This window comes from Megascapheus bottae, chromosome 32, assembly GCF_031878675.1.
Source record: "Megascapheus bottae isolate mThoBot1 chromosome 32, mThoBot2.hap1, whole genome shotgun sequence".
NCBI classification, from domain to species: domain Eukaryota; kingdom Metazoa; phylum Chordata; class Mammalia; order Rodentia; family Geomyidae; genus Megascapheus; species Megascapheus bottae.
In genome coordinates, this window is record NC_143540.1 from 2333773 (window position 1) to 3421001 (window position 1087229).

Sequence of the window (1087229 nt, forward strand, 5' to 3'; positions counted from 1 at the left end):
ATGAAGTGGAACATCATTCGAACAAGCACTTGACATCATTGTGAGTTGCTTTTGGAGCCTGGCACGGTGGCTCACTCCTGTAATCCTTGCTTCTCGGGAGCCTGAGGTCTGGGGACCAAGCTTCCCAGCCAGGCCGGGCACTAAAGTCCCTGAGACTCCAGATCATCACCAGAGAGCCAGAAGTGGGGCGGTGGCTCCAGGGGTCGGGCGGTAGCCAGGCCCAGAGTTCAAGCCCCGCGGCCGGAGCACGTTGTCCTGGGAAGATCGCCCAGCAGTCGTGCGGCCCGCGCGCGTCCCGGCTTCCCTGCCCTCGCCTTGATGTCAGCGCTGGGGGCGGGGCCGGCGGGGGCGGGGCGGGGCCGGAGGGGGCGGGGCCCGCCGGAGCCCCGCCCTCGCCCCGCCTCCGGCGCGGCGCTCTAGGCGCGGGCGCCCGCTCTCTATGGTCCGCCGGGCGGCGTGTTGTCATCGGCGCGGCGACGGCTGGGGCGTCCGGTTTCGGTTTAGTCCTGACTGGAATTGGGGCTGACGGCGGCCATGGGGGTCCCCAAGTTCTACCGATGGATCTCGGAGCGGTACCCCTGCCTCAGCGAGGTGGTGAAGGAGCACCAGGTGCGTGAGCGAAGGCGGGCGGGGGGCGGGCGGCCCCGCGGCCTCTCCGGGCCACCCGGGCCTGCGCGACGCGACGCCGCCCGACGTGGGGGCCGGGCGGGGCGGGCGGCTCCCGGCCGCCGGAGCCGGCCTCCTCCGCGGCCACGGCCCTCACGTCTTCCTTCCCTTCCCTGGTGCCACAAGTGGCCTTTCCCTGCGGGGCGCTGGCCCCGGACCTGTGGGCAGAGCACAGCCCGCCACCCCCAGACCCCAGACCTGTGGAGAGAGCACAGCCCCCCCATACAGACTCCAGACCTGTGGACACAGCCCGCCACCCCCAGACCCCAGACCTGTGGAGAGAGCACAGCCCCCCCATCCAGACCCCAGACCTGTGGACAGAGCACAGCCCGCCACCCCCAGACCCCAGACCTGTGGAGAGAGCACAGCCCCCCCATCCAGACCCCAGACCTGTGGACAGAGCACAGCCCGCCACCCCCAGACCCCAGACCTGTGGAGAGAGCACAGCCCCCCCTCCAGACCCCAGACCTGTGGAGAGAGCACAGCCCCCCCATACAGACTCCAGACCTGTGGACACAGCCCGCCACCCCCAGACCCCAGACCTGTGGAGAGAGCACAGCCCCCCCATCCAGACCCCAGACCTGTGGACAGAGCACAGCCCGCCACCCCCAGACCCCAGACCTGTGGAGAGAGCACAGCCCCCCCTCCAGACCCCAGACCTGTGGAGAGAGCACAGCCCCCCCATACAGACTCCAGACCTGTGGACACAGCCCGCCACCCCCAGACCCCAGACCTGTGGAGAGAGCACAGCCCCCCCATCCAGACCCCAGACCTGTGGACAGAGCACAGCCCGCCACCCCCAGACCCCAGACCTGTGGAGAGAGCACAGCCCCCCCATCCAGACCCCAGACCTGTGGACAGAGCACAGCCCGCCACCCCCAGACCCCAGACCTGTGGACACAGCCCCCCCATACAGACTCCAGACCTGTGGGCAGAGCACAGCCCCCCCCTCCAGACTCCAGACCTGTGGACACAGCCCACCCCCCCAGACCCCAGACCTGTGGACACAGCCCACCCCCCCAGACCCCAGACCTGTGGACACAGCCCACTCCTCCAGACCCCAGACCTGTGGACACAGCCCACCCCTCCAGAACCCAGACCTGTGGACACAGCCCACCCCTCCAGACCCCAGACCCCAGACCTGTGGACACAGCCCACCCTTCCAGACCCCAGACCTGTGGGCAGACCACAGCCTACCCCCCCAGACCCCAGACCTGTGGACACAGACCCACCCCCCAGACCCCAGACCTGTGGGCAGAGCACAGCCCATCCCCCCAGACCCCAGACCTGTGGGCAGAGCACAGACCCCCCCTCCAGACCCCAGACCTGTGGACACAGCCCACACCCCCAGACCCCAGATCTGTGGACACAAGCCCACCCCCCCAGACCCCAGACCTGTGGACAAAGCCCACCCCCCTAGACCCCAGACCTGCGGACGGATGACAGCCCCCCCCTACTAAGCACTGTCCAGTCCTGTTTCCTTCCCTATCTCACCACCTAGCTCCCCGCCCTTCACCCTCTCTGGTAGTTCTTAGTTAGGGTGCCTTTGATGCAGTTGTGTTACTCAAAGACAAGCTGAGATCTCTTTCCCAAACTGGGGTGAGGAGGAATGGGTGAGGCATTACTAATGGAAATAATAATAATAATAATAATAATGCTAGTTTTATTGGTAGCCCAGAGCTGTTTATGGATCTTAAAAATGTATATACTTAAACTGGGGAAATGAAATGCAAAAGGAGTTGTAGTTAGTGTTTGCCACATTTAATACATTTTTGCATTTTGTGTTTAGAGACAAGAGATTACTGAAATTTATATAACTGATTGTATTTCTTGCAATTGATTACATTGTGGTTTAATCTGTGTTTAAGTACTAATAAGTACAAAGGTAAACCAAAAAAAACCTTTTTTTTGGTAGATTCCAGTTTAATTAGTTAAAGTTTAAAAAAAAAAATTCCAGAATGAAGTCTGGGACTAATAGCTCACCCCAGTAATCCTAGCTACTTAGAAGGCTGAGATCTGAGGAAGGTAGTTCAAAGCCAGCCCTGGCAGGAAAATCCGTAAGACTCATCTCCAGTAGACTAACAAAAGAGCCAAAGGGGGGTTGTGGCTCAATGGTAGAGCACTAGTCTTGAACAAAAAAGCTTAGGGATAGGGTCTAGTCCCTGAGTTCAAGCCCCAGAACTGGCCAAAATGAATTTTTTTATTCTGTACTTTCTTTGGCACAATTTGGTTTGGTGAAAGTATCTTGAATACTCTCTATTCTGGGGAATTTTGGTACTGAAAAGCAAAAATAATTTGTTTAAGGCAGGTTTCTGATATGGACAGTACCAGTATGTCTTATGAATGTTTCATTGCAGGTAAAAACTGAGAATTTAAAAGCACCACAATAAGCCTTATAATTTGGTCTGTCTCATATTCATCTAATGGATTATTAAAATAAAACCCCCTTGCACTATTGCTGTATGGTAGTAAAATAGGTACTAAATGAAAGCTTGATAGACCAAAGTGTTTGATGAAAAAGAAACAAAGGACCACTAGCAAGTCCCTGAAGCAGTAAAGATGGCAGTTCCCTAGTCATTCTCAGTGGTTTCCAAGCTAGACCCTAGGTGGGATAGAATGGATTGGGGGACGGGGGACCACCGTGGTAATGGTGGCTGTACTGCATTCTTCAGTATCTTAATCCTCCAAGGAAAATAGAAAGAGAAACTAGACAGCAGTGTCTAAAACCCATACAACAGTTACAAAAAACCCTTGTGATATAGTATTTCTGATACTGGGGATCAGAGTACAATGAGCAGACATAGTATTTTGTTTTTGTACATGAAAAAAGAAAGATCACAAAAAGATTGTTTCCCAGAATTGTTACATGCAGGCTACATTGCATAGAAGGCTAATATCGACGTCCTAGATGGACTGTGTACCTGCTGTTATGCTGGACACTTTATTGTGTCCATAATACTTAGCAGTTTTGAGATTACCATGTGAAATATTGTACTGTTGCACTCTTAAAAGAAGTTATAAGCTGGTGCCAGTGACTCACGCCTGTAATCCTAGCTAAGCCCACGGCTGAAGTCGGTTAAACCATTAGAAAACCTGATGTGACGCTGTGGCTCAAGGGGTAGGGCAGGAGGTCCTAAGCTGAAGAGCTCAGGGATAGCGCCCAGGCCCAGAGTTCAAGCCCCACTACTGAGAGAAAAAAAAAAAGTTAAAAAGGACATAACAGAATTTTCTATCTTAACCATGTTTGTTCTAACATGCATCTTAGTGAAACCAGAATGTTCAAATTTTGGAGAATACAAGTAGAATTTTCCATTTTGAAGTATTTGGTGTTCTGTGGGCAGTTCATCTGTCTACCCTTTTATATATATGTGAGCTACTGGGGCTTGAACTCAGGGCCTGGGGTCTCCCTTGGTTTTTTTGCTCAAGGCAAAAGGATCAGGTGCTTTAACAATTACCTGCATCATCTGTGGTTTATTTTGCCAGTCTTGGGGCTTGACATCAGGGCCTGGGCGCTGTTTTCTAATCTTCTTTTCCTCAAAGCTAGCACTTTACCACTTGAGCCACAGTGCCACTTCAGCGTTTTTTGATTAGTTTATTATTGGAGTGCTAAATATCTTTAAAGCTATTATAATTGAGACAGTGAACATAAACATTTAGTCCGATGAATTTTGGCGGCGGCGGGGGGGGGGGGCAGTCCTGGAGCTTGAACTCAGGGCCTGGGCACTGTCTTTGGGCTTTCTCAAGGCTAGCACTCTACCGCTTGAGCCACAGTACCACTTCTGGCTTTTTTCTGTATGTAGTACCAAGGAATCAAATATACAGCTTTGTGCATGCTAGGCAAGCACTCTACAACTAGGTCATGCTCCAGGCCTAGCCCAATGAAGATTTAATTCAGTTTATCTATAGTATTTTCTGGATTAATTTTTTTTTTTTCTTTTGGTCATGGGGCTTGAACTCTGGGCCTGGGCGCAGCATTTTCTTTTTTACAGTACTAGGTGCTCAAATTCAGGGCCCTGTACTTTAGCTCTGCTTTTCCACTTATAGCTGGCAGTATGTTTCCCCCCTACCACTTGAGTCATACTTTTGGTTCCAGCTTTTTTTTTTTTTTTTTTGGTCAGTTGTAGGGCTTGAACTCTGGGCCTGGGCACTGTTCCTGAGCTCTAGGTCAAGGCTACTGCTCTAGGTCAAGGCTACTATCCCTGGAGCCTCAGCCCCACTTTTGGTTTTCTAGTGGTTAGTTGGAGCTAAGAGTCTCACAGACTTTAGTGCCCAGGCTGGCTTTGAACCTGGATCTTCAGATCTCAGCCTCCTGTGTAGCTAGGATTATAGGCATGAGCCACTGCACCCAGCAATTTGTTCTTTCATTACTCTTAAATCATTGAGAAAAATTGGCCCCAAAGGAGTGAGCAGATGATTGGATATAGACCAAAACCACTTGTTCATACACTTTATAATAAGAATGTCATAATCCTGTAGTCTAGTCTTTTTTTTTAACTGCTTTTTTTTTCTTTTTGCCAGTCCTGGGCTTGAGCTCAGGGCCTGAGCACTGTCCTTGGGTTTTCTCAAGGCTAGAGCTCTACCAGTTGAGCCTCAGCACCACTTCTGGCTTTTTTCTATGTATGTGGTACCGAGGAATCGAACCCGAGTCTTCACACATGCTAGGCAAGCACTTTAACCACTAGGCCAAACTCCTGGCCCATGTAGTCTAGTCTTTTAAGTCACTTTCCCAGGCACAAAAAATACCCGTGGTTTTATAGTTCATGATCTGAGTGTGTTTCTTTTGTCTTTTAAGATTCCAGAATTTGACAACTTGTACCTGGATATGAACGGAATTATACATCAGTGCTCCCATCCTAATGATGATGACGTTCACTTCAGGATTTCAGATGATAAAATCTTTACTGATATTTTCCACTACTTGGAAGTGTTGTTTCGAATTATTAAGCCTAGGAAAGTGTTTTTTATGGCTGTTGATGGTGTGGCTCCTCGAGCAAAAATGAATCAGCAGCGTGGGAGGCGCTTCAGGTAGAACGTTCAAAGCCACCGGCATAATGCAGCGTGTCTGTAACTAGTTAGAAATTCAAATGAGGTCTGAAACTTCTCTTTGATGATTTGCAGAGTTATAGTTCAAAACTTTGTCATACAGTTGTTCAATCAAGGGAGGGAAAAGGGGAATGAATACGTTACAGAGATTCCCAGCGAGTGGGTATCATCCAAGTCTTTGTCGTCTTGCAGAGGTCTCAGGAAGCTCATTACACATGTGAATTGGGGCATAGTGAGACAGTAGAAAGTGCAGAGTTGAGCTTGTTGACTGCATCACACTTGGCATGCTGGGGTGGTTTCACGAGTCAGGCAGGCCTGGGCGCAGTGGGTCACGCCTGTCATCCCAGCTACTCAGGAGGCTGAGATTTCAGGATCACAGTTCAAAGCCAGTCCTGGCACAAAAGTCCATGAGACTCTTATCTCCAATGAACCGCCAGAAAACTGGAAGTGATGCTGTGGCTCAAGTGGTAGAGCACTAGGCTTGAGCTGACCCAGAGCTCAGGGACAGTGCCCAGGCCCAGAGTTTAAACCCCATGACCCCTCCCCCCCAAAAAAAAGGCAGGAATTGAATTTCCATTCAGTCTCTGAGACCCTGAAGCCCATGTTCTTTCTAGTAAATCCTTTGCCTTAAAAAAGAGATTGTCTTGGCAACTGCTGTAATTTATTAGACTTTTTTTTTTTTTTTTTTTTTGGTGTAGTGCTTGAACTCAAGGCCTGACCTCAGGTATCTTAAGCTTTTTCTCTGAAGGCTTGCACTCTACCACTTGAGCCACAGCGACACTCCCAGTTTTCTGGTGGTTCATTGGAGATAAGAGTCTGATGGGCTTTCCTGGCCAGCGTAGTTCTGAACCATGTTCTCACATTTCTGCCTCCTGAGTCATTAGAACTCTGTGCATGAGCCTCCAGTGCCTAGACTTTTGTGTAACTATTTTTAAGAAGAAGCACAAAAGATGTAATAATTTTACAATTTCAATTACATATAATCTTACAGATCATTGACATTCAAGATTACACAAACTGGGGCCGGGAGCTTGGCCTAGTGGTAGAGTGCTTGCCTAGCAGGCACGAAATACCCAGGTTCAATTTCTTCAGTATCACATACTGAAAAAGAAAAATTGCCTTTTAAGATTATTAAATACAGTTAAATATAGCATATATCATGAGCATATAAAACTGTACAGTGTTTTTTGTTTGTTTTTTTTTTTTTTTTTGGCAGTCCTGGGCTTGAGCCCAGGGTCTGAGCACTGTCCTTGGACTTTCTCAAGGCTACAGCTCTACTACTTGAGCCTCAGCATCACCTCAGGCTTTTTTCTATGTATGTGATACTGAAGAATCGAACTTGAGTCTTCGTGCATGCTAGGCAAGCACTCTACCACTAGGCCACACTCCCGACCCTGAACAGTGTTTTTAACCTTGTTTCTGGAATAAATTACTGTGCATTTGTGATAATAGGTACTTCAGAAATGTTTATAATAGGGGCCGGGAGTTTGGCCTAGTGGTTAAAGTGCTTGCCTAGCATGCATGAAGACCCGGGTTTGATTCCTCGGTACCACATACATAGAAAAAAGCCGGAAGTGGTGCTGAGGCTCAAGTGGTAGAGCTCTAGCCTTGAGAAAGTCCAAGGACAGTGCTCAGGCCCTGAGCTCAAGCCCAGGACTGGCAAAAAAAAAAAAAAAAAGAAATGTTTATAATATTCTATGTTTTTTTTAACTTTTTTAATGTGCAACTTCTATAGTCCTTGTAAGAAAAACTCAATTATTTAGATAAAAGGGGAGACTTCTTAAACTGAATCTTTATCCATTATAATTACTTCAGACTTTTATAGTTTTAAACCTTAAAGTTGATAGATTATTATTTTAGTTATTTTAGTTATTATTATTTTTTTTTCCAAGAAGGTTTAAGCTTTTTTTTTTGTCTTATGTTTTAAGGTCAGCCAAGGAAGCAGAAGACAAAATAAAAAAGGCCATAGAAAAGGGAGAAACTCTTCCTACAGAGGCCAGATTCGACTCCAACTGCATCACACCAGGTACATTTACTGAGAGAACAATTCTAAGCATTAAAATACTAATTACTATTATTTTCTAGCTTTTTTAAAATTGTAGGGTCTCATTTGTTATTTTTCATACTGTGTGTGCTCGTGCAATGTTGCGGCCACACTGGGTGGAAGTGGTCCTACAGGATGCCCAGTGCAGCTGGAACTGGCCCAGGTACACAGATTGCTGGGCCTGAGGAGCTGACTGGACTTTGCGTTCTGGTATCTCCTACTATTGAAATAAAGCAGGCTTTGTGTGTGACGTAGCTACCTGTGGCTTCAAGATAAGAAACTCAAGCCGAGGGCCAGTGGCCCACATCTATTATCCTAGCTACTCAGGAGGCTGAGATCCAAGGATCCTGGTTCAAAGCCAGCCTGGGCAGGGAAGTCCATGAGACTCTTCAGCTAAAACCAGAAAACTGGAAGTGAACTGTGGCTCAAAGTAGTGAGCGTGCTAGCCTTCTGCCAGAGCCGCTCAGGGACAGCTCCCAGGCCCTGAGTTCAGGCCCCACAACCAACAACAGCAACAAAAGAAACCCATTCTTCACAGAGCTCAGTACTCACGGGCAGCTCAGGTTTCTGTAAATCTGAATGTATAGGAAACACCTTTTATCTGTAATGTGTTATGAGCTTCCAAAGCATCATTATAGTCCTTCCTCTTTCAAGGATTAGTGAGTTTCTTCTTTGAGTATCTTACACTCAGCACATTGCTCCATTTAATAACCACTTTTATTCTGATTAGAGTTTAAAACTATATAGTACTATTATTCATTTTAGTTTTCCTAAAATATCATTTTAGGTTCAGTTTTCAGGTTAATGATTTTTCAAATTAGTAATATTAGTAACAATTACAGATTAACAATAATAGTTATTGTTGGCATTCTGTTTAAAACTCCATGCCTTATAATAACACTTCCAGATCCAGCAAGTAGAAAGTTGAGATTATTATTTTCAAATTCTGCCCTTCTGTAAAACTATTTGGAGAAAGTGGCACTGTGGCTCAAGTGGTAGATTGCTACTTGAGTAGAAGAGCTCAGGGAACAGTGCCCAAGCCCCAAGTTCAAGCCCTACAACCACCAAAAAAGAAAAGAAAAGAAGGAAAAAAAAACTACTTGAAACTTAATCCTTAGAGAATGGTAAAATTCTATGACTTTACCTTTGTCACCTGGACTTCAATTAAGATGACTAAAATCATTTAAAATAGTTATATTTGCTAGGCCATGATATAGTATAACCTGCTTTCAGGATAAGCAAGAGAGCTTTCCACCGGTTTTTTTTTTTTTTTTTTTGCCAGTCCTGGTCTATGGACTCATGGCCTGAGCACTGTCCTTGGGTTCTTTATCTCAAGGCTAGAGCTCTACCACTTGAGCCTTAGCACCATTTCTATTTTTTTTCTATGTATGTAGTACCGAGGACTCAAACCCAGGTCTTCATGCATTCTAGGCAAGCACTCCACCACTAGGCCAAGCTCCCGGCCTGCTTTCCACTTTCTTAAAAGAGCCTATGTATAGCTATTTCCTAGACATCTAGATATGATTCTGTGTTGTCTTTGCTTTTGTGTTTTTGTCAGATTAACCTTTGAAACTTCATTTATAGGGACTGAGTTCATGGCCAGGTTGCATGAACATCTGAAGTATTTTGTAAATATGAAAATTTCCACAGACAAGTCATGGCAAGGAGTTACCATCTACTTCTCAGGCCATGAGGTTATTTATCTTTTTTTACTTAAAGAATATTAAAATTAAGTTTATTTAATATCCCGAAGCATAGTGCATTCCAACATTTTTTAACATTGTATTTAGACTCCCGGAGAAGGAGAACATAAAATCATGGAATTTATCAGATCCGAGAAAGCAAAGCCAGATCATGATCCAAACACCAGACACTGTCTTTATGGTTTAGATGCTGACTTGGTAAGTATAAACCTTATTATAGTTAAACCATTGTAAGTAAATTTCTGAGAGACTTAGTTTTTATGCAATAAGCTAATTGGCTACACTAACAAATATTGATAACTATTTTTGCTATTACTAAAGTTCTCAAACAATTGAGGAAATTTAATTTTTTTTGTCATAGTTTTTGATTAAGTGGTCTCTATGTAGTGTGCAGACCTGTCTATCCTAGTGCGATGACTGTACTGTGTGTGGAGGGGCAGGCCCATGAGTTTTCATGCTTTCTGGTCTGACGACTCTATACCACAAATTCCTTTAACTTTTAATGTGGAAGTTTTTTATTTTTTTTGCCAGTCCTGGGCTTGAGCTCAGGGCCTGAGCACTGTCCTTGGACTTTCTCAAGGCTAGAGCTCTACCACTTGAGCCTCAGCACCACTTCTGGCTTTTTTTCTATGTATATGGTACTGAGGAATCGAACCCGGGTCTTCATACATGCTAGGCAAGCACTTTAACCACTAGGCCAAACTCCCGGCCCTAATGTGGAAGTTTTTAAGCTAAGTAAAAATAGGTAAGGTGGCATACGTCTGTTAGTTTTCAACAATCCCCTTGCTCTTGTATCATGCTGAGTTATTGAAGGAAATTCCAGACTTTAAGTCATTTAATGTACACAAGTTTTCATAATGTTTCGCTAAGGAAGGTTTTTCTAATAATTAACCACAATGTCTTTGCTTACTATATGTATAAACACTTAGTATTTCCTAATTGCTTCATAAATATTTCATTTTGTTTGTTATTTGAATCAGGTCAGGATTGAAATAAACAATGTGCATTGTGTTTGGCTAATATGTTTCACTCGATTTTTTTTGTGCCTATGTGGAGGATTAGAGTAACTGAAAGTGGCCTTTTCTAAGTTAATATACTAGAAGTCCCCCTGGCCTCCAGAAGAACCCCATCTTCCTTTTTCCCCCCCCATCTTCTTTTATCATGCTATCTTCTGTTGTTATGCTATTTTCTGTTATTCTAGAAAAGCTATCTCTGCTTCCTTACTTACACCTTTATGGCAAGTGAAACTTTGTGAAAAGCAAGAGAAGGTTTTGGGGATTTTAGAGCAGATAATAGAAAAGTACATTGTGTGAGTTATAAATGTCATACGATTCTGAAGAAAACATTTTTCCTTATAAAAGTATCACTTTATTCCATTCATACTCTGAAAATGTTTATATTTTGACATTTGCATATTTAACTTTTTTTTTCTGCCAATCCTGGGGCATGGACTCAGCCTGGGCTTTGTTCCTGAGCCTGTGCTCAAGGCTAGCACTCTACCACTTGAGCAACAGCACCACTTCCAGCCTTTTCTGTGTATATGGTACTGAGGAGTTGAACCCAGGTCTTCATGCATGCTAGGCAAGCACTCTACCACTAAACCACATTCCCAGCCCAAATATATTTTGTTTTATGTATCGAATTTCTTTCTTTATTCTCCATATAGGAATATTTTTTAGTAAATTGCTTTGATGAACTAAACACAAAAACATTTTCTAATCCTTTTTTGGTAGATCATGCTTGGATTAACAAGTCACGAGGCGCACTTCTCTCTCTTACGGGAAGAGGTTCGGTTTGGTGGCAAGAAAACACAGAGGTGAATATTATAGCAGGCAGGCTGGAGGAAGACCGGAACTGAACCGAGGCCCTGCTCTTCCAGTCATGGAATGTTGCCATATTAAGGAAATTACCTTCCAGTCTTATTTGATGACTATATTTACCATGAAAATATGAATATCAAATACTTTTTCTGCAAATTATTATGTGGAAATTTCCCCCATCTTTTCCTTGGAGGACAGAACAGTAACATAAGCATAGATCAGCCCAGTTAAGAGAAAGATGAAATTGCCTCATGTTAAGGCCCTGAACTGTATTGCTGTAGATATAAAAATACATAATCTCAACTGGGCACTGATGGCTCAGACTTGTGAGCTTAGCTACACAGGAGCCTGAGATCTGAGAGTTGTAGTTCAAAGCCAACCCAGGCAAGAGAATCTATGAGGCTCTTAAATCCAAGCACCACTTGAAAACTGGAAGTGGCTCAGTGGCTCCAAATGGTAGAGTGAGTACCAGTCTTGAGCACAAAAGCTTCAGGACAGTACCCAATTCCTGAGTCCAGGCTCTACAACCAACCAGCCAAAATAAGTATATTTTCCATTCTTTATGCTTTCTGAGTAGCTTTAAGTGAACCCTGGACCACATTACCTTCTTACATGCATTATTCATTTTTGAAGGCTTCTGGATTCTTTTTTTCTTGGGGGGCAGGGTGGGGGGGCAGTTCTGGGGGTTGAACTCAGGGCCTGGGCACTATCGCTCCTTTTGCTCAAAGCTAGCACTCTACCACTTGAGAGCCACAGCGCCACTTCTGATTTTTTCTGGTGTGTGTGGTACTGAGGAATGGAACCCAGGGCTTCCTGCATACTAGGCCACCACTGAGCTACATCCCCAGGCAAGGCTTCTGAATTCTGACAGTCCTCATAAAATGACATCATGGAAACCATTTATTTTCAACTTCATTGTATTTCATCTGCTGTGATTGCATTTTATCCTTGTATTATCCTGTAATTTAGAATTACATATTTTAATAGTAAGGTTTAAATATTTCCTGGTGATAATTTTGATTTAAGTTCTGTATTTCACAAACTGGGCTTTCCAAATGTCTGGTTTTTGATCATCTTTCTGATTACAGAGTATGTGCACCAGAAGAAACCACATTTCACCTCCTACACTTGTCTCTGATGAGAGAATACATTGACTATGAGTTTTCAGTATTAAAAGTAAGTATTCATATAGCCGTAGGCCAAAGTTTTGTGTGCATAAATTTCCACTGAATTTTATTTTGCTCTCCATGCACCCGTAGGAAAAGATCACATTTAAGTATGATATTGAAAGAATTATAGATGATTGGATTTTGATGGGATTTCTTGTTGGCAATGACTTTATCCCTCATCTACCTCACTTACATATTAATCATGACGCACTCCCTCTTCTTTATGGGACGTACATTACCATTCTGCCAGAACTTGGAGGTAAGAAAAACTGATTATGCACTTGAAGCTACTTTAATACCAGCTGATCCTCGAAATGCCACTTTGCTAGATTATTGTCTGCACAGCTAGAATATTGGGGTTTTCTTTTAGTCCAAGGTGCTGAGCACAGCAGCTGTCATTCAGTGTTTACAAAGAAAGACAGTGGCCAGAGTGCAGCAGCCTGGCTCACTGACAGTTCATCTACGTCTTCCATTCCCTGAAGAGGCCAACAGGCCATTTATCAGAATAGAGCATTTATTGGGAAGAAAAATATTTTCAGTTAAAATGGAAAATTGGCAGCAATGGTAGCCACTGACTAAGACAACGGAAGTAGCAAGACTTCGTTGTTTTGTTTGAAATGGGATTTCACTCTGTGGTCCTGGCTTGCCTAGAGCTCTCATCCTGCCCCTGCCGTGAAGAACTGCGCGGCCTCACCTCGCTTCTCCTTTCCTTGAGTTAGCACATCAACTGCAGTCATCTGGATGGATGCTGAGGACTCTTTAGTCATTGTTACTCAGTGTTGGAAATGTGGTGGGATAATGATGTGAATGTGAGGTCTCCTGTATTTTCCTTCAGTTCTTGTATGTTGTCCATTACAGAAACATAAAGCTCATAGAAACTGGAGCTAGTGTCTATAGCTAGACTCTATAGACTTGTAGCCCAACCCCTCGTGGTTTCTCATTAGTAGAATGTCAACATTCAATCATTTATGGGGAGAGTTTTATAAAATTGCCTATGAAAAATAACGTCAGCTTGTATGCAAACTTAGATTTTGTTTTTTTTTAGGTTATATTAATGAAAACGGGCATCTCAATTTACCTCGGTTTGAAAAATACTTAGTGAAACTGTCAGATGTAAGTAACTAAGTTGTTTTCCTGTCCCAGCTATAAGTGGTTAGTAATCGATTACATAATAACAGAAGAAAAATATTTTGTAAGTCTATTCTAATTGCTCATTGTGTATAAGTTCTTCTAAATTGATTTCCTTTTTATTTGCTTTTCATTATTAATTTTCAGAGTAAAAGATGAAATTGCCATGTATATAAAAAAAGTAACATTGTGCCGGGCGTGGGTGTCTCATGTCTATAATCCTGGCTACTCAGAAGGCTTAGAGCTGAGGATCGTAGTTCAAAGCCAGCCCGAGCACAAAGGACCTGAGACTCTTATCTCCAATAAACCACCAGAAAACTGGAAGTGGTGCTGGAGCTCAAGTGGTAGAGCACTAGTCTTGAGCTGAAGAGTTCAGGGACAGCACCCCACCCAGAGTTCAAGCCCCACAACTCCCGCCTCCCCAAAAAAGTAGCATTGTTCAATTTATTGTGCCTCAAAAAATAATCTGTGTTAAAATGTTGGCTTAGATTCTTCCATACTTACATGATTCATTTTAAAGTGACTTAAATATTTTTCTGCAGTTTGATCGAGAACACTTCAGTGAAGTTTTTGTGGACCTGAAGTGGTTCGAAAGCAAAGTTGGTAACAAGTACCTCAATGAAGCAGCAGGCATTGCAGCAGAAGAGGCCAAAGACTACAAGGAAAAGAAAAAGTCAAAGGTATCTGCTTTTTTTTACTTATCCTTTCCATTTTTTTAGCTCTTAAGATAAAACTGATACTCCTTATTTATCAGTTTTCTTTTATGGTTTTTGAAGTTGCCTGACATTATTTATTGTGTGTGTGTGTGCGTGTGTGTGCGTGTGTGCGTGCGTGCACGTGCACATGTATACACATGTGCCTATACTGGAGCTTGAGCTCAAGGCCTCTCCTTCTTGCTCAACTATTACTCTGGTGCTCAACCACTTGAGCCATCCTTTCACTTATGGCTTTTGCTGGTTAATTGGAGATGAGAATCTCTCAGATTTGTCTGCCTTGGCTGGCTTTGAACCTTATACCTCAGATCTCAGACTCCTGAGAAGCTAGAATTATAACCCTTGGGTAAGTCAATTATTTTCAAAGTATATAATTTTGAAAAATAAAAATCAAAGGGCGGTAGCCTTGAGCTGAAGTTCTCAGGGACAGTGCCCAGGCCCAAGGGTAGGCTGGTAGCCTTGAGGTAAAGAACTCAGGGACAGTGCCCAGGCCAAGTTCAAGCTCCATGACCCCCTCCCCCAAAAATAATAGTTTTTAAAATGTCAATTTTAATATATTGGGACATTACTTCAGTGTTCTTTTTCTCTAGATATGATATATAAGTAAAATTATATACAGCAATATTTAATAAACACTATTTGCTGAATAAATGATAGAATTGATTAGAACATACTAGTGCCCTGCAAAACATTTCTTACGCTTTCAACAGCTGGCACCAGTTGCTCACACTGTAATCCTAACTAACTATGGAGGCTGAGATCTCCGTAAGATGCCCTTTTTTCCTTTAATAATCATTTTATGATAATTTCTAATTCTTATAGGACAAGGAAAATTCCCCGTGTTGGGCTGCTTTAGACAAAAATGAAGGTGAAGTCGCAGCTTCTAAGGGTGAGTAGAAACTATGTATGTATGTTATGTTGACAGAATTGTGGCTTTGCCTTGTCTTTATTAGTTCTAATTCAATAGCATTGATTGGACAGATTTCTTTAATAGCTTATAAGCATCTACTTTGACAGGCATTTATCAAAGCATTAGATGAAAACTAAGATACTTGTAATTGTCAGTAACTGTTTTTCTGGCTTTTTTCACAGATAATTTAGAGGATGAAACTGAAGATGATGACCTATTTGAAACTGAATTTAGACAATACAAAAGAACTTACTACATGACCAAGATGGGGGTTGATGTAGTGTCTGAGTACGTATTTAGACAATACAAAAGAACTTACTAGGGCTGGGAGTTTGGCCTACTGGTTAAAGTGCTTGCCTAGCATGCACGAAGACCCGGGTTCAATTCCTCGGTACCACATATATAGAAAAAAGCCAGAAGTGGTGCTGAGGTTCAAGTGGTAGAGCTCTAGCCTTGAGAAAACCCAAGGACAGTGCTCAGGCCCTGAGCTCAAGCCCAGGACTGGCAAAAAAAAAAAAAGAACTTACTAGGTGACAAAAGATGGGGATTGATGTAGTGTCTGAGTACATATTTGCTAGTCCTTTCACCTTAAAGGAGAAAAAAACTAGATTATTACAGTTCTTCAGAAAAGAAAGCATAATGTTGAGGAAACAATAGCAGAGAAGTTTATTGGTTTCATAATTTTCCCCATATTTTTATTACCATCAGTCAGTTATACTGGGAGCTTCATTTGATCTGCTTACTTGCTCATAACTGGCACTCAACACTGGAACCATGCCAGCAGCTCTGTTTTCTACTGGTTATTTTTTAAGATCTGCCTCCTGAGTAGCTGAATCATATGCATGAGCCACTGGTGCTTTTTTTTTGAGACAGTGTCTTGTTTTGCCCATGCTTGTATTGAACTTCTAGACTAAAGCAGTCCTCTCACCCCAGCCTCTGGAACAGTGGGAATTATAGGTATATGTCATACCAGCCAGTGGTCAAGATGAAATTTCAAGAACTTTTCTGCTCTGACTGGCCATGAACCAAGATTCTTACTGCCAGGTAGCTAGGATTAAGAGTTTGAGCTACCCCTTGCCTGTACCTATTTTTACTGTTTAAGCAAGAGGCCTATTTTATAGAAAACTTCATTGAACTATCCAGCTTTAAAGATATATAGTACATTGGCTGGTTTAATATGCATAGAGGGTTGTAGTTATTTTTGTTTGGCATTGACGTTTGAACGCATTGACCTTGCACCTTACTTACTACTTAAGCCACACCCCATCCCTTCTGGCCCTTAGTTATTTTAGGTAGAGTCTCACATTTTTGCCTGGGACTGATCTTGAACTATAACCCTTTCACCTGTGCCTCTCACATGGTGGGATTATATGCATGTAACCCAGCACTGGCTTCTTACTTGAGTTTAGGTCTCGGTAGCTTCCTTCATGCTGTAGTTCTCCTAATCTCTGCCGCCCAAGTAGCTAGAATTACAGGGCAGTGGCCATTACCCGAAGGCTAGGTTTCACTCTTCTGATGATCTTTTAGAAAAACTTTTAATACACACCTGTCATTTGATGATACAGAATTTTAGCTATTTTGGAAATTTTTATTATGATTTTAAGTATATTATTTTTTATTTTATTTTTGTCAGTTGTGGGTCTTGAACTCTGGGCCTGGGCACTGGCCCTGAGCTCTTTAGACATGGCTCATACTCTACCACTTGAGCCACAGCAGCACTTTTTGGGTTTTCTGGTGGTTCATTGGAGATAAGAGTGTCATGGTCTTTAGTGCCCAGGCTGGCTTTGAACTGTGATCCTCAGATCTCAGCTTCCTGAGTAGTTAGGATTACAGGAGTGAGCCACTGGCACCCAGCTTTCTGTGTTTTAAGTGGCTTCTTCATTGGTTAAATAAATGTATACAAAGGCAAAATGTGGTGTCAGCAGGCGTTCTAAAGCTGGCCTAATGAAAGGCTCCTTCCTGTTTAGCGACTTCCTGGCGGCCCAAGCTGCGTGCTATGTTCAGGCAATCCAATGGATTTTGCACTACTACTACCATGGAGTTCAGTCGTGGAGCTGGTAAGCTGTTACTGTGTTCTCTGTTAACATTGCTCTCTATTCAAGTGAATCAGGGGAGCTGAAAAAAATGGGGCTGGCATAGTGATCCCGAGTCCAAAAGCATAGTGAAGATACAGAGGATGGTATAACTTTGATTGGTTTTGTTTCCAAACAATTCTAGGCTGTTTCTGAGCACCATTCAGCAGTACAAATCAATAAAAAAAATAATGTGGCATTGATTTTGATTTCACTTGCTAGCAGCCTTTAAAAAAGGGTTTTTAAAATCATTAAGTTAGGGGCCAGGAGCATAGCCTAGTGGTAGAGTGCTCACCTAGTGTGCTTGAACCCTAGTTAGCTCACCTGGGGTTCAATTCCTGGGTACCACATACTCAGAAAAAGCCAGAAGTGGTGCTGTGGCTCAAGTGACAGAGCACTAGCCTTGAGCAAAAAGTGTCCAAGTCAGTGCCCAGGCCCTAATTTCAAACCTCAGACTGCCCCCCCCAAAAAAAAGTCCAGAGCCTCTCCAGAAAACAATCTATTAAAAAATATATATATTCCTGATTTGCCATATTTTACGAGGCACAATGGGAGTTATTCCTGTATCCCTGTTGTATCACTAGGCAGTAAGGCCAGGCATTTGAAAGCATGTTCCCATATAATCTTCAGAGCTATTAAAGTAAAAATTTATTCTCCCTGTTACAAATGACAAAATTAAGTCCCAAAAAGTTTAAATAATCTTTCTGAGATCATAAACTGAAGACTGAAAGCTGGGCTGGGAGTTTGGCCTAGTGGTAAGAGTGCTTGCCTAGCATGCACGAAGACCCGGGTTCAATTCCTGAGCACCGCATACATGGAAAAAGCCAGAAATGGTGCTGTGGCTCAAGTGGCAGAGTGCTAGCCTTGAGGAAAAAAGCCCAAGGACAGTGCTCAGGCCCTGAGATGAAGCCCCAGGACTGGCAAAAAAAAAAAAAAAAGACTGAAAGCTAAGCCTACCTGATTGCAAAATCCTTGTATTTTACAATAATACATATGCCATTCTGACCCTAAGCTTTTCCATCCTTTTGAAACAAATGCAGTAATTACATATTATAAATTGGGGGGGGATGGGCCTTATTTCATTTCGTTTTTTGGTATCCTGGGTTCAGATACTTAATATATTAAACTTCATAAATTGTGTTCAGATTTTCATAAAAATATTAATATCTGAAGATAAGATACTAAAGAAAATTTAACATGATCTAACATTTATCGTAACTGTCATGACATGCATACTTAAAGGTAAAAGCTAACTGGTAACAGGTACGTGTTCTTGCACTTTTTCTTCCCTGTCCTTGTGAGTTAATTAGAGCTTATCCCAGAGCACTCAGCTGCTCCCAGCCCTTTCGTAGAGACTCTGCTCCAGAAGACAGATTGAAATTCTCCTGACTACTAACCACTTTCCACACCGTCAACATTTGCGGATTTTTGTTTGTTGTTGTGGGGGCGATACTGGAATTTTGAAGTTCGGGCTTTATGGGGGTTCGGCATGGCCTACCACTTGAGCCAAGTCCCTTTTAAATCCCAACATTTGGGGGATTTAAAGAACCGTTACAAAGGCAAACTTTTGGCGCATGCCCCCAGTCCCATTGCTCCAGAGGCAGAAGCTGGAGGATGATGGTTCAGAGGCGTGCCCAGGCCACAGCCAGCATGATCCCATCTGACCCCACCACACCTACTCCAAAACCACACAACAGAGCACTGCTAATGCCTTATACTCCAGAGTTAGAGTTGTGGGGAATACTCGATTTTTCTTTGAAGTTATTTTTATATATTGTTTGAAAAGAAGCTTCCAGTTGTTGAGCGTCCACTGTGTTTCATAGGTATTACCCATACCATTATGCACCTTTTCTGTCGGATATCCGCAATATCAGTGCACTTGAAATTCACTTTGAACTGGGAAAACCATTCAAGCCGTTTGAGCAGCTGCTCGCTGTACTCCCAGCAGCTAGCAAAGGTCTGCTTCCTGCATGCTACCAGGTGGGTTCTACAACTGAACTTTTATGCTCCTTTTGATATTAATGGTTCCTTTCCAAACCTAGAAACAATAGTACCCATACTCAAAGGATTTCTTTAACTAGTCCCTTGAAAAGTAGTTTCCTGGTTTTTTTTTAAGTTGGCAAATGAACTCCATAAACTACTCAGACCCTACCATCTTAATTTTTAGCACCTTTAAGCATGTCTTTAACTTGTCTGTACATGGAAGAAAATCCCCTAAAATAGGCCAGAGTCAGAAGTCATCGCTATCCATCCATTTAAAGATCGAAGATCTTGAGTTTGAGACTACCTAAGCTACACAGTAAGGACCCTGTTTCAAGTAAAAAGGGAAAAAATATTCTTTTAGTTGGAAATCAAAACATAATGAGTATATTACAATATATCTTACATAGAAAAATTTACTTTTCTTTAAAATGTAATGTGAGAAAAACATACTTTATAATTTAATAAAAAAATTATATTAATGTTCTTATATTTCAATTCTATTTGTTTTCACAGCACTTGATGACCAGTGAAGACTCACCAATTATAGAATATTACCCACCTGATTTTAAAACAGATCTAAACGGAAAACAACAAGAATGGGAAGCTGTGGTTTTAATACCTTTTATTGATGAGGTCAGTGCATGAAATAATTAGATATTGCTTGCTTGCTCACTTGCTTGCTGTTTTGGTTCTGGAGTTTGAACTCCGGGCCTGTGCTTGCTAGTGCATTTCCATTGAACACCGCTTCCAGCCCCTTTTACACTGCTTATTGTGAAGTAGGAGTCTTTCTTTGGCCTGGCCCTGCATCTAGACCTCAGTCCTTCGATTGATTGCTTCCGGTATAGCAGTGATGATAGAGGCATGTATCTTGTAGCTGTCCTCTTCCTATGAGATGGAGTCTCATGAACTGTTTTTGTCTTGGATCATCCGAAACCATGTTCCTTCTGATCTCACTATCTCACATAGGTGGAATTGGTTGAGGAGTTTTTATAAACTTTTTATCTATATTAGCCTCACACTGTGGTGCTCTAAATCTTAGCCTCCTGAAGATCCCATTTCTAACTACCAGAGAGCCAAAAGTAGAGCTGTAGCTCAAGTGGTAAAGTGCTAGCCTTGAGCAAAACACAAACAAGAATGCAAGGCTCAGCAAGAAGTCAGCCCCCGTACCAGCACAGGGAAAAAAAATACAAAGAAATCTGATAATTCCAAATTTCATTTTACAGTTCCCACATCATTCCATATGAACACTGACATTATTTTTTTTTCCAGTCCTGGGCTTCATCTCAGGGCTGGAGCACTGTCCTTGGGCTTTCTCAAGGCTAGAGCTCTAGCTCTTGAGCCACAGCACCACTTCCAAATTTTTCTATATATGTGGTACTGAGGACTTGTGTATGCTAGGCAAGCACTCTACCAACTAGGCCAAACTCCTGGCCTGATTTGGTTCCTTTTAAGTGTATATACATATATATGTACATGATGTATTTAACACTTATTTAATATATTTTATAAATTATGTATATATGATTAAAATTCTGATGACATTCATTAAATGTGTAAGTAAATTTGAAAAGATGGACATTAGCCGGGCGTGGTGGCTCACGCCTGTAATCCTAGCTACTCAGGAGCCTGAGATCTGAGGAACGAGGTTCAAGGCCAACCCGGGTGCTAAAGAACCTGAGACTCTTATCTCCATTTAACCTCTCGAAAACAGGAAGTGGGGCTTGGCTCAAGAGTAGGGCGGTAGTCTTGAACTGAAGAGCTCAGGGACAGCACCCAGGCCGAATTCAAGCCCCATGACCCACACACAAAAAAGATGAACATCACTCTATCACTGCAGAATTTTTAATGTAAGTGATTAAGGCTATATGAATTATAACAGATTTGTTGTGAAGTTTTGTTTTGTTTTATTTCGGTTTGTTTTTGCCAGTCCTAGAGCTTGAACTCTGGGTCTGAATGCTGTCCCTGAACTTTTATGCTAAAGGCTACCACTCTGTCACTCCCCTTCTGGATTTTTGTGGTTAATTGGAGATAAGACTCATGGAATTTCCTACCCAAGCTGACTTCAAACTGTGATCCTCAGATCTCGATCTCCTGAGTCGCTAGAATTATAGGCATGAGCCACTGGGATTCTGCTTCATTTTAAAGTTTTATTCTCTGCTCTAATCTGTGTGATAGTGGCTGCTGTTGGGTTAATTGCTTTAGAAGAATGTGCAAAGATCGCAGTATTCCAGACACTTTTGAAGCTGTAAAAAATGTTAACTTTTCATGTGATAAAATGAAAGAATTTTAGTAGCTAAGATTTAAAAATCTCTACAGAAGGGGCCGGGAGTTTGGCCTAGTGGTAGAGGGCTTGCGTAGCATGCATGAAGGCCCAGGTTCTATTCCTTGGTACCACATACTTAGGAAAATGCCAGAAGTGGTGCTGAGGCTCAAGTGGTAGAGTTCTAGCCTTGAGTAAAATCCAAGGACAGTGCTCAGGCCCTGAGCTTAAGCCCAGGACTGGCAAAAAAAAAAAAAAAAAAAAAAAAAAAAAATCTCTACAGAAGTAGATATAATGTTTGTGAAGGGAAGACAGTTATTCTGTATGTTGAGACTAGAGGATTTTTATACTTTTATTTCTTCATTTATGTTCAGAGGCGATTATTGGAAGCTATGGAAACATGTAACCATTCACTCAAGAAGGAAGAAAGGAAAAGAAACCAACATAGTGAATGTCTAATGTGTTGGTATGATAAAGACACAGAATTCACCTATTCTTCTCCATGGCCAGAAAAGTTCCCTGATATAGAACGATGTTGTGCAAGGTAATTGTCCACAAGGAAAGAGCCTCCTCTCTATTTTCATGTGTCTCAGGAGGATTAGAGCTAGTTGTGGTGGGATCAGTGAGCTCGTGAACTGGGTGTGGTGACTTGAGCTGTTACCTAGCTGTTCAGGATCATCCGAGCCCATTTCTTCAAGGCCATTTTGGGTGATATAACTCAGACTGGTTCAAATTTTTGTTTTGTTTTGTTTTTTGTTTTTTGCCAGTCCTGGGCTTGAGCTCAGGGCCTGAGCACTGTCCTTGGACTTTCTCAAGGCTAGAGCTCTACCACTTGAGCCTCAGCACCACTTCCAGTTTTTTTGTATGTATGTGGTACCAAGGAATCGAACCCGGGTCTTCATGCATGCTAGGCAAGCACTTTAACCACTAGGCCCAACTCCCAGCCCTGGTCTCAAATTTTTTAAAGGGCTGGGAGTGTAGCCTAGTGATAGAGTGGCTCAAGTGGTTGAGTGCCAGCCTTGAGCAGAAAAGCTCAGGGATAGAGCCCAGGTCTTGAGTTCAAACCCAAGTAGTGACACAAATAAAAATAAAACAAAGGAATGTATAACTTATTAAAGATCATAGCATCTTACCATTGGGTCTGTATGGGTTCTCTTTCCTGTGTTACAGTGGATTTTGTTTGTTTGGTTTTCTCAGTACTGTATATCTTTCGACTTTATCTCATGCCAAACAAGGTTTGTTTTGCACTCTTTATGTTCATTGCTGATGTCTGTATTCCCAGCATGAATCTGAGATGCTGTACCTCAGCCACTTACATTACTAGCCACCCACCTGGAAAGGCAAAAGAACTAAAAGAGCCCCTCGGTGTTTGCCTTCACATGTAGTTTTTTCTTTTTTCCTTTTTGTCAGTCCTGGGCTCGACCTCAGGCCTGTGCATTCTCCCTGGGCCTTCCTGGCTTTTTCTGAGTAGTTAATTGCAGAGAAGAGCCTCATGGACTTTCCTGCCAGGGCTGGCTTCAAACTGGGATCTAGATCTCAGCTTCCTGAGTAGCCAGGATTGCAAGGCATGAGCAACTGGCACTTGGCTGTTTGGGGATTTTGCTTAAGACAAGAGCTTCCCCTCTGGCTAGCCTAGAACTCCCTATGTAACCAGGACTTACTGTGAATTCTTGATCTATCTGCATGTATCTCCTTAGTGCTGGGATCACATACATGTACCAGTGTGCCTTGCTCATTCCTTTCCTTAAAAGCAAGGATAGGAAATGAAGTTGTAGCTTAAGTAGAATGCTAACCTTGCTAACTGTGAACACAAAAAAAGCTCAAGGACAGTGCCCAGGCACTGAATTCAAACCAAAAGGGCAACACTTTAAAAAAAAAAAAAAAAGTAACTAATTGCTTGAAAGTCTGAAAATTTGTCTGGGTTCTGGTGGCTTACACCTGTAAATCCTAACTACTCACGAGGGTGAGATCTGAGGTTTGTGGTTCAAAGCCAGCCTGAGTAAGAAGTCTGAGACTCTTACATCCAATTAACCTCCAGAAAACTGGAAGTGGACCTGTGGCTCAAAGTAGAGCACTAGCCTTGAGTGAAAAAGCTCAGAAAGAACACCCAGGTCCTGAGTTCAAGCCCCACCAGACCAAAAAAAAAAGTCTGAAATTTTGAATTAAACATTTTGATTTATTTTCTAGGTATGAAATCATATCTTTAGATGCTTGGCGTATAGACATAAGCAAGAACAAAATAACCAATGTTGACCAGAAGGCATTATATTTCTGTGGATTCCCTACTCTGAAACACATCAAGCATAAAGTCAGTGGCTATTTAAGTCAGAACGTTTTCATCTTATTAAGTATGAAGTGATTATGGAGAAAGAATTATGATTAATTCTTTGAATTCTTTCATAGTTTTTCTTGAAGAAAAGTGGTGTTCAGGTATTCCAGCAAAGCAGTCGTGGAGAAAACATGATGTTGGAAATCTTAGTGAATGCAGAATCAGATGAACCTGTAAGTACTTTGCCATTCATTTATCATGTGTTTAGTAGTATAAAACGTTTGTGTCTACCAGTGTGTTTAACAGAGGTATAAATGCATAACTGCTGTAACTGCATTTTTCAGCAGAGAAAAATTAACCCACAGACTAGATAGATAGCAGTTTAAGAACCTTTATAATTGAAGCTCAGTGAGTAAAACTTTGGAAAGAGAACTGTTACATGCAGAGGTTAAGTGCAGACTCCCGGCAGAGCGCTGGGCTTGAGGTGCTGTTAAAGACCTGAGTCAAAAAGGTGTAGGTAGCCAGGTGCAGTGGCTCAGCTACTCAGGACCCTGGGATCTGAGGATCCAGGTTCAAAGCCAGCCCGGACTTGAAAGACCTTGAGACTCTTATTTCTAATTCACTACCACCAGAAAAGGGGAAATGGTGCTATAGCACAAAGTGGTAGAGTGCTAGCCTTGATCTGAAGAGCTCAGGAAGAGCACCCAGGCCCAGAGTTCAAGCCCCATGACCAACAAAAAAGAAAAAAGAAAGAAATTCAAGACTGGGAGTATAGCCTAGTGGTGGAGTGCTCACCTAGCATGCACAAAGCCCTAGATTCAATTCCTCCATATCACATACACAGAAAAAGTCGGAAGTGGTGCTTTGGCTCAAGTGGCAGAGCGCTAGCCTTGAGCAAAGAGTGTCCAAGGACAGTGCCCAGACCGAGTTTAAGCCCCAAGACTAGCCAAAAATAAACCCCAAAACAATCTGTGGAACTGAGTAATTTTTTCCCCCAGATGCTGTAGCTATAAAGCAAGCACAAACATGGACCCGTGTTCCTAATTAAATGTTCATTTTGTTATACTTGCCACAGAAAGAAATGACATCCTTTCTCTTAATATATGAAACAAGAGTCTTTTTTTATACATGAACTCTGACCTTCATCATTTTCCTTATTTATCAGAAAACTACTCAAGATAATATCACCCTAATTAGGACAGTCTCACATATTATATGTGAATTGAATTGTGTAACCTAATTACTTTGACTCATCCTATTTATAACTTCAGAAACTTAAATCACATTGGGAAATTTTGCGTGGACCTAAAACATGAATGACTTTTCTGCTTTTACTTTTAGAGTATAGAAAATGTAGCTTCATCAGTGCTTGGAAAGTCTGTCTTTGTTAATTGGCCTCATCTTGAAGAAGCTAGAGTTGTGGCTGTATCAGATGGCGAAACTAAGTAAGACTGGATTTCAAATTTCTCTAAATTTACTTTGCTATTTAATGACTTACTCATTTTATGTTGTTGTTGTTGGTTGCTGGGCTTGAACTCTGGACCTATTTTCTGGTGATTAGAGGTAAGAGTCTCCTGGTCTTTAGTGTGGGGGCTTACTGAGTAGCTAGGATTACAGGCATGAGCCACTGCACACTCATTTTTTTTTTTAACTGATGAAATTGTTGTGAGAATATTTGTAACTGGGCGCTGGTGGCACACATCTGTAATTCAAGAGGCTGAGATCTGAAGATCACGGTTCAAAGTGAGAGTGGGCAAGTAAGTTCTTGAGACTCTTATTTCCAATTAACTCCAGAAATCTGGAAGTGGCGCTGTGGCTCAGAGAGATAGAGCCTTGAGCAAAAGAGCTCAGGGACAGCACCCATACAGATTTCAAGCACCATGACTAAAGGGGAGAAGAAAAAAAATATTTGTACTCTATATTTGAATATTTGTGTTTTATATAAAATGAAACTTCTTTAATCATAACACTTGAAATTTAGCCACTATTGTCAGTTTGTTATATGCTGCTCAAGATATTTTAGATTATATATTCTTACATTTTTCCTCTCTTTTTCTGCCTAATATCCTGGTAGTTTTACGTCCAAATTTATTATTTAGTGAATATATTGCTGTTTCTGATAATACTTTTCGTTTTTTACTTTGAAGGTCACACTGCTAGAACTGTAATTAAAGCAAAAAATAGGAATTACATGATTTTTGTTTTAATTAAGGTTTTACTTGGAAGAACCTCCAGGAACACAAAAGGTTTATTTGGGAAGAACTCCTCCACCATCTAAAGTCATTCACCTTGGAGATAAAGAACAATCTAACTGGACTAAAGAAGTACAAGGCATTTCAGACCAGTGAGTGTCATACAAAAAATTGAGCTTGAGCCCACCTCCCCCCCCTTACCCCCCTCCCCACCCCGTGTCTTAGCTACTCTGGAGGCTTGAGATCTGAGGATCAAGGAGGTTCAAAGCCAGCCTGGCACAAAAGGACCTGAGACTCTTATCTCCAATTAACCTCTAGAAAAGGGAAGTGGGGCTTGGCTCAAGAGTAGGGTGGTAGCCTTGAGCTGAAGAGCTCAGGAATAGCGCCCAGGCAAAGTTCAAGCCCCATGACACCCCCCCCCCCAAATAAATAGTAAAATGACACAGCCAGAGGAGCAGAGTTAGCCTTGTTCAGTTTGTCACTGAAATGCCTCACCGGGAAACCTCTATGAAGACCTGGTGATAATTTCTTAGCCTGTGTATGCTTTCCAGCATCTGATACTAGTATCCAGTTAGTTCTACCCTGGTAACAGAACGACGTGTCTAGTAATTAGGTTAGGTATACAGAACTGCTTGCATATTTATTTAAAGTGTTTGATTATGCATTGCAATTTAGAAAATGACTAGTATTCTAAACGGTATATGCACTCATACATAAATATTTTCACTTTCCTTATTTCTCTTAGATACCTGAGAAGGAAAGGAATAATAATAAATGAAACATCTGCACTTGTGTATGCTCAATTACTTACAGGACGTAAATATCAAGTCAATCAAAATGGTGAAGTTCATCTAGAAAAACAGTGGTCAAAACAAGTTCTTCCATTTGTTTATCAAACTCTTGTTAAGGTGAGGCTCCTTTCTGTCTGTGTCCATGAGTGTGCACTGTATGAAAGACTCCGATTTCTTCTTCTGCACAAGGGGAACACATCCCAGCAGTGTGTGGTGAGTTAGCTGTGAGGTACATTCACCTGTGAGGCCTACTTGATGCCAGTCAGACACTGCTATGTGTGCAGCTGAACTTTAATGATTTAATCTCTAAAACAAAATTGCCAGCCGGGCTTGGTGGCTCAGTCTTGTAATCTTAGCTTCTTAGGAAACTGGAAAGGTCACAGTTTAACTCAGCCCAAGGAAAATCGTTCACAGAAATTTTTCTCAGCGGAAGCTGGATTTGATGATAGGCACTTGGCACCCCAAATAAAGAAGGAAGCATGAAATAGGTTTGTTGGGTGATTGGTGACTTCTAGCAACCCAGGAGGCTGAAATCTGAGAAACGCCGTCCAAAGCCAGCCTAGGCGAGAAAGACTATGAGACTTTGTTGTTGGTGGTGGTGGTGGTGGTGGTGGTGGTCATAGGACTTGAACACTGGGCCTGGGTGTTGTCCCTGAGCCCTTCAATTCAAGGCTACCGCCCTACCCCTTGAGCCACTTCTGGTTTTCTAGTGGTTAATTGAGATAAGAGTCTCACAGACTCTGGGCTGGCTTTGAACTGCGATCCTCAGATCTTAGCCTCCTGAGTAGCTAGGATTACAGGCATGAGCCACCACGCCTGGCTAAATTCTATTCTTTAAAAATATTTACCTTAATTTGATATTTCCTCCCAGCACCCAGGAGGCTAAGACAGGAAGATCTCACGTTTTGAAACTAGCCTGGAGCCTGATCTCAAAAGAAAAAAAAAAAAAAATGGCCCTGCATAATGATGCATACCCAATATTTTAGCTCCCGAGAAAATGGGGGCAGAAGATCTTAAGTTCAAAGCCAGCCTAAGAAAGGGATCCTAGCTCTGAAACAAAAATTGTCAGGGCCAGGAGTTTGGCCAAGTGGTTAAAGTGCTTGCCTAGCATGCATGAAGACCTGGGTTTGATTCCTTGGTACCACATACATAGAAAAAAGCCGGAAGTGGTGCTGAGGCTCAAGTGGTAGAGCTCTAGCCTTGAGAAAGTCCAAGGACAGTGCTCAGGCCCTGAGCTCAAGTCCAGGACTGGCAAAAAAAAAAAAAAAAAAAAAATGGGGCCAGGAGTTTGGCCTAGTGGTTAAAGTGCTTGCCTAGCACACACGAAGACCCAGGTTCAATTCCTTTGTACCACATATATAGAAAAAGCCGGAAGTGGTGCTGAGGCTCAAGTGGTAGAGTATTCTAGCCTTGAGAAAGTCCAAGGACAGTGCTCAGGCCCTGAGCTCAAGCCCAGGACTGGCAAAAAAAAAAAAAAAAATTTGTCTAAAGGCTGAGGACAAGTACTTGCTTTCGAGAATTTGGCTGATGGCTCACCCTCATGTAAAAATAAATTTTGCCTTCTGACACACAGGTACACACATACAAAAAGGCTGAAGGCATAGCTCAAGTAGTCAAGTGCAAGGGCACGTGTTCAATCCATAGTTCCTGACCAATAAATAAAAAATAAATCTCTAAGTAATGTCTGGAAGCTGAGATCTGAGGATAAAGATTCAAGGGTAGTCTATGCAGATAAATCATCCAAGAGACTCTTTATCTCCAGTAGGCATTTGCCTTTTGTTTATACCCTTATATATGGTATATAAGGGCATACATTTTTTTTGCAAGCATAGCCGTTTCCCCTTTATCCAAAGTTTTGCCTTCTGCAGTTTTAGTTATCTGCAGAAACCAAGATCAGAATATACTCAATGGGAAATGGCAGAATTAGGCAATTCATATATTTTTATTTTTTCCCCAGTGCGATGACATCTAGTGCTGCCCCATGTGGGATGTGAGCCTCTGTCTGTCTGTCCTGCATGTCTATGTTCTGTGTGCTTTTTTTTTTTTCTTTTCCTGATCCTGGGGCTTGAACTCAGGTCCTGGGCACTGTCTCTGAGCTTTCTTTGGTCAAAGCTAGCACTATACCACTTGGGCCACAGTACCATTTCCAGCTTTTTCTGTGTATGTGGTACTGAGGAATGGAACCCAGGGCTTCATGCATGCTAGGCAAGCTCTCTGCCACCAAGCCACACTCCCAGCCATTCTGTGTGCTTTTGCTACCTATACTGTAGGCCCTGAATCCCATCTCAGTTACCAGCTTGACTGCTGTGGTGTCAGGACAGTGCATGTGTTCATAAGCATTGGCTGACTTGGTATTGAACTCAAAGTGCAAGGGTGTTGATGCTGGCAGTGAGGGTGCTAAGAGCAGCCACAAGGTAAAAACTTAATTTAAAAGACTAAAGCAAATTTAAAAAAAGACCCACAATGCCTAATGCCAGTACTTCACATCTGTAATTCTAGCTTCTCAGGAGGCTGAGATGTGACAATCACCATTTTAAGCCAGCTTGGGGCAAAAAAAGCTATCGGACAGCACACAGGCTCTGAGTTCAAGCCCCAGTACTAGCATAAAATAATAATCATAATACCATGGAGATGTTGCTAACATGACAGTATTGCACTTCATACTGCAGAAGTAAGTAATGGCCACAGTTGACAATGAATACCTATCGTTCAGCACAAAGAACAAAACAGGGTGCATTTGAAAGACAGAGAAAGAGCACATCCACATAGTTTACTGTTACCGTGCCTGATTTATAAATTAAACTCCATGGTAGGCATGCACATATAGGGAAAAAATGTGTCCTTGAAATTTATCTCTCCCATGAATCCTATGATTTTATTGGAAGGGGAGTCTAGTATAGAGCATAGATTTTTCTGGGTTGGCTGCTTTGCTATGTGGCTGTACTATCATTTCTTCATCTAAAAAGTGTGGTTAGTAATAGAGTCTGCTATGTAGGATGTCTTGAGAATTCACTGGCATAAGCCTATCAAAGAGGGCCTGGCATATAAGAAGTAGATCATTTTTTCTTCTGTGATTATTATGTGCAAATGGTTGAGGTTTGATCATTTCAGACTGCATCAACATGATGTACAATCTGTAGACATTTGGCCCTGATGAATTATGCTTATGTTTTGTTTTATATAGGATATCCGAGCTTTCGACTCTCGTTTCTCCAGTATCAAAACGTTGGATGATTTGTTTCCTGTGAGAAGTATGGTCTTTATGCTGGGCACTCCCTACTATGGCTGTACTGGGGAAGTGAGTTTTAATTTTGTTACTAACTAAATTTCCTTCCTGTTATCAAGTTGATAAATTTATTTAGCCTGTCTTAATGAAGTGAAATAGAATATCAAAAGAGAAATACAAGAAAATTGACTTATATAACTTATAAACACAATATTTATTTGAATTTATTTAGGCGCTCTGTGTATTCCCTTGTAAGCGGCTTAGGTCAGGAGACAGGCAAAAGAATTCAAACCTGTTCTCTAGTCTAATAAATTTATTTATTATAGTGTTAAGGATAAAGTAATTTTAAAACTATTTTAGATACCTTATAGAGTTAAATGAATTTAAAATTTGTAGATGCTTTGAAGAAATCCTGTTCTACCAAAAAAAAGGTGTGTGCAACTATGGAATGGGAGAAAATAAGAAAATTTCTGTGGGAACAGATTTGGAGGTATTGGTGTGAATTTGTGATTTCTAAAATACACGTTTGTAGAATCATATACATCTGTATAGTATATATGTGTGTAGCTGTACATGCCTATTTTCCAGGTCCATTGATTGAAAAAATAAAGAAGCAAAGGCCCCTTCCAGTAGCAGTGAATACCAGTAGCACTCAGATTATTTTTTTTATTTTTTATTTTTTTGGTGGGTCATGGGTCTTGAACTCTGGGCCTGGAAGCTGTCCCTGAGCTCTTCAGCTCAAGGCTACTGCCCTACTCTTGAGCCAAGCCCCACTTCCCATTTTCTAGAGGTTAACTGGAGATAAGAGTGTCAGGTTCCTTTGTGCCTGGGCTGGCTTTGAACCTTGATCTTCAGATCTCAGGCTCCTGAGTAGCTAGGATTACAGGCGTGAGCCACTGTGCCTGGCTACACCCAGCTTTTGACTGCTAATATCATATCTCATAAGAGTAATCTCAGTCAGTTGGCTGCTCATAGTCCTAGGACAAGGAATCCATAAAATGTTGTAGAAATAAGGGCTCAGAAGAGCAGTGGGAACACAGCAGAAACACAGGAAGAGGTTCAGGTCTCCTGACTGGTCAAGTCTGAGATAGTATGAATACTAGAATAATTAAATCACTGAAGGAAAATGGAAATTCAAGATTCCATGGAGATGATTAAGATCATAGGGAAGAGATGGTTCTTGTTTCTAGCAGCATATCAAAAGTGAAGTGGGGCTATGGATATAGCTCACTGGTAGAGTATTTGCCTAGCACATACAAGGTCCTAGGTTCAATGACCGGCACTGAGAGGAAAAAAAAAAATTAGCTGATTTTTTTGCCTGGTTTGGCAGCATACACCTGTAATCCCAGCCCTCCAGAGTCTGAGGCAGGAGGATCTTGAGTTGGAGGCCAGCCTAGGCTACATAGTAAGATATTTATCAGTATAAACTTATATGCTTAATGACTACTATAGTTTTATAATAAAATAGTCTTAGGAAATTAGTAAATAATAAGTGAGTTTTATTAATACTGAAATATTTAGAAGTAAGGTATATAGTGTATGTAATATCTCCTCCAATGGTTCAGAAAAATAATAGCTTCTTTTTTTGGGGGGGGGGGTTATGGGGCTTGAACTCCGGGCCTGGGCGCTATCGTTGAAGCTCTTCAGCTCTAGGCTATCGTCCTACCCCTGGAGCCACAGCCCCACTTCCCATTTTCTAATGGTTAATTAGAGATAAGAGTCTCTCAGTGCCCTGGCTGGCTTTGAGCTGCCATCCTTAGATCTCAGCCTCCTAAGTAGCCAGGATAAAAGCATTTTAAATGGGCCTTCTGTATGGGTTGTTTTAATTCAGTTAAATATTAGCATACCTCTGAGGAAACTTTATGGAAGGCCGAAATACCCCTAAAAATTTTATCCTCAGGTCTGTCTGTATTGGACAAAATGGACAGTTCTAACTCTAGAGGATATTGGTTCATCATTATGTATGAACACAGTACATAATATACACAGTACAAAACTATTAAAACCTATTTTTAATGTTCATAGTAGGTGAATCTAGGTAAATGGTGTCAAGTCTCCTTTGCACTATTTTAATAACCTTTTGAAAATTTGAAATTATTTGCAAATGTTAATTTTTTTTTTTTTTTTTTTTTTGCCAGTCCTGGGCTTGAGCTCAGGGCCTGAGCACTGTCCTTGGGTTTTCTCAAGGCTAGAGCTCTACCACTTGAGCCTCAGCACCACTTCTGGCTTTTTTTTTTTCTATGTATGTGGTACCGAGGAATCAAACCTGGGTCTTCATGCATGCTAGGCAAGCACTTTAACCACTAGGCCAAACTCCCGGCCCATCAAATGTTAATTTTTTAAAAGAATGACTCCTATTTTATAATATTACATTTACTTAAAAATTCCAAGAGAATTTCGAATACCTCATTTTATTGCCATGCTCTATTTTAGAAATGAAACCATGGAAATAAATAGAAAAACAAAAAGCTGCGAAAGCGAGTAAAACGTACTGCGATTTTGTTTATTCCACTCCAAGGTGCAGGACTCAGGTGATGTGATGTCGGAGGGTCGGATCCGTGTCGTCTTCAGCATCCCATGTGAGCCCAACCTTGACGCGCTCATGCAGAACCAGCATGTGAGTGCCACAGCCAGCGCTGTTTCATTGGCAGTCATGGTTTTTATCACATCCTTCAAGCGTATTTCACATGTTTTATGTGAAGAAAGTCCTAGAATCCTTGCTCTCAAAAATGTGTATAAATCACATCCATCTTCCTTGCCATACTATATATACACCATAGCTAAGGTATAGAAAGAGCCCAGATGGGACCTGGAGTTTGGCCTAGTGGTTAAAGTGCTTGCCTAGCATGCATGAAGACCCGGGTTCGATTCCTCAGTCCCACATACATAGAAAAAAGCCGGAAGTGGTGCTGTGGCTCAAGTGGTAGAGCTCTGACTTTGAGAAAGCCCAAGCAAGGACAATGCTCATGCCCTGAGCTGAAGGCCAGGACTGGCAAAAAAGAAAAAGAAAAAGAAAAAGAAATAGCCCAGATGTCCTACAGCAGATGAGTGAATCAAGAAAATCTTGTGCGGGCCGGGAGTTTGGCCTAGTGGTTAAAGTGCTTGCCTAGCATGCATGAAGACCCGGGTTCGATTCCTTGGTACCACATACATACAGAAAAGCCGGAAGTGGTGCTGAGGCTCAAGTGGTAGAGTGCTACCCTTGAGAAAGTCCAAGGACAGTGCTCAAGCCCTGAGCCCAAGCCCAGGACTGGCAAAAAAAAAAAAAGGAAAATCTTGTGCGTGCATTCAACTTTACTCATCTGTTAGAATTATATTATGTCATTTGCAGGAAAATGGATGGACTTAGAAAAAAAATCATGTTAAATGATTTTACAAAAGGTTCATGTTTTCTCTCATACGTGGAAGCTAGATCTAAAGTACAAGCATGCATAATAACATGCATTTAAACACAAGCTGCCTAAGGAGGAGAAGGAGGCGTGCAAAGGTGTGACTCCACTGGACACCCCCTGGACAGTTTATCAAACCGAATGCTGTTTTGGGATTTGGGCATGAAGAAAGGTGCAGGAATGGAGGGAGGCAGCCAGAGCCAGTGTTGTCACTAGATTCAGTGCATATTCATTGTGGAACAATTTGTAACTTGGGCCAGGAGTTTGGCCTAGTGGTAGAGTGCTTGCCTAGCATGCACGAAGACCTGGGTTTGATTCCTTGGTACCACATATACATAAAAAGGCTGGAAATGGTGCTGTGGCTCCAGTAGTAGAGTGCTAGCCTTGAGAAAGTCCAAGGACAGTGCTCAGGCCCTGAGTTCAAGGCCCAGGACTGGCAAAAAAAAAATACATATATACATATATACATATATACATATATATATGTATATATGTATATATGTAACTTGAGGGTAGTGACAGTGTACGGTTAAAAGGAGGAGAATGATGGTAGGGTGACATTGACCAAGATTTGTTGTACTTATAACCTGACTTATGGAATTGGAACCTCTTTGTACAATTATTTAATAATAAATTTTTTTGAATTTTTGTAAATCTAGCCTAGCACAGGCAAATGTGTGGGTTTATTCCCAGCGCTACAGAAACCGAAGGGGGAAAAGAATGAAAATCTTTAGGGGGAAAACAGTCACAGAAAACCTGGTATTGATCCATAGTGTTTATTTTGAGTTATTTTCAAAGTTATAAGAGGCACTTTGCTTATCTTACCCTGTTCCTACAGGTGTGATACAATATTGTATAAAGCCTTTTATAATAATTCAGAGCCTCCATTTTCAGTTACAAGGGGCAAAAGGCCTTTCTGCATAGGTTACTTACCTTAATTCAGTTAAAAATGGACTAGCGGGCTGGGAGCGTGGCCTAGTAGTAGAGTGCTCACCTAGCACGCATGAAGCCCTGGGTTCGATTTCATGGTACCACATACATAGGAAAAGCTGAAAGTAGTGCTGCGGCTCAAGTGGTAGAGCTCTAGCCTTGAGAAAGTCCAAGGACAGTGCTCAGGCCCTGAGTTCAAGCCCCAGGACTGCCCCCCCACCCAAAAAAAAAAAAAGACTACTGGGAAACCATGTTTAAGTTCACAGCATCCAAATAAGAATCCTTACATTACCACAATCCAGTGGTTAGTGTTGTCTTAAATATCTCCAGATTTTTACTGTAAACTTACATTTCCATAATTGACCTTTTTTGTTTTTTATATTTAAAGAAATATTCTATAAAGTACAACCCAGGATATGTGTTGGCCAGTCGCCTTGGAGTGAGTGGATACCTTGTTTCAAGGTTTACAGGAAGTATTTTTATTGGAAGAGGATCTAGGAGAAAGTAAGTTTATGTTAGAGAAATTTACTTAAAGTGGCAAAAAAAAAGTTTCAATACATAGTCTTTAAGTATTTTTCTCTTAATTGCTGTGAGTTTTCTTTTAAAATTGTGCGTAAATTATTCTGGTGGTCACCTTTTATCTGAATGGCATATGTTGTAGATCCTTGGAGAGACTTTTTTTAGCAGCTAAAAACTTGAACCTTGAAAAAAGGTATCAGAGTGTGTGTGAGCCTCGATAATGTATTTCCTTGCATTTTGATATCTTTTTTTTCAGAATTATATAATTTATTTGCATGCCTTTTTAAACTTGGGTTTTAAAGCCCTTCCTCTTTTTTTTTAAATTACTTCTAATTGGAAATAACCATAAATAAATGTAGAACATTCAAAAAGCAAGCTTTTCTAAGAATTGAAAACAAAACATTTTCTTGCTTATACAAATTTTAAAACGTGTGTGTGTGTGTGTGTGTGTGTGTGTGTGTGTGGTTTCACTTTAGCCCCCATGGAGACCATAAAGCAAATGTGGGTTTAAATCTCAAATTCAACAAAAAAAATGAAGAGGTTCCTGGCTACACCAAGAAAGTTGGGAGCGAGTGGATGTATTCATCTGCAGCGGAGCAGCTCCTTGCCGAGTACTTAGAGAGGTAAAGGGGGCTTATCCACTCAGAACCGAAGGCGTGCTAGGAGATTGGGGAAGTGGTGCTCAAATAGTAGAATTCTACCCTTGAGCTGAAGAAGAGCGCAGGGACAGCTCCCAGGCCACAAGTTCAAGCCCTGTGACAGACAAAAATAGAGAAAGAGAGAGAGAAAGAGAGAACGAACACTTTTGAGAAGTAAAGAAGCTCCTCTGCCTAGAACTTAGAGATATGAAGGAGGGCATCTGTAAATACACGGAGCCTTTGTGAGTACTTAGCGGGATACGAGCCACACACAAGTCTCCTAGTGTGCCACTGGTTAGGTTTGCTCATTAAGAGTTTCAGAGGGAAATAAGGCTGAGTTACTTAGAAGAATGATGTTCACTTCTGATCCACACTTTAAATGTTCACCTTTGGTTACAGAAAGGGACTCATCAAATTCAATTTGAGTTCACCCTCATGAAGATTTTACAAGTATATGAGTGAAATGATTTCCCCCTCATCCCCTGGGAAGGTTTTGAGGGTATAAGAATAGTATGACTTGGGCCGGGAGTTTGGCCTAGTGGTTAAAGTGCTTGCCTAGCATGCAGGAAGACCCGGGTGCCACATACTTAGAAAAAGCCAAAAGTGGTGCTGTGCCTCAAGTGGTAGAGCTCTGGCCTTGATAAAGCCCAAGGACAATGCTCAGGCCCTGAGCTTAAGCCCAGGACTGGCAAAAAAAAAAAAAAAAAAAAGAATAGTATGGCTGCTGGGCTGGTGGCCCCCACCTGTCATCCTAGCTACTCAGGAGCCTGAGATCTGAAGATCAAGGTTCAAAGCCAGCCAGGGCACAAAAGAACCTGAGACTCTTATCTCCAGTTAGCCTCTAAAAAATGGGAAATGGGCTTGGCTCAAGGGTAGGGCCGTAACCTTGAGCTGAATAGCTCAGAGACAATATCCTGGCCCAGGATAGGGTGAGTTCAAGTTCCATGACCCACCAAAAAAAAAAGCTGGAAGTGGTACTGTGGCTCAAGTGGTAGAGCTCTGCATTAAGACAGCCCAAAGACAGTGCACATGCTTGGAGTTCAAGCCAGGACTGGCAAAAAAAGAAAAAAGAATAGTATGGCTTATAATCTTACAACCGCTATTCCTTAGTAGTCACATCCCTTAATAATAGTATAGGGACTGGGAATGTGGTTCAGTGGGAAGAGTGCTTGCCTGGCACTGGGTTCAATTCCTCAGTACTACATAAGCAAAAAAAAATTTTTTTTTAATTTTAAATACTATTATAATAATAAGTCCTCAAAATACATTAATATCACCATGAAGATTCAGATTTATAGGAATTTTATAGGAACTTAGCCATCTGTACAGAAAGCCATATTTTTGTTTCTATAGAGCTCCAGAACTATTTAGTTACATAGCCAAAAATAGCCAAGAGGACGTGTTCTATGAGGATGATATTTGGCCTGGAGAAGAAGAGAATGGGTAAGTTCAATGCCGGGGTCCATTGTAGATGCAACCAATTCATCAAGAGTTTCTCATATAATCTGCTTTGTTTTATTTTGTATTGGTTTTTTTTTGTTTTATGAATTATAATTCATAGTTCTCAGAAAGTTTATATGAGAATTTTGAACACTCGTAGTTTTAATTAAAGCCGTGTGCAGTGGCTCACATCTGTCATCCTAGCTACTCAGGAGGCTGAGATCTGAGGATTCCAGTTCAGAGCCAGCCCAGGCACTAAAGAATGTAAGACTCTTATCTCCAATTAATCACTAGAAAATGGGAAGTGGTGCTGTGGCTCAAGTAGGGTGATGGCCTCGAGCTGAAGAGCTCAGGGACAGCATCCAGGCCCTGGGGTAGGGTGGTCACCTTAAGCTGAAGAGCTCAGGGCAGTGCCCAGTCCCAGAGTTCAAGTTCCGTGACCAACCAAAAAAAAAAAGTTTTTAGGCCAGGAGTTTGGCCTAGTGGTTAAAGTGCTTGCCTAGCATGCATGAAGACCCGGGTTCGATTCCTCGGTACCACATACATAGAAAAAAGCCGGCAGTGGTGCTGAGGCTCAAGTGGTAGAGCTCTAGCCTTGAGAAAGTCCAAGGACAGTGCTCAGGCCCTGAGCTCAAGCCCAGGACTGGCAAAAAAAAAAAAAAGTTTTTATTAAAATGAAAAACATGATTATTGTTTTTGTTATAGTGCTGAGAAAGTCCAAGAAATTATTACTTGGCTAAAAGGACATCCTGTCAGTACGTTGTCTCGTTCTTCTTGCGATTTACAAATTCTGGATGCAGCTATTGTTGAGAAAATTGAGGAGGAAGTTGAAAAGTGCAAGGTATTAACTTACTTTCAGTAATCACAGTTATTGATAAGCTGACATTAAATGGACTTTTCATTATTTTACGAGCAGTTAACTTATATTTCAACTGTCTAATGTATTTACTAAATCAAATTAACAAATGAATGTTTTTTTGACAAATATTCTAATCCTTCTCTGGCCATTAGTATATCTGAATAACTAAATATATTTTATCATACAAAAACTATACCACTTGTTTTATTACCTGTAGCATGCCCTATTTTAAGAATTAATATTTAGTGAATCTAATCATGTTAGAATATGTGTGACTGAGAAATAAGATTAATACCCATGCCTTCTTGTTTAAACTACATTAAAAGATACAGTTTATGGGGCCAGGAGTTTGGCCTAGTGGTAGAGTGCTTGCCTTGCGTGCACAAAGACCCGGGTTCGATTCCTCTGTACCACATACATAGAAAAAAAAGCCGGAAATGGTGCTGAGGCTCAAGTGGTAGAGCTCTAGCTTTGAAAAAGTCCAAGGACAGTGCTCAGCCCCTGAGCTCAAGCCCAGGACTGGCAAAAAAAAAAAAAAAGTATCTCTTTTTTTTTTTTTTTTTTTTTTTTTTTTTTTGCCAGTCCTAGGGCTGGAACTCAGTATCCTTGAGCTTCTCAAGCTAGACCTCTACCACTTGAGTCACAACGCTACTTCTGGCTTTTTCTGTGTATGTGGTACCGAGGAATCATCTATGCTAGGCAAGCACTCTGCCACTAGGCTAAATCCCCGGCCCTTTCATGTTTTTTTTTTTATATTCTTTTGTTTCAGTGTAGTGAACATTGTCTTGGTTTTAACTTGTGATTTTCCCCTCGAGCCCCCCACATAGCTAGGACAACAAGGTGAACGCTGCCATGCATTGCTTTTTATTGGTTGAGAGTCTTGAAGAGTCCTGCCAATTTACTGCCCAGTCTGATCCTTTCTAATCTCTGCTTGCTGAGTAGCTAGCATTGTAGGCATGAGCCACTGTGCGCAGCCCTAAAAGCTGGGTTCCAAAGAAAAATGGTCTTTACATGGTTAAATCACTACCTTTTTTCCATTAGGTAAGAATTCAATTTAAAACAAAAACAAAAACAGAACACCATGAGTAATAGTTGATGGGTTGTAGTACACGTAAGTTACTTGCGCATTCTTGTTAGATAAAACAGGCTTCTCATTTCACAAATGGAAGGAAGCTGATGCTTGAAGTATGAATTCACAGAGCTAGCAGGTAGGAAAACCAGGAGAAAGCTCTTTTCTCAGCATTTCTTAGCCAACATTTGAACATCAAGAAAGGCAAAGATGAATGCCAGCTAAATTCTTGAAGGTAGTCACAAGACCTCTAATTGTCATTACTTTATACCGTTTTTCTTTGCTGACCATTTCATTTTCTTTGTAATGAAAATAAGCTCTCGTTCTAATAGAATGGCATGGACATACACTGTAAAAGAGACCTTTGTAGTCTTTGTGTTAGAGATGTACCTTTGGGAGGGGAGGGTTCCTTACACTGAGGTTGGTGGTACATTTTGAACTGATAACCATTTCACACAGACATACTCACCGAGGAGCTGCAGAGCAGCTGAGGAGTGGAATGCTTGGTGGACATGCACAGACTCTGGGCTGGATCCCCAGCACATGGTGGGGGGAGGGGGTGCTTCTTAGACATAGCATAAAAATGAACCTGCGCTGTGCCTTGGTGGCTTACGCCGGTTATCCTAGCTACTCAGGAGGGTGAGAACTGAGGATCACAGTTCAAAACCTGCCCAGGTAGAAAATCCTGTGAGACTCTTATTTCCACATACATAGAAAAGGCTGCAAGTGGTGCTGTGACTCAAAAGTGGTAGAGTACTAGCTAGAAAAGCTCAGGGACAGTGCCAGGCCTCGAGTTCAAGCCCCACAACCACCACCAACAAATTATTAATCTGTACTAAAACTTGGCAGTTTTCTCTGTCTTAGTACATCAGAAATTTTCCTTTGTAACAATGTCAGCTGCAGGCATTGTATAAATGTTTATCTTTCCTTGCTGCAGTTGCAAAACTGTCAATTATTTTTTAACTCAATCCTTGAATACTATAATGTAATATTTTAAATGTTTTGTTCATTCCTCAGCAAAGAAAGAGTAACAAGAAGGTGCGAGTGACGGTGAAGCCCCATTTGCTCTACAGGGTACGTTCCTGTGAAAGGGTTGTTTTCACTTTGTTGTTGCTTTCACTTTGAAAGTATAAAAAGAACAAAAATAATTTTAAGCTGGGCATGGTGCTGCATACCAGCACCAAGAAATCTGAGGCATGAAAATCAAGAGTTCAAGGCCAGCATGGGCTACACACTGAGTTCAAGGCCTATCTGAGCCATTTAGCAAGACACTGTCAGAAAACAAAAAAGTTTTCAAGATACCAGGAAAACCTTTCATTGTAATTAATAAGTCTCTTCTTTTCAGCCTTTAGAACAGCAACATGGAGTCATTCCTGATCGAGATGCAGAATTTCGTCTCTTTGACCGTGTTGTAAATGTGAGAGAGAATTTTTCAGTTCCAGTTGGCCTCCGTGGCACCATCATAGGAATTAAAGGGGGTAATATCTCAATACTTACTCTCTTCAGCCGTATTTATATTGCATGACTATAGACTGAGGTTGGGAAGATTGCAGTTCAAGGTGAAATAAATAAAATAAATAAGAAATCTTTAATAAGTTGAAGATTGTGATTACCTTTCTGGGGAATTTATCTCTTAAGGCACTCCTGTTTCTTTCTTTTTCATGTATTTTTATTGTAATTAATAGAAGGGTTACATGATATTCACCAGATAGAAGGTGCACTACTTCACATTGATACCCTTTCTCATGTTTTGGTCCCCATTTCCCTTTCTTTTCTTTTCTTTTCTTTTGCCAGTCCTGGGGCTTGAACTCACAGGGCCTGAGCACCATCCTTGGACACTTTTTGCTCAAGGCTAATTCTCTGCCACTTGAGCCACAGCACCACCACTTGTGGCTTTTTCTGTGTATGTGGTACTGAGGAATCAAACCCAGGGCTTTGTGCATGCGAGGTGAGCTCTCCACCACTAGGCCACGCTCCCGGCCCAGGTACTCGTGTTTCCTAACTTACATGATACTGATTGGGCTGCTGTCATTCTTCATGGTGATGAGGAAGGTTTGAAATAGGGTCTTGCTCTGCTGCAAATTGACCTGAATCCCTGACCCTCCTACTTTGGTTTCCAAGTGCTGGGATGACAGGCAACCACCACCATGCTTGCTCATATGCAGAAAATAAACACCCCATGCACTCTAAAACCTTGCTGCTAATACTTGATCCATCTCTCTCTGTGCCTGTCGCCAACAGCTAATAGAGAAGCTGATATACTGTTTGAAGTATTATTTGATGAAGAATTTCATGGAGGTTTAACAATAAGGTAAGGTTTGTATTTCAGGTTACAGCCCTTCTTTGTGAATATGTCCAAGTGACCTTGGACTTTGCATCACTTGTAAATTCATTTATCTACAGTTTGAGTTCATCGCTCCTAGGATAATAGACAATAGAAAGACGTGCTTTCTGCCCTCATGGAATGTTCAGTTTCATGAGATAAAATTAAGCAACTGACTACAACTGTCAGTCATTTAGTTAAAATGTGACAAGTACAGGGAAGGAGAAATATGAACCGGGAGAAGAGGAACAAGAGAGAAGACTGCTCAGAAAGACAGGCTCGAGTGAGCCATGTGGGACGGAGGGCAGGGAGGACGGAGATACCTGCACTGGTAGAAATGTCCTTTGAATCCCATGATATGTGGTCACCATTATGTATTTTAGCTGAGTTGCAAGTGGCCAAGGAAGGTTAGAGTGGCTTGAGAAGTGAATGGCAAACTTAGTAATGGAGACAGGAAAGGATTCCTTTACTATGAAGGGAAAGAAGGAGGGCTTGGGGGTGGCTCAAGTGGTTGAGCACTTACCCAACAAGTATAGGACCCTGATTCAGAACCCAGTATTTCAAGGAAGGGAAAGAGCAAGACCCTGGAGGTCAGCAGGTTTACAGGAGGAGGGGTGGACTGTTTATTTAAAGTGGGTCTGATCTGAGCTCGTTTTTAGGGAATACGAGGATCATGATAGATTGAGAAGGGTACCATGGTGTGTTTCAAAGTATAAGCTGTCAAGCTTTGTGTTGGGCAACATAAGCTGAAAAACAATTATTTTTCACTACCTTTCAGTATCTTCATCTACAACGAAGACACATGTATTCCTTAGATGTATTTCCCATTTCCTTCCTCCCTTCTAAATTTAATCTGGAAACCTGAAGTAAATCTAACTCAGTTTCTTTTTCTCCTCTGTATTTGTTGATAGGCAATTGCAGTTTAAAATTATTCTTTTAGCTAGGTGCTGGTGGCTCACACCTATCATCTTAGCAGCTCAGTAGGCTGAGAATTGAGGATCGTGGTTCAAAGCCATCTCAGGCAGGAAAGTCCATGAGACTCTTACCTCCAGTTAATCACCAGGAAACTGGAAGTGATGCTGTGGCTCAAAGTGGTAGAGTGTGTGCTAGCCTCGAGCAAAAACAGCCCAGCTACAGTGCCCAGGCCCCAAGTTCAAACCCTATGACTGCCAACACCACCAACAGAATTACTCTCTTAGCTTTCTTGTATGGAATCCTGCTTTCAGTCATTCTCCAAGTGGTCCTCAGGGTGCTGAGACTGCTGTGCCTGGAATACATGTGGCACCCAGAGCCCTTCCTGGCTGTGCCCTTCAAGTACAACCAAGGAATCCAGACCTTCCCGGCTATCACTTTTCATCAGAATGTTTGATTACCAGTAACTTTCACCTTTTAACTTCCACATTCGTTGTTGATGGTAGTTGGTTGTTTTTTGTTGTTGTTGTTGTTGTTGTTGTTGTTTTTGTGAGATAGAGTGTCAAGTATGTATCTGTTCTGATGAGGGTGTTTCCATCCCAGAATTGCTTACCTTCTCCCTGGCACATTTAACATTATTTCCCTCTGACTGTAACTTTTAGATGCTCACCTGGTAGAGGTTACCGGCTGCCAACAAGTGCCTTGGTGAACCTTTCTCATGGGAATCGCTCTGAAACTGGAAACCAGAAGTTGACAGCTATTGTGAAACCTCAGCCAGCTGTGAATCCGGGTAGCTCAAATTCATCAGTTTCATCTGGGCATTTGGGAGGCCTCAACCATTCTCCTCAGTCACTTTTTGTTCCTACTCAAGTAAGTCTCTCAGTCTTAATTTCTCCCTACTCTCTTTACAAGTCACAAATCATTGGAGGCTTTCTAAATGGAAACCTAATTTGACTTCCTTCTTCATTTTGATTACAAAGTTTTGATTCAGCAGAGTGCAAGTGGCTCATGCCTGTAATTCTAGCTACTCACTCAGAAGGCTGAGATCTAAGAATCACAGTTCAAAGCCAGTCTAAGAAGGAAAGTCCTTGAGACATTGGGGGGGGGGAGGTGGAACAGGGCAGTCCTGGGGTTTGAACTCAGGGCCTGAGCACTGACCTTGAGCTTTCCTCAAGGCTAGTGCTCTACCACTCAAGCCACAACACCACTTCCAGCTTTTCTATGTATGTGGTACCAAGGAATCAAACCTGGGTCTTCGTGCATGCTAGGCAAGCATTCTACCACTAGGCCAAACTCCCAGCCCTTTTAAAAATTATTTTTAGTGTAAATATCTTGTCATGTTCCATTAACAAATTATTTGTGCTTTTCTAGGCAGCTGCTAAAGATGACGATGAATTCTCTAACATTTGGCAGTCCTTACAAGGATCTGGAAAAATTCAAAACTTCCAGCCAGGTCTTCAAGAGAAGGTACATGTCTTAGGGATGCTCGTTAACTTAAGTTTTTCCACTGGAATATATAATCTGTTAGCACTTGGTTTTCTTAAATATGAATGAGCAAGTTTATATACCTCTCCAGAGATTAAGAAGTACAAGAGAACTGGACTATAGCTCAAGAGGAAAGAACACCTCCAAGAGTACAGACTCAGAGCAAAAGCAAACCTAGTCTGGGCACCGGTAGCTCACTCCTGTAATCCTAGCTACTCAGGAGGCTCAGCTCTAAGGATAACAGTTCAAAAAATCCCCCTGAGAGATTCTTTTTTTTTTTTTTTTTTTTTTTTTGGCCAGTCCTGGGGCTTGAAATCAGGGCCTGAGCACTGTCCTTGGGCTTCCTTCAAAGCTAGAGCTCTACCACTTTAGCCACTTTGTGGGGGAGGGCCAGTCCTGGGCTTGAGCTTAGGGCCTGAACACTGTCCTGGGACTTTCTCAAGGCTAGAGCTCTACCAATTGAACCACAGCACCACTTCCAGCTTTTTTTTTTTCTACATATGTGGTACCAAGGAATCAAACCCAGGTCTTCGTGCATGCTAGGCAACCACTAGGCCAAACTCCTGGCCCAACTTCCAGCTTTTTCTATGTATGTGATACTGAGGAATTGAACCATAAGGTGAAAAAAGAGAAAAGAAATAACTTCACATAGTACATTAAGAACAACAATCACAAAGATAAACCTCTTACTTCCACATGCTATAGTTCATTTCGTTTAGTATCATCCTATATGATCATATGTACATATCTTTTGAGCTATTGTGATCCTCTGCTAGGAGAATCCTAGATGTGTACTAAGTATTACAAATGAAGGAAACTTTGGGGTAGTTTTCTAAATTCTGTTCATCTTTTCCATGTGAAGTTTGTTTTTCTAGTAAGCCTATGTAATTTTTATAAAAATAATAAAAGTTAAGAATAAAATGTAATTCGAACTTGAAGATTATGCTTAACTAATTTGTAAAAATTTTACCTTTTAGGGTACGATTCTACCTCAAGAAATAAGTCAAGTAACTCATCAGCATAAATCCCGATTTAATGACAATGTTAAATATCAGCAAAGAAAACATGACCCTCACCAAAAATGTAAGGTTTTTTTTTTTTTTTTTTTTTTTTTGCCAGTCCTGTGCTTGAGCTCAGGGCCTGAGCACTGTCCTTGGACTTTCTCAAGGCTAGAGCTCTACCACTTGAGCCTCAGCACCACTTCCGGCTTTTTTTTCTATGTATGTGGTACCGAGGAATTGAACCCGGGTCTTCATGCATGCTAGGCAAGCACTTTAACCACTAGGCCAAACTCCCGGCCCCAAAAATGTAAGTTTTAAGTTAGCATGTTTATATGCTATTTGCTTCCTCACAAAAATAAATTAACAACCATATTGAGATATAATTCACTACTGTAAAATGCATTCATTCTTTTAAACTATAGTTTTTTGGGTTTTGTTTGTGGTGCTTTTTTTTTTTTTGTATTTTCATATAATTGTGCGATCAACACTCCTATCCAAATTAGGAACTTTATTTATTTTTTGGTGGGTCAGGGGGCTTGAACTCGCCTTGTGTGCTGTCCATGAGATCTTCAGCTCAAGGCTACCACCCTACCCCTGGAGCCACAGCGTCCACTTCCCATTTTCTAGTGGTTAATTGGAGATAAGAGTCTCATAGACTTTGATGCCTGGGCTGGCTTTGAACCACAATCCTCAGATCTCAGCCTCCTGAGGAGCTAGGATGACAGCCATGAGCCACTGCACCTGGCTAAAATTTTTTTGATTTGTTGTTTTATTTTCTTGTTTTGTTTTGTTAACACATGTTGGTTTACATGTTGGTGAGATTCAGTATATTTTGACACACAGATTCGGCATGGATGGATCAAATCCATAGTAAAGTAGCTGGTTAGCCTCAATTACTTTGGCTACTTTTTTGTCAGGACTGACAAACATCTTCAACCCCGTAACGCAGAGAGGCAGAGGCAGGAAGATCACGAATAAAGCCAACTTGGGCTCATGTAGAAGATCTACCTCAAAAGCAAGGATGAAGCTGGGTGAGGCGGCTCACACCTGTCACCCTAGCTACTCAGCAGGCTGAGATATGAGGATCAAGGTTCAAAGCCAGCCCAGGCACAAAAGGACCTGAGACTCTTATCTCCAATGAACCTCTAGAAAAGGGGAAGTGGGGCTTGGCTCAAGGGTAGGGTCGTAGCCTTGAGCTAAAGAGCTCAGAGACAGCACCCAGGGTGAGTTCAATCCCCATGACCCACCAAAAAAAAAAAAAAGCAAGGATTAGTGATACAGCTCAGTGGTAGAGCATTTGCCTAGCACGTGGGAGCCAGTGTATTTAATTCCCAGCACCACAGAACACACAGTAACTTCATTGTGCTGATTGAAACTGGACTCGAATTCAAAATTAGAGTTCTCGGGAGAGAAAGCAAGTTATTTTGTTTGACATTCGGCATGAGAGAGACTTGATTTTCATCTGGTCTTTCTCAGGACCTCAAACAAGATCTTACTTCAAAACAGGAACCTCAGCATTCCTTAAATACCAGGAGTCAGTAAGTTTTAGGACAGGACCCTAGTACTGTGTAGGCCATGACTCAGTACTTAGGGAGGTAGCATAGGAGAGCTTTTCCAAGCCTCTATGGCTAGATCATTCTTCAGCTTTCAGATCTTTCTAGTTACTTTTTTCCCAGATGTCTCTACCACCTTACACGGTTGTCAAGTTCATTGCCTTTCATTGTTTTCAAATGTAGCCTGAAGGAGAAATGTTTTCCATGCTGGTTCAAGCCTACCAAACTCAGACACTTTGCATGTGGGCTATCCCAGGAATTAACACAAAGAACAAGTTGCAATTCTTTGACCACTGCTTTGAAAGCAGTCCAGCGTCGTTTGCTGTGCTGTCATTGGGTCTTTCCACCAACAGTGGCTACATGAGGCTGGGGAGTAGAATATGGGACTAGAGCTGAGGATTTTGTTTTGTTTTATTTTGTTTTGTGCTGGACCTGGGGCTTGAACTCAGGGCCTGGGCATTGTTGCTGAGCTTTTTGCCAAAGTTAGTGCTCTACCACTTGAGCCACAGCACCACTTCTTTTTTTCTGAGTGGTTGATGGGAAATAAGGATCTTCACAGACTTTTCTGTCCAGGCTGGCTTCCAGCTGCAATTCTCTGACCTCAGCCTCCTGAGTAGCTAGGATTACAGGCGTCACCACTAGAACCAAGCTTACAGCTTTGTTTGCGATGCTAAATATTTGGTCAGATTAATTGTTGTGAAGTAAACTTTTTCATTTACCAAAAACTCAATTTTTCTTTTCTCTAGTTAAAGAAGAGTGTAAGAGTCCTAAAGTTGAATGTCAGTCACAAAAAATGTCCAGTAAGCAGGTAAGCTTTCTTAAAATCAAATTTTAGTAGCTACTTTTTTTTTCAAGTACAAATTGGTGCTCAATGACATCAGGTTGAAGTTTGCCGATTTTTCAAGAATTAACAAGGTATGTAGTAGGAGGGCAGGTGTAGTACAGACTGACAGCCACTCAGAAGGTAAGTTACACAGCTAGAACCCAGGATTTGAAACCAGAGGCACCTAAAATCTAGTTTGGCCATTTAATAGTAGACCCAGCTATACTGAAAATACTATTAGGATGTGGTAAGGTACTGTTGTCTGTTGAAGGCTTTCTTCCTGGCTTGAGGATTACTCATCTTTTTTACATTTGATTTTGTTAGGGGAAAATAAAGAAGAAAGAAAAGAAAAGCTTGTTTATCCTTTTCTTTTGATTTAATACTGGAGCTTGAACTCCTGTGACCTCTCACTGAGCTTTTTCACTCACCACTGTCCATCTAACACTTGAGCCAGGGTCATTTCCAGCTTTTTCTGTGTATGCAGTACTAGGGAATCATACCTAGGACCTTGCATGCTAGGCAAGCATTCTACCACTAAGCCACATTCTCAGCCCTTGAGCCATGCTTCTAGTCTGATATTTTTCTCATTAATTAGAGATAAAAATAATCTCAGACTTTTCCTCTAGTTCTCAGCCTTTTTTATACTTGCATCAGATTAGTTTCAAATTCACTATTCGCTAGGATTACAGCCTTGAAGCCTAGGCCCTGAGTCCAAAGCCCCAGGACTGACAAAAAAAAAAAAAAAAAAGGCAATTAAAGTAACTCTAGGGCCGGGAGTTTGGCCTAGTGGTTAAAGTGCTTGCCTGGCATGCATGAAGACCCGGGTTCGATTCCTCAGTACCACATACCTAGAAAAAAGCCGGAAGTGGTGCTGAGGCTCAAAAGTTCATTCTGACTTTTTTATAGACTTTTGGAGGTCCTACCAAATGTAAAAATATCAAGCTGTTGAAGAGAAACGAAAGTTCAGGAGTCACAGAAACCCAAAAGGTTGGCAACTGATTACTTAAATATCACTGATAAATTAAAAGGCCTTCATTTACTTTCTCTTTCCAGTCTATTAATACCTGGGATGATAGGGTGGTAATTTTTTTAGCCTAAAACTTGTAGCTCTATCTTACATCCTCTGTTTTCCTCTTCCTATGTGAATGTTTGCTGTTTCAGCCTAGCTCTGGAATGGAGAACTTCTTAGCATCTTTGAATATCTCTAAAGAAAATGAAGCACAATCATCTCACCACGGAGAGCCTCCAAACGAAGAGCATTTATCCCCACAGTCTTTCGCTCTGGTTTGTATGCCACAGTGCTCTTGCTCATGCATTCGTGTCACCCTGCTGTGAGGAAAGCTAGGCTACCACGGGGAGCTTAGCCATCTTTTCTCTTGTTACACCACCGCCCCCCACCCTTTAAATATTGTGATTAGCTGACAAGGCCCAAAGTTAAACACAAAGGTATTATTTCTATGCCTGGAAATGTGGATTTTTGAAAAAAATCTAATCTTGATATTTAATTTAATCTTGATTTGCCTTTCTCTGTGTGAATGTCGTGAGATCTTCATTTCAACAGTGGAGGCACATTTTTGCCTCGCACATGTGTGGCCCTGGGTTTCATCCCAACACCTAAAAGTAGAGGAAAATTGGTAAGCTGTGGAAATCTTAAGGTAACTTTTCTTTTCCAATCCTTCCATCTCCGTGTGGACCATCCAAAACAGAAGGGAACACGGATGCTTAAAGAAATTTTGAAAATTGATGGCTCAGACAGTGTGGATCGTAAGAATGAGCTGAAACAGTTTGGCAACGAAGTTGCTACCTCCTCTAATAAAAAAGATGAATATGGACTGTCTTCCCAAACTAAACAAAGTAAGAATACTAATACTAATAATGCCATTTCAGAGATCCAAGTTCACTTGCTCCTTTTTACCATGTGCTTTTTAAAAACAAACTCGTGGTTTTAGCTAATCATAGTGGCTTGCATTCGAGCTACTCCAGAGGCCGAGATGGAGGGATGGATGGTAATGGTTGGAGGCAGTCCAAGCGTAAACTTAGTGAGACCCCTGTCAACCAAAGCTAGATGTGGGAGCACTGTTGTCTGTGGTCCCAGCTAGGCAGGAAAACGTACATAGGAGGATTGCAAGCCAGGCCAGCCCAGGCAAAAAAAAAAAAAAAAAAAAAAAAGACAAGACCCTAATTGTAAAATAAGAAAAGAAAGGCCATAGGAGTGGCTCAAGTGGTCGAGTATCAGACCACATACACAGAAAAAGCTGTAGTAGTGCTATGGCTCAAGTGATAGTGTGCTGGCTGTGAGTACAGAGAGGCTCGGACAGAGCCCAGGCCCTGAGTTCAAGCCCTAGGACTGGCAAAAGAAAAAAAAAAGATAATGGAATAAACATCATATCATTGTCAAAACAGAGTAAGTTGTACTTAATTTTAATATAGCGAAGAAAACCCAAAGAACATAGACGTTGACTTAGAATTCAGCCCATGTTGCAGAACTGAGTCACTTGGCGTAAGCTACTAAACAGAAATTTGGATGAATTCTTCACTGAGGTATGCTTTTGTTCTCCTAGTGAATTGGTTGATCATAAAGTGTGACTATTCAGAACTTCCTAATCTATAAAAACAACACTCCAGGCTTAATTTCAGCAAACTTTTTGTTTTTTCTTTTTCTTTTTCTTTTTTTTCTTTTTTTTTTTTTTGTGATTCTGGGGTTTGAACTTAGGGCCTTGCACTCATATGGCTTGCTTGCTCAGCAGGCACCCTACCACTTGAGCCACACCTCATCCCTGCCTTTGCTGGTTATTTGGAATTGGATTATCTTTGCACTTTTCTGCCCAGGCTGGCTTTGAACTGAAAAATGTCTGAATCTCAGCCTCCTGAGTAGCAAGTGCCCGGCTTTATTTTAAAAATCTTTAATATACTAATTCATTAGTCAACCTAATCACCTAAAACCACATTTGAAAGTTTAATGAATCAGTCAATACTAAGAACTGCCATTTGCTTTAGAACCTTAACGTTTAAAACATTTTAGCAAGTTCCTGCTTGCTCTATTATAAACCCCTACGATGATTAACTTACTCGAGGTATCATTTCATTAACACAGATATATGTATGTATATGTGTGTGTGTGTGTATGTATATATATATATATATATATACACATGTATATGTGTGTGTGTGTTTGTGTGTGTCTCCTTTTCTCTTTTCTGGTAGCATCTTACACAAACAAGCCTCACAACACTAATGACTACCAGAGTGTTCCATCTGTAGACAGTGTGTGTTGGTCTGGCCAGATTCCTCCTGTATCCACACCAGTAGCTGAACTTTCTCGAATTTGTTCCCTTGTCGGAATGCCACAACCAGATTTCTCCTTTCTGAGAACACCTCAGGTAAAGTATCCTCATGGTTCCGTTTATGTAATTTCTTTAACTGAGCTTAAGTTTCACTGAAAGTCTTTGCTTAGGAAAAATACTATCAGGCTTTAAAATTTCCTGGAAAGCATAGATTGATGCTTCTTTGGCTATTTCATCTATATGTCACTAGAGCTCATATAGGCTGACAGAAAAGAAGTTCGGGGGACTTACTAAGTTTTCTAGGGCTGCAGGTTTAGCTCACTAGTCGAATAAAGACTTTAACGTAACATGCATTGTGCACCCGGTTCATTCCCAAGGTCTCTGGTGGGCACTAGTGGCTCAAGCTTGTGAGCCGTGTTACTCAGGATGCTGAGATGTGCGGATCACAGCTCCAAGCCAGCCCACGCAGGAAAAATCCATCTCCAGTTAACTACTAAAAAGCCCCAAAAAGTGCTATAGCTCACAGTGGTAGAGCATTAGCCTGGAACACAAAAGCTGAGTTCAAGTCCCAGGACTGGCACCAATATAAATAAGAAAATAAATTTAGCAGGGTTCGGTGGCTCACGCCTGTAATCCTAGCTACTCAGGAGGATGAGATCTGAGGATCTCGGTTCAAAGCCAGCCCAGCACTAAAGACCAGGAGACTCTTATCTCCAGCTAATCACCAGAAAACCAGAAGTGGTGCTGTGGTTCAAGTGGTAGGGTAGTAGCCTTGAGCTGAAGAGCTCAGGGATAGCATCTAGACCCAGAGTCTAAGTCTCACGACCAACAACAACAAAAAAAAAGTAAAAAAATTTTTTTTTTTTTTGTTTGAGAAAACCGGTATTGTACTATGTCTTATGTCTTCTAGGGCTTGGAGCCTGACTCACGTGCTAGCCTAGGTCCGGGGCGGGGGGGGGGGGGGGGGGGGGAGCTGCCTAGGAAATGCATGGTACTAGTTTCAAACTCAAGGAAACTAAACAAATCAAATACAGATTTAAGAAAGGGAAGAACTTTTTAATAGCTGATAAATCATTTCTGTAGGATAGAAAACATTTCAAGACTGTAAGTCACTTCACAACTCTACAGGTAGATAAAGGTGAAGGAGAAAGAGAAAGATTATTTTTGGCCTCCAAACCCAAGTAGTCTTTTGTTTAGATTCAGATGAAATTATCCCAATTTGTGTGAACCAGGATTTGGGAGAACAGGCTGAATTCCTAAATACATAACTTCATAGACGTTCTCTTTCTAGACAATGATGGTTTGCCAAGTAAAGTTATCGAATGGGTTACTGGTCCTTGGGCCTCAGTGCCATTCTGAAAACGAAGCCAAGGAGAAAGCTGCACTTTTTGCATTACAACAGCTGGTATGACCTCGCCATGACTTTTCTGTGAACATTTTGACTAATTGTTGAGGGAGCTTGCTATTGTGTTGTAACTGTCGAATACTTCCGTAGGGTTCCCTGGGAGTGAATTTTCCTTTTCCTCCACCAATATTTCCAAATTATCCTCCTGCTGTTCCACCTGGTACCATCCCTCCAGTTTTTCCCCAACCTACTGGTAAGATGGCTTGCTTTTATGACTGTCATAAAAACTTAATTTGTTGCTATTTTTATTGAGTTCTTTTAAGAAGCACTGCTATAAAAAAGTAAAACTGCACACTCAATTAATCGTGTAAGAAGAAATTGTAGAGAGAAAGCCTGCAGCTAGGCCCATCAAAGTCACCCAGAAATACCCTTTGCCACCTCTGGAGAGTCACCAAGACAGTCCTTGGATTAGGCTTGGGAGTGGTGTAACTCAGTAAGAGCAAGAGTCCTGAGTTCAAACCTCCTGTACCAGCACAGTAAAAGAAACTAGCAGTCAGCCGTCCTGAAAGAAGACAAGGTGGGAGACAAAGGGCAACATGAGGGGCTCAGCTTTTGGGTAGTCTAGTGCCTGCTAGCAAGTGTGCGACCCTGGGTTCAAGCCCCAGTGCCATCAGGAAAAACAAAATAATAATAGTAATAATGAGTAACTGCAAAAAATTCTCAAACTTGCAACCACTGGGATAGAGAATAAATGAACATGATCTGACCTCAGTACTTGAGCTTGTTTGCTTCTTTTATAGGCTGGGATCACTGTGGAAGCAGCTTAGCATTTGGGGCAGGTGAGATCCTTAAGACTTCTCTCTATGTGTCCAGGCTTTTCTCTCCCAAGAAATAGTTAGAAAACCCTTTGATTTCTGTTCAGTGTATTTGCATATATCCCACAATCTGTATCAGTAGTTGATAATCCTGGCCTCTTTAGGTGAGCATAATGATAAACTCATTTCCGTGGCTAGCTCAGGGTCCCAACAAAGGATCCCAATGCTGAATGATATAAACAAGAGTGATTCCAAGTGCAGACTTTTTCCCAAAGTAGGGCGATCCAAGAAAAGGCTAGCAGGAAGAGGCCTGATTTCTGGGCTTTGATTTTACTAAGAAGAAAACATGTATGGTTCTTAACAGCTAACACGATGCCTCCATCCTCTCCCCTTCTTGGCTCAGTGCCGTGGAGACCGCCAATGCCCGTTCCCGGGAGGCCCTTCCCCCCCACTTCCTACTCTGGGACCATGCCTGGGGCTGGAGGAGTACCCGCCGGCATGCACAACCAGTTCATACCTCTGCAGGTGAGATTTGGAGAGGAACCTGAGCAAAACTCTCCAGCAAACTTTTTAAAATAAGTCAGTTTTCTTTCCGTGGCAGTTAGAAATCTAGAAGGTCATGGTGACACGTCTGGTCTAGACTCTGCTGATTGTGCACTAATAAATAAGAGTAACTGTAGCTATACTCACAGAAAGCAGTAGAAAGTCAAAAGTGTAAAACATTTTACTGTTTAATTTCTAGAGAATCTTAACTATTGTGTTCAGATATTTCTGTAAACGTGTAAGTCTGAGTTAGAGATTGTAAGTGGAAGTCTCATGTCAGCTCTGCCCAGCAGATAGTGCAGCATGGCCTATGGCATTTTCTCTCGTGAGCTTTCTTAACCTAGATTGCTAATTAATGATGCTTTTATTCTTAAAGGTCACTAAAAAAAGAGTAGCAAACAAAAAGAACTTTGAGAATAAGGAAGCCCAGAGTTCTCAAGCCACCTCGCTTCCATCTAGCAAGCCAGGTTCCTCTGAGGTGGCCAGAGCGATTGCACAGGAGAGTGCGTCGGCTTCACCGAAGGCCTCTCAGCCTGCGCAGCCTGTGTCTTCGCAAATGGAAATGGCTGCCCAAGGCCCCAGCATGGCTCACCAGAAGTCAACGCCAAGCTCTTCTGCACGAAGAAAGTCACGGAAACTGGCTGTCAATTTTGGCATTTCTAAACCTTCTGAATAAATTTGGTACCTGGGAATCAGTTCATTTCCATCCACCTTTTTATAAGTCCATATCTGTTTCATAAATGTACTATTTTAAAATGATATGTTGAAACTGAATAATTTGTACTTTTAAGTTGTCAGGCACTTTTCATGCTATTTTAAAAACTATAGATCAAATTGTGCACTTTAAGTATGTGCAATTTGTTGTACGTCGTTTATACCTCAATAAAGCTGTAAAAGAGAGAGAGAGAGAGAGAGAGAGAGAGAGAGAGAGAGAGAGAGAGAGAGAGAGAGAGAGAGAGAGACTAAATTAAACCTTACAGTAAAATCAGTATCAGTGGGCTGAAGCTGAAATGTACCGCTACCCCTGGCCTCCTTGGCAGCAGCGTTCTGGAACTAGACTAGACATCCTATTAGCAATAATAGACGGTTTTCACACCGTCATTGAGAGAAAATGAAATGGAGTGTGAAAATTGGGCCTCAAGTCTACTGAATGTGCATTTTACTTCTCTTTCTAATGACGGAACAGAATTACGAGGAGAGTGGCCCTCCCTCTCGTGCTGTGTTCTCCCTGGCTGAGGGTCCTCAGACCTGCCGGGACACACACTGGTCTTGGACCAGCTCATGCTGCTGGTGGTGCTGCTACCCTTGCTTTACTCTAAATCTCCTACCAAAGCAACTTTAGGGCAGCAGGCAGTCATCATCTAACTGTTCAAACCTGGAGAGAGCAATCTAGACTTGAGTCAGTGCCATTGTCTAGATTATCCAAGGACCAGCATTAGTCATTTTTAATACAATCAGGTTTCAAAAATCTACAGGGTACCGTAGCGACAAGTTACTCTTCAGTTGGATAAAGTATAAAATGTTCATCATGCCAATTAAAATCAATTGTGTCAGTCTTCTGTGTGGCTTCTGGACCTGCTTGCTTAGCCATAAACGAGAGCTCCTCCTTGGTCTAATGCTTGGAAGGCTTTGAATTGGAGGCGGGGCCGTAGGCTAGCCACAGTCCTGACCTAGAAATGTACCTGCTTGTTGTCTGGTCTGCTGTGTATTCAGGCTAAACGAGGCAGTAAGCTAGCTTTGCATGTGGATGAGGTATTCAGATTATTGAAACAAGTTACAATTTTAATTTTTTCTTGAGTGTGGTTGTGTGGGGGTGTGTATGTGTATATGTGTGTATTTGATTTTCGTGATATGCTTGTATTTTTAAGGAAAAAAATTACCATACTTTTTTTTAAGTAGGAGCCCCAATCTGTATATAGAGCTGCTTATTACTGTCTGATTTCATTGAGCTCACTGAACACTTGGCCGTGAACCGATTTTATAGAATGCTACCTTGAACTAAGTGAATTTCCTCCTCCGTTGATTTCATGATGTCTCTAAACGGTAGCAAGATATTTGAATAATAGTGGTGCCTTTAGTTATGAGATAAGTGGTCTTTATCTTTGCTTACTATAATCAATCATGGGAAGTGTCTGTGATTTTGTTTTCTACTAATTGTCTAGGTTTAGAGATTTGCCAGTTCCTGACATTTCCTTGTTTTCTTTACCCATAGTGAGATACTAAGTAAGGAGGCTCAAGTAAAGGTCAGTGTTTCTCTCTGTGTTTCTCTCTCTCTCCCCCTCACTCCCCTCTCCCTGTCCCTCTGTCTCCCCCCCCCCCCCTGCCATTGTCTCGCTTAAGTCTCTAGTTGAAAGAAAACTCTATTATGGGCTGGGATGTGGGATGCAAGGAAGCGGGGTTGTGGCGATCATGTCACCCTAACCCCATCCTCCTTTGCAGAGTGGAGTACCTGCCCCCTGACTTAGGCTTTGTGCACTCCAGCATGCACAACTGCTGCCTGGCTCCAGAGCACAGGCCATCCGACAACTCGAGGAGGAGCTGTCGTGAGCACAGTGCCAGGGGCCCCGAGAGGCTACTTCAGGGCAGGAGCACAGAAATCTGTACGAAGAGCCAAAAAGAACGCTTTTCCTATCATTCTGCAGGTCAGAATCGGAGGGATTACAATGGGAGCAGACACCATTACTGGCTGGATAACAGGCAGTCAGGTATTCTCTGTTCCTCAGGGATACCTGTGGCCGTCATGGAGGTCTCTTTCACTACCGGATAGTTTTGAGACCAGATCCACTATTGGCCATGGCTGGGTGGGGTCTGGCGGTGTCTGAACAACATGTAGGCTTGGGAGCCTGGAGTCCCCTTCGTATCTGGAGTAAACTGCTAGTTATCACCCAGTGTCACATCACACCCATTCAAGCTATTGCGCTGGAACTTCCTGTGGAAATAGTGGGCCACAGGCCCAGAACTTCATGTTTTCATAGAGCACATCTCCTTACCTGAAATAGCTAAATACTCTTGCTCAACAAATTTTTTTTCTCCTTTTCTCTTCTAGCAAATTAAGTTTTGCTGATTATTTCTCTGGTCTTCTTCTGTTTAGCAATATTCTGCTGTACCTGGCCATCAACTTCCTTTTTTGGCAAAATGTGTGAATTAGGTTTTGGGTTTGGATTTGGGTTGTTTTTTGCCAGTTCTGGGCCCTGAACTCTATGCTAAGCCCTAGCTTTGGGCTTTTTTTTTTTTTTTTCCCCAAAGCTAGCACTCTACCACTTGAGCCACATTGCCACATCTTGGCTTCTTCTGTGTGTGTGGTGCTAAGGAATCAAACCCAGGGCTTCCTGCATGCCAGGCACTCTATGACTAGGCCACATTCCCAGCACTGTGTGAATTAGTCCTAAACATCTGAGATCGAGTTTGATGAAAAATTCAGTTTATCTGAATTGAGCTGCAGTTTCAATTTAAGATTTTATTTCGCCAGGTGTGGTGACACACCTTTAGCCTCAGTAACTGGAGGGCTGAAACAGAAGGATTGGGAGCTCTGGCCAGTCCGGACTATATTTGAAGATACTGCCTTTTCTATGATCACTTCTGGTTTTACACAATTCTGGATTCTTGGTTTTAGGGTATGGGATATAGAGAAAGGAGATAGTTGGAAAATGTTCCATTCCATTTTTAGATTGTAATATAACCTTGCTCGCTGAAGGAGCTAGATAAACTACAGGGTCTTTTTTACTTACTGACTTTCTTTCTAATCATTTGCTGTAATGGTATTATATCTTCTCGTACTAGTTATGTGATCTGTAGTAAATGAGTTCTCCATTCAGGCTGCTTCTACCAGCCAAACATATTTAAAAGTGTCTGGGTACAATCTCCCAGCTTCAGGATTACCATATGGGCATTTCCATCTTTCTCCTAAGTTGGGTTTTCACTGTTAGAAGAAAATTTGCTAGAAATTACTGTGAAAGACATTCTCTGTCATTGATAGTTCACAACTTATCATTTTTCTAGACCAAGTGGTAATGCCCAAATTGGCAGTGTTTCTGCTGTCTGTGTTATAAGCTTGGTCAGTGAAGCAGGTTTTTCTGCAGGATTTTCTTCACTGGTCAGAATAAAGCTTAAAATCCTGGAAATGAGAGTTGCTCACCTGGTATCCACTTCCATTCCATGTCACTTGTGCTAGGGGTCTAGAAGAGCAAGTTGGCACCGACAGCTCCTGGCTCTAGCACCCAGGCAGAGCTGACAGCTGGCCCCACGCGGCACTACTAGTGTGCCGACTTAGCTTCCGACATCAGATCTTCTCAGGAAGGATTTAAAATCCCCTGAGTGGCCAGTGCATAGTGTGTGTGCATGTGTGTGCGTGTGTACGTGTACCCACAGCATGTGCTGCCGACCCCAGGCACAGTGCAGTTTGTGGTACCTAGTTAAGTCTGTAAAATATCTCTCTTCCCCCCTAGTAGTAGAAATTTTCTTCCGTTGCTAAAGGTGATTTCAGCATTTGTTATATTTATACAGCTGTCTTAACAAATAGGAGGACAATTTCATGATATGCCTCATGGAAGACCAGAATGAAGCTGGGCGCCAGTGGCTCATACCTGTAATCCTAGCTGCTCAAGAGGCTGAGATTTAAGGTTCTTGGTTCAAGGCCAGCCTGGGCAGAAAAGTCCCCATGACTCTTACCTCCAACTAACCACTCCAAAACCAGAAGTAGTGCTGTGGTTCAGTTGGTAGAGCATTAGCCTTGAGCACAGAGAGGCTCTAGGACAGCTCACAGACCCTGAGTTCAAGCCCTACAATTTTCAAAAAAAAAAAGAAAGAAAGAAATAGAATGAGAATGTGGCCTATTTGTTTCTAGCTCTTTTGGTGACTTTATTTTGTTTTATGATTCAAGACTTTCTTTTTTTTTTTTTTTTTTGGCCAGTCCCGGGCTTGAGCTCAGGGCATAAGCACTGTCCTTGGGTTTTCTCAAGGCTAGAGCTCTACCACTTGAGCCTCAGCACCACTTCCAGCTTTTTTCTATGTATGTGGTACCAAAACCCAGGTCTTCATGCATGCTATGCAAAGCACTCCACCACTAGGCTAAACCCCCGGCCCCTCAAGACCTTCTTTTAAGGCTCATGCTGGCCTCAAACGTGCAGTCCTGTTCCTTCCCGTCTGGAGTGCTAGAATTATAGGCTTGTACCATCATGCCTAGCATATTAAACTCTTTTATTCTGTATAATTAAGGGAATTCTATGAGTGTGGTCTTGTTCTTTTTCTTTGTTTGGCCTGAAATATTTTGTATTTCCTCTTGCATCCAGTTGCCTCATTGAATGTTTTCAATTATTTTAATGCTTGAGTAATAGATATGTGCTGTATCATCAAGGGGCATAGTTTTTTATTCATCTACACAGTTAATTTTAATTTCATACATATATATATGTATATATCAATTCATTTCTTGCATAACTGTTTTATAAGTAACTGGAAATTTTCATTAGATCTTATACAGACAGTATTTTATTAAAAATTCAAAAGGGAAGGCTTTTTAAGTGCTCATTTTGTAGTTTTTTGCTTTTTAAAATATCTTTACATTGTCTGCCAATTAAATGTTTTAAACTTGTATTGGGATGAACTTCAGTGGAATTTTGTGTTGTACATTTGTAAATTTCTGGCATGAAAGCCCACAGTGCTGTGCAGAGGGATTTTAAAATCTTAAGAGTCACGGTGAAAGTTTCAGTATGTTAAATGCTCCATGGACTTTAATTAAAGACAAGTGATTTTATAAGCTGATATTGGTGTCTCTTCATTGCATTAATATCACAAGTAGAAATGTCATCATTATCATTTAACTCCCCCTCCACACACACACACACACACACACCTTTTGTTTTTGTTCTGTGTCAGGGTGGCTGCCACAATGGAGTCGAACTCACCTTCTCCCTGCATTGGCCTTGTGAGCTGCTGTTACAGCTTAGCCTTTGATGTCTTTGTTTGTCTGTGCCATTCTCTGAGGACCTATATGTAAGAGCAGGTAGATATCCTTTGTTTTGCTCTTAATCTTATAAGATGATTGTTAAGTTATACGAGAAGTTTCCCTTCTTCGCCTCCCAATGGAAGAGAGCAGCCCCTTTCTTGTTAGTATGTGGAAAGGCCCTAGGTGCTCTGCTTGCCTCTAATAGCAGTAAGGACTTAACACCTGTCAAACTCCATCTCTTAGCGGTCCCAGGCACACCTGGTTTCAGAGGCCATGGACCTCGGTGCCATGGGGAGTCACCCTTTTGTGATTACAGAGCCCTTTGGATAAAGACTTCTGCCTCACTCAGGCATCTGGGAGACTTTTTCTCTTTTTCTTCCTGATCCCCTTCTGTTTTCTCTTAGGCAGAGGGAAACTCACAGAGCCATGTGGGAAGAGACTTACTTCCTATTCTTAACGTTCAGCAATCAGCCAGGCACCAGCGACTCATGGTTTGAGGCCAGCCCCAGCAGAGAATCCTTGAGACTCCCATCTCCAAAATAGCCTGCAGAAAGCTGGGCTGGGGGAGGGGAAGGGAAGACATGGCTCTGCTATGAAAGTGCAGGCTTAGCAAGCACCCTGCCCTGGAAACCCCAGTACAGGGCAATCCACAGCGCTGATACTGCAGATACAGGTCAGGCCTCACCGTATGTCTCTGATGCTTTATTTTACCAGAACCTGTAAAGACGGTAGGAACCTTCCAGCACCACCCCAAGAACCTGAAACTTTGCTCACGCCTGAGGAGGGAGTCCCATCTGGTGCGGTAGGTGGTCACCTTACATGTGTCCATGTAAAGACCACGCTGTCGAGAGCCAGTGTGCTGTACGGTGTGGGCTCTGAGACAACGCTCTGGGGAAAGGTGAGTGTGGTGTCTGCTGCCTACCCAAGGGTACTTGGGAGTGGCAGCGAGTGTGTCAAGATGGTGGAAGTCCTTCCTGAATGCCTGGGGACGTAGAGGCCAACATCGGAGACACAGCCTTCCACGTATGGTGGCCTGCTGACACTGAGCTGCGCCTCAGTCTTGCACCACCACCACGTCCTCCTCCTCCTTCTGCTCCTCCTCCTCCTCCTCACAAGCACAGCTTCCTCATCCATGGTCAACAGAGATCCATGTTTTTACACCAAGTCAAATGATGTACATGCTTGAGACGGTGACCCAGCTGAGTATGCCACAACTTGTCACTCACCCACCCCCGCTGCTGTCCCCTCCACTCAGTCTACCCAAGCCATGCCGACCATCAGTGTTCTGGAACTATCCCACCACAACTCATCTCCTCAGGTCCAAAGCTCCGTGCCAGTGGAACAGTCCAGTGTTTGCCCTGCCCAAAGGTTCTTGGGCTTTTCTGTTCCTGAGTGGGTGGGTAGTTCCTTTGTCCCCCTTTCCATGGGAAGGTGAGCAGCTGGGGCTCCCAGGAGCCAAGCCACTGTGAATGTACCCACACAGTCTTCGGGGGGCCCTCATATTTCATACCATCTTGAAATTGGTCCATGACAGGAGAAGCGCACGTTACTGTGGCTGAGACACTATTGAGTCCTTTCCAAAGTTTCTGATTCCTATACCAACACAAAGTGCTAGGACTCGGGAACCCCAACTCCTGTGAACTTGCTGTCTTCAGTCTGGGACACTTGCTGAAAATGTGTTAACACAGCCAAATCATTTGTTTTTCACAAAATAGTTTTTTTGGTAGGAAAATAGGCCGTGCATACTTAGAGACGTTGATTGAACTTCATTTCCTTGCACTCAAGGAAATGGGGATGCTTTAAAATACAGATTTATAACTCCATTTTCTTCTGTTATAACGAAGTATCCGAGGCTGAATGCTTTAAAGAAAAACAGCTTATTTAGCTGGCAGTCTGGCAAGACCAGGAGCCAAAGAGAGTTCCCTGAGTACAGCTTGATCTCAGTAGCACTCAGAGACCTGCCAGAACTAATAAGAAGAGTAGATACTTCCCAAATTGCCCCAGAGAGATAGATGAGAATTAAAGTTTCATCATAACCTGATATTACATTTGGGGGGCCAGGAGTGTGGCCTAATGGTAGAGTGCTTGCCTAGCAAGCATGAAGCCCTGGGTTTGATTCCTTTGTACCACATACCCAGAAACAGCCATAAGTGGTGTGGTGCTGTGGCTCAAGTTGTAGAACACTAGCTTTGAATTTAAAAACTCAATGGCAGTGCCCAGGCCCTGAGTTCATCCCCAGGACAAAAAAATAAAATAATTTTTAAAATTTAAAAATTGTGTGTGTGTGTGTGTGTGTGTGTGTGTGTGTGTGTGTGTGTGTGTGTAGCATTTTGTTTAAGCACCTGCTTAGTGGACAGTGGTGGAGTTTCCACCTTTGGGCTCCTGTGGCACTAGCACTGCTGTAGGCATTTGTGTACAAGTTACTCTTTAAATGTCGGTCAGGAGGCTTGAACTCTGGGCTTGGACACTGTCCCTGAATTCTGATTCAGCTCACTTCTGGTTTTCTGGTGATTAATTGGAGATAAGAGTCTCACAGTCTTTTGTTCCCGGGCTGGCTTTGAACTGTGATCCTTAGATCTCAACCTCCTGTGTAGCTAGGATTATAGGCGTGAGCTACCAGTGCCTGGCCACACTTAATTTTTTTTTTTTTTGCCAGTCCTGGGCTTGGGGCTCAGGGCCTGAGCACTGTCCTTGGGTTTTCTCAAGGCTAGAGCTCTACCACTTGAGCCTCAGCACCACTTCTGGCTTTTTTCTATGTATGTGGTTCCAAAGAATTGAACCTGCATGCTAGGCAAGCACTTTACCACTAGGCCAAACTCCCAGCCCCAACACTTAATTTTTTTTAATATAATTTTATTATTATTTGGTTTGTGTGGACCGAGGAATTGAACCCAGGTCTTCAAATATACTAGGCAAGCACTCTGCCACTAAGCCACATTCCTAGCTCCGAAAACCATACTTACTAAAGGACTGCAAGAGTGTTTTCCTACACAACTGTAATTTTAACCTAATAGGAAATAAAGATTTCCTTAAACATGTGATTTTTTTAAATTTATTTATTCATTTATTTATTTTTGCCAGTCCTGGGGCATGAACTCAGGGCCAGGGCACTGTCCTTGAGCTTTCTCAAAGTGTTCTCCACAGTATCACTTTCGGCTTTTTCTTTGTAGGTAGTACTGAGTAATCGAAACCAGGACATGGTAGGTGAGCAAGCTACCACTATGTAACATAGTGTATTTTTTAAATTTAATTTTATTGCCAAGGTGATGTATAGAGGGGTTACAGTTACATTCATAAGATAATGAGTATATTTCTTGTAAAACATTGTTACCCCTTGCCCTGTTTTTCTCCCACTTTCCCTCCCCCACGAACATGTGTGCTTTGTATGTGCATGTTCATTCATTTGTTTAACACAAGAATCTCACTGTGTACCTTGAGCTGACTTCACTGCCTCTACTCCCAGGTGTGAACTCCCGCGCCCTGCCAAATGGGGTATTGTTAAACCATGGTCAGCCAAACTCTATGTCCTTTACATAAAAGGATCAGCGTTTCAGATGAGCTATTCCCGTTTTCAGGAAAGAACTTGATACTCTGATTAGAACACATGAAACTGAACTGTAAGTCTTCAAATCCTGTTAGCAGAACCCTGGGCAAAAACACACTTCCTATCATTCAAGATGTTCAACGCCATGGAAACCTGGCAGGCCTCCTCTCCTAAGCTGCATTCGTCCTCCAAAATAAGAAGGAAAGATTTGTCCAGCTATAGCCAGGAGAAAACTAAATTGGAATATCATGGAAAGATTTGCTTTCACGAGGAAGTTCTTAATTGGGCACTGGTGACTTAGGCCTGTACTCCTAACTATTCAAGATTTCGATGTGACAATTGCAGTTCAAAGCCAGCCTAAATGGGCTGGGAATTTGGTCCAGTGGTAGAGTGCATGCCTAGCATGCACAAAGACCCAGGTTCAATTCCTTGATAACACATAGAAAAAAGCCGGAAGTGGTACTGTGGCTCAAGTGGCAGACCACTAAACCTTGAGAAAGCCCAAGGACAGTGCTCTGGTCCTGAGAACAAATCCCAGGACTGGCAAAAACAAAAACAAAAAACAAAATAAAACAGCACAAAGCCAGACTGGGCAAGAAAGTCCATGAGACTCTAATCACCAGTTAAGCAGCAAAAAATCAGAGGTAAAGCTGTGGTTCAAGTGATACTGGAGCACAGAAGTTCAGGGATAGCACCTAAGCCTGGAGTTAAAGCCCCAGAACCAGTACAAAAGGAAAAACACACGGAGAGAGTAAGGGCAAGGGAACTGAAGAACACGCTTGAGATAGGAATGGGCAAGAACAGGGACTTCCCCCGTGCTGAGGGCGGCAGCCTGGGTCACCAAGGGTCCCCACTTCTCTCCGTTTCCTCCTCCACCCGAGAGACTTTCACAATGACACACTCCAGTTACTTTGTCACTCTTCGCCCACAGCTCGAGGACCTCAGATCTCAGCCTCAGGAGTAGCTAGGTTCAGAGGCGTGAGCCACCAGCTCCAGGTTGCCTCCTTTGTTCTTGAAGGCACTGGAATTGAACTCAAGACCTTGCATGTACAAGGTAGGTACTCTACTGCTGAACCACATCCCCATACCTATTAACACTGGTTATTTTTGGGGTAAGGTCTAACTGTCTGCCAAAACATATGCCTGGTCCACGCTCCATCTATTTTTGTGGCTTTTCACAATGACCAGGATAACGGGCACAGCCTGCCACACCCAGCTTCTTCCGTTGAGCTGTGGACTTTTCTGCCCAGCCTGGTCTGGAACTCCCATCCTCCCAATTCCGCTTACCACAAACCTTATACATGACAGGAGGCATGCCACTGTGCCAGCCTTGACCCACAATCCTCTCATCGAAGCCTCCCAAGTCATTGGCCTCTTCTTTTTTTCCTAATGGGAATGTTTTTAATGTCTGTGCTGGTTGTTATACCATGTCCCTCAATTTTTAATTTAACTAAATGTTTTCTCATTAGTTTCGCATTAGCTACTTGGGGCTAGATTCCCACTGAATCCTCACAAACAGTGTAGGTACGCTTGTATCGTTGAGGTTGTGAGGTTGTTAGTTAAGCCAGTTGACCTGCTGGTTTGCCATGCTTGCCGTGAACAAAGCGAGGCCATACCTGATGTTCTGAGAGTGCTGTGCCTGCAGGAAGGAGACCTGCAGATCTGGGGGTGATGGCCTAATGCCACCCTTTGCGACAGTCTTATATCCCGCCCTCTTTTCAAGTACATGTATGGTGCAGTGGCCAGACCGTGCAAGCGGGAGACCGTGTCCACCTGAGCAAGGGGCAGACAAGGAAGGTTTTCCTCAGAGGCAAAGACTGGGATTCCTGACCAGTGGCTCCCTTAAGAGACTGGGGATCTGCCTGGAGTCCAGCACTCAGGAGGCTGAGGCGGGAGATTCCTCAAGGCCGTCCTGGACTTCCTCAGCCATGCCTGGGCCTTGGGGACAGGAGAAGTGACGGGCGCTCTCTTCCCAATGGCCCAGGGAATGGAATGAACACACCCTTGTCACCATCAGTGACAATGAAAATGACCAGTGGTACTTAGGGACAGCTGTACTGAGAGGCCAGTTCTCTTGGTCAGTTTAAATTGTGGTCTTCAACAAAGATGGATAAAGCCGGTGGCAGCCTGGACAGAAAGTCCCTGAGATTTTTTTCTTTTTTTTTTGTGCCACTCGTGGGGCTTAAACTCGGCCTAGGTTCTGTCACTGAGTTTGTTTTTGCTCAAGACTAGTGCTCCACTACTTGAGCCACAGCTCCACTTACGGCTTTTTCTGTGTATGTGGTACTAAAGAATTAAACACAGGACTTCATGCATGCTAGGCAAGCACTCTACCTCTAAGCCACCTTCCCAGCCCTCCAGGAGATTCTTGCCTGCAATTAAAGACCAAAAACCTGCAAGTGGAGTTTACCACTCAAGGGGTAAAATGCCAGCCTTGATCAAAAAAGCTCAGGGGCAGCATCCGGGCCCCAAGTTCAGGACTGGCCACACTACTTGTACACCAATAATAATGATGATAATAATAATAATTAAATAGATAAGGTAGACATGGGCTGGCTCCTTCCTGCATTCCAACTTCTCTTAAAGTATAAACAGGATTATCTAGGCTCTTATCTCAAGCACAAAATGCCAAACAAAAGGACTGAGGACATCTCAAGGAGTGCTTGCCTAACATTCATGAACCCATTGACAAAAAAGAGATGATAGATAAGGAAGTTCCAGAAGAAGGAAAAGAAATACAGATAGGTGTGGAAATTGATGCGTGTTATAGGGCACAGAATTTTCTCTGGCAGCTAGCTGTCGTAGGAGCTAGAGCACAGACATGACAGAATGACATTCCTGATTCTCAGCCAGGGCACTAGTGGCTCATGACAGTAATCCTAGTTCCCAAGCAGCCTGAGATTTGAGGTCCTGAGTTCAAGCCCTGGTCTCAGTGAGCACACACACATACACACACACACACACACACACACACACACACAACTACTAGTACAAGGAGGAAATTTTTTAAAGAACCAACTGGAATGCTGGGAGTTTGGCAAAGTGGTAGAGTGCTTACCTGGCATGCATGAAGACCGGGGTTCGATTCCTTGGTTCCACATATATAAAAAAAAAGCCGGAAGTGGTACTGAGGTTCAAGTGGTAGAGCTCTAGCCTTGAGAAAGTCCAAGGACAGTGCTCAGGCCCTGAGCTCAAGCCCAGGACTGGCCAAAAACAAACAAACAAACAAACTGGAAATTCTCAAATTAGAACAATTGGAATGAAAAGTTCACTGAAATCTGAGTACCTCAAAAGAAGTAGCCAAAGAAACAATTGGAGACGAAAATAAATCTAGAAGGATTTATCTTTTATTGAAGAACTCAGGACAAGCTCTGGTGGCTCGGTGGCTCCCGCCTGGCATCCCAGCCACTCAGGAGGCTGAGATCTGAGGGTCTCCGTTCAAAGCCAGCCTGGGCTGGAAAGTCCATGGGACTCTTCTAATTCCCCAGCAGAAGGACAGAAGTGCTAGGATGACAGGCCTGAGCCACCAGTGCTTGGCATTTGACAATTTTTTGACATCAAGCAACTCCCAGACTTTCTGTGGTCTTTTTTTCACCGATTTCCATCCTGGTGCCTGTGATTTTAGAGAACACTGTAGCGCCTGCAGAATACCCTCTCCAGACCTTGTTCTTTCTTGTTTGTCTGAGTAGCGAGCGAGTGACTGGACTATTCTGGTGAACTTTTCTTGCTTCCACCTGGTTTGGGTATGTCCAGTCTCCCAGCTGCGGCGTGAGTACAGAAATTTCTGTAGTTCTCTTTCTCTTTCACCTGCAGATGGGTTAACCTATAGTTGACTTTACATCTTTGCAATCTCCGTGTTCCTTTCCCCACAGCCTCTGGCACTGGGCATGCACGGAGCCCGTACTCTAGCTGTGTGTCTCCAGCATGGCATACTGTAGGGAGCATCTCCTGTAACATCTCATCTTACCTGTCCTTGCCTTTCCCCTAGCAGAACACAGAAACAGGGGTGTAGACCATCAGATGGCACGTGCATGGCAGAGCGTCCATTCAAGAGTGGACTTGGACAGATGAGAGCGGCCGCCCCTCTGCTGACTCCATTCATCCAGAACGATTCTCCTGGACAGGTAGGGGGAGACAGTGATAAACAGTCAGACTTTGATCTTGAGTCATCTTTGAAATTCTTTTTTTCTTTAAACTGGGGTTTGAACTTAGGACCTTTTGCTTCCAGGGCAGGTACTGTACCAACTTGAGCCTCAAACCATTTTGTTGTATTTTTTATGTATTAGCATAAAGGTCGAAGTAAAGTGCTCGTCATGCTGACATTTGTATACACTCATCGAGTGTACTTTACTCAAAATCGTCCTTGTTCTGATGCCTGTCTTAGAGATGGGTTTGGTATTTGGGCCAATGCTGACCTGGCTTACGATTCTCCTGCTGGCCTCTGCCTCCGAGTTCATGGGAGTGAGTGGGAGGTTGGGGGATCTTGTTGTAATCCTGGGCCTGCTGTCAACAGATGATGTGTAAGAGCAGCCACGTGGGTAGAGTCCAGCCAAGGCCAGGCTTTCAAAAGATTAAGATCCTGAGGGCCGGGAGTTTGGCCTAGTGGTTAAAGTGCTTGCCTAGCATGCATGAAGACCAGGGTTCGATTCCTTGGTACCACATACGTACAAAAAAGCCGGAAGTGGTGCTGAGGCTCAAGTGGTAGAGCTCTAGCCTTGAGAAAGTCCAAGGACAGTGCTCAGGCCCTGAGCTCAAGCCCAGGACTGGCAAAAAAAAAAAAAAAAAAAAGAGCAAACTAAATAGCAATAGCAATTAAGCAATCATTAAAAAAAAAAGATTAAGATCCTGAAATGGATATTATAGAACAAGGGACTTCCAGCAAAGGGCCTATGGGGAAGCTCGGGGCCCTGGGCCAGCACGTTCTTCTCCCTAGGCAGAACGTGGTGAGAGTTCTCCCTTCATGCCTGTGTGCTGGAAACAGAGACCAAAGTACTTTTGTTTGACATAAGGAAGTAATGTTTTTCTAGCCTCGTTTTCTGGTGTTCTTCTGTCTTAGTGGTCTGACTCAAAGTCCTCTTTCATTTACAGATCTTGAAGGATGCTTAGTCAGAGAATGTGACAGTCTTGTTATCAGTTCTGAGTGGGCGAGGCGGGTGTGGGTGGTGCTGAGGGCTAGGGAAGCCAGCTCTGAACACTAGGCCCGGGAGGGCAGGCTCAGTCTTGCCTAGGGTTGGACTTAAGGGGTTCAGCTGGTGAGAAGGTCCCGCTACTCAGTGTGGGCCCCCATTTGGGTGTCTAGAAAAGGGAGTTCAGTGCATAGTTAAGAAGAGATTTCTGCCGGGCGCAGTGGCTCATGCCTGTAATCCTGGCTACTCAGGAGACTGAGATCTGAGGATAGCAGTTTGAAGCCAGCCAGGCAGGTAAAGTTCCTAAGGCTCTTATCTCCAATGAACCATCAAAAACAAACCAAAGTGGAACTGTGGCTCAAGTAGTAGAATGTGCGCCTTGGGTAAAATTGCTCAGGGACAGCGCCCAAGCCCTGGCAAAATATGCCCAGGCATTTCACACCTGTGTGTATTCTACTTCAGTGAGATTCATCTTTAATCAGCACTCAACCATGGCGTAATCATTCCCTGCAGAGAATCACCCCCAGACCACAAGGCCCTTGAGACAAGTACTGAGAAGCTGGTGTGGACCCCTGGACATGTGTGGGAGCCCATGTGGTCCAGTGTCGGCTGACCTGTTGATCCTGTCTTGGTGTTGGCCCCCAAAGCCCTGCGTCTGGGTCCTGGGAGAAGGGCAGCCAGTGGCCCTAGAAAAATGGGGTTGCCGGCCAGAAGTTTGGCCTAGTGGTAGAGTGCTTGCCTAGCATGCACAAAGACCCGGGTTCGATTTCTTGGTACCACCTACATACAAATAGCTGGAAATGGTGCTGAGGCTCAAGTGGTAGAGCTCTGGCTTTGAGAAAGTCCAAGGACAGTGCTCAGGCCCCGAGCTCAAGCCTAGGACTGGCAAAAAAAAAAAAAATGGGGTTACCTTCTGGTTTCCTGGGAGGAAGCAGGGAGCCAAGCTCTCCGGGCTCCATCCACTTTCTCATCCAGCGCCTAGCTGTGGCATCCAAGTTTCCAGAGCAAAGGGGAAGTTGTTCCCCTAGGCATCACCTTGGGTCTGCTGTCAAAGGAGCAAGCGCAAGTCATCACGATGTGGAGAAAGCATCTAGAGAGCAGCCAAGCCCACATCAGAAGAGAAGCAGCTATGGCTGCCTGCTGATGGACACCCAGATGGGACCAATGCGTCTTGATGTCAGTAGGAAAAGAATTCCAAGATGGGACAGAAGCAGGCTGATCGACAAGAAGCAAAGGAGCATACATCCAGATTTGTGTGTGAGAGTGTGTTTGTGTGTGCGTGTGTGTGTGTGTTGGTACTGTGACTTGAACTCAGGGCCTGGGCTCTGACCCTGAGCATTTCCTATCAAGGCTAGTACTCTACTACTTTAGCCCTAGCTCCAGTTCTGGCTTTTGGATAGTTAACTGGAGTTACGAGTCTCACGGGCCTCTCTATCCAGGCGGCTTTTGTATCACAGTCCTCAGACCCTAGTTTCCTGAGTGGCCAGGATTACAGGCATTGAGCTACCATACCCGGTTGTGTTGGGTCATTCCCGAGTCACATGGCGCGAACTCTTCCCTTGGTCAGTAAGTGGAGGTTTCCCCCAGACCTGGCCTCGAGCCTCCAATGCTGCTGGCCAAGTCCCTGCCGTAAAGCACAGGTAATTCACTTAACTTTATCCACGTCAGGATGTGATGTGTTTCTTTTCCTTTTTATTTTCTTTTTATTTTTGTTTGAGTCTTAAAACAGATAGAACAGACTTATTTGAAATTGAAAGGAAGTCAATGAAAGATTCTCCATAGAGAGGGACCCCAGACCTGAAGTCCTTTTTTTTTCTTTCTTTTTTTCTTTTTGGCCAGTCCTGGGGCTTGAACTCCAGGCCTGGGTTCTTTTTGCTGAAGACCAGCGCTCTACCACTTGAGCCACAGTGCCACTCGCAGCTTTTTCGGTGTAAGTGGTACTAAGGAACGGAACCCAGGGCTTCCTGCATGCTAGGCAAGCACTCTACCACTAGGCCAGCCTCCTTCTTTATCCTTTTTTTTAAAAATTTTATTGTCCGGATAATGTATAGAGTGGTTACAGTTAGGTAGTAGGTGCATTACTTCTCTAACATTCATACCCCTTCTCATGTTTCCTTTTCTTTTTTAAAGCAACATTCAAGCCATTTTTCTCAGCCATTGGATTGCATAATATTCTTCTTAATTCTATGTCAAAAGCACAGGTGGCCCTAGAATCAAGAATAATTATCTGGGACCGGGAGTTTGGCCTAGAGGTAGAGCAGTTCGATTCCTCAGTACCACATACATAGAAAAAAAAAAAAAAAGAGGAAGAAGAATCATCATCTGAGCTGCCCTGCCAGCCCTGTGGCCACATCTTCCCTTTCCCTGAGGGGTGGACAGGTGCAGCCGGGAACAGTGAGCCAGGAGACCGTGTCTCTGTGTCTTCAGCCCAGCCAGGCAACCGTCTATCCACCTAAGAGGTATCACATCAGGATGTTCAAGTAGATCTTCACATTTACCCCACATCCAACACCCCAATTACGTGAACGATTTTGTCTCTATAAGGATCATCTTTGAGCAGGTACCAGTAGCATACACATGTAATCCTAGCTTTTAGGAAACTGAGATTCATGGGATCACAGTTCATGGAAAACCCAAGCAGATAAGTCCCTAAGAGACCCCATGGCCAAAAGAAGCAGAAGCAGAAATGGCAGGGATGGAGACATGGATTGTGTATACTGACCAGCTGGGCAAGCAAGTGGGAGGCCCTGAATTCAAACTTCAACAGTCTGGAAAAAAAGAAGAAAGCAGGAGGAGGAAAAGGAAAAGAGGAGGAGGAGGAGGAGGAATTAGTGGCACACCAGTGGCCCACACCGTATATAATCTTAGCTACTCAAGAGGTTGAGAGCTGAGGATTACGCCCTGGCAGACAACTCTGACACTTGTACCATAAGAGGAATCCTGGAAGATGCTTTTGCCAGGCTCTGTGATTTGTCTCTTGAGAAAATTTACTCCTGAGTGTTTTGTGTGGAAGGCAGCAGTACACTGTTTCTTGAAGGAAATAGCCAAAAGGTCAGATCACCCCCAAGGCAGCTTGTTGCAAAGGTAAAGGGCAACTTTTTCAGAACTCATCCAGGACAACCTGCTCACATACAACCAGGCACCGTGTGAACTCTGTATACCTTCCGTCCTCACTCCCTGACCGAGTTCTTCCTACTCCACTTCAGACATCTGAAGAAGTATGTCTTCCCGTGGCTGCCATGTCATGACCCTTTTTCTGCTTTCCACCTCCGTCTTTTTTTGTGTGTGTGTGGGTCATGGGGTTTGAACTCTGCTGTCCCTGAGCTCTTCAGCTCCAGGCTACCACCCTACCCTGGAGCCAAGCCCCACTTCCCGTTTTCTAGAGGTTCACCGGAGAGAAGAGCCTCAGGTCCTTTTGTGCCCGGGCTGGCTCTGAACCTCGATCCTCAGATCTCAGCCTCCTGAGTAGCCACCGGCTCCACCATGTCTTCGTACTTGGCACGGGGGAGGGCGGGGAAGGGCCAGACCTCACGTAGAACTCGGGGAGTTTAGGCCCGAGTCCTAAAAACCTGGTTTCCTTATCTCCACCCAAGCAGCAGAAAGCCAGAGCGGGCGTTGTGGCTGGAGTGGCAGACTGCCAGCAAGGAGCAAAACGGGGGCAGCAGTGAGAGTGCAGGGCCCCGCGTGCGCTGCTGTTTAGTTAATGCGCATTAAGTTTTATGGAGAGATGACTTCTAAGTGGAGCGGGCCGGAACCCCGGCACTCGGGGAGTTCGCCACGCCTGGCGCTCCACCCACGGGGACGCAGCTCCGCTCTCCAGTGGCTACGGGGAGGGGGGAATCTCGCAGACTTTCACGCCCTGGCTGGCGAGGGAACCGCCGCGCTCGGACCGCAGCCTCCAGCGGGATGGGCGCCATCCGGGCGGGGCTCGCGGGCCTCGCAGCGCGCCTGCGCCGTGGTGCGCGGCCCCGGCCGCCGCGCCCCGCCCCCGCCGCCGCGCCCCGCCCCGCCCCCGCGTGGGCGCGCCGACGTCACGGGGCGGGGCCGAGGTGGGCGGGGCGCGCGGCGGCGCCGGCGTTTTTAGCGCTCGGGCGGTGGCGGCGGCGGCCGTGGCCGTGGCGGTGGTGGCGGCCGCGGCGGCGCTGGCGCTGTCGGCGCGCGTTCGGGGGTCGCGATGTCGGCGCAGCCGGGCGGTCCGGGACAGCGGCGCGCGGAGCCGCCGGGCGTCCGCTTCGTGCTGGGGCTGGACGTGGGCAGCACGGTGATCCGCTGCCACGTCTATGACCGGACGGCGCGGGTTCGCGGTTCCAGCGCGCGGAAGGTGACCGGGAAGCGGGCGGCGGGCGCGGGGCGCGGGGCGGATCCGCCCGGCCCCGGCCGGGACGCGCGGCCGCCTGCAGCTCGCGGGTCCCGGGCGCGCTCAGCCCGGCTCGGCCCGGCCCGGCGCGGGTGCCGGGGCGCGGTTTGCTTCCCTTTTTCCGCCTCCCTGGGGGACCCCGACTCCCCCCCTTTCGGAACTTGACGAGTGGAGTAGAAACTCGTGGTCTGTCCCGACTGGTCCCGCAAGCGCTGCGCCCGCGCGAGCACTGGGTTTCCCTGGCCGTGGGAGGCGGTTGTCGAGTTTGGAAAGTTTCTTTTCCTTCCCTCCCTCCCTCCTTCCTCCTCTTCTCCCCCCTCCCTCCCTCCCTATCTTTGAGATTTCATGCAATTATTCTTCCTGGTTTGAGAAACTTACCACGTCTCTGGGGTTGCGGTTGTTAGCCAAGCCTCGAGTTGTTGGCGATATTGGTGAGGGGCCTGTCAGCCTCATGCCTGCAGTCTTTGCTATTCAGGAGGCCTTTGAGACCTGAGGATGGAGGTTCAAAGCCAGCCCAGGCAGGAAAGCCCATAGACTATGTCTGTCTGTCTGTCTGTATGCATGCATTCATGCATGTACGTGTGTGTGTGTTGACAGTCCTGAGACGTGAACTCAGGACCTGGGCACTTTCCTGGGCTCCTCTTTCTAGTACTCTTACCATTGGAGCCACCTCGTTGCTTCCATCTTTTTCTTGATTAATTGAAGATAAGAGGCTCACAGATTTTCCTGCTCGGGCTGGCTTCCAACCAGAATCCTCAGACCTCAGTCTCCTGAGCAGCTAGGATGACTGTACCACTGATGCCCCTGAGACTCTTTTATCTCCAGTTAACCAGCACAAAGGCTAGAAGTGGAGCTGCGACTCATGTAGTGGAGCCCTAACCCTTGCACCAAAGAAGCTCAGGGACAGTGCCTCCAGGCCCTGAGTTCAAACCCCAGCACTGGCCCACACACAAAAAAGTAGAAGTAGTGCTGTGGCTCAAGTGGTAGAACTGTAGCCTTGAGTTGAAGAGTTCAGGGACCGCATGCCAGGCCCAGAGTTCAAGCCCCATGACTGACAAGACACACACACACACACACACACACACACACACACACACACACACACACACACACAAAGTAAATGTGGAGATATTTGGAAAATAATGTGAATAAATGAAAAATACAAAAACTCCATTCTCCTAGAGTGAAGGGCTCTGATACAATAAGGATCTAATACTTCAGAATGTGGCTCTGAAGTGCAGGGGTGGAAATGAACAAAACTAAACATTTAGAAACTTTTGTAGCAGTTACCCAGAGGAATTTTAATATCTTGTCTCTAATAATAAAATACAAGCTGTTATTATTCTGGGTCATTCGCCTCTCTCCAAAATATACCTTATATATTAAAAAAAAAAAAAACATTTTCTCTAGGTTCTCTAATTGTGACTGGCTGTGCAGCTCAACGGTCAGAGCACATGCCTGGCTATGTGTGCAGCTCTGGGTTCAATTTCTGGGCAGTGCCAACAGGAAAACAAAAAAAAAGATGACTTGAATTTCTTGGGTTGGTCTCAGTTGGTTTTAGTCAATTATAAATAAATGATTTGCAATTGAAGAGATAGGAATTTAGCCCCTGAGGTTCTGTCATGACTCAACCCAGCCACTCAGACACCTAGTTGAGCCTGGTGGCGTGTTCCTGTAATCCCAGAACTTGAGGAAGCCAGCTGAGGAATGCAGTTCGAGGCTATCCTGGAATCTGTAGTAAGTTTTTTTTTTTTTTGCCAGTTCTGGGCTTGAGCTCAGGACCTGAGCACTGTCCTTGGACTTTCTCAAGGCTAGAGCTGTACTACTTGAGCCTCAGCACCACTCTGGCTTTTTTGTATGTATGTGGTACCAAGGAATCGAACCCGGGTCTTCATGCATGCTAGGCAAGCCCTTTAACCACTAGGCCAAACTCCCGGCCCTAGTAAGTTTTTTTTGTTGTTGTTGTTTCAAAATGAAAACAAATCTCAGCTTCACAGAATAGGATTTGATGGTTTATATTGCCAAACAAATCACTTGAGCAAAGACAAAAAAAATGGGAGAAAGAATTTTTTTTTTTTGGATCAGTGTGGGACTTGGGCTCCAGGCTGGGCGCTGTCTCTGAGCTCATTAGCTCAAGGGTACCCACCCTGCCCCTTGAGCCACAGCACTACTTCCAGTTTTCTAGTGGTTACTTCGAGATAAGAGTCTCATGCACTTTAGTGGGCTGGCTTTGAACCCTGATCCTCAGATCTCAGCCTCCTGAGTAGCTAGGATAACAGCCTTGAGCCACCACACCTGGCTGGGACAAAGAAACTTGGGATGGGGACTCTTGATGGCTTGTGACAGGACAGACCCAGATGTACAGTTCAAGCCCCAGTGTTGGTGTGCATGTCCACACACACACACACACACACACACACACACACACACACAGGTGTGTGTGGCCATACCTTTCTCGTGAAGTCACTGAATTCACTTTCCATATGACCGCCCAGCTGCAACCCGTATTTTTACTGCTTTCCTAGTAAAACAGTACACAGTGTCTCTAGAGTTGTCCATGGACTGGCACAAGGAAGTGAAATGAACGGTCCTTTGGCACTGAGAAAGCCAGGTTCCGAGGCAGGAGACTGAATGACCCCACTCATGTACCTGCTTTTGTGTTGAGACAAGTTCTCGCTGTGTGGCGGGGCTGGCTAGACAGTCGTGTCTCAGCCCCCACTGCTGAGATGACAGGTGTGTTCTGCCCTGTCCGGCTCTCCCGGGAGATGAAAGAATGGAAAGTACACCGTGGGGACGAGCTGAATAATTAGTGGAAGTGTGACTGCGAGTGTGGCTTGAGGGAGGTTTTGAGTTACTCCCACACCAGGGCTGGAACTCAGAAACTGCACCCAAACCGGGCTCCCTTTAGTGTCATGACATAGCGAGTTTCTTTGATGTTTGTCTGTCTTGCAGGGCTGGGTTTGGAACTCAAATCTTGTCAAGCAAGCTCTGGCACTCGAAGCCCAGTTTTTTTTTTTTGCTTTGCTTTTGCATGCTTTTGTGCAGGATTTGGCCCTGGATGAGTATCTGCCAACTTCTTCCTCCTAACAAGCTAGGATTGTAGGCAAATGATGAATGTACAACTTGATTTTTTTTTCCCCCTCAAGGCTAAAGCACTATTTTTGGCTTTTTCTGTGTACGTGGTACTAAGGAATTGAACCCAGGGCTTCATGGATGCTAGGCAAGCACTCTACCACTAAGCCACATTCCCAGCCCCCTACAACTTGCTTTTTGACATGGGCTCTCACTCTTATTGCTGGACTGGCCTCCAACCAATACCCTCCTGTTGGGAGCCAGAGTGGAATCAAACTGTACCTTGATTTGCATCAGACAATGGCTTTATTGTCTTATTGTTTTCTGGCCTTATTCTGTTTAAATGACCTGAGATTTACCATATGAATGTAACACCTGGAAGTTCCCTGGGTGTCTAGGAGGGAAGAAGCTGGAGTAAAAAATAAACGCGGCAGTCTTTACCTGGACTGCGGACATCCCGGACGCGGTGTGTCTGTCTCTCTTCTATTTCTTCCTAGTCCTTGCCCCCTATTTCAGGAACCCCAATCTGCGAACCCTGGTTTGCTGCCGGTTGGCCCCGGCACCCTCCTATCTCTGTCTCCCAAGTAACTGAGATTGTGAACCTGTGCACCACTGGGTCCCAGCCCCTTACTTTATAGTGGCTTGAATGCCAGGCATTCCAAGACCTCCCTAAAGGAAAAACATGAAAAAAACAAAAGCAAACCCTTAAAGGCACCAAGGACTAAGAGGAGCAAAGGCGAATCCCTAGACTGGAAAGGCTGTTGTGTATTGGAGCCACCCTTGGGGAAGGGTGGGGCGTGTGGGGGAGGGAGAGCCCTCCTCGCTCAGGTTCTCCTCCCCGTGTGCTTTGAGGAGTCCATGAGACAAACCACCCCTGTCTTCTGCCATGGTTCACGCTCTCGAGTCAGGGATGCTCTCCCCTAGTCTGGTTTTAATTTCTCCAAGTCTCGTCTCTTCCTACCAGACATTTTTATTGTAGAAAACCTGAAAAGTAGAGCTGTGTACTGGCTCACGACTGTAGTCCTAGCTACTCAGGGAGGCTGAGATCTGAAGATTGGTTCAAAGCCAGACCCTACGGGAGACTCTTGTCTCCAATGAACCACCAGCAAACAGGAAGTGGACTCCAGTGGCTCAAGTGGTAAAGCAATGGCCTTGAGCTGAAGAGTTCAGGGACAGTGCCCAGGCCCTAAGTTCAAGCCCCATGACGGCCAAAAAAAGAAGAAAAAAAAAAACTAAAAAATAAAGGCAGGAAAGTTCCAAGCCCTGTTCTCTTGTTGGTGTGTGGCCCTTTGTCCTCTGGTAATGTATCTAATCTTTTATTGACTGACATGCCTTCCAGCCACTTGGTTTTAATGGTAAAAAAAACAAAACAAGAAACAAAACTAGTAAAATCTCACTGTATAGTTTTCATAGGTGGTCTTAAACTGTAGATATGAGCTTGATCTGCTATTTTTACTAAATTTTGTTTGCTAAATAGGTGGACACCCTTTATCCTCAGCCAGGCTGGGTGGAGATTGACCCTCATGCTCTCTGGTCTCAGTTTGTGGCTGTGATTAAAGACTCTGTCAAAGGTAAGAAGAAGGTGAAGAGTAACAAAGTAACAGTGGTCTCTAGAGAGAGAGAAAGAGAGAGAGAGAGAGAGAGAGAGAGAAAGAGAGTATGTGTATGTGTGTGTGTGTGTGTGTTCATTTCTAGAGCCTGAACTCAGGACCTGGGTGAGTTTTTGTGCTCAAGGCTAACATAATGCCATTTGAATCACAGCTCCATTTCTAGCTTTTTGCTGGTTAATCGGAGATAAGAATCTTATGGACTTCTCTGCCCAGGCTGACTTTGAACCTTGATCCCCAGATCTCAGCCTCCTGAGTAGCTGGGATGACAGACGTGAGCCACCGGTGCCTAGCTGGACATATGGGTTTTGAAAACTATTACAAATTGGGTGTGTTGGTATAGGCTTGTAATCGAAGCATTTAGGAGGCCAAGGTGGAGCGTTAGAGTGAGCCAGCCTGGGCTACATAGCAAGGGGGAAAAAATTACACTTTTTACAATTCTTTTTTTTTTGTTTTTTGTTTTTTTGCCAGTCCTGGGCTTGAGCTCAGGGCCTGAGCACTGTCCTTGGACTTTCTCAAGGCTAGAGCTCTACCACTTGAGCCTCAGCACCACTTCTGGCTTTTTCTCTATGTATGTGGTACCGAGGAATCGAACCCGGGTCTTCGAGCATGCTAGGCAAGCACTCTACCACTAGGCCAAACTCTCGGCCCCCACTTTCTACAATTCTATATTTGTGAAGAAGTTTGGTTGGAACCCTCATGGTAGGGCTGGGGCTGTAGCTCTGTGATACAGTGCTCATATAACATGTGTGAGGACAAGACTAAAAAGGGTTTTTTTTTGGAGGGGGGGCGGTCATGGAGCTTGAACTCATCATGGGCTTTGTCCCTGAGCTCTTCAGCTCAAGACTACTGCTCTACTGTAAGCCAAGCCCTACTTCCTGTTTTCTAGGGGTTAATTGGAGATAAGAGTCTCAGGTCCTTTTATGCCCTGGCTGGCTTTGAACCTTGATCCTCAGATCTCATCCTCCTGAGTAGCTAGGGTGACAGGCGTGAGCTTAAGGCTACCACCCTACCCCTTGAGCCACAGGGTCACTTCCTTGTTTTTGTTTACATCCTTGGCAGTTGTTTGTGTTGAATAAGATCCCAAGCTCAGTAAGTGTGCTGCTTTCCCTCTGGTGTTCCTCAGCCGCCTGTGGCAATTTTCGGTATTATCAGAGAAATAAAAACATAACTTCTTAACTTTTACTAATATTTTCTCTCACATTTAAGCCAAGAAAAGAGAGAGAGACAGAGACAGAGACAGACATAGAGACAGAGACAGACGGGCAAGCTGTTTTGCTATTGGGGTATGTTTTTCCTCTTAAACATAACTGTCAGAAATTATCTGAGTAACGCAGTATTCACTGGCTCAGCTTTGAGATGTGCCCTCTTGGGTGGGGAGTTTGGCCTCGTGGTAGAGTGCTTGCCTAGCATGCACGAAAACCTGGGTTGATTCTTTTGTACCACATATACAGAAAAAAGCCAGATTGGGGCTGTGGCTCAAGTGGTAGAGCTCTAGCCTTGAGGAAAAAGCCCAAAGACAGTGCTTAGGCCCTGAGTTCAAGCTCCAGCCCTAGGACTGGCAAAAAAAAAGTCTGAAATGTGCTCTCTTGCTCTTCTTCTAGCTGCTGGAGCCCAGATGAGTGAGATCGCTGGTCTTGGGATATCTACACAGAGAGCCACGTTTCTCACGTGGGATAAGTGAGTCCTTGGTGTGAGTGAGAACCTTTATGTGTGTGTGTGCTTGTCCTGGGGCTTGAACTCAGGGCCTGGGCGAAGTACCTTAGCGTTTTCGAAACTCAAGACTAGCATTCTTCCACTTGGGATACAGCTCTACTGCCCACTTTTTGATAGTTAATTGGAAGTAAGAGTCTCACAGACTTTTCCTGTGTGGGCTGGCTTTGAACTGCTGTCTTCAGATCTCAGCCTTCTGAGTAGCTGGGCTGACAGGCGTGAATCACCAGTCACACTGTTCTGTGACTCCAGGACCATCTCTTATTTCTGGCAGAGCTGTAAGACCTGGAGACTGATGGGAAGGCCACTGGCGTTTCCTGGATTCTATCCCAGTACTACAGATAAGGTGGGAGGGAGGAGAGAAGAATTAGTGCATACCAGTGACTAATCTGCAGGAGACTTAAAAAAGATGTAATTTTCTTCTTCCTAGGGCAGTTTCTTCAGGTTAAGCCAGCCTGTAGGAGAGAGGTGGGGTCCTGGCTCTGTTTTGGTTGTGCGAATATGGATACCTACAACAAAGGGCCCACTGGCTTCTTAAACCTTGGTTTGGTTTTGTTGCTTGGGGATAAGATCTAGCTGTGTAACCCAGGCTGGCCTGGAACTTGTGATCCTCCTGCCTCAGCCTCCTGCTGAGCACAGAATTCCAGGCCATTGGCACCATGCCTGGTATTATTTCAGTAATTTTGTTTTTGGCCTGGTGAGAATCTGGTCTGAAACCTCCCAGAGAACCTCATGTAATTGTCCCGTGGGTTCAGCCTCCTGAGTCACAGACAAGTCCTTCCTGAGGCATCACATCTGAAGTCCCAGTTCTGTGTTTCAGGGGCGCATCCTCGGTGACGCCTCCCCCCATGCTTCCGTGTCGTCTCTCCTAGGAAAACGGGGGCTCCCTTTCACAACTTCATCAGTTGGCAAGACACCAGAGCATCTGAACTTGTTCGATCTTTGAATAATTCTCTTCTAATGAAGGTAACCCCGACTTCATCTTAAATCGGATGATTCCCTGCAAGAACACAGAAACACACACCTAAAAAAATCTCCACGTGGGGGGCCGGGAGTTTGGCCTAGTGGTTAAAGTGCTTGCCTAGCATGCATGAAGACCCGGGTTCGATTCCTCGGTACCACATACATAGAAAAAAGCCGGAAGTGGTGCTGAGGCTCAAGTGGTAGAGTATTCTAGCCTTGAGAAAGTCCAAGGACAGTGCTCAGGCCCTGAGCTCAAGCCCAGGACTGGCAAAAAAAAAAAAAAAAAAAAAAATCTCCACGTTGTGAATTTTACTACGAGCCACAGCAAAGCACATATGGTAGGCTCAAGTGCTTAGCCCTGAACCCCAGGAGGCGTGGACGACCTCCACTGTCTTTCCTGCCGCTGCTGCCAGTGGACGGCTACCGGTGATCACCTTATGCCCAGCCCATAGTAGGGCGTCATACGATGAGCATGATAGGACCACAGGAACAGTGTCATTTCTTCTGGGTGTGACATCACTGTGCACTGGTGAGACGGTTTCCCAGTTGCTTAGTTGTGGGAACACCAAGACGGTGGCTCATACCTGTAATCCCAGCTACTCAGGAGGCTGAGATCTGAGACTCAGGTGTGATTCAGAGCTGGCCCAGGTGGGAAAGTCTGTGAGATGGTTATCACCATTTGACCCTCAGGAAAAAAACACAAAACAAAACAGGAATGAAGCTGTGACTCAAGGGCTAGCTTTGAGCAAAAGCCCAGGGACAGCGTCCAGGTGGCCCTGAGTTCAAACCCCAGTGCTGGCACTCACCAAAGAAAAGTAGGTAGAAGAGAATAATGTGTTTTCACGTGTTCTCTTTTCACTTATTTTCTTAGATAGGGGCTGAGGATTGACCTGGGATTTATGATCATCCTGACATAGCCTTCTGAGTGCAAGAAATACAGGCATGCACTACCACGTCTGGCTCTGTTATTTATTTATTTCTTTTTCAGTCCTGGGCTTAGACTCGGGACCTGGGTGCTTTCCCTTAGCGCCTTTGCTCAAGGCTCATCCTCTACCACTTTGAGCCACAGTGTCACTTCTGGTTTTCCGTTGGTTCATTGGAGAAAAGAGTCTGACAGACTTCCCCAGCCAGGCTGGCATCGAATCTCGATCCTCAGATCTCGGCCTCCTGAGTAGCTGGGAGCCACCAGTGCCCAGCCTGTCCTCACTAACTTCATTTGAAGGAGTACATCAAGAGACAGCCAGTACCACTGAGTGCCTTTTCCTTACAGTCTGGGGGGTGTGTGTCTGTCTGTCTCATCAGATACTGCAGAATTCCTGCCGACTGGCTCACTTCTTCAGTAGAAGTCAGCGAATGCTCACCGTGAGCCGCTTTGTCTTCACCACGCAGCAGGCTGCTCCGAGACTGGCGTGGGTTTTACAGAACATGCCCGAGGTGAGCAGAGCGTGGCAGAGTCCACCAGGTCAGGGCTGGAAGTGGAGCGTTCAGAAGGCCTTCATGCGAGGCACGTGGCATGCCTGGCATGGGTAGAACGGAAGACGGGATCTTTACTTGCTTACATTCTTTAATTAAATCTTTCTGGTTTTTGGTGCTGGTACCTGGGCTTGAACTCAGGACCTGGTACTCCTACTTTCAAGAGAGAAAGGAATCTCCAAGAAAGTTCCATAAGCTTTCTTGTTCATGGCTGGCACTCGACACTAAAGGCATAGCTTCATTTCCAGCTCGCTTATTGCTGGTCAGTTAAGAAATAACTGGCTTTGAACTGCGATCCTCTTGAGTAGCTGGGACTGTAGGTATGACTCTTGTGGTGGATAGAGTATGCAAGCTCAGGGACAGGACCCCGGTCCTGAGTTTAAGCTCCAAGACTGGCACAAAACAAAAACTAAACTTGCTTAGTATCACGTTAAGGATTGCAGCAGGACCCCCAGAGCGCCACACCCCTAAATCTGATCTCTTGTGGTAACTGCTAACCTTTTAGACTATCCTCTTGTGTTCGCTCCGACCGCACTGGCTCAGGCCCTCCAGGGCTGAGGCGGCTGCGAGCTCCCGTCATGCCGTCCTGTTTTGAAGGTGCAGAAGGCAGTGGAGGAAGACAACTGTTGCTTCGGGACCATGGACACCTGGTTGTTGCACAAGCTCACGAAAGGTGAGGTGACCTTCAGGGCTGCCTTCTCCATGGGTCTCAGGTCAATGAAACCGGACTGGGGGAGACCTCTTCCGCCTGGTCATCTCTGCCACCTGGGGTGGTGGAGATCTGATGGACCCCGGGTTGGAAGCAAGCCTGGGAAGAACTTTAGCAAGAATCCATCTCATCCCACAAGCCAGGTGTGGTGGTGCACTCACCTCTAATCCCAGCTACACGAGAGCGTGGGTAGGAGGGTTGTGGTCCAGTGCCAGCCAAGGGCAAGAAGAGGAAGACCTTGCAGAAAAGCAGAGAGGGCTTGGGGGCGGGGGGCTGAGGGGCTCTGAACTCACAGAGTGCATTTTTTGGTGGGGGGTGGGGAGTAGAGAATATAATGTTTTTTATGAACTAATGAAATCTTTTTTTTTTTTTTGAATAAAGGGCTAGTTGAAGTCAGGGACAGATCCAAAATTAGTAATATGTACCTGCTGCATTGAAATGCTTTTGTAAAGTGTCAACGTTCATAAAGGTGAAGTGGGGAGTCATCCTGGAGAAGACAGCTCAGGATGAGTTTGAGGATGAATGTTTAGATTCCTGGCTAGTCTGTGGTGGCTCCTATGTGTGATCCGAGCTACTCAAGTCAAGGAGGCTGAAATCTGGAGGACTGAGATCCAAGGTCAGCCCAGTCAGAAACATTTGCTAGATGCCATCTTTAAAAGTATTAGCAAAAAAGCTTGGCTGGAGGCATGGCTCAGGAGTTAAAGCAGCAGCCGTGAGCAAACAAGCTGAATGAGGATAACTCCTGAGTGCAGTTTGCTGGTATGTACCAGCAAAAGAAAAAAAGAAAGGGGATAACATATCAATTTATATAATTTATAACAATAAATATACTGTGATCATCAATGCATATTTATAGTGGTAAAGGCACCGTTTCCATGTAAATTCAGGTTCGATCTACGCCACAGATGTCTCCAGTGCTAGCACAACGGGATGTTTTGACCCATTTAAGGTAAAGATTCCTTTTTTTCAACCAGCATCTTTCCTTTAGCTCAGTTCAGGTTCTGTGCGTTGCACTGGTCGTTTCTGGCCAAGCCTCGAGAGCCCGCCTGCCCCACGCGGCCCTGGGGAGCAGGGAAGGGCGCAGAGGCCGGGCTGTGGGCCTGAGTGGCCTCACGCTGTGTTTTCCGAGCAGATGTGCTGGAGCGGCCTCATCACTTTCATGACTTCCCTCCCGCTCTCCATTCTGCCCCCTGTGAAGGACACCAGGTAACGGGTGGGGTGGGGGTGTTCCGCAGTGCCCAGCCCTTCTTCCGGGGGCTGGGGGACAGTGCTGTGTGTGCTTCCTGTACCTTCTGGGCTGGGGCTGGAGTCTGGAACGAATCCCCAGTTATCCCCCGGCTGACCTTTCACCCATCTTCCCCGAAGCTACCGTTTCGGATGCGTGGATGAGGAGATACTTGGTGTGCCCGTCCCGATAGCTGCCTTGGTAGGTGGACAGCTTGCGGGGGCCGAGGGGGGGCGGTCTCCCTGGGCATCTGAATGGTGGGGACCAGCTTTCAGAGGAGCAAGAGCTGCTTGGCAGACCAGCCTTGAAGCGTGTAGCTACGTGGTGGGTGCTGGGTGGGTACCATCCCCAGCATTTCCTGAAGGAAAGAAATTGAATCCAGTAGTCGCCCCTGTTCCCTTATTTAAGGATCCTGGACATAACCAGAAATACTCTCCGGCCGCTCTCCAGATCCATTTCAACGTGTGTGCGCGTGCAGGTGTATGTACACACACACTTTGTGTGCAAGGCGAGGCATGCATGCCTGTGATCCCAGTCTTGAAGACTGAGGCAGGAGGAGGATGTTTTTGAGGTCTCAGCCAACCTCCACCCTGAGATCCTAAGAGGTCCTATCTCAAGACCTCAAAGGAGGAGCCGGGAGTGTGGCCTAGCCGTAGAGAGCTTGCCTAGTATGCACGATGCTCTGGGTTCGATTCCTCAGTACCACATACATAGAAAAAAGCTGCAAGTGGTGCTGTGGCTCAAGTGGTAGAGCGCTGGCCTTAAGGAAAGCCCAAGGAGAGTGCTCAGGCCCTGAGTTCAAGCTCAGGACTGGCAAAAAAAAAAAAGGAAAGCCACGGGTTAGGAAATGGGTGGGCGGGAGAGGGTGAGGGGCGGGAGGGCCCTGACGTCCCGGGAGCCCTCTGCAGGTGGGCGACCAGCAGGCTGCCATGTTCGGAGAATGCTGTTTCCACCGAGGGGATGTGAAGCTCACCATGGGCACAGGAACCTTCCTGGATATCAACACTGGAAACTGCCCGCAGCACACGATGGGAGGTGAGACACGGGAGGTGGGGAGGTGAGGCCAGAGGTGAGGCGGTGGCCCGTCTGGCTCTTTCCTGTCTGCCCTGGCATGCTGATACGAACGTCCTCTCCCCGGCTCATGTTATCATCCTGTTCTTAGTGACATTTTCCATTTCCATCTTCTTCCTTTCAATTAAAAGGGTCAAACTGGGCACCGTGGCTCACGCCTGTCATCCTAGCTACTCAGGAGGCCGAGATCTGAGGATCGAGGATGGTTCAAAGCCAGCCTGGGCACTAAAAACCATGAGACTCTTATCTCTAATGAACCACCAGAAATCTAAAGTGGAGCTGTACTCAAGTAGTAAGAGTGCTAATCTTGAGCAAAAAAGGTCAAAGACAGCACCCAGGCCTTGAGTTCAAGCCCCAAGAGTGGTGCTGTGCACACACACACACACACACACACACACACACACACACACACAGCACACATGCATGTGGAAAACAGAGATGTTTTAGGAAAAAAATCTAAAGGATTAGGGTATTTTCATTAGCTTCCCAAGTATTTATGCATATAACATGTTGGGGTTTTTTTTGGGGGGGTTGTTTTGTTTTGTTTTGTTCTGCAGTACTGAAGGTGGAATCCAGGGCCTTGTACATAATAGACACATACTTTATCACTGAGACCTCTCCCAGCCCCAACCTCCTCTTCCCTGTGCACTCTCCTTCTCTTTTATTTTGTCTATCTGACACTGAAAAACAAAAGGCAGACATGGACCTATATCCATAGGTAGCCGCAGAGCAGCTTAAACTAGGGCATGAAATCATTTTTCTTTTTTTTCTCCTGCTAGTACCTGGCTTGAACCCAGAGCTTCATGCTCTCGCCTGGCTTTCTTACTCATGGCTGACATTCTACCATTTGACACACTCCTTGTTTTGCATTTCTGCTGGTTAATTGGAGAAAGAGCCTGTTAGATTTGTGTGCAGGCTGGATTTGAAGCGTGATCCTCAGATCTCAGCCTCTAGAACAGTCGGGATTACAGGTGGGAGCCTCACCTCCCAGCTCTCTTTATTTTTGTTTTTGGCAGTAGAGGGATTTGAAATCAAGGTCTTACACTTTCTAGGCAAGTGCTCTGCCACTTGAGACACACCCAAGATCAGAATTCTTTTTTGGAGTATCAACTAGTCAGCTGGTAAGCCAAATAGTTCTAGGGTCTTAATGACAATTGCTGAGAATTTACTGTCACTGTTAGAGACCCGTGTGTGGAACGGAATGCCGGGGATGAGGTGGGTCCTCGTTTTAAAAATGCTTTTTATTATGATTTTTGTTTTCACAGCATTGCTGATGTTTTGAACTCAGGACCTCGCCCTTGGTAGGCAGCCGTGATACTGTTGAGCCTCTAATCCTGCTTTTCACTGGTCATAGTTGAGATGTGGTCTCATTTCCTGCCTGGGTAGATGCTTGAGCCACATCCACCTGCTTTACACTTCCTGTGCCTGTGGGATGAGGTGCACATCACCACGCCCAGCTTCCTCCACGCAGGGGCTTTTCCTGCCCAGGCTGGCCTCAAACCCAAGATCTTCCTGCCCTCAGCCTCTCCAGTAGATAGGGTTACAGGCTTGTGAGGCATCTGTGCCCAGTTGGCTTTACCGTTTTTGTTTTGTTCTGTTTCCTCTCTTCCAATGGTTCATTTTCCCCTAGCTGGGAAAATGGAAGTTAGAAAGTTTTGTGGCATAGATTCTGCTGAGGAGTTTGGAAGCAAGATAAACAGAACACCACAGTTCCCTCGGGAGGCAATGTCATAGTAACCTCAGTTCACATATCTGCTGCCACGTGTCTAGAGACCTTGACGTGCCTTATTTATCCCACTGAACTGGTGCTTAGGGCAGAGGATGAGCTCAGAGGCCAGCTAATGTGGGAAGGCCCCGGGCTGGTCCCCCACGGTGAGGACCTCACCGTGTGTGCCAGTGATCTTTATTGCTCCTCTTAAGCCAGGCCCTGGCAGACTTTTCTTCCTGTGCTACCTCAGCCTGCCCCCTCAGCCGTCCCACAGAGGAGGAAATGGAGGCAGAGAGCTTAGAACTCAGAACTGGTGTTTAGGCATGGTGGCTCTGGGCTGTAATCTCAACTTCTCAACTTCTCGCTGGCCTCGCAGCTCAAGGCCAACCCAGAAGAAGAAGTTACAAGGCCCCTTCCCCACACTTCAGCTGCCTGGAGCATGGTGATCCGAGCAAGGCTGGCCCTGAGCAAAGAACCCCGGGACTTTATCCAAGAAATGCCTGGAGCCAGCCAGGTATTGGTGGCTCATGCTATGAACTACCCCAAAGAGCCGAGATTGGAGCTGTGGCTCAAGCGGTAGAGCACTAGCCTATAACACAAAAGCTCAGGAACAGCATCCAGTATGGAATTCAAGCCCATAAACCCAAAACACCTAAAGCAGAAAGGACTAAGGGTTTGAGAGTCTGAATTCAAATTCCGGTGCCGGCAAAAAGAAAAAGAAAAAAAAGATCATAGCTTGTAGTGTTCTAGGGCTGTGATTCGAACTCGGGTATTCTGATTTCATAGTTCTTGGCTTTTTTTTTTTTTTTTTGCCAGTCCTGGGCTTGAGCTCAGGGTCTGAGCACTGTCCTTGGACTTTCTCAAGGCTAGAACTCTACCACTTGAGCCTCAGCACCACTTCTGGCTTTTTTCTATGTATGTGGTACTGAGGAATCAAATCCGGGTCTTTGTGCATGCTAGGCAAGCCCTCTACCACTAGGCCAAACTCCCGGCCCCTGGCATTTTTTTTTTATATGATCAGTTTTTGCTTGTTGTTGTTGTTGTTTTTAATATGGCCCTAGTACATTGTGTATTTCTGACCAATGCTGCATGCTTGCATTCGAAGGCTTTTATCCGCTGGTTGGGTGGAAGATTGGACAAGAAGTCGTGTGCTTAGCTGAAGGCAATGCAGGGGACACGGGCACGGCCATTCAGTGGGCTCAGCGGTTAGGTAAGTTGTCTCGGAAATGACTTCACAGGCCACAAGTAAAGCATCAGGGGCTGAGCTGGGGTGTGGCTTGTACCTGGGGTGGGGCTATCTGGAGAGGGAGGCTCAAGGCCTTGAGTCTAAACCAACACCAAGCAAAAACAGAAAAAGGAAATAAAGAACTCAGATAGGTCACATGATTGTACATTAGTGCACAGTGAATGGATTCTTCACATACAACGTGAAAATAAAAGGGCACGTACTAAAACAAAACGTAAGACGTTTGAGCCACCCACCCTGTCATCTTGGCAAATGGCAATGCCTCCTCTTAGAAAAAGAAAAGATGGCTAGGTGCTAGTCGCTCGTGCCAGTAACCCTAGCGACTCAGGAAGCTAAGATCTAAAGACTACGGTTCAAAGCCAGCCCAGACAGGAAAGCTGTGAGACTCTTACCTCCAGTGAGCACCAGAAGACTGGAAGTGGGGCTGTGGATCAAAGTGGTAGAGCACTAGCCTTGAGCTGAAGAGCCCAAGGACAGTGCCCAGGCCCCAATTTCCAGCCCCATGACAAAAAAGAAAACAGAAAAGAAAAGGAGACACAGCAGAATCCCTGACTGGCTTGTAAAGGAAGGACAGGTTTGTCTGGAGTGGCAGATTGACTGAACCCTGAGGAAAGAGGAGGGGCACAGTGGGGAGGGAGATGGAGGCAGTTGCTAGAGGAACAGAGCGGGACCTGGCTGAGAGACTGGAAGGATCTCACACCTGTTATTACCCAGCTGCCAATCCTCAGGAGACATTATCTCCTTAGCATTGCCCGCCCCCCAGTTGTGGGGCTTGAACCCAGGGCCTAGGCTCTGTTCCCGAGTTCTTCAGCTCAAGGCTAGCGCCCTAACACTTGAGCCACAGCGCCACTTCTGGTTTTCTGGTGGTTCATTGGCGCTAAGTGTCTCACAGGCTTTCATGGCTCAGCTGGCTTTGAACCATGATCCTCAGATCTCAGCCTCTTGAGTACCTCAGATTACAGATGTGAGCCACCAGCATCCAGCAGCATTGCATTTTTAATTGCCTGTCAGCTCTCTAGCTTCCCCCAGTCTTCAGAGACTTTGTGTAACTACGCACTTAAGAGTTACACGTAATTTCCTGTTGATGTTTTCTCTGGATTCCTTCCTGAGAGTGGTAATGGCTCCCTCATCAGAAGAAATGATTTGTCTATTTGGTGACAATACTAGAGCTTGAACTTGGATCCCAAGTGCTGTCCTTACCATTTCCATTCAAAGCTGGCGCTCTACCACTTGTAGCCACAGTTCTGCTTCCAGCTTTGTGGTGGGTAACTGGCAATAAGAGGCAGGCTGGTGACCATGTGTGACACTTTACAGAACCTTTCCATCTGACAGCCAGTGATGCAGAAAGCATGGGTGCACCACTAGCTGTGTGACGCTCGTCTCTGTGCATACCCAACCCTTGGTTTTGTTTTAGGGTGTTGTGGTTGTTTGTGTGTTTGTTTTTGCAGACCTTTTCACAGATGCTGCTGAAACAGAAAAAATGGCCAAAAGTTTGGAAGATTCCGAAGGAGTTTACTTTGTCCCTTCCTTTAGTGGATTACAGGTATTTACTTAAAAAACAAAAAAACAACAAAAAAAGATTGGTTGGTTGGTTTTCCGGGTGCTGGAGGCTCTCGCCTGTCATCCTAGCTATTCAGGAGGCTGAGATCTGAGGATCGCAGTTCAAAGCCGGCCTGGGAAGTTCTTTTCTGTTGCTGTCATGGAGCATTAATGAGATGCTCTCACCTCTCCTTCAGGCTCCATTAAATGACCCCTGTGCATGTGCAGCTTTCATGGGCCTGAAGCCTTCTACCAGCAAGTACCATCTTGTCCGAGCCATTCTGGAGTCCATAGCATACAGGTAGCAGTACCTGCCTGAACACACGCCCAGCCCATGCCGCCCTGGCTTGCTTCCACATCAAAAAGTTCTTAGTTGGGCTGGGAGTTTGGCCTAGTGGTAGAGTGCTTGCCTAGCATACACGAAGACCCGGGTTCGATTCCTTGGTATCACATACTTAGAAAAAGCCAGAAGTGGTGCTGAGGCTCAAGTGGTAGAGCTCTAGCCTTGAGAAAAATCCAAGGACAGTGCTCAGGCCCTGAGTTTAAGCCCAGGACTGGCAAAAAAAAAAAAGTTCTTAGTTATAACTAACTTATGGTTAAATATCTGGCACATCTGGTGCAGTGTTGAGGCATTCTGCATTTCGGTCCTGTTTAAGAGGACTGTATCGCTTAGATTTGGTGTCTCAATACTGAATGATTTGTGAAAATATTCAGGGCTCATAGCTCAGGGCAAAGAGCTTTGTACACTGGACACCCTGCATTTCTGTCCCCAGAATGCAGAAAACCAAACCAAAATCTAGCTGGCACCAATGGCTCAGGCCCGTAATCCTATCTACTTAGGATGCTGAGATCCGAGGGTCCAGGCCAGAAAGTCCCCGAGACTGCTGTCTCCAACAAACTGCTCAGAAAAGGCCACAAGTGGCACTGTGGCTCAAGTTCTAGGATGCCAGCTAGTTCTGAGCAGCAAAGGCCCCAGTTTCCAGCTCCCAGACCAGCACGTGCAGAGCACCTCAGGTTTTATTTTCCTGTCCTCGTGCATGCCTGCGAAGCTCTGTCACAGGATCCGCCAGCTCCCCAGCATGCTGGTCTTACACCTTTCCTCCTGTGATCTGTACTGGGGAGGGGGGGTCACTGGCGTGGACACCCTACATTTTAACCTCCTCCCCGCTCTCTCCCACCTGCTCCCCAACCAGAAACAAGCAGCTGTATGAGCTGATGCGGAAGGAAGTCGGCATCCCCGTCACCACGGTCCGGTACTGTTCGCACGTCCCTGCCCTGCACGGCACAGGCCCCCCCCCACACGCATGCACCTCCCCACGTGGGCAGCAGAAGCTCAGCCCTCTTTGGGGGTCACCAGGCCCGTGTCCAGCACCACCCTCAGGCCTGGGCACACCTGCCAACTCCACCACTAACTCCGGATGGCAGACATTGCTTCTTCACATACTTGGTAGTTCCTGGACTATGCATGGCCTTGATGGCCCAGGCTGTGGCTCTGTTCTTAAAGTGAACACGAAGAGTTGAACCTCTTGACTTGCATGGTTTTGAGGGATTTTCTGAGTCAAGAGCGTCATAAACCATTTTCACGGGTCCCTTCAGGCTACTTACAGGAAAAGTATGTAAATTTCTTAAAATACTATTATTTGGCCGGTCCTGGGGCTTGAACTCAGGGCCTGGACACTTTATTTGTTCAAGGCTAACACTCTGCCACTTGAGCCACAGCACCACTTCCAATTTTCTCTGTGTTTGTTGGTACTGAGGAATGGAACCCAGGGCTTCATGCATGCTAGGCGAGCTCTCTACCAGTAGGCTACGCTCCTGGCCCCATAGAAAGTATTATTTTTGAAATTGTAACTCTCTTCTTATCAGGGAACTGACCAACTTCTTGACTTTCTTGGCTGAATTTTTTGCATTTTTTAAAGATGTTACTTAGGCTGTGTTGAATCAGTCCCCAATGTGGTAGATCATTTGGGAAAACTGATAGCAAGAACAAGGGAAAAGTATTTTGGCTTCACCCGATAGCGCCCTGCCTCCAGGTCAAGGCAAAAGGGTATAGTTTGGGAATTAAAAAGACTGGGCTGGAATTGGTGGCTCTTGCCTGTAATGTTCGTTGCTCAGGAGCTTGAGGTCCGAGGCCACGGTTTGAAGTCAGCCCAGGCGAGAAAGTCTGCGAAACATGAACCCCGGGACCGCCAAAAAATCTGGAAGGGGCTTGCGTGGTAGAGCACTAGCCTCCAGTCTAAAAGGCCAAGCCCCAGTTTGGCACCCAAAAAGAATTCAGTTGGATGGGGGGTGGCCTGGCCCAGGGGGGAGACTTCTTGTGCTTGGCATGTCCCAGCCGCAGGCCCAGTCCTCATCACGGAAAGGAATTGACTTGATCATAGGCCAAGCCGCAGAGGGAGATGGGTGCGTGGCTGCAGTCACCTACCCACACACTCTCCCCACAGGGCAGATGGAGGCGTCTGTAAGAACGGATTTGTCATGCAGATGACGTCGGACTTGATCAATGAGAATATCGACAGACCCAAGGACTTCGACATGTCCTGCCTGGGTGCCGCTTCGTTGGCTGGTCTTGCTGTCGGTAGGTGTGGGTGATTTCTCAGTTCACAAAAGGATGGAGAGGGTCAAGCTGCAAAGTCCATACACCTCACCGTGTTGACCAGCAGAACCCCTCCGACCTCTGCTGCCGCGTACGTAGCAGAGCATGCCTCCTGGGTAGACACTATGAAGGAAAGGATTCCAGTTAATCACCAGAAAGCCAACTGTGGAGCTCTAACATGGAAGGCTGAGGTTCAAAGCCAAGTAGAAAAAAGGCCCATCTCCAACTGACTGCCCAGCTGGTCCAGGCACTAGTGGCTCATGCCTGTAATCCTAGCTACTCAGGACTGGGATCTGGAAAGATTTTGGTTTGAAGTCAGGCAGAAAAATTCTGCAAGAGCCAATCTCCATGTAACCAGCAAAAAGCCAGGCTGGAGGCATGACTCAGATGGTTGAGGGCCGAGCAAGTGGGAAAAGCCCCAAGTTCGGGATGTAGTCCTAATACATGTAAATCCACAAGAGCTGAAAGTGAGAAACCAAATTTTAGAATCCTGGAGTTTATTCCCAGGAACGGTCAATCCAGCACAACTCAGAAGCAACACAATCCCTGGGCTTGGTGGCTGAGAACAGGATTTATTGTTGGCAACGCTCACAAAGGTTTCTGAATAAATCTTATGGACACACTCTTTGCCTGAAAGACCTGAGACTCATCTTTTTTCGTATTCAGGGTTTTGGAATGACAAAGAGGAATTGCAGAAGCTGAGACAAAGTGAGACGGTTTTCAAGCCACAGAAGAAATGCCAGGAGTATGAGCCATACATGGAAAACTGGGTAAAGGCCGTCAAACGCTCCATGCACTGGTACAGCAGCACGTAGCACCCGGGAGGAGGAGGGATGATGGACGTGCCAATGAACCACTGAGCCGCCACTGCGGCCACCGCCCCGCCCACAGAGGACAGCGTTCCCAGCCAGCTTCACAGCCTGCTCTTAAACAGGAGCCATTAACAACAACAAAGCCCATCTCTTTTTAAACCCAGATCTTGGTGAAATTATAAGGCAGAATACCTCAAGACTTTGTCTTCTGTTTTTCTAGCCTACCCCAAAGGACCACCAGCCATTTCCTGCTGCATTTTCACAGTGTGAGTCCTCTGGATTTGTGCTGGCTTGAGAGCTCTGAGTCAAGTCGCTTTTTGTTCTGAAATGATGAGAAAAGTATTTATTTTATTCTTTAAAATTAAGTGGGCCATTGGAAATCCTATAACCAAAAGGATAGGATATGTGAGATATAATTTTAAATTAACATGTGTAAAGCCATGTCCTATCCCAAAAATGACCCAGTGTATGTCAGGTGAGCTTATTTGATACACAGCGCTTTCTTTTCTGGAGCATAAAGACGCTGCCTTAATTTTGACTGTTTTTCAGCTCAAACCTAAGCATTTGTTGTATGTCGAAAAACACTGAGAACCTAATGTAAGTTCATTTTGTTTAGCTTTGTTACCACAGAGGATGCGAAAGGCTGGTGTGGTTGTGCACATCTGTAATCCCAGCACTCCAGCAGGATCAAGAGTTGGAGGCCAACCTGGGGCACAGAGAGCCTGGAAAAAGGATGTTTATCCTTGTTTTTTGTGGGCCAGGGCTCTTGGTCGGTAGCTCAAGCGGTCCTTGAACTCTTCATTTCCCCACCTCAGCCTCTTAAATCTGGAATTACTGCCATGAGCCCTCAGCTTGTTAAACCCTGATACAGATTCTTACTGAATCGAAAAGACAGACACGTCTGTTTGCTTCCCAAATAGCCTTTCTTGGGCTGGGCTGTGCCTATAGGAATGTTGGCTCAGCATTCCAGGAGACCCTGGGTTTCAGCCCCAACACACGTATTTTTCAAAAACTTTTACGTGAAATACATCTTTTTTTTTTTTTTTTTAAACAAAATGCAGGTCAAAGATCTAAATCCTGCCTCTCTTTTCCTATTCTTTCTCCTGCTTGGTGTTGAGGTGCACGCATGAATGTCTTTTGTTTTCAAGTGCCTAATTGATCACAGCTTCCTTGGCAGAAAGGTACCCGCACTTCTTATGACTTCAGAACTGGTGTGTCACCTGTGAGTAGGAGGCTTGCCAATCTCTGTCTCTGAGATGTGTGCCTTGCTTAGCAGTCTGAGAGCTAGGGGTGTGGCATACATGGTGCAGCACCTGCCTGGCCAGCTGGCTGGAATCTTCCAGAAAGAGTAAGGGTAGCTGCAGCCGCCAGCCAGCGGTGAACTTATCCCCAAGCTGCTCACCTTGCCCCAGCCCTGGTGCTCAAGTTCTCATCCGCTGATGCTGGGTTTGCAGTTGGGTGAATGAAATGATGCGTGAATGAATGAATTCAGTTCACTGTTGACATGCTATTGTCAGAGAGGGCTATTCTGATTAAAAATAGAAGAAAGGCACGCTCGGGGTCCCTTGGTACAAGAGCTGCATGTGTATGATAGATTCTAGTTCAGTCAGCTTTAGTGTCGTCTTCGTTCCGAGCCGTGGCACGGGTGGCTGGGTGGCCCTGGCTACCAGGGAGATGAGACCTGAGGGACCATGCCAAAGCCATCTGAGATTCCAGTTAACCAAAAAAACAGGAAGTGGAGCTGGGAGTCGAGTGGTAGAGCACTAACCTCGAGGAAAAAGCCCCAGCACACCGCCCCCACACGCACACCAAATCTCGCGGGGTGGCTGTGCCGTTTTACGTTCCCGGCTGCACCACGATGTAATGGTTCTTCCCATCCCTACCAGCCTTGTGCAGTGACCTGACCTGGTCACAGCCTTTCTCCTGGAGCCTTTGGTGTGTGTTGCTCTAATGTGTGACACTGTGCCTTATCTTTCCATGGGCCTCTTGCTCTCTCTCATCCTCAGTGACATTTCTTTTTTTGGTTTTTGGTTTTTGGGGTTTTTTTTGTCAGTCATGGGGCTTGAACTCTGGGCCTGGACACCATCCCTGAGCTCTTCAGCTCAAGGCTAGTGCTCTACCACGTGAGCCACAGCACCACTTCCTGTTTTCTAGTGGTTAATTGGAGATAAAAGTCTCACCAGCTTTGTAGTGTTAGGGCTGGCTTTGAAGCTTGATCCTCAGATCTCAGCCTCCTGAGTAGTTAAGATTGCAGGCATGAGCCGCTGTGCCTGGCTTCCGTGACATTTCTGTTCACGTCCACCTGCCACTTAGAATTTTTGTGAAATGAGCCATCATTTAAATGTGTTCTTTCTTTTTCATCTCTGAAAGCCGGGCACTAGCAGCTCCTGCCTGCAATCCTAGCTTCTCAGGATGCTGAGATCTGAAAAAATCATGATTTAAAACCAGCCCAGGCAGAAAACCTGTGAGGCTTTCTCTTGCCAACGAACCACCGAAAAGCCACAAGTGGAGCTGTGGCTCAAGGCGCCTTGAATGAAAACATCTAGAGGATAACACCCAGGCCCTGAGTTCAAGTCCCAGGACTGGTGCACACACACAAAAGGCAGCTCAGACTTCAGAAGTCATTCGGTTGGATTTTTTTTTTTTTTTTAAGACAGAGCAAAATTCTCTTGGGCTTGTGCTTGGCCACAGTGTGGTACTAACAGCCACGTGGGTAGGGACACATTGTGTACAGTCCTCCTCTTGCTAGCCTACTTTGTGTAAAATAAGTCCATAGGTGTGAAACCTCAATGATTTTTTTGGAGAAGCAGATGTTCTTCTATTTGTGCAAGTGGTAAATCAAGATCCTAATTTGTATGTGTCAGTAATTTGTAGTCTCTTTTCTCTGATATTCTGTATCGAGAACCTCACAAATCACTTTTAAAAAAAACCTTGTGGATGTACAACAAAGGAAATACTTTCATATGCATGTGAATCTTTAATCCTTTGCCTGTTCTCTTTTTGGTCAGTTGTGGGAGTTGAACTCTCAGCCTAGACACTGTCCCTAAGCTCTTGAGCTCAAAGCCCCTTGCCCCTGAGCCATAGTACCACTTCTGGTTTTCTGGTGGTAAATTAGAGATAAGAGTCTCATGTTCTTTAATGCCTGGGCTGGCTTTGAACCATGATCCTCAGATCTCATCCTCCTGTGTAGCTAGGATTAGAGGCATGAGCCACCTCACCTGGCTTCCCTTTGCCTATTCTCCTGTTGACATATGTTTTTAAATTTTACCTGGAGTTTTTTTTAAAACAAGTTCTTGTTTTATGAGCTTGTGGTCTTCCTGCCTCAGTCTCTCTGAATTGGGATTATAGGTATGCCCCACCTCACCTGGCTTACTTGGGCATTTTGATCCAATGCTATTCCCTGCTTTGATTTCTGTACCACCAGGTGCACGAGGCAGGTCACACAGGGTCTGGAGATGGAGCCAGTGGTAGGGTGCTGGGGTATGTAAGTCCCTGGATAAAAAGGTGCTGGTGGCTCACACGTGTCATCCTAGCTCCTCTGGAGGCTGAGATCTGAGGATCACGATCTACAGCAGGGCTGGGCAGAAAAGTCCAGGAGACTTGTCTCCAGGTAACCAGCAAAAGGCTAGAAGTGGAACTGTGACTCAAGTGGTAGAGTACCAGCCTTGAGAGAATAGCACTCAGGCCCTGAGTTCAAGCCCCTGTTAACACCCTCCCACATGCACAGACTGCCAGAGAAATAATCATAGGTTAACTATAGTTATAGCTCAAGTCAATGTGGGCTTCTGTATTCTATAGTCTTACACAAAGCAAATGACAAAAAAAAAATGAGGGCTTATTTTTTTGTGATGGGGAAAACAACTCATTGTGAACTATACTCTGTTTTTAAATACTTAGATTATAAACAATTGGAGGGGATTTGATATACTATTATGAAATTAGCATAAACAACTCTTTAAAAGAATCCCCTCTGAAAAATTACAATTTAAAATGCTTTGGGAAACTATAATGAATTAATGAACGGTGATCTATATATGTTGGTCTATTAAAGCCATTTAAATTTTGTCAGTCTCATTTGTTGATCTGAGTTTGTGAACGAACATTCAGTGACTGGTTGGTAGTGGAAGATGCAGTCGGATAATCTGGTCAGATTCCTGGGCCATACCTGACTACTGTAGCCGTAGTATCCATTTCTGTAGTAGGAAATTTGGAAAATGGTAAACATTAAGATAGTTGATGAAAAAGATTTTGTTAGTGCTGTTTTTTTCTCAATATTAGTCCAATGACAAAGAACTGGGGCATGGTAGAAAAAACTTGACCCGGCTGGCTTGATTATATTATAGCAATAATTTTATTTCTCATTTGTGCCAGTCCTGGGGATCGAACTCAGGGCCTGGACGCTGTCCAGCTTTTATTTTTTGTGCTGTTTCTGGGACTTGAACTAGGGGTTTCGGGGTTTCCCTGAACATTTGTTCTCAAGGTGCGTGTTCTACCACTTGAGCCATAGCACCATTTTTGGCTTTTTATTAGTTAATTGGACTTAAGTGTCTCACTCACTGTCTAACCCTGGCTGGCTAGACAGTGATCCTCACATCATGGTAGTTGAACTTGGGGATTGCTCCCAGCAAAACAAGTAAGTGAAACAGCTCTAGGGCCATGTCTGTTTGCATTTGCAGTGCTTTCCCTAGTTCCTGGCACACAGTAGGCACTGAATAAGTGCTGAATCAATGTGTGTGCTCTCACATTTCAGGCATCTACTCTCAAACACTGGAGAAAGTACGTTTATTTTCCAGGTCAAAGGAAATAAAACCTCTTAACGGGGAGTACGGAGGAAGTCAGAGAGCTGACTATTTGTACAAACTGTCAAACTGAATTCCTATGAGTGGGGAAAAATGAAGAATTGATCCCCATGAATTCTCTTTCCGTGTGGCAACTGAGCTGGGTTTATTCTGTCTTGGAGACGTTTCTTGTTTTGGCTTCAACATCAAGCTGTTCCTCTTTATTCTGGATTTCTTGGCTTGCTGTGAAACTAGCATTTACTGTCTTATTGCCAGTGTAGCCCCATTAGGTCATGGAAATTCACAGCTAGATCAACCTAGTATCTGGAAAATTTGAAAGCTGGGCTGCCCATTTTCCTTTGTAAGACTGCAAGTGTTAAGAGGCACTGACTTTTAAGTTTTGTTCCTTCTTTCCCTTCCTTTCTCTCTCTTTTTTTTTTCTTTCCTTCCTTTTCTTTCGCTTTCCTTGGGTTTGAACTCAGGGCCTGGGTGCTGTCCTTGCAACTCTTTGTGCTCAAGGCCAGCACTCCACTTCTCAGACCACAGCACTACTTCCAGCTTTTTTTCTGAGTAGTTTATTGGAGATGAGGGTCTCACCGACTTTTCTGCCCAGGATGGCTTCTAACTGTGATCCTCAGATCTCGGCCTCCTGAGTAGCTAGGTTGACATGTTTTTTTTTCCAAAAGTAGTATTATAGAGTAATTGCCATCTCTGAACATTTACTATATGCCTTGCAAAAGTCTCACGTGACTGCCTACAAATAAGCCATACAAACATCAGTAATAGTTTCATATGGTTCAAATTAATATTCTCTTCAAGTTCTCATCTTAGAGATTAGAGAAGTCTGGAATTGTGGCTCAAGTGGTAGAGTACCTGCCTAGCAAGCACAAGGGGCCCCAAGTTCAAATCCTAGCGGTGTCAAAAGTACATGGATTTCTAATGGCCTTAACTTTAGTTAACTTGAGCTTGCCATCTCAAGATAACTGCAGCCAGGTGCTAGTGGCTTCTGTCTGTAAGCCTAGTTTCTCAGGAGGCTGAGATCTGAGCACTGAGGTTCAAAGCCAACCCAGGCAAGAAAGACAATGAAACTCCCATCTCCAATTAGCTATGGAAAATGCTAGAAGTGAGGCTGTGGCTCAAGTGGGAGAGCGCTAGCCTTGAGCAAAATAGCTCAAGGACGGCACCCAAGTGCAGGCACAGGACAACAACAAAAATACAGGACTTTGTCCACATTTACATGAAGAATTTCATGTACGTACTTCTGTGAGGGTTACTGAGAGGATATCAAACTCACCTGGCTGGCTTGAGGAAGGAGGGTTTTTTGTTTGTTTTTGCATTGCTAAATGCCTAGAGTGGTAAGTATTCCTCAAATAAAGCAATGTAATACCCTAACAAAGTGCCTGCTGGAAATGAAATAAATCCTTACTTGTTACTGGAAAATGTACAATCTCTCATGTTGCTCGCGCACCCATTGCTTTCTTAAAGTACTGGGGTTTGAACTCAGGGCCTTGATACTAGGCATGCGTTTTGCCCCCGAACCCTGCTCCCCGCCCTAGGCTTCATTTGGGGGTAATGCCCTGTCGCCCAACCTGCCTCCTCCTCTCCTTCCTGTTCCCTTGCTTGGGCCTCCACTGGGGCTTGAACTCAGGGCCGCCTGCATGTTGTCCCTTTAGTTTTCTGCTCAAGGCTGGCACTCCACCACTTGAACCACAGCTCCACTGCGACTTTTTGGGTGGTTAGCTGGAGATCAAGAGCCGCACACACGTTCCTGCCAGGGCTGGCTTCGAACCGCGGTCCTCGGGTCTCTGAGTGGTCAGGATTTCAGGCGTGAGCCTGCGGTGCGGCTCCCCGGGTGAATCTACGCGAGCGTCCCGGTGTCACTCCGCTCCGCCGCTCCGGTCTCGCCCCGGCACTGACCGCCCGGCTCCCCTTACCCCCCCCCCCAAGGGAACTCGCATTTTCTTCCGGCGGGGGACGGATGGGCGAGCCCAGGTGCTGCAACCCTGCACGCCCGGCGCCCGGAAGGCGGCCGGCGGGATCCAGGGGGCGGCGCCGGGATCCGGGGGCGGAGCCGAGCACCCGAGGTCCCGCCTACTCTCCCGCGATGCCCTTCCCTCATTGGGAGCCTTGGGGGCGGGGTTTGTTTACACCTGCACGCACCGTCCGTCCAGCCAATCCGTGGGCAGCGCCGCCTGGCGTCACACACGCGGAGGACCAATCAGTGCATACCGTGCTACTCGGCCGCCAAAGCTGGCGCGAGGGAAGCGGGGCGGCCGCACCTGTGGTGAAAGCGAGCGCAGCCGGCTGCGGTGTGGGCTGTGCGCCGTCGCCGCCCGCGAGGCTGAGGAGGGAGGCTGGGGGCGCCCGGCCGCGTCCGGGGGTTCTGACACGGGGGTCTCCCCACACACCCCTCAGCGGGTCACCGTCCCAGGCTGCCGGCTGAGCGCGGGCGCCAGAGAAGTGGCCGGGCCGCGGAGCGAGGTCGCCCGTCGCAGCGCGGTGAGTCCGGGAGGAGGCGCGCGGCGGGCCGGGGCCGGGGCCGGGGCCGAGGTCGGGGCCGAGGTCGGGGCCAGGACCAGGACCCGGGCCGAGGCCGGGGCCGGGGCCGGGGCCGAAGCCGAAGCCTGAACATCCGCGGGCGGGCGGCCGGCGAGCCAGGCCGGGCGCCTCGAGGCGCGTCGGTCCAGGCCCGAGTAACCGTGGGGAGGGGCGGTCGGTGTCGCCCCCGAGGCCCGGCGTCCGTGGGGGTCTCCCCTGAGTCCCGGCGTCCGTGGGGGTCTCCCCGAGTCCCGGCGTCCGTGGGGGTCTCCCCGAGGCCCGGCGTCCGTGGGGGTCTCCCCTGAGTCCCGGCGTCCGTGGGGGTCTCCCCTGAGTCCCGGCGTCCGTGGGGGTCTCCCCGAGGCCCGGCGTCCGTGGGGGTCTCCCCTGAGTCCCGGCGTCCGTGGGGGTCTCCCCTGAGTCCCGGCGTCCGTGGGGGTCTCCCCTGAGTCCCGGCGTCCGTGGGGGTCTCCCCGAGTCCCGGCGTCCGTGGGGGTCTCCCCGGGGCGGCGGCGGCCCGAGTCACGCTCTTGACTGACACAGGGCCCCGGTGACCGGCGCGGGTTCACCCTCACGGGTGTTTCCTAGAGTTCCAGAGCTTTGAGTCCCTCGTGGAACCTCACGATCTCCCGTGCACCCCAATAGGAACGCGCCCTTCTTCCCAGTTTCTTTTCGGATTTATTCGGTGCCGACCCTGAGCTTGCTTTTTTTCCTCGCTGTCTCCCTCAAGTCTGGGCGCTCTACCGCTTGAATCCTCCCCACTTGCGCTTTCTTGGTGGTCAGTTGGGAGTCTCAGGGACTTTCCTGCTCAGGTCGGCTTCGAACTGCAATTCCCACATCTCAGCTGCTCCGCCTGTGTTGAGGAGCCAAGACGAGGGACCCAGCCACCAGGGCCGGCCAAACGTTTAGGCCCAGGCTGGCTCTCACATCCGAGGGCCAGTAAGGAAGGCTGGAAAGGGAGGGTCCCTTTGCCCCGGCCGCGGGAGGCTTTCAGTAGGGTCTGGTGAACTGCCGGGGGGGGGGGGTTCCTGGCGATCTGTGGGCTCAGTTGGGGTCTCTGGAATGGGGTTCTACCTCCGGGTGGGGAGGGCGTCGGTCCAGGTCTGTGGAATTCACCGGGAGTAACTGCCCGGGTGGTTTTAAGCGCCCGGCGGAATTCCTCGTTGGATTACGGTCTACCCCAGGGGTCCCTTCCGACTGGGTGGGGATGTTTTTCTGCTTTTCTGCTGAGCCTTCCTACTAATATGCACGGCTCAAATCCCCTTTGAGCTGGGACTTGAACTCTGGGCCCCTTCGCTTTTTTGCTCAAGGCTGATGCTCCACTTCTGTTCTGAGATGTATTTGAGAGAAGAGCCTCCTAGGTTTTCCTTCTTGGGCTGGCTTCAGACCAGGATCCTTAAAACTCTTGTGCACCGAGATCAGAATACTTTGGATAATCTGTTCCTCCTTCTTGGACCCAGGCTCCTCCTTTCTTACCTTCTTTTCTCTACAAGTCAGAGTTCATGCTTTCCCTCCCCCACATCCCAGATTGTGTCTTTTCATTTGACTTCTACAGCCTTTTTTTTTTAGGGGGGGGGGCATTTGTTTTCTATTCTGTTGAGTACGCAGAGCTAGAAAGCTCTCTTAGGATGGTTAAAAAATATGTATGTTAATTATTTGGTTCAAGTTGGCTTACCAATCAGGAAGTTAGTTAATTTAATTTTCCTTAAATATTTCCAAGTTGTCACAAGGAATATATAACTTCCCTTATTTGCTTTCTAAAAATCTAGGTTTTATATGGCTTTTTATTTTTTTTAGCCTTGTCAGTTTAGTAACTGAGGGTCAGTTTTAATCCTAGTTCTAGCTAGGATTAGAGGGATGAGCTACCAGCACATATCTGACCAGGATCACTTGATCTGCCTGCTTCTGTCTCCCCTGTGCTGGAATTAAAAGTGTGTACCACCACAACCAGCCACCATCCCCCCCCACCTTGAGGACCACAGTAATAGCTTCTTGTTGACCTTCCTTCCTTAATAAAAAGGAGTACTTTCCAGTGGTATATGTTCATTGTAAGCTGAAAGAAGACTGCCACATGGTGCTGGCAGAAAAGAAGTTATGAGGAGAGTGTGCACAAAAGAGACTGCACAAGATGGAGGCAGGCTGAGAGTGCAAGGGATGCAGGGGAAGGGGGGGAGAGGGGCAAAGGAAAGGCTGAGGCCGCTAGGGGGCCAAGGCTCTAATGCTGGAGGCTGATGTTTAGGGATCGGGTGGGGAGGAGGCGTGGCCCGGGGAACCTTCTTCCCCAGGTGGGCCAGTGACCTGAGTTAGGAATGCTGGGAATGCTCCACAAGGGCTTGGGGAAGGGGCTGTTACACACACACACACACACACACACACACACACACACACATATTGATAGATCAGTGACCTTTTTAAAGGTGAACGACTTTACATTCTGATTCTAGAATCTGGTCACAATAACTAACTTGGTTATGGACACTTGCAGGATCCCACTTTCTGTTGACCTGTGTGCTGCCCTTCCTATAGCCTTTGGCTTTCTGACAGCTTCGACTGATTCTGCACTTTTTTTTTTTCTTCTTGCCAGTCCTGGGCTTGAGCTCAGGGCCTGAGCACTATCCTTGGACTTTCTCTAGAGCTCTACCACTTGAGCCTTAGCACCTCTTCTGGCTTTTTTCTATGTATGTGGTACCAAGGAATTGAACCTGGGTCTTCATGTATGCTAGGCAAGCACTCTACCACTAGGCCAAACTCCCGGCCCCATTCTGCACTTTTTTTGTTTCAGTCCTCAGACTTGAACTGAAGGCCTGTGCCTGAGCTTTTTAGCTCTCTACCACTTCAGCCACTGCTCGAGTTCTGGCTTTTGAGGTAGTTTGTTGGACATAAGAGTCTTATAGACTTCATGCGTGGCCTGGCGTCAAACTGCAGTCTTCAGAGCTCAGGCTTCTGAGTAGCTAGGATAGCAGGGGTGAGGCCTCCTGTGCCCACTTGCATGATTCTCCTCTGCTCAGTGGAAGTTTACATGGAGTGATGTAACTTTTTAATGTTCCCTTCCTGACTAGGAACTTTGTTTAATCTTATCCACATGGAGCTTTGGTTTCTATTCAAGTCCTGGGACTTTAACTCAGGGTCTGGGCACTGTCCCTGAGCTTTTGCTCAGAGCTAGCACTCTACCGCTTGAGCCACAGCACCACTTCTGGCTTCTGTGTATGTGGTACTAAGGAATTGAACTCAGGGCTTCAGGTATCCTAGGCAAGCCCTCTACCACTAAAGCACATTCCCAGTCCTGAATTTATCTTAATTGCCTGTTTGGGGACATTATATTGAAGTTTGTTTTTACTGACCAGTGTGAAGACAGATTTTCTTGATGGAAAAGCCTGAATGAAAAAGAATCTACATTGTAGTTGTTTCTCTAGTCCGTTATTTATTTTCCCTTTGTTTCTGTTTTTGAGAGAGAGTCCATTGATCCTCCTTCTGGCTTTGCAGTGCTAGAATTACAAGGTGTGCCATTACACTGGGTTTTTCTGGCCTGCAATAAAAGCTTCTAATAGATCTTCCTCCAAAGTTTTCTTCAAATCGCTAAGTTTGGCTGATGGGAACATTCTGTTTTTAAAATGCTTGTGATTTTTGAAGTCTTTTCTTATTGAAATAATCTATAATGATCTAATTAGAATTTAAATTCTGAGTACTTCCTTTTTTTTTTTTTTTTTTTTTGCCAGTCCTGGGCTTGAGCTCAGGGCCTGAGCAATGTCCTTGGACTTTCTCAAGGCTAGAGCTCTACCACTTGAGCCTCAGCACCACTTCCAGCTTTTTTCTATGTATGTGGTACCAAGGAATCGAACCCGGGTCCTCATGCATGCTAGGCAAGCACTTTAACCACTAGACCAAACTCCCAGCCCATTCTGAGTACTTTCTAGCTTTATTCTCCTTGGTTTACTAACCTTTTAACTTCAGGCTCCCACCCCACCTTTTTTCTTTGGTCTTGGGAAACCCTAGAGCTGTGTGCCCAGTCTCAAGTCTGTGTGTGTGTGTGTGTGTGTGTGCTGGGCCTGGGGTTTGAACTCAGGGCCAGGGCCAAGTTTTATAAATGTTCTGTGGTTACATGTTAAAGTTTATGTAATGTTGAAAATCATATATAAATTGATCATACAATCAGAATTGATTGCATTTGGAAATAAGAGCAGTAGGTGGAGAGCACAGCGCAAAAGGACTTTCTCCACTTTTAACTCTAGGTCTCAATAAAACATCTGACTAGCTACCCTGTCTTGTTATGTATGTGTGTATGTAGAGATCTGTATCTGTATTTGTGTTTCTAGCTTATGTATTTAATATACTTAATATATGTCACACACACAAAAAAAAGACTAGGGCTAGGACTTTGGCCTAGTGGTAGAGTGCTTGTCTAGCATGCACAAAGACCCGGGTTCGATTCCTTGGTACCATATACATAGAAAAAAGCTGGAAGTGGTGCTGTGGCTCATGTGGTAGAGCTCTAGCTTTGAGAAAGCCCAAAGACAGACAGTGCTCAGGCCCTGAGCTCAAGCCCAGGACTGGCAAGAAAAAAAAAAAAAAAGACTAAAGCTCTGTGCCATTTGAAATTGGCTCTCAGCCTCCTATACCTGATATTTAGCAGGTCTGTTAATCCCATCCTTTTCTCCAATGCTAAAGTTATTATCAGATTTGTTTTTTATGTAGATCTTTGTTAATGTAGCCTGGCAACCTTATTTCATAAAAACAAACAAGTGGAGGCCAGGATCGTAGCCTAGTGGTTAAAGTGCTTGCCTAGCATGCAGAAAGCCCTGGGTTTGATTCCTCCATACCACATACATAGAAAAAGTGGAAGTGGTGATGTGGCTCAAGTGGTAGAGCTCTAGCCTTGAGAAAGCCCAAGGACAGTGCTCAGGCCCTGAGTTCAATCGCCAACTGGCAAAAAATAAAAATTAAAAAAAAAAAAAACAAGGAACTGGAGATGTGGCTCAGAGTGAAAAGGCAAGGGAGAGTAGGAGCCCCCAAATTCATGCTCCAATTCTAGCACCGATAATAGAACATACAAAAATCTTACAGTTTGACTAATCTCAGATTGTCAAGCCAGGATAAGCAAGCCTTGTGTTTGGTAGGCAAACACACTACCCCTTGCACCCTGCCTCCGGCGCCTACAAATTTCATCCCTTCTAGGCCCTGAGCACCTTTTACCCCAGGTGCCCGTTGTACTGACTTCTAAGAGCATGGACTTGGTAAAACCATTTTTAGCCTTATACTTGGAGTTCTTTAGTTACAATTCAATGTTTTTCCCCCACTGGTTCTGGGACTTGAACCCCAGGCCTTGCTACTGTTTTTGAGCCTCTTTGTATTCCAGGATAGTGGTCTACTTCTTGAGCCACAGCACCACTTCCAGCTTTTTCTGAGTAGTTTATTGGAGATAAGAGTCTCATAGACTTTTTTGCCTAGACTGGCCTTGAACTGTGATCCTCAGATCTCAGCCTCCTTTGTAGCCACTGGTGCCTGGCTTTGATCCCACATTTCTTTCTTTTTTCTTTTTTTTCTTCCTTTTTCTTTTTTTGTGAGTTATGGGGCTTGAACTCTGGGCCTGGGTACTGTCCCTGAGCTCTTTGGCTCAAGGCCCTATCTTTGAGCCAAGCCCCACTTCCCATTTTCTACTGGTTAAATGGAGATAAGAGTTTCAGTTCCTTTTGTGCCCTGGCTGGCTCTGAACCTTGATCCTCAGGTCTCAGCCTCCTGAGCAGCTAGGATGACAGGCGTGAGCCACCTTGCCGGGCTCTGATGCCACATTTCTGAGAACATTCATTCCATTGTCTCACCTGTACATGACAGGAGGTGATGGCTAACCTTGACTGTGCGCTTAGTGGTTGGATTGAGAAGCACCAGATTAGCAAACCGTGTATTTTCAGAGGACTCACAAAGGAGGGGGTCTGACCTGACAGTGGGTGCACGGTCCCCTAGATGGGGTCTTGGAGAAAGGCAGCTAGTGCAGGCGTCTCTCACTCATCTTCTGCTCTTCGCCGCCTGCCCTTCTGCCATGGAACTCTGCCGGAGCATGCATCAGAACCTCTGTAGCTCTTTCCTCCACTGAGGTCTCCCAGGCGTGGAGTCGCAGCCGCAATAGGCTCCATGGACCCTAGTACAGTGCAGTATTGTTACATAAGCTGCAGGTCTATTGGATTTTTCTTGTCAGTAGTGGGAAAGACCCACATGCATTTGGTAGTCATTGCTTCTTCGTCTTTTCTTCTGTCATGTAACCCAAGGTTTTCTTATTCATGGCTTTGCCACTTGTGAAGAGAACTGATGAGTTATTTCAGACAGTCCCTACATTTGGGTTTGTTCAATAAGACAAGATTCTTTTTGTTTTTTCGTCTTGATTCTGGGGCGTGGACTCAAGGCTTGTGCTCTTGTTTAAAGCTTTTGCACTCAAGGCCTGTTCTTGGTGAGCAAGCACTCTCCCACAGGCGCCACACTCAGTTCTTCACCTTACATTTGGAAGACTGTTTGGTACTCTCCTTTGACATGGTTCCCTTAGCACCAGAGGCTATGATTGGACTTTGGTTTTATTGTTGTTGAGAAATCTTGTGCTAGGTAATTGTCATTCCTTTGCAGATAATCTGTTTTCTCTGCCTGCTTTTTTCTCTCTCAAGTTTTTTTTTTTTTTTTTTTTTTTTTGCCAGTCCTGGGCCTGAGCTCAGGGCCTGAGCACTGTCCTTGGACTTTCTCAAGGCTAGAGCTCTACCACTTGAGCCTCAGCACCACTTCCGGCTTTTTTTCTATGTATGTGGTACCGAGGAATCGAACCTGGGTCTTCGTGCATGCTAGGCAAGCACTCTACCACTAGGCCAAACTCCCGGCCCTCAAGTTTGTTTTTTGAAGTGTATGGGATAGAATCCATTGCCACCTGCCTGCTCAGTAGGTGCTCTACTGCTGAGCCTTCCCTAAAGGTTTGTTTTATTCTTATTCTTATTAATTATTATTATAAAATACATTAAACAAAGTTTGCTATCTTTAGGTCCAAAGTTGAGGGGTCTGAAGTGCATTTGCACTATTGTGCAACTATCATCCCCTATTCTTCCCAGAAGACTTTTCATCTTGCAAGACTGAAACTCCCTGTTCCAGTTAAACAACTGTTCCCCATTCCTCCTCCCCCAGCCCTAGAGGCAACCCTGCTACTTTGTCTCTCTCAGTTAGACTGCTCTTGTTACCATATGGAAGTTGAATCATACAGTCTTGTCTTTTTTGGCTAATGCAGACTTTTTTTTCTCCCCCCCCCCATATACTGTCTGTTGTTCTGTGTGTGTGTGTGTGTGTGTGCGCGCGCGTGCGTGCGCGCGCGCGTGCGCGCGTGCGTGCGCATGTGCGTGCATGTGCGTGTGCATGCTTTGCCGGTACTGGGGCTTGAATTCAAGACCTTGACATCTTGGTTAGCTTTTTTGGCTCCAGACCAGGGCTCCACTACATAAGCCACACCTCATACCTCTACTTCTGGCTTTTTGCTGGTGAATTGCCGATGAGTCTCAGAGTTGTACACCTGGGATGGGTGCTGTACCTTAGCTGTTATTGAGCCCATAGCTCCCTTTCTGGCTTTTTGTTAATTGGTGATATGAGTCGTGAGTTTTTTTTTTTTTTTTCTGCCAGTGTTGACTTTGAACCATAACCCTCAGTTCTCAGCTGCCTGAGTAGCTGGGATTACAGGCACCCAGCTTCCTACTTTTTTTTTTCTTTCTGTAATTCAATAAAGATAAAAGTCTATTAGGATCAGAAATGTGGCTTAGGGGTAGAGTGCTTGCCTAGCATGTATGAAGTTCTGGGTTCCCTTCCTCAGTGCCACAGAAACAGAATAAGCTGGAGATGGCACTGTGACTCAAGTGGTAGAGTGCTGTAGCCTTGAGCAAAAAGAAGCTCAGGGATGGTACCCAAGGCCTTGAGTTCAAGCCCCTGGGCTGGCAGATCCTAGATCCTCAAGGCCTCAGCCTCTTAATAGTTAGAATTATAGCATAAGATACTGGTGACTGGCTCCTTTTTTCTTTCTGGAATTCCTTTAGTTAGATTTCTTGTAATAACTTCTAGTTTAATTTTCTCTTCTAAATTGTAGAAAATGTCTTACCTTCTTTTGCTTTCCCTCTCAGCCCTGTGCTTCTGTTTTCCTTTCTTCATTCCTCTGGCATTCTTTGCCTCTCTTCCTCTCTAATCCCTCTCCCCTCCCTCCTTCCTCTTTCCCTCCATCTTTTTCTGTACCTCCATGTTGATAGGCACAGTATTCATTAGTTTTGGTGTCTGTTGTTTCCTTAATTTGGCCTCTTAATTTTGTGTTTCCGTTTTTCTCCAGCTGTTCAGTAAATGTTGGCCATCTGTTGAGGTTAAAAAGCAAGGCAATAAAAAGCCAGTGCAGACATCCATAGGGAGCTGTTAGCCAGATCTTTGTCCTGGGTGATGGATGCAGATCTTCTCCGCAATTGGCTCCCTAGAGAGGGCTCTGCCAGTATTCCACCTGATCACACTGTTCTGGGTGCCAAGTTGATATTGAGCACATTAATAAATCTTCATCTCATTTCGGTGCGATAGATGCATGGTCCTACCTGCTGTCCACTGAAGGTCCAGCCCTGTCCCTGCTGTGGTGCAGAAAGGATTTTCTCTAGGGGCAACTTGATCTCCCATCTCTGACTGGTGCTTCTGAAGTGTCTTGCATACCTGTCCAACACTGCAGTCTTACAGCATAGCATCCTGTATATGTCTTCTTTTGTCTTGAAGGCTAGTAGCTAAAATTACTGGCCTGTACCAACCTCTCAAACTTAATGATTGAGATGGAATGTCCCCCAGCTTTTTCCATGTGGCATGAAGCCGCCATCCTCCTGCTCTCTCCCTCCCGAGTAACCAGGACCACTGTACCTGGTTTCTATTTGTTTAGCGATGAAATGACAAACACTGAATAAATATTTGTTGAAAAAGTACACGAGCCTTACCCTCTTGTCAGTCACTGCCAGCAGCTGCTCATTGACAGTTGGGAGTTTTTTCATTGATTTTTCTCCCCAATCTCCCTGCTACATACGCATGGCTTAAAGCTGGCACACACACGTCCCCTGTTCTGTCCCATCATACTACTGCCCTCCCTATGTTTAGCTGCCTCTTTCATTAAGTCTCTAATGGCTGCTGGTAGCTTTGTCTGTTGAGTTCAGGGAAGTTCGTCTGCTCTAGCTCCAGAGCTGCTAGTAAAGCAGCCATTGAAGTCTTAGAATTCTGGCGCCAAAATGGTTTGTCTGCACAGTGAATGAATAGTATCCTGACAGATGAACAGCAGGTGTTCTCGTCCCTGCAGCTGCTGGGGTGAAGTGGCAGGAACCCCTTGGACATACGACTGCTGTGCTTAGCTCTCGCCAGTCCCAGCTGCTCCTCCATGGCCCCTTTTTCAACTTTAGTAAATAGCTTAGAAAGGGGGGAAAAAACCCATAAGCAAAGGAAAAAATATATAGGTAGATATAGTGGCTAAGGGGAATGCTTCACAGACATGCTAGGTAGTTACGATTCTAGTCACATGATACTGTTACTTTGGAAATATATAGTTTACTGGTAACATTGATTATAGATAGCCTATTTGCCTAGTTTTCAGGATCCTGTTTCTTACAAGGGAATATTGCCCTTTTTTGGTGCTATTGGGATTTGAACTCAGAGCCTTGTGCTTGCCAGTCTGGAACTTGAGAGCCTTTCAAGAAAGGTGAACTGCTGGATAGAGGCTGAAGGCCTTGAGACCAAGCTCCCTCTTGGAACCAGATCCTGGAGAGTTCATTGCTAGGTGGGACTGGAGGCCTCAAGCCCAGGAAACCTCTGAACCACGTGGATTCCACACTGAACCACACGGCTTCCCCAGGTCAGGTGCTACCTCCTAATGGAGGGACATTGCTTAGCAGGGGGCAAGGGCCCCAGACCAGTGGGGGAGAGTGCCTCGGTCTCTCAGTCCTCCCTGCCAGTCAGGACTTACTGCTCGTTCCCTGCCCACTGGTGCATTCAGGGGATCCCCTAGGCATGGACATGAGCTGCCACTGAGGTTACAGAGGGGGCTTGTGCCGTGAGAGACAGCCAGCTATGAGCCAAAGGTTTATCAAGCTCCCAACAGCCAACCAAGACCACTGATACACAAGAAGGTTAGCCTCAAAGTGGACCAGCTCAGGAACTGACAACCACACCTGCAAGTGACTTCATCCCCTGTTCTTCCTGCCCAGTGGCCTGTGCACATAGGAGAATGCTTGGTGCCTGAGCCATACCCTGGTAAGAAACAGCACCCCAGCCCTATCACTGCACAGTCCCACACGAACATTGAAAATACCTTACCAAAAAACTACAAATGAGCCGCACTGTTGGCACACGCTATAACCCTACCTAGTCAGGGACTGAGACCTGAGCATCATGGTTTGAGGGTAGTCCGGGCAAGAAAGTCTGGAACCTCCAAAAAGGGTGGAAGTGGTACTCTGGCTCAAGTACTAGAGTGCTAGCCTTGGTTAAGTGTCGGGGTGAATACCAAGAGGTCTGGATTCAGATCTCTGGATCACTGTTGAAAGGCCAAACCCACGAATGGTGGTCACTCAGGGAGAAAAGATGTAGCTGGAGATATAGAAAATATGTAGCAGAAAACTTCTCAAATCTTGAGAGGCTTCTGGCAACAAGAGGCTGGAAATACAAGACTTCAATAAGACAAGATCAGAAAGAGCTTCTCCAAAGCAAAGCATACTACGGTGAAGTCATTAGACACACTGAATAAGAAAGAAAGCTGCAAGAGAGGAGTAGCAACTAACAGAAATGGGATCCACCAAAATAACAGCAGGTGTCTCAAAAATGAGCAGGGCAGGGAATGGTACTTTTTAAGCCTTGAAAGAAAGTGCCAGTCTATATGAATGTATCTAGCAAAGTCACATTTCATAATTGAGGAATTAAAATCCTCAGCCAGGCAACCAGTATATCAAGCCTATAATTCTGGCTACTCAGGAAGTTGAGGTTTAAGAGTATATGAGCCTCTTATCTACAATTAACTACCCAAATGCCATAAATGGGGCTATGGCACAAATTGTAGAGCACTAGCCTTGAACAGGAAAGCTCAGGGACAGCACCCAGGTCCTGAGTTTCAAGTCCCAGTACTGTCATGGACACACAATATTATTTTTACCAGGTCAAAAGTCTCAATGTCCATCACTAGGGTCTACTGAAATAGATGACAGAATACTGGAATAAAGAGTCAAGAACTTGGGGCCGGGAGTTTGGCCTAGTGGTTAAAGTGCTTGCTTAGCATGCACGAAGACCCGGGTTCGATTCCTCGGTACCACATACATAGAAAAAAGCCGGAAGTGGTGCTGAGGCTCAAGTGGTAGAGCTCTAGCCTTGAGAAAGTCCAAGGACAGTGCTCAGGCCCTGAGCTCAAGCCCAGGACTGGCAAAAAAAAAAAAAGAGTCAAGAACTTGAAAACTTGAGTTTCATATTAAAATTTTAAAAGGAGAAATCCCAGCCCCATGGCATGATTGTTTTATATTAAATTTTGAAAGACTTTTAGTATAGTTATCCTTTTCTCTGGATTTACTGTAGTTATCCTTCATTGTATTGTAATTTTTTGAATATGGGGAGTGCTGCGTCCCTTGTCAGATGTATTTTGTGACGTGTCAATGTGTCTGCTGGTTGAGACACTGGGCTCATGTTCTGTGTTCTTAGGCTGGCACTGCCAGTGATAACCATTGATTACTTTGATTCTCTCAAACTCCTGTCATCCATAAGATAAGAGCACTAATATCTCTCTGCTGGACGGAGGTGTGATATTGAGGCTCTGAGGAGGGTTTGGACGCATGCTGATCACACGTGAAGTGGCCGTCATTTTCTAGGGCGGTCTCTCCTAATCACAACCTCCTATCTGAAGTGACTGCATAGGAAATACTGCTCTTGTGCTTACCTCTGACAGATGGGATGGTGCTGATACTTGGGTTGGTTTTTGTTTGGGTGGGTTGAGAGTTGGTGCTAGGGCTCCCCTTAGGCCTTACGCATGTGAGCACTCACTTTGGCCTTGAGCTGTGCTGCCAATATGTCTTGTAGTATTATTTTTGTGCGTGTGATACTGGGGACTGAACTTTGTGTTTCCCTTATGTCCCCACATGCAAGGCAAGTGCTCCCCCACTGAGCTACATGCCCAGCTCTTGTTTTTTTGTGTTACAAACTTTGATGAGCATGCATTTAGAATTAGTAATGTCTGCTGTCTTCACTGAAATTTAATTTCAGTATTCCTTGGCAGTATTGGAAAAGCTACAAACCCTGATTCAAGTGATACTGCTCCTTAATTTGGAAAATTTATCTGCAATTAGTTTTACTGTCGTCTTGGTTTTTATTAAAGGGCTTTGTGGCCAAAGCCCCTGCACTGTGCGTGGCCTGGCACAGGGCTCACATTTTGAGGCCATCTGGGGAGCTGTATTGTCTGCAGTGTGATGAGCCATCCTGGCAGATGGTGAGGTCGAAAGATTGACTTTTTGAGCTTGCCATAATAGGTTCAGAAGCTGGAAGAAGAAATTGGACTTATTTTTCTAACTAATGGACAAGCCGGTGGCAGGAAGAAGCGCGCACTTGTTGGGTCTGGATAAATAGGCATCAGTGCATAGGGCTTACTTAAATCTCAGAGCCACCTGTCCTGCAGAGATGACAACTTCTTGAAACATGTGGTGTCACTCTTCAGGACACTTCTGAGTTTGTCATTCCAAGTTGGAAAATAAAATTTGTGTGTATGTGCTATCCCTGTGCCTTGAACTCAAGGCCTTGGTTCTGTGCTCAAGGCTAGCACTGTACCACTTTAACCACAATCCTCAGATCTCAGCCTCCTGAGTAGCTAGGCTTACAGGTGGGAGCCACTGGCACTTAGCACAAACCAATTTCAGAGAAAGATACTGCAAAAAGAAAGACACTTGGGAAATACTTGGGAAAAATTAGGAAATACTTTTAACAGGTTGTAAATTGCAGCAAAGCAGTGTTATGTTTCACTTTTAATAGAAAAAATGAGGTCCTTGTCATGATCCTGATTCTTCTTATACTGTTCATATAATTCTATTCCATTGACTATACTTATAATTCTGTTCCATGGATAATTCTATTCCACTGAACTACACTTGAGCCTTACAGAGTGAGGGAGAGAAGAATCCATATGGGAGTAATGGGCTACAGTCTCTTCTCTCTGCCAGGCTGTCCTTGGCACCTGTGTTAGATCCTGGCACACAGTGACAGTAAAGGGCTTGCTGAATGAGTAAATGAATGAGTGAGTTTATTGTCTGCTCTCGTTTATTTTAGATGGGTCTTTTTTTTTTTTTTTTTTTGCCAGTCCTGGGCTTGAGCTCAGGGCCTGAGCACTGTCCTTGGATTTTTCTCAAAGCTAGAACTCTACCACTTTAGCCTCAGCACCACTTCTGGCTTTTTCTAAGTATGTGGTACCAAGGAATTGAACCCTGGTCTTCGTGCATGCTAGGCAAGCACTCTACCACTAGGCCAAACTCCCGGCCCTAGATGGGTCTTTCTTAACCACATTTAAATAGTTTGTCTTCCCTGTTTTTAAAATGGATTTAGCTGGGCATGATGGCACCCACTCATAATCCCACCTGCCCCCAAGCTCACGATGGGAAGAAATCGCAATTGGAGGCCAGTCGAGGTAAAAAGTTAGCAAGACCTCATTTCGGTGAATCAATCGGTGGTGGTGATCATGTCTGTAATACCAGCTTGCTTGGGAAGCATAGGTGGGAGGGCTTAAGGCCAGCCTGGGCAAAACTACACTATTAGAAAAACAAAAACAAATAGCAAAACAGACATAAAGGACTTATGTTGTAATATTTTTCATTTCTACTGTGTGACTTCTGCATTTATTGTGGAGGAAGACATTAAACTTGTTCGAGTTACATTTTGGATGGAAAGAATTTGATTGTCAAGACTACAGTAGGTCTTAAAATCTCAATGTTTGGGGCCGGGAGTTTGGCCTAGTGGTAGAGTGCTTGGCTAGCATGCACGAAGGCCCGGGTTCAGTTCCTCAGTATCACATATATAGAAAAAAGCCGGAAGTGGTGCTAAGCCTAGGACTGGCAAAAAAATAAAAAATAAAAAATCTCAAATGTTTTCAGTTGATTTGTGGGTATTGTGTATATCTGAGGATATGAATTTCATGCAATACACCTTTAACAAATTGTGTCTAGTTGATTCCTCCAGTAAGTGAGACACAGTCTTCCCAAAATTCTGAGTGGTTCTCACACATGCCAAGGATCACATGGCCCCCTCCCCTCCCTCTGCCACAGCTCTTCCATGCCTGCATCAGCTGGGCACCCAGGCCAGCCTGCTGATAACCAATAGTGTTCCTCTTTCATTGTTGCATGTTCTTCTTGCTCTTCATCTTCTTTCTTTGAGTTCTCGCTTTTTTTTTTTTTTTGGTAGGTGGTGGGGCTTGAACTCTGGGCCTAGGCATTGTCCCTAAGCTCTTCAGCTCAAGGCTACCCCTCTACCACTTGAGCCACTTCTGGTTTTCTGGTGGTTAATTGGAGAAAAGAATCTCACGAACTTTTCGTGCCCAAGCTGGCTTCAAATCGTGATCCTCAGATCTCAGCCTCCTGAGTAGCTATGATTATAGGCACCAACCAGCAGCATCCAGCCTCTTTTTCCCTTTAAAAGGATATTCTCTAAAAGAATTACTAAAGACAAAGGGGTTTTGGTTTCTTTTTATTTTTGTATGTTTTTAATGGCTTTTCAGAATCTCAACTAGAAAACTATTTGACCTGATGGCAAAAAAAATGTAAGTAATATAAATATTTTTCAAATGAGCTCATATTTTCTCACTATCCTGGCTAATGAAGTTTAGGTTATTGCCATGAATTTCACCCCTCCCCTGCTGGGCACTGTGATAGATGTGTCCAAATACTTACTCACTGGCGAGTACTCATCTGTGTCCATTCGATGCTCAGCTTAATTTTTCCAGGTATATTTTCTTAGGATGTGTGCTTAGATGTCGTGCAGAAGCCTGCCGCCTTTTGTAGCTGCTTGTGAATGCCATGTAGACTGGAGCTGTGTGTAACATCTCCCCTCTGCTTAAGGCTGTCATTTCTGAATCTGCTTCCCTGAAAGTTTGTGCATTCGTCTTTGCGCTTCGAAATAAACATCTGTGTAACACACAGGGAAATAATACTTTACCATGCTTTGGTTTACCATTCTCAGCTTATTTTATGGAGAGGTTTGGGACTGACACAGAAAGATGGTTTATTAACAGTGAGTCAGGGGGGCCTGAGAGAATTCAGGAGAAGGAATTTAGTAATCCGGTAGAGTGATCTCGGCCCCACAACTGAAACACCTCAGAGCTCGCAGGTCTGGGCTCCGCCTGCTCCCCATCCTCTGCTCTGCTCTGAGAAGAGACTGTAGCCCATTTACTCCCATATGGATTCTTCTCTCCTCATGGCCTTTGCAGTTTCTCAGCCCGCTCTATGCACCTCTGCCTGTATGTCAAGGCAGGCCCTTGGACAGGGGTGTGAAGGAAGGAAGCAGGCAGTCTGTCAGCTGTAGTGGCACAGTGTGGATCTCAGGTGCTCTGGTGGTGGTGTTGGATATGGCTGGCACATGTCATGCTGTACAAGATGCCAGCCCAGCAGCTGCCGCCGTGTGGTAGAGGGCGTCCTGCCAGTCAGGTATTTCCAGGCATTAGCCGTTAGACATCTGAAGAAGAGTGACTAGTGTTAGCAAATAACCCCTTATTAATCATATTGTGTCCCCCCCATCGTGGTTTTGCTTTTCTTCTGTTTCAGTTACCCACAGCCAACTGCCATCTAAAAATACTAGTGGAAAATTCCAGAAATAAGTGTGAGATTGTACTCCTTTCTGTAGGTAGGGCACGATGACACCCAGGGACCAGCTTACCCATGCTGTATTTGCTGCCTGCCCCGTCATGGCTCGTCACCAGGAAGCCATCCCCATGCAGCTGTCGGGTGACTGAGGTATCACAGCCCCCATCTCAAGTGACAGTTTGTGTCCATCCCCGTGTGGAGCGGAGTGACAGCTCAGTGGTGTGGGGAGCTTCCCATTGAGCCCAGAGCATCCCACCTCACCCTGTCCGCTCGCACGTAGGTCACATAGGTGAGAAATGACCGCTGTCAGCACGGTTACGTTACAGTGTCATTATTAGGGAGCATCAATTGTGTCCTCAAAATTGGTGCTGTGGCTCACACATGTAATCCTAGCTACTCTGGAGGTTGAGATCTAGGATCTAGGTCTGAAGCTATTCTGGTGGACTTAATCTAAGAGATATCTTCAATAAACAACAAAAAGGCAGAAGGAGAGATGCTGTTTGAGTAGAAGTGCTGTATCATACAGTACCAGGCATGAGCAGAAGAATCTGTCACCTTAGCTATTTAGGAAGCTGAGATCTGAGTACTGTGGTTTGAAGCCAGCCTGGCAGGAAAGTTGGTGAGACTCATACCTCCGATGACCCACCAAGAAACTGGAGGAGGAGCAGGGGTTCAATGTGATAGTGTCCTAGCCTTGAGCAAAAAGTTCAGAAAAAGAAAAAAGAGATCATAAAGCCTTGAGTTTAAGCTCCAAAAATTAATAATAATAAAGTTCACTAGACTTAGCTATTGTTTTATTCATCAGTTAGTGATTGCTTATAGTATATGACACAGCACTGAAATGCCCAGATACCATTCTACTGTACTTACATATTTTGATATTGTTATATCTTGATATACCCAATAAGCTTATGTAAATTAAATAGTAAAAAAAAATTGAATGATCAGAAAACATTGTAAAGTTTGATTAAGGGAAAAATGTGACATGAAAAGAACCTCCAAATTTTTGTCCTTTTAAAGTAGAATACGGGGCTGGGAGTTTGGCCTAGTGATTAGAGTGCTTGCCTGGCAGTCGTGAGGACCTGGTCCTTGTACCACATACATAGAAAAAAAAAAAGCCGGAAATGGCTCTGTGGCTCAAGTGGTAGAGCTCTAGCCTTGAGAAAGCCCAAGGACAGTGCTTGGGCCCTGAGTTCAAGCCCCAGGACTGGCAAAAAAAAAAAAAAGAATAGATTAAGGAAAGACTAATCTTCCTAACAAAATTTTCTATTTTCAGAAGGTGCTATTGGTTCACACCTGTAGTCCTAACTACACAGGAGGCTTGAGGTCTGAGGATTGCAGTTCAAAGCCAGCCTAGCAGGGGAAAGTCTGAAAAACTTTGTCTTGAGTTGAGGGCCTGGGTGTTGTCCCTGAGCGTTTTTAGCTCAAGGATAGTACACTTTGAGCCATAGCACCACTTTTGGTTTTCTGGTGGTTAATTGTAGATAAGAATTTCACAGACTTTACTACCCAGGCTAGCTTTGGACTGTGATCCTCAGATGTCAGCCTTCTGAATACCTAAGATTATAGATACGAACCACTGTGCCCGGCTTGGAAAAAGCTGCATGTGGAGCTGTGGCTCAAGTGGGTAGCATTGAGCAAAAAGAAGCTCAAGGACAGTGCCCAGACCCTGAATTCAAACCCCAAGACTGGCACCCAGTAAGTAAATAAATAAATATTCTATTTTCAGTAATGTTCTTTTATTTATGGTCTGTGTAAAAGCAGGCATGTATTCTAGGATTCTACAGTATGCATGTGTCCTTAGATTCCGGCACCCCCATAGATGAGGCTGTCATCAGCATGCTGACTCTGTCCACTGTACAGTTTGTTGATTGTTGAGGTCAGGTATGCAGCTGTGAAGCATTTCTGAGTCCGTTTGCTGCTTTGCTCTGCAGACGTTGGATGTGTAGTGCAGGTGGTATTGGAGCTGTGGCAGTAACCAGTAACTTAAGTTCTCTTCTGTGAACCAGCAGAGGAACATGTGGTTTCATTTGAGGAGTGGAGGGGGGATTTTGTGTGAGCGTGCGCATGCGTGTGTGTGCACACAACTAGGAGAATGAGGCTCAAGGACAGCACCCAGGCCCAGAGTTTAAGCCTTAGGACTGACAAAAAGAAAAAAATAGCTATATTATCCTCAGACCTAGTATTTGATTCTCATTTATCAAGGTATTGTTTTCTTTTTATTTGTTTGTTTTGTTTTGTTTTGGTTAGTCATAGATGGGGCTTGAACTCTGAGCTCTTCAGCTCAAGGCTACCATCCTACCCCCTTGAGCCACGGCCCCACTTCCCATTTTATAGTGGTTAATTGGAGATGAGTCTCATGGTTTTTGGTGCCTTGGGCTGGCTTTGAGCCTGGATCCTCAGATCTCAGCCTCCTGAGTAGCTACGGTTACAGGTGTGAGCCACCACGCCCAGTTTTCTTCTGGTTTAGTGTTGAGAAATATTTGGTCTTCTTTGTTCAGTTTTTTCCTGTCTTCTCTCCTGGGACTCCAGTTACATATATGTTATATCTTTTGATTCTTCCCTGGCAGTCCTGAGTCTCCATCTATTCCCCACCCTAACCTTTCCTTATGTTCTTCATATTTGACAAGTTTAATAATCCTTGAGCTAATTCAGTTTTTCCAGTCACCATTCTGCTATCTTTAAGTTTTTGCAAATACTGTATCTTCGGTTCTAAAATTTTAATTTAATTCTGTGTATTTTGTTTCTCTCCTGAGAATTTCTTCTTTTTACTTATCTGGAGGCTATTGTAAACTGTCTATCCTAAGCAAGTTATAACTGTTGAACAGTCTTTGTTGTTTCTGATATATCTGCATCATCTCAAGGTTAAAGTCAATGATTATGTTTTCTCTAGAGAATGAGTCATGTTCTCCTATTGCTGAGACTGTCAAGTAGTTTTGGATATATATCCTGGGCATTGTCAGTGTGTTTTTGCAAAAACTGGATGTGTTTATATTCTACTAGAATGTGCTTACCGAGGGGTGTTCTCTTTGACTGCACTCGACTCCCCACTGCAAACACGTGGTAACCACTCCATCTCTACTTTGTTTTTGAAATGATTTGGCTTGACTTGGGCTGCTTGGAGTCTGCCTGGCAACACAGGGTTCAGGAATCAGTCAAGGTTTTCTTGAGGTTTTTCCCAGGATTTAGCTGGTGCCAGTGGTTCTTCAGCAAAGAAAAAAAAGCACAGAGATTAAGTGCCATTCTCATCATAGCCTGTCCCAGGCACACATACTCACTATGACGTTGCACTGTTAATGTGAATGTTGGTCCTCTGGCGACAATGGTGATTGTCAGGTTTCTGCTCTCTCCTGCCCATCCATTCCTGGCTCATCCTGCATGACTGCAGCTCCGGGGGCTCACGTCACAACAAACTTCTCCCCATAACGAAAACTCAAGTCAGTCCCCAGCCTGGGTCTCCTTTCCTGTATTAGTGTTCAGCCACTGACTTGTATTTGCATGAGCTTTGAGGAGTGAGATCATAAGCCAATGCTATATTTTTATTTTCTTATTCCAGTTGTCTCAGATATGGCCAGGCTTTTAGTTGGTCTTTGTGACCTTTTGACTTAGCTTCATTGTTGTGCTGGATTGGTTTTGAGCATGTGCTTGTCTTTTCTTTTTTGCCAGTCCTGGGCCTTGAACTCAGGGACTGAGCACTGACCTTCGGCTTTCTCAAGGCTAGCACTCTACCATTGAGCCATTCCACCACTCCTGGCTTGTTTTCTATGTATGTGGTACAAAGGAATCAAACCAGAGTCTTTGTGCATGCTAGACGAGCACTCTACCACTAGGTCAAACTCCAGCCCCGTGTGGCTTACCTTTTCACGCTACACAGTGCTCATCCTGTATATTTCCTGTCCCGTCCTCAGATCTGTCAAGTTCTGAGTCTGCACTCCTCTCTGAATCCCTGCCACTCAGTGACGTGTGCTCATTCCACACTTTTGTCTTTCAGGCAGGACAGTGCAGGATAGTGGTCAAGAGCAAGAGCTGAGCTTAGCTGTTTTGCTCACGGCTGTTGCTCTGCCACTTGAGGAACACCTACTCTTGTGGTCTTTTGCTGGTTAACTAGAGATAAGAATCTCTCAGATTTGTCTGCTCAGGTTGGCTTTGAACCTTGATCCTCAAATCTCAGCCTCCTGAGTTGCTAGGCTTCCTGGAGTGGGCCCTGGGCTTGGCTTCATTTCTTACACCCAGCCAAACATGAGTGTGAGCAAGATTTCTACACACATAAGGATGTAATAGCAAGTTTCTCCTGGAGCATTTGAGATTCGTGGAGACGTTCTCAATTTCCCCCTCTTGGTTGCCTTCATCTGATTCTTCCTTGTCAGGCTATTTATTGTTAGCTCTTTCTCAGGGCCCTCAGGTTTCCGCTTTAGCTTTGCTTTTCCTTGGTACATTCTCCTGGGTGAGTTGTTCCAGTTGATGCTTTTGGTACCCATTTTATAGGTGAATAATTCTCTCTGGATCAATTCTTTGTGTTATCTTTTGTGAGTTCTCCACCTTCGCTTCAGTAATTTTCACCCTCTGAAAGTCTGCTCGCCGTTTCCTTGTTTTGTGGAGTAGTGGCACCATCTATTCTTTGTTCCAACCAGTTAATACCTTCAGTTCCTTCCTTCCCCCTCTTATCACACGCAGATCATTAGAAAGTCGCCTTTCCTCCCCTAGACTCTGATTTCCCCACGTGTCGCTTGTCTCTGCTGCCCTCTTGGGCTGCACCACCACAGGCCATTCCTTGGCCTACCACAGCCAATTCCTCGCCCCAAACTGCCTTTCTTCTGTTTCTTTCAGTGAACTAGGCACATGTCCTCAAATCTGAACAAGTCTTTCATATTAAAACAGCACACACAATTTTTATAGTTCCTTATTGCCCTCAAGATAAGTTCCAAAGTCTAACCTAAGATTCTTTGTGATGTGGGTCCTGTTTTCTTAGAAGTTATTCCATTCTTAATGTTGTCTGAATGTTTAGAATAAGGGAAAAGGCAGAAAAACAACTCAGAGACTGTCTACATACATATACATATCTTTATTGATTTGATGGGAAAGGAGGTGGGGGGAGAGTAGCTCTCCTTGGGTGAGGCAGTTTTTACCACACATGAAATCAAGCCAAGAGACAGAACTAATCTGAGATAAGGTGTTTCCTTAACTAGGCTGATTTTCTATTTTTTTGCTGGTATTTCTATTTTGACTAAAGCAATTAAAGTAATGCAATTTTTTTCTTTCATAAAAGGTCTTATTAGAGGGCTAGGAATGTGGCTGAATGGTAGAGAGCTTGCCTAACATGTGTGAGGTTCTGAGTCCCATCCTCAAGATCTCAAAAAGCAACACAGTAAAACTACCTCACAAGGACAGGAGGTGCTGTAGCTAGTACACCTTTCTAGGCCTGTGGCGGCTGGGGGAGGGCGCACCAGTTTCATCTTCCAATGATGGGAAACAGAGCTGACTTACAGTCCCTGCTGGTGCTGCCCAGCCAGGAGCAGATGGAGTATGGCAGCAGCCTGGGCTCCTCTCACGGGCTGTGTGACTTTTCTATTGTGACTTAGCAAATGTTCTAAAGCCTTACTGCCTAAAACAAACAGCTTCTGGAGATGAGGAATCTAGGGGAGCAGCGGCTTATCTCAAGAATTCCGCCTCAAGGTCTCTCAGGAGTTTGTAGTCAAGCTGTTCCCAGGACTATAGTTGTGAAGGCCCAACTGGATCTGCTTCCAGGATGGCTCACTGACATGGCAAAAGCATGCAGTTTCACCCTGGCTGCCCTTAGGAGGGGAGGCCCAGGAGTCTGGTCACATGGTGGGGGCCAGTGCCAGCCTCTGACATACTTGGTCTGTGTTTGTTGGCAATGTGTAGTCTGCTCTCTTTTGCCTCCCTCCCACCTTTTCTTTCCTTCCTCCTTCTCCATGATTCTTTTTTTTGCCTTCTTTCTTCGCAGTGCTGGGGACCTGTGCCACTGAGCTATATCCATTTAATAGCCAGGCTTCTTTTTTTTTATTTTTTATTTTGCCAGTCTTGGACTTGAGCTCAGGGCTTGAGCACTGTCCTTGGACTTTCTCAAGGCTAGAGCTCTACCACTTGAGCCTCAGCACCACTTCTGGTTTTTTTCTATGTATGTGGAAGAGAGGAATTGAACCATGGTCTTTGTGCATGCTAGGCAGGCACTCTACCACTAGGCCAAACTCCTGGCTCTAGCCAGGCTTCTTAACATCATTATCACGTTAATATCATTGTCACAGCCTGTCGCCACAGAAATAAAGCCAGATTTGTGGTTCATCTGCAGCAAACAGCATGTTGTTGCATGTGTGGTTCTATCTCCAGCATGAGATTTGGGCATACTTTTTTTTTTTTTTTGTCCAGTCCCAGGGCTTGAACTCTGGGTCTGGGCACTGTCCTTGGGCTTTCTCAAGGCTCTACCACTTGAGCCACAGCACCACTTCCTGCTTGCTTGCTTATTTGTTTGTTTATTTATAGGTCATAGGACTTGAACTCTGGGCTTGGGTGTTGTCCCTGAGCTCTTCAGCTCAAAGCTACCACCTTAGCCCTGGAGCCATAGCGCCATTTCAGGTTTTCTGAATTGGAGATGAGTCTCTCAGACTTTTGTACCCAGGCTGGCTTTGAACCGCAGTCCTCAGATCTCAGCCTCCTAAGTCGCTGGGACAACAGGTGCGAGCCACCGTGCCCAGCTACTTCCAGCTTTTTCTATGTATGTGGTACCAAGGAATAGACCTTGTGTCTTCATGCATACTAGGCAAGCACTCTACCACTAGGCCAAACTCCCAGCCCCTGCGCATACTTTTACTTAAAAGCAAGTTTGTTTATTTGTTGTCTGTCTGAATACAAATGCAGCTTTCCTATAATATGGTTATTTACTTGGTCTTTTGAGAAGGAATCGGGCTGTGTCGTTCAGACACTAGTGGTTGTCCAGCCTTAGAAACATCTGGGACTGTGTGCACACACTGTCATACTCAATAGGACATTCTGTGTGCTACATGGAGCCCTACTTCTATTCTTTGCCTTCTTTTTTTTTTCCTTTTCTTTTTTTTCTCTTTTTCTCCCCTTTTGGTCAGTCATGTGGCTTGAACTCAGGGCCTGGGCACTGTCTCTGCACTCTTTTTGCTCAGGGTTAGCACTTTGAGCCATGGTGCCACTTCCAATTTTCTGGTAGTTCATTAGAGATTAGAGTTTTGAGTTTCGTCACCTTTTTTCCCCAGGGTGGCTTTGAACGAGGATCCATGAGTAGCTGTGAGCCACCAGTGCATGGCCTACCTCTACTCTTAACCTTTGTCTTCTCTGCTTTTTGGTACCTCTCGTGGTCCATTTCTACATGTACTGCCCCCTGTTTTAGCTCTGCCTAGATGCCAGTGTCTTGGTTCACTTGCTGTTACATCTTGTGTGCCAGGTCCCTGGGTGACCCTCAGCGGTGCTCAGTAGTCCAGGGACTCTTCCGAGAATGGAAACAGTTGCTTCTGTGACAGGACACATTTGTCTACGCTGTGGTAGCAGGGTCCCTCAGGCCTTACGTCAGGATTAGGTATTGTGCTTGACCAACAGCAGAACGTGGGCATTGTGCTGTCTCAGCGTCATTCTGCCTGAAGAATCATATATGAGTTGTTAAATGTGTGACTGTTGATTGGGGTTGCCAGGAAGCATCGCAAATTGCAGTCCAGAGAAAGGAGCTTACTATCCTGGAGGAGGAATATCCCAGCCCTCTTTGGTCTTTTCCAGTTAGTCAGTAGCTACAATAAATAAGATGCATCGAGTGAGCTTTCTATGGAAGATTACAGGGAGAACCTCTCCCTTGAAGGAAAGAATGGATGATGGATGACGGAGCAGGAATGGTGGAAGCCCACAGGCTCACCTCTGCACCTCAGGCCTCATGTGTCCCTGAACGTGGGTGGCTGTTAGGTTGGTAGGTAGGTGATGTGCTCTGTGGTATAGGGTTAAGGGGGATACATGTCACATATTTGGAAGTTGGATTGCCATATGTGTGCCTGAGCTGGTACCAGGGCTTGAACTCAGAGCTCTGCACTCTCCCTTAACTGTTTTCCACTCAAGGCTCTCTACCACTTAAGCCACATCTCCATTTTTAGCTTTTTGCTGGATAGTTAGAGATAAGAGTCTTACAAGTTTGTCTGTCCTTAGATCTCACTCTCCTGAGTGGCTAGGATTGTGGGCGTGAGCCACCAGCAGGAGGCTTCCTTATGTTTTAAAACAGTAGTGACCCTATGTAGACCCAGATAGCATAGCCTCCCATGAGAGAGCGTGAGCAAGCACCTCAGCTGACCTGACAGGTTAGAGATTTACATCCATTTTCTCTGTATGAAAGGTAGGGATAGGAAGCTTACTATTATTTCCATATGTAAGAATGTACTGTAGTCACAGCTCCATGCACACAGTGTAATAGGCGTGAATAAAAGGGGTTTTGTTTGGCCTTTGTGTATGCATACTAATCTATCCTCAAGTCTCAAAATAGTGCTTGGCTTTTGGTAAAATATTCAGTAAATGTTGATTGAAGCATTTGTTTGGAACTTTTTTAATCATCAATATGTATTGAGCTAAATTATTTTTATCTCTCTCCAGTTCAGTCTTTTAAAAAAGTGTTACTTACTTTTATCTCTACATATGCCACATATGTAGAGGATGCAGGAAAGACATTATTAGTATTGATAATTAGAGGGTTATCCAATCTTGCAAAGAATAGATTTGGAAGAGAACTTGTGAGGTCATCTTTTGTTCAGCTTTCCTGCCTAGGAAAACAGTACAATGATGAGGTATGTAATTTTAATTAATCATGTCAAAAAAAAAAAAAGAAAGAAACTAGGACAACATAATTGGGTTCTCTCTTGAGAAAATGGAGAAAGGTACTTAACCCCAGATATAAAAGGACTAACCTGAAAAAGTGTGAGGCTTCTAACTGTGTGGGAAAGTGGAAAAAAAAAAAATGGAGCCCAGCTAAGCTGCTCTTTGTTGATATCAGAAATGGACCTGTCATTCACTTTGGCGTTGAAGCATGGCCTCCTATCTTGGGGGGCCGGACAGGACTTCTTTCCCCTCCCACAAGAGCGGGCTCAGTTTTTACAGGTCCAGAGAGCCCCGGGCAGTTTTTCAAGCCTTTCTCCTCCTCTTCCTCTCTGAGAGACCAGGTGCTCCGCTTTCGGGATGCAGTGAGGTCTTCGCTTTGTGGCTTTGTGACGGGGCGATCCGAAGCCCGACATGCACAGCTCCAGCCATACAGGGCTCTTGAGTAAGTTCATCTCCCTTCCATAGGTTTAGCATTTTTCAAAGTGGTAGTGATAAAACTCCAAGCTAACATTTTTTGTGTGTGTAAGTCTCATTTGAATTTTAACTGATTTCATGTAAAATTGAAATGAGATTTACACGCAAAAAACACATTAGCATGGAGTTTGGTGTTTATCACTGTCACTATGAAGCATTTTTTTTCCCCTTTAGGATGAAAAGCCCTCCTTTTAATTGAACTAGAAAGCAAGGTAGACATAGAAAAGCCCAGGTTTCTCAACTCCCCAGACTCTAACATTAGCAAGTGTGCACTTGTCTGCCAAAAGCCTGCTCACTGGTTTTCTTGAGCATCTTTTTAGTTTTACGGAGTAGTTTACATTGAGCTTTTCTGAACTCGATTGCTTCCGTCTGACATAGTCTCAAGTTTCCAGTGAATGGTAACAAAGACTGTGGAGTGGCGCTGGTGCTGCAGAGAGAGGCTTGCCCTGGGTTCCAGGTAAGGGAGCCCTGGGCTCTGCACTAGTGGGTCCATTTTTACACTGGTGATTGTAGGTTTGCCTTAGTTCAGCATGGGAAATGGAGAAACAGCCAGAAGCATGCAGATTTCCAGCTGTCCTTGCAGGGTGCAGACAGAAAACCTACAGGGCACAGGGGTGGCAGTGGCTTGGGGGAGGGGTAGAGTTAGCCTATTTCACCCTCCTCGGCTCACATACATCAAAGAAGATGCCTAGAACGCGGGTGGAATTGGGGAGTGCTTGCCTTCTTTAGGAGCTGAGGAAGCGGCTGGGTGTTCCATGGTAACTGCCTGTAAAAGCGGTCTGGAGATTGCTTTTACTTTCATTCACCACCACCCCACGGGTAGTTAATAAAATAAGCTGTGTCCTTAATTCAACCTTTCATTCCATGAATGAAAACTTTTAAATTGTCAACTGCAAAACACGCTCACAGTCTTGGGAAATCAGCCTGACACTTGAAAAGTAATTCAGCTTTCATCGCCCTTTCCTTTCTTTCTTTCTTTTCTTTTCTTTCCCTTTTCTTTCTTTTCCATGTACATTTTTCTTTAAAGTATGTGTGCTTTGAGCATGTCAGCTGTATTCTAATGAAGCTCGGGCATTGTTTGCTCATAAAGGGGCCCATGCATTCCACTGCTTTATGGTTTATTAGGAGACGCAGTGTGAGGGTGGGTGGCACCATTTGGTGTCTGCCTCTTGGGGTGGTGACTGCCATTCTGTTGGCCTTGGATTTGCAAAGTAAATAGTGTGCGTGATGCTGTGTGCATCTGGACCTGGGAGGACATCTCAGCCAGTACTGCTTCTGAGGGGAGAAGCTGGCAGTGGATGTGTGCTGGCTGGCTAGAGTTGGTCACTTCAAGAGCACCCTTGAAATCTGCACTGTAGTTACAGCCTGTTTTCCACTGGCATGTGGGTTTTGATGTATATAGCATTTAGTGGTTCTTTGGAACTCCTCTGAGGAAGTGAATGTCTCTGGATAAGCTGTAACATTTCACTGGATACAGTAATAGTTGAAACAGTGCATCCACTTGGAGGTTTAAAGAACTGGGCTGGGGGAGGGGAAGGAGGAGAGAGAGAGGTCAGGCGAGGAGCTTTCTTTCAGTTAGGAAGCTCCAAGAAGAAAAAAAGCAACAGATGTTTCTTCTGTGACAATTGAGCTTGCTCTATTCAAAGCTCACAGTAGCCTGAGAGTGAGTGCGGGCATGAGTGAGTACGCATGGGTATTAGTGGTCATAAATCAGTGAATAAATAAAACAGCCACATAATTGATGTAAAATTTATCCTTTTATAGTCAGGACTGGAGTATAAATAGAGACTAACAGGATGAGTAACATTTTGTAGGGTTTTTTCTGCTTTATTTTTTGTGTGTTTGTTTTTGATTTGCCAGTCCTGGGCCATGAACCTTAGGGCCTAGGCACCGTGGCACCGTCCTTGGGCTTTCTCAAGACTAGAGCTCTACCACGTGAACCACTGCACCATTTCTGGCTTTTTAATGCTGCAATTGAAGTTGTGGGAAAATGGATCATTAAATTGTGTATACAATTAAAAAGTACCCTATGCCATAGAAAGTATATAGGAAATATATAGGTTGCAAAAGCTTTTAAATGGCATAATAGTTCAAAGGCTTAAAATGAAACTGAAATATGGAAGATTAGTAGCCTCTGTTGAAAGATAATTCCATCTTTTGAGAAACTTGAGTCCTGCTCCAGAGACTTCAAAATAGAGGTGCAGGGGGATGTCTGGGGTGTGTGTCTCCGAGATGATAATAAGTTTGGGTTGGTGCTCAGGGGAGAGGGGACTGTTTGCTTGCTGCAAAGAGCAGAAAAGAGGAGCTGAAAGCCGTATGCGTGGAATGAAAGCAGTCAGGAAATGTTCAAAGTGTTTGAATTTGTGGAATTCATAATGAGTCAAGTAAAAAAATAAAACCTTTCCTTATACAAGTAATTTGCCTTTGTACACTAGTATCTTGATGTGTTTGCCTTTCCTCCTTGTTTTGAGATGGGGTCTCTCTGGCAGCCCACAGCCGTGCAGCACACAGGGCTTCAAGCTAGCCCGTGCAGGCCTGGAGCTGCCCTCCAGATCTCCACCTCGTTTAGATGCATTGATCAAATATGGTACCCTTTTTCTTATTTTTTTTGTCCGAATTCAACACTGACTAGCAATCTATGCTACCTATGCTTATTTTCACTCCTTTTTTTTTTTTTTTTTTTGCCATTCCTGGGCTTAAGCTCAGGGCCTAGGCACTGTCCTTGGACTTTCTTTTTCTTTTCTTTCTTTTTTTTTTTCTAGTCGTGGAGCTTGAACTCAGGGCCCGAGCACTGTCCTTAGATTTTCTCAAGGCTAGCATCCTGCCACTTGAACCACAGCACCACTTCCAGCCTTTTCTATGTATGTGGTACCAAGGAATCAAACCTGGGTCTTTGTGCATGCTAGGCAAGCACGCTACCACTAGGCCAAACTCCTGGCCCGTTTTGTTTTTCTTAAGGTAAATCACTTACATGAAGTTTTGGATGAAGTCAGAGATTGTAGGCTGGCCTATAGGATGTTTACTCTTTTTTTTCTTTCTTTCTTTTGCCAGTCCTGGGGCTTGAACTCAGGGCCTGGGCACTGTCACTGAGCTTCTTTTGTTCAAGGCTAGCTAGCACTAACTCTACCACCTGAACCTCAGCACCATTCCCAGGTTTTTCTGTTTGTGTAGTAGGTATGCTAGGCCCCATTTCCAGCCTCAGGATGTTTACTGTTTTGACAAAAGAATATCAGTGTTGAAACAAACAGCTCCCGTCCTGCCAGAGGCCGTGTGGGATGTGAAAGTGTGACAGCACCATGGATCGCAGACATTAAAAACATGTCATTTGCTATTTTAAACAAGCCATGGGTTGAGTTATTTTAGATGACGGTGTGTCCAAAACCACAGGTGAATTGCAGTGTGGATTCATGCTCTGTATGCTAGACTCACTCTCATTTCTCTTGTTCTGTGTGTTGTCTGTATGAGAAACCAAGCTGAGTTTGTTACCTAGAAACTGGTGCTCAGGGCCTAATCCACCGTAGAGAGGTCTGCCCAAACAGTCATTCATTTCTAGAGGGCTCCAGCAGCCATCATCGCTGTCCTAGTGGTTCTTAGCGCAGAGCAGAGTGCTTTCTCCTCTCCCCCAGCCTTGCACATGTCTACACCTGGAAATGCCATCCGGAGGGAGGGAAGATTTGTTTGGTGTCTTTTCTGGAAGGAGGTCTTCCACGTTGCTCAGAAGCACCGTCTTGAGTGTGGAGTCAGCTGCTGTGTATGGATCCTACGTAACAACATGGTTTCTTGTAGATGGCAGCTAAGGCTGACACCCTCCATAGACAAACTTTGGTTCTGGTGCCTTGATCACATGATGAAGATTTGATGATCCCTTGTAGAATGTAGACCAGAACGTATTTCTAATGTTCTCGTCTTTTTAATGTTTTCGTATTGGTTCTTTTGTGGATTTCTATATGTCCTTGATATTTTGTTCTATTTTGTTCTTGTTTTTATGTTTCATCTTTTTTTTTTTTTTTTGTGGGTCATGGGGCTTGAACTCAGCCTGGACACTGTTGGTGAGCTCTTCAGCTCAAGGCTTCCACCCTACCCTTGAGCCAGGCCCCACTTCCCATTTTCTAGAGGTTAATTGGAGATAAGAGTCTCAGCTCCTTTTGTGCCTGGGCTGGCTTTGAACCTTGAGCCTCAGATCTCAGCCTCCTGAGTAGCCAGGATGACAGGCGTGAGCCACCGTGCCCACTTATATTTAATCTTTTATAACACAAAATGGCTTTAGGGGTTTTTGTTTTTTGGACAATATCTAATGTTAAGCTTTCTTAAAGCCTTTCAGACTCTTTAAAAAAATGTAGTTAGGGGGCCGGGAGTTTGGCCTAGTGGTTAAAGTGCTTGCCTAGAATGCATGAAGACCCAGGTTCGATTCCTCGGTACCACATACATAGAAAAAAAAAAGTCAGAAGTGGTGCTGAAGCTCAAGTGGTAGAGCTCTAGCCTTGAGAAAGTCCAAGGACAGTGCTCAGTCCCTGAGCTCAAGCCCAGGACTGGCAGAAAAAAAAAAAATGTAGTTAGCCTCAGCTAGCCCACACAGCCTACCATCTGACACAGGACTGTGGACCTGGTACATTGCAGTTTTGAATAAAATGCTTCCTGTGGCACATGGAACTGTGGTCCTTTATTTTCTAAGCAGAAGTGCTTTTGTCTAATTCCTGGGGCTGTTTGAGTGTGTCTCTAAAGTTTTATGTATTTTAAGAACTCGGCGTTTGAGCCCAAGCTCTATTTGCAGTCACTGTCACCTTTAATAAGTGTTAGGAAACCAATGTATTTGTTGGTCCACACAGCCTGGTGGCCATCTGAACTGTGTCCTGGGCTTGCTTCCACTGGTTTCCCAGGATCCCACCTGGGCTGGATGCTTGTTAATGCTTGCACAGGCCGCGCATCTCCTCCCGCCACTCATGGCTGGTGGGGCAGATAAGTGTGCCTGTCACGCCTGCTGGTCCCGAGGCCTGTAAACAAGGTCTCCTTACCATCTGCTCCGTGCACTGGCGGGGTGACAGGGCTAAAGCAGTGCTTGAAAGGAAGCTAAAGATGAAGAAAATAGGAACATTCAGAAGCAATTGTAGAAGTTAGGGTCACAGCTCCTTCTTTCCTCTTTTTAAACAAAATGAAAGAGTGCAGTAATAACAGTGGACTTAAACTCTATTATATGTTAATTTGAACAAAGAGAAAAGGGGCATGTGAAGCACTCTTGCTTACGCTGGCCGCACAGTGGCTCCTGCCTGTAACCCTCGCTACTCAGGAGGCTGAGATCTGAGGATCAAGGTTCAAAGCCAGCCTGGGCACAAAAGAACCTGAGACTCTTTATCTCCAATTAACTTCTAGAAAAGGGAAGTAGGGCTTGGCTCAAGGGTAGGGTGGTAGCCTGAAGAACTCAGGGACAGAGCCCAGGCCGAGCCAAGTTCAAGTCCCACAACCCACCAAAAACGAAAAACCAGATTTCTACCTCCATCTTTGATGCCATCCTGAGGTCTGGCAGCCACTTGGGAATGGAAGCTCCACCCCGCCTTTGTGGCAGGCACGCTGAGAACTGCTGTGGAGGTTGAAGAGCCACGGTGGTTAAGAACATAGGAAATTATTCAGCAGAAGGAAGAATAGACAGAAGAAAACTAAACATGTTATCAAGATGCATTTTACTCATAATCACCTATTGAATTGAAATTCCTTAGTGCAAGTAAAGATAAGGAAAAATCACAAAAACATTCCTAGGGCTGGGAGCATAGCCTTGTGGTAGTGTGCTCGCCTAGCATGCACAAAAACCTGGATTCGATTGCTCGGTACCGCATACTCAGAAAAAACTGGAGGTGGCACTGTGGCTCAAATGACAAAGTGCTAGCCTTGAGGAAAAAATGTCCAAGGATAGTCCCCAGGCCCTGAGTTCAAGCCCCAGGACTGGAAAAAACATTCCTAGATTGACTAAGGTAATAAAAAGGACATCATATGTTTTAATTAATAAAGAAGCCAGTGAAAAGACAGCTGGCCCACGTCTGTATGTAAGACAAATGTTTTGGGGTGAACATTTAGAAGCATTTACAAAGGATGATGGGAAGGCCTGCTGTACCCATGCGAGGCAGGCAGAGCCCCGGTGAGAGTGGCTAATAAGCAGTTCTAAGGTTTCTTCGCTTGGAGGCCTGATGAAGAAATGGCCCAGGCATAACATTCCGAGTTCTCTCTCACAGAGGACTTGGCTTAAGGATCCGAAGCATTTATGGATCTTGCTAGATAACAGGGTGCTGGTAGTCTTTTCTTTAAAAAGGTGTCCTCACAGGAAAAATGCTTATCGGCTCCTCCTGAGCCGCAGTGGAGGAGGAGGAGGGAGGCGGCCTTGAGGCTGGGGCCGTGCAGCGGTGCAGGTTACCCACGGCAGGAAGTCTCAGAGGAGGAACTCAGGGCCTGCATGCCGCCTCAGTCTTTTTGCTCAAGGCTAGCACCCTGCCACTTGAACTCTAGCTCTGCAGTGCTGAGTGGGGAACACTTGGTCTATTGGACTTGAAACTCAAGGGGCTGGCGCTTGTCCCAGGGAGTTTGGTAGTCAGTACTGCAGTTTAGGAAATTGCCGACTTCGCCGGGTCTGGGTGGCTCGTGCCTGACCTAGCTACTCAGGAGCCTGGAACCTGAGGACTGCAGTTCAAAGCCAGCCTGGACAGGAAAGTCTGTGAGACTTTTATCTCCAATTAAGCACAAAAAACTGGAAGGGCAACGGTGGCTCAGGTGATAGAGTGCAAGCCTTGAACAGAAAAACTCACGGACAGCACCCAGGCCCTGAATTCAATCCCTACGACCAATCAAAGAGAAAATGGCTACCTTGTACTTGACTCTGTGGGGAGTTCTTTGGGGACATCTTGCTCTGTTAAAGTTTCCAGGTGACTGCCTCTACCATCGAGTAGATCAGCATGATCCGCAGCAAACATGGAACAAACAGAGCAGGGCGGTTTTTCCCTTTAACATCACTAAAGGACAAAAATCTACCAATTTGATACTTGGAAAATAGAAGCTTTTAGCTTGTTTAGTGTATTTAGTTTATTTTTTCTAACATGTTAAAGATCTCTTTCTCAAGCTGGACATTGGTGGCCCACACCTGAAGTCCTTGCTAACTCAAGATGGCTTCACAACCAGCCACAGCAGGAGAGTCTGCAAGGCTCCATCTCCATTTAACCAGCAAAAAGCTGGACTAGAGGCATGTTTCAAGTGGTAGAGCTCTCGCTGAGTGACCATGAAAGCCTATGTTGAAATCCCACTACTGGGGGAGAGGGGAGCTTAATGTAAACTGCTAGATGTATTTTCAAAATATTTCCCCTCCAAAAGTCTAGGTCTTGTCAAAGTGGAATTAAACTAATTACATTAATTACAACAAAGCAGTCAGTATGATTTCCAGTAATGCTTCCTGTTTATTAATATACATTTATTTGAGGTGACTGTAAGCTATGTTCTATGCGTGCAGATGGACAGACAGGATTCTTGACATGGTATTGCACTCATTTTGTATTTTGATGTCATTTCAGGTAACATCCTTGTTACATTTCCAGTTTCCAACGGCAACTCTCCAACAAAGATTTTACCAAAAACTTTAGGACCAATAAATGTGAATGTTGGACCCCAAATGGTAAGAAACCATCTAGTCCTCCAGTTAAATTTTACCTGTGCCACATGAATTACAAAGACACTAAGACTGGAGCCTTTTGAGTATGTAATGTACTCAATTTCAGGTATGGTAGTCATTTAGTTTGTATGTGTGCTGGTCCTAAGGCTTTATAACAAAGGTGTGTGTGTGTGTGTGTGTGTGTGTGTACATGTGTACATATATGCTTCTGGCTTTGCATATGTCTTCATGGGTGTTTATAATTTAGATCTGACGTCCGCATATGAGAGAAAATGTGCTCTTTGTCTCTGAGCCTGACTTCATTTTAGTCTTTAGCAGTTGACTTCATTCATTCTGCAGCTTGTGGCTGTGGCCAGTGTGCAGGCTTCAGGTTAGACAAGGTCAAGGTCACATCAACTCCAGCAGACAATGACACCCCACCATTAGCAAAAGAAAAGTCCTCACACTCCTGAAATGGTTTTTCACAGGCATGATCCATCTGTAATACACAGCACTCACTGTGTGAACTTATTCAGACCAAACGTACAGATTTCAGGAAGTCTGTAGACATTGTGGGCAGGACATTTTCTTTGATTAGTTGAAGACTGTTAATCATCTGCAAATTCAAGTTTAAGAAAAAACACAGTTTATTCTAAGTATGTGAAGAATGCACTCTAGCTCAAAACCTCAGAGTTCAAGTAAACGCCCCCATTTCAAGGTGGTTCAGGGTGTCTTTCCAAACACTTGCTACATGTTCCCCTCCCCAGCCAGGAAACACAGGAGCAGAACTGTGACCACGGTCTGTGGTAGTCCCCACATACTTCCCGAGAACTCGTTAGCCCTCAGGATTGGCTAGACAAAGGGAGGCACTGGGGAGGTTTGGTGCTCCCCCTTGAATCTGGTCAGCCCAGCACCTCAGTTCTGCAGTACCCAGACTCCTTTTGGTTTTTAATTTGGAGGTGGGATCCCTCCCACATTCCCGTGCAAGGCTCAGCCTTGCTGTCTTCCTCCTGAGTGTCTCCGGCCCAGAGCCGCACAGCCAGCAACAGGTCTGCCTGCGTCTGTCCCAGCATAGACGGCTGGTGAGGTGTGGGGGTGTACTGCGGGGACTGGAACAGGGGCTGGCAAAGCAGGGTGCAAATGTTCTCTGCCTACAAGGCAGACTTGGAGGAGAAGTGCACGCATCTACTTTCCCTCGTGAGGCCAGCTTCTCAGCATCTTGCTGACATCTGTCACTGTTGGCTTTAATTTCTTAATTATAGGATTAAACTATTAAGAGTGTTGCTTAAGTAGCGGTAGGTACTGACTTCTCACAATCCTGAAATGACATGATGGCAAACTGGTGCAGACAAGTTCTGAAATACTTTAATGAATGGGTAGATATTGAAAGATTGCAGCAGCTGAATCTGATTTTTTTGTTAGAATAAAGGTGGTATGTACTTAGGTTAATGAAGATATTTCTCTTTGGACAACGTTCTCACTCTGAATTATTTACAGCTCAGGTTCCTGTTTGAAGCTTGCCTTTATTCATTCGCTTGGTCAGCGGGTGTTCAGGTCTGCGAGACCCACGCCAAACCGGGTGTGTCCCTGGTTAACTGGAATCTTACTGCCCTCTGAATGCCAGCCTCCGGAGTAGCTAGGATTATAGACTGAGTTGGTGGCACCCAGCTCAGTGTCATTCTGGGGAAAAAAAAAATTCTTCCATTCATTTCCCTTCTGCAGTCTAGAAATTAAAGGCAAGATCATTGTGCAGAAATATCTATCACATGATTCTTATAATTGAATCATAGTTTATGACTGAACTTAAGCTTCTGTATCTAACAGTAGGGATTTATAATGGAGTACCTTATTTAGCGCCCCGAGGAAATGCTGGAGAACAAGATAAAGTAACATCTAGGCTTCCAGCCGTGATCTCTGCATGTGCAGCTCTGGAGCTGTCTGCACCCTTGCTTCAAGGAAGTCAATCTCTACCATTGCCAACCCTTAATTTCAGAGGTTTTCTTTTTTTTTTTTTTTTTAAAGCCAGTCTTGGGGCTTGAACTCGGGGCCTGGGCACTCTACCACTTGAGCCCTAACACCACTTTGGACCTTTTCTGTGTATGTGGTACTGAGGAACCAAACCTAGGGCCTCATGCATGCTAGCTAGGTAAGCACTCTACCACTAGGCCACCACTAGACCACATTCCCAGCCCCTTGTACTCTTAATTTCAAAGAAAGCCTTTCATTTTGTGATATGAACACATAGGCAGTTACCAGCTTAATTCTTCCAAATGACTGCTCGCATGCCAGGACCTGCACTGCAACTTCATTTCAGTGCTTCAAGTGCGGTGCTTTCGGATCCTGGACTATTAGCATGTCATCATTTTTGATGACTGCATTCAAAGTGCTTTTTAGGCAGCAAAGTATCTTTCCTGTGTGTTGGTTAGCAGTTACTGATTTTCTGCCTGGCGTCCTGTCATCATAATTAACAGTACTATTTTCCTGTTCTGACTTTATAGATCATAAGCACACCACAGAGACTAGCTAGCGCCGGAAGCCTTCTGATTGGGAGTCCATACGCCCCTGCGCCCGCAATGGTCACCCAGACTCACATCGCAGAGGCCACTGGCTGGGTCCCCAGGTGAGCGAGGCAGTCACTGTTCCTGAGACCTTTATAAATAAAAAGGCGTTGTCAGGTACAGTCATGCACACCCGAATCCCATCTTGTCTGAGGCACAACGTGGAAAAGGAAGCCGAAGCATCAAGGGTGCTGTGTGCCCAGTGGTAGAGCCTCTGCCTGGCAAGCCGAGGACCCAAGTTCACACTCCAGTACTGCCAGAAAAAACCCTCATGCTTTCCCAACCCCTACTTCCTGGGCTGTCTGTGTGTGAGCACACACGAGTGTCTAGCATTAAGTACGGGAGTTTGAAGTCCAGCCTGGGTTCTGTCTCTTGGCTTTTTCATTTAAGGCTAGTGCTCTACCACTTGAGCTTAACTTTGGAGGTAATTAAAGAGTCTTCAAGACTTTCAAACTTTCATCCTGAGATCTCAGCCTCCTGAGTAATCCAGGCATGAGGCACTGTACTGGCACAGAGCAGAACTGCCTGAAAGCTCCCATCACCACCTGAGCAGCTGTGCCACTGAGTCACCTCATCCCAGCACACAGTGCGTGGAGTTCTGGGGAAGGTGGATAAAGAAGCAAAGTCCTCTGCACGTACACCCACGCTTTCAAGTTGTCTGTCTCCACCGTTTTCCTCAAGTAATCACTGAGCTTACTCCAGCGTCCGCTCGGCACGCGTGTCTCCTCTACTTGTCTCTTTCGTATGGCTGCAGTCTGGGTCCAGCTAGACAAAGGATTATTAATGATTCCCAAGTTGTGCTTATTCTATCTTTCTTTTCTTTTTAGTGATAGAAAACGGGCTAGAGAATTTATAGACTCCGATTTTTCAGAGAGGTGAGTATGTCTGATTACAGGCGCGAGCCACCCCTGCACTGCCCGGCTTGTTTGAAATCTTTCAGCCTGTACTGACGCCCTGCACCACAGAGGACTCTCCTCCCATAGTCCTCCCAGTAGCCTGGCTGGCGTGCGATCAGTTGTTTGGTTCGGGGTTGGTGCTACTGAGACCAGGAGCCCTGCCACTGCATTCCAGCCCCACCGTCCCTTCCTGTGCTCTCCACATCCTCTCTCCACTGTTACACAACTACCCTCCTGTGTGTGTGCACACATACACGTGTCCACTGCTACTGGAGTTTAAACTCAGCGATGTGTGCTTTGGCTTGCCTTTTTCACTCAAGGGCCGGTACTCTACCACTTGAGCCATGTATGGTTTCATTATGTCTGTTGCTTAGCTAATTGGAGATAAGAGGCTCCCATTTTCCTGCTTGGCCTGAATTCGAACCATGATCCTCAGATCTCACCTCCAGAGTAGCTGGGGTTACAGGTGTGAACCAGAATATTCCAACACTGGGAGCTCTGAGTGCTTGCCTATAACACAGTGGAGCTCTGTGGTAACTAAGTGGTGTGCAGAGAAAAGCGCTGTCTTCCCAAGGTAAAAGGTAAAGTTTGAAGGCATTTTTTTTTTTTTTGCCAGTCCTGGGCTTGAGCTCAGGGCCTGAGCACTGTCCTTGGACTTTCTCAAGGCTAGAGCTCTACCACTTGAGCCTCAGCCCCATTTATGTTTTTTTCTATGTTTATGTGGTACCGAGGAATCGAACCCGGGTCTTCGTGCATGCTAGGCAAGCACTTTAACCACTAGGCCAAACTCCCAGCCCTGAAAACATTTCTTTTTTGCTTTTAGTTTTTACCACTGAACACAAATGCTGATTGTCTTCTTGTATCGTCTTACGGTTTGAAGGAGGGAGGCCTGGAACAAGTGTAATGGAGTATGCTTTATGCAATTTATTTTCTCCTAGTAAACGAAGCAGAAAGGGAGATAAGAATGGAAAGGGCTTGAGGCATTTTTCAATGAAAGTGTGTGAGAAAGTTCAACGGAAAGGTACGACCTCATATAACGAAGTAGCTGACGAGCTGGTATCAGAGTTCACCAACTCAAATAATCATCTGGCAGCTGATTCGGTAGGTTGGTTTTGAGTGGTGTGCTTTCATAGGGCTGTTGTTTCCGGCAGTAGAGGTGGAGATGAGCAAGGGAACCTCACCTTTCCTCTAAAAGGGGGGATGGGAAACCATTTTTTTGCGCTGGGGCTTTACCTAATTCAGGCCTTCTTGCACCTGCTTGGCTGGTACTATACCACTTGACCCATACCTCTGGTTCCATGCTGGTTATTTTCAAAGTAGGTGTGATTTTGTCAGGGTGGCTGGCTGAGATCTGCCCCTGTTGGTTCAGTCTGAAGAAATTTTTTCCTGTGTTAGCTTTGAACTGTTTTCCCCTAATCTGCCACTCCAGATAGCTAAGGTTATAGGCCTAGGCCACCAGGCCCACCCTATCCTGTATTTCTGTCTTAAATAATCTCCCTCCTGCCCAACAAACCTTCTATAAGTTCCAAATGTCGGTCTGTGTTTATTTCCTTGTTGGTGTTAAAGAGTATTTCTAATGTGGCTGTTTAACTCTGTGAAACTTCATCGCTCAGTGATGAATACTTTTAGCAGGCTTATGATCAGAAGAACATTCGGCGAAGAGTTTACGATGCCTTGAATGTGCTAATGGCAATGAACATAATTTCAAAGGAAAAGAAAGAAATCAAGTGGATTGGACTGCCCACCAATTCTGCTCAGGAATGTCAAAACCTGGAGGTAAGAAGCTGTTCAAATGCAGGACATTTTCTTTATCCTTCCTTCCTTCCTTCCACCAGTCCTGGGCTTGAGCTCAGGGCCTGAGCACGGTCCTTGGACTTTCTCGAGGTTAGAGCTCTGCCACTGGAGCCTTAGCACCACGGAATTGAACTGGGGTCTTCGTGCATGCTAAGCAAGCACTCAACCACTAGGCCAAACTCCCGGCCCACAGGATGTTTTCATGTGTCAGTCATGTGACCTGACCAGCACCACAGCAGGAGAGTGCTGGGCGTTCACCCGTCATCTGATCGGGTGTTCTTGCTGTTCACAAACACTCTGCATGTTGTACGTTTTACAGATAGAGAAGCAGAGGCGGATGGAGCGGATCAAGCAGAAGCGGGCCCAACTCCAGGAGCTGCTCCTGCAGGTGAGGGCGCCGGCGGGCCCTCCTCTCACAGGCACTGTCCCTTTCTTCCTCTGAGCTTCCCATTCAGCTCATCCTTACTCGGAACACAGGGGTACGCCGAGGCACCAGTGGTTTAAGGACAATCCTGGAACCCACCAGAACGCTACCGTTGTGAAGTGCCTTGACAGAAGTTACAGGAAGGCACGGGGTCATTGGACAGTGCCGGCACACTTTCCCTCCTTTTTTAAGCGAATTACTGGGGCTCTGCGGAGGGTGATCGAGGTGGGAGGGGAAGCATCCGTTTCAGGGCAAAATGGACCTTTCCACTCATGAGGGTAGCTATGGAGGCATCCCGCCAACTTACCACACTCACTGCCTCCCGTCTTGCATGGTTGCAGCAAATTGCTTTCAAGAACCTGGTGCAGAGAAATCGGCAAAATGAGCAGCAAAACCAGGGTCCCCCCGCCGTGAACTCCGCCATCCAGCTGCCCTTTGTGCTCATCAACACCAGCAGGAAGACCGTGATCGACTGCAGCATCTCCAGCGACAAGTGAGCGGGCGGGCGGGCCTTGCACACAGTCTCCCCGGCACCCACCACCTCATCCGACACAGAATGCAGGCTGCACGTGTGAATCACTCCTCACACCTGCACATGGCGGTGATGGGGGCCTCCCTCCCTCCGTCTGGGGAGCAGCCCTGTTCTTGGTCATGCCATCTTCTGGCTCTGCATTCGCTTTTAACAGATGTGTGCTCGTCCCGGTGGGAGGCACCTGCTCATACACTTTCTTCAGATATATCTACATTTTACAGCATAAACGACCTAACAAAAAATCATGTGCCGGTCCTGGGGCTTGAACTCGGGGCCCAGGCACTGTTCCTTTGCTTTGGTGCTCAGGAACAGGCTTTTGAGTTTCCAGCCGGCTTTCCACTGTGATCCTCGGGTCTCGGCCTGCTGAATACAAACGTGAGCCACCACGAGATCCGCCAGTTCCTGCAGTGGCTGGAGAACTGCCTGCCGTCTGACCTGGCTGCCTCCTTTGAGGCCAAGGCTGGCCTGCAGTTGAGCCATCTTCCCCTTCCAAGTGTTCACTCCCTGCACGTGGCCTCCCGAGTCCAGCTCGTCAGGCTGAGGAGCGCTTCCCCCTCCTTCCTCTTCGGGACCCCCGCACTGTCAGGAGGGCAGGGCTGGCCGCGCAGCACTTGCCTCCTGTCCCCTCCCTGATCCACATGCGCCCTCCCTTGCCCCGCAGGTTCGAGTACCTCTTCAACTTCGACAACGCCTTTGAGATCCACGACGACATGGAGGTGCTGAAGCGGATGGGCATGTCCCTGGGGCTGGAGTCGGGCCGGTGTTCCCTGGAGGACCTCAAGGTCGCCAGGTCGCTAGTGCCCAAGGCGTTAGAGGCTTACGTCACAGGTATGGTGGGGGGGTTACAATCCTAGCTGCTCAGGCTGATGTCTGTGGATCCGTTTGACCCCACCAGGAACAAGTCCAAGAGCCCAGGGGCGGTGCAAAAAACACCGCCCCACTTCCCATTCTCTGGTGGTTAATTGGAGATGAGGGTCTCATGGGCTTGAGTGCCTGGGCTGGCTTTGAACCCATCCTCCCATCTCAGCCTCCTGAATTGCTAGGATTACAGGTGTGAGCACCACTTCTGGCTTTTTCTATGTATGTGGTACTGAGGAATTGAACCACGTCTTTGTGTATGCTGGGCAAGCACTCCACCACTAGGCCAAACTCCCGGCCCCTATAATCTCATTTGTGCCTTTGCTTTCACCTAAATGTTTACTTCCCTTGTTGTTTAAACTGGTGCCGTGCCAGCAGCTCCTGCCCTGGCCTCCTCTACATAGCTGGCACCACCTTGTAGTCACACACTGCCTGCTTTGGTCCAGCGGGGCACCCGAGTTTTCGTACTTTGGGTTCCCACGCCATCCACCAGTGAGGGTGGTCACGGAGGTCAGCAGGGTGTGGGTAAAGGGAGCGCTGGCGGCGGAGGCCACAACCCTCCTCAGCACAGCAATTCAAAGTCCTTCTAGCTGAGGAGATAAATGCATTTCAGTTTAAATTACTCCTGTCGCAGAGAGCAGATCCCCCCTTCTTTTTTGCCCCAAATCATTAATCACTTAAACCCCACCCCCCAAAAAAAAGCTTTAGACAAGGTCTCCTGCTCGGGGAGGGCTGTCCCCTGCGCCCCCATCTCCACCACCATCCTTCCTTGCAGATCTCTCCACGGGACCATCCTGGCTGCACCAGGGGCTGCTCTTGAACTCTGCCCAGGCTGCTTCCGATTTAGCCCCAGCCGCAGGGATCCCCCTGCCACAGCCCAGGTAGGTAGGGAGGGCGGGCGGCAGGGCCACACCTTGATGCCCTCAGGAGCTCATGGCGCGTGTCTCCCCAGCGGACCCCAGGGGCTCTGCATGGACGCCGAGGTGGCACTGGCCACGGGCCACCTCCTGGCCGCCCACGGCCCTGGCGGTGCAGCCTCCCGTGGCGAGACGCCGTGCTCCTTCAACGAAGAGGACGATGAGGATGAGGACTCTTCCTCTTCCTCCTCCTCCTCCTCCTCCTCCCCGGAATAAAGCCCAGCTCAACCCACAGCACCTGAGTGTGGTGTGACGGGGAACCAGGCCCAGGGCCCCCGTCCCTGGAGCCCAGGCTGGACCGCTGCCCCCAGGTCCACCGTGAGAGTGCAGGGAGGGACCCACCTCGAGGCAGCACACAACGCCAGCGCAGACCACATCTGGGGCCGGGCTGGGCTCCGCTCCCCCAGCTGCTGGTGCACACCTGCACCCCACGTCGCGTACCTCAGACTTTGTAAATAAAGGCCCTATTTTTGGCAGAGCTGTTCTGTCTTGGTGTGGAGGGAGCTGAGGGGTGAGGCACCGCCCGCCTCCAGCTCAAGTTTCCGGGGCAGGCTTGGCTGTGGGGGGCTAGCGGCCGACGTCACTGCACCACGGCTCCCTCTGCTGCGGAGGTTTGTTGGTTTGTTTTGTTTAACGGGTGGGCAGCTAATTGGAGCCAAGTCTCAGACTTTTCTACGCTGCCTGGCTTTGGCCTCAGCCTCCCTAGAAGTGAGGATGGACTTGGCACACTTGCTGGGCTCCACCTGACACGTCCTGCACTGCACCGCACCAGCCTGCACCTTCCAACACTCCCAAACGTGCGCACAGCTCAGAAGCATGCTCTGGAGCGGTTCAAGGAAGCAAATCCTGCTCTCTCCAGGTGTGAAGGCAGGCCAGCTTCTGCCCTGTCCCGCCTGGCCCACAGCAACCTTCATCCAGCAGGTGGCCCAGGGGACAAAGTCTCGGAGGCCTCGGAGCCACACAGGATGGGGCTGAGCAGACCCAAGTCACAGCTATTTGTAACCAGCCCGCTGGTTTTTCCAGCCGGGCGTGGGAGCGAATCGGCTCGGCTCGGCCAAACGGGTGGCTTACGCCTGCCATCCGAGCTGCTGCTCGGGAGTAGCGGAGGATCACGGTTCAGAGCAGCCAGGGCAGTGAAGCTGTGTCCAGGCCCTAAGCTTTCCCGAACTTTCCTGGCAACCCAGGCCTGCCAGTCCACGCAAGACTGCGGGCCTTGGATAATGACTGGTGCCCTCTCTACAACCCACCGGCCCCAGCTGGCCAGGAAGAGGCCTAGCCCTCCCTCCCTCCTCTGGTCACCCCACTGCCGTGAGGGGATGAAACTCAACAGCCAGTCCGTGTGACGGAGGCAGGCACGTGTGGCGTGGTTGGCGGCAGGAGCCTAGCCAACACTCATGCACACAAGGCGGGAAGCACGGGAGAGGAGAGAGAGAACTTGCTCCCAGATCACCCCTCCACAGAAACAGCTCAGAAGCATGCACACTAGTTGGGGGCAGCACCCCACTTCTAAACAAGCAAATGGGGAGCAGAGTGGAGCTTCAGAACACCCGCTCATCCCACTAGCCTGAGATCTGGCTCCAGGTCACACGGCTCAGGTCAAACGTGTGGTCCCCACCGGGCAGGGGTCAGGGGTGGCTGTCTGCCAGCCTAAGATCGGTGCCCCACAGGAGGTACTTGTACAAAATGGCCTGGGGCACCCCAGTAGGGGCCAGACAAGCCGTGGACTCCCAGCTCGCTCAAGTGGCCTCCTGCCACAGCAGGGACCCGCTCCTGCTCTCCAGCACAGCAATGCCCACCAGTGCCCAGCACCACTCACCTGGCCCTGGAACCAGTGCTGGCCATGCAGGGAGTGTGCGGGTGCTGGGATTGGGGCCTGCGGGATAGAAGTCAGGACTGGAATCCAAGACCTCCCCCACAGCCTCCTGCAGACAGCGTCTGTCAGCGCACAGCAAAGCTTCGGGAAAATAGTTGCAGTAGCAGTTACAGACAGTGCAGCGTCCTGATCCTTCTCTGCGTGCAGAACGCAGGGCTCTGTCACGCTGTCCCCAAACTGTGGACCTCTGGGCAGCAGCCATGGCACCACAGCTCAGGCCCTGGAGGGGGAAGCCTACAGGCCTCCCACCTCTTCTGTCATCCTGATTGTCTGGACCACCTGAGCCCACCCTCAGACTCACTAGGAAGGCAGGGTTCCAGGCCTGCCCAGAACACTGCTGAACCAGCATGGAAATGGCTGAGATTACAGGTGTGCAGCTCCGCACCTCTGCTTCTGCTCAGGATCCCTCCCCATGATTCCACAAGGCCCACAGGCAATGTAGTGATTCATTTGAAGATCTACTGATTGCTTACCTTCTACCTGTGATGGAATTCAACCACAGGCCCCTCATGCGGTGAGGGCCCTGAGTGAACTCCTGCTCGCCTCGGCCTGGCAAGGGCACTCGGGACCACCCATCCCGGCCACACTGGACTGGTCTCTTGCTGGCTCTCCATTCATCTGCCAGTCTCAGGAGACCTCTCCCATCTGAAAGAACGCTTACCTGAGCACACAGGGGACTCTGCAGGAGACCCTGCCCTTTCTACTCCATCCATCTGTGTGTATGAACGCGAGCACATGCACACACGACTCCTGCAGGCCCTCCCTGCCCCACAGAATCCTCAGGGCCAGCCTTTGACCCTAGGCCCCCAAGGCTCTTGGCAATTGGGTCAATGCAGGTGTTAAGACCACTCAGCCCTGGTCATGTCTCCACATAAACTAAGAGCACGTAAGCTAAGAGCCATGTGTGAGTTTGGTGCATGTGAACCAATTGCCTTAGGAGATGAAACAAATCATGCCAGTCTCCAGTCTCCACTTCCAAAGGAATTCAGGCTTTTTCAAGTACGAGTCTACCCTTGATCGGCTGAGTGACTGGTTTCTGTGTGATGTCTCCTGAGCAGATGATCTATAGTGAAGAAGCTCATTTGAGGGTGCACCCTGGCTGTAACGAGGTGAAGACAGGTCAGCAAACCTCCTCAGGTTGGGTCTGGTGGCATATACCTGTGGCCCCAGCTATTCCAGAGACAGTGGTAGGACTATGAGTCAAAGCAAGTCCCAAGTTTGAAAATGAAGCCCGAGACTGAGGCTGGGAGTTCGATTCTTGTACTGCTGGAGACATCTGAATCAGGTCAATCAGTGGGATATATGAAAATTGTCCCAAATCAGCCACTGTGCTCCAGCCATGCCTCCTCCACTTCCACTCACTAGACTGGCGAGGAAGCCTTCCCACGTGTCACAGAGCCCTGCCCCTCACCAGGGAACAAAGAAAAGCGGCTTCCCAACAGGGACCGATTTATCTTCATGGCGGCTCCTCGCTTCCCCGTGGGAATGAGACTGGAAAACTTGCAAGTCCTCTTCATGCCGCTTTCCCTACATCCCAGCAAAGCAACGACAGCCAAGGGAGACCCAAGAGGAGGATCTCCTCCTGGCGTCTAAACCACACGCAGGGACCGCACCGCCAGCTGCTGACCCCTCCCGCCCTCCGTACCGCCGCACTGCCCCTGAGGGCGACGCTCGGTTAATTCGTGCAGCCCAGCCGGGCCTGCCACACATGTTTTACTTAAGCAATCAAATATAAATTCCACCCCCAGCCCTTACTCTGTCCAAAATGGAAGATTGGTTTGGAACTTTGCCTCCTGCCCGTTCTGCCACGCCCCCAGAAATGTCCACTGGGGGGCGCACAGCACCGCCAGGCTGGGCACATAGTCTCCAGGTTTAGAAAAGGATTCACTGTATATAGCACCATCATCTCCAGGGCCAAAAAAGCATTGCAACTGTTGCCCCTGACAACAGCTGGTTATTTGAAGTACCCCACATCAATCAAAGCAACTGTCTTCCTGTAGGGAACCATGCTGGGATGTGGTTCCTGTTAGCCATAAATCAGATCCCGCAAGCTAAGGAATCGGAGGAGGGACACAAACAGCACAATACCATTCAGTATGCCTCGCTTGTGGCAGCAGCCAGAGTGGCTCACTAAAGGCATGGCCTGGGCCAACCTTAAGCTACCCATTCCAACAGCCAAAAGACGAAGCAAGTGCAGAAGAGGGGACATGAGCAGGGAAACACACCATGGGCTTGGTGCCAGGGCAGCAAGCACAACCCTACAGGCCACCAAAGTCTGTTGGCATACCCCACCAGTGCGTGCCACCCTGCAGCTACTAAAGGAGGCCAAGTGCTGATGGCTCACACCTGAGGATGATGGTTCAAAGCCAGGCAAGGCAAGAAGCTCTGAGACCTCCAACTAGCCACCAGAAAATCAGAAACGGCTCCAAGTCCAAGAGTTCCATCCTTGAGCACAAAGAGGCTCAGAGATAACACCCAGGCCCTGAGATCAAATCCCATGACTGACCCCCTCCCCCCCACACACAAAGGAAGCTGAGAGAAAAGCACCACAAAAAAAAGATCACACCAACAAGCTAAATCACAGCACACACCTGAAGGAGGTAAGAGTCGATGCTGCCACCAAACAGAGAAGGGAATGGAACCCCTGATGAGTTCTAGGCTTTCGGTAAGTTCAAGGTTTTACATTTCACAATGTACTGAATTTCAGGTAAAACTGACCTAAAGATGCTTTTTTACCTGTGTTCTCAAGACAGTGGAGGGAGAGCTCCGGGCACGACTGGACATAACCCCGTCCATGAGTACTCGCCATGCTCAGCGGCTCAGTGCACCTCACTAAGCACATCCACAGACTGAGCAGGTAAAATAACTTTACAGAACGCCAAGGTAACACTTTCAGATCCACATTTATTTCTTTTCCTCCTCACACACAGCACATCATACACACATTTTTTTTGAGCTAGGAAGTCACTTGAGGTTGGCAAGGCACCAAACTCTGTTGGCATCAGACTGACAGTTAACCAGTGTTAAATCCATTAAGTATTTACACAGCACAGCACAACAAGCTTTAGACATGACAGCGTGCCCTGGGAGGGGGCCGCAGGCACTTGCCTGCAGCCGGTGGCTGTCCCCAGCTGGCTGCGCAGAGGCAACAGGAAGTGAGGGCAGGACACAGAATGCTCCGGGCAGAGCCCAGGGTCGTGTGCCTCACTGTCCTCCAGGACGGTCTCCTAACTCTAGAATGGCAGGTCCAGCTGATACACGAAGACCGACAACACGACATTTATTCTGTGGAGACCCTACACATCCTAGGCGCGCACTGAGACTTTGAACATGACTCGTCCCAAAAACTTGTCCCGATCGTCCTGGTTCCTCAGGTTGGGAGACCCATCAATCTTGCACTCGACGGTCACATCAGTCTTGGTACTGCTAGCTGAGAAGACCACCTGGACAGCAACGAGCGGCTGCAGGTACCCCACCTGACAAACAAGGAGACACTGGTTCACACTTCCCACAGCCCGTCCTGGCTCCAGGATGGCTCTGTTTTAGGAAGCACTATAGAAGAAGTCACAGCACATGGTTCTAGGGACTTCTGTGGGCCTTGTCTACCTTCTCTACGTGCACACACAGCTTCCGTGTACTGTGGCAAGAGTGCGTCCCAGTGAGGGACCCTGCTCTGCTCAGTTCCACGGCAGCAGGGTCAGCCCTACCCTTGCGGCCACCTTTTGTTACTTACGTGCCGTTTTTTCCCATAATAGGGGAAGTACTTTAAGTCTATGGCTCCCTCGTCGGGGAACAATGATACGTTGGCTGCGGATTCATCCTGTGGGGAAGCAGAAAAAACGTTCCTTCAGGTGATGGCCAAGGGGAAAAAACAGCATCACCACGCGGTGCAGCCAGGCACAGAAGGCTGTCTCCCCCACAGGCCGCTCAGGCCCCCGAAGCAAGGGGTCTGAAATTAGAGAGGTAACCACGGGGTGTAAGGCAGACTCCCATCCTGACACTCCAGCAAATCACCAAGGACTTGGCAAACACTGGAACTCTAAAGCTGAGCCAGCTCATCTCCAGTAGAGAGCAGTAGAGATCCCACACAGCCGGGCACTCTTCCACACACTTCATCCATGGCCACGAAGCACCACGCGGCTGGAGGGGATGGGCTAACAGCCGGACTGCCCCCACACCAAGTGGGGTGAACAGGCCCTCTCCCAGGGCTCCTGAGGTTCTGAAGACCTGGGTAGAGGCAAGGTATGACAAGGCCCACGCCTGGCAGCCCTGTCCCAGCTGCAAGTCACCCACTTCTAAAGCCCCTCCAGACATTGCCCCTAAGGCAGTCTGTTATCACTATCCTTTGAAGAAACCGGGACAGCCACAGATACCACAGGTAAGCATGTCAGACAGACAGATACCCAAACATCGCAATCACCTCACCTAGCCACATCTGCTCTGGCTCTGCCAATGTCCCCACAACTACACAAAGGGGCGACACCTAATTTGGTTATTTTATACACTTCACACACACCTCTAAGGCAAAAGGGACAGCAAGCTGAAATGTGGATTATTAGCTATGAAGTTTTCATGAACATTCTCCAACGATTCTACAAAGCAAAGGGTACAGATAAAATGTAGGAAAATAAGTTTAAAACATAAAAGGCAGGGCTGGAGGCAAAAGCTCAGCGGCACAAAGCGCTCATTCAATCTCCAGCTCAAAAAGAGGGAGGGAGGGGACAGGGGACGGGCAGAGAAGTGAGCCATCCTCCCACGAGGACTCTAGGCCATCTCCACACCCTGGGTGGAGGAAACCACCCTGCCACTCACCTGCACCCAATCCTAACATTCAGCACTACTGGAGACGCCGAACTCTTACCCACATGAAATAGGAGAAAATGGAGGTCTCTACCTTAAGGTTATGAACCATAATACTTCATTAACTCTCAGTCCTGACAGCTGGGTCACTAGTTTATGGACCATTACGAAAAAACTCATGATACATGGGGCTAGGAGTACTGGCAAAACGGAAAGAAAAAAAAGTCAGACGCAGCATTAAAACATCTACTAAGGTGGGAGGGGTGTGGCCATCTGCCACCATAGGGAGTGAGGAGTCTAGAGACTTGGTCCTGCAGCACGGAAGCACTCCACAGGTGACAACATGTTAATACTAACCTTTGAAACACATCCTATCTTTGGGGCTCCTTCAGGCTTTAATCCGATGATCTGAGGGCAAGAAACACAGGCTCAGTTAAATTACATGGCTTCTGTGGACCTTCTTCCTCCTCAGTTGGGGAGACGGGGGAGTCACATCTATTATTGTAGATCATTAAAATGAACTCTGCCATGTAACAAGTTATTTCCAGTTAGCTATCTTACAGGACCCCAACAGTGTACCCTGCTGCCAACCTAGCAAAAGGACATGAAGCAGAGGACATGAAGGTGACTTCCTTGGCATTCTGATAGTGCAGGCCTTGGTCCACTACCCTACCCCACTCGGGGCAAGGTCAGTGCAGCCACACAGGGGAACACGCTGCAGCCCAGCAGATGACGGGCTCCAGGCAGGACTCAGCAGAGCAACCAGTGTGTCCCAACCTGCAATTCCACTACTTCATTACACATACACACAAGATAAAGCACTATTTTGCTGCCAAATGTTCAGAAAATGCTAAATGTTATCTACCAGCCCTTTGTGCTGTTATTTCTTCCAAAGCAATAATCGTCAGTGCTGGCTCTCCCCTCGTGAAGAAGGCACCACCCCAAGCCAAAGAACCTCACACGGATCTGCAGCTCCTTAAAGAAGACCCAAAGCCACACGTACTCGGTTCATTTTCACAAGAACACAAGGCTGGCCTTGGGAGTAGCCAAAATCAGGATCTTCGATACCGTCGCAAGTGTCAAGTAAGGACACAGGAAACTGACACGCAACATAATCTGGACCTTTCTGGTCAAAGAGTTCTCCATCAGGACAGTCAGTGAGATTCTTCTGTTCTTCTAAAGAATATGCTAGAAAGGAAATACAAGACGGGACAGTGAACACAAGCAGTGGTCTTCAAAGCAGTGGTCTTCAAAGACGAAGCTAGCAGGTGACTTGAGAAGGAAGGCATGCTCTCCAGGCCTCCAGTGTGAGCCTAATACAAAATCCCCTCTCCTGTCACAAGCAAGCAGCGCAGCCACACTGCCTTCTGTGCACAGGTGGAAAGGTGAGCACACAAGGCCAGGTATAAAGCCACAGCCACAGGGGTAAAAACATGAATGGCCCTCTGAAAGCAAGGAAGGCAGGTGGGGCGCTCTAAGGAAGTGGCGAGAGGCTGGAGCAGACATTGGAGACTGGGATGCTCAAGTGGAGACTGTGACTCGAGTGGTACAATGCTCACCTTGAGCAAAAGAAGCTTAGGGACAACACCCAGGCCCGCAATCAGCCATTTAAAACAAAAAACAAAAAGGAAAAAAAGGGGGCACATGAGGGATGGGGAGGAGGGAAGGGAGCTCATTAGCCAGACGCTGGTGGCATCCTAGCTACTCAGGAGGCTGAGGTCTGGGGACCACAACTCGAAGCCAGCCACAGCAGCAAAGTCTAAGAGAATCAACTCCAACAACAACAACAACAAAAAAAGCCACAAGTGGCACTATGGCAAGTGGTAGAACACTACCCTCGAGCAAGCCCCTCGCTCTTGGGGCTTGAACTCCACTTGGGAGAGCCCAAGACTGGCAAAAAAGAAAGCTCAGGGACAGTGCCTAGGCCCTGAGTTCAAGCCCTGTGACCAACGGGGCGGGGCGGGGGGGGGGGAGAAAGGGTCCAGATAGACATTATTTTATATAATACAGATTTGCTCTATTAATCAGATACAATCAAGCTAACTGACTGTCCACAAGGACTAGGTCCATAAATTAGAACAATCTTATATTGTAATTAATAAAAGGGTTACATGATATTTGCCAGATTTGTGCATTAATTCACATACATTGATACCCTTTTACATGTCTTGGTCAAACTAGAACAATCTTACAACTCATTTTAAGATTCATTTAGAGACCCTCTCCATTGTCTACTTAAGTGAAGAAGGAAAATGAAATAATGTAGAAGTGATAATAATTCAGTGATAGGTTCTATAATCTATAATAACCAAACTTTGGCACATTATTACAAAAAAAAGATACTTACATTTTAGAAAATTTTTGAGATCGTTAATATATCCTTTAAAGGAATTCGGATCTGATAAACTAAATGTATATTCCATTGCGCTCACTGGTTTTGGATAAACCATAAGTCCTAAAAAAGATCAAAGAAAAAAAATTTTTTTTTTTTTTGCCAGTCCTGGGCTTGAGCTCAGGGCCTGAGCACTGTCCTTGGACTTTCTCAAGGCTAGAGCTCTACCACTTGAGCCTCAGCACCACTTCCGGCTTTTTTCTATGTATGTGGTACCGAGGAATCGAACCCCGGTCTTCATGCATGCTAGGCAAGCACTTTAACCACTAGGCCACACTCCCGGCCCCGAAGAAAAAAATTTAAATAGGTATGTATGCGATATATCTCAATCTTTCTCTTATTCCTAAAAAGATTTCAGTAAAAAACATGGAAAGTTGTCTACAGATACAGTACAGTTATAAACTTCCCATTTCTACCCAACTATGAAGATAAGGCATGTCAAATTAAAGAGAACTTAACTTCAAAAATACCGGGATTTGCAGGGTGGAGTGGCTCATACCTGTAATCCTAACTACTCAGGAGGCCGAGATCTGAGGATCAGGGTTCAAAGCCAGCCCGGGCACAAAAGGACCTGAGACTCTTATCCCCAATTAACCTCTAGAAAAGGGGAAGTGGGGCTTGGCTCAAGGGTTAGGGTGTTAGCTTTGAGGAGCTCAAGAACAACACCGAGGCCCAACCACCAAACTGCTGTTCGCTTCTGAAACACCACTGTATGGGGACATTCATAAATACAGCGGTCATCTTTTTCAGTTCAAGAGGTCTATTCATCTTAAACTCAATACTAACAATTCTTCCTTCAATGATGAGCATCACTCTATCATTAAACTACAAGCAATTTTACATCAGGAATGGACACCCAGGTATACAGAAAATGTTAGTAAACATGAACTAACTAAACAAAGTGATGGGCACAGCGGCCACGCCTGTAATCCCAGAACCTGGGAGGTAAAGGCTAGCCTGGGCTACATATGAGACCCCCTCCAAAAAAAAATCCAAAAAAAATCCAGAATTTATCTATCTACAAGAAATAATACAGCTTCCAGCTGGACACCAAGAGCACACATCTGTGAGATCTTAGGATCATTCAAAGCCAGCACAAGCAGGAAAATCTGTAAGACATCTCCAACTCACTATCAAAAAAGTTGGGGTCAGAGGCCAGAAGGGTAGCCTAGTGGTAGAGTGCTTGCCTAGCATGCACAATCATTCCTCATTACCACATACATAGAAAAAAGCTGGAAGTGGTGCTGTGCCTCAAATGACAGAGCTCTAAGCCAAGGACAGTGCTTAGCCCCGAGTTCAAGACCCAGGACTGACAAAAATAAAAAAAAAAATGAAAATAAATTAGCCTAGTGACTAAAGGTATTCAGTCTGATATAGAATTTCTTTTATTACTAGCTTTTTAGCATAGCATCATTCTCTAGGCACTTCCAGAGAATGGACAGCACCACTTCCAGTTTTGTGGTGATTAACTGGAGATAAAAGAGTCACGGACTTTAGTGTCCAGATCCACTTTGAACCCTGATCCTCAGATCTCAACCCCCTGGGTAGCTAGGATTACAGGCGTGAGCTACCACATCTGGCTTGCCTTTAACATTTTTAATCGTTTTCATACTGAGCAACTAGAACCACAAAGCCCATATCTTATTAGACTATGGCAATAATACAAACTATATACACTCTATGTGTACATTTCCCAAGGCAAAGTAAACAATATTCATAACACCATTTAAATCTGTTCTTCACTTAAATTCTGATTATTCCTCAAAACGATTCAAGTTTCACCAGTAAATCAGAAAATATTCAGAAATAAAACCAGAAACAACACTCATTACCCAACTCTGTGGCTTATCTTCTATCCACTCTAGCACAAAACAGATCTGTGGTGAAGATCCGCCAGAGCTCAAGTGTTACCTGGAGTAGAGATCTGGTCGCGGTATTTAGGAACTTCATCATTCAGGGTCTGAAGCATTACCCACATAGTGAGTGTGAAGAGCCCAGCCAGGAACCCATAAAAAACTAGGTAGAAGAGCAAGATCAAACCTGCAAAGGAAGGAAAACCGTGAGACACGGTGCCCACTTGCCTCTAGCCACGGGGAAACTGTAAGCCCAAGCGTTGCCATGCAGAGTTGCCCAAGCAATTCCAATGGGCAGCACCCACACCCCATGGGCCTCTGCTCCTCTCCGTCCTCCTCCCCTCCTCCCTGGCAGTTCCATGTTAAAGGCAGCTCCCACCACGCCAGCCAACGTGGAGAGGGATGTTTCCCAAGAACAGATGACTGGGGCGGAGCGAGGAGCAGGCCATTCCCAATAGGTTGCCAGCAATTTCAGCCAGCAATTACTGTCCATTGTAAGTGAGGTGAACTAGGAGATGTGTGGGGAAGAGGGCGCTGGGTGGGTGGCGTGCAGGAGCACGGGTCAGGAAAGGGCTCATGCGTAGGGGGCGGTGCAGCTCCACCACTCAGCACCAGCCAGGCCAACACGCGAGTGTCCTCCCCCGCCCGTGGAAACACTCAGACCCCACACCAGTGATTTATTTGGGGAACATGTGAACATCAGTCATCTGTCTCAATTGTCTCTCACTGAAGTTCAAACATCAAGGCCATCAGCCAATTGGGAGATTATATATCAAAATACGTATTGTTAAAGTCACTCGTTCATGTTTAAGGGTGGAAATGAGAGCTGCGTGCAGCTGTGAAGCACAGGGAACTCCAGAGCTGGGATGCTCCTGGCCTTGCTTGCAGGTGTTCCTCTGCTCCCGGCAGAGCTCTGGGCTCCTCAATGGACCTCCCCTGCCTCCCAAGGAGGAGCTTCAGAGGGCTTTCTAGACTTGGTAACAATTTGTTCACTCTCTCCAAAGGGTGGCTACATAACTTCCTTCCTGCTCCCAAACATGTCCCCAAAACAGACTGTGACAAAAGGGAGACAAATTATTTCTCCATTGCAGCCCAGGAAACCACTCCCCCCCGCCCTGCATTTTTTCCACGCAAAGGGGAAATAATTTAAGCAATTTCACTTTATACTAGCATACCACCCTTCCCTCCAATTACCAGGAAGCCAAGACAGGGAGTAGAGGACAGAGGAGAGAGGAGAGGGTGTCAGCTCCGGGCACCACCACCCCACCACCTACTGCGGTTCTGCTGCAGAGAAAGAAAAGATGGGGCTCAACGCAGTGACCTGTTTGCCATACAAAAAAAAGGATACCTGGCAGGCCCAGGTGAGATGGTGGTGAGCAGGTCCACAGACACACAAAACAGATGAGTGCCACAGGGGCTTCCCACCTCAGAAACACGTGTGTGTGTGTGTGTGTGTGTGTGCCACACAGAAACACGAAGCCAAAGTGCCAATGAAGACTTTTGGGTATTCTGCGTTTTGTTTTTTTTTTTTGGGGGGGGGCCAGTTGTGGAGCTCAGGGCCTGAGCACTGTCCTTAGCTTTTCTCAAGGCTAGAGCTCTACCACTTGAGCCACTTCTTGCTTTTTTCTATGTATGTGGTACTGAGGAATTGAACCCGGGTCTTCGCGCATGCTACCACAAGGCCAAACTCCTGGCCCATTCTGCATTTTTTGTTTTTTTGTATTTGCCAGTCCTCGGGCTTGGACTCAGGGCCTTGGCTACTATCCTTGGGCTTTGTCAAGGCTATCTGCACTGTTAAAGTGATCACAAAATATTCTTGTATCACTGTCAATTGCTTTTTTCTTTTTTTAGTTTAAATTTCAAGGGGGAAAAAGTAATATAAATGTATACAACATTAGAACATTACCAAACTATTATTTGAATTTGCTTCTAAAGAACCATTACATAATGGGAAAAAGTACAATTTCATGCAGTATGTACATAAATTAACAGCCATGTTCTAAATCTGATATCATACAGTAATAGCCACCAGACACAAGAACTTGTTTCAGCTTTCCCACCTGAAATAATTCCTTTATCAAATAAAACCAATCTTTTATCTGAAAGACTATCCATAAGAACTTACAGGAACAGGGTCCAGGAGCATAGCCTAGTGGTGGAATGCTTGCCTAGCATGGACAAAGACCCGGGTTCGACTCTACGGTACCATATAAGGCACACAAACAAAATACACACATACATACGCACGCACACGCACAAGGCAAGGCATACGCAGCAGCTCTCACCTTGGGGTTAGTATCCCGATGCCCGCTGGTGATGGGCTTGCTGGGCGTGGGCAGCCCCGGCAGCAGTGGGCCTTGGCAGGCGTCTCCTACACCGTGTTTGGATACAGGCACTCATTCTATCGGCCAGGCTAGTCCTGACCTCCACTTGAGTGATCCCGCCACTTCAGCCTCCCACAGGTTGGCATGTCATTCCCACCTCAGAAACCCAGGTGGCACCCAGAGCTGGCCATGCCATCCCTGCCAATGGGGCAGAAAGGTCAAGCCCAAGTGTCCAACACTGGGCTGAGACACAGTCAGTCTCAAAGAACACAGAAATCCTGCATCTCGGCTGCAATGGAACAGACTAAACCCAGGCACCTGTCAACACCAAAAATGACGAGAAACGACTCAGTCCCTCAGAGGACAGATGGGTAATTCAAGGGAGAGAAGTAACAATCGACACCAGCCAAAATCAAACCACACACCCCAAGCTGATGGTTCTCACTGTGCAACCTGGCATACAAAAGAGCCTTTCCATACATGTGCAAGAGCTCAGAACACTAACAACACATCCTCAAGCCTTACACGAAGAAATCCATCATGTAATTAACTCAAGAGCAAACTGTAATACATAATGAAACACTATAAAGCTAAAAGGAGTGAAAAGGAGCCTCTTATACTTCAAGTAAAACAAAGTAACCACAGACTGATAGACAGCCACAAATTTAAATTTAAAGTGAGTGGTACAAGAGAATCCGATTATATATCTTATATAATATATACACACAGTGTATACATGTGAAGTAGTGATGGACCAGAGGTCTGGTATGTCCTCAAAGAGGACTTGCCTTTAGGTAATCTGTCTTCATTCCTTTTGGGAGTGGTGCCCTCCTCCATTGGCCTGAGATTACAGGTGTATACACCTGCTTCCAACTGTCTCACACTATACAACTCACTAAATAACCACTGCAGTAAAGCTAAGAACACTTACTTCCATTATCTCCAAAAGGACCAGACATTTTCAAAGCAGTTTCAAGAAACTCACAAAATGTCATTTATGATGTTCAAAAATATAGGAAAATGGATATGGAATCAGTCAGTGTAAGCAAACCAGGATCCAAATCAAAGGGCTAAGGTATTTCCTATTAAAAAGTACAAAGCACATCAAGACAGCATTACAATCACGTACTTCATAATGCTGTGCCACTTCCAGTTCTGCAATTCTGTTTCGCTTCAGGCAATATCCATATGCATATAGCAATATAATCCCATTATATCAAACAAACCTTGTCAGGTTACCTACCAGATACTCTGTAGGTGCCAGAAACATACACGCTGCTCAAACTGCCCACAGACTGACCCTGACATTAGAATCGGGGACTGGGGAAGAGCGCAAGGGCTTCAGAGTCAAAGCTGTACACTACACAGGTGCATCATGGGAACTGACAGGTTCTAGGGATGGGAAACTTCTCCAAGCCAACACCTGAAAGCCTGGGATCCCAAGCTGCCTGGTGATCCAAAACGTACACCATCTGGGGTGGAGATCGTACGACAATCAAGGCTGCAGCCTTAGAAACAATCAAATGGCAGCGAGGGTACAGATTTAGACTAGGGCCAGTGATTCCAATATATATGGCTTGGATCTTTCTGGATATCCATTAGTCACTTAATAGTTCAGCACCCAAACCGGCACGGTGGGCTCACGCCTGTCATCCTAGCTACTCAGGAGGCTGAGATCTGAGGATCAAGGTTCAAAGCCAGCCCGGACACAAAAGGACCTGAGACTCTTATCTCCAATTAACCTCCAGAAAACAGGAAATGGGGCTTGGGTCACAGATGAGCCTTGAGCTCAGGGATGGCACCCACCAAAAAAAAAAAAAAAAAAAGTTCAACACCCGCCGCTGTGTGCACTCCCACCCCCCCGCCCAGTGAGTGCTATAAGATCAAACACAGGCCTTGTCGATGCCAGTAAGTGCATGGGCTGAGGTAAAGCTTAGTGGTAGAGATCTTCCAGGTATGCAGTATGCACATGACCTAGGTTAGATCCCAGCATTTCACAAAAAAATTGCACACAAGGTTTTCACCTGCTGTTTTAGTGGGGATGCCTCCAAGACGCTGGGTTACAGGTATGTGGCACCAGGCCTGGCTTGCCCTGCAATCATTTCAGGAAGAGAATTTACAAGAAAAGGCACGACTGGGTCTTGGTGGAGAAGGATGGAGTGGAGGGTTGTGTGGAGGGCTGTGACATTTGCAACAGGGAGTAGGGTCATGAAAGCAGGCAGCTTCTGAATGCTTGCTTTTTCAAGAAAGGGAAGGAAACCAAGAAAGGTCAGAGAAAATTAATTCCTGAATTAATGGTAACCACCACAAAGACTGCAAAGTTGCAAATAGGGGATGGCAGTGTCTTCAAGTTTTGCTTGGAAATGACCCAGAATGAAGGACAACAACAACAACAAATGGACGTGGGGAAAGGAGAAGCAGTTGGGCAGAGAAGGTGGGAGCCGAGTACAGGTGCAGGTACACAAAGGGTCACTTGCTCTTCAGCTCAAGGCTACCCCTACCGCTGGAGCTACTTCTGGTTTTCTATACCATCAGTCTCCTGGTCTTCAGTGCTCAGGCTGGCTTTGAACTGTGATCCTCAGATCTCAACCTCCTGAGCCACCATGCCCGGCCAAAGGGTCACTTTTTATGAGCAGACACTGCCAATAGGCTACAGAAATCACAAGAAGGTGGCCTAGTAGTAGAGTGTTTGCCTAGCATGCATGTAGACTTGGGTTCAATTCCTAAGTACTGTTAGGAAAAGGAATAGGACAGAGGACTGTCAGCAGGCAAGGACTCTTTATTGAGGAAGAGCGAGGGGCACAGATGGGATAGGAGGCTGTGTGATAGACTGGATTTTGGAGTGGGCTTAGCAGAAAATGTAAACAGGGGGGCAAGGGTAGTGTCCTAGGCCAGGCCCAAAGAGGAATGCTCCACCTGGGGCAAGGCTATTGTGTTCTAAGGGCCAAGGTCAGAATGACCTTTAAGCCGAAAAGTTCATGAGCATGCACCTGGTGCTTTGCTTGACTCTGAGAAATGAGGCAGGACTCAAGCCTCCATAGTCCGTCTTTAGATTGGGCTGGGGAAAAGGCTAGTCCTTCAGGTACCACATACCAAGAAAATGCCACAAGTGGTGCTGTGGCTCAAGTGGTAGAGAGCTAGCCTTGAGAAAACCCAAGGACAATGCTCAGGTCCTGGAGTTCAAGCTCCAGGAACAGGAAAGAAAGAAAAGAAAACAACTTGTGCCTTACCATGACACCAGCAAAATGCTAAGGGGAAAGTCAGGCGCCTTTAAGCCACTGGGCAGGAAAGTCAGTGAGACTCTTATCTTCAATTAACCACAAGAAAACCAAAAGTAGGCTGTGGCTCAAATGGTAGAGCACTAGCCTTAAGATAAAGAGCTCAAGGACAGTGCCCAGGCTGAGTTCAAGCCTCATGAAGGGTGGGGTGGGGGGAGAGTTACAAAACTAGCTCCACAAATGACTTAGTGACTGAGCTGAAACAAATATGTAGGAGACAACTGAGCTAGGAAGATCTCGGAATTATTAGTACCAGCACCCTGTAGGGGAAAGAATGACCCTATTAAAAAGGCCCCCAATTATCAGGGACTGGTGGCTCATGCCTGTTCAAAGCCATCCCAGACAAAGTCCATGAGATGCTTATCTTCAATTACGTGCCAGAAAACTAAGTGGTGTGGTGACTAAAAGTGGATGAGTACTAGCCTTGAGCAGATCTCAGGGGCAGCACCCAGGCCAAGTTTAAGCCCCATCACCAACCCCTACCCACACCATACCCCCCAAAAGGACCCCATCTAATTAAACCAGGTGCAGGGCCAGGAGTATGGCCTAGTGGTAGAGTGCTTGCCTAGCATGCATGAAGCCCTGGGTTTAATTCCTTGGTACCACATACACAGAAGAAGCCAGAAGGGGCGCTGTGGCTCAAGTGGCAGAGCGCTAGCTTTGAGCAAAAAGGGTCTAAAGACAATGCCCAGACCCTGAGATCAAGCCCCAACACTGACCAACACACGCACACACGCACGCGCGCGCGCACGCGCCCCTCTCCTTCCATTTCCTGGCCAGTCCAGAGAGGGCTGGATGACTGCATACAGGTCAATGCCCTGCCTCCCACCTGGCCCATACCTGTAACCCACACACAAGTACAAAAACTCCTGCTTTCTCCATTAAGCACATTTTGCAACTCTTATTATCACCAAGCTATTTTGGACAATGGCTATTGTGTCTGGTAAGACTAGGAGATACTGGGAAAATAAACATGCCTGCCTCTCTCTTACATTCAGATATTCAGGGTGGGTTTCAGTCTGATTCTAGAGCCCAGTGTTTAATGATGCCTGACCCAGTGCCTGAGAAAAAGAGTCCCTTATAATAAAGAAAAGGCACAGGAACAACACACAGGGGGCTAAAAGTTCTGGCCCAGAATCATGGCTCCTGGAAATCAAAATCTCTGGTTTTAAATTAACACATTTATCAAAATGGATGTATGGTTCAAGAGGTAGACTGCCTGCCTGACAAGCACAAGGCCCTGAGTTTAAAGCTCAACACTACTAAATAGATAAATGGATAATCTTAATGAAGATAACAAGCTTCAAAGCTGGGCACTGGTGCCTGTAATCCTATCTACTCAGCAGCCTAAGATTTAAAGCAGTTTGAGATTTAAAGATCACAATTCAAAACCAGCCCAAGCCGGGTCAAAGTCCCAGAGACTCTTGTTCGCCAATTAACCACCAAAAAAGGCAGAAATAGAACTGTGACTGCAGCCTTGAGCACAAAAAAAAATCAGGGACAGAAGTTAGGCCCTGAATTCAAGCCTCAAATCACAAAATGTAAAAAAAATAAATGAACATCCAAAAAAAAAAAAAAACCCACAGTTAAAGACTTGGCATAAAATACAGTAAGGAAAGAGGTGACCTGGGGGTGGGAGTGTGTCCTAGTGGTAGAGTGCTTGCCTAGCATGCACGAAGATCCAGGTTCGATTCCTCCATACCACACATATAGAAAAAGCCAGAAATGGTGCTGTGGCTCAAGTAGTAGCACTCCAGCAACGAGAAAGCCTAAGAACAGCGCTCAGACTCTGAGCTCAAGCCCCAGCACTGGCAAAAAATAATTTTTTTTTAAAAAAAGTACTATTTATCTGGCTAATGTAACTGTAACCCCTCAGTACATCATCTTTATAATAACAAGAACAAAATGTTTTCACAGGCATGGCTTTAGAATATGTGGGACCCAAAGATTCTATCCCTAACTCACTGGGTGAATTTTGGCAAATCAGAAAACCTGTAGTGTGTGGTGGGATGTAGCTCAGTAGCAAAGCACTTGCCAGTTAGCTGGTGGCTCATACCTGTCATCCTAACTACTCAGGAGCCTCGGATCTGAGGATAGTGGTTCCAAGTCAGCCCACCTGGGGCAGGGAAACTCCACGAGACACATTCCCCAGTAAGCTACTCAAAAAAGCTGGTAGTGCTGCGACTCAAGTGGTAGAGGCCTGTCTTAAGCAAAAGCAGCTCAGGAACAGTTATGGCCCAGAATTCAAGCACCAGGACTAGCAAAAAAATTAAAAAAAAAAAAAAAAAAGAAGGGGTCTGGGAGTGTGAGAAGCTGGAAGTGGTGCTGTGGCTCAAGTTCTAGCCTTGAGAAGCCCAAGGACAGTACTCAGGCTGAGTTCAAGCCCCAGGACTGGCCAAAGTCCCAGCCAAGCACAGCCTCACACCTGTGGGGCTGAGATCTGAAGATTGGGAACCTGCAGGAAAATCTGCATGAGACTCTGATCTCCAGTGAACCACCAAAAAATGGGAAGTGAAGCTGTGACTGAAGGTGTTAAAATGCTAGCCTTGAGGGGAAAAAAAACAACAAAACAAAAAAACCCACTCAGGCACAGCTCCCAGGTCCAGAGCTCAAGTCCCAGGATCAAAGGAAAAAACCCAAGACCTTTTACTGCTTACCAGCAGATACAAAGTAAAAACATTCTGATCATATAAAGTCATATTTAATCAAAATGTACTCCAGAAAAAGACGCAAATTTTTTTTTAAACCTGCTTTAATTTGGGCTTTTAACTAAAGGGCTAAGCACTGTTCCTTAGCTTTTCACTCAAGAATGGCATTTTAGCGGGGAGAAAAAATGGGAGGGAAAAAAAGGGTAACAATATCCATCAAGAAATATACTAACTTGGGCCTGGAGTTTGGCCCAGTGATAAGAGTGTTTGCCTAGCATGCAGGAAGACCCAGGTTTGATTTCTTGGTACCACATATATAGAAAAAGGCTGGAAATGGTACTGCAGCTCCAGTGGTAGAGCTGTAGCCTTGAGAAAGTCCAAGGACAGTGCTCAGGCCCTGAGCTCAAGCCCAGGACTGGCAAAAAAAAAAAAAAAAGGAAAAAGAAAAAATAAAGAAATGTACTAAATGTGGTGGTGCAGTAGCTCAGGCATGTAATCCTCAGGAGGCTGAGATCTGAGGATCAAGGTTCAAAGCCAGCCCGGGCACAAAAGGCCCTGAGACTCTTATCTGCAATTAACCTCTGGGAAAAAGGAAGTGTGCCTTGGCTCAAGGGTAGGGTGGTAGCCTTGAGCTGCAGAGTTCAGCTACATGAGGCCATGGGTTCCATTCCTCAGTACCAATACACAGACAAAGCTGGAAATGGCCCTGTGTCAAGTGGCAGAGCACTAGCCTTGAGGAAAAAAATAAAACTAAACAAAAAAATCCAGGGACAGTGCCCAGGTCCTGAATTCAAGCCCCATGAACCACAAATAAAAACAACAGCAGCAACAACAAAACACGGTGCTCTACCATTTGAGCCACACCTCCACTTCAGGCTTTTTTGTGGGGGGGGAAGAGGGTGGTTAACTGGAGATGAGCGTCTCATGGACTTTCCCATCCCAGAAGGCTTTGAACAGCGATCCTCAGATCTCACCCTGCAGTAGCTAGGATGACAGGCATGAGCCGCAGGCATGCCTACCTTAAGTCATGACTCAAGTGGTGGAGCTCTAGCCTTGGGAAAGTCCAAGGACAGGGCTCAGGCCCTGAGCTCAGGGACCAGGACTGGGAAAGAAAAAAAAAAAAAAAATCACGTAAGGATGGGAACCTGGCCTAGCGGTAGAAAGCTTGCCTAGCACGCAGGAAGACCTGGGTTCGATTCCTAGGCACCACACACATGGAAACGCCAGGAGTGGGTCTGTGGCTCAAGTGGCGGAGCTCACCTTGGGCAAAGGAAGCCCCACTACCTCCAAACGCAAACCCGGAGGAGCACGAGCCTTAAGCAAACAGAGACTCGGGATGGGGCCCAGAGCCCCACGCCCGAGCCAGCGAGCCAGGACTGCGCGCCTTCCAGGAAGACCTCACGGGGAGGTGGGGTAAGGAGCCAGGCCAGGACGCCCAGAGGGGCAGAGGTGCGCGGCGGGGGCGGCTCTCCCCGTTGTCCTCCCCCTCCTCACCCCGGCCCTCCTTCCCGTCCTCTCCCTCCTCCCCATCCTCACTCCGGCCCTCCTCTCTGTCCTCTCCCTCCTCCCCATCCTCTCCCGGGCCCTCCTCTCTGTCCTCTCCCTCCTCCCCGTCCTCACTCCGGCCCTCCTCTCTGTCCTCTCCCTCCTCCCCGTCCTCACCCCGGGCCTCCTCTCTGTCCTCTCCCTCCTCCCCGTCCTCACTCCGGCCCTCCTCTCTGTCCTCTCCCTCCTCCCCATCCTCTCCCGGGCCCTCCTCTCTGTCCTCTCCTGGGTCCTCCTCTCTGTCCTCTCCTGGGTCCTCCTCTCTGTCCTCTCCCTGCTCCCCGTCCTCACTCCGGCCCTCCTCTCTGTCCTCTCCCTCCTCCCCGTCCTCACCCCGGGCCTCCTCTCTGTCCTCTCCCTCCTCCCCGTCCTCCCCCTCCTCACCCCAGCCCTTCTCTCTGTCCTCTCCTGGGTCCTCCTCTCTGTCCTCTCCCGGGCCCTCCTCTGTCCTCTCCCTCCTCCCCGTCCTCACCCCGGCCCTCCTCTGTCCTCTCCCGGCCCTCCTCTGTCCTCTCCCTCCTCCCCTTCCTCCTCCCGGCCCTCCTCTGTCCTCTCCCTCCTCCCCTTCCTCCTCCCGGCCCTCCTCTGTCCTCTCCCTCCTCCCCGTCCTCACCCCGGCCCTCCTCTGTCCTCTCCCTCCTCCCCGTGCTCCCCCTCCTCACCCCAGCTCTCCTCTCTGTCCTCTCCCGGGCCCTCCTCTCTGTCCTCTCCCTCCTCCCCGTCCTCTCCCTCCTCCCCGTCCTCTCCCGGGCCCTCCTCTGTCCTCTCCCTCCTCCCCATCCTCACCCTGGCCCTCCTCTGTCCTCTCCCGGCCCTCCTCTGTCCTCTCCCTCCTCCCCGTCCTCTCCCGGGCCCTCCTCTCTGTCCTCTCCCTCCTCCCCGTCCTCTCCCGGGCCTCCTCTCTGTCCTCTCCCTCCTCCCTGTCCTCTCCCGGGCCCTCCTCTCTGTCCTCTCCCTCCTCCCTGTCCTCTCCCGGCCCTCCTCTGTCCTCTCCCTCCTCCCCGTCCTCTCCCGGGCCTCCTCTCTGTCCTCTCCCTCCTCCCCGTCCTCCCCCTCCTCACCCCAGCCCTCCTCTCTGTCCTCTCCCTCCTCCCCGTCCTCTCTCGGGTCTCCTCTCTGTCCTCTCCCTCCTCCCTGTCCTCTCCCGGGCCCTCCTCTCTGTCCTCTCCCTCCTCCCCGTCCTCACTCCGGCCCTCCTCTCTGTCCTCTCCCTCCTCCCCGTCCTCTCCCGGGCCTCCTCTCTGTCCTCTCCCTCCTCCCCGTCCTCTCCCGGGCCTCCTCTCTGTCCTCTCCCTCCTCCCCGTCCTCTCCCGGGCCTCCTCTCTGTCCTCTCCCTCCTCCCCGTCCTCTCCCGGGCCTCCTCTCTGTCCTCTCCCTCCTCCCCGTCCTCTCCCGGGCCTCCTCTCTGTCCTCTCCCTCCTCCCCGTCCTCCCCCTCCTCACCCCAGCCCTCCTCTCTGTCCTCTCCCTCCTCCCCGTCCTCTCCCGGGCCTCCTCTCTGTCCTCTCCCTCCTCCCTGTCCTCTCCCGGGCCCTCCTCTCTGTCCTCTCCCTCCTCCCCGTCCTCTCCCTCCTCCCCGTCCTCTCCCGGGCCTCCTCTCTGTCCTCTCCCTCCTCCCCGTCCTCTCCCGGGCCCTCCTCTCTGTCCTCTCCCTCCTCCCCGTCCTCACTCCGGCCCTCCTCTCTGTCCTCTCCCTCCTCCCCGTCCTCTCCCGGGCCTCCTCTCTGTCCTCTCCCTCCTCCCCGTCCTCACCCCAGCCCTCCTCTCTGTCCTCTCCCCCTCCCCCCCGCCCTCCTCCCCGTCGTCCCTCCAGCCCCTGGGTGGAGCGCCACACAGGCGCTGGGCGAGCGCCGGGCCGGGACGAGGGGACGCGTTCGGGGCTCTGCGGAGCGGCCAGGGTCCCCAGTCCGCCCCGCTCCGCCCCGGCCTGTCCACGGCCGGCCCCCGCGCAAAGGCGTCAAGGTCTCCACGTCCTCCCGGGAGGAGGCTCACTGAAAACACCAGACCTTCCGCGAGCCCCGCGGCCGGAAGACAAAGGGCCCGCGCGGGACACTCCCCACGCACGCGCTTCTGACGGCGGAGAGCCGCGGAAAGGAGGCGGGAGGAGGAGGAGGATCAGGAGGAGGACAAGGAGGAGGAGGAGGAGGACCAGGGGAACGAGGACCAGGAGGAGGAGGAGGAGGACCAGGAGGAGGAGGACCAGGAGGACGACGAGGAGGACGACGACGAGGAGGACGAGGAGGACCGGGATGAGGAGGACCAGGAGGAGGACCAGGAGGACGACGAGGAACACGACGAGGAGGACGAGGAGGAGGACCAGGAGGAGGAGGACGAGGAGGACCGGCATGAGGAGGACGAGGAGGACCGGGATGAGGAGGACCAGGAGGAGGAGGACGAGGAGGACCGGGAGGAGGAGGACCGGGAGGAGGAGGACGAGGAGGACCGGGAGGAGGAGGACGAGGAGGAGGAGGACGAGGAGGACCGGGAGGAGAGGACGAGGAGGACCGGGATGAGGAGGACCAGGAGGAGGAGGACGAGGAGGACCGGGAGGAGGAGGACCAGGAGGAGGAGGACGACGAGGAGCAGCAGCTCGGGTCCCCCAGGCAGCCCCGCGCGCTCCGCTCTCCAGCTCGCCGCCGCCGCCGCCGTCGGGGCGCACGAGTCGCCAGACAGCGCCGCGAGTGGAAATTTCCTCTCCCGGAGGCGCCGCGGGCCGCCCTGCGGAGAGGCCCTCCCGGCCCCGCGGGGGCCCTGCCCGGCCCCGGGCGGCGAGGCCGGCGAGGCCCGGGCTCCGGCTTCCGCCGCCGCCACCGCCGCCGCACGTGCGCCCCGCGCGGGCCGCGAGCCGGGGCCGCCCGGGAGAAAATGAATGAGGCGGCCGCGCTCGGCCCGCCCGCGCCCACCCGCCGCCCGCCGCCTCACCCCAGCTCTTGGCGGTGCGCCCCAGGAACTCCCCGGTGGTCGGGTTGTAGAGGAAGCGCTTCCACTCGGCCAGGCTCTGGTGGAAGGACTTCTTCTCCTTCTTCGTCATGGCGAGGGCGCGGGCGGCGGCCGCGGGCCGGCGGGGCGGCGCGGGGCGGGGCGGCGCGGGGCGAGGCGGCGGCGGCGGCGGCGGCGCGTCCCGGTCCTAGCGGCGCTGCCCGGTGAGGCGGCTGAGGCGGCTGAGGGCGGCGCGGCCAGAGCAGCTCCACCTTCCGCGACCGCTGGAGCCGACTGCGCCGCGCCGCGCCGGGCGGCCGCTCCGCCGCGGGAGTCTGACGTCTCCGCCCGCCGCAGCCAATCCGCGCGCGGCGCCTCCGCCGGCCGCGCCCCCGCCGGCCGCGCGCGCGCGCCCGCCGCAGGCCCCGCCCCCGGCCGCCCCGCCGGCCCCGCCCCCGGCCGGCCCCGCCCCCCGGCCCGCGGCCGCCGGCTCGGCTCGAGAGGGAGGCGGGAGGGAGGCGAGCGCAGCCAGGCGGCGGCCCCGAGTCTCCGGGGCTCCGGGACGCGCGGGCTCGGCGAAGCGGCGGGTGTCGCGGTGGACGACCGGATCTCCCTGCGGGACCCGGGCCCGGGCAGGTGCGGGGCCGAGTCAGCCCGCGCGGCCTTCCCCTCCCAGCCCGGGCCTCTCCCCTGCGTGCGGCCGGCCCGGGCGGCCGCGGGCTCTGTGACGGACGCTGCGCGCGGCCCTGCCCGCCGCTCCTCCGGAAGGCGAGGCTCGCGCGGCGGGCCGGAGCCCGGGGCCCTCGGGCTCGCTCGCCCCCGCCGTCCAGAGCCGGCCGGGAACTGGAGCCCGAGGGCCGGCACAGCATGAAGGCCGGCGGCCGAGGAAGGAGCGGTGCGCCTGCTCTGGTGGAGGACGCGGGGGGGGGGGGGGGGGGACACGGGGGGAGCCCGGGGGGAGCATGGGGGGAACACGGGGGGAGCACGGGGGGAGCATGGGGGGGAGCCCGGGGGTGCATGGGGGAGCACGGGGGGAGCATGGGGGGGAACATGGGGGTGCATGGGGGGGAACACGGGGGGAGCATGGGGGAGAACATGGGGGTGCATGGGGGGGAGCCCGGGGGTGCATGGGGGAGCACGGGGGGAGCATGGGGGGGAACATGGGGGTGCATGGGGGGGAACACGGGGGGAGCATGGGGGAGAACATGGGGGTGCATGGGGGGGAGCCCGGGGGTGCATGGGGGAGCACGGGGGGAGCATGGGGGGGAACATGGGGGTGCATGGGGGGGAACACGGGGGGAGCATGGGGGTGCATGGGGGGAACACGGGGGGAGCATGGGGGAGAACATGGGGGTGCATGGGGGGGAACACGGGGGAGCGCGGGGGTGCCGGCGCGGCCGCTCCGGGGCGGGGCGTTTCCGGGGTTTTCCTGATTTGTGGGGCCCCCACACCGGTACCAGCCGGCTGGACGGCTCGCGGGTGCCTCTCTCGGGACTCGGGGTGTCCTGGCTTTCGGGCTTCCAGGCCGAGTCTCCTCCGGAGGAGCTGGGATGCAGTGCGGGGAGGACCGTAGGCTGGCACTCCCGTCCTCCCCCAGCCGTCTCTAAAGACAGGGCAGGAAGTGCTCATGTATTTTGGAAGGTTCCCACCGACTGGGCAGGAAGCTAGGAGGGAGGTAAGTACGGATGCGGGCCGCACCCCAGGCTCCCCCTGCAAAAAGAAGAAGAGAGACACCCAAGTGAAATGTGGTTAGCCAGGCCTGGACAGGGCCTGTCCGGTTTGCATAGGTCCCAGGAGAGCCACCTGTAGTTTGGACACACCCGGGATACCATGACGAGAGGGAGAACTGGCAACCGCTCCGGGCCTGGCACCTAGGCAGGCCAACTCTGTCCATGGACCCAGAGGATTCATCGGTATTTCCTTTGCCTAATGGAAGACATGTCTTAGAGCTGCAGTGGACAAGCCGGACCTGGAAAGGTAGTGCAGACATTAGTACCTGCTCTGGTGTCCTGATGTGAAGGCAGAGGTAAAGTTGGAAGGTGGGGGAGGAAAAGGAAAATCAAAGGAAGATGGAAAAACGCGTTGGTGAAATGGTAAGAAGTAAAATGTTTTTGTGATCCTTATACTCAACGCACACACATGCATGCGCGCTCACACACACACACACACACACACATCCTGGGCTTGAACTCAAGGCCCAGGTACCATCCCTGAGATGTTTAACTCAAGGTTCTACCACGGAGTCAAAGCTCCAGTTTGAGCTTTTTGGTGGAATTGGAAATAAGGGTTTCACAGTCTTTCCTGCTTGGATTAGCTTTGAATTGTGATCCTCGGATCTCAGCCTCTTTACAGGGAAAAGCCATCAGCACTGGCTATAACCTTTTTTTTTTTTTTAATCTTTGGTTTTTTTGGCCGGTCCTGGGACTTGAAGTCTGCAAAGTGTTCACTTGCCAAGATTTTATAAGATGGATACCCTCCAGGCAATTAAAACTTCTGTGATGGGCTGGGAGTTTGGCCTAGTGGTAAAGTGCTTGCCTAGCATGCATGAAGACCCAAGTTCGATAGAAAAAAGCCGGAAGTGGTGCTGAGGCTCAAGTGGTAGAGCTCTAGCCTTGAGAAAGTCCAAGGACAGTGCTCAGGCCCTGAGCTCAAGCCCAGGACTGGCAAAAAAAAAAAAAAAAAAAAACTTCTGTGAGTTGGGAGGATGGCTCACGCCTGTCACCCTAGCTACTCAGGAGGCTGAGATCTGAGCATCTCAGCTCAAAGCCTGGAGAGGAAAAGCTCCAATAAATTACTCCTCCCCACCCCACAAAAGCTGTGGCTCAGGTAGTGGAAACAACATCCAGGCACAGAGTTCAAGCCCCAGGGCCAGGAGGAAAAGACAAAGACTTCTTTTCTGAATTGAGTGTTTTGATTCCTTGATTTAACTTGGGGGTTGTATACATTATACATCTAAGACTTGCTGTTTTCATATTTTGGAGTCAGCTCCTCTTAGATCCAGGAATTAATAAGGGTCATCTTTTCATAGCAAAAAAAAAAAAAAAACAAAAAAAAAACAACCACCTCTTCCTTCTGTCTCTTCCCCTCCCTTTTCTTTTTTCCATGTACTACCAGGGATTGAACTCAGGGTCTTTCTTGCTTGCTCAGAACTCCAGTCTGCCTTTTTGCTGGTTACTTTGGAGATAGTCTCATGACTTTTCTACCTCACCTGGCCCAGAACCTCCAGATCTTAGTCTCCTGAGTAATTAGCATACAAGCAGAAGCCACTGCCACAAGCTTAGGTTTTCCTGTTTCTTTTTATTTATTTATTTTTTTGGTCATTTGTAGGGCTTGAACTCTGGGCTGGGAGCTGTCCCTGAGCTCTTCAGCTCAAGGCTACCGCTCTACCACTTGAGCCACAGCATCACTTCCCATTTTCTGGTAGTTAGAGATAAAGAGTCTCAGGGACTTTTTAGTGCCTGGGTTGGCTTTGAACCGTGATCCTCAGATATTAATCTCCTGAGTAGCTAGGATTACAGGTGTGAGCCACTGGTGCCTGGCTTTCCTCTGTTTCTCATGTCAGTTTTGGTAGTTTATCATTTTCTCCTGTGATCTGTATTTTCAAAAGTCACTGGAATAAAGTGTAAAAGAGTTTGATTTTTAAAATCTCTGCATCCTGTTTTTAATTCCTAATGTTATTGTATCTTTCTGTGTGTGTGTGGTTATACTTCCCAGAGGCTTTGTGAGTTCCGATCTTGTCACAACATAGAACTTCAGTCTATTGTTTTTCTTGGTGTTTCCATTTGATGTTATTTAGTTTATCTTTATTAATTCCTTCCTCTGACTTCTCTTGTTTGTTATTTCTTTTCTGGTTTCTTGAGTTCATTGATTCTCAGCCATTCTGGCTTTCTAACATCTGGATTGGCACTGTGATTGTGCCTGTTTTGGGGATGGCTTTCTTCTCCCTGTCCCTGTTACATAATTCTACTACCAACCTTGTGAGAAAAGAACACCATCACCCCCCCACACCCCCCCACACACAGGCTGGGCCAGACCACCTGACTTGCTTCAGCCAGTGGGAAGCAAATGGGAGAAAGGTGTCACAGCTAGACCCACCCAAGAGGAGACCTTCGCAGGGGTTACTCTGTGAGAAACACCCTTACACACTCCATTGTGTCAGCCCAAACTCCTTCTCTACTCCTCTCTCTGTCTTCCATGCTGGAGATGGAATCCGGGGCCTCACATGCATTTGGCATTTAGCCACACTCATGCTTTGCTTCTAGCCAATCCACTGACTTATGAGTTCACTAACCCTGAGTTTCAGGCTTTCTCTTTGAATGGCTATACTGGAAACCAACAGTGGCAGTAGGGATCCCACAGGAACCTATGTGAACCTCAAAAAGAAAATGCTGCAGTGTCTGTGGCTCTCACCCATAATCCTAGCTACTCAGGAGGCGAGATCTGAGGATTGCAGTTCAAAGCCAGCCCAGGCAGGAAAGTCTGTGAGACTCTTACCTCCAGTGAACCACCAGAAAACCAAAGTGGTGGAGCTGTGCTCAAGTGGTCAAGTGCTAGTAGCCTTGAGTGCAAGAGCTCAGGGACAGCGCCCAGGTCCTAGGTGCAAGCCCTTGGACTGGTACCCATGAAAATATGCATAGGGGACTAAGAAACTGCCCAAACTCACCAATGGCATGCAGCTGGCGTGGACAATACTCTGTAGACACACACACACACACACACACACACATACACACTTCCCACTTCTCTTACAAAGCCTTTTCCTTTTCAGAATGAGATTTTGATTCTTTTTATAGAATCAAAGTCATTCACTTCCTTTTCAGAGTCCATTAATCTCACAGAGGGTTCTCCCAAGGCAACCCACAGGTCTATAGACTGTAGTTTACCAGATTCACCTCATCTTCCCTCTTTCTCAGCATCCCCAGCCTTATCCAGTGTTCAGTTGGTTACAGCAGTTACAGCTTGTTGGCCTCCATCGGCAGCCTCTGCCACGTACCACAGTGATCAGAGCAAGCCAGGTGTGGTGGTGGGTACCTGCAATTCCAGCATTCAAGAGGCAGAAGCGGGAGGATCAGAGTTCGAAGCCAGCCTAGGCTAGAGAGCAAGTTCAGAGCCAGTCTGGACCACATGGCAAGACCCTGTCTCAAAACCCACAAAATAAGTTTCGTACAAGTGGCTCACACCTGTAAATCCTGGAACTTGGAATTCAACATCATAAATAATGAGACTTCACCTTGAAAATAAGCCAGTAGGTGTTGTTAGCTCATGCTTATCTCATGCCTCTCTATTCCTAGCTACTCAAGAAGATGGGATCCAAGGATCATAGATCAAAGCCAACCCAGGAAGGAAAGAAAGTCTGTGAGGCTCTTAGCTCCAATTAACTAAAAAAAAAAAAGGTGCCCCGAATCAGCACCAACATAAATAAATAAACTGGTTGAGGAGTGGGAGCCTGGCCAGTGAGGAGGGGAGGGGAGTGGAAGCTGCCGGGACAGGGTCCCGGCCACCCCACCTTGCCCCTCCCCTGAGTGGAATTGAGCCCCAGACCCTGCTAGAACTTTCTGGAGCTCAGGTCTAGCCTTACTAGAACAGCACCCCCAAGCCTGATGGGAAAGAATAAGAAGTCTCTAATTCTCTGTACGTTTTTGCATCTGCTGTTGTTGCTGCTGCTTTTGTTATCATAAGTCAGATCCAAAGCAGAAAGAAAGGGAAGCTCGGGGAAAACCTTTGCCCCTGCCCTCCATACACACACACCGTCCTCACCTTTAATAGTTGTGATTCCCTCCCAGATTCTCCTGAAATGTTTTTACATCTCTAGGCCGGAGGCAGACAGGGTGGTAGGGATTAGTAAGGAAAAACACTGTTTTGGACCACAGAGAGGGGAAGGGGAGAGAGAGAGGAGGAGGGGTGGGGGGGCGGGGCCTGCCTGTAGATTTTGTAAACACAACTGGATTCCTCCTATGGGGAATCTTCAAAAGCTTTCATTGTTCATCACAACTGCAAAGGAGAATGAATTCCCTATCTGTCAGTATTAGAACAGAGAAAGCCACGTGGGATATTTGTGCAATGGAATACTATACAGCAATGAAAAAAGCTACCCTCACACTGGACATAGGAGGCTCTGGCAAACACACCATTGAATTTGTTTTTTTTTTTTTAAAGCCTGACATGGAGAAGTGCTTATTGCATGAGCAGCTGGGTAGCACTTAGTAAGAGAGGCAAGAAATACCTATTAGGAAATGAACTGGACAGGGCTGCGTGACAAATGAGAAGGGGCAGGCACGGGTTACATTTCCTAGAAGAGAAGGTGGAGCTCAGGAGTAGGAGGCAGCATGAGGGGCACTCTTCTTCTTGCTTCTCTTGGCAGTACTCGAGTTTGAACTCAGGGCCTGGCTTGTCGGGCCGGCACTTTCACTGCTGAGCCAGGGTCTCCCTTCCAGGGATCCACCGGTTCTGGGCTTCTCCTGGTAGGCAGGATTGCAGGCCTGTGCCCCGGGGCCACCCAGCAGCTGAGAAGGGGACCTCACTGACCTTCCTCCCGGTCGCAGCCTCCAGACAAGCAAGGATTTCAGGATAGAGCCACTGGCACTTGGCCCCGCCATCGTCTCTCTGTCCCTCCGCCTCACTCTCTCCCCGCCTCTTCCTTTTCTGTTATAAGGAGAAAAGTTTTCCTCTGCTTCCCACAACGAGCTGGGAGATCATTACGTGAAGTTTTACCTTAAAGTAATTCTTGAAGTTGCATTCTTACATTTCATACTCCCCCCTCAACACAGGTTAAAAAAAATATAGAACGGTATCAAGTAGAGAATTATTGCCACAAACGTGGTGTTTGCTGGCAGCCCATCTGGTGGAGTCCCCAGGGACGGGGTGGGAGGGCGACTTCCATTAGCTGTTCCCTCGGCCTTCCTGAAAACGCTGCCAGTGGAGCCGGCGAGCCCTTCTCCAGCCTTGCAATGTGCTGGGTGCTTTCCTAAGTTGTTCTCTGTGGTTTCTCCCTACTGAATTAGCAATGGCTTGTGAATGCACTGTCACTACCGCAGCAGGCAGTGTGGTACATCTTTCCATTTCCTTCGGCTCTTCGGCTTCCCTTGCCCCATGCCAATCATCATCTTCAAGAACCTTCTTTACCTATCATTTCAAAAGCTAGCCTAGAATGATTATTTTTGTTTTCTTTGTGCTGATCCTAGGGCTTAAATTCAGGGCCTGGGCTCTGTCCCTTAGTTTTTTCACTCAAGGCTAGTTAGTGCTCTACAACTTGAGCCACAGCTCCACTTCAGGCTTTCTGCTGTAACTGGACATGTGAGTCTCACGGACTTTCTCGTCCAGGCTGATTTTGAATGGCAACCCTCAGACCTCAGCCTCTTGGGGAGCTGGAATGACAGCTGTAAGTCACCGGTGTCTGTCCCGCAGTCACCCGTGCTTTTGAGTTTGATGGGCTGATCAGTTCAATCACAGAGACGTTTACAAGTGGCAGGATTTGACCAGGGAGCCTCAGAACCTGCAGTTCTGATGGTTCTCAGTCTGTGTCCCAAGGAAGGCAGGGAAAATGGAAGCTAAGTACACGCCACAGCTGATGGGGGAGAGTATAAAGAGGATGCCCATTAAACAGGAACCTTGTGACGTCCAATTTTCTTTTCCTATATGAAGGACTGAACCCAGGTCCTGGCACATGCCAGGCAAGTGCCCCGTCCCTGAGGAACGTCCTCAGCCCCTTCCTCTGAGATGAGTTGCCTCCCTCTGGTCTTCTTGCCTCTTCCAAGTGAGGAGAGCAGCTGGGATGACAGGCACCCACTGCTACACCTGGCGCCCCAGCCTCCTGTCTCTGCCTTGAGCCGTGGGCACACCGGTCAAGAACTGCCCGCTCAGTTCCAGGTCTGGAGGCCTGTGCTCAAAGGGTCCTCTTTCCAGGGCTTCTCCACTCCATTCTGAAACACTGTATCATCGCTGTTGTCATCGTCTCAATGGATTTCCGTTTATCTTTAGGAGACATTGGAATGTTTGGTCATCACGAGTGAGGCTCCCTTATGTCCTAGGAGGTATTTTCTTTGTTTAGAGTTGGTAAAACTTTTGGGAGCCAGCTCCCAGGTTCCTTTTCTCTCTGCTTCCTGGCTGCCATGATGTTGAGCTGCTCTGCCCCATCGGGCCCTCCCCAGCCAGGATAGACTGAAACCTCTGAGTCTCTGAACCACAGTGAGTCCTTCTATTCTTACATTGCTTTTCCCAGGTGTTTTATCATACCAAGGAGAAATCGGCTGGCGCAGAAAAACTGTTGCTGGAGCGAAACCTGACTGCACTGTTCCTAAACCGTTGAGACTTGTTTCTGGGAGAAGTCTGGAGAGATCTTGAAGTAGGCTACAGAATTCTTTCTGTGCAGTGGTGATCTTCTACACAGCGTGTAACGCTGCATGCCCGTCATCTTCCACGCGGGGTGTGATGCTGCGTACCTGTCGTCTCAGTGCTTGGGAGACCAGGCCAGGAGGAATGGCCGTTCAGGGGCGGCCAGGGCTACGTACACAGTGACCTGCAGGCCAGCCTGAGCTCTGTCCTGAGATGAAGGAAGAAAGAGAGAGAAGGAAGGAAGGGAGGAAGGGAGGAAGGGAGGAAGGTTAAGTGAACATAGGGCTGGGAGCGTGGCTTAGCGGTAGAATGCCTGCCTAGCATGCACAAAGTCCTGGGTTCCATTCCCCAGTACTGCAGACCCAGAAAAAGCCCGAGGTGGAGCTGTGGGCAAGTGGTAGACTGCTGGCCATGAGCAAAAGAAGCTCAGGGTCAGTGCCCAGGCCCTGAGTTCAAATATAGGACTGGCAAAAGATAAAATGTAAGACTGGGAAGCTCACGCCTGGAGTCCCAGCTTCTCAGGAACAGTCTGAATCCAGCTGTGCAGGAAAGTCCATGTGACCATTATCTCCAGTTAGCCACCAAAAAAGCCAAACGTGGAGCCTTGAGCACAAAAGACAGTACCCAGGGCCCTGAGTTTAAGATGTGAGACAAGCACAAAGAAGGAGGAGGAAGAATACGAGGAGGAGGAAAGAAAAAAAAAAGGAAGGGAGAAAGGGGAAAATAAATTAAGTCTTCGGTTTTTTTTTTTTTTGTTTTGACATTCTTTCTTGGGTCACACTCTTGGCTTCATGCAAAAGTGGGTGAATGGCCCACTGACCTCGTAACAAGGGGGGCTGGGAACAAGTGGAGCATGTCTGGGCTCTGTGCCCCTGCACCCAGCCCCAGACACCACCACACTGTCAGCCCCTCCTTTCTGACAGGGATGAAGGTATCGCCCAGCGCCCAAGGGCTATGTTACTCTGGGCCTGAACAAAAGAGATGGGGGATTCATTCAGAGCAAGGTTTTTCCTCAAGCAGGAAAAAAAAAAAAAGTTGGCAATTGATAGAACTAAGGAAATGAGCTGAGAAAAAGCCAAACAAAAACTAGTGGTAGATGATTCATGAGGTGTGGTTCTCTTTTCTGGCCAGAAAAATAACATTGTAAGACTGCAATCTGCCTGTGGCTGTCTTCTCCCTTAACAACTATGTTCTTTTCAGAATGCTAAGTGTAGGTTGGGTCTGGATGGGAAAGAGTTGAAATGAAGGTCCTGTGTTACAGACAGGCCCACCACCTCTGCCAGGCCTCGGGTGGGGGCTGGGGCTGTGACTCCTCTGCCAGCCTTGAGCTCGGTCACAGCCACCTCTGGCTGGCAGTGTGATTCATTCTGTTTTGCTACCTTTGGGGCTATTTTATTTTATTTATTACTCCGTGTGTGTGTGTGTGTGTGTGTGTGTGTGTGTGTGTGTGTGTGTGTGTGTGTGTGTGCGCGCGCGCACACGCGCATGCCAATGCCAGTTCTGGGGCTTGAATTCAGGGCTTGGGTGTTGTCTACCACTCGAGCCACAGTTCTATTTCTGGCTTTTTGCTGGTTTTATTGCCACTAAGAGTCTCATGGCTTCCAACCACAATCCTCAGATCTCAGCCTCCTGAGTAGCTGGGGGTGGCGGTGTGAGCCCTGGATTTACTCCGGGAGATGGAGGGTGACTGTCAGGTTACTTCATTCCCCAGGCCCAAGCCTGGGCCGAGTGCGATTGTGAGCAGATTTCTCTTTTCCACAAACAGCAGGCAGGAACAGATTGCACTGTCTCTGCAGCAGGAGGGGTCCAGGAAGAGCAATCACAGCGGGTGAGCAGCGGGTCTGGTCCAACTCTGACAGTGTTAAAGGAGAGGGCAGAAGGTAGATTTAGAAATCTTACCAGGAAGAGATGGGCTGTGGCAGGTGGTACAATAAAATAGCAGACCCGAGATCCCAGCACACAAGTGTTACGAGAAAACTGGGTGGGGACCGGCCTGTCCTGAAAGGAACTCATAGAGGCACCTGCCCTCTGGGGGCCGAGGGCGCGGCTGGCTCAGCAGCACGTGGCACGCCGCCTGTGCGTGGTGCCCTGTGGTCCATCTCACAGCAGCAGGGAGAAAAGTCCCTTGGATGAGTGAAGACGTGGTGGGGAGTCCGGGAGGGGCACTGACTGTTAACCTGCAATCCCAGCACCTGGGAGATTTCCAGTTCTTGACCAATCCAGACTATATAGCAACTTCCAGGCCAAAAAGGCTTTGTCCAAAAGTGAAGGGGACAGGGGTTGGGAGTGTGGCCGAGTGGTGGAGTGCTCACCCAACATGCACGAAGCCCTCGGTACCACAGATACAGAAAACATGGCCCAAATGGTAGAGCGCTAACTTTGAGCAAAAAATGTCCAAGGACAGCAGCACCCAAGCCCTGAGTTCAACCCCAGGAGAAGGGGAAGCTGGGCTCTGGTGGCAGATGACTGTAATCCACTACTGAAGCTGAGATCTGAGGATCAAGACTCAAAGCCAGGCCAGGCAAGAAACTCCTTGAGATTCTTATCTCCACCACCAAAACAGCCCAACAGTGGGAAGTGAAGCTGTGGCTCAAAGTAGTAGAGCCCTAGCCTTGAGCAAAAGGAGCTCAGGGACTGAGCTCCCAGGCTCTGAGTTCAAGGCTCATGAACAATTTTTAAAAAAGCCATAAGTAGAGGCATGGTTCAAGTGGTAGAGCACCAAAGTCTAAGCTCAAACACACCCAAAAAAGCAGGGATTACCTAATTAACAGAAATGCTGAAGAGAGGCTGGCCGGGCTGTGGTGGTTCTAGTGTTATACACAATTGCGTGTGGCTCATTACCTGAGCTAATGAATTGGTCCATGGCTAAGGGGAAATAGATGCGAGACTGGGCAAATGCGAGCAGGAGTCTGTTATTTAAGTTCTTAGTTCATGTTTTTGACCCTCTGTGACTCTAGTTCCGAAAATCAAGTGGATCTATCTCTTTCTCCTCCCCATTTTTACACCCTATGGGTAGACACATGAGGGACCAAGAATGGACTGTGTATGGGAGGTGACCAGACCGGATGTCAGGACCAAGTGACTGGGCATCTGATCACACAGTTAACTGAGCCATCAAGGATGCTGACAAAGGCATATGCAACCACCACAGAGGGGGAAATGAACATGTCTGGACAAAGCCATTGCCCCTCAGTGTCTGCTGCCCTGGTTTATGAGCCTGGCGGGTGCCAAGCCCGGAGGGCTTACCGCACCCCCAGAAGCTGTGGGCTGGCAAGGGCACAGAAATTGTGCTGGTTTGAGCAGTTCTCTTGCCATTGTCTGTGGTGCACCGGCCCTGACACGCGCTGGGCCACCCCCTCATTCCACTGGCATCTGTTAGAACAACTCTCACCACTCTCAGACTCGACCTCCACGAGTCTCCCCGCCTGCCTGTAACTTTCCACTTTCAAGGGTACCTCACGAGGGCTTCCCAGTCCTAATTTCACAACTTTTTTTTTTAAAGGACTCCAAAGCAAAAACCTAGGAGAAATTATTTTAAAGAGGAAAGGAAGAGCTGGGTGCTGGTGGCTCAGGATTATAATCCTAGCTACTTAGGAGACTGAGATCTGAGGATTGTGGTTCAAAGTCAGACTTGGCAGAAAAGTCCTGAAACTCACCTCCAATTAACTGCCAAAAAAAAAAAGTACAAGTAGAGCAGTAGCTCAAGGGGTAGAGCACTAGCCTTGAGTACAAAAGCTCAGGGACAGCACGCAGGCTCTGATTTCAAACTCCAGGACTGGCAAAAAATTAATTGATTAAATTAAAAAGAAGAAAAGTTAAGTAAACATCACGGGAGGTTATTTGTGTTGGACTAAGCACTGCAAGCACGACCAGAGCTAAAAGTCAAGATGGCGTCACTCAAGCCAAGATTCCGCCTCATTGAGCTGAAACTAAACTGTTTATCTCACCCTCCAAGAAATCAGGATTAGAAAGAAAACAGCCAAATTTCCCAAGCAGGCCAGTTTCATTTGGCACATAAAGAACTTCTTCCCCCTGCCTTAATCCTTTCACAAGACAGGTAACCTGAAGTAACCCGGTGTTTACCAGTTTCGTTCTATCCCGTCTCCCTACCCAGCTTCCCAGGAAAGGGGGATGTGAAGGGCCAGGTGTGGGGTGGCACACACCTGTGATTCTTGCTGCTTGGGAGGTGTAGATAAAAACATCAAAGTCCAAGACTGGCCCCAAACACACAAAAATGTCCAAAAAACTAAAGCAGGAAAGGCCCTGACTTCAAACTCCAGCCTCACAAGGAAGCAATGACGAGAAGGATGGGAACAAAGACAAGGAAGGAAGGTAACTCATGTTGAGGATGGGATCCAAGGCCTTGGCACATGCTAAGCAGATGATATACTACTGACCTTCATCCTGAGCCACGAGAGGAATGGCCATGATCAGGCTGTATTTTTTTTCCACCTTCTGCCCTTTACTCATCTATAAAACCCAACCCTTCTACTGGTCTCCTCAATAGAAAACGGCATGTTCTACTTCATGGAATGAACTCTTGCCTGACTCCAGAACCAACAATAAAGCCAGTTGAGATCTGTAAACTAAATGGTGGTGATTCTGCCTTTCGTGTGTGCTAGTACCAGGGCTTGAACTAACACTCACTCTACCTGTTCCCTGACAGCTGGCACTCAATAACATGAAGCATGTTTCCAATTCTGGCTTTTTTTTCCCCCAAAAAAACTGTCTTCACAATCAAAACCATGATCCTTGAAATTCAGCCTCCTGAATAGCTAGAATTACTGGCATGAGCTATTTCAATTCTGGCTTTTCCCCTCAAAACTGTCTTCATAATCAAACCACGATGCTTAGATTTCAGCCTCCTGAGTAGCTAGAATTACTGGCATGAGCTACCAGTGCCCAGCTAGCCCTTTTAGATTTCTCAGATAAGGTCTGCAGTTTTCCCGGAGACAGTCTGGATCCTCCTACTTATGCCTCTTGAATATATGGGATCATAGATATGTGCCATCACACCTAGCCCACAGCCAACTGTACTTAAGGGAGAGTTAACGTGGACTTGCTAAACTGTATCCAGGACACAACAGCCATGCTAACCAGAGGAAGTACTGTGTGTGCCAGGAGGTTTCCTGCATTTAATCAACGCTGGCCACTGGCTATTCTGACTCACTCTCTGTATGTCAGGACTACAGATCATTTCTGATTGTAAGAATGCACCTCCACACAGCCAAGTGCGGGTGGCTCACGCCTGTCATCCTAGCTGCTCAAGAGGCTGAGATCTGAGGATCATGGTTCAAAGCCAGCTCAGGCAGGAAAGTCCGTGAAACTCTAATAGCCAATGAACCACCAGAAAATCAGAAGTGGTGCTGTGGGCAAAGTGGTAGAGGGCTAGCCTTGAGCAAAAAGAACTCAGGGATGGCACCCAGGTCCTGAGTTCAAGCTCCAGGACCGCCAACAGCAAAAAGCAATGAATCCCATATTGGGACCTATTTATCACAGCAAGTATCACTCATTGTTTTGTCTGCATTTCAGTTGTAACTTGCCATCTTGCATTTCATCTGCCAAGCCCCCCAAAAAAGGAGTGGTTGGTACAGATTCACCTGGGATGCGCCCCAGGTCTCAGCTCAGGGCTCTCCACCTCAGAGAAGCTGATCAAACTTCCTGGGTTCTCTGGGCTACTGGCTTGTTCCTCCCGACTGCTCTCCTCCTCATCTGACTTTTCTTGACTGCAAGAATGGACAAGACAGCTACGAGAGGCAAAGTGGAGTACAGGAGTTTAGAAATGTCCAGAAGTGGAGCTGGGAAGGTGTCTTAGTGGTAAAGCGCTTGCCTAGCATGCATAAAGCCCTGGGTTCGATTCCTCAGTACCACATACACAGAAAAAGCCAGAAGTGGTGCTGTGGCCCAAGTAGTAGAGTGTTAGCCTTGAGCAAAAGCTCAAAGACAGTGCCTCGGTCCTGAGATCAAAACCCCAGGACAGGCAAAATAATGATAATAATAATAGAAAAGAAAAAGAAATGTCCAGTAGACAAGTACTAGTGTGTATGCCTATAATTCTAGCTACTGTGGAAGATGAGATTTGAGAATCCCAGTTCAAAGTCAGTCCAGGCAGAAAAGTTCATGAGATTTTTCTCCAATTAACTAGCAAAAAAAAGTCAGTCACAAGTGGAGCCGAGGCTCAAGTAGTAGAGCACCTGCATTGAGCTGGAAAAGCTAAGGGATGGTGCTGTGGCTCTGAGTTCAAGCCCCACTACCATTACAGAAGAAGAAAGAATGAAGGAGGAGGAGGAGACGCAGAAACTGAAGATGCAGAAGAAGAAAAATGGAAGGGAAACGGCCATTTATAGAAAACCAAGCCTCATCTCAGAAGTTAAGCCTCTAGAACTAAAACACATGTTTGTTTTATTTTGGCTGTTCTGTATGTTCCTTGGTGTGTATCATGTGTGTTGTGTACGGGTTACATGTGCATACGTGTATCAGTATTACAGGGCCTGAACTCAGGGCCTAGTGCGGAGCCTGAGCTTTCTGGCTCCAGGTTAGTGCTCTTCTACCCAAGCTACAGCTCCACTGCCAGCTTTTCTGGTAGTTAAACTGGGGATAAGACTCACACTCTTTCCTGCCTGGGCTGGCTTTGAACTGTGATCCTCGGATCTTATCCTCCTGAGTAGCTATGATTATAGGCAGGAGCTACCAGCGCCCAGCAAGTGCCTGATTTGACAGACGAAGTCTCATTTGAACACACTCACACAGTGCTTCACCATTCTCAGTGTCTGCTTTCCAATAATGAAAGCCATCTGCAAAGTCTAAAACAGTATCTATTTGGTCTTTTCTAGAATTCACAATTTTCCATCCACGCGCAAATATTCCCCTAAACCATGGTGTGACACAAGGTCAGCCAGACTCAAGGTTCTTGGAGTGTAAGAGTTCATGGGTGAGTAAATGATTAGGAGTAAGAGAAATTGTGGCTAGCCTTATGGTCTCCGTGTCTGTTGCGCTAAGCACCACCGCATGAAAGGCTACTTTAGCTGCACATAAAAGAAGACACTGTCCTTTTTTTGTGTTCTCTGAGCTGTGGCAAAAAGAAAAAAAAAAAAAAAAACACTTCACCCCTGACCACACAATTCATGCTCTGCATTGTGCAACCACTAATCTGGCCTCAACCTGAGGCACCAACTGCTGCCCCAGAGACTGTGCAGAGGGACTGCTGGCCTCGCCCAGGGGTCCTGGCCTTCGTCCCAGAACCACCAATCCATACCCTCTGGAGGAAAGGAAGGGTGAGGGCAGGGAAAGGACCAAGGCCAGAGTCAGCCACGGTATGTATCTCACCCTCCAAGCCAACATGAGACTGAACTTGTTTTGAATAATATATTTTATCCTGATTAAAAAACATAATAATAGGGACTGGGAATGTGGCTTAGTGGTAGAGTGCTTGCCTAGCATGCATGATGCCCTGGGTTCGATTCCTCAGTACCACATACACAGAAAAGGCCAGAAATGGCGCTGTAGCTCAGGCGGTAGAGTGCTAGCTCAGGGATAGTGCCCAGGCCCTCAGTTCAGTGTAAAGTAGAAACTAGGTCTCAGTATTTTCAAAAGACTCCTGGGCCAGGTGCAGTTGTTCAGGTCTCTAACCCAGGAGTCTGAGATGGGAAAAACCAATGTTCAAGGAGATCCTGGGCAAGAAGTCCAAGAGATCTCATCTCACCTAACCTCACCTCAATGAACAGCCTGTCAGGGTCACACACACCGGTCACCCAGCAACACAGAAAGTATAAATGAGAGCATCTCAGACCAGAGGGAAAGCAGGACCCTAACTGAACAGGAGCTGAGCACAAAAGACTGGGAACATGGCTCAAAAAGGCTCTGAGTTCAACTCCATTACTGTGCCCTGCCCCACCCCCCCCAATTAAGTCCCTCCGTGATGTGATGGCTTCAAATTCCAGCAAAATTTTGAAATCCATGGGAGATATAATGGTACATGTAACATAATTGATAGCATATTCTAAGATGCAACTGTATTTCCAGAATAGCTCCCTGAACTCGCAGATACACCCACTTAAAGTATTTCAACATCAAGCTAATGAACTGTTTCAGAAAAGAAGTTGTGAGTGAAACTGAAGATTATTCTGGAACCCACAATGCTTCTTTCTAGAGGAAGCACATCAAGACTATCTTTGCAGCTCTAATTACCCTGTGGGTCTGAAGGCTAGGACTCAGGGGCTGAGCTTTCTGCGCGCAGGGCTGGCATTCTACCACTTTGAGCCACAGCTCCACTCTGGCTCTTTGGTGGTTTACTGGAGATGGGAGCCTTCTGCACTTTCCTGCCTGGGCTGGCTTCCAACCATGATCTCAGATCTCAGCCTCCAAAGCAAACAGGGTTACAGGTGTGAGCTACTGGCACCCGCCTAAAACCCCTTTGTGTAAGGAGAGAAGCAGAAGGAACACTGAAAGATGAAGAGAAGACAGAGTTAAAGAAATTCTAAGTGGTTATTTACCAAGAATGTCAAAGGCTCATTTTCCGAGTATACCACCAAGCTCTGCTCTGCTCTGCTCCTTGGACTTGGCATAATATTCAGAACATAATGATGCAGGACTCGTGCTTTTAGTTTATCCAAATAACCCTGAATGTTCCTTGTCCTAGCCTGTAGTGAAAACTGACAGTCCTTATTTTTATGAGAAAAAAGAGGAGGGGGGGTACTGGGCATGGAGGAATTCGACTGTAATCCCAGCATTTGGGAGCCGAGTGGAGGAGAGTCACGCGTTCCAGACTGTCCTCTCAGAAGGGAGAGGAAAGGAAGTGTGGCTTGGTCATGAGTTTCCCTACTCTTTGAATTGCTCTGTGCTTGAAATCTTCCTTCTGACGGATTCCAGTCATTCAAAAGACTTTTGTGCGTTAGGAACATTTAGTTATGTCAGCTGAGACTCTGGCTGCCCGCCTGGTAGAAAGACAATTTACAACAATACACACACACACACACACGCACACACACACACACATGTGCACGCACCAGACCTGGAGTTATTCCTCCCGTCCCCTGCTGGTCGTGCAGGTCTCTGATCTCCTCCGGCCGTGTCACAGGCAGTGCTGCTGTGGGAAATCACTGGAGGAACTTCTGACCTTTGTGGCTGAGTTCTAGGCCCACACCTCAGAGATAGCCTCGTTCCGTCCACTGAGGGTGTGGGACATATGGGGACTCAAGCAGGCCGGCTTTCAGGTGAACAGTACAGATGGTTTTGAAGAAAGGGTGTTTCCTGGGGTCATCGGACTTCTCTCTGCAGAAAAATTGTTTTAAAGGACACAATCAGCTGGACACAGTTAAGAAACCAAAAGAGGGCCAGGAGTGTAACCTAGTGGTAGAGTGCTTGCCTAGCATGAATGAAGCCCTGGGTTCGATTCCTTAATACCACAAACTCCAAAAAAGCCAGAAGTGGTGCTGTGGCTCAAGTGATAGAGTGCTAGCCTTGAACAGGGATGTGACCTGGGCCCTGAGTTCAAACCCCAGGACTGGCCGGGGGGAGGGGAAGAAGGGGGAAGAATCACTGGTTGAATTATTACCTAGCCTCTCCCTGGCTCACAGTGCCCTCTCTTTTTGGTGTAGTGTGGGGGTTAAACCCAGGGTACTCCATTACCAAGCTATATCACAGCTCTTCTTCACTTGTGCTGGCTGATCTCTGGATGTGAATTCAGGACCTGGGTGCTGTATCTGAGGTTTTTTTCACTCAAGGCTGAGCCAAAGTGCTACTTCTGGACTTTTGGTGGTTAGCTGTGTCTCAGGCTGACTGATCTGCTCCTCCTGACCCAATCTCCTGGGCCTTGTTCTGGAACCACCCTTCTTCCCTCCTCCAAGGAAGTAAATGAAGACGAGGCCAGTCCCTCTTCACTGCAGGCTGGGGGGACAAGAGCAGCAAACTGCAGGCAGGGCAGCCTCAATGGGAGAATGCCAGCTGTGGGACAGTGAGGGGTACCAATTCCTTCAAGGGGAGGAGAGGAGGGTGGAATTAGAGGTGCATGCCAGAGGCTAAGCACCCGCATTCCAGCACAGCCTCCAGCTGAAACAATGCTTCGCCTGACAAGTTGGGCCCCTTGTAGGCCTGGGAGCTGCCGCCTCACAGAGAGGTGGGAGGAGGCATTTTGCCAAGTAGCATGGGCAGGATCCCACCAGGGCAATCTCTCGAAGCTCCTGTGGTGACAAAGGGCCTGGCATTTCCTGATACCTCACTACCACCATTACAATAACAGAAGGCTAACTAAGCTGGAGGGGTTTCCTGTGCTTTATGTTTTTTTGCTTTGCTTTGTTTTGCCTTTGGTTTTATGGTAAGATCAGGAAAAAAAAATACAGCTGAATGGGTGTAATTAGGCCCAATCTTTTAATGTACTTAGAGACAGAATATGAAAGACCACTCAACCCTGTCTTATCCCTCCAGGTCTAGGAAGACACCAGATGTATAGGAACAGGCTTGACCACATGCCTGTCCACCTATTCCAATCTAGGCCTGGCCAAGAACAATGCCCTTCGCCCCAAAGAAACCACAGCCTGTTTTTTCTTTCTGTTTCCTTGTGAAGCCCTATATAAGCCCACTCCAAAATCCAGTCTCTCGCACAACCTCCAACCCCACGGGAAGGTCTGGGCCCCGCACTGTTCCTAATAAACAGTCCTTCATCAAATCTGGCCCATTCCTCTTCCATTCGCCTCCGTGTTCCTAACAACAGCTAGCACTGTGCTGGCCCACGTCCCCCTCCCCACCTCCCCGGGGGAAGCAAGAAGGCCCTCTGCCAGAGGTCAGTAATCTGAAGAGGATTGCCTAGTCCCATCTGGGCCACCTGTCCCCTGCAGATGTCTAGACCGGGTAGGATTAAGATGCCAGCGTGGTGGGCACCTGTCCAGCCCCTCCTCTATTACTCATGCAATGGACATGGCTGACTGTGACCCTGTGACCACTGCCACCAGCCGAGGTCCCCGTCTGCAGGTCGCCCTGGCCGACCTTGCTCTGTGACCTTGTGGAAAGGAGGATCAGGAGAAGGAACGTCAGCACCCTGTCTTCACCCTTGCACATATCCCTCACAAGCATCATGCAGAAATGCTGGGCGGGGTCCCTGCTGGGGTGGTGGGAGAGGCAGGGAAGGAAACTATCTGCCTTCATGTCAGTGGCCCCTCACGCTGCTCTGACACCTCTTGCCAGCCAGGTCCCAGGACTGCACAATCCAAACACAAGAGGCCTCAGCATGCACATCTTGTGTTTGCCCCGTCAGCAGAACTGTCAAGAGCCGAGGGGGACAAAAACAAGCTGAGCTGAGCGCTCTCAGCGGTTTCCTGGGGCCCGTGCCTTCCTGCCCCAGACGGGGGCCTTCCCAGCTTTGTTCTCCTTTCCAGCTGCCCCCAGGCAGCGGGGCCGTTAAGTGGTGGCCTTTGCAGACCTCTCAGGAATGTGGCCCTCAGGACCCCAGGGGCCTGGGCTCCAGGCTCCACCCACAGGCAGAGCCAGGTAAGTCCCTCCCAACCACTTTCTCAGCACCCAGCTTTCTGCTAGCCACCTCCAGGAGGTGGAGGAGGGAGGGAGGTGGCTCCACCAGAGAGAATTCCTGTGTTCTTTTGGTTCAGAGGTCCACAGGGGGGGGGGGGGGGGGGCGCGGTATCCACAAAAAGATATCCATGATAATGCATCACAGTACAGTCTGGGGTGACATGCCACCACTGTGGTCATTAGGGTTCAGCAAACAACTCTTCCCACAAATGCTGGCCACCCCTGATTTTCTACACAACCTCTTCTGAGCCTCCAAGAGATTTGGGCACCTTCCAGAGATGTCCTCACCCTGCCTGGGATCTGCTTACTTCAGGCCTGAAAAACTATACCAATGAAAAGTCCCAAAGCTTTCCTGGAGTGTGGTCCAGTGGTAGAGTGCTTGCTTAGCCTACATGAGGCCCTGGGCTCGATTCCTCAGTACCACATACACAGAAAAAGTCAGAAATGGTGCTGTGGCTCAAGTGGTAGAATGTTAGCCTTGAGAAAGCTCAAGGACAGTGCCCAGGCCCTGAGTTCATGCCCCAGGACTGGAAAACAAACAAAGCCTTTAAGATTCCATCAGCCTAAAGCCACATGTGGTAGTGCACATCTATAACCCCAGTTCTTGGGGGGCTGGGACAGGGGGTTACAAATTGGAGGCCAGCATCAACTATAGAGCAAGAGCTTGTATGAAAAAAAACTAAACCAAGCCGGGTATGGTGGCTCACATCTGTAATCCTAGTTCCTCAGGAGACTGAGATCTGAGGACTGTGGTTCAGAGCCAGACAGAAGTGTATGAGACTCTTCAGAGGTCTGCTGGGTTGGGGGTCTGGGGGCGTTCCAGGTCACGTGGTCTGACAAGTGGCACCAGAGCAGTGACATTGTGGGGGGAGGGCTGTCAGGATCATGCCTGGGGAAGCCAGAAGCCTCCCACCACAGAGGCTGCAGCTCAGATGGGAACCTGTGCTCCCCAGGAGAGAAAAATCGATTCTGACAGAGATCGGACTAAGAGCCTCTGTTCCAAAAATACCAGCTGGTGTCCTGTGGGGAAGGAATACTTGGTTTTCTCTTCACAGAACAAGGCTAAGGCTGCTCAAGAGCAGTCATTCAGGATTATGGCAGCATGAGAGGGAGGGCCTGGCGAAGGGGTGGGTGGTCAGTCTTTTCTCCAAACAAATAAGCGCTCCTCCTGCACATGCTGTCCAAACATCGTCATGACCACCTCTGTCTCCTGCCAGCCTCTCCTGGCTCCCCAGAGCAGATACACCCGGGGCCTCTCCCTCCCTCCCAAGACTTATGCAATGAGCTTGTGGATGGATGGATGCCTCTGGCTCTGCACCATGTAGAGGCTAGCCGTAAGCTTCCACATGGGGGTGGACCATCAGCCTCTGAGACCCTTGAACAATCCAATTCCTATCTTGCCTAGTTAGTTTTTCTTTTTCTCCACTTGAAACACACACACACACACACACACACACACACACACACACAGACGTAAGAGCCAGGAGCGTCACTGGTTCCATTAACAGTGCTGTAAGAAGGGGTAGGGCACCTAAGTCTTTTTAGTGAAGAATTTCATGCTCCACTAAAATTTCCATCTTAATAACTGAGGCAGCTCCAAGATTTCATACACTTAAAAGCCTGAAGAATGTTCTAGAAGATACAGGCATGAATAAAACATCTAGTTCTTCTTTCTTCTGCGTGTTGATGAATGTCTTGGAAGCGTGACTGCTCTAATGAGCGGCGTGGAGCTTTCTGAGGTTTACCACCGCAGGGGAGCTGGACAAGAGAGGAAGTGTAATTCTTGTGATTTGAGTGCCTTCTTGAACAGAGGAGCCCGTTGATACACGGAGCCCCATTAGTGCATTCTGTTGCGATTTCCACTTACAGAACAAAAGTATGAGGGTGTGGCTTCCAGCCTTCAAAAAGAATGGCCATTAGTCTCTTTAAAAATTCAGGTTTGTTTTCTTTAATTTTCTTGTGGTGCTAGGAATTGGAGCCAAGGGCCTTGGGCTTGCTAGTGGGATGCCACACCCCCGGCTTCTGGGTTTATTTTCTATAGAGCCAAATACATACATCTTAAATAGACACTGTCATGAGCTCTGACGAATGCCTGCACTCATATATAACAGCACCGAAAGCAAGACAGAGCATTACATCCAAAGCCTGTGCCCTTTCTAGTCAGTAATCTGATCATTCTTATTCCTGTCACTAAGTGATTAAATCAAATGCAAGCCACACCCCAAGCCCAGCACTGGTGGCTCATGTCTGTAGGTTCAAAGCCAGCTTAGGAAGGAAGGTAGAGCTGGAGGTAGAGCTGTGGCTAAAGTGCTAGGGCACCAACCTTGAGCAAGAAAAAAAAGCTCAGGGGGCCGAGAGTTTGGCCTAGTGGTTAAAGTGCTTGCCTAGCATGCATGAAGACCCGGGTTCGATTCCTCGGTACCACATACATAGAAAAAAGCCGGAAGTGGTGCTGAGGCTCAAGTGGTAGAGTTCTAGCCTTGAGAAAGTCCAAGGACAGTGCTCAGGCCCTGAGCCCAAGCCCAGGACTGGCAAAAAAAAAAAAAAAAAGAAAAAGAAAAAAAAGCTCAGGGACAGCACCCAGGACAAGTTCAACTTTCAGCATTCTCTCTCACACAAACATACCACCACCACCACCACCACACACACACACAATAAAACTGGGTTCCAGTGGCTCACCCTGTAATCCTAGCTACTAAGGAAGTTGAGATCTGAGGATCTCAGTTCAAAGCCAGCTTAGGCAAGAAAGTACATGAGACTCTTATCTCCAGTGAACCATTACAAAGCCATAAATACAGATGTGGTGCTAGCTTTCAGCAAAAAGCTCAAGGACAGTTCAGAGGCCCTGAGGTCAAGCCCCAGGATTGGCACAAAAAAATAAAATAAAATAAGAGAGGAAGAGAGAAGAAGGGGCTGGGAGTTTGACCTAGTGGTAGAAAGAGAAAAGAAAAAAGCAAGAAAACGCCCCTGTACATTTTGTGTCTGGATTCTTTTAACTCAGCAAAACGTTCTGCAATGCATCCAAGTTATAGCTTGTATAATAAGTTTACTCATTTTTGTTTGCTTATATCTACATAATCTGTTATATATAACACTTCCAATTTGGGGCTGTAATTATTAGTATAAACAAAAAAGAAAAGCTTGGAGATTGTGAATTGTGGACATTTGTTTTCATTGCTCTTAAGTAAATACCTACAGAAAGGAATCACCAGGTCACTGAACAGGTGAATATGTAACTTCTGAAGATACTGTCCTCAAAAGGGGTACTTTCTTTGTTTCTATCAGCAACAACTGAGCCTCAACCAGTGGTTTTAACTTGAGTTGTTCTGGAGGTGAAGTACGCTGGTATTCCATCACGATTCACATGTGGTAATTCCCTATTCTTATTTCTTCTGTGAAGTGTCTTGTTTTTCCCTTCTTTCCCTTTCCTTCCCTTCCTTATCTTTTCTGCTTCCCTGAAACTTGCTACAGTGTGTGTAATGTTTTTGAAACATCATTTTATTTAAAGACTATCGAAATATGGGTCTTAATGGGCATGTACTAATGGCCCATTATAAAAATGTGAAAGTATATTACAAATATATATATGTGTGTGTGTGTGTGTGTGTGTGTGTGTGTGTGTGTGTGTGTGTGTGTGTCTAGGTGCCAGTGGCGGCTCATGCCCGTAATCCTAGTTACTCAAGAATGTGCGATCAGGGGCTGGGAATGTGGCTTAGTAGTGGAGTGCTTACCTCGTATATGCAAAGCCCTGGGTTCAATCTCTCAGTACTACATAAACAGAAAAGGCCAGAAACTTCGCTGTGGCTCAAGTGGTTGCGTGCTAGTCTCCAGCTAAAGAAGCTCAGGGGCCAGGTGCTGGTGGCTCAGGCCTGTCTGTAATCCTAGCTACTCAGGAGGTTGAGTTCTTTTTTCTTTTTCTTTTTCTTTTTTTGCCAGTCCTGGGCTTGAGCTCAGGGCCTGAGCACTGTCCTTGGACTTTCTCAAGGCTAGAGCTCTACCACTTGAGCCTCAGCACCACTTCTGGGTTTTCCTATGTATGTGGTACTGAGGAATTGAACCCGGGTCTTCGTGCATGCTAGGCAAGCCCTCTACCACTAGGCCACACTCTCAGCCCTGGGAGGCTGAGATCTGAGGATCACTGTTCAAAGCTAGCCCAGGCACTAAAGTCTTACCTCCAGTTAACCACCAGAAAACCAGAAGCAGCACTGTTACTCAAGTGGTAGAGCTCTAGCCTTGAGCTAAGAACTCAGGGACGGTGCCCAGGCCAATTGGCGTGCACACACACGTACACACACGTACACACACACACACACACACACACACACGAAGACCCTGAGTTTCAAGTCCTATGACTGACAACATACATGAGTAAATAAACAGAACCATGTCATTTTGGAGAGTAAACAACCTCTAAGATCTTTCCCAACTCTAACAAAATAAAATGATTATAGAAGCAACTACTGTGTATCAGTATTAAGTTGGTTTGGTTGTTGTTTCATGCGTGGCACTGGGGATTTGACCCTGGTTCACCTCACACATGCTAGGGGTGTGTTTTACCACTAGGCTACACTGCCAGCCCTTAACTGTTCTTGTGGCTGATAAAATAGGTTGACATAGCCAACATCTGTTCTCAATTACTTCCTCTTTTCTTCTCCTAACTTGTCCCCTTTTCTCTCCTTCAGCTAGGAAGCCCATAGCTCTCCCTGTGAACTGGACCCAAGATGGTAGGAGGTCCTCTCCCAAGTCAAAAGACATTCTCTTGCCCTTCTCTGTCCCCCAAGATGGTCAACAGGAGGCCCGATTAGGACCTGGGAAAAGCACACAGACCGACCAAGCTCAGGGCAGGAAGTAGAGCCTGCCTCCTCAGGACAACGCTGCCCTGCTGGGGCAGCCCTGGACTTCCTGCCCTTGTATTGTGGGAGACAATAAGGCCTCATCTGCTGCAGCCAGTGGAGCCAGCTTTGCTGAGATTTGCTGCGGAGCCCATTGTCAGCTGATTGCTGGGTGTTTAAAAGACCTACCAAACAAGAAGGGAACTGTTTCTAGGCTGCCCCATAAAGTCTTCCCTGAGCCTGGCTTTACTCAGGACACGCCGGGGCCTCTCAAAGAGCTTTGAGTACTGAGACACAATTATATATCCACATACGCAGAAGGGCTTAACATTTCCACTGTGTCAAGCCTTCCGAGAGCCACTTTATACAACACTGATAACCTGTTCCAGTATTCTTCTGCAGTTATGGAAATGCTAGGCAAGCACTCTATCACTAGAGCCACGCCCTGGCCCTTTCGGCTTTAAGATGGGGTTTCAATTTTCCCTAGAGTTAGCCTTGGACCACAAATCCTATGCCCAGTGTGCAGAGCTGGGATACTAAGGCATACACTGCCAGGGCCAGGCCATATTTGAGATAGTGTCTTTTTCCTGGGCTGGAATCACAGTCCTATTACCTTCGAAGTCTCAAGTATGTGCGACTACAGGTATGAGCTACCCCTCCCTCCAATCCTCCCCTCCCTCCCCTTCTCCCTTCTCACTCTCCCCAGTGACACAAAAACACAAGTATAGATACTGCAGTCTTTGCCTGGCATGAAGTGAAACCCTATCTCAAAAAACAAAAATAAAAAAACCCAGCAATGGTACTGGTGCCTCACACCTGTTAATTCCAGCTTCTCAGGAGGCTGAGAACTGAGGATCATGGTTCAAAGCCAGCCAGGGGCAGGAAAGTTTGTGAGACTATCTCTAATTAACCACTGGAAACAGGAAATGGAGCTGTGTTTCGAAGTGGTAAAGCACTAGCCTTGAGCAAAAAAAGCTCAGGAACATAGCCCAAGACCTGAGTTCACATCCCATGGCTGACCACAGTAACAATAATAACAACAATCAACACAAAAATGGGCTAGAGATATGGCTCAGGTGGTAGAGTACCTGCCTAACAAGTGTGGGGTCCCCAGTTCAAGCCTAAATACTGAAAAAACAAAAGCTAAAACCAACAAATCAGAGGCAGGGACTGTGGCTTCGTGGCTGAATAATTGTCTAGCATGCATGAAGCCCTGTGTTCAATTCCTCATCACCACATAAGCAGAAAAAGCCACAAGTAGAGCTGTGGCTCAAGTGGTAGGAATAGCCTTGAGCAAAAGCAGCTCAGGGATAGCACCCAGGCCCAGAGTTCAAGCACACAGCCAAACAGAACATCATACTACCGCAAAGCGTACTCTCTCCTTCTCTGAAGGGTTTATACAAATGAAAATTGCCAGGTGCATTAAAACCATAATGATAGCCCCAAATCAAGTGGTCAGAGCATCTACCCTTAAACGCCTATCTGTAAAATTTCAATTATATCTTTCTACAAAGATGGAAAGTCTTCAATTAAAACTAGAGGTCAACAATAACCAAACCTTTTCTTAGCATGCTATCTGAAAATCACGTTGAATGAATGGGTTAGGAAACAACAGTTGAGTCAGGAAGGGCTCAAGCATTGTTTTCGGTAACTCATGAGTGCTACACATAATCTAAGTAGACTGAATGACAATTTAGCCTTTCTTAATCTTCCTTCCCTCCCCCACCCCCCGCATTTACAAGTTTTCAAAAAGAAAATCCTATTTGTAAACAGGATGCCAAGGCAGAAAAAATGCTTACACCAATCTGCTCTAGAAGTTCACGCTACCTATAATGCTCCTTACTGAATCAAACGGAAACATGGCATCCACCACTAACTTTCGTGTTGGAACCCATGACTGAACACTAGGCCAGAACGCTATGACCCCAACTTTCAGATGGCTGCGCAGCTGAGCTGATATCACCCCAGGGCAGGGACATGAAGCTGGAGGACGAGCACGGCTTTGTGCCTGACCGCCCCCCTCCTCTGCCCTCACATGCTGGCCTGTAACATAAGTGGGGCTTTGTTCAGAGGCTAGCCTGGAGCTGTACGGGGGTGGGGGTGGGGGGAAATCAGGGCACCACTGCCATCCACATTCATCCTCGTTGTCACACTGGACTCAGGAACCCACATTAAAGATTTGCTTCTCGTTTTCTGGACAGAACCTTCTAGAAAGCTAAAACAAACACACACACACACACACACACACACACACACGCACGCACGCACGCACGCGCAAGAGTACCACACAAATGACCTCACACTGGAGTATCATCATTTGTTCAGGTTGAAGTAACATAAACCTTCCGGAGAAAATAGGGTCACAGAAAGTAACCTCAATTTTCCCTGGGGGGTGGGGGGAGCTCCCACTCTCAGGGTACTGAGACTGAACACCTGGCTACTGTGAAAGCTAACCTCTGTGAACCAAGCCAGCCCCCTGGGCATCTTCATCGCTCAGTTTGTACTTTCTCCACAACGCTGCGTGTGGCACTCTGGACTGCATTCACAAGCAAATGTGGCTCAAGTGTCACTTCCTGGCCTCTCATCCCTGGCTGGTCGCACCGTGGCTGTGGCGGTGGTGGGTTTAAGTCATGTGGAAGCTGTTCATCTTCCTCACCCAACACTTCACTGAAGATATTTTTTTTTAAGGAAAACATCACCTTTGCATTCTTGCTATTTTCCTCCTCCAGTTTTTGAGCTTATCACGGGCCACGTGAACTGGTGAGCTGACAAAAGCTTTGTTGGGAGAAACATTTGTGAGCTTCATTGCTCCATGTCTTCTGTATTCTTCTTCCTGTGTGGTCCCTCGCCCGGGTGTCATTTTACCTGAGTCAGGTTCGGAAGTTCTTCCAGATGAAGACTGAAGGGCTGGCTGGGTGGCCTCCAAAGACAGCACCCCCATGCCTCACCCTACAGGACCCATTTTCTCCACTGTTAAATATGTGCTGAGCTGCTTTCTTACTGAGTTTCCTAAGTCATGCTTTACAGGAAGTGCCCTGTGAGGGCCACAAAGTATTTCCAGAAGTTTAAACCATAGTGAAACTTTTTTTTGGTCCATCATGGAGCTTAAGCTTAGGGTCTGGGTGCTGTTCCCAGTTTTTCTGCTCAAGGCCAGTGTTCTGCCACTTTGAGCCACAGCTCCTCTTCCCTTAGTGGAAGCACATTTAAAGATGTGACCAGTGTGGGGGGAAAAGTAGTAATATGACTGTGTAGTGACGCAGGCTAACACGCAGGAGGACCTTGAGTTCCAGGCCAGCTAGGCCTTGCCACTAATAGGATTTATCTGAATTCAGGAATTTTCCTCCTTTATTTGTGCCTTTTGAGTAGCTAAGATTACAGGTGTGATCCAACTTTACCCATTTTTTTCCTATTGTATTTTAGGACATTCTGATATGATTAAAAACACTCAGACTGGGCGGGAGTTTGGCCTAGTGGTAGAGTGCTTGCCTAGCATGCACAAAGACCTGGGTTTAATTCCTCGGGACCACATACATAGAAAACGCCGGAAGTGGTGCTGAGGCTCAAGTGGTAGAGCTCTAGCCTTGAGAAAGTCCAAGGACAGTGCTCAGGCCCTGAGCCCAAGCCCAGGACTGGCAAAAACAAAACAAAACAAAAACAACAACAAAAAACCACTCAGACTGTATTTGTATGTCTTTGGGAGAGGAAGCGGGGGCACAGAAATGGAGGGACAAAGGGTGAGTGGTACACACAAGGAACTGTGTTGGAAATGAGCTATACTGTGGGTGAGCCAGGAGGGAACATGTGGAAGAGGGCGAGAAAAGGGAAGACACTGTCCAAAAACGAACGCATTTATGATCTGACTTATGTGACTGCAACCCCTCTCTACATCACTTCTACAGCAATAATGAAACTTTGAAAGAAGACTCAGATTGGCCAACTCTGAATCTGTGGGTGTTGAATTTGCCCTGTAACTTCAGGACAGAGTTTTAAAAATGATATGTGGTCCACAACTTGTCACACGATTGCAATCCTGACATAAGCGCATAAATTTGAAGTGTTTTTCTCACACATATTTGTTTCCTGGCAATAAACTATATATCTGTCACAGAGGAAAGAGCACATCAAGTTCTTCACATTAGTTGACAAATTACTTTATTAGGTTTAAGGCTGAACATGAAATTCTAACAACTCAAGGTGAACAGAATAAACCATTTATTAAAACACCGTGTGATAAATCTTTTGGCCAGTGCTCCCCGGGGAAAGTTCCCTTCACTGATACTTTGCTGGAAATCTGCACCAAGCTGAGCAGCCCCAGATGGCCGTCCATCTACGAGCAGCAGGTCCCGGCGCTCTGGTGAATCGGGACTCTCTCAAAGGCAATCCCAACTGCAGCCTTGCAGGCCCAAATTACAGTTGTTTTCCCTGTTCACTGGTCCAGGAGTAAAATTCTCACTCACATCAAATCCACGTCACAGTTTCCCTCTCCCAACAAGGTGAGGACCTGGATGGGCTTTAGATTACACTCTTTTGGCTCTGGTGCGCTCTCTTTTTCTGAGTGTTGGGCTAGCACAGGGGCAGCATTCGGGGCACAGAAGATCCCGTAAAGCCTTCTGCACATGAGAACCGACAGGGTCCTTCTGTCTGCACTTCTCTTTTTTATAGCACTTCTAAGCCATGTGTGACACACACAGAGGTAGGAAACAGCATCTTTAATAAATTATCTTCTTAACTGTAGAGAACTTATGAAATTAAGCCAACAAAATGGTAAGCCGTGCCTCTGACCAGTCCCAAAGGCCCACAGGCCCACGGCGTTGTTTGAAGAGTGACTCTCTGGAGGCTGGCCTCAATCCTGCCTTGAGCAGCAAGATCTCCAGGGGCAGCAAACACTGCCAAGGACGGCTGGAGGCACCCTTACTTGCCGATTCTCTGGACCACCCAGTCCTGCTGGCACAGAGGGCAGCGATTGTTCTGTTTCACCCACAGGGACATGCAGCAGTTGTGGAAGGAGTGGTTGCACTCTCCCCAGACCACTGAGAAAGAAGAGCAGGGGACAGGACAGCAAGTTAAATCACCACACTCAGAAACACAGCCATAGTTACAGCGTGAATGAAGATCCCATCAACAAAACACACAACACTTATATGCATAAGTTGTTACATTTAAGAAACATGTCACAGGACCGGGAGTTTGGCCTAGTGGTTAAAGTGCTTGCCTAGCATGCACGAAGACCCAGGTTCGATTCCTCGGTACCACATACATAGAAAAAAGCCAGAAGTGGTGCTGAGGCTCAAGTGGTAGAAAGTCCAAGGACAGTGCTCAGGCCCTGAGCTCAAGCCCAGGACTGGCAAAAAAAAAAAAGAAAAAAAGAAACATGTCACAGGTGTGTGTGTGTATGTGAGAGAGGGAGAGGGAGAGGGAGAGGGAGAGAGAGAGACTTGCCCTGCTGGAGAATCTAAAGGGCTCCTTAGTCTTCCCTAAGCATTCACATGAAAGGACCTGAGACAGCTTTGGATATGACTTTATTGATTTTATTTACCAAGATACCATGCGTCTTTCATGTTCAGTTCTGTGATTATAAAAAGATGGCAAGCTTGTAAATGCTATCAGTTATACTTCTGATACTGAGCTCTAGTCTAATAGCCATGAGCAGGAACAATTACACACCTACCAAACAGTGATAGTGCAAAGGGGCTGGCTGAAGAGAAGTTTCTAACACAATTCTCCTTTGTTTGTTTGTTTAACAAGCAGCATTAAGAACCACTGAAGTTGGTCAGGAGTTTGGCCTAGTGGTACAGTGCTTGCCTAGCATGCACAAAGACCTGGGTTCGAGTCCTTGGTACCACAGACATAGAAAGCGCCAGAAGTGGTGCTGTGGCTCAAGTAGTAGAGCTCTAGCCTTGAGAAAAATCCAAGGAGGACTGGAAATGAACCACTGAAGCCAGTGAACAGTGCGAGGTGAGTATCACTGCCCCCAGGGCTGTATGAGAGGGAGACAAGCACTTCTCCTGGAGGTGGAGGCAGCTGAGGTGGGTGGCGGGAAGGAGGGGTGCAGCCAAGTCCTTCAGGAGGAAGGCGTGCGCTGGGGCCATGGCTGCCTTCTGCTCTGCCTCGACTGTGGGGTCGGGAGGGCTGCCATGCCCGCCCTTCCCCACTGCTTTACCTTCCTACGCTAAAGAGACCTCAGCCAGCTGGCTTAAAAAAGAGAGAGTGACAGACACATCTAGAAGTTAAACAGTGGCCTAATTACTTCATGAACATTTTTTTAGATATCCAAACTTGCTGACCTAAGTTCTCCTTCAGTAGTTGAGCCTTTTTTTTAACCTGTGTGGCCCATCAAGTACAGTTTGGGAATGTGGCTTAGGGGTAGAGTGCTTGCTTAGCATGCCATGAAGCCCTGGGTTCAATTCCTCAGTATCACATAAACAGAAAAAGCCAGAAATGGCCACTGTGGCTCAAGTGGTAGAGAGCTAGCCTTGAGCAAAAGCAGCTCAGGGACAACACCCAGGCCCTGAGTTCAAGCCCCAGGACTGGCCAAAAAAAAACAAAAAAACAACGCAACAATGAGGACACAAAAACCTTTAAACTGCTCAAAATATGGAGCCAAAGGCAATTTTTGTATTTAAAAATCTAAGACCATAAAAAGAATTTTATAGATTTCAACATACAAACCACATTCTTTAAAAGAAAGCCTGGGGCTTGGAATTTTTTCTCCCTTCGTTAAAAAGTTAATTACGACATCATAAAAAAACGTTGAAAACTGAAATGCTTTAGTGGAATCTAAACTGACCTGTAACATACCCCAAATCACAATGTTATTTTGGCAAATTCCTTGTTTTATAATTTCCTTAATGGGAGGTAATCTGATTAGCAAAATGTTTTTCTACAGCCAGTCTGGAATATGCAAGCAGCTCCTAATGACAGCAATAAAGACAGCAGAGCCACTCCAGGAAGGGCTTTCAAGAACCAACCTTTTATATGGATAATAGGCCATGCTTTTCAGTTTATTTTTGTGTACTGGCAGAGTCAACCTTCACTGTACTTTTAAACATCCCACCCTGAGCTCGGGTTGAAATGCCAAAGACAGCCATTGGAACATACCCACACAGTCCTCTTGTTTGTTTTCCGCTTGACATCTGAGACAGGCATCTAAAAGCAAACAAACAGCCTTTCTCATTCTCTTGAGCAGAATGCAATTTATAAAATCCAGAAAGACCCTTCAAAGTCAAACACAAGCCCTGGGGGTTGTAAAAGAAGGGAAGAGATGCCTGGGATTGATTTCTCATCAGGAAAGTAACTATTTCAAGAGAAATAAAAGCATGAGGCATTCTACTAAGTTAATTTTGGCCAGAAGCAATTTCCCAAGGGTTAAGGACCCTTCACAGGCTCTGATGAGCAAGTGGCTTGGCAGTACTGTGCCCTCACTCACTTACTATAGATAAGTGCACCTTTATGCCCACCTAGAGGTAGATTATCTTCCAGATGCCACTTTAAACAAGCCACAGCACAATCTAGAAGATAATCCTCAAGTCTACTGGAAGGGGTTTTCACCATTTAGCTTCTTAATTTTTTTAAATTATGTGACCATATGATCTACATAAAAAAAATTAAGGCATTTTCCAAGTTGCTTCATAAGCTAATTTTCTTGAGGCAGCTGCACTTTAGTGACACAAGAACCAAACACACTGTGAGAGCTTTGCAAACAAGCAAACACCAGGTATCCCTGAATACTAAGCTCTAACTAAGAACCCCTCCCTCCCTCCCTCCCTCCCTCCCTCAGCCCCCCCTCCCCCCCTCTCTCCAGGTTGTCTGACCTCTAACATCTGCCTAATAATAGCAAAGTCTTTTCACCAATTACCCAGGAGTATAAAGAAGGGCTGGGAAGCTAAGGGCCCTGTTTGTGAAGTCCATTTTCTAGTATAATTTGCCAGATTTTTTTTCTTGAGGGGGTAGTGGTAACAGAGTACTTTAGAGACCAAAAAAATGTATTCATTCAATGGTTCCAAGTGGAGTCAATGTTGAGTAAAAAGAAGCTCAAATCAACAGAAAAAAAAAGTTTTTATTTTTTAATTTTTTTGGGGGGGTGTCCTCAGCTTGGTATTTTTTTTTGCATTTTTTATTGTAATTAGTAAAAGGGTTACATGATATTTGCCAGATAGAAGGTGCATTAATTCACATACATTGATAGCCTTTCACATGTCTTGGTACCCATTTCCCTCCCCCCCACACCCCCCCCCCAAAAAGTTTTTAATATAGAGAAAATAAGTCAGTAAAGACAGCAGCAGTGGAATGAGTGAATAGCAATGCTGGCTTCTTTCTGCACAGGCATTTGCTTGCTCCTCTTGCAAGCGCTGACCCCTAAAACAACATGGCCATCTTGACTCCAGCCACCCTCAGAGCCATTCTGAAATGCCTGACTCGCTCAGTGTGGACTTGCATGTACCTGGTACAGCAACCTGAGCGCAAACCACTTCTCCGGAATTCATTAGCAAAGAGGTAGTAGAACAAGTTTCAAAAAATTCTACTCATTTGTCTTTGTGCTACTACTGAAGCTTGAACTCACGGCCGGGACTCTGTCCCTGAGGTGTTGTGTTTTTTTTTTTGGGGGGGGGGGGGGGAGAATGAAGATAGGCATGAGCCATGGCTGCCACAAGGAAAACAAACAAGCAAACAAAACTTGAACACTGTTTCTAATATCTAAAGCAGCTTATTTCTTTTTTTCTTTTCTTTAGCTTTCTCAAGATTAGTGCTCTACCACTTGAGCCACAGAGCTCCTTTCTCCTTTTTCTGTGTATGGGGTTCCAAGGAAACGAATCTAGAGCTTCCTGCATGCTAGTCAAGCACTCTACCAGTAGGCCACACTCTCTAAAGCAGCTTATTTCTAAGGAGTACAGCAATAACACCTTACAGAATGTTGCTAGGTTGGGAAGTTTTCTGTTGTCACCTGACTATTAAAAGACTACTAACATTTATCTCATAAAGTACTGTACAAAGGTCTAGTCCTGAACTCTTTTCTAAACCCAAAGTACAGCTGCTGTACATATTCTAGATTCATCTTGCTGAAGCACAATCTCTCCTATAATTAGAAGGTTAATGAATGAGTCATTTATAGCCCATACTTTGACCTACTTTAAATAGCCCAGTTATGTTTGTTGCAAATTTTTAATATTATTTTAGGTTTTTCCATTTCCAGTTACTATTTACAATTCTCTCCCTAAAGGGAGAATAATCCTTTAAAAATGTCCTATTGGGTACATTCTTTTAGAAACAAAAAACGAGCTACAAGTTTAGCATCCTTTAAACCAAACAAGATTTAGAGGATAAAATTTTCCTAAAAACAAGATAAAAGCCTCTGGATTAGCTGAAAATGACTCTCAAAGGCAAACATGTGATTATTCAGTATATGCTATGTGAAAAATGACCAATGTGGCTTGTGGGCAGCGATAGGAGGGGGAAACCAGCCCAAGAAACAGCTGTCCAAGCAAAGAAATATATTCATTACCTGATTTATGAAATGGTAACACCTCTGTACAACATCTTAGTAACAACAATAAAATTATATATTAAAAGATGATTCCCGGCCGGGAGTTTGGCCTAGTGGTTAAAGTGCTTGCCTAGCATGCATGAAGACCCAGGTTCGAATCCTCGGTACCACATATAGAAAAAAGCCGGAAGTGGTGCTGAGGCTCAGGTGGTAGAGCTCTAGCCTTGAGAAAGTCCAAGGACAGTGCTCAGGCCCTGAGCTCAAGCCCAGGACTGGCAAAAAAAAATAAAATAAAATAAAACTAACCCTTCTCAAAAAAAAAAAAAAAAAAAAAATGATTCCCACTGGGGCCAGGAGTTTGGCCTAGTGGTGCAGTGCTTGCCTAGTACGCACGAAGCCCTGGTACCATATAGGCAGAAAAACCCGCAAGTGATGCTGTGGCTCAAGTGGCTGAGTGCTAGCCTTGAGAAAGCCCAAGGACAGTGCCCAGGCCCTGAGTTCAAGCCCCAGGACTGAAGGGAAAACAATAACAACAAACAAAGACTCCCCCACTAAAAATTACCATTCTAATTTACAGTAGATATAGAATTACAGACAAATAATGCAGATACGTGAAAAAAGTGAACTAGGTGTAACATACTTAAAGAAAAAAGTGAATTGTGTCCACCACAATCAAGATCTTTCAAGTTGAGGCCGGGAGTTTGGCCTAGTGGTAGAGGGCTTGCCTAGCATGCACGAAGACCTGGGTTTGATTCCTTGGTACCACATACATAGAAAAAAGCCAGAAGTGGTGCTGAGGATCAAGTGGTAGAGCTCTAGCCTTGAGGAAGTCCAAGGACAGTGCTCAGGCCCCGAATTCAATCCCCGGAACTGGCAAAAGAAAAGAAAACAAAACAAAAAAGAACTATTCCAAAAAAGAAATGTACTCTTTACCTGACTTAACTATAACCCCTTTGCACATCATCATTACAATAACTTAAGAAAAAAAAGCAACAAAAAAACAATTTGAATACTAAAGCAACCCTTATGAGTAGGAGACATGGAGAACTTGATTCTGGTAGATTTGATGTCTCATTCCTCAAGAAGAGATAGGAGTAATTCTCTACATTTCTTCCCGTTGGATCCTTTTTCAGGGCAGGCTACAAAATCCTCAAACTAGGGAACCAGTAGTTTTTTCAGTGATCCTCACGACGCTCTCTACATGACTTCACGGGCTCTAAAGTTCACTGTGTGGCTGCCAGGGCCCTACCGTTCACTAGACGCCATCCCGCCCTCCCCACACAGGAAAAAACCCCAGCAGCAGCACAAAGCCTGGTGCAGTTGGCATAACGCCAGCCTAGTAATTACGGAGTCCAAGAGTTCAAACACCTGCAGTGCCAAAACTAAAGACACAACTGGAGTAGTCTTTCAAGGAAATGAGCCGGCCGTAAACACCTGAAACCCGCTGAAATCAAGCTGGTTCTGGAATAGGCACTTGAGTGGTTTTTCCATGGTTTGGGTGAACTTATTCTTTTGGTGTCCCCCCCCTTTCACGCTTATCTACTGTGAATGTCTTAGTGGAAGAGGATTCGCGCATCACCATCGTGGGGTGATCAGAAGGTGTGGTTTCTCCCACCACCACCCCTACCGAGGCCCGTCTGGAGCCTGGACGCGGCCGGCTGCCTGGGGCCGTCCCCGGAGTGTCCCGCGGAGGCCCCGCGGCCTGGCGCAGCGCGCTCGCCCGTCCCCCGGGCCCGCGTCCAGGGCCGTCTCCGGAGTGTCCCGCGGAGGCCCCGGCCTGGCGCAGCGCGCTCGCCCGTCCCCGCAGTGTCCCGCGGAGGCCCCGCGGCCTGGCGCAGCGCGCTCGCCCGTCCCCGCAGTGTCCCGCGGAGGCCCCGCGGCCTGGCGCAGCGCGCTCGCCCGTCCCCCGGGCCCGCGTCCAGGGCCGTCTCCGGAGTGTCCCGCGGAGGCCCCGCCGGCGCCGCGGCCTGGCGTATCGCGCTTACCCATCACCTGGACCCTGCAGATGGCGCACGTATCGCACTCCACGTCCCAGCTCCACATGGCGACTGCGTTCCACTTCTTCAGGGAGAACATTTTGTCGCCCCCGGACTTGGAGCCGGCGCTCCCGGAGTGAGAGGACAAGGCGCAAGAGTCCTCGCCGTCCTCCACGTCGGCCATGGCGACGGCGCGGAGCCGGCGACGAGGTCGTTGGGCCAGGGAGGCGGTGGGGATGGCGGCTCCGCGGGGCCGCGCGACGGACCGCAGCGCCGCCCGCAGGCCGCCGCTCGGGCGGAACTCGGACGCCCGCGCGGCCCGGGATTGGCTGGCGCGGGAGAGTGACGTCACTGGCGCGCGGGGGCGGGGCCGCGGGGGGCGGGGCCGCGGGGCAGCGCCGCGCACGGCGTCGCCCGTGACCCGCCCGCGGGGGCCTTCGGAGGGGCCCGGGTCCTCCCTTCGTAAACGTCCTCGCGGTCTGAAGAAAGCCCGGGGGCGGCTCGGGCCTTCCGAGGACCTAGGATGACGGTGCGAGCCGGTGGTGGTGGCGGCGAGCCTGGCCTACACGTCAAGACTCCAGAGACTTCAGAGGCTGCCCGGCAGGCAAGGCCTGGAGACGTCACCTCCGGGAGCGCAGAACAGAGGCTGGCCGGGGAGGGGAGGCCAACTCAGAGACAGAAACATAAACACGGATACAGAGCCACTGCCTGCTTTTAAGATATTACTTTTAACGTGTTGTGCAGGGCTACCCTTTCCTAAGTCCTATAATAAAGTGTTTTTGTGGGGGTTGTTTGGATGCAATGTCACCCCTTTCTTGGCTTTTCCCTACATTCCCCCATTCCCCTCGCAGTCTCTGCCCACAAATTGCATACTTCACTCATTGGATACCATGACTGCATTTATTCACCCTACTCCTTTTTTTTTTTTTTTTTTTGGTGGGTCATGGGGCTTGACCTTGGCCTGGGCGTTGTCCCTGAGCTCGTCAGCTCAAGGCTACCCTCTACCCTTGCACCAAGCCCCATTTCCCTTTTCTAGAGGTTAATTGGAGATGAGTATCAGATTCTTTTGTGCCAGAGCTGGCTCTGAGCCTTGATCCTCAAGACCTCAGACTCCTGAGTAGCTAGGATTATAGGCATGAGCCACCTCAGCCAGCCACCCTTTCTACTCTTTCTGTACCCTCCATCACCCTCCTAAAAAGACAAAAGTAAAACCAGCCAGGTGCTGGTACCTCATGTCTGGTATCCTAGCTACTCAGGAAGCTGGGATCTGAGGATCTCAGTTCAAAGCTAGCCAGGCAGGAAAGTCCATGAGACACATCTCCAGTTAACCACCAGAAAACCAGAAGTAGAGCTCAAAGTGGAAGAGTGTAAGCGTTGAGCACAAAAGCTCAGGGTCAGTACCTAGACCCTGAGTCCAAGCCCCACAAGCAAAAAAAAAAAAAAAAAAAAAAGTCCTGCCTAGCAGGTTTTTTGTTTTGCCAGTGCTGAGCTTGAGCTCTGTCCTTAGACTTTCTCAAGGCCAGAGCTCCACCACTTGAGCCACAGCACCATTTCTGGCTTTTTTTTGTTGTTTTGTTTTTTTGGTTTTTTTTATGTATGTGGTACCAAGGAATCAAGCCCGGGTCCTTATGCATGCTAGGCAAGCACTCTACCACTAGGCTAAACTCCCGGACCCTGCCTAGCTGTTATGATGTCTCTCCTATTCCATCTTTGTAGTTCAAAGTATGATGTACATAATCTCTGATCCACTCTGAGTTGACTTTGGTGCAGGATGAGAAATAGGGATCCTATTTTAGTTTTCTACACATGGCTATCCAGTTTTCTGAGCACCACTTATTGAGGAGGTTGTCTTTTTCACACTGTATGTTTTTGGCTCCCTTATCAAATGCAATTGCTGGGTCTTCTAGTCTGTTCCATTGATCGTTAGGCCTGTTTTTGTTCTATTACCAAACTGTCCCCCCCCCCTTTTTTTCTTTTGTTTTAACTTTGCTTTATTTTATTGATCAGGAGTAAATCCTTAGTTTTGGTCAGATATTCCTAATCCTACACACACACACGCGCACACACACACACACACACACACACACACATACACACACACAGTGGAGCAAGACAACCTTGCTGGAGAATTCTTTAAGTCCTCCAGGCCTCCTGTGTAAGGTGTCAGAATCATCATTTGCACAGTGGGGTTCAGCTGCACGTGTGAAGAATTTCAGATTGGATGGGGAATGACAGAGAGAGACCCAGACCAGAGTGGTGTGGTGGCCTCTTTAGAAACCTGACCACTTTCTCAAGCAAGGTAAGCTTGGGCAGCAGGTTCTTTACTGAGGATTCCTGTTTATCCAACTACCTTGTACAACAAGATCTCTTCCGGTCCTATCACACATTCAACTATCCTGTGTCATCCATACCACCCTCTACCTTGAAGGGTTGGGGGGAGCAAATCTTATTAGGAGTTGGTCCTGGGGCATGATCTCTGGGCCTGCTCAAGGCTAGCACTCTACCATTTTGAGCCACAGCACCACTTCTGGTTTTCTGGTGGCTAATTTGGAGATAAGAGTCTTGTGGGCTTTTTTTTTTTTTTTGGTAGGTCGTGGGGCTTAAACTCGGCCTGGGTGCTGTTCCTGAGCTCTTCAGCTCAAGGCTACCCCCCTACCCTTGAGCCCCACTTCCCAGGGCTGGTTTTGAACCATGATCCTCATATCTCAGCCTCCAGAGTAGCTAGGATTATGGATGTGAGCCACTAGCGCCCTGCCTAAACATTTCTATTAACATCATATATACTTATAAAAGAAAGTACTGGTTTTTTTGGATAGAGTATGTATAAATTGTGTATTCCCAAAAGAACACACACAGATCTACCTGTAAAACATTTTAGAGAATGACAAATGCAATAGACAGCATCAACACTACTTCCAACTTTCACAAAATAGTCATTGATTTTTAAAACTTGTTAGGAACAATGGAAAACACTGCTGCAGAAGAAACAACGTCTTTGTGGTTATGCCTGCTTGACCACTGGAAGGGAAGGCATCCCAACAGAAATATGGCTTCTGTATTCAGGTTTTAGCCTGTGGAATGACAAACAGGAAGTCGTAAGTTAAGGAGCAGGAAGCTCCTCTTTACAGAGTGGAGAACAAACATGCATCAGTCTCCCATCCCACAAAGGGCAGCATGGGCTTTGTTAGGGTCATCACTTTCCAGGTCCACAATCTGCCTCTGAGAGCTGGGATTTGGGTAAGGGAGGGGTGGAGGAGGGGGAGAGTTACACATCTTTGATGGAACAATGCTCTTTTACTCTGTGTGTGTGTGTGTGTGTGTGTGTGTGTGTGTGTGTGTGTGTGTGTGTGTGTGTACACATCTTCATTCACATATATGCTGCTTTGTTGGAGATAATCTCACAGTCTGTCCTGTCCTTGGCTAGCTTTGAAATGTGATCCTTACATCTCAGCCTCCTGGGAGCTAGGGTTGCAGGTGTGAGCTGCTGGTGCCTGGCACTGTTTGTCTGTCTCGTCCATCTGGATGAGACAAGAGTGTGACCACAACCTAAATTCCCCTACAGTTAAGTGCAAACTCTGTGCCACCTACCAAAGCTGAGGCCCCAGCTCCGTAGGGCGCCCCCCGGTGGCTACCTTTTGTCTACCCATGTTCCAGAACATACCTTTTTCTTCTTTTTATGGATAGTCTTAGTCTTTGATTTCTTGCTGTTTTTCCAAATAGATGTGAAGGTTTCAGAAGAGATCTGAGGAGTGACTGTAATTTTTAAGACAGGAAGTTTTCCTGTGAGGAAGAACAAAATCACAAATTGGTAGGACAGATCACCACTCCTTTGGGGGCACCGGGTTTCAGGCTTTCTAGCCACCGTTGAGGGCAGGTCATCAAGAACTCCCTGGTATAGCTATTTTTTGACCAAACCATGGGTACTGTTAACCTTTTATATACTGCATGTGTGTGCATGGTTTGTGAGTAAGTATGTGTGTGTGACTTATAATTGACAAAGGCATATGGAACTCTAGTTGAGATTTAATTCTTCCCTTCCCTTATTCCTATTTTTGTGCTGCTTGGATTTGATAAAATGCACTGACTACCATTAAAAACAAGCTGGAGAATCTTCTCTGTAGGCAAATAAGCAATCTCAACCTGTTAATTTGTATTTCATGATCAAAATGGAATTAGGGATTAGTTTGTTAAATTGCAAATGATAAGGACACAAAGACAATCAATAGAATCTTACTTCTGTCATCAGAAGTACTGCTAATTGTTCTTTAATGTGTTAAAATGATTCCATTAGAGCTGAGTGGCAAGGGATATTTCCCTGAGGAATCCAACCAGTTAGACCTGTGTGGAAGTCAGACTATAAAATGTGACTCGAGTGTTCCATTAGGGACATCCCATAATTACTTCATTTCAAGAGATAAATGCATTAAGGCCTCTCATGATTTATCCCACTAAATTTCAGTGGGGGGGGGGAGGGAAGAACTGATTTATGGAACTATCACTTACTTTTTAATGCTTTTAAAATGACTACTTGTGTTTTGAGGTGGGTGTTTCATAATTACCTTCTCATTTATGTAAATTAAAACATTTCCCAAGCAAGCAAAGTGTTTTCTAGTTCCAAATAGGTGCTCAAGGATAATGGTTTCCTGTCACGACATCTGAATGTCCACCATTAGCCTGCATTACGGTAATGGTGAGACGTCTTAGTAGAAAAGTCATCATGGCGCCAGGAATACCCACACCACGAGCCTGCCATCTATGTGGACTCAGAACTAATTCTGAATTAAATCCAGCACAATCAATCCCGCTTGAGCACGGTGCAAAGCAGGTCTAGCTGTCCAAAATGTCAGGGTAATCATGAGCTCGGGAACCACTGACTGGCCATTAAAGTCAGCAAACGTTGTAGTTCAAAAAATGTCAGTATTCAGACAGTACCATTAGAAGTCTCCCTCAGACATGGCCCATATTTAAAAGACAGTGCATTCTTCTTTCTTTCACAGCACATTCTGTCTCTTAAGATCATTCTACTAAGGAAACGGTAAAATCGATGCATGCGTTGCTGAAATCTCTACACTTAACCACATGGAACACACCACGCGCTCCCTCTGCTTTTTCTCCCTGCCCTATTCCCCCTTTGTTTCTTTCTTTTTCTATTTTGAGATAGAGTCTCACTACATCAGGATGGCTTTGAACTCGCTTTGTGGACCTGGCTAACTTTGAACTCATGTTCTTCCTGCTTCACTTTCCCAAATGCTGGGATTACAGGTTCTTCCTACTTTCTTAACTTTGAATTTCATTTGTTTATGGTGTCTTCCATTGAGTTATGTCTAACATGACATCTCTTTTTTCCCCCCCCAAGAAAAGAAGAGGCTTTATTTCAAGGGGAAAAAGGCAACAGTTTGTCAATCTGTTAGAGATACACCAAAGTTCCCTCCATAGGGAAAACTCTTTGGGCAATAACAAAGGGAGGGGCTGGCTCATACAGAAGTCCCACCCAGATGCCCAGTCATTCTACTTATGCAAATGAGATGTAAATATGCTTTGCTGGGATTAGTTTTAAGTAAAGGAGAGCTGTAGCCACGCCCATTCCTGGATTGGTTGGCATTTGTCATTTAGAAGGACATTCTTCTCTCCTAGAACAGTCATTACTAATCTCAGGCATGTGTATTGGTGAAGGAAAGGACTGGGGTGGCCACATCTGTCAATCACTACTAAACCCCTCTTGGATGGCACAGAAAGTACACTGTCCTCATGGGAGGCCTTACTCCAGGCTCCCAGATGTATCTGGAGAAGTCACTGCTGGTCAAGCCAAAAGGACAATAGAGAATGGGAGGAATTCCTTGGCAAATAGGTGAGCAGAAAAGAAAAGGCAGTAGAGAATCACATTCATGTTGCCTGGGCAACCCAGCAGGACTCCTCCATTTCTTAATCTTTACTTAGATCCAAGGCTTCACAGGACATCATCCAAGATCTGGAACTCTGCCCTCCCCAGCAGCGCTTGCGATTTAAATGCAAAGAGCAAGGATCCTCGATTGTGAACAGTGCAGGGGAGTGGGAGTGGGCAGTGAAGTTTTAAAACTGTACCTGTTTTTCTGGCCCTGAGTGCTTGCAGGATATCGGCAGCAGCCATTTCTCCCAGGGCATTGCTTCCAAGGTCAATTTCCCTTAAATGGGCTGAAAATCTGATGAGGCTGCCCAGAGAAGAAGACAAGAGCAAACTATCATTGCACCAGGCATGGTTACTGGAAACAGGTCAGGTTTTTTTTTTTTTTTTTTTGCCAGTTTTGGGCTTAAGCTCAGGGCCTGAGCACTGTCCTTGGCTTTTTTTTTCCCTCAAGGCTAGAACTCTACCACTTGAGCCTCAGCACCACTTCTGGCTTTTTCTTTTTTTTTTTTTTTTTTGCCAGTCCTGGGCTTGAGCTCAGGGCCTGAGCCCTGTCCTTAGACTTTCTCAAGGCTAGAGCTCTACCACTTGAGCCTCAGCACCATTTCCGGCTTTTGTCTATGTATGTGGTACCAAGGAATCGAACCCGGGTCTTCGTGCATGCTAGGCAAGCACTTTAACCACTAGGCCAAACTCCCAGCCCCACTTCTGGCTTTTTCTAAGTATGTGGTACCAAGGAATTGAACCCGGGTCTTCATGCATGCTAGGCAAGCACTCTACCACTAGGCCAAACTCCCGGCCCCCCTCCCCTTTTTTTGTCAGTCTTGGGCACTGTCTTTTGGTTCAAGGCTAAAGCTCTGCCACTTGAGCCACATCAACACTTCTGGCCTTTTCTGTGTATATGGTACAGAGGAATTGAACACAGGGCTTCATGCATGCTAGGCAAGCACTCTACCACTAAACCACATTCCCAGCTCCATTTTGTTTCCAGCTGACCTAATATTTGTAATATAAAGGTGTTTCTTGGAAGGGGCCGGGAGTTTGGCCTAGTGGTTAAAGTGCTTGCCTAGCATGCATGGAAACCCAGGTTCGATTCCTTGGTACCACATATATAGAAAAAAAGCCGGAAGTGGTGCTGAGGCTCAAGTGGTAGAGTTCTAGCCTTGAGAAAGTCCAAGGACAGTGCTCAGGCCCTGAGCTCAAGCCCAGGACTGGCAAAAAAAAAAAAAAAAAAAAAAAAAAAGTGTTTCTTTGTTTCTTGGTGCTACTTCTATATATACTTACAGACACTTTGAAAAGAATTCACCTCCTCTACCATAGTCCTGTTCCTCCCCTCTCTCTTCCAACAGCTGGTTTTCATTATGATGTATGTGTGTGTACATGTCACTACTGTCATTGTCCTCCTTTTTCCTCCATGTAGTCACTATTTTATTTTAAAAAAATTTGGGGGGAGGCAGGAGTTTGGCCTAGGGGTAGACTGCTTGTCTAGCATGCATAAAGACTTGGGTTCGATTCCTCGGTACCACATACATAGAAAAAAAGCCAGAAGTGGTGCTGTGGCTTGAATGGTTGAGCACTAGGCCTTGGGAAAGCCCACGGACAGTACTCAGGTCCTGAGCTTAAGCCCCGGGACTGGCAAAATAAATAAATAAATAAAATTTTTTGGTCAGTAGTGGGACTTGAACTCTGGGCCTGGGCATTGTCCCTGAGCTCTTCAGTTTAAGGCTACCACCCTACTCCTTGAGCCACAGTGCCACTTCTGGTTTTCTAGAGGTTAATTGGAGATAAGAGTCTCATGGACTTTAGTGCCTGGACTGGCTTTGAACTGAGATCCTCAGATCTCAGTCTCCTGAGTAGACAGGATTACAGATGTGAGCCACCGTACCTGGCTTGTCGTCACCATTTTAAACCCCCCAATCATTCACTTCCTTAAAGAAGGGGGAGTGATGTGGTGATGACTTCACAGCCATTCACATTTTACACACCAGTAAGATCTCAAAAGATTTGGAGGAACTTGCGGGGGTGGGTGTTAAGTGCCTTAAACAAATAACTCCTTCTTAGCCATGCTATAAAGAAAAATGTTCACCTAAAACGGGCAGAGTCTTAAAATCAAGGAGAGCTTTGAAAAGCAAGTAAGGTTAGATTTATAGAAGACACTTAAGTTAGCCTGGCCTTGGGAGCTCTTCTTTCTCAGGCTACATTGCTTATAGTATGGTTTTGTGACCTTAGGGAAGAGAACTCTGGAGGTCAGGGCTCGTGTCTTGGCTTAGTGAGTGCCTTCTCACAGTGAGACCCCTTTACAGGCTCACGCAACAGTAGGTAGGGATTGTGTGCTACTCCCTCTCTCAGAGCCAAGACCCAACTAACAAGTGCCAACAAGCTGAGATTTCCTTGTTGCCATGCGCTCACTCCTGCCAATCGAATCTCTTACTTTGCTACTCACCATGTTAGAATCCGAGTGAACTCCACCAAGTGTTCACTTTCTTTGCCATCTATGCCATTGTCTGCCAAATGCAGCTTCACTAGCCAAGGGCCAGCCTCTGCCAAAGCTGTGGCTTTTTTCTTGATCCCTCCAAGAAGATCAGAGTATTAGGTTATTCCTACGTAATGATTCCTTTTTACTAGCAGCTGAGTAACTGGGTTAGTGCTAGTTGATTGCCTCTGTGAAATACTGTCAAAGAAATACTATGTAAGTCTTTTTTAAATTTAAATTTCTGTAGCCCAGGCTGGCCTGGAACTTGCTATCCTCGTGCTTTTTGATTTCTGGGATGGCAAGCATGTGGCCCCCACACTGTATGTAACCTTAAAAGTCCTCATTTTATACTGTCCCTCTTTTCTTAGTGATCACAAAACCAGAATTGCTCCTTATGAAAGGAGACTCCATGGTAGATTTAGACAGTAGCTTTTCATCTAACCATGGAGGAAATGGATGGGTGAGTTGCCTGCTGATCTTGGCATATGGCAGCCCTTACTTGGCCCAGTACTTGGCTCTGAGAAAGGGATTCGTGTGTCTGGATAGAAATCCAGTCTAGGGGCTAGAAGTTTGGCCCAGTGGTAGAGTGCTTGCCTAGCATGCACGAAGACCCGGGTTCAATTCCTCGGTACCCCACATACATAGCAAAAAGCTGGAAGTGGCGCTGAGGCTCAAGTGGTAGAGCTCTAGCCTTGAGAAAGTCCAAGGACAGTGCTCAGGCCCTGAGCTCAAGCCCAGGACTGGCAAAAAAAAAAAAGAAATCCAGTCTAGTGGTTTATTGGGTGAAATAGATTTAACTTTCCAAACACAGTTGGGGGAATGGAAACTGTCCTGTCTTTTAGTGTTCCTGGGGATATGCCTAGTTTGTGTGGGTGTGTGCATATGTGATGGTCCTGGAGCTTGGACCATGTTCCTGAGCATTTGTTCTCACTTTTTTTTTTTTTTTTTGGTGACCAACTGGAGATTAGTCACAATGACTTGCCTGACCAGACTGGCTCCAAACTGAGATCCTCAGATCTCAGTCTCTTGAGTAGCTGGAATTACAGGCTGAGTCATCGGTGCCCAGCTTCTCTTAAATCTAATAGCCTTTACACGCAGGGGACAGAATAACAGCAAGTGACAGTTGCCATGAATAATACAAGTAACATGCTAGAGCAGTAGCTGGCACGTGGGACATTGTGGATAAATGTGTGTTGAACAAAGGAGGGAAAGAGCGAGGACAGACAGACCAATGGAGAAGAGTCCAGTCATATTGTGGTTTCTATTGTGTTCATTTTTTTTTCAGGTCATCAGTTCCACTCATGAGCAAGTATTGTTTTGTTTTGTTTTTGTTTGCCAGTCCTGGGTCTTGAACTCAGGACCTGAGCACTGTCCTTGAGCTTTCTCAAGGTTAGAGCTCTACCATTTGAGACATAGCACCACTTCCAGCTTTTTCTGTGTACATGGTACCTTGGAATTGAACCCAGGGCTTTGTACATGCTAGGCAAGCACTCTACCACTAGCCCACACTCCCAGCCCTGAATATGACTTTTACATCTATGCAGTCTGTACAAATGTAAATGCCATTACAACGTTCGGTGGAGATGTGGACCCTGTTTACATGTCCTCATTTCTTTTGCCCCCCTTCTCCGCCAGAAAACAGGTGGCTGACACAGGAGCCAGTGTGCCCAGGGTGGAGGCCGAAGGCTAAATTCCCACCCAACCACGCAGCTTTGCCAGGAGGGAAGCAGCCTAAGTCAGTCTATTCCCTCTCCCACTCCCCGCCTGCCTGATTGTCCCAGCACATTAGCTTTTTCTTGAGATGGCAAAATGGAATTGGCATTTGGAGGATTCACTGCCCTGATCATGGAGCCTCTCCAAGGAGGTTTCCACTGTTTGGCTATCACCCCAACGTGACCCAGAATAAAATGGTCTCAGGATGAGAAGTTGAAATGAATAAAATTGTCCTGAAGATTATATCTTGGCTTTGAACTGGTCCTTGCAGTCATTAATGCTGTGGCGTTTCTGTGTCTAGGGTTACCACCATTTGAGCAACCATGCCTTGTTTGGGGAAATGAATTTGCTCCAGCAGGTTGTGGTTCCTGCAGTGAGGCATCTGTCCCAAGCTTGGGAAGACCACTGTAGGGCTGGATGCTTTCTCCTGCACAGAGCATCCTAAATCCTCCAGAAAGAATTAAAGCAGCCCTGGTATGAGGGAGGCTCAGCTTCAGAAATCTTCCTACCACAATTCTACCTCTGCCTCTTGAGCAGTGATGTGCCAGAGGCAGGGCCAGGGTGGGCAGCCGGTCTCCCTTTGTGAGCACACACATGGAGTGCTGCACTCAGTCAACCCAGACATCTGTACAGGCTCCACATGCTGGGTCCCTGGATTGATATATGGATGACTCCAAAGAGAGGAGCAGCGGGGGGTGAGGAGGAGGGCCTGGGGCTTTGACTCAGATGGCCTTGCAGGCAACCACTTTCGAAGCCAAGGCCCAATGCTTTCTGTCCACAGGGTGTGTGCACAGACTAGTTGGTTGTTTCCAACTAGAGCCAAAAGGAAACCATCTGAACTTGTCACCCAGGAGGGTGATGTAAGTCAGCTCCAAGGGACCCTGAATTTCCAAACACAGAGATGATTCCTCCAGAAGGTGCCTCCCAGAGAGCTCTCGAATGCAAAACATTCCCTCCTGTGGGAAGGTGTTTTTTAACTTTGCTTTGTGCATGCTGGAAATGTAAGTGCATGCTGGAAATGTAAGTATCCTATGTAACACTTATTTCTGTGTTCAGGCAAAGGAGTTTTGGGGAGACCAAAGGCTGAGTGCCTTTCCTTGTCTCTTGGTGTAAGTCCAAACCCTAGGCCTCAGGGACAAGGTCTGGGGAGTGGCCCTGCCCCCCTGGCCAAGCCCACCCTTCCATGGCTTGCCATTGGTAAGGTCCTCCTCCCCCTAAGTCCTCTCTTTTTTCCTGAACCAAATCAGGGTATTCCTAAAGGCTTCTGTACAATTGCACCCTCAGGAGAGAATGCCTTTCTCTGAATTTCCAGAATCTTCTAGCACTGTCCAGTGGAAAATGGCTTACTATCGGACAGTGGAGACAGGGTCTAAGAAATGACTCAGTTTTACAGTTTCATTTGGCTTTTTATATCATATGGGTTTGGAATTTTCTAGTGATATTTCACAAGAAATACCAGGAATTAAAAAGGCCACACAAGAGCCAAACACCTCCCCACACCTGTGATTTTAGCTACTTGAGAGGCTGAAATCAGGACTGTTGCAGCTTGAAGTTGGGCTGGGCATACAGTACGGGACCCACCAATAGCTGAGCACAGTGGCCTGTGCCTGTCATCCCAGCTGACAGGCTAGGAGGCTGAGAAAGGGAAAATCAAGACTCCAGGACAGCCCAGACAAGAGTACATCACAACAGAAAGAAGTTGAGCATGGTGGCATGTGTCTGTGATCTTGGCTACAGCAGGAAGCCTAAAATATGTGGAGAGTGGTGCTGGCACATTCCCTGGAGAGGAAACAAGTTCCTATTTCAAGAATAACCAGTGCAGGGCCGGGAATTTGGCCTAGTGGTTAAAGTGCTCGCCTAGCATGCACGAAGACCGGGGTTCGATTCCATGGTACCACATACATAGAAAAAAGCTGGAAGTGGTGCTGAGGCTCAAGTGGTAGAGCTCTAGCCTTGAGAAAGTCCAAGGACAGTGCTCAGGCCCTGAGCTCAAGCCCAGGACTGGCAAAAAAAAAAAAAAGTGCAAAAAAAGTGGCTGGCAAACACAAGGTCCTAAGTTCAAATCCCAGCAATGAAAGGGAGGGGAGGGAGAAAGGAGCCAAAAGGGCAAAAGGGCTCCCTTATGAATAGCACAAAAACCTGTGAAATGGTCTGAGACAAGGCAACATAAATACAGGTTAGCATCCACGCAGATTTCCTGAAGACTGTTATGACAGATACATTCAGTGATGACCTTGCTTAAGGCCCTCCTTTTGCAAAAGCCAGGCAGAGATGGGGTGAGGATGGACTGTGGGCCTCTGCGTTCCATGGTGCCATGAACCCTTAATCCTTGGACAGCCCCTAATTCTGGCAACTCTGCCAAACCCTGGGTTTGTGATCTGTTAACATTCCTTCAAAATTGCCCCATTACTGCTTCTAAGTAACAGTCAGAGGAGATGAGTCTCCAGGCTGCATTTATGAGGTCTTGCAGAGCTGTTCCCAAAGCAGCCTCGGCCCCATAGTTCTTTGCTAGAATGCTAACTGGGCCAAGGATGAAGTCCTCTGGCCACCCAGTGGGGCCACACTGGTTGGGTGTCTGTGATGCCCCTAACATGGACTTGACCTCTTCTTCAACCTGAGTTCTCTTCTTTGTCTCGGGTGATTACATGTAGCTCATGGAAAATGGAAATGGACAACAACAAAAATACCTTTTTTACTCTTTTTCTTTCCTGAAGTAGTTTTTACTGCCCCAGCCTCAGAGGATTTTGCAGTCTGGCTCAATGCTGAACTTCCTCTCTGGCTTACTGGTTTAAAAAAAAAAGGAGAGAGGATTTAAAATGATGGGTTTGTTGAAGGACAACTAAATGGGGTTTTGGTACAATTTGTTGTTAGCTATCACCTTTGTTTTATGTGTTCTTTGGACAGAGTTATTTCCCATAGAGAGCAGAGCTGTTGGGGTCACTTTAGGCCTGTCATTTCTGCATTTTCCCCCCTCAAAGCCTTGAGGTGAACATGCAATCCAGGAATCTCCTCGGCTACCATCCCACCAGACCCTGTGTTCATTCTCCCATCCAGGCCAGAACTTGTGCTCTATAAAAGTGTTAGGGCTGGGAGTGCTGGATCACACTTATGATGATGGGATGATCACTGTTCTAGGAAAGCCTGCATAACAAGAATTAATGACACCGTATCTTAAAGAACAAGCTAGATAGGGTGTTCCTGTCTGTAACCCCCCTGAGTTGCTAGGATTACAGGCCACCAACACCCAGTCCCAGGCTGTTTTTGAGATAAATCACTTCAGCCCTAGCTGGGATCAAACTGCAATCCTCCCATTTCCCATCCTTGGCACAGCCAGGACTACAGGTGTAAGGCACCACACCCCTTCCACAGAGGACCCCTTGTAACCACAAAGCAGTTTCCCCCAGGCCTCTGAGACCAGGTTCCCTAGAACCTACTCTGGAGCAGCGAGGAAGACGCTGCAGTGTCCTGGGAGGCCGTGGCTGGCCGGTCCTTCTCCTTCATCTCTGCAAACTCCGCGATGGGTCTAAGGAGGGCCAGAGCTCCAGAGCACAGCAAGCCGTTGCCGTCAAGGTGAAGCTCACTGGGGAGGATATGCAACGTGACTTACCGGATGCTCTGCTTCATGCTGGATGAAGGTAACAATCTTCATAATCATAGGTCGTGTTATAGACCCAGAGACAGGCCAGTGGGCCACATACCTGCCTTCAACATGGCCCCCTTAAGCTTTCGCTTATGTTTAAAAGAAGGCAAGTAAAAATGAACGTCATAATGAACAGTGCGGTGTAAGTGGAAACGTAGGTGAGCAGGGGACCTGGGGCACAGACTCACCAAATGGTGCTCCGGCTGATGAGAGCGCCCAGCCTCGGCCCGCTCCAGGGGCCCAGCCCGCAGAAACGCAGGCTGAGGCCGTATAGCCTCTGGTTGTTCTCCAGACCTGACAAAACACTCTCCATTTCTTCATTTCCAAATCTGAAAAGAAACAACAGCACCAATTTGGAGGTTCAGAAACCTGTGTCACAGAAATGCAGAGACAAAGGGGAACAAATGCAGCAGTGGTTCTTACTAGACACTATGGTGAAAATAAACTATACAACTTGTGGATGGGGATGGGAGGGAAAAACTAGGAGAGAGCCAGGGAAGGGGTGACATTATCTAAAAAGAAACGTATTCCGCCTGACTTATGTAACGGTAACTCCTCTGTATATCCCCTTTATCATAACAACAGAAACAAACCTGAACGTATGCCATTGACCTCATGACTCAGAGTATAAAATGCTTGCCAGAGCAATGAGAAGCAATTCACAGGGGGATCTGGAATGTAGTGATAAGACTTAAAGTCTCCCTTGGGGCAGAAGATGGTTTGAAAGACCCATTCAAGGCTGGGCTTACTGGTGCACCTCTCTAATTCCAGCTACTCAGAATGCAGAGAATGGGAGGGTTATGGTTCAAGGTTAACCCCCGGAAACAAGTGAGATCTCTGCCAACAAGTTAAGGTAGTGGTACGTTCCTGGGATATGGCTCACGTGGAACAGAACACGCCTAGAAAGTCCAAGGCTCTCAGATTAGATACTCAGTACTGCCAAACTACTCCAAGGCAGGCACAGTCATCGCACTGGTAATCCCAGTGGTGAGGAAGGTAAAAGTAGGAGGTCTAGGGTCTGAGGCTGACCGGGGCAAAAATTGAGACCCTATCTGAAAAAAAAAAAAAAAAAGTCCACATAAAAAGGACTGGGGATGGGGCCGGGAGTTTGGCCTAGTGGTTAAAGTGCTTGTCTAGCATGCACGAAGACCCGGGTTCGATTCCTTGGTACCACATACATAGGAAAAAGCCGGAAGTGGTGCTGAGGCTCAAGTGGTAGAGCTCTAGCCTTGAGAAAGTCCAAGGACAGTGCTCAGGCCCTGAGCTCAAGCCCAGGACTGGCAAAAAAAAAAAAAAAAAGGACTGGGGATGTGGCTCAGAAGCAGGACACTTCTGCTTAGCAAGGTGAGCTCGATGGCCTGAGTTCAAAATTTTGTGTTGTTAAAAAAAAAATAATAAGGTGGTAGAAACAGGCCAAGCTTTTTGCCCAGGCTGACTTTGAATCATAGTCCTCCCATCTCTGCATCCTGAGTAGGTGTGTGCATAATACCCTAGCTCTTCAAGGTACTTTAAGTCTCTGGACAGACCCCAGCAATCTAGTGCCAGATTTCAGAGGTGGGCTCTGAGTCAGACAGTGGCTCTGAAAAGTCCTACATCCTCTGAGGTCTAGGAATGGGTATTGCATGAGACTGGAGTAAAAGCTAATCCATGGGGCATGTTTGGCACACAGTAAACCCTCAGTAGAGTTTAGCTGATTGTTGTGATATCATTATTATTACTATTTTTGGTCCATCTCCTGACGGGCTTAGACCCTCGGCCCTCGGAAGGACTTGTTCTGTCTCTCCCTACTACCTCACCTTTCTCCTCTGCTGGTGAAGGGTGACCCACCACCAAGGAGGTTCTGCTCTCTCTCTGAAGAACCACAAAACCCACCTATAGACACCTTTTGTGATAATCTGACTTTCTACCTTGTACACCGTCACACCTAAACCTCCTTTACCAAACAGCCTGACTCTGTCTACATTTCTGCCTTCCTTGGCAGTGAGCCCAGTGTCTTGTAGAAACTGGTCTTCCACAGTATTTGTTGAAGGAGCCACTGAGTGAGAGCCCCGCCATTTCCTCAGGAGCATCCACTCAGGGGAATGTGGAGGGCCTCGCCCTGGCCAGAGGCTCCTGCCCGCAGCTCCACCAGCCCTGCCAGGCAGAGTTCCCTTGTCAGCCTCACTTGCAGTAATCGAGGACCAGAGAACGCAAATTGCTCAACTGCAGAGCCTTCCCCAGGCGTTCCAGAGACCACGGGTCCATCTTGCAGTCCACAATCTCCAAAGTGGTGAATGGGCAGGTGGTGTGCCCCTTTGATTCCAGAAACAGAGCCTACGAGGACAAGGTGAGAGAAAAGGTTGAGTCAGGATGGCCACGCAGGCGCTGTCCTTTCCTGTGTTCATTACAGCAACACGTTCACCTCCACAGGGAGTTTTCAAACTATCTGGATAAAGCCTCTTTTGTTTTCCTGTCAGTTTTCTGACTGTTAATCTTACCAAAGGGTTTTTACCATGGCATTTCAAATGTACCTATCTTGTCATGAAATATACTCAAAACCATCAGCCACAGCAAAGTACAGCTGGAATACAGGGTGTCAGCTGCTTCTGCCTGGTCTTGTGGTTTAAAGCCGTGACTCACGAGCCTGGCGATCTCCGGGTTGCTCAGCTGGAAGCCCCAGATGCACATCTCCTTCCCCAGCTTGTAACACTCATCTCGGATGGTCATGAGCAAGGGCTCCAGGGAGATGGGCGGGACAATCCGAGAGGAGGCAGGTTTCACCAGCGTAAACTGCAGAGAGAGGAGATGACAGGCAGGGATCGTGAATGTGGAAAAGGGGCCTCTTGCCATCAGATTGCAGTGGGAGAATGGTAAAGACCCAAAGTTTAAAACCACAGTACCACCCACCAATCACGTAAGACAAATGAGGACTGCCCAGGCCACTCAGCCATCAACACAATCCTCAGGAGGGAGGATGCATTGTCCAGTGACATTGATAACTTTAGAAAGTTTGGAAAATACTGCTGCAGGGACTAATCGGAACAAGACTTATGACTAAATAGGGGAGTATAATTATAACAAGTGCAGTAGGAAGAATTAGAAATTATTTTACAACACACATACAAAGATGATGATGGTCTCAGCTCTGGTGGTCACACTTGTAATTCTAGCCCTAGGTGGGATAGGTGAGGGAAGGGGAGGTTGGCCTTCCAGTCATGGAGTAAAGGCTGTAGCCCTGGCAGGTAGGAGAGTGAGAGAAAGGCAGGACATGTGGCAGGGTCGGGAGGGGCAGGTGCACAGGGGGAAGCAGGAAGGCAGGGGGAGAGCTGACAGGCCCTGGTGCTCAGGGAACACGGTTATCAGCTGCAGTCAGAAGTGCAGAGGTGATGATCTGGCTTGAGGGAAGGGAGCCCAGCCAGTCCCTTCCAAGGGAAATAAGGGCTGGGGCTGGCTGTCCATTCACCTTCTTGAGGACACGCTCACAGTCAATGCTTTTCTTCAGGTCCTTCTTGATGGCTGGGCACACAGAAGTTTGGGACTGCGCACAGTGCTTCTCGTAGGTTTTCAGGAACTTTTGAAGAATAGGGACGGGCAGCAGGGCCCCTTTCGTTTTTCGCTTTCCTTCCTTGGCTTTTGGCATGTTTTATAGCGGTAGATTCCACTTGATTCTGAAAAGAGTGACTTGCCATGAAACTCAGCATGAAGGTCTTCGTGAGCCCAGGACCTGCCCCTCCTGCTAAACACAGTGACTACAGCTCTCATGGGGGCCAGAGCGATGACTGAACCATGCTGTGCAATACAAGCACTGAGGTGCTCGATGAACATAATTCACTGCTTACCCGGTCAGTACTGATCTTCTCACCTGCCCAGCACTGGCAGCTAACACCTGTAGTCCTAGCTGTTCAGGAGGCTGAGATCTAAGGATTATAGTTTGAATCAGCCCTGCCAGGAAAGCCCATGAGATTCTTATTGCTAATTAATCACCAAAAAACAACCCAAAAGGTCTCCTGGTTAAATATCTCCCATAGACTCCCATCACATTTATCTTGACTGGACTATTTATTTTGGTGATACTAAGGAACTCACAACCTCATACTTGCTAGGTAAGCATTTTCTGCTTGAGCCACACCCTCCCTTTCCCCATCCCAAAGAAATTTTGAGCTGGGCACCAATGGCTCACGCCTGTAATTCCAGCTACTCACGAAGCTCAGGTGTGAGGTTGGCAGTTCTAAGGCAGCCAGAACAGGAAAAGTCCATGAGACTTAACCACAAAAACACCCAAAGTGAAGCTGTGGCTCAAGTGGTCTAACACTAGCCTAGAGCAACAAGGAGCTCAGGGATATCACCAAGGCTGCAAGTTCAAGCCCTGGTACCTGCACCAAAATTAAAAACAAACAAACAAACAAAAGAATGTATATGTGACTCAAGACTTGTGCTCCAGGCAGCTCTGGAGCCACAGCTCCGCTTAGGGCTTTTTTTTTTTTTTTGGCAGGTTAATTGACTGGAAATAGAGTCTCACATACTCTCCTGCTTGGGCTGGCTTCGAACCAGGAAAGTCAGATCCCGGTCTCCCGAGTAGCTGGGACAGTGGAGGCTCAGGTGGGCCAGGGCATGAGACCCGAGGTAGCCGAGGCCTCCGTTAGGGCACGAGGCGGGGAAAAGACACCAAGTTTCCCAGCTGGGAAGGGGGCTGGGCGTGGGGTCTCTGGGGCGGCGCCGTGGAGCGGGAGGGGGGCGGGGTCCACCCCGCGGACGCTGGTTACCGGTGCGGGTCGGGCCGAGGGCTGGGGCGCGAGCGCACGGCGGGCCGCCGAGGGGAGGCGTGGGGGGCCGGGGGTCGGGGACCGGGGAGCGGGGGCCGGGGAGCGGGGAGCGGGGGGCCGGGGGGCCGGGGACCGGGGAGCGGGGGGCCGGGGGGCCGGGGACCGGGGAGCGGGGGCCGGGGAGCGGGAGCCGGCGCCCACCCCCACCCGCCCTCCCCACACGCCCCCGGGGAGGACAGCACCGAGCCCTGCCCACCTCAGCGGGGCGGCACGGAGACCTCCGGGGCTCAGCGGGCCGCGCAGTCCCGTGCAGGCCGCCGCCGGACGGCCTCGGGGCCCCGGGGCCCCGCCGGTTTCCCGCGTCGTCGGGCGCCATGGAGACGGCAGGGCGGGCCGGGCCGGCCGCGCGGCGAGGCCCGCAGCCGGGCGCGGGGGGCGGGGGCGGAGGCCGGGCCGTGCCGTCCCGCCGCAGGACTAGCGCGTGACGGGCCGGTGGAGCTGCGAGGGTGACGGAGAGAGCGGAGACAGCGTCCGCGGGCTCCGAGGCCTCAGGACGCCTCAGGACGCCCGAAACGGCGGCGCGTTCCCGCCCTGCCCGCGTTCCCATAGAAACGGTGACCGGGGGGGGGGGGGGGGGGGAGGCGCATGCGCAGGGCCGACTTCGCCGGCGCGTTCCCTTAGAAACCGCGTCACGACGCGCTTCACCCAGGAGAAAAAGCGCATGCGCAGGGCTGAAGTCGCGATGGCGTTCCCATAGAAACCGCCTACTCCAAAGCAGGACGAGGGACGCATGGCGCATGCGTGCGCCAACCTGTCTGCTCTGGAGGAAGGAGACTGGACTTTTCTGGACAACTTCCAGGACAAAGGTGCAAAGCAGTCCTGGTGGAGAGGACCATGCTTATGATCATGCTCAGATGGCTGAGATTTGAGGATCGCGGTTCAAAGCCAGCCTGGGTTGGAAAGTCTTCCTCCCCCCCGCCCCCCCCCCCCCCCCCCGCGGTTAAAGAGCCTCACAGACTTTCGGGGCCTGGGCTGGCTTTGAACTGTGATCCTCAGATCTCAGCCACCTGAGTAGGTAGGGTTATAATTGCGAGCCACCAAGCCCCAGCTGGAATATTTAATGAAAACAAAAGAAAAATTGGAATCAAGTTTAGTGTAAGCATGACTCAGTGGGTAGAGCACTTGCCTAGCAAGTGAAAGGCCTTGAATTCAAACCCCACTACTGAAAGAAAGGAAGAGAGAGAGGATTCAGGGACAACACAGACAATCTCAGTATCCAGTCTCCCCCAATTGGGCTCTACCTTTCCATTTCCAGACTTCTAGTGTGTGTGTGTGCGTGTGTGTGTGTGTGTGTGTACATGTGCATGCCAGTGTGTGTGTGTGTGTGTGTGTACATGTGCATGCCAGTACTGGGGCTTGAACTCACAGCTAGAGTGTTGTCCCTGAGCTGCTTTTACACAAGGCTGGCACTCTACCACTTGAGTCACAGCTCCACTTCTAGCTTCTTGGTGGTTAATTGTGGGTAAGTCTCGTGGGCTTTTCTGGTTAGACTGGCTTTGAACTTTAATCCCCAGGGTCCTGAGTAGCTGGAATTACAGGTATGAGCTACCAGTGCATGACTGGAAAGTAAAGATTTAGGTTGGAGGTCTTCTTCCTTAGAAGGGTATGTCTGTCTGCTTTCTTTACCTAGGGAGCCCCTGCTCCTTGGGGTCGGAACATCAGTTCTAGAGTTCTACAGTCACATACAAAATATTTCCACCATTACAACAATCCCTGGAAAATAAATATCAGCACCCCCGGAGATGTTTCCTTATTTGCTGAAGGAAAAAGAAGACAAACACTGTTATTGTGATTCACAATATTTGTGTAAAAAGCACCACACTAGAGGCTTCCTAAGTATTCCCAAAAATAATATTTTGGGAACTTTTAATTTTTTTTAAATCTTTGATAGCTTCATGCCACATTGAAAAGCCACATGGTTCCCCCCAGTACTGGTACACACACACACACACACACACACACACACACACACACACCCCCAGAAGTCAGTGGAAACTGACTGGTGGTGATCTGAGGATCATGGTTTAAAGTCAGCCTGGGCAGGTAAGTCCATGAGCCTCATTTCTAACTACCTAAAAAGCTGGAAGTGGAGCTGTACCTCAAAATGGAGAGTGCTAGCCTAGAGCACAAAAAGCTTAGGGGTAATTGCCCAGGCCTTGAGTTCAAGTCCCAGGACTGGCACACATACACACAAAAGCCCTGCAGCCATTTACATGCATCTCTCCAGCTTTTGTGTTCTTGTCACGGAGCCTTATTCCTTGCCTTGTCCCCTTATTTACTGTCAGGCCAGGTACGGTCATTTTAAGAACAGAAATCCCTAACCAGTAATTAAGCACTTCTGAAGAATAGACAGGCTTCTTGTCATTTATTTGAGTTATTTCCAAGCGACAGTTACAAAAGTTTTTAATTTTTTATAATACTCTTGATAAGAAAATAAAATTTAAATAAAAATACATTCTCAACAATACAACATGGTTACACAAATTTACTATACTAAGTTTTGGTAACTTACATTTCCAAACTGGACACTGTAAAAACCAGTTTTTAGCAACATATTAATTTCCAAGTTAAAAATGGAAGCAGATGGTATCAATCAAGATTGGTAAAGTCTAGAAATGAGTCTTGTATTTGTCACATACTGTAAATAAACCTGAAAAAGTTTGCAAATTCTCTTTATAGGATGTACCGTTAGAGTGAGTTAAAGGTGCTTTCACTAAAAAAAAAATAAAATAAAAAAAAAATCACTTTTTAAAAATGTGGCCTGAACTAGGTTTTCTGGTAAAAGGAGGAAATCAGGCTTCAGAAACAAAACCCACATCAAGTTACCACATTTTTTTTTTGTAAAATTAAAAAAAAAAGCCTCTTTTTGACACTTAGCTATTACCCGTGATGGTGAAAAACATAGTTCTTTGGCAAATAAAATAGCTCACTTTGATAAATTATACTCCTGGGAATAAAAACTTTTGCTATTGTCTATTATGTTATTTAAAAAAATTATCAAAACAGGCTAAACAACAGAAAAGAAAGTAAGCAACAGATTGCCATGGCCAACTTGAAGAATGAGAGCAGGCATGGGGGCAGGAGTGTCCTCCATCTCCCTTTCTGTCCTTCTTGGGACTCCAGGACCTGGGGGGGGAGAGCGAGCTGCCATAGATATTGTTTTTCAGACTAACTTTAGGAAGAGGCAGAGAAAGCTGTGGAAGGAGTAAGACTCATATAGTCCATGGGTAATAGGCTTTCTACCTGGACCTTAGGGTCTTATTTCAAAAGCCTTTCCAATAAAATCAGCTTAATTTCATATTTTCTTCTAAACTGTAAGGAGTGATTTTTAAAATAACTGTAATTCTGGATTTGACATTAGGAATGTAATGTTAGTAAAATGTTTCTTTTGTCTTAAAAAAAAAATAACAAGCCAGTGTGGTGGCACACTCCTGTAATCCCTGCACTTGGGAGGCAGAGGCAGGAGAATGTTTACCTGGGTCACATGGTAAGATGCAGTCTCAAAAAACAAATCCCTCAAAGCTCCAAATCCCCCAGACAACAGGAGGAGAGTGAAGTGATGGCCCCCTGCCTGCCTGCTTCGGGCAGACGTTTTAGAGACTCTTCATGGGAACTTGCATGTGAGTGGGTGCAGGAGAAGTCTAGTGTGGCTTAGGAAGTCTGAGCTGATGGAGCTGAGGGACTAGTCCACCCCACTGGAGACCAGAGCTGACCTTTCTCATCATGCCCAGACACAAGCACCGAGGGAGTAACTCTGCCTGCCAGCAGTCCTGAAAACAATGCGAGTGATGTCACTGGCAAATGTCTCGCAAAACATAGCTTATGCGCAAGAAAACAACAAAAAGCACTACTAGCTAGAATTACATGAGTAGGTCACAGTTTTCAAACGGGAACATAAGTAAATACTCCAAGGTTCAAAGTACCACATTTAGAAAATGCTCTGAATTTAAAAAGGATGAAGGAAGAGTACCATGGTTTTTAATACTGATGAAGCAGTGTTCCTCCGCCCGGAGGCGGCCACTCGCTTCTGCTGCGGGCTGCTGCTGCTGCTGCACAGCTCCGGTTCTGCGCACAGGCAGGATTCTGACGGCCGCTGCCCATGGTGCATCTGGCTAGCAGCAGGCGACAAGGAAACAGCAATGGAAAAGAAACCTTTTCGGCGAAAGCACATTTCTACTTACACAGCGATCATTCAACTGATCGTAAGGACAGATACCACGCAGTATCTCAAGGCTAACCTGGGGCAGGCCAGATTAGTAAAGTGCGCCAAGTGACTGGTCCCGAGGGGGCTGGGACGCCCCACTGGGAGGAGGCAGGCAGGCAGGGGCGGGCAGGGTCCTGTGGGCGCCCCACCTCCTTTCACTGCTTGCTCTCCTCAGCAGTCTCCTCAATCTCCACTCACATCAAGACAATGAGTACCTAGTACTTCTACCAACGCCAAGTTTTGGCAGTCTTGGCGGGGTCCCCCATGTAAATCGGATCCAGCCTGCTTCTCCCCGGAGCTGCAGGCGGACACTCCGGCAGTTCCCCAGATCGGTAGACACGCCTGTGAATGAACCCAAGGGAATTCCTTTTGCTCTTTTTCCCTTTTTTGAAAAAGAGGGCAGGTCCAGGTCAACCAAATGGGTAGCTGTAAAGGGACGTGGAATTTTCTAGAAGAACAAGGTAGGTGGTGGAAAGCAGGCACTAGTGGCAGTGAACAAGTCCCACGACAGGGAGGGGGGCGGGAGGGGCTGGCGCCCGGTTGGAGGGCTGCTTCGGGAAGCTTCTTCACAAGATCCTTTCTATGGAAAAGCCGCAGAAGCAGGGGTGTGCACACACAGGTATGAAGGAAATCCTTGGGTTTCAAATTCTTTAGTAATATGTCAATATCAGGATTCCCAAAGTTAAGTTCAGTTATTAAATATTAAATACAATGTGAATGCAGGTGATACTGAAGCCAATGTTCATTCTTAAATACTATAAACAAAACATATGGATTGAAAAGCTTCAAGAAAAAAGTATTTTCCAGTTCTTCTGAGTCAGTTGGTCCAACTCTTAAGATGTTTTCCCAACAATTGGGTTTTCCCTAGAAAACAGCAGAAAAAAAAACAGCACGTTTTTCAAAGAATCATAAAAATTTCCACACTAATGTCTCATGGGATGCCAGTATATACTTGGCAGTGTTTTACAGAGAAGAGGAGAGCTGGGCAGGTGCATCGTGCGAGTGTACAATGAGGTGGCTGTTAGAAGAGAACCAAGCACTACACTAATGGGGAAAAGACAGAATTAAAATGAACAAATAGTTGTCCCTATCAAAAAAAAAGAACAAATTTGAGTGTTCATAAATACAAACATATTAATGTACACAGTTTGCAAGAGTATTTGAAAATCGTGGGAGCAGCATTCGGAGCCTTCTCATGAATCGGCCATCAGCAGCAAGGCATTTAACTTTGCCGTGCCTCAGTTTTGCTGATGAGAGGCTCAGGGAGTTGAGCACCTGGTGGTTGAGGCTCAGTGTCAGTGGGCCGCAGTCTCATCGGAGACCATCTTGTCCTCATGTTGAGGACAGAGCCATCCTGGTGCGGATGGCGAAGCTCTGCACTGACCTCCTGTGGAGGATTCTGTTACCTGCTCCTAGAAGTCCACCGGTCCACTGCTCCATGGTGCCCCCGCCTCTGCCAGCACTAGGCATTCGTGCAGAGGCTCCCAGCCCTGCTCCCAGCTCCCCATGTCTCCTGGCACACTTACTTGCTCCCATATTTGGCACTGCTTGATCGTTTCTTCTGATACTTTTCATGAGGTTCATCCAGCTTCTCTATGATGCCTTTTATTTGCTGGATTGTCTTGAAGGTTGTCACCGAGTCCTCAATCACAAAGCTGGCATGGTCCTCAGGCTCCTTCTGTGGCCCTTGGTAGACAGCTATGGTCCCACACGCCTCTACGAGGAGTAGTGTGACATCACATCAGAAACTATGTCCCCCAATGCAACTGTGCCAAGACAAAACTTCCCACGTCTCAAGCTAGGGAGATGTGCTTTGGCTGTGCTCATATGATGAAAATATACCAACTATATTCAGGTCATTATTATTTATACAAAATCTGTAAGTTTGCTTCATAAATATAATCTGATAAATGCCTCTTTTAAGCATTTAGGAACTTCTTTTTACCTTTTGGTAAAACTGAGTAGTTTTTGGCTCTGGTCTTAGGGCCTTATCTCAGGGCCTAGATGCTGTCTCTGAGCTGCTTCTGCTCTACCACTTGAATCACATCCATTTCTGGCTCTTGTGGTTAACCGGAAGTAAGAATCTCAACAAACTTTCTTGTCAAGGCTAGCTTTGAACTGTAATCCTCAGATCTCAGGCTCCTAAGTAGCTAGGATTTCAGAAGTTAGCTGTCAGGGCCCAACAGAGTATTTTCAATTTTTTAATAATGCTACAGTAATCAAATACATGGTTTTATAGAAGTAGATTATGTAGGGCTGGGAGTTTGGCCCAGTGGTAGAGTGCTTGCCTAGCATGCATGAAGACCCGAGTTCAATTCCTCAGAACCACATACATAGAAAAAGCTGGAACTGGTGCTGAGGCTCAATTGGTAGAGCTCTAGCCTTGAGAAAGTCCAAGGACAGTGATTAGGCTCTGAGCTCAAGCTCAGGACTGGCAAAAAAAAAAAAAAAGAGATTGTGTACTTACCTTCCATCTTCTGCAGCTTAAGTAAACTGAGGGTGAAAAGGGAATAAATCCTTTCTGTCTCTCTATCTTCATCGATATCTATTTGGATGTCTGCTGGGACCCCGCTATAGCAAGAAGAAAATTTCAAACATTGGAAAATTTTTGTCCTATTGGTAATGATAAAGACTGTCGATGGTTTTAAGTTAAAAGCAAAATTAGAATTTTGCAAATGGAACTTCAGAAATTTAGTTTGATTGCTAACTAAAAAAATGGGGCCAAGAGAAGTTTGGTCTTAATGTGACTCTAAAACTAAGGTGGGGGAAATTTTTAGTCACATAAAAGTAAAATCACAAAGGCAAATCAACTCTTCCCTCGTAGACCACGCCTGCTGCTTCACAGACCAGTGCTCGCTCTGTACTGGAGACCAGGTCACTGCCATGCCTGGCGATACTCCATCCTGGAGCCACAACCACCCAGCCCTCATAACTTCCCTAACAGGTTCTTCACTCCAAAGAGAAGCCCTGCATTCACAACACTAGTCACTCCCCTACCCAAACTCAGACCTTCGAATAAACATGGCGTGCATGTAGTCCTGGGTTTGAACTAAGGACCTAGAGCTTTTTTCTTTGTTCTTTTCTCTCAAGGTTGGAGCTTTACCACTTTGAGCCACAGCTCCAATTCCAGTTTTTGGTAGAGATAAGAGTCTTAGAGATTTTCCTTCCCTGGCTGGCTTTGAACTGTAATCTTCATATCTCAGCCTCGTGAGTAGCTAGGATTACAGATGTGAGCCACAGCTGGCCTTCATTATTTTTATGGCAAAAAAAAAAAAAAATTCTATGGAGCCAGGCGTGGTGGCTCACCCTGTATTCTAGCTACTCAGGAGGCTGAGATCTGAAGATCTCAGTTCAAAGTCAGCCCAGGCACTAAAGAACAAGACATTCCTATCTCCAATTAATCACTAGAAAACAGGAAGTAGTGCTGTAGTTCCAGGGGTGGGGTGGTAGCTTGAGCTGAGGAGCTCAGGGACAGTGCCCAGGCCCAGACCCACCACCCCAAAAAAATATGTAAGTAGAAAGTATTTTATGGATTTCGCCAATTTTGACACATTTGCCTTTTTGATCAGAAGGAACTTACGCGGTGCATGGCTTGCAGCCCGGAGTGTTCTCACTGCTCTCCTGACAGCAGAGCCAGTTCCCGTTGAGATAGGCGGCAGGATGGTAAGAACTGAGCCGGTTCTGATTGCAGCGGCTCACCCTGCAGAGCACGTCTATCCATTCATTCGCTTCCACACAATTATTTGCCTGCACGTAGAGTGGCTTCTCGGTATGTATCACTTGGAACATCTTCATGGGCAATTAAGGTAAGAGAGAGTCTTAAAAATGGACACAGTACACATAGCAGAAACAATACACAGTGGAAAACTAGCGGGCTTAGGAGCTAGGTGGCTGCTACTCAGGTACTTTATGAACAGTCACTTTTCAAGCACATCAGACCCCAGACAATAATGATAAGCAGCACAGCAGAGGGGTTTCTAGAAGCCACACCTGTCTGATGGAATGGAGCACCATGAACCTAACTAAGCATAAGGAGGCAGGGCGGAAAGCGGGGAGACACTGAGGAGCTGAGAGCACTGTGGGGCAGTGGACAGCTGGGACCCCATGGTGGCCACAATGGACCCTCCAGGATGGAGCTTGAGATCATTATAGGAAACATTAAAATTCCTTAAAAATCTTCAGCTAAGTAATGCATACAGCTCCACAGTCTTTATACAACGTACATTTTTCTTATTGAAAGAGCTTTCTTCCAGTTTTTCCACCGCGAGAATGTTTTTTACTGGAATTGTATAAATGGCATCTTTGCCTAAAATGAGAAGACAAGATTAAAACTTCCATGCTACCACAACTGTATGGATTATTTCATAAGGCGCTTTGTGTGATTTATGATCTAAACACTTGGTATCAGAAGTGCACGATGGTCTTCTGTAGATAAAAGCTTTACCCCAAAGGAATAAAACTGAAAATCAATATTTTAGTATACTAAGGGACAGATGCTACTTCTCTGCTAACAAATTACATCATAGGCAGATGGCTTTTTTTTTTTTTTCTTTGTGGGTCGTGGGGCTTCAACTCTGCCTGGGTGCTGTCCCTGAGCTCTTCAACTCAAGGCTACCACCCTACCCTGGAGCCAAGCCCCACTTCCCATTTTCTAGAGGTTAATTGGAAATAAGAGTCTCAGGTCCTTTTGTGCCCGGGCTGGCTTTGAACCTTGATCCTCAGATCTCAGCCTCCTGAATGCCTAGGATTACAAATGTGAGCCACTGGGCCTGACAGGCAGATGGCTTTCTTTACCCTAACAGCTTATTTGTGACAACATGCTTTTTGGGAGAAAAGCTATGGAGTCTTCCATCTTTGGCGTGGTTTGCCCAAGTGCCTCAATGGAGCTGACAGTTATACAGAGATCACAATCGGTGGCAGGATGGAGGTAAACCTTGGATGGGATTTCCAAACTACAGAAATATTCTCAGTTATTAGACAGCATCCTAACTGAGCTGATGGTTAAATACACTTTCAAGTTCTGAAGGACTGACGGAACTCCTTCTATACTAACTACTCAGCGGGTCTCACCAAGGAGTTTTAGAATATAGCACACAGTGAGTGGCCATTTTAACATTACAAAGAATCCAGTGCAAAACAACAATATTACAGTTTACTTCTAAAATATTTCTAAGTAATACTACTGTGAGAAATTATATACTATTAATAATATCATGACAGGAGTAATACAGGCACATTAACACACACACACACACACACACACACACACAAATAAAATAAAGCATAAACACAACTACCTGGCTGCTTGTGGTAGGTGAGCTCTCTGCTTGTTAGGCAGAACCATCGTTTCTTGAAATTCTTTTTTCCAATCCGAGTTCTTCCCTGAGCTCTTTTATACATCTCACTGCCAAAACAACAGATGTAAAGAGTTAGCTATAAGGACAAAGCCAGCTCATCTTAAAACAGAATTGTCCTTTGATGTTAAAGGGCATACATGGATATGGGAGGATATATTAGGTATATCCAAGTTTCCAGAATTAAAGGATTCATGTAGTATTTAAATTGTGCTCTTGAATAAAAAAAGGGTTAACTAAGTGGTTCCTTTTTAATTTCTAATAATAACCACTCTATAAATGAATACATATTGCTGCCAATTTTCTAAGTACTCCCTTGCAAGACAAAAAAGCGACTGTGGGCAGTAAGTCCTGTCCCTCTAATGTGAAGTTTTTATGATAGTGAAGATGACTTACTGGACAGAACAAAAACTCAGGCTTGCCTAACATTAAACCCAGACTCGGGGTGCTTCATGGCTTCCTATCAAGTTTAATTGCATTACCCTTCTTTCAGATGCACAGGCTCACTCGTACCACTGGACTCTTTAGTTTCTGTAGATGAAATTTCATCCAAGAACTGCAAGGAGGAAGTGAAGAAATATTACACTGTGCGGTTTAGGTAAAATATAACCAAAAATTTGTTTCTCTTCCATTGTCACTGATTACATGGACAAGTCTTCCATTCACTGATAAGGAATACACATAATACATCCAAAATGCTTGGCCTGAAGTGTTTTGGGCTTCAGGTGTATGCAAATATTTAGAATCCTACCCATAAAATTTTGAGAATATCTTAGGGATGGTAAGCAAGTCTAAATATAAAATTCACTGTTTTAACATATACTTTATATACAGCATTTTTTAGTGAACCTGAACTTTGACCTATTACATGAAGTAAGGTGTGGAATTTTCTACTGTGTCATCATGTCAGCATTCACAAGCATTTTGGATTAAGGATATCTATCCTATAAAACAAAACACATTTAGCTGCAAACATGTCCCATCAGTCAGTACTTCATTCAAGCCCAGTTTTGATATACTTCAAAATGAGTTCTCTTTACAAGATTTCCAGTTCTACTGAATTGCTATAGATTCTGTTTACATGAGTCAAGAAATTAAATATCATTTCAAAACATCCTCACTTTGGGAGCAGAGTCGTTTCTGTATGCTGTAGGTCTCATGTTAGGGTAATATATAGTATAGACATAACAGAACATTTTTAGTAACTTTCTTCTACATAGACAGCGTTCAGCACCTCTCATGGTGTTTTCCTATGGCAACTGATCTCTTACTATATAACAGGCATTGTAACTCGGAACCAGGGGTTCTAAACTGCAGGCAGTTGTGTCTTTCATAGGAGACTCAGCAATGTCTTCAGGCATTTCTGGGTCAGACTGAGACATACTACAGGCATTTAACCCAGCGATGCTGCCAAATACCTTACTATACATAGAATCGCACTTCACAGTCACCTATAATTCAGACTCAAATATCAACTGAGTCGTAGATAAAGACACTAACATAGCAGCTGTAGCTAAAACTAATTTCTATACTTCTACAGCTGAAATGTTAATAGCTTTGTAAAGAGAGAGAATGTGAGATGTAATGTTGTATCTACCATGCTGTATGATAGAAATGTTAGCATTTGCAAAATAAAACAACCATACCTTTTTTTTTTTTTTTGCCAGTCCTGGGCTTGAGCTCAGGGCCTGAGCACTGTCCTTGGACTTTCTCAAGGCTAGAGCTCTACCACTTGAGCCTCAGCACCACTTCCGGCTTTTTTTTTTCTATGTATGTGGTACCGAGGAATCGAACCCGGGTCTTCATGCATGCCAGGCAAACACTTTAACCACTAGGCCAAACTCCCGGCCCCCACAACCATACCTTTTTAACTGCTATAATGTATCCTTCTTCTTGAAACATTTTGAAAAATTCACACATGAATGTCTCTTTGAAGCTTGACTAAAAAAAAAAAAACAAAGAATTAAAAATGTTACATAGATCACTAAGGAAATAATGTCCTTTGTGTGTGTGTGCGTGCGTGCGCATGTGCCAGTCTTAGAGTATAAACTTAGGGTTTGGGCGCTGTCCCTGAGCTAGTAGGCAAGTGCTCTACCACTTGAGCCATACCTCCATTTCCAGCTTTTGGTGGCTAACTGAAGATAAGAGTCTCATACGCTTTCCTGCAGCCTAGCTTTGAATCTCAATCCTCAGATCTCAGCTTTCAGAGTAGCTAGGATGATAGGCTGAGTGGCACCAGGCTCTATATTGTGTTTTTTAAGGAAAGGAATAAGGGCTACAGATTCGATCACATAATCCACAGCTATAAGGTTTGCAGTTCAAGCCTTTTCAAAGCAATGTGGTGATTTTGCTGGTAAAGATAACTAGATGGATCCCACATCTCCTTCTTAAGATGCCTCCCCCCCCCCCGCCTGCCTCTCACCCCACTTTTGGGTACATCAGGTTAAGGAAATCTATCCTCTTTCACAGGTGACTAAGATATGACATCTGCCTAAAGGACAACTACAGCATCTGCACAGACACTCTATTCCAAAATACAGAAGCACTTAAATGAGGGAGAAGCATCACAGTGTGAAGGTAAAGTTAGAAATGAAGAGACATACCTTGCATTTGGACAGGCTCCCCCAGCTTCCCATAGTCTGAATTGTTTTTGAGATGAGAGTTAATGTCCGGATTGTCTGTGCATCCTAGACAATGTGAAAAGAGACCAAAATTCTTAAGTTTTCAAGAAACAGAATCACACGGTATGTAATAGAATAGGCTAATGGCTCTAAGAGTGACTCAAAAATACTTAGCCAACAGGTGGGGAATGTTGGCCTAGGGGTAGAGTGCTTGCCTAGCATGCATGAAGTCCTGGGTTTGATTCCTCAGTATCACATACACAGAAAAAGCTGAAAGTGGTGCTGTGGTTAGAGTGTTAGCCTTGAGCACAGAAAGGCTCAGGGAAAGTGCCCAGGTGCTGAATTCAAGCCTCAAGACAAGAAAAAAAAAAGTGCTGTTAACCCCAAATAGTTGTACAAGGGGTTACAATTTAACATGTCTGTCATTCTCCATCCTCCCAGATCCATTTCATAACATTACCACTGACAAGTGTAACTTAATACCACATATATACTGTTTAGTCATACTATGGCAGCTGGGATTACTGGGCAAATATAAATATAAATATGTAATTTTTTTTGGTATGGTGCTGGAGTTTGAACTCAGGTTCCTGAGTTTTCTAGGCAAGGCACTTGAGCCACACCCCTGCCTCCAGCCTTATATTCACTTCTGAAATGGTAGTGGTAGCTTTTTCTAGTTTGTAACTAAAATATGAGTTCAACATTTTTTGTGTTCAAGCTGCTTGTACAGCATACTTTATGTACCTTCTGCAGTTAGCTACTTTCAATTATGAAAAATGTAAACCTAAATTCAGACTGAGAAAGAAGCTGCCACACTGGCCACCTAGGATCTTACCAGAGGGGAACTCTGAGACTACTGCACATGTAAAGAGAATTTACAAGAATGGTCTCTCCCTGAGTCTCATAGACTTTAGTGCCCGGGCTGGCTTTGTCTCTTCTGTTAAGTTACACCATGCACAAAGCCTCATCATTTCAGCTCTTTCTCTAGAGTACCATCCTGAATTTCTCTAACTCTTCTTGAGCTCTCATTTGTCCTAGAAACTGTGTCATGTCTCAGAACACAGGTACCGAAAAAGATGCAGCCTTGCTCGTAAGGTGCTGACAGTTCCACATGCAAAGATTATTTAGTTATTTATTTGCCAATCCTGGGGCTTGAACTCAGGGTTTGGGCACTGTCCCTGACCTTCTTTGCTCAAGGCTAGCACTCTACCACATGAGCCACAGTGCCACTTCCTTCTCTTTCTGTTTATGTTGTACTGATAAATCAAACCCAGAACTTCATGCATGCTAGGCAAGCACTTTACCACTAAACCACATTCCCAGCCCAAAGTAGTGTTTGTAGTTAGAGAATGAATTAATTTCAACATGTTATAGGAATAAGGAATTCCAAGTGTACACACAAGGCAGAGTGGGAATTCTATTTATGCAAAAAAATACTGCTACCAAGCTTTCTCCAATCCAAGGTCTGGACGGCTCATGAACAAGAGGACACTGGTCCACTGCGGTAGCTGCAGTGGAAGAGAGAGTGCTGAGGTTCTGCTCTGTTCTGCCAATATGTGCAGCTGACCACTGAGGTAGACACTTAGAACCCAGCAAGTCCCCCACAAGCTATGATGCAATGGAGCAGCAAGTGTCCTCAGCAGTTACCCCAACACTGGCATGCCAGGGCTCAGCAGCATGTGGCAGATGACCAGCTCTTTGGTATCTATCTGCTTAGGGGATTGGAGGGCCAAGGATCTGAAGATGACCAAGTTTAGGATCCCACTTCAATCCTCCTCCCACGGAGTAGGGTTGTAATGGCCAAACTGTGTGAGTCTAGACGTCACTATACTGCCATGTCCTTCCTTATCTGTATATGGGATGACAAGAGAATTTGCTCCTACAGTTAACTATGAGGACTCAGTGAATTAAACATGAAAAGCAGAACCGGCCCAGAACAAAGCAAAACTAAAAAGATGGTGCCTGTTACGTTTTGTTACAGAAGTCATCAACTGAAAGCATTAGGAAATATAAAATGTGGGTGCCAGGAGGGTGGCCTAGTGGTAGAGTGCTTGCCTAGCATGCATGAAGTCCTGGGTTCAATTCTTCAGTACCACATACACAGAAAAAACCGGAAGTGGTGCTGTTGCCCAGGTAGAGTGCTAGCCTTGAGGAAAGCCCAAGGCAGTACTCATGCCCTGAGTTCAAGCCCCAGGATGGGGGGAAAAAAAAAAAACAGAAACATAAAACATGAAGTCAGCAAAAATAATTTAAACTATCAAGAGATAAGCATATAAATATATACAGTGGAAATTTAGATTTACGTAACTAAATGAGACTTCAAAACCAAAAGATTAGGGCTGGGAATGTGGCTTAGTGTTAAGAGTGCTTGCCCAGAATGCACAAAGCTCTGGGTTCAATTTCTCAGTACCAGATAAACAGAAAAAGCTGGAAGTGGCAATGTGGCTCAAGTGGCAGAGCGCTGGTGCTGGCCTGGAAAAGAGCTGGTGCTCATGCCTATCATTCTAACTACTCAGGAGGCTGAGATCCGAGGATGGCAGTTTGAAGTCAGCTGGGGTAAGAAAATCTGTGAGACTCTATTTCCAATCAAGTACCAGAAATGGCACTGTAGCTCAAGTACTAGAATGCTAACCTTGAGCAGAACAGCTCACAGACAGTGCTCAGGCCCTGTGTTCAAACCCTACAACCATACAACAACAAAATACAAAAAGCAAATTTCTGAGATTTTTAAGAGTCACAGAATGAACTACTTAGTAAACTAGGAAAGTAGGTTCTGTTAAATACTGCTGCTATCACAAACCTCTAACTAAATAAATAGAAACAAAACCAACTAATCAAAAAACAACAAAAATAGCAAAAGACTAAAACAAAACAAAAATTTAAAAAACCCTGTACTATGGAAATTTACAACATAATAGGGAAGAGATGATGAGCTCTTTTGTGCTCATCACCAGCTGTCAACCCTGCCAACATTTTCTCATACTTGTGAACGCTGGGCTAGCAATGAATGGAATTTTAGCCCTAAGTGAAGGTTGATACAATCAGGGAGAATGCCAAGAAAATCCAAGTATGAGTAACAAGAAAATACTGGCAAATAAAACTGGCTATCTTGTCTTCATTCTACTAACACTGAGAATGGAATAAAGCTTTGAGAAGAACACTTACTGGATGGTGAGGTCGCAAATGAAAAGTATGAGGTGACACTACGGCTACAGCAAAGAAACGCAGAAATACAAAGCTGCTCACGGCAGAATACTGAACATGAGGGTCATCTGCAGGAAAAAATGGTGAAATGTCATGCACGAAGATGATAAAGTAAAAAAAGAAATACCGAAGAAAACCAAAGCAAAACAACAACCAAACAAACAAAACAAAACAAAACTCCAAAAAACCAAAACAAAACATGTAAACCAAGGAGAAGCATATAATTTGTCTAGTAAGGACTGAGTTGATGAAGTGACAGTAATGTTTATAACTAAATCAAAAGAAAAAAATGCTAAAGAAAAAAAAACCCTAAAAAATGTAAGAAATGAAATGAAAAGCAAAGCTTGTAGGCTTTCAGAAATACCTTGATTTGAAAAATATCTCCTCATCTACAAGAGACAACCACAGAAGTGGCTCTAGCGCTACCCAGCGGCAAATGGAAACCCTCACAATAGGATGCATAGGATGCAGCAAAGTTGCCTTAGGTTCTTTTTTCAATTCCCCCCCTAAAAATCTTGATGCTCTTGAAGACTATACTGTGATGGTTATGCTGGCTGTCAACTTCATGACCTAGATAAGGTAGAATCATCTCCTGGAAGGCAGTGCCACAGAGATTAGCTTGTGAGGACATCTTACCAATCAACACATTAATGAATTCACAATGGGAATATACTGGGAGGTGCTGGGTCTGAGGGCGGTGGGTGCCATGAGAGAAGCAGGTTGCTGGGGCTATGCCTCTGAAGGGCTATCTTGGCTCTGCTCCCTTCCTGTCTCTTTTCTATGGTCCCTGGCTGTCATTAAATAAGCAACCTCATGGCCCATACTCCCACCATTATATTCTCCCTTGCCTCAGGCCCAAAGCAGTGGACTCAGCTGACCGTGGGTTGAACTTCCCAAACCATGAACCAAAGTAAATCTTTCCTCCTTTTAAATGGTTTCAGCAACAACAACAACAACAACAACAACAACAACAAAACTACTGTGCTATACAATAAAAACAATTGGGTAGACATCTCTCCTTTTCTAAAGCTCTCAACATTTCACACAAGATGTGCATGAACTGAAGGCTATGTGACTGATCACTCACCAACAACAGCTGCTACAGACTATAGAGTGAACACTTAACCAGAATTAGATGGCAGAGAAGCAGGTGATAAGGAAAAGAAACTCTGGATTTGCTTTGAGTTTTAACTTTGCTCACAGCTAGCACTCTACCACTTGAGAGCAACAGCTCCAGTCTAGCTTTTTAGCTGGTTAATTACAGATAGTCTCTTGGACTTTTCTTCCAAAACTGGCTTCAAATCCAGATCTTCAGATCATAGTCTCCCGAGTAGCTAGAATTAAAGGAGTGATACACCAATGTCTGGCTTGCCAATTACCCAATAGGTAACCAAAACAAAGTTACTTATTACTTTTGTTGTTGCTGTTGTTGGTTGTGGGACTTGAACTCAGGACTTAGGTGCTGTCTCTGAGCCTCTTTGTGCTCCAGGCTAGTGCTCTATCACTTGAGCCACAGTGCCAGTTCTGGTTTCTGGGTGGTTAATTGGATATAAAATTCTCATGGGGGGGCCGGGAGTTTGGCCTAGTGGTTGAGTGCTTGCCTAGCATGCACGAAGACCCAGGTTCGATTCCTTGGTACCATATACATAGAAAAAAGCCAGAAGTGGTGCAGACTCAAGTGGTAGAGCTCTAGCCTTGAGAAAGTCCAAGACAGTGCTCAGGCCCTGAGCTCAAGGCCAGGACTGGCAAAAAAAAAAAAAAAAAAAAAAGAGTCTCACAGGGACTTTTATGCCTGAGCTGACTTTGAACTGCTATTCTTAGATCTCAGACTCCTAAGTAGCGCCTGGGTATATGTGTTATTCCTTATAATATTTGCTTCTTGTTGGCTATATTCATACTCCCATGGTAATGAGAACAAGTGATAGTATATGCAAATAATTTATGGCAATAAAGTTATCAATAGTCTACTGAGGAGATAACGGTTAAGCCAACAAAAAGATAATTAAAGAAATACAGCTGAACTTATGTGTGTTAGATCATTTATAGAAATTAAAACAGTTAAAGTATATTGAAGGCCAATATCATTTGGATGTATTGAGGGCAATGACTTGTACTTGGGCATGGGAAGAGGCCAGGGTCTGAGATCCAGCTTACCTTGTAGCTGACCATGGTAAAAATTCAATCTCTTTCTCTATTTCTTTCTTTTTTTTTTTTGGCAAGTCCTGTTCCTTGAACTCAGGGTCTGAGCACAGTTCCTGAGTTTCTTTTGCTCAAGATTAGTCAACTAAGCCACAGGGCCACTTCTGGCCTTTTCTGTTTATGTGGTACTGAGGAATCAAACCCAGGGCTTCATGCATGCTAGGAAGCACTCTACCATGAGGCCACATTCTCAGACTACTTTAGTTTTATTCATGTCTTTTCTCCTTCTCTCTTCCCCCTTCCCTTCTTCCTTCAAAGCTGGAGTTTGAGGGGAAGTGGGGAAAAATAAAGGAAGGGGTAACAGTGAGCAAGAAGCTCACAACCTGACTTATGGAACTGTAAATGTTTTTGTATAACTAATCATCATCATCACCATCATCATCATCATCATCACCATCACATCATCATCATCACCATCATCACCATCATCATCATCACCACCATAATCATCATCTACATCATCATCATCATCATCATCATCATCATCAACACAACCAAGCACTTGCTAGAAAGGTACTTTACCACTTGAGCCTCAGCCCACTAGGTTTCATTATGCACTAAAGGGAGCAGCCATGACCTAGAGTAGAGCTGAAGATGACCAGGCTGAAGCAGCACTTGTCTGCGCAATGTACTTGATGTGTATATCATGGTCTAACTTGCTATTTAAAAATACGTTTTAGCTGGGTTGCCGGTGGCTCATGCCTGTAATCCTAGCTACTCAGGAGGTTGAGATCTGAGGATTAAGGTTCAAAGCCAGCCCGGGGAACTAAAGTCTCTGAGACTCTTATTTCCAATTAACCACTAGAAAATCAGAAGTGGTGCAGAGGCTCAAGGGATAAGGCAGTAGTAGCCTTGAGCTGAAGAGCTCAGTGACAGCACCCAGGCCTAGAGTTCAAGTCCCATGATGGACCAAAAAAAAAAACAATTCTTTTTATCAGCATTTCCTTTTCCTATAATGTTTCTGCTTTTATTTCTGCCATAAAGACTATAGTTATTTATAGTTAAATGGCTATATATCTTCAGTATAGCTAGCCCAAAATATCTAGATCTCAATTTGTAAGTTGCTTATACCATTTATTTTCATACTGAGTAAGTTAGGCAGAGGAACATATAGAAACACACATTTAGAAGAACACAATAATACAGTAAAATTTCTTCTGGTGGCTACAAAGATAAACAGTATTTCAGACAGCTGGCCAAAATGACTAATTTAAGTAGCTGCTTTACCCTTCCCCCTACTTTGATAGAGGAAGATCTAGAAAGATAACTATAGCATGCTCATTTACCTACCAGAAATATATTAAAATTAAGAGCAACTGTGGCAGTGATAGCTATCTTGCTTCATTAAAGCACAAGTTAGGGGCCAGAAGTTTGGCTTAGTGGCAGAGTGCTTGTCTTGCATGCACAAAGACCTGGGTTTAGTTCCTCTGTACAACATACAGAGAAAAAGCCAGAAGTGGTGGTGTGGCTCAAGTGGTAGAGCTCTAGCTTTGAGAAAGCCCAAGGACAGTGCTCAGGCCCTGAGTTCAAGCCCCAGAACTGGCAAAAAAAAAAAAAAAAAAAAAAAAAAAAAAACCCAACCCCCCCACCAGTGAGCTTTCCCTCAGAATTCCATGTACTGTACTGAAAACTATCTAATATTTAAGAATATTTCACAAGACACTGGCCTTCTAAGCTGCCAGGTCTAGTAAAGTGCATAGAACTAAACACTAACACTACTGGGATATATACAATTGGAAAAACAGCTGACACAATTAACAAAGACATTTTAAAAATTGTATTTAATAACCCCAAGCATATGATATGATGCCTTATGGAAAAGCTAGTACCATTTTGAAAAACTGTTGCAATACTAAATGTTTCTTTATAGAAACAATGTTCCTTATACAAACATTTCATATAAACCAAGCAGAATTGATCCCTGTATTGTAGAGAAAGTAAAGAGCAAGGTACTTACTCGGAAACCTCTGTGCGGCCATCTGCCTCAGAGAGTAGAAGATGTCACACATTACCGTAGGGCAGCTCATGCTAGACTTCACAATTGTGCTGAACAACTTGTCCACATAATAGCGCAGATTCTCCTGAAGGATTTAAAGAAGCAAGCATTAAGATCCTGACTCTACACACCTTCAACAGCCTTTATGGGGAAAAAAAAATTACAAAGCTACTCTCAAGAAATGTAACATGGCTTCCCCTTCCCAAACTCATTCAGTTCCACAGCATTGTCACTCTCTTCTAATGTGATTACATTCACATCAGCACCAACAGAGAATACGTGGTAGAAAGATAATTTCTCAGACACAGGGGCACCAGGACACTGTAACTGGTACCTTGTTGTCTTCACACTAAGGCTTCTCTCAGAGACAACTAAAAGTACTGACTTGAGAAAACCTCTATGCCACCTAACATGCTCAGAGGGATGGCAGAGGGAGAGTTAAAGGATCTGACTAGATATAAACAAAATCTATTGTTATTACTGCAGCCAAGAACGAAAAACAGGTGAGGTTGTGGAATATGCCTATATTCCTGGCTACTTGGGAGGCAGAGGCAAAAAGGTTGTGGTATGAGGCCAGTTTGGGCAAAATTCGTGAGACATCTTAAAGGGGGAGGAGGGATAAAAGAGAGAGGAAAAGGGCCGGGAGTTTGGCCTAGTGGTTAAAGTGCTTGCCTAGCATGCATGAAGACCCGGGTTCGATTCCTTGGTACCACATACATAGATAAAAGCCAGAAGTGGTGCTGAGTCTCAAGTGGTAGAGCTCTAGCCTTGAGAAAGTCCAAGGACAGTGCTCAGGCCCTAAGCTCAAGCCCAGGACTGCCAAAAAAAAAAAAAAAAGAGAGAGAGGAAAAGAAAAGGACTGGGGCTTCAGCTTAATTGGCGGAGCACTTGCTAAGCAAGCCTAAATCCAGAGTTTAATCCCCAGTACCACAAAAAAAGCTTTTTTAAAAAAGTGAAACCATGGGCCACAGGCACGTGGCCTAGTGGTAGAGGGCTTGCCTAGCATGCATGAAGCCCTGGGTTCGATTCTCTGGTACCACATACATAGAAAGAGCCAGAAGAGGTACTGTAGTTCAAGTGGTAGAGCACTAGTTTTGAGAAAGCCCAAGGACAGCGCTCAGATCCTGAGTTCAAGCAAAAAAAAAAATAAAGTGAAACCACTTAGTATGTAACATGGCCAGGATCAGCTGGACAGGGGAGGCTGAGGGCTTTCTCCTAACAGCAGCGTGCATACAGTGTGCACAGAGACCTGGACAACACTGAGGTCAATTTCAGGGCAGTTATAACAGGAACATACCTTGTTATTTTCTACGTTATCTCCCTCTTTTAATTTAATAGGATCAATTTCACAGGATTTTGAGGATTCACAGATCTGGAAAATACATGTATTTCATTTAATGACAAAAATAAAAAGAACTTTTTATCTTTCTGATGTTAATTATAATTAAAACTTTACTACTCAAGTTAAAAAATCCTTGACCACAGACAGTATGTATAAAGTACATAATACATGCAGATTTCTAAAGAACTCGCCAAAAACCATTTCTCATACCCTTAAACCTGTAAGACAGAAGGGGTTTTGCTAACACATGAATGGAGACGAGGCGCATCACCACCTGGGAAAAGCAAGACTACAAGATGCCACCGATTCCTTAGCAGCAGTGTTATACCTCGTCTAGAGTAGACTTCAAAGTCACTTTCAGGTAGTGACCACCCACCACTTTCATCATCTCATCCAGACATCGGGTAGCCAGAGAATTTCCTCTAAAAATGGTGTTGGCATCTCTGAAATAGACACAGAAATGTTGACAGTGAGTGCAGGAGAAAATAAAATGGGAAAGGCCCTTGGCTTTGGTGAGATAGTTTTAGTAACTTTTGCCACTGAATTAGAAGTATTACTATTAAGTTTCTCAAACCTACCAAAAATAGGTGGAAATGTACATTCAGTGGGATGTGGAAGCCCACACATGGGGGGCTGAGGCAGGAGGCTCTTATGTTCAAGATACTGTCTTCAAACAAAAACAAAAGCCAACACCATAATACCGTACTTTCAGAAACCAAGCAGTATTCTTTTCAGAGGGTCTTACGTGAAATTAGTATTTGTTTCAGCCATTGCTTTGTTTGCCAAGTTCATATAACTGATAATGTGATTTACAAGATAATGATCATGATGAATGCTGGAGGCTCATGCCTGTAAACCTAGCTATTCAGGAGGCTGAGATCTGAGGATCACAGTTCAAAGCCAGCCTGGGCATGAGAGTCTATGAGACTCATCTCCAATTAACCACCAGAAAACTGGAAGTGGCACTGTGGCGTAAAATGGTTGAGCGCTAGCCTTGAGCAAAAATGCTCAGGGACAGCAACCAGGCCCGGAGTTCAAGTCCCATGACCGACCCCACCCCCGCCCCCAAAAGATACAGATCATAGAATATCCTCCCCAAAGAAGCTGTTTTTCCTCCTCTTCCTCTTCATCCTCTTCCTTCTCCTCCTCCTCCTCTGGTCACGGGGCTTGAATTTGGCCTGGGTGCTGTCCCTGAGCTCTTCAGCTCAAGGCTACCACCTTACCCTTGAGCCAAGTCACACACTTCCCCTTTTCTAGAGGTTAATTGGAGATAAGAGTCTCAGGTCCTTCTGTGCCCAGGCTGGCTTTGAACCTTGATCCTCAGATCTTAGCCTCCTGAGTAGCTAGGATTACAGATGTGAGCCACCTCGCCCTGCACTATTCTATTTTTTAACAAATAGCCTGGTATATTTTGATAAAAATAAATGGAGCATCAGGAAAAAAAGGCACTATCTTTAGCTACCTGCTAAGTAGTGCTATAATATAGCCTACAACATGTTCAGTAAGGTAGCTGACACAACAGAACTCAAGATCAGAAAACAGCTGTAAAACTAAATTCCACTTTGACAACAGAGTCAACATTTAATAGGATACAACGCTTACTGGGTATCCTTCAAGTCTAATTCAGCCACAGCGGTGACAAAAGGAACAAGTTTATCATGGTGCAGCAGCAATCGTACAAGGGGCAAAACAGCGTCATTTTTATCTCGACATATTTCACCCAAAATGTAAGCAGCTGAGGCAGATATTGGCTAGAATACAGAAAAGGAGAAAACAAGTACAGAATTAAAGAAACATGATTATATGCTCAATCACCAATCTGCAAAAGTAATTCATGTATGCTTATCATTTATGACTTATATGAAATATTTCATCTTCAAACTTCCTATTAGAGATCAAGTATATAAGTATATAATACTCTGGCTTAGAGAGATTGAATACACAAACAGTTCTAGTAAGATTCGATGCTCTAAAATCTTCTTTATTGGTTATAGAATGATTAGCCTTTTTGTATTAAATCATCCACTTGGAGAAGTTTTCAAGTACCTGAACATCTGGTGATTTTAGCAGCACGGTTTTTAAAGGACCATAGTACTCCGAAGGCAGCACATAATCTTCTGTGTAGCATATGTTCAATCGAAGAGATCCCAAGTCGTCACTTTTAGATGACTTGTTGCCATTATCTCTAGGCTGTAGCAAATACCTAAGTAAAGACAGAACCGATTTCCTGTGATGGGCAGCAAATATACAGCCAATGGAATAGATGACTAAATACGTCATCAAAAAAAAAAAAAAACAACAAAAAACTGGGGGGCCAGGCGCAGTAGCTCACATCTGTAATCCTACCTACTAAGGAGGCTGAGCTCTGAGGATCACGGTTCAAACCCAGCTGGGGCACTAAATAACGTGACACTCTTATCTCCAATTAATCACTAGAAAACAGGAAGTGGGACTGTGGCTCCAGGGATAGGGCAGTAGCTTTGAGCTGAAGAGATCAGGGAAAGCGCCTAGGCCCAGAGTTCAAGACCCAGAATGCACTAAAACAAGAACAAAAACAAAAACAAAAACTGGGGGACCAGGAGTTTAGCCTAGTGGTAGAGTGCTTGCCTAGCATACACAAAGACCCGGGTTCAACTCCTCAGTACCACATACATAGAAAAAAAAGCCAGAAGTGGTACTGTGGCTCAAGTGGTAGAGTGCTAGTTATTCCTCAGCAAATTTAAAAGATATTCACAGTAAGCATTTATTTGCATATACACTGTATTGAACAGGATTAAATTATAAAGTTCACTAGAGTGTTATTTCTTTTTACCAGGCTTGATGAGAAGAATCATTTCTTAACACATTCACAGGAACCTTAATCTCACCCAGGAAAACATCTTGGACCAGATTCCCATTATTCCACAAGTCGATCCTGAAAAACCAAGCCCCAGTTTTATTTTTTTTCTTTTTGTAAGCAATGTGTAAGAGAAAAACTACACTGACAAATAGCTTGAAAATACTTTTGATTACTAAATTAATTTTACATGCTTCAAAGCAAGAGATGTTAGCATTGTCATATACTTCCCTTTCCAGACTAAGGAATCAAAACACTACTGGTAGCTTTTATTTAAAAAGTTTTGTTTGAAAAGCAACAATTCTAAATACTATAAAGGAAGGCATTTAAGTTTTAGTGTGAAGTCTAGGCTTGTTTTTTGTTTTTTAAGCCCGAAGCAATAAGGACAACAGAGCTGTTGTGCTGAATATGATCAAAGAAATCAACAAGACCACAGTTGCTCTCTTGATTAGAAATCATTAGCATGTAGACATAGGGGATTTTCAAAAGCAGATCACCTGACTACCCCAAGCACATGATTAATATGCCCTTTAGATGAACACACTGTGAACACCACACCTACACATGCATTTGCAAAAAAAATTTTACTTTCCAGAACAGCATAGATATTTAAGGCCTGGAAGTTATCACAAACTTCAAACGCATGCAGCCTGTTGAATTATCTTCTTACCTCACTGAAATTTCTGATAGTCAGCAGATATGTTAAGGAGAATAGAAAAGTTATTTCTAAATTGGCTTGGATGTCATTGTTTTTCTGTTCATTATAGTATGATCCAAATATTTAAGAAACAAAGAAAAACTAAACATACAACAGAATAGGTGAAAATGAAGTTGGTTTTTACAAAATAAATTGACTACTTCTGCACAGAAATGGAGGTTTGTGAAGGGACAATTTGGATCTAACACAGATCCAAGTTTCACTAATCAGCTTTTTATAAAAACCCTAAGGTACTTACCTAATTTCTAGCTTTTCAATGTCCTCCTCTTCTACCTGGAACTGAGACTTTCTGGTATAACTACTGGATCGCGTAACCTATAAACAAAATACTTTAGCAAACAATTTTTAAAGTAGTTTTTTTCCCTACATGAATGTAAAAATAAGTATTCCTAAAATATTCAATTATAAACATAAATACAGTAAAGTGCTGCAGTAATATTTTTACCTAAGACTAATAAGCAAAGTATGCTATGGAGGTTGGCAGGAAGGTAGAAAAAAAAGGTAATGTGAAACTACTTTAAAAGCATCCTCGTTGCTGTCCCATCCCTGTCCTCTTGGCAGGGAGCAACACCAGGCTCTCTTTGTTGGCCATTCATGGAACTAAAACACTGTATTTCTGTGCAGTTGCACTTGCTAAAGATGTTTTAAACACTTCGTTACATTTCCTAAGACAACAGTACTACTTCTGTTTCCTCCTTGTGTAGTTGAACACAGCAGGGCCACTGACAGACAGTTCCCCATTGCCATCCACCTGAACACACTGCCTGCACCCTCAGTGAGCTCCGTGAGCTGCCTCAACCTCTTCTTAAGCAGGGGATGAGAGGACTCTCCTCTTTTTCTAAGACTGCCCACAGTTAGTATGTAATAAACATGCAGTAAGCATTCAATCTATTTTAATTACAACTTTATCAGCTTGTTTACCTCATTCAGGTCTAAGAAAAATCATCCCTTTAAATTATGGTCCTCTTATATCACTTTTTTCCCTCAGATAAGTAGCTTAAAATCATAATTCAGCCCACAGCTTATACATCCCCACTGCCCACTCATGGCAGGAATTCCTTCTATCTGGCTACTGCACAGATCACCTAAAACCTCTCTCTACATAACCAAATCTGATGATCAACTCTTACTTCTTACCGTCTTCAATCTCTTTCTCTAACCCAATCATATACTCTAGGCTCCTTTCCCAGAACACTTCTTGCTAGCTTTACCTGGGGATTATCCTGCCAAGTTTTTGCTGCTGTTTTTTTTTTTTTTCCTTAGAACTTACAAAAATGGGTATCCTCTAGGCTATCTTTCAGTTTGTACTAAATAACAAGTTGGAGATGCCCAGTGCACTAAGGTTACACAGTACCCTCACGGCCACTGTTGTCTTGTTCACTAGGATGTTGCTGTGGGCCAGGCAGGGCTAGTTTATTTTCCTCATCTTCAAAATGATGAAACTCAAGTACAGAAATGAAGTGACGTTCGCAAAGCAGAATACTTAGGAGCTGGCTAAACTTTTCCCCTCTACTTCTTTGGCTTTCCCGACTCTTTGTAAAAATATCTTATATCTTATATTTCAGTCTCTAAGGAGGTTTTAAACTTATTCAATTTTAAGGCCCAATCTCAACCATTTTCTTCTTCTTAATCCTTCCACTAGACCTATCTCCTTTTCCTCTATATTTGGTCTCTTGCAGTATCTTTATCAGCCTTCTCTATTTCTATCTTTCTTTCATAGATAGATCCCTCGAGTCTTTTCTTTTTTTTAAACCCCTACACGGCAGCTACCTCTTCATCTCAGCTCTCGCCCCAAGATGTCTGGCCCCACGGATCGTGGACTCACGCTTCCCACAACATTGCATTTACTCTGATCATTTCCTGGTTCAAAAACATTCAGTGGTGAAAATTAAAGACACTCCAGCCACGCACTGGAAGGGTTTATCAGCTGGTCCTATACCAATCTAACCTAGTTCCTTTTATTTTGCTTTTAAAAAAGCCTAGTTAAACCACTAAACGAATAAAAGTTTATTCTTTGCACATAACATTGGTTTTTTTGTTACTTGTTTGTTTTGTTTTTGTCTCTGTGCCAAAATGTACCTTCTCTGTAATATTCTCTTCCCGCTTAAGAAAATATAAGCTGGAGCTGAGCTCAGTGGCTCATGCCTATCTATAATCCTAGCTACTCAGAGGCTGAGATCTAAGGATCAAGGTTCAAAGCCAGTCCAGGCACAAAGACTTGAGACTCTTTATCTTCAACTAACCTCTAGAAAAGGGGAAGTGGGGCTTGGCTCAAGGGTAGGGTGGTAGCCTTGAGCTGAAGAGCTCAGGGAGAGAGCCCAGGAGGAGTTCAAGCCTCACCACTAACTTAAAAAAAAAAAAAAAAGAAAGAAAGAAAATATAAGCTGGGCGCTGGTAACTCTTGCTTATAAGCCTAGTTATGCAGAAGGCTGAGATCTGAAGCCAACCGGGCAAAAAAGTCCAAGAGGCTCTCATCTCCAATAAACTACTCAAAAAGGCTGAAAGTGGCACTGTGGCTCAGGCAGTAGTGTTAGCCTTGAGCAGAAGCAGCTCAGCGACAGTACCCAGGCCGTCAGTTCAAGCCCCAGGACCAGAAAAAAAAATCTAGTTTTCCTGCAATCCCTCCAGCCCTTCCCTAAGCACCTCAGCTCTAGTCATAGGGCACGTTAGTGACATGTACACAGGCGTACATGTTGGGCTTCCTGTCTCTTGCTCTGGCTGCACTGAATCCTATCTATTTTCCTAACCAGACCAACCAAGGGCATACTGAATAAATGTGTTACGGCCTAATAGGTTCTTTTGGTAATAAAGCAACCAGGTCAGGCCTAGATTTTCAAAAAGCCATCTCCTTGTTACAAAGCCCAACAAAACGTAGCAGATTCCATCTCATCTGAGGTGTAAAAGTATATAGACCAACAGGAAATGTGATTACCTTTGGTCAGTAGCTCTTTGGTCAGTAGCTGCCTGGTTTTCTCCAGGTGAGAAGTAATAGTCCTTGGTATGTATAGAACAACCTCATCAAGTCCTCAGTCAGGAAATGGAAAAGTCTCACTTGGTACATTTTCTTTTCTTTTTTTCTCCCTTGCTTCCACCCCCACAGTTTCCTATTTCACTTTTGGCATTTTCTTCAGCCTGCACTCCTTTATTAAAGTACAGTGATCAGGTATGCCTATAGAGGTAACCTAGTGTTTTCTCTGCACTAAAAAACACAAGGGAAACATGCATGAAGAAAAAGCGTAAAAGGCAACTCCTCTTTTGTCAAACTTTTTTTCATCTGTTAATATCAACTATGACACATTCCACGATCTTGAAGGACTTAAGAAATGCTCTAAAGTAAAAAAATAAAAACTATTTTGGGGATAACTTTGAGGCAGCTGAAGAGCTTCTTGAAAATCAAAACTCTTTGGGTGATATCAGTGGCTCACTCCTGTAATCCTCAGGAGGCTGAGATCTGAGGACTGCAGTTCAAAGCCAGACCAGGCAGGAAACTCCATGAGACTCTAATCTCCAATAAACTACTAAAGCCAGAAGTATGGCTCAAACACTAGAGTGCTTACCTTGAGCAAAACAAGTTCAGGGACAGTGCCCAGGCTCAAAGTTCAAGGCCCAGGACCATCCAAACAAACAAAAATAAAAGCACGTATACATGTATCTACAGAGTTAGACTGAAAAGAACTTAGTAATAAGTCTCTACACATATATTATTTCATATTCTCAAAGGGTTCTCACATGTTTGCATCAGTATAAAAACCTTGGGTTGGGTATGGCTGCTACTATTTTCCCTTCCAAGATCTACCCATTTATAAAATAAGAAATCTGAACCTCACTTTTAGTGGTTTGATTCAAAGTCAACTGGGACTAGCTCTCAGACTTGCCCCATCTAAGGCTTCTTTCCCTAGTGAGCTTACATGGAGTGCTGCAGGGACCCTGTGGTCCATGTGTACTGGGTGGGGAGGGAAGAGTGTGAAAATGGGAATGGCTGCACAGGGATCCAACCCCAGTCTCTACTTTCACATCAACCAAATCTTCGTTCGTTTTACATGCATTACACCATGATTCTCTTGATTTCTGGAAAGAAGTATTTAGCTGATGGAATGATTACTATGGCCATGGTTTGGAGAAATGAATCAATTAAAATTCACTCTTAAATTATCAATGCTAACATTTATATAAAATGAGAAATTACCTCAAAATAAAAGATTTCATTAAACTGCGGATTGCTTGTTTTCTTCTTTACTTTTGTCTTCTTTTGGTCATTCCTGTTCCAATGTGGTAGAGTTTTACTTGGTAGAACTTAATAGTACACAATTATAAAACATGCTATTTCTTACTAGGGAGGCTGATCTCTGTTTACATGTTACGATGACTGAGGGAAGACGAGTTTTAGATATTACTTGGGAAAGAACCAAGGTGTCCTCACATCCTAAGAATATCCTCTATATGATAAATTCGGTATATATGTCAAGATTATATTTTTCTCTCTATGGTTCTAAGAGACCAACTACTAACTTGTCTTGAGGGCTTTAAAATATATTCTGTTATATAAGCAACTCAGAATAAGTAATGGTAAGCAAGGCAGTGGACTGTATAGTGTCTTTATATCTATGCTGAAAAATACCCAAGGGACATAAAAAGCATTCTTCACCCATTTACTTCCTGGGCTTCAGTTTCGACAGTGACTTCAAAAATAGCTTCCCAGGCAAGGAATATAACTCAGAGGTTGCTTACAGAGCTGCTTACAGAGGGCAATAGTCTAGGTTACTCGTAGCACCACATACAAAATTTCTACAAACTCAAAACAAACCACCCCAGGTCATTTAACAGGGTCTCACTATGTAACTCTATTCTCAAGTGGTAGAATTGTAGATATGAGCAGCCATGCTCAGCTAGTTTAAAATAGCATTTAATGTTAAATGTAATAAACTGCTTTTAAATAAAAAAAAAACATTTGTAATAATTATGCCATTAGTTGAGCATACATGATATTATGTATGACATGGCTTATAGTACTCTAGATATACATATAAACACATTTTTCAAATAACAATGCAGCTCCCCCACACCCTCCCAAAAAACAACAACTTCAGGCCAGGAGCGTGGCCTAGTGGTAGAGTGCTCGCCTGGCAAGCACGAAGCTCTGGGTTTGATTTCCTGGTACTACATACACAGAAAAAACCGGAAGTGGAGCTATGGCTCAAGTAGAGGAGTGCTAGCCTTGAGAAAATGCAAGGAAAGTGCTTAGGCCCTGAGTTCAAGCCCGAGGACTGGCACACATAAAAAATAGCCAGGTGCCAGTGATTCATGCCTATAATCCTAGCTACTCAAGAGGCAGAGATCCCAGGATCACGGTTTGAAGACAGCCTGGGCAGGAAAGTTCGGTGAGACTCATCTCCAATAAACTACTCAAGAAAGCTGGAAGTGGCATTATGGTTCAAGTGATAGAGTGCCAGCCTTGGGCAAAAGCTTAGGGACAGCTCTGAGGCCCAGAGTTCAAGCTCCAGGAAGGGCAAAAAAACAAAACAAAATAGAACAAAAGCCAAAGTAACCCAGTGATTGAGAAAACAACAAGCTCTTAGGGATGATGAGAAGTGTGTGTGTGTGTGTGTGTGTGTGTGTGTGTGTGTGTGTGTGTGTGTGTGTGTGATAGATATTGTGGTTTTTTGTTTCCTGATTCTAAACCTTCAAGACATCAACAAATTGTTCCTAAAAGAAACTAAAGTTACACTACAAAGTGCTGTTAAGTTTCTTCATAAAAGTAGCACAAAACATTTATATCAATGTTAATTCTACATACTGGAATTCTCTCTGTAGAACACATATTTCATAAATAATAAAAGGCCAATTTTCAGTTCTGAGCTGTTTTCCAGATGACAGTACAGAAACACTATTCTCAGTTGGCATCTATTAGAACACAATTTTACCTGGACATTTCAAAGTAGGAATGCTCAAGAGTGAAAAAGTCCAAGTTTATGTTTTAAAATATGCTTTAGAAATATAGGACAAGGATATCCTCATAACCTAACTGCATACAGCAGATAGAAATGGCATCTATTTCTTTCTGTAAAATGACACCCCACTTTTTTCTGGAAAAGTAAAAACTGGCTGCTTACTTGCACAATAGAATGCACCAAAGATTAGCTGCTTTCAAGGCATCTATTACTTTGTGCCAGTCATCCTGCATTTTCTCCAAGAACCTTTCATTTCCTATTTTAAATCCAACTTTAAGCTGTGAAACGCAGTAGCAGTTCCATAAGCATTACCTGGAAGGACCCACTAGAGACACCGTTGCATAAGGATCACAGCTCTGTCCATTTATGAGCGGCAACCCATGGCAGGCCTTGATGCTGAGGCAGATTAAGAGAGATTGGACATCTGAGAGTCAAGTAAAACAAAAGACTGTTTTTCTTTTCTTTAGTTAAGATACATTTGTAGCATGAGGTAGTTTCATTTCTATATGTGAACACAATGCACACTGAACAAAATCCCCATCAGCATGTGGCCACTGCTTTCTCCCGCTTTAAAATTGCTTGGTGGGTTTCATTTCTCTCAAGAGGGAGCCAGGGGAAGCCAGGCACCCCGGCTCACGCCTGTCATCCTAGCTACTCAGGAGGCTGAGATCTGAAGATCACGATTCAAAGCCAGCTTGGGCACTACAAAGTCGCCATGAGACTCCAATTAATCACTAGAAAATGGGAAGTGGGGCTGTGGCTCAAAGGGAGGGCGGTAGCCTTGAGCTAAAGAGCTCAGGGACAGTGCCCAGGCTGAGTTGAAGCCCCATGACGCACCCAAAAAAAAAAAAAGAGGGAGAGAGGGGAGAGAAAGGGCAAAGAAGCAAAGAAGGGAGAGAGGTAAAGAGTAGAGGGGGGTGGAGAAGAGAGAAGGGAGCGTCCCCCCGCCCCCGGACTAGGGGTTAAGCCCAGGGTTTTGCACCTGCCAGACAGGTGGCTCTACCACTAAGCTACATTCCCTGTTTTAAAACATTAACTCGAAACTCAAATTCATTTATTCAAAGGGCTCTAAATTGTTTCTACAGGTCTGCATTTGTCATATCTACATGCCAGCTACCCCAAATGTATGTGTGCATTCGTTCATTTATGTTGTACTTTCAAAAGAAGACTAACCCAGAGTTCCACAAACAATACTGAGACAAACAATGTTAACACGTTTCCTCCTACCAAGTACCCAAGAAGGTACATTTTGTGGTTTGATAATACATCAAAACTGTTGTGGCTTCTAAAAAGGAAAAGAGACCGGTGCAACCCTAAATGAGAAACTACAAACCAAGCTAGCTTAATGGCATCATATCCTCTGCTACAGCATGAATGACATACAAGGAAACAATTGCGGTTGCCACTCAAAATCTGATTCATAAATATAGGGCAAGTCTCACATAACTCTGTAGCCTTTTATTCTGGGTCTCAGCAACAGTTCCTGCATCATTCTGTAAAAAATATTCTGGACCATAAAAACTACCTAATCGACCTCATGGTTAATAGTCCCAATTTACAGAGTAGAACATGATTCTGTAATGTTCCTCAAACATTACACATTCTTCCAAACTTTCACTGATTACTATTGAGCTAATGAAGTTAGCGTCTAAGCCCTTCATTTCCTAATGAAACTTCAGTAGTGCTGAAAATTACTGTCTATCTAGAGATTCATCTTTAGAAAAATATACATTATTTCTTTCCAAATCTAACAGGTCATGCGAAGATGAACTACATGGAATTCAATACATTCCATACTGGTGATCTCAAAGCAAGCATTTTTAATACCCCGCAATGCCCCTCCCCTAAATCTCTAAAGCTTGGTGGGATGAGTTTCTAGGAGGACTTTTTCCAAGTCTCCACTGCCAGGAAGTGAAAATATCCTTAACTGTGATCTTGTCATACCCTGATCCTTTAACCCACATTCAATAATGTTTGGTTTAACCAATGAATAAATCATAACCTAAATAAACAAGATGAGAAAAGTAAACTGAGCTATCAACTTAGCAAAGGAATGATATTATCAGAGTATTGTTTTTGAAATTAATTTTTTTAAATTTAAAAATATAACATTGACTTAAGAACAAAAAATGGAGAATTATTTCTAGTTCATTTGGTAAAAGAAATCATGCTTACTGTACAACAAGCTGTTGGCACACAGTTCCATTCTCTGTTATCAGTTCATTCAGCTTTAATTCAAGATGAACTTTACCCTATGACAAAAAAAAAAGTTACATACTGAGTAGTCTATTTTGCCAACAAAACATTAAAGGATGCTCTTTTAAAAATATTACCAGTGGGGGTTGGGGGAGTTAAATGGGGACCAAGACATGTGAAAGGGTATCAATGTATGGGAATGAATGCACCATCTATCTGGCAAAATCATGTAACCCTTCTATTAATTACAATAAAAATATATGAAAAAAATATTATCAATATTTATTTACTAACCACTAACAATACAACTTTGTCTATACTAAGTACTTGTTAAGTGAATAAACCAACAACATAGATCAAAGTTCTGAAAGAAAATAGTTTATGCTTGTTGTCAAACGTATTTAAATTTAAGAATCTTATGCCCTGTTGAGTGAGCATCTCAATTATCATAAATTAAAAAACAAAGACAAGAACTTGTGTTTTAGGAAAATCTTAAATAAAATTATAAAATGTAAGGCACTTTATCAGAAAGGATAAATCAGCAAGAACAGTGGCAATTTCACTAAAAGAGAAATCGTAACAATTCTAAAAAAATAAAACTAACTTAAAGCCAACGAGACTTGTTATTATAAGACTCAACTTGTTATTATCTACTTTTAGCAGGTAATGAAGATTTATGAGACATTTTCTATGTTTTAGGAGGCCTTGTGGGAGTGGGCAAGAATCTAGATATGCCTAAGACAGGGTTTCACTATTTACAGAAAACTCACAATCTACCTGGGAGGACACGTATCAAAAATATGGTCAAGAACACAGGTAGAAAGATAAAAAGAAAGGAGTGAGGCCAGGAGCATGGCCTAGAGAGAGTGCTTGCCTCAGTACTACATATACAGAAAAAAACAGTAGTGGTGCTGTGGCTCAAGTGGTATAGCTCTAGCCTTGAGAAATGCCCACGTGCATTTGATCATATTAAATAAGTTATCAAAATGAACTCTGGGAAATGGATTATTTAATTTAAAAAAGTTAAGCCAGGCACTGGTGGCTTACACCTGTAATCCTAGCTACTCAGGAGCTGAGCTCTGGGCATGAAAGTCCCATGAGACTTTTATCTCCAATGAACCACGAGAAAATTGGAAGTGACGCTGTGGCTCAAATGGTAGAGGGCTAGCCTTGAGCTGAAGAGCTCAGAAATAGCGCCCAGGTCCCAGAGTTCAAGTTCCATGACAGACAAAAAAAAAAAAAAAAAAAAAAAAGTTCAGTCAAAGGCTTAGGAACTGTATCATGTAGAGCTAGCTATTGCCTTCCAAGGTAGATAGACTGGGGGAGAAGGGGACAGGAGGGCAGGGGGAAGAAGAGGAGGAAAGTAGATGAAGATAATTTCCCCAAATTAATGAAAAACATCAAGCTACTCCTGGGAACACAAAAGTGGGATAAATACAAAGGAAACTAACACTAAGAAGACAGCTAAAAACAAGAAGAAAAGAAAAATCCTAAAAGCAAATGCAGCAAACAGACACTACCAACAAAGAAGGAATAAGACCACGGACAGGGAAGCACCTTAAGTTTGATAAGAAATGTGGTCTGCAGCTGCTTTCTCATTATTCCATTTCCTAAGAGAGACCCAAAGACGGTACTAGTATTTGGGGATACACATGCCAGTTAATATAAAGCTGAGGTATCAAACATCAGCCAGTCATATCCTCCACCTGACCCCTGAGTCACCAGGCCTCCCAGGGCCCTGCTCTACAATGACTGTATGTCCAACCATGTCAAATTCAGACTTCAGTGTGCGTCTGACCCAAGTTTAGTCACATTCTTTAAACTCTGGGTCACATCTTACAGAGCAAGGAGCCTGCTTCGAGGGTATGGCATTTTTTAGTTGATAGCCAGAGAGACCATTTAGGGAGAGAAACAGAGGAAGAGACTGTCTCAAGAGACATACAAAATAATGCACGAAATTTTTATCTTTAAATGGTCTCTTCATTTTGCAAATGAAGTTATTAAAACTGAGAGGGAAACAGAAAAAGGAAACCGTATTAACCGTATTCAGTCTGCAAAATCAAAGGGCAAGAAATGAATCAGTGGCTCCTGGTTCTCATCTATTTCTTGCAGTATGTACTGCTGCACTTGAGTCTATAGTTCAATGATAGTGTATCAATGACACGGTGTACACTTTCCTTCTTAAATTTTTAACATTTGAGTAGTTGTGCAAAGGTGTTTTACTTCAACGTGTCAAATAGTACACAATTTTCACTCACCATAGCCTCAAATGTAAGCCACTACACTTTATATGACAGCTAACCAAAGCCAGCCGACTTTAATACACCTCCTCAATAGTGCAATGCATCTTCTCAAAAATATTTTTTTCTTAGATAAAATTAGTCCTGTTCTCCGCTAACCTCTATGAAGATGCAGCACCTCCACAAAAGCCTAGTAACTTCCTATCTCTTGTTGCTCACAGTGAAGCTCCATAATTGTATTCCAGGAAGCTCCCTAGCAACTTCCTAATGCCCCCTCCTTTCATCTCATGTGGGTAGGCTTCTGTTCCTCCTTTACAGGTGGTGCTGCCTGGGCTCGGGTCCCAGCCTCTAGAGTAGGCAGGGTTACAGGTGCGAGACACGAGCACCTAGCCGGTCCTCAGATTTTGATGCTCCCACTGAAGGCTTTTTAAAAAATTACTCACAGGAGAGAGTAATGAAAGGTGGTACAGCATCATGGTATAGAGTCTTACAATTCAACAGACTTCTGAAATTCTGACCCCACCACTTAGCTCAGGATCTCTCGAAGAAGCCAGTGACTCCATAAGCCTTATCTATAAAATAGATACACCACCTACCTTGTACTGTCTCTGTGACAACCAAATGGGATAATGGATATTATGCTATTACCACTGCCCTGATGTAACTGTTGCAATCACTGCAAGTAATCTCTAGAGTGAAATCCTGTTGCGTTCAGACTGTCTCGTGGCTTTCTTCTTTTATCATCACTTGCTCTTATTTTTTCATGGTATGTGTGTAAAGTTTTAGAGAATATAAACAAATGAGGAGTATTTGTGAAATTTTATAGAACATATACAACTAACTACACATTAACTAACTAGGATCTGGTATTCTCTCTGTTCTAGACACACTAAGTTAATTTAGTATTTCCAAATCAGTGCAGGAGGCAAAACAACAACATTCTCAAATGGCACCCTATTAACTTGAAAAATTGTATGCATCTTTCTCACCTCTACCATCATCTCCCTTTTAAAATCAATTTTAAATAGCTTGGAAATCTTATTATTAAGACAAGAGATTTCTAACAATGAGTAATGGTCAGGAAAATAATCTGTATCAAAGTTTAAAAAACTAATACTATATCTAGTAAGTAAACACCATTACCAGAATCCTCATGCTTCATAAAAGCCTGTGTCCAGTATTAATTCCATCTCTAATAATTATGCAAAGGATATTCTATATGGATTTCTATATTTTCAGAACTGGATCCTTAAATCCCTTAGCACATTTACATGAAACTTAAGAAGAATGTACTTAATAAACTGTACCTTAAATGAATCCACAAAGTTCAGTTCAGATCAAAGCTGTTTCTTATCTTATTGTTAAAATATTGGAAAGATTAGGTGGGTGTGCTGGTACATGAATATAATCCCAGCACTTGGGAGGCTATAAATCTGAGGCTAGCTTGTGTTACACAGCAAACCTATGCAGCAAAAAAGGAGGGGGGGGGGTTTTGAGAGGGAGAATAGGAAAGGGGAAGGACAAGGAGAGGGAGGGAAAGAAGGGGATGGGGGAAGGAGAGGAAAACAAGACAAGGCAAACATCATACCAAGTTTCTCATAGTGGAATTTCTATGGAAAAGGTACTAAATTATGCATCAAAATTTAAAAATAAAAATTAGTATTAAATTTTTTATATCTGCCTTTTGATTAAAAGTACTAGCGGCCTGCTACTTGAGTCACAGCCTAACTTCCAGTTTTCTGGTGGCTCACTGGAGATAACAGTCTCACGGACTTTCCTGCCCAGGATGGCTTTGAACTGTGATCCTTGGGTCTCAGCCACCTGAGTAGCAAAGATTACAGGTATGAGCTACCAATATGCAGCAGAAATCAACCATTTTTCAAGTACTCTGAAGTCCTCACACTGTATGATTAAAACATGGCAACTGTGATTCCATTTCAGAAACACAAGATCAAAGTCACTCAAATAACCACATATAAATGTGACTTCTAAATCAAGCCCTTTCTTCTTCTTTTTTTATTTTTTGCCAGTCCTGGGCTTGAGCTCAGGGCATGTGCACTGTCCTTGGATTTTCTCAAGGCTAGAGCTCTACCACTTGAGCCTCAGCACCACTTCTGGCTTTTTTCTATGTATGTGGTACCGAGGAATCAAACCCAGGTCTTCATGCATGCTAGGCAAGCACTTTAACTACTAGGCCAAACTCCTGGCCCCTTTCTTCTTTTTTACACTATTTCTCAGCTGGCTAACGGTACTTGAACTGGAATCTGAATAATGTTTTTGGTCAAATGGAAAGAAAAGAACACTACAACAAGGAAAAGTGAAGCATCAGTCACACTGTTTACTTAAGGGGTTTTTAGTACCCAAATACAAACATTTGAGAATTTAATCAAGGGAGAGCTATGTTTGAGATCATGAGGAAATGGAGGCTCACTGTATCTGCGAATTATCGGTGGTTGTGGTTATATTAGCAGCACTTTTTCCTTGTCTTAAACCTCTGTTTGAGTCACAGGAATGAATTAGAACTTTTTTTTTTTTTGCCAGTCCTGGGCTTGAGCTCAGGTCCTCAGCACTATCCTTGGACTTTCTCAAGGCTACAGCTCTACCACTTTTAAGCCTCAACACCACTTCTGGCTTTTTTTCTATGTATGTGGTACTGAGGAATCAAACCTGGGTCTTTATGCATGCTAGGCAGCACTCTACCACTAGGCCAAACTCCCAGCCCTAGAACTTCTTTTAGAGAAGAAGAATCCTGCTTGCAGTTTACAACCTCGGGAAATGGTTTCACAATCCTTACCATATTTTTATAAATAAATAAGGTTACCAAAAAAAAAAAAAGATGATTCCCTTTAATAGAAATAACTGACTGCATAGACAGCTCCACTTTTCCAGAAACAAATAGAAAGTTCAGCTATATGACTAACACACATCTTTGTTCACATACAGGACCTGTAAAAGGCCTATTATTTTGGCAAGGGGAAAGAAGAGATTAAAAAAGAGTAATGATACCCCTTCAAACAAAAAGAAAGAAGAAGAAAAGGAAGGGCGGGTCTAGAAATGAAGCTTCTGCCTAGTTCAAATGAAGACCGTTTTCCCAAGCTTAGTTTATCAGAGAAAGGACAGAGCATCCTGAGCAGAATGAGCAACACTGCAGACTGTAGAGGTCCTTCTCAGAGTTGCATTTGGGAGGCAAAGAGAGATGGAAGGATCTTAGGTCAGCCTGGGTTACCTAGGGAGACCCTAATGAAAGAAAGAGAAATAAAGAAACAGAGGTGGGGGAGTGTATGAGGGAGGGGGAGAGAGAGAGAGACCTAATATCCCATTTTAAAACTCACATGTATATAACCATGTGCATTTTTCCATGTTTATAATTATGAACATATATTAATGAGTTTTACTGTGATATTTCTAGATGTACAAACAGTCTATGGTGTTATCTATATTTTGTCTCCTAAACTGCCCTCTCTTTTCTCTTATATGTGCGTTATTTCATTATTTTCTAATTAATATGGCAAATTGCTAGGTTTTACTTTTCTGCTCGTTTTACTCAAAGGTCTGTACTTACTGCTGGAATTTAAAATAAGGAACAGTAATCTCTAACAACATGAACTAGAAAAAACACTCATTTTCTGAATAGGAAATTATTTAGGCCTTAATATTTACCTGAACCTCTGAATTAGAGTCAACAGGCTGTAGTGAAAACCAAGTTTCTTTGCCACTGTGGTGACACAAGTCTTCTTTTTTGATGGCTACTTTTCCTATAGAAAACAAGTAAAATAATATGAGAAATTCTATTTTGCATTATATTGAGGCTCTTTAGCACTACTAAACAAAACTACAAACTTTCAGAATATTTATTCTATTTATTTTTATAAGTTTGGGATTTTTTTTTGTTGTTGTTTTGTTCTATATTTAAGATGACATGTCTCCCACAACTGAACCCCCCACCCAAAATAAATAAATAAAACCACCATGTGATAATCACAATCTTACACATGGGAAAAGATAAGTGTTCAGAAATGCTGAATATTTGTTATTCACTATTAAGTGCTGAAGACAGATTCTAAAACTAAGGTTTGCTGCTGTTCATGTTCCAACACAGATACTAATTTCATAGCCTACCATCAATTCTGTCATTTATTAGTTGTGTGACTGTGGGTAAAGTATTTCAACTTTCTACATCTGGTTGGCTTCCTGCTCAATGGAAATGACATTCAGCTCTAAGATATATAAAGTTATTCTTTGTTAAGCACTGGTGGCTTATGCCTGTAGTCCTAGTCAGTGAGGATGATGGTTTGAAGACAATCTGGAAAGGAAACACCATGTGACTCTTCTCTCCAATTAGTAAGCCAAAAATAGAGTTATAATACAAGTGGTAGAGCACTAGCCTTGAGCCAAAAAACAAAACAAAACAAAACAAAAAAAAACCTCAAGGCCCTAAGGTAAAGCTCTAGGAACACACACACACACACAAATTCTATGCCTGCAATGGTCCCAAAATTGTTCTACTTCAGTGTTTCAATCTTTGCTTCAAAGAAAATTAACTCATTATTTCACTAGTCATGAATTACTAACCAGGAACAAATTTCCCAACAAATCATTTAAAGGTACAATTTCATTTCCCCATTGTCCCAACACTCATAGACAGAAAGAGCTGAAACCAAATATACACGCAGCAGATACTCTATGAGTTCCTTAAAATCCAACCAGGACAGGAAATACAAAAAGAAATAAAGGAACTGTGGATAAAAGGAACCACCTTTGTCTGTAAGTCAAAAAAAAAATTATTCTTAGCTTTCTAATACAACTTTTAAGCAGCATTTTCTTGCCACTAATTTTAATTACCACATATTCTTAGAAATATCAACCTGATACTGTTTCTACTAAGAAATACAAAAAATGGTTGAAAGAGTGGATAAAAATACAAAAGAAGACCAGATGACTGAACACACTCTGGCAAATACTCAACATAGCTCTGAGCCAGCGGCAGCCCTGTAGGAGCCCTTAGACGTGCACGAGGGTTATGGTGGACCCACGCACTCTGGTATGTGTGGCCACCAACAAAACAGACTTCCTAGTCCACTGTGTAGTTTTCTCCAGCACTGACTCTGGTTAGGAGACCTGCTTTAGCTCATGAGACATCAATGTCACGTAAGCAGAAGTTTAATAAACTCCTGTGTCAAGGGGCTTGACCTCACAGAACCCAAAGGTAATATAGAAGGAGTAAGAGCCAGCGAACAACCAGGACCGACAGACAGCCATGGATCAGACCACACAGACCAGTCAGCTTTCCAGACAGGGAAGGATTACAGAACTATCCAACTAAGCTCACTCTAGACTGGTAACTCACTCAATGCGGGGTGATCTGTAAATAGCAAAAAGCAACTGGTACAACTCTGCAAACAGATACCGAAGTGTAGTCACAGGTAACTTTAAACTAGGATATTCAACTGAAGAACCAAATGGGAGCAGAATTCACAATTGAAGACCCAACAATTTTGAACATAGCCCTATCTTATAGTTCAACCAGGCCTTAGAAAGTGAATTGGCTTGTTAAAAGTCACAGCAAGCACCAGGAAGGTGGCTCACACCTGTAATCCCAGCTACTCACAAGGCTGAGATCTGAGGATCAGGGTTCAAAGGCAGCCCAGGCACAAAAGGACCTGAGACTCATTTCCAACTAACCTCCAGAAAATGCGAAGTGGAGCTTGGCTCAAGGGTAAGGCGGTAGCCTTGAGCTAAAGAGCTAACGCCCAGACGAGTTCAAACCCCATGACCCACAAGAAAAAAAAGAAAAAAAACAACAACACTGGCTTTTAGCAGGGCACAGGGCTCACACCTATAATCCTAGCTACTCAGGAGGCTGAGATCTGAGGATCTCAGTTCAAAGCCAGCCTGGGCACTAAAGACACTAAAGAACTTGAGACTCTTATCTCCAATTAATCACTAGAAAATGGGAAGTGGGTTTGTGGTTCAAGGGGTTGGGTGGTAGCCTTGAGCTGAAAAGCTCAGGGACAGCATACAGACCCAGAGTTCAAGCTCCATGACCTGACCCCCCCCCCCAAAAAAAAAACCCCTGGCTTTTATTTTGTAAATCCAAATTACAGCTTTCAAGTGCGAGATTTTTCAAGAAGTGCTATCTGAAGATATACATACAGAGACAATGAAAATCACTAAGGCAAACAAAGTTTTCTAGCCTCTCTCACTATAGCAGTGGACATTAAAAGATGTCCCAGCCTTCCCAGACATTGATCTCTTATCTCTCTTATTTCCCTGATAATAATGCCTTACTGATGTTCCCAGAAGTGCTTTATCCCTGCAGCAGTCCTTATCTATTTCCGGGTAATTTTCACTCATTCCAGCACAGCCTTCACTTCAGGCTCATGGTTCTCAAGTCTCCAGCTCTTCTGTTCTCTAAGCTTCAGATATGTGACTCAGCTGTCAACAAGTGTATCTACCAAGAGGTCCCCTAGGTAACACAGCCTTAACTTCTTTGAAATAAGAGCTTCTTCCCCGCTTTTCCCATGTCCCACACCAAATGAAGGTGCCTCTGGTTCTCCTGTTACAGTTAATGACCAGTGGTGTGGTAGACAATCTCATTGTTACCTCTCCACCATGTCACATCTACTTCAACCTCTTGTTCCCCGAGTTCTACCAGAAACTTCTGAAGCAAATTCCCTCATCCACATTTTCACCACCCCAGTTAGGCAGAGTACTTACCTAGCTCACTCGATAAAAGCCTCCTTACTGGGCTGGGAATGTGGCCTAGTGGTAGGGTGCTTGCCGAGCAAGCATGAAGCCCTGTGGGTTCAATTTCTCAAAACCACATACACAGAAATAGCCAGAAGCAGTGCTGTGGCTCAAGTGGCAGAGCACTATCCTTGAGAAAGCCCAAGGACAGTGCTCAGGTCCTGAGTTCAAGACCCAGGAATGGGGGGGGGGGAAGCAAAAGCTTCCTTACTGCTCCCCATGGCCTAATTTCTCCCTGTCACTGTTCTGAATCAGCAACTTCCTAGACCTACAACTTCCAAGCTATCAACTCAGCACATCAAGATTTCATCAAGTGTATTATATGTCCATCAGGTCAAGATCAGCTTACACCAAAGTCACATCTGATTTTTTTTTTTTTTAGTAAAAAGGGGGTGGGGGACTGAAGTGGTGGCTCATGTGTCCACCAAGTACAGGCCCTGAGTTCATAGTACTGCCCCCTCCCCTGCAAAAAAGAAATAAACATATATTTATTGGTCACCAATACAGACAGGAAGAAAACCTATAATTAATTTTAATTATTCCACTAGAAAAAAAATTAAAACAATTTTTTGAAAGGTAGATCATTACTATAAGCTTTGGATAAAAACATTTGACACATTTACCAAATGCATTTTGAACTTTTACCAAATGGGACACCCTGTGAGACACAGCCTCGTCCTTTGTAAGAACTAGGTTTATCTTATCTGGACCTAAATAGCGAACTAAGGAGCAAGTACAGCAAGCTGAGGGGCTCAGGGCCTAGCAAGACCCCTTGAAGAGGAACACCTAAGCTGAACACACAAATTAAAAATCCAAGGCACGAACAAACAGCAAGTCTGGAGAAGAGGATTAGAAATGGCGAGCGTACATCATTCTGCAGTTTAACATGCCATAAAATAAAAATAAAATAAAAATAATGATCAATCGTACCTACCTATACGAAGGTCTCTCTGTAAAACGTTCTTATCATAAACATAGAAAGACAAATATTGGAAAGTTCGTGGAATCTCAAAGTAAAATTCTTCACTGAAAAATGGGCTAAAGAGAAAAGGGGGAAAAGCTCACTATTTCAGATAGTATCACCATTAACAAATCACACTTACTACTGGCTACCAATATTAAAATCACCTTCAAGTATCATTTTCAATCACAAAAAATTACAGACCAAAATCTCAGGGGTCTCAACCAAATCCTATCTAGAGCCAGCCAGCTGGCTGAATTCTGAGGATTTCCACTGACAGGATACACTCCACACAAACAGTTCCCCCGATTTCGGCGGACAGAGGTGCAGGGCCTGGCCTACCCTCATCTACTCACCGTTAGCAGACTACTGCGAGCACAGGACAGTGACCTTCACACCACTGCCCTGGAAATACGGAAATACCATAATGATAGGTGACACCCCAAGTAGGCACTGTTATATAAAATACTTTAAAATGTCTTTAAAGAATTGAAGCAGGGGCCAAGGCTTTGGCCTAGTGGTAGCGTGCTTGCCTAGCGTGCACGAAGACCCGGGTTCAATTCCTCGGTACCACATACATAGAAAAAAGCTGGAAATGGTGCTGAGGCTCAAGTGATAGAGCTCTAGCCTTGAGAAAGTCTAAGGACAGGACTCAGGCCCTGAGCTCAAGCCCAGGACTGGCAAAAAAAAAAGAATTGAAGCAGGCTATTTTTCATCAACTTTAAGGTATGAATTACATACAATCCAATCCAATTTAGAGTAAAAGGTTTGCTGACTTTTGATAAACGTAAAAGCCTGTGTGATAACTCACAGGCTTGTGCCCCTTATACAATTACATCACCAGACTTGCTACCGGCAAACCATGATTCCATTTCTATCACTGTGGATCTGTTCCACAGCTTCATATAAATGGAATAATGTAGCATGCACACTTGTGTCCTGCTTTCCTCCTCTGCTTAATGTCTATGAGGGTTTTTTTTTCCTATATCGTTGTACAGTTGTTTCCTCTGAATACCACAATCTATTATCCTAATGAAGTCATTTCAAACTGTTATTCCAGTTTGGACAAGTAAAAGTAAGTCTGCTCTGGGCTTATAGCCTTTTCTGGGCATATAGTTTTCAATTCTTCTGGGTAAGTAGAATTACTGCTAGATTAGGGGAAATGAATGTTTTGTTTTGTTTTGTTTGTCCTTGTGGGGCTTGAACTCTGAGCCTGGGCGCTGTCCCTGAGCTCTTCAGCTCAAGGCTACCACCCTACCCTTGGAGTCACAGCACCACTTCCAGTTTTCTAGTGGTTAATTGGAGATGAGTCTCATGGACTTTAGTGCCTGGGCTGGCTTTGAACCATGATCTCCAGATCTCAGCCTCCTGAGTGGCTAGATGACAGGCGGGAGTCTACTAATGTATTTTTGATTTTACATAATGCTTTTCTTATGAAGAAAATGATACTCACACCTATAACCCCAGAGCTCAGGAAGCTGACACAGGAAGCTCACAAATTCCCAGCCAGACTGGGTTACACAGTGGATCTACTACCTCTCTGTTCCTCTACTCCAGTCCCTCCATTCTCCCTTCTGTCTCAGGAGAAAGAGAAGGGGGAAGAGCAGGCAGAGGATGTGGAGGTAGAAGAAGAGAACATAAAGGAAATGATTTCCCTGAATTATAGTATTTCATCTACAGTGTCTTTTTTCTTTTTGCTGGTCCTGGGGCTTGAACGTAGGGCCTGGGCACAGTCTTGGAACCTCTTTATGTACAAGGTTAGCGCTCTACCACTTTCTGATTAGTTTATTGGAGATAAGAATCTCACAAACTTCTCTGCCTGGACTGGCATCAAACCACAATCCTCAGATCTCAGCCTTCTGAGAAGCTACTATGACAGGTGTGAGCTACGGCGCCTGGCTTTACTATATCCTTCTTTCAACAACTCCCCAGCCCCCTATTTGGACGCTTGTCTGAAAATTACTATGTTCTTCCAGCATGGCTGTGCTAGAAATATATCCACAAATGCTGCTACATTGTAACTATACTGTCAAAAGTGCAATGATACTTCTAAAACTGAAAAGGCTGGGGCCCCGAGTTTAGCCTCGTGGTAGAGTGCTTGCATGGTTTAGCCTCGTGGTAGAGTACTTGCCTAACATGCACAAAGACCAGGGTTCGATTCCTCAGTCCCACATACATAGAAAAAAAGCCAGAAATGGTGCTATGGCTCAAGTGGTAGAGCTCTAGTCTTGAGAAAAACCCAAGGACAGTGCCCATGCCCTGAGTTCAAGGCCCAAGACAGGCAAAAAAAAAAAAAAAAAAAAGGCTAAGAGTTCATTCCTGGAGAATGCACTAATAATTAACTTGTAAGAGGCTTATGAGCTATTATGATTTGGAGAAATAAAATAATGAAGTCTCAATAAAAACAAATTAGCATTTGCTGGCTTTGAGGCTAGACTGAGGTATATGATGAAATGTTACATGTGATGAATTTACCTTGCTCCCAAAAATCCAATGACAGAATAAGAAACCATTTTATATCATGAGGTAATGGAAAACCATGTAAAATGCAAGCAGTGCATCTATCTTGTTCCTGGACGTTTAGTAAAAGGATCTTATTTTAATAACCATTAACCAAATAAATATAAGCGTTTTCTAAGAGTCAAAAGAGTTCAAAGGCCAAACAGGCTGTTTCAGGAGTCAGTGAACTACTAGTTCACTGGAACATAATTAGGCAAATGCTATGTGACCACTTGTCAGAGCTACTGTCAAGGAGCCCAGCATAAGGTTAGTCTGGCTCAGTGAACATTCAATTCTTTCAAACTCCATTTCAGAAATTCTAAAAATAAATTCTAGGGCTGTGGGCATGACTGAAGCTGCACAACACCTGCCTAGCAACTAAAAAGCCTTGAGTTCAAATCCTAGAATCATCGAAAACAACTTCTAATGTAAATAAAAATAAATTACTAATATAAATACAAGTTTCAAATGAAAGTCTTCTAGGTGATAATAATCTAAAAAACAAATGTACAACAATGATCCGTCAATCAATTGATAAGGGGTAATTTCAAATTTTTCTACCAACCTTAAAGATTTTTCAACAACTTGAGTACGATAAACTTCTTCCTGGTCCAAATTTATTGTGCAGAAACAATCTCTCATTTTGTTGGGTCCAAGATATGGCAATAAATTTTTAGCTTCACCTGTGGGATAAGGAAGGTAAATATTATCAGTTACTTCATGCTAAGCCTTGTGTATCATGAATTCATCATGAAAGAATACATTACATGTGGGCCAGAAAAAGCCAACAACTAGTCATTACGGAAAGATTAACTTCATCCACGGGAGGCTTAAGGGGTGCATTTTTGCACCCCGGTCCCCCCCACCCCCACCATCCCTACATCTTGGCAGTCAGTCACTGCTGCTCCCCACCCATCTGGCACTAGGACTCAAGGACTTTGTCCCTCTTTCCTGAATCATCAGTACTTCTACCGGAGTGTTCCCACTGGCACATAAACATGTAAGTGTGTGGAAGTACTAGAAGAGGAAAAAACTCAAAGAAAAACCTCTCGATTCCAACCCTCCCTTCTCAAAGGCATCCTTCCTTTCCAACCCTTTCCCACTTCCTATCCACTCAGCTCTAGACCCTCGGAGGCATTCGCTGCTCCTCCTGGCTAAGGTCAATGGCGTCTTTCTCCTCAGACTCAACTCTGCCGCACCATTTTACACAACTGAATGTTGTATTCCTAAAATGCTTTCCTCTTCCATGGCACAAAACCGTTTTTCTGGTTTTCCTCCTGTATCACTGGCCATGGCTCCTCGACTTCTCACCTCTAAGGCTGCAGTGGTCTCAGGGCCCAGTAATGGACCGCTTCCTTTTTGTCCTCTAAGGAAATCCTTGCAGAATGGCCAGGGCTTACCAGGCCTGAACTGCCATCTGCTCTATTTGTTAATACCCAACTGTCTCTCTCCTTAGAATTCCAGCGGGCATCTCAAATTTAGTAGGGCCCAAACAAGCCATGTGATTGCCTCCCTAGAACGTGTTCTTTCCCTAGCCTCCCTCCTTCTTCCTTTCACCAGCCCCCTGAGATCCACCACCCCTGACCCTGTCCACCAGCAAATCAACAGAACTCCCAATAAACCCAAATAACCCGACAGCTCTCCTTCACTGCCATCATCCAAGCCATCACGTTCTGTCACTGGACAAAACGTTTCCTTTGACTGCCCCCTCCTGCAGTCATTCTTCATGAAGCAGCCAGAGCTTTTACACGTCTGAAGACGTTAGCCACTCCTGTGCTCCAAACCAAGTCTCATCTCCATACCCCACAGTTTATACAGTCCCAGTGGGTCTGGCTGTGTTCTTCTCTTATCCTCTTCAGTGTCTACTTTGTTCCGTTCATCAGCCATGCCAAGTTTGGTCAAGCTGAGGACCTCTGCCTGGAACACTTTACTCCTGGATACTCAGTTTGCACTTTCTCATCATTCAGTTCTCAGCTCCAATGTCAATTCCTCAGAGAAACCATCCCCAACCACATTATCTATAGATAGCAATGGAAACATTCTATTTCTCTACACTGTCTCCTTGATAACATTCACTCACAATGATCTAAAATCTGTTAATTTTTTTACTGAAGAATTTATTAACATTGATTTTTACATCATATTCCAAATGACATGTTTAACAAACGAGTGTTCAAGAAGGGAATCTCTACATACAATCACTGGCACTTAGTTTTTAGAACATAATCAAAATTAGGCTAAGGATTTGTATATCATAGATACATATTAATTTATATAATAAAACATTATGTCTATAGAGTCATAGATTTTTATGTCTATGTAGTTGTGTTTATATTTCCAATACCATGTCCATAGCATTGAGTATGCAAATATTGAGTCCTCACTCTTGTACTGTTGGGATCTAATAGTCACATATTAAGGATATCATGCGCCTTTTGTTCCTTTGGTCTTGACTTGTCTCACTCAACAGGATTCACTCTAGATTCATCCACTTCCCTGCAAATAAACCTGTTAATTTAAAAAAAATTTTTTTTCCTTTCTGGTTTTCCTACAAGGCCAGAGAACTTCAGATCATTTGTTAATTCTTTTTTTTGTTGTTGTTTTGGTTTTTTTGGCCAGTCTTGGGACTTGAACTCAGGGCCTAGGCACTGTATTTGAGCTTTCTCAAAGCTAGCACTCTGGCTGGGAGCATAGCCTAGTAGTAGAGTGCTTGCTTAGCATGCATGAAGACCCAGGTTTGATTCCTTTGTACCTATACATAGAGCTCTAGCCTAAACAATAAAGCTTAGAGATCGTGCTTCATCTCAGTTCAAGTTCTACTACCTGTGCAAAAATAAAAATTGGCTTATATCAGTTATATTAGAGAAGTAAATTTCATTTTACATTTCCACCCATGTTTATACTGTATTCTAATCAATTTTAAAGATTTTTTTAAAAACTCTGGAACATACATTATTCCCTAAAAAAAAGCATCAAGTCAATGTTAAGGAATAAATTCTATCGCTCTTCTTGAAAATGTCCCGTGAGGTAAGTAGCCAGTCATCAGTGGGAGTCTGTGAACATAATTAGGGACTGGTTGTGTGCACACGTCAGACGTATAATAGCCATTCTGTAGTTATCTATAGCACCATCATATTAATCGCGTCTGAATGAGCTTGGTCTAGAAGTGAGGAAACACTGCACACGAACACCAAAGTTTCACAAGGTAGTGCAGGAAGTGCCCGTGGGTTTGTAGAGGTGTGTCCTGAGTGAGCACAGGATCTTCCTGTGGTTTACTTTGCCCACTTCTGCTGTCAGTCTCTAAGCACCGCATAGGCCCCTTCTCAAGGTGAGAGATCAAATGGAAACACATTAGGTGAGAATCTCTGCTGGGTTTGGCTAGGCCAATGATTCCTATAGCTCCTGAGACTTTGCCAGGCTCTTATGATAACCAAGCTTCCTTGGTTACCATATGACAAGCAAAAGAAAAGTCCCTAACCAGATGCTGTCAGAACTCAAGGCTATTCAGATAGTTGTGGTAAAAAGCTTTCAGGGAGCCAAATGAGATTCTGATCTACTCCAATGCATAAAGAAAATGTACTTTTTTATTTATTTTTTTTTTGAGAGCCCTGGGGCTTGAACTCAGGGCTTGGCCACTGTCTTATAAACGAGCATAGAGTATAGGACTTTTATTACTCGAGAAAACACTTAATCTCAATGTCATATAATTTCATTAAGCCTATTAACAAAGAAATAGGATTAGCATGCATGATTAAAGGATAAAATTATAGTTTTATTCTAGCTACATTAGTTCCAGAGTCACTTAAGAGTCTATTCAAAGAGTTCTTAGTTAAAAAAAAAAAAAAAACACATCAACAACAAAAAAACTCTATGAACTCATTGAGATTCAGCTCCTGCCTTCTGTAGACAAGTGACTAGCAGACTTCTCTGTGAACTTTCTACAAAGAGCCCTTTTACTCTAGGTTCTATCCGTCTCAAAGATAGATTTCTCCATTCTAAATAACTCATCATCCCATTCCAAATTTCTCACAATAATAACTTAATAAATAACACATTTCAAATATTTGATAATAATCAATTCTTAGCATGAATAAACACTTTTAATCTCTTCCTCTTCTATCAGCTGGGCAGTCAATAAAATGTTTGGATTTTTACCTTATTATCACCATATTCAAACATATCCTACCAAATAAAAATAATAATGGGTACAGTATAAATTTTCTGGTCCATGTTTCAGAACCAGTTAATAACCAAACTCATGAATACTGTCATGTAAAAATCTTCACACATTCTAATAAGTCTCCAGAACATATACCAAAACGTAATCTTTATCCCTAAAGAGGCAACTTTGGCATAAGTTTGAATCTAAGCTTAATGAGCACTGATTCTGAAAGATGACCAAGTTCCTAAGAGACGCACCCCGCCAGTCCTTAGGCATTGTCATTGAGCTCAAGGCTAGCTAGCACTCTACCAGTTGAGCCACAGAGCCACTTCCAGCTTTTCTGTTTGTGTGGTACTGAGGAATTGAACCCAGGGCCTCATGCATGTTAGGCAAGCACTCTTTACCACTAAACCAACTTCCTAGCCCATGGTTTTCTTTTAATACCACTAACATCAAGTTTTTCCAGCTGTATAATTTACAAGACACTTTCACATCCAATATCACAAGCTTCCCTCAGGATAACATTTCAAGGTAGGCATTTTCTGAAAGCTGGCTGTCTTCTCAGTCAGATGAAAAACAACACTAAACTCTATCTTGGCAGAACTCACAGTATAATAGAGGAAATACACAAATGATTTCTATGAAATGTGCTATAATAAGGAAATGGACAGAACTGTAACTCCCCAGCAGCAGAAAGGCCCAACCAATTCTCTCTAGCCAGAGAGAGCAGGGTGTGCTCTGAAGGAGGATTTGGGCAGATCACAGACAGCAGCTTCTGAAGATGGACAGAAGTTCCCTAACATAAACATGAGTTGGAGGAAAGGAGAAAGACAATTCCAGACAGAAGAAACAACCAAAGTTCAAAGGTAAATGAGCTGCCTAAAGTCAAATGGATACTAACAATGTATAAAGGCAGAACACAAGCCTACTTTTAATCAGCTTTGTACCCAAGGAAATGCCTGTACATGTTGGTAAGAACATCAGATAATGATGAACTCATTTTATCTCCTATTCCTCTCCTAAAAGACCGGGATCACAGGAATCTCATGGAAGAAGTAATAAGTACACTCTCCACTTTACACAACAGTATGGAGAAAGTTAAAATTGAAGATCCAGGTGACTAACCTCGGAAGGTTTCTAAGCTCAAGTACTTAACCACACCCAAGGGATCTTGGCTACTTTGTCTAGCAGCTCTAAGCCATTCTTCCTTGGAAAATACCAGGACTACCAGGTTAAGTTCAACAAGACACCTGTGGGATCATTATCCTACAGGTCAGATGTGTGCAACACATCTCAATATTCACACGCACCTTTATATTTGCTTCCCTTAAGAATCTGATCTCTCTTGAGTAAATAAACCCATTTATAATAGGACCTTGGGCCCCCTTCTCAACATTTTCTTTTTTTTTTTTTTTTTGGTGGGTCTCAGGGCTTGAATTCAGCCTTGGTGCTGTCCCTGAGCTATTCAGTTCAAGGCTACCGCCCCACCCCAGGGCTTGGGCGTTGTCCCTGAGCTCTTCAGCTCAAGGCTTCTGCCCTTCCCGTTTTCCAGAGGTTAATTGGAGATAAGAGTCTCAGGTCCTTTTGCTCCCTTGTTCCTGGGCTGGCTTTGAACCACGATCCTCAGATCTCAGCCTCCAGAGTAGTTGGGATTACAGGAGTGAGCTACCTTGCTGCTCCTCTTCTCCAGATTTTCATAATCTGATTTGATGGAACAATAGCAAGCTGCACAGACAAGTGCTAACTGAAAAGGAGAGCAAGAAGCCTGGTGATATACAAACAAGAAGCCCAAATTACACTAAGTATAGCGTTTGGGGAGTAGTGGAGGCATGCAAACGTGCTTCTGGAATGCTAGTATTCCTGCTAACCACTGCTCGGGAGGATCAGATCAAAAGACAAGAGTACCCTCCTAAATCCTTTATCAAGGAAACTCCTGGATACCCAACAACCAACCCTTGAATACATTTAAGAAAGCCGACCTTACAAAACTGTTACGGTTTCTCAGGGCACTAAAGTGACATCCGAAAGCTGGCACAGCCAGCACACATTCGCTTCACTAAAAGCAGGTTAACTAAATGAAAATGACTATGAATTTTTTTGTGTGTGATGCCAATCTGATACTCTATAACTTGTGAAGCATACAGGAAATTAATTTTAAAATACGAGACTGAAATCTCTTTAGAAGGTTGTGGGACATATTTATCTCCTAGAACTGTACAGATCTATAAAACAATCCATCCTTGTTTCTTGGGGCCCATAATCTGAGTGGAAGCTGCCTACCTATGTCCAGAAATAAGAACATTTCCTTTCAGGGTGACTTTCAACCCATGGACTATACTTTTCCAAGAAGGTAAGGGTCCGCAATGTGATTTAAGAGTGTGCCACCTTTCTGCAGGCCAGAGGGCCCTCTAAGGCAGAAGAGGAGAGGTGACATAGGCCCAAATGTCCACAGGTAGGTAACTCTTCACTGTCAGTCCACTATCATTCCACTTCTATGACTTTAGTACTTGTTGATGACTGGCCACACTTCAGCTCCCTAGCCCACAAAACCCACACATCAGCTACAGGAAAACAGAAAATTACACTTCCCAAGGTTCTCAAGTTCCATCAACTCTAGATTAATGCAGTTTAAAAGAAGGGCAAAATATCAAAACTATATATATATATAGAAAAATATATACACATATGTATATAAAATGGTCAAAAATTTGTAAACCTGAAAGTCATGCTGGTCCATTTGTTTTCCAAAATATTAGAAATGCAAATATTAAAATATAATATTTAATATAAGCTGAGTGGGCACTCAGGAGGCTGAACCCATAGAACCATGGTTCAAAGTCAGATAGGTAGGACAGCTGAGTCCAAAAGACTTCATTCCTAATTAACTAGCAAAATGCCAGATTAGAGGCATGGCTTGCCAGCTATACGCGAGCCAAATGAGACCAGAACCCCTGAGTTCAAAGTTCAAACTCTAGTATTTCGATCTTAATTCTGAAGTATGTTTTATGCCCAGGAAAGAAGCTTTAAAGATGAAACTTAAGATGGGCAAAAGAGATACTTCTCTGCTAAAGGACTGTCATCTCTTAAGTCCCAGGAGTATGTCAGGAAATAAAAATGAGAAAATTTGTTTCAGTTTTTGAGGCTTAATAAAATTCCAAATCCTTGAAAAGAAACTCATCTGAAAAGCAAGGAACTCCAAGATCAAGTTAGTAACATCGCTAAAGAGGAAAAACTGTATAGCAAACTGTATATTTAAAAAAACTTACACGTAACATATATAGAAAAACGTATAGATTATAAAGAAACATGTATATCCTGACCAAGAAAGGCATGATTAGCCATTCCGAAGCATTCCAGTTTTTTTTCCTCCAAAGGAAACAGTGTCCCCCATAATTATTTATGTAAGACATGAAACCCGTTTCCAACCTGAGACTATTAAATCAGGAAAATGTTGGATTTCTCACCAACTATCCCCCAAATTGATCTTTGAAATAGAAAAAAAAAAAAAAAGGAGGGGAAGTAGGAAAGAAAAGCGGCTTGTGTGACTCGCGGTGCGGGACCGGGTCGTGTTTTTCTTCTTTTAAAGCGACTATCCACCAAAGTTAAGCTGGGAGCCCGGGCGCCGGGCGCCGAGGGTGCAGAGCAGGTCTCCGCGGCAGGGAGGGCTCCGGGTTCGAATCCCCGCTGCCCGAGGTCGGGGTGGCGGGGTGGCGCGGGCGCAGGTGTCCGGCGGGGCTCCGGGAGGGCGGCCCGGGCGGAGGGGGGTCGTCTCCCCGGCCGCTGCCTCCCCGGGCCGCGCCTCCCGGTAGCCAGCGCCCGGCTCCCGCCGCGGGCCGCTCCCCGGCGTCCGCAGCCTCCGAAGGCCTGCGCGTGAGGGCGGCCGGAAGCGCCTCGCGCCCCCGGCTCCGCGCCCCCCGGCTCCCGCGTCCGGGCCGCGCCCCGCCGCCCGGCCCGTCCACCCCACCCCTCCCCCGTCGGAGGGCGGCCCCGGCCCCCGCCGCCGCCTCGCCGGGGCGACGCCTCCCTCCACACCCCCTCCGGCCTCGCCCGGCGCGCGGCCGCCGCCTCAGCCGCCGCCGCCGCCGCCGCCGCCCGGGAATCCCCGCAGCCCGGTCGCCCGCTTACAGATTTTGCCCCGCAGGCTCTGCAGTACCCGGACCTCCCGACTGTCCTCGTCTCCCGCCTCGGGTTCGGCCGTCGCGGTCGCCGCGGGCGCTTCGGAAGAAGCCGCCGCAGGAGCAGCAGGCTCCGCCGCCGCCATGGTGCCCGCCCGGCCCGTGCCGCAGCCCCGCCGCCGCCTGCGTAGCCCGGCGAGGCGGAGCCCAGCGCCGACTAGGCCCGAGCGAACCGCGCTCCTGGCCACGCCCCCGAGCCTCCGCCTAGCTCGCTCCGCCCCGCGCCGGGAGGCCGCGCCCCGGGCCTCCGAGGCCCCGCCCCCACGACGGGAGGCCCCGCCCCGGGACTCCGCCCAGCTCACCCGCCCTCCTAGGCCACGCCCCCGAGCCTCCGCCTAGCTCGTCCCGCCCCGCGCCGGGAGGCCGCGCCCCGGGCCTCCTTCTGGAGCGCCTCCGACCTCCGAGGCCCCGCCCCCACGGCGGGAGGCCCCGCCCCGGGACTCCGCCCAGCTCACCCGCCCTCCTAGGCCACGCCCCCGATCTCGGCCTGGCTCGCCACGCCCCCCGGCCTCTGCCTAACTCGCCCCGCCCTCCTAGGCTCCGCCCCCGAGCCGCCGCCCAGCTCGCCCCGCCCTCCGAGGCCACGCCCCTCCCCTCCGGGTCCCCTGCGGGAAGCCTAACTGGTGGCTTGAGGCCCTGACCGATGGTGGAGCTTGGTCCACGCTCCTAGGGGCCTTGGAACGACCCCCGTACCCAGAAAGGGGAGAAAAACTGGTCTCCCCGTGATCCCCACCTCCTCTAGGGGTAGGGAAGAGAGACTCCTTTCCCCGTCAGGGGACACGGGGCATTTTGATGGCCATCAGAACTCCCTGGTGGGGCAAAAGGAGCCGAGAGCTGCTTCCCCACCTCCCAGGCGCGCACCGAGCCCACACCGGCCCGCGGCCCGCCCTCCCGGGGAGGCCAGGGTTTCCCAGCAGCTGTGGGAGCCTTCGGGACGCTGATTGGCCCCAGGCAATTTGTAAATCTTGGACTAATTGTTTCAGGGAAAGTTTACTCTTCACTGTGAGTAAATTGCGTGAATAATACCTTGGTATGTGGTGAGGAAGATGATTTCCTGGTCTTGAGGTTAATAACTGGGCCGGGGAGGAGGAAGAAAGTGACCCAGCAGGGCTTTGATAGCAGTGAGCAGTCAGCAAGCTGCTTTTGTTGTTCTCTTACATTCATAGCGGTGGTGTTAGGGACCAGGTTCAGATCAGGAAAGCCCAGCCCCTCCGGCAGGTCAGGCTGATGGGAGACTTGGAAAGGGGCTCTGGGAAGGCTGGACAGGAAGAAAAGCCTCATGACTAGCTCTGCCCTGGCTGCGATCCTCAGATCTCAGCCTCCTCCTTGCTGTTTGTGAGACAGGATCGCCAGTGGGGAGCCCAGGCTTACCTTGGACTTGCAGGGCCAACCACTGCATGGAGTTCTAGCAACCCAGGAGGCCGAGATCTGAGGATTGCCCTCCAGAGCCAGCCCAGACGGGAAAGTCCGTGAGATTCCTAAAGCTGACATGGAGCTGTGGCTCAAGAGGTAGAGAGCTTGGGGACAAAAAAGCTTAGGGACAACATCCAGGCCCTGAGTTCAAGCCTTGGTACTGGCACAAACGCATAAATATAAGTATATCCCAAGGAAAGCCTAAGGGAAAAATGAAGACAAGACAAGACTTTTTAGAATCAGCTGTGGAGCCTAATTCCACCCATTTACAAGCAAGATACTTTGACATTACTCAGCCTTCCTGCATGTTTCTTGAACAGTAGAGTCAGAACACCATACTGGCTTTTCCTCCTTGGAGGACTGTCATTGGGCTTAAATAATTATTGACAATTAATAGGATTTGCTCAGTAGGTGTCATCTGATTCTCTTGATCTGACCCTTCTTATGGATCCCCATCCTCCTTCCTCTCACCCAGCACTTAATCTTCCTAAAGGACAAAACCCGGAGCTTCTTATCTTTGTTCTCAAAAACAAAACAACACAAAAAACATCAGTATTAAATCACCAGCCAGCAAGCATGTACACTCTAGAGGTGATGAAGAATGCTACCAATGTTTTTTTGTTTATTATTTTTTTAACCCAGGGCTTTGAACTTGCTCTTCTGGTGCTCTACTACTTGAATTACAACTCTTACTAGCATTTTGCTAGTAAGGGAGTGTCTCAGACTTTTCTGCCTACAGTGGCTTTGAACCGTGATCTGGATCTCAGCCTCAACAGTTCATTCATTTTGACTCCCTCAGTATATTAAATAAATGAATGTATAATAATGTCATATTAGCTGGGCGCTGGTGGTTCACACCTGTAATCTTGGCTACTCATGAGACGAAGATCTGAGAGTCGTAGTTTGAAGCCAGCCTGGGTATAAAAGTCCCCATGAGACTTTTATCTCCAATTAGTCACTCAAAAATCAGAAGTGGTGTTGTGGCTCACGTGGTAGAGTACTCTAGCCTTCAGCAAAGTTGTTTAGGGACACCGAGGCCCCAAGGCCAAGCCTCATAAGCAACAACAATAACAACAAAACAATAATATATTAGCTCACTTCTCAGCAGACTAGAAGATTTGTAGAAAAACATTCTGACTTGTATTTATTTTTCTTCATTATCATCTGTCAAAATGATTGACACAGATATGGAACGCCTTAATAACACCCTTTCGTTTGACATTAAAAGCTACTTTTTAAAGACTTGTTCCTTTCTTTAAAATATATTTGTGCCAGCATCTTCTAATTTCCCTCCCTTGAACCCAAATACATAACTCTACTACTAAGATATTTTACAGAAAGTGTTTTAAAAAAAGTATTTTTTTCCTTTTTCTCCCAGCCAATTTCTGTACTGCAGATTTCAAAATTTATGTGTGGAAATGCACGGGTCTCCCCCCGTCAGCACTAGAACTAACCAGGTTATTATTGTTGTTCTCTTTCTGAATAAAGGTTTAAAGACGTAAGTTGTTTGAACTGATCTCTGCTTACTTTGAAGAAATCTTTTTATGAAATCAATGTCTCCTTAATGGAAGATTTTTGGTAACGCCGTAAGACAGTTCTTCCATGTCTCCCTCCTGTGGCACTCACCCTGAGCCTGAAATTCATGCAGAGTTCTTATTTCTTCATGATGTTTAGTAACTGGAACAATATTGCATCACACAAACCTGCGCTCACTTCCTTCCTCAAATTATTAATGAATGTGTTTCAAGACTAGCACGCCAGCTCTACCTTCTCCATTCTAAACAAGCAACCATTCACGACTGTCTTCCTATTTCTTCACCATTCATTCTTTGGTTCTCTTTTTTTCTTTTTTCTTCTTGTTCTTCTGGGTCTGTATTGGGGCTTAGATTCAGGACCTGGGTGCTATCCCTGAGCTAGTTCTCTACCACTTGAGCCATGGCTTCCCTTGTGGCTTTTTAGCAGTTAATTGGAAATAAAAAGTCTCATAGCTAAAAGAAAAGAAAAGTCTCATAGCTATTCTTGCCTCAGCTGGCTTTGAACTGGGGTCCTCAGATCTCAACCTCCTGAGCAGCTAGGATTACAGGCATGAGCCACCACTGTCCAGCTTGAAAATAATTCTCTCGATTTGGCAGAGCAGAGCTTTCATTATGGAACCCTGGAGACACACTCCACTCAGTTAGTGAGAGACAGCCAGAGGATCATGGCCAGCTGATTTCCAAGCTCTGAAGTTTCTGCCAAGGTGTCCTGAGGCCAGGAGACTCAGCCTGGTGGCACACATTCACAGTGACACATCCAGAGGACAAGGGTGAGTGGCTCTCATAGCAGGATGGGGCCCTGGGAGAACAGTTGGCTGGCTGATGTCCTTTAGTTCTTCCTAAGCCACAGGAAGAAAGAAGAAGTCTTGAGTAGAACTAAAAAATAGCTCACCCAAAGGCCTCTCTTGCAAGAAAGCTCAAGGCAGGAAGAAATTTTCAAGATTGAGGATTGAGAGTCAGGAATTTGGCTCAAGGGCAATTTGTCTCAAGATTCTCTGTCCTTGGCAAAACACAGGCTGGCTTTGTGCTAGGTCTACCTTTGAATGGAGGCAGGTTAATGTTGCTTTGTGTTTCCAATACTTCTGAGCACAGAAAGACTAAGGGACCTTTTATTTATTTATTTGGTGCCACTCGGTTTTGTTTTTTGCCCAAAGCTAACACTTTTGTTGAAAAGGTTGAAAGTGAACTCAACCCCAAAGCTGCAAGAAAGCCATGTGCAAAGGAGAAGTGTGGGAGAATGATGTGTGAGCATGTTCCGGGCTGCTGCAAGGGGAGAAGACATGGAGCAGTTCCATGGTCCCATTTTGTGCTGTCAACCAGACTCTATCTGCTACAATGTTATTTCCCCCTCCAAAACATTTTCTCAGCCAGGCAAGGGCAGCTCACGCCTGTCATCCTAGCTACTCAGGAGGCTGAGGTCTGAGGATTAAGGTAGTTCAAAACCAGCCACAGTAGGGAAAGTTCGTGAGGCTCCCATCTTCAATGCACCTGCAGAAAACCACAAGTGGATCTGTGGTAGAATACTAGCTTTGAAGTAAAAGAGTCCAGGGACAGCACCCTGGGCTCTGACTGAGTTCAAGCCCCACGACCAACAATCAAATCAAATCAAATCTTGGGCCAGCCAGCAGTGGTACATTCCTATACGCCTAACTACTCAGAGGGCGGAGATCTGAGGATTGTGGTTCAAAGTCCACCTCACCCAGACAAGAAAGTCTGTGAGACTTTTATTTCCAATTAACTATAAATTAAAAAAAAAAAAAGCTAGAAGTGGCGCTATGGATCAAGTGGTAGAGTGCCAACCTTGAGCAAAAAAAAAAAAAAAAGCTCAGGAACAGCACCCAGGCTCTGGATTCAAGCCCCAGGATGGACAGACAGACAGACACATGCACGCATGCACATCTTCTCAATAGCATATCAAATATCCAATGAGATCCATCTCCTTCCTTTTGTTTTCCAGAACCTCATACTGTGTCCCCATCCTTCCCTTCTAAGCCTACACCTTTTTCCCCTCAGTGCCTCTGAATGCATGGCTGACCTGAGTCTCCCAGACTCTTGTGAGAAAGGCTTGCTTTTGCTTCTTTCCCCTTGAGAATCTACGGATGTGGCTTATGCATTCCCCACCCCCTACTAGTCTCTTGATTTTGCCTCTAACCCCCCCCACCCCCAATCCAGTCTGGTCTTTCCAAGCTCCTCTTGCACAGTTGCGTGTGGGCAGATGGGAGGAGCGGAGCAGGCCCCAGCGGTACCCGATTTAGCTGTGGGGAGGAGGATGGTAAAGGCTGGCCGCACGCCCGTGTGAGGAAGGGTGCAGATAGATGAAAATATCTTACCCTGCTTGACAGATGTGCGAAGGAGGTATGGCATCTTTGTGATTCTTTTTCTTCCTCACCTCCAGCCACTGCACAGAGGAGACACAGCCTGATAAAACAATCTCAATAGATGGGTCTGTTCATCAGATGGCTTGCCTTTTTAGGTAACAACAGCAAAGCCACAGTGTCAGAGAGACTGGAATTTTCCATCTTTTGGAGGTAGTGTCTGGGTCTGTCCTTTCTATATGACCGCACTGTAGCCAAGTACAAGGTAACCCTGCCTCCTCAGTCCCAAAGATGAAGTCTTGAAATGCTGTAAGCCTTTCTTCTGCCATCTTCGCTTGAACTCTGGGCTCAGGTGCTGTTCCTCTGCTCTTCAGCTCAAGGCTCGCACTCTACCACTTGAGCCACAGCACCACTTCCAGTTTTCTGGTGGTTCACTGGCCATAAGAATCTCACGGGCTTTCCTGCCCCAGCCGGCTCTGAACCACTGTCCTCAGATCTCAGCTTCCTGATCAAATTGGCTTTTGATATGCCAATAAGGGAAAGACATCTAAAAATGTTTCCTCACTTCTCCCTCCCCACCTTCCACCCTCTCTCTGCCATCCCGAAGCTTAAACTCAGGATCTGGTAAAGTCCCTGAGCTTTTTTTTTTTTTTTTTCTCAAGCACCTCAGCTCTGAGTTCAAGCCCTATGACGAGGGGGGGGAAGAAAAGCAACATAGGGTGATTTAAGTCCTAGATACTGTGAATGCAGCCTCTGACGGAATTACTACCTTCCAAGAAGGAGTCTTGATTTCCTGTTATTTTAATAGAGCAAGCTGCTTAAAGGCCTCAGTCAAATATAGCCAGATGGAAGCTTTGCCTCAGCAAGGGGAAAATGGGAAGTGGAGCCGTGGTTTCGGGTGGCATGGTTCTAGCACGGTGCCACCTGCTGGATGCAATGGAAAACGGCGATGTTCTGTATAACCAAGTGGTTCCCTTTACAGATAAAACACCAGCCATCCCAATCTTACATTGTTCAGGTCTAGAATGTTCTGTGACATTTGAAACTTTTCTTTTTCACACTGGGCTTTATTTCCTCTTCATTGTTTTTCTTACTCTTTCTCTCTTAAACACTAGCTTTGTCTCCATCGTACATATTCTAACTGAAGAATCACGTCTTGCCTGGGGACTGGTGGCTCACGTCTGTCATCCTTGCTACCCAGGGGGGCTAAGATCTGGGGATTATAGTTCAAAGCCAGCCTGGGCAGGGAAGTCTGTGAGACTCTTATCTCCAATTGACCACTAGAGAAACAGAAGTGGCACTGTGGGGTGAAGTGGTAGAATGCTGGACTTGAGTGGAAAAAAAATAAATTAAAAAGCTCAAGGACAGTGTCCAGGCCCTGAGTTCAAGCCCCATTTGCCAAGGTACCAATCCAGGACACACCTGCTGTGCCAGCCGGTCGGGACTGTGGCTCCTCGGCTGTGGGAGGGAGGAAGAGGGAAGAGTGTGCCCTGTGCTCCATCTCAGCGGGGGTAGTTCTTGGCCTGCCAGTTCCTTCCCGCTCACACACAGGTGCAGCTTCTCATTTCTCCTCTTCTTCCCTCCTCTTCCCCCTCCCCTCACTTCCCTCCCCTCTTCCTGTTTCCTCTCCCTTCCTTCCTTTCTCCCTTCTCCTCCTCTCCCTTCTCCTCCTCTCTTTCCCTTAGTTCCTCGCCCTGTCTCTCCCTCTTCCTTTCTTTCCCTGTCTCCATTTCTTCTCTCTCTTTCCCTGTCTTCCTCCCTCCCTCTCCCCTTTCCTCTCCCTCCGTTCAGGGTAGATGTAGTCCTGTCTCCTTCATTGCAGAGAAAGGGCAGGAACAAAAGGCCCCTTGTTAGGGCAGGCGGCTCTTAGGTGACATGCTTGGCACTTCCTGGGAAATCACCCTGTGTCCTCACCTCTGCCCCTTTTGGGGTCATTGCCCTCCCCCCAGGCCCCTCCCCCCAGAGCTATGCATCCAACTCCCCCAGGCTCTCAAGGTGGAGCTAGCAAGAGCAGGATCCTCTTCTCTGCTCCCCGCCTCCGGATTCGCTGACAGGGAACAAATGCTGACTGTTGTCCGGAGCCAAACAATGAGCTGCTTTCTCCCTGGACCCCCGTGACCTTTCCCCAGGAAGAGGCCATCCTGCCCAGTCAAGTCTGTGCCTCCATGGGGGATGTGTGGTAAACAGAGCAAGAAGGCCTTCATTGTTATCCAGAGCTGCTCTAGGCCCTGGGGTGTGCACCCAGGGGCCCTCGGTTGCTATAATCCAATTGCACTGTGGAAAGGGGCTACCTAAGAAAATAATCTACTCAGTTGGCCTTGGATTGGGTGACAGCCAGCGACTCACCAGTGTGGCCACCACGTGGCTGCTCATTCACCATGTGTGTCTTCTCCACACACCACGCCCCAGTTCATAGAGCCGCACAGTGATCCGGAGCCTGGCTCTGGGGATGCGCTGACCTTTCTCGCAGGCTCCGTTTGCTGTGAATGGCTGGAGGGCCTTGGAATACCACAGCACACTTGGCCGCACTGCCCTTGGCCTTGGTGAGGGCCTGCTGCCTCGCTGGGCCTTGCTCCTCTTTAACGGTGAGGTCAGACATTGGGTTCAGCCTTGATGGGTGCCATTAAAAGACAAGAGGTGATACAAATGAGCTTCAGAATTGCCTGCTCTGGGGACACCCCATTAAGCTGATTTTTCTGTGGGTAGTAGTCGAAAGCATCCCAACTCACATACAAACTCTTTTCCCAGCTGATCCAGGAGGGTCAGGCATAAAACAAGCTCTCCAGCAGACTATTTATTTGTTTTTGTCGGTCATGGGGCTTGAACTCTGGGCCTGGCTGTTGTGCCTGAGCTCTCCCAGGCTAGCGCTTGAGCACAGTATTTTGGTATTCTGGTGGTTCATTGGAGATAAGTGTCTCACAGACTCTGCTCAGGCAGGCTTTGAACCTTGATCCTCAGATCCCAGCCTCCCGAGTGGCTAGGATGACAGGGTGAGCCATGGGCACTCAGCAATATTCAGGCATTTAATATACACATACTTATTTTTTTTTCACTCTGAAAGATTTGGAACAGAGCTTCATCTACCCATCTGTCTATCTCTCCATCAACCTGTCCAGCTATCGTCCATCATCCATCCCTCTCGCTCTCTGTCCTTCCCTGGGGGACTTCTCCACAGGACCATTTGTGAGTGTGTCAGTGATGTGTCCCGGGTGCCCCGTGTGCTGGGAGGCCTGTGGCGGTGACTGGGCTGAGAACTGTGGGTTCTCTGACTCACAGCCTCTTCCTGTCAACGGTGGGCTCTCCTGGACACAGGGTTAGGAGGAAGTCCTGGAAGAAGCTTCCTCCAGAGCCAATGCCGGGGCCTCTGTAGGTGGGTAGGTGTGTGGCCATACTGCCACTGTGTACCAAAAGCATGCAGAATGATATCACTCACTTGGAAGTTTCTGCCAAGAGACAAGAAATGCCGGCTTGGTTGACAATGAGGACAGCCAGCGAGGTTAATGTTTTATGTATGTTAAAATCCAGCAGGGCCCAGGTGCTTGGCACCCTAGCTACTCATGGTTCAAAGCCAGCCCAGGCAGAAAAGTCTGGGATACTCTTACCTTCAATTAACTTCCCCAAAGCCAGAAGTGGTACTCTGGCTCACGTGCTAGCCTTGAACAACGATGCTCAGTGATGCTGCCCAGGCCCCAAGTTCAAGCCCCAGGATAGGGACCAAGAAAAAAAATCCATTAAGCTGTGCGCATACAAACTGTACACATATCTTGTATACCGGATTTGTACTTTCAATAGAAAAGATGAAAGAGAACAAAAAAGACCTTAATTTTTAAACCATCATTAAAAGAAACAAATAAAGGCAGTTATGTTGAATAATGATATTTTTAAAGATGTTAAATTTGTTATAATAGGAATGGTTCAGTTTTTTTTTTTTTTTTGCCAGTCCTGGGCTTGAGCTCAGGGCCTGAGCACTGTCCTTGGACTTTCTCAAGGCTAGAGCTCTACCACTTGAGCCCCTGTACCACTTCTGGCTTTTTTCTATGTATGTGGTACCGAGGAATCGAACCCAGGTCTTCATGCATGCTAGGCAAGCACTTTAACCACTAGGCCAAACTCCTGGCCCTGGTTCAGTTTTTTTTTTAATGTCTTTCTGATTGGAAGCTCTTCTCAATCTTAAATCAGTTTCAACTCCAGTTTCCATGAGCTCTGTCTAAGGATAATTTCCTGTAGATGATGCGCTGTGGTCATGTGTTTTCTGTGCTTCTATTTTGGGGTTTGGGGCTGCACTGGGGACTCAGTTCAGGGGCTCATACTTCCTGGGTGAGTACTGGGCCACCCGAGTCACATACTTTAGTATTTTGCCTCTTCTGGTTTGCTTTTTAGATAGATGCCTGGCCTGCAACCATGATCTTATCTCTACCTCCTGTGTAGCTGAGATTATGGTTGTGCCCCCATGTGCCTGGCCTCTGGGTTAAAGTTCAGATTCAAGTCTTGCAGCCTCAGCTTTCCCCTGTAGGTCACAAAGACTCAGGATGTTTCAAGGAAACAAACTGTGGGTGCTTTGAACTCAATGAAACTAAAGGGTCCAACCCAGAGCTGAAGCAGAAGTGGATGTCTGTTTGCCTGCTAGCCTGGGGAATATCAGGGTGGGTACTACTGAAAAATTCTGCTGGTGGAGGGCATCCTGAAGAAAAAGGCCGAGGAGAGCCTGGGAGACAGGCAGGTATCAGCTTGTTGCTTTGGGTCATCTGGGGAGTGGCATGGGATGCTTGCCGGCCCGGCAGCGCCCTCTGCTGACAGGATTTCCATCTCTGCTCTGCACAGAGGTAAGGCCGCCGCCCAGTGTTCTGAAAAATATGGAGAGTTCCATGCCCACTTTATTAGGAGAGATGAGCATTTAACTCAAAATGCCCCATACAAGCTAGGCAGGCGATTGACCACCGGGCTACATCTCTAGCCTCTGTAGCTTTTTGTTCCTTTCAGTACCAGATCCAAATCCTTACTCTGCATGTTGTGGTTTCTGTCCACCAGCCTGACCTTGATTCTTGTTTTCTGGCCAGCAATGCATTCAATCCACGGCCACTTTGACACCTCAGCTGAATTGGCCTCATCAGGCACAGCTTTCCAGAGCTTCCTGGCACCAGCAGATTTCCCCATTAGAGGTCCCTCTAGCCCCGCACAGCTATTTCCTTTCCAGCTGTGGGTACTTAGTTTGGAGTGTTTCTCCCTAGATCAGCAGCTTCAGGCAGGGACTCTCTGCCCTGCCTTCCTCCATCTCGTATTCCCAATATGTAACTCAAATATGGTTAAAATGAAGGAAACACAACTCTCAACTCCATACCTTAACTCCGTCCCCTCTTGTGAAAAAGCTGTCTGCTGGCTACAGCATCCTTCCAATTGCTCAGGATCCAACCTTGAAGCTTCCCGATTCCCTTCTTTTTTTCTTACCTCTGGATACCTAAAATATCATCAAAATGCATCAAGTCTAAATTCGAAATACGCCCAAATGTCTCACTCAAGCATTCTATGCTTCCCAGTAGACAAATGTCGCCCAATCTATTAGTTGTCTTCCTACTACTAACACTGTGAGTAACCTGATTTCTTTAAAACTGAGTTGAGCCAGGTACTGGTGGTTCATATCTGTAATCTCTAGCTACTCAGGAGTCTGACGTCTGAGGATTACAGTTCAAAGCCAGCCTGGGTAGGAAAGTCCATGAGACTCCAATCAACCACCAGAAAGCAGCGCTGTGGTTCCAAGCATTAATGTCCTAGCCTTGAACAAAAATAATTCAGCACAGTGCCCAGGCCCCGAGTTCAAGCCCCACAACTGACCAAAAATATAAAAAAATAAATATAAAAAAGGGCTGGGAGTCTGGCCTAGTGGTAGAGTGCTTGCCCAGCATGTGCAAAGACCTGGGTTTGATTCCTCAGTACCACATACATAGAAAAAAGCCAGAAGTGGTACAGAGGCTCAAGTGGTAGAGCTCTAGCCTTGAGAAAACCCAAGGACAGTGCTCAGGCCCTGAGCTCAAGCCCAGGATTGGAAAAAAAAAAAAGTAAGTCTCTTATCTCCAGTTAAACACATGCATGTGCACGTATGCGCACACACACACACACACACACACACACACACACACATCAGAAGTGCAGTTGTACCTCAAGTGGTAAAGAACTCGCCATGAGACAAAAAGTTCACAGAGAGTGCCCAGGCCCTGAGTTCAAGCCCTAGGACTCCTCCATAGCTCCCCCACCATCTTACCAAAAAAAAAAAAAAAACTGAAAAGGAGGAAAAGAGAACCTGTAGATTTATAATCTACCCATGCACCAAAATCATATAATGAACTTTCATTGGATTCTGATTCAAATTGAAAAAAAAGACAATTTAGAGATTTTAACTTGATATTAAGGAACTATTACATTTATTTATTTATAATTCCCATAGCCCAGGCTGGTCTCAACTTGAAATCCTCCTGCCTTCGCCTCTTGAGTGTTGGTGTTACAGGCACACACAATTTTGTCAGTGGGTGGGACTTGAACTCAGGGCCTGGGCACTGTCCCCGAGCTTCTTTTGCTCAAGGCTAGCACTCTACCACTTGAGCCACAGCACTACTTTTGGCTTTTTCTGTGTGGTACTGAGGAATCGAACTCAGGGCTTCATGCAAGCTAGGCGAGCACACTACCACTAAGCCACATTGTCAGCCAGGCATGCACAATTTGATTATTAATTTTTTTTAAAGAAACATCATTTATTGATCCAAAAAACAGTTTAAAGAAATTGGGAAAAGGTTTTCATGGTACAATTTTGAGGGCAAAGTGGAAGAAATGAAATTAAAAGCACCATGGAAAACCATAGCAAAATCACAGAGAGGCACATAAGTTCATATTGATGGAAGATACTAAAACTTATACATAAAGGAAAACCCAAATTGTGATCATTATTTCTAACAGTAAAGAAAAGCCATACAGGAATTTGATATTTATGAGAAGTTACGTAAGGACAGGGCTCACACGTCAATACATCATAACAAAGATCACAGTATGTATGTGGCATGTGCTCTGTACTGTTCTTCATACTACTTTGAATAGGCTTTGAAATGGTCCACGTGGCCAAAGTGAGCCATGTTTAAGTCTCAAATGACATAGAGGCTCACAGAAGACTGTGACTGTGGTATGTGCTGAGGGAGGAGTCAAGTAAAGTGTTTCTCACCATTATCCATGACAATATGTCCCACTGCTCAAGCGATGAGCCAAAGGGTGATTATTAATTTTTAAGGCTTGATGAGCTACCACCCACCAGTCTCTCACTTCCCCTCTGTGACTAATTATACCCATTTGAATCCAGATGATCAGTTAAAGTTAGGAACCTAGATCTGATAACAGGACAGATTTTTTTCCCCCTCATGTGAACAATTACTAACTGAAAATAGCCTGACAGTAGAATTTCACTCCCTACTCAAACACAAAGCAAGGTTAAAAACTTTGAAACTGGTTTTCTAGGGCATTATCCTCAGTGATGAGAGAACTGGGAGTGAGGTAAAACAGAGTCTAAAGGTATCCTCCTCCCTCAGGCCTGCTGCAGAGCTATCCCAAGCCCCGGGCTGGAATCCTGACCGTAACGTCGTCAAAGTCACCACAAAATGTAAATAATAAGGTCCTTTTCGGGATGGGGACACTAAAAACAAAATTGTCTGTGGGAAGTCAGTGACAAGCTTTCAATATATATATATATATATATATATTTTTTTTTTTTCTGTTGGTCAGGGGGCTTGAACTCTGGGCCTTGAACACTGTCCCTGAGCTCTTTCACTCAAGGCTAGCACTCTATCACTTAAGAGCCGCAGCACTATTTCTGGTTTCCTGGTGATTCATTGGAGATAAAGCGTCTCCCAGATTTTCCTGCCAGAGCTAGCTCTGAACCTCATTCCTCAGATCTCAGCCTTCTGAGTAGCCAGGATTCCAGGCGTGAGCCACCTATACCTTGCTCTTTCAACATTTTTTGTTGTTGTTGCCATTCCTGTGCCTTGAGCTCAGGGCCTTGGGCTTTCTCAAGGTTAGAGCTCTACCACTTGAGCCTCAGTACCACTTTTGGCTTTTTTTCTATGTATGTGGTACTGAGAAATTGAACCCGGGTCTTTGTGCCCTAGGCCAAACTCCTTCAACATTTCAAATGCAATCTCTTGGTTGAGTGGAACTGAATACTTGCAAGAAACTATTTCACTCTACTGTGCACAGGATTGGTCTCAGTCCAAACACCCAACTTCTAGAAGTGATTTATGTCTCCTATTCCATGTCTTGAAATACCATAATCCATTGGTGCTCACACATGTAAGCAGGTGCCAGGAAATGTAAACAAGAAAACAGAAAATGCCAAACGATACATGTAACAAAGCTGTGATGCTCACCGAGGGAAGAGAGACATTTACAGAGAGACTTCAGGTAGGAATAAGCTATTTTAATCAAGCAGAAAACAAAATTTGTATTCATTATTTCTAAAAATAAAATTAGACTTTTCCAACCCTTAACACATCTGCATTTAATAATATCTTCTAACGTGGCAAATGACACTATATCTTGTACAGCATACAGTATGTTCACTGCTTACACTTACTTTAGTTCTACTTGATCATTATATACTCAATGCAGACTTAAAACATCACTCATAGAAGTTTCACAATTAACAAATGAACAGAAAAAAAAATGTGACCAGGTTGTCTTAAAATGGCTCTGCTATAAATTGTATAGAATATACAGATTACAAAGTCAAGTATTTATTTTTTTTATCAAAATATACACCCCTCCTGAAACTAACACAAACTATCAACATTTTAAATGAAGAATACAATTGTAGAAAATATTTGCAAAATTATTTTTTTCATGTATAAATATTCTGCCATATTTACTTTGGTCTAGAATTATCAGCATACAAGTCCACTTAAAAAATATCCACATATAAGGGGTGTGAGACTCACTACATAGAATTTTATATTTGTAGTTAAATCAAAAATAACTAAAATACATATTTGATAATCCTAACTGCGATCAAACAAATGAGTGGATCACAAGATTATCTAATTTGATTTTCCTAATGATCCAAGGTGATTTTTCATAAGCCCTTTTCACTATGTCCTTAACAAACCCAAGCAGATACTTCGGGCATACATATATACAAGGTATCATGTTGAATGCGCTTGCATTTTCCCCCACTTTTCGCTACTATATAATACTGCACGTAAGTGAAAGTAGATGAACAGAAGACAGATGTGAGTACAATACTGGGGGTTACTTAACAGCAAAGTTCTACAGTATAAAAGGTCAACTTGAATCGTGTCCTTCCCTTTCTGGGTCTTTCTGTGGTTTTTCTGCCCACCCCGGTCTCCATGCAAAGTCTTCTTGACCGAGCAATCACATTGTGGTTGGGAGCAATCGAAGTCCTCTGAGCAACTCTGTTACGGGCGCCCTTCCCTCTTCCTGTTCTACCCATTCCATCTCTTGAATGCGGTGAACTCGGATGATGCTGACAAAAGGCGGAGGGGAATCCCTTTCCTTCTTCGTCCTGCCATTCCCGCGGGGAGGAGCTTGCACTTCAGTCCCGACGACAGAGTCTCCGTAGGGCAATTCGAGTTTTTGAGCCAGCATCAGTCGTGCGGGTCGGTGGAAGAGCCCATCAGAACACGTTAGGATTTTAAATTAATTGTAAAATTTTACTGAGGGGGAGGAGGTCGGACGTCTGCAAATGTGAAGACAAAACATCTGGCTTTGTTGATAGATTTCTAAGGCGGGGGTTGGAGGCCCTCCCCACCTGTGGTGCAAGGAAGACGGTTACTAGTTCTTGTCCTGCTGTCCTTCTGTCCGTCCAAGACACATGGGCCGCACAGTCCCCGGGAGGCTTAGTAGTGATAAGGAATGGGCTGTCAGCATTGCAGGGGTGTCTGGAGCGACGGGAAGGGGGGGTGTCGGGTTTACCCGAACCCTCGAGTCTGTCTGGAAGACTGCAGAATTGTGGAAGTGTGCACCCTTCTTTACTCTTGGAGGCGCAGGTAAAAGTCCGGGAAGGCGTTCTCCCACCGGCCGGGCATGGCCTGCGTTTCCTGGGATCTGAGTAGCGAGGCTCTCCCGGCAGCCCAGCCGGGTCGGCAGCCGGGTCGCCGGGACGCACGCGCTCTGAAGCCACACGCCGAGAGCTCCCTGGACTTTGTTACACCCGTTCTCATCGCAGATCTATTTGCTCAGTCAGTTCAAGTCTCCACAGTTGACAGTTATAGATTCATATGCGTGTATCTTTACAGGGTTTATGCGGCAGAAAAATACGGTTCAAGGCGGTGGATGGACGTCCCACTCTGCTCACCTACGCTCCATCTAGTGGAAGTCAGATGCCGCGGAAGCTGGACGGGAGTAAATGCTGTCGTAGCCCACCTACCGTTCAGCTTGACGTACTTCAGAGACCCGGCACGTCCGCGCCTGGCTCGGAAGGCGAAGGTCCGCACCGGGCCACCCTCCTCTCCTCCCCCTCCTCTCCTCCCCCTCCTCTCCTCCCTCTCCCGCCCATCCCCCAGCCGAGAACTGGGCTAGCTTTCCCGAGCTGCTGGCCATGCCGGCCGCCCAACCGAGGTGTCGGGATCCTTTCTTCCCGAGACTCAAAAAAAGAGAGAGAGAAAAGAGAGCCCTGAAACCTATTCACTCCTTCACGACGATTAGACAAACAGAGCAAAACCGCGCCGAAGGAAAAGGACGCACAAGACAGAAACCGAGACCTAAAAACAAACCAACGGAGGGACGCCGCCCCCCCCCGCCGCCCCCCTCCTCGCCCCGCCGCGCCCCCCACCTCGCCCCGCCTCGCCCCCGCCTTCTCAGCACGGGGTCCGGGCGCCGTCGCCCGGGTCGCGGTGCCCCGGGCTCTCGCGGGGGTCGGGGTCGCCCGTCCGCTCCGTCCGGGCCGGGGTCTTGAACAGGTGCTTCTTCTGGTGCATCCCGAGCGCCGCGGCCGTCTTGCAGATCTTGGGGCACTGGAAGCAGGCGAAGCCCTTGCCGTCGTGCTCGCGCACGTGCCTCCGCTCGTGGTTCCTCTTGGTGGAGAGGTACAGGAAGCCCTGGAGGCAGAACTGGCAGTGGTAGCGCTTCTCCCCGGTGTGGATGCGCTCGTGGATCTTGAGCGTCTCGTTCAGGGTGAAGGCCTTGCTGCAGTACCGGCAGATGAACTCCTTCAGGCCCAGGTGGATGCGCTCGTGCTTCTGCAGGTTGCCCTGGATGGAGAAGCGGCGCCCGCACGTCTGGCACGCGTACGGCTTCTCGCCGGTGTGGCAGCGCATGTGCATCCGGAGCGTCGAGGGGCTCTGGAAGGGCTTGGCGCACAGCTCGCAGACGTGCGGCCTGGGGGCGAGGTGCTGGTGGGCCCGGCCCTGGCCGCCCGCCTCGGCCGCGCGGCCCCCGTGGCACAGCTCGCACTGCAGCCGGGGCATCTCCTGGCTCTCCGCGTCCTCGGGCGCCCGCTCCGGGGCGCGCTGGCCCGGCGCGCGGTCCAGCTCCGCTGGGGACCTGCACCGGCCGCCGCCGCCCGAGCTCCTGGGCGCGGGCTCCTTCCTCCAGGTGATTTTCCTCATTTTCCTCAGCTGTCTGGACTTCTTCTTGGGCTTGTAGTTGTAGTAGGGGCGCCACGGCTTGTCGGTGGAGTCGTGGTCGCTGGCGGCGTCCTCGAAGGCCTCGCCGGCGTCCGCGCCCTCGGCGTGGCCCGGCCCCGGGGGGCTGTCCCCGCGCTCTGGCGCCTCGGGCCTGGGCCGCCTTCCCCGTCGGCAGAACAGCTTGGACCCGAGGATGTGCCGCTTCACGATGGCCTCGCTCCCGATCCTCACGGTGATCTGGCAGAGGGGGGCCACGCTGCTGTCCGCGGAGGCCCCGGGCAGCGCGGGCTTGGCGATGTACGTCTCGGTTTTGCCGGTCTTGGCCCCGGGCTCCGCGGCTGCGCCCTGGGCCCCGCCGGGGTCCGCCTGGCCCCCCGGCGCGCCCTCGGCCGGCTCCGCCCTGCTGGACGGAGGGCTTTTTTTCTTCTCCCTGGGGACTTTGGGTCGGCCGGCGGGTCGGGTCCCCCTCTCCAGCTCGGCCCTGCTGGCGTCCTCCGGGGGCTGGCTGGCCGCGGGCTCCGAGGGGACGGCGGGGCCGCCGCGGGCCACGGCCGCCGCGGCCGTGCCGTGCGTGATCACCGAGGAGAACTGGCGGCCGTGCACGATGACGGAGGGCGCCGGGGCCCCGTAGCTGATCACCGACGCCGGCTTCTCCCGCGGGTCGAGGCCCGCGGCCTCTTCTTCCGCGGGAGGCACGGGCTCCTCCCCTGGGTGGCCGGGGCCGCGGGGGTCCGCCGCGGACGTGTCCCCTCCCCGTGCGGGCCCCTCCCGCTGCGGCCCGGCCGGGGAGGCGGCCGGGCCCCGGCCCGCGGGTGTCCCCAGCGCCGCGCCCAGGGCGCCGGCCTTGCCCCCCGCGTCCTGCGGCGCCGCCTCGGGGGCCGCCTCGGGGGCCGGCCCGGCTCCCCCGCTGCCCTCGTAGGGGGCGCAGCGGAAGCCCTTCAGGGGGGCGCGCTTGCACTTCATGGGCAGGAGCCGGTAGAGCTTGTACGGGTAGACGGCCGGCTTCAGGCCCCCGTTGGCGGTCTTCTTGCTGATGGAGAGCCGGTGGTCGATGGCGTGGAAGGACTTCTGGTGGTTCTTCAGGATGTAGTAGGTCATGAAGGTCTCCAGACAGAAGATGCACTGGTAGCGCCTCTCGCCCGTGTGCCAGATCTCGTGCCGCGTCCTGTACTCGGCCAGCGCGAACACTTTGTTGCAGTAGTGGCACGGGTAGGTCCTCCTCCACGAGTGCACGTTCGCGTGTCTGCGCAGGCTGGACAGCGTCACGTAGCTCCGCTTGCACACCGCGCAGCTGTACAGCATCTGCCCGTCCACGAACTTCACCAGGTGGTCTGCCTCTGGCAGGGCGCCGCCCGGCCCGGCCAGCTCCCTGGGCCTGCGCTGGCCTAGCAGGGTTTCCGGGGCCGGGAAGGACCCCCCGTTTTGCCCTATCGTGGGGTACTTTTCTAGAAAGCTCGCGTCCTCCCCGGCGGCGGGCAGCGGCCCGGCCCTCATGCAGATCCGCTCGTGGCGGTCCAGGCGGTTGAGCGTGGTGAACTGCTTGTTGCAGTGCTTGCACACGAGGGGCTCCTGCGTGGGCCTGTGCAGCTGCATGTGGGCGCTGAGCAGGGCGCTGCTGTCGAAGGACTGGGCACAGCAGCTGCAGTTGTAGACGAGAGGCGGGACCTGGGCCGCCGGTGGCCCGGCGCGGTCAGGAAGGGGCCGCGCGGCCGCGGTGCCATCTTCCCGGGCTGGAGGGCCGTCTTCTTGGTCGGGAGGCTTGGCTTGCGGGAGGGCTGCAGCGGGCGGCGGGCTTCTTTCCCGATGGGCCTGTGGTGGGCCGGTCACTGGAGGGGCTGCGCGGTCTTCGGGGGCGGGGGCGGGGTCCTGGGGTGTGGACAGGGTCTTTGGCTTCGGGCATGTGCCGGGCTGGGCGGCGGGGCCGACCTGGAGGTCCCCGCCCGCCTTGTCCGGGGAGGCGCGGCCCTGCTCCCTGGAGGCCTGACCCCGGTAGGGCTCGGGGATGGAGGACACGGCGTACGAGTGCTCGGCCAGCGTGCGCACGGGCTCGGCCTCGTGGCACACGTCTGTGCGCTCCAGGCACAGGCCGGCCGTTCTCACCGAGTCGGACATTTTCTTGAAGCTGGCCCTCAGGTCCAGGGGGGAAAACATGCTATTGCTGTTCTCTGTCTCGATGATGGAGAACGCGTTGGTGATCCTCGGCCCGTTCATGGTGGCCGGCTCTTCCGGCCGCCTCTCGTTCTTCTCCTCCTTAACGGCGCCCTTCTCGGTGATACAGAACACGTACGGGCTGGGGGAGCCGGCAAAGCTGCGGTCACTGAGGTCCTCCAGGAAGGCGATGCCCAGCTTTCTCCCGGCCGCTGCCAGGTCTGTGACCGTCTCCTGGGTCCTGACCACCACCGTGGAGCTGTAGATGTAATTGAGGATCTCTGTAAACACTTCAGCTTTGAGGTCATCCAGCTCCAGGACGTGGCTGGAGATACAGATGGTGTGGCTCCAGAAGATGTTCTTGAAATACAAGCTGGAGGCGGCCAGGACATTGCTGTGGGCTTTGAACTTGGTGTCTTCCACGATGATGGTGACATCGCACAAAATGCCCCGGATGCGCTGCTCGTTCAGGATGGAGAGCACTGTGTCGCTGTGCAAGTCGTCCTTGAGGTCCCTGGAAAGGGACATGACTGTCATCTGAAACGAGAGGAGAGACATGGTCAGGGTCCCTTCCACCAGGGGCTTCCTTCCTTCCAGGCTATTGGCGAGGGCAGAGAAGATCGTTCGTCCGGGGTGGTGGGGACAAGAGAACTCAGGTCTCTTCCATTGGTTCTTCCCGAGACTCGGAGCCAACTTTAGAAGCTAAAACTGTTGTCCTCACCCGGGAGCTGCTTCTCCTGCCACGGCTCGCTTTCCCCTGCACTCTCCAAAGCTGTGGAGAGATAACGCACAGGCTCCCAACTCGGGGGTCGGGGAGGGGTTTGCTGCCCCAAATGGGAAGGGTCTCCCCATCCCTCAGGGCTGCTGCTCCTGGTCCCTCCCCATGCCTCCTATTTGTATCCTATTTTTCTTGTATTTTTTGTATTTATTTTTCTTCACTTTTGGGGAGTGTGAGGGGGGTGGAACCCGAGGCCTTGCACCTGCTAGGCAAAGCTCTACCAGGAAAAGGCAGACCTTGCCCTCCTGTCTTCACCATGGCCCTGATGATCACAGCCAAACGTAGAACCGAAAGGTAAGTTTTATAAGTTTCCCTTAAGTGGCATGTCAGACACGTGAGAAGCAGCTAGCATGGCAGAGGGCTGTAACTCATGGAGATCCACAGTCACCCAGGTGGACTGCTGGGGACACCCCGTTCTCCACACTAGAGGCCCTGGAGCGGCCGGTCCCACGCCATGTCTGAGGCCTCCTCACTGCAGCTTTTCAAAACCCCCTCTGTGAGGTACTGAGATGAGAGAGAAAGGAGTTGGAGGGGGCCTTCCATGGGTGGCAGATAGAACAGGGAACCAGGTAAATAAGCAACTCACAGGATGAAAGGTGCTCTCGTTTCAGAGGTGTTGGTCAGGCATGGAGGGGAGGACATGGCGCGGGAGCAGCTTGCCCCATGGTGGCCAGGAAGGGAGATGAGGACATGCCTACATCCACCACTTCTCTGTTTTCAGCCCTTGTATTCCGCCAGGGCCCCCAGCTTGTGGGACAGCGCAGCCCTCCTTCAGGGCAGTCTCCCTGCTTGGTTATTCCCCTCTGAACGCTGACACTCCCAGAAGGGATGTGTGCTGTGCTCATCTCGAAGAAGCAACTTCAACATTTCTTCAACTTGACAAGATGAAACTGTCACATTCTACACACACACACACACACACACACACACACACACACACACACACACACACACGGAGTAGTTGGGACATCATCTTGTTCTTTCCATACTGTGAGCCTGGGCCAGAACCCTCATGGACTCCTCCAGTTTGAATGACCAAGGCAGCAGCTTTAGGAACATGCGGTGCTCAGTGACAGCTGCAACGTGAACGCCTGACCGTAGTGCATGTCCTCTCACAGCTCCTCCCTGCCATTATGAATGAAACCACCCAGTGTCCACAGATGGACTTTCCACTGTCCTGGGCATATGGTCTCTGGAAAGCTACAGGTTCTGCTAGACTAAAACTGCCAGTGGTGCTTTCTTCCCAGCTCTAGAGGCAGTATAGCATTTCTTTCTTCTTCTTCTTCTTCTTTTTTTTTTTTTTTTTGCCAGTCCTGGCCTTGAGCTCAGGGCCTGAGCACTGTCCTTGGACTTTCTCAAGGCTAGGGCTCTACCACTTGAGCCTCAGCACCAGTTCCAGCTTTTTCTATGTATGTGGTACTGAAGAATTGAACCCGGGTCTTTGTGAATGCAAGGCAAGCACTCTACCACTAGGCCAAACTCCCGGCCTGAGTACAGCATTTCTTGCAAGGCCTTTAGTCTGTTGGAAAGGCCAGACAGCCACACAAAAGAACTTCTTTGTACCTTTCTCTAAAGTTGCTATTATAAGCTGGCCCATTATACTATTTAGCGTCTTTTACCCAAGCATCCGTCTGATGAGTTCTTGTATCACATTCGGCCAGAGGAAAGGATTACCTCTCCACTCACAGACCCTTCAGTTCAGACCAAGAGGACAAGGCACTCGCCACATTTCCCTAACTGTCATCCACTGTTGTAGCCATTCGTAGTGTGGTTCCTGGTGTGGCTGTCTCTCATTTTCTTTATCTTATGGTGGGGTGGATATTTACATTTTTATCCTAAGGCTTTAAAAATGTTTATTGAATGGTAGAAAGGCAGTTTTCCTTGGGATAAATGCTTACCCTGACCCCGTATTTGGGGAAAGGAAGGATGTCCAAACACTGTCTCTCCCTGGAAACCTTTAACGCCGTTCAGTTACAGATTTCCCCCTCTCTCCACTCGCACAGGTGGGGTGAGGCCTGGATCCTTGTACCTCAACTTGCTCTTGAAAAGGCACACGAACAAACAGAAGCGTCTTCTTTACCACCTGGTCCCAGGAGGTTTTTGATCAACCAGCCAGAAGCAGGCCTAGCCATGGGGATTCCAAAACTGCCCTCAGAGGCTTCTGGGGACTTGAGGAAAACACTCAATCAGGCCTGCAGGGGGCAGGTCAGGGTGCTGGGGGCGTGGCTCAGGAGAGGCAGGGCTTGGGAATGGTAGGTCAGCCAGGCCCTTCTGTAAGAGCCCAGATGGGTAGGGTAGAACTCCACTCTAGACAGCAACAGAGGGAGGAAAGGGAATCCAGACACACAAAAAAAGGAAGGCAGAGTTTCAAGCCCTGGAGAAGTTTATCATCTTGGAGTCAATACAGTGACTTCAACTAAATACAAACTGGTAGAGGCAAACTGTCAAGGCGGTGAAACCTGTTAAAAAATGCCATTTGGTGACTAAAACAAACTTAACACCCAATCAGTCCTACAAGGGGGAAGTTTCCCTGGGCATTCCCACACACGTGGACTATCTATATCCAGCCAAACCTCCCCTCATCACCTCCTGCTTCTTAGAATACCTTCAACATGTTTCACTGTTCTGTTTTCATAGGCGCCAATAAACTACCTCGACCATGTTCGTTCTCATTCCTTCCCCCAGTCACCAGTTCCACTGCCACCCCCACCACGAGAACCAGCTCTTCTTTCCTGCCATCCATTTTCTTTTTCAGCATGTTCACTGCGGTATTACAGACATGTGTATGTTACATATTGCTCAGCCCTCCGTATTGCTCTTTCCTGCTTAAGAGCTCTCCACACACCCTCCACTGTCTAACAGTGCACTTGTCCTAAATCACCCCCACTACGGGTGACAGGGCATATTTCATTCCCAAAGGTTTTGTTCGAAAACCTGGCTAACCATTGATGAGCTGCTCTAGAATTTGGAAATCAGCACAGGAAAACCAGGAGGACCTGGCATTACCGGGGTTGCTGCCTGTCTGACGAGGGCGGGCACCAGATACCAGCAGGCTTCTCTGTAGCAGGGCAACCACTGCTTCAGCAGGCTCAGTAGGTAACCAGCCAGGACAGGAAGTGAGGGGACCCTGGCCAGAAGCCATCCTGGACACACCGTTGGACTGTCCCCAGATGAAAACTGCGATGTCGTTCTCACTCAGACCCACTCTCTCCCATACTAACAAACGTTCAAGCAACGTTTTCTGCCACTTTTCTTCACGGAGGGTTACTTAAAACAGAAGCCTTAGGAATAACCAAGTACGGAAAGCCCAGACTTCAGAAATAAGAAAAAAAGAAAAACTTAACTTTTGAAAGATTTAATTTACATGCTACTTTCTAGAATGTTCTCCCAAAAGGAAGTTTTGTGCAATAAATTCACTATTCTTAGTATGATCGAGATGGGAAAGGTACGCATGAAAAAGAATAATGAAAATCTTCTAGATGAGAAAACTGTAGTGAGCCAGTAACTTAAAACAAATAGGAATAAAATAACAACAACAACAAATAGGTAGCCTGGCACTGGTGGCTCATGCTTGTAATCCTAGCTATGCAGGAGTCTCAGAACTGGGGATTGTGGTTCAAAGCCAGCCTGGGCAGGAAAGTACAGGAGACTCTTATCCCCGTTAACCACCAGAAAACTAGAAGTGGAGTTTTGGCTCAACATGGTAGAGCAGCAGCCTACCACGAAGAGCTCAGGGACAGAACCCAGGTCCTGAGTTCAAGCTCCATAACCACCAAACAAACAAACAAAGCCCCCACAAATACGGCTGATAACCAGTAAGAACATACTCACGAAAATTCTTACTGGGCCGTCTCCAGGAAATTATTTTATTTTACTCAATAGGATAAGTTGTAGGTAGGCCTGAAAGGACTAAAGAGAAAGCGAATGTAAGCATGGCAAACCCGAAGCAGAAATCCCAGAGGGAAATGAGAGCACTGATGAGGAGACGTGGGTGTTCATGCCGAGGCGGTGTACCCTCAGCCACCGCCTGGACACATCCACGCGACCGCCGTTCCCACTCCAACCTTGAAGCCATGTCTCTGGAGCTTGGGCATGGGAAGGCAGGAAGAACCGGGATGCTAGCTGTCATCCACCGGTGAGAGTCGCTCTCTGGTTTGTACAGGAGCTATCGCTGCTGCCATCCTTATTTTCTAGGTCTCGGGACTAGCTGGGTCACAGCTGGCTATTTGTCCGTAGGCTTCTGGCCATTTGCCCACTCAGCCCTCTCCTCTTCCTCCCCCTCCCCCCTCTTCCTCCTCCTCCTCCACCTCCTCCTCTGCTCCCTCTCTGGGACACTGCGGTTAGATAGGCCTGTGGTTCACTCTGTCTGGATCAGAATTGGAAAACGGGGAGATAATTTTTTTTTTTTGCCAATGATCTGACCGGTACTTCTCGCCTAAGTCTTCTTCCCCTCTGATTAGATGAGGCAGCCTTACTGAGCTACACGGAAATATAAAAATTTAACAGTCGCCACATAAATGCTGTGTATTCATTCTGTGCGCCTTTGTAGGGCTTCGTAATGAAATCTGGTGTTTTGTTTTTTTTTTTTTCATCAGGAAATCTTGAGGCCATGGCAGAGGAGTGTGCCCCGCCCTACGCTCTAGGGCCCAAAGGAACCTTGTTTTTCTAAATCCTCTGATCAGAGGAGTAGGCCAAGTGCCCTCTTCCCCGGCATTTATCTGTCCACTCGGTTCCTAAGATAAACAATAAAGGTGAACTGACGGAACGACTTTCCCCTCTCTGCTGCAAGCCGTCTTCTATAAAAAGAAACTTTGATAAACCCTAACTAAAAAAAGAACGCGCTGTGTTAGGATACTGACCTGCAGTCCTGCAGAAGCCCAATCTGCAGCCCCTATCAGGCCCGTGTGGGGCCTGCATGGATCCCCAAGTCCCCGTGCAAGTTTGCTGACAAAGGACGTCTGGCTGCGGGAGACAGCTCTGCCATCCCACACACAAACCCCGCAGCACATTTGCTCAGTCATATGGGGCGTCTACGTCAGACCTCACGTGATTGGAGGTATTAGAAACAGACACGTCAGATCTCGAAAACAGATTACAAAACAGAAGCCCTTCAGAGATCTGAGCTGTGTCTGTGGAAAGGAAAAATCCTCTTGATTTTGTAGTCTAGAGGCAGCACCCCCCGGCCCCCCAGGGGCACAGATGGGTTGCAGTTGTACGACTTTCTGGCATCTAAGCCATCAGACTTTGAGGTGGCACGGTGTCACCAGTGGAGTTGTGTGTTGGTTTTTTAATGGAGTCCGGCTGCTGTGGGAAGAGGCTGGCTGGACCAGCTCACCCAGGGTCAGGGAAAAGGTGAAAGCTGGTCTCCAGCTAGCAGCGGGGTGTGTGGACTGTGAGAACCAAGACCGTCAGAGTCATGAACAATGCAGCCCGTGTTTTAGGTGGCTTGTTTGGAAAGAGGAAAGGGGAGGAGAGACCCAAGGTTTCTTTTCTTCTACTGGAAACTCAGCAGGATTTCAGGGTGGCCTGCCTTGCCCGGACACCTGCTTGCTCAGGAACCCCGTGGACACTCGTGCAGTCCTGGTCTCTCAATACGGGGCTGGGGGCGGGGGGGGGTCACTGCAAAGGCAGACCCCAGTGCCTCCTCCTCAGGCAACCAACCAATGGCAAGGCTCAAATGGCACGGGGACCTGCACTCACAGGTCAGGACTATGGCACCAGTGTATACAAACAAACTCCCCGCAGGAAGCTGTGACTTTGAAACTGGCCACCTTCAGGCTAGATCAGCGTTTGGGGACCGAAAGTCTGGCCAGGCCTGTATTTGTATCCCTAGCACACAAGGAAGTCTTCGTGGCTTACAAGGAAAGGGGTATGGTGTCTTTTTGCTTACGTCGGGGCTAATGTCAACAGTCCTTTCAAAGGTTAAAAGTGACACCCAGGTCTCCCACAAATTCAGCAAACTGGCATTTTGACCTAACCCACTTAGCAGGAAGAAAAGTTCGCAAATATGACAGCCACCGGCTGTGCGTGCACCCGCTCCCACGCCTGTGCCCTTAGCCAAGGTCACCAAACTAGTACGTGATGGAGCGGCCCATCCAAAGTCAGGCAGATGACTCAGAAACTATATTTCAGGCATAGTCTGGGCTATGTAGTGAGACCCTTTCACAAACACCCCCCCCCCCGCAAACCCTTCCATTTCAAGTTCAGGAATGCCAATATATAATGAACTGAGATTTCTTTTCTCTCTCTCTCCTTGGTTGTGGGTGGTGAAATGTGAAATACACATGAATTAGAAACCAAACTACGAAAAGCTCGGACAACATCGCCACTGCCTACTCCCCACCGTGTAGCTGCCAAGACCAGAGGCTGGACTCAAGCAGGGCTGTCATGTACAGGGCATGGTCAGCTGAGAGCAGCCTCTGCCCTGTGAGGTGGGCCTGTGCCTTCCAGCAGAAGGCCAAAGATACCACGTGGCCTACTCGAGGTGGCTCTGAAGTGAACACTGAAGAGAAATTCAGTACTTTACGTAGAGTACTTTAGATTCATTGCAAATTCGAAAGCACTCTATGACACACAGTAATCCTATCTACTCAGGAGTCTGATCTAAAGCCTGACCTTGGGGTCAGGTGGTCTTCCTCTGTCACGACCTTGAGTCAGTTTCTCCATCTGCCACATGGCGTTCAGAACAGTGGTGTGTGGCCTACATGGCACTTTATTAATGCTTGAATCCAAGCCCTACAAGCACAGGAACCGTTAGTTGTGGACATCAGCACGAATAAGTGCTGGCTGAGGCTGGGTCCCAAGTCAGGGAAATGGGAAGTTCTGGAGGGGGCGGGGAGGGAAGGTGTCAATTCCTCATTCCCTGTGTGCTCAGGACTCTCCCCCACGCCCCGCACTGCCCTGCAAGGTACCCAAAAACTCACAGGGGCTCATCGACCACCTGTGTTACCGAAGGTACTTAGTGACAAACATCTGTTTTCTTTCTTTAGAAGTACAGTTAGCATTTCTCCTAAGCCTATGCAAAAAGGCATGAACAATTTAAATAAAAAGCTTTCACAGGCAGGCCAAAAATAATCTGTTTATGACACATATTTAGACCATTGATAACTTTCCATTATGTGTTCTTTTCCTTCTCTATTAGGGGGCGACTCAACTCTAAATTTATGAATAAAAACAAAGCTAGGATATTATCTGCTTATCGAATTATATGTCTGCTTCAGATGGAAACATTCTTTTTCAACACTCTGCCTCAGAACGTATATCTCATTTCTTCCCTCCCAATGCCCCCTCCCCTCCTGGCAATGAGGCTGGAATTCAGAGCCTGAGCAATGTCCCTGAGCTTTTCCCACTCATGGCTGACACTCTAGCACGAGAGCCACAAATCTGCTGGCTTCTGGCAGATAAGCATCTCACGGACTGTCCTGGGATCCTCAGATCCCGAGCAGTTAGGATCGAAGGCATGAGCCATGGGTACCAGCAGCCCCTTTCTTCACGAGCTCCTGGAAGACCACAGCTGCTCCTTTCTCTTCATGTAATGTTATGGGGAACTGCCGAAGAATAAAAGACCAAGGTGTCAACCTCTTGGAACTGCTCTGTGGTCCTTGGCTGGTCTTCACTTACTGGTGACAATGCAAAATTGTAACCAGTTCCGCTTTCTACCCGGAGGTTTCCCTACCCTGGACACTTCGTTTTCTATGCATTCTTCTTTCCCTGGCAGTCCTAAATAGCTCAGCGTCTCTGTTTGTCTCAGGCTCAGGACGGCACCCATTATGCTCCTCCCGGTCACGGAATTCCAGCCGCTTGTGGTTATTCCAGTGCGGGGCTGCCCAGCCTGCGGGCCAGCCACCCCTGCTCTGACCCAACTACTTCCCCACGCCAACTGCATCCACACCCAGAACAAGGACAGGAATGGCAGCTTTATTTCTGTGGGTCCTCTACAATTTACCACCACTGTCACACCACCGTCCTTCTCATGACACCCCATGGGTTTATGAGCCAATGCTTCCATTTCAAAGATGGAGTAATCAAGCCAAAGCCGAGTACCACGTGGCTCAAGATTCACAAGGAGGGGATTCTAATCTTGGTTTTGTGATATAGGGCTTCAAACGCATCATTCACATGCACAAAGGGACGGCTAGCTTTGTGTGATCTCAATATTAGTACATATAACCCATAACCTCATCTTTGGGTTGAATTGTTTAGTGTCTACGCTTGCTTTCTGTTAAAGTCTGAGTCAAACATATATTTACCACCCCCAACTACATATCACTAGCTATATTTACTAAACACAAAACCAGAAACGAAGTTGTTCCTGGTGAGTGGACGCCTGTCAGCACCCTGCTGGCCAGAGGGTCTTTTATTCTGCCTGTGTTGTCTTTAGAGCCCCAAGCCCGGCCGTCCTCTGCAGGAAAGACAGTGGGTGTGATGGGTGCTGGCTTCATCGGTAGCCCAGCACAGGGTCAGAGTACTCTGAGTGGACAGTGTCATGCTCCCCTGTTGTGTCACACAAATAGGGCAGTGCCAGGAGGTGGGTCACAGGAGTGGAGTAGGTCCCTCAGGGCTTCCAAATGAGAAGTCAGCATGGTCAAGCATACTCGCCGAGATCCCAACACCCACTGGGAGCCCTCACTGGTCCACGAACAAAGGTGGCCGGCTCTGGGAAGCTGGGCTCTGCTTTAGAATTGTCACAAGGATCCCAGCTGGCCCCTCCAGGCTGGAATGTGAAGGTCTGTCATGCTGACTGACTGCCTGGAGGAGGCTCAGGCACCTCTGCCCTCACCCCCTCTCCACAGACAGCAGCGGCTTCCCACCTAGCTCCAACAAGAAATGCCAGCATACAGAGATCACCGCGTGGGCCCGGGCCCGGGAGGCTTGCTTTGCCAGGTGTGGATTTTCCCTGCACACGTTGCTTCCTTGTCCCGGATCCCACGTGTGCAGCCGGAAGGCACTGCGGGCCGCACTGCAATCTCTGGAGGGAGGCCAGGCTCAGTGGCGCAGCCCTCAGCTCGGAGGCCAGCAGGACTGGGGAAGCCACCCCTTCCTGGGGCTCAGGGGAGCAGAGGGCAGATCAATCGATCGGCAGAGCTGCCCCACTGGAAGGCATGAAGGAGGGAAGCCTGGGGATCTTCCACCACGGGAAGGAGGGCTCTCCTATCATGGGAAGGCCACACAAACCGGCAAGCCAACGGATGCATGATTTAGACAGAAGAAACCCACTGAGTTTAAAATGGCTGGGAGCGGAGAAAAGAAAAGGAAAGAGCTGAGTTCCACTCAGCATTTTCCAGTTTCCCCCCTCACATTAAAAGATGATACCAGTTGCTGATGAAACAAGGGAATCCAGATAATTTCCCTGCTCATCTGTGGACTTACCTGTAGTTTATAAATTAAAACAAAAAACAAACAGCAGCAACAACAACAACAACAACAAAAACAACAAATCTCAAATCCACCACTGAGAAAACCTCTACCACGGTGGTTAGGAAGAGGATGCTTTAAAAACAGTCATCTAGAAAAATGTCAAGAACAGACAGCTTGAGCTAGCTTTCATTTTGGAAAACATGCTGCTGAGAAGCGTGGGGGGGGGAGGAGGAGCCTAGCCTGAGCTTGGCTCTCAGAAAATGGCTACCGGGTTAAATGGAGCCTGCACAGCCAGACTAGGAGCCCTGAAACCTGGAGACACCTCACACTGAAATCGTCTGGAGACACACAGAACCTTCTTTTTCCACCAGTACCATAACGCGTGCCTGCAAAGTTATCTCTTCACTGACTTACAACAATGATTACGCATCACAAGTTTCATTATTCTGAGCAAGGAGGGAGAAAAGTACGTCATGTTTAATGTAAGATAGTTGATAGGGTTGGGGAGAAGACTCTTATTTAAACTTCACAAAAGAAGAAAGAAAATGAAGGAAGGAGAAAGAGAGAGAGAGAGAGAGAGAGAGAGAGAGAGAGAGAGAGAGAGAGAGAGAGACCTTGATAAGTGTTTCTTAAAATAGAAAGGAGATACATCAGCTTACCAGAAACTCATTATAAATAGAAAGTCTTAAAATAGATTATTCAAATGTGGCAAAAAGCACTTAATTGGCTCCCTGAAAATGTCCCCAAAACAAAAACAAATATTGAGAAATTAAACATATAGCAGGGTCAGAAGTTGACTTAGAAGTGTGTTTCCCTTTAGGAAAACTAGGTCGCTCAGGCTTTATGACACGGGCTTCCATGCAAAACCCCACTTTACATTGCGGTGGCTGAAGACACCCAGAACTGCAAAGCCTCAGACAGGAACCAGGGAAAGGTCAGGGTCTGTTGGCATGCAACCCTGCAAGTGGGCCAGGTCTCGCACCTCTGGGAAAAACCCCAGCCAGGGCTTCATGTCCCATGTCAGTTAGTTACAGCGGCTTCTGCAGTCTATCCTGAATGTCTTCACTCTCTCAGAGTGGACCTTCTCTCTCCTCCCTGAAAAGCCAAAGGAAGGGTGAAGACGGCAGGAAGGTGTGGGTCGGCCACAGGTACACATGCAGGCCCCGGAGCAGCCCCTTCTACCAAGGAGCGTCTAACAGAGCACTGGTTCTGAGCTCAGGCCAGGCACACCACGACAGAGCGCACGCAAAAGCAGGGACACACGGCCCAAGCAAGCTTTTAGAAAGGAAATCCTCACCTGCCTCTAGGCACCAATCATCATCCTCATCAGAGCTGGCCAGCTATCTGCAGGCTCACCCCCAAAGGTACTTGAAGCTGGGGAGTCCATTCTAAACACGGGTCTCCCTTGCCTGGCACGATCACGTCCTCAGCTTTGTTTTTACCCAATTGGTGATCTTATTACCTAATTGGAACCAGCCCTAAAAATAGTCAGATGTTGTTCGAACACATGAACCAGAAAAAAAAACAACCACCACCAATAAAACAGGGCCTAGAAATAACACCCAACTCACAAAACAGGAAGCTGCAGCCCACATCTGTCCCACCTTGCACAAGCACCTGCCTGTCTGGGCTGCGGAGGGCGTCCCGGGTGCCCTTCCAGGACTTTGTGTGGCCACTGAGTGCTGATAGGAGGGTGCTGGGATGGACACACATGTGACAGTGGCCAGACTCAGGGTGTGCAAAATGGAAAGTCCGCTGATCGGTACTGGGGTTTGAACTCAGGGCTTCACATTGGCTAGACTGGCCCTGTGCTGCTGGTTTTTGTATGGTTATTTTTGAGACAGGGTCTTATTTCCTGCTGTGATGGGCGCCTCGGAGTCCTCCTCTTTCATGCTTCCTTCCCACCATGCCCAGTTATTTCCCGTTGAGATGGGGTCTCTCTGACTTTTCAGCTCTAGGTGGCCCTGAACCTCAGTCCTCTCAAGCTCAGCTTCCCAAGTAGCTAGGATGACAGGCATGAGCCATTGCCCTTCTCAATAATAATTGACAGCACAGCATGGTAGTTTTTGTAAATATAGGAGGGGGAAAATGGTTTTATTTTATCTGGGAGTAAAAGCCAAGGCTTCATCTATGTTAGGCAAAGGCTCTTCCATTGGGTCATACATGCTGGTTCACAGAAAAATGCTTTAAAAAGAGGGGGGGGGCTAGGGCTGGGAGTTTGGCCTAGCGGTAGAGGGCTTGCCTAGCATGAACGAAGGCCCAGGTCAATTCCTCAGTACCACATACATAGAAAAAAGCCGGAAGTGGTGCTGAGGCTCAAGTGGTAGAGCTCTAGCCTCGAGAAAGCCCAAGGACAGTGCTCAGGCCCTGAGCTCAAGCCCAGGACTGGCCAAAAAAAAAAGGGGGTGGGGAACAGTCTCTTTAAATTGCCTCTCCCGATTATTTTTAAAAGCATTTTCTTGACTTTTTTTTTTCTTGGGCTTTTTTCCCGCAAAGCTAGCACTCTGCCACTTGACCCACAATACCACTTCTAGTGTTTTTTATGCATGTGGTACTGAGGAATCAAACCTGGGTCTTTGTGCATGCTAGGCAAGCATTCTACCACTAGGCCAAAAAAAGAATTCCAGTGTGCCAAGGACACCAGAAATTTTGCCTCCTGGTACCCTACTGTGTGCCGGCTGGAAGCTTAGTAGGTGCTGTTGTCAGCTTTCTCCAAAGCCAGGTTTCAATGCAGGTTGTGCCCTCCAGTTCTGGAAGCAACAGCAGCCTGGGGGAGGCGCCTTGGGTGGGGGCGGGGGTGGGGAGGACAAGCTGTGCTCTGTGACTAGAGCTGGTCGGATCTTTCTATTGTGAAGAAGTTGGTTGGGTGGGTTCTCTCCCAAAGATCTTTGTAGCCATAACTTTGAAAACCCCACCCACGTTCTCCTCCCCATTTTGTTGTCAGTGGATTGACTCTGTCAGAATCTTCATTTCTTTCAAAGTGGATAAATGCCACCCCACCCCTTCCTTAAATTCATAGTTTCCTTGCAGAAGCCTCTGGCTTCTGACCTTTCCCCAACCCACCTCTGCTCCAACCTCTGGATAGAAGCAACAAGCAGGAACTGAGGGCCTCTGAGTTAATTCCCTAAGGAGTATCTCCATACACAACAACCTGGCCACCGAGACTGCTCCACAGCTGAGGGATCCTGGTGCAGAAATCTACCAGGGTTTGCACAGTTGAAAGCTTGTCAGGCGGCACCTTGAGGTCAGATGAGGTGGTGAAGCTGTGGTGGGCCAAAGCTGAGCCCTCGTAAGGTACTGGGCATACTGCTGGCATGCAGTCCATACTCACGGTACAAATTTAAGGGTGCACTTTATCTCTGCCTTGCTTCTTCTAAAAACAAAATTCTCAAGTTGCAGTAACGAGGGATGAGGGTCTCTAGGCCTCTTGAGTTAAAGTGAGGGACAAAAACCTATCCTGCACCCTCGACGTGTGGCTGGGGAGGCGTCCTGGGGTCTGGAGAGAACCTCTGGAGAGTGTGAGAGCCTCATCTGTACAAATGCGGCTGCAGGTATCTGAAGATGATCCACATCACACACTGTCCTGGATGCATTCAGCCATGTGTGTCCCCAACACGCCCGTCCCCTTTTGTCCCTAGTGGACCACAGGGGATTTCCACAGGGCCTCCCTGACTGTCCTCCCACACCAGGCACAGGAGCGGGTCCTTAAATCACAGCCATGCCGCTTCCCTGTCTGACTGCCTCTGATGACACCCACTGGTGTCATTCCAGTTTTCCAGGTGGCCTTGAAGAGCAGTCTTGTGCAGTTCTGAGCGTTCTCTGGTGTTCTGCGCCCTGCCACCTGTGTGGCCCCATTCTAACTCGGACGGACTCTACCCTTCCCTAGACCCTCTCCAGACGGGTTATCTCCCTTCATTCCTCGTCTCCAATCACCAGAATGCCTTCTCTTTGAATTCACTAGGTAGATATTTCTGGAACCATTTTCTTGCTTTCAACTACATATCTGAGAGGAAGGGGCTGGCTTTTCACTGCAGCATTCTCCATTCCTGTTAGCATTGGTGCCGTGCTTGCAGTAGGTGCTCAGCTATGGAATAGTTACAGAATGGCTGAAGTTCACAGATTCATAAGCAACAGCTCATTTGCTCTTATTTAGGACTTAAGTTTTTAACAGAAGCACTCAGATCTTAAAATCTGGTTATATACTGCTTAGTGCAACTGTCAGAACAATCTCCAGCTTTTGATTTTATACACCAAACAAAAGTATTTCTTCAATTGCTTTACTGTGCTAAAAGAGGAGAGCATTTCTGTATCAAAGAAAGCCCTTGGGTCTTAATTGCTTCCCCCCCACTTGTGGTCTAAGTATATAATACCAAGGCCTCCCGAGGCAACATTAATGAAAAACTATAAAAAGGAGAATTATAAATATTTGATATTTTGAAAATAGCTTTTCTATACCTCTACCTGGAATCTACCAGAGATGAGACTCCCAACATTTTTGGAGCCAACATTCTTACATTTTCATAAGCGGAAAATTGCTAACAGTAGAATACATAATTTCTTGCCAAGAGATTTAATATGACCAATACAATTGTTAAAACACAATAATCAGTTTCAGTACCAAGCTCAATAAATAATTGTCGAGTGGCAAATAAAGGAATTCAGAGAAGACCCTACTGTTATTGTTTTTAACTCAGAAGCCTAACTGTAACAAAGGGATGGGAACAGATGTGAGAAGAAATGAATGGCATCAAGAGGAAAAAAGCCCTGAAATGACGGTGACTCCTCTGTTTTTAGGGACCTGGCCGCTGCCGGACAGCCGGAGAGTCAGGGATGGGGGAGGGGTGGATCTGAAGGCCTGGTCCTGGGGCCCTGTCTCTTTGGAGTGAGTCTGATGGCCAGGCGTACAGAAATCACTCCACAAATACAGGATGAGATGCAAGCACCCCATGGCCTGTCTCCATGTTCACATTTCAGTCATCCTCATCTATGCCTCACCTGTGGCACAGGAGTAAACTGAGCGTATGAAGGGCGCCCAAAGTCCTTTAACACGCTGCCCAGAAGTGCAAAGGGCACACACCGACAAGCGGGCGGCAGCAGTGGTTACTAGGACTTTGTGAGCCCTGGAAGCGTGCGGAGCACATGCCCAGTGGCTTGCACCATGCTTACCCTGCAGCTGGCCCGAGCTGTCTGTCTGACCCAGCAACTGAACCCACATCCCAGCCTTGTTCAACCCCAAGCCTCAAAAGTTACGTGAAGTCCTTCCAGCTATGGGATACCCACAGATGTGTGAAGAGAGTATCTAAAGCTCCCACAGCCTGGCATGAGACGCCAGGTCCTGAGTGGAGTGGGCTGGGGAGAGGGGTTCATTCTCATGAGAGCCTTTGTAATCCCCACACCTGGTGGGTCACCACCATGAATCCCATGCCCTTTGTGGGGGGAGTCCCCAGAGCCTCCCCGCAAACAATAGTTTCTTTTATCACATGTAGGCTAGAAAGAGACACGAACTTAGTTACCTCAGTTAGGACAGACCGGCCTTAAGAGTTGGTTTCCCGTGCTTTGAAAGAAATCACTCGGAAATCCTCGGTTCTGACTCCTCCATCATCTCCACAGCAAGATCTAGACAGTGAAAAGGGTACAGTGTGCATGACTAGCGCCAGGTTTCAATGATATGACTGTCCCCAGTGCCTGCGAAGACGGAAGTTGAGGCCTGCACGAACAGTGCCTGGCACAGGCCAGTCTCACAAACCTGTCCACAGTCACAGGGCTGCCCTCAAACCTGTCCACAGTCACAGGGCTGCCCTCAAACCTGTCCACAGTCACAGGGCTGCCCTCAAACCTGTCCACAGTCACAGGGCTGTCCCTCAAACTTGTCCAAGGTCACAGGGCTGCCCCCAAACCCGTGCACGGTCACAGGGCTGCCCCCAAACCCGTCCACAGTCACAGGGCTGCCTTCAAACCCGTCCAAGGTCACAGGGCTGCCCCCAAACCCGTCCACAGTCACAGGGCTGTCCCTCAAACCCGTCCAAGGTCACAGGGCTGCCCCCAAACCCGTGCACGGTCACAGGGCTGCCCCCAAACCTGGATTCAGCTGACCGGGAAGGCGGGACAGGTAAACCAGTTAGCCGGCAGTTTTCAGAGGCGTGGTATTATCTGAATATGGGGCGTCCCTCACCCCATGTGCGGTGTGTGGATCCCCCTCCCTCCTTGTCCCCCCTGTGCGGTAAACTCTGTCTTCAAACAAAAGGCGGCCGGTGGAAACCCACGAGGGGATTCCACGATCCGCTGGGCCGGCGCCTCCACAGCTCCCCCATCCTCGTCGGCCACGAGAACCTGAGGAAGTGGAGGCGCCTCACTTCTCCTGACCACGGGGCACCCCAAGGCGGGATGGCCGCGGGGGGGGACCCCGGGGCGGGCGGGGCGGGCCAGGTTAGGTCGAGGGGTCGGACTGGGGCGGGGGTCGTGACCCGGGCCGGGGGGGGGGGGGGGGCCGAGGTGTGTGGGGCGGAGCCGGGACCTGAGCGCCGCCCCCCCCCGGCCGGGGCTGGGGCGGGGGTCGTGACCCGGGACGGGGGGTACGTGGGGCGCAGCCCCCCCGTCCCGGCGCCCCCCGCCCCGTCCTGCGCCCCCCGCCATGGCGCGCCGGGCTGTGGATGCGCGGCGAGGCCGGGGCCGCCAGGGCCGCGGTCCATCGGCACCTGCGGGCGCCCGGGCCGGCGGCGGCCGGCGGGGCTCGGGGACCCCGACCCCGCGCCACCCGGACCCGCAGACTTACGGGCTCGGCTGGTCCGCGGCCGGCGCGCTCCCCCCGGGGGTCCATGGCGCTTCCGGACCGGCGAGTCCGGCCGACGACGCGCCAGGCTGCGCAGCGCCGCCCAGAAAATGGAGGCGGACGGCGGCGGGGCCCGGCCCGGCCCACCCGGCGCGGGGCCCGGGACGCGGCGGCCGCCGGGCAGCGGCCTGGCCCGGGCCTCCCGTGGGCAGGACGTCCCGGAGCGGAGCCGGGGCGCGGCGAGCACGGCCCGACCCGGGGTCCCGGGCGCCCCCCCGCCCGCCTGCCCTCCTCCACGGAGCCGGGGCCGGTGGGGGAAGGCGAGGCCCGAGGACCGCGGTTCGAGGCCAGCCCCGGCAGGAAGGTCGGAGACACGGCAAGAGGAGCGGGGCGCGGAGCGGGGCTCGGGGGTCAGGGCCAGCCTCGAGCTCGGCCGCGAGTTCAAACCCCACCCGCGAACAGAGGAAGCGTCCACGCCCGCCAGGCCCCCACCCCGCTTCCCCAGCGGCCGGCGCTGTCCACGGGGCAGGCGCGCCGCCGCTTGTCCGCCCGCTGCCCGCGTCCCCTGCTCTGGTCACGCCGAATGTGGCTCTTCCGAGTTCTTTAGGAAGGATTCCTGAAAGCCCGTGACCGCTTCGGGGGGATCACGAAGCAAGTGTGGGGGAGAGAGAGGAGGGGGCCACGGAAACCAAGTAACACGGTAGACAACACACGAGATCCCGGGAAGCCAGCGAGGGTGGCCCGACACGCGGGCAGCCTGCTGAGGGTGACGGGGGAGCCGTGCGGCGAGGCCCCTCCACCCTCCCCACCCCCCCACCTCTCCCCACCCCACCGCATGCTCAGGAAGGACTCAGCTTCACACTTTTAGAAAACGACTACCAACCAGAGCTTCTGCAGAAGCTGAGGTAACCACACGTCACTCCTGGTCTATAGGTGGGTTTCCATCCCCCCCTCCTCCCCAAGGTTATGGAAATACTGAAAAGCAACCAAGCACCTCCAGGAAAACTGAGGTACAGGAATGGAGCCTCCTGGGGCAGGAGGGGAGGGGTAGGTAGGGGTGTGGGGCAATTAAATTTGGCCTTGGGGTCGGGCCTGTCGGCGCTCAAAGGCCTACTTTCTTTTTCTTTTTTTTTTTTTTTTTTGCCAGTCCTGGGCTTGAGCTCAGGGCCTGAGCACTCTCCTTGGACTTTCTCAAGGCTAGAGCTCTACCACTTGAGCCTCAGCACCACTTCCGGCTTTTTTTCTATGTATGTGGTACCGAGGAATCGAACCCGGGTCTTCATGCATGCTAGGCAAGCACCTTAACCACTAGGCCAAACTCCCGGCCCTCGAAGGGCTACTTTCTTACAAGGCCCCACTTCACTTCCCCAGTCTCCTGGTCTCAGCTTCTTATTCACAAAATGGGGGCACCTTTTTACATATGAGCTTCCTAGAGGCTTTTGAGAATTCTGTGAGATGAAGACATGTGGCAACAGGCAAGATTTACCACGGTGCCGCGCACACACCAAGTGTTCTTTCCTTGCAAGCTGTGGTGAATGTTGCTAGTGCTGAAAATATTAGTGTGTGTGTTACTGGGGACTAAACCCAGAGCCTCACTTAGGGTTTTTAATTTTTAATTTTCAGGTGATGTGCAAGCAGGTGCTCCACTATTGAACTACAAACCCCAGCCCTTGCATTCTGAGTTCAACTTCCTACCATTCCAGCAACAGGATTCACATGGCAGCACGCACTCATGCTCTCCTCTCTATCTGAAACATGTTTTATACTCCAGAAAAATTTCCATGAGTAATCTGCTCAAGTCATCTGGCCAGTGCCATCAGTGGATTTAAGTCCAGGTCTGACTCCAAGGTCACTTCCTTGCCTGGCTAACGTGTTCCTGGGGTACCTTGATCACCAGGCCTGCGTCAACGGCTTGTTGCTGGTGAAATCCGCTCTGGTTTTCCTAAGAGGCTTAGCAGGTGGATGGCTTCTGCCATCCATGTGTTAGGTCTGCCCAGGAGAGGAGCCCCCTGACTCCCCTTCTTTGTGAACAACAGTACAGAGCCTGACTGGTAATCACCTGTATCTGTTAATCACCTGTCAATTACTTGTGCATCAGCAAAAGGACCCCATCCATTGGGGTCACTTCCTAACCCACTGCCATCCCCGCCTCCTTCTCACTCTTCCCTATGTAATCTCACTTCACCATTAATCGAGCGAAGGCATGCTACATGCGCCAGCTAATAAACTCTCTTCTGACTGAACCACTCTTTCGGCAACCTTTACATGGATCACAGACACTGGTATTTCTCCCCCACTGGGACCGACGGTTTCTCCAGAATGGAAGTACATTTCCCCAAACTGTTATTAATAAACATCACAGCAATAGTTCTAAACACCACAGCCTAAAACTTACATAATAATCAGGCGGTATTTCAAAATTTTCCATTCTTCCTTGTAACTAGTCACAGATTCTCCCTCTTAATCATTCTTCTGAGTATGAGGAACTCACTGGAAATTTCCAGAAGTGTCCACCTGGTCGTAATTCTATCCTTTTCTTTAATAGACTCTTTTAAGAATAACTGCATGTATTTTTGTTCCCTATAATAATTTTCATTGCAGTGCATTTGCAAAATAAAAAAATGAAACAACCATCCCAAGACTTTTAAGTTTCTCCTCTCTGAAATAACTACCACATACAAATTCTGACCTCTGCCAGGGGCCTGGTCTAGCAAGCTGTTCTTGTTTTCCACCTCGGTCTGGTTAATTCTCACATGATTTCCGTTGTGCTGCAATGGTCAGCTTGGCCTTTAAGTTTATTGGCCAGTTTCACACCAACTGGCCCGTTTCTTTCTCTGTGGGGCTTTAATGTCATCACGGCATCATATAAAAAGACTGAAGCGGTACATCTCTTTTCGACCCATTTGCTTTCACCACCTGTTTAGAGTCTGCTTCATTCTGATTCTTATACTTGCAGTCTTTGCTATTTTACCATTTACTCACACCAAATTCTCTCAGCATCCCCTCCTCTGGCTGCTCATTTCTTTCACTCAGCTTCAAGCATTTAAGGAAGATGGTAGATCCCCATCTTTTTTTTAAATCTCACTTGCATCACGCATTCCAGGAGGGCTGTGTATGGTGCTCTGTTGACTGGGACCACGACTTCTGAAGAGGCTTTGTCTAGAACTTGCTCTTCCCAAGTGGTGTGAAGTGGGGACTGCAGGACCACTGCTGCCCCACAAAGGAGTGAGAGCCCGAGGTAGGTAGGGTGAGGGGGTTAGGGAGGAGTGCTCTTTACCCAGCCCGGCACGGAACGCTGCTGGCTGGGTCTGAAGAATATTCCAGTGAGGCCTCAAGTCAGGATTTTTATGAAATGTGGAGGAGGAGGAGGAGGAAGAGGAGGCGCCTGAGTGAGTCTGATGCTAAGCCTCTAGACAGTTCCAACTTACAGGAAATGGTTCCTCGATTATTTTTTTTTGTTAGTACGGAGCTTAAACTCCAGACCTTATATTTGCTGGGTTGGGTGCTCTGCCATTTGAGCTATACTTTTAGGTTTTGTTTCATTTTGACACAAAATGCTCACGCTGCGGAAAGAAAGATACACAATGTGCCCACAAAATATCCTCAGAAAGCTAACCCTGGTACCTCCAAAAAATGAGAAAAAAATAAGAGGAAGAAAGGAAACGAGTCTTCCAAGTTCATATCAGTCTTTGAGCTATCTTAGTACGATTTACAATTGAAGACTTGTTTTTACATTTTTTAAATGAATTTTGAAAAAAATTAAGGTATCAAGCTATAAAAATTACATGAAATTCATATCCTTATCCATAGGTGAGGTTTTATAGAGACACAGCCATCACCATATCTCGTATTAAATTTGTGTATCATTACCTTTTCAGTTTCATCAATACATTTGTTACATCAATCCCTATACCCATTCTCAGATTTGCTTCCTCTCGCTGTCAAACAGAATGTATGGGAGGCTCCTGTACTGGAACCAACAGAACAAACCAAAAGTTCCAAAGGGCTAAACTGCCCTCAAGTTGTTTATATGAGTGTCTGAGGAATCAGAAGATAAATAGTCCCCAAAGAGGCCAATTTTTGTGGCACAGGAAGTCCCTGAACTAAGCTTTATAAAGAAAGCAACCTGGTGGGCGCCAGTCCTTTTCTTCCAATGCTTCCTCAATGAACTCTGCCCAAGCTACCTTATAAATAATCCAGCTATTGCCAGATACCAATGGCTCACATCTGCAATCCTTGCTACCCAGGAGGTTAAGATATGAGGACTGTGGTTCCAAGCCAGCCTGGACAGGAAATGGGTGACACTTATCTCCAATGAACCAAGAAAAGGCTGATAATGGGAGTTGTGGTTCAAGTGGTAGAGCGCCCGCCTAGAGGGCTCATGCCTTGAGTTCAAGCCCACAATACCGGTCCCCAAAATGAATTAATTTTAAAAAGCAAACAAACATACTCACTGTTGAAAATGAGTTATAAAATGAGCTGTACAACTTGTGGGAGGGGCTGGGCGGGGAAAAACTGGGAGATAGCGAGAGAAGAGTGACACTGTTCAAAAAGTATATTCACTACCTGACTTCTGTAACTGCACATCACCTTTGTGGTAATAATTAAAAACAAACAGCTGCCGCTGTGCCCCCTCAGAGCACTCTTTTTTTGTCTTACAGATGGGTACTGCCATCTGGAAAAATCTCAAGTGAAAGCTGTAAAGGCTGTGGCAAGGGAGATCTCCACATGATTCTGGCAGAAAAGAATTTACTAGGAGAGCCAAACTGCCAGGCCGCACTCTGGGGTGGGTGTAACAGCTCCAGCGAATGGTGGAGAGAGATTATGCAGGGAAGGGGAGAAGTGGGTGAGGAAGCGAGTGCACAAAACAGAAGGGACCTAGGTGAGGCTTCCAGGTTTCGCATGGAGAGGAAACAAAGGGAAGGGACCATTTTCCCCAGGCCGGCCTAACAAAAGCCAATTCAATTTTTATGTTCAACTTGTTGGAAATTTGTCCTTTGCCACCACAAAACCTTCTGTACAGAGGCAGGTTTCCAGGCCCTGGCTGAGGACTGGGCTTCTCCTGTGGCCTCGGCAGCCTGGTGTAGGGACTGCTGAAGTACGAGCTCTTAGTGCTCGGCCAGTCCCCTCGGTGGGAGAGGAAGGGCAGCAAATGGGGTTGGAATTCTCATTAAGAACAAGGCGAGAAGCGGGGGCACCAGGCAGCAGCAGGAGCCGGCCTCCTGCAGACCAAGAAATGTGGACGACTGGAAGGGTCTCTGGAGATGCTCAGAGAGCTGGGACTGAAAAGGGTGGTAACTGGGGAGGGAGGGAGGGAAGAGGGGCAGGAGGAAGGAAGGTGGAAAGGAGGCAAATATGGCTGCTGTGGACAGGATGGGTTTGGAAAAAATAATTCCCCTCGTCCTCAGCTTCAGCAGGTGTTCAGGCAGACCTGTCTTTACAGAAGACAAAAGCACTCCGCCAGGTGCAAGGCCTGCTTTACCTTGCATCCCACCCAGATTTCTCCCAAGGAGGAGCGGCGGGCGGTGGCGGCAGATGCTCTGGGGCACCTGAACTTGCAGAACGGGTGGGAGCCATGGGATGGAAGAGCTCGGCTCTTCCGGGGCCACAAGGCATAAATCATATGGAATGGCAATAGCCATGTTCTCTGCACAGAAGCCAACGTGCAACAACAATGCAATGGGGCCGTTGTGAACACCACCAGCAGATCCTGTGCTTAGGACCCATCTGAAGACGTGTGTGTGTGGGGGGGTGGCGACCTCTATCTACCTTCTCCTGGCACCCCACACACCCCAGCCCAAAGGTGCATGTGTGCCTCCTTTTGTTCTGTCTGTCCTCATCTTCTGCACCCCATCTCCCCTCCTGCTGGCCAATGTGGCTCCTGGACAAGGGCCTTGGGCTCATCCACAGGTCTTCTCAGCACCCTGCACACTTTAGAGGCTTTCCATCGCATGGTTCCTTTCTTTTCCTCTCCCCAGTTCAAGAAGGAAGGTTTTTTCAAAAGCGGGGAGAGGGTGGGGGTGGGGATCCCAGGGGCACTGCCCTTCTGGGATTTAACCACGTTCTCAGCTGGTAGCTTTTGTTTTCGAGTGGCACCGGCTTGTAAGGCCCCGGGGCAGGCGCCCTGCGTCACACTCACCACTGGGGACCAAGCTGTGAGGCCTTAATTAGAGCAGGGCTTCAGATGGAGTGGGAGATTTTAGCATGCAAAAAGGAAAAGAAATTTCAAAATAGCCTTTTGGCTGCAGTGACCCAGGAGTGAGGAAGCCGGTTGTTGTATTATGGAAAACAAATAATGACAGCCACCACTGCCCCTTCACCAACCCAGAACGAATATGTAGACTGGCATTTCTGAAAACAAAACAGCACCAGAGGACAAACTCTGTCTGCAGGCCAAAGGCAGTGAGGGGCTCTGAGAGATCTAAGGGCTGGTCTCGAGAACAGCAGAAATAGTTGAAGCCATTCAAGGAAAAGAGGCAAAGCCCACTGAAAGGTCAAAAGAGCCATTTCTCAGGATTGCCTCACAAAGGCAAGTGAGTTGCCAACTGGTCTCCAAGTTACCTGCTGCCCAGCCCGCTGGGGAGACCCCCCATTGTCTGCCAATGAAGGTGAAAAAGCAGAACCATTTTTGCCTAGCACCCACAAATGCAAAATTTCATATTCAAAAGCTCAACTTAGCATCTGCTCATGAATTTGTGAGTGACAGCCGCTCCTGAGGTCACCTGGCAGAGCAGGCAGGCCAGCTTGGAGAAGGACATACGGCAGCTTATTAGGTGCCAAGACATCCTGGGGAGGTGAGAGAACAAGACAGAAAGTCCAAGTGGAGAATGGGCTTTGCCATCAGCTCAGCTGCCCCCAGACTGAGGGCCAACTAAGGAAAGGAACAAAGGCCGCTGAGAGAACACATGCCATGCATTTCTTTCTGCACCAGGGACCACACACAATTGTGCCTGTCCATCTCATGCGCTGGTCTGTGTTAAGAGAGTCCCACAGGAATCCTGTTATGCTCGATTCTGCCAGGCAGTGTCTGTCACATAGTAGTAGCTCACCAAAGATTCCAGGAAGTGGGATGAGCTGCTTAAGTCTCCACCCCCCAGTTACTTTTTTTTTTTTTTTAATTGAGAGTCCTTAAGTCTTGCATTTCTGCAAGAGAAGAGACTATGCATGATGCTGAATGAATTGAAAGACTGAAAGCCATAGTGATATTTAGGACAAGAAGTGGGAACACCACCTCTGGAAAGAAAGTGGACAGTCTAGGGCCGGGAGTTTGGCCTAGTGGTAGAGTGCTTGCCTGGCATGCATGAAGATGCGGGTTCAATTCCTCAGTACCACATACATAGAAAAAAAGCCGGAAGTGGTGCTGAGGCTCAAGTGGTAGAGCTCTAGCCTTGAGAAAGTCCAAGGACAGTGCTCAGGCCCTGAGCTCAAGCCCAGGACTGGCCAAAAAAAAAAAAAAAAAAAAAGTGGACAGTCTGAGAGAAACCCCCGCCTCCTGAACTCACCACCTCTGTGATGATATAAGGGAGAACTTTGTTTGAACCCCTCCTCTCTTGTGATGAACATCTCCTTTGTTATATAATACAACTCATTCTGCCCATGCTACATTACCTATCACCACCTAAGAAAAGCCCCAAGTAGGGGTGCAGTATCGCAATCTGCAATACTGCGAGATCTGAGTGATGTGCTGGGGACCCAAAGGTCACCCTAGGTAGCCCCACTTCTGCCAACTTCGCATTCTTTATAACTAGATGAGCTAATATATGTAACTTTCACCCTGGTATCACTACATTGCTAGGCACGTAGGGAACAGTTCTCATGCATCTCTGTGGCTCACCATTTGTGTCCCACTGCTTCCTAGTGCCTGGACAATCATCTGGAAAGGACGAGAATGTTCTCCTCTGACAAATACACTATGATGAGCCAGCCAAGACACCTCTATGTAGCGAAGCAAACTTTGCCAGAATAGGGATCCGTTTTGCAACGTGTTCCTGGAATGGTATAAAAAGGACTGGCCCTTAAGAATCTTTTTAGGCACCATTTGCCATAATAGAGAAAAAGCACCTATAAGCAGTGCGGCCTTTCAAACACCATCTGTGGGCTGGGAGCAGTGGCTCATGCCTGTAGAGGTAGCTAGCTGAGAGATGGAGACTGAGGGTTGCTATTCAAGGCTGGGGTGGAGGTTGTTGTTTAAATGAAAAGTCGTGAGACTCCACCTGACCAAAGGCAGTATTGGCTGTACCCATCACCCGGTGACAAAAGAAAGCAAGAAAGGGACAATCTCAGTCAAGGCCCTCCTCAAATCCTATCTTGAAAAGAGGGATGGCAGGGTGGCTCAAGCATTACAGCATCTGCCTGACCTGAGTTCAAACCCGGGCTGGCAAAACACAAAAGCAAAACATTAACAGGTAGATATCTGCAGAGCCAAAGTGTTTTTAGTGAAAGCTGTGAAAACTGCAGTAGCGGGAGGGGTTTAGGACAAAGCCGCCTACTGAGAGATAGGTAGGGATCCTCTGCCATCTCACCTGTGGAAACAAGATATAAATGGCTGCCTCAATGCTCTGCCATATCCTGTAATTCTTAGGAAAAATGGATCAAGCTTTCCAGAATCTTCCTTGTGCCTGAGGTCTTTCTTGAGTTGGCATTGGGTCTGTGACAGGATTTTTGTCACCCTTGTTTTCTGAGGTGGCATGGAGGGGGCTGACTGGTGGGCAGGGAGGTACCCACAGGCGCTGTCTTGGGGGCTGGGGTCATTTGCTCGCAGCGGAAAGGCTCACCCAAGGGGCTGCCTTTGGAAGGCTCAACCACAAATCTCAAGACTTCTCTGGCTACCTCACACAAGCCAGGCCTGCAGCTGGGCTGAGCGCTCTGCCACTACATGAGGAAACGAGTGGAATTCTAACTTGCCATCTTACATGGCTGTCCTCCCACAATGCACTGCTCTCACAGGACATATGTTTTTTTTTACTTTAGTTTTTGCCTTTGCATTTGTCTTCTTATTTGCCTGCATGTTTATTTTTGCCTGGTGCCTTCCTTCCTGCCTTGCTATACTAGGTTTGTAAGAAGCAGATTCTGATCAGTCTTGTTCATTCCTACATTTTCAGCTTCTGGCACACAGTAGGTACCCATTATCAAGAAAGCTATAGCCAGGTGTGGTGGCTCATACATGTAATCCTATCTACTTGAGGGTACAGAAATTAGGGAGCCAATCTGGGTAAAAAAATTCACATGAGCCTCTTTTTGAACCAATAGTTGGGTATAATGGCTCAAGCTTGTCACTGTCACCCCAGCTATGCTAGGAACTATAAAATAGGAGGATCACAGTCCAGGCACAAGCTAGGCAAAAACCAAGACCTATCACAAAAATGATCAATGTGAAGAAGAGCTGGCAGAGTAGCTCAAGCGGCAGAGTGTCTGCCTGGCAAGTGTGAGGCCTCAAGTTCAAACCCCAAGACCGCAAACACAAAGAAAGGAAAGCCAGGAAGGACAGCATGTTCCGTGGAAAGGGTATTATCAAGCACAGGCTGCATGGTTCATTCCAAGAATTTAAGGGCTTTGAATGACTCAGTACTAGAAAAAAACAGGGTCTAGATCTTTCTCGCATGCCAAGTGATAGAAGCTCCAAGTTCTGCTCTGGCTACAGGCCTGTCTAAGGAGAGCCGGAACCAAGGTAGACAGCAAGACCCCAAATCTGGTATTCCTACTGAATTAGAGCCTGAAAAAAAACATTTTCTATTCTTCAGAGGGTGGGGGGTAGGGGAGCTGAGAATTTTATACTATAAATCATTCAAGCAGAAAGCTACACATTTTCCCCTTTGGTTTTAGTGAGAACAAAGCGGTTGTTTGCACACTCTTCCTGTCACACCTGCTCTGGCCTGCCCAGGGCAAACACCTTAGCCAAAAGTGTAAATGGACCAAACAGTCTTTCAAACAGTGGAGAAAGGCTAAGTGCATCTTCAATCAACAGGAAACATTTTCAGCTAATCTAAAAAATCCCATAATAATCACAAGTGGGTGAGTGTGGAAAGGCTCTGTGCCCCGTACACTTAGCTGTGGAGGCATCGGGTTAGGCGAAACATGACAAAGTAATAAATATGAATTATGCTTCCATTCACTGATTTAGTTATTAAAGTGACAGTGGTACAATATTCTTCCCCAATGCTCTTTCTGGCTCCAGAAAATTGTATTTAAAATTTCTTTAAGGTATAACCACAAGCAACAGAAATGGAAGCTGCCATTAAAAAAAAAAATCACTGGGTATGAAAATCTGCAAGATGACGTAACCGTGCTTAGGTTATAAACAATGGATTGGCAGTCTCTAAATGTTGAACCTACAAGGCATTGGTTTTGTGGTAAAAACAACTGTACTGTATCAATCAGATCTTATAATTAAGATTCAAATGGATTCCAGCTACTCAATTGTACTGGCCTATCAAAGTAGAAAACATCGTAGTTACACTCTTTCTGAAAAGCAATAGTGTTTTAATTACAAATGCCCTGGTTTTAGTTGCTCAAAAGCAAATACCAATTAGCCGGATCTTACTGGAACTGCTAACACTACTGGTCCTAATATAAAAGGCAACACTGAATCAGCCTTCTGACATTTGCCTTCAATTTGTCCAGGTCTGATAGATACTGTATTCAAAATGTACTTAAGACATTTTAAATCAAAGTCAGGAAGGAAAATGGCTTCCAAGCAGCTAAAAAAAAAAAAAAAGCATTACAGAAAGAACACTTGATAGCCAGCCTAGCACAAAACCATATAATCAAGCCACAGAATGATTTCAAACAACGTACTTTAGTTGGTCTCAAACAACAACAACACTTACTCTTTAAACCCATCAGAGGTCTGGTTGTACAAAAAGTACTGCAGAATCTGGATAGACTGCTGTAATAAAGCAACAACTTGCAAAGAAGGTTGGAAGACTCAACATTCATGTAGAAGCAAACCTTGGAGAGGCCTTGGGTCTGACAGAAAAAAAAAAAACACCATCTTCTCCCTAATACACCAACAAACACGCTCCCATGAAAGCTCACTGTGTTCTTGTCACTGGGATAGACCTGGGCTCGGGCCCCTCTCCACCCATAGAAGGAAAACAGAAACATCAGCACTTTCTGGTTCTCAGGATTTCTGAAATGCCTTTTGTTTTAGAGGCGCTGGTGAACTCGTGATAATGGAACAACACTTCTGTGCACAAACCTTGACCTGCATTTCTGGAGCATATTACAAAGAAAATCTTAATTCTGAAAGCATCAGGCACGAAGGAGGGAGGGGAAAAGCTGTTACTGGTCAAGCTTCCTCTAGGTATTGAGAAATGTGACTTGATATGGAAAGCTTTCAAACCGCCTTTTAAAATGTTTACTACCCTGCAAATTCTATAGCAGAAAGAACTGTAAATTTTTCATTAAACATTTGTTTCCTTTTTTTCCCCCCAAAAGACTATTTTTTTAAAAAAAAATTGCAATTTCTTATTGCATTTTTAAGTATGGTATGGTTGCCAAGGAAACAAGTCCTGGCTAATGTTGGCCCAATGTTAATTTGAAACTAAAATATATATGGGAAGTTTAGCTCAAAGAGCTCATGAAATTGTTTTGAAAAAAACAACAACGCCAGAATTTGGGACTTACAGAAGCACAACAGAATGGTCTGAGGCTCAGTTGCATTTGATGAAACTCTATTTTTTCAGAGGGCCATTTAAATGTAGTATTTCCCCCCTTTCAAACTTCTAAATCCTTGCCTCACCCTCAATGATAAATACACATACAAACAGGATATTTATCCTATATATTGTCAGAAATTGATTTTGGAAGAATATACATTTTTATTTTCATCCTTCCATCTAATACGCTTAAAGACCGCTTCTTAAATTTTAAATATTTTAATGTTTTTTTTGTGAAGCTTACTTGTACTTTTGGAAATTGTCTCAAGATGCCCATTTATTTTTAGTTTCAAGCTAGAATGGAGCTGAATCACCGGACTTTTAAAAAAAAGACTCTTTTGTCTGGTGGCGCCACACCTATCATGTAACTTAAAATAGGAATCATCTCACCTTCATAGCACATGATTTTTAAAGTTTATAAAAGCCTTAGGTTTATACAGTATCTGAATAATAGAGCCTAGCCGGTTTAATGCCCTCCCCCTCCCCCAAGGAATACAACCATCTTAGTTTTTATTTTGAAAGTCATATTTTAATACATCAAATGCTTGAACTGTAGGGCTAATTTAAAAAAATCTATAAAACATGCACAATTTCAACCTACCTGTTTATATCACTCAATGCACAGATAGCCAGACAAGACCCTCGGCCATTTTTATGGAAGGCAATAGAGACCAACGGCTTTTTTTCCGTCTTCTTGTTCACAAGTTTCACGTACAACTGTCACACGCACCAAAAATCAGACGCAGAACAACTCGGATGTACTGGGATTGTGAAAAGTGAATTTATCAGCAGGAAAACAGGACTGAAAAGGCAAGTTCCTCTTCCACTGTTTCTCTGAGGCTGCTGATCTCCCCCTGGCTCCTCTGAGAGTTCAAAGCTCAGAGCTGACCACTGCGGAGAATCCTGTCACAGTGGCTGGAAATCAAACCACAGCACACACCAGCACTGAAAATTCAGATCGGAGAACTCAAGTTGTGTGCACACCACCACCTCCACCACAACAACAGCCACGAGGTAAAAATAGATTCCACCTTGCCTCCTACCTGCATAATAAACATGTAAGTTTCAAGTGTTTAATTTGATATTCACATTAATTAACAATACAACATACATTATTAAAAAGACAGCAATTGCAAGAAGAAAGGGGAGACACCATCTGGTAGCATAGGTTTGGTGGTGGTGGTGGCTTTAGGGTTTTTTATGGGGTTGATTTGGCTTTGTTAATACATACACGCACACACATGTATACACACACACACACACACACACACACACACACACACACACACACAAAGGTAAAACTGTATTTCTGAACGTGATGAAAAGCTACCAGGCAGAAGCAAATGAATCGCAAATGAAAGGTGATGTCGCAATACCAAGGGCTGTAATGAGGCAAAAGCGAGTCCTTGCTAACAGATGATATGGAACCCAGAGCATTTACATACTCACATGTGAAATACTAGGCAATGTGTAATGAATTCTACACACAGCATGCACACACAGAGCAGGCACTGCTAATCCTGCCTGCCATCTTCGCTCGCAGGAGCGAGATCCGAGCTGCATGCAGCCCCAGGCACCGGGGAGGAGGAGGCAGGGGACAGCTCACCTTAAATGCAGTATCTGATTAATGTTGTAAGTGACATTGCATATCGGCCTCACAGTCTTGGTTCTACCGGGTAGGAGGAGGGAACAAAGAAAACTGTCATCAATTGGTGATGCAAGATGAGCTCAACCACTAAACCCTGTTTAGCCAACTCCAAATTCTGCAACCAGGCAGTAGAAGGCATTGCAGACACTTCAGCAGAGCTGCTGTACAGTGAGTGTGCACGTCTGCCTCTGAGATTCAAGCCATCCTTTTGCTAAGGAAGAAGAAAACGAGCAGCGGTGAATTCTGCCCTGTCTTCTCCAGGAAGAAGGCTTTCAATACAGTATGTATCTGCTCCCGGTGCATTTTATAGACTGTTCATTTCTTAGAATTTCTCATAAAAAATAGATAAATAAACAAAATAACTGTGAAGCCATTGCAGAGTAAAGAATGATTCTGGTAGTGGCTATGGCATTTGTAGATTTCTTTTTCTAAATTCTAAATGGTGGCGGCAGACTTGCAGAACAATAATCAGCCATCTGTACGCGTTCTGTACCTTTGCCCACAAACAGCGTAAATGTATCCTGCTAAATGTATCTGCATTTCAGAACAGCAGATAGCATCTCAGTCAGAGCTGCACTAAGATGTGAATGAGTTCTCTTAGAATCAGAATAAAACCAGTACAGGAAAATAAATGGATGCTGACTTTCTCTAGATGTTTTGTGACCACTGAGAATGATGCACGCTATCTTCAGTATCCATCCTGACCTAGATAACAGGAAGACCTAGAGCAGCATACCATTTGTGTTCAGAATGGAGAAAAATGCAAAATGGTTTTTTCATCACCCTCCCCCACCCCCCCCCCCCAAAAAAGGTAAAATTTAAAGGCGCAAACCATTTCTTAAGAGTCTCTGGATGGTACCTACTGTAGGCGAAGAAGTCGTGTTAGGCTGAGAGGCGAGGTTTCTTTGTTTTACTTGGAGGCTTATTTTAGCCACGCTTGCACGATGACATTGACATGAGGAGGTCAGGGCCGACACTGCACTGCTATCCATCTTAGGAGTGAAATGTTTCCTGAAAATTAAATCTCGTCTACTCAAACACCAAATTCCCTGTCTTCTTCGACACCACCTCCCCACCCCTGCTGCTCAAGACTGACGCTTCTAGTTTCCTGGATGCAATAAATTGGAATCACTTGCTGCGGAGACGCACCCCCGCCTCCCCCCCACCCGTACATAATTGTGAGGATATTTTTTTTTTAAAAAGAAACCTTCCAGAATTCTTACACATATCCCCTTTCATTCTTTCCTATCAAGATGTGCATGTGCACGCGTATGCACGCACACACACACACACACACACGCACATACACATGCACACACACACCCACACACATGCACGCACACACACACAATTGAAGCTCAAATTGCAATGAAATGTTTAACATGTTGAACAAAAACTGCAGAAAAAGCCGCTTATTCAGGATTTTAAAGAAATGCCTAATAAGCAGATAATGTTTTGCTACGAAATCAGTGTTATCATGTCCACAAAGAGAAAGCAGTGTGGCTCGCTAGAAACATTTTTTCTAGACCCTGTCAGCAGGTTGAAAAGCAACAACAACAACAGAAAGCTTCTCCTACACTATGATATATAAAATGAGAAGTCTTTTATTTAATGAAAACAGAACAGGTTCTTTTCTACTTTATTTCTTTAGCTACAGAGAAACCATACCTACTGCCACCTCTCAGTCCTGGATAGAAGCCAACATTTTTACAAAATGCTGAGACTGGTTTTATATTTGAAATATATTTTTTCTTCTTTCCCTCTCCTGAAGTCTTTATTCGCTGACTGACTGTATCACCAAATAAGCAAATGTTAATTCATTTTAACATATGCAAAATAAATTAGTTTTTCTAGGATTGCTATTTTCTAGAACCTCTGTAGTCTAACTGGCTAAAAATAATCAGGCTAGAAAAACATTTCAGCTCCCCAGAAAGATTTTTTTAAAGAAAAAAATAAATAAAACTACATTTGAACATCTTAACTTCGGTACTAGGTGTCACAAGTGAATCTTTTTCTAGTCTGAAATCTAGCTCTTTCCCCCGAAGAGAAGCACTTTTTAGCTGGTGTGTGGGAAACACTCTGACCGGTGTGCTGGGGCCCACATGCGTTCTTCTCTGAGCTGGGCTGTCTGGATATGTGTCCTACCTCACCTTCAGCAAGTCCTCTCCTCTTTGGAACACACTTCTAACTTCTCCTGAAATAATGGTGGCTCCACTCCATGGCTCCAATATGAATAGTAGCTCCTGTTCTAACCCCAACAGTGGAGCCATCTTCCCTCTCCTCTAGTCTTTGCTCTGTGAGCTCTGGCTTCAAGCTCACAGTGGCAGACTTAGAAGAATGCAGTCTTAGGCCTGTTCTTCCTTCAGCACATATGGGATGAGAGTTGGAGAGACTGCCTTGCTGAGTGGCAAGGCACCAGTTGAATACATGGTTATCTAGAGAGGAGGGGGCGGGGGAGTGAATGCCCGGCCACAGGACACTCAGTTTATGTCAAGATATGCTCGTGAAATACATCTGAAGACTAGATATTTGTGTGAAAGGCTCATAGAGCCACGTGGTGCCTCCTGGGCCCGGAAGAGCACAGGGCAGTGACAAAGACAGGGGTTCTCATGGACTCCCTGGAGGTGGCAATGAATATGCCCTGCTCCTTGTCAACCATGTGCCAGGCCCAGTGGGCTCCAACCTCTCACCCTGTGGAGCTTGCAGCCCACTCTTTATCAAAATGAACCAAAAAAAAAAAAAAGCCACAGACTGGTGCATTTCGTGGTGTATCCAGCAGATGTACCAAGCACATTTACCAGTCCTGTTTGAGTTGAACAACTGTGAATCCTCACTGTAAGTATTCTGCAGGGTGAGCTTGTTTAGACAGATATTCTCAACTAGTAAATCCTGTTCTGTACTGTACAAAAACAAAACAACCCAAAACCTCATGTTCGTGCCTGAATTTCTTAGCTATGTCATGGTTACAAATGGCAAAGATACACATTCAATGAATGCATTAAGAAAAATAATCGGGCTACGAAGCCCTGGGTTTGATTCCTCTGTGCCACATACTCAGAAAAAGCCAGAAGGGGTGCTGTGCTCAAGTGGCAGGGAGCTAGCCTAGAGCACAAAGTGTCCAAGGACAGTGTCCAGGCCCTGAGTTAAAGCAAAAAAAAAAAAAAAAAAATTGCAGGCCCCTCCTCAGTCTCCATAAAGTAGAACAAGATTGGTTGATCGCTCATTTCTAACCCTCTGACAGTCAAGCATTGAGATCCCCAAGAGAATCTGGCAAAACCCAGCTGGAAGAAGGGCGAGTTTGCACCTTGAGTCACGTTCTTACTTGCTCGCGGTCTCGGTTTTGTAGGCTGAGCTAATTTTATTTCCAGTCCTGTGGGTTAGGGTTAAATTGCATGGCTTATGCAAAAGTATTCAAGTATGAACAAAGCTTGACTCTCAACATTTCAAAAAGCAAAACAAAATAAAACATCTAGCCAGGGCACTGGATCCCAGGGGATCCTAAGTGTGTACACATTTGGATCACTTGACACCTTTCTTTATGCCTTTCACTACATTACAAATTCCAGCTGGCTTCTTTTTACACCTAGTATAGTCAACATTCGTGGGTGAATTTATCATCAAGGTTGAAGTTTAAAAAGTTAAATGGTCGCCAAATATATCACTTCTGTGCTTGCTAGGCAGGCATATTAACACTGCAGCCCCAGCCCTAGTTTAAATTCTTTTTGTTGTTGTTGGTCATGGGGCTTGAACTCAGGGCCTGGGTGCTGTTCCTAAGCTTTTTTTAGCTCAAGGCTAGCACTTTAAGCCGCAGCCCTACTTCTGGTTTTCTCATGGTTAATTGGACCTAAGAGTCCCATTGGACTTTCCTGCCTACATTGGCTTTGAACTATGATCCTTAGATCTCAGCCTTTTGAGCAGCTAGGATTAGAGGTGTGATTTTAGCACCCAGCTGGTGTTTAAATTCTTTTTTTTTTTTTTTTTTCCCAGTCCTGGGCTTAAGCTCAGGGCCTGAGCACTGTCCTTGGACTTTGGACTTTCTCAAGGCTAGAGCTCTACCACTTGAGCCTCAGCATCACTTCTGGCTTTTTTCTATGTATGTGGTACCGAGGAATCAAACCCGGGTCTTCATGCATGCTAGGCAAGCACTTTAACCACTAGGCCAAACTCCCGGCCCCTTAAATTCTTAAAGATGTAAAAACTTGGAATTTTTTTTACATGATTGGTGTATTCACGCTTGACAACAGTATGTGGATTTAACTACTAACCAATGACTGAAATGACGCTGGATGATATTTTAGCTGAGCTGATGATTTTTCATTTTTGCCAGTCTTGGGCATAGGCTCAGGGCCTGAGCACTGTCCTTGGACTTTCTCAAGGCTAGAGCTCTACCACTTGAGCCACAGCACCACTTCTGGCTTTTTTTCTATGTATGTGGTACCTCTGTATTTGAGGTTTGCTTTCACTCACTGGCAGGTATTCCAACCAACTTACTTTTTTATTTATTTATTTATTTATTTATTTTGCCAGTCCTGGTTTTGAGTTCAAGGCCTGAGCACTGACCTTGGGCTTTCTCAAAGCTAGAGCTCTAACACTTGAGCCTCAGCATCACTTTCAACTTTTTTCTATGTATGTGGTACCGTGGACTTGAACCTGGGTCTTCGTGCATGTTAGGCAAGCACTCTACCACTAGGCCAAATTCCCGGCCCCAAATTACTTTTTAAATGGACTTAAAAAAAAAAAAACCCAAAAACCTTAACTTTTGAGTAAGGAAAGTTTCGTCAACCAAATTTAGTGTTTTAAATAAATAACTTTAACACATGTTCATTTTGCTCCTATCTAGCTTTTAAAGGTTTTTGACTCTTAAGAAATCCAGCCTAACCGGGGTGACACTGTCCAAAAAGAAATGGACTCTACCTGACTTACCCCACTGTACAACTCCTAATAACAATTAAAATTTTTTAAAAGTCTAGCACAGGCTTCTTTCTAGGTTGGACAGACCACCTAAGTGCTGCACCTCAAGTCTCCTGCATTTCATGCATTTGTGCCTCATGGATGTAATTTTATATGCCAGCCAGATGGCTCTCCAAGGGGGCTTTCTAATAAACGGGCTTCACCCTGCCCTGGAATATGAGACGACTGTCTCACTCAGAGCTCTCCAAGCAGCCAGAGGAAGCGGGTGAATGGATGCCTGCCTCTTTCTTCCATTAACATCTGGAAAATAGCACGTACCTGGTGTCGAGTCAGGTAGAAAGCCTTGGGCACCAAGTGGCTGGAAGGAGGAGGCAAACACCAATCGGGTAGTTTTCAACAAAGAACAGGGGTAAATGGCCTGACTGCATGGGAGGCTGCGCAGGACTGCATCTCAACCCATCCTGATCCAGAGGATCGGGACTACCCCTCAGGATGACCTGAAGGATTGTGGGAATATCTTCGATAGGTGGCATGCCATTAGGAACACTGTAGTGTCAGCCTTAGCAACGGCATCGTTTCTGCTGGCACTTCTCAGTGCTTTTGAAGCATGGTACTAAAAATGACCTTCAGTGCCCATGGAAACCAAGTAGTCCCTGGGGGTACTGGGATCAAAGTACATCACATGCGTGCATGGAAACCACACACAAACTTCTTTGCACGATTAATATATGTATGCTAGTAAAAAGCGAGAAAAAAAAGAAGCTCAGCTACAAAGAATTTCAAGTGAAGTAATAAATATCGGCTAAAAATCACCTGGAACCAAATGTTTGAGAAGTATCAGAGAACTGTGCTCGATGATTATGATAAATCATTCAAACCTAGTGTCCCCTTTGTTCTATTTGGGTCACAAAGGAACATCTCATGAGTTTGCATGAACCGCTAAAATTAAGGTGCACATTTCATTTTCCATTGTCCAGTATGGTTTTGAAACCTGAGGTACAAAACCAGGAGATTCACTGACGCTGACAAGGTCCACAAAGTAAGCTATCACCTTTCTAGATTTCTAGCACGCAGCCTTCGGCCTCTCATCACCTCTCACCACACTCCACCTGGACAAAAACCCCCCAGGAGGCCTGAGGGCCTCTTCTCCCCTCTGGGCAGAGGGCCCAATCTCGGCCTGTGGGGAGCTGAGGCTCCTCGGATGGAAGCTGAGGTAGTGAGCATTGTCAGTCCCCTTTGCACTGGTTCATCAGCCAGAACTCCGTGCAGATCCAGGAAGCCCAGGGCACAGTTTATTTTCTTAACTCAGTCTGCCAGAGGGAAGGCAGCCATGTCAATCTCCCTCCCAGCGCTTAGCTGTAGCATGGGGCCCAGAGAGAGCATGGCTATTACAAGAAACCCTCCACTGAGTGGAGGAAAGAGGGTTAATCTCCCTCCATTACAGGAGGGACTGTTTGGCAAAGGTGAAGAGAATAATTGGTATAAAGAGCTGGGCAGACAAAGAGCCATTCTGGAGACAAATGACTATGCGGGAGCCAAGCGTGTGGTAGGGGGGAGGAAAGGGGGGATTGGTCCTCGATTTTCTGAGACCCTTCCTTAGATCTCAGGTCTTTATGTGTGGCTTTGAAGGGAAGAGGAGCTGAGATTCCATCAGAGGTGGGCTGGCTGCAACACACAGGGTGAGGCCTCAGGAGAAGTTAGAAGGCAGGAAAGTCAACAATAGGAGTTCTTCCCCTGGTGTGGGGAACGCCCTCCTGTTTCATTTTTTTCGACTTACTTTTTAGAAACTTAAAAAGATGTTTTTAATAACTTTTTTTTGCAGTACTAGAGTTTGAACTCTGAGTCTTGTGCTTGCTAGGAAGGACTGTATCATTCAAAATAAACTCTCTGCCCCCCCCCACACACTTTTTTTTGGCCACTCCTGGGCTTGAGCTCAGGGCCTGAGCACTGTCCTTGGGCTTATAGAGCTCTACCACTTGAGCCACAGCACCACTTCTGGCTTTTTCTATGCATGTGGTACCAAGGAATCGAATCCAAGTCTTCATGCATGCTAGGTAAGCACTCTACCACTAGGCCAAACTCCGGGCCCCAACTCTCAGCCCTTTTTACATTCTTCTTCAAATAGACTCTTGTGGGTCCTTTCGTTTTTGTGTTCTTATTTTATTTATTTTTTGCCTGTGCTGGCCTGCATCACATCTTGCTTTTTAGGCTTCCAGAACAGCTCAGCTGGCAGGCAAGATGATGCATACCTATAATCTCAGGTACTTAAGAGGCAGAGGGAGGAGGGTCGTGGTGTAAAGCTGCTTTGTGAGAAAAAGTGAGACTCTATCCCAAGAAACAGAGTAGGCATAATGACTTGAGTCTGCAATGCCAGCTATGCAGGAGGCACAACTAGGAAGGCCAGGGTCTGAGGCCGGCCTAAAGCAACATGTATGAGATCCTATTTGAAAAGCAACTAAAGCAAAAAGGGCTGGAGGTATGGCTCGAGTGGTACAGGACCAGACACCCCCCCACTCGCCACACACAGCCTAGTACATGTAATAGTAAATGCAGTATTTCCCCAGTGATGTCTTACAAGCACATTGTCTAAGTCAAGCCACGGACACGGTACAGTTACTAGCTCAGACACAGATCCCATGTGCTTTCGTCAGGTTTTGCACAGGTTCTGTGAGTCTATGTTCATGAACGTGTATCTGTGAACCTTTCATAGCAAGCATCACCACCGTCAGAACACCCAGTCCCCTAATTCTGACCCTTGGCAGCTTCCAGGCCGTTCTCTGTCCCTGCAGTAGGGAGATTCTTGAGAGCACGTTGGGCAACATGTAGCCCTTTGAAAATGGCTCCCCCCCCACAACCCCCTAGCCTAAAGCCCCTGGGATGCACTTCAGGTTGTGGCAGTCCAGGGCTTGTTTTGCAGAATAGTATTCGGGGGTGGAGATGGGCTGCAGCTCCTTATCTATTCATCTGGTGAATGACATCTGGCTGGCTTCCCCTGCTTAGCTATTACCAACAAAGCTGCCACAAGCACTCGTGCACAGGTTGTTGTGTGAACACACGTTTTCCTTTCTCCTCGGTAAATATCCAGGAGTAGCTTGCTGGAGGGCACGCTAAGTATATGTGAAACTGTTTCACAGAGTGGCTGCCCCATTTTACCTTCTCACAGGCAGTGTAAGAGGCTCGGTCCTTCACGTCCTGCCAGCATTTTGTAGCATCAACTCTTTTTGTTTTAGCCATGCTAATGGAATCATAAGGGCTCTATCTGATAGTCTGACGTCAAGGAGTAGTAAAGTGTCAAACTCTACAAGAGGGTAGGGCATCCTAGACACCTTGTGATTCTAGCTCTGCTGAGAGCTGTCTGCGAGGGGTTATTTCCGTGGTGGAGGAGATGGGGTGCACCCTTTGGAAATGGGGTTTGCTCCCAGGTTTGTCCTGACTGCAACAGCAGGACAGCAAGTCCCTGTGAGGCAGCATGCCTGGCCCTGTGGGCAGTGTTGAGCCAGTGGTAAGCACATAATCCCACGGTGTGAAATCATGGGGAAGGGGACAGGGGTGGCCTGGGCGGCAACAGCTTGGGCTACGGTGGTGTGGGAGCTCTGTATTCCAAATGTAGGCGCAGTGTGAGAGGGGGTGGGGTGCGGAGCCAACACGGACAGGTAGGGGTGGGGCCACAGATGAGCAACCTTCCATTATCCAGTCTTCCCAAGGAACTCCCTGACATCTTTCCTTCATGGCTACAGCCTCGGACTCTGCCCTTCCCGGCAGGACTTCAGCCAACAGACAGAAGCTAGTATTTGCACTCTGCTTCTTCAGCCATTGGGACCTCTTCATCCCTCTATCTTTCATGAACTCCACTAGTCCAGCCAACCCCCAACGGGCTCAGGAGATACCTCCAGCCCCCAACAACATGGGGAAAGGGACTTGTAGAGGTGGAAGGATTTTTGAAGTCAACCAACCCCCTATTTATTGTATTCTCTTCAGCACTGTATTCTCTTCAGCATGCTGCTGATGTGAGGGGCCTGCACAGAGGCTACACAGCCTTGCTAGGGGAGGAGGCTGAGTCAGATTGGCCTGCCCTGGCCCTCCCACACAATAGACAATGCCTGCCCTTCAGGGTGTGGGTACAGGTGCCAGAAGTGTCAAGCCCAGTGGCAACTAATCCTAAACTACAGTGTTTCGCCAGACATTGACCATAAAACTAGGAACCAAGTACCAAAGGGCTCAGGTTAAGACTATTCTATATTCATGGGAAGTCGTGAACCCAAAGCACCCACCGCATAGTTTCTAAAGTTTACCAGTGACGAGAAAAATGTACAAAGCCCAACACTGGTTAAAAAGAAAAGAAAAGAAAAAAATCTACACACATGTAAAACAAGATAAAGGTTCTTCAAATAGGGCTTATAACTTTACCTCTCATTGTTTCAGTAAATAGCTGAAACTTTTCAAGAGAACAACGACAACTAAAATCATACATCAAATCCTTCGGGAATGGGATGGGCTTTTGTGGTCTACTTTTAAAGAATTCTCCAGTGTTTGGGTTTAAGGTCTTTCTTTAGGGAAGTTACCCCTGTGGTGGAGTCTCCCAAGACCTGAGGAGAAGAGTTAGGAAGGTCTCTCAAAGTCCCTAGGAAAAGAGAGAACCCTGAGTTATAGAGACCACAGACTGCCTACAGATCGTGGAATCTCCTAGCTCACAGAGGTGGAACAGAAGTCCTCTGAGCAACCAGAACAGTCCTGGGACAAGAGGACCTTGGAAGGAAAATAAGGGGCTGGTTATACTTCCTGTTTCACTGGCTGCTGGCAGCATGCAGCTCCTTACCTGAAGTCCTGGGGTGAGAATGGACGACAATGTGTTGAGAAAGAAATGTCACACACACAGCCAGAGGACTTCTGGATGATCAGTGTAGGGGAACCCTGGATAATTTTGTGTATGTATGTATGCTGGTCCTGGGGTTTGAACTCAGGGCCTGGGCACAGTTCCTGAGCTTTTTTGCTCAAGGCTAGTGCTCTAACACTTGAGGCACAGCTCCACTTCTGCATTTTTTTTTTTTTGCCAGTTAATTGGAGATAAGAGTCTTATGGAGTTTCCTGCCTGGGATGGCTTTGAACCTCAACTCTCAGATCTCAGCCTCATAAGTAGTTAGGATTACAGCATCCAGTTCCTGGATACTTCTCCCACTACTCCACACTGGTCTTTGAGCATCTCCAGATTCCTTCACATTTGAGCCAGAGAGAGCTACCTCTTCTCCACATACTCTCCATAATTGCTACTGGGAAGTGGTTGTCCCTCCAGCAACTACATTTCCCAGACATCTTTGTGGTTAAGAGTGGGCATGTGACTGAGGCTTAGCCAATAGAATATCAGAAAGGCTACGGGTAGAAGACAGAAACACTTTCCAGTCATAAAAACCTCTCACGTGCTCCTTTTCACAATCTTTCCTTTTTCCACTGAAGAGTCAAGATAATTCCCAGGTGACTTTGAGAACCATCTAAGGCAGAAGGACTTATATCTTTACCTCACTAATATTAGTTCAATAAATATCTCAACCTATGAACATGAAATTTTTTGTTGATATTGTTATTTGCTTTTCTTTTGTGGCACTGTAGATGGAACCCTGGCTTCCTTATTATCAGGAAAGTAGTCTGCTACTGGGCTATATCCCCAGTCCTGAATCTGAAAGCCAGCTGCCCCCTGAAACTTCTGTTGTATTTTAGCCATTGTGCATTTGGTCTGTTATAGCAACTAGTCTATTCCAATACGTATCTTCTTTTTCTCCACCTTCCCTTCCTCCCCCATGGCACTGGGGTTGGAACTTAGGCCTTAAGCTTGCTAGGCAGGTGCTTTACTTGAGACACACCTAGTTCACTCAATCCCTCCCCCCTTTTTTCCCCTTATTTTTCACATAGGGTCTCTTACCTTTCTGCCTGGAATAGCCTGAGACTACAATCCTCACTAGTACTTGGGATGAGAAGTGTGTCCCACCACACCTGGCTTGTCAGTTGAGATAAGAGTCTCACCAATTCTTTGCCTATGCTGCCCTTGAACCAAAACTTCTTGATCTCTGCCTTCTGAGTAGTCGGGATTATAGGTGGGAACTATCATGCCTGGCCACACACATTCTCTTTCAAGCAGTTGTTACTATTCTATGTAGAAGTCTCTGTGCCCTTTTCCATTTTCTTTCAAATCTGACTCCAAAACAAATAAGTTGAATTAGACATAAAATGGAAGTGGAAAATAGCACTCACACATTTGTGGTCACAGCACTCCAATCTTGCAGCAAGAAGGGTAGCAGGATGGCAAAGCCTCACTTGAAAACACCCCAATCTATTAAAAAAAAAAAAAGGAACAGCAATAAAACCTAAGACCTACAAAGCCATGTATTAGAGAGTATAGTTCATTTCAAAGCATTTTAGGTCACAAATTTACCACTACTTTCCAGTAAATGAAAAACTTCCATATCATTTTCTTAAATTCTCTTAAAATAGGCCCTCTGTCATTTCAATTCAGAATCTGTGAAGAACAGATATACTCTACTAAGCAATCTATACAAAAAACTAGACTTACTCAGCGTGTCACTTCAGAAGTCGGAACAATCAGGGTTATTTCTTCTTTAATTTTTGTGCCTTGCAGTCCTTATGCACATGTTAAAAATACTGTTTTTATGGGAACTTAAATTTCTCAAGGAAGGGTCCCCAAGCTGTACATGATGGATTTGGCAAGGCCTTCAGAGCTTTTAGCTGAAGCTGAGGGAGACATTCTGATGTACCTTGGTACACAGTGTCATGGCGGACACTGCAGTGCCAGGCAGCCCTCTGGAGAGGGGGTAAGATCATGATACTGCTGCCACCACAGGAACAGGACAGGCCCTGGGGAACCTGCCTATCAGGGCTGCCATCTCTTATCAGAGCAAGTGGGAAAATACCATCTGATGGCATGGGGTGCTATGTTAGACTAGTTGAGACGCTGTCTAGAGCAGGGTTTATGTTTACGTCTGGTTGCTCTGTAGAAGTTACAGGAAGCAAATGTCCAGAATGGGGAGCAAACGTTCTGGCAGTTGGCAACAGTGTACTAGTCCAGGAAGACAAAGAGGAGACAAACGGGAGGGTTGACAGGAAAAGGCACCAGTGGGCCACTTCCCCCATGGCTTCAGCCTGAGTATCCGTGTGTGTGTGTGTGTGTGTGTGTGTGTGTGTGTGTGTGTTGGTACTGGTCCTTTGGAGATCAGGTCCCTTTAAGGAAGAATTTGTAGAGTGTCTTCCCAGGTAATCCCCCCCCCACCCCCACCTCCGCCTCTGGCCTGGGCCTGTGGGCCTTGTGTTAGGGAGCAAGATGACACCACAGTATGGGCCGCAGCGAGAGGCCACAGGCAGGCCTGCACTTACTCGAGAAGATGCTGGGTCCTCTGCAGCCCAAACACTGCCAACTCCCTGGGCCCAGGAGTCACAGGTGCCTTCTTGCTCTGGGTCCTTCACTTCAGGTCAACATCAGTTCCACATAGTTTTCTAGTGATGTCACTCATGCAGGCTTCCTACATTAGGAGAGTTGATATACAAGTCAAACCTTCCTCCAGGCTTAAAAAAAAAAAAAAAGAAGAAAAAGCCAAGCAAGGTGTACTGTGGGTAGATGGAGGAGAGGATTGCCAGTGGCCTCCTTATTTTGAGATGAGCTGCAGCTGCGAGGGCCACTCCCCAGCCAGTTTCCTGGCTGCAGAGGGAGGCCAGTGGCTGGGCGCTGGGTGACGTCAGGGCCAGGCCTGAGTCACTGCCAGTGCAGGGCGGCCCTGCCACTAGCAAAGGGACAAAAGGAACCTTTGATGTCCAGAGGCCCTCCTCTCCCCTAGGCATGCTCACAGCACCCAGCAGCCGGCCAGGAGAACATTCCTGCAGCCTCCCCTCCCCGACCAGCCTGTCCTACTTCCGGAACAGTCCCAGACAGCTTCACCAAGGCCTCCCCAGGGACACAGCCCACAGGAAGGCCCGCCCTCTGGGAGACAGAAGCAGGGAGAAGAGGGGTTCCTCTGGGGGACCTCTCACTTCCTCTCTATCATCTGTCTTCTTCACAGGGTGCAGGCCTCAGTGGTATGTCTAGAGATGTGGGAAGATGGATTCCTGCTTGTGGACCCTGGGCCGTGCCTGAGCTGGCCCTAGGCTTCAGCTGTCTGCTCGCTTGAGTGTCTGTGGCCCAGGCTTCCCACAGCTTCCTAGTTTCCATGGGAAACCGCAGGCCCTTGAGATCCACGTGTGAAAAGCATCTCTAGGTGTCTCACCCTAAGTAAGCCCTACAAGGTGGAAGTTATTTAGTGAGGACTTATTTTAGTATGGCAAGGTGAAAGTGGGGAGGGGGGGAGGGAGGGAGGGAGAGAGAGAGAGAGAGAGAGAGAGAGAGAGAGAGAGAGAGAGAGAGAGAGAGGGGAGAGGAGAGAGATTCTTTGCTTTCTATGCAGAAAAGAGGAGTTAAAGACTTAAAAAGGCAGTTGTTACCTGCTGCCTTTGCGGCAGGGGAGGGGGAAATACACGTGGTCAGTTAGCAGCCTCCCCTCCCCCTTAGGCAATGTTTCTGCAGCCAAGCGGGTGTTACTTAGTATTCTAAAATATGGAGATGTCTTTGAGCCTACCCTAAATTAGGGACAATAGGTGACCTCAGAGACAATAGGTGAGCCTTAGAGCTTTTCTCTAGGAGCCTTTCACCCCGCTGTCTTTACCCATTCACAGAGAGGTGCCAAGTTTTTACCATTTCAAAGGAAAGGGCAGTTTTGGGCGGATAGCTCCTCTGTGGCGATTCTCACAACAGTCTTGTGAAGCTATGTCCTGTGAAGCTAGAGGCTCAGGCCCAGGTCTCTAAGTACCTAATTCACTGAGTAACTTAAAGTAAGTCTCAGCTGAAGTATCCTTACTCTATTACATATACAACTAGAGAGGTTAAGAGACTAGACCAACACCACACAGCCTGGACAACTAGATTTTTCTCACATTAGATGATCCAGAGGCTTCCTACCTTTCCCTCCCTGACCCCCGCCCCCCAGTGGGATTTTTTGTGTGTGGGGGGATCATGGGGCTTAAACTAGGCTTGGGCGCTGTCCCTGAGCTCTTCAGCTCAAGAATACCACCCTACCCTTGAGCCAAGCCTCATTTCCCGTTTTCTAGAGGTTAATTGGAGATAAGAGTCTCAGATCCTTTTGTGCCTGAGCTGGCTTTGAACCTTGATCCTCAGATCTCAGCCTCCTGAGCAGCTAGGATTGCAGGCGTGAGCCACTGCACCAGGCCCCCAATGGGATTTTGAAGTGGTTTGATTCATCTGATGCTGTGGAAAGCATTTTGCGTTCCCTCATCATATCTAAAAAACACTGCTGGGTTGCAAGACAAATAGTTCTTCATGCCGCATAAGGGTCCTCACCCCATCATCAAAGACCATGTATCTAAACCAGAGCAGCTAGAAATACTAGTAGTCCAGATTGAGCCTGTATGCGTGTCACAATGCTCCCTCTAGTGGCTCTGGAGGAAAATGCCTGTGGAAGCTGACTGACAGGCGGCACTGGGGCCAAGGCCCATGTGACGGACCCATGTGAGGCCATGTGCCCCCTCTCCCTGCTCATGGGAAACTAAGGACAAGACCACCAGCTCTCACTTGGAGGTGTTTTGTGCTGGGGTGGGGGGTAATGGGAAAGGCTCCTGCATGAGGGTAGAACTCCTGTGCCAGTGTGACTCTTCTCAAGTAGAAGAGCTGGGGCTGGAGAAAAGATGTGCGCTGCTGGGTCATATCTTACAATGGTTCAAGCTGCCTGCTGTCTTTTAAAACTAAACCGCTTTTTTAAAATCCAAAAATAGAACATACTCATAAAGAAAAATATAGTAAAATGCAAAAGAATTTTTTCCCATTCTCTTACCCCTTCTGTTAATCAACATACAATGATAACCTTGTGGTGTTTAATGGAAGGGTACCCACGGTCCTTTAGATCTCGTTGACTGACAAAGACAGCAAGACTTCTGGCTAAACTGAAAACATCCCTTTTGTTCTCTCAACACAAATGAGGATTCTTTTGACATTACTTGTTGAATTTGGCAACCCACATTACCTTACAGTGTGTGTGTGTGTGTGTGTGTGTGTGTGTGTGTGTGTGTGTATACACATGCAGGGTTAAACTCAGGGACTGGGCGCTGTCTTTGAACTTTTTTGCCCAATGCTATCACTCTACCACTTGGCCACAGCTCCACTTCTTGGGGAGGAAAAACCAAGCCTGTATTATGAATCTGTGATCTTTCATCAGACACTCATGTATCCCTGACAGATATACAGGGCCAAGTCCCATGTGTGAAGTCCGAGCTCTAAGACATCTGTGCTCCTCTGACCATTCTGGGCTCTTTAAGCTTGGGGAAGATGAGGAAGGGGTAGAAGAAAGGAGGTGGTAGAGGATGTGACTTGCTTTTGCTGAGAGCCCTGCCCTCTGAAGACAGTGCACTAATGCATTCCCTCCACATACAAACCGCTTGAATTTATAATCCACAGTGGAAAAGATTTTAGGCAAATGTTCAGAAAAGACATTGCAAGTAATAATGATAAAAACAAATCATTTCAAGGGAAAGACACATGACTTGTAAGTTCCAAAGTTGGTATAATCATTCCTTTTTACTGTAGCCACTGCTCTGGTATTCCTCAAGGGTATTTCTGCCACGAAGTCAGTATGCATTTTTGCTCAAGAACGAATGTGAAGCTGGGTGTGGTGGCTCACACCTATAAACCCAGCTACTCAGGAGGCTGAGAGCTGAGGGTCACAGTTCAAAGCTAGACTGTGCAGGAAAGCCCATGAAACTCTTTTTTTTTTTTTTGCCAGTCCTGGGCTTGAGCTCAGGGCCTGAGCACTGTCCTTGGACTTTCTCAAGGCTAGAGCTCTACCACTTGAGCCTCAGCACCACTTCTGGCTTTTTTTTTTTGTATGTATGTGGTACCGAGGAATCAAATCTGGGTCTTTGTGCATGCTGGGCAAGCACTTTAACCACTAGGCCAAACTCCTGGCCCCGCCCATGAGACTCTTATCTCCAAGAAACTACCAAGTGGCTCAAGTAGTAGTAGGCTAGCCTTGAGCAAAAGAAGGTCAGAGATAGCACCCAGGCCCTGAGTTCAAGTCACAGGCCTGGCACACATGCATACATTCACACACAAAAACTAATAATTATGAATGTAGGCTATTTCTTTTAAAAATACAGAAGTAGTTTATTATAAACCATAGCTATTGCTGGGCGCAGTGGCTCACACCTGTTATCCTAGCTACTCAGGAGGCTGAGATCTGAGGATCGCGGTTCAAACCCAGCTCTGGCACTAAAGTCCATGAGACTCTTATCTCCAATTAACCACCAGAAAACCGGAAGTAGCACTATGGCTCAAGGGGGACAACGCCCAAGCCCAGAGTTCAAGACCCACGACCGACAAATGAAAAACAAAAACAAAAAGTACTATACCTATCAGTTGGCTTATAAGGCACTATTTCCATTACAATTATCATGTGAACATGCTAAGTAAAATTAAGCCATTGTTTTGAAGCTTGGGATGGTGGAAATTACAAGCAGTGATAACATCCAGGCATTTTAAAACTTTACTGGAAAGTGAATATGACTTCAATAGATCAATAGATAAAAAAGCACAATATTATAAATAATGGGTCAGCAGCCATAACCTTTAATTAAGGAATTGTCTCATAGCTAACTGATGTTATGGGATAATATGTTTCCGACATGTTGTGTCAGTAGAGACAACAGTGTCCTTGCCTCCTGGTCACATGTCTCTACACAAAGTTCAGTCTGTGGCACTGTCCCTATCTCCTGGGAGGCCTTTGAGAGTCCACGGTGCTGCTTTCAGAGATACAAGAAGATTGACACAAAAGAAGAAAAGTGAGGTCTGAGGTTGGGGAGGGTGGGGTGCCCCCAGAAGAGAGGAGAACACAGAGCCTGGGTAGAGATGTCTGTGCTGGGTGCACTGTGCCCAGGAGGCTGAGTGATAGGAAGTTACCGACGGGACAACAGGAAGGAGTCGGAATGCAAATGGCAGTTGAGGGAACTTCAGCTCACTTCAAGACCACTGAGAATCCTCAAAGACTTAACTTAGGGGAGGAAAAAAAAAATCCCACTAGGAAGAGAAAGACAAGGAAGAACAAAAAGCGAGACATCAAGACTTGCTGTCGGACATGGACTTGTACAAAGGGCTAAGGCCAGCCAAGGAGGCGTCGGCGACACACTTCCCTGAGGTCAGCTGGCTCCCCAAAGGGTCGTGAGCTTCTGGACTGCTGACAGTAGCTGCCTCATCTCCATCCAGTCCCTGGGAAGCCTGGCGATTCATTGCAAGTCACCCAGCCAAGACTCCCAGAGGCCCTGACTCACTGGCTTTCCCAGAAGACTCCTTTTTGGCAAGGACGCGCCATCACCATATCCATCAGACAGTGGGACTCTCAGAGCAGTCGGGTACTGGTTGCCTCTTTTCTCCAGGACAGATGCTTCCTTATTCTGCTTGTCTACCCAGCTAGCTGTTCTGATGGAAAAACTCAGACCGTACCTTCTAACTGCTATACAGTGAAAGGAAAAGGAACAGACATTTTAGTACAGTTGGCCCTCCAGACCCACGGAGAATCAGAAAGACTCAAAACACATAGCATCTGCATCATAAGAGGCATTTCTTTTTCTTGTCGCCACTTCCTAAACAACACAGTACAGTAGCATTTACATTGTATTGGTGTATAAGCCACCAAGAGGTGATTTAGAGTATACAGAGGCTCAACTGCAACACCATTTCCTGTAAGGGATCCAGCACCCTGGGTTTCTGGGATGTGCGGGAGCCCCGAAGCCACTGACTATGGGGGAAACTCTGTAAGCCTCCAGCTCTCCCTGTCCATTCTGGTGGTTGTAAGCAAAGTGGTACAGGGTGGCCTTGAACTTGTGACGATCCTCCCGCCTCTGCCTCCCAAGTGCTGGGAGGTAGAGGCCTGCACCGCCATGCCCAGCGGGCTCTTGACACATCTGTAGAATCCAGCATCTTCTGACCTGCACTTTTGTACAACAAGGAAATGAGCTGCGTTGTGTGTCTGCCATGTTTGTTCTCCACCTACTTCCTCAACCTGGGCACAGCCCCTCAGCACCAGCCTTACACAGCCACCAATATGTCTATCATAATCCACTCCAGAAAGATAACTGTGCTTCATCCATTGCTTGGCTCCTAACATTAAATAATAAAAGCCAACACGTAAAATATTCGGATTATGGAAGCGTTCTTTCATCCAGAGGCAAGTGAAGACCCTCAAGGAAGGACATCCAGTAGCGTATCATGACCCACATGCCACTCACAGGGCTTGGGTGGGGTGAGTCTCAGTGGCAAAGCACCTGCCTAGTATATTTGAGGTCCTAACACCAAAACCAAACAACAACAAAAGAAATGAAGAAAAAGAGAAAAACAAAACCAGATAAATGCACTACGTTGTAGAAGGACTTAAGGCAGGCCTGGGATAAAGTGGGCACTGGTTCTCTTCCTTAGCATGGTAAAGACATCTCTCTCCTTCCTGTCACTGGGTGGCATGAAGGACAGAAGTCCAGAATCTCCACACCAGCTTCGGGTTTCTTGCTGTCTTGTGTGACCACTGGCAGGGGCCGAGCCCTCTGTGAAGAGCCTCTGCTGAATACATGCTGCCTACGTGGACAGTTCTTGTGGTCTTCGGAGAGCAAAGACCCGAAAATCAAAGACCATGTACGAAAAGAAAGGTAAGGTCTGAGAAAACATGGGTATTTCTCTTTTGTTCACCGTTACAGTATTAACATTTAGCCAATGTATGAGTGAATGAATGCAATGCTAGAGTTAAGCCTGGTTGGGAGGGGGGAGGGGGCAAATTGGGAGGAGGGGCTCCAGAGACCACTAGGAAGAAGAACTGAAGCATGCCCCCCCCTCCAGGCTTGGCTAGACTCTGAGGACTTCCCAAGGAGAGTTTGGGTGTAGCATAGACAGCCAAGGAGGGGCATAGGGAAAAACCTGGAATGGGATCCCCATAGCTAGGTAGAAACCAAGGCAAGAAGTAGAACAATGGCTCGAATGGCAGCGCACTAGCCTTGAGCAACACAAATTCAGGGACAGTTTCTAGGCCATGAGTTCAAGCTCCAGGTCGAGCACACAAAAAATAAACACTCTGAAACTCCAAGAATAACTGCCATATGAGTGCACGTATCATAGCATAATCAAGTTTTATAATTTGATTATAAAAACATTCTTGCACCCTGATAAGAAAGCTGTCCCCTTACTTTGGTCCCCGCTCCAACACATACACACACACACACACACACACACACACACACACACACACACACACACAAACACTCACACTGTCTCTCCACAGGTGAGGAGGAGCAAGGAGAAAACACATATAACCGGTTTTTTCTCTCTTCTTTCTCTCACTCTCTCTCCCTCCCTCCTTATTGCCTGCACTTTGAAGTCCAATGTCATGTAAACATTAACTTGCTTCTTAAATAAAGTCACAAAGAGCAAACCGTAATCTGAGCGTAGGATTTCCCCCATGTTTTCCCATGGGGGAGTTTCTGAGTTTCTGCCCTGTCTCTGTCTCACAGAACTCATTTTCAAATAGTCTCGGTATTAGTTTGCTACTAAACTGGTTTTCCAAAGAATGACTATGAGGGATGACTGTCAGGACACAATTTCCTTTCAAATGTATTTAAAATCTATTTTTTTTTATTTGAAGGAAAATAACCCTGTGATAAAAAGCACAACCAGTGGTCAAAGGTAGGTAGAAATAACCACTGGCTCTGGTTTGGAAACCCCATTCGCTTGCTGGCATCATGTTCCAGGTGAAAGTTTTTGCACACGAAAAGCTTCAGTCATTGTGTAACTTCAGGGAGAAAAATCCACAGTGGCTAAGGCCTATATATTCTTTCCGTTTTTCTTTCTTTCTTTTTTTTTTGTTGGTGATGGGACCTGAACTCAGCCTGGGCACTGTCCCTGAGCTCTTCAGTTCAAGGCTACCGCCCTACCCATGGGCCTGGGCGTTGTCCCCAAGCTCTTCAGCTCAAGGCTACTGCCCTACCCTTGAGCTAAGCCCCACTTTCTGTTTTCTAGGGGTTAATTGAACATAAGAGTCTCAGGTCCTTTTGTGCATGGGCTGGCTTTGAACCTTGATCCTCAGATCTCAGTCTCCTGGGTAGCTAGGATTACAGGTGTGAGCTACCCTGCCTGGCTATATATTCTTTTTGTTTTGTTTTGCAGAATGGGATTCGAACTCAGGGCCTTGGGCCTAGATGGGCGGTGCCCTATTACGTGGCCTTGCCCCTAGCCCCTTTTGCTTTAGCTCTTTTAGGGCTCGCTTTTATGCCTGAGCCAGCCTGAACTATGATCTTCCTATTTATGCTTCCTGAGTACTTAGCATGATGTGGGTGCATGAGATGAGGATTCATAGTTTGTTTGATCTGCCTTGGCAAAACTGTAATCCCCCTCATTGCCACCTTCCTTGTAGCTAGTACTACAGGTATGTGCCACCATGCCCAGCTATGTGGGTATGCTTTTTGCCAGTCACTACCCATCTACATTACTGTTTGCTTGGTTTTTAAACACAGTTGTGCTTGTTTCCATCACCCGCGGGAACCCTTGCACTCACGAAAGTTTCTTTAGTGCAATCTTGGAAATGCTAATAGGAAAGGGGAGGTTTCAACAGATTTGCTTTGGAGATGTGCCTAGGATGTATTGTACTTACCCCTACATAAGGTAACATGAAATCTCAGGGAGTTTTCCTAACATTAAAAGCCTTCTTGTTTGTTTTTGTTTTTGCCAGTCTTGGGCCTGGGTGCTGTCCCCAAGCTCTTTTCGCTCAAGGATAGCACTCTACCTAATAGCACTTCAGATTAGAGTCTCACAGACATTCCTGCCCAGGCTAGCTCTGAACTGCGATCCTCAGATCTCAGCCTCCTGAATCTGACCTTAGAGATTTTAAGTATGTTGCTATCTGGGTTGCGAAAGAAATAGTATACCTCATCTTAAAGAGTTTATAAAAATGACATCTATTTCACTCTCCGTCGCCACTGTTACAACATTCATTTCATTCAAAGTTGGCTTGCTGGGTCTGAATTACATAGCTGTATGATCTCAAACAAATGACTGAAACTTAAAACATTTATTCTTTTAACGTTTTCATCCTCCTGCACTGATATGTTTTCCTTTCCCCGTGCTTCTGAGCATGGGGCGGGCTGAATTACCATGGGGCTAATCTCTCTCAACAGCAGGAAGCTGAGATACTAGAAAATTTTCTCTGCACCCTGGATCTGATGAGATGACCCTTACTGCCCACCAAACAGAACTGTCTATTCAGTTCTCTCACCTGCATAACCAGTTTGCTGTGATCCTCAGATCGCAGCTTCCTGAGCAGCTAAGATGACAGGTATGAGCCACCAGCCCAGCTCCAATTCATTTTTTTTTTTTTGGCCAGTCCTAGATAGGGTCTAGGAACTGTCCTTGGGCTTTCTCAAGGCTAGCACTCTACCACTTGAGCCACTGCACCACTTCCAGCTTTTTTCTATGTATGTGGTACCAAGGAATCGAACCCAGGTCTTCATGCGTGCTAGGTAATCACTACGATTAGGCCAAACTCCCGGCCCCTCTAATTCACTCTTAATAAGTGACACAGAGCAGAAGAAATGGCTGTTAGGTGTACGGGGCTTTGGATTGGTCTTGAATTACGAGCACTCTCGCTTGTACGTCATTTCCAAAGAGGACATTTTTTGATGTTATTCTGCTTTCTCGTACTAGCTCACTATGCAAAGTGACTGGAATTGCTTTCTGGATTCCAGGTTTTAGTGACAGCACACAGATGTGTGGAGAACACTAGCTTTTATCAGCACAATTCTTTCCATTCATGCCCTCTTTCCTTTCTTTCTCCCCATCCCTTCATCAGGCATTAGTCAACCCCTGTCAATGACAGATAAAACTCTTGGTCTCCAGGAAGTTTGGTCTACCAACTAAAAACCCTCCCCTCTTTTCTTGTTCAAGGAATTCATGGGAAATGAGCCGCCCTGGACAACTAGCTGTTCCTGAACAGGCGGAAGAGTATGTCACCAACCTTTGGCTTGCTGTAGTCTTCTTTGGGGGCTCTGACTGTTATCATCAACAGTTCTTCTTTCCCCAAAAAACTGACTCTGGGTGGGTGCTGCTCCTTGTCTGGCATTAGTGAGCCTGGACAGGAGTGTCTGCATGGGTGTCAGCTGGATGAGATTCCGGACAGCAAAAGTCTCCTAGAAAAAGTAAAATGCTCATATTCACATGGTGCAGCCGCCTGGCTGGAGGCCCCAGCTTGAGAGCTCCCGTAGAAAAACCACAAATGCACAGGAAATTGGGGAAAATCAGATAAAGGCCAACCATTGCCCGGCAAATGTACAGAAGGGAAACAGTTAAGAATTAACCCAAATTAATTTAAGGCTACAAGAGCGAGTGGTGCAACGGTTTAGTTAATAAGAAGCTAAGTCTGCAAAGCTAGGGCACTGGAGGCAAATAAGTAAGGGCAGGTGGCTGGGCAGAAAGATGGATCACAAGGAGAATGGGACCAGACTGTGGGGACCAGGAGTGTGTGCAGTACCCGTGTAAAGTGTGTTCGTCACCCAAGTGCCCACACATCCATCTGACTTTACATAACACCAACTCCCAAATACCGGCTAAGCACCACTGTTCTGGACTCTCAAAGGACTTACAATGTCTCAGTATGCTAGACTCGCTGAGTGATGGTTGCTATTTAGGTAAAAGAGTATGCAAAGGGAAAAGCAATGTGGAAACCTGGCTCTGACTTTTCACCTCCAAGTTTCCAGTCTACCTGGCCCTACTCAGTTACCTAAGGTAGCCTGGCAGAACTGGGCTCACCGTCTAGTCTGTGGTAGTTTGGCGGATCTAGAGTCTGTGGACAGAGGTATGAAAAGCCAAAAATGAGATGGGTTAAACGTCCTGAGTGGGGGCTGGGGGATGCAGTCCAGAAACACCATAACCTACAGGATGCATGTTGCTGACACTCCCAGAGATCAGGCATTCCAGATTCTGGTTTAGGAATTGATTTAGGTAGTAAGGGTAAGGGGCCTCTTTGTAGATAAAATCAGACAGAACAGAAGCACACTCCAGAAACCACTGGCTTGTGAGGGTGACTGTCCCTTAAGAGTCTGGAAAAGTCTAAGGAGGAATACTGATTACAACTTCTGTTATTCAGCTTCCCGTTACCATGAAAAAAAAAAAGCTAAATAAAAGCCTGAGGCAATTCATTTAAAGGAGAATAAATTAATGCATTGATTTGGACTTGAAGTTCCAGGCCATGGTCACTTTGTGCCTGGACTATGGAAGGCAAAACAGCACAGGGGTAGATTCCTGATGGGCTGCTTTCCCCACTAGATCCCTAGCCCCAGCCCCAAAAGGCTGGGGCCCAGCCCCCTACCCATGAGCCTTTGGGAACCAATCCAGATGCAGACTGTAATACTGCCTCCAGCCCTGGGGGTAACAGACAGCCCTTTTGGTCCATCTGGAAGGAATTTCCACAGAAAAGACACTAGAAGAAATCATTGTTCTGGGATTTTTTTTTTAACAGCAGCTACTGTGGCCTAGACACTGTTTAAGACAAATTGACAGAGAAGAAATAATTCCTTTCCTTTTGAAGCTCTGGTTGGGAAGTGAAAGATCATAAACAACAGGTTAAGTTACTATAGGTTCAGGGTTTTTTTTTTTTTTTGCCAGTCCTGGAGCTTGAACTCAGGGCCTGAGCACTGTACTTGGTCTTTCTCAAGGCTGGCACTCTATACCATTTGAGCCATAATACCACTTCCAGCTTTTTCTGTATAAGTGGTACTGAGGAATTAAACCTGGGTCTTCATACATGCTAGGCAACCACTAGGCCAAACTCCTGGCTCAGGTTTGGGGTTCTGATGCAGGTTTCCCAGGGACCTCAGAGCAGAGTAAATCCACTGGAAAGTGAGGGAAAGCGCTTCCTGGGAGATGACTGTCTCCGTGAGTTCTGTAAATCTAGCTTCTAGGAGGCCGAGATCCAGAGGATCATAGTCTGAAGCCAGCCCAGGCAGAAAAGTCCATGAGCATTCATCTCCAATTAACCAGCAAAAAACACTAGCTGAGGCATGGTTTAAGTAACAGAGCACCAGCTCAGTAAGTAAGCTGAGCTAAGGTCCTGAGTTCAAATCCTACTATCAACAAATAAAACAAATGTTCCCAAGGTGGGATTGTCCTGGTTACACTTGGCTCTTCAAAACTCTCTGTTGCTACCATGAGTATGTCTTCTTGTTTTTCGGTTTGGTGGTGTTGGTCCTAGGGCTTGAACTCAGGACCGGGGCACTGTCCCTAAGCTTCTTTTTTGCTCAAGGCTAGTGCTCTAACACTTTGTGAACTACAGCTTCACTTTAGGCCCTCTGGTAGTTAATTGGAGATAAAGAGTCTCATGGGCATTCCTGCCCGGGCTGGCTTTGAACCACGATCCTCAGATCTCAGCCTCCAGAGTAGCTTAGATTACAGGTGTGAGCCAGCCATACTCTGTTTATCTTCTTGCTAGCCAATGAATTCATTACCCAGAAGCAGTATGAAAATGTCAGAATCTATAATGCCCAGGACTAAACACTTGAGCAGAGTTACAAGATCTGGTAACAAAAGACCCAGGCTGGTTGACCTGACACCCACCTTTAAATCAATTTACTCAACCTCCCTCCACATGCACCTTTAAATCAATTTATTCCACCACCCACCTTTAAATCAATTCACTCAACCCTGGGGATCTTTCAGGATGGTGTAAGAGCTAATGGTGTCCCATTTCCTGAACAAGAAGTGAAAATGATCAGCAGAGTGTGTCAGGAGTAACTATATTTAAAGGTTGGTCTTCCAAAGTCAAGGCAGTAGCGGATTTACTTCCTCTGAGGCCTCTCCTCTGTCTTTGGCTCTCCATCCTTGGTACATCGTTTTTTTTTTTTTTTTGCCAGTCATGGGCTTGAGCTCAGGGCCTGAGCACTGTCCTTGGACTTTCTCAAGGCTAGAGCTCTACCACTTGAGCCTCAGCACCATTTCTGGCTTTTTTCTATGTATGTGGTACTGAGGAATTGAACCCGGGTCTTCGTGCATGCTAGGCAAGCACTCTACCACTAGGCCAAACTCCCGGCCCAGTACATCTTTTGTGTATGTCCACATTTCATCTTCTTACAAGGAGACCAGCTGTACTGGATTAGGACCTGCCCTCATGGCCTCATGTTAGGCCTCTGAAGGCTTTACTTCAAAATGGAGTAATGCTGTGAAAGACTGGGCTTTGGGGCTTCAACATCCGAATTCTGAGAGACTCAATTCCTTTTGTCTGTAACATGCCTGCCCTGCCAGACTCTTGCTCTCTGGCTGCCCTGTGATTCGCTCTATGGGAAACTGCAATGAACCACAGAGAAAGCCAGTGAGCCTGGGCCCTCTGTTTCCTGTGAAGGAATGCCCAAAAGAAAAGAGGGAGAGGCTGTGGCCTGTGCCCCACTCCCGTCTCAGAACTGGGGGAGGCTTCCTAAGTTTTAACAGAGAGAGGGAGAGGGAGAGAAAGAAAGTCTCTCTCAATAACAGCTGAATTATCTACTTTGTATCTTAGGATCACAAGGAAAAAGTCTGAAACCATTGAGGCCAGCACAGGTCTTCAGACTAAGGCTGCTTTTCAGAAGCAAACCAGGAAGTTCTAACTGCGCCACGAGGACAGGAAGGAAGAGAACTTTGCCAGGCATGGTTAGCACTGGGAAAACTCAGTGTATCCTGTTTGCTAACGAACTTCACTGTGGCACAGGGGTCTTGCTCAATCTAACAGGTCCCCGCTGGGTACTGGGCTGGGGCCTCGGGTCACTGCACTGAAAGCCATTTGTTTGCATTGACCTTAGTAGTCTCAGCAGGGCTTCAACCTTTCTCTACCTGCCCACCCCCCACCCCCTAGCAAGTTTCTTTAGTCACTTCTAATGGATCTAGCCCTCATACACTTCTTCAGCCCCGCAACGTCTCAGGAAGACATGTGCCTCTAAATAACGAGTGCTACAGCCATACGTGCTGTGACAATTTACATCCACCCCAACACTGAACTCCACGAAGAGTATTCCTCACCAAAGCCACGGTGCAAGGCGCTTTAAAAACTAAACATCACACTGCTTTATTCTCTAGTGTCCTGTTAGTAAAACAAACTTTTCAGATACTTATTAGTCAACTGGCTCATGTATGCTTTACTTAGGTAGTTGGACTCAGGTTTTCTTTGTTTTTTTTACCTTTTATAAATCTTGTGGATATCTGCCCCTGTCCACATCCCATGACTTTTAATAAATAGGGTCGAGACTGTCCCTTAAAGAATACTGTGTGGGTCAGGAACATGACCTAGTGATAGAGTACTTGCCTAGCATGCACAAAGCCCTGGGTTCCTCATGTAGCTCAGTGGTAAAGCGCTCACCTAGCAAATGCAATGTCCTGGATTTGATCCTCAGTACCCAAAAAAGAAAAGACAAAAAAAATACAGTTAAAAAAAAAAAAAGCTGGAAGTGGTGCTGTGACTCAAGTGGTAGAGCCCTAGCCTTGAGCAAAAGTGCTCAAAGACGATGCCCAGCCCCCAAGTTGAAGCCCAGGACTGACCAAAAAATAAAAATAAAATTAAAAAATGCTGAGTATGCAGCTGGGAGCATGGCCTAATGGTAGAGTGCTTGCCTAGCATTCACAAAGCCCTTACTTCAACTCCTTGGTACCACATACACAGAAAAAGCCAGAAGTGGTACTGATACTGTGGTATCAGCACAGTGGTAGCACGCTAGCCTTGAGAAAGCTCAAGGACAGTGCCCAGGCCCTGAGTTGAAGCTCCAGGACTGGCAAAAACAAAAACAAACAAAGGAATACTGTGTAGTGTGTAGTATTCTTTATAATGCCATTAGGCATTTTAAGACGTTGACCCACTGAAAAAATCTGCAGAAATGTTTAAAAGAAACATTTTAAAGAATTTTATTCAATATGAAAGGTCCATATGGTGAGGAATTGCGTATGTGTGTGGGGGTGGGGGGGGGGTTCCTGCCAACAGCCAGGTTTGTGAGCTATCTTGGAAGCAGACCTTCCTGGGGGCTGTAATCAAGACCCTCAGTGAGCAGGCTTTGGATTCAAGCCCTAAGACAACCATGAAAGAGAGGGGGAGTAAGAGAAAGAGAGCAAAGAAAGAGGAGGGAGGGGAAGAGGGAGGGAAGAAGGGAAGAGAGACAGAGAGGGAGAGAAGAGAGGAGGGAGAGCTAGGAGGAAAGAGGTGGAGAGAGAGGAGTCTAGTTTCCTCTCCTTGATTGTGGACTGTGCAAAAAGAACTTGCTCCTAAAGGGACATGCTTCTAGCATGACGGAAAAGACACATATGCTTTCGTTGCCTATTCTTACCAATAATTTTCTATGGTCTTCAAATGATGTTGTAAATATCCAAATGGCCTTTGGCAGAACAAAGGTTCCCTCTCTCTGTGTTGGTGCATTCATCAAATTAAAAATCCCATCTGGAAACATACCACCATTAACCTCATCAGGAAAAAAAAATTAAGAATTGGGAAACTGTGAAATTCACATTGGAAGATGAATTTCTCAAAATTCCATTTTTTTTCCTTGAAGGTTGACATTCTTGTGAACATTAAACAAAGTCAACCATTTCCCTTTAAGTGAAAAACTCGCTTTGTTCATGTTCGAAATGCAAATGTCATCGCAGTTTTTTTTAAAAAAAAAAAGCAAATAGTATTGACTGTGCAGTTTTGACCTTGTGGATTTCCTGAAAGGGTCTTCGGAGACGTCTACAGGGCCAGCTGGGCAGGACCAGCATTTACCGGCCTCGAAAGGAGGCTGAGGTAGTGAGCTGGGTGGTGAGGTGGGGTGGTGGGGTAGTGAGGTGGGGTAGTGAGGTGGGGTGGTGAGGTGGGGTGGTGAGCTGGGTGGTGAGCTGGGGTGGTGAGCTGGGTGGTGAGCTGGGTGGTGAGCTGGGGTGGTGAGCTGGGTGGTGAGCTGGGGTGGTGAGCTGGGGTGGTGAACTGGGGTGGTGAGCTGGGTGGTGAGCTCGGGTGGTGAGCTGGGTGGTGAGCTGGGGTGGTGAGCTCGGGTGGTGAGCTCGGGTGGTGAGCTGGGTGGTGAGCTGGGTGGTGAGCTGGGTGGTGAGCTGGGGTGGTGGGCTGGGGTGGTGAGCTGGGTGGTGAGCTGGTGGTGAGCTGGGTGGTGAGCTGGGGTGTGGGGTGGTGAGCTGGGTGGTGAGCTGGGGTGTGGGGTGGTGAGCTGGGTGGTGAGCTGGGGTGTGGGGTGGTGAGCTGGGTGGTGAGCTGGGGTGTGGGGTGGTGAGCTGGGGTGGTGAGCTGCGGTGGTGAACAGGGGTGGTGAGCTGGGGTGTGGGGTGGTGAGCTGAGGTGTTGAGCTGCGGTGGTGAGCTGGGTGGTGAGCTGGGGTGTGGGGTGGTGAGCTGGGTGGTGAGCTGAGGTGTTGAGCTGCGGTGGTGAGCTGGGTGGTGAGCTGGGGTGTGGGGTGGTGAGCTGGGTGGTGAGCTGGGGTGTGGGGTGGTGAGCTGGGTGGTGAGCTGGGGTGTGGGGTGGTGAGCTGGGTGGTGAGCTGGGTGGTGAGCTGGGGTGTGGGGTGGTGAGCTGGGGTGTGGGGTGGTGAGCTGAGGTGTTGAGCTGGGTGGTGAGCTGGGGTGTGGGGTGGTGAGCTGGGTGGTGAGCTGGGGTGTGGGGTGGTGAGCTGGGTGGTGAGCTGGGGTGTGGGGTGGTGAGCTGGGTGGTGAGCTGGGTGGTGAGCTGGGGTGTGGGGTGGTGAGCTGGGGTGTGGGGTGGTGAGCTGAGGTGTTGAGCTGGGTGGTGAGCTGGGGTGTGGGGTGGTGAGCTGGGTGGTGAGCTGGGGTGTGGGGTGGTGAGCTGAGGTGTTGAGCTGGGTGGTGAGCTGGGGTGTGGGGTGGTGAGCTGGGTGGTGAGCTGGGGTGTGGGGTGGTGAGCTGAGGTGTTGAGCTGCGGTGGTGAGCTGGATGGTGAGCTGGGGTGTGGGGTGGTGAGCTGGGTGGTGAGCTGGGGTGTGGGGTGGTGAGCTGGGTGGTGAGCTGGGGTGTGGGGTGGTGAGCTGGGTGGTGAGCTGGGGTGTGGGGTGGTGAGCTGGGGTGGTGAGCTGGGGTGTGGGGTGGTGAGCTGGGGTAGTGAGCTGGGTGGTGAGCGTCCCTCGCTCCCGACGCGGCCTCCCAGGGGTGGCTCAGCCCCTCCACAGCCCCCCCCACCCCGCCCCGGCTGCCCCTCGTTGCGGGGAGGATGGGCCCGCGGAGACCGGCGTCGGGGGTGAGGCCCAGGCCGCCCCCTCCCGGCCGCGGCCCCTACCTCAGCCGGCCCGGCCCGCAGCCTCAAGAAGCCAAGGAACCCCGGCTTGGCCCCCAGGCCCAGCAAACGCTGGGCTTTCCCTGACTCACGGACGGCCCCTGGAGGCAGAAACTTCGAGAAGGAAGAAACGGGGTGTGGGGGGGCGGGGGGACGGCGGGGGGGGGGGGGGGACGGGGACACTCTTCTCCCGCGACCTTTCACTTTCGAAAACGTAGGTAGTTCCGCCCGGCGAGGGAGGCGTTCTGGGAAATGGAGTCCTAGCCAAGAGGCTCCTGGGAGTTGTAGTTTACCCCGGACTCTCTCTCACGCATGCGTACTTCTTTTCTGCGCGCCTGTGGCCCTGTCCAGGTCTGAAGACCTGTCACCCCTCGGTGTGGAGGGGTTGCTGGGTGGGAGATCTGCAAGGAAAGGATGCACACAGTGCGCCCGAGGCAGTGGACAGCAGCTATGTTGGCTTCAGGAGAGAGGCCCTGCCACCGACTCCAGTTTACCATTTCTGAGCATCTGGACAGAGAGTGTGCTACATTAATGGCACAGGTGGAGAGAAGAGCTGACCACTTCGAGGCCAGCATGTCCTAGGTTGCTCCAGACTCCCACCCTTCAGCTGAACCCTGTGGCCAGCAGCCTCTCCGAACGGACAGTTCTAACTAAAGCATAAAGAAATTACATAGCTAGTAAGGGAAGATGTGTAAAGGGATGGGGCCCCCTCCACAGTACTTGGGATGTTTCTATTAAACGTTGGGGGCAAACACAGAACTCAGCTCGCTTGAGCTCTTTGCAACCCCAGAGGGAAAAATGCATGCTGGAGGAGTTGTACCTCCCAGTTCAGGCCCACAGCAGGACGTGTGCCTGCGCTTGGCTTCCAGTGGTCCACAGCAATGACAAGGCGAGTTACAAGGACATAGTGATGGCTCTTAGCATGAGGAGACACCCATATGCTGGCAGCTTCACATGTGCCATCACCGCAGTCACCATCCCAGTTTTCTGATGCACCGTCTAGATGCTCTGTGGGAAGTCTCACACCTGCAAAGTGGTGGAGTACTGGATTTGAACCTGATCTGGGTGATTCCCAGGCTGTGTCCTTTTCTGGAACCATCACACACTCCAGACCACATGTGGGGAAGTGGAGACAGGGAGGGCTGAGAGGCTGCAGGATAAGACACCCTGAACGTCTGACCTCCTACATGGGGACGTTAACAGCATCTTCTTCTCTTCTGAGCATGCAGGAGATGCATCAGTGACTGCAGTCCATCCATGATTGTACTTACTGCATGCACTAGAGAGGTGACCCAGACTATTTGGGCCCCATTTGCCACCTTAGGGTGATTCTACCCCCCTTTCCCCTCCTTTCCCTGTGGATTGAACTCAGACCTCTTACCTTCTAGCAAGCACTCTACCACTTCAGCTATTGCTACCCCCTCCCCCCACCCCTGGTCATTCTGATAGTGTCTCACATTTTTGCCTCGGCTGGTCACAGATCTTGATCCTTCTACCTCTGCCTCTAGGACAGTCTTCTCACAGTTGTGGCCTGGAACAGCTTTAAATATGCACGGGAGAATTCCACCTTCAGCAGTGAAGATTGATTCACAAAACATGTTTTTACTTGAGCAGAACTTGCATGTCTTACAGGTGCACACCATGGGCTGTACAGGACAAGTGCTTCTTCAAAACTTTATTTATAGAAACACGTGTTCAAATGTAACACTTGGACAACAGTGGTTTGGAGAATCACACTCAAACATTACATTTCTTCTGATGGAACTAGCACCATTATTTAGACCACAGATTCGATTACAACTGTTCTAATATATAAAATACCTTAGAAAGACTATTTAACTCTCTAGTAATAAAGTTCATCTAAAAACTGTGTTTAAAAATCAGTCGGAATTTGTCATTTGCAACTGGTGAAAATGGCTTAAAAACTGATTCAAATTCTAGGGACTGTAAAAGGAATGAACTGTTATTATTATTGGTTTTGGGGTAAAAATATGCCTGAATTCAGCTTCTGGTCTCCTTTCACCCAGCTGATTAAATATTACCATAAGCATAAGAACACATCTAAAAGTGGCCCCCAAAAATATTTTCCTAGTCTATAAAAATACTAAATGGAATACAAAAATTTCAGCCTATACAGCAGACAGACTACAGCAGACAAATACCTGAAACATACGTGAAACTATCCTGTGCCATGATCATGACAGACATCAAGTATTTCTTCTAGTCATTTATCTAGGATTCACCCTGATTCCATGTGTGATCAAATTCTCTTTCTAGAAGTTTCTGAAACAACCATTGACCGATTCTTGCTAGTCAACTGGTTTTCAAAGTGCTGCTTGTGCAACCGGTAGTAGAGCCTGATTTCAAACCAGGCCAGCAAATTTCAGTTGTGAAGGGCCAGTGCTGGACCCTTCCCTGTCTTTTGGGTCAACCTGTGAACACAAACATGTTTACACCTTACTCTCAGCCGGGACGGCTATGTTACTACAGCAGAGTTGGGTGGTTACGACACTGTATGTGGTCCTTTGGTCTGCAGGTTAAAATATGTACTACCTGATCCTTTGAAGGAAAAAGTATACCAATCCTTGTTTGAGACAAAATTTTCACTGAAAGGTAAAAGCATCCTAGATTAAGAAAAATTGTGGCTGAGGCTTGCTGGTTCTAAGATTTGGCAGGCTAAACAAATACAAACTTGGATTGGCACCTTTGGGCATTAAAGATTATTGTGGCATTCTGAGAACTGTATGGTCAAGTACCTTCTTTTCTGTTCTCTGTGAACTGGCCATTTCGTACCTAATAGCTCACGTACCAAATTATAGCAACGTGCTTCTTCTTCAGCCCAAACCCAGTCGTACTCCTTTATAAATCAGTGGCTCATACTTGTAATCCTGGCTGCTCAAGAGGCTGAGATCTGTTCAAAGGTTCAAAGCCAGCCTGGGCAGAAAGTCTGTGAGATTCTTTATCTCCAATTAACCACCCCGGAAGTGGAGCTTTGGTTCGAGTGGTAGAATACCAATCTTTAAAAAAAAAAAAGTGAGTTCAAGCCCCACGACTAGATATATGTACCAAAAAAAAAAAAAAATCAAGACTTTGAAACTTAACAGAACTACACACTACACGCAGCCCCTTTCTTGCCCCACGGTGCTGTCATCCAGTAGCCTTTATGCTCCTTCCCTGTGACATGCCTCGAAATAATTCGAGCTACTGCTACCCAGGGTCCCAAACATGTCCCTCTTGACAAAGCGAACCAAATTCTCCAGAGGACACATGGGCTTCGGGGAATGCCTGTGGTGGTCCCTGCAGAAGGAGGTGTGGAATGTGACGTCGACACCGTTGTAAAGGACTCGGACCGTGTGTTCGCTGGGCTTCTCTCTGTCCTGCCAGAGCTCAAAGATCAGCCTGGCTGCAAACCTTGGGAACCTGGCTTCCAGCAGGCCCAAGGCACTGAGGAGTGGGGACAGGGTGACGTCGTGAGCAGAGTAGAGGGTGAAGAGCTCATCCCTCCGGCCCTCAGCAGCCCGCCGCATCCGGTTGACTGTTTGGTTGAGGATGGGGTGGGCACCGAGGAGTGAGTACCCCAGGTACAGCTTCTTCTCCCTCCTCTCCCTCTCGTCTTCAATCTGATGGGTCTTGATCACCTTGAAGTGCTCCATGCCGAGGCAGCCGCTTCGGGTGCAGGGGAAGCTGACATTGTGGCAGAAGTGGCAGAGCATGGAGTCGATAGGGTTGGCGGCACGCAGCTGCTTGGTGGGCACGTCCACGATCCTGGCCATCTCGCCGTAGGTCCTTTCCAGCAGGTCATTCTTCAGCCGTAAGAGGTACTGGCGGCGCTGCTCCTTCTCCAGGTACTGGTTTCTCACGGGGCAGTAGCAGCTCCCGGAGCAGAACAGGGTGCTTGGCTGGTGCCTGAAGTAAACCTTCTTCCAGTCGAAGTCTGGGAGGAAGCCGTAGAGCAGGGCCAGGGCGCTTTGCAGGGTGCGGCTCTTGCCTGTGGTCTCTAAGTAAAGGTGGGCCATGGACCAGTTGTGGGGCAGGAGCTGGTGTTTCTTCAGGTAGATGTCCCGCAGCAGCTGGCCGTTCTGCAAGTGCTGCACCACTCCTGGAAGACAGGAAGGCAGGGAGGGCTGCCTGAGTGCCAGCCTGAAGGCACCTCCATCACACACAGGGACCTTCACGACACACTCGTGTGACAGGTGGATGACAAAAGATTGCTTATGACCTCCCAAGTAGCTGGGATTACAGGCATGTGTCACTGCCCCCAAGCCTGAAAGGATTTTTCCCCCCAGTCAAGGGGCTTGATCTCAGGGCCTGAGCACCGTCCCTGCTCAAGGCTGGTGCTCTAGTCCTTTGAGCCACAGTGCCACTTCAGGTCTTCTGGTGGTGAACTGGAGATAAGGACACTACAGACTTTCCTGCCCAAGTTCGCTTTGAACCATGACCCTCAGACAGATCTCGGCCTCTTGAGTAGCTGGGATTACAGGCATGAGCCACCAGCACCTGGCTCTGAAAGGTTATTTTTCATTTCAAGGAAGCAGACCTTGGGGGTCTCTGGGCTCTACAGGGAATGGACAGGAACAGAAGGGTGGGGAGAGGGGTGGTCATACATACCTGTCTGTGTGAGCTCCCCCATCTCACATAGAGGATGATTAGGGTAGAGAGGCAGGGAGTTTAAGGGGCTTTCAAAAGAGGCTCCAGATCCTTTTGACATATGACTAACGAAAGCTTCCAGCTTGGGGTGATAGGGTTTCCTAAGGAGACAACAGAGGATTAGTCACCAGAGGGTTCCAGAACATTCCTGTCTTCACCAAGCAAACCCTATATGCGTCATGGCTTTTGTTGCTCACTGTAATAGGTTTTGGTTCCATCAGCTTCCTTTTATTTTTATTGTACTGTAAGGGTGAAGTGCAGAAGGGACAGTGACACCAGGGTGGTGAGTTGCCCTGATTCCTCACTCAGCGGGCAGATCCTTCTACCTGCCTCTTCTCCATGGCTTCCTTCCACCAGTCTTCCTGCCCCTCCCATCTGTCTTCTCCAGAGCTACAGGGATGAAGCTTCAAAGCCAACTCCAAAAGCACTTGGCTGTATTCAAAGGACCTGCACTGGCCTGTCACTGAGGCCTGGCCATGCCTCTTCCCTCTCCTGCATCAGTCACTCTGACCTCCAGCTTCCCCTCATCCTTCTTTCCCATCCCACCCCATTGCACAGAGCATCTTCTCCTCCTGAAGAGCCACTCTGCCCTTACCTAGCGAACTCCCCATGCTGTAAAAGCTGTTACGAGGACGGTTCGCTGCCAAGGTAGAATGAAGCCGTCAGCTGCCCCGAAAACCTGCAAGGTCTCCGCAAGCAGGGTCAGGGGTCAGCGACTTCCTTTAGGAAAAGTGTTAACTGAATAAGGTAACCAAGGTCTAGCCTATTGCTGCTCTGTAGGTTTGTTTCACTCTGCACTTGACACATGCAATATCTCACTTCATTCGGGATAGTGAGGAATAACTAAAAGAAAGCTTATGGAGTCTGAGATTATCATGTCTCTACCACAAATCACTATGACAAGTCAAGACATCATTGATCTTTGAATACACCATTTCCCCCCAAAATGGAAATTACCTCTGAGGACATACACACATTTTCTCCAAGTAGTGCAATGGCCCATGAATAAATATGTCTATATCATCCAGCAGAACTGAAGTTCACGACTGAATTGCATACGATACAGCATGAAAAAGAAGCAAAGGCAAATTGTTCTCATGGCCGATTTTGCTGTCTGAAAAAACCAATTAATTTTGGCAATACTTTAAAAATTGCTGCCAAGCTGGGCACGGGTGGCTTCATGAGGATTTCAGGAGATCTCAGGACGATGAGTTCTGAGGATCAAGATTCCAAGCCAACCTGGGCAGAAAAGTCCATGAGCTAGCCTTGAACAAAAAGGCTCAGGGACAGCGCCTAGGTCCAGAGTTCAAGTCCCAGGACTGGTACCATTGCCCCCCGCCACATACGTACACACATAAATGCTGCCAAGATGAGTTTGTTTTTCAAAAACAATACTGAAAAAAATCCATCTTAAAAAAATCACATCTTAAAAATCAGAGGATGCTTAATCCTGACAGGCACCAGAGATTAATAACTCACCCTGGATGGCCTCAGGGAATTGTATCTTTCCATAAAAACAGAATTATTTGATTTTTGCCCAAGGCTGAAGCACATAAATGTTTATAAACTCAGAAATAAAATGTCCAGACTGACAATGAGGCTTGCCAATACAAATTCCCACCAACCGGGGCCATCCATCAACGCTGTTCACATACTCCATTTCACACCATTATCCCAGGGCTGGCGACTTGAGAGGATCAGAGGAAATTATGTGGCCAGTTTTAGAAATGGATCTCACCCCTGAATGTGCTTGCCTAGACCTGCCAGGTTTTCAGGGGCAGCTGATGCTGAACGATGCTGTGATACGTAAGTGTGCTCATTATAGGAGAGAAAGAAAAAATATAGAACCGATAACAAATAGCAATGTCTTTGTGTGTGCGCGCGCGCGTGTGTGTGTTACTAGGGTTTGAACTCAGGATTTTATGCTTGCTAGATAGCCATGCTACCACTAAGTCACCCCCCCCAGCCCTTTTTTGAAGTTATTATTATTATTATTATTATTATTATTATGCTAGTCCTGGGGCTTGAACTCAGCACCTGGACACTGTGGTCCTTGGGCTTTCTCAAGGCTAGCACTCTACCACTTGAGCCACAGCTCCACTTCTAGCTTTTTTTGTATGAGTATATGGTACTGAGGAAATGAACTCGGGGCTTTGTGCATGCTAGGCGGGCACCTGGCCCCTGAAGTGGTTATTTTTGCCCAGGTGGTTTCACATGGCTTTAATCCACCGACTTTCAGTACTTCCCATCATAGCTAGGCTGACAGACACGCACCCCTTTGCCTGGCTGTGGATTGAAAAGGGTGGAAGGAGGGTGTCTTGTGAATTTTTCTGTCCCAGCTGTCCTCAAACCACGATTCTCCTGTTCTCTTTCTCTTGATTAAACTAGGATCACAGATATAAGCTGCCAAACCATGGTGGCTGCATTTACCCCCCCACCCCGCAATGCCCTGGCCCCAACCCCAGTCCCCCTCTCTCAATTTAAATGCGAGGTAGACTCCTTAGCCTGAGTCCCAGGACATGTCCTAGATTTCAGGGTCAAAGGTCCTGCCTGCATCTTCCACCGCTCCAGCCAGGCTGGCACCACTCAGGCAGGCTGGCACTGTGGGAGCATTTCATCAAAGTAATGTCTTCCCCACTGGGCTCTGTCTCCATCTCCTGATCTCGCCCAGTTACCTCTGGGAGGGACTCTGTGTCTGCTGAGGCCACGCCTGGCCCTTTAGTGCTGACCGTGCTTCTAGCCATAGGGCCAGGCCTACATTCCAGAGGGTCTCAGGGGAGACCAGCCTGTCTCCACTGCCGGAGAGAGATTAAATGGCGGGGCTGCTATCTTGGCTTTGGACTTGTGCACACCCCTTCTGCTGAAGTCTTTCACTTTCTCTTCACCCCACCTTGGTGTGGCCAGCATCGTCACCCCCAATGCACATGTAAGTGTCTGGAAGTGTGGCCTGAACTGGTGTCCCCATCTCTGTCCTCAGGTCTTATGGGTGGAAGGGGCGGCATTCCACACGGGCAGCACGTGTGACCCCCAGGGAGGCCTTGGGCAAGCATGGCTAGTGCAGACCCCTCTGCTGGCCTGGCCCTTCTCCACAGGGTGCCCGGCAGATGGTTGAATGCAATTTACCTGTCAGCCACCAGGGTGCAGTCGATCGCAGGCCGCTTGGTTTTGGGGATGGAGTAGAGAGGATAGCGGTCCCCGTGGCGGATGAATGCGTGCACGGAGACCAGCTTAAAATGGTGGGGAGCGTGACCTGGGGATGGAACCAGAAGGGCAGCCATCATGCAGCAGGCTCTGGACTCTTGTAGGGGATGGGGAGAGGGACCAGGCCGAGGAAAGGGAGGGAGAGGGGGAGAAGGGGAAGACGAGAAAGAGAAGAGGAGGAGGAGGAGGAGGAGGAGGAGGAGGAGGAGGCGGCGGCGGCGGCGGCAGCGGCAGCGGCAGCTTACAGCTTGAAGAAGGAAGAGGGAAGGAGGGGAAAAATGAAAAGGAGGGCAAAGGAGGAGGGGAGAAGAAAAAAAGGGGAGGGGAAGAGGATGGGGTGGAGAGGAGGGGGGGAAGAGGAAGGGACCCAGGAGAGGGTTGAAGAAGAGGAAGAAAAAGGGGAAGGGGAGAGGCTCACAGCATGGAGGGAAAGGGAGCAGGAGGAGGGGAGAAGGTCACAGTGTCCTTGTCCTGGCATTTGGGCTGCGGGCAGAGCTGCTATGCTATGTGGGGTGGAATGACTGAAAAACTCCTGAACCAGTGCCGGTGGCTCACACCTGTAATCCTAGCTACTCAGGAGACTGAGATCCATTGATCATGGTTCAAAGCCAGCCTGGGCAGGAAAGTCCACGAAACTCTTATCTTCAATAAACTACTCAGAAAAAGGCCAGAAGTGGCACTGTGGCTCAAGGGGTAGAGTGCTAGCCTTGAGCAGAAGAAGTTCAGGGACAGTGCCCAGGCCCTGATTCATGCCGCAGGACTGGCAAGAAGGAAGGAAGGAAGGAAGGAAGGAAGGAAGGAAGGAAGGAAGGAAGGAGGGAGGGAGGGAGGGAGGGAGGGAGGGAGGGAGGGAAGGAAGGAAGGAAGGAAGGAAGGAAGGAAGGAAGGAAGGAGAGTAGGAAGGAAGGGAGGGAGGGAGAGAGGGAAGGAGGGAGGAAATAACTCTTGAAATCTGTAAAAGACAGGAAGACTGGGCTGTGCCTGCAGGCTGGAGGCCTGTATGTGGAGTGACTTCCTACAGACCGAAGGCAGCCCAGAGACACCCTGGTTTAAACCCTTTCAGAAACACGGCCGGGCACAAATAAATCCATACTCAACACTATCACACCGAGGAAAGCAAAACGGAGACTTGGCATTTGCCCCCCCCCCCGCCATGGCTGCACTCTGGCAGGGCACCCAGGGCAGCCTCCACCACAACCCCACAATGTGGAGTGGGGGGGGGTGAGCTCCAGGAACCTGGCTCAGCCCCCCTTCTCCACATGGCTGACATCTCACTGGAGATGGTGGTGATGGCCAGCGAGAGCTGCAGGCTCTTCAGAGCACGTAGCCCCTCCCCCACAGCCTCACCCCAGGTAACTGCAGGGCATCCTCTGCAACCCCAGAATGCCAGGCAGGGCCACAGCCTTCGTGGCAGCCGCAGGATCTGAGCCCAGGTCATCCCAGTTTCTTATTCCAGGGCTTGGAGAGCCAGTACCCTGAAGGTGTCCTGGGCATGGAGGACAGCAGGGCCCAGAGGGAGCAGGGCCGCCATTCCTACCTTCCATGCTGCGCTCAGCCACGCTGGGGATGTTGCAGTAGAGAAGAGCTTCGTACACGGGGTCTGCCACGGGGGGCTCGGTCACGGGGTCAGCCATGATTCTCTTGCGACTCTTACTGTTGACTCCATCCTTAGCTGGGGACACGGGGATCAAATGGACTGCAAGGAGGGCAGGTGTATCACCGCCAGGTACTCACGGAGGCACCCGGTGGGCTGTGCGGCTGGACCACCACTGTGGGTATGCGGCCACGCCGCCCGCCAGAGCAGACCCCAGCAGGCAGAGGCACAAGGAACCAGCCTCTTGTTCCCTGCCAGGCCCCCTCTAATGTCTGACTCCCATGAGTAATTTCCCTTGATCTGGGATAGAACATTCTCATGGGTCAGCTGTCCCCTGCTCCCAGCCACCTCAGTCCTCTCTTTTCCTCCTGCCCACCTATCATCTGGTCAAGAGGCCCTGCATGGGCCTAGAACACATTGTGTGAAGTCAGGTAAGCCACGCTCAGATAGACAAATGGTGCATGTTTCTTCTCCTATGACTACATCTAATACACATGAGCGGGGGCCCGAGCAATTACACGGGACTGTAGGCATTCATACACAGTGAGTCCAAAGGAGGAGACTCTCAGGGGAGAAACACGAAGACTCTGCCCATGAGTATCTGATCATATAACGCATCAAAATGAACTCCAGGAAATGGAAACAAAGAGGTTTCTTTTCTTTGTGTTTTTTTTTCTTTTTGTCTTGTTTATCTGTCTTCGGGGGGGGGGGGTAAGGGGAGCACAGAAATGCAGGGACAAAGGGGAACAAATACAGCAGTGGTTCTCACTAGACACTATGTGGAAAACGAACTATACAACTTGTGGGTGGGGATGGGAGGGAAAAACTAGGAGAGAGCCAGGGAAGGGGTGACACTGCCCAAAAAGAAATGTACTCATTACCTGACTCATGTAACTGCAACCCTCTGTGCATCACCTTTATAATAACAATAAATCTCTTTAATGGCTCTGGAATTCTTTCTCCCTCACTGGTGTGCTAAGGAACCGTGATTTGCTCCAGCAGGCATTCATTTCCCACAATTCCCTTGCTGCTCTTCAGACCACTAAATTACCTTAAATGCTCACTCTGTGCCTGCGCTGTACGGACTCTAAAGCCGTCCGCTGTGATTGCCAATGAAAACCAGAACCGCAACGGCAAACCCTCCATTCTTTGATCATTTGTGTTTCAGGGCTGGGGTGTGGGATCCCGTTATTCTGGCAAAGCGGGCAGAGTCTAGCACACGGTCACACAGACTTTTGAGATGTGTGGTTTATGTTTAGCCCACAGAGGGATCAAATCGATAACCTCATTCTTCTTACTACCCATCTGCACGGGCCACAACACACCACCAACCGCTCCTGACACTCATTTTCATCTTGCCTCGCAGTGACCCACATGAGGTACCCTGCACATTGCTTCTGCAAACTCTCACCTTCCGTCTCTATCGTCCTACATCCGCCCCAGGGACCTGTCCATCCATGGTCAACATGTGTGGCTGCCGACACACCCCCTGCGGAGAACTGGTGTCCAACCAATGGGCCCACCCGGGCGGCCCATGTGAAGACCACAGATTGTGGTGGAAAGTGGAAGTGACAGTCAGGGCTGACATGGAGAAAGGATCGGGTCCTCCCTTCACCCCCACACCCCCCCCTGCCATCCCCACCTTCTTCTGTCATGGGTGCTTCTGGTCCTCACCTACCTTAGGGTAGGAACCACCGCCACCCCCACGTCACAGGGGAGGAAACTGAGACACGGAGAGGTCAAACAATTTGCCTGAAGTCCTCCCCTGCCAGTGAGTGCCGGGCAGGGATTTGCTCGAGCTGGCATGACTCTGGAATCTATTCTCTTCTACGATGCCACAGGCTGGCCCGCACCCGCCCACTGTGGCACCCTGGTGGCTGTTCCACGGCGTCTAGTTCTGATCCCTCTCTGCTATTCTGAGAGAGCTAGGGGTGGGGAGGAGGGGGCACTCTCTAGAACTTGCAGAACCCCAAACCTCCCACCCTGCCTCAGTATGGCCTCAACATGCTCCCAGGAAATGTCTCCACGACCATCTTCTGATGCGTAAGTCCAGCCTGATTCTCAGTCCTCCTGCTCTGGGGTCCTGCCCAACAAGGAAACTGCCCGATACAGGCACCACATGCTCCATATAGGTCAAAGCCCATCGCGGCTGGTGTGCTCAGATGAAAAGCAAAGGAACGGATGCTATAGAACTCAAAAGCTTCCGTCACCAACGCTGACAGCCTGCTGGACTCCATCCAGTTTGCTTGCCTTAAAAGACCTCTATGAGGAGGCAGGTGCTGTGACTCACGCCTGTAATCCTAGCTACTCAGGAGGCTCAAATCTGAGGATCCTGCTTCAAAGCCAACCCGAGCAGGAAAGTCCGTGAGATCCTTATCTCCAATTAAGCACTGAAGAGCTGGAAGTGGAGCTGTGGCCCAAGTGGTTGCTTGCTGGCCTTGGATAAAAAAGCTCAGGGACAGTACACAGTCACTGAGTTCAAGCCCAGTATTGGCGCCAGTAGCTCATGTCTGTTACCCAGATACTCAGGAGGCTGAGCTCTGAGAATCAGGGTTCAAAGCCAGCCCAGGCAGGAAAGTCTATACAAATGTCATCTCCAATTCACCACCAGAAAACGAGAAATGGCGCTGTGACTCAAGCGGTAGAGCACTGCCTTGAGCTGAAGAGCTCAGGGACAGCACCCAGGCCCACACTTCAAGCCCCACGACCAACTAAATAAAAAGAAAACAAAAATTATGTGAGCTATGCTTCCCTGGGTCAAGGGGTTTCCTGAAACTTTCAACCCTTATACCAATGTTGCACAAAACACAAACTGACTCTTTTACAGAGGAAACAGAGGCTTCCGTGAGCCAAGAGTTCTTCCAGAAGTCTCTGTTTGCATTGTGACTTTGCAAAGGAACAATAATTGTTTTATGGAAGAAAACAAGTTTCCCTGAGCCCAGGCTTTCCCTAAACTCTCTTCCCATGCCAGCCTTGAACCATGACGACTATTAAGTCTGTTTTAAGGAAGAAGTGGCTCCCTGAGCTCCTGGGTAGAGAAGGCCACCCTCCACTGTCTATGTGCCCACTTCATTGACACGTGAACCAGGGCAGATCATAGGAAAAAAACGAGCATTAAAGAAACCTGGGTGCTGTCCTTGAGCCTCTCTGTGCTCAAAGCTAGTGCTGTACCACTTGAGCCACAGAGCCACTGAGTTCAAGCCCCAGGACCAGCAAAAAAGGAAAAAAGAAGGAGGAGGAGGAGGAGGGGGAGGAGGAGGAGGAGAATTGTGAGGGGCAGCAGGGAAGTAGTGATTACAAAAGAGCTGAAAAGCAGAAATCCTGAATAACGATATACTGTTGATATACTATTCATCTTTCCCCACTGCTACAACACACTCCTCCGGCTTGGGCAGCCATTTTTTTACTTGTGCATTCTTCAACTAAAACAATACATGGGGCTTGGGCTCGCAAAGCAGACAATCATTCTTTAAATGCAATTAGCCCACGGTGAGCCACGGTGAGCACAGATAAAGGTGCTTAATATAGCCACGTGTGCTCATCACACACTTTTCTCTCCCTAGAGGAAGAAATGCTGACTTCAGTGACGTGATTTCTAAATCATAACCCTGGTTATAACTTTTGTGTATTCAAACAGCAATAGAAACGGAATTGGTAGTATTTTTTCTACCAATCAGATGAAATAAAACCAACATTCATTCCCGGAAAACAAAACCATACTGTTGACTGAACCCACGAGAAAAGCAAGTTGTATTCGATACCACTCAGATATTCCACAGTGTCCATACCAACTGGCATTAAAAACTGCCAAGAAAAATTAAAAAGAAGTCCGTATAGTTCAGAGTAAGAAAGAAAGAATACGTTGCATTATGAATGAGTGCAGTTTTCTAAAAAAATTAATAAGCATAAGGAATAAAGCGATGAAGGGAAGCAACTGAACTTGAGGTTTCTACAGAAATGGGATAAAGGAGGGAGTTACACTTTACCTAGAAGCAGGAGAGCAGAAAGAACATCCATTTTTTCGGTCTTGCACCGTCTCAATGTATCCCAAGAATGACCAGCTGGGATGCAGCCGGGCTCACCTAACCCTGCAAATTCTTTCCTTAAAAAAAAGTGTGGCTGAGAACTGGCTTTCCTCAGACAGAGGTACTTTCAGAAGAGTTATGTAAGCAAAGACACACAAGGCCATTCAGTGACACGGAAAAAGCTCATGCAATAACAGTGCCGTGGACACGACCCACTTATGTCCCACCAAGCTGCGGGGGTCTCAGGGGGAAACTCAGGTGACAGGGACACCCTGAATTGCCCTGACCTAAGTATGGAGGATGTCCAACAAGAAGCTATACACAATTACGCTACTGAAAGGCAAACCACATTTTTGGGGGGTTGTGGGGGGAGGGAAGGGATAAAAGATTCCTGGTGAACAGCTCATTAACCACCTGAAGTATTTTTAAACTTCTCATGTCTGCCTTCTCTGGAGCTCTTTTTCCAGTTCTGGAAGGATGAGATGAGGACTTTCTTTCTTCTTTTGTCAGTTGTGGGACTTGAACTCAGGGGCTGGGTGCTGAGCTCTTTCACACAGGCCAGTGCTCTAGCACTTGGAGCCACAGCTCCACTTCCAGCTTTTTGGTGGATCATTAGGGATAAGAGTCTCACAGCCTTTCGTGCCCAGGCTGGCTTTGAACCGAGATCCTCAGATCTCAGCCTCCTGAATAGCTAGGATGACAGGCGTGAGCCACCGGCACCCTGCTGGGAGACGCCATCTCTGCGCAGGGAAGCTTCACGTGGTGCCCGTTCACTTGTCATGCCAGCTATAACTTAGAAGCCCCAAACAGGCAGATCGCCTGCTCAGGCACACACCCAGGCAGGCAGGGAGGACTGAGGTCCAAAAACAGTAAGTGAATAAAAAATAAGCAGGGCCCTTGCACGCACCCAGCTGTGTACTCACAGAACTGCAGGCTGAGGCTGAGGAAGGCGAGCAGGGCAGCCAGGGCCAGGAGCAGCAAGCAGCGGCGGCGGAAAAGCATTATTGTTCCGTTCTACTTTCTCCTCATGGTCTCACCCCGGATACGAGCCCGTCCTGGGGAAGAGCAGAAGCTAAGAACAGCAACAGTAACGCAAGTGCTCAGGAGGAGGGAAAAAAATCATCAACTGAACACCATCCAGTTAGCCCATCTTTCCAGGCAGACACTTAATGTGCTTTTCATCTTTGTCCAAATGTCACCGCTCCCACGGGAGGAAACCAGTGCTCGAATGTCGCGTTCGTCTGCTGTCATCAGGATACCTGAGACTCCTAGACATGCCACTTCCAGAGAAAAGCGTTTATTGAGCATTTATAATGTGCCACTTCACAGGGCCTGCCTCACCCCACTAGGCCCCTCTGCCTTCCCATCTTCAGCCTCCTGACCCTGGCCAGGTCCCTTCGGGTCCACGGGTTCCAGACCTCCCTCAGCCTAGGTGAAGATCACCACGGACATTCTTATGTAGATGGGGCCACGTGTCCATTTTGCTGATCCCTTTCATCTCAGGACAGTCAGCAGATGGGGAGAAGATTCTGAAACGGGAAGACTTCCATCCATGGGGCGTGTCTTCATGGATTTTTGTTTTGTTTTGTTTTTTGTCATTACTGGGGCTTGAACTCGGGGACCGCGAGCTGTCCCTGAGCTCTTTTGCTCGAGGCTGCTGCTTTCTCACACTGAGCCACAGTGTCACTTCCTGTTTTCTTGGTGGTTCACTGGAGATAAGAGCCTCCTGGACTTTCCCCCCCCCGGGTTGGCTTTGAACCTTGATCCTCAGATCTCATCCTTCTGAGTAGCTAGGACGGTGGGCATGAGCCACTGGTGCCCAGCTGTGGGGCCTTGCCTCCTGTTGCTACTCCTAGGCTACTGAGGCTCCATGAGAGGGGGCCAGGCTCGTGTACTGGAACTAGCAAGTAGCCTGCCAGACCACGGCACAGGCGAATGAGGCCACTGAGACCGCGTGGCTCCAGCCTGGTGACCGCATGGAATGTGTCCCGGCAATCCACAGAACCACGGCTGTAGCTCAGCCACTCTGACTGCTGGGAGCTTCGTATGAGAAGTGAAAGTGAAGGAACTGCGGTGCCTTCTCTGCCAGGAAGCTCTACACCTGGATCTGGTCTCTCCTGCCTGCGGGCGTCACCTCCACGGCTCTCCAATCTGCTGAGTACTTTTTTTTTTGGGGGGGGGGTGTATATTTAGGTCTAGATGTAAAATAGGGAGGGTAGAGTTGGGGAGCCAGATGGCAGGGACGGGATAAGTGCTGCAGGGGGTTCTGCCAATATTTGGAGTCCTGTCATCTCTGCCTCACTACGATTTTTCATTTGGTGAATTATAGAGACATTCGATGCCCCTCTCCGGGATTTCTGGATGTTCTTCTTTTAGACTCTGTGTGTGTGTGTGTGTGTGTGTGTGTGTGTGTGTGTGTGTGTGTGTGTGTGTGTGTGTGTGTGTTGGTCTTGGAGCTTGAACTCGGGACTTACTCTCCCAGAGCTTTTAAGCTCAAATCTGGCATTCTACCTCTTGAGCCACAGTGCCACTTCTGGTTTTCTGGTGGTTCACTGGAGATCAGAGTCTCCAGGTCTCGGCCTCCTGGGTAGTCAGGATGACAGATGGAAGCACCAGAGCCCAGCTCCCATCCTGACCCTTCTTCTTCTCCTTGCCCTGCTCTGAAGCACTGAGTTGGTGACAAGGGTTATGAATGCTGGATGGCACCCATTTCCTGTCGGCCTACCAGCTCCGATTGTTTTGGAAGACAACCAACTTCACAACCTTTTTGAGACATCATTCTTGTGCTTCTGTGAAAGCAGCCAAACCAACCTGGCCACTGGATGGGGCCATTCCCACTAGATAGCATGGTGAGGCCAGTCATTAGGGCATTCTCCGAGCTGCCCAAGCAGGCGCAGCGCCTGCCGGACCGGACGCCACACTGTGATAAGACAAGAATGAGGACACAGAACACGATCACAGGAACCCTTGTTCTTTGTGAACTCTGTTGTTTGATCTTAAATAACTTACATATCTGGGAAGATGATTATGCTAATGGAAAATACCCCCAGAGACTCCTGACATTCTCCCAAACAAGCCAACAGCGTTAGAAGGCACAGGTCTTGGTTGGGCCATTCAGAGACTCAAAGACAATTGGAGGCTGTGAGCTAGTGACGCATGCCTGTAATCCCAGCTACCTGGAATGGTGAGATCTAAGGATCAAAGTTCGAAGCCAGGCTGGGCAGGAAATGAACTACTAAAAAAGAAAAGCCAAAAGTGGACTTGTGTGGCTCAGGTGGTAGAGCATCAGGCTTGAGTGAAAAAGTTCAACGACAATGCCCAGGCCCTAAGTTCAAGCTCTAGGACAACACATGCACTCACGTGCACACACACACACACACACACACACACACACACACACTATTGTGAAGCCAAGATCTGCATTCACAGAACCCTGTTCTACCCCAGGCTGCTTGTCTCAGGGCCACAAGATGGCAGCCACACACCCCCTCCCAGCTTCCTTGTTCCCCACGGTGGGAGGTGGGTGCACTACCTCCTGAGCCACACACCCTTCACTTAGTTATTTTTTGTTGTTTTTGTGTCAGTCCTGGGGGCTTGAACTCAACGCCTGCCCCTGAGCTTTTCCGCTCAAGGCTGGCACTCTACCACTTGAGCCACAGTTCTACTTCTGGCTTTTCCTGAGTAGTTTATTGGAGATAAAGAGTCTTCCAAACTGCAATCCTCGGATCTCAGCCTCAGTTCTAACTAGCAAGGATTACGGGGGGGGGACTTGACTTGTGTGTGTGTGTGTGTGCATGTGCTTCAATTCCAGGCTAACACTGCAAAGGCAGTTAGCGGATGGTTTCTTGGGGCTGGAAGTGAGCATGGAACCAGGATGTTCATTTTTGTGGATTCTTCAGTTATTTTCTCTGGCATTATGGGAGAAGTGTGTGTTCCAGCTTTGTTCTCTCTGGAGTTTTAGCAGCAGCCACGTCTGAAGCTGGCATCCTGATTTTAGAATATCAAGAGCAGTGGTAAGACCCACCTACAGCACGGGGAACTCGCACTTGGCCTAGATTTCCTCCCACAAAACTACTTTTAAAAAACCCGTTCTTTTCTTTTCGAATTTTTTGTTTGTTTTTTTAAAATATATTTTATTGTAATTAATAAAAGGGTTATATGATATTTGCCAGACAGAAGGTGCATTAATTCACATACATTGATACCCTTTCACATGTCTTGGTCCCCATTTCCCTCCCCCCCACCTCCACCCCTCTTCTTTTTATTGTCCAAGCGAACTATGTTCAACTAAAAGTTTCTTAAATGTCAAGGAAAGCATATGAGATTTAAGCAGGCAGTGGTAGAACTGGAAAGTCAAATGGCATAGAAGAGTCTGAGTGCGAAAATTCCAAACCGGGCACAGGAGGCTGACTGACATCTGTCAAGCCTGGCAACTCAGCCAGCTGACGTCAGAGGATCAAGGCTCAAAGACGGCCCAGGGCAGGAAAGGCCGTGAGACTCGGCTCCAATGAACACTCAAAAAGCCAGAAGTGGAGCTGTGGTTCAATGTGGTAGAGTGCTAGCCTTGAGCACTGAAGTTCAGGGACAGCAACTATGCCCTCAGTTCAAGCCCCAGAACTGGCATGTGTATGTGTGGGCACACACACACACACACACACACACACACACACACACACACACACACACGCAGAGTCATGTTTTTCTGGCACATGTGAAACAAGGACACTTTCTTTTTCCTCTCTTCTTACTGGTACTGGGGCTTGAACTCTGTGCCTTGTGCTTTTGTTTCGTGGTGGTTGCTTTTTGCTCGGGGCGGGCTGTCTATCACCTGAGCCCTGGCTCACGTCCAGCTTTTCCTGTAGTAAACCAGAGATCATGGTCTCGTGGACCTTCCTGCCCGGGGTGACTGGACTGCAATCCTCGAATCCTGGCCTCCTGAGAAGCTGGGATTACAGGCGTGAGTCACCGCCACCGGCTCTATGGATGTCTTCCTCTGCCGTGGCTGCCACACATGGCAGGCTGTTTAAAGAAGCCTGGCTGGGAGGGTGGGCTGAGGCCAGACACCTCGAACTCCCTGTCCAGTCCCCAGGAGCAGATCAAGATAGAAACTGGAGCCAAACACTCCAGGGACTCCATGCTCTCAAAATACGGTTCAGTCCACAGCTCTCACTCCCGGGGAGCTGGCATGTTGGCATCGGCATGGAACAAGCCGTCCTGCCACAGAGCTGCCCAGACGTGGGCCCCCAAAGATGACCTGGTTCCGATCCCGGAACAAGCTCTCCAAAGACTCCTCCATCCATGCCTATCACTCTAGCTACTTGGGAGGCAGAGTGAGGAGGATCCGCCAAGAAACAAAATCAAACAAACCAAAAAGGTTATCAAGACTTCACCCCAACAAGTGAAGCTGGACATGACTGCACACACCTGTAATCCCAGCTATGAATCAGGCAGAGATAGGAAACTATCACTCCAAGGCTAGCCCTGGGGGCAGGGGGTGGGAGGAAGTGTCCTCCGTCTGTAGATTCAGATGAACACAGTGCCAACTCAGCTCCGAGGAGAGTGAGGGAGGGGGAGGAAGGCAGCTCCCTTGGCGGTCGCCCGTGGCAGGGGCAGCTGTGGCCAGCCCCAGGCCTGTCCTCCTTTCTTGGGGGGGTGCAAGGCTATACCACAGTGCTGGCAAGACCCACCACCATGCCTCCCTGCCGTCTGCAACCGAGGCAACCACCAGACAGACCCGTGGAGAAACCCAGGCCTCTTGAACCCGGCCACAGAGCCCCACTGGGTGGATTTCAGAATGCAGTGTCTCTTTTTGTCTTTGTGGTACCATAGACCTCTTACGATGAGGCCCCTGAACCATGCCTCCAGTCCTTTCTGCCCTTCTGTTTTGGCCCAGTCTTGGTGTTTGAACTCAGAGCCTGGGTGCTTGCTGAGTTTTATTTTGTTGTTGTTCAAGGTTTACCCTCTACCATTGAGCCACGGCTTCCCTCTGGCTTTTTGGTGGTTAACTCAAGAGTGTCACATACTTTCCTACCTGGGCTGGTTTCAAACTGTGATCCTCAGATCTCGGCCCCTGAGTAGCTAAGGAGGATACATGTAAGCCATTGGCACTTGGCTGTCAGTTATTTTTTCACATCGGGTCTTACAACTTTTTGCCTGTGGCCAGCTTCAGAATGCAATCCTTCCACCCACACCTCCTGCACAGCTGTGATTACAGGCATAAACCCAACTCACTCATTGAGGTGGGGTCTTGCTAGCTTTGTGCCGAGGGCTGCCTTTGAATCACAACACCCCCCCCCCATCTCTGCCTCTCTAGTAGCTGGGATTACAGGCAGATATGAGACATCATGCCAGGCCTTGGGAGATCTGCTTATTAGCCCACCAATCTGTGTGTGAGCCCGAGCTGGGGGTGGGTAAGAGCAACCTCTGTCTCCATGTGGCCAGCAGGGTTGGCATGAGTCCAACTGAGGAAAACAACGTAGCTAGGCACCTGTAACCTCAGCGACTCAGGAGGCTGAGATCTAAGGATCGTGATTCAAAGCCAGCCTGGGGAGTAAAATCCATGAGCCTCTTCTCTCCATCTAGACAACAAAAAGCCAGAAACAGAGCTGGGGCTCAAGTGGTAAGGCACCAGCCTTCAGCAAAAATGTTAAGGGAGAGTGCTTGGGGCTTGAGTTCAAGACACACACACACACACACACACACACACACACACACACACACAGAGTAAGGCAGCGTCAGAGCCACATGCCTGGGCTCTGGGCAAGGGCTCCATAAAAAGTCTTTCTGCCAAGTCTGTGGACAAGGATGACAGCTCTAGCTTTCCATGCCAACCCCACGCCGGTGACACAGTGCCAGACTCTATTCTTACAGCCTGAGTAATTCCTGGGCAACAGACCAGACAACACCAGAGTTTGGGGCAGGGGAGAGAGAGAGACAGGGTATGAGAGGTGACAGCCATAGTTGCAGCCAGGTCCTGCTCAGCTCCCCACCGCAACCCCTCCAGAGCCCCCATGCTACAGCCAAGCCTTCATGAGACCCTAGTCAAACTGTCCTGCAGCCCCCGCTGGGGCCAGCTCCTCATGTGGCATGTGTGGAATCTGTGGGTTCCACCCCAGTTCCCACACACTCTGGACAGCAGAACTTCTGCTGCTAAGTCATCATCTGCTCTCCCCTTCCTCCCCTGGCTTGGTGTTCACCTCTTCTGCCTGACCTTCAACTCAGCTCAGCTGTCCCCTGGCTTCGGACTTCTCCCCTGATGCCAAAGTTGGGTGATATCCTCCAAAACCAGCACCAGGGCATACACGAGGGCACACATCCCCACAGACGCTACGGGCCTGAGTGGGAGCAGACACAGGAAGGGAAGGAGGCTGGGCGCCGATACGGACGCAGGTGTGGAGAAGAGCCTGCCCCAGTGCACACTGAAGAAGAAAACACCAGCACCACAGGTGAAGGCACACCAGTCACTTCCCCGTGTTTCCTGAGAGGTGTTCGTGGAGAGTGGTGGGGAGAATACGTTTCCCACAGCCTCCCGGAGGTCATTCTTTCCTCCTCTTCTTCTGGGGTATGCCCTCCTATAGATTTATCTCCTTCCCAGTTCCCTTAGGAGAAAAGCCAATAGTGACCTGGGACACGTGGAGGATAGACACCATGCACAGCCTTTCCCTCTCGGGACGGCGTCCTACAGTGCCATCTCCTCGCCTCTTTTCTCACTCAGGGAAACCCGATTTGGGAGGGGAATGCACCTGTCTCCTTCCTAAACCTGCCACTGGACTACATTTCCCAGCAGGCCTTGGTGAGAGGTGTTGATCATGTGCCTGAGCCCTGGCCAATGGGATGGCGAGGGCAGCAATTCAACACCTCTGAGCCTGGGCCTGTAAAATCCCCACCAGCCACACTCCAACAACCTCCACATTCCTTCCTTTCTGTCTGGCAGCCAAGTTCCAGACTCATTTCTTAGAGGACCTGCCCCCCCAAACCCCCGGCCATGTCAGGGACAGCCCTTTTGGATTCGAATAAGCAAGAAGTCAATGCCCTACCAAGAAACGTTCTTTGATTTGTTTGATGCAACAGTGAAGCTCCCATGGTTCCTTGAACTGGGCAAGGAGTCCTTGGGCAAAAAGCTGAACCTTCCAGAATGAGGTAGGTGTTGGCCCCCCGGAGGACAGGCCTGCGGGTGGGCAATGGCTGGAAGCCAGTGTAAAGAACAGCGCTCTGCAATTACTTTCTGTAAGCAGAATCGTTAAACACCATCCCCAGGGCAGCTGCTAGCAGACAATCAGCAGACGTTGAGGGAGCAGCACAAAAGAAATCCAAAAATCATATGCTATGAACTTAAGAGACGCTGGAGACACAGCAACGAGAATAAGTCCGCCTTGCTTAGATCTGCCTCCTGCCTGCTGATGTCAGCCACCTCCTAAAATATACTTTCTCAAGAAGACAAAAAAACCCAAAACCTCAGAAATGGAGCCCAAAATAAAAAAACAAAACAACAAAATGCCTTGACTTTTCCCAGTCTATGTTTCCAATAGAAACGTGGAGCTAAGATTGTAAGAAAGAGCAGGGCTGAGAAAGCAAGAAGCTCCCCACCCCCACCCCCACATACATACACAATAGCATACTGCTATAATCACTGCAATCATTACTACTCAGGAGGTGGAGATTGGTAGGTCAAGGCCAGCCTGGACCAAAAAAACGTTCAGGAGGCCTCACCTCACCTGATTAGCTGGGTGTGGTTGAGGGTAGGGGTGTCTCTGTGGCTTCAACTATGTAGAACACATAGGTAGAGGCGGATCTCAGTCTGAAGCAGGCCTAGAGCAAAAAAGTGCCAGATCCCATCTGAAAAGAATAACTAAAAGTTCCCCAGAGGGATGGATGTGTAGTTCAAGGGGACCGCATCCACCTAGCAAGAGTTCTACCTCTTGAGCCACAGCTCCAGTTTGAGGCTTTTTGAACTGAGTCTCCCTGACTTTCTTGCCTGGCTTCAAAGGCCTAATCCTCAGATCTCAGCCTCCAGAGTAGCTAGAATGACAGGCATGGCAATACCAAGCCTCTGCCATTTTTAATCATTAACTTCTTCCCAGCTCCTGTGGTCCCTCTCACCTTCAACTGGGGATTAGCCTTTTGACCAAAAGGCTAATGGCTTCTCCAAACACACCGCCTGTTCCCAGAGCAGGTGCCGAGACTGAAATCTCCCCCTAGGATTTGCAGGATCTGAAATATGCGCCCATCTTTTCTCCTGAAACCTGTTCACAGGATTCATCCCTTCCAACATCCTTTCTCCCTCAAACAAAACAACACAACAACAACAAAAACCCAGCAGGCAATAATTAAACCTCTTCTAGAAAACACTTTTTTTTTCTTTTTTTGCCAGCATAGTAATTCTGGGTAAGAGCTCTCCAGTGAAGACAGAGACCCTCTGTGTAGGAAAGCTAAAACTCTGGGCAGCTAGGGACCAGGCAGGTCCCCTCCGCCCTGGGTTCCACACAAAGCACCCTAACCTTGCTCTCCCTGGGGCTGCTGTGGCCTGGCACGGCCTTTTTACAGAGCAGAAGCCTGTCCCCAAACACAGCTCCCCTCCCCAAATGACGAAGCCAGAAATGAGGGAGACAGAAGGGGAACTCCCAGCCTGCCACCGGATGCCATCTGGAGAGGACTGTCACACGCAGGGCAATGAGGAAAAGTGACACTAGAAGTGGCCAGAGGGGTTCTACCCATGACCCGGCCTCCTCCATCCACGTAGAACTGTCCATACCTCTCCGCAAAGCAGCTTTAGCAGCTCCCCAGGGATTCAGGCCCTCCTGTACCCACTAGTAGGACACCCACAAGCCAGGTCCTTTCTGAAAATTCTGGGATCCCTGCCAAGATGGTAGATCTTCTGTTGTCAGAGCCCGCACCTGGGGACACACACACACACACCCCTCTCCCAATGCATCTGTCTAGAGAAAGACTTTTAGTATGCACATGTATATTTAACTCTGTTAAACTGAAAGATGACCATTTGCAAACCAGGGCAGCAGACTGGGAAAATATGGCTATGGACTCAGACTGCCATGAGATTCGATCCACTTCTCTACACAACAAACACTGAGTCACATGGTGGGGGGAGGAGGGGTGCCAGGCTGGGCCTAATACCCCAGAGATGGCTCCCCATTCCCCCCATCTGTGAAGGCTCTCCTTGGCAGTCAGCAGCTTAGCACAGAGATGGACAAGGACATGCCAGGGAATCTGTGGCCATCTCAAGAGAGATTCTAAGTCTATCTAGTTGGAAATAAAGGAATATTCAAACTCATTCTATACAGCCCATCAGCAGGAGAGATACAGAGAAGAGCTGGAGGCCAGTGGCTGCCACCTGTAATCCTAGCTCTTCAGGAGACTGAGATCTGAGGATCTTGGTTTAAATCCAGCCTGGGCAGGAAAGTCCCCCTGTAGGCTTTTATCTCCAATTAACCACACACACACACACACACACCCCAAGCAGAGCTGTGGCCCAAGTAGTGGAGTGCCAGCTGTGGGCAGAGAAGGCTAAGGGACAGTGCCCAGGCCCTTAGTGCAAGCCCCAGGAGCAGCAAGTGTGCCTGCACAAGCAGTGTGCAGGGGAACACACACACACAGTTCCACACACACCGTTTCCACAGCCCTCAGAGTGCTGAAATAGCAATCTACTTAATCTAAGACTTAATTAGTTTCTGGAAAGGAGGGGACAATTGTTTGCATTGGTTCTCCTGCGGTCTCTGCACCCCTACACCCCCTACCCCTCAACTCCCCCACCAGAGGTCTGTCCTGGGCACCCACAACTCTCGGGCGGGAGAAGCGGGCTGCACTGGTGTCCTGTTTGAAGTCGTGGGCTGGGCACTGACTGCTTCTCACTCCAAGGCCCACCTCGGGGCCTCTGCAAACAGCGTCCCCAAGCTGTAACTTCTCTCGGGGTGACCCTCCGATGCCATGGCTTCTGGCTGTGACTTGTGGAATGACTGAGCACCCAGACACCCGGCCAGGCAGGGCCAGCAGCCGGGTCACCGCCCGCAGGGCCAGCAGCCTGCTCCACAGAAATCCACTTCCCTTGCGCGCGCCCTAAAGCCATTGCTCTCCTAAAACAGGACCCTCCCACCCAAAGCCCTGGGGGTTCACTGGGTGGGCAGACCCGGGGCGCAGGGGCGCAGGGCCGCCTCCGGGCTAAGCAGGTGGCGGCGGCGGCGGCGGCGGCGAGGGCCAGGGCCGCGGAGCAGGGCCGGAGGGGTGGCCGCGGGGCCCTGCTTACCTGCTGCGGAGCCAGCTAGGCATCTCCCGGGCCAGGCCAGGGGATCCGGGGAGCTCGCTTTCCAGCTGCGACGGAGATGGGCGGGCGGGGCGGCCGGGGGCGGGGCGGGTACGAAGAGGGGGGGCTTGGGGAGGGACAGACGGCGCCCCGAGGGCGGAGACAGGGCGCCCAGCGCGTGGGGGCGCGGGAGGGGGGGAGAGGGCGCAGGGGCGCACGGGGGAGGAGGAGGGGGAGCAGGGGGGGGAGAGCGCCTGGTTGTTGGGCTCAGACCCGACCCCAAGGAGCCGACCCCGGGGCCCCCGGCCCTCGTCGTCGCCGTCCTCCGGCTCACCCGGCGCCAGCCCGCGCGCCCCCACCGCGAGACCCCGCGCCAACCGCAACCGTCCCCGCCAGGCCGGCGCCCGCCCCGCCGCGCGCCCCGCGCCGCCCGCGCCGCCCCGCCGACTCACCCCCAGGACTCCCCCGGCCGGCCCCGGCTCCACCACCACCGCCTCCGCCGCCGTGGCCGCGAGGCGGGCTGGCGGCTCGGCCCCGCGCTCGGGCCTCCGCGCAGCGCAGGGTGCGCAGCGACCCCTGCCGGCCTCGGCCCGCGAGCGCCCCGGCCCCGCCCCGAGCACGCGGGGCGCCCGAGCTCCTCCCCCGAGCCCTGCGGGACCGTGCGGGGCTGTGGGGTGCGAGGGGGCGACGGCCCAGCCGAGGCCACTCAGTGCCACGGGATCTCCATACCGAGACTGCCGCCTGGACCTGGCCCCGGGGGGCGGGGCTGCGTGTGGGCGGGGTCTCCGCGAGGGGCGGGGCCGTGTGGATGGGCGTGGCATCCTCCATGAGCGGGATATGTGGAAGGGAGCCTGAGGGGCGGAGCCTGGGTGGGCGTGGCGTCCCCGAGGGGCGGGGCCGTGCGGGTGGGCGTTCCTGTTACTCTGGACCCATGGAGCTCAAACGCATCCTCTTCTCCCATATGTGATCGCTACTTCCACCAGCCTCCAGTTTTCGGCTTAGCACTTTCCACCTCGAGTCCACACTACCCCCTTCCCAAATCCTTACTGCATTTACTCTTGGGATACAGCTTATGCCCCCTCTCCTGACCCTGCTTTCACCTCTTTACCCTCCTGAGGACTGACATGGCCCCTCTCCAATCCAGAAACCCAGCACAAAAATCTGATGGGTTCTAAAACTCCTACCTGGCTGTGAAGGGGTCTAGAATCCAGGCAGCGCACCTCACACTATCTCCTCTAGAATATTGAATCCTCTACACCCAGCCTAGGATAAACACGAGGACCTCAAGCCTGAAGTTCAGTTCAGCATCGCCCCCTTCCACATCATCAAAGCCCCCCTCTTATGAAACTAGTCCCAAGCTCATTCAAGCCTGCTGCCTAGAAAATACTTGCATGTTGTGGGGCTTGAACTCAGTGTCTGGGTACTGTCCCTGAGCTCATTTTTGACCACATGAGCCACAGCTCCACTTCTAGCCTTTTTGGAGTGAATTGGAGATAAGAGTCTCACAGACTTTCCTGCCTGGGCTGGCACTGAGCCACGATCCTCAGATCTCAGCCTCTTGAGCAGCTAGGCTTACAGGCCTGAGCCACTGGTGCCTGGCACATTTGTCATTTTACACTATCTCTGCCAGAACCAGGTGGTTACCTTCCACCCAGTGAACCGGGTAAATATTTGCACAGCTTCCTTTGTCCTACCCAGTTGCCTTAGAGAGTCAACTTTGCCATGGGGAGGAGGAGAAGGAGAAAGACAAAGAGAAGGAAGAGGGCAGTGCACAGTCAGAACAGATGACAGTACTGAGTTGTCCTCTGGGTATGGGGGGGGGTCATTTACTAGAATCAGTTTCTAAATCCATGAGGTCTGGACTGCGATACGCGCACATGAAATATTTCTATAGTGTCTTCTCCGGAAAATGCCCAGATTATAAACATATTATAAATGATAAAATTCCACTTGTCATGGCATCTGCTAAGGAGTGCCCATTCACTGAAGATACTTAGAGAACTAACACAAAAAACAAAGCTCAAACAAGTCACCCATGATAGATTTGTATCAACTCCTATAGCAAAGAACATCCACGGAAGACGAAAAAACGGAAGATGGAACGGGGTTGAGGAGTATCACTGGCTCACGCCTCTCATCCCAGTTACTCAGGAGACTGAGATCTGAGGATCACGGTTCAAAGTCAGTCCTGGTTGGAAAGTCTGTGAGACTCTTCCCTCCAATGACCACCAACAAGCTGGAAAATGGTGCTGTGGCTCAAAGGAGCTTGAGCACAAAAGCTTAGGGAGAGCATTGGGGGGGGGGGCTGAGTTCAAGCTCCCAAGGCTAGAACAGAGAGAGAGAGAGAGAGAGAGAGAGGGAGGGAGGGAGGGGCAGGCTTCTAACCCTCTTCTGGCAGGCTTAGATTGCAGGGCTATAGATAGCTTACAAACAACCAAAAGATAAAGATCATGTCTTAGAGTTTTTCAGACATACTATACTCTTTTGAGCACAGGCACATTTAAAAGACACCACAGTCTAGGCCCCTGGCTCCAGGATGGTCTGCTGTCTATTATTTATGTATGCACGATTCACTTTACCGGACTCCAGCTGCAATTCCTTGACCCCCCATCCCCCACCCTGCAGGCTGATTATACAGCCCCTTCCCCCAGAACAGCTAGGATGCCTGCTTTCCTCCCATCTATCTGGGTGGAATTTAATTAGAAGGGCAAATCTGGAAGAACAGAACACAAAATAACCACATTAAATAAAAATAAGAGATGTCTCTGGACTCGACCTTGAGCCAAAAAGAAAAGACAAATACAACAACAAAAAATAATCACAAGAATCTGCAGTCTGATGAATCATAGAGCTAAAAGATCCTTTGTGTCCTCTAAGCTCTTAACTCAGCTAAAAGATATTTCTTAGAAGGGGAAAAAGAAAGAAAGAAACAAGAATTAGGTGAACTCACACAAATCACTTTGAGAAATCACAAAAGGAAGGCGTGGTGCTGAAGGCTCATGCCTGGTATCCTAGCCACTCAGGTGGCTGAGATCTGAGGATTGTGGCTTTGGAGCCAGGGCAAGGCAATATGTGAGACTCTTACCTCCAAATTAGCACCAAAAGAACCCAGAAGTGGAGCTGTGGCTCAAGTGGCAGAGCACTGGCTTTGAGCAAGAAAGCTCAGGGACAGTGCCCAGATCCTGAGTTCAAACCCAGGACTGGCACAGAAAGAAATTTTAAAAAAGAAAGGAAGGAAAGAAAGGACAGAAGGGGAGGGAAGGGACATTTGAAAGATGAAGCCCAGATATTACAACACATTGCTTCTTTGGACCCAAAGTAGAAGACCTGGGAGCCAGAAAACAGCCTTTAAACACTTGCGAAGCGCTCGGCACTGGGAACGCAGGCCTGCCATCTTAGCTACTCAGGATGCTGAGATCTGGAAGATCTCAGTTCCCAGCCACCGGTACAGAGTCGGTGAGACCCCCAACTCAATGGAAAACACTGAGCCTGGGGATACAGGCCTGTTATCCCACAAACAGCCAGTGCCGGACCCGGGGTCGCCTGGACATCCCAGGACCCATTTCACTGGGTCGTTTCACTGGGCTACAGAATTTTCTGCCTGCAGAGATAACCAAGCAACGCCCGAGAGAGGAGCAAACAATTTTACCTTCTGGTGACCGTACAGTTTTCAAAACGTGGGTTTCCCATAGCCACATGGAGTGGTCATTTCTCTCACCTGGATACCTGAACACTGGATGAGTTGGGTTCTGACTTTAATGGTGCCCAGCCTCAGTTTCTCTGTGAAGCCATAGACCAGAACATGTGATTCCCCCCCCCCGCCCTCAACCTCTTAAAGCTCATGCGTGGTGTACAGAGTTAAATAATTGTTTGAGTTATTTATTTGTGTTTATTTTGAACCCAGAGCTGTGAAGTGCTAGGCACTCTGTCCGCTAAGCTGCGTTCTCAGTCTCCACATCTGTGTGCGTGTGCTGGTCCTGAGTCTTGAACTCAAGGTCTGGGCTCTGTCCCGAGCTTTTTCACTCAAGACTGGTGCTCTACCACTTGAGTCACAGCTCCACTGCCAGCTTTGTGGTGGGACTTTTCTGCCCGGCTGGCTTTGCGTTGCAATCCTCAGAGCTTAGCCTCCTGTGGAGCTGGGATTACAGGTATGAGCCACCCTCCCGGCTTTCCCACTTCATGTGAAGCAGAAGCAGCGGAGTGACAGGCCCAGGGTGACACAGCCCCTTGATGGTTGACATTGCATAAGACTTAGGCCCCCACCCCGGGGTTCCTGTCAGGCGGGGGGCCATGCACTGTCACCAGGGTTAGTTAGTACTGGGTCACCTGTGCAGGTGAGTCCCTCATGTCTCTGGCTACCTGCGGTGGTTGTGATTTGTCACCACAGAGGGCCAGTTAGTGTCTCAGACACTAATGTCCCCGAAGAGTGCTGTGCACATGCCTGACGATCAATAAATGTCTGCCGCCGGAGTTTCTGTTAATGAATGGCGACGGCCTCATCAGCGAATATTGATGGGTCGGGGCTCCTGCCTCATCTGGACAAGGAGCCAGGGATTTTGCCAAAGGAAAAACGGAAGAATTCCCCAATCACTGCGTGTATTCTAATCCTCTGTGAAGACAATCAGTCATTGATCCCAGCCAGGAGACTGTGTGTGTGTGTGTGTGTGTGTGTGTGTGTGTGTGTGTGTGTGTGTGTGTGTGTTGTCATGGTGATGCTTCAAGAAAGAAAGAAAAAAGATTGTTCTTTAACACTTTAATAGCATCCCAGACATCAAGACTCTGAAGTAATAGCTCTTTAAAAATGGAATCATTTTAAGATCCACCCGACTGCACAGCTCCCCCCCCCCTCTGTTCAGATGTATTATTAACTTGGCTGGCCATAAGACCTCATACATGGAAAGTCCTCATTTAGTAGACACCTCCCCACCCCCTACCACACAGAGAGGAACAAGGAGGCTGCTCCCGGTTCCGGACATCCAGATGGGTGGTGGGGGGTAGGGGGGGAGGGAAGACTCTCAATGGTGAGTTTTGGATTAGAGATTCTTAGTATCTGGGGAGATGAGGTCTTGGTATGGATAGCCCAGGCTGGCGGGACACTGGAGCACTTCCTCCCTCAGCCTCTGCAGTGGCTGGGTTACAGGCTTGTGTCCCCTGCCTCGGGTTGTAGATGGTTTGTGTGTGCCAGACCTGGGGCTTGGACTCAGGGGGCCTTGGTGCTACCCCTGAGCTTTTTTTTTTTTTTTTTTTTTTTTGCCAGTCCTGGGCTTGAGCTCAGGGCCTGAGCACTGTCCTTGGACTTTCTCAAGGCTAGAGCTCTACCACTTGAGCCTCAGCACCACTTCCGGCTTTTTTCTATGTATGTGGTACCGAGGAATCGAACACGGGTCTTTGTGCATGCCAGGCAAGCACTCTACCACTAGACCAAACTCCCAGCCCTATCCCTGAGCTTTTTTGCTTAAGGCTAGTGCTCCACCACTTGAGTTGTAGTTTTACTTCTGGGTTTTTGGTGATTCATTGGAGATAAAAGTCTCAGGGACTTTCCTGCCCTGGCTGGCTTCCAACCGAGATCCTCCCATCTCAGCCTCAGGAGTAGCTAGGATGACAGGCACGAGCCACTGGCTCCCAACTTCCCTCGGTGATTCTTATGCCCAGGAGGCCGAGGGTTGGTGCTGAGCCCTGTCTGGCGGCTTCTCGTGTCAGAAGAAGCTTCGGCAGCTCCCGGTCCAGCGCACAGAAGACGGCAGCTTGGTTGGCCCCAGTGGGGCAGCTGCAGCGCTGGAACGGGGAGGAACTGTACCCAGCACAGGCCCAGCAGAGCCTGCTAAAAGGTGACAATGCCACCAGACAGCTGTGTCCCCTTCCCATTGCCCTCACATCTTTGGGCTTTTCACCAAATCCCGTTTCGTGTTCCATCCACTCCACAGAGAGGTCCTATGTGCCGCTGTCCAAGCAGCTGCCCAAGGTCAGTTCCTGCTCCAGTGCTTTCACAGGTCCCACACAGCGTGGCCAGGACGCATGCCTGGCTGCAGCGCTTCTCTGTCTAGCCTTGTAGAGTCTTTAGTTTGTAAATTTCGATCGGAGTTTAAATGAGGCCCTTGTCCATGCAGTCTTCCCTGACTGACCCATCCCACAGTCCATTCTCATACTGTTAGGGCAGCTGCCATTGTCTAACCATCTGCCCACATATCTATTCATTCATTCACCTATCCACAAATGAATCTGTAGATCTATTCATCCATCTGTCCTACATCTAATCACCCACCCATCCATTCATCCACTCATCTGTTTGCCCTTTAATCCATATATGCATCCATCTACCTACCCACCTATCCATCCATCCATCCAACACTTACATTCACCCATTTATCTGCACATCTATCTCTTTAAGGTCATGGCCAACTCATCTGAAACCTTAAATCCTCCTTGCAGCACTCAGCTGTATCCCCAACTCTAGAGCTCTCTGACAGCCCATTTTACCCTTCATCTATCCCCTTGGCTTTTTCTGTCAAAGTTGTTTTACTTGCCATGAAGCCAATAAACCAGTTTGTGGCAGTTGAATCACTATGAGTCTTTTATTTATTAGAAGAACAGGGGAACATCTACCATGTACTTGTGGTCTAGATGTTATTTCTATTTGTCACAGAAACTCTCTTAGATAAGCGTAGTGCACATTTTAACATGAAAAGAAACAAATAAGTACCAATCCACTAACATTTAGGGGAAAAAATGACCAAGCCTTTGGCTTTTCCAATCTTTTTCTTAGTGGTTTTGCTATTCTGTAAAAATACGGAGAGACACGAGATGGGAGTGTTGTGTCGGCCCTGAGCCCAATCATCCCTGCGAGGAAAGCAGGCAGGGTGCTCGGCCTGTAGCATCCACATTCACCACCAGGGGGCAGGCAGGGGCACAAAATGCCACACTACCAGAGGCTCACTATTTTAGTTAATTCCTAAAATGTATTGAAATAGTCTGTGTGCTGAAGCTCCATATTCGAAAAAGATCTTTAATTGTTCCTGTTAATTAATGATCAGTGGGAAGAGAAGAGTCCAATCTCTGAAACTTCCTAGCTTGGGCAACCAAGAGAGCCATCATTAATCACCTCCCTATGTGACATCCTTGGTTCATTTAGTCCTCAGGCCTTTGACAGGGGCAGACAATGGAGTTTCTCCCCAAGTTTACACAGCGGAGCCAGGATTCTGATTCTGGTCTGTTTGGCTTCAAACTTGGTTAGCCTGGCTTGGCTCAATAGCCAACGAGGATGGAATCAGGAAAACATGTGTTCCAGAAGGGGAAACATTATTCTGGGATCTGTCATATAGTGGGACAGGCCTCTCAGGCCAGTCTCCCCACCCACAGCAATCCATCCCTCCCTCTATGAACTCACCTCCTCGTCTATCCATCCATCCCTCCCTCCCTCCCTCTATCAACTCACCTACCTAGCAAGCATGAGATCCCAAGTTTAAACTCCAGTACAGCCAGCATTCTTTTTTAAACTAAAATAAAGGAGGGACAGGCTGGATGCCAGTGGCACATGTCTATCACCCATGCTACTCAGGAGGCTGAGATCTGAAGCTCATGGTTCAAAGCCAGCCCAGGCAGAAAAGTCCGTGTTATCTCCAAGGAACCACCAGAAAATTGGAAGTGGTGCTGTGGCTCAAAGAGGCAGAGTGCTAACCTTGAGTGAAAAAAGCTCAGGGACAGAACCCAGGCCCTGAGTTCAAGCCCTACAACTGAGAAAAAAAAGAAGAAAGAAAGAAAAGTCCTGCAATGAAGGGAGCTATAACTGGGATTCAAATGTATCGAGAGAATCATGAATAATTCAAGCAGGCAAATCTTTACAGAGCTGGAACCCAAGGCTGCAGTTTCCCAGATCTGCACTGAGCATGCTTGAGAGCGCCGGTGAAGGTCCTCTGGGTTTGGGGAGTCCCAGCTGCCTGCTACAAACCTGAGGGCTCTGTGAAACCATTCATGAAAATTTCCCTCTGCAAGTCACGTGGTAACACCTCCCCAGGTTTAAAGCTGGAGAGGAGAGCCAGGTTATCGTAGGGCTCTGCGTTCTGCTGCACAGGGCTGGCCAGGGGACGGCTGTTCTGCTGTTTTTCCTACCACACCTCCGTTTGACTTTAGTTTATTATTTTCAGATGGGGTTTCATGCTAACTGCCTGGGGCCACCCCTCGGAATTCAATCCTCCTACTTCTAAGTAGCTGAGATTGCAGCCAGGCACCACCACGCTGGTCCTTGGAATCTGATACTTTAGGTGGCCGTGATGCATAGCCAGGTTTGGGAAGCACTCATATTTTTAACAGCCATTTAAAGAAAAAAAAAAGTCCAACAGGAATTTATTGAGATCCTACTGTGTGTCAGTGGCACCTTTTGGTGACAATGGCCTCTTTGTGGGCAGAGAGAGTGACCTCCAGCCTCATGCTGGACTTCCTATAAAATCCCAACTCTGGCTCTGGAAAAAAATGTTACTAGCGACACATTTCCCCAGCCCCTGCCCCTCCAGTCATTTGAATGTGCCATAAATGGCGTTTAAAATTTTTATTGCTGAATAAGCCATTCCCCGTTCAGTTAGCTTGCTTAAAAACAGCGAGTAAATGAACCTCTGCCTTCATGTGGCGGCTGCCATTGATGTCTTCTTTAAAACCTTAACGAGACCACGCCTGGGTGACGGGAACCCACACATCACTAGCATTCGAATGGCTTGTGATCAAGACAAACATTTATGATATGAAGGTATGCGGTATTAGCACCCGCATCTTATACATGGTTCCTTGTTGCAGAAGTTCGGCTCGGGCTAACACCCCCTTGAATTATCAAAAGCCATGTCTCCTGGGTTGGTTGTTAAGTTCAGTAAAATTATATGTAAGTGTATAAAAGTTGAAGGCCAAGTTTGCACTGCAGTGCATGCGTGAGCTTTTAGCCCCTAGTAAAAGACCAAGCCCAAAGACCCAGCCCTCCAAACCTTCATCTCAAAGGTGAGGATGAGGAAGCAAGCTAGCCTGGAGCCAGTGGCCTGTATTGATATGTGTAATAGGTCTGTACTCCTAGCAACTGAGGGGACTGACATCTGAGAATTGCAGTTTGAAGCCAGCCTGAGCAGGAAAGTCTAGCAGACTCTTTCTTTCGATGGACCAGGAAGAAGAAGAAGAAAAAGAAGAAGAAGAAGAAGAAGAAGAAGAAGAAGAAGAAGAAGAAGAAGAAGAAGAAGAAGAAGAAGGACAGAAGTAGAGGTGTGGCTCATGCAGTAGACCATCAGCTTTGTGCAAAAAAAGCTAAAGGATGGTGCTAAGGCCCTGAGTTCAAGTTCTAATACCAACAACACAAAAGAAACAAACAAACAGCAAGTTGGCTCATTGCTATGTCCCCAGTGAATACCTGGTCTGTGGTCCAGACAAATCGTTTAACTTGGGTTCATTTCCAGTTCATAAAAGTTAATCTTATCTCCTGGTATTTGGGTCATCAGCTCTCTCATTTGTCTTTTTTTTTTTTTGTCCTTCAAATGGCAAATGTATCTGGCTAGACTTGCAAAAAATATCTAGGAAGTAATGGGTGCATGGCCAAAATACATATTGTGCTGTCATATCTGTCAATTTCCCTGTTCTGCTCAAATGGGAGAGAGCACCACATAAGCAAGCTGAACAAGTACCAGGTCTGGAGTTCATACACCAGTTACACACACACACACACACACACACACACACACACACACAGCCAAAGGAGTAGCCCCAATATATATATATCCCCACAAAGAAAAATCTAGGCACAAACGGTTTTCCCGATGAATTCTACAAAACATATGAGGAACAGCATTAAAGTGGTATTTAAACTCTTGCAGAAAATTGAGGCGGAATTCTTCACAAACTCACCCATTCTCAGGTTACTTATTCGCTCAGTATCCAAACTGAAGAAGCAATGTTAAAAAAAATAGTCTCAGAATAATTTCTCCACTTAAGACATGTACAAGAGGCTGGAGGCATGGCTCAGTTGGTAGATCACCAACCAAAGTATCAAGTACCAAAGTTTGAATTCCAGTCTTGCAACCAAACAGAGAGGAGGGTGGTGAGAGGGGGGGAGGGAGGGAGAGGAGGGAGAGACAGAAGACATCTATGAAAAACCAAAAGCAAATATCTTAGCTAATGGCAAAAGAGAAAGTAACACCAGAGGCAAAGACACCAATGTTACACAGAAATCTACCACAAAACAGCAGAACTAATATTCAGGTGCATCCTAGGTATGAAAAAAACTATAGTTTAATGCTGTAGAGTAAGTAAACACTGATCTGGAATGGAAATGGTTTTAAAAAGCTCCTAAGGGCAACCACAGATAGTAAGCAAATCCTTATGGATAAATTTTATGAAATCTGTGAAAGATTTGCCCACAAAATCAACCAGACACTTCTGAGAGAAATTAGAAGAGTAAGCAAACAGAGGCACACAGCTTTTACACAAATTAAAAGACTCACTAGTGTTATGAAATTGGCTCTCCTTAGCCTATTGACCCATGCAATCCCTATCGACATCAAAGTGACCTTTTTCTTCAGGAGAAATTGACGATCTGCTTCTGGAGGTTAGAGGAAAAGCCAGCTGTGTGGATTTCTCTATGCCTTTGTTCTAAAGAGCAAAGTTGAAGTAACACCATGTGATGGAGAGCTGCAGGAGTTTAAGATGCTGCATTAGGGGAAACAGGAAAATCAGAGTTCCAAGGAACAAAATGAAGCATGGAGCAGAAGAGCACCATACATCTGCAGTTTCAGATAGTCTTATGCTTTTATCTGGAGCTGGCCTCAGATCTTGAGCCTCCTGCCTCTGCCTCCCCATGGAGCTGGGATGACAGTTCCTTCACCGTGGCGGGCACTGCAGGAGGGAGCACACTGTCTCCTGCGGGCCAGGCCCTTGCAGTCTCCCTGGGGGTGGGGGGTGAGGGACCCCAAGATGGAAACACATCAATGGAAGTGGCAATTCTGGTTCCCCCCCTTTTTTTTTCTCCCAAGAACACCTCATCAACAGTTGAGGGGATGGATGACAAACTTTATTAGAGATGCTTCTCCCTCATGAGTCGAATTCACAGTACAGTGGGCAGAGGCAGCCATCCAGGGGGTGGGGGGACTAGGAAAGGGGTTCTGGACCCCCAGTGCTGCAATCCTTTCCAGTTAGAAGGGAGTCTGGGGGGGGGGTGAGAGGGAGGGCGGGGAGATCCAAACCACACAGAGTTGTCAAAGGAGGGTGGGGGCAGAGTAGCAGCAGCAGCAGCAGGGTTGCCGTAAGGCCGGGCTGGGGCTGGTAGTGGAGACACATCCCCAAATCCCCCTCCAGTGACAAGGCTCCCTCCCAGCTGATAAATACAAAAAAAATACATCACACGAAACAACAGCAACAACAGTAATTAGCTCACAGAAAGCTTTGTGACACCTAACACTCCAGGACCCCTCTGCTCATGCTCACAAGGCTTCCACGGCTGCCTCTGGACTCAGGACCGTCCTCACAACACTCTGTTTTTGTTTTTCTTTTGGTCAGTGTTGGGGCTTGAACTCTGAGCCTGGGCACTGTCCCTGAGCTCTTCAGCCCAAGGCCAGTGCTCTACCGCTTGGAGCCACAGCGCCACTTCTGGTTTTCAGGTGGTAGATGGGAGATGAGAGCCTCATGGGCTTTGGTGCCTGGGCTGGCTTCCAACCTCGATCCTCAGACCTCAGCCTCCTGAGTAGCTGGGATGACAGGCGGGAGCCCCCACTGCGGGGCTTCCTTCCTTCCTTCCTTCCTTCCTTCCTTCCTTCCTTCCTTCCTTCCTTCCTTCCTTCCTTTCCTTCTTCCTTTCTTTCTTTTTCCTGGATGGGGTGGTCATAGGGCTCTGTCAGTGGCTGGGAGAATAGGGATGGGGTAAAGAAGACATCGTTCAAAGAGGTTCAAATGTTCAAAAATCAGACATGGCCCCAAAGTCCCTTTGCCCGCTCTCTGGGGAGGTGTCTTAAAGTGGCACCAACTCCCGAGGGCCAGGATGGATCTGCCATCCTGGCCTCTTTTCCCCAGTGGGCAGAGGCCTGTCTGCAGTTTCCTGCCGGGATGAGCTGTCATGCTCTTAGGTCCAGGAGACCTGAGATGGCTCTGAGTTCTCTCAGGGCCTGCTTGGACGGGCAGGATTCTCCTCCCCGAGCAGCAGGGACACGCCAGGCCTTTCCGGAAGCATGGGCCTGCCATGCTGTCTCTGGGCAGTCTGTACTTGATGGAGGGAGGGCATCTGTATTTCATGCCCAAGTCTGCAGGTATCCCGGGCATGGGGGTCAGTCCTGAGCGCTGGTCACTGGTACTGCAGATAGTTCTTGAGGGCTTCAGGCAGGGGAAGGGCACTGATGGCCTGCAGACGATGGCGGCCCAGGGCTGAGCGGATGGATCTCCGGCACAGGTCCATGAGGGGAAGGGGCTCCGCTGCAAAGAGAGGGGAAGCAAGTGTTAGGGTCTCCCGACCCCCACCCCAGTGGCCTCCTGAGCCCAGTGGGCTGCAGGAACAAGGGTCAAGATCGTTTCCTGAAAGCTCTCTGTCACACGTGGACGTTCAGTGTATGTCTGTGATGTAATCAGAGCTCCTCTCTGCAAGCCAGGATCAAAAAAATGTTCCCAAATGGGGGCCGGGTGGCTGGCACCTGTAATCCTGGAGACTTAGGTGGAGGCTGAGATCTGAGGATCGAAGTTCGAAGCCAGTCCAGGAAGGAAAGTCCACAAGACTCTTTCTCCAGTAAACCACCAAAAAGCCATAAGTGGAGCTGTGGGTCTAAGTGGTAGAGGGCTAGCCTTGAGCACAAAAGCTCGGGGACAGTGCCCAGCTCCTAACCTCAAGCCCCGTGACTAACAAGGAAAAAAAAAAGATTCCAATTTGTTTATTAAGCTTCTTTATTTTTTTTTTTGCAGGTCCTGGGCTTGAACTCGGGGCCTGAACACTGTCCTTGGGCTTTCTCAAGGCTAGAGCTCTACCACTTGAGCCTCAGCATCATTTCCGCCTTTTTCTATGTATATGTGGTACCAAGGAATCGAACCCAGGTCTTCGTGCATGCTAGGCATGCTCTCTACCACTAGGCCAAACTCCCGGCCCTTATTACGCTTCTTAAGAAAAAAAAAATCTCTCAGCACACCATCGTAATTGACAGCAGCGTCCTCTGGATGAAGACTTGGTGGAGTCAGAGCTTTGTGTCTGGATCAATGCTAAAAAATAGCGCAAGGTAACCAACCCCGGGCCACGTTCTCAGCTTCATCTTCCCTCTTCTCCATCCCTAAGCCCCTGCACGGTCCAGCAGAGCCATGCAGCGGACTTCTAGGGTCTCCACTGTCCATCCTTAAAACAGGGGGACTTAGCTGGGTGCTGATACCTGCCATCCTAGCTACTCAGGAGGCTGAGATGGGAGGGTCACAGTTCAAAGCCAACCCGGGGAAGGAAAGTCCATGAGGCTCTTATTTCCAATTTGCCACTAGAAAACCGGAAGTGGCGCTGTGGCTCAAGGGAGCTGAAGAGCTCAGAGACAACTCCCAGGGCCAGAGTTCAAGCCCCACAACCAACAACAACAACAAAAACTGGTGGGGGAAAGAGGGCCATAGCTTATGACAGTCCTGTCTGAGAAAGAAATGGGTGGGGATCTTGGCACAGCGATTGGGTGGCTCCAGCTGCCTCCCTAGCCCCCCGAGTCATCCGCCTACAGAAAGGACTGACCAAGACATGAGTCACCACCTTCTCCTCATTCTTCCCAGCTCATAGTTTGAAAAGAGATCAACCAATTCACAGTCATGAGGTGAAATTCCTATGTGGTAATTTCAGACCACGCTCGGTCTAAATGACAGCACTGAATTCGGAACAACTCCTGCACGCCGCTTTGTTTTCAGGAAAAGAAATGAGAAGGGCAGGGTGTGACTGTGTGTGTCCATACTCCCAGCTTCTCAGGAGGAGGAGGCAGGTGGCTTCTCCTTTGGAGTCAGGTCTAGGAACCAGTGGAAGAACTGGAGGTGAGGTACACGCGGTAAATGACGTGCTTAGGAAGCATGCGGCCTTGGATTCGATCCCTGGTACTGTCAGGACTCGAATCCAGCGTCACCTCTCTGCCCTATGTCTCTTCCCCCTCTGCCTGTCATGTGTCAATCCACTTCATCGTTTATGCCAGTGGACACGTGTGCATTGCCTGAAGTCATGCCGCTTCTGCCATAACCCAAGCCTGGTGCCCACCAGGCCTGGCATGCCCTGCCCAGTCCTGGGCTCACATCTAGAAAGCATCTGGAACATGCCAGGCTTTATTGCTTCTCCAGCCAAAGGCCGTAACAAGCAACATGGTTACATGACCTCGTCAGTGAGTCTCCAGAGCCCGGGTGGGGCTCCCCCATTCCTTGCCGGGACTGAGAGCTCTAGTTACTTCACTTATACAAGGGGTGTCACACAGGAAAACAGTCTTAAATAATGCATGGCTATGCCTAGCAACGCTGCTGGACAGCCTGGCCCGGCCAGGGTGGGGGGTGGAGGGTGGGGGTGGTGAGCAGCCAAAGGGAAGGACTCAGGATGCAAATTCCACAGCCATTGTTGCAGGAGGCTGAGGGCTTGCTAGGCATCTCCTTGAAGATGCAGAGAGACAGCTGTGTGAATTCCAGGCAGAAAGCAGGTGGGACAGGAAAATGGAGGAACTCAGAGATCTTGCCAGCCCGGCCCACCAAGCAACTCCTGGGGAGCTTCCAGTGCCAGAGGATAACTCCTTAAGACACTGCAAGCAGGGCCAGGAGCGTGGCCTAGTGGTAGAGTGCTTGCCTAGCATTCAGGAAGCTCTGGGTTTGATTCCTTGGTATCATATACACAGAAAAAGTCAGAAATGGTGCTGTGGCTCAAGTGGTAGAGCATGAGCCTTGAGAAAGCTCAAGTAAAGTGCTCAGGCCCTGAGTTTAAGCTCCAGAAAACACTGCTATCCCAGCCTGGTACCTGTGGCTCACACCTATAATCCTAGCTATTCAGGAAGCTGAGATCTGAGGAGCGAGGTTCAAAGCCAGCCTGGGCAGGAAAGTCCGTGAGACTCTTAGCTCTAATGAACCACCAGAAAACTGGAAGTGGAGCTGTGGCTCAAAGTGATAGAGTGCCAGCTTGATCAAAAGAGTTCAGAGACAGTATCTGGGCCTTGAATTCAAGCCCTACAACTGACCCCCCCCCCCAAAAAAAAAGAAAGAAAGAAAGAAAAAACACAGAAAAGTAAATGGACGAGCTAGAGGCATAGCTCAGTCGGTTGAGCTCTAGCCAATGAGAAAAAGCATCAGTTTCTGATGGACCAAAAAGAAAAGTATATAGCTGGGGTGAGCACCTAGCTAGACACCAAAGACTGGCATACTTCATTCCCCTGGGAAGTGCTGGGGTATGAACCCCGGAGTCTCACCATACAGGCCTTCCAACACAGTGATTGTGCTTACTGGAGCTTTCCAAACATGAGCTCAGAGATGGGCCCAGAGGAGACGGTAGGGAGCGTGTTTTCCTTTGGTCCAACAAAACTAGTGAGTACACTGAATACTTGGCATGGAGTCCACCTGGTTTTTGACCCCAAGCTCCCTCTTTCTGTCCCTGAAAGGATGCAGTAGGGCTCAAGAGGAGCCAGTATGAAGATGGGTGCTTCCCCATCTTCAGGTTGAGTCTCTTCAGGTTGAGTCTCTGCCAAAGTTGATCCTGCCTAGTTTCCCCATTTCGTGATTCTGGTTAAGTGGTTGGCAACGCAGAGCCATAGCTGGCGGAATCATCAGAGATGGGAATGCTCAACCAGAAGTCGGATCTGGGAGGCCAAATTCGGGGGTGGGGAGTAAACAGCTGAGAGTTCAAATCCCTGCCAGTCAACTTCGGATCTTTGGGGTCTGGGCGAGTTCATATCACCTCTGAGACTCTGCTTCTGTAGAGAGAGGCTGGGCTGCACTGTTCCAGCTCTGGGCTTCCAGCCAGGAGGTGCCGGCCAGCGAGGCTCCCTTGCTCACTTACATTTAGGTGTGGCCACCAGACTTGGCTTGGCCAATGAGATACCAGAGAAAGTGGAGTGTGGTCCTTCTGGGTACCCAGCTAGGAGCTTTAAGGAGCTAAGATTTGCGTTGTGGTTTTGTTTGTTACTGCAGCAAGACCTGGCCTATCCTGACTGACACAACTTGTCACTGTGTCAGACATACACGTGACAGGGACGTGCATCTCCGTGGATGTCCGTTTCACGCTCTGACCTCACTCCCCTGTTAGATGTGGGTGCTTTATTATCATCTATGTATTGATTTACTATTTGTTTGCCAGGTTGTTGGAAAAAGGTCTCAATCCATTATACAGCCCAGGCAGGCCTGGAACAGGTTGGGTGGCCCAAACTGACCTCAAACTCAAGATCCTCCTGCCTTGGCCTTCTGAGTCGCTGAGAGTATAGGCATGGCCCATGGCGTGCTGTTTTAGTGAGGTATTAATGGGTGGGAAAACAGGTGCTTTACCTCGGTGTTACTCCTGGTTGGGTGTATGGGGAGGAGGGGAAGAGAAGAGGATGGAATCCTGCCTCTAGGACAGATGTCTGCCAGAAGTGACAGCTGCAGGACCTATATTCCCAAAGGCCGGTGAGGAAAAGCTCCTCTAAGAGGAAAAGGCGTGCAGCTTGCACAATCCTGAGATTGCATTAAGACTCATTTAGCAACATTGATTAGGGAGCTATAAATAGCCCCAGCACTCTCTCACAGGTCATAAAACACGCTTTCCCCACGCTGCCCTCCCCCATCCTCCAGCCAGCCCTGCTTATTTGGGGCTGCAAAAAAAAAAAAAAATACCTGGAAGGCTACACTTTGATGGAAGACCCTGGTTCCCATAGCGACCACTGGCTAGGACCATGATGCTGTATTGGCTGGGAGGCAGGGATGCTGGGGCCCAGGTGAGGAGGGGATAGAGGAGGAGGAGGAAGAGGAGGATGAAGGGGAAGACGGGGAGGGGAGGGAGGCGGTCTGAAATCACAGATTGAGGCATAATGCCTGTAATAAGTAATCCTACCACCTCTAGGCCCTCACCGATGGCCCCACACGTGAGGATTTCCCAGGGGAGTCATGGGACCTAAGGCACAGAGGGAATGGAAGAGGCCCAGGCTTGAGTTCCAATCCTGACTTAGTTCCTGAATAGCAGGGTGACCTCTGGTCAGCTTTGTTCCTTCTCTGGGGCTCCTCCACTGAGCTGCCACCCCTAGGCAATAGGCAGAACTCTTTTAACTCACTTGAGGCGGGCTTGGGTCTGACTCCAGGAGGACCCACCCACCCACGACAAAAGTCTCTGCATCCCTGAGCTCCACACCGAGTGTGGAGTATGCCCATTCCGGAAGACTCCCTGGGTCACTTCCCCCCCCCCCCGTGTCTCTCACCACCCACTGTGCCCCCCACTCAGCCTCATTTGAATGCTACACCAGTTAATGTTTTTCAGCATGAGTAAAATACAGTGAGGAAGGGGTACCCTGCTGAGAAACACCAGACACTCGCTGCATGCAGGCCAAGGGTGGCATACTCACAGGAAAGTGGCACCTCCATCTCTGCCTCCACTGCCTCCTCCTTGCCAGAGAGAAACCCGGGGTAACTAGAGGGGGAGGAGCTGTAGAGGGGAGGGAGGTTGTTTGGGGGATTTTCTTTTTTCAGTCGTGGGCCTTGAATTCAGAGCCTGAGCACTGTCCTTGGGCTTTCTCAAGGCTGGAGCTCTACCACTTGAGCCACAGCACCACTTCTGGAATCGAACCTGGGTCTTTGTGCATGCCAGGCAAGCACTCTACCACTAGGCTGAACTCCTGGCCCCCTTGCTTTTTTATGCTTACCTTTTTTTTTGTTGTTGCCTAGGTTGTCCTTGAATCTCAATCCTCCTAATGTCTGCATCCCAAGTAGCTGGGATTGCAGGCGTCAGCCACCATGCCCTGCCTGGGTTCTGCAGTTTTCACTGGCTATGGGACCTAAGGTAGACCTCTCTCCCTGGCTTCTGGCCATCCAGAGCCCAGTCTTTGCTCTGGAGTGTGACATCCCTGTTGTGCAATCACTGTGCCACCAGGCGGCGACATAGAGTCACTGTGGGCAGCGAGGGATTCACTGTGATGAAAATGGGTATTTCATCTCAAACGATACTTAGCACATAAAACCAGGTTCAATTTGCTTCAAAGGCAAACCACTGGACGTAATATGGTGATCAGAGGGTTACGTGCCCATGACCAGTTCCTTTAACCAGTTCCCAGCCTTTGAACCCTGCCAACTGAGAGTCCAGAACTGTCAGCCCGGCTAAGAAACCCCCAACTTTGACAGTAATTAGCTGCGTGAAGTCCCTTCTCCTTTCTGAGCTCAAATTGCCCCCCTGTGGAAGTGGGCTGAGGATGACTCTGTGTAGAGGAGAAATCACTGCTTCATCTTTCAGATCTAGTAAGTGTTCAATAAACCTGGGTGGAATGACTGCTGTGCGTCACTGAGGGACATGTTTGGTGTAATATAAGGTCAATGTCTAGCAGTTATTACTATAGGTAAAAAGGGAGCAGGTCTACTGATGGAGCTGCAGGCTCTGGGCAGTGAGAGAGAGGGGAAAAAAGCAGAAAGGAAGGAGGGAAGGAAAGAAGGAAGAAAGAAATAAAGAAAGGAGGAAAGAGGAAGGGAGCAGGCTTGTGTACTCTCAGAAAGTGTAATGTGCATGGCTGTCCACTAAATTTGCTGCTGCATTAGAAGGCCGTTTTCCAATTTCAGTGGTTACGTCTCCTCTCTGCCTTGCATCTGGGCTCTGAAATCCTTCTGGAACCCTCTCAGCCTTGAGGCCATTCTTTCTAGAATGCTGCCACCTACCCATTTCCCATTTCCCCCAGGGCCGTGGGAACCACAGTTTCCAGCAGGGCCTGCCACACGGTGTGAGTTCTCCAGGACCTTGGCTTCTGTGACCGACACAATCCATCCCTCAGGGTGGCTGCAGGCTCAGGGCCTCAATCTCTGGGTCTGCAAATCTGCCACTGGCTTATAGTGTCTCTGTCTCTCTTTCTAGAACTAGGATCTACTGCCCCCCCTCCCTCTGCTGCCGTTACCCCACTCTGGCAGAAAGACCTTACAGGGAGGGGGCACAAAGAAGTCTCTTAAAAATAAAAATAAAAAAAAAAGTTGTGTTGGTTCACTTCAAACCTCCTCAACACTCCAGCGGCACAAACTATGTGACACTTTATTTCCCCCAGCTTGAATGGGCCAAACCAGCACCTCATAAAGTGACAGGAAAAATATTTGGCCGTGTTCGTAAAGCCGGGCCACAAAGACTCACTTGTGATGGGTCGGCCACGCAGCCAGGCCCCCCGACTCCTAGGATGCCCAAGTCTGGGAAGTAAAGTCTGCAGACACCACTGCCCAGCTCACACAGGCCACCTGCATCCAGGCCACAGGGCCTGGCAGCCTCTCTACACCCGCCCCCCAGCCCCTGCCCCAGCCCATCTCCTCCTACAGCTTTCCAGAAGCTAAAACTGCCAAAAACAACAACCACCATGGGCCAGGAGGCGGGAGGCTGGGAGTGCGTACAAAAGACTCAAAGAAGCTTCTGTGGGCTGGTCAGTGGCAGCCACCCAGAAGGCTGGGCCATGTGTTGGGGTCACAGTCTGGCTTCACAGCAGGCTCCCCTCAAGGAATCCATCCTCCCCCAAAAGTGGTCTCCAGCCTCAGTGCTTTTGCCCCTGCTGTGCCCCTGCCCTGTGGTGTACTTGCAGTGTGGCTTTCCTGTAAAGAGATGTCCCTGCTCTGGTCACACATGCCAGTCCACCCCCTCCCTGCCAAGCTGAGGACAAGTTGGGGGGGATATTTTATTTAATGCTCTGATGATTTGTTTCACCGCCACGTCATTTATTTGAGATTGATTGGAGAAAGAGTCTTTTCAACAGTGATTTGTATTTTTCTGATAAATTCCTCTCCCTCTCTCCCTCCCTCACCTCTCCCTCCCCCCCCCCCCCCCCCCCCCCCCCGCCTCATCAGTTGTGGCAATTGAACTCAGGGTCTGGGTGCTGTCCCTGAGTGTCTAATGCTTAGTGCTCTATCACTTAAGCCACAGCTCCACTTCTGACTTTTTGGTCTTTAATCACAGATAAGAGCCTCACCAACTTTTCTCTCCAGGTGGACTTCAAACTGAGATCCTCTTAATCTCAGCTTCCTAAGTAGCTAGGATTACAGGCATGAGTCACTGATTCCTGATTGCTTTCAGTTTTTTGTTTGTTTGTTTGTTTGTTTTTGTTTTTAGATAGCCAGGGACTCTCACTTTTATCCAGACCAGTTTCTAACCAGGATTCTCCTACCTCTGCCTCTTGAGAAGCTGAGATTACATGAACACTTACCGGCTTCTCTTTGGCAAGTAGGAAAAGGCCTTATTTTGATAGCATTCCTCCTCTTGCATATTGGAGCCATGATCCAGTAAAATAAAAGTTATTTGAGTCCAAGTACTGGGATACCATGACAAGTGATCCCATGAGCAAGACAGCGCCCAGGATTCCCAAGGAGGTTATGAGCTATATAGCAAGGAAACACTGAATGTGACAATGGATTTTCCTGAGTACAGAAATCATTTCTCTCTTAAATTTTGTGCCTACTATTGTGGCGCAGTGGTGGATGACAGGTAACTGAACTAGGTAAAACGACAGGAGGCGCACCACAGGGTTGGTTATAGTTTTGCTTTTCCCTGTGCCATTATTTTGACTATTGGATACCATCGCTTTGCCACTTGATTAGAGGCTTGCCGACCTGCTGTGTAGTGCCAGCTCCTCATCTGGGCCTCCCGCCCATACACACCAAAATACACTTATGTGTGGATCCCAGAGCCCCGCCTTCCTCATGTCACAGGAGGCCGGAAGCCGTGGGAATCCCTCCCGTTCCCAGGCTGTAGGAACAGAGATGCCTGTGAGCTCAGAGGGGCTTTGTGCCCCATGGGGTCCAGAGAGCCCCGCCCACGAAAACCCCGCCCACCACGGACACGCCCACAGCGTTAGCCCCGCCCACGGCGCCAGCTCTGCCCAATGTTAGTCCAGCCGACTGCGCCGGCCACGCCCACGGCGCCAACCACGCCCACTGCTCCCGCCCCGCCCACAGCACCCGCCCGGTCCGGCCTCTCCCCAGCGTCCAGGCATGTGGAGAGCAGGACAGGTGGTGGTGCCCAGCCCCGGGTAGCAGGCAGGTGGGGACGGCGCAGGCGGGAGGACGCAAGGCCCTGCAGGGGCAGGGACACCACGATGCATTTGTATTCACTGTCGCCATGGTGCCGCAGGCAGCGGCCCAAACAGCAGGGAGGGAGGACGCAGCTGCAGAGCCACTCATGCCTCACTCTTTCCGCCCTCTCAGAACATGCCTGGGCACGCGGGCGGGCGGGGGCTCCCTCCCGGGACACTGCAGAGCGCTGACCGTCCTCACCCAGCCTGCGGGAGCCAGTGTGAACCGGGGGCAAAGCAGACACAGCTCAGGGACTCAGCCACCGGCGGCAATGCCACGGAAAGTCACACACTCCACCCAACCCGCAGACAGATGGGGGGAAAGACAAAGCATCAGGCCAAGAAGTGCGGGCCACAAGTGGAGAGATGGCCCCAATAGCCAGTGTGTCAGGAAGGTGAGAGGGAGGCAGGCAGGCAGGGAGGGAGGGAGGGAGGGAGGAAGGAAGGAAGAAGGGAGGGAGGGAGGGAGGGAGGGAAGGGAAGGTCTCACCATGGCTACAATGATAAGATCCACAGCTGTCTCTAGGAGCCCCTGCAAGCCTGGGCACTGCCCAGACCTACCCTACCCCTGGGCCCTGAGAACTGGATGGACAGTGAAGGTTTCTTGGAGGAGAGGGCATAAAAAGGGCTCAGAACATGTCAGTTTGGGCAGTGGTGTGGCCTCTGCCTGTGTATGGAAAGCACACGGCAAGGCCTCCAGAGATCCTTATGGGCCATCTCCAAGAGGAGCGCCTAGTGCCCAGCTGCTGCTGGCTCGGCTCCCTCCTTGCCCAAGGAGAGGGATTGATAGGGCAGCTGCCTGCAGGAGTCAGTGGGGGAAGGGCCAAGCAAGAGTTGGCAGCTGAGCTGGCTGGTGCTGGATGGCCATCTGGTTTGGGTCAAAGGTCTCCGGGGAACAGTTTGATTTATAGGCCAGTGCAGCCACCCAGGCCGCAGGGAGGGCACAATAAGGCCAAGAAAGGGGGTTGGGATATGGGGGAGGGGAGGGAGGCCCAGTGTGTGTGTGCATGTGGAGAAATGAATGGAAAGAGGATGATTCAGGGCTGAGCCCGCTGCTTCCAGCTTTTGGAACTTAGGGTGCCTTGAACAGAGATTTAAAAAAAAAAAAAAAACCGTAGAGGTTGTGGTGCTAATATGGAGGTGGCAATCTCCTCTGAGACAGGGCAGTCAGTGTCTATAGGAGGAAGCCACGCACCTGACACCTAGCGTGCCATCTTTCTCTCTCCTTGGCTATCAAGCAAGCCAGCCAGGTGTGTCCCAGTGAGCTCAGGGAGTCCCACAGCTGGCTCTGGTCACTCAGGCTACTCAAATCTAGTGTGAAAACTAAATCTAAAGACCACGCAAAGAAAGCAGAAGCTTTCTCGTGTGTCAGATGTGCCGTTCATGAACCCAATAAGGTGCTAGATCCAGGCCCTGGTGACTCATGCCTATACAAACAGCTGCTCGGGAGGCTGAGATCTGAGGATCGAAGTTTGAAACCAGCCACACAGGAAAGTCTGTGAGATGCTCATCTCCAGTAACCTAGTCAGAAAAAACTAGAAGTGGCATTGTAGCTCATATGGTAGAGTGCTAGCCTTGAGTACAAAGAGGCTCAGGGACAGTGCCTAGACCCTGAGGTTCAAGGGCCAGGACAAAAAAAAAAAAAAAGAAGGAAAAAAAGGCACTGGGGAATACAAAGGACTTTCAGCACATCCTGAAAGGGAGATTCAAAACCTGATGGTCAGACCAACTGGAGTCTGAGATGGGTTAGCCTGTCACAGCCTGCATTTCCTCTTCCCTGAAAGACCATGTAAAAGACACCACAAGTGGAGCTTCTAACCCGTGAAGTGCTCAGCAGGACAAAGGGCAGTTCATTCATTGATGACTTTTATCCATTTGCAGCATGACGCATCTCCTAGTCAGTTCTGTTGGGCAGTAGGGGTTCCCTGACAGAAAAACCCTCTCTGGTAAGACTCAAACTCCCCTCTCTGTACACCCCACCAAAATCCTGACCTGAGCATGCACCCATCCAAAGCCAGGGTATATAGCAGGCGATTCATCAAGATTCATCAACCAGAAACATTACCTCCCGGTGAGGGGAGCTCAGATGCTAAACCTATCAGAAGCTGAGAACTGGGGAGGGAGGGGGCTGTGCTGAAACCTGACAGCAGGCTACTTCCTGTCTAGTTACCCCAAGGGATATCTAGCTAAAGCCCAGCTCTGGCCTTTGACCTCTGACCTGGGTTTGTTTATACATGTGGGGGGGGCAGGGGCTGGGCCTGGGGCTGGGGCTGAGGCTGGAGCTGACAGCCAGATCCATGTGTGGGAAACAAGGAAAGCCTTCCACAAGTCTCAGTGTGTGAGGTACTGGGGAGCAGTCACCAGGCCAGGGGGAAAGGGACAGAACCATGTGGGTGAAATAATCCCATACCACCCCAAGTCTTGTGTTTGCCAGGGGCTCTGCTAGATTTTATCTCCTTCTAAGGGAGGCTTGGCGGGGGCGGGAAGGGAAGGGGGACTGCCCAAGACCACTGGGCCTGCTGCTCATCCAGCTTGCATTTCTGGGCCATCACAGACAAGCTCAAAGCTGCCCCTTCCCCTCCTCCTCCTCCTCTGAATTCCTGGCATACCTCTTGTCAGACCCCCTCCCCACCTAGGCCCTCTGCCATTCTCCGAGGTTTTCAGGTCCTGACTGTACCTCCCAGGATTGGCTTCCTCATGTTAACTGATGCCCTCACTCTTTCCCTCGAGCCTCCCCTTAGGCTCCAAAGCACTGCTGCCGAGATCTCATGCCCTAGAAAGATCTGTATGCAATCACACCATCCAACACGGCAGTCACCAGTGCACCTAGAGGAAGAGTCTTTGTATACAGCCAGTGCCACCAAGGCACTGATGTTTTCAGTTATATCACCAGTGGCTGAGCTGAAAGCAGCTAAGTCTGGTGTCCTTTCCAGAACCTGCTTCCTTTCCTGCCTCTTTGACATCCAACACTAGACTCCAGAGAAGTCTAGTTAGTTCAAGAATGTTCAAGGCTTGCTGGTGGCTCACATCTGTCACCCAGCTACTCAAGAGGCTGAGATCTGAGGATCGTGGTTCAAAGCCAGCCTGGGCAAGAACATCCACGAGATTCTTATCGCCAGTGAATCACCAGAAAACCAGCAAACCAGAAGTGGTGTTATGGCTCAAAGTGGTAGAGCGCTAGCCTCACAGAGATAGCGCCTGGACCCTGAGTTCAGGCCCCACAACTGGGGGAAAATGTTTCCTCAATTTTCATACATCTGAACAATCCATTTGGACAAAGAACTTTCCACAGCCAAGAGGGGTGGCCTGTGTTCGATGGAGAGAAAAATAAAAGCCATCGATGAACCATTCCCAACCTTGTGTATCTCCAAAGCTTGGAGGAGAAAGATGTCAGGCCAGCCTGCCAACCCTCCACACCAGGAGACTTGGCTGAGCAGAACCAGGCTTTGGTGCTGCCTTCCAGGAACCAGAAAAGGAGGTGGAGAAGATGCAATGCAGTAGACAGGGTTGCTGGCCCATGTCTGGGCTAACGGAAAGACACCAAGTCCCCAGACAAGGAAAGCTGGAGTGCAAGCCTTGTCAACAAACAGACTTCACACTTCCGAAATAGCTAGGATGATATGTGCATACCATGCCTGGAATTTTACTAATTGACATTGTGTGTGTGGGGGTGTCTTATGATTTTTTTTGTGTGGGGGGGTCTGGGCTGTCTTTAAACTATAATCCTGATCTCTACTTCACAAATAGCTGGAATTACAGGTGTGAGCCACTGGGCCTGGCTTCATTCTGTTCTCTTAAAATACTTGGAACAATATCTGGATTGAACATAAGCATTAAAAAAAAAACCTATTATTGCTGTCTGTGTCTCCCTCCAATCGTCATTATACTGTCCCCAGTGCCAGACAAGCAGGAGGCGTTCAAAACTTAGTCACCAAGTGATTGGCTGATTGACAAAAACAAAACAAAACAAAACAAAAAAACCTCCCTTATCTTGGCCGTGGGTTCCTATCAGACTGTGAGCTCCAGGAGAGAAGGAACCTGGTCTTTTGACCAAGTCCTGGAAAATTGGGGGACATTACTATACCCTCCAGCCCAGGGGTGGGGCCATGGAGAACCAAAGCCTTCAAGGGGAACCCCACATTGTGGGAGAATGGAAAAGATCCAGGAGTGGTTGGGAAGGAATGAGAGTGGGACAGACAGGCCGTCAAGGCACTGGCGGGGTGGATGGGTGGGCACTGAAGGACCTGTTGCCTTCACAAATCTCAAGGCTCTTCTGAGTTTTGGACTTCTAAAAAAGCATTCCAACTAAACACCTCAAGCCCACTCAAAGCATGCACCCGGGTCTGGTCCTGGTTCTTCATTCCACAGGCAGCCACCGCCCCTGCCCCTTCCAGCAAGGTCCAGGCACCAGACAGAGAGCTGTCACCTGTCATGAAAGCCCAGGGCAAACCTGCTCTGGCTCTGGGATACCCAGGCATTGTGAAAGAAACATCACGGAGGGAAAGATCCAGAACTCAGCTGTCCCTCTGAAGAGAGCCATTAAGAAACATGACATCATTGGGTGTCAGGGCCACACACCCCTAACCCCAGCTGAGATTCATGGGTGGAGGCTCATAGCCACCTGGGGCAGGGGAGATTTTTATCTCCAGTGAACCATCAAAAAAGTCGGGAGCATGGCCTAGAGGTAGAGTGCTTGCTTAGCATGCACAAAGACCTCAGTTTGATTCCTTGGTACCACGTACATAGAGAGTGCCGGAGGTGGTGCTATGCTGCAAGTGGAGGAGCTCTAGCCATGAGAAAGTCCAAGGACAAGGGCTCAGGCCCTGAGTTCAGTCCCCAGGACTAACAGATACACAGCTATACACATGTACACGTGCATTAGGGTATGCATGCAGGTGTGCACGCCCAGGGTATGCATGCAGGCGTGCACGCCCAACAGCCCAGCAGCATCTCCTGGGGTCTCCTGAGCACCTGGGAAGGCGCAGGAGGGAGGGGGCCCAGTGAGGGTCAGGGGTGTTCCCAGGAGCCCATGGCAGGGGCAGCCCTTGCAAATCAGGGTTTCCAGAACCAAGCCAGGAGTTCTCACGGAGCTCTATTTATAGAAAGCGGTCTCCCAGAAGGCTGCAGAAGTGGGGAGAGCCAGAAGGGCCCTGTATTTTCCAAGCTCATCACACTGTCGGGGCTTAATTTCATCCCCAGCAAATAAATCATTAAAGGAGGCCCGGAGTCTTGGAAGACCTGATGAGGAAAAGCCATTAAAACGGCACGGCCCACCGGTGAATTATAGAAGGCCTCTGACAGCAGCTGTATTAGTGTCGGGCCAGGCTGTAATTCACGCTAACCACCCCCTTTCCTTAACCAAGTCACCAGATCAGGCAAATCAGCCAACAACCTGATGTCAGCAACTAAATGTCACAGGCCATTGTTTCTCTCCATTGTCTCCCTAGCAGCCCCACTGGGTCCTCCACAACACCCATCTGGGGGCTGGGAAGGAGCACAGAGAGGGCTGACATCAGGTGCAGTGGGCAGGTGGCATGCCAACTGCCACCTTCAGTCAGTTTGGTTCCGCACACTGATCCCAAAACCTATGACCATGGAAAGAGCAAGCACACCTGAGAGATGAGAGGTGAGAGGTGTAACTGCTAGGGAGGGACCTGGATTGGTCCTGACAGCCGAGCCCCTTCCCAGCCTCCATCTTCTCCTGCAGGAAATGAGCTGGGGTGGGGAACTGTGGTTTGTGTAAGAGAAACAGGGAAGAGTCAGGCCTCTCAGCTAGGGCCCTTTGCCTTGGCAGGAATCCCTTCCCAAGCAGAAGCCCTTCTCCACCCTACTCCCAGGACAACAGGGAAACTGAGTCACGCCGTGATTGGGGAGGATGAGGACAAGAAGGAACTGGGACTGGATGGGAAGGGAGAAGAGAATACAGAAGGCACAGCATTTTGGCATCTGCAGCTAGAGGGCGGCGCACAGAGCCAGACAGGCCTGTGCCAGTCTGCTAGCTGGTGTAAACAGGACACACACGAGCGCGCGCGCACACACACACACACTAAAGAAATTCCAAAAATAGGAATCCGAACAATTACGTTATGATAGAGCCATGTCATAAACATACATGGCTGTTAATTAAAATATGTGGCTGCTCTGCATTAAATGGTATTTAGATGACCAAGATACATGGTGATTCTATAATATAATCTAAAAATTCCCTGTATAGATAGCTTGAGGGGCGGAGGGTGGGGGGAAGGAGGGTCATGGTTCCTACCTTGGATCTCAGCTACTGGAGAGATAGAGGCCAGATGATGGAGCAGTCATGTCCAGACCTCAGGGAGGCTGGAAGGACCTCCCTGGCTCATGGAGGCCCTGGCAGGATGGTGGCGGGCTGGGCAAGAGAGGGGAGATGGCTGAGACACGGCAGGGTGTGTGGGTGTCCTTGGAGCCACACTGTTGGAACATTCTCTCTGGCCGTCATCGATACCGGAAGCCTTGGGCGGCTGCCAGCCTGCTCTGCTGCCATGGTGAGCCAATAAATACTTGTTGGCAGATCGATTAAACCATCTAGGAACGATGTGTGAAAATATAGCTTCTTCAGCGTGGTACAGGTGGACAGGCTGAAACAGCCAGAAAGTCTCAGGATACCTGGGCAAATAGTCTGCATCTGAAAGCCGGCCCAGAGCCCCACCAAAAGCCCGGCCGTCCAGCCAGGGGCCTGGGGCTCACACCAGAAATCCTCACCACTCAGGAGCAAAAAGAGCTCAGGGACAGTGCCTAACCCCGACGTCAAGCCCCATGGACCAACAACAACAGAAGTCTGGTAATTCTTAATGGGGACCAAAAGGGAGGCTGTGTGAGCCCAGATGGGAAACCAGAAGAGTGGCAAGGACTGGGGCCTTGTAGCTGCTTGTCCTTCCCCTTTCCAAAACTCAGTGTTCATTCAGAAAATGGAAGCAAGAGTTACATTGCCTCAAAAGCTTACTGGAACTGAAATTGGAAGAAGAAGAAGAAGAAGGAGGAGGAGAGAAAAAAAAAAAGGCTGAGTGCCAGTGGCTACTTGGGAGGCTGAGATCTGAAGACAGACAAAGCCAGTCCAAGTAGGAGAATCCTTGACAGTCTTATCTCCAAAGAGCCAGCAAAAAGCCAGAGATGGAGGTGTAGGTCAAGTGGTAGAGCCCCAGCCTTGAGTGAAAAAGCTAAGGGACAGTGGTTGGGATCTGAGTTCAAGTACTGGTATACACACACACACACACACACACACACACACACATACACACACATACACACACACGCACACACGCAGAGCTGATCAGGGTCTCCAGTCATTCTTCTATGTTTCCTCTCTTCTTCCCTCATCCATTAGCCAAAGACCATGAGCTAAAGCCCTTCTGCCAGTCTCCACGCTTAGAAGCCTGGCATCCATGGGGTTGGCAGGACTGGGGTTTGAACTCAGAGCCATACGCTTGCTAAGCAGGCACTCTGCCACCTTGCCATAAGCCAGCTCTGCCTAACCACTGACTGAGATGATTCTTAAGACACTTCCCACAAGGCCTGGGGCTGTCTAAATCAGCCCTTCTCTGGACCTACTCAACCTTGCCAAGATGCAAGCAGCTACAAGGACGTTCAACTGTTTGACAATCATAGCCCAACAACCGCCCAAACGGATGCTGGGCGTGTGCCAGAGGACCTTGCCCGCCACTCACATTTCTGTTGACTTGTTACGGGCCTGCTCTTCACTCGAGCAAATGGAAGCTTGGCGGGGCTCACACGGTGCCCTCCACTGCTTTCTGCCTTGTGAACTTTCCGTCCCTCAACTAAGGAGGGAGCATGGGAAACGAGTTGGTCTCAGAAGTGACAGATCTGGAAGCAGGTGGAGGAACACCATATCTGGTTCTCCGGAGCATTGCTTGCTCTTCCATTTTCTTATCTCGAGTCTAGAAGCTGCCTCATTGGCTGGCAGTTGCAAATAAACTGACCAGGTGTGTGAAGGCCCACACCTGTAATTCTAGTTTACTCGGGGAGGCAGAGACTGACAGGTTAAAGATTTTTTTTTCCCCCCTTTGCTTTGTCCATTGTAGGGCTTGAACTCAGGGCCGGTTCGGGAACCTCTTTATGCTCAAGGCTGCTGCTCTATCGCTTGAGCCCCAGTGTTTTTGAGTGGTTTATTGGAGATAAAGAATCTCCTGGGGACGTTTCCCCCCCCCCCCAAGCTGGCTTCGAACTGCGATCCTCAGATCTCAGCCTCCCAAATAGGTAGGATCACAGCAAAACAAGGGGGTAGGGGGTGTGGCTGAAGCGGTAGAGCCCTCGCCTTGTATGTACAAGGCTGTAAATGCAATCCCTAGGCACCCCCCTAAAAAGAAGAAGCTGAAATGCCTGCTAGGGAGCACTGCCCCCACGTTTCCGGGAGGGGTGGGGAAAGGAAGTCCGTGAGAGTGAGCAAACCCCAAATGCCTGAGCCCCAGCCCTGCACAGGGTCCTGCAGCCACTTGGGCCTCTGGTGGAGGCTTCCTTGCCTCTCTAGCCAGCCCTTCCTGGCCTTGGGTTAACCGCACCTGTGTCATGAGAGCAGCCCTCAAAGTTGTTGGCATTCAGCCTGGCCCTTCGGGGCTTGTCCTCGGCTTGCCCCGTGTTCAGCCCCTGCTGAGATTTCTGGGTGGTCTTGGAGGGTGCCCCTAGCTAACACCTAACAGCTCACAGGCAGATGCCGCACACAGTAGGTGGTCAGCAGTGATCATGGTTGCCTTTGCTTATTGTTTATGGATGAGGGGAAAGTGCATGAGTCCCCGGTGCACCGATTGTGTCTCCCTGCCGCTCTCCTGCTGTGGTAAGCCTGGACCACGTTTCCACGCTGGAACACCCCCAAAGGCTTGTGGGGTGTGTGTGTGTGTGTACAGGTACTAGGGCTTGAGTGTCATCCCTTGGCTCTTTCTGTTCGTGGCTGGTCCTCTACCACTTCACTTTCTGGTGGTTAATTGGTTAAAGTCTCAGGGGCTTTCCTGCCCCGGATGGCTTTGAACCTAGATCCTCAGATCTCAGCCTCCTTCCTGAGTACCAAGGATGGCAGGCATGAGCCACGGGAGCCCTGCTGCCTTCTTAGATCCCCTTGACAGCACTGAGTTGAATGACCCAAAGGATCATTTGCAGATGGGGAATCTGAGGCCCAGCTCTGACTCCTCCCAGCCCACAACCAAGTCAGGACTGCAGGTGGGGAAATTGAGGCTCGGCTCTATAATCCCCCACCTCTCCCACCCCCAAAATGAGGATTGCCAATGGGGAAACTGAGGCCCGATCTGAATGCCCCAGTGCCCACCACAGAATCAGGATTGCAGATGAGGAAACTGAGGCAGGGCTCAGCATCCCCCAGCCCCGCTCCCCCCACAGGATTCCAAGCTCATGACTAAGACCCTCCCACGCCCACCTCCCCCCACCGCAGGCCTCGCCCCCCCCACCACACACCAGGCCCGCCCCACTCACGGTCCAGGCCGTTGATGTAGCGCATGGTGACCTCGCAGTGTCCCCAGACGGCGCTCACCACCGGGTACAGCTTCCTGCCCTTGAGGCCCCGGAAGGCCACCCCCAGGTACTGGCCGTCCACCACGAAGCTGAGCGTGCCCGCGTCCATGTCCAGCAGCACGAGCAGCGAGTCGGGCGTCGCGAAGGCCTCGTCGGGGCCCAGGAAGGCCGGGTAGGCCACGCCGGGCCGGTTCTTGCCGTCGTGGTAGAGGCGGCTGCGGCCCAGGTCCCAGCCCCAGGACTCGGCGTCGCTGCCCACCAGCGCCGTGTAGCCCACCGAGTGCAGCGGGGCGCGCGCCGTGGCGACGCCCACCACCGCGTGGGTGCCGCGCTGCCGCGCCGGCCAGTGGATCTGCCAGGCGTGCAGCCCGCGCGCGTGGCCCACCTTGCCGCGGATGCCGTCGGTGCTCTGCGCCACCGGGTGGCGGTGGAAGGTGAGCCGGTCGTCGTCCTTGACGAAGACGTTCAGGGAGCGGTCCTCGGGGTTCCACGCGTGCCGCAGCTGCACGGCGGGGCCGGCGGCCGGCATGTCCAGCAGCTGCTCCAGCCGCGCCGGCCGCGCCGCCGCGCCCGCCTCGCCCCGCGCTTCCCGCTTGGCCGAGCGCGCCGCCGCCGCCGCCGGGTCGCGGACCTCCACTGACTTGAGGCTCCCGGACAGCTTCTGGCCCATGGCTGCACCTCGGCGGGCCCGCGGCTACCTGGCCGGAGCCCCCACGCCGGGCAGCCGGGGCAGGGCCGCGGGCTCGGGCCCAAGCTCCTGCGGGGAAGCGGAGACCTGGGTCATGGGCAGCGCCCGCCGGCAGCCGCCACCCCCACCCCGGTCCGTCCCCCACCCCAGCCCTGCCTGGGCAGCACAGCGGCAATGACCATTGGCAGACAGATAGTCTCCGGGGTGTGTGTGTGTGGGGGGACTGGTGGCCAGGTAATGACAGCAGATAGATGTCCCCAGGGTGAGGGGGGGGACTGGTGGCCAGGTGATGACGGCAGACAGATGTCCCCGGGGTGTGTGTGTGGGGGGGACTGGTGGCCAGGTAATGACGGCAGACAGATGTCCCGGGGTGTGTGTGTGTGGGGGGGGACTGGCGGCCAGGTAATGACGGCAGACAGATGTCCCCGGGGTGTGTGTGTGTGGGGGACTGGCGGCCAGGTAATGACGGCAGACAGATGTCCCCAGTGTGTGTGTGCGGGGGGGGGGGGGGGGGGGACGGGGACTGGTGGCCAGGTAATGACGGCAGATAGATGTCCCCAGGATGAAGGGGGGGGACTGGTGGCCCGGTAATGATGGTAGATAGATGTCCCCGGGGTATGTGTGTGTATGTGTGTGTGTGTATGGGACTGGTGGCCCGGTAATGACAGCTGATAGATGTCCCCAGTGTGTGTGTGGGGGGGGACTGGTGGCCAGGCCTGTCATCCTAGGAGGAAGGAGGAAGAGATCTGAGGATCACAGTTTCAAAGACAGCCTGGACAGGACCGTCTGGGAGACTCTTCTCTCCCCTTAGCCAGCAAAATAATAATAATAATAATAATAATAATAATAATAATAATAGAGCTGGAAGAGGAGGTGTGGTTCAAGCAGTACAGGCACCGGCCCAGGCCTAGAGTGGCTGTTTCAGGGAAAGATGCCCTTGATGCAGGAAGAACTCACCAGCAGTGGATGAAGTCAAGAACCCTGACCAGATTTTATTCACAGATGTGGGGTGCATCTTTTGCCCACCATACAGGACAAGGGAACTCTGGCGACCACTGTACCAGCACCCCAAAGGCCGCCATCTGTACAGTTCTAAGTGGGAATGCCTCAAGCTGCCTTTCAGTAATCAGCCAGTGGGGGGGGGGGTTCCCAGTTTCTGCTCTCAGCGTTTCCATGGGAACCCTCCCATGCCTGGTTAACCCCCCCCCAAAAGGTGGCAGCTTGGCTGTCAGCCAGGAAAGGGAGCCGGGAGTGCCATACAGGAGTTTTGCTGGGCAGGGACCAGACTGGCAGGCTCTGGAAGGTCATTTGAAAGAGACAGAGTCCTAAAGCCAGAACCTGGGGCCAGTGCAGTCCTGGGCACCCTGCAGCTGCCTCTGGGCTGTCCAGGGGGCTGTGTGGTCCCCCTCCGTGCTAGGGCAGCTGGTTCAGCCCTGACCATTACGGGCCAAGAAGACCCTCCAGGGCCAGTTTTCTATTACAAGATCACAATTCTCCCTTCCTAGCTAACCTCATTTATCTCCCCCGGATGACCTTTGCCCACTGGATGTCACTGGTCATCAGAAAACTGAATAGGTGAAAGAAAAGCAAAACTTCCTGCTTCTGGGATCAAGCATGGGCATAAGAGGGATCAGGTAGGAGGTATGTGTGTGTGTGTGTGTGTGTGTGTGTGTGTGTGCATGTGCACACACACATGTGTACTTGTGTCAGGTTAGCTTTTCCCCCTCAAGGCTGACATTCCACTTTTTGAGCTACAGCTCTATGTCCGGTCTTTTGCTGACTAATTGGACATAGGAGTCTTACAGAGCTGGGAGCTGGGAGCTCACACCTGTAAGCTTAACTATTCAGGAGGGTGAGATCTGAGGATCATGGTTAGAAGCCCGTGGGGGCAGGAAAGTCCATGACACTCTTATCTTCAATAAACTACTCAGAAAAAGACTGAAGTGGTACTGTGGGCTCAAGTGGTAGAGCGCTAGTCTTAAGAGGAAAAGCTCAGGGACAGTGTGTAGGCCCTGAATTTAAGTCACAGGACTGGCAAAAAAATAATAATAATAAAATAAAATAAAAAGCCACAGCACCACTTCCAGCTTTTTCTGTTTCTGTTGTGCTGAGGAATCGAACCCAGGGCTTTGTGCAAGCACTCTGCTTGTAAGCCACATTTCCAGCCCCCATATTAATATTTTTTAAAGATTCTTCTAATAAGTAGTTATTGCTTTCTAATCTGATGTCTGAACATGAGATCTTCTAAGTTTAGCATGCAATTTTCTTATTCAATAAAATGAGGCACCTTGGCCTAAGTGTTAGTATTAATTCTGTGTGTGTGTGTGTGTGTGTGTGTGTGTGTGTGTGTGTGTGTGTGTATTCTGGGGCTTGAACTCAGAGCCTGGAGGCTGTCCCTGCGCTTTTTGAGCAAGCCTAGTCCTTTACCACTTCAGCCACAACTCCATTTCTGCTTTCTTTTGTTTTTTGGGGGGGAGGCAAGTAATCAGAGGTAAGAGTCACAGGGACTTTTCCTGCCTGTGCTGGCTTCAAACCATGATCCTCAGATCTCAGTATCCTGAGGAGCTGGAATTACAGGTGAGAGCCCTGACCCTGGCTGGAGGAAGGAGATTCCCCCTTCAGCTGAGTGACAGAAACGGCCTGGTTCGGTTAGAGGGCCAAGGCGCCAAGCTGGGGGTGGGGGGAGGTGGAGAAAGCAGAGCCTGGGAAAGCCTGGGAGCATTGAGCAGGGGTTGGTGCCGGGGTCTCCTCTTCCTGGGAGAAAGGAACATGAGATCTTTTAACAGGTTTTCCTGGGGCCATCCCAGATCTTCCAAATTTAGGTCCCTCAGATCGCGGGGGGAGTGGGGACGGGAGATGAGTGGGAGGCTGGAAGGCTCAGGTTTCTAAGTGGAGACATCTCCGAGGTTCTCACCCCAAATCCCGGAGGTGGGGGAGGAGAGGGGGGGGGGAGCAGCAGCGCGGCTGGGGCGCCGTTCCGGGACTGGCTCTAAGGTTACTTCTAGGGCTGCTTGGTGGAGGCTGGATTCAAACCCAAGCCCAGACCTCAGACTCCACCTAAACGTCCCCTCTTCTCCCTTCCCGTGGGCGGCAGCCGGCTCTGGAGCCGACCACCCTCGGGGCTTCACTCGAGCCAGGCAGAGGTCAGGATGGCATGGGGGACACAGTTCACACGGGAGGCTCTGCCCGCCCCCCACCCCTTCCGAGACCCCTGAGCCCGGGCGCAGACTGCGCTCCCCCCCGCCCGCCCCGCTCCGCCCCGCGCAGGGCGCTGTCCGCCGCCCGAAGGCGCGGGCCGACTTGGGTGCGCGGGGCCGGGGACGCGCGCTGGAGACGCGGCATCCACCCCAGTCCCCAAGGTCACCCGGCCGGCGAGGATTATGATGTTGGTCCCAAACCCCGGCGGGGTGGCCCGGGTGCGCGCGCGCGTGCGTGTGTGTGTGCGCACGCGCGTGTGTGTGTGCGCGCGCGCCCGTCCCCAACGCAGGAGAGGCAGCTGGCTTCGAACCCACGACCCCGGAAAGCCGGTCTCGGTGTCTCCCCGGGGGGCCGCCGCTCAACACCACCCCGCGGGCTCGGCCGCCATCCGCCGCGGGAGACGAGAGCCCCGGGCACCGGACGGACGCCGGGGATGCCGGCTGAGCGCGGCGCCCGCGCGGCTCGTCCTCCCCACCACCGGGGGCGGGGGGTACTCACCATGCACGGCGTGGGGGGCGCGCGCCGGCGCCGAGCAGCAGCGGCGCGGGCCGGGCGCCCGGCAGGGTGGCCCGGAGTTGGGAGCGTTCTTGGCGAAGTTGGCGCTCGGGCGCCGCGGAGGTCCGGGCCCGGGGCGGGCGGCGGGGAGGGCGGGCGGGGACGGCCCGCCCCGCGGGGCGCCGGGTCCGCGCTCAGGGCGCGCGGGCCGCCCCTCGGCCGCCGGGCCCCCGCGCCGTCTCCGGCCGCGCCCCGACCCCGGGATGCGGGGCGCTCAGCGCCTTCCCGCGGGGACCCCCGGGGCCCTTTGTGCGCCGGGCTCGCCGGGCGCCGCGGCGGGCTGTGGATGCGGCGGCGGCCGCCGGGCTGCCTCCCCCTCGGCCCGGAGGCTGCAGCTGAAAGCCGATCCCGCTGAGCTCATCCCGAAGGCCACTAATCCAATAGCCGCGGAAGGCGCGGCCGCCGGGAACGCCCCTTCCCCCGCCGCCCCGCCGTCCCGCGCCCGGCCGTCCCGGCCCCGGCCGCCGCCGGCGGGAGAGCGGGGCGGAGGCCCGGCGCCCCCGCGAGGCGGCGCATTCACACGCGCGCGCCGGGGCTTCCCTTCCATCCACCATCCATCCATTCATTCACTCGTTGATTCATTCATTCATCCACCCGTGCGCTTCGGGAGCGCGGCCGGGTGCCGGTCGGGGTGCGTTCACCGCCCTGCTAGCCTGCGGTGGGGGCTGGGGGTGGGGGTGGGCGGAGGGAGGGTGAGGTTACCACCGGAACCCCAGCTCCACTTCCCAGCTTTTTAAAATAAATTAATAAAATGTTGTTCCTGAGAAAAATGAGAGAAGCGTCTCACTGGTTTTCCAGCCCCGGGCTGGCTTTGAACCGGTGATGCTCAGACCTGAGCCACCATGGCCCAGCTGGACGGTGACTTCTTTCTAAAGACAGACTCTGATGCACTGTCTGCACACGATTCCTGGGGCTCCTGGGGGTGCCGTGACTCTCCAGGGGCAGAATTGTGTCTGGTGCCCCCCGGGGAGCTCTTAGCACCTAGCCTAGGGCCTGGCACAGGCGGGAGCCTGAAAAGTTTATGAGGTAAGAGATGGAAACCAAAGCAAGAAGAAAACACAAAGGCTAGCTGGAGGCTGACTCCATTGTGAGCTCCCTCGCTCTCTCCCCCTCTCTCCCTCTCCTTTCATTTAGAGCATTGAGTGGTCAGAATTGGATTAATCCAGCTCTTGGCTCAAAAAAAAAAATTAGCCTTTAGTCCATGGGCTTTATTTACTTATTCACAGCATAATGAAGGCAATCAAAGCCTAGAGTGCCTGTGTACTTCCTTCATCTTTTTGACTCTCACACAAAAACCCCGCTCTACCTATCTATCTATCTAATTATTTAATTTCACTATTTTTTTTTTTTTGCCAGTCCTGGGCTTGAGCTCAGGGCCTGAGCACTGTCCTTGGACTTTCTCAAGGCTAGAGCTCTACCACTTGAGCCTCAGCACCACTTCCGGCTTTTTTTCTATGTATGTGGTACCGAGGAATCGAACCCCGGTCTTGGTGCATGCAAGGCAAGCACTCTACCACTAAGCCGAACTCCCAGCCCCAATTTCACTATTTTTTAAACTTTCTGGAAAGATAGTCAACTTCTTTCCAGTTTTACTATTTGGAGTCAACAAGACTCACTCATGTTAATACACACAACGCTAGCATGTAGCATTTCTGTGACTGGAAGTTCCTGGGACTGAGCCAGTGGCTCATACCTGCAATCCTAGCTATTCCGGAGACAGAAGGTGAGGACTGTGGTTTGAGGCTTGGGTCAAAGGTTGGCAAGACTCTCAATCTCAACCAATAAAAGCTCTAAGTTTGGTGGTACTGAAGCAAGGTGGCTAAGTCTAAGTAAGGAAACTGAGTCACAGCCATGCCAGTGCCTGCCCAGGTGCTAGGGGCTGGGGGCTTCTCAGCCATCCTGGCACCTCTGACTGAGGGGAGGGAATTCTCCACACAGAACCCTAGAGAGCTGTTAGAGTACATATAATATCATGGGAAAGGGATGGCAGATCACGGCAAGGGATGTAGTTACCTCAGGATTCTGTGTGTGTGTGTGTGTGTGTGTGTGTAGGTGAGCTGGTGTCCTGGACCTTGCACACGCACGTGCATGTGTCCTAGACCTTGAACTCCGGACCTGAGTGCTACCCCTGAGCTTTTTTTTTTTTTTTTCCATGGTTAGTCTACTTGAGACACAGCTCCACCTCTGGCTTTTTTGGTTGGTGGTAAATTGGAGATTAGGAGTCTCATGGACTTTCTAGGTCAGGCTGGCTTTGAACTGTGATCCTCAGACCTGAGTAGCTATGGTTACAGGCCTTAGTCTTCATGGGATTTTTAACTTCCTAAGTTTCTTGTGTTTATATATCTATATCTGTATATCTCACATATATATGTATATAACACGTATATGGAGGTGATGTCTCTATCATGGAGAGTTGTGAGGATCTGGCAAAGTGATGCACATAATAGCTTGGCTAATGCTGCTTCTTCAAGCCAAGATCTGGCCCAATTTATGAATGAATGTCCAGGAAATGTGGGTCGCAATCCAGACAGTGGAGGTAGGAAAACTCTTTGCTCTGTGGCAGGTGTCTCTTTTGGGTGTAGAGCAGCTGAATCATCTTTCTGAGCTCAGAGAACTTCCCACTGTGTGCACATGACAGGAAACAGTCACTTCTCACAAATGCACAATTGTTGCTCATCCATGGAGAAACCCAGCACTCTCCCTCCCCTCCCTACCCCATCTCTCTCTCTAGTTCATGGGACTTGAACTCAGGGCCTGGGTGGTGTCCCTGACCTCTTCTGCTCAAGGTTATCGCTTTACCAGTTTGAGCCACAGCACCACTTCTGGTTTTCTGGTAGTTCATTGGCAATAGCAGTCTCACAGACTTTTCTGCCCAAGCTGGCTTTGAACTAACTGCCATCCTCAGATCTCAGCCTCCTGAGTAGCTAGCATTACAGGTGTGAGCCACAGGGGCTGGGCTCCCCCAAATCTCCTTAAAACTGTTCCTTTTTCATTTCATGACATGCACTCATCCACTTCATTTTCCTGGCTCCCTTACTGCTGGATGCAGATGTAATCTGAATTTTGCTGAATAGACTCTGATTCAGATCTGATTCAGAATTGTGGTGAGAATACTGCCTGCTTACAGGGTTGTTAAAGATGATCAAGTGCATAATGTAACTTTCTTCTACAGCCTATCAATTTGACTTCTCTCTCCATGAAAGACAAATTGGCTTCGTTGTGATTTTTCTGTCTTTCTTCATCCATCCTGAAATATTAGAACATAATTCTTAGTCAGGGACCAGTGGCTCATGCCTAAAATCCTAGCTGGTCAGGAAGCTGAGATCTGGCGATCTTAGTTCAAAGACAGCCAGGGCAGGAAAGCTGGTAAGACTCATCTCCAGTTAAGGACCAAAAAAGCTGCAAGTGGAGAGTGCCCAGGCCCTGAGTTCAAGCCCTAAGACTGGCACAACAACAACAAAAGGTGTAAAGTTTCATATTATATATGCAAATTAACATGGAACTTCAGCCCCTTTTTATTTGAAACTATTCTTTTCTTATCTCCTTTCATTCTTTTCTTGTGCATCAACACACACCACACCCCTTAATCCACATTTCTTGTGCAGAGCTTAATTCAGACAAAAAAAAAAAAAAAAAAAAAAAAAAACCCAAATCCATCCCTGTAAGGGAATTATGTGAGAGAAGGAACTTCTGCGAGTACCTCCTAAGCTTTGGGTTGATAACCAAAAAACGACGAGGAACAGAGGAGGCAGAGACAATGTGGAAGGAAGTGTGGAAAGACCTCCTGGGTTACACACTGGCTCAGCTCAGGCGGTTCACACCCATACACAACTGTCCCTGCCTCGTCTCTGCTGGACAGGCACAACAGGACAAGGAGAGTCAGGCCTGCTTCCCCAGAGCCATCTCCGCCCTTGTGTCCCTGAATCCCTTTCCACAAAAGCCTGGGCCCTGGGTCCATCTGGGCCCCATAGGCTAACACAAAGCCCAACCCTGACCAGGGGGCCCCAGACTGTGCCCTGGCCATTGTTCCCAAGCAGGCTTTGTGCCTGCCCCTCCTGGCTAGGGGAGGTGGAGCAGGCTGAGCTCAGATGGCAGGCGGCACCTCCAGCTGGACATATGGTCACAAAGGGGACACACAAAGGAGGCAGCCCCAGGCCCCAACCTGGCACCCTCAGACACACAGTACATCTCAGAGTAGCAGTGAGCCAGAGCAAAGGATCTGAAATCACTGGAAGGCTTCCTCATTCATTTTCCACAGCCCAAAGCTAAGGCCCATTTCCCAGATGAGGGAAGGGTTCTTGGGACTCAGATCAGGCAGGATGCTTCCAAAGTCAAATTCTTCATCTGCTTTACCACAGATAACCTTTCCCTGTTCCCTGCCATGCCCCCCCCCCCATACCAGTCCTGGGGCTTGAATCCAGGGCTTAGGAGCTGTCCCTGAGCTTTTTTGCTCAAGATCAGTGCTCTGCCATTTTGAGTCACAGCTCCACTTCCAGTTTTCTGGTGGTTCATTGGCGATAAGTGTCTCACAGACTTTTCCTGCCCAGGCTGGCTTTGAACTATGATCCTCATATCTCAGCTTCCTGAGTAGCTAGGATGAAGGGATGAACCACCAGTGCCCGGCTACAAATTCTATATGATGAGCATTGAACACTTAGCCCTCTTGATGTAATATCAGAAAAACAAAAGACTACATAATTCTCAAGCAACCTGTGCTATAAAAAGCCAAGAGATGTCAGAATTCTTTGTGGGGATTGAGAGAGAAATGGTGAATCAAATGAATCCAGCTGCCAAACTGCTTGAGTAGACACAATCTACTCAAGCGCATAGTACAAATGGAATGTGTAGCTCCCTTGCAGCTATCTGGCTCAAGAATGATTCATTTTGTATCTATCCTGCCCCCAGCCCTGTTTTCTAGAAGCTTTGGCTCCTTTTGTGGTAAATGGTTCTGGAGGGGTCTGGAAGTGAGGCCTAATCACCAGTCCTGGTGCAGCCAGTGGCAGATACCACAAAGCAACCTCACTGTGTTCAAGATTTTGGCCTCTGGCTGGCCCTGCCGGAAAGGATCATGGAGAAAAGCCCAGAAAAACTAAACCCAGCTGTCTTTTGCATCCTTCCTGCAGAGCAACTGGCCCAGAGCTGACAGGTGTGAGGCGGGTGTTCCTTAAGACTGGTTTCCTCTGCTTGCAAGGCGGCATCTGGCCCATGGTGCTATTGTTAAGAGTGCAGTGGGTTGGGGGTGGGGAGGGGAAAGGCCTTAGTTTAAACCTCACGACCATCCTGGAGATGGGTCTGTCATTCTCTCCCCACTGTCCGGATGAGTAAAGGAAATTCAAGGGTTAACTCACTTCATCTAAGGCCATCTCATGGCAGCCTAAGCTCAGGGGGTTGCAGTTAGATTCACTTCCTAGGGACTTTGTATATTTTGTGATGGAGGGAGGGGGGCTTGCTAAGCAACGGAGACTGCGAAACGCCACCCCACTAATTGTCCTTTCTTCCTTTCTTATGACTGATCAGTCATTTTGTTCCAGGGAATGGTGACCAAGCTCCGGGACTGTTATTTCCCAGCCCCCCTTGCAAATGGATGGGAGAAGCACTTGTTGGGCAGGACCTTTTGGGCTAAGCCCTCAGGAAGGGGACAGCAGCTGCTAGGCAGTCCATTGCTTTCTTCCCTGTCCTTAGCCTCCTCCCAGACAATGACCGATGACCGAGGGCTTCAGTCATCTGGATGGACAGATGGAAACAGAGCATGGGAAGGGGCTGGGTCCCTGGTCTCAGGGGAATTGTCATGTCAACTCTAATTGTCTTTGTTTGGATTCCATTCATGAAAGAGAAATAGGGGAATGGATGCTAGCTTTGTTTAAGCCACTTCTTTGGGGATTTAGCTCCAGGCAGATGATGATGATCAAAGGCAGAACTCCAATGATTCACTTTCCTGGTGAAACTTCTCCCTGCAGTGACAGATACTTTACTAGCACCCCTCCCCCAATCATCCTGAAATAAGTTACATGCCATGTACTCAACTCAGTGTATCCCTCCCCAGTCGAAGTGCAATCTAGTGGTCTTTCACTATATGCAGTGAAGAACTGTGGAAAGAAATTCTCAAATCTAGCCATCTCCGCCAGGATGTCTCTATAGCCCAGCAAAAGATGAACACTAATGAAGAAGGCTGATGTCTGAATTCTGTGCTTCTGGGCACGGAGATTGCATTTTGTGTGTGAGGGCTGAGGGAGGGGAAGGGACAGGTGGCTATAGGCCTGGGTTCTCTCCCCCCTCCTCCCTCTGCTCCTCCTCCTCCTCTTCCTCCTCCTTCTCCTCCAAGAAGCAAAGTGGAAATTGCACCCATAAACACAATATCACTTTAAATCCTTGATTTCCTGTAGGATATGACAAGACCTTGGTATTAATGACCACACAAGCCAGCATGAAATCCCATTTCCCCTGCAAAAAATCAGAGGGGCTAAGGAACACACAGAGAGAGATAAGGTAGTTGTCACCACTGCATTTCGAATAAGAATTGAATTGTTCTCAATATTTCTTCCCAGACTCTTCTGCAGAGGGAGTCTGGGAGTACTCAACTTCTTGCTTCCAATTTCATAATCTCATTGTAGCTAAATTAGGTCACTAAATCCTAAAATGACTTATATACAACCCAAATTTGGATCTACTTGACAATACTACATAGTATGATAAAGGGCAAGTACCTGATAGTAAATACATTTATCTAGATCTAATTTGTTTTCAGTTAGTATCACGGGAGACTATAATTCTTTACTCCCCCTTTTTGGTGCCCATCCTGGGGTTTGGATTCAGGGCCTGGGTGCTATCCCTGAGATTATTTTGCTTCAAGGCAAGTGCTCTAACCACTTGAGCCACAGCTCCACTTCTGATATTTTTGGTGGTTAATCAGAGATATGAATCTCATGTACTTTCCTGCCCCTGCTGGCTTTGAATCACAAGCCTCAGATCTCAGCCTCCAGAGTAGGTAAGATTACATAGATGAGCCATCAGTCCCCAGTGGACTGGCTTCCTTCATTTTCACCTCTTTTGCTTCATAGCACCTGCACTCCAGTGAAGCCAGTCACCATATTTGTAGTTGCCAAAAGGAGAATTCCATGTCTAAGAAACCAAGGACGGGATTCATCAGAACCTAGGAAGAATGCGAACCTCTCAGTCCAGTAACTCAGAGAGAATGAAGGCCTGCCAACTGTCACCAGCATGGGGTCAGAGTCATATCTTAAGCTAATTTCAGCCACACCCAGCACCTTGCAGCCTCTAAAAGCCCTGGGAGAAGGCACACACACATTTCCAGTGGCACAGAAACTATGAGATCATAAATACTTGTAGTGAGATGATTGACACAGGGACAGATCAGGAGAAATTGCTAAACAATTTTACCTTGGCTTTCACATATATTAACATTTTATTTAATGTATTATTATTATTATCATTATTATTAGCATTGCCTGAAAATTCAAGCTGTGAGATCCTGAAAGTTTGGAGTTAAAGGCCTTTCTCCCAATGTACTCAAGACACGGAGTTTCCTGGAAAGATCCATCAGTCCCAGTTAAATGAGAATTCAGATTTCTATACTGGGTGTGGGCTAATTCCACCCTAAACTGCTTGGGATCTTGGGGGATAGAGGAAAGTTTACGCAAATTGTAGGTTGTTTACCATTTAGGCGCCCCCTCTTTCCCAAATAAGGAGGTAATCTACCACTTGCATATAAAATATTATCACCCCTGGAAGTTTACACCTTACTTTCTGTACATACTCCCTATAGGAAAGCAATAAAATCCCCGGTGAGTGGAACCTGGGGAACTGAAGCTGGCCGAAGGCCACAGGCTCCCCTGGTACCCCAACAATTCCACAGTCGTCTCCATTACTGTCTTGTTCCCTGTCCCGGTGGGTTAAGGGGCACACAACAGGTTGCAACAATCGCCTACATAAGTTTTGCAGGATTTTGAAGTTAATATGAGGCAGAATCATGTTATGACTCATGTCTACGTTTACTTTTCCTACTTCGGTCGCAGAGAGTTGAGCCTCGTTGACCTTGCAGTTCATTATTTTTCCTCATGTGAATTTCTTCATTCACACATGCTCTTGGATGCTCAGTGTTTTCTGGGCTTTGCTATGGAAACCAGGCTGCAGTGGGCAGTTCTGGTATGGCTCCCAGAACATGTGAGCTGTGGCTTTCTCTGGGTCTGTGTCTTGGAATGGAAGGGCTGGTTTGTGATGTTATTAATGTCTACAACTGTGTAGGACGAGGCCAAGTGCCAAAGTGTCAAAGTGCCAAAGTGTTGGCATAGGTTTTGAATTACAGCGCATAAAAATCCTTTGCTTTGGGCTGGGAGTTTGGCCTAGTGGTAGAGTACTTGCCTAGCATGCACGAAGGCCGGGGTTTGATTCCTACGTACCATACATGGAAAAAGCTAGAAGTGGTGCTGTGGCTCAAGAGGTAGAGCTCTAATCTTGAGAAAACCCAAGGAAAGCCCTAAGGCCCTGAGTTCAAGCCTCAGGACTAGCAAAAAAAATATCCTTTGTTCTGCATTCACTGATATTAACTTCTGCCCTATTTTGAAATTTAGAAAATGACATGTCACTACAATTTAATTTACAGCTCCCTAGTAACTAAGATAAACTCCACACCTCCCCCAACACACTGTGTATTAGATTTTGTTCTCCTGTGAAACACTTATTTATGACTTTTGTCCAGATGGTTACTGGATGGGAGATCCTCATTCTATCTTGGCAGTTACTGACTGACAGGTATTGAGATTTTTTTTTTCCAGATCTGGGGCTTGCACTGGGTGCCTGCACACTGTCCTTGAGTGTTTTCAAGAATAGAATAGCACTCTACCACTTGAGCCACAACACACTCTGACTTTTTCTGTGTATGTGGTTCTGAGGAATCGAACCCAGGGCTTTGTGCATGTGAGACCAGCACTCTACTGGTAGGCCACACTTCCAGCCCTGAAAAGGTAACTTTTTTCTCATTTTTTGATTGATCTTTCCATTCTTTTGTGAAGTACTTTGAGGAAAAGCAGTTAGAAAGTTTAATGTAGGCTCACTGATCACATTATGGCCTGTGCTGTGTATACTATTTTTTCTTTTGGTGCTAGTACTAGGTTTTGAACTCAGGGCCTGGGCAACATCCTCTAATTTTAAACTCTACCTCTTGAGCCACAGCTCCACTTCCAGCTTTTTGCTACTTAATGAGAGATAAAGAGTCTAAAGAGTCCTGCACACTTTACTGACTGGGCTGGCTTCCTATGATCCTCAGATCTCAGCCTTCTGATTAGCTATACAGGCACTAGCCACCAGGCTCCCCATTTTTTTTTCTTTTTAGCATGTTAGTTGTACACAGTGACACACACACACACACACACACACACACACACACACACACACACAATCTGTCACCCTTCTATCATTGTTATTCCCTTCCTCTCCCCCTAATAATTCTCGACAAGCTTCACTGCTCTATTTTTACATATAAGGTATTTTGGCCACATTCACACTGTTTCCCTCTCTATGTGTCTTCCTTCCGCCCCCACCAAATAGTACTGAAAACCTGTACAGAATCTGTTTCATATTCCTGTCACTCAATTTTTTCAGGTGTGTTAATTGTTCAAAGGGGTTTCACCATAATACTCCACAAGCATATGTTTCAATTCAGTTGCCCCCACCCCTTGCTCACTCCCCCCATCTTCTTACTCCCTAGGACTCAACAGCTTCCATTGAACTTGGTTTTGCCACCAGCCTTCACTGCAGCACTACTCATGATAACCAAACTATGGGAACAGCCTAGGTATCCTACAACTCAGGAATGGATTGCAACTTGGTATACATAGTTGAATGCATATAAGGGAGTACTATTTAACCATAAAGAAGGTGAGGTAAAAATCTAGTACTCAGGGGGCTGAGATCTGAGGATCACAGTTCAAAGCCAACCCAGGTACTAAAAAGTCCGTAAGACTCATCTCCAGTTAATCATCAGGAAACTGGAAGTGGCACTTTTGCCCAAGGGGTAGGGTGGTAACACCCAGGCCCAGAGTTCAAGTCCCACAACCAACCAAAAAAAAAAAAAAAGGGAATTATGCTCTTCATAATCCAGACTCAAAAAAAGATTGAACCCCTTCCAAGACAACTCTGCTCTTTCTGGGGGCCCTGGCACAGCAAAAACGTTAAAATTCCTACTCTAGGCACAATAACAACCACACTAGTAGAGATGAGTGCTGTGCCGTGCTGGGCACAGGAGTCTGATTCCCGCCTAACAGGCCTGATCTAGCTGCTGCTGCCACCCCGTGGCCAGGCCTGCAGCAGCAGAGCCAAATGCTCAGTACTTACCACATGTCCTACCACTACTGCTCAAGTTGACCGAATTTGGCCTCTTGCACTTGCCAAGGGTCAGCATTTCAGTGTGGGTCTGGCTCTTCCTGTCTGTGAAACCTTACCAGCACCAGTCTCTTAAGAACTTTACCATGTTTTAAACTGCAGCCCGGTAGGGGTGTGATTGGCCAGTGACTAATAGATTCACAAGTTACATCACACAAAGTATCATTAAAGCTTTCTAGCCTCAGTTCCACCAAGATTCCTGGTTCAGAGGAATCTTCCTTTTCCCTTTTCTGCTGCCTCTGCTACTGGCTGAAGAAGGATCAGGGGGCCAGGGAATCCTGCTTACTTATGAAGCCTGGAACAAGTATGCATTTGATTTTTTTGGGAACATATTAAGCATGTTTATTTTTATAAACTGTACTATAAGTCATTATGGCTTTATTCTATACTTCTCACTTTATTTATTTTTGCTTAAAAAGCATGTACCAATAAATAACCTGGTCACTACGTGTTGGATGAAAACTCCCCAGGCCCAAGTTTAAAAAAACCTAGTGATGACTAAACTTCCCTATCCATTGCTGCTACATGGTTGAGAAATCTCATGAAATTGTTGAATAAACAGCCCTCTATGCATGTAAATTTATACCAATGTAGCCAGTACGGAGAAATGGAAGCCATTCATTTCACTTCGCTTGCTGAGTTACGCTGAGATCATAGATGGACATATTTCTTCCTCAGAGAGAGCTCCCAACACTTGAAACTAGATACTGGAGGTACACTATACCAGGCAAGGTAAACTACACCAAGCTCACTGCAGACTGTGCGAGCATCATCTCCAGTGCAGAGTGCCCATGTGATGGTTTAGTCCTTGTTTCTCTGCCTAGAAGACTGAGCCTTGTTTGCTGTTAGCTACAATTCAGGGAGACTAAAAAAACAAAACTGATTCGTTTCCATAAACAACACTGGACTTTTCTAGATCAGTGAGCCTGTGCGAAACACACAGGAACCAGAATTTCTGATCAACACACAGAGAAGCATTATATGACCTTTTGATTACTATATAGATTAGTAGATGAAGTATCTGAAACACACACACACACACACACACACACACACACACACAAACACACTCTCCCCCAAACCCACTTGCTGGATGGATCAACACGTGAACCTAATACCTAATTTTTGTTATGCATGTAGCACAATGTTAGTATGCTGCCCAAAAAGAAAGAAATATTATTGGCAAAAAAATCACCATGTTTTCATAAGCATACTTTAATGTTTTTGCATTTTAACAATTCAAGTAAAAGCTTGCTAACATAAAAACCGAATAAGTGCACATCATTTACGGCCACATGTATAAATGCAAGAATAGCACAACTCACATGAATGGGAAAAAATGAACAACTCTTTTAAAGTTAACCGCTAGCTATGCACGACTGATAGGTCATAACTGCATTTTTCACATACACTGGGGTATACATTCAATAGGCTTGTCAACAAAAAAGGGAGAAGCAGCAGAATTTTCAGATCCTGAAGAGGCAGCACAAAAATCAATGTACAGATGAACAGGATTTTACACAAGGAAGAGAGAGGAGTGGACAAAGACCATTCCATTTTCTATCTTCAAGTTCCTTTCAGTTGAAGTCACTGGGAGCTACTGATATCCTCTGGAATGTTACAGCCTGACCAGTCTCGGGAAACTGGGCTGCCTGAGGCCGGCGCCAAGGGGTTCTAATGGTTCTAAAGGGCTGGGCAGAACAAGAACGTGAACAAGAACAGGGTGAAGGGATTCTAAAGAGGAAAGAACAGACAGAATTCTAGCACTTACTTATACCCTTCAAATTCAAACCAGTGTTTTTTATGTGTGAAAATGTCTAAACTGGAAGTGTTTAGCAGAAGAGTAACATTCATTTCTCTGGAAGACCCGGTGCTCTGCTGGCACTGGTGCTGTTCTCAGGAGACCTAAGGCTGGGCAGCTAACCAAATATTCTAGCATGGTTCTGAAGTCACCAATTAATCCTGGGCCCCATCTGGCAAAGTCACTTCCATCACGTTACCCAAAGAGAATCACCAAGGACATGTAAGGGTGGTTGGAAGTTTAGGGACCTGAAAGCACTGCACAGTAGCTGTCAGGTTTGGGAAATGATTTCTGAGTCATAGGTGGCTCTATGGGTCACCCTCTCGGAAGTGAATGGCTCGACCGGAATAAGTTCAATCCAATCAAATGCAATATCACCTGGAGTGCTGACTCCCACTTAAAAAACTCATTACCTGAGAGCAAACGGATGAGACTACACAAGGACAGACAAGGCCAATGCTTCTGGAATGACTTTGTTTTTTAAAAAATGTTAGAACCATTTGAAAAAAAGTCTTCAAAGGAGTAAAGACAAATTTCATACATAAGGTTTGCATGTAACTTTCTTCTTCTACTATGGTGCATGGCAGATGGCGCCCAGGAGAAGAATAATGAAGGCAAATCAACTACTCCTTTGCAGTTTTGGTAGGAATGGACCTGACTCCACAATGTCTGCTCCTTCCTGCCTATTAATGTAACTTGCTTTCAAAGGCTCAATGTCCTGCACTGAATTCCTGCTAAATACACAGATGAGATGAGGATGCATATTCACCCTTGAAGGACACTTGGTATGGATCTGCTACAACGAAACAAGATGTTCCTTAGCTGCTGGTCTCCCTGTAGTTCCTCATTACTGTTGTCACCAAGTCAGTGACTGGGTACCAATACCCTGCATTCAACCCAGATATGTGGTGGTGTGATCCTCACAAAAGCACATGGCACTACAGAAGGCAAAGGAAATGACCCCTGCACAGACAAGCCTCCTCTGCAGATGTAAGATAAAAACCACCTGGCTTGGGGGGAAAGAGTTTTTTTTTTTTGGGGGGGTGGGGAGGACGAGGGTATGCTCTTCAAATGTCAAAATAGCCAGTGTCTGCAGCTTAACCTACAATCCTAACTACTCAGGAGGCTGAGATCTGAGGATCATGGTTTAAAGCCAGCCTGGGCACTGTAAAGGCGTAAGACCCTTATCTCCAATCCACCAACAAAAAGCTGGAAGTAGAGCTGGGGCTCAAGTGGAAAGCACTTAGCAAAAAAGCTAAGGGACAAGCCCCAGGTCCTGAGTTCAAGCCCTAGTAATAAAACTGAAATTGCCTTTGGTCTTCAAATACATTGGAATATTCTGATTCCAGGAGAGCACCTGAAAAACATCTAGTTATTGTTGATTACAAGGAAGTTGAGACAGGACATCTGGAGGGCACTGCCTCTCTGGTGACAGCAGAGAAAGCCTTCAATGATGCCTTTTCATGTGTGGCACTTCAGGGTATACAGAATACTTAAAGCAGCAGATGATCTCCAAACAGATCTAAAACTCATAAAGGTACATTGAAATGAGTAGTGAAGCTTTCACACACCAGTAAGTAAAAGGAACCTCACAGGAAAAGCCTCTTTCAGAACATCTTCATGAAGCCATACAAAAAATATTTGGGAAGGAGTAAAGGGCGCAATGAACTCAATGGCAAAAACTTAAAAAAACTTCATCTTGTTAGTACATTTTTAGACAAGCCAAACAATCTTTGTAATAGACCACCTAGGCCAGAAATCAGGACAAAATAAATTCCTTGTCATTTACAAAGAATTGTTTTATCTGCTGAGTCACACAGCAGAGGGCTGCTTTCATGTATTTATATTGTCCTCAGACATTATGACCATCTTATCTTTCTTTTAAAATAATCTTGTAAAGGCAAATCCCAAAATTACCTCTTTCTGTACAAGGTGAATATAATGCATATATAGACCTGGAAATAATTTAAATTCTTAGTGTGAAAGCAAGTAAATTTAGAAGCAGTAAAAATTTCTCCTTTGTGTAAATTTCATCTAGGTATGATAAATACTTGATAATTCAAGTTTATAACTAGGAAATTACTGGAAAGACACCTCATTTATCCATGTACCAAAATACAAAATAACCCCCCCCACCCCGCAAAAAAACAAAACAAAAAAAAAAACCCAAAAGATATCAGGACACACACGTTCAAGTCACTGAAATGGCCAAGAAGCAGTACTTTACTGGTTTATTTGACAGTCCCAAACTATGAGCATGTGCATTTGATATGTCAACAACCCGAGTCCACAGCATGCCAAACATGGAGCACCTGTTAGCCTGGAAACCAAAACACTTTAAAGCTAAAAATACACAAGGTATCTGGATACTATTTCATTGGTTGTCAAGAACGGTGACTACCTGATGTCAAATAATTGAGAATTTAAAATGTTGTGTCAGGTCCTCTTAAGAAAATGAGAAATACTGAGCCTCTATCTATTGTTGTTAAAGTATCAGAGAAATTAAAAGCCAGAAGTTAGAAATTTCTGACTGTCAACACTATTTTTGGATAGTTACAGTATATCATTAGGGACGGCTTGGTTCAGGAGGGGAGAAATGCTCAATACTATATCCAGAATGCCATAAACCAACAAAATACAACCATATCTGGTGAACATGGCAGAGAAAATGGCAATTTGAGAGAGGAGTGCTTGCTTCTAAAGGCATCTCCTTGGAGGTGGCTGAGGGTTGTCTCCATGCTACTGAGAGACGGAGTGATGTGGTGTGGTTACCTTGATTCCTATAACCAAACTTCCACGTAGGCAAAGTTACATGTTCCCAAACTACTTTTTTTCCGTCCACTTGGCTGGCCTCGAGATCCCATGGTCCACGGTGCTGTTTTGGTCTTCCCTCCTTGCGGTGCGGCAGCGAGTGCTGCTATCCATTGAGCAGGTAGACCACCAGCTCATAGGTGGCCATCATAATGGCTGTGTTTGGAATCTGTCTCACAAGATGAGTTGTTAGTCCACGGTACAGAGACCCATAACCTTCTTCCTGAACAATCAAAGATAGTGTCTGAAAAAACGATCTATATTTTGTTCCTTCTTCTCGTAGTCTTGTTCTTACAACTTCTGTTTAGGAAAGAAGTAAAACCATTTTACTTAAACATCACCGATGGCTTTACAAACCCCCTAACCACACCATGCACATCTCATTTGTCAGTCTCTAAGGGTAAGCTCTGGATAAGAGATTTCTACTCTGTGCCAGAGGGGGTGCTAGAATTTGGGCCTAGGAGCTGTTCCTGAGCTCTTTTGCTCTAGGCTAGAGCTCTACCTCTTGAACCAGTCCTGCTTTTTCTTTTTGTGGTTAACTGAAGATAAAGACTCATGGACTTTCTGCCCAGGATGGCTGTGAATTAGGATCCTCAGACCTCACCCTCCTTCCAAGCGTAACATTCCTGGGCCATTGTCACCTGGCTTGGATAGGGATTTCTAAAGTGGAACTTAAGTTCAGTCATATTACAGAAGTACACAGCTTCTAATGTAGCCAAAAACATGCTCACAACTTGAAAGTATCAAGTGTACACTAAAAGGCAGGTACAAAGGGTTACAGACATTCACAAGAAGTATCAAGAGGCAAGGGAATGGTTGTGCAAGTTGACACAGTAAAAAAGACTGCTAAAAAGGTAACCAGTACAAAGCCAAAACTCAAACAGTATCCGATTCACAGCAACATATGTATACTAATGCAAAACATCCTTTGGATAAAGCTAAAAATCTACTCACACACTAGCTGCCAAGCTATGAGAGGCCTAGTCTGGGAATGAAGCAGGCAAAACTCCTAACAATTTGGTATCAGTCCAACTTTCATTTTACATGTTGAGAAACTACAGTTATTGAGACACTTTAGACAAATCGAGATACCAGGTAAGAATCTGGAGATTCCTACTGAAGGATTAAGGAGATTGGAGGCATGGCTCACATTCAACTGCCTACCAAAAGTTTGAGGCTGAGTTCAATGTCCACCCTCTGGTGGTGAGAGGGGGGTGAAATAAAATTTCCCTTTTTCACACATTATTTTAACAAAACCCTCAAACTCCATCCACCACCTTTGACTGGATCTAGGGGAAGAATCTAGGTTAAAGCAGTCTAGGGAACATGTGAATGTGTACTTGAAACCTCTTGTTTTGTCTTAAAGACTCATCCCACTTGCATATTTGGCTCTGAAATGTTACCAACTGCCCTGCTTTCCTCAACGTCACGTCATTTGCCTATGTTACAAAAAAGACAACAACAACAAAAAAATCAAAGGCTACTTTAAACAAAGCAAAGCAAACCAGAAAGCTACGAAAACTCAGTATGTCAGAGATAAATTCTGAAGTGATTTCTTTAGCTATTGCAAAATGGGTTAATATTTTTAAATTTAAAGATAAATTATTGTGTATGTATATTTGCCAATATTCAATAGTGTAAACTAGTTTCAAGTTTGAGCTCTACCACTGATAAGACCTTGGGCAAGTTACTCACTTCCCATACGGAATCTCATGCTATTTTGGCACACTGGGCTAACAAAATTCTACATGCTCTGGAAGCAGAATTCACTCCTAAACGCAGCTGTTCTCACCATGTGGGTATGCGATGGTTGTGGCACAAGTTTTGGAGGTGGCAGCAGCTAGCATCATTCTCACAAAGTCTGAAGCTTCTTTCACAGACTCTTCATCACTTTCCATCATAGATGCAGTCTTACATTCCAGTAGCTTCTGCTTTATACTTTCATAAATAACAAAGTGGATAACAGTCTCTGATATGCCAGCGTATGAGGCAGACATGCCCCGGTAAAATCCTTTGAATCCATCTGTCTGATATACTTTGCGAACACATTCAAAAGCACCCATTCGCCTTTCTCCACGGTTCCTAAAAGACCACAAAAAGAAAACGTTACTGACATTAAGAGGTTCTTTAAAGTAGATGAAATATGCCGAAAGAATATGTCTTTTGAATTATCTTTTGACTCATGATGTGAAGTTTTCTAATTCATCTTTTAGACTTCCTATTTTAGTCCCAAATTTGGGAAATTAGATGGCTATCAGGTAAATAGTTTAAAACACACTTGTTGAATTTCCTTTGCGTTTAATAACAAAAACGATGGAAATGCTAATGATTGTTCTCTACTGAACAAGAAGCATAATTATTTTTCTGTGTATTTGACACACGGGCACTAAAAAGTGCGTGAGACTCTTATTTCTAATTAATCATCAGAAAACTGGAAGTGGCCCTGTGGCTCAAGGGGAAGGGCAGTAGCTTTGAGCTGAAGAGCTCAGGGTTAATGCCCAGGCCCAGAATTCAAGTCCCAGGATGAACAAGAACAAAAAAAGTCAGTAGCATATGAAGGGAAGAATATTGCGAGATGCATATGTCTTGGAGTTACTAGAAAGATTATCAAGTCAACTTTAAATTAACATACCTTGCATCAAGCTGTAACCGAGTTTTTACTAGCCAAATGGGGTTGGTTGCAGTGATCGCAGTAAAACCTAAACAAATATGTTTAAAAATGAATTCCAGTAAAAATGAAGAACACACTACTAAGGTTCTTTAAATTGTATTAATTTTTGTACTAAAGAATATATATAAATATTTAAACTATTGTATTTTACTTTTATTTACAAAATCCATATATCCATTAATATCTATCTTTACTTCCAATCTAGATAACTCCATTTCTGACCTTAACCAAACGATACTTTTATGAGCAAAATCTCACTGTACATAAAGTGCAATTCTAACCTATCAAAATATCCCTGTAGGGTGCACTTAACTCCCTAACTGAATTCAGAAACCCATTTCTCCAGACAACATGTAGGAAATTTGTGGATTCTGGGCTAAAAAAGCAAGTTTCTCTAACAGTTCCTCAGAGTGCATTACCCATCACTACATTCAAAACGATTTCTACATAAACAGTGGTGTTAATGGAGATTTTTGTGTGGCCTCAGGGATACATTCTATTGTAAACATACTGGCGTCACAGAGGCAAGGCTCCTATCATGGTGACCTGGAGAGATCTGTTTTTCATGTCAACACAGGACAACTCAAAAGTTTAAAATGTTAATCATGGGAACCTCCCTGGCAATTCTACAGACAGGAAAGAAAGCTGGGCGGGAGGTAGCTCTAACTTCTCTAAGATCACTATGGTCCTCCAAGATGGCTCAGGTCTGGCAGTAAATTAAGATCTCTGGAGCAGATGGTTCTGGGTTCATGCATAGCTTACTTGCCGTTTTGCGAGTTTGGGGAAAAACAGTAGCACACAAAGTGCAGTCTTAGTGCTACACGGTTTTTATAATTTGCTTTTACATTTAAGATCTGCCACACAAACCACAGAATACTTACAGCAAAGCTACATTCCCCCCCCCCCGCAACTAACCTTTAAACTCAATGAAAATGTACAAAACGTACAGAAGAATGTCTAAGGATCTTAACTTTTAATAGTTTCTATCAAATACTAACAGGTCGATCACAGTATTTTTTGAAAGGTAAACTATAGCCAGCACATTTACAAGTATTTTTGAATAAAATTGCTGTGATGTACTTGGGAATAATTTGCCTTTTAAATTAGTATATAAAATGTGAAACCAATTATAAAACTTTCTTGGCTTTCAAAACGGCTTATATCTACATACACAAAATAATTTTACTAAACTGTTTTCAAAGCCAAATTTAATCTCACAAGGTTCATTTCCCTTCTGTGATATCTGATAATTGGCTAAGTCTAATTTTACTCCCTTACACTTGAGAAATAGCCTGATGTTACAAAGGGATACACTAATAAAACCTATTTAGCAAGCAGGATAAATGGGAAATTTTAATAACTACTGTAATAGTAGTAAATTTGTCAAGATAAAAGTTCCATTTTTAAAGTATTTTTAATACTACATACATAAGCATGGTTTTTTTATGAACATATTCTTGGTCAAAGGAAAGAAAAGAAAAATAGAAAAAAAATGACTAATTTAAATATTTGTCCTACATGGTCAAGGTTAATTGGAAATAGTCACACTGTTATCAATCAGATAAAGTCAATCCCCAATTTAATGGTTGTTCTTTTGGTGCTGAGCACCAAACCTAGGGCATGCTATGAAAATGCTGTACCACTGAGCCACATCCATAATTTGGGGGGTTCTTATTTCTTAAATACTCTGGTTAGCTAAATGTGTCTGTGGTAAGATGGGGGGGAAGGAGGGAGTTAAGCGGCATAAAGCCAACAAAATGTTCTGATTTTTATTCATCATTCTGTAGAAGTTTTAAATTAAGAAAATTAATGTGCATCTCACTTAACTTTAAAAATCAAAGAATCCTTGTATCAAACTTTAAAAAAGCTTACCTAAGGAAAAGCTTTATTTCTAGAAAAAACTTAGTACTCAAGTTTCTGTCCACGATAGTCTTCCAAGTCACAAAATCCCTCAATTTTAAGCTAAGAAAAACTAAACAAATATTATTACTAGGAATAAAAAATTTAAATTAGTATTTGTGCTACTAATAGTCAATACTGGAACAACAGGTATTCTCATTTAACTAAACTTTATTTCTAGGTTTTATTAAAATCTAGCTGGGAGAACGTTATTATGTCTATTATTAGTAATTTGTGCTTAGTCTGTCTTGCCTTAACTCTCCCCCAAATTGGAACTACTTCTTAATACAGACACTAGTTTAACAGGCAGGTATTATTAGGGTGGATAAAAATAATCTATGCTTAATTCATGGCTTTTTAGTTATTGGTCCTGTACGAGTTAGAATTCTGCTTAGTATCTGAGTTTTATGATGACCACTTTCTCTTAACCCAAAATAGTAAATGAAGTAAACATTTTAGGCTAAATGGAGAAAAAACCAATTTATTCTGGAAACGAAACAGAACATTCCCCCCCAAATCTACTTCCCAGAACATCCTCCCCAAATTTACCTAAGCCTGGAATTACTATACTATGCCTAAGACAAGCACACATCAAGATACTGACAATGGTGCTCAACTCTGGAAATTGCTTATCATTTTTTTTGCATTTTAAAAAGCTCTGTGGCATATTTGTTAATATGCTAATTTATATTAATATTTGGAACACTTAAAACGTTTAGACAAGTTGAAGACTGCATGAGATATCATTTCTAAGTTAAAAGGGATTAGTACTGCTCCAAAGTGAGTTAAAGCAAAGTGCCCATATGGCCAGACTGTTAGTAGTGCTGTTAGTGTTTTGTCAGAAAGCTTAGATTTTTATTTTAAATAGTTTTTCTAAATAAAACTCCATTTAATAGTATAAACCATTTAAGAAGCAGATAAATCTCACCTATAGGACTTGCTGAAAATGTCTATCTCATTAAGGGAGTGATACCTATAGTACTATAGTATTTTATTTCAATTAGCTTCTGTAAAAACAAAACCCATGTCCCTCCTAAGAGGCAAGTATTCAAACTGTTTCCAAAATAATTAAAAGTACAATAGCAACTAAAACTACAATAGCTACTAAGACTTTGCATGTTATAGCCTGTATTTATTTAGAAAGTAGTGATATTAAGACTGGTATTTTTCACAAAGAGTAGAAGGCTAAGTATCAACTGATAAGAATGGAAAGCTGTATTAGACTTTTAAATGTTACACTAAGCAACAGAGCTACTGTAAAAATTGGAGGATGGTATGGTACCATTTATAACTATGCAAATGTACTGCTTATCAAATTCTTTGGAGGTCAAGGCTGTTATGGCCAAACTGAAGACCCCAGGCTCACAGGATGACTGAAAAGCACCCCATTCTTCCTTCTAGAAGGATTATAAAGGGATCAGAATTAACACACTCAATAATGCACATACAAATTCAGGAAATAAATTCATTTCCCGCCTTCTATTCATTCCACACTTTATAAAATCCCAGGGTGTGTTTCTTATACTAGAGGCTGCAAGAGATGCTCAGATCAGTACTCACGAGGTTTAAGTTAGTCCATATTTCTACAGGAAGTGACCTGCGGATGGGGAGCATGAGATGACACGATCTCACTCTTTTCTCGGGAGAAATGTACAGTAAATGCCTAAAATAGACACAGGCTTTTCTGTATCATAACAACAAGCAGTGACCTCATCAGAAACATGTGTACAAATTGAATCCCATTGGAAGGATCTGAGAAATATCTGTGAGATCTAACTTTTTTATTCTTTGAAAATTTTAAGTTAAAAGAAAAAGAGGAATATCAGAATGGGCCATTTAAAAATTATTTTTAATGCACCAAAAATTAAAAATTTCACCATCTGCAGCAGTTTCAGAGTCCAAATACTTACCTAAAAGAAGACCAGTTTTGTCTTAAAAGAAAAAATGCTAACCTTGTTTGTGAAAGGGGGCTCTAAAGTAAAATATTTATGGAATCACCATACCCCATTTTTCTGTCATAATTATTTACTATGATAAAGAGCTAAAAACACAACTTTCTTTTATAACAGTCTATTTAGTACAAAATTTAAAAGCCCCGACAAAATATTTGAGTTTGGAAGAATTTATAATGTTTAAATAAGATACATATGTGTTGCTACAAAAGTACCTTTGCTTTTTGCATTCTAGCCAGTAATATTGCACATCCATACTTATGGTCTATTTTGGATTATTTTGTACTTGTGTTCTACAAAACAGAAAACAGGAAGAATGTTTACAAATAAACACACAAAGTAGCTGCCCAACCATCTATCTGGCTGAGTAAATTGCCAGGACAAATAAAATATAGTTAAAAATGATTTAAATAGGCAAGAAAAAAAAGTGTATTTAATACGAGTAAACACTTAACTTTTAATAATGAAAAGTCAAATAGAAAAAAAATTGAAAATTATATGCTATAAAATAAAACCCATTAGGTATTTAGAGAACATATAAGATTACATTATATATTAAAAATGGAACACTAACTTCACAAATACATATTAAAAAAATTCAAATCCATTTCCCTTGATCTTTTTTTCCCTCCCCAGTCCTGGGGCTTGAACTCAGGACTGGGGCACTGTCTGAGCTTGTGCCCTAGGCTAGTACTCTACCAGTTGAGCTATAGGGCTGCTTCAGGTTTTTTCTGTGTATGAGGAATTGAACCCAGGGCTTTGTGCATGCTAGGCAAGCACTGAACCACTAGGCCACCCTCCTGGCTCCTTCCCTTACTTTTATATTGCTACAAATGAAAATGTTTGCATATGCCACATAAAAACTTAAAACTGGGAATTACTACACAAAAACATAATATAACTTCTGGCATACATATCTGTGCCTAAGTATACGAAGAGAGATACTCATTTCATTTAAACAAAGCACACAAAATAAGGCACCCTCAACAACAAGGGTAAACTTAGTTGGCTGGAAGGGAAAGTCAGTTGTAAGGGAAGAAAGCAGGTAAAATACAGAAGACCTATTTGAACTGTCCTTACTGAACTGAGAGGTTACTTGAAATAAACATACATAGTACCCTTACCAAATCCTTAAAAGTGTGTGCTAGTTGGTGAGCAAAATGCGGAGGCAATGTTGACAATTACTTAATTTAATATATTCTTTATATTAAAGCGACAAGGTTAGCATTTTTCTCTTGAATAGCCAGTTAAAAATGATTTTTCACAGGATGATCTCAAAGCACCTCATATCCCCAAACCATTCATATTTAGTCCCGTAGTTGCTCGTGTATAACTGCCATGCTAAGTGTTAATGCTCATGAATAGTGCAAGGAAGCTCTGAAAGCACAATTCTCAGAACAATGCAACTGCAAACAAACCAAAGAAATATCTCCAAGTTACAGTTAAGTGTATAGTGCAATCATCTGTGAACAAACATAAGAATAACGATTCATCAAGATGTATGGAATCATGTTTGGAAACAGTACCAATGCACAAATAAAAACTGAGCTAACATTTGAGCAAAGAAGTATAAAATGACAATTTACTGAATTCAAAATACGATACAGAGTAATATATTCTTATTCTAAAGAAATAAGATGTTCCAAAGAAAATTAAGACATTCTGAAACTCCAGATTGATAGATAATATTTTTAACTTAAAAATACTGTTCATTAAAAAAAAAATACTGTTCATTTACTTTCTTAAAAAGTTCTTCCAAGGAAGCAACATCAGCATTTCTTTATAATTTTCTGGGACTGACAACCACAATGTAACAAGAGCTAGTGCTGTGGGTACAGGTCTGTTTCCTGCACACTTCCTGCCCTTTGCTCTGTGGGAATGATCCATAATAAACTTCTGGGGAGAAGCACATAAAAAATTCTATGTTGACAGATGGTCTCTACCTCTAAATGGATTATTTTTCAAAACACAAAATACTCCACAGAAAAGGTTACATAAATTACCTAACTTGCTCAAGCGCTCCTTGTTGGAAAGTGACAACTTTCATTCTTTTGACTTTAAAGGTGGTCCCTACCAGCTTCAAAACTTTAGTCAGTCAACAATCAATATTAAAAAGCCTTGAAATCAATGTGTAAGATATATGCTAGATGTATTTGTTACATGTGAAGGTTGTCACTGTCAGCATTGAGTATTTCCAACTTACACTTAGTTGGGGTAAGTATGTGTTTCAAACTGAGCCAATTTACTTCTAAAAAGAAAACAGTTAACAGTTTAAGGCTCTCATTGTCAAATATAACTGATATTCAGCTTACTGATAAAAATGGCTACCATTTTTTTAGCATAATTTGAAAATATGAGATGGTTAAACATTCAAATAATCTTAGAAAATGGGAATTTTCTACTGAGAACCAAAGTGCATGATTTTTTTTGAGTATGCATGGCAGCAAATGATTCCAGAACCAGACCTGTCAAACCAAACCAATCTACCAGTTTACTTTAAGGCGGTACAGAAGTCTTCAATCGCCTTAACTCAGAATGATATAGATTCGTCAATAATGACAGAAGAGATCCTGGAAACATTTTAATCTCAAGCATATACATATAGCCAGTGTTGACATTTCAGATATCATCTAGTCTCATTTATGTAGAATGACGTATTTTTTAAAGTATACACATTAGTTTTGGTTACTGATAATGTATCACAAAAATTTCAGCAGTGGAACATTAAATAAATACTTTACCAAGAATTTTAGCGTATTTCAGACAGAAGCCAAAATATGCAGCTAAAAGGGAAAACATACTAACAGGAAATGAGGAAAAGTAAATTATAGTTCTATTACAGTGCAATTATGGTTGGATTCTTAACACTCAAATCACTAAATATGCACTGGATGACACAAGGCAATAGAAACATTATTTTAAAAATCTGTATCCTATCACTTAAAACTCTTAATTTCAAAACTGCAGATTGACAACAGATTTTACATATCCCTAATCAAATCGTTTATTTCAATAAATATAACTTAACCACTAGATGCCAACCAACGAAACGTACACTGATCCTTTTAACTTCTTAGTATAAACTCATCACATTTCATCATTGTCTAGGTTTCAGAACGTTCCTGGTTTTTTAGTCTCATACATTCATACCTGCCATTGCAGCTGAGATCATATGTACTGGGGTAGAATCAGGATCAAACACACCATTCAACTTTTCCTTGCAGTTTGAGTAAGCAGCAAAGTATATTGCTCTAAAACAAAGATATAGATTTTTGTAGGCATGTTTGTGTAACCTGTAAAAGGTAAATTCATCTTCACATTGTTTTTTTTTTTTTTTTTTGGTCAGTGTGGGGCTTGAACTCTGGGAGTATCCCGAAGCTCTTCAGCTCAAGGTCACCACCCTACCTGAGCCTGGGCGGTGTCCTTGAGCTCTTCAGCTCAAGGCTAGGGCCCTACCCCTAGAACCTTAGGGCCACTTCTGTTTTCATGGCTTTGAACCTGATCTTCACATCTCAGCCTCCCGAGTAGCTAGGATTACAGGCATGAGCCACTGCGCTTAGCTACTATTTTTTTTTTAAACTGGTCAAAGGGCTTGACCTCAGGACCTGGAGTGCTATCCTTGAGCTCTTTTTGCTCCAGGCTAGCATTCTACCACTTTCAGTCACAGCTCCACATCCAGGTTTTAGGGGGTTAATTAGAGGTAAGAGGGTGACTAGGACTTTTCTACCCTGGCTGACTTTGAACTTCAATCCTCAGACCTCAGTCTCCTGAGTAGTTAGGATTATAGGTATGGAACAATGGTACCCATCAATCTTTACAATTTTGGAATGAGCTTAAAGACAAAGTCTTAGCCATTTCCGTGTAATGACTTAAAAATTTCCCCATATTTTAAAATGACTCATTAAAGGGAAAAAAGGGGTGAAGTAGGATTGTGGCCTAGTGGTAGAGTGCTTGCCTAGCATGCAGGAAGCACTAGGTTCTATTTAATTCTTCAGTATCATATGGCTAGAGTGCTAGCCTTGAGCAAAAAGAAGTTCAGGGACAGGGTCCAGGATCTGAGTTCAAGCTCTAGGACTACTCCCACACCCCCTCAAAAAGAGACAAACTCAAATAGTTATCTTGAAGTCAGAGCGCTAAGCCAGGTATCAGTGGCTCATGTCTGTAATCCTAACTGCTCAGGAGGCTAAGTCTGAGGATCATGGTTCATAGGCTGCCTGGGCAAGAAGTCTGTGAGATGTTTTATCTCCAATTAACCACCAGAAAACTGGAGGTGATGCTGTGGCTCATGTAGTAGAACGCTTGCCTTGAGCTGAAGAGCTCATGGACAGAGCCCAGGCACAGAGGTGAAGCCCCACAACCTACACAAACAAAAAGATAACCATAATTTTGCTTAATTGATTTTTGTTTTTACCTGGAAGGGGCCACCCCCACTAAATTGGGGCCTAATCCTCTAAACAGGGAACGAGGCCCTTCTTTTTCCAAGATCACCCTGAAAGATTAAAAGAAAAAATAACATTAGATTATACAGACTTCAACCAGGTCTTCATCTGATTATCCCACTCCAATCTCTAATTCCTGCAATTTTATTGTCTTTATCAGTTCCTCAATTCCTCGGCTAGAAACATAATTCTGTCCTGGTATTAAAGTCTCTATTTTTTCTGCCAGAGTTGGGAATCAAACTCAGGGACTTAGATATGGAAGGCAAACACTCTATTATCAAGTCTGGTCTCTATGCGAAAGTTGGAGTACTACAGTTATGACATCTAACCACTGTAGTGGAATGGTACAGCAAAAAGGAGTCACCTCACACCTGTTTAGGGTACCACAATAGTTGTTCAGCATTTCTCTTTCCACTTAAGTTTACTGAGAGCTTATTGCACAAAGAGCGCTTTGTAATTAGGCAAAGAAAAGAGACAGGAAAATGCCCTACCACCGAGAAAGAAATTCCCTGTCAAGTTATGGGGAGCCCTCCCCTCAACAAACAAAACCTAGAATTATATTTAAACAAGCATTTACTAGACCATATTGACATGTAAACACATCCTCAGCAGAAAAAAGGAAAGAGGTAATTGAAAGGCACAAAAGACTTTGAGAGCTAGAAACTCAATTAAATTCTATAGGCAAAAACATTAAAGGAGGTATGCCCAATGCTTAAGTATCTATATACTTAATAAGGATCATAAAAGTAACTGAATAGAGTAGTCAATTAAAAGCCCGAGATAGGGCCAAATTTTTCATTATGAAGTTGGTTATGTCACAGTTCAATGAACTCTGCTGATAATGATGAGATCACAAAGCAACTTTTAGCCATTCTGTTTTCTTACTGGGTACTATAAGGTTTAATTAAATAAATATGGAGCTTTAAAAAGTGTCTGATAAACGAGGAAAATGGGACTAAGATTAACAAACTTGGGGAAAACATGCAAAGGGAAAGCAAAGCTATTGAAAAAAAAAGCAAAAGATATATCACAGAGGTCAAAGAAAGGACTTTAAAGAGACCTTGTTAGTGGTAATAAACATCAAAATCAGGCTATTAAACTACATTTCTTATTAACTAGATAGAAATCTTTGTAACCACCATATCTGAATTCATAATTGTTAATCTACTCAGTTACTTAAGTAGTAACCAGTTTGAAAAGGCAAGATGTGATGAAATCCTATGGTGTGAGGGTAAACACATTGGATGAGTTTATTTGCTACAAAATAAATACTATCGAACTAAGTTCAAACACATCCAGTCCCAAGTGAGCTGATAAAGCAGGCACACAAGTCTAAACTAGTAACATAGTAAAAAGTAAATCTAATAGCTTTGACATTACAACACAATGAAGTAGAGTAAAATATAAAAGCATATTATTTTCAAGCCATCAAAAATGTCAAACAGGGGCCGGGAGTTTGGCCTAGTGGTAGAGTGCTTGCCTAGCATGCACGAAGACCCGGGTTTGATTCCTTAGTCCCACATATATAGCAAAAAGCCAGAAATGGTGTTGTGGCTCAAGTGGTAGAGCCCTAGCCTTGAGAAAATCCAGGGACAGTGCTCAGGCCCTGAGCCCAAGCCCAGGACTGGCAAAAAACAAAACAAAACAAAACAAAAAACCAAAACAACAACAACAACAAAAATGTCAAACAGCTCGAGTTGGCAGCTCACGTCTGTAATCCTAGCTACTCAGGGGGCAGAGATCTGAGGATAACAGTTCAAAGCCAGCTTGGGCAGGGAAGTCTGTGAGACTCTTAATTCCAATTAATCACTAGGAAATCAGAAGTGGGGCTGTGGCTAGCCATGAGCAGAAGAGATAAGACAAAGTACCCACCTCCAGGATAAACAAACAAGACAAAGCAACCCCCCCCCCCAAAACAACAAAAACTCCAAACATGATACTTGATAGTATTTTCAAAATAGGAGCATTTTTGTTTAGGTTACATACATTAAAAATCATGGACTGCATTACTTAGGTGTAAAACACTTGTAAAGAACCTTTTAATACATGGCAGACATAAACAAGTATGTGGAAATGACTGAAGCAAGCGAACTTCAGGAAACCAAGAGTGCTTTGCCTTACTTCAGGCAATGGAGAGGTCCGGGAGACACCACTCGGTTGACACTGGCTCCAGCCATGGTGTTCAGCTGGACTTCAGAGATATAGAGTGTCACGGCGGATGACTGCAGTCGTGTCTTCACAACTTCCAGTGGACATGTCAGGATGGCTCCCACGGTACCCCCACATCTACCAGAAACCACAAGTCAGTACCTGTGCCCAGTACCCTCACCTAAGTAGGCTCCTGCAGTTTTGCTATTTTAAAGTTTCCCTGATTGCTAAAGGAAACCAAAGTATAATATCAACCCAGGAATAAAAAGCAGCAATTCAAACGGTATTTGCTGGTAATAAAATTACTGGAAAAGCCACGTTAAGACTTTAAAGGGTGATTTTGTGTTCCATTCCATGGATGACTTGTGGCACTACATTATTTGACATATATTCTCCCTTTCAAACTCTGATTCTTTTAACACCTAGCCAATGGTTTTCTAAAACACTAAGATCAAAATAAACTGATGATGGTAACCATACATTATTTCTCCTTATTGTTTCATTGTCACATTGTTTCATCCTTATTGTAGCCACATGTGGATGAAAGGAAAGGTAGACAGGTCTGTCTTCCAAAGTCCTCAAGAAGCCTAAAGTTCAAGGGCACCAACAGCTCCATCTGCCACCCCTGTGTGAGGTGAGCATGGTGGGAAGGTACACTGAGCAAGTAGGCCCTTAACCAGCTATGGCCTCTGCCAATACCTTCATCCAGAAGGACCAAGGCTTTAGAAAATAAATAGAGTTGTCTATGAACCACCTGATGTATAGCAGCTCAACTGGGCTAAGGCATAGGAAAAAAAAAAAAGTAAAAATCAAGAAAATGAGGTTTTTAAAAAAGCCGGTCATTATCTATACTCTTAAGCATTTTACTTTTGCCTTTTTCTGACAAGAAAGTAACTAAAATAACTTAATCACAAAAAAAATCAACATTAACTGTTTGGGAGTTTCTTACTGAGTTAATAAATAAGCAGCGCAGTGGCTTATGCCTGTAATCTTAAGTTACTCAGGAGGCTGAGATCTGAGGATCAGTGGTTCAAAGCCAGCCCAGGCAATACAAAGCCATGAGACTCTTACTTCCAATTAATCACTAGAAAATGGGAAGTGAGGCTATGGCTCAAGGATAGGGCAGTAGCCTTGAGCTGAAGAGCTCAGGGACAGTGCCCAGGCCAGAGTTCAAGCCCCATGATACCCTCCTCCCCCAAAAAAGTAGGTTCATAGATTTCTTGCAATAGTAATTACTACCAATGGAAAGTTTTCTCACTATTCAAAGACGTAGAGGAAAAATTCATCTAGTTATACATATGAAGTGGGCTGGGAATGTGACTTAGTGGTAGAGTGCTAGTCTTGAGCAAAAGAAAGCTTGGACAATGTTCAGGCCCTGCATTCAAGCCCCAAGGCTGGTGCAAAACAACAAGAACAACAACAACAACAAAAACCTCCCTGAAATTTGTGGCTCAAATAGGGAAAACAAAAAGGAATGGCTTCATGGCAGACAAAGATTGATGATAGAATCACTACACAATGTATAACTCTAAGCATTTAAAACATTTCATGTTGTTTGTACCTGCATGTTCAGACATGTCATGTTATTAGGAGATATAACTAAAACCAAACTCTTACCTGCATTCTTTCTTGCTATCTGCCATGATCTATAACTCAACCTAACTAAAGGCCTTACAAACTATTAACTCTGGCAAAAGCATAATGGGATCAAAGGGTGTCTTAAAGCAAGCACGAGTTATGCATGTGAGAGAATGGCCCAGACTCAAGGTCCAGTACAGGTGGGTTTCAAATGTTCCTATTTAACAACAGTGACTACAGGTTACTAAAAAAAGCTTTCCAAAATTTTGGTAAGTGTATCTGTAAATATATACTGAGCTGGGAATGTGGCTTAGTGGTAAAGTGCCTGCCTAGCAGGTATGAAGCCCTGGGTTTGATTCCTCAGTAACACATAAACAGAAAAACCGAGAAATGGTTTGGGGGCTCAAGTGGTAAAGTAGTAGCCTTGAGCAAAAAGAAGATCAGCAAAAAGGTCAGGGATAGTGTTCAAGCCTCAGGACAGGCAAAAAAAAAAAAGTATGTATGTATACATATGTACACACACACACACACAAATACATAATTTTTATTATTAGGAAAACTCAGGCTGTACATTCAGAAAATTCTTGCTTAAGATTACATGCCTTCGGGGGGGAGGGAAATGGGTACCAAGACATGTGAAAGGGTAACAATGTATGTGAATTAATGCACCTTCTATCTGGCAAATATCATGTAACCCTTTTACTAATTACAATAAAAAAATGCAAAAAAAAAAAAAAAGATTACATGCCTTCATGAAAGGTTACTCTTGGTTCTTCTAAAGCATTCTGAGGTTAACCCACAGGGCACCAGTACATGTAGTAGTAATCCAGGAAAACAAGACTAGCAAGTCAGCTCTCTTTTTCCTATGTAGTTACCACAAAAAATAGTAAGTAAAAAATAGATTTCACAACTTCCAGCCTTCACAATTGTACAAGACTAAGAAATGAATTTAGTGTCGTGAAGAATATTCTCAAAATTTAGGGTCTAAACTTTGACATCCATATAAAGAATTAAGATGTCTTCAACGAGTAGCATTGCCAGCACAATCTCCTTTGCGTTTCTGTAATGCTTAGCACACACAGTCTACAGATATGAATTTAAAAATTAAGTGAAAACAGAACTAGCAGGACTTTTCAAGATTACCCCTCATTTTACATGTATGAAAAGCTGTTTGATCTTAAGTCAATTCTCATTATTGTGAAGGACCCAGGTGACTATTGTCTTTCTTTTTCTGATGTGTGTCTTAAAAAGGTAAAAGCAGGGCCAGGAGTTTGGCCTAGTGGTAGAGTGCTTGCCTAGTATGCACAAAGACCCGGGTTCAATTCCTCGGTACCACATACATAGAAAAGAGCCAGAAGTGGTGCTGGGGCTCAAGTGGTAGAGCTCTAGCCTTGAGAAAGTCCAAGGACAGTGCTCAGGCCCTGAGCTCAAGCCCAGGACTGGCCAAAAAAAAAAAAAAAAGTTAAAAGCAAAAGCTGGGTGCTGGAGGCTCACACCTGTAATCCTGGCTACTCAGGAAACTGCGATCTGAGGATCAAGCCAGCCAGGACAGAAAAGTCCACGAAACTCTTTATCTCCAGTTAATCAGCAAGAAGCTGGTAAATGGCTCAAGTGGTACATTGTCAACTAGGAGCAAAACAGTTAAGGGACAATGCCCGGTAGGTCAAGCTCCAGTACTGATAACTGCATACAACAAAATTGCTGTCATTTTCTAAGTAACTGGGAAGGAAGACATCTAACGGGGCTGAGTTCAGCAAAATGGCTGTAGCAAGTATAGCTGGCAACCAAGGTACCAAAACTTCGGGCTCCGTCGTGCTGTCCACACGCGCAGTAGCTACCATCAGGGTGGCAGAGGTCACCCCCACTTCCTACCTAACAGCGGCCAAGCATACAGCAGGGCTTGGCTGGTTTTCCTGGGGTCGACCTCGCTCCCAACAAGAAAAGGCTCTGACTCCAAAGACCCTGCACCTCGTATCTCACAAAAGCTGGGGTAGGGCGGCTTCCGATCGCTGCCAGGGGTCACCCCAGCCTTGCAGGGGGGCTCAGGCCCCCCGAACCCCCGCCCCGCCCCCCAGCCGTGCAGGACCGGAAACGGCCGCCCGCTCGGCGTGGGAGCGACGTGAGGCGGCCCGGCGCCCATTTTGTCCTCGGTCTCCACCATTCCCATCCCATCTTCCCACTCCATGCCCGGCCAGGCGACCTCCGCGAGGCCCCGGGGCACAGTCCGCTCCCGGGTTCCGCTAGGCCGCAACGTGAGGCCTACGGTCGCCCGACCCGGCGCGCCTCGGCTTCCGCACCGCCGACCCGGGGCCCGCCCGCCCTGGGGCGCCGCCCGGGTGGCGTCGCCCTCGCTTCCCCGCCCCGGGGCGCCCCGGACTCCCCCCCCCCGACTGCCCATACGCACCCCCCGGCAAACAGATGCACCAGCGTGTCCCTCTGGTTCATTCTCTCTCCAGCATGTCCTCCGGGCGCTGAGGCGGGACGCGGATCCAGCTGCCCGCAACGGCCGGCGTCTTCGGTACCGGAAGGAGACGTAGGACGTCCCGAAAACGGCCTCTGGGGAGCTCGGTGGAGACGCGGCTGCAGCAAGCAACCGACGTACCCTCTCCCCCGCGGCGCCTTCGCCGCGCCGCCGCCCGCTCCGCCTCAGCGCTCTGCGCGGCTGCAGGGGGCGTGGCCATTCCCGAGGTTTACCCCCGCCTCCCCTCCCATAAACAGAGACTCCCATTGGTTCCGGGGGAGTGACGTCAAGGGACCCGCTGCCCGGTTCACGTGATGGCCCAGGTGGTGGGTGGGGTTTCCGTGTCAGAGCCGCGGCGAGGCCCGAGCGCGTGCCGAGGCGGGGAGGGGGAGGGGGAGGAAGCGGAAGTGCGTCGTCGCGTCCTCGCACCTAACTCCGCGAAACCGGAAGCTGGTCCCCGTGGCGCCTTGGGGTCGGCTGAGGAGGTTGGCGTCCTGGCGTCGCCCTCACACCTCGTTCTGGAGAAGTGTTTGTGCGAAGGTGCTCACGTGTGGTGTGGAAGAAATAAGAAACGGACCGCCCTGCGCGCGGTAAGAGGCAGGAATCCGGGGTGGAAAGGGGGTACAGAGGTGAACGGTGGGGTTTCGGCCTCCGGGGGAATCCCGCGCAGTCGCCACTGACTGTGAGGTAGATTCGTGAGAAAAAAAATAAAATATAATAAAAAATAATAAAACATAACTTCCGGCCGCCAGTGCCCCACGCTTGCAGTCCCGGCTACTCAGCGGAATTGAGGTTCTGGGCCAACTCGAGCAGAAAAGTCACGGAGACGCTGACGTCCGTACTGACGGTGCAGAAAGCCGCGAGCGGAGCTGTGGCTCAAGTGGTAAAGCACCGGCCTGGAGTTGGAAGGGGTAGGGGACGAAGCAGGCCGGGCCTGGCGCTCCGGGGTGCGCGCGCAGTCTGGTTCCCACGGGGCTCCGCAGGCTCCGGGCTCCTCGCTGGACTCTGAACACTGACTGTCCTGTGGGGTAACTGCCCCCCCCCCATAACCTCACGGGAGGAAACAGGTTTGGAATAACTGTCGTGCCCAGGATGACCCAGCTCGGCTTGGATTTGAATCCAGGCAAAATCGGTTTCCAAGGCTTTGATTTGCTCGTTAAGAGGGGGAAAAAATGCGCAAAATCAGAAAAGTAGGAACTACGACGGAAAACAGTCACCCCCTAATCACTGCCCACACCTGCTGCATCGATACCTCAAGATCGGTCTCATTTATAATGGGTTTGTTGAGTTTTAATACCCCCTCCCTGTCTCCTACCCTCCCTCCTCCCCCTCCCTCCTCCTCCCTCCCCCTCTCATAAATACTTAGAAGTGAATTTCCTGGGTTAGATGATAAAAACTGCGTTGAACCTTTGGAGTTGTCAAACTTTTCCAGGAGGCTGTGTCATTTTAAGTGTATTTGAAAGATAATAATGTCGCCATGTTTTTCGCATTAAGATTGTTCCAGTAATTCTGTCTCAGGAGGCTTCCACAACTGGGAAGAACTGTTAGGTTCTGTGGCAATTATTCACCGGTGTGAGACGCCAGACTGCCTGGCACCTTCAGACCACGCCACTGGGGGCGTGGCCAACGGGGGGCCGGAGGGTCTTCTGGGAGTTGTAGTTTCTTCATGGTGATGCACATCTGTTGATCATCCTTGACAGAGTGGTAGCCATCTGATTGCTTCCTCAAACCTAACCAAACCAAACCACTGAATTACATAAACATGCTCTCTGTGAAGCAAAGAGGATTAGGCTTCCCAATTGTTACTGGTTCTAATTTTAATTGCTAAAGGGCTGATTAAAAATTCTTCACAGCCATAGGTGCAGTGGAACATAGATAAACTGACGTCACAGGCTTCGAGTACTTAAACCATTAGCATGTAGTAATTTTCCTGACTTAGAAATCTTTCTGTAAGCTTCCAGCCTTGGGTTGGCAATGTCAATTTTAAAGGGTTTCATTTTATATTGATAATCTCTATCATTTTATTGTGTGATCAGAAGATTATATCCTCTTAGCCAGATATCATTTAATGTCTTCCTCAATTTTGTTTTGTTTCTTTTCTCTTTTGCCAGTCCTGAGGCTTGAACTCAGGGCCTGGTTGCTGTCCCTGAGCTGTTTTTGCTCCAGCACTCTACCACTTCAGCCACAGTGTCACTTCTGGCTTTTTCTGTTTCTGTGATTCTGAGGAATCTAGGGCTTCATGCATGCTAGTCCAACACTCTACCTCTAAGTCACATTCCCTGCCCCTCCATTTTACTTTTAGTAGCAAATTCAAATACATAGGGACATCAGGAAAAGATTAAAATCCCCCTTTGCCAGCCTCCTTTCTAAGTCCTATTAACAGTGAGTTGAAGTTCTCAGAAACTCTACCATCATGGCCATCAACATTTCAGATTTTTGCAGCATTTTCTATGTTCAGGTGTGTATTTTTTTTGTTTTAAAATTTACAAGACATTTACTGCATTATAACTGATATACAGTCATTTACTACATTCATTTAAAGTGTAACTTGATATGATTTTTTTTTTTTTGCCAGTCCTGGGCTTGAGCTCAGGGCCTGAGCACTGTCCTTGGACTTTCTCAAGGCTAGAGCTCTACCACTTGAGCCTCAGCACCACTTCCAGCTTTTTCTATATATGTGGTACCAAGGGATCGAACCCGGGTCTTCGTGCATGCTAGGCAAGCACTTTAACCACTAGGCCAAGTTCCTGGCCACTTGATATGATTTGATATATAACATCAAGATAGTAAATATATCTCCAACCCCTTTCCTGTAATAGAAAATTTTCATTCCTCATTGTAATTTCCAATTTCCTTCTACCCATTCAGACAGCTACTATCTGTTCTGCTACTCTAGATTCACTTACATTTTTCTAAAATTTGGTTGGTAAAGAACCAAAGTGTATTTCCTAGCAAGTGGAACATCCTAGGTTTGATCCCCAGTACCAAAAAAGAAAAAAAAAAGCCAAAGTATATATCCTATCTTTTTTTTTTTTGCTTTGATTTCCTTTGTTAACCATAATTATTAGCTATTGTGATATCCATTTAGGTAGTAGAAGTAGCCTCAATCAATGGTTTATTCCTTTTTATGTGATGCATACTTATGTTTATATAGACAAGCCTTCTGTTCTCTTAAGTGTCAGGCAAATATTTAAACAAATTCTTGTCTCTGACCGTTGTAAGGAAGTGCCACTTTGCTGAAGAGGAAAGTGACATACAGAGATTCCTAACAAATAACACTGGTCCTCTGTTCTACACTATATTACATTACCTGGAGATAAGTTTCACAGACATTTTCACCCAGGTTGGCTTCAAACAGCAGTCCTCAGACTTCAGTCTCCAGAGAAGCTAAGATTACAAGTGCCATCAGTGCCTAGGTTGCGTGTGTGTGTGTGTGTGTGTGTGTGTGTGTGTTGGTCATGTGGCTTGCACTCTGCTTAGGCCCTGTCCCTGAGCTCTTCCACTCAAGGCTACCACCCTACCCCTGGGCCTAGGCACTGTTCCTGAGCTCTTCAGCTCAAGGCTACGGCCCTACCCTTGAGCCAAGCCCTACTTCCTGTTTTCTAGGGGTTAATTGGAGATGAGAGTCTCAGGTCCTTTTGTGCCCTGGTTGGCTCTGAACCTTGATCCTCAGATCTCAGCCTCCAGAGTAGGTAGGATTACAGGTGTGAGCCATCACACCCGGCTTTTGTTTTGTTTTGTTGGAGTCAGTATTTTCCCTTGCAGTTTTGGCTGGCTTGGAACTTGCCCTAAGCCTGGTCTTTAATCCTTTTGCTTTAGCCTCCCTAGGGCTGGGATTCTAGGTATGCAACATCATAATTATATATTTCAATGTCCTCATTTGACTAAGTGATAGAACAAGTAGATAGCCAGCAAGTGCTTATTAGCTTTGAATAACACTGTTAACCAACTTTTCCTGATTAAAACATGTCTCTCAACAGTAGAAGAATATGTATTCTTTATTGATATGCATGGAATAGTCACCAGTTATTCCTAATTTGAGATAGTCCAAATTTTGGAGCCCATCTAAATTAAAAAATATCTGTTATGCTGATTATGCTGAGTTCAATGGAGTAATAAACCATATATTTAACTAAACTATAGTATTGCTTCAGGCTTGAATATAGTCATTGTTTATGCAATCATATACCTCAAATATTGTGTGTTAAATTCCACTCTTCTATGGGCAAAGATAGATTTGGGTCAATGAAAAGTTAGATTTGGGTCAATGAAACAAGTTAGTTGCTGGATCTGAATAGAAAATTGAGCAAATGGCAAATTTGTTAAGATTGTGAGTGTGGGTAAAAAATAGTACACAGATGAATGAATGAAACCAAACATGTATAGACAGTTAAGCAATTAACCTTTACTAAACTCATTTTTATTATGAACCAGACCTGTTGGTGGATGTTTCCATGTATATTATCTCTCTTTTTGCATTCACAACAAGTCCAGGATATTGAATTTTATTTATTTTGTTCTCACTTGTAAGTCAGAAGAGTAGGGACTCAGAGAATGAAGAACATTCAAGTCTGTTAGTATGGTGCTCAGTCTTTCATGGTGAAGTCTCTGCCTACCTCTCCACCATCTACTCTTCCTGAAGACAGAGGTTACTCTAGGTCATTGTCACTGCTGGCACTTCCCACACTCACATGGTTCTTTCACTCATCTGGCCTTTCAGAGTCGCTATTCCCTCTGGAGCACCTCCCTCCCCTGTGTACTTGCATAGTTCTGTGCTGTTTTTTTTTCTGACCATATCTGGCCCAAGATCTGGCAAAGCCAGGATTCATGGCACACAGTAGGCAGTGTGCTTCTTTGGGATGGCTGCATCTCATGTGTATGTTTTTAGCTTCTTGGTCACTGGGCAAGATGTGACATTCCATACATATTTTCCATGTGCCTTTCCTGTGCCAGGTACCATTGCAGCAGCACTATGGCAGTCAGCTCTCATTGAAGTTTATGTTCTTAAAAAAAAAAAAAAGAAAAAGATAAGTTGATTTCAAGCTGGGTGCTGATAGCTTATTCCTGTAATCCTAGCTATTCATGAGGCTGCGAGCTGAGGACGGAGCTTCCAACTCAGCACAGGCAGGAAAGTTGGTCATACTCATCTCTGATTAATCTCCAGATCTCCAGAAAACAAGAAGTAGATCTGTGGCTCAAAGTGGTAGAGTTAGTCTTGAACAAAAAAAGCTCAGGGATGGCTCACACCTGTAATCCTAGCTACTCAGGAGGCTGAGATATGAGGACCAAGGTTCAAAGCCAGCCTGAGCACAAAAGGACCTGAGGCTCTTATTTCCAATTAACCTCTAGAAAATGGGAAGTGGGGCTTGGCTCAAGGGTAGGTCGGTAGCCTTGAGCTGAAGAGCTCAGGGACAGCCTAGGCTGAGTTTAAGCATGACCCACAAAACAAAACAAAAACGTCAGGGATGGTGCCCAGGAACAGTCACACAAAAGAACAAAAGAAAAGATGATTTCATATTGTGTCAGAAAGTCAAGGGAAGAAGGGTGCTCTTAGATTGAGTGGTGAGAGGGAAACTTTCTGAGGATGTGACATTTGTGTTGAAAGCTAAGAAGGCGCTGAGTGAAGACACCATTGTATTAGTTGGTTAGGGCTGTCATAACAAAGAGGCACATAATTTCCTTCATTTCCAGGGGCCAGAGTCTAAAAGGTCAACATGTCAGCAGAATTAGTTTCTTCTGTAGCTGTGTCCTTGGCATACAGATAGCTGCCTTCTTATTGTGATTTCATAGGAATGAGTTTTTTTCTATTAGCATGGGAGGATTGGGGTGAGAAAAGAGAGTGTGAGGGCTAGGGGTGGAAGAGAAAGTGAATGTTTGGGAGCAAGCCTCTCATAAAAATGTAATTTTCAACCAAAATTCATTCTCGCAGTAGGAATGCTGATGGATGAAAGCTTTTGGTGGACAGAGCAAGGCCATTCGAAGCCATGTTCTTGTCATAGTGCAATTTTACTTCCTCTTTACTACCGTTGCCTTAGTGACCAGTTGCTGCAGACACAGCAGCAGAGATAGCCAAGCACCTCTTCCCTTTGTCTCCGGCTGACACCCTCAGTGCCCTGGAACTCTGACCCCAAGTGTTCTCAACCGAGACTGCAGACATTAGGAAGATGGAGTTGCTAAAAAGGAATCATTTCTGTGCATGTTATGTTAACTTGGTCTCTGTAATTGTGCTAACACCAAGTTTGGTTAGCAGTGAGTATGACCTTGACTTATGTCATTCCTTTTTGTTTTCTGTAACAGCATTGGGATTTGAAGTTAGGGCCTTCATGTTGTTCCTTACCTTTTTCACTCAAGACTGGCACACTGGCACTTTACTACTTGAGCCTCAGTTCCACTTCTGGTTTTTTTGGTGGCTATTTGGGGATAAGAATTTCATTGGGGCCAGGAGTTTGGCCTAGTGGTAGGGTGCTTACCTAGCATGCCTGAAGACCTGGGTTCAATTTCTCAGTAGCCTTGAGAAAGTCCAAGGACAGTGCTTAGGCCCTGAGCTCAAGCCCAGGATTGGCCAAAAAAAAAAAAAAATTCCTGGACTTTCCTGCTCAGGATGGCTGTGTACTGGAATCTTCAAGTCTCAGACTCCTGAGTAGCTGGAATTACAGGTGTGAGCCACTGGTGCTTGGTGATTTAGTGTTTTTTTTTGTCTTTTTTTTAATTAAAGAATTTATTAAAGTTTATTTTTATATCATTTTTTTAAATGACAAGTTTAACAAACAAGTGTTCAAGGAGGTAATCTCTATTTACAATCACTGGAACTTAGTATTTAAAACTTAATCAAAATTAGGCTAAGGGTTTGTGTGTCATAGAAACCTATTAATTTATGAAATAAAACATTACAGAGTCATAGGTTTTTATGTCTATATAGTTATGTTTTTTTTTTCCAGTCCTGGGCTTGAGCTCAGGGCCTGAGCACTGTCCTTGGACTTTCTCAAGGCTAGAGCTCTACCACTTGAGCCTCAGCACCACTTCCGGCTTTTTTCTATGTATGTGGTACCGAGGAATCGAACCCAGGTCTTCATGCATGCTAGGCAAGCACTTTAACCACTAGGCCAAACTCCCGGCCTATAGTTATGTTTATATTTCCATTACCATGTCCATAGCTTTGGGTATGCAGTTATTGAGTCCTCGCTCTTGTACTCTTTGGATTTAATAGCCACATATTAAGGATACCATGCATCTTTTGTTCCTTAGGTCTTGACTTGTCTCACTCAACATGATTCGCTCTAGATTCATCCACTTCCCTGTGAATGCCATTATTTTATCTTGTCTGTTGGCTATGTAGAATTCCATTGTGTATATATACCACATTTTCTGTATCCATTCATCTGCAGTAGGGCATCTGGATTGTTTCCATCGCCTGGCTATTGTGAATAGTGCAGAGATGAACATAGCCTGAGCAGGTGTCCTTATCATATCTTGGGTCATGATGTTCAGGATAGATGCCCAGAAGTGGTATGGCAGGATCGTAGGGAAGGTCTATTTTCAGTTCTTTAAGAAACCTCCACACTGCTTTCCAGAGTGGCTGAACTAGTCTACATTCCCACCAGCAGTGTAGTAGGGTTCCTTTTTCTCTACAACCCCGCCAGCTACTGTCATTGTCTGAGTTCAAAATCTTGGCCATTCTTGTTGGGGTAAGGTGGTATCTTAAGGTTGTTTTTATTTGCATTTCCTTTATGACCATAGATGTTGAACATTTTCTCGTATGCTTTTCTGCATAAGTCTCTCTTTAGTTCCCTTGCCCATTTAGTGAATGGTTTATTGGGTTTGGGGGGGGGGGATTAGTTTCTTGAGTTCCCTGTAGATACTGGATATTAAGCATTTGTCAGATTTATTGTTGGTGAATATCTTTTCCCAGTTGGTTGGCTGTCTCTCTACTTTTGCGACTATGTTTTTATCTGTACAGAAACTTTTTCTTTTTATGTAGTCCCATTTATCGAGTCTCTTTCCAATCTGTTGGGACCCTCGGATTCTGTTCAGGAATCTTTTGCCTGTGCCTATGAATTCCAGCGTCTCTCCTACTTTATCATGTAGCAGTTTCATGGTTTCCGGTCTGACGTTGAGGTCTATGATCCACTTTGAGTTAATGCTTGTGCATGGCGTTTTTTGTTTTTGTTTTTGTTTTTGTTTTTTTTGCTAGTCCTAGGGCTTGAACTCAGGGCCCGGGCACTGTTGTTGGGCTTTTTCAAGGCTAGCACTCTACCACTTGAGCCACAGCACCATTTCTGGCTTTTTCTGTGTATATGGTACTGAGGAATCAAACCTAGGGCTTCATGTGTGTTAGGCAAGCACTCTACCACTAGGCCATACTCCTGGCCCTTGTCTTAGTTTTTTTTTTTTTTTTTTTTTTTTTTTTGGCCAGTCCTGAGCTTGAGCTCAGGGCCTGAGCACTGTCCTTGGACTTTCTCAAGGCTAGAGCTCTACCACTTGAGCCTCAGCATCACTTCCGGAATCGAACCTGGTTCTTCATGCATGCTAGGCAGGCACTCTACCACTAGGCCAAACTCCTGGCCAAACTCCTGGCCCCCTTGTCTTAGTTTTTAAAGAAGGAAAATGTTCAAATGAGAAGAAAGGAAAGGAAAAGCCCAGGGTGGAGATAATAATGCTGGTAATCTTGGAAAAACAAGATAGCTGAGAGAAAAGTGAAGTGTGGGACAGGCAAAGGTCAAGTTGAAAGTTTGGTTTTTTTTTCCCCTCTACCAGGCATTTCAAGATCTGAACTTGACCTCTAGGAGGGACAGAAGTCTTCCTTAGCCCCTACTCTGCCTGTCCTCCCACAATGCCTTTCTGTAGGCCAGGAGGAAAGTTAGTGCTAGATCCAAATACAAATGGTCTTTATTCTCCTTTGGCCCACAGCACACACTTCCTCTGTCTTCAGAGTTTGAAGGAGTAGTCGGTGGATCAGGAGGAGGGAGTGGCAGTCTTGTAGGCAGGTATCACATGGCTTATGCAAGGGGTCATCTTGGCCTTAGGGCACTACCATCTGCCAGGAGGAAAGGAGCCCTTTTGATAGATATAGAAAAAAATCTGGTTTTGGGAGAAAGCCTTCAGACAGATGTGATCGTATTACTGGTCTTAGGGAATGACCACTTTGAGAAAGTAGAGAAATTTAAGGAGGACTTAGGTCAGTGGTCTGTTCTCAGAGAACCCCTAACATGTCCTTGGGAAAAATCCAGGCCAGTGTGGTTATACAGGGTTTATAATAAACTCTAGGATACAAGGAACTCATACATGAGAATGACTTGACCCTCTCTGAAAAAGTATCAGGTGATATCCAGGCACTGTTTCACTCAGACAGCTATAAGACAGGGACTTTGAAAAGCATTATTTTTAGATCCCATTGCATATGAGACTGTCATAAAAGTGATTTTTTTTTGCCAGTACTTGCGCTTGAACTCAGGGCTTGGGCATTGTCCAGCTTTCTCAAGGCCAGCACTCTTCCACTTGATCCACAATCCCACTTCTGGCTTTTCCTGTTTTTGTGATACTGAGTAATTGAACCTAGGGCCTCATGTGTGCTAGACAAGCACTCTACCACTAGGCTATGCTCCTGGCCCCCATAAAAGTGATTTTTATAGTCATTGTGAAAGATTAAATTATTAAAAAGTCAGTTCACGATAGAGTACCTCACCTGTAAAAAAGCAATAAAAAATGTAGCTTACATGAGAGAGGCAACTGTATGACATTCAACATCACATTTCCCCTTCTTCTCTGTACTTTTTCCTCGATTAAAAAAAAAATTCTTTTTGAGAGGTGAACTTTTTGCTTCTGTCACCTGAGTAGGAATACATATCTGACTCTCAAACTTTGGTTTTAGACCACTGGTATGCTGTTACCATTGCTGACACTGCTGCTGTTGTTAAGTCTCATTTGCCTAGCTATAGGGGATTTGTGCAGATCAAGGATAAATAAGGAGACTCTGGAATCTAAAAGGGTTTTATTACTTCCTGGCCACTCCCTGTGTCTTTTGATCCTTCTTTCTGAGTTTGAACAGAATAATCCCAAACCAAATAACAAAAAAGAGAGTGGAAAATATAGGCTGAGCATCTTCTAGAAACCTACAGTTTCTTGATTAACCAAAGCGTAGTCCCAGATTAGACTCACTTAATGTTCAGATCCCATGCCTGGGCAGGTTCCCTTTTCCTCCTGGCAATTCTGTGAGGTATCTAAATAAAGATGGCTTGGCTTCTGGGTCAAGGTCAGTTGAGTTGGGGTGATATCTATGCTTGGTTGGCTGCTGTGTCCTGTCCTGTAAGCTGTGTGCTCAGCTCAAACTTGTTTAGCCTACTTGGAATGATATTTCCGCCTTGGTGGCAGGTGGCCTGATGGCCTGGATCCTGGCTTCTCTTGGGGGGAGTCCCTTTTCTGTGTCCCAGGCTGGTTACCAAATTGTAGCTACTTCTCTTCCCTGAGCATCTAGAAATTCTCTGTCACCTTTCTAGGTACCTACTCTATGACATTTAATTAGCCCTGACTTAAAATGCTCACAGTTTTGTACAGTGGACAGACAAGTAAATGGACCCTAACCCACCTTGCAATGTGAATAAAGGAAGCTGGAGTGGGGAGAATCTGTAGAAGCTAGAAGATAAAGATAGCACCCACTGGGGGAGGTCAGAGGAAGTTCCAGAGGGAGAAGATATTTGAGTCCAGACTCTGGAGCAGGTGTAGATAGGCAGACAGGTAAGCATGACACAGGAGAGAGCCTTGGGACCTAGAGGCAGGAGAAGGGGGACCAAAAAACAGAAAGGAGGGGGAGAATGAGAAAGGGGGAGAGGGAGGGAGGAAAGGAGGGAGAGAGGGAGAGGAGGGAGAGAGGGAGGGAGGGAGGGAGGGAGGGAGGGAGGGAGAGAGAGAGAGAGAGAGAGAGAGAGAGAGAGAGAGAAGGAGAGAGAGAGAGAGAGAAGGAGATAGGAGGGAAGGCAGGTAGGCAAGCAGGCAGTTAAGCTAAGTAGCAAAGCAGAGTTAACATTATGAGGCACATCTAAGGCACTAAATGTTATTTTACTTGCTATGTTTTTTTCCCTGGATTCCAAATTAGCTAGTAAAACCCTCAGTGCAGCTAGCAAACAGCAGGACAGCCACAAAACCATATTGGATTTATTTCTTTAAAACAGTATGAATTGATCTTACGTTTAGTTAAGAAAAACAGGATCTTACTCTTCAAAATTCTGCTTAAAAACTACCAATGTAATGTGAATCTGAAAGTAAAATGTAAACAGCTTTCCCAGCAAGGCAGGAATATTACTATATAAAGCACAAAGCCCACACCTACTTGTCTTTGCCACAGTTGACAACATGTTTATCAATGTGGTGACTGTTTTGCTAGAAGAGAAGAATAGGTGCATTAAATCATCAGCTTTTATGGAGTCTCGTGGCTAGCTCCAAGGGCTATTTTTGGGCCTTTATGACATGCAAAAATATTTGTATTGACAGCTCTAGTGTCTTACCAAATGTGAATAAGATTAGCCTGTGTTTAATAATGAACTTCTTATAAAATTGAACTCTAGGCTTGGTTGGTTTGTGCAACTATTCCCTACATAGTAGCCAATGGTACAAATTTGAAAGGTTTACCACCTACAGAAATGGGTGTGGTCAGGAGCCCCGGTAGAAGAATAACATTGCAACATTGCTGTGGTAGTGATCTCAGCAGTGGGTCATTTTGTGGGTAATTGATGAGGCCAAGGAAGGAGCTACTTTCCAGAAAAATTTCTAGTCATAAATAAAATTGTGCAAGGTTTCCATCGATTGCTACCAAGAGCAATCAGAAAGAAATCTTAATCCATGATCAAGTTGACCAGAGAGCTTGGTGTTACAAAGAGAACAAGGCTGGCTGTTCACTATAGACCTGGAGTTGGAAGCCAGGCACTACTGGTACATGTCTATAATCCTAGCTACTCAGGAGGCTGAGATTTGTAGATCACAGTTTATCTTTATCCTATATCTACTGAATGGAGTAAGGGCCAGTGTACCTCACGTTCCCCTTGAAAACACATGCAATCCCATGGATTTTATTAGGGAAGTTTAGTGAAGTCTGGAGCTAAGGTTGGTAGAAGGTAATTATTCTCCAATCGGTGATCTTTTTAATTTCAAAACTGGGTTTGCTTTCATATCCCTGCTTTCTAATCATGTGCTTATAAGCTCTGTCCTTGGTCTCGTCATCTTTTCTTTCCCTGGGAGAAGGCATAGCATTATTATTTATTGCTTGCTAGTCCTGGGGCTTGAACTCAGGGCCTGAGCACTGTCCTTGGGCTTTCTCAAGGCTAATGTTCTACCACTTGAACCACAACACCATTTCTGCCTTTTTCTATATGTGGTACCAAGAATGGAACTAGGGACTTTGTGCATGTTAGGCAAGCATTTTACCAGTAGGCCAAACTCCCAGCCCCTGGCATATAGCCTTATGATGCCATGTGGCATATGTTTGTGATCGTTTCTGTAAACAGCACAAGTAGAAATATGCAATAAGAATTTTATTTCCAGGAAACTCAGCATCTATAGCTTTTCTTCTTTTATTCTCCATGGCCTCCCTCTGGTGGTAACTTGAGAGAAGGGCAGGTAGATTTTTGTCAGCATCAGAGGCTTAAACCAGAGGGCTTCACATTTGTCTCTAGGTTCCAGGTAAGAAACACAGAAGTGAAAAGGATGAGCTTTGGGCTGTCTTAGAGTACTTACGATCTTTCCAAAAAGAAATAACTCAATTAATAGTGTAAATACTTTGGTTACCCTGAGTTCTTACTAGTATTTGACAACAATGCTGGTGATACTGAACTTTAACAGAACTTTAAAAAAGTAAAAAGGCGAGTGACATTTAAAAACAATTTTTTACACTTTTCCTAGGAAAAGGAAGAATTATTTCTACAATGCCACCCACAAGCATGGATATTTGTTATGCTTTAAAAATTCTCAAAATGGGGGCCATGTACATAGAAAAAAAGCCGGAAATGGTGCTGAGGCTCAAGTGGTAGAGTGCTAGCTTTGAGAAAGTCCAAGGATAGTGCTCAGGCCCTGAGCTCAAGCCCAGGACTGGCAAAAAAAATCTCAAAATGGCTGGGGCATAGATTTGTGGTAGTGTGCTTGTCTTGTATGTTGTAGGCAGAGTATTTAGTCCCTAGCACTGCAAATGAAACAAAAAAGAAAATAACAGCAAAACCACCAACAGTAGACTAGACAGAACAGTGTCAGGCATGGAGATATACATCTGTAGTCCCAGCTACTAGAGATGCTGAGGCAGGTGGATCACTTGAACCCATGCATTTAAGACCATGTCTCAGAAAGCACATAAGCCAGGTGCAGTCGCTCATAGCCAGGCACGATGATGAAATCCGGTGGGCCACATAACCAGCAAAAAGCAAGGCTATAAATGTGGTTCAAGTGGTAGAGAGCCAGAATAGCAGGTTCAGGGCTCTGAGTTCAAATCCCAGTGTCTTAAAACAAACTAAAGAAAAATTCTAGAAATTAATAATTTATTTATAGTTGCTTTCAGTTTTATTGCATAATATTTTGTAGAAAATAAGATATATGGAGTAATAAATAACCTTCTTTCCTTTACCTGTGCCCTACTCTGATAGAATCACACCCTCCCACTGAAGGTAAATAACATTGTATTTTCTTTCTGAACACTTAGTTTGTTTACAATTACTTTAGGTTTTTAAAGTAGTCAGCATTTTATCTGTGAAAATTTATTTGCTTTTTCTTTCTGATTCTTTCATCATTTTTTTCTTGTGATATTAACCAGTATCTCTGAATGAACACTCTGGAAAAGCAGGAAGAGCAGGAACATCTTTCTTTCATTCCAAATTGAGATAAAAGCTTCTGTTTCATTATTAAACTGCAGTGTTTGCAGTAGACTTTGATAGGTCTACTTCATTAGGTTAAGTAAATTCTATTCCTCCTTTGCAGAGAATAGCAATTATGAATGAATTATGAGTGAAGGCTGAATGTGATCAAATGGCGCTTGCTGCGTCTATTAAGATGATCTTATGTTTATCTTCAGCTTTTTATTATAGAGCTTTTCAAATATACACAAAAGTAGATAGAACAGTTACTTCAACCACCACTAATTTTTCTTCATGTGTCCCATATTGCTGGTCTGAAGCAGCACTTGGAAGATCTGCCTGGCAGATGGCTGGAGATCCCCCTGGGGTGAGAATCAGGAAGAAGAGTGGGATTCCAGCACATGTGTGTGTCTCTTCCTCAGGGCTCCCAGGCTTTTTCTTTATCAACAGGCTCTGGGTTTGAGAAATGTCTACATTTGGGGAACTAGGCAAAGGGCTGTGATTTTTTTCCAGTTGACTCCAGCACTGGACACAGACTGTCTTGGGATAATTTTTGGCTGCACCAGTGAAGTACAGGTCCCTGTGGCTATCAGTAATGTTCTTTGTTACCTAATAAAAGAGTATTTCACCTCTCCTGAACTTTAACTGACTCATGTTTGAGTCAAGACACTTCTTTCACTTAGCCTCTAGTTTTCCCAATTTGTTGCTCTTAAATATGTAATTGTACTCATCAATTACATATTGTTATTGTTATTATTAACCACCACTTGCTAAGATTTACCATGTATTTCCCAATGTCTCTACTTGCCATTTCTCCCAACTCTGCCACACCATCATCCTTCTGGGATTGCTTTCTTTTCCTGTAAAGTACATCCTTTGGTGGTTATTTCTGTGAAGAACTGCTGGCAATGGAAGTCATCACTGTTTGTATTTACCTGACAGTATTCTTTTTCTTTTCTCTCTGTGATTGAGCATATAAGTGGCATTGAATCAGAGCATTCATGCTGAAGTACTCAGCTTGATGAATTAGGAAGTGCACACTCCATCAGCTCAGCAGCTGCCCTGCCTTGCCTCTGTCCTCATGTTTTCTACTCTCCCCATCCTGTTCCTCCTACCTCACTAGAGAGTGTCTTGATTTGTACTTACTTTTGCAGTGCTGGGGAATCAAACCCAGAGTCTTGCATATTCTTGCCAAGCACACTCCTATTGAACTACATACATCTCTAGCCATGGCTTCTAGCCACTTCATTTCACTTTTGTGCTGGTTCTGGAGCTTGAAGCCTGGGTGCTTTGCCATAGCATTTTTCTCTCAAGTCTAGCACTCTGCTATTTGAGCCACAGGTCCACTTCCAGCTTTTTGGTGGTTAATTGGAGATAGGATTATCATGGACTTTCTGTCTGGGCTGGCTTTGAACCAGGATCCTCTGTTTCCTGGGTAGCTAGAATTATAGGCATAAGCCATCAGCCTAGGACTTTTTTTTCATATATTTTTTATTGTAATTAATAGAAGGGTTACATGATATTTGCCAGACAGAAGGTGCATTAATTCACATACATTGATAACCTTTCACATGTCTTGGTCCCCATTCTCCCCCCCCCACTCCCCTACCCCCCTAGCCCAAGACTTTTATTCTGTTTTGAAAAGCATTTCTCTAGTAATGTTTGCACTGGCTGCATTTAATAAATCTTGCCAGCAGGTGGCGACACAAAACTGGTAACTCAGATCTCAATCCCATTGCTCATTGGCAGGTATGATGTCTAGCTTTAGTTTGTGATTTGTGGGTTATTAAGTCCTCCCACAAATCACACACACACACACACACACACACACACACACACACACACACACACACACACACACACACACACACACGTGTGCTTGTGAAAATGAACTCAAAGGCCTTGAGCTCCCACTTAGCTTTTTTACTCAAGGATGGCACCCTACCACTTCAGCCACACTTTCAGTTTTGGCTTTTTGCTGGTTAATTGGAAGAAAGAGTCTCACAGGCTTTCATGGCCAGGCTGCTTCGAACTGTGATCCTCAGAGTCTCCTGAGTAGCTAGAATTATGGGGATAAGACACCAGTGCCCAGTTTACCTGTCCTATCACCATATCCCACTGTCTCACAGGTCCATGCTTTTGTCCCTTTCAGTCCCTTCACCAGGAGGACCCCAGCTGCCTACCCTGACCTGATTCATTTCTTCTCCTTGGGGACTCAAGGGTCTTCTGTCTGGGGACCACCTGCACCCCAGGGTGGGCCCCTTTTTCATTGTCTTTCTACCATAGCTCTGGTGGTACTGGAGCCTACTCTTCCTTGCTTGACTAGACAGTCCGTTTGAGGGCCCGAATCGTGTTCTGGCCCATCTTGGTAATCTCACTTTCAGTCCAGCTCAGAAAAGTTTTTGGGAGGGGGAAGGGCGAAAAAAAAGTGTTTTCAAAGAGGGCCAGAGGCTTGGTCCTCAGACATTCTGTCCTGTCAGGAAGCTACAAAGTGCAGACCTGCGCAGGCAGCCTGGAGGGTGGCTGTCTCTGCTCCATAGGGCGCAATATTTTTATTTTCTGTTCCAGCCATTTCTGGCCTTGTCTCATCCTCTTCTTTGAATCTTCTTAAATGCCTCCAAGGAAGGATACATTTTCTCAATATGTAAAAAAGGAGTAATTTAAATAAGTGGAAGGCAAAATGCATTTTAATTGCATTATTATACTAATTTATGTCTCCTTCCCTTCTTGAGAGAGTGCTTTCTCTTGGCATGGGTACACATTAGGGTTGAGAAGTGAGACTAATCGTTTCAGAAGGCTGCTGAGAGACAGTGGGCTTTGTTTTTACAGTTCTTGGAGCAGATGGGTAAACAGGACTCTTCCATCTCCCTTGCAAGGCCAGGCTGGGTTTCACCAGCCCTGGGACCATAGCTGCCATTCTAACTTAGTGCCTGGCAAGGAAGGAGACTTGGTGCTCACTCAGGAAGGATTTGCTCAGTGCCTAGGAAGGGGTGGTGGAGAGGTGGGGCTGGGTTTGAAATGGACAGGGACTGAAGATGGGTGGGTCTTTTCCACAGTCAGGGGTCAGGAGGTTTGTTTGTGGCAGTAAGAGGAAATGAATGAATTTTGCTAAACTCTCTCATGCTGCCCCTGCATTCTTCAGGCCCTGAGTCCATGACTTTTTGCTTAGGCAAAAGCCTATGAGGAAAGCTCTGTTTTTAGAATAGCAGGGAGAGGCTCAGAAGGTTTAAGTAACTTGTCCAAAGTCTCCATGTCTGAGAGAAATGTATCAATGAATGGCTCTGGTATATTGGATCCCTTCTTCTTCCTGAGCTGCACCTTTTTAAATACTAGCTACTTGGTTGTGCATGTTCATGCCTGTAAACCTAGCTACTCACGAGAGGCCTTTGAGAGGAGAATAAACCCTTCTAGTGATACAGAATTTGGTTAAGCAAAAGCCATTCACAGATTCTTCTTTCTTTGCTTTTCTCTATCATAAAAGGTGAAAAATGACGTTCTACTTCCCAGCATCCTTTGCACATAGAAACAGTCATGAGATCTAGTTCTGGCCAACAGAATGCAGGCAGGATTCCTATTTTGAATTAAAAGACAAAATACCTATACCCTTTGCTCTCCATCTCCCTGTCTGGAGGTGTTGTGAGACTTACTGTCTGGAAGAATGAATCACATGGTAAGGATGGTGAGCTAGGACCTTGGCTCCTCGGGGCTGTCTCTGACTGGCATGCTACCCCTGTCTTGCCTAATTCTGAATGTCTTGTTATGGGAAGGAAATACGCTCTAATTTGTGTAAGACACTGTTGGCTGGATTTTCCATTGTTTACAGAGGAACTTGTTCTTTAGGACTATGGGGATGAGGCCTCAAGGTGGTAGATACTGTTCTGCTTAATAACAAGGGCTTGTAGCTACTCAAGTGATTAATTGGAAAACTGAAAGGCAAGCATCCATGTAGGTGATTGGATCGTGCTGCTTTCAGCATTCTCTCGTTCATTCCCAAAATAGCATGTGGACAGATGTAAAGCAGGCGTGATCACACTCAGTACCTTGGGAGGCAAAGCGTAGAGATACTCAGAGAAGAATTTTCTAATTTCAGCAATGTTGAAATTATCTTTATAGGAAGAACAATGTACCTTGGACACCACACAAGGGACTCTACTACAAATAAAACCACATCCAGTGCAAAGACCTCTAAATGTTGGCTTCTGTTGCTTGGAAATCTCATTTCCTTTACCCCTAGTTTTGGACATACTTGGTATTTGTTCGTTTGCTTGTTTATTGCCAGTCCTGGGGCTTGAACTCAGGGCTTGAGCACTGTCCTTGGTCTTTCTCAATTCTAGAGCTCTACCACTTTAGCCACAGCTGCACTTCTAGCTTTTTCTATGTATGTGGTACTGAGGAATCAAACTGGGTCTTGTGCATGCTAGCTAGGCAAGCACTCTACCACTAGGCCAAACCCGAGGCTCCATTTGTGCAGTTTTGATTTCATATATGCTTGATGATGTTACTGTAACTTAAAAAAGCAGCACCTAATATCTTCTGTCTGGCAATATCATGAAAAGTCCAGAGCAGACCTTTGCCAAGACTCCTATTTATTGTCTTGCTGAGAATGGTGTTTGTGTTCTTGGTGCCACTTGTCCTGGCTTCTGGGGGAGGTGCAGACATTTGCTATGCAGGTGGAGTAGGTTGGGAAGGTTCTCAAGTTGTTCAGTGCAAGATTCTAAGATTAATTGTGCTTCACTCTCCAGTGAGATTAGTGTATTATAAATCATAGAGGCATATCCCATCAATCTGGTGCCTGGATGCAGAGAACATGATAACCCCTAGCTCAGCAGAACTGCACCTTCCATCCATTATGGCGTCTCCCCTGGAATAAACTATGCACTCCTCAGGTAGAGCTAGGACAGTGGGCAGCATTTTAAAAACATCTCTGAAATAGCGTGGCTTCTCTTATGGCTGGGAAACCATTTCTTAGTTCTTTGGCCTTTTTTGGTACAACAATAGTTTTTAAGCAAGACAGGTTGAGGGAAGTGATTGCGGGGCACTTAGTATCTGTTTTTCTCTGGGATAAGTTCTCTAAGGAGGGGGCACAACAGAAAGAAAATACATACTCTCTTCTCTCAGGGAGTCCACTGTTTGGCTTAGGAGAAAAGATTACACAGACATGGCTATCGTTTATCTACTAACTATATTCATGTGTGATAAGAGACGAGTTATAGAACATGCTTCAAAATAAACATAAAGGTCAGAAAGAAGAGAGCTGAATGCTGGCTGGCATGGTCTGGAAGGACCTAGACAAGACCAGTCTGTGCTGTGTGTTGGTGGTAGGAAGACAGTAGAGAGGTGAGACCAGGTGATTTCTCTGCATGGGGTGTAGATTGTTTGAGAGAAGTAAGGGCAAACAGGCAGTGAATGGTTACATGAAAAGAGCCTCCGGCCTGGCTAGTAGAAGCAGAGAATGGGTAAGACTCTTTCTGTGCACACTTGCCCTTCTGTTCTACCTCTGTGATTAGAGTCACTTCACTCACCTTCTGGAGCATCTTCCCCAGTAGAGAATTCCATTCCCATAGGTACCTCTTATTGGAACTGAGGAATAATGGCACAGCTGGATAAGCAGTGTGGAAGGCTGTGCTGAGAAGGCCATTTGGTCATTTGGGTTGTGTTTGTAATATTGCTGGGGCAGGGTGACATTTAATAGGATGATATTTGTCACAGAGATGAAATAAACTTCTTTCTTCTCTCTCTTTTGTTTTCTTTCTTGTGTGTGTGTGTGTGTGCGCATGTGTGTGTGCGTGTGCGCACCAGTCTTAGGGCTTGAACTCTTAATTTGGGTGCCGTTCCTGTGCTTTTGTGCTCTGCCTCTTGAACAATAGCTCTATATCCAGCCTTTTAGTAGTTAATTGTAGATAAGAGTTTAATGGAATATTCTGCCCAGGCTGCTTGAACTGTGATCCTCAGATCTCAGCCTCCTGAATAGGTAGGATTACAGATGTGAGCTACTAAAAGTAGGTGACTACCTCCCTTGATCCATTTCTTGGGAAGAAAATTTACCATCCCATCCCTTCTCCACCTCATGATAGTCAGGAAGCACAGAGAGAGACAGGAAAGAGGACAGAATCTCTGCTATTGTGACCTACTTCCTCCAGTTAGGCTACTTGACTTTTGGAAGCTTCATATTCTAAGTACCACAGTACCCAGTGTCTACTTTTGCTGATTGTGAATATGATGGTTGTGCATGGGGTCCCTTCATTCCTAGGAGCTTGTCATATAGATCACCTGTCTTTGGTTCTTGGAGGTATCTCTTGGCCATCCCTTCATCAGGCCACTTCTCCTCCCACACAGTCTGCCTTATTCCTGTGTTCTGTCTCTCCTATGGTGCTGGCCTGGCTGAAGGCTTTGCAGGAGGTAGCTAGCCATCCCTGGTTCTCCCATTTATGCAGAAACCCCTCTGAGAAGCCTTCAGGACAGTGAACAGCTCACTGCTGTCTTTTAGGGCGACGCAGAAGGGAGCTAAGGCCACTTATGAAGTTCTCTTCTCTCATATCCTACTCCACCCTTGCTACCTTGTCTCTTCCTCTCCCAGAATTTTCCAGGGAATTTGGTTAGTGTCTCTGGCTTAAGGCTCATGCTTCTTCCTGTTACTTTTCAAATGGGAAGGAAGGGATGCATGTTTCCTGGATTAGTGCTGAGGGCTTCTATTTGTTAGTTTTCTGTTTGAATCAAGTTGCCCAAAGTGGGATGGATGTTTGGAAGTTAATTTTTCCTTAAGTCTAGTTTATTGCATATCATAGAGCAGCAGTGCTCTGCCTCTGCCTGTGGATGGAGTTCTGGCCATTGGTAGAGCAAACTCAGGGAGACATTTTTGATATTGTGGTGTATCTTGGCTGTCAGTTGCTCTCTTTCTACTGAATCTGGGATCAAGCTTGTCACCTTGATCCCTCGACTGGAAACCTTCAAATATTTGTCTGGAGAGGACCACAAACCTGAGCTATTAAAAAAAAAGCAGAAAGATCTTTGTACTTGTGAAAGCTCGCAGTTAATATTTCATGGAGGAAGGATTAATAAAACATCATGCAATTAGCTGCTTCCTTTCAGCAATCGTATCTCATTAAGAGCAGGAGGAGGTGGCCCACAAGACTCCTGGGCAAGCAGCTGATTGAGTCCTGATTTTGCAGGAAGGCTACTGGCTTAGGGGAATGACAACCTTCATCCTGCCTTCTTTAGTGCTGAATTCTATCCTCTAATTGTTGTGATAAGTGGTGTTGGCTCTCAGCGCAATCACTTTGGGCAGTCACATTGTTATCTGTGTCCCCAGCATTTTCCATGAATGTATTCATTCGCTCTTCAATTCATTTATGCAGTGTTCTACCTATTAGATTCCCTGATGGGTCATAGGAAAAGAGCAGTGGCCAGTAACTCCACCTCCCCAGTCCGTTCTGGCTCTCAGCTGGATGGGGTGGGGGGAATGACACAAACAGGGGAGCAAATTAGAGGCCTCTGTTTCAATCCCCACACTCACAACAGAACAAAAGAAAATGTCCGCTTTCTCTCAGAGCCAGTCAGCTAGACTGTCTTCTCAGCCCAACTCAGGCCTCCACTCTGTAAATACCTTACCAGGAACATCCTGCTCTTTGCAGTTCCCTCCCAGCTACCCCTTCTTTCCCCCTCTCCCCCATCTGGTGAGCTGCGCCTAAGACGCTGAGGGCTGAGGTTGTACCTCAAAAGTAGACCCAACATCTTTGTCAATATAACAGGTGGGACCATAGCTCTAACATGTATTGGAAAAGAAAGAATGGCTCAAAAAGTTTTGAGACTGAAGTTTTAGTAGTGAGCAAAGAGCAGCTTTGACTTCCATAATGAAGAGAGCCTTTAAGTGTGAATTATAGAACAGAACAAAGACGAGTACAACAGAAAAACATTCAACAACCTGAACACAAATCTAATTTAAAAATTGGCCAAAAGCCTCAACAAACTCATCACCAAGAAAGAAATCTAGATACCAAATAAGCACATGAAAAGGGCCAAATTGCAGTCACATACCACTTTATACCTAGTAGACTGGCCAACTCCAAAATACTAACAACTAAATGCTGGTGAAGCTGTTGAGTTCTCATTCCTTGCAGATAAGAATGCAAGATGACCTGCCACTCTGGAAGACAATTTGGCAGTATCTGATAAAAGTTAAGGAACACCATATGATCTAGCCATCAAGCTCCTCGGTATTAACTCAAATGAATTGCAAACTTAACATCTCCACAAAAGCCTGTGCACAGATGTTTATAGCAGCTTGATGTAAAACTGTCAAAACTTGGAAGCAACCAAGATATCCATTAGTACTTAATGGATAACCCACCACACTTCTAGACAGTGAAACATGGTGATAAGGAGTAAGGGAAAGGAATATGTTTTAAAGTCCTGTGATTAGGGTCTGGGTCTTATAGAAACTATACTTGGGGTTGTGGATTTGGTATCTCTACTAGTCATAGGCTGTTGGTGGTATTTTATAAACTCTTTTAGTTGAGTTCCTCAGTGGTGCCTGAAGTCCTGGACATAGCCAAATAATGTTTTCTTTCTTATGAGAACAAGTGAAATTAATAATTTTGACATCTTTTTTTCTTTCCCCAGCAGGATAGGTCCAAACCATTATTGTGCCCTAGGTTGGCAGGGTCAGAAGGTTTGCTTCAGAATCACATTGAAGGAGAGAGAACATTGGCTTTCATTCCTCATTCCAAGTTCCTCTGTTTAGGAATGCTGTGGATTTCAGCTTTTGATATGTTTGTAGTTTCCATCAAAAGGAATTTGTAGTTGGCTTTTACCTCATACTAAGAACTTTTGCTTTCCAGAAAGGAATAAACAGACTCCCAAATAAAGCAAAAGGAAGTTGTAATTGCAATTTACTTTGACCCCACCAATTTCTGTCTTCCAAACACAATACAAAAGGTCAGGGCAGTCAAGTGCTCCCCTTTCCCAGGAGAGTTTGACTGAGCCCCAGAGGACTCTGTTGTGGTAGGCAGCCTCCTTGCTGCTGCCTTCAGTCACTGGGAGGAGGGGGAATGTCAAGGATTCTTAGGTCAGGGAATACTATGCAGTGTAGGGAGTTGGTTAGGCAGATGTAAGATACAGCTTGCATTTTTGTGCTTGGCAGAATTAAAAGACGAGTGAAACCCTTTGGCCAAATCTGGCACCTAGGGGTTTGAAAACTTTCATTTTATCCTAATTAAAAGGAATTGAAGTACCATTTTGTCCAGGGAGATGGTCCTAAAGCATTAGACATGTCTAATCCTCACAAACATTTCATCCTGTCCCTTGGGTTTTGCCCTAGGCAACACTTCCTTGTGATAATCTTATCTGAGCTCTCAAGTTTAAAGAAGAGCTGTAATGAGTATTTGGAAGAAGTTGTTTCAGGAAAGCTATAGACATGCTTCTGGTTTCTGTTTTGTTTTTTGAGTAAGCATCTTCCTAATTATCATCCTAGCCAGTTAATGAGTTGGCATAATTTCATTGATTACCTTTCTCTGTCCTCGTAGGGTCACAGCTGGGCCAAGACTGGGGTTTTTCTTGCAGTGGCTGAGGGTAGAAAGAACCAGGGTCTAAGCCTGTGTCAAAGTCAAAATCAAAAACTAAGAAATGGAGGAGGAATTGAAAAGAAGAGTGAATCAGGAGCTAATCTTCAGGTGGGAGAAAAAAAGAGAAATGGTTCAGGAGTAGAGTGGGGGTGATTCTGCATGGTTTCTGGCACTAGTGCACTTAAAGTTTATATTTATTGGTTAGGGCTCAGTGGAGAGCTGACATAGATAAATTAGGTGGCCCCCCAAATAGAGGACATGTTCAGCCACTATTGAGGAAGTCTCTTTGGCATTGTTTCCTTTCTAATAGGTATACCGTGGCTATAAAATCAATTGTAAGTATGTGTGTTTCAGTTTGTTACTATTTTCTATTTATGGCTATTTTAAAATACAACATTAAGTGCACTGAGGGATAAAGTGAGATGAGCTCATTAGGATTCATGTAATTGGAGAAGTAGAAGGTGCAAGAACTGATGAAGAATTAGTAAAGAGCCCATGAGACAGGAGGACAGCATGGCCATCCAGTGGAGAAGAAGGGGCATGGGAGTGACCAGATGTGCAGATGCTACAGATAGGCTGCGAAGCCTGGGTATGTATAGGAGGAGTAGGCGGGGGGTAGGCCTATACTGGCATGAGCTATGAGAATATATTATGTGATCTTTGTGTGACCATTTGTCTTACCATGATATGGAGGAAGAGGGGAAGGACATTTCAAGAAGAATTGAAAGTAACGTTCCCAGTGGAGGCCTAGTACTTTTGGGAAGGGTTGGACAGATGCTGGCGAAGGTGGTAAAATCTCCAGGGGCTTTGAAAGCTCTACTGAGGAATAGGAAAGAAGGATTGGAATGGTACCCCCCACCCCCTTTGTTTTAGATTAACTGGTAATTAATGACACCATCTCAGTAAACTTGATTATAGAACAGTTGCAATTGTCCTACAGAAATAGTCATGACACTGGTGAAGCAATGTGGGGAGCCAGAATTTCAGTCTGACATGTCTTGATCATAGCCTTTGCTACTTTCAGGGAACTGTGATGTTTCTGTGAGCGCTTTGCATGATGATGTTTTAACCAGAAAGCAATGCACCCGGATCAGTGTTTTAGGAAGTACCTGGCAGTGATATGGATCCTGCATGTGGGGCAGGCATGGTCTTTGAAATCATCTTGGACTGAAAAGCCTGTCACCTAACATGCATGTCACACTTTGAATCACAGCCAGAAGAACCATCTAGGGAAGCCATGCTAGCTAGGTAAAGTATACCAGTCAGGTGAGCAGAGTGGAGCAGAGTGTACTACCTACTGGAGTATAGATCGGAGAAAACTTCAGGCATATTCGCCTTTGGTCGATGAACCCTGTTACTGGGCCAACAGTATTTTGTCACCATCTGTGCCATGTTGCATCATGGGGGAACATCTGATACCATTTAGACAAAAGACCTGGAAGAGCAAATCCCAGAACAATCTAATTAAAGGAAGAAGCTCTGCTTCTCATGCAAATCTAAGGAGACTCATTTTTAAGTCCATGTCATTACAATCACTCAGTGGAGGAGCATAATTCTCTGAGCATCTTCTGCACAAAGACCTTATTATAATGATGGGTGTAAAGAAATAGCCACAAGATGTGCACATCTGAGGATAACGAGAACCCCAAACCATGACATGTCCAATGAACTGTTTAATTGGAAAGGATTTTATCGGAGACGGTGGCTGCCCTCTTGGCTCTCCAGCTATGATGGGAAGTTATAGAGTGTCTATCATCATCAACGCTGCCCATGACCCAATAGCAGAGTAAAATCATATAAATGCAAATTGCACTGTAATTAAAGAGGAAAGAGGCAAGAAGCAAACACATTTAGCTGGATGTGGCCTTCAGAGTCCTCTACTGTCTCTGGAGAGTCCAGCAGGCTCTTCAGATTTGCTTTGAAATTCTCCTCTTCCAGTTGACAGGGATAGGAGGTTGGGGTGGGGGGAGAGGAGGTGTGAAGGAACCAGTCAAGGTCATTGTACATGTCACTGAGTGTGAGACTTGTGGGGGGACGACTGGTTGTCGAATGTCTACTGCTTCTCTTACTATTTTTCTTTATCAAGTTTGGAGACCCAGCACTGGAATGTATTGGAAGAGAAAACAAGGGTGTTCTGAACTGAGGAGGCAAGTGCTCTTACCAGCTGAGCCCAAGCCTCTATTCCCTTTTCTTTTAGCCTGCTTTTCAGATAGGGTGGAGCTCTAACTTTGCTTAGGCTGACCTTCAGCTGTGATCATCCTGCCTGGACCTCCTGAATAGCTGTGATTTTAGGTGTGAGCCACCATACCCAGTTTTAATATCAAATTTTCTATATTCTTTTAGCTTCCTGTTCTCACTCTTGAGAGCATCTTATTTGCATCACTCATCTCTCACAGTGGGCCACCGAGTGTCCTCTCCCCATCAGTTCACATCTCTCTCTCTCTCTCTCCTGTGAAATCCAGCACACCCTTGTTGAGACCTCCCTTACTCTCCACTGGATCTGACTTAGGACAAGCTAGAGAATTCTGCCTCTCAGCATTTCTGTAGTGTACCTCTCTAGGGCTGCCCTAAGAGTCTTCTTCCCTGGCTTTTCCCCAGGACTCCCCTAGTAGTCTCCTTTGACCTTCTAGTTTGTGGAAAAGTGAGAGAGGGAAGTAGGATCCAGGTTCCAGAGTTACTTGGTTCTTTCTTATCCAGTATCTTGCTGTTTTCTCTTTTTTTTCTCTCTCCCACCTCTCTTCTCTCCTACCTCTCTTCTCTCTTACCTCTCTTTCCTGAGCCAAGTAGAAAACTGAATTATTTTGTCTGTGCTCAGGTGGGTAGATGACGAGTGATTGGCCTTTGGGACTCTGCTCTGCTCAGTAGGCAGCCAGAGTTAGGACAGGACAACAGAGCTGTGAGACTGGGAATGTCAGGAATTGGAGCTTTAGCTGAAGCTTGAAGGATTAAAGAAAAAAAAACTTAAAAATATTGCATTATAAAAATAATACATGGCCTTTATAAAAAGGAAGCACAAAATAAAATAAAAACTCTCTTCCCTCCAGCTTCTCTTCCCTAGGGTGACTGCTCATGACAGTTTCTTCTGTCTCCTCCGAGACCTTTTTTATGCACATATAAGTGCTCATCCAAACCACAGATAAAGCACAAATACGTTTTTTTTTCAAGAGCATACTGTGTATGTTGGCTTAAAGGGTTTTGAATAGTCATTCATTCAATATTTATGTGCTCTTTGTGACTCGGTGTGGCACTGCTAATCACAGAGGGCTGGGCAAGCTGAACCACAGTCCCTGGCCTAGAGGAATAGGGCTGCCTGGATGAAGTGCCAGGATGAGGAAGGGCTTTAGTGGAACTGAGAGCCAGACTGAACTATGCTGCCCAGCCATGGGCCCTGGATGTGTGCTTGGAGAAGGGGCTACTCATAGCTTAGGCATTGATACTGCATGAAAGTGCCAGGTTAGTAGTAGAGTAAGTAGAGCAGGAACAGACTCACTACATGCCGGTGCCTGGCCATGTGTGTAAAGAAGCTGGAGAATTGTACAAGGAAGCATATACTGCAAGGCCCATAGGAACTTAGAGCATATACCCCTGCCCTTGGGGAGCTGATGGTCCAGCCAGGGCAGAAGTCACACTCCTGAGATAAATTCTGCAGATGTCAAATTCATCGAGGGACACAGAAGTGTTTTCTATGCTGGGCTGCTATCTGATGTGTGAGACATGCTCTTTCAGGCTTTCTGATGGGCACTGTCTGTCACTCTTTTGTTAAAACAAAGTACATGGAGCCATTAAGAGTCCTGAACCTGTTTGCCCTGTTGGCAATGCTATATCTTGGCCTTGACACCTGCTGGTATCTCAGCCTGGATGCCCTCTGTGTCCTTCTGCCCCCCTTATCTTCTGTCCAGCCACCTCTGACTTGCCTCAGAAGTATCCTTTGTTCTGCCTTTTAGTCCATGTGGAGCCACAGCAGCTGAGCTGGTGAAATGCTCTATTTTACCCTGATATTCACTCCTACAAGTCCAAGGCAGACAGAGGAGAAAGGAGGTTCAGGTAGCTAGGCTCAGAAAGGGGGGGCCTGCAGGAAGACACATTGTATCTTTGTAGAAATTAAACTTTACATGCAGTGACAAACCATTACATGCTCTGCTGAGGTAGAAAATGGCATTTTTTTCTCTGAGCTCCAGTTATGTTTGAAAGTTATTTGAATAATAGTATAGTTGTGCATTCAGATCAACTCCTTGTAATAATAACTCGATACCTCTAAAACATAGTCTTTCAGAGCACATGTTTAATCTTGATAGAATGTCATTTCATTTTCTAACATCATTCAGTTTCAGTGCTCAATTTTAGTTAGAATTAACTAGGAACAAGCTCCTAATTGTGTTTTGTGAATCAAAGCCTAGGGGAAAAAAGTAAAACTTTGCCTCAAAAAGAAGATATGTTTCTTATATCTAGTACCTTCTTGGTACCTGGAAAGCCTGAGATTGCTTTGTAAGCCAGGCAGCGTAGATCTTTTGTGCTGGTGTTCTCTATGCAAGTGATGGATGGATTTTCCTTCCTCAGGAAGGTAACTGATGAAAAATGGTGACCCCCGTTGCTTACACAAGACCTCTCTATCTGCCCCTGCCACCCCCATCTCTCAGTTGATGAAATTCATCAGGTGTATACCATTCTAATGGCCACTCCAACTGAAGCCATAAAAACCTATCAAGTCAGTCCAAGCTGATACTACTTGTATCCAATTGTGCTAACTTCCCACTAATGCGCATTTCCTGCCCTGCACTCTGGTATCTTTTGATGGATGACATAAGAAACTGATGGTACAGTATTTATTGTACCTTGCAGGCAAGGATATTGTCCACTAAATCAGCAACTCTGAAGAACCACATGAAAAATTGAAGACTTGAATACAAGGAAAGCATTGTTTCATCAAGAAGCTACTGTTTGATGTGTGTGTGTGTGTGTGTGTGCAGGTTCAATTTTGTAATTGATTGTCTTTCTTCGGCTACAAGGAAACTCAGCACTATATTTTCAGTTCAACTTAATACTAGCTTATGACCCTGTTTACTGTCTCTCAATTCACCTTTCCATTTGATTTGCATTTCTTTCCAATTTTTATTGGATCTATACTTACATTTATAGCTCTAGCTCTAACTCCTTCCATCAAACACACAGAATGATTGGAACCCAACAGCACACTTATGGGAAACAAGTATTTATTTGTATTATTTTCCACCAAGGCCCCATCAAAACTGCTCTTTGGACCTTTCTCCATTGTTTCTTAGCTGAAATCACCGTGAAGTTCCTTGTCTCCTGTAGGTGAAACCGTTCTTGATTATTTCCAATCACAAAAAAGGTCTTCTATTGTTTTTTGAGGTTTTTTGCAATGTATTTATTTATCTCATCTTAATACTTACAATAATTATGCTGGAACAATAAAAAAAATTGGAAGTCACTTTAAAATTAAACTTCTTGCCAGGCACTGGTGGCTCACACTTGAAATCCTAGCTACACAGGAAGCTGAGATCTGAGGATCAAGGTCTGAAGCCAACCCAGACAGGAAAGCCTTCTCCATAATACCAGCTTCTTGTCCATGTTGAGTTCTGTTCCCTTGATTCTCCTGTCTTCTTTTTATTTACCTACCAACCTCATTCCTTCCAAGTCTGCTTATGACCTGAGGGTCTGTCACGCTACTTTCTGGTCAACACCATCCTCTTACCCTACAGTTTCCTCCACATTGGATCCCTCTTCATGCCTTCTTCACATCTTCTTCATGCCTGCCTGGGTGACTGCCAAGTGCTCCTGGCCACAAGTCCCCATTTCCTGTGTTTTATGATACTATAAGCTTAAGTCAAGAGGACAACAGTTTAGGGCCTGTATGGAAACCATTCATGCTTTTCTAGGCTCCCCCTTTTTTCTTCATGCATCAGGTCAGCCTTGCTATATTCCCACCTGATGAGGCTTCAAAACCTTGGCACTTGAGAAGAAAGTGAACTCTCTGAATTGTCATTAACACTGACCTTAAAAAAAAAAATTGTCCAGAGAGAAGCCAGAGAGATTTGTCTCTCAATTTCAACCCTGTAAACTTCAGATGGAGAATTTCATTCAGGGAGCTTGTATTTGGTAAGCCTATTACAAAAATGATATGGCTACATAATTGCAAGGGAAAAATGAAATTTTATTCTCCATTTGTCATGGCCTTGAGGGACAAATAGAAGCACAGAGTAAATTCTGTGTTTAGGAAAAATAACTAGAATTTATCCCAATGCTATGTAGTCATGAGGGGCTTTTGAAAAAAAGGGCTACTTCAGCCCCTAAAGAAATGTCTTCCTGGGGAGATTATCCTAGTGAAATTTGTTTTAAGGAATTATTTAAAAGGCATCAGTTTTTACCACCCATTAATCAGATTTCATTTGATGATACTTTGGTTTCTCTTTAGTTATAGGTAATTATTTTAAAATAGCTGTTTTCCTGCTACAAATGGTTGGATTTTCATGTTATTAAAACATTTCAAGGAATATATTGGCCTATTGGAGAGGACTAGGCTAGTTCCCAGAGGCGAATCATTTTAAAGTTGATTGGGCTTGGTCTGGGCTGTGACAGAAAGGAACAAAAATGGTGTTTTTCAGGTTTGGTTCAGAAGTAGAATATTCACATGTGGCTCAAGTTTTCTTTTTTTGTTTTTGGATACCAGCCCTGGAGCTTGAACTCAGGGCCGAGGCACTGTCCCTGAGCTTCTTTGCTCAAGGCTAGTGCTCTATCATTTGAACTACAGCTCCACTTCTGGCTTTTTGGTGGTTACCTGGGAATAAGAATCTCACAGGTTTTTCAGGGCTGGCTTTAAACCACAATCCTCAGATCTTAGCCTCCTAATTAATTAGGATTACAGGTATGAGCCACCAGCATTCAACTTTTGCCTGCCTGCCTGCCTCCCTGCCTCCCTGCCTCCCTGCCTCCCTGCCTCCCTCCCTCCCTGCCTCCCTCCCTCCCTGCCTCCCTCCCTCCTTCTTTTCCTCCCCTTCCTCCTCCCTTCCTCTCCCCCTCCTCCCCCTCCTCTTCCTCTTCCTTTTTTCTTTCTTCTTGGGCACAAGTTTTAAAGGCAGCTTGGGCTTTTTCTCCAGAGATGGTATGGTAACTGTCTCAAATAGCCTTTGTGGGATGGATTCTGTGCTATAATATGATGATGATAATTTGTATATACTAGTTATTCCTCTTGTGGGCTCTCCGGCAGGACAAACATGGGAAAGCAGACAATGAGGATACAGTGGTAATGTCTGAGAATACAGCTCACTGGACATTATGTTGGCTTGTTGAAGTGATCACGTTTCAGGCAGAGTCAGGTTAAGATCAACAGAAATGATTAACAAGAACCTGCGAATCATGGGGCAGAGGATTAGAGTGCATGGGTGTGGGCCAGACCAGGTTAGGTAGGTCCTCTAGACAAGTCATGGAAAGGGGCTTAGATTTTATTCTAAGTAGGAAAGAAGGTTTCTGGAGGGGTTTGAGCAGAACAACATTGGAATCTAGTTAATAACAGATTCAGATGTCCTCTGTTGCAATTGTCCAGTCAAAATATGAACACCTGGGCTGGGATAGAAGTAGGATGGAAGGACAGGCATGGATCAAAGCAGAGTCAAGAGGAATTGCTGATGACACTTGGGATGGAGTGAGGGGAGTAGGAATGGACTTCAGGAAGAAGCCTTGGTCCTCTAGGGACTGGTGATCCAGCTGTCTCTGGTCTGCTGGTTCCCTCAGTTGGACTCAGTGATGGCTTCTGCCTTGTCTTTTTGAGTTTAGGCCTGTCCTCAACAAGGATTAGGTTTCCTACAAGCCTTTCCTACGAGCATTGGGTTGACGCCCTATCATCTTCTTTGTTGTCCCCTCAGTTGGTGACATCTGAAGTACTTCAGATCACCAAGGAAACAGGAATATTGTCAACATCTCTTGTTTCTTGTGCTGTCTACCATTCAAGGTGCTTACCTAGGACAAGGATGTACCTCAGGTCCTGGCAGTGGTTACTGTGTGGGCTGGATGAGCATGGGCAAATGCACCTACTCTTGCCCTGCTATACAGGGCTCTTTGCACCTCTGCCCACCATATTGTCCGGTAGGTCTTGCTCTAAAGGCTGAGTCTTGTCCCTCCTTAAATGGCTACACAAGTCTCCTCTGTCAATTCTTCCACCCAACCTCTTTATGCTCAATATAATGATTATCATAGACTCAAAAGTTAGGAGTTGATGGATCTCTTGAAGTGGCCAGGAGTCACATCTGATTGTATCCCAGCCCCCAGCCCAAGGGGCTCAGTCACTGATTGGACAAAAACAGCAAAACAACAAAAAATAACCATTGTGGAATTCAGCAGCAGTGGCTTTTTCAGGGGTGTCTTGCTTGCCTCCTGTACCAGTAAAATGATAGAGACTCCAGTTTCCCTTCCCTTTCCTGATTAGGTAGGCCTTGTTTTGAGTTAAGGTGGTGAATGAGGTGCTAAATAAAGACCAAAATTTGCTTGAACTTCGTGAAAAAGTATTTTACTTTTATGACATGGTTGGCATTATGTTCAAAGCTGAATACATTAGGTGTTCTTGTAATACAGGCTTAGTGTTGGGCTAAAAATTCAAATGTGCTTGTACTAATGGGCCAATTCTGGAGGCTTTAATCACAGTTTGTGATTCAGCCCGATCGACAGTGTATTCATTTTTTCATCTCTGTTTTTCATGTGGAATGAATGGAATGACTCCTTTTTTTCCCCTTCTTCCTCTGATAATAGGAAATGTTCTCATTGTGGAAAGAAATCTCTATAAGCAACCTATTAAATAGTAAAATGCTACTGGTATGTATGAGTGGAATTATCATCCACAAGGTGTACAATATCAGTCTCTGGCTACCCAGATTGCAGAGCTGGGAGACAATTAGTGCATCATCTGGGAAGGCAGGCATCCAACATCATTGTCTGTCTTCTGTCTGGCCCTAGTGAGCCCTTGGTTTGCCTGTTAGGTGGGGTGTTTTGTTGTGTCAGTTCTGGAAAGTCTGCTCTGTCTACTTCAAATGGAGAAGTTGCTTCTGGGAAGAATTGTTCTGTGTGTTGTCGAGGTCAGCCTCAGAGATGAAGCTGTGCAGGACCACCAGGGTGCCCTGGCGTGCTGTCCCAAGTCAGGAAGGCTTTATTTTGTGCCACTAATTATCTTTATTTTCTGGTCTTGCTGTAGTCCAGCCTTTACTGTTCCCTACTTCTTATGGCGGCACACAGTTGCTGTATAAGCTTCCATGTTTACATGCCGCAGGCTGGTTACCCAGAGAATCTTCGCGTTTCTCTCTCTCTCTCCCTCCCTCCCTCCCTCCCTCCCTCCCTCTCCCTCCCTCCCTCCCTCCCTCCCTCTCTCTCTCTCTCTCTCTCTCTCTCTCTCTCTCTCTCTCTCTCTCTCTCTCTCTCCCTCTCCCCCCCCTTTCCTCTCCCCTCTCTCTCCTTTCCTCTCCCCTCTCTCTCTCTCTCTTTTTTTTTTTTTTTTTTTTGCCAGTCCCGGGCTTGAGCTCAGGGTCTGAGCACTGTCCTTGGACTTTCTCAAGGCTAGAGCTCTACCACTTGCGCCTCAGCACCACTTCTGGCTTTTTTTTTTATGTATGTGGTACCAAGGAATCGAACCCGGGTCTTCGTGCATGCTAGGCAAGCACTTTAACCACTAGGCCAAACTCCCGGCTCCCCTCCCTCTCTCCCTTCCTTCCTTCCTTTTTTTTTTTTCTTCCTGTTAGTCCTGCGGCTTGAACCCAGAGCCTGGGCATTGTCCTTGAACTTTTTCAAGGCAACCACTCTATCCTTGAGCCAAAACACCACTTCTGGCTTTTTGGTACCAAGGAATCAAACCCAGGGCTTCATGCATGCTATCTCCTAGGCCACACTCCTGGCCTAGAGTCTGACTTCTTTCTCCCAATTGCACTTCCCTCCACTGGACTTGTGCCAGGTAACTAGGAGTGGGCCACACGATGCTTCTGTGGGTGGGGTGTGGGAGTGACATTTCCGTTGGTGGTGGGGGGGTGTCCCAAGAGCTCCCTCAACTCCACCCGCCCATGGTACACCCTGCAGACCTCCATCTTAAGACTGGTTGGGGTCAGAAAGGACTATAGCTGGTGAATCCTTAGATGCTGGACAGTGAGCCCATCAGCTTGCTAGCTCCCTGCCCTAGTCAACTTTGTATTCTCAGCCCAGGAACTGTATGGCTTCGGGAATTGGTGAAATGTGTTCAAAGACCTTTTCAAATAGATACCATGGGGTGGCACTCTGGTTCCAGTCCAAGTCCACAAAGCAGGTTAAGGAGACTACATTGCCTGGACCTCCCAATGAATCCACACTCCTCCAACATGTCTCTCAGGCTCTAATCTCAATGTAGTGATATGTTCTCAGCTCATGGCCAGGGGATTAGTCACATCATGAGAGCTAATTTGAATGAGGGAAATGTGTTTCAGAAAGCCAAATTCCAAGGCTATTTTTTTTCTCTGCATCCATTTGCTCAAACTCAGAAAACTTGCAGGCTGAACTTCCGACATAGCTCACACTGAGCCCCCTCCCTCCCTCCCTCCCTCCCCCCCTCCCTCCCTCCCTCCCTCCCTCCCTCTCCCTTCCCCTCCCTTCCCTTCCCTTCCCCTCCCTTCCCCTCCCTTCCCCTCCCTCCCCCCTTTTCTTTTTCCCTTTTCTTTCTCCATCTTTCTATCCACCTTCTCTGTGTCTGACTCTGCCCCTCTTCTCTCTTCTCTGCACTTTAAAAATTTTGCTGCTGTAGCCCAGCTGGTATGCAGTTCTGAATCCTTTTGCTGCAAATTCCTGAGGGGTGAGTGAATTTCCATGCCCATCCTGATCTACCTTGTTTCTGGACTCTCCACGGTGGCAGTCATTCCCCTGGGTTCTGCTCATTCTCTTAAGCTTGCAGTGTCTGCTACACACAGTGAATACTCTGTAGATATTTATGCACACTGGCTGGAGAGCACAGTAAAACATTCTGCTCCGTATTCAGTGAGCTAGGAGTTGTTTAATAGCAAAACATAAAAAGGGAGAGTGTGTGGGTCATTACTCTTGTTCTTAGATAGCTATAGATTATGACTTCAGATCATAACCCATAAACCAGTAGTGTGACTTTGTATTATTATTACTAGAAATAACATTAATAATAGTCACATTTATTGAGTGCTTTATGTACAGTGGTGACTGTGTCATGCATTTTACATAGATTATTTAGTTTCCTTAGTGACCCCTGGGGGCACTATGCCCATTTTCGTTATGGGGTAAGGTAAGGCTCAGGAATGTGTTCAAGTTTCTAAATGAGAACTTACCAGGTTGGGGGGATTATAAAGCCCAAACTAATTTCTTGCCTAAAGGGACCAGGTCTCACAGAGAACACTACGGGTCACATAGAACCATACTTAATTATATCTCGCTCTTGAAAGGTTCAGGGGTCCTGCTCCATGGATAGGAGGAGCAGCCTATAGGGAGTGTTGAGATGCAAACGTCTTGGTTGACTTGAATCTCTCACACTGCCCTTCAGTAAGGCCCAGACAAAAGCTGAAATACAGTGCCCTCATTCAGTAAAGCAATAGACAAAGGTTATCATTTTTGCTTAGTTGTTACAACTTTGGGGGGAGGTCATATGGACTTCCTTGCTCCCAAATATCTCCATCTTTGTGGTCTGTGATGGTGCTCCAATGCCATGTTAATTCTTATTTCCTTAGAGTTTCATGTGTTTTTAAAATTTCTCAGCATCTACCATAATCTGGCAAATTTGGTAAGGATTAAGTAGGGGGTCTTTTGGGAGGAGGCAGAGGCACCTGAGAAGAGGGAAGTGGGCCAACTTTGGTCATGATGGGTATATGAGGCCAGTAGGTTGGCAGAAAGTCACTGAAAAGGTCCCTGGAAGGATATGACAGATGCAAGAAGATTGACAGGACAAGACCTTGCTTTTCCCTTGCCCTTTCCATCCTGGCTCCTGGCAGCTTCTAATCCTGCAGCTGGGGTCTCAGATGCCATGATTTGTTATGTACACAGTATACGAGGAACACCAAATTCACTGAAGGTCCTAACAACAGAAATGTGTTTTCTAGGGGAGCAAGTTTCTGGTTTGACCCTTGAGTATTTCCCTGGTGAGCCCAACAGGTGAAGGAATCTCTGGCTTTCTGTGTCCTAATCACTCTGATGCAGGAAATCATTTCTGTAGAGGACAGCGTAAATGGCTGATACCTTTCTTTGCCCAGAACAAGTGTGGTAAGATAGGCTGAGGCTTCTCTGATATTTCTGTACTTCGTATTATCTTGTACATAGTGATGTGTTTTGTCCTTCAAAGAAGTCTGAAGGGTGTGTGCTTATGACTGTGTCACCTTGAAGTGTGACTGTCTTTCTGGCTTGCTTTTTTTTTTTTTTTTGCCAGTTGTGGGGCTTGAACTTAGGGCCTGAGCACTGTCCTTGGGCTTTTTCCTCAGGGCTAGAGCTCTACCCTTGAGCTACAGCACCACTTCTGGCTTTTTTTCTATGTATGTGGTGCCAAGGAATTGAACCCGGGTCTTTGTGCATGCTAGGCAAGCAGTCTACCACTAGGCCAAACTCCTGCCCCCCCCCCCGCCCCCCTATTGCTTTTTTTTCTGGAGTTGTTCCTTATTTGGTTGGCTCTGTTTGGCTTCAGAAAATCCTGTAGCATTTCTTTGAACTATGTTATGTTAGCATGGGCTAGATAATGGTCCTTAAAGAGATCTAGGCACATTTGTACATGTACTTAAATGGAGAATCTTAAGATTCAAGAATTATCCTATATTACCAAGGTGGCCCTAACAAATGTCCTTAGAAGAGGAAGAGAAGAGACTCAGCTGTAGACATGAGAGAGGAAGGCCATGTGGTAGAAGCAGAGTGAAGACATGTGGCTTTCCTTTTTTCCTCTCTTTCTGCCAGTCCTGAGGCTTGAACTCAGGACCTGAGTGCTATCCTTGGGCTTTCTTTTTTTTGTGTGTGTGTGTGTGGGTCATGGGGCTTGAACTTGGCCTGGCACTGTCCCTGAGCTCTTCAGGCTACTGCCCTACCCCTAAGCCAAGCCCCACTTCACATTTTTTTTTTTTGCCAGTCCTGGGCTTAGGCTCAGGGCCTGAGCACTGTCCTTGGACTTTCTCAAGGCTTAGCACTCTACCACTTGAGTCTCAGCACCACTTCCAGCTTTTTCCTATGTATATGATACCGAGGAATCGAACCTGGGTCTTTGTGCATGCTAGGCAAGCCCTCTACCACTAGGCCAAACTCCCGGCCCCCACTTCCCATTTTCTAAAGGTTACCTGGAGATAAGAGTTTCAGGTCCTTTTGTTCCCTGGCTGGCTTTGAACCTTGATCCTCAGATCTCAGCCTCCTGAGTAGTTAGGATTACAGGCATGAGCCACCACACCCTGCTATGTCCTTGGGCTTTCTTAAGACTAGAGCTCTACCAGTTGAGCCACAGCATCACTTCCAGCTTTTACTATGTATGCAGTACTGAGGAATCGAACCTAGGTCTTTGTGCATGCTAGGCAAGCACTCTCTCACGGACCTGAGAAATGGGCATTTTTCAATAATTACTAATATTAAAAGTAAATAATGTGAGAGTGTTCGTAGTTCTTAGAAGTAGTCCTAATAGGGACTACTTCATGTATCCACATGAAAGAGGGTTTGAGGTAAAGGACAGATGTATCAAGGGATGATATTTAAAGTACGACAGCTCTTCTCCCATCATTTTATAAATTCAGCCACTGATACTCATTTTTGGTAAGAGAGTCATTATTGGAAAGGTATTTGTTAGTCTACCATATCTTCCTTTACACTTAGAAATTTTGTTCTCGGAGTCTGCCCACATACACCCAAGATTCATTGCAATAGGTGCTGGTAATATAGGAAAATCTTCTCACTTTTCTACATTAGAGAATAATTATAGCATGTTGTGGAATACAATGGTAGAGCAAAGTTTCTGCTAATTCATACGTATGGACAGGGAGGTTTTCTAAGACACTAAGCTACAGGATATGTGTCATCCAATTCCAGTTATGTAGGTGATATTGTAGGTATCTCTCTGTACAGGAAGAAAGGACTAGACTGGAAAGATGTCAGTGGGAACTGGACAAGGGTAAATGGGAGCTTCATACTTCCTTTCCAACAAAAGGATCTTGTGTGTACATAAAGAAAAAGGAGAATCAATACAATTTTGGTTTGTAATTGTTCCAAAATTTGATTCCTAAGTGACATTGCCAACTTTATAAAAAAAATAGCATAGTCATTATCTAAAAGCCTAAATGGGGCATTCATGTCTATTTTTCTCAGCTTTTGGCCTTGAATTTAGAATATAACTTTCAGTCATGATCATTGAGTATTGATTTTTTTATTTTCTTATATTTTGAGATTAATTTCTCTATTCATGTAAAAGTCAATGTTTGGGTGACTTATTAAAGTTCTGTGTTTTTTTCCTATGCTTAGATACTTCATAATTACTTTCCTTAAAAATGCTTGAACAGTTCTATGAAGCCAGTATAACCCTCATCCCCAAACCAGACAGAGATTCATCAAAGAAAGAGAATTATAGACCTATTTCTTTGATGAACATTGATGCAAAACTTCTCAACAAAATACTGGCCAACTGTCTACAACAACTCATCAAAAAAATATACACTATGATCAAACAGGATTCATCACAGGGAGGCAAAGCTGGTTCAACATACGCAAATCAATTAACATAATTCAACACATCAACAGGAGCAAGGACAAAAATCACATGATTGTCTCAATAGATGCAGAAAAGGCATTTGACAAGATCCAACACCCCTTTATGTTAAAAGCTCTGGAGAAACTAGGAATCCATGGAACATTCCTCAGTATAATAAAGGCTGTGTATGACAAACCCACAGCTAGTATTATGGCGAAAAGCTAAAGCCATTTCCTCTAAAATCAGGAACGAGACAAGGATGCCCACTCTCTCCACTCCTCTTTAACATAGTGTTAGAATTCCTAGCCAGAGCAATAAGACAAGAAGCAAGCATAAAGGGGATCCAAATAAGGAAAGAGGAAGTGAAACTTTACCTCTTTGCAGATGACATGATTCTGTATTTAAAGAATCCTATAGACTCCACTCCCAAGCTCCTTGAGCTGATTCAAAACTTGGGAAGGGTAGCGTAGGGTATAAAATTAACCCTCAAAAATCAACTGCCTTCCTCTACACCAACAGTGAGAGGAATGAGGCAACAATCAGGAAAGCAACTCCTTTTGCAATAGCCTCAAAGAAATAAAGTACCTAGGAATTATCTTAACTAAGCATGTAAAGGAACTTTTTGATGAAAACTTTAAAACCTTGAAAAAGGAAATTAAAGCAGAACTGAGGAAATGGAAAAACCTCCCATGCTCCTGGATTGGAAGAATCAACATCGTGAAAATGGCAATCTTGCCAAGGGCTATCTACAAATTCAACGCAATACCCATCAATATCCCAATGTCATTCTTTAAAGAAATAGAAGAGGCAATCCAAAATTTCATATGGAATAATAAAAGACCCCGTATAGCAAAAACACTTCTTAGCAGAAAGAACAGCGCAGGAGGAATTTCAATACCAAACTTTAGACTCTATTACAGAGCTATAATTATCAAAACAGCTTGGTACTGGTACAAGAACAGACCTGAAGACCAATGGAATAGAACTGATGACCCAGATATTAAACCACAGACCTATGGCCACCTAATCTTTGACAAGGGAGCCAAAAAAATAGAATGGAAGAAAGACAGCCTCTTCAACAAGTGGTGCTGGCAGAACTGGTTAAGCACCTGCAGAAAACTAAAGTTGGATTCCTCTTTGTCACCCTGCACTAGAATTAACTCCAAATGGATCAAAGACCTCGAGGTAAAAGCTGACACACTGAAAACTTTACAAGAAGTAATAGGAGATACACTAGGCCTCCTTGGCACAGGTTGAAACTTTCTTTTTTTTTTTTTTTTTTGCCAGTCCTGGGCTTGAGCTCAGGGCCTGAGCACTGTCCTTGGACTTTCTCAAGGCTAGAGCTCTACCACTTGAGCCTCAGCACCACTTCCAGCTTTTTTCTATGTATGTGGTACCGAGGAATCGAACCCGGGTCTTCATGCATGCTAGGCAAGCACTTTAACCACTAGGCCAAACTCCCGGTCGAAACTTTCTTGATAAGGACCAAGAATCACAACAAATCAGAGAAAGACTAGATAAGTGGGACTGCATTAAACTGCAGCAATTCCACTACTAGGCATTTAACCAATTGTCCAGAAACAAGGACATACTAAATCCACTAGCACAACGATGTTCATTGCAGCACTATTTACCATAGCAAAGATATGGAACCAACCCAGATGTCCCTCAGTTAATGAGTGGATCAACAAGATGTGGTATTTGTACACAATGGAATTCTATGCGGCTGTCAGAAAGAATGACATCACCCCATTTGTTAGGAAATGGAAAGACTTAGAAAAAATCATATTAAGTGAAGTAAGCCAACTCAAAGGAACATAGGCTCAATGGTTTCCCTCATTTGTCATAATCAGTAGAAACCTTGGGCTCTCCTAGCAGAGATCTGCAATAGAGCAAAACCTAGATACATAAGGCCATATAGTATGACCTAAATGAAAGGACCTCTAGGATATAGAAACAAAAGCCATATAATGAGTGATTGTTGTCCTTAATGTACTATGTTATCTCCCTTGGTTATCTCTTATTGTTAAAATATCTCACTTTGTTATCTGATATATTGGATATATTTGTATTCGGTTATTTGAAGTTGGTTAGGGGCCGGGAGTTTGGCCTAGTGGTTAAAGTGCTTGCCTAGCATGCATGAAGACCCGGGTTTGATTTCTCGGTACCACATACATAGAAAAAAAGCCAGAAGTGGTGCTGAGGCTCAAGTGGTAGAGCTCTAGCCTTGAGAAAGTCCAAGGACAGTGCTCAGGCCCTGAGCTCAAGCCCAGGACTGGCAAAAAAAAAAAAAAAAAAAAAAAGAAATTGGTTAGGGAAGGGGGGAAAACAAGATGAGGGGTGGGGGTGAGGGAGGGAAATGGGGACCAAGACATGAGAAAGGGTATCAATGTATGTGAATTAATGCACCTTCTATCTGGCAAATATAATGTAACCCTTCTATTAATTACAATTAAAAATATATGAAAAAATGCTTGAACACACAATTTTTCATGTTTTATTTTACATCCTGCCATGCTGTTTGAATTTGTTATATAACTTCAGTTATGGTCACATATCTGTGAGTCTTAGCTGAGTGGTCTCATTCAGAATTATTCAGAGTGCCAGTTTGAATGTAGCCATGCTGTCCTCAGGGACCGATTGGTCTTCCAGGGCCTTTGAGGGGAGAGCTCAAGGCTGTCCCCAGCTGTGGTCCTTCTTTTCTTTTTTTGTATCTCCTCCAGGGTTATGCTACAAAACTTATAGAGTCCTGGGTATACAGCATATTTCAACAGATAGGCAAGCCTTCCTTTGCTAGTATTTATGGCACTAGCTAGGGTTGCGTTGAGTGAGCTTCCGTGGTCTTAATCTCTAGGGGAGTGGGGAGGGAGAAAGCCATTCTCTTTCTGCCAGAGTTAATGAGAATGTCAAGTTGAAGATAAGCAGGACATTTCCATACTGAAAGGTGGAGGGGTAGTCTAGGGGAAGATGGTCAGAGAGAGTGGGAGCCCCAACCCCTTCCAGGCAGCTCCACACTGGTGAATGCCTCCCGAGGATGCCCCCGTCAAAGGTTGTCCACCTCAGCTGTGTAGTTTCTTCCTCTCTTTGACTCCATTTATTTATCTATCACATGAGGATAATGCGAGTGCATATGTTATGGGTGAGGATAGCAATTAATGAGTATCTACAAAGTGCCCCAGAATAGAGCCTGGTGAATGGTACCAGCCGTACAAGTGTGCATACTATCATTACCAACAAGCTCTGGCATTCTACTACAGATAATTTAGGTTTTTAGTTCATGGAGAGAAAAGACACAGTTTGGTACATTTAAGCACCATGGTTTTATTTCAGAAATAGTCTCCATTATCCTGTCTTGGTCCAAAACCTTTTGGCAGTTGTTTTTCAATTGGATTCATCTGATGCGATAAAAGGTTGGCTGGCCTCTGAGCCATTATTCCTTCTTGCTAGAAAATCAATGGTGACTATTAGTGGGCCTTTGGCTCTGCAGAACTCGTGTTAAAAGCTGTTTACTGTGAGGGGAAGTTGTGCTTTGGGACAAAAGCTCTCTTGGTGTCCAGTCTCCTGCCAGAGTAGGGTGCTAGAAACACTGTCTGGGGGGGATAGGAGCTTTGATTTATATAGCATCTGTGGATTACCATAGTATAGATACACCCACTATGGCCAGTTTCACAGAGAGCAGCTTGAGGTCACCAGAAGCACAGTTGGATGAGACCAGCCAGTGTGAGCTGGCTCTGGAAGGACATACAAGGGGCAGGAGAAATCTTACTGCCATAACAAGACTGCTGGTCAGTCCTTGCTGGGATGTCTTTCTGAGCAGGGAGAGTTGGGAGGAACCAGAAGAGAATTAACATGTGCTGAACATCTTCTGGACATGCCCTTGGGGTACACTGCAGGCAGGGTGCTTTACAGACATGATCTCATTTGATCTTCACAATGACATTGTGAGTCAGATGACTTCCAGTGTGGAGGAGACAAAGGTTCCTAAAGAGTTAAGTATCAATGCCCATGGTGAAGTGGTGGTGGAGTTGTACTGAAAGGTAGAAAATAACGTTAATAAAAACACGATAGGTAATTTTCTGCAAATGAATCCCATTTTCTTTCATTCTACTCTTCTAACATAAAAATCATGGATTTAAGACCAGGGAGGAGTTTTGCATTTAGCTTAGTCTCTCTTCAAAGAGATGAATAGGGAAGTGAGCTAGAACAGTTTAATTTTAGCATAAAGTGGGAGATAATGTGAGAACATGTGCTTGCTGGGAGTTTTTGAGGAAAGAGCACTGAGCTTGTGGAAGAAGGAGGCTAGGAGAGAGGTGATTCCTTTTTTCTCAACCATGCCCTTTTGGGCAAGATACAAGGTTATTGGTTACCTAACTCTGGGAAGAACAGAGTCCTAGAACCAGGACTGTGAAGGAGCCCACAGGAGGGTGAGTATACTTCCTTCTTCATGGGGCCTTCCCCACTAAGGGGCTTATGAGATGTGGATTCAAGCCCCAAGGAAGGAGACGTGGTTTGGGAATGCTCCTGCCCTCAAGCCTTCAGGCTGAGTATGAGGAGGGACACATCAGACTTGTTCATCCTGCTTGATTTCCTCTGGTGGTGGGATAAATTAGCTCTTAGTTAGAGGAGGTCATATTTACTAGGTGTTCAGAGGGCCTGCAAGCTTGCTTCTCAGTCATGTCCTGGTTCTAAGGGCAATGGGCTTAAGACTTATGAGCATATGGCCTACTAAGAGCTCAGCAGGATAAGGCTGCTTTCCTCGCATCAGACCACCGTAGTCTTTTCTCCACTTGATATGGTCAGGTAGGCAAGTGAGCTTAGTCAAAATTAAATCTCGGTAATGGTGGAGGCATAATGTAGGTATTCAGTGGTGACTATGTGACTAATAGAATTAGTTGTTTTCCTACCATACCACCTTTTGTATTTGTGTGTGTTGCTTCATTTCCTTCTTGTGTTGTATAAGGTGAAATCATTCATACTGTTTGTCAAGTGTTTATTTTTGTGCTGGTCCTGGGACTTGAATTCAAGGCCTGCATGCTTTTTGGCCAGTGATAGTTTTGTATCACTTGAGCCACAGCTCTGTTTCTGCTTTTTTCAGTGATTTATTTATTTAGGCATTCATTCATTGTTTTGGGGCTTGAACTCTGGGTCTGGGTGCTATCCCTGGGCTCTTTTTGCTCAAGGCTAGCATTCTACCACTTGAGCCACAGTACTACTTCTGGCTGTCTCGAATTAATTGGAGATAAGAGACTCATGGGCTTTCCTGCCCTGGCTGACTTCCAACAGCTATCCTCAGATCTCAGCTTCCCAACTACCTAGGATTACAGGCATAAGCTACTGGCACCTGGCTTGGTGATTTATCTGTGATTAGAATCTCATAGGCGGGGAATGTGGCCTAGTGGTAGAGTGCTTGCCTAGCATGCATGAAGCCCTAGGTTTGATTCCTTGGTACTACACACACAACACACACAAAGCCGAAAGTGGTGCTGTGGCTCAATTGGCAGAGTGCTAGCCCTGAGCAAAAAGTTTCCAAGGACAATGCCCAGGCTCTAAGTTCAGTCCCCAGAACTGGAAAAAAAAAAGTTTCATAGACTTCCCTGCCACAACTGGTTTCAGACGTGAGATTTCAGCCTTCTGAGTAGTTAGGGTTATAGATGTGAGTCAGAGGTGCCTAGGCTTGTCAAGTGTTTTTGTGCTAAGATTCTATTTGACCCTAAAAAGAGGCTGTACCCTTTGCTATTTGCTTGCGTTCTACATGGGCCCTGACTTGTAGCTAGTTACGCATATACCTGCATATACCTGCTTTTTTCCCCTAAGGATCTTTGGAGTTAACCCAGGCTTTCCAGGATCCTCAAATTTCCAGTTATGGCTCTGAACCCAGGGGGCTGGACTACATGAACTTCATCCCTCACCCACTGCAGCTGTTAGATTGGACGATGAATCTCTGGGATTTCAAAAGATTCAGGCTTAATGACCCAGCTCTGGCTCATGTCTATAAAAGTCAAGGAACCTTAGCTAAGCCAGTCAGCACAGCTGGCTGCGAGACAAGCAGAGAACCAAGAGGTCTCGGAGCTGCAGGGAGGAGGAGGATGAGCTGGGATGCCTCTGCTCTAGCAGTCATGAGGATCGGAGACAGCACATCAGGGAGGGATTGGCCAGCAAGCTATAGTGATGAGGAGCTTCACCATCCCCAAGGTCAGAGATGTGGCCAGGGACTTTGCTGGGTGGAGCTGGAAGCTCTGTTTCCAATGAAAGGGTGACTTATCTCAGTGAAAGCTGGCGTGATTTGTACAAGTTCTGGCAGCTGGTGATGGTGTTGAACCCCATGGAGGAAGGGAGGCTGCTTTCATATAGCCAGCCTTCCAGTGGTCACATAGGATGACATCACAGGATATGCTGAGGATGAAAAAAATTAAAGATATAAGCAGAAGTCAAGCTGGGTGCTGGTGGTTCAATCTGTAATCCTAGCTACTCAGGAGGCTGAGATCTGAGGATCTAGCCAGGGCAGGAAAGTCAATGAGACTCTTACTCTAATTAACCAGCACAAAGCTGGAAAGGGAGTTGTAACTCAAGTGCTAGAACACCCCACCCCATTAGTGGAAAAAGGGACACACCCACACAGCACAAGTCCCTTACATTTTACTTTTCACAGGATAAGACAACGTTGTATGTATAATTAATGAGGTATCTTTCTTACTTCAAAATATCTTCCATAGCCAGGTGATGGTGTCTCATACGTGTAATCCTAACTACTCAGGAGGCTAAGATCTAAGGATTTCAGTTAGAAGCCAGGTCATTCAGGAAAGCTGGAAGTGGTACTGTGGGCTCAAGTGGTAGAATGCTAGCTTTGAGCAAAAGAAACTTAGGAACAGTATCCCAGGCCCAGAGTTCAAGGTCCAGGACCAGCAAAAAAAAGTTTTCCGGGCTGGGAGTTTGGCCTAGTGGTAGAGTGCTTGCCTAGCATGCACGAAGACCCAGGTTCAATTCCTCGGTACCACATACATAGAAAAAAAGCCAGAAGTGGTGCTGAGGCTCAAGTGGTACAGCTCTAGCCTTGACAAAGCCCAAGGACAGTGCTCAGGCCCTGAGTCCAAGCCCCAACTTGCAAAAAAAAAAGTTTTCCATACTAACATGATCAAGGGATGCATGATATTTTATCATAAGAAATTTATTCCTTTGGCCTACCTCTTGCCTTGTCTAAGTATCAAAAGTGCTTCTTATAACCAAAATATTTCTAACATACACCTTGATGAAGAGCCTTAAATAGTTCTTTCCCCAGAATCTTCTTTCTGTACCCAATAAGAATAAAGTTCCCCTACATGTGATGTGATGATATTTAAAATTGATGCTAAAATGGTGTGTGTATGTATGTGTATGTATGTGTATGTATGTGTGATGTGTATGACTGAATAAATCTGTGAGCCTCTGTTCTTGTCTCCTGTAAGCCTCCTTCAATCCAGCCTCTTAATCACTGCCTGCTGATAGCTGTGATTATGTTGGGCCCTTGTCCTGATGTCAGTTATTTCAGGACAGAGCCTGTTTTCTTGATGTGGCATGGAAGACTTTCAGCCTCATGTTTTTAGCACCCAGCTTCTTCTCAACAACCAACATTCTAACCTTCCCTGTCCTCAAGCTGGCTAGCCTTACTTGCATGGAACCTTTGCAGGACTTATCTCTTGTAACCCCTACTTTGTGGTATGCCTCTGGCATGGAGTCCTATGCCTTGCAAGGTCTAATTCATCCAGTTTCTGGAAAGAGGAAGATCCAAAGTGCCTTTGTTGCCTGTGTTTCTTGGCAATACTTTGTAAAAAGCAAATAATGTTTCTCAGGGGGATATTAAATAAAAAGCTATAAAAATAGCTCATTTCCAGAAGGAACATTAGAAGAAATTTGCTAAGGAGGTTTCTGTGTTATTAGAGCCAAGAGAATGGAGAGAAGAGAAGGCACAGAATCTGTCTCTACTGTCTAGGCCTAACAGGAAACCCTGGTCCGTACTTACTCCTGCCCACTTACTTTCTGCAACTAGAAACCAAAGTAGAAATACATTGGCAGGCATGGCTATTATATAGTACACAAGTAGCCCCCCAGCTTACAATTTCTCTACTTGAAGATGATTCAGTAAACCATATACATTTGGTGGAACCACATTCAGCAGGAACTATCCTGTGAAGTTTGAATTCTGATCTTTCTCCTGGATAGTGACACTTGGTGTGATAGTCTTTTGTGATGCCAGCTGGTGGCAGCAAGTTACAGTTCCTGGTCAGTCATGGTGACATGCCATCCTGAGAGCAAACCAATCATTCAGATTACAATGCTGCCGGCATGTTTTGATATTATGTTTTGTGTTCTGTATTTCATCATGCTTTCCATAAGTTACGCAAGATGATCAAAAGGCTTTATATAGGTAACTCTTCCTGACTGTAGGCTAAATGTGGTCATATTTAAAGTGGGATGCACTAAGCTATGCTGTTTGAGAGATGTATTAGATACTTCTTTGACTTAGATTATTTTCGCTTATAGAGCATTTATTGTGATGTGATCCCATGGTAAGTCTGAGGTAAGCAGTTAGGTAAAATACATGTATATACATGCATTCATGTAAGCTCTCTAATGGTATAATCATTTCATTGCTCTCTTTCAATATGTCCTGTCAGAGCCTTTTCTCTCCCCATGGTCCGTCCAGAGGATTACTAGTCACATTTAGATAAAAGCTCGAATCGTACATCTCTCTTCTTTCCAGTTTGGATGACCCAGGTCACTTAGATACCTATCATGGGTCAGGAATGTGTAGTGACTTTTCTTTCTCACTGTCCTTTCATCACTTCTGCTGGTTCCTAGACCCTGTATTTCTTTCTGTTCCCAAAAATACGGCATAGACACATTTTTTTTTTGGTTGGTTGTGGAGTTTGAACTTGAGGTCTGGACTCTGTTCCTGAGCTCTTTTGGTCAAGGCTAGCACTCTACCACTTTGAACCATTGTACTACTTCTGGTTTTCTGGTGGTTAGTTGGATATAAGAGTCTCACAGGAGGGAGGAGAGAGGGAGGGAGGGAAATGGGGACCATGACATGAGAAAGGGTATCAATGTTTGTGTAGTAATGCACCTTCTATCTGGTGAATATAATGTAACCCTTCTAATAATTACAATAAAAATATATGAAAAAAAAAGAGTCACAAATTTTCCTGCCGGTGTTGAACTGTGATCCTCAGATCTCAGCCTCCTGAGTATCTAGGATTATAGGCGTGAGCCGCCAGCACCCAGCTAACCTCTTACTGATGACTTTACCCCCCACCTGACCAAAAGAACCTTTTGAATTGGGAGTCAGAAGAATCTGGAAGCTTAAATAGAAGAAAAGGAAGGATACTGAGGAAGCACAGGCGAGGAACCAAAGAAGTGATACTCAGAGGTGAAAAGATTTTAGGAAAAAGTTAATTCAAAGCTTGCTGTAAGGCATATATGTGTTACTGTTGCTCAAGTTTTTCCTCTTGTCTTTGGCTGAAGCACAGTGTCATTGAAAGTAGATTAAAGCTGCCATTTGATCAAGCCAGGTGGTGTGGTAGGGAAGTGAAATCATAGGATCCCCAAATCAGAAAATCAGGCAATGTTGTTTGCCTATTTATGTTTGTACTAGGGCTTGAACTTAGGGCTGGGGCATTGTCCCTTAGTTTTTTGTTCAAGGCTGCAGCTCTACCATTTGAACTACAAATTCTACCATCAGACTTGGTGGGGTTAATTGGAGATAAGAGTCTCATATACTTTTTCTACCATGGCTGGCTCTGAACTGGGGTCCTTAGATCTCAGCTTCCCAAGCAGCCAAGATTATAGGCGTGACCCACTGGTGCCTGTACTTACAATTCACTTCTAGTTCAGCAATCTATGTAGGCTTCTCATTAGCATGCATTGCATCTGTTTTTCTTAGGCCCTTAAAATGTGACTACTTGCCCTATTCCAACTTATTCATCTTTGGGCTTATATGAGCGTAATCCTCCATCTTTATCTAGGCAACTCTTCTACCTCATATGTCGACTTCTTCCTTTTCTGCTCCTCTAATTCCTCCTGTGTTTGTGACCCATGGAATGTTCCATTCCTTCTTTGAACTTGGCCCAGATCACAAAGCCCACACAGGGTGAGACTTGTTTTTTCTCCCTCATTTCAGGCATAGGCATTCAGGGAGGGTAGAGTTACTTATTTGTTCCATATGCCAAGGGCTAGGCTGATACTTCACTTGGTCAATTTTTATTGAGTGAATTTGTTGTCTGCCTTGGTGCTTAGAGAGAAACTTCCCATGCCTGGCTTTATTAAGATGAAAGACTCTCTTTATTATGGTTTTCTTGGAAGGAAAAAAAAGAAATAAGCTCTGAAACAACTACAGTTTTATATAGAAAGCATTATTTCTGAGCTAAATGATTTTTTTCCTGAAGGAAAATTTAGAAATTATAGCTCCTGGTGGAATTAAAGGAATGGAAATGAAGCCATTCATAGATTCACAGCATCTGAAGAAGTCTGTTTTGAATCTATTTTGCTAACTTCTACAACTTAAGCATAAACAACTCAGGCTTCTGGCTGTACAGAAACACATGCCCTTTGGGCATCTCTCCAAATGGTGTTTTCCCTAAAAGTTTATCAATGACTTGCTTTGGGATGTGTTAGCTTTGCGAGAACTTGAACTTAAACACAAACTGGTTCTCTCAGGATTCATTTGCAAAGATACCTCTTGAATCCAGCCCAAATGGCCTCTCAGATTATTTGGAGATTGGGATGGGAAAATACCCCCACACTTTCCTCTTCCATTATGCCAGCCCTTCCTTCCTTCTTTCTCTACTGTCACTGATATCAAAGTTGTCATGAAATGAGTATAGATGTGTGTGCACACAAGCATGTCTGTGTGTGTTGCTTGCATATGAGCTTGCAACTCTGTGCATGTATTTTCTGCTGGAAAGACAACACATCGTTGTGCTTTGGATGGCTTTTCCAGGAAGCCAGGGATGTAGCTGGCTCTGCTCATTCCAGGTTCTTACCATCTTCTTGCTTTGTGGTTGTCTCCTGACTGATCTTTGGGGATCCTCTTTCCTCTGATAGAAAACTCAGCTATAGTTCATTGGGTTTTCAGACAAGCCAGCTGTCTTAGTCATTGAAGACAAGTTTACCTGTCTCTGGAGCAGCCAGATCACAGTGATGTGACTTATTTAATTCCGGCTTAGTCTTTGTTGGTACCACAGATACTGGGATCATTAGAATGCAATATTCCCATAGTTAAAAGTTTTTTTTTATCAGTAATAAAATCCCTGCTGGCCTGTCATCTAATTTGCTTCCTATGCTAATAATGATTCCGAAGCTTTGTATAGAAATGATTGCCTGGTAATACCACAGTTGATAGCTGTTCCAAGTTGTCATTTACAGTGAGAGGATCATGCCAGAGCTCCCTGAGGAATCCATTTTTGTAATTCTGTCACACAGCCAGGTATTCTCTAGCCTCTGTCTCACTTTGAGACACAGGAGGAGTTATGGCCCAGAGGCAGACCTCAGACCATGTGGTTAGAGTTGTGGGAAGGCAGGTTTAGGTCATCAGGAAAGTCATTCTTGACTTAATACTGAAGCAGATTTTGAGCTACTAAGGCCAGTATTAAAACATGTACCCATGCTGAGCATTAGTGACTCACTTCTGTAATCCTAGCCATTCAGGAAGCTGAGATCTGAGGATCATAGGTTAAATCTAGAATGGGCAGGAAAGTCCATGAGATGCTTATCTCCAGATAACTGGCAGAAAACTATACGTGAAATGTGGTTCAAATGGTTGAGTGCCAGCTTTGAGTGAAAAAAGCTAAGGGTCAGTGCCTAAACTCGGTTACATACTTTTTTTTTTTGTCATTCCTTGGGTTTGAACTCAGGGTCTGAGCAATGTCCTTGGGCTTTTTTTCCCCCCAAGGCTAGTGCTCTACCACTTGAGCCATAGTACCATTTCCAGCTTTTTCTATGTATGTGGTACCGAGGAATTGAACCTGGGTCTTCCTGCATGCTAGGCAAGCACTCTACCACTAGGCCAAACTCCCAACCCTTGTACACATACTTTCTTCTCTCCCTCTCTCCTCTCCTCCTCTCCCTCTCTCTTTCTCTTCCTTTCTCTCTCCTCTCTTCCTCTTCTCTCTTTCCTTCTCTCTCCTCTTCCCTCTCTTTCTCTCCCCTTCTTCTTCTCTCCTCTAACTTCCTCTCTCCCTCCCTCTTCTTCTTCTCCTCCCTCCTGAAGACTTGTCTTTTTACCACCCAGATGTTTTTTTCCATATATAGCACCATGGAACTCTGAGCCTTGATGGAGACTTACAGTCAAGCTGTTTTGACTCTTAGTTTGTAGTAAGCAAACAACAGTGCATGATGTCAGATATTTCCTTTTATTGGTTCTCAGAACTTTCCCTTAGAAAGCTCAGAGGAACTGGGAGTATGCATCTAGAACCTCCTTGATGAACATGGTGAGAAAAATACGTATCCGTACATGTGTGCATATATATGTGTATTTAGTGGTGCATCTCTGCAGGGCTCAGAAGCGCTTCTGGAGGGTAGACTGGATGCTCTTCAGTAGGCCCCACTTAGCTCGGTTCTTCCCACGCCCGTCTGGTGTGACCACCTGCAACCAGAAGCAAAGAGCCATGGCACCAGACACAGAGTTGCTGCAGGATCCCAGGCTTAACTGCAGCACACACAGCCTCTCATTGACTCCTTGTAACTAACACACCAGGGCAGGTGTTGTCAGCCCCTTCAGGCTCAGGGATGGCTGTCACCAATTCCCTCAGCTGCTAAGTGTTGGGGCTGTGACCATGAACCAGGCAAGTCCCACTTCCTTTAAGGCAGATGAATGTTGATTACAGTGAAAAGACTAGACCCTAGGGGGTGCTTCACCATTGAGCAGGCCCTGTGCCTTCCTTCATTCTGCTTCCATTCCAGCTCTTACTGTTTCTAAGCTTCAGCTTGGCTTTGGCTTTCTTATCAGACCAGGAGCACCTTGACTTTTTTAAATAGTTGAGTGTCTCTTGTTTCTATAGTCCCAACCCTGGTTATGGAAAAGAGAAGGTTCTTAGAAAAATGGATAAAAAGCCAAAGAGACCATTGTGCATCTTCCGACTACTGCCCTTTGATACAAGTAGGAATGCTTCATAGTAGCTCTGGGCAGTGCTTTCTGGGAAGGCAGATTGCAGTCAGCTCAGAGGTTAGGCTAGATATGGTTCTCTATCCTTTAACTTGAAGGTAGAGGGCTTCTCCATTGCTCTGCTCTGTTGGTACTCCCTTTCATATCATAGTACACTTTTTTGTTGAGGAGGCATTTAGGGAATAAAGTTGGGACTCAGGGATGAATGAGTCCTCCAGGACCATGCTCTCCTCCTTTGATGAACTGTGAAAGTTGAGGAGCAAGCTGGGCAGGGAAGGATTTGGGTGGTAAGGGGAATGCTCAGACAGAGCGCAAAGTCTCCATGTGCAAAGCTTTTAATCTTACATAGTTGTACACAAGAGAAGGAGGAAATGCCAATACTTTATTTGCATTATTCTTTCTACTTATATAAAAATTATTTTTGGCTTTAGAGAAAATGAATGCATGCAAGATAAAGGTCATGTTATATACACAATAATATATTACCTTTGCTAAGTTAAAATGGAGTCCATAAGCCAGGCATCATATTGTGGCTTATGTCTGTAATCCTAGGTACTCAGGAGGCTGAGATCTGAGGATCAAGGCTAAGAGCCAGCCTGGGTGGGAAAATCTGTGAGACTCTGACTCTAGTTAATCATCAAAAAGTTAGAAATGCACCTGTGGTTCAAAGAGTAAGCTAAGGAACAGCACTAGGCCCACACAGAGCTATCTGGCCAATGAGGAAAGGGTAATGGTATTGGTATGAGGGTCTAGGAGTTGACATCTTGCCTTAGAGTACATCCAGGATTTTCAGAGATAAAATACTGTGACATATGAACACAGCAAGGAGGGCAGAAGAAACAGAATAATGAAACTTGAAGTACTGAGGCAATTAAAATGATGGCTGGCCTCCCTCTCCTGCTTCAGGCAACTGCTTTCCAAATGAATCCTACTGAACTTTTAAGACAGAATTGCTCTAGAAAATAGAAGAAGAGCACAATCTTTCCAGGAACCTTTGTTAAACAAATGAAATGTTGATTCTGGAACCAGAGACAAACAATGTAAGAAAAAACTATAAGCCCAATTCACTTGTGACCACAGGTGCGATAATCTAACAAAATAGGAGCCAAATGGAATAATTATTACAGGAGTACATTAAAAAGAACTGGTGACAATCACATAAGACATATTCCTTGAATGCCAAGTGGAGCTTGGCATAAGAAAAAATAGTCATTGTGGACTAGAGGGGTACCTCAGTGGTAGTGCTGAGAATATACAAAATTCTGAGTTTAATCCCCAGCAACACCAAAACAAAACAGTAACAAAATCAGGAAATTCATTAATAATGGCCAAAAGGAGAAAAATTACAGCTATTATCTTAAATAATGCAAAACAGTAAGTTTTATAGAATTAGGACATTTCCTTGACTTACACCAAACCATAAACTCAAATAAAAATAATTATATAATGGGGAAAGTTAAAGATCAGGAATAGGAAAAGGATACCTAATACTATTGCTGCAACTTTGGGCATGAGTCCAGGTCCTAGAAAAAGCCATTAGGAAAGGAAAAAAAAATTTACAGGTTCAAAGATGGTAAGAGATAAAAACAAAGCCTGGTGGGCTCTGTGGTGCTGTGGCTCACGCCTATAATCCTAGCTACGTTGGTGGCTGAGGCTGAGATCTGAGGATCAAGGTTCAAAGCCAGCCCAGGCACAAAAGGACCTGGGAGGCTTTATCTCCAATTAACCTCTACAAAACGAGAAGTAGGGCTTGACTCAAGGGGAGGGCAGTAGCCTTGAGCTGAACAGCTCTGGGACAGCGCCCAGGCTGAATTCAAGCCCAATGACCCACAAAAAAAAAAAAAAAAAAAGATAAAAACCAGCATTAGTTGTACACAATAGGTTCACATACCTGGGAAAACAAGCAGAATCAACAGATTGAATTAAAGAATAATGGGAGAGTCAAGATTAATAAAGAACAATAATATTTATTATAAACCAACCATCCATTAGCAAATGTACAAAAATATAAAATAACAGCAACAAAGTCTGTGAAATATTTTATTGTGTGCTAGGTCATGTTTATATAATCTCGAAACACATCATGAAACATGTACAATCAAGCAAGCCGTATTTATCATATCATATAATTACTTCTCTTTTGGTGTGTTTGAAAGTGTGGGAACCTGAAGGCTGAGCCATGAGGTCCAACAGACTTGAAAAGCTGGGAGTGGTGGCCTGAGAAAGATCAATTGCTCTTAAGGTTACAGACTCAAGATTCTGCCCTTAATGTGAGTTAATCAAAATCTAACAACCCTAAACTCTCAGAATGAGAGTCTCCTAAGTTGGTCATTCACTCCTGACTTGAAGGACCTGAGATTTGATCCTAGATGTAGGCTAATTCTACACTCAACCTTTTGGGAAATTAGGGAAAGACTTAAATCTGTGCTAATGATATCTGCCTTTTAAGGTAAGTTGTTTGTCACTTGTATCACACGATTGTTGCTGTGACTTAAAAGGTTACTGTGACCTCACTCTTTCTGCACGTACACCCTGTATTCTTCTCAATAGTTATCTTGTCAGATGGACCTAGGACACCTGCAGCTGGTGCCCTAGAGCCCCAAACCTTAATCCTGCAGTCTGGTGTCCTTTAATGTCTTTCCCCCCGGTTGCTGTGGTTCGCGCATGAAAGTATCTGAAGCCTTAGAAAATTTCCACAGCACAGTTTTCACAATCCTCATGGTGAACATTCAGTCACTAAACCATCTAGTTTAATCAGGAATGGATAGAATCTTTAAAAAATCCCCGAATAAAAACCCAGAGAAGGTTCTAGTAAAGCACATGTAAGATAGTTTGTGTAAATACTCACTTTGCAAAAATATTGTCTCCTAATTAGAAGGTTCAATGTCTTGCTAATCAAATTCTTTCTAGAGCAATACAATGATTTAAAATTTACTTCACAATCTATATGACAGAATAAACTGCCATGATTAAATAGATCTTAAAAAAAAGAGTAATAGAGATACTTAGCAGCTTATTAAGACTTGCACAAAGCTGCTGTTGACAACAATACAAGGGAGGCAATGACAGGAAGAGATACACAGACTAATAGAAATCTCAGATGTGCCCCAGCTTGGTGCTGAGTGTCAAAGTGGTACTTTAATTTATGCAGATGGAGTGACATTGGGAAACTTGCTTGCTAGATGGCAAAACAAATCCATGTCTACTTAGCGTCACATTCAGTGGTAGTCTAAATGGATCAATGAACCAAATTTAAAAGGTAAAACTGCAAATGTAATAAAAGAGTATAGAGAAGATTATCTTTGTAATCTATGTCAGGGGAAGGACTTTTTGCACTTCAAAAGGTCAAACCAGAAGAAAAAAATAGTTGATGACTTTGATTATACATCAGAGTTAGGGATTTTTGCTATTTCAGAAAGTCTGTTATAGACAGACTATTACAAAGGTAATGGACAAATGCCAAAAGTGAAGATATTAGCAATCAAAAACCATTATCTTGATTATATAAGGACAACCTTACAATCCACCTAGGAAAAGAACTGCAGTAGAGATGAAAGCAAAGGATATTAACAGGGTATTTACAGAAGAAATTCTGAAATCTCAAGTATATGAAATGAAATTTTCAGGCAATCACTTTATTATAATCATTAGACTAGCAAAATAGTATGAAGTTAGATCTTGCTAAACGTTGATAGGGCTTAGGCTATAGGGGCCCTCATCTGTTTTTTATGGATTCTTTTTTTCCCCCCTTTTGGTCATGGGGCTTGGACTCTGGGCCTGAGTTCTTCAGCTCAAGGCTACCGCCCTACCCCTTGAGCCTCAGCACCACTTCTGATTTTCTAGTGATTAATTGGAGATAAGAGTCTCAAGGTCTTTAGTATTTTTAGTGTCCAGGCATCTCAAGATCTTTAGTATTTTTAGTGTCTGGGCTGACTTTGAACTGAGATCCTCAGATCTCAGCCTCCTAAGTAGCTAGGATTACAGGTGTGAGCCATTGAGCCCGGCTGGCTTGCTGGCTTTCTTTCTTCCCTTCTCTTCTCTTCCCTTCCCTTCCCCTTCCTTCCTTCCTTCTCCTCTCTCCCTCCCCTCTCTCCCTCCCCTCTCTTCCTCCCCTCTCTCCCTCCCCTCTCTCTCTCCCCTCTCTCCCTCCTCCCTCTCCTTTCCCTCTCTCCCTTCCCTTCCTCTTCCTCCCTTCCTTTCCTTCCCCTTTCTTATTTCCTTCCTTCCCTCCCTCTCTCCCTTCCCTTCCCTCTCTCCTTTCCCTTCCCTTCCCTCTCTTCCCTTCCCCTCCCTTCCCTCTCTTCCCTTCCCCTCCTTTCCCTCTCTTCCCTCCTTCCCTCCTTCCCTCCTTTCTCTCCTTCCTTCCTTCCTTCCTTCCTTCCTTCCTTCCTTCCTTCCTTCCTTCCTTCCTTCCTTCCTTCCTTCCTTGCTTGCTTGCTTGCTTGCTTGCTTGCTTGCTTGCTTTCTGCCTGTCAGAGCCTGGGAAGAAGTGTCCTTGAGTTTTCTCAAGGCTAGTGTTCTACCACTTGAGCCATAGCACCACTTCTGGCTTTTTCTGTGCATTTGGTACTGGGAATCGAGCACTTTATCACTAGGCCATACTCCCAGCCCCTTGTTTATTTTTATTTTTGTGTATGTATGTATGTATGTATGTATGTATGTATGTATGTATGTATGTATGTATGTTTTCGGTACTGGCGATTGAACTCAAGGCTCACACTTGCTAGGCAAGCATGCTTACCACAGAGCTACATCCCCAGATCTAAACTCTAACTCATTCCTTGAGGCCAGGCACTTTCTCAGCTCTGTGAACTGGAGGCTGTGACATCTTTCTTTCCAAGTAGTTTTGATGGTCAATGATTAGAACACACAGATGACCTTGAGGGACCTTTGAAAAAGCCTTTCATTTTCTTGTTCTGTGTGCTCTATTCAAAAAATGTTTTTTAAAAAATCAACAAGTCTTTGGCTATGCAAATCAAATATGAAAGGTGTTATTTCACTTCTTTCCCAAAAGAACATACGATGGAAGTATTGCATTTTGGATAAGAAATGATTCTGCTACCTCATTGTAGCATTTAAATGAAACCTTTCAGCAATACCAGCATGGCTCTGATGCCAAAGGAAAAAAAAATTCGATTTTATAGGAAGGAGCTAAAGTCATTACTTTTATGAAGCTTTATAAATGTCATTCAAATACACCATCTTATTTTCATTTGCTATTGAAGCCTTTACTTATGCAAATCATGAGCAGTGTTAAGGAAACCAGCCTTCTCCTGGCATGCTAATATAACCACACAGAAAGGAGGAAGAATTGCTTCTGGAGCAAAAAAATCTATATTGCTGTTCCTCAAGTCAGATAAAAATGAAGCTTCAAGAAAAACCTCATTAATTAGGGCTCTGTTCATTTAGATATTGTGTTAAAAAGCAAAGGGACTGGAATGCATTTCTTTCTCTTATGGGAAGGGTAAATTAATTGCATAAACACAACTTCAGAGGAATGCTATTTCTTCACTCATTATATAAAACATTTAGCTTTTGGGCATCTTATGGTATTTTTTAATTATTTATCAATTTATTTTTTTACTCTTTAGCTTAGACATTCATATATTCATTTGTTCAGGCATATTTTTGCTCATGTATTCATTCAATAACCATTAAGAAGCTGCCATATACAAACTGCTGTGGTAAGCATTGTAGGAAGAAAGATGAACTGGTTTTGAATTTTGTTCTTGAGGAGTTCACAGTATGAGAGGGAAGATAGGAGTTGAAGAGAGTGAGGTAGCAGAATGGTGACACCTTTCTCTCTTGTTACCCATTTCTATCCCTAGCATCTAAAAATGACAGACAGTACATTTAAAAAGTACCAGTAATGAGTCCCCTTCATGAACAAAACACTTCTGAGGGATTCCTACAAGATGAGAAAGAAGATAAACTTAGTTGAAAGGAAGAATCCCTTGCCAAGAGGGCACACCACAAAACATGACAACATCCCATGCTCTAATGGGAGAGGGGGATCAGGAAGGATATGGGCTTTGGTGTAGTTGAATAAGAGTCCATGATGGAACCAAGCAGAGAGCACCTAACACGGCCAGTACTAGGGCTGGAACTCAGGGCCAATGCACTCTCCTTTAACTTTGTCACTTAAGGCTGGCCCTATACTACTTGAGCCTCTGCTCTATGTCTGGTATTTTGCTGGCTAATGGAGATAAGAATCTCATGGATTTATCTACCTGGGCTGGCCGGAACTGGATTCAGACCTTCCTCCTAAGTTTGCAGCCTCATGAGTAGCTAGGATTATAGAGATGAACCTGTAGCACCTGGCCTAGCATCATTTTTTTCCCTTTTAGCAGAGTAGGAATTTATAATTCTCACGCCTCCTTTGTAAAATATGATTGAAGCCAGTAGCCTTGTCTCCGAGGTACCAGATTTCCTGGTGAGAGGAGAACCTCCTCTCTGGTCCTGAGCTGCAACCAGAACACCTCAAGAAAAACCCATCTGGAAACAATGTGCACAATACCTTGCAGGCATCACTCCATTGCCCAGGGCCATTTTCATTGATGGCTCTCACTTTAAACAGATACTCAGTATTTGGGGTCAGGTTGTGGAGCTCCAGATTCTGCTGCATTATGTCCCGAATCTGTCCACAGAGTTCTGTCCGCACATTATTAGGAGGTGAAGTAACCAGTTCGTAGAACTCCATCTCAAATGAGTCCACGTCTTCTGTTGGACATGTCCAATAAACCTTAGAAGGGGAGTGGAGAAGGAACACATGGCTGTGGCAGTACCAGTCACTCTACTCTCTTTCCTTTTATGATGCTGATCTCTGTGGGGTGGTTTTAAGCTGACTCCCAACCCCACAGAGGCAAAAGGCTTTGGATGAGCCTATGTGTAGCAGCTGTCTTAGAAGGCTGTGATAAAGCCTGCCACGTCGCTTGTAACTGAAGGATGGACATCAGGGGATAGAGTATACTCCCCTGCGTTCTATTACTGTCACTCAATGTGGAGGTGATCATTGATCAGTGTCTGGACAGTACTAAGAAAGATACTGCCGTGATCTGGACATCTGTTAAATGCAGAAGACTCCAAGTTGGGTGCCAGCATCCCTATCACCAGGATGCTGGATGCTGTACTCCCATTTTATGGGCTCAGGAGAGATACATTTAGCAAATTACAGAACATTTGAAGATGAAAAGTTTAGTCCAACCCTCTACACTACTAAATTTAAATGTTATGAGAGAAATGAATTTATAATTTTATGAGGACCAAATTTTACAGACAAATGTACAAAACTTAATAAAATTAACATCTTTTTCTGTCAAAACAATATACATACAATATACATGATAAATGTTCTTAGAAAATACAGAAAACAAGTATAAGAGAAGAAAATAAACATCATGCAGTCTTATAATCTAGTTAAGTATTGTTACTTCTTTTCAATTTTCAAGTTTATGCAAATACATAAAGTTTAGATTCTATTCAATTCCTTCTCTCTCCCATAGTATATTTTTTCTGTATCATTAAAAATTCACTAATACTCCATCTTTTAAAACTGCCCCATAAATAATTTAATCCTTCTGTGGGTGAGCACTTGGGTTGTTTCTAATTTTGTAGTATGATAAATAAGTACTGCTATGAAGACTTTTGGGTATGAATCTTCATCTGAATTTTTCATCATTAGGAAAGGATCTCTTAAAAATTGAGTTAAAAATCTCTAGGATTTTTTTTAACAATACGTGTTAACAGTTTATATGACTAACTTTAAAAGTATTTCTATGTCCAACTCCTGAAGATTTAAGGGAAATGTCAGCCTTGACTTAATCATTTGCATTTCTGAGAGCTAGGATTCTTTGGTGAAGTACATTTACATCAAATATCATTGTTGGACAGTAGGATAGCTGTTGTCTCTTCATTGTCAATGGCTTGACTGGCTGCTTTTCTGAGCTCCACCAGGGATGAGTACTGGTAGAGCTCAGTATAGCCAGGCCCTGCTGACTCTGCGTGTGTGTGTGTGTGCGTGTGTGTGTATGTGTGTTTATGTATGTTCTAGGGCTTAGTTCAGGGTCTTAGGCTTTTGGGTTTTTTTTTCCACTCAAGGTTGGCACTCTACCACTTGAGCCTGATCTTCACTTCTTGCCTTTTATGGTGATTAGAGATAAGAATCTTACAGACTTTTCGGCCTTGACTGGCTTTGAACCATGATCCTCAGATCTCAGCTTCCAGAATAGTTTGGATTATAGGTGCATGCCACCAGTATCCAGCTGACAATGTTTTATTTTTTATTTATTTATATTTTTTAACTTTTTTTTTTTTGCCAGTCCTGGGCTTGAGCTCAGGGCCTAAGCACTGTCCTTGGACTTTCTCAAGGCTAGAGCTCTACCACTTGAGCCTCAGCACCATTTCCGGCTTTTTTTTTTTCTATGTATGTGGTACTGAGGAATCGAACCCGGGTCTTCATGCATGCTAGGCAAGCACTCTACCACCAGGCCAAACTCCCAGCCCCTGACAATGTTTTAAATAGAGCAAGAGCTCATCAACTCCAAGTGACACAGAGACAAGCTCCACTGTCACCACTGAGCTGATGTAGCCTGTGCTGCAGGGAATACTTCGTTGTGTCTGTTAATCTCAGAAAGGGGTAATGTCTAACTTGAACAGTATTGTCATATTTGGATAGATTCCAAAACACAAATGTCTCAGGGAATGTGAAAGTGAAGCTTGGTCTGTGTCTAGTCTTGTTTTTCTTGCTGTTAGACCCTTTATAATAAAGTGCTATTTGTAGACTGCGGCATTGGCCTAGATGTTCTTACAACACAGAATCTCAGGTCCCATCGATACCCATTGGAACAGAAACCTCATTTTACCTTACTAATGATGTTTGAGACACACAAGTTTACGACTCCAAGGATACTGAATGTCTTTGGGAGTATTCTCAGACTATGACATCAAAAGGTGATCTGCCACATGGAAGCAGGCCATAGACTTGCCTGAGAGAGGGTGGCTGTGCAGAAAACTATAAGAGGAGGTAAGACATCCTCTAAAGCAATATCTAGTTATATATTAATTTTTTGCCTATGAAATTGAAACACAAATGAATAATAGGCAATTCAGTTTATGTTCAACTAGACTTGAAAGATGCATTCACAACAAGACCATTCTTTGTGTTAGATGAAGGTCGATGGGGCTGAGGTTGTAACTCAGAGGTAGTGTTCACTGAGCATATGCAGGGCCTCAGTTCCATCTCCAGCACCAACAAATAGGAAAGGTCAACTAGAAGTCCTGTCTACTAAGGCCTAGTGATAATTGTTGAGATCTACAAGAGACCATACTTTCTACTCTCTTGCTAAAAACAAAAAGATGAATTTTAATAGAGTTGGAGTTCTATTGGGGAATATCCTTCCGACCTTTGTGAGCCATGGAAAGTCTAGGTATTCCCTCTCTCTCTCTCTCTTTCTGTCTTTCTCTCTCTTTTTTTTTTTGCCAGTCCTGCGCTTGAGCTCTGTCCTCGGGTTTTTTTTTTCAAGGCTAGAACCCTACCACTTGTGCCACAGCACCACTTCTGACATTTTCTGTGTATATGGGACCGAGGAATTGAACCCAGGTCTTGGTGCATGCTGGGCAAGCACTCTACCACTAGGCCAAACTCTTGGCCCAGTCCAGATATTTTCTATAGGAAAAGTAATAATTTGAAGGAATCAGTATTTGATTGGTTGGAATCTTAAGGGCATACAGTGCATGAAATGGCAGCTATAGCTGAGGGTAAGGCCTAAAGTTCCCTGGATACTAACCCTGCATTTCTAACTCTAGTTTCTGTGACCTCTCTATTATCATATCACTTGGTTTCTTTTTTGATAGAGAAGCTATCTTCAGAGCCAGGGGCAAGGCTTTCAGGTGTGTTCGTGGCTATATAACCAATCTCCATTTGGTATAAGCCAATATTTGGTTACCTAAGATTTGTTTTGAGTGGGTTGACCAGAGGAATTTGAATGACCAGATCCAAGAGATCTGAGGTATGTAATCTTTCCTGCTCTCTCACTTCCACTCCACACCCTTTCCCCCACCCCGTCTCACCTTGGCAGCCCTTGGATACACCAAGGTTTGGTAGATGACGATTGGGCCTGGGGGCTTCACAGAAGCATCACTGAATGGGTACCAGTTGTGGAAGCTGCTGCAGTTCTGTGTAGGCTGGTTCTCTACTGGAGCGCTCCAGTAGGTATAGAGCCCCTCTGTGGGCTTGGGGGGTGCCGCTGACTGCGTCCTCCCGTAGGCCTCCAGGCCCATCTTAGCCTTCTCGTTGGCATGGAAGGACAGCAGGGAGGAGCTTCTTTGGTACATCTGCTGGTTGTTGAAGCTGTGGGTGCTGAAGGTGACTTTTCTGGCGATCATCATTTCTGATTGCACAGGATAGGGGGTGGGATGCAGCTCCACTGAGGAGGAGCTTACCTTCTTGGGTCCCATGGGGAAGAGCTCATGGATGGCACTGGAGAGCTCAGCGAAGTCCAGGGGAATACAGTGCAGCGAGTGCAGCCGTAGTTGAGGGTCAGGTCTGAAGGTGCTCTGGATGCCGTCTTCAATCTGATCCACCAGGATCTTGGCGGACTGCAGGAATGCCACTTGTCCCGTCTCCTTCAGGGCCTCCTTTGAGTAGGCGATCAAACCGTCCATCTCGTTGACTTTCATGGTTGTGACAGTCACATACTTTTCAATCTCCTTCTGCCTGGACACTTCTAGGTTCTCAATCTGTTCCATGATGATTTTCTCTTTCTCCTGGAGAATACTGCGCAACTTGAGAAATCCATTTCTGATCTCCTTCCTCTTTGCCTCCTTGTCAGCTTTAAAGCTGCCTTTCAAAATGTTGAATTCCATCAAGTCATTATCAATTTCATACCGGACTGAAAAACAATCAAGTTAATTACTGTTAAAAAAATTGATCTTCCCGGACATTAAAGCCTTAGAAAATTGGAGCAAATCAACCTGGAGCAAATCAATGGAGAGGCAGAAGGCACTTGTAGCTGAGGCTAATTCAGACCACAATAGGTTTAAAAAATAAATTTCCCTCCATCCCTCTGATACCTCCCTCATATAACTAGCCACTCATTCCTCTCTTCCCTCTCTTCCTCTTCTTCTCTTTCCCCCAGCCTCCTCCCTTCTCCTTCCCCCTTTCCTCTTCCTCCCCTCTCCCTCTCCTTTTCCCTTTCCTTCACCTCCTCCCTTCCTCTCCTCCCTTGTCCCTCTTCCCTTTCCTCCCCCCTCCTCCAATTCTCCCTCTCCTGTGTCTCCCTTTCTTCTCCCTCTCTTCCCACTGTCCTCTCTTCCCTCTCATCTCTCCCCCCTCTTTCCCCCTCTCTTCTCCTCTCCCCCCTCTTTCCCTCTCTTTCCTCCTCTCCCCCTCTCTCTCCTCCTCTCTCCCTCTCTCTCTCCCTCTTTCCCTCCCCGTCCCTCCCCCTGTCTTCCCCTCTCCCCCTCCCTCCCTTCTCCCAGCCTCTTTCCATTGCTCTGTTGCTCTATTGCTTTATTGCTCTTTTCCTTTGGGGGCAGGGGAGAGAGGCTCGGTTGTAGAGCTTGAACTCTGAGCCCGGGCTCTGTCCCTGAGCTCTTCAGTTCAAGGCTATCACTCTACCACAGCACCACTTCCGGTTTTCTGTTGGTTAATTGGAGATAAGAGTTGCACAGACTTTTGTGCCCAGGCTGACTTCGAACTGTAATCCTCAGATTTCAGCCTCCTGTGTAGCATTACAGGCATGAGCCACCAGTGACTGGCTTTCTCTTGCTCTTTTGTGCTGGTACTGAGATTTTGAATTCAGGGTCTTGTGTTCTCCCTTATCTTTTTTGCTTAAGACTGGCACTCTACCAGTTGAACCACACCTTCCCTTCCAGCTTTTTGCTGGTCAATTGGAAATGAGTCTCATGGACTTTTCTTCCTGGGCTAACTTTGAAAACTGATCTTGGCTATCAGCCTCCTGAGTAGCTAGGATTACAAGCATGAGCCACTAGCATCCTAGACCATTTAATTTGTTGTTTCCAACTGTGGGACTAAATTGAGATCATTCTCAGCATTGGCTTAATTCTTCTCCTTACAAATTGGGGAGAAAAAGGAAAAAAATGTAGATCTAGTTTCAGTGACAAAACACCTTAGAGAAGGCTTACAGAACTTCAGGATACTACAGAATCAAGCCTTTCATTTTCCAAATGGGAAAATGAGCCAAAAGTTCATGAAGATTAGAACTAAGATTACGGAATAGTTATATATGTTTATGTATGTATTCCGTACCAGGTACCTTTTCTTTTGTTTTCTTTCTTTTTTTTTTTTTTTGTGGATCATGGGGCATGGGGCTTGAACTCTGGGCCTGGGCACTGTCCCTGAGCTCTTCAGCTCAAGGCTACTGCACTACCCCTTGAGCAACAGTGCCACTTCTCATCTTCTAGTGATTAATTGGAGATAAGAGTCTTTAATGCCTGGGCTGGCTTTGAAACGTGATCCTCAGATCTCAGCCTCCTGAGTAGCTAGGATTACAGGCGTGAGCCACTGGGCCCTACCAGGTACCTTTTCTTTTTGCATATTTTATGCAGAGAAGTCATTGAATCCTTATAAAATTCAAATGACAGTTATTACTATCCCTCCTTCTTTGTAGTGGTTCTGGGATTTGAACTCAGAATCTTGTGCTTGCTATGGCAGGAGCTCTACTAGAGTCACTTTCCAGCATTCTCTCCCCATTTTATGAATGAGTAAACCAAGTCACAGTGAGGCTTGACTGTGAGCTTGCAGGCCTAGTTCCATATTTCTGTGCCTGGGGTTGTTTTACAAGGCTCAACCCTAACAGCTCAGCACACATCCCCCCATCAGTTCCTGACCTAGTAGTTAACTCTGGATGGGAATAGAGTGGACCAGGACCTGCTTTGAACTTGGCAATGGCGCTGAAGAGAGCGGCGGCCCTCTCAGAGCAGGCATCAATGAGGCTGACTGTGTCATGGCCATTGTGGAAGGCGATCTTGCAGAAGGTACAGAGCAGCTGGTTGTCATTCCGGCAGTATTCGTTGATACGGCTGGATGGGTGATGGATGCAGACCTTCTCATCTTGGTCCTCTGCACTGGTGTCCACAAAGACGTGGTCCTGCATGGCCACATCTGAGTGGAAGGCCTTGAGGCACTCATTGCACAGGTTGAGGCGGCAGGTGATGCATCGCTTGTAGGCAATGCGCCGGCTGCGGCACACCTGGCAGAGGATGGGCCCCGAGGAGCGGTCGAAGCGCCACTTGAGGTAGCCGTGCTGCTGCATGTAGCGCTTGGTGAGGCGTCCACGCAGGTAGTTCTCGGGCAGCTGCATTGTGTCGCTGTAGGGCATGCAGTGGGAGCGACTGCACACCGGGCAGATGAGGATGAAGAAATTCTCAGTGATCTCGGCATGCTTTTGTAGGTGTCGAAGGCACTTTTCACACAAGCTGTGGTTGCAGGGTAGCATGAAGGAATGCAGGCGCAGCCGGTGGCATTGGGGGCAGGTGAGATGGTCTGTCAAGTTGCAGTTTGGTGGCATCGACTTCACTTCATCCACCTGGGTGTCACTGCTTCCCACACGCAGGGCGACCTTGGAGCTGAAGGAGAAGCACAAGAGGGCTTCAGGACCCAGGCTCAGTTGCACACTGTCTCTCTCTGTCTCACTCTGTCTCTCTCATGTCAGTATCAGGGCTTCAACTCAGGCACTGGGCACTGTCTCTTAATCTTTTTTTTTTTTTTTTTTTTTGCTTAAGGGTAGTTAGCATTCTACTCACTTGAGCCACATCTCCACTTTTAGCTTTTCGAAGGTTAATTGAAGAGAAGAGTCTCATGAACTTTTTTTGCTTAGGTTACATCAAACCATGATCCTCAGATATTAGTCTCCTGAGTAGCGAGGATTACAGGTGTGAACCACCAGCACCTGACTCTATTTCTCCTCTTTTAAAGAACTCCTAGTCACTGAGGGAGCTCAGCAGGGTGACATGGAACTGGGGTCCTTCCAGGAGCCTGGCTTCTTCATCTTTTACTTGGATGATCTCAAATTAGGTAGCTAACCTCCATCTGTTTCCTCATGCAAGTGGTAATCTAAGCCATAGTGGTTTTTTTAAAAAAATTTGAGGACATTGGTATTTATGTATTGTATTTTTGTTTTTCTTTTGACATGAGGGTTTGAATTCAGGTCCTGGGCACTGCTTTTGCACTCAAAGCTGATGTGTGTATGTGTATTTTTTTTGCCAGTCCTGGGGGCTTGAACTCAGGGCCTGAGAACTGGCCTTGGACTTTCTCAAGGCCAGAGCTTTACCACCTGAGCCACAGCACCACTTCCGGCGTTTTCCATGTATATGGTACCAAGGGATCAAACCAGGTCTTCGTGCATGCTAGGCAAGCACTCTTATCACCAGGCCAAACTCCTGGCCCATAGATCTACTTCTGGCCTTTTGCTTGTTAGGTGGAGATAAGAGTCTTAGGGACTTTTTTTCTGCCTAGGCTGGCTTCAAACTGCAATCCTCAGATCTCAGCCTCCTGATTAGCTAGGATTATAGGTGTGAGCCATGCCCGGCTGACATTTATATTTTAATACCAGCAAGGAGTGAATGTAATTATGAGTTGTATAACAGCTTGCTGCTGCTATTTTTTGAGACAATAAAGAAGCAGAAAGGCCTGGCTCTTTCAGCTAAACTTAGACATTCTGTTGGATATTAGTATTATCACAGAACACCAGCACTAGACAAGACCACCCTGGCTGTGATGGACCTGAGCAGAAGCAAGATTGGTGAACTCAGCCAAGAACAGTGTTCAAACCACAAAATGGCCAAACATCTTCTCAATCTGAGTAAATATAAATGATTATCACCCCCGCAATTGTAGATTGAAATTCATGCTCTTTTGCCTAGCTTCTAGATACAATTTGTTAAGCTAACCAATAGCTTTGCCCTCATGTCTTTGTTTATTGTCTGCCTCAATTCTGTTATAACTTCATGCTGTCTTCTTAGGAAGGTACATCACACTGGCCCCTCAGATAGATTCCCAGATGTTGCTGTGCATCAGTAACTCAGTTTTGTCTAGTTATACCTGTGTTCTTTGCTGAGCTCTGCCTGGAGGACAATGACTATGTGGTGGAGAGTAGCTTAGCTTCCCTTTGAGGATTCTGGGTCAATTCTGATGGGCAAGGGCCTGCTCTCGTGCAGATGTCCTAGGATGGAGTGTACCACTGTACACCTGCACCTTTGAGAAGAGTTTTGTTTTTTAAATTTAATCTCTCATGTCCCGTTTCACCCATAAACCAAAGTTCATAATACGGCTTGCTACATGAAGATTCCAGCAGTCTAAAGGAAATAAGCGCTTACCTGCCAGTGCATAGCAAGCCTCCAACACAGTGGCCACTTGAACCCATCCCTCTGCTACGAGCCGGCCATGTCCACGGTAGAGGAAAGCCAGGTAGATGGTCAAGCCCCTAAATCGTGAACATCTACTGTCATGTCTGTAAAGGTGTTTTGTTTTGTTTTGCTTTTTAATTTACCTAATGCCTGAGGCTGGTTTCACTGAATCAATTGTAAGAGAACCGTGACGGGGAAGAATACTTGTGAAACTGAAGCTGCATGCATGCATGGTCTGAGAAGTCAACCAGAGGGAAAGCAGTTATGAGAACAAATGAATTGGGTGCTGGAATGGAGGCGCAAGTGGCACATGACTTGTGGCTGCTCCTAGCGTCCCCCCAGGATGGCTTTTCCCGAGCCATCCTGGCCCTTGGTTAGATGCCCGCCACTTACGAGGTTTGGATGCTCCGGAGCCGGCCCTTGCGGAAGGTGATGGTGGCATTCCTGCAGCAGCGGCTCTCATAATAGTAGCACTTGATGTTGCTGCTGGCCGTGCAGCAGTACTTGCAATTGGGGTCGTTGGCCCAGGAGCAGCAGCACCAGTGGCAGTTAGGGTTCTCGGCGCAGGTACAGTGGCAGCACTGGCAGTTGCGCTCATCCTTGTAAGGGCAGGGGAAGAAGGTACAGTTCCGCTCCGAGGTGAAGAAGAACTTGCAGCAGAGACAGGAGCATAAGTGAGGACAGCATCTCTCCCATGTACAGCACGGAGAACAAACACACATAGCAGTCTCCATTGTGCTTACATGATAGTTGGCTTCTCCCCAGAACTTACGGATTCTTCTCTACCATATCTCCAGTGCAGCTGTGTCTCCTCCCTCTGGGTGAAGCCCTGACATTGGGGGTTGTTGGAGGTTCCCTACCAGGAAAGCTCCTGGGCTGGCAGTGGCTCATTTCAGCGTGAGGACATTCATTTATGTCACAATCCCCAGCTCCCTGCCATTTCTCACCATGCTGGGTAGGTGGGAGGAGGACACCTGGGGCGGTGATGGGCCCTGCACAGCTCCACAGAGGTGTCACATCAGCATCCTTCTGAGTTAGGGGGTAGGTTTGTTTCAGGAGCTAACTCTCCTTATTTGGTGCTTTGCTTGCCATTTCGCCAAGTTTATTTCAGGCTTGAGTACGATTAAGTAGAAAAATAGAATGACATGATTCTCCCCCCCCCCCCATTTTATGTGCTTTGTATGTATTAATAGAACTCTTAGATGGCCCAAGCCATCTGTCAAAATGATGCCCAGCTTAAACACAAGATAAAAGGAGAGGTGTGATTAGTTTCCTTTCTATTGCTGGCCTGTTACTCAGGAGTCACTGTCAGACCCATCTCCTTATACTGGACTTGGAGCCCTCAAGAACTGGAGATTTCTTTTTTTTTTTTTGATTTTTTTTAATTGTAATTAGTAAAAGGGTTACATGATATTTGCCAGATAGAAGGTGCATTAATTCACATACATTGATACCCTTTCACATGTCTTGGTACCCGTTTCCCTCCCCCCCCACACCCCCCACCTGTCTTGGTTTTCCCCCTTTCCCTATCAAATTTCAAATATCCAAATACAAATAAATTCAATATATCAGATAACAAAGTGAGATACTATACCAATATGAGATAACCAAGGGACAGCAAAGGAGATGAGAGACAACATACTACATTAAGGACAACAATCATTCATTATATGGCTTTTGTTTCACTATCCTGGAGGTCCTTTCAATTAGCTTCACATTATATGTCCTTATGTATCAAGATTTTGCTCTATTGCAAATCTCTGCTAGTAGAGCCCAAGGTTTCTACTGATTATGACGAATGAGGGAAACCATTGAGCCTAAGTTCCTTTGAGTCTGGCTTACTTCACTTAATATGATTTTTTCTAAGTCTTTCCATTTCCTAACAAATGGGGCAATGTCATTCTTTCTGACAGCAGCATAGAATTCCATTGTGTACAAATACCATAACTTGTTGATCCACTCATCCACTGAGGGACATCTAGGTTGGTTCCATGTCTTTGCTATGGTGAATAGTGCTGCAGTGAACATTGTTGTGCTAGTGGGTTTAGGATGTCCTTGTTTCTGGGTGGTTGGGTAAATGCCGAGTAGTGGAATTGCTGGGTCATAGGGGAGTTCTATGTTTAGCCTTTTGAGGCACTGCCACACTGCTTTCCATAGTGGTTGAATGAGTTTGCACTCCCACCAACAGTGTAGTAGTGATCCCTCCTGGCCACGTCCCCTCCAGCATCTGTTGTCATTCGTTTTCCTGATCCTGGCCATTCTAACTGGAGTGAGGTGGAATCTTAGAGTTGTTTTGATTTGCATTTCTTTTATGACCAGAGATGTTGAGCATTTCTTCATGTGTCTATAGGCCATTTTTGTTTCTTCTTCAGAGAAGACTCTCTTTAGGTCTTTGGCCCATTTTTTAATGGGATGGTTGTTACTTTGGAGGTTAGTTTTGGAGTGATTCAATTTTTTGAGCTGTTGATATATTTTAGATATGAGGCCTTTGTCCGTTGTTTGGTTGGTGAAGATCTTCTCCCACTCTGTAGGCCTCCTGATTAGTTTACTAGCTATATGCATTGCCATACAAAAGCTCTGCAGTGTAATGCAGTTCCACTTATCCAGCCTTTCTCTGATTTGTTGTGATTCTTGGTCCTTATTAAGAAAGTTTCGACCTGTGCCAAGGAGGCCTAGTGTATCTCCTATTCCTTCCTGTAGAGTTTTCAGTGTGTCAGCTTTTACCTCCAGGTCTTTGATCCATTTGGAGTTAATTCTAGTGCAAGGTGACAAAGAAGGATCTAACTTTAGTTTTCTGCAGGTGCTTAACCAGTTCTGCCCGCACAACTTGTTGAAGAGGCTGTCTTTCTTCCATTCTATTTTTTTGGCTCCCTTGTCAAAGATTAGGTGGCCATAGGTCTGTGGTTTAATATCTGGGTCCTCAGTTCTATTCCATTGGTCTTCAGGCCTGTTCCTGTGCCAGTACCAAGCTGTTTTGAGAATTATAGATCTGTAATAGAGTCTAAAGTTTGGAATTGAAATTCCTCCAGCGCTGTTCTTTCTGCTAAGAAGTGTTTTTGCTATACGGGGTCTTTTATTATTCCATATGAAATTTTGGATTGCCTCTTCTATTTCTTTAAAGAATGACATTGGGATGTTGATGGGTATTGCATTGAATTTGTAGATAGCTCTTGGCAAAATTGTCATTTTCACAATGTTGATTCTTCCAATCCAGGAACATGGGAGGTTTTTCCATTTCCTTAGTTCTGCTTTAATTTCCTTTTTTAGGGTTTTAAAGTTTTCATCAAAAAGGTCCTTTACATTCTTAGTTAAGCTAATTCCTAGGTACTTTATTTTCTTTGAGGCTATTGTGAAAGGAGTTTCTTTCCTGATTATTGCCTCGTTCCTCTCACTGTTGGCGTAAAGGAAGGCAGTTGATTTTTGAGGGTTGATTTTATAGCCTGCTACTCTTCCAAAGTTTTGAATCAGCTCAAGGAGCTTGGGAGTAGAGTCTATAGGATTCTTTAAATACAGAATCATGTCATCTGCAAAGAGGGATAGTTTTATTTCCTCTTTCCCTACTTGGATCCCCTTTATGCTTGCTTCTTGCCTTATTGCACTGGCTAGGAATTCTAGTACTATGTTAAAGAGGAGTGGAGAGAGTGGGCATCCTTGTCTCATTCCTGATTTTACAGGGAATGGCTTTAGATTTTCACCATTAAGTGTAATGCTAGCAGTAGGTTTCTCATACACAGCCTTTATTACATTGAGGAATGTTCCATGGATTCCTAGTTTCTCCAGAGCTTTTAACATAAAGGGGTGTTGGATCTTGTCAAATGCCTTTTCCGCGTCTATTGAGACAATCATGTGATTTTTGTCCTTGCTCCTGTTGATGTGTTGAATTATATTAATTGATTTGCGTATGTTGAACCAGCTTTGCCTTCCTGTGATGAATCCAGTTTGATCATAGTGTATAATTTTTTTGATGAGTTGTTGTAGATGGTTGGCCAGTATTTTGTTGAGAAGTTTTGCATCGATGTTCATCAAAGATATAGGTCTATAGTTCTCTTTCTTTGATGAATCTCTGTCTGGTTTGGGGATGAGGGTTATACTGGCTTCATAGAATGAGTTTGGTAAGGAACCTTCATTTTCAATTTCGTTGAAGAGCTTGAGGAGTATTGGTGTGAGCTCTGCTTTGAAGACCTTATAGAATTCAGCTGTGAATCCATCTGGCCCTGGGCTTTTCTTAGGTGGAAGTTCTCTAATTGCCATTTCTATTTCAGAGCTTGAAATAGGCCTGTTGAGTTGGCTTAGTTCTTCTTGGTTCAGTGTGGGTATGTTAATATTGGCTAGGAATTCATCCATTTCATCTAGATTCTCAAATTTGTTGGCATAAAGGTTTGAGAAGTATTCCCTCATGATATTCTGGATCTTGGTAATTTCTGTCGTGATATTACCATTTTCATCTGCGATTTTGTTTATTTCGATATGCTCTCTTCTTTTTTTGGTAAGATTTGCCAAGGGCTTGTCAATTTTGTTAATTCTTTCAAAGAACCAACTCCTTGTTTTGTTGATTCTTTCTATAGTTTTTTTGGATTCCAAATCATTTAATTCTGCTTTGATTTTAATTATTTGCTTTCTTCTACTGGGATTAGGGTTGGTTTGTTGCTCTTTTTCCAGGAGCTTAAGGTGAGACATTAACTTGTTGGTTTGCAATTTTTCCAACTTGTTGTTGTAGGCGCTCAGCGCTATAAATTTTCCTCTGAGTACTGCCTTTGCTGTGTCCCAAAGGAGTTGGTAGTTTGTGTGCTCCTTACTGTTAAATTTCATAAACTGTTGGATTTCTGTTCTGATCTCTTCGATGACCCATTGGTGATTCAACAATGTATTGTTCAGTCTCCATGAGTTACAGGGTTTTCGTTGGTGCAGATGTGTGTTCAGTTCCAGTTTGATGCCTTTGTGGTCTGAGAGTGTGTATGGAATAATTTCTGTGTTTCTGAATCTGTCCAGGTTTGTTTTATGGCCTAAGATGTGATCTATTTTGGAAAATGTTCCATGTGCTGCTGAGAAAAACGTATATTGTGTTGTTGCTGGGTGGAATATTCTGCAGATGTCTGTTAGATCTAGTTGGTCTATATAGTTGTTCAGTTCTAAGGTTTCTCTGTTGAGTTTTTGCCTTGTTGATCTGTCCATAGGTGAAAGTGGTGTGTTAAAGTCACCGACAATCACTGTATTTCGATCTATGTATGGTTTCAGTGTAAGTAAAGTTTGCTTGATGAAGTTTGGAGCTCCGGGATTGGGTGTGTAAATATTTAGGATTGTTATGTCTTCCTGGAGGAAAGATCCCTTTAGTAGTATGTAGTAACCTTCTTTGTCTTTTCTTACTAATTTTGGTTTGAAGTCTATTTTATCTGATATGAGGATGGCAACTCCAGCCTGTTTATGGGGGCCGTTAGCTTGATAGAGTTTATTCCAACCTCTCACTTTCAAAAGATGCTTGTTTTTTTGGGTAAGATGTGTCTCTTGAAGACAGCAGAACTATGGCTCTTGCTTTTTGATCCAACTAGACAGCCTATGCCGTTTAATTGGAGAGTTGAGTCCATTGATATTGAGAGTTAGGATTGAGAGATATTTATTAGGGCCTACCATTTTTAAAAGCTTTTATTTGGGCCTGTGTCTTGACAGTTCTTGTGGTCCTTAGGTGGTATGCTGTTTAGGTGCCATTTCTTTCCCTATATTGCATTTATTTTGGTTTTCTATGTATAGAACATCTTTCAGAATTCTCTGTAGTGTTGCTTTTGTTGCGACATATTGTTGCAGCTTTTCCCTGGAATGGAATGTTTTTATTGTTCCCTCAGTTATGAATGAGAGCTTAGCTGGGTACAGTATTCTTGGTTGGTAGTTATTTGACTTAAGGGCATGACATATATGCTTCCAGTCACTTCTTGCTTGCATGGTCTCTGCTGAGTAATCTGGGGTTATTCTGATTGGTTTTCCTTTATAGGTTACTGAACCCTTTTCCCTGGCTGTCTTTAGGATCCTTTTTTTGGTTTCTACTGATCCAGTTCGGATTACGATGTGGCGGTGAGATGTTCTTTTCTGGTCAGGTCTGTTTGGGGTTCTAAAAGCTTCTTGTATCTGGATGGGTCTGCCCTTCTGGATATTTGGGAAATTCTCTGAGATGATTCCCTGAAGTATATTTCCAATACCATTGACCTCTTTCTCCAGACCCTCCTCAATACCAATTAGCCTTAAATTAGGCTTCCTAATTGTATCTTGGACCTCCTGAAGCGCTCTCTCATTTTTCCTAGATTTGGATTGACTCATTTTCTGTTCTTTCTCTATAATAACTAAATTATCTTCAGCCCCGGAAATTCTCTCCTCTGCATTGTCTAACCTGCTATCAAAGCTATCTACTTTATTTTTCATCTCCCTTGCTGCTAATTGCTCATTTTTGATGCCTTGCATCTCTTCTTTTAGATCATGTATGGATTTCTTTAGCTCCTTGATTTCCATTTGAGTGGTTAGCTCAGTAGCTTTATTTTCTTTGAACATTTGCTGGAGTTCGGTCACCTTTTTATTTGTGGATTCTATGAATTCATCCATCTTTCTTTGAACAGCCTTTATTATGGCCTCCTTTATGGCTTCTTCTTTTTTACTTATCACCTTGTTTATGGTTTCCTCTTGTTCAGCTATGGCTTCCTCCCTTATCTCTTTCTTTATAGTTTCACATTTTTCATTAATGATGTTTATCAATTGCATTTGTACAGCACTTGGAAGACTCTCCTCTAGGTTTGCCAGTGACTGTTCCATTGGCTGTTTACATTGGGTGGGGGAGGTGGGAGATGTTGTTTCTTGATTTGACATTTTTCTTGAGTTTCTTGTTCTGCCCATTTGAAAATGGGAGCAAGATTAATACTAAACACGATTATAGTTTTTCAGATATAACCAACCTAGACCTCTGTAGCTGGCAGACTCTAGATGTTCACAAGTTTTGATTGGTGTTATCAAGAACTGGAGATTTCTTTTGCAGTTAAGACTGCCATTCCCTTGCCTCCAAGGACAGTGGTTGCTTACCTTGTTTCTGAGGTTTCTGGTGCTTCCAACCCAATTCCAGCAATGGAGGGCTGGAGTTGTGGATTGTTTTACTTTTCTCTGAATCGGTTTTATGTTCCTCTTTATTGTTTAGCTGTTGTGCAACTTCTTTCTTGATTCCCAAGTATTCTTCCTTTCTCTTCTCAGAAAATAGCCCCCTTTTCATTACTTTGTCTTTTCACAGAGTCCCATGAAGGAAGCTTTTAATCTGCCATCAGATTCCAGAGGATTCTAGCCATATTTTATTATCCATTGTCCAACTTCCCTTTAGTCTTCTTTCTTTTTACTCTCTGTGTTAGACTTTCATTGCCATAATAAAATTCCCAAGAGAAACAATGTTCATATTCAGGGAACAGCCATGCCCAAATGTGGACATCCTAGCTAAAACAGAGCTCCTGTTGAGCTGTCTAGAACACAGATCTTCAATTTTATTACAGCTTAGTTCCTTCCTCTTCCTCTCGTGCGCTGTCCTTCTGGTCTTACTTACCAGAGAACTACTGAAATAATCTCTTGGATATAAATCTCCACTCATAATCTGCTTGTCGTAGAGGCTGGCTTAAGAGACTAGGTTAGGGTCACCTGAAAGCCCCAATTCCACATATAAGCCAACATCTTTATTTCATCCTGTGGGAATAGCTTCCAGGGGTCCTGGTACTGGGCACACATGCATGCAGAGAAGTTCAAACTACAGATTCCCAGTAGATACTTATAGTTCACTCCTAGATCAGGTGTAGTTTAATTATTAGAGATCATATATATATATATATATATATATATTTTACCACAATTAATGTTGCCTGGTAACCTAGCTGGCATCACACCCTTATTGGTTTCCAGGGGAATAGAGCTAGAGAGTTAACCCAAGGTCATCTTTCCATAGTGAAAGACTGCAAGTTTTGTTGACTAATTCATTTACATTAAAAGTACAAGGGGGAAGGGGCAGATGAATGAAGAAGAGCAGAGGTGGAAAATACAGTCAAGAATTTAATGTATAGCCTACAAAATCAAGAAGAGTGAAGAAAGGGATTGATAGGAGAAGCATGGGTGAGAATATTGTAAGGGGTGATATTGATCAAGATGCATTGTATTCATAAACCGTTCTGTTAAATGACAAATCCATTTATTAAAAAGAAAAAAACAAAAAAATTCTTGAGTTCAGAAAGATAACAGAGATAACACAAATCCCAGCAGCTCTCAATTGGAGAAAACTAGGAAATGAATTTATTATTTTGAAATCTCCCAACCAAAGGGAAAAGATTATGTATAGAAACTTTCTTCTATGTGCCTAGGATAATGAGTGAGTAGATAAACAGAATTTTCTCTGTACAGAAATGTTCCAGTTAATAAATAGATATGGATGGCTTAGTGGTAGAGAGCTTTTCTAGCATACATGAAGCCCTGGTTTCCATTCCTCGGTGTCACATAAACAGAAAAAGCTAGAAGTAGCATTGTGGCTCCAGCCTTAAGCAAAGAAGCTCAGGGACAGTGTCCAGGCCCTGTTCCTGAGCTCAAGCCCAAGGACTGCTAAAAATAAATGAATGAATGTTATATAGATTGATATATACCTATGACATACAAAACTTCAGCTTAATTTTAATTATGTTCTAAAATCTATGTGCCAGTGATTGCATATAGAGAATCGCTTCTTGAATACTTGTTTGTTAAACATGACATTTGATATGTGATGTAAAAAGCAGTGTTGAGACTCTCATCTAAAAAAAAGTAGGCTAGTTAGGTAGGCACATGCCAATAAACCCAGCCTCATAGAAGGCAAAGCTAGGAGGATTGGTGAGGCTTACCCAGCACAGCTAAGTCTAGAATAGAAATGACCCACGTTCCAGGTATTCGAAGAGCCTGACTTTCTTATTACATCCCTCTGAAAGGCAGATGGGATCTCAGATAAGACTAAGATAAAGAGTGCCATAATACAGCTGTTGAAATACGGGGTAGAAGGGAAGTGTGTGCTGAAGACATTTGATGTGACATTTACCGTCTTTGGGAGTTAGGTTTACAAGCCCTGCTACATTTAAGAGGCTTTTAAACTCTCTAATTGCTCATTTATCTGATGCTACCAAAATAGTCCCTGCAGATACAGCCTGACAGGTAAATAGCTCATTGAGAATTTATTTAAAATGATAAACTAGCACAACATGTCTCCTCTTGAGAGAATTATCAGAAAGCATGGAATTGTAACACACTTGGCAGAAATATTTTGTCTGCAACCTCCTCATTTTCTTGGGGGTGGGAAATGGATTTCATTCCTTGGTCTATGAGTTACTGCCGTGCAAGTCAACTTGGCAGGTTCTATGAGGACCAAGTGGACCAGAATACTTGGGTGAAGGGTACAGAAGTTAGTTTTGGGATTGGCCTGAAAAAATCCTTCTTTTTCCTTTCAGATGTCTTCTACTTCGAGTAAATGCTTATGTTTACTGTTTTTCAGGTTCCTTTTTAGGATGTGGGAATGGTAGTATAGTCTGCCATGCTGGATGATGGGTCAGGGAGTTGGTGGGACTGTATGTATATAGTATCTTATTTAGTGCCTGGCTTGTCATGAAAGCTAAACAATCTTCATCATCATAAGGAGAGACAGAATAGAGTACTTATTGCATTGCCCTCCAGGAACCACCTTCTGATCCCTGATATCAGCACACTATAGTTGACAGGGCTGTGGCTCTTGATCACCAGGCTTGCTTTCAGCTTCAGTGTGGCTGCTCATTAGCTATGCAGTTCTGGGTGAATCATTTCATTCCTCCACATTGCTGCTTGCTCATCTGTGATGATAAAGAGTGTAGGCTTTATGGGTCATTTTTTTTACCTATAAATGGAGCTATTGGTGAGTCCTCCTATAATACCTGACATTTGACTACAATTATTATTGTGGTTTTTCCACAGACTACCACGGAGATACAGTTAAGCCTGTGGTAAAGGAAACAGATTAGTAGGACATTTTGTATGGGATCCGTACAAGATTTCTTCTGGGAATCTACCTAAAATCAAAGCATTATCTGGATCATAGCTTTCCAGACCACTGCTGTTTCTCTGGGTCTTCTTAGCGATTATTAGTCCCCTTTGGGGAAGATGTGAGGAGAGGACAGAGCTGTCATATGGCTCACACGCACTTCCAAGTCACGTTGTACTAACAGGACTGATGGGCATAGGAACGCTGTCACCATAGGAATGCTGCCCAAGCCATTGCCTCCCTGCCCCCGCCCCTCCTTGACTCCACAGACCATGGAAGACATCTAGTCATCTCTCTAGCTATGGGAATGCTCTCGAGTTAATTGGTATGGCAAAACCTAGGGAAACGTAGAGTCCTTTGAGCACTAAATGCCAATGTTGGGTACTGGGTTCTTAGAAATACTACCTTTAGTTGCAATCATTTAAAATGATTTCTATTGCCCCACCAATTTTAGGAGACAATTGTATTCCCAATGGGTAAACAAAAAATTTTTTTTTTCTTGGCACATGTTTAATTTACAATGAAAACCCTTGTGAATTCTACTGGGATATAAAGTTTCTTGATCAAATCTAGTAAACAACCTATTTATTTCACATGAACTCCAAACTATACTCACAATCACTGATTTCCATGAAGCCTGTAGTCCTAGCTATAGGAGAGGCAGAGATAAGGCCTTGAACTGCAACTGAAGGCCAGACTGAGCAAAAAAAGTTCACAAGACTTTCAACCAACACCTGGAAGTGCATAACTGTCATCTCAGCCATATGGGGAAGCACAAATAGGATCATGGTCCAGGCTTGCCCTGTCATAAAGTGTGTGTGTATAGGTCCTGGGGCTTGCACTCAGGGCCTTATTGCTGTTCCAGGATTTTAATTTTGCTTAAGGCTAGTGTTCTACCACTTGAGGCACAGCTCCACTTCTGGCTGTTTTGGTAGGTTATTGGAGGTAAGTCTCATAGGCTTTGGATCATGATCCTCAGATCTTAGGTGTGAGCTACTAATAGCTGGCTAAGATAGAAAATAAACCAGTTAGTAGATCTTGAAAGGACAGGGATAGATGTCTCCATTTTTTTTCCAAGTATATTATCATGTGAAATAATGCAAGAGCTATTTTTTTCCAGCCCTGGAGCTTGAGCTCAGGGCCTGAGCACTGTCTTGGGCTTTCTCAAGGCTAGGGCTCTCCCAATTGAGCCACAGCATCACTTCTGGCTTTTTCTGTGTATGTGGTACTGAGGAATCAAACTCAGGTCTTCATGCATTCTAGGCAAGCACTGTAACCACTAGGCTAAACTTCCAGCCATGTAAGAGCTATTTCTACATTTTGATTTCCAGACACACGTACACTAGATATGGAAGGAGGGGGATAAAAGATAGACGTGGCTGAGCAGCATTCTTTAGACTTATAAGGTGTATGTCACAGATGGTTCAGCAGTGAGTATTCTACATGACTGTGGTTCTAAGTATTGCATTTGTAAGTGCCTTTTGTTTCTACTGTTAAAGTTATGAATTAATGCTAATTTTTGTCAAATAATTTCCCATTTCTATTGAGACAACCAAAGGTTAAAAATTCAGTTCACAAATGAGATCATCCTTAGAGTTTTATTTCCTGAGATTTTTTTAAATTATAAATTAAATGTCTCTAATAGCTATAGGGCTCTTCATGTTTTACATTAAATCTTGTTGCTTGTAACAGGATGTGTTTTCAAAGGAATTTACTTTTTCTGACTTGTTGAGTATAGTGACAGAGTTACTCATCACACACACACACACACACACACACACACACACACACACACACACACACACACACACACACACACACACACACACACACACACACACACACACACACACACAAAATGATAGGGGTTCAAAGCCAGCCCAGATCGAAAAATCCACAAGACCCTATCTCTAAAATAACCAGAAAAAAGCTGGACTGGACACATGGCTCAACTGGTAGAGGACGAGCTTATTGACATATATTTGGATTATTTTCCCCATGAGAATTTGATAGAATTTACCCGTTAAATCATCTTACTGTAGAATTTTGGCTAGATGGAAGAGGTTGAATGGGCAGCATTTGACATTTGTAGTTTCTGCCATGAGTTTCTCTTTATTTTGTCAGATTTTGTGTTTTATATTCTCCTTTGATAGTTGTGCACTTTATTTATATTTTCAAAGTGATTAAAACAACTAGCTGGGAACAGGTGGCTCATGCCTGTGATCCTAGCCGCTCAGGAGTCTGAGATCTGAGGACCATAGTTTAAAAGTTTGTGAGACTCTAGCCGCTCAGGAGGCTGAGATCTGAGGACCATAGTTTAAATGTTTGTGAGACTTTATCTCTAATTAGCCACAAAAAGCCAGAAATGGCCCTGTGGCTCATGTGGTAGAGCAGTAGACGTGGAGCAGAAAAGCTCAGGGACAGCACCTAGTCACAGTACAAAAGCAATATACCAGCGAGCTATAACCTTAACAAGAATTTATTCTTAAAATATTTTATTCTAGGGCCGAAAGTTTGACCTAGTGGTAGAGTGCTTGCCTAGCATGCATGAATACCCGGGTTTGATTCCTCGGTACCACATACATAGAAAAAAGCCGGAAGTGGTGCTGAGGCTCAAGTGGTAGAGCTCTAGCCTTGAGAAAGTCCAAGGACAGTGCTCAGGCCCTGAGCCCAGGCCCAAGACTGGCAAAAAAAAATTATTCTATTTGTTGTTGATTACCAATTCATTGCTTTTTGAATTTATGTTTTCCTTGAGCATTTTGTTAAATTATGTTTTCTTTTTTCCTTTTTAGACTTTTATATTGAATACTTGTGGGTTTAGTAATATACATGTTGAAGGAATATGAATTTCCTTCTGGGCACAATTTTGAATTGTGCATAGATTTTATTTATAATGGTGTTGCTTTATGTTTAAGATATTTATCAATTGAAACATATTTATTATTTTTGATCCAACTTAATTAGAAAAGATGTTTTCCTTGTCTTTCCAGGTGCTTGGCTTTTCTGTATTTCTACCTTTGCTACTTATTTATTGTTTTATTTTATTGCAATCTTGAGATGCAGTTGGAATTATAATAGCTTCTTTGAATTTATGCCTAAAGGATAGTAATTTTCATAAATGCATAATAGCAGCCTGGAAAGACGTAATATTCATTGTATTGGTCGTGTATTTTATCTCCTTACTTATTTTCATATGTTTTATCTGTCAGAGAGGTAAAGAGGTGCATTAAAACTCCTTGTATCTTTCTTGTTAGGCTCTCTTTGTATTTCCTATGATTTTTATCTTACAAAGGTGGAAGCCTTATTATTTGATTCTTAATAGTTGATGATTGTATCATTCCCATGGGTTGCTGCGTTTGTAATCAAGTGATGGTTTCTATTGCCCATGCTGCTTTTGACCTTGAATTCAATCTTGTCTACTAACAGCATCACAGTTCCCATCGTTCTCCACTCAAAGTGCCATCCTCAGATCTCGGCCTCCTAAGTAGCTAGGATGACAGGTGAGAGGCACCAGCACACAGCTTGAACTTTGACTTTTATTAAGGCTTTTTAAGCACTGAGGATGGACCTTGCAGATTTTATGATCCCCTTTCCCCTCACTTGAATGAATTGTCTTATTACAATATACTCAACAGTTGAAGCCAGTACATACAAAAGGAGTCTATGAAAATACAGGCAAAAAAACCCCCAAATAGAATGGAAGAAAGACAGCCTCTTCAACAAGTGGTGCTGGCAGAATGGTTAAGCACCTGCAGAAAACTAAAGTTAGATCCTTCTTTGTCACCCTGCACTAGAATTAACTTCAAATGGATCAAAGACCTCAAGGTAAAAGCCGACACACTAAAAACTTTACAAGAAGGAATAGGAGATACACTAGACCTCCTTGGCACAGGTCGAAACTTTCTTAATAAGGACCAAGAATCACAACAAATGAGAGAAAGGGTGGATAAGTGGGACTGCATTAAACTGCAGAGCTTTTGTATGGCAAAGGACATAGCTAGTAAATTAATTATGAAGCCTACAGAGTGGGAGAAGATCTTCACCAACCAAACAACGGACAAAGGCCTCATATCTAAAATATATCAACAGCTCAAAAAATTGAATCAATCCAAAACTAATCCCCAAAGTAACAACCATCCCATTAAAAAATGGGCCAAAGACCTAAAGAGAGTCTTCTCTGAAGAAGAAACAAAAATGGCCTATAGACACATGAAGAAATGCTCAACATCTCTGGTCATAAAAGAAATGCAAATCAAAACAACTCTAAGATTCTACCTCACTCCAGTTAGAATGGCCAGGATCAGGAAAACGAATAATAACAGATGCTGGAGGGGATGTAGCCAGGAGGGATCACTACTACACTGTTGGTGGGAGTGCAAACTCGTTCAACCACTATGGAAAGCAGTATGGCAGTGCCTCAAAAGGCTAAACATAGAACTCCCCTATGACCCAGCAATTCCACTACTTGGCATTTACCCAACCATCCAGAATCTAGGACATACTAAATCCACTAGCACAACAATGTTCATTGCAGCACTATTCACCATAGCAAAGATATGGAACCAACCTAGATGTCCCTCAGTGGATGAGTGGATCAACAAGTTGTGGTATTTGTACACAATGGAATTCTATGCTGCTGTCAGAAAGAATGACATCGACCCATTTGTTAGGAAATGGAAAGACTTAGAAAAAATCATATTAAGTGAAGTAAGCCAGATTCAAAGGAACTTAGGCTCAATGGTTTCCCTCATTCGTCATAATCAGTAGAAACCTTGGGCTCTACTAGCAGAGATCTGCAATAGAGCAAAACCTTGATACATAAGGCCATATAGTATGAAGCTAATTGAAAGGACCTCCAGGATATTGAAACAAAAGTCATATAACGAATGATTGTTGTCCTTAATGTACTATGTTATCTCTCATCTCCTTTGCTGTCCCTTGGGTATCTCATATTGTTACAGTATCTCACTTTGTTATCTGATATATTGAATTTATTTGTATTTGGTTATTTGAAATTTGATAGGGAAGGGGGAAAAACCGAGACGGGGGGTGGGGGGTGGGTGGGGGGGAGGGTAATGGGTACCAAGACATGTGAAAGGGTATCAATGTATGTGAATTAATGCACCTTCTATCTGGCAAATATCATGTAACCCTTTTATTAATTACAATAAAAAATATAAAAAAAAGAAAATACAGGCAAAACAAGTAAGCTTGTTAGAGCACAGAATGCTAGGAAGTATCTGTGTGTGCGTGCCACTACTAGGGCTTGAACTCAGGCCATGGGCACTATCCCTAAGCTTTTCTGCTCAAGCCTAGTGCTTTAGCACTAAGCTCAGCTCTACTTCCTAGGGAGGCCTCTGAGGCCCCCTGTCTTTAATGGAGGCAGAGAAGACTCAGTGTATTACAGTACAGCTGTAATTGAGCTATCTTCTGCTCTATGTAAGCAGGTACTGTGGGACCTGGAAAAGGGATGCTTTCCCAGTCCCATTATCCTGAGTAGGTGACCTGGACTAGTACAGAGTCTGACAGCAACTAGTAAGGTAAAAGCCAGGAATATTTACTCAGTCAAAAATCATGCAACAATCAAAGTCATTCATGGGTGCAGGCATTTATATTCCACTTCCCAGAGCATGTTGCATGTTACATTTCAAAGAAGTGCGCTTATTTAGGTGAGGTAACAGTAGATATGGAGAGAGAGGACTCAAAAGTCTTTTGGATCCCCAATTCTGTTCCTTGCCCTCTAGTATGTCACTTGTTCAAACATTAGTCCCCACCAGTGGTATCACTTGCCTCATTACTGGCTCTGGTTCAGTCACTAAAATAAATCACTGTGGCCAGGAAAAGGTAAAGCACAGACCATCTCACATTTCATGCTCAGCTTTAGAGCATGAATACATGGTCTTAGGGAATGTAGAGCCACCAGCACAATAGTAAAGGGCAAATCACAAAATAGAGCACAGCTGATCCAGTCAAGCATTCTTGAACTTCTAGATATAAATTGGGATGGAAGAAGTGATACAATGTCAGTGTACTGTCATTTTGGGGACATATTTTTTGAACAATGATAAAGTCTGTCAGAGAAAATCAGTGATTTATTGTCACTGAACTGTACCTCAATCTTTATATCCTTTATAATTATTTGGTAATATCTCCCAGGGGGAAAACCATCAGAGGAAAAATAGTGTCTCCTTCAGCCTAGTTACTGTTAGCAATTTTGAGAGATTGTTTTGAAAAAAACTATTTATTATATGCACTGAGAAACTATAAATTGCTTTCAACATTTTTCCCCCCAAAGAAGTGTGAAGTGCTCTGAAGGCTGCCAACAAAATGTCAAGTCAGCCAGCAGGACAAAAAAGGAAGAACATTATCATTTCACATGTGAATCTGGGTAGCTGACAGAAGGAAGGAGGAAAGTAAGGGGGAGGGGAGTGTGTGGCTAAGCTAGCATCTTCACAGTGGTTTCAGTGGGAGAGGTGCCTCCTTCACTGTCGTAACTCTCTGGGGAAACACCTTGCTTCAAAGACCTTGTGTACCTCCGATTGCACAGTAAGTTACAAGGGAAAAGAGATCTCACCACAGATTTCTATGGGAATCGTTTATGAACAGATTTGGGCTAGCTAAGTAATTCCTCGAAAGCTAGTCCAACTTCTGATGCCACAGGGACCAGTAAGCAAGGTGGTAGAGGAGCAAATGCAGGGAAGCTGAAGCCATTTAAATTTGAATACAGTCATGCCCAGGGAAATCTCTGTTCTAGTAGACCCAGGGCCTCACTGCCTGCTAGTGGAAATAACTGGGCAGATTCATTGAAGACACAGCGTGATCAGTACTCTTGAGAACAGAAGTAGATTCGTCATTATATCTCAGGGCGCTTGTCATTTGGGATCTTTTTTTTTTTTTGGCCCCTTTCTCTTTCTGGCCCCGCTCGCTCCGGCCCTGCTTGCTCCGGCCCGGCTAGGCCCCCTTTCTAGCTCAGGCCCCGCTCGCTCCGGCCCTGCTCGCTCCGGCCCCGCTCGCTCCGGCCCTGCTCGCTCCGGCCCGGCTAGGCCCTCTTTCTAGCTCAGGCCCCGCTCGCTCCGGCCCGCTCGCTCTGGCCCAGCTTGCTTGCGCCCGGCTCGCTCCAGCTTGCTCTTGGCCCCGCTCGCTCCGGCCCGGGTCGCTCCCACACGATCCTGGCCCCGCTCGCTCCGGCCCTGGCTTGCTCTGGCCCCGCTCGCTCCGGCCCGGCCAGCTCTCGCTTGCTCCTGGCTCTGCTCGCTCAGGCCCTGGCTTGCTCTGGCCCCGCTTGCTCCGTCCTCGCTGGCTCTGGCTCGGCTCGCTCCCGCACGCTCCGGTCCTGCGCGCTCTGGCCACCACTCGGTTGGGCTCTGTTCACTTCAGCTCAGCTCGCTTCTTTCGCTCTCTGTCGCCGTCGCAGTCTTGTCTCTGCCACTTTTCCGGTTTTGGTTGTGTCTCATCTCTGCCACTTCCGGCTTGGTTGTGTATGTGGGATACCGAGGAATCGAACCCGGGTCTTTGTGCATGCTAGTCAAGCACTTTAACCGCTAGGCCAAACTCCCGGGCCCTCATTTGGGATCTTAAGTGGCAAAAATCACTGGGAAATTCAGTGTACAATCGAGTTTCATCCTCTTGTTTGGGTTCCTGTCTGTATGTAAAGGTCAGGATACTTTCTACTAGAAACTGCTTCACTGAGGAGTGGTCCTAGTAGGCTGAAAAGGGAAACTCTGCTCTTGGTGTTAGAGATTCCTTTCCTCTTATTTTTGGAGGTTTCCTTTTTGGGATTATGTTTCCTCCATTTCGTAGAATTGAGCCCCAGAAAGAAAGCCTTATGGATGGTGCAGGTTACAGTTGCCTCTCAGGTACAAGAAGACCACCACTAGCTTCTGGAGGAATTGGAGTGGAACTTGGGGTACTATTTAGCACATAAACACACACGTATGTGTGGGTGAGAGGTAATAGTCAAGATAGATACATTTATATCTCATATCCATATCTATTCCTATATCATCTCTATCAGTGGTGAGAGAGAGTAATAGAGTTGGTAGATAGATGGATGGAACTGTTTCTCTGTCTTTACTGTCTTTCCTTGAGAATCTTTACAGGCACTGGCATTGATTGTATCCCTCTTGATGAGAAAAATGTTGAAACTGGCAGTTCCTTATCCAAATTGGAACACAATATCTCCTTGCAAGTTCACTTGGAAAGCAACATGTCTTCTTGCTCTGTTGCTATCTGGATTGTGATTTGGTGCCTGAAACTCCTTGTAATAGTAATAGCAGAAGCTAGACAGAAAGGTGTGCATCCTCCCTTGACTGCTTCAGTGGATGCAAATGGTCAGAGTGGCCTATTCTTTTCACAGGGGTGAGAAGGCCGGCATCTGTGTGCGAGGGACTAGAGACTACAGCTCCATAACATGCTTATTTGGGAACACATGGCAGAACTCCATGGAAACACCTGGGACCCCCAACAGATTGTTGTCCCCCACAGATCTATCTCAGGGGTTGACATTTCATTTCAAATTGAAAAATTAAAATAGACGCAAGTGCTCAGATTCATTTGATTATAAACTTTAGTTCAAAGCACACTATTATCTCTCTCTTTTTTGGATCTAAGGCCTCTTTTTATTATATTGCAGGTTTCCCCTTTATTTCACAAGTTACCTGATCCCATAGGCGCTCATTCTGGACTATTTTATGAATATCTTTACCATCCACATTCCATGTGTTTATTGAGATCGCTTTCTTCTTAAAGAGATGTAGTGCAGTTTGTGGCTTCATTTGCATAAGTGATTCTGTGCTATATTCCTGATTCTGTTGTTTACTTTTTTCTTTTCTTTTTTTTATTGTAATTAATAAAAGGGTTACATGATGTTTGCCAGATAGAAGGTGCATTAATTCACATGTCTTGGTCCCCATTACCATCCCCCCCCCCCCCGTCTTGGTTTTCCTCCCTTCCCTATCCAATTTCAAATAACCAAATACAAATAAATCCAATATATCAGATAACAAAGTGAGATACTGTAACAATATGAGATAACCAAGGGAGATAACGTAGTACATTAAGGACGACAATCATTCATTGTATGGCTTTTGTTTCAATATCCTGGAGGTCTTTTCAATTAGCTTCATACTATATGGCCTTATGTATCAAGGTTTTGCTCTATCGCCGATCTCTGCTAGTAGAGCCCAAGGTTTCTACTGATTATGACGAATGAGGGGAACCATTGAGCCTAATTTCCTTTGAGTCTGGCTTACTTCACTTAATATGATTTTTTCTAAGACTTTTCATTTCCTAACAAATGGGTCGATGCCGTTTTTTCTGACAGCAGCATAGAATTGCATTGTGTACAAATACCACAACTTGTTGATCCACTCATCAACTGAGGGACATCTAGGTTGGTTCCATATTTTTGCTATGGTGAATAATGCTGTAGTGAACATTGTTGTGCTAGTGGATTTAGTATGCCCTAATTTCTGGATGGTTGGGTAAATGCCAAGTAGTGGAATTGCTGGGTCATAGGGGAGTTCTATGTTTAGCCTTTTGAGGCACTGCCATACTGCTTTCCATAGTGGTTGAACGAGTTTGCACTCCCACCAACAGTGTAGTAGTGATCCCGCCTGGCCACACCCCTCCAGCATCTGTTGTTATTCGTTTTCCTGATCCTGGCCATTCTAACTGGAGTGAGGTGGAATCTTAGAGTTGTTTTGATTTGCATTTCTTTTATGACCAGAGATGTTGAGCATTTCTTCATGTGTCTATAGGCCATTTTTGTTTCTTCTTCAGAGAAGACTCTCTTTAAGTCTTTGGCCCATTTTTTAATGGGATGGTTGTTACTTTGGGGATTAGTTTTGGATTGATTCAATTTTTTGAGCTGTTGATATATTTTAGATATGAGGCCTTTGTCCGTTGTTTGGTTGGTGAAGATCTTCTCCCACTCTGTAGGCTTCATAATTAATTTACTAGCTATGTCCTTTGCCATACAAAAGCTCTGCAGTTTAATGTTTTATAATTTATCCATGTTGCTGCAGAAAAATCAAATCTGTTTTCATCCCTCCTTCAGAATATCATTTTATTATAGGTAAATGCCCAATTATTTTTTCAGACAGGGAAAACTAGATTGTTCTGTTTACTTGCTATCACCAACATTGGAAAACATTCTCATGGCTTTCTCCTTGTCTTGGGTTTGTTTTAAAAGTATCTTTTTTTGTAATTCTAGCCATGTAGGAGGATGAGATGGTGAGGATGGTGGTTTGAAGCCAGACCAGGCAGAAAGTCAATGAGGCTCTTAGCTCCACTAAACTACAAAAAAAGCCAGAAATAGTGCTGTGGGTCAAGTGGTAATGCATTGGCCTTGATCGTAAAAGCTCAGAGATAGAGCCCAGACCCAGAATTCAAGCCCCAGGACTGCAAAAAAAAAAAAAAGTTTCTTGTAGCCTGGTGTTGATTGTTCATACCTGTAATGGTAGATACTAAGGAGCCTGAGATCTGAGAATCATGATTTGAAGCCAGCCTGAGCAGGAATGTCTGTGAGGCTCTGATCTCCAAAAAACTACTGAAAAGGCCGGAAATAGAGTTGTGGCTCAAGTGGAAAAACAGTAGTCTTGAGCAAAAAAGAGCTCAGTGACAGTGCCCAGGCCCTGAATTTAAGTCCCCAGATCAGCTTTGGAATTTTGGTTTGTGGGCTTATCTTTAGGGGGAAGGAGCTGTCTCACTTTGCTGTCACACATACACACACACACACACACACACACACACTGCATTTGATTTCATGCTTCATGTAAGAAGAAACCCAGCCAACATTGCTTAGCCCGTGATGATACTTTTTCTGACCTTGGGTTCCAGCAGAGGGTTTCAGCAGTGTCAGGACTCAGCTAAGTCTCTATTTTTCCTAGATAGTTGCCAGAGATGGATTCAGTTTCACATTATTTTGCTGTTCAGCAACATCCTAGGGCAGAAAGAAGACCTGGCTTTAAATAGAAGCCTTTCCCCACAAACGTCTGGCCTTTACCTAGCAGTCAGTGGCTGGGCTCCCTGCCCACCTATGTTGCAGGCATGCAGCTGTCAGGCCCTGGGTTGATACAGAGTGAGGCAAGGCACACACCTTCAGTCTCTACCCACCAATTCAGATTTGTCTCCGTGTGGAACCTGGCTATGATATTACCAGTTTGTTATATATTTTGTTTCTGCCATTACTATGTGTTCAGATTAGAGGAAAGCGAGGCTTCCGATGTACTTAATGTATCCCTTTTGTATTAATGACAGGATGGGAACCATGAAGCCAGTAAGGGACCAATCATGAACAACCAGTGGAGTGTCACCTGGCTTGAAAGAAGAGGATTAGAGTGGCAAGGCGAAGTCATCGCCTCCTGAACTTCCAGGTATGTGAAACACTGACAACACTCAGAGCAATCACACTAATAAACACTTGCCACTGGACGTGCTGTCAGCTCGAACAGGAGCTCCTGCACGTTCATCCTGGATGGTGTGTGATTGCCTTGGCCGATTTTGTCCATCAGGAAGATTTGTCTACACGAATTTCAAGATCAGTCTCCAGAATAGTAAGTTTTTAAATGTTTGTATGAGCTTTACAATAGAAGTTGTAGAGAATGCCAGTCTTGGTCCTGGTTATTATATCTAGTCTTGTTGTTATTGTGATGGAGTGGAGTATAACTTAATGGCTAGAAGTGATGGGGTGTGATCCTCATCTTGACTTTCCAAATTTTTATATTGACTATGTGGTCTTGTTAGGTACATCCCATAAGCACTGTGTGTGTGTGTGTAAGTGTAAATGTGTAAGGGGGGAGGTGACTGGGGGAATGGAGGGTCTCACCTTTTTCTCTCCTGTGGGTGACATATTTTACAACAGCACATGAAGAGCACATTTAGCTTTAGATACATCTGTGGTGTTCATTTTCCTAGCCTGATTTGTCCAGGTATAGAGCAGATATTGGGTTGTTCCACAGCCTTTCTTTGAAAGTTTTTCTTTTTAGAAACCATTTGTCCTTTTTTTCTACACACGAACAACTTTCTGTATAGTTGGCTTCCTAGTAGTTTTCTATAGGCTTCACTGAACATCTCAAAAAATCTTGTTTCAAAGAGAAAAATGTCCATTCTCTATGTATCACTGGAGATATTTTCCTGAAGAGATTGGAGCTCAGCTTCTGTCTGTGCCCAGCTGCACTAGGCGTTTCTCGCTTCTTTCAGCTGATGTTCAGACAGGGGCCCTGGCCCGCTACTTCCGCTGTAGCCTCATCATTCCCATACATGTGGGCCAGGCTAGCGGTTCAGCTTCTTGATGATTCTCAGGTAGGCCCCATCTCAGCCTCTGACGAACTCTACCTTCATGGCCCTCTTCAGACCTTTGGTCACTGGTCTGGGTTGGGGCTGGTCAAAGACTAGCTCAGTGCCAAAACTCCTCTGGAAACTCTGCAGGCACCCAGCACATGGCCCCCTCTCTCCATCATCTAAGGCTGGTAAGCCATCACCTGGGGGGTTTGTTCTCCTTCCTGTAATTAGGACTTAAAGCTGCTAGTACCTACTACTACAGCAGCAGGTTGTCAGCTGCCATGGGTCCAACGTGGAGGAGCTAACCTGTTTGGCTCCCCAGTTGCTGCCAAGCAGAGGGGTCTGTGATGCTCAATGCAGTAAATGACATGGACAGCAGGTGTGTTGGCAAAGGCAAATCAATAGTTTGCTCTGCTGTAAGGCCCTAAGTGCTGAGCCGTGTGGAAGGAGGCATATCCGGCTCTCCAGCAGCGGGGAGGGGCCCTTGGTCATGTTTGTTTAGGGAGCCCGCTGGAGTGCCAAATAGGGTCCACAGGCCAAATGTAGCCTGGCACCTGCTTGTGTATGTGATTGGACCACAGCCACATCCAGTTGTTTGCGTATTGTCTGCGACTGCTCCCGTGCCAGAGTCCAGGAATTACAACAGAGATCATATGGTGCACAGTCCTAACTGGTTGCCATCTGACCAACCCCTGGCCTCTAGTGTGTGGAATAAAATTAATGTAAGAGTTCTGTAAAACTGTGGAAGATGATGGAAGTTTTCCCAGCACTCCCTTCTACCATTTTGGGTTTTATGTATACCAAGATAAAAAGGTATAACCTCAGAGCCTGAGTGGTGTCTCTTACTATTTTTGTTCAAGGCTGATATTCTACCACTTGAGCCACAGCTTCACTTCTGGCTTTTTGGTGCTTAATTGGGAGATGAGTCTCATGGACTTTTCCTGGATGGGCTGGCATTGAACTGTGATCCTTAGATCTTAGCCTCCTGAGTAGCAAGGATGTGCCCACAGTGCCTGGCTGAGAACCCACTTTTTGTGTGTTTTATTGATCCCCTCTGAAGGGTATTACTTTAATAGGAAGAAATTTGCAGACATCTAAAGACACTACATACTAAGAAAAGCAAAAATCTTTGTGATCATTTGTGTCACTGTGGAAATCTTTGGGTATTTCAAGATTTGTTCTAGTGCCACCCTGCTCATCAGAGTGAGGTCATGGAAACCCTTGGCAGGTCATCTTGACCTGTCTGGACATTTGGATACTTCCTTGGTTGCCTCAAGGCCAAGGAATAGAGCTGAGTTATGTATGGATGTTTCAGCTGCTCTTACCTCCACCCAACTCACCATGATGGAAGAATGAGCTGAGTCTCCCATCACTGCACGATTTTTGTCCCTGCTCACAGTGGAGAAACTGAGGTAATGGGGAGTAGCCAGCATGTAGTTCATTATTAACCCACCTGATGTTCCTAAGAATTCTCCAAGCACTTGTATGCCAGCCATTTCCTCTGTAGACCTTTCTCTTTGGTTATGGTGTCACTCTGAGGTTCATGAAGAAACATGACTTAAGGCAACCCATTAAGGGGCAGATGTCCTCTTAATGTTTAATAGCCCCAAGGAAGGAGTAATTATCTGTGAGAATGACTCTGTTTGACCTTGCTGTTTACTATGTAGTAGAGCTCCAGCATTGTAAAGTTACATGCTAACTTGTAGTTCTGTTCAGGAGAAAAAAAAACCCTCTTTTCCCTAACTTCCAATGGTTTTATCACCTTGTAGCTGGTGACAAGTTTTGCATCTGACCTAGCAATCTTGCAATCTTCTTCCCCCCCCCCACAGCAAATCCTAGTCAATGTTTTTTTTTTTTCCTCCCCTCCAGTCCTGGGACTTGAACTCAGGGCCTGAGAACTGTATTTGGCTACTTTTTTGCTCAATGCTAGCGCTCTACCACTTGCGCCACAGCACCACTTCTGGCTTTTTCTGTGTATGTGGTAACAAGGAATCAAACCCAGGGCTTCTTGAATGCTGGGCAAGCACTCTACCACTAGGCAACCCTCCTGGTCCCTCAATGTTCTTTTATTTATTTATTTTTGCCAGTCCTGGGGCTTGAACTCAGGGCTTAGGCGCTGTCCTTGAGTTTTCTTAAGGCTAGAGCTTTACCACTTGAGCCACTGCATCATTTCTGGATTTTCCTATGTATGTGGTACCAACGAATGGAACCCCATTGTCACAAGCTGAGCTGAGAACAATCAACAGGCCCAGGTCCGGGTGTGTGTGTGTGTGTGTGTGTGTGTGTGTGTGTGTGTGTGTGTGTGTGTGTGTGTGTGTGTGTGTGTGTGTGTGTGTGTGTGTGTGTGTGTGTGTGTGTGTGTGTGTGTGTGTGTGTGTGTGTTGTGTGTTGTGTGTGTTGCTTTCTCCCCATTGTCCGGGGGTGTGTGTGTGTGTGCTGCTTTCTCCCCATTGACATTGCCAAGATTAAAAATAGCTGTTCTGTTTGTCCTTCAGCCCTACATTGAACGGGAGCCGTTGAGCCCGGTTCTCCTTAGCTTCATGCTTAATGAAGCATAATTTGTATTAATAGCCGCTATTAAACCTAGAGAGCCTAATAGGAATTTAGAGTGGAGGCCCCGAATCACTGAGCTCCTCTAACATGGTCCCGAGAGAGCTGAGCTGAGGCCTCAACAGCAGCAGCCATGAACCTGGGGTCTTGTAAGGCAATGTAGTAATGGATGTGAAGGAGGAGGAGGAAGAGGAAGAAGAGGAAGATGAGCAGCAGGAGGAGGAAGAGGGGAGAGGAAGATGAAGAGGATGAACAAGAGGAACATAGAGGAAGAGGAGGAAAAGGGGAGGGAAGAGAAGAAAGAGGAAGGAGAGGAGGAAGCAGAGAAAGAAGAGAAGAAGGGGAGAAGAAAGAGGAAGATGAGAAGGTAGAAAAGAAAGAGGAAGAAGGGATGAGGAAGAAGAGGGAGGAAGTGCCTGTCCTGCCTGCTGGGGTCTCTTCCCTGGGCTCTTCAGTTCTGGCTCTCCCTGGCCGTTTGTGTCAGTGGAGGAACACATTCCAAGCCATCGTGGCAGGTTAAGATTTTCACTGTGCACAAACCGAATCCCTTCCTCCCCCCACAGCTCCTCCCAGCAGCGCAGGCCAGACTGCTGCCTTTACACTCCCCCCCCCCCCCGCCCCCAGCTCTTCAGTGGGCCCAGGAGAGATGTCGGTATCACCACCACCTGTATCCTTGAGTCAGGGCAGGACGTTTACTTTCTTGCTCTCGAATGAGCTGAGGAAGTCAGGCAGCAGAATCAGCCCAGGCATGCTGAACATAGAGTCACCATGTGTGAAATCCTCCTTCAGTGCTCCTGGTTGGGAGACATCCGTGTGTGGACTGTCTGCCCTGTTATCACACATGGCTTTGGAGCGGAGGCTCCAGGAAGCTTGGGACCTCCAGGTTCCCAGTGACTCTGTTGGCGGAAGTCACTTTCTCATTAGCAGTTAAGAGCATTCAGCGCAGTGTAGCCTCCCCCAATGTCTCCCTCTCCCTATCCTCCTCCCTCTCCCTGTCTCTCTCCTTTCCTATCCATCCCTCTTCGTCTTCCCTCTCTTACTGTCTCTCCTCCCCTGTCCGTATCTGTCTGTGTATTCTGTCTCCCCCCAGCCCCCGCAGCTTGCTCATCATTTTGAGAACATGTTGGCTTTTCTGATTGCAGAATCCTTCCTCGCATAGCTGCTCCCAGGCCCAGATATTCCTCGGTTGTAGAACTCATTATAATTTCAATTCTACACCTCTAAGATCATTTAGTATTTATTATTTCTCTCCTCCACTATCTTGTGACTTCACTAAGAGCAGGGGTCTTTTGTTGAGGGCAGTTCTGCCACAAGGAATACATAGCTCCCAGGAGACAGTAAGGACCTATAGGACATTTCTGGACAATGGATAGCTAAGTGAGTGGATGAAGGCTCTACGTGGCCCTGTGTCTGAGGGCATGTCATTGTAGAGACCTGGGGCCTATCTTCTGTGGTCACTGTTGCAGGGGAGGACTCTCGTTTACTCTCGTTTCTGAGTATTTTCACATAATTTGCTCTCCTGCTGGTGTTTACTCTTTTACAGTTTTTTAAAAACATTCCTTTTATTTTTGGAATTGTAGTTGTCTATCCAGGGCTTTTCAGTTCCTGTCAGGTGTAAGTTTTGGGACTGATTTTAGCTCAAGGTGATAAAAATGAACACAGCACTTGCCACTAGCTCTAACATCTTGCACACTCTGCTATTTTAAAGCAACACTCAACTCTTCAGGCTGGTTATTCCCCAAGGTGTGGGTAGGCATTTGTTTTTGTGGTACATGCCTAGCATTCTGAACACCACATCTGCAAAGAATCCGGGCTCTGCTCCTCACCAACCTAGTAACTTTGGACTGAATAATCTTGATCTCTCTGGAGTCAATTTCTTCATAAGCTCCAAGTCGGATGCCAGTAGCTCACATTTGTAATCCTACCTACTCAGGAGGCTGAGATCTGAGGATCATGGTTCAAAGCCAGCCTAGGCAGGAAAGTCTGTGAGACTCTTACCTCCAATGAACCACTAGAAAACTGGAAGTGGTGCTGTGGTACAAAGTGTTAGAGCATTAGCCTTGATAAAGCTCAGCGACAGTACCCAGGCCCTGAATTCAAGCCCCACATCTGCCAACCGGCCTCCCTCCCCCCCCAAAAAACCAAAACCCAATATGTTCCAGTCCAAATTAGAAAATCTATGCATCTCCCTGCCCTTTCCTTTGTCTTCCTGAAACAGTCTTTATTGAATAGATGGATGACACCAGTAGAGAATCTTCTAGAGACTAGACCTCAGGACTTCCGAGAAAGTGACTGAATTCCTTAGAGAATATAAGAGTAGACAAGGATGTGACTCTATTAGAGAGTACCAAATAATAATGGCAGCTCCCAAAAGAGCTGGACCTAGTGCACACATTTCACAGGCATGATCGTACTGAGTCTCATGTCCATTAAGACAGATACCAGTATCTTTCAAATGAGAGCTCCTTGGGCTACTACGAATGGTCCTTGTCAAGTGAGTGTTTTTACTAAGGTACAGATCAGTGACCTTGTGTGTATGTGTGTGAGTACACATCTGTGCATGTGTACATGTGCATGCCAAAGCACATCTGCAGGTGTGTGTGTTTCACACTTATGCATGTGTTCATGAGGTATTTTCTCTCAGACTTAAGGAGGCCTTTGCCCCTGTGACCGAATGACTGTCAGCGATGATGGTGTGTGGAGTGAAAGGAAAGGAAGCAGAAAAGCTGTCGGCTCTGAGGGCTTCAGAGGTCACCCTCTTGTTGCTTAGGGGAGAGAACACTTGGAGGAAGGCTCTGAGTGAGGGGGGTGGAAGCTTACAGACCCAGGAACCATGGCTGTGGGTCCCGTGGCCAGCTGGAGGTGGAAACGTGACACATGTACATATCACCCAGAATAGCACACAGGGAACTTGGAGAATGTAGACGCCATCTCTGGATGGCCTATAGCAGGCTATCTCCAGTGAGTCAACAGCGCCATGTGAGGTGGTTAAAGTGGGGTCATCCAACCTCATCGCTCTGCTGCTCACGCGTCTCTCTGTGTGGAAGTATACATGTACAAAGTCTGCATGCATCCAGTTACAAAGTATGGACATGTGTGCATTGTACAGATGGAAACATTTTCTTCCTTGTAAGATCAGTAAAAAGATGCAGAGAGGCTGTTTGGAAACAGGAGAGGAGAGAGAAGATAAAGGAAAGTAAGGTGAGGACAGAGAGAAGAGAATGTTGAGTCTGGACAATAACACTCAGAAGTTGTGTTTACTGTGAAATTCTAAAATCATATTTATTGACCAATTCACAGAAGTGTCGCAGTGACCACCAACATGAATCAGTTTGTAGGTATTTACAAGCCAAGGTTGAAAATAAATATCTGTGTTGAATAGGCATTTAACAAATTACTCAGAAACTGCAAGAATTGTAATTCTTACAAATTTAAAGTTTGTGATTGAAACACAGTAAGATCACAGTCATGGGAGGAAGCCCCTCAGATTCCCAACGTGGTTATTTTCTTCCTGCCTCTTTATGTACATATGGACTCTCATACCCTTCACTCTATGCCTGTTTGGATTGGGGAATGACAGCTCAGTTAGGCAGGAGAAGGGGTGAGAGGAAAGGAGCGGGGAGGAAAGGGCATTTTCTCTGATCTTCTGTGGTTGGACAATCTTATAGACTGAGGAAACAATGTACTCTTCTAAACTCAGATTCTGTTTTCTATGAATGTCTCATCTTTATAATGAGATATTCCAAAGCCTGCATTGTGTCAAACTCACATACACAGACAGGGACAAAGTAATCACACACATACATTTTCTAGACTAGATTCATTTTCAGAGACTACTCTGAGGCCCTTCCAGCTAATGATGGTCCAGACAAGAGTAATGATGGAAGCATTTCTGCTCCATGCGGCAGCTCCTCCCTGCTGGGTGGATGCTGTATGGATTCTCCAGCAGACCTGCAGGACCTGCTGCACACACCGGGACTGAGCATCTGGAAGCAGGTTTAAAGTAGTGTCGGTGTTTCCAGAGAAAGAAGGGAGGAAGGGGCTGAGAGCAGAAATTCCTCGATCTTTTAGATTAGCTAAACTCTGAACCTTTACCTTTCGTTTTAAGAATCTAGCCTGAAGATGAGGTTCAATAGCTTCTCACTAAGTGTTTAAGAGATGGGAGAGGAGAGGAAGTAATCCCTAAGACCCCCACACTGTAGAGACAGCACACTGCGTTATTCAGATAGCTCCTCATTGTGTACAAACCCAGAGGTGCAGCATCCTGTCTCCTCTACCCTGCCTCCCCAAGAGCCACACCCAGGGCCCACAGCTGGCTGGAGGGTGCATAGACTCTGAATTCCCAGAGGCTTCTCTCAGCTAAGAAGGACATGTGGCTGGTCTGTTTCTCTGTAGCTTATTCAATTGAAGGTAAAGGCATACTTACTGCCCAGCCTCCAGCCATTAGGACAAGGAGGGCCTTGTCCATTCCCAAATGCCTGCCAAACTCCTACTATGTGCCAGGCACTGTACTCAGTGTTTGGAGAGCAACAGTAACAGGAAACAAGTACCTAATTTCCAATTCAGTACTTGTAAAGAATTTAAAAAGGGTTGGGACCTCTATCCTGCATCATACTGTGCATTATAGATATGTATATATGATGTATATACATACCTGAGCAGCTACCCTTAGCTATTTCTGCTGTTTTATCTTCAGTACTTCCCATACTATTGTCCTATCAGATCACCCTTCCTTTCTTACGGACATTGTAATGCCCCATGCAGTAACATGACCTACCCAGCAATAATTACACATTTCCTTAAAGGCATTCAACTTGCACATACAGTTTCTTGCTAAGCCTGTCAAGCTCAGAGCATGAACAGCTCTTTTGGAAGCCACTGAGGACAAGCTAGAGCGAAGCAGGAAGACTAATTTGTCATACCTGGTTCAATTCCAAACTGACCAAAAGCTGACTTGGGAAGCAGTGGTATGGTCACATGACCAGACTTACCCATAGTTCCCTGGAAATTGAAATATAGTTTTAAGAAGGGAATAGTGGTTTTTGTTTTTCTTTTTGGTGAGGAATTATTCCTTTCAGTCCTATCCAACTTCCTGTTTCTGCTTCAACACTGAGTTAGTTCCCTTCTAATTCTCTGTTTTTCAGGGGAATCCTGCTCCTGGGTGTCAAGTCTGGCTTACTCCCTACAAAACCTTTCTCTTATTTCCATTCATGAAGTGTGACTGTGAAATAGGCAGAGCTCTTCTGACTCTGGGGCCTCTCTGCAGCAGTGTGTATGTTTGCTGAGGTTGAGGCCCTTTGTTCCATATTGGCCAGGATGGGTGACATTTAGCCTCCAGAGATGCATGTTCACACTGGGGGGGGGGGCGGGATTCTGTATGCCCTTCATCCTAGAGTCCTAACCAGTCTTTCCAGAGGCTAGGCACTGCCACCTCATCCCTCCCTCCCCCTTTCCCACAGAGGTGGCAAAATCTGGGCCTGAGATTCTGTGGTTGATTTCTCTGCTTCTGCAAATTGACATGACCTCTGGGCTCATTTCTACTGACAGCTCTGTGTTATGAAAAACAGTCTGGAATCCTCTCTTGCTCTGTGTTTATATGTGTGTATTTCTGTTCTGAATGCTCGGGTAACAGGGTCCAGGTAACAGAGGTGCATTTTCATTTCAAGATAAAAGCAAACAGACATTAAAGCCACTTTCTGTTGCTGTGATTAATACACTGTCTGCATTCTGGCGCTTCAAAAGTCTGTTGTTCTCCTTTCATGATTAACCTATTGGGAACTGAACTTCATGTTGATGAATCTCCTCTGCAGTAAATCTGAGAGGAGTCTAGAGAGTGGCACCATGCTAGGTCACTGGCAAATTAGGGCTCAGGCTCTTTAGCTGGGATGTGATGACCCAGGTGGTGGAGCAAGTGGGGTCACCAAGGCTACCTCTCCCACACTCCAAATGCAAGCACCTCACAGGTCCTTCCAACTGCAGCCCTTTGGGCCTCAGGGCGGTCCCCTCACATCAGGCTAGGCTTGTCTTTTGCACTACTTGTCTACCTAGATCGCTCTTCTTAACTTGGGCTAGCTTCATTTCACCAAATCTTAGTCACCAGCCATGTTGTTTGCCCATAGAAAGGAGTTTCCTTTCTAAATTTACTGAACCAGGCTCAGTTATAATTAAGGAACGTTTAGACAAACGTGAACTATGTCCTAGAGATTTTTTCTGTTCAGAGAGGTATGTCAGGGTCCTTGAGATTACATCTCACTGTCTTAGGGTGGAAAATTACAAAGCAATTATCCCTATATACCTTTCTGTCCCCATCCATCCTGACTGCTTCTGAACAGCCTCTAGGACTGTGAAGGAAACACTGCAACAGCTTTCAACCCTCGCATGCAGGGCTGGTGTCATTCATATTCCCATCCCCGTTCCTGGCTCAGGGCCTGGTGCACACACAGGTGCACAGCCAGCACTTGCTGGGTTACATTTGAGCCCAAATGCAAACACGGACTCCCATCTGTTCACTGATGCACACAACAATGTTGCTTCCTGGGGTGCTGTGGTGGTGACTTCTGCCTCTGTTTCTTTGTGACAGAGTCAAGCTTGGTTCCTAATCCACAACTTTACTTTGTGCATTCGATGTGTCCAAAGAAGAACTATAGCAAGGTCTAGGGAGAATAGTTACAGAAAGCATATAAAGACAGGAGAATGAGGATGCCGAGGAGTAGACTTCAAAACTTCCACTGCTCATTTGCTTTGCCTACAGCTGGACAACGGGAAGTTGGTTACATGAAAATTAAACTGTGCCAAGGGCTTCAGCTTGTCAGCCTCAATAAATGTCTGATGCAGATACAGAATCCTGTGCCATCCCTAGCCTGCCACAGCACATTGCAGGAGGCTTTGAGAATCCCAGGGGGTGGGAAATTCTCCTGTGAATAGCATCTACTTTTAGCTGGCGAATTCTTTTACAGAATTAGACTATCTCCATTACTTTTTTTGTTTTTGTTTTTAAATTTATCTGGTTAATTTATATAGGAAGATGGTGACTGAAGGGCTCTCTTTTTTTCTTCTTGCCAGTATTGAGTCATATAATACCCTAAGAAGACTGCTAATTCTGAAGTGTGCTGGGTTGGGTTTTCTCCTGATTCAAATAGTCACAAGTTTTTAGGATCATTTTTAGAGCAATGAATCGAGCAGGGCTGAAATGTGCACCAGCCTGAGATAATGAACATTCCTGCTTAGACATCATTATGGACTGAGTGGTGCGGGGAAGGCACAGAGCTTGGTGGGCAGTGCCATTGCCTCAGTGGAATTAACGCGCAGTGATCAGTCAAGCCTCTGTGTCCAAGTTCTGCAGTTCTTAGGAATCTTTATCTGAGTTTCTGAATTGAAAAATTGCCAGGGCTTTGTTATCGTGTTCTTCTCTCTCTTAGAACATGAACTTCTAAAACGGTTGGTTTCATGATAGTGATGATGGCATTTTCCTGTTGTACTAGTTGAGGCTGAACACAGTGGGTGGGTGGTGTGAGGACTGGGAAAGCAGTTTGCTTTCTATATATGGTGAGGGATCCCTAAGTACAGTCCTTGGACCAAGTCTGGCTGGCTGCTAATTTTTATAATGCCTGTATGATTTCAATATTTTTTTTGCCAGTCCTGGGGCTTGAACTCAGGACTTGAGCACTGTCCTTGGGCTTTCTCAAGGCTAGTTCTCTACCACTTGAGCCACTGCACCACTTCTGTCCTTTTCTCTCTCTATGTTACCGAGGAATCAAACCCGGGTCTTCGTGCATGCTAGGAAAGCACTCTACCACTATGCCAACCTCGCAGCCCGATTTGTTCTTCTCTTTTTAAAGAGTAAAAAAATTATGACATGAAATTTTTTCTGTCTATCAAAGTTTTATTGGAGCATTCATTTTTTCTACGTTATGGTAGCTTTGATGCTACAAGGAAGACGGGCCTCCATGTGGCAAAGACCATATAGCCTACACAGTCCCAACTATTTCCTGTCTGGTTCTTTCCAGATAAAGTTGGCTGGTCCCTGGCATGGAGGAAGTGAGATTGCCTTCCTGGCAGAGGCCTCCTCCTCCTGGACAGTCCCACCCATGCTGACCAGGAGTGGCCACAGTTAAATCCAGACATGATTCCAGAAAGTGATAATGGCATTTTAGCTATCTAAATGAATACAGGCCGTGGTCAGATATGAACATCTAATTAAATGTATGGGGAATATTTTTAATATTCTTTAAGATGATTCACCAGCTAATTGGCTGCTTTAGTCCACTGTAGCAATTCTGTACTGGGCCCTTTCTAATCTCAGCCTCCTCTTTTGCCTCCTCTGTGGCATCTGAGGTGTCAGCCCAACATTTTTCGAACGCTGACAAGTGGAACTCATGGTGTCCACTTGGCAATACAAGCACTGAACTACTCAGCTGCTCCTCACGATGTGCTCGGCTGACATCTGGGTGAGAGCAGCACATAGGCTCCAGGCCATCTGGGACTTCGGGCTGGTGAGGGCTCACCTGGATGCCTGCAGAAACTCCCCTGTTCTAACCTCTCCTCTTTCATTCTCACCCATGGCCATGGGCCAGGTGTTGGGAACAGAGTAAGTGCCAGCCCACCACCAGCCTCAGTACCTTGTGTCTGAGCCGGTATGCAGCCACATGGATGGAAAGGGCTCTGGTGTTTGGTCACTACCACATCTGCAGACAGATAGTCGAGTTACCAGCGCCTTCTCAAGTGACTCATCCTTGCTGCCCTAGTCAGCCCAAGGATCTTAGAAAGGCTTTGTTATTCCAGACAGCTCCCCCAACCATGAAAAAAGAAATGCAGCCAGGACAGCCAGAGGGCATGAGCCAGTGCCTCCCTACCAAAAAAAATTAGGAGACAGAGCAGAGAGAAAAGTGCTGCCATAGACCCTAGATTTAAATGTTTGCAATCAAAACCTCACTCAGAAAAGATGAGTTTTAAACAATACCGAGTATTCCCTTTACTGCCACCCATGCTTAGGGAGTTTGGTAGCTCCTAAGTGCTCAGCTGAAGAACCTCCATTTAAATAATGGTTTTGCAAGACCTAGACAAGCCTATGGATATTTCTCTGTGTAAACTGTAGACCCAGCTTACAGAAAAAGGAAGAATTTGACGAGGAGCATTCACAGGAGATGTGTCTATTTCCTTCTTAATGAATATAAAAACTGCACATTATTTTCCTGTAGAGGCTGGTTAAGCTTGCGACATCTTTGACTTCTCTAAACTTCATAATTTCTAGAAGCATCCTTTCTGCAACTATCAAGTCCTGTGTGCCTGTGGCTCATATCATTCAGCTTCAGCACTTGGCCATAGCTACTGGTGGAAAGCCTAGCATACAGTGGGTGTTAGGAAATGCATATTAGGTGAATCAGTATGATCATACGTAGAACCTTGGACTAGGCTTGGAGGACGGGAATCTAACCTGCCATATCTCTGAATGACTCTAAGCCAGATACAGAATCTCTGGGCCTCAAATAGGTCTAAATTAGACAATTCAAATATTTCATAGGATGGTTGTGAGGGGATGACAGAACACCGTGGGAGCTGGGCAAAGCTGTGTCAGGTCATTCATTCTCTGAGCAGGAGGTCTCACTGGGTAGATGTCCCTTAAGTTCTCTGATGGGATGGCGCAGGGAACACGAGGAGCAGGTGCTGCACCCGAATATGCCACATGACTAGGGATCACCTTCTTCATCCCTAAACAGATAAAGGGGTGCTTGGGGCAGTGTGAGGAGCAGGACAGCTCAGACAGACTGAGGACACAAAAAGGAAATCAAGACATTTGAAACAAACATGTCCTCAGGGCTTTGTAAAAGTCTTACAATAGTCTTAATTCTTGCCTGCTATTCTCTCGGCCACAAAAGATTGCCCACTTGTTACCATAGCAACAATTCTCTCCACAGAATGTCCATATTAGAATGAAGGTGGAAAAGTCTTCCTTATTAAAGAAAGAAAAAGAGAAATTAGGGTTTTGGGATATTATCTGTCCTCTACTCAAAGCATTCTTCCTTTTATGAACAGAAGAAAGCAGAGGCTTCTTTAATGCAAATATGCTTCTAATTCCTAGCAGTCCAATTCTCCAACTTTCATCTCTGACTGATGGAGCTCACATTTGTTGCAACACATCTGAGAAGGGCACATGGTCTCCAGAGGAAAACTAGTGTTTTTCTAGGAGACAAGGAACTAAGAGGAGAGGTGGCAAGAGCCTTGTTGACCTTGGGGTTGCCCTTGGCCTGGGGGAGCCCAGCCATCCCACCCTGTCTCCCAGCCCTTACTTCTGCTAGCCCCTTAGCAGGGCCTGGGAGAAATGCTTCCAGGTGGGGCCCCTGGAAACTCCACTGCACTCTAATGAGGGCCTTCTCATCGAGTGCCGGGCCGTGGACCTTAATGTGTGAGGTTTTACCACCGTCTTTGACTGCTGGCTTCATGAGGGCCTGCTGTTGTGGGTGGAGGTGGAGTCTAGTCAGGGGCGCACTGTGCCTAGGGAGCAGATGACATGGAGGTGGGCCTTCTCCCTGGCAGACGGGCTAAGGAGGGCAGGAGGAGCGGGGGCAGGGCAGCACAGGGTGTCCCCACTGGTAACCACGCTGGGCTACTTCGGGCTGCCCCATGGCTGGGACATGGCAGTGCCAGGCACAAGACCAGGTCCTCCTGGACTGTCAGAGAAGTCAGAGGCAGGTGAGCTGGACTCGGGCTTGACAGAGGGGGCATGTGGGCTGGGCAGCAGGCCCGTGGGCACTAGTAGGTGAGTGTGGAGTCATCCCACTCCAGCTGGGCTTGCTGGGCGCCGCTCTGCAAGCCCCGTTGGCCTCTCCCCATCACTTCCTCCTCCTCCTCCTCTTCCTCTTCGCTGTCCTCTGAGCTGCTGCTAGAGCTCAAGTCATCTTCTGCTCCGTCCTCCTCCTCACCTTCAGTCTCCTCCCCACGGCCTGGTCCTGCATGCTTCTGAGTGTCAGGGAGAGAAAGGAAGGTCTCACCCGAGGACCCGCAGCACATGTGCCTTGCCCTCTGTTACTAGTGTGGAAGGCTCTGGGAATTCCTTGGCTTCTAAGCCAACACTCAGAAGATTCTGATATTGTGCTCTTCAGAAACTTTCCTTTGGAAAGTTTCCTTGCCTGCCCTTTTATCTGGTGACTTGTGGCCTCACCCTCCCTAATTCCCTCCAGCTCTGGACTGACGCTTGGAGTTAGTGAACAGGATCCTAAACCATGTAGCATAGCCTTGCCTGGCTGTGCTTCCCCTACAGCATCTTTGTGTATCCGTTAGTACTCCACACCCGTGGCAGAGCCATCTACCATAGCTTTCCGGAACGGACAGGTGTCTAGGGCAGACACATGGACAGATGGCTGTTGGCTCACTGGAAAAAATAAATGAGCTTTAGAATCAGACAACCTTCAGTTTGAATACTGGTTGGGTGAATCTGAGTACTTGTCTCCATTGGTTTTCATGTTGGTAAATGCGGTTGAGTGCTGGGCAGGTGTTGAGCCCATTTATAGACTTGGTTAATTCTGTAGACTGTGTGGGGAAAAGCCCTTTCACTTGCTGGTTGTTAACCGAGAGTCTTAATACGGAATCCCTCAGTATTCCTTCTAACGGGGGACTCGGAATCAGCCACATAGCTGCCTTCTTTCAGCAGTTTCTGGTTCTGTTGGTTAGGCGAGTGGTTTTTATATTTTTAATCAGTTAACATAGTTGGCAGGAGACTGGTTTGTTGGGTTTACAGGGATTGGAGAAGCTCCGAGATGGGGAGAGTCAAGAGGGAGGATCCCCTACCTCCATGGGGTTGACGGTGATGGTCAGCGCAGAGTCGTCCCAGTCCATCTCTGCCTCCTTGGCAGCCTCAGTCTCCTGGATGAAGTGTTGGTGGGCTATTCGGACTCGGTACACGCCCATGGCCACCACAAACACCAGCATGCACACAGAGACGATGACCACTACGGTGGCCACGCTGGGGACTCCTAGAACAGGGGGAAGCCACAGGCGTGAGCAGGCCCAGACAGGTGCCAGCAGCTCACGCCTGTCATCCTAGCTACTCAGGAGGCTGAGATTTGAGGATGGCGGTTTGAAGCCAGTCTGCACAGGGAAGTTTGTGAAACTTTTTTATTTATTTATTTTTTTTGCCAGTCCTGGGCTTGAGCTCAGGGCTTGAGCACTGTCCTTGGACTTTCTCAAGGCTAGAGCTCTACCACTTGAGCCACAGCACCACTTCTGGCTTTTTTCTATGTATGTGGGACCGAGGAATCGAACCCGGGTCTTCATGCATGCTAGGCAAGCATTTTAACCACTAGGCCAAACTCCTGGCCGTGAAACTCTTTAATCACAGAAAAAGGTGGAAGTGGCAGAGTTCGAGCCTTCAGCAAAAAGGAGCTCGGGGACAGTTTCCAGGCCCCTTTCTCTTTCTCCCTCTCCCCCTCTTCTACTCTCTTTCCCCTTCCCGCCCCCTTTTCTCCCCTCTCACTCCCCTCTTTCTCCCCCTCCCTCCTTCCCCACTCCCCTTCCCCTCCCCTCCCCCTTCCTCCCCCTCCTTCCCCTCTTCCCCCTCCTTCCCCTCTCTTGTCTCCCCATCTCCCTCTCCCCCTCTCCTTCCTTTCCTTCCTCTCTCCCTCTCCCACAAAGGGACATGAGCAACACATGGAGGGCTTCCCTGGTCTACCCTGCCGTCTGTCTAACCACTCAGTCCCCATCTTGGGAATGGTGTGCAGTGCACACCATAATCCATGGGACTCCTCTCCACATAGTTCCTTCAGTCCCTAGCGTGGGGAACTCCCATGCAGAGTCCGGAACCATAAAATGCCCAGGGAGGGGCAGGAGTGCCCGCCCGGGGGTGATGCCGTGTGGACGGAGACCCCTGGAGGCTGGTGGGCCTGTTCGTAAGGGTTTTGTGGAAAGCTTTGCCTTGAGTTGACCCTGAAAGTTGTGGCGTGACTGTGTCAGGGCTTCGGGGCATCTTCTCATGTAGTGGTCACTCCCTGTTGAAGGTGTGGGCGCCTCGGGGGCCAGGCCCACCTTCTCCCCCTCACTGCCACTGCCACAGAAGTGCTGGCTCACAGAGCCGCCTGGAGTCCTCGGGGGGTTCCCTACCTGAGCTGCGCCGGGACACGGGGTGATGGACGGACTGGAGGAAGGGCGGCTGCACAATGAGGTGGCTGACGTGCTCCTCGGGGACTCTGACTTCATGGAGGACACCAACCTGGGAGGAGAGGCAGAAGCTACTTCCATGGCCAAGGTTCTCCAGAAGGAACTCGGGAACAGCCAGGCCTGGCAGGTCCCGCTCACCTCCACGTTGAACTCATTGCTGGTGTAGCGCCCGTTGAGCTCTGAGCACTTGATCCGGAACCGCCGGGCCTCCAGGGATGTTGGGTGCCAGTTGCGATAGCGGAGGTGATGCAGTACCTGCTCGTAACGGCTCATGGAGCCCACACCTGCGGCCAGAGACCACCCTTGTAAGGAGGGGGAGGAAGAGGACTGGGGAGGAGGAGGCGGCGGCAGGTTCAGGGCCCTGTGGTCCAGGTGTTCATGGTGATGAGGTTACGAGACACCAGTCACACGGAGGCACCGGTGTCCACACAGACTGCCTCACGGGAATGCTCTCCCTCCAGACACTGCTGCAGCAGGTGCTGAGGTCAAGCCATGCAAGGGGAGGGAGGCATCCTCCATGTCACACGTCCCCAGGGGCAGGGACACAGGACAGGAAGCCACGTCTCGAGGTCCAGGGTCTCCTGGCCCTGGGGTGTCACAACATCCTCTGCAGCGCCCACTGCCCTCGGGGGTTGGAAGAGAGGAGGCCCGGAGCAGAGGGCTGAGCTGGGTCTCACCATAGATGGAGTAGCCTGTGGTGGAGTTGGTGGCATCCAGGTGTCGCTGGTGGAGCTCACTGTGGTTGAGCTCCAGGCTCTCCTGCCTGGGGTCCAGGTCCCCTCCAAGCACCAGAATGTCACAGAAGTCCAGGTTGTGAAGCACTTCCTCCAGCACGGCTGACCTGGGGGCTGTGGGAAGGCAGAGGTGTGACCCACAGAGTGTCCCACTCCGCTTGTGCACCATGTCCCTCCTGGGCTTGCACCCCAGGTCTGAAGTGGTCAGAAGGGACAGTGCTGTCCCCGTTACCATGCCCACAGCTCAGAGAGGGGCAGCCCCAGGTGGGCTAGGAGTCACATGGCAGAGAAAGGAACCACCTGCCTCTGTTTCCTCATCCCGAGAGAGCCAGGGAACAGAATCCCATTCCAGCCCGCATCTGTACCTCCCCCCCCCCCGCACAGCCATTGTGTGTCGCCCCTCCCCAGGCCTCACGGACAGAGGCCCTGAATAAATCCCTAGGGCGTGCATGTAGTGTGGCTGCCGTGGAAGAGTTATCACTGTACTTGGTTCCGATGGAGGCAGATCAGTAATTAATAATCAATTCAGTCGATACAATAGAAGCAACAGTTAATAATTGATAAGCTAGGTTAATTAGGTAATGGGCTCACAGGGAGGCACATTAGCAGGCTGGTCAGTCTTGTGGCTCTTGCCTGACTTCTCAAAGGAATGTCAGTACCAGAATGCTGGACAGAGTCTGGCAGTGTTAAGTGAAAACCCCACTGGAGGATACAAGTGTGTGCTATGGGCCAGGCAGTGGGCAGGCCGTGTGTATAGATGGACACCAGAGGGTTGCCATGATATCCTCACCATGCCAGTGGGGAGAGCGGGGCCCCAGGGGTGAAGTGCAGAGAAGGGGATGGGGCAGACAATGTACTGTGCTTATCCTATACTTGGCAAACATGGTTTTCAAACGCCCCTGGTGTGTGTGTGTGTCTGTGTGTGCACACGCGTGCACGCTGTGGTCTTCCTACGCTCAGTACCTGAGAGAGAAGAGTCTGTCAGGGGAGCAGAAGTTACTTCGGGGGACCACACAGACCAGGTGGCATTTGCCACAACAAGAGCAGAGAGTTAAAAGAACTAATGATGGCCCTGGCAGGTGCCATGCGTCTCTCCTCAGTGGAAGGAGAGCCAGGGCTGCACGCGGCATCAGAGGCAGCAAGTCCCGTCGTGCTCTTGGTGGTGGCCACCTCAGTGGGTAGGTGGAGAGGGAAGATCACATGACCTGACGCCTTTGCCATGTAACTAGAAAACCACCTTGCGTGGACAGGTGAAAACTCCGACTACTCTTATGTGCCTGGGAGGGCTGCCCCTGAGTCCACGAGCATCCACCAGGGACAAATGGGTAATTGGGATTGTTAGAGAAGCGACTCTTCAGGGACTCAGGCCTCCTGTCACCAGGCCCATCATTAGCCCTGGCTTTCGCAATGGGGCGAGAGAGCTGGAGGATTTCCTGGAGAGGCAGCAAAGGACAGTTCTCAAATGGGTATTTCACATTAAGCCGGAGGCAGCAGAAAGGAGCTTGTTCCTCCCCTCTCTTCCCCAGCACCACACCCTGTAGTTGCAGGTGTAATGAAATGGCTTCTCCCTGACAGATATTTAAGATCCTCTTCCTTCAAGCAACCCTCGCAATAATCACACTGGTAGAAGAAGGGCTCGGAAGCCTCCTGAGTGAGTGCTCAGGGCCTTGCTGCTGAGTGAGACCTCTCCTGACTTGCGTGGGTTAGGTGGAAGCTGAGTTTTCTTTTGGCACATGGCACGGTCTGTGCTTACTACAGAACCTTTGGGCAGCTGTGGGAGGGGAAAGGAAGGTGAGCTCCAGGTGTCCTGGCATGGCCGAGACTGCCCTGTGTGGACCAGACATCCCCATGGATCCCGTCCCAGCCTGGACTAACCGGAAGCATGGTAGGCCATGCTTTGCTCAGCCATCCGCTCCCCTGCTGTCACAGTGCTTCAGGGAGCTCGTCCTGAAGTGCTGGCTACATGCTGTGTGAATCCCCGCCCCCCAGGCAGCTGTACCTGCTGTCTTCATGTCACCAGAGGAGTCGGTTTTGGCCAGGGTGCTCACAATCTTGATGTCAGGAAAGAGGGCCACTCCCCTGGCACTGTGGAACTGGGCCGAGGGTCTCCAGAAGTGGTCTGTGCCCTGGAGGGTGATCTGGGGCTCGATGGCCTGCAGGACCATCACGAAGGCGTCTGCGTCGGGGATGCTGATGCACACGTCTTCCCCAAAGCACCTGCGGGAGTGAATCTGTCATCATAGTCCTTGTCACGGCACTTTGGCTGTGAGGACTCTCTGAGGACTGTCACAGACCTTTGTATTTAAAGCCACATTAGAATCCAAACTATTAGCCTTGCAAGGACTGAAAAGCTTGGCTCCTGGGAGGAAGGAGAATTTTCTATGGGAGCAACAAGCAACCATTAAAGCTTTCATTATCCTTTAACAAAGTAATCAATGACCACATTAATTAGATAGCAACTGCTTGTTATGTGCATTAGTACTGGGTGAGCAAATTGTTGTCTAACAGGTTTGTTGTAGCAACCTTGCAAAATGAGATCGCAAGGCCATGTTCTCCGGTGTGGTGTTACCTCTAAGAGGGAACCTGCAAATGTACCTCTTCCAGAGATGGGGCTGCTCTGCAGACAACCATCTTTCTCTAGGCCACTGGAAGCTCCCATCTGGTTTGTTCCCCCAGAGCCTTTCTTCTGTGACAGCCTCCTTCCTCTCCAGGCAGCCCTGGCGAGCCCCTTCCCCCTTGCTGGCCTCAGGGTTGGACCATGGCCAGTCTGGTCCCCTCTTTGCTCAAATGTGACGCTGGCTCAGAGGTACTTGCAGCTCTGCTCCAGGGGGCAGAACCAGCTCCTCCCCTCCCGAGGGTACCTCTCTCAGGTGCGGGCAGACTGATCTCTCCACCCCCACTCCATTATTTCTGAGTCCCTTTCCTGACTTGGGTACCCGGTGGCACCCCCCGCCCCCCATCCCAGGGATGGCTCGCCATGGCCGGGAGTGAGTTATGCAGACCTGGGCGGCAGTGTACTGTTAGTCTCCTGAACTGAGCGGGGGCCCTGCGCTGGCTGACATCCACTCACTGGACTTTGGAGGAGAGTCTGAGGCGCCGCACCCCAGCTGTGGGGAACTGCCTGGAGTTGATGTAGGAGACCTTCTGGAGGGCTCGGTTGATATTGCCAATGTCATCACCTTCCATCACCAGGACGGACTGCGAGGGGTTGAAGTGATACTGAAAGACAGAAACGGGTGCTTCTCTGTACCCAGCTGTGGGTACAGGGAAGGCCGGAAGTTGTCCAGCTCCTGGGTTGTGTCCAGAGCATCTGCAAGGGAACTGTGTACGTGATTTAACTTCCAGGCACCATGTGGGGGTGTAAGTCCTCTACAGGGACTGGAAACTCCTGGCCACATCAGCCCCAGTCACAGGATGGAACTCTGAAAACCTGGGCCCAGTGCCCCGAAGCCAGGCCTTGGCTGAGGGTGGTCCAAACCAGCGGCCTCCATCCTTACACCCTCCAGTCCCTCCTCTGAGCCCCAAATTGGTGTGTTGCCTTCGTCTGTGGTTTCTTATGTCTAGCCTTGAACTACTTCTAATTTACCCTGTAGTCTACTTCCTGTGCCGCGTGCCATTTCCTAGCTGACAGCCTTGGACCTTGCTTTTCCCTTCTGCAGATCTCCTGGGCTCTTGAGGGTCTCTCTTCCCACGTGGCCTCACCTGGGCAATCCAGTCTTTTGCAACCTCTCACCCCACCCAGTCAGGGCTTCTCCAGGGAGAGCCAGACCACGGCCTACCCCCTCCCTGTACCCCAGCTCCCATACCGCTGTGAGTTACCCATCCTGCTACAGCTCTGAACAAGAATTGCCGTCTGTCTGTCCAAGGGTCTTCTGACATTTCCTCAGCTTTGCCACAGGGTTTAGCTCACGGGAGGAAGCCCTTCCCAGCACCTCTGAGGGCCCCAGAGGGATGGGCTGGAGCATCCCATGGCCGCCCTGGTCTAGCTTACACGCTGGCCTGGCTGCCAGAGATTCCCAGTCACATAGGAGGGCATTAACTCAGCTGCCAACATGGCTCATACAGGAGCCCCTGCTCCAAGAATGGGGCTCCAGTTTAGCAGGAATCTTATTGGAACTGGTGTCACCCTAGGGGCAGGAGATGGTGGCATGCTGTGCCCACAGTGAGCAAGAGAATGAATGGTACATAGATGCAAAATGGCACCTCTCCCAGAGGCTCAGCTGCTTTCTCCATCCCCAGGGCTGCCACAGGATCCTGCCCACAGCCCTGGCTGCCTGGTTCTGGCCATGGCTCTCTGGGCCTCTTTCCAATTCCCCTAAACATCTGCCAGCTCCCTTTGCCTGGGACAGCTGAGAAATATCCCTGTCACAAGAGGACCCATGATTTGTTGAAGAACTGTTACGTTTGCTGCAAGGATATATCCTGACCATCTCACAGGAAGGTAACCCTAAATCTAGTTTATACTCCAGATATTAGGAGAAAAGGAATTCAGATATGGAGAAGCTAGCATTGGTATTTGAACCTAGGACTTTCCTGTTCCAGTTTTTTTCTCCTTTTCCACACTGGAAAAATGAGGATGGCAGGCACTGGGCTATTAAAACCAGAACAGAACATTCTTCATTGCATAGTACAGAGATGAGAGTCCAGCCGTCACAAGCATGTAAGAGACCTCAGCCACGCTGGAGAGACAGCCAGAATGTGCATGTGAGGCAAAGAGCACGGATTTATCTTGGGCAAACCCCTGAGTCCCAGTCCCCTTATTTTTGAAATGAGGTCATAATATTTAATTTGTTTTGAGGAAGAGATAATGAACATAAAACCGCCCTCCGTGGGTGCTCTGTAAATTGTGTCTTATTAATTTCTCACACGGTGGTGGCTCTGGTTCTGGCTTGCTGTGCCCTAGGGCGGAGGCTTGGCTGTAGTGACTTGGGTATGAATGAGTGGAAAGCCAGAGTAGCACCCTGCACAGTCTTACGTCACTTCTTTTTACCACATTCTCTTTCTATAGGCTATGCCTAAATAGCTTTGGTTCTCAATAGCCATGCAGTTTTAGAGTTTAAGTACAGCCTGTCAGGCTCATTTGCTCTGTGGTAGCTTAACTCTGCGACTGTGGCCCTGTGGGATAGTTCAGAGCTGAGCAGATATGCTCAGAGGCCAGCGGCAAGCCAGTACTGGAAAAGAAGCCTGGAGACTAGATCACTGCCGGCCTGTGTGGCCCAAACCCCTAAGGAGGACAGAGCAGCACACACACAGAGTAGTTTTTCATGTATGCCTCTTACAATGACAAGTGTTACTTGCTAAGGTTGCACAGATGATTTTGCCTTACCAGGCCTCTAAACTCCTTCCATTTTCCCTTTTGACCTCCCTCCAGAATGACTGCTTCAAACCCACGTGGCCAACATCATGCTCACCACCTTGAGCCTCCAATTCCTGATGTGAGCAGCAGGAATGCTTATGGTACCTTTGTCAAGGGGAGACCCTGTAAGACCCTCAGGAAAGGACAGTGCCCACTGTCCTTGGAGCAGAAATCAAGCTGGCTACCAATGTCCATCTGGCCACAGAGTTCCCTGGAGACAGGAAGCTGGGAACACTTTTGTATCCTAGGGCCTAACCCGGAGCTAAATATATTACATACACATATAGTACATTATTATATCAAATATAAAAGACATCAAGTATCAAATATATGTATTATATATTAGCTATAACAAGGTCTATATAGGTCTAATATATTAGGTATACAATATGTAAGGTATTATATGTCTAATATGTAATACTTTCTATATTATATATCTAATATGTTTAATACATCAAATACAGTATATTACATGGATAGCCATGTAATATAAGGTTTCACATATATGACTATGTAATATATATGCATACTCTATTATGTATTACATATATAGTACATAAAATATTAGATGCACAATACATAAGATATTACATGTCTAATAGATTATATATTTTATATCTCACATGAGACATGTAATTTTGTATTCTGTATATCTAATACATAATTACATATTATGACATGGGATAATATGCCATGTGTTAGATGTGCAATACAGAAGTTATTACATAGACAATATAAATATTACTCCTGTAATATATAGTATACTAGATATACAGAAGTTTTTACATGGGCAATAAGTCATGTATTACATGTATAATATGGAAGATATTACATGGGCTATAAATAACAGCTGTGTAATACATGACATACTTATATGGGCAATAAGTCATGTATCACATGGGCAATACAGAAGATATTGCATAGGCTAAACATCAGCATGGCATACTACATGGGCAATAAACTATTACATGTGTGATAAAGAAGTTATTGCATGGGCAATAAACTATTACATGTGTGATAAAGAAGTTATTGCATGGGCAATAAACTATTACATGTGTGATAAAGAAGTTATTGCATGGGTAAATAAGTTGTGCATCATATGTGTAATACAGAAATTATTACATGGGCTGAATATCAGCTATGTAGTACATATACATAGGCAATATGTTGTGTATCACATGTGTACTAACAGAAGTTATTACATGAGTGATAAGCCATGTATTGCATGCATGGTACAGAAATTATTGCATGTGTAATAGATGATATATTATATGTGTAATACAGAATATATTACATGACAATATAAATATTACCTTGTAATAATACATGTATATAATGTACTAGATATTCAATACAGAATATATATGGGTAATAAATCATGTAATATACCATGTATCACATGGGCAATACAGAAGATATTGCATAGGCTAAACATCAGCATGGCATACTACATGGGCAATAAACTATTACATGTGTGATAAAGAGGTTATTGCATGGGCAATAAACTATTACATGTGTGATAAAGAGGTTATTGCATGGGTAAATAAGTTGTGCATTATATGTGTAATACAGAAATTATTACATGGGCTGAATATCAGCTATGTAGTACATATACATAGGCAATATGTTGTGTATCACATGTGTACTACAGAAGTTATTACATGAGTGATAAGCCATGTATTGCATGCATGGTACAGAAATTATTGCATGTGTAATAGATGATATATGTGTAATACAGAATATATTACATGACAATATAAATATTACCTTGTAATAATACATGTATATAATGTACTAGATATTCAATACAGAATATATATGGGTAATAAATCATGTAATATACCATGTATTAAGTGTGCAATGCTGAAGGTATTACATGGGTTGGAAATACTAACTGTAATATAGAAGATATTACACAGGAAATGAATCATGCAGTAGATATGCAATATGGAAGATATTACATGGACAATATATTTCTAATAGTGCACACCTAATATATATTGTATTAGATGTGCAAAATAGAAGATATTACACATATAAATATTATCCATGTAATATCATGCATTAATTAGATGTACTATTTGTGTATTATATCATGCATTGGATTACAGTATATATTACATGTGCAGTATATCATGCATTATAGTATATCATGTATTAAAATGTTGAAGATATTACATAAATATTTATTGATATACAATGTAGAAGATATATGTATGACATGTATTAAGTGTATAATATAGACAGTATTACATGTATATAGTCTAATATTAGACATATATCAAGTGTATATTTTTATATATGCATCAAGTGTATATTTTTATAGATGTCTAATACGTATTACACATGTTAGGTATTATATATTAGATATATCACGTATTAGACAATACATTTCAGACACTATATATTAGACATATATGTTAGACATATGTATGTATAATATGTAATAGACACATATTAGACCCAATATATACCTAATTTAATAGTATTCATACATTATATATATTGATGTATTTATAGCATATATATACAATATTACATGTATGTAATATAATAAACAATGTGTGATGGAATGTTTGCTAATGTGATTACATGATTCTATACATGTTTATATGGATGCATCTATATACAGAGTCCTCATTAATGTCCCTCTTTCAAAATATATTTCTGAAATACGTTTCTGTGGCTGCTTTTGTTTTTAGGTAAACAAAGCAGAGGACAAACCTCCAGTCAGGTTAACCATGGGACTTGATCTGCAGATTTCAGGAGGTGGCAGCAGAGTCCATCCTGAAGTCGGTCACCAGTCTACCCGCCTCCCAATGGCAGCACCTTAGCAGTGGTGCCATTTCTGTGCAGGCATGCTGGCATGCTTGAGCTTTGGGCTGCCACAGTCTCATAAATCAATGTCTTTTTGGGGTGGTGCCAGCTCCTTCCTTACCTTTATTCCTTGCCCAAGGCTTTCCAAGGAATTAATATCCAGTCCTTCTTTGCAGGCCTGAAGGCAAGAAATCACCTTCTGGTTTTCCATTTTGCCAGGACGGATGGTGAGACTGGCCAGGCTGCCATGGAAGAACTGAGCAAACCGTGGTTTTGCCACTTCTCCCCCTGAAAGAAAGTACAAGTCCGAGTTGTTGGCCTCGCGTGAGTGGGTGGGAATCACCTTCTCTAAGCACCATCTGGCCAGAGTTGAGGGCACATTGACTGCATTTCCTAAAGCTGGGGGAGGAAGGCCAGTTCTGCACCGATTCTACACCTGGGGCTGCCCTTGCCGGTCTCCCTGGCTTCCAGGTCAGGCCTACCCACCGTTGGCTGGCTGCCTCCTGCAGGCAGCCTTCCCCACCAAAGTCACTGGGCATAAGCCCTTCCAGACCACACACGCAGACTTAGCTCCCCTCTGCATGACTGTCAGAGGAATCTGGATGCCAAGGCAGGGTGGGCCTGGGCCGAGTCTCAGCCTGGCTATTTCCCTGGCCAGGTCGTGAAAGCGATGCCAGCCTCAACTGGCTTGCAGGGCCTACCCCAGGTTGTTGTTTCCTGGTTCTGCTCGGCTGCCACTTCCAGAGCACTCCCTGCTCCCACTGCTGCAGTGAGAGGGCCTCGTGACTGGATCCCCTGCCTCTTTACAAGGGCCGACTCCCAACGAGCTATGCTATGGGACCCTCTGCCAATCAGCAAGCCACACTGTCCAAGCCTGAGGAGGGCCAGGAGTTCCCTGGGGGCCGTCTCAGCCCTGGGCTGGGAACCAGCTGGTCCCTGGGCACGTGGCTCCTGTATCTGGACCTTGCTCTACCTCTTGGTGACCGATGCCTTCCTCTAATCCTCTGTGGAGTTCATGATTCCTTCTGCTTTCCAATAGAAACTGCCAAGCGTTCTCCCCCACGGAATGGTTCCTGCTGAATTCCTGCATGGCTCCAAGTTTGCCCACATACCTTCATTCATTTACACCTTCTTACTCCTCACCACCCCAAGTACTCAGGCGAGGCAGACGGCAGCTCCTCGAGGCGCCTAAGCTCCCGGCCCCTATCACTCAAGGAGGCGTGCCCTGCCCTGAGCCGTGGAACCCTGTCCCCCCTCACCTGGCACTGCTGGCCAGTGGTTTATTGGTGGCCATTTTATGTCTGGTTTCCAGAGTTGGCTCCACAGTCAGCAACCAATAGCTGACGACCCGAGGCTGGCTCTCACACTGGGGTGGGGAGTTCTAGAGCCTCTCAGGTGACTCGATTGTGAGTCAAGGTTAGGAGCCACTAAGTTGTGAACTTGGCTTCTCACGGTGGGCCTTTTGTGCACTCCTTGTGCAGTCTGACTCTTGGCACGCTGACATAATTTATGAGTTCAAGTCTCTCCTGGATGGCAAGGATCACTCGTGCATTATTCACTTCAGTCAAGGCAATCCTGAGCAAGTGACAGGGGTTCTGCGTGTGTCGGGTTCATCTATTCTTCCCAACAGTCCTTGGCCTCTTGTGCCTCCGGGCGTTCTGCATCTTGCCCGCCCCGGCCTCCGGCCTGCTGTGCTGAGGGGACAGTACGCGGATGCCATGGCTTTCTCATTCTTCCCCCTCACGCCAGCTCTCTCTTGTGGCAAAGGCCAGGGTGGTGTGTGCGCTGTCTCCTCCTGGCACAGCATGTGTTCAGGATGCCGTGGTCTTTTCTGCTTCCGTTTCCACTGCTGGTTGCTGTAGGAGCACCACAGGGATCACGGGGCCGCCATGTTCCCTCCTGCACAGGGCTGCGGGGTGGGGCTGCCCGGGAGGAACAGCAGTTCCCGCACGGGCGGATACCAGTGTTGAGCAGTGCAAACAACAGCCATGTCTGAGTGCTTGCTTTCTCTTCATTTCACTCATGGTAACACTCATGGAATGCAAAGAGGAAGCCAAGTGTGTAACGGATGCCCCCACCCCCCCAAGTTCTGAAACACTGTCCACACATGGCCACGCAGACACGGAGTTATTGGTTGCAGGTGACTTGCAAAGAAAAAAGCTGCCATCCTGGCTGGGCCGGACACGGGCTCAGCAGGCATTCTGGACCCTTTCACTCTCACGTTCCAGGCCCCTTGTCTTTCTAGCACATGTTTATGTGACGTTACAGTGAGCGAAACTTACGACTCGGGGTGACCCCAACAGTGGGCTCTGGAGCCTGCGACCTAAACTCGCAGAGCTGCATTCTCCCTCATATATCATCCAGAACATGGCCTCTGTGGACTCTCCAGATGCAGGAGTGAGTCCAAGAGGCAAGACAAGGAGCCACGTAGAGACTTGAGCGCTGTCTCTCCCCTCCTGCCATATGTCTCACAGGACACTTAGACCGTGGTCAAGTTTTCTAATAACATTTTCAGAATAAAGTACCAAGGTTCCAGACACAACTCACTGCACTTGAAATCTGGCTCTGTCCACATCAAGCCTGATATACCCTGTATCGAATAGACTCTGAGGCCTACAAGCCGTATCCACAATGCTAAGCGGCGTCCCACTGTGTGTGTGTGTGTGTGTGTGTGTGTGTGTGTGTGTGTGTGTGTGTGTGTGTGTGTGTGTGTGTGTGTGTGTGTGTGTGTGTGTGTGTGTGTGTGTGTGTGTGTGTGTGTGTGTGTGTGTGTGTGTGTGTGTGTGTGTCAGATGGAGCAAGGCACCTGCATCAAAACAGCTTCAAAAAGTAGCATGTAATTCAACAAATCATCATCTGCATTTTCTAGGCCCTGCAATCGGGCAAGGAGGGAGCAGTCTCTGCTGCTGCTCTCGCAGGTGTGCGTCCGTACACATTTTCACACAGTTTCACAGTGAAACCATATTGAGAATCATGGGGTTGTTAAATGAAATCAAGCAAGTTCGGTTACTGGGTTCCTCTGGGAGGTTTGGCAAGCGGGGGCGCCTGGCCAGCCCCCGTGCCTAGCTGCAGGAGGCGCCTCACGAAGCTGTCCTCGGGGGGACGCTGTCTGAAGTGAGGAGGCAGTGCCGACATAGCAGGTGCCTCCGCTTCCGGCAGCAGAGGCCCTAGGGACACAGGGCCGGGTCACCCAGCCTTTAGTACAAAATGGGTGCTCAATCGGACCTAGCTCTGGATACACAGGCAGCATGTACTCGAGTGCCTGCACTGGCATTAGTGTCCGGCAGAAGAGTGACCTAGAAACATGCGGGGACCCTCAGGGCCAGCCATGGCACCCCCTCCCCTCCGTCCAGGGCTTCTAGGCTAGTGACCACTACAGTGGAGGCCAGTGCTGTCCCTGGCTCCTCGGATGCCCTCCCAGTTCTGTTCTGCCTTGACGCCTCGGGAAAGCCACCACAGGATTACACTTGGCCCCTGTTTGCTGGAAACCTGCCATTTTCTTCTCCTACTACCTTACTAAGCAGGGGCGGGGCTCGCAGATGTGAAGCCACCACAGGAGAGACACTAGAACTTCTTGGCACAGGCAGGAACTTTCTGAGTGCCAGTGGCTGAGCAAATCAAGCAGAGAACTGAGAAATGGGACTGCATCAAGCTAGGAACAAAGGACATAATTCAGCTAAAAAGAACCTACAGGAGGAGAAGAGATCTCTGCCAGCTGTACATCAGATAGAATATCTGCAATATACCAAGAGCTCCAGAAACCACACCCTCAAAGAAAGGACAGCCCAATTAATAAATGGGCAGAGGAGCTGAATAGAGGCTTCTCAGAAGAAGTAGTCAAAATGGCTAATAGATACGAGGATACGCTCAGCACCTCAGCCATAAAGGAAATAGAGGTCACAGCACACCTGCAGATTCCACCTCACCGGGATAGAACAGGAATGCCGCTGTCAGGAATTCAAGAGGTAGCTGATGCTGGCGGGGACGAGGGTAAAGAAGAGCCCCAGGACGCTGCTGGTGAAAGTGTGAACTTGTTCAACCAGGATGGAAGGTAGTTTGGAGGTTCCTCAAAATGCTGAAAATGATAAATTACACAGGCCTCTAGGCATTCACACACAGTGAGACCAAAGGAAGACACACTAAGGCGCGGAACAGAAGGGCACAGGGCCTCTGATCATACAGAACAGTACTTATCAAAATGAACCCCAGGAAATGGGAACACGAGGGGCTTTTATTTTTTTGGCTGTTTTTTGTTTTGTCTATATGTCTTTGGGAGTATAAAGAGAGGCACAGAAATGCAGGGACAAAGGGTAAACAAATGCAGTAGTGGTCCTCATTAGACACTGTGGAAAATAAACTCTACAACTTGTGGGTGGGGACGGGAGGGAAAAATTGGGAGAGAGGGAAGGGGTGACACCATCCAAAAGGAAATGTACGATTTGCCTGACTTTTTTTTTAGTATCTTCAAAGAATAAAAACTAAAAATAGAACTGCCTAAGACCAGGCATACTACTTGAGCATTCATCCAGAAGACTGCAAGCCCCGTCCATGTTCATGTTCACCATAGCTAAGTTATGGAAAGAGCCGAGGCTCAACGATGGATGGATGGATGGGTCAAAAAAAACTGTCATATGTATCCACCAGGGAGAACAATATCATGAGGGAATAGATGGGCCTGAAAAAAGTCATACCGAGTGAAGTAAGTCAGGCTCAGAGAGACAAACAGTACGCGTTTTCTCTCCCATGTGGAAACAAGACCTAACAGAGCGTGCACACCGATGCACGACCACGCTGGGTTTCGGTGTGCGCAGGGGCAGGTTTCCCTGAGGGTAACTGCGCTGAGTGATCGACAGTTTAAGAAAAATGAGTACCAGGAAGCTGGAACGGGTCTTGTCTGTGGAGAGAGGAAGGACAGTCACAGCACCGAAGGCACGCATGTGACAATGGCACTGGGACATTTGGAAAGATGGGTGGGGACAGGATAGATGGGGGAAGATGGAAGGGGTGACCCGAGATGCCTTGCACAGATTGACATGTTAAGTTGAAACCCTTTGTTCAACTATTTGAAGATATTAATAATAAAATTAAGATATTAATAATAAAAATCTCTACTGAGAAATGACCTCAGGCACTTCATTTACAATTAAGTAATCAAAATAACATACAACGGATGGCAAGGAAGAATTATTGCACATTGAGAAAGAAAGCCTGTAAGGCTTGGCTCAGGAGGAATCTTAGGCAGAAAGTAGGGAGCAGAGACCTCGGTAGGGGGCTGGGTTCTACTTCGGGGTGCTATGCTAAGACAAGGATGGGGCTCAGGGATGAGCTGACCCTGCCAGTGGCCTTGATAAGGCCCAGGTGACTTGGGGCAGGAAAGGAGATCCTTGGTTTCTGGCCAGCACAGCCCCTATCAGAGTCCACTGGGAATTTGCGATTTCAGAACACAGAGCGTCAGCCCCTCAGAGGCAACTCGACACACTCCACTCTCACCCGAAGCACCCGCTCCGTTACTACATGCCGTCAGCATCTGTTTATACTTAGTTTTCTAACAGCTAGAATGTTTTTTTTTTCCTTGCTAACTGCACTGCTGCTGTTCCTTTTCCTCTGCCGCATCTTCCACCGAATACAACACAGAGCAGGGAAGAGGAGGCCCGAGTGTTACCTTGCCAGCAGGCGCCCACAGTCAGCTGCATGGCTATGTGGGATGGGTGGATGGGCCAGTCGTTGGTCACCAGGTATGGCTCATACGTTGCTCCATCCATGTAGAGGGTGACCACAGGAAACTCCACGTTGATGACGTAGTAATGCCACTCTTTGTCACAAATCTAACAAAAAGGAAGAGAAGCGACATTTGCTATTGAACATGCACTTCCCACACCCAAGGGCCTTTCAGTTATAAAAGGGGAAAGAAGACATTTCTGGTCACTCAGTGGAGATGGAGGGTGACATATGTTGAGGTCACAGAAGCTCGCTGTCAGGATGACAAGCGCCACCTCGGGAATCCCATTGTCAAGAGAGGATAAGCACGAGTCAGTACTCATAGGGACTGGCTCCATGACACCCCCCCTCCCAGCCCCACCCCAACCCCCACTCAAACCAAAATACGTAGGTGCTTTCATCTTCACGTAAAATAATAATATAGATTATATACTCTCTGGTGTACCTCAGATTATCTCTAGATTACTCATAATACCACATACAATGCAAACGCAATGTAAATCACGACCAGGCTCTGCCATTTAGGGAATAATGACAAGGAAAACATCTGTTCTTGTTCAACACAGGTACGATTTCTTTCTTCAAATTATTGTAATTGTGGTCAGATGAATCCTCAGCTGCCTAGACCTGTGGGTATGGAGGGCTGACTCTCTTGATTTGGGCAGATGATTTGGGTCACATAACTATCAGCTGTCTATGCTGGACAGGTAGGGGTACAAGTTTAACTTGCTTTGAATACAGCTTCATTCTTTAGTAGCAAAACGAATTCTTTTGAGACCTCCCCCTAACCCCCCCCCCCCGATTTGGGGATAGATTGGGCTTAAAAATAAAAAAGTTGTTAAATGGAAAGTAGAAATAGAGGTAAAGACTGGAGGAAGGAAAGAGGAGCAAGACAACAAGTATGAGAAGGCAACGAATCTGCAAAGCATCTGGATATGCAAGGAGAGTGGAGGCCCCATCCCTTAGACTGCAATTTTTTTTTTTTTTGCCAGTCCTGGGCTTGAGCTCAGGGCCTGAGCACTGTCCTTGGACTTTCTCAAGGCTAGAGCTCTACCACTTGAGCCTCAGCACCACTTCTGAATTTTTCTATGTATGTGGTGCCGAGGAATCAAACCCAGATCTTGGTGCATACTAGGCAAGCACTCTACCACTAGGCCAAACTCCTGGCCTTGGACTGCATTTTAAGTAGTGGTCAAAGGGGTTTCAGTTTGCTGTTTTAAGGCTTATCAGAGAATCAGGTGTCACCTTGCAGCCCTTTCAGCTCCAGCAAAATGAATTCTGAGGGAGAGAGAACCATGACCCGTGCCCTGGCCTGGACTTGGTACAAGGAACTCTCCTCCACACAGGTCCCTCACACCCGCTGCCCCAAAACCCTGGGCTCAGGCCTAAGATAGAGATGTGGGAGCCTGAGGGAGGAGTCAGCATCCCTCATCTCCTGGGACTGAATTCTCCCAGGATCTCCCATGGAGGGAGGCCAAGTGGGCCATGGTTGGGGAAGAAGAACTGGAAACACAACAGGCAGCTGGACTGGAGAAGTGTCCCCTCCCCCGAGCCCTGAGTGCACCCTGCCTCAGGCTGCTGCCTGTCCTCCACATCATCTCTTCGTTGCCCAGAACCCCGTGGAGTCATCCTCTGGCCCTGTGGCCCCTGCTGTCTGGAGCAGGGGAGACTGATGAGTTTTGCATGAAGGTGACCCCAAGGTGAGGGCTTCAAAGCCCTCCCACAGCCCCCTCTGGGTTGGCTGTGCTGTTTCTCATGAATAGATAACACCAACAGGGATGCTAAATGATCTTCTCTCTTTCATTTTGGAATAAGAAATTATTTTCCTTCATGTTCTTTTCATAGTGTCCTGTCTCATGTCTCAGAAGATTACTCCTTTTGAAGCCCATTAGGCTGATGAATATTTTAGGGGACTTTGGAAGGTAAGTGGGAGGGGTCCTGGCAGATCAGCCCCAAGTCTTCTTACGTTCAGTGAGGAGCCCTGATGCGGTCCACACACCTATCTACACGGGAGGTCTTGGGTCAGACTTGGGCTGAGTGCAGGGCTGTGGGGGATGGATTTGTAACTGGGAAGGGGTGTCTCCAGGTTTAGCACAAAGGAAGAGTCTAGGGAAGATGGAACAGTGGGGAACTAAGTGGGGAGAGTTGAAGAAGCCTCCCAACTCAAAAAGGACCAGTGGGGTTTACAAGTGGGGTAGCTAACTATAACCCTCATCCCCAAACCAGAGATTCATCAAAGAAAGAGAACTATAGACCCATTGCTCTGATGAGTATTGATGCAACACTTCTCAACAAAATACTAGCCAACCATCTTCAACAACTCATCAAAAAAACTATACACTATGATCAAACAGAATTCATCACTGGGAGGCAAAGCTGGTTCAACATACGCAAGTCAATTAATATAATTCAACACATCAATAGGAGCAAGAACAAGAAAGAATCACATGATTGTCTCAATAGATGCGGAAAAGGCATTTGACGAGATCCAACACCCCTTTATGCTAAAAGCACTGCAGAAACTAGAAATCCATGGAACATTCCTCAGTATAATAAAAGCTGTGTATGACAAACCCTCAGCTAGTATTATGGCGAAAAGCTAAAGCCATTTCCTCTAAAATCAGGAACGAGACAAGGATGCCCACTCTCTCTACTCCTCTTTAACATAGTGTTAGAATTCCTAGCCAGAGCAATAAGACAAGAAGCAAGCATAAAGGGGATCCAAATAAGGAAAGAGGAAGTGAAACTTTACCTCTTTGCAGATGACATGATTCTGTATTTAAAGAATCCTATAGACCCCACTCCCAAGCTGCTTGAGCTGACTCAAAACGTTGGCAAGGTAGCAGGGTATAAAATTAACCCTCAAAAATCAACCACCTTCCTATATGCCAACAATGAGAAGAAAGAGGCAACAATCAGGAAAGCAACTCCTTTTTTTTTTTTTGCCAGTCCTGGGCTTGGGCTCAGGGCCTGAGCACTGTCCTTGGACTTTCTCAAGGCTAGAGCTCTACCACTTGAGCCTCAGCACATACATAGCTTTTTGCTATGTATGTGGGGTACCGAGGAATTGAACCTGGGTCTTCATGCATGCTAGGCAAGCACTCTACCACTAGGCCAAACTCCCAGTCCCCCAGGAAAGCAACTCCTTTTGCAATAGCTTCAAAGAAAATAAAGTACCTAGGAATTAACTAAGATTGTAAAGGACCTTTTTGATGAAAACTTTAAAACCCTGAAAAAGAAAATTAAAGCAGAACTGAGGAAATGGAAAAACCTCCCATGCTCCTGGATTGGAAGAATTAACATCGTGAAAATGGCAATCTTGCCAAGGGCTATCTACAAATTCAACACAATACCCATCAATATCCCAATGTCATTCTTTAAAGAAATAGAAAAGGCAATCCAAAATTTCATATGGAATAATAAAAGACCCCGTATAGCAAAAACACTTCTTAGCAGAAAGAACAGCGCAGGAGGAATTTCAATACCAAACTTTAGACTCTATTACAGAGCTATAATTATCAAAACAGCTTGGTACTGGCACAAGAACAGGCCTGAAGACCAATGGAATAGAACTGAGGACCCAGATATTAAACCACAGACCTATGGCCACCTAATCTTTGACAAGGGAGCCAAAAAAATAGAATGGAAGAAAGACAGCCTCTTCAACAAGTTGTGCTGGCAGAACTGGTTAAGCACCTGCAGAAAACTAAAGTTGGATTCCTCTTTGTCACCCTGCACTAGAATTAACTCCAAATGGATCAAAGACCTCGAAGTAAAAGCCGACACACTGAAAACTTTACAAGAAGGAATAGGAGATACACTAGGCCACCTTGGCACAGGTTGAATCTTTCTTAATAAGGACCAAGAATCACAACAAATCAGAGAAATGCTGGATAAGTGGGACTGCATTAAACTGCAGAGCTTTTGTATGGCAAAGGACATAACTAGTAAATTACTTAGAAAGCCTACAGAGTGGGAGAAGATCTTCTCTAACCATACAATGGACAAAGGCCTCATATCTAAAATATATCAACAGCTCAAAAAATTGAATCACTCAAAAACTAATCTCCAAAGAAACATCTATCCCATTAAAAGATGGGCCAAAGACTTAAAGAGAGTCTTCTCTGAAGAAGAAATAAGAATGGCCTATAGACACATGAAGAAATGCTCGACATCTCTGGTCATAAAAGAAATGCAAATCAAAACAACTCTAAGATTCCACCTCACTCCAGTTAGAATGGCCAGAATCAAGAAATCTAATAACAGATGCTGGAGGGGATGTGGCCAGGAGGGATCACTACTACACTGTTGGTGAGAGTGCAAACTTGTTCAACCACTATGGAAAGCAGTGTGGCAGTTCCTCAAAAGACTAAACATAGAACTCCCCAATGACCCAGCAATTCTACTACGTGGCATTTACCCGATCGTCCAGAAACAAGGACATATTAATCCACTAGCACAATGATGTTCATTGCAGCACTATTTACCATAGCAAAGATATGGAACCAACCCAGATGTCCCTCAGTTAATGAGTGGATCAACAAAATGTGGTATTTATACACAATGGAATTCTATGCTGCTGTCAGAAAGAACGGCATCGACCCATTTGTAAGGAAATGGAAAGACTTAGAAAAAATCATATTAAGTGATGTAAGCCAGACTCAAAGGAACATAGGCTCAATGGTTTCCGTTATTTGTCACAATCAGTAGAAACCTTGGGTTCTCCTAGCAGAGATTTATAATAAAACAAAATCTAGATACATAAGGCCATATAGGATGACGCTAAAGGAAAGGACCTCCAGGATATAGAAACAAAAGCCATATAATGCGTGACTGTTGTCCTTAATGTACTATGTTATCTCTCATCTCTTTTGCTGTCCCTTAGTTATCTCATATTGGTATAGTATTTTCCCTTGTTATCTGATATATTGTATATATGCGTATTTGGTTATTGAAATCGAATAGGAAAGGGGGGAAAACAAGATGAGGGGAGGGGGGAGGGGGAAGGAAATGGGCCCATGACATGAGAAAGGGTATCAATGTATGTGTAGTAATGCACCTTCTATCTGGTGAATATAATGTAACCCTTCTACTAATTACAATAAAAAATATATGGAAAAAAGTGGGGTAGCCAGGCAGAAGCAGCAATGTGGATCAGGGTCCACACATACATATCTGGTAGCCTCTGACAAGATCTGGGGTAGGGGGACAGGGGAGATGGAATGGAATACTGTGTCAAATGTTGGTGTTTTTTTAGGCTCTTAATATATGTCATTTTTTTTGTCGGTCATGGGACTTGAACTCTAGGCCTGGGCGCTGTCCTTGAGCTCTTCAGCTCAAGGCTACCACCCTACCCCTTGGCCTGGGCATTGTCCCTGAGCTCTTCAGTTCAAGGCTACCACCCTAACCCTGGAACCCGCCACTTTTTTTTTTCTGCTGATTAACTGGAGATTTTCTGGAGATTTTCTTAATTGGAGATAAAGAGTCTCACAACCTTTGTGCCTGGGCTGGCTTTGAACTGTGATCCTCAGTCCTCAGCCTCCTGAGTAGCTAGGATGACAGGTGTGAGCTACCACGCCCGGGTATCAGTTGCTTTTCTGCAAAACACTGTACCTATTTATGCTTCTACCCACACAATATGAGTATATTCATGCAACACACCCTCGACACTGTATTTTTTAAAAGGAATAAATAAAATCCTAGAAATTTGAAAAGAGTATCATCTATCATCTTAATTTAGGCTACGAAAATGGTTATGACTTAAATTTTCCAATATCAAAAGGCAGAGGGGGGAGATAGTATTCTCTGAGGCACGGCCTAAGCTAAGACAGAGAGGCTGGGATAACTGCTCTGAAGAGCTCCTAATTCAACATTCAAACAGTGTTCTAATTCACATTACACTTAGGCCTGGGCATCCTATGTCCACAGCTAAAGGAAACACCTAATTAGGGTTCCATAAGTGTGAATCTGTGGTCAGGAGGAGACCCCCAACGACCCTCGCTAAGACCTGAAGGGTCAAGTGATAACTGACAAATGATCCCAACCAGAAGTAAATGTGTTCAGGCATAGCTCAACCAGAACAGAAGGAAATGTGGCAAAGTGACCTTTCCCGGAGGGGGAAAAGAATTTTAATTCCCAACTGCTTGTAAATCATGGGTAAATCCGGCTGGCACCAAGCATGTCCTTTGTTATTTCCTGAGCCAATGCCCAGGGCTTCACCTAGACCAGAGATAATCTCTCATACTGGCTCCATGTTAGGTGGCTGGGGCTGAGACAGATGGTGGAGGAGGGGAATGAGGTCAATGTCAAAGGAAGTCATAGCTAGGAGCAGGCTGGTATTCCCTGGGGTCCAGGAAAGCTATTCATGAGACCAGAAGCCCAGATCAAAGGTTCTCTATGTAGCTGCTGATAGTTTGGGTCTAATATCATAAAGATGAGCACACTGAAATTTGATTTCCCCAGTACACCAGGCATGCCTGAAAGTTACTGTGGGATAGGGCATGTCAATTACTGAAGCCACAAGAGACGCCAAATCTTATGAGGCATGCCGTTTGTCTTCCAGATGTTCAATTTTGTGGAAAGGGAGGGTGTGCAACAAGCTCACAAATCGTTCCAAAGTAAAGGGAACTGAAATACAAGTCACAGGTCAGGTGCAGAGTACTGTGAGGTCCCTGCAAATGCAGATGAAAGAGTAAAATGTAGGGTACCTACTGGAGGGCTGTTGAGATTTCCTTAGGTGTTGAGGGGTGATGGCACACAGCTGCAATCCCAGCTACCTGAGGATGAAGGGGGATTGTAGGTGGAGGCTGCTTTATGGAAAAAGCTTGAGACTCTACCTGAAATACACACTGAAAGCAAAGGGAATGGGGGCATGGCTCAAGTGGCAGAGTGCTTCACTAATAGTGGGAGGTCCTGAGTTCAGTCCCGAGAGAGACAGAGGGAGGAGATGGGGGGGATGGGAAGAGACTCTAATCTCACCTAACCTTCCACCATGTTTTCCATGGTTAAAGGTCAAAGGTACTAGGTTTGGGGCATACAGAGATTCACTTGTTCCTTCTGTAGACTCTAAAGGAGATGTTTCTGTGTTGTGACTAAGCCCAAGAAAGCCATGTCTTGGCTGTTCAGTCGTGGTGTGGACAAAAGGCATATTAAACACATGGTCATTCAGGGCTGTCACAGATGTGTGCAGGATGCCAGGCTTACCTTGCGGGGGACAGGAAGGAGCGGGGAGGACTGTGGGATGGGACTGTGAGATGGAGAACCTAGATAGGTGAGGTTAGAGAGCATTTGGTCCAAAAAGCTTAGAGTCAAGAGCTAGGGATTGCCTGGATGAAAGGATGATCAAGTCCAACCTAGCTCCCTGTGCGCTTGCTAGCATCCTGGGAGCTCATATGTGAGCAGGCTATTCATACATTCCATTCAGATGGCACCAGGTGATGGAACTCTCCAAGCCCCAGTCTCCCAGGCCATCTCCGAAAGGGCCTCCATTCCAGTGCACCCATGAAAGAGCCGTTTAAGCCGAGAAGCACAGCTCATACACCAGCTTCACTCTGCAGACATGGGACACTAAGCAGCCCCAGGCCATCGCGTTGGAATATTAGAAGGATGAGATTTTGGCAAGTCCCAGGATCAGCCTCCTGCCCAGGCAAAGGTGGCACAACTGATTTGCAAGTTTCTTTCAAATACATCCCCCAAGGTCACCGGTATTTCCGAGTTGTGTATTCCCTGCGGAGGGTGATGGTGACAGCGATGATAGCTCAGAAAGCGCCCGCTGAGTCTCCTGTCAAAAAGACTCGGGGCTGTGGCTCCGGGGAGCAGGAAGTGTGCAGGAGGCCTGTGTCCAGGAGACCACTCTGAAATTTGGTTGAGCACCATTTGGGCAAATTTAGAGTTAAAAAATAATAATAAAGAACTGCAAACAGCTGGGATTTAAACTCCTCCAGAGAGAGAGAGGACACCTGCCTGCAGCCAGGTGCTCATGACTGTCATTTGGTCCCACTGACCACTCTCATGTATTGAAAAACCCACCTGGGGCTGAGAGTGTGGCCTAGTGGTAGAGTGCTCACCTCGTATGCATGAAGCCCTGGGCTCGATGCCTCAGTACCACATACACAGAAAAAGCCAGAAGTGGTGCTGTGGCTCAAGTGGCAGAGCGCTGGCCTTGAGTAAAATGTGTTTATCAAAAAGGGTCAGTGCCCAGGCCCTGAGTTCAAGCCCCGGGACTGGCAAAAAAAATAATAACCCACCCCAATCAGTCTGTAAAGTAACTGAGCTTCTTTCCCTTAGCCAACATGGAGTTGGTCTACTCATTCTTCAAAGCTGCACAAGGATGGGTTGGTGGTGTTGGCATGGAAGCCAGAGAGGAGGGTAGACACACACAGGCAGAGGAGCCTCCTGCATGGCCGCCTGGCCAGCACTCACCCTCCCTGTCCTGGCTGGGATACTGTAAAGCACTGTCTTGCAGAGTGTGCCACCAACAAGAGTGCAGGGACGCAGCTCTTTGGAAAGCCTCATCTGACACATTTGAATGGATTCCTCCCCTTGCCCCTCTCCACCAAGATCCCTCACCGTAGTGATTCTGGATGTGGGATCTTGTGCCAGAGGCATCATGCCCTCCTGGGAGCTGTAAGGAATACCGATTCCCAGGCCGTGCTTCATTGAGCTCCTGGGAGGCTCTAGTGTGGCTGCATTTGAGAATGAGCCTTCTGAGTCTATTGTGTGTGTGCAGGTCAACAAGTGGACTGCTGACCACACATCTGCATCAGATTTACTTTGCCCTCATGCTAGGAGCATGTGACCTTTCCCCGAGCAATGACTGGAGCCTGTAATCCTAACTTAGGAGGTGATGGAGACTGGGGGGGGGGGTGGTCAAGAACAGCCCAGCCATAAAGGGCTGTGAGACCCCCATCTCAGCCAGGGCCTGAGCATGGCTCACCATTCCATCGCCACAAGCACACACAAGCAGGAGGATTGCAGTCTAGACCTGCCCAGGGAACAACGTGTGATCCTACCTCTGAGACAACCAATGAAAATGGGGCTGGAGGTATGGCCCAAGTGGTAGAGCAACTGCCTAGCAAGCACTGATCTCAGCACCACCCCAACACAGCTACCACAGTAAACCTCTCAGAAGACACACAGTGTGACCTTCACTCGGCCTCCAGGTCTCCGCACTTTGAGAATGTGACAGATTCCAGCCAGATGCCTCCTACTTGCCAGCACGGGCCATGGTGTCCCCTCCCCTCCCCAAGGATGCCAGCCTCTGCAGTCATGTTTCTCCTGCCACTCATCTGGGGTACAAGGGCTCTGGCCCCAAAGGAAAACATCTCTCTCATGCCTCCCACATTTTCTTCCCTTCCCAGGCTTCATTCACTTCCAGAATGTGCTGCCTGCTCACGTTTCCATCTGGATCCTCCTTAGCCAGCTGACATCTGTGGAGCAACAGGGCACAGGATCGGAGCTGCAGAGGGATGGCCTGCCTGCATGGGAGGCGCAAACGCCCTTATGAGAAGTTCGGGATTTTAGCAAGCCAGGAAGCACAAGTTTTAAATTGGACCATTAGGAAAGAGAATAGTTTTCCGGTGTTCTTTTCCTGGTCACCTGCACAGAGACAAAGCAGACTGCAGTAAGGTTGCCAAGTGGGAGACATAGGAGGGAGGCGGTTGGTGGGTGGGGTCTTTGCCCATGGTTCCCCCTCCGTCATGGACAAAGGAGAGCTTCTCACAGTATGGCATGAGGGATATGATGGTGACTCCATAATCGTGTTCCCTGAAAGGACTGACTGTCCAAATGTACACGTGATGACACAAGCACTGAACCCTCTGGAAAAGGAAGCAGAAGTGCTGAGGTGGGAAATCATGGTCCTAGGGTTGAGGCCTTCTCTGGGTCTTGGATTTCTAGTCAATGGGCTGGAGCCGTCTGTACAAGAAAAGGGCTGAGAACCTTCCCCGCCGCCCATTGCCCAAAGATACAGAGGGTCTGGGAGAAAGACCGAAGCTTTGCAGAGGAAGGAAGGAAGGAGGAGGACACCTCATCAGGTATAGTGGGGGGTCTCCTTACCAGAGGCTGGGGTTCTCTCTGGTTCCACTGAGAGGCGGGGGCTGCTAGGTCAGCTCAGGGGAGAATTCCAGCCTCATCACATGTGACCTGGGACTGGTCTCTGTGGCACATTACTGCAACTTGCTGAGTGCCACTCTCCTCATCTGTTAAGCAATTTGGTCATCTAGGTGTTCGTTGGTACCAATGGTGGAGACAGCACTATGTCAAGCGCCCTGCTGGAAGCCAGCTGCAAAGGGCAGGCGGGAGATTTCCCTGCGTGTTAGACTGGGTTCTCTGCATCCCAGACGGGGCCATGTTGGTGGCAGGCGGGGCTCCACGACGCCCATCTTGTACCCTCAAGCTTGGGTTCTCTTGGCGAACAGAGTAAAGTGTAAGTTCTTAGAAGAGGACCCTGGTATCTTAAGCAAACAGGATGCAGTAAAGGCACTTAACGATTCAGTAATGTATTTGGAGAAAATTAATTTTTCATTCTGCCACTCTAAATATTAAGGCTGGCCATCCATAAATACTGCCTGACTCTAAAGTGCGCGGGGATGGAATGGCTGCAAGTGAAAAGAAGAGGAATCTCAGTGGATATCTTTAGAGGAACATAATTATAATTTAGTTGACATATCTCATCTCTCAGTGCTGGTGAATAAGCCTCCCCTGAATAATTCAAATAATAAACTCTGCCCCTCCTTCCACCTCCTCTGGAGACTCAAGTGGTCTTGAATGGAATCGGGTAAAGTCTTTCCACTTTTAAACACATAGTATGGGCCAGGAAAAGATGCCTGGCTGGCACATGTCAGAGCTCAAAGGTACTTCCTTAGCTGCTGTGTGGCTGAGAGTTGTTCTCAATCCCCCTCGCCCCGCAACCCCCCCCCCCCACAGATGCACACTCGTGCACACATGCATGCACACGAGTTACACAGTGAGCTGTACATAGAAACCACCCAGATGGCAGCTTTTGCTATGTGGAATTTTCTCAGTGGGGTTTTGGTCTCAGACAAAGCTCCCGGAACTGGTTAAAAATCTAGCACTTTCTTCCACACAAACAAAACCAAAATGCAGAACAAACACCAACTCATGTCCAATATCAATTCTCTCTTGTGGGCTTTGAAGAGGTGGGACCCAGGCCTTGCATATCCACTCAGCACAGACTTTCTGTAGGCCCTCTGTGGGCAAAGTGAGGGAGGGGGGCTATGGTAACTTCATATCAGCATTCACTTCTCCCACTCTTGTGGGGCACGCTGGGCAGAAAAAGGAGCACCTCGAGGTTATGATTCTTACTGGAGAGAAGTAATTGCTGTCTTTTATGTCCATCTTAACTTACGCTGAGCAGATTGAATGGGGCTCAGTGTAAGATGTGAATGTGGCTCAATGTATGGATTTTTTTTTTAAGTCAGGAAGAGAAGCCGTGGAAGAGAATACTTAGAAGTCTGGCATCTCTAGGCCATCTTGGGTCTTGATGTCCACTGGGTCATGTCCTCTGGCCCCAGCTGCTTTCATGGCTGGTTGGAAGGTGGTTCCATGGTGGAGGCCAGAGGCAGCTTGTCCCATGTGCATGAGTGGGGGAGGGGACTCCTGTGGCCCAGGAGGCATGGCGGGACCTCACCCCTCCACACAGCAGGGGCAGTGCTCCTGTGGGAAATCTTGGCCTTGTGAAGACAGGATGGGGTGGACACACTCTTCTCCCTTCTCCTCTCACACAAGACACTGTACAGGAAGGCACATTCTTCTCTGTCTAACTTGGAGCTCACCACTGCCATCGTCCTGGGCTCCCTCCCCCTTCTGGAAGGAAGCCATCCATTTCTGTGCCAGGCCTTGCTGCAAGGAGCCTCAGGGTAAGATGCAGAGTTGAGAAGAACCCTTGGGGGGGAGGGTGTATGGCTTGTGTCCTGTTCTTCCTGCGTTCTGCACTTTCACCCTTGGAGCAGGGAGCTGGCAGTGGGCTCTTGGCTTTGCAGTCGACACAGAGGGGAGGCAGCAGCTCATGAGACCAGCCACAAATGAAAAGATACCTATTGTTCCAGAGGAACCCGAGCTTTCTTCCTTGTAGGAGTCTGGATGGACATCTCTTTGCGGGTCCTCACAAGGAGAACCTTCAGTGCTGTAACAGCTATTGTCCTCAGCTCTCTTTCTTCTCATAATGATGAATTGTGATATGGTTCTAACACCATTCAGTATGATCTGAAATGTTCTTTCAAGGCAATACTCTAGCAAGGGCAGAGTGGGGAACGAGCTTTGTGGCGTCAGATGAGCCATGTCAAGTCTCTTCTTCCTTATCAAATGCCTGGATGCTTGGAAGAATCAAGGAAGGGGTGGTGCGCTAAGTAACTAACCCTGTTTCATTACCACACGGTAGTATCATCTAGTCTCTGTAAGGATAGAGCAGATGTTTTAGCCTGTATTTCTTGGACTCCCAGAAAACCCAGCTCAACACTTTGTATGAAGTATCTATTGCTGGGTAGGTGCTGGCATCTGAGTATCAACTTCAAGAAGCAAACTTGCTTAGGCTGCGACCAGTGCTACAGTCTCCAAACAAACCTAGCACCGCATGCAGATGATTCTCCTCCACCCTACATCATACCCAGATTTAATTAAATACACTTTAAAAACATCCTTTCAAAGCCTCATCCTGGCCCTCAGCTGCTTTATCAGACTCTCATTTTGCTGACTTGAATGTGATTTTTTGCTGAAACCTCTGAATGGCAAATCACATTTTCATTGCGACATGTCAGAGATAAAGGCATGGATGAGAACAGAATAATTAAAGGCCAAAGAGGTAAACCCAGCACCGAGAACAGTGGGGAACTGCGAGCAAGGCGACCGTGTTCGCAGACTTCTTTTTATTTCCTTCGACTGATTAAGCCAAAGGTCTTGGTTGTAAATTAGAACCTTGTTCTCTTGAAATATTAATCTATGTCATAAGTATTGTCTTTTTTTAAGGTATTCTGCAGTTGATGGTGACTGTCCTGAGCAGAGATGAGCAAGGTTTGTCAGACTCTGGAACAGTCCTTTCACGCCAGAGGGCCCAGCCTCCAGTGGGGAGGGAGAGGGCAGTTTGTCTGCAGATGCCTGAGCAGTTTCATATAAGTTCATTTCCAACAACCCCATCTCCTCCTCCAGCACTTTCTTACTGAGCCAGTACTATGAGAGGGGGTTGCTACAGTGAAACACTCCTTTAGTCCTGGTGATAAGGCCAGAAAACAGACGAGAGCATGCTCAGTGGTAAGAATCTACTGTCCAGAACAGATGAGTGTCTTCCTTGCCTCTTCACGGAGTACTTTAGAAGACCAGACCTCCGCTCACTCAATTAGCATTTTCTGACTGAACACCACTCGAATCTTTAAGCAAACATGCATATACACTGTTGGATACACAACTAGGGTCAGATCTTCTGGGTCCTCTTTAAATATTGTCAAATAGTTCTCAAAAATGGTTGCCTCAGTTTTCGCTCTCAGAGGCAATGCAGCTGACTTCCAGTCTTGTCTCCATTTCTAGCCATTGTGGTGGCTGCTTACTATAACTCACTGTGGGGGTACAATGTACATTTTCCAGATGTCTCATGAAGCTGAGCAGCTTTCCGTGTGCTTGCTGGCCATGTGTGACTTCCTCCGTGGCACACATGCTTGAGTCTTTTGTAGGTTCAGGAATTTTGCTGGCTTTGTTGATTGTATTCTCGAACTCCAGAGTAGTGCCTGCTAGGGAGGAGGCTCTGGGAAGTGTTTGTTACAGTACATGAGCAAATTCATGTCTTTTGTTATTTTCTTAACCATTTTTTCCCTTCTAAGTCAACTCGGTTTTACTTAAGTTGATAAACTAATTTTCGTAGGTATGAACTGAGGTTGTCATGTGTGAGTTTCACTAGAAGTTTTTAATTCATAAAATTCTTAAAATCCACAGGGCACGGTGGCTCACGCCTGTCATCCTAGCTACTCAGGAGGCTGAGATCTGAGGATTGTGGTTCAAAGCCAGCCCGGGCACTAAAGTCCATGAGACTCTTATCTCCAATTAACCACTAGAAAACTGGAAGTGGTGCTGTGGCTCCAGGGGTAGGGTGGTAGCCTTGAGCTGATGGATTCAGTGCCCAGGCCCACAGTTCAAGTTCTATGGCTGACAAAAAAAATCTTAAAATCCATAACATTTTCTCATACCATTAAAATTCATAAAAAGTCCACTCATGTGTTTCTAATGATCTTCTCTTCCTGTAATGATTTCCCTTACAATTACAGGAAATATACGGATTAGCCTCCAAATTAAATGGATTGTTTCCCTTGAGACAGTGGTAGTCTTGAGACATGGTAGCCAGAATTAGCTCCAGTATAAGCAAGCTCTGGACGGGGGGTCATCCAGGGATGCCAGATGATGATGTTGCCACCCTAGGGTTGTTTCTAGAAAGATTAACTGAGGAAAAGCAGCACAGTGGAATGAAGGCTGGAGACTCATGAGGCCAGATGAATGCTTGACACAGTTGCCTTTTAAGATTTGAAGTGACCAGGGTGTGTGTGTTGGGGGATGAGGACTGTGTAAAATCGTCTTCAAAGAACGGACTTTCAGTGTCCTGCCACTTCCCTTCCTTCCCTTAGAAACCTTGACATGCAGAATTGGAGCAAGGCAAAGCGAGAGTGATGAGGACACCTTACTGCGCACCTCTTTTTTATTGGCCATTAACACAAATGTTCCTGGCTTCAGGAGAGTCTGGACTGGGCACAGCAGCCGGGAACATACAGGCCTTAGGCTGTAGGATCTTGGTGAGGGCTCGGGCCGGTGACACTGTCCATGTCCAGCTGTGGGGTGGACTGGTGAGCGGGTTTCCTATTAGTGAAAGGTGGAAAGTCGCAGAACCCAGCTTGATGCCAGATGCTTGTACATGGTCCTCAGTGACATGCCACTTTCCAAATGGTTGAATGGCAGCCAAGTGACAGTGTTCTCTGTGGAAGCCAGACCGTCCCCTAGACCGGTGGCAAATGATTGCACGGCGCTGTTTGGTCCCTGCCATTGCTGGTGTTGGCTGTGATGTACAGGAATAGGAGTTTCCATGCTCCGCGCTGACTCCAGGAGGAAGGGGGACTTTTCTCCATAGGAGTTAAAAGCTCCTTCCACCATGTCCACGGGGGTGTGGGAATATGCAGAGATGCAGTAATACCATGACGCTAACGTGGTCCGCAGAGCTTCCCGTCAGAGACAGGGGCCGCCATGCCTACACAGCACTGGCCGAGCCCCTGGAGAAAGATGCAAACCTCTGATGTCTTTAGACCATGGACAGTAACAAGAATCTCAATGCGCGACTTGGTAAAGAGGTGACAGCAGCCTGTGACGTCAGCCAGGATCACAGTCTTGAGCACTTGACAGGAATGCTTATCAGCTTTTAAGGTAAGGAGACAGGAGTCAGAAAGCTGCCCTAAGGGCCAGGTTCACCTAGGGGAGTCTGCTCTGCTTTTCAACTCCCTTTCCTATCATTCCTGGTATTTACCCTTGTGATTCCTAACCGTTTCAATGCCTTTGAACATCTCAAGCTGAGAGAATCTGGCTGTCTGACAACCCCTCCTTCTCTTTCCTATCTTGTCCCCTCTTCTCTCCCCTCCCTTCTCCTCCTTCCCTTTTTCTTCCTCCTCTTCTCTCTTCCCTTCATTTTTCCTTCCTTTTATTTTTCCCTTTTCTCAATTCTTACTTGTCATAGACTCACTGATGATTATACATCAGTTTTAACAAATTTGTAGAGCAGTGCAACCACAACGATGAGCCAACATTTCTATCATCAAATCCATGTCCATGCTCATTTGTAGTTGATTTACACCTTGAGTCCAACCCCTGGACACAGAGGTCAGCTTCCTCCTTCCATGAGGTCACCCTGTGTGGACGGCACAAGGAAGACATACATACAAGCCTTTGGGCTTTGGTTCTTTCTCACAGCTTGTTTCTCAGGTTTACCTGTGTTAAGTGAATAAATACTTCATTCCTTCTGATTGCTGAAAACTGTTCCATGGGGATGTTTCAAATACATATTTTATGTCTTAAAAGCTTTCTTTTTTCAGTGTTCCTCAGATAATACACCTGCATTTGTCCCAGTGTTTGGGAACTGTGGTACAGAAGATCAGATTATGCCATTCACTTGAAAGAAAAATTAAGATACATTTATTGGACATGTATTTGTGTTGGGCATTGTGCTAAAGAAAGAAGTGAATAAGATGTGGTTTTTCTCAGTGTCTCGAAGGACACAAACCAGTCAACAAATAACTGTAGTAAAGAGTGGACGATGTGATAATGAAAGCCTTCCCAATCCCTTCCCCCACAGAGGTAAAGTCAATTCTCTCTTGTAGAGAGAGGAATAGGAAAACCAAGGTTGTGACCCTTGAGGACAGTCTTGAGAGATGAACAGGTAATTGGCTGGTCAGATGGTGGAAATGACCTCCCTCACTATGACACACTGTGCTTTCTTCTTCTGAGCCACACAGACAAGTTCACACAGACAGGGTTGTTCAGTAGGTCTTTGCTGGTGGGACTTGTGTGGCAGTGAACCATTGCTAAGAGCTTCTGTATAGATCAGCAAATGAAGAATTATGGTATAGGCTTGGTGGATACCCAATTATGCCAAGGTACAGAAATCTCAAGAAAAAAAAAAACCATGGTAGGTAACATGGGTCTTGGTAGAATGGTACATGTGGCTCAACACTTTAGTCAAATCACTTCATTTTTCAGAGCCTTAGCTTCACCACTCATTGAAAAAAAACAGGGCTAAGACTAAACTTTAAAAGTAGTAGACCCAGTGCATACAAATCTAGAGTTTAGGGGTGGGACACAGTAGCCTCTCAGCAATGCTAGTTTTCCCTCTCCCCAGATATGCAATGTGTTAGTAATTGTTTGCTACTCAAACCCACAAAGAGTTAACACAGTCAGAAGGTTTGTCTTTCCACTCCTACTATTGCCTCAAGAAGGCTACCATCTTCTAAGTAAGTAATGAATGCTGTGGCTGCTTCATAATGAGGCCTTGCTTCCTTCTAAATATGTACTGATTGTCAAGGTGATGGAGGAGGTTCATTATTTAGAGGCATAATTAAAGGGCACTTCCTTTAGCTAAACTAATGAACAGTAAGTGCAGCAATATTTGCATGTTTAGACATTAAGGATGGAAACAGAGGACTGGAAGGAGACTGGGAGAAGGTAAAACAAATTAATCACACGGTTGGTGCTCCACTGTTATTGCTTTTCAGACTTCCTCGAAGGAATGGTCTTCTTGGGAAGTTGGCTCCACCATGCATTACACAGTGCCTGTGTCAGACAGCTTTTCACTGCTGTGACAAAATGCCTGGGAGAAACAACTTAAAAGTTGAAAGATTTAAAGTTGGCCAGTAATATTGTCTTAAGTTTGAGGTGAGGCAGAATAGTGTGGGGTCCTGAGACACCAGAGAGGCTGTAGCAGAAGAGGCTGCTCACTTCCTGGCAGCCAGAAAGCAGAAATGCCTAAGCTATACTTTTAGAGGTACATGCTCAGGGATCCATTTCCTCCGTCTAAGCCCCATCTCCTAAACCGTCTATTCATCTATGAAACCACTAGCAGATCAGTTAGTGGCTAAAGTTAAGAGCCTCATGATCCAATTCCATTTCACACACCCATCAGCTACCAAGCAATCCTTTAGTGCAGGCACCTTCAGGAGATATTTTTAGATTCAAGCTATAACACAACCTAATGTTCACATGTAGTTGGTCGGCTTTACGCTTCCAGGGAAGACTTTGAGAAAGAGAGAGGATTTTCTAAGTTTGTTTTAGCACATCCAGAACCAAACACAGGATGCTCAGTTTCTTTCTTAAAGGTGGAGCCTGTATTTCTTGTCTAATGGCAGCTGAGCAGGCTGGGCCCTTTAGACTAAAATAAAAATATGGCTTAAAGAGGAAGGAAAGGGCAAAATCTGCCCCTTGGGGGTCTTCAATAGGAGGCAGGTGAGGAAACTAGCCTAGTAAAAAGCCTAGAGAAAGTAGTGAATGGGACACTGTCAGGCTCTCTTTCTCCTCCCTCCTGAGACTGTACCTTGTGTGGGAGGGGCTTTCTGGAGGGGATCTGCAGCTCTGGCATTCAATCTTGGCATGCAGAGGGATCTATGGGCCTATTTTGAAAGCCTGGACTGGTTTTTCCTCAGTAAAGTGCAAGGGGATGAGATGTGGCTTAATTTATGAGCCTGAGGCTTCCCCAAGGCTCACAGTGATGTATTAGCTTACTATTGCTGCTATAACAAATGACTACAAACGCTGTATCTTAAAACAACACAGAGTTATGGCCTCATAGTTTTGGAGGTCACAGATCTAAAATGAGTTTCACTGGACTAAGATCAAGGTGTCAACAAGAATGAACCCCTCTGGAGAGTAAACTCCTTCCCTCTTCAAGGTTCTAGAGGCTGTCCCATCCCTTGGTGCAAGGCTCCACATCACCCCTTCTATCGCACCATGCTGGACCTCTATGTCCATCTCCGCAGCTCTTCCTCTGCCTCTAACCCTCATCTGCCTTTCTTCTTATAAGGACTCTTATCATTACATTGACTCCCTAAGGCCAATCCAGAATGACCTATGAATCTTAGGATCTTTAACTAGCCACACATGCAAATACATTTTGTGCCATACAAGGCAACGCACTCATGGATTTCAGGGATCAGGAGGTGGGCAGCTTTGGGGGACCATTATTCTTTTTGCCCCCAGTGGTCTCTAGGGAGCCATGGGTATTCATTCAGGTGAGTGGCAGGGCATGGAGGAAATTGGGAGTAGCTGTGCCATGGGGACCAAGGCCATCAGGAAACGTGGCAGTGGGTTGCAGTGGTGGGTGCTGACATGTGGACACTGCACGTTCAGAGAGCAGACCAACCCACCTGGCAGGATCGGCACTAGAAAATCATAAGCACATCACAACACCACACAAGCCACCACTCCCCTCCCCCCAAGGCCTGGAAGCTCTGTTAGAAATGGAACAAATGCCAGTGTTGGTTGCTCAGGCCTGTAATCTAGACTACTTAAAAGGCAGTTATCTGGGGGTCATAGTTGCAACTGTGCCGGTCAAGAAAGTCCATGAGACACTTTATCTCCATTAATAACCAGACTTGGAAGTGGAGCTGTGACTCATGTGGTAGAGCGCCAGCCTTGAGGGAAGAAAGCTTAGGGAGGCGCCCAGTGCATGGAAGAGGGCTGAGAAGACTCGGGCAGGGCAGAGACCCTGTTTGTGCTATAGAGAAGCAAACACTTTGTTTCACTTGCATATACAAGTGACTGGCACAGGATTCAGAGGTCACCCTGTATACATGATTGACTCAGGACAGCCCTTCCTGTTGAAATGTTTGAAAAGACCATTGGGAATTCTCTGTGAATGAGGGAGATGAGAAATTGCCCTGTCTCCCTTATGTTTAGGATGCCCCTTCTAGAAGAAGTGGCCCTCTATTGTCTTAGAAGAAACCTGGCTAGAGTATCAAAGTCAGAAGTCTTTAACAGTGAAATTAGAGTGCCGACAAGGCCCAATTATTTTGCTCATTAAGATGACTGGTCTGGGCTGGACTGACCATTCTCTAATTAACTTCTTGGTACTTGGCTATAATAATGATTGAACTAACCTATTTGACTCCCAGTGAGGCTGAATAAGCAGATCCAAGATAACTGACTTTGCATCATTCCCACTCTTTCTTCTCCAAGAGTAAAGGTTTCAGTCACCTTTATCTTCTTCCAGGCACTTTAGCATCCTACCTAAGTAGGATGGAACTGACAGGCAAAGGTTTCGGCTCAAGACCAGTATGTTCCCATTTGGCTCTGCAGAGCTGGGTCTGTGACTTGTTGTCTTCTTTAGGCAGAAGAGGAAGACTACTATCAACAGCAGGGGCCCAGGGGAAGAAGGGAGGATACACTACACTGTTCCTTACTTTTAGACACTGCTGCAAGGGCTAATTAGGGACCAGACACACTCCCTCCTTCCCCCACATAGCTGGGGATTCTGAGAGAACCAGAGATATTAACAAGGTACAAATGAGTCTTAAGAAGATCCAAACTTCCCCAACAAATCCATAAACATGTTGGTTTTCTTATAACAAAATAATCACTTTTCTCAATCAGTAATCTCAAACCAGAGACTACGGGATAAGGGGACACTGCAGGATATTTATTGAGGCTTAATGACAGACAGCTTTTACTACGACAGATTTTTTTGGTGGGGTCTTGGGGCTTGAACTCAGGGACCCAGGGCACTGTCCGTCAGCTCCCTGTGCTCAAGTCTAGTGCTCACCATAGGCCACAGCACCACTTCTGACTTTTTCTGAGTAGTTTACTGGAGGCAAGAAGAGTCTCATGGACTTTTCTACCCGGGCTGGCTTTGAACTGCAATCCTCAGATCTTAGTCTCCTGAGTAACTAGGATTACAGGTGTAAGCCACTGATACCTGGCCTGAAAGAATTTTTTTAATGGCACATTTTACATGAAAATCTGATTTTCAACTTCTGGATGAATGGCCGTAGGGTGATATGCCTGATTCAGAAGTAGAGAGGGTGGCCTGGAGGTGCCATGGCAGCCAGGTGTCTTCCTTCATCCTCCTGGTGGCACGCAGTTGTTAGGGTGTGGGACTTTCTGCCAGAGAATCCTTCTCAGGGTACACCAACTGGGAATAAAGCGGCAGAGCCCTGAGCTTTCTTATGGTGGGTCATATTCCTCTCCTGTCCCTGGTGTACAATGTCTAGCCAAGTGAATCTACCCTCTGCACCTTAGGCTCACTGCAATTTCTCAGAGTGATTTTCCTACCCCACATGTGGCGAGAGCACCTGTACACTCGCTGGCTGGCTGAGGATGCCACTCAAGCTGTATATACCACCAAGTGGGAGCTGTGGGAGACTGTCAATAAGCTTCTATCTCATCCCTGACAGGTCTGAAGGGGGAGGTCATTACAATTCGCAACACTGAGTCAACCATATCCAAATAATATTAAAGTCAGAAGGGGCAACAGGTTAATAAACCTTGCCTGCAAGCACTGGGAATTCTCCTCTGCTCTCGTCTGGGTTTGCATATGACTAGGTGCAGACTTGAACAATTTGCATTAACTGATCATGAGCAAAAATCCTATTACAGTTTCCTGCTCCTTGCTGTTCTGATTACTTTTGTGGAATGTGCTGGATTGTCAGAGGTGTTTCCGAGAGATAGCTGGTAATGGCATTACCTGGCTGTTCACACACTAAGGTGACGATGGAAGGGCTGACAGCACAGTGTCACTATGACAACCACCTCACTCACGGCCACATACTCCTGATGAGCTGTGTGGAGACTGCCTGTACATCAGGTCCTGGGTTCCATGCCCAGGAGCCAGTTGTTCAGACATACTTGTCTTGAGCTGGGTTCCCTTGCCAGACTATGGAGATGGGAAGGAAGAGACCCTGGTTCTACATCCCGACAGGGCCTGGCCTGAGACTGAACTTGCTATGGCAAGTCATCTCCCACCTCTAGTGCATATTGCCATCTTTGTTGCCTGGCCCCAGTCTATTCAGATGCCCTACACAGAAGTTTTACCTGACTTCTTTCCCTCAGGTCCATACCTATGACAGGACTATAAACTACATGACTCATGATCGTGGAAGCTTCCACGATCCTATTTTAGCTATGGATCCTGGATACCCAGCACAGAGCCTGGAACACGGTTGGTACCCATGCGAAGCTGCTGAGTAAAGGAAGAAGTGAGGCTCATCAGGCATCAGAACAGACAGGTGGCATCTGGAATTTCCAAGTCGGGTCACAAGTTTGGTTATGACACTATCCAGCAAAATTATAGCAGCTTGAATCCTTCCTTGCGAAGGCCAGCTATAGACCCACCAGTGGCAAATCCAGCTGTGTCTTTGAAATAAGTTATCAAGATCTAACGTGAACACTGTCTGAGATCCAGAGAGTAAAATATGACCAAGTTTTAGAATTCTAAATTGCTTAGTCAACTGAATCAAAAAGTCAATTAATCACTAGGAGGTTTTAAAAAGGATGTCAGGATTTTTCACCCCTCTCTCCCTCCTTCCTCACTGCATCTCTCCCTTCTTTTGATGTCTACATCCATTGAGCACTATGCATGCGTTCAGGACTACAAGCACCAAAGAGGTGGGGCTGTGTGAAACACAGTGTTGGCCCCAGGTACTCAGCACAAAGAGAACAGACAGGTGGGATAAAGGGGAAACTGAGGTACAGCAAGTATAGAGCTCTGCACAGAATCTGCGGGGGAGAAGAGGGAAGAAGCATCCCAGGGAGAAAGCTTTATAAGATGTGCTCATCTTGGGCTGGGAGTTTGGCCTAGCGGTAGAGTGCTTGCCTAGCATGCACAAAGACCCAGGTTCGATTCCTCGGTACCACATGCTAGAAAAAAAAATCTGGAAGTGGTGCTGAGGCTCAAGTGGTAGAGCTCTAGCCTTGAGAAAGTCCAAGGACAGTGCTCAGGCCCTGAGCTCAAGCCCAGGACTGGCAAAAAAAGAAAAAAGAAAAAAGAAAAAAAGGTGTGCTCATCTTGAGCTCCAAATGATTTCCATGCAACTTGTGGAAGGTTCTTTCTGCACAGGTTTCTGAAAGATGGATCTACAGCTGGTTTGCTGGATGACTGGGATATGTGCCTCACATATCACATATCACATATCACAGAGTGTGTCGTGCTGAAGTTTGCTATACTCAGCTCACCAAAAGCTGGGCCTTCTAGTCATATATCTATAAACAGTCATTAAGGAGTTTTAGTAGCAATTTCTTTAGCACAAAAATGGTATGGCCTGAGTCACTTCCTCACCAGAGTCATATTTGGAGACATTAAATCCCACTATATTTGGAGACAGACCCCTTAGGAAGCAACAGAGACTAAATGAGGTCTTAAAGAATGGGTTCCTCATATGACAGGGCTGGTTCCTTATAAGAAGAGAACTGTCTATCTCTGCCATGAAGACAGTATGTGAATGAGGTTTTCAGAATAGCCAGAAAGATAACCCTCACCAGGAGCAGAATCATCTTGACCTCCTAGCCCCCTTAACTGTGTGAAAATAAATGTCTACCATTTAGGCTGCTCAGCCTGAGTTTAAAAAGTTTTTATTTTTTTAATTTTTTTATGCCACCCTGTACAAAGACAAATGCAGAGCTTGAACAAGGAGAAGATCTGGCAGTTTTGAAGGTTTTTTTTTCCAGAATGAATACCAGAAGGCTGGACGTTGGTGTTTCATGGGGCTGAGGTTAAGGGGAGGAGAAGATGGAGGAAGGGCGGGAGAATGGAGTCATAATATTCAGTGTACACATGTGAAAATGGAACCCAGTAAACCAAGGGGAGGGGTAGGGTTGGGAGAGATGGAAGAATGACAGAAGGGTGACACTGATCAAGATGTGCTATACTCACACATTGAATTGAAATCCCTTTGTACTACTACTCAAAAATGATAACAATAAGTAATAAAGGCTAGGAAAATTTGCATTACAGTGATAATTCTCATCTCTTAAATTTCAAAGACTTTAAATCTGAAGATATGTTCAATTTTACATTCTCCCGCTCATTATGGACACAGGACACAATGACAGGAAGAGCAGATGCCGACTGAGCTTTACCATGTGACCTCGGATTGTGGCCGAGCCTGGGCCTCACTAGGCCTGCAGGAAGGTCTCCGGTGGGCCCCAGGCTGGACTCACACATGGAGCCCGTGTGGCAACGAGCAGCTCCAACAGAAGAAGGAAACCATCCTAGTCTGAAAGGCATTCAGTGAACCACCTCTGCCTTCGCTTAAGTTCACTACTTTAGGAACAGATTTTACCCTCACTGGATTCTGAAATAGATTTATCTGTATAACCAGAATTCCTTCCGTGCCTATTTTTAATTTCAAACTCTGCAACTTCATTTGCCTGTACCCGCGCTTTTCCATCCGTCTCAGAAAACGCCACAGGGTGTCTATAATTATCGCTCCCAGTATGGCAATGTTCGTGTTAAAAAATATACCCTCACAATATGGAATTTATTTTAATTCCCTTCAATTTGTATTATATATTTTAAAACATCCCATAAAAGCCATCTGGTACCTTAGGACATAGCTGTGAGACTGCTGAAAAATGGAATAAATAATGTCAAGATTTCCCTGTTCTTACATGACCTAGCCCTCTCAAAGCAAGAGGATATGCAAGACAATGCCACACGCCATCTTTCCAGAATTCTGGAGAGGATTCTAGCAGGATTAAGTTCTGTGGAGTGGTTAGACAGCCACCACCACATCTCCCAAACGCTCGTCCCCTGAGCTTGGCACCCTTCATTTCTGTTACACTTTGAATCTTTGTTTAAGAGGCCATAGGTGTGAACTTTAGCAAGCATGAAGGGAGGAGCAAGCACTTGCATGTCATTATGAATTAGTTCTCACCATTAGGGTGTCCAGTTCCCTGGACTCTATTCCAATTGCTAAAGGCAAGGTGCACTATTACCTACAGGAGGTAGCAGAGCACTAAAAGGGAGACGCGGACCATTGGCAACTCAGAGATGTGCTAACAGTACATGAAGTAGGCCTGGTGGCCTGGAGATGTCATTTCTCACCAGCTCAGTGCACAGAAAATGGACAAGATGCACCTTGGCAAATCAGCTGACCCTGTGTTGTCTCAGTTGAGAAGTCTGTCCTTCCTCTCTCCCAGTGGCTATCAGGAGGCAGTTTCCACCCTAATTCTAACAAGCTGAGAGCCTCCCAGAGCTGATTCCTCTGAAAGTAGCAACTCCTAGAGATACCTAGACATCACCATCACCACTGGAGCACACGGAGGGTTCTGTGGGGCTGAGCGCTGGGGCATGTGTGCCCTGAGAGCCTTACCTGATCCAGCTTCCAGTGGAACTCCGCGGGGCGAAAGGTGTCAGCCTGGTCGAAGTCCTTCCGCAAGAGGAAAACAAGGCGGCAGTTGTGCACGTACAGGGCATAGTGATGCCGGTTCATTTCTGAAAAACACAAAGAGGCCTTTGGGAGTGAGAGAAAGCCCCCGTGCAGGCACCAGTCTCTGCTTGGGGAGTCTGCCCAATTCCTCACTTAACATGGGCTCTCCTACTTTCTTTCTTACAATCAGTTCTGATGAATGTTCTAGAACACATATGGCACAACTCACCGAAATGGAAAAGAAAAAACCTAAGAGAGAGTCCATAGCACAACTTTTGTGCAGGGGCCAGCTAGGTTCTGAACCCAGCTCATACTTGGGTACTGCCCAGTGATTCAAGTGGACAAAAATTCTGATCACATCAGCTTTTCTTCGCTAGTGTCCTGTGGTGAAGTCTCCTCTGGAGACTCGGGGTTTGTCAGATGTGACAGAGTGACCACAGTGTACATCTCTTTTGTCTGCCTAATCTATGTTCAGGCGAGTGAGCTTACTTGTAGCTTCCAGAAGGAGTGGACAATTGATTTCTGGCATCTGATGGAATTCTGCGCTTGTCCATAGCAATGAGTGACTGGCCCCTCCCCAGACACCATGCACTCATCAATAGCCTTTTCCTCCTCTGATACAAAAAACTTCCTTTCTTGCTTAGAAAATCTCCTATCAGGGACTCAGCTACCAGGCCCACCGATTGGAGAGGAGCTGTTCTGTAGGCCAGTATCAGAGGACTGAGAGTCGACCATGCTGTCGTTCAGAGAGAAGTCTGTCAGGAGGCACAGTGACATGGCTATAGGAAGAGCACAGCCTTGGAGCCACACATCCTGGGTGGGTACTGGGAGAGTCACTGGCCCCTCTTGAAGTCTGACAGACTGTCCTAATAAAGGCTAAGGCCTGAGGGAGAGAATACTATTTTTTTGGTGCCAGCACTGTTCCTTAACTTTTTTCACTCAAGATGATTGCTCTAAAATCTGAGCCACAGATCCACTTCTGACTTTTTGGTGATTTATTGGAAATAAAAAGAGTCTCACTGGACCTCAAACCTCAATCCTAAGATCTCAGCCTCCTGGGTAGCTAGTACTGTCTGTGTCGTGAGCTGCCAGCATCTGACATAATGGAGCATTTTTAAACACCAAGCTGTGGCCAGCCTTGCCCAGGCTTAAAACACTGGAAATGTCTCACAACCATCTGTTCTCACTACTAATGGAAACGAGTTTCAAATTACTATTTAACTTTGATTCAGGAAGAAAGGGTCAGAATACATTGAAGATGGAGTGAGGATGAAGTCCACTCCTCCAGCCCCACCACACCCTCAGCAGCCCTGACGTATGCTGGGATGATGCTGGGTTTCTGAGGAACCCAGTTTGGAGACCACTGCTTTCTGCTTTTGCATTCTTTAGGTCTGGACCTCTACCTATACTGCCCCCAACACACCACTTACCCCCCCCCACACCTCCAGCAAATCAGCAACTAGAAGAGCAGAGAGTGGAATATATTCTGAGGGGCCTTGACACTCCTATTTTAGTCCACAGACTCAGGTTTCATGCATAGACAGGCAGTGGGGATGTGGGCCAGGCGGGGAACTCACCAGTTTTATCTGAGTTGCAGAGGATGGTCTCCTTCTCTGCTCGCACACCCGTGCTGGGGCCATGTTGCATCCACATGGTGATGGTGAACTGGTCCGTCAGGTTCTTGGGCACAATCCCATCAGGGATCTTGGCGCCCTGCCTGCCGTCAAACCTGAAGATCATCTCTCCACTGTCCACCAGCAGTCCCACTGTCCAGTTGGTGGCTGCGCTGGGAGGTGGCAAGAGGTCGATGATGCCAGAGGAGGCTCCTGGAGCAGGGGTGGGAGAGGAAAAGGAGGCCCACAGGGTCAGGGTCAGGAGGCAGGTTTCCTGGCGCCTGGGTTTTGGCACTATTTAGTGCTCATGTTCAGTGAGGCCTGCCCCAAGCCCCGAGCTCAGTATCTGGGAAAAGTAGTATCAAACACCACGTGGCCTAAGCATTGCTGCTTGAGAAGCCATTGGTAACTTAGGAGGCAAAAGTGATATACACAGTAAGAACCCTAGTGGCTCCTATTAGCAAAAGGAAGCTGAGGTTTGACTCAGATAGGAGCCATTCTACATCCCTGTGCGCGTGCACCTTTTGGTAAGGATTCGGCAGTGCACACTGATATAACCCTGGAGCGAATTCCACAGGCTAGCAAAGCAACTGGAGAGAGGTGCTGAGCAAGGACCTAGTGTGAGCTAGGAGACATGGAAGGAGGATCGAGAACAGTCCTGTTCCTATATATGTCTTCTTGTATATGTATCTTCTATGGATATAGTGGAGATTTCACGATTTTATTATTACTTGTTTACAGTTTTCTGAGTGTATCTTTGTATTTCCTGAGGAACCTTTATTGGGCAGTGAGCAGGTACTAGAACTGAATGAAGTATTTTATATGTTCCTCCTCTGCACGGAATGCAAACACAACACTTGGGTTTGGTAAGCCCCTGGCCACAACCAGCTAGTACATCATCCCATCATCAGGACTTCCCAGCTCCAACACCCAGGTTCCCCACTGCTCTTCCCATGCATTCTGCAAACGTGGTAACTGAGACCCAGAGACAGGGAAACAAGTGGATCCAGATCACTGGTCTACACAGCTAGCTAGAGCCATGTGTGGTTCTCAGACACCCTGGCATTGTCCTGCCTGCTACACAGGCCACCCAGCTGACCGACAAGCATAGCTCGGTTCTGCAGGCCCCCACCCCTCCACAAAGGCAGCTGTTTCCACAGAGAGGCCCACTGATAGCCCCGACAAGGTCATTGATGTGGGGCTCCCTCGTCTTCCCCAGGTAAGGGGAAGGGCTGGCCACATTTCCTGTCCTGCAGGTATTTCCTGGCAGAGCGTGTGAGGCTGCACTTAACCAGATGGTATAGACGTCCACAGACTCAACAGATTGCGTTTCATTTCTTGGTACAAACAAACTGAGAGAGATTTACTTCCTTCCAGAGTTCTTCGGTGTCTTCTCTCCAGGGGGAAGCAGGGCACATTCCTGTTGGAAACACCGCCAGGGTGCATTTATGCTGCTCCTGTGGCATCCTCGGTGCCGGTCCCTAGAGATGCCAGATGCCAAGAAGTCACACAGCCCTGGTCCATGCATAGCGGCTATGTCTTGAGGGCTGGGGGTTTTGAATCAGAGGGGAGTTCTGGATTCTGGTTCATGAGTTGCAGCCTACCAGGATGGGAAAAATGCTCTACAGCAGCAAGCAGGCATAGACAGGGGAGCAGGGCTGATTTCTGGCTGCACTTCAGGAGTTCAAATGCAACAAGGAGGTAGTGCTCAATGTGTGAACATGGCTCATGGGTCTGTTTGTACTCTGCTCTGGACAGAGTCCTCAGCACTTTGAAGTGGCCACTGGATGACTGAGAGAGGACAGGGGACGATATATGGGAAAGTCTCAGGGACAAAAATGGTACAGTTAGGGACCAGGGATCATTCTGGAGTGCTCTCCACATAGGCAACACACAGGGAGGCAGGTGTGGATTTAATGCCTATAATCTTACATATCGGGAGATGGAGATTTGGAGGACTATAATTTGAGGCCAGATGGAGCAAAAATGAACAAGTATACTTTCTCTAGCAATAAAAAGCTGGCTGCAGTGGAGTCCATCTGCCACCCCAGCAGCAGGAGAGGCTTGAGTAGGAACACTGTCACCAGGCATAATATAAATGCATGACACTATCTGACAAATAACAAAAGCAACAAGGATGGAAGGCATGGGTCAAGTGGTAGAGCACCTGCCGAGTAAGTCACTGTGGGCAAATAAATGTGTTCTGCCCAACATTGGGGAGGGGGGGGGATAGGGTATGGCTGCTGCTTATGTGACCCTGAAATAAGCATACACCAAGAGAGGACAGCCCTTCACTGACGTGTGATTAGTAATGCAACCTGATTCTCAGCCATTTCTCCTTTGGCGCTCTGAGTATGGAAGCCCTGGCTACAGCTGGGGGCCTGACATTGCTGCCCCTGGAAGCCTAAGCTCTTGGTGTCTTGGATTCCTGGAGTTGGGCTATTCTGAAGGTATCAAAGCCAGTGATGAAGATTCTTAGTAAGAATAAGCACTGTTAAGTGGCAAGGTATAAGAAAATCAGAGACTCTCATGGCTCCTAAAAGTCTACACTATAACCCTTTTCAAACATGTCTGCCTTCTAGGAGACAGAGATGAGCAGTTCGGAAATATCTGTCGAAGCATTAAGTACAGGATCACATGAGTGAATGAATGCATGAAGGAGTAAATGAATTCTCTGAAGATCTGGCTTCTGAGTGTATAAATTCTGGGAACAGTATGAACTCTGGTCATCTATAATTTTCTGACATGTGAAGCACTTGATTTTAACTGCATGCTTGCACACTGTGCCCTTTACCTGAAAGGGACTGGTTCTGGGAACTCCTGCATCATAAATAGAACATCTGCCCCCAGCAGGGTACATGGGGGGCAGCAGCTAGCTGCTCAGAAGCACCATGATCCTCCAGTGAGTAGCCTCTGGCCTGAGGTTTGGAAAGCATTCGTCCCATACAGCATTTTTCTATTTTATATAATGCACAGTGACAGAGGGTCACTGGAGTCAGCCTTCTGGAGGGCTGCTGTTGATGTCAACTTTGATTTGGTTGAGAGATCTCACTGAGGATTTTCTTGTGCTGGACACAGCACCGCGATCCTTCCTCTCTGGAAAGCCTGGTGTACTAAGCTGGTGAGGCCTTGGAAGAAGTGATACGCGGTTGACTAAAACTTCTCCCTAAGCTGGCAGTGGGGGCCTGTCTTAGACTAAGTCTCATCCACAAACAGAAGGGAATACAGATCTGAGGGTCTCCACTGATGCTGTGCAAGGCAGGATGGATAAACACCATGAAGCAATGGACTACAGAATGGATCTAAAGGGTGGAGGCAGAGTCTTGGAAGAATGGAAAGGAAGAACAGATGTGCCATGGGTGACTTGCCATTGATCCCTAGCTTGGGTTGGCTGTGTGGATTGTCCAGTTAAGATGCTCTCCATGGGTTCTTCTAACCATGGATTCTTGCAGACTTTTTGCTTCTTGTTTCTATCTTACACTCATCCCTGCTACAACTCTCATTGTTTGGAACTTGCTATGCCTCTCTTAGATTTGGTAGTAATACCTTAACTGGCCTGTTTCCCTCAAAAGTCAATAAAGATTTACAGGATGCCAAATGCATGAATGCTGCACACAGACAGACAGCAGACAGACACACAGACACACAGAGACATACACAGACAGGCAGACACACACACATACTTTCATCTTCCTAGAAGTCACAGTGTACACGGGACTCAGGTGATCACCTTCCGTGCTGGGAACAATATGGCCTGCATCTATCCCTTTAAGCTCAGATAGACCCTGTGGCCACTGGACCTCTGTTCTTTGCTTCTGCCTTTTTCTGTGCTCTTTTACCAGTGCAATCAAGAGTGAGACTTGTGACAGGAGGCAGGACTGGTCTGTCTACTGAGGTTACTAGGGAATATTCCCTCAAGTGGTTGATGGTGCTACAGATAGCCAGAATTTCTTATCCCAAGGGCAGCTGCTAGTGCTTGATAAAGCTCTGTGTGTGTGTACACACATGCACACATATGTGAACTGCCTCTCCTTTCTGGCTGAATTAACCCAGTTAATTCAGTAAGGTGAGGCTGGTGGACCAGATGGAATGAGCTGCTCACACATCACATGCAATTCTGCTCTGAAGCTTCCTTCCCCAAGAACATCCTTCTCACCTCTCTAGTCCCCATCTCTTCCCTGGCAGCATGTGAAATGAAGTCTCAGGCAGGCACCCTTGAGCCCTTCTGATCTTTAACGAGCTGATTCATCTTCTGCTCCTAACCTGGGGGAGTAAACGACTCTCACCCACCCTGGGAGCAGCATGGGGTTGGCTTGACTTTTCCGCTAAGCACACAGGGTATTCATTTAGAGTACAATGTCATCTTGGATGACTTCTACATAAAACATCGAAGGACAGTGCTGGAGATACTTTTCCTAAATATCATAGGTCCTAGCTGTCCTTTTTCTTTCAATTTTTTTTTGCCAGTCCTGGGCTTGGGCTCAGGGCTTGAGCACTGTCCTTGGACTTTCTCAAGGCTAGCACTCTACCACTTGAGCCTCAGCACCACTTCCAGATTTTTGCTATGTATGTGGGGTACTGAGGAATTGAACCCAGGTCTTCGTGCATGCTAGGCAAGCACTCTACCACTAGGCCAAACTCCCAGCCCCCCCTTTTCTTTCAAATTTTTAAAGAGCATTTTGGAATACTGGATTTGTTAGACATTGCTCCAGAGATGTCTGCAGTCCCATGGGCCCCTTCAGTCTGGTGCCATGGACAGATCATGTTGACACCTAGCCACTATTTTATTTCAGTGAACTTGAACATGTTATATCTGCCCTCTGAGCTCTGCCACCAGCGGCTCACTTCCTCTCTGCAGGAGGGGCATTCACGTAGGAAACACTGAGCATGTGCGGTAATGCTCATCTTGATTTGTACAGCTCAGGAATGTACCTGCCCTCCCAGGGCTTCTCCTGTGAATGTGCATGGCCTCCCTGAATAAAGTGTAGACACTTCCTTTGTGTGGGGCAGGCACTGCCCTGGAAATGACTCCTACCCTCTCCTTACCTGCTGCGGGCAATAGTTCTATCTCTTGGCTATTCTGGTTTGGGGTTGGCACTCATCAAGTCGTTCACCCGTTGGTTTCTGTTACACTCTGAGCATTCACCCAGCGTCTTCTACTGTGTTGTGACTTCAGGCTGTTCTGCTGCCATGTTAAAATTCTTAATCATGGGGGCTGGGAGTTTGGCCTAGTGATAGACTGCTTGCCTAGCTTGCATGAAGACCCGGGTTCAATTCCTCGGTACCACATGCATAGAAAAAAGCCAGAAGTGGTGCTGTGGCTCAAGTGGTAGAATTCTAGCCTTGAGAAAGTCCAAGGACAGTGCTCAGGCCCTGAGCTCAAGGCTCAGCACTGGCAAAAAAATTCTTAATCATGGTTAAACCCAATTTTCAGTGCACCGAGCCCTGAGAATTATGCAGCTGCTTTGGTGGAAAGAAAATGCACCCCTTCCCATGGTGGCAACACCACTTCTCACAGTGTGCCCATTTCTCAGCTCTGTACCAGGAGCCTTTAGACACACTGTGCCATTTAATTCCTGTTCTGCCAGTGGAGAGTGGATACTGGACCTTGCCGCTTGCCAAAGCCCTCAAGACTGGCAGGGTCTGAATCAGCCATATCTGATGCCAACAGCAATGATCCTTCTGCCAACAGCAGAAGGGTGAATCAGGCTGAAGGGTTGATTCTGTCACTTTAGTAGGGTGTACTTTTAATCAATCCCAAAGGAAAGCACCTACCGCACAATTTCTGAAGGGACTTTTCAGAGTAGGTCTCGCGGTCACAGCCCTTGCCGATGTAGTTGGTCTGAAGCTCTGCAGTGACCTGGAGTGATGACACAGCTCCATCACATGTTTCCAGGTGGATGCTGGGAAATAAGGGCACACTCCCTGAGCCAGGCTGGTACTCAATCCTTTTGGTCCAGTCTGCACAAACCAAGGAAAGATGAAAAGGACACAAGGTACAGTCAGTGCTGCTAGAACATTTGTATTTGAAAAATGTGGATTTCTCCCAATAAATCATTCATCTGGACAATTAGGGAACTGTTGGAGGATAATGGGAATTTTCCATTTGCTGATGTAAGATTTCTCCACTTGAGAAAAATGTTAAATTTCTCCACTTGAGAAAAACCTGGGGAATTCAGCAGGCTGCACTCAACTAAATTGAGTCACAATACAAGAATAGACAATATACACGTACACAAAACAGACATTTACCAGCTCTTCAGTTCATCATGTGCTGAGGGAAAGACAGAATAAGCTACCACACTGAGGAACAACCTCAATGATAACGTTTTTTAAAATAGAGAAAAAGAAAACATTAGCACAATTCTACACAAGCACCAAGATAAACAAGGCACCAGGATCTCAAAGCCATCCGGCATTTGCTGGTGGGAGTGACACAGGAAGAGCAGCAGATGCCACATCACTGTGACACTGTAGAGGAAGGAGAGGCTCTGAAGCCAGTAGACTGTTGTGATCATTGGAATAGGATGGGTCCAGTCTCACCATCAAATATCAGATCTGTTCCAAGGTCTAGTGCCGTATTTATTTCACTATTTTATAAAATACTAATGCATTACTGATGATATATATATATTTTTTGTGGGTCATGGGGCTTGAACTCTGGGCCTGGGCGCTGTCCCTGAGCTCTTTAGCTCAAGGCTACAACCCTACTGCTGGAGCCACAGTTCCTGCTTTCTAGGGGTTAATTGGAGATAAGAGTCTCAGGTTCTCTAGTGCCCGGGCTGGCTTTGAACCTTCATCCTCAGATCTCAGCCTCCTAAGTAGCTGGGATTACAGGTGAGAGCCACCATGCCTGGCTGATGACGTTTTTTTGAGTGTTGTTGTTGGTTTTGCTTTGTTTTTAACAGTGTTTCCCCACTGTGCCTCACATGATGGCTTTTAAGAATGGTATGTCCCATTTCAGGGCATTCTGTGGGATCTCATAGAGGCCACAAGGATTTCCCAACATTCAGCACTCTTGACTTGCTGAAGTAGGAATGAAGATCTTATCATCACTGGTCAGTGGGGGGAAAATAATTGGGAAGCAATAAAGCACGGGAGAGAAACAAAATCACAATCAAAATAGCACCCCACAAGGACATAGCAGTCTAGGAAAAGAAACAGAGTGAGCCACATCAGAGCTCATTTCCGCTTGTATCTCGACCCACACAGGGAGCCTTCGTGCTCCTTGCCAGTCAAGTGAGCCTGGCCATGTTCCTGCACCTCTCTTAACCTTGAACCTTGGTTTCTTCATGTGTGGAATGAGGTTTTTTTTTATTTTATTTTTTTTTGCATTATTGGAATTTGAACTGAGGGCCTTGCACCTCTTGCTCATGGCTGGCATTCAGTCACTTGAGACCTACTTTCAGCCTTGTTTTGCTGGTTATTTTGGACTTGACTGCCCCATCTGGCTTGGGACAAGCTATTCGGCTTTCTGAATAGCTGGGATTACAGGAGTGGTCCACTAGTGCTTGGAGGATGAGGATTTGAATGGATTACTGTGAAAGGAGGCCATGGAATGTAACTGCTGGGACCAGGGCTTTGATCTAGATTGGAATCCCTGTTTTCTACCTGGTACCATGTCTAGGGGGAGGGGGTCAGGAGGAAGTGGGGAGGGCAGGTCATTTCCTTTTTTCTGCCCCCACTCATTCATGCACACAGCTAGGTCTGAGTTATTTACTATAGGAGGTAATAAATGCAAGCCATTTAGCCCCATGCTTGACACATAATAGGCACATACATCCTGAGCATTAAATTATTTGGCTTTCTTTTTTCCAATTAAAAACAATTACACACAGGCAGCATTTAAAAAGAAACAAACGACAAACTCTCTGAACTCAATTACAAGTATAAGGAACCCTCTCCTCTTCTTTTATTACTGACCCTTTTCCATTTACTATATTTTAGTTTCACAGAGCATTTTACTACCTTTTAATTCTTACTAAAATGAGATAATTAACTATAAAGACAAAGGGAGGGAGTGGTAAGTGGCTCTGTGCCCTGGCTGAGCCTCGAGGCCCTTGCTCTTGCTGGGATTACTACAGTTCGTCTTTCTTTTCCTTTAGCACTTGTCTCATAGCTGACTCTGTGAATGGGACTCAGCAAACAGAAGACTGGGCTGAGAAATGGCCTAAGTCCAGTTATGTCAGACGCACATGCACAAATTTGTCTGAAGCCTGGAAACTCCTGAGAGAGATGGCCTTTACACCCAGTGAGTTTATAGCAGGCTAGGGATGAAAGGACTAACAGACTCTCTAGGAGATGATCCATCTACGCACTGGCCTTTCCTCCTTTGGTCAGAGCCAATTGTTGTGATCATTTGCTTTCTCATCACACCCCCCAAAATCGAAACTGATAGAAAATTCCACCTCCATCGGAGACCACTGTGTCTTCCTTCTCTGAGTCAACCTTTCAAAGCCCATGTTCATCCCACCTGTCTGTGTGAGCATAAGGAACAGGACCAGGAGTTTTGCTCAGGGGTTCAGCAAGGGATGAAAACTAGGCATGTGTCAGCAATTCTCCGTGCCCTTGGGTAAAGCCAAGGGACTCCAGAGGCAGTTCTTCCTGAGCATTATGGGGTTAGTACTATTGATTTGAAGCAGTCATGAATGCTAAGCCCATGGGCACTGACATTAGATACGTTGCTTCAGACAATCCCGGCTGTAAAATGGGGGAAGCATCTCAATTTCTTGGGTAAATATACCCATTTCTTGTGGCAAAATAACTACCCTTCATAAACCCTCTAGTACAAGTTGTGACCATTTGTGGACATGTCGGCACACTCTGTATACCAGACCAAGCTGCCTTCACATAGCAAGACTGGAAAACCCAGGCCCACCTTGCCAGCCAGGCTTGCAGACTGGCTTCACGTCCACCTGTACCAGGGTGTCCTGAGCAGCGGGCTTCTGCCCACAGTCGTAGGCGGTCACCAGGATCTCGTACTGTCGTTGCTTGTCATAGCTCAGCTTCTCCGTGTTCCTGATATTGCCTGAGTAACAAGAACATTCGAAACCATTTCAGGTCAAGCAAACCATCCCCTCTTTATTCAACATCCCTTCTCCATTCCATCAACCCTGTCAAAAATAAAATAACTCTTTGTAAAACACAAAATGAAACAAACAAACAAACAAACAAGGGCAATAGAAGCCTGGTCTCTAGTTGTGGCCACCATATGATTTGATGGCCGCTTCTGGGGAGCCACTGGCTGTAGCCACCTCTCTGTGCACTGGGGCTGCAAGGGGATTCCAAGCATACATTTGGAATCCAACTGGCCTGTGTTTATAAGTAATGGGCTTCTAGAAAATTCCCCCCCGAGGCGCGCCCACATGGCTGTCTCTGATAGAGAGCAAAGAGAGTACATCTGCCATGAAATTTCTGGAAAAGGATGGAATTCAGAAAATGTCCTGACACATATTTTTTAGCATCTGGGCTTGTTGCCAGGACTGTTCACTGCTTCTTCTCACATTATTTTGCTACCAAATAGGAAGTAAAATCAATAAGCAAACGTGTGACCTCCCTTCTGAAAGCTACACAGAATAACAGATTCCTTGCTTGGAGGAAGAAGATATTTTTTCTTCTCTAAGAAATCCCACACAATGTTTTCAGAGTCATGCGTATGCTTTGTTCTTGCGGTCTTGGTGCTACTATTTGGAAATAGATATTTGATAATGACAAAAAATTATTGGACTATTTTTGTTAGAATATGGTTTTGTTCCTTAGAAGGAATAATAACCCCAAGCCCATTTAACATTTAAGTGAGAGTAAAGTCTTCATTTACTGAAATAATGTCCTCCTGGTTTTCTTGGTTTGTCTGATAGGGAAGTCAAAGGCAAACTAGGACTCAAATATTTTACCAGAAGCAAATTTAAGAAATCTAAACATTAGAAAATAAGCCAAAATCCAGAAACAAACTAACACAGAATGGCTGATTCAGGTAGATACATTTGATCAAAATTTAAGGCAAATTACCTAAATGAGTTTTTTTCCATTGCAATTGATGTGTATTATTCATGCAATTGAACTTGAAAGGATGGGAACTGGGAACAGAGCTTGGACAACAAGAAGGGTCACACAATGGTTTAAAAGGTTGGAGAAGCTGTGGCATCGACATTGTATATTCCTGGGACAGTGTTCAGCAGGTGCCACCCAGATGAGTGCAATAGGATGTGGAGGACTTTAAGGTCAGGGGAGGAATACAAAGTCACTTGGTACACAGGACCAAGAATTAGAATAATAAGTTGGTCCTATGAGTATACTAGTACTAAAAGATAATAGTACTTTGGGTGTGTCATGGGTATTAGTGGGAGGGAGTATGGAGAATGAAGAGAGTGGGGGGTGAATATGGCCCATATCCTTTATGGACATGTGTGAAAAGGGAACAATGAACTCATTTGTTGAGTGGTTTGGGAAGGAAAGATGGTGGAATGAGGGAGAGTGATTAGGCATGTGATGTACATGTCAAAAATACCTCCCCGTATCCAACCACCTTTTAACAGCATAACAAGATGTGAAAAATTTGAGTCCACTCTGTGCTCTGGGTTGTTTTCTAAAAATGCAACTATATCTACTGATTGAAGGTGGCATTTAGTTTAACAAAGTTGGTCAAAACTCCCTGAAGAAAAATGGGTTTGATGTTTTTCTGTGTGATGGTCAAAATCTCATTTCCCCTTGAAATTTGTTTTTCACTCAGTCCCAGAGGCCTGCACAGGTCTGGAGGTGCTCAGGAGTAGGTGAGAGTGTTTTCCACGGATTCTCCTAACAATCTCCTTTGTAATACAGTGGTGGCAGAAGAGGGATTTCTTCTCTTGGGTGGAAATTGTTTACACTACAACTATGAGAAGTCTGTTGTCCACAATGCCAAATTGAATTTTGAACAAAAAATGTGGGTTTCCCTTTTCTTTAAAGGTAAATAACTCAAAAGATAACTCTTCTCTCTGGAGTTGAGACTTGGATTTACCATCCATATGACATTAAGCAGACAAAGGAAACACTATTGATTGTAGTAGGAAGGTAAACACACATGGGTAGAATCTGTGGCTCACTTTGTTGCAGCTCCACAAATCTTAAACTGGGGAATTCATTTACCTTCTCTACTACCAGCAGCTTTCTGTGTCTGAACAAGTTTCAAAGCAGAGAATCTGAATAAATGGGACCAAGATGCCATTGTTATGTAAAGGAGCATCAAATTTGGATACGATACACACGGAAAATGTTTTTTGTTTTGTTTTGTTTTGTTTTTGCCAGTCCCGGGCTGGAGCTCAGGGCCTGAGCACTGTCCTTGGACTTTCTCAAGGCTAGAGCTCTACCATTTGAGCCTCAGCACCACTTCTGGCTTTTTTCTAGGTATGTGGTACCGAGGAATCGAACCCGGGTCTTCGTGCATGCTAGGCAAGCACTCAACCACTAGGCCAAACTCCTGGCCCCATACACGGAAAATGTTTGAAAGCTCAGAAAAAGCCATCCATCTTTGAGATTGTTGCCAACAGGTCTTTTCCTGCCATATTTGAAAGAGTTTATTTAACCTAGAACCTTGTTAGATGACCTGACTACACACTAAACTCAGGTTAACGTGGCAATGATGTCTGATCTCAGTTCTTGGCCAGAGTTTCATTTCAGAAATCCATAAAGTACACAGAAAATGTGACTCTCAACTGTAGCCTTTCTGTGAAACTTCAGAACCCCATAATGAGGTAGAATTGTTATTGTCAAGATTACACAGGGAAGGAAACTCCAGCTGGAAGAGTCTCCAGTTAAAGACAGACCAGGCTGACTCTATATAACATCTTCTGTCCTTGCTGCCCTGCATCTTTTCTTTCCCTTTCTCAGAGCTTGGCAGGTAGGAATGACCAGAACCCATCTACCCGAAAGTCACATGGTGAAATGTATAGGAAACCCAGGCCTCAATGAGAGAGCTCCCAAGTTAGCAGCACTGCCCTGCTATGCATGTATGCAAAGAAGTTGTTCAAGGAGCTGAGAAGGTCGTCCAGGGAGGTGATGGATGAGGGCCAACTGAGAAGCTCATTAGAATGGGAGCTGCTTCCATGTCTGCCCCTAGGTCCTGCCTTCATTACTTGGAGAACTGCTTCCGTAAACCTCGCTGTTGGGGCCCGCGCTCCTCAGGACTGCCCACTCCCCTCTTCATCTCATCATTGTAAACCAAAGTTAGAAGCAGAGGCCTGGCAAAGGCCCATTACTCACTTTTAATGAGACAGCCAGGGAAATAAATTGGCATATGTTAGTGAAATGGCTCATCAAGGTGAGTAATTATCTTCATGACTGGGGCAGTTTACCCTCAGATGAAAGAATTTTGCATCTCATCTCTTGCTGGGTGCTGGCTCTCGAGATGGGAGGGAGGGGGCAGGAGGCCAAGTGGAGCTTGACCACTGCTCACAGATCCCTCCTCTTGTCTGGTCTTGCTCTTTATCAGCCAGGGATTTGTCACTCCCCAAATCCCAAAGCCTTAGCTGGAAGCTGGTGGCTCCTGCATGGTGTCTGTAATCCTAAGCTACTCAGGAGGCTGAGATCTGAGGGTTGAGGTTGCAAGCCAGCCTAGGCAGAAAAGTCCATGAGACTCTTACTTGCAATTAAGCACCAAAAAAGTTGGAGCTAAGTCGGAAGAGCTCAAGTGCTAGTTTCAAGCAAAAAAGGCTCTGAATTCAAGCCCCAGTACTGGTACAAAAGGAAAATTCAAAGCCTTTATGGGGACAGGCTATATAACTGTTCACAGGAGAATAGAATTCCAGAGGAGAAAAACGCTAAGCGCACTAAGCAGGTATTTTATAAAGGGGTACGTGTGTGTGTGTGTGTGTGTGTGTGAGTGTGTGTGAGAGAGAGAGAGAGAGAGACAGAGAGAGAGAGAGAGAGAGAGAGAGAGAGAGAGAGAGAGAGAGAGAGAGAGAGAGGGGGGGGGGGGAGAAAGGGAGAGAGAGAAAGGGAGAGAGAGAGGGGGAGAGAGAAAAGAAGGGAGGGAGAGGGAGAAGGAGGAGAGGGAGAGATGGGGACAGGCCAGATATCTTACAGAACAATCTACCAGGAGGTATTTCTGATTTTGGAAGTCTCTACCAACTATAATTATCCTCTTTTAGGTCCAGAATGGAATATTAATTAAAGTCTAGCATTTCCCCCTTTCCTTCTTGCGCACTGAACTCCTAACCTGTACAATTAGCATTTAGTGATGCCCAGGTATGTAGTTGTCATTCCTATATCTTTTAACCTTTTATAGTAAAACTAGTCCACTGCCATCTTTTCTCTTTCTTCCTTTTTTTGGGAGGAAGGGGGGGTGTCTTATGTTTATTAGCTTGTCCTTCAAGCAACAGACTACATCACAAAGTTTTACCTGGCTTCAACACCAACAACAAGGGGAAGACTTCCAAGGATGGTGCCTACAAGGCACCATCTCTCATTGATTAAGAGCTAATTTGGATCATGGAATGCTTTCTACATTAATTTCATCCTGATGCCCCTGATTTTATAATCTGTTTTCTCTATGTGGTTGCATTCTGTGTGTGTGTGTGGACTGGAATTTGAACTCAGGGCCTGGGCCTTGCCCCTGAACTTTATTGCTCAGGGCTGGCACACTACTACTTGAACTACAGTACTACTTCTGGCTTTTTAGTGGTTAACTGGAGATAAGAGTCTCATGGATTTTTGTGCCTGGGCTGGCTTTGAAAAATGATCTTCAGATGTCAGCTTCTAGAGTAACTGGCATAGGTGTGAGTTACTGGGGCCTAGTCTGTGAATGTCTTCTGAGTTTTTTTGCATCTTTGTCAGGCATTTAAATGTTATTTTAAGCAAAGGAGGGAACATATACAGGTACTCACATTCATACTAATAACTAACAATATACTTGGCAAATAATGCAATTTGATTATAATCAAAGTATGGATAATTACAGGTCTGAGTAGGTCAGGCCTCCAGCTGTCATGTTTATTATATAACAAGACTGATACTTGTGACAAAAAAAATCTGAAATATCCATATAGCTTTATGGCACTACTTCAAGTCCTTGTCAGTTTGATATAGGTTCTAATTAGGGTTAAAATTCTCAAAAGGGGGTAGGCGCTTTATGGATTCCTGAAAATTTCTATGGCTTGGATTTAAAAAAAATATCTCCCTCCTTGCTTTTCTCTGAGCACCTCTTAGGGAACAGAAAGTGGGTTGTTGGGTGGTGGCAGGGTCATGTCACAACTTCTCCAATGGAGGAGGGACTCAGAAATAGCAGGCTGATGGCTTGACTCCTATCAGGATAAAAATTGGAAAACTCTTATCAGTTTCCAGAGGTGTGGTCTCTGAAATCTATCATATATGTTTGGTTTTTGAAGCTTCCTGGGAGTATTTTAGAGCAGGCAGGGCTGCTAGTCATGTAAGGAAGGTCTCCTCTAGTGCTGTTCTGGGTCACAGAACCCACCCCATCTCCTGAGTGGAGATGTCACTGCCAGGTTCGATGAGGGCCTGTACTTGGCCTTCAGGAAAGTGTGGGAGTTGGCTGACTTGATTCCCTGTCCCCACTCCCCTGACCAGAGTCCTCTCAGGTCACTCACCATTTCTGTCGATGGCAAAAGGCACGTCTGTCGTGACAATTTCATAGTTGCAAATCTGGCTGTACTGGGGGGAGCAGTCCTCATCGATGGCTTCTACTTGCAGGATGCTGTCGTAGATCTTGCCTTCTGTCACGACGGCTTTGTAAGCTGGCTCTTTGAAAGTGGGAGCAAACTCGTTGACATCCTTCACCTGAATATGGACCACAGCCCTGGACCACAGACCAGAAAGATGAGAGAGTGCCATCATATCCCAACACCACCCCACCTTCCTGGGACACTGACTCATCTGGAAGGCAAGTGAGGGGTGACAGCTCAAGCTGTGCAGGACAATTGTTGCCTCAGTGCTCTGTCCTCCATCCACTGGGACCCATTTGCCTGCTCTGCCCCCTGTGTTCTGAGTAAATCTATTCCAGAAAACCCACTATCTTTATCTTTCCTGTTCCCTGCCTTTTGGCAGCATATTTCATCTTCATCTTCTCCCTTTTCTCTTTTCCATTTATCTTTCCATTCAAGAAGGAAGGAACTTCTCTAACTCAGTGTTAAGACATAGTTGAGGGGCTGGGAGTTTGGCCTAGTGGTAGAGTGCTTGCCTAGCATGCACGAAGACCCGGGTTCGATTCCTTGGTACCACATACATAGAAAAAAGCCAGAAGTGGTGCTGAGGCTCAAGTGGTAGAGCTCTGGCCTTGAGAAAGTCCAAGGACAGTGCTTATGCCCTGAGCTCAAGCCCGGGACTGGCAAGCAAAAAAAAAAAAAAAAAAAGACACAGTCGAATTCCATAACTGAAAGAATAGACAAGGCTCATGATGAGATGTCTTATAATAGGGAGAAGCATGAGGCACTGTGGAAACCCAGAGCAAAGTCCAGATGAGGTCTTCAGGGAAGAAAAGGCTGAGAGAAGGCTTCCTGGAGGAAGTGGCCCCTTGAACCCTGGTTCTGCAGGCAGAGCTAGGAGGAAACTTCCAGGCAAGAAGCACAAGTAGAATATTCCTAGAACAGAAAATCATTCATGCAAATGGCATTAAGGGGCTTGAGGAGCAGTGTGTGACGCATCTGCAGAGCAAATGAAAGGGGACAGCATCCTGGCTGCTCTGGCCTGGCACTCACTCACTTGTGTGACTTCTTCCAGGCAGTTTCACGGGGCCCGGCACCACAGTCATAGGCCTGGATGATGAATGTGTATTCTTTCTGCAACTCGCAGTCGATGGGACTCTTGGCCCGGAGCCGGCCCTCCCCAGATGTCTTGTTGAGCACCACGGCCTCAAAGGGCAGCTCCTGGCCGTGTATCTTGAATGCACAGATTTCCCCTGTAGAAGGACAGCAGACAGTGAGGAGGAATGCCGGGAATTACCCAGAAGGAAGGCGGCACCTCTCTTGGGCCAGATTCACAAGCCCAGAATCTCCAAGCAATTCATTCCACACAACTTCGAATTCTCAAACAGACTCACTGGTCTCTAGAGATGCAGACCAACACATTCACTTCATGGAGGGTAAAATGGAAATGTCTCAGGTGTGGCAGTGTCATGCACTGTGTATTCCTTGTGGGGAAACAATGTTGAGTCTCTGTGCTGGGAATTGGCATAGCTTCCCAGGTTCTCTGAGTCCCAGCAGGTTTCACAGTCTACTTGCCCTTTGCCCAGTCTGGGGTTAAGGGATTTGCCTATGGTCAAAAGACAAAGGGGTGCAGAGGAAAGGAATCAAAGCTTTTCAGTCTTGGTGCTATGGCAGCATTTTTAGTACCAGAAAGGTAGTCTATGCAATGGTGCAGCATCAGAATCATTTGGAGCCACTTATGCATACAGAACCTCAGGTAGGTCTGGTGGTACATGTCTGCAATCTAGTTATTCAAGAGGCAGAAGACCATGGTCTGAGGCCAGCTACTTTTTCAGGGTCTAGAGCCGGTTAGTGTGAAATCTTGCTTGAAGAAAAAAGGCAGAAGGGAAGGAAGAAAAAAAAGGGGAAGAGACAAAAGAAGGGAGGGAGGAATACAGAATCCCGGACCTCACAGATCCTTTTTTTTTTTGGTTGGGGTAATGTATAGAGGGGTTACAGTTACTTTACAGATCTTTAGAACCAGAATCTGCACTAGAGTGGGATCTTCAAGTCTCTGCTCATTTCCATTTACTCCGGGCTGCACTGCTCACACGTCTCCAATGTCCCTCTCCACCTACCCTTCTTGGTGGAGGCAGGGAATGGCTGCAAGCAGCCATTTTTTCTCTTTTCCCAGTGAGGGTGGGCGTCCATGAGTTCAAGATTCCCCGTGGAACCTGAGAAACTAACTTCTTGAAGAGCTGAATGTGGTGTGAAATTGACGCACTTTTATTCCTTCAGCTGGATTGATGTTTATCATGACCATTTCTCTGCATTCAAATTATAAGGTTCTAAGAGTGTCTCCTCCCCTCCCCCCTCTTTCTTTCTCCCTCAATTGGTAAACAGATATTTATTTCTTAAACCCAGACTGCAAACAAATCCTGTATATTAAATGCAATGTGCTGCTCGTTTGAGATACACCCTCTTCCTATCCGGAGCGAGCCTGTAGGGGTATGAGCACTGTATGATGTGGACAGTGTATGGTTAGAGCTGAGAGGCCTAGATCCAGATTGTAGGTTGGAACTGCCAGTAACTGATAGGTTTAAGCCACATTGTATGGCTTTTCTGGGTCTCAACTGTGCCACCTGTAAGATGGTCCAGCTTACAGCAGGGGGAGGAGCACACTGACTTTCAGATCCTCATCCTTGGTCTGGCACAGATGCCCTTTTGTGACCCAGGTACATGGCCCTGACCAGAAAGAGACAAGTTCAGTGCCAAGGGGGCACCATACTGGACTTTCTTACCATTACCTCAGCCCAGGCTCTGCCCAGAGCTGACCTGGAGGAGGCCACATAACATGACTATCTACCAACCTGCCTGTTTGCGGCAATGAGCTTTGTAAGTCTATCTGGAGAATATCACTTGACTTTTACAACAAATATGCAATGCAGCTCTTTTATACAACTTCTATGATTAAGAGGAGGAGGGAAAGGGAAAGGGGAAAGAAGAGAGGATCAGGAAGGCTAATGACTTGTTCAAGGTCCCAGAACTGAAGTTTAGTCTTGAACTCAAGTAGGATTGACTTCTAAATCCAGTACTTTGCACTTTGACATGCCATCTCCAAACAGCCCCAAAACTTACAGAGGGACCCCTCAGGGATATTTCCAGGAATGCATCATATCCCAATTCAAGTCTCCCTCAGAGAGGCACTCCTTATTTTACATATGGAAAGCATGCCCTGCTCTCCTTCCAACAGTGTTTTCTGTAAGTTCAACCAACAGCAATGTTACCTTTAGGCTTTTGCTTTCCTTATTATTTCTTCGATCTTCAATTTCATTAAGAACATTCCATTTTCCCTACCTGCCCTCCTGGCCACTGCTCAAATATAGTTGAAGAACAAGGGACCAGTCAGACAGGCAGTGGGCCAGGATATAGGAGGAACAAGAGTTCTCATTAGCTGCGGTTGCTCGGGGACACTGGGCATTTCAGCACTCGCCTGTTCTGACAGGCTGAGCTCTGCAGCCTTCAGGGTGGGACAGAGTCATCTGATCCTTGAGTTTAATTTCTGCTCTGAATTAGCTGTGGTTGAATGGATGAACCTCTAAAGGGCCAGCCTTGTGGTTCTATCTTAAGATCAATGCCAGAGTGAGAATATTACCCGTGTACCCACACTAATTCTGGGACATTCTCTGCAGGGCCCAACTCTCACTGTGATTACAAGGCTAATCAGACTGTTTCTGTTTGAAGAGAGTCAAGTTAAACCTAAAATAGATGAGGGTAATTTTCTGTTGGGAACATCTGATCACAACCAAAGCAGTTCTCAAGACTCAGCAATCCTTCACAAGAGAGAGGAGAGAAGGAAGCCCAAGGAGAAAGAAGAGACCCAATGGGGAAGGCCAAGATAAAGTAAACTTCATGCTCATATATTTCTACCTAACTTAGTTCAATTCAATTCAGTCAGACCTCTTTTTTGTGGTGGTGGCAGCAGTACTCGGAACCTGCAGCCTTGCACAAACCAGGCAAGCACTCTTCTGTTGAAGAACTCCATCAAGAAACCAAGTATCTCCACTCTCCAGATGTGTGGCCTATGAAATCTATTGTATGCATTCAGTTTCTGAGGCTTCTTGGGGGTATTTTAGAAAAGGCAAGGTTGCTAATCATGTAGTATCAAGGGCTATACTGGATTACAGAACCTAGATCATGGGTCTGAGGGGAGATGTCACTACTAGGTATGAGTAGGGGTGGCTGATTGATTTCCCTGACTCCACTAGAAAGAGGAGGAAGGGAGGATGGAAGGAAGGAAGGAAGGAAGGAAGGAAGGAAGGAAGGGAGGGAGGGAGGGAGGGAGGGAGGGAGACCCTGTCTCAGGGATGGGGTGATGACTATGTCTGTTGATGGCATTTCAGGGCTTCTATTCCAATGCACTACAGAGGCACAGTGCCCACTGGTCAGTCAAACTCCAATTTGCTACGTGCCATCTTTATTTATTTTTTATTGTAATTAATAAAAGGGTTACATGATATTTGCCAGATAGAAGGTGCATTAATTCACATATATTGATACCCTTTCACATGTCTTGGTCCCCATTACCCCCCCCCCCCCGTCTTGGTTTTCCCCCCTTCTCTACCCATCTTTATAACCACTCCAGATTTTCATTTCCTCACTGGTACAATGACAATAAAATCACTTTGGCCTCTCATATGAAGGAGTAAACTTCTAACACAGAAACCCTCTTCCCCACAGTGCCGAACACCTGGAACCCAGCCACTCATCACACCGACATGCCTAGGGGCATTTAAAGATATTTACAAGGCAGATTTCAATGAGCACCAGTGACTCACACTGATAATCCTAGATACTCAGGAGGCTGAGATCTGTGAGTCACAGTTTGAAACCAGCTGCAGTAGGCAAATCCAGGACATTCTTATCCTTGTTTCCTGCCAAAAAGTAGGCATGGTTCAAGTGGTAAGGTACCAGTACTAGGCAGAAAAAGTGAGAGCACAAGATGGGGAGTTCAAGCTTCATTACCCTCATGGACACATATAGACGAATGGCAGATTTTGGAGAGAAGTAGAAGCGTATTGGATATTAGAAATAGATGAGTTTTATGATTTGATTCTTTGCCCTGAGGGGCAGCCATGTCTATGTGGAGGCTGTGTTTGGTATGGATGCTTACAACTTTGGGAGGAAGATGGGGAAGAGAGGGCCAAGAAAAGGAGTCAGAAAAGAAGAAATCTGATCTACATTAAAACCCCACCCAAGCCTTGGGTGGCCTTGGACTCTACACACGAGAGACAAATGTGAAAGGGCCTGAGAACCCAGGATCTGAACTGACACCTCAGCAGGCAAGAGACAGCTGACAGTTTGAGTTTAGCCGAGTTAGTGGACTGTTGAAAGAAGCTATCAATAGTTTTTTGAAGGAATATGACAACCCAGTCCTCTCAAAAATCACATTCAAAATATCCAGGATATAGTTCAAACTTATTTGATTTATAAAAAGTCTGGAAAATAGGGTCTTTTTTCAAGGAGAAAGACAGCAGAGGTCATGCTTAAAATAATGTTATCTGAATTCTCAAGTGAGTACATTACTTAAGGTCTTAGAAGACCTCAAAACATAAGCAGCAAAATGGATATAATTTAAAGGAGAGATACTCACAATTACAGTAGGATTTCAGTACTTCATTCAGTAATTAATAGAACAAAAACAAATCAATAACCTAAGTAATAGTCACAGTCATATTGTTTTATCGAATGTGGCTAGATTACTACATGCAGTACAGAACACACTGTCATTTCAAATTCACTTGTTGGGTTAAGAGATACCCTATATGGAGCTAAAACATACGGAATACATCATCTGCCCACACAAGAAAACACCAAAAATCTACATTTAACAACTAGAAATCTGGATAAACTCTAGATATCTAGAAACTAAACCGGATCTATCTCAATATAAAAATTAAAGAAAAAAACTGAAAAGAAAATTAGAAAGTAATTAAAAATGAAGACAACATAAGCAGCACATATCAAACCGTGTGGCCTATGGATAAATTATGCTTAAAGAGAAATATACGGCTTAACAAAAACTGTGATGAAATGAACATTCTAAGATCAAGAAGCCAGGAAAAGAAGAGTCAAATAAGGTCAAGGCAAGAAGTCAAAATGGTTATTGTATTTAAATCATATATGAAAGAATTAACATCATGTATGTATAAATATACATATATAATGAATCTCCGCCCATCTGTCTGTCTGTCTCTTTTGCTTGTTCACTTGCTCTCCAGGTCTACATGGCTTCCATGAATTCTATCAGGCATTTGAAAGAGAAAAAACCCATAATTTTTTTTCAGAAAAATAGAGGAGAGTGAAGCCCTCTTTACAAAATTCTTTTCATATACTATTACCATCTTGATATTAAAACCTCACAGATATTCCAAGGAAAGGAAATTGAAGACCTTTAATATAAACAGATACAGACATCTTCATGATACATATAAACAAATTTAACACAACTCTATAAAAGGATCATGATTAATTAGGATTTACATCAAGAATGCAAGATCCAGTCAATATAATTCACTATATTTACCAGATACAGGAGAAAAAAAAATGAACATTGTTTGCATATATGCAAAGAATAATTTACCCAAATTCACCACACAGATGTAATCAAATCTCCCAGTAAGCCAGCCATAAAGGGAAACTTATTTAAACTGATAAAGGGCATGTAAGAGAGACCTCAAGTTAGCACCATACTAACAGTACAGTGTTGAATCCTACCTTAGTAAGGCAGGATGTCTGCTCTGTTTAGTAGTTTCTGAGTACTTTACTGGGGAATAGGCACTGTGCCAAGGACTTTAGAGTAAACCTTTCACAAGAACCAAGCTTTCTTCCCTCATATGGATTAAAAAAACCCCTGCAGCACAGAGGTTAAGAAACATTCCATATGCCACCCCATAGCCATAAGCCAGAACTGGAATTTGCCAACATAAAGACAGGCTCACTCCTGTCTTCTCAGCAGTGTAATAGCAATTACCACAGGAAACTAGAGGCAGGTAGGAGCCAATGTGTCTGGCTTTTTTTTCCCCTCTCTCTTCTTCACACTTTTCTCTTCCCACCAGCTCTTGTACAAAAATAATTGTGGATGCTCTTTGCATGCGAGGAGGCTGAGCCAGGCTAGACAGGACATGGGCTTCGGAAAGAAGCAGAGGGAGCTGCCGTCTGATTTACTTCTCTCCATCAAAGCATGAAGCATGAAGCATTCAAATCACAATGGTATTTTGCTATGAGAAGTGAGCCTAATTTGCTCATTTTCATTATTTAGAGGCAGTTAATTAAAAACCCAGCAGATATTTGTCTTGCTGTCTCCCTTACCCATGATTTCTTGCTGCTGCACATTTGTGGCATCATGGTTTTATGGTCTGACACTCCAGGCATGGGTTCCTTATGTTCCTGACTCCTATTACCTTATTCTCAGATAACACACTGAAGCAGTGTTAAAGTTTCAGTTGCTTTGAGCAGCGAGTGCATAGGAGGGCTGGGATCAGTGTCTTCATGGGGAGACCATGCAGTTGTTTTTTGGACTAAGTTGATCCAAATATATACTGGCTCGTAATTGGGGATCTGAGTCCTGGGTCTGTCTGTCCATCCATCCCATAATCTATTAATGATGGAGAAGGAACTTCTCTGCCCCAAAGTGGCCCTTGTCAACTGATAATATTTATATAAAAAGCTTTCATGTTATAAGTCATATAAATTTTACAATTCCTCTATTAAGTATCCAAACATCATTTAGTATGAAATTACTGATGCACCCTTGAGTAGAATCAATGTTCTAAGAGTACATGCTGCTGCAGATTCTGAGGATTCACGGCATTTGTGGCACGTGTCTCTGGTGAGCTCTGTACTTGTCTGATGAAGGCCACTCTGGGCACAGAGATGTCCTGTTTTAGAATTAATTAAAGGTGAGCCTCAGATAGTCTATTGACAATAAATGAGCAAGATTTCTAACATGGAAATCTGTGAAAAGCGAAAAACCATGGCAACTAGCAGGCTTTAGCAATTTATCTGCAAAGAGAAAGTATACTAGCAGAAAGGTTTGTAAGCTGCTTGACCAAGAATTTATGGGGTAGATGGCATAGCCATCAGTATCCTTGGTTGCCCACAAATGAGCCATCCTCATGACCCTTGGTCAATTAACAAAATGTTTTCTAGTAAAGCTGCTGGGAGAACTCTTACACAAGCTTCAAAACTAAATTTAGGAAATGAAGCGATGGCTTAAGTGGTAGGGTGCCAGCTTTGAGTGAAAAAGCCAAGTGAGAACAAGAGGTCCTGAGTTCAAGCCCCAGTACTGGCCCAAAACAAAACAAAACAACTAATTTAGGCATGACCTTTTCCTAGCTGCTGTTCTGGCTTCCTAAGCTGGGGTAGGGACCACCTCTTTGGTACTCCATGGGGCCCTGTATCTCCGTTCCTCCCTTGGTGCCCAAGAGTGTATGGATCAAAAAAAAAAAAAAAAAAGACTATCACCATTGTTGAGGAAAAGGCCACATGCACTCAGCAAGCAGAGCGCTTGGGGATGTACTGCAGATGTTCCATTTCCCCATAGCACTCCCCAACTTCCACTAGACACACAGCCTTTCAACAACTCTAAAATTGTCACTTGATGGGCTCACCTAAGCCCATTCACTTTTCCCTGGCTTTTGGGGGTGACCAATTGCCTGTGGGGAGGGGGTTTTCTACAAAATAAAGAGTAGGGATCAGCTGGTCACACAATTAAACCCAACTGACCATATTGTGGGATCCACTTCGAGTTTCTCCACGTCAATTCAGCTGCATTCAAGCACGGGCACGTAAAAAGTCTTGCTGTGCAATTTTCTCTTGGATTTTTAAATTGTTATAAAGGGGATGTTCATAGTTTTGATTTTAAAATAAAATACTTTCTGGTAACACTTGGTCCAAACTGTGTGTGATACATCTGCCCATCAAGCAGTCTTTCTGTATTCTTCTTCCCTCCAGGCTGGTGGTATTCGCACAGCTCTTTCCTCAGAGTTATCTGAAGCAGGAATCTTCCTCATCTCCCTGATTTTCTTTCTGCCACAAGGCAGAATATTGGTTGACTGTCAAAAAGACGAAGTGTTGGTATATTCAGAGTCAGACTAGAATCTCTGCTGTCAAGAGCCACTTGGCCTAATGGACAGCTCCAGCATCGCTAACTGTGCCCCAGGTCCAAGTGCACCAACTTCCCTGGCTTCCACCTCCTCCGAAAGTGGAAAGCATGCCAGAGTCTATCTCTTGGTCCTTCTGAAGTTTAACATCAATGCAGCAAAGAGCTTACAGCATTTTGCAAAATGCAGGGTAAGTGGGAGCAATCTCACCTCAGCAGGAACAACTTCACATGGACAGGGAAAATACACTTCTGCTTTTAATCTTCTAGGACCAAAAAGAGCCTCAGAGCAGGTCACCATCCTGTGTCCAAAAATCTCAGCAAGGAGTTTTGCCTTTCATCTCTTTGCCAGTTTGTTGTCAAGCCTTTAATCAGCTGCATTGCAAGGTCTGTCTGGCCCCTCCCCAGACCCTGGCTTGCTTCTATAGATCTCTGCAATGAGCCATCATGGGTGGGACTTGGGTTCTAGAGCTCTGCTCCTGCATGATGCCATTTCTGAACTTGGAGCTGCTGGCTTGTTAAATCACAGAAACAAAAATGGATCCATGGCTGGTCATTGGTCATTGAGCTGGACCCCTCTGCCTACCAGCAACCCCACAGGGCTTTCCTCCCAGTTGACTTATGAACCGGACAAGGCCCACAGTAACCTGGACAACTTGCTCAAGGTCACATTGCAATGTGCCTGATCCTTTTCCTGGCTAAGGAGCTGGGCTTGTACCAAGCTTGAAGGGCCCTGCAATCTGTGAGCTACTGGGTGTGAATGCAAGAGTTCATATTTCCACTTCTTGACAAGTCTCACCCATAATCCATATGTTGTAGTAAAGTTTCCCAAGGCTCTGGTGCAGAACCCCAAGGGAATAGAGACATATTTTAAATGTTTAATTCAAGTTAAGGCAAGTGTCAGGAAAAAAATCCATATTTTGAGCCATGTAAGAAAGAGAAATAGCAGCCTGATCGATAGAACAGAAGTATATAGACTCTTTTCCTGTACCATCAATTCTTGGAGCTAATAAGTCAGTGTCTCAGGAGACCATTTCAAAAGTTCAGAGTTCTGTTGCCTACAGGGTATACCTCCAACCTTCTTCCCTTATCCAAGTGAGTGGGAGCAGAAGGCCTTCCCCCACCCTGGGGCCAGGTGACACCCCCGAGGTGTCTCTCATCAAGGCCAGGACTGCTCAGTGGATAACAAGAGCCTCCATGGCGGTAGGTCGGTGAATACTTCATTTCCCCGTCATCAATACAGCCCGCCACACCCCCACAGAGACATGCAGATTAAAATGTTAAATCAAACTCAGGAGAGAAATTTGAAAATCAATTTTAGGTTACTGCAGAAAAGGCCAGAGAGGATAATTAAGACTCATAACTCCCAGCTTTAAGCCAGCTGCTTCATTTTCTAATTCTAGAGCAAAATAAAACAATTATTCCAAAAAAAAAAGAATGAAAGAAAGAAAAGAAAATCAGCCAGTGTAGCTCAGCATGCTCCCAGGGCTGAGAGCCAGTCACTGAGGTTCATGGGTCAAGGGGCATGTCCTTTACAGGGCCTATCTATCAGCAAGCTGACAAGGTATTAGGATAACTAACTCTGAATTTCTTGTTCATGTATCTTTTTTTTTTTTAAATGACAACAGGAAGCAAATGCATGTATAAAACGTTGAGTGTTTCCAAGTTTACAGTAAATAACTTGAAAGTGCTGTAAATTACCCAAGCCCTGGGTGTCAGGAGCTAATGTTTTCTGAATGTAACTCATTTCTAGCACAGCCAAACTCTGCTTTGACTTTTTTTCCCCTTCCCTTCCCAAAGATATTTGTATTTGAGGTGCTTTGCTCTGCCTCTAATTTGCCTATTGTGATTGCACTGAGGGGAAAAAGCGATGCTAATAGGATGCTTCATTTCCTCACTGGACCAATGCAAGGTAAATTACAGCCTCGGGATCCATCTCATTGTATCGTAAATACTCCTTGACTGCTTCTGGCTCTTCATGCAAAACATCTGCATGCATTTCACCTTTCAGGTACCTTGGAATGGGGAGGGTGAGGCGGAATTTTGCTCTGTCTCTCCGTCTTTCTCCATGTAGGAAGTATTTATAGAAAGTCCTGGAGGATTTGTCTCCCAGGTTCCTCTGCCAGGAAGGTCACTTGACTGTACTATTCCCAGTGAGAATCCAAAATCCTACACATCCCAGAAAAATAAAATCGACCGAGTCATCTTGGCAGCTCTCTGGAATTGCCCGTGTTTCTTTTATCAAATGGGAAATGTGCCTAGCATGTTTCTGTGCACATTTATCTGCAGTTGTACACATTTATCTACTCCTGCTTGGCAAATATTAGTTGATCCAGAACTTTCAGGATAAGCCTAGAGGACAATTATTTGTATCTTTTGTACCCCTCAGAGCCCAACACCTCCATGTAGGGGATAGTAGGAAGAATTAGTGGGTTATACACCAATGAAAACAAAGGAACAGTTCTTATGGAAAAGGAGCTAGAAGAAGAGGGCATTTTCTGACCACCCAACTGTTCTGAAACAGATAGACATCTCCCTGTTATAGGTGGATTTTCTTCCCTCTCCCCCCATAGGGGATACAATCCTCTTACATCTCCCACAGAGCACAGTTTTGTGACTCATGTTTGAATGCTTGGAATCTGTGTCAGGAGCATAACTCTATGCTTTCTCTCTGACCTCAGTTCTGTGTGGAAAGAAGACTGAGTTGTTGCGCTGATGGTCTGACTATGGCCTGCATTATAAGCTGAATGGATGGCTATATCTCTTTTCAAGTATCTACATTTAAACCTATACCCCAAAGTGATGGATGACGTATTAAGAGACAAGACTAGCTGGGCACCAGCAGCTCAATGCCTGGAATCCTGCCTGTTGAGGAGGCTGAGATCTGAGGATTGAGATTCAAAGCCAAACCAAGGATGAACACTGTCTGTTAGCTTTTCTACTCAAGGCTGGTGCTCTACTACTTGAGCCACAGTCCCACTTCTGGCCTTTTGGTGGTTAATTGGAGATGAGTCTGACAGACTTTCCCTTCCTGGCTTGGTTTCTAATGGTGATCCTCAGATTTCAGACTCCTGAATAGCTAGGATTACAGATGTGAGCCACTGGTTCCAGGTTTAGAAATTTTCCATTTCTATCAAGTCTCAGGTATTCTTATCCCTTTTATTACTTGGATATTTTTATCCTTCCTTCCAGTGCTCCTTTACTGTATGGTATTAGCATAAAGAGCTTGTTCTTTCTTCTGCTCAGACTGTTCCTAAGACAAGGGACAACCCTCACAATAGGCTCCCACACGATTCTGCCTCAGAGTTTCTGTCTGTTTTGTAATTAAAGAGCATAAAAGACACTAAAGAAACTGCCCACAATCAACAAAAGGATGAATCAAAGCAAAAATCCATTTAAAACAGCATAAAAGGCAAATAACAAGGCTAAAATAAAAACGAGCAAGATAAAACCAAAGCTGAAAATAAAAAGTTGAACATGAGAGAACTAGATAAAATATAAGCCAGGAATAAAAGTAAAATGGGTTGTATATATATATAAAGAGAGTCATTAAGTTGTAAGTCAGCTGAGAACAAATTAAAATACCAGAAACAAAGGAGCAAAGTGAATACTAAAAGAATATAATCTACAAACTATAAAACTAGGGTAATCAGGTAATAAAGCCAAGTAGAAGGAAGACAGAGTTCTCACGCAGTTCAGGCCTAAGACTGATTCCCAGGAGCAAAACGCATCCTAGCTGTGCCAGCTATACAACCTCCCGTACTCTCCTTTTCCTAGGTAAAAAGCCAGTAGAGAGTAAAAGCCTTAGAGAGTAGGACATTTGTTCTGTCCCTCTGAATTCTCTCCATCTCGGATCACTGACACACGAGGGAGAAGACACAGCATCTACTTCAGTCCCCCTGGTATTTTGCAACCCATCCACTGCATTTTGAGAGGAACAAGGACCACAGCCCCCACAGGCGATCCAGATTGCATTAAGTATGAAGACCACAAGCTGCCACACCAGCTCCTCTACAAGGCAGGGACAGCAGGTGGGGAGGGAGGTGGGGACAAAGTGCTTTGGTGGAAGGAACAACACAAATTAAGTCTGAGGAAGCCAGATACTGGTGTGCTCTGCTCAGGGGAGCTGTGAGCAACCAGTGGGATGAAAGAAAGAACAGGATGACTTTGGAGAACTGACCAGAAGTAAGGCTACAGAAGAGATATTCTGAGCAGGTGGTTGACAAACATGAGATTTGTGGCTAGTGACAAAGGCAAGAATGTCCAAGTATGGAATTCCAGGCAGAGCCACAGTAGACTAAGTCTGCTCCCTCCCAACTCTGGGTCCTGCCAGGTTCAGGGGCTGCCGGGGGGGGGGGGGGCGGAGGGAAGGGGCGGTGGTCGCACATCCATCCTAGTTCTTTGTAGGAAGCCCCGCTCTAACCAGACTCTCCCATCATAGGACTTGTTGCTGGCTTGGTCTGTAGCCATCTTAACACCCACCATAAACAACAGCTCTGTTCAGTTAACATGGGACAGGCTCTAGAGTCCCAGGATCAGGGCAAGCTTCAGGTAGCATGCTCACCTCAGTGCTACTGCTTCCTTGGCTACATTTATTTTTTAGCACATGCTGCTAAACCTATTAGACCGTAACTATTTTATTATAGATAATCCTGGAATTAATGAGTGTATGTGCAAATCCCTCAGGTGAATGTCAGGACTTAATGGCCTTCTTTAAGAAGGTTGTATGGGGTGATGAGTATTGTCATTTGTGGGCTAAGCTTAAGCTGAAGACACCAGCTATCCAGACATAGGTGACCTTTGGAAGGCAGGACTTGGGGACTGATTGGCAGGAAGGTCCTAGGGACATCAAAGATGGGTAAGGCCTGAGAAAACTGGCTTGCGTATTTAAAAAACAAACAACAGCAACAACAACAAACCCTGGGTCAGGCGCTGGTGGTTCACATCTGTAACCCTAGCTACTCAGGAGGATTGCAAGTTTGATGCCAGCCTAGGCAGAACAATCTATGAGATTGTGGTTTTCAATAAACTACTCAGAAAAGGCTGGGAGTGGTGCTGTAGCTTAGGTGGTAGTGTTAGCTTTGAGCAGAAGCAGCTCAGAGACAGTGCCTAGTGCCTCGCTCCAGGACCAGCAAAAAAACAAAAACAAAAACCTTGCAGGTGGCTTACTTGGTAGGTAAGGTGACAATTCTTTAACTACCAATCCCTGCCCCCATGCAGTTCCCTGGGTTCCAGCCAAATAGATGGCTCTTCAGAGACCTCTATAGATTTCAATATCAACCTTCCAGGATCACGTGTCTTCTAGCTCTGTCAAAGCCAATTCCAATGTACCTTCTGCCCCCCTTCACTTCTATTGGTGACTTAGTTCCTGGCCCCAGATGTACCTGCCAGGACTTGGCGGGCCTGTGTCACCTGGCTCCCTTTGTCCTTTAGAAATAGCTGTGCCAGAGGAATTGCCAGTGTAATATGTCACCTCTAAGAAGTGAGAAAATTCCTGCAGAATTCTCTTGCAAGAAAGACAGCCAAGGTGTTTCCACTTAGCAGGTGTTTAAATTTGTATGAGACACCAACTTAGTGGCCATAACAGGCCTTTGGGATGGGCCTTTGATAGCTGGTGTCACCAGGCTCACCAGGCTGCGTTACTGGAGGTAGGGTGCTGTGTGCACTTGGGGTGCTGTGTGCACTTGGGCTGCTGCGGGAATGTGTGAACAAGGAAATATTCTGTTGGAAGAAATCAAATGTGCCACGGGCCCCGCATGGTCCCTGCTGGGAGCCAGGCAGCAGAAAATGAACCTTGACGTATGCATTTGTTCTTTCACATATCTGAATGACTACCTTTTTGTAGCTGTATGAACTTTCCACTTACACTTGACTCAGGATGAGGTCATGTTCAGTAAATAAAGTCTTCTCAGGCCAGTGGAATCATATCAAGGCCCCCTTCCTCCACCATCAAAGCAGACACAATGCTCAAAATCTAGCACAGCCAAGCCAGTAGCAATCAGGTAGCAGGATTTCCACGATGGTCCTCCTCCACACTCATGAGACACCAGACCACACACCAGACAGTGCTGGGTCCTTATCCAGACTGAACATAAGGCCCCCTTAAGTCTTTGATCTGGCGGACCAGGAAGAGCAGAGATTTCTACTCTTGGCAGTATCTTGATCTGACCTTATCAAGCTTGATTTCCCTTCCACTCAGCTGCTCATGAAAAAACAATCACCAATCTACGTATTCTAGAGGCTCTTCTCTGGACTATCATTTCCTCACACATCCTCTCACCTGTAGCCCTGATTAGCAGCCTGGGTTTTGCTGGAGAGCAACTGCTCTTTAGAGGCAATGCTTATTAATGCCTAGGATAAATATGTAGCTTACATTTTGATACACAGGCAGTATACATCTGTAATCTAAAGTGAACCCCAGAAATAACTGACAATAGACTTCCTATCTTCTCTGTACAGTAAGGGACCTTCTGTGTCTCTATATGGAGGGGCCCCTCCATGTGTGCCATTAATTCCTAGTGGGTAATACAGGGCTGGGTAACGTAAGGGAAGCGGACTAAAAGCTTGGAGAGGGGACTATGACCACAGGAGCACTAAAGTGGTGTTCAAAGTGGATGGGCCATTATTGAGTCCCAGTTGATGTGATGGAGCAAGAGTAGAGGGGTGATGGTGTCAGAGATTCGGGTTTTAGCCTCAGCAAATTGTGATATGAAATCTCCTGACTTTTACATGTTGAAATCCAAACAAAATGAACACACAGTGGTTTAAATGCAAGCCAGATGGTCAACTAACCAGACTGTTTCTAAGCCAGGAGGATAGAAAGTACACTGTCAAGGCAAGCTTCCTAGAATGAACTGGTCTTGTTCAATTTATACTGACCCCAGATTTAACCTGGTAAATACCAGAGGCCGCCCTGATGGACACCCTGCTTCTTACTACGAAATGCAGGTTCACACAGGCCCACGACACAAAGCTATCACTCACTTTCAGTGTTGGCGTACAATAGCTGCTGATGAATTTCACACAAGACAATTAAGTTGTAAGCTGTAACAACTGAGTTGCCTACTCTCTAATTCATGAATTTTGTTCATTCTTCTTCTTCATCAAAATAAATGGCTCAGTTGTTGCTGGGTAACAGCGCAGCCACAATCTAACCAGAAATAATTCACTTTTTTAAAGACAGTCCCTAAACTTCTGTGTGAAATGGACACCATGACCCAATGAGAACATCAAACTCTACCCCACAAGGAGTCCATCTATGTCAGAGAAGAGGAAACAGTAAGTCGGAATGTCTCAAAGTTGAGTGCTGAGGGTGGCTAGTCAACCAGGATGCTGCAGGAACGTTTCTTTGCCTTTCTGTTTTCTTTAATGCCTACACAGAACACAGTGCTATTAAAAATAATGCTGACATGCCCATGTGAAATGAAGAGCAGGCTTTGGGCATCTATAAGGACAAAGCTTAGCAGGCAAGCCTGGAATCTCTGTCTACTTCTCCAGCCTTAAACCCATCAACCTCTGGTGCTGCTAAAGCTCAAGGTGACATATTACACTGGCAAATCCCCTGGCACAAGTCCAGAGCAGTCTGTTCAGCTGATAGTTTTTTCTTTACTTCCCACTGTGGGCAGTCCTGATCAATGCCAAAGTTCCAGGAGGATTGAGAGGTGAAGAGAAATCCCAGGATACGGGGCAGGAACCCAGGAGGCAGGAACAAACAATCACTAATCCTAGGCTAGGATTAAATAGTAGTTACAGAGCCCTAAAACCACTGGCTATGATGAAGGAACCAGCCAACAGTTCTTGATCAGAGACACATCCAGCCTACCGTGGCGAGAAGGGAGGGCATCAGGGCAATGAGTAACTGGAACAGATCCCCTACTTTCCACTGAACCACAGCCTGGCTCTGATGGGTGGACCCATCAGAAGCCAGAGGCAGACAGCTCGCTGCTGCTGCTCAATGCCCAGGACACTGAGCAAGGCAGGAGAGGATGAGGATCACCCTGAAGATCAAACACTACAGCAGACATGCCTCTAGTACTTCTTTATCCAGTTTGGCCATCTCATCAGGGAGGCCTCCCTCAGGCTTACCCCAGCTACCTTCCCAGGCTACCTTGTGCATCACTATTCTGCCAGGGCACAGGGACTATCTTAGGTGATAAGCAGGCACATAAATATTTTAGGTTATACATATGAATAGATGAAGCGTCCATTTCAGAACCCTATGTGTGCTCCAGACCTTGTTATAAAATGGCACAGAATCTACCTACCCACATTTATGCTTCAAATCATCTCTAATAAACTTACATTTCCTATCAATTATTACTATGCAAAAGCTATGTAAGCATGTATATTGTATTACTTAGGGAGCAACAAGAGTAAGTCTGTACATGTTTAGTGCAGGTGCAAGTTTCAAAATATTTCCTATCTGCTGTTTGAATCTGCAGGTGCTGAACCTGTGGACACAGAGGCCATGGTATCCTCTTACTTGCTAGCAGGGCCCCAAATATCCTCATATTTGGGTAATGAGCTTCACAGTTATAATGACCTAGTTTAATAAGGATTCTTCTGGCCATCTTCTCCCCCAACACACACCAAAACAAAAACAAAAACAAAAACCCACCTGGAATGCTCTCTTTCAGATCTTGTGGTCTAGAGAACAGATTGACTCCCTCCCCCCCCCCCCCCGGCGACAGAACACTGAGCCATGCATTCCTTCTTTTGAGCTAGGACAGTGCTATATTCTGAGCCTCGCTACCCCAAGCTCTAGGGTCAAATGTTGGAATCAGGCCTACCAACCAGAATCAAGCATCCCTGTGAGGGAGCTACTTCCATTCAGATTTTATAAGAGGAGAAACTGAGGCTGACAGAGTTTGGCAACCATACCAAGACTGAATAACCAAAATAAATAAATAAATAAATAAATAAATCAGGGCTAAAAAACCAGACCTTTAGGGACCTGTCACATTGAACATGTCCACAAGCAAATATGAAGAAATACATTCAGGGCATAAGCACGAAAAACTCAGATAGTTGAAGTAAAATAGCTTCTACCTTTTCTTCTCTTTTCATCTCTTTTCATTTGCCAGTCCTGGGCCTTGAAGTAAGGGCCTGGACCCTGTCCTTGAGCTTTCTCAAGGCTAACGCTCTATCACTTGAGCCACAGCTCAAAAACCACTTCTGTTTTTTTTTTCTGTGTATGTGATACCGAGGAATCAAATCCAGGACTTCATGCATGCTAGGCAAGCACTCTACCACTAGGCCATACTCTCACCCAAGCTTCTACTTTTTCTAACCCTGAAGTTCCAGATACATTTCTCCTTTTTTGAGTACATGAGTCTGGACCTTGGGGAAGGGGTAGGCTCACTACAAGGTTGAGTAATCTTTCATTGCTTTTTTTTTTCTTTTGTGGTCATGGAGCTTGAACTTGGCCTGGCCTGGGCCCTGTCCCTGAGCAATTCAGCTCAAGGCTACCATTGCCCTACCCCTGGTCCTGGGCGCTGTCCTTGAGTACTTTAGCTCAAAGCTACCGACCTACCCTGGAGTCAAGCCCCACTTTCCATTTTCTAGAGGTTAATTGGAGATAAGACTCTCAGGTCCTTTTGTGCCCAGGCTGGCTTTGAACCTTGATCCTCAGATCTCAGCATCCTGAGTAGCTAGGATGACAGGTGTGAGCCACTGTGCCTGGCATATTGCTGGTGTTCTGTGGGGGCTGTAAGATAGAACCCCCAGGGCCTCCTATATTACCTATATCACTTTAGCCTCATCACCAGTCTACACCAGGTTGTTCTTCACAAGGCCTGCATAACTTGGCCATAGGAAGCCTACTTTTTGATCCCATCTGAAACTGTCCTGTCCTTTTCTCCTGCGTACATGGCCTAGGCCCCGTGCAGTGTTGGCCATTCCTCTGAGTCAGCCATTCTCAGGACTCAGTGATCACCATCTCCTACTTTTCCAGTTGCCAGCCCGTCCCTGAAGTGGGATAGGAAAATCTTAAATATACAAGAAAGGACTCAAGACAGAGGACAAATTTAAATGGGAACTAAATTGGCTGGGATTCTGAAAAAGACCCGAGTGTCTGACTGCTGCTGAGAGCAAAGTGGATTCCAGAGCAAATGAGATTAGGGTCCAGTGCTGGCAGCACCTACCTGGGTGAGATGGCACAGATGAGCTAATGACAATGCAAAGAACTTTTGCTCCAGGGGTCCTCTCAGTGCCTTTGTATAACATCAGCCCCCCAGGGGCTTATATATTTTAAGTGTTTTGGTTTTGACTAACATTTTTCTCTTAAACTATTAAATTCATTCCTCTTCAATTGCACTCAAGGAAGAATGAATGAGTCCTGTCTCCCCTTTTCTTGACTGATTTTAGGGGAGATTAGCGATCAGATTGATCACTCTGGACCAAGGTGAGGGTGGGGTGGCTCCTGCTGTATCGTGCCACACCAATGGTTGCCTCTATTTCCCCTGCAAGATAGTGGCTTCTGGGCTGAGAGGGTCAGCAGACTGGGAACGTGCATGCGTGAATCTCTCTGATATCCAGGATATGGAAGAGTGGGGCACAATGGCAAAGGCACTGCATTTTCCCTCTTCCTGGGATATCTTTGGTTATTATAGTCTCCACACTGTGATAGTATGAATGACATGAGCAACTGAGAAGACGTAGTGATTTTTGACTCCTGGTTTCACTGGGTTCAATTCACAGTTCCTTGACCTCATGTGCTTGGGAAGAACATTCCAGTGGTGGTGGTGTGGTGGAGCGATTCTTCACTGCATGGTGAAGCCATGGGACCCAGGAGGGGACCAGGCGCAAGGAAGCACAGCCAGTGACCCACCTCCCTAAGCAGGTTTCTATTCACATTTTGGATCCATCAGTGGATTCACTGAGGCAGAATCTTCCTCCTCCTCCTCTCAAATGTCCTGGCAGGCACACCTAGAGGCATGCTGGTATGCTTAGGTTCTCAGACACTTCTCCAATCTCATCAAGTTGACAGAGAAAATTCACCAGGTGGGCCAGCTGGCAGACAAGCAGCTGTGTGTGCAGGGCCAAGAGGGTAGGGGTGTTCTGGTTCAATGTGTCCAAGCTTCCTTCTGAGAATCACAGTGAGACATTGTAAGCAGAATATAATTCCTGGGGAGATACTCCCCCATTTTAGCCCCAGGGTGTCGATTTGCATCTTGTTTTCTCTCTACAACTTCCCTAGGCTTTTGGAACACCTATGTGATTCATGTACAAGAGAAAAACTTTGGTTTTAAATGGGCAGCTCTCTCTTCCCCACTCTACCTTGGCCACAGGCCTGCTGCAGGCCCTCCAGAGTCAGATTCTAAAATCCTTGATTCTACCCTTGACCATCTGCATAGCCTGGAGTCAGTCCCTTTCCCTGCCTCAATACTAGTCTCTCTCTCTCTGTGCACCATGGAGAAGTGTCCTACATGTCAGTCTCGAGACTCTTGGAGTGGTTGTTTCTGAGGAGCTATTTTAGAAGTATTGTCCTTTTTTGCCAGTCCTGGGCTTGAGCTCAGGGCCTGAGCACTGTCTTTGGACAGTCAAGGCCAGAGCTCTACCACTTGAGCCTCAGCACCACTTCTGGCTTTTTTCTATGTATGTGGTACCGAGGAATCGAACCCGGGTCTTCGTGCATGCTAGGCAAGCACTCTACCATTAGGCCAAACTCCTGGCCGAAGTATTGTCCTTTTTGAGATAGAGCATATGCTGAACTTCTTCATTCCATTTCCTGAGAAGTGACATTCCCCTTTATGTTTCCATATGGTCTCTTCCCTTAGTGTAGAACATGACAAGTGAATGCTTCAGTCATTTGAATTTCTGTTCAACTGAAAACTTCTCTGAGAACTTTCTGGTTCACCCTCATCAAAACTGTCTTTCCTCTTCTCTAAGTATCTGTGATCATATCAGCTAGGCTTTTTATTTTTTAGGTATAGTTTACTTATTCACTTTTCAATTTACTCTCTCAACCATGCCCCCTGAGCCTCCCTGCCAGGATGTCAATGCCTTGAAATCAGAGGCTTCCCAGGAATGGCAGAGAGGAAGCCCAAAAAGTATCTGTAGATGAACGAGCAAATGAGAGGATAAGGGAAAGAAGTAAGGAAGGAAGGATCACAGGAGGAAGATGAATCCTTATTGCTTGGGTAACTTATTTCCAGGACATGTTTTTTAAAATATACCTGTGCTTCTGGGTGTAGAAGGGGAAATTTTATGAAGGGAAACTACTATTCAAGGAGAGTTGGCAGTCATGTCTTACAGATGTCCCAGGTCTCAATGACTAACTCTGGCCAAGAGGATAAAGTTGGAAGTGAAAACACCAAGTCTCTACTATCATATCTACTGGGAAAGCACTGTGACCAAGATTTCCCAACCAAGCAGAGGGGGAGACAGCTTTCCTTTTCAACCTAGCTCAACAGATTTGAGATCCTTCTACGTATTCGCTGCTCTGGCAAACTACACAGGAGTAATTATGTCATTAAGTTATTATAAACAATTAGCACCATAGTTAGTTTATTGTGAATTAGGCAGAGAATCAAAAGACTCATTCTTTTTTTCCCCCCTTTTCCTTTCTTAATGTGAGTATACATAGTGTTTAGCATCGGTTCAGCCCTGGCTAACTATCAAAATTATTTTTATGCTGACTCAATTAAAATTTAGAATGAAAGAGCTAGTTAGGCATAGAAATGGTCTCATTATGACATACAGAGTCTAAACTGAAGTCTTGTACTTAGGCACTTCCAGTGATTTTTATTCATTCCCTCATCTACCAATCTGACATTTTCATTATTTTTCTGTTTGAGTTCCTCTATCAAGGGATGTAGAGATGAAGAGATCTAGCATTCTTCCTCCAAGAGCTCAGAGTCTAGAGTGAACCAACATCTTCAGGTTCCCAACAAGTGCTTGCAAGCATAATGGCTCACAAAGTAGAGGTTGTAGGTGAGTCATGGGATGTTGATTTACTAGACAATCACCACTGGGTGATAAGAACTTTGCTCTTAGTATAGATACCTGTTGTCAGAAGAGGATGAGACTCTGGCCCTACCTAGGAGGATGCTTTGGTTGTGCTCCTCTCTAACTTTCTTCCCTCATCATTTACAAAACAAAAAGCCAAGACTCATTCATCTGTTCCTCCCCACCTACGCATCATCACCTCAAGTATTAAAAACCATACAGGTGGGGTGCTGGCATCTCAGCCCTGAAACCTTAGCTATTCGGGAGGCTGAGACCTGAGGGTCACTGTTCAAAGTCAGCCCAGGAAAGTCCATGAGACTTTCATCTCCAATTAACCACCATAAAATCAGAAATAGAATTGTGGCTTACAGTGGAAGAGTTCTAGCCTTGTACACAAAAGCTTAACAATAATGCCTAGGCCCTGAGCTCAAGCCACACACATAACACACAATACATACAACACACACACATCCCCCTGAGGTGGTATCTCACTATACACGAATAGGACCAAATTGGGAATCCAGGGACTAGAGTGATGAGATAGGGTGACCACAGAGGAATGACTTCTGTGAAAGCTTCAAGTTGATAGTATTAAGCTGCCAGGCTTAAAGAACTAGAATAACATTAATCAAGAATAACTTCTTGGGCCCTTTCTATCTCTGCATAGATTCAAATATGCAAGGTATGACCCAAGAAAGGGTCATGGTCTCAAATCACTTTTCCATGACTAAAAGATGTTTCTACTGCTTTGCTTGTGATAATACCTTATGTTTTTAAAATGCTTTCAAATTCATTAAGGGAATGATCTTTAAATACTAATCTTACAATAAGGTCAGTATTATTTTTTTGGCATTTGGTACATGGACAAGAAAATTGTACATGTAAAAAAAGAAGTTCTCCCAAGAAAGGACAATTTAGAATTTCAAAGTCACTTAGCCACATACAAGGACCAGAACCCAAGTCAGCCTTGCTGACCCCAACCCAGAGTCATCTCTGGGTGTTCTAACTGCTCCCTAGAGGAATGAAACTTCCAGAGCGTTTTCCAAGGAGAGATTCAGGGAAGTTGCCCATGACTTTCTGACAGTGATAGATCAGAGTCAGGCTTCACAATCTGCAGGCAGAGATGACCCGTCAGTTGGCAACCTCTGACACACAGAGTGTGGAGAGCTCCAGTCTGCCCAGCAGGCACTCCACTAGCTGTCAGCTCTGATGAGAGATCAAAGACAGCTTAACCCTGGTATGGCATGAGCTGTCTCCCTCAGTGTCAGCCTGGCTCCTGTGGAAACCCTGGGAGACAGTCTTGCCAGGGCCCTTCCTACTTAACCCCTTGCTACCAGCTAATGTGCTGTCAGAGTCCATAAAAAGGGCCTGCATTTCTGCCATGTAACCAGAGATTTATCATTTTCCTTGTGTGTTACCTTGCTGAAGTCAGGCAGCTCAGCACTGTATTTTATAGCTCACATGGGGAAGGCTTCAGAGCACCCTGGTGACCTTTGGTTATATTGCAGAGCTGTGGCTCAAGTAGTACAGCGCCAATCTTGAGCGAAAAAGCTAAGGGAGAGAGCACCCAGGCCCTTAGTTCAAGTCCAGTCAGTGCCAGCACCAAAAAAATTCTTTGTGTTGGGAATTAGAAATCCATAGTTAGCCTTTTAGTTTCTAGAAGTTACACATCTGCATTCTCAAGTTTATTTTTGCAAGCATGAAAATCCCATAGCCATTGTTTATCTTCTGAGATTAGTATAGATTTCTGATGGGTAAGTGTTCTCACAGCATCATTAAAGACAAGATTTAGTTTTCTGGGATGTGCTCCTTCTGAACGTTATTACCATCTTCCCGCCCTCACCTTATCTGCTAGTGAAGCGAGAAGTAGCTACGCATGGACTGTCACATCCAGATCTTCTCCCCTGGGGACTGCAGGGTGTATGTTGTATAGTAAAAAGAGGCTCATTAGCCCTCAGCCTCTGCCTGGCTCCTGGCTCTTCTTTCTAGACTTCATACAAAGTTTTTCAAAGACTGTCTCCCAAATGATCCTTTTAGCCTAGAAGAGGTGTCAACATGATGAGAGGCAGGGAACGTCAGAGATGGTCTCAGGGAGAGGTATATGATATGGGGTGCTTGCCCTCTGCTTGGAAGTCAGCCATCAGCAAAATGATGGGGGAGCAGGTGCATGTTTGCCTTGTCCCTGCCAACCACAGAAATTTTCATACCAGTGTCAGAAAAGGAAACCAAGGCAGAAGAAGAGCCAATAAAGGGTAAACAGATCATTTACTGCATTCCTGCTGGGTTCTTGTTCCCTTGCAATTATATTCAAACACTTGGGTTTCTGAATGCTTGAGAAACCATTTCAAAGACTACAGACCCACAGATTCCAGTCTTTATGCTACATTAATTACTACAGATCTAAATTGATCCCTTCCCTCCCACCCCCAAACTGCCCTGTCCTGCTTTTCATTGGAATGACATTCTGTCTTCTGGGTAATCTATAGGATTATAGAAGAGGCAACTGATACATGTTTCTTGAACAACTATGTGGATAGTTCCTATTGAAAATGGGTTTTCAGGAGGAAGGGAAAGGGGGACAAAAACATGAGCAGTGGTATCAATGTTCGAGAAGTAATGTATCCACTACTCAATGAATGTAATTGTAACTCCTTTATACATTATCCCTACAATAAAATACAATTAAAAAGAAAAAAGAAAAAATGGGTTTTCATTTTACATGGGGATATGGGCTTTCATATAAGTTCTGTTTGTATACAGTAAAAACAACTGAGTTCTGACTCAATGACATGTGTAGTATATAAAGTGTAGAAGACATACATATATACATACATGCATGCATTCACACATACACATACATACATACATAGATACATACAGCCACAGCAATGACTGACAGGCCATGCTGGCCAGAATGAGGGGGTGGAAGGAGTGTGAGGACATGTGTCTTCAGTGCAGCGAATGCTTGAACTCATGGCCTCACCATCCCCCTTAGGTATTGTTTTTTAACTTAATCCTGGTGCTCTAGTTCTTGAGTCACAGCTTCTGGCCTTCTGCTGGTTAACTGGAAGAAGAGTTGCACAGATTTGTCTGCTGGAATTGGCTTTGAAGCACAATACTCAGATCTCAGCCTCCTGAGTAGCTAGGATTACAGTTGTGAGCCTCCACTCCCCAGTTTTCAGACTCTTTCTTGACAATTCTCTACCTGCTAAGAATTAGTACAGAGGACTTGGCTCTTGCATCAAAATCTATTTTGTTGGTCAAATGTTGGGGCCTGACCTCCACCTCTGAGGCCTGATTCTGGCTCAGTGGCAATTAAAGGGCTTTGACCAGGCATTCGGTCCTTTGCATACCTCTCTTAAGGCATCTCTGTGACTCGATTGAACCCCCCGCAGCTTCTCGGGTCTCCCGCGCTTTCCTGCACCTGTCCCGCCCAGTACCTGAAAGCCCCACCCAGACCCTTAGTGGTAGCACAGTGGCCCTCTTCCTATTGGCTAGCTTCCCAGTTCCCACCTTCTCCTAGCCCAACAGTATATAACTAATTGTCTGACGCAATAAAGAGAGAGAATTCGAGATCATCAGATCAGCAGAGATCAGCGGAGAGATCTGATGCGCTTTCATGGTTAACACTGCTTCTGACTCAGTGTGGTTTTTTTCTTCCCCAGTAATTGGGGGAGGGCTGGGTCATCGATACTTACCATCTTGCTCGGCTCCTGGGAAACTACAGGCTGGCCCTGTGTGTCTCTCCCCGTTCCCATGTTGCTGCCCCAGAGAGAAGCAACAGTCAAAAACAGCGAAGACTTTTCACACAGAAATTTTTTAAAGCTTCCACTTTATGCTTTTTTTTTTCCCTCTGAAGAGGCAATTCAAGGTAGTGTACTCAAGATAGGCAATACATCAATGAGTACTTGATGAAAATTCACGTGAAAACAAGAACATACAATCGATCCATTAACAATAACTCTTGAGAGTGGGATGAAAAGAATGTATTACCAAGAGATCAAGGAAGTATATTTGCTGTGATTGCTCACTCTCTGTTGCCTCTGGAAGAGAAATGATCCACAGAGACCTTAACTACACACAGCTCTAGCTGTTCTTAGTGAGAAGGAAATGTTCTAGCCTGTGTTTTAATGATGATTCATACAGTTGACTCACTAGGAAAATAGCAGAATCTTAATATGATCACAGAAGGTGGCTCACCTTGGCTCACTTTCTGTTTGAGGATTCCAGGGAAAAGACCTCACCAGGATGGCAAACACTGGAATGTTTCCCTGTAAAGAGTCATCACCCCAAATCACAGTGGCCTCAAGGCTAGGAATTCTGCAACATCAGGGACCTCAACTCTTCTTGCCAGGTATGATCTCAGCTCTCTTGTTATAAGCAAGACAATATTCCAGAACAGAGGTTGTTTGTTGCTGGCATTGGTCTACTAGGAGATATTACTCAGTGTTTCAGTCGATGGTGTTTTGTGAGAAAATCATGAAGAAAAATAAGACTGTGGCCAAATGTGTACGATTCTCAGGAGAAAGCAGAACCTGGCCCCTTTTAAGATGATAAAGCTTTAATTGAGCTCTGAAATCCATCCCAGGGGAGGAGAGGAAAGTTGTGAAAGGGAAATATTAGAAAAGATGTTCACCTTGTACTCAATATCTATTTATTAGAAGAAAGGGAAAACCTGGCAGACACAGGCACAAGTTCAAGAAAATTCATGCTATCAACTTAGGTGAGGTAAGTGCCTTGGGACAGGAAGGAGCACAATAGGAACCAGTGTTCCAGAGTATGGAACATTAAGCAAGGGCTACGTACAGTTCACAGATGACCATATCTGTTGTAGTGGAAAACCATAGACACCAAGAGTCCCTGGGGAGAGGACGAGGCTGGCCATGCAGAGCGACTCAGAAACTCAAAGGATGTTCTTGGTTTCAATTTGGGATAAATAAGAACTGTGAATGGCTTTCCTCAGAGTTTTTGTATATTTGACAATAGTATATAGACTTGCTTACTTGATTTTGTTGTTTTTTTTAAAAAAAACCCTGTGGATCATCTGTTCAAGGGACAGATCATCTGGGCAGAGGACACGGCCCAGAAGATGGGACCACGGGCAATCATAGAACAGAACAGAACACAGGCAATCATAGAACATATGTTGCCCAGAAAATGGCACCTTGAACAACAGAACAGAACAGGTGTGTGGATACATGGAGTGGGAGAAGGTAGTGGACTCTGGGACACTGAAAACAAGATGGGATTGTCAGATGTCCACTATTCATATAGATCACATCCATGGTAATACATGTACATAAATGTGTATTATTTACATTTATATACCATAGATGTTCATAGATGTATATATACATATACATATATGCATATATACCATATATAGTACATTAAAGTAAATGGATACAGTATATGCATATACTATGGTGCTAGGATTGAACCCAGAGCTTCTCAAATCCCAGGCAAGTACTCTATCACTGAGCTACAATCTCTAGTCCCATATATTCTTTTTCTAGCTCCCTGTAGCCCTTCTTTAAATGAAATTATCCAAAATAATTTGTTTGGGCCATTATGTATGTGGAGCGACTGCATGGATTTGGCTAATTTGAAATTCTAAATGTGAATAATATGGTACCTTATCTTACGAATTTTACAGCCAATTCGGCTGGCACAGAATAAATGTTTCTGAATTGTTGAGTATCATCTGAACGTTTGCATGCCTAGGGGAACTAGAGATGGCACAAGAAGAGAGAGCAGTGTTTGGGGCTATGCCATCTCTGCCACCACTCACATTCTGTGTACTGATTTGGAAGAGACTTCTGAATCTGCCCTCCACTCATTTCTTTGGATGAAGACCTGGCCGGGGAAGCCATGTGTGGATTCAGTATGCTCAGATGATGGGCCATTATATCTAAAAGTACCATATTGAACAGGCAAACACAGATAATTGAGTTACCTTCAGAATGATCATTCACAGCAAAAGGCTTTGGATTTCTTTAAATGAGGAGCAGCTGTGACTTTAAAGTCCCACCTGGCATGAGTACCAGTTCCTACTTTCAGTCACTCTCTGAAGAGACTGAAGTCTGGCCCCGTCTACCCTCCTTCTTGCCTCTGGAAAAATCCGAACAGAGATGAGTGACAGCTACACATGCTACTGTGTTTAAGCACATGCAACGCCATCTGCTCGGTGGCCCGCCCCCACTCTCCCCACCACTGAATCCACCTATGATCGCCAGAGACAAAGCTGGCAGCCATACCCTGCACCTCTCAATTGCTTCCCTGTCTTGAAGTCCCTGCATCTTACTCATGGGGAACAAACTAACACAAGGAGAGCTCTCTGTGTTAGGCCAATGGGGAAAGCAAAAGGAGAGAAGGGCAAAGGAGGGGATGATATCATCTAGAACAGAACCCGTGCCGCATGGTCTACACTGATTTCCTGGTCTCCACATGTCCTACAAGCAGATGGCATTTGTTGGACACAGTCAGATGTGCCCAGACAGCTCACATAGTTCATTCCAAATGGCCCAGCCACTTGGAAATGCCAAGGCCTCATTTTATTCTGCGTGTACCCAGAGCTGTCAGTGTAGAGAGGGCCCAGCCCCCTCGGCCAGAACCTCTCAAACACTCCATGGGTTTGATCTTCAAATCCTCTGAGTAATGTGTGCTAGGGGAGGACCAGCGAATAGATGTGGCATGGGCTCCACATTTATGGAAAGATGGGAGGTAAAGATGGATAAACTCTCTCTGTGGAGTATACTGTAGTCACGGATAAAAGAGTTTTCTGCGGCCCTCAGAAGAAGCAAGGGAACTTGCGCGTCCTGTGATGTCCTAGGGGAAGATCTCCCAGAGCAAGGTGCCACTACTGGGAACCTCAACAGGTGAAGGGGAGTTAGTAAAGCTTGAGGTAGTTGGACACCCAAGGAAGGGCATTTGATGGAAGGCCCAGAAGCAAGAAAGAGCCTGGAACTTATGGGAGAGTGTTATTTTTTTGTAACAAGTATTCAGGCATTTTCTCTCTGCATCTAGGATAGGTCTGGGGGGGCCTGAGAAGACGACCTGTCGCCATTCACATGGTAGTGATCTTGATGAGAACAGAGGCTTAGATTCGTGCTTGTGCCTCTGGCTCAGCCTCAGGTGATATGTGGATACCAAGTCTTGGAAAGTTCGAGACTAAGTTGGGTGCTAGTGAGTGGTTCACGCCTGAAAAGCTAGCTACTCAGGAGTCTGAGGATTGCAACCTGAAATGGTTCTCAACTGCCTTTTATTGTATGTCACTGAAAATACAGCAGACAGATACTCTAGATAAGGTAAAGTATGGAAAGAGGAAATGGAGAGGACGAAACTGTTCAGTAAACAAATGAATAGTAAAAAACTGAAGAGGCTCTGAAACAGAAGGCTAGGCTATTGCCTGCATTTGGATCGTCATCTGTGCCTGGTACTTATCATGGTCCTATGTGTACAGCAACTCCTCAGTAAGCACTATGGAATGACCAAGCCCAGGAGGACATGGGGGTGGACTCATCTCTTCCTGGAATTTCAAAAGAGCACAGACAATCCCATTAAGAGAAGCAACCCAATGATCCCTCAGTCCCACTCCTTATGGTTTAGGCAAAGCACCAAAGTCCTGAAAGTCATGTTCAAACCTAGACTGCCCACCCTGAGCACAAAGGAGCAGATGGTGTGGCTGCTGGTCAGGCTGGCTGACCCAGAGCAGCATTGCTGAGATGGGCCAGTGCATAGTAAGACACGCTCTCATTTTCTCCTAATAGAGCAGCATATGTAGACCTATGTCAGATGGCCAGACCCTCATTTCTGCCACCCACCTCATTAGAGGAAAGACCATAATGCCCGCCCTGCTGTCTGTCTGGATAAAGTAGACAAGTTCAGTGCACATTTGATTAGGTAGTGACTGGTCGGGCCACTTGGGATAGGGAGGGCATGTGAGGGTCTGTACTTGCAGCACTTTGTGGCCACACTTTCCTCTCTCTTCTCTAAGACGTGCATTTGGGGTCCCACAATCCCCCCAGGCACATGACCTTGATGACTTAACCCTCCCCCCCACCAGGCCCTACCTTTCCAAGATCCCGTTGGTTCCAATGGCACTGCCTCCCAATAGTGCTACCTTCCAACAGTGCCAACCTGAGCACCACACCTTTAACATGCCCAAGTCTTCAAGGACACTTATTGAAACCATACTACCACCCCATGTGGATGTTAACCCATATGGCCAGAGTGAAGCCAGTTTGCATATACTCTTGGCCAAGGGGAAGTGTTAGATTAGTATGTAAGAGCTTCTGAGAAGGGCATCACTGACTATCAGCTGATGGAGTTTCAAGCTCTTGACATGCCAGTTGAGATGGTTTCATCACAGACCAACCCCAGACTGAAGGTGGCTATGTTCTCCAAGTTAAGGAGGCGGGTCCCAGTAGCTGGTGTATCTCCATGAATTATGATACCCTTGAGCTGACTCTCCCCCCGCCCCGTCCCCCACATACCCAGTATAGATACAGGCATAAATACAGCATCTTAAATGGCAGAGAATCCTAAGCACCTGTCAATATGACCTTATTTGGAAACAGGGTGTTTGCAGATCATTGAGTGAGGATGCATGCCCCTCTGTCACAGAGCTGGCTTTGTTTCTCTGCTTACTCTATTTCTTCTCTGAAACAGACTGACTCGTGTTTGTACACATTACTAGAGAATTCTGAATAGACTCAAGATTAAATGTACAGATAAATGAACAAATGCCATACTCCAACAGTTGAGATTTGGAAAAAATAATAATAACAGCGTACTTAGAAGCTTCTCATTTGAGGAGGCATGAAAACACTAGAGGACATGGACACACACACACCCCTTTTGGAAAGAAGAATGAAAGAAGAGTCAGCATTAGCCAAGGGCAGGTGTAGAAAGGAAATGTCTTATGGGGTATGGGAGAGACACTTGTTACCTTGGTTACACTATTAGGGTTCACAGATGAAAGCAGTCAGACACAAGGTAGAGTCTAAGTGACTGCAGGCCACACCACCATAGAATTCTGAGGATGCCTTCTTCTGGGCTGGGAAAAGGGACCCCTTTGTGCAGCTGAAAGCCTGAAGCCTGTGGCCTTAGAGAATGGCCAGTACCTTTGTGTTAAGGAAAATGAGACTTTTATTGGATACAGTTCAACCTTCGAGAGTTGATTTAGTGAGCAAAGAAAAGTGCAGAATTTTAAAACCTGTGGTTAGGGTACTTAGTATAAGGCTCAGCCTGGACAAGCATATGCAGTTGCCTGACCTTGAGAGTATTTGGAGGATATAGAGAGAACAAGAAAGATAACTGGAACCTACTTCCTTTCACAGAACTTGAGGTTTTGGAGTTGTAGAGGGGGTGTGTGTGTGTGTGTGTGTGTGTGTGTGTGTGTGTGTGTGTGTGTTGTGCATGTGTGTGTTGCTGCGGGCCAAATCTAGGTCTTTGTGGTACTAGATAAGCACTGCAGTGGTGAGCCATATGACTGATTCCATTTGGCCTTTCTTTCAAGACTCTGAACCTTCAAACCTCGCTGAGAACCTGCATCTTGGTTTAAGTCTCTTACAAGCAAGCAGATCCTGAGGTCAGGCCTTGGAGAGGAGACTTATGAGATAATCCAGAAAGACACAACAACAGGGAAGGAAAACAACACAGGAAGTCATTTGGATGGTGCAACATTGGACTGATTATTGTGATAGACCAAATAGAGTCTGATGCTTTGAAGAAACAAAGCATTTGCATCAAAATAATCCTTTGTGAAGGCCAGTAGTGGTAATATTTATTATCCAACTTCTCTTCTCCCATCCTTATTGGTTTTGGAATGTCCACTGGTAGTATTAGGTCAGTCCCACCTTTTGGTAAGACCTGAGTCTGTGGAGATGCTGCTTGATCTATACCATTGCAATGTGATCAGGAGCCTGGAGCATGGGATGTAAAACATCTCTACCCTAGCTTATCTGAAGCCCAGGTGGAACACTGGAAATTTCCTCATTACAGGAAGAGTTCAGGAAGAAGAGCTACTTCTCTGGTACTTTCTTTCCCAGGAGATGCTAAAGATCTGTCCATTACCCTTGAGCCAACAAGTATCACAGGACCCTAAAGAAAGCAATCATGCCTTAAATAACAGGGGTGCTGGTCCTGTATCTCAGCAGTACAAAAGTGCTAGGATGTATCAGAAGGAGAAAAGGCCTGAGGTTGGCTCTGTCTCTTGGGTATCATTAAATTACTCATACTCAATATTTTATGGCAGCCATAAATGATCTAAGCTGTATCCCTCAGCATCCATTAGAAAGGAAGGAGTGTTCCAGTTTTAATGACACCCTGACACAGGTTCCTATGGAGGCAAGCTGTGAATACAGGAAGCCAGAAAGGAGGCCATCGATCAGAGTTGTGACCTTAATTCCGCAAATATGACCCAGAGAGCTTATGTCTATGAAATCGAGGATAGCAGTTGATTTTCTTTTTAAAAAAATGAGATTGAGCTGACTTACTTCAAAATGTATATCACTACAGTGGCTTATAAACATAAGCCAAATCTCAATTTTTTTTGCCAAAGAATGGGAATTATTCCATGAATGCCTTGTGCATAGGATAGAAAGCAGATATGGCGAGGGCCTCACACTTGCTAGGTAGGTGCTCTACCACTGGAATTGTTCCTCCAGCTTTTTGTATTGCTATTCTCAAGGAAGGTCTCACTTTATTTTTGTTTCCCTGTCTTAGTAGGGATAACAGGCACTCACCACCATGTCTGGCCATTGATTGAAACTGAGCCTCATTAACTTTTTTTTTTTAGTGAGTCATGGGGCTTGAACTCGGCCTGGGCACTGTCCCTGAACTCTTCAGCTCAAGGCTTCCTCCCTACCCTTCGAGTCTCATGAACTTATATGCCTAGGCTGCCCTCAAACTGCATTCCCTGATCTCTGCTTCCTGTATTGATTTATTTCCCTGGAAAAACACTGGACATAATCTTAAGGAGAGGTTTGTTGAACACATACTATATCCAGACAATGTTCTAAGACTTTCCCATGTTACTTCACGTTCACAATGATTGCATAAGAACTTCTTGTAGGCTAGAGTGCAACTTAGAGTCTTTGCTTAGCATGCACTAAGGTTTGATTCCTTAGTACCACATAAACAGAAAAAAGTGGAAGTATGTATTATGGCTTAAGTGGTAGAGCACTAGCTTTTTAATTTTTTTTGTGGGTCATGGGGCTTGAATTCAGCCTAGGCGCTGTTTCTGAGCAATTCAGCTCAAGGCTACTACCCTGCTCTAGAGCCAAGTCCCACTTCCTATTTTCTAGAGGTTAATTGGATATAGGAGTCTCAGGTCCTTTTGTGCCCGGGCTGGCTTTGAACCTTGATCCTCAGATCTCAGCCTTCTGAGTAGCTAGGATTACAGGTGTGAGCCACTGTGCCTGGTGGTACAGCAGTAGCTTTGAACACAGAAAGGCTCAGGGACAGAAACTAGTCCCTAAGTTCATGCACCAGGCAGGACCAGCACAAACAAAACAAAAAACAGACAAACAAAAAAGACTTGTATTTTAATCTATATGTGAGGAAATGAAAGCAGAGAAAGATTAAGTAATTTGCCCAAAGTTAGTCAGCAACAGAGTCAGGACTTGAATTCAGATGTATTTAGCTACACATGGTGTACCTAAAGTGAGCCGCATAGACGTATCTGCTCTCATCTCTCTAGCACATCTATGCTTAGCTCTGCTGGAGGAGAAAAAATGGAAACAGAACATGTAGAATCATGGAACACACCTAATAATGGAGTTTTTAAAAATCCCAGGGATGTCACAACCCAGTAAGGACATGGAAAGAAGGGTTCCGTGGAAGGTGAGCCTGCTCTGGTTCTTGCTCAAGGACATAGTTTAAGTGCTGACCATACTGATGTGCAGCTCTTGCTGGGAACTGTGGGGGTGGCCTCTAGACACACTAATTTATTATCTAGGAGTTCAGAAGTGTGTACCTGCTCCTGGTTTGGTTGGGAGCAGAATCCATCTCCAGTAACTTCCTAGACTTAGGACTTGTAGAGACAATGAAGTCCTATCTGAGGATGCTAAAACAGTACTAAAAAAATCCCAGTGGAGGTTGGTGAAGGCAATCTGACTTCCAGTAACACTGCTAAAGCTCCTGTGAGTCCAGGGGTTTCTGGGATGCTGTGATATATGAAGTTGAATGACAATTGATTTCACATGGTGGGACTCGGGTCTCCCGCCCCAATATTCAGCTTTGACTGGTTTATATGTTGGATTTCTTAAGTGAAATTTTATTAAACCAGTCTGAAAATGAATTGGAAATCATCATGCTACTCTGGATATGTCATATCCCCACAGGAGTCTGGGGATGAGTATTAAGGAGATTTAATGTTTACTGAGTCCCATGAGATATTAGAACACTGTGTGTGTGTGTGTGTGTGTGTGTGTGTGTGTGTGTGTGTGTGTGTGTGTGTGTGTGTGTGTGTGTGTGTGTGTAAGCATGTGAACGTGCCAGTTGTGGAGTCTGAAGTCAGGGCCTGGGCACTGCCCCTGAGTTCTTTTTGCTCAAGGCTAGTGCTCTACCACTTTGAGCCACAACTCCACTTCCAGATGTTGGTTGTTAATCAATGATAAGAGTCTCAGGGACTTTTCTGCCCAGGCTGGCTTTGAACCATGATCCTTAGACCTCAGCTTCCTGAATAGCTAGGATTACAGGAGTGAGCAAATGGCACCTAGCTAGGAGGTAGGTTTTTATGGGTAGGCTTATTTTGTTGTCTAAAAATCCAAAGTTCATGAAGGAGAAACGTTTTACCTAAAATGACACAACTGGTAGTAGAATCAGGGATCAAGCAACACATTCACTGTCTGATTCCAAAGGCCATATTCTTGAGTATAGCAGGCACATCAAGACTCACCCTCTCATTTACTTAAGAAGAAGTATGAAGGAATTCTAGTGAGCAGTCCTTGGATGATTTACATCCCTAACTCAGTCCACAAGGACATGAGTCTATCTAGGTCAAAGCAGGCTCTGAGTCCCTCTCATGTGCCTGGCACTTGATAAACTGCATGTTGCTCAGGCAACAGGGAAATCTGTGAATATCTGGAATGAGTCTCCCTGTTATCATCCTTTCTGAGTGCCTGATAATGACTGTGTTGTGAAGAGCAGTAAGAGGTTTTGTTACCATAGTATTCAACTGAGCGTTAGGTTTTGATTAGGCACCAGGAAACTTGGCTTCAACTGTGGTTATTCTTGATTTTCTCTATAAGACGTAACCCTCATTCAGTGTGCACACATATGCACATGTGCATATATATATGTACACATGTATACATACATATATGTATATGTGTGTATGTGTCTCTTTCTGTGGATTAGATTTGCCCTTTTTGTCTTTGTGTTTTCCCACGTTGCTATAATGATTCTGGCCTATTAACCAAAAGCCATGGTCCCTTTAATATAGAATTGTTACTTTTTCTGTGTCATAGATCATCTTATTTAATTGCATTTTTAAAAGTTATTCTTTGGGACAATCAGTTTGTATTCATCTTAGGAGTGATGGATAAAAGGTCAGATACAAAACATTCTCCATCTAGGAGTTGACCTTTCACTTTAAAAAGCGATGTCTAGTGCAAACCTGGTTATGGAGGGCGGTTTGGGAAAATGTCACACCAAATTGCACAGGTCACCAGGAAAGCTTTGAAAGCACAGCAGCAGAGAGACTGCTGTAGGCTGGAGTCAGCCTTGGAGCTATTTTCCTTGTGTCCCACATCACCCACAGAATGCCCTGACATTCAGGTCCATGGTCAGAACCACAACACTCCCCCAACCAAGGTGAAGGAAAAGAGAAGCTGGGGAAGTTGAAGCAGGAAAGAAAGAATGACTGTACCAACTAGTTCCAGGGTCTTCGGGACGGATCACAGCTTCAAACCTCACATCTAAATAATATGTCTTAACAGGCAAACCTTCAAATTCCTTAACTTAAAGCTAATTTTCTTCTGAAATGCAAGAAAAAAAGTAGGATGGTATGTATAACAAATGCTGAACCCTCCTTCGTCTCATGGAAGGATGAGAAAATTGACAACCCCAGATGGTGGCAACAATGAATGGGGGTCATTGTCTGGAAGCTTCAGGCACAGGGTATGTAAAGGCCATGAAGAACTTGCCTTTGGGGCTCCTCTAATTCCGACTTGTCCCCCCATTTCACATTTTCTCCTCCTGCTCACTAATCCATGAAATGCTACTGACAGTGACATAGAGATTGGACTCCTGGAAAGTACCATCTGGGGGCCTCTGAGAAACCAGAGATTGCAAGGCTCAAAAAATAAAATCTTATTGGCCATGTTACAGGCACAGTGGAGGTGACAAAGCAGCATTTGGGCGTGATATATACAGGATGGAATTCAGACCTAGCCAATGTTACTACAGTGCATTAGAATTCGAATTAGAACTATATTACTTTTTTTTTTTCTCTCTCTGTGCTGATTCTGGGGCTTGAACTCAGGACTCGTGCACTGTCTGTCCCTAGGCTTTTTTTGCTCAAGGCTAGTGCTCCATCATTTGAGCCACAATTCCATTTCTAACTTCTGCTGGTGAACTGGAGACAAGAGGCTCATAGGCTTTTCTGCCCTGGCTAGCTTAAAATCATGCTCCTCAGATCTCAGCCTCTTGGGTAGCTAAGATTCCAGGCATGCTCAACACAGACCTGGCCTGTCTGTAAGGTATAACTCTTTCTGCCTTATGGGTAATGTGTTCAGGAAAGGGGGTGCTCCTTAGTAACTGTCCATGTGAAACTGCAGTGTGTACTTACACACTGCTTTGGCCCTCCTCCAGCTCCACCACCGCTTTCCAGCAGAGCTCACCCAGCTTCTTTTAAGAAGATATCTCTAGCTCTTTAATCTCTTTGAAATCAAAGGAAATTTAATAGTGATATACATATGCCAACCTTCTTTGTCATAGACAATACCTGTGTTTCTCAAATCATAAACTGTGTGTGTGTGTTTGTGTATGTGTGTGTGTGTGTGTGTGTGTGTGTGTGAGACAGAGAGAGAGAGAGAGAGAGAGAGAGAGAGAGAGAGAGAGAGAGAGAGAGAGAGAGAGAGAGAGAGACCTGCAGCCTCAGAAGGGTCCTCTAACCTACATTTTGGTGGCCTCTTCCACTCTGGATGGCTTCTACTTGATATAACCCGATCTCAGGGCAAAGGGGTCCTCTCCCTCATCTCTCATTTGTTTCCATGAATCTGATTTAAATGCATGAGATTCAGGGGCCTTCACATACAGTGTGAAGGCCGCTCTACTTTGATATGGATAGAACTGAAACATAAATGTACATGTGGATCCATGCCAGGAGAGCATTCTCTCTGGTCAGGCTAAGCACCATTATTATTATTATTATTATTTAGAGTTGTTTTTCTGTTAAAAAAGAGTGAATTTGTAAATTATAGAAATCTGGAACATGGCAGGAGAAGTAAAAGGAAAAGCAACCCATCCGCCTTCCATAATCCTAGAAAAAGTGTTCCTAGCATTTTGAGCTGCTTTATTGCAGCAGATTTGTCTCCCCTATGCATAATTTTATGTTGTGCAGATTTTTGCCTTCCTTACTGGAGATACTAGCAGTGTATGTTCATCTCTATGTGATCCAGTAAGCATCATATGGTAACTTTTTTTTTTACATGATACTAAAAACTATTCTAATACTAGGAGAATAAAGGGACACACCTATTTTTGTACTACAAAGCAGTTGGTTTCATTTTCTTTGAGAACTTACACTACAGTGAATAGCTGTCTTGTTAAAGAATAAATATTGCTAAATGTGAAAAAATTTTGAATAACCAAGCTCTCCAACTTTAGTGAAGCCTAATATGTGTATAGTACTTTTCAAGTTGGCACAGGTGAGATTTGGCAATACAATGAATGCTATGCCCAAATCTTATTTGAAGAGGTTGGCCAATCTCTGGCTGCCTCACACAGCCAGACTCACCACCATCTTGGATTTCTGAATCTAGTGCCATCTAAAGAGCTCAGCTTCTGGGTGTGGTCTCCTTTGAACATTGCTGGGTGAAAATATGATGCTGGCAACTATTGCAGCTATTCTGTGAAGTAAATCGAGCGATGAGATTTTAGGGCAGAACCTATGCCCTTGTTAGTGTAGTCGGTTGCTTATTCAGCTTTTTTTTTCTGTTGCCATCCTACCACCATCAGACTTCTTATTCATGTGCTAAATCTTATTCATGTGCTAAAACGTATTTCCCCCAATTCTTTCTTTTGGCTGAGTCAGAACTTTTCATCAATTGCACCTGAAATTATCTTAACATATCAAATGAAACTAAGGCATATCACAACAATGGCTTCCCTGAATGAAGGCTACTACAGAATTTATTTTTACTTAAATGGTACTTTCCCTCATTGAACAAATGAAGAGGCTACACAACTTGTCCCAAATCACAAACCTGAATGCCTGTTTCTGTGAACCTAGAGCCTTGCTGTTAGGAAAGTAAACCGACTCACTTTTTAAAGGGCTGAAATATAACCCAAGTTCACCAGCCAATATCCAGAGCCCCCTCCACTAAAGCTCATTACCAACCCAGGTGGCCCACTGACTGGAGATGCCTGCTCAGGCACAGATCCCATCTCCTTTCTAGTTTTCTCCCTTTACTACCCACTAATTCAATGTTCGTATTTTCTCAAGCACAGCATCTACCCTGTGGTGCCATTAACAAATATAATACATCAGAGGAAGAATTACAAATATTTATGGCTGCAATAACTTTCCACCCCCAAAAAGGGGCATGGATCAGATCATTAGAGAAAATCAACCCAGCATGAGGCTTGCTTTTTATTTCTCCCTTATATTTTAATTCAGATAATGGGCATGGATTTCTTGGGGAGTGAGAAACCTCTGCTTAGGGAAAAAGGGCTTGCCGGGGGAGGGGTCAGGAATATTGGTGGGCAAATAGTGGATTTTTTTTTTTTGATTCAGTGATTTAATGAGAACTTTCGAACTCGGATATCCCTCAGAGGATTTTTACAACTGGGATTTGGAGGTGCTAGGGCTGCCAGTATTCTGATGGGGTGTGAGTCTCAGATATACCCAGGCCTCCTGTATACACAACCTGCCTGTGTGGAACTGTCTGCTTGCATATTTTTAAGGTTCATTGAGAATCAATGACCAAGGGCACATTCCCAAAGACTCAGTTCTTGACCATCTCCTCCCTGAGCTTTTCTGACCATTTCTAACCCTCTCTAAACCGAAAATAGCTTGAGGTTCTTCTTGTGGACTACATTCCTGCAAGATGATCCACAACTTGGCAACTACTACTACTCTGCACCACATCTGGCTGTATTCTTGTTTGCCTCCCCTGCCAGACCCTGAGTTGTTTTAAGCAGAAATGATGTCAGATCGATGTTCCTATGTCCAGTCTGCAGCGTGTGGACCCCTGTCAGGGGGCCAGGTGATCACTGCACATTCACTTAGTCATCTGGGGACTGCTTTGCGTCTCAGGGTACATGTTGGGAGTTGCTATCAGGCTGCCTGAGATCCTTGACGGTATGGTCTGGTGGAGATCATCAGTGCCGAACCCAGAGGAACAGCATTTTAGAGATGCAAGTAGAACCCAGAGCCTCAAGCAGCCTCAGCTTTAGACAAACAGCTGGTAGAAGTAAAGGAAGGCAGAAACAGAGGGTAGGGATAGTGTGTGGGCCTGAGCTGACACTGTGTGCTATTTGTTCAATGGGAGGTGAGCGAACATGACAGAAAATAAATTGGAAGTCTTTTGTTGTTGGTTGTGAGACTTGAACTCTGGCCTGGACATTGTTCTTGAGCTCTTCAGCTCAAGGCTACCAACCTACCCCTAGAGCCATAGTGCCACTTCTGGTTTTCTGGTGGCTAATTGGAGATAAGAGTCTCAGTCTTTGAACGGTGATCCTCAGATCTCAGCCTCCTGAGTAGCTAGGATTACAGGCTTGAGCCACCGCAACCAGCTCCAGAAGTGTGTGTGTGTGTGTGTGTGTGTGTGTGTGTGTGTGTGTGTGTGGTGCTAGAGCAACTGTACCATGGAACAGATCTATTTGGGTATCAAGGAATGAATTTTTTTTTCTTAGCTATTTTTTTTTTCACTTAAAGCTGCACTCTACCACTTGAGATATTCCACTTTCACCTTCAGATTTTGGCTGGTTAACGAGATGACTTTCATGCCTGGGCTGACTTTGAACCACAATCAATCATTCGTGTGTGTGTGTGTGTGTGTGTGTGTGTGTGTGTGTGTGTGTATGTACACGTGCGTACATGCTGGGAGACTACGAGCAGGAGACTCTGGTCTCCAGTGCCTCATCTTAACTTCCTTGGTATCTGATACCATGATTGTACATGGTAGCTATGGTTCTAACCACCAGAAGTGACTTTTTCATATGAGTCCTGTACTCTGATCACCTGAGCTTCCTAAAGATGATGTAAAAATTAGCAACCCTGAATAGAATGGGACCATCTGGGCCACTCAACACTTTGTTGGTGTAACTCACGGGGAATGTTGTTGTTCAACTTTATTACTAAAAAAAGGCATTGTTTCCTAGAGATCAAATAATCCAGAGGGGAAAAAAATCACTGAAACTCTCAAGTGAAGCACTTGTAATAATTCACTTGATGATAGTGAGCTTGTTTCCTTGATTTCTTAGAAGTACCTCGAAAGTAAGACAACTTCCCCATCAGCATCCCGACAGCTGGCCTACCCTCTGTGATTTCATGACATCTTTTTTTTACATTCCCAGTGAGTTTAACACTTGAAGCATGATGATATTTACAGGAAGTGTCTCTTTAAATGTTGAGGGTATGACAATTTAGCAGTGCCTCTACTTCACTATGTGAAATGAAATATTAACTTCACAAACACAATGACAGATTAGACAATCACTCGTCTCCACGTCAATTATGGTTGCTGACGGCATATCACTGCCACCTCTGTGAAATATGTGACCCGTTCTGTCAAGAACCTCCCCTCAGTAGTTCCCACAGAGTACTTGTTTGTGCCACACTCTGTTCTGAGAAATCTGAGACACTATCTCTTACCCTAAGGAATAGACATAGTAGCAAAATTAGCAGATGACTAAAACAGCATGCACTCCAGAGGTAAGATGGATCACACACACACACACACACACACATGTGCCCAGAGATACTGAGAAAAAGAGAGTGAGCTGGAGAAGGGGATCCATGGAAGAAGTATGAAATAATGGCCTTCCATTCAGAAGGGCTTATGGAAGCATTAGCACCCTGCTAGGTTTTGGACATATAATGCCCAGAAACTTGAAGCCCCCCGGAAGGATGCCAGAGGCCAAAGATCAATGCAAACTGCAATGAGTCATTTATTGACCAGCTTGAGCACGGGTCTCTGCGCACTGATAACCGAGTGCAGACCAGAGGCCCCGAGCCCAAAATTACAGCACCTTTTACACATTCTTTGGTACAGGGAAGGCCCCAGTAAGCATGGGCGGCAAATCAATACACCAGGCGGGAAAATTCATACCAAACTTGTAGCAATGATTGGCGAAACACAAAGCGGGAAAGGGGCCGAGGCTAAGCATTAGTGGTCTTGTGGGCTGTTGTGCTTTGAATTGATTGGACGGAGCCTCTATGGTGATTCTAGGAGGATGGCTTTTGGCCAGATATGGGTCTAGGGGGGACTCCATGGTAACGGGCTTGTGATTGGTTGACATTTGCCCTAGTTTGCTGCCCCCCCCCCCAAGTCCGACCTTGTAGGTGCAGATGGCCACTATCTCTAGTCCCACTCCCAGGTGGGTGGAGGTCTGGAATGTGTACTCTGTCACATACTCCCTGCTGGAGGGTCGTTAACTCATTCTCCAGCGGAGTGTCTGGGGTCCAGGACTAGTGAGTGGTTGTCAATTAACCACGAGAACAGTTACTGCATTCCTCAAAGTCTTAGCAAGTATACAGAAGCAGAAAGGCAAGTTAAGAAAATACAAATTCATGGGGCTGGAGTTTGGCCTAGTGGTTAAAATGCTTGCCTAGCATGCATGAAGACCCAGGTTCGATTCCTCAGTACCACATACATAAAAAAAAGCTGGAAGTGGTGCTGAGGTTCAAGTGGTAGAGCTCTAGCCTTGAGAAAGTCCAAGGACAGTGCTCAGGCCCTGAGCTCAAGCCCAGGACTGGCCAAAAAAAAAAAAAAAAAAAGAAAATACAAATTCAAAAATGCAAATGGCTAGCACAGGTTCATCAAAAATATAGATATATATTTATCTACGCTCCTCAGACACAGGTGACTGAATTCAGACACGATCACAAGCATGGGAGATATGCTGGGACTCACCCAGGGTCAGCTCGCTGGGCAAGACCTGGTTCTCTTCTAGGCCTGGAGATCCAGGGTTCTCCCTCCCTGACCTCTGACAAGGGCAAGATTCAACTCCCTGTGCGACCTATACATATAGGGCTCGACCTCCAGGCCCCACTCACATGGGACTGTTTTGTAATATGCTATTTGGCCTCTCTTCCAACTGGACTGTAAAGGGCTGAGTGAGGCTGAGTTTCACTGATCATTGTACACTGGCACTTAGCAGAGAAGGTGGCACCAGGGGGCACTTAGTAAGTGCCTGTGGAATGAATGAATCTAAAGACTTCTGATTCCTGTGAACCAGAGCAGAGAGGAATGCACCCTCCTTGGAAGTACATTTTGTGCCCTCCTCCATGAAGCCCCTCTCCATCCATGCCCATGCTCCAGTGAGACAGAAGTCATGTTCTCAGACTGTGGTGGCTACATTCTTCATATCATAACCTCCTAACCTGCTACCCCTGATTCTGTACCACAATGGCACATGCTCCAGAAACAGATTATATAACAAGCACAACATCATCCTGGTGAAAGATACCAGCCTTGGATTGCAAATTTTAACTAAATGGTGGAAGGTGTGTTGATAGACAACCAAAATGTTCAGGGTGTTCCTTACCACTCAGTAAGTACCCCAGACATTTGAATCTTCTGGTCTCTCTTTACTAGTTGAAAGTCTTATAAATGAAGGCCCCCAGCAAGAGGACAATGGCTCACTCCAGTGATACTAGCTACTCAGGAGGTTGAGATATGAGGATCATGGTATGAAGCTAGACAGAGCAGCAAACTCATCTCCAATTAACTACTAGAAATCTGGATGTGGAGCTGTGGCCCAAGTGGTAGAGTACTAACCTTGAGCAAAAAAGCTGAGGGACAGCACCCAGGCCCCAAGTGCAAGTCCCAGGACAGACATACACATGCAAAAAAAAAAAAAAAAAAAACAAAACCAAAAGACACACAGATGGCAGAAAAGCAACAATGTTGAGAGGCTATTAGCATCTACACAAACGAATAACCATTTTCATAATTTACCTCCTAATTAAAACAGCAAATCCAACCAAATCCAATTCAGGAGGATTGGTCTGTGGGGGTTAAAATGAGAGAAACCTAGCTGATTGCTCCAGTCATTAGTTCTCATGCAATTTCTTCTGAGCAAACAAAACCTCTTGGCAAATGGGGCTCGTGATTGGCTGTGAGATGGTGTTGGGGGGCCGACTGTGGGGTCAGTGACCTTGGACCCACACAATTGTGTACACATTGCTTTATTGTTTCTTGGCTTTGTTCTGTTTAACTGATCTGAGATTTACCATATGAATGTAACCCCCAACAGTTCCCTGATTGACCATCTTCATGCATGTAACCCCTGGCAGTTCCCTGATTTACCATCTGAACCTAACACCTGGCAGTTCCCTGGCTTCAAGGAAAGTAGATAAGCCTTGATTTGGAAATAAACGAGGCTGCAGTCTTAAGCTCACAGCCTTCTTGGGCTGCTGACTTGGGCTGTAGTCCTCCTGAACCCCATCTGTTTGTCTTTCTTCTATTTTTTCCTAGTCCCTGCCCCCTATTTCAGGAATCCTGATTCACTGCCGGCTGGCCCCAGCAAGAAGGCAGGTGTTGCACTGAGCTGGCCTGGAAGAGCCAGTGTCAGGCTCTAGAATCTCCTATCTCTGCCTCTAGGCTTTCACTGCCTTGTTTTTGGGTGGCTTCTAAGCATCTGAATGTGATGGGCATGGTTCTGGCCCAGGCTCTGGGGAGGCTAGTGAAGGCTAGTCACCCTAATCCTCACCGTCTTCCTTGTCATCAGTGATTTACTCCTGTTCTATATATCCTGACCCCAGCTGCCAACATCCACGACTTTGGGGCCACTCTAATCATTTCCTTGGCATAGGCTGGAAAATGTTCCAAACTCTCATCTAACTGAGGTCACAGAAGCTTAATTCAATCATGGGCTGGCCTCCCTCATGGGTATTTCTCCTCGTGCTTTGTGCCGGAGGGTGGCTGTGAATAGGGTAGAGGCCGTGCCCCATGGAGCTCAGGCTTGTTTCCTTCCTGGAGATGGGCTGATGGAGATGTTTCTCTATAGTTCCTACAGGCCAGGCCAGGTTCAATTCCAGGAAGTGGACCCAGTATGAAAAATGAGATGGGCAAGAAGAGTTTCATGATGGTTCTGCCCTAACTTCTCAGCTATTCTAAGGGTTTATGCAAAAGCCCCTGCAAGAGATTTAATCCCTCCTATTTATAGAATTACAGGATTCGAACCTGACTTAATTCAAATTTTCTAGTGCTAACACTTACACTAAATCCTAGTAAGGTTAGCTAGGTTCAAGATATAGTCAGTTAGCCAGGCATGGGAGCACAAGCCTGCAATCCTATCTATTTGGAAAGCAGAGATCAAGAGGATGGTGGTTTAAGCCCAGCCCAGGGAGAAGAGGAAGCTAAAGAAATTCCATTTGAACTAATGGCTGGGGTACAGCAGCATGTGCCAGTCATCCCCACCACATGGGTAAGCATCAACAGGAGGATCATAGGGCATCAAGTGAGACCTTGTCTGGAATATAGCCAGTGAAAAATGGAGCTGACAGAATAGCTCAAGTGGTAGAGGTTTGCCTAGCATGTGTGAGGCTCTGAGTTCAAACTCTTAGACTACCCAACCACTACCACCACCAAGATTAATTGGAGGAAGGAACACACACATACCCCACTGGATGACTCTGTAGGGTCTTCTAGGGTGGAGGGACAGAGCCCTGTTCCAACTCTCATAGTCCTATAAGGCCTCCTGAACTGGGGGGTGGGGTAGGGGGACATAGGATGATTCTGGACAATCAGCAGTTCTGATCCAGGTTCAGGACGGCAGGGCAGGAAGGTGGCAAAAGAAATGACTAAGCTAAGCTGTTCACAGAAATAAGCTGATGGCTTCCTAAGCATAAACCAGAATTCTACAGAATAACAAAAGTGTGTGTGTGTGTGTGTGTGTGTGTGTGTGTGTGTGTGTGTGTGTGTATGTGCTGGGTATGGTGTGGTGGCAGAAAATGCTGCATATTAGGAAGCTAAAGAGTGTGTGGCTTTCAACTGAACTGAGGAAACTTCATCCCATCCGCTTTCTAGCAGCTTGGTTTAGAGGATAGCAAGTTTTGGTGTTTGAAATGAGTGAAAGGAAAAAATCATCTCTTATATTGTTGTGGTGAGGCCAGGGCCTGTCCCCTGCTGATGTGTGCCCTGCAGATAGTGGTGTGTATGGATATCCAGTGCTATCAAGGAATGACTTCCTGTCCTTGAATCAACCAATCAACCTGTAGCAACTCCTCTACCTGTAGGCATCAAAGACAGCACCCCCACCACCACCCCGCTAGTGAGTGGGGCCCATTCTTGTCCTTATTATTACAATATTATCAAACTGACAGGTGCCACCTTCTGAAAGGCCTCAGGCCAATGGCAGGAAAAGCTGCTGATGCATTTGCTGTGATGTGGAGATGGGCACATGGTTTGTGCGTGGTGTCACAAAGTTCTGATATTCTCTAGATTAACATCATCGATGCATTTCACTTTCTGAGTGTAGAAATGGCTACTAAGTAGCTGGTGTAGAAGCACTTGAAAGCAGTGTAGCTTCATTGTCAGTCTCTGGGCTGGCTCACCCCTGGCATCATTATGTCCTTCACGGCAGGTTTATAACCCAGTGCGTCTTCCTAAGCGCCAGGCATGGCCTCAGTCTCCTCCAGGCACTCTGCTCTTGCCCGTAATCTGTCATAGAATTTCCTCTGAGCCCTTCATGAGTCTCTTCCCCAGGTAGAAAGGACCTCTCTTCAGCTGCCAGGGCTGGGTCTGCCTGAGGAGTGCCATTCTTCATCTACTACTGCCTCGATGTGGTGTCTGTTACTCTGCCCTGACCAGCATCTCTGAGCCTCAGTTTCCTTATTTGTAAAGGTCAGTAAGTACCACTCTCTCGAAGATGAAACACCGTAAAATACATGGTATCTGACTCGTGGCGGAGGTCCATGAAGAGCTATAAAGCTTTTTGTTGAACTTGCTTTCCTGGCTCTTTTGTTGGAGTTGAAGTTTCTGGAGGCTGAGAGAGAGGAGTGGTGGGTACCTCTTGTGCCTAAACCCAGAAAATGATTCACCAAATATAACTGCCTGAATCATGTCTCCTCCTAGAATCCTTACATGGCTTCTTTAAAACGTTCCATTTATGTTTCACAAAGGAATTAATGAAGATATCAATAATATAACATTGAAATTGCCCTGGATTAGGGTGGAGACCTTTGCAGGCAAGCTAACAAATAATCCAATTGCTGAAAATGTCAACCCTTAAAGGGCTTTGCTCTCGATTTGCAAAACAAATGCAAATTTCTGTCTCCTTTTCTCCCAGGGAATGAATGTCAGGCACAGAAACAAGGAAAACCAAATTGTGTTCCTTTGAAAATCTCCCATTCTTTTCTTGACCCCAATTAATTACCATTGCAGCTTTTTTTTTCTTTTAAGAGTTCACAGCACCTTGTAACACACCAGCATTTCCTGTCTTTAAACAATGCTCATGACAACACAGAAGAAAAAACCTAGTGTCCAGCTTGTATTTTTCTCATTATTTTAAAATTGGGCTTAGACTTTTTGTGTTTTCTTTTACATCCTTAAACTCAGAGCAATTGTTTCCTTATTTCTGTGCAGATAAATACTAGTGAAAGAAAAATTTAAAGAGTCAGAATCGTCACATGTGACAGTGATATGGAACAGGCCAAGATCTGATGCTAGCTTGCAAGTTGCCAAGGAGTGTCATAAAGCGGAGCCAGGCTTCACCAGGAAAGTCACACCACACAGTGCCACGAGGCACATGCATACCAAAGAGGGCAGCAAGTAGCTATTTGGCAAAAGTAGGATTCCTGACTATTGTAAAGCCAGTGCCTACCTAGCGATCTGAAGCCAGTGACTTCTTAGCCAAACCAGCACAGAGCAAACAGCTGCCAATGTGAGCATTCTGTCTTAATGAAACTCTTGGCCTTCTCATTAAAAATAAATGTCTGTATCACTTCCACACATTCAGGGAGGATATCCCTGTATACTGCAGGGGAGGAAGTAAAAGCTCCGTGAGTCTGGATGAACCCGAGACTGCGGAACAAGGTTTAATTAGATTACTTCTAATTAGACGATTCTAATGAGAATTAAGAACATCAGTGAAGAACACACACACAGAAGGAACTGGAACCATCTTCATAATCAGAGAAGCCACCACAAGACGAGAGCATCTGGCTCCTTGGATGTGCTGTTAGTGAACTTTTGTCTACCCTTCCACACTCATCCTAGGATATGGGCCAAGCACTAGGGTGGGAATCTGGCCACACTCAGTGGAACAAAATGTTTCATGCCACACTGTCCCCTAAGCAGAATGAAGATAACGGAATCAGCATTTCTTCACTGGTTTGTTATAAGGAGCATGCAAAACTATCACACAGGAACCCTCAGAATAGCCGTGAACAGAGTAAGGGCTCATAATCTCTCAGTTGTGATTTAATCAGAAATGAATATACATACCCGCCCATCATTAATTCATTTAAGTAGCCTTTTCCAAGTATTTAAATGTGGCTAATTTGGAGCCTGGATTCCACAGCTTCTCACTATTTTACTCAATATCTGGTTTTGTTTGTTCTTGAACTCATAGTATCTAACACACAAGCTGGGTTTAGTAGGTGTGAGCTGATGAAAAAAGTGGTAGTAATAATGAATATTTATATAGTTCTTTCTGGGTAGTAGGCACAGTTCTTAATTTTTTTCTTATATGTATTCTACCTTTGATAGAATGGAGCATGGGGAAGGAATGGAGTGATGTGTTACATAACAGAATAGAATGAGTAGAAAAAGTTATGCTAGATAACCATTGATTAGATCTGTGTGTGTGTGTGTGTGTGTGAGAGAGAGAGAGAGAGAGAGAGAGAGAGAGAGAGAGAGAGAGAGAGAGAGTGAGAGAGAGAGAGAGAGAGAGAGAGAGCGAGAGAGAGGGAGACAGAGAGAGAGAGAGAGAGAGAGAGAGACAGAGACAGAGACAGAGACAGAGACAGAGACAGAGACAGAGAGACAGATGAGAGAGAGAGAAAGATGGAGGGAGGGAAGGGGGAATGGGGAGAGACGGAGAGGCAGAGAGGGAGAGGCAGAGAGAGAGAGGAAGAGAGAAAGAGAGGCAGAGAGAGAGAGAGAGGCAGAGAGAGAGAGGGAGGGAGGGAGAGAGAAAGAGAGAGAGAGAGAGAGAGAGAGAGAGAGAGAGAGAGAGAGAGAGAGAGAGAGAGAGAGAGAATTTGTATACAGACCATGATAGAGAAGAGTAAGAACCACTGCAGTAACTGGAAATGACACTCCAACAGACAGAGGCTTCTGAGAAGTGACAAATGCTGGTGAGCAGAGGACTAGGGAGGACCTGTGGGCCAGTCGGAGCACTCATTGGTGGCTTCAAAGTATGCAGCTAGAATCCTAGTTCCTACATGTACCTCTAGTGCAGCACTGAATCCAGATACCATGCAAAGAGACCAGACAAGAAGCAGGTTGGGAGACTGCACCTGTACCTCAGGGGACAGGTATCCAGACCTGAGCTTCAAGGAAGGCTTGAGGTAGCAGATTAAACAAAGATGGAGAAGGAAGAAGAGAAGGGGAGGCAGAAGGGAGAAGGCTAGAATCTCAAAAAGCAGATTTCCCCTGGAGGTGATAGAGGAAGGATAGGACACAGGGAACCATGGTTGGGATAAGGGACAAAATCTGGCAATGACAGAAATATCAATCCGGACAAAACCCACAGTTGGGCCCTGGCATCGCTAAGTATGCATGTTCATGTGTCTGGAGGTATGGTGAGGTACAGAATGCAAAAGGAAGGCTGGAGAGATAGGAGGGTGGGCCCAGTGATGAAGCAGAATTCAGATACTCAAGACTTACAGGCCTTATGGTATAGGGAAGAAGGACAAAAGAAAGCTCTGTCACTGGCAGGGCACATGGGGTAGCCTCTGGTGGCTCTGTTCTTCAAGCTATGGGATTCTTACCTACTTCCCTGACATATCAACAGATCCCTGACACATCACCTTGTCACCACCTGCACCTTGCTTGGTCTAGCACCAGTCCTCTATGACCTCATGTCATGAGGAGGACTAGATCCCACAGCTCTATCCCCAGTGTTCCAGGAAACAAAGCCTCTTTCTTTGGGCCTTCTTCAGATGCCTACCATCATGATCTTTCTCATCTTCCCTGAGCTCAGCAAGTCCCAGAGCCAATTTCTCAAAGCAGATCCCAGACTTGGCTGGTACTGGTCAGGCCCGTGTAACCTGGTCCTACCGTCCTACCCCAGAACTCCTAGGCAGGCCCAGCGGGCAGAGCAGAAGTCTCCCAGTCACCTATATGTCCCAAGCATCTTGCTGAAATCAGTTATGGTCACCTCTTCCTGGCAGGATCTTCTATGCTGTCATTGGCTTCCACATAACGGAGTCTCCACAGAGAAGACTACCTAGACTCCAGTTAGCCCAGGATCATGGGGATGTATCCCCAGTACCCAATATTCATGTTTGTTTCATATTCAAGATCTCAATCCACACAGTTAAGTGTATAATCATGTCTGACGCTCCTGCCTGGCTATAAATTCTATGAGAACAGTGATTGGGTGAAACGGAGCCAGGTACACCGTACTAGGTAAATATACTGAATAAACAAATGCTGCAACAAATGCTGCACCATGGTCCAGTGAGCACACGGCTAGCAAAACATTGAACCAGGATTCAATAACCTTCTGTTTGGAGGTTTCGGGCTGAACTGGTTAGGAAATGAATCTCCCTGGAGACTTTGACCTGGGGATCTATAGCAGAGCTCTCCTTAGGGAGATTGTAGGGGGTAGGGGGTTCTCTCTAACAAATGTGTATTTTTCTGAGAATACTGGGTCGTTTAGCATAAAACTGAGTGCAGAGTGTACTTCTGAAATGTTAAACATTGTTTAATAATTTGGCATTGTAGGATGAGAGGTTTCTGTCAACATTGAACATGCAAGCACTCCAGCTGGCTGAGAAATAAGCAGGGATGGTTTTGAAAAATTCACCAGTTCTCCTGGGGAAGGCCAACTAATCTGATTTTAATGCCTCTGCAGTTGAGCTCATTCACTTCGAAATGTGCTTGCTAGAATTAACTAGGTAGTGTCTCCCAGAGGAGATTCAGAATCCTCTGTAAATACCACACATTTATTTATCAGAATGGAAAACACACTTCAGGGGAGACTGCAGGGGGTGAAGAAAACAATTAGGATCATTTGTGGAGAACCTACTGTGTGTTGCACCACGTAGGCCCTTCACTCATGGTCCTCCCCTAGGTATTGCTGTGTCAGTGATCCTCACTCACACCTGGGCTGTGTTTCTGGGATCTGTCTGGATTCCAAGTGTGTCATGTGGAGTAGAGTTGGTGTGGGAACCTGAGGCTCTCTAGCTCTGGAGACTGTATTCTTCTCTTTGGCTCCTGAAGTGATAACAGTACTATCGATATTCTAGAACTGAGGTGTTTATAGCATTCTATCATTGTCAGGAGCTACAATCATTTTAATTCAGTGGGCTACCCCGAATACACTTTCTGCAAATGCCTTAAGATGTTGCTGGCAGGCTCAGAGTCCAGAAAACTGAGGCAGAATCTGCTAGAGGCAGGAAGATGGGGTGGTTTATTCTTCCTACTTGTGAAGAATTTCACATGGGTGTTTTCTGCTCTGTCCATAAGGTTCTATCTGCAGGCCTATAAAAGTTTGCCCCAGCCGAATGCAAGAAGTCTTTCACTATCTTAGCTGAGTTCACTTTTCAATGCTCTGATAAATACCTGGTAGAAACAATTTAAAAGAAGGTGAGAATTATTTTGGCTCACAATTTTAAAGATTATAGTCCTAAACTTAAGTCCATTGACTTAATTTTAAGGTCGGAGAGAAAGAACATAGCAATGATAGCATGTAATAGAAGTCCTTATAGAGAAGTAAGAAGAGTTGGGGGGGGAAGGAGGCAGGAGAGAAAAAGAAAGACACATAGAGACAGAGATAGAGAAAGGAGAGAAGAAACAAAGGGGAGAGTAAAGAAAGGGGAGAGGAAGGGGAGAAAGGAGAGAGGAAGAATGAGAGGGAGAAAATATGAGACAAGAAAAAGAAGAGGAGGGGCCGGGAGTTTGGCCTAGTGGTTAAAGTGCTTGCCTAGCATGCATGAAGACCCGGGTTCGATTCCTCGGTACCACATACATAGAAAAAAGCTTGAAGTGGTGCTGAGGCTCAAGTGGTAGAGCTCTAGCTTTGAGAAAATCCAAGGACAGTGCTCAGGCCCTGAGCTCAAGCCCAGGACTGGCCAAAAAAAAAAAAGAAAAAGAAGAGGAGTAGGAGGAGGTGAAAGAGGAGGAGGAAGAGGAGGAAGAGGAGGAAGAAAGAGGAAGATCAAAATAGGCCCAGGACAAGATACATCCCTCAAGGACATATCCTTAGTAATCTACTTCCTCTGACTAGGCACTACCATTGAAAGTGTCTATCATTTCCCAATAAAATTCCCATAAAATCATGAATGGTAGAAGGAAGGAGAAATTCACAAAGCATTTCATGAAAGGTGATTTAACAAAAGAAATATAGAGAATGCTGAGGAGGAATAAAGGAATGTTAAAAAAAAAACAAACAGGCAGTTTGGAATTAGTGCTGTGGCTCAAGTGGTAGAGTCTTGAGCTGAAGAGCTCAGGGACAGTGCCCAGGCCCAGAGATCAAGCCCCATGACTGACAAAAAAAATTGGCAGCAAACATTTACTATTACCTACTATAGACATTCCCAAAGAAATGACTAAGCATGATCTCCAAAATTCATGAGTTTTTTTTGTTGTTGCTGGCCGATCATGGGGCTAGAACTTAGGGTTTGAGCACTGCCCTTGGGGTTTCTCAAGGCTAGAGCTCTACCACTTGAGCCACAGCACCATTTCTATGTATGTGGAACTGAGGAATTGAGCCTGAGTCTTTGTGCATACTAGGCAAGCACTCTACCACTAGGCCAAACTCCGGGTCACAGTCCATAAGTTTTGAGCATTCTGTATAAACCATATCCCAGAGGAATACTCAGATTATCTGATCAATGTTGAGCAGGAAGTAAAGCAGAGAAGTGGGAAATGTACGCAGCATGAGTCTATGTCCCTGCCCAAGGCAACTGGGAAATAGGGGCCAGGAGTTCTAAGAAGAGCCAAGGTCCCACAGTAGGCTTGTCCTTGCCACCTAAACATGCACCCCTGTCCCTCACAGTGCAGCTCACACTGCTAGGAATAAAGAAAGGGAAGAAAAAGAGCAACCTACTCCAAGAGGAACTGCAGAGCTCTCAACCTTTCCATATCAAAACGCAGCAACTGACATATTCTAGAAGACAGACATCCGAAGGTTAGAAAGTTCAAAGAAACCTGTTATGTATTTCTGGAAGTATTAAGAGATACCGTTTCTCATTCAGTTCCTTGTTGAGGATGGGTGCTTTTATGTTTCTGTTGCTTTGTTTATAGGCTCTAGTGTATCAATGGAGTCCTCTCTGACCCTGTCTTTTAGAGGTGGGCTGGGTACAAAACACTCACATAATAAATACTGGATGAACAGAATGGATAGAATGGTGAACCCATAGATGGCCATGGCAAACAAGGGCTAAACTGTGTGGATTGATGCAAAAGAGCATTGGGCTAGTGCAATCACGTCCTCTGCATTCACTATTCACATGCATTCCCCAGCAAGACTTTAAGGCAGTAACATGACCTTGCTCTTGCCTGCCAGGTAGGCTAAGATGGACAGAGCCTGGCATCACAGGCTCTGTGCCCTGCATCATCTCCAGGGTTGACCCAACTTTGAACATCTGAATCTACCCAGTTCCACACTGAGCCCACGCCCTCTCTTCCTACAAGTTTCCCTTCTCTACTCTTATCCCTACTACCTGGCCTATCCCAGCAGAGCATTCTTCTCTCTGCTCCCTGTACTCACTTTTTTCCCTAGCCACCTCACAATGGGGACATCCTTTCCATACCCTCAGCTGTTCCAGCATCTGCATCAAGACTTAACACGTGGCAGGCACTCAATAGAAGTGTGTTAAACACAGAAAATATTATAGTCACACAGGTCTGCCTTGTTTACAGCCAAGGTTTACTGGCCTTTGAGAGTAGAATGCTTTGAAGACCATATTTTTCAAAGAGCTCCTACGCCATCCCAGAATTAATAAGCATCTAAATTACAAATCTCACCATGTAGAACAAATTGGATTTCTTTTCATTAATAGCAAGGAAGCAGAAAACAAGCCCAATCCCAAGGGAGGCAAATGAACAGTTATTTACCATATTCTCTTGTTCTTTTTTTCCTTCCTCCATCTAAAAACCAATCTTTATTCAATTATATAGCTCATAAACATGGCCCCTATATGTCGGTCAGCACAGTTAACCAAGTAGGTGATCTCCACCATCAAGGGTCCTCCGACAGCTCACTCAGACTTGCCATGACAGAGTTACAGTCCTGGTTCTAATATGTTGCTTAAAAAAAAAAGAGGAAGGAAATCGAAAAAAATGAGTAAAACCCTTTGAAGCTTTAAATGATCCCTCGATTCCAAACATTAAGATGCAGGCATTGGTGGCTTTTTAATCAGGTAAAAGTTGTTTTATATAACAACACAGAAAAGGCACTACTGATGGGAAAGACCAATCCAAGCAGAGAATACTTTTTATATTTTCCTTCTTAAACATATATTTGCTTAGCTGGGCACTAGTAGCTCACACCTGTAGCCCTAACTACTCAGGAGACTGAGATCTGAGGAACATGATTTGAAGCTAGCCTGCCCAGGGAAAGTCTATGAGACTTTTATCTTCAACTAGCCAGCAAAAAGCCTTGAGTAAAAAAATTAAGCACTCAGACCATGAGTTCAAGACTCAGTACTAGGACAAACAGAGGCCTGAATATTTTGCACAACAAGAAACTCATCTTTAAATTATGATGAGGGTCCGAGGAAATGTCTCCTATATCTTAAAATTTCCCTTGCACCTTTCCCTTTGCCCATAGGCAGCTGGGCAGGGGCAGGCTGCAACTTCCTGCCAGACAGATTCATAGCCTCTAGAAAAAGGCACTTTCAATGCAGAAGGTCAAAGCCTGGAAAGTTATCCAGTTTTAACCTCTGAGTCTCTTGTTTCAACCATGGAAATACTCAAAGGAACCCCAAAGGTCTGTGACCTTTAAAAGGGGGAGGGATTGCAAAGAGTGATATCAAAACTATTTTCATCATTACACAAAGATGTTATTTTTTATTTCATTTTTTTCTCAAGAACATACAGTGAAGCTTCACAAAAGCCACGAGGATCAGTATTGCAACAGACCAAATGAAAACATAGAAATAAGAATCCTGCTGTCTTCTATTAAGCCAGACATTAAATAGATTTGTAGTAATGTAGAGCAATGAGATTCTTCTCATGGGATTTGCTTTGTTTGTTTGTTTTTTTTTTTTTTTTACAAACTATAGTCACTTTTCCTAAGATGCTATTTATGCAGGTATGAAGAGAGTTTGATATTAACTATTGAAAATGAGTTGGGGAGGGACCAAGACATGTGAAAGGGTATCAATGTATGGGAATTAATGTACCATCTATCTGGCAAATATCATGTAACCCTTCTATTAATTACAATAAAAATATATGAAAGAAAAAAAAACGGCTGAAAATGAGTTGGCTAAAGCATTTTAAAACATCAACTTTAATTTTTGAAGGGCTTAGGCACAGTAGATATAATCTCATGATTGTTAATTTTATGTCATCTTAACTGAGCTTGGTGTATTTCTGGGTAGGTTTCTGGATGAGATTGGCATTGAATTGGTGAACTTAACAAAGCAGATTGTTCTCACTAATTTGGATAGGACATAAACCAAGAAAGGTGGTACAAAGAGGAATTCATCTTTTTGCTTCCTGCTTGACCTGGACCTTCTCTAGTATAAATATATATGTTTATTTTTAGCATCCCTGACCCCTCAGGCCTTCAGATTTGGATTAAAATTAACCCCTGGCTTTCCTGATATAGAAAGATGTTAGGACTGCTCAGGTTCCATAATGGTTTAATTAAGTCAATCTCTCCTAATCAGGCTCTTCATTTATCTGTATATGTATGTAATATATGTGCAAATCCATATCTACACTACACACACACACACACACACACACACACACACACACACACGCAAGTCCAAAGGTATAGCACATTCCTGCCAAGACAAGAATCTGTTCCCATTCAGTCGGACTACATACCATGATTTCAGAATTATGCTTGTGAGTGAGGTGAGCAATCTTCCTGCTGTGGGGAGCACTTGTCACTGAACTGTTTTGCTGAATGGAGGAGGAGATGAAACATCCCAGCCTGCAGAGAGCTACCCTGTGATGCTAAGGCACAAGGCCAACGTGCAGGGAGAAAAACAGTCAAGGCCTTGCTTGTATTGGGCACTCTCTCTGTGTACTGGGTGCCTACTGTGTCGACTCTTCAGTTGACACTACAGCGGCTTCAGTTCTTTCATTCAGCCCTGTCTGTTCATTGCAGATCCTTTGTCTGTACTTCGGCTTTTACAAAACCCTGGGCTCCTTCTGCCCCTTCATTCTAACAGCACAGTTTCTTTGCCTTTTCTCCAGGTGGCACGGTGCGTATGTGTTCACCACCAGCACCACCCCAGCCCCATCTGCCACCCCTTACCTCCACACTGAGTTGGGAGATTTCTCATAAAGTTCACTGTCCTTCATGGGCCAAATCAGGATTTTGTGAATGAATGAACAGCTCAACATGTCTCCTTGTGCGATGCTGGGTCACTGAGCTCCCTTCCTTGGGTTTCAGCTTATTCATCTATGAGACCTGGCATTGACCATGGCCTCCTAGTGCGAGGTGGGAGTGGGGAAGAGGGGAGTCCCAGCCAGAGCTTCCTAGTTGCTCAGGGATTCCTGCTGGCACAGCACAATCCCTCCTTCCCAAACCAGACTGGCCACAAGCAGCTTTTCCCTGCTGGCTTCTCTGTGGCCTCTCCAGCTCTTTGTATCTCTTATCAAAGTGGACTTAATGTACCTTCACACTGCCTCCTTCTCTAGTCTGTGAGCTACTCCAAGGGTCACAATTAAATAACTGTCATTAATACTGTCCTTTCCTTTTAGCCAATGAAACATCATATTCTAGATATGCTTTTAAGAGCTATGCATAAATTATTTTCTTAACTATTTACAACAGCCACATAAGCTATTCTATGAATTTTTAACAGATGAACTATATTATATCAGCACTATTTTACTGATGGGGAGCGACTGAGGCTCGGAGATAGCAAGGATTTGGGGTGAAAGTTACACAGGAGGCATGTATCATGGCCAGGAATGGAGTGTAGGCCTGTCTAGACTACAGCTTGAGATGATCTACTCTTCATCCTGACTCTTAGCACAAGGTCTAGCATAGAGTTGAAGCCTACTAAATTTCTGATAAGTATATAAATGAACCATTATTAGTGGAGTTTTCATGCTGAAACCTGGAAGCCACATAAATTGTCCTACTGGCTCAAAAAGAGATAATTCACACAGTCAGATAGTGTTCCTTAAAAAAAAAAAAAGTGCTGACTTCTGCTGTAATGCTCACTGTGAAATCAACTGAATTTTGCTGGTAGGAATGTTCTGAAAAGCAAGATGTCATAACAAATCCATTCATATGTCTAATAGCTATTAGTACCAAGTGTCAGAGGTGGCAGTCTTTTCCCCCAAGTCCTTCGCACTTGTTTCCAGGCAGTGTCATGAGATTCTATTTTCCTCCAACACTCATAGCAGCTGCAGCATTTCTGGGTAAGTTCCATTTTCAGAGTCAGTACAGACAATATTTCAAGGACCAAGGCTGGCCGACTAAATGCCAAACTGACCTAAAACACTTGGCTGATAATAAAATCAGATTTTGTGCAAATGTTTCTTAATTAGCCATCAACTTTATGAGAACTTAATTACTCTAATACCCTGAGAGTAACTCAAGAGGGGAGCTGCCAGAAGGTTCAAATCCCACCACAGGAAGCTGGGCACACTCAGCAGTATCTCCTGATGCCTAGTGCACTTGTCAGCCCCAATACCTGTCTATGGGACCTGGCAGAGTGGAGCAGGGTACCCATTACTGCAGACAGATCCATTTACACTGGCTCTACCTGCTTGCTTTGTCTTCCTTCCTCGATCTGAGTTCCCAGTCTGTAATACAACTTTCTTTTCTAGCTAGCAGGAAGGTTATGAAGAATGAATGGGAAAATGATGTTATTTAGAATCTTTGTTGTAATTATTAAAATTAAGAAAAATCTTCTCATAGAAGAGATGCTAGAGCCAGAAGTCCTATAGAATGAAGTCAGTAGTTTTGATTTCATTCCTGTAGCATCTGAGTAATATTTATGAAGGCCCAGTAGGGATTTAATGAAAGAAAATCTACATGGAGAACAAATGAGAAAACAAATATATCCAAGATAATTTTCAGGAGTTATTTGAAATACAGAGGCATGCATGTGTAGTAGGGGTAGGGGATAACATGGAAAATTTCCATGTCTTCCTCTCAGTGATGCTGTGAACCTAAAACTGTAGAAATAAATGATCACGGGCCGGGAGGTTGGCCTAGTGGTTAAAGTGCTTGCCTAGCATGCATGAAGACCCGGGTTCGATTCCTCGGTACCACATACATAGAAAAAAGCTGGAAGTGGTGCTGCAGCTCAAGTGGTAGAGCTCTAGCCTTGAGAAAGTCCAAGGACAGTGCTCAGGCCCTGAGCTCAAGCCCAGGACAGGCAAAAAAAAAAAAGATCACTTAAATGAACTATTTGCATTATATAGGATGGACAAAGGGTTGGTAGTATCATTAATGTACCGGAAAAACTCATGATCAAGAATATAATGAACACTCCAATTAAAGTCAGAATGGGTACAAATTAAGCCACACATACACACACATACACACACATACACACACACACATACACACACACACACACACGTAACAAATTACAAACATTTGAAAAGATGCTCAACCTTGCTACTCACTCATCAAAGAAATGCATATGGAAAAGACAATGGGGATACCATTTTTTTTAATACTATGGTGTCAATGCAAGTAGTGTCTGATGTGGGCAGAAATGGGAAGGGATGATGAGACTCTAAACTAGTTCAACTTTTTAGTGGACAACTTATCAATATCAATATTTAAATTGATATACTTTATCTCTATGAAGAATTTACCAACAGGATAAGTTTTTGTTGTTGTTGTTTTAACAGGACAAACACTGACTATACGATCCTCTTTTGGAATAAATACTTAACAAGAAAGCACAAAGAAGAGTGAAGCTATCCACTACGTTGTCTCTCATCTCCTTTGCTGTCCCTTGGGTATCTCATATTGTTATAGTATCTCACTTTGTTATCTGATATATTGAATTTATTTGTATTTGGTTATTTGAAATTTGATAGGGAAGGGGGGAAAACCAAGACGGGTGTGGGGTGGGGGGGGGTAATGGGTACCAAGACATGTGAAAGGGTATCAATGTATGTGAATTAATGCACCTTCTATCTGGCAAATATCATGTAACCCTTATACTAATTACAATAAAAAAAAAGAGTGAAACTATCCAGATCCTAAGACAGTGAATAAAGTTGTAGGTATAAGATAAGACAACCCAGATAACATGGAGAATGCCTAACGACATCAGGCACTGATGTTCTGATCTATGCTGTAGATCAGAACAAGATGTAGGAAGAGGACAACTTGACAGCTAAGAGTTGGGCAAATGGTAGAACTCTTCAGCCAGGAATAGAAAAATCAATCAATAACTTTATATTACCTTTTTAAAGCCCGAATAAAACTTCAGAGATAGACCAAAGACTTACATGAAAATAACAGCAATATATAAATACTGAACAAAAATGTGGGTAAATATTTCGATAATGCAGAGGTAAGAAAGATAGATGCATTTCTGTAAAGGAAAAAAGAAATCTGAGGTAAATAAGGTTGAAAGATAAAATGTAAATCTTGGGGAAGTAAATCATGTGAAAGATGATCAAGGATTAAGGCATCCCCCCCAATACAGGAACTGATTTCAAGACCATAGGGAAAATTCAGTATTTCAATAAAATATAAGGAGGTGATAGTCTCCTACTGTACTATGCTAGACTCATGAGATTTGGGTGATCAGAGGTTTCCTAAATGACTGGGAATTTATCTCATCTCATTCTAAACCAGGCTCAAATATGCTCCATAAAGATAGGCACTCTAAGTGAATTCCAGAATCTATCGTTTAAAAAAAATGCAGAGATAATGAAGATCTTTTCTGATGCCTATGAGCACAATCAGAGCACTAAAGAGATTTTCGATCCTTATTTCTCTTTCATATAGTCAGTTTTAAAAGCTTTAAAAAAATAGCTGTTCAGCATCTCATAGAACAATTGAAGAGGCTTCTGAGACTATTTTGCATGCCTCACCAGCCCCGTTTTCTAACCTGAACACACAATTTCACCTGACTTGATGTGGAAAGTTGTCATCAGTTCACATCTATGAGGATCTTGATAAAATATTATGTTCTGGGGTGTTTAAACCACGAGTGATATTTAAGAAACATGTCTAAGAGACTCCTAGAGGGATCTTATTTTTAGTTCCTGATCAAGTTGGCAGCAGTGTGGTTTCAGGAAAATAGCAATGCTCAGTGTGCCCTTGGATAAAAGCATCTTGGGTGGCATGCATGCATTCATGCAACCAATATTAATTCCTGCACTCGATGAGTATTAATTCTCTTAGGACACATAGCAGCCACTGGTTGCTAAAGAAGGAAGGGCAGGAAGGTTTGTTCAAGTGAACTGCTCCCTGCCTCAGTGTTCTCATCTGTTTGGGGGGTGAGGGTCAGGGAGTAATGCTGATCATACAGCTTATCTGCTAGAGTCCAGAAGATGAAAGGATCCAGGGCATGGGAAGCAAGCCTGGTCTACCATAGGGTCATAGAAGCTTTAGTAGGGTTGCATCTTTCTCTGTGGGATCCCAGGGAAGCCAAGGGAACAGCCAAAGAGACCCCAGAGAGTTTCAACCCAAAGAGAAGTGAGCAGCAGGCTCAGGTAGAAAAAAGTAACACAAGGATTCAAGGAGAGGAAGTCTGGTGCTTGAGTTCAAGAAGAGGAACCAGGAGGAGGTAAAACATAAAGGCTGAACTCAAGCTCATTCTGGCTCTGTAGAGAGTACCACAGGCTGTAGAACTGGCCAGATTTCCCCCTTGTATAGATTAATTCATCATTGCCCAAGCCTGGTTTACAGTCATTTTCATGTAAATCCTTTAGCTGTTAATAGGACCTTGTGCAGTAACATGATAGTATCCTAAGTAAGAGATAATTAGCCAGTGGTGTTGGTGGGAAGCCAAGAGACCAACAGGGTCAGTGAGAGAAAGGGAGTCGAAACCATCAACTGTCACTTTTTCAAGCCAATACAAAAACCTCAGAACTGCACACCTGGGAGTTTGAACTCTGCAGAAATCCTAAGGAAATTCAAGAGTGTTGATCAGGTGCTTTTGTTCAATAGCCAGCACCGCCAGACTCTGAAACAGCCTGGAACTACCGTTTAGGAATTGCAATGGGGCCTCATATCTACCATGTGTCTGGAAAGATCCCAGGATGTTGGTACAATTCCCTGTTGCTGCTGATCCCGAGTAGAAGAAAGCTGGCTGTTCCCTCTTTCCCTTCTTTTTCCTTTCCATTTTTTCCTGCCCTATCCTCCTTTTCCTGCCAGTCCTGAGGCTTGAATTCTGGACCTGGGCTCTGTTCTTGAGCTCCTTTTGCTCAAGGCTAGAATTCTGCCACTTGAGCCACAGTGCCACTTCCAGCTTTTTGAAATGTATTTATTATTTTTTGTTGTTGGTTGTAGGAATTGATCGCTGGGCCTGAGCACTGTCCCCATGCTCTTCAGCTCAAGGCTAGTGCTCTACCACTTGAGCCACAGCCAAGTTTTCTGGAGGAGAACTGGAGATAAGAGTCTCATGGACTACAGGAGAAATTTGTACGATCATTTCTCATCTCTAAAAATGGTCATCTGAGGCAGGGCACAACTCAGTGCAGCCCTCCCTGATTTGAGGATATCATCTGTCTTGTCTCCTGACATTTGTGAATGGTATTGTTTTCTTAGGAGGAAAAAAAGCCTTTTTAAAACTCCATTAAAATCATATTTGTAGAATGTTTCTGAAATTGGCTGATTTTACCTTTCGGACTAGTTAAGATGATGCTGTTTTGACATCTTTTTCAATTTAGTTCAACTTGACAAGTAACTACGGAAGATCTAGCACAATACTTTGGAGCCCTGCAAAAAACTAGAAACCCAGTTTAGATTTCAATTAAAAAACGTATCTAACAACATTTAGTTTTAAGAAATATGTATATGTGTATATGCATCTATCTATGTATCTATGTATACATGGTGTATCTATTTACCTGTCTGCCTGCCTGCAGACCTATGACTATTGAGTATCATACATCATTGAGTATCTTTGGCTATGTTTTTTGTTTTTTTTTGCCAGTCCTGGGCTTGAGCTCAGGGACTGAGCACTGTCCTTGGACTTTCTCAAGGCTAGAGCTCTACCACTTGAGCCTCAGCACCACTTCCAGCTTTTTTGTATGTATGTGGTACCAAGGAATCGAACCCCGGTCTTCACGCATGCTAGGCAAGCACTTTAACCACTAGGCCAAACTCCCGGCCCCATTGAGTATCTTTGTTTTTTTTTTTTTTTTTTTTGCCAGTCCTGGGCTTGAGCTCAGGGCCTGAGCACTATCCTTGGACTTTCTCAAGGCTAGAACTCTACCACTTGAGCCTCAGCACCACTTCCAGCTTTTTCTATATATGTGGTACCAAGGAATTGAACCTGGGTCTTCGTGCTTGCTAGGCAAGCACTTTAACCACTAGGCCAAGTTCCTGGCCCCCCATTGAGTATCTTTGGAATAAAGGCTTTGAGTAAGCGTCTCAGTCCTTCCTCTTTCAAAAAGGCTGCTCTCATGGATGACAATTTTATTTGATCAATAATTGTACACATTGGTTGCTCAAGGTGAAATTTCCAAGCTTCCAACTTTTAATTAGCCCGTGTCTCCTTTATAATTGGTGCTTCTAACGAGGATTAGAGCAAAGTAACTCAGCGAAGGCAAGTCATGCAGAAAATGCCAATATCCATTTCCTAAATAAGTCATAACTTAAATGCCACCCACCCACTTCCCGGCCCTAAGCTTTGCAGGGAACATTATCAATTAATGGGAGAGGTTAAAAGGAAGAAAGAGTGCATTAAATAAATTGGAAAAACAAATTCCAACCGAGGCTTGGTATTTCAGACTGAAAAGGAGAAGCTCCTACTGGGATTTATCTGTCTCTTGCACAAAACTGAACCACTGGCAGCCCACTGGAGCAGTAGCTTCAGGAGGCCTGGAAAGATGTTTATACCTAAGGGCCAGGAGGGGAGGAGATTCAGGATCCAAGGTCAGATCTGTCACCAGCTGGGTGTCCCAGTGGCTATGTCCAAACCCCTCTTGAAGTCCATGTTTATCCATGCATCTGAAAGATTACAAATCAGGATATTTGCCATTTGTACAACCATGTTCATTGCTGCATCATTCACCACAGCCAAGCTACGGAAACAGCCCAGATGACCCTCATAGATGAATGCACCAAAAAATGGTATGTGTGTGTATGCATGTGTGTGTGTGCGTGCGTGCGTGTGTGTGTGTGTATGTATGTATGTATGTATGTGTGCATGTGTGTATACACACAATACACACAATGGAATTTTAACTCATCCCTTAGAAAAAAATGATAATGCATCATTTGCAAAGACATGCATGGACCTAGAAGAAATTGTGGTTTGGGAAGTAAGTCAACTCCAGCTTCCTGAGTAGCTAGGATTATAGGTGTGAGCCATCAGCATTTGGCCATCATGACGTTCTTTAAACTGAGCCTGATTTCTACTTCAAATCCTTCTCAATAGAATATCCTAACAACCAATTAGGATCGGCTTTGGGATAAAATCTGTCATGCCAGTTCAAGGTCAGGATCCCAAAGCCCTCATTTTACAGAGGCTTACATTGACCCCAGATGTGACAGGTGCCTTGCCCAATTCCTCAAAGATCCTTTAGTGCAGTTCTGCCTCTCCTACCCTCCAGTACCCTGGTACCTCCCCTCCCCATGGCCATGCAGGGAAAGTCTATGCAGAGCTAGGCTGCCTGGCACACCACCCTGGAAGATGCTTCAGTCCTGCAACTCAAACAACTGAGGATTTCAAGTGTCTACTATACTCTCTCAGAATCTATCTGAAAGGTTAGGGTGGGGGATTTATCCACCATGTACAGCAGAACCTCCCTATCATTCTCTTCAACTTGCTCAGCTCCTCATGGGCACAAAAGGGGCTTTTCAATGGTTTTTCTCTCTTGTAACCCTTAAATTTTTTTTCTCTCCCAACTGACCTCCCGCCCCTACTACCTCTTGCTTCCCTCTTCCTCCCCTCTTACCACCTGCTGGTACCTTCTGATATCACCTCTCTTCTACTGGTAATTTTCATGCAAATCAACCTAGCCAAACTTGCTTCCCCTCAGTTTTTCTATTTCCTCATTACCATGATTCTACATACATACACACACAAAGACTTGGGACCCAAAATGACTAAGTCAGCATCCTGCTTATGTCACAGTGGAAAGAAAGAGAATGTGGACATTTCAGTGGTACTATTTCATTCTTTATATAAGATTCAAGGACTTAAGAATATAACCTACTTTTATCATTTCTTCTGACTTGCCTAACATACCCCATTATTTGAGAGCATGTGAGTATTTCAGATGAACTGCTTTTAAGCAAGTCCTGTGCCCAGAGCTGGGTCTGTGGCACAGAAGGCACAACATTGGGCCCCTAGATCAAATGGACGACAGCACAGAGAAAGCCAGGTGATGGCCTGTCGTGTTCCCACAAAGTCATGATAGTTTCTGGGACAGACCAAGAGGTTGCTGTTGAGGGTCAGTCCTTGAAGGCACCATGAGGACCAGGGCCTATCAGCTCATAGATCCTTCCCTTTGTTGACCCAGCAATAACTTCTGTGCTAACGGTGTCAGATGGGTGCTGGGGACATGGGGACACATAAGCCACATCCATGGCAGTTAAGCAAGTATCACCCGTTTCCCTGATTTCCCCAATTGAAGTTGAGCAGAGACAGAGCTAGATTCGGGGATCTCTGCAAAGAGGTTTTGGAACATGACCATCTACCCATATTCATCATCAACATCATGACCATCAGTGAGGTCCAGTCCCCAAACCCTGTCATTACATGGCATGCAAATGGATGATTCTAACCTGGATTGGTGTGAAGCAAAGGTCCCCATCCTGGGTGACAGGGAGCCTGGATAACAAGGGACACAGAGGCAGCCCCAGCTGCTCGCAGGCCTATTATGCTGAGGTGTGTCACACCTTCAGGCTCTGGCCCCTATCTTTCTCTTCTGTCTTTCCAGTGCTTTTTGCTCTTTTCCCTGAGCCACCACAGGTACTTGCTAAAATAAATTTATTTATCCAGGGCCGTAGAATGGCAGCAAGTTATATTTTGAAACAACCTTGCTATTCCTGTAAGATCAGTGCATTTACTGTCGTCTAAACCACCATGACTATAAACAACAAAACTCTTGGCAAAGAAATCCCCGCGAATACACACACAGAAGTTCACTTCAGTTCTCTCCAGTCTACAGACAACTCCTGGCACTTGCACTGCCCCAAGGACATAAATGAAGAGGCACAGTTTATGGCCTGGTGGTGACACAGCTGTGAATACTGAACCATGAAAGGAGATAGGCTAGAGGAGATTGGGAGCCATAGCTGGCTGAGTCCTGAAGGATGACAGCCATTGGCCTGGGAAATAAGATAGAAAGGGCTTCACGGGCAAAAAAGCACAACGAGGTGCAGGGTGTGGGGGATGGGATGAGGAGAGTGGGAATTCACTCTTGAGTCTGGTGTGCCAGGGAGACGAGCAAGACATACTGGAAAGCCAAGCAGAAGCAGAGGCAGGGGCCAGAGACTGAGGACATTGCACATCTCAGTGTAACATGCCTGGGAGCCGTTGGGGCTGCCTCTGTGTTCCCTCAATCGTCCAGGATGGCAACCTATGCTCCACACTGATCCAATTTATACTAATCAGCTCGAGCACCAGGTCATGGCAGGGCTTGGGGACTGGCTCTGTCTCATCTCTCGGCTCCTGCTCAGGTTGCACAGAGGTCAGTGGAGAGGCAGCTGTGTCATGGGGCCTGTGTTGGTGCCAAGGTCTAGTCTTTATGGTGCCTCTCTCAGCCCTGGCAGGGAGGGCCCTGGCTGCCTGGTTACAATGCAGGTTAATCCTCCCTCAGAATGCACAGATGTCATGGCTAACCAAGAATTACGACTTGTCTACAGGGATTGTTTATTTTCTCTTTCAATAAAGCCTCCCCGAACGTGGGCACTCTTTCATTTCCATTTCTATTAATTGCAGTGTCTTTGAGGTGAATAATAAGCCTGCAGGATCAATAGTCATGATGGAGCAGCCCAGTGCCAACCGTGTCTCCCCCCCAGCATCTATCTGCTTTAGTGACAACGGACATTATTACTTTTTTTTAAAGTACAGCAGTAGGGGGAACAAACATACAATAATTTTTAAAAAATTAATCGGTGTTATAATTCAATTATGTAGCATGCAATGCAGTGAAGTTCTCTTAATTACAACACAATTGAATGGAACATTCTTCAGCCTTAACCTTGTTATTTTTCAAGGTGAGTTATTACGTTCTACATTCCAGGGTGGCTTTCTAGAGTCACTCTCTGGAGTAGACATTTCTCTGGAAAGCCACTCAGAAGGGGACTCTATGGGGCAGGATGTGATTGGAGATTATAGAAGTAAATAGGTAATGAGAGGTGGCTTTGGAAAGCCAGGGGCCTGGGATTCAAGGCTAGATGTACCTCCCCAGAGAAAACAAGCCTCGGAAGTCCTGCAGTTTTGTCATCACCTCAGCCTTGCACATACATGAAACCCCAGAGGAACTGCAGGCCTTCCTCATAGACATTCTCATGTCTTCTTGGCCTGCATCCAAGTTCACTCTCACCCATCCATTCCTGTATCTGTTGACTGTCTCTTTTCTGCAGGGCCTGCAACTACCTTGCTTGTCTGTCTGGGGAGCTTTCTCTAGTGCCTCAATAGCTTGGGAGAGGCCAGTACCCACAGTGAGCTTTTCATGGCCTGAACACATTGTGTGGTTACACTATGTGTTCCATCAGAAAGAAATATAGTCCAGGGAAGTGCTGGGAGTGGTTCCACTTGTTTGAAAACTGCTCACATGCTCATGTGTCACCCCCCTGCCGCTCAAGCCTTTTATGATCTTAGGAGGCTGGGAAGGCTAGTCCTTATATCTAGCTTTAGTTTTTCCAGCTGCTGATTCCAAGAGAGAAAGATGCTACCATTTTCATTGGAAAACAGCAAATGGCAAGTGCTCTTAGTACTGCTGTTATTACCACTAATGAGATAGAACAAGAGAGAAATTTAGAGGATTTAGAACTGCCTTCTCCTTGCACTTGTATTCCAGAGGCTATGCTCACCAACTTAAGTAAACACATTCTTGCCTTGGCCAAGAACCTAAATTTATTTGGGTCTCTGCATTGCATGAACACACTTGAATTCCATGACTTTTCTTTTTTAAACTATTCAGACCCTGCCAAATACCTTCATGTGTTGACAAGCAAGTAGACCCTGTAACTATGGTCTGAATGTTTGTGGCCCTAGGAATTCCCATGGGGGTAGTCTAATGGAGATCTTTGATACATTTTATCTGTATATCTCAGGTTCTAGAGCTATGAGAAATACATTTCTGCTGTTTATGAAATTACTCCATCAAGACAGGTGCTTTTGGCTCAAGCCTGTAATTCTAGCTACCCAGAAAACTGAGATCTGAGGATCACGATTCAAAGCCAGCCTGGGCAGAAAAGTCTCCATGGAACTCTTATCTCCACCGAACTACCAGGAATCTAGAATTAGTCCTGTGGCTCCTATGGTATAATGCTATCCTTGAGCACAAAGAGGCTCAGTGAGAGTGTCCTGCCCCTGAGTTCAAGCCCCACAAACGACAAAAGAAAAATAAAATTATTCAGTTTAACACATTTGTTACAGCAGCCTAAACAGATGAAGACACCTTTCAATGATACAAGCCGTTATCTTGGAAAGGTGGGGGGGGGGGTAAATAGAAGCTTATCAAATGACCTTGCCACGTGGTCATCTTTCCTGCGTGGACATCAGCTGGCACACAGGCTTCTACTCTGTCCTGTGCCTGGAACCTTGGTGGGCAGTGGTGACCTCTAAGTGCTGTAGGGATAGCTGATCGGAGAACACACTGGTGCTCTGAATTGACTGGGGGGTGGGAGGAGATGACACACTGAGCCATCAACCATTTGGTGAGCCAGTATAAAGTGATTACTTTGCTCCCCAGGAAGGAAGTCAGCCAGAGATGCTGGGAAGAATTATCTGGCAGGAGTGTGTTAGGGAGTGATTCCTCTTAGATTATTACTTTGTTGCAAGACTATGTAATGGTGCCAAATTATCTCCCTGCTGAGATGAGAGGTAAAAAGTAGACATTGGCCCAGGTCTCCTGGTGAGGAGTATTGACTGAAAAAGCACTGTAAGACCTAGCATGTGCTAGGTGGATGGGGGGTGGGTGGGGGGAGAGGGTACTCTGAGGCCAAAGGATCAAGGAAGCCTGGCCTGGGATGTGGGGGCAAGGGGCATGTGGGTATAAGCTTTGCTCTTCAACGGACTCTTGCAAAACCCTGGGCCTGAGTATCTATGTCCTCATCTGTGTCCAGAGCTCAAGATGAGTGAGCAAATCAATGAATGAGCAGCCTTCAGCAGGTGCAGGTTGCCTGCCAGGAAATGTTAATGATCAATTCCTCTCTGACTAGGTCAGTGGTACAGTACTAGCATCTTCTTCCTAATTTTCTGGCATGGTCTTGGTTACAAGCACCTTACATATTATCTTTGGGGTTTAAATATGTACCTGGTTTGTATAGACAAGGGGCCAAGGTGCCCAACAAGTATTTGCGTGCGTGCGTGCGTGCGTGCGTGCGTTCATGCGTGTGTGTGTGTGTGTGTGTGTGTTTATATATCTACCTTCCCTCTTGCCTTCTGACTCTAGCAGTTCAGACATCAACAAATTCTCACCAAACTCTAAACTATATCCAGTTGTGACAATCATCTTACAAATGAAGAAACTGATCTCAGAGAGGTTAAGTAACTTTGCCAGGACCACATAGCTAGTACATGGTGGAGCTGGGAACTAAGCCCAGGAACAAGTGTCCTCTCAATTTTTCTTCAAACTCTAGGACCAGAAGCAGTATGTGTATGTGTGTGGTGGGATATATTTTGCACAATCCCGATTTCTCACCGTAGTGGGGTGATCCTCCACTAGCTTAAGAATCAGGGCTATGCACACATTGTTAAGTTCAGCAATAGCAAAACATTTTCTTCCTGGAAGAAGACACTATTTCATTTTCTCCAATTCTGCCAATGCACCAAAAGCTTGAGCCAATATGCCTACATCAGTGTTGACCATTAGATTTCTGTTAATTAATACCAAGTTTAATCTGCTTTGATTACAAACATTGATTGTTGCTGATCTTTTGGCCATCCTTGCCAGTGGGTGTATTTCTGAGTTCCAAAACACCCAGGCAACATTGTGCCAGGAGAAAGGTGAAATGAAACATTAAGCTGGGTTTATGGTCAATTTAATTAATGCAAATGTTCTGATCGGTTCATTTGGCCCAATAATGCTCTCCAATAAAGCTACTGGGGACAAATACTTCTTGAGTATTTATTTTCTATGTCCTCTTTAAAAATTACATCCTTTCTGCAGACACTTAGGAAAATATAGCCCAAAGGGCACAATTTGGTTCTAAGTTGGATCCATGGAAAACCTACCTCTTACCTTAAACCCTGGGGAAAAATGGGGCCTCTGAGTAAAAGAATAAGCCTGTGAATTGGTAGGCTTGAACAACAGATGAACATGTGTAGATGTGAGTTTGAGTATACACTGTCTGTCTCAGAAAGAGAGAATCAGAAGCAAGTCAAAGAGGTACTATGTAACCTTTAACCATGTAGGTGTACCTATGAACAGATTTATTAAAAATTTCCCTAATCAATTATTAATCAACAGATAAATCAACCACTGGGTTAGATGTAGAGTCAGGCAGGAAACTGAATTCCCATTTCCTCATTTCCACAATGACACCTGTGTTGGGTGAGCTCTGTGACTGTGGTTAGCATGTACCCAGAAGAGACACCATACATCAATAGGTCCAACTGTCACTGATTGGACTGCCCACCCACCCAAAATATCACCCACAACACCATAAAAGCATGTATCTCTCTCCATATTCAAACTTCAGGACGTTCTAGATTCCTCAGAGGAAAGACTGGACTCTGGCTATTCTCAGCGCACGCCACGGGCTTTGGTGCACACTAAGCGGATAGAGGGTAAAATGGCCCCCTGCACATACACCTCCTGTGTTCCTTTCTCTATACAGTCCTGCACTAGCCCTCAGCTGCAGGGGCGCTCCCTTCTCCCCAGTGCCTCCTGCTGGCTCTCAGTCATCTATGCACTTAGGACTTAATATACTCTGGATAGTTAAGCCAGTTGAGGTCATGCCACCATGAGCCTTCTCCCTACTGCACTCAACTCACTGGCACTGAATGCCATTTCCTTCCCATTTCTTTCTCCCATTGATTCATCCTGCACTTTTATGTAGTCTATCTGTAATCTACACATGATAGGTTTTGTGAAAGGTTGTAGTGGTTGCCAATATGGGTATGACTTCACAGATTCGACGAGGGTCCAGGAACAGAAGCATCTTTTAGAAATACAATCTTCTACTCTCTTCTTTATTTCTGGGTGTGTTTTCTTGATATCTCTCTTCACAGCCTATCCCTCCTGTGTTTTGGCTTTTAAGCCATCACATCATACCTATACCACCAAAGCTCCAGAAAAACAGGAAGTTGAGGCATCAAAAAGACAGCAAAGCCCCTCTGCCAACCAAACTAGAAACTGCTGAGGATTTTTCTTGTTCTTTTTCTTTTTCACATTATACTTTCAAAGGTTTGTTGGTTTCCTCCTGGACTGATGTCTAAGGAGCTGATACAGAGGTTTTAGAAACATACTCCTGGGAAAGGTAGGCATAATCCCTTATGGAAGAGGATGTATGTATCTTCCTTCAGCTGCTTCCAGTAATTGTGATTGCCCGAATTCTCTCCCTTGTTACACCTTTTCCCCTCACTTTCACTCATCCATCAGACATTCATCTTGCCCTGAAATCTATAGATACGCAACAGGCCTAGGAATCAGAACCCTGGTATAGACATTGTGCCACCCTGGGACAGATTGTATTCTTACCTTCCCCTTCCCCTGCAGCTACTTTCTAGAGACTCTATACAGAGTAGCAATGAATCTATCCATTCTGATCACGGGAGGGAGAAGTGACTCACACTGGCACAACTGCCTTTATCTGCTTAATTTCTTGGTTTCTAACTCTGAATATTTCTCTGTTGTGAGATATTCTTGCTGACTTACACACTTCCTTCTTCAGGAGCTCTGCTGGGAGAGGGAAGAATGATGGCAACCTAGTCCTTCCCTACAAAAACTCTGGGCTCTCATGGTGTGTGTGTGTGTATATTTTCCTGGTAATACTTGAATTTAGTTTACAGTGGCAGCTGGGGAGGCTCTTCTACCAATCAACACCATGGACAGTGCATTAAATGGCACTTAATCTCTGGAGGAGGGAGAGGAACCATCAGAGAGAAAGAATCACTTCATTGACAAACACTAGTTTAGCAGGTAGGTTTCACTGGGGCCGCCCACAGGTGTGGTTTAGAACTGCGATCCCAGGGAGCCAGGAGAATGCAGTGTCTCTCTCCTCTGGGGAGAGTTTAGTTCCTGTTTTCTTCTGGCATGACTGTCATTGCCTCCAGAGATGAGACCATAGCCTTAGGGAAGCTCCTCTGGGCTCCTTCAGTGCTATCTATGTGGCTAGTTCACCGTGCCTACACCTTAGAACTGTCTGTTTCCAGGTTTGACTCTCTGGCCTGAAGGAGTGTGGGATGTGAGGCTGGGGACCTGGGTGTCTGCAGCTCCACAGTGTGGGCTCAAGTCCTGGCTCTGCCACAACTAAGTGAATGCCATCATGTCATCTGATCTCAGTGATTTCCCCCAAGAATCATAGTACCTCCTCACAGGATCATTTTCATTCCCATACATCTCTTACTCACAAACCAGCTCCATTTCCTTACAAACCTTCCCACCACTGTCTCTACAATATGTCTCAGCAGTTAACTCTTGTGTAATCTTCACTTCCCTGAATGGCTCCTCCCTCTTCTTTTTCTGATGGAGCTGGCCTATTTCCTTGACGTCCTCTCATTGGAAGCTGTTTATTGACTCATCATGTAAAGCGCTATTTACTTATTTTTAGTGGTTTACTCTAGAATTTTGTGGCTTAGCTCCAGTCTGCTCAACTGGACGTCACAATCCACTATTCTCCTTGTGGCTGCTACCTATAGGAAGTTTTCTCTCTCTGTCTGACGAGTTTAGAGCCTGACTTACTGCCTCCCTGGACACACATCTTCCTGGCCGCATCCTTGGTGATGCCAGCATCCTGGCTGCTTCCTCAAGTGTTTCTGTGCCTAAGCCTTCCTCTCATCCAGCCATGGCTATTCATTCTCACACTCACACCAAAGGCACTGTCATCCTTGAGAACCACCCTGTATTCACGACATAGATATCAGCAGTTTTATTTCTCCTTATCTCTTACTCTTCGGATTTCCTATTCCATCCAACTATGGATCTATGGACTCTAGAAAGGCCCAATCAAATAGTGCTAGTTATAAAAATTCTTCATCAACAATATTTCTTTATATCTACCTTCAACCATTTAATTTCATTTCCAATGCCTTGAACTCCCTTATATTCTTTTTTGCACTAGGCCAAACATCCATCTGCAGACAAACCCTTCTTTATGTCTGCCCTTGACTAGCTGTATGAGCTTGGGGGAGCCCCAAAGCCATGCTGGCCACTGTTCTGTGATATGAATAGAAGTGTATTATTATTATTTATTATTATTATTATTCTCAAAGGCAGCCATTCACCTGTATTCTACCAGTCTGCCCTCTTTTTTGGCATATGTTTTGGTCCTACTGCACCATGTTCAACAAGTAAACAAAAATGCAATGACAACCGATAGCTCAAGAACATATAAGTAGCTCAGATAAGCTACAATAACATATGGTGGCTAAGATAAAACTTATGAAAGGATTTGGGATCAATAGTGTGTCTAGACATGATGTTTTTGAGATTATCCCCTTACTGAAAATGGTATGTTCCTATGGAGATTACTGTCTCCATCCCATAGTTATGATGTGATATGCATTTCATGGTTTTAATCAGTGAATAGGTGTGAAAAATAAAGACAATTACACAGAATCCCCTTTTAAAGTACTCCTTGTCATCAGAGACTTTTACAGTCTCTAGGAAGTGTCAGAATGATGGAAGTTTCCAATGTATTGCTAAAAACCAAAGAGGCCCTGCACTTCTTAGAAAATAGCTCCAATATTAAGAAGAAAGTCTTCACAAAAGACATTACAGGATGAACAAAGGGGAAGTAATGGAATTCAACTGCAAGTAGAAAATTCATCCTCACTTCAGTTTTACACAGAATACATAGCAGAGAAGAGACACAGATAGGAAACGACAGACCCTCCCATCGGAACTATAACTTCTCATTCTTATCTGAATGCACCTGCAACTTCTCCAAGGATTTGACTAAAGAGAGTTTGCAGGAGAGAAAGGAAAAGACAAATGAATTGGAAATGACCTCATCCATTATCTATGGCCACATGGAGAAAATAATGCTTTCCGAAGCCAGGCCATGGATTAGCTGTCAAATAAAAACCCTATGTATAAATATTTGACCTAAGCACAAAGTATTCAAGTAATTTCAACTACATATGTCTATGAGAAGGTCAATGCCCATCTGGAATTAGCAAATTGGGAGATAGAAGTTTCCATAAAGGGCTCTTTGCTTCATTTCAATGTCTGTTTAAATAACTGCCAAAGAGAGCTTCATACAATAAAGCTGAGAGGAAAGAATGTGTTAAAGGAGAAATTAAAAATGCTATTTAGCACTAGGAAGAGCACTCAATCAACAATTAAAAAATAAAAAAATAGAGATGACATAATGCTGCCACCAAAAAGAGAAATGGAAATGTATGTGTAATATGTGCATATACACATATTATATACATATATACACATATACATATATACATACATACACACACACATATAAGAACATTGAGTCCTAGAAGAATTTTATGAAAGAGAGAGCAAATAAACATTGTTGTTTTTTAATTTTTTGTTTTGATGCTACTGAGATTTGAACTGAAGGTCTCAAGGTTGCTAGGCTGGCCCTCTTACTATTGAGCCATTACAGTTTGAAATGTAAAATAACAAATCTTGGAAAAAATACATTAGAAGAGCCTTTTAAAGGCTTATAGTCTTTGACCTAGCTGTCTACTGGGACTTCATTTTTTTTTTGCCAGTCCTGGGCTTGAGCTCAGGGCCTGAGCACTGTCCTTGGATTTTCTCAAGGCTAGAGCTCTACCACTTGAGCCTCACCACCACTTCCGGCTTTTTTCTATGTATGTGGTACCGAGGAATCGAACCCGGGTCTTCATGCATGCTAGGCAAGCACTTTAACCACTAGGCCAAACTCCCGGTCCCTCATTTTTTTTTTAAGACTCTACATTGGAGACTTACATATTAACCTAAAACTGATCATTTGTAGCCGAAGTAATTGTTATACCATTTAAACATTCTAATTATCTTAGATTGACAACACTTGTATACAGTGATAGGATGTGTTAAAGTATGATTGCAAGGCAGCATGATTAAGCTAATAAATATATCCAACACCTTACTAATCTTTCCTTGAGATATATGAAATTAACTCATTCGGTTATCCTAAGACATATACTATGTGACTGGGCAATAGAACTGGAAGGTCATCTGTATTGTCTATTTTTGATGTAGTACCTTTGGTCAACTGTTAACTATTTCCTTTCACTCTATCCCCTAGACTACTGTAATGATTATGTTATTCTTTATTTCTATGGGATCAACTTGAAAATGAAATCATTTCATCCTAACCTGGATTATTTCGTTTAGCATAATGTCCTTCAGACACATCTATACGTTCACAAATGACATGTCTCCCCTATTTTCAAAAGCTGAACAACATTCTATTGTGTATATATGTATCTCATATCTTCTTTACTTATTCATCTACTGAAAAACATGTAGGCTGTTCCTATGCTTTGACTAATATGAACAATTCTACAAGAAAGTAAAAGGTCTGTCAATTGAAAACCCTAAACCATGAATGAAAGGAGATACAAATAAATGGAAAGATAATCCATGCTCGTGGATGAGAATAATTGATGTTGCATCAAGTAATCTGCAGATTCCACAAAATCTCTATCCAAATTGCAATGTCAAGCCAGGATGGTGGTGCACTCTATAATCCTAGCACTCTGAAGGCTGAGGCAGGAGGATCATTATCTTGCAGCATAGCTTGAGCTACATAAGGAGAGTTTGTCTCAAAAGAACAACAAAAGGGCTGCGAATGTGGGTTAGTGGTACAATGCTTGCCCAGTATGCATGAAGCCCTGGGCTGGATTCCTCAATACCACATAAATAGGAAAAAGCCAGAAGTGGCGCTATAGTTCAAGTAGTAAAGCTCTATCTAGTCTTGAGTGTAAGGAGCTGAGGGACAGTGCTCAGGCCCTGAGTTCAGCCCAGGGACTAAAAGTCTGTAAGACTCTTATCTCCAATTAATTACCAGAAAACCTGTAACGGCACTGTGGCTCAATGGTAGAGCACTAGCCTTGAGCTGAAGAGCTCAGGGATATTGCGTAGGCCCCATGACCAACAAAAACAAAAAAAATCAAATTCCAACACTACTTTTTTCATCATAGACATTGGAAAACACCATCATAGATACTGAATAGGCAAAAAAAATCTCTAACAACAGAACAAAATCAGAGGCAATGAATGATTTTAGAACATATCATGAAACAACTACAATCAAAACAACACAGTTACTAGCCTAAAAACAATCAGTGAATGAAATAAGGTGGAAAAACCAGAAATAAAACCACACATTTGATTTTTGACAAAGTTGTCAAATATGAACAATGCAGAAAAGGCAGTCTCTTAAGTAATGCTGGGAAAACTGGATGTTTATGAAACTAAGCCATTATTTTAATACCCTATAAAATCAGCACAAAAGATTAAAGATCTAACGTAAGTCTTGAAATGGTAATATCACTAGAAGAAAACTGAGGGAAAATTGCCATACAATGTTGATCTAAGGAGATTTTTTTGGATGGGAAAGGGAGGAGGGAGACTATAACCCCAGAGGCAGAGGCAAGAAAGACAAGAATAAACAAATGGCATTCCATCAAACTGAAATGCTTCTGCACAGCAAAGGGAAACTTCTTAAACTAACAAACTGAAAACACAAGCCATAGAATAAGAGAAAATATTTGCAAACCATATATCTGAAAAAGGGTTAGTATCCAGAACAGTAAGAAACTGTCAACAAGAAATAGTCTACTTTTAAAAATGAGCAAAGGAAAGGAATAGACATTTCTAAAAAGAAGACATATAGCTGTCTAATAAGCTCTCAAGGAAGTATTCAGAACTACCAACTATTAGAGAAAGCAAATGAAAACAATTATATATAATCCCCAAATGGTTAGGATGGCTTTTAAAAACAACAAAAAGGAAGAAATAAGTGTTGAGAGGATGTGAGACAAAGGATATGCATATAGTTGGGAAGGTTAATTAGCACAGTCATTTTGGAAAAGACTATGAAGTTACCTCAAAGAAATAAAAAAATAAAACTGCCATATTATCCAGAAAAATTCACTTCTGGAACTATCCAAAGGAAATGAAATAAATACATCATAGGGAAATCTGCACTACCATACTCACTGGAGCCTTTTTAATATTTATATTTATATCAGCAAAGGTTTGGAAATAACCTACAAAGCCCAGCAGCAAGAGAACTGTTAATTAAATGATGACATATCTGTATGTCAGAACAGTTTGCAGTCATTTAAAAACACATTTCCAAGACATCTTAATGGTATGAGAATTGTTTCATATTATACACAAAGATAATTTTGCACATAAAATGGGGTTTCTTAGCAGATGTGCACACACACACAAAACTGGAAATAGTATAGAATACTAACAGGACTTACAATTCCATTGCAGTGAGACTGCCAGTGATATTATTTTCCCCCCTATAAGTAAGTACAAATGAATACTCCTCACTCTTGCCATCAATTTCCCTAAACAATATTTGGCCTCTCAAAGTAAGAATTCCCTCTGTATAAGAAGCAGGCTGAGTTACTGTTGACTTCTCATCAATGACGGGGCCATGATTTTCCATTTTTCTCTTATACACTTTTCCTTATGAAATCATTCAAATCTCTTAAGTGATCCCTGGGGACTTTTCCATGAACAAAATGTATCAGGGCCTCTCAATAAAGCACATATTTAATTACTACAAGGCCTTTCATTAGCATAATGCTTATTTGATCCTTATCCTGTTCTCCAATTGTTCTAGTGAAGAATTTATGTTCTTGAAAAATTATTTTAGTTTCTTGAAAAAATTATTTTAAAAATATTGTTGCAGTGCATACTCTACACTTTCATGTCCCACATCTGTGGCTCTCAAAAGTTTTCTGTGCATTAAGCTTGTCTTCCCAGCCAGCTCTGGGAATGTGGAAGAGAGCAATGTGTGTCAAATGTTGCTGGTCTGGAAAGAAATTCACTTCCTGAACACAAGTACATGCACGCGTGTGCACACACAGACACACACACACATCACATACACAAACCAATGCATTATTAAGTCATAAAATTACCCTGATGAAAGATTTTTAGCTGACAATGTTTATTTGGTTGTCTTCATGCTGGATTGGCGCAAATAGAAGTCTCAATCAGAAATGCTCAGCCTGAGGACAGTGTTGCTCACAAGAGAAGAGCCTGGGAGCCTTAAGAACCAACAACGGATTTCTTTCCTGGAATCTCAGTCTAGGGTCTGTTCTGTGATCTAATGGGCAGATGCCACAGAATGAAGGTACCACCCCTAACGAGTGCTAGTGACTGGAATGGAAAACGGCCAGTGTTGAAGTCTAGGCTGTGCCAGGAACCGCGATGGCATGGTCTCACTATCTCATTTACTCTGCACAACTCTCTGAAGCTGATTGAACAAGGTCCATTTAAGAGACCCCAGAGAAGTGAAGCACCAGACTGTCATTCACATACTTGTCCTTTGGGAATTGTTTGGTCATAAAGAAATTGTTTTTTAAACCCACAGCATTCTCTGAGGATGCTTTGTGGAGCAGTATGTCTCAGAATGTACTTCAGAGTCCATGTTCACCCAAAGGGAGGCATTTGGACAGGAGAGGCTCTGCTCCCCAGGAAAGAATAGAGGTAGAGGGTCAGCGTGAGAGTTGTGTGGACATTGTACATACTTGTTTTACCTGAGGTTAACTCTGACCTGGAAACAGCTTTGTCATTTCACACTGATTCTCAAATCAGAAAATGAGAGCAAGGGCAAAAAACAAAAGAGAACTTAGGGTGTACTCAGAGAAATCAATTTGCCAGGTGCAGGATTTAAGGATCTGGCCATTCTGCAATGTGCTGAGTTATGGGGATGGAACCAATCACTTGTCTCCTCAGAGATCTGCTAGAGAGTAAGGAACAGCAACCAGGATCCTGGGGGCTGTCCAGTTTCCAAGGTTCAACAGAGATATGATCAACTAGTCCTAAACACTGCCATGCCTAGCTATTCTCCTGGCCCCTGCTCTGCCCTGTTCATGCAGAAGAAATGAGAAAGTATATGGTTACATACCTCTACCCCAAGGCAAGTTCCAAAGAAGGCACAACCTAGCTCCCTGAGCTCCGCGAAATGTTTCCTCACTGACCTCAGCAAAAAGGCCCTGTACCCCATCCTCAAGAAACTACGGTGAGTTAGGGCCTCAGGAAATGTCATTCAGTGAATGGATTTCAAATGTGTTATAGGAGCAAAATGACAACGACGAAGACTCCAGCCCTTTGCTGGATCCCTGTCCCCAGAACTTTGGATGGATAAGGAAAGGGCTTTTCCAGGGCACCTTTCTGCTTGTTTATACCCTCTATGCAGCTTCTGGGAAGGCTAGGGCCCTGGTAGGTCAGGATATTCCTGTGCACACTCTTCCTGCCTTGCCATGCACTGTTTTATATTTTAAGGGATTGATAAAAGAGCAATTACACAAATCTGATTATCATAAACAAATATAGCTGCTGCCAGAACTAATTAGGGGATATCAGATTACGCTCACTCGTGGCACGTGCACAGAGCACAGATTTAAGGAAAGCCAACAACAGGGTTTTGCAGGGGAGTGTACCAGTTGCTGTGGTTGTACCTTTTGAGACAGAGAACTATTGGCAGTGCCCAGCCAGGGATTGTGGGCTGACTTTGGCTTCAACATGACTCCTGCTCCTGTCTGTGACTTGTCTCCTGCATGTCTACCTTCAGTGGAGCTCCCACTGCCTTGGGCCTGGTACACCTGGTCTATACAGGCCAGTGACTAGGTTTAGTCACTAATCCCAGTGACTAAACCACCTACAGCATCCACAGCCTTCTCAGAAAGAAACGTACGTTTGGCCAATGGTGAGGTAGACTGGTGGGAAGGGAGTGGGCATGTCTGGAGGTTGGTGTTAACACATTGGCTAGGTCTCTTGCATTTCACACAGACACACAACTCTAGTTATCACAGGCTTTGAGAAAAATAAGTTGCATCAAGGGCTTATAGCTTTGGTCAGCTGTTCCAGGCATCCTTTAAATCTTGGAGCTCCTGTTCTCTTTAAAGAACAAAATCAACCCAGCAAAATGTATGTGTGCACTCCACTGAACTGAAATTACAGCTCAGGGAGTTCCTCTCTTACAGGTGAAGTATTGCCTCCATCAGTCTGTCCTCCCTCCTTTCTCTTTCCCTCCCTCTCTACTTCCTCTCCTTTTGTTTCTGTCTTCCTTTCCTTCCCTCCTCTTTCTTTTTCCCTTTCCCTCTCTCTCCTCTTCCCTCGTCTCTCTCCTTCCCTCCCTTTTTGTCTTCCACAGTGCCTTACAATTAGACTTTAAGATATGGTTTTGATTTTCAAGCATTCACCAAGGGGACCACTCGTTCATGACTCTCTCCACTTTCATACAGTGAAAGGCTCAGTCCCAAATCTGCCCACAGAGGGCCAGGTGGTAGGGTAAAGGCTTTTCTCAGAATCTAGCTGCCCACAAAATCCCCCATGATTCTATACTGTCATTCTGGATTCATTAAAGGACACACACACTGGCAACCAATATTCTTTCCTACCCCACACTCCAAGCTCTGATATAAAGTCTGCCTAAAACTACATTTTGTATTAATGAAGACTATATTATTAAAATAGATTTTAATTTTACTGCTTTCCTCTGAAGTTTGGCAAAAGAATGATTAAAGAGAATGTTTTTTAATCTTTCTTTCCCTTTCCTCTCTCCCAAATGGGTTTACACGCCCATTTGGCCTCATTATCTCTGGCCAATGGCCCAGTGGATTGTGATTGAGTCAATCCCACTCTTCCAGTGTACAGGAATGTCTGTCTGCACCTCCAGGCCCACATACATCCAGGAGCCAAGGGTCTGATACACCTGGGAAGCCCATCACAAATTGCATTACATCAAATAGTTATGCAAATCTGACTTCTGCAAAGTAATTGAAATAGATTGTTTTCATTTTTTCCCTATGAAAAGTTCATGAAACATTAGTCCTGATCCCCAAAGGACACACAGCCAGCTAGTTGTGACTTGCAGCTGTATCTGACATGAAATTGTCCTCTAGCTTATTCACAAGTGATGGAGTCCTAACACTACACTGAGGGTAGGTTGTATACTTTGCAGGGGCTGGAAGGAGTATGAGATCTGGAAGGCAACACCAGATCTCCATCACTCAAATACTCTGATCTTAGAATCAGTACTCAGCACAGAGAAGGAGTCCATGAACTTGTGCTGAGCAAATTCAGGGTTGCACAGGAAACATCTGCTGCCACCAAAAATTAGGTTGCGGAATCAGGCACCTATGGCTCAATATGTATTTCTAGCTACTCGGGAGGCTGAGATCTGGAGAATCATAGTTCAAAGCCAGCCATGAGATTTAATCTCCAAAATAATTAACAGAGAGCTGGGCTGGAGGTGTGGCTCAAGTGGTGGAGTACCAGGCATGAGCAAGCTGAGAAAGTGCAAGGCCCTGGGTTCAAATCCTGGTACTGATTTTTTAAAAAAGAAAAAGAATTTGGGTGCTGATTAATTCTTGCCTTCCCTAGTACATTGTCTAGAGTTTTGTGTGGCTACAGCCCTCTGTATCACACATGATCCCCATGTTTCTGGTTTAAAAAAAATTAAGCAAGCATCTGATAGGGATTGCTGGTTCTTCAGTTGACATTAGTTTTGTGTTGTAGCCAAGATCTTTGTGGATCCTCTTGGCCTCAGACCGCAAACAAGGAGGAATACCTTCATTAGTCTTTATGCTGCTGTCCTGCTGGGTAACTCTCTAGGATCACCATCCTAAACTGTAAAATCTCCTGAGTTAGACAGTTCTCCTGGCTGGAAGCCATGAGCTAGAGCAGCTTGTCGGATTGGTGACAGAAACAGGAGAGTTTGGAATTCAGCATGAAATAGGGGAATGAAAACAGGATTTCATACAGCCTGGAGTAGAAGCTAATTCTCCCCTTATCTTCCTCCCAAAGTCTCAATTTTCTCATCTGTGAAATGGAGATAATAATGCCATAGGAGCCATAGGATTGGTAAGAAGATTAAGCTACAAAAAAAAAATGTACAAAGTGCTTGCATCCTGCCTGGAATACCACAGGTGCCCTCAATGGAAGCCTTTTCTGCTATTACCCAGCCCAGACCGCAGCTGCTAGTTAGATAAAAAAAAATAAAATAAAATAAACATAACCCCCTGACCTTCCCAATCATTCCCTCCAGACAGTTCCAGCCCTTGGTGCAACATGGCGCCAGACAAATGTTCTGCAGAGCACCGGCCCAGACTGCAGGCTTTCCTTTCCTTCCTAACATCTTGGTTATGCAAACTGATGAAATGTTCTTGCTGGAGCTACAGGGCAATTGCTAGAGCCGGAACATCTGTCAGCATTGATTTATCTTCACTGAGTCTCAAATTTTTCGACTGGCATTGTTTGAACAAGGAAATAACTTTAGGGACAGGACAGGTGGCTTCGTTTGTTCGAGTAACAGCTTATAGAGACTGTGCGTGACTGGCACCAAGGCTGTCTGAGGTCTCAAGCCTTCATGGCTCAGGAATTTGATTAGAAACATGGAGGGAGGGCAGGACTATAGCTAAGCGTGAAGAACCCACATCCTCGCTCTCCACATCTCTCTATGAGATAACTGAGCTCAAACAAATAACTACAATACCACAGGATTCCCAGAGTACATCCGTGTATAGCAAGATACCTTGGAGATCAACCAGTCCACTTCTCTCCCTGAAAGAGCCTGGTCGGACTCAAACTAGTAACTTTCTAGAACAAATGATGAGAATTGACCTCAGATCTCATTTGATAAATGTTTCGTAATAAAATAATCTTATTTTCTTAAAATCATACTCTGGAAACACATCTGGAGGACTCCTACAAAAATCCTTCATTTAAATACCAGGCCAGTGCCAGAAAGAAATTGTTATCAATTGTTGTTGCCAAGCTCTAACCCCTGTGCCTCTGGTTCTGGCTGACTAGAACTTCTGTCCTTCCTCAGAGCTGATGGGTGTCAACCAGCCTGTCCTCACTTCTAGGGGGTGTCTTCCCATGCCACTCTCAGATTGGTCCTCGCTCCACCTACCTCCTCACCTAGGCCTGCTGACTATAGAACAGTAAAGGATAAACCGTAGTCTCTACCACTGCTCTCTTTTCTCTGGCCTTGGGACTGTGATCACTCAGCAGACTCACTGTCTGACCCATCACTTCCTCTTGGGCCCCAAAGCCCTAGCTTGTGTCTGTAGTTTAAAAGCACATGTGGGCTTAATCTCAGTGTTATTTCAGAGGTCAAGTCCAGTGCTCTGCTCTACTCAAGGAAAGGGCACAGTAAAATCTTCTACACTATTATACTTCTACACTACTCTCCTTTCTCCTCAGATATCCAGACCGCCACCCCTCCCACCCCGGCTTCCTCCTTCCACAAGCCCATTCACTTTAGTTGTTAAAAGCCTGGGGATGGAGATAGGGAGTAGCAGGTCTGAGCTGCGTGTGGCACAGAGAGCAACCTACCATAGTTCAGGCATCCTGAGAGATGAGGGTCATTACCTCAGCCCTCGCACACATTGGTACCACTCCAGAGAGTCTTTAAGGATTCCCGTGCCTGACTGGATTACAGAGCAGTGGAACCATCTGTGTGTCTGGCCTGGAAAGCCATATGTTTGAAAAGTTGAAGAAGGCAGGCAGAGTGGTCCCCAAGGGGATATTTATTGCATTGGAATCCTCTCAGCATATAAGAGATGCTCTTGGTCATTTTTTCTTATCATACAAGGGGGCAAAGGCTTTCTCTGTAGAGTCAGAAGGGGTGAAGGTGAAAGCATCACTGCTCTCAATGATACCACACTGAATGGATGAAGGGAAGGAGAAAGGGAGGGAGGGAGTTAGGAGGGAAGGAAGGAATTGCTGAATGACACTGTCAGGTATCAGGCCACATTCACCAGATTCCTTCGCCTGGTTCCAATAGACAAGGGAGCAGAAATGTCTCTAGAATGTTCCCAAGGACCCCTGGCAATGTTTGTTCCTGTCCACTAAGAACTACAGTTATTTACCAGGAATCCTCTCTCTGTGACTGAAGGGGCTGGAGGGACTTCTAATTAACATTTCATGCTGAGTCAAAATTCATGACTGTCTCGGGGGGGGGGGGGAGAGATAATAACATGTCACCTTTCATAGTAATTAAAAGTGATACTCAGCTTCCATCTGATACGCATCTAAATCTACTTTAGTGTTATTAGTAGGGAAACAGATTCTCTATCAGTGTCGTTCCTGGCTCATAAACAAACTTAAGCAAAAGCAAAATAAATTTAATTTGCAAGTATCAACGTGAATGTCTTTTTGCAAGTTGTCTTGTTTATAGTCACAATCTCACAGTTTATTGAGTATTAGCTTTGAAGGAAAAGCTGTGTAGATCTGGACTGCATAAAAAGACTTTGAGAAAATCAATGTATGTGTCCTCATCAGATGTCGCTAGACACTGAGATCAGCTGCATCCACACTCGAAAGCATCTTAAGTTCCCAGTAGAATTGCAACTAACTGGAGCTCAGGAAGGGTGAGGCCACTACCCACAGATACCAGGGGTCCCTGAAGTCAGGAAGAGTGGCCCCTTCCTCAATCACAATGTGATGCTTTCCCTACAGAGACAGCCCTACCTCTGGAGAAGGAAAGAAGAATCCAGGAATGAAGACTTTCGTAACTCCACATTTACTACTCATTACATCTTCCTTTTGGGGATGAATTTACACTTCCACGTCTTTGACTATGCTGTGACCAATCCCTTGCCCTACAAAATAGGTATCCTGTTTTAGCCATCACCTAGTTCCATTTATCATCTGCCCTGCTTATTGACCATTGGGCTATCTGTTTAAATTCAGGCCTTAGTGCCTCTCAGAATATGAGCTGAGTTTCCTTCATTTCTGCCTCAACCATGTGGGGAGAGGTAGAAGATGAAACTTAAGAAGCCCTTTGTTCCCAGGATGTGATTTGCAAACAAGTGCCTCTGAGTAGCAGAAGAGACTTAAATTTCAGGGGTTCCCAGAGGCTCAGCAAGAATCGGAGTTCAACAGAGTTTAACCATGTGTAAGACCAAAGGGACAAGGGTGGGTATCAATACAAAAAGAATCATGTGCACATTACAATAGTTACGGCAGTTGTTTATGCAGGTTCCTATGTGCAGCTTAAAGAAAGGACAAGCATAGGTTGGCTCAGGTCTTTCATCCAGACCAGGGGAACGAGGCTGTCTTGTTCCCAGCGGGGAGAGAACGAGCACTTTTCCTCCACAGGCTGTTGGGCAACAAGGACTCCGTCAGGCCCCATTGCCTCTATGAATTCCAGCCATAGAAGTTCTCTCATAAAGTTCAGAGTCCCATGAGCTCTTGCTGCTTGTAACTGTCCCCGTGGGAAGGCCATGGTTGAGTGTGAAAACCCTCACGGCCTATAGAAACCCTGTAGTCCCCAGCCAAGCGGAGTCTGCTGCGTGAGGGGCAGGGACTGTGTCTCTGTCTTATGGTGAACTCTCTGGGCATTAAGAGGCCAAGTACAGAGAACAAACACTCAAGATGTGGCATGCCAGGTCTCTTACACGGCTCTGTAAGTAAAAAAAAATACTCTCAGACAGGAGGCCACTTCTTTAAGTGTATTTCAAATTTGTTTCTTAACTCTGCTCATATGTTCTTTAGACAGCTTTTCCTGGAATGTATTGAAGACGTTATTTAGAAAGGTAACATGAGAGTTGAGGATATAGCAGGGGAGCCGAGCCCTGTTTAGCAAGTGCCAAGCTTGGGTTTCATCCATAGTAATATAGATTCACATACACTAACACACATACACACAAATGCATGCATAAAGACACATACATACAATGCATCCATAAATTAAACCAGCCTTCACTGATTAAAGATTTCTCCCATTTTTGTGTTCGTGATGTACTATACGGGCCCTTTTTCTATGTTAGTCAACTACATGGAACCACATCCATGTTTATAAAAGGCCTGCCTTCCTTCCTAACAGAAACACTCCATTTGTCCTGTTCACTGACACATTCTCAGATTCCAGCACCATCCCTGCCTCACAAGTGCCCAATTAAACAAACAAACAAACAAACAAAAGAAGTGTTAAATTAGTGACCAAATCTTCAAATAAATATACAGTCCAGTTAATCTGTGCCACACAATTCTGGATTACGGGACGATGCCTAGGAAGAGTTACAAGATGTAAGAAATGAGGTTGGACCCAAGTGCAGGATTGACTCTCTCCTGATCCCGTTCTTTCATATGCATGGCCCCTCTGCCCACTGATGGCACTCTATGACTCATGCCATGTGTCACGTTATAGCTGTACATGTGTTACCTCTGTCACCTCACTCACCTGTTAAGATTGCCTGGTCCCTTTCAGATGAGAAAAGGAGGCTCAGGTAAGGTGTGTGACTTGATTAAAATATCTCAGCTGGTAAATGGTACAGCTAATTATGGGTTCAAATCTTCTTCCTCTGTTTCCAAAATACCACTCTCTTTCTACAGTCCCATGCAGGAATTTCTCATTGTGATTTTCTCTGTTAATGATAGCTTGCCTTCATCATGCCGCAATTTCAATGTATCGCAGATGTCTCTGCAGCTGAACTCAAGGCTCTGAAATATTCTTGAAATTTTAAAGCTGATGCTTCTAAATCACCCCTAACTCTAATGAAAAAATGGTTTTGACATGACATTCTGAGAAGCCACTGTGCTTGCTACTAGCAAATACTCCTTGTGTATCAGGCAGGACCATTCACATTCTAAAAAGGTGTCAGAGTGAGTGCACTGTGATAAAATTTGGGCCAAATTTGCTTCCACTCATTTCTCTTTTAATGTCTTGGAACATAAAAGGGACATTTCACACATGCAAGAGAGAAATCTCTGCTTACCACTTAGAAACAAAATGCAAGGTTCAGCCTTCTTAATTCTTCCTCCTCACAGAAGGAAAACATGTAAAAACAGTTGCTTATGGACAGTATAGAGCGTTTTTCTTCTTTTCTGTATGGGAAATGTTCTTAAAATAGAGAACTTTACCTAGCTGAAACCCATGCATAATTCAGCAGAGAAAGAACCATAATCTCTTTACACTGTTTTGAGTAAATGGTTTGTGCTCTAAAAACAGAACATTTCTAGATAGCATTGAAAACTCAGGCTGTATTTCATTGCCTATCACAACCAGATGCTCTTGAAAATCTATGCTATGGGCCCAAAGGGTCAGGAGCAGTGTCTTCTGTCCTTAGCTCCAAGGAAGGTACAGGACAACCCTGGAGTTGATGCTTTGGAAAAAGTCCACATTTAATTCTGAGTGCATGGATGAGCAGGAATGAGCCTGTGTTTTTGAATTCTGTATATTTAAAACCCACTCTGAGTTGGTATTTGGAAATCAATTTACCAGGATTTGATTAGATTTTGATTTGAGGTTTACACAATATTCTTGAGATGGCAGAGTTTAGTATTAAAGAACAGAACTTCAAATCCTTGGAAAACTGCAGATTGCAAAAATGTGGGCAGAACACTGAATCGCTCCATTCCTTACACTATCTACAAAACAAGGATAAAAATGGCAAGCCAGGTGTCGTGGAACAAGCCTGTAATCTCAGCTATGTGGGAGGCGAAATGGGAACATCACAGTCTAAAGCTGGCCTCGCACAAAAGCGAGACCCTACCTGATAAACTAAAAGCAAATGACTCAAGTCGTAGAGTACATGCCAAATATATACCATGTCCTGAGTTCAATCCCTCCTCCACGCATACATAATACAGTATCTAACAGAATTACTTCATGCTGGGATGGAATAATGAAACCCTTCAGCCTTAAAAGAAACCAGAAACCTAAAATAACAGTGTTTATATACTAGGTAATTTGCAGTACAGGACAAATGAAGAAGCATTAGGCTCTGGCTTGCTGCCCTGACAGAGTTCCCATGCTACATTTTAGGGAAAGAAAATCCAAACAGAACTTAGTGCTTGTCCTAAGAAGTCTGGGTCAGAGGGCCAGGAAGATCAGAACAGTTATAATTTTGTAGAGAGAGTATCGGAGATAAAGGAAAGGGGGGGAGGGAGGAGGGAAGAAGAGAAGGGGAGAGGGCAAAGAGTAAGGAGGACAGATGGATCAGAGGGAGAAGAGGGAGAGGAGAAGATGGAGGAGAGAAGAAGAGATGAACAGAGAAGAAGGGAGAGGACAGAAGAGAGGAGAAAGAAGAGAGGCAAGTAGAGGCGAGGAGGCGATATCCAGAGATTTCAGCTTATGTCCAAGTACTGATTAGAGAAGACCTGTAAGAGCACTACCACAAGTGAGAAGGCAGTACTGAAGTACTGGGTGGGACACCCAGGTGTCTGTGGGGTCCTGCCCCTCACGTATGTTCACTCCTTTGTTGTGTGTCATGCCAGACTTAGGCATTGGCAAGCTCCGTGCCCAGCCTCCTCAAGAACAGTGGTATTGCTCCATGAGGGCTTTTTCCTCAACGAATAAGGAAGTACTTAGGCAAATGTCAAGCATTATCAAAGGGAAAGTATTACCAATGCCTTTCAGCCATGAAAATTTTATTTGAGACTGTGACCATTTCTTGGGTCATGTGTTGCCTACGTGAGTCTCAGCATAAAGTAGGTGTCTGCAACCTTTCTACGTTAGGGCCATGTGGTTTCTGTCAGGACTATTTTGCCACCATGGAAAGAAAGATGAACCATAAATAATATGTAACTGAATGCACTTGGCAGTGTTTCAATGAACCTTTCTTTACCAAAACATGTGCTCTGCCCCATATCTGGTCCCTGTTGGGCGACTGCTCACATTTTTGTTATACTCTTCCAATATTTTATTAGAAAAAAATTCAGATATGGGGAAAAGTTAGAAGAATTCTTCAAGAAAGTACCTATATGACCACCGTTATCACTTATCAACCCATCTACCCAGCCATCACTTGACTTTACTTTCAATTGGCATTCTGTGTATGTTGACATGAAAATTATATTAAAGTAAGTCAGACCCAAAGAAACAGTTTTCATGGTACCCCTTATTTGTTGTTGTAATCAGAATGTGCCTATAAATCTACAAGTAAGTACACTGGATGGTAAAAGACAAGAAAATATATTCAGACATGATAAATTATACAGGACTCTAGACACTGACACAGTGAGACCAAAGGAGGATATTCTTAAGAATCACAAAGGCTCAATAGGTAAGTACATCTGATTATACCAAGTTACATTTATCAAAATGAACTTCAAGAAATGGAACAAGAGGTTTTTTGTTATTCTTGTGTCTCCTTTGTCACTGTTTTGATTTTCTAGACCTTTTATCTTGTAAGTTTATCTGTTTTGGGGAGGGTAAGGGGGACCACAAAAATGGCAGGACAAAGGATGAACAAATGCAGCAGTAGTTCTACCTAAATGCTATGTGGAAAATATACTATTCAAAGTGTGGGAGGGGGCCGAAGGGAAAATTTTTGAGAAAGTGAGGGAAGGTATGGCTTCAAAAAAGAATGTACTAATGAGTACATGACTTATATAACTAACTCTTCTGTACCTCACCTTTACAATAACAAAAAAAGAAAACCCCTGTAAGACGTGAAGGGACATTCTGGATGCCCTTTATTCCACTTTCCCTGGTGACAACATAGCCCTAATAGACTACAAGGTCACAACCAGGACAGTGACAGAGATAATAATCCTTCACCCCAGAATCCTTAGGTCCTCCTTTGTCAGTCACACTCCTTTCCTGAAAGCCCTCATCCTAATTCGTAAGGAATCAGCAAGTTCTCTATTTCTAAAATTTGCATCACAAAGAGCTATTACAAAAATGGACTGATGTAGCAAGTTCTCTCTTGGGATTGATTCTTTTCACTCAGCATAATTGTCTGGTAATTCCTTCAGGTTGTCACGTGTATCAACAGCTCATCTTCAGTATGTCCCTAGCACTCAACAAAATATTTAGCAATTTTAAGAAACATATTATTTGAACTCTTTCTGTTACAAAACAATCGACTCAGGAAGACTTTGATCTTTTGTGTTTCTTGGCTTGCAAATGTTTTAAAGGGTTTCCAGCGTGGTCTCTGTATGTTGTAAGTTTGAGAAGAGCATAAAGATGTCACTGGCCATATTCATCTTGCATGAAATATTTGAACTTTATGCTGCACTAAAACAATAAATTGTCTCTGTAATAAGACATGGGCAATTAAACAAGCAAGAGAAGCGATTCCTGTAGTGTGAGTTAAATGGAAGCATTCGCAATGGTTGTAATGTAATCACAGCCCAGGGGCCAGAGGACGGATGTGCCCAGGAGAGGTATCTGCTCATGTTTCTTTGTAAAAGGGAGAAGGGAAATGTAATTTAATTTTTAAGTAGGAATTTTAGGAGCCAATTAGGAGTTTATTCCAAAGAGGGCAAATAGCAGTTCAAGAGATTTATGGGATTCTCCACACAAGGACAGAAATTGAATCTTTGGTGCTCAAACTACCCTCTACAAAAGACTTCTTGGGGAAGGAATGTGGCAAGCCAGAAGGGGCAATGGTGGGGGGTGTCTTTCTGACAGTTTCTGGGGATATACACCAGCCACTAGAAAACATAAAACAAAGATCCTGCCATTGAGTAGCACAAGAGTGACAGGCAAATGACCTGGAGGGGGGGCAGAATTGATGCCCTTTTCAAAAGTTTTACTGAATCCACACACAGGATGAGCAACCCAAGAAGGAGGCCCAGAGGCAGTGTGGAGGAGGACTGGCCAGCATCAGGAAGAGTGGCAAGTCTGCTATCTGTCTCAGAGCACAGGGAAGTCCCTCTCTCAGGCTGCCCCCTTTTCTTGAACTCCTTTAATTGGTCACAAATTCATCAAATGATTGCAGAAACAAAGTTCTCTTTGGACCAACTGTTATCTCTATGCATAGTCTCTGTTGTAAAGATAACACCTGGCTAATGGCTCGAGGTAGAATGTTGTCTGTCACTCAGAAGTAGGGTAGTAAGCAGAAAGTTTCTTCCTCAACATTGCCTCCACTCAGGACAGGGATACAGAAAGCAGATGTTTTTAAGTTGGGATGAGGGTTTGATTTTTAACTCAAACATGTACTATGTCTTCTTGTAATGGGTTATTTCTGTGGGTCTTGGTTTCACCATATCCATAAAAGGAATAAAAATGAGAGCATTCATTCCTTACCATTATGGTAAGAATAAAGGGACAGTGTAGTTATGAGTAGAATACTAGAGACTGGAAAGAAGGGGAGGGAGAAGGATAGGAAAAAGCTGGTCAGCAGATTATGGTTAGGAAGAAATGAATTCTTGTGGCCTGTCACAATATGGTGACTGTGTATTGCAAAAGAGCTAGAAGACAATATTTTGATTGTTTTTCACCAATAAAGAAGTGATAATACTTCCAGAGATAAATGTCAACCTTGGTTTGAACCTTATGCAATGCAATACTGAAACATTATATACACAAGGGTTTGCCCACCTGTGACCTCTGCAGTGACTTCTGTCTCCTCTGCAGCAACTTGCTGGGTCTGTACAAGGAAAGTTGATGGATGAGTGTGGGGGTGAGGGTAGTTCCAGCAGCAGGAAGTTCCTGCCTGTACTTTATCGATATGTCTCATCGCTAGCCTGGAAATGGTCGCAGGACGCTCATCTGTTAACTCCTCAGCTACTGGAGACCAAGGGCATGGGACAAATAAAATTCTGGGCATGCAGTCCTGGGTACACAGTCTTCTGTTAAGTATTATTCTTCCTTCTGTGGATAGGAACTGCTTTGTCTCCATTGCAGACCCCCACAAAAAGATATTCAGTCTTGCTTTGTTCTTTCTCATCACCATGTTCATCGGTGTTGGCTTTTTCAATTAGATAGAAAGCACTGAAGAAAGCAGGAGCCAAATTTGCTTAAGTATCCTGAGCTCAGGACACTTGAAGACATTTTGACTGTACTGAATGGAAATGATCTTGGCGAATTTGCCTTTGCATACATCCGGAATCTTCTTCATCAGTTACAGAGTTCATAAGAACAGACATGGGAGAGGTGCTTGCTAAGCTGCCCAAGTGGTGATGCTTGGTTTCAGAGCTAGAGAACATCTGCACCAAAGTAAGGGCAAAAGTGGGAGTCATCTGCATCCTCACTGTGGGGCTCCAGTGGGAAGAAGACAGGCCAAATTCCACTAGTGGTCCTGATAACACCCACTGTTCTAGTCACCTTAGGAACCTGCCCCCTCCATGTCCCAGCTCCTAGCCTTCTTGGCTACTGAGCAGACACACATCCTAATCCGGAAGGCACACAAGTGCAAGCTGCTCTGTACATGAGAGGGTGCGGGGAAAGTGGGTGAGCTGGATCCACCAGGGGGCACTGTGGGAGGATGAGGCTGAAGATGCTGAAAGCTAAATGGGATGCTTATCTCCATGCAATTTTGCTGACTGCAGCAAAAGGAAGACAGGATAGCATCACCATTCAGAGCACAGCATTCAGGGCTGGAATGTAATGTATGAAGCCAGGAGGCTCTGCCAGTGACAGCCATTGAGGACCCCCATTTTTTTTCTTCCAATTCAATCTGGGCAGTAACAGTGTCCACTCTCCCTCTTGACAGGACTGATGTGGAGTTACTAGGCATTAGGGTGATGAAGTTATACCCCATGATACAGACATGACAAGTCCTAGCAGGAAGCTCAGAAGACACACAGTTTCAAGAATGTTCCTGCTTCAGGACATGCTTCTCCAGAGGATGGGCTCATGAGACCCTGCTCTACTTCTCTGAGTGAGGAGAGCCTGATCTCTAGAGCCACACCAGGACTCAGGATATTCCCAGGATGTCTAGAGAGAGCTCACAGTAAAGGGTCATCAGCCAATGATACAACAATAAAAACTTCATCAAGAAACAAGATCATTCCTAGATAAAACGTCACCCTGCTTCCTTAAGAAGCTTTGAGGGCCGGGAGTTTGGCCTAGTGGTTAAAGTGCTTGCCTAGCATGCATGAAGACCCGGGTTCGATTCCTCGGTACCACATATATAGAAAAAAAGCCGGAAGTGGTGCTGAGGCTCAAGTGGTAGAGCTGTAGCCTTGAGAAAGTCCAAGGACAGTGCTCAGACCCTGAGCTCAAACCCAGGACTGGCAAAAAAAGAAAAGAAGCTTTGAAATTCTCTGAATTAAGGAGCTGTGGTTGAAAAGGTTACCTGCAGGAAATCTAGAGGTTCCCCCGCCTTCCAAAGCCCCAGGCTTTAATTAAAACTCACCCATGCACAACTAATATGTGAGCCCAGAGGGTCCCTGCATGTGCTCCAAGAGGCTGGGTCGGCAAAGCTGTTTGATGAGGCATTCCACTGCATATGTGCACGAGGGGGTCTTCCAGCCCTCCTTCCCTGCTGCTTATGACAAGGCACAAGCCCTGTGTTCTAGCCATGGATGTGCCCAGCTTCCATCCTTAGTTCATGAATAATAGGTGGGTGATGTGGTGATGGCCAATAGGCCAGGGTATGTCTGGAATCTAACATGTTCATAAAACTTAAACAAAATCTTTATGATGAAAGACAATTAGACAGCCCGATGGGTGAGAACTTTCTCCTGTGGGTTGGGGTCCTCCTCAGTCCTCACCTGATCACCTCTGTTCACTTTGCTTACTGTGGTGGGGTTTAAATGGTTGAGCCATTATATCCTATCCCAAATGGCTGTTGATGGCGAGCTGTTCCTAAACTTGTCCCCACTGAAGATGCCACATGTTCTCTTATTACAAACCACCCCAAACATGACAGTGTTTTCTTAATAGGAAAAAATATCCACAACTATGTGTAAAATTACTTCCAGAAAGGTGAAGTAAGGATGTAAAGAATTCTATCTTGGGGCCAGGAGTGTGGTCTAGTGGTAGAGTGCTCACCTAGCATGGATGAAGCCTTGGTGCCACATACTCAGAAAAAGCTGGAAGTGGTGCTCAAGTGGCAGGGCACTGGCCTTGAGCAAAAACTGTACAAGGGCAGTGCCCAGGCCCTAAGTTCAAGCAAAAAAAAAAAAAAAAAGAATTCCCATCTTTCTTTGTAAATGGTACTGGGATTTGAACTCAAGGTTCAGGTTTACTGGGTCTTAAACTCAGCCTTGTGTTCTCACTTGACGCTTACGCGCGCGCTCTCTCTCTCTCTCTCTCTCTCTCTCTCTCTCTCTCTCTCTCTCTCTCTCTCTCTCCCCCTCCCTCCCTCCCTCCCTCCCTTCTTCCACTTGAACTATAGCTCCACTTCTGGCCTTTTGCCAGAAAGTTAACTGATCTTTCCTGTACCAACTTTGAACTGCAATCCTCAGATCTCAGCCTCCTGAGCTAAGATTGCAAGTGTGAGCTGCCAGTGACCAGGCTTTTTTTTTTTTTTTTGGCCTACTATTGGGATCCACATCTATGTATCATCTTTAGACTTTACTTCTGTCATTACCAAAATCTACTTCCTGTTTGGAACGTGAGGGTTCACAACATGCCTTAGCAATGGTCAAACCTCATATCCTCTTCCTCTTGGCCCTGAGTACTATCCCATTCAGCCTGACTGGAAACCCAACATAAGAGATCAGTCAAGACGAAGGACGAGGCAAGAAAGAAGTAGGTGCCAACCTTGCTTAAGAGTAGAGGCAACAGAGGAAAAAAAAAATCTTCCTACTTATTTCTATCAGGGGATGAAACTGTCTGTTGTTCCCGGGACTAAGTGCAATCACTAAAATATTCATCCTCTTGCCCTAGATTTACAACAGAATGCACAATCCATAAGTGTTAGTTATTTTGGTTGCTTGATAAAAAATTGATATTCTGATTAGCATACATATAATAAATAGTCTTATTTTATTATGCTGTATAAAGACTTGAAAAAAATATGGCATCTGTGCTTCTCCAAAGTGTAAGAAAGCAGATTAAGGCTTCAGACAGTCCAAGAAAGATTGCTTTCATTAAATTACACAGTTACTGAGCTTCTCTCCCTATCCTCCCTGTTCTCAAAGCTGTCTGCCACATGAGTAATTGCGTGGGGTGAGAATTTTCCCTAGATCTCTGGAAGCCATCCTTGAAGTTATTACTTAAATAAATAGGAGGTTCTTCACCAAAGATCGACAGGAGAGGAGGACACGTCAGAAAGTGATCAGGTGAACTGGCCGTTGTCCTGCAGAAGCTATTTGGACATAATAAAAGTTCTGGATCTAGTCTCCAAGGCTAAAGCTGGGGCATTACCTGATCACCTACTCTGTGCTAGGTGCCTTTCAAAGCTCTTCACAATGGGTGGGACTAATTCCTGCTTTAAAAAATATATATAGAAAGCTGGGGGCTGGTGGCTCACACCTATAATCCTAGCTAATCAGGAGGTTGAGATCTGAGAATTGTGGTTCAAAGCCCAGCTGGGCATGAAAGTCTGTGAACTGTTATCTTCAATTAATCACCAAAAAACTGGAAGTGGCACTGTGGATCAAGTGGTAAAGTATTGAGCTGAAGAGCTCAGTGATAGTGACCAGAGTTCAAGTCCCACAACTGACAAGAACAGAAAAAGAAAATCTGAGAGAGAGAGAGGGGAGGGGGGAGTGTGAGCGAGCATGATCAGGAAACTGAGGCTTTGATAACCTTATCTGAGAGAGAGCTGGCCTGGTTGCTATGGACACACCTCGTACTCACTGCTTCTTCTTTAAGCTGAGAATTATAAACCAAATGGCAGGGCCAATGGAATTTTTCAGATCACTGAATCTTGAATGAATTGACTCCAGGATTGAAATAAAAGCTGAATTTCAACTTCCTATGAGTCTCACATGTTCCCTATGTTCTCATATCCTTCGAGGACATTCTCTTCAGCTTCAGTCAGCATAGGTCTGGGTCTGTTGCACTGAAGTTTACTGACTTACACACATAGCAGGGCTAGGTTTAAGCCCCTGGTCCTCCCAGAGTCAATGCACTAGGCCACACTGTGCTTCTGGAAAAGAATGGAAGACGCCACCCTCTTGTCAATCCCCATTGAGTATTCCCTCTTACAAGGTGAGACCTAGAACAGGTATCTATGAGGGTACAGCCAGACATCCTCTGAATGCAGTAGGGAGCAGGGGGGACTGGATACCACAGCTGCTCCCACAGTGCTCTGGCCTGCGTGCCATGGTAGGTCTGGCTATGTGTTCCTGTCCAGCCTCTGGAAGTCAGAAGCAGCTCACTTCACCCTGGGAAGAGTCAGGGGGGCAGGGCCAGGGCACCAGATTCCTTAAGATTGGCATCTATCTTCAACAGCTCAGAGCAAGCATCATTCCAAAACCATGGGATCCTCATTCGCCCTACAACCCAAACCTACTTGTTCTCCATTGAGGACTGAACTACGCAGAAATTCAGTGGCTAGATTGAGGGATGTGAGAACCCCAAAGAATACAGAGCTACTTAGGCCCACATCTGGTGGGTTACATTCCATCAGAGCTATTCAGGCCACATCTGGTGGGCTACATTCCATCAGAGCTATTCAGGCCACATCTGGTGAGCTATACATTCCTCATTTCACCCCAAGAACAACAGTTTAAGTGAACATTTTCTCAACTTAGGCAAGTAAAGGGAGGTGAGCTGACTTACAAATGAATTCAAACAGGACTTGGCAGAAGTGGTCAGTGAGAAGTGGTTTGGGACAGTCCTTCTCACAAGAGAAGCAGTGAAGTTAGTGTAAGAGGTTCCAGAGGACACAGCTAAGGAAGAAGAGGAGCAAAAAGGGAGGAAGCTGGAATCAGGGTGATCATAAATGACCCATGTGTACCTTCCTTCTCTGGCAATGAGGGCTCCTGTTCATTCAAGTATCCAACAGTTGTGGGGTGAAGAACATACAGGATGTTACTGGAGGGAATTCTGACTCTGAACAGGAAGATCACATCATGTAATTTCCAGAGTCAGTCTGTTTCCAGAGTCTGTCTTTCTGTCTGTTATTTATCCATCCATCCATCCATCTATCTATCTATCCATCCATTCATCACCTGCCCTTGAAGATTCTAGGTTCACATTGCACTTAAATATTATTCGCCAATAGGCGAGCGACTAAATGAACTGTTCCAGCTACACTCAGGAATCCTGACAGCCTTTAAAATGAATGAATTACAGCAATGGGCTCTTACATAGCACCAAGTTGACAACATACTGTAAATATGAACAAGCGAGTCGCAGATAATATTTTCATAGGATGTGCTAGATTTTTTTTCTTTGGATGATATGTGATCCCATGAATATAAATGTGTAAATACACACAGGTTAAGAAAAACAACACTAAATAGAGGGAAGGATTTGGGGACTGGAAATAGTAGCAAGAGAAGTGTTTAGCTTCCTGCAATGTTCTTTCTCTTTCCTTCTTAACCAGGAGTATATATCACATCAATATTAAAAATGAAAAAGGAAGCCAGGTGCTGGTGGTCACACCTGTAATCCTAGCTACTCAAGAAGCTGAAATCTGATGGTCATGATTTGAAGCCAGCCCTGGCAAGAAAGCCTGTGAGACTCTTATTTCCAATAAACTATTCATAAAAAAGCTGGAAGTGGTACAGTGGATAGAGTGCTAGCCTTGAGCAAAAGAATGTCAGGGACATTTCCTAGGCTTGAGCTCAAGCCCTAGGACTAGCACCAAAACTAAACTAAACTAAACTAAACTAAACTGAACAGGGTATGGTGGGGGAGGATTGATAGCTATGAGATTACCTGGAGTTCAAATGTTGGTAACTGGTTCATTCATTCACCAAAGCCCATAAGTACTTCCTACAGGGGAAGGGTGTGATACAGCCAGGACTAACTTCTCTTAAACTTGCTTATGGTAGAGCTCCAGTGATGGCACACAGTGTGCAAGGGGTTTTGAGAGAACCTACAGCTCAGGAAGGGAGTCCCAGAGTTGAGGGTCATTGTTGGGGGCAGGGTCCTTAGGGTAGGAGGTAAGTACTGAATACTTTAAGGATGAAAGACAAAAAGTAGCAAGGCCTTGGTTAACAGAAACATGGTCATGTATTATAGCTGCTGAGACACAAGGAGAGTTAAAGATAGAGGCAGAATATAGATCACAGTGGGTATCGAGGGTCACATTCCAGGGTGCAGGCTCCAACCTTAAAGCAATGACAACCTAAGAGCAATTGAGAGACAAAGGGTGACATCTGAGGGCCTATCCTGAGCTAGGATGTTTTGGGTAATGCTGAGAAGACAGCCTATACACTTCTACTTACATATATAGTCTTGATTTCACCAAAGTATAACAGAATCAACTGGTAATTATCTATATGCAGATTAATCACCTTGAGGATTACCTGTGGCAAATGAAAAATGTGACTCACAAACTGATTTTTCCATTCTTGAGCGAGACACTGATGGCTGCCTCTCATTAGTCACAGCTCCCATAGGTCCACAAACTCATTTCAACACTGGACTGGGCCAAACCAAATCCAGAAGGTAATTTTCTGCTAAAAACGATTACCATAATGCATCAGAAAGCCAAGTGGAAATGACTGCACGTTCAGGAGATTGCTCACAGCAAACACCCACATGTTCCAGAGGAGCTGGGTAAGTCACACCTTAGACTGGTGCTATGTCCACTGGTGCAACTGTGTTTGAGTCTTGGCTCCTCATTAGATCTCTGCTGGTCCACAGATTACTGTGTCTCTAGATACCTGTTTCTACCATGATGTCCAATAAAGTCTGGGTAGGTTTAAGGTCAAAAGTCAAAAGAAATGCCAAGAGTTGAAAATCAAAAAAGCATTGTATGCATAACTGAACTTGTCGACAAATGAATCCCCTCCCCTTGTGCAACTAAATAGATGTCAAAAATGAAGAGAACCAAGACAACAAGAGCTGAAGGTGTGAGCTCAAGTGGTAGCATGCCTGCCTAGCAAATGCAAGCCCTGTAAAACACACACACACACACACACACACACACACACACACACACACACACACACACACAAGCACACACACAAGCACACCCAAATGACATTTGAAAAAGTCTCTCATCTTAATATTGTGGATACTAGGTCTTCTGAAGTTATCAGACATTCTTTAGGTCAAGTAAATCAAATGAGTATTATGATTCCACTCCATTTTATTATTGAAGTTATTACAACTACCTGAAAGTTGCCTGCCTCACGACTACCAAACTTCTGCCTACAATGTATATTCTGCCCAGGTGTAGTGCAGCAGCCAGAAGTGCAGCACGGTCCAGTTACTGCCACTTCTACCAAGTTGAAAGATTCAGGAGTCACATCCCCACACATATTCCTATCCTTCTCAGGGAGCAGCCAGGAGCGGTGGGTGTCAGATCCTGGTCCTTCACCAGGTTCCTTGTGCCTCCAGAGCTCCAGAATTTCAAGTCCCAGGAATTTCCTGATGCAACAACCCAACTCGCCTATCTAGTTATATTAAGAAAGTTGTTTTTTTTTTTAAACCACACATAGAGCACAGTATTTTTTATTTTGTCCTTGCTGGACATGATTTTAAAAAAAGAGAAGAAAAAAAGATCCAATCAATTTCAATCCAAACACAGATATTTTGAACATCTGAATTAATGCATCATATTCATAAATGTCATCTTATTTCAGTTTTGAAAACAGCTTCCTGAGAAAGGCATTATTATTCTTATTACCTCTATGAAAAGCCACTGAAAGACAAAAAATAGAAGAGTCAAGTGTAGTCTAAGTTAAAGGTCACAAAAGTTTTCTATGTCTGAATTTATGCTACCTTCACTTGCAAACTACAGAATTGGTGTTTGGAAAAGGATGCTTGCTAAGAAGGCCTACCAGGCAGTTAAGAGAAGATCCCGTCTCATGCTGCATAAGACAAACAGTACTGGGAAGGAGGACCCCTGGGCACAACTTCCAAGCTCTCTTCTCATTGCTGTTGGTGAGCATATTGCATACACTATGGGCTCCGCAGAAGCTGCAAGTGGGAGTAGGAGGGGTGCTGGATGAGCACTGATGGAGAAGGGGCAAAGGAAGCTGAGAAATTTCTGACCTCCTATGCTCACTGTTGGCACAGGGTCCCTTGAGTAGGCACAACAAAAGCAGGGAACTAATATCAATGGACTAACTTGCCAGGCAGGCTCTGATCTCCTGTGAGGGATCAGAGTAGGTAGTGTAGCTCTATCTGTCTTTCAAGATTCTAGGGGGTCCCGCTGGCTTCTGAGCCTTCTCTGTGCCTAAGAACCATGGACAGCACTCCTCCAAAACAAAACCAGTGAATGGCATACATTCTAACAGGGCAAGTACAAAAGTCTCCCTAGAGAGTCCTGGCCTGGAAAGGAAGCTTCACTGTGAGATTTTTAAACCCTGTCTCAGCGTCTCTCCTTGGCTGTTCAGAATCCACTTGGCTGCACATTTATCAGATACTTCATTATTTAAAAGAGGACACCCTGAAGAGCTGGCTTGGTGAACTGATTCAAGTCTGGAGAAGAGGCAACCCCAGTTTAGTTTGCACATGTCAGGTGTCCTCATATTTGATAAGAGCAGACGAGTATTAAGGATGTCAAGGCACTCTTGGAGCACTTCTAGCTAATTTCCTGCTGGCAGGGCTACGATTCCTTTAGCAGCTCCTTTGGGGCTATGTCATCAAATTTCTTCCCTGCCGCTCTTGCCTCTGCCCTCAGGTCTGGGGAGGTGGGGCACCAAGCCCAGGGGCCCTACAGGGCTAGCCCAATCTTTTAGAGCCCTGTCCTGTTTCCTGCTGAGAGGTCTGTGTGTCAGAGACCAGAAGCTGGCTCTTTGGGCTCTATTCCTGGCTCTCTGGGCTCCTCCAACTCTGCTACCACATAATATGTCCTCCTGTTCCCGTGAATGCACTAATCTGGAGTTGTTTACAGCTTGGCAACTTAACACCAGTATTTCCACAGGCAGAAATTTTTTGCTAATAAAAGCTAATGCTTTTGAAGTTAGTGAGTAATTTCTTTTTAATTTTATCTTAATCAGAGTGGATTCAAGGTGATAGTCATCATAAACTCCCTAATTTCTGTGCATTCTGGTGTGTTTGGTTTGCCGATTTGGAAGACAAAGCTCCTAGCCTCCCGGGCAAACAGTGCACCCTTCTTTCTGGGTCCATGGGGTGTGGTGCTCATGGAGTGCTGTGTTCTGTGTGGCAGTCCTAGATGGACTGGGGACTGGGACTTGGAGATGGTGAGAGCATGGCTATTTGCCCTAAGGTGGCATGTTGCCTTCCAAACAGGGTCACACTCAGCATTTTCAGTGGCACCTAGGTACATCTGAAGTGGCAGCTGAGCAATCAGTCTAACAGAACCTGCTTCTCAGCCATCCAGCCATCCAGGAGAGTCAAAGTGACCACATTCTCCAAGCACCTTCTATACTCACAGCCTACTTCCATCATGTCTATACTCCAGAAAGAGAATTTGGGGTATTTCAAAACATAAGTGACTTCAGGCCATAGAGAGTAGGGAAGCAGAAAGGAAAAGTTGAGCTTTTCTAACTCTGTGCCAATCTGTGTCCCAAACAAAACTTGCCCTTTAGAAGGAGGTGAGCTTTAGAGATATGACCTCTAAGTATGTATGTAACTATCTTAGCTTCTGCCTCCCTCTTGAGACACTTGTCCCGCATCTTTATCCCCATCTAGAATATCTGCCAATAAGACAGGATCCAGAGTTCATTTCCTTCCTACACATCAGGATCCACATGAAGAAAAATCTCTGTGGACCCCTCCTCTTCCTCCTCTTCCTGCTCTGTCATGCACAATACCATTCATTACCACCTTGGAATCTCTCCAAGACAAGCACTGCCAGGAGAAGCCATTGTCTTGTCAGAAAAGTCCATTAAGTCTGTCAGGCTCCCTAACAAATCAATCAGGTGCCAGGAGGCCTTTCAAAACGATATCATTTGCCATTCAAGCGGAAACAAATAACTATCTCAGGTGAGCTGCAGAGGTATGGGCCAGGTGCCAAACTGCACCATGGTCTCAGGAAGGAAGCTCACATTTCCCATCAGCAAGCAGCACAGTGTGCTCGTTTCTCCCATGTATAAGAATAAAATGTGAACACACAAACAATGGAAGTCACACCTTCCCATTCTCTAGGATCCCATTCCTTTGTCCTTATTTCTTCCTTCCTGTCTTCTGCTTTATCAATGTCAACCAGATTCCCATTTGCTGGTTTGCTGAACCCGTTTTTCAAGGTCACCAAGGAGCTCACCCAATGGTCCTTTCTCAACCTTCATTATTCATCAGCAGCATTTGTTGGGGGCCTACTAGTTATCATACCACCCAAATTCCACGGGCTTAGATAACCCTTCATCTCTCACTCATGTAGTGATCAGATCCACCTAAGGTCACAGGATCCTCCCTGATCTAATTACACAAAGATTTTACCAGCCAGCATAGGGGGCTAGCACATTTCACCTCCAGCAGCCATAATGCACTTTCCAGAAGTCAGTCACATGATTGTACAATTGAGGGAGACAGTGAGTGACATACTCTAGTTATGTGACCAGGATAAAGATGGTCTACCATGATGAGCTCCTTACTTATGTTCCTTGCACACCTCCCTCACTTCCAGACACATGACTCCCTTGGTTTCCTCTGAATGCATTGGCCATTTTATCTCAGACTTCTTTGCTTGCCCTGTGCCTTCCATGGACATCTTAATTGTCCAATGGCTTATTAAAAGACTAGCTGTATATATCAACAACATCTAATTTGTTTTCCTAGTCAGACCTTCCTTCAAACTCCAGGCTGAGGAAGACAACAACTCCCTTAGATGACATAGGATGCAATCAAATGAAGGCCTCCATGAATCTGCTCTACTCACAGCCTTCCTCTGCCCCAATCAAGGGCAGCTTTGTCCTCTAGTTATTAAAGTTCAAAACTATGGTGCAATTCCAGACTTCTGCATTCCTTCCACTCAGATACCTCAGATACAATACATCAAGAGGTCCTGTTGACTCTGCCTGTAGAATAGACCCAACAACAATCTTCCTCCTTTTCTACCAGTAATGAATATCAACCAGCCTATTGGCTAGACTGTTTCAGGAACCTTCCAATGGCCCCTCTGATTCCACCCTTGTCCCTAAGTTTCCAGACCGGTGTTTAGTAGAAAGTGCACTAAATATTTTAGGTCAAGTTGTTAGAATTTTGTTCTCTTAAAGTTGTAGAGGATTCAGTTACTCTTTCAAAGGCCAAGATGCCCTGCTTTAATTTTTTAAAGCATTTGTTCCAATCATGCCACTCTAACCTCTCCAGGGCTCCCCCGTCGAGCTGGCAGAGAGTATCCTCTGAATTTGTGTCACATCACTCTTTCCTTTCAATGGCTCCTGTTCCTTTCCCTCACCTGCTATCTCCCCCCACCAAACCTCCCCACAACATGAGGCAGGGGTGTCAGACAGACAAACTTACGGCCATTGCTGCTTTGCTATCCTAACTCTGTGTCTACGGTCCCTGCTTTCCCACCCTGCCTCTCTCTCTAAATGCAGAACACAATCATCCTCTGATAGCCATTTCACACTGAAGCACTGATGTCATTAGCTAAGGTGAAAACAGACTTCAAACTCCAAAGTAGTTTAGGTCCTTGCACCCATGTCCTACCTGGGTAAACCTTCTGAGCCTTCATGATCATTGATTTAGTTTTTCCTCATGGGTGGATTCATTCTGCACAAGGATTGGATATCTGGAGGAAAGGAGGTCACCCTCCCTAACTTTAGAGTGCTCACTGGTGGAAGAGGAGACATCCAGCAAACAAGGGTTTTCAAAGTCACCTGATCCGGACTTTGCCCAGGTTATACATTCAATGCTGTATCATCTTGGATGGGACACCCACAAGGGAAGCTTGGAAGGTGACATCTGAGCCAAGATCTGAAGAAAGGTGAGGTATTTAACAGAAGAAATATCCTAAAAGTGAAAGATCAGTGAAGGGACTCAATAATATTTGGTAAATTCAACTGGATCATTGGGAAATTGCCTTTGATGTTTTGTGGATATCTGATTTTATCACATGGAGCCTTAATGGGACTGAAGAAAAGCTCTGATGTCTTAAAACTAGGAAAACAAATAACCTACAGGATAGGGATAACAGGATTTAGCCTTGTTAATACTTGCAGATGCTTTTACACGCATGCTTTGTCTTTTTTTTTCTGCAGCTATCTTATATTCACACTGCCATTTCACAGACTTAGAAATGAACTTGGTGATGGTGGATGGCTGGGTGGCAGCTGGCAGGTGTGCTGCTTTTAAGTACAGGCTCCTTCTCTTCCTGCTATATTTTCAGGTCATTATCTACAAGCTACGACGAGGTTCTTAGTATGGTTTAGGGGGCTCCATAAACTCCCCTGCAACTTACATAAAAATTTCTAAGCCTTTTTTTTCAGGGCACTGAGTTCTGTATCTTTCATTAGATTTCAAAGGGACTGTAATTCTAAAATGCCTACAAACCACTGCATCGTACCACAACCAAGGCCTTGGAAGAGGATCAAAGGAATCCTGGTATTCATATTGACACTTCTGAGTGGATCAGCCTTTGTGCCCTGGACTAAACCACCTCCTAGGAAGTACCTGGAAAAAAAAAGAGCCAACAGCTGCTCCCATCCTAGCATAAATAATACCCACCAGCCAGAACCTGAACTCTATTTCTGTGCACTGTTTGGGTTCAGTGCCACTAAATTTAAAAGACCTTTGCAATTTCTAACACTCGCTGTCTGACTTGGATTAAATGTCATTAAAATCTAATTAAGTGATTGCTAGAAGCAAACTCCAAGGAGTTCACCTGGTAGTCAGGTGCTTTTATTCAGTTTTTTCTTTCTTCTTTTCTTTTCACACCAGTGCTTCTCAAACTTTGGGGATCAATAGATTCACCTAGGTGCTTTTTTTTTTTTGCCAGTCCTGGGCTTGAGCTCAGGGCCTGAGCTCTGTCCTTGGACTCTCTCAAGGCTAGAGCTCTACCACTTGAGCCTCAGCACCACTTCCGGCTTTTTTCTATGTATGTGATACCGTGGAATCGAACCCGGGTCTTTGTGCATGCTAGGCAAGCACTTTAACCACTAAGCCAAACTCCAGGCCCACCTAGGTGCTTTTGAGCTGGCCACATCTCCAGTCTTCACTGCAGGCCTTCGGACTTAGTCCCTGAGAAGAAGCTGCATGCACTTAAAGTGCAGGGAAGCTGGGGGAGGAGACTGGAAGAAGAGATTTCCAGTGTGTCCCTGATAGCTTTGATGACAATCTTGAGAACAAGGACCATCTGAGCACTCAGGCTGTGTCATCATCAGACAGGATTCTCGTTAAAACTTCTGGTCACTTTTATGTCATACATGCTGCATGTGCACAACTATCTAGCAGATATGAAGAGAAGAGATGGTGTGAGGCTGGGTAAGAAGTGACAGGCACACTGACTCTGAGTTTTAGGAGCTGGGACTTTATCCTCATGCATGCGACTGAATTTGCCGGTGGCCAGGGTCCCTAGAGAAGACCTCAGCTCTAAGTGAGAAAGTGAGAAAGCAGATCCTGGGTTCTAGACTGTGAGACTCTGAACAGAAAGCCCAGCCTTTGTGTGAAGAGATGGTCAAGAGATGTCCAGGACCTCTAAGAGGAACTGAATGCAGTCACACTTATATCCTGCTCCAGGAACTGATGCCTTGAGGATTTTATCCACCAATTCACTTTACACATTCTCAAGTGTTCTCCTTTCTAAAATCCAAACCAATTCCCACTGAGCTCCCACTGATCTTCACCAAAATATTAGCAATGAATCCTCAGCACACCCAAGGCCTGTTCTAGACAATTATAAAACCTTAGAAGCACTGGGAAATGATGGCTCACATCTGTAATCCCAGCTATTTAGAAGGCTGAGATTTGAGGATCACAGTTTGAAGCCAGTCTGGGCAGTAAAGTCCCCATGGGACTCTCATCTCCATTTAAACACTCAATGCCCCTCCCCCACAAAAAACCTGAAAGGTAAAGCTGGGGTTTGAAGTCATAAAGCACTAGCCTGAGCAAAAAGATCTCAGGGACATCATCCAGGCCCCAAGTTCAAGTCCCGTGCTTAAACAAAAATCCCCCACCAACCCAAAATCTACAACTTAAAAAAAAAGCACACACACAAAAAGGAAACAATTGAAAAGTTTAACCTGTTGCTAACTGTCTGGGTTATCCAGTGTATAATTTATGCTGTACATAGTTTTTTAAATTTTTGTCTAAGCACTACTGGCCAGCTAGGTTGATATCAGCAGAGTTAAACTATGGTAAGGCTTATGCGGTCAGTTCTTTGTCAGAGCTTGTATGTGTGTGACATAAGCATTATAATATCTAGATCCCACTATTAGCGATTAGTGTTCTGCAAAGGTACCAACATATCATCAAGTACCTAGCTGGGACAGCCTACAGAGACAGACAATGATTGATTCCCAAATGGGAAACCTAGTTATTATTATGAATCAAAATCAAACAATACTAACAGGTGAAACCCAGAAATATGATATGACATTCTTTTCTACTTTAGAATAAAATGACAGTTTGTCCATCTGTCCATTTATCTAGACTATATACATATACGTATGTATGTACGTACGTACGTACGTACGTATGTATGTATGTATGTATGTATGTATGTATGTATCTATCTATCTATCTATCTATCTATCTATCTGACGACTTCCAAAGGAATCCATTACTTTCAACTTGAATGAAGCATCAAAATATTTTGTAAGGCCTTTAAGACCCTTTCAAGAGCCATAAGTGACATTCTAAAGTTTCCTATGATCCAGTTAGAGTATTCAGTTAGTCTAACACCTTGTTTTATACATGAGAAAACCAATCCTTTGAGAAAGGTAATTGATTATTCAAGGATATGTCTGAGTAAGATGTGTAATAGATATCGGAACTGAGGCTTTCTTTCTATTACACCAGGGTTTCCCCATCTCAATGCTGTTGACATTTTGGACCACCTATTCTTCGGAGTAGAGGCCTATTTTGTGTATTACAGGTTACCGATCAGCATCTTCCATCTTAATGCATTCCATGCTATAGCCCCCTCCCTTCAATTAAGACAACCAAGAAATGTCTCTGGATATTGATGAATATCTTCTGAAGGGCAAAAGTCACTACCAGTTGAGGACAAGTAATATGAACAATGAGTGATGGCAATCTATAGGTCTAGGCTATGCTATTTACCTAAAGATGTAATTTCAGCAAGTCACTTAATCTTTCTTAGCTGAATTACCTTTATATTTAAGACACCTTCACAAGTTCAAGAGAATCAAAGTATGTATATAAGTCCATCCCTTCTTTCCCCAGTACAGTGCCAGCTAGACAGAAGTCAGGGCCTAGCAATTAGATTTGGTATTTTAAAATAAGAAGTAATAGCCTGATGACAAAGTCCAGTCTTTCCAAATCCAGCAAGCTCCTTCTCCACCCTGTAATCTACTGAAAATGCCATTGAGCAATCACTTTGTAGTGGGGATCATTCCCTAGGCAGTGGTGAGCTGAGATTGTGGTCCTCTTACATTTGGAGAAACAGTAGTACTTGCAAGCCAGTGAAGGTTGTATTTTCCCATGCAGGAAAACAAACTGTGTGCTGCAATTTGTTTGTTTCTGTCATGTCTTTAAGCTCCCTTATCTCTAGCTGCAGGGTTCTGGAAAGTAAAATTCAATTAGTATTTATCATCCTTTGCCCAGCTGAGTAAGTCAACTCCACTCACTTCTGAAATTCATAAAAAATTGTGGAACTGCCAAATACCTCTGAAGGTTTCAAGGTTTTGCAACAGAAAAGGTCTGGGCATTATAGGAGAAGTCATTAAAAAATAATAGTAAATGAACATATGGTTGCAAACACACTGTGTTATAGAAACTTCAATTCTAGGGTTTTCTAAGTTAGGGTTCCTTTATGGTACCAGGTAACAGATGAGAACAGTTCAGGTGCATTCTTGTTCTGTGTGTTAGGCTGTGATTCCAGAGGAGCAGAAGACCCAATAAGTGTCAAAAGAGATTTCTAGCATCTACCCCTGTCTTCTACAGAAATGGTGAATAGGACCTGTTCCACCCAGTTCCTTTTAGCAACCTTGGCTCAACAAGGCAGGTATGCCCTGCCTATGAGGCTGGCATGGCCTTGGCAGTGTAAGCAGAATGGGATAGATAGCCCCACAGCAGATACACAGGAAGTGGAAAACAGTAACGAAGAGGGACAGGCCAAGGGGACAGCTGAGGGGCAGTGTGCACTGTGCTATATCTGATAGCTGGCCATGCTGGCAACTTCAAGGGAGAGGCAGAAACAAGGAAAGGGCTCAGAAGTAGTTTCTGTGCACCGGGTTTTGGCCTAGGATCTACAACCTCTCCTTGAGGGGGGCAGGAGAGGGTCTTTGGATCTGTGCCCACTCTTCCCAGAAGTCTTTCTTATTCTTCCTTGCTCTACTTAATGTCATTACTATACAGAAAGAGTTTTGGCCACGTTTCCATTTAAAAAATGTAGAATATTGTACTTTAATGAAGTTCTTGGTTGTATTTGCCAAGCTAGGCATTTCAAGGGATGCCATTTACCGTAGCCCTCAGCTGAAACTTGGATAAATAATAATAATTTTTTAAAGTTTGTAGATCATATTAAACTTGGCTTAATAGGCCCTCTCTTCAAAACTCTGAAAGGACGGCTCATAAAAAAGTAATTAGTTTATATAGACTGTCAAGGTTCATGGGGGACAGCTGGCCTTTGATGCCATGTCTGTGATTACAGGCAGCTACAAGATAATAAAATCGAGCCCTGAACTCAAGCCAAGGTATTAGAGAAACCTCACCCCAAGCATTCTGCCAAACAGAACAAACTGTAAATGCCTGCTTATACTCTTGTCCTATAATGAGGAATCTCAAATAAGTCTAAGACATTTAGATCTGATAATCACAGACCATACACTCCTATGAAAGCAAAACCACTGACCTTACAAATTCATGTTCATTATTAATATTTGTGGTGGCCTCCGGTTTCTGGCTTATTCAACATGGCCATTCTAGTACAAACCACAGAATAGATTCTGGAGAAGGGTTTTGGATCAGTATTAACTTGTCTAATCTTGGCTATTAAATGGTTCAATTACTGGCAGTTGGAGCTGGTTTTCAATCATCATTGATTTTGTGGGGATGCTCACCAGTTACAACATTTTAAGAGGATTTTCTCAGCATTCTCAAATTCCCAGCTCAGTCTTCTTTGAGCTTTATTGGACACCTCCTGCAGGCTCATGTATGCCCAGTGATGTTAACAGGTGGTTTTCATTAGATCTCCTCCCCCTCCCATTTTGGTTTCCAGGAACAGAGACAGACATACAAAAGGCAACTTCAGAGAAGTGACTTGCCCTCCATGTTGTCAGGACTGACTGAGGAAGGTGACATATGAATGAGTAGTTTGACTGAACACGTACAAGCTCTACTTTCTTGGAGTTTCCTACCTACTCCCCACGCTGTAATATATAATTATCAAAGCATCTCTCTCCCTCTGACCTTAACCCACTCACTCAAAATGATTATTACAGTGTTAATGCCAAACAAGGACATCTTAATGCCAGACACATGTCCTGAGAACAAAACATTCATTACAATGATTCCTCTGATCATCAAGTGCTTATGAAGGAAAAGTCTTCAGGAAGGAAATGGGGCTTTAAAGGAACATCTGATGAGCCCCATCCTTTGTCTGAGGGATGCTTGAAGGAAACAGTTATCTATGTCACAGTGTCCCAAAATGATCAGAGTTGCGAGCTCTGGGCCTATTGGTAATGTCAACAAGAACGATCAAATGTGCCAGGTATCCAGAATAAGGACAGTACTTACCCTCTACCCTCTTCTTCACGTGATGTTAGAACCGTCCCTGTACCTCTTTCTTTCTGTTCTACTAACATTCTATCTTTCCTTCAATGTGTACTAAAAGTCTTTTCTGTGACAACACCTTGAACGTGGTACCCAAGGTCCAGGAAGAGGCATCCTCTCACGTGGAGATTCCCCTGAAGCCTTGCCAATCCTGTTAGCAGGGCCATTGAGGAACAAAGGCAATCTTTTCTTTCATGGCTCACATAAGCTCTGACCTTGCTTCCCTCTCCTCTCGTAACCAAGTGCTCACAGCAGCCTCATCTGTTACCTCAGTATTCACAGAGGAAGCCAGTCATCTTTAGTCTTTTCAATCTAGGCAGTAAATACTAGGTTCTCCCTATTTTTTGGCCATGAAGAATCAGGTCCATTCACAGTTGGGCAGAGGGGCTGGGTCATACGGATTGGAATTTGGCCAACAGGAGAAGGAAATGATTGAAAAAAAATACCATCAACATATTGGGTGTCATAGTTGTCCATCAGTTACAGATAGATACAGAGTTGTTGATATTCCAGTTTGGAGTTACCTTTATCCTCTATCCTCTATATTGTTTCTCTAACAGAATAAAAAATATTATATTTTCCTGACTTATGAGACACTTGACTTTGGTGTCTAAGGCTTTATCCTATTATCTTTCATAGAAGCTACAGAGATTCTGACATTGATATGGAGACAAATGAATCTAACAGCTTCTCCCAGAGATGGAGTCCTAGATTGTGGACTGCAAGAGAATCAGGGCAACTCAAGTTGAGCCCACTAGACTTGAGGTAGGGCATAGCCAAATGATGGCGAGAGAGAACTAGCTCACAGGGAATAATACAGAACAATGGATGAGGAGTTCCACTGAGGAGCAGAATCACCCTCAGAAGGACCAGTTTTTTTTTCCAGCAGGTTATCAGGATTGCAAATGGCTGGTGAAGCTCCTGTTTTCCTCTGGTATGCATATTTACTGGGATGTCTCCCCCCAGCCCCTGTCAGTAATGGGTAGGACGCTAATACTTCATTTCACAAGTCTCTGACTCAGTCCTTGGGCTCCAAGCTAGATGCCATTACTAGTTACCACCATGGTTCTGGGTGGCCATGATCATGTTTTGCATGAGGAAGGGACAAGAATGATTGTTGCTTATAGGTGGGCTTGATGATTCTAATGCTATCCCTTCTATGCCCTTCATAGACCCACTTCACTCTGAGGGAGGCCATAGGGCTTGCTTCAGGCTAGCAAGATAGAATGAATGTTGTCTAAGCTGCTTGAAAAATTGATTCTGTATCTCTGAACTTTCTGCTTCTCCACAATCATGACTAGAACATGCTCAAGTTACCTGCTAGAAGAAAACCTGCAAGAGAACAGTGTCAATCCAGCCAAGGATACCTTATCCCACCTTTGCTGACATCCAATGCACTGACCACCAATGGGTGTTCCCTGAGCCTGACTCAGGAGAACAGCACTGTTCGATCAACTTGCAGCCTAACTAGAGGGAATGGATGGCTGAGGTCTAACCTGTTCCAAAATGACAGATCTCGGGGCCGGGAGTTTGGCCTAGTGGTTAAAGTGCTTGCCTAGCATGCATGAAGACCCGGGTTCGATTCCTTGGTACCACATACATAGAAAAAAGCCGGAAGTGGTGCTGAGGCTCAAGTGGTAGAGCTCTAGCCTTGAGAAAGTCCAAGGACAGTGCTCAGGCCCTGAGCTCAAGCCCAGGACTGGCAAAAAAAAAAAAATGACAGATCTGTTCCAATATTTGGGTATGGCTGTTGCATACTTAAATGAGACATCTGGGTTAGAATTACTTCCTTACTAGTTGTGTTTTGGGCCAAACTTTATAATCAGTTTCTCCTTCTAGAAAACAGAGATAATGATAATGCCTGCTTCAGAGGACTGCTTTAAAAATTTAAATGACATGGTGATTGTAAGAGTATCTTATACTAATGTAACACTCATATCTAGCTAATTTTTATTGCTGCTTTGTGCAAGTTGTTTTTTAGGCAAGGATACAGGACTGAGGGGATGAGCTGGTGCTGAAATCCGTCTGTCTTTGCCAAGTGGAGCGCTGTAGAGTAGGGCAGGGTCCATCTGTGAGAAGGAGCACCTGCGTCCACTGTGCAGTTGTGCAGGGCTGGCAGCAATCTTACTGTTATTTCTCACTTCACTGCTCATTTTCATCTTGTTTGAGTCTAGGGCTGTCATTAACTCAGGGTCCCAGAAAACTGGAAATCTCTACATTCAAAGGCTTCTCCCAAGCAATTTTCCAGTGCCAGTGCTCAAGCCTTTTTTACCCCGGGGCTTTTCCATCTCTTCTGTTAGGTAGGATCAACTCCCGCTAGTCTACCAGGACCTTCCTAGATGTAGCACAGAAAGTCATGTATCTCCCAGGAAAGCCATCTCTGTTCCAGGCAAACCATGAGAGTACATCTCATTCGTTAACCTTATTAACAGAGATTAGTCCTGAAGATAGCCACTGGTAATCTTGTAAAAATGATTTGGCTTGGGGCACTGTTTCACTGCAAGCATTTAAGATCTCTGGGTCAGGGTGGCTAGGGAACCTGTATGGAAGTGCCTGCCAGTTCCTTCTCTCACATCCTATCAGCATTCCAGACCATGGAGCCCAGCCCGGCTGTGTTTGCCTGGAACCTTTGTTATCACCTTTCTCCTGGACTGATTCCTACCTATTCTACTTTTCCTTCGCCTGTTCTCTGAGCTCCTCCTTCTATGCAACCCCTGAGGGAAAGCGTTGTCTGCTTTGCTCTTTACTCTTCCTATCTTGGAGCCTGCCTCAGCTCACTGCACAGGTCCAACACAGCTGCCAGCTAATCTGCTCCAGCCACATCCTCAAAGAGAGGTCTCGGCCAAGGACAGGCTTATCATGGAGAGGAGAAGAGTGGAATCTTCCAGGCTATTCAAAACTCACCAAGGTAGAGTTGTCACATAATAAAGACATATGAGATGATGCAAAACAGAAACACACACACACACACACACACACACACACACACACACACACACACACACAAGTGATAGAGGCTACGGCAGACTGGCTGCTTCAAGGACGCACTGTGGAAGCAAATTATTGATGGAAAAGGACAGAGGATAATTTCACGAGAGGAAAGATTTGGAAGGATTTGCTAACTGAAAGAAAGACTCAGGAAAAAGACACCAAACATACAAAGAATGCGGGCACCCTAGTACAGGCGTGGAGAGCTCCATGCCAGAACAAATGTGCCATTATATGACTGGTGCTACTGCTCTGTCTTTTCATCAAGTCAAGGGCTTTGCACTCTTGATTCAGAGGCTCACGGATAGATGGGTGGGTCTAGACCACCCTGGTGGAAATGACACCCTCAGAGCTGAAAAAGTTGTAAGAATCATGAAGATGAATGACTGGAGTAAACGTGGTATTTTCTCTCGTGGATAGGGTCCTACGAAGTCCCCCAAACTCACCTCCATCAAATCCCTTATCAATCACTGCCAAGGCTGAATGCCACCAACCTGGCAGGAGAGAGAGAAGGAAGGAACAGAGCCAAATGAGTACTTTTAATTTCACAGCGATGGATGCACCCTGGCTTGCCTTCCCCAGCAGGTTTAACACAGCCATCCTGCAGGCCCAGCCCCACAGGAGCAGCCTAATTACAAAGACCCTGCTTCTCCTGGGAGACTGCAATTGGACCTTCTATTCTCACCTTCTCCGTGGATCACCCTAATCAGGTCTTCTGGCTTAGTGGCTATTATTATTAGGTAATTATTAGGCTTCCCCCTCAGCTGCTTCAAAGCAGCTTCTGTTTCACTCTTGGAATGTTGAAGTCATTGGTTCCTGCAACTAGCAACTCTAAGATGGGAGCCAGGTCTGGTAGTGAGGGTCACTCTGCCATTGAGGAGTTACTGACTGAGGATGTGGAGACTGAGAACACCCCTGCATGCTCAGACAGGGGTGGGAATTCAAGGTCCTCTTCTCCTGTCTAATCAGAATCCCACCAGCGATCATGAAAATGGGCAATCCCAATCACACCAGTAAAACATTTGTGGACATACTGTCAATCTATCACTGAAAAAATAAGACATGCCTGTTTTTACTTGCTATCTATGAATCAAACTGCAAGATAAAATCTGACTACCATGCTCGTTTAATATAACTTGAGGGAAAGGGTGGGAGAACATGGCGGGGGGGAGGGGAAGAGAAATGATGGAAGGGGAGACATTGATCTAGATGTATAGTACTCATACCTTGACTTCTGGAACTTTTTTTTATAGAAGTACTTACTAACAAAATTTTAAAAATTGGTCACATAATTGACTATGGAAGAATTCACTGTTACTTTTAAATGGAAAACTACTAAAAATGACCTAAGTATCTGCAAATAGGGGGAATGGTGGTGTATAGTTATTTTGGTGTGTTTTTCAGTTTAGAAAATGCCTATGGACATTGAAAAGGAAAAGACCCAGAACCATAAGTACTATGTCCCCTAATTGATTTTAAAACATGTATTTATATATGAATGGAAAGAAGTTGATCAAAGATTTAGGAGAAATGAATGGGTTTTACTTTATTCTTATCCCTTTTTTAAAAAAGGGATTTTCACACGTATTCAGATGAATAGATACTAGCCCACATTTTCTTGACATTTTCTAGATCTCAGCACTAAGAGGTCTGAAGAAGTAGCCTTGATGGATGTCAAGACAAGTCTGGAAACAATTCTCTACAAGGAAAGCTAAAGCTTTGCTTCTGGCTGAGGCCCATGACTGGAGGGGCCACTGCTGGTAGGTGCTCTTGAATGACCTCAAACAAACCAGCTTTGATGCAAAGGTATATCTACTATGAGGCTGGAAGGGTGGCTCTGCTGTTACAAGCACTGTGCTGAAGACAGCCAGTCCTTGGCTTGTGGTGCTGAGGGTACTAAGGGAGATTACTCCAGGTATGGCTATATGCACTGTGTCACCCATAGAGCTCACGCACAGATACCTGTCATCTGACTTTTGTCTTTATAATAGAATTTCTAAAACTCGAACAAATTTACAAAGAATAAAATGAATACCAGCTTCCAATAAAGAGTGACCTAAATAAAAAATACAACCAAGCATTAAGATTCAACTTCAATACTGCATGGAGAGGGCTCTGTGATAAACTTTCCTGCTACTTTGTCAAAAAGAGAGATTAGCAAATAGTTGAGAGGTAGGAAAAAACCTCCCAGGCTTTCTCCTTGACATAATCAGAAAAATGAGACTAGAACTTAAAGGATGGGGAACCTTGCACAAGTGGTGGCAATGTTATCTCTGCGTATTATGTGTATGTCCTCTGGGCAATGGGAGGAAACTGGACAACTGGCAGGGGAAGGAGAATGCAGCAAAACCTGGAGATGGAGGTCTTGATGAAGTGACCAGACAAGTTTATACACATTAGGCAAATTTGAAAAGGTTACAAAATGTAATATCCTGTTTGCAAAACAGGATCATCACAGCTGACTTCCCTTTTTCACAAGTTGAAGACTGGATGCCATTTTGTCTATGCACTGTGGTAGATACACTCTGTGTGTGTGTGTGTGTGTGTGTGTGTGTGTGTGTGTGTGTGTGTGTGTGTGCGCAATAAAAGGGGGAATTGTTTGCAATAGTCTGAAAACATACGGAAAAAAACTGAGTCTTCCACAAGGGTAAATTACAGGTAGAATATAATGAAGTGTAGTCCCAACTAATGGATATCTTACTATAAAGATACACACAATTTTCAAACTACTCTCACCTTTTACTTAACCAGCTATCCCTTCTGTACTTGCCTAACCAAGTGATCAAGGCAGCAGGGCCTGGTGGTTCTAGTGACTACAACAAGCATTAGAACAAACTCCAGATTTGTTTTCTTTGTTTTTAGCATCATCATCGTCATCACCACCACCACCACCACCCCCACATATTATAATCACACTATTATAATCAACCTAAAAGAAAGCAAACACTTGTGGCTCATGGATAATAACAACAAGAATTACAATTGCAATGATGACTCATTATTATCACTGCTCTGACTATTGGAACTATGCTTTATTGGACATCTTCTGGCATTCTGCATTAATATCTTATTTAATCCATGTATTAGTCCTGGGAGTAGGCCTTCTGGTTACAGTACCCTCTAAATTCCTCCCTTAGAGGGGTTTAATAAGCTCTCTGAGACTATACAGGTTATAAGAGCCTAAATGTAATATCACGATTATGCAGTAAGTAAATTCATCCAGGTACAGAAAGACAAACACTGTATGATCTCACTCATCTATGGAAATCTAAACAGGTTGATCTTAGGGAAACAGAGAACATAGCTGTGGTTGCAAGAGGCTCAAGTGAGGAGATATTGACCAGATGATCCAAAATTATAGGTAGATAGGAAGAACAATATCCAAGTTGACTTTAGTTAATTATGCTGTTTTATTCCTAAAAAATGTTAAGGAAGCTGGGAACTGGTAGTTCATGTCTATAATTCTAGCTACTTAAGTGGCTGAGAACTGAGAATTATGGTTCAAAGCTAGCCCAGCAGGAAAGTCTGCGAGCCTCTTATTTCCAATTAACCACCAGAAAACCAGATGTGGAGCTGTAGCTCAAAGTGGTAATATGCTAGCCTTGGGCACAAAAGCTCAGGGAGAGTGCCTGAGCCCTCAGTTCAAGCCCCACAACCAACAAAAAAACAAAACAAAAAATTTAAGGAGAGTGAATATTATGTTCTCAACAAACTATGTAAAAGCAATGGATCTGCTAATCAGCTATATTTAACCATTACACATTAGTATCTATAGATTTCATATATTTTATATGATCAAAATATACAACATATATCAATTCCAACGGATAATTTTAAATGTTCATTTAAAAAATGTTGGTCAGGCATCAATGGCTCTAGTCTATTATCCTAGCTACTCAGGAGGCAGAGATCTGAGGATTACAGTTCAAAGCTAGCCTTGGCAAGAAAGTCCAGGAGACTCTTATCTCCAATTAACCACCTAAATGGCAGATAAGAAAGCATAGCTCAAGGTAGAAATGGAGGCTTGAATAAAAAAAAGCTAAGGGACAGAACTAAGGCCTGAATTCAAGCTCCAGTACTGGCACCAAATAAAAATATTGAAAATTTAAAAAAAAAAAAGCCTGTGACTATTTACAACTTCTGCCTTTTTTTCCCCGACATAAGACACTCTGCTGGGTCCAGGAATGTAGCCTAGTGGAAGAGTGCTTGCCTAGTATGTACAAAACCCTGGGTTCGATTTTCCAATACCACATACACAGAAAAAGCCGAAGTGGTGCTGTGGCTCAAGTGGTAGAGTGCTAGCCTTGAGAAAACCCAAGGACAGTGCCCAGGTCCTGGGTTCAAGCCCCAGGACTGGAAAAAAAAAAAGAGAAAAAGGAAACAAAGATACTGTGCTTATACCCTTATAGTAACCCTGGTTGGTCTTTATTAATAGGATTCTTTTAGAACCCCAAGTAAGAACAAGGGCCCTGAGTAATAGAAGTAGGCCCGCAGGGAGATGCTTAGCACATCAGGAAGACAACCAAAGTAAAGCGGGGAGGAAAGAGCAGTCCTGCTGAAAACCAACACTGTAACCAACCCAATCAAACCAGCCTAAATCATGTCCCAGGCAATTTGCAGGGCAGCCTTCAGAGTCTCACCCAGCCTGAGAAGCCTGCCAATTATGCCCGATCATTCTCAGTAGCCTTGTCCCTACCAAAGTCAAGTCCAGACTGGCCCAATATAGACAAATGAGCACTTCTGTTATCTGTGAAAGGTAATCTAATTCCCTTCAAATTTAAAAAGTCTCTGCAGTGTCCTAACAGGCCTCAGTAGGGCATATGTAGAAATTAATAAGCCCAGCTTCCTTTCATTATCATTTTTTCCCCATGCGGTGGAGAGGATTTCCATTATTGCTCAAGGATTTGTCTGTATCTGATTCACTAAGAAGGTCAAGTCTACAGAGCTCAGATTCTGGGTTGAGACTGAAGCTTTAGTGTGATTTTGCTTCTCAAGAATTTAAGAAGAGACTCAGAAATCCAAAAGCAATGTGATAGAGACCTTTAGAAGGAGAGGAGTTCAGTGCCCATCTCTGCCCAGTTCAGTGTCAGTTGCTCAGTCTCAGTGAATAAGGTGTCACCTCCTTGATATGAGGGGCCAGAGAAAATTTGTGAAGCATTTATAGAATAATTAAATTGTGCCTCACAGATATTGGTAGAATTTCATCCAGATAACATCCTGGAAAGTTTTACCATTTTACAGATGATGGTAGTAAGGTGACTCTAATCAGCCATCCCACCATACGATCACTAGGTCACTTCTAGTGAGCCATTTGGGGGCTCACTCAAAAGTGTGAATGGAATGGCAAATGCATGCAGCTTTTCTGGAAAGTAGTTTAATCCATTTCAGGAACCCGAGACTGTCTAACCAATTAGGTCCAGTTATAAAAACACATACAAAGAAATAGAATCTGAAATATAGACCTGAGCTCATAATTAAAAAGAGTTGGAAACAGAAAAATTGTGTCTTAGCAAATATTCCATTCTCTTTTGCCAAGCAGAAAAACACTTACCAACATATCTAGGAGAATAACTAGTAAAATCCTACAGTTATTACTTCAATATTAATCAATTTAATTTGTTACTTGTATTATTCACAGAATTTAATCAGATTACATTAAGTCAACCCAACACAGAAAATTAATATTAAATAGGAAGTATGATTCCAATTTTGGGGGGGAAATACTGTAGAAAACTGACTGAAAATAGTGTAGAAAATGAAGGAAATATAGTAAAATGTTAAGACTGGAAAGAAAATTATACTTTATGCTTTTTTCTAAGCTTTATTGTTTTGTATAATCAATAATCAATTTTTATTTTATCTTCCTTCCTTCCTTCCTCCCTCTGTCCCTCTATTCCTTCTTTCTTCTTTCAGCTTCACTGTGCCTGTACTGGGGCTTGAATTCAGGGCCTCATTTTCTTTTTTTTTCTTCCATATATTTTTATTGTAATTAATAAAAGGGTTACATTATATTCACCAGATAGAAGGTGCATTACTTCACAAACATTGACACCTTTTCTCATGTCATGGTCCCAATTTCCCTCCCCGCCCCTGTTCATCTTGATTTCCCCCCTTCTCTATCCAATTTCAAATAACCAATTAAGCATATATAAAATATATCAGATAGTGAAACAAAAGCCATATAATGAATGATTGTTGTCCTTAATGTGCTATGTTGTCTCTCATCTCCTTTGCTGTCCCTTGGTTATCTCATATTGGTATAGTATCTCACTTTGTTATCTGATATATTGAATTTATTTGTATTTGGATATTTGAAATTTGATAGGGAAGGGGGGAAAACCAAGACGGGTGGGGGGTGTGGGGGGGGGAGGGAAACGGGTACCAAGACATGTAAAAGGGTATCAGTGTATGTGAATTAATGCACCTTCTATCTGGCAAATATCATGTAACCCTTTTACTAATTACAATAAAAAATAATAAAAAAATAAAATATATCAGATAACAAGGTGAAATATTGTGACAATATGAGATAACCAAGGGACAGCAAAAGAGATGAGAGATAACATAGTACATTAAGGACAACAATCATTCATTATATAGCTTTTGTTTCTATATCCTGGAGGTCCTTTCAATTAGCTTCATACTATATGGCCTTATGTATCTAGATTTTGTTCTATTGTAAATCTCTGCTAGGAGAACCCAAGGTTTCTACTGATTATGACAAATGAGGGAAACCATTGAGCCTAAGTTCCTTTGAATCTGGCTTACGTCACTTAATATGATTTTTTCTAAGTCTTTCCATTTCCTTACAAATGGGGCAATGCCGTTCTTTCTGACAGCAGCATAGAATTCCATTGTGTATAAATACCACATCTTGTTGATCCACTCATCAACTGAGGGACATCTGGGTTGGTTCCATATCTTTGCTATGATAAATAGTGCTGCAATGAACATCATTGTGCTAGTGGATTTAGTATGTTCTGTTTCTGGACGATTGGGTAAACGCCAAGTAGTGGAATTGCTGGGTCATAGGGGAGCTCTATGTTTAGTCTTTTGAGGAACTGCCATACTGCTTTCCATAGTGGTTGAACGAGTTTGCACTCCCACCAACAGTGTAGTAGTGATCCCTCCTGGCCATATCCCCTAAAGCATCTGTTGTTATTAGGTTTCTTGATTCTGGCCATTCTAACTGGAGTGAGGTGGAAAAAGTTGTTTTGATTTGCATTTCTTTTATGACCAGAGATGTCGAGCATTTCTTCATGTGTCTATAGGCCATTATTATTTCTTCTTCAGAGAAAACTCTCTTTAAGTCTTTCAGGGCCTCATTTTCTTTATTAGCTTTTTTTCTGCTCAAGGCTGGCCTCCTCATCATTTGTGCCACATCTTCATTATTGGTCTTTTGTTATTTAACTGGAGATAAATATCTCTCAGATTTGTCTGTCTAAGCTAGCTTCCAACTGTGATCCTCGGATCTCAGCCTCCTGAGTAGCTAGGATTATAAGCATAAGTCACTGGTTTCCCTGCTAATGATTTTTACCTAGATAAATGCCACGAGATTGCATGGTTTTAAATGATATTTTAGCAGAATCTATGTATAACATTTTTTTTATTGTAAAAGGATAGGAAAGAGAAGAGAAATAAGACCTAGCAAAAATGGTACAGAGAGAATAATCTTCCACAGTGCTTGTAGCTCACTTCATGGACTAACTTGGAAATAAAGACTTGGGGAAAAGGCTGGGAAAGTGACCCATGATGTACATGCAGTTGATAAGGGAAGACTAAAAGCTTCAGTTGACTTGGAGAAGTGATGGAGCTGGTAGATATGAATTTTTCAATTTTATGAGAATGATAGGGATCTGAAATAAATCTCCAGTTTTTTCTTTTTAAGATAAATGTTTTAAAATAAACGCCCACAGCATGGATGGATGGCTAGTGCCTATGTCCTGTCTGAGAGCAGATCATAAATAACACTGAGAAAAATAGTTTTGGCCATTCTAAGAAGAATCTTTTTTTTTAAACTCTTAAGAGCTCAGCAGATTATGTTTTGATGCATTAAGCTCGATTTTTTTTAAGGCAGCTGCAAATAACAGGTGGAGCATAGAAATTGTCTTTAGTTAGAAATAACTACTTGGGGCTTGGCATGAAAGCAAATCTTGGTTTCAAAACCTGTCTGAACAACTGTGGACATATCTATGGGTTAGAACACAAATTCAAGTTTAAAAAGCACTTGATGGGGTTCACGACCTAGGAAAGCCTTTGGTAAATCTCAGGGTGAAAACTCAAAATTGTTTCTCAGCCCTACCATGTAAATCAGATAATCTTTTATAAATACAAACTGTCAAATATTAGATTTGCTATATATATATTCTCTCTCTCTCTCTCTCTCTCTCTCTCTCTCTCTCTCTCTCTCTCTCTCTCTCTCTCTCTCTTTGCAGGTCTATACATTGCAGAGCTTGTAGCTAACTTTACTACAGGCACTGGTTTTCCTGCTCACTAATGGAGGAGAACAGAAGCTGCAACAGGGCTAGATATAATGAATAGTCAGGCATATACCTTATCTCATAAAGTGTCATTTGCTTCGCCACCCTGAGATGGCTTAATGGCACTTGTTTACTTCCGGTTCCTGCGTCATTACTCTGTGATGTCTTGAGAGCAAGGTCAAGCTTTTGACGGAAAGTTGAACGAGGAGGTCATGCTCTCAGGAAAGGCCTCTGAACCCATTTGTGAGAGCAAGAACTGAGAAAGGGAGGAGCGCATGCTTGATCTAAAGAGGGAAATCAACCCAACACAGCTATGGCCCTGAGATTATAGACAAAGGTGCAAAAAGAATATTGAGAAAGATGATAGCCTCACCAACCAATGTGATATGAGAACTCTCCATGCACATGTAGAAGACTGAACTGAGATCTCCTATTTCTCATTCTGCACAGAAATCAATTAAAATGGATCAAACGGGGCCGGGAGTTTGGCCTAGTGGTAGAGTGCTTGCCTAGCATGCACGAAGAGCTGGGATCAATTCCTCGGTACCACATACATAGAAAAAAAGCCGTAAGCGGTGCTGAGGCTCAAGTGGTAGAGCACTAGCCTTGAGAAAGTCCAAGGACAGTGCTCAGGCCCAGGACTGGCACCAAAAAAAAAAAAAATGGATCAAACACCTTCATGTAAGACACGTAAAGTCTGAAACTTTAATAGAAAAAGAGGGAATAGACTTTAGGATACAGGCCCGAGAAACAACTGTCTGAATAAGTCTTCCATAGCTTGGGAAATAACAACAGGAGTTGACAAATGGGATTGCATCAAGTGTAAGCTTGAAAAGCTTCTGCACGGCTGAGGAAACAATTGTCAGCATGAAGAAATAGCCCCACTCCACACAGGGAGGAAACCTTTGCCAGCTAGTCTTCTGAATGGGATTAGCATCTATATAGAGAATATAAAGAATTCAAACATGAGAAGGGATTTCAATGTGTGAGAAGTAATGCACCTACTACCTGACAAATGTAACTGTAACCACTCTATACATAACAATAAAAATAAAGAATATAAAGAATGCAAAATAATTAAGAACAAAAAAAAATCTAATCAAAAGGGCAAATACTAAGCCAGGTGCAGTGGCTCATGCCTGTAATCCTAGCTACTCAGGAGGCTGAGATCTGAGGATCGAAGTTCAAAGCCAGCCCAGGCACAATTAACCTCTAGAAAGTGGGAATTGGAGCTTGGCTCAAGGGTAGGGTGGTAGCTTGAGCTGAAGAGCTCAGGGACAATGCCCAGGCCGAGTTCAAGCTCTATGACCAACAAAAAAAGGGCAAATGCTGTAAATTGTGTTTGTTCAGATGAATAAATGCAAATGGCCAATAAATACAATAAGCATTGGGCAGGGTGTATGTGGATTCCTTATACACTACTAGCAGGAATGCAAATCAGTGAAACCACTGGAAATGAATATGCAGGTTCTTTAAACAACTAAAATAATACTCTTGTTTAGATCCTTGCAATACCAACCCTGGGCACATACTTGAAGAATCCAGAGTCAACAATATCTCTATTGTTAGAGATATCTGAACACTCATATTTATTGTACTACTATTCACAATAGTCAAGTTATAGACTCAACCTAGGTGCACCTCGAAACATGAATGGATAAATAAAATGCATATACACAGTGGTGTTATTATTTAGCCATAAAGAAGAATGAAATTATGTCGTGTGCAGAAAAATGGAAATTATCACAATGAAGACAAATCAACCAGACTCTGATGTCCAACTATTACATGTTTCCTTCCTTATACAGAATCTAGACTTTTTTTTTTTAAGTAAAGTAAGTAAAAGGATGACTATGTGGAAGGAAGGGCACCGCTGGGAAGGGAGACAAAGTTAGAGGATAGGAGGCTGAGGAGGGAAACATGACTGAAATATATTTATACACCCAATATGTTAGAACGAAACACATTATTTTGTACAACCAATAAAATTTAAAAAGAGGGAAACCCAGCCAGGTGTGGCTGGCAGGTGCCCTGTCTATAAAGATATGCTGAGTCAGGAGGATCCCAGGAGGCCAGTCGTGGCTATACAGAGAGACTCTGTCTCAAAAACATAAAATGAGTATAGCCATGATTTACCTTTTTATTGAGATCTGACTCATCAAGATTGATTAGAATCACGGAATCTTATGCCGAATCGCTTACTTTCTAAATATCAAGTCTATTAAAAAAAAAAAAAGTACACAGTGCCTGCCATGTAAGCATTTCCCTGGCCCAAACTTTGTTCATCATATTTGATTAAAAATGATCATTTCTATGTGTCCCTAAGAAGTGCTGGTTCATCCCAACACTGTACTAGCTATGTTAAAGACTGGCTGAGAAGGTTTGGGGAAGCTACTTCATGTTATGGGGAAAGATGCCTAGGATTTCCTCTCCAAAGTGGGATGACTGGAAGAGTTATGGAAATGCCCGACTCAAAGCACTAGGCAAGCTCCAGTGAGTGGTTACCATCCTCCAGGAAGCAAAGATAACACCTCCTTCCAAGAGTGGAGAACAGGGCTGGGAGTTTGGCCTAGTGGTTAAAGTGCTTGCCTAGCATGTGTGAAGACCTGGGTTCGAATCCTCGATACCACATACATAGAAAAAAGCCAGAAGTGGTGCTGAGGCTCAAATGGTAGAGCTATAGCCTTGAGAAAGTCCAAGGACAGTGCTCAGGCCCTGAGCTCAAGCCCAGGACTGGCAAAAAAAAAGAGTGGAGAACATCTCCTTCACGTTCTGCAGGAACACTGTTGGATTTATCTTTACCTAGCATGGACTTTAACAACCCACCCCCATCACTCCTGACTATAATGCTCCATAATGGATAAAGGGTCCTCACCATGCTTATCACTTTATAAGTGCAAAAGAACCAATTTTTCCTTGCCCAACTAGTTCCTCATGTAGCAGACAAACTGTCAGAAAAAATAGACTTCGCCATGGTGAAAAACGTCTGCCTGGCACCCATCTATCATAAAGCAATCTTCTAGAAGTCTTGAAAACCTTCATTAAATTTCCTGTCTTTCTCCTGACAGTTATAAAATGGTAACAATATTACTTATGACACAAGCATCCTCAGAAATTCTTTGTCCAATCCCTTGTGCCTCTGACAGTGCCTGTCACCTTGTCTTTGCCCAAATCCATGGAAACGTGGGACATGTTGTGTTAGTGTCCCTAAACAGCCTTGCAGGGCCTACCTCTTACAGGAGGTCAAGGGAAAAAGTTGTGGTTGTCTTGATGATAGTCTTTCGCCACTAAATATGAAGGGAGGGCAAAGGTACTTTTCCTTAGAATCCTCCCTCCTCCCCCTGTGCCAAGACATACATATTTAAGCTAAAAGGCAGGACTTTGTCCTACTGTTGCCCAGTACTTCTTAATTCCTTCTTCTTTCCCCTTTCTTTTCCCAGTATAACAAGCCACAAATACATACATATCTATAATATGTGGGTAACAGGGATGGTGGGCGGGGGAAATCATGCATTTATCATGTCAGCAGATTCTCGCTCTAGGGGGAAAATTCCCCACTAACTTCACTAATTGAATTGTAAAGGGTCACTTCAGCAAGTCAGCACCTCTCATAAGAAGAAGAAATAAAGGTCTGCACTAGAGGTCCCATGAAGAAAGCCGCCTTACACAGCTGCAGAGTTGACCCCAGAAATCCCAAGTGTACAGTGCTGACACCACGGGCTGCTCTAGGCACGTACAGGGTGGCAGGGGCCCCTTTCCAAATCCTACCTGTGCTTTGCGGATAGAGGTTTCACAGCACATCTTCAAAGGGAGCAGAATTCATTCACGCTAAGTCATCCTCTTACCTGCAAAAGGAACTGGTGCATCTTTATCCAGGGCTACCAAGGGCGGATCCAGAATGACCGTGTCATTGTTCTCAGTTATAACTCCATGGTATGACGTCTCAATCCATGGCTTGTGTTTGTTGACTAGAAAAGAATGGAAAACAGAAAGTCATTGTATAAATCCATAATGTGAGCATCATATAATGTTGCCCAATCAATCACAGGCTCTGGTATTACCAGGCTAGGAAGGACACACAGCATGATAGCCCACTTTATAACCAGAAAAAGGGTCAGCAACTCACCCCAATAACTCAGCCATAAGGTAAGGGGCAGCATCAATACCTACCGTGTTTTATTGTCTGTAAAACACAGATCCTCTACCTCACCAAAATTCCATCATCTCTACTTCACAATGCCCAGTGTAGGGAGATAGTAGTAAGCATGTTAAAACTTAAAATTTCAAATGCTAGTATCTATTAATAGATGTTTCACAGTTCATTATTAATCAATACATTTGCAGATTATGTGTATGCATAGTGGAATTTCTGACCACAACGTAACTGAATCCATATTTAAGAGTTATTACTACATTGTGTGTGTGTGTATGTGTGGGTGTATACACTAAATTTTGCCCATAGGCATTAATTGCCCATACGTATTAATGATGCCTAGAGGATTAAACAACTCTACACGAGCATCAAGAGTGATCTTTCAGGAAGCTAGGCATTCACACACAGTGAGATCAAAGGATGATACTTTTAGAGGAGGAACACAAAGGCACAATGCTATATGACTCAAATCATATAAAATAATGTGTATCTACACAAACCCCAGGAAATAGAAACAAAAGGGTTTTTGTTGTTTTGCTTTGTTTTTGCCTTGTTAGCATTGTTAGTTTATCTGTCTTTGGGAGGGTAAGGGGGGCATAGAAATGGAAGGACAAGGGTTGAACAAATGCAGCAGTGGTACTCACTAGGTATTAGGTAGAAAACAAACTATAACTTGTGGGTGGGCACAGGAGGGAAATACTGGGAGAAAGTAAGGGAAGGGTGACTTTGTCCAAAAGAAATATACTCATGACCTGTGTTAGGTAACTTTAATCCCTCTGTACATGACTTTTATAATAATAAAAAATTAAAAAGTGTTAATCTGGTTACTCAACAGTGAGCTTCATGGTTTCCTTTAAATCCTCACATAGCTTCACAGAAGTCTGAGTGAAAAGTAGATGCTTTAAAAATGAAGTAACAAGTACCAAGGATGTAGCTCAATGATAAAGCATTTGCCTAGCACGTGTGAGGTCCTGGTTTGATCTCCAGTCTCACAATAAAACAAACAAAACCTAAAATAACACCTTAGAGTGAGTCCTGGAAACTCAAAATTGTTCTGATGTCAGCCCTCCCTTACACGCTGCTTCACAGTTTCAGAAATGTGGTCACATACCTAATACCATTGACAGCAACTTTTGAGGTAGGTGTGATCATAACAACGAGAAAAGAGCCTTCCTAAGGTGTGAGTTCCCAAAGACAGCTACACAGTAATTAATAAGTAGAGAAATCAGAAGCTAGTATTTCAATTTGTTAAGATAGGGTATCCAAAAGGCATACACACTCATATATATCTACATTATGATACATAACATGCATTATGCTATAAATAGCATATTGCAACTTCGTCAATAACCATGACAAAGCAACAGCTTCCAGAATTGAGACTATTATGGTCTCAGGTACCATAAAGTGCCATGTTAGATCACTGCTTGAGATCATTTTAGAAGACTAGAATCAAGGGGTGATTAGACTATCTTCCTTTCGATCTATATCTATGTATTATAAATTACATGCTATTTTATATGTAATATAATTTACATATACATCATTTTCAGTAGGTACAGCAAAGCAACAGTAATAGAATTGAGAGTAACTGCTGGCAGAGGCTCCTGTAAAAGATAATTTAAGAATAGGGCCAATGAGGGCCACGAGTTTGGCTTAGTGGTAGAATGCTTGCCTAGCATGCACAAAGACCAGGGTTCAATTCCTTGGTACCATATACATAGATAAAAAGCCAGAAGTGGTGCTGTGGTTCAAGTAGCAGAGTGCTAGCCTTGAGGAAAAAGCCCAAGGACAGTGCTCAGGGCCTGAGTTCAAGTCCCAGGACTGGAAAAAAAAAATAGGGCTGACGATACTCTCTACCTAGACGGTCATTTTTGTCCTTTTCACCCCTGCTGAGAGGAAGTCCAATTGGGCAGGACATATATGCTAGCTCTCCTCAGGTGTTGACTCCTGAGATCTATTTCTGCTGATGGAATATCACCCAGCTCTGTCCACTACAGGTGAGTCTGAGGAGCAGGCTCATCTGTTCCCTCACTTTGGCATTCACACCAGCACTTCATTATGGACTCTGGAAGAATTACAGCCACCAGGGGCTGTCCCCACACTCCTTTGCTCTTTTATTAGCCATCAACACAAATGCAATGTAAATAATTTGCAGCTGTTGGGAGAAACAATTAATCTTTTTTTCCCTTTAATTAAGCCTAGGGGCCTATTCATTAGAAATGTATACAGAGCACTCGGCCAGGAGCTCATCTAGAATTTCAGATTCATTGTTCTGCTTGGATCCAGAGGCACCATTCTTGGTTTTAGGCCAGGCCCAGCCATTTTTGGCAGGTCCTGGGTAAGTCAGGAAGCCTCTTAAGAGTTTTAAATGCAGATGTGATGTCATCCACATGGTTGTCCTGTCACTTAGATGTCCAATTGCTGGCCTCAAAATCTCTGCCCCATTGTGACTCAGACTCACCCCTGTTCTCCACCCCCCCACCTCTGGGCAGTGACAGGTTTTGCCTAAAGTTAAGCACACTCTCTTAAGAGTGAAGGCCCACAGGCTGACTTTCCAGGTCTCTTACAACTTATCTACTTCCTATCAGGCGTTATACACAAAGCATAAAACACAAAACATAACCAACATACATAAATAACTCAGAATTCTGTAAGAAGATAATCTGCCAAGGAAATAGCCAACGTTGAACTAATATGACCACCAAATAAATAACTGACGGAAATACATAACACAGAATGCTTACTCTGTGTGTGTGTGTGTGTGTACATTAAAGTCACAATGAAACATGCCAGAACTGACTTTGAATGCCTAATGTTCTTGGTAAGGCCAAGTTCCCATGAAGCCACTGGCAGATCTGTGCATAACAAATCAGTCACTGTGGAAAACATTTAGTAGTTTTGTCTACTATCAATTCTATTCTACGAGGAATGAAAACATAAACTGTGCCAAAAGATTTAGATGTTGACCATCACAGACCCTACATCCAGAATACTGACATCCTGTAAATGAAACGCCCATCAACTAGTGAGGGTATAAATAAATCACAGTGTGTTGGGATCATAGACAGCTACTGAACAATAAAAGGAGATCAGCAGCTGGACCACATGAAAATTAGATTAGTCTCAAAAATGTTGCCAATGAAATAAAATGGAAGAAGTTGGATGGGACTGGTCAAGACTTTCTTGGGCAGAATTTGATGGTGAATGGGACAAGAGAACTATCTGGGATAATGGGGAGCTGTTTTATATCTTGATCCTGGGGGTAGCTACATTTCTATGTGTTACATCTGTCTGAACATACTGACCAATACACTTAAAAGAGTGAATATTACTATAGGCAAACCATACACCAATAGCTTGGCTCAAACAAAGAAACAAAAGAAAGAATAATCAAAGCCTTTTGTGGTTGGAGGCGTACCGCCAGTGACGGTCTAGTGATAGTCCAATGAGTCTCAAGGATCAAATAGTGAATCTGAGTTTGAGTCCTATACCAGACTCTCCCCCACCCCCCAAAAGAAAGAGAAGCATGAAATAAGAACAAAGAATAAGGATTCTCAAAGGATTGCTATACTAGAGGGGGAGCCATGACAACTAGAATGTAAGAGGAAGAGAGGAAAGGTGGGGGCAGTGGACAATGAGCAGAAACAAGGCAATCCAGGCTTTCATCCTGAAGGAGGTGGTTTCTAAGTCATGAGCATTAAGAACCAAGCAGGAATAAAGAATGCTGAGAGCTCCATGAAGGGACCCCTTTCTTGACTTCCCAAAATCCATCCACTCTAGGCATTTCCCATCTTTATGACAAAGGACTTGACCTGAGGCAGGCGCTGCAGAATCTCTGATAACAGCTCAGATTACAAGAGCAGCTAAACCAGGTGGAGTTACCAGAATTCCTCCCCACCCCCCCCCCCCCTTGGCCTGCCAGGGAATTCCCTCCCCTTCCTTTGTCATCAGAGCAGTGTGCCAGAAGCCCACCAAAATGATAGGTCAGTTCAAACAGCAAAGGTGTCAGTGGTTGCCCCAGCCATCAATCAATCATGCTGAATTCCATTGGCCACCTGTATATGGCCAACCACATGGCTGGGGGCCTATAAAAGTAGCCTGTAAGATTAGGCAGGGTCGCTCTCTCACTCACATCTTAGAGGCGGCCCTGACCAGTCAGTATGATTCTCGATGCTAGGCGCGGAATAAAACTCTGTTTAACTTAACTTCCAAATTCCGCTTTTGTGTCAGACTCGTTCCTTTGATCACGGACCCTAACACTCCAGATAGAGGAACATGGATGAGGGAAGACCCAATGGTAAAAGCCCTTGGCATGTCTTGGAGATAATACACATGATGAGGCTTAGCTAAAAAAAAAGTTTTCAAAAAAATTTTTTTTGTTTGTTGCTGGTCCTAGGGTCCAAGAGCCGTCCCTTAGCTTTTGTTATTTTTTGCTCAAAACTATTGCCCTACTACTTGAGACACAGTTCTACTTCTGGCTTTTTTTGGTGCTTTATCAGAGATACGAGTCTTGGAGACTTTCCTGCCTGGGCTGTCTTTGAACATCAATCTTCACATCTCAGCCTCCTCAGTAGCTAGGATTACAGGCTAGAGCTGCCACTGGCACACAGACTGAGAACAGTGTTTTAAAGGGACCAAGACCAGTACAAAGCTGGATTATCAGGGAACGTTCCCATCCCAGGGTCACTGGTATGCTTACAAGTTACTCCCCAATTCTGGTTTAATGGGGAGTCGAGAACCATAGTTGATTCTTAGTCCCTCCTGAGAAGCTTCCTGAACAAAACACTTTTCCTCTTGTGTCCAATAGATGGAGGCCAGTTGGCTCCTGCTCTTCTCCACTGAGACACAACTTCAGAAGAACCACGGTTTCAACACACCCCTTCCTAGAGGCTGAGCCCTGGCATTATCACTCCTGTTTCTTGCCTTTGTTTAGTCTCTCCTCCAGGATGTTTTCAGCCTGTGGAAAGTATCTGTGTCTTTGCACTCAGGCAGAAGAAACACCCGTGTGATATTTCTGCTCCATTTACAAAGAAATTAGGCTTTGCCACCCAATGTGTCTTTAACTGGGTCACAGAGGTACTTCTCAGGGGACTATCTCGGCTCTCTGCTTCCATCTCTGAGAAATTGTGTTAATGCTTGCCATAAGCAGAAGAACCTTATGCTGATGATTTACCCTTTCGAGTCTCCCTGCTTTTATCCTAAACTCCATCCCTCTGGCCATCCTCAGAACTCTGAAGCTGTTCCCTGAATAAAAGTCTGCTTTACTGATTCCAATATGCCGTAGTGAAACTAACTGCAGTCTAGTAAATATACGAGGCCAGTTGCCAGGCTTATTTTTGCTATTGTGACAGTGAATAGCACTGCATGGGTTCCCAGTGAGATGGGCCTCCTCATCTACAGGCCAAGGTCAAAGCTTACAAGGCCTCAGTGAGCCCTAAACAATATCCATGAACCCACAGGCTTATTATGCAGATGAACATCGATAACTCCTAGAGACAGAAAGAAATCAGATTAAGTCTATGAAGAAGACTGGTGAAGATCATTTAGGACAGGAAGGGAGGGGTGTGTGTGGAGGAAGCCAGTGAGGGTTTAATGCCTCCATTCAGTAGCTACAGCCAGCTCATTTTTTTCCTATACAAAATGTCTTGAACAACATTACTGGATTGAAGTATGCCCTAAATTGTTATATGTATAATTCCCCAAGATTGTTATTACTTCAATATCTTATACTTCACTGCATTTTAAACATCTTTTAACTCCTAAAGCCAGCCCTTAACTTACTTTAGAATTTATGCTACTGAAAGTAGTTTTCTAGGTCTGTTCTGTAATTGCCATTCTATAGCTAATTGAGAGCTCTGCTACTCCTGAGGGCCTACTATGTGCCAAGTTTTATAGTCAGAACTACACTAAACCCTCACAAGCACTCCATGAGAGGGCAGCATTGGCACAGCACCATGAAGGAGGGGACAGAGGCTTCAATATGTAAGCTCACAGCCCCTTTGATGGAAGAGCTCAGAGGCAAATCCAAGGTGGTCATGCTATTCCTGACCAGATGATCAGTGGGTCATCCTGAATTCACGTTGGCTAGGTCAAGGCACCAACCGACTGAGATCTGTGAAATGCAAGGAGAAAAAAAAAGAGCCAAAACCAAAGCTGCTTAAAGAGCCATCAGGACCCTCAGGAGAAGCAGTCCATATCTATATATCTTCATTCCTATGAGTAGATACAATATGTATCACATACACATATTATATATGCATCTGTATAATGGGCAAAATGCATCATGTAGGGCTAGCAAATCGGAAATCTGTAGAGCAGGCTTACAGGCTGAAAACTCAGGCAAGAGTTAATACTCTAGTCCTAAGGCAGAATTTCTTCTAAGATATTTCAATTTTATCTATCTAAGTCCTTCAACTGACTTAATGAGGCCCTCCTATTCTGTGTGGCTGAAGGTAAACTTTATGGGTTAACTTGTTATAGATACTGACCCTATCTAACAAACATCTTACCAGCAATATTTACTAAACACCTGGCTGTTGTTGCCTATGAAGGCAGAGATATTACAAGGAGTCTTTGAAATGTAATACTGAAATAGAGTAAGAACATTTGATAGGACAACGTGAATTCTTCTCAATCTCAGATGGAATCACCATATTTTTGTTTCTACTGGCAAACAAATAAATAAAACCTTTGAGGCTCATGCTATCAACTTTGTTCTAGAAGACAGTAAATGTGTGTGATACATTTTTACTGCAAATTCCATTTCATGCCTGAGATTCCGAGCCATTCAAAGCGATGGATGGCAATTATCTAGTTTGCAGTATATTCACTGAAAAATGCTTGCCTGCTTCTCAACCCTTCAGAAAGAAAGCCTAGGAGGCCCAATTGCACTTCTTATTATGTGAACTGTTATCTGCATTTCCTCACCTCTGGCTCCATCCTTGGATGGTGAGGAGTAGCAGAGGTAAAGGGTATGAAAAGAAAACAAAAAAACAAAAACAAAAATCCACCTTCTTTTCCTTTCCTCCCCCCATACAGTCATAAACAAAACTGTAAGGCCAAATACTGTAGGTCATTCTCATTACCAGTTCTAAATACAGTAGATCAGAAAAGAAAGTTCCAATTTTCACCCAAATGTCTGTGTTCCTGCAGCTCAGGTTCCAACTAAAGTCTAAGGACTAGCTCTTCCTACCTTTCTCTCTCAAATGCAGAGCCCAGCCTGAATTACGACTTCTTCCTTGTCTTCCAGTAATACCTGAATCTCCCTAGCACAACCCAGGATGCAAATATCCTTTGCTGTATACTCATTGTACCAGATGGTGGGGAAAGATGTTGGCTTTTGTTTGTCTATGTCCTTACTCTCCACAAAATACAGCCAGGTGCCATTGAGGGTCCATGAGATCCTTTCTGAGGCCACAATATCAAAATAAAAAATACAAAAATATTATTCAATTTTCTTTACTTTGATTCATTGAAACAGGTTGGATGCAAAAGCAGATATGCTAAGCCAGCTGCCTTCAATTAAGCCAGACACCAATGACATTTGCAAAAAGAAAAAAAATGTAAAGCAACAGCATTCTCCCCAATATATTTATCTATATATCTATATAAATGTTTGATATTTCATTTAAAAACCTACATTTTTACTATATGTTATGAGCTTATTACTCTTATTTTCACTTGAATAAAAATGTATCTTTTTAATTTTATAAGAGATAATTACTAATGCAGGAAACAGAAGCATAATCCACAAAACATAAGCTTTAGGAGAGTAATTTTAATAATAATAAATGTTAATAATAACAAAAAAAGTTTGATAGCCTAGTAGAGTTCTTAAAACAACACAAACTACTCAGGGAAGAAGAAAGATAAAACAAGGATACAAAGGACCAGAAGGGGACAGAGGAAAAACAGAAGAAAGGAGAGGAAAATAGGAGGTAAAGTCATTGGGAAGCAACTCCAGAGGGAAAAGTTCCCACTGCCCAACGCAATGGTTGTTCTGGCCTGATTGTGAAGGTCAGAGAGGAGTGGTTATGCCAGGCAATGGCACTGAGACAGTGCAGATGATACCTCTGATGATGCAGGGAGGAACAAAGAGAACTGTCTCCTTTGTTGTTGGAGCTGGAGAGAATAATTGTCTCAAATCATAGACCTTACAGCTCTTGTGGTGGTTTGAGAAACCACCACAAAAAGGAATCAACGTCATAAATCATCGCTACAAAAAAAAGACATAAAAGGTTAAAAGCACTGTGATGAATTCCCAGGGGGGGGAAAAAACTAGGGGCTCAGAATTCTCCCATTGTTTGAGAGGCAATCACTATGCCTCAAAGAGAAATCACGAGAAATCACGTTAATGATTGTAAAGGTGACCATTTCTCATGGAGGTAAACAGAAGAGGCATTTGTTGGGCCTAAGGCATCCTTCCCCAAATGGAGGGCGGAGTCCCCTGCCCTCAGAGGTATTCATCATGGGACTGGTGCATGGAGAGTATGTCACCAATGTGCACGAGAAGATCACCAGTGAATAAGTAAGTTCCTACTGCTGCTGTCAGTTATCATGCCAAGAATTTCTCAGTGATTCTTCCACAGTTGATAATGATCTGAACCCACATTTCTGGTCTGGACATATTTATTTCTAGAAAGAACTGGCTGAAATGACACAACTTCTTTGAACAATTACCTTATAGTTTATTTTTAAAGAGACAGAATTGGCTGTTTATGAGAATTTTGGATTCTATATGAATCAACACCTCTAGGGTTAGAAAATGAAAAAAATAAGGAAAAGAAAAACAAAGAGATAGAACAGATTTTTAAAAAATTGGTAGAGAGTGCTCATACACCTATAACAGCATTGTATGAAATGATAAGAGTTCTATAAAACTGCAAAAGTTTCATGAGGAAGAGTAATTCCAGAGTCATGAATTCACACTGTCACCACACATTACATCTTTGGGTGGTGAACAAGACACAAGTATTGTCTGTAACAAAATGCCAATACATCGGCAGTTATCAGATTTAGGATGTGAGAATCCAGAAGGTTCTTATAGAAGGGAATAGTGGAATTAATCCTGCAGGGATCGTTCAACTGAGTTTAAAGTGGGTGCCTCACTATTGATAACATGTCACTTGGTGTGATGTATATGGAGAGATTTAGAAGATAGTCATATGCCAATTCCCAATGTATTTCCTCAAAAATTTTTAATTAGAGTTGAGTTTCTCAGCAGTGATGCCACTCTCCAGTGAATATTTACAGGAACACCATTATTGTCCTCAAAGGGCAGGGGCAAAGCTCCCTGCCACCCAGCTGACATCTGGGTAGTGCCCTTCTGCTTCTGGTGTTGGCAGGGTGGCCACTGATGAGGCAGAAACCAAGTCCACATTAAACATGCAATGATTTTATTACAGAAATGCTATGTGGACAAGCAAAGAGCCAGAAAAGGCAGATGATACCTAGATATAAACCCAGTACAAAAAGAGGGAAAAAGAAGGTTGAGTCCAAGTCTCTTTGAGTGGCATTTAATTTAAGTAAGTAGGACTTAACAAATCCAAGGCCTATTGGCATCCTGATGTCAAAACATATAATCAATAGAGTCTCACCTCTCCCAGGAGACCCACAGCGTGAGTCTCTCTTCGTATTTCAACCCAAAATCATTGGGCTTGGAGGACTATGAGAGACATAACCTCAGGACCAATGTACTTTACCACCCATGACCTTCATTAGACTCCTAGTGGTTAGCATCTGTGAGATACTGCTCAAGAGCTGACACACAGAATGCCTGATCATATTCTCAGATGCTTTGAAGTTAGCTTTAGAAAGCTATTGCCAAATACCATTCATTCATTCACCCATTCATGATAGTCATTGAGATCCTGTTCCAGTCATAAAGAATGACATAGAAAAGAAGCACATTCCCATAAATGTCTGAGAAAATCTAATTACCTACATCTTGGAACAAGTACACTATTCCTAGCATAGTCATGGCATATATGACCAATCAATCCACTGTGCCTGGACGGGACACTAAGACTGTTTCTCAGTGTGTTTCTGGCATCTTCTTCCAATCAATAAGAAAAACAGTGTTGAAAATAAACTATACAACCTGTGGGTGGAGATGGGAGGGAAAACTAGGAGAAAGCAAGGGAAGGGGTGACACTGTCCAAAAAGAAACATACTCTTTACCTGACATACAACTGAAACCCCGGTGTATATCACAGTTATAATAACAAGTGAAAAGAAAAAAAAGAAAACAGGATTCTTGGACAACAGGATCCTTGGTACTGAAAGAAAAGGAAGTAAGGATGCTTAAAAGCTTTTAAATCTAAGTGATTTGTCCTTTTTCCTGGAGATGAGTCCTTTACCAGATATGACTGATCACTGACATTATTCTAAATTTTCTTGTCAGTCGTGGGGCTTGAACTCTGGGCCTGGGCATTGACCCTGAATGCTTCAGCTCAAGGATAACACCCTACCCATTGAGACACAGCACCACTTCCACTTTATTCTATTAATGGAACTCTTCACTGCTTGTTTCTACCTGTGAAACAAGTCCACTCTTGATTTTAGCCCAGACACCCTCCTTATCCCTTGGACACTGACTCAGAAAATTGATCACAATTGTTACACAAGCCAAAACTCTATCTTGATTCCTGCCTCTGCGTGTCCAGCAGTTCCTCCATAACCACACAATAAGCCATTAGCAACCCTGACCATTTCCACAAGTTCCATACCAAAGATGGATTGTGAGGAACTTCTCTTCTTCTAACCCATCAACATGAAGACCCAGCCAACACCATCTCCTGCCTTAGCCTGGGCAAGAAGCCACTAGTTTGTCAGCATCTCTTCATTCTTACTCCCTTATCATCATTTTTTCCACAGAGGTTCCAGAGTGAAAGTTTGAAAACAGAGTCTTGTCATAGAGCAAGACATGGATAGTTCTCCTTAGAATCTTTCAAGGCTGCCTAGGACACTTGCAGCCAAATTCAAGTTTCTTCGTATGGTCTTGAGACCCACTGTGGACTCATCTTCACACTCACTACGGGTCCAGCCATATTGATTTCCTCCTTTCTACATCTTCACCTTTGCCAAATTCAGTCCTATCATGGAGATTCTGCTATTTCAATGCCTTTCCCCTAATCACATGGCCACCTCCTCATCACCCCAGTCTGCTCAGACCCCCAAGAACAGTTTCTAAAAGACCCCATCTGCAGTACCTTCTCAAATCTTCATAACTCATATCTTACCTTTATCATTCTTATCACATTTTGAATTAGTTTTTTTAATGTCTCTTCATTGTAGATCTTAGTCCTCAGAAACAATATATGTCTGTTTAGCCTATTATTGTGTATCCCATAACTCAGACACTGCCTGGCCCTGAGTAGGCGCCATTAATACATGGGCTAGCATCCAACATGGCTGTAAGTGACATCAAGAAAATTTCTCTCTGATACTACTCTCCTTCTGTTTATAGTGTCATTTCCTGGACCAGCTGTCCCTTGTAAAAGGGGTTTCAATACAGATTAACTCATTCTGTGCCAAGGCTCTTATTTTTGCCCTTGGAAAGGATGAGGTTCTCAAAGAACCACCTCTGGGCAAGGCAACCATTTTGAGAATGGCCTCTTTTATACCCACACATTTATTTCCTTTCCATCATACCCCTATCACATGTTTCCACAAATGCACAGGTGCACTCAGCCCCATAGCCAGTCCAAGACAGCAGAGAGCCATTGATCAGGGCCTGCCCCAACACAGGAGAGACAGTTCTGCTCTACATTGCTGCTGGGCAGAATGCCGAAGCTCCAAGCCAGAGAGAGCTTTTGCCAAATTCCCTCCACAGAGGGGTGGTTCTAGCCTTGAAGAGAGACATAAAAGGAGGGCATGCCTGCTCTTTAGTGTAGAGTGAATGATTTCTGAGTTTTTACAAATGGTCAGTCAGCCTCTTGTGCTTTCAGTGCCCATGATCCCTTGTTTTTCTATCCTTACATTGTTATAAGGCTACCACTGCCTACACTGACTAACGAGCCCAGAAGGAAATTAGAGGACACACAGGAACCAAGTACCAGGACCCCCCCCCTCCTTCAACAGTGGGGGCTGACATGTCAGTGCTTCCCTCCACTACTGGAAGCTCTGGCACAAATCCTGAATCCTGATAGAACAAGCTCTTTGAGATGCTACACAAATCAGCCAGATATCCAAGCCCTCCATTCAACATGGCGTCAATTACCACTAAAATTGACATCTGTTGGGCTTTTGTGTTGAATTCAGTGGATATGGCCACAGACTTAGGATTTAAGGTCTGTCTCCAATGCTTGTATAAAACAGGTTCTGTAAGTATTTCTTAGATTATGAGAGATTCAACTAACAGTTTTCTTGAGTACAATCCTGGGTGGTATACCACCATACACACACATATGTGTATATATGTATACATATATATATGTGTATATATATGTGTGTGTACATATATATACACCTTTGGTAGGTCATGGGGTTTGACCTCAGGGCCTGTGCCTAAACTCTTTTGCTCAAGGCAAATGTTAGATATATCTTTCATGTCTCCCAACTTTCCAGACAAGCACTTCTCTTTTATTACCCAGAGATTTATAAAAATGCAGCAGCCTAGTATTTTTTTAAGGAGCTTGGCACTAAATACATTAAATGAATTCCCTTAGCTCTTGGACAAGAAGCCATTAGATATGGGCTGTTGCTTACATTATCATTACATTAGTGGGCTATTATGAAAAATAAAAATTCTAATCGGCATGAACATTTATAAAGTGCCATGATGGGGGATATGCCAGGCTGGGTTGTCTCAAACATCCAAACACACATACACGTGCGCGCGCGCACACACACACACACACACACACGTCAACTACAAAGAACTATATTTAACAAATCCCTCTCAAAGTTATTAGCAATCAAATGCCTTAAGGGAAAACCTGGAAATCCATCCCCATCTTTCTAGATGAGAACTCCAGTATCACTATTCTTCAGCATTAAGATGTTTTTCTTCTCCGTGTTGCTAGCAGAAGGTTGTTGGGAAATGTTTACCAGATCATTTTGCCAATTATAGACATAACAAAGTTCCTTTCCAGTTTTTCTTTCCCCTAATTGAGCTTTATCTGAACTGTTCACCTGCTTTACTTACCAAGACCTCCAGTAGCCACTGAGGACACAGGAAAGGACTCCCTACCTGCAGCCGGGACACCCCTGTGGCCATAGTATCTTTCTTGCTTTGTCTGAGGGATCTATTACCCAGCCTTTCTGCTTTTCAACAACAGCCCAACAATGGTTTGCTGAGTTCTTGCCATTCCTGTAATATCTCTTTTCTTAAGAAAAAAAACTACCCTTGTGTGGTTGAATGCTGTAACTATGAATCCTTCCTCTCTTTTTGTGTGCTCAGCAACTTTAGGGTATCCCAGCTATTGTAAGTTATTATATGCTTAGTTGAACTTATTAAATTTCATTTGTTTCCAGTTTTGCTGCTTTTCATTTCTATAATGGAAACTTGTTTCCTTTATATTTTTTAGAAAAGGTTTTCTACACCAGCAAGGATCACAGAGAGTGACAGGTGGGCTCAGGATAGCCTGCAGAGTTCTGGCTGTATCTCCAAGCATTTATCATTCCGTGCCCCAATTCTATTCAGTCAACTCCCCAAAAACAAGGCAATAGTATTTGGACATGAGTATGGTAGTGTGCTACTGAAATCCCAGCCTCAGAGAGGCAGAAAGGATTGTGAGTTCAAGGCCACCCTCGCCTGTGAGACCTTACCTCACAAACAAAACAAACAAAGGGGGCTGGATGAAGTAAAGGGGTAAGAGGTGGACAAATGAAGAGGAGATGAGGTGGAGAATGCAGCCAAGAATCAATACATAACCTATAAAGTTTAGATGAATGAGGAAAGGGCAAGGGAGATGAATGAAAATGTTGAAAGGGGTGACAGTGATCAAAATACATTGTCTCACCAACTGCTTTGTTAAATGGCAACTCCTTTGCACAACTACTTAAAAATTAAAAAAAATAGAAGAAAGTGTTTTGAAATGACAAGCCATCTTGCAGGCTGGGAAAATTCCATTCATTCATAGGCCATGATTTTTACCAGGTAGAATGTTCTGGAATTCTACATCGCCCATGGATTGGATTTTGGAAAGATCATCATTTCTGTCATCTCTGGGAATAATATTCTTTGAACCAAGAAACCCTCCTGCACATGTAAAAGGTTCCGAAGGCTGAAGAGAACATTTATAAACGGTAGCTGTGTGTCTGAATTTGCCACCAGGACCCACTGGTGTGGTAGCTGGAGGGTCCATGGGCATTAGATAGGCCAGGGCAAGAGCAAAGCTGCCTTTCCCACTCTATCATTAGATAGTTGAGAAGGATCATAAAAGAACCCTGGGAAGCCTAAATACTTTTTCCAGTGATCTAGCCTTTCTGAAGCCACTTGAGTAATGTCAGCAAGAGAGAAACTGCTGCAGTCAAAGGAAAAGTCATATACTAAGGCCCTGGGACAGAAGAACCTACATCCTGCTGAGGAAGAAAATGGCCTAGGCATAATCTGGATTTCAGATGTAATATGGTTTGAAGAGGAACCAACCCACTGTTAAGAGATTTCGGTATCATTTCTTGAGTTTTGTCTGTCCAAAATGACATGTACTCATCATACTTTAAAAAAAAGGCATTTGAGGTACTGTAATTGGGTACTTCAATAAACAGGCAGTCTCTTAGAGGGGACGAATTTTAATGTGAACCCTCATGTAGAATCCTGCTCATACAAATAAGAGTCACATTTGTGTCTACCTTTCATGGTTGTTAACTGTCATCAGAAATAACCATGGTAGTTCAGCACTCAGACAATTGCTGTGGACAAGTATCCACCCAGACTTCTAACCTTTAATTTGACTCAGTTGGATGTCTTTTGTGTGATCTGAGAGGTGCTTGCTAGTACATCTCACTATCTTCAGCTTCAGTCTCATAAGGATGAGGCATTTGTTAATTTTATCTGGCGGGAGAACTGGGGGAATGCATTTGGCTCAAAGAGATGCCTATTAAGCTGTCAGTCATGCTATCATTTGCTTTAATGGTGCTCAGTATCCACCAAGTAGAGCTGACAGATGAGTACAAAGGCCTTTTGTAAGGGAGACAACATACAACATGCTAATTAGCAACGCACAGCCCACCTGGTAGGAAAGCTGAGATCATAATACATCAATCTGCCTACTTTTATTTTTGGGAGGGGAAAAGGGGAGTCTTGAACTTGAGCTTTTATTTACTCAAGGCTCTACCACTTGAGCCATAGCTCTATTTCTGGCTTTTTGGCAGTTAATAGGAAAAAAGAGTCTCATAAACTTGCATGCCCAGGCTGGCTTTGAAAGGCGATCCTCAAATCTGAGTAGCTAGGATTAGAGGTGGGAGCCATGGATGCCAGGCACTGCGCATTTCCTTTAATGATTTCAGGCAAAAAATGAATGTGTAGCACAGCCTCCTATGTTTTTCCACTGATGGTTAGGCAAGTTCCAGACTACAGCCTATTACAGTGCATATGGGTGGATGCAGTAGGAAACACTGTTTCAAAACAGAGAGAAGAGGACAATGGTTAATTTCCCCTGCCAACATCACTGAGAGAAGGGATCTACAGATAACTGGCAAAGCCATACTTGTTTGTGTGTCTTTGGGGGGCAAAGGGATGGGTGAATTAGCATTTGAATCAATGGCTAGGCAATCTGTATAGGGCCAGCAAAGAACAATAAAAACAAACAAACAAAAGAAAAAGGCAGAAAGAGGACAAACTCTTGCACTTGAGGGGTGATTTCCATCTTCTAGCCACAGACATCTGTAATTCTGTTTCTTAATTCAGAAGCAGGGCTCAGTTGTGGCAGGCAGGACATAAGATTGTGGCAGATATGTACGTGTACTCACACACACATACACAAACATACTTGTTATACCTTTGAATTTTATGTATATTACACCTCCAGCTCCCCTTGGTTCTTAGACCTTCATCTTGCAGATGAAAGATTGAGAGAACATAGGATTTCCAGCATCTACAATCATGTGGACCAATACCTTAGTAAATATGAACATTGGTGCATATATGAACCAATGAGCCACACACATGTCCTGTTGGCCATTTCACTGGAGAACACCAAGTAACACAAAATGTATAAATATAGGGCAGTGCACACAAACCTGAGGGATGCTCCCCCAGGATTTGTTTTCACCAGCATGCAGAGAAATCTCAGTAAGCTCCAGCTGGCATGTTGTGAAACACTAAGTGTGGGAAGAGAAAAGGGATATACTAAAAAAGCACTGGGCTTTCCTGGCAGAAATATCTTCGTGTGTGTGTGTGTGTGTGTGTGTGTGTGTGTGTGTGTATGTGTGTGTATGTGTGTGTGTACATATATATATATATATATACACACACATGTATACATTCATTGTGATGATTACAGCTCTTACAACAGCAGCTGCCACTGCAGGTTTATATTTTGTACACCAGGTGTTGTGCTGGACACCTCACACGTTATGCTCATGTAGCAGGTGGGGAAGGTTTTGTTCAATTCTCACGTAAAAGCTATGCCTCTTAATGGGCTACTCAGAAGAATAAAACAAGAAGCTACTTCATGAAGTACTCCACACCAGCAACCCTTGTGCTTGATTCACAGCTTTTTGGATACTGGTGGCAAACAGAAGTTCTATTCCTAGGTTATCTAGACCAGGAGTTTTCGGACTGTGGCCCCTGGACTAGCATTTCCTGAGACACTTACTAGAAATGTAGATTCTCCACCCTTTTCCAGACTCGCTGAATCAAATCCCAAGGATGGTGCCCAGACCTTCCCCCTGGCTGCTGGTGGCTCACACTTGTAATCCTGGCTCAGGAGGCTGAGCTCTGAGGATCATAGCTTAACAAAGCCCTGGCAAGAAAGTCTGTGAGACTTTTATCTCCAATGAACTACCAGAAAACCCAAAATGGCACTGTGACTGAAAGTGGGAGTGCTAGCCTTGAGCAAAAGAGCTCAGGGATAGCAACCAGGTGCTAAGTTTAAGCCCAGTGACAATAACAACAAAGAATTGTAGGTTCTTAGTAACTTGGTAGATACCAGTGCCCAAGCCCCACCCCCTGTTCTCTGATAAAAGAATGACCTTCACTTGCACAGAACATTAGATACACAGAAAGGATATGGCCAGTAGCCAAACCAGTCGTGACATAACAGCAATCATTTGGGACAAGTCATCAGCAAAGAAGGAGAGCATGGCTCTACACTAACTTAAACATAAGCCAAGAGTATGTCCAATTCAATTGAGCCCAATAAGAATTTGAGTGGTTGCTGTTACAGAGAGTAATGAACTCGCCTTAAAAGCAAGCACTAGGCACACACTGATAAGAGTCAGAGTGAGTTAAATATGGGCACGATATCTATTTCTTTAGATCTGCCAGTGTCTAAAGCAGATTTCAATTCTGGCTTCATTTTCAGAACTACCTGGGAGCTCTAAATACTCCAGCTATTCCAGCTGCACCCTAAACAAATTGCATCAACATCTCTGGGGAAGCACAGAACCCCAATATAAGGAGTTGTTGAAGAGTCCAGCATAAAGCCCAGGGTTGTGAACTACCGAACTGGAGCTGCCTACAGCACTGGGTCCCTCAACCTCAAGTCAGGCAGGAGGAGAGTCCAGACCCACATGGACTTTATCCTCATCCCTTAGGCCTCAGACCAGCCTTACTCATTGCAGAGCTAGGAAAACAGTTCATGAGTTAGAAGTCACTTCAACTCCATAAAAACAAATAAACCTTGAGAGAAAGGAAGGGCTACCGGTTTTAAGTGCAGTTTGAACTTATAATTAACAGCTTGCTTTCTTTTGGGACCTATCTCTGTCTCCTTTGGCCAGTACTTTGTCACCATGGTTGTCAGGAAAAACCTGCTTAACTGTCATTTGGGATATCTGCAATATTTGCAATGTAAGGCCTAATTGAGGCATGAGAGTTTTGTCTCTCTAAAGAGATGTCGAGGCTCAGAATATTGAACAATGGTAAATAATTTAGGGGAAAGAGGGCTCCCAATGAAGGGACTCTGTGATAACTAATCAACTTGATTGAGTTGAGAGATGCCTAGGAGATCGGTAAAGCACATTTCTGCTTGGATCTCTAGCAGTGTCTTCAGAGATGATTGACATGTATGACAGAAACAAAGGGGTGGGGGAAGGGCTACTCTGACCATGGGTGGTACCATGAAATACGTTGGAGGTTTGGGACAAAAGGAAAAGAAGGTGGAAAATTGCTAGTGTAGGCTCAATCTTGTGTGCGTGTGTCTCTGTGTGTCTGTCTCTCTGTCTCTCCATCTCTCCTTCCTGATCACCTTGTGTTGAACAGCTCAACTCCAGTATGCCCTCCTTGTCATGATGTTCTCTCTCATTGCAAACAAAAGCAATGAATCCAGATGAGCATCAACTGAAACCATTCAATGAATCTTTCCCCTCTTACATTTGTTTCCCTTAGTTTTTATGTCACCACCACAAATGTCTGACTAACACAGACTACTTGCCAACAATCCCCCTCACTTACTGTCCTGGTCACTGAGATTCTTTAGGTACACGTGTGTGTGTGTGTGTGTGTGTGTGTGTGTGTGTGTGTGTGTATGTATGTGTGTGTGTGTGTGTCCTTGGGATATGTACTAAACAAGTAATAAAATACATATTGTAAAAAATACAACACAGTTCTAATAGAGAAGGGAAATGAATCTGGCATCACACAAATCTGGTTTTGTCTTCCAACAGTCACCCCACTTAACCCCACACAACTCACACAGACCTTCTGCCATTGTTTTCTCATCTGAATGACAGAGGAGTAGGGAAGCAGTAGCCTCTGTTCCACAAGCATCATCTGCCTTGTGCGGCTGGATGAGAATGAGGGAAAAGCTGAAAGAGTGTTTTGTGAACTGCAAAGTATTGTGTAAATATCAGCACCATCACCTTAACAGCTATCATGATTGCAGTTTTGTGATTTACAAGTATGCCATGCCATGCCCATTCAAACCACATCTACTGCCCTTTACTCCTGGGCTAAACAGTCTCTGATAGCAAGAGCTATATAGTCTAGGAGGAAGACTTTCCTAGCGAAAGAAGTGTTGGACGCAGAACCACAGGGAAGGAAATACAGAGTAAGACCTGTATGCCTAATAGAAGTGCTTAATCAAATACATGGTTTAAGAATACGTCATCAAAGGGGCCATGAATTTGGCCTAGTGGTAGAGTGCAGGAAGTGGTGCTGTGGTTCAAGTGGTAGAGCTCTGGCCATGAGGAAGCCCAAGGATGGTGTTCAAGTCCTGAGTACAAGTCCCAGGACTAGAGAAAAAAAATACTTCCTGCAAGAGGTGATTCCTGACCTGTACTCAACAGATATGGTAGAATGTTGATGTTTGGAAGGCTGGGGGAGATGGGAATCTTTAGGAAAGAAAACCATACATCATTGAAAAGAGCCAAGATATTATTGTTAGCCTATCTAAGCAAATATGTATTTAGAGCTCCAGTAATTTGGTTCTTGTAAAGGTCCTCAGCTCCTTGCCCTATGTGGTTTCACACTGTGTCCTACTGAGCCTCAGATGGGAGGAAGATGGAACTCTAATGCTTTTGACTCTAGAAATGAAGGAGATCATGCCCCCGCCTCCATCAACCTGTCTCCACTACGAAGCCTAGATTCTAAAGTATGTTGATGATTAATACATAGATGTTGAATAAATACATCTTAAACTTCCAATAAAATCTAGAGGTAGAAGGCAATGATTATGATAAAAAATTACCATAACATCAGATGGTCTCATATTTAGGCCATTTATCAACTGACTTGTCTTTTCAGTGATCTGTCCTCCCTACAGAATATACAGCAGATCACTGAAGAGACAGCTTTACCTAACATTAATCCCAGCTATCCCTGTGAATCCATCCAGAGCAGCTTCTTCTCAAAACCCAGAGAACAATGAACTACCACTCATTGCTTCCCTCTCAAAGGGGTTAAGCATCCTATGTAATTCCTTGAGGTGACTTTTTTTTCCAGAAAAAGTTAAAGCTCAGAGAAGCCAAGTGTTTTAAGCTGGTTGCATAGGTGGGTAATAAACAGTTTCTTGGACCATCAAATCTGAGCTCTTTCCCATATGTTTGTTTCAGCCTTCAACCTCTGGGGTAGAGAAGGGCTATAACCATAGGCCAGTAATAACAACGATAATAATCAAGAAAGCACAGTACTGATTTTCATTGTACTCAATCCATATAGCTATGGAGGCAACCACCTCTGTCCCCATTTCATGGGTGTGGATTATTTTTTTGCCAGTCCTGGAGCTTGAACTCAGGGCCTGTGCACTGTCCTTGAGCTTTCTCAAGGCTAGCACTCTACCACATGAGCCATAGCACCACTTCCAGTTTTCTTCTGTGTATGTGGTACCAAGGAATTGAACCCAGGACTTCATGCATGCTAGGCAAACCCTCTACCACTAGGCTACATTCCTGGCCTGAGTGTGGCTCTTGAAGTTCAGAGAGGTTAAGTAATCTTCTCACAATACCAAATTACAAACAACAAGAATCGTCAACTGTCTTCGATGGGGGTCCAAGGCCCTAATGGGCAGGATGACTAAATGTGATATATATTTTTAATTATTGCAGCATTGCTATCCCTCTAAATCTTCTCCAAGAAGTTAGGCTGATAAGCATAACCAGCCTTACTCTATTTAATAAACTCTGAAGAAACAGTCCATTAAGAACAAAAGTGACCCTTAATCTGTCTTCCTGGATCTAAAATCTTCAAATCTCTCTTAAATCCAAGATAAATAGTGACTTGCTCATCATATTAACACTCTAAGACAGAGATCGAAATCTCCTCACCTTCTATCTATATCCACCAGTGCTCTTAGGATGAAAGACAGACATTCAACTACATTTGGAGCTAAATCATTTTTTAAGAAATTTAAGAATTTAAGCCAGTTCTTTTGAAAGGAATGGGTCCCAAATAGGAAGAATCATTAACATTTCATCTATCAAAAGAGCCCCCAAATGTAACTATGCCATAGTACAATGAACTTAACAGCCTGTGATAAGAGTTTTGTCTTATCTGCCATTTTTGTTAATGTTGTTATCACCCTATTCTGTATGACAGAGTGTAGCAAGGGCTTTTGTGAAATCCCCAATCTTTCTGATTCTACCTCCTAAGTACTGGGATTACAGATGTGTGCTACCATACCCAGATTACATCTGCTCTACTACTCACTTCAATTTCTTTTCTTAGCTACTTGCAGGTGCTGAAATGTTCATGAATTTCTTTTTCTTGTTGGTAGAGACTATGAAAATATAACCATAGCAGTAGTGATCCACTGTTAACCTTCTCTACTCAGCTCTACAGCCTGCCTTTTGAGGATACCTTACAAGAAACAAGAACATGATGGAAGCTTGTCAAAGGGTCTTCACGAGGCATGGACCATAACAAGGAGACACGGTGCTATTGAGGATACAAAAAAGGATGTCCAAATCAATAATTTTGGAAGGATTGAATGGAACAAAATTAATCAGACATCTTTACTAAGATACTAGAGTCTTTAATAGGCCAAGTATGCATTGTACAACCCAGAGGAGGACTGTGAGAGCCAGGAGATCCCAACAGATCTGATCTTTCAAGAAGCATTCTCCCTGGTCTATTATATGGCGTATCCTTTTGAAAATGCCACCCCAATCTTTCTTGAACCCATTTTTGTTTGTAAAGATAAACCACATCCTGGGGCTCATGTGTTATCTTTACAAACATGTTTTTACACTCTCCTTCTAACCTTTTTTCTACACGCCTACTTGGGATGTGTTTTTCTCTCTCCTACCCCCTGCCTTTTTGAGCTTTTGATAAACATGATACTTCCTTGATGGATTAGGAGAATGACAGCTCATTCATCTTAGGCACTAAGTGACAGTTGCCTCGTCCCTACGTCCCTCCTTCCCAGCAACCCACCTCTACACAGATGATCAGCACCACACATTGTATTGCCTGGTAGCCTCCAGCTGTATTGGAAAGAAATCTGTAATGTGCATGCATAGCAAGTGTCAAGCCATCTTCTCCTAAGCTGATGCCCAAGTGGTAACTCTCCTCTACCCAGAGAGACCTGACTAAAAAACTCAAGCTTTCTCAGCTTTAGCACAGGCTGGGTGTTTCTATGGAAACATTATTTTATTAATTTATTTCTCTATACCACTTGGATGATGATCTTACAAGCTTCATGCCTGGTTGCTTCTCCCAAGGAGCCAATGGATGGGACTGGGGTTGGGGAACAGCCCAGGGCTGCCCTGTCTAATGTCAGTTGGAAAGCAGAGACACAGCCCAGCAAGAGATGGACAGACCTGTGCAGCAAACAGTGTTACAAACCCAGTGGAAAGTTTTATCCTATGTACAGAAGAGGAATAATAGGCACTTCAGGGCGTATGAGTCAGTAGGAATGATTAAAAGCATCGTTGCTGGTTATTGTTGTAAAATAAATTGATAGCTGAGGACACTGAGATTCGGGGAGGCAAGGTCATATCCTGAAAGTCTAGCCGTAAGTGATGGTTTTGGGAGTCTAAGATTAGCTTTGATCTTAAGTGATTCAACTAGAACCAAGAGTCATGGAACGGGAAGGAACAGATTCATCATCTCATCTCTAGTTCCTTCTGTTCAAAGTACTGTAAGATATGACCTATTGTCTGAACAGTTGGCTACAACTATTCTGTTAAGAAAGACCCTTTTGTTTTTAGAAACAATGTCCCAGGTTTTCTGCTTTGCTTAGAGTACCCCCTACATATAACTTATTTCAGCTTCTTGGGCCTTCCTAGTACTGTGTAATGGAATTGGTCTCCCATCAACATTTTCCGCCAGCGATGGAAGGAAGGTTGCTGCTGGCTGTCCCATTTCTGTCATTCTTCATATGCTACAAGAGGGACTTGGGAGTTATGGAAACATAACCTTGGGCATCTTTCCACTTTGCCCCTGGATACTGGGCTACGAATTGTCTACTTCTGCCAGGTGTATTGGAGGCTCTCCTTTATAATGTAGCCCAGGCATGCAAATATTAGACACTTGGGTCTCTATGTGGTTTAAAAGTCAAAGGAGACCAACATCAGCAGCCTGCACCATGAAGTAAAAGCTTAAGAGCACATCTCATCTCTACCTAAAAGTACTTTACAAGGAAGACATCCCCCAAGGACACTGAACACACCTTCTGATACAATATCTTAGATGTGAGAAGTCCCAAGAGTGTCCGGAGGATAGATCTTACTATCGCTGTAAGCTCAGAGACGCAATTACAAGACAGTGATCATTTTCTAGCTGAAGATACCAGCTGAGTAGCTCCTGTAAAGAACTGTTTTGGATGCCCTTTGCCATAACTATGTATTTCAACTCTTAAGAAATATGAAAGTGCTTTAAAGTAATCTACTTCCCAGGAGCACCTCATTGGTGCTACATTTTCATGTCATCTTATTTAATCCTCATCACACCTCTAAGTGTTCATCATTCAGACAGAAAACTGAGTCCTGGATACAGTGAATAACTGCCCACATCTTGAAAGCAGCAGAAGCTGGGACTAGAAATAGAGTCCACCAAATCTCACCTACTATGTGCTTTCTTTTTCCATGCCTTCTCTCCTCTCTATTTTGTGCTGTAGGAAACTAATTTTCTCTTCTTTTCCTGTACAAAAACATGTTGGTTTACAAGTTAGTTGGAAAAGATTTGTGCATTCCCAGTGAAGTAACCTGAATTGGCGTGGAAAAAAAGGGGGGTTGGGAGTTTGGCCTGGTGGTAGAGTGCTTACTCAGCATGCCGAAGACCTGGGTTCAATTCCTCCGTACCACATATATATGAAGCCGAAAGAGGTGCTATGGCTCAAGTGGCAGAGTGCTAGCCTTAAGAAAGCCCAAGGACAGTGCTCAGGCTCTGGGTACAAGCCCCAGGACTGGCAGAAAACAAAACAAAACTAAAAGCTAAGGTGGAACAAAAACATGGATCTACTTGTTATTCAAATTCAATCCCTGAAAAAGGAATTAATTATTGAAGCACTATCAGTAAAACATAGAAATCAGGGGAAAACATTTCCTCTTAAAGTGAGAAGCCTTTTACATTCTTTCCCTCTTGTTAAACTTCAGGCAAACATGAGTTATGTGAGCCCGTCATGCAGAATAGCGATGTGTATCATAATTGCAGCTCTCCACATGAGCTATCTATCAGAAACCTTAATGTAATTGCCAGACTGAATCCTAATTCATCTCTGAGAGAAGCTTATTACATTGGTGGTGGGGAGAGGGGATGTCGTATCACCTGCTTTTAAATCACACACAAGTATAGCTGCGATGATCTATTTAGTCTTGAACATTTTAAATGGCTCTGCTTGTGACTACATTCATTTCCCACCAGCCAGCCAGTTCAGACACGGTACTAGTCAACTGTAGGGAAGCCATAGGCCCTCTGTGCCAGAGTTCCTACCTCTATCTTCTTCTGTCTTCCCCATGGAGATTCAAGCTCTTTAAAACATAAAACTGTGTATGTCATCTACTCAGGATAAGCTGTGGATGGAGTCCTATCATCACCCACATGATTCAGGACCCCCTCATCATTCAGCAATGGCCTGTCTGGTCTTAACCCATAGCAGTTCACTGCCATTTTTCTAACAAGGGCAGAATTATGGACCATGATGAAAACAAGTGAATCAAGTTGCAATATTGTCAAAATGCTCAAGGTCTGCCTTTTGACTCCAAGGGGCCAGGGGTAGTCACTGTGTGAACCACAATATTGACAATGCTCTCAGAATATGGAAAAAAAATCAAACAACCATGAAAGAGAAAAACAAGCAATGTACAAAATCACAAACATCCAGGCCAGGAGTTTGGCCTAGTGGTAGAGTGCTTGCCTAGCATGCATGAAGACCGGGGTTCAATTCCTGGGTACCACATACATAGAAAAAAGCCGGAAGTGGTGCTGAGGCTCAAGTGGTAGAACTCTAGCCTTGAGAAAGTCCAGGGACAGTGTTCATGCCCTGAGCTCAAGCCCAGGACTGGCAAAAAAAAAATCAAACATCCAACACACACAGGATTTGATCCCAAAAGAAAGCATCAATGTAGAATGTATTCTGTGGGAGCAACAGATATAGAAAAGAAGAAAATGGCTGATCCAAAAAAGATGATTTCAGAGAATCATCCTGTTTAAAAAAAATTTCAAAGAAGGTCATCTTTAGTAACCTGAAAACATGTGAATTTGATAGAAAAGAAAGAATATGCTCCAATAAGTGCTCAAGAAGAGATGAGGGTTTACTACCACACAAAGAAATAGTCTAGCTTTCTCAGGATTCTCCTTCTCCTTTTGATGCATTAGTGCCTATACAGACAGATCAAGTTTTAAGAGCTAAAATGGGATGGGACTCAATGGCTAATTTTCCTATGATTTCCAAAGGCAGTGGACAGATTTACCTTTATTCTCTGACCATTCAGAAGGCAAAGCCTGAATGTGCCTTGTCTGGTGGTAGCATGAAAGCAGGTCCAAAAGAATAAAACCAGTTGGTGTAAAATAAAATCATTGTTGAGAAAAGCCAAACACAGACTCCAAACAGTGCAATGAAGTAGGATAAATAATTATAAATATCAAAACTTGCCCCCCACCCAAAAAGTAAATTATATAGATCTATGCATAGCAACACACAGTTGGCTCCCTTTTCTGTTACAAGTCTCCAAGGTCACTTGGGCTGGACCAGGTCCTCTTCTCTCCTCCCATCTCCCCGAGGGCTTCCCTCTGTCAATGCACTCATATTCATGTTGCTATTCATTAAGCTCTTGGAAAAGTTTTCTTTGCCACTCGAAGAATGTGACCCACTAAAGAACAGAGGGCATCCTTCTCCCAATACTTCTAACTATAAATGTTTGTTTTGAAAAAATGATTAAGGAAGATCACAGATGTAATTCAATGCACTTCATGTCACTTCCTAGAACTTGTAGCAGAGCTTTCTTTTTGTTATTAAAGATTTTATTAACATTGATTTTTACATCATACTTCAAATGTTATGTTTAACAAACAAGTATTCAAGAAGGGAATCTCTATATATAATCACTGGCACATAGACTTTAGAACATAATTAAAATTAAGCTGAGGGTTTGTATGTCATAGATACTTTCTTTTTTAATATATGTATTTCTACTATCCTTAAATAGTTATGCAAATGAGTTATTCAACAAATCAGTACAATGCATCTCTATAAATATCATCCTTTGGGGCTCAGAGTTGGCCTAGTGGTAGAGTGCTTTGCCTAGCATGCACGAAGACCTGGGTTCGATTCCTCAGTACCACATACATAGAAAAAAGCCAAAAGTGGTGCTGAGGCTCAAGTGGTAGAGCTCTAGCCTTGAGAAAGTCCAAGGACAGTGCTCAGGCGCTGAGCTCAAGCCCAGGACTAGCAAAACAAACAAACAAACAAACAAACATCACCCTTTTTGTCGTTCTTCCCCATCTCTCCCAACCCAATCTCTCCCCTCAATTTTCCTAGTTTCCCATGGTAGGCACTGAATATTTATGGCTGCATTCTCCCCATTCCCCCCCTTTTTTGTGGCTCATGGGACTTGAACTTGGCCTGGGAACTATCCCTGAGCTCTTCAGCTCAAGGCTACCACCCTACCTTTGAGCCAAGCCCCATTTCCCATTTTCTAGAGGTTAATTGGAGATAAGAGTCTCAGGTCCTTTTGTGCCCAGGCTGGCTTTGACCCTTGATCCACAGATCTCAGCCTCTTCAGTAGCTAGGATTATAGACATGAACCACCGCACCCAGCTTCCCCACTTCCTCCTTATGATTGTCTATCCCTTCTTCTCCTCAACCTCCATACACACCTTTCAAGGACCAGTTTCCTAGTATTCATTTTGTTGGCCTATTACAGCATTTGAATTGTCTCTGAAGCAGAGCCTTCTGAAATGTACACTTAACACCCACTTTGAACATCAGAAAGATACTCAACGTATCCTTTAAAAAAATATACCTCCTTCAAAAAAAAACCCTCCAGCTGTGTGTATGTCACATGCTGAGCTGCACAATAGCCTACCTACTGCAGTGCAATTACAATTAACCATGCATCTGGGGATGAGTCTTGATAGTAGAGTGTCTGTCTAGCACGCATGAGGGTCCTCAGTTCAATTCCTTGGTACTACTCAAAACAAAAAAAAATCATTACAAACCATCCAACAACATGGCCACTCTGAGAGTTCTAAGGAAACAGAAGCAGGAAAAGAAGCTCACAGAGTTATTGTCCACATTTATATCTACATAGCGGAATAGAGCATGACTAGAGCTGTGGAGTACTTCCTAGGGAGTCTAGAAAGCTGTGTCACATGATGACACAGAGAAGCTTTATCTCCTGAAAACTGCAGGCCATGCTCAGGAGCTGTGTTACCTGTGCCTGACCATAGCTGTTTAGTATCCCATCGGCAGACTTCACATTCGTCGTCTATTAGGCAGTTTAGTTTACCAGGACAACGCTATGTCCCCTTGATGAATGGGGCCCCAGTTGTATTTACATGAGAAGGGGACCAGAGAGCAGGCTTTCCAAGTGTGATAAGGGGCTCAGCCATGAATCACTGGAAGTGTCAGCAAGCAGGAGTCTGTGGTGATAAATGGAGGCTCCAAAAGAAATGGTGGGCTCCAGGCAGAGCCAAACTTCAACACCCCAAAGTCCAGCTGATCTGAGGATTTAAGAGAAGTCCCTCATACATTCATCCCTTTGTCAACAATTTAAAGTCTATTTTGTCTAAACCAGGGACGTGCCAGACACAGCAGATAGGGGAGGAAGATGCTGTCTTTATCTCTAACCTGTCACCTAATAATGGAAACATCAATTAGTGAGTCCTTACTTGGTGCCAGACACTAAGTATGCATTGTCTCAGTAAATCTCAACTCCTTTCAAGGCCAGGTGCAATCATGACTTAAAAAACAGAAATCTTGGCTAGATGCTAGTGACTCCTGCTTGTAATCCTAGAGATTTAGGAGGTTGAGATCTGAGAATAAATTGCTTGTGAGGTACTCATCTCCAGCCTCCTAACTAGACTTCTTTCATTTGCCCCTTCCCAACTGACTTGTTCTTCTCTATCCAAACTTAGGCTATGGGGACCACATAGGCCCAGGAGGAACTGCCTTCTAGCCTCTCTAAGCTAGGGAATATTGATAAGAGAAAGGAAGAAGGAAGGTTGAGGTATCTACTTGCCAACCCCTGCCCCCCCCCCCCCCCCCCGTAGTGTCACTGCAACATGTCTGCTTTTTTTGTTGGTTCTTTTGTTTTGTTGATCGTGGGGCTTGAACTCTGGGCCTGGGCACTGTCCCTGAGCTCTTCAGCTCAAGGCTACCACTCTACCCCTAGAGCCACAGCCCTACTTCTTGTGTTCTAGTGGTTAATTGGAGATAAGAGTCTCCTGGTCTTTAGTGCCATGGGCTGGCTTTGAACCTGGATCCTCAGATCTCAGCCTCCTGAGTAGTTAGGATTACAGATGTGAGCCTCCACACCCAGCAACATGGCTGATTTCTCCCCCCCCCCCCGCAAGAAGAAAGGGCCACATTTTCACGCAGTGACTTCTTATCTCCAGGGTCTCAAGTGGTGCTCTTGCCTGTGTCCCACCACACCCTAAAGCAGCACACTGCCTCTTGGAATCTTCAACAGCCAAGCCCCTTGTAAACAGCCTTTCCAGGAGCCTCTGCTCAAAAGGCCTCATTTGAATGTGCCATCTGCTTCCTGCCAGGGGGTTGTGTGATACCATACTTAAGGCGCTGTTTCACTTCCTATGCTATCAGCCACAGTGCAGAGTCAGGCCACCGTGAGTGCTGACTGCCTGACTGGCTATCTTCTTCTCACTTGGCCATACAGAAAATTTTACTTAAATTTATTACTATGATTATCATTTTGTAAATGGAATTCTCTTTTAATTGGGAGCACCTAATGTTTCTTGAATCTATTTTTCCCCCTGAGGAGGGTATGGATCTCACGGGGAATCTGATGAAATCAACTTGGAAAATTATACGAATTCATACTTTTGTAAACATTTTCCTATATTCCCAGGCAGTTCATAAACCACAGGTTAAGAACTCCCGCAATGAATCTATTATTTATAAAAGCTGAGAATCCTATTACAACGTCAGTACTGGCTTCCTAATTCTAAAACACAGTCAATTCAAAAGGCTTTGCTCTTATAATAATTATTATTAAAATAGAAGATGGTATTTGGACTTATGTCAGTGTGGTATTGCCAGGATTTTTATATTGCATAGTCCTCTTCCTTATCCATTTAACCATTATTATTAAGCTCATAAATTATAGAAGAGAAAAATAATAGCTGGGACAGATATAGCCTTTCCTAAGTCTGTGGCACTTTTTAAAAAATTATTATTCCTTTATTGTCACAGCAACCACCTAAGGCTAATCCTAGTCTCAATTTCCTTTGGATCACTCAAGTCTTTAAGACTGACCTGTCTCCTTGTGTCCATAAGCATCAGGGACATGATCCCTAAACTTGGGGAGGGTTGAGAGCTATGGCCCACGAGAGAACTGTCATCCCTGATTCTTAGCACTGCCTCTGGCTTCACCATCTGCATGACAGTCACCTGGGTATGCAGTTGTCTCCAGTCTCAAACCAGTGGTTTTTTCAGCCTCTTTCCAACTGTGATAAACTTGAACCAGAAAGTAATAATGAGTAAACTTTAAATATAGGAGACTTCTTTACATGCTGGACTCAGCTCTCTATGCTCAGAGTTTTAAATAAAGTATCCTTCCACTAATCCTTATGATGAATCTATTATTTATGCTGTCATCTTGGTGGCAGAGATTAACTTTTCACAGTTCAGGGTTTCAAACCATGCTTTGTAAGCAGAAGGTACCAGGAAGACACGTTGCCCAAGTGACTGACATCCACACAGCGGTCCTTCAGGCCCCATCTGTGGGGCTCATTGATATGGTTTATATGTTTGTACCCCTTCAAAATTCATCTCGCACCTTCTTCTATTCATGCAACAGTACTCTCAACTGGGAGGGGGCATGGGCAATAACTAGAATTTTGTCTTCATCAAAAGGCTGCAAGGAATTAGCTAGCCTCTTTCTACTCTAACACTGTATGAGGACACAAAACCTCCAGAGGATGCAGGAAGCAGAGAGACAGCAACCTTCTCCAAATATCAAATCTGCCAGCACTTTGATCTTGCGACTTCCCAGCTTACAGAAGTGTGAGAGATGAATTTCTATTCGTCATAAATTTCTCCATCTCAAAAACTGTGTCACAGTATCATGTATTATCTACAGCAATCATGAACTAAGCACCTCTCCAAAGTTCCAACACAGATCAGTGTGTCCAATGACCCCCTGTAGCTCATCATGGTGAGCCAACAATGGTTCTTAAAGGGTTGTAGAGAAAAAGAAGGACAAAAAACAACAAGAATATGTTCTAGTGGCTGTCTGCCCACCACTTCTCCACCCTCAGGCAGGCACTCTTGCCATGTCATCGTGGTAAGATACCCTCTCTCTGCCCCATTAATGCCATGTTTCCAGCCCATTAGAAAAGTTAATGTGATACCTAGCAGAGTTCTCAAGAGATTTCTTCATGGGAAATTTCTAAGAATCCATTTCTGGGGAGTAAAGACATTCTTTATTATCCAATAAAATAGTGATATTGTGAATCAGGAGTCCATGATTCAGCTAACATGCTTCCATTAGTGGTTACCAGCACCTCTCAATGTTCAGCTTCTGTTGTGTATTCAGGTGTTCCTCCCATAATCCATCTTCCACATTCTATTGTGTGTGGGTTTTTTGTGGTTTTTTTTTGTTTTTTGGGGTTTTTTTTTTTGCAGCTGCCTTTGAAGCTAGGAGAGGCCATACAAGGCTTGCCTCCTCACAAATGCCAAGCCCACACAGCTAATAGCTTCACACTGCTAAGGTGGCATTGACAAGTTCATGTAGCAAAGAGAGGCTGGAAAACATGCTCTGAAAGCTGCTGTAGTCCATGGGAACTGTAATTATATTCTCATAGATGTGCTTTCTAAGGGCAGTGTGAGAAATGTCCAGCTGTAGGACAATGGAAGCGAGAACCAGGGTGGCTCCCCTACACAAGCAGAGTCTGCCCTCGTCCTGGATGGAGCGCCCTGGCAAGAACACGGGCTGCAAAGCAGCCACTATGACAGCCAGAGGGAGGAGCCAAGACAGACAGAGGGAGACTGGTTCACTGAGGGAGTATGCAGAAAACAATGAGATGGATATAAGCCAAGAACATAATTTCAGGTACAGAAAGAATGGTGTATGTGCAGGACTATCAAGCTCCCAGCCTGGGACTGTGAAGCAAGAAGAGGGGTAAAGCAAGACCATGTGGGATATCCCACAAGAATAAATGTATTAAGTACCCAGGTTCCAATGGGAGCAAATGGAAAATTCTGGAAACTAGTCATGAAAAGTTGCATATATATGTATATATACACACATATATATGCAGAAATATGTATGTATATATACATATACTTTTTTTTCAATGATAGGTATTTGGTAAGTATTGTGTACCCTTGGAAGGGCTTAGCTATCACTACAGACCACCCAAATTCAGGTACACTAGCACAAGCTCTCTTTTGACTGGGCAGGAGACTGGAGGAGTCCGTGTTTTCTGAGGATGATCAGTGATGAATTTCAGCAGTATAGGGATCTGAGGATGAAGGGCACCCATGGACAGAGCACTGGTAACACATGAGGCCAGTGAGGCACCTAGGGTAACACTGGAAGAGGGTCTCACTCCCTGCATGGTGCAATCCATCAAGGATCAGCCTGACAGCAAATGAGACAGCAGGCCAAGGAGTCAGTGAGGTGCTCTGAAAATCTTACCCTGGTCTTGGCACTGCTCAAAGGGAGAAGGTTTTTCCCCCTTCACCAGTTCCTGTAAGAAGGCAGGTACATCTTTATAACCTGGCTGCACTCCCTCTGGCTCTGAGCAGATGTCAACCAGAATTTAATAATATCATTTTAATTTTACTGTATTTGCTTTTGCTGGTTCATAGCAAGTGATATTTTTTCATTTGCAGTCAAAATACAATTTAAATTTTTTTTCTTAAAGTTGTAGAAAATATGCAATTGATAATAGATCAGGGAATACACAAAGCAAAACTTGGGCAGGTAGAGGTGTCTGATTGGAGATGGGAGTCACTAGATATTCCCAATGGTCTGAGGCTGGACTGGGAACACCAGGGAAGGGCTCCTCCCCATACATGATGTGCCAATGCACCTACATCCTTCCCACTGAACCAGGAAGCCACTCCCACCTCAGGACAGCTAAACACAGGCTCTCATTTCCAACCAGAACACTTGGGGCCTGTTCTGGGATCACTTTAGCCAGCTACTTGGCAAGGATTCCTATAGTCAGAGAAGGTTCAAGTCCCATTCCCTGAAGAATGTGAAAACTTTGGCAAGTTTCTCATCAGGGAGGCCAAAGAGTGAACATCTCTATTTGTAGTGTTTGCTGATACTATGATGATTCTCCAATCATAACCAATTTCAAACTATCGACAGTACAGCCATTAACTCAAACAACAACAACAACAAGAAAGAAATCTGAATATTTAACTGGTTTCCATGAGTTGGCAGGAACCAGCCCCAGAAGAACATGGAGGCAGCCATTGGAAGGACAATTTCGATTTTTTAGAGAGTCTCTCCAGGAAATTACGACCAACAGATTATGAGCCATTTTCTATAATAAGCATTCACACTTTGGTTTGGTTAAATGGAAATCAGCTGCAAAGGGATTTTTTATGGTGTGTTTTTTTCTCATGCTCGATCTCTAAAGGCATGTTTGTAAAGCAGAGAGACATTTTCAAATTTACTCTATCACAGTGCAGACAAGCAGGATTTGCCTAGAGCACTAAAGGGCAGGCTGTCTGCTCTGAGCTCTGTCTGTGGTACTAGCTAGCTTCAATAAGCAGATCCTGTATAGGCTTGTGTCAATGGGCATTTCCCTGGGACTTTCCACAACTACAAGAGGCCAGAGGTGCAGATCCATCCAGACTGGACAACAGGAAGCACAACTCTTTCCCATGTACTAAGTTCATGAAGTACACAGAGACATTGCATCCATCCAGACTGGACAACAGGAAGCACAACTCTTTCCCATGTACTGAGTTCATGAAGTACACAGAGACAGTGCATGCAGATTTGCACCTATACCATTGAGATTTCCCCCACCAAGATGCACTCCTGGGATTAAAAGCCTCTTTAAAAAATGAATATGATGAGGAGAAAGATGGCACCAAAACAATAGGGACCCAGCCTAGCGCTCTCCCACAAAAAGAAAGAATTGGCGACTCCCAGAAGCCATCTATCTTAAGAAGCAATGGAGAAGTATACAAACAAGAAAAAAATGTGTATGCTGCTTGAAGGGAAGTGGCTCATGCCTGTAATCCTAGCTACTCAGAGGGTTGAAGATCTGAAGGTTGAGATTCCAAGCCAGCCCAACAGGAAAGTCCATGAGAATCTTAACTATCCACCAAAAAAGCCAGAAGTAGAGCTGTGGCTCAAGTGGTAGAGCAGTATCCTTGAGCAAGAAAAGCTCAGGGACAGTGCCCAGACCCTGAGTTCAAGCCCCAGTACTGGCACGCATGCATGCATACAAGTACACACACACAAATGTTTATACTATTCTTGGAAACTTAGAGGAAACATTATTATTTGAAGTATAATGAAAAATATTTTTAATATATGCTCCTCTTCTCTGGATTCTCACTTTATCTTATGATTTCAAAAGCAGAACTTCAAAAATAATGTTGTTTCTGAAATCTCTTAGAAGACAAGCAGTTAAAGAATGCATTCTTTTTTCTCTTTATTATCCCTCCCTCCCCCCATACCTGGACAGATATGAAAACTCTGTCACAATGGCCCTTTCTCTTCTTTTTCTTATGCAGAAAGGGAGTTCAACTTCTATCTTAAAGACAGATACTAAATTCAATCAAATGAAGAATTTCTTCCGCTTCTTCCACTGAATTGTCAAGCCAAGCCACAGTAGGACCACTTGGCATGTATATGTATGGCATATATTTCTATGTTACAAAAGGGGCAGAGTACAGACCCCAGGCCAGACTATGGGTTTGAACCCATCAACAGCCTACTAACTATGTATGCTCTGTATGCCTTGGTTTTCTCATCTGCAGTGTGTGTAGGCCTTCCATGGGGGGGTAATTGTATGGATTCAATTAGAAACTCTGCGGCCTGGTGTCTCCAAGGTACCACAGGGCACTTGATTTGGTGATAATAATGATGACTTTCTCTAGCTGCTCCAAACACAATTCTTAACACTTCATAAAAAGATGGGCCTACTTTTTTTTTTTTCTCTTCCTGTAGATCCCAGGAATACAGGGAGTACAGACATGAAGCAGATGTGCTGATGTGCTGTTCAATCAGGGGGTGTAGGTAGAGAGAAAGAAAGCTGGGCCTAGGAGAAAAAGACATTCTTATGGAGGGTGGAGCGTATCATCGCTATGGAAATGAGGGTGTTTACTAAGCTAAGATATCCTATCTTAGACCTTACAACGAACTCTGTGCTTTCTCTGGCTAAGCTGTTAGGGATAGAAGATGGCAGCCAGGACTGGCTCCGGCATGGAGAAGGGGAATGACACAGAACCAGCACAGAATACCCAGACTGACAGCCCTCATAAAGAGAATCTTCATCAACAATGTTCCAAAGTTCTGCAGGCATGCTAAAAAACCATCCTCATGCAATTCATTAACTGAATGACAGTTTATGAATTCCCACTCAAAATCTGCTCCCCCACCCCATACATTGACTGCTAAATACTAGCAGTGAGAAAAATGCTCAACACTTGACTGGGTGTAAGTAATACATGGGTCCAATTATAAATTTTGCTAAATACTGTAAGATCAAATTAGTGTGCTTTCATAATCTTAATTATAGCTTTCATAATAGAATTCTTAAAAAAAAAAAACACCAGGCAGCTTTGCTATTGCTTTTGTAAAGATTTATTTTCTAAGTGGCCTTGCAAATGATGGCCTTGAACCCTGTCCAGCCTGATATGGTGGTTTGGGGGAGATATAATTAGTCCTTTCACTATCTCTCATGCCATCCTAAGAGAGACTTGGTCTTCTGGAAAGGGCTACTTCCTACCTAGATTTCCAGGCAGGAATAGGCAATATGATTCTATGAGAAAACCCATCTCCAGGACAACTGGAAGGTCCAAGGATACTGAGGAAAATTGAAAGCCTCTTCTCCAGGTCTAACCTAACCCTAGGAGGAAGATATGTGTCAGAAGAAGACTAAGAAGATGGAGCCATGGGCATCTGGTCCAAGGGTCTAGATTAAGGATGAGTTTGAGGATACTTTTGAATAGATCTTCTTCTAGGTACTATGCATGCACCTTGGACATGAACCTTGGCAAAAGCCTGGATGATCAACCAGTGTCCTAAGCATAGTTATCAGACACATGCACATGTATTGTCAGATACATTCAAAAGTCTAGTCATAGTGAGACAATGAGGTACTTTAAGATGTATTTTAAGAAGTAAACTTGAGGCTGGGAGTTTGGCCTAGTGGTAAGAGTGCTTGCCTAGCATTCATGAAGACCAGGGTTTGATTCCTCAGCATCCTATGTACATAGAAAAAGCCAGAAGTGGTGCTGTGGCTCAAGTGGTAGAGTGCTAGCTAGCCTTGAGAAAGTCCAAGGACAGTGCTCATGCCTGAAGCTCAAGCCCCAGGACTGACAAAAAAAAAAAAAAAGAAGGGCCGGGGAGTTTGGCCTAGCGGTTAAAGTGCTTGCCTAGCTTGAACAAGGACCCAGGTTCGATTCTTCGGTATCCCACATACACAACCAAGCCGGAAGTGGCAGAGACAAGACACAACCAAGCCGGAAGTGCCAGAGACGAGACTGCAACAAGCGACAGAGAGCGAAAGCAAGCAAGCGGAGCCCAACCGAGTGGTGGCCGGAGCGAGCGGGCCGGAGCGAGCGGGGCCAGGAGCGTGAGGGAGCGAGCCTGACCGGAGCGAGCGGGACCGGAGCGAGCGGGGCCGGAGCGAGCGGGGCCAGAAAGAGAAGGGGGCCAAAAAAAAAAAAAAAAAAAAAAAAAGAAGTAAACCTTTAGATAAACAGTACATTTTTTGCTAATTCTATTAGTTATAGGTTATCTTAAACCTGGAAACATCATAAGACTTGGCAAAGAACACTTCCTTCTATACTATCCAGATCCTTGAACTGGAATAGATTCTACGTTTCCACCATGAACTTAAGTTTTCCTTATTTTTTGTTGTGTTGTGCTACTTCCTAGCAATAGTTTTGTTCTCTATCCTAACTAGTTTGGAGTTTTTTCTTTTCTTTTTTGGTCGTGGGGCTTGAACTCTTGGCCTGGGTGCTGTCTCTGAGCTTTTCAGCTCAAGGTTAACTCTCCACAATCTGAGCCACTGCGCCACTTCCCATTTTCTGGTAGTTAATTGGAGGTAAGAGTCTCACAGACTTTCCTGCCAGTCTGGCTTTGATCTGTGGTTCTCAGATCTCATCCTTTTCAGCAGTTAGGATTATATGTATGAGTCACCAGCACTCAGCTGGAGCTTTTTTCTTAATTATGGATGCCTCTCTGTCTAGGTGAATTCATGAATATTTGGTATGCGCTAGAATAATCGTACAGGTGCCAGAGCTGTAAACTCAGCCCAAAGAACTCCACTACAGTGTGAGTTGGTGGGACTGGAGTATAAAGGTAAACAGTCCTCTTGTCTAAGAGAGGCTTAGTTGGCACCAAAGAAAGAATCCCAATTCTTATGGAAATTTGTACTGAGAAGAGAATCACAATCTCTGATGCTGGCAGTTCTTGCTTGAAGAACAATAATTCTGCATGTGTAGGCGGTGTCCTTCACAGGGTTTCTAACTCTTTTTTCAAGGCCTCAGCCTACTGCTCAGAGAAGAGGGCAGACAGGAGGAAAAGTCTTTAGGACTATCCAGGTCTTCCTTAGAAGGGTGCCCTTTGACCCTTATCATCAGGAGAAAGGTACCCAAACTGCTTGATAGGGAACTGAATGGGTTGGCAATATCTGATGAAGACTGAACAATTCTTTCCATCCAGGCTAAATTTAATGTAAGCTAAGACCTCCATATTCCCTGATAAGAACAGGTATCATTTCTAATCTGCTTTAGCAGTTCCCTCTACCTTTTCTATCAATCAAGTACAAGCTCTTTAGAGATCGGAAGAGCACAGTTCCTCAGTTACTGGAAGGGATTGGCTATTGTTCTTTATTGTAATACAGTTCTTTCATTATACCAGAAAACTAGTCCAGAAACTCCTTGAGAGATCCACTGGGGCTTGGTATACCGGTTCTATAAATGCCTGCCACATAGTATGCTATTCTCTAGGACATCATCAAGGCTATAAAAAACAAGGTAAAATAATATATCACCCCTACATGGATGAAGATGGATTGTAGTGATAAACCGATCTGTTGAATTTAAAATCCCTTTGTACAACTACTTAAAGATAGTAAAACAAAACAAAACAATTAACCAATGGCCAGATAGATATATCTTGTCCCTAGAAAACTATTTTATATTTTATCCTTGGAAGTCTAGATGAGACTGAGCATACCAGTGAGTTTAAACCTAATTTGGGATACTGTGACCAGAATTCAGAGATTTCACTAAAATGCTCTCCTCTTCTGAAGAACACTGAAAAATGCATAAAGGCATACCTCACTTATCCATGCTGTTGTTGGGCAAGTAACTGTAGGAGCTCTAAATGAGGCCAGAAAGAAACCTGTGATGACAGTAGGAGGCACTATGGCAGATGTGAGAGGCTGAGAGAAGAGGTGTGAACAGAAGTCCCCCTGAGATCACACTGCAGAAGATGTAGATGCCTGTTTGCCATAAATGGTAGAGGTCAACTATGCATTGGGTTCTGTAGCAGCGAATGGAGAAGACAAGAGTGAAAGTCCAAATCAGCTTACCACCATGATGACCAATTCCTCAGACAGTTATCTCAGGAAGAATAAAGGTTTGTTTGGGCTCCAAGTTTGGGAAGTTCAGGTCTATGATTGGGCGGACCCATTGCTTTTAGGTCTCGTGGATGAGGGAGGCAGGATGGCATAGCTTGGTGAGAACATTTGGTAGATCAGAACTGCTTATGTTATGGCTGAGAAACAAAAGAGAAGAAAAGACAAGGGACCTATTATGCCCTCTAAGAACATGCCCTCAATGACCTGAAGACCTCCCACTAGGCCCCACCTGTTTAAGTCTTTACCATCTCCCCAGAGCCCCAAGGGCTGGAATCACCTAGACAGCTATCCTTTTTCATCAAGAATTTGAACTAAAAAGCTCTGAAGGATGCAAACAGTGAGCTATGGACACTAGATAGGAAATCTGAAAACCTCAGAATATGGCAGAGATGGTATCCATGCATGCTCCCTTTACTCCAGCCACTCCTGTGATCAGTTAGGAGCCACAGGATTTGTTCGACCAATGGGCTGCATGTGGAATTGAGTTGCTTCACATCCGTGCCAGCACAGTTCAAAGCAGTGGTGTCTTTTCTATCATTCTGCCATGTGCTGCTGATGTAATCATTATAAGATGGAAGCAGCCTTAGGAGTTATGCTAGAAAACCAATGATCTACCCAAAGCCTTGCAATAGTGATAAACTCACTACATTCTACTTCTGACATCTGGGGGAGGCTGTAATGCATTGTAAGTGACTAATACACACCATCAAAGACATTTTGGGCCTCATGCAGAGAACGATCTGGGATAAAGGAAGAGGAAGGCAGAGATACACAAAGAACACATGAAAACAAAATATACATAAGTTGCCTAGTATTAGAGCTATCTTAAGGTCTGACCAACTCATTGTTTGGCTGAGATTTCTCTGACTTCCTGAGAGACACATACAAAATTCTCAGTGCATGTGCACATGGGAGTCGTTTAGCACATGCAGTGATATGATGTGCAATGGTAGAATTACTGCTACTCTTTGCTGTTCAGTTCATAAAATGGCATATTAAGAGACCTCTAAGGCCAGCAAAAAGCAACACAGTCCATTGGAGAGGGGGAACTTGGGAAGAGCAGCAGTGGGCAGAAACTCACACTAACTGAATATCTGCAATATGGCCGCATTTGATTCTCAAAATCCTAATAATAAAGTAGATGTCACCAAGCCTATTTTATAACTGAGACATTGAGGAGGTAGTTAAAAGACACATAACTGATAGTCCTTAATGCCATTGTAGAGAGGCCAGGTTTGTCCCAAATGCACGAGTTTCCCTTTTCCTATCAAAGGCTCCCTAGCCAACTCATATTTTCCCTTTATCTTCCACCAGGGTGTACAATGATATATCCTGACCCCGAGATGACATTACAAAACAAAGATACTATTGGCCTCCTCTCCTGTGCATATGCACAGGAATCACGGGACACCCAATTTAGACTTTACACTGTGTGATAATAACTCTACAGCAGCCTCCTGGCTGAAGAGATTCTGCCACAGTTTACTTATGCTGTGCATCTACATGATAGGATCCATCCCAAAATGGCTATGTATCTTCACTCACTATCAGACAGGGTCCTTAGTGGGTTGAGTATGACTGGCTAATCAGAAACACATATAAAGGCTAAGGAGAAAGTAGGTAAGGCTTCCCAAAAACTGGCAAATTTCTATTTTTCCCATCACAAGGTCATGTTATGGAGATAAGTTAAGAGCCATCTCCTAGTTCCCAGTACTTCCTTTCTATCTTCAGGGTTTAAAAGTGACTATCAAAAGCAATGTTTTTAAATAATTTTTCCTTTGCTTAAGAAGGTGTCTACCTTCACCATGGCCTGATGTTCACAAGTAGAAGAGGTGGTAGTTGCCATAGAAACAAAGGTGGTCATAGTAATATCTTGTGATCCCCAGGTAGCCAAGAGGCTAATGAGCAGGCATGCTTCATACCTTAGAGCAGAGGGTGAGGAAAGGGAAGGATACAAGCACGACCCTTATCAACTGGAAAATGGAATGAGCTCAGAGAAAATAAAAGGAGCCATCAAGGAAAATAAAGAGGGATGGGCTTTCTGAAATGAGAGCTTACAAAAGTTATATGGCTTATAAAAAAACAGAAATGATGTTGACAAAAGGGGTGATGTGAGGTTTGAGAAGAATGGCATAGAGTATGTATGCAGGTAAGCTTGCCTAGGAGAGATGAGAAAGAAAACATGATCTTCCAGAAAGAGGGCAAAGAGAACAGTGGGTGGCCCCCAAACCAGCATTGCCAGACTTTAAATGAGCTTCTGCAAGCCCTGGTCATCCATTGCCAGAGAATGTCGGTCATCGGGCAGTGTCCTACTGTCTCAGTAGCATCTCCTGACCTGTGCCCCAGAGCCTATCAGGCAGAAATTGAACCAGTCTCTCAAATCCACCTTTGGCATTGGTGTTCATTGTACCCCTTAAGCTAGCAACAGCCAGTTTCTTCAAAGTTGGCAAATAGATTTCATCTGTTAAGCTAGCGCTAACTGAATAGGTAGCAATACATTGAGAGGAATTCTGTAGCAGAAAGTGATCCCTCTAAAAAATGTACTTCTTGACATCTCCCTGCAGACAGAGGTGTGACCCAGTTCTTGTCAATGACAGGCAATAATGAGTTGGAAAAAGGCCTTCCAAAAAGATAGTCCACCTCAAAGGACCTTGTGAATGTGCATGCCCTTTGTTAGAAAATGGGGTCTCTGTAAGTGAGCTTTTTAGTTAGGAATCCAGAAGTGAAATATTAGGTGGGATCTAAATCTAAAATGACAAGTATTCTTATTAAGAGACTATCAAGGAGAAACACAATGAGAAGGGGGAAGCAGGACCATGACTTGGTGTAAGGAAGCTACAAGGAATGCCTAGAGCCACCAGCGGCTAAAAAAGCTAAGGGATTTTCTCAGAAAGTCTCCAGGAGTCTCCAGGAAGACTACAGCCATGTTGACAGCTTGATTGCAAACTTCTGGTCCTCAGAAATGAGAAGGGATAAATGTCTGTTGTTTAAAGCAAATCATCAGTTCAAAGTAATGTTACAGTAGCCATTAGGAGTATACTATAGTGAGACTCCTGGCAGTGTTCCTTAAAAGCTGACAAACACTGCTCACCATTCAATAATTTTAACATCTACCCTAGGAGATAAAGTTGCATATGTGTGGGCTGTGTATGAGCCAGGAGGCTCCTGTGTCCTTCTCTGAACTGTGCCATGAGCACACCCCTCACTAGATGCTACCCATCACCTCAGAGATTCAGATACCACCCCACCTCACAGGCTAACCCTGTGGTTTAGCCCTAGATTTAGGATGTGGCTGCAAAAGATATGCAGCCAGAAGTTGAAGCTGTGGTCCAGCGGAATCCTACTAATAGCTATTTCTAAAGGATCAAAAATCCTTATCTCAGTAGTTCAAGGTCCACTATGTAAGACATTTGGCAGTCAGGTGTGGGGAAGACAAAGGATTTCATGTTTCTATAAAACAATGAAGCATAATATGTTGAGTATTTGGTAATTGCCACTAAAGCCAGGGGAATGAATAAAATCTCTAGCCAAAATAATTACTGCCTTTGGAATAGTAAATATTCAGCATGTATACATTTCCAAACAAGCATATTTTGATTAAGTCATTAATGTCACTTTATTGCTCTCCTTCCCTCTCTCTCTGTCTTTCTGAAGGATTTAACATCAAACAATTCAACAGTGACAGCTGGCAAGAAATCAGCTTTGAGATTTCTCATTAAAAGTAATGCTGTGTTAGTAGCCAAATACTTGGAAATGTGAAATGTTAGAATTTAATGGTGCAGAAAAGGTTTATTCTAACTTTGCGAATTGTACTGTCTTTGCAGAAGTTGGTGGAAAGTAACTGGATGGTGGAAAACTGGGTGGAGTTGTTACATCTGAGGTGGGGGAGGGGAATCCACTACTGTATATACTTAAGAACTCAACATATGCTCCACAATGGAGCTACCATGTTCCATGTGACCACACATTAGGTCTCACACTTGCACAAAACACCTCCCGGGTATCTGTTTCTCCACCCTATACCTTTCATCATTATTTTGGCCAGAATACTGAATAGATACTGTTCAGATTATATTATCTCCCCATGGCATCTTTCAGGAATATTGTCTACAATGTCCTATATCACTGCATGGCACTAAGCATTTAGGAAATTCATTTCTCTGAGAGAAATAGCAGTAAATAAAGTTTCATTGTAATTTTAGACAGAGAACAAAAATATGAGTGCTCCAGCAACTCTAACATAATCAAAGCTGCCCATTTGCATTTGCAGGAAATAATTACGTTCTTTATCTCCTCATCATCTTGAACTGCTTCCTGAAAACCTCAACCACCTATGACAATAAAAATGTACAACTATACAAATTAGTCAATGGATCCCATCTGTAGGTTTTAATACCAGCACCTTCCAGACCTGTAACTGCACTGTAATTGAGGGTAGATGAGAATAGGAGGTAGAGGGAAGGGGCTATGTATGCTCTCTGGCATAATTCATCTACTTCCTTTTTTAGAATTTCAAAGCATAGATCCAGGCAGGGTAGCACTTGCCTAAAATCTCAGCTAGGTGGAGGCAGAGATAGGAAGATCATGGATCAAAGTTTGCTCCAGGCAAAAAGCATGATATTTTATTTGAAAAACAAAGCCAAGCAAAAATGGCTGAAGTTACAGCTCACATGACAAATCACCTACCTAGTAAGTTCAAGGCCCTGAGTTCAAATTCCTTCAAAAACTTAGTTAAATTTTGTAAGCACATGAAATGGGAGTAACAAGACTTAATATATAACCATATACTTACCTAATGAATTGCCATGAATTTTTATACTACCCTACCTTCTCAACTTCATTATAAGCTGTTAAGGAACATATAGTAAAGGCTAAATAATATTCAATGGAATGAATATTATAACAGTAAGGGGGTTCTCAAGAGAAATAGCAGCCTTGACAAAGCGGAAAATGCTTCAACAAAAAGGCAGAAGTCCAAACCACAGAATCTCTGTGTCTCTCTAGTCCTAGACTAAGAAAGACTCCTATAATTAGAAACAAGGGCTATACCAATCACTCAAAACCCTCAGAGGCTCATTGTTTCTATGTATAAAGGGAAACAGTAACATTATGCTTACTATATTAGGAAAAATATATGTATAAAGTCTCTGGCACATTACTACTACTCAACAAGTGTCCATTCAATGGAAGCAATAATCCTGTATTATCGTTTCTAACATTGGAGCTCGGAGGAATCTGAGAGCTCAACTGACCCACTGTCCCTTTCACAGATGGTGAAACCAAAGCTTAGAGAAGGGAGCTAGTCTACCTTGGCCTGGCATAGGGAGGCTAAGAATTGAATTCCTTGGAGACTAAATGGTTCTCCCTCCCTACTAACTTCCATTGTCATGGCATGCTTCCCAAAAGATCCCAGAAAGGTAAGAAGTGACCTTTTTTTTTCTTCTCTTACTTTAGCACAGTCCTAGTCCAGACTAAGCCATCACAGACCCTTTCTGAGAACAGGATCAACTCTGAAGATCCTGGGACACAGCCAAACTTCCACTACAGAGTACCTCCAGCTTTAGATATCTTCAAAGGACACTTTCCAATGTATCTGCCCCAAAGCACATGATCAGCTACTTCTCTGAGCTGAAGTCCTGATTTGTCAATGTCCCTTATATGACTATGACAAGAAGTTGCTATGAAAAGGCAAAGCCATGTTCTTTTGCCCAATTCTCTCTCCTAGCATGGTATCCCAATGCCATAAAGCCTCCTAGCAGAGCTCTATTCACTATAGCAATGACATTATCCATGTATGTGACCAACACTCTGGGGAATATAGATGATTTTATAAATCATTAGCATCAACTGTGCTATCAGAAACCTAGGTAACTTTTTAGCAGAGCATTATTTGAAATTACTTTGCATTGGCTTAAAAGGAAAATGGGAAAAAGATACAAGTAGTGTTAGTCATGCCCTAAACTATTTGGTGGGGAAGAGGGGGCACTGTGGAAATGCTGGAATCACTGGACACTGGAGAGAAAAATGTGATTTCAGCATCAGGAAAGGTATAAGAATGACGCAAGCAGAGAACCTTGAGCTGGTCTTCACAGTCATTTGGAAAAACAAAGTTATTTTTCCCCTACAATCTTTTGACAAAGGCATTTTTGTTCTTCCAAGAAGCTGACTAACTCATCATCTAGTGTCCTTAATTCTCCTCTCCTACCCATTCTGCTTTATCTCCTACAAGAGCAGCTTGACACAACTGCACAACCATTAGCAACAAGAGCGTACTGCAGACAAGCACACAGCCCACTCACCACCAGCTTGTAATTCAATTACTTCTAAGTCCTAAAGCTAATTTACAAGGCTTGGAGTGGCTGTCCATGTCCTTGAAAGCACAAAGAACTAAAGGAGCCAGATGTTTGTCACTGGTCACTGACACAGTTTTAAGATGCTTCCTTTCAATTACTCTTTCCCATTTTGTGTAGAATTTCTCAGGCAAACATCCCCACACAGTGATGAAAACGGAAAGTATGGAACTGAACTGGAATCGTATTACTACACATTCTAAAACTTATTGCTAATTATTATCTAAAGTAAGAAGTGCATGTAAGTCCCTATTAACATCAGGAGTGAAATAATCACAACTGTTCTCTCCAGTTCTCCTTAGTGGAGAATTATGCATTAAACATCCATAGATGACGCTTAATAGAGATAAATACCAGTTGTGAAATTTGCTATAGTTTGGATGTAGCATCAGAACACCAAGGCATCTGACCAAGAAGACTACAGCAAAAAAACAAAAAATAAAGATGTCCACTTGATAAGACAGTTTCAGAACCCATCCTCTCCATGTAGAAACAACTCATAAAACTCAGAACACAAATCCATGCTGTATGCTTATTTATTCTACTACCCTATTAATATGATTTGTGTCATTACAATTCCTAAGACCTGGGCATCAATCTTATGGGAATGATTATATCATGGCACAGGGAGAGAAGCTGAACAAATCAGAAAGGGACAGAGAAATTTCACCCCTAAAATCTTTGCGCAAGTCTCTTCTAGGGTTAGGAGCCCAGCCAACCCTCTCAGTGCAGCCAATCAAATCTGCTTACTGTTTAAAATCAGTCTTAGTCTTCCATCTCTTCAAGACTTGGGGTGGCACAGAGATGACAGTCCTGCTGGTCTGGCAATGCCTACAGAGGTGGTAGCAGGAGAAATGTCACTGCTAAAAGTGAAATCTGTCAGAGAAGAGAGTATATTCAAGATCCCTCAGAAAATTGTTAGTTTCCATATTAAAGAGGCCTCCTGATAGTATAACTCGGAGGCACAGGAAGCTGGAGAGGGGGCTTTTGACTACTTTCCCAACATTCTCCCACCACTGCTGGCAGAAGAGGTGGCAAGGTATTAATACTGCATGGCACTTGAGCTGCTTAGTTATTCATGATGTTGCATTTTTAAATTAGAAAAGAGTCTGAATGCCGAACATTTCTTTTACTAATATTGTTTTTTCCCCCTTCTATTCATGACAGAGGTTCTCAAACCATTTGAAACGAAAAAAATAATTCATCTCCATGAATACACAGAATTGAAGCAATTAAAATGCCTTTGAGAGTTAAAGGAATCAGCCAGCCCCAGGAAAATATAAGGTCAATTTTATTTTTCAAAGGGCATGGTGAGAAATGAAAATATCTTTAATTCCAGTCATAGCTTTCATGAAGTTTGGAGAGACTTTGAATTCCTTTAGGAAAATGAGAAAGAAGGCATGGTTTCCAGGGCAGACAGACCAGGGTTTTGTGCTGGGCTCTGCCTCGTCCTCAGGCAGTGACTTTACACAAGGACCCCCACCCCACATGGCTAGGAAGGTTTTCTAGCAAGAAACCTAACCATCAAATTTGTGCAGCATGTACTTCAGTTTTACATCAGCACTGGAGACTAGACACTGGGGTCTCATTTAAAACAAAAATATTACTGATAAAGATTGAATCACAGCTCTGATTCTGGTTTTTCTTTTGTAAGAGATGGGCTGGTTTCATAAGAAACTGCAGGCTCTTAGGTGTGAGGTGTTTTTTGTTTTGTTTGATTTTTTTGGTCTTAGATCCTCCAGGGTGTTCAAGTATCTCTCTCATTCCCATTTTACCTCTGAGAGTTCTTGACATACTTGGATGCTACTTGTGTTTTTACTTATTCTTTATTCTTATTTAACTTTCAGTGAGCTCATTTTAGTGATTTATCCTTAATATATAATCCCATACATGTTTATAGACAATACAATAAACTCAGGACTATAAATAAGCTGTGTCCTCAAAGTCTCATCAAGTACCATGGTGTGTGTGTGTGTGTGTGTGTGTGTGTGTGTGTGTGTGTGTGTGCTGGGCTTGGGTTCAGAGCCTCATACCATAGCTTGGCTTTTTCTGCTCAAGGCAGACACCCTATCACTGGAGCCACAACCTCCACTTCCAGTTTTGTGCTGATTAACTGGAGATACGAGTCTCATGGACTTTCCTGCCTGTGCTGGCTTTGAATACTGATCCTTACATTTCAGCCTCTTGAGTAGCTAGAAGTACAGGCATGGGATACTAGTGCCTGGCTGAGGATTCTGACTCTTAATTCCTCTGCAGACAGACTTCAAGATGCTGCTGCTCCAATGGAATGGAGAAGTCCACGAGGTACAACCTTGAAAAGTCTCTCAGACAGGTCTGAATTGGAGTTTCCTTAAAATATACAATGTTTCCTTAGCAGCTACTATGTTCTGTGGCACTACCTGGCGACTGAGAATATCATGATGAAGGAGGAAATTAGACAGGCAAATGGCAACTATAGTATGATGTAGAGAAGCCATAAAGCAAGCATAAAGGCTGTTGTTTCCATCCATAATAAAACTTTAAGGCACGATATAACTTTTAAGCACAAAATCAGCAGAATCCCTAATGGAATGGTGCCACTTTTGTGTTTGTTTCTGGGGCTTTGTGGGTGGCTCTGAACAAAGAGCCTGGGAGTCACGGAAGCCCAGGCTTGTTGCATTTCAACATCAATGCACAAGGAGAATGCTGTTGGGTTTTTTTTTCATTTCCTGTGGTTTCAAAAAATGAATTTCACAGAGAAGTGTGGCCGAGTCACCATAAACATTTCCAAAATGCCTCCAAACTGTAAACAGATTTTGATAATGAAATGTCAGCTTTTGACTTCCATATGATGCCCAGGCAGTATCCACATGCTCTAGGAATTCCTTGGCTGGGAGCCCACCAAGTAGGCTCAACTTGTAAAAACTCACTCATTGGCCGAATTTCTAGAGAGCCAAAGGTCAGAGGAGGACAGTGAGGGATAATAACTGGGGATAATAACTGGACTTTTGTCCGTAGATTCTGACCCACTTTTTGTTTTTTAAGTTCAAGAGATCCTGTTCAGGTACTGCTGGTAAAAACCATGGTTTTCAAACTAACAAAGTCAAAGTCCAGGCTCTTCAGTCCCAGCTGCTCTTTTCAGTCTACCACACCCTACAGAGGACCTGTGTGTCTTAAGGCTTGACCTTTTGCCAAGTACTATTCTTGGTGTTTTGGCATGATCTCCTCACAACAGGTCTAGGTGGTTATTACCCATGTTTAAAATCAGGAAACATGGATGCCCTCATGGCTACCAATTACTGGGGAGACCCCACACTCAATGTTCCCCTTACACTCGTGCCTCTCCTCTTGAAAATGGCATTTGAAGGCCTCCAACTTTACACCACCAAGTTTTTACATTCCCTGCCCTGCAGCACTGACCACTGCCCTTCCACCACCCTCCTCACCATGTCTCATGCCAAGATTGCATGTAGCCTGCACCTCAGTCAACTCCAATCAGGACTAGATGGATCTTATCCTTCAGGCAACACAGCCTTACCTCCTCTGGGAAGCCTTCTCTGGTTTCCATTCCCTGTAGCCCATTTCTCACATAGATATTTGCCATTCCTTAATTGTTCTTGGGCGAATCATCACTGTGTCTCCAATAAGACAAGCTCCCAGAGTTACTGTACGGAAGCATAACATCATTATATGACATAACATTATAGTTATAGCCCATAGCGCCATTGGACTTCTACCTGCCATGTGCCAAACACCAGTGAACACATTGGGCCTGTATTTGCAACCCTTTGATAATGTCTTTTATTTTCTTGTCCATACTAGGTAGAGCATGCTGATCAGTAGAAAGAAGCTTTAAAGTAGACTAGGAAAATGGAGTACCTTTGAAGAGAGCTTTATTGCAGGCAGGGTTCAGGAACAGACTTGAAGACTTGTACATCTCAGGCATTCAGTCATGGCACTCAAAGCCTTATAAACAGAGGGAGAGCGAACCATACATGGCCAGCAAGGGAAGCCAAAAGTTAATCATGAAGAATTGTCTTGAACCATCTTGATTGTTGTTCAAGAACAATTAAGATTAAATACAAAGAAAGAATAGAGATCTGAGACCAGAGCTCTGGCCAGCTCAAATTTATTTGATCTAACTTTTAAGTCCTTCATGGGTAGCATCTAAGCTGATGGACAGATAAGTTTTTCAGGAAGCCAGGACAGAGTCCAAAGTCTGATAAGAAGGAAAATGGGACAAGGACCATGATATCCTGCTTCCAAGCTTGTCTCCAAATCATACCAGAGCTCTGAAGGCCCGTATCAGTGCGCCAGGAAGAGACCTAGGGTACAGCATCACTACAGATACTGAGGTAGGACTTTGGGTTGAGGAGAAAACAGAGGTGGCAGTGTTCACTGCCATGGAGAGCTTGGTTTTCCTGCACATGGAATTCTGTGAAGGTCAGCTCAAAGACCTTAAATGTCATTGTAAAACCTGGTGGTGATAAATGTGGAAAAGTTTGGGGGTGGGGGTAGGAGACCATGTATCAGTTGAATTCTAGATGGAAAGTGTAAGACTTGCAGAAAAATACCTCCGCTAACAAGTTACGGTGTGTCCCAGTGTCACATAAAAGTCAACCTTGATTTATGTGTTCTGCAAGAGAATAAAGGAGATTCTGGATTATACAGTGTCTGGAACTCATTGTCTGGCCACTATCAGAACAAATCTCATTCTTAGATAATGGACATCTGTTAAATCTTTCACTGTTAATAGAAAACGATACCTATGGGACAGACTTTTATGACGGCACTGTCTCTTCTGTGATAAAAAGTGCTCTAAATCTTACTTTAACCACATGGTGGTGTTTGCATCTGGTTTCCTAAAGCAGAAAAGGATGGGCCACAAAAGAATCCAACATGTGAAGAAAGAACTCTGGTATTCAGCTTTTGTCCAGCTCACAGCAATCATAGGCTCCTGGCTCCCTCAAGTCCTCCCTCCTTAAGCTGCACTATGCAACCCTCAGGAACATGATCCATATTTTGACTACCCATGGCACTGATGAATCCCTTGCCATTTATACTCTAACCATCCCAACAAGTGGGGCCAACCTGAATGTTCCAAACAGTATGGTATCTCCCTGACACGCTATACACACTTCCTCTGTCCCAAACTGCCCTCCTGAATCTCTTCTGATGGGACAATCAACCTATATGTCACCTGGGTCAATACGTGCTCTAAGAAATCTTTTGTGATATTCTGCTCCCATCTTAAGCTATGGTAATAGCTCTTTGTGAAGGAGCTTCATTCATTCTAATGAGTATCTGGCTCTCTTATCAGCTTCAATTTTAACACAGGGGTCATTTACATTAATTTTTCCTGCTTGACTTGGAAAGCACATTTCTTTAAAAAAAAAAGGGGGGGGCAAGACAGAGGGTCTGTTTTATTTATCTCTTCACACACAGTATAGCCTAGCTCAGGGATGGATGGATGAAGAGACTGGTGTGGAAATGGGCGAGTTAGAAGAATGAAGTCATTCTGAGAAAGAAGTCAGGAAGTTTAAAACTCGGAACCTTCCAATGCAGTATGCCAAGTAATCAAGGATCCTGAAAACACAAACTCAATACAAACCGTAGCCATAATGCAGACGATTAACTTTTGTGCAGCTCATCTGCCACATCCTGACATATACATCTCCCTGCGTTCTGTCCTGTTCATGAATTCCTGTCCCTTGACCTCTTGGGAAACCTAATCTAAGATGACTATGGTCCTCTTTCTACCTGTACCCTTTATAGAAGAGAAACTGAGAACATCCAAATGATGTGGGAAGACAGATTGCAAAAGAGCAGATGAATTATTATACCCCTGCAGAACTGTCCTATCCTGGGCCGCAGAGCTCCATTCACGGCATCTGCCTGCTGAGGGTCAGGAGCTGTGCACCATCCTTGTCCAATCTTCCATTTGGGTGTCTCAGGGTCCAAACAGCCCTGACAAATGCCCTTGAGACACTGTAAGTGGAGAGTGTGCACAATGGAGGGGTTATAGAAATGATTCAGCTGGTAGGTACTATATACATAAACACATATACACACATATATTTAATATATTATTTAATATATCATGCAACATATGTATTATATACCACATGTTATGTACACATATAAATATATGTGTAATTGCATGTAAGTATATGTATTTATGCAATTACATATATACATACACACAAATACAAGTGAGCAATATTATTTATGGGGAAGGTTAGTAACTTGCTGTAGACAAAACAGTTATTAAGTTACAGAACATGGTCTGAAAAGCAAACTCTAGACTCCAGACTAGAATGGAGCCTAAACTCAGCCCATCCGGGTTGGGCTGGCTGGCTCCTACTCCAACTACCTTGGAGAGTTCATGGAGGGATGGTGTGAGATCAAGGCATAATCTGAAAGGGGTGAATGAATGGCAGGAGCGAAGGCAGCATGGGTTGGAGGATAAGAGCGATGGTGTGAGTGGGGTAAAAGGGTGAGGAATTTGCCTGTGTAACCTACCAGCACCCAGAGCTACCGCACAGAAATCTAGCAATTTCCTCTCCTGATTTCCTACTAAATAAAATAAATGTCTCTGCCTCATGTCACCTTTTGCATTTTCAATCTGATTCATGGAGAAAGCATTGGCAGGTAATCTTTATCCGTTTCAAGTGTTTAACTTTTCACACAGAATACTAATGACAGACATGCAAAACAGCAGTGGTATCAACCTTGGCTCTAAAAAATTCATCTTTTCAGCACATGTGTATGCATGCATGTGTACACACACACACACACACACACACACACACAAATGAAACTTCCCAAGGCATTCAGTACTTTTGTCTTTTGTGCCCTCTCTTTTCTCTTCATTGTTCATTTTTAGTAGTGTCTTGGCATTTGTAAGGGATTTTCCCTAAGCAGGGGAATAAAAATCAAACTGAAAAATTCTAGTATAGTACAAATTCTTCTATAATGTCATTGTCATCACATTTTCCCCCTTCTGTTCTATTCTGTCATCCAGAGAAGCAACTTTTTTTTGAGGTGGGAGTAGGCATATTTCCTACAAAGAAACAACCTAGTTGGATACCAATAGCTCATACCTGTAATCCCAGCTACTCAGGAGGCTGAAATCTGAGTACTGCAATGGGAAGCCATTCCAAAAAGACAAATCTATGCAACTCTGATCTCCAACTATCCAGGACAAAAGCCAAAAGTGGAGGTTTGGCTCAAGTGGTAGAATATTGTTTTGAGAAGAAAGCTGAGAAAGAGCAGCAGGAGGTAATAACTTCAAGCCCCACCAGTACAAACACACACACACACACACACACACACACACACACACACACAACATCTGTAGTGTTACTGTGCACTCTGTGGAAGCAGCTGCCATCTCTGCCTTAGCAATTCCCCTATATGTACAGCATTCTCCTAAGTCTCTGAGTCACAGTGGTGCTTTGGGAACTTCATCTCATGATCTGTACCTTCTGTCCTCTATTATAGAGATGAACAAGAAGCTTAGAGAATTAGGTGTCCCATAACTATTAAATAGCAGAGGTGAAGATGAAAGACCACCATGTATTTTCTCACTCCTGTGGCAAACAATACACACTACCTTTCCTGTATAGGCTTTCAGAGCCCAAGCCCGAGAGACAGGGGATGAGAGGTTCTAAAGCAGTGACTGCCTGGAATCCGAATAGATGGGAAAAGAGCCAATAAGAATCTCCAGGTGTGTCAGCACCTTAAACACAATACAAATACCAGAAGGTAGCAGTGGACTCACAGACACTACAGTAGGTAAGGGAGGCCAGGTGAGCATTAGTTTTGATAAAAAAAATCTGCAGCTCAGAGAAGTAAGGTTAGGATAGACTGAGCATTGCATCCCAACAAAGTCATGAACAGAATGAGAGTCACTGGCTCAAAGGAAAGGAATGCGCAATAGACATTTGGGCACCTTCTTTTATTGTTCAGTAATCAACCTTCCCCAGGAACTTACAACCCATTAGCTATTCCTCAAATTGTCTGAAAGTTCTGCGATGAAGAGGACACAGTGTTATTAATTTTGGAGTTAAAAATCTAATGACTAGTAAACCCACAAGTATACTGTGACATGATGATAGAAGGCCAAACTGTTGTTAAAGCATAGATGAAGGGCTCCACCACACTTTACAGAAGAGGAGGCCATCCTTGGTCATTCTCATATTGTTACAGTATCTTACCTTGTAATCTGGTATATTGTATATACGTTTATTTGTTTATTTGAAATAGGAAAGGGAAGGTGTGGAAAATAAGATGAGGGGAGGGGGTGGGGAAAGGGAAATGAAATGGGGACAAAAACATGAGAAGGGGTATCAATGTGTGTGAAGTAACGCATTTTCTATCTGACAAATATAACTGTAACCCCTCTATTAATTACAATAAAAATATATATGAAAAAAACAGAAGAGGAGGCCTAGAAGAAGTCTTCCAGGAACCAAGATTTTCTCTTTGACACAAAGATAGCAGGAAGCTCCTGAGGCATGAATGTGAACTTTGGCTCACTCTGGAGTAACTTGAGTTTATATGAACTATGATATTCTCCATGCCAGCAGGTGAAAAGACAGCTACTGGCAGAGACCTGCGAAGAAGAAGAGGCCCAGGATGGATCTAAAAACCAGGAGTCCAGACCAACCTGTGGATGCCCCAGAAAAGTTCCAGCTCACAACATGGCTGTCTCAGATACCATTTGTAACTTATCAGAATTTTTCTTTTGTTTGATTTAATCTTATCACTTCTATATACCTGTCAAATATAGCTAAATGTCTGATAGCACAGAATTATGAAAGTATCTACCAAAATATCTACCAAAACCTCTCCCTCAAAGTTTGTATATGTTCATGTGTCCTTACCAAATCATAAGACTAATCAAATATATACATGATGGGTCATTATTAAATCATTATATGAGTAAAACACCCTGGGACAAGATAAATTATACAGGATTCTAGACACACACAGTGAGACTGAAGGAGGATACTCTCAAGGGAAGAATACAAAGGCAAATGTCTATGTGCCCCTGATCATAGGAAATAATATTTATTTAAATGAATGCCAGGAAATGAAATGAGGCTTTTCCCTTTTTCTTTTCGTTTTCCATTCTTCTGTTTTGTTTGTCTAGTTTTCTGTCTTGGGAAGGGTAATGGGGAGGCACAGAAATAGAGGGACAAAGGTGAACAAATGCAGCAGCAGTACTCACTAAATATTATGTCAAACATGAACTATACAACTTGTGGGTGGGGACAGGAGGGAAAAACTGGGGTAGTATGTGCAAAGGTGTGACACTGTCCATAAAGAAATATACTCATGGGGCAGGGAGTTTGGGCTAGTAGTAGGGTGCTTGGCTAGCATGCACAAAGACCAGGGTTTGATTTCTCTATATCATACATAGGAAAAAGCTATAAGTGGTGTGTAGTTCAAGTGGTAGAGCACTAGCCTTGAGAAAACCCAAAGATAGTGCTCAGGCCCTGAGCCCAAGCCCAGGACTGGCAAAAAAAAAAAAAAAAGAAAAATATATTCATTACCCTGATGTATGTAACTCTAACTCCCCTTATATCACAATAATAATAATAATAATAGAGAGAAACACATACAAACCAATTCATTCTTCCTTATAATATTTTCCAGCTTCTAGAAACACAGCTATTGGAGACTTTTTACATTTAAAAAATACAGACTTTGGTCTGTATTTTTACACTTTTAACAGTGTTCATAATCTAGACTCTGCATCTGGCTTGAGTATTTCTAGAGCCAGTCATCTTTCAGAAGGGTTTTCTGTATCTCTTGAAAAATTAAGCTATCCCATAAGATGTTTACAGCAAGGTGACGATCATTAATCAACAAGACTGAACGGGGCATGTATACAACCCATCACACTTGTTTGGACTTTGGCTTGGAGGTCATTGGACTGGGAGACTATAATATGGTATGAGATGCCAAGATGATGCTGGCATCAGCAAGACAGAGCATGGTTTAATGACTAGCTGTTTTTCACCAGGCACCATGGTAGACATATTTATAGTTCTGTATGATACTATTCCAAGCCTCATAAGAGAGAATCTACTTTATAGATGAAGAAATCAGTTACTGATCACACAGCAGATAACAAGCAGAACCATGACTAAAAAGTCCTTCTTTCTCCCTTTACTTCCCCCCTCCCCCCCCCCAATCACACTGTGTACTCTAGTTTCTCCCCATGGGGTTGACTTTGTCAGCATATGCTCATTTCTTTTTCTCTTCCTCTCAAAGACTACAAATGCTTCCATTTTTATCAACCAACATGGTTGCTCTTTATACCTGAGAGCTGGATTTCTCCCCCAAATCCCAATCCTTTCTAACTTATCAACTATAAAGAACAGGATCAAGTTCACAACTAGTTCAATAAAAACTATCTCAGAAATAAATGATTGCATTTATTACCATGACTCTGTTAATACTATTGATTTTTTCCCCTGCACCATTTCCCTTTCCTTTGCTCTCTTTATAGACCACTAGCAGCGGGAAAGCTTACCATTAACCCCACAGACAGCTCTAATAGATCACCAAGCTGTCACTCCTGCCCTCCTTTGCCTGTGAGCATAATAAGGCCAGGCTGTGGCCTAGCTTTTCTCCTGTCAGTCATTGAGGCCTCCTACTAGAGACTCATTACATGGTACTGCTCGCCAGAGAGGCTGCTGTTGGCTTGGCCAATTCTCGATTAAAAAGTTACCTTATCTTTTTAAAGCTCTAAGCAGTTTGCTGTATCACACCTTGGTTCCACCTTGAAATAAATATGGTTCAATTTTATCGCAGCCACCTCTCCTGAACCATAGAGACAAGATACTATGGATTGACAGCTCCAGATTCTAATTTCTGACTTCACCACTCTATTAACAGACACTAGTTCAGTGCCAAACACAGGTGCCAAGTTAACAAATGGAGTAGATCACAGAGGAACTACTATTTTGTTCCCATATAAGGATAGAGTTAAGGGGTGCTTGATTTCAGAGGATAGAACTTAATTAGGTAGGCTGAAGGGGGCTCCCGAATGCAACTAGAACATAGGCTGAAGTTTCTAAACAATACTATATGCTTTCCGTTCATGTAGAGAATCAGGCCTTTCCCATTGATTTTGGAGTTATTTGTCAATATATGTTAAAAGTTGGGAAATGGTAATGAAAGCATTAAGTCTGGAGGTGGGGTGGGAGAATGAGAGAAGACAAAAAAAAAAGTTGGGCCTTGCTAGGTGTGTACAGCATGCACCTAGGCAAAGCAGTGTTTGGATTTAAAGTCTCCGTTCCCATTATAATCTCACCCTTCAAGGTGTCCTGAGTCAAGCTGGGGAGGCTAGAGAGAATAGTAAAACTAAAAATATAGAAAATAATTCACACTGTGTAGGGTAACCACTAAATAAATCATCCAGGCATTAAGTACTGTAGCATTCTCATAAAGTCCAGCAAACCTAGTGAGAGACTCTGAAGCTCGGGGAACAGAGGAATCAGTGCTGATGAAACTCAAGGAACAGAGAAATCACTGCTGGTGAGAGAGTCGCTGATCACACAGCTCAGGTCCAGGTAGGCTCTGGGAGAACAAGGATGCTAACCTGCTCTGTTGACTATAGAATCCCCACTGCCTTGGAGAAGGCCTGGGGCACGATATTCAACTCAATAGATATTTGTTAATAATGTACAAAATAATAGTACTGAGCTCCCCCTATTCAGGTGTTAGAGTTACAAAGATAGTAAGAACCTTTAGCTCAAGTAGCTTCTAGTCTGGTGGGAAAGGAAAAAGAACAATAGTTTTGATAAGTGAGTGAGGAAGCTGTGCTCAGAGGGACATTGCCACCAGGCCTTACGTGCTTTTCTAGTTTCTCTGTTGTGTCTCACATGAGAACAGAGGTAACAGAGATCTCCTCTCATCCAGACATATGAACAGGGACCTAAAGGGATTCATCAGTTTAGCACTGGTGGACTGACAACTCTTAGCAATTTGGATCAAATTCACTGTCAGTCTGATTACTGTGGTACTATTTACAACTGAGAAAAAAGGAGAAAATAACAACACAACGTTAGCTAAATAAATTATGACATATTCACACAATGAAATAGAATTCAGACCTTTATACCCAGTGCCAGATTATTTGCTGACCCAGAACTAAGTCTCCAATAAGATTCCAAATAAAACACATGCAGGATGATTCATTTTTGTCCAAATATATTTTTCCTTATTAAAAATCTGAAAAATTGCACTCTTGAAAGCCAAAGTGATTATCTATAAATACTGAAAATATGGAACAGTTTCTTTTTTTCTATTCCTCTCCCATATTCTATCCCCTTCTATTCCTCTATTCTCTCTTCTTTTTTTAATCCAAGTAAATATTCAGTGCTGTGTGAGAAAAATATTTATCGTAATAAAAACAATCACTTCTCCTTAGCTCTCCAACATACTCTGAATAAACATCACAATAGAAACTGTCCATGCGGCTGTCATGGAGGGTGTGTAGATTAAAGGGTATGAATGTCCATCTTACCTATAGATAAGACTGCTTCTGGATCTAAGCTCTTCCCCACCCTGGCTGGACCATTTGTAGATTCAGTCTTAAAACCACCATTTCAAGAATGGGAAGACCAGACATTGATCAGATTAGATCTCTAACACTCTGTGTCTCTAGACTGTATCATCACTTTTTCTCCTTACAGAACGTACTTCATGTTACTTCAAGCTCAAGTGACTTCATTATCCAACAGAAGGTTCTGGAAAACTGCAAGTTTGCTTATTTATGGATGATCCCCAAAAGGACCCGGGCAGGAGCAAATGTGCTCTTCCTGCTTCCTTGAGTAATCAGACAGCCAAGAGATTACCTCCAGGAGGGTAGAGAGAAAACAGGACAGAAGCCAGCACAGTAACAAACAACCATAGTCCTCATTTTTCTCCTTCATATTTGCTAAGGCTGAACCACTCGACAGGATTGTTTTATGACAGGAATCATAAAGGTGCCACATGGTGACAGCTCTGCCAGCCAGCTAGAGTGTGGGAGTGGCTGGAGGTAACATCCACTGGCGGCTCAAGTGGCATGTCACTCATATTGCAAGGTAGGTCCCCCTTCCCTGCAAGCTATTCTTGCATCTTTATAACTCTCTCCCACTCTCATTCTCTTTTTGATTTTTCTTGCTGTAACTGTAACTTTAGTAGTCTCACTTATTGCTGTAGGGGACTGAAATGAGGTTAGTGATCCAATCCTGGAATTTACTTTTAAAAAAAATCACTCAGGAAATGTAGCAGGAGGAGGCTTTTAGTGAAAAGGTGCACAAGAGTGTGTGGAAATAAACTAGACAGTCTACCAATAAACAAATGGACAGAGAAATTGCAGTATCTATCTACAGTGGAATGCTACCAAACCCTAACGAGTCCTCCATATGTAAGGTATGGATAAGCAGTGAGGGTATAAAGCTAAGTGAAGTAAGCCATCACTGAAGGACAATTCCTGGAGAAGGTATCTAAAATACTCAAATTCACAGAAGCCAAGAGTGAAGTGATGGTTACCAGGGGCCAACGGAAGAGGTTGAAGTGAGAAATTCCTAACCAACATCTATAAAGTCTCAGCAACATAATCGAGGTGACTTCTTCACATCTGCTGGAACCACTATGCCTGCCATTCACAGCATTGTGTTGCACACATAAAAATGCAAGGAGGGGAGATCTCATGTAAAGCATTGTTATAATTGTGTAAATGAGTAAAGCCGGCATTCATACTTACAGCAGGGAAACTAGAAGGACACTCAAGGCCTGGTAGGTATGCCCATCTGAGCACAGGTTCCTGAACAGTGATTGAAACCATCCCTGCTAGACTAGAAGTTACTCGAGCTAAAGATTCTTGAACTCTGGGCGTGGGTACTGTCCCTGAACTCTTCAGCTTGAGGCTACCACCCTACTCCTGGAGTCACATCCCCACTTCCCATTTTCTAGAGGTTAACTGAAGATAAGAGTCTCACAGTCTTTTGTGCCTGGGCTGGCTTTGAACCTTGATCCTAGATCTCAGCTTCCTGAGTAGTTAGTATTACAGGTCTGAGCCACAGCGCCAGGCTTTGACCTAAAGATTCTTATTATCTTTGTAACTCTAAGGCCTACACAGCAAGAGCTTGATAGCAGCATGTGTGTTAGTGGAAGTGTAGTAGGGGCTATGTCATTGTCCCCCAAAGGGCAGTGACTCCTCAGCATCACCACTACGAAGCACCTCTTACATGCTAAGACAACTACTTTCCCCACCAGGTCATCTGCCTACTTCCCAGATAGGAATGGCATCTCTGGCCAATAGTTAGACCAATGGACATCCTAAACTGAGCCAACCTGTTGTCCCCTACCATGGCAGCAGCTTCATTTCATGAAGAACTATCATTGATATTCAAGTGCTAAGAATCAAGGAAAACTGTGGTTACTATTAGACCTAAGTGATACAAATAGGCAGTTTTTCAAAAACTAATATGTTGCCTAAGGGGGGAAAAAACAGATGGCGAATGCCAGACTATAAAAGTAAAAGCTCAAAACCAGAGTTGATCGGCAACTTTAACTTCAGTGCCCCGCCCTGCCCCGCCCCATTCCCCCAGCCCCTGTAAGAGCTCCCACACTGGAGTGTCTGAGGAGCAGAGACGAGGAATCAGCTGTCTCTGGACAGCAGGACTAGCAAACGGGGCCCAAGGCATGTCCTACCTGTGCCTTGCTCCCACCTGAAGGGATTGAAAGCTTGCTCCCCAGTGGGGCAGGAACTAAGTGGCCTGACTTCAGAGCTTTGTGGGTAAGTTCTGCCAAGCTTGAGGACCATAAATCACAGAAATGGAAAACAGGAATGAGAAATAAAACCTTTGGCTTCCCGAGAACTGCCAGCCACTTTCTTTAGGTTGTAAATAACCACAGTTAAACTAAAGTACCCTTTGCACTTCTTGGCAGGGAAGTGCATGAAAACATCTGATGTAAAGATTTTAAATGTTCTCCACCAAAACCTACTTACCCACCCAGAGATCTATGCCAGACCCCAAGCACCTGCTGCTCCACAGTACCTCTACTCATGTCCCTGGCCCAATGGAAGAGGTTCGATAGGAATGAAAACCTGCCTGTGGTCATGAAGGAAGAGTCAGGCCTGAGCTGTGACCTGGGTGCTCACCATATCGTCCTGGCTCTCACCATCCCAAATCAGCTGGTAAGTGACTGAGCCCAGATTTAAACCTAGGTTCAAAACCATCAAATGCAGTTGTATTTTTGGAAATGGGGACAACTTTCCCTCTCTCCTTCTTCCTACCTATTCTTGGTCATTTTAGAAGCATACTATATTTAAGACTGTCCTGCATCATCATATTGATAATGTCTCAGGAGAGAAAAGGGAGAGCCATGCCAGGAGTCATCAGGAAGGCCATCTTTTAACCAAGAGCTGCCCACAACTCCAGAACCCCATTCCTGCTTGTGCATTAGATCACTGTCAACCAATATCATGCAGTCGGTAGAGACCAACTATTTGGAGTTATATGAAAAGAAGTATGAAGAGAAGCTGACTTCTCCAGGAAGAATAGGCAAGAAACAGAATTCAAACTCACTCCCCAGCACTCTGGGCTTTGGTAAAATGCCTTGGTTCATTGGTAATAATCATGCAGTAAATAACCAAGCACAAATGCTTCTATTCTCCATTCCAGGGATAATTAGATTAAATACTATTTAACTCACGTTGCAAGAAACCACAATGTTAACCTTATCTTCAAAGAAACTGGGAGCTTCACAGCTCATTAAAACTGTCTTTTGAAGATTTTTTTTATTAATCATGGATCTGAGTATCTTGAACAACCAAGCAGTCTAAATACATTAATATAATTTTAAAGCCCATTTCTGTAAACAGTCCTTTCCTTTACTAATATTAATAAACCAAAACTATAGTTTTCTACATACAATTGAATCTGGATATACATCTAATCTAACAATCCTACAGCTAATCTAACTTCCTTCCTTTATTACAACAGAAAATACTATGCAACTTACCAAGTGAATAGTCAATTTTATTTGTATGTGTATAATAAATATATTTCTTTTTATTTACAGAATTATGGTGACTACAAACCCATGAGGTCTATAGTTAGTTAAACAGGTTTAGCTATTGGAGAAACATCAGAATAAAAATTACACTCCACAGTAAGTTTCTGAGAATTTCTTTTTCCTCTTAAGTGAAATCAATACATTATTCAGGTTTGAGCAATGCTGAAATAATGAAACTTTACTGAGAGGTATGTAGGGTTCCCCCCCATTATTTTACTGATGAAAAACACTGCAATTACTCAATTTTCCAAGCATTGTCCTGTGATTAGGCATGTGATTGAGACTGTAAGGTACATGTCCAAATACAAATTTATAATGTTCAAGAATGCTGTCAAATTATTCTTTAAAAAGACTGAAATTTGTCTTTCCAAACTAGGGATGGGGATGTCTGTTTCCACGTGTCTGGGAAACTTTTTGAATCTGTGTGCCAATACCCTGATCTGATAGGTAAATAAAGACCGTAATGTATCAGAGATATTTCAATTTATGTTTCTTTAATCAACAGAAGTCTGAGCATTTGGCTCTTACGGTTTTTTTCTCTGTATGTAGATAAACTGTTGGTACCCTTACCTAGTTCTACACTTGGTAATTATATTATTCTCTCATTGATTTGTTGGTGTGTTTTGTATATCATTCCTCCATGTCTTATGTAAGGTAGTTGGTTTTTTTTTTTCTTTATTTTGGTTTCTGCAAAGTAACTTTGCTGGGTTAGCTTTAAATTTCATTGAGTAAAACTCACTCAACACTCTTTGCTTTCTACCTTTGTTTCCTTTCAGGCTTTTGATTATTCGACTGACTAAATATTATTTCACTGTAGAGTTTTTATTAATGAAGAAACCAGAGAGGATTGTAGTTCTACAAGTAACACCCTAGTTTAACAAATCTCTTTTCTTCCTGATTTGAAATGTCAAGTTAATCATGTCTTACATGTGAATTCTCCCAATCAATTCTTTATTTTGTTGCACTGAGCTATTATTCTATTTCTAATACAAATTTTAAATGCATTATATCCTTACAAAACATTTCTGAAATTTGGCAAGGCTACTTTGCTTTCATCCATCTTTTCTTATATTTCTATGGATTTAACTTTCTAGATCAGAAATCTACAGACTTCTTCATAAAAGACAGAAAACGTTTTACAGTTTTGTGAGTTGTATAGTCTGTCATTATCTATACTCAACTCTGCCCTTGTAGCAAGGAATCAATCTCAGACCATATGTAACCAAATGAATATGCCTGAGTGCTAATAAAACTTTACTGACAAAAAGAGTAAAAAGGGGGATTTGAGCAAATCACAGAATTGTTGAACCCTGAACCTTGTGAACCCCAATCTTAAGTTTTTAAACTCTACTTACACAATCAATCAATCAATTTTGGACTATAGTTAGGCACTGTTAAGAATTTGTTAATAGTAAATAGTTTCTAAACGCTGAGTTTTGCCATCCAAGGACATGTTCTTTCCACTAATTCACAGCTTCATGTATTCCTTAATAAGATTTTGAAGTTTCCTCCTCACAGATTCCTACACATTTTGTTTAATCTATCCATTTCTATGTATGATTCCACTGATCTGTTCCCAATCCCCAGAGACCAGAATTCTACCCACTAAATTAGAACAAGGTGTATAACTAGGTGTATGTATAACTGATGCCTGTGAAGATGTGTATTTCCCTGAGAAAAAATGTTAGGCATTTCATCAGAAGCACTACCCTCCATCGAGCTGCAATGTGCCAGAAAGAATGAAACATGTGCAGGATGAATTCTGTCATGCTTGACTGAACCTATCTGGTCCTGATCTAGAACAATCTCTCTGTGCTTCTCTGTAAAGCATCTTCCATGGAGAATCTGAATTCAAGTGTTTGTCACTGCCCAGACCTTGTGAGTCTTAGAATAATAAGTCTATGTCCAGCACAGAGTCTGGACTGGAGCCAATGGGGCATGCGCAGACCGTGTCTGGATGGCAGACATCTGTGTCTGCCATCCAGACAATCATTATACATAGTGCAACCACTAATGACAGCATGAACACAAATTTCCATCCCAATACCACCTGTGGTCTCTGGAGCACCAGTCAACCTTTGTAAAGCTCCATCAAATGCGAATCATGATGTCAGTGGACTTCTCCTTGTGGTATACAGTAGATCATTTATGCCACACCATGTGACACAAGGGCAGTGATCCATAAGATTGTCTTTACAACATGGAACCCCAGAGGTCAAGGGAGCTACCTGGCTAGGAACTGTGGAGAGCAGAGGAAAGCTGTGACCTCCCTCATTAGGACAGCTGGATAAGAACAAGAATGATATAATCTGAGAGAATAACTCTAACCATTATTTTTGAGAAATGTGGTGAGATAAGGAACTAAACGTACAGAGTGAACATGGAGCTTTGCACACACAAGCATGGCAGCAGCCCTATGGATTATTATAAGATCCCCAGCTTGGCAAGCAAGTGGTAAGAAATTTAGGCCAGGGAAATTTAGGATATCTGCACACCCCTCCTGAGTAAGACTCATTCCCAGTTACCCCACATTCCTTTATATAATCCATTATAGAGTCATGCAGACTGGGGGTGGGGTGTGGAGGAAGAGTCAGAGATCAAACCTCATCTCCTTCAAATTAATGAAATCCACTTCAGATATCTCTCCCTTTGATTAAAACACTGATGATAAATGACTGAATTCCTAGATAGAGATGTAAGTGATAGACAAGCCAGGGACAACTGGCCCAGGGTGATCACCACAGAGAACAGCCATGCCATCATTTTTTTAACTACTAAGCACCTGTGAGTGTCTGCAGGTAAAGTGCCATAAAGCTGGTACATGAGAAGAGGATCTAGAGCTGACAACCTACGTATTTGTTTGCTATTTCAAGACACTCATTAGAGTCCCAAAGTGGCAAAGCTGTAAAATAAGCAGTGTCGTGCCATACACCAGCCCATCTTCTCCGTGCTGATTTCTGCCTGCTACAGATTCCTGCACAAAAGGATTAGTACCTTGGTACCTTCTTATTTCAGTCCTCTTCCTTTCTGGACTTTCTCCAGAGGACTATCACCTAGAGATCAGCTGCATTTACTTGATATTAATATAAGGATCTTTGTTTCCAAGGCCTTTTGTTCATTAAGCAACAGAATTTTAGGCATCAGAAGGAGAGACTGAGGAGGGGAGGGAGGTTGTGGCACTCCTGATACAGATGGTTTCTGCACTCCTAAGCCCTGAAGACAGAGGGCTATGAGAGGGCTTCTACCAGCACCAAGAATAGGACTGAATGTTTTAGAAAATATTCCACCTGTGCCTGTCTGGAAAACAATAGCAGGCTAAAGTAGAAAGATCAAAAACCTTGGAATAAAGGTGTAGACTTCATCCACTACTTCCTAGCTGAGAGAAAATCAAAAGTTATTTCAATTCTGAAAAACTTCCATTGTCATCACTTTATAGTGGTGAGCATGATAAGGGTATTGGGTATAAAATGAGATCCATTGGTCCCTTTGCTCTCCCATCATGGGTGAATAGACCATAGAACACGCATGCTTCCATGGAACAGCAAAAGTACCCAATGAGGCCTAATAACCCCACTACCACTTTACTGCCCATTGAGTCAACTATCTCGGTGCCTGAGGCTGCATTTGCCAGAATTACTCTTTAAACAAATAAACCAAAGCAGAGACATATGTTATGGCTCCTAGAAATGAGCCTTTTAAAATCCCAGCAACTACTGACTTGGTCCAAAAAGAATTCATAGGGTTTGTTGAGGCCAGTTAAGACTGCACATTGGCATGGAGAAAATGGTGAATTTACTTCCCAGGACACCTTACCCCTCCCACCCATCTTTCTTCCCCCTCCTCTCTCTGCCCCCACACATCTTGCCTTCTCTCAGGATAATATTCTTATCTAAAATCTTCATATTATCAACGTAATAGTTTTTTGTTGTTGTTGTTTTTTGTTTTTGCTAGTCCTGGGTTTTCGCAAAGCTATAGCTCTACCACTTGAGCCACAGCACCACTTCTGGCTTTTTTCTATGTATGTGGTACTGAGGAATCGAACCTAGGTCTTCATGCATGCTAAGCAAGCACTCTACCACTAGGCCAAACTCCCAGCCCTAACGTAATAGTTTTATAGGAATCATCTTTCTAGCCAAGATAAAGACCATTCCTTTACCTCAAGTTTCTGTTTTGGGTTTTTTTTTTTGTACAGTTGTTCTAACTTTTCATGTGCATTCCCATCAACCATTGTAAGCTCAAAAGTGAATAGATAGGTGCTACGGGGACTACCCTCTTGGATAACCAAGACAACAAAAAGCAGGATTCAGAGGGGAGGGGAAATCATGGGACATTCCATGTGTCCCAGATTCCAGCTTTCCTGACCTCATCTGACACACACCTGCCAAGGTTCTGACCACCTGACTTAATTCTGATCTCTCTATGCCATGGACCTTGCTTGGCTCATTACAGTGCCTCATCAACTCGCCAGTGAAACCTTGTTTGTTGTGAGCCTCCAGTTTGTTTTTGGCTATTCCAGCAAACATCAGTCTAAATTGCTATGATTATGGCCATTAATCCAGTTAAATTCTGAATCAAATCTGATTCAGATTTGATTTTCCAGAATGCCACACATTTCAGCTTAGAGCTGAATGTATTAACCCTATGTAATCTATTCCATAGCCATAGTTAGATTTCCTTTCTCATCTTTAATCTTGTGTATATTCTTATTTTCTTGACTGTATCTAAACATACCCATTTTATTTGTTTCTTCAAAGAGTAAGTTTTAGGCTCATTTATAAATTCTAACTCCTTTTCTATTTTCTAATACATTAATTTCTACGAGGCTTACAGTTTGTTTCTAACTTATATAGATTTCATTTTGTTGACTGGCTTACACTTTAATTCTTTACTATTGATTATAAAAACATTTAAGGTCACAGATTTGCTTCTAGTGCTTCACTGGTCACATCCCATAAGCTTTGGTTTATAACATGGCTCTATTATAGCTTGTAATTATGGATTTGATTTCCATTTTACCCAAAAAGTTAAGTAATATGTATTCTTTTCTTTTCAAATTATTGCATTGATCGTAGTTGTATTAAAACATGACACTCCCTAGTCAAAGAAGACTCCTGTGGATAGAGAAGGATCTTGAAGCATGCTGGAGGTTAAGGGACCTGCCTAATCAGAAGGGGGAAATGAGAATCAGAGCTTTTTGCCCAAGTAGAAAGCCCTCCAAACACTTCATTCAGTATAAGGTATCCTATAATTGTTGGTGACCTTTGGGAAGGATTTTCAGCAACTAGAGTCCAAGGTGTTCCATGGATCTGACTGAGACCCATCATTCTCAGTCATGTTTACACTCTGGTCAGGGTACAAGGTAGCCAGCCAATGGCTACTAGGGCATCATTCAAAGTAGTTCCTTGGCCTTTGCAGGACCCTCTGGGATCAGGTATAATGCCTCTGGGTTCAAGATGAGCATCTGGTAGATAAGAGCTAGATCTATCCAGATCTTGGTGGGGTAGGGAGAGGGTGTGAAGGGAAGCATAAGGACACAGCATATTAGGGATTATACTTCATGACTGTGTCATGTAATCCCATGAAGCAATTAAGTAGTTATCAGCCTCCTCATACATCAAGACTAAATCTCAGGAAGACTATGGGCCTACCCAGGTCAGAGTTCATGGTGTAAGATAGGATGGAGAGTTAAAACATTCCTCTTACAGGGCATCTAAAAGGTTAATGAAAGACCACTAGAGTTAGGGTTTTGAGCCACATGTAGAACACTTAACTTTGCAATCATTACTTTCTCACTCTTTATCCTATTATCTTATTATCTTCTAAAAATAGGCTTATATTGTTTATCTTAATTTATTAACTCAACAATAATAGCTATTTGTTTCTTCTTCAGAATACAGTCATAAACAAACCAAGAAGGACAAATGAAATTCTCCTCCTAGGCTTTGGCAATCAGTGTCCTCTGGGAGTAGAATGTGATTGAACTTACAGGGTTCCTGGTATATGATATCTGGTGTGTTCTGTAGGGAGAGATGCATGGGCCAGCCTGCAGCAGGCGAGGCACTTGGTTGGTAAGAGATTGTGCAAAGAATAAGGGTTCATTAAAGCAAATCATCCCCCTAAGTCCTTAACCCAGAAGCAAAGCTGACTAGAAGGCTCCCCTACTGCAAAAGCCCTGGCTTAGTCCTCTGTCACAGAGCCATTCTGTTGTATTCTAAATCTAATTAGAAAAACAAAGATGTTTAAAGGTAGTTAAAACTATTTGGGGAGTCACCGAGTGGGGCCCCTCTTCCTACACCTTTGAGTTTTGGGGTCCTAACTTGGAGACATCTCTGAGGTCCACGACTGGACAGGCCCAGTTATATGACCTCTCCTGCCTATTGCCCTCTGTCTCCTAACATCCAGGACAGCTGGCCCAAACTTTCAGGGAATCACTAGCCCTTCTGAGTAGCTAGTAAAAGCTATAGATCACGCACCTCAAGGGAAACAGACTAGCGCCAGCTCTTTTCAAAGTTAACAACCCCAGTCTGGAGTCTGGCTGTCAGCACAAAGAACCCTATGTGTACATGCAAATCTCATTAGTGTTCTCCAGTTCAACATAAGGCAAGTCTCTGCATCTTCCTCTCAACATTTGCTCAAGTCATTCCTTCCACCCACAATGCTGCCTCCATTCTCATTAATGGAATTCTAACGAGAAGAGCAAAACTCAAGGTCCACTGTTACTTGGCTAAACACAAACTTCCCCTAAAGGCCTTCTCCTGCAGCTACCAGCATTTATTTGCCTGGATTTTGGGACCATATTTCATTTCCACGAACCCCAAATTCAAACTTGACAGCAGGGATCCTGTCTTAGCCAATTCACCCAGGTATACCATGTTCAATGTCTAAGAAATGGAAAAATGAAAGCTACTACCTTTACCTCCAGGATCCTAAGAGGCTAAGAAAATAGACTTTCCATCATCAATATCCTACTAATAAGGTCTTGAAAAGGGCGAACTTCTGAGAAATCTCACCAGACATAAGTCCAGGAAACTGGCCTCCTGCCTTTTTCATTTGTTAGAAACACAAGCATTTCTACCCACTCAGAACTGGATTTCTCTGGTTCCCACTTCCATTTCTATTTCTCTAGTGATCATAACCTAGTTTACAACAAATCTATTGCCTCCAAATAAGGTCAGATCCTGATAATTAGCTGTGAGCCAAATTTTGTATCTGATAATTAGCATATAGCCACAGTGATAATTGGGTCCTACATTTTGGGGTGGTAGCATATTTTAAGAAAACCACCAGTTACTTCCTGTACTCTGATCTTGTCTCTACTTTAAGAGGTTGTTAAAGGGAGAACTACAAGTTAGTAGAAAAATGACTGCATTTGCTCTCGAGGATGCAATTAAAACAGAATGTAAATATGACTAATGAGGCTATTAGCTTTTCTAGAAATACTATGCAGGAAAAATCAATCGCTGGGATGTAACATTTCCATGCAAAGAAATTCCATTTGGCGGCATCAGTAACTAAAGATCTAGGCAAAGGGACATTACTACTATAGATGAAGCTGGGAAGGGGAGGATCCATTTTTTTTCACCAACTTCATTTATGCAGCTATGACACGTTTGCTGTCACAAATACTCCCAGCAGCAGATTCGTGTGTGCTATGCCTACGGATAATTTTCAATATGGCACCCATCATGTTTTCAATGGCATTGGCTTAGGGTCAGTAATGCTGGGTTGAAGTCAGCCCCCCCAATAATAATTGAGTTGCTTTGGATCATCCATTCCGTTGACCTGGACCTCATTCCAGAAGTAAGGCTCTCACATGAAATCCTAAACTCAAGCAAAGGGATTCAAGGGTCAAGACCAGCATGGCATAGTAGAACATGAATGTAATCCCAGTTGTTCAGAAGGCCGGGGTTAGGAGCATTAAAGTCCCTGCCCAAGCAAAAAGTGAGACCTTATCTGAAAAAAAAAACACTTAAAATATGGGGACATGGCTAAATAAATGAGGATAATGACATCTGCCCTCACATAATACAAACATCACATGAGTTAACATGTCAACTGCCATACACAGAAAAGAAGCTTGTGTATTCTAGAGAAATTGTTACTAAAGCTGTAGAGTGAGGCAGCAGACCAGTCCATATTCCAAAAAGAAATTATAGAAGAGAGCCCTGGACTCCAGCAGAAAGAATTCAAGAACCAAGATCTGTTTTGCATTATGGCAAGGAAGGAAGGTAGAAAGATCAGAGTCCATGGCTAGCACAAAGAATGAGACTCTACCTAAAAATTAACCAAAGAAAGAAGGACTGGGAATATGGCCCAAATGGTAAAGATCTTGCCCAGTAAGTGCAAGGCTATGAGTCTGAACCCCAGTACCTCAAAAAAGTCAAGATTGTAAGCTCCATTTCTATGTATAAGCCATATGCTCATGGCATTGCTCCCGTGATTTCAATGTCTATAAACAAACCCAGCATGCTCAATCCTACAAAACAGTATTCATATACATTTTTCCAGATATATCATGACCAAGTTTGCTGGAGTTTCTCCAAACATGACCCAGGTGTGGACACACAGATGTAGGTGCTGCACAGTGCAGTTGTCATTCTGAAGTACCTATGGCTTTCACAAACTTCCTTTCTTAATGTCCTTCCAGGAGCCTCTCACTACCCTTCCAAAGCACAAATTTATCCAACCATGCATTCTATCAGTCGGGCTTCCCATCCGAGCCAAGGAAAGAAAACTGAAAGTCAGTCCGTCCTTCCTTCCTTCCTTCCTTCCTTCCTTCCTTCCTTCCTTTCCTTTCCTTTCCTTTCCTTTCCTTTCCCTCCCTCCCTCCCTCCCTCCCTTCCTCCCTCCCTCCCTTCCTTCCTTTCCTTCCTTCCTTCAGAAAGTCCAACAAAGATAACAGATGACAAATAGGCAAGATCAGCTCCAAAGGGTACACAGTGGTACAGGGGGTAGGGTGAAGTTGGATCATCTCACCAGAGTGGGCCTGGCAGATGGCCAGGAAGTGATACTTGGGATTACAGGTGTGAACTATGGTCACCCAGAGAAAAATAGAACTTAAACACAGCTTTAGCAAATCTTAGTCATTCCTCCTCCTCCTCTACTAAACTTTGTCCTGAGAACAAGTCCTTTGCTACGTTCAGAGAAGTGCTTCAGCACTGTAATCTGCAAAGATAAACAGAATTTGTTTGCTTTGACAGAAGTTCAAAACCAGGTGAACATACAGGGATTCCTTGGCAGGGAAGAGGCAGGGCTTAAATAAACAAGATAAGCTGAATAGGAAAATCATTTCTGGACACTTCCATCCATCTCCAGAAAGACTTAAGATAGGAAGCAGCAGGTGATGAAATTCTCACAGGGAAAAGAAAAAACATAAAAAGATGAAAATGGAAGTTTTCCACATCATTGAGCTGCCTTCCTATCTAGAGGGAAAACCTAACATTAATAAGGCAGAAAGCCTCCCACAAAAATCAAAGCCAATGTTTCTGTCAGGTTCAGAAACAACAGTCTATATAAACCTCTGGGTGTATCCCAGGTGAGTTCCAGAAATAGCCATGTTTCTCCAAGGCTGGGTAGAAATCAAATTGGGGGAGGGGGTGAACTTGAGAGAAAGCTTCCTTAGTCCCTAAGGATCGGAGTGCCTCTTACGATGCCAGCCTTAAGTTGGTCCCATAAACTCCCTCCTTTGCTTCCTCCCATTCTATTCCTAAAAGGGTCACCCTTGATAGGCAATGATCACAGTCAAAAGACATTTGCATGAGACAGCATTCAATTTACTAGCAAATCTGTCAGTGAACACACTCACATTTCTTTCTGTGAGAGAAAATGCATGGGCTTGCTGGGATTTCTTAAGCTACAACTAATCAAAGACTGTCTATAGGAGCCCCCTCATGTCGGGTCTGGCAGCCTCTCTCGCCCCATGGCTCCAACAACCCTCTGAGGTCAACTCTATTTCTCAGACCATGGAATGGAGGCTCACTGCAGGGAACTAGCATCTCCTCTATGCTCCCACCTCAGAGCAGCAGATATGGAGACAGAATCACAAAGGAGGGAAGGAGGAAGGAAAGAGAGAGAGGGGAAGCAAAAGGAGACAAAGGGAGACAGCCAACAGTCAGGTGTGAGAGACTGAACTCAATCAACATCTTTGTTACAGCACTGTTGTGAGCCTCTGCAGGACAGGCCTCTGCATGCCACCCTTCTGTTCAAGCTCACTGGCAAGCTGAAGGTCTGGGGCCCTTGGGACTGGCTGAGACCTTTTCTTTATCATGTCCAGTGAAACCTACCATGAGAGTAACCATGACCCTGCCCTCTGCCCTGTGCTGGCTGCCCCAGGAGTGTCTCCTCAGACTTAAGCCAGTAACTTCAGAGAACTGGAATTGGAAGTAGATTGCTTTCCTCTAATAAAATTTACAGTGTATACAAATTCAATTACATCATCCTGTGGTCCGACAGTGGCTAGAGGGACCAAGGTCACTTACACACATTCATCTCCAGGGTGCAGAGAGCCAGGGCCATAAAATTGCCTCCTACTTAGAGCCCAGAGGATGGCAGGAGCACAGCTCAGGTGGTTGAAAGGGAGGAGGGCGCTGGGGAGGGGGTTGAGGGGGAAACGTCAGATTCTCTCCCCTCAGCACATAGGAATGACAGGGAGTATGGGGGTGCACTGGGCTCCTGACTACCACCCCCACCATGGTTGGGGGAGCTGTGCATGCCCCTCCCAGGCCTCAGATGGTTATGTTTTTTTGATGTCTCTGAACAAAAGTAAACTATTGAGTAGACAAATAAATCTGAAGCTGTCAGAGAAATAAAGGTTTAGGTGACACATCTAAGGCCACATAGCCTGTGAACTGACAAGCTATGTTTGGAACCCAAGACTGGTTCTGGCACCCAAGAAAACAATGAATCTTTTTATAGCTGGACAGCAAGGGAGAGACAGGGCTTGAATTCAGCCATTCGATGTTCTTACTTCCTGGAAAGAGTCAGATACCACTTCAGGCCAGCACCTCCTGCATAAGGTGGCAGGGCCTACACCTTACAGGCCCATGCCTACTGAGCCTTCTGAAGGTTCTTTAGGAAAATTTCAGAACCCAAGTCATAGTCCAAACAGTGGCATCACCAGCTTTGTGGAAACAAAAATGTTTCTCAAGCCTGGAATGTCATGTGGGTCTTTGCAAGTAAACCCAGGTTGAAACCCGCTGTTTTATAGTTCTCCCCAGGAGTGGAATGCCCAGGGGAAAACCAGAGAAAGAGGGATATGAATATTCATGCCTGATGGCCCTTGAAGCAACAGCCAGCCAGCCCCGTTTTCTGCTGTTCAGTGGAGCCCATCAGGGTGCAGGTGTATGGGCGGGGGTGGGGGAAGTGAATGAACAATTGGAGAGTGCTGTTAGGAAGATGCACAGTACCATGCCCAGAACAGATCGGGAAGGGACTGAAGGTAGGAAGGGTTTCGACTTTGATTTTAATGGGCTCCATAAAACTCTGTGATATTTCATCTGAGTCTGATTGTTTCTCATTCATCAGAAAAAGTCCTGGAAGGTCTGCAAACTTGAGGAAATTTCACATGCCACAAGATTGATGGCCTCTCCCGACAGCAGCTCCCTGATGCAATTTGCTGTTTAAACCCCAGTTTTACCAAAGACCTTGAAGCTGTTCACATTGCCAGCCAGGCCTGGGCTTTAAGTGAGCATAAAAGGGTGTTTTCTGTTCCTCTGGAGCTGAGGAGAACCCAAGGACAGGCAGAGGACAAGTGGGAAATCAAGCTGGGCTTCAACACCCAACCAGGAAACATCAGAGGCTATGTTACCTCACCCAGGACAGCCTGCAGTGGTTCCCTCTGGGCATGCGGTATTGAGATGACAACCATCTATCTTTACTCTAACTGAATTAAAAACTCTAATCCCTGTTCTCTCTACTTGACCTTCAAAATTCCAAAGGCCCCACCAAGAATAGCCAGGATGCCACCATTCACAGCAGACCCAAGGCTGGACTGTATGGACAAGTCCTTTTTCATCTTAACCAAGAACAAGCATGAGGGCCTACTGTTCCTTTCTTATTTCTCTCCAGTACCCAAAACCATCACAGTTCACGGTGCATGTGGCCCAGCCTTGTCCACAGCCATAGCTCTGGGCAACCTCAGTACCTGTTCCTGGTAACTGCTCTTTGCTTGCCCTCTCTATTGAGGCAGCTATTAGCTTCCATTCATTCCAATTAATGAATGCTTCATTATCCCTATGGCTGCACCTTAACCTTGTGAGACTACTGTCTAGAGGTCAAGTAGTGGCAACTGATATGGCTTAATCTAGGACACAACATCTTCCTCAAACTCTAATCATACTTTCCTAGTGGGCTCTGCTTCCACCAGCAGGTGTGATGAGAGGCTGTCCTCTCCAGTGCATAGTTGAGAATATTCAGAGCACACGCAATGTCAGACATGGTGCTAAACAACTCCTATAGGTTCACTCATCTGATCCCTTCAACTCCAAGATATATAGACTGTGATCTAGTCCAGGTGCCCTTTTGAATCAAAGCTAGACAGAAGCAATAGGGAAAATGAGCTAGGATGAAGCAGTCCGGGAGAAGTCATGCTCCAATTGCAGACCACAGTGAAGAAGATGGATGGATATATCAATGGTTTCAAGTAGAGGGCAGCTCCTTTTTTTCTGAGAGTGAACCTGAACTTGGGTCATTATCTGAAGAACCACTAAAGTCACCAATGTCTGGAGGCTTCTGCTGCTCCTTCCCGGGACCCTGTAAAGTCCTTGTGCAGCCATGGGAACCCTGATGTGTTTATCTGAAAGCCACATGGTAACGAGGATGCATTTAATGAGCATAGACCATGGCTCAGCTGGAGCCTTGGCTGAGCTAACATCTTAGAACCTATCTAGCCTCCCTGTTCACCACTGTACCCCTCCTCAAGAGAGGTAACAGCTACCCTTAGAGAGGCCAGAAGGATAAAATGAAGCTGGCACAGGCAAAATTTAGTTTATTAATTAAATTGGCCATTTAACAAATGGCCAATTCTGTCCCGTAATTCTGGGAATAACATTTCTAATCTGGAGACTATAGTCAGTAGTTTAGGAAGAGAGGTTTATCACACATTGATTTTCTGCACCTGGGATTAGAAAACTCACCCTAAAAGATGTTTTTCTTGATCCGACTGTTAGGTTCCAGCATTTTCTTGGCAACAGACCTCCAGAAGACAAATCAGTCAAGGCCACTGGGGAATTGAGAACTGAGGGCTATGTATTTCTGTTTGTCTTGACCCTCAGAAGTTTGTGCTGGTCAGTGTGTCTGTGGTGGAGATCACTTTTCCAGTCCGTGCTAGAATTAACACCTCACCTCACACATCCGAGTCCTCTGACTGGATCTTAAAGACTCAAGAGTACCATCTGTGTATATCTCCCCAAGGGATCTGGTAGGCAAGGACTAGCAATAAACAGTGTTCACAGAGCCGGCTACAGCAGCTCACTTGCTCACATCAGGACGAATCAAGATACCTAAGTATTGCAGCGACAGAACATGAGGCAGGTATCTGGGAATGCTGCAGGCTTGGGCAAGATTGGGGTCTGATCATCCCAAATGTGGAGGGCTTGGGGTGACAGACAGCAGCTGAAGAATTATATTCTCGGTACAAGTAAACATGGGGTTTTTGTTTGCTCCTCTCTCTCTCTCTCTCTGGTTGGCTCCAAACCCCCTAACACAAAACAGACACAGCAGTCTCACTGTAGATGGACAGAAGCTCAGTGGGATAAAGGTAAGGACAGGCTCAAGTTCATATCCAGTTCTTTCACTAACAGCTGTGTGTGCCTAAGCAATCAGCTTCCTGTCTTTGTCTCCATTTCTTTATTTGTAAGATGGAACTGAGACTAAGTTTATCTACCCAATAGGGCTGTTGTAGAGGCCAAATTAGCATATGTAAATACTTATGCTAACTTTTACATATAGCTGCACAGGGTTAGCTGTCATTACTATAAGTAGGATCATTATTTTGCATGATCATCGTGTGTGTGTGTGTAAGAAAAAGGACTTAAGTTCACCACATGGTGTCAGAAATACCACTGCAGACCATGTATTCATTTATGCATTCACTCATTTCCTCATACATTCATATAGTCATTTGTTTATACAATCACTTATTCATGCATTCATTCATACATTCACTCATTTACTGAATCATTCATTCACTTATTCACAATTCACTCATACATACACTCATTCATTCATATGTTCAACTATGAACTACACTGTATTTCCCACAGTATGATCTATAGATACCTGTGGCATACAAGTTGATAGCAGGTATTACATTGGAAAGCATTATTTTAATAGTCATGCATATTTAAAGCTTTTTATATCAATATTTAAGGTCAGAATTATCTATTTTCCATTTAAACAAATAATGATGGCATTTTAAATAAGTTTATATCTCTTTTGATTATAGTCCTTAGCCACATTCCTCCCTTCCTGTCTCCCTCCATCTCCCTGGAAACAATATTCTAGTCATTTTTTTTCAAACGCCCTATCTTCATTTTCAAAGCCATGTATTTCTTTATTTCCTTGTATCATTATTTAAGGCAAGTTATAATTATGTCCCACTTACCATGATGGCATGTACAGTTCCTTAATTTGCCTTACAAGTTAAAAGAAAATGCAATGTAACTGAAAAGCCTAGGTAGAGATGATTTTCTTTCATGATGCCTTGTTATTTTCTGCTTTTATTGCCCCTGTTTTGGAGTCTGTTTAAATATTCTTTGCCTAGATCTGAGGCATTTCTCCTATATTTCTTTCCTTCCAGTCATTCCGTAGATTTGGGGTTTTGCATTTAAGTCATGGATTCATTTGGAATTACCTCCTGAATATGGTGAGAAATTAAGAATACAGTTTCATTCTTTGGTATATGGATATCCAATTTTCCTAGCACCTTATTTCTTAGCACCCTATTATTCAAATAATACTACTGCTTTGTTGAAATTAAGTTGGCTGTGAATATATAAATTCATTTTTGGATTCTCTGATCTTTACCACTATTGGGTGTGTCGGATTTTAGGTTCCTACCATGCTATTTTGGATATTATAACTCTAGAGTATGTTTTGAGGTCAAGATATTATGATGCCTCCAAATTTGTTCTTTGTAGTCCAGATTATCTTGATTATTCAGCAGTTCTGTAAGTCCATAAAAATTTTAGCCATGTTTTGAATGTTAAATGGCACATATTTCCTGAGACACTGTCATCTACAATGATCATCTTCTAAAGCAGGCTGACTTTTCCTGTTCCCCCAACTGACTGGCGGCCATGGATTGACTGAACAGGGCCTTCCGAAGTCTCTTCCTCTTTTCGCTCTTTTAAAAAAGAAAAACATGTGCATAAGAAACAATCATTAAGGGTCAAAAAGTTGGTTACCTCCAACATGGCTGAGCACTTCACTGAGATTCTTTCTATGGCCCTGGAAAGTAACTCTAACTAAAGTCACTTCAAGTCAGTTAAAGTCAAGATCACAGTGTATCTCAAGATGATTAAAAAAAAAAAAAAAGGTCAGCTATGGGTGCCACATCTCTTCTCTACAGAAGTCTGATTTGGAGGGTGCTTATTTCCTTCATTGATCATTGCTGTCAGAAACATGAGCTGGGTGTCAAAGCCCCACTTTCTTTTCTCCTCCTCTCATGATGGCAAACATGATAGCTTCATGGCTGGGTCCCTCTAATGGTCATCTCATAACATTCTCCCTTGTCATCGTGAAAATCCCTCTCCTACTTCAACAGAGCTGTCATTTGTACTGTTATTATCAACGGCTTCCAAACCAAGACTTTATTCTTTTCCTCTTGCCACTGGGCTCAAACTAAGTGAGAAGTTGAGACACATTTCAAAGGAAGTGTCCTATTTTCTTTAATCTCTTCAAGTGGCTCAGCTACTCTACTTTGTTTTTCCAAATAGAAAAAGTCACACGCATTGGACAAAATCCTCAGGCCCCAGGAAGAACCAGGATGGGGAAGGCTCAGGTGGCCCGGTGATGAATATTAACAGGTATATACAAGGGACATTAGTCACTGACCTTCCTTTTTCTACCTCCCATTCAAAGCAATAGCACATGTAAGAATACTACACAGAGCAGGTAAAACAGCTTGAAGCAGATAGAAGGATGGATAGATGGACAGATAGCAGACAGACATACACATACATAAACATAGGTATACACATAGGTACACAGATAGGTAGATGGATAGGTAGGTAGGTAGAGAGATGATGTGTAAATGAAATGAATATATCTAAATAAATTTTAGATATGCAGATAGTTATATAGATAGATCTAAGGAAATAACAAGACAAAGGAAATAATCTAAGATAAAACTACTGTGAGAATGCATTCACCACAGCCAGACTTACAGTAGAGAAAAATTAGAATAAAAAGTCCTCCCAAAAGAAATTAAGTAAAAATGTTTAAGCAAATGATAAATAACTACATAACTCAGGAATAAATACATGAAGGAACGGATGAGGTTCCAAATCAGGAATATCCCATAAGAAGAGAAAAACAATGTGAAAGAGCTCTCACCACTGGACATCAAGAGGTAAGGTGGTTTAGAATGTCAAGATCGATGAAATTAAGTAAAGATAAATTCACTGCAATGTACCAGGGTAAATATATGTTTTCTCTTTAAGAAAAATAGGTTACACTGTGAGACTGTCAATATTGAACCACTTTAATAACCTGTCAATTTCATATAGTTTAATCCATTTTTCCCAGCTCTATCCAATGAAAAGATTAGAACTAATGAAAACCCAGTGGCAATGGACAATCACCTCTAGTACCTGAAAGTAATTTTCTAATAAGAAGAAGCAAGGAAGAGTCTTCAGAGAAATAGTTATTTTCAAGTCTGAGGCAGATGTGAACAGGATGAGCTTAGAATATCGTGCCATGATGGAAAGCAACTACATCATCAAAAACAATGACACTGTGTCCCAGAGAATACAATGATAAGCCTGAAGAGGTTTCCATTAAACAAGAATAGGGGAAACTAGGTCTCAAAAACAATGTTAAATACATTTAAACACATCAAACATGCTGAAATACATAAATTCACAAATCACAAAAACACCCATTAGGGGCTGGAAGCGTGGCCTAGTGGTAGAGTGCTTGTCTAGCATGCATCTCGAAGACCCAGATTTGATTACTCAGTACCACATACATAGAAAAAGCCAGAAGTGGTGCTGTGGTTAAAGTGGCAGAGCTCTAACCTTGAGAAATCCCAAAGACAGTGTTCAGGCCCTGAGTTCAAGCCCTAGGACTGGCAAAAAAAACACCTGTTAGTTAGCTTTGAGGAAAGCAGATCAAAGAAAAAAGTATTCACTTTGAAAAGTGACAACTGTATCTGTCTCTCCATCTCTCTTTCTCGTAGCATTAGGATTTGAACTCAGAGGCTTGTGCTTGTTCAGACAGCTACTCTCCCACTTGAGCCATGCCAACAGCTTTTCTCACTTTCCCTATTCTTCACACCTCTTGCCTAGGCTGTCTTTGAACTATGACACTCCCATCATCATTCCCACATGGATTATAAGTTGAATTTAATAGAAGTATTTTACCTAGTAACCATACAAGAATAATAGAATTGGGATTATCACTACTCTAAATCCACTAATAAAATAAGAAATTAGATAACAATCACTCATGATGACCAGTTCCACAAAAATATAAGACAATTGGACATCATTTGCCATCTGATAGAAATACACTGTTTTACCTAACAGGGGCTTGAGGAGATTCCACCAATCCTCAGGAAATGGAGAACAGGGCAGCTTAGGAAATCATTTCACCAGGAGGGAATTACAGATTGTGGGAAATTCCACAGTGTGAATGCTCAGATAAATGGTAACAAGGAAAAAGTGGTGGGAAGACTTTACATGAAGATAAGTAGAATAGACGTATCAGCCAAATGTAATTGTTAGATGTTATTTAGACGCCCATAGAAATGAACTATATAAAGAAATACTGACAAGCCAATTGGGGAAAATGAAACAATGACTAAATGTGGTTTTGCTGATAGTGTCATTTAGGTAAGATTATGCCATTGTGGATATATCTAAGGAAGGACTTTTAATAAAAGAGGTCTTTATACTTTAGAGATCCAAATTCACAGATTTATACAAGTGGAAGGATACTCAAAGTTGCTTCAAAATAGCTCTATGAAAAATGAGAGAGACATGAGTGAAGCATACAGCCCAGATTACAGGCATGTAGTTACTAGGGCATTCTGTTTCTTCTCATGTCTGGTTGAAAATTTCTAGGCTACAAATGTTTTAAAAAGTTGAAAACAATTAGAACACCTCTGTTCATTTTTTAAAGGGATAGGGCAACACAGAATGTGATTCCAATTTTGTACATAAATACAATTTATGTATGAGAAGAGACAAAAATTATATCCAAACACAAGCTGCAATTATCTCAACATACGGTATTACACTGCGATTTTCTCTATATACTTTTGTATTTTATAATTTCTTTATAATTATCACATGTGTTTTAATTTTTAAAAACGTTACTGCTTTGGGGCCAGGAGTTTGGCCTAGTGGTAGCGTGCTTGCCTAGCATGCATGAATACGGGTTCGATTCCTTGGTACCACATACATAGAAAAAAGCTGGAAGTGGTGCTGAGGCTCAAGTGGTAGAGCTCTAGCCTTGAGAAAGTCCAAGGACAGTGCTCAGGCCCTGAGCCCAAACCCAAGCCTGGCAAAAAAAAAAAAGTTACTGCTTTTACATCTGTTGGTGTACACACATTTAAGGATTAAACTAACTATGCCTGTCCTAAATAGCTATAATCTAAAATGAATGCCAAAAATGAATGACAACATGCTAAGTGTTGAGGAAATTCTGGTAAGTGACAAATGTCTTACATTTTACCTGGTATTTAACATGTAAGAAACATCAGAATTCCTACTGGGGTGGTCATATGAATGGGAATGGCCCGAGCATTCAACATGGTAAGCTTAGACACAGGTATCAAGTTTACTCCATTGCATAACTGGAGAAAAAAGTGAAATCTTAAGACAAAATCCAGATGTTTCCAAGTATGCTGAGTTGTGCTCATATTTTAGGCTATCTACACATCTTATGATGATCCAATGCCAAAATAACATTATTCCTCTTTTGCTTAAGACAAAATTACCAGTGGAAAAAGGTAGAGATGAACAATGACATCAAATTCTTCAAGACAAACACTTGGTAAGACCTTGGGGTTCTTCTAGGCTGGAGTCAAGCTGTCTCAGACCTGATCCTAATTAAAAGCACCATAAATCACACTATGGATTTGGAGCTAGACTATAATTGTTTTAGTTAATGGGATGGAAACAGTTCTAAAAAATGAGACAGAATGTAAGTACAATGTATGTGACTGCTCATGTTTTGCAAGTATTCAACCACTCACTCACCAAACCCCATCTATCATCTGGCAGTAGTTGAAACCCAGACCAAGCATTAGAAAACAAAGAGGGGCAGACAAAGAAGCACTAGTCCTTCCCCTTGCACAAATCACAGAGAATTGGAAGAAATAGGTCTTACTTAAATTCACTCACACAATGGATTATCGTAAGTAGTGATGAACAGCACAGAAAAAGAAGAGGCCATACAGTGAGTGAATGTCAGAAGGCCTTAGCCCCAGGCTGGTGGCCAGAGTGAGCTTCTTCAAGCTGAGATATAAAAGAGACATATAATATGTACGTGTGAAAATGTGAAATTTGTATATATGTATGGGTGTGTACATATATGTATACACACACACACACACACACACACACACACACACACACACACACATATATATTATACAGAGTTGGGGAGAAAGCACCCAGGCAGAGAAGTATCATAAGTGATATTTTCCAGGGACCAAAAGAAACAAATATGACTGACCTATGGGCAAAAAAACTCAATACGAGATTGTAGAGGCAAGCAGAAGGCAGAAATTACAGAGTCTTAAAGATCACACTAAAATTTATTTTTAACCCAATGAGTATTCTGGGAAGATATCACAGTTTCCACAAATCACGTACATTCTGGAAATTGTATGCTTGTTCTTATCTAATCTGTGTATCAACTCAGTGAGACAGATACTGTTATCAAATATGGAGAGATAGAGGCACTAGTAAGATTTAGACCTAAGGTTCAAATTCTGACCCCAACTTCCTCTTCCAACAGTCAATGGTATTGTTACCTTTCAGTGCTCACGTTGGCTGTGATGTTGGAAATGGACTTCAAGGATGGGATGGAGAAAAAAATCCACGTTGCTATAGTTCTCTACTTCCTACTTCACAATGTACTGTCCACAAGCTTAAAGTAACATGAAGAACAATACTCTAGTCCATGAGCTACTGTCATATACTTCATAATGATCTTGACAAAGTCAAGGATCCCCAACCCTTCTTCTAGTCTTGGGACTGTTCAAAATTCCCAAGGGTGCAGAGATTCAGTGAAAGCTTCTTAAGTGACACAGGCCATTGAAACAGTATCCTGTCTGTCCAGAATTTAAATCCTCAGAAGGAAAATATTGTACCTAGAAATTCCTACAGATGCCACTAGAGGCATAAGACAGTCATTAATATTGGGACTAGGATTTGTGTGTAGATAAAGACTCCTTGTCCAGAATGGGGTAAGGCTTCAGTCCTAAATTGTATTACATACCTATTAAACCTCTGAGATTTTTTTCATAAGAAATATACTTTTCAGTGGCCATGTGAACTAGAAGTCATTAAAATCTAAATTTTATGGATGAGAAATATGGATCTGGATGTAGGTCTATTTGACTTCAAGTTTCAGCGCCATACTATTGAGCGAGAAGGTGGTTAGGAAAGCAGTTAACTGACAAAAATGCCTATCACACACAAGCCCATGCCCTCTGCCTTCTCTTCCTGCTCCTCATTCTCCTAGACCTTCAGAAGCTCGAATCCAAGTACAATGATGCTCTGACAAAGGAGAATGGAGCCAAGCAGGACTCACTCTGAAGGGGCCACCTACCCTCATGAAATATGAGGTGAGATCAACTTCATGAAAATTTCAAACTTTGACTCCAGCTTGGCATCTGAGACTTCTGTGGTCTCTGAGATTTTCTCCTCTTTTTCTGACAGGATGATGGCATCCTTGTTCTATATTCAAGACTCAAGTATGAGAATTTCCATTAGATGCCTCCCCCTACCTACATACACACACTACCAAGGCACCCTCTACGAAAATCATTTTCTCCTTCCTATCCTGTGTATAATTTCAATTTAGGCATTCATTCAACTGCTTCAGGCTGTCACCAAGAAAATTACTTATTAGTTTCCATGCACCACAGAGCGCTCTCTAAAACAAATAAGGAGGTTGACTGAGGATTGCTGGCATTAACCCCAAGAACTGGCTTTGTGGCTTCATCAGCACCTGAAAATGTCTCACATATAGAGTCATATATGTTTGATCCCATTTACCAAATTTACTCAACAGTAATTGAAAACGTTCACTGGTAAAGTCTTGAAATGGACATCCTTCCAAGCTGTTAAATGAGAGATATTTTCCTTGCACATATTATGCCAAAGCTAATTATTTCAACCTCCTTCTGTCTACAAAAGAATGACAACTCCATAGATTAGTGGGCTGTAACCTTTAGATCTTCATCCCTGTAATAATATGACGTTATAGGGACCTGATTCCTAGAACAAAAATACACACCTGCACACTGCTAAAGATCATTTTCCATACACATACCAATTTCAGCTCTTTCCTAGCCCATCTAAGAGCCTGGGAGGCAGGGGCAGGGAATGGAATCCTGAAGAATATCACCTTCACTTCTTTTTTTCCAGTCCATTAATTTTCACATTAATCCAATGGCTACCCATTTCATTGGTGGTTCTGGTACTAAGCAAAGAAACGAAAGTACTGAGTGTAGAGTAGTAGCAGTATTTTGTATTCAATTATCAGATTTTTTGCACACATTTGAAAGGTGCTACTGTCCTCCAAAGAGGTTAGGTAAATGCACCACTGGAATGAGAATTTAAAAAGGCATGCCTGGCATCCAAAAATCCAGGAAGGCTCTTTCTATTTGAGGCCAGTTCCTAGCACGTGGTAGGTGTTTTATAGCAACTCTGACTGTCACTGTGAAGCTATTCTCTTCAGGAGGCAGAGAAACTAATTTCTTTTCAGTCCCCTGTTGAGTTAGGCTGGCCTGACTGCTATGCAATGCCTTTTCAGTTTATACCAAAGGACTGTGCAAGAGTGTCACTGTTCTTCTAAGACATCTCAGAGCATGTAGTGGTGTGTGTGCGGACTGTATGTCTCTACCTTACAATAGCTCTATTGCTTCCTAGCTACTGAAATTTTTTTTAAAAACCCTCTCTAAAATTGGTATTATATTTCAATGTTTAAAATAAGAAAATCGGAGATGAGAAAGGTGAAGATTCTTACTCTGGCTTTTGGGTTGGCAATGGCTATGCTCAGCGTCATGGGAACTGACTCACTCCACTGACCTTGCTCTACCCTGAGGGCCAGGCTGCCTCTGCCATCTCCATGGAACTTCTCACTCTGCTCACACCCAAAGTCACTTCTCATAAACAAACTAAGGAAAGTGTTTCGTTATCTTCTACAGCTATTTTGTAAATGGAAACCAGGGACAGCAGTGAGGCCATGGGATTTGCCCAAGGTCACTTAGGTGACCATTAGCAGCTATTTGTCTAGTAATGACCTTATATCCTCCCCCATGGCAGAAAGAAAAGAAATGCTGACCCTAGAATCTGGTCTTGGTAAGTGCGAATGACAGCAGAAGAATAAATTTGAGGAAGATTCATTTTAAAAAGAAGCTACATGTGAAAAATATTTTTAATAAATTTTCCTTATGGGTGAATTTATGGGTCTGTTTCTTCCTAGTATGGAGATGCATGTTTAATAGGTTCAAGTGAAGGGTTTCCTTTTGTCTCCACAAGAAGGAGGCCACAGGTCCCTCGCACTTCTACCTGTGCTCACAACAGCATGTCGCAGCACTCCCAGTGCTGCACATTATTCAACCTGGTGAGCAATGTGGAAATCTTGTAGTTATACACCAGGATTCTCACATCCAAGGTCACGTGGTCAATTACGCAGCGGCTCAAGGCATAGGACCTGGTGTCACTTTGTCTCACTTGTATCCTAGCTCTGCTGTTCATTAGCCATGTGACTCTGGATAGATATGTGCTAGCACAGAGCACACAGGAGTCATAGCCAGTACAAGTCAAATCACACACCAACCACCAGGTACGTGATTTTATCCCAGAGCCAGCTTTGTATAGATGCACCCTACCAAAGGGCTTTAGAGTCTGTCTTCTATCCATTTCACCAAATTCTGACTCATTTATGCTTTCTTGGCTGCCAAAAGATGCTTAGGCTAAGTACAGTATAAATATCCTGTGTTCAGACCTATGTACTTGAGAGAACTTGGGAGGAGGCTCCCAAATAAAAGATTTGCTCAATCTATTTAGTTTCTCAGTAAAACACCAAGAATTTGGAGCATCTTAGGTGCTCTCCCCACCCCAACCCACAATCTATTTTGTCCCCTAACTTCAATAATGTGTCTCACCAAAGGGAATTCCAGGCACAAGATGCAATTCATCTGTCATTTTTGGTACTAAGCAAAAACGTATTTGGGCATGCCTTTTTAAATTAACAATTCTAAAAGTGCATTACAGAGCTTTATATTTCAGTTAAATTATCTGCAGCAAAGTAATGGAACCACTTTTCTTGTTGAGAAACCAAGGAGGGGCTTGGAAAACACAGACACCAGACCTGAATAAGAGCCCTGGCTCTTCCCCACCCTGGATGCTTCCTTGATGTGAAAACACAAAGGACCACAAGTTCACCCTTCCCACCAAGCTACTCTGGCAGTGGGATCTTCTATTCCACTGTCTCCAAAGTGGTATAGCTCACCTGGATTCATTAAAGACAAAGGAAATAGGGGCTGGGAAGTTATGAAGACTGCTCAGATGCCCTCCAACAAATAAAGAGATTAAGGAAATGCGATGTGATGTGTGTATGTTTGTGTGTGTGTGCGTGTGTGTGTGTGTGTGTGTGTGTGTGTGTGCATGTGTGTGCATACAGAGGGATTTTACTTGTTTATCAGAAAGAACAATATGTCATTTACAAGGAAATAAACGGATCTGAAAAAAATTATGTTTAAGCGAAGCAAGTCAGGCTCTAATGAAGGATGTATTTTTTTCTCATAGGTGAAAGTAAGATGTAAATTACAAATATATATATGTAAACATGCATACAAACACATTAACTGAAGTATGGTATATGTGGAAATGGATTCAGTGGTGTTAACACCTTTTGAACACCTAACAGTTAAACTGAATACCAGGAAACTGGAATATGTGTTGTTCCAGGGAGGGGAGAAGCCTTAGGGAGGAAGGCGAACAAATGGAGAGAAGAGGGTGGGTGAATGAAGTCATAGTATCCAATGTACATATGTGAAAAAAGAACCCGGTAACTTGAGGGTAAGGGTGGGGCTGGGAAAGGTGGGGAAAAGCAATTGAAAGGATGACAATGATCAAGATGCAGCATACTCACAGACTGATGTGTTGAATTGAAACCCCTTTGTACAATACTTAAGGATAAATTTTAAATAATAGCAACGAAATTGAAGCTGGGGTACAGAACACCCCAATCTTCTCCCTCCTCTCCTTCTTTTCCTATTCATTCCGTAGTACCCAGATGATATGGCTTGCCATCTATCTAGTTTGGAAGCATCTATGCAAGAGAAAGGAGAAACTGTAAGAGGTTGGAGCCCTCCAATCTTGCACAGCATCTTCTCCCTTACACTAGAAGTATAATGAGGAAATCACCTGACTCTGTGTCTCCATTGGTAATGGTATGATCTATGTCACAACATGGCAGCCAATGGTGAGAGATTGTTGGGGTATGTGAAATGACCAGCCCAGTGCCAGGCACATAGCAAGCCCTCCAGGCAGGGAGTAGCAGTTCCTTCTCTGTGGCCCTATCCTTCGATCTACTGTCCTTACCAGGACACAGCTGTTGACAGTTCTTGGAGCTGCCAAATGCAGCAACGGGTTTGTTTTATCACTGAATACAAAACAGAAAACGTGTGGCCAAGGTGAAATGCTAAGAGAATGAGCTGAAACTGTGACCTCTCACAAATAGCTTTGGCTCTTCTGGAATTCAGCATCCAGGGACATCTGCTACAGTCTGGCAACTCTGAAATTCAATGATGGCTCTCACTTGGGGTCTTTGGACAGCTCTGAGTCTGACTGACCCCACTAGGCAGAGGGATTAGCAGATGACGGATGGAAATAAGAAGTCCTAGAGGGATCTAAGGGTAGGATTATGGTGCCGATGCAAGAGATAAAATTACCTACAAACCCAAAAACCTCAGGGGAATTCTCACTGAAAATTCACAAAATTGGGACACCTACACTATTGGAATCTCTCATCCACAAATGCTTAGCTCCTGCACATTCCTGTCTATGCATAGAACCCAGCCCAAATCCCCTACCAACTTGTATATTCACTGAGCCAAATCATTTTAGAAAAGATTGCATTGAAAGGTTTATTGTATTTTGTGGGAAATAACTTCAAGCTTCAAACACTGAAGGTAGAGGTTTGCAAGTGTTATGGGTGCCCACTAGGAGGCATGGGCCAGACACCCCTGCCCACACCCAGCATGCCTTCCAGACCTACATTTAGATGTTAATGTAAGAATACAGACATACCATATGTATACCACTGTTAGTGACAACACATTATTTTCTCTACCCTTAAAATGTAAAATACATATAGGGGAAAAATCAGAAAGGATATAACTGATGCCTCTTCAAAAATAATCTATATATTCCAGATACTTCCTATTTTTGCTAAGGAACCCATATTGGAATGAGAACATTCTGGATCCTGTGAGATCTCTCAAGTAAGAAAGGGAAAGGGAACATTGGTAGAATTATTCTCGTGATACTGAAGGCTGAATCTAGAGTCTGTACACCAATCTACCATTTGAGTCACATCCCGAAGGCCTTTGGTTTTGTAATTTGCTTCTGAAATAGGGTCTTGCTATTTTTGCCCTGACTGGCATCATGATGCAATTGCCTCCAACTCCTGAATAGCTAAGACTACAAATAGGTACCACTATCCTTGTCTAAGTATGCACAGCTTTAAGACGAAGTTTATCATTATGAATGCAGAAGTGCCTTCATAAATCCATGGTGAAAGAATGATGGTATTGGTGTGTAAGGAGGCATTATTGCTCTGTAGGAAATCACTTTTTCCACCCCAGCAACATACTCCAAAATCTCAAATGCCTTCTCTTTGGCTACTGTCCTCAAATTATCTTCCTCCCTCAAAGAGGCAGACACATCAAGGCATATGAAGTAATGCACCCTCCATCTGGTGAATATAATGTACCCTTCTATTAATTACAATAAAAATATATGAAAAAAAGAGGCAGACACAGTTCCAAGCTCCCCTTCTCCAGCACCCACAATGGGCCTCCTGCAGACCTGTATTACATCTTAAGGGGTGTGAGGATCAATTCATGACCAAAGTCAAGGGGTCACACCCAAGTCTGCCTGTCCCTGCTCTTAGACTCTGGTGGTGTTAACTCAGGAAAGACTCCTGGGGGCACTTGGTTAGAGGACATACAGTGACCATTATGACCTTGGAGGTGGTGAAAGTTCGCCAGCCTCTCAGCTAATACTCCACATTCAGCTGCCCTTCCTTTCCATAGTGGCTGACCCTCATCCTGTTTTCAGATCCTCATCCTATTTTCTGCCAAATCACTTGTCCACACTCATAGCCATATAGCTCTCTAATTCTGTCTTGGGAGTTGAAACACTAAGAGATTCTTGAGAAGAACAATTAATATGCAGTTCCAGAGCAAGGTCCTCATCTGAACACAGGGGCCCTGCCCTTTCCTTTCTCCATGCTCCACATCCAGAGTTTACAGGGTCAAGTCCCAGTGAAACATCTGGGGGCTACGGGACAAGGGAGCCCACATGAAGAGAAAGACAGCCACAGTGCAGGAGACACATTCCAGCTCTGCGATGAATACAACCAAGCTTTCCAGGGCTCCCACAATGACAAGCACCCTTCATCTCTAGTACATCCCTGCTACCTGTGGAAGCTAAACAGTCCTAGCATCTCTTACCCTGTGGACTCCTTGGTCTGTAAAACATGAATCAATTCTTAGCTCCTAGACATGTTATGGTGTGTGTGTAAGTTTATGAATGTGTGTGTGTGTGATCCTGGGGCTTGAACTGGATGCTGTCCCTTAGCTTTTTTACTCCGGCCTAGAGCTTTACCACTTAACTATAGCTCTACTTCTGGCTTTTTAGTCATTAATTGGAAAGCAGAGGCTCACAGACTTTCCTGCCCAGGTTGGCTTTGAACTGCAATTCTCAGATCTAAGGCTGTATAACGGATTACAGGTATGAGTCACTAATGCCTGACTTCCGGACTTCTTAGAGTGGAGAACCAGGTAAGAAAGAGCACCTTGTCAGACTGTACTGTACTCAGCCCACTAACTTAGCCAGTACCACCCCGCAAAGCCCCAAGGGCCAGAACTTCTGAAGATTAGGGTCCAGCCACTTCCTCTCTTATCTAAAGATTAATCTAGTCAGAAGCAAGTAACAGTTCAATTCCTCAAGACCCACAGCATCCTATGACAGAGAGAAGGGCAGAGAAAAGATAGCCTTTCCTGGAAAAGCAGGAAAAAAAAATTTTTGTCTATTTGGTTTTTTCACCCTCTCTGTGCCCTGGGACTCATTTAACACATCCATGCCCCACCCAGCCCAGACAGGGCTCAGTGATAAATTCCCATGAACTTCCCCAAACTATTTATTTTACCTACTGAAATAGCAGTTCTGTCTGGGAAGGATATTGGGTATGGTTGGCTTTTATGCTCTTGGCACTTTTTCCCCCTCTCACAAAACTCTTTCCTATAAATCTACAGTCCATGGCCTGGCTTCAGGAAATACTTTAATAGTCCCCAACTCTCAAGTTTTCCATAGCAATATGTCCACATGTCAAGAATACGGAGGGGTGGAGGCTTGAATTCATCAAACAGAATTCGTCTATACCCCAGCAGTAGCTCAGAAACTTCACCTAATCCAGCCTCACAGAGGGAGGTACAGGGGCGAGGGGGATCCTGCAGTGCCTGCAGATAGACCCACCAAAGCTGCCATCAGTTCCTCTCATGGATACAAGGTGAGAAAATAACTCTGTCATGACTGGCACTTACCAACAGAAGGTACTTCCTCAGTACCCACACCATCCATTTTAGGGCAAATACCCTTTCCTTTTATGCCCCCCCACCCTGAGCTGCACAGCCTGCATACCATGTTTATGTTGAAGCTGGATGAAGCTAGTTCTCACCTCCATGAAGCCAATCCAACAAGACAACAAGGATGGCCTTGTGATACCAAAACTTCTCCTGACTCTTCCTCCCTTCTCCCGTCAGCTACATCTTACCTCTCCTCTTCTCCTGCAAATTTCTGAACCATGAAGGACAGCTCAATGCCCTCTGCCCACCTATCACCCAACCAACAAGAACATTCCCTAGGTGACAGTGGAGGGACAGATAAAGGCAGCTGGGACACTGATGATAATGAACACTGTGTATGTTTGTGTGGCTTAATTTGTTTAGTTATGTAATCTCTACAGATGAGGGTGAGGTTGAACAGTTCAGACAGGGTATGAAGCTTGTATTACATGAGGGACAGTGTCAGATCAGAGTCCGCTGCCTGGAGGCCTTTGTTCTGGGACAGCGTGAGTCTGTTGTCTGTATCTCTGTCCTGTCTGGGGGTGTTTCTGGGGCCTGACACTTAATTCATACACCTTCAGTGTGAGGCAGCACACACAACATTGAAACTTCATTTCAGTAAACAGAAACAAAACTGTTGAAGGAACAAAACTGGGGTCACTTTCCAAGTATCCATTTACAAAAAACACCCAGAGAGCCAAAAAAAAAAAAAAAAAAAAAAGGAACATGGAAAAATAGCCACGTTTTCTAGCCAGGAAGACCAACTGGACAAGTCGCCAATCTCCCTGGGCCTTAATTCCTCCTCTACCAAATGCTAGAAACCAACTATGGCTTTCTCCAGCTCTTAAATTCCCAGTCTAGTTCAATTCCCCAGGACCATCTAAAGAAATAGTTTGGCTCTGAAAGGCCAAACTTGTTTCCTTCTTTTCAAAATAAGAAAACAGACCAGGGGTGGCAGCAGCTGTGTTCCTGACATACTAGGCAATGGACTCCCCAGTCCCTTGGCAGTGCCCAGGCAGAAGAGCTCCATGACACCATGTTGTGTTGGAGTTAAGCTGGCTCACTGGGGAGAAGCTGCATCTGACACCAGGCACCTTCCTGGTGGCTGAGGGCCCATGGGAGCTCCATGGCACACTTCATATTTACCTGAAGGTTCCCCCTGGGTGCCGTGGCTTTATAAACTCCATCCTGCTGCTTGAAGGAGCTTTGCCCTCCCCAACCCAAGAAAAGTAAGGTGCTCAGGCTGGCAGCTTAGTCCTGTTTGCAGCATCTGCCTGATACCTGGCAGGTCTTAGGGGGTTAATCGGAGATAAGAGTCTTGGGTCCTTTTATGCCTGGGCTGGCTTTGAACTTGATCCTCGGATCTCAGCCTCCTGAGTAGCTAGGGTTACAGGTGAGCCACTGTGCCCAACTACATTTTCTTTACTACAACAGAAAGTCAGTATAGTTTATAAAGAATTGAGGTTATGGGTGCTGGGAGTTTGGCCTAGTGGTAGCGTGCTTGCCTAGCATGCACAAAGACCCAGGTTCGATTCCTTGGTACCATATACTTAGAAAAAAGCCAGAAGTGGTGCTGAGGCTCAAGTGCTAGAGTTCTAGCCTTGAGAAAAATCCAAGGACAGTCCTTAGGCCCTAAGCTCAAGCCCAGGACTGGCCAAAAAAAAAAAAGAATTGAAGTTACGGAGGCTGGAAAGTCCTTACAGCATGGCACCAGGTAAGGACCAGGACCTGCCTGCAGAGTGCCATACATGTTAGAGGGTGTCACCTGGCAAGGCAGAGAACTAACTCAGCTTTTTCTTCATCTTATCAATAGTTGTCTTCACCCTATGACTATCCTCCCCATAAGCCCCCTCAGAACTGAGACCACAAGCTACCCTCATTATTCCTACTCAGTTCCCTCACCACTCCAGTGTTCCCAATATGATCCACCTCTTCCCTCTTCCAAAACAGCATGGCATGGGTCATGTTACTTCCTTCCAGAAACATTGTGCCAAGGGTCCAGTCCACTTGTTGCATGGCTTGGCAAATTGGATCCACTCTGATCTTTGCTCTTATTTCCAAAGTGAGTATACGAAGTACCATCATCTCATTTTTTTTTATTCTCTACAGCTTCGTAGCATGACCTGAACAGTAGAGGAAGCTTTATGGCTTTTATTAGTGTCTTCCTACCTTAAACGCCAAAGAAATGCATCTCTTGTTGGTAGAATGTTAGATACTGTGGCATATGGGCGACTAACAGTTGGACCTTGGAAGAGAGGGGTACATGGTGCCCCTCAAGCCATTCAAAAGTAGGTACATGTACTTCCTTAGGAGAATTAAAAATTAAAACCCAACCAGGCAATGATGGCTCAGAGCTATAATCCTAGCTACTCAGGAGGCTGAGGAGATCCGAGGATTACATTTCAAAGGGGGCCTGGGCAGGACCTCCACCTAACTACCAAAAAGCCAAAGAAAGTAGAGCTGCGTCTCAAGTAATAGAAGGCCAGCCTTGAGCAAAAAAATAAAAACAAACACCTAAGGAACAGAGTCTAGGACTTAAGTTTAAGCCCCCCCTCAAATTCAAGCACCAAAAAAATTTAATTAAAATCTAGCCCCAAGAGACACTAGACTCAGTTGGACTACAACATAAGGTCAGGTACCCACCAATAGATTCCCCTATGGTAAAGGAGCGAGGGCAGGGAAAGAGCAGTTTTGTACAGAATAGAGTACAATGGTGTCAGAATTAAGTAAGCCTGGTCTGGCATGCATGTACATTAGGATCCACTCTCCCAGGGATCTTTACTGGAATGAGGCCCCCCTGAAAGGTGAGGTCTTCCTACAGCCCACAGGAGAATCAATGAGCCCAAGAGGTAGTAAATCTGGATACTCAGTGTCTATCACCATGAATGATATTCAGGAGGCCAGGGTGGTCCATATTCTCACAACCATGGATGGAAACTCAGGGAAACTACAACCCCAGGAATCATTTGGGACATGGCAAGGAGGAGCACTGAAACTCCCATCATAAAAGTTACAAGCTCAGGCCGGGAGTTTGGCCTAGTGGTAGAGTGCTTGCCTAGCATGCACGAAGACCCAAGTTTGATTCCTTGGTACCACATACATAGAAAAAAGCCAGAAGTGGTGCTGAGGCTCAAGTGGTAGAGCTCTAGCCTTGAGAAAGTCCAAGGACAGTGCTCAGGCCCTGAGCTCAAGCCCAGGACTGGCAAAAAAAAAAAAAGTTACGAGCTCATAGAAGAGTAGTTTCTTCCCCCACATTTGTATCTAAACACTAGGTGAAAATGAGTGCTGGGTTAGAGAAGAGAACACAAGAGCATTTAAGTCATTTATAGTTTACATTTTTATGGCACAGTAGAGATCGGCATCCGTTTTCCAATGGCAATTAGTAGACAGAGAAGTCTGCCAAGGCTCTGTGTAAATTGTGCCTATTAAAAGAGTCTACACCATGCAATGATTGATCAACACCAAGGATTTATTCACTGAACTAACAGCGGTTTTTACTTTTGCTATTACCCAGGGTGATCTATAACAATTTAGATAATGTACCCAGACAGATGCATTTATAACCCAGTGTCAGAGCCCTGCCTTCAGGCTGGACAGCCTGGTCAGGGCGGAGAGACCGGAGTTTGTTTGGCCTTGGGGTTTCCATCCCATGACAAGTCCTCATGCCAAGGGGCAAGTGTGGGGACACAGCTACTGCTCAGCTCCTTGAGCCTGCCTTCAGACAGGTCTCCTTCACTTTCCTCATCTGCCAATGGGGAATAAATCTGTTGTCAGGAATGTCACAAGGAGATAACTCATGATGCTAACACAAGATGTATGGTTATAGATCTAGAGATGCCACTGTTCACCAATGCATGTGCATGCATCCGTGAGAGTTCTATCTGAGCATACACATGCACACACACGCACACACACGTGCATATTTAACACTTCTGCTGAGTCCTGGTAACAGAGGCTGATGTTTCCCTCTCAGCTTTCTAGTCTACTCTTTGTACATGTGGGTTCCTGGATTGTAGACCAGGAGCACACACCAGGATGGTTGATTCTCAGGAAATCTGCTCTGAGAAAATGCCCAATCATGCAAACTCCTCTGAGAACCTCCAGGAAAAAGAACCAGAGCTCCAGTGGGGTGAACCCTAGGATCATGTGACCAGAGCCTGTCTTTAAGCAATGGAAAGAGAGGCCCAAAGTAGGTCCAGGTCCATTCACTGGAAAGGCACAGAGTGAATGAGTCCAGAACTGAAAACAAGAGTAACATCAAGATGAGTAAAGCTGCGGTTCATCCGCAATGTTGCAATGTTGGATTTACTGATGAACAGACAGTCCTTCCCTTGCAATGGTCCAGTCTGTGACTTTTTTTTTTTGACATTACGATGGTACAAAAGTAATAAGCACTCAGTAAGAAATTTCCAAGTTTCAAGTTTGACCTTTTCCCAGCCTAGCAATATGTGGGAATGATATTTTCTTCAATGTGTGACAGCAGGAACAAGCTACCACTCCCTGTCAGCCACACAAACAAGAGGGCAAACAACTGATGGACCATGATGGTCTGTGTGGTCGAGCTATGGTATTCAGTGGGTTAGATGTGCAAAATGCATTTTCCAAATTACTATGTTTTCAATTTACAGTGGGTCATGGAGGCATAATCCTGTTATAGGTTTAGGGCCTTCTGTAGTTATTAAGCAGAACCCCAAACCAACTGAATATCAGGCCCTGCACTATACACATAATTCTCTCTCCCTCCCTCCCTCCCTCTCTCTCTCTCTCTCTCTCTCTCTCTCTCTCTCTCTCTCTCTCTCTCTCTCTCTCTCTCTCTCTCTCTCTCTCCCCCTCCCCCCTCTCTCTTTCTGTGTGTGTGTGTGTGTGTGTGTGTGTGTGTGTGTGTGTGTTAGGAAAACTAATGATAAAAGTCTAAAGCACGTATCCAGTGGAAGAAACATAGGGTAGTAGAAGAAAACTGGTGTGAATCCATGCTGGCACACAATTTCTATTTACATCGTGGCTTCATCCAGAGCAATTTGGGGCAAGGTATAAGGTGATGGCGGAAGCTTGAAGGGAAGGTGTACCCACAAGCTGGTTCTTTTCTTCTGCAGATAAAGACCACCACACAGGTATAGAAATGGTTGGTCAAGGACACAAGGCTGGAAGGCACCACTAACCAGTCCAGCCCTGTCCAGGACTGAGGGATGGATGGGTCACCAGCAGGCCTGAGATTTCAGCATATACTGAAAAGAGAGAGCTCAGGGCCACAGCAGCAGTCAAGCCAGGAGCAGCTTTCCATTGAGGAAAAGGCCAGAAGGAACAAGGGGCAATGGTCATGGGTTGGTATAAATATTGGTATTCCTGGATGGTTCCAGGGGTACTTACAAAAAGAGGTGTGATGTTCAGAGAGCTAAGCACCAGCCAATCAACCGTTTTAAGGCTCCACATACTCAGATCCTGTCCACACCCCTAACACATGCTGGTGACATCAACAGGATTCGATTATTTACTCATTTTCTAGTCTCTTAAACTCTTTTCTATTCTGGTTCCAAGATTAGTGTCTTGACAGGCCTGCTCTATTTTTTTGGATTATTTTTTAATATTTTTGCAATTAAGTTTTCTTAAACCTTGAGAACTTAAACAGTGGATTGTCTGGGCTCATATAGGTCATTTATATATTGGGGTTTCCATGTCACCCACAAGTCGTTGCCCATGTCTCCAGTCACTGCGTTCTATTTCCTCTCATACAGCTAACCTCCGGATCTCTGGGAGCCAAAATTAAGAACTAGAATCTGAAGTAGGGCCCTCTTTAAAGCTCAGCTCAGCAGCTGCCTTTCACTGACCCTCAACACAGTCCAAGCTCCAGCACCCACAGGTCTTTTTGGACTTTTCCTCACCTAAAGCTAGATTCATCAAGTCCCATCAGGACTCACTCTGAAACACGTCTAGGTTTCACTCCTGAAATACAGCAGGTTCCCTGGCCCCACCACTTTCTCCGCCGTGGGCAATGCTCTCCTTAGGCAAGCTCCTTCTCCCTTCCACAGCTCCATGGCTCATCAGGCCTCTCTTCGTCCTGCTGATAGCCCCTAGCTCCCTCCTGTATCCTCTCCTGAGCAATGTTCTCCCCTGTGGTTTCAACAGCCAACCCCTTTCTCTGTGTTGAACTGAACAACCTCACCTGCAAGCTGCATTTCCATCAACAGCACTGATTCAGAAGCATGGGTTTTCTCCAATGAGCTGTGAAGTACCCTTCAGTTCTCCCTCCTAGAACATTCTTGGCACTTCACTATCCTGTCTGAGATCATTCTGCATTCAATTCTGTTCTCACCCTATACCCATAGCCTGTCACCAAGCCCCTGGCCTCAGCACATCGATCCTATTCCCAGACTGCCATCCCTATCCTCCCTCTGGGGCTCAGCAAATCTATGAGGCCAGGTGACAGCACTAGAAGGAGACTAGTCATCAAAACACTAAGGAAGGACCAGGGTCACCTTCAGGTATAAAAACCAAACAGCCTTCTGAGGAGCGATCTAAAGGATGACGGATGACGCTGCAAGAGATAGCTACCAGATACATACATACATACATACATACATACATACATACATACATACATGCACGCACGCACGCACGCACGCACACATACGCACACACGCAGCCCAGGTCCAGGCGCTTCTATATGTCATCTCATTTTAAAAAGCATACCCAAGATTCAGAGGACTTCAGCAGTTGAACTGAAGTCACATGGCACAGAAAAAAAATGCACTAGGAAGGGGGGGTGGGGTCTGAACATCAAGGCTGCACATCGTAGAAGCAGAGGACAACAGTGTCCCCGCGCCCTCTGCTGTAGGCTCCTCAGCAATGAAGCATCCTTCCTAAAGCCAGACACTTGCCAACAGACCAGCTGTAACAGACCTGGCTCTGACATTGTTTTGCTTGTCACTATGCAAACACAACACCAATCAAGAGGTTACAAATCCCTGGCACCAGTGCTCCCAACAAGCTGCCAGGTTAACAGCACCCTGGCTTAAACCCAGAGTATGCAGACAGAAACCTGGTTGTGTTCAGGAGGGTCTGTAGAAGCAGCCTGCCTGCCAAGGTCAGCTGATGCCCTGACTGCAGCCACCAGTCTTGTGCAGGTGGGATGACCTGGCTTCTGCTCGAACTCTGACTCTGCCCCCTCTAGCTAGTGCCCACAGCCTTCAGGACTCTCATTCCACTCAACTAGCAGAGGAATAGGATAGAAGGAATGAAGAAACCCAGATGAGAAGAACCATCTTCAACTGGTCTTACAATTGCCAAAGTGCTTCCACATCCATCACTTCGCTGCATTCCCACACTATATAAATAAAGCCAGTGTTGCTTTGCAAATTGTCTGCATCACCACCTTAACAATAAAGCCAAGGATCTGAAAGGACTAGTGTGATAAAGAGCGCACAACCATTTTGGAATGCAGTGGAGATGGGAAGCAATCCATTTTATCTTCTCCTTCTTTCCAATTTCCTGGGGGACCAAGTGCCCAGAAGGGTCCCCTCTCATTAGGTAGGTTCAGGGGAAGACCCAGGGGCCATTCAGAATCCCCTCTGGAAATGTGATGGAAATATTAGGAAAGAACACAATGTCAAATTGGAAGATAGGAGAAAAGGCCATCTCCCTCATCACCGAGGAAGCACCAACCAAAGAATGAGGGTAGTTAGAGAAGGGAAAATTCAGAAAGGGCAAAGATGAATTTCTAGGAATACCATGAACCCCCAAAGACAGCCCCACCTTAGAAATCTTTAGTGACTGGGAGTCAACATTTCTTCATCTTGTGCAAAATCAGAAAGAGTTCCCATGCCAAAAGGAAAAAAAGAGATTAAACCAAAGCCTCCTAATTAGTGCCAGACCACAGGAAATCTTCCAAAAGATAGAAGCTAAAATCAAATAAAACTATGGGTTTTCAATCATCCACAATTACTTTCATTCGTCTAACAAATATCTGTGGGCTACATAGGATGCTAATTGATTTAAAAAAAAACAGTATCGTGTCAAAGAGACAGGATTCCCATGTTCAGTGATCTTAGTAAGAAACAGCAGACCCTTGGAGATCTTGAGGCAGCAATAATAATACTGCAAACCTCAATGAGGGAGAGTCAGGGAAGACTTCTCGGAGTGCCACTTTTAGATTGGAACAGAAGGAGAATCAAATTTGAGCCTCAAGAAGTCATTTCTGGGCAGGCAAGAGCAGGTGAAACCCTATTACAATTTCATTACCAGAAATTCAAGAACAACTGTGCATTTTCTTATAGAATATTTGAAAGTGGATTTATACCTTTTTGTATCCAGAGATCAAGCATATGAAAATAATTCTAAATGTAATCAGAAAAATCCTGCAAAGAAATATTTACAAGGACTTGTGTGTTGCAGTAGTGTTTAGAACAAGAACCTATAATAAAAGCAAGTGAAAAATAGCAGCAAAATATGCCAATAAGACTTTATTGCTGAAACACATTGTAAAAGATGCTGTGAACACATTTATTGACATGGAAAGATGTACATGTGTAGGAGAAATAAGAAGGGCTCAAGAGACACAGATAGGATGATCCCGTGTACTGAGCACAAAATAGGAATTCAATAAACATTTGACGAATGGCAAATAAATATGTCTAAAACAGATAAACACCAAACAAAGCATTCCCACTCATTATTTCTTGATGATGGGATTATTGGTGTTTTGAAATTGTTTTCTGCCTATCTGAACTTCCTGAATTTTTCATATAATACACAATTTTAAAAAAATCTATCCAAAGCATGGCCAGTTTTAAAGATCAACACTTGTAATTAAGGTATAGGAGCTTAGGAAAGAACAGAAAATAATGTAGCTAAGTATAATGGACAAAAAATATTCCTCCCATAAACTATGAAAAGTAGATACCATCACAGCCAGAATTAGTTATCCAGAGCCTATCCTATATGTCTTACTTATCCAGCTAACTATAGCACATTAAATACTAATGAAGGAAAACATGTACACTGAGTCAAAAAAGAAGTCAACAAATGCCATTTGGATCCGTTTCTGAGTGACTGATTTTTTTTTAACAATAGAGACTGTGGTTTCCAACCCTGGGCAAGAAATGCAGCCAACTCTGTCATTGCCATCACTAAAAGCACGTGCTGGGCAAATAACATTGCTGACTCTCAGAGGTCCTTTGGCAGCCAAATTGTAATTCTCTGATTGTTGAAATCATTAGGAAAATTCCGTTAACTTTGAAACTCTGAGAACCCTGTTGGAGGCAAAGCACTGGCTCTGATCCTGGCAGATTTGAAGGAAGTGGACAGCAGGTGTTATGCAGAGCTGGCCAAATGATGGAAACAGGGCCCCAACGACCACTAGATATTATAAGAACGGCTGCCCTCATCCCACAGGGTTTCCAAGACCCTAGATAAGCAGTGTGGCTGTGAGTTTCCTGAAAATTCTTCACAGTCCATACTAAGCCTCTGCATTCAATAATAGGGTTCACACAACTCAGGAAAGGCAGACTACAGGAGCAGGAGATGACCTGAGCTTTGTATGGATGAAAAAGGGATGTTTAGGGTCACAGACACATGGGCCAACACAAAGATCTAAGCCATGGACAGCTGCCCTGAAGACTGGATAGCTTATAGTTATTACCTTGACAAATCATGGGACAAGCATGGAAAAAACTAAAGAGGGGAAAAAGAGAGTCTACCCACAACTCCATTGGCCCATGTTCCCAGTACCACTCACCCTGTGCTGCAATCAACTGTTCACATATAGTTAATACTGGCATGTACATTCCTGAAGCCAAGACCATGTCTTACAAGCTTAGCCTTCCTGCACCTGGCACAGATTCTGAGTACTCTTCCCTCAGTAACTATTGCTAGATAAATAAGTGAACACTGAGCACACACCCTAGCAAAAGTACATCTGGCCTAAAAACTAGCCTCTAAATCAACACACTGTGACAATGGTATATGGTCCAAGTTCCTTTTGGGGATCCTTGCAATTTCCTAGAAGGCAGTTTCTCTCCTCCACCACTGGGCATGAACCATGGTTCTTTTGCTGAAAGCCAGAGGCAACACCCATAGCTAGTATGTGGCTCATGCAGTTATCTACCAGGCTGCACAGTTTCACATGTGTACACCTTAGTGAAAAACTAAAGGAACACATTTTGCATTGCAAATGTACCATGCCCCACTGGAGGATAGCCACGCTGAAGTGCCCATTTCTCTCTTGCTTCCCAGCTCTGGGGTCCACTTGCTCTGAATAGTATGGGTGGAATCTGTACCATAGTTTTCTTTCCTTGTACTCTTTCTCTCCTATTCAAAAGAGTACAAATAAGCCAAAAGAGTTCAAAACCCGTTTCACAAAAAGCAAATGAGCTTAATACCTATTTCATAGGACTCAATTACATTCCTGTGTCTGGATTACTGTAAACTCAGAATGTATCAGAAACAAACAAGAAAAAATGCTGCCCATCCTATCACAATCTTGACCAGCAATGCCCACTGATACTCCCTCAGGCTTTGGTTGATCATACCAGCCACCAGCACATCTACCCATCCTGTTTTCCTCTGTCCCACCTCCCACACATGCTGACCAGGTCTTGACCTAGGATTATACATTTTATTCAGCCTACCAACTGGCTAAATACACTAATACACCCATGGATTTGCAATGGCATACTCTCCTGTAAGCCTCAAGCTTGGAGATTTGTGAGACAATCCTACCCCAGTCATCTCTTTTGTAGATGATACAAAAGTCCTATAGGAAGAGGAACTTCTTAGTGGACCAAGCAGGAAGAAACAAGCAGGAAAAAACATGAATATACAGGTATTCATTATTTCTAGTGTCATGTCACACCATGCCACAGAGGAGCCTAAAGCAGAAGGAAAAAAAAAACAGCAACATCGATTTTGTATTGATTGAAAATTCTGATATTTTGTTCATCAGTAGATTTATATATGCATCTTGATGCTCCAACATATTACACTAAATGTTATATATCGTGATTTTTGAGGCTACTTTTGCTGTTATAGCCACTTTGAATTTCACAGCTGAGACTTGTATCTTGACTCATTCCATCCTAGCACCTACAGACAGAGCACCAATAAATGTAACAATCTCTGCACTTTACATAACCCTCACAATATTCTTTCCCATTTGGCAAATGGGAAGACTGAGGCTTTTAAAAAATAGCATGATATGGCTAGTAGGAAGTAGTAACAAATTCAGGAAAATTAGGAAACACCAGTCTGCCATGGCTGTTACACAGAAGAGAAGAGACCTATAGGATGCAAGATGAAGGACTACACAGATAGCCAGAAAGGTACAGAGTGGATTCTGGGATACCTGCAGAGCCTCTAGGGTTGGGGGGGGGGCTGAGACCTCCAATTCCCTCAGTATTCACATATGGACTAAGGATAAAATTCCCTCCATGAGGATCACATAATGCTGAGTGGATTAAAAGTTTTGAATTTTTTGTATGATTATATTCAACTTGCAGAAGAAAATGGTGAAAAGAAATCTATAGTCAAAAGGGTTTTACAATTTTTAAGAAAGAAAAAAGTATCTCCACATATACATACACACACACACAAATGTGTAGTTTGATTTAAAGCCATAGGTCAGCTCCTTCATCTGTTCATGAATATCACATTCTCATTAATACCCAGGGATTCATGGAAAGCCCACTGAGAATATAGCCACAATATAGATTGAACTGGGAGTGGACTGCTGGTTTTTCCATTGGGATTTGTTTTTGAGAATATGTATGTGATATTGAATACAATATATCAATTTTGGCTCCTGTTAATATTAGTAGCATGAATGAGCTGAAATAGTTAACTTTGGCTACAATGCTATTCAGACTACCTGTCAACATAAGACTGTTATTAATACTATTCTGCTATAGATTCTTTGCAAGTCTATAAAGTCTCAGTCAAGGAATGCAAAGTGCTGGGCCCCTATGCATTAGGAATCTGTTATTCTTTTCTGATTGAACCCAAATAGCAATCTGGAGGTCAGTCCCTTCAAACGTAGTTATGATTTTATCTTTCACAGCCCTAGGATGTTAAACTTCACTATGGAGGAGCTCAAATGAGATGATTACATGAAGTGTCTATCAAATTGATCAGCAACTGTCAACACACATCAGACATGCTGTCTTTCCTTTCATTGGTGTGACAACAGAGATCTCAACAATAAAAAAAGGAAAGATTTGGGGCTTAAAATGTTGCATACATATAATTCACACAAGAATAAAATTCGACAACATCTACTCTGACTGCTAGACTTATTTCTTTTTTAGGAACAGAATGGAAGTTAAACAAAGACAAAAGTCTCCAATTTGTAGGTGTAACCTAGAATACCACACTTACTGAGCTGTATCAAAAATACCTGTATCATTTGGTCCATCCTATTAGACAAAGCTGAGCATCCTCCAAACAGCTATTCCATCTCTGACCATGGGATTAACTACAGGGGCTCTACTCAAAGCTGAGATGCATCTTTAAAGAAACATGTAGGTCAAAGAACAGCCTGGGGCCCTGAGGCAAGCAGGCCCTGAATGTTTGATTTATCTCCCCTCTCCAGGCTCCTGAGGAGTCAGGATTAGAAACTCAGTTCCCCAGGCCACCATCACAGAGACGGTCCAAGTAGTTGATGTTTGGATCACCTCTCCAAAGGGCTGGCACATGCAAACCGGTCTGCCTCTAGGCAGGGAAAGTGATAGGTTCTTAAAGAGATCATTAGAGGATTCAGATTAGAAAAAAAATTACGAAGTCCAAGCATGAGAATAAAGCTGAATGTGGCACTCCAGCTCTTCCCATCAGAAGTAATCTCATTTTAAACTTAGCCCTAAGGCTTCAGAAACCTATTTAGATTTTGTGTAACCTCTGCATGTGACTAGAATAAAACCCAGAAAATCAGCTGAGTAAGCGTTACTGATAGCTTCTATGTCCTGTCCAGGCCAGGCCAGGCCAGGCCAGGCCAGGGAAGGGAACTCCAAAAGAGAAGGATTTCCTGAAGCTGGAAGGGGAACATTCAATGTCCTGTACTGGCCTTGATTCAGGAAGGAGACCACTCATTTCTGAAACTAGCCTTGCTACAGGTGACAGATGCTAAACTGTACACTTTAGAGAACTTTCTCAGAAGCCATGTGCAGTAGATACTACAAACTTAAAAATCGGAAACCAGGTAGGATGTGAAGTCTTGTTCTAGGGCCCTTGGTTGGGAGGTTGAGGAGTACAGAGGACATCTGTTTGATCCTTCAGCACAGGAAGACACACTTCCCTACACAATCTTTGGTTCTGTCTATCGAGGCATCATGCCGGAACACATTCAAACTGCACTAAATCCTCTTCACAACTTCATCTTAAGCCTCAGAACTTCCTCTAGAATAGGAAAGGACAGACCAACTGCCCAACCACAGCTCTCCTGTAATCACTTGAGATGAAGCACACACAACAATGGGTAAAATGTTTACAGAATCTCCACGAGGGTTTCCAGAAGAGCAAACAATTCAGAGGTCCCAGTAAGGAGAGAGGAGATGAATGGCAAATGGAACTGGTGCCATGCAGGCCCCTCATTAGCAAAGCCCTGAGTGCTCTGTGCTATGCTGAGGCTCCCAAGCTACCCTCGTTCTTGAGAGAAAGGGAAAAATCAGGATAGACAAGAGTAGAATTTAACTTAACATGTGGGAAATATATTATGCCACGACATGTGGAGATTAGAAATGGAGCACAATTTCCCCTATAAATATCTCTGCGCAAAATGATGGGGTCATTAGGGGTTCTAGAGGGAAAACGAAATGCTGAAAATTCAGGAAGGAAATGGAATTCCTCCACTGCAATCCTGGATTTTCATGGCAGGCGGGCCCTGAACCTGAGGGATGATGCTGATGAAGACCCAGGCCTTGGCTGAAATCAGCAACCTCCAACTTGCCAGATGCCCTCAAAGCCAGGAGAGGCACCCTAGTTCACACCAGAGACAGAAAGGCCAACACATCAAGGACACATGGTTCTTCCTTTGAGCTCAAAACAAGAGTCTTTTAAGTCTGAGACCGTAATCATTTAAGAAAGATGTCAGGATTCTACAGGAGAAACAGAAAGGAAGGAATCACAGGGAAAAGATTGTCCCTTGTAAACCCTTCAGTGGCAAAGGTAATGTCTTGAAACCAATACCCAGCAGGGTTTAGAGCATAATATATTTTCAGTAAATGTCATTCATGTTTTAATCTGTTTCTTCAATCCAAGAGGTTCATTTAAGCATCAGGGAATATGCACAGGAAGGATGCACTTGTGTTATATCTTAGTATCACATAAGCACTGAATAAGAACAGAAGCTGGATGAAAGGGGCCAAGCAAGGAAGAGACAAAAGGGAGAAGTCTTCTATGGAAGCTGTGCATCCCAGAAGGTCTTGCTTTTAGTCTAGGATCTCAAAGCATAATAATAAAAACATGAAGAACTCATAAAAATTGTTTCCATGTTGGAATAATATAGTCAGAATGTCATATTCAGTGGCTCAGAGCTGGAGAGAGAGATCAAGAGATCAGAAATTAGTATATCTGAAGGAAAGGTATTAAGTCTCAATTTCCACATCTGTCAAACAGGTATAAAACCTATCAGACTGCATAAGCACTGAGGTGTTTTGATGCGAAAGGAAGGGAAGAAAAGGCAAAATAGTATAGAAACAAGGAAAAGTCATTGGTACATGCTAAGTCAACTCAAAAAATAGAACTGGGTACAGGTCAGCTGCCGCTTCTAGGGGATAATGTGTCAGTCTAGGCAGACACAATGCCCAAACTCAAGACATGAGCTGCTTCCAGCAGAAAACCATCAGTCCTGCCCCAAACCTCTGCAAGTGGGTCATGCTTTGCATCCTGACTTTAGCACACACAAAGGAGCAGAGGAGCCATTGTTCCTGGGGTTGGAGCTAGGCAATGCCAGAATACCACATGGGGAGACTCCCCTGGTGTTTTGAGAATCACAACCATATGAATCTGAATCTTGTGACAACTGTCTGCTGGAAACTCCACAGGAAGGAAGAGAAACAGAGCAAGAGCAGAGACCAATATGCTCAAAATCATCTTGTATGACTCACCAAGAGAGATTTTTGGAATATGATAAAAAGATGAAATTCCACACTGGAACTCCCTTTGGGGGCACTAGACAGAAAAAGGCCTGTGCCCCACATTTCCAGGGTGACTTTTCTATATCTACCCCCAGAAATGGTGAATATATCAATGACCCATCATCCATTCCACTTCCCTTACTGGAGAGTTGAAAATGCGCTGGGGAAGAGAAGCAGAAGGGTAAAAGGTGACACTGAAGTTACTACCTGTTCCCACCGCTAGGATTCTGAAAGAGCCTCACATGCTGCATGTGACCTCTGCAACATAGACATGCAGAGAAGTAGAAGACAAATCACATGAGGATTGTTCTAGCCCTCGTGTGGTCCTAGACTCTAATGGATGATGGTCTGCTTCAAAACACCTCACAGTTAAGACTCCTTGTCCCCAACGAAGTGGAGAAAGAGAGGAAAGAAACAAGGAACAGAGGTCTCTCTGTGCTGGGCCTCCCTGGCTCTTTGTGGAATACCTGTTGCCTGGGAATACTCAGGAATACACCACATAAACAGCTCTGTTTAGATAAATGAGCCTGGTACATAGTAGATGCCTAATAAGTTGAATAGGGGGCTGAAGCTCTCCATCTTGCCTGGAGGGAGAAGTCCAAGAGGCTGGCACCGCTGAAGGAGGGCACTGGCTATGGGGTGCTTCACCCACTCAGGAGTAGAGGCACCAATGGGAGGGTGCATTCTTGTAGTTTCCCAAGATTCTGGTATGACTGTATTTCACCATCACCCCCATCTCCATCCTAAAAAAAAAAACAACTCATGGACTAAACAGCTCTGGTTTCAGTTTCCCAAATGTACCCTTATTTCTAAAATTTCTAAAATCTCCATGGCTTCTTACCTCTCTAAAATTGCCCTCTCCAGACTGAAACTAAAAACTCTTGGTGACGGGACATTCTGTGCTAAACTCAAAGTCACCTAGGTGGTTGCAGCCATTATGGTAACTCTGGATGGGTGAATTTTCCATCCAGTGCTGAACAGCCTAGACGTGGGAGATGCTAAATGGGTATGAGGACTATGGGGCCCCCAGAGGAACCGTAATCCCCACCCGAGGGATACACACCTGCAGTTGACAGGTGTAGGCATCTGCGTGAGGTGCAGCTAAGGCTGCAAGGAGACGGCCTAAACAGCCATCAGTCTTGGTATCTCCTGCAGGACACGCCCGATAGCATGGAAGTTGGAATCTATTAAAACCCTTCCCCTGCAAAAAGATGCTTGGCCTCAGCAGAAAGACAAACATATCAGCCAGTGTGTCTTGCTTCTTGCTCAACATGGCCTCCTTTCTAGGGATCAGGGCCTCTGTCTCCCCTCTCAGATTAATGCCTACCATAATTAAGATATTGCTTAAATCCTCGCCCCTCACTTATTTTAAGATGAAAGGAGGAGATGTCGGAGACATTCTCCCCCTCCCTGAATTCTTAGTGTAAGAATGTGCCTGCATCTTGTAATTAGGTCACTAAGCAACACATGCCTGCTTGCGTTGATATGCAAACATCCTACCACCTGGCCTCTACCGGGAGCAGGAGCAAACATCCTACTACAGGACCCCCAACCCCGAGCGGTTCCTATACCCCAAACTCCTCCTGCCTCTCCTGAAGAGGCATATAAACCCCTGTGTAAAAAATAAAATTTGCAGCTTGATCAGGAAAAAAATAATAAATAAAATTGCCCTCTCCATATCTGCCCAACCACGATCAGTGGCTCATGTCTGTATTCCTAACTACACAGGAGGCTGAGATCTGAGGATGAAGACTTAAAGCGAACATATGCAAATTCCCTAGACTCTGAACTCCAAATAACCAACAAAATGTTGGGAATGGAGATGTGCCTCAAGTGGTAGAGCATCACTCCTGAAGAAAGAAACCTAAACAAGAGTATGAGGTTTTGAGTAAAAGCTGAGTACCAACACATACAAACATGTGCGCGCGCACACGCGCGCACACACACACGCTCACACACACATATATACATACACAGAATCTTGTTCACAGATATCTTCATTGAAAATGAATGCCTTGAAGACAGAACACTTGTTATCTATTTTCTATCGTTATAGATTTCTCTCTGGCAGCAGCTACTCTTTTTCCTTCAGAAAAATCCACTTTATTACACCCTCTGAACAAAAGTGATCACGCTAGCCCAGGGATCATAGCACGCTCCTTGGTCAATGCACCTCAATTTTAAGAACAATGTCAAAGCTGTCATGAAATTGTCTCTTTATGAGACCTGAAGCTGTGTGGCTGACCTCAAGTTGTCACGGGATACCTCATGGAGAGAAAGCAGAGATGAAGCAGAGCTGAGGATGGAGGAGGATATCAGTATTGCTGCTTCAATACCTGGAATCAGCCATGACAGAAATACACCCCTTAGACTTCTCATTACATGGGCCTAAAAATTCTTCCTCCATTTGGGTCCAGCTAGCTTGAGTTAGGTTCTTTATGGTCTACATGTAAAACACCCTGGCTAACTTCCCTAGGGACTGAAAAGAGGACGGTACACAGGACACATTCAACAAATGTTAAATTAAATCCAGAAAATGTGTAGCAGCTTATGACAACCTTAATCTCCAAAGAGCAACTTAATGACACCCCCTGCTTCCTTGGGAGAGGGGAGCGTCTCCCTGCTCCTCCTGATTGCTTGATCTCACGATCACATCAGTTTGGGTCCTCTGGAACTGCTGTAAGGAGAGGCTGATTGCCTCCTAACTTTTGAAAGAGCACTTCTAATTAAAGCAATATTAAACAGCCATAACTGTCTCGTAGTTTTATGGTCAGGTCCATGATCACATAAATAAGCATTTTATATCCAATTAACATTTTATATTTATTCAATCCTAAAACAATCTAGCATTTTTATTAATCAAATAAAATAGCATTTAATAGATATGCTTGCTTTAGCTTCTGAAATTAGCCACATATAAAATAGCACTACATCCAATTATGCAATACACCGTCCCAAAAGAACAATACGTGCTCACCAGGATTTCCATCAACATGGTGCCCATATTTACTTAAATGAGCAAAAATCATCATCTTCTACAAGTCCATAATATGCATAAGATTTGCATTTATGGCACATGCCAACTGCACTACTATTTACTTGAAGTGTTTCTACAGAGAGACCCATTGTGTCCAGTTAATTTTGTTGCTGTTACTGTTGCTGTTCCAGACCTAGGGCTTCAACTTTAGGGTTGGGCCCTATCCTTGAGTTTCTTTTTTTTTATTGTCAGGGTAATGTATCAAGGGGTTATAGTTATATTCACCAGGTAGTATGTGCATTACTTCTCATACATTGATACCCCTTTCTCATGTTTTTATCCCTATTTTCCTTCCCCCACCCCTGCCCAAGGCTGCACTCTACCACTTGAGCCACATTGCCACTTAGGGTTTTGGGGGTTTTTTTGTGTGGGGGGGGTCATGGGGCTTGAACTCAGCCTGGGCACTGTCCCTGAGCTCTCTTCAGCTCAAGGTGGGCTTATCAGCTGCACCAGACATTGATGAAACAGAACTAAGCAGCACAAGGGTGGTAATGATAGGGAAGGAATGAATGAGAAAGAGGGAACAGCTGATACTAAGCAAAAGGAAAGAAATGTACATAGCATCATATCTAGAAGATAAAAGAAGTTTTTTCTTATGTAAAACTTGAGTTTTAGGGGGCCGGGAGTTTGGCCTAGTGGTAGAGTGCTTGCCTAGCATGCACGAAGACCCGGGTTCGATTCCTTGGTACCACATACATAGAAAAAAGCTGGAAGTGGTGCTGAGGCTCAAGTGGTAGAGCTCTAGCCTTGAGAAAGTCCAAGGACAGTGCTCAGGCCCTGAGCTCAAGCCCAGGACTGGCAAAAAAAAAAACCTTGACTTTTTGTATTTTTGTCATTTATAAGTTTTGTAGGTTAGAATGATGATGCTTATTGTAATGTGTTTGAATTTTGCTAAGTATAACTGCCACAGTACTGTGAAATATATGTAATTACTTAATATCAATAAAGAAATCTTGAGAGAAAAAAGAAATTTCATAGCACCAAATTTAATATGCTATCTTTAAGATGATGTTAAAATGAAAATAAACATATAACTATTAACATAAACAGAACCTATCTCCTGCAATCCTGGCGCTAAGGAAGTGAAGGTGGGAGGATTGTTACATTTGAGGTAATGGTTAATGTAGAAAGAATTTGTCAAAAAAAAAAAGAAATGCCCAAATAACACAAAACAAAATAAAACGGGTTATCTCTATACTACTCTAAAGTCATCCCACCACCAGTGACAGTTAAATGATAACTTCAATGACATTCTTTTCAGTACTTCTGTGAGCTCATCTATGCCATACATCTACCAGTTTACCTGAGTACCCCAAGTGAGGGCCCTCACTGCAGTGACAGCCTGTTTCTCTCTTTAAGCATTTACTCGTCAATAGATATCAGACAGACAACTTACACTATCTATCTAACTGGTAGAACAGGAACTTGGCAATCAAAAGCTAGATCCTTCTTTCACAAATTGGATAAGCTCTTTGATCTTGCAGGAGAACTTCATCTGAAGCAAGAGATGCATTTCTGATACAGTTAGACAGTTGAAAGAAGGTACATTTCAAGACATGGAGATACATATGCAGAGAGATGGATCATTCAGGCACCTAAACCTGCAAGCTATCTTGCATGCTTGCTTTTAAGGCTGCTTTTTTATTTCCCTAACATTGACCAGCTGCCTTCCACAGGGTCCCACACCTGCATTTAAATACGGCCAGTGAATACCTGGACTTCATGATTTTACATCAGCATCATATTGAACTTATTGGCACTCAGGTATAATGTCTAAGACTACCCATGCTTCTTCATGAACATATGGATAGCACTGTTATTGAATATTAAAAAAAGATTTCCAATTATAAAGACTGCTAAAATATCAGAACAGTGGTAAGCCAAATGACTTAAGCCTTCCAATGCATGCAAGCAACAAAAGGGATGGGACCAAGAATAGGCTATTTCTGTTTATAATTGCATTAAATCCAATCTTAGAAAAATGACATTATTTTCCCCATGTTCAAAGTTCCTATAACATCATGGCATGTTGATTCTCCAACCTGCAAGTTAAGAGGGGATTATTTCAAGGACTTGAAATCCTAGTCATAGAATGAGAAAAACGAAAGCTCGTTTGTGTCTTATAAATACTTGCAGACAGATTTCTCCAGATAAGAAGTATGGCTTCAGCTTCTTTTCTAATTAAGATTTTAATGTGGTTACATTATATTAAATCAGATTAACACCATCCCACCCATCTTTTTTTTCTTCTGTGTACTGTTTCTGAAACAGATTTTTACATGAGCAGCTACCTACTAAATGTGATTTGCACACAGGTAGACAAGTTCACTGATCAAAACACATGGATGAATCACATCAAAACAAGTACTCATGTCACTGCAGTACCAGTGGTTAAAAAATATATACACTGAAGTAAAGGCCAACTGTGCAAAGGACAGAGTATGCCTCTGAGGTTTCCATTTGTTTCTAAGGTAACAATGGCTCATTATGGAATCTTTCATACACAGGCACAGACACACAGGCACATACATGATAATGTACCACATTAATATTCAACCATCTTAATGTTGTTTAAATGTTTTAGGTTCCAAACATATAAGTAGGTAGGCAGTTAAGTAGGTAAGTACATAGGGAGGTAGACGATAGCTAGCTAGCTAGCTAGATAGATAGACAGACAGACAGATAGATGTGTGTATTTGCTTGTTTTGACAAGTGCCTGCAGTTGGCCAAATACCAACATTAAATTGCTTACTTCAATAGTATCTAGTCATAGTTGAGTCTTTAGTAAGTTTTTTCTATTACATTCATACTGCATGTACATTTCTTCTTCTTAGGCTATAAGAAAAGCTAGTGTGAGTCAAGTGCTGGTAGCAGCTCACACCTACAATTCTAGCTGCTCACGAGGCTGTGATGCAAAGCCTTATGATTCAAAGCTAACCTGAGTAGGAAACTCCATCTTCAAAACAAGCAGCCGAAGGCAGAACTTAGGTGGTAGAGTGCCAGCTAAGATAGAGGGAGACCCTCAGTTCAAACCCCATTTCTGACAAAACTTAAACTAAAGAAAGCTAGCTTAATAGTCCATCCTGCAGATAACACTTTCCCCAGAGGATTCTGAGAATCCCACTGCCAGTGTACAAGCCTTTGTCCTGGTGCATGACTTTTAGGAATAGAGATTATACTTGCAAATGGTAAATAAGAAATGACTCCCTGGGTGTTGCTAAGAGACCTGTCTTCCCCAACCATCAACAATCTGCAAAATTAAGCCTCTTCAGAAGCAACACCAAAGACATTACATCCACTTAGGAACTTAGGAGCATTTTGCAACTAAAGAGTTTTAATATTAATATGATACATTCTCAAGTATAAAATGTATATTGAGTTAACACAAAAAAGACCCCCCCATACACATGTAATCAGAGCCTATGGTAGGTTAATTTGATCAACCATAATCTAAGAATCAATAATAAAAAATACTTGATAATATTAAAAAAATCAAACAGAAACACATACACACAAAAAAAGATAACCTTTCTCTAACATGCTTGGGACTAGAAAGTTTTCAGATGTTTGGGGATTCTGTGGTATTTGTGTACATACATACAGTGGTATTTTAAGGATGTGACCTAAGTCTAAATACAGGTTTTCATCTATGTTTTCTCACATGCATCTAGCACATGGCATGAGGCAAATCTTCATAATTTAGAGCATGAAAGCAAGTTTCATGGTGCAAAATTTTCTAAATGTGGAGTCAGGTCAAAGCTCCAAAGGCTTCAGATGTGGGGGCATTTAGGACTTGGGATTAAAGATGTTTAACTTGTCATATATTTCAATTTGCTAATGAACACTTAATTCTGTAGGGTAAAAAAGCTACCCAAGGTGAATTTGGCTTCTTCTGAATAGGAAATATATCATTATTGGCTGAATTAGCAAGCTGCACAGCTCTCAGATCTATTCTTCCTTGCTCTGCCAATCAAGAGAAGGAAATGTACAAATCACGGCAGCCCTCCAGCCCTCTAACAGTTGAATGCTATTGACTGTCAAAAGAAGCGCCTAGAAAATAAGAAATTACCTTTTTTTCCCTTGCAATGCTCATACTGGAAACCTATCTTCCCATTTGCTTACCTTAAAGCATGTGCCAAGGGAGACAGAGGCTCTCAGACTGAAATTCAATGTAAGAACCTAAGGAAGAGCAAAGATCCTCTCCCCCCACAGGGCAGCCATCTTGTTTTACAAGGCAGCCAGGAGGCTGGAGATCGCTAATTGAAACTGATTTAGCAAATGCAAGGGATACAACTTGGAAGCTTGCACTCTTTTTGTCCTTTGATTTAGTCTGCCTAACCTCTCTCACTATTTAACTCATATTAGAGAGAGCCAGAGAATGGAACTGGCAGATGAGTCACTGTCATTTAAGTAATGTGTTGGCCTTCCATTTGTTGAAGAAAAAAGTCAAAATAATGGAAGCCTGGTACAGCCATCTTACGATGGAGATGAAAAGCAAGTCAACACAGACCAAGACTTCAGGACTCCCAAGTTGACTCTTGAGGCTTAGACCTGGGCTGTTGTTCTTCCCTGGCTCCCCACTGCCTTGAATACAGCTAAGAACTGAGTGATGCTCAGAAGCACTTGTTAAATATCATATTTTCACTAAGGGGGCAACTGGGGAGTGGTGGCTGCGTTTCTTCCCATGTGCACAGCTAAATCTCAAGAAGTCAGTGGAGAGAATGACATTTTCTGAAAAGGTGAGCGAAAAGGGATGACACCTCTGAGACACATCAGTAAAGGCCCAGCATGTACAGATGACCCACAGACAGAGATGGTTAGGATTTGCCCCCATCAAACTACTCATAAAATCCCAGACCGCAGAGAATTCTCTACCCTATCTCTCATAATGCCACACGTCCTTTATTCCAGCCGTCTACCACAAGTAGTCCAAGAGGGAAGCTCTAAAGGCAGTGAACCACCTCCACAATTCCCCCTGAGATACTGTGTGCCTGCTCCTGTAGTCACCTAACTACCCATGGGGGGACTAATGTGTTACAGAGACAAGCCTTATATCTTAGATCTTGTAGTGGCTAGAAGTGTTCTGTTCAATGCACTCACTGGGACATCCCAAAAATTTAAAAAAAAAAAACAAAAAACTACTCAGCACCCACTGTGTGTTGGAAACTGTTCTGGAGCTATAGATAAATCAATGTGTCAGAGATGGTAGGGGATTTGTACAGACTGTAGTGTAGAAGGAAGATACAAACAGAACACAGTTATAGACTCAGCAAGCACTATCAAGGAACACAAAGCAGGAAGAGGAAACCGGCAGGGATGGGCAGGGGAAGGAGGCCTCACTTCATATTTCCCATCCACCCTGTATCACTAGGTATCATGTTCATGCTGCCACCTCAATGTTCATCCTGAGGCATTGTCAAGTTGACTTCCCATATATCTGGAAGATGGGGACCTGATTCTTTGTCTCTATCCCTACTATTACAATTAGGATTATAAATATCCTCCACCATGCTACCAAAGAATTCTGAAAATTCAGATGCCAGCCTATGGCACTATTATTGGGAAATGGAAGACCTTAGCAGGTGGGATATACTAAGAGGAAGATAGATTATCCAGGATGTATCTGACACATATCTACCTCTCCTCCTCCCTCCCTATCTCTCTCTCTCTCTTTCACTCTCTACTTCCTCATTACCATAAAGTAAGGAATTTTGCTCTGTCATGCACTCCCTATCCCTATGATGGTACCAATCAATGAAGCCAGCTGATCATGACATGAAACAAAGCCGTAATAAATCTTTCTTCTTTTTAAAGTGGACAATCTCAAGTTATTTTTCCACAGCAACAGAAAGCTAACACATCTCCATTCTCCCACACACATGTGCATACACAAGCATACAAGTGTCCGTCCACACATACACACATACTTACATATACACTCATGCTCAAATTCATATACATGCACAAACACATGTATATACATATGTATAAGCACACATACCATCTCCCTGCACCCTACCAGGAGTCAGCCATGTTACATATTGGTAAGTTCAAAGTTGTTCACCTCAGTATAGCCATACAGGTGACATTCATAAAAACATATTAGAGATGTCTACAATTACTAAACCTTTTCAGAAAATGTTTCATGTAATTTTTATTGTGGTTATAAAGGTGAGGTATAGAGTATTTTATGTTTTTAAAACTTTCTGATCACCTTGATTTGCCTTCTTTTATCCTAAGCACTCTCTATGCAAAGACAATGTTAAAGTAAACCACACATGAGCCTCTTAATGATGAACATCACGTGCTATTTGTCCCTGTCCTATGCACTGAGCTCTCAGAGAGTTTTCAGTGAGGACAGAGATCCATGGCAACATTTCACAAACAAGTTCTCCAGTATCCCATGAGAAAAGAGTTTGATTGTCAGCCAAGGCTGGGAAAGACCTAACAACACATCTGGCAATAGCAAATGCTTGCTTTTGCTGGACTCAAAAGTTTTTTTGAACAATTTAAGAGTGAACCCAGGAACCTTGCCTCTTTTGTTGTTTGCCTGCTCCTGCTTCTGTGAAGACAAAAATGTTCTTGTTGTTCCTCTTGTATTCTACGTAAGTCCTTTTTCTTATGCTTGTGCTTGGTATAAAGTTCACAGGGAACACATGATGCCATTGGGGGTCCTTCATCAGAACCAGTGCTCTTCTACCATGATGGGAAAACACCATTCCCCTCCCATGTTACATGTATCATGGAAACTGGCCAGTAAGGGAGAAATTTAAAACCATGCTGAGTGGAGAATGTGGGAAAGCAGCCTGGATTCCATGGCTCTATTTTTCTCATAAAATAAAGAATAAGAGACAATAGGGCTGACCTCTACCCTGGCCGGCATGATCCAGACAGTGGCTTTTCTATGCTACCTAGGCCACCTGGTAGGGCATTCTCCTTCCTCAACCACATCCTACAAGCCCCAGACCAGGGGGTAGGAGGAGAGGGCCATAGGGGAAGGGGGGAATCAGCATAAGACAAGGGGAACCTCTCAAAAAGACTTCAAGATACATGAATGGGATGGTCTTGCGCACAATCAACACATTTGATGTCAGAATACTTAATCTAGAATGCTCCTGGGAGACTTATAAGGATTAAAAGATGTAACCCATACTAGTTGACAGTGTTTATGGCTAATGTCATTGTTATTCCTAGCATTCTAGGAATAAAAAAACAACAGAGGTCAGCATAGCAAAGCTCAGGTCTGTGGGGTCTCAGGCCCATGGACAGCCAAGAGGTGTCAAGCTAATGATGCTCTGGACCATGAACCACTCTCTGTCTCTTTGGCTTCTTCCTTCTCCCTGCTCCTGTCCCGCTCTCCTTTACTGTCCCTTCCTTCCTATCCAAAACCTACAGCATCATCCATCCTGGGAGACTCGGAAGTGCTTCCCAGGCATCCCCTTGGTGGAAGGGATGTGGTGGGAATAAGAGATCAGTTAAGGATTGGGACCCCTGAGGGACACAGCAGAAGTTACACCATGCAGTTCTCACCTGCAAATCATGTGTCAGTGCTGCCAGGCAGGGCCTGCAGGAATTAGGGCTTTGTGTTCTTTCTTCTATTGACTAAGATTTACAAGTGGAAGGTGCTGCTGTCCTTGCAGACCCCAAGCCCAGGAAACGACTGGCTGGACTGGGAGAAGGCACATGGAGAGGTACACATTTTATTACAGGTGGTCTCCAAAAGAGCAGGTTGAATGTTTGCCTTATAGAAAATACAACTGTCAGGGAGGATTGAAGGGTCCCCATTCCCCACCCTCCTACACACACACACGTGCACACGCACACACCCAGAGCCATACATAAATAGCCTTAGTAAAATCAACCCTTGGCATGTATCCTTATAAATGCAGGTACAGAAACAGCAGCTTGGAAAGGTGACTTGATCCATGCCAGGCCACAGCACCTGCTGAGCCAGGATTGAACATAATCATTCATTCTTCTGACCCAACAGGAAAAGGTAGAAACTTTGACCTCAGGCAGACACCACTTGTATCCTTGCTCTATCATCTCTCAGCTGAATGACCTGGGCAAGTTGTTTAATCCCTCTGAGCCTCAGTTTCCCTAATCTGTGCACTGAGCACAAGAGCTATCCCCACATTGTTTTCCTGATTCCAGGAGACCCCATTATTGTAGCACCTGGCACAATACCACAGTGCACAGAAGCTGTTTCCTTCTGTGGCAGATGTTAATAACTCCCCCCTGAACATTCAGAGCTATGGAAAATGTGAATGGCTCTTCCTCTCCTGGAACAGCTTGGGTCATACGATGGACCCAGACTAGGAGCAGACAGAGGATAGAAAGGGGAAAGAAAGAGGGGGAGAGGAAAAGAGAGAATGTGTGACAGAGAGGAGAGGGAGGGAGGGAGGGAGGGACAGAGGGAAGTAGGGAGGGAGGGAGGGGGAGAGGGAAGGAGGGAAGGAGGGAGGGGGAGAGACAGAAAGAGAGAAAGAGAGAAAGAGAGAAAGAAAGACAGAGAGAGAGAGAGAGAGAGAGAGAGAGAGAGAGAGAGAGAGCGCGCGCGCACGAACGCTAACAAGGCTTCTGATGCCCATGGCAGCAATGCCAGCTCTTCTTGTAATCTATAGGCCAGCCTGTTAAGATTGTTCCAGAAAAGCAAATGGTGACAAGTTTTTAGACAGATCTTGACATATCAATGATTTTTCTCACCACTGCGATGCACCCGAGGGGTCTGGGTGACTTGATTAGTTGTTATTTCTCAGCCTTTTGATTTAAACTGAGTCTACAGCAGTTATATCAACGTTACTCAAACCCCAGTCTCTCCATCCTAGTCCTCAGATCATGACTATGTCAGGACAAGTGATGAGGAAGAGCCAACAGCCTTCTGCACACACAGTACTGGACATGCTTTAAGCACCCAGTGAAGGCTTGAGGCACAGATTTGTGCTAGGACATACATGTTACAATGACCATGGCCATGACTCAGTTGTTGCCCCCCACAAACCCTACCTCAGATACAGACAGAAGAGTGTCCAGATAGAACATTGGGACCGTCTCTGGATAAAAGCTGTAGGGAAGCTGCCCATTCATCCATCCATCCATCCATCCATTCATTTACCAGACAGACATTCCCCAAGTCCTATATCACCTAGGCCTCCATTTGGGGACACACTTATGATCAAGTTCTGGACCCTGTCTTCAGAGATTTGGGCTCCTATGTGGGGAGGACTACAGAAGGACTAACAAAGCCAGGATGGGAAGCGCCTTCCTATGTATCTGCAGACCAGGCACCATTAGGAATTTCAATTAGAACCAAGATCTCCTGAATCTTACAGTGAATGACGTCTACCCTAAGTCCTATTAGGTGTTTGTCATTAAGGCATAACAGCATTCCCTCCTTCACACACACTTAATCAGTACCTACCAGAATCTACACAAGGGAGAAATGGGTGCTCCTCCCTGAGAGGACAGCCAAGCCTGGACCCTGCAGTCCCCACTTCCCCACCCAGCACCCAAAGTCTGGCAATCTTTCAAGAATCCACTTCGCGCAACATGCCATTTGGCACAAGTCCTCATCCCAGCTCTCCCTCCAAGTCTTGAGGACTCCCAAGAAGACAGATCAGTCAAGCCAGGGACAGGGCCAGGCCTGGGGGTTTCTATTCCAAACTCCATCTCTATTCCACTGTGCTACCTTCAGAGGGAGACCAGAGCTCCTCCACAGTGACATCTGTGGGGGTTTAGAGGGAGGTAGTGCCCACCTATACCTCACCTTTCTCCTCAAGACGTGGTAGTTTGGGTTCCACCTCTACAGCCCCAACTGAAGCCCTTCTTCAGCTCAGTTCTGTAAGGTAAGTATTCCAGAACTCTGTGTGGGGCCAGAGGAGACAGTGTGCCAACACCCCTCAGGTCTGATCTCCAGGAATAAATCACAGGACACTCTCACAAGGACACCTGTTGAGTTGCCCTGGAGAGTGTGTGAAGGAGGAGTAATAGAGGCATTGAGACTGGCTGGAAAATTGCAGATGTGTGGAAATCTAACAATGAAATCTCCTCCATATAACTAATGAAGGCTAATAATAAACTTAAAAAATACATTAGGCTCTTTAGCAGGGACCCAGACACTGATTTCATATCTAATTTGGAAAGAGAAGAACATTATTGTACTTTGTTTTCCTGTGCCTAATATCCCCATAAGAGCTCATTTCTACCTCTTAATGGGGAATTGCCTATACTGATGAACTGGTTAAAAACCTTCCTACCCAAATTCAATTTACTCAGTTTGAAACATGATGTAAATGATAAGAGTATAAACCTGGCCTATGAGGTTCTCCAAAGACAGCTGCTTTTCTTCCATAACATCCCAACTTCCCTTAACAAGGTTTCAGGGAGGGACATTGTAACTTCCAGGTACCAGGGGCAAGTGGCAGGACAACCAGAAGCATATCTTGGACCACATCCTGATAGCAGGAGTGAAGAGAAGGATGGATTCTGTGCTAAAAGTATGTGACTTAGCTAGGTTCAAGGGACAAGAGTTTTGAGGACTTACCCCATGGACACCCTTCCCCAGTTGGCCCTCACAGGACAGACAGTGCCATCTTGAGATTCCCCAAAGCCTGCAATGTCACCCAAGCAGTTCAAGGTTTATATCGAAATCCTTTCTCTCTGACTTAAGATCACCTTGAGCTTGAATAAAACTGCAAATTCCACAACTTGGGGGAGAAAAACAAAGACTGGGTTGTTATGCAAAATCCAACTACTCTACACCAAGTGTCAGAACCAGTCTTCACAAACCTGGAGCTAAACTCTTCCTTCTAATATAATCACAGACCTCATCTTTCCCTTCTCAGAACCCTGCCAGTGTGGGCAATACCACCTTCTCCTAGGTACTGTTCTTACTCACCCAAGCAGAGTCTAGAACCTGAACACCAGCCATTCTCCATTCCCAATATCAGATGTGTAGACATGCAATAGCCCCTTGTTCCTGAGGGATGAGTCCTTTGTTCTATGCCCTATCTGTTTTCCCCTATACCTTACCATAGGTCACAGAGGTCCAGTTGGCCCTCCTGTCCTTGTACCCTGTATCTCTGAGTCCTTGAAGGCCTCTAAAGTTTTGATTATTGACTTGTGTTGGCGACTAACACAAGGAGACTATGCTAGAACTCAGAGCTTGGAAAGACCAGACACCTACCTCACTTCCCAGCCATATGATTCTATTGGAACCCACCCAGTAATGGGATAGCTCCATGGTAGACCCTTGCCAGAGCCTACAGAAGACTACCATCCTTAGGATTATGGGTCTCTGGCTTCCAAGCCTTTACCCCAAGAATCCACCAGGAAAACCTTCAGAGACCAGCTTGCAGTAAATACTGACTAAAATTTTGTTTCTTTTCCAACCAGTCTAATCAAGAATCCAATTATCCATCATCTCATTCATGTTTAAAACTCTGCAGGGATCCTTTTTTATTTTTCAAAGTGGGCTACAAGGGCAATTAATTTCTAACCACACAGACAGATATACAGGGGGAAAAAAGGCGGGGGACAAAAACCCTGACTTTTCATTCATGCATATATGTATTCATTCATTCAGTGCCTCCTGTGGGCCAGGCAGGAGCAAGCAATGGTCCTCATGATCTTCAACTGGCATTGCTCTGGACTTCCTCTCCTTCCTGCCCTCCAAACGGGTTTTCTTAGATGATCTCATGGAATCTCAAGTCTTTGAACAACTTTCAATCACCCTCTTTTACTGGTGAAGAGGCTGGAAGCTGCTGGCAGCAGCAAATAACAGAACTGTACCTACAGTCCTGCTCTCTCTTCTCAGACTCAGAACTCATAGAGAATTCAAATCCTCAGAGAGGTGTTCATAATAATATCATTATTTCCTAGGAGCAATCTCTGCCTGTTGCCTAGGGGAAGGACACTGGACTGTGATTCAACTAGGATACTTGAAAGAAGAATAAATGAGGATCTGCCATGTTGCAAAACGACATCTCCCAGGGCTCATCAAACCCTTTCTTCCGAAGCACCTTTGCAGACCCTGTCTCCCTGACCCTCTCTGAGCACCTGTGTTCAGGATTCAGAGATCACGAGAGATGGTACTTTGCAGTGGGACCAGGATGGGCAAGGTCATCTACAGGCCTGAGACAGAGCTAGGCCAGCGTCTCCACCTTGTTATCCTCCTGGCTGCGCTCTGCCACCTGATCAAGGAGACTGGGTCCAGTGCAGTCCACTATAACTATAGCTTAGAGGCTTGCTATGTAGCTATGTGTAGGCTCAGAATCTAGCACGTGAAAGAAGTGCTGTATTCCTGGCTAAGCCTGGAAGTAAGTCCTTCATAGTGTATCAATCCCTTTTATCCAGGGAGCCTAGTACAAATCATACCTCCACCGGAAGTTTGACCTGCTCTGCACCTTTCACCTCTGCAAGGACAGCAACTGAGTCCATATCCTTAACCCCAAGCTCTAGGCATAGCACAGAGGAGCATTCAATAAATGACTATTGAGTATATTTTGTTGAGTATACAGAAATTATACAAGAGCCTCAGGCTCAAATAGATATTTCATTATCTGGTGAGAAATTAAAAGATGCCAACTCATCTTCAAAATAATTGACTGCTCTTTTATGAGAGGGTGTCCATGTTGCTCCAGCCCTGCAGAGCACAAAGCTCTTCAATATACCACCCCTATCAGAGGTACTAATTATTCTATAAGAATTTCATTTAACAACACTAAGACCCCCACATCTTCCATGGTCATTTCTTTTCTCTGACACCAGAAAGGATTACTAATAGCTATTCAGTCCTGGGAAGAGCAAATGAATGTAAAGAAGCAAGCCTGATAATTTTAAGCCATAATCTCCTCTTTGATTGATTTCCTCAAGGCAAAAAAAAAAACTACCATTAAAAGCAGGATTGCCTACCCAACTTTTTACAATGACTGTCAGCCCTCTATAACACTCTACAGTGCACTGATACAGAGCAGGAGGCAAACATACAATGGAGTTTCTTGTTGTTCTTTCAGCTTCTCTGGAAGCTCAGCCTCATTAGGACTTGAAACTTGAAAGAGGTCACAGATGCCCTTGAAATAAGAGCATCAGCACTAAGTCGGCTCCTGAGTGGGACTATACACAGCAGCCATGGGTGGAGATCCCGCCAGGAAGAGGCAAATGTGTCTGTGGTACCCTGTACAGATGTGCCCAGGATAAGCAGTGCAAAACTGCTTGCAAGCCACTTAAAATAAGTTGAAGTGGGTATCAAGGCCCAGAACAGTCTGGAGCTCAACAAATGCTGGACCTGCAGCTAAGGGCTCTCACAGATAATCCTATGGACTCTCCATAAGCCTTTGCGAAGCAGGAATGTGTCACAGGTCTAGCACAAGGACACCTGTTCCCTGTGTTTCATATTTTAGAACTAGGCTCTCTAGCTAGACGCCAGCTGCTCACGCCTCTAATCCTAGCTACTCAGGAGGCTGAGATCTAAGGATCATGGATCAAAGCTAGCCTAGACAGGAAAAGTCCAAGGGATTCTTATCTTCAATTAACTACCAAAAAGCCAGAAGTGGGGGCCGGGAGTTTGGCCTAGTGGTAGAGTGCTTGCCTAGCATGCACGAAGACCCGGGTTTGATTCCTTGGTACCACATACATAGAAAAAAGCCAGAAATGGTGCTGAGGCTCAAGTGGTAGAACTCTAACCTTGAGAAAGTCCAAGGACAGTGCTCAGGCCCTGAGCTCAAGCCCAGGACTGGCAAAAAAAATGCCAGAAGTGGAGCTATGGCTCAAGTGGTAGAGTGCCAGCCTTGAGCAACAGGGCAGAGAAACAGCACTCAGGCCAAGTTCAAGCTCAGTAAATAACTGGGCTCTCAGTACCTACTCTGTCCAGCACATTATGGTAGGTGTTATGACGGAAAAAAAAACCCAATCAGTCTCATAAAGTCCACCATTTATTGGTAGTATATGGCCCACACCCACACCAGACACCAGCTTGTGCAGCTGCCAGAATTCATAACAATTATCTTATTAGAGAGGTTTTAAACTGTCTAAGCAGGCAAGAGTCACAAACTACTGTCAGACTGTTGTATCAAAAAAAAATCATCAGAAGAGTTTTTTTTTTTAAATTCTGATGGCCAAGACAAACCTTAGCCCAAATGACTTCAAAATCTTTCAGAATATGGGATACAGGTTCTGTATTTGGGCGGGGGGGGGGGGAGGGAGCAGGACTTGGGTTCAAATTCAGGACCATTCACTTGATAGGCAAGTAGTCTACATCTGAACTATGCCTCTAACTCTTTCTTGTGCTGGTTATTTTTTGAGGCAAGATTTCTATTCTACCCAGGCAAGAACTTGGTCCTCAACCCTATTTTAGGCTTTCTTTCAGGTATACACTACCACACATGGCTATTAGTTAAAAGAGGGTTTCTGAACTTTTCTGCCCAGGTTGGCCTGTAACCACAATCCTTTCAAGTAGATCACAGCTTCCCAAGTAGCAAGGATACTTGTCAGGAGCCACCAGCACCCAGCTCAGACATTAGTTTGTATATGTCCCATCCTCAGATGGCTTTCAGTAATGGTGGACTAAAGCTCCCACAGCTGGTGAGTAGGGATACAAGAAGACTTATGGCCAGATGTTCAGAGACTCTAAAGCAGTCCTTTCTGCCACTCTATCTGCCACAGAGGAGAGTCAGTCAATGCCATGATATGAGACCCAAGAACTACAGAGTTAAAATGAGAAGATATCCCAAAGTTGGGACCCAATGGGGGATGGTCTCTTCTGCAATTTCTTATGAGGAAGGAGCCCAGTGGCACTGATGCACACCCACGATGGTGATGTGGAGGCACCAGAGGTATGGACCCTATTGTATACGCAAGCAGAGGTATAGGAAACCAGGCAGGGTCATGGAGTAGATTGGAACTCTGAGGAGTAGCAGGCAGTAACACAGAGGCAGGGCCAGCAAGGCCTCAGACAGAAAGGAGATGGTGATTTATGTGGTTGATGAGAGGAAGTCCTGGAGACTGTCTGTCAGGCCTGGTATGGTTGTGGATATACTCCAGGAAAAGCCATGCAGCTGTGGTACAAAGAAAACTGATCTCAGGTGCACTATGGAAAGATGATGGTTGAGATATCCCATGGGTTTGGATGGTGGGAAAACAACTCAAAGGAGGAGGGTGCAAACTTATCAGAGATTCATAAGTGACTCAGGGTAGGGCAGTGAGAACAGAAGGAGGGCCAGACTACCTAGGGGATGACACCTAGAGAGGTTCCACTTGTGGTGGCTGTCCCAACATTTACTACATGGATGACCTTGAGCCAGTCACATCATCCTCCATGTCTCACGATGCCCCTCTGATAAAGGAGGATGTCAGGGCCTGTCCTCTCTCCCATCTCATAGACTACCTGTGAATCTCCAGTGAAATAATGCAAGTACACACAGCTCAAGAATTAAACAGCATTCTGGAGAAAGTCCTATTCAGTTCTGTGCCATTACTAACACATTTTCTTTTTAAATTCCCAAGCTCTTAAACTTCAAGTCTATGCTACCATAACAAGAAAAAGGTGTTAATAATGATGCATTTTACAGCTCAAAGTTATGAACAAATTTAAAAAAGAAAAGTTTATGTCTTTTCAGTTGCCAGAGAGTGGACTTACCAATATGAATTTAAATGAAAATGTCAATAATTTTTATTTGGTATTTCTTAAAATATATTTAATTTCTTTTTTATACCCCCCCAACTCTAGTTCATGGTGAAGTATATCCTCCATATTAAGTATCTGGAACACTTCAAGTAACCAGAAAACCAAGTCAATGTCTTAATCCATGGGTAACAGAACATCACATATCAGGTCATTTATTTAAAAAGAAATTTATGTCTCAGTTCCAAAGGCTGCAAAGTCTAAGATGGAGGAACCAGCATCACTGTCTAATGAGGATCTTTTCCTCCTTTCTTATATGGAGAAAGGCACCCAGGTAAAAGGGGAATGAATACTGTGCCCTCCAAGAAGAGAAAAGCAGAGCCATGAGCTCTTTCTACAGCAGCCTTAATCCATCCTGCCCACTCAAAGACATTATACTGCAAACTGTTTCCAACACATAAATTTGGGAAGATGCATTCAGATCATATCAGTTATGGAAAAATTACTTAAGCAAATGAGCAGTGACTCACCCCTATAGATCGTAGCTACACAGGAGGGTGGGATCTGAGAACTGTGATTCAAAGCCAACCTGGACATGACAGTCCCTGAGATTCTGATCTCTATATTAACTACCCCCAAAAAAGCTAGAAGCGGAGATGTGGCTTAAGTGGTAGAACACTAGCCTGGAACACAAACACTGTGAGACAGTATCAGGCCCTGAGTTCAATTCTCAGAACCAGCACCAAAAAGGGAAGAGAAAGAAGAGGAGGAGGAGGAGGAGGAGGAGGAGGAGGAGGAGGAGGAGGAAGAGGAGGAGGAGGAGGAGGAGGAAGAGGAGGAGGAGGTGGTAAAGGAGGAGGTGAAGAAGCAGGAGGAGGAGAAGAAGGAGGAAGGGGAGGAGGAGAAGGAGGAATAAAGCAAGTAAAAGAGAAAGAGAGCGAGAGGAATGACACTGCTAGAAGACAGTGATTGTGATGCTCCATGTTTCTGCTGTGACCCCTCCAAAGATTATACTGCTTGAAAGTAGGAGAACACATGAAAAGCACAGAAGAGAAAAGAGCTGGAGTTCTTCCTGGGGAGTTGTTTTTATTATTATTATTATTGTTTTCCTGTTGTTTTGGTTTAATTTGGTTTAGCAGTACTGGTGTTAGTATTTCCAGCCTCACTCATGCTTCAAATCTCAATCCTCACCTGGAAGGAAAGTGAGAGTAGAGAGAGACCCAGAGTCACCAGGCCTGTCTCAGGATCCACAGCTTGTTCAGTACAAAGCCTCCCCTGCCCCCTGCCACCATACTCCCCACCCTCCCACCCCTTTCTGGAAGTGACAAGAGAGAATGTCAGGTATCCAGGTCAGAGAAGTTGGTTCTGACAGCTCTCTTGTCAAAGGATCAATCAATGCCAATTCTTTACCTTCAGAAACCACTGCCTGTAACTGGTCTTGAGCAGATGATAGAGCCTTTGATTAATTCCGGTAAACAGTCTTTGAACAGAATTGCAGAAATGCATTTTCTTTGCCAAATAACCTGGTGTAAACTTTCTGAGGACCAAAGGAGGGTGGCAGGGAAAAAAAATCAAAGGCACATTAAATGAAATCACTGAGAAAAGCTCCCAAAGTATAAAATATCAGCCACAGCGGTGTTGTCTGAAGCCTGCCATCAAGATGAATGGGGGTGCCTGAGAGAAACATCAGATGGTATTTGTCAACCCGCCATTCTGAAGGACAAAACAGGTCATTTTCCAATTGAAGGGAAGTGAGGCAACCGCCGTGGGCCAGACACATGAGGCTGGGAGGGAAAATTAAAATTCCTGGAAATAGCATTGCACACCACTGGCAAAATGCCTTCTCCTTTGTTTAAACAGAAGTAAGAAGTGAGAAGAAAAATCACTGCAGAAAAGATAGAGGGTTACAGGCTCATGCCTGTAATCCTAGCTACTCAGGAGGCTAAGATCTGAAGATTACAGTTGGAAGCTAGGCGATGTAGAAAAGATAATGAGAGTCTCATTTCCAATTAACCAGCAAAAGCTTAAAATGGAGCTTTGGCTCAAGTGTAAGAGAATCAGTATTAGGCAGAAAACTTACAGGAATAGTGCCCAGGCACTGAGTTCAAGCCTCAATAATGGCACAAAAGAAAAGAAAAAGAATGGTATATGTTTCACAGACTAATATTGTTATTTGTTTGCTTGCTTGGTACAAGTACTAGGACTTGAAATTCTAAGCCTGGGTGCTATTCTTGAGCTTTTTCACTCAAGGCTAGCATTTTTACCACTTTCAGCTTTTTGCTGATTCAAAGGAGGTAAGTTTCACAGAATTTCCTGTCCTGCCTGACTTTGGGGCACAATCTTCAGATCTCAGCCACCTAAGCAGCTGGAATTAGAGGAATAAGCCACCAGCACCAGGCTCTTCATTTTCATCTTTGATGAGAGAATCGTGCATGATTCTGTGTTAATAAAAAAATACTATGTAATGATTATAATACATCATTGTTTCATCCCTAAGAGGTGATCACTAGGAACAAAAGATGCTAGTTTAGTTAAACATACAGCTACCATCTGACTCATCCATTCCATTCCCGGTGTTTACCCTAGGGAAATTACAGCATATGTTCACTAAAGACTTGAGTTGTTGATAGCAGCTTTATTTGGAATAGCCAGACACTGGAAACAACCCAAGTGCCTATCAGCTGCACGGATAAACCAAGTGTGATAGATCCATACTCTCCAATATTATTCATTAATGAAAAAGAATGAACACGTGCAATGACAGACCAATCTCCAAGTAATTGTGCCAAGAAAAAAAAAGCCAGTTAAAGAGAAGAATGTGATGTATGATTCTATTTACGTGAAATTCTGGGAAGTGCAAATGAATCCACTGAGAGAAAAAGCAGAACATTGTTTGCTGTGGGGTGGAGAGGGGCAACTGAGAGGGTATATGGAATAGAAGAAGGCAATCTGGGAGAATTCAGGATTTGCTCATTATCTTGGTTTCAGGGTTATAGACCAAAGGCCAAAAAAAAAAAACCCCTCTAATTGTCCATTTAAAATATGTGCCATGTTACTGTATGTTAATTTTTAGTATGCTAGTGTGTTAAATTTAGTATGCTAGTATGTTCTTATGTTAGTGTGTTAATTTTAGAATGTTTAATTTAGTATATTAGTTTCCTGTATGTTAATTACAACTGTTAGTGAAATGATAGTAGAATGTGGTAGATGTAGATAGAATATATAACGGATGGATTCCTTTTGAAAAGAGGGTGATAGTAGATATGTATCAGGAAACTTAAAATGTTCTGTTCTCTCATACATCTTTTAAAACTATGTCCAAGGGACATAAAACAAGGTATAAACTTTTACTGTAAGATTATTTATAATGAAAAAAAGCATAGGGAAACTATTAGTAAATCCTTCCAAAAAATACCTGCTCAAATAAATTATGGTATACTCACATACTGAAATATAGTCATTAAGAGCAATACTTATGCAGAGTTTTTAATAACCTGGAAAAATATTTATGTGAAAAATGCCAAGATGTAAATTGAATATATGATGTGAACTGAACTATGTAAAAATATGCATAGAAAAAATCTCTGGAATACCTTTAGGATTATCTCTGAATGATAGAGGGTAGAGATGATTTTTTAATCTTTTAATACAAATTTTAAAGTAGTGTTATTATTTCTAATGTATCTCCTGAATTTTCTACAACAAGAATGTATTTTAAAAATAGATCGGCAGTAGTCAAGGAAATCCTCCTAATCTTTCTTGTTTCTAGAAAAAGCAAAGCTTTACAAGTATGATAACCAGATTGAATTTCTCTGAGCCTTACATCTGTGAAAATGTAGAAATGCCCCCTTCTCAAGCTGCCACTCTGAAACTTGAACAGAACCCACGTTTCTTCTCTACTTTTAAACCACCTAGACAACTGCCTGATTGACACCACATGTTGTTATCCAATTTTGCTGGCATTCTGCTTCTATACACATTCTGAGTATGTGCCCCATCCCCCTCCCCCCGCAAAGACAAAAGTGGGATCATCAAAGGCACAGCAAGAGGGAAATATGCTTTAGCTCCTTTCCACCCTTGCCTCGTCCACCAATACCACAAGGGAAACAAGATGGCAGATGGAGTCCCTACTAGAGAAGACACGTCAGAAAGGGAAGAATAAATCATTCCACAGGCAGGCAAACAAATGATATGACCATTTAACACACATTTCTTCACACCTAGGATACCACTAGATTAAGATTCATTCTGCTATCAGTGATGTTAACATTTGTGGGGGGAGGGGCATCCTAGAATTGATGAAATCTAGTATGCCTGTGGACACTGTATCTAATGGCACAATGCTTCATAGACAGATACTTTCCCAACATGTTCTTCCTCTGCATTTGGTTATCTAGTCCTGAGTCCATGGAAATACATTCTGATCACTTGGGAGGAGCACAGAACTACTGGATGTGTTTCCCTGCAGGTTCCTGATTGTTTTCTCTTCCTATATTCCCCCACCCTACTACTATCTAATGGCCAGTCACATCTTATTCATCATTCCATCCTAGATTGAAATCAATCACCTCCAGAACAAGTGCTGAAGATGTATGGGGTACCTGGGGTATGAGGAGACATGAGGGGTGTGGGGAGCAGGAAGAAGTGTTCTAGTGGCCATAACCCTATCCAGGGACAATAGTGTAACCTTACTGAAAATGAAGCAGGGGCAAGGCTTACTCTGAGAAGCCTCTGGAGTGAGAGTTGGCCCCTAGTCTCTCCTTTCAGGGGAGAGCTAACAGCTGGTTATACAGGCTTCTCTGTAACAGTCCTGGCTTTATCTGCAGTATGAATCAATAGCAAACAAGGGGGCCCTCACTGATGCTTTCACACTGGCAGCAACTCAGCAGGAAAACAGAACCAGAAAAACAAGGGCCAAGTGCTTGCCTTTGATGAGTTTGACACATAAACTCCCAGAGTGGTTCTGAGACTTAAGTGCCTGGGAATGTTTTCGCACAGTCCCAGTTCATGCACCTAGGGGCCTTGGAAGCCTAGCATGATAGAGGTTCCCTGTCTTCTTCAAGGTTTCCAATGAAAGCCCTGCAAGCAGACTGGTTTCAAGTTGTTCCTTAATACAGCACATATCCTCTGCTCATCTCAGCCCCTTTGCCACTCTCTGGAGCCTTTTCCAGTGCCAAAGCTCCTCAGAGTCACACCAAGACATCTCATTTAATGGTTTCATTCATTTTTAATTCACTCAATAGTCTGCAGTTAATCAGAAGATCTTGGAGCACGGGGTTGAATGAAGATATAAGTACAGTGTCTTTTGTCCACCTCACTATCTGGCATACCAATCATGCTTTCAAAAAAAAAAAAGAGAGTTAATGATTACATGAACTCTATTTGAAGCATGTGAAAGTTGAAAGGAGGGCATAATTGTCAAAACAGAATGATATTTTTATTTTAAAGTCTATGCCAGGTAAAGATCAAAAAAGTGTGTGTGTGTGTGTGTGTGTGTGTGTGTGTGTGTGTGTGTGTGTGTGTGTGTAATAGAAATAATGAAATACCAAACACTGGAAAAGGGGGTATTAGGAAGGAGTGCCTAAGGGAGTAGAAGGAGTGAACTTGTTCAAAGTATACTACACATACCTATGGAACTACCACACTGAAACTTTCTTGTACTATTAATACTGGCTAACAACAAACCAAAAAAAATGGTATTTAAAACATTCTGAGGAGTCCAGGAGTGGTGGCTCCTGCCTGCAACCTCAGCTACTCAGGGAGTAGAGTTTAGGAGGATTATGCCTGAAGGCAATAATGTTCAGGAGATCCTATTTCAACCAGTAAGCTGGGTGTGGTGGTGAACATTTCTGTCATCTCAGCTATGTAGAAGGTATAAATAAGAAAATCACAGTTCAGGCCTCCTCCAGTAAAATACATGAGTCCCTATCTGAAAAGTAACAAAGCCATAAAGGACTAGGGGTCATGGCTCAAGTAGTAGAGCACCTGCCTAGCAAGCATGAGACCCCCAATTTCAACCCCTAATACCATACAAAGAGACTTGACCTCTCACCATCACTTGTGATCTGGAACAGAATTAAAGATGGATCCAGAGAAGCTAAAGGCACTTCAGAACTGGCACAGGGAGGAAATTGGAATGCTTAGCTGTAACCTGTCAGAACCACTCACAACATTGGGGTGGGGATTGTTTGCTGTTTGCCTCATGGTTATTACTTTTAACCTGAAAACATGAAGAGAATCTCAATGCCAAATGGGACATCTCTTTAGTAGACCTTCTGTATTTCGATTTCAAAACCAATACTTCAACAATAACCTAGAACAAACTTTCCTGACAGGGTACAGTCCTTATTTTCTGTGGGCCCAAGACCAGACAGCATGACTAACAAGACAAGACAATCACTGTACTGGGCCTCTGCCAAGGGGTGATGGTCTCATTCCATTCCTGTCCTCTTCTCCAAGGGGCTTGAATTGCACAGGATGGGGTGTGATAGAAGGCAAGTTTTTGCCCTCAATGAGTACACAGACAATTGGGGAAATAATCAGTGTAGAACAGAGAACCAAATACAAGAATGTGTTAACACATTCTCATGCTGCATTCCGCAGCAATGTGATGAACACAGGCTCTCAAGTCAGATGCTCCAGGGTGAATTACGTATGAATTTCCACTACTTATAACCCTTCTGAAGCTTTCTCAAACTGTTTCCTTAGTTATACAATAGGGACATGGGATTGCAGTTGGTAGAGCACTAGCCAATGAGCACAAGTGTCAGGTACCAGAGTTTAAGTCCCAGTCTCTGGCAAAATAAATAAAATAGAAACATGAAGAGACACACCTCACAGAGTCCCTTTGAGGATGACAGGAGCTAGTGCATAGAAGTCTCTGGAACTAGCTGGTTTCTGGTACACACTCATTATAGATGAGCAGTAAAATGCAAATTAATAATGCATAAGTATCCTATCCCTTCAACATGCCCCACTTCCTGCAGCCTTCATGTCTAACCTGTGAGTCTTGCTGTCATAGTCCTCTTGAGGGCTATGGAGACTACTCTATACCTAAGGCAAAACGCAGAAGCAAAGAAAACAGGGGGAAACAAAAGTCATCAGTCAGTGAAGGATCTGGCCAAGACGACAGAGGCCTAACTTTTGGATTTAAATCCAGCTACTTCCACCAAAAAGACTTGATGGTTTTGTCTTTGTGCCCTGAAGCCCTGGGCTATGAACTCCCTGAGATCTTCACATACTCAGGAAGCTGAGCTACATGTGCAGACTATGCACAGGACACATGTGCAGGGCCATAGCTAGAGACCTTCCAATCTTCTAAAGAAACTTCCAGATAATCCTAATCCCAGGCAGAAAATACCACAGCCATGGAGCAGAGAAAAACCAAAAGCCCCATTTGCTGTCTAAATCCCTGAGCCACAGAAACTATAAGCATGGCAATTAATAATAATAATGATAGTAAATTGTCAGTTTTATGTCACTTTGTTATAGGGTAATTTGTTAAGCAGCAATGGGTATCCAAAATTCTAGCTTCTTATGTCATACTCCAACTATTTTCTCTTGTTTTGGTGTCCATCAAAAAAGGGGACTTGAACTCATGGCCTTGCACTTTCCTTTGGCTTTTTTAATCACAACTGGTACTCTTACCATTTGTGTCACACTTCTAGGCAGGAACTGAAGGCTAACTGGAAATAAGATCCCTCTAACCTTTCTGTCCAGCTAGCTTTGAGTCTCAGTCCTCGGATCTAAATCATGAGTAGCTAGAAACCTCAAGGTTCTGCACCCAAATAGATGGGATTACAGGCATGAACCACTATACTTTGTTTACCCATTTTAGAGATAAAAATATAATAGCAAGAGTACAGTTTCTCCAAAATCCCATAGCTTCTAAATGGCTCTGTCAAGATCCAGAATGAAGAGAATGCTTTAAATAAGTCAGATGTTGTATTCAGAACCTGCAATTGCCCATTTCAATGTATTCTATATGCTGCTAACATTCTCCTCTGGAATAGTCATTTGACTGTCAAAAAATAATATAAAATACAAGGTCCCATCCACGTGAGTGGTCCACGTGATTCAGCTAAGCAGATAGAGTAATTCATACCAAACTGCTCCTCTGGCAATGGATTAGTGCATGGAGCCCTTTCTGATAATGGGTGGAATTTGTATCATTCAGATTTCCTGTTCCTCCTCTGAAACACTTGAGTGACCACAGTAATTCAGAACTCTGGACAGAGGGTAGGACATGGAATTTAATTCTGCCAGCTATTTCATACCAGTAAAGGAGGTGCTGGTGTCTGAGGTGACTGCTTTACAAAATTCACTTTTAGGTACTCTGAAAAACATGCTGAAAACAGACACTTAAGGAATCTGGCTGTGATAAGAGGTGCCAGATGTTCCCCTAGACATTAGCCTAGTTCAGCTCATTAGACAGCCAGAAGGTGGGAACTTTCCCTAGTCCAGAAATTGGGGGATAGGAATTGGAGCACTCTTCAGAACCCTAGGCTCATTAGTCACTGGACATACTGGGCACCTAAAACTGACAAAGGGCATTTCTGATGTGGGAGATAAAGAATATAGAATGGGACACAAACAGGCAGCAGAGGCCTGAGTTTATCACAAAACTCCTCACCCTTGCCACATGTTTTACCTCCCCATTTCTGGCTAATCATGCTTTTGTATGGCTGTATTTCCTACAATATCAGATTTTTTTCACTGATATGATTTTCACTTTGAGGTGTTCAGCCAATCTGTTAAGGAAGATTCCTCTTTCTAAAAACAAAAAAAGAGAGAGAAAGTATGTGTATATGTGCATATACATATATATATCCCAAAAATATGTGTATGCGTATATAGATGGGTGTGTACATATATATCCCAAAGGAACCAATGTGAGTGGCAGAGTTGGGGGTGGGGAGAAAGCTCCAAGAAGGAAGTATTTAGTAAGTCAAGCCAGAAGGGTGGGCATGAGAAGTCTTCCTCCCACACAGGCTCTTCTTATTGCACAAGGTCTAGATCTGTGCAGGCATTTGTGGGAAAGCTACTTTTAGATTCACAGCCCATCGTCCATTATAATTGGAAATATGGTGATGCATAAGAGATGGTGTTGATTTTAGTATCAGAATGTCAACCAGGTCTTTTCATCTCAGAATTACGTACATCCCTCAGTGCCCTGAAGTTACTGTTGGGCAAAAGTTTTTTTTATCAACTTAACTCCAAGTCAAATAGTACAGAACTTCCAAATGTCAACATAGCAGTCACTAAAATGATAGACCATTCCTCTTTAAAACAAAATACTAAAATGTGCATTTATCTCAAAATTACTAAAATTGTCCTTTGCAATTCAGCTTCTCTCTAAGCAGTACCTCAAGCTTATGAAAAGAGGAGAAAAAAATGGGATTTAAAAAGAACAACATCAACAAGGCCAGGCACCAGTGGCTCATACCTGTAATCCAGCTATTCAGTGTTGGGAGCCAGAGTGGAATCAAACTGTACCTTGACTTGCATCAGATGATGGCTTTATTGTCTTATTGCTTTCTGGCCCTATTCTATGTAAATGACCTGAGAATTACCATATGAATGTAACACCTGGAGGTTCCCTGGGTCAGGAGGAGGGAAGAAGGGGGAGTGGAAAATAAACGCGGCAGTCTCGGCAGTCTTTGCCTGGACTGCGGACATCCCGGACCCGGTGTGTCTGTCTCTCTTCTTTTTCTTCCTAGTCCTTGTCCCCTATTTCAGGAACCCCAATCTGCGAACCCTGGTTTGCTGCCGGTTGGCCCCGGCATCTGGCGCCTGAACAGGGACCCTGAAAATCTGGGATGAAGGTGAAGGACCCCTCCCTGTGGTGAGTAACACATCGTAGGACTATTAAGAGAGGATCTTAAGAGAGAGTATAGTCAGGAGTAAAAATTATGGGTCAAGTTAATAGCCATAGGTTATATGTACCGATCTTAACAGGCCTACTTGAAGCCCACGGAACGTGGGTGGAAAAAGGGGTGCTTCAGAGCTTCCTACAGTTTTTCGAGGAGGCATGCCCGAGGTCTATAGAGGAGGAATTCCAAAAAGCCTGGCAGCGGATAGGAAAAAGAATTCAAGATTATTATAATGTATATGGCCCCGAAAAGACCCCAGTAGAGGCTGCTACTGTATGGAATTTAGTAAGTGAATACATAGATCCTCTACATGAAAATGCTGAACTTAATCTTGAATTAAGGGAACTTTATGAGTTAAAGGACCCTTCTGAAGAACCTGAGGCTGAGCCATATGCCACAGCCCAAGAGAGTCTAAGTGAGATCTTGAAAAGGGAACAACAACCAGTAGATATTGAGTATCAGAATTCAGGTTTGAATATCAAGGAGGAAAGTTATGATGAGTCAATGGAGGGCCGGGTGGCTACGAGAGAGAAGAAGTTAGAAGAAATGCTACATCTTCTATCGAAAATGGGGATAGAGCAGAGAGCCCCCCCAGAAGTAGGAAAGAAATATGACCCTCAGGCCACTATGGTGTCTGATTCTAAACCTTACCCCTCACACCCACCGCCTCCGGCTGCAGCCTTACGGCCTCAATCCCTTTTTCAACCTTTAGGCAAGCCTAAAGGCCCTAGCAACAAGTCCCTTTTAACAGGCACTACAACCAGGCACAGTGCATCGCAATTAAACCTGACTCAGACTGCTAGAGAGAGGGAAGATATTTCAGGGCCTCGATGCTTCCCTAGTTTAGTTGATCATGATGAACAAGTATACCATCAACCTGTTCCTGTTAAACTATTACAGGATTTAAAAAATGCCTGCTCCCAATATGGGCCAACTGCCCCTTTTACTCAAGTAATATTGGAGGCCGCATGTGCTGGTATTGCATGCCCAAATGACTGGAAGCGGCTTGCCAGAGCATGCCTTAGTGCAGGAGAGTACTTATTATGGGAGACAGAGTTCACTGCACAGTGTCGGGCTAAAATTGAAACAAATAGGTCTAAGAACCTGCCTTACACTTTTGATCAGTTGTTAGGAGAGGGAACCTATAAAAACACCGAAGATCAATTGGGTTATGCAAAGGAGGCCTATTTACAAATAAATGCTGCGGCGAGAGAGGCTTGGAAAAAGTTACGCAATTCCAATCGTACAAAAAATCTAGTAGAAGTTAAACAGGGACCGAATGAACCTTATCTAGAATTTTTGTCTCGATTAATGGAGACTGCAGACTGCCTAGTACAAGATGAGAATGCAAGGAAGAGTATAGTTAGACACATAGCCTATGAAAATGCCAATGCCGCCTGTCAGGCGGCTACCAGACCCCATAGGAATAAGGGAGGAATCACGGACTTTATTTCACTGTGTGCTGATATTGGACCCTCCCATGTACAAGGCCTTACTTTAGCCGCCGCTCCTCAAGGAAAGACTGTTACTGAGTTTCTAAAATATAAAGGTCAGAGGCATTCTCGGGATGCTAGACCCCCAGGGCGTTGCTTTTCTTGTGGACAAATAGGACATTGGATGACGCAATGCCCACGCCAGGCCAGGCAAAAGAGAGAAAAATCACCTGGCACATGTCCACGCTGTGGTAAAGGGAAGCACTGGGCTAAAGATTGCAAGTCAGCAACAAATCGCAATGGCCGCCCGTATTTGGGAAACTGGAGAAGGGGCCAGCCCCTGGCCCCACAAAACCATGGGGCAGTCCCTCCCTCTTCTCGGCCACAAGTGCATCTTCTAACAACCCCCCAAGATCAGTCTCCGGCCTCCTCCGTGCCACCCCAGGCAGTGCAGGATTGGACCTCTGTTCCTCCACCTGCTCAGTATTGACCCCAGAGATGGGGACACAAGCTCTCCCCACGGGGGTCTTCGGCCCCCTTCCCCTGGGAGTGGCTGGATTGCTGTTAGGGCGAAGTAGCTCAGCCCTTAAAGGGATACAGATTACACCTGGCAAAATTGACCAGGATTTTACTGGAGAAATCAAAGTTATGGCCTCTGCCCCGAAACACGTGGTATCGATCCCAGCCGGTCAAAAATTAGCACAATTAATACTTGTGCCTTTACCTCCCGGGGAGACTGCTAATTCCCCATGTGGACAGAGAGGATTTAGATCTTCTGATATCTATTGGGTACAAAGCATAAAACAAGAGAGGCCTGAGATGACTATATTTATACAAGAAAAGCCCTTTAAAGGAATATTAGACACTGGAGCAGATGTGTCTGTGATATCTAAAAAACATTGGCCAGCCCAATGGCCCCTGACAACCTCTATGACTTCCCTACAGGGGGTTGGGCAAGCAACTGACCCACAGCAGAGCAGTGCGATCCTTGTTTGGAGAGATGAGGAAGGGCACTCTGGTCATTTTCAGCCATTTGTCTTGGATCATCAGCCAATTAATTTATGGGGTCGTGATATCATGGAAAAAATGGGAGTGTATATGTTTAGTCCTAGTGCTGCGGTCACTAAGCAGTTACTTGATCAAGGCCTCCTCCCCTTTAGGGGACTAGGCCGAGCAGCACAGGGGGAGCTAGAGCCACTCCAACCCCAGTCTCACCCTACGAGACAAGGATTAGGGTATTCTCTAACGGGGGCTGTAGTTTGTCCTGCCCCTCATGCTGATCCCATAAATTGGCTCTCTGAACAACCGGTATGGGTCGAACAGTGGCCTCTTTCACTAGAAAAGATCATTGCAGTACAGCAGCTGGTACAGGAACAGCTGGACTTGGGACATGTGGCCCCTTCTAACTCTCCATGGAATTCTCCAATTTTTGTTATAAAGAAAAAATCAGGTAAATGGAGGCTGTTACAGGATTTGAGAAAAGTCAACGCCACTATGGAACTGATGGGGGCCCTACAGCCTGGCTTGCCTTCACCCATGGCAATCCCAAAGGATACTTATAAGATTATTATAGATTTGAAGGATTGTTTCTATACTATACCCCTGGCGCCTCAAGACTGTAAGCGCTTTGCCTTCAGCGTCCCCTCTGTTAATTTTAAAGAACCCTTGAAGCGATATCACTGGCTTGTGCTCCCACAGGGCATGGCAAATAGCCCAACTTTATGTCAAAGTTTTGTAGCTAGAGCCATTTCTTCCACTCGTGAAAAATTTTCTTCTGTTTATATTGTTCATTATATGGATGACATCTTGTTGGCTTGTTCTGACCCTATCGTCGTACGACAAGCCTTTGGACAACTAAAGCAAGATCTGAGCCTCTTTGGCCTTATAATAGCAGCTGAGAAGGTTCAGGAACACCCCCCTTTTACATATCTAGGCCATATATTAGGCCCACACTATTTTAAAAGCCAAAAAATACAATTAAAAACTTCACACTTAAGAACTCTTCATGATTTTCAGCAATACTTAGGAGATATAAATTGGCTTCGGCCTTATCTAAAGCTCTCCACAGGAGAGTTAAAACCCCTCTTTGATCTCTTAAAAGGAGATACCAACCCTACATCCTTGCGCGAATTAAATCCTGACGCCAGGAGGGCCATCCAAATTGTAGAAAAGGCAATTTCCCAGCAACAAGTGACCTATTGTGACTATTCTAAACCATGGGGAGTTTACATTTTAGCTACTTCTCACTCCCCAACTGCTGTATTGTGACAGGATGGCCCACTTTTATGGCTTTATCTACCATCAACACCCGGCAAAGTGCTGACCCCCTACTATGAATTGGTAGCTAATCTGATACATATGTGCTGAGTGGATTCCCGTAAATATTTAGGTCAGAAACCTCATTTTATCTGTGTCCCATATAATCTACAACAACAAGATTGGCTATTCGCCCATTGCGATTCTTGGGCCATTGCTTGGGCCAATTATACGGGGAAAATTTTGCATCACTACCCGTCTAACAAACTTCTCCAATTTGCTGCGTGTCATACGTTTCTATTTCCTTCCATAGTACAGGCCTCGCCTTTATCTTCTGCTGCTTTGGTATTTACAGATGGATCCTCTAATGGAACGGCTGCTTTGACCATTAATGGGAAAACTCAATCTTGGGTTACGGGTTTTTCCTCCGCCCAAGAGGTGGAATTAGAGGCTGTTTTACAAGCACTCGTCCTGTTACAAGACGAGCCCTTTAACTTATACTCAGACAGTCAATATGTAATTCGTGCTCTTCAAGTCATAGAAACTGTTCCCTTTATTGGAACTACTAACCCCAATATTCAGACCCAATTTCGCCAAGTACAAACTTTGCTTTGTTCTCGCAACCACCCCTGTTTTTTTGGCTTTGTTCGAGCTCACACTAATCTTCCTGGCCCTTTAAGTGAGGGCAATGCGGTTACTGACTCCGCCACCAGAGTTTACTTAACTCAGGTTGAACTTGCTAAGCAGTCACATGCCATCCATCATCAAAACAGTCGAGCCTTGCGCCGACAGTTTAAATTATCTAGAGAAGCAGCACGACAAATAGTTAAGACTTGCTCCAACTGTGTCCCTTTTTCACCAGCCCCCCATTTAGGCATAAATCCACGAGGACTGCTTTCTAATCACATTTGGCAGATGGATGTCACACATGTTCCATCATTTGGCCGATTAAAATATATTCATGTTACTGTAGATACTTATTCTAATTTTATCTTGGCCACCCCCCCTTGCTGGGGAAGCCACTAAACATTGTATCTCTCACTGCATTCGATGCTTTGCTGAAATGGGGATTCCCTCGCAAATAAAAACAGATAATGGCCCTGGCTATGCAAGCCGAGCATTTCAATCCTTCTGCCATTCCTATAATATCACTCATATTACAGGCATTCCTTACAATCCTCAAGGTCAAGGCATCGTGGAGAGAGCTAATGGATTATTAAAACATCAGATTGCTAAAATACAGACAGGAGAGTCATATCCCGCTACCCCTGTGAATATACTTAATCATGCTTTATTTGTTTTAAATTTTTTGAATTTGGATTCAAATAATTTATCTGCTGCTCAGCGATTCTGGGAAAAAAGAGCGCAGTGTCCTTTTGCCTTAGTAAAATGGAAGGATCCCCTAACTGGTGCTTGGCATGGACCCGATCCTGTTCTAACCTGGGGTCGAGGGCATGTATGTGTTTTTTCACAAGGAGAAAATGACGCCCGCTGGCTGCCTGAACGCTGCGTTCGGATCGTGGAGAGTGACAGTGGCCATCCAAGCAGCGACTCACTGGGCCTACACCCCCAACCCTCCAGTGGTGCATCCTGCGACATGGGAAGGACCTGAATTATTTGTGCATGTCAATCGGGACTACTACTGATCCACTTGTTCCACACATTCATATGAGCTGTGTTTCTCCTCCTTTTACTATTATGTAGGGACCTTTTAACATATTTATTGACTCTACACAATTTAATATGTGACATTATTTTGTCTTTACCAGCCCTCTTCTTAATAACCTTTTTTGTAAAAGATGCCCAGGTGAAAAGCAAAGGCCTCCAGAGGTAAGTAGAAGTCGGCCGACCCCCTTGTATGTCTGCGTTTTATTTTATTTTATTTTATTTTATTTTTGTTTGTTTGTTTGAAAAGGTGCACTGTAGGCCTAAAACAGAGGCCTGGGTGGTCAAGGGACGCCTTGACCCCCCCTCCCCTTCTGAGTTTCTTGTCGATAACAAGGCATACCTGAGAGTCCCACCAGCAAGACATGTCTAAATCTAAAAATAACTGTTTGGTGAAAACATTCATTTGAGCTCATGTTTTTTGTGTTAAGTGTATCCAATTGAGTCCAATTTTCTTGTTATATGTCAATGTCTGATTATTTAAAAGTCTCCGTTTCTCTGTCTTGTTCGTGTTACATATTTTTTCTTGTCCAGTTTTGTCTTTAAAATTGGTACCATTTCTAAGTATGGATCCTTATGGTTTTTCTGTGCGTACTCAAGCACACATCCTTGTTATTTATTTGAACATTTCTGGGCCTAGCATGGCCGCTCCCCCATGTCTGCAGTTGTGACAAGCCCTGGAAAAATAAATTCCAGCTAAGTTGCCTTGCAAAAAGTTTTGTTTTGAACCTGGTTCTCACCTGTAAGAGTAAAATTGGCAAAACTCTCTTGACACAAACTTCCGGAAAACGAACGGCCGATATTAATTTTGCGCGCTTTATGATCTTTGAGTATGAATGTGTGTGAATGAGTGAGTGAACATGTTCAAGGTTAAATTGTCAGCATGCTGTATAAAACAATGGTTGAACTCATTTGAAACAAAGGCAATTGGGTAAATCTAAGTCTAAACTTCAAGAAAATTATTATGCTTGAATGTTTCCTATGTCTTAAAAGTATTATTGCATTGTTTTAAAGAAAAACTGGTAAAAAGTATTTTTCTAAAGATCCTGAAATCTGCATTTTAAAAAATCTGGTATTGCAATACATACAGCTGTTTACATTGTAAACATTGTATCCTGTTCAGCACAGAGGTGTTAGGGAATTTGGGATTTATTACTTTAAGTTAAAGTTTGGAAACATGTATTAGAAATTTAAATGTAAAATTGTTCATTAACGTCAGAAATTTTGCCTGTCCTTTCTTGCAAACTGACACTAGAAATCTGATGGTAAAATGTGGATAATGTGATTAGTATTTTAAAGGAATGTTTAAAGGTTTATCTCCATGCTATTGGGTGTATTTTAAAAAAGGAGAGGAAACTAAGTCCAGACTTAGACTTTTGGTGCACTGATGTCTATAGTTCTTGAATTAGGGAAAAACTGTTATTTGAGTTTAAACTGTTGTTGGAGTTCTAGACAGTAATCTAAACTGCAAAAGAGCCCTTTTTTCTAAAAGGCAAGAGGAGTGCCTTGAGCCTTAGGGGGCCTGAAGGCAGAAGGAGTTCTTTGTGCCCTTAAAGGTTTTTCAATTGCAAATAAAGGCTAAGGTGTTAATTGTTTAAGCCAGTATCAGTAAAAGTTATTAAGAACATTGGAAATGGGTTTCTAAACAATATTTGAAAGTGAAGTTGTCTTAAATGTTTAAAGAAAGAGAAAAAAGGAAAATTAGGACTACCAAAGTAATTGCTTAATTGCTATTTCAGCTTGCTCTTGTAAGTTACCTTATAGCAACTTCCAGCTAGCCCATGGAGAAGGACAGCAATCCTTATTCAGATGTAACTTTGGCTTTTACCAGGTTCTAGGTAAGCTCATGCTTAGAGACTATTTCTGTGTTGACCACCTTGTTGCTTTAATTGGGAGTAACGTGGCCTTTTGTAGGACTCATTGATCTGAAAGCCACAGCTTTGAGCCTGCCCGGGCAAAGCAAAGTCCCTGTGAGACTATGGTGTCTAATCTGCCAGCAGGATGCTAGGACAGAGTTGTTTTGGAGCTTGAAGTGGCAGAGTGCTAGCTCTGAGCTGAAAAGCTGGGGGGAAGCACTCAAGCACCAAGCTCGGGACTCATAGTGGTAGGGTGCTCCTTGAGCTGGAGAGCTGAGAGACAGTACCCAGGCCCCGAGTTCAAGTACAGCAACCAACAAAGTGAAATGCCAATGGCATGTTTATCCCTGTGTGGAGAGACACTACTGGGACACGAAAGCCTCTGCTTGGATGGCAGAGATGGTGTCAGATCTTAGTCACTTGTGGTTGGCCACTCAAATTAATCAGAGCCGGGAGGTCATAGAATAGTTTGTAAGCATGCCTTACTAATGCCCGTGCCTTTCATAACTGGGCAGGAACTTGTCAATCTTCTGTGATAGCGGGTAGTTTAAAGTCCTAATTGAGTAAAATTTTTATTTTTTATTTTTGGCACCAGCCACAAATTCAGGAAAAGTTTGTGGATCTGAGGCTTGTGTCTCTATTAATCTGTTTAGATCTGACAACTGAAGCATTGTTAAGGTTGCAGAAATTTAGTTCCCCAGACAATCAAGAAAAAGCCTTTGCAAATGGGTGCTAGGTAGGCTGCGCTGTTGTGGCCAAGGATGGTTTGTGCAATTGTTGAATGTCAAGTATGATCTCTAGTTTGGAGTAGATTGTTGTTCCTGGTGTCTAATCCTTGCAACCCCTTGATAAAACAGGCTGGGCTTCTTAAGGTCCCTGGTCAAGCGCGGAGACGGCGCCCCTGAGTCAGCTTGAAGAAGTCACGGAAGTTGAATCTCCGCCCATCAAATCCCCGTTGGACCAAGGGACCAAAATCATTTTTGGAAAATGTGACAGGATAAATTAGGGGTATAGAAAAGAGTAAAAATTGCACTTGTGTTTCTTTTAAAATAAAAAACGGGGGACACGTTGGGAGCCAGAGTGGAATCAAACTGTACCTTGACTTGCATCAGACGATGGCTTTATTGTCTTATTGCTTTCTGGCCCTATTCTATGTAAATGACCTGAGAATTACCATATGAATGTAACACCTGGAGGTTCCCTGGGTCAGGAGGAGGGAAGAAGGGGGAGTGGAAAATAAACGCGGCAGTCTCGGCAGTCTTTGCCTGGACTGCGGACATCCCGGACCCAGTGTGTCTGTCTCTCTTCTTTTTCTTCCTAGTCCTTGTCCCCTATTTCAGGAACCCCAATCTGCGAACCCTGGTTTGCTGCCGGTTGGCCCCGGCAATTCAGGAGGCTGAGATCTGAGGATGATAGTTCAAAGTCAGCCTAGGCAGTAACGTCTGTGAGACTTTTATCTCCAACTGACCACCACTAAACTAGAGACTGTGGTACTGTGGCTCAATGTGGTAGAATAGTAGCTTTGAGCAAAAAGAGCTCAAGAACAGTACCCAGGCCCTGAGTTCAGCCCCACAACCAACAACAACAAAGCAAAAATCCTTATTCCTCCAAATGACCAGAGACCAACAATACAATGTTTTATCTCTGAGATATCAGAGCTGACCATAACAAATACTCCAATTTGTTGGAGTCTGGAATAGAAATGTAAACAGGCATTATTTTCACCCCCTAACACACAAGGAAGCTCTTTTCCTAGTTGAGTAGCAACTCTCCTAAACAGATTCCAGCTTAATGTCACAGCTTTCCATTCCCTGTGGTTACAAAGACTTTGGATCACTTCTAAATATCAACTTCATATCTGGTCCAAAAGTCACCTTCTCTTTGGGAGAGTGGGAAGTAGGGTCATGAAATCTGTTCACTCCCACAGCCCCAATCTTAAGAGTTTTTGTGTATTAGAGAGAGACACAAAGATGGGGTGGGGGGGGGATTAAAAGAGATGGCTCCAAAGTTAGTGATCTTCTCTACAGTTAGCCAAGGTGAGATTTTAGCGCATTATTAGGATCCATGTTTATTATCTAGATCTCCTTGTAAAGTCTGATGACATGTTTCAGTTGGCCACTAGTGATTGGGGTCAGCTAAGTATCTTTGATGTGATTTTAATAACCCCTGAGTTTTCCAAGATCTCAATTATCCAAAGAACTGAGGCCAGACTAGACCTTGTCTTATTTAAGGCATTATTCAGTGTTTTGTCAATTCCAAAAGACATACCATCATCATCTGACCTGTGATATCTGAATCTTCAATACAACACACCTAGATGTTTTTGCATTCACTACTACTGAACTCAAGGGGACATGTCATATAAATGCTCAATTCACAGCATGCATCAACGACATTAAACTATCTCTAGCAGAGTAGGGCCCCAGCATTTGTAGACTGGACCACATACAGTCTTACTATACATTATTTCCTCTTTAATTCCTCTCTATCTCAATCAAGACTCTGTATTGATTGGTTGAATTAAGGATAGAAGTAGATAATGGTATCCACATATTTCATTTCATGGTATCAATTGTAAACATTGCAACATATGTGTTGTGCCACATGGCCACTTGGGTCAATCATCTTTCCTATTCCTCACTTACTCACCTTAAGACTTCAGTAAAACCTGACTAATCTCAGTTCCACCAAAGGCTTCTAAAGGGAAATGTTGTTTCCATTTGAGTCAGAATTTTATTTTATCTGGGCCCTGATCCAGAAGATAAGAGGGATGAAGTCATCATTTAGAGAAAACTCCTACCCCTCAGAGAAAGGAAATTTCAGGGCTGACTACAACTAACCCATCATCACCCCCATAGCCAGTGGCCCTTGCCACCAGGGATACTGGAGGAGATATTCCTCCCAACACCAGCTTCAGAAGTTCTAGACTTCAGGTTAGTTCAGAATACTGGCATTCCACTGGATATAGTGTCAAACTTGAATTCTTAGAACAGAACTAACATATCCACAGATCCTAAAGAAAAAGGATCAGACTTCAGAGAGATTTCCAATGGCTCACTTTTGTGGACTCTATATACAACCTGGAAGTCTATTATTATTATTATTATATGTACACTATTCATGACAGCATGGAAATCAGAGCACAGCCAGTCATCATCCCCTCCTCCTGTTGCCCCTTGCCCTGGCTATGGGCTCAAGAGATCCATGGGCCTCCTCACACATATCCAGCCCACTTTAATTGATGGCAAAGCTTTTCCAATTAAAATCCTCATTCTGGCCTCTGTCTGCAAACACATACAACTGATATCATAAATTGTAAATCATTTTTAACGACCTGTTTAGAAATGGAGCATGCTTTATTCACTTAGGACTTGTACAGTCTGGGTCTTAACAGTATGCTGATGGGAAAGTAGAGGATTCAAGGAGCAACATGGGAGAGTCAGCTCCCAGCAGTCCATGATTGCAACTAAGTTCCCATCAGTACATGACAGAGATGTTCTCCCAACACGCACACTACTCAGTGCCACGGAGTCGAGAAGAAGACTCTGACTACATCACTTCACCGATGGCAAAGTTAATTTGCATCAATTATCTAAGAAAAATGCATACTCTGGAAGTTGCCTCCACAATCCTTAACCAGGCACTGACTACCTAGCTTTCCACTCTAAGTTTGTCTTTCACAATCTCTTATCCCAAGGCTAGCTGAGTTCTTCCTATTCTGAATGCACCTGCTTTTTTGGATAATAGCCAGTAGGTACCATCTGGCATGGAGGCCAGTTGTTCTGTTCCTACTAATCTAGTTTGGTATATGTACCCTGAGGATCCTAGGACATGGAGGAGACAGCAGAAATCAAGGAAAATTTCATCTCCTAAGTGCTGCAACACTCTATAAGGCAAAGAACTGGGTTTTGGGAGCTCTACCCAACTTCCACCCATCAACTGTGTGCTAAACTATTTCTGGGGACAAAGGAATGAGGTGACGGAGTCTGATGAACAATGATAACACAATCAGTGGAGTCACTGGGAGGTCTACATCCGGGTATGTAATAGAGATGAGTTACCCAGGGATATAGTCCTCAGAGACCTAGGGAAATGGGAAACTGCAGGTAACCATGCAGAACTCATCATACAGCAGACAAAGCAGGGTGTAGAGCAACACAGAGCATGAGAAAACTCAGGGTAGTGGAACCTGGGTCACTTGGAGATGAAGTGGAAGGAGAAAATAGGAAAGAGGGTCCACTACTCACACCCAGACACTGGGCTTATCTTGTTCCAGCACAAGCTTATCTTCTAGCTTGGGAACTGGTAGATATTAGCAATGGACCTTTCAAGATAACGCAAACACATGTGGACTTTATTCTGAAAATGAAGATGTGGCAGAAATTTTGTTCAGGGTAGCAGGAAGGGAAGGAGGGTCAGCAGGTCTGTGTATGTTTAGAAAACCCAGTTAGGACTATATGGAACTGGATTAAAGAGTTGCCATCCACAGACTGGTAAGCTAGAGACAGAGGAACCCATTTCCTTCCCCAGCAGTGGAATGTGTCTAAAAGAAAAATTCTCCCAAACCCTACAGTTTCAAGCCAAGGTTCATAACCAGGACTTCACCTGAGTTCCTCTCCAGATGACAGCTAAATTTCTGAAAGACTGTAGAGATAAGGCAGAAGATTTTTCAAACAAAGCACAAAAAAAGACTTTGTTCATACTTCTAATTAAAAGACTAATCCACTAACAACTCTTATACGTAATTCTAAAATTAGTTATCAAGCAAGATATGGCCACTTTGACATATAAGGCTGAAGTAACTGGTCTTGAGGAAGAGAAGGAGGAAAGGAGGAGGAGGATGAAGAAGTAGGAAGATGGAACGTGGATCTTCATTACGACATTTTTTTTACTCTGATTATGAATGACCTTAGCCTTTTTCTGTGTGTTCTAATGGGAACATACTCCCACAAACAAAAATGGTACCAACCAAAAACAAAAACAAAGTACCATGTACTACAAATGCAGAACTTTTCATTCTTCAGCATCTCTGGAAGTTTCCTCAGTGATTTATTTTTCAATTTTTTATATATTTTTGTCATAGGGCTTGAACTCAGGGCCTGAGCACTGTCCCTGAGCTCTTTTGCTTATGGCTAGCATTCTACCACTTAGAGCCACAGCATCACATCTGGTTTTTGGTGGTTAATTGGAGATAGGAGCCTAACAGACTTTCCTGCCCAGGCTGGTTTCAACCTCAATCTGCAGATCTCAGCCTCCTGAATAGCTAGGATTATAGGCCTGAGTCACTGGATCCTGGTTAGACCATTTATCTGTAAGTTCTTGGCTGGAGAAGCTGCAGCACAGAGATGTGACCTGAGTGGTGCTTAAGATCATAATTAAGTGTGATTCTAGGACCTCTGGTCTCCATCAGTTGTTATAGGATGGTTCAGAGGACCACGGTAAGTGATTTGCCAGCTCTAGAGGCAGAAACAAGAATCTTCCATACTCCAAAGTTATTCTCCAACACTCAATTTCACCTCTAACCATTGGTGACTCAATTCCTTTGGGTTAACCATTACCCTGGGTAGAGCTGGCACCAGTTAATTACAGCCCAAGCTGTTATGATGAGATACACTCACTCCAAAGGGAGTCTGGCTTATGGAATATTGTCCAATCACCCACTTAGAGAGTACTTGTGAACTTGAGAACCTGAAGAATTGGAAACAAACACTTAGAGCCTCAAGCCAATCAAATAAATGCCCACTCAAGATGAAGAAATGTCTATTCTGTTCATACATCTATAAAGCAAGACATTCCCCCTATCCCATTTCCTTCCTCTCTCCACACACTTTTCTATCCCCAGGAGGGCCTGTGTGATGACAGTAAGTGCTCCAAACAGCTAGGGTTGTTTTTAGTGACAAGCTCTAGCAAAAACCCCGAACCTCACTCAGGAAACATTCCTTAAGAAATAGGTTTTAGGATGGACCGATAATAACTCCGTCCTCTCACTGATTCTTCTCTCCATCAGGAGGTCCCAGGGTGGACCTCAAGGAGAGGTCCCAGAAGAGGAGATATGAACCCTGTCACCCTCGCCCTAACCTAATAGAGAGGAATAGTGCCCCTTTTGCTTTTTTTCCCCATTAATATCCTAAGATCTTATTTAAGATTCAAGTCTGTCATTTGAAACCAGATAGCCAAGTAAAAAAGAGATGGACCAACAGCTGGCTGAAGAACAAGATGAGCCTCTGGATATCCACATGGTATGCTGAGATCTAACCATCAGCACCCACATGGAGATGCCAAATGCAGTTTCTGGGATGTGCCTTATTAAATAAAGCAGAAGTTTTCTTACAGCATTTGGTTTAAGTATCAGGCAGACAAAACACTGACTTCAGGTCTGGAATGGGATGTTAAATGTTTTCTGGCAGCCTCAGAGTGTGAATACCTACCCATGTTCTCATGCTATATAAGTTCAGACAAACTACGGCTGAAGAAATCATAAATAATACATCCTAAGACCAGGACTTCAATATTTTTGAAGGGTTTCATTTCTCCTCCCTCCCAACTTTGATATATGTACTTACTTAACAAGGGTCTGGGGAGGGTTAATTGAATTAATATATGTAAAGTGCTTTGAGTTTGAAGAGAATGCACAATATAAATGGAAGTGTCGCTAAAAAGGTTAATCTAATTTACATCTAACACTTTCAGTTCATGGTGTTAATGAACTATATCCTTTTAGAGAGTGATTAATTTATAGAAATGTGATTATTTTTCCTAATGCTCTATATGGGTCAGCTTCTTCTATTACTATATCTAACTTTATGGGAGAATTCAGCATTTTATAAATTAAAATAATAAATCAAATGTCCTGGTAATGGTTATATTGCATTAATTATCAGGAGACATGCATTAGATTAACATTTATCTGTTTTAATTAATTTGCTGCAATGCAGTTATCCATGCAAATTGGAAAATGACACATCAAGTTGACATAACATTAACAGTTTTGACTGGTTCTCCCTGAAAATTTATAGGTCTGTACTGGTTGTATTTACTGCATAACCATGGCGACCACCCACTGTTGCACCACCATGCCAGGCTATGCATGCATCAAAGCACAAGGAAGGAAATTCTATGCTAAATTCACACTGGAAAGTATAATCAACTAAGTCGGTAAGACCGTGTAAACAGTGAAACATACAAGCTTTGTTTAGAGAGTTAGAATCCCAAACATCTCAAAACAAATTTCTTAGATAAGATGGCTTTATTTTCTCAGGCACTTTATCCTTTCTGATGACATTCAGAGCCCACTAACAGTTGGATATTCAAAACTTCTTGGATGGAGAAGGGTAGTATACTGGGATCCTTCCTTTCTATGGAAGAACTGACTCAGCCCGAAAGGGCTGAGTAACATGATCTGAGCCTTATAGCTCATCAGTGGATCCAAGTCACATAAATTGAAAACCATAGCCTTTCCAGGACATTCCTCTGTGATTTCTTTGTCCAGTCATGATTAGAGGCTGAATATTTATTCTTTACCATATAATACAACAGTTATCCTAGAAATCCAAAGGGCAGAAAACACACACACAAAAAAAATCAGTCACCCTTGTAACAATTCAATGTAGTATTTCCAATGGAACAAGTCAAACTAGCCCAGTAAACCTTCTGAGCAGCAATAATAATAGTGTTTACAGCTCAGAGTGTGAATTCCAAGATTATCCAAAGCCAAATTCCTTCACACATCTTGCTCTGAGGTTAATGTTCTCCTAAGTCATCCGTAGAGTATCCCTTCAGAGCAAGTGCTGCAGGTAGTATGGGGTAGAGAGTCACATAATTAATGGGGGAAAAAGCTAGATGACCAAAGGCCAGAAATGATCCTGACCAAGAGAATATACAACCTGGATATGATCCTACAAGGTTTGTGACCAGCATGGGTGGCATCGTCCCTGCATGGTCACCCTCTCACTTGCACTCTATTCTTCTGATGGGAGGGAAGTCCAGTATCATCAGAAAACTTGCATATAACTGCTGTGCCTCTAAGCTTGAGAACCACTGGAACAGTTGATAGGAAAGTGAATCCCAGATTCAAACTAGATCGTGGGTTCAAATCTCATTCACACTCCAAGACAATTCAGCTATTCTCAAATTTCTGGGGCCCTTCTAGCCCCTAACAGAAGATGGTAAGCATGGAGTCCATGAAGAATAGAATTTCTTGTAGACCTGGTACAACTGGGGTTCATGCTTCTACCCTGGCAGCAGTGTGGTGGTGAGGGGATAAGATGATGAGAAGCTATTGATTTCCTTTTGTAAGCACTGTTGAGGGTAGGAATGATGAGCACTGAAGCTAGAGTAGATCTAAATCTTTCTAGTAATGAGACAGGAACGATGGCTGTGGACAGGTAGCACATGCTGGAAAATTCCTTTTACCCAAAGATATGCAGCAGGTTCTTGATGAGAGCAGAGCTTGGGTTGGGATACCTCAGGCAGAAAGTGGCCTAGAGCATTCTAAGAGGGACAATGAGTGAGCTGTGGGTGAGCAGAATGGGCTTAAAGTAAGTAAGGACAAAGATGATCAGCCATGGCTAGTGAAGTAAGCCAAGGGTATGGAGCTGTGGACCAGGAAGGACCTCATTAGGCACAGGAGATATGCTGCCTCTTCCAAGAAAGAGAAAACTGCCAGGCCATTAAGAAAAGTAAGTTTTCAGTGGCCACTGCATAAGAAGTCACCTAGCCTGCCATTCTGTCTAATTTTGGATTGCAACCAACTGCAAGCAAGCAGGCTGACCCCCCCATCCCACTCCACCTGATTCCTGGCTCATTCAGTACCTGTTTGCCAACCTGTCAGACAATTATATGTGCAAAGTACACTTGATGCATAAATAGACTCCAGCCAGGAGTTTAAAGGAAAAGAAACCCTGATAAGTGATTCTGGTTCTCCTTCTGCACCATCTCTGTCTTTGCCATCCAAGCAGTCAGCAAGCAGTCCCCCATTCTCCAGGTGCCTAGCCACCCAATACATGCTTAAAGTATCATCTGTGGTGTCCTTTATTAACCTACCTCATTCAAAAACAGTCCAAATAAGGCAATGTGTAACCTACAGGAACAACTGTGAGCACCAAAGCTGGCCAACTTGGGCAGTGTGCCTGGTAGAAGACCCCCCCCCCCAAACATATCAGCTCAGAATGCTGCCTTCTCTACTTGACGCCAGGCACAACAGGAAGTTAAATGAAGGGTTTCAAGACAACTGGACTGGAAGAGATGGGCAGACCATGCTCACTCTGAATCCAGAAGTGAGCCAGAGACCAAGGCTTTTAGAGAAACTGTCTCTTGCAGAAATTTCAGGGCAAAACTTGTATAGTCTCAGACAGCAATGGGTGGATGCCTTTGGGGCAACAAAGAGGGAACCTCTCCAGCCTCACTCAGAGCCTTGCTCAAGTGGACATCAATCCTACCACTCAGGTAGGTGAGCCTGTGGGAAATTCACTGCCTACCACACTGTTCTAGGTTTCAAACTTCCAAATGGCCATCTATTGTTAAGATTCCTTTGTGGAGCCCATTTCCGCTTTTAGGCTGAGATCCAAGATACTACCATACTCAAGTACTACACACTAGAGTGTGCATCCAGTAAGCTTTTCCTGTTTTATTGGTTCTGAGGCTGGTATGCAGAAATAGATGTTGTCCCAGCTCCTTTGTCATGCCTACCTGTGTACCAGCCACAGGTAGTCTCACTAACGCCTCTTTGCATGGCCCTGCCCTCTCCCATCTGCTCATCCACCCACACCTTTCATTTTTTCAGAAGGCATCCCTCACTTTGCCTACATTAGCCATTTCATTCCTTGCTTGTAAGACTGTTCCAGGCCTGTGATTCTGTCTACCCTTTTCCTGTAAGCTACTGAGTTCTCAGTAGTTGGCATCTCAGGTGGGCTGCTTGGTATGTGGAATAACTTGCTTTGTCTTTTTTATCCTCTCAGAGAACATCAGGAGATAAGACTATAGCCCAGGGCAAGTTGGAGTGGGTATTCTCTTCTGGTAACTGCCCCCCTCTGTGTCTCCCTCACGGCTCAATCCTCCGTCCTGCTCAGCCCCAGTGTCATCAGCTCTACACTCTTTCTCCTAGACACAGCTCCCCATGGCCCAACCTCAAAGCTCATCTTTGCTAAGGAAGCATTTCCACAGAGTCCAATTAGGGCTTGGTGACCTGATGACAAGAACAACACAACAATAATCTGTTTCAAATTATCTGTTTATCCTACTTTGGGTCAGCTATGTCAACATGCTTACCACAAGTGCTATAAGGTTATATGGGGAAAGAAACATTTCTCTGCTCTCTAGGACAGGGGAGCAGAGAAAGTGAAGGACTCATGCTCCATCACTTTTCCTCTAAGAACCAGAATCTTCAGCCTCTCTAGGACTGGGGCATGGAGACAGGCGTGTTCGCCTATTTATGTCGTACCCACTGTTGATCCTTACTTGGGAGTTCCAGGCCACTTGAAATTGAGTAGGATTCAGGGAGAAGGGAAGCTGCTTTCTGTGGAATTTCTAGACTACTGAAAGATGTGTTCACAAATAACTTAAGGCAAACATGTATGTGTGTGCATTTAAATGTGATGTTTACGCATACATGCACAAAATGAGCAAGAGAGAGACTAGAATTTAGACTCAGGGACTTCATGAGCAAAGCAACCAAATTTCCGGGAAGTATGAAGGCAGGATATTTCATTAAATCTCGGATGCAAGGACTGGGTATTTAAATGATCAATTATAATCATCAAATCATGCCTTTTACACACAAGGAATTAAGCAAAGTGCTTTAAGTCAAGTAAGGTAGATCTCTGTGTTCCTATTTTCTAGATTCAGAAAAAGGGTTATCTAACTCATCCAAAATAATTTATTAAGGAAGTGAGAGGGCCAAGATTTGAATGTGGCAACAAATTTTATTTCAAAACAAGAAAGGAGAAAAATTTTTAATTGTGTTATAAAATGATAGTGTCCAGGATTACCCACAGGCATGTTCCCTAAACCAGATTCAACTGATGGCTCATCTCGTAACTCGCGAGGCTAGGCCCTTTCAGTCACAATAAAGCAGTGAGGCCTCAGCTCTCAAGAGTCCACAAACAATGCCAGAGTCAGACAGAAAACACAGGCATGCTGGAAGAACAGAGGTCATTTGACAAGTGTCCAACCCAAGAAGTAAAGTCCCTAGGAAGGCCAAATCCAAGTTTAGCCAATATCCAGAGTAACAATGGGAATTAAATGGAGGAAGATGATCTTCTAACCAGGAGATCAGAGAGTCCAGGCAAGGAGTGATGTGTACATGCCAGTCAGAGAAACACAGGGGACTCAAGAATGACAAATGACCAAAGGACACATCTCTGAGGCCCTGTGAAGACTTTGGGGCTTTGTGCTTCATTTGAGGCAAAAACTTTGAGAATCAAGGATAGTTCATACCATCCTTCACTACCTTTCACCTCTGCAATGTGCAGTGTGTAATGCTCAAAGGTGTTTTCAGACACTGTGGGACACAGGATGTGGCTGTTGCGATCAACAAGAGTGCAGATTCCCAGAGATGAAAGCAAGGGTCACTTTCCTCTCCCCACTACTGAAGCTCCTATGTACAATTAGGCTAGACTCTCCTCTTGCTCTGTGCAAGACCATGCGAAAGCCTGGGCAATTTAGAGATTAGCAGGTTAATTACAAACTGCTTTAGCTTCCTAGTAATCCACAGATCTGCTTCCAAACTGCCAAAGAGACAGGTAAGGATATCTGACAGATAATCAAGGGGCACAGATTTGGTGATGACCTTCTCACTCTCACTATACTGACAGCACTTCTACCAGAAGCTCTTGACAAGTCATATATCCTCTCTCTGACTCAGTTTTCCTCATTTGTGAGAAATAGTCTAACACTGCCTCTGTATGGGTTGTAAAAGTAAGAGATGGCCATGTAATAGGATCAGTACAGGGCCTGTGACACAAGAAGACAAACAGCTCACGTTGTGGTTATTACCACCGCCTGGAGGCTGGTACAACAAAGAGACAGTGCAGCAAGTCCTTGAGATGGTGAAACCACTGACATTCTGCCAGATTTAGCACAATCCTTCTTATGATTATCTAGACTGAAATTTGTTTCTGTTTGGATAAGGCACTGCTCCAGAGACTTCCAAGTCCCAAGAACCTCCCCAGCTTTACTCACTTTTAACCTGGAATCCAAGACAAGCTTTTTGTATCTCTTTTTTAAACAGCTAAGACAGAGAAGGTTGACAAGAAGAAGTTATTGTTGGCTGGCCACTATATTTTTTTCTGAAATTGGAAATAGAGTTTGCACTGGAAGTACAGAGTTTCTGTGAAAACCTCAAACAGAACCTTGTCAGGTATTATCTACTGGATCCCCTAAAACAAGAAGCTAGGAACAGAAAGACAGGACATGGTATGCACTATTGGTAGGACATCTTTTGATAAGACATCAAGAGCAAGAAGCTGAGATCTCATGTTTCTTTCGAGACATCATCAGGAGGGCAGCTTGATGGCACATTCCCAATTTTCTTCTACACATAGGCAGATATGAAAGAGAAAAAAGCTATGCTTGTGTTCAGCCTTATTCACATGCCTTCTCATGTTCTCTCAGTTTTAGTTTTTTAAGAAAAGGGAAACATAATGACAAGATGCTTAAAAATGGCCAAGTCAAAAAGGCAGGATATCGTAGACTGGAAGCATATGGTTTTATTATTTTAAATGTTTGCCAGAAGCCATTTGGAAACCTAAAAAAGTAAGTGAATTGTAATAAAGGAAGCTGGTCCTGTATGAACTCAAGTGTCATAATAAATCTCTCTGTTGTGATCCAATATTGCACATTAGTTAAAAAAAAAAAAAAAAAAAAGTAAATGTGCTCTTTGCCACCCCCTTGTGGTTCCAAAGGGAAAAGAAGAGATGGGAATTCATGGACTCACACTGGAAGAAACTAAACTTTCTAAAAGGCCTTTTAAAAGATACATGGCTGGGTTTTATCCAGGCAATGGATATGTTCTAAGAAGAATGTTGTTAGCTGAAAAACACGTAATTATTCATACAAAGTGAATTGCTGAAAGCTTTGGGTATCACCCCCTCCCCCTTCATATTTATCTCATCTTTCCATTCTAACCTGAGAATTCAACAATGTGATAACCACACCCGGTTCTCTCCCCGAATTTTTCCTACCAAGTCTTCACTTGACTTAATGGGAGGAAGCTCTCTATGGTTCTGTCTGTACACATCCACTTATAAATGTGCTACTTATATTACTATACAGTAATGAGAACTCTCAAAAGAAAGAAAATTAGGAAGGGAGGAAAGGAGAGGAGAGGAAGGGAAGGAGTAAGAAAAGGTGCCAGAGGCTCATGCCTGATCATGGTTCAAAGTCAGCCAATGCACTGAATCTCCAATTGACTTCGAAAGCTGGAAGAAGATGTGTAGCTCAAGTGGTACACCACCAGCCTTGAGCAAAAAAAAGCTAAGAGACAGTGACAGTGCCCTGGCCCTGAGTTCAAACCCCAGTACTGGTGTGTGTGCACTTTTTCACATTTTGTGAAGTATACTTGAAAAGGAGGATATGAAAAGTTAGTTGTTCTTCATCCAACATTTTCACCAAAAAAACCTTAGATTGATCCCTTCTTATCAGCAATTTCTTTACCATACCAAGTTTAAGACACTTTAAGTTTTTATCTTCGAAAAGAAAGGGGGAAGGGGAGGAAAGAGCAAACCTGCAAGGATACAAAGGAAAGGGAGAAATGCTACAAAGGAATGGGATGCTTGCTTATCAACTGTTTCAAAAATTGTGTAAAAAAGAAGGAAGGGAGGGAGGGAGGGAGGAAGTTAGTTCTCACAAAAAGGCAGTTCCCAAACCTGGGACAAGGTGAAATGCTGGACTCTCATCTCAGCGTCCTAAGCCAACATCTGAGTCAACTTATCTCTAATAGAGAGTCTCACCTGCGCAGAATCCCCTCCCTTTCTCATTGACACCTGGAAGATCTGACCACGGCCCTGAAAGCAAGAGCATGCTTCCCTGGCCCTCTCCATCCTCCCCCAGCACCAACAATCAACAAGTTAGCACCTGGAGCTCAGGGCTCTGGCTCTGGTCGGGATCTGCTTTGCGCCCACCAGGCTGGGCGTTTTCTGATTCTTCCCTACCTCCAGCTAGCACGTGACCCGCCCTCCAGACGCCCCCACTCCGGCGCCCCTCCCCACGCTCCAAGACAGCTGTCAAAGTCAGGGACTGGCCTGACAGAGCCAGACGTTCCCTGGCCTCTAGCTTCCTACCGGCTGCCCTGAAAGGTGGGGAGGTCAAGATCTTCCCCCATTCACCAGTCGGGTGAGCTACATTCTGGCGCTGAGACCTCAAGATCCAGGGCCAAGTCTGCCAGCCGATGGGGAACATCACGTCGCGCACTTCTTCGAGACTCTGCAGCCCACGGGGAGGGCGCACATTCCCAGGGGAGCCAGAGCCCCACCCCACCCGGAGGTGGTTTGGGCGAAGGGTACCATCCCTGGAACCTATAAGTTTCCACCCATGCATCCTCGGGGCTGCCTTTTCAGACCTCGCCCGGCTCCAACCAGGGCTGGCGCAGACACCTGCTCGTCCTCCCGCCAGCGCCTGGCTGGAGCGTGCGGCGCCCACACCCATAAAGTTGTATGGACTCCCCAAGACCTTGTCTTCTCTCTTCGGCCCCCTGAGCCCCGCCCAGTGTGGGGGGGGGCGAAGGGAGGAAGCTGGCGTCCGCGGGTAGAAACTCCTCCCCAGCCCCCTTCCCCGCCGCACCCGCGCGCCGACTTTGGAGACCGCGGGGCGCACAGAGGCCCGGGAAGCTGCGGCAAGGGAGCGGCCCCGAGCCCGGCTCTCCGCCGCCGGCACCGGCCGACCTGCCCCGCCGCAGGCTCCTCAGGGAGCCGAGGAAACTTCCCCAGCACCCACCTTTCTCGGCGAGGAGGCGGCGCCGCCGGCTGCCCGTGCCGCCGGTCCCCGCGCCTAGCGCCAGCAGGAGCGGCACCCAGCACAGCCTCGCCCGCAGCATCCTCGCCCACCGGCCGCCGCCGCCAAGCCACTCGCGCCGGCTGTCGCCTCCTCCCGGCGCCTCCGGGTGCTGTGCCCGCAGGGTGCGCTCGCCTCAGGGCGCCGCCACCGCCCTCCACCGCTCCCGGCCCGGTGCCTGCCTCTCCGGCTCCCGCCGCCGCGCTCTGGCGCGGACCCTAAGTGGCTCCGGCGCTCACCCCGGGACGGCCCGTGACGTCACGGAGGGAGGGAGGCGGCTCATGCATATTCATGAGACGCGGACAGCGGCGCCGCCGGGTGCAGTACTCCCGGTCTCCCGTCCCCGACCCCCCAACTTTCCTCCCCACCCCCAACGCCCCCCGAAATCCAGTCCTCCTGCATCAGTCAGGAGCCCACTCCCCAAAGGACCCTGGTGATGGGGGCCCTCCGGGGTGCCCTGCAACCCCGCCCCCCTGTTCCAGCTCTAAACGGCTTGGTGCAAGACACGAGGGCTCCCCTAGAAAGGGATCACTTGGGGGCTGGGTGAGGGTCGTCTACGGAGATGCTGTGAGGAGTCCGCCCCCTGCCATGCCCTTTGGGCTGCATCCCTGCAGAGGGGGCTGGGGGCGGGGCGCCGCTGCGGGTCCTGCCCTTGGCTGGGTCCCTCTGGACAGAGCTCCGCGCGGCCTGGTCTAGGGAGGGCGCCAGGTGCACGCCGGAACTGGGAACTGGCCTCTGGTTTTCTAGCTAGCCAGGTGGATCGCCTGGGAGCTGGGTGGCAATGGCTGGGTCTCTAGGCCATCTGAGGGAAGCCGAGGCAGCCTCCGCAGCTAGCGGGGGCTGATGATGGGCCAGCTGAACGAGCAAAGGCAAACTTGGAGCCTGGCTCTTAGCATCTGCCGGTTAATGACGTTTCCCCTTTATTTTCTTTGCTAAGTAGTGTTACTGACTTGTCTGTCGGATTCCTTGATACTATTATACTGGTTTTTCTTAAGCTCAAATGATTGGCTGCAAAAATTTTGTATGTAATTTTAAATTCAGACCAAAGAATGAGGCAGAGGGAGGAACATCTCCAAATAGAGTACCAGGAAAGAACACAGCAGAGAAAAACACCAGGAACAGATCAGTGGCAACCTACAGGAACATCATTTTCACAAATGAAGATAAAAAATTTTTCTCAGCTCTCAGCCTCCTAACTCTATTGGGGGGGTAATTGAACCCTCTGAGGCCTACTATATAATAAAATGATCATCTACGAAACACTCAGTGTGTTGCACATGGTCAATGTTCAATAAATGTATAATATCTTCTTCTCTTGACCTTCCAGGTCTCTGAAATGCCAGTCACATGCCAGTTTAAGTATGGTAAACGACATGAATGGAAAAAGAGGAATGAATCTGAGAAAGTTTAAGCATTAGAAATCCTCAGAACACAACAGCTTCCTATCCACACTAGTTATGAGGTGCTTGCTTTGTTGAGGCCACTCAAGATGCCAAAACTAGATCAAGCAACCCACTCCTTAACAGACTCCACTGACCCCATGATGCAAGGACTGGACATTGAGGGGAGTCAGACATTCCATTCATTTCTCCTTCAACCACTGAAACAGCAAGGTTGCTATTTCCCTATTTCATAATAATCAAACTATGCCTCAGGAAGTTAGAGAAACTTATCTGCAGACATGTAATTGTGAGGGATATACACACTATAATTCCAAGTTCCACCACTTTCCCATATAGGATGACTCAGAGAATGGCATAGCTCATCACCTCTAAGCAATGGCCATTTAAATAACCAATCATCTCCACAGTAGTGGTATATATCACTCAGTTCGTTGAGACTGTACCCCTTGCTCTTAACTCACACTTGTAGCATATTCATTTAAAATTGTGCTCCAAAATTTTGTGAGCAGGATAATGTAAGGCCTTGGTCACGTAAGTGCCAAGTCCAGGGCCCTACCTATAAGGTACTAATGAATCTCAGGCAATTCATCTGGATCAATAGTTAATTTTTTTTTAAAGTCCCACACTCTCCAGAAAATAGAATCTTAACAGTAACAGTTTTCATACAAATACCTCGATTACCTCTATTTTTTTAAAAAATCAGGTTCATTAATACTTTGCCCAGCTAACTACCAAAGCCGGATAAATGAAGAAAAACAAGTAAATGATACCTACTGATTTTAAAAAAAAAATGAAACAAGCTTTCTATATAACCCAAATTTAATTCAACTTACAGTATAACTTACAAAAAAGAATTTGAAAGGATGATCTTTCAAAAACTGGTAATGTTCACTCCTATCCTAGAAGGTAACACTGGGTCTCTATGATCCCAGACTTGAGAATTTTCAACACTGTCTTAAGAATTTTGAGACCAGGGCAAATGCCTCAAAAACCAACTGAGTTGGTTATTTTGTTTATTTGGTTGGCTGGTTTTGTTAAATACAGTCATTTCTCCTCAATAAAGAGCAAGAAAAGCTTGTTCACAATCAAATCTAGTTTATGTTCAACACTGTTTGGGCCTAAACATTTAATGCTTGGCAAAGAAAGAGTACCCTGACTGAAGAAAAACAAAGATGTCATTAATTATAGCAAGACATTATTCCTGAACACTTTTCCTTGGGCCTTTATGCCCTGTGGTGTTTTTTGTAAAAACAGCCTTAAAATTCAGTGACACTTCCCCTTTGAGAGATGGAATATTTCTCTCCACTGTTCGAATCTAAGCAACCTTGAATGTGAGCACTGATTCTATCCCTGGCTTTCAGCAGCAATAATGTTATGTGACTTTTCAGCCTAGATCATGGTGATTCAGCTTCTTGTTTGTTAGGATGCTTGTGTTTGAAGGCTGGAGGATTTATATAAAAAGTCTAGCTACCTAAGGCCACCATGTTGGAAGCACAGCCTGCCATATGGAAATGCTAGATGTTGGTGCAACTGACAGCCCCAACTAGGCCTGACATTTAGGCTAACCCAGAACCTCCAGATAATTCACTTCCTAGCTATAACTGTTTACCTCTTCCCAGCTGAAGCTGTGGAAATGCTGGAACAAAGTCAAGCTATTATCATTTTGCCTTTTCCTCAATGTCAAACACAGAAAACTCCAAGAGTATAATCAAATGGTTGTTCAGATTAACTAAGGTTTGGGATAATTTACAATTCCTCAAGAATAACTAGAACAAAATGCAGCAGTGCTACTCAGCAGACACTATGTTGAAAATGAACTAGGCAACTTGTGGGTGGGGTGAGAGGGAAAATCTCAAAAGATAGAAAAGGAAGGGGTGGCATTGTCCAAAAAGAAATGTATTCATAGCCAAGTACCAGTGGCTCATGCCTGTAATTCTAGCTACTCAGGAGGCTGAGATCTGAGAATAATGCTTCAAAGTTAGCCCAGGCCAAAAAAAGAAAGTCCCTGTGAAACTCTTACCTCCAATTAACCACTCAAGTGGTACTGTGGCTCAAGTGGTAGAGCACTTCAGCATAAAGAGGCTCAGGGACAGCATCCACAGTTGACAAAAAGAAAAAGAGATGTACTCATTACCTGACTTATAAAATCGTAAGCCCTCTGTACACCATCTTTATAATAAAAAAATTGGATTTATTTTAAAATACTCATTCTCAGCTATTTTTTAATCTATCTGATGTTTCTGCCCTGCCTTCAGGGAAAATTATAGGCAGACAATTAATATCATTAAAGAGATTTTGTAAATTTAAAAAATACTCATTCTCATTTCTTTTCTACAACCCAGACTACAGAAAGGTATGTTGGGCAAAGTCATGTGTAATTAGTTACATTCTGTAGCTCAAATATTGAGACTCATAGAGCAAGAAAACAGTTGGACTTAAGCAGAAAGAGAATCTATAGACAGCCCTTGCTTTCAAGCCCAGCTCTGCTGTTTTCCAACTATGTATACCTCAAAAAAGATCCTTACAAAACCTACTCATTTCTACCCCCAGTAGAATTCTTTTCCTACCTCCCAGAACATATTTCTCTTAAAATCCCCAAGAGAATCACCATCACATATAAAAGAAACACATGGTCATGAAACTCATAAAATTCATCTTGTTGGCACCACACCTGCTTGCATCTTCTAACTATACTCTCCTTGTCCTCTGGCCTTTGCAGATATAAGCTCTTCTATGTCTTTGGTTCAAACCACTTCCTGTAAAGTTCTTCACTCTTCAATCATGTGGCGTTCAGACCTTACCTCAACCTCTCCAAAGGCCCCAGTCAATCTTTTTTTTTTTTTTTTGCCAGTCCTGGGCTTGAGCTCAGGGCTTGAGCACTGTCCTTGGACTTTCTCAAGGCTAGAGCTCTACCACTTGAGCCTCAGCACCACTTCCGGCTTTTTTCTATGTATGTGGTACTGAGGAATCGAACCCGGGTCTTCATGCATGCTAGGCAAACACTTTGACTAGGGGCCGGGAGTTTGGCCTAGTGGTTAATCTTGTACCCTTGTTCTGAACACTCTGCCTCTCTTCTTACTTCTATTTTCTTCAGAATTTACATACTCATTATCGATTACTGTCCTTCCAAAAAAAAAAAACGAAGTGTTTAGGAAAGAAGAACTCGAGGATATAGTACAATGTGGTACTTATTTGTTGGTCGGATGGATGGATGGATGGATGGATGGATGGTTTACCTTCGCTGACCATTTTCATTTTCCCAATATGCAAACTATTCAGATATACATTATTCTTGTACAAGTCAAGCATTTACATAATTCTATGTAGCATCACTATGGTGTCCATATATCCTTTCTGGTGGGTGTGGGAGTGTTGGATAGGACAGTACTTTGAAAGATGGATAATTTTGGTACTGTTTTCACTTTGTATGTGAAGAAACTGAAGCAAAGAGGTTACAGCATTATTTTAAGGTCACACAGTCTCAGCCAAATTTAAGCTCTCTCAAGTTTTGTTCCAGAGCTCTTTCTCTGCACTACATCTTGGCAGATAGTTTAGGGTCAATAAGTACACAAATACCAGTACTTTAAGTGCCTGGAGTTGACTGCACTAGGAATTCAGAAATGCCTTCCCACAGTAACACCCTGATGGGAAGCTTTCTGTGAGCTGAGAGAGAATGGGGACAACATGCATTTTTCTTCCCTGGTTCAAAGACTCTGCCTATGGCTGCTCTTCTAAGCCTCCTAGTCTAAGGATGACAAGCTGGTCTGGTTTCCTGAATGCTGCAAGGAAATCATTTTGCCTAAGTAATTCTCAAGTTTTATGTCTTTCACTTTCTCAGCATTTAAGAAAAAAGTTTTTTTCCAGGTTAGCATGGTTATATGCAGTGAATCATGCATCCAAAGGGGACAGGATATATTAGATCACTTTCCTGAGATGTTTTACAACACATAGGATGTCAAAGAGTGATGTAGATTGGACGGCACAGGATGGATGTTCTGCACGTGCCAGCAGAGGAAGGGAAAGACACTGAAAATCCCACATGGAGCCCACATGCAAAAGTGCAGCAGTTCCATACTTGCTTTAGCCCAAGAATAATTGAACACTGGACACTGACTTCATTGTTAAAAAAAATCCAACAATTATTTTTCTTTTTAGATTTAGTGTTTGGGAATGAATACTCTTAAATCAGAACACTAAAGATCACCAAACTAGATAGATTTCTTTAAAATTTATCTCAAATTTGATTTAATACTGCAAGTACCTAAGAAGAAGGCAATGGAAACTTTTTCAAAAAGAAATCAGCTTCTCAAACAATTATGGGTCTCAAAGGATTAACATAAGACAATCTATACACACACATATGAAACTTTATCCCTTGTAATGATAGGAATATAGATAGATGGATAGATAGGTAGATATCTTATTTTAAATTCTACAGGGAAACTAATTCTATACTTGTAGTTTAAGTACACCATATCACTCACAGAAAGACCTGGAGTAGTATTGAGAACTAAGTCTCATTAGTATTCATCTCAAGAAAAAGAAGAAGAAGGGCTTCAGGTTCTTCAGTTGAGCATCTAACACGAAAAGCTAGAAACTGAACAATGGTACTTAAGACTGTGTGATGTTCTAGAAGCAACAGGCAAACAGAAATGAAACATAACAGACAGGCAAAATAAATCAACACATACATAGAAAGACTTAATGTATTACTTAGAAATGAGTAGAGGAAAAATTGAACTACTCTGCCAATTGTAGCAAAAGAATAACAGACAGAAGAAAGGCTGTACAAAAAGGCAAAATTATAAATTTTAGAAGAAATTTTTAATGAAAGCATATTTGTGATTTAAAGGTAAGAAAGAATGTTTAAAAAAAAACACAGGGGCCAGGACTTTGGCCTAGTGGTAGAGTGCTTGCTTACCATGCACAAAGACCCAAGTTCGATTCCTCAGTACCACATTAGAAAAGTCGAAGTGGTGCTATGGTTCAACTGGTAGAGTTCTAACCTTGAGAAAACCCAAGGACAGTGCTCAACTACTGAATTCAAGCCCCAGGACTGGCAAAACACAAAACAAAACAAAACACATTAGTTCGGAAGAATACAAATCTATTCAGTACACTGGAATTAAGAAACATATGCTCATTTTAGAGCAAAATGTGCAATTTCTGTACTTAACAAAGAACAGGTCACAGAATATCTGAGTCAAATCCACAAGAATAAATAAGCAATTAGGCAAATGAATAAAAGTATAAACTAGTAAGCCACTTAAAAATGCAAAAGGCAGCACGAGCCTTTATAGGCTGACGCCTATAATCCTAGCTATTCAGGAGGCTGAGATCTGAGGATCAAAGTTCAAAGCCAGCTAGGGCACAAAAGGACCTGAGGCTCTTATCTCCAATTAACTTCTAGAAAAGGGAAAATGTGGCTTGGCTCATGGTAGGGCGGTAACCTTGAGCTGAAAAGCTCAGGGACAGCGCCCAGGCTGAGTTCAAGCCCCATGACCCACAAAAAAAAAAAAAAAAAAAAAAAAAAAAGCAAGAGGCAGTGTCTGATGCTGAAATCTTCAGCACTGAGGAGTCTGAGATCAGGAGGAATGTCGTTTAAGCCCAGGCAAAATGTTTACAATATTCCTTCCCAACCAACAGCTACCCACCATCCCACCTATAGCAGGAAGCATAAATAGGAAGACTTGCCAGGATGACCTGAGCAAAAGCAAGACCCTATCTCAAAATATAATCAGAATAAAAGAGCTGCCAACATGGGACAAGTGTTAGAGTATCTGCCTAGCAAATGTGAGCAGAGAGAGACAAGATCTCCCATAGATTCTAAATTGTACCACTTTTACTTACAAATACTATGACTTGTTCTTTACTACTTCTGGAGCAAAATGTGCCACTTTCCACCCTTTCTCTCCCTCTCCTATCCCTGATACTCAGTAAACATCAAAGAGGATGAGAAGCTTGGGTTGAGTTTTGATAATGAGGGTTGGCCATCCATCATCCTGTAAAGAATGAAAGACATTACCTACTGAAGTAGACAGTCACCTGACCAGATAGATGAACCTTAGGAGGAGGATTTGGACTAAAGAGGGTTGGTGTCCCTGAGAGAGACTGAACTTGAGTATCCCCAAGGTGGAAATAATCTGGCTGGGAGACATGGTCTAGAAGTCTGTGATGAATAAATCTATCATCTCTGTGAGATGTGATGCAGGAGCTTGGGGTAGATTGTTGGGTAAATATCCCTGCCTGCTGCCAGCTGCTATCCACAGGGAAATCAGTGAAGAACTACAAGTCACTGGGGCCTAAGAAGGAGCATGGTACTCCACAAGGCCCTGTGATGAGGACAGTGGTGACATATCAGAGTCTCCAAGGGGACAAGAAACCTAGAAATCAAGGCAACCAAGCCCTGCCCCCTCCTCCTGACAAGTGCATTTTGCACTGCCATAATGATGGACCCCCATTTGGTTTTATTCGTGGAGGGGATGACTCTGGTTCACCTAGGCAGCTGCCTTTGCTCACCCTCTAGTCAGGCACCGAGTGGCAGAGGGACTCTGCATTTCCCTTAGGACTCAGTAGAGAAAGATGGTGGACCGTTCACAATACATGCTCACAACACAGGGCAGATGGACTTGTAAAACCATCTTTTCCAAATATATCACAAAGGATTTTTGAGACAACTGTGGTGGATGCATCCAGACACAGATGTGGAGAGACACAGGGTGAGATCCGTCAAAAAGTCAAACTCACCAAAGCCTAATTTATCACTCTCCAGTGGAGGAGCAAGCATGGGCACATTCCAGATTTAGTTCTGCCTTGTCACTTCCAGACAGCATTGATTCCCAAGTCGAGGAGATCTCTCCTTTGTGTTTCCACATCTGTGTTTTATCTTGCTGTCAACAGCTCATGGAAAGACACTTTCAAGGGAGACAAGACTCTCCAAAGATAACACAGAGCCTCCAAGTGATATTCTGGAGACAGGGAAGCTGGCTCAGAAGAGGAACTTCACTTGCTGTACTGAAAGGGCTACTGTGCTGGTATCAGACCAACATGTAAGCAAGAGAAAGTCTATTCTACTTAAAGACTCTGTGCTCCTGAGGCTTGAACTCAGGGCCTAGGCACTGTCCCTAAGCTTTTTTGCTCAAGGCTAGCACTCTACCACTTGAGCCATAGCTCCTCCTCTGCCTTTTTGGCGGTTAATTAGAATTAAAAAGTCTCACAGACTTTCCTGCCCAGGCTGGCTTCGAGCCTCAATCCTCACATTTCAGCTTCCTCAGTGGCTAGGATTACAAAATGTGAGTCACCAGCACCCAGCATCTACTTAAAAGGCTCTTTAATCAAGAGTCCAAGACGAATATAGCACCTGAGAATAGCAAGGAGCAATCACGTGCCACCTGAAGGCCTATTACTGCCATCACAACGAAACAAAGCTTTGCCCAATGTGGCTTCTCTTCTATATAGTTCAGAGCTCTTCCTGCCAGTACAGCTTTCAGTTCAACCAATAACGTGGCCTTAAAAGTACCTTGGTATATCCATCCCTACACAGTGGAGTTCCAGGGAAACAAAATGGGCTTATAAATCTGGAAATATCTAACACAGTACATTGTTTGGAAGCTTGCAGCAGTTCTACATTAAACACTGGGATATTTGTACAGATAGAACTGGATTGGTTGGAAAGGCGGTGGAATCCTTTCCTGGCAGTGCTGAGTGGCACTGGAGTGGGATGGAGTAGATGTGGAGAATGACTAAAAGGTGACTTTAATTCAATTCATGCCAAGGCCCCTCTTTCCAACTCTGGCCCCAGCCAGAGGAAAAAAAGATCTAAAGATTGAAACAAGAGGGAAAAATGTGCTTCTACGCATGAGCAATGGGCTTGGGAGAACCAGAGAATTTTCACTTCTAATAAAAATAAAATTGAAGTGTCATTGAGGGAAATGAAAATGGTTTTCTGAAAAGGAATGAATTTGATGGTTCTGACCAATGGAACGTGGCCCAAAAATCTCTCACAGAACAGGGCACATAGCTATGTCATATAACAACCAGTCACTCAAAAACATAATAATGGATATGGGAATTATAGACAAGCTGTGTTCCTAGGGCCAGGATAGAAAACTCCAAATTAAATTGGCCAGATGCTGCCACACTTACAGAAGTGTCTTGTTTGGCCATTCCACTCTAGCCTTTGGTGGGAGGTAGTTTAGAATCCATCCTGTGCTTCTATCCTAAGAGTATATTGGGCTCTGTTTATGTAACTTTTTTTTTGCCAGTCCTGGGCTTGAGCTCAGGGCCTGAGCACTGTCCTTGGACTTTCTCAAGGCTAGAGCTCTACCACTTGAGCCTCAGCACCACTTCCGGGTCTTCATGCATGCTAGGCAAGCACTTTAACCACTAGGTTAAACTCCCAGCCCTATATTGGGCTCTGAAGGCTGTCACGCACCTCTATTTGCCCAGTGCCTCCTGGCCTAGTCTGGCACAATTCTCTGAGCCCTGTCAGTCTGCCCAGATCCAATAGATAACACACTGCCAAACCTGGGACTTTCCACCCCACCAAGTGTGGGCACGCCTTGCAGCAAGTGTTTTACTCAGGCCGTTTGGAAGCTTGGAAAAGGGAAGTCTACAAATCAACTGTGTGGGCAGCTGGCTCTCTCTCTCCCTGATGAAGAGGTGGGCATGGCTGATCACTCCAGAAGAAGCTAGAGAAGACAAATGTAGAAAAATCTCTCTTATTGGAAGGCTGCTGCTTGTCAAAAGAAATTTAGAATTAAAGAATTACAAGTATCTGCTATAGGAAGTCATAGGGAAGACAGTCAATTAGCTATTAGAGAGAAAATCCTATTTCAGATACTGCATGGTCACAGATTTGCATATAAGAATCTCCAAAGAATTTTGAGCTCCAAAAGAAATTAATCTCTTTAGCTTTAAAATATACACCAAATACATGTGTGCATGAGTACACACACACACACACACACACAATTTTTGCTCCAAGGTACACAAACTTTGTACAGATTTTATTCACTAATATGCAAATAAAATGACTCAATCCAACTTCTTAACAGAGTATCACATGTGAAAATGACTTCAGTAGGAACCAAAAAAAAAAGGATGAAGATGATTTGTTCTTATAGATCAACCTTTAGGGATTCATGGAGAGGTTATCCCACCTGGTCTCCATGAGGCAGAGACAGCAAATGACTCATACACAAACATCCTTCTGGGAATGACTAGCACATTCTCCAAGAAAATCACTGGACTCTGGCTACTAGATATTTCTCAACTAACTTCAGCAACTCTGGATCAAATTGGGTCCTGAGCCAAAGCTTGGTGAAGTTGAGAATGGGATAAAAAGGGGAGACACACCACCATTTCCCCCACCCTGGGTCAAGATGGGTCTCCAGGCTCTAACTGGAGAGTCAGATAAGCCAGGGTGGGGATAAGCACAGGGCTGCGCTTCATGACACTGCAGTCTTTAGCCCTTGTTTCTACAGGTCAGCTATTCTACAATTAGCATGTGAGCCAGGTTGTATCACAGGTCCTGCAAGGAAAGAAAGAAGCAGACAACTTAAAAGCCCAGAGGGAGAGGGAAGTTGAGACTGCCACAGCAAACAGTCTGAGTAACACCAAGTTTGTAATCTGGGACCGAGATGGAAGGAGTCATAAATGCAAGGGAGTTATCACTGTTGGATGATAACGAATGACTTTGGACCAATGAGTTGGTCATCTTTCATTTCCAAAGGACAATTGTTGCCCAATGGTAGTGGCCCTGGGATCCCAACTCCAACACCTTTGCGGCCACAGAGGATGATTTCACTCATGAAAAAGAGATCAAAGCCAGGCTAGGCGGCTCATACCTGTAATCCTAGCTACTCAGGAGGCTGAGGATCTGAGGTTCATGATTCAAAGCCAGCCCGGGTACTAAAAACCCTGAAGACCGTGAGACTCTTATCTCCCATTAACCCCTAGAAAACCAGAAGTGGCACTGAGGCTCAAAGGAGTAGGGCCATAGCCTTGAACTGAAGAGCTCAGGGACAGTACCCAGGCCCAGAGTCCAAGCCCCATGACCAACAAAATAAAAGGGGGTGGGAGGAGGGAAGAGAGAGATTAAGCTCAGGAACAGATGTTTTGGTACTGAATTCAAAATTCAGGCTCTATAACACACCCTCCCAATAATCAACTTCCTCACCTTTAAAGAAGATAGTAACAATAATACTTCCCTTGCAGGGAACATATGAAAAGTAGAAGAAAGTTTCAGTGCACATTACCTACCACTTCACTCATTCCTTCAACAAATACACACTAAGTGTCATCTATGTCTGGGCCAAACCCAGTACTGTATGCTGCACAAAAATAAGCTCAAGGGAATTGGGTGTCCTCTGGGAACCCAGAGACAGAGAAGAGCAAAGCCATCCCACAACAGCATGGTCCTTACAGATGATCTTGATGCCATGACAACATCTTCACTGGTCCTCTCATCTCCTCACCCTGCCCTCCAAGTTCTGTTCTTTTAGACCAGACTGAACCTACTAAAAGGCTAAAAAAACAGGTTATTCCCTTGCTTAATAAACTTCAATAGCTCCCTACTGTCTTCAGGATTCAAGTAAATCTCTTCAGCATGGTGGCCTAATAATTTACTGCTCACATCACGTCTGCATGTTTTTCAAACAGCTGAACAGAAAAAAAAACAAGAGTAGTCAGCTCCCTGGTATTTAGGACAGGGAGAGAAGGTCCCAGAAGTCTCCAGTATTCTCATAATCCTTCATTATTCATTCTATTGGGTGATCCCCTGGCCCCATAAATTGCCAAGCATCAGAATTTCAGATATAGGAGGCTCTCAGGCACAAGCTAACTTCCTGTCTTGAGCAAAACCTGGATGGCATGGCTCCTGGCTGTCTCTTTTTCTTCTCCCCTTCCTTACCACACCCTGCTGTCATCTCTTAGAGAAATGGCACAGAAACTCTGTAGGTCTTTGATCCCATTCTCTTCTCTACCTTGGGACATTTCCACATGCCTTTCCTTTCCTTGTTTCTTTGCCCCTAATGCCTTTTTGCCTTTTTCTCTAGACTAATTACTACTTATTATTTAGGATAACTCCAGAACCTTCCAGAAAACTTCTGCCATGTCTCTGGCTGAGTTAGCTGCCTTTTCTTCTGTATTCCCCACAACCAGGCTTCCCTTTGTCATCACATTCCACTCTGTATGCACCTTGCTCCTCCTGTCTACTGCACTGCCACAGGGCCAGAGCTCCACCTGGCTCATCTTCAGATCACCATAGGTAGCACAGAGACTCCAATACAGACACTCCATAATAGATTTCCTACTTTGTCCCATGACAAAGCTTGTTTCCACATTGTCTCTATGAATGCCAGACATGTATCCATTCAACCCTCTCCTCCTCCAAAGAGTCAAGGAGCCCTGCAGTAGCATGAGTTTATGGGAGCAAAGATTCATTAACGCAGCACAGGGGGAGAGCTGCTGTAAGAAGGATGTTTGCTATAGTGTGGCAGGAACAGGGTTGTAAAGTGGAACAAGTGGTCTTTGGGGAGTAACGCTATTTAATTGTTGTATTTTGCTGGCTCTATTATTCTAAGGTGGTGTAGAAAATGAATATAAAACAGTCAAGTCATTCTCGCAGGAAAACGGTTTAATAACTTTTCTTTAGACTACATGGCTTCAGAAGCAGTGAATGGAAAAGTAAGTCCACTTTACAACCCTGCCCTGTGGTTTGGGACAAGCCTCTCCCGGCATCATTAGCTCTTTTGACCTAGTAGCTAACAGTCTGGCCTCACAGTGTCCCGCATGCCATGGAGTCGTTCCTTTCGAGAATGATGAACAATCTGGGTGCCAGCTTCATTCCAATTGTCAAAAGGCAAATGTACGTGGATGCTTTACCCAGATCAAGACAGAGGAGATAATTCTAAGATCCAAGGTTTATTTTAAACTGTGCTCTCAGGAATATAGGGCACGAGGGTCCTTCCATCTAGGCTCTCAGAACCTGGTAGGGAAAACCAACTGTTTCCATGAGAATCCAGAGGAAAAAAGAAGTTATAAGGAGGCAGCTTGCATAGAACAAGGAAAATCCATCCCAACTCTGAGGAGATGGAAATAAGTGTGCTGGAAGCTCAGGCACAAGTTTGCCAGGTGAAGATGGTAGAGCAAGGAGCACTATCCCAGGCAAAACAAACAATGCATGCACATACATTCATTCGCATTACACACACACACACACACACACACACACACACACACATACATGCCTAGAATCCTTGAGGCAAGAAGGCACAGAAAACTCAGAGATGGCAAGTTGTTCATACACATGGGGATATGAATTTAAGAAATAGAGACTATCAGGAGGAGAAAGGAAGCCAAGGCCAAGTTCTGCAGTGCCTTGTGTGGAAATGGTAATGTACCATAATGCTGAGGACTTCAGATCTCTTCCTGTAAACCACAGGGAGAGAGATTGAAGGAAGTCAGGTGTTCAGATAATGCATTTGTTACTAGTTGTGTGGTGCACAAAGGACTGGAAAGTCAATGAAAAACAGCCAGGTAAAAAGAGCTGAGAAGAGGCACGGAAGTGGGTAATGCAGAACAAAATAGAAGGACTTGAGAGATATTTAAGAGGTAAATTTTGGCAGCTGAGAAAGTGGGAAGAGTCAAAGGTTCCGATTTGGGAGGTTTGATGATGCCATTCACTGTACAGAGAACAACTGAAGGAGAGGCCCCCAGAGTGGAACAGAGACATTGGGAGAATGAGCATTTAGCAAACACTTACTATATGCCAGGTGTTAAGGTTTGTGCTTTTTGTGCTTTTACCTCTACAGTATTGATCAGGCTGTGCTATTATATTCTATTATAAATATCAAGCCACAGAAATAAGTGTTTTCCCAGTATCTCCCAACTAATAAGTGACTGGGCTAAGATTCAGAAATGGTATTAGGTAGAGATCAACAAACACTAGTAAGTGATTTTTAAATGCTCATTAGACATAAAAATTTGTTAATAAGTCTAGATTTAAGGAGGAAAGTTTACCCTGCTGTCCCAGAGGTCAAGGTTAGGAAGAGATCCAAGAAAGAATGACTGGCTATGAAAATGCTGTATAAAGATTAAGACAAGCCCTGAGAATAGAAGATTGAATTTGGCAACACAGAGGTTATTGATCTCAACTGGAGTAAATCAGTGAGGTGGTGAAGACAAAAGCTACTTGGGATGGGTTCAAAAAGAGAAAGGGAGGGGGTAAAGAAATAGAGCCAATAAATACAAACTCTTACAAAAGGTTTTATTTTTTTCTGTTTTTGTTTTTTTGTAAAGTGTAGAAAAGAAATAGGGCAGTGAAGAGGGGTATGGGGATCAAGAAAGAGTGCTTTTAACATAAGGGTCTAGTATACCACTATCATTATATGTAGACGAAAATGAGTCAATCCAGACCAGAATTATGACATTACAGGAAAACTATCTGAGGATGACTTTGGAAGAGGCTCTTATGGAGGTGGGTTTGTTAGACAGAGAGAAGTGGAAGAGTGAATGCCTCCATTTGGGCCCAAATGCAGAAAGGGTGGGTCATTCAGAAAACAGCTATACAAGTGGTGCTGTGGCTCAAGTAGTAGAGTACTAGCCTTCAGCTGAACAGCTCAGAGACAACACCCAGGCCCAGAGTCAAGCCCCACGATCAACGAAAAAAAATATTTTGCTAACTGTCTTGGGCTGGGAGTGTGGCCTAGTGGTAGAGTTTTTGCCTAGCAGGCACAAAGCCTTGGGTTCAATTCCTAGTATCAAATACACAGAAAAAGCCAGAAGTGGTGCTATGATTCAAGTGGTAGAGTGCTAGCCTTGAGAAAGCTCAAAGATATTGCCCAGTCCCTGAGTTCAAGAACTAGGATGAGGAGAGGAGAGGGGAGGGGAGGGGAGGGGAGGGGAGGGGAGGGGAGGGGAGGGGAGGGGAGGGGAGAGGAGAGGAGAGGAGAGGAGAGGAGAGGAGAGGAGAGGAGAGGAGAGGAGAGGAGAGGAGAGGAGGAGGGGAGGAGAGGAGGAGGGGAGGGGAGGGGAGGGGAGGGGAGGAGAGGAGAGGGGAGGGGAGGAGAGGAGAGGAGAGGAGAGGAAGAGGAAGAGGAGAGGAAGAGGAGAGAGGACAGAAGACAGAAAAGAAGAGAAGAGAAGAGAAGAGAAGAGAAGAGAAGAGAAGAGAAGAGAAAAGAGAAGCGAAGCGAAGCGAAGCGAGGAGATATATACATCACAGAAAGTATAAGACAAGTAAGTAGGGATCCATTTGGCAGCTTGAGCCATGCAGAGCTATGCAAAGCAATGAGGATGATATGAGAGATCCACTGAGGCCCACAAGGATGGACGGCCCTTGGAACTGCTGTATCCTACCTTGTCTTTGAGGTGTCCTGCACTTCAGGAGCCTGTTGGGGAATCTAGGACACTGAGATACATTGGCGATGTGAGAAAAGGTCTGACAGTGAGAAGAGAGGGCCAAGCTAAAGATGTAGTGTTGAGAGTTGGCAGCCTAAAGAAGGCTATTGGAACTACGAAATGAATGAGACTAAACAAGGGTGGGCAGCCTGTGAGAAGAGAAAATGATCTGGTGTAGAATTCCCAGCTAGACCATGGAGATGGAGGCAAGAAGAGACACCCAGAGAGAGGGAGGAAGACTCAAAAGGCATAAGACTGTGTGATAAGAGGGAAAAGAAGGGCAGGAGCTTGGCCTAGTGGTAGAATGCTTGCCTAGCATGCACGAAGACCTGAGGTCAATTCCTCGTTACCACATACATAGAAAAGCTGAAAGTTGTGTGGTGGCTCAAGTGTTAGAGCTCTAGCCTTGAGAAGGTCCAAGGCTAGTACTCAGGCCCTGAATTTAAGCCCCAGGACTGGCAAAAAAAAAAAAGAGGAAAGAGGGGCTGGGAGTTTGGCGTAGTGGTAGAGTGCCTGCCTAGCATGCACGAAGACCTGGGTTCAATTCCTCAGTACCACATACATAGAAAAAGCCAGAAATGGTGTGGTGGCTCAGGGTAGAACACTAGCCTTGAGGAAAGCCCAAGGACAGTGCTCAGGCCCTGAGCTCAAGCCCAGGACCGGCAAAAAAAAAAAAGAAAGAAAGAGGGAAGAGGAGGACCATTGCAGGTGCTACAGAATGGCCATCTACGGCAAGGACTGGGAGGCTAATGAACCACTGTTACCCTCAATGCCAGACTTTTATGCAAGATGAACCCAATCTGCTATGGGCTGATGAAAAGCCATTCCAGCCCATGCCACCTTCTGGCTAAAACCCTTCCACCATTCTTCCTGATCTCTCCAAACCTTTATTTTCAACCTAGAAATAAGGGCATTAATTGCTTCAATTTTGTTGTGCAAAATTTGGTACAATGCAGTGTACTTAACAAAAATAGGTGTTATCATGAACAATAATTACACTACTAAACATGGCATTTGTTATTATTGATGATTTCCCAAAAAGGATTCCAAAAACAAGGTTGTGGCAAGAAGTGGAAGTAAAGTTAGTGAATATTTTTTTTGACACAGACTAGAGTCACTGAAACATCATCAGAGAGCAAATCTATTATTCTGAGAAGTGAAGACAACTAGCCCTTGTTGAAATGAACCCATAACCTTGGCTTTATCAGCTCCTGTTATAAGGAGCAGAGCTGACTTGAAAGTTCTCATATTTGCTTGGAAAAGCCATGAGAGTTCCCAGAAAGTCTGGCTGTTCAGAAACGTCATGAATTGCTATCCACAGCTTCAATAAGCTTTATCATTCCAGCTCTAATATGCTTTTGGGAATGAAATGTTGATTATACAGCCAGGCTATGATTTTCTGATTTGTGCAACAATATCTCTCTAGAAGGAAGACAGATCGCCATGCATTGAATTCTAATCTGATGCCTAATTTCGTCCAAGGTACAGTAAATCTTGATTGTTACCTGAAGGGAAACCTTCAATTTAAAAAAAGCAGCGGAATATTATAGGGTTTTCTATGGCCCAAAGAGACTAGTGTAGCAGAGTCTTGCTGCACAAGTATAGATTTTTCTTTTTGGTCGGTTGTGGGGCTTGAACTTGAAGCCTGGGCATTGTCCCTGAGCTCTTCAGCTCAAGGCTACTGCCCTACCCCTGAAGCCACAGAACCAATTCAAGTTTTCTAGTGATTAATTAGAGATAAGGACTTTAGTGCCTGGGCTGGTTTCGTACCACAATCCTCAGATCTCAACCTCCTGAGTAGCTAGGATTACAGGCATGAACCACCGTGCCTAGCTGGATTTTTTTTTTGCCAGTCCTGGGCTTGAGCTCAGGGCCTGAGCACTGTCCTTAGGCTTTCTCAAGGCTAGAGCTCTACCACTTGAGCCTCAGCACCACTTCCAGCTTTTTTCTATGTATGTGATACCAAGGAATCGAACCCAGGTCTTCGTGCATGCTAGGCAAGCACTTTAACCACTAGGCCAAACTCCTGGCCCCTGGATTTTTTTTAACTAATTGTATGAAGATGCTGAATAAAGAACAGAGCACATGTTCATCCTAGCCAACTGTCATCAGCCAGCAGCCTCCGTACACCCCCCACAAAGCAAAATTATTCTGACTTATCAAAGTCTGAATTACTCTTTCACAAAAATAAAGTGTGGAAGAATTAATTAATAGCTTTCAGTGTCACTGGGGTGTTCTTTGGTTTCTGTTTAGGCCTGAAAAGAGAAGACGGGTAAAATGGGAAGACTATAGAGGCAGCTTCAGAAAGGTTGTCAGGAAACATGCCCATGTGTAATGTTCAAACTTCACTCACTTCATCTCCCCCTTGAACATCAGCAGTCTGGATGGGATGAGAGGATGGAGAACAAGGCTAGCGGACAGGAAGCAGCCCCCTATAGTCGCTAGTGTGGAGTTGTCAGACTCCAGTGCTTAAAGTCCAGAAGCTATTTATCGAAGGCTCCAGAGTCTCTCAATGGGAATGTGGGGATGGATTCCAGAGACATGTGAAGCTGTAGTTCCCTATCCACTATCAAAGGATGCATGGAGAAAATAACAACAACAACAAATGGTGATGGTGACAATTTGGGGGAAATGGCAACTATGGCAATTAGTTCAATGCCTGAAAGTACCTAGTTGATGGCCTGGGTTTAAGGGTGATCCAAATATTGGCCTTGGTGGATTGTGCTTCCCTTCATAACCTTGCTCTACTAAGGAAGAAAGAAAAGGCTGAATTGGCATAAATCAGAAAACAGACGTGAGATCTGTCCCTCTGTGTAAGAAATGAGTAAAGAGTAAAGATGAAGGACACTGTCTAGAGTGAAAATATAAGCAAACGGTTGGACTCCTGACCAATATAGATAGTCTAATTTGGCTGGAGTATAGGAATGGACAAAGGATAGAAGGAAGTAGGACCATAATCTGGAGGGTCTCCAGCACCAGTTCTGGGGCCTTATGTAGAATATAGTAAGAACCACACAAGGTGCTAGAATAGAGGAAGATGAACAAAAATGATGACTTACAGTTGCCCAAGTTTGAATTAAAATAATTTCCCAACCAGGTATGCTGGTGGCTCATATCTGTAATCCTAACTGCTCAGGAGGCTGAGATCTGAGGGTTGCAGTTCAAAGCCAGCCTGTGAATGAAAGTCCATGAGACTCTTATCTCCAATGAACCACCAGAAAACTGGAAGTGGTGCCATGGCTCAAGTGGTAGAGCAGTAGCCTTGAGCTATAATGAATAGCTCAGGGACAGTGCCCAGGCACCTGAGTTCAAGCCCCAGAATGAACCAAAAACAAAACAAAAAAAAATCCCTAAGTAACCACTATTTGCATATTAAACAATGCATGTTAAGGATTAACATTGTTTTTTTGAGGATGCTATTACTGCACATGGTTATACATCAAAGAAATATGAAGAAGGTCATCTGGATATATTTTCTGTCATCATGGTCTATTCATTTGATAAATTTCAGCTGATTCCTTCTGAATGTATCATACACATTGGCCATTGTGAGGATACAAGGATATGGAATGGGGTTTTTGCCTCCAGATCTGAAAGCTCAGAAGAAAGATGAGAAAGTTATACTTCACTACCACAAACATTCAATTTAATTAACACTCCTGGGGTCTTGCATAGCAGAAACCAATATAAATTAGTGAAGATGAGCTACAAGCATAAGTGTGGTAGCATCCTCTACAAAGATACATGCATAAACTGGGGGGCTCTCTCAAAAGGGAGAATAGCTGGGCTCCCCATGGGCTGTCACAAGAGCTGAGAACAAATCCACCACCACACCTACCCTGCCTTCACCCTTGCTTACTCTCTTCTGTGTACTGCATCATAATGCCTTAATTCCAGGCACACCTTGAATTCAATGCTGTTCCCAGGACACAGACCAGGCAGGGATTGGACATAGCTTGGTACACTGTCTGCCCTCATCTAGCCTGTGTGGGGAGGTTACATGGAAATGGCTTGTGTGACATAAAAATCTCTGGTAGTTCTCTCCATGCTCATGATGTTGCTGTCTGTCAAATCAGGGGGCATTTGTGAGTTTACCCTTTATATGGACTTGAAAGCTAAGAGGTAAAGAGAGCTTGCCTCTTTGAGGAAAACATATATAAAAATCACATTGGGCCAGGTATGGCATTGCAAATCTATCTTAGATATTTGGAAGGATAAGACTGAGCTATCACCAGAAATATAAATATGGAAAATGATTTTCAGTCAGCTTATGAACTTAAAATGACATATGACTTTTCATATACACATTATGTCTCAATCATTTCTATGGTTAAAAATAAGTATATAAAATATATAGTTAAATAAAACAACCTTAAAAAGGAGCAACCTGCTTTACAAGATAATAAAATGTACTATTAAGAAACTCACAGTAATAACACTCTAATACTGGTCTACAAACAGAAATACAGATCAACAGAACAGAATGGAAAGGTAAACCAATCCTATTATCATACTTTTCATTTGACAAAATCGTCTTACAAATCAAAGAAAATATTGTTCAATATAGCACTGGGAAAACTGATACACATGAGAAATAAAGCTAGATTACTACCTAATATTACTGTGTTCCAAATGCATGAAAGATCTGAATGTATGACAAAGATCTGAAATAAACAAAATAAAATGTGGAAAAAATACACACAGCATACAGGTAGGAAAGCACTTCTAAAATAACACTTCCATAGTGCAAACACAGCAGAATAGTAGGTAAGTTTGATCATATCAAAATTACTTTCTCATTTCAATGAAAAACATTTGTAAAGTGTTACTAGATGACAGAATACAAAGCTGTAAATCCATTGTAAGCCAAAAGAAAAATAGATGGTAACCCAAGTTAAGAACATTCCAAGACTACAATTTAAAAACATAAAACAAAGGAAATTTCAAAAAGCTAGTAAGGCCAGGTTACAGTGGCTCAGGCCCACAATCCTACCTACTCAGGAGGCTGAGATCTGAGGATCATGGTTCAAAGCCAGCCTGCACATGAAAATCTGTAAGATTCCTATCTCCAATTAACCAACACAAAAAGTGGAAGCGGAGCTCTGGCTCAAAGTAGTAGAGAGGCAGCCTCAAGCAATGACCAACAACAAAAAAAGAAAAAGGAAAGCTAATAAATTTAGGAAGAGATGCTCAAACTCTTTAGTAATCAAAGAAATGATCATTAAATGACCACAGGGCTTAGAAATTACCAACTGGATGAAGCTAGAAAGCTGAGTAACTTAGCATGGATATAAAGACATGGAAATTTCCATGTTGAAGTAAATGTTCAACCATTCTGGGTAACAGTCCGGTTGTGCACAGTAGTCAAATTCAGCATACATATATACCTGTGACCCAGCTACCCTGCTCCTTGAATGTATACCAAATAAAATTTCCACACAGGCCCAGGAGTCACAAGTTAGAAGTTGCTAAGATGTTTCGGGTGACAGTGGGATTGGAAGAGGGGCTGTGTAAACTATGATGGATGCATACCATGGCTTAGGTCTTGGCAAACAGCTGTAGGCAGAAATAGATAAGATGTCTACATGAAATGAAGATGGATCTGAGAAAGAGAATGAAATATTTAACACTGTTTAGAATACAAGCACAAAACCACGCGCCATTTGAAAAGATGCACAGTAAACATCTTGGAATGATGGGCTAAGGATAGGAGTGGAGAGGGTAATGGTTAGGCTGACAGACAGCACAAGAATTGGGTTGCCAAGGCAATGGGTGAGGCTACTCCCCAGGGTCACCAGAGTCACTGGTTAAGAGCAGATACAACTACAAGATACACCTTTTGTGACTTTTAAAGAAGTTACTAGATGGTTCATCAAGTAAGTCCCACGACATAAACATGTTGGTAACATTCCTGGGATCTAGTGAGGCGGAACTAAGTCCCAATAGCCAGAAGGTTTGTGGAAGACAAAATGATGGCCCTACAGTAAACAACCTTGTGGATCCTGGTGCCCAGGAAATCAGTTGAAGAGACTATTCAGTCTCTATAAAGATTCCCATAGCCCTCCTGAAAAACCTGGGCTTGCATGAGAGGCACAACTGTGACAATCAACTCTACTTGCCAGTCAACCTGCCCATCATACTTTCAAGGGGAATAAAGAATCACCTATCCCCTAACCTTGGCCTTAATAAAACTCAAGCCTTGCTCAAGCCCACCACTCCTTTGCAGTCTATCTCACCTTCATTTTAGTAAACCTTTTCTATCATTTTCATTATGCTTGTGTCCTGCTTGAATTCTTCTCTTGTCAAGATGAATCAAGTCTTAGCTGCATTGATTATCCAGTAACAATGGGAGCCAGGAGTAAATAAAAAATGAGGGAGGGGGGCTGGGAGTTTGGCCTACTGGTAAGAGTGCTTGCCTAATATGCACGAAGACCCAGGTTTGATTCCTCAGTACCACATGCTTAGAAAAAAGCTGGAAGTGGTGCTGTGGCTCAAGTGGTAGAGCGCTAGCCTTGAGAAAGCCCAAGAACAGTGCCCAGGCCCTGAGTTCAAAGCCCAGGACTAGCAAAAATAAAAGGTGAGAGGGACTCTGCATGTGCTACAGACTGATTAAGTCAATCCTCTGTCTACTAGTTGTAGGAATTCGCTTTTCTAGGTGGCATACAGAGATATCCACAGGGGAGTGTGGGGACTATGAAATCACCAGGATACTGAGGGCCCACAGTGCAGCAAGGAACCACAAATAAGGGTGTACACCTCATTTTTGTAAAAGAAATTGAAACTCAGAAGATCTCAAAAACCTCACCCAAGGTCACACGGTTAGTCTGAGAGCAGTGCCAATATTCACTTGTCTGTCGTGACTTGGTCCAAGCCAGTCATGTCTCACCTGGACTGTTGCCAAAGATTCTACTCTAGACTTCTTACCCACAACTTCCCCTGCACAGCCCATTCACAGAGCAGCTGGATAAGGCCCTTGGGATGCCAATCAGACCTTGCTGCTTCCCAGCTCAAAGCCCTTCAAGGCTGTTGCAGTCCTATAGCATTTAGAATGAGATCCCAAATAATTGCATGTACTATGCCTCCCCACCACTCCCATGTGTGGATCTCTCACCCTGTTCCATCTGGTGTTTTCTGCTTAACCATATTGAGCGTCTTGCTGTTTGTTTGACATTCCCAGAACATCCCAGTCTCAGGGCCTCAGCATTAGACATTTCCTCCATTTTTACATGGTTTCCGCCACATTTCCTTCAAGGCTCTGCACAATGGTACTTCCTAAGAAAGGCTTTCCCTAACTATCTTATGCCAAATGCATCATCTTCAAATGCCTTATCTTGCTGTATCTTGCTGTGTTTCTGACCCCTGAATCCTAGCCAGTAGTACATTACCTATAGTTTTATTTATTGGTTAGGTTTTTATGTCCCACATTAGAACAGAAGGCAAGATGTGTACAGAAAGTCCATGCTACATTCCGCTCAGTGTTCAGATATTCGAACCCCAAACCAGTACTCCCCACTGTGATACCACTCATTGTTCCCCAACAGAACTAGGATAGGAGAGCATGGTGCAAATACAGCTAGACATGAAGGTCAAATGTTGCCCTTGACTAGGAAGTGAGTCTATGAGTCAGAGAGAGGAACCTGATGAGGCTGGAGGAAGAAATACAAGAGTTCATTGTCAAGGCTCACTGACCAGCCTGAGGTTCACTGCCAAGGCTCTCTCAGTGGTCTGTTCCTGCCTCTGTAAAAGATGAAATCCAACTGACCAATCAGGTTTACCACCACCATCACCATCACCCAGATCAATCATTTTCCCTGAGCCTGTATCCATGAGCCCCCAGGGGAGAAAGATTTCACAATGGCCTTGCCAAGTTCCTTTCCCAAGTCTAATGACCATCACAATTAGAAATCCATTCTTTTTATGGGCATAAGTTTCTCTCATTGCAAGTTTATTCCATTTTCTTCAAGACCTGTACCACTAGTTAATCGAGAAATAGAGGGGTATAAGCATTATGGAGATATGATTTGAATCGGATAATTTTCCTGGATTGTAATGATGTCTCTTATTAATCCCAACTAGCTCAGAGAATCTGGTTTTAAGCACTGAGCTTGGAAGCTTCAGTAAAAATCACTACTTAAAGTACATCTCTCCTAAGGGATACTATTGACAGGATCAGTAAGAGGTGGGATTCTTTGGTGAGAAGAAGAGCAAGTTACTCTTCAAGCAACAGATTTCCTTTTGGCTAAAAGCATATCCACTACTCATTTTTCACCTCTACATTTGAAATAGTGACATTAAGGACACTGTAAGAACTCAGGCCTCATCTCTGTCATCAAAAGTAGTCTCTCATTCCAACACCTCCTGAAAAAAACATACTGATGAGTTAACTCCTTGGCATTACTCTTTCAGGCCCTCCATTTAAAATGTCAATGAATGAATAGGAGAGCTACAAATCCTTAGCATCTGTTTGATGGACATCCATCTACATTCATGGACCTGCATGAATGCCATTGTTCCTTCTCTAGTGACTGCCCTGCCCACAAGTCCATCCTCATTTCTTATCCATCCACCATCAGTCATATCCATTTTGGCTATAATATTACTGCAAAATACAAATTATCATGGCACCATACTTATAGAAACAAACATGCATAGCTTTCGCGACTGACATAAGTTAGAAACTTTTCTTGTCTTCACTCATTGAGATATCTGAGGCCCACTTGGCAATTTGTCAGTTCTGACTAGCCTCTGCAAAAACTGTTGGTTTGATTTTGTTCTGTGTTTGTCATATACCTAGATATGTTCTCACATCCATGGCAGAAGAAAAGATGTAAAAACAATATGCTTTAATGCCTAAACTCACAAAGGGCTTCTTGCCATTTTTACTACTGTTTATTGGTCAGAGCAATCACATCAGTCCAAAGTTAGAGCTCAAAAAATGTACGATCTGCCATGCTACTCGAATAGTTCTAGAGTGACTGGCTCTCTTCCTTGTATAACTCAGGACTAATGATTAAGACCTTAGTGTGGTTCTTTCTCCAGCAGTAGCTATTGTTTAAAGTATTGTTGAAGTCAGACAATAAATAACATTTGAAACTTCTGTTTGGGCAGGGATTTTTTTCCTCTCATTTCTCTCTTCTCCTATATCTTCTTTCTCCCTCCTCCATTCCTCTCCCACTCATTCTTCTCCTTCTATGTCTTCTACCTCTCTCTCTCCTTGCCCTCCCTCTTTCTTTCCATACCCACACACACTCTTTCTTCCTTTCTACTATAAGCATCTATTTACCAAACATGCAGGACAGGCAAGCACTGTGCACAGCTCCAGTGCAGTAACAGTAAAGATGTATTAGCTAAACTCTATTCCCTGGAGTTTACAATGTTTTTGCCAGAAAGAGCCTATCATTCATTGTACAGCTTCATGCACCACTGTAACATCTGCGCACATTATGAGCAGGGCTGGCATTGAATGCTTGGTGCTCTCCCAAGGCTGGCCCAGACACCACACAGCTGAGGGCTCCAGGAAGTCATGTAAGCCCCCCGCCTACCTTGCTCTTCTTGGAGCTACAAACCTCCTAGTTCTCCTCTCAATATTCCTGAAATTCCCACAGTTTGGGAGGCAGGAGAAGGCAGGCCACCAAGTATGGCACGATGCAGAATTAATTACCTCTAAATGTTTGCTTTCTTCTTAAGAGGGACAGTATCAATCTAATGGCAAGATGGCCATTAGGTAAGGACATGTGGGGGGCGTAATTCTACAGCAGGGATTCACCACTAAGAGATGGACCTACATAGGACTTCCCATAACCTATTTACCCGTCATGTATCCATGATTCAGGATGAAGTAGGTTCAAGAAAGAATAAAGACCAAATGAAGAATGGGCCTTCTAACATTGACCTCACAAACTTTCCTTCCATCCCAAGATTCTGTCCATCAGCCCCTGTTTTAGTGTGCCTCTTTTCCTCTTTCTTTCAAGTAACAAACAGTTGGTCAGGTGTAATTTGAAACTCAGTGACCTAGCCAAGTACTGGTGGTTTATACTTGAATCTCAGCTACTCCGGATGCTGAGATCTGAAGATCGCAGTTCAAAGTTAGGCCAGTCAGAAAAATCCATGAGACTCTTAACTCTAGTAAAAAAAAACTAGAAGTAGAGGTGGGGCTCAAGTGGTAGAATGCTAGCCTCCCAGATTCAGAGTTCAAGCCCTGGTACTAACACAAGACTGAAAAAGTAAAATAAAATAACTTCAGTGATCTAGACAAGGAATCTGGACATATCCCAGAGTTTTAAGATTGGTTAGTTTATGTAGATCAAGTTTTGCCAATGTCACAGTCTGATGAATAACTGTAAAGAAAAGCAAATATTTTATTTTGTCCCCCAAATCCTCGCAAACATGGTAAATTATCACAAGGCCAAGTGAAGTGCAGAAGCACCCCTCTGAGGAGAGGGGAATGGAGAGAATTATTCATGCTATGGAAATTTTGAGACACCCAAAAAAAAGACACTAAAAGGTGGGGGTGTCACACAGTAAAGGTGGGGAGTAAAGCTACCTCACCTCTAAGTGTGAAATTAGTTTACCTTCGTTAAGATGCCGAGACTTCACAAAAACTATAAATATCACACACTGATTATTTAAGAAAAAGACACTAATTTTCAAGTTCGTGCTATTTCTAGCAAGCTCAATCTGCTCTGCAGGAAGCATGAGGGTGCCGATGATTAAGGAACACTATGTTAGGCGATGATAACACACTGCCTCTGGATACCCGCTCTTGTCAATGTGACAGGATCTGATTTGATCCTACAAAAAAATGTCAGGGACACACACGTTAGCGACACCCAGATTTCAATACAACTCAGTAATGCTTTATTTCATACACTGCAATCGCTGGGCCTGGGTTCCCTGTCATCAAGTAGTGAATGTGAATTCCCAGTAATCATGACAAGGAAATATCAAAAAGCCACCAGCTCAAAGTAATTTAGAATTAAGGTCTCCCTGAGCCTTTGGTCACTGACCTAAATCAACACAGTCACAAGAATGACTGGGGCTTTCAGACTGTGAACCATCAGAAAACGAGCCCATGATGGCTTTACATATCTGCCTATACCTGGCTGAAAGCCCTGTTCATCACAAATTCCATCACTTTTACTTATCTTGCCCAGGCTAGGTTCTGCATCCTACCTGCCTCATCCCTGTAATTTATCTCTCATCAATGGGTCTGGGTGCCCCATCCAGCTACCCCTGGGAGGGATTTTCAATCCCTGTTTAGAGATTTTTCAGTCTTTTTTTGTTTGTCTGGTTATTTGTGTTTCTGATATCATATCTAAGAAATGCCTAGGTCTGGGGGTTTGACCTAATGGTAGAGTGCTTGCCTAGCATATACAAATACCCAGGTTCAATTCCTCGGTACCACACACACAGAAAAAGCCGGAAGTGATGGTGTGGCCCAAATAGTAGAGGTCTAGCCTGGAGAAAGCCAAGGACAGTACTAAGGCCCTGAGTTCAAGCCCCAGAATGGCAAAAAAAAAAAATTTAAAAATGATTGCTTAGTCTAAGGTCATGAAAGCTTGAAATTTATATCTTCATCTTTTATTATTGAATTAGCATACACTAATAACATAAAAGGGTTTCATTATGATAGTTTCATAGATGCCTATAGTATACATGGAACAAATACAATCCCTCTATTATCTTTTCTTTTTTCCCACTCTCCTTCTTGCTTTTTCAGTGAATGGTATTTGATAGGTTTCAATTTTCTCCCTTCCTGTGAGTGGGGGAGATATCTTTCACTCCTCTTCACCCACGGTATCCTTTCCTTTCCCTCTTTCCACTCCTGCTGACTGTCCCTCGACAGTTCCCTTTGACCTCCATACCCATCTATTATTTTTATCATTATCAACAGCCTTCTGATGATCATTTTAGGTCTCACTTTCACAAATAAGTGAGAACACTATTTGATTTTTAGAGCTTGTCTTGTTTCACCCAACATAGTGAATGGAAAATATGAAGTAAAGCCATGGAGGACTTGAATTAATCTATTCTCGCACACATTACTTCATAGTTGCTATACACATACATACACATATTACTTCAGACACGGGGAACATAAGACACTCTTTCATACATCCTTAAAAGTTTGCCCATGTATTGGGCCACAAATAAAATGCTGATTACTTCTATAACAAATAAAAATCACATAACTAGAAAATATCAGCAAAAAACATTTTCCACAAAAAAAAGAAAAAAAGTAAGCCAAGCCAAGTATGGTTGTGTTTGCCTGTAATCCTAGCTAGTCAGGAAACTAATACAGTAGTGTTGTGGTTCCAGGTCAGCTTGGGCAATTAGTAAGGCTCTATCTAAAAGGAAAAAAAAAAGCAGAAAACAGAGCTGTTTGACTTGGAAATTTGTAAATTCTCCTCTAAATAATCTAAATTAAAGAAAAAGTCAAAAGTGGGATTTTATTGTTTCTTAGCCTTTTGGCTAAGATCAATGGAAAGAAATAATAAAGATAAAAACAGAAAATATTGAATTAGAAAACCCTTTGGTCATAAATACTAAAAGTTGTTCTTCAAAAGGCAATGAAAGGGGATACTTTTGAAAAGAGATAAGATGGAAAACCCCATCAGAAATAATAAAAAGATAAAACCACAAACACAAAGATCGAAAAATTGAAGACAATGTATTCTGCCAACTGCTCCCAAAATTTAGATGCAAAGGATGTCTTTCTAAGAAATTTTTTTTCACAAATGACACAAAACAAGCAGAAAACATAAACAGATTCAGAACCAGGCAAAAAGTTAAGTTCTTTTTAGATAAAATCCAAAAACTTGAGTGGGATAGGGGCACACTTGACACATTTCAACTGCATGGTAGAGTGGCTAGGAGGGAGAATCAGCCCCACTTCCCTCATCCTCCATGAAATATGATCACAGGGCTTGGCAAGAAAAAATGTATCACATCAAGTTAAATTTGAATTTAAGATACATAACAACTACTTTTCAGTATGCCTATGCAATACTGAAGACAAGCTTTCACTAAAAATCATTTGCTATTTACCTTAAGTTCAAGCTTACCTGGGCATCCTGTATTTTAGTGGCAATCCTAGACTTCAGACCAAATGGGTTGACTTACCAGTGTCTCTCTTCTCTCCTCTCTGAAATGATGATAGTGATCCATGACAGTGCTAATGGTGATGATGATGTTGATGATGGTAAATCTATTTCATAAACAAAAGGGTAATTGAATGACTTTTGAGGAAAATGTGGTATACCAGGTTCATAGCATAAATGTTGATTATGTTAAGTAATACGTAGCTGTTTGCTCTTCCATCCCCCCAACTTTCCACCCCTTTCCTTCTCTTCTTTTCACCTTCCTTTCTCTTTCTCTTCCCCTCCTCCTCTTTCTTTTCTTTCTCTCCCTCACTTCTCATATCCCTTATTTCTCACCCCTTATCTCATATTGAAAGAAGAAAAATGCTAGATCAAGGCTTTAGTTTTATCTGTCTCATGGGGGATTCTTGTCTCTCAGGAAGAAAACAGCTCAGTGTTGTTTCACCTGGTGCTGGTGAATGAAAAGAATGACTTGTACTGGCTGAGGCCTGGGGAGGGAGACTTCCTGTGAATGAGAAGGAATCACAAGGCTGATGGAGATCTGGGGAAGAGGGGGGAGGTAGGAGAAAGTTGACAACACGGGAGGAGATCTGGGACGAAGGCGGACCTACTGAGCAGATGTCCCTTAGACTGGGTTCCACAGCTGAGCTAGTTCAATAACTGTCATATCTGCTGTTTACAAAGCCTCGACTGGGTACTTTTTTATACTAGTGTTTTCACCTCAGTGATCATTTAAGAGCAACTTCCCAAAATACCAAGATGGCAGCCCTGTACCATCTCTTTGCCTATGTTATGCTCATCTCCATCATTGTGATGGTGCCAAAGACACTATTTTAGATATTCAGAGCTAAAGAGAAAAGAACATATTGAATTCTGTGCATAAATATAATGTGTGTACAACATGAAAGCCAAATAATGTTACAGCACATGGTACTGAAGTTATTTAGCTGCTGGAACTTAAAAAAAAGGAGGTATGAGAACTGAGTCATCTCACACACAATTAACAAGCCGAAGTCAGATATGGAGGCTCAAGCCTCTAAGCTCAGCCACATTGGGAACAGAAACAAGAGAATCAACATTTTTAGGCTAGCTCAAGCACAAGAACATTCATGAGACTCCATGACTGAGACCAATATGGCTGAGTGCGGTGGCAACTTCTGTCATCTGTAGCAATGCATGGGGAGTGTAAGTAGAAGGATTCCAGTCCAGGCTAGCCTAGGTTAAGACCCTGCTTTGAAAAGAACAAATGCAAAATGGCACTGGGGGTGCGGGGGAGGTTGGGGGAAGAGAAGGACATGAGGGCACAGCTCCCCCTAGGGATAGCTGCGGGCGAATGAAGGTGACATCTACCCTGTGGCATTCAACCCTGAGTCTGTAGTACAATATCCAAGGGAGATGTGTCCTGGGCTATAGGAAGTGAAGGAACATGAGAGAGTGGGCATGGTTGGAAACCTTCCTGCTTTTCCCAGAATCCAAACCCTTGTTTTCCATCAGTCATAGAGAACAGTCAGTGTGCTGCCAACTGAGGAGAAAACTGAGTCTTGGACATACCAGGATAAGCTCTTCCTTCTGTGGCTGTGTGTTTGTGTTTATCTAGATGCGCTACATATATCATGTGTGTATCCCCAACTCTTGATTCCAAATGACACATCAAACACAGTGTGTGACTGAACTCAGGATCACATATTCTTCCATTAACTGTTCAAAACCAACAGGACAAAGGAGAAGAAATGAAAGAGGAGGAAGAGGAGGATAGGGGGAAGAGGGACAGAGAAGGAAAGAAGGAAGAGGAGACAGATGAGATTACAGCATAATTGCTGAAATTCGTATATTGGCCATGTATGAATTATGAGAGTCTTTCATGATTCTCTAAGGTGAACAGTGTCTTCAATTGAGAGAGAAAAGGAAAACAAATTAGAGAGTCTGAGTAACTACTCTGAAGTCACAAAGCAAGATGTGGCTATAATTCACACTCCAATGTAGGGAGCAGTGGATGCCATTGCTCCCTAACGATTTCCTCCTCATCTGGAAATAACCTACTGGAACTCAAGCTCATTTGGTGGTGATCTGCAACCAACTTGCCTAGGAAGAGGTGCCCACAATTCTGAATCCTAAACTTTAAAATTGTAACATCAGAAAAATCCCAAAGCAAAAGCCACTTGAAGTCTAGTTGGAAGTCAAAGAGAAATCCACTCCCACCCTGGCAAAGGTCTTTCAAAGACCATATCTTCTGTTCTAAGTAGCATTTATGCTGAGCCATCTCCCCTATGTGAGAAACATAAGGCTCCCCCACACCTTCCCTCTCCCCGCCCAAAATAAAACAAACCCCTTTGTTGCTGTCGGCATTGTTGTTGTACCCAAAATCTCCTTCCAAGGAACATAACCCTCCTGAGCCTCTGATTACACTTGATTGTGCTAGAAAAAGTAAAAATGAAAGCTTCATAATGAAGATGTACTATCCCCTCACTGAAACCATAAGCAATGAAAAACTCACCATGGCCTAATTTGAGCAACAGGCAGCAACAGCCCAATTTCATACCCAGGAAGAGACATGATTAACTTGTGACCCACCCCAGGAGCTTGGAAGCTTGTGAAATAATGGTCTAGCTTTAAAAACTAAAAAAGAAGAAGTGGGGAAAAAACACCAAAGTCTTCAGAACCTATTGCAGATAAAATGTTTACACTTGGTTTAACAAATTTGATCGTAATGATGTTTTTAAAATGTGTTGCTCACAAGTACCTTTGCCATATTGAATACAAATAAAGAAATAATAAGTTTGGGATTGCAAACAGATTACCTCTATCCTGGAGTTGATGCTATTAGATCACTGCTTGCTGCCAGCCAATCCCAGAGGCATGGACTTGCCATGTGACCCTCCCAGGACACCCTATAAACTATATCTTGGCTGCCTGGTTGGGTCACATGGTTACCCAGCGGTAAGGCTCCATATGGCTGCAGGCACTGTGGCTTCAGACCAGACTCCTGTAACCACTTACTCCAAAACATCCTAGGAATTTTAGTCCTTGTTACATGAGAGCTCCATGGAAACTAAAGAAATTGAGGAAATGACACAGTTCCCTGACTGGCCTCCAAAAGTGTGGCATAAATCTCAAATGAGAAGGACATGCCAGTCGTGCATGGAGATGTTATTTTAACCCAGAGAAACACAGCACAACTTCTAAGCACAGTAGAAATACTTCTAGAATTAGCCTTTGAGGCAGGACCTGGATGGACAACAGAAACCACCAATATCTCAGTGGCTTTTTCCCTCACACTGACTCAGGACACACAGAAGAGATAAACTGTTTAATTATTACCTGAAATGCACACTAGATATTTCTCTCCAAATTCCATTGCCCAGAATGCTGCTGGCTGGTGGGGAAGGCACTAAGGTAGAAAGGGTGGTGTCAGAGAAATCAGAGAATTCTTATTAAGTCATATATTATAGCCACTAGAGCTCTGAGAGAACTGGAGTACTGGGGAAGGTAGCTAAAACATCCTCGGTTATACCTAAACTTTTACAGAGATAGTACTTCCGAATCTGTATCCTGGGAGGCCTGTGAGTTACAAGCAAGCCCCAGCAGTGTGGTACTCCATTTGTCTAGAGGTGCTGTACCTCAGCAGCCATCCTTGAATGATGCCACAGCAGGCACAAGAATGTAGAGCTCAGGGGAGGCATGGAGAGTCCTCCAGAGGCAGCACTTACAATTTGCACGGAGCACTTTTGTTTTGAAGTTTATTGAGTGTACTTGGCATTGTGTGTCTATGGGAAATAGGTGGCTTTCTAGAGCAGGCAGCTCTGGACAAGGATTCTGAGATGTGCCCAGGGGAAAGCTAGACGAGGCTATACCCCCTGAGTGGCACACTGCTGCTCCAACGTCTTTGAGGGATTTGGGCATGATGATGAGGACTCATCATAGATTTCAAAGCTTAGGCAGAAGTATCACAGAAGTACTGGTTTTTCCACTCTAGAGACAACTGGGCTTGGTCCTATTCAATACAATACTCTGTCCACGTCACAGTTCCTAATTAAAGAATGTGTCTCCATCATGCTACCCCGTCTCTCTCATAGATATTTATCTTAATGAGGCTCCTACAATCTAAGCATTCCCTATTACAGATTGGATTTCCCAGCTACAGGGAGACAACAAGATTTTAGGATTTTTTTTTTTTAAATAAACATGTCTCTAGTGGCCCAAGAGTAAGTTTCAATATCGTTCACTTCTGGCAGAGGCCACTGTGTAAATCCTTCAGCCATGGTATCAAATCAAGTCCTAAAAAGAGAGGGACTTGAATTCCACAAGAACTCATGTTTTTATTCTGCTCAAGTTAGTAAAATTCTTCCAAATCTTCTAGGTCAAAAAAGAAAAAAAACCTAACTCAACCTGATTGTATTTTCCCATCTCAAATTTCAAAGAACAAATATTATTGCTGGGGATTTTGATGGAATTTGCTTCATTAGGCCCTTTAAGACTATGAAAGACAAGAAGGCATCCTGGGCTAGAAAGAGGCCTGAAGATATTTTATTCAGATTTGACAGTTTCCTAATCATTACAAAGGCCCCTAGACAAGCTAGGCTCAACTAGCAACTTCTCTCCCTTCCCCTGCCTTGTGTAGAGGACCTGGAGCACCTGGGAAGATGAGCAGAAAAGAACTGAGGTCAAAGGTTGGGCCTCGGTGAGGCAGACCCCAGAAAGCTTAGTATTTGTGCAGAAACAAAAGCGTATTTAGAGTTTTGGTGTACAGCTGTGTGATTTGTAGTTAAGTCTAGCCCCCTGTCAACACTCATCAAGCCTCCACAAAAGCAAAAAGAGGCTCTCCACCCACAGAGATACTCGAAGGGTCATTAGCTTGATGTCTGTGAGGCCAGCGCCATTCCAGCGCTCTTACTCCATTAGCTGATTGGCCTTCTGTGTGAACTGGTTATCCTTGGGAAGACTAAGATAACAGATGGCAGATAAGGGAAGCATCTTCTCTATAGTCTAGCAGGCAGGTAAGACTAGCACTCTGCCCTAATCCCACCCAGGTCTTGTCTATGTGGGCCACTGGGCCAAAGTGAAAGGTAGTGGTTGGTATTTCAAGGAGTGGACGCCAGCAATGGAAGAAGCTCTGCTCTAGCCACTTGCAGACCTGGATCTCTTCACTCCAGAGACTATGGGATGGGCAGTTCAGCTGTTACTTCCAGAAGCCTCTGAAATGGCCAACACAGTCTTTGGTTAAAAAAAAAAATCCCTGCCAAGTCCCACACTGCACCCTGGGTCAAAAATTCACCCTGACTGTACTTCCCATCTCAAGTTTCAAGTCACACTGTCCAATATAACTTGGGCTGGGAAAGCAGTACTACAAACACCACATGACAGCATAAAAATACCACAAGCAGAACAATCCAAACAACCTAAAAATACCAAGATGCTGAACTTCAGCATCTTGGACCCTGTCTCCCTGATTAATTTCTAGGAGAAAAAGCCAGAGTGATGCCATTGCTTTTGCAAATTAAAATCCACCCCCCCAAAAAACCCAAAAGGCATTTTCCCCTTCATTTATATATCTCTTCAAAGACCCACCAGAGATCTTCCTAACTGGAGTCCCAAAGTCTCCTAGAAGCAGCTGTTCTTGAGGTCCTGCCTGTCATCTACCCAGAATGGGCGGGGTTTTGAAAGCAACAAGGGGGTTGGATTTATCAAATGCCAAGGCCCTCATGTGTCCTACTTTGTAAAGAGTGTGCCATCAATAATATATACAAGAATATCCGAGGCTCAGCCCCTTATCTACCAAATTTAGCCTGGCATCAAAACGTTTTCAGAATCCATGTATCTGTTGCCAGCTATGGGATATAGCAGATGCTTTGTGACATCTGGGGTAAGGAGATAGAGAAAACAAATGTAAGGCAGAGATAGAAAATATCCTATCAGCTTCCTTAGAATTGCCAATAAGATAGACTTACATTTGCCCAATGCCAGCCCCAGTCTCTACTTTTCAGTATCCACCCTCTGTTTGTAAAACTATAATCCTCTATTTCAGTCCTGTATCCCTGGCACCTTCCATTTGTCATGTAGTCAGTGTCCCCTGCTGTCCCTCTTCTGAGCAGGCTCTGCCCACACAGTTGTATGTGTGCCCCTGTTTTTGTCATGGACTGTCCTTGGCATCTCTGGTTGTTTCCTGCCCTCTGCCAGCTGTTACTGCTCTGCTTCTCCCACAGATCTCAAGAGTCTTGTCTATTAGGTTTCTTTTCTTCCTGGCTGTTTCTAGATTTATCTGGAGGAATACTGTAATCCCTTTGTGTGTTTCTAGAGAGCTTCTCTTGATATTTTAGGTTCCTGTACAGAACCTTGCCTCCTGCCTCTCTTCCTAGCCTTGCTGTCTTCCCCTCCTTTCCTGCAGTCAAGGGACAGCCATCCATCTTCCTGATTCTCAGTCTGTAGTTCCTTAACTCTTACCAAGCTCAAGATTTAAATATATAACCCCTGTCCTTCTCTACCATGAGTAGGGCTGGCATGGTTCTCTGGATCCTGACACTTCCCATTATTATCCTTTGTTAGTTTCTTTCTTCAGACCTAGATAGAACCTTGGTCCTAGACTTCAACTCCCTTTGGCAGGTAACAACAGTAAGAATACCTGAGTTACTCTGGGAAAAGAAGTCCCCTGTAATATAACTTGTCTGTAGTCATTCATCTAACAAATATCTGTAGAGGCCCTACTGTGTGCTGGTAGCCATCCTGGAGGCCGAGTTACAGAAGCAAAAATAAGCCCTGACATCCTGAGGTTACACTGAGGATACCAGGACAACCTCTAACCTGGAACTCACTCAGCCACGGCTTCGCTACACATCATCCTAGCTTACTTCCAGCCTAGACTCTACTCATATTCCTGCCATAGTCATTGGTCATAATTGTGGTACAGAACTTCCAAGTCCACTAAATTCAAAGGTTTTCTTACTGTTTTATATCGTTTATGATCTAACACTTTGTACACCAAGAGGCAGGGGAGAAATAATCAGATGTAGTGCAATCAGCAAAGAGCCAGGCGTCCTGGGGTAGCCTTGGTATATAAAACAAGCCAAGGTATTTTCACTTCTTTTTTATGATTCAATGTAACTTAGTAACCACAATATTTAATACTTATTATGTGCCAGTTTCTAGGAGAGATGCTAGACATACAAACACTAATTACACCTGGGAAAGTACTGAGCAAGTGTACCAGGGAGGGAAGTTAAAACCACTCTGCATATTTCAAGAGGGAAGGGTTGATTACAAAGGATTAAAAAGCTGCTTATGATACTGGTAGGAGCAAGTTAGAGACAAAGCAGTAACAAGCATATGATGCAGAGGCTTTGCAGAAAGATCGGAAGATACAAGATACAAAAACACCACAAGCCAACATCTAGCAGTCATCTATCTAAAAGTAAAAGATGATTTCTTCTTTTGCCTTTTAGTTATCATGCACTGTTCTCTAGTTTCAAGAATATATACTGAAGCTTCTGTCTTCACTCGAAGCAGCCCCATATGAAGAAACCATTCTAAATACTGGCAAATAAATCTAGGTAGTTCCTGTGTCTTAGAGAGCCCAAAGTTATTGAATATCAGCCAACCACAGCTAGCACATCCCAGTTCCCCTTGGAGTGGTCAAGGGAGTTTCCTGCAGAATGAATTCAGTTGGGTCTTAGAAAGGAAAAAAGTCTGGTACCAGTGACTTGAGTCCCATAATCCTAGCTACGTGGATGCTGAGAATGGGAAGATCTTGGCACAAGGCCAGGCTTGGTAGGAAAGTTCACAAGACCCTAATGATGCATACATGTCATCCTAAACTAGGCAGCAGGCTGAGATGGAAAGGATTGTGATTTGGGACCAGCCTAGGCAGAAATAACTGCATCTTGGTCTTCAAGGAAGAGAAATTGGACTACATGATACATGCTAAAGATCCCAGCATGGATGGGAAGTCTGAAGTACTCAGACATGCATTGCACCCAGGCAGGAAGTGAGACCCTAGCCTAAAAATAACCAGTGAAAAACCAGGGCTGGATATGCGGCCCAGTTGTACTGCACCAGCCTAGCACTAAAAGATGTTCTACAGCTTGAACAGATTAATATTCCTAGGTATTGTATTTTAAATAATCAACATAATACTGCAACACTGACTGACATTAAGACAGGTGAGACACAGCTTGAGGCTTAGTTAACCAGAGTTCACCTTGCAGGGCTTCCCAGGAGCAATGGCCCATACCTGTATTCCTAGCTACTTAGAAGGCAGAGATGGGTAGGACTATGTTTCTATTCTGGCCCAGGGGAAGGTGGGAAAATTACATGACCCCATCTCCACAGAAAAAGCTGAGGGTGGCATATGCCTATCATCTTAGCAAAGATGGGTAGCATAGGGATTGGAGGTATGGTTCATGAGTGAACCACACCTGTCAATGAGTGAAAGCATCAGATACCAAGTTCAAGTCCAGACTTACACAAAAACAAACCAAAAAAATGGGTTGAATTAAAAAGAAGATTGTGATCCAAGCCAGCCCAGGCAAAAAGTCAAAACAAAAAGGGCTGGAGGTGCAGCCCAAGTGCTCCAGTGCTGGCCTAGTAGGTTCAGAGCCCTAGGTTCCATCTCAAGTAGCCTCAATCAAACAAAAAACTTCATAGCTTCCTGTTTCTCAATTAATGTTGAATTGTCACCTCCAGACTTCTGATCTTTCCCTTGCTTTTTTTTTTGTAATTCTATGGTATTTCTCAGATTTGGTCATGAAATGTAGTATATGTCATTGTCATGCTTTATTTTATATATTTTTTCATCTTGCTCAACTGAAATATGAGTTTGTTGAGAGAAGGCTTCTGTAACTGTGCCTAATTCCTGATGTTTCACATTCTCCTGGCTCATCGTCAGTCCTCAGTGTACATTTGTTGAACAGATGAATGAGTTAAACATATTCTCAATCTATAGCATTTTAGAAAGAACAAGACCCATCTTGACTTCATTTAAAAATTCAAATGAGGGTAAGGAGGCATTATCTCATATTCAAATGTGACTGCTGACACATTTAATCTTGCTAAACTTGCCAAGTGTGGTGGCTTTCCCCTGCCAGCAGGGTTACATAATCTTTCGGGCACACACTGGAAGCACCACACTCACCTCCGCACATGGGCAGCTGTGAGCGGTAATTGTGAGGGAGTGTCTCTGAAGAGCTACTGAAGATGGGCCATCTGGTGTGGCAATGGCAGGGACAGCCAGGGGCAAGGACACCAAGCCTCTGGCAGTGCCTCATCTGACAATTATCTCTATCCAAACCCAATGGGATAGAAAGATCGCCACTGAGTGACCCAACAGCTGCCCAATGCTGGAGTCCCACAGGACTGGGTGGAGTCCCATAGCACTGAGCAGGCATTGGCTTTTTCTATAGCAAGAGTAAAAGTCATTTCCATATTCCCACTCCAAGTTGGGGGGACAGATGGATGGCAACATTCACAGGAGCAGACAGTCAATATTCTGTCTTCTATGGCAAGCTGATGGTACTGCCTAATACCTTGATCTTGCCAATATGGTCTCATCCCTGTTGCTTTCCTCATGTATCCATTTTAGCACCTACAGTGGTCTCCACCCTTTTCATGGCCTGATGAATGAATATCTTTTTACTTTTCTAAACTCTACAACATCTCATCTCTTTGGCTATCATTCTGGCCAGCCACAAAGAGAAATTGCTTTAGCTGATCTAATTTCAAGAATAATCATAATAACAACTACTGATCATGAGAAACACTACATTGAAATTTGTCAAGCATTTACCATCCTTAAAAGATAAGGAAACTGAAACACAGAGAGGCTAAATATCCATGATGTCCTATCCTCTAAGGGGTGTTCCTCACCCAAAATATCTCTTCCTCTAAGAGCTAATTTTTTAATTAGTGCAGCTCTTCATTGACAAATTCAGGCCCAGAGACAGAAGTTGAGAGTTCTTAAGCAAGACAATATCTACCTCCCAACAGCATAAGCCAAGAGTAGCCACTACATAAATGAGAAAATTAGTTAATACTTCTGGCTATTCACAACCATGGATCGCCTGTGTGACTGGAAAAGTTGCTGAACTTCCCCAAGTCTCAGTTTTCCTCTATATGGAATTAAGATAGAACTGAGTCATTCTGAGGATTCAATAGAATAATTTTGAACTTGGGGGGCCTTGATGCTACCCCTAAGCTATTTTTTTGCTCAAGGCTAGTGCTCTTCCACTTAAACCACAGCTCCACTTCTGGCTGTTTGGTAATTTATTGAAGATAAGAGTCTTACAGAATTTCCTTCCCAGGATACTTTCAAACCAAGATCCTTGGCTCTCAACTTCCTGAGGAGCTTAGATAACAGGCATGAACCATTTATACTGGGCTCTTACAAAGTGCTCAGCACATGGTGCTCAGTCAGGTGTCTATAGACTTCTATCTTTATTATTCCTCACCTTCCCTTATCAAGAGCTTATTTCTTGCCTCTTCCTGAGGCAGGGGAGGGACAACGTTCAGGAGGGATGAGCATGCAAAATTAATTTTTATTTCTGCTCTGGAAAGCCTGACACAAGACCAAGGATGGAAGAGGGGTGTCCTGAGGACAGTAGTCTAATAAAAGAGGAGCCAGAAGGAACGGAATTCCACAGAATGCAACAGAGTGGTCCAGACAGAAGCTTGGCGGGCTTCGAAGGTGTGTAGTCGTGCCTGGGCTTTCAGAGGAGTGGAGGCGTCTTCAGAAGTCTCCAGAGCTGCCAGCTTTTTGTTCCAAGACATGCTGCAGAATTACCCTCCCCGTTCAGAAGTCACTGGGCACTGGAAAAGTCCATGCCAGACAGAAGACAATGTCTCTGCTTGCCCTGCCAGCACTTGGGGGTGGTGTTCTTTCCTTGGAGAGCAGTGATCTTCCAGAAGACAGTTAGCCATGAGGTTGGAGAGATGGTGAATATGAGCAGATGGCGTTGTCTCTTCTGTTCTGTAAGGTCCCTATGACACATCTTGTAGAATTACAAGCCAGGAAAGGAGATTATACATGCTGAGCACCCTGTTTACAATAACTTCTTTCATTGTAAAGAAAAAAAAGACAGCCTCTTGCTTTAAGAACTTAAATGCTTTGCCCAATGATGCACCTGCACTTAGCCCTTGTCTATCTCCAGGGCCCTTCTTCCTCCCAGCATGTCACAGTACCTCACCAGATGTTCATGTCTATGCTTCCAGCCTTTCTCAGGTGCAGAAGACTAAACAAATGAGAGCACTTCTCATTTTTCCTGGGGATACTGTAAGCCTTGAACTAAATTTAGAGATCACTTCCTCTTCTCTTGATTTCTGGATGTGATTTCTTCCTCTGTTCTTCATGTACTCTCTGCAAGCTCTTTTAAAATCTTTGTCTTAACTTCCCTCATTCATGAACAAACTGCCTCAGATCTCTTTTTCACAACAGAGAATGAATAATAATTTTTAAAATATTTACATTTAAATGCAGACAATGTCTATAAGAACACCTGGTACAGAAAAATGTTTGGGGAGTGAGCAGCTCTGATTAATAGATTATCCCAATGGCTAAAGAGATGAAATGGCTCCATTCACAGTGGGAGCTGGAGGCTGGCAGCTCATGTTAGGGGAACTGAGGCCTGACATGTGTGAGCTAATGCTTTCTCTACTCCTAGCAAACAACTGGTATACCATAGATAGGACATCATTCTGAGGTTTAAGATTTTCCTTACCTACCAAAACTAAAATTCTTCCCAAACTGTGGAGGATAGAAAGGAGGGGGAGCTGTCACAGGTCAGCTGGTTTAGGATCTGAATGGCTTGATGTATTTTCTAATCAACTCATTTTCCCTGGGTCATGGTTGACAGGGACAGGCCACCTGGAGGGAGGGGCTGTGCAAACACCATACCTCCACAGTTTCATCTCTTCATATCACTCCAAAAGGTATCATCTTGCTTCTTAATGGCCACAGTGTAAGTTCTTGTTCCTTCATCCAACTGCTCCTCCAGCCCTGCTTCCATTCTGTGCCTCATTTGGGCCCTCCCATTTTCCAATACTTTTGTTCAGGTTGACATTTCTGCTACTGTCAGCAGGTGATATTTGTCCCTGTGACTTACCTTCCTTCTATACAACTCTTTTCTCTTATACCTGTGACTTTCCGGTCTACCGAAGGCCTCAATTCCTATTTTGAAAACTCTCAGGTTGCATTTCCAGGCTGCAGGATTATCCCTCTCCCCTCCAGCCAACAGCAGCTTCACTCCCTCTTGAGAGCTCTACCCTTAGGTAAATGACACAAAGAATCAATGAGGCAGGACCTTCCATTCTAGCTACTCAGGAGACTGAGATCTGAAGATCATGAAGTTCAAAAACAGCTTGGGAAGCTCTAGATTGAGATTATTCTTTCTGTTGATTTGGTACAGCTTCCTAGTCCCTCTACTTCCTCCACTGCATAATCTTTGTGCAAGCATAGGTGTATGTGTTTGCATGAGGGCAAAGGTGTATATGCATGCATGTGTGTATGTATGTGTACACACACATGTGTATGTTAGGCTGGCTAGGAAGAAAAGTGAAACTCCACTGAATTGCAAGCTTTGGTTTCTCTTCTGCACTCAACTTTTAAAATTTTAAAGCCAAAGATTTTGACATCTTTGTTCCATGTTACATTCCAAGGCCCTCCATCCTCAAGACAGTGTGATTCCAATTAATTTGCCTAGTCAGGAGTAAAAGCCTCAGGACACAAGGGCAGCGGGATAGGAAATGTTGGTTAAAGTAAGCTGTTGTTTTACCACACAGTCTAGTCTGGATTTAATACATGTAATTCACTATATTCTCAGCATGATGAATTACAATAGGAACATTTATTGAGCATCTACTGTATACCTTGTGCCAGGTAATATGCTGGGGATTGGGGGATAATAGGGAGAGAGACAACACAAAACTAAACAAGACAATTTCTACTCTCAATCTACTAAAGGCAATAAAATGCAGAGCCATTACTATAATTCAAGATAGGATAGATAGGCAATGACATAAAATATATACAGGGCTTGTAAGTAAACAAAAGTATTACAGGAAGAACAGTTAAAATATGGTAGGAAGGAGAGGCCATCTGGTTCCCTGTCTAGAAAATCCAGGATACTGCACTGGAGAGTGACTAAACCCAACAAGGTAATTGAACACAACACAAGACATACCAACTAGGTAGTTTGCTTAATAGCGACAATAGACAATTTCAAAATGTTATGAGAAGAAATAGTTCATTCATATCTGCAACAAAAACTATAATAAGCTTAGAAATAATTCAAACAAGTTTTGTATATGACCTGCTTAAAGCCATAAAAATTTATCAAAGGACATAACAAAAAACTGAATAAATGCAAAGATACCTCATGTCATTATACTGAAAGACTCAATCTTATAAGATTGACAATCCTCCTCAATTAACTTGCTGTTCAACATAGTCCCAATCCCAAATCAACCAAATTTATTGTGGAATTTGATGAGTACTTTCCAAGTTTATCCTGGACGAGAAGAACCAAGAAAATATTGAACAACAAAGAATAAAGATAAAGGAGGGAAAAGAAGTCATAATACTCTTTACTGTAAATTAAAGTATACTATAAAACTGAAGTTATCAAATCAGTATGATATTTGCAGGGTATGTAGATTAAGTTGGGGAGAATAAATATTCCAGAAATAGAGTTTACACAAGGGAATTAAATGTGTTCTAGGGAGGCATTTGTCTAAAAGAATGAATCAGTCTTTTGCCCTTGAGAAATGCATAATGACAGAGGGGGGGGGAGAGAGAGAGAGGTTTCTAGCTTTAAAGCCAGCGGCATGATTCTTTCCCACAGACTCCCATGATTCCTTGCCCATGCCCTCCTAGGTAGTTTCAACCAATAGGAGAACTAGAGAATGAAAAGAATGAAGAAATGAAGGCAGTTCTTCTGGCCTTCCATTACCTTTAGTGCTCAGGGCAGGGTGATAGCAGTGGCTGCTTTTTTCTTATGATTCTAGCTCTGGAGCTTGTTGATCTTTCCTGTCTAGACCAGCTTCTGTTTTGTTTCTAAACCCATCTTGATGGCCCTGCCTTCTGAGCTCTCTTCCTGTTGATCCTCTGGCAATAAAACTCTAACAATTTCCCATAATTGCTAACCTTTTGGGTTCCTCAATCTCCCATAATTTGGCTTCTGAGCTCTTCTATTGTCTGTATGACAATTCACTGCATTAAGTTTCTTACTTGAAAGATCTAGAATTTGTTTTCCTGACTGATAGACAGCCTCCGTGGGAGACCAGTCAACAGGAATGCTAACAGCTATAGTATATTGAACTAGCATATGCATTGAGCATTGAGCGAGGGGCTTTCTATCATTTCATTTTTTTACCCAATCAACCTCATGAGGCAGGTATATTATTACTCACATGTAACAAATACATCAGAAACTTAAAGCTTACTTCTAAAGTCAAAACCCTGTGCTTTTCAGGAAAGAGCTCTTATTTGGGTATTTCCAGCCAATTGTGCAAGAGCCGAGATGATTTGAATCCTACTCCCACTCCTAAGCCCTGTACCCTGCACCATCCTGTTTCAGGAAGTATTTTGTTGGTTCACACCCTGGACAGAGCCCCTTTCTATCATGTTCATCCATGTCACACTATTCTGGAGCTTCAGTAGGTGTCTGTACCCTTTCAATTCAATCAGCTAATTCTGTGTGCTCCCCCTGTGTGCCCACCCCCCCCCATCATCTCCTGGATCTCCTCATGGGAGGAAAGCAAGACTTTGATGAGCAGTCATGTGTCCTCTTGGGCTGAACATCTCTGTGTTGCTTTTATAAGGATGGTCTGACTACCTACCTCCTCCATTTTCTAGTCACACAATCCTTTATTACTGCCCCAGAGCCTTTTTAGTGAAAATTAAGGAGGTGGGGCCTTTTCCAATCCAAAGTTTGTCTTTGATCATTTTGCAGAGAAAATAAGAGGTGTTACTCAGTCTACACAGAAAAGCTGACAAATTGCTCCTTTCTGTCCTAATGCTTTTCTAAGACATTACTTTCCACAACCCACCCCACCCCCTCAACTTCTGCATCTTTTCTTAACATCTTTACAAGGTAACTGTAGAAAACGCCTGAAGGCTGATTTCTAGGAGATCCTCTGCCTGCCTTCCCTCCTTCCTTCCATTCCAGGAAGGTAATTACTGTTCTTTTGTGTATTCTTCTCTCCCTTCATCTTTAGACCTTGAGATCTGGAGTGCGCAAAAATTTCAGAACACACTAAGATTTAACAGATTCTTTTCCTAATTAGCATGTCTGCCACTTTCTAGAGAACCCCCAAATCCCCTGCTGAGGAGAGATCCTCAATTCAGTTTTTAAACATGAGAGAAATATGGGCAGATGAAACACACAAGGACCACTTTCCCCCAGATTCCAGTTTGGGGTGAAATACAAACAACACAATAGCTGGGAAGATAAAGAACAAATAAGAATCTTATTTTCTACAGGAAGATGAGCCAGACAGGCTCTATATGCACTGGTTTCATAACAAGAAATTAAGCAACCAAAAGCCTACACCCAGTTCAGAATGAGCACATCTCTTTTTCCCATTGCCTTGGGGCCAGTGCTGTGAGCTCAAGTTCTCTATCAGGCTCCTGTAAACATGCGCAACTAAGAGGTTCTGGCCTTTAAAGTACTTCCATTTATGAGTTCTAGTCATTTTGTATGTGTGTGTAGATCTTGGGGCTTGAACTCAAGGGCCTGGGCACTGTGCCTGAGCTTTTCTACACAAGGCAAACACTCTACCATTTGACCCACAAGCTTCACTTCCAGTTTTTTTAGTAGTAATTGGAGATAAGAATCACAGATTTGTCTGCCCAGGCTCAATTCTCAGACTTCAGCCTCCTCAAAAGCTACAATTACAGGCATAAGCCACTAGCACTTAGCTCCATCACGTTTTTTTTTTTTTTGGTCAATTGTGGGGCTTGAACTCTTGGGCCTGGATGCTATCCCTGAGCCTCTGTGTTCAAGGTTAGTACTCTACCATTTAGAGCCACAGCTCCATTTTTTATATTTTTTTTGAGTGGTTAACAGGCAATAAGAGTCTCATGAGCCTGCCTGGCCAGCTTCAATCTTCTGTCCTCAAATCTCAGCCTCCTGAGTAGCTAGGATTTAGAGCTGTGAGCCACCAGTGTCCAGCTTCTATTAACTTTTAAAAGCAATGCAACAGTAAACAACATGAGTATTACATTAAACTAATGTAATTTCTCATGTCAAGAAGAGCCTGAGAAGCCACCTCAGAAATAACTCAACCAAAGCCAAGAGCAAGGCAAAGCCCATGAGTGTGACTCAAGACAGAAAGCCAGCTTAGTTTCTGGGGCAGCAGAGGAATAATTCTGAGCCTAGTCCAGGCCCATAGTCTAGTGCCTTTCATGAAAAGAATTCCCTTCAGAAGGCTGGGAATTTGTACGTGTAAATTAAAGATTTCCTACCATAGTCTCCGAGACTCTGATGAACGTGGCTGAGGCTGGATAATGGGGGAATGGAGTATATCCAGCTCTTCCTCACAGCTTCTGGTGGGAGGAAACTTCGCAGGATCGTGACTCAGCACAAAACCCTCAGTGCTGTACACACAGGCTGTATGCATGACTGAAACACATACACTACAGTTCCAGGAGGAAAAGTCAACATGGCTCCATCTCCAGTGAAAGAAGCCAGACACAGAGGTACAAACTTGTGATCCTGGCAATGACGGGAAGCCTGAAATAGGTGGGTCAAAAGCTGGATAGGCAATGAGACCTATCTCAAAAATAACGAGCAGAGCAAGGCTCCTGTGGTTCACACCTGTAATCCTAACTACTCAGGAAGCTGAGATCTGAGGATCTCCATTCGAAGTCGGCTCAGACTAGAAAGTCAACAAAACTCTAATCTCCAACTAGCCACCAAAATGCCAGAAATGATGCTATGGCTTAAATGGTAGAGCACCAACCTTAAGCATAAAGCTCAGAGACAGAGCTAGACCTTGAGTTCAAGCCACAAGATCAGTACCAAAGGAAAAAAAAGCAAAAACCATGATGGATTGTATGTTGTATGTTGCAGCTATACTAGAGTATCTACCTAGCAGCTGTGAGGCCTTGAGTTCAAACTCCAGTATTAAACGCCACTCTAAAAGAAAGCATGGAACAACACAGATAAACTCTCACTAGCTCAGTACCAAGGGACTCTATCTACAGGATGGATATTTACATGATGACATTCTGCAGAGACAGAACTGGAAGGGTAGAAATAAGATCACTGTTTTCAGAAGTCTAGCATGGGCAGAAAGCAATTCATGGAAGGGGCACCAAATTGTTCTGTGTATGGGTCATAAAGGTGGCTATGATCATATACATTTTTCCACAATTCATTGAGCTTTCAGTAGAAAGGAATGAGATTTATTATATTAAATTATTTCTTAATATCACTGACAGTAAAAAGAGAGAGTGGGAGGGAAATAAACTCTGATTTTCAATGCATTAAATTTTAATTTATGTAGAACTAGCCTTCAAAAACATATTTGACATTTGCTATGAAAGAAACATTTTTGTGTCAGTGTGCAGATACATTTATGGTTTTGTTTTGTTTATTGCTTCTTCAATTGTTGCTGTGCTACCACATCCTCCTCAAAACTAAGACCCTAAACAGCTTCTCCACCGGTCTCTGTGTCTGTTTGTCCCATCTCATCAGTCTTTGCAGCAGAAGATTCTTTCGTGAATTCTGCTTCATACACAGATACAACATGGCTCAGCCCAGCACAAGGTCAGGTGCAAGGTCACGCGCTCCCCTCGGGAAACTCACACTGAGGAGACCCAGGCACATGTAGTTCATATTCAATGGACTTAAGAAGCATGTGGTCTTAATAAAGCAGAGTTGCTGTGAGATTCTAGTGAGAGAATGCAGTGAGCCTTCCACAAAATGCAAACTAATATTGGTACTTCTGTCAGAATTTCTACTCATTTCATTTACCATCAGGCTCCCCTTGGCTTTGTTGTGTTGTTGGGCAGCATTAAATTAACTCTGCCCCAATCTACCTAATCACTGGGAAATGTAAATCAAGAAACGAAATGATAGTGCCTCACGCCTGTTAGAATGGATATAAAACAATAGGTAATGTACACACTACCTGACAAATGTAACTGCAACCCCAACAATTTAAAAAATGTAAAGAAGAGAGAACAGAAAAAAATAGAAAAAAAAGAGAAGGATTGGTGCTGGTGATGATGTAGAAACATCAGAAACTTTGCTCTCATTGTGAGAAAAATCAAATAAAAATTACAATTTGCATTAAAAAATTAATTAATTAATTAACCCTGCCCTATTCATGACTCTAATTGTGTGCATAGCAAGAGGGGAAGAACCTTACAATGTAAATCCAAGTGTGAAGTTCCTCAACTCATAGTCAATTTAATCTTCTGACGTGAGTTCTGCTTTGTCTGTTATCCAGGGAATTTAGCATTAGTCTGACCTGTTTCAATTGTTGAACACGTATTTACTGAGCACCTAAGATATGTCAAAGCTTTGTCATCTGCTGTGGATATAGCACAGAAAAAAATAAAATAAAATAGACACAACTCCCTGCCCTCCTGCTTTTTAATGCTAGCCCAAGGTGACCTATATAAAGTAAATACTGGCTCCACACCATCAGTCACTCTGCTAGAAGAAGAGGTAAAGAGCTACAGGGCTTCTCTTTATTTTTGAGTTTAGAGGTTCTCCGATGCTAGCTAAAGATCCTAAAAATATAGAGGGGGGTGGGGGAAACTAGGAGAGATTCCAAACGAGAGCAATGAGATGAAACTGAAGAAAAATTCAACCAACCAAGAGGAATAAATGTGAAGTGTTTTTATACCTTCATAGCCCACTTCTGACTTTAAGGGGTGATAGCAAGCTTCTGTGTGCAGAAAAAAGCAAACATGCAGGTAGAAGGACTGAAATAATGTCCCATGAGGCACAGAGTGCATGAAGCCCTGGAATGATGAATAGAATACATTTCCTTAAGTACCTCCAGCTTCAATTTCAGAAAAGGCATAAGGATTGTTCTACATAGCCCTATACAGGGGGAACTACACAGAGATATTTTTGAGCTTAAGAAATGTTAAGAAAGAGCTTTTTCCAATCACATTACCCTTAATATGGAATGGGTGACCTCAGTTTGTGGTGAAGCTCTGACCTCCAAAGGTGTTGAGCGTGCTATAGATGGATTCCTGTTTGTCCTAACTTGGAGTTCATTAAATTTAAACATCCCAGCATGGAATACCTACTATGATCTAGGCCCATGTTGTGGCCCTCAAGGACCACTAGGGCCAGTGAAGGAGTCACATGATTACCCAACAGAATTAGTCGGTGTTTATAGGGCAGGGACCCCAATAAAGGTCAGGGGAAAACTGTTTGCAGGAGGTGATTTGAGCTTACTTCATAACAATGAACAAGAGTTAAACAATTAAGAACCACAAAAGAGCTGGACTAGCTTTCAGGCTTGAATCGTGGCCCCTAAAATTAGGGAATTCCTGCAGACAGAACTATACGGCTGAAATCTCAGATGCCTCCCTTCCTTCAACCAAAGAAGAAAATTTGAATCTACCACGTATGTCAGGAATGCACATGTCAATTACTGGAGAACCCAAGAGACCTGCCAGAAGTACATCCAAAATGGCAACATAGGAAGCTTGTGAACCATATCCCAGAACTTTTAATTTGAGGTGTGCCCTCTAGAGCTTGTGATTGCACAGTAGAAGTACACAGGCAATTAGCCATTGGAGACAAGTCTCCGAGATGTCCTTATTTTTGTCATTCAATCATGCTGACGGGTGCTGGAATCATAGAATCCCAAGGAGCTACATTCATTTCTTGTACCAAAGGAAACCATGTGACTTGAGGGGGAAAATAAGGACTCAATGCAGCCAACATGTCAATATGATATGATTTTTCTGAGTCCCCCCCTCCAGAAAAGATGCATTCAGAACCAAGGACAGCACTAAACCCTGGGAAGTCCCTCTCAAGAGGGAACCCTGCAGAGCAAGCCAGCTACTCTCTCCTCCTGCCCTCTTGCCCTCCCACAACCTAGTGCTGTTTCTCTCCACCTATGGAGATCATGGTTCTACATTTAGCTTTCTTTGGGGTCCTATCTTGCTAGGAAATCAGACTCTGCCGAACTTAATCATTTTCCATTTAATTTGCGCAATCTTTTTTGATCCAAAGGTATAATTAGCCTTAATAGGATGCTAAATATAAAAGTACACCACTCACCTCCAGGACATGATAAATGAAAAGACAGCTAAAGGAGGAGTCCTCATATTTTCCTCATTCTGCAGTAAATGCCAATAAAATAATAAATCACCATTGGTGGGGGATGGGAATGAAGGTGAAAGTTTATCTCACGGGGAGAAACCTAGAACATGTACTCCTTCGCTAGAAAGTGGTCATGAAGGAATGAGAAACAGAGTCACTGGGATTCCAAAGACACAACTGGTAGAAGACAGAAGCACTACCTACCTTGCCCTCAGGCTGAGGAAGGGTGGGCATGTGGCTTATCCTTGACCACATCTACTTTCTGATCTCCAGGGAAAAATCTCCCATGAAATAGACAAACAGACATTTAGATCTTCCTCTGACCATAGGACATACTGACCTAGTTTCTTAGTTCTCCAAAATTAAGTTATCCCTCCATTAGAATTATTATAACATCCCCTCCCTGCCCTGACCCAAATGACCACTAAGTGGATTAAAAACACCTAGCCTCTGCTGGGCCCTGGTGGCTCATACCTGTAATCCTAGCTACTCAGGGGGCTAAGATAGGAGGATCATGGCTTGAAGCCAGACCAGGCAGGAATGTCTGTGAACCTGATGTGTAGCTCTGGTTCAAGCAATGGAGTGCTTGCCTTGAGCAAAAAGAAGCTCAGGGACAGAATTTAGGCCCTGAGTTCAAGCCCCAGAACCAGCACACAGACACACTGACACACACTGACATACACAGACACACACACACACACACACTATCCAAGTGGCAGGTGCATAGTAGGTATTGACCAAATATGAAGTGCTCTTTCACCTACTTGCAAGGATTTGATTCTTTGCGGAGTGAATAGGTACAGTGTCTAAGTGGTTTATTAATGTCTGTCTAGAAAGCATTAGCCACCTTTCCCCCTGCCCCCCGCCATCTGCTCACTTGTAGCAAAGGTAGGCAGACATGTTTGTGCCAGGTTCTCAGTTCAGTGCAATCTAAACTGGCTTTGGGCAGCATCAACCCCACATGCTCTGGTGAAATCAGGAACAGGTCAGTAAGTTTTGTGTAGGGGGTCCTTGATGGCTCTTCCAAATCGTCAGTTTCTCAATTATAAAGGAAATGAGCCTGAAAAAATGTCTATAGCTTAATCATTAGGGTAATTTTGCTGAAAACCAAAATCCATAGCTCCCTCTCATATATACTTCACTGGAAAGTGATAGTTAAGTATTTACTACACTGACTGTTGGGCTTCATCTCTTCTGCAACAATTTGTATTAATTAATTACCCACCGTGTGTCACAGCCAAGGACCTTGTCTGTTAGGATATAGTTCTTGTCCTTGGAGAGCCATGTGAGGTACCACATACTTTCTTAAACTTGGAATACTTTGAGGGTAGCGGAAGGTTAAGAATGGGAAATACTAATGCTCTAAGGCCAGAGTTTCATGGAACATGCTTTAGAAAAAGAAAGCTCTAGATTTGCTTGGAGGAGTTTGCCTCACATGAATTCAAAATTGGACAGAAAAAGCAAGGCAACAACAAAGAACCCCCATGGGGGAAAAAGGCTGGCATTTGGGGACCTTAAGGAGCTGGTTCATATACCCCCGGTCTGATGGAATAGAAGAACACAGAGAGCTAGTTTCTTCTGCCTGACTGGGAGTTCTCTCACCAGCCTCCCTGGAAATGCAAAATGAGAGCTACCATCCAATCTCTGTCAGCTTCCTGGGGAGCCTAGTTTCCCTGCTGTTTCCTTATCAGTAAAATATCTCCTGAGGCATTGACAACCCCCTATGAAGACTTATCAGAAAAATTCATGAAATAACAGAAAAATGCTGTTCAGAGAGGGAAGCCCATCCTCGAAGGTTAATCATGGCCTCCTAGTGTTTATTTTTGCCTGCTGGCCTGGCCATCTTCCTCTCTAGGAAGAGCATATTCACTGGGCAGGCCCCTTGCTATTTAATGGCTAAACTGTGTTAGTATCTCCAGGAAAGGGGAAACCTGCTGATGGGATGAGTTCATGACCAACCCCTTCAGTGAGGGAATCTACCATTTCTGGCTACCTCAGTCCTCTTGGTACTCTTCTAAACAAATTTTTTCCTGGATCAAGGGATGCTTTTTGGTTTAATGAGGACCCTCCCTTGGTTCTCAGTGCTAGGGAGGTTAAGGCAGAGAAGAACTGGTCCTATAGACACCAAGATGTGCATGACTGGTGGAGAGATGGGGTCATTTCCTGAGGTTTTCACAACAGACAGAATGATGAATACACCTTGCACCATTCTAAGAATGCTGGGCTGTGCCTGTACACAAAGAAGAGGGCTTATGTTTGTGGATTTGGGAATAGACTGGTTTCTATTCCTTCTCCATGCCTCAATTCTTCTCTTGTCTGCAAGATGGGGATAAGAATTGCATTGATTAAGCCAGGGACAAATGACTCATGCTTATAATCCTAGCTATTCAGGAGGCTAAGATCCATAGATTAAGATTCAAAGCTAGTCCAGGTAGGAATGTTTATGAAATTCTCATTTCCAAAAAGCAGAAGTGGAGCTGTGACTAAAGTGGTAGAATACCAGCCTTGAGAGAAAAATCTATGGTACAGTCCCCAGGACCTGAGTTCAAGTCCCATATTGGTATTTTAAAAAAGGATTAGGGGCTGGGAGTTTGGCCTAGTGGTTAAAGTGCTTGCCTAGCATGCACGAAGACCTGGGTTCGATTCCTCGGTACCACATACATAGCAAAAAAAAAAGCCGGAAGTGGTGCTGAGGCTCAAGTGGTAGAGTGCTAGCCTTGAGAAAGTCCAAGGAGAGTGCTCAGGCCCTGAGCCCAAGCCCAGGACTGGCAAAAAAAAAATAATAATAATAAATAAATAAATAAATAAATAAAAAGGATTAGGCTGATTATAGAGATTGAAAATTTTTAAGCATATGGAATAACTGAGAAGAAGACACATAAAGGAAGGATAAAAGAGTCGGGCTGATTAAATAGATTGCCAATTTGAAATCACTCGAAACAACTAAGTGGGATACTTATAACTACCTAATATCACTATTCTCCTAGAAGGTTTGTGTGGAGAACTGCTGGTGTGTACCCCACCTAGGGTTCAGCCCAGGGGTGGGAGGTATAGAGTTCCAAATCTTAAAAGAACCAAGTTCAGAAAGGCAAGTGTTACTCTGCAGACACTGAGCTTATGGGAGTCGCAGGGCCAGAGGGCTTGGCTCAGGAAGAAGAGTGATTTAGAGCAGGGGAGAAATGAGGAGCAAATTATCTTCCTCAGCCCAGATCCAGCTTCACCGGGGACTTTGCTGCCAGCAGCAGCAAGTCATTCTTGGCTCTCCCCAAGCAGTAATATTTAATGGAAACATAGTTCTGATGTGTCCAGTTGGCTCAACCTCATAGCTTTCAATACTTCTGCACTGCTCTCCTCTAGCTCCATGCTTCCATCCTCCTTCATCTTTATTACTGCCTTCCCACATCCTCCCTCTGCTTTCTCTATACTCAGCACCACAGTGACCTTCCAGGCTTGCTTGTCCTCCTAGAGGCAGGATGACCTGCTTACACCTGTGCAGCTTGGCTGGACTCCCTCCTCTCTCTCCCCTGATGCTCAGCTCCTCAGTGTCTAGCCTTCAGTCAGCCTTCATCAAGGGTTTGGTCTATGTGGCCCAGCTGGTCCTGCTCACCTTGCCCATGAGCTTCCCTACTCTGGCTCGGTACCTCCACTGGTATATTTGTCTTCAGCACCACTTTCGATTCTTGGAGTATGTCTATTAGCCTGTATTTAGTAGGTTTAAGTGTCTGTTATACATGCCCCTTGGTATCCTATGGTCTCTAAATAAGGGGTGGCTAAATGGATAAGTTCTTCGGTGCCTACCTGGCCCTCACCTGCCTCCTTGGCCCCCAGGATCTGAGTTTTCCACTTGGGAGTTATACCTGTAAACTTCGAGTCAATGATAAAGTTATAGTGATAAAAGTTGTAGCTACCAGGGCCGGGAGTTGGGTCTAGTGAGATGATTAGGAACCTAATTATTAGGAAGCCTCTGATTATATAGCTCAAATTAAGAGGTGATAAGCCCAGAACTGATCCATTATCAGTCACACCTACATTTCTCCATCTGAGAAGACCACTCTAATTATTGTTGTAATAATTAGCAACTTGACAAATAGAAATCTCTTTCAGTTCTGAAGACTGGAAATTCTAATACAGACATATTGACAGAGTTGCTTGTCTTTCTAGCCTCTAGAGTCTGCCAGCATTCCTTAGCTTATGTCTCTTCCTCCATGTTCTAAAACAATAGTAGTACTATACCCCATATCATCCTTTCTGTCCCTATTATCTTTTCTTCTGATGCTGGCCTTTCTTCGTCGTTCTTACAAGGAACCTTGGAATTACACTGGACCTATCTAGAAAAATACTGGTTAGTATCCTCGTGTCAAGATCCTTAGCTGAATCACATCTATAGTGACTCTTGAAGATACAAGGCCAATATTCACCTGAAATATTTTAGGGACTATTGTTCAAATGGTCTACACAGGTCAAACCTTTTATTCTCAGAAGAAAGCATCATCCCGCTTATTTTGGAGGATAGCCTTTCCGGCCATCCAGAGGCTATCTTTGCAGGCATCTCCATGAATTGTATTCTGTCCCTACCCCCTTAGAATTAGCTGAGCCTTCTACTCAAAGACCTCAGGGAACACCTAAAATCCAGCTGCTGCTGAGCTCTTGTTTCCCAAGGGCATATTTATCCAACATTGCTCTGTGCTGGACCTTGTCATTGATCTCGAAGAAGTCAGAGTGCTTCCCTTGAGAGGCTTATGTTCTATTTATTTTCTCTGTGTGTTGATCCTATCTCTTTCCCAGCTGGATACTCAGCCCCAAACCTGGTGTACTGCACATGCTCAGTAAAGAATTTGTTGGGCTGAGATTTTGGACAGCACCATCAGCTTCGCATAAATGCTCTCAGCTTCTGTATCCCTTTTCTCATCATCTTTTGCACCGTTCAAGGTTCTGAGCAAGAAAAACTTCCCAGTAGACTGATTGCTGGCTGAGTGAAAGGGATTGGGGCCATATGTGTTATATGTGCCAGTCTGGTCTTCTTGAAGACATGCCTCTGATGGCTGGAGATTGCTCTCCCTCTAAATGCTACTCAGAAAGATGCCTGGAGTGTTGTATCCTGAGATTTGGATCTATAAATACTTGTTGCACAGGAGAAAGTGCCTGCCAGGCCAGGCAGACACAGGAGGGACTCCTAATGCACTAAAGGAATGAGCTTCTACAGCTAACATCCCATTAAATATTTATGCCCAAGAAACCATAGCATTTGCTCCCATAGAAGAAATTGGGCGCAAACTGCAGAATGGTGCTGTCATAGGCAAAAATCAGGAGTAGTGATTAAGTGGCATGAAAAACATCTGCGGTCATGTGGGCAGTGAAGAAGTGCTGAGAGCCATTCATACATTCAACAAATGTCTGAGTGCCCACGGTGGCTGGGCACTGTACAACTTGTTCTAAGCACTGAGGAACTGGCAGTCAACAAAACAGGCAGAATAGCAGCTGTCACACAGCTCTCACGATGGCGATGGGGTGGAGTGAAATAGAAGTAAGTGACTTTTATTGGGTGCTAAGTATACATCAGGTGCTACACTAAGTGCTGTAGCTATGTTAACTTCACCTCATTCTCTAGTGCAGAACAGCTAAATTGTACTCAAAATGGGAAAAGATTCAAGATGGGAAATATTCTGGATTTGGTGGTAAGCATTCCTATACTACGATATCTACACTGAATCACTTCTTGGCTCCTTCTTATTTAAAGGTGGATAATTTAAGAAAAAGTCTTAAGTCTTCTAAGGATCAGAGCAGAGAGAGAAAAACTCTGGCTGCTAGGATTAGAGTTGTGAAGGCAGGAAAGAAGTTGAGAATGAGAAGAAATACAAATAGGTTAGTGTGATAATCACTGAATTGGGTCAGTTATCTTGAAGACATAAATATAAAGGGTAAAAATAAATCAGTTTTAAAATAAACATAAATTGTGTGCCCGTGTCTCTATACATACAATTCATGGGTTCAAGCTAACAAGAAACAAACCTTGACAGATATACACCAAAATACTAATTGTAATTATCTCTCCATAGTGATCTATAAAGAATTTTTACATTACTGCTTATGATTTTATGGCTCATTTCTGTGAGTATGAAAAAATCATACATTGCTCTTTCAGTTGGAGAAAACTGCTAAAATAAATGCAAATAATTAGAAACCTAAAAGACTATTTTGGCATTTATTATTAAGGTGTGTATTTAGCCTCTCGGGTGTTAGGACTGTAGAATCGATTTTTTTTAATGATCTAGTTCTACTGGTTAAATTCAAAACTCATGACCAAAAAAAATTGAACAGTTGGGAAAATTGATTTGTGAAATGTCTTTTTTTCTTTCCCTTCTGGAAACATTTGAGCTCTGAGTTATCAATCAAATTATGTGCAACCTTTACAGTAGTGAAATCACTGGACCATCATAAAATTGCATGGGATGGATACAGCAACAGATTAAGCCCTGGCCTATGAGAATGTATCATCAACTACATTAACTACAAGCCAGCCCATGTGAAACACCCTGGAAGCTCAAATAAAGGTTAGTATGATGACCCAATCCATGTCTCAGCAAGAATGATCACAATATCCAGAAGTTAGGATTTTGTTCAAATTTCCCTTAATTTGGATATTTATTCATTAGCAAGAGAGGTTAGACTTGAGAGTCATGGAAAAAACACACAGGCTAAACTAGAAGCTAGGAAGTGCCTGCCATTATTAAATATGCCTCAGCAATAACATTTTCAATACAAAAGAAGTAAATTCATAATTATTCATGGTAATGGGATGTCAAAGAAAGCTCAACACATGGTTCTGGTTTCTAGGCTTCCATGCTGCATGTTTTATGTAGACCTCAGCTAGGATGTAGAGGCCACCATTTTGTTTATTCTTTTGTGCTTGTCCTAGGACTTGAACTCAGAGCCTAGGCACTGTCTCTGAGCTTTTTTGTTTAAGCCCAGTGCCCTACCACTTGAGCAACAGTTCCACTTCCTGTCTCTTTTTGCTGGCTAATTGTAGATAAGAGTCTCTCCAACTCTCTTGCATTGTCTGGCTTTGAACTGTGATCCTTACAACTCAGCTTCCTGAATAGCTAAGATTATAGGCTGGCCACTATCTTTTTTAGCGCTCAATTTTAAGGTGAAGAATCCTACCATCCCAGGAGCCCTTCAGTTGGAAATCAAGCCTGAGATATCTCTAATCCAATTCAAGTGGCCATGACATAGATCCTAGTATCAAAGTACAACCATCACCTTGCTGGGGGAAGGAACAGATCCACTGCCTTCTAACACACGTGCCACCACTGGATTGACCCAGAAGAATAAAAATCCAAACATCCCACTTACCTTCACTCCACTACTTTTGCAAGAATTGATTCTGTTCCCCAAATATTTATGACTGTAATACAACAGCCTGGCTTGAGCACAGATCTGGAAGAGATCTGAGCTCTGTGAGAGAGAGAGGGAGGGAGGGAGGGAGGGAGGGAGGGAGGGAGGGAGGGAGGGAGGGAGGGAGTGTGTGTGTGTGTGTGCTGATCTCAAAATGTGTTACCAGCACAGAAAGCTATCTGTCAGAGACAGAATTTATACTATCTTCCCTCTTAAGATTCCTGGCTACCAAATGCATACATTTCATCCCTGTATCTGGCCTTCTACCCTATTACTACAAAGCAGGTGCTTCCTACATGACAAAAATGGTGCTCATTGTTGGAGGACATGGTAAGATACTGACTGCTCCAACAGCCAGCAATCTGGAGTAGATTGAACAGTGGGCCCTCAAAAGATACCACATATATCTTATTAATCTCTAGAACCTGGAATTACCAACACCTAAGGCAAAAAGTAAGATTAAATTAGGATTTTCAACTCATCCTGGGTTGGCCTGGGATACTGTCACAGGAGAAGCATGAAAAGAAGATGTGCTAGTAGACAAGACTACAGAGATGGTAAAGACAGAAATGATGTGGCCACAATACAAATAACATCTGGATCCACCAAATCTAGGAGGGGCAAGAAAGGCTGTCTGTTAAAGCCTTGTGAGGAAGTGGGGCCTAGCTGGCAACTTGATTTCAGAGCACTGGGCCACAATACTGAAAGAGGATACCTTTTTGTTGTTTTAAAGTCCCTAGGTTTGTGGTCATTTGTTACAGCAGACACCATGAACCAAAATGTTACCCCATAAGCAAAATATCATAGTTTGGCTTTCTGTGGGTTCTTAAGGATCAAGAGCAGGGATCCTTCTCAGACCTTTCTGAGTTCCTCCTGAGGACAGAAATAGAAGTATAGGCTCCTACTTGGGTCCAGCTGAGGATGGTCCTTATCTACTTACTTTTAATTTTGTTAAGGGACAGATGCTAATGTGTGTCAGTGAGGTTTCCATTGCTATGAAAAATGTCTAGAACAACTTATAAAGAAAAAAATTATTAAAGCTTATGGTTTCAGGGGCCGGGAGTTTGGCCAAGAGGTAGAGTTCTTGCCTAGCATGCAGGAAGGCCCGGGTTCAATTCCTCGGTACCACATACATAGAAAAAAGCTGTAAGTGGTGCTGTGGCCAAAGTGGTAGAGCCTAGCCTTGAAAAAAGTCCACGGACAGTGCTCAGGCCCTGAGTTCAAGCCCCATGAGTAGCAAAAATCAAAACAAAACTTATGGTTTCAGAAGTTTCAGTCGACAATTGGCTAGTCCCATTGTTGTGGGTTTGTGACAGCAGCATATCACGTCAGAAAGCTCATAGAGAAACAAAACCACTCACCTCATAGCAATGATGTAAAAAAGAGGGAAAGGAAGGAAAGACTGGAATTCCACTGGCCCCTTTAGGACACATTTCCAATGTGACTTCCTGCTAGGTCTCACAGTTCCAATAGTGCCATGCTGAGGGACTTCCGACATGTATCCAAATAGCATAAAGTACTTTGGTCAGCCAGTAGAGCCCCATTGGTGGAGTAGAGGACTTCATTATTATGCAGGATGGGCAGAACATTAAAGGATTAACTATTCCAGGACCAAGACCAATATGTTGTACAAATCCCACTGCACTTGACTTCAAGCCATTTCTCTTCTGACTTTCTATTGTTATAAATGCAAGCCCCCATAGAAATTCATGGTGAAGATTCATCATGGATAGTCAGGACAGTTCACTAAATTTTCAAAAATCCCTAATGGTTACTTGATGCAGAGTGGGCACAGGGAAAGGCCCCAGGGAAACAACAGAAGCATACTGAGGACAGATCCCACAGGCAGAAAGGGCAGAAAAGAATTCATAGCAATACAAAGGTCTCACTGGGCTTCAAAGCTGTAACCAGAGGTGCACAGAGATGGTCAGGGCTCACCATTCCTCCCTAGCTTTCACCCAGGGCTGTTTGGGACTCATCCAGAATTTTTAAATAATGAAATCCCTGCTGCTAATCACCTAGAAATATGCTATGTGGATTTGTCTGTGTGAGGTCTGGCTTAATTGCAAACAGTGTTAAGTAGCTGGGAGACTCTGCAAGTGGGATCTTTTGTTATGGGGGTATACACTGACACTGGAAAGCTGGCTTTCTGGGCCAATGGCAGGTAAATCAGCGTGGTGTGTGTCCTATGGATGGCAGTCCCCTGACCTCTTTCCTGTACTTCATTTCAGGCATTGCAGAGCTTCTGCTTATGGCTTTAAGGTATCCCCTGGGGCTCCCAAGGACTTCACAGAGGCCACGCGGCCCATCCTTTAAGCAGTTCATCCCACACAGACACTCTAAGCTTTGTGAAAAGTCAAACCAATTGCTTTTATGTTTTGCAATCATAGACGAGCAGAGGGAAACTTGGCTTCACTTACATAAATTCTAGTTTCGTTTCTGTCTGAACATCAGAGTCCGCATGGAATAGGAAACATGTTCACCAGCAGCAGAAGAGTTTATCCAAAGCTACCAGAGACAGTGGCCTGCCTAGGGAACTCTCTAAAGCCCATTATTAAGAGATAAGGGAAGGAAAGGGTGGAAAAAGCCAATGAACCACCCAGTCACAGCTAGGGGTATGAAAAGGCAGAACACAGCAGGATGGGGAAATGGGTCAGGACAGTCTGTTCAGCAGGAAAGCCGTGAACACGTGAACACGAAGAACCTGACTAAAGATGCCAGATGGCTCAAAGAAATACCTGAAACATCTAATAAAAAAAAAGGTGTGAGCCCCCCAATATATGTGCACCTGATATTGAGAATTTATGGGCGGCTAACACATGTGGACACATTGTTACACAGAATGGTTTATACCCTTTCTTATCTGAACACATTATTTATAAAATATTACTCCCAAAGAAAAAACATTTTTATTTTAAAAACGTTATTCCTAAAAAAAAGTAAATGCTATTGGAAAACCACATCTATAACTGGGTCATATTTTTGCATGCAAAAATCCTTTCTCCCCTTTCTCCTTCTCCCCTTCTCTTTCTCCCTTTTCCCTCTCTTCCTTTTCCTTCTTCCTCTCTTTCCTCTACCCCTCCCTCCTTCTCTCCCCATCTCATTTTCTCTCTGTGTGTCTCTGTCTTTCCCTCAGGTAAATGCATGCCAATTGTTTTAAGTTTTTATAGGTATCATTTACTTAACAAAAGCACCCAACTCACTGTTTTTTGGTCCACGACTAGCACTTGATCTTAGAACCTGGCACTTTCACTCACTGGGTAGCACTCTACCAACTGAGTCATGCCTTCAATCCCATACCTCACTTACAAAGAGTCCACATTTTATGTTACATTCCTCAGTCCATTAGAGTACAGCCTAACTAATTTTGATGTGAGGCAATTTGAAACAGAACACTCACTCTTTTCAAACTCAATGGAATAATGAATTCCCTACTATATGGTCCATAGAGCCACTGTAAGATTCTTTTCTCTCCCTTCCCCCACCAAATAAATAAGATTGCCTTACAAATACCTTGCTCCTTTGGATAAGCAAAGATTCTCTATCAATGTCATACAGACCTACGAATCTACTCAAACATCACACAATCAAGCTTTGGGGGATACAATGAACATAGGAAGAATAGTATCTGTCCCTTGGAGGCTGAAAAGGCCTGCTATAGCATGTGGACATGATAGGTAAGGCAGAATATCAGAGACCAACCAACAGACAGTCCCTCTTTCTGAGTGAAAAGCCATTAGGATAGGGTGCAATACATGGACCTCAGGAGAGCCAGCACCATGGCTGAATACACAATGGCCAGAAAGAGGCAAAACTGGGAAGGAAGTCTGAGTGTAGATGTGACTGTAGATGCCCGCCACATTACTGCTCTTGAGAGGTATTTACCTACCTCACAGACTGACCTGGGCCACCCAGGCATCAGCTTCCTTACTCCCCACATCTTTGGGAAATAGATGATGTTATCCCATTTTGAAAAGAGAACCAAGATTACTTGTGCTTCCCAAATTTGTCAGGTCCTCATAAATTGTAAGCAATCTAGAGATGATTTACTGGATTCATAAGGATGAGTGTAGGTTTTTTTATTTTTTCCATATATTTTTTATTGTAATTAATAGAAGGGTTACATTATATTCACCAGATAGAAGGTGCATTACTTGATACCCTTTCTCATGTCATGGTCCCCATTTTCCTCCCCCCAGGTTATGGTTTTCTTTTGTTTTTGTTTTTGTTTTTTTGGGGGTTTTTTGCCAGTCCTGGGCTTGAACTCAGGGCCTGAGCACTGTCCTTGGACTTTCTCAAGGCTAGAGCTCTACCACTTGAGCCACAGCACCACTTCTGGCTTTTATCTATGTATGTGGTACCGAGGAATCGAACCTGGGTCTTCATGCATGCTAGGCAAGCACTTTAACCACTAGGCCAAACTCCCGGCCCCGGTTATGGTTTTTTTATATTAAAAAGTTCCTGCCAATTTTATATATGAGACTTGAGCATCCATGAGTTTGATATGACGGAAAGGTTCTGGAGATAATCCTACTCAGACACAGAGGAACAACTGTACTGCAGACTGGGTGTTCTAAGCAGCAGTAATTTACTTCTCATGCTTCTAGAGGCTGAAGTCTATGATGAGGGTGTGAGCAGGGTTGGACACTCCTGGGGCCACTCTGTTCGGCTTGTAGATGGCCGCCTCGTCATGGTATGCCCTCACAGGGTGTCTCTGTGTACACACATCCCTACTGTCACGTTTCCTGCTTATGCGGATGGTACTCCTAATCCTTAAGGGCTGCACCCTCATAGTCTCAACTTAACTTTGTCTTTTTCAAGGCCCCATCTTCAATAGCACCACACTGGCATTCAAACATCAACATATAAATTTTTCTGGGGGGTGGGGGTGAGGGGACACAGTCACTTCTTCAGCCCATTCTGCTCCTATGTCTTGATTCTAGCCAGGAGACAAGATTAAGGTCTTGACACATGCAGGTCCACCCCCCTCCCCCTGTACACAGCCACACATGTAATAAAAACCAATGTTCAGATCACACAACTACCTAAGTCTCCTCCTTCCAGGGTTTTTCTATTTAGAACCTGGGACTTCCCCAAATCTTTTCTCTCCTTTCCCCTTTTTCCCTTCCACCCCTCCCCCTGCCACCTCTATTTAATTATGGCGGGAGGCAGTGTTTTATCTCAAATTTAATGACTGTTCTTCGTTAGCACCATCCAGAAAATGACTTCGTAAATTGAAGACCAGAAAGCATTCAATTTTCTGGATATTTACCATCACATCTATAGCAACACAGCTGCCACTGAGCCTGTGATTCCCAAGGCTCCTGCTGAGACAGGCGGCAAGACCAGTCTCACAGTGCTGAGACCTTCAAATAAAAATAACAACTGCCAGTCACTCTCTGGGGCTAGCGAAACCATGGCCATTACCCCAGACCCCACATGTTTGCATTCCAAGACAACTTGACCCTACAAACACCACCACACACAGCCCCCTGACTGGGGTAGTGGGGGAGGAAAATGGGGGACATTTGATCCTACAGCAGAGAAAAATCAATAAAAAAAAGCTTATCAGGAAACAAAGCCCTGCTCTGCTCCTGTTCTAGAAAGAAGGAATATGATTCTTTATGGGAAATAATAAGAGTGCAGGCTTTCAAAATATGGGGTTGCTTCCCAGCAGGAGACTTTAAATAAAGAAGGAAAGCTGAACTCAGTTGTGTGTGTGTCTACCTGGAGAGCCCACACCTTGTTCTGCTTGGCTGATTAGAGAAATGACTTTTGAGAGAGATGACCAGTGATACTGCTTTCTAGGATTCTTTTTTTATCTTTTTAATTATAGTTTTATTATTAAGTAGCTCTTACCATTCAACAAATCAGTATGTAAGTACAATGCATGGGGGTTTTTTTTTCCTTTTTTTTTTTTTTTTAGTCAGTTGTGAGGCTTGAATTCGGAGCCTGGGCACTGTTCCTGAACTTTTTTGATCAAGGCTAGTGCTCTACTACTTCGAGTCACAGCTCAATTTCCAGTTTTCTGGTGGTTAACTGGAGATTAGAATCTCATGGACTTTCTTTCCCCAGCTGGCATTAAACTGCAATCCTCAAATCTTAGCCTCCTAAGTAGCTAAAATTACAGGCATGAGCCACCAGCACCAGGCATAGTACACCATCTTAATAGAAGTCATCTCCATTGCGCCCATGTCTCGCAATTCAACCTTTCCCTCAATTTACCAACTTTCACTGGACCTGTATTAATATTACTGCATTCTTCTCTTGTCCCTTCCTTTCTTCATTCCTCTACCTTCTAGAAAGATTCTTTGTCTCTTTATAGCAATCAGCATTTTGTTCTGCAATTGAAAGCAACCAACTCCAGAGAATTATCAGAACCTCAGAATTCTCACAACCGCAGCTCAGAGAAGAAAGATCTTCTACAGATCCACAGCAGAGTCCAAAGACCTGATGGATCATATGCTAACCTCAACTGATCAAAGAGACATCCAGTGCACAGCTGAGATGAGAGCTTACATCCCAGGAACAGTGAATTAGACTTCCATGCTAGCCTTACAGCAGCCACCAGAAGTATGTATCTCACCACACTTAGCCAGTCCCCTCCCAGAATCTTCCTCTCTACCCACACAGACCGAGCCATTTTCAATGCGCAGGAGGGATATGTTCTCTCCCCCTCTTCTATGACTTTACCCTCTTCCTTGATTACTACTGTCTCATCTAAATTGTTTAGATAATTACTACCTCATCCAGGAAACTTCCTGGATTTCTTCAGACAGACTGGGTCTTTGGGTCTCCCCAATTCCTCCCCAGCCTTTATAATATCTCAACCAGAGTCCTAATAGTCACTCATTTCAAACATAATCTGTTCGTTCATCTGGTCTGCAAATTCCTTGAAGGCAGGACTTTTGTGTCCCCAGGAAACAAGTGACAAATGTGGGCTGGCAATGGTAACCTATGAATCACCTGCCACTCCATTTGCACCTCCAGCTGTCTCCTGTCCATTTTGCCTGATCAACAGCATTACCCTTCTCCTTGCTCCCCAACAGATTTATCTGAAAACTGTAACCTACTATTTCTGGCCCCAATGCCTAAGGATATGACCCCTCTTTGTCTCAGTCCATTTCAAAGATATTGATTTTCACTTGACTCCAAAGTATTGAGCATGGAAAAAAAGGAGGGAAGGACTATAAGAAGCTGAATAAACATGCTTTCTTTTTGCAGCATCTACCAGAAGCACCTTCAAGGCTGCCTAGCACTACAGTATTCACGGGCAGGCCACATACTTGGAATAAATACTTGGAATACACTTCTATCAATAATTGACCTACTACAGTCTCTGGCACAACTGGAGACTAACTACTACAGCTGATTAGAGTGGATGGCTTAATCCTGTGCTAAGACTGCAGGAAACAAAGACATGAAGGACTTCGAAAAAATGAAGTCAAAAGGCATAATATAAACTGGTAAAAAAAAAATCATTGACAAGGGGATAATTTTGTAGTATCCAATAAGCCCCCAGAAACCACCTAATAACAATAATAATATCAAGCTAACTCCCCCAAAAGAGGGAGGAAGATTAAATTCTAGGAGCAGCTAAGAGAAAAATGGCTCTTAAATATGTAAAATGGTGCTTAGCTTCATTTATATTTTTTTAGCGCAAAGTGAAAATTATGTTATTTTTCACCTACAGGATTGGCAAAGATGGCAAAATTTGCTCACACATTTGGCTGATGAGGGTGTGAGGACAGACACTCCAGGTAGAAGTGGCCTCGCAGACTCAGAACAAGAAGCAGATCGGCCATATGTATGGAAGCTGGAGATGCTACATTTCTTCTTCTAGGAATCTGGCCTATACCTATATGCACACATAAAGAAAATAATGCACAACCACATTCCTTTTTGAAGCATTGTTTTGAGCAGTAGGCCTGTGAGAAATTTAAATGTCCATCAAGAGCACACTGAGCTAAATAAATGATGCCATATGCATGCAACTACAAAAACAATGAAGAAACCTTTTTGTGGTACTGGGATTTGAACTCAGGGCCTTGACCTTATTATGCAAGTGCTCTGCTATTTCAGCCATGCCTCCATTCCTTTTGCAGTTCTTTTAGGGCTGCTTTTCAGACATAATGTCCTGCCTCCTTCTGTCAACACATTTGGCCTCCTGTCTACTTTATTGTCTTGTACTCGGCATTCTCCCCGACAGAATGGGAGCTGTCCCAGAACCAGATTATGTAAAACCCAAGCACTGGACAGAGAAGTCTGGACAACCCCAGGAGGGACCTCCCTCACTCTAAGAGCTAAAGCCACAGGGTTAGCAAAATGAAAGAAAAATAGGTCTCCATTCTGGCTGCTTTCAACAGCTCACTTTAATGGCTAAAAGGAAGATTCACTTGATGAACTCTGGGCCCAAAGATGCTTAAAAGATAAATATTTTTGAAACACAGAAGCTACCCTTTCAACCCTGGATTTAGAAAAAAAAATCAAAGCCTTCCTGTCATGTCAGTTTAAAAGATTTATGAGGTCCGCTCCTTGCTGTGTCTCTGGGTAGACATTCCCTATGAAGGCCTTAATGAGTGGTAAAGAAACGCACAGTTGTGTGGTGAGTATGTGCCACCAGGAACCAGAGCATTAGCCTTTCATTGTAACCCTTGCCAGTATAGGCTGGTTCCTGGGGCCACCACACATAAATCCTCCATGTTAAAGTTTTTGCACAAGCTTTACAAGCAGCATCTTGTTATAGAAATAGCCTACCAGAGAAATGCATGAGATTCTTATCTCTAGTCAGCAAAAAGCTGAAAGTGGACGTGTACCTCAAATGGTAGAGTGCCAGTCTTCAGCTAAAAAATTAAGGGACAGGGGCCGGGAGTTTGACCTAATGGTAGAGCGCTTGACTAGCATGCATGAAGACTGGGGTTAGATTCCTCAGTATCACATACATAGAAAATGCTGGAAGTGGTGCTGTGGATCAAGTGGTAGAGCTCTAGCCTTGACAAAGCCCAAGGACAGTGTTCAGGGCCCAGAGGTTAAGCCCCAGGACTGGCAAAAAAAAAAAAAAAGTTATCAGACAGCATCCCAGCGTAGAATTCAAGCCACAGCCTGGGAGCTCAGTCTGTTCCTATACTCATGCCCTCTTTACCCAGCAGGAGAAACTTGGGAACCTCCACGAGTCCCATTATTCCTCTAGATCTGCTCAGATCTCTACTTCCTGCCTTCATCCATGCCTCTCCACCCAACAATCACCAAACTGGCCAATACATGGTCCTCTCTTCCTCTCCCTCTCCTCCTCCCCATCCTTGTTCTCCCCCTCTTAAGCCCTTCCCCCTTCCCCTTTCCTTCCTCCTTCCCTTTTCCCCTCCTCTTCCTCTCCCCCCTCAATCCCTCTCTCTACCCCTTCACTTGTGCCTCTGAGTGGCTCTGCAATCTAGTGGGCAAAGAAGTGTTGCTCAATGAAAGCAGATCCCTCTGCCACAAGCCTGTTCCATGGCCAAGGGCAAGACCACAACCCCTCTGATGAAAGTTTCTTCCCACAGAAGTACAAATCTTCACTGTATACAGTGACCAGCTTCTGAGCACCTGCCTTCTGAGCATGGTCTGTGGAGTGGCAAAGACATTATTTCCTCCATTTTCCATGTGTATGAGGTAGGCAATGGCATGTTGATAAATGTGTAACAACTGCTTATTTAAAAAAAAAAACTCATCTTGATTTAGGGGGTAGTATGGGCTTGTGTTTCTGTGCTGTGTTTTCCCCACAGTTAATTTCAACTTGCCAACTTAACATGTGTAAACACACAGTGGGGAAAAGAGATGCACAGTCATATCCACAATCCATGAGGGTGAGACCTAGACATCTCTGGAGGGAGGGAAGTCCTGTCCCCCTGACGGCAGCAGAGGGGAAGACAGGGCCTCAGAGACTTCAGTGACCTATAACCATTAACCTGTCTCAGTTCACCTATGATGAAGTACAGCAGCTCACCTATTGTGTGTGTGTGTGTGTGTGTGTGTGTGTGTGTGTGTGTGTGTGTGTGTATGTATGTATCTTCAGGTCTCAGCTTTCTAAATAGCTAAGATTATAGGCATGAGCCACTAGCACCCGGCTAAAGGTTTGTTTTGATTTGATTAGTTTTTAAAGCCATCATTTTATCAGCCATCAAGTACCTTTGAAATACTGTCCATTGTCCTCCTGTTTAACTTACCCTGTGAGGTAGTTGTCACTCTGCCTACTGGGCAGATAAGTAAAGTAAGACTGAAATCAGCACCTCAGATATGTCTGACAAGGTTCACCCCTGCCACCCACTCCTTTCCTCTACATCATTTCACGACACAAGTTGCTACCTGGAGACAGTTATCTCTGCTGGTCCTGTCTCTTAGGACACTTGCAACCAACCCAGAATGCGTTATATGATTGAATATTGCTCCAATCAATGGCTGGAGAGTCAGTGACTTCACCCCTCCCAGGATGTGGCACTACTGAGCAGACAGAACAGTGGCCTAAGCCTGACTTCCTGGGGAGAGGGACGGGCTCCCCAAGTGAAGCCAGCTCCCAGCAACTGCTAAGACATATGGGGAAAAGGGAACAGGTGAGCACAACCTACACAGCAACACTGGGCCTTTTACACAGAGTCTCTCCTAAGAGAGAGTCTCCACAAAGTATTTTGTCATTATTTTTTACCAAGGTCCTGTCTCTATTGAAGAATTTGCTCTAATACTTTGATTATAAATAGTGCTTAACTTAATAGGGATGGATGAGGGAGAATGATGGAAGGGGTGACACTGACAAGTGTAAGCTGACCTGGTGAACTGAAATCCATTCGTACAATTACTTAAAGATAATTTTTAAATGTAAATAAATAAAAATAAACACAGTTCATGATCATTGTAGAAGATCTGAAAAACATGTGAGAAAAAAATCAGTTATTTTTAGTCCTACCACTCGTACGTATGCAATTTAAGATGTTATCTATCGTGCTATACATATGTAAGTGAATAACACACATAAACACATGCATAGCAGTCCCAGGGTTTTAACTCAGGACTTTATCTTGCTAGACAGGCACTCTACCACTCAAGCCATAATCCCAGCACTCCCCCCTGCCATTTTTTTTTGTAGGTTTTGGGGCTTGAACTCTGGGCCTGGGCTCTGTCCCTGAGCGCTTCAGCTCAAGGTTACCGCCCTACCTCTTCTGGTTTTCTGGTGGTTAATTGGCGATAAAGAGTCTCACCAGCTTTATTTAGTGACCAGGCTGGCTTTGGACCAAGATCCTCAGATCTCAGCCTCCTAAATAGGTAAGATTACAGGCATGAGCAATTGCGCCCGGCAAACCCCCCCCCACTTTTTTTTTGCTCCAGTTATTTTTCAGAAAGGATTTCACAATTTCTTACTCAACCCATTCAGAGAAGATGATCTTCCTTACCTATGCCATCTATAACAATGGGATCAGAAGCAGGTCTACTACACTCAGCTTGAGGAGAGATCTCATTTATGTTTTTGCTATGCTGTCCTTGAACCTCAATCTTTCTGATTTTCATCTCCTGGGTAGCAGGGATCACAAGCATGAGCCATCACCTCCAGCTACATTTTTCTTTTATTATATAATTATCAGGAGATCTTTTATGTGTTTGTTTGTATATGACTATACAGACCAAACAATATACCACATCTAGCAACATTTTTTGTCATTTACTACTTTATTAAGAGAACTTCATGTGTTTGTTTTCATAAGTGGGTTTGAATAAATCGTACAATATTCTGCCTGGCACTGGTGGCTCAGGTCTGTAATCTAACTACTCAGGAGGCTGAGATCTGAGAATTAGTTCAGTCTGTGAGACTCTATCTCTAATTAACCACCAGGAAACCAGAAGTGGCACTGTGGGTCAAAGTGGTAGAGCGCTAGCCTTGAGAAAATATATTCAGAGACAGTGCCCAGGCCTTAAGTTCAAGCCCTATAACTGACAAAAAAAAAAAAACGCAGGTATTCAGTTATTTAATCACTCCTGTGTCCCTGGACACTTAGAAGGATTTTGAAATTTCTCTGTTACAAACTGTGCTGCATGAACATCTTTGTTCATCTTTCTTCCCCTCCCCGCTCTGTTCAGCCCCTTAGACAGATTTTTAGAAATGTAACCATCTGGAAAAAGTAGCGGCATACTGGAAGTGTATGTGGTGTTCAGAAATGTCACAGTACTGATCCCTCCTGTTAGCAGTGTGGGACCAGCCAACCTCCCCCAGCTTGGCTGTCAATCGCCTATTTTTCTTTTTAAATGTCTTGCTATTCTAACAGATTAAAGAACCTGTTGCTGCTTGTTTCTAATCTTGTGGGGGGGAGGGGCATGGGAGGCATGCATTTGAACTCCGTCCTAGAGCTTAAACTCAAGGTCTGGACTTGGGTGCGGTCACTTCGACCTTTTGCTCAAGGCTAGCACTCTACCACTTGAGCCACAGCTCCACTTCAGGCTTTTTGTGGTTCCCTGGAGGTAAGTCTCTAGGACTTTTCCTGCCTGAGGTTGTCTTCAAGTCTCCATCCTCAGATCCTAACCTTTTGAGTAGCTAGGATTATAGGCATGAGTCACCAGAGCCTAGCCATTCTCATCTTTTTTTTTCTCCCCAGAGTATCTTTTTATTGTTATTGTGAAAGATATATACAGAAGGGTTACAGTTATATAAGCCAAGTAATGAATACATTTCTTTTTGAAGTGTCACCTCTTCCCTCCCCATCCTCCCTACAAGTTGCATAGTTCATTTTCAACATAGTTTTACTTTTGTTTACCTTTTGTCCCACCATTTCTGTGCTACTCTTTACTTTAATCTCTATAATCCCTTGTTAGCTAGGTATTCAGCTCATTTTACCAATAGAGTTAATGATGCGTCACAGATTTGGTCTTTTTCCTTGCATAAACTTGAATCTTCTAATGAGCTGCTGGACAAGACCTAAAGTTACAGTAGTGGGCTGTACCCTAATTCCTTCCTACTCTGGTCCCTCACTTGCCCACTCCTATCTGGTTTTCTCTCTTGGTTTCCTTTTTTTGATTCCAGAATCCTAAAAGGCCTCCTACATGACAGTCACAGAGCAGGATTCCCAACCAGGATACCTACCGTGTTGTTGTCTAATTTGTCTTGCTACTCATATTGACAGAAGGGAATCTGCCTTTGGGAGCTTTTACCATAACAGATACTTTTCTACACCTTACTACAAGCCTCAGCTACCAGAGGAAGTAAAAAAAAATTTTTAAATAAATTTAAAAAAGAAAACAGACCAAGGAATGCATTAGGCCCAGGAGCCATGGTTTACTATCCTTTGCTGAGTTATCTTGGATGAGGTGAAGAAGCTTTTGGGTACTGAGTGTGAAATCAGTCATGACAGAACCAGGAACAGCAGCCTTACTGAGAGGAAGCTTTCCTCCCAAATGCCACAGATTTTCTGATGCAGGTCCCCTCAACTGTGAGGCTTAAGGGGCAGATCTACCTTGATGCCAGGTAGTCTTACAGAATCTCTAGCCTCCCCTCCCCCCGGCAAAGGAAGCTCCATGAAGCCTTGTGTATAATGCCCAGAATTCCTGAAGAAGGGGCCTTATTTTTTCCTTTTTTGAAATTTTTTTCTTCTTTTTTAAAATTTTATTGTCAGGGTAATATATAGAGGGGTTGCAATTAATTTGTCAGGTAGTGAGTGCATTACTTCTCAAAAGAAGGGGCCTTATCTAGGTGAATTGAGGGTTAGTGGCTTCATCTGAACCAGAATGTTTCATTGGGGAGCAGCTGCCTGAGGACCTCAAGCATGTGTCTGCCCACATTCCATGTGACGATCTCTCCTGGCCAAACTATAGGAGAAGACATGGGGAATGCCAAGATTCTCAGCAATGCAAAATCCAAGAATGTTAGCCAACGGAAGCTAGCCAGGCTCCAGAGACAGTAAAACAAACAGCCATTCTCTGTAAGTCTAGCCTTTTGTCTTCCAGCCTGTGGTGGAGAGGGCTGGGTAGCCTAAAGGGTATACCAAACCAGCCTAGAAAGAGTGTCAGAGAAGACCTAGTCTTCCAGAAATCAGCACTAAGTGGTTGCTCCAGCACTTACTTTGAGAATTCCACAAACTATTTGATCATGGGTTTACTCACACCCAAGCACAGACCTTGTAATGACTGGATTTCTCAGAACAGTCCTGACTTCAAGTGCCTTGTTCTGTGTTTACCTTGAGTCGTAACTGGTAACTTGGAATGTGCACAACATACTATGGTGGCCTATGACTTAGCAAAGAATTTTGAGAGAATGTGGGGCACTGGTGGCTCACGCTCTGAACCTCCTCTCCTCCCCCTGCATCTCTCCATTTCTTCCTCCTTCCCTATCCAATTCTCCTCCCTCTCTCTCTACTCTCCTTTCTCTCTTTCCTAGCCACCATGAGGTAAGCAACTTTGCTATATGACACACTGCCTACCCTGATGTTCTACCATGCCAAAGTGCCACATTGATAAAAACCCAACTTCCATGGACTGAAGCTCTGAAACCATGAGCCCAAAGAAACCTTTCCTTCTTTTAGATTGTCTGGTTCCCATCAAGTATTTTGCCACAGTGACAGAGAACTAACACAACTTGAGAGAGCACAAGCATCCAATGGGGATGAGAGGACATTTTGTAAATTTTGTGCACAAGATGAATGAACAGTCATAGGGAACCAGGCTGGTGGCTCATACTTGTAATCCTAGTTACTCAGGGGTCTGAGGATCAGGGTTCAAAGCCAACTGGGGCAAAAAAAGTCCACAAGTCCCTTATCTCCTATTATCAGGCAAAATTAGCCAGAAGTAGAGCTGTGGCTGAAGTGGTAAAAGACTAACATTAAGAAAATAAACTCAGGGATAGCTGTCAGGCCCTAGGTTCAAGCCCTGGGAGACGGATGGACATACACACACATTAGTGAAAGCAGTGTAACCACACACATGATGGCACAACTGGCTGCCAATGGCTCCTACAGTGAAGGTCACGACTCCTAAACTTGTGGCCTTTGAGGCCATCCAGGGCTTCTCACCCTACCTGTTCTTTTACTGCCTCTGGAATCAAATTGTTTTTTCCTCCCACATGGAAGGTTAGCCTCAGCTGAATGTTTTCCATTTCTGTGTCAGTATGGCTTTGATAAAAATCCCAGCAAGGATAAAGGCTCCCAAATACTTTTCCTCCAAATATAGTTTTCCTGAGGGCTATTTTGTTTAAGAATGCTGTGCTGAAAATTGCTTCTTTCCTATGGCCCTGCAAGAAACACAGGTCATTCTTCTCTACTGTGAGGACACATTGTAGATTTCTAGGAACTGAAACTCACAAAAGTGTCAGAGTCCCCCAGTGACCAGTCCCTTGTTTATCTCAGATTAGTCTACTTGAAGAGTCTCCAGGAACTTTTCAATGATGATTACTAACCCAGAAACTCACCCATTAACCCCAACACTGGCTTCTTCACAGATTACTGTCAATGGGGTTCTGCTCTGAGAAGCTGTGAGTTCAGTTTGATCTTTCCTATATGAGCTCCTTACATCACACACACAAAGAAGAGTTGTTGATCTTTTTCTAAGGAGAGACTTTGGGATAAAAGAGTAAGGAAAGGTCTAGAAAGTGGCTCTTAACTCTACATCAGATGACCTTTTTCAGGGCTTTCCAGGATGGTACAAGTCTAAATTATAGACTCCTTTTGTCCAGAAAAAAATAATTATAATAACCTTAACATAAATTGGATCTTTCAAGGAAAGGGTGTTCTTCATTAAGCAAGCAGTTCTTTTGATTTCCCCTCTGAAGACAAGCGATTCCCTTGTATAATCAGCTTCATTTTCTGTCACTCAGAGAGGCAGCAATGAAATAGTGCTCTTAAAAATTTCATTCCTAGCAATTTCAGAGCATGCTTGGCTCATGAAGCAATTGTTCCTTCACAAAAGTTTGATAAATGAAATGCAAAACATACAGCTCCTTCTTCTCAAAGGTGTAGGGGGCTTTATTACAGAGGTCATTTTTGATAATGAAAAACACGATTAATGAGTTTGATTAAAGGATTCATTAATGGTAGAGAATGTTTAGAAATAATTTTTTTAAAAAACAATCATCTTTGTCTGGGAGAGTCAAGTAAGTAAGTCATTCAGTTTAAAGCCCAAGTACCTTTGATACTATGGAGAGCCTGCTTCTGGGCTGTGCTCAGCTACCTTGATCTCCTTCACAGGCCTCAAGCAAGTTCCAGGCCCACTGCCTGCTTTACTTCATCCCAGATGAGGAGAAGAAACTACAAAACCTGTCTTATAGGGGTTGGAGGTGTAGCTCTAGTGGTAGGCCATCTGCCAAGGGGCAAAGGCATCAGATTAAGAGATTGAATCCCAGTCTCAGACCAAAAAATTGCCTTCTTATTTGTTATTATAAAGGTGATGCATTGAGGGGTTACTGTTTCACAAGTCAGATTATAAGTACATTTCTTTTTGGACAATTTCATGCCTTCTTTTGTTCTCTGTCTTCTAGATTTTTAGGCATTGATTTTAGGGCCAAATTTTTCTAACCATGAAGACCCAGGACAAAACTAATGACAATAGTGATTTTGCCATCCAATGTCTTGTTTCTGAACACAGCAAAAGAGGGTGAAACTGGGAGCACAGAACAGCTCCAATCTTAAATGATTATTTTGAAATTCCCTAGTCACAAAGAAAAGTATGGTATATTGTTGGTCTGAATATGTGTGCTACTATAGATGTGTAGTTATGAGTGTATGCTCAATGTATGAGTGGGTGAGTGGGGATGTCAGTGACTGGACATGTATGGACTCTGTGTATTATTATATCAGTAGGCATGAGTACGTACATGAGCATACAAGTGTGTGTACACCAATTTGTGTGAATGTGTGTGCAAATATGCTTGTGCGCTTGCTATATACATATACACACACATGAGTGTGGGTATATATGCATGAGTGTGTGCATGCAAGTGTGCAAGTACATATATGAGCACATTACCTTTGAGGAGCCTGCCTCTCACCCTCCCTGTCATTAAGTATGCTTTGCCTCCTGCTGGTCTACTTCTCAGAAGCTTGCTCTTTGTATTGTCTCCTTTAACAATAGTAGCCCCAAGAGGCAGCTTAATAACTCAGCCTGAAGGTGTGTGTAGAGCAATCTGGAAAAGCCTTTAAAGCAAATTGTTTTAAGCAGAAGACTATGACATTATATAACTCATTCATATTTCACTGGTGGGGAAAGGGGGAGAAAAGAGTAGGTTTTCAGAAGAGAAGGAAAACTGTTCCCCAGAACTGAAAAAGTCTACTAGCTGTGAGACACAGAGAAGACTTCTTATTTTGAAAAGGGACTGGGCTGGGAGTTTGGCCTAGTGGTAGAGTGCTTGCCTAGCATGCATGAAGACACAGGTTCTATTCCTTGGTACCACATACATAGAAAAGAAAAAAAAAAAAGCTAGAAAGTGGTGCTGTGGCTCAAGTGGTAGAGCTCTAGCCTGAGAAAGCCAAAGGAGAGTGTTCAGGCCCAGAGTTCAAGCCCCAGGACTGGCAAAAAAAAAAAAAAGTTGGGGGGACAGGTGACCACTACACCACCAACAACTATATTATTTATCTATAAAAGTTTCCTTCCACTCTTAAAATGCCAAACTCTTTCATGAAGATCTGGAGAGAGCTGACCCAAATCCTTTTCAGATTTAACTATCTAAAATGAATGAATGTGTCAGGAGGGTCAACTACGGACACATGATGAAAATATCCAATATTCTCCACCTATCTGTTACACACATTAACCCAGTCCATACCACCCTTCTACATTTGGAAATTCCTTCATAGAAGGAGAATTTTACGTATTAGGACTGAAAATAGTCATGTCATATCCAGAAAGAAGAAAAGTACCAATGGGGTCAGAGGAGTAAAAAAATAAATGAATAAGACAAAAAAAACTGGACATTTGCTCTTCAAGGCACAAAGGCTAAATTCTTTAAGTTAGAAGTTAAATTGTTAGAGATATTTATAATATGACAATACATAATATCAGCTTTCTTTAAAAAGAAAAAAAGGACAGCTGGGCACGACTAGCTCACATCTGTAATCTTAGCTACTGAGGAAATGAGATTCAGAGGATTATGGTTTTGAGGCCAGAGGGAAAACAAAACAAAACTCCATGAGATTCTGTCTCTAAAATAACCAACAACAACGAAATAATAAAGCAGGGCTGGAGGTAGTGGTAGAAAATCAGCTGAGTTAGCAAGTAGAATAAACGTGAGATCCTGAATTCAAATCCTGGGAACCAGAACCACGAAGGATTCTTGAGGGAATCTGTAAGCTATATTAAATACAAAAGGCAAAGCAGAAAATACATAGTATGCAATTAACTATCTAGAAACGGAGGATTTATACATCATGTAACATATTTGCTCATATCAACAGTGGATCAGTGTTAAAGTTCTTTAACTATGACTTGATTTGTGGATTTGGAATCATATAAATATTTTACATCTGTATAAAACAAAATTAAATTTGAGAAAAGTAATCCCTAAAAATAAAAAGCATAAGCAAGAAAACCAAACCTCTACATTCAGTAAGTAATCACACAGGTAGAATTATTCCAAAAGATTTTTACAGCAGCATAGAATTCCATTGTGTACAAATACCACAACTTGTTGATCCACTCATCAACTGAGGGACATCTAGGTTGGTTCCATATCTTTGCTATAGTGAATAGTGCTGCAATGAACATTGTTGTGCTATTGGGTTTAGTATGTCCTTGTTTCTGGATGGCTGGGTAAATGCCAAGTAGTGGACTTGCTGGGTCACTTGATATATAAGGTCATATAATGTGAAGCTAATTGAAAGGACCTCCAGGATATTGAAACAAAAGCCATATAATGAATGATTGTTGTCCTTAATGTACTATGTTGTCTCTCATCTCCTTTGCTGTCCCTTGGTTATCTCATATTGGTATAGTATCTCACTTTGTTATCTGATACATTGAATTTATTTGTATTTGGATATTTGAAATTTGATAGGGAAGGGGGGAAAACCAAGACGGGTGGGAGGTGTGGGGGGGGAGGGAAATGGGTACCAAGACATGTGAAAGGGTATCAATGTATGTGAATTAATGCACCTTCTATCTGGCAAATATCATGTAACCCTTTTACTAATTACAATAAAAAAAAAAGATTTTTACAATCCAGTCATTTAACTCTATATCCATCCCCAGTGGATTATATCCTAAGGACGAAAAGAATTGCAAACAACTCTTTAGCTCCTGTTTAATGTTTAAATCATGGTGTTCACAGTACCGTTTGTATGTTTAGTCTCAGGCAATTGCATATGTGCTGTGCAATAAAGCACTTTGAGACTTTAAAAAGTGACAGTGAAAATTATATTTTCCGTAAGAGAGAAAAAGGGATATAGACATGGAATCAATGAGGTTACGTGAAATTCTATAGCCCTCGATCTGAATTGGTAGCAGCAATATTAACTAATGTGGTAGTGAATCTCAAATGTATTTATATGCACTTTTCTCCACTAAAGTGGGCAAAGAACACAACAAGGACCACAACAACCACACTGAATACCAGGAATGTCCATTTTCCTATTAACTAAAAATGGAAATTGCTGGAGCCACACTTGAAAGCTAGTCTGGGGCAGGAATCATGTAAGATGATTCTGGGACATTTTCTACCTAAACAGCAAGGGAAGTGCCCAGGACTTCTAGAATAATCTCAAACGAACTCAAGAGAGCTACGTGCCAGTGGCTCATACCTGTAATCCTAACTACTGAATAAGTTGAGACCTAAGGACTGTGATTCAAAACCAGTTCAGGCAGGAAAGTCCATGAGACTCATCTCCAAATGACCATCAGAAAGCTAGAAGTAGGGCCAGGAGTTTGGCCTAGTGGTAGTGTGTTCACCTAGCATGCACAAAGACCCAGGTTCAATCCCTCAGTACCACACACATAGAAAAGGCCAGATGTGGTGCTGTGTCTCAAGCCCCAGGACTGGAGGAAAAAAAAAAAGCTAGACAGAAATTTGTGTCTCAAGTGGTAAAGAACCAGTCTTTAACTTTAAAAAAAGAAAAAGAAAGAAAGAAAAAAAAAAGGTTGGGTGCAGTGGCTCATGCCTGTAATCCTAGCTACTCTGGAGGCTGAGATCTAAGGATTGAGGTTCAAAGCCAGGCTGGGCACTAAAGACCTTGAGACTCTTATATCCAATTAATCACTAGAAAAGGGGAAATGGGGCTGTGGCTCCAGGGGTAAGGCAGTACCAAGGCCCAGAGTTCAAGCCCCATGACCCACAAAAAAAAAAAAAACTGAGGGGCATAACATAGACTCCGAGTTCAAGCTGGCAGAGAAAACAAATTTTAGTGACTCAAGATAAATATGAAGATATTCCCTACTGAACAGAAGGGTAATCATGAATTTAAGCATATTTGAGGTTAAAAGATCTTTGATTAAATTCATGAGTTTATAAAAATCAAATTTAAGCTGGGCATAGTGGCTTACACCTGTAATCCTAGCTACTCAGGAGGCTGAGATCTGAGGATCGTGGTTTAAAGCCAGCACTAAAGTCACTTTTACTCTTATCACCAATTAAGCTCTACAAAACCGGAAGTGGTGAGACATTTATTTATGGATGTAGTCTAGATAATAGATGAAGGCAACATGACAGAATTAGCTTCACATTGTACTGACCCCAATAAATTAATAGATAATTACAATGAACATAGATGTCTACCAACCAAACACCGAACAACTGATGGAGACAACTGAACACTGACTCAAGCACACACCATTTAGGAAGTAGTCCCAGAAAAATAAAGCAATTCAACCTTAATGTAATCAAGCTTCTTATCTCTCAATTTGCAAGAAATACAAGCAACAGGGAGCTTGATAAACTGTACCTTGTGAATTCAAATTCTATCAGCAGCAATGGGCCGGGAGTTTGGCCTAGTGGTTAAAGTGCTTACCTAGCATGCACGAAGACCCGGGTTCGATTCCTTGGTACCACATACATACAAAAAAGCTGGAAGTGGTGCTGAGGCTCAAGTGGTAGAGCTCTAGCCTTGAGAAAGTCCAAGGACAGTGCTCAGGCCCTGAGCTCAAGCCCAGGACTGGCAAAAAAAAAAAAAAAAAATTCTATCAGCAGGAAGAAAATCATGGTAAATCTCCAGGTCAAATGACATTTGTCAACAAATAAATTGCAAAGCAAGACTTGATAAAGGGAAAATTCAGAAATTAAAAGTGAATTAAGCAGGGCACTTGTGGCTCACCCCTGTAATGATAGCTACTCAAGAAGGTGAGATCTGAAGATCATAGTTCGAAACCAGGCTAGACGGAAAGTCCTTAAGACTCTGATCTCCAGTTCGCTACCAAAAAGCCAGACATGGAGCTGTGGCTCAAGTGGTAAGAGTGCTAGTCTTGAATAAAAAGAATCTCACGGAAAGTTCCATGGCCTGGAGTTCAAGCCCCAACACTGATACATAAAGACTTGAGTGATGTCAGTCCATCACAATAAATGAACCCTGTTTAAATATCCTAATTCACACAAACAACAAAAAAAGTTGTACCCTGATACAATGGTTGGTTATTTGATATTTTTAAGGAGCTACTGCTATTAATTCAACATGATAATGATATTGCTCCTATGGTTTCTTTAAAGAGTCCTTCCTTTTATAGAATTATGACATGTTTAGGGATAAAATAATACAATAGCTGTGTTCACTCTGCAATAAGCTATGGTTGGCTGGAAAGGAAATGGGTAGGAGAAATAGAATAAGAAAGATTACCTATGAGTAGATAATTACTGGAGCAGAAACAGAAGTTTGTTATACAAGGTTTTCTACTTTTGTATATGTTTGAAACTTCTCATAATGAAAATGAAAAGGAAAAAAGCAATTGACAGCATCATAGACACTAAATAGATAAGTCACCAAACAAAAGGAAGGATATGGTGGGGACTGTCTCAGAAGGCAGATGCGTGTAATAAATTATTTTTTTAAAGAGCCTTTAAAAAAAGGATAAAGGACAAAAGCTCCCATCTGAAAATGTTCATATGTGGGAGATTTTTATCACCTATTGCCACCATGAATTAGACTTCACTAAGCTTTTACATTCATTGGAATAAAAAGTCCATTTAGGTAGCACCCTTTAGCTCATTAGCAACTCACTCCTATGCTCTCTGATTGGAGGAGTTTCCATCATCTGCTATAACAATAGCAGATGCTAAAGCACAGAGATTTTAATGATTTCTCCAAAGCCACACAGTTTGTTGGTGCTGTAACTGGGACCACAGCTGGGTGTCCCCCATCCCCTGAAGACAGTTTGAATCTCTACCTGTACACATTGGTTCCTTTTGGGCAAGGATATTAATATCCCTGAGTAAACATACCATGTTCTTTCCCTTAGTGGGGAAAAATGATACCCTGGTCTCCAAAGCTATCCATCAATCATAAAGCAAGTAAATTTCCCACAATCCATTGATTCACATGTCCCAGGGAATCCAATTTTGCATCCAGCTTATGATTGCTGTCTAATTTATCGTAATCACATTATTAATGCTGAAGGATGCTTTCATTAATGTCTGGGATTTCAGTGTGCTCTCTAGATAGGAATACTTAGTCACAGGTGGCAGATCTCAACTCTTAAGAAATCTTATTGCCACTCAATGCACACAACGTTGTCACACAGCCTTATTTCTGCTCTGGAAGGGTGAGGTACCCACATACACTAAGTTGGAGTAACTTCTCTGTACTTGACTCCTACATGGGTACTGTGGGGTGCTGTGATTACAATCTGTACCTCAAAAAGTCCAAGTTTGGATTGGGAGGGTGGCTTTAGAATGATTGCCTAGCATGCATGAAGCCCTGAGTTTGATTCCTCAGTACCACATAAACAGAAAAGGCTGGAAGTGTGCTGTGGCTCAAGCAGTAGAATGCTAGCCTTGAGCAAAAGAAGCTCAGGAACAGTGGCCAGGCCCTGAGTTCAAGCCCCAGGACGACTGGCAAAACAAAAGTCCAAGTTTAAGTCCTAGCACAGAACTGTTAGATAATGGAGCCTTTAAGAAGTGGTTAGGCTTTTAGGGGTTTTGTGAATAGAGTTGGCTCTTTATAGGATAACTAGTACCATTTTATTTCTCTCACAAACCTTCCCATGACCTTTTCACCATCACATTCCTTCTATCTCATTAATACTGCAACATGAATGTCTAGGACAGCTGCTATAGCCTTGACATTGAACTTCCAGCCTTCAGAACTACGAGAAATAAATATCTACTCAATACAAATTACCTAACCTGGTATAATCTGTTATAGCAGCACAAAATGGACTAAGACTTTGGAGCTGGTGAATTTGCACCAAAAGTAATCAGTAGCTAGAGGCAAGACACAAGTGAAGGTTCATATACAGACTTCTAACACAGAGACCTCATTAGAGGGGAATAGGGGATTAGGGATCCCTACACAAAGCTGTGTCATTCCATCTGTTGTTCTCTAGACTACACTGTCTCTACTCCTCAAAACCTAAGGCTGGAGTGGGGTCTTAGCACTTTATACTTAGAAAGGCCTGTGGCTAATGCTAAGGCATGTTCAAGTATGAGAACTTCTGCTTTGAGATGCTAGTCTTGACATTGAAAAGTTATACTAGTGATGCCTGCTTGGGAAATATGGACTAGAGAAGTCAAAGAAGCTTTTCTGGAGAATGTGATCCTTACCTGGAACTCAAATAAGTCCTATTTAGAGAGAAGAAGAATGGGAAACAAAGCAGTGTTAGACTTTTGGAATTAGATAAAAAGCCGAGCACATCCCTGGATGCTTCGGAGGCTCTGGCCCAAACAGAAGGAAACTCTTCTCTCCCTCACCTTCAGCTCTCAAGCCTGTTACTACCAATCAATAGCTGTCAATGGTGATTACTGCAAAGATGCAGAGAAATGCTTATGGGACAGAAAAGGAGTGAAAGATGAAGACAGCCAGGAGCCAGATTCAGTGTGGATGTGAGGCCCAGACACCATGGGAAGGCCCTCGTTGACTGTCTTGTCCCCGGAGTCATGCTTTTTGCTACTACCAGATGCTCAACCTGCACTCCAGAATTCCACAGCCCCACACACAGCCCCCCAAAGGCACAGAAAAACCACAGCATGAGAGCTAGAATAGCCATCAGCTATGGGAACAGGTTCATGGAGGGTGTGTCATGTATTCGCTGACAGAAGTCATTCATGCTTGCCTGTGAGGAATTCATCTTCCTTTTGCAGCTATTGTACAAGCTGAATTTACTCTTCAGACCAGCTCTTCTGATTCTAGAATTAGCACTATGAAGACCATAATACTCTCCCATATGTACCATTATTCAAGGTGGCAAATACAACAGATATGAGTCCTCAGCTGGACACCCACCAGTGCTCATTTCTGATCCTTTTATCTGCTTCCATAGCAGTCATTCTCAGCAGCCCAGGATGACAGACAGGCATACCTGGAAGGGTATGTGGGTAGAGAGCAGCCAACATATGGTTGGCTCCTATGCCTTCCTGTAGGTGTGTGTTGATGTCGTCCATGCTATTTGCTGAGCTCATGAACTCTGTCTTAATTTTAGTGTAATTAGTGAACTGAGCCTTGCTTCTCTGTGTGGCCCACTTGTTGGCTCCTTTCTAATGGCATAGTTCCCTTAAAGGGTATTCCTGGTTTATATGTCAATGCCACGGTCCCTTTGCCCTCCCAGGGAAGTGCTGATTAATAGCCACCTACCAAAGACTGAGGCACAGAAAGTCAAAAGCAGCAGAGGGGGAAAAAGTAGCACTTACCCTTGCCCAACCACATTTGTCAGGAGACAAGAAATTCAACGGGTGTGCTTTTTTTTAGCACATGTGTGCAGTTATACTTCCTGTCAGTCTTCCATCCCTTTGCTCAAAAATTCCTCTGTCCTGCCCAAAGAACCCTCCTGTCCAAATGAATTGACATCTACCCCTGCCCTGTCTACTCATCTCTGCTCTCAACTCAACAGCTAGTTCATCGTGTCCTGGGCACCTCACTACTGTTCACCTGTGCAGTTGTTGTCCCTATACTCACTATGCTCCACATCCAAGACACAGGACACCAGATGCCACATACTCAGAACAGGGAGGGGTGTGTATGTGTACGTGAGTGTGCATGCCTTGTGTGTACTGAGGCTTTTTCACTAAAGGGTAGTGCTCTACCACTTGAGCCACAGCTCCACTTCTAGCTGTTTGGTGGTTAATTGGGGAAAAGAGTCTCACAGACTTTCCTGCTTGGGCTGGCTTCAAACCTCAGTCCTCAGATCTCAGCCTCAGGCATGAGCTGCCAACTCCTGGCCAAAGAATAGTTCTTACGTTGCAAATGCTGGATGTTTGTATCCCTCTGCAGGGGCAGGGACAGAGTTCTAGGAAAGTTGTCCATGACCATATAGCTAGTAAGTGGCAGAGTAAAGATGCAGATTTGAAATTTCTTTACACATTCAATACTCATGTGTTAGTGCTGGACCCTCATCTCATTTTGCTCTTCTTCACTCTGAGGTCTCTTCAGACCTCTGTATATTTTTCTCTATTTCTGTCTGTCCCACACCCTCTCCACGTAGGTTCCTAGCAGAGCAACTGAAATAAACATAGAACTCTATTTCATGGCCTGGGAGATTCACAAGACAGAAGAACCCACATTCTTGGCACTAATAAGAAGTCCTGACACGTCTGTAGGTGTCTACCATGTTGTTTTAAATGAGCTAATTAATGGGTGACGAAGACAGCCCAAGCCTGAGTGAATGCAAAGAACGTCAGGAACTAAAACACATTCTTCCAAGTGACATAGCATTCTCTCATTACCCCAAGACCTGACATGTTTTTGAGAAGCTATGTTCAAAAAGGCTACCAATTTTCTCATGAACAAGTTTTCTGCACTGCAGGTGTGCTAATCTCACAGGACATATTATACCAATATCAGAAACTGGCAGATGGTGGCTTCTGGTCACATGGGCACAGAGCTGGACCATGTATCCCACCCTCTTGGCAATTGTGACTGAGTGACATGTGGCTAGGATTGTTCATCCTTCCAAGTTACACATACCTTAACCACTGTAAACACACCATCACACATTAATACCAGCTTCTACCAAGTTACTGTTTCTTAAGAGTCTAGGCTAGAGATTCCTGGCTTTCTCACAAAGGGTTTACCTGAATGAAGCTCTGTCTCCTTGAGCTTTTGCACAGTCATTCCACACCTCAAAGCAAAATTCCTGGATTCTCTTCTATTAGAGTCATCATCTGTAATGGAAAGGAAAAGACATGCTGGTCACTGTTATCAATGTGCAACAAAAACAAATATCTGGTGATGTTCTTTCTCATCCTTCTGATCTATACCGAGAAAAGGGGTGAGGGTTTCTGGCTCCTGGAAGAATGAAGCCAGTAGGCTCTGAAAATACCACAGACTGGACACATCTGGTCCCAGGAAGTGCATTCCCATTTCTCTTCCTGTAATTTGCACACATGATTCTCTGGGCAAAATCTGCCATTTGTACAGAGAGAAGGAGGGGAAGGTGGTGACTCTCTGACTCTTTATCCTCCAATTGTAAGATGATAATAATCTCACCTTTTGGAGTTATTCTGATGATCTAATGAGTTAAGTCTTGCAAAGTGCTTAAAAGATTCCCTGACATATGGTAAGTATTCTGTGTTTGTTGAGTCGAATAAATAAAACAATGACAACAGTTAATCAAAAAACACTTTATAACTGGCACAGGGTGATCTTTATGGTACTGAGCTCATTTAGTGTCATGAATATTATGATTGTTCTTCTGACCCTCATTTTATAGTAAAGAAAGTTGGGCAATGAATCCACAAGGACAAACAGAAATCAAAAATCTGGGTCCAAGTAGGTATCTCTGAGTCTACTGCTAACTCACTGAGTCTCTCTTCTGCCTCTATTAAAACTTCTATCTTGATAGCAGTGAAGATTAAGTCCTGGAGGCAACCTAACACATAGTAGCCCCTGGATATATCCTATATCCTAGCCCTTCTGTAACAATAGGTATCCTGCTACATATAGTGGAATGATCCATCATTTATAGGCCACCTTGTTGTTTTTAAAATCATACTGATACCACAGTCTCAATTATGGGCTGCAAAATTCATAGTTGCCACAGCTCCCTCTCAGCCCTACTTACCATTTGCCTTTCTCCTACCATTCCCAACCCTTTGCTCCTTGAAGTACTGAGGTCAGTAGCCTGATTATTCCTTCTGTCTCAAGCCATTTCTGATACTTTTCTCCTCGAAGAAAGCATATAAATATTCAAAGAACACTGGCATTTAGATGCCCTACAATTTAAGAACCTATTTAAAATTAAGCATGCTGAATAAAAAGCTTTTACGAGGTATTCTAAACCCCTATAAAACACCATGGCTGACCCCTCAAGTAAGCGGGTTATTTGCAGCTTCATAAACCGGCTACCCAGAATCTCAACCACTTTTGGCTCTACCTCAGAACTTGTTCACAAATGTACATCAGATTTTTTTTTTGAATGTTGTATTTGTGAACCTAGCAGAAGGCTCCAAACCTAACCTGAGATTGAAAAGTCCATTAAAGAATTGTATCCTTGGTGTAGGATTTCTAGGTATGGAGAAAAGTAAACCCCAAGTCAGGTTTAGAAATCCCATATATCAATCTCAAGGTCTGAAGTGTACTATCTCTCACACACCTACATTTCTGCTTAACAGGTGGCGTTGAGCTAGGATACCTGCCCATAGACTGAATACCTCATATAGGGACCTTTTGTGGATGAGTATATTTGGGACACCCCTATTCCAGGGGTTCTTGAGACAATGCCCCCAAAGTGGCCTCTGGATAATATCTACTGAAGCCCTTCTGCTTTCTCCACAGGTGCAAGGTTATGATTTCGAGGGAAAATTACACACGTCAATCCTTCATTACTGCAGTAAAATGCAACATATAATTGATTCTGAAGAAAACATTAAAATAATTCAGAGGGATTATCCCCCCAACAACTGCTACCAAGATAGAGGTTTTAATAGAGGCAGAAGAAAGACTCAATGAGTTAGCAGTAGATTCAAAAATACGTACATGGACCCAGATTTTTTGTTTGTTCTTGGATTCATTGCCCAACTTTCTTTACTAGAAAATGAGGGTCAGAAAAGCAGTAATAACATTCATGACAACAAATGAGATCAGTACCATAAACATCACCCTGTGCCACACACACTTTTTGGAAGAGTACATCTGGGCTGCTGAGTGAATGACACACCATCTACACAGTCTGGTAAGTGATCACTACCGTCGTTATGGGACCAACTCCTGAAAGAGTTTGAGTGAATTCAATTTTCTTGTAAATTGATTCTTGTTGTATAAACACGGGAGGAAAAATTAAATTAACTAGACATTTATTAAACAATTTAAGTACCTCCTCTATGCTACTAAATTGTTGAATTTGGTAAAGGAATTTATTAATTATAATTACAGTAAATACCAGTACTACATAACAAACAGCGCTATGTCTGATACTACACAAAGACCTGTAAATCTTCACACACGTTAGTTTCTTGGTCAGCACTTAAATTTTTTTATTGACTGGTTGACTTATTCAATACTGCTTTTCCTATATGTCTTGATTTATCTCAATTCAATAAACAGCTGTGTGTTCTGGCTATTGAGCACCTATTATGGGAAGTCTAGGGCTGATTATATAACTACAAAAACAGATTATATGCTCGGTATAATAGGGTTCAAATAAGCAATTCTAACCATGGCCAAACTATACTCACCATGATAACAGCAGTCCCAGAGCATTTGCTCTATGTGTTATTTGACAGTAACTTTGTGTGTCATTATCATCAAAAATCTCATGTCATAGATAAAGAAGAAAATGATTTAGCTCTCTTAAAGGTAAGTTGTGGAGTTAAGTTTCAGAATCTGGGTTGCGACTCCACTGCCTCTTTTTTTCTTTATTGTGCTAGTCCTGGGTCTTAAACTCAGATTCTGAGTATTGTCCTGAGCTTTTTTGCACAAGGTTAGCGCTCTACTACTTGAACCACATCTCTACTTCCAGCTTTTTGGTAGGTAATCAGAGATCAAAGTGTGAAGGACTTTCCGGCCCAGGCTGGCTTCAAACTGCAGTCCTCAGATCCCAGCCTCTGGAGTAGCCAGGATTACATGTATGAGCCACTGAAGCCCAGCTTCTACTGTCTCTCTCCCTCTCTCTCTCTCTCCCTTCCTTTTTTTTTTTTTGTCAGTCATGGTACTTGAACTCTGGGGCTTTGGTTCTGGCCCTGAGTGCTTCAGCTCAAGGCTACCACCCTACCCCTTGAGCCACAGTACCACTTCCTCTACTGCCTTTTTCTAAGAAACATTACCAAAAGTATACAAAATGTGATCCCATGGGCATGAACAGTTCACTGTCAGTTATGAGTTCCCAGAGGAAATGGCATCAGAGTTCAGCTCAGAACATTAAGAATTCAGTATATACACCTGGTAAGAATGCTTTGAAGGTAGAACAAACCATATGAATATAAGAGCAGTTAACCTGGTAGTCTTTCTGACCATGAATAGCAAACATTACTTCTCTCAGTACTGTAAGGTAATGCCTATATTTTTTTATATTTTTTATTGTAATTAATAAAAGGGTTACATGATATTTGCCAGATAGAAGGTGCATTAATTCACATACATTGATACCCTTTCACATGTCTTGGTACCCATTACCCTCCCCCCCACCTACCACCCCCCCCATCTTGGTTTTCCCCCCTTCCCTATCAAATTTCAAATAACCAAATACAAATAAATTCAATATATCAGATAAAGTGAGATACTGTAACAATATGAGATACCCAAGGGACAGCAAAGGAGATGAGAGATAACATAGTACATTAAGGACAACAGTCATTCGTTATATGGCTTTTGTTTCAATATCCTGGAGGTCCTTTCAATTAGCTTCATACTATATGGCCTTATGTATCAAGGTTTTGCTCTATTGCAGATCTCTGCTATTAGAGCCCAAGGTTTCTACTGATTATGACAAATGAGGGAAACCATTGAGCCTAAGTTCCTTTGAGTCTGACTTACTTCACTTAATATGATTTTTTCTAAGTCTTTCCATTTCCTAACAAATGGGGTGATGTCGTTTTTTCTGACAGCAGCATAGAATTCCATTGTGTACAAATACCACAACTTGTTGATCCACTCATCAACTGAGGGACATCTAGGTTGGTTCCATATCTTTGCTACGGTGAATAATGCTGCAATGAACATTGTTGTGCTAGTGGATTTAGTATGTCCTAGATTCTGGATGGTTGGGTAAATGCCAAGTAGTGGAATTGCTGGGTCATAGGGGAATTCTATGTTTAGCCTTTTGAGGCACTGCCATACTGCTTTCCATAGTGGTTGAACGAGTTTGCACTCCCACCAACAGTGTAGTAGTGATCCCTCCTGGCCACATCCCCTCCAGCATCTGTTATTATTCGTTTTCCTGATCCTGGCCATTCTAACCGGAGTGAGGTGGAATCTTAGAGTTGTTTTGGGTAATGCCTATATTTTAAAGTCCTAGTCTATGTCTGCCATGGGTGAAGCCTGGTTCTTGCTTTGTAAACAGTCCAACAGAACCTACTGCTGTCAAGTGAACAGGTAGAATTCACTTCTACAAGTGGTATATTTTCTGTCTTGATCCTCCGGGCTGCAATGGCAGCCTAAAACACAGCAAGGATACTTTTAAGAACTCAGAGAACACATACCATTTTCCTAAGATTTTAAGTGCTTTGGACATGGTTGGTTAACTACAAGTATTGTTGTATTGCACAGAAGATCTCAAGGACTTGTTCATCTTGCATGATTGAAACTCAGCTAAGAATTTGAATACAGAAACTTAAGTGATGGATGGTGGATGAGGACACTGTCCAAGGTACTAAAATACTAATACAAGAGAGTAAGAGTTTTCTGGTTAGTGCGGGGGGGGGGGGGGGGGAGGGAGGGGGACTGCTAGAACAGTAAGAAAATCTTAGCCACTATCTGCTACAATTATCTTCCTGGTATTGAAAGTAATAAAGAAATCAAAGGGATAAAGACAGAAAGGAAAACACTTTCTTGGCATACAGTGAATGAACAAGAAACTACAGTGTTACAAAAACGAGTTGTTTTCCAAAGAAGACATTGTGACCATTGTCTAGTGAGCACTGGACTGACAGTCCATTGAACTCTACTCAAAATCCAACTTACACTCCTCAGACAATAACAGCCTCACCAAAGATCAAAAGCAAAAATGAGCCAGGTACCAGTGGTTCACGTCTGTAATCCTAGCTATTCAGAAGACTAAGATCTGAGAATTATGGTTCAAAGCCATCCTGGACAGGAAAGTCCATGAGATTCTTAACTCTAATTAAGCATCAAAAATAAGCTGGAGTGCTGGGTACCAGTAACTCATGCCTGTAAGCCTAGCTACTCAGGAGGCTGATAGCTGAGGGTCACAGTTCAAAGCTAGCCAGGGCACGAAAGTCCATGACACTCATCTCCAATGAACTACCAGAAAACCAAAAGTGGTGCTGTGGCTCAAGGGGTAGAGCAGTAGCTGAAAAGCTCAGGGACAGAACCCAAGCCCAGAGTTCAAGCCCCACAATGGCCAAAATAAAAACCTAATAAGCTGGAGCAAAACCGTGGCTCAAGTGGTAGAACAGATAGAGTATTAGCCTTGAGCACAAAAGCTCGGGGACAGTGCCCACACCCTGAGTTCAAGTCCCAGTATCAGGACACAGAAATGAAACACATTCTAAGAAATCACTGTTGGAATCACAAAAGCATTAACACATAAGATAGCTAGAAAGTAATAAATTTTTGTCAGGTTAGACATGTTTCCTCCTATCAAGTAAGAGTCTCTTGGGGCTCTGATTCTCTCACAAATACTCTAGAATAAAGGTCTCAGCTCCCAATTCATGAAATCTGTAAAGCTTACTAATGAAAAGAAGGTAAATTCCTCTTGGAAGAACACTCATCCACGAAAAATCCAGAGCCCAGAGGGAACATCTGATAATGACCTGATGACAACACAAGGAATTCGCCTTCTCTGAGGTGTCAGACATGGTGAGATAGTTCAGATCAAACCTTATCAATCTCGACTTGGGCTCCAGAAATGACTCATGGCAAAAAAATCATACAACCTAACTCCAAACTCCTATCATTTTGACCAGAGTCGAACACTTCGGTTCATTTACCAGTCTGTGGATTCTCTGAATTCCTCAGTGTCTCCTATTGAGTAATCTGTTGGAAGTTAGGGTAGGAATAAGGTTTTTGATGTGCCTGAGATTTCATTTGAGTATTTCTAATATTATCCTTTAAGCTCGCCTAAGTTAATTTGATAGAAGAAAGGCAAGATCCATCTCAAATATTAGAAAGGTATTGGGACTCCTTCATGCAGAAATACAGGTATCTGGTAGAAAGGGTTAGTTCTGAATTTATAGGGAAGGCAGATTGAGAGGAAGGTGCAGTGCTAGAAAGAGTTTCATGGAAAACTCGACTGATCTTGGTATCTAATAGGAATGGGAAAGAGAACAAGTTCTAAAATGTTGAGTAGATTTCTGCATGCCATCTGAAACGGCCTTGGTGCCACCCACCAGGCTACAAAGTACTGAAGGAGGAAGATCTGGCTCAGAGTGGGGTGTGAGAAGAATGAATTCTTGGAACCCCCAGGGACATAGGTAGTCCTGACAAAGGTAAGGTCAAGATGAATTGACAGTTGTCAGCAAGTGAGTGGTGACTCAAACCACAGGGTGGGGATTCAGCCAAGTGGCATGTAGATAATGAGGAGATGAAAGGCCACACAGTTCAGAACCTTGTGACACCAGAGTACACAGGGGAAGTGATGGTCTCTTGAGACATCAAGAAATACCAGGAAGGAAAAGAGAAATGCAAAGCTACAGAGATGTAAGAAAAGTCAAAATTTGCCCAGAATGAAAAATACCCAGCCTTCAAGTTGATGTTCTGAAAATTTTTGTACAAAAAAATGATGCTTGCTGAATATTATTCTTTTTCTACGCATCTTCAGAGGAGCCAGAGGATTAAAAGAAACAGATCCCGCTCTGAAAGCACCTCTAAGCATCAGTAGAGTACCTGTTTTCTATTGACAAGAACTGTATCACTACCAAAACAGAAGTATGGACCTGGGAGCCAGGAGGAGGTCCAAGAGGAGAGCAAAGAGCAGACAGTTTTTTGTGCAGGGAGACTTGATGCTCGAAAGATGTCAAGATACTGGGAGTACATCCAACAGAAATAAAGGGCATGTAGGAAAGGCCTGCAGAGGGCTACTTGCCTGGAATTCATGTTGAATCCTTATCTACTTTTCCCTTGCCTAAATAGCATGCAATACATCTAACACTACAAGCTATCCTACATATATTCTATGAACACTACATATATTTGGCTTCCACAAACTACACATATTCCATATACTCCCACATATATCTAAGTCCTACATACTTCAGAGATAATGTCAGGGCATATCCTATGATGCACACTTTCTGGTCTTCAGACTCTATCTTCTTGAGGACTGAAGCTGTATCTATTCATCCCCAGCTACAGATTAAAAACTAACGAATTCACAATATCACATTTATTAGATAAATAATTACATGCTAAGAAGCCAAATAAAAACCAGCTGGAACAGACAGGGAAGATAATAAAGAATGTTTCTTTTGGGATAAGTGATTTGTCAGGTGTTGGAGTTTATAAATTTACTTTACATTATTCCTATATGAGACATGCTGACAGATCAATAGATATTATAGTAGCAGTGTGAGACCTGAATTAAGGTTGGGAGAGAAGCAAACACATCATTCTTAGATTTAGACCTTTTTTTAGCTTATTAGCTTTTAACTATAAAATATATTCTAATCCAAAGCAGACTGGTTAATCAGTTCTAAATACTGTAACATATAGTAGTAGACCCCCTTGGAGTCTGGAAGATTAGCTTTCTGGAAAAATAAATGTGTCCCTCTTTGATTCTTTTGAGAATCGCTGACTTAAGAGAACTAGAGACAGCCACTTACCCTTTCTTACTGTGTTGGGCTCTGCCACTCTGACACCCAGTTCCTTTTAAGCGTATTGACTGACAGCAGATGGCTTTCAGAGCACCCAGCTCAGCAGTCATTTCTCATCTCCCAGCTAGATTTGACTGTCTTCATTCAGCCTATTTTTTTTTAACTCTCACTTATTCAGTCTTCCTCTGGTGAGGAAGGCAAGATCATCAGCCACACTGTCATGGTTTGGAACCATCCTTTTAAGCAAAGGGACTCTTGGCAAGTTACTTCACTTTTCTTGAGGCTCAGGTGAAGATTACAGTAGGAGTGGTAATACAGAAAGCCTTCTCAAATGTTCTCGCATACTTCTCCCCATGTCAAGCCACTATTACTGGCCTACATCAATGTTGTCTAAGATGACATTCTTTCCTAGGAAGACTAGGGTCATTCTTGCCTGGCTTTGGTTCAAGCTTATCCTAAAAAAAACATCATGACTCCGGGAGCCTCCATCTTAATAGACCACCTTGGCCCTGACCGTCTGGTCCTGAAAGTACACTGTCTCCCTCATGAAGACAGCTGTTTCTGCCTTCTTCTACCAGTTTTTCGAAGGATAGGACTGGAATAGGGGACACTCACAGAAGAACAGCTTGTCCTTAAGATTGGTTATCCTGTCTCTCTGCAATCAGCTAAGAGGCACAAATCCACCTGCAACTTTAAAGACTGGCCATTTGTTATTCATTTGGGGTCACAGAGAGAAATGGGAAGGAAATCAGAATCCCTACTGCTCCCTTCTGAGCTCCTTGACTTCCATTTCAAGCTCCCTCTGCTGGTTCTTGGGAAAATTACAACTACTTTGCAGTGTGAAAGGAACAGGTGTAAGGTGGGTATTACAGGCAAGAAATGAAGACTACTCTGCCATCTCCTTCCTCAAGTTCCAGTGATCAGAGTACCACTGCAAGACAGTCAGCAGTCTAAGGGAAGCCAAAAGTGGTTTTGATCCAGGTTAACCACCTATACTATCATCTCCCCTCAACACATGTGTATGCACATGTACATACACACAAACATATACACTACAGCATTGCTGAGAATACCTATTCCTCTAAAAGAAAATGAAAGTGCCCATTTAGAGAGAAATTTTTCCAAGAAATACTGAAAATCTCTTCCCAAATGTGCCTGTCTTCAAAGCCCAAGTTTATACAGAGCTGGAGAGCTGACAAGAAAAGAAGTGGTCTTTAGGTCCAGGGTTGCAAGCTGCTTAAAATAAATGCATCTGTTTCCATCTCTAGGCCCCTCTGGAGAGTCCTGTGTCTCAGGAATTCTCCAGACTGTTTTTAATCTGGAGAAAGCTTGATTTGTGAACTACACCCAACTGAAGACAGGCGCCTGCTTTTGTCCAATCTAAGACTTCATAATTCCCTTCTGTGTCATTAGAACCACTCAAGGGATAATAGTTCCTCTGGCCTACTGACCCCTGGAAGGAGAGGGCACAGGAGGCCAGAAACACTCTTTTTAGATGCCTTGTCGCTTCCTCTAAAATGGCTATTTAAAGCCCTGTCAGGCTAACCAAAAGCTTCAATCTTGTCAGAAACATGTTGGTCTTTTTTTTTTCATTTTTCCAATTCCAAGACTTGGTTGGATTTACGTAAAACTTAGCTTCAAAGCCCTCGATGAATATCTGACAAAGAAAATAGAAACATCAATACACAAAAGCCAGCCCATCTCAGCTCTGGTTTCTTTCTAGACTGATAATCAAGATTTCTGGTATCCTCAGTATTTGTTCAAATACATCTTCAGAATACATTTGTTTGGATCCACAGGACCTGGGAGGGCAAAAATGCAAACACCACAATAGCCTGGCCCTTGAGGCAAAAGAATGGGAAACATCTGGCCACTGGATTAAAGTACTGTCCAAATAATCTTCCCTATCATTTATCTGTAAAATCTGGGCTACTTTGGAATTTTAAAATTAGTCTTTCATATGCACTTTGGACTTTCAGTACAATGTGTCACAATCCCAAGAGCCTTTCCTTGGGGCCCCTTCTGCATTTTTGCTGTGTTCAAAGTGGGGAGGGGAGTGTTATTCTGTGATGAGGATAATAGGAAAACTAGACTAATATGTTCAAAAATATAAACATTACCCAATCAACAACTTAGGGTACACATTATGTTGAAAAGCAGGTATCTAGGAATCTGCTGATCAAATTCTCCTGCCCGCCAGAGTCCTCCAAACAGATCATCATACTTGATTCTGCAAGCAACATCTGTTCAAAAAAGGCAGGATGACTGTGGACTGTGGACCACTGTGGGCTGGATACTCAGATAGAAATGAGTAACAGAAGATGGAAGAGGACTTCTGAGTAAGAGAGATGTATTTGATGCTATTGATGAGGTGGGCTGTGGCTAGTCAGGAGACTGAGCAGGAAGATAGATATCTTCTTTGCAGGGCTGTAGCCAGAGAGCAATTCCCAACACCCATTGGAAGGTTTTTAGGATTACTGATGCTGCTACACCCAGGAGAAAGAAAAGTGTGGCCAAAGAAGTTTGGGAAATACTTAACCAAATGCGTTGCTTTCCAGCAAGACCTATAAAATCCTTTAATATGTGAACAATGATGACTACAGGGTTTTCTTTTGTGCTTACACAATCTGTGATTGTCTTAGATTCCCTATTATCCCCCACACCAGAGCATCTGTAAGGAGTAGTGAATGACATCATTCTACTGATTTTTTAAAACTAACTTTTAATGTGCCGGTGGCTCAAGCCTGTAACCCTAGCAACTCAGAAGGCTGAGATCTGAGGATTGCAGTTGAAAGCCAGCCCAGGTGGGCATGAAAGTCCATGAGACTCTTATCTCCAATTAACCACCAGAAAACCGGAAGTGGTGCTGTGGCTTAAGTGGTAGAGCGCTAGCTTTGAGCTGAAGGGTTCAGGGACAGCACCCAGGCCTGGAGTTGAAGCCTCAGGACCAACAAAAGAAAAAAAGGTCAGACCTAAAGAAGTCAACATGAAAGTGAATTCACATGTACTATCAGTGAACATTAATGTGACCAACACTTTCACACTCTCATTTCATCTATTTATCTACCTGTCCCCACTGTTATAAATTTAAAATGATTTTAAGACAAACTTTACATGGAATGGAATACATGTATCTTAGACAGTAGAATTCACATTCCTGTTCTAAAATAGACGAGAAATAGCTGTTCCCTTAGCATTTCTTTTTATTATCTACTAGGGTTTTGAACTCAGGGTCTTTGCATGTTAGGCAGCAAATACTCTAGTATTAGAATCAAACCATATCCCTTTTTTCCTGTAGTTATTTTTCTTATAAACTCTTGTGCTTTTTGCCCAAGGAATGCCTCACATTGCAAATCTTCTATTTGCTTTTTCCTTCCATAGCTATGTTTATAGGTATAGCACCATGCCCAGTTTTAAGAAAGCAACCTGAGTTTGTGTCAATTCTGATTTTACAGATACAGAAACTGAAGCCCAGAGAATGTCCATAACTTATACAAAGAAGTAAGTGGTACAGCCAAGTCCAGCTGGCAACTAACCTGCCATGCATACTCAATGGCTTCCTCTGGCCACAGCCTAGGTAAGAGAACAAATCAGAATGCAAGGAGAACTGGGTATGATCATCTATACTCCCTATACTCCCAATACTCCATAGGCAGAAAAAGAAGGAGCACAGATGTAAGGCCAGCCTGAGCAACATAGCAAGAGCCTATCTAAAAAAAGTAAGTGGGACAGGGGGGCTGGAAATGTGGCTTAGTGGTAGAGTGCTGGCTTAGCATGCATGAAGCCCCTGAGTTCCATTCCTCAGTACCATATAAACAGATAAAGCCAGAAGTGGCACTGTGGCTCAAGTAGGAGACTGCTAGCCTTTAGCAAAAGAAGCTCAGGGACAGTGCCCAGGCCCTGAGTCCAGGCCTCAGGACTGGCAAAGAAAAAAAAACTAATGGCTACAGATCTAGCTCAGTAGCAGAAAGCTTATCTAGCATGCACAATGGCCTGGGTTCAATCCTAGTACCATATATACAAAAAAAAGAAAAAAATTCCAAGGCAATACTACAGACTCTACCAGGGTTACTTCAAATGGTTTAGATTTGAGTTCATACAGGACTTTAGCAGGACAAATCTTGGGACCTCCTCTGCCAATGTGTAGCTCTCATTCTAGGTTTACGGAGTCTCCCGGGAAATAGAAGCTGTGATTTATTATGGAAATGAGCACCCATCATTATGAAAGCCAAGGAGTCCTCAGCCTGCCATCTGTAAACTAAGGAATCAGAAAAGTCCTTGATGTAATTCATTCCAAGTTTATAGGCCTGGAAACCAACTATTAAGCATTGATGTTAAATCTTAGAACTCAAGACTTGTATTCTATCCCAGGCCTCAGTGATAATATCCCTCCCAACATGTTGATAAAGAAGGCCTTCTACAGCCTATCAATTCAAATGCCAATCAGAGACACCCTCATAAACATACTCTCAATAGCCACCTGGGTAGTCCTTAGCACAGACAAGTTGATACAAGATTGACCATCACAGACTAAACAACAGAAGTAAATTTAAGAGAGAAAGGGCATTCTGGTCAGGCAAAAACACACAAAGGTGAGAAGATGAGAGGACAGTGTATGTAAGGAGTGCTCATCTCTCTCTAGCCTTCTGCCTCCAAGTTACTAGCTAGGCATATGCTATGGGTCTCTGGTACTGATGACCCTAGCAGTTCTGCCTTTCTGAGACAGGATATTTGTTACACAACAAAGCCCTTCTTCCATTCCTCCAAGATTCAGCACCTGCTTCCTAACCAACCATGCTAGAAAACGGATTCTGTCAAACTGGGAAAATGATTTTATTATTCTTATAAATGGTTATTCTACTTCTCTTGGGAAATCAAGAAGAGTTTATAAAGAGAGAGTTTCAGCTTCCCGATGACAGGACTGTTTTAAAATCGGAGTTGGCATTTACCTCCATTCTGCTGAGCATGAGCAATTCTTGCATGATGGGATAGGATGAAAAAGGCTGGGCTCTTTGCATGATTGCAAAATGGTGTTTGCAACTGCAGCCTTAGAGAAAGCGTGCAGGCCCACAGACTCAGCCTTCCTGCTGGGATAGATAGCTGTAATGAGAAACATTGCATGGGGTTGATATGACAACCAGGGGTAGTCAACTGATAACACAAAGCACATAGCATCATGGGCACTGAGAGGAAATGACCAGAGCAGATACAGGAGTCTCATTCCATGTGTCACATGTGACTGCTTCTGCCACCTCCAGGCAACCTTTCCAACCCTGATTGCTCTCATTCTCAAAGAATAGTCAGTGTAGGATTGAAGAGCCCACACTTGGTGGTCTAGGAAAATGCATTTTGAATCCCTATTGTACCACATACAGGCTGTATGTCTTTGGGCAACTTACTGAACATCTCTGAACTTATTGCTTCATTGTAAAAAGGAGAGGATAATAGTACTCACTCTCTGGAGTGATTTTAAGGACTAAATGAGAGAGACGGAATGCAGTACTTAAAACAGTATCCATACAGTGTTAGTGCTCCCAAATAATCAATAACATGATCATACCACAGCTGTCCATCAACACTGCTGGACAGTGTTATACGGTGCTATCCACTTTTTATACATTTATGCTATGACACTCTGCCTTTATATCCCTAAGAGCAATCCTCTGTTGGCATTGCAACCCCATGGGATCATACACTACCCCAAAGAATGTTGATAACATTACATTTTAATTGACATAAGATAATAAAAGAAACTTCCATCTTGAATGTCCAAGAATAGATTCTGCAGTAAATCTTCCAGCTTCAGACTGTGGACAGAATTGGAAGAGAAAGTGATCATTTGTTGTCTTTCTTTATCGGCTGCATTTCTGGCATCACTTTGGTGCTAAATGAGTCTTTTTTAAAAATAAATTTAACAAGCATTTTGACAGAGGCTCCATTATGGACACCAGAGAGACGTAGCCATAGAGAGTCAGTATACATGACCTGCCCCAGCCAAATGGCCAACAGCCAGTCATCATCCAGGAGTACATTCAGGGGTGGCAGAGACACCCAGCTCAGAGGAACACTAGGAAAGATCGTATCCATTGGATAATAAAGCACGAACTGTCTCATTGTCAGGAATGTAAAATGAGATTAGCCAAATAAGAGGTGATGCTCCCCACAGCCCCCACTGCTCTGTTGGTAGAGTAAAATCCACGGGACGACCCTAGGCTGATTCTTTTCAGAGCCTGCTGTCTACAGGGTCAATCTAGATCAAACCTTCTCAACTGTCATTGACTACAAGTTAAATGCCTTCCCCCAGTAGTAGGTTGCACTGGGAGAAAGGGTGCTACAAGGAAGGGCAAGCCTAGACAGATAACTGAGTGTTCTATAAGTCTGTGCTTAACACTTGAAAGAACTGCTAGACTGTTTTCCAAATACCTGTATCATTTTGCATTTCTGCCAGCCATGTATGAAGGTTCCAAATTCACCACATCCTTGCCAAAACTTACTACATTTTATTATTATTAATTATTATTATAGCCCTAAGGGTGGGGGTGAAATGATTTGGGGTTGTCTATGTTGATAATCTTTTCATATATTTTTGTATATATTCCTTGGGAAATCGTCTAAGCCAATTCTTGGGCCTTTTTTAAATTGTGTTATTTGCCTGCTTGGATTTTTTTATTAAAGAATCTATTAACATTGATTTTTACATCATATTTCAAATGTCATGTTTAACAAACAAGTATTTAAGAAGGGAATCTCTGCATACAATCACTGTGGATTTTTTAACCCTTTTTCTATGAAATAGACTGACTTTTGCTTATGTTACCATGTGTAAATATGTCAGTCCAGTCAAATCCAGATGTACTCCTTTGGAAATATTTTACCCCCATGAATTCTATCACACTTTTCACATTATTCCAAAGTTTTAAAGGGACAAAGACAGTCAAACGGCCAGAGGGACACACATGAACTTCTAGAAAGACAAGCTTAAACATGTCATCTTCTTATCCAGAGATTCTGAATCCTTGTTTCTTCACAGACAGACTTGTGCTGGTCACAGGAAAAGGATTTATGCCGCCTACGTGCACACACATATGCATATATCCACAAGACCTTTCCTGTCATCCTCCCAGCTGAAGAATTGCAACACAAATTTTGTATGAATCACAATATAATTTACTATTTACATTTCTAAGACCATGTAACTATTATACACAACTGAGACAAATAGCAGATTCTAATTATACTCACTTGTACACACTTTTTTTTCTCTTCCATAAGTTGAAATTGCCTTACCTTTTCATTTGCTTGGTTTTTTGTGTTTTTGTTTTTTCCTTCTGGATATCAATTACTAGTTCAGGCTAAACATGGGCCCAGCAGTAAAAAAATTCTCATTAGAGTCAAATACATGAGAAAAATCTAGGTTTTGCTTGTTTGTCTGACACCTCTCCTGGATCCTTTCACTCACACTTTCAGTCTGTAAAGCTGTTCTCTAGTAGGATACACAGCTGTCATCTTAGGGCATCCCCTGCTACCAGCTTGCAAACCCCCTTTCCCCCTCTCTAGCTCCTAGTTTAGTTATCTTGCTTTCCCCAACCAAAAACAAAAACAAAAACAAAAACAAAAACAGAGGATATCACAGAGATAGCAGTTTTGTTTTATTCTTGACAATTTGGCCATACAGAGGATTCTAGAGTGGGGAGGGGAGAACCCCTTTTTTTTTCTTTAAGAATTTTGAAGAATTGCCCCTTATCTGTGGATAGCTGGTAAGAACTCTAGTGTCATTTGGATTCCCTTTTGTCTTTGGGTTTGTTTGAGGCTTTTTTTCAGGGAGGGGGGGGGGGGAAGGACACAGTAATGGGATAAATCCTGGGCTCTGTCCCTTAGCTTTTCTCTCAAGCCTAGCACTCTTACTATAGGAGCCACAGCTCCAGTTGCACCATTTTGGAAATAAGAGCTTCATGGACTATCTTGCCTGGGCTGGCTTTGAACCACCCATCCTCAGATCTCAGCCTCCGGAGTAGCTGTTATTCGTAACAGGTGGTGCGCCACCAGCACCTGGCCTCTCATTTGCTTTTCTCTGATCTCCCTCTCCCCGTCCCTCTCCCCCTCCCCCCTCTCCCTTTCCTCCTCCCCCCCCCCCCACAAGCCCACAGAAAGAAAGCCCGGCCTTTTCCCACTCACTTCACTTGCCTGTGGGTGAAATGAACCAACCTCCCAGCTAAACCACGATGTAGAGGCTGAATTGTTGCCATAATACAACCTGGCCCGTCCTCAACTGCAGGTTGAGCGCCCAGGATGGGGGAGAAAGCACCACCAGGTTGCGGAGGCTTCCCCGCAGGGTGCCTGGGCCGAGTCTGAGTGACGCACCTACTGAGGTAGGCCTCGCCGAACGTTCCAGAGTCAAGGCGCACCACAGTAGCGGGGCTGCCGCGGAGGCCTTGTCGGGTGTGGTGCGTGGCCTCCCCGGGTGACGGCCCCTCGGGCCCACCCCTCGCGGAAGCCCTTCGGGCCTTACCTCGTCTCCTCAGACACCACAGCCGACCTTCGTCTTCCGCTGTGGGAAGGCCGCGCTACCGACCAACCCGGTTTCCAACTCAAGTTGCAAACGTGAGGAGACAGCGACCAGCGCGAAGCACGAGGCCCAGACCACGACGCCCGGACCGCGACGCCCGGACCGCGACGACGCCGGCCGCACCACGACCGCCCCCTGCTCTTGGGGGCGGGGCCTAGAGCGGATTTGGCCTCGCGCCCCTTGTCAGTGGGCGGAGCCAGAGAGAAACGTCTGCCCCTGGCCCCCACCACCCTAGGGGGAGGGGCCTAAGGGCGAAAAGCCCCACCTTGTTTGAGCCACGCCCTCTTGGAAGCCACGCCCCGCAGAGACCAGGCTCCACTCAGCCACCTGAATTCCTCCTGCCCGCTGGATCCCTCCCTTCAGGCCTTCTTTGGGGTGCTGTTTGTTTGTTTCCCTGTTTTGTGTTGCATCTGTTTCTTAGCTTTATTTTTACTTGCCTCTGAGTTCACAATATATGGAAGGAATGCAAGAGCAGTTTTTAGAAAATAAAATTATTGACTAAAATGTGCTTGTAAGATCTTCTCCCTTGCTCCCACTCATCCAGGGACAGCTCTGTGTGGTGTGTGTGTGTATGTGTGAAAGAGAGAGAGAGACAGAGAGACAGAGAGACAGAGACAGAGAGAGACAGAGAGAGACAGAGAGAGACAGAGACAGAGAGAGACAGAGAGAGAGCGCCAGTCTATCCTGGGGCTTGAACTCAGGATCTGGGCTCAAAGTGACTGTTCCATGTACAGTTTTTAATGGTGATTAATTGGAGATAAGAGTCTCAAGGACATTCCTGCCCCAGCTGGTTTCAAATCTAAATCCTTAGCTAGCATTATACTATGTGTGTATGTATGCATGTGTGTGTGTGTGTGTGTGTGTGTGTGTGTGTGTGCATTAACCACTTTCTCTGTTTAGTTTCTCCGGTGGTCACCTCTTGTCTCTTAGAAATAAAATCAGATTACAGAGCAATTTCTTGATTTATCTATTGGCTTTTTGCCATGTTTGAGTCCCTTCTCCAGACAAATTTACACCTCTGTTCACCAGCCCTGCTTGGTAAGAGGGCTGAGATCTCAAATTGAAGTGGATGTAGGTTTTCTGAAGCCTGAAGCTTTACAACATTGTGGACATGGAGAGTGAACACTGATTTTCAGAAAGAGGAAACAGGATTAGGACTGCCAAGGGGCTAGGTCTTTCAATGAGGAAAGACATCACATCTCAGTCCTGGGACCTTGAAGATCCTGGGCCTTACCTCCTGAGACCTAAGGTAATTTACATCTCTAATTTTCTCCCCTAAAGCAGTCTGGCTCCTCTGCCTCTGGAGAGCCCTCTATAACTGCTGCTACTCACCAGAGTCATTCAGGGAGAGAGTTCCTGAAGGTCAAGATCCACCAGCTCTGCTATGATGACTTCCTTCCTAATGGAGTAAACTGGAGTGTGCACACAAAACAGCCATCCAAGAGGATGTCCAAGTTTATGATTGCCCTGTGTCTCATTCCCAGCTATTCCCTACCACAGACACAAGCCTGCACCTGTTCTTGAGATCCTTCTATTGCCTTGTGTGCTTGGGTGAAGTCTTTGCGGAGGCAATCTTGGCAGGGATCAGTGCAGCTAAGGAAGAATGCCAGTCATGGGCTGGGTTCTGAGGACATTAAGGGGAATTGGCTGTTGGATGGACTCTGATGGGACCACCGGCTGAGTCAATCTCTGCATTTTGGAGAGCCCGTTATGCCAGACCTTCGTGATTCATGTCTGTAATTCCTAGCTACTCAGGAGGCTGAGATCTGAGAACTAATGTTTGAAGTCAGATGGGGCAGAAAATTTTGTGAGACTCTTATCTCCAATTATGCACCAAAAAGCTGAAAGAGGAGCCGCAGCTGAAGTAGAGTGCCAGCCTTTACGGAAGATGCTAAGGGCTAGAGCTTGGGCCCTGAGTTCAAGCCACAATACTGGAACACACACACATTAACTCACAAGTTGACTTTCCCAACAACTAAGGAAAAGAAATATAAGAAACCTGTGAATTGTGAATGAAAAAATTTACAACCATCTCTAAGGAAAGATGCTTCCAGATCTACCTTAACTACCACTGAATTGCTTCTTTTTTTTCTTTTCTTTCCTTTCCTTTTTTTTTTTAAACATTCTAAGGCTGCCTTCTTGCCTGTTACAGATTGTGCAAACAGGGCACATCTGTACCATGCCTTGCTAACCATGGATTCCATTATGTATTTAATAATTGACTATTCAATAGAACACTGATGCTTTTTTTGCAGGGGAGGGGATTCTGGAACTAATTCACCTTTGTCTGAGCCTCAGAATAGATGTTCAGTGAATCACAGATAGGATCACAGAAGTGTCTGGCGCATTGTCTCCTGACACAGATCCACGTCCTCAGGATTATTCACATCAGGCTTGGTGCTCAGAAACGTTCAAGCATGCTAAAAGCACCTGGAAATGTGATTTATGAAAGCTACGGAGTACAAGACTACACCTTTTCCCTTCTAATGAGTGCTAACAAATCAGTCTTCAGCAAGGCAGCTTAAGCCAGCAAAGAAATTGTCAGTTACAAAATTAACCCAAAAATGAACGCGTTTGCAGCCCATTAAGGCTGTGGAGTTACCCAGTTGGAAACTGGACGGTGATGTTTTCACTAGGAACATAGTCTTTAGCAAGTGCATATGTCTTGACTTCTCTGTAGTGAAAGGAAAATCCCTATGCCCTCCTGAAATGTTTCCGCCTTGCCTTTCTTCCTTTGGATTTATGGATTTGGGCAGAACTGCTAAAGGCTCAAATGGTGCATAAATTTGAGATGGTCGGTGCACAGCATCCTGCACTGTGCTCTGCTGAGATGCACCAGCTTTCTGTGCCTGGACTCAGAAGTTGAGCAGGACTTGTCTAACATGAAATAGCACAGATTTTTTTAAACAGAGGAAAAGAACAGAACTCAAAAAAAAAAAAAACAGTTCTCGCTATTGCAATCACCCTGGTTGTTTCTGTATTATAAACAAAGGACTTGGTACAGTCTGAGGGTAAAGCCAATCACTGGTGAAGGGGAAAAGTCTCCAGAAGAAATGCACTAGTTTCCTAGGCCAATAGCTAGCTATGAAACAACCTTCTAATATGGGGATAATGGGGGAAGCTGGGCATATAATTTGACAGCTGGTATATTCTTGCATAAAAATATCCAGTCACTTCAAAATTCCAGCACAGAATTAGATCTGGGGTCTTCATGTTGAGTTTGCCAATGTGATTGAAAAGGTGGAATCTGAAGTAATGAGTGACTATCATTTATTCATAAGAAAGTTAACTACCGTCTTAAGTGTAGGAGATGGAGGGGGACTTTCTCTGGCACTATCATTGCTTTGACTAGTTCTATGTGGCTGACTTAAATGCAGGCATGCAAATGATCACACACTGGAGCTAGGGGCTAAGAGTGGTTACGTTTCCTGAGCAGTCAGACATTGTGACGCAAGCTACAATTAAAATCAAAGCTGTATCTGAGCCAAGATTGGAAAAGATTTGGCCTGGTAATCAATTTTGCTCACCACTGATCAGCAAAATTGTTTTTTTTAATACCTTCAAAACCATTGACCAGGCCTTAAGGTTTTTTGGTTTGTTTTGCCAGTCCTGAGGCTTGAACTCAGGGCCCAGACACTTGTCCTTGGACATTTTTTGCTTAAGGCTAGTGCTCTGCCACTTGAGTCACAGTGCCACTCCCAACCTTTTCTGTGTATGTGGTAACAAGGATTCAAATCTAGGGCTTTGTGCATGCTAGGTGAGAGAGCACTCTACCACTAGGCTATGTTCCTAGCCCAATCTTTAGGTTTCTTTGTGTGTGTGTGTGTGTGTGTGTATGCCAGTAGTGCCTTGAACTCAAGGCCTTGATGCCCATGGCTAATACTTTATCACTTGAGTTAAATGAGTTGTAAAAAGAAAACCCAGTATTAGACTGATGCCAGCCTCAGAAATGTTAAGGTCCTTGTCTAAAGACATACAGCAAGGAAAATAGATCTAAAGTTTAAATTCAGGTTAGGCACTTCATTCCTATGAAAAACAGCATGTCCATTCATAGATGAAAAGTTGGGACACAGTAAAGGGCAAGATTTGAGCAAAGGTGCAGGGAATTTGAGTATGGGTGCTTCTGATTGACAAAATGGAAGTCAAATATTGCTTAACAATAATAACAGCAAAAAGTACCCTTGGTACTTTTTGGTCTGATCCTCAAGTGTAAATCAAGGACAATTGTACCTGTCTTGCAAGATTATTTGCTGCAAAACCCCTCAAAGTGCTGTGTAGGCCCTGAGTTCAAGTCCCACTACCAGCACACAAAAAAGACCAGAGGCTGAGCATCCAAGGTCTGGAAATATAGCAGAGCTGGTCTGGACCCACCCACTGCTTGCCCATCTTGCCTGGGCTTTTGTATACCAGTTATCAACCATATCTTCCCCCCTAAATGGCCTTTTCTTGATCATGGCACCTGTGCATTCACCAAGGAAAAGGCAATGTTTGGCTAAAGTTCAAACAGCACAGCTCTACTAAGTTAAGAATGTAATTATTCGGCCTTTAAAAAAACCAATAAAATGCATTCACCATGTGAATAAGGGTTTGGTGCTTCTGTTTGCAAATAATATTATTATTTAGTCTTCCTTTGTGGGAAGGAATTTACTGAAGAATAAAAACTGAAAGAAAGGAGAGAGAGAGAGAGAGAGAGAGAGAGAGAGAGAGAGAGAGAGAGAGAGAGAGAGAGAGAGGGAGAGAGAGAGAGAGAGAGAAGCAGGTAGAAATGGCTGTGAATAAAAGACCAAGGGGACATAATTACAGAAATACTGCAGGTTCTGCATTAGCTAGAAATTGCAGCCATTTCATTGTGGGAGTAAAGCTATTTTCTTTTATTTTAAAGTGGAACCTTCACCTTCCGAAGGGCTAATTATGGTTCTGCCTACATGTTGTGTTATAGGCTCCAATTTCATCTTTTCATTAACCACGCTGGCAAATAACAAAATTAGGCTGTTCTTCAGAAGCATCACGGAGCTAGCTCCAAACAGGTGGGGAGGGATAAGACAATCACTCACTCATGACTCAGCCTGTGTTCTTTCATAATTGATCCCTACCCCAGACCTTGTCTGAGACCCCCCCCTCCTCTGGCTCTACCCACAGAAACTCATAAAACAAAACAGGTAGGCGGCCAGAACCAGAGAAAGTCCAGAAAGAGCAATATAAGGTCTGTAAAGAAGGGGGAAATAAACTGGAAACAATATTAATGGATTATCTTTTAATGATGTAGGAAAACATTTAAAATATAATACACAAGAGACAAAGAAAGATATATACTAGATGGATAGTATGAGTTCAGCTATGTTGAATATATACACATATAGACATGCAGAATAGCATTATTTGTCATTATTATCATAATAATTTCATATATTTATGCACAACATATTTTTTAATGCTATGAGGATTTGAACTCACACTTATTAAGCAGATGCTCTACCACTTGGGCCATGTTATCAGTCCTTCTTTCTTTTGGCTTTAGTTTGTTTTTCCAGTCTCTACTTCTTGCTTACGTCAAGCCTCAGACCTGTGTTCCTCTTACCTGTGTCTCCATCAGAGCTGGGATTACAGATTGAACCAGCACATCTGGCTTGTTTATTGAAATAAGGTCTTGTTAATTGAGGTAAAGTCTTGTTAATGATCTTTGCCTTAGGCCGACCTAAAACATGATTCCATCTATCTCCACCTCTCAAGTATCTGGGATTACAGGCTTGAGCCATTATACTCAACCGACTGAATTCTCTAATATCTAAGTCAAAGAACTCAAGCCCCCGTGATATAGAAAGGAAGGAACCCAAAGACTCCTGCTTGAGATGTTGAGAAAAAAAATGATTCCATTTTGCTAGGTTTTACTTCTGACCTCCCCTTCTAAAGCCTCCTCTTGGCTGGGTTATGAACCTCCCAGTACTTCTGCACTACTCTAAGGTGCCCTGTTCCTCTCTCTAAACCTCATGATTCCCCTCATGACAAGTGCTCCTGTACTGCCTTCCCCAGGACACTCAGGGAAGGCGCCATCTCTCCCCTCATGTTCCATCGTCTCTGTCTTGGTCTCTGTCAGATCCTGTATGTCAGACGATCTGATCTCTCGGGCTCCTCACCAAGTTTAAAACCTATCTTTGCTCATTTCTGGAGCCCCAACAATGAAACTTTGCCTGCTTTCAACAGCGGAATGAAAACTGGCTTTGATAGTACGCAGACAGGATAAGCCTAATTACTCAAGAGGCTGAGACCTGAGGATCTTGGTTCAACAAAGCCAGTCTGGGGAAAGGGGAAAAATTCTGTAAGTTTCTATCTCCAATTAACCAGCAAACATAAATAAATAAATAAATAAATAAATAAATAAATAAATAAATAAGTATGAAAAAAAAAAGGCAGAAGTGGAGCTCACATGGTAGAATGCCAGCCTTGAATGAAAAAGTGAAGTGACAGTGCCTCGTCATTGAGTTCCAGGCCCAGTAAGGGGACAAAAATAAAAAAATAAAACCAAAATTAAAATTAAAAGAATGCACTGGTAAATTTTTCAGCTCTAGTTATATTTAACAAAACAAAACAAAACCAAAAAAAAAAAACAACTTGTCTTTAACTACAGATTGAACCCCGAAGTGCAATTATTATGACAGAGGTTTTGGAAAAAGCTGTAAGCCCTAGGCAGGACCTAGACTCTGCCAGTTCTAATGGATAAGGAGGAGTTAGCAGAAGATCTGGGTGAAATGGGGATACACTGCTCAGTTGGCCTTCAGGAGGACTGGCCTGGGGGTGGGAGGAGCCTAAGCTTGGTTTACTATCAGTCTCCGAGGGTGAGCTTTCTACTGTCTGCTTCTATTTCTTGGGCAGCCAATGACTAAGCAAAGCAGTGGTCAAGGGCCTGGCGGTTATCTTCCCTACACAGGCCACCTCTTGTATGTCTATCTGCCGGACTGACAGCTCCTTTATCCAATCTAGGTGTTCTGGCTAAAGTCAAAGGAAAATAGGCTTGCAAGTAGACAACTTGGGTGGAGGGAGAGAAGACTTGCACTGAGAAATCAGGAAGGAAAGAGGTTGTAAAGGGCTTGTGAGCTACAGCCCCACCAAAGCCATCTAGGACTGCCAGTGAACACACTATTTTCAATGTCTTCGTTTCCGTGTTCATGCTTTAATTGCTAAGGAGATGGATATGAGATGGTCTGATGTCTGATAAGCAGTCAAGACTTCAGTTTATTGTAGAAGGGGTCTCCCGTTTTTGTTTCGTTTTGATTTTTTTTTTTGGCTAGGATTGTGATCCCCCTATTTCTGTCTCCCAACTATCTGGGACTGTAGACATGAGCTTCCACATCTGGCTATTCTTAATTGAACCAGTATACAAGATAATAAGGTACATTTGAAAGCCTCTTCTGAAACAGACTTGCATAAAGGAGAGAGGCCTCTGTAAACTCATGGTCTGTATCTCCAAGGAAAACTGATTTTGTTAGAACAGCAAAGTGGCCTCAGTTTGGCCTTATGTTCTAGCAAAAGCTCATTGCTTAGCTGCATGGAACAATCCATGAAACATTTCTATTAACTTTACTGTGTGGATTGTGTGATTACAGGATGGGTTGGGGAGGGGGGAGGAGTGAGAAACAGGATGACAAAATATGCAGAAAATGAAAATAAGTGACATCTTAAATATTTAACTAAGACCTTTATTTTCAGGTAACCAGTTACTGTCTTGGGCTAATACACATGGGGCAGAAGCCACAGAACAGCTTTCTGAATCATTAAAATGACAAGGAGAACATTTTATCTTTTTACTACTTTTCAGTGAATATGTAGGCCTTTCAAGCTAACCCTTATTTAAATATTTAGCAGACATAGGGTCGAATGTAAAATTGTAAAATTCTTAAACGCTAAGCTTGTAATTATGAGTCGGATGGTATAGTTGGCTCACTTACCTATGTTCCAGCAGTTGTTTTCCAGTGTGAGAGGAATCTGAGCTAGGTGAATCGGAAGTCTGCATTGTAAAATGTTTTTTTATCTTTGTGCTTACTGATCCTAGTTTTCAATTACTCCATTCAGTTTCTTCACTCACATTTTCAGCCAATAGATAGTGTTTCAATTGGTACTGGACACCAGGCACCGTTTTAGGTGTAGGGATATATACCAAGAAGTAAATATATAAGAAATCAGCCCATTTGGACCTCACACTTACGATTACAAATAAAGGGGCCAGGAGTTTGGCCTAGTGGTAAAGTGCTTGCCTAGCATGCACAAAGACCCAGGTTCAATTCCTTGGCACCACATACTTAGAAAAAGCTGGAAGTGGTGCTGAGGCTCAAGTGGCAGAGCTCTAGCCTTGAGAAAAATCCAAGGACAGTGCCCAGGCCCTGAGCTTAAGCCCAGGACTGGCAAAAAAAAAAAAAAAAAACAACAAAGATTACAAATAAAAACAGACTCCAGCAGGCTATCAATAGCTCATACCTTGTAATCGTAGCTAGTCAGGAGTCTTAAATCTGAGGATCTGTGTGTGTGTGTGTGTGTGTGTGTGTGTGTGTGTGTGTGTGTGTGTGTGTGTGCTGATACTGGGGCTTGAGCTCAGGGCCTGGGCTCTAGCTCTTAGCTTCTTCCCCTCAAAGGCATTCTATTTATTGAGCCACAGCTCCACTTCCTTGCTGCTAAAGAGTCTCATGAAATTTCCTGTGTGGGCTAGCTTCGAACCATAATCCTCAAATCTCAGTCTCCTGAGTAGCTAGGAATTACAGACATGAGTCACGAAGGCCTGGCATAACGGGCTCTCCAAAATGCAGAGATTGACACAGCCTGTGGTCCATCCAATAGCCAGTTCCTCTTAATGTCCTCAAACCCAGCCCATGACTGGCATTCTCCCTTAGCTGCATTGATCCCTGCCCAGATTGCCTCCCCATCAAGACTTCACCCAAGCACATGAGGCAATAGAAGGATCTCAAGAACAGGTGCAGGCTTGTGTCTGCGGTAGGGAATAGCTGGGAATGAGACACAGGGCAATCATAAACTTGGACATCCTCTTGGATGGCTGTTTTGTGTGCACACTCCAGTTTACTCCATTAGGAAGGAAGTCATCATAGCAGAGCTGGTGGATCTTGACCTTCAGGAACTCTCTCCCTGAATGACCCTGGTGAGTAGCAGCGGTTATAGAGGGCTCTCCAGAGGCAGAGGAGCCAGACTGCTTTAGGGGAGAAAATTAGAGATGTAAATTACCTTAGGTCTCAGGAGGTAAGGTCCAGGATCTTCAAGGTCCCAGGACTGAGATGTGATGTCTTTCCTCATTGAAAGACCTATCCCCTTGGCAGTCCTAATCCTGTTTCCTTTTTCTGAAAAATCAGTGTTCACTCTCCATGTCCACAATGTTGTAAAACTTCAGGCTCCAGAAAACCTTCATCCACTTCAATTTGAGGTCTCAACCCTCTCACCAGGGCAGGGCTGGTGGACAGAGGTGTAAATTTGTCTGGAGAAGGGACATAGAAAGAAAGTAAATCCTCCTTGAACATGGCAGAAAGTCAATAGATAAATCAAGAAATTGCTCTGTAAGCTGATTTTATTTCTAAGAGACAAGAGGTGACCACCAGAAGTGCTAAGCACAGGAACTTTTTTTAAAACTACAAAAAGCTGGGGATGGTGGTTCACACCTATAATCCTAGCTACTCAGGAGGCTGAGATCTGAATATCGGGGTACAAATCCATTCCAAGCACTAAACTCCATGAGACTCTTCTCTCCAATTAACCACTAGAAAACTGGAGTGGCACTGTGGCTCAAGGAATAGGGTGGTAGCCTTAAGTTGAAGAGCTCAGGGACATCGCCCAGGCCTAGAGTTCAAGCCCCAGGACCGACAAATTAAAAAAACACACACACACAAAAGGAAAATTGGCTATTGGTGAGTGAATGGGAGCAAGAGAGAGGTGCTTCTGTTTTACTATAAGCAATAATTTTATTTTCTAAAAACTGCTCATGCAGAGAGGCACTAGTTGGCTCACACCAGTAATCCCAGCTACTTGAGAGGCTGAGATCTGATGACAAGTCCAAAGCCAGTCTAGGCAGGTGAGCCTATAAGACTCTGATCTCCAATTAACCACAAAAATAGCCAGAAGTGAGGCTGTGGCTCAACTGATAGAGTACTAGCCTTCAGCAAAAATAGCTCAGGGACAGTTCACAGGCCCTGAGTTCAAGCTCCAGGGTAGGAACAACAGCCACCACACCACCCCCAAAAAGAAGGAAGAGCCGAGCTGCTGAGGCCCGGGCACCGCTGCCCGGCCGCCCCTCCCTGAAGTCGGCGGGGGAGCTGGGCCTTCCCGGAGCTGCCCATGCCGCCGCCCCTCCTGGTGAACCTGACCGGCTCTGTGCTGGGCTTCGTGGCCACCGTCACCCTCATCCCTGCCTCCCGCGAGCACTTCATGGCCCCGCGCCTCTGTGGCCTGGACCTCAACAAACCCATCCAGCGGGAAATCCCGGAGTCCCAGGGAGTGATCAGCGGTGCTGTCTTCCTGATCATCCTCTTCCTAAGCCGGGACACAGAAGCTTTTATGGAGATATCCTTAACTCAACATTCAAATTCCTGACTGGAGATATAGGCTGGGCCCTGACATGGAGCCTGGACCAGGGCGAGGACCATAGACAACTTTATATTGGACTGTAAATTATGTGTTCTGATTAGAGCAGATGCAGGGCCCAGTGTTCCCAAAAGTGACAATAAAGTATTTCCTTTTTCTTGTTCCTACAGATATATTTCCTCTTTCCCTCCCCACTTCAGTACTGGAGAATGAACTCGGGATCTCCATGTCATAAGCAAGTGCTCTATCACTGAGCTATATCCCAGCCACTATTGTTTCTATACTGACAGGATAAATTGGAAGGGTGATGGAAATACCCTTCACAAGAGGATATCTATTATCTCTCTGCTGTATTAGATCCTAATAAATTACAGAAGCCAAATACCAGTGGTTCACACTTATATAATAGTTTCTCAGGAGACTGAGATCTGAGGACTGCCATTTGAAGCCAATCCAGGCAGGAAAAGTCCACACGTTTGACTTCAGTTAATCAGGAAAATATCTGACTGGAGGTACACTGGTAGAGTGCCATGAACAAAAAAATTGAACAAGAGGTAGAGGCCCTCACTGTAAATCCCAGTACCAGCATAAATAGTGAACTGAGACCAGAAAGAACATATTGAATAAAAATTAAAATGCTCAAAAAAAAGAAAAAAGAAAGAAAGGAAAGAAAGGTGATAGTGGTAGAGTCCTTGCCTACATACAGGAGGAGAAGGAGGAGGAAAACAAGCAAAAAAAACCTGCTCAAGCATTACCTTGATATACTGTTAATTCAATCTTCTAAAAAAGAAGGTAGGGGGCTGGGAGTTTGGCCTAGTGGTAGAGTGCTTGCCTAGCATGCAGGAAGACTGGGGTTCAATTCCTCGGTACCACATACACATAGAAAAAGCCAGACATGCTGCTGTGGTTCAAGTAGTAGAGCTCTAGCCTTGAGAAAGCCCAAGGACAGTTCTCAGGCTCTGAGTTCAAGGCCCAGGATTGGGCCTTGAATAATAATTCTAAAAAATAAATTAAATTAAAAAGAAAGTAAAAAATAAAGATAATCACATGCAATGTAAAACAGAGGAAAACGAAAAGCAAACTGTACCACAAGCCAAAGGACTTGAAGGTGAGGGAGGATTCAATGAGTACTTTAAGGAGGGGTGGGCGGGGCATCCGAGGGCGTGGCTTAGATCGGGGGCGTGGTTTGCCCCCTTAGGGTCCGCCCCCCAACGAGGGGTGGGGCGAGGCGCCCAACGTGTTCTCACTCTGACTCCGCCCACCGGCCGGGGAGCGCAAGGTCAAATCCGCCCTAGACCCCGCCCCCAAGAGCGCGCAGTGGCGGGGTCGCCCCGCGGCTGACCCGGGACGTTGTTCGGGGCCGGGTCCTCACAGCCCTACTTCCCGACGGATAATTCCCCCCGAGTCCCTCTCGTCCTCTCAGAATTTGTGAATCGTTCGTGCCGAGTGCCACAGCGCTGCAGGTAAGGGCGGCCGCGGGCCACGTGACTCCCGGCCGCGGGCCCACGTGACTCTTTACCGGCCGAGCTCACCTGAGAGCGCGCGCACCTGAGCGACAGGTGGCGGCCGAGGCCGGGCGGGTGTGTGTGTGTGTGTGTTCCCGCACTCCCGGGCCTGCAGGCCTGGAGGGTTCGGTTCCTCACCTTCGGCCCCGTAGGTAAAAATAAGTACCCACTCTGTACCTCCCCGGGCGCCAGGACCGGGGTTCAGGCACTCAGCGTGGGGTCCCTCCCCTCTGCAGGTCGGCCTGGTGGGGAGACCTAACACCCACAAGTACCCAAGCCCGGAGACTCGGTGTGAGAGGGGCGGAAGGAGAAGAGCTTGACTGTGTGGGGGTGCGGGGGTGAGGGGCTGGGCAGGTCCCCAAACGGCAGGGGGCTGCGCCTGCGGACCTGAGAATTCTAGGATGGGGGGGGGATGTGGCTTGTTTGAGGAAGGAGAGTTGGGAGGGGGGGTGGGGGTGGGCTACGGTGGAGAGCCAGCCTCGACTTTCCCTCTCTGTAAACTGGGTCCTGTCCCTGCCCAGGGAGGTGGAAGTGTGTGGGAAGGTTAAGTGCACTCTGCCAGGGCGGGGATGGCCAGGGACAGTGAAGGTGAGGGCCACCTCAGAGGAGGCTGGATGTCCTGGGGACTGAAATCAGTGCGCCTGCCTCTTGAGAAACTGCTTACCCTCTACAGAGTCCCTTTTGCCCTCTATGAAGTGAGGGCCTCTGAGTAGAACCCCAAGTGGTCTGTTCTCTGAGTCAAGGACTGGTTTATGCAGCTGATACACTCTATATGCTGTATGTGTAAATATATATATATGTACATGTATATATGTTATATACACATATATAGTATATGTGTATATGCACCATGTACATAATCATATCTGTACAAATGTATATATACAATATATGTGTATATATAATATGTAGCCCCTCTGCTGATATTTTGGTGAGGACCCCTGGGGCCTTGGAGCCTTCATGGATTTGAAAGAAAGTTTTGGGCTTCAGTAAACACCTGTCATCTGCTTGGTGGTGGTGGTGGTTGTTGGCGTTTTGTCAGTCTTGGGGCTTGAACTCAGGGCCTGGGCACTGTCCTAGGGCTTTCTCAAGGCTAGCACTCTACCACTTGAGCCAGAGCAGCACTTCTTGCTTTTTCTGTGTATGTGGTACTGAGGACTTGAACCCAGGGCTTCATGCATGCAAGGCAAACACTGTACTAGTAGCTAGGCCACATTCCCAGCCTGCTTGGTGCTTTTTGTTGCTTGAATGATTTCAGTGTCTTCTTTGGTTCTGTTGATATGGACTTAGCCAGGAAAGTTGGCCCAGCTGGGCAGTCGTGGTAAGAGCAGAACTGAGAGAGGAGGAGCCTAGCAACATTTGTAGGGAGTCCCCCCCCAAAACAGAACAGATAAAACAGAAGGGTGCTGCTTCACTGTCTCTCCTCAGCCCACAGCAGTGTGCTAGCTGAAGTAAGGAGGGAGGCTCCAGGACAAGTGGTCACAGGCTTGGCACTTCCTACATCTACAACCATCCTGGGTAATTCAGTTATCTCCAAGTCTGACAGGTGCTTGCTATATATAGTTGACCCTGGAGCAATATTCACCCTCATTCCTTCCCTCTCCCCCAAAGAACTAAACTAGGAATAATAATAGTTCCTCCCTCCTGTGGAGGGTTATTAGGGAGATTTTATGAGCTCCTGAAATGCATTGAGCTGTGCCTGACATGCAGGAAGTTACTGCTAGTGCTTTTTCCAATTTGTACTCTTTGTTCTGGACAAAGAGTGGTGAAAGGCAGTAGAAGGAGAGGGGGGGGAGAGAAAGTTATGAAAGACTGTGCTGGGTGATTAGTGGGGGAGTTGGGTTATCTCTGGCAAAAGTTTTGCCAGAGAGTACCAGTTTCCAGATGAGAGGTCTGTAGGAGATAAAAGGCCTCCACAGCTACACTGTATGGCACTGGTATTCAGAATGTGAATATCCAGGCCAGGGAAAACTCAGCACACATTGTGGGTGGAGGCGGAGGAGAATTGTCCATTTTGGCTGACTGGCTGCTATTAATATGTACATGGTAATCGTCTGAGACTGGTTTGGTTCTGTCTGTGGCCTGGGAGCTGTATGTGTCCAATTTTGTAACTCCTGCATGTGATAGAGTAACCATTTATGCATGTATGAGTGAAAGAAACTAGGTGTTGAATATGTATTTTTTTAAAGAAGTATGGCAGGTAAGGAGATAATAAAGACACCTGCACAGTCATGTTCATCCCTGCACTCTTCACAATCACCAAGGGATGGAAACAACCCAGATGCCCCAGTACAGATAAATGGATACAAAAAATGGGGTACCTATATACAATGCAGTTCTATATAGCCACCAGACAAGATAAAATAATGGCATTCGCTGGGAAGTGGATGGAACTAGAGCAAATCATGTTGAGTGAACAAAAAGTGCATGGTCTCCTTGATATGTGAGTATTAGATCTAAACAATATGAGTGATGACTCAATGACTCAAGTATTCCAGGTCATTGGCATGAATTTGGAGATATAAATGTATCTATATAGACATAAAGGTCTATGGTAGGATATATAGTCTATACACACATATTGATATATAGCTTGTTATATATCTATGACATACAAAGATTCAGCTTAATTTTAATTATGTTCTTAAATGTCTGTGCTAGTGAATGTATATAGAGATTTTTTTCTTGTGTACTTGAATGTGGAATATTACCTTTGAAATAGGCTGTAAAAACTTAGTTTTAATTTTAAAAAAGAAGTATGGGGGTAGGGACGTGACTCAAGCAATAGAGCACTTGTTAACAAGTGTGAGGCCTCAAGTTCAGAAGTTAGTACTACCAATAACAATATAAAAAATATTTAAGATACCTGAAGACCAAAAGATAACTAGCATTTGTAAGTACTTCCTTTGGGCCATGTGTTTTCAAGTATTCTGTAGTTGAGTAGTGAACCCCATAGGTCTGTAACAGATATAGTGCCTGGCTGATCTCAGTGTAACACAAAGTAGGAATCACTGTAACTAATCAGAGAGTCTTATTAGGAGCATTCAAGAAGTGTTAGACGTGGGGGCGTGGCTCTAGTGGCAGAGCACCTGTCTAACAAGTGTAAGGCCTTGAATTTACACTTTAGTACCAAAAAAAGTAAATATGTACATTAATATCTAGTGTTATTTTTATTACATTGATTGTATGACAGGGAAATTCACAGCCACAGGCATGGTTGTGTGTGGCATGGATTCTGAACTTACTTGGGCCTATCTAGTAGCAAAGGCACTTGGCATACACTGACTAGACAGCTGGCTTGAAGTGCAGACAAGTTCATATGCATTTCATTCATTACTGAAAGCACTTGATTATGTGTAATCTTAAAAGAAAAAAAACTCTACGAAATGATAATTTATATGCCTTTCAAGTTCAGGTATTTTATCATCTAGATAAATCTTCCTCGCATCTCTGTTAAGCCACTTTGCGCTACTGAAGCTCTTAAATAAAGTGGCTTGTCTTGACCAGTGTCTGTCTAAGCTCATTTATCATAGTTCCCTAGGAAAGATGGACAGATCCCATTTTCCATGATAGGCTTGTGACCCTGCCCTATGGTTTTAGTGAAGTAGCTGTGTATGATAGTGTTTAACAAACTGCCGTTCCCTCATCATCTGTGTAACCCGTGTTCCAAGCTTAGGAATTTGGAACCACAATGGCAAAGTGGTCTGTTGGTATTGTGAGCCTGTTGGTAGTGTGATCGGCTTGGAGGAGATCTGTAGTTCCTAAGGTGATGGGTTTGAGGGAAAGTACCTGAGGGTGACATTAGAGCAGTCTTCATCTGATCTGTATCTCCATATTCCTCTTACTGACTTGAGCTGCTCCTCAGATGCAATCCCCAGCACAGATGTTGAAGGAAAGCCTTCTTCCTGCTTCCTCTCTAGCACCCCTACCACACACATACACAAGTGCTCCCTCTGCTGGCAATGCCCCTTCATGTGCAGAATCCCATCAGCTCAGCATGGTCTTGTGACCAGACATACCTCATGCCTACTGGATTTACTGACAGCAGAGAGACAACACTGAGAGTCCCGCTTTATGTAAGTCCCGATCTGAGCAGCCTTGGGACACGCTCCATATCTGAATAATATTAACTTTATTTTATTTGGCCAAGGCTATGAACAAAATGAATGTCCCATCCCCATCCATCTTCCATGTAGACCTACTACAAGGGATAAGTTGCCTTCTTCCCCAGATCAAAGAAAGGAAGTCGGTAATATACAAGTCCCCTGCCCCCAGTTCTTGCTTCTGAGGTGGGTTTGATTGCCACTAAGCAGGTTGGGAAGAGCTATATTCCCAGGGCAGCTTTAATAGGCTTGTAATCATGTGGTTTGTGGCCATTGAGTGGCTCTAGAAATCTGCCTTCCATGAAGGCTGCACACAGAGACAGGATTTATACCTCCTGAAAGTGCATGTTAAGTGGTGGGTATTTATGAAAGAGGGTGTAAATGTGTCCATCACTCAACCTGGAACTTTTTTAGAGCTCCTAAGATGGTTTTAAATTAAAGCCAATCTTCCTGACTTCCACCTCTGTCAGCCCCCTCCCTCCCTTCCTCTTAGAAAAATGAAGTGTGACAGCAGGATAGAACCCAGGCCAGAGGTTGGAACAGCCACACAGAAGAAAATTAGCTTATCAGACTCAGGCCTGTGGGGCTTCCTACCTTTGTTTCTGCCCCTTTCCCAGTTGTGGTATTCTGTGGGACCAGTTTGATAAATAGAACACATCCTAATAGAACCCCAGTCATAGCCCTCAGTACTGGTTGAAAACAAGGGATGCAGGACCAAGCTGGATTTTGACTCAGTGAATGGCAAGCAAAAGGGAGAGAGTGAGTATCACTGTTGTAAGGGAATCTTACCAGGCCAGAGAAGGTGTCAAAAGGCTTCAAGTTTTCTCTGTGATCCAGTAATCATGAGGATAGCATGTATAGAAGTCTAACTTCTAATGCTTATTGACTTCTGTTTTCTTTTTACTCTTTTGTGGTACTGGGGTTTGAACCCAGGACTTTGCACTGAGTTTGACTGGCACTCTATCATGAGCCATGCGTCCAGCCCTGTGTTTTACTGATTAATTTCAGGATATGATTTCACTTCCACCTATGTGAGCAGCTGGCCCACAATCTGCCTACTTTAGTCTTACCATGGGCACTGGAACCACAGGTATACACTACATTATCCAGCCTCACATTGAGTCTCCTAGGGTTAGAGATCTAACTCACGACTGGTTAGATCAAAAGTAGATGTTTACTGCTCAAACCCTGTCCCTAGTATCCAAGCTGACCTTGCTTTTCATTCCCCATTTGGTCACTTTCTGTGTTGCTCTAGGCCATTCTTACCTTACGTGTGTGTGTGTGTGTGTGTGTGTGTGTGTGTGTGTGTGTGTGTGAGAGAGAGAGAGAGAGAGAGAGAGAGAGAGAGAGAGAGAGAGAGGAGAAAGGAGAAAGAGGATGTCAATGTCTATTACCCACTTTGTGTTTTATAAGAAATCAAAGGACCAGAGATGATAAAAGTAGAGGCACTTCCTGCCTGCCTCAGGTGTTGTTGCAATGCCACTAGGGATTTTGCTTTAAGAAAATAATGTGAAAAGTACAAAGAGATGCTGTAGGAAGCTATTTGCTCTTTCATTATATATAATGATAAAAATGTAGCCATGACCAGAACACGTGGTACAGATGGGTGGTAAAATTACAGGACACCAGATTGATGGAATAATATACTATAAATATGAAGATTAGCAGCCTAGAAAGCAGAATGCCATTACACTCGATGGATTCAGGAAGGCAGTCTTCAAGGGGCCATCTGTCTGTGAACATTAGAACTATTTGCTTCTTCAGGCTTTCTATATTGTTTTATCTATTTAGTTTTTGCTGGTCCTGGGCCTTGAACTGTGGGCCTAGGTGCTGTCCCTAAGCAACTTTTGCTCAAAGTTTGGAGATTAGAGTCTCACAAACTTTCCTACCTCAGCTAGCTTTGAACCGCAATCCTCAGATCTTAGCCTCCTGAGTAGTTAGGCTTACAGGCGTGAGCCACCAGCGCCCAGCTTTTTATATTGCTTTATTATTCTATATGTTTTCTAAAATCTTAAAATAGATTTCAGTCTTACTAGGAAGTTACAGTTTTCTGGCCACCATTAGGCATAGGTTTTTAGCCTAGCAGTTTTCAGAACAAATGGATACAGGACTCAGAATAGAGAAATCTATAGTAGATGTAGCTGAACGAACAACATGATTCTCAGCCTGTGGAGAACCTTGAACTGGAGAGTGAGTAGAGAGAGGGAGTTCAGAAAGGATTCATTATGCTAATCTCTCAGTCTTTGCTTATGTTTGAAAATTTATGTAATAGAAATTGCTTTTAAGAATAATTTTTTTAAAAAATGTGCTTTGGCTGGCACAGTGGCTCACGCCTGTAATCTCCTAGCTAATCAGAAGGCTGAGATCTGAGGATCAAGGTTCAAAGCCAGCTCGGGTATAAAAGGACCTGAGATTCTTATCTCTAATTAATCTCTAGAAAATGGGAAATGGGGTTTGGCTCAAGGGTAGGGTGGTAGCCTTGAGCTGGAGAGCTCAGGGATAGTGCTCATGCTGAGTTCAAGACTCCCCCCCCCCCACACACACACACTCACAAAATGTATTTTGAAAAAGTGGAACTTTTTTTTTTTTTCTGTCTTGGCACGAGAATTCTCAACAAACCAATCTTCATATCCTTGAGTATTTACTGTCTGTTTTTCTGTTTATTGTTCGGCAAACGCTTAATCTTACTTCCCCCTAAGTTGAACATTGGGAGGAAAGCATGGCAAAAGATAGGGTGGAAAGGCAGTTAAGGGTCTGTAAGTTTTGACCCCGTAGTTCCTAGGACAGATGCCTTCTGGGGAGGAAGTCAGATGCCAGGCGTTGATTTTTTTTGAGCCTGTTCACAGCCCATGCTGACTCAAGGAAACAAACAGTTTGATGAATCTTCTATGTTAGAGATTGTAGACACTCCTTGCAGAGACAGGTGGGCTTGCTTTTCCTTAACAAAGAACTATTGTATCTTGTCAAACATCTTTGCACTGTTATGTGCTACTTCATAGGAATTATATTTGTTATTTCAGATTTCCCACTCCCCAATGTACAATTTTCTTATTTAAATTTTTTTCTGGCAAATCCTGTGGTTTTACACGGAAGTTCATTTTTTAGTCTTAGACATATAACAAATAATCAGATTCCTTTTACTTTGTATTTTTTCTTATCAACATCACCAGGCAGAGCAGCCCTCTAAATGTTATTCTTTCCTTATCTCCTCCAATAATGCTGTCATGGAATTACTAAATCTGAAGACTTGTGTGGAGAATTTTTTAGTAGAGACATCATTGCTAACCAAGGGGCCATTACTTTGCAAGTCTTGATTCAGTTCTCAGAGTACAGTTCAGAGTAGTCTTATCTTCAAATAGAACTCCATCCTTTCCCTTAAGCCTTTTCCATATTAACACATACCCAGTGACTCCATAGTGGTAATTTCACAAATTCTGGACAAACTGAATTGTATCTGATCAGTATGTCCACAGAGGCATCAAGGTTTGTGGCCTGTGAGGAACTTGAAGATGAATCTGGGTATAGCTGTTTGTAGAGGAAACATTTGTTTTCACTTCATAGTCCATTCCCAATTAACAAGGCTAGTGTAGTGGAAAGAAGCCACTGATGCTCAAAAAAATCATGATGAGTATCAAATTATAGTCACTTCTTGATTTTCTGGGGTCTGATTCACTGGTTTATGAATTGTTTGGGGTTCAAACACAGTGGGCCCTAGGATGTCATGCATCCCCTCTTGAACTGGGCAGCAGCGGCTTACCAGCCATTGCCTCCACCCCAGGAAAGAAGTGAGTTTTTCTGGGGCTGGGTCAGCAAGTGATACTTGACCTTAACTGGATGGCACCGTGGTGATGGAGATGTCAGTCCTGGCAACTAGGTGGGCCCTGTCCCACCAGATCCCCAATGCAGTGTCTCTAAACTCCAAACAGCCAGAACCACCTGGAAGGTTTGCTAAGCCACAGATGGCTGGACTGCCATCCTAATTTCTGATTCCATATGTCTGGTGTAGGACCTGAGAATCTGTGTTTTTTAAGAGTTTCTGGATGAAGCTGATTCTGCTGGTCTTTGAAAGCTGAGCTGCTCCTTTCTAAAACGTGTTTTTCATCTGAGGTTGCACATTAGGGCTCCCTGAGGAGCTTTTAAAAACTATTGATGTCTTGATGCACCTTGACATCCCTCTGATGGCATGGAAGACTCCGGATGTGGGATATAGGCGGGGCTGTCTTAAGACTCCCTAGGTGGTTTTAATGTGGGCCTGGAATTGACAGCCAAGAATGTACCCCACACTGGGACTTCTGTCTCTTGTCTCCTGATTTTCCTTTATCTTTACCTCACTGTATATTTGTTTCATGAAGATATTTTTTTCTTTACATCAAGGAGTTTCTTCCTGTAAACAGGTATATTATAGAAATAAACTATATATCTCCTTCTTGAGGGAAACATTTCACAGACCATAAAGGGGATGTATCTGTAAACATGATGTAATTATCTGTTACCATTTTTAGTTCTTTTCTGCACCCATCCTGTATAATACAGCACACCTGTACACACACAACATACACAGGACACTTGTGACATTCTTCCTTGTCAGACTCACAGCCCCTTTACACCACCAGTAAATCCCCTCAGAACACAACACAGGATGCTGTGTAGCCCTCTTCCACCACCTCTTCACCCCGCGCCACATTAATTCACAGCACCCCTCCCTCCTGGGACCCAGTTAAACCCAGCCACTGTAGATCCCTAATGAGTCCCTGCCTGTGCAGGAAGAGGTACCCTGAACTCTGCTTTCCCCTCCATCCCATTCAATGATATGAGGTGCATGGAAATAAGAACCATTTACTCTTGGGGGAAGAGGTTGTGATGGACAACATCCTAATTGCATCTGTTTTTTCCTATAGAAATAAGTCATGGTGAATACCAGACTTGGGACTCGGGTGGCCTTAGGTGGACTCCTCCTAAGGCTCCTGTGGTTGCTGTGAGGCAGTGAGGAGAGAATGGCCTGCTTCACTCAGTCCTCAGGAGCTTGCAGTTGGTCTATGTTTCTTTTGGTACTCAGGACAGGGTTGTGGCATTGGAGGTCCCTGTCAGAAACAAGATCCTAATTCTGTATATGGTGTTATGCAGATTAAAGTTAACCTGTGAAACAGTGTAGTTTTGGGATTTCAAAGACATAAAAAGTGCATATTTTGTCAATTTCCAGCTATTATGATTAATAACTGCTGTTATTGATTTCTATCTGGAATTTCTGTTGTGTTGTATTGCAGGTGGCATTGTTCTATGTCTGACTCTCCTTCTAAAATGAGTACCTTGGGAGCAGGGACTGTGCCGGCCACATTTCTGACCATGGCATTGAGCACAGTTTCGCCCAGGGTTTGCCCTATGACATAATTTCTTGATGAGCAAGTCATCCCAGTAACAGCATCCTTTCACTTATCTGAGATATACTTTGGAAACAGCAGCTGACAGCACCTTCAAAGCCTTGAGCACAGTTCAGCTTCAGTGCCTATAATTGTAGCTACTCAGGAGACTGAGATCTGAGGATTGCATTTTGAAGCCAGCCAGCCCGGGCAGGCAAGTCTGTGAGACTCTTACCTGCACTACACTACACCAGAAAAAGGAAGTGAAGGAAGTGGAGCTGTGGCTTAAGTGGTAGTTAAGAGCACTAGCTTTGAGCAGAAGAAACTCAGTGATAGTGCCCAGGCCCTGAGTACAAACCCCAGGGTTGACACACACACACAGCCATGAACACATCCCCATTTACATACGACTGTCCATTATGCTTATTCAAAAGGACAGGAAATTGTTAGTAGATCTGCATACTTGCAAGTGAGGGGAAGTACCTTTTTCTTCAGTGACCCAAGTTCATTGCTTCCCATCCTCAGCCAGTCCCACCAGCCATGGCCCTGCCCTCATCTTGTTTAGGAGCAATCTAGATGCCAGTTACCAAGGCTGGATTCCAATTATGATGTGCCCAGTGTGTTGTGGTTGTTACTTGCATGCATCTGAGCTAGTGACATCTTCATCTTTTAACATCTTCCTAAAGACAGGCGAAATAAGAACTAGTACCCAAGAATGACAGAAACCTGGTCATCCACAGTAAGCCACTTTTCACAATTCCACAGGCTGAGCTATTCCTGGGCTCTCTGCAATCTGGGCCAGGTTTTAGGTAAGCAGATTCCATGTACCAACACACACCCCCAGAAGGCCCTGTCTGATACAGCCCCACAGCTTACTTTTAATTTTTCAAACTTGGTATTTCATTGCAACAGTGCTTACTTCTTCCCTCTTCCCTCCCTCTGTGATTCAGCACTTTGGTAATTTAAAAAATACTGCCTTTTCCTTCTTGGTTCAGAGAAGTAAAAATAATTATCACAGAAAATGGGTAATTCACAGTTGCAATGCCAGGCTGCTAATCAAAAAATTGTAAATGGAAACATGAGCATATGTTTATCACTTCTGGAAATTAGAATGCAATTGAAAAAGTGGCTGTGGCCTCAAAGAGCAGGCATTATGGAAGGGGAGACAGACTTCATTATTAGAGGGAGACCTGCCTGCTAATGAGGCTTTGAAGTTGTTGATGCCTCCAGAGAAGTGAATAAAGGAAGCCACGGCTGCTCAAGGGAGCCTCATGGTGGATCACTCCCCTGTGGCAGGGGCTTACCAGCCCTCTCATGATTGGTACTTTCATGATCAGCCTTGATAACATACAGCCCAGGGCCCTTGCCAACTTTGTCCCCACAGTCTCTCTTATTGTCTGAGCATGCCTGATGGCCTCCCACATTCCAAGGGACTAGCAAATACTATTTCCTCTCTCCAGGTTACTGCCTATCTTCTGTTCACCCTCTCAAACTTGGTAAATACCTTTGACTTCCATCTGGGCTCCCTCCTTCAATCTGGCCAGGCTGAGGGCTTTCCTCCACACACCTGGGCTTCTCTTTCCACTTGTGGGAGCTCTTCATTGGTGATGCTTGGCCTTTCTGCCCTGTACAAGCACAAACAGGTAAACATCCACGCAGGACTGTGCTTTTTCTTTCTGTCTCCCTGGCTCTGGGCACACTGCCTGCCAACCAATAGCTACTGTGTGATGCTTGTGGCATGAAGGTCTTATTCATAGCAGCCAAGGACTTTGAAATGGTTTTGGAATCTGTCTTTGAAAAGCACAGTTATGACAGGGAGCTATCAGTAAGATAAATCCCATGCATTCCACAGCCAGCTGAGGTATTTAGGCTTTCAATGTCCAAGTTTGTTTTTGTGCTGCAATTTGTGTGGACCACAAGTTAGGCTAGCCAAGCCTTCAAGTCAAAGACAGAATTTGGAGGAAAGACATAATAGTCTTTCCGGCTTCAAATTCCATGTGCCTCTGTACTGTAATCAGGACAACAACGAGCCGTTCTGCATCTTCTTTTGTGATATTATTGGAAGCACTGAAAGCCACACAATTGCTTGCAATATTTGAAGGAGGTCAGTCTTATTGAGTCAGCTGTGAGCTCAAGAAGCAAGTTTCTCCCATTTATGCCCTTGTTGAGTAACCTAGTATCCCCTCTCTTGGTGGGTTGGATTTCAAATGAGGGGTGGCCACCATGTAGGGCCTGGATGGAGAGGCCAGAAAGTTGCCTTGAGAACTAGAGACAAGGGAGGGAGCTGTGGGAGAGTTCAGGGCCCAGGGAGGATTCACAGGAGGACATGATGTGGAGGAAGAGACTTGGTGTTTTATATGTAGGTTGTCTTATTGCTTGCAGGACTGATTTAGAATAGCTGACCAGCTGATAATGGGCTCAGCTCCCATAAGCATTTGGTTGGTTGTACATGTCTCCGTGTGTATATATGTGTGCCAGTACTGGAGCTTGAACTCAAGGTCTGGGCACTGATCCTGAGCATTTTTGCTCAAGACCAGCATTCACACCACCTGAACCACACCTCCACTTTTGACTTTGGTGGTTGATGAGTCTCACAGACTTTTCTGCTTTAGTTCACTTCGAAACTCGGTCCTTCAGATCTCAACTTCCTGTGTAGCTACGATATAGGCATAAGCCACCAGTATTTGGCTCCATATGCATTTTATAACTTGTAGCGTTTTTTTTTCTCTTCAACTGAATGATTTTTTTTAAATCATGTGTTTTTTAAAAAATTATAATTACTACATGATACACTAAGAGACGTCAGAGTTTCTCCAGTTGAATTTTAAAAATAGAAAGCACCCTTAACTCCTATTTTGTTTGCAGGATGATCTGTTAGGTGCCATTTGATCTAAGCAAGTAATTTTTATAGAATGGAGTAAGAACAGAAAATGACAGACTAATACCAGTAAGATGACATTTATAAAACAATAATTCCATGAATTTTTGGCTCTCCTCCCTGTATCTATTTCCCTTAGCGTTTAGATTCCATTATTGAAATACAATGGGAGTGAAGCACTCATGGCATATCAGGAATCTTTATAAGTCTTCTCTTAAAGCCATTGTGCCTTTCTGATTAAGCACCTTGGTTGTATCTACCTTTGGACTGGTAGAGTTACCCTGGAGGCTGTTTACTATTTGACATGCAGGCTTGTATTCGGTTCTATGGAGACACCCAGTGTCTCTGGAGAGAGAGAAGGGATGGTGGTTTATTGAACCTTGATCTGTCTATCCAAGGAAAAGAAGCTGCAGGGCATCTGTTCACTTTTGCTTTCAAAATTAAAAGTAGATTTAATTTGTAGAGCTTTGCAATTTCACTTGAACCTTGTGCAGTTGGGAGCCTGGGAATAAAGTCCCCCACAATCTCTTCTTGGGCCCAGGGCTAAGAAATGCTATTGCCAATCCCTTTTCCCCTATGTCCCTGGACTGCCTTGTTCACCTCTCAGTAGGTAGGACCTTGCCAGGCCACGAAGATGAAGGTATAACAGCCTATTGAAATGGTCCATATAGGACAATATTGCTCTTTACACAGTGATGTCAGTTTTGCTCTGTTTCTCCACCCAGAGCTATGAATCCTCACTTCTAGGTTCCCTTTAGGGATACTATCTGTCCATGCCTCCCTACTGGGTCATGGAAATTGATAGGGATAGCTTTTCTACCAGCTTAGGTGCCTCACACAGCCACGTGTTGAGTGTCTAGGTGTCTACTTCTGGCTGGACACTAGTGGGTTGAAGGAGGACCCCAGGATCCACCCAGCTTCTTCCCTATGTTGTTTCTAGCCTGATCTTACAGGGTTCTTGGTAAGGACCTAGAGAACATTGGCACTGGATGGAACAGACCAGTGTGCACACTGGAAAGCACTGCTGTGTAAGGTAAAGGAGTATGTGGCTTCCTAGCTCTTCCATCTCCTGGGGAAGAGGAAAGCCACAGTCAGAGAAGGCTTGCTTTGCAGTAGTGAATGAGGGGTGACCAGTGCTGGGGTTCTGACAGAGAGGCCAGGCAGCTCGCCTTGGGAAGTGGAGGCAGAAGGAGAGGCTGGGCCACAAGGAAAGCACTTATAAGGACATAGACATGGAGAAGAGGGGGAGAAGTGGCTACAGTTCCTGAGCTATTAAAGAGGAGCTAAAACACACGGTAGCCAGGTGGGTTGGGATAGGGCATTTGTACCTTTGCCTAAGCCTGGGACCCTGAAGCTTAGATAGTCTCTGCCCTGAGACCCAGCCAGGTTAGGCTGCACCCACACAGGCCTCCCTGATTCCTGGCAAATGGTTTTCAGGGCTTGCAACCCCACTGTTAATGATGAGAATCAGTTCAAAGTCATTGACCACAGTGGCGGCATGGTGTGTAGATAAAATATCAAATGACTAGCTTCGAAAAGCTCTCTAACCCCAAGGAGGTTAGGCCAGTTTCCTCCTGTCAGAGCAAACTCTGACCTTGGAATTATTTGTCATAAATGTATGTGATGCCATTGGTGAAGGTTTTTAGTCCATTTTGTGTTTATTTCCCCCTTCAAATCGCTTGGAAATGTATTTTCTTGAGCTAAGGTCTCATATAGGGGCTACTGTGGGGGGAGGGGGGAGAGGGAAGGGAACATTGTAAGAAATTTAAAGCAGAAACCATATGACGGATGCCAGTATTCTAATACCTGAGTTTCCAAATGTTTTCTGCCCTACAAATGTGTCCCCCCGCTCCTTTTTTTTTTTTTTTTTTTGGTCGGTTGTAAAGCTTGAACTCTGGGCCTGGGTGCTATCCCTGTGCTTTTCAGCTCAACGCTAGCACTCTACCACTTGAGCCACAGCGCCACTTCTGATTTTCTGGTGGTTAATTGGAGATGAGAGAGAGTGTCATGGACTTTTGTGTCCAGGCTGGCTTTGAACTGAGATCCTCAGATTTGTCTCCTGAGTAGCTAGGATTACAGGTGTGAGCCACTGTTGCTGGGCTATGAATGTGTCTTATATCATGTGTTCTGTTGAAGTATTCATATAGCAAGGCTGGCATGAGCCCCTCAGGTTCTGACCACATCCTAAGAAAATCATGAAGTTTAATGACATCTTAGTTTGTAAAAGGTTCCCTTTAGAGGAGAAAGGCTCATGTTGGATTAAGCCAGAAAGTTATTTTAAGTAATCCCTTCAAAGATACTGAAGTGAGAGGGAATTCTCTCTCCTCTCCCCTCTCCCTTTCCCCCCCCCCCCCTCTCTCTCTCTCTCTCTCTCTCTCTCTCTCTCTCTCTCTCTCTCTCTCTCTCTCTCTCTCTCTCCCTCTCCCTCCCTCCCTCCCTCTCCCTCCCTCCCTCCCCCTCCCTCCCTCCCTCCCTCCCTCCTTTTCCCTCCCTCCCTTCATCCCTTCCTTCCTCTCCCTCTCTCTTCCCACCCATGGTTCTCTGGTTCTGTCTTGGATAGGTACTACTGAAGGCAAATCAGATATTCCTCCTTCGTTGGGAAGCAGTAAAATGTTCCCTAAAGGGTTTTAGAAATAAGGTAGAAACTTTTCCCCTGGAGCTATGTCAGTGACTTTAGCCTCAAGGTCCTGAATGGAGTTCAGCATCACTCCTGGTCCCTTTTTACCCTAAGCCTCTCTGAATTTATTACCTTTCCAAAAAGGGGCCTCCCCATCTTTTGATTTTGTCCTAAAGGGTACATGTCTTGTAAATTGAGGTGAGACTGTGTGTTAAGATACATTCCTCCGTGGGGCCAGGAGTTTGGCCTAGTGGTAGAGTGCTTGCCTAGCATGCACAAAGACCTGGGTTCGATTCCTCGGTACCACATACATTGAAAAAAAAAGCTGGAAGTGGTGCTGAGGCCCAAGTGGTAGAGTGCTAGCTAAGCCTTGAGAAAGTCCAAGGACAGTGCTCAGGCCCTAAGCCCAAGCCCAGGACTGGCAAAAAAAAAAAAAAAAAAAAAAAAAAAAAATATATATATATATATATATATATATATATATATATATTCCTCCAGCCCCAAACTTCTCTAGAATGGAAGAACTTGTGATTCATAAACTATTGTCTCTGTGTGGTCTACAGAAATTCCAGTCCTGACCTGGAATCCAGCTTTGTTATTAACTTCCCAGTAATATCAGCTAAGCAGCTTTGCCTCAGTTTCCTCAATTAGATAATAGATGTTTGACCACATATTCTATAAATAGAAATATGAAGTAGGCTACGGGTTGGTGCCTCACCCCTGTAATCCTAGGTAATATCTGAGGATCAAGGTTCAAAGCCAGCCAGTGAAGGAAAATCTGAGAGATTCTTGTTTTCAATTAAACACTAAAAAGCTGGCTTCAGCTGTAGAGTAACAGCCTTTAGCAAAAAAGCTAAGGAACAGTGCCCAAACTCTAAATTTAAGTGCTCATACTGGCACAAAACAAAACAAAACGTATTTTTCTTCATGCTCTGGCTTCTTGCTTCAAGAGGGGGCGTTGCCCAGAACTGGGTGTCAGATGTGTATTTGTTTTAACCTGTGCTAGTTCTCATCTCTCACATCCCACTTGCTAGAGGCCAGAATTTGAAGTCCATCAGATGCCACCAAAGAATACAGAGTACTTAGGGATAGCTGTTATCAGCATTGAAACTTCACTCTCCTCTGGCATCTGTGACAAATTCCCACAAACTTGGTAGCTTAAAGTAGAAAGTCATGTTCTGCAAACCAAAGCTCTGAAATCAGTATCTGTAGGTCAAAGGCAAGGCACCCATGGAGCTTCTTTCCCTTCCCAAACTCCAGAGGGAATGTGTTCCAGCTTCGGGGTGGCTGCCAACAGTCCTTGGCTCTGGGCCACATCACTGCAGTCTCGATGGCAGCCTCTTCAAGTCCTCCCTGTTTTATCTTTACAATGCTTGCTTTTTTCTCTGTGTCAGATGTCCTTACCTTCCCCTTACAAAGATACCCATGCTTGCCTTGAGCACCTCTTCCTCAAGATCCTTAATCACAACTGCAGACACCTTTTCTCCAATGGAAGTAATATTTACTGATATATTATCCAACCTACTGTGTATGTGTGTGTGTGTGTGTTCACATCTTTTCCAATAAACTTTAACCTACTGTAGAATACTCTCTTTCCTTTGAACACTGGCAGAACTTACTTTCATTCACAAAGAAGAAAATTCTTTTGCTTTGTGCACAAATTTTGGCTTCAAAGGTGACATTGGCGGAGTCAGGGTCACACAGAAAATCTCTGTCTGGTAAGCTCCTTGGACAGAGGACTGGAGACAAGGACTGCGTGCACAACTATAGCATTTGTACAAATGTGCCTGTCTCCTGTTTTTTATTTGGAAATATGTAGGTGAGGGATAGCTTGCTACCATAGCAGTTTTTTGTTTTTTCCATCTTCCTTTGTGTGTGTGACTGTGCACATACCAGCACTATGGCTTGAAATTAGGAACTAGGTGCTGCCCATTAGTTTTTCACTCAAGGCTAATGCTCTGCCACTTGAGCCACAGCTCCACTTCTGACTTTTTGGTGGTTAATGAGAGGTAAGAGTCTCACAGACTTTCCTCAGATCTTAGCCTCCTGAGTTGCTAGGATTATAGGCATGTAATCTCTTGCTTAGCTTACCTTCCTTTTTGTAGCTCAAACTCTACCCAAACCTTGAAAAACATGTTTCAAATGTGCTTGAATGAGCACATAAACACATGTGTGCTCACACAACAGCATGTGTCTGGCAACCCAATACGCACAGGGGCAGAACAAAAGCGTATCTAGCAGGCAGTTAGCAGCATTCCAACACAAGGATGCGGCTTGTGAGCACACATTGAACTGACAGAATTCAATGTCTGCTCCTTCAGACACTGTCCACCCATGAAAGGCTTACATGATTTGGACTTGACCTTGCCCTGGCCACTTAAATGCTGATATACTTGATTTTCTAATTTCATTGCAGACCTACATGCTCATAAATTAAGCCACATAGCTCAGAATACCCTGTGCATTCCAGGATTTGGTCCAGAACTGCCAATTTCAGCAGGACTCCCTCTGGTCACTGCCTATAAATATATAATAGAGGCTTTAGGACCAGGCAGATAGCGAACACAGTTCTGTGCAAAGGGATGCCCAGGCACATAACAGTATTCCATGTAGTGCCTGACTTCTTGAATCCTTGATTGAAAAAACAAGATGACAGAGCAGAGCTCCCAACCAGCATGGAGTTACTCAGTAAAACGTACAATAAACTTTGATTGCCTTATGCCGCTAAGATTTGAGGTCTGTTTATCAGTGCAGCTTACCTGGCCTCTCCACTCCATTAGAAAGTACTTGGCTTTGATTCCACGTCTGGCTAGCCTGCTATCAAACTGGCATCTGTGAATATCCACAGACTTACAGACACCCATAAGGTGTTTATAAGGTCAAGACTACAGCTGTAGATCTGGGCATTGTTTGTACAATGGGAGAGAGTAAATAGAAAGGCATAAGGATTTATTCTGTGAGCTTGGGGTGGAGCGTCTTGCGTTCTCACTTCTTTTTCTCCCCTTTTGCTTATGGTCGCAGCCCGTTGGTACATAGGGCAGACTATTTTTCATGGGTTCTGGCAGTTGGCTTCAGCTTATTGACAGTCACTCACTCACTCCTAAAACTGCTAAAAACAAAACAAAATAAACAACTTCATAAACTCTGAAGACTGGAAATAGCCCGAGTGACTTGAGGTTTTTCTCACTTGTAAATGTTTTGAGTATTGTGTCCACAAATTGCAAATCGAGGAACTTAATTTTGAGGCCCAGCTGTTATTTGGAAAAGACCCATCTAGGAATGCAGACTCTTTGCAAAAATGATTGTGCTTTGTTTTTGTCAAGTACCAGAAAACCATTAAGCTACCAAGCCATATGGCAAATGCCCACTCAGAGCAGAGTTGCAAGAACATACCATCATGAATCTGTTTTTTGAGGGGTGGGGGATGTGTGAGTAGCTAGGACAGTGTCTGGGTTTTCATTGATGTACACAAAAGCAGATTCACTGCTGTTATAGTTTAGCTTTCTAGAATCCTGAGCAAGGATTTTTTTTCCTTCCCATGAAAAATTCATATAAAAAATTAAGTTATAATATTTTTTCCTCCTAAGTGTATTGTACCTTTCAAACAATATGCACTTGAATTACTGCATATAAAATAGATTAAACTGAGGTGATAGGAACTTCTGATCGTTTACATTTTTATTTCTTTATATACTATTTCAGTAAACATCCGTATATCAGTTAGAATTAGGTTCAGCAGCATATAGAAAGAAAAACAAAACAAAACAGTAGCTTAGAAGGTGATTTCTCCTAGCAAAAGATTCCTAGAGGCCAGGAGTTAGGCCTAGTGGTAGAGTGGTTGCCTAGCATGCTCCAAGACCTGGGTTCGATTCCTTAGTATCATATACATAGAAAAAATGCCAGAAATAGTGCTTGGCTCAAGTGGTAGAGCTCTAGCCTTAACAAAGCCCAAGGACAGTGCTCAGGCCCTGAGTTCAAGGCCCAGGACTGGCAAAAAAAAAAAAAAAAGATTCCTAGATGTTCAGTATTCCAGGACTAGTATAAAGTTATTAGAGTCCTGGTTTTGTCTTCTTTGTCAAGCTGTAGTTGGATCTCGTACTCAGAACTCACCATCACTGCCCCATGCCCATGTAGAAAACAGGAGAAAAGTATGAGTCCTGGTTTTGTCTTCTTTGTCAAGCTGTAGTTGGATCTCGTACTCAGAACTCACCATCACTGCCCCATGCCCATGTAGAAAACAGGAGAAAAGTATGTCTTTCCATTTTATGGCCAGACCTTCATCATGTGGCCTCTTCCTGCTGCTAAAGACTCTGGGAAATGTAGCAAAATGGCCAGCAAAAGACGGGGATTTCAGGATTGAAAAGGAAGTTAGGATAGATCTTCGGAGACTCTGCCAGTAGAGTCTGTCCTACCTGAGGCTGTCTGATGTATGTTTTGTTTGCTGGCCTGGAACCTTCTCTAGAGCAGGAGCAGATTATTCCTCTTTCTCCAGCACAGCAGCTGGCGGATGGTATTTTTATTATCTGCTACTCTGCCTTCCTCCCAGCAGACTTCAGGTACTTCTCCTTTTCCCTTGTCTGCTTTTTGTTCCAAGTTGGCAAGTCTGTGTGGGGACTTATCCAGGGACAAAGAGAGGCTTGGAGCTGAGCTGTGTCATTTGGCGCTGGTGAAGGACCACAGCAGCAATGTGTTTAGTTGGCCTGCCTAGGGGAAGGGATGCGGTGCCATCTCCCAGGGCAAGTTGGGCTGAGTGGCCTGTATAAGCTGGAGGATGCAGAGCCTTTACCCAAAAGTCTGCCAGGTTATAATCATGGGGGGCTAGAAAGAGGGAAGAGGCTTTTTCAAATAGTATAAATAAGTATCTGGTGGTATGGAGAAAGAACTGTGGATTCTGTTTTGAACCATGAAAGAAAGTAGTCACAGTCTTCGGAGAATCCCACACAGAACCATGTGTGTAAAGAGGGTCAGCTCCAGAGACTCTCATGAGAGGGATGTGTAATTACCTCTGTTTTCTACAGGGCTCTCTGAGCCTTGGACAAGTAGATTAGGTGACTTAACAAAGTGCAGACACAAAGCCTTTCCTTTCCTTCCAAGCTTATGACATAGCCGAGCATTAGCTTCAATCTGTAATGTGTCTCTAGCACAGTGCAGCCATCACTCAATAACCACAGTAAATGTACTTCAGCTCCACTGGTTACAGCCGCTGAAATGAGTTCCAAAGATACCAGTGTGGCATTGCCAGGGACCTCCTTCCAGTACTGTTCTCTCTTCAGATCTTCTGAAAGTTCTCCAAGCTGAAGAGCTGGGCTGCCTGCTTTCCTGGGAGTCTCATAATTGGGAAGAGGGCTTAATTAGCATTTTGTTTCCTCCAAGGGTGGCTGGCGGAGGATCCTCACTCTGACATCGAAGGCGTATTTTGCTTTTGTTCTTACTAGCATTGTGAGCCCCTAGTAACAGCGGGCGAATCCAGCAAAGTTGAAAAACAAAGTACCAGACTTCAAGTTCACGCAGGAGATGATTGCCTGGGAGAAGCTGATACATTCTCATACATGAAAATGATCGCCCTGGGTCCTGAAAAAATGTAGTCGGCAATCCATGAATACAAACCTCATCTCTTATTTCCTTTAAGAGGAAAAGTCTGGTCAAGAGGTCTGTGTAATGAAAGAAGCCTATAGAATCCATTTCCATTCTGCCCAAAGCCATCTGCTTTATGTCTATAATAAACAGGGATGTTTGTGGCCACATTCCTGGGCTGGGCTCACTGCAGGGACAGGTAAGTTGATGGTGTCCCAAGCAATTATTAGCAACAGACAGCTGCAGTGGCTCACCTTCCCTTCTGGGTCTCTGTGATTATCTCTGGAGAAGAGCCTTGGGAAGAAAAGGCAGTGACAGTTCCATGGCCAGTCAGAAGGCAGTAGTGACATGTCACAGGAGTAGCATGGTCTTGCTGGCAGTGGCAGAAGCAGAGTGGTGCCTTTGGCTTATAGGATAAAATGCTGTGTGGCTGACCCAACCGGTAAGGTGTGAATCCTTGAACTGGAGAGGGTGCTGAGGCCAGAGACAGAATCTAACTATCTCTAGCTTAATGATAGATTCTGAGATGGAATTCTCAACAAGTTGAATCCTCAGCGGTGATTATTGTTCATTCTGCAGGCCTCTATTAACTACTTATTGACAAAGTAGCATTGAATGGTAGTTCCTCTCCCCTGCTTACTGGTCCAGCTAGACATCACTGGATGAGAAGGGAGGTGGGTCTCTTATAACCTGCGTTTGCCTTGTATCTGGTGAGATAATATGCTCAAGCCAGAGCCTGGTTTGTTTTTCTGGTCAGCTCTGGAGTCTGTTTCCACTGTAACACTGTATTTCTCTGGGCTGGTTTGGACCAGTCATTAGTGGATGCTCTAACCCTGTTACTGAGTCTGGGACTGTGGAATTGCTGAGTTCTGTAGCCTGGGACATGTCCAGGATAGTGCAATGACCCAGAGCAGTGTGGCTCAGGCTGTCAAGGACATGGAAAGAAAAGGCAGAGAGGCACGTAATAAAGGCCCTTGGCTCTCCTTCTCAGCATCAGACCTTATCACCATTGATGTTGCCTTTCAAACAAATGAAGTTTACAGTTTCTGGAAATTCGAGAGGAAATAAATCAAAACCCCAGGTTTCTCAAAATGCATGTTTTAATGGCCCTCAAGATGTATATTTTATAAAAATGAAATGAAATATTGACAGGCTTTGGAATGGTGTGGGGAAAAAAAAAAAAAAAAAACCTCTTCTTCAAATACCTCATCAGGAGGCTACTCTCCAGAGCAGCTCAGCACACTTTGTAAATAACATCTTATTAAACCACTTCACCCTCCCCCTGCAAAACCACTTCCACTGAAAGCAGCAGCCTGAAGACTGCTTTCTTTGTACACTGCAGGGGGTGTGCCAACTGCCACAAAGAAGGCCTGGAGAACCTGCACTGTGCCTACTATTTTTCTTCCTGTTGTAACTCAACATACAGCCAGAACAGACCAATTCTTACATGCTTGGGAAAGGCAGTGGGCCTTCCCACCACCAGGGGGCAGGTCTCCTGCCCAGCTGGTCAGTGCTCTATAGAGTGACCAGCCTTTATGTTTGGATCTGAAATTCAGCTGAGCGATGCATACAAAGCACATGTGAGCAAGTTTTGTCAATACTGTGGCATGTGATTTTCTAATGGTGAATGTCACCTGACATTGCCAGGGGTCAGAAAAGCTAGCAACCTTCTGCACCATCAGCATCTGACAGTACACACACACACACACACACACACACACATACACACACACACACACGTAGCCAGAATGGATCGCAGACCAATGTTGTTCTAGCCCCATGAGACAGAAGCAATGTCTACAGGGGGCGCTCCAAAAAGACATCTGGGTTCTAATTATGAAGGACAAGTACTGCTTATGAAATCTAGTACAGCTCCCTGCTCTTTGGCTGGCATTGATTGAGGTCACAGTGGCTGCCAATCCAGCAACAATCTTATAACCATGAGGGAAATGGCCAAAAGAATTGCAGGTGGATGTTGAGCTCTTACTCCAATACTATCCATTGCATACCTGTAGACCTATTGTCATGTGAGAAACAAATGGATATGTTTGTTTACACCACTAAGATCAGACTTCTGGAACTTGAAGACAGATGCCCCCCCTAACTGATACTGTCCCATAGCAGGCATTCAACAGATAGTATAAATAATGCTGTGATCATCTGAACTGAATCTTAACAGACTGGGTTAAGCCAGCAGGATGGAAGCCAGCAGGATGGTTAAGCCAGCTTGGGTGGAAACATGAAGCCAGAGGGCATAGGGGGATCTCTTGGGGTGAGGCTCAAGCAGTTAAGAATTTGCACAATAGCACAAACCTTGATAGTCCCCAAAAAGAAAGAAGGGGGGAAGAAAGGGAAAGAGGGAAGGAAAGAAAGGAAGAGAGGAGGGTGGTAAAAGAACTCAAGGTTGAAAGTACTTACCTTGGGGTACTTAGCATGGTCTCTGTACCTGACTATTACTGCCTTTCCAGTTATCTTGCAGGTAAGGTAATGGCTTGTGTTGGTTTAGACCCTGATGTGGACAGTTGTCTTGCTGCCAGCTCACTAATTTCCATGTTTGTTTCCATAAAGGCAGGGTGGCCACTGCCACTGGTGTGGACATCCCTGAGAAGATGAAGAGCCAGATCCCTGTGGTGCTCCTGGCTTGTGGCTCCTTTAACCCCATCACCAACATGCACCTGCGTTTGTTTGAAGTGGCCAGAGACCACCTGCACCAAACAGGTCAGTCAAGGGCCCCAGCTCGGTAGAGCTGGTAGGGTGGGTTGTGTGGGGCTGAGCTGACTATTGTCGTGACATTAGTGATTTATCTATCACAGCACTTGGGGCATACATGTATTACAGAGTGTGTGTAGCTCATGTGTGACCATCATGTTGAACAGGTCTCTGTGTTCCTCCTCCCCACTCACCTTAACCCAAGTGCTGAAAAGACATGGGGCCTCAGTGGAGCCCTCCGTCCTGGTGCTCCCCACATGGACCTGTGCGGCCCAGTGAACAGCTCCCGGCTGTGCTTCAGAGGATCAGCAAGCATTCTGTAATGGGGTTTTAACACGTGTTCCTTTTGAAGAGTAGATCCTCGACTATTACTATTGAACCTCCTTGCCATTTCTGGTATGGATGGCATGACTTAGCTTAACGTATATGATCAGGGATAAATATCTGATGAAGGGTTCTATCTCTTTGTGAGATTGCATTCAGAACCTGTACACTTGTTTCCAGAGATTGTAAGTCATTTATATGTCTGTATCAGATATAGATGAAAAGATTTACTTATTATGGGTTCATGTATGTTGTATATATTCATAAACTTTTTTTTATGCCAGTAATAGGGCTTATATTCTGGGCCTTGGCACTATCCCGATCTCTTTTGTTCAAGGCTAGCTCTACCACTTGAGTCATACCACTTCTGGATTTCTCTGAGTAGTTTAGTGGATGTAAGAGTTTCACAGACTTTCCTTCCCCAGCTGGCTTTGAACCTCAATCTTCAGATCTCAACCTTCTGAGTAGCCAGGATTATAAGTGTAAGCCACCAGCACTCAGCCATTAATGTATTTTTTACTACTATTGTTTTTTTAATTTGGCCTTTTAGGGCATTTTTTTGTACCAAATTGATTCCTATTTACTTTTTTTTTTTTTTTTTTTGCTAGTCCTGGGCTTGAGCCCTGGGCCTGAGCACTGTCCTTGTACTTTCTCAAGGCTATAGCTTTATCGTTTGAGCCACAGCACCACTTCCAGCTTTTTTTCTACGTATGTGGTACCAAGGAATTGAACCCCGGTCTTTGTGCATGCTAGGCAAGCACTCTACCACTAGGCCAAACTCCCAGCCCCCCTATTTACTTTTTTAATATTAAGTAGTCATACAAAGACGTTGCAAATCTGTGAAGTTATAAGTATAATGCTTCTTGGTCACTGTCACCCCTTCCTTCATTGTCTCCCATAATCTCCTTCCAGTCACTACCCTGCCTACTTTTTTTTGTGTGTGTTGGGGGTGGGGGACAGTAATGGAGTTTGAAATCAGGGCCTGGGCACTATCCCTTAGTTTTTTCAGTAACATATTGTTTGTGTACAAAAATCCTATATAAACATTTATATCAAATAAAATGTTTGCTTAGGAATCATTTCATAATTGAAAAGAATGGAAATGAATGTCTCTGATTAGTAAAGAATGAGTTCCTGCAAAGAATTTTTAAAAATCCAAACATATGTGTGAAAATGAAAGTAGGAAAGTAGAGGCTATGGGTGTGGCTGGGAGAGACAGGGAAAAAGGATGGAAGTGATACTGATGGATGACATTGACCAAGATGCCTTATGCTCAAAAACTGCCCTGTTGAAACCCCTTTGTACAACTACGCAGAGATAATTTTTAAAAACAATATATATCAAGGGCCGGAAGTTTGGCCTAGTGGTTACAGTGCTTGCCTAGCATGCATGAAGACCCGGGTTCAATTCCTCGGTACCACATACATAGAAAAAAAAAAGCCAGAAGTGGTGCTGAGGCTCAAGTGGTAGAGCTCTAGCCTTGAGAAAGTCCAAGGACAGTGCTCAGGCCCTGAGCTCAAGCCCCAGGACTGGTTAAAAAAAAAAAAAACAATATATATCAATTACGATATAGCTGGCCAAATGAGCAGTATCCTATGAGTCATGTAGTATGTCCTTTTGCCCATAAGGATATCCTTTCCTTGCACTGTGTACCCTGTGGCTTCTCCAACTGGAATTCTCTCAGCTGGATGAATTTGTGAGGTGAACATGTTGTGGCTTTTAAAACTTGATTTGGGATTTTTTTTTTTTTGCTGTTCTTGTTTACTGATTTTTTTATGGAAATTATTCAGCCTAGCATATGACTAGTCAATAACTTCAGACAAACCTAAAGCGTCTATTGACTTTATTAAGAATTCAAGCTTTATTTCTCTTAAGATATTGGACGTAGTCCCAGTTGTAAATGGTTGTTTTCCCAACACGTAGGCACAGACTTACGGGATAGAGGCTGAATTAAATTTAGATCCTGTTTTCTGTTATATGGATGGTTTCTGATCAATATAATTGGCCTATATTTCAGCAACAATCCACTTGTATTTTTTCCTAAATCAAATTTTGTCAGTTTAATTAATACTTATCCTTTAACAACTAGTTAGCACCTGTTTGTTTTATGTACTTAACATACAGTCATACCCTTCTGTTTGCCAGTGAGTATGGGAAGTACCTTATGTGAATTTCATTACTCTTCTAACAGCTCTATGAGGTGACCCCTGTTTTTGTTTTTTGTTTTTGTTGGTTGTGGGGCTTGAACTAAGGGCCTGGGCACTGTCCCTGAGCTCTTTTGCTCAAGGATAACACTCTACCACTTTGAGCCACAGCTCCATTTCTAATTTTCTGGTAGTTAATTGGAGATAAGGGACTTTCCTGCCCAGGGTGGCTTTGAACTTTTATTCTCAGATCTCAGCCTTTTTTTTTTTAATTGTAATTAGTAAAAGGGTTACATGATATTTGCCAGATAGAAGGTGCATTAATTCACAGACATTGATACCCTTTCACATGTCTTGGTACCCGTTTCCCTCCCCCCCCACATCCCCCACCCGTCTTGGTTTTCCCCCCTTCCCTATCAAATTTCAAATATCCAAATACAAATAAGTTCAATATATCAGATAACAAAGTGAGATACTATACCAATATGAGATAACCAAAGGACAGCAAAGGAGATGAGATCTCAGCCTTTTGAGTAGCTAGGATTGCAGGCATGAGCCGCGAGTATTATAAACAGTTCAAAACTCGGTGAAGTCACACACAGGAAGATGGTAGTGCCTTCTCCCTCATAACTAACCAGGGTATGCTGCCTCTATTCATCCAGTCGATCTCTTGTTAAGCTTCTATCTGTGTTCAGTGCGACGCTAAGTAGAATGGCACACAGGAACACATGCATCCCCCTGGGTTCCCAGTAGGGACAGAAACTATTCAAATCCGACAGAAATTACCTAAGTGACATGAACAGTTCCCATGAAACCAGTGTGGAGAATGGGGTGAGTGGACATAGACAAAGAGTCCAAGGGAAGATCTTGTCAAATGCCTGAATATACTTTTGCAGTCATGGCTATTCCTACACGTCTGGAAACTCACAAGTAGGGACATAATTTATTCCTTGTGAACCCCATCATTTTTTCTGAGGGCTCACAAGTAATCACTTTTAGGTCTTTAATTTTGCTCGGGTTTAAATTCAGTTCCATAATACATTCCTTATGCTTTCATTATGGTGACTCAACAGATGCCTGTAGAAAGAACGTTCAATTTCCAGACTCTTAGAGCAGACATGGAAGTCATCTGCCTCTCTTCTGACCTAGGGGCAGCCACCAGCTTGCATCCGGTTCTGACTTGCTGCAAAGCCAAACTCAGCCCTGGCCTGGTTGTGCTTGGGTCCTGAGATTTCTCTTCCATCTTCTTTCCCTTAAATGTTAAAACCTGCTAAAGAAAAGAAAGCATGGTGAACTTCAAAGGGATCACTCCTGTCTGGGACTTGTGGCTCACACAAGGAGGTCATTGTCTCAGCAGTCAACGTGTCAAATACACTTGACAGGTACATGACCTAGAGTAGCTCACTCTACCCCCTCCAGCTTGTATCTCCTCAGTTGTCATGCAAGACTACCTTCTAAGCTTACAAGATTATTTTCTTTAAGACTTAAATAAGATGATTGTACAGAATGTCCAGCCCTTGCAATATATCCAAGAGATAGTTGGCCTCGTCTTTTCCATTTTGAGTAGGCCCCAAGTCGGTGCTGGCCAAGGCTAGGCAGGTTACCATAATATTCTCATATCTATGCATAGAAGTGAGAAACCCACAGAACAGTTTCGCCTGTTTTCTTTTAGCTGTTTCTTGCTACTTTATGATGTTTCTTCCTAACGATCTTTTCCCACCCTCCACAAGCTTCTGGCATCCCAGATTAAATTGCATCGTAAAGATAAATAGCCTGTCCTTCCTCTTCTCCCATCCCACCCCCTTTGTACAACCTTGGGAAGAGAAAAGGTATTTTATGACTCTTGTTTTTTCCTCTCGGTGACCTGCCTGTTAGCTGGAAGGATGTTTATTGTGATATCATTTACACTAGCAATTTTCTGTGATCAATAAGAATGGCTGATGGGTGTCCAGGGTGAAGTGTGGCAACTTGGCACTACCCCTGTGATTTTAGCTTTAATTCTGTCTCATACATATGGAGAGAATTAAATGCGTACTGGTATAGTGATGCAGTATGATCTGAGATCAAGGGTGAAATTAAGCTGTAATAGTCCCACTTAAGGCAGAGCAAGCCCCAGTTCTGTTTCTTTTGGGCTTTTAGAGAAACCAGGATAGCATGAGCAAATATTACGTATGTTTTTGAGCTCACGCAGACATTTATTTGTCATATAGAGTGACTTTAATATCTATTTGTAGGCAGTGCTACAGCTTCGTTTGGGAGAAAATGTTCAATTTAACATTTCTAATTTGAAAGTTTGTTGTTGTTTTTCCTGAAGGAGATAGGTTTAAGAATGTTGGATCATTCGAGCAATTGTTTCAAGCCAAGATAATTTTTCCCCTACCTTGTAAGGTCTCAAAAGATTGGAGATTACATGTATTCCATTATTTCAAAAAGAGGCACTTCTCTGACTTAATAAAAAAAAGTCATTCTTAGGAGATAAATACAAAGACACGATACTATGTGCACTGGATCTTATAAAATAATACTTATTAAAGTGAACCCCAGGAAATGGAAATGAGATTTTGTTTCTTCATTAAAAAAAATAATCAGTGTTTTTCTTGCCCTTCTCTTTCTGTATGGAGATGTAACTTAAAGGAGTCAGATCTGGGAAGGGTCTGGAGAGAGTCAGTGACCCTTGCTAAGTGCTCCATCCTGCACACGGAGGCCATCAGGAACTGCTGCACCTGGGCTTCACTGGCCCTAGATGTACCAAAGGGGAACCAACCATTACCTTCATGAACATTGAGATGCCCACACCCCTTTCCTCTTTACCCTCTCCCCTTTACTCCAGCCAAATACAGTTAAAACATTTCTATGGTTTTGTTTTATACTTTGTTTAGTTTCATTCTCATTCCTAAAAAAAAAAAAGTTACGGTTAAGTACATATTCAATAAAAAGAGTACCTGAATTCTAAAAAGAATGCTTAAACCCAACCATAAAAACACAGTCAAAGCTGGGTACTGGTGACTCATGCCTGGCTGCTCTGGAGGCTGAGATCTGTGGATCACAGTTCAGCCTGGCCAGGAAAGTCTGTGAGACTCTTTATTTCTAGTTGATCACTGGAAAACTAAAAGTGGAGCTGTGGTTCAAAGTGGTAGACTGCTAGCCATGAACAAAAGAGCTCAAAGATAGCACCCTGGTCCTGAGTTCAAACCCTACAACTGACCAAAAAAAAAGAAAAAAGAAAGAAAGAAAAGCAAAAAGCACACTCACTCCAGTGAGGAAATGGACAAGAGATACAAGGAGACATTTCACTGATAGGATATACACTGATAGGATAACAAATAAGGACATGAAAAGATATTCAGCAATATTAGCCAGCAAACACATGCAACTTAAGGTCAGAGGTAACTACATACCACCTAAAGTGCTACAGTAGCAAATAAGGATACCACTACAAACTTCAAGAGATGCCCTCATAACTGAAAATGGGCTAACATGGCACAGAATACATATTGGCAACTTTTTTGTAAATTAAAATATTATCCAATGTTTTTAATTTACTTTCATTGTCAGGGTGCTTTACAGAGGGTTTACAATTACATAGGTAAGGTAGTGAGTGCATTTCTTCTCAAACATTGTTATTCCCTCCCTCCCATGTTTTGTTTTGTTTATACCCTTTCTCATGTCTTGGTCCCCATTTCCTTCCCCCTCCCCCCACTTCTCATGGCAGCTTCGTAAGAAACTAAATCTATGGGCCTAACCATTATACCCTGGACCTTTATCCCAGATAAATGAAGCCATGTTCAGCCAGGCTTGGTGGCTCACACCTATAATCCTAACTATTTAGGAAGCTGAGATCTGAGGATCATGATTCAAAGCCAGTCCGAGCACTAAAAAGTCCGTGAGACTCTTATCTCTAATTAACCACCAGAAAACTGGAAGTGGCACTGTGGCTCAAAGGGTAGGGCAGTAGCCTTGAGCTGAAGACATTAGGGACAATGCCCAGAGTTCAATTCCCATGACCAACAAAAAAAAGAGGAGGGGGAAGAAGAGGGAGGAGGAGGAAGAGGGAGGAAGAGGAGGAGAAGCAGCCATGTTCAAAATCCAAAACAAAAGTGTTCATTGCAAGTCCATAATACCTCAAACCACACTATTTGTAATAGTCCCAAGCCATAAGCCACCCAAATGCCCTTCAAAAACTACATCTGTGTGTTCACTAGCAACTTAAAAGAAAAACAAAATCATGAACAGAACTTGTAGGGAATCTCTAGAGAATAATACTGAGTCAAAAATGCCACACCTAGGAACCCTACTACGCTGCTGGTGGGAATGTAGACTAGTTCAGCCACTCTGGAAAGCAGTGTGGAGGTTTCTTAAAGAACTGAAAATAGACCTTCCCTACGATCCCACCATACCACTTCTGGGCATCTATCCTAAACATCATGACCCAGGATATTATAAGGACACCTGCTCAGCTATGTTCATCTCTGCACCATTCACAATAGCCAGGCGATGGAAACAATCCAGATGCCCTACTGCAGATGAATGGATACAGAAAATGTGGTATATATACATAATGGAATTCTACATAGCCAACAGACAAGATAAAATAATGGCATTCACAAGGAAGTGGATGAATCTAGAGCGAATCATGTTGAGTGAGACAAGTCAAGACCTAAGGAACAAAAGGTGCATGGTATCCTTAATATGTGGCTATTAAATCCAAAGAGTACAAGAGTGAGGACTCAATAACTACATATCCAAAGCTATGGACATGGTAATGGAAATATAAACATAACTATATAGACATAAAAACCTATGACTCTGTAGACATGATGTTTTATTTCATAAATTAATATTAAGTTCTAAATACTAAGTCCCAGTGATTGTAAATAGAGATTCCCTCCTTGAACACTTGTTTGTTAAACTTGTCATTTAAAAGATGATCAACGTTAATAAATTCTTTAATAAAAAAATTAGATTCAAATTTGTCACTATAGATCCAATACCTCTACATTCTCCTTAATGGGAGCTTACAATGACTTTGTAAGGATGCAGATGTGATCCTGTCACTCTCCTGATGAAAAACCTTTTAATGGCTTTTCCCACTGAATAAAATCTACACTCCTCAAAAAAAAAAAAAATGCCACACCTAAGCTGGGCACCTATGGCTCACACCTATAACCATACTTACTTAGGAGGCTGAGATCTGAGGATTGAGGTTCGAAGCCAGTTTGGACAGGAAAGTCCATGAGAGTCTCACCTCCAATTAGCTATCAAAAAAGGCCACTGTTGTGGCTGAAAGTGGTAGAGTGCTAGCCTTGAGCACTGAGGCTCTAACTTTGAGCCCGAGAATTGACATGCGCACGCACGCACGCACGCACGCACGCACGCACGCAGCCAAGCCTAAATGCTCACAGGGCAGATGATCCCACTTAGATAATATTCTTGAAATGACTACATTATGTAAGAGAATTGCTAGTCATGACAGCTTTGGGATAGGAGTATGAAGAGAGGACAGAAAATGATCCAGACACCAAGGAGTAGAACCAATGGTGTGCCGAAAGCACACCATTGACAGGTGACCATTGTCACCTCGACAGTCCTGGTGACATGAAACTCTAGATGTGATGAAATTTCATGCATCTGAGACATACTCATGTCCTCTGTGTACACACACACACGTTAAATGGGTACAGAGAAAACTGCTGAAATACAAGCAGATCTATGGCTTCTCTCAATATCTAGAAGATCAAGCCGACTAGGAAATATTTTTTTAAATCCACTCATCTTAAGATTTTTAGCAATTATCTAATAATTATCCATATCTAAGATACTGAGGATCATTGCAAGGTGTTACCAGTGGGAGTAGCTCAGTAAAGGATAAGTGAGATCACTTGATTATATTTTCCCACACAAGTATATAAACCCATAGTTACTCGCAAATTAAAATTCTAATTTAAAAAATCTACAAAGAACTGATACAGCATACTTTATTAATGCAAGAGTGAGACCTCCATAGCGGGGATTCTCAAACAGCCACTTCATCTCCTGCACATAGTACTGGAGGGGGGTGAGCAGCAGCAGTCCCATGTCACAGGAATAGGGACATTGAAATCTGGAGAGGAAGCATGTCCTGTGAGTGTTTGGCCAATCCTGTCTCGGACATACGGGGACAGTGTTTTTGTACCCCTGCCACGCCAAGGGATGCTTCTTTCTCCTGGGCATCTGGTTCTGTTTGTCACCCTGGGCTTTAGCTATTACTGTTTGACCAACCAGTCACACCAATCGCTTAGGTCCCTGTGGAGATAGCTCCAGGGCTGATATGCCAGGGCTACTAACCATCTCTGCCTTCCAAATGGGAAGTGATGGTCAGGGACTAGTATTTGGCTCCTTTGCCAAGCAGACCATTAAGAGAACCTATGCAAAGAGCATTCAGAAAAGCCAGGCCAGCATCAGGGAAGACAGTAGATGAAGTAGAATTCCCAGCAGCACAAAGGGTATTAATTAAAACGAATTGAATAGATGTGGCTGTATAAATATTCCTAAAGATGAGGTTGTCGAGACACAGTTAGACCTTGGGGAAATTTATGAGTTACTGATAATTATAGGGAAAATAAATTTGAAAGGACAAAATCATTTAAGAATAAATTTTATAAACTAATGAGATTGGTAACTTGCAGGGATGGGTGAGGAGTGAAGAGGAAGGGGGGTGGGGAAAGAATTAGAAGCAAGGAACAGCAGTGAGCCCCTGTCTTGAGTGTGTGCCTCTTTTTATAGCTCTTACTCTCACAATATAGAAACATGCCAGAAAAACTAAATATATAATTAAAGCCTACCAGGATGCCAGGGAAACTCAAGAAGAAATAGCGATATTAACAAAGGAGCCTCATGTAACCACCAGAGGCAGAAGGAAGAGAAAGAGCTAACCTCAGGACCTCAAAAGCATCAACATGGCTAGACTCATGTATGTTCTGCAAAGGCTCTGGACACTAGTGTTTTCCTGGGTAATGATCCTAGGGTATGCAAATAATTGAGGAAATAATTGTGGATGACAGAGCCAGATTTGCTTTCTTTCTCTTCTTACACTATTGAAAAAATGAGGAGAGACCAGAGTAAACTCTGACTTTGGATTTGGAATTATAGGCTTAAGTATGAACACAATTTTTTATATGTGGATAGGGTGGATAGTTACAGAAATAAATATAGGGAAGTAGATAATGGTGACTTTGGTTAATGATGGCTGCCTTCTTGGCTAGTCGTAGAGGTAATCCTGACAGCAGTGATGGTAGAGGTGGTGGTAGTAGTGTGTTGCTGCCATTTCATTGAGGGGAAGTTGGTGGGTGCTGGTGCAGGTATATGTCACACTAATGGTCTCCTAGGTCATAGTACAACACAAGTCTCTTATTTTTGTGATAGCAGCAGTGGAGATCATGTTGACCAGTGACACCGATGGCCAGTGGACAGTTGCAATATTGGTAGTCAGGTAGCTTAAACCTGAATGACCTCAGGAAGTTTGTGTTTAAGTTGTAAAATACTTTTCCTAAGATATCATGATCCCCAGATTTCATCTGTCCCAGGAGCCCAATATTTCACAAAGCACAGACCTCTGACTGCTCATCCAACAGAAGGATCCACAAAAACTAAACGAGAGATAGCTAATCCTGGCACATGTACCATGTTCTTGGAGCGTCACTATGCATCCCCATGTGTCAAGGACTCTCAGAGGATCTGCCATCTGCAGTAAAATTGTGCTTTGCTTTATCTACCCCAGTGTTCCTCAAGCATATTGAGTCATTGAATCCTTTTTCTTTAGAGAAAATGGTAGGTCTCTGTTCATCATTGTACAGGTCAGAGAAACATTCACCAATACTTGAAGTAAAGGGGAAAATAAAACCTAGAAGAAAAAAAAACAAAAACATTTCCCTGCAGGGACTAATTTATAAGTGTTTGGTAAGAATGGTTGGCTTTAGGTTAATTTAGATTGTTTTATATTGCAAGTGCAAAAGATCATCTTACATTTGCATACCTAGAGTTGACTGAGAGATATTTTAGACATGTAAACTAAAGGCATTATTAGAAGAAGCAAGCATCAAAAATGAAATTGAGCTAATTCTCTACAGTCTTTACAGCCTAAGAAAGCTGTATCCTTTTATTTCATACTTATAACATGGATAATTTGGCGATTGTAGGAAAGTGGCTCTTGCTTACTTTGGTACCTGGGGATGGGTTAACAAAATAACCTTGGATGACTGAACAGAATAACCTCTCTGTATTTAATGCGAATCTGTAGCTCTCTAGTAGCATGTAAGAGAATCCCCTGGGGAAAAATTAATCAGTCTTTTTGCCAGGAAGCAGGCTTGCCTGCAGCCTGGAAGCACCTTTTTTTTTTTTTTTTTTTTTTTTTTTTTGTACTAATCCTAGGGCTTAAAATCAGGGACTGAGCGCAGTCCCTGAGCTATTTTATTCAAGGCTATCATTCTACTACTTGAACCACAGCTCCTCTTCTGGCATTTTTGGTAACTAATTGGCATTTTCCTGCCCCGTCTTACTTTGAACCTTATTGTCAGAGCTCAGCCTCCTGATTAGCTAGGATTACAGAACCACCAGCACGTAGCGAGATGCACTTTTTTTTTAATCAGTGAAATCAGTGAAGACCTCCCTTTGAAAACTGCAGAAGAACTGATGTTAAAGCATTGTGACCTTCAAGCCAGACACCCATGGCTCATGCGTATAATCCTAGCTACTCAAGGAGGCTGAGATCTCTTAAGATCGCAGTTCGAAGCAAGTTTGGACAGAAAAGTCCATGAGAGTCTTAGCTCCAACTAACTATCAAAAATGGCAGGTGTATTGCTATGACTCAAAGTGGTAAAGTGCTAGCCTTGAGCACAGAGAGGCTCAGGGACAGTGCCCAGGCCCTGAATTCAAGCACCATACCTGACAGAAAGAAAGAAAGCTAGCTCACTCAGAGACAGGGCCTAAGCGCTAAGTTCAGCCCTAGGACTGGCAAAACAACAACAACAACAACAAAACTGCATTATCCTCTTTGGACATTCTACCCATTGTTAGTCTTGGAGCAAATTCCCGTTTCAAGCTTTTATTCTTGCCAATTTTGGGAGCAACTTGAGTGGAGAAGGTTGACTGGTGTCTCATTCAGGTCTCTTTTCTAATTCAATGCCCTTAACCTTGAGGGTAGTGTCCATAACCCCACCAGATGTACTTAAAGAATGAGGACAATGGCTTCCTGGGATCTAGTGATGCCCTTCCAGTCTCTGAATAATCATTAGTCTTAACACGAATAATACAAAAGAGGTAGCTAAGCAGTTTAAATTTTATCCATAAAATTAAGTCCAGTGTTTCACCATAGCATTTAACTCCATGACCTTTTTTTATTGAATCCCCTGGCAGATCTTGGACAGTTTCCTTGAGTGTAAATTACCATGAAGGTAAATTGAAAATGTATCAAGAAATGGGCAAAGATATTAATGCAGAATCAGGAAGTCACCAAGCTTCATTTGTTCTGAAGATTTTAAAAAAAAGAAGAAAGTCCTTTCACTACAATTAAAGGGAGGGAACCAGAAAGTCTTTCCAGTCCCAGAAGGGAAGATTAGATGCCGTGAAATATTGCTGCTCTGTTGTTTACTTTGCCGAGTCTTTACTGAGTTGCACACAAAGCAAGACATTTAGAAATGAAGAGAAACCTCATACTGACAAACCCCAGCATTGAAAAATTTTGGAGAGCAGAGGGAGCTGTGTAATATGTAGGAAGAATGTGTTGATTGAAAGAAAGACACTTCACAGACAGAAGTAAAGGAAATCAGGGCAGACAGAAGAACAGCAAGGACCCAGGGCCAAAGAGGGAGGGTGAGTAATCACACTTCCAGTGGCTCACTGTGCTTCCAAAGGCCAAAACTCTACTTTGGGGCAGCAGGGCTCCTAAATCTGCTTTTCTGTCTACCCCAGGTTTCTGCAATCTGGGCATGCAGTGCCCTTCAAAAGTGATGGGCGTTTGCTACAGAGCAGAGCACAGAATGGAACAGTAAATAGGAGGTCCCACAGCTATTCAGACTGCACAGGCTAAGAGCTCTCTGGCTGAAGAAACTAACAAACAAACAAGCAAAAAAAAAATGTTAATATGCTTGGAATTAGATGAGGAAATTATAGCAAAGGGTGCCCAGATGGTTCCAAAGTCTGCATACTCTCATGCTTTCCAGGCTTAACCTTGGAAGCCAAGTTTAATCACAATAGTATCTTTTTGAAAGCATACATATCCATTTGGTTGAGATCCTGATCTTCTCTCTCTCTCTCTCTCTCTCTCTCTCTCTCTCTCTCTCTCTCTCTCTCTCGCTCTCGCTCTCGCTCTCTCGCTCTCTCGCTCTCTCGCTCTCTCGCTCTCTTGCTCTCTCTGCCTTTCTCTCTCCCCCTTCTCTCTCTCCCCCCTCCCTTTCCCCCTCTCCCTCTTCCCCTCCTTCCCTCTCCCCTTCTTTCCCTTTCCTCTCCCTTTTCCTCTCTCTCTCTCTCTCTCTCTCTCTCTCTCTCTCTCTCTCTCTCTCTCTCTCTCTCTCTCTCTCTCCCCCCCCTTTCCTCTCTCCCTCCCTCTCCTCTTTCTTTTCTTCCTCTCTCTCTCCTACCCCCTAGCTTCCTTTCCTGTTTATTTCATTCCCAACAACACTTGTAACAATTGCTCCTGATCTTTCATAAATTTCTGTCTTTCAAGGCCTTGTTTCCAGGGTACTTTTCAGGCAGTACAGTCAAGAGAAAAAAAGCAAATGAACAGTGGTTGTGCTTATACTTTTGTCCATGGGGACCCTGAGCTTCTCCCAGCAGAAGTCCTAGATCTAAATCTGCCCAAAGAGAAGAAATCTGTCTGTGCTTTCCTGGGTAATCATAGTAGAGAATCCCCTGTTGCTTTTATTGGTCGTTCTGATACATGTGGTTTTGTTTTATAGTGATTCTTAATAAAACGCTGATAAATGTGCCAAGGCATCTGAAAAAATAATGAAGTTTTTACCATTTTGAATTGCCATTAATGTCTTTGTGGCTTTGTGGTTTATAAGGCAGCTGGAATTTTAAGCAGCCGTAACGTTTGATTGAAGTCCAGTCTTGCAGAGGGAGATGGCTGTATTTTTCAGGTCAGTTCACATGGAGCTTGTCCTGCCCTGGAGTGATCTATTTTAAAGCCAGGTCACTCACAGAAAGGTAGTGTTGTCTTCTGTCCTCTTTGTCCTTGGCTGTCTTAGCTACCACCTCCCCAAACTTGCCAGCCTCTTATCAGGACAGTAGAGTAGGAAAAGTGTAGACAGACCCAGATTCAAATCCCAACCCTATATTTTGGGTGACATATTGGGATCTGTATTCCTGTTTCCTGTACTATAACTAAGGGTTTTATGCATAGCGAACTTCCCCAATCTTGGTGGTATAAATTGAGTGTTTTGCTAGTGGATCAGAAACTGATCCACTGAAGGTGCTTGTCTCTGCTTCTTACTGTCTAAGAACTCAGCTATGGCAACTCAAAGACAGCAAGTGACTGGATGGCTAGAAACAGAGCTCATCTGTAGATTTCTTCATTCACACCTGGCAGCTGGGCTGAGAATCTAGACCATTACACAGATATTCTATGGCTTTCTGCATAGGCTAGTTTAGAATTTCACTATATGATATCTGTATTTTAAAACTAAGTACTCTAGAATACCTAAGATGGAAGTACCTGGAAGTTACCCATTGTCACTTCTGCCTTTGGGTAAAGCAGTCTCCTTGCGGAGGATCCAGATTCTCCAGGAGCCTGGGGCTTGGGACATGATGATGTGGACATGTTTCAAGATGACATCTTGTCCCAGCTCCCTCCTCTGCTGAGCCCATTGGGCCTAGAAGTAGAGACAGTCTCCAGTGTTGAGCATCTGAGACATGCCTTGAACTTGTACTCTTTATGGGCAGTCTGATTCTAACTAGGTGGGTGTTAAGATGTGAAGTATGTGGATGCCTTCACATACTTTTTTTGTTACTTTCATATGAGAAATCAGCTACATCCAAAACATAAAATACGGGGACATGCTAGAATAAGCAGCTGGTCACAGATCTGTGGTTAGCTGGGACAAATGCATTCCTCCCCACCTGTTCCGGGATGTAGGAAAAAATAGGAAATGGGAAGGTGGCAACCACCTTGAATATTCTTCTCCAGGGATGTGGCACAGGTGCAGGATTGCAAGCTCCACCAAACAAGCAAGTTCTGTGCCTCTGTTTACATCCCATCTGCTACTATCCTATTGGTCCAAGTAAGTCTCATGGCCCAGCCCAAAATCAAGGGCTGGGGAGATATATCTGCCTTTGTGTTACCCTGTAATGGTGGAGTGAGGAATTGGGACCAATAATTCAATCTACCACAGCCATTTTCCAGCACAAAGAAAATTGGATAGGATTTTGTGGTATTAAAGCTAGTGTTTAACTGTATAATTATAGATGCAGAATACCCATATAAAGTTGTTGGTTATAAAATTGCTAATAAAAGAATAATTCAGCAATACCAAGTAGCATTTATCCCGGGTATTCAAGGACAATATACCATAAAGATGCCTATTACTATCTCATATTACTAAGATGATATATTTTTTATGAAACTTAAATCATCATCTCGATACATAAGTCATCCAATAAAATCCAGTACCTACCCAGGGATTTTTCCAACCCTTTTACTAAATTAGAACTGTAAGGATCCCTCCTCACCATGGTGGTAATGACTTCACACTTCAGAAGCATTCCTGTACAAGCATGGAATTAGAACTGAATTTTCATTATTCTCAGGTGATATATGGTATCCCTAGAAAATCCAGAAGCCTCCAAAAAAAGTACTTTGGACTAATAAGTTCTGTAAGGTAACCTAGCTTCAAAATAAACCAGGCCAAGCATGAAGCTTCCTATGTAACAGTCACAATATACTATAAGGAATATATATATATATATATATATGTATATAATAAAATACAGGAAGGCAAGAAACTGTATGCAGAAGTAAACAGCAAGGATTGTACATCCCCAGAGCTAAAACACCCCTGTTGTTCCTGTGATTTCATCTTTATTATTATTTTTAATACTACCTTGCTATTTTCCAGAGGGGAGGAAGAAATAAACAGGGAATGCTAGCTCTCATGTTAAAAATCACAGCCAGGTATTGTTTCGATAACCCCAGGGTTCTGATGGTATGGCTTGGAATTAACTGGTGTGTGTGCTTCCTAGAAAGAAAAGACAAGTTCAAGTTCATGCCCTTCAGGAACTCACAGTCTCTTGAGAAAGATAAGGGCAGATCATTATCATACAAGTGTTGTAACTGAGGTGAGCCTGGCCTCAGAGGGTTATGGGAAAACTGCCCACGTATAATGGAGGTGGGTAAGAGATGGCTCACCCAAAAGACACCACTGGGATTGTGACCAGAAGCAGAAAGGAAGGGAAAGGGCTTAGATTCATGAACATTTAGAGGGCAAGTAGAAGTTTTAGTTCAAATTGTTATTTTTATTGACTCTTCTTTCCTCTCTCCTGATGCTATAAAAAACAAACAACAACAACAAAAAAAGCCCCACAACAACACTGATTTCTCAGTGTGCAAAAACTGTGTTGTCAGAATGAGCTAAGCTCTCATAGATAATGCCTGGGGACTAGAGATGTTCAGCTGAGCAACCTGGCTGGGTCCCAGTCTATAAAACTACGTTCACAGAACCTTGGGAGTTTTCACAGATCTCTCCCAGGCTTTGCAGAAGTTGAAGGAGGAGGTATTTGGTTTTTTATTTTTATTATTATATTTTCGTTATCTTTAAGTATATGCACAAAGGGATTATCATTCGGGTTAGTTTGAGTCCAATGCATCTTGATTGGTGTCAGTCGCCCCCATCCCTTCTAGATTATACATTCATTCATTAGCCACAATGAAGGTATTAAAAAAAAAATCACAAGAAAAGAGCACCAAGAAAACAGAGCAACTATAAGTTGCTGCAAATTATACTGAAGAAGTTAAAAAAAAAATCACTGGGTGCTGTGCCTCATGCCTATAATCCTAGCTACTCAGGAGACTGAGATCTGAGGATCCCACTTCAAAGCCAGCCCAGGCAATAAAGTCAGTGAGACTCTTATCTCCAATTAACTACTAGAAAACTGGAAGTGGCGCTGTGGCTCAAGGGGTAGGGCAGTAGCCTTGAGCTGAAGAGCTCAGGGACAGCACCCAGACCCAGAGTTCAAGCCCCATGACAGACAAAACAAAACAGAAATCCATATCATCTTACAAGCAGCAATCTAAACAACTTCCCCACACACACACACAAATGATGCTCTAGACTCCAAAGATCTCACTAATGAGTTCTGCCAAACATGGGAGAAAAACTTAGTTGTGTCTTCTTGGAATTTAGAAAACTCCACTGGCCGGCACACTCCATAAGGCCAGTACAACCTTGATACCAAGGCCTGATTAGGATCAGAAGAAAAAGGAGAGTTATAGACCTGTCTCCCTTCCTATAAAGAACTAGCAGAATGGACCCATCCATACATAAAAAAGATAAGGTATCTCTTCCAAGTTGGATTTATCTCAGGAACACAATGTTGGTTGAAGATCAGAAAATTAATCAATGTAATCGACTCTATGAACTGACCAAAAAAAATCACTGAGAAAAAAATCACAATTATTTCAAGAGGTGTAACCCCTCCTCCCCACCCCCCCCAAAAAAGTATTTGATAAAATGCAGTGTTCACATTGTAAAGGAAGCCCTGAAACTAGAGGTAGCAGGAAACGTAGCATGGTAAACACCATCTGGGCTCCCCTGACAGCTGTGTTCTGATTTTTAGAGGCCGAACTCACCAGTGTGTTTCTCATGAAATAAATTCTCCTTAAGTTCACAAAGTCTGCAGGGGAGTTTTTATTGCTAACCAGCTCAACCAGGGTCTGTTCCTTAAGTACACTTCCCCTCCATTGGCAGCTCATCCCTCCAACGTCACAGCAGACCCTGCATGTCAGGACACTCTGGGCCCAGAAATAATCCACTGGAGCTGAGACTTTAAAAAAAATTTTGTTGTTGTTGATCATGGGGCTTGAACTCAAGACCTGGGGTTGCTATCCCTGAGCAGTTTTACTCAAAGCTAGGGTTTTACCACTTTGAGCCACAGTTCCACTTCTGGTTTTCTGGTGGTTAATTGGAGATAAATGCCTCATGGACTTGCCTGCCCAGGCTGGCCAAGGCAAAATATCAAGACCAGAGCAGAAAGGGTTCAAGTAGTGGAGGAGCCTACATTATAAGTGCAAGGCTTTGAGTTCAAACCCCACTATTGGTAGAAAAACAAAATGCAAGAGGATGATGGAAAAAGAGCCAGGGCCTGCCCCACATGGTAGTTATCTATGGACCCTGGGCGAGTGACTTAGGTGAGTGTGGATAAATCCTGGACAGGCAAGGCTAAAATTCTTAATGAAAGACTTACAAAGCACAGGATATTGTGACGTACCTCCAACATACTCTGTCTGCATTGCTCTGCAGCCTGGTCAATCAGGTGCACCCCTGCATCCTTCCTCTCTATAGAAGGGCTGCTCTGAATTATAGAAGATTGGAGAAGAGCATGAAGTCACTGAGGTTGTGACTTCTCCCTGGCCTTTGGCCCAGTGCCAAGATCTGTTCCCACGCAAGACGAGGCAGAGACTTTTGTGTCTGAGCCTGCAGCATCACTGTTCTCTACCTAGGAGTGTACCGCGTGGTCCAGGGCATCATCTCACCTGTCAGTGACCACTATGGAAAGAAAGACCTGGTAGCTTCTCATCACCGGGTGGCCATGGCCCGGCTTGCCCTGCAGACTTCTGACTGGATCCGAGTGGACCCCTGGGAGAGTGAGCAGGCGCAGTGGATAGAGACGGTGAAGGTGCTGAGGTAAGCAGGAAAGGCTGTGCAGGGACCTCCTGTGTGTGATAAGGGAAGGAGCTGCAGGCATCTTGTGAAAGGTAAATTGGCTTCCCAGGACAAATTGATGATGGGACTAGACAGTTGTATTGGAAATGCTCAGAGCACTTGCAGGGAATGAACTTCTTCCATCTCCCACCAGAGGCGGGAAGTGGGGGGATGGGGCTTCAGAACCGTCCACATTCACCTGAAGTCATTCACCCAGGCTCTTTTCCATCATCCTCTTGCATTTTGTTTTTCCAGCAATAGTGGGGTTTGAACTCAAGGCCTCCCACTTGTGATACAGGCTCCTCCACTGCTTGAACCCTTTCTGCTCTGATCTTAATATTTTTTGTTTTGAGAGCAAACATCACAAATAGGCCTTTTATTTATCTTTATTAAAACTCTGAATTTTAAACAGGTTCTTGGACTGGTGGTTCGTACCCATCAGCTCGCTTGACTTTAGCACCAGTCTTGTCCCCAGAACTACCACCTTTAGCATGAAGCTCCATGAGTTTTCCTAACTCAAACTTGGGCTTCTTCAGCATTTTTACTTTCATAATGAAGACATTGTAAAGTGGATAAATAGACTGGCAAGCCTTTTCTATGTCTGTCCCAGTGCTGTCCGGAATCAGCTTATTAACTACTTCTTTCAAGTTATTGGTCTGTACTTCTCGGGTCATGATTTCCCTCATCTTCTTCCGGATCTGGCAGACCTGCTGGTGATGAGCACATGAGATCTTATGGATCTGATTGTTGCGTTTTTTAGTAAAGCCAACACAGAACAGACGAAACAAATAACCATCTGTAGTCTTGACATCCACATAAGCTTCAATCATGGTCTGCCACTTTTTTTGACCATGGAGCACATTTTGTCTCGGATAATATCCGTGCCATGGAATTTGATCAGGCAGTTCTTGCCCTAAACATCCTCAGTAATTAGCTTGAATTTTCTAAGTGCAACTTCATCATTCTGCAGGTCAGCAAGGCTCACTTCAAACACCCAACCCTGGAGGCCATCAGATGCGATTTTGGTTTCTTGAGTCCTCGTGACTAGTGTTTTCCCAATATTTCTTATATTGAACATGGCTGGGTTTCACATACCAATCTTTCTTAGAAAATGAGCCAACTACTTTCTTCTTGGCTCTTTTTTTGCCGCCTTTCGTAAGGCGCTTGTTCTTGCCAACTGCCATGGTGCTGGTCAGAGAGCCAAAAGGTGATCTTAATAGTTTGCCTTGGCCAGCTTAGACTCAAATCCTCCACTGAAGTTCTCCACTTAGGCATCCTGCTGTAGTTTGGATGGCAGACATCTACCACTGTGCCCAGCTATTGGTTGAGATAGAGGTAGGGATTATCTCATAAACTTTTTGTTGAAGCTGGCCTTAAACCAAGATCCTTTCAGTTTCTACATCCCCAGTATTATAGAAATGACCTGCCTGGGGGCCGGGAGTTTGGCCTAGTGGTAGAATGCTTGCCTAGCATGCACGAAGACCCGGGTTCTATTTCTCGGTACCATATACATAGAAAAAAGCCAGAAATGGTGCTGAGGCTCAAGTGGTAGAGTTCTAACCTTGAGAAAGTCCAAGGATAGTGCTCAGGCCCTGAGCTAAAGCCCACGACTGGCAAAAAAAAAAAAAAGAAGTGACCTGCCTGTCCCTGGCCACCTTACTGATTGGGGAAAGGGAGACTTGAGCCTTTTTTTCTCCCTGAAAACTAGCATTCTAGCTTAGGTGGTTAACTGGAGAAAGGGTCTCTCAGCCTTTCCTGCTTTGGCTGTAACTACAATCTTCAGATCTCAGCCTCCTGAGTTGCTAGGGTTATAGGCATGAGCCCACGAGTACTTTACTGTATTTTAAAGCTTTGTTTGGTGCTAGGTATGGTTTCTACTATACCAGTGCGTAATGTATAGTTCATTTATCTTCACAAAAGCTATGGCATCCCTGATGGCTAAATAAAAATGTGTGTTTTGAACTTTGGTTTGTCTGTCTGTCCGTGGAAGCCCATCCTCAACTCCTGCTCAACACAATTCCTATGTTTCATTGAGAAAGTATAAAAAGAATAGAATGAACCTAACTTGGCACACACAACAACTGCATTCATTAGGTCTCTGTAAGGACCCAGGTGGCGTCTACTTTCTGTCCAGCACCTGGCACAATGCTGGCATGCAGGAGGCTATTGAATATTTGCAGAATGAGTGAAGTAGGTTGAAGCTTAAACTGTGAGAACTTGGGGGTGATTTTGGGGGCTGGAACATGACACAGGTACCTGAGCCCATGTGTTTACACCACAGACATCATCACCAAGAACTGCTCAGACCTCCACCCCTGAAGGAAGCCGAGGATGCTGGCAAAGCACCAACAGCCCCTGCAGGTAGGTGCTGACCCCTTGTCTACAGAGGGGGTGGTGTTGGATCCTGTGAGAACTAAGTCGTGGCTGCAAAAGGCCAGACACACAAAGAATCTGAGGTGCATCTGGTTGAGGTGACCTTCCAAAGGCCCAAGTTCATATTAGAGCACCTGCCATACCACTGCTGTGCCCATGTGGGATTTGCTGCCCAGAGGTATTTGCCTACCCCATGACTTGTGCTTGTGACATGGATTATCATGGATTCCTAGCAGAGCCACTCAGGGATAAGCTGGTATGTGGTGTTGAGATTTTTGTTGTTGTTCTTGTTGTTGAAGTCTTAGTCTTGCTGCATTGTTTAGTGCTGTGTGTTGTTGAAAATTACACCCTAGTCTCAACACTTCTGGACACCGGAGCTTAGCCTTACCTGAGTTGTCTGTCACTCACAGCCTTGCATGGAACACCGAGCCATAGGGCTTGCTGTGTTCTGGGGCTGCTTGCATGTGACAGTGTGAAATGGTCAGTCAGCCCTCTGAGAGCCTTCCCTGCCCTTGACCTTCAGGGCTGAATACAACTCTACCAGGCTCGGAGAATCCCCTTTTCATAAAAAGAGCAGATGCTTCTAGTGTGGACCTGGTTTTGCTTTTCAGGTGAGGCTACCCAAGAAGGGCATGAACTAGGCTAAGGTAGTCCATTGTGTCCCATGGCTTCAAGCCTTGTATTCCAGGGCTTCAATTTATGGTGCACATACAGATTCCTACCAGCAGGCGGCGACAGACCCCCAGTAGTTGCTGGTGTCCCCACATGGAGGCTTCTCTGAGGAGCTAAGGACCTCAGTTCTCTCTTACCTCTCTGTGCCTCAGTTTCCTTCTGTGCAAAGTGGTCACAACTGTGCCTTCTTTCTTGTTACTCATTTTGAGGGTCATGTGGTATTCTACACATTTAATAGTGTATTCTACACTTTAATAGTGTCATGCTGAGCAACTCAGACACAAGGGGTTGTTTTATCAACAGTCAGCATTGCATTGGAATAAATAATAAAGGGTTATCCACATTGATAAGTTATTATCCAGCGTTGTTATATTGGAAACAAATGAATTGAGGAGGGGGGAATGTTTTAGAAATAATATTGTTTATCTACAGAACCTTTATAACTAATCCTTATGATGAGATTTTATATAAAAGTGCCAGGTCCTGCTGTATGTTAACACTGGGACTAGTGCTGAAATGTATGACAGAGGGTAGCAAACAGTCCAAGGCTCACAACTTTTGCTCACATGGCTTTAAAAACCTTTCTTCCCATCAGGAAGTGGACTTTAAGGGAGAGCATGGCTGCCACCACACACACACACACACACACACACACACACACACACACACACGCCTGCTGTTTCACTGGAGAAGAATTTTTTTTTTATTACTTGGCACTTGACCAATATTTAACAAAAGATGTGTTGGTTCAATCATGAATTGCAACTGTATACCCTGAAATCACTTCAGATTCCTGTATACTCATTTTAAGTCACAAACACCCATTCCAAGAAAATCATTCAGTAAGATTTCCCAACAGAATGTCACATGATCTTCCTGGCAGTGAAATATTCTCCACCCCACCCTCACCTTCCCCTCTTGTAACTGCGCTGGGATCCACCCTTGTTTTTGCAGCTGTGCCTGAACTGAAACTCCTCTGTGGAGCAGACGTCTTGAGGACCTTCCAGACTCCCAACCTCTGGAAGGATGCACACATCCAAGAAATTGTGGAGAAGTTTGGCCTGGTGTGTGTGAGCCGGGCAGGTCACGATCCTAAAAGATACATCTTAGACTCACCCATTCTCCGACAGCACCAACACAATATTTACTTGGCTCGGGAGCCCGTGCAGAACGAGATCAGTGCCACGCTCATCCGGCAAGCATTGAGTCAAGGGCAGAGCGTGAAGTACCTGCTGCCTGATGCTGTCATTGCCTACATTAAGCACCACTGCCTATACACCACAGACAGTTCCTGGAAAGGCAGAAGCAGCCAGCGAAGCAAAGGAAACACCAGCTAGAAGGGACTCACCCCCAGCCATGCCTCCACCTCCCTCCCCTCTGCCATTCAGGATTCGGTTTTGCTTTGATGTTTGGCCTTTGCATTTCTGCCATCACACATCCTGTCTCCTTGTAGTGGGCCTTTAGAATTAGGCCACTGAAGGAGGAGACCCCTGAGGAGCAGGTTGGAACTGCAGGTTGGAGTGCATTTTTTTAAAAGACCAAGTGCAGCCTGCAGGTCTTGATTGGCAGGATTTGACAGGATGCTAACTACTGAAAAGTGGCCTTGCCATCATCCTTCTTTCAAGTGAGATCATACTAAATGAGGCATCAGAAACTTGGAAAATGTCAGGCACGAGTGGCTCACACCTGTAATCACAGCTACTCCAGAGGCTGAAATCTGAGGATCTCAGTTTGAAGCTAACCCGGGCAGGTAAATCTTAAGAGATGCCAGCAAATAAACAAAAAAAACCAGAAGTATGGCTTACGTGGTAGAACATCAGCCTTGAGCAGAAAAGACTAAGCAAGTACATGCAAAGCCCCAAGTGCAAGCTTCGGTACCAGCATACCAAAAGAAATTGGAAACCTCCTTTTTTTATTTTTTACTTTCATTGCATCCTGTTATCAAAACATTGTCTGCCTATATACTAGCCTTCCGTGAAACTTGAACAGATCATCTTTCTAAGTCAGACCATCAAGTAATACAAATCATTTTTAACTTCTGAATATCTCAGAAGGAGCTGAGGTAAACCAGATGTCTCTCTCTCTCCCTCTTTCCTTCCATCCCCCACTCCCCTTGCTTTCTCTCTCTCAATGGTTTATGTCTACTTACCTGACTGTTTGAATATTGACAAAGGGATAAGTAATAAATTGAATCAAAATGTACTAATGAAAAGAATTTCTGTGTCATGCCTTTGTTACATTGTTAATGTCTGGTGCACCCACCCGTGTTTGTATTTCTAGCTTCTCCTGGAAACTTGTTCTTGCTCTAATTCAACTGGCATGAATTGAAAAGCTGTGTCTCGCATCCTGGACGTGAGTAGAGAGGATTGCTTTTGGTGCAAAATGCATAATGGTTTTCTAAGCCAAAGCCCAGGCCCCTCCCTCAGATGCTGTTAAGACTTGTCATCCTATTTCCAAATTAAGAACAGTTTCAGAGTGGTCTGATTGTATAGGTGACTCCTCACACGGTGCAGTGATGGAATGCCAAGCCTTTGAATTTACTTGCGTATAGTTCTACTCTAGTTCATCCTTCCTGCGTGTTTAGTGGTGCAGAGAAACAGAGGCAGGTGGGGAGGATCTAATTCCATATGTACATGTATGTCACCAAGCAGGTAAGGAAGAACTGTAGATAGTGAGACCCTCCTGTGTCAGACTTTCCTCCTTGATTGGGACTCTGCCCTTCATGAGGTGACTGAGGATGCTGGTAACTCAGAAGAGTGGAGGTCAAATAGCATTGTTATAGCTGGGTTCCTAATGCAGGTAGGCCCACCTGGACCTCTGTTCCTGATTTCACATTTCTTTCACTTTGCCAGAGGGGTGTGTGTGTGTGTGTGTGTGTGTGTGTGTGTGTGTGTGTGTGTGTTTATTTTGTAGGAGCAAGAAGAGTAGTCAGTTGGGCTCCTGAGTAAATAGAATTTCCAACCTTAAATAAAGGTCTCTTGTGATTGCATTTGCGAAGAGCATCACCAGATCCTTGCCTAGGGAAAGAATGTTTCATTTATAATACTGTCTGTGTCACTTGGGACGAAATGATGTGAAATCCCATTTTAAACCCCTATAGTGTCCCAGATTGGTAAGGTGCATTTGGTAATTGGGTTAACACATGAATATGAATTCCCTTATCCTTGCTCTCACAATTCCTGTGCTGACTTCCTGTGCCCTTTTTCCTCCTGAGGTTACCATGCATAGACTGCACTTGATTTTAGCTGTAAAGTTATTTTCTTAACTCAATCCTCAGTAGTATGGAAATGCACACATACATACACACAGTGTATAGACACACATAGTCTATAGTGAACATTCTACTTTTGTTTAAAAAAAAATTCCTACAAAGGAATTGCTCCTTATTACTGAAATACTTTGCATATGTGAATGCAGAGAGCAAAACAAAATTCACAGGAAGCTGTTGAATGATAGGAGGTAGAATTCCCCGGAATGCAAGAGTAAGTGGGGGAGGAAGGTCCATTTGATTACAGTGTGTCAGCTGAATGTGTGAAATAACACAGTGAAGGCTGCACTTAAATGTGCACTTTACTAAAAATGAATGTTAGAGCCAGGCGCTGGTGGCTCACACTTACAATCCTAGCTACTCAGAAGACTGAGATTTGAGGATCACAGTTTGAAGCCAGCTGGGGCAGAAAAGTCCCTGTGAGACCCTTATCTCCAGTTAACCACTCAAAAACTGTTAAGTAGCATTGTGACTCAAGTGGTAGAGTTCTAGCCTTGAGCATGAAGAGGCTCAAGGACAGTGCCCAGGCCCTGAGTTCTAGCCCATCAGAGTATAGGCCCTAGTGGGAAGAGGAGGGTAAACAGAGATGGTGAAGCAATGATCGAAACACTTCATGTACACATGTGAAAATGGAACAGTGAAACTGGTTGAAATTGGTTTGGAATGGAGAGATAGATGCGTCAGGGAGAATGACGGAGGAATGAGTCGTCTGATCAAGGTACATTGTTAGATGATCCAAATGCTGATCGAGAAATAAACATTTTTATAGACTTTATGGTTGTATAAACTAGTGAGAACTAGAAGGGACCCTAAAGATCTGGTCTCAACATTTCCAAATCATCAAATACAAACTTACCATGAGTGGGTTATTACGTTAGCTTTATGTTACTGTAGTGAATACCTGAGACCATCAGCTTATAAAGAGAAAGGGTTCATTTTGGCTTAATGTTTCAGAGATTTCAGTTCATGGTTACTTGATGCTATTGCCTTGGGGCCTGTGGCAAAGATGCATACCTTGAGGGGAACCTGTGGCAGAGGGGTCTGGTGGTCTCATGGTGGCTGGGAAGCAAAGAGGGAGAGAAAGAGAAATGGTATCAGCACCCCAATGCATCTAGGGCATGTTTCCAATGACCTGACTACTTCCACCCTCTTAGCCCCCTCCCCACCCCACCCCCCAGTAAAGATTCTACCACTTCCTAATAGTGCCACATGGTGGGGACTACCTTCAACACCTGGCCCTTTCAGGGACATTTGGGGTCCACATAATAGCATAGTGTCAGTAGCTTCAGATGGACTAAGGAGGTCCAGGATACATGCACCTCAGGCAGTGCATGTCATAGGACTGGGAGAGCAGGAAGAGCTCACTATTCCTGGAATTCTGAGGAAAAGATCATGATGAAATCGGAATAGGGATCTTGCTGGATGGCTTAGCTGTGAGAACAGAGAAGTAAAAGCCACATGATTAAGAAAGGAATCATGACTTGAAAAAGGACATCAGAACACATGGATAGGCATGCTGTACTCTTCAAAGCTATTCTGTGAGGGTGGTGGCTCAGTGATTTAAGTGATTTAACTAAAGTTACACAAATAGGGAATCGTGGCTCTGGAATTACAAACCAGCACAGGTCATTTTACTATGTATACTCCATCAGCCTGGAGGCAATGAGCAGGGTAGAGCAGGAAGGAAGATCAGCAACAAAAAGGATGTTTTTATTATTTTGTTGTGATGATTGAAACAGAGTCTTCAGCCTGTGTGGCCCAGGCCGGCCTCAGACTTGTGAACTTAGGACCTTCCTGTGGTCTGTGCCCCCACACACACAGGAAAAGGATCTTTGTTCCTAAGTAGGTGAGCTCCTGGCCTATGTGTTTCTCTTTTTGGGTGTCTCACTGCTATCTTTAGAAACAACAACATCCAAAAACTATTTTAAAACAACAACAACTATGTTTGCACTCCACTGCTTTTTCACAAGATAGGACCTAGGCTGGGAGCTGGGAACTAGCCCTGGTGATCTCTCCTGGGCAGAGGTCGGCATGAGCCCTGATCTGTATTCACTACAGGAAGACCATAGAGGATTGGGTCACATGCTTCCTGAAAATCAATGAGTGTTTGACCAGTGGCTTCCCTTTCATCTCTTCATTGTCTTACGTCTGCCCCCAGATCACAAAAACATTGCTCTGGGGAGATTTGTTCGTTTAAAATCTGGTCCAAGCCTCAGTAAAGTACATTAATCTTTAACAGTTTATAGATTTTTCTGCTTCGATTATATACCCTATGTTTTTATTTCACATAGGATTGAGCTTCTTCCATATTAATGGTGGTGACCTGGGAAATTATTTTCTCTCTGGGATTTCTTGCTATAGGTTTATTTATCACAGCCAGCAGGCCAGGATCCCCATGGATCTTTTCCCTCACTTGGAAGATTATAACGTGTGCTTAAGATCTTGAGCTTTGGGACCAGATTGTGGCCAGACACAGATTCAGACTCTAGCCCTGATTTCTACCCACGTGACCTAGAGCAAGTCACAGATCTCTCCAAACTTCATTCTCTTTCAAGAGCAAAGAAAAAGTCTTTCCTTACCTAGGATTCTACCATTGGACTAAGCCCAAGTATTTATAACAATTACTTATACAAAATCCTGAGCTATGAGCAAAGATTCCAGGCTTCTGCCACACTATCTCTCCTGCTTTTCTCCAATGCCTCTCTTCTCCAAGGAAGGCCGCCTGCCCTTTTCTGTCACCCTAGCTGGCCTTAGAGTGTCACTCCACCTCAATTAACTTAATTAGAAGGAGCTGGATGAAATAAATAAAACTATGGTCTTCCTTAAAATATAGAAGGCTTGAGAGAAATGATGTTCACATGATATCATTTATCTGAGGCAGGAGAGGGATAGGTAGATAATGTAGTTATATCTCTATTGCATACTGAAAAGATAAACCATAAAAGACCTATGTTGCCAACATGTGGTGGCTCATGTCTATAATCCCAGCTTCTTTTTCATTACCTGAATGGATGTTTCTCTTGGTCCTTGATGGGCTAGGCAGACTAGTAAGCCCTCCATGTGTTAACCTGGAGACCTGCAAGTGTGTTATTGCTGTGGTTGAATTAAGGTCTTATAAGGGACCATGTGTTAAAGGCTTGATTCCCCAGTGGTGTTTTGGAGTGAAGCTGTTAGGGAGGCCCTTAGGACACGGAGTGTGCCCTTGAAAGGGATGGTAAAACCTCAGCCTCTTTTCTACTCTGCTTCTACTCATTCAGATTTATTAATTGGAATAATCAATCATTCTTGTTCATTGGGACAAATTGCTGTGCCCAATGCTCTGCACTTTTTCTGCTGGGCATGCTTGCCAGAGGTTCAAAACCAGGCCTGATCTTTGGACTGGAACCACCAAAACTGGGAACCAAAATAACCCTTCCCCATCTAACCCCCTTTACTAGGGATTGAATCGAAAGCTGGCTAATGCTTGCTAGATAAGTATTTTCCCACTTGAGCCCCATCCTCAGTCCTTTAGGTTTTAATTCTCTTTTTCAAGTAGGATCTCAGGTTGTTTTGTTTTGTTTCTGTTTTTGTTTTTTGCCTGCGCTGGCCTCTGACTTTGAGCTTTCTAACTACACCTCCCACTAGCTGGGCTAGCTGGGATTACAAGGGTGAAATGTAACAGCCAGTCAGGTATTTTGCTCTACTTCTGGAAAGCTAGCTAACACACAGAAAGCTAGTTTTTATAACAAAAGGGCTTTGCCAATGTGATAAAATTAAAGATCAGTAGATTGGGGGGATTATCCTGGATTATCCTGGGTGGTCACAATGTAATCACACAATGTGATTATAAAACCAGTGAAAAGGTCAGAGAATGAGCTGAGAAGAAGGAAGCCATGATGTCAGAATGACGTGGCTATATCCAGTGAATGCAAGAGGAAGGAAGAGGGAGGGGAAAGGAAGGAGGAAGATTTTTCATATAGTGTGATATAATTTATAGAAATAGTTGCCAAGTAATTGTATGAGAGGTAAGATGGAAGGTCTCTGGTTTGCTCTTCACAATCATTTTCTACTCAGGAAATAATCCTCAAGCCATCTTTCCCACCCCACCTCCACCCCCAAGTAGGTTTAAGATTCTGGGACCCATCAGTGTGCCTCATTTACATGTTTGAATATTCATGAACCCATCAATCAAAGAAGTAGATTCTCAGTAGAGCACAGTGCCCTTTCTTTCCCCACCATGGTGAACACAGGGAAACTGCCAGGTCCATCCTCTGAGACATTAACCTCACACATATTCAGAATGATGAACAGGGGGGAGACTGGTGCTGGGCATTCTCCAGCTATCTCCAGAGACATACTTGAACACAGTGAAAGAGATTGCATCTCTCCAATCTAAGTGATTGAGAAGAGAGGTAGCAATGTGATGTCATCCAGTTCCCACAGATGGGCAGCCCAGAACTGGAAAAAGGAAAGGTGTAAAATGTGACCCCCATGGGGGTATGGCCATGACATTCATACAGGATGGTCTTGCTCCCACTGGCAGCTTGGCCACACTGGACTGTCTCAAGGCATTTTTGTGGGGTGCTCTGGGATCTAGAAATGCATGCAAGCATCTTACAAGGGATAGCAGTTATCTGGACCAATGCTTCAGTAGTGTAAAGTTGAGAAACTCTGGTGTAGAGCAAGGGAGAGGAGAGGTGCTGGGGGTTAAGCCACTCCAGGGAGGTAACTTCCTCCCTGGGGGAAAGGGCCATCTTTTCCTAACTCAACCAAGGCACCGTGAGAACTAACATCAGCCAGGCAGGGTCTTGTAGCTAGAGGGAAAGAAAATTCACTATTGTCACCTAGGCTGTGATATGCGTGCCAAGCAATTTAAAAGATATTCCGATCTTTAATAGAGGGTCAAAAAGTCAACCACTGTGATTATGTCATCTTGGTGGCAAAGACAGCTTTTAGAAGCGCTGTGACAAGCTCGCCCCGGTGGCAAGTTACAAGTGTGATGGGTTGAGCCTTGCTGCCCTACTGAATCAGAGACCACCCACATGTCGGTCAGCAGAAACCCCACAGGATAAACAGTGGGAACCCTCTGCATAACAACTGTACTTCCAAGTAAGCAGCAGCTGGAAATACATTAAGAAGAAGCTAAGCCCAGAACCCTGTGGAGATGAGAGCCCAGAGAAGTGACTGGTGATTGCTTCCATTTGCATAAAACTGTGGCCTCTAACCTGAGCCCCCACACCAGAGCCTTTTCTGCCAAGTACACTTCAAATAACATCAACTTTTGCTTTCATTTTTCCAGAGAGTAGAAATGGATCCCCTCCTCCCTGCTATTTTCTCCCACCCCCCTCCAGTCTCTCCCTAGACTACACAGTTAGAGACAAAGGCCCGTAAATGTCGGTCTTTTCCTGATCACATCCACAAACCCACCAGCCGAGCCCTCCAGTAGCTGAGGAGGGTTGAAAGTTCATCCTGAGTGTTTGAAGGAATCCACACCCCTCCCCCCCGCCCCAGAACTGAAAAGTTGGGGAGAATAATACACCCTTACCCTCCTATCACCTCTTCTCCCTTTGCAGGGGGAGAAGTGACAGAGGGCCACCAAACCGAAGGTGGCCTCCAGCTCAGGACAGACCTGGCCCTCCAGCTCCCTGACACCCCGCCCTCGCTCAGGGGGGAGGAGCGATGACTACAGTGGCTCCTCCTGCCGTGCTTTGTGCAAGCTTGGAACCTAGCTGTCCCCGCCCTCACCGAGTCCCCCCTGCGCCCCCCCCCAGGACGCTCATTTCCAGGGTGACCACCACCGGGATCACTTCGGCTGCCGCTGCCGGGGCAGAACCCTGAGCAGCTCTCACCCCATCTGCATCCCACGGTCCCCGGTCGCTATCCAAAATGCCCGTGGACTTTACCGGGTACTGGAAGATGCTCACCAACGAGAATTTCGAGGAGTACCTGCGTGCCCTCGGTAAGGCTGGCCCTCGCCCCTGGAACCCAGGACCCCTCCCCATCTCTGTGCCCTCCCTCACCCCAGCTACCTCTCTGTGCACCCCCTTCCCAGAAAAGGGCTATCAGAGCATTGCTATCAGAGGATCCAGAATTGTCAAGGTTGATGAGTACTGTATTTAGCAAAGCTAAAACTTGGATTGCTAAGTTTTTGTTTCCAAAACATTAAGGGCCAAAAACTTGGTTATCAAAGTGTGTGAGGAGGAAAGGGGGGGCGGGACCTTGAGAAGAACAGGCTACAGCAGGCAGCCCTGAGCAAGTGGGGAAGTTTCCCCAGACTTGTTCAGCCGGGGGGCGGGGGTTGAGTTTCCCTGCCAACTCTCTGCCCCTCTGTTCCCCCTTACTACCTCCACCATTATAACCCCTTGCAGATGTCAATGTGGCCTTGCGCAAAATTGCCAACTTGCTGAAGCCGGACAAAGAGATTGTGCAGGAAGGCGACCACATGATCATCCGCACGCTGAGCACCTTCAGGAACTACATCATGGACTTCGAAGTGGGCAAAGAGTTCGAGGAGGACCTGACTGGCATAGATGACCGAAAGTGCATGGTGAGAACTCCCCACGATTCCTGGTTGTCTCCTGCTCAGAGGGCTGGGCCACTTCATCTCAGAGGAGAACAAGGGCCCTTGTGTTCAGAGGGACTGCTGATCTGCCCACTCCCAGGCCCCAGGGCAGGCAGGCTGCACCCACTCATCCAGCCCCTGCCTGCACATCCAAACCGGATGGTACAGTTGAGGAGGCGAAGGTTCCCCTGTCCAGGCATTTTGCCAAGTGCTGTAGACATGACTGCAGCAAAACTGCACGGGCTTTGAAGGAGATGAGAGTTCACCCATTTTACAGATGAGCAAATTCTCAGAGACATAAAGGGAGGGCCAGGTGGACTACAGTTCTAAACCAGGTGGCCAACATCTCTGTTCTCAGGTGAGTGCAGGAAGAAAGGGAATTCAGATGACACTTTTAAGTGTCAAATTCCAGCATGACTTGCTACAGAGCCACTCTTGGGGGCAGGGGTCACCTGGCTTCTATCTGCAAGTCCTCTGACCTGCCTGTCCCCCCACAACTTGGTAAATCAGTGTCCCACAGTCCCCACCCTCTTCACTTCCTCTACTTCTATGACCAGGCCAGAGAAAGTAGCAGTGGGGAAGGGCAAAAGCCCCATTCCAAGGATGGGAAGCTAGTGACCCTGAGACCCCAATTAGCACTGCCACGGCAGACTCCGGAAGGCCAGCCCTGGGTCTCCATCAACATTCCGGGATTTTCTGAGAGGTCAGGATGCCTCAGTCTCTCTTTCTTGGGTCCAGAACTGATTTATATTTGTCTCAGGGGTGACCTCATCCCTTCCACCATGAGCTATGGCTGCTTGTGGAGGATCTAGGTGCCTTGCGTGGTGACTGTCCCTTCTCCCACCACCAGTGAGAGAGGGATTCCTAACATCACAATATACAGCAGCTGAGGCTCAAAGAGACCAAGAGACTTGCAAGAATCTGGGGACTTGAACCCTTCTCATACTGAAACCCATAACCTACCAGCACCACCCTGCCACCTGCACACCTGTTAATGACCTTTGCCAAAACCCTGGCCTCTGAGTTTGCCATTTGGGATGATGGGGAGACAATAGTTGGCCTTGGAAGGGCCTCCAGTGTGAGAAGACACATTTGCTATAGGGAAATGTTGTGTTATATTGTGCCTTAACTTTCCAAGCCCTCTTAGTGGGGAGATGGTCTCAGTGAGGGGGACACCTTCACGAAGGTGGTCACTGCCCAAGACCTTGTCATCCACTGCATGCATGGAACTTTGCCTATAAGGACTGTCCTTTTTTCCCAACCCCCTCTTGCGGGTTCTTCCAGAGCACATCTTTCTTTGGGGGTTGCCAGCTTGTTCTTAGCTGGTTTATTATCTTCACATTTCTCCTCCATCATCCATTAACAAGTGAGACACCTATGGATTTCCTAATAATGAATCTCATAAATATTCATCGTATGCTTGGTGGCCCTGGGCCGAGAGCATTGTTCAAGTTTACATTATTTCCATTTATTCTGCTCAGTGCCCTTTTCAACCCTACTTACAGATAGCATTCCTTGCTGTGTGGCCTTGGGGGGAGTTTCCCTAAGTGGCAGAGGGAGGACAGATGAGCCATCATGCAGATGGCTTCAGTCACATGCCGGCCACCTCTCCAGGCACAGGAAAAGCAGATCATGTCGCAATTCCCCAAGTCCAGAATGCACAGTAATTGGGATGGAAACAGACATAGTGGTCATGAGACGGTGCTCAGTAGAGAGACAAAGCATGAGGCTGAGTACCTGGAGTTATGCTGGGCAAGGTAGTTGCCCCAAACGACTTCACTACCTTACCTGCCGCCTCACATCCTCAGAACCAGCCAGCCAGGAGCAGCGGCCAGGGATGTGTTTGAATCTCAACACAGGAGTCCCCATGTCACTTTGGATACTTCTGTGATATTCTGATTTATCCTATTCTTGGAGGTCCTGTGAGCATTTCCTGGTGCTTGCCCTGTCTTTGCAGTCAGTGAGAGGTCAGTGTAGGCTGGGAAAACTGAGGGAACCAAAGCAGCCAGGCACAGTATAAGCACCCCTCTCCTCCTTGGTCTGGAAGATCAAGGATAGTTTTTATAGCAAGCTAGACTCAGCTGAGGCTTGGAGCAGAGACAGGAAATAACCAAGCAAACTGGAAGCAGATGAGGAGGCCAAAGCCAGAAAAACAGTGTCTGGTCAGTGTTATTTCATACATGGCCAGCACTAGGGTCTTAGGTTCAACCCTGGGGACACAGGAGAGAGTTTCATCTTTGGGTCCTGGTGGCATAGCGCATGATGGGAGGGTCAGGACTGGGAGGAATGAGCAGTGGTGATCCTGAAGAGATGACAGCCAATTAGAGCCCTGAGGGCAAGTGAGGATTAGGACAAATTAGAGAGAGGGATAGCATGTTCCAGCCAAGCATGCACCCTGAGGCCCCAGAGGTCAGAAGAGGCTAGACTGAAAGTGGGGTTCAGAGGTGAGAGAAGTTCAGTCTGCAAAGAATCAGTGGCTGGAGGTTTAGACATGGCAGAAGAGTAGAGAAGAAGCTCATGGGGACCTAGATGGGATCCTGTCAGGGGGTGTCAGGGCTACCTTGCCAAAAGAAGTGTGTTCAGGCTGGCATTCCTCCACAGGGGAGCCAGAGGTGGCTGGCTCTGAGATCTCTCACCCTGCTTCTTCTTCCTGAGAACTTTATCCATATTCTATAGCAGGAACCACCAGGTAGAATCCAGCCTACAGATGTGTTGTATTTGGCCTGAACAATGTTTGAAGAAAAAAAAAAAATCTTATCGTCCATTGCCAATGATGGCCAGAATCTTCTAAGATTTCATAAGGAAAAGTATCGTAGTTTAGACAGTTTTTTACCAAAACTAAGTCAAAAGAGCTGATAACACTGGGCAGCCATATATCCAGCTATGGTGAGGCCCTGTGTACAGTCACCATTACACCTTCTAGAGGGGCAGCTTGCTCACACCTTGTAACCTGAGGGCCAGGATCCAGGAGCAAGTGGGGTTTTCCTGTGAGCAGCAGCAGCAGGCCAAGGAATCTAAAAAGCACACAGTCCATGGCCCAGGGCTTTAAACCAGAACTTGTGTGAGCATTGGTTCTCATGCAGCTTATACTTGGAAAGCTGTTGCTTTGTAGAAATTAAGCCTCTCCCCCACCCTTCTCTCCCCCTTTAGTACTGGAGCTCGAACTCAAAACCTCATGTTCTCACTTGGCTTTTTCACTCATGGCAGGTGCTCTACCATTTGAGCCACACCTCCACGTCTGCCAATTTTTTTAAATCTTTGTGGTTAATTGGAATTGAGTCTCACAGACTTTCCTGCCAGGCTGTCTTTGAACCTAGATCCTTGGATTTCAGCCTCCTGAAATGCTAGGGTTACAGACATGAACCACTGTCACTGGGTAGGAGACTTAATCTCTATTTGTGCCTTTATGAAAAATTAGGTGCAGAGGATAGATGATTGATAGATAGATAGATAGATAGATAGATAGATAGATAGATAGATAGATCGATCACTGGTTGGTTTAGTCCCTCGTCTGACCCCATGGAAGTTACAGAAACTCCTTAGATTGTCCCCAGCAGAGGGTTGTAAGACTCCAGCCTATGTGACCCTGAGTCCCTCAGCTCACATGTCCAGGCTGGTTTATCCAGATCGTACAGGCTCCACATATAAGGGGGCCCATGGTTTTGGTGGACCTGTAGAAAGGCTGTGCTGGGCCCAAGGGCCCTAAGCTCTTCTCTGTCTTTTATCCACTACAGTGTAGTCTCAGGCCCAGGTAAACATTGGGCTATGCCGGGTGGGGCTTTGAACAGGAAAGGCTCTTCAGCCTCCAGTAGTAGTTATCTGCGAATTATTCAGGTTTCTTTTGTTGTTGTTGTTCCCGGTTCCCTGCAGAGATCATGTTCTTTGTGGATGGAGATTGAGCTCCAGCCCAGAATTACAGCGGTGAGCCTGGCTCTGTGTGGTAGGAACACAAGGGCCATTTGTCATCCCAGAGTGGACACCCAGGTCAGGGTCTCCCGGGAGAAGACTGCTTTGTTAGCTGAGGCCTGGCACCTCCTCTCAAGGCTGGGGACCTCGCCTTTATATCTAGCTTTGAACTCAGGATGACCCCTCTGCAGGGCCTGCCTTCCACTTCCAGCTCCCAGGCAGGCCCTGCTATTGCTTTCTTTGTTTTTATTATAAAAGGAAAACAGTTCAAATAGCACAAGAGTGTAGACTGAAAAAGGGAAGGATCCATTCCCCCCAGCAGGCCCATTTCCATACTCTAAACATTACTGGTATTGCTGGGGTTCTATCTGAAATCCTCATCAGTGTATAAGCTATCTGCTGACTTTCAGGTGCTTAGTATCTCTATCCAAAATAGAAGGAAAAAAAAGGGGGTGGGAGGAAGAAAAGAGAAAGGAACCGCTTTTCCTGCACATATTCTTGTTTTACACAATGACATTTCTTAGGCATCTTTTCATATCAGCATTTATAAAATCTCTGGAATCCTTTTAAAAACTGTCTGTGTTTCCTTCCCTTTCCTCCCTGACTCCCTTAATAGACGTCCATCTATCCAACCAGACAGCCAGAGAGCCATTTAATTACATATGATAATGTATGAAATCTGCCAAGTTCCTGTTAACACTCGTCTTAAACTCTTGCCAGCTCTCTGATCCTATCTTGACCCATTAAAGAAATCTTTGGGTTCTTCTATTAACAAATGCAATGCTAGTGGTGAAATGAACTCCAGGACCTGCAGGACTAGAATGCCATTGAAGTTGGGATTCTTCTGAGTGCTCTCTTTACCCAGGCCATGCTCCTGCATTCAGCTGGGTTGTTTCCAAGCAAGCAACACAGAATCTCTTTTATGTTGCAGCTAAAGTTCTCCGACCTCTGAAATTGGTGCTGGCAGCATGCTTTTGAGGATTATGAAAAGAAGAATTAAAGCAACCAAATAAAATTCACACAAAGTAGCTTTAAAAAAAAAAACAAACAATAAAAGCATACTGGCTTGTTAGTTTGGAGGGTTTGTTAGGCACTACATGCTGTGTTTTCTGAGGTGGCAACTCCTATTATGTAATGAGTAAAAGGATCACAGACCCCAAGAAGTCTCTAGAGACTATAATCATTTTTTTTTCATTTTGTTTGTCCTAAGAATCATGTTAGAATTTTCTGTTAGCTCCATGGTAGAATTGTATGCTATTGTTGTTTTCTTCGTTTTGTTTTGTTTTGTTGGTGCTTGTAATGGGGCCTGAACTCAAGGCTTGAGGGTTATCCCTTAGCTCAAGGCTCAAGGCTGATGCTCTTATCACTTGAGGCACAGCTCCACTTCCAGCTTTTTGGTGGCTAACTGGCAATAAGAGTCTCACAGATATTTCTTGCCTAGACTGATTTTGAACTGTGATCCTCAGATCTCAGTCTCCCAAGTAGCTAGGATGACAGGCATGAGTCATTGATCCTCAGTGTGGAATTGTATCCTTTCCTGAACACAAAGGTCTGGTTGTGATTCTGTTATAGCTTTTAATACCTTGTTGATACACTTAAGGCCTTATTAATTTAGTTTTAATCTGCTTTTACCTAGAGTTGGCTTTTCCCCCTGGAATGTGCTGATTTTAAGCAATTGCGAGCCCCACAGGGATGGACCAGAAGGAGAGGAGATACCATCTTTCTCCTCCTGCAGGCTGGCCACGCAGGATTTCTCAAGCAGAACTGGGTAACAGGTTCAGCTCAGCTCCTGGATCCTAGGTGATGGACTGGACATTTAGAAAATCCTGATTTGTATCAGGTCCAAAGCTTAGAGATTCAGTGAAACATGGTGAGAAGCTCTTAGCATAATGTCTAGCCTCTTGTTTTCTATTGCCTTCCCTGCCTTCCTACAAAATGGCTTATTTAACACAGGACTCCCCCTCCCACACCCACCCAAGGCCATGTTATTAAACTCTCCCAGGAACATAGGGACCCTCACAGGGAGAAGCATGGGGTCAAATAAGACTCCAGGAGGAAAAATTAAATTGCTTGTAGCTGTAGACAGGATGTGTACAGAGTCTCTGCTTACTGTCTGGTTTTAAAATCCTGTCCAAAAATGTGAAAGAGCAAGGATTCCAGAGAAAAAGCTCAATCAATCCTGACTCAGGCCTTTGCAGGTAGAAGCACCATGGGCAGGCAGGGTCTCTCCTTCTATAACCTGGATAGTCCTGGATATGTGGGGGGACTGGAAGAGGAGGGACCCAGTGCTCAGTCATCCCCTGTTCTTCGGAGTTGGTGTTTAGGAACATGTAGCGGTTTTAATAAATGTCACAAGATTCCTGATGGCCAAGTTGTGTCCCGCCCGTTTGCTGGTGATGCCAGGGGACTACCAGGAAATGTTTCCACTTAGAAATCATCTGCTGCTGCCAGTACTAATCAGCTGAACTGAGCAAAAGCACTGTGAGACAACCCTGGGTCCGGGGTCACTCACACATCTGTGGAAGCCAGGCTTCCTGAGTCACTGTGCAGCCGGGGTCAGTTGGGGTTTCTAAGTTGTCAGGGAAGCTAAATAATGACAGTGCCTTGTCACAGTGGTGTGAACCTGTCTTCACTCATCAGTGGACAGGTCTCTCTCAACTGTTGACACAGTCACTGTGATAGAGGCTTGTTTTATTTTTTTAAGTCACACCAGCTCTGCTTCCAGGTAGCTTCCCATTTGTGATTCTCAGTGATCTTTGGGGTGAGGACTGCTGTTGGGGAGCTGGGATGAATGTGGCCCTCCCACTGTTTTCATTTGTCAGGGCTTCATTGCTAAGGTACAGTGTTACGGCCCAGGATAAGGAAGGTGTGCCATGTGGCAATATTTATCTACTCCACCCTGCTGGTCTCTGTCGCTCCCTGTCACTTAAAGTGTCAGGAGCATCCTCCTGCCTGAAAGATCCCATTAGAACAGGGTTTGGATCACCATAGGAAATGCCAATGGCTTCTTAAAGACCCTCTTCTGAAGAAGGTCAAGGGAAAAATTCTTGGGTCCTCAAAAGATTGTTGTAATAATAACTTACATTTTGAGATACAAGAAAGCGAATTGTTTTCACACCTAATCCTCCTTCCAACATTTTTCCTCTCATTGATTGATGAATGGATGCCCTCTCTATCCCCTCTTTTTTCTTTTTTCCTTCCTTCCTTCTTTCCTTCTTTCCTTCCTTCCTTTCTTCCTTCCTTCCTTCCTTTCTTCCTTTCTCCCTCCCTCCGTCCCTCCCTCTCTCTCTCTCTCTCTCCTTCCCTCCTTTTCTTTCTTCATTTTTTTGTTTCCTTTCTTTCCTGGTCATGGGGCTTGAATCCAGGGCCTGGGTGCTGTCTCTGAGCTCTTTTGCTCAAGGCTAGCACTGTACCACTTTGAGCCACAGCACCACCACTTCTAGTTTTCTGGTGACTCATTCAAAACAAAAGTCTCATGGACTTTCCTGCCCATGGTAGCTTTGAATTGTGATCCTCAGAGCAGCCTCCTGAATCGCTAGGATTATAAGCATGAGCTGCCAACTCCCGATCTCTACTCTCTTTCTTGTTTCTTTTCCTTAAGGTGAATCTGTTTTATTTTTCTGCTATGTTTATTTTTTTTATGCTGGCCATTGATTCCAGAGTCTCACATATGCACTGAACTACACCATCAATCCTAGCTACTCAGGAGGTTGAGAACTGAGGATTGCTGTTCAAAGCCAGCACTAAAAAGTCCTTAAGATTGAGGTTCAAGGTCAGCCCAGGCAAAGAGTTCCGGAAACCTACTCCCATCTCAGCCAAGAAAATGTTGGGTACAGTGTCATATGCCTGTCATCCAGGCTATGCAGGAAGGATAAACTGGAGGATGATGGTCCAGCCTAGCCTGGCACAAAAAATATTACTGCCAAAAAGAAAAGGTGACAAATGATGTAGAAGGGGTGACAAGAGAAAAAGTTTGTTTTCCCATTAATGAAACCCATTTCATGATGGTTCTCTGCCAGCAGAGGTGCCGAATAAACAGATGTGAATCTGCTGGAGACCTTATTAGCAATTCTTATCTGAAGCTTTAAAAATAGGCAAGCTGATATAATGAATGATTGTTGTCCTTAATGTACTATGTTGTCTCTCATCTCCTTTGCTGTCCCTTGGGTATCTCATATTGTTATAGTATCTCACTTTGTTATCTGATATATTGAATTTATTTGTATTTGGTTATTTGAAATTTGATAGGGAAGGGGGGAAAACCAAGATGGGTGGGGGGTGTGGGGGGGAGAGTAATGGGTACCAAGACATGTGAAAGGGTATCAATGTATGTGAATTAATGCACCTTCTATCTGGCAAATATCATGTAACCCTTTTACTAATTACAATAAAAAAAAAGAAAAAAAAATAGGCAAGCTGGAGCCAGGCTCACATCTGTAATACTAGCTACTCAAGAAGATGAGATCTGAGGTTCAAGGCCAGCCTGGGCAGGAAAATTTATCAAACTCTTATCACCAACTAACCAGCAAAAAGCCAGATGTGAAGGTGTGGCTCAAACAGTAAAGAAAAATAAAAAACAGACAAACTAGAGATTCCAAGGCCCTGAGTTCAAGCTCTGGTACCAGAACAAAAAATAAAAATATGCACACTGGTCCAATAATTCCTTCTGTGGGCATGTTTTCCAAGGAAATAATTTGTTCAAAACTGTGTACCTAGGAAGTTTTCTTTATAGTAGCAGCACAGAACTGTAAATGACCTAAATGTCTGAGAATACGTAATCAGCTAAATAATGGTGTATGCGTGTGTATGCTTCCAGGAACAGCTTCATGGGCCTGTGACCACACAGTCTTCAGGGCCCAGTGATCAGAAAGGCTTGTCACTTGGTTTAATGACCTGCTGCTGCTGTCTTAAAAATCTTAATTATTTTTGCACAAGAGCTCCTCATTCCCATCATTTTATACTGGGCCCTGAAATGATGTAGCCATTTCCTAAACATTATCTAGCAATTAAAATAATGCTTATGGAGAATCTTTGTGCAAGTGGGAAATGGCTTCTAACAAATGAAGAAATGAGCATATAAAACCATCCTAATTTTGTAAAAGCTGAAGTATATGTTGATACTAATGAGGAAAAAAAAAGACTGGACAGAAATGCACCAAAATGTAAGAGTGATTATCTCTAAGGGAGCATTTTATGATTTTCTTCATTGAGGTTTGGTGGGATTTTTTTCTACCTTTTTTCTTTCTTCCTATTTTCCAGTAGGGTGTAGACATGCTTGTTGATGACCATTTCCAGAAGAGATAGAAACGTATGTATCATGCCTGAGGACTAGTGACTCTCTTGTGCCTCTGGAGCAATGTGAAAGAAACCAGCATGGGCACCAAGAACTATGTGGGAAAGAGAAAGGACTCCTAGAAGTGGAGGACTGCTTGTCTGGTTCTCTTCCTCATCACAGTGCAGCCTACTGAACAAACATCTTGCCTTGTCTGTGGTTGTCTTTACCCATGAGTCTCATCAGACATTGCCCATGTTGTGTCCTGAGTTAAAGGCACGATCTTCATTGTCATTGGGACTAGAGTCCTCTGGACCAAGGGAAGGAGCCATCTTCCTGGCCCTTCTCTGTAAACTGGATCCTGGAAGCAGAGATCAGATTTACTCCTTTGCAAAGCTGGGCAAGAGATACCTGGCTCCACTTGCCTCTTTCTGGAAGTCTCCTTACAGAAAGAATGCCAGCCGCAGAGGGCAGTAGTGATCAGCAAGCCTAGAAGAAAGGCCAGTGCCTTCCTGGGTGGCAGGAAGGAGAAAGAAGGGAGGATGTCCTCCAGTGAGGAGTGGGCCCATCCACTCAAGACTCTGCCACTTGAACCACAGCTCCACTTCCGGCTTTTTGGTGGTTAATTGGAGATAAGAATCTTACAGACTTTCTTGCCTGAGTTGGCGCTGAACCAGGATCCTCAGATCTTTGCTTCTTTTTGTGGTTATTGGTGGTGGTCATAGAGCTTGAACTCCTGGCCTGGAAACTGTACCTGAGCTCTTTCACTCAAGGCTAGCATTCTACCACTTTGTGCCATAGCACCACTTCTGGTTTTCTGGTGGTCAGTTGGAGATAAGTGTCTCATTCATGCCTAGGCTAACTTTGAACTGTAATGTTCAGCTTCCTGAATAGCTGGAATTACAGGTGTGAGACACCGGCAACACAGTTGATCTCAGCTTTTTGAGAATTGCAGGCATGAGAATCCAGTGTCCAGCCAAATTTTTCTGCAAAAAAAAAATCATTGTAAGATCCTCCTGGACTATGCAGGTTGGGGTGACTCTCCCTTTCTCTTCCTTTCCCTTCCTTCCCCCCTGGAGCTGCTTGCTCAGAATTGACAGCGGTGCTTTCTTATTTGGCAGACCACAGTGAGCTGGGATGGTGACAAGCTCCTGTGTGTGCAGAAGGGCGAGAAGGAGGGGCGTGGCTGGACCCAGTGGATCGAGGGTGATGAGCTGCACCTGGTAGGTTCCAGACGGGGACCCAATGGTCCTACCATTCACGGTGGAGGTCCAAATGGAAAATGGAAAAGGCACTGAGGCTGGGCCTTGGTTCTGCTTTCCCGCTCATCTGCCACATGGTATATGTGTGTGCCGTGCCATGTGCGGCAGGCCCAGGGCCAGGAGAATTCTCTAGGTTCCTCTGAGATGTGGTGGCAGGTCCATGGAGCTTTACTGAGCTCAGGAGGTGGGTTCTTCTCACCCTGTCCCCACGCTGAGGGAGTCCCAGTCGTAGCTGTTCCCAACTCTGCCCAGGAAATACATGCAGAGATCCAGAGCCTGGTCTGGGTGACCTGGGTTCTAATCTCCGAGCACTTGCTTACCACCTGCATGGTACTGCCACCTCCTGGTCACCTAGGAGCTCTGCAGAGATCTCTACAGGCGCTTGGTGAGAGGCGGGTTCCGGGGGTAAAGTCTCTGCTGTGAGATCCATCTTGGAGCGAGGCTCCTCGACTGCAGAGCAGAGAAAGTGGATGAAATGATCTCCACTGTTCCCCTCTGGCTATGTGCTGGAGGTGACACAGGGGGAACCACAGGCCTATTTCATTGAGTCCTCTCAGGGTTCCCACTCTCTTCAGCCAACCATGCAGACTTGCATAGATGTAACACTCCTCTTCAAATGTCCAGCTTCCTTTCTAACAACTTTTGAGATGTGACAGTCTGATAGCCATCGATTGCTGGCCAGAGTCAAGCTCAGAGGCTGAGCAGGGGCTGGCCCTGTGGGCTCAGGCTGCCTCAGCTTCCTTTCAAACTGCCTAATGACAGAAATTCCTGCGTCTGCCCAGAGCAATGCCGATGGAACCAGTCCAGTGTAGGACCCTGGTGTACCCAAACTCCTGGCAACGATGATGTATAACTGAATGTTAGAGTCCTCACACCATCTGGCTGTGGTCTGTAACCAACTGTAGGGCTGTATACTTGAGCCCAGGTCTTTGGGGCAACAGACTCTGGCCCTAAAGCTCTTTGGCAGCATGAGGCTGTTAGAAGAGGGGAGATATCAAGAGTCCCTCTGCAAAGTTCTGAGCCCTGTCTGTCCCATACATCTGGGTTTGCAGGATGCACAGCCTGATCCTTACTGGTTCCATTCTGTCATTGAACTTTCAAAGGGATTGCCAGGTTCAACCCATGAGAGCATCTGGCCCCCAGTCAATATCTGCTTTTGTTTCAGGAGATGAGAGCACAGGGAGTGGTCTGCAAACAAGTGTTCAAGAAGGTGCACTGAGTCCCGGCCAACAGCCCTGGTTTCAAGGAAAGGGTGGCGTGGAACCGTGATGGAATCCTCCTCTGCACAGCAAAGGCAGAAATATCCACCCCCCTTCCCCACAGGCAACCGTTAGCAGGGCCTGTCTCTTTGCTTATCTCTTTGTTTTCTTTAAAAGTGCAGCGATCCCAATAAAAGTGGTCTGTGTTCCAGGTGTCTGTCTGGGGAACAGTTCACAGCCCTCTGTGCACATCTATTCTCTGGGGGTTCCAAGGCTAGCTTTTTCTGATGCCACCTGTGGGCAGAGGGAGTAATCAAGGCCTTCACTCAGTCTGGGTAACAGCTACCTTAGAAGTATAACAAGTACCATATAAGCAAGTCAAGGTGGTCCAGCCAACAGAAAGTGATTTCCCCAGCCACATGACACACAAAGGAGATGCCCCCGAGTTATTGGTGAATACAGTAGAACAGGATAGGTTTTTCAAGATCCAAGCTACAACAAAGTAAACTGGGGATTGATTGGAGTGAAGAGTCTCGTGGTGTTTTCTGCCTAGACTGGCTTTGAACCATGATCCTCAGATCTTAGTCTCGTGAGTGGCTAGGATTACTGGTGTGAGCCACCAGCACCTGGCTACAGTGCACAATTTTAAAGCTGGAGAATGAACTGCAGCCCTGTCCATCATAGTCTCTCTACCAGCTCCATTTGTAACTTTATTTGGAGATAATACCAGAAGTTGACAAGCTTCTTATGAATGGTCTAGACAGTTTCTCTCCCAAACACTGCATGCCTTGGATGCCCTGTTCCAAAAATGAGCACTGGATGCTAAACTGTGTGTGTGTGTGTGTGTGTGTGTGTGTGTGTGTGTGTGTGTGTGTGTGTGTGTGCGCGCGCATGCGTGCACGCACACACGTACACACGTGCATATGGAGATCAAACTTGTCCTTGCATTTATTTTTGTGGGTTATGGGGCTTGAACTCGGCGCTGTCCCTGAGCTCTTCAGCTCAAGGCTACTGCTGTACTCTTGAGCCACGCCCACTTCCCATTTTCTAGAGGTTAATTAGAAATAAGAGTCTCAGGTCCTTTTGTGCCTGGGCTGGCTTTGAACCTTTTGATCCTCAGATCTCAGCCTCCTGCGTGGCTAGGATTACAGGCATGAGCCACCACACCCAGCTTTTTCACCTAAGGTTAATGCTCTTCCATTTGAGCCACACCTACACTTCTGGATTTTTCTAGTGATTTGAACATTCTGATGGATTTCTCTGGGTTGGTTAGCCTCCTGAGTAGGTAGGATTGCAGGCATGAGCCTCCAGCGCTCTGTGGGACGTAACAGTCTTTCCTCGAGCTAAGGGATACATCCCACCTCTAGACTTTCAAAGTTATTCCTGTAGTTTCTGATTACATCTCTCTTTCAGGTTGAGCCAGTAAAGTCTTATTACTTTAACCAAAAGCAAAAGTCATAAAAGGAGGCAGCCTCCCCCTTGCTTCCCTTGAACCGTTGCCTCTGCAGGAAGCCAGCTGCGGGTCATAAGGACCTTAGACCTGTGAAGAGACCCAGCTTCGAGAGCAATAGGGGCCTTGCTCTAGCAGCCACTGAACCATCTTTCAACCAGAGCCTCCAAGCCAGGTAAGCTCCTTTCAGATTCCTTACTTGTAGAACTATGAGATGACAGGATTGATGTTGGACGCTGTTGAGTTTGGGAGTCATTTGTTACACAGCAGTAACCAATACAGAAATGTCTAGATATACAATCAAGGCACTCCATGCAGACTGAGACTGTGGGAACCATGGAGGATTTCTATGAGAGGTCCCCAGAATCCATGTATATGACACAGCATCTGGGGCAGGACCTCCTTTCCACTCAGTAGACCTGATGGGGAAAACCAAAACAGCAGGTACTCTAATGCCAAACGCTGTGCCCACTCCTGGGGGCCACATTTCAACTCCTTGTTGCCAAGGAGCTAGGAAAAGGGGGCATTAGTCAAGATTGAGGCAAGAGCTAACTCAACTTGTTTCCTGGCATCCCAGAAAGACCAGTAATTAGGGGACAGAATTAAGATGGTGAGGTTCTCATTTGCTTAGTTACTTAAAAACCAAAGGAGATGTGATTAAGGTCAGGATGGAGATGAGCTAATACAGGGAGAAGTGAGGACCCAGGTCTAGAACACTACTAGTACAGAAGACAGAAAGGGATACGCAGTACAAAAATGACTGGAGGGCTGAGAATGTGGTTTAGTGGTAGAGTGCTTTGCCTAGCATGCATGAAGCCCTGGGTTAGATTCCTTAGCACCATATGCAAAGAAAAAGCTTTGAGCCACTGTGGCACTTCCTGCTTTTTCTGAGTAGTTTATTGGAGAAAGCAGTCTCCCAGACTTTTCTGCCCAGGCTGGTTTCAGGTCTCAACATCCTGTAATCCTGAGGATTACAGGTGTGAGCCACCAATACCTAGCTATCCCTTAGGGTCTTTCCTTCCCCTGTAACTGTGTAACCAGTCAACCTGCCTGAATGTCCTAGATGACTGAGTTTCCAAGAGCTTCAGACATAGGGAACTCAGTGTAGCACACAAGAATCAGCAAGATGGTGGGGTTATTTGAAAAGGTTAGATGGGGCAGGTACAGAGCCCAGGTGAAGCGCTTAGTTGCTGGTGCACTGGGAGATTACTGAAAGGAAGCACTGTCCTCTGTCTTTGCTTCTAAAAGAACCTGACATGGAAATGTGACTGAAACTCTGACCTTGATCTCTCGGACACAGGACAAATGGTCAGAGGAGGAGAAAGTTTGAGGAAATGCCTTTTGCCCCGCATGGCACCTCGATTCTTATCACACACATTTACCCTCGTGTAGATGTTTAGGCCTGTTTACATCTCTTCTCTGGAGCTCCTGGAAACATTCTGTTTAAACCAGACTTTTTTCCTGACACGATGGTTCCTATACTGCTTGAATGTGCTTCCTTTGTCTTTGGGGCCCAGGGTGAGGGGAGTGGATGGAGGGGGAAGAAGGAGACTTTCTTTTCTATGAATATAGTCATAAAAAAATTTTTTTTAAGAAAGCCTCCTCTGAGAAGTGTTTCTCAACTGGCTTTTCCCTAAGTGATTCTAGTCGGTATGGACTGGGTGTAAAGCTGTTGTGATCTTGGAAGGAAAGTGTGACGGGCAGAAGGCACATCCTGGGACCCCTCTTACCCATCCGTTCACCATATGGCTTCTGCCAAACTTTCTCCAAACAGGAAGGTGCTCTCTCTTCAACTCTCCCTCCCCTAGTTCACCGGGTATTCTCTGAATCAATGAGACAGTGCAAGTAAGTTAATTAACAGCCTGAACTCCATACAATGTGGAGTTTAACCCAGCCCTGACTGCGTCATCATTTATGGTCCTTCCAAGAAAACTCTGGATCATATTAAGAAACCTTCCTGCCACGTAGCAGGAGAAGGGGGGACCTTTGGTTCAGAAAGGAGGTTGCTGCCTCCAAAAGGGTGCTTGTCTTCAGAGGAGGTGGATCCTCGGATGTAGGCATTAAGATAATGCCTAGAGATGTCTTCAGAAAGTCTCTGCTATTTTGCACTTTTGGACTCTCCCCCATTTTATAGCTCCTAATTGATAACCCCTGAGGGTTCCTGTAATTGACCTTATATCTAACATATGCATACATGCCCCCAGTTTTCAAGATTCAGCTGGAAAATCCTACTTGAGTAGCCCATCATCGCTAAACATTGCATTACCATTAAGGTCTATTCTATTACTGGTCTTGATAACTCCCTTAAAAACCTAAGGGGAGAAATATTCAGTAACTCTTGCTTTGGAGATGGTAATAAAGAATGCCTGGCACGCTATCTTGAATAATATTCTAGTAGATCAATTGCCTTGGGAGCCTGACTTAGTTCCTTACCATCGCCTGTCCCCACGCCCACCCCCAAATGTGCTAACATTTTTGCCCAGTCTGCTCAGTCTTACTGGGCTTGCTTCCTTGGTTTATGAACACCTTTATCTGCCATGTGATTGGCTACCCTCTTGAGTGGTGATCAGCCTTCCTGGCCTGCTTGTGACTGAGGAATTTCAATAGTAAAATGAGGGATGATTGTGGAGGAAACCAGGGTGGTGGGACACAGACTTGTTTTCTGTGTAATCTTCCTGGAAAACAACAACTCTATAACCTATCTGGGTAATTTTTACATTCTGTATCTAATGCTTCTGCTAGGTAAAAGCTCTTGGCTGAGGAAGATGGGAGAGATTGAAAAGAAAATAAGCAAGAGGAAGAAAAGAGAAAAAGGGGGAAAAACACCTCAGGTATGAAAGAACTTAGATTACCTTGAACCATGTTGTCCTCTGGACTTAAATGGTTTGTGGTTGCTTTGCTTCAATAGACAGTCAAATACTATGTCTCAGGTCCCTATTACCTTAGGCCAGCATTTAAATCTCCTCTGACAACTTTTTGGATTTTTGTGTTACAAAAATCAGGGCTAAAATACAGAAGAAAATAAAATCAAGCTTTCGGGACATTTTTTTTTATTTTACATGTAAAATCGTCTTTGAGATTTCCCCGAGGGTTCCTGGAAATCTCACAGAGATTTGTTCTTTTATTTTGTAGAGATACTGAAAATAGTTAGGTCAGAGGGCTGAATGAGAAGTATTGTCATATCAGAAAGATGCTCACTTTTTCCTAAGTTAAATATGTGCAAGTAAATATGTATTTCAGAAACTTTATAGCTCATAGGAAATTCATGAAAAACTCCAGTGCTTTGCTTTCTGAATGTTTTAATTTTAAAAATATTAGCTGGGCACTGGTAGCTCACGCCTGTAATCCTAGCTACCCAGGAGGCTAAGATCTGAAAATTATAGTTCAAAGCCAGCCAGAGTAAGTAGCACTGTGGCTCAATTGGTAGAGTGCTAACCTTGAGCTTTGAAAGAGGCTCAGAGACAGAACCCAGGACTGCAAAAAAAAAAAAAAAATTAAAACATAAAATATTCTTGTATTTATCTTAGTATTATTTGCCTGATTATACTGAACAAAAATATATAATTCAGTTATTGTTTAAAATAACTTACTTTCTTATAGAAAATTATATATTTCTTTATTATATATTTCTTTAAATATATATATATATATTTTTTTTTTGCCAGTCCTGGGCTTGAGCTCAGGGCCTGAGCACTGTCCTTGGACTTTCTCAAGGCTAGAGCTCTACCACTTGAGCCTCAGCACCACTTCTGGCTTTTTTCTATGTATGTGGTACCGAGGAATCGAACCCGGGTCTTCATGCATGCTAGGCAAGCATTTTAACCACTAGGCCAAACTCCCGGCCTAAATATATATATATTTATATATAAGAAATACATTTCTTATTTTCTTATAGAAAATTTCAATCAATAATGCTTAGGTCTGTGATTCCCAATGCATATCAGACCTATTAATGAAGTTTTATTTAAAAAAAGATATTTATGCCTTACTGCAGGCTCACGGAATTTTTTTTTAATTTCCTTGATGTTTACTGTATACGTGCTAGTTATAAGGATTGTTATAGAACTCGAGTTTCTGCTGTAAAATATATTGACATAATTTCATAACATGGACAAAGGCAATCAGTGACCCCTAAGGAAAGCAGACTACATGGTCATACCAAGAAACATTTGTGCAGACTTTCTGCTGCATGGTTGTATGATCTCACCTTTGTATTCCACAATCCAGTTTCTCTTGTCACTTTCATTGTTTGTCTTGTAAATCCTCAGCAGTTCTTTTACACTTGAAGTGTTCCAGAAAATAAAATAACCATTTCTCTGGTAGTTTGTAAATAGTTTTGGTTTTGCTATAAAGCTTGCTGAAATCACTCCCTTTAAGTTGCAGGCTAGAGCTTGTGTCTTGAGCAAAGGACAGATTCACAACCTCTTTACATATGGACTCAATTTTCAAGAATTGAGTCTTAGCTAGTGTCATCGGAGCTGAAATCTGATTATTGGTCTGCTCCCTGATTTTCAGAACTCCCTTTTTGTGGAGAAACAGTAGTTTTCATAGAACTCCTATCTACCTCTACCACTTCCAATAAAGATAGCTTTGCCCTCTTAGTCCCAAGGTTTTTTGGGTTTTTTTGTTTGTTTGTTTGTTTTTGCCAGTCCTGGGCTTAAGCTCAGGGCCTGAGCACTGTCCTTGGCTTTTCTCTAGAGCTCTACCACTTGAGCCTCAGCACCATTTCTGGCTTTTTTCTATGTATGTGTGCACTGAGTGCATGCTAGGCAAGCACTCTACTGCTAGGCCAAACTCTCAGCCAAGTCCCAAGGTTTTTGTCTGACTGCAATGGCCCATCTTTTCAGAAGATTATTCAATGATAACAATTATAGTAGATTTTAGTGCTTTACCAATAAGGCTGACTGGTTTTAGTGTACTATGTCATGTTAAGAAGTTACCCATAATATCTGTTTCATTAGGTTTCTTTTTAACTCAGAATCAGGAGTGGATATTCAATATGGTATGATTTTTCTCCTTTGAAATACTAATAATGGAAAAACACATACAGATTTCCTTATATTCCTGGACACATGGATTCATTGATGGGGTTTTTTTGTTTTATTGTCAGTTGTCGTGCTTGAATTCAGGGCCTGGGCGCTGTCCCTGAGCTCTTCAGCTCAAAGCTACCGCCCTACCCCTGGGCCACAGGGCCACTTCCAATTTTCTAGTGATTAATTGGTGATAAGAGTCTCAGGGTCTTTAGTACCCAGGCTGGCTTTGAACTGCAATCCTCAGATTGAGTAGCTAGAATTACAGGCGTGAGCCACCGCGCCTGGCTTACAATGTGTTTTTAAGTACATTTCTTGATTATATTCACTTAATATATTTATATTTGTGTTTGTGAAAGGGCTTAATATGTTTTTACAGATAATGTTCTGGTTCATGAAATAAATTTTGAACAGGTTTTATTTTCATAAAAGGTATAAGAACTAAAAATGAAAACCTAAAATGGTCATTATTTAAAGTTATATAAATATTTACCCAGGAAAAGTCAGAACAAACTCTTAACTTATTAGGACTGATAAGAGGGACGTGGGGGTGTGGCTTAAGTGGTAGAGCACCAACCTTGAACTTAGTGCTGAATTCAAGCCCCAATACTTGCTGGCATACAAGAATACATACACGCACCCAAGTAAATATTTTTAAAAGAGAACAGATAAAAGAATTCACAAAGTTTTCAAGATCTATGAACAACCTAGAAAAACCAAAAGCATTGTCAACGTCAATCATAACTTACTAGAAAATATTTTTTTGCCAGTCCTAGGGCTTGAACTCAGGGCCTGGGCACTGTCCTTCTGAGGTTTTTTTTTGCTCAAGGCAAGTGCTCTACCACATGCGCTGCAGCACCACTTCCGACTCTTTCTGTTTATGTGTACTGAGGAATCAAACCCAGGGCTTCATACATGCTAGACAAGCATTCTGCCACTAAGCCACATTCTGAGCCCCAAAAATAATAATGTTGAAAAGACAAAATTGTTCATAAAAGCAAGCAATCTACTAGCAGTAGATCTCTGAACCTCATCTTCATCTTCCTTGATTGCTTGCCTGGAGGTGCTAGCAGGGGAACACAGCTACTCAAATTTAACTTCCTCTCTTGAAGAAAGTTGTTCTCTTCAACACAACTCTTCCATATGAGCTGTGTGGGAGGAAGAAGGCACCCAACTACAGCTAGATCAGCTGATTCAACCCCAGCAATCATGGGGTGATAGGTGCCCCAATCTCCATCTCTTTTAAAGTGAAAATATAACGATGACTACTCGCTCAAAGAGTAACTGAAAGAGTTCAGTGTAACAAGCCAGAACAACCATTCAGCACACTCAGCAGAAGATCACAATTGTCATTCTGATCATGGGCCAACCACTTATTGGAAACAAAAAAGTTTGGGATAGTTACATCTTCACTGATCTCAGCACATCAAATGGCATTTGATATATGGGACAATATCTGATCGATTGGCTCAGTGATGCTTTCATTTCATTTTCCTCAGAAACAAGATGGAATATGCTAGGTTGAGCTAGGGAACTGAGTGGATGCCCTTCCCCCAAGTATGGTGGAGGCCATTGCAACACAAACGCTTGGCCACATCAGAACTTTGTGCTGAGCCTTGTCCATAGACACATTGAACTTTGCAAGGGGAAGGAAAGTTCCTTTGATTTGTGCTTATGATCTTTGGCTATAATATCTTTAGGTCCATAAACTTGGTCCACTGAGCTATAAAAGCAACTCATTTTATCTTGTTCTCCCTGCAGCTTGCTGTGTGACCACTTCAGCCATACATCCACACCAATCCAGAGGCTAGCACCATGACAAAGGACCAGAATGGAACCTGGGAGATGGAGAGTAATGACAACTTCGAAGGCTACATGAAGGCCTTGGGTAAGGGGTTAAGGCACTGGGGAAGGAAGGAAACCTGGCCAGGGTGGAGGGAGGAGGGAAAGGGAAGACATCTGTTTGACCGTGCAAAATCAGTTAAGTCATGTACAATCACTGAGGCTGTTTCCTCAGAAACATTATTATTGTTACTGAACATTATTATCAGAAATAATAATAAAGCTACATTTAAGATGTCCTTAGCATAGTAGAGAGTCAGAGGAAATAGATACTCTGCATAGAGAATACATACAAGTGCCTACACACATATACACAGACACAAGGTACAAGCTAAGGAAATGGATAATGCAGTCACTCCTTAGCTTTTTGTTCACCTTCTCTCTGGTGGCCATTTCAGCACCATAAGCACCCTATAGAAATGCAGTTCTAAACCTGTATTCGGGTGATTGATTGGGAGCGTAGTTCAGAACTGTAATTCTGAACAATACCCTGCAGAGGAGTGAACCACACAGCTGGAGCCAAAGCCCAGCACTCACTCCCTGACATCAGCTCCCTTCAACCTGCTTGGTTGTTTAACCTTTCAGAACCTCAGTTTCTCATCTTTCAAATAGGTATACTTACACCAACCTTGTCCACGTTTCTAGAGAGTGTTGGATGCAGTTGTGGTTTTGCATCATTCTAAATACCGTAGCAGATGTTGTTTGCTAGCCTGATGGTAAAAGAGGTGTGCTAGATGAGTTGGATTTATATATTATCAGAAAGCTACTTTTTAGGTTTTTACATGTTTTGCTTAAATAATAAAGAGTCCTCTGGTGACTTGAGGTATAAAATTCAGTTTCTGTTCAATCCAAGGCTCTATGGTATGGGATCTTAACATCCATCTTTTCTGGAAGAAGGTTGGGGAAGAAAGCACACACACACACCTTTTCCCTGGGAGGGGGGTGGGGGATGATCAGGTGAGGTATACCTTCAACTGTCTCCCAGAAATCCTCTCTATAAACAACTTCTTTCTGGACTCTTCCACCCCATCTTACACCATCCATGTGGGCAAAGGGTTCTCAAGTTTAGAATGTGGTAATCAGATCCCTCCATTGACAAACTTTGAACTGGCCATTTTTTTCCCTCTGTCAGATCCAAAATTGCAGTTTACAGTTCACACATTATGATGTTGTGACTTCTTTGCACCAGGCTCTCTGCAGTACTGATGGGTCACTGGGCATTGGGGATTTTGATGATAATGAATGAATAAGTGAATGAATGAATGAATGAATGAATGGCTGATGACCCAAGGTAAATGTATTTTGCAAAATCTTGGTGCCTGCTGGTTCTGACACGACAATAATATTACACACTTTGACAAAGTCCCCATATGGACTACCTGGCATCTGGTTAGATTTTCAAATGCAAAGTACTATGAGATAGAAAAATCCAGGAGTCCCTTGGCCTCTCTTGGATAGATTAGCAATACTTCCTTGAGTTCCTAGGCTAAGGGTGGGGAGAAGCAGGGAGGTGCCCCAACGTCTCCAGTGTCCAGGAGGGGAGAGAGGAGAGAGGTTGAGGCAGAGGCACTTGGGGAAGGAGACATTCTAATTCCTCTATAAATGCAATCTCTGGAAGAGGAAATGATATAGAAAAAAAAAAGAAGAAGATTGCTCTTCCACTCCACTTCCCACAATTGCCTGGAAGTACCCATGATTTGAGAATTAAGAGTCCAGGGTTGAAGCCCATCAAAGTTACACTTTGAATGGTTCTCGGATTTCCAGTGATGAATATGTGCGCATCTCTGCTCTTTAATTTACAAAGAGTGCCTGCCCTGTTAGCCTGCAACTCTAGCTTTTCTCACTTGCACATTACAAAGCATTTTAATGTTGAGTAGCATACTCATATTTCACCTTTATGGCTTGCATTGTTCAAAATGCAGTTATGAAAAGTATGCTTTAATAAAGTCACTTTGCTGCTCTTGTAGGGTTTTTTTTTTTGGTCCCTCATTTTGCAGCAGCTATAAGCCATATATATTATTCAGCAATAGCTTGCCTTTGGACCTTTCCTTTTAAGACAGAAATTCATTTCACTTGGCCATAAATCAGCCTCAGAGGTACCTTTAATCCAGAAAAGCAGATAAAACATATTTGATAACCTTGGTGTTAAAATACCGTATCAAGAAAATAATTTGCTCTGCAAAGTTCAGAGCAAAGTAGTTTTGTAATCTGTGTGTGTGTGTGTGTGTGTGTGTGTGTGTGTGTGTGTGTGTGTGTGTGTGTACACACGTGCTACAACTGCAGCAAAACCTTTAGATTAGGAATATCCAACCAGGAATCTACCAAAACACTTGGCCCCTTCTATGGAGTGGAGCAGAGGTGACTTGAGTAACCAGTTTGTGCAAATGCTAAAGGGTAGCCATTTTTCAGTTTGAGGAGTGTAAGCAATGCTTGATTCCATTTGCATAGAGCTCCTAATAAGATTTCCCAAGGCATTGGTTAGAAAGATTGACTAGGGATGTTGTTTCCTGGACAATCTGGTTCTCTCAGCAATGGGCTTTTGTAGCTATAATCTACTTTTCTAGGCAACTAGGGACAAGCAAGCCTTTTTATTAAAGAGCCCACATTATAAATGGCAAGGAGGCTTGATTTGTAAGAAAACTGTTGGGCAGCTGAGCCACTTATATTTCTTGGGCCTCACTGGCCACATCTTCAGCATCTATATACATTGTCTTGCTAAGGATGACTTTGGGATCTAAATTTCTCTAATTTCCAGTTTAGAAGTTTGCCTGGAGGTTCCTCTCTACTTCATCAACAGGTAACCTCTGGTTTTCTTTCCCCACATCCTAACATGGCTCTCAGCACTTCTGAGGCTTTCACACAAGGAGACTTGAACACAAGCTGCTCATTAGCCCAGCTCCAGAGAGAGGAAACTAGCTCTAGAGAGAGGAAGCTGGCCCCCACCAGGGAAATGTCCCACCAAAGTGGATAGGGAGCCCATATGACTGCAGGAGGATTAGAACAGCCACCATTAGGACTGTTCCACAAGGTGAGACCTGCAGTTTTCACTCTGGAGAGAGAGATGATCAGATCAATTTGACCGGTACAGACAAGGCCAGATTTAGGGGCCGTTGTTCAGTGAGTATCTATCCCCATCAAGATCCTTGGGGATATAAAAAGTGTTTCATGAGCATTTTTATTGAGTCTTCTTCCCCTTAATCTGATGAGGTGAGCATTCTTTTTTTTATTTTTACTTTTTTATTTTTTTTGCCAGTCATGCTCAGGGGCTGAGCACTGTCCTTGGACTTTTCTCAAGGCTAGAGCTCTACAACTTGAGCCACAGCACCACTTCCAGTTTTTTTCTATGTATGTAGTACTGAAGGATCGAACCCAGGCCCTCATGCATGTTAGGCAAGCACTCTGCCACTAGGCCAAACTCCCAGCATTCTTCTGCTCATTTTATCATGAGGAAACTTGGGTCCTGAGTTTAACCTTAGTCCTATCAGGATGAAGAGAAGGAAGAAAGGGAGGGAGGGAAAGGCAAAAGGGAAGGGAAGGGAGGAGGAGAAGAGAAGAGAGGACAGGAGAGGGAAGGAGAGACAAGGGGGAAAGAAGAGGGGAGAAGAGGAAAGGGGAAGGGAGAGGAGTAAAGGAGAGCAGGGGAGGACAGGAAAGTTACAAAAGGTTCAGCTTTATCCATGCTAACCACTGGTGGCCTTCCAAGAATGTGTGTGTGTATGTGTGTATGTATGTGTGTTTGTGTATGTGTATGTGTGCGTGCGTGTGTGCGTGTGTGTATGTGTGTGTGTTGTGAACTGGGGCTCAGAAGACATTTTATCTGTTGTGTCCCCTCAGAGTTCCAGGGGACATTCCTGGCTTCCTGACAACCAGTCAAAGTATTCAGCCCAATCACCTGTAAGATAACTCTTGCTTCCCATTTAAGCAAGGAAGTATGTCCTGTTCTGATCTATGACTTGGGCCTGAGAGCTTGTCCTTGTTGAAGGAATGACTGAGTCCATCTGAGCAAGTCATAACCTGCCCTCCCCTAACTCCTTTGTCCAACAGACATTGACTTTGCCACCCGCAAGATTGCAGTTCGTCTGAATCAGACCAAGATCATCATTCAAGATGGTGACAACTTCAAGACAAAAACCAACAGCACATTCCGGAACTACGACGTGGATTTCACTGTCGGGGTGGAGTTTGATGAGTACACCAAGGGCCTGGACAACCGGAACGTCAAGGTACTGCAGTGGGCAAGAGATTTTCATCAGTACAGTACATGATACCCAAGTAGGTTCTGTGGCTATGCAAAGAAAACAGACAAATATATATACAAAAAAAAATTACATAGCCAGGTGCTGGTGGCTCATGCCTGTCATCCTAGCTACTCAGGAGGCTGAGATCTGAGGACTGTGGTTCAAAGCCAGCCCCAGCAGGAAAGTCTATGAGACTTTTAATTTCTAATTTACACCCCCCCCCCAAACCAGAAGTGATGCTGTGGCCCAAAGTGTTAAAGTGTTGGTCTTGTGGACCAAGCTCAGGGACAGCACCCAGGTCCTGTGTTTAAATCACTCCCCCCACCCACCCCCCCCCCGCCACACACAAACACAAAGACAGAAATAGCTGGGGAAGTTGGAGCAAGCAGGACTTCACTGGACCCAGTGGGTCATTGTGGATTGGCACTGGGCACTTAGTGAAAGCTAAAATGGAAGAGACAGACCAAGAAATCCTACTGTTGTAGGACTTCAGGCAAACTCACACCATAGGCTGAGTGGCTGGATGAGCAGTCGGAATGTCCTTAGCAGAGATGGTAGCTGTGGCTATGGGCAGGGCTACTTTCAGGAAAGGGACACACAGGAGCTGGGAAGTGGCCTCAGAGGCCACAGCTACAGTTTGGTATGCTCAGCTCTCAAAACCATTTATTTGCTCTGTCATGGCAGTCGCTGGTCACCTGGGAAGGTGAGGTCCTGGTGTGTGTGCAGAAGGGAGAGAAGGCCAACCGAGGCTGGAAGCAGTGGGTTGAGGGAGACAAACTGTACCTGGTAAGTCCTGGGGTCTGCCCAGCTCCTTCCCCTGGGCTCCCATAAACACTTGCGCTCACCTAGAGGGACACGTTGACAAGAAAAATGGCCCGGAATCCTTTCCTGAGCAAGCCAAATGTGCATGGTCTTATAGTGAGAAAGCCATTTCCATCCAGCCCAGGGGACTCCAGGAAGAAATCTATATGCCTGTTTCTATGAACAGCTGCAATTAAAAAGCAACTTTAAAATGCTGAGCTAGGAAGGTAGGATCCAAGGCGAAATGCAGGGAACCTGTTAAAGATCAGCTGGGGAGAAATCTGAACCCCGGTACTAACGTGCCCTAGAGAAGGGTAAGACCAGGCTTTCTCTCAGTTATGGGAGTCCTGTAGAGGAGAGGCAAGGTGTACTTCAAGGGTGGGACAAGTGCAGCTGGACAGGGGAACTGCCTCAGGCTGTGGTTTCTCCTCCTAAGATATGACCTTCCCTGACCCCCAAATATTTTAGATTGATTTACTACCAGAACAGTCAGAACAATAGCTAATACCTTTAAATAAATTCTATCTACCTAGACAGCTTCCTTCTTCAAGGTAATTTATAGCCCCTGCATTCAAATAGTGAAAACTTTCTCAGTCCTTCATGTATCCAGCCACTCATTTGTAAAATGAATGACTCATTCATTCATTACTTCACTCACTCACCTGTGGAGTAGGGCAGGTGTCTGGCTCCAGTGTCCACAATCAGATGGTCAAGGTGCCCTTCAGAACTAGCCTTATTTTGCCTGCGATCTTTATTTAAGCTCATGATGTAGGGGAGGCCTTCTGTGTATTTTTCACTGACAGTTTTTCCCTAGCTGCTCTGGTTTGGATGTATGTGTGTGTATATTGTGTATGCATGTGTGTGTGTGTGTGTGTGTGTGTACACACACGTGTGTACCAGGGCATAAACTCAGGACCTGGGCACTGTCCTTTAGCTTTTTCACTCAAGGCTGGAACTCTAGTCCTTGTTCACACCTCCACTTCTAACTTTTTCTTTTTTTTTTCTTTTTCTTTTTTCAGTAGTTTATTGGAGATGAAAATCTCATGGAGTTTCTTGCCCAGGCTTTGAACTGTGATCCCCAGATCTCAAGTCTCCTGAGTAGCTAGAATTACAGGCATGAGCCACCAGTGTTTGGCTAGATGATGGTTTTTATTTTTAATTGTGGAACCATCCCCAGTGGAATTTGTGACTAAACAACAAGTTCATTGCAACTACCAAGGTTACGTGGTGGTCTGCCTCCGAGGGGCGCGACTTCCACTTCTGTGGCGGTTTCCCTCCTCCTGGTGGAGCCCTTCTGTACCCTTTCCTTGCTTAAGTGATTTGCAGCTGGCATCTTCTTATGTCTTCACCTGCCCAACTCTTCACACCAGATTCTTCCTTGCCTGGTGACTGGCCCACTTTTTGTGCATGAAGTGGTGTTGCTTCCACCACAGGAGTAGGAGAAATCCTGCCTGAGAGTCTAATTTTCTTTGCTTTTTTTTTTCATTCTTATAGTTGTTCAAGCTCAATTTGAGTGTCACAAATCAAATTATGGCTACCTAAGGGGGTATGCCGGCTTATTAGTCTGTGAGATGAACTTAGCCCAGGATGATGAAGCAGCCGTTTATTCCAGTCCCACTACCCACATACCCAGAGTTCAGGACAGGGGAGAGCGGGAGGAAGGCTGGGCTCTTTAGCTATTCACCTGCTTTCTGATGTTACAGGAGCTGACTTGTGGTGATCAGGTGTGCCGGCAAGTGTTCAAAAAGAAGTGAAGGCCACATGGGAAGCCTGCCTGGCACCGGACGTTCTCTGTTGGCTTTAGGAGGCAATGTCGGGACCTTCCAAGCCCCATTAAAGGGCCCCGCTGGGTATACACTGAATGAGTGTGTAACAGAAAGACACACTCTTTCCCCCTTGGAAACCCGGCATTAAATGAAAAACACAGAAAAACCTCACTCACATGCATCCGAAAGCTTCCTGTCTATTTTTCTTTATTTCCACAGCTGTTGGGTTTTCCTCATGCGTAGATGAGGTGGCTGCCTGTGCGTATGCTTTGTTGTTTGTCCATTGATTATATTTTTATTTTGTTCCTTTTTTTAAAAAAATATTAATTTATTGGGTCGGGGGGACTGTTTGTCCCCAAGAATGTTCTCAGACACAGCATTCCCCACGGAATCCTGAACACCCCCCATTTGAGAGATGTTCCTTTGAATGGGTGTGGCATGTTAGTTCTCTGCCATTCTGGCTGGCTTGTTTGTTTCTTTGTTTGGTTATGCTAGGGTTCGAACTGGCATTGTACCCTTTGAACCACCCTTTCAGCCCTGCTTTTGGCTGGTTATCTTAGAGGAGTCTCATGTGCTTTTTTTCTGTCCAGGCTGATTTTGAACTATGATCCTCTATGATCTCAGCCTCCTGAGTTGCTAGGATTATGGGGGTAAACTACCAGCACCAAGCTGACATTCAGTTTGAGTTTCTGGTTTGTATCTCTCCCTGTGTAGGCCACAAAGAGCTGTCCTCAGCTCTTCATTTTGACCACAGTGCCAGCCAGTCCTGGTCTTTTCATCTTTAGGCCTAGACTGTCGAGAGAACCACAGAGCGTGCTCTAGTGAGGGACCTCCCAACCCACCATCCATTCAGGGGACTACAGGTGCTGAACAGATGGTCTCAGTTCATTCTTGGTTTCTGGTTTTTTGCTGCTTACTTGCAAATAAGAGTCTCTTGGATTTGTCTGCCATCTTGGATTTTGAACCACGATCTTCAAATCTCAGCCTCCTAAGATATGAGCGACCAGTGCCCAGAGTCCAGTTTAACACACACACACACACACACACACACACACACACACACACACACACAATTTGTAAGCCTTTAGTCTTCTTTTTTTTTTTTTTGCCAGTCCTGGGCTTGAGCTCGGGGCCTGAGCACTGCTCTTGGATTTTTCTCAAGGCTAAAGCTCTACCACTTGAGCCTCAACACCACTTCTGGCTTTTTCCTATGTATGTGGTACTGAGGAATCAAACCTGGGTCTTCATGCATGCTAGGTAAGCACTCTACCACTAGGCCAAACTCCCGGCCAAACCTTTAGTCTTATAGTCACAAAGTCTTCCCTTAAACCAGGGGATCCCCTTGCCCCAAGGAGAGTTTGTGTTGGAAGGATTGTACACATTCCTTAAGCCTGAATTCCCTCCTTCAGTGATGATAACAATGTGACTTTAAACTCTTCTAAATGGGATGTTTCCAGTGTATTTTTCCCTCCACAAATGACCTGTGAGTGAATGAATCCATTCACACTGGGTGTGGAAGACTGAGAGCGTCTCTATTCATTCTACTGGTTATCCTTTGCCAAAGAAGATGCATTTGAACTTGGAGAAGGGAAATTTGCAGGCTCAGTGCAAAGCCAGAGCAAAGGTTTAGGGCCTACACTCTCACCTCAGTCTATGTCCAAACCAAACCTTGGCAGGAATGCTTTTCCCCAGTCTCTACGGGTCTCACTGGGAGGCAGTAGAAAGGTGGCCCTTTATTACCCACTGGTGCTTGTGACTGAGGTGATGCAAAGAGACTCAAAGACTCTCAGATCTTCCAGCCTCCATGTGTGATGAGAGAGCTTGGGGTCAGTTGTAAACTAAGGAAGTGAGAGAGGCCAGGAATTGGTGCAGGGGCTGGGAGGGAGTGATCTTGAAAGCTAAGGAAAGACTGTTCCATAAAAACCCCAGTTCTCAAAATAGTCAAGCATCACCATGTGGAGTTCAGATCACCCTTGGTTAAAGAATAGACCTCACCTCTCAACCAGCTGTGTGGTTATAAAGTGGCTACTTCCCCTTTCTGAATTTTAATTTCCCCATCTGTCAAATGAACTTGCCTCAGAGAGAGAATTGTAAGAATTGAATGAGATCCTAGCAGAAGTGTACTATACACACACATATGCGTGTGCACACACATGTGCATGTGCATACACGTATGAGCACTCTTCCCCATCTCACGTATATATTAGACACAGGCCATGATGCTGTGATTCTCTTCATTAGAACTACACTGTCTCAGTCCGGTAATGCCAGCTACTATCAGGGGTTAGCAGTTGGAAGCTAGCTCTGACACAAAAGTTTCAGGAGGCTCCATCTCAGCCAATGACTGGACACAGTGGCAAATACCCATAATCTCAGCTCCAAGGAAAGGACAAGTAGGAGGATCACAGCCCAGACCAGCCTGGGTACAAAGGGAGACATTACCTTAAAAATAACCATTGCTACTCAGGAAGACTGAGATCTGAGGATCAGGGTTCAAAGCCAGCCTGGAGAGGAAAGTCTGTAAGAGTTTTATTTCCACTAAACTACCAAGAGAAGCAGGAAGTGGCACTGTTGTTCAAGTGGTAGAGCACTAGCCTTTAAGGAAAGGTAGCTCAGGGACAACACCTAGGCCCTGAGTTCAAGTTCCAAGAGTAGAGGGGCAGGGGAGTGGGGAGACATGTCTGCAGATATAAAATGCATACCCAGGAAGCCTGAAGTTGCGGATTCAATTTCCAGTGGAGCTAGGCTCTGGCGGGGGCGGGGGTGAGAGGAGAGCATAGTTCTAGAACTCTGGTTCTAAGATCTAGCTGCCTGCAGCCATCCATAAAGCCCTGAGTTTCAACCCCAGTGAGGTGGGAGGGGAGGGAGAGAGGAGATTGGAGGAGATAATCTCTAAAGAGGGACGAAGGAGGGGGACTCATCCTTCCTAAACCAGGTGATATCTCAGGTCCTTTACATCTATCTCTTAGCTTTCTGAATCCTTCACAAACTGTACAGTGGGATTAGCTTCACTTTATTGATAGGGAGTCAGAAATTGTGCCCAGGGAGACAGCCAGGATATAGTGCCACCAAAGTCTCAATGGAGTTTCCCAGAGCCCCAGGTCTTGCTGGCAACCCAGGTGAGATACTCTTCTGTAGCCACCCATCAGTCTTTGGGAAAATGGCTAATGTAACCTTTTCCAAATACATCCAAATAGTTATCTAAATCTTAAAGGACCACAGAAGTCAGTGAAAGGGAATACTTACTGAATTGAAACAGAGTAGACTATTTCATTAGCCTAATTGCCTTTAAACTCCTGTGGAGTGTTTAAAAGCTTGGTGGAAATATTTTCTTTTATTAAAGTTCATTGTTTCTATCTTTAAAAGCACTATATGAAAACTTAAAACTTCTCCAGAGAGTTGAGCACCCCTGTAGCTCACACCTATAATCTTCAGCTACTCAGGAGGCTGAGGTCTGAGGATCACCGTTCTAAGCCAGTACAGGCAGGCAAGTCTGAGACTCTTATCTCCAATTAACCATGAGAAATGGAGCTCAAGGGGGTAAGGTAGTAGCTTGAATGAAAAAGCTAAGGAATATCGCCCAGGACCTGAGTTCAAACTCCAATACTGGCACAAAACAAAACAAAAAAGAAAGAATTTTTTTAAAAAATCTGGAGCCCACGTCTGACTTTATCCCAAGCCCACATCCTAGCTGTGGCTGGGTATGCATGCAGAGGCTCTGAATCTCCAGTTCACTGTGCTTCTGCCTCTTCAGTGACTTGTAACTATTGGCTGCTGGTCCCATCCTCTGGGATGACTAGCTGTATAGGGCTGAGAGGCCTCTAGTGTGTGTGTCTATTGCTGTTGCATTCTGGGCCTGCTACCCTCTGTCTCCTCCTGTCCATATCATAGTCACCAGGTCTCAGCCAGTGCCTGTGGTCACCTTTCATTCAAAGGAGCATGGATGTATCATCTCCTAGAAGCCAGGCCCAGTAGCCAGGAATGAAGGAGATGGCAAAAAAAAAAATTCTCTGTCATGACAGATTGTGGTTTAAAAACTTAGCGGCAGAAATTATGACCCTCATTACACAAAAGGGAAGGCTGGGGCTCGTAGAACAGAATGTCCTTAAGAGGTCTGGCAGGGCCCAGACACCAACCCTCTTTCCTGGCCTGCTGTGCACTGGGTGTGGTTTAAACTTGGTCCTCGGGGCATGGTGTTGGGATGTGTGGGGCCTCTACATAGGTCTCTAGGCCAGTTTAGGAGTGGCCCTTAGCAGGCATGTGGGCCTCCAGTCTCTCTGGCTCACAGATTGGCTGTGAGATCTCTTTCTCTCACAGTGCTTCCACCAAGATCATCCATTTTAAGGTGACACGGGATGAGGAGATCTCACCACCACCAATGCCATGCTCTCGAGACTTCCTGCCCCCATCCCATTCCAAAATGCGAGCTCAATCCATCTCTTTATGAAGTTAGCCTGCCTGGGTTGCATTGCTTTTTCATTATGCAAATGCAAAAGGAGCAGGATACATGGTCTCTTCTGTTACCCAGAGGTAGTGGGAGGTGGAAAAGGGACCTGCTAACGAACTGGAGAAACTCAGAGACCTGGTTTATAAGTGCATTTCATAACAAAAGAAAAGCAAAGACCCTCATAATGTTCTAGCCACAGATAAATGTCATTGTGTTCGTCACGTTCTCGACATAATTCCTAGCAGCTAGCCAGCATATAATTATTAGTGGCTAAAGCAACAATAGGCTATTTTTACTTTCAGAAAAGGTAGGGGGAACCATATGATTCTAGCAAAGTGTTTTGCCCTCAGAAGACATTCAGGGAAGTCTGAGGACATAACCTGAAGAGGGGTACTACTGGCATCTAGTGGGTAAAAACAAAGCATGCCGACAAACCCCTAATGCTGGATAAAATAGTCCTGTCCCTCCCCGCCCCCAAGAAAATAGTTGGAGGACCTTTCCCTTCAACTGTGAAGAGGGTGAGGACTTCCCATGGTAACTGTTCCTTTGGAATAAGGTGTTTTGTGGGGGTACAGAATACTTGATTCCATGACTGAAGAATTCCTGAAATAATCAGGAAAAATGTTTTTTTTTTTCTTTCAGGTTCTTCCCTTTGGTCTCAATGGATTTCCAGATGCTGTTCAGGCCCAAACCCTCTGTTGAAAGAATCAGGATTCCAATGATTTAGTCAAAACATTCTTTCTATCCCACGTCCCAGGCCTGGAAGAAGACTCCTCAAGTTTCATCTGACCTTTGAGATACTGAAGACTTTTAGCTAACAGGGACCTTGGAAGCCAGTGTTCTGAGACGTAGACCCAGACAGGTTAGAGCGGAAACAACTCCAGTTAGGATGAAAAGAACCATGACTTTGGCGAAGATGCCAGGATAATGACAAAAATGCATGTTGTCTCTCGAACCAGGATGCAGCTTGGTGGGGTGGGCCACAGAGGTGTCAGGTGGGAAGGAGATGGGTTCTCTGAAGCAGATGTTATGGAAGGCACACCTGGGGTGCCCCCCCCCTCCATTCAAGTGAGCTTCTCCACCCTGCTGTCCAGAACCTTGGTCTCTACTGGGGACTGTCCTTCCTCTGTCCTCTCTCCTCTGTGTCCACAGGACTTTGCCTGCCACACCCACACTGGCGCCCACATGAGGAGAACCAACACCAATGAGGTGTCTTGGAACAAAGGTCATACAGAGGTAGGAAGGGAAACCAGGAAAGTGCAGCAAAGAAGGGCCCACGGGCTGGATGCTAGGGGTTCATTTGCTAACCATATATGCTATCCAATTACCCTCGTGCCCAGGGCACTCTGGAGCACCATGAATAAGCTCTGAGTAGCATAGGAGATAAAAAGAAACATATATTACTCCTCTGCCTGGGTAGCCTAGAGCTTCTCCAGGCCCTTGCCTGCCACTTAGACAAGTCCTCACCCGTGCAGTCCTCAGATCTTTCCCTAGGGGGTAAGCACCCTCCATGGGATTGTCCTCTCAGGTGGTGACCTCCAGGGACTCCCTCACCGTATTCTATGACTACTGCCAAAGTGGGTTTAAGCAGTAGAGAGGTGTACTTTACAACTGTGTTTTCAGGAAGATCCCATGGAAAGGCCGAATGGAGGGTGGATCATAGGTGAACCCAATCAGATTCCATCTTGGCACCCAGGCCACAGGTCTGCAGACAGGGCCGGGGACTGGATGGATCCTTTCTCAAGGCCTAGCCCAGGCCCTGAGCCATCCATTGGGAAGAAGCAGTATGTCCATACTATTAGATATGCATTTCTTTTTCTTTTTTTTTTTTGAGTTCTTAGCAGGTGCAGAGCCTGTCCCCTCCCTCACAGTAATTTCATATAAACCATTTTTTATCCCCATAATAGATAAGGCTTCCTGATGCTCAGAAAATTCAAGTTAAGTTGTCCAAGTCCCCTCCCCCACCTCAGATGCTGAGTAATTCAACCTACAGGACACCCAGATCTGAAAAGCTGTTAGAGAGGTGCTGGTACCAGCCCTACAATCTGGCCACAATAAACACATTTCATAGGGCACAAATGTGGAAGCGGGGGACGATGGGCATCATCAATGGGTACATTTGTTAAGCATTCCCTGCGCTCAGAGCCTTCTTGGGCTCTGGGATCCAAGTTGCCTCCCAAGACAGAGGCCAGTTTTAAGGGCAGATCCCAGAAGTGTTTGCAACCCCACTTCTCAGCCTGGGCTATATAGACGATGTGTGTGGAAATGCGCCCCCCCCACCCTTGTCGTATTCAGGCAGGTGTTTGCTTTATGGTGGTCAGGATGACAGGGGAAACAATGCTCGTGAGAGCAGAACTTTTTTTTTTTTTTGACAGTTCTGGGACTTGAATTCAGGGTTTGAGCACTGTCTTTGAGCATTCTCAAAGCTAGAGTTCTACCACTTCAGCCATAGCACTCCTTTTGGCTTTTTTTTTTTCTATGTATGTGATACCGAGGAATCGAACTCATGGCTTTGTGTATGCTAGGCAAGCACTCTACCACTAGCCAAACTTGCAGCCCCCTTGGGCTTCCATTTTTTTGCCAGTCCTGGGCTTAAGCTCAGAGCCTGAGCACTGTCCTTGGACTTTCTCAAGGCTAGAGCTCTACCACTTGAGCCTCAGCACTATTTTCGGCTTTTTTTTTTTCTATGTATGTGGTACCAAGGAATCGAACGCAGGTCTTCGTGCATGCTAGGCAAGCACTCTACCACTAGGCCAAACTCCCGGCCCCGAGAGCAGAACTTCTAATGTGCCCCGGGTAAATGAGATCTGCCCACAGACGAGGTTCTTGACAATAAAGAGAAGAGGATTTAAGTTCTGGACTCAGTCCTCTTGATTTTCAGGAAAGTTGGCTCTCAATTAGTGATCGGGATGAATCTCTAGAACTTGCCATTTTTGACCTCTCCATATTCCCTTGTCTGAGTTCTGTCATTCAATTCAAAATCAGACCTCAGCTGATATAGGACCAGTGTCCACACTCGGGCGTTTGCCCAGCCCTGCTTTATCTCTGGTCTCAGTCTGTCCTTGGGTGTGGCCAGCCAGGTGGACTGAGCTCACGGGTTCTCACCTGTGAAAAGGGAATCTGGTGATGTCTCTCCTCCCCCCACCCTTACTGCCCAACCTCTCCCCCAACCCTTCCCTCCCTGGTTCCAGCTTCATTAATCAAGTCAGCCAGTGTGGGCCCCATGTGAAGGAAGCTATTGTGCCCTGCCTCTCGAAAGCAATGGGCAGGCGCCACTCTCAGAACCAGTTGGCATGACGACTGAGCTACGAGGACACTTTCAAAACGGGCAATTTAGTTTTAACTGATCATTACTGAATGTCACATTGCCGTAATTGCTAGGACAGCTAATTGGGCAATTGTTCAGAATTCTTTTGGTTCTGCTTCTATTGACTGTGTGTGTGTGTGTGTGTGTGTGTGTGTGTGCACACGCAATCACAGGATAAGCCAAGCTACTAGTTCCATAATCATCAAAGACCTGCATTTTGAAGAGCCTAGCCTCAGTACTGGACAATTGGTGGCTGTTGACTGAATGAAGACTGAAGTACATCATCTCCAAATCCCGTTCAACCCATGACACAGCCCTGAGATGCCTCCTCATGCCCTCTGCCCACACAGATCATAGGACTCTGACTTGGGAAAGTTTGACCTGACTCTTCGTGTGTGTGTGTGTGTGTGTGTGTTGTGTATATATGTATATACTAGAGCTTAAACTCAGGGCCTGGGCACGATCCCTAAGTATTTTCACTCAAGGCTGGTATTCTACTACTTGAAGTACACCTTCACTTCTGACTTTTTTTGTTTTGTTGATTAATTGAAGGTAAAAGTCTCACAGATTTTCCCTGCCCAAAGTGACTCTGAACTGCAGTCCTCAGATTCTAGCCCCATGAGTAACCAGTTTTTTGCTCTTCCTACATTTTGAAATCCAGAAGCCCATCGCCTTAACACATGCATGTCTCCATTCCTCCCTATCTTTCGTCAACATTATCCCACCATGAAAGCATACATGTCTCTGAAGGAGAATGACTCCTTCGTGTGTGCAGAGATCTGTTTGATTCAACTAGATCTCCTGACCAGGAATGAAGCCTGGATTAGAACCCAGCTCTCTCCTGCTTTGCTATATAGTAGTTGACACAAAATAGTTTTTGTTCTTTTTGAATGTTGTTTCTTATACCGTAATCAGGTGAACAATCCCTGAGCTTCTGTGTTGACTTCCGAGAATGTTTTCAGCAGACCCTAGGACAGATCATCCCTCCCAAAGGGACAGGGAAGCCTGGTTAACTCATCTTAATTATGTTTTAAAATCTAAATTGCTGCTGTGAATAAGTTGGAAATGACCAAGTGTGTTGAACTTACATTTCAACTCAGGGCAGGCAGCAGGGCTGACTCTGCTACTTAATTGAGCTGAAACCCAGAAATGAAAACTGAAGAGCTGAGAATGTGCCACCCAGAGAGGGATGGAAAAACCATATTTCCACCTCAAATGACAGATGCCATTCCGACCTTTTGTGGCTGATTGCAAGCCTTTGGAGTACAAAACACTCTCTTTGTTCTGATTCTCTGACTATTTAATCAGGTTCTATTCATAGAAATTACAGTAGAAATTTTCTTATTTTTTTTCTTCTTTTCAAATAACAAATAAGATAATGCATAGAGAAAAAGTCAAGTTCTGGAAGGAAATAATTGGTTTAGAAGACTCCGGACATGTATTGGGTGCTAGTGGCTTACACCTGTAATTCTACCCGGGAGGATTGGAAGCCTGAGATCTGAGGATCATACTTTGAAATCAGTACAGGCAGGAAAGTCCATGAGACTCTTATCTCCAGAAAAAGACTGGAAGTGGACAAGACATGAGAAAGGGTATCAATGTTTGTGAAGTAATGCACCTTTTATCTGGTGAATATAATATAACCCTTCTATTAATTACAATAAAATATATGAAAAAAAAGACTGGAAGTGAGATGTGGCTCGAGCGGTAGAACACACACACACACACACACAAACACAACCAAAGGGTCATCACCCAGGCCCTGAGTTCAAGCTAGTACAGCCACATTTTAAAAAATGGGAGAGAGAGGAGAGAGAAAGACAGAAAGGAGACTAAGCCAGAGATGGAGCACCTGCCACTTGGTGAAGCCTGGCCTGCATAGAGAACTGAGCTCTCGGCCTAACCTAAGTAGGGTAAGAAGAGGCAGTGGGCCAGCTGACAGCACAATACACACAAGGTTGAAAGGAGCTTGAAATCTCAACAGATAGCATGGACCAGGAGGGGACACGTGTGTGTCAGGTGCTGCTCTCGTTAGACCCTCACAGCAACCTACACAGTGCGGTACTTCCATTACCCCACTTGGTAGGTAGAGGAGGAGCCCAGGCGCTGAGAGTTTTAAGAAACATGCCCAAAGCTGGGTGTGGTGGTGCATGCCTAAAATCCTCGCTACTCAGAGGCTGAGATGTAGAGACTTTCCCTTGCAGGACAGCTTGGGCCAAATAAATAAACAAATGTCCCCAAGATCCCCTTTCAACAGAAAAAGGTGGGTATGGTGGTGCTGGCCTGTCATCCCAGTTTCAGCAGGAAGTGTAAATTGGAGCATTGCAACCATCTCAAAAACAATCAGATCTGGAGGTAGGGTTTCCATGGTACAGCACCTACCTAGCAAATGCAGGGTCTTGAGTTCAAACACAAAGATGAGGAAGAGGAGGAAGGAAGGAAGGAAGGAAGGAAAGAAGGGCAGGGAGAAAGAGCCCCAAATTTGAATGGCTCGTTTGTGCAGAATTGGATGGGCCATGGGCTAGAAACATTTTGCTCTAGAACCTGTCTACCTAATGTTCATACTCTCCCATGTCCCTTCCAGAATTGAGCCATATACCTTGGCAGGAGGAAGGAAAGGTGATAGCAGAGATCCAGGACCAAGACCCCATCTCTGGATAGAAAGCTGTGAAACGAAGGTGAGTGCCTTTGCTTTGTATGAGTGCCCACTGAGTGTTGTCTTCATACTACTCATCCAAGCTCTGCATGGCTCAGACACTGTATTATTCCCATTTTACAGGCACAGAGACTTAGAGAGGTCAAATATTTCTCCCAAGGGTACTACTGATGTGTGGGAAAAAAAAAATTGAGGCTTGGCTGAGCTGTAAATAACATAGCAGATCTTTTCCCTCTTCCTTTCTCTCCCTCTCCCTTACACCTTCCCTGTCTCCCCCCACACACTAAAGTTAATTATTTAATGCCCATAATATATATCTTGAGGATGGCATTTTGCTGCACTGAGCTTTAAACAGTGCATGCTAAAACACATTTAATGTAATGAATATTTCAAGGTGATTAATCAGTAACAGCGTGAGAGCCCCACTCAGGCTTCCCAGCATTTCATCACACGTCAGAATCAGCTGAGAAAGTGATTTGCACACTCAGCAGTGAGCTGGGAGAGAAAGATTCACTTAAAGACTTGGAGAGCTCACTCCTTGCGGTTAACTAGCAAGAAGAAAAAAAGGAAAAGAGAAAGCTGCTGAGAAGAATTCACACGCCCCCTAGTGGCTGGAAGGTGTTTGTAAGTGGAGAGAACCAGGGCTTAGAACTGTAGGTAAGATGGTCCCCCAGGATCCTGCCCATGGGATCCTGCCCAGACCCTGAAACTGAAACGTTGAGATGACTAAGCTTTTTAAAGCTATAGATTATCAGTGCCTCACAACTTATGATTTCTTTGCCAGTCCTGGGCTTGAGCTCAGGGCCTGAGCACTGTCCTTGGACTTTCTCAAGGCTAGAGCTCTACCACTTGAGCCTCAGCACCACTTCTGGCTTTTTTTCTATGTATGTGGTACCGAGGAATCGAACCTGGGTCTTCATGCATGCTAGGCAAGCACTCTACTATTAGGCCAAACTCCCGGCCCTACAATGTTGTTTTTTTTAAAGGTTATTCTTGTTTTATTTGAAGAACAGAATTGGGTGAGAAATACATAAGAAGGAAAACTAGGAGAAAATGCATTTTATTACTTTTATTTATTATTTGCTTTTAATTTTCTATTATAAAGGAGGGGGCAGTGTTTCTGTTTGCTTTGCTTAGTTTTGTTATTTATCTGTTCCAAAAATACCAAGGAGAACCGCCAGCATAGAGGGACAGGAAAGGCACACACTACTAGGCACAGCCAGGGCTAAGTGCTTCCTTTAGTTTTCCTTCAGGATTGTCTAGCACGTAGAACAGCTGAGCTCAGGTAACTCTGAGCAAAACTCCACTCCTCCACAGGATAGCAAAATGCCCAAGGAGCAGAGCACTGTAGAAATAGCATGCAGATATGAAACTGCGAACGTTGCATTTAGCCTCTCCTAAAGGAATGTTAAAGAGGTTTTAATACTTTCATGGAAGAGGGAGACCCATGTATGAAGAAAAAAAAAGGCAAAGAAAAAGAAAGAAAATGGCAAGTGCTGACTGCGTCACTTTCCACCTGAAGCAAGCAGGCCAGAATCGATTTCTAATAGGGCCAGGGAGCATTCGTGCATTGTGGATTACGGCCACATTCTACAGCTCTTAAGAGCTTCTCTGGACAGACTGTAAATTACCTTGACCTTAAAGAAAATGTTCACACTAAGGCTTTGCTTTTTATGAACATTCCACTTGGCTACTCTGATATGGCTTTAAATGAAATCACACACACACACACACACACACACACACACACACACACACACACACACACACAACAGAGCCTCCATAGAGCTAGGGATCAGGCCTGTTTTGATGAATGAGTGTGTTTTCTTGTAGCCTGTGGACCTAGAAAGAAAAAGAGCCATAGTACTTGGAAACAATAACCAAACCCAAATGCAATTTGGGTGGCTATTATTTATTCCAGTAACATGTAGCCTCTAGGGCTTTCCTTTAGGGTTCAAAGCCACGGCTGAGGGGAAACTATGTCATTTCTTTGAAATGGAAGAGAGTGGGGGTGGTTACTGGATAGTGAGGAGGAGCTCTGGATCGAAGACAGCTCTGGGGCCTTGAGGCCTACAAGGTGTGGGCCACAGGGAAAGGTACAGCTATTGGTACTCTGTCTTCTGAAATCTGGGTCATTTCCTTGATGCTTACAAGCCTATGTCCTCTCCTGTGCACCCATGTGGTGGCTGGCACAGGCAGGGGAAGGCTTTTGGATGGCAAGAATCTTTATCTAAAAAGTACCTCACAGTGCCTTGCACAGAACAGATCTTCCAAAAGAAAAAAAAAAACAGAGTCGAAATTGAGTAGAAATAGCCCAAAATCACTGAATAGAAATAGCCAAAATGTCCCTACATTTGCTGTTGCCTAGATGGCTTGCTCAACCACAGAAAGATACGTCTGTCCTCTCTAGCATCATGCAATCAAGGTTTGAGTTTCACGTTTAGTGCATTTAGTAAAACGATGCCAAAGCAACCTTTAAAATGTCCTTGAGGAGGAGCCAGGTTTGACAGACACATGATCTTTTGAAAAGTCCAACACAAATCTGGACACTGATGGCTCATGCCTGTAATTCTAGCTATTCGGGGGCTGAGATCTGAAGACTGTGATTTGCAGCCAGCCAGGGCAGAAAATTCCTCATGAAACTCTTATCTCCAATTAAACTACCCCAAAACTGGAAGTGGCACTATAGCTTAAACTGCTGGAGCACTGGCCTTGAGGGAAAGAGCTCAGGGACAGTGTGTAAGCTCTGAGTTCAGCCTTCATGACTGCATCAAGTGCCATCAACCTGAAGCTGCATGATATAAAATGCAAAGACCCACAGCCATAAGACTCAGTCAGGCCTGGGCAAGAAGAAAGCCAAGTTATGAGTTCAGAGCCTACAGGAGTTCATTTCTAAACCTTGGTGGTGGGACTGCATTTGAATTCAAACCCAGACATATCCTTAGATCAACTTAGGCTGACAAATTCTCCAGAAGAAAGTGGAATGTG

General features: G+C 44.9%; 16 protein-coding genes, 3 long non-coding RNA genes and 1 pseudogene across 49 annotated transcripts; 8 read left to right on the forward strand and 12 right to left on the reverse strand.

Annotated features, from left to right (window-relative positions):
• The first annotated feature begins 461 nt into the window (after positions 1-461).
• Positions 462-53839, forward strand: Xrn1 (5'-3' exoribonuclease 1). The gene is made up of 43 exons (XM_090323359.1): positions 462-609; positions 5459-5691; positions 7638-7735; positions 9338-9447; positions 9544-9654; positions 11190-11272; positions 12365-12452; positions 12536-12704; positions 13491-13558; positions 14116-14253; positions 15109-15175; positions 15379-15484; positions 17164-17253; positions 19092-19248; positions 19765-19884; positions 21886-22055; positions 23699-23819; positions 23915-24013; positions 25122-25225; positions 25993-26124; positions 26718-26880; positions 29948-30061; positions 32508-32606; positions 34697-34812; positions 35304-35450; positions 36819-36908; positions 37611-37746; positions 39851-39907; positions 40179-40311; positions 41075-41144; positions 42731-42942; positions 43444-43535; positions 44531-44636; positions 46854-46915; positions 47837-47917; positions 48092-48214; positions 48637-48784; positions 50135-50310; positions 51506-51619; positions 51710-51812; positions 52360-52398; positions 52739-52899; positions 53294-53839. Exons 1-43 carry the CDS (start codon positions 535-537, stop codon positions 53591-53593), a joined length of 5181 nt encoding a protein of 1726 aa, XP_090179485.1. The 5' UTR covers positions 462-534; the 3' UTR covers positions 53594-53839.
• Positions 53840-65762: 11923 nt separating this feature from the next.
• LOC150043012 (uncharacterized) lies at positions 65763-66969 on the reverse strand. The gene is made up of 3 exons (XR_016533466.1): positions 66821-66969; positions 66373-66521; positions 65763-66212 (listed from the first exon to the last, which is right to left on the reverse strand). It is a non-coding gene; the product is annotated as an uncharacterized LOC150043012 (long non-coding RNA).
• A 4665-nt stretch (positions 66970-71634) lies between these two features.
• On the forward strand, positions 71635-91839 carry Gk5 (glycerol kinase 5). Of its 2 annotated transcripts, XM_090323559.1 has the most exons (16): positions 71635-71852; positions 76438-76531; positions 78172-78247; positions 79153-79246; positions 80546-80677; positions 81314-81389; positions 82313-82374; positions 82558-82631; positions 82791-82851; positions 83559-83685; positions 86535-86639; positions 88124-88218; positions 88412-88515; positions 89408-89467; positions 90659-90792; positions 91477-91839. In XM_090323559.1, the coding sequence occupies exons 1-16, from the start codon at positions 71706-71708 to the stop codon at positions 91623-91625; spliced, it is 1590 nt and encodes a 529-aa protein (XP_090179685.1). In that variant the 5' UTR covers positions 71635-71705; the 3' UTR covers positions 91626-91839. The 2 variants fall into 2 exon arrangements, with proteins under 2 accessions (XP_090179685.1, XP_090179686.1); XM_090323560.1 differs by lacking the exon at positions 89408-89467.
• A 6963-nt stretch (positions 91840-98802) lies between these two features.
• On the forward strand, positions 98803-139899 carry Tfdp2 (transcription factor Dp-2). Of its 6 annotated transcripts, none has more exons than XM_090323568.1 (11): positions 98803-98899; positions 131610-131710; positions 134185-134306; positions 135072-135119; positions 136079-136241; positions 136770-136916; positions 137254-137322; positions 137700-137851; positions 138552-138718; positions 139524-139629; positions 139701-139899. In XM_090323568.1, the coding sequence occupies exons 2-11, from the start codon at positions 131708-131710 to the stop codon at positions 139879-139881; spliced, it is 1158 nt and encodes a 385-aa protein (XP_090179694.1). In that variant the 5' UTR covers positions 98803-98899; positions 131610-131707; the 3' UTR covers positions 139882-139899. The 6 variants fall into 6 exon arrangements, with proteins under 6 accessions (XP_090179694.1, XP_090179692.1, XP_090179690.1 ...); XM_090323566.1 differs by lacking the exon at positions 98803-98899 and adding an exon at positions 114852-114909; XM_090323564.1 differs by lacking the exon at positions 98803-98899 and adding an exon at positions 123912-124033.
• A 4523-nt stretch (positions 139900-144422) lies between these two features.
• On the reverse strand, positions 144423-163571 carry Atp1b3 (ATPase Na+/K+ transporting subunit beta 3). Of its 2 annotated transcripts, XM_090323451.1 has the most exons (8): positions 163300-163381; positions 151778-151867; positions 150642-150770; positions 148686-148793; positions 147342-147526; positions 146696-146746; positions 145272-145358; positions 144423-145014 (listed from the first exon to the last, which is right to left on the reverse strand). In XM_090323451.1, the coding sequence occupies exons 3-8, from the start codon at positions 150706-150708 to the stop codon at positions 144844-144846; spliced, it is 669 nt and encodes a 222-aa protein (XP_090179577.1). In that variant the 5' UTR covers positions 150709-150770; positions 151778-151867; positions 163300-163381; the 3' UTR covers positions 144423-144843. The 2 variants fall into 2 exon arrangements, with proteins under 2 accessions (XP_090179577.1, XP_090179576.1); XM_090323450.1 differs by lacking the exon at positions 151778-151867 and having other exon boundaries at positions 163300-163571.
• Positions 163572-192118: 28547 nt separating this feature from the next.
• On the reverse strand, positions 192119-199714 carry Rnf7 (ring finger protein 7). 2 transcript variants are annotated; one of them, XM_090323287.1, is made up of 3 exons: positions 199453-199714; positions 195078-195125; positions 192119-193009 (listed from the first exon to the last, which is right to left on the reverse strand). In XM_090323287.1, the coding sequence occupies exons 1-3, from the start codon at positions 199618-199620 to the stop codon at positions 192953-192955; spliced, it is 273 nt and encodes a 90-aa protein (XP_090179413.1). In that variant the 5' UTR covers positions 199621-199714; the 3' UTR covers positions 192119-192952. The 2 variants fall into 2 exon arrangements, with proteins under 2 accessions (XP_090179413.1, XP_090179412.1); XM_090323286.1 differs by having other exon boundaries at positions 199446-199704.
• A 2674-nt stretch (positions 199715-202388) lies between these two features.
• Positions 202389-218253, reverse strand: LOC150043017 (uncharacterized). 4 transcript variants are annotated; one of them, XM_090323214.1, is made up of 11 exons: positions 218142-218253; positions 216586-216790; positions 215763-215912; positions 215308-215456; positions 213332-213472; positions 212938-213083; positions 212191-212286; positions 207761-207887; positions 205518-205624; positions 203098-203216; positions 202389-202507 (listed from the first exon to the last, which is right to left on the reverse strand). In XM_090323214.1, exons 2-11 carry the CDS (start codon positions 216760-216762, stop codon positions 202496-202498), a joined length of 1224 nt encoding a protein of 407 aa, XP_090179340.1. In that variant the 5' UTR covers positions 216763-216790; positions 218142-218253; the 3' UTR covers positions 202389-202495. The 4 variants fall into 4 exon arrangements, with proteins under 4 accessions (XP_090179340.1, XP_090179342.1, XP_090179339.1 ...); XM_090323216.1 differs by lacking the exon at positions 218142-218253 and adding an exon at positions 217646-217835 and having other exon boundaries at positions 215347-215456; XM_090323213.1 differs by lacking the exon at positions 218142-218253 and adding an exon at positions 217646-217834.
• Positions 218254-220303: 2050 nt separating this feature from the next.
• On the reverse strand, positions 220304-271436 carry Rasa2 (RAS p21 protein activator 2). Of its 3 annotated transcripts, none has more exons than XM_090323536.1 (24): positions 271298-271436; positions 263576-263693; positions 260485-260588; positions 256464-256558; positions 250543-250619; positions 248680-248763; positions 246606-246678; positions 242658-242734; positions 241678-241779; positions 240912-241068; positions 240468-240616; positions 239194-239308; positions 238821-238895; positions 237485-237608; positions 233290-233396; positions 230107-230190; positions 229367-229444; positions 227986-228059; positions 227447-227553; positions 226373-226455; positions 225730-225938; positions 224617-224720; positions 223676-223865; positions 220304-223013 (listed from the first exon to the last, which is right to left on the reverse strand). In XM_090323536.1, the coding sequence occupies exons 1-24, from the start codon at positions 271431-271433 to the stop codon at positions 222983-222985; spliced, it is 2553 nt and encodes an 850-aa protein (XP_090179662.1). In that variant the 5' UTR covers positions 271434-271436; the 3' UTR covers positions 220304-222982. The 3 variants fall into 3 exon arrangements, with proteins under 3 accessions (XP_090179662.1, XP_090179661.1, XP_090179663.1); XM_090323535.1 differs by having other exon boundaries at positions 227444-227553; XM_090323537.1 differs by lacking the exon at positions 271298-271436 and adding an exon at positions 264322-265236 and having other exon boundaries at positions 227444-227553.
• A 15994-nt stretch (positions 271437-287430) lies between these two features.
• On the reverse strand, positions 287431-342746 carry Zbtb38 (zinc finger and BTB domain containing 38). 6 transcript variants are annotated; one of them, XM_090323150.1, is made up of 5 exons: positions 342575-342746; positions 332871-333016; positions 331734-331812; positions 306019-306121; positions 287431-290907 (listed from the first exon to the last, which is right to left on the reverse strand). In XM_090323150.1, exon 5 carries the CDS (start codon positions 290905-290907, stop codon positions 287455-287457), a length of 3453 nt encoding a protein of 1150 aa, XP_090179276.1. In that variant the 5' UTR covers positions 306019-306121; positions 331734-331812; positions 332871-333016; positions 342575-342746; the 3' UTR covers positions 287431-287454. The 6 variants fall into 6 exon arrangements, with proteins under 6 accessions (XP_090179276.1, XP_090179278.1, XP_090179275.1 ...); XM_090323152.1 differs by lacking the exons at positions 331734-331812; positions 332871-333016; positions 342575-342746 and adding exons at positions 319533-319846; positions 320538-320600; positions 321443-321705; XM_090323149.1 differs by lacking the exons at positions 331734-331812; positions 332871-333016; positions 342575-342746 and adding exons at positions 319533-319974; positions 320538-320600; positions 321443-321705.
• Positions 342747-352961: 10215 nt separating this feature from the next.
• On the reverse strand, positions 352962-375056 carry Pxylp1 (2-phosphoxylose phosphatase 1). Of its 4 annotated transcripts, none has more exons than XM_090323114.1 (6): positions 375008-375056; positions 364225-364356; positions 359220-359378; positions 357605-357731; positions 354443-354582; positions 352962-353933 (listed from the first exon to the last, which is right to left on the reverse strand). In XM_090323114.1, exons 2-6 carry the CDS (start codon positions 364301-364303, stop codon positions 352996-352998), a joined length of 1443 nt encoding a protein of 480 aa, XP_090179240.1. In that variant the 5' UTR covers positions 364304-364356; positions 375008-375056; the 3' UTR covers positions 352962-352995. The 4 variants fall into 4 exon arrangements, with proteins under 4 accessions (XP_090179240.1, XP_090179239.1, XP_090179242.1 ...); XM_090323113.1 differs by lacking the exon at positions 375008-375056 and adding an exon at positions 374559-374662; XM_090323116.1 differs by lacking the exons at positions 364225-364356; positions 375008-375056 and adding exons at positions 360688-360765; positions 360955-361057.
• Positions 375057-385838: 10782 nt separating this feature from the next.
• Positions 385839-405984, reverse strand: Spsb4 (splA/ryanodine receptor domain and SOCS box containing 4). Its single transcript, XM_090323362.1, has 2 exons — positions 405203-405984; positions 385839-386978 (listed from the first exon to the last, which is right to left on the reverse strand). Exons 1-2 carry the CDS (start codon positions 405909-405911, stop codon positions 386851-386853), a joined length of 837 nt encoding a protein of 278 aa, XP_090179488.1. The 5' UTR covers positions 405912-405984; the 3' UTR covers positions 385839-386850.
• Positions 405985-424096: 18112 nt separating this feature from the next.
• Positions 424097-442023, reverse strand: Slc25a36 (solute carrier family 25 member 36). Its single transcript, XM_090323558.1, has 7 exons — positions 441784-442023; positions 437775-437939; positions 435626-435703; positions 434365-434465; positions 427325-427391; positions 426485-426774; positions 424097-424992 (listed from the first exon to the last, which is right to left on the reverse strand). The coding sequence occupies exons 1-7, from the start codon at positions 441822-441824 to the stop codon at positions 424799-424801; spliced, it is 936 nt and encodes a 311-aa protein (XP_090179684.1). The 5' UTR covers positions 441825-442023; the 3' UTR covers positions 424097-424798.
• A 247-nt stretch (positions 442024-442270) lies between these two features.
• On the forward strand, positions 442271-555277 carry LOC150043023 (uncharacterized). Of its 5 annotated transcripts, none has more exons than XR_016533477.1 (6): positions 442271-442430; positions 529700-529815; positions 529954-529995; positions 551395-551596; positions 552527-552590; positions 555214-555277. It is a non-coding gene; the product is annotated as an uncharacterized LOC150043023 (long non-coding RNA). The 5 variants fall into 5 exon arrangements; XR_016533480.1 differs by lacking the exon at positions 442271-442430 and adding an exon at positions 484262-484330; XR_016533478.1 differs by lacking the exon at positions 442271-442430 and adding an exon at positions 509381-509448.
• Positions 492285-509255, reverse strand: Trim42 (tripartite motif containing 42). Of its 4 annotated transcripts, none has more exons than XM_090323734.1 (5): positions 508801-509255; positions 505931-506628; positions 503110-503930; positions 499559-499783; positions 492285-492522 (listed from the first exon to the last, which is right to left on the reverse strand). In XM_090323734.1, the coding sequence occupies exons 1-5, from the start codon at positions 509139-509141 to the stop codon at positions 492436-492438; spliced, it is 2172 nt and encodes a 723-aa protein (XP_090179860.1). In that variant the 5' UTR covers positions 509142-509255; the 3' UTR covers positions 492285-492435. The 4 variants fall into 4 exon arrangements, with proteins under 4 accessions (XP_090179860.1, XP_090179862.1, XP_090179863.1 ...); XM_090323736.1 differs by lacking the exon at positions 508801-509255 and adding an exon at positions 508378-508439; XM_090323737.1 differs by lacking the exon at positions 508801-509255 and adding an exon at positions 508103-508190.
• Positions 544008-881450, reverse strand: Clstn2 (calsyntenin 2). The gene is made up of 17 exons (XM_090323491.1): positions 881348-881450; positions 726568-726690; positions 603240-603435; positions 602129-602337; positions 596428-596577; positions 593325-593510; positions 587514-587762; positions 585880-586001; positions 560991-561153; positions 555450-555616; positions 550226-550374; positions 549155-549372; positions 547099-547269; positions 546560-546705; positions 546365-546473; positions 545057-545241; positions 544008-544228 (listed from the first exon to the last, which is right to left on the reverse strand). The coding sequence occupies exons 1-17, from the start codon at positions 881445-881447 to the stop codon at positions 544022-544024; spliced, it is 2850 nt and encodes a 949-aa protein (XP_090179617.1). The 5' UTR covers positions 881448-881450; the 3' UTR covers positions 544008-544021.
• A 110963-nt stretch (positions 881451-992413) lies between these two features.
• Nmnat3 (nicotinamide nucleotide adenylyltransferase 3) lies at positions 992414-1039453 on the forward strand. Of its 2 annotated transcripts, none has more exons than XM_090323248.1 (5): positions 992414-992573; positions 1015713-1015862; positions 1034010-1034193; positions 1036493-1036572; positions 1038211-1039453. In XM_090323248.1, the coding sequence occupies exons 2-5, from the start codon at positions 1015754-1015756 to the stop codon at positions 1038591-1038593; spliced, it is 756 nt and encodes a 251-aa protein (XP_090179374.1). In that variant the 5' UTR covers positions 992414-992573; positions 1015713-1015753; the 3' UTR covers positions 1038594-1039453. The 2 variants fall into 2 exon arrangements, with proteins under 2 accessions (XP_090179374.1, XP_090179375.1); XM_090323249.1 differs by lacking the exon at positions 992414-992573 and adding an exon at positions 992702-992767.
• LOC150043027 (small ribosomal subunit protein eS1 pseudogene) lies at positions 1034616-1035395 on the reverse strand (annotated as a pseudogene).
• Positions 1039454-1046079: 6626 nt separating the features above from the next.
• Positions 1046080-1058917, forward strand: Rbp1 (retinol binding protein 1). The gene is made up of 4 exons (XM_090323743.1): positions 1046080-1046462; positions 1046872-1047050; positions 1057365-1057466; positions 1058671-1058917. Exons 1-4 carry the CDS (start codon positions 1046390-1046392, stop codon positions 1058722-1058724), a joined length of 408 nt encoding a protein of 135 aa, XP_090179869.1. The 5' UTR covers positions 1046080-1046389; the 3' UTR covers positions 1058725-1058917.
• Positions 1058918-1060052: 1135 nt separating this feature from the next.
• Positions 1060053-1074889, forward strand: Rbp2 (retinol binding protein 2). Of its 2 annotated transcripts, XM_090323717.1 has the most exons (6): positions 1060053-1060329; positions 1062897-1062985; positions 1066946-1067072; positions 1071071-1071249; positions 1071949-1072050; positions 1073769-1074889. In XM_090323717.1, the coding sequence occupies exons 3-6, from the start codon at positions 1067000-1067002 to the stop codon at positions 1073817-1073819; spliced, it is 405 nt and encodes a 134-aa protein (XP_090179843.1). In that variant the 5' UTR covers positions 1060053-1060329; positions 1062897-1062985; positions 1066946-1066999; the 3' UTR covers positions 1073820-1074889. The 2 variants fall into 2 exon arrangements, with proteins under 2 accessions (XP_090179843.1, XP_090179844.1); XM_090323718.1 differs by lacking the exon at positions 1060053-1060329 and having other exon boundaries at positions 1062765-1062985.
• Positions 1074890-1076878: 1989 nt separating this feature from the next.
• LOC150043030 (uncharacterized) lies at positions 1076879-1079508 on the forward strand. Its single transcript, XR_016533511.1, has 3 exons — positions 1076879-1076950; positions 1078921-1079140; positions 1079431-1079508. It is a non-coding gene; the product is annotated as an uncharacterized LOC150043030 (long non-coding RNA).
• Positions 1079509-1087229: the final 7721 nt, after the last annotated feature.

Bases quoted from the DNA above. Each gene is read 5' to 3' on its own strand.
- Xrn1 (XM_090323359.1), top strand. From the start codon at position 535: ATGGGGGTCCCCAAGTTCTACCGATGGATCTCGGAGCGGTACCCCTGC. The intron at 24,014-25,121 runs GTAAGTACTTTG...TTTTACTTTTAG, and splicing joins ATGCAGAATCAGATGAACCT to AGTATAGAAAATGTAGCTTC. The intron at 51,620-51,709 runs GTATGACCTCGC...ATACTTCCGTAG, and splicing joins TTTTTGCATTACAACAGCTG to GGTTCCCTGGGAGTGAATTT.
- Gk5 (XM_090323559.1), top strand. From the start codon at position 71,706: ATGTCGGCGCAGCCGGGCGGTCCGGGACAGCGGCGCGCGGAGCCGCCG. The intron at 86,640-88,123 runs GTAAGTTGTCTC...TTGTTTTTGCAG, and splicing joins TCAGTGGGCTCAGCGGTTAG to ACCTTTTCACAGATGCTGCT. The intron at 89,468-90,658 runs GTACTGTTCGCA...CTCTCCCCACAG, and splicing joins ATCCCCGTCACCACGGTCCG to GGCAGATGGAGGCGTCTGTA.
- Tfdp2 (XM_090323564.1), top strand. From the start codon at position 124,003: ATGCACAGCTCCAGCCATACAGGGCTCTTGA. The intron at 124,034-131,609 runs GTAAGTTCATCT...ATGTCATTTCAG, and splicing joins CAGCCATACAGGGCTCTTGA to GTAACATCCTTGTTACATTT. The intron at 134,307-135,071 runs GTGAGCGAGGCA...TTTTCTTTTTAG, and splicing joins GCCACTGGCTGGGTCCCCAG to TGATAGAAAACGGGCTAGAG.
- Atp1b3 (XM_090323450.1), bottom strand. From the start codon at position 163,408: ATGACGAAGAAGGAGAAGAAGTCCTTCCACCAGAGCCTGGCCGAGTGG. The intron at 147,527-148,685 runs GTAAGTATCTTT...TTTCCTTTCTAG, and splicing joins TCTCAAAAATTTTCTAAAAT to CATATTCTTTAGAAGAACAG. The intron at 146,747-147,341 runs GTACGTGTGGCT...TCTTGCCCTCAG, and splicing joins TTCTTGTGAAAATGAACCGA to ATCATCGGATTAAAGCCTGA.
- Rnf7 (XM_090323286.1), bottom strand. From the start codon at position 199,620: ATGGCCGACGTGGAGGACGGCGAGGACTCTTGCGCCTTGTCCTCTCAC. The intron at 195,126-199,445 runs GTAAGCGCGATA...GTTTGCTTTTAG, and splicing joins CTGCAGGGTCCAGGTGATGG to ATGCCTGTCTCAGATGTCAA. The intron at 193,010-195,077 runs GTATGTTCCAAT...CTTCTTTCTCAG, and splicing joins CAAACAAGAGGACTGTGTGG to TGGTCTGGGGAGAGTGCAAC.
- LOC150043017 (XM_090323214.1), bottom strand. From the start codon at position 216,762: ATGCCAAAAGCCAAGGAAGGAAAGCGAAAAACGAAAGGGGCCCTGCTG. The intron at 215,913-216,585 runs GTGAATGGACAG...CTCTCTCTGCAG, and splicing joins GTGAGCGTGTCCTCAAGAAG to TTTACGCTGGTGAAACCTGC. The intron at 215,457-215,762 runs GTGAGTCACGGC...TTGTCCTCGTAG, and splicing joins ACCCGGAGATCGCCAGGCTC to GCTCTGTTTCTGGAATCAAA.
- Rasa2 (XM_090323535.1), bottom strand. From the start codon at position 271,433: ATGGCGGCGGCGGAGCCTGCTGCTCCTGCGGCGGCTTCTTCCGAAGCG. The intron at 233,397-237,484 runs GTAAGTACCTTG...TTTTTCCTGCAG, and splicing joins GGCCGCACAGAGGTTTCCGA to ATGACCCTCATGTTCAGTAT. The intron at 225,939-226,372 runs GTACGTTGTATA...TTGCCCATGAAG, and splicing joins GCTCTTTCAATAAGAAAAAT to ATGTTCCAAGTGATACATAC.
- Zbtb38 (XM_090323150.1), bottom strand. From the start codon at position 290,907: ATGACAGTCATGTCCCTTTCCAGGGACCTCAAGGACGACTTGCACAGC.
- Pxylp1 (XM_090323114.1), bottom strand. From the start codon at position 364,303: ATGCTTTTCCGCCGCCGCTGCTTGCTGCTCCTGGCCCTGGCTGCCCTG. The intron at 354,583-357,604 runs GTAAATTGCATT...TTGTCTCCTTAG, and splicing joins TGCACCCTGGTGGCTGACAG to GAAACCCTATCACCCCAAGC. The intron at 353,934-354,442 runs GTATGTATGACC...CCTGTCTTCCAG, and splicing joins GGGGGAGCTCACACAGACAG to GAGTGGTGCAGCACTTGCAG.
- Spsb4 (XM_090323362.1), bottom strand. From the start codon at position 405,911: ATGGGCCAGAAGCTGTCCGGGAGCCTCAAGTCAGTGGAGGTCCGCGAC. The intron at 386,979-405,202 runs GTGAGTGGGGCG...CTCTCTTTGCAG, and splicing joins CTACATCAACGGCCTGGACC to CGGAGCCCCTTCCCCTCATG.
- Slc25a36 (XM_090323558.1), bottom strand. From the start codon at position 441,824: ATGAACCAGAGGGACACGCTGGTGCATCTGTTTGCCGGGGG. The intron at 437,940-441,783 runs GTGCGTATGGGC...GGTTTCTGGTAG, and splicing joins GTGCATCTGTTTGCCGGGGG to ATGTGGGGGTACCGTGGGAG. The intron at 426,775-427,324 runs GTATGTTAATTT...GTGGTCTTTTAG, and splicing joins CGGTTACAGCTTGATGCAAG to GAACCGTGGAGAAAGGCGAA.
- Trim42 (XM_090323734.1), bottom strand. From the start codon at position 509,141: ATGGAGACTGCTATGTGTGTTTGTTCTCCGTGCTGTACATGGGAGAGA. The intron at 506,629-508,800 runs GTAAGTGGCGGG...CTTCTCCTTCAG, and splicing joins CTCCGGAGCATCCAAACCTC to CTCCAAGGTCGCCCTGCGTG. The intron at 492,523-499,558 runs GTATTGTGCACA...TTCTGGTTGCAG, and splicing joins AATGGAGTGATGCCTGCAAG to GTGGTCACACCAGACGGGCG.
- Clstn2 (XM_090323491.1), bottom strand. From the start codon at position 881,447: ATGCTGCGGGCGAGGCTGTGCTGGGTGCCGCTCCTGCTGGCGCTAGGC. The intron at 726,691-881,347 runs GTGGGTGCTGGG...ATTCTTTTCTAG, and splicing joins CCGCCTCCTCGCCGAGAAAG to TCAACAAACACAAGCCATGG. The intron at 593,511-596,427 runs GTGGGCCTGGGT...TGGTTTGTGCAG, and splicing joins CTGCAAGCCTGGCTGGCAAG to ACTGGACCAAAAGGATTGAG.
- Nmnat3 (XM_090323248.1), top strand. From the start codon at position 1,015,754: ATGAAGAGCCAGATCCCTGTGGTGCTCCTGGCTTGTGGCTCCTTTAAC. The intron at 1,034,194-1,036,492 runs GTAAGCAGGAAA...TTTACACCACAG, and splicing joins GAGACGGTGAAGGTGCTGAG to ACATCATCACCAAGAACTGC. The intron at 1,036,573-1,038,210 runs GTAGGTGCTGAC...TTGTTTTTGCAG, and splicing joins AGCACCAACAGCCCCTGCAG to CTGTGCCTGAACTGAAACTC.
- Rbp1 (XM_090323743.1), top strand. From the start codon at position 1,046,390: ATGCCCGTGGACTTTACCGGGTACTGGAAGATGCTCACCAACGAGAAT. The intron at 1,046,463-1,046,871 runs GTAAGGCTGGCC...AACCCCTTGCAG, and splicing joins GGAGTACCTGCGTGCCCTCG to ATGTCAATGTGGCCTTGCGC. The intron at 1,047,051-1,057,364 runs GTGAGAACTCCC...CTTATTTGGCAG, and splicing joins TAGATGACCGAAAGTGCATG to ACCACAGTGAGCTGGGATGG.
- Rbp2 (XM_090323717.1), top strand. From the start codon at position 1,067,000: ATGACAAAGGACCAGAATGGAACCTGGGAGATGGAGAGTAATGACAAC. The intron at 1,067,073-1,071,070 runs GTAAGGGGTTAA...TTTGTCCAACAG, and splicing joins AGGCTACATGAAGGCCTTGG to ACATTGACTTTGCCACCCGC. The intron at 1,071,250-1,071,948 runs GTACTGCAGTGG...CTGTCATGGCAG, and splicing joins TGGACAACCGGAACGTCAAG to TCGCTGGTCACCTGGGAAGG.